The following is a 1,153,433-nucleotide window of genomic DNA, read 5'->3' as shown; positions in this document are numbered from 1 at the left end:
TGCTCTCTGTGCAGGAAGCCAGGCAGCCTGTTGGGCTCATTGTTCTTTGTTGTTCCTGCTCCCGCCTGCCCATCCACTCCCTCTTGCTTACGGTAGAAGATTCTAAGGCAGGCAGGGGTCTGGGGCTGCTGGTTTATATCAGCACCTGATGTCTGAGTTGAGTAATCCATGGCTGTCAGACTCCCACAAGAACTATGATAATAGATTTAGGAATATGTGGGAATATGTTCAACTTTACATCTTTGTAAAGATGGTTGCCTCACTTTAAAGGGCAGATAATTTGAGCCAAAAGATATCCAGACGTGGAATGTGTAGACTTGCTATTTACTCGCTGTGTGACTTGGGCATGTTGCTTAACCTCTCTGAGTCTTGGTTTTCACTAAGGTAAAAAAGGAACTCAGGTCTCTAGGAACCAGTTCTGTAAAGTTCTGTCCAGGCCCTTGGGAGCAGTAGCTGTGAGCCTGTTACTGATTTACTCAAATTTACAGACTCAGAATAGGTGTGTCCATCACCCTTAGGTAAATTGATTCATTTTCTAAAGAAAGAGAGGAATTCACCACTTAAATGAATCTTCTGGTAATTCCTCTGGTTAATCCAATGGATATAATAATATATATATTGATGTTTAGCCAGTGGTCTTATTTCAACTGAGAAGTTATGTTGGTCGGCTAGGCAATTCTCCTCCTACCCTGAGTATTCTCGAAGGATGCACCACTAGACATGAGCGTCCCCCAGTGGGTCTCCCACATTTATCACCTTTGGGATAACTTCCTTGGCCATCTCCTGGGAAAACAGGAAAGGTGCCTCCAAAAGTCAGGTTTGAGATTTGCATCCGTGCTTTACCTTTAGCCCCCTTCAAAGTTATTGCCATGACAACCAGCCTCACCCCGGGTATCTGGTCAAGAGTATACTGACATCTAATCCAGTGTGAGAGAGCTTAGGACCACGGCGTCCATATTTAGTGCTGAGTGAGACTCAGTGACAGGATGAACCTCTGGACAACCTGGGCAGGAGAGTGAGGGGCCAGAAAGGAATACCACCATGGCCTAGGTGTGTTGACTGTAGCTGGCAGATTTGTGAGCCTGCGTGAAGACGCCTTTGAAGACTCCCCCAGTGAGCTGAGGAGACTTTGAAGTGGGTGAGGACTGTTGTCCTGAAAACGAGCAAGTGGGGACTCTAATTTGGCTTTAATCTTAGTGTGACGACTCGGGAGTTCACAAGTTGTGGAAGCCCCTAATAATACGATGGACTCTTCCCAATTTCCTCCCAACCAGCAGGCTCCAGCTCCGACCCTGGGGCCGGGGAGCTCTTAGGTCCCTCACATGTCATCACTCTACTTCCACCCTCTGGGCCAGAGTCAGCTTTTTCTCTCAGCATTTTAGGTCCCTTGAGAAAAATATTTCCTCAACCCGGGCTCCACGCCAGCAACTGATCAAACCTGCCCTCCTCACAGCATTTAATCCAACAATCTAGTTTGTGTCCCCTGGTGTCTATCCCTGGAGACATTTTAATTTTTAATGTAGTTTTAAAAATCAAGGTTATACCGCACAGCATTTAAATAATCAAATGCATCTACAAAGCTTTCAGAAAACACAGCAGCCTCTCCCCATCCATTTACCACTCCTCCAAAGCCCCTGCTTTCAACCCCTTTGGCCTTTCTTGTGGTCTTTATCCTTAACATGGTTCAACTGCAATTCTTGATTTTTCAGTGTTAAACATCATCTATTGACTTCCAGCTATGGAAGACGAGGATTTATCCTTCTTTCCCATCCGCCACCCAAGTCTTCTACACATAGACTTTTTTTGTCCCCTGTCTTTTACAATTTTGGTTAGATTGATATGTAGCACTTGAGGACTTTGTAAACTTCATACCTGAGTCATGTATGATTACCTTCCCAGCACAAACATTTGTTGTCCTAAAGTTAATAATGGCTTTGTTTTTACATGTGCTTAGTTTTCTGTGCAACTGTCATTACCATATTCCTTAACTGTCCCCCAACTGTGTATCTCTTTCCGTATCTTCACATACATTAGAGAGTCTATTAATTTTATATGCTCTGAAGAGGTCCCTCCTGGAGCCTGCCCTATAGGCCTGTTCACAGCTGTCATCTTGGGATCTTCCTTCATCATTTTCCTGGACTTTCTCTTTACCTCCCCTTTTCATTGGGTCTTCTATTTCCTGCATTCTATGTCTGCCTCTTCCTGGGTTTACTTCCTTGTTTTGGTGAAGTATCTCTGAGAAAGAATGAAAATGAGATAGACTATTGGAGATCTTGGAGTCTGAAAATCCAAAATCCTTTGATTTCCTCTTCCCCTTAATTATCTTGGGTACTCAACATCCAATCCTATATTGGAAATCATTTCCCTTCAGAATTTTTAAGGAATTGCTCCCTTGTCTTTCAGCTTCCACTGCTGAGAAAGCCGATGCCATTCTGATTTTTGAGACTTTGTATAATGCGTGCTTTTTACTCTGGAAGCTTTTAGAATCCTCTTTGTCTTCTATCACCTTAGGTTGGGTTTCCTAGAAACTGAGATTGAGACAGGGTTTTGAGTGCATGTGACTAGTTGAGGGATTAATCTCAGGAGAAGGTAAATGAGGGAAGGAGGATGGTTCTGGGGAAAGAGCTAAGGACGTGGTTTGGCTGGAAGCTAGTTTGGCCTGATACCCCTGCTCTGCTCTGGAGCACAGATTGTACCAGAGTTGGTTCCCCTTTTGGGACAAGACTCTAGACATTTCCCATCAGTCATTGGTGTGAGCTCTCCTGTGCAGGAGCTGGAGTGGTGGGTGGAACCTCCCAGGAGACACAGCTGCCCTTTGGCTGAGGGCAGTTCCCCAGAGAAGGGGGCTGTGAGCCCAGAGTGGCCAACAGTTGGATGTGTTGGCCCCATACAGGGGATCTGGACAAGGTACCAGCCATGTCTTCTAGACACGTGTTCTGAAGGTCACAATGATTGTTTTTCACTCTGGAAACATATACTTGAGTTCTGGAAAATTTTCTTTGATAGTTTTGTTGATAACATCATCTTCTCTGGAACTCTTTTTATTCAGATGTTGGAGATGCTGGAATGGTTTTCTGTCATCTCCTTATCTGTCCTTTCCTATTTTCCTTCTCTTTTTCTTTTTGTTTTTTTGAATTTAATTTTATTTATTTTTTTATACAGCAGGTTCTTATTAGTCATCCATTTTATACATATTAGTGTATACATGTCAATCCCAATCTCCCAATTCATCACACCACCACCACCACCCCTCCCCGGCTTTCCCCCCTTGGTGTCCATACGTTTGTTCTCTACATCTGTATCTCTATTTCTGCCCTGCAAACTGGTTCTCTTTTTCATTTTGTTCTTTATCTTTCTTCTGAGTTTTTACATTTCTGCTATCTTGTTTTTAATTTCTGAGACCTCTTCTTTGTTCTGAGTATTCTTCATTTATTTATTTTTTTATTATTTTTAATTAATTAATTAATTTATTTTTGGCTGTGTTGGGTCGTCACTGCTACTTGCAGGCTTTCTCTCTAGTTGTGGCGAGCGGGGTCTGTTCTTCCTTGCGATGCATGGGCTTCTCATTGTGGTGGCTTCTCTTGTTGCGGAGCGCGGGCTCTAGGCACACGGGCTTCAGTAGTTGTGGCACGCAGGCTCTAGAGTGCAGGCTCAGTAGTTGTGGCGCACGGGCTTAGTTGCTCTGCGGCATGTGGGATCTTCCTGGACCAGGGTTCGAACCCATGTCCCATACATTGGCAGGCAGATTCTTAACCACTGTGCCACCAGGGGAGTCCCTGAGTATTCTTCATTTAAATAGTCTCCTGCTTCTCTTTTATGGCTGCAATATCTTTTTTCCCAAAGATATTATAGGGTTTTTTTCCAGTTTTTCTCTGCCTCCAAGTTATTTTCCTCTGTGTATTGGTTTTGTTCCTAATCTTTTATAATTGAGATTTTCCCCTAATATGTCTGGCTTGGCTAGATGCTCATATTTAAAAGCAGGACGCTCAAAAGCTGATTGGAAACTCTGAGTCAGTGGGGTTATCGACTGTGAGCTTCATGGTAGGGTGAGCTGGACAAGCCACTTTCTGCGGAACCCTAAGATCTTTAGGTCTTTTCCTGTAAGCTGATCAGATTCCAGTAAGAAGGCTCTGTTAATTTTCTGCGTGGAGGATATAAACCTGATTTCCAGTGTTTTGAGAGCAAAGTAGAGGGAGAAGAATGTCTGAGTTTCAACATTCAGTAAGTATTCATTTAATCCTCCTATTTTTATTACACCATCTCCACCCTCAGCTGTGACTGGTGTCCTCCAGTCCAGAGACTATGATTTATCTTTTCCAAAGACCAACCCTCTTTCTTCTTCTAGGGTGGCGGGGGAGTCTGTCACCTGGCTCCATGGGAGAGAAGGGATATGAAGGGTCTGAGTGCTTCTTAAACAGACTTTTACTCAATACCACCTCTTGTAAGCTTACCTCTCCCCCAGCTTCTACAAGTACCCCCAATTCCTAAGACTTTTGTGGGTTCTTCACTATAAATTGTGTCTCCACTTCCCTCACTTAAGATTTATCTTTGTTGAGATAATCAGTAACTATGCAGGCATCTGCCTTCCAACTTCCAAAATTTCGTTGCTATTGTATCCTCTCTGGAATTCTTTGTTTTTATATGTTTATGCCTTTTTGTTTTTTAATCCTTTTACTGTTATTTTAGTGGAATTTCAGGAGGGACTAGACATTAAGACATGTGTTCAATCCAACATCTTTAGTTGAAATCCCCAACAGGATCTTGTAATCTTTCTGCCAGGAGAAAGAAATTTTCACTGAAATTTCTCTCTGCTCCTTACTATTCATTTTAACTGTGTTGAGCCTGCCTTCTTCACTGGTAAGGTCTGTCCTCATAACTGAAACCTCTTTCCTAGAATGTACTCCATAACAGGTACATAATAATAATACATTTTTTGTTAAATATTTATACAACATTGTATACTCAACATTGTACTAAATCCTCAAAGAGCTTATCTAGTTGGGGAAACACACACACACACAGTACAACAAAGGGTTGTTCTAATATGTTAAAGAAACAATAATCCATTCAGAGATTCTGCAGCAACAGATTTTTAAAACAGCATATTCAAAAATCCACATTAACATTTCACTAATTCACACGCATAATCCAATTTATCTCGATCCACAAACACTTACAACAGATGGAGTTTTCATCATGTGCTTCTAAGTTATGCTCCAATGTCAAGGAGCTGACTAGAGCTGTAGCATCAGGAACAGATGTGGTTGTGGAATACAAAGCTATTTCCACCTTTCCCCTTCCCCTCTTCATTCTTGAAGGTCATGAAAAAGACCAGTGCCTAGAATCAGGAGAAAGAAATTTCAAAAGTTGAGAACCACAAAGACAACAATCTAGCACACACCACTTGCCAGTTGCCTTGGCATTCGCCTCTACACACCCAAGGCTGCTTGCTGTGAACATTGACAACTCTGTTCCTGAAGACTTTCTACCTGATTGCAGGATCAAGCTCCACTTGTACACAGGGGAGCTTGTGTACAACCTGGTATTAATACCAGAGTTTAATTAATACCGGATTCCCTTAGGAATCACCCTTGAATCAGTGGCAGATTGGGGATGTTATTGGTGGGTAAATTCCCCAGCTTCCTAATCCTTCAGTTGGGATAACTCTGAGGCATGTTCTACACTATCTCCCAGAGTACCCCAGCAGGACTGAATTCCAGTTGCCCACCCTGCTAACTGGCTCTGAAATGTACCCTTCATTGGTTTCCTTCCGTTTCCTGTCCCACTTCTTCACTTCCTTACCAGTGCTTCCCATGGTCACCCCCTAAATAAACAACTGGCACTCAAATTTTTGCCTGTAGTGAAACCCAGACCTAGACCAAGATCTTCCCTAAAGAATAATGTATCTCAGAGAGGTCATACTCTTACTCTGAACTTTACAAAAGTAGAATGAACCCAAAAGATATACCAGGAGACTGTTACTCCAGATGCACAGAACAGTAGAATAACTCAACAGCCAACCAATGCTTACACAGTTAAATTTTGGAGCCGGAAAGGGTTCAAATGGTAATTCAGTACAACTCCCACTCAAAGCTAGACCCTCTCTTCTAAAGATCCCTGACCAGTGATCATCTCAAGTCTCTATTCGAATATTGCAAAACACAACAGAAAACCCAAAGAAACTCAGCCCTTCATATTTAAGTTCCCACTTTGGGTTGACCTTGGTAGACTCTAGAAAAGGAGGAAGATAACAAAAGATGTCCAAAATACATGGGTGGTTTTTGAGTGAGAACAATTTAGACTGTCATCTACAAGAATACCAGTTAAAAGTGGACTTTATACACATTCCCAAGCCATTAAACCAAGCATTAAATTAAGTTGTTTCTTTGGCAATGAATTTCCAAAAGATTTCCAAAAGATTTCCTTCTCTAGTTTCTAACCCATCCCTATTTTCCCTGGATAGAAAATTTCCTTCCTCTCTCTCTCTCTTTTTCTGTCCTTCTCTGTTTGAACAAGCATCTCTTGACAGCCACACAGTGGACCTTGTTGACACTCAGTAGATGGTAAACAGTTTTAGCAGCGGTGTCCACTCCTAGTCACATAAACCTCACTAGAGACTGCTTATCACAAAGTCTCACCCCCCTGGGGGAACAAAGAAAGGCTAAGAAGTAGAGTGAATACACAAATTATTGCCCAAAACAGGAGCTGCTTATACAAAGCGCAGTGGCAAACCCAGCCTTCCATAGAGGATGCTAGAACACTGGGCTGTTTGCCATAATTCTCCTCCTCTCCCCCAACACAGAAACACTCTCAGAACCACTGAACATTTTCAAGAAATATTAACATGAAAGTTTCTAAACAGAAAGCAACCAACCAATCTAGGATGTATTAGAAGCCAGTCACAAAAGTTTAGGAGCTGAGAGCAATTGACTATAGCAGCTAGATGGATGCGAATGTGTAGGGCAGTGTGGTGGAAAGAGAATATATTTTGGAGTTTGTTAAGATTTATATTTCAATCACCAATTATGTTAGCCGAGGCATGAACTTAGGCTCTCTTAACTTCATTTGCTTCAGCAAAGTGGGAATGATACTGATATTTAAAAGATTCTTTTGGGGAGTAAACAAACATTAAAATATGTTTGGTAAAATATCAGATTATAAGGCAAGGTACCCAGATTAGTTATTATTACCTTTCCTTGCTGCTATACTTCATTTGGTAGCAACAATGCCCTATTGCCATTTGAACGATCCAATCTGAATCAGGTAGCCTTAGTTAATCCAAAGCAATTATCAATTTTAATTAAAATAATCATTAACATTGTTAAGACTATGACTTACAGACCACTTACTGCATGTAAGGTACTGTTAAGTGCTTTTCATTATCATCTCATAGAATTCTTAAAATAGACCTATGAGATGAGGTACTTTTCCTGTTTTACAGCTGAGGAAACTACACTTCAGGGAAGTTGAATTACTTTTATGAGGACTACGACGAACAAGTGGTGGAGCCAGGGTTAAAACTCAAGTCTGTTTGACTATAAAACCTGTGTTCTGAACCATCAGTAGATACAAGGTAACCCATGGTGATTGGAGTTGGTGAGGGTGAGAGCCAGGGCACCCCCAAAGGAGAGGAAGCAGAGAAGGGGGGATGCAGAGGAAGACATTGGCCAGCGGCAGCCTGGAGGACCAAATTTTACATTCTGATGGAGCTAAGTGAAGAGTTTGGCCAAGGAATTAGGTGGGTGGCCTAATGGTCAAGTTGTTAGATGTGTTCCGTGAAGGGGAAAAGCTCTTAACGTGAAACATCTAGCTGCAAGGAACCGAAGACTCAACTACCAGTGACCTAAGCAGAATGGACTTTGTATCTCACTTAGTGCCACGTCCAGAGGAAGAGTGGTTCCAGGGTCAATCTGGCCATTTGACTGTGTCATCAAGGATCCAGGTCATTTACATCCCGCTGTTCCGCCATTCCCAGAATGTCTACAACCCTCTCCCCATCTCCTACCAACCTGCATGATGCTTGTGGTAGTTCCTGATATGTCACACAGAAAATCCACACCCAGCAAAGAAGGGGATGTTTCTTTCCATGTGTCTGCCTCTTCTTACTATGGAGAAAAATCTTTCCAGAAGCCCTGAAAGGGCCACCCTTCAGGCTCCATTTGTCAGACTTGTGTTACGTGTCGTGCCCAACCAGTTCATGGCAACAGGGAAGAAATTACTATAATTAGCTTAAACTAACCAATGTTCATCTTCTGGGGTGAGGTGTTCCTTTCCCTGACAACTTGGGGGTGGGGCACCTAGACAGAACCAAGAAGTGTGTGTGTGTGTGTGTGTGTGATTGTGTGTATGCACACTTGCATGCATGTGCCAGTGTGAGCTCTAGGAGAGGCAAACAACAGGGTCGGCCACAAACAGGCTGCTTGCAATGTCTCCTGAAAGCGATGAGAAGGGAGAAAACGTCCCTGGAGTTACTCCAGGGAAAATTAGTCTGCACCGAACTCTCCAAGCCAGAGGTCTCTCTTTTCTCCCTGAGCATTTTCCTTTTATTGTTCATTGACCCCTTTTGCGTGGAACACACCTCCTTTCTGCCTGGTCTGCATCAGGCCTGCCTTGGACATCGCTTTTCCATGACCGCTGTAACCTTTACCACTTCCTATGGTTGGTCCTAGAGCCCTTATTCTCCAGATCTTTATTTCCCCAACTTTTTTCTACATTTTAAAAAAGAAATATCTATTGACACCATGGATCCCAGTTTAGGAAATGCTAAGCCAACAATGAATTCAGCAGTAAATTATTATTTAAAGGAAAAATAGAACCATAGAGACTGTTTTGGGGAAAGAGCATTCCCTCCTAAATATTCCCGTATTTTTTAGTTCCTACCCAAAGAGCTGCTCTCTGTCTTCCATTAGATACCAGAGAAACAAATCCCTCCTCGCCACTCCCAAGGGTGCACCCCTGTGGCAATCTCCAGTCACTTTGCTTCCTTGGCAGGCGCTGAACACGATGGGCCCATCCTTCCTCATTCAGATGGCGGCCGGGGTGGGAGGATTGGCCTAATATTAAACAGACCTCCATCTAGTCCTGCAGTGAGCAGTGGCCAGGAGCCCAGCGTTAAAGACATAAATAAGCTGCAGGTTTGCAGAAACCTGCCAGCAACTCTCTGAAACAGGAAGAGGATACTTAGAGCTGTCCTGCTAACTCTCAACCGTGGGCCTGCCGCTCAGGTCTGAGGCTCCCTGGCTGCCGAAACCACCAGCCTTGGAGTTGACTCCAAGGGCACCAGTCTGAGAGGCCGCCTGAGATGGCAGGGACCGCTGATCGGGGAAAGAGCTAGATAACCCCTCCATTTGCAGCAGCAGAAGGGGGTTATAAATGTCATTCCTCTTCTGGGAGACATGGTATCTGACTCCATTAGACTTCCAGGAGAGCCCAAAACAAACAAACAGAAAAGGAAAGGGCTTAGGATAATGGAATAGGATCAGGGCTGTCGTTGGGGAGCTGCTCCCAGGCACCCTGCATTCCGGGCCCCCGGCTTGACTGCCATTGAGAACTATGCTGCTGACATGGAGATGGGGCTGGAACAAGGCTTTGAAACTCTGATGCAATCAAACTAGGCTTTTCTGGGGGTCAGTTTTCTCAAGTCTGAGAGCCATTAGTTTTGTATGAATAGCCATTATGGACGAATACAGTCAATACAATTAAAACAGATTCCTTGTATGACAACAAATGATAAACAATTAGAATGTAGCTGATGGCCTACTTAGTCAAGTAATAATTGATACCGTAAAATTTCTATCCAGTGGAAGACTGGAGATCATTCCTTAGAGTTCATGGCAATTAGAGTCAAGCCTAGGAGGTAGAACTCTAAATGTCATCATTCAATAAGGAAATATTTATCAAGTACTATGTGTTCATAGACACAAAAGATGTGTCTCCTTCAAAAGCTTACCATCATCACAGACACATATGAAGTTAAACGATGATTTAAATAATAGAACGAGAGCGCATGAGGTGTCACAGGCACTATTTGAGAAATTAGAGTGTGTATAGGTTAAGACGCTCATAGGTGGGTTCAACTATGATGAGGTGGAGTGGGCTGAGAAGGCCTCTGAGAGAAGGTAGGACTTAAGCTGGGGCTTAAAGATGAAGAATATGGATAGATGAAAGGGAAGAGAAAGGAGGGGTTTTAAGAAAATTGCAAGGAATAACCATGTGTGAACAGTGTTGTTTATACTGGAGCTTTCATGTACCAGTATGCCCATCCACTTATAATCACCTGCCTGAAAATCATTATTATGGTCTTCTTTTTGTTGCTGTTCTCCAAGTGAATTATTTTCCTTTTTAACTGCTTTATTGAGATGTAACTGAAATGCAATAAACTGTACACATTGAAAGTATATAATTTGATACATTTTGACATATGTATACAACTCCACAATCAACACAGTGAACCTATTCATCACCCCTACTGAAAAGTTGTAATCTCCTTTTCAATTTGGAAAGCCGGATATATGGCTTCAAGACACGCATTCTACGCAGATTCTAAAAGCCAACTCGTCTCCCTTCTTTGACATGAGGGCCCCTTTCTCTCCAACCCAGAACATAGGTTTCGTCTTTTAGTAATAATCAAAGGAACCACACTTCGTTGAGGGCATTTGGCAGCCTGGAATCGGCTTATTTCTTTATTATTCCTAAGGACAATTCCAGTGAGGAAGGTATTAACTTTCTTCCCATTTCAGAGGCAGAGAAAGCAAAGCTTAGGGGGTCAGTCACTTGCCCAGGTCTGATAGATTGATAATCTGCTATCAGTAGATGGCAAAGCCACTGTTGGATCTCAAGGCTGCCTGTCTTTCAGGCATACACTCACATGTATGTACTCTGAGACCCTTATAAACCTTTTCCAAGACAAAGGATCCTGCTAGTCTGGCACACAGGCAAGGAGGATATTGAGGATAAAGTTCTAATCACTGAATCCTGACCATGGATAGGACAGTGAACTCAGGTTGGCTCATTCAGCTTTCAAAAGTATCAATTTACATTCCCTCCAAGAGTGCATGAGGGTTCCCTTTTTTCCATATCATTTCCAACACTTGTTATCTTTTGTCTTTCCAATTACAGCCATCCTAGCAGATGTGAGATGATATCTCACTGTGGATTTACTGGCATTTCCCTGATAATTAATCTACACTCCCATGTTCAAATCAACATTATTCACAATAGCCAAGATGTGGAAACATGGAAACAACCTAAATGTCAATGGATGAGTGGATAAATATATCCCATATATGTATATATAAACATTTTCTTGATATAGATATATATAAAGGAATGTTACTCAGCTTAAAGAAAAGGGAATCCTGCCATTTGCAACGAGTTGGATGAACCTGGAGGACATTATGCTACATGAAATAAGCCAGACACAGAAAGGCAAATACTGCATGATTCTACTTATATGTGAAATCTAAAATAGTCAAACTCATAGAAGCAGAGAGTGGAATGGTGGTTACTAGGGGCTGGGGATTGTCAGTTATACCTAAATAAAGCTGGAAAAGAAGTTAGACTGTGACTTCCCTTCTGTTTCCTATAAAAGAGCTTTGGTGATCCTGAGTGGGAGTGGGTAAAGTTTCCTCCATCTGCCGCTGTCCCTGCAATCCCACCCAGTCACTCATCCTTCCCAGAACTCAACCAGGCGCTCTTGTAACGGACAGAAGAAGCCCATCTCAGAAAGAAGAGAAAAGATGGGTGTCTTGCTCTCAGAATCTCCCCTGCTGGCCTCTGGCACAGCGGGGGAGGAGTGTTCTGCCCCGATTGCTGCTGTGTAAATGTCCTGTCAGGCTGTCTATACTCACAGTGCATTTTCTTGGCTTCCCCAGATCTGTTAATTGCCACCAGTTCAGGAACCTTTGAAGGGAGGAAAGGCAGATTGCAGAGACATACCAGTGTTTATCATGAGCGACTTTCCAGGGATTCCGGTAACAGCAAGGGGCAGGTCCTTTTCTTCAGAAGACAAGGCTTTGCTGCCTCAAGTCTGAGCCTGACTTTCACTATTGAGGGTGCTTCTGATGCACAGGAGATGGTCGATTCCTCTTCACGGGCTCTCACTCAGAAACTTGTATAGAGTTGCGGCTCGTGACGTGGAACGGCTGCGCTGGGTAAATGGTTTTTTGATCATGTGTTTCTGCATCACAATATCCCATCCTCCAAGCCCTTCCAGATAAGGGGCTACCATATGACCCAACAATTCCACTCCTGGGTATTTATCCGAAAAACACAAAAACACTAATTGGGAAAGATACATGCACCCCAATGTTCACTACAGCACGATTTACAATAGCCAAGATATGGAAGCAACCTAAGTGTCCATCGACATAGGAACGGATAAAGCAGATGTGGCACATATATACAATGGAATACTACTCAGCCTCTGAGTACTGATCTCATCCTCTCTCTTTCTTCCCAGCAATGTTCGCTCCTGGGCTTAGGTACTTCTTTGCTGCATTTATAAATACTCAAGGAGGGTGTTTAAGAGTATATAGTTGCAAAGTACTGTGTCAGAAGGACCCTTCTTTTTTTTCCCTTTCTTTCATTTATTTTTATTTTTTAAATGATGTATAGTTGATATACCATATTATATAAGTTACAGGTGTACTATATAGTGTTTCACAATTTTTAAAGGCTATACTCCATTCACAGTAATTATAAGATATTGGCTATATTCCCCATGCTATACCATATATCCTTGTAGCTTATTTTATACCTAATAGCTTATACCTCTTACTCCCCATACCCCTATATTGCCCTTCCCCCCTTCCCTCTCCCCACTGGTAACCACTAGTTTGTTCTCTATATCTGTGAGCTGCTTCTCTTTTGTTATATTCACCAGTTTGTTGTATTTTTTAGATTCAACATATAAGTGATAATATACAGTATCTTTCTTTGTCTGACTTACTTAACTTAGCATAATGCCCTCCAAGTCCATCCATGTTGCTGCAAATGGCAAAATTTCATTCGTTTTTACGGTTGTGTAGTATTCCATTGTGTATATATACCACATATTCTTTATCCATTCATCTGTTGATGGACACTCAGGTTGCTTCCATATCTTGGCTATTGTAAATAATGCTGCAGTGAACATTGGGGTACATGTATCTTTTCGAATTAGTGATTTTGTTTTTTTGGATATATACCCAGGAGTGGAATTGTAGAGTCATACGGTAGTTCTGTTTATAGTTTTTTGAGAAACCTCTGTACGGTTTTCCACACTGGCTGCACCAATTTACATTCTTACCAACAGTGTACGAGGGTTCCCTTTTCTCCACATCCTGGCCAACATTTGTTATTTGTGTTCTTTTTGATGATAGCCATTCTGACAGGTGTGAGGTGGTATCTCATTGTGGTTTTGATTCGCATTTCCCAGATGATTAGCTATGTTGAGAAGATCCCTTCTGTTAAGGAAAGTACTATATATACAAAGACAACTAGAATATAAGAGAAAATGTGACAAGTTCTTAAGAGAGACTTAATGCAATATGGGTCTTCAAAGGAGGAAGAGAAGGTACCCAACTGGGGCGCAGTAGCAGAGGTGTGTTAATTAAGCATATTTCAGAAATCGTATTACTTCATCTTCACAGTAATCCCATTAGATAAGAAAACCAAGGCTTAGAGATATGAAGTAACTTAATCAAGGTTCCACGGTGAGCAAGCAGTAGAATAGAGATTTGAACTCTGGAAGCCTGGCTCTTCTGCCACACTGCAGAAGCGGTACTGGAGCTGGCCCGTGGAAGATGAATCAGATTATGATTGGTAGGGTTGGAAGAGGGCATTCCCAGTTTGGAGAACAGGAGGAGAAGAGTAAAAGACATGTAGTAAGAATATTGTTAAAAGCATCCCTAGGGAAATTTATTCACTCATTCATCCATCCATCTATTCATTCATTCAATAAATATTTGTTGAGAACCTGTTTTGTACCAGGCACTGTGCAGGCTCATAGGAACTATCAGGGTACAAACAAAGACCCCTGCCCTCATGGAGCTGATTCTAGAATGGAAAGACAGATGATAGAAATAAAGTATGTTAGAGGTTGTAGAAATAGAGAAATACAGCTCAGTGAGGGAAAGTTGGGAGTACGGGAGGGGGTGTGTGTGGAGTCAGTAACAGTTTACAATAAGGTGGCAGGGGTAAGCCTGTCCCTCTCTGCTCCCTCTAACTCCACCTTCTCCTCCTCTCATCCATCGTTTATCCACCTATCACACCAGACTCAGAAACCGTGAAATTGTTGAGGTGGCATCTTAGGACAAATTCTTCCCGCGGCATTGACAACCCCAAGCTGCTGGAATGATCTTGGAACCGGCCTGGGAGGCGTAGCAAACTCAGAAGCTTGTGATCCGGGCCCAGGACTGAGCGTGGTCCCTGATGTTTCCTGCTCTCCAGGCCAAGTAGGGCTTGCTGCCTTCCTGTTTACTATATCCCACTTTGCCTCCTTCCACACAAGAGGGTCAGCTGCTAGGATAAGGTTGGATACAAGCCCTCCAGGGGCTGTGCAACCAATAGCTTTGCTACCCAGTGACCCTTCAGCTCAGAGGAGGCACCGAAGGAATGCAGAGTGTGACTCAGGAAGGGGCGTGCAGAATTCCACTAAAGAAATACAACCCATCCGCAGCACCCTGGCCTGAATTCTGCAGTAAAAATTTCAGACGGAGAGTAACATGTTGAGAGGATGTGTGGAGAGAGACGCTGTCTCAGAGCAGAGACTGCTTCTTAGAGAGCCATTAGGGAACTCAAAAGGAACCCGAGCGGCTTTGAAGAATGTGTGGGTGAGCTCAGAGTGGGGGGTCTTTCTAACGACTCAGTAACAAGGATGCGGAGTAACTCGGTTTTGGTCTAGACCAGCAGCATGTGAGCGCACAGAAGGTTAAGGCAAGAGAAGATGACTTCTTTAGTCCTTTGTCTCCCCGCCCCCCCCCCCCCCAACTAAAACATCTCCTTTTCTGACCTCCAACTAAGTAATGAATCAGATCACAGACATGTAGATACAGTGCCCTCCCTGGCACTATTCTTTCCGAGTGGGCTCTGTTGACTCCACCTCAGTGTTTTCCAGCAAGACTTCATTATTTTTTCAGGGAGGAAGTAGAGGAGAGGGTTGAGGCTGTCATGGGCTGGTTGAGACAATGTTAAGGTTGGGTGTTGAAAACTCACAAAAAATGAAGGGCCTTTTGTAGTCAGATATTGTTTAATTTCAAAGACCTGAAGGTCCCTCAAACTAGTTTAAGTAAAAGAAAAGGGTGGGGGGAGGTGAGGACATATTTTTGGAATGGTACGGAGGCATCTCCCACGCTTGGGTTGGGGGCAGAGTCGGGCTTCGGCAGCACCTGGTCAGGAAGGCTTGAGCTGAGCCACTCTGAAGGCTTCTCTCCACACATCTGCCTCTTCCTTCCTTCTCTCTCTGCAACTGGCTTTCTCGATTTCCCATGTACATGCAGACCCTGTCCTAGCTTCACATGATGCCCGGTTCTGCAGGGCACCGACCAGGGTCTCTGGATCTCGATTCTAAATGCCTGCGGGACAGAGTTGGCCCATTAGTTCAGCTATTTAAACTTTCTTCAATTAGATGAAGCCAGGGAGGACTGAAGTTATTTATTACAAAAGTGGTCACAGAAGTTCCCAGAAAGGAGAGGTGGGGCGGAGGTGGAGAAAGGGGGAAATTTTCCAAGAAAAGGATTTAGTTGGGCAGTTATTCCAGAAAATGGCTACTGCAGGGTCTTCATTAATTGGAATAATGTTTCCTAGAATGAAACAAATACTATCAATTAGAATACAGGTGTGGCTACTCTAATGTACACCCTGCCTTAAGGAAGATGAGCGTTTATTTAACCTCCCCTAATGGTTGTAGCATAAACAGACCAGCAAGGAGAGGGCAACTCCACGGTGTCAGGACCCATGGCAGGCAGCCTCTAAAATGGCTCCTGGTGACCCTCTCCTCCTGGTCTTCATGCCCTGGTGTAATCACTTCCTCTTTAATGGAGGCTGGATCCTGTGATTCCCTTCTAACAAACAGTGCGTGGCAGCGGTGATGGGGTGTCGCTTCTGACACTGGGGTACAAAAGGACTGCCTTCCATTTTGCTGGCTCTCTCTCAGTCTCTTGCTTACTCTGGGGGAAGCCATCTGCCTTGTTGTGAGCTGCCCCATGGAGAGGCCCACAGAGCGAGAAACTGACGTCAGAGGTCAACAGTCAGCTGGGACCTGACGGCTGCCAACAACCACGTAAGTGAGCTTGGACGTGGATCCCACCTCAGTTGAGCTCTGAGATACAGCAGCCCTGGCCAACACCTTGGCTGCAGCCTTGGGAGAGACCCTGAGCCAGAGGATCTAGCAAAGCCGTACCCAGATTCCTGACCCAGAGGAACTGTGAGATCATAAATGTTTGTTACTTAAGCCACTATGTTTTAGGGTGGATTATTATAGAGAAATAATACAACCAATACAGGGTACCAGGCTTCTTCCATCTTGTTTCTCTGCTATCCTTCCCATCCACATGGTACAAGATGACTCACCACCTTGCTTGCATCCCAGCCAGCAGGAAGAAGGAAAAAGGAACGGGAGGGCATGGCTTCTTATTTTTCAGGGCATAATTCAGAAGTTGCACACATCACTTCCGCTCACATCCCACTGGCCAGAACTTTGTTGCTACCAAGGAGGATGGAAGGGGCGGCCTTGTGCCCAAGTGAAAATCAAGGATTCTATACAATGAAAGAACAGGAGAATAGATACCGAAGAACAGCTAGCAGTCTCTGCCACAAACACCCATGCCCATGTTTGTTTGCTTTGTGTGTGTGATGAGATTACAGCCATATCTCTCTGGTCCAGAGAGGCCTGGATACCTAGAGCATCAGAAAGACTACAAGAAGATGAGAGATGGAAGCCAGCTCCACAGAGCTAGCACGGGGCCTGCACGGCAGGTGACAAATGCACATTTGCTGGAGGAATTCATGCACCAGAAACCTTGGTGCAGGAGGCTCTCTTGTGCAATATTCCTTCAGAGATGACCCACCACCAGCTCCCTTCCTCAGGGTCCACACTTGGCTCAGGAAACGTGAATGCGTCCTCACCCTCCCCATCCCAAACCCAGCAAGCACTGACCTTTCTTAGACAAGCTGCTACTCCACTCCACACTGGCTTTTAGACATTTTAGGTGAGAATACCAGTCTCCCCAAATTTCTTTCTTTTTTTAAAAATAGTTTTATTTTATTTATTTATTTATTTATTTATTTTTGGCTGCGTTGGGTCTTCATTGCTGCGGGTGGGCTTTCTCTAGTTGCGGTGAGCGGGGGCTACTCTTCCTTGTGGTGCGTGGGCTTCTCATTGTGGTGGCTTCTCTCGTTGCGGAGCACAGGCTCTAGGCGCGTGGGCTTCAGTAGTTGTGGCGCGTAGGCTCAGTAGTTGTGGCGCGCAGGCTTAGTTGCTCCGCGGCATGTGGGATCTTCCCTGACCAGGGCTCGAACCCACGTCCCCTGCATTGGCGGGCAGATTCTTAACCACTGCGCCACCAGGGAAGTCCCAGTCTCCCCAGATTTCAGGGAACATAGGTTGTGGGTTGCTTGAAGTACCCTACCATGGAGTCCCCGCAAGTCTTTTTACTTTGTGCTGAACAAGAGAAGGACTAGGTGCACGTGCTCTCTGCAGAAATCCTGCTGAGGGCTGGTCCTCTGGTTCATTTCTGACCTGGCTTCTCTCTGCAGAGGTCCCCATAACCCAGCAAGGTCCCCAAGGGCCATTTCCCTAAAGCCCTTCTTGCTTGTGGAGGGTGTCAGGCAGGATGTTGGCAGCAGCCTTGTGCCCAGCTGCGTGGGGTCAGGGACAGGGGCTGGATGTGAGTAGGAGAGGCCTCCCAGCCGCCCGCTGAACTGGGCCAGCCGTTAGCAAAACCACCAGCAAACAAGCAGCGTGCCAGGCCCCGGGAGTTCCGTGTGGTCCGACCAGCCTCATACAGAGCTGCGGCTCCAGCCCTGGGATGGTACAAACACAGTCCAGTGAGGAGGCCCCAGTAAGCCACCCGGGCCTTTTCTGATTTATGGCCCACTAGACTCCCACCAAATTGAACACACGTGTCATAAATGCTTGGTGATTCAACCACCATTTATTTTTTGTTTTTTTTGTTTTTTGTACGCTTTTTTGTTTTTTGTTTTTTAACCTAAGCACCTTGGTTATTTCATCTATTGATAATAACATCTTCTCTGGGTTGTGGCTAAGGGTCAAGCTGGGTGAACTTCTGTGGCTCCTTTTAGATCTGGTTTCTGTTGGTGGCTGATATAGGGGTCAGGGGGACTCGGGGCACACTTCTCTCTGCAGCCAAACTCCATTTCAGATCCCATTAAAGAGGAGGTAGTGTTGTGGTTAAGGGCCCCAGACTCTGGAGCCAGACTGCCTGAGTTTGATTTCTGGTACCATCAGTTACCAGCCGTGTAACCTGGAGCAAACAAAACACGCATTAACCGATATACATTCCCATTTCCTCTTCTGTTCAGTTAGGATAACAATCCGTGATGTGTTCAGAACAGGGCCTGGCACACAGCAAGTTCTCAATCAATGTCAGCTGTCAGCATAAGCAGAGGATGCTTGCATACTTCAGTTATGGTGTATTTTCCATTGTGTCACACTGTACTGTGGTTCTGTATCAGCTTGCTTGGTCAAAGATGCCCAGAGCCCAGCATAGTTGCTGTGTGTGGTGCGTGTCAATCTGATACAGATGCTGATCTTCAACACACTATCCCCAACTGCATCCCATAAAGACCTGGCAGCATTATTTTAGGGATCTCCAATTGTTTCAGCGCAGCCTGCTATAACAAAACACCAAAACTGTGTGGCTTATAACGGTAATCGTGCATGTAAAAGCACCTAGCACAGGACCTGGCAAACAGCAATGTTGAATAAATGTTGGTTATTAGCATTGTGATCATCCTTAAAATGCTTATTGTTGAAAATGAGTGGTGCGATGGTTTTAGGCGATGAGGGTCACCCTGAGAATAACCTGGAGGGCTTATTAAACTATTACTGGTTCCTGCCTTCCAGGTTTCTGAGTTAGTAGATCTGGGGTGGGGCCTGGAATTTGCATTTCTAACCGGTTACCAGGTTACTGATGCTGCTGTTCTGGGGACCACACTTTGATAACCACTGATTTAGACTCTCTCCATGTGTAACTACATCATCCCCTTTCTTATTTCTTTCAAGGGAAATCAGGAGCACACAGAGTGGGCACTTTCACCTTGGCCTTAAGCTTTGTGCTGAGTTTTTTAATGACGATGAGGAGTAGATTAGCCTTTGAGCTCTGTGTGGACAACAGAAGCTCTCACTCTGTAGGAAAAGAAGCGCCAGCTCCTAAACTTTGGGGGAGGAGAGATGGGGCCTCCACGCTACCCTTCCTCCCACTGACAGCCACATGTTCCAGGCAGGAAAGTTTGCCCAGTTTTGCCTGGACTTCAAAGGAGGGTATGTTGGCCAAATGTCTGCATGTGCTGAGCAGTTGCTCTGTGTTGGGAACCCCTGGAGTTGCTGCAGCATCAGGGCCTCGTCTTACCTTGACGGAGTCTGGCTTGAGCATTTCTAGGCTGTCCTGAAATGCTGTCCACGTGCAGCAGTGGAGACGCTGTGCTCCTCTTGTGCAACTTTTGCGATACACCTGCGATCGCTCAAACTCACAAGCAAGTCGGAATTTTATCTGAAGTACTTTGGGGGCTCATGGACAAATATTTTCGGAATGATTGCTGGGAAGGGCCCAGCTGGCAGGGGGATATTGGGATTGCAGAAAGGTTCCTGGTCACTGCTGTGTCCGCCCTTGTCCTTCAGCCCCCGGGATGGGCTGGGCAGGAGAAGGCAGCTGATTTCTCCTTGGTGTTGGCCCTCACTTGATTTAACCACTTTGCCTGATGGGCGGTTTGGAGGTGGTTGGTACCATGAATGTTGAATGAATGTCTGGGGATCATCTTCTGATTCCACCCAGGATTGGACCCTTGGCTGGTGCTTCCTTTAACACCGGTAGACATTGGCGATGGGAACTACCCTCCAGGAGGCAGTGGGGCCGGCTTCCTGTGTGTGACACCCGAACAGTCACAATGGGTCCCACACTCAGAAGAGTCCACACCAGGTTTAATGTTCTATGGTTACTGTCTTGAAATTCTGAGTAAATTTTGAATGGGCCCTGAATTTTCATTTTGCACTGATCCCTGCAAATTATATAGAGGTCCTGGGTGGCAGTCTGAACCATAATGTAAGAATAGAGACATCAGGAAGGAAATGGATTTCAATTAGAGCTACTGCATCAAGTGAGCTTTCAGCTTTGCCCTCCTGAAACCCTGCGAGCCACTAGTGAAGAAGGACTGCTCAAGGTCACTAACTCCAAGTCAATCCACTCAGCTCTGGGGGCTTGGAAACTTCTGTGATGAAGGGTTGTTGGGTGTAAATACTAGGGTGGTGGGTAGAATCAGGAAGAATCTTTTCACTTTAAAGTTCTTATTTCTCAGTCAGTGTGCCCTGAAAGAAATCTAGCCAGTCTGAGTCAATTCAGATGGAATTGCATTCAGACAGCTTCTCCCCTGATGGAGAAAAGAGGAGACCACAGTCCAGGCTCACAACCTGTCTGCTAAGCATCCTTAGTGAAAGGAACTTATCTCTTTCCTAATAATATCAATGAAAGTCTAGGAATTGAGTTTTATTGGTCTAGCTTGGGTCACGTGCCCATCCTTGAACTAATCACTGTAGCCAAGGGGAGTGAAATGCTCTGATTGGCTAGGCCTTACTCCTATATCTATATAGTGTCAGGGGGTGGTCTCAGCCCCTCCATCACAGGTTTGGTCCTGCAGTGGGATCATAGCTTTTCTAGAGCACTGGTCCTACTATACACCTCTCAGAGTTTCCCCCAGCACTGGGCGTACAGTAGGTGCCCTCAATATTTGCTGTTTACGATAATGGTACTTACAATGAACACAAGTTTCACCTTCATCTCTCCGGATTCCCATGAAGCTAGGGCCACCTGTCACCCAGAAAGATCCCTCTTACTGAAATTGCCACTGCTTATTCTCCAAATTGCTTTCCTCAATTCAGGTAGGAGTCAACCCCAAACAAACCAAACCAATCCCCCAAAGATATTCATAGCCCCTGACTGTATTGGTTAGCTCTGTTACTTCACAATGCTGCTTAAGAAATCACCCCAAACTCAGTGACTTAAAACAGCAATTGCTTCTTCTCTTGAGTCTATCAGTGAGCTTGGCTGATCTAAGTTTGGTGTGTCTGGGAGGCTCTGCTTCAAGCTGTGGGTCCAGCCAGACTTCTCTGGGGAGCTCTGCTCCAAATGTGTTCACTTTGGGCCTGGAATGAAAGGTGGCAACTACTCAGGGGAAACTCCTCTCAGTGCTTTGGCAAAAATGTGCGAGGGCAATTGGAGATACAGAAGGTCTCTTAAGGCCCAGATTGAGAACTGGGTACTGTTGCGTCTGTCCACATTCCATTGGCCAAAGTAAGATATATGGGCAAACTCGAAGTCAAGACGTGGGGAAGTATTCTCTGCCAATATGAGGTTAAGGCAAGGATGTGTCTCTGGAGATGAAGAATTGGAGCTAATTCAATTTACTCCACTAATTCTATTATTTAAAACACTCCATCTGTACTCTAGTCATGACCTGGGGCCATTGTTTCTTGTGCATGTGACGTCAACAAAATGTCAACTAACCAGGTGCTGAGCAGATAGCAAATGGAATTAAATGGAAACCTTCACCCCATGGTGTAAAATCCCCAGATTTTACCATGTAAGCCAGTTGATTAAAAATTTCTTAGAGAGTATGTGAAAATGCTGATATCCTGTTCCCAGATGGCATGATAAGGAGGTCTGTGCCCCAGGATTCTGCACTTTTATAAGCACCTCAGGTGAAACAGGGCCCGTGTTTGGGATAAACTGTCTTAATCGTTAACTATGCCGTTAGGTTAATCAATACTGGGATGCTAGCAAATTTGAGCAGATCTGGTGAAATTCTTAGTGATGGGCATTTAGTAAACTTCTACACAAATGAACTATTTTTTTTTTTTTATCTCCCCCATCCTCTTAATTTCTCGGCATGTCACCAACTACCAGTTTTGCAGGTAGCTTCTGGTCTCTAGATACTTGTTCAGCACGTATGTCTTTGTGTCATCTTTAGAATCTGAAAATGAGCTTCTTGTGATTGTGCATAACTATGAATGGTATCCATCATTTTTACTCATTCAGCAAAGTCCAGCTTTTGCTACTTCACTCAGATTTTCTTCCAGGAGCCACACCTTTTCCTCTTTCAATCTATGGGGTCACATCACAGCTGACCCCACTCCCATAAGCTACCCCTGTTTCCAAAGGAAGGAACATGAAGTCACAATGATGGTTGTGAATAGCCATGTATCCCAGTCTGAACTAAATCTCTGTCCATAGTTTTGCTGGTAGAAAAAAAATTTCTGGAGCTTCTGGGGCTCATCTTGGCCACCACAAAACTAAAACCTGCCTGAGAGTGAAGTCAATACAAAGGAAAGCAGAGCAAAGGATTTTAGGAACGACTCTGAGCACCCGAATCCAACTGTGCCTGAAGGTGTTCTCCTGGACCTTTCCATTATGTAAGCAAATGCATGGCCTGTGTAGTTTAAGCTAGTTGAGTTTGGTTTCTTTCATGAGCAACTGAAAGAGTCCTAAATGATATATCATAGTCTGATATTGAGCCCAATAGGACCACAAGCAAATGAGACTGGTCAGAGCTTAGCAAAGCCCAGAATTCACTCAGCTAGTCACACACACACACAGAGCTTATTCTGATAATCAGACCAGACTTGGGACCAAATCTTATCAGTAGTTATTGAGGTATTTTAAAGCAAAATAGATTGAAAAATGAATACAACTAGTAAATGTAACTGTGTATTCTTAGCAAGGTCTAATTGCATTTTAAAAAACTATTCCCTTGGGCTCCCCTGGTGGTGCAGTGGTTGAGAATCTGCCTGCCAATGCAGGGGACACAGGTTCAAGTCCTGGTTTGGGACGATCCCACATGCCGCGGAGCAACTAGGCCCATGAGCCATAATTACTGAGCCTGCGCGTCTGGAGCCTGTGCTCCGCAACAAGAGAGGCCGCGATAGTGAGAGGCCCGCGCACCGCGATGAAGAGTGGCCCCCGCTTGCCGCAACTAGAGAAAGCCCTCGCACAGAAACGAAGACCCAACACAGCCAAAAATAAATAAACAAATAAATAAAATTAAAAACAAACAAACAAAAACTATTCCCTTTTAGGACTTCCCTGATGCAGTGGTTAAGAATCCGCCTGCCAATGCAGGGGACACGGGTTCGAGCCCTGATGGGGGAAGATCCCACATGCCGCGGAACAACTAAGCCTGTGCGCCACAATTACTGAGTCTGTGCTCTAGAGCCTGGGAGCGACACCTACTGAAGCCCGCGTGCCTAGAGCCCGTGCTCCGTAACAAGAGAAGCCACCGCAATGAGAAGCCCGCGCACCAAAACAAAGAGTAGCCCCTGCTCGCCGCAACTAGAGAAAGCCTGCGCGCAGCAACGAATACCCAACGCAACCAAAAATAAATAAATAAAACTATTCCCTTTTAAAGGCATAACTCATTTTATTAGCACTTTGCTTTATCGCGCTTCTCACATACTGTGTTTTTTTGTTTGTTTTTGTTTTTACAAATTGAAGGTTTGTGACAACCCTGTGTTGTTAGATGATGGTTAGCATTTTTTAGCAATAAAGTACCTTTTAATTAAGGTATATATATCATTTTTTTAGACATAATGCTATTGCACCCTTAGTATAGTGTAAGCACAACTTTTATATGCACTGGGAAATGAAATAAAATCGTGTGCATGCTTTATTGGGATAGTCTTTTTATTGTGGTGATCTGGAACCGAACCCTCAATATCTCTGAGGTATGCCTGTGTTTGCATCTGCTACAACAATTACATTTTCTCTCTCCCAACTCCCACTAGTAACATTTTCAGTGGCTTCCTCCCAGGTATTGCATAGAAGGATCTCTCTGAAATCATTTCTTTTTTTCTGCTTGGCTGTGGTAGAAAGACAGAAGCCTCACTCTGGACAGCAGGAAATAATGCATCACTTTGAACAAGTTGTCTTTTTATTATAAATATGATGATATGGCTAGGTGGGATGGTTTCAAAGAGACAGGATGTTACCTTAAACATTTACAATGCTGTGGTTAAAACAGTCTCCTTAAATTACCTTTTCAACCCATGGAGCTTACATAAATATTTGGCTGTTGGTGACAAGCCTAATAAATCTGTTTAGGATGTTGCAGCAATATTTACTTACAAAGTAAAAGCATAAGCCCACTTTGGCCAATAATTTTAAGAGGGAGAGATGCTACTTTTTAGCACCTTGCATAAATATTTGCAAGACCCATAAATCCAAGATAACCTTGCCTCTTCCCTAAAGCTATTTACTACTTCCTATCATGTTCCACCAAAATGCCACTTTTAAATGTCTTTCGATTCACTTGGCAAAGCTTGACATTTACTTGAGATGTATTGGAAGACATCAACTGATTCTGGGCTGTAATGGAGGAATTCTTAGATTTCCTAATAGCCTAAAGTTCTTTCTTTTTAATTAATTTTTATTGGAGTATAGTTGATTTACAATGTTGTATTAGCTTCTGCTGTACAGCAGAGTGAATCAGTTATACATATACATATATCCACTCTTTTTTAGATTCTATTCCCATATAGGTCATTACAGAGTATTGAGTAGAGTTCCCTGTGCCATACAGTAGGTTCTTATTAGTTATCTATTTTATATATAGTAGCATGTATATGTCAATCCCAATCTCCCAGTTTATCCACCCCCCCACCCCTTGGTAACCATAAGTTTGTTTTCTACATCTGTGACTCTATTTGTGTCATATTTTAGATTCCACATATAAGTGATATCACATGATATTTGTCTTTCTCTGTCTGACTTACTTCACTCAGTATGACAATCTTTAGGTCCATCCATGTCACTGCAAATGGCATTATTTCATTCTTTTTCATGGCTGAGTAATATTCCATTGTATATATGTGCCACATCTTCTTTATCCATTCCTCCATTGATGGACATTTCGGTTGCTTACATGTCCTGGCTATCATAAATAGTGCTGCAATGAAATAGTGCTGCTGAAAAGATACATGGGATACATGTATCTTTTCAAATTATGGTTTTCTCTGGATATAAGCCCGGGAGTGGGATTGCTGGATCATATTGTAGCTCTATTTTTAGTTATCTAAGGAATCTCCATACTGTTCTCCATAGTGGTTGTACCAATTTACATTCCCACCAACAGTGTAGGAGTGTTACCTTTTCTCCACACCCACTCCAGCATTTATACTTTGTAGATTTTTTGATGATGGCCATTCTGACTGGTGTGAGGTGATACCTCATTGTAGTTTTGATTTGCATTTCTCTAATAATTAGTGATGTTAGCATGTTTTCATGTGCCTCTTGTTCATCTGTATGTCTTCTTTGGAGAAATGTCTATTTAGGTCTTATGTCCTCTAATGGCCTAAAGTTCTGCACGATACTTTCAGGCTAGGGGAAGAGTTGAACTTCCTTTGCCTCTAAAGCTTACGAATCAGAACAGGAACATTTGGGGAATACATCTCATCATGTCTGACCAGGAACTGAAGGTCGCTCTCTTTATTTGACCTCCCACATCATAGGGAGTATAGAAAGTACTTGAAATGAAAGTAGACAGGATGGTGGCTTTTTGGGCAACTGTTTCTCCTGGAGAAACTAAGATGTGACCTCAGTGTTTTGGGCAAGGCTGTTGCACAAACTGGAAAGGATTCTGGTTTTTCTGAAATAGAAATGAGATGCCATCTGACTTCTCTCCAACCTGTTCAAGAGATGAGTTTCTTCTTGATTTCAAGAGATGATTCCCCAGGGGAAAGATACCAACAGTGACAAACATCTCTATATGGAGGTCAAACAACAAAATAACCTCTTGATTGTCGAACACATCCCTATACTGTTGTTTTTTCATGGTTGAGTTTTTCAAAAACTTTAAGAGCTATTTCCGTTTACTACATGGTTGAGAAACAGGCTGTGGAAAACTCATCCCAAGCACAAATACCAGAGAATTCCAAAGTGCCCGTCATTTGCATATTACAGTTATGTTATCAGATTTAATTTCCAGTGAGTGTTAACTAAGCAACTGGTAATCATTCTGTTTTCTTGTAAACTGCTCACAGTTTACAAGAAAACAGAATGATTGACTTAGAAAAATAATATTTCCAGGTATCATGAGAAATTGCTTTTTTTCCAAACTTATGATGAGGCCTCCTGGTCTGAACATTTCTGAGGAAGGAGAACAAAAGAGGTTTGCTTTGGCATTTACACTATCTAGGGGTGGAAGAAAAGACTACGACCAAGACTTTGATGTTTCTGAGGAGGATGAGATGATTTTGTATTTATCCCTTTTTAGTATGTGAATTTATACCAGATGGTCCATTTAAAATAGACCCCATTCTAAACCACTTTTGAATTAAGTGGGGCCATCCAGAAAGCTCTCATTTCCTCTCTGACAGTAGCTGGTGTGAGGTCAGCCTCCTAGTAGTGGCAGGGCTGCTACACTTGCTTCTGCTGCCAGCCTGCAGGAACTTACCTGCACTGCCATCCACTAGTAACAGACGGCCAAAAGTAACCGCAGTAAGAGAAGTCCTAGCCAGTGCCTGCCAAACGGGTCACAGCATTTTCTCCTGTCTCTGGGAATGGTGGAGGCTAACAGTACTTTCTTGATGTGTTTCATTTATTCCTGGGAGAATTGGGAAAGGTGTCACAGAAGGTTCAAGGAGTAGATTAGTCGGGTTGCTCTAGGTGCTGTAACAAGCATCCCCACGACATGGCACTAGGCTCTGGGGACACAAAGTAAGCAGAACAAAGTCCTTGCTCTCACAGAGCTTCCATCTGAGTGTAGCTTTCAGGGTTACACTGAGTGTCTAAAGTGAATAATCCTTTCCATCAAATATTGGCTCTGGACTTTTCCACGTCATGGTCACTCTCTGTAAGGGGTGGACCTGGATGAATGGATGCTATTTACATACAGAAAAAAGGGAAGGAGCAGCAAAGAACTCAAGCAGCTCTGTTTCCTGCCCCCTAGAAGAAATACCTTCCAGTTCCTCTCACTTGATCCTCCTTCAAACATCTTAGCCTCTTCTGTGGTTTCTGGTCCTGGCTGCACATTAAAATCACTGGGGAGCTTTAAAAAATATGGGAGATTTTGACTTAGTTAGTCTAGGAGTGGGTACTGGAAATGAGGTGGTTTGTTTTTGTTTTTGTTTTTTAAACTTTCCAGGTAATTCTGATGGGCAGCTATGGTTGATAATCATGGAGTCAACATCCTTCTTAAGCTGGTGGCAGTAGAGAGACCAGTTTTTATTATAGTGGATGCAAAGCATTAAGCTAAAATGAGCTCAAATGTTAGGGAGCTGGAAACATAATTTGAACATTTTGCCCTGTAGGCCTCTGTCTCTATGCACAAACCAGCATTGAGCATTTTCCGTGTGCCATGCATGTGATGAAAGGCAATGGAGAAATCAAAATAAATAAGCTATAATCTCATCCCTAACCTCTAGCTACTCACAGTATATTTGGAAGGGATAATACAATTAAGCCTACAATTACTGTCCAATGAGAGAGATGAAACATGAGGACAGGAATAATTTTATCTGATTTGTTCACTGATGTGTCCACAGTACCTAGATATTGCCTGACACAAAGTGGTGCTCAATAAATGTTTGTCGAATGAATAAATTTGAACAGTTATGGATGACATGACAAAGGATTGACACCTTTATTAAGTATGTTGTAAACACAAGCAAGAAACGAATCAATAGTTAAAAATAGACAACTCTATAAAGACCCAAACAGAAATTAACCAAATTGAAAATAGGAGTAAATAATAATACAGAGAAAAGTTTAACTCAATTAGTAATAAGTAAATTAAAATACAAATAAGTTCAATCTTTCTTTAATTAAATTAAAGATAGTATAAATAATCTATGGGAGGATGCAGGAAGATGAGCATTGTACACTTTGCTCTTGGCACCATACATTAGTACAACAATTTCTAGAAAGCAATTTAGAAAAAAATAGTCATCCCTTAGTATCAATGGGGGAATTGGTTGCAACACCCCCACAGATACCCAAATTCAGGGATGCTCAAGTCCCTTATAAAAAATGGTGTAGTATTTACATACAACCAATGCACAGTCTCCTGTATACTTTGAGTCATCCCTAGATTACTTAATACAAATGTAAAGGCTGTGTAAATAGATGCCAGAGTGCAACAAATTCAAGTTTTGCTTTTTGGAAGTTTCTGGATTTTTTTTTCCAAATATTTTAGATCTGCAGTTGGTTGAATCCTTGGATGTGGAATCCATGGATGGGAAGGCCAACCATGTTAAGCCAATAAAAATATTCGCACCAGTAAACTCACTCCTGAGAGTCTATCCTAGGAAAATGGACCAAAATATGAAAAGCTATATTTTGAGGATATTCACCATATTTTTATCTATAATAAAACTAAAAACAGTCAAATGCCCCAAAACAGAGCAATAATGAAGTAAATTACAGCCAACCCATTTAATGCAATATTATACACTCATTAAAGGTGATGGTTCTGAGGAATCTCTCAATGTAGAAAAATGCTTATGCCGTTATATGAAGAGAAAATGTGAGATACAAAATTATATATATCTCTACCTTATAATAATTTTTGGAGTGAGACAGAAATAAAGATTGCATTTTAGAAATACGCTGTGTGTGAGATTGTTTCAAGATGGTGGAGTAGAAGGATGTGCCTCACTCCTTCTTGCGAGAGCACTGGAATCACAACTAACTGCTGAACGATCATCAACAAAAAGACACTGGAACTCAACAAAAAAGATACCCCACATCCAAAGATAAAGGAGAAGCTGCAATGAGACGGTATGAGAGGTGCAATTACAATAAAATCAAATCCCATAACTGCTGGTTGGGTGAGTTACAAACTGGAGAACACTTATACCACAGAAGCCCACCCACTGGAGTGAAGGTTCTGAGCCACATGTCAGGCTTCCCAACCTGGGAGTCTGGTAATGGGAGCAGGAATTTCTAGAGAATCAGACTTTGAAGGCTAGTGGGATTTGATTGTAGGACTTTGACAGGACTGGGGGAAACAGAGACTCCACTCTTGGAGGACACACACAAAGTACTGTGTGCACTGGGACCCAGGGGAAGGAGCAGTGACCCCATAGGAGACTGAACCAGACCTACCTGCTAGTGTTGGAGGGTCTCCTGCAGAGGTGGGGGGTGGCTGTGGCTCACCGTGGGGACAAGGACACTGGCAGCAGAAGTTCTGGGAAGTAATCCTTGGCATGAGCCCTCCCAGAGTCTGTCATTAGTCCCACCAAAGGGCCGGGTAGGCTCCATTGCTGGGTTGCCTCAGGCCAAACAACCAATAGGGAGGGAACCCAGCCCCACCCAGCAACAGACAAGCGGATTAAAGTTTTACTGAGCTCTGCCCACCAGAGCAACACCCAGCTCTACCCACCACCAGTCCCTCCCATCAGGAAGCTAGCACAAGCCTCTTAGATAGCCTCATCCACCAGAGGGCAGACAGCAGAAGAAAGAAGAACTACAATCCTGCAGCCTGTGGAACGAAAACCACATTCACAGAAGGACAGACAAAATGAAAAGGCAGAGGACTATGTACCAGATGAAGGAACAAGATAAAAACCCCAAAAAAACAACTAAATGAAGTGGAGGTAGGCAAACTTCCAGAAAAAGAATTCAGAATAATGATAGTGAAGATGATCCAGGACCTCGGAAAAAGAATGGAGGTAAAAATCGAGAAGATGCAAGAAATGTTTAAAAAAGACCTAGAAGAATCAAAGAAAAAACACTTATAAGAATTAAAGAACAAAAAAACAGAGATGAACAATACAATAACTGAAGTAAGAAATACACTAGAAGGAATCAATAGCAGAATAACTGAGGCAGAAGAATGGATAAGTGACCTGGAAGACAGAATGGTGGAATTCACTGCTGCAGAACAGAAAAAATAAAAAAGAATGAAAAGAAATGAATACAGCCTAAGAGACCTCTGGGACAACATTAAATGCACCAAAATTTGCATTTTAGGGGTCCCAGAAGGAGAAGAGAGAGAGAAAGGACCCGAGAAAATATCTGAAGAGATTATAGTCGAAAACTTCCCTAACATGGGAAAGGAAATAACCACCCAAGTCCAGGATATGCAGAGAGTCCCATACAGGATAAACCCAAGGAGAAACACGCCAAGACACATAGTAATCAAATTGACAAAAATTAAAACAAAGAAAAATTATTAAAAGCGACAAGGGAAAAATGACAGATAACATACAAGGGAACTCCCATAAGGTTAGCTGATTTCTCAGCAGAAACTCTACAAGCCAGAAGGGAGTGGCATGATATATTTAAAGTGATGAAAGTGAAGAGCCTACAACCAAGGTTACTCTACCCGGCAAGGATCTCATTCAGATTCGAGGGAGAAATCAAAAGCTTTACAGACAAGCAAAAGCTAAGAGAATTCAGCACCACCAAACCAGCTCTACAACAAATGCTAAAGGAACTTCTCTAAGTGGGAAACACAAGAGAAGGGAAAGACCTACAATAACAAACCCAAAACAATTAAGAAAATGGTAATGGGAACATACATATCGATCATTACCTTAAATGTGAATGGATTAAATGCTCCAACCAAAAGACACAGTCTTGCTGAATGGATACAAAAACAAGACCCATATGTATGCTGTCTACAAGAGACCCACTTCAGACCTAGGGACATATACAGACTGAAAGTGAGGGGATGGAAAAAGATATTCCATGCAAATGGAAATCAAAAGAAAGCTGGAGTAGCGATACTCATATCAGATAAAATAGACTTTAAAATAAAGAATGTTAAAAGAGACAAGGAAGGACAAAACATAATGATCAAGAGATCAATCCAAGAAGAAGATATAACAATTATAAATATATATGCATCCAACATAGGAGCACCTCAATACATAAGGCAAATGTTAACAGCTATAAAAGAGGAAATTGACAGTAACACAATAATAGTGGGGGAATTTAACACCTCACTTACACCAATGGACAGATCATCTGGACAGAAAATTAATAAGGAAACACAAGCTTTAAATGACACAATAGGTCAGATAGATTTCATTGATATTTACAGGACATTCCATCCTAAAACGGCAGATTACACTTTCTTCTCAAGTGCGCACAGAACATTCTCCAGGATAGATAACATCTTGGGTCATGAATCAAGCCTTGGTAAATTTAAGAAAATTGAAATCATATCAAGCATCTTTTCCGACCACAATGCAATGAGATTAGAAATAAATTACAGGGAAAAAAACCGTAAAAAACAGAAACACATGGAGGCTAAACAATACATTACTAAATAACCAAGAGATCACTGAAGAAATCTAAGAGGAAATCAAAAAATACCTAGAGACAAATGACAACAAAAACACGATGATCCAAAACCTATGTGATGCAGCAAAAGCAGTTCTAAGAGGGAAGTTTATAGCAATACAAGCCTACCTCAGGAAACAAGAAAAATCTCAAATAAACAATCTAACCTGACACCTAAAGGAACTAGAGAAAGAAGAACAAACAAAACCCAAAGTTAGTAGAAGGAAAGAAATCATAAATATTAGAGCAGAAATAAATGAAATAGAAACAAAGAAAACAAAGCAAAGATCAGTAAAACTAAAAGCTGTCTCTTTGAGAAGATAAACGAAACTGATAAACCTTTAGCCAGACTCATCAAGAAAAAGCGGGAGAGGACTCAAATCAATAAAATTCGAAATGACAAAGGAGAAGTTACAACGGACAACACAGTAATACAAAGCATCATAAGAGACTACTACAAGCAACTCTATGCCAATAAAATGGACAACCTGGAAGAAATGGACAAATTCTTAGAAAGGTATAGCTTCCAAGACTGAATCAGGAAGAAATAGAAAATATGAACAGACTAATCACAAGTAATGAAATTGAAACTGTGATTAAAAATCTTCCAACAAAGAAAAGTCCAGGACCAGATGGCTTCACAGGTGAATTCTATCAAACATTTAGAGAAGAGCTAACACCCATCCTTCTCAAGTTCTTCCCCAAAATTGCAGAGGAACGAACACTCCCAAACTCATTCTATGAGGCCACCATCACCCTGATACCAAAACCAGACAGAGATACTACAAAAAAGAAAATTACAGACCAATATCACTGATGAATATAGATGCAAAAATCCTCAACAAAATACTAGCAAACAGAATACAATAACACATTAAAAGGATCATACACGGTGATCAAATGAGATTTATCCCAGGGATGCAAGGATTCTTCAATATATGCAAATCAATCAATGTGATACACCATATTAACAAAGTGAAGAAGAAAAACCATATGATCATCTCAATAGATGCAGAAAAAGATTTGACAAAGCTCTACACTCATTTATGATAAAAACTCTCCAGAAAGTGGGCATAGAGGGAACCTACCTCTACGTAATAAAGGCCATATATGACAAACACACAGCAAACATCATTCTCAATGGTGAAAAACTGAAAGCATTTCCTCTAAGATCAGGAACAAGGCAAGGATGTCCACTCTCACCACTATTACTCAACATAGTTTTGGAAGTTCTAGCCATGGCAATCAGAGAAGAAAAAGAAATAAAAGGAATACAAATTGGAAAAGAAGAAGTAAAACTGTCACTGTTTGCAGGTGACATGATACTATGCATAGAGAATTCTAAAGATGCCACCAGAAAACTACTAGAGCTAATCAATGAATTTGGTAAAGTTGCAGGATACAAAATTAATGCACAGAAATCTCTTGCATTCCTATACACTAACAGTGAAAGATCAGAAAGAGAAAATAAGGAAACAATTCCATTCTCTATTGCAACAAAAAGAATAAAATACTTAGGAATAAACTTACCTAAGGAGGTAAAAGACCTGTACTCAGAAAACTATAAGACACTAATGAAAGAAATCAAAGATGACACAAACAGTTGGAGAGATGCGCCATGTTCTTGGATTGGAAGAATCAATATTGTGAAACTGACTATACTACCCAAAGCAGTCTACAGATTTAGTGCAATACCTAGCAAATTACCAGTGGCATTTTTTTACAGAACTAGAACAAAAAACCTTAAAATTTGTGTGGAGACACAAAAGACCCCAAATAGCTAAAGCAATCCTGAGGGAAAAAAATGGAGCTGGGGGAATCAGACTCCCTGACCTCAGACTATACTACAAAGCTACAGTAATCAAGACAATATGGTACTGGCACAAAAACAGAAATACAGATCAATGGAACAGGATAGAAAACCCAGTGATAAACCCACGCACCTATGGTCAACTAATCTATGACAAAGGAGGCAAGGATATACAATGGAGAAAAGACAGTCTCTTCAATAAGTGGTGCTGGGAAAACTGGGAAAAATTTCATAAAAGAATGACATTAGATCACTCCCAAACACCATACAAAAAAATAAACTCCAAATGGATTAAATACCTAAATGTAAGAGCAGACACTATAAAACTCTTAGAGGAAAACATAAGAAGAATAGTTTGACATAAATCACAGCAAGATCTTTTTTGACCCACCTCCTAGAGTAATGGAAATAAAAACAAAAATAAACAATGAGACCTAATGAAACTTAAAAGCTTTTGCACAACAAAGGAAACTATAAACAAGACAAAAAGACAACCCTCAGAATGGGAGAAAATATTTCAAATGAATCAACAGACAAAGGATTAATCTCCAAAATATATAAGCAGCTCATGCAGCTCAATATTTAAAAAAACAAACAATGCAATCAAAAAATGGGCAGAAGATCTAAATAGACATTTCTCCAAAGAAGACAGACAGATGGCCAAAAAGCACATGAACAGCTGCTCAACATCACTAATTATTAGAGAAATGCAAATCAAAACTGCAGTGAGGTATCACCTCACACCAGTTAGAATGGACATCATAAGAAAACCTACAAACAACAAATGCTGGAGAGGGTGTGGAAACAAGGGAACCCTCTTGCACTGTTGGTGGGAATGTAAATTGATACAGCCACTATGGAGAACAGTATGGAGGTTCCTTAAAAAACTAAAAATAGAATTACCCTATGACCCAGCAATCCCACTACTGGGCATATACCCAGAGAAAACCATAATTCAAAAAGACACATGCGCCCCAGTGTTCATTGCAGCGCTATTTACAGTAGCCAGGTCAAGGAAGCAACATAAATGCCCATTGACAGACGAATGGATAAAGAAGAGGTGGTACATATATACAATGGAATATTACTCAGCCATAAAAAGGAACGAAATTGGGTCATTTGTAGAGACGTGGATGGACCTAGAGACTGTCAAACAGAGTAAAGTCAGAAAGAGGAAAACAAATATCGTATATTAACACATATATGTGGAATCTAGAAAAATGGTACAGATGAACCAGTTTGCAAGGCAGAAATAGAGACAAAGATGTAGAGAACGACGTACGGACACCAAGGGGGGAATGTGGCGGGGGTGGGGTGGTGGTGGGATGAACTGGGAGATTGGGATTGACATGTATACACTAATATGTATAAAATAGATACGTAATGAGAATGTGTTGTATAAAACATATAATAAAATAAAATTCAAAAGAAAAGAAATATGTGTGAAAAATATGTGTGTACTAAAGACAGAAAGGAATTATGCAAAAATTGTAAAAGTTATTGCTAAAGTGATGGGTTTATGAGTAATTTTTAAAAACTGTTTTCCAAGCAGTCTATGATATTATTCTATTAATCCTATCATTAAAAATAACATTAAAGTTTTTGTTAAGAAAACAACACCAACAAAGGCTTATGAAAATACCTAGAAAGGAGTGTTAAGGGCAACTCATAGAAACTGATGGAAATTGATACTTAGCTTCTGTTCAAGAATGAATGTATTAGTCAGGATAAGATAATGCTGTAACAAACAATCCCATCTCAGTGATTAACACAACACAACACAACATTTTTTTCTCACTTCTAATTGAGTATTGGGTATGTGGGCTTCCATATGGTGATTCTGGGACTCTGAATCTTTCATCCCACAGTCCTATGGGATCTTGAAGTCTTCCACATCCAGCCATCAGATGATGGGAGAGACAGAGCATGCAGAATCCCACAGGACATTTTAGAAGCCAGATCAGGAAGTGACCCACATCACGTCCACAAGGATACCGTTGGCCAGAACTAGACATATGACGCCATCTAGATACAGTGGAACTGGAAAAATGTAATCTTCCAACGTGTCCAGGAAGAAATTGAAATAGTTTGGTATTCATAAATTATTGTCTCTGCTACAATTAATGATACAATAGAGGGAGGAGAAATGGTGTGCTGCAGGTGAAGAGGCTAGCATGTTGGGGATTATTGAGTATCCCAGTTTGGCTCAAGTTGAAGACTGAAAGAACATGATGCCCTTGAGGCATGCAGAATTTGAGGGTGGAAAGATGACAGATTAACCTAAAAGGAAGTTTGAAGCCAGATTGTGAAGTCCTTTCCATGTTTTGTCCCTTCCAAGTGGCTTTCAACTCTGGCCTTTATACAATGGAGAGCCAATGAAAATATTTAAGAATCATTACATTTACGTATTAGAAAAGTAAGTCTGGCTATAGTACAGAGTATATATGGGAAAGGGAAAGGCTGGAAAAGGGAGATTTATTAGAAATTTATATTTCTAAGAGCATTGTTGGCCTCTTTAATTCATGGAGGTCATGTGGACTTTCTGTTTTATGGTCAAATTGTACTAAGTACACACCCAGTATTTGTTGTGTGATGCAAAAATTTGTGGCAAAATGATTCTTGAACTCAAGGAGTGTTCAGTTAATGGAACAAGACAGGGCAGATGGAAAAGTATAGAGTGAGTATAACTTCCCGAGCTCACCCAGGTCTTCAACAAAATGTGAAAGGCTAGAACTTTACAAATAATCTGAAATGAAACTATATCATACATGATGCATCTGATACACTCCTAAACATGGAAGGGATTCAGAAGCTGGATGGCCAAAAAGACTGATAATGTCTAAAACAATATTATCAATCAATAGATTGTGTTTGTTAAAGTAAAAATGACCTTAGGAGGCTGTATTAGTTCCTTGCGGTTGCTGTAACAAATTACTTCAAACTGGGTGGTTTAAAACAGCAGAAATTTATTATTTTTTAATTTTTTTTCCTTCTGATGAGAACCCTTAGGATTTACTCTCTTTTTAATGTGTTTGTATATTTATTTATTTATTTATTTATTTATTTATTTATTTGGTTACACTGGGTCTTAGTTGTGGCAGGCAGGCTCCTTAGCTGCGGCACGTGGGCTCCTGAGTTGTGGCATACAAACTCTTAGTTGCGGCATGCATGTGAGATCTAGTTCCCTCACCAGGGAATCAAACCCAGGCCACCTGCGTTGGGAGTGTGGAGTCTTAACCCCTGAGCTACCAGGGAAGTCCCAGAAATTTATTCTTTTATAGTTCTGGAGGCCAGAAACATGAAATCAAGGTGTCCGGAGGACCACACTTCCCCTGGAGGCTCTAGGGACTGTCTTTTCTTTGCCTCTTCCAGCTTCTGGTGGCTGTAGGTTTTCCTTGATTGTGGTCACATCATCCCAATCACTGCCTCTCTGGTCACATCACCTCCTCCTCTTCTGTCCGTCTTCTCTTCTGTGTGTCTCTTAATTGGACACTTATCACTGGATTTAGCACCCATCCAGATAATCCAGGATGATCTCCTCATTTTAAGAGCCTTAACTTAATTGCATCTGCAAGATCCTTTTCCCAAGTAAGGTAACATTCACATGTTCTAAGGATTAGGATATGGACATATCTTTTGGGGGCCATCATTCAACCAAGCGCAGAGGCAATACATTCATTTAGACATAAGTTCATCAACTCCTCCATGTGAAGGGGTACATGCAGCCATTTTTACTCTTTGCTGCTTGGGGACCCACACTGTGTCCCCACTGGACTGAGGAGGCTGAGGGGAGGGAGAGACACTGAAAGCGGTGGAAGATGTAAAGACAACTGCAGTTGCTTTACAGTGTAAGTCCAAATATTAGGGAAATAGGTACTGACTTTCACCTTTTCTTATTCTCTCTTTTTCTGTTGTTATAGGTGCGCTTCATTATTTCGCTTTTTTTTAACTTCCACTTTGCCATTGTAGAGTTTCTCTCTTAGCACAAATTACATGCTGTCATGTTTCTCAGTGAGTTTACATGTTGCCCTTCCCTTTCATACCATGAAATAAGGACAGAAACACCTATTCTTCTCCACATCCTCCGCTATAGCACGCAGAACAATCCTCTATGGAGTACAGAATCCTGCAAATGGTGGTGAAGCTTTGTGCGTATAATGGGAGTCAGAAAGGGTGGCTGTCAGGTTTGTTTCAAAAAATAATCATTTTCTGGTTCTGCTGCACCTAGGGGCAGGGCAGGAATAAAGACACAGATGCAGAGAATGGACGTAAGGATGCAGGCAGGGGGAAGGGTAAGATGGGACGAAGTGAGAGAATGGTATGGACTTATATACACTACCTAATGTAAAACAGATAGCTAGTGGGAAGCAGCCGCATAACACAGGGAGATCAGCTCGGTGATTTGTGACCACCTAGAGGGGTGGGATAGGGAGGGTGGGGAGGAGACGCAAGACGGAGGGGATATGGGGATATATGTGTATGTATGGCTGATTCACTTTGTTATACAGCAGAAACTAACACACCATTGTAAAGCAATTATACTCCAATAAAGATGTTAAAAATAAATAAATGCAAAAAACAATACTCATTTTCATTTACCCAACCGAGTTGAAAACTTGTCTACACAAAGGCCTGAATGCAGATTTTTATAGCAGCTTCAGTCATAATTGCCAATACTTTGAAGCAAACAACACATCCTTTAGTAGGTGAATGGATAAATAAACAGTGCTACAACCAGACAATGAAATATTACTCAATGCTAAAAAGAAATAAGCTATCAAAGAACATAAAGACATGGAGGAACTCTAAATGTGTATTAGTAAGTGAAAGAAGCCACTAAAAGGCTACATACTATATGATTTGAAATATATGACATTCTGGAAAATGCAAAACTATGGAGACAACAAAAAGATCAGTGGTTGCCAGGGGTTGGGGGAGAGAGGGGTGAGTAGGTGGAGTGCAGAGAATTTGGGGGGGCAGTAAAACCACTCTGATACTATAATGGCGGATGCATATCATTATACATTTGTCAAAACCCACAGAATGTGCAACACCAAGAGCGAACCCTAATTTAAACTATGAACTTGGGGTGATTATGATGTGTCACGTAGGTTCATCAGTTGTAACAAATGTACCACTCTGGTCGGGGAAGTTGATAATGGGGGCATATGCGGGGGGATGGGAGTACACAGTAACTCTGTATTTTCCACTAAACTTTGCTATGAGCCTAAAACTGCTCTAAAAAATAAGGTCTGTGTATTTTCAAAAAGCCAATCATTTTTTTTCCTCCCAGAAAATGTCAGTGTTTCATAATTACAAGACCCAACTTGGAGACAGCCTCTTGAGCAAGTTTTGCCGTCTTCTCTTTTTCCCTTGAGGATAAAAACCAAGGTTGATATTCAGACCACTAGATAAATAATATTTCTGGATTAAAATGTAACACTAAGAAGTCATTGAACTAGCATTTCTTCTGAAATGTTAGTGCCGGGCAACTGAGAACACTGCCCTTTTGATAGTGGTCATTGGAAAGGAGAGGATAATTTCCCAGCCCATCTCTTAAGGACAGCCCACCGAGGGAACAAAACTGCCTGGGCCTGAGTGTTACAAAGAAGGCCGTGTTCCCCTACAGGGCATCATTCCCCTGGCTGCTGGGCAGAGTCAGACAGACGTATTCTATGGTGAAAAACTTAAGTGTTTGGCATCCAAAAGTGATGTCATACCCACCTAACTTTTGGTAAATGTGGGTTTAGTTATATTGGTTGCATTTCAAGACTAAGAGGAAAACTGGAGGATAAAGTTGGTTCCTTTTGATCACACCCTGGTGCACACAGACAGAAATCAAATAGAAAAACCAGCTGTCATCAAGTAGTGAAAATATTGGGATAAAAAATAGACTGTGAGGCATCACAAAGAAATTCTGCAAGGCTGAGTTAGCTGCAGTCAGCCATGGGGGTCTGTTAAATGCCTGCCAGCATTTCCCTCTTCTGCCCTCTTCTGAGTATTCCAGTACTCAGTGAGGTTGACTCAGGGCTAAAGGATTTTTGAAACCACCTGATTCGAGAGCAGCCTGCCCTCTCATGGCCTGAGTGGCCCCCCAAGGCCCCCAAACAGTCAGGCACTGATGTGCTTGCCAACTCAAGGCCACCCTAGCCTGAGAGTCCTGACAACCATACACACGTACACGATAGATTTCCTCACCTTGTTCTTTAAGGTTTAAAAGCTTTAAACTTTTCATGTGTGTTTCAGAGATAGAATCTTCATAATATAGGGACAGGTAGCAAGTAATTTAATAATAAACCACTTAATAATTTATTAATAATAAATAATAAATGAATAATATCGTTCATTTAATAATAAGCCTCATCAGTGCCAGCCACAGTGTTTGGTGTTGGGAGAAATCAGAGATGACACAGACACAGGTAATACATCCAGAGACTCCAGGCCCAGGCAGGTAATGTGACGTACTCCCAAGTAACAATAAGGCGAGGCAGACGAGATGGTAAACACCATGAAAGAGGCTTACATGACAAACAGCACGGGCATGGAGGATTACTCCCAGCTGGGGGAACGGAGGAGGTAATATTAGTGATATTAGAAGTCAGTCTGGGAGGGCAGGATTGGGTCTGCAGGCAGAGAGATGAGAGGACAGAAAGCATCCTAGGTGCCATTTTATCACAAGCTCCAGGGGAGGAGATGGCCTGCGTTTGTAAGCGTGACAGGAGGCGGGGCCGGGAGACGGAGGAAAGTCAGGATTAGCCCCACGAGGCGCTGCACCCTAAGTGGACACCTCAGACATGGAGCCAACAGGGGTCGGCCTCGCCTCCGGGGGGACGTGTGGGGACATAGGAAGGAAGTGGGAGGAGTGGTGAATAGGTAGACTCTGGTTGGGAGAAGGATTTAAAAAAAAAAAAACTCTTTTCTTTCTTCCTTGTAAGTTAGAAGAGTTCAGAGTTCTGGCCACGTGTGTAGGCTGAGGTGAAGAAACAGGGGAAAGGAAGGGATTGGAAACTCGAGGAGAGAATTGACGGGGAAGGGCATAAGGAACGAGCAAAGACTTGGACCAGAATGTTCACAGCAGCTGTATTTGGAATAGCCCCAAACTGGAAACTCAAATGTCCATCAATAGGGGAGTGGCTAAAGAAACTGCAGCGTATTCATTCATATGGAAAGGAAAGCTAGAATACTGGTATTTTATGAACAACCTGGATGAATCTCACAGACTCAGTGCTGAGTGAGAGAAGCACAAAGTTGAAATAGAACAGACACAAAAGAATTCCTATTGTTTGACTGCACTTATATGAAGCTCAAAAATAGGCATAACTAGTCTATGGTGATAGAGGTCAGAATAGTGGTTGCCCTTGAGGGGGGTGCTAGCTGGGAAGGGCCACAAAGGAGTCAGCTTGGGGGGCTGGAAATGTTCCCTATCTTGACTGGGCAGGGATAGAACAGGTGTGCACCTATGTACAAATCTATGGCACTCTACAGGTGAGATTTGTGCACTTGATGTAGGTTTTTCCGAGAGAGAGAGAGAGGAGAAATTGGGCAAAGCAAAGAGGTGGATGAGATAAAGATAGGAGGAGAGGGGAGGGTGTAAGGACAGGGATTTTAAGGTAGGGTGAAGACAAATTGCACTGTTGCCTCCAACTTCTTCATCCATCCAGGTGCGAGCAGATAAATGCCTCACCTGGAGTGGTGGGGATGACGGGCCTGGGAAGACAGGGATGGGTTCTGCAAAGGAATAGTCTGCAAGACGTGGTAACTTAGTATGGGACTTGGCGGGCATCTGAAGAAGAGGAGGGGATCTCAGGTGCTCCCGAGGCCCGGAATCTAGATGTGTGCCCTACGTCGTTGTGTCCAGTAAATGGTCGTTGACTTACCTACTAGGCGCTTATCCCATTTATGGAACGTGACTACACATCTAATTCATGAGCTGAGTTGCCAGGAGCATTCAGAGGATAAAGAAATATCTCAGGAAAGGAATAAAGACGCAGACGTAGAGAATGGACTTGAGGACACGGGGAGGGGGAAAGGTAAGCTGGGACGAAGTGAGAGAGTGGCATGGACTTATATATACTAACAAATGTAAAATAGATAGCTAGTGGGAAGCAGCCGCATAGCACAGGGAGATCAGCTCGGTGCTTTGTGACCACCTAGAGGGGTGGGATAGGGAGGGTGGGAGGGAGACGCAAGAGAGAGGAGATATGGGGATATATGTATATGTATAGCTGATTCACTTTGTTATAAAGCAGAAACTAACACACTATTGTAAAGCAATTATACTCTAATAAAGATGTTAAAAAAAGAAAGAAATATCTCAGGGAATACTTCAGTAGAACATCAGCTCTCTGTCTTATCCTTGATAAGACTGAATGGGGTGGAATTTGGAGTTTTCCCCAAAATCTGTTAAATGCAGTCACTCACAATGGAGCTGATGTCACTGTGAATTAAGGGGGTGCAGTCACTCGTAATGGAGCTGATGTCACTGTGAACTGAGGGGGTGCAGTCACTCGCAATGGAGCTGATGTCACTGTGAATTAAGGGAGTGCAGTCACTCGCAATGGAGCTGATGTCACTGTGAATTGAGGGGATGCAGTCACTCGCAATGGAGTTGATGTCACTGTGAATTAAGGGGGTGCAGTCACTCGCAATGGAGCTGATGTCACTGTGAATTAAGGGGGCACAGTCACTCGCAATGGAGCTGATGTCACTGTGAATTGAGGGGGCCTATGTATGGGTTCACAATGTACACACAGGAGATACCTGCTCTTCCTGATACCGATTGGTGAAGCCAGTTCAGAAGCCCTGGGCAGAAAGCAAAGGTAAGGAGAGGCAGCGAACCCACTGTGGGCATAAAGCTTCACCTCCCTGGGCATCATCAGAAAAGCCAGGGAGGTACAGTGGGGTTGGCCCTGCCCTGCCATCAGCCTCATGTCCTTCCTAAGGCACCTGGAGTTCCACTTGGATGGAGTTGTTATTCTAGGTGACAGTGAGACTCAGAAAGTCAAGAAATTGGGCCATCAGGGATGCTGAGAGCTGGGGCAGAGATGTTGTCCAGCTGGCGTCTCCTGGGCACTGACCCTGCCTTCTCCTCCCAGCTGAGGATGTGGTCTCATTGGTGCTGAGTCCAGGTCAGATCCAGGAGAGCTTGCTGCTTATAAACAGTCCCACAGACGCAAGTACATGGGTTGTTAGTGTAAGTTCTTCCTGGGGTGGGGTGAACCACCCCAGGGTGGGCTAAAAAGACAGTGGCCGAGCAAGCCTGGGTTGTTTTCTCAACTCTGGCAGAGCCCCATCTGCAGAGTGCTGCCGGCAGCTGTGTGTTGCAAGGGGACCCAGGAGCAAAGGAAAAACCCCATCAAGAAACACGTTGCATCTGCTCCTGCCTTGTGTGACCACTTCCCTTCCCTTTCTCTCTGTATCTTGGCTACATAAACAGGATTGTCACACAAACATGTGCATGCAACACGCGAGAGTGCGTAAGAGCTCTTCAGTGAGCGTGTAACTCGCTGAACCAGTGCTCTAAGGCATTGTGACCGCATCACAGGCTTCGGAGAGAGGTGGGCATGAAGGGCTGGGGTGTGGAGGACTCAGGGGACATGAAAAGCATGAGATGCACCACCGGCCTTCGGAAAACATACGGCTTAAAATATGTGCCACCCCATGTGGGCCCAAAAGACAACTCCAGGCCAAGCAAGTGGTACGAAAAAGAGGTGTTGAGAATGGACAGGGGTCGAGAGAGAGAAAGGGACAGGGGAGGGGAGGGGACAGGAGAGGAGAGAGCTGTCAGCAAGGGCAGTCAGAGAAGGAAGACATCGTGATAAAAGGACACTTGATCTGGGGTCTTAGAGGAAGCAGCTTACGTTTACAATGAGAGAGAGAGAGAGAAAGGAGAGCATTCCAAAAGAGGAGCTGGTAGGTATGAAGTCCTGGAGGTAGGAAAGTGGACAAAACGTTCGGGCAGAGAAGGAGGAGAGGCTTCGCGCCCTGGGAGTTAGCTCTGTCGGGCAGAATCCACCCGCCACCCCACGCGTTCCATCAGTCAGGAATCAGCAAAGTGTAACTCAAATAATTTATATACACGTACATCTCTCTCTATATAATATAATTCATATATAATCCTATATATGAATACAGGAGGCTATGGGGTAAGTAGAAAGTGGGAAGATTAAGAAATTTTTTTTTATTGGGGTAGAGTTGTTTTACAATGTTGTGTTAGTTTCTACTGTACGGCGAAGTGGAGTTCCCTGTGCTATACAGCAGGTTCTCATTAATTATCTATTTTATACATATTAGTGTATATATGTCAATCCCAATCTCCCAATTCACCCCACCCCCCCTTCCCCCCTTGGTGTCCATACGTTTGTTCTCTACGTCTGTGTCTCTATTTCTGCCTTGCAAACAGGTTCATCTGTACCATTAAGAAAAATATTTTTAAAGGAGTAGTGACATATAACACCGATCGTCGCCAAGTCAGTATTGCACACCTAGTTAATGTAGCAAAAAGAAAGGCAAGGGACTTCCCTCGTGGTCCAGTGGTTAAGACTCCACGCTTCCAATGCAGGGGTGCGGGTTTGATCCCTGGTGGGGGGAACTAAGATCCCACATGCTGTGCAGTGCAGCCGAAAAAAGATAAGAAAGATGAGGCAGCTCTGCGGCCGTGCTCCCTCAGTTACTATCCCATGGGGGTGACCTAAGCCCTCCCCTCCAGCCTCCTCAAGGTCTCAGAGCAACCCAGCCAGGTGGGGCAGCCATCGTGGAACCGGGGCTATGCGACAGGCATATCTGGTTCAATCCTGGCTCTGCCACTTTCCAGTCATGTGACCCTTGGCAAATTACTTGCTCTAACTGAGCCTCAGTTTTCTCATCTGTAAATGGGAACAGTGCAATAGGACCAATCTCAGAGGGTTGTTGTAAAGTTTAATGAACCTGGGAGGAACAAAGCCCAGTGCTGGGGACCCCTCAGCAAATGTTAGCTACTTTTATTATTATTACAAGTTAGAGGCGGTGACAGTGTTCTCTGCTTCTGCGTCTGTTCTCTCTCTGCTCTCTGCCTCTGCCACATGAGTGCTAAGACTTGTGTGCTTACAAGGCCCCCATGGTATGGAGCCCTGGTTGCCCACCCAATAGCCAGTCTCTCCTTCTTCCTTAGTAATTGACCCTTCATTTTATTCAACATAGCAGTGTGCCTAGATTAAACACACACACACACATACACACACACAGACACCTATTTTCCTTGCTTCCTTCGCAGCTATGGCCCATCCTGTTCTGACCAATGAGATGTAAGCACTAGGTGTACCCTCTACGAAGCTCTTTAAGTGAGCCGAGTCACAAAGCATATACCACTTTGCCCTTCCTAATCTTCCTCCTTCTTCCTGCCTAAAATGTAGATGTGATGGTTGAAGCTTCAGCAGCCTGGCTGAGCCATGTGGTCATCTAAGGATGGAAGCCTTGAACTAAGGCTGGATGGGGAGACAAGGAGCAGACGGGTCCCAGACGATGATAGAGCAGCATAATAGTCTTAAGATGTCTATCTCTTAACTCTCATTACATGATAAACATGAACACCTACACTGTTTGAGTACTGTGTCTATGATACTCACCACTAATTGCAAACTGGAAATGATACATTTCCCCATGACTAAAAAAGGGATTAGGGGCTGGAGCTGGCTGAATCGATGCTGGGATCCTAGGGTAGGCAACTGGTTTCTTCCATGCCCTCGCCTCTCTCTTTTCCTCTCTTTCACGCTAGTACACACCTGCAGTGGACTGAATGGTGGACCCAAAAAACTTATGTCCATGTCCTAATCTCCAGAACCTGTGAATGTTACCTTCTTTGGAAGAAGGGGTCTTTGCAGATGTAATTAATTTAGAGATCTTAAGATGAGGAGATCATCCTGGATTATCTGTATAGGTCCTCAGTCCAGTGACAAGTGTCCTCATAAGAGACACACAGAAGAGAAGACAGAAGAGGAAGTGATTGTGACTATAGAGGCAGAGATTGGAGTGACGCAGCCATGAATCAAGGAAAACCATCAGCCACAGAAGCTGGAAGAGGCAAAGAACAGACTGTTCCCTAGAGCCTCCAGAGGGAGTGTGGCCCTGCTGACACCTTGATTTTGGGTTTCTGTGTTTCTCTCCAGAATCGTAAGAGAATATACTTCTGTTATTTTAACCAATCCAGTTCATGGTAATTTGTTATGGCAGCCACGGGAAACTAATACATACCCACTGGCACACTGCACCCAAGCTTGCATCATGCAGGGTGGGAGCCTTGAACCCTTTGCAACTCTTCAATAAATTCTTCTTGAAACAAGCGGGCATGTTCTCACATCAGAAACTTGCAAGCCAGCCTGCTCTCCCTTCCTCAGGGATAAAGAAGCCAGCCCACAACTCTGACATTCCCCGCATACTCCCTTGCACAGACTCTGTAAACAGCTGTGTTCCAGTGGCAGCTGCATCCCTAACGTACACAGAAGAGTAAAACCATTTGTAACCATCTGGAGGACACAGCCTGATCCTCTTTGCTCTGAAATGTCTCCGAGTTTAGAAATCTAAACACATATCTAGTTTGTCAAACTTCCTGAAGGACTGGGATCTATTACACGGTTGCATAATACAGTTAAATGACCGCCCTGCCTGCGCCTCTCTCCACCCCCGCGCCAGGACCAAGTTTAGGAGAGGAAGTAGGCTGGAGAAGATGGTCCGGAGGATGGGAAACAGAAGGGCAGAGAAGCATGGGCAAGCATGTTCAAGAATCAAGAGCCTTCCAACGGACTGTGGAAGGAAAACCTGCCGTACTACGTTGGTCAGAACTGGAAAGCAACATAGGGTGGTGGCATGTAAGGTGACAGTCATGAATCTGAGCCTGGGTTCTTCCTCTAACCTGCTATGTATCCTGGACCAATTTGATATGTATGATTTGTCTTACTTATCCACAAACCAGGGTTAGTAACTACATCTTCCTCATGGAGTTGCTGTGGAGATTAAGTGGGATAAATGTGTGAAAAGTGCTCTGGGCAGTACCTGGTAAGTATACACACTTACCTGGTAAGTATGTATAATTAACAGAAACACCTAGTGTTTCCTTTTCAATAGAATCCATGGTAATCAAGACACTAGGCTTCTCCCAGTCACAGAAGTCTATCAACAGTGCATCCGTTTCCTGTGGACAAGTTGCTCAACCACAATCTTTCAAGGACTTCTCTTTGCATCTTTATTTTTGTTTTTAAAACAAAGCTGGCCCAAGCCTCATACCACAAAATTCCTCCACCCCTCACTCATGCCTGTAATTCCCATTGCTAAAGGCTTTACTCCTCTAGAATCCAGAGGGGTCAGCAAACTTTTAAGGGCCAGAGAGTAAACAAGCTAGGTTTTGTAGGCTACCTGTAGTCTCTGGATTTGGCCCAAGGGCCATGGTTTGCCGACTCCTGCTAGAGGAAGGTTTAAAGAGACTCACAGTTTTCTGATTAGATTAGCCATCTGCATAAAGGAGGCTCTGGGAGGTATCTAAGAGAGAAAGGAGTTTTCTGTCTTCTCTCCGTCTATCAGGAGAGGAAGAGATGGCAATGGTGGCCCCCAAGGGAAAGGATTCATTGAAGGGATTAACTGGCTATAGGACGTAAAGCAGACCTGGAAGACAGAGTCAGATCCTGACACTGCCTGATTCTGCCTGAACCCAGCCTGTTTCAGAGTTTGCCGCCATTAGTGAAGAACAGGTGAGAACCAGACTAACATCTGTGCTTCAATATGGCTCTCTTCTCACTACTCAAAAGTGCTGTCATTTTCCAGCAATCCAACCCAGCATGATACTCAGAAATTAAAATGCCAAAACCTGATTTCATAAATAATTCGCTCATGTTGATAGGTTCTCCTCATCCCATAACCTTTCATTCCAAGCAGCAGAAGACAGGGCTACAATTTTAACTCTGACAACAGCAAAGGATCCCCATGGATGATAGAATGAGATCAAAGATACAATCCCCAGGGCCAGGAGACTCCCATCTACAGTTGGTAGAAAAGTGGCTCGTGAAGATACTGGCCACTGGGCCAGGTTCTAACAGATCCGACTTCACAGAGAGGAAAAGAAGAAGGCTGGAGATTAATTAAATTGATCCTGGAAGGAATGTAGACTACTCTCTGATCAAAAGAGAAAGTGGAATAAATCAAGTTTTTCTTTATCCAAAAATCACACACACAAAAAAATTATAAACATGCTTAACAAAATCTGGAATGAAAATCCTTAATGGTTTCCACTGAGGTATATATATCAAGGGTCTTTGTTTCCCACTAAGAGTTTATTCTTGGGACTTCCCTGGTGGTCCAGTGGTTAAGAATCCGTCTTGCAATGCAGGAGATGCTGGTTTGATCACTGGTCGGGGAAAAAAGATCCCACATGCTGCGGCACAACTAAGCCTGTGTGCCGCAACTACTGAGCCCACGCGCCACAACTAGAGAGAAGCCCGCATACCGCAATGAAGATTCCCGCATGCTGCAACTAAGACCTGACACATGCAAAAAATAAATATATTTTTAAGTTTATTCCTTCCCTGAGCTTCTATATACACAATATATTAGTCATGGTTCTCTGGAGAAACAGAACCAATAGAATACATGGTTCTGTTTCATATATATATGTGAGAAATTGATTGATTTTAAGGAATTAGCTCCTATAATTATGGGGGCTGGCAAGTCTGAAATCTATAAGGCAGGCCACAGGCTAGAAACCCAGGGAAGAGTTCATGTTGCATCTCAAGTCCAAAGGCAGTCTACAGGCAGAATTCTCTCTTCCTTGGGGAACTTCAGCCTTTCTCTCTTAAGGTCTTCAACTGATTGGATAAGACCCATCCACATTATGGAGGATAATCTGCTTTACACAAAGTCTACTGGTTTAAATGTTAATTTCATCTGAAAAATACATTCACAGCAACATCTAGATTGGTGTTTGACCAAATAGCTGGATACCATGGCCTAGTCAAGTTGAACACATAAAAATTAACCACCATACCCATTAATCTGCTGTTTTTTCTTTGGACTCCCCATATTAGTCACTGGTATTGGATCATCTAATTGTGACTGTGCCATCCTTATCTGGGATGATAAAAGGCAACAATAGTAGACTATACCTGAATGGCAGATTCCATCCATTAGAAATGGATTTGACTGCAAGTGATATAAAATTGAAAGAACAATAGCTTAAAAGGAAGAATTAACTTTCCTCCTGTATCAAGAAATCCAGTGACGCCATGAGACCCATATTCTTTCTATCCTTTGCTTTGCTATCTTACATGTGTTGGGTTTTTTCCCCCCTCATGCTTATTGCTTCCCTCACGCTCATAGTTTCACGTTAGCTGCAGTAGCTCTGGATATCACATCAACATTCAAGGCACAGAAGAAATAGGGTGGGAAGAAAGAGTAGTATCGGCTATGCCTTTTCCCTTTTATTAGGAAAGCAAAGTTTTTCCAGAAACCTCCCTGGCAGTCTTCACTTGTTTCACTGGATAGACCTGTCACATGGCCACCTTGAGCTGCAAGGGAGGCTGGAAACATTGCTGCTCCAAACAGAACTAGGGTTCTGTTAGCAAGAAAAAAGGAGATGTGACTATTGAGTGGGTAACTTATAGTGTCTGCCACAAGGACAGTATACAACTATTTTTATCTGGATTTGAAAAGTGTTTCTTTAGTTCTGCATTCTGTCATTCATTTAATAAACACTTACTTCTTCTATATGGTAGGTCTGTGATACCACATTTAATACAACAATGTACTTGCTCTTAAGAAAATTAAGTCTATACCGGTTTCCAAGAATAAACCTCTTATTATGAGAGAGAGGTGATAGAAGAGGGATACACAATTCATTCTTCAGGAAGAAGTGGGTGGAAAACTGGGACAGTTTCAAATAGGAGGTGATGGTAGAACAAAGTCTTTTTTTTTTTTTTTTCAGGCAAGGCTTTACTGGGGCCCCTGCTACAGCAGAGGGGAGTGAAAATAAGTAACAGGCTCCCTTGCTCGCTCCCCAAGGAGGGACGAGCTCATTCTTATATGGGGTGAGAGTAGGGGTGTGTCCAGCGGTCTGGCCGGAGGGATGGCTTAGGTGCTTTGCCCACCCCTTTGGTGGTGTAGAGTACAGGGGGCATGCACAGTACCCTGCTTTTGCTCCCAACATCTTGTTTTTGCTCCTGGCTCTTCAGAAGTAGCAGTGGGATTTGGTCCTTTTGTATCTGAACAAAGTCTTAAAGGATGACTAAGAGTAGGCATTGGGGATGAAGAGGCACAGGTAGAGAATAAGCAAAGGCCTGTGGTGGGAAGGCAGGTTATGTGAATCAGTCAGGTTTCTGCAGGAAAACAGACACCTCCTCAAGTATTTACAACAGAGGGAATTTAAAGCAGGGGATTGGCTGTATGGTAGAGAGAGATGCTGAGAGTTAAACATGGGATAATGAGTCCATGCAGGAAAAGGCATCAGCAAGAAGCCGCTACAGTAAGTCCCCTACGTGTGAACGAGTTCCGTTCCGAGAGCACGTTCGTTAAGTCCAATTTGTTCATAAGTCCAACAAAGTTGGCCTAGGTACCCAACTAACACAGTCACCTATATAGTACTGTACTGTAATAGGTTTATAATACTTTTCACACAAATAATACATAAAGAACAAACAAACACAAAAAACAAAACATTTTAAATCTTACAGTACAGTACCTTGGAAAGTACAGTAGTACAGTACAACAGCTGGCATATGGGGGCTGGCATCGAGTGAAGAGGCAAGAAGAGTTACTGACTGGAGGAGGGAGAGGAGGTGGGAGATGGTAGAGCTGAAGGATCGTCAGCAATAGGAGACGGAGGGCAAGCTGCAATTTCACTCACGCCTGACGTTGATGGCACAGGTTCTGGTCCCTTGCTGGATTCAATTCTATCTACCCTCTTGAAAAAACGATCTAGGGATGTCTGGGTAGTAGCTCTTTTTTTCTCCTCATAGATGACACAGTAGCACTGGATTGCATTCTGAACGGCTGCTGCAACCTTCGCGTACCATTCGCGTCCTGTGTCTGAAAAACTAACAGTGCCTCGTCAAATAAAGAAAATCCCCTTGCCATTTCCTGTGTTGTGAATCTCTTTGGTTCTTCAGTTACTTCTTCTTCCTCTTATCTCTCTTCGTCCTTTCTCTGGGCCTCCAATTCCATCAGGTCTTCATTAATAAGCTCCTCGTGTTGCACAGCAACAGTACTGTACAGTAAAGTACACAAAAGCACAACCACTCGTAGAGGACGCATGCACGTGACAATGTACGCCAGACACGTGAATTAACTTATGTGACTGGACATATGAACGCACGTTCGCATCTTTGAAAGTTCACAACTTGAATGTTCGCGTGTAGGGGACTTACTATATCACCTCTCCTAGAGGGAAAAAGAAGGGACAAGAAGCTGAAACCACAGTGTGCCTCTTTGGTAAGAGCTGGAACTACAGAAGAGACATAATTACTGCTGCAGAAGCCACCAAGACAGCAAGGGAGCAATACCCTATTCTTCCCATCCTCTGTTATTTCACCAGTGCCTCCCACTGGCCTAACCTAACCAGCTGGCCATCTGAAACAATGCAGCCTGCAAGCGTCAGCCGTGGTGGATAATAACAAAGCAAGGGGAGGGTGAGGTTGGACTCAGGGCAAACAGGCCCAGGACCAGTGATGCATCTTCGGGGAACTACGAGTTTCACTAATGTGCAATAGTGATAGCCAACATTTATAAGCACTTATTAAATGCCAGGAAGTATGGTAAGTGTTTTATATGCATTCACCTATTTACTTAGTGTAGGGTAGGTACGTACAGAGGAATGGCAAGAGATGATGCTGCAATATGGAATTAAAAGCAAGGCTCACACAACTAAGGGCTTATAAACCGTATCAGTGTTTTTGAACTTAGTCCTGAAGGCACTCGGGAATCAATGAAAGCTTTGAAGCAGAGGAATGATATGATTCGATTTGTATTTCTGAAAGATCATTCCATGATTGTGTCTGAAGTCCTGAGCATTGATAATTCGTCAAAGTAAGTAATGGATATATGACTAAGGAGACTTGGGAGTGTGACCAGCTTCTCTTCCTGTGTTCTCTGTTCATCTACTTGGAGCAGACAGCATCACTTCTGAACACTTGTGTCATCTGTTGACATACTAGGATCTTTGTTTACTTTAGCTCAGCAAAACTGGAGCAGTAGACCTTTTAAAAGCAAAATATTTATCACCAATCTATACAATAGTTACAATAGTTAATGTATTATTATATTACCCACTTCATTAACATAGTTCTGGAGAAATCTACATCCTAGTAATGTTTTAGAGATGGTCTTGCTCTATCTGCTAGTCCCTTAAAGCATATGTAGCCCTTATGATTTGGTTTTTAACTTTTAAAATAAATCAGTGTCATTTGTCATTGGGTATGGAGGTGGCAGTTGGAGACAGAATCTCAGATTAACTTGAAGTGTTGACACAATGTTATCACAGAGCCGAGACTTATGGCCCTCGAAGAGATATTTAGAGTTTCTTTCTTCCAACAACCTCTTTTAGATGAGAAAAGTGAGCCCATGCAGATAAAGCCACTAGCCCAAGGATTTGAAAGTAATTAGTGGTGGTAGGGCTACAATCCAGACTCTCAGATCAACTCCTTTTCAACTTGCCTTTATTGCCAAGGTGTCTAGAGCTAATAACGAAGTTGCTATTTTCAGAAATATTGCTCAGGTGATGGAACTCGCATCTCAATGGACTTGAGCAAAAAAGAGGGTTTACTGGCTCAGGAAACAGTTTAGGGGGATTCCAATTTTAGGCATGGGTCAGTCTAGGAGCTTACTGCAGTAGTCAGGACTCAGACACCTTCTATTTCTGTTTTCCTCTGAGCAGGTTTCATTTAGACAGGCCCCTCCCATGATTGGGCAAGGAGGAGACCAAAGTCCAGGCTCACAACCTATCTTCTCAGCATCCCTAGTGAAAAGAACTTGTCTCTTTCCTAATAATATCAATGAAAGTCTAAGAATTGAATTTTATTGGTCTAGCTTGGGTCATGTGCCCATTCTTGAACCAATCACTGTAGCCAAGGGGAATGAAATGCTCTGATTGTCTAGGTCTGACTGGTATGTCTATATAGTGTCAGGGGCTGGTCTCAGCACCTCCGTTCTCAAATTACATATTTGGAGAATGAGGGCAGTAAGATTCTTCAAAGAAGATCCAAGTTCCATCAACCCAAGAAGAGAGAATAGGTGCTAGGCAGGCACAAAACTGAGATGTACTCTAGACGCTGAGACTTGTGTCAGATAACAGAGTGGATTTCTAGATAATATATTGGTGAGGTTTTCCTGTTGGCTATTACCCTGCTGTAGGAAATAATCCCCTTTAGGTAAAATGAATTTCTCATGTGCAAAGCACATGTACACCCACGGAATTCCGCGAAGTCAGTTGTTTCTGAGGCTCTGAGTCTTTGGAAAGATGGTGATGCTGAGTAGGGGACGCCACCTCCCTACCCCTCTCCTACCCCCATGGATTGATCGCTTTTGAGTCCTAAGCAAGTCTCTGGGAAACTCTCCCTTAACAAAGAGCTCTTGCCTTGGCCCTGCTTTAGAGGCAGTACTCCAGCAAGTTTAACAAACTGAGCATTTAACACATAAGGTGCTCAGGGGTGAGAAAGGAGTTCGAGGTAAGGTGAGTGTGCCTGCTCAGAACTACCCCCAAAGAAACAGGGTTCCAAATGAATCTGAGCATTCAAATGAAGAAGCAGCATGCCTTTGGGCATTATTCTCTCTTGCGGGGCTCTGCTGGACTTTTCATGCTCTGTGATAAATAAGCAAAAGCAAGCCAACTCTGGTAAGCAAAAATATATGGAATTTTATTCCACTGTAATTTGTCTCACTGCGTCTATTCACTGCCTCTGTTCTTTTTGTTTAAAAATGCATTAAGGATAGCCATGGAGGTTTGATGAAGCATTGTCTAAAAGCCTCCATCTTCCCTCAGAGAGCAGAGATAAATGGAGAACTTTGTAAGCATGATTCCAAGGCAGAAACCTTTTTATTAAAATCTGAAAAAAATTTTAAGTATATGGCAAAACACTATTAAAAAGCTAAAGCGCAAAGGACAAACTTTAAAGAAATATTAACTTGTATTAAAAGCTGATAACGAATATCTTTTACATATAAAGGGTTCTTATGAAGAAAAAGAGGAATACTGTACCACAATAGAAAAATGCACTAAGGGCATGAATAGCAAGTTAATGAAAGAAAAACAAATGGATAATACACATATGAAAAAAATTCATTTTACTAGTAATTAAAGAAATGCAAATTGAAACAACGAGACACCACTTTTACACAATCAGATAAGCAGAAGAGAAAAGTGACGCTACCCAGAGTTAGCCACGGGTAGAATAGATGGGAGTGAGGATTGATAAAACTTGGAGTGGAAGGTGGGTGAGTGGAAGGTTGCAATTTGGAAACAACCATTCTAGGAAGCCTCACAATATGCACAGTTTTGACCTGACACCTAGGAATTTATCCTAAGGAAATAAGGAATTTGCACAAAGATTTAAGGCTACGGGTTGTTTATAAGAATAAAATACTGGAAACAACCAGACTGTCTAATACAGGGGAATTAATTAAACATACTATGACATGTTCATTGTAGTGGGAGAAACAAGTAAATTATAAAAAAAAGAAGTTTAGTGTTATCTGTCATTTGGTTTTCTGTGGAAAGCTTTGGAAGAATATTTAAGAAAGTGTTAACAGTGGTTTTCTTCTTTTTGGCCCATTTGTACTTTCTCATTTATCTTAAACGAACACAAATGAAGATTATAACATTAAAAAAGAAAGAAAAGACTGAGGAATGGTAAACTGCCTAGTTGAACAGGGACCTTTCAGGGACCTTAGGCATCCCCTCCCAGCTGGGAGAGAGACAGATACTTCTGCCTCCTTTCTGGGGTGTCCCTACAAATCTCTTGGGAAGACAGAACTGAAACACCCATCTGCCCTGCTCAGGGCAGCTTCTAATTTCATGGCGGGTGTCTGTGCCCGGCTCCACTGCATTGGGGGAGCCCCTGAAGCAGGGATAAGCGAGCCTGGCCAACACCAGGGGATTTTGATCTTTATGCCTTGATAAGCGATTCCAAGGCTTAACGAAGCCTTGCTCACTATGCCAACGTGAAGGAGAAGGGGCTTTTCACATACTCCAGGGACGGTTTTCCTTTTACTTTAGAAATATAATGTTTCTTGAATTCTCTACTGTCATTGCACGCAGACGTTTATTAGCTTTTACAAGAGAAAAAGAAAAGTGGAAGGAAAGACAAAGGGAATTCGAGTCAACTCAATTTGTCCCCAGATCCTACCTTGTGTATGTTTTAAGTCTGCTTGTTCGTATCTCCTTCTGGATTCTAAAACCCCTTGATAAGATTCCCTTTTGGTATCTCTATGCTTGGCAGGGAAAGAGGCTCAGAGCTGGTCAGACCCTTTCATCTCTAACTGATAAAGCTGTGTGTTTATTTAGATTCGGTCATACTGAATGAATCTCAACAATTACACATTACACCCCCCATCCCCTGAACAATAGATGTTCCCTTTGCCCCTCCCCTTAGGCCTTGACTTCCAAGGAATTTGAGAGATGTGAATTAGGGCTCTGAGAGGGAATAACAGAAATATTTCTGAGGTCCAGGAGTGTTCAGAACTGACATGTTTTCCAAGGCGTCTATCCTTCCCAATCCCTCACTCTAACCTCAACTCATCTCCTTTGATTTCGTTTGGTTTTGTTTCACTTTTCAACGTAGACCCTTCATGGCTCTGATCACGCCTCATCTGGATGGAATTGCAGGGTTGTCCTCTCCCACCTGATGGATAATTTCCTGCACTGAACGTTGCAAGACAATCTGGTGAACACTCCTTCCCACCCAGCCAAAACGTTTCATAATTCCTCAACCCTTCACTAGGGGATCCAGCTCAGAAGCTGCAGTGAATCAGAAGAGGATGAATGTTTCCTTCGGTCTTATCTTTTTTTTTTCTTTTAGGTTAGTTTCTAAGTGTATGTCTTGAGCTTTATCTGGGCCTGTTGGATCCTGTGGGTTGAATTCGGCTTCAGAAATCAAGGGACTACATCTCCATGACCATCCCCTTCACTGGTGTCTTTCTAAGTGACTCCAAAAAGGTCACAGAGAGTTGATACACTTTCTTTCCCATCTGTTTATAATAAGGCTTCAGACAGCCCCATCGGGTTGGATGAGCCTACTTTATGGAGTGTTTAGAAATCCCTGAAGGACACTCGTGCCCCAAAAGCCTTTTTCATAGTTAGCAGACCTGCAGCTAGGAAAGCAGAGAGTCTCCATAATGGGGTAATTAGTTCCTCTTACAGTTCTTTAAGTCAGCTTTGTAATGGAGTTTTCATCCCATTCCCAGCTCCTCTGCCCAGGTTCCCTGTATGTATTAAAAATCTTTGCTTCTAATGATAAATAAATAGTGTTTTTCTTTACCCTAGAAAAATTGCACATATTCTAGAGGAAGGGGAAAGAGACATACAAACTCCAGGAATTTCTGGGGGTGACATATCTTCTTTTTCGTGATTGTGATGATGGTTTCACAGGTGTATACATATGTCAAATCTTATCCAAGTTGACACTTTAAATGCGTACAGTTTATTATATGTCAATTATACCTCAATAAAGCTGTTGAAACAAGAAAAAACAAAACCCTATATCCAACATTCCCCATTTCCAATGCCAAGAGTCCGCTGTACTGCCCTGCATTGTTACTAATAAATAGGTGTTTAAGTTAAAAAACCAAAAAACTCCACAAGGAAATAATATTGGCCCAGGCAAAACTTTCTAAAGTGTTACATTTTGTCCAACTATTATTTTGCCTACTTTCAGAATCTAAGAGAATTTAAAACAAGATTCTGTTTCCGGGAAAAGAGATTTAAGAGTAACTTGCCATCAGAAAGAAAGCAAAGTGATAAAGTTCCACCAGAAATTATGGAAGACCAAGCTGGCATAGGACCAGCTCCTGGTATACACAGGAGACAACTGGGAATCCACTCTCAAACAACCTTTAACATTTTCAGTCTTTGCTCAGGCACCACCTTAATTGTTATCAAAGTGTTAACTTCTCCCCAGTTCTCGTGGCCTATGATTTAGGCAGTATTTATTGGTCATTTTTAAGGCTAAAATTTCCAACAAGCCTCTATGGATCGGAACAGGAAGCATGAAGCAGGAATAGAGAAGAGTCAACGATCATTTAAATGGTGAGAAATTGCCTTTTCTCTTTCACTATCAAATGTATACTAGTGTTGCTAATTTACTTAGATCAAATGTTAAAACTGTTTGTAGTCGGGGAACGACCAAAGGGGTTCTTATAGTGACTGAATATTCAAAAGTAACACGGGATTACACTCACTGGAGAGGGGTAAACAGCAGGGCTCTGTCTCCCATTGGGTCTCGGTTCTCGCTCCATGGTGAGGGCGCAGAAACGGGGCCAGGAGTTGTAAAGCAAGGACATTTCGCACCTGATGATGGCCAGCCTTGTTTGTTTGCAATATACTGTGCTCTGTATGTGTTGTTTTTACCTATACCTCACACTTTAAAATAGTTGTAGCACTCCCATTTTATGGAGAGGCAATCTGAAGCACAGAGATGTGAGGCAACTTGCCGAAGGTCACATAATACTAATACTAATATTAATAGTAGTACTAAAAAAACCAAACAACTAGATAGCATTTACTGTGAGCCAGGCAGGGAGTACACCAATTGCTTTACATATATGAACACATTTATGTTCCTATGAGGTATGTTCTTAATACCGTTATTCCCACTAAAGACTAGGACATAAGAAGGGGGCAGTAGCTCATCCAGTCACACATTTGATAATCGATAGTCTGTTCTTCACTAAACACAACATTGTGTGTCTTTCTAGTATATTGTAGGCACTCAGTCAGTAGGTGTTTGTGTATGTGACTTTTTTGTCATTGGGAGAGTAGGTTCTGGACCATAATAAAGTAATTTTCCTATTTCTAGCCCAAATCCCCTATTTAGCTCAAACAATTAAGGCTAGATTGGAGTTGACCCTCACTGCAGTTTATGCTCTGCCAGGGCCACAGAATGGCCCATATGACACTGACCAATTTCTATTTACATGTTCTAACACCCCCTGGGGCACTGCACCCACTCCCTCTCCCAGAGGATCTAGAAAGGCAGTTAATCACAGCACTCACATCTTGACCATGGAAGTGAGCATGTGTTGGATACCTGGCCAATCTCAAGCCTCTCCATGGCCACAGGAACTGGCCCAGCATTTAGCATTTGACCAAACAAGAACCAGTTAGGGTCCTTTCTTGGATTGCATATTTAAATGCTCAGAGAGAAAACCTCTCTGTTTCCTCTGGAAATTTTCATTAGGAGTGATTATGCTCGAAGCTGTAAGAGGCCATGTTCCTCTTCGTGGCAGAGGTTCAATCATCATGGGAGGAACTGAGGCCCAAATACCAAGAAAAGCAAAGACCGGCAGTGGGGACAGAGAGGGAGAGAGAGCAAATGACATCATTTGAGTCTTAAAGGATCCTCAGGCCCTCTTGATTTCTAAATTTCCTAGTTATATGAACCCATTTACTTCATTATTTAAGGTGGTTTTATTTGAGTTTCTTTCATTTGTTACCTTAAAAGTACTGACAAATACAGGAAATATTCTTTTTCCTTTTTCTTAAATATTAAAATTATATCCACTCCAAAGTTACTTTTGATAATAATAAGCATTATACCTACCATATTATGAGGGAAAGTAATTGCAATTCTTTAAATACTCATTGTGAGAATATTATTCTATTTATTTTTAGCTAAGTCCTTCTATGGACTGTAGTATCATTAGGGAGGAAAATAGGATCAAGAGATCAATATCATCCTCTCTGTCATAATTAGAACAGAATCAAAAGAGTGGAGATGTGATTTGGATACAAGTAGTGAAATCCCCTGGCCCTGAGAATTAAAATAGACTCTGTATTGAAAATGATTCCCTTGGGCAACATGAAAGATTAACTGGGATCAGTAAAAATTAGGGCAACAGTCTAGAATTTCCCTTTAAACCAGAATGTATTTGAGAGTTTTCCTGCAAAATCTATTCCGCTTGAATAGATTTCAAAGACTAGGGACTACCAGCGATAGAGTCCTTTTTAGCCCCATATGCTTCCTTTGGTCCGCAACTACCTGAGGGTCCTCCTTTAGGAAGTCATCCTTTTGATTACCATTCCCTCTTTCTCTAGTTTTCCTTGAGAAAATTTCTTTGCAGCGTAATATTACATCACTTTCGTCTTAAGACAGTAACTTTATAGTATTTAAGTGCATGGATTTAAGCCAGACAGCTTGGGGTCCCATCCTAGCTGCACCATTTACTAACTATGTGACTTTCCCTTTACTTTACCACCCCACACCATACCTTATTTTACACCTCTGTAAAACGGGGATAATAATAATAATAGCTACCCGGATGGTTCCGGTGGGATTAAAGAAGATAACACAAGTAAGGCTCTCAGCATGGTGCCTGGCACATAATACCTGTTTGATCAATGTCAGCTATTCTCCTGAGAGTGAAACATCCTGGCTCTGTGCAAAGGGCACTGAGAAACCAGCCAGGAGCACTGATGCTAAGCCTGCATCTCCAAATACTGTCCACGTGACCTTGACCAAGCGCACCTTGGTTTTTCTCACCTGATGAAAGGCAATACTAATGGCCCTCATGCCAAATTACCAGGGGTGGCAAACCCGAGACCGGTGTTTGGAGGACACAATGAAGTAACAGAAATGAAAGAGGTTTGGAAAGAGTAAATGGATTTTGCAAATAATCAGTACTATCAGGGGGAAATAGTTTATTCATTCAACTAATATTTAAAAAGTGTCTACCAGGTGCAAGGGCCAAAAACAGTTTTATTTTCAAGGAGGTGGCAAATCTTGCTCTATGATGAAAGAAAGTCAGACAAGAGACTAAAATCCAGGTAAAATTAGGGAAAATATAAGAAATGGGAGATGAGGGAAAGACCAACCTCACCTTCTCCACACTTTTGCAACAGGCTAACTCCACAAGGTTTTCCTGAACCTTCCTCAGTGTGGCCAGTCCAGAGCCACTTTAATGTCATCTGTTCTTCAAGCCAGTCCAAGGCAAAGTTAAGTTGGACACGTATTTCTAAACAGCTTGGAAGGGAAACTACTTCTACACGTCATGCCCTTGGCTCTGAATTAATGCAAGTTGCTCTCCAAGGAGCAGAATATATATATATATATATATATATATATATATATATATATATATACACACACACACACACACACACACACACATACACACACACACACATACTATATATAAATGTATATAAGTATATATTTATAACTTATATAATATAATTATATATAAATATATATGTATATAGATATATTTAATTGTAGTAAAATGCACATAAAATTTATAATCTTAACCATTTTTAGTGTACAGTTCAGTGGTATTAAATACTTTCATAATGTTGTCCAACCATCACCACCTTCCATTTCCAGAATTCTTTTTATTTCATAAAACTGAAACTCTGGGAATTCCCTGGCGGTCCAATGGTTAGGACTCGGCGCTTTCAGTGCTGCGGGCGCAGGTTCGATCTCTGGTCGGGGAACTAAGATCCCGCAAGCCACATGGTGCGGCCAAAGTTTTAAAAATAAAAAAAATGTTTAAAAACTCTACCCATTAAACAACATTCCCCATCTCCTCTATACTCCCAGCCCCTGAAAACCCCCATTCAACTTTCTGTGTCTATTCTCTGTTCTCTGTTGACTGTTCTCTGTACCTCATATAAGTAGAGTCATGCAGTATTTGTCTTTTAGTGATTGGCTTATTTCACACAGAGCTTTTTTGGAAAAGGTCTGAGATCATTGTCCCTGGAAGTTTGGGATGTGGCCACATTCCTTTCCTTTATTTGCGGGCCCACCAGTTCATGAGAAGTTCTCTCTCTAGGTTTCAACGACAACCAGGCTTCAGTAAAAGCGGGAAAGGGGATGTATGGCTTTTAATCCAAGCGGCAGTGTCTGGTTCCTTGAATTTCACCTTTTTTGGCTGCTCTCCATTTTCCTTCACTTTCCACGTAAACAAGAACTTGGAGGCTGGGGTGGCTGGTGTGTGAGCCGAGGCCCCTCGGACACTTTTGTCCAAGGAGTTTAATGGAGGCTTCTGAAGTCTGTAAAGCACAGTGAGAAACAACAGCTGCTTGTTCGCCCCGAACCCCCATTAATAATGAGATGTGCCTTTGTCATAAAGGTAAACACACTGAAACGGGAATGTTACCAAGAGGCCCTGCGAGAGGCTTATCAGCAGGGGGAGAGGCCAAAGGTAAAGGTCACCAGGGATCCAGGGCCATCAGACAGAAGTCTGATGCCACTGTTGCCTTGGGAACAGGGCTCCGCACCCAAAACCTGGAAAGAACACGGGGTCTGTGTGTCCTCATCTGCTACATCTGGGCTCCCGAGACATGATCTCAGCTAAGCAGAGCCCACCTCCTTTGTACAGCTGACTTTTTAAAAACGCATGCATTCCAGAATTTATGCTTCCACGTGGAGATTGCCCTCTAAAATCACCACGCCATGGGAACATCATATTGTTCACCAGGGCCACCTGGAATGCTGTTCTGCACAGGCCTACAAGCAAAGACAAAGTCCTGTGAGCTTTCTCAGTGGTGGCAAGTCAAACTTTGGCTTGGATTTTGAGACAGATGGTGAAATCTGATAGAGGAAGCGTGTGATCAACACAGTCATTTTATATGGGGCGGAAAACAAGGCATGAGGGCTTCCCTGGTGGCGCAGTGGCTGGGAATCTGCCTGCTAGTGCAGGGGACACGGGTTCGAGCCCGGGTTCGGGAAGATCCCACATGCCATGAGGCAACTGGGCCTGTGCGCCACAACTACTGAAGCCCGCGCACCTAGAGCCCATGCTCTGAAACGAGAGAGGCCACCACAGTGAGAAGCCCGCGCACCGCAACGAAGAGTAGCCCCCTCTCACCGCAGCTAGAGAAGGCCCGCGTGCAGCAACAAAGACCCAATGCAGCCAAAAATAAATAAATTAAATAAATAAATTTTTTTAAAAAAAGAGCTTATGGTTTCTTTGTGAAAAAAAGAAAAAAGGAAAAACAAGGCATGAGTTCATATAAAACAATAGCTGATGTTAATTGAGGCAGGCCAGGTACTAGTCTAAGTGTTCTGGATAGAATGTCCTATTTAATTCTCACCATAACCCCATGGGCTGAATAGCATCATCTCAATTTTACAGAGCAGGAAGCTGAGATACAGAGAAGTTAAGTAATGTGCCCAAGGTTACGCAGCCACCGAGTGGTAGAGCCAGAGTCCAGGTCCAGGCTCTTAACCATTCACTATGCCAACTCCATGATTTACTTGAGTCACTTCTTTACTAGAACTGATGAATTAGAGGTTACCAAAGGGACTTGTGACTCAATCTCTTACTCTTCCCCACGTCCACAAGGCCTGGAGTCTCTCTATTAGAGTTATTCCTCAGGCATTTTGTTTTGACCACGGCTCCTGTTAAAATGCATGTGCTTTGCTCTGGAGAGCATTTATTCAGATGTGTCTAAAAAATTAAGAAGACTCAGAGAGCAAGGAGATATAAACATGGAAAACAAGGCAATGCATTTTGATGGGACAGGAAGTAGTGAGAGATCCTAATCTTAGAGTTCCAGGGGATGATAGTAGTCTGGGTACCCCATCCATCCATCCATATATCCATCTCTCCATGCCTCCCTCCCTCCATCCATTCATTTAACAGATATTTATTGAAGGCCTGTGATGTTCTAGGAATCATGCCAAAAGCTGGGATACAATGTTGAGCAAAAACAGACTGAGCCACTCTGAGAGTTTAGAGTCTGGAAGGGGAGAAGTAAAATTTGAATTGTGATAACATCTGGGAAAGAGAAATACAAGGTGCTATGAAAACAGATAACAGGGGGCTGGAATAGCATGATCTGAGGGCACTGGGTGTTTGGGAGGAGACAGAAAGAGATGCCAGATGAGAGGCAGGGAGGGGCTCAGCATGGTAGGTGGTGATGAATGCTCGACACAATTCAGCTAGATCCCCAAGTTAACTCTACTTCAATGTTTGGTGATGGACAGGTACATATATGTGCATACTGCCTTAGCCCCGTGAAGGAAGTTATGGTCGTACAGTGTGCTATTTAGAGAGGAAGAATTAATGACTTTGAACATGCACTCAGCCTTGACTCTTTTCCTCCCTAACTTTACAGCTATGTCACTTTGACATCCTCCACTGTAGTTACCTCGTGGATAAAATGAAAAGGTCAGACAGACATTGTCTCTAAGCTCTCTTGACCGTCTGCGTGTGGCTGTGATAGGAGGCCAGAGGGCAGCCACCACTGTCTGTCTTTGGTTGTCCTGGTGTCTCTGTGGAAACTGAAAGACATGAGGGGCATCCAAGGCAGCATGGCGGCCAAGGCATTTGGTGCCAGGGAGTCCAAGATGGGGAGTGGGGGGAGAGCAGAGATGACTTTCTTCCCTTTGTTCTTGGAGGGGGGAGAATCAGGTAAAAAAGTCTCAACACTTAATATGCTATAATCTGAAAGCGGGGCTCATTTAACAGGGGCCAAACCTATTCATTTTGGAAACATCCCAGAAGACACGGTTTGTGTGGCAAATTCATAATATATGGAAGAGTGCAATCCAAACTCTTGCTAAGAGTCCATGTTTCAAGCACTCATTTATTTATTAATAATGTTAATAATAATAACAGTGTTCATTGATCGTTTACTATGGGCTAATTCCTTCACATTCATTTTCTCATTTCTTTCTCACATTAACTATAAGAAATAGATACTGTGCTGTTATTATCCCCATTTTACAGATGAGGACACAGAGGTCTAGAGATGTCATGTGACTTGCCCAAGATCTTACTGATGTTAGTGGTACAACCAAGGTTGGAATTGAAGTCTGACTGATTGTGAAGTCCAGGCTCTCAAACACTACTCTCTACTGACTCTGTGGCAAAAGAGATGATTGATATCCAGATATTTACCAACCTGTTACTTGTTCATTAAGAAAAGTAGGTCTCTAAAGACACTGAGGCCAACATTGCTAGATTTTACAGATGAGTAAAATTCTAAAAATATTTGGGAGTCAGACAAAGGGGTGTCAAATTTTTGCTTTGCTAAATGAACAAGTTCTTTATTTTTTTTAAAGCCTATTCCATCATCATTTCTTGAAAGAAAAAATAATTTAAAAATCAAAACATAATCCTGCAGCCTGTGGAACAAAAACCACATTCACAGAAAGATAGACAAGATGAAAAGACAGAGGGCTATGTACCAGATGAAGGAACAAGATAAAACCCCAGAAAAACAAGTAAATGAAGTGGAGATAGGCAACCTTGCAGAAAAAGAATTCAGAATAATGATAGTGAAGATGATCCAGGACCTGAAAAAAGAATGGAGACAAAGATCGAGAAGATGCAAGAAATCTTTAACAAAGATCTAGAAGAATTAAAGAACAAACAAACAGAGATGAACAATACAATAACTGAAATGAAAAATACACTAGAAAGAATCAATAGCAGAATAACTGAGGCAGAAGAACGGATAAGTGACCTGGAAGACAGAATGGTGGAATTCACTGCTGCGGAACAGAATAAAGAAAAAAGAATGAAAAGATATGAAGACAGTCTAAGAAACCTCCGAGACAACATTAAATGCAACAACATTCACATCATAGGGGTCCCATTCTCAATGGTGAAAAACTGAAAGCATTTCCTCTAAGATCAGGAACAAGACAAGGATGTCCACTCTCACCACTATTACTCAACATAGTTTTGGAAGTCCTAGCCATGGCAATCAGAGAAGAAAAAGAAATAAAAGGAATACAAATTGGAAAAGAAGTAAAACTGTCACTGTTTGCAGGTGACATGATACTATGCATAGAGAATCCTAAAGATGTCACCAGAAAACTACTAGAACTAATCAATGAATTTGGTAAAGTTGCAGGATACAAAATTAATGCACAGAAATCTCTTGCATTCCTATACACTAATGATGAAAAATCTGAAAGAGAAATTAAGGAAACACTCCCATTTACCACTGCAACAAAAAGAATAAAATATCTAGGAACAAACCTACCTAGGGAGACAAAAGACCTGTATGCAGAAAACTATAAGACACTGATGAAAGAAATTAAAGATGATACCAACAGATGGGGAGATATACCATGTTCTTGGATTGGAAGAATCAACATTGTGAAAATGACTATACTACCCAAAGCAATCTACAGATTCAACGCAATCCCTATCAAATTACCAATGGCATTTTTTACAGAACTAGAACAAAAAATCTTAGAATTTGTATGGAGACACAAAAGACCCCGAATAGCCAAAGCTGTCTTGAGAGAAAAAACGGAGCTGGAGGAATAAGACTTCCTGACTTCAGACTATACCAGAAAGCTACAGTAATCAAGACAATATGGTACTGGCACAAAAACAGAAATATAGATCAATGGAACAGGATAGAAAGCCCAGAGATAAACCCACGCACCTATGGTCAACTAATCTATGACAAAGGAGGCAAGGATATACAATGGAGAAAAGACAGTCTCTTCAATTAATGGTGCTGGGAAGACTGGACAGCTACATGTAAAAGAATGAAATTAGAACACTTCCTAATACCATATACAAAAATAAACTTAAAATAGATTAGAGACCTAAATGTAAGAGCAGACACTATAAAACTCTTAGAGGAAAACATAGGAAGAACACTGTTTGACATAAATCACAGCAAGATCTCTTTTGACCCACCTCCTAGAGTAATGGAAGTGAAAACAAAAATAAGCAAATGGGACCTAATGGAACTTAAAAACTTTTACAAAGCAAAGGAAACTACAAACAAGTCGGAAAGACAACCCTTAGAATGGGAGAAAATATTTGCAAACGAATCAATGGACAAGGGATTAATCTCCAAAATATATAAACAGCTCATGCAGCTCAATATTAAAAAAACAAACAACCCAATCCAAAAATGGGCAGAAGACCTAAATAGACATTTCTCCAACGAAGACATACAGATGGCCAGGAAGCACATGAAAAGATGCTCAACATCACTAATTATTAGAGAAATGCAAATCAAAACTTCAATGAGGTATCACCTCACACCAGTTAGAATGCGCATCATCAGACAATGTACAAACAACAAATGCTGGAGAGGGTGTGGAGAAAAGGGAACCCTCTTGCACTGTTGGTGGGAATGTAAATTGATACAGCCACTATGGAGAACAGTATGGAGGTTCCTTAAAAAACTAAAAGTAGAATTACCATATGACCCAGCAATCCCACTACTGGGCATATACCCAGAGAAAACCATAATTCAAAAATAGTCATGTACCACAGTGTTCATTGCAGCACTATTTACAATAGCCAGGTCATGGAAGCAACCTAAATGCCCATTGACAGACGAACGGATGAAGAAGATGTGGTACAGATATACAATGGAATATTACTCAGCCATAAAAAGGAACGAAATTGGGTCATTTATAGAGACGTGGATGAATCTAGAGACTGTCATACAGAGTAAAGTAAGTCAGAAAGAGAAAAACAAAAATATATTAACGCGTACGTGTGGAACCTAGAAAAATGGTACAGATGAACTGGTTTGCAGGGCAGAAATTGCGACGCAGATGTAGAGAACAAACGTATGGACACCAAGGGGAGAAAGTGGCGGGGGGGGGTGGTGGTGGTGGTGGGATTAATTGGGAGATTGGGATTGACATGTATACACTGATGTGCATAAAGTGGATAACTAATAAAAAAATAAATTAAATTAAAATTAAAACACTAAGAATTAAATAATCTCAGAATTTGAAAGCTGAATAAATTTAAACCCATGAACAAATCACTGCACAAATCTTGCTTTTCTTTTTGCTTCAAACCAGTGAAAACAGGGCCCTAAACCACTGACTGGCACCAGTGAAGGAACTAATATTGGGAGTATCTATCCATTGGCCTCTTATTAACAACACTTTGATTTTGAATCTAGCTTAGAAAAAAATAAGATGGTACTTCTTAAAATCTTTTACAACTCAGACTTTCTACTCACTTCATCTGGTTTCTATCCTCCCCCACCATATAATTAGTCTGAATATTTGAGGTTTTCCTATTGTCTCCAGTAAGGTTCTTGGAGACGAGGTCAAATTAAGGGCAAGTCTCACAGGTCAGAGTATTGTTTTGAGCCATATAAATGTGTCTCTTAATAATTTTTTAAAAATAAAATCACTGAGTTACTGAAGTTATTGAGTGTTCAAACCAAATGGGCGAGTGGGTTTGGGGCCAAAACCAAAGACCATATTTTAAAGATGACCAATGATTTAAAAATGATATTCCATCACAACTCAAATAGGCAAAGAGAATTCACTTCAGCCATGAAGAAGACATGGGTCTGATCGACGTTCGGGTGAGTCTGATTTGTTTGGGGCCAGTGACCTTTCCCTGCTCTGGTATTTTTTCAGGCCTTTTTTGACCATTCAGCATTACACAGTTCTTAGTTTATGAGTCACAGGTTATCTTGAGGGCAGCATCTCCTTTTCTGGGGGTGTACATGAAATTTCAACCCTGTAAGCTGTGTGCCATCATCTTACTTCATTATTCGTTTCTTTGACACTTTGGGAACAATCTGTCGAAAGTGTGTGAAACATCTGAACATCTTCCTTTTAAAATAAAGCAAAGCAGATGAGGAAATACTATCTCAGTGAAATTTTTTAACATGAAAAATAAAATGCTGCACTTGATATAAGAGTATCACCAATCTTAAACCCAAGTCTTCATATCTTCAAGTCACCCAGATAATTTGAATGGTGCAGACATCATACTTCAGGATTTTAACCTTTCATTTCCCCCCTCAGTTTTCAGAGTGATTCAGAAGACAAATAAAAGTAAAGATAAGGGCTTTGAGATTTTTAGTAAAAAAATTTCCCATCAGTATAGCCTAGGGCTATGGACTTCTGGAAATAGACATATCTGAATTCCCATGTGAGTTCTACCACTTACTTTTATTTGACCTTGGGCAACTTAAGCTCTTAAGTCTCAGTTTCCACATTTATTAAAAAAGAATGAAGCAAGACACTATATGTAAAGTTCTTAGCGCTATAGCTAGTACATAATGAAAGTTCAAAAAATGTGACAGAGACCCTCATAGCTCAGCAAACATTCTAAGTGCTCCCCTACATTTCCCAACTACCCTTGATGTTAGTTGGAACAAATGGGTCATGAGCATATTGTCACATTGGGTTTAGGCAGTTAAAGGCTGGGTTGTATGCTCTCTTTCTCTCCCCCTGCCATGGTGATCTTGAAAGGCTCGTTTTTAAAAATTTATTTATTTTTTTACTGAAGTATAGTTGCTGTACGATATTATATAAGTTACAGGTGTATAATATAGTGATTCACAATTTTTAAAGGTTATACTCCATTTATAGTCATAAAATATCAGCTCTTTCCCCCGTGTTGTACAATATATCCTTGTAGCTTATTTTATACCTAATAGTTTGTACCTCTTAATCCTCTCCCCCTACACCGCCCCTCCCCGCTTCCCTCTCCCCACTGGTCACCAGTATGTTGTTCTCTATATCTGAGTCTGCTTTTTTATGTTATATTCACTAATTTGTTGTATTTTCTGGATTCCACATATAAGTGATATCATACAGTATTTGTCTTGAAAGCCCCGTGTTGACATGGCGTCATCACAGGATGGGGGGATCCTGGATCCCTGAATCGAGGCGAACTCCTGCTGAGCCACATCTTTTTTTTTTTTTTTTTTTGACTGCTTTGGGTCTTCGTTGCTGCATGTGGGCTTTCTCTAGTTGCGGCGAGCAGGGGCTACTCTTTGTTGGGTGCACAGGCTTCTCGTTGCAGTGGTTTCTCTTGTTGCGGAGCATGGGCTCTAGGCGCGTGGACTTCAGTAATTGTGGCATGCAGGCTCTAGAGTGCAGGCTCAGTAGTTGTGGCGCATGGGCTTAGTTGCTCCACGACATGTGAGATCTTCCTGGTCCAGGGATTGAACCCGTGTCCCCTGCATTGGCAGGCAGATTCTTAACCACTGAGCCACCAGGGAAGTCTCCACATCAGTTTTTATTGTAAAGACACATCAAAGTTTTTCATATAAAGACCATAAAGTTTTGAAGTAGCTTATGTTAATTATCTTAATTCACCTAGTGATTGAGATACATATATACTTTCATTCAAATCTTCAGACCACATTTCTTGTACCAGGAGGCATGTGCATGGGGCTATGTCAGCTCCCCTGGGTAAGAAACTCAGAGAAGCCTCTCCAGCTCATGCATAATCTCTCCCTTCCTCACCTGTAACAGAAGAAGCTCATTTTAAGAGTATGACTTCCAACTGGTCAGTTACCAAGTCCCTGGCAAGAATCTGCCTACCTGATGGCTATGAGTTTGCCAAGATTTCCAAATTCTCTTCACAGGTGTACAGGTACTACTCACTACAAACACTACAAACATATGTCACTTTTACAGTCCAGTGTATTATTTTTTTTTAGCTTAAATAGTAAACTTAAGACCTGAATGAAAGTTGAGTGTATTAGTTTCCTACAGCTGCCATAACGAAGTACCCCAGACTGAGTGGCTTAAACAACAGAAATTTATGTTCTCACAGTTCTGGAGGCTGGAAGTCCAAGATCAAGGTGTCAGAAGGATTATTTTCTTCTGAGGCCTCTCTCCTTCCCTTATAGATGGCCATCTTCTCCCTGTGTCTTCACACGGTCTTTCTCTGTACATGTCTGTGTCCAATTTTCCTCTTTTAATAAGGATGCCAGTCATGTTGGATTGGGGTCCACCCTAACAACCTCAGTTTAACTTAATTACCTCTTTTAAGACCCTATCTTCAAATACAGTCACATTCTAAAGTACTGGGGGTTGCTTCGGCGTATGAATTTCAGGGGAACACAATTCAGCCCATCACATGCGGCAACCAGGATTTCAATGAGAGGTGAAGCCCAAACATTGGTGCTCTTGGGCTTTCAGCCTCCTGTGTGTGAATCTGAGACAAAGGACTCATAAAAAGAGTAAATGCACATGTTGTGGCCCAACAGTGAGATTCTTGGACCCAGTTACCAGGCAGTAGCAGCTGGTCAATCTGCACAATTTTTACTTGAGCTAATTTGGATAACCTCAAGATTGATCATTGATCTATCCAGAGCCAGTAAGAAGAATATACAATTTAAAAACTCATTTAAGGTAGAAATACGAGTGGACTTTTCACTGGTTTCTCTGCCTCAAGTTAGTAAACAATAGCAGAAAACGTAAAAGCAAAAGAACAGTCGGTTCCCACTTTGCCCTTTAGCTTTCATGCTTTTGTTTAGTTTGTGTTTATCAGCCAGCTGGAACAGGAAAACTGGATCAGCCTATTTACTGACTTAGTCTGAGTGGCTGGTAGTGTGCCTTCCTCAGGGGCATACTTCCAATTCTGCAGAGGAAAGACTGTATCTGAATAAATAAAACTTGGTCATAATCTTTCCCAGTGAGAGGAAAATATTTTCTTTTAAATTGATTTTGCTCCACTTTTTGAGCAAGCAAAAACCCAGTTTGAGATTTCATATATGCTTTAGGGTCGTTTCACCCTTTCAAACTCGTGCATAGGAGTAAAAACATAAAAGGAAGTTAAACTGAGACTCTTGGAGCAGGGAGATGTGATTAATTGCGGGCCTTTTTAAGACAAGTCACTACACAAAGGAGAGTAATAAACTAATAATGCTTCAGATCATGAGTTAATAAAGACGGCTTTGCCTAAGGGGCAGATGATAATTTGTAAAGGCCTGTGCAGGCAAAATGTCTCAGACAGCCCTTGGGAGGTAAAACAATTGGGAGGAACATCCACCGTGACAGCCTTCTCTTTTGCTGTAAGAAATGCAACAAATGAATCTCAGATCCCAGAGCTAACTCAGTTTAGATTAGAAAGAAAACTGCTTCTTTTGACCTGCACGGACTTAGGGCAGGGATGGGGGGCTGATTGGCGGCGGTATTGGAGGGTCTCCAACAAAAGCCTCAGTGATCTGAGCCAACACGCCAAGCATTTGCTGATGGCCCAGACGTCTGCAAGTGGGCACTGTGGAAAATAAAGGTGGTCAGTCTGTCAGGCCAGCGGGGTGGGTGATGCTGCAGGGGTCTGCCACCCAGCTTCTAGCGGGGAGTGGGCTCGGCTGCGGTCTGCCGGTGCTCAGTGACAGCCACGGTCACCCAGTCCAGCTTCTTACTGGACTTATTTGAGGAAAACAAGCCGAGAGCACTGTGGGAAGAGCCCTGTGCTCAGGGTCGGGGTACTGGATTTGAGTCCTGACTCTCATCCATGGATCCAGTGTGTGCTGGCAAGTCCCATCACTTCCAGGGGCCTCTGTTTCTTCATTGGTAAAATGAGAGCTGAGGGGTGGCTTTCTAATGTTTTTAGCTGTCTAGCTTGTTCCTCAACCCAAAGCTTAAGTGGAAGCCCAAGGAGCTGAGCCTCTGGTTGTAGCAGGAACGAAGGTGACCCCCTCCCCAGGCCCACGCCACCCCAGGGACGTGCTCAGAGACCACGGCTTAAAATCCTCAGTCCAAAGCAGTGCTTCTGAAATCTTAACGTGCAGTAACATCAAACACAGATTCTGATTCGTCAGTTTGGGGGTGGGGCGGGGTAATGGGGTAGGAGCTGAGATTGTGCATTTCAATCAGGCTCCCCTCTCCCCCCACCCAGGGTAAGCTGGTACTGCTGGTCCACGAACTCTTCTTTGACAAATGAGATAATTTCTGTTTAGCTCTAAAAGGCTCCGAATTCTTCTGACCCCTGACCCAGTGCCCATCATTACCCGGCGTCCCCTCCAGTGATGGAGAGGTACCAGGAGCAGGTTCGCTGTCTCTTTCTCTCTCTCTTTTTTTTAAAGACAATCAGATGTTTTTATTTATTTATTTATTTTTGGCTGTGTTGGGTCTTCGTTTCTGTGCGAGGGCTTTCTCTAGTTGTGGCAAGCGGTGGCCACTCTTCATCGCGGTGCGCGGGCCTCTCACTATCGCGGCCTCTCTTATTGCGGAGCACAGGCTCCAGACGCGCAGGCTCAGTAATTGTGGCTCACGGGCCCAGTTGCTCTGCGTCATGTGGGATCTTCCCAGACCAGGGCTCGAACCCGTGTCCCCTGCATTAGCAGGCAGATTCTCAACCACTGCGCCACCAGGGAAGCCCCTCTTTCTCTCTTAATAGAAATGTGGTGGGGGCACTTGTGGACTCCACAGCCTTTAGGGGTGTTATCGGCATTTAGTAGATTGAAGCTCAGGAAGGGCTAGATGCTCTGCAAAGCATACAGCTGCCTCACATGGCAAAGAATTATCCCCCATACTGCATAACTTTGCTTTCTTTAAGCTCTACAGCTAACAAAAAGCTTTCCCCCTTCTTCAGCTTTTTATTTTGGAAAATACATTTGTCTCTCAGTATCCATGGAGCATTGGTTCCAGGACCCCTGTGGATACCAAAACCCATGGATGCTCAAGTCCCTTATATAAAATGATGCAGTATTTGCGTATAACCTAGGCACATCCTCCTGTATCCTTTATCTCTAGATCGCTTATAATACCTAATACAATGTAAATGCTACAGTTACCGCTATAAGGCAAATTCAAGTTTTGCTTTTTGGAAATTTCTGGAATTTTTTCCCAAATATTTTTGATCCATGGTTGGTTGAATCTGCAGATGTGGAACCCACAGATACTGAGGGCTGACTGTATTCACACCTACAGAAAAGATGCAAGAATATTTCAAAGAACACCTGGGTACCTTTCATTTATATTCTCCAACTGGTAATATTTTGGCACTTTTGCTTTATTATTTTCTCCGTGTATATATAAGAAAATCTCTTTCTCTCTCCTTGGCTGAAGCATGTGAGATTTAATTACAGACATCCTAATACTTTACCCCTAAATATTTCACCTTAACTTTTCTAATAACAAGGACATTCTCTTACATAACTGCAGATTATATACTCAGGAAATCTAACACTGATACAGTTCTATTTTACATTAATAATTTACAGTCCATATTTATAAATTTCCCAAATTGTACCAAGAATGTCCTTTTTAGATTTTTTTTTTAATGCAGAATATAATCAAAGATCTTGCCCACATGGCTTTCTAACACCCACTGGACATTCAGGTACATAAAAATTTAAATAAATCTCTTTGCATCTGAGCCTAGGATCTAACTTTATAAGTAAGTACAAAGCAATTTTTCCATAGTTTTAATAAATATTAAATTTTACACAAATGCATTTCCTAGGTAACAAAATAAAGAATACGCTTTGATTTGTCTGGAAATTTAGGTAAAGTTGTTCACCATTTTGGTAAATCACATCACTGAAGGCAGTGTCGCTTATGGGGTTTGGGTTGCCAAATGACACACCTCCATTGATCTGCGTTTGTCATTGGAGCCCTCACAGTGACTCCACATGCATGTGTGAGCATTTGACTACTTAATTATGGCTTCTAGTTTATGCCCACCTATTTACATACTGAAACACACATTATTTTATTAGAAAAAAATTTTTAAATTTCTCTTTCACTTTACAGTTAGGGCATTGTGTTGACATTTTTGTAATTACTCATTATGGGTAGGTATAATAACAAATTTTATTTCTGGATAATACAGGGGGTGTTGCAAAGTATTTATTATAGAAAGAGTTGTTGACCTCTATGAGAATGTGTAACATTAGAAAGATTATCAAGTGTCGGTGAAGATGTGGAGCAACTGGCATGTTCAAACACCATTGGCAGGAATATAAAGCGGTACAACTGCTGTGGAAAACAGTATGACAGTTTCTTAAAAAGTTAAACATATACCTACCACATGATCTGGTTGTTATCTTCCTAGAAATTTATTCAAGAGAAATAAAAGCCTCTACACAAAGGTTCATGGCAGTTTTACTTGTAATAGCCCAAACTGGAAACAACCCAAATGTCCATTAACAGATGAATGGGTAAACAAATTGCAGTTTATCCATACAATGGAATACCACTAAGCAATAATAAGGAATGAACACGTGATACACACAAATCATAGGTAAATTTCAAAATAATTTTGCTGATTGAAAGCAGCCAGAAAAAAAAAAGTACACTTTGCATGATTATTGACAATTATAGAAAATTCTAAAATTCTAGAAAATATGAACTAATCTATAGGGATGGAAAGTCAATTAGTGGTTGCCTAGGGGCAAAGAGTGGGTAGGAAGGGGCCTGAGGCGGGGATTGCAAAAGGACAGGAGAAAACTTTTAGGGGTACTGGTTATGTTCATTATATTGATTGTGCTGATCTTTCACAAGTGCATACATGTGTCAAATCATATCAAATTGCTTACTTTAAGTATGTGAAAATTTAAATATGTCAATTATACCAAAATAAAACTGTTAGAGAAAAAACAGGGTTGCTGTAAACACCTGCCCTATAAATGCAGTTTGTACAGCATCCTCTGCAATCTGGGCCCTTATTGCCTTTGTTTACGTAACTACTCTTCTCTTGGGTGGTGGATCGCTAATACACTAAGTTAATTATAGGGTTTTTTAAAATCCCTTTTCCCCCTAATTATGGTGTATTTTTTCCTTTTTTGGATTAGGTGTGGGGATGAATAGCCATTCTGGACAATGAAATATGAGGGAAAGTGTGTAGGTCAGGCTTCTGTGAAGGATTTACTTCCTTCAAAGAAAGACAGAAAGAGAAGGACCCTTACCTTCTTCTTGACATGTGTATGTCCAGATGTGATGTCTGGAATTTCTGCAGCCATTTTATGACCATGAGGGATGGTGGTTTGGAAACACAACTAACATGTTGAGGTGGGAAAAAGAGAGACATGGAAAGAATCTGGGTCCTTGACAGTCTCTAGACTCTATATTATGTAGTATAATAAGTTCCCCCATCTTGTGAGACAGTTGAGTTTAGATCTTTTGTTACATGCAGCCAAAGGCATACTACTTGATATATTCCTTATCTTTTAAGACTCAGCTCAAGCCCTACCTCCTCCAGGAAGTCTTCCCTGATAGCTGCTCCCTTCTGGGCCTGGACTGTGTTATATACCCCTACTTTGTGTTCTCGGGATATCCTTTTAATGGCCCTTTTTAACACTGCGTGTATTATCTAATTACAATTTTCCTTCTGCATTGATTGAACTAGGAACTTCTCAGGGCAGTGCTGGGTTTCATTTGTTTCTACTTCACCAGAACCTAGACAGTAATTAGCAAATAGTAGGCATGTAATAAATACCAGATCAACTGAATTGAAACTCTCCTTTTCATGTACTAGCAAATGAATCTCACTGCCCTCCAGTCATTACCAACCTAATTAGATTTCTCATATCTGAGAATTCCTTTCTTCTGTTCCTCAGTCTTTTGTGGTTGCTCTTCCCTGAGTATCTTTAGAAACTGGAGTTATCTTTGAAGTCTCCCTGCAACTACAAAAGGCCACCTTCCAGGTGTGCCCTTGCAGGCTGCAAAAGGAAGGAGGAAAGGGGTTCCCTTTCTCCACTTTTGGGGCACTACCTCTACAATTTCTCCCTACTGTGGCCTTGGCTCTTTGGGGAGTGTTGGCTTTCCTGTCACAGCAGGACAGTTGACCTAAAAACCTGTGCCTTCCCTGCCTCTCCCCTGTCTCCTCTCTCGAGTGTGATTTGGATTATTTTTCTATAGCTGTCTTGGCCCAAGTGGGCCAGGATTTCTGAATTCTCTCTATTAGAACATTTCGTGTGTCCTGTGGGGCCCTTCCCTATAGCATCAGCTCCAATGACACCGACAGGTAATGTTTTTCTGTTTCCCAGATCATTACCAGTGAAAAAGATGTAAACCCAGAGCTGGCCAACCCCCTGCCCCTGGGGGTTCCTGCTGAACATTTTTCTTCCCTTCCTTGGAACCTCAGGCTGGAGGCAACATTATTCATCATTTCTTTGGCTGCAAATTGTGCAAGAAGATGGATTCCATTTTTAGAAAATGGAATAAATATAAAATGGTATCTTTTCTCTCCTCTCTCCTCCCCTCCTCTGTCTTCCCCTCTCCCCTCCCCTCTCCCCTCTCCCTCTCCCAGCATTTCTTCCGTATCTTCCCAGATTAGTGCTTAAGCACACAGACTCTGGACTAGACAACCTGGTTGTGGATCCTTGTTCCATCACTTAATAGCTATATAGTCTTGATGGAGAAACTTAACCCTTCTGTACCGTGATGTCCTCATCTCAAAAGCGGTGATAATTATGCTTAATTGGTTCGTTTTAAGTATTAAAATGCAGTATGTACAAGGTTCACAAACATACCTAGTAAAGATAAATTCAATACAGGTGTTAAGTATAATTGCTACTACCACCTCCACTGATACTACTACTGGCCAGCATTATTGAGCACAGACTATTTATTATGTGCCTGGTGTTTACTATACTAAACTTTAATAACATAGTTCCTTTTAAGCCTCATGACAGCCCTAAGAGATGGTTCCAAAAAACCCACAGTTTTTGAATGCTCTGTGACAGACTCTTTTCTAAGCTCTGTACACTTATTTTATTATTTAACTTTCATAACAATCCTATCAGGTAGCTACGGTCAAGGTCCAGCTGACACACGGGAAAACTGCGGCTGGGCTTAAAAATCTTGCCAAAGTCACACCGATTTTAAGTGGAGAAGCAGGGACTTGATTTCAGGTCTGTGTAAACTTGTGACTCTCAAACATTAATATGCATCAAATCACCTGGGGTTTGTTAAAACACACATTGCTGGGGTCTCTGATTTAGTAAGTCTGGGGTGGGGTCTGAGAATTTGCATTTCTAATAAGTTCCCAAGTGATGTTGACACTGATGGTCTGGGGACATATTTTAAGATCCATTGTATTAGTGGTAGGCACTGATTTATCCTTAGGAGAGGCATAATCCTTTAGTTGGTATCTTGAATTTTGCTATAGAATCTTAACCGAGAGATATAGTTCTCATCATAGGAACAGAGGGGAACATTTCAGGTTCATCATCCCACTCATGACGTTCCAGGGACATTATGACTTCGGCTCAAAATCTTATTTACAAGCTGGTGGTTTCGTGTTAGTAGCGCTCAAGGAAACAGGCTCTCACCTGCATCCCGTGCTCTGGTTAGGCTGGTCTCCTTGTTTAGATTTATATTCTTTTATTCTGTCTTTTTCCACAAAGAGGTCATCAATTCTGGAAGTTTTCCTTGCAAACGAATCGTAAACCTGAGCACCAAGAGATGCTGATGTTGTAGATTTCAAATGCCAATATGTGGAGAAAATCAAGCACCAGATTGAAGGGGTGTGATGGTTAATTTTATATGTCATCTTGACTGGGCAGTGGGTGCCCAGATTAAACAGTATTTCTGGATGTGTCTGTGAAGGTGTTTCTGGATGAGATTAGCATTTGAATGGTTGGATTTAGTGAGGTGGATTGCCCTCCCCAATGCGGGTGGGCATCATCCAACCCATTGAGGACCTGAATATAACAAAAGGTGGAGGAAGAAGGAATCTGTTCCTTTTTCCCCTGCCTCACTGCTGTCCTGGGTCTCCAGCCTGCAGGCAGTCAGGGAACTTCTTAGCCTCCATAATCCCATGAGCCAATTCCCCATAATTAATCTTTCTCTCTCTTTCTCTCTCTATATGAGCTTGAGTGCAATGATCAGCTCCTTGCCAAGGGGAAATGGATCCTAATAATTCATGGCATTTGGTGGCTTCATAATTAATCAAACTAGGTGGCTGTGATGACATACAAATGGAAGCAAGGACTGTGGTGCTGGATGGATTCTCCTGAGGGCACTGGAGCATCTACAAACAGCTAAGGTTCTTTCAATCTCAGCTCAAGTCATGATCTGAGAGCCAGAAAGTTTCCATGGCAGCCCTAAAAGAATCTTTTATTTATTATAGCCACAGGCTCATATTGCTAAAAATCAAATAAAATGTAACTGGGAGGGTTGCAGAATTGCAATGTCAGTTGAATTCACAGCCTTACCAAGTTTCTCATGTAAAAGTCAGGGAATTGATTGGAAAAGAATAAGACACTGAAACCTGGAAGGGGGACATTATGTTGGAGCTGACACTCTAGCACTCCCATGTCACTCTGAGTCCCCCTTGCTAGTACAAGTAGCTCATCCTCCTGTGTCGGAGTGGACGAGCCTTCCTGTGATTGAAAGCCCCGTGGAGACCTCACCCAGGACAGAAGGCTTGCAAGGGGAAGCTCATTCTCCTCAAGACCCACCACAGATACCCCTTGTTGTCACTAAAACAGTAACTAGGGTCAAATCTCAGTGTGCCCAGTGGTCCGGAACATGTAATGACCTAGGAGGAAAAAGCATATATACATTGTAAGATTTTGCTGACATAAAACCTGAAGGATATGTATGACAATGGGGTTTGTAAAATATAATACTATGTCTTTTCTTTGGAGCATAACCAAGTGTCCTTTAAAAACAAAAAAACACAAAAAACCTTCATTTTATGAAAGAGTTATGGAGAGATTAGCCTTCATAGAAACTAAAGATGTATTATGAATCTACAGTATTTGAAACAGAATGCTGCTGGTACATAGGTGAACAGAATAATCAGTGGAATGAAATAGAGCCCAGAGAAATACCCAAGTATGAAAAGTAATTTGATTTATGGAAACAGTGGCATTTTATATAAGTGGTCAAAGAACAAATCAGTCAATCAATCAACAGTGTTGATACAATAGGCTAGTGATCTGGGGAAAAAAAGAAAGAGAGAAAAAAGAGAGAAAGAAAGAGAGAGAGAGAGAGGGAGAAAGAGGAGGCTGAGGCCCTGCATCGCACCTAAAATAAATTCCATTTTGGTCTGTTATTTGCAATATGTAGAAAATCCATAAAAACTTTAGAATAAAGGTAGAATTTTATCCTCTGAAACGGTGAAGCTCTTTCAAATAAGACATAAGACCCGAAAGGTCTAAAGAATAGATTTGACCACACAAACATTTTAAACAGAAAAACAAACACAGAAAGCCAAGAGATGAAAAATAAACGGGAACATATAACTGCCACCCATATCTCAAAGATTAATTTATTTAATTTACAAAAAAAACTGCTATCATCCAACAAGAAAAGGTTGAAAACCAAACAGAAAAGTGGGGAAAAAAAGATTAAAACAAGCATCTTACACAAAAATAATTACAAAGAGCTTTTCACAATATAAGTGGATGCTCAACTCTACTCAGAGTCAAGAATATGCATGAAAACAGCACAAGGAAAATAGCAGGAAGATGGATGCTATCCAGTGCTGATGAGGGTGTAGAAAAAGGGGAATTGGCCTACACTCTTTTTTTTTTTTAATTAATTAATTAATTTATTTATTTATTTTTGGCTGTGTTGGGTCTTCGTTTCTGTGCGAGGGCTTTCTCTAGTTGTGGCAAGCGGGGGCCGCTCCTCATCGTGGTGCGCGGGCCTCTCACTGTCGCGGCCTCTCCTGTTGCGGAGCACAGGCTCCAGACGCGCAGGCTCAGTAGTTGTGGCTCACGGGCCTAGTTGCTCCACGGCATGTGGGATCTTCCCAGACCAGGGCTCGAACCCGTGTCCCCTGCATTGGCAGGCAGATTCTCAACCACTGTGCCACCAGGGAAGCCCCCGGCCTACACTCTTGATGGAAATACAAATTGATTCAGTCTTTGAAAGTTAGGCAAATCTATCAAAATTTAAAATGTGTATGCTCTTTGACCTAATTTAAAATATTTATGAGAGATATGCTCATACAGGTGGATAGGGGTATTTGAACAAGATGCTCGTTGCTGGCTTGTTTGTATTAGTGAGAAAAATGCTGGAAACAATCTGAATGCCCATCATTAGAGAACTCATTAAGTAAATCACTTTTCACCGATGTGATGACACTGTAGGGCCACTTAAAACATTGAGGTAGATCTAGAAGCATCCACACGGAAGGATGAATAGAATATATTATTAAGTCAAAAAAGTAAATTGCTGAATGATATTTATTGTATAATCTCATCTGTGGTCAACCAAAAATATATACATATAAATGTATAGAAAAACTCTGAGTTTTTACCTCTGGGGAGCAGGATGAGGGAGGCTGTACTTGACAAGGGGCGTGAGATTTTTACTTTTTATTTTATACAATGCTCATTTTTGTAAGCATATATCAATTTTATATTTAAAAATGCATTCCTTTCTCTTCTTCTCACTCTCCTGCCTTTTTTAAGAAAGAAGCTTCCTTCTCTTTCTTCTTTGGCAGTTCCCTGCTTCACAGGGCCTTCCCTCTCCTCCATTCTGGATACTGCCCAGAATAATCACTCTCAAGCTCCAACAAGGTCGGATGACCCCAGGAAACAAGGAGAAGGCACTGACAGGTTGAGAGGCAGGAGACCCGAGTTCTCCTTCTTAGTTTTGCCTCCATCTAAGGAAATGATCTTGGGTAATTCATTCAACCTCTGTGAGCCTCGGTTTCTTTGGGTGATGCGACAGTCGGAAGGTTTCTTCCAGGGTCTATGTCGTATTGATGACCTGAGCAAAGACCTGCTCCAGTTCAGCAGTTTTCCAGACCCCGCCCTTGTCTCCTGGAGAGCCATCTTCTGCCTTATATGGGAAGCTCCCAGCACCTTTCACACGGAGGTGCCACTGACACTGATGGGCAACAGAGGTCTTTTATTCCACCTCAGACCTGCTCTATTTCTGGGCTGCTATCAGCTATTTCCCATCTCAGACTTGCCTCTGTTATCTAAATGGCCTATTGGGGGCTGGGAAACAGATGCTTCAGCCATCACGGAGAGCCGTCTTTGTCTAGGTTTGAAGTGGGTTTCTCTGAACAATCCTGTCACTCAAACGCCCGGGTGGCTCCTGAGTTGAGTCTAGAGACATTGTAGGTTGGGTCACCTGTATATGGAAAGACTGTAGCCCCAGGCTTTATGACCAACTCTCTAAATGTGACATAAACAATGCCATACATATGACATTGGGGGTTTGTGTGTGTGTGTTGAGTGACTACCTTGTCCTAAGCACTCCCTCTGTGCCTGCCAGCATGCTTGGTGCTTTACATAGGACCACACCCTAGAAGCTATGTGTTATTAATCCCATTTCACAGATAAAGAAAACTGATTCTCAGAGGGAGAAAATAACTTGTAAGCACATCTATAAGAGACACTTTGGTTTTAAGAAGCTGAATCAAAGGGTATGCACAAAAACTTTCTTCACCTCTATCAAGCCTGCCCCTTTGTTTTGCTTTTGGCAAGGATGTAAAAGGTCCCCAAACACCCTAGTGACTAAAGGAGGAGAATGAAATGCATTGCTGATCTTTTCTCAACTCTTCCCCCACTGCCACCTCCACCCCCCAAACACCACCAAAATTTGATTATTTCCATTTTCTTTCTTCACCAGATATTTGTTTACGTAAATAAAAACCTTATGGTTAGCAGTATCGACCAAGTTGTGACGTGGCAGCTGGGTGGGGGAGAAGAGGACCAGAGCTGAGGAGACAGGGTACAAAACAAATGTTTATGTGTCTTTTAAAATATGGCCTGTGCCTGTGTCAGACGTTTGCACAAAGCTCTGAATCAATTTTGTTGATTCAGGCACTTTTGGAAGGATAACCAACATATCTTGAAATATGAAGCCAGGAAATATGAGCTCCAACTTCACTGGAGCTCATTTTCCAGTGACACGTTCCACCTTATCTCAAGTGCCTCCATTCCTAAAATTATAAGCGTATGTCCTACCGCCATTGAAAATAAATTTGTTGAGACAACAAGCTGGCGTGGAGGGAGACAGTGGGCAAAACAGGAAACCACGGCAAGTGCTTCCATACTTCTCCAGCAGACAAATTACTTTGCAATTTTCACTCGAAACAACTATAGAAGTTAGTATTTTATTTCCTGGACCTATAAAAGCCTAATTGGTGCCCATATGTCAGACTAATATTTCTTCCAGCCCTTTAAACTCTGCAGTAAGATTAGGATAGGAGAAAAAAAGAATAATTGAGTTCTCCTTGGAATGAGACGACATCACCTGAAAATGCCCAGACTCCACCTATAAACTGTTGGGGGTATTTCCTTTACTTTCTCATGGCTCCTCTCTTTGTTCCTCTCATCTTTACAAGGAAAATTCCACCTAGACTTTGCACGCTCCCTCTCTGTGACTTAAAAGCCCCAGTTGCGTCTTTGTGGACCTAAAGATTATTCTAGAGCCCCTGGTGAGTTTGGTAGTATTCCCAGAAGAAGACACATGTAAGCGTTTTAAGAGGACACAAGAAACTGCTTCCTCATTCTTGAATGCGAGGACCTTCTGGGAGAGCAGGGATTTTTGTCTGCCTTCTTCAGTCTGCATGTCCATTGCCTAAGATAAGATCAGGCACATTCTTGGTGCTTCAATAAATATTTGTTAAATAAGGAATAAATTATAGTAGACATCCGCAGCTGTTGCCTGCCTGTATTCATTCCCCTCTTTCTGGGAAGAGCACCTGGACCTTTTTGGGAAACCTCACCTTTCCCACTCTCAGTGCACCTGGCTCAGGTAGAGGTGAACTATCCCCAGCTCCAGGGGTGGGCACATGTCCCAGGCCTGAATCACTGGCCACAGTGATTGGTTCAGAGATGGGCACATGATCTAATGAGCATCCAATGAGAGTGAACCTTGAGGATTTTATGGGAACTCTGGGGATAAGAGTATGTTTGTTTGTTTTTTCCCCACTGAAACTGCTCTCTTTAAGGATACTGTGAGCCAGGAGCTTCAGCCTTCACATCATAGAGAAGTCCTGCTTGGGAATCAACTCAATATAGAGAAAAGATGGGCCAAGAGATAGAGAGAGGGATAGAGTTCTACAGACATTGTTTAATCCTTGGATTTAACTATACCTAGGGCCCCAAATCCCCTGGAGTTTTTAATCATATGATCCAATAAATTCCCTCAAACCAGTTTCTAGAAATCTAATATTTAAAAAAATGAAATAAAGAACTGAATTAAGGAAATGTCAATGATTTTACCACCCCAGTAACTTTGGTTTCTATTAGAATGTGTTCATACTTGACTCAACTAGCCAAGAATCAGGCTGCTATTTCTACCCAAAATGCAGCAACTGAAACAATATAGACTTTTTTTATTCCCCCATGCAGAAGTCTGGGAGGCAGTCCAGGCTATAATAGTGGCTTAACTAGGATTCTATCTTGTTACTTTGTCATCCCCAAAATGTAGCCTCTCTGTCATGCTCTCATGGCCCAAGATGGCTGTTTGAGCTCCTGCCATCATGTGTCTTCCCACCAGTAGGAAGAGAAAAAGGAGAAAGCGGAAGACCATGTTCGTCCCAAGGCACCGTCAACTTGGAGAAAGGTACAGGTGGGTGGATCAGAAGTGAAGCTGAAAATAATTCCTCCCTCCCTCCTTCCTCCTTTGCTTCTTTCTTCCTTCCTCTCTCCGACCCTCCCTCCATCCTGCTTCTTTCTTTCCCTCCCTTCCTCCCTCCCTCCCTCCCTTCCTACCTTCCTTCCTTCCTTCTTTCCTTCTTTCCCTTCCTTTCCTTTCTTTCCTCCTTCAAGCATTCATTGAGCACCCGTTATGTACCAGGTACTGTGATGAGTGCCAGAGAGACAACATTGAATAAGGTAGATTATTAAAAATACCACAGGTCCAATTTTAGGAGATAGCAGCTCTCAGAGAGAGATCTGGGACTTCATTTTTACATGTTTGAGAAAACCCAGCAACCCCCAACTTCCAAAAGCCTGGGGACTTCCAATCTAGCCCATACCTACCAAACCAGGAAAACATCTCTTACCTGCATTTACATTTTGAGTACCATTACTCATGTGTACATATTAATTTTCTCCATCACATGCATATTATAAACTTTTGATGTTTAATCATGTTATTAAAGACTTTGTCTCTTTTCAAAGGAAATTCAGGCAATCACAGAAAGATGAAAAAGATATTTCTTTCTCTATAAAATGGAGACAATAATGTTACCTGCTTTGTAGATTTGTTGTGAAAATTAAATGAGAAATACATATAAAATGCTTAGCATAATAAAGATGTTAACAGTTTTTAAAATCATTTTTATTATATTTTCTGATCAGAGAACATTCTTTCTCCCTAATTCTATCTGGGGCACTTGGTAGAGAAAGTGTCTGGATTTTTTTTTTTAATGGATATATATGGCTTTTATGTTTAATAATTTAATATCCAAGAAGAATGACTATTCTGTGTTTGTAAAAATGAAACATGCTCATTATGAAGTATTTAAGCAATGGAGAAATGTACATGTTTATAATAACCCCAAATAATTATCATTCGATGAATGATATTTCACATCTTTCTAAGCAGATGTATCAATTACAATGTTTTCTGTTCCAAAAAATATATAAAATCTGATTCAAATTGGTTTAATTCATATGGAAATGTGTCGACTGCCCTAATTGATGTTCAGAGACAGGGTAGTCTGATCCAGCTTCATTTTTCTGTGACTCTACCCTCTGTCTGTGGAGGCGTAAGCCTCAGGCTGGCTTCACTTGTGGTAAAAATGGCTGTAGCTGTTCTAGGCTTTGCACCTTCCCACACCAAGTCCACAGAGAGAGAAGGAACTTCCCATGGTGAGCGTGGTGGGTGTACTGTAAAAACTAGGGTAACTTTTTCCCCAGAAGTTCCCAGAAAACCTTCCCTCAAGCTACGTTGGCCTTACTTAGCTGGGTCACAGCCCATTCCAGATTCTGCGGCAGGACTATGCCGCGTTCTGGCTGCCTTCGTCCTGAGCTCCCTGGGATAAGGAGAAATGGGATTATCCTGGTAATTATCCACCCCAGAGCTGGAGCTGGGTTCAGAGTCCCCTGAAGGACATACATTTTCTGGTGGAGAGATGGATATCTAAATGAAAATCAAGGTACTATTTGGAAGGGAGAAGAGAGGAGAGGGGAAGGTATGCTAAAAGGAGACTGGAAGACACAGACCTAGAGAGGAAGAAATATTTTTACAGAAATATGAGCATTTTACACATGCTATTTTTAATAAAATAATAGATTTAATATTACTTGAATTAAACATTAGAAAAGTAAAACTAAAGTAAAACTGAAGGAATTGCTGCCCTTTCGTTAAATGTATCTTTACCACAAAGGTTATTATTTCCTTAAAATAGCCTCTTGGGGAAATAAGGTTAAGAAAAGAAATTATGAAAAATGTTAAGATGTTGTAATCATTATTATTATTATTATTATTTTTAATGATGATGAAAGCTTGATGGTATTCACATTGCTTAATTTGTGTCATGCTTTACTTATTTATTTATTTATTTATGGTTGTGTTGGGTCTTCATTTCTGCGCGAGGGCTTTCTGTAGTTGTGGCAAGCGGGGGCCCCTCTTCATCGCGGTGCGCGGGCCTCTCACTATCGCGGCCTCTCTTGTTGCGGAGCACAGGCTCCAGACGCGCAGGCTCAGTAATTGTGGCTCACGGGCCCAGTTGCTCCGCGGCATGTGGGATCATCCCAGACCAGGGCTCGAACCCGTGTGCCCTGCATTAGCAGGCAGATTCTCAACCACTGCGCCACCAGGGAAACCCCGTAATCATTATTTTTTTTAAGAACAGTTTTCAATTTTAAACAGTATGGAACGACTCGTGTATATGAAAGATGCACTTCCTCCCATCTCACCACCCCTCACCTCCCAGGGCTGACTCTGCTACTGGTTTTACAGTATCATAGTTTGCAACATTCACATTCTGTTGTGGAAATATTACTCCCATAATTGTGTCATATCATCAGTTCGGTATTTAAGTGAATTATATGTTCATGATACGTCCGTTTTATCCCAGCTTGTCCCTTCCCAAATACTTTATTTTACCTCATCTTTAAATTGACTGAGTCTCATCACTGAGTAGTTGTTTCAAGAAAGACCCATGGGTGTGTCTTCTCTTCTCCTTTTCTATGTCAGAATATTTGTCTCTGGCTTTTATACTAGAACTCCTCTTGGATGGGTGAAATATTCTTGAGTCACAATTTCCCTCAGAAGTTCTAGATGGTGCTTCATTATATTCTGGCATTGAATATTGATTATCAAAGTTAGAGGCCAACCCAATTGACTTCCCTTACTTTTTATGTCAGTATGCCAAAGGACATTTTTTTTTCCCTTTAAGTCCTTGATGTTCAATAAGTTAAAGAGGCTGTGTCTCTGTTATTCAGTATCTCCTTTCCTGGGTCCTGCTGTGCCCTTTCAGTCTGCAGATTCATTTCTTCATGTGTCAGAGAAATTTTCTTATTTTATATCTTTGCATATTTAGTCGGTCCTATTTGTGGATTCTCTACTTTAGGAATAACAAACAGGCTCAAATTGCTTTGTGCTTTTCACATACATTCACTATGTTTATCGCAAGCATTTTTTTCTGTCTGTAATTTTATTTTGAGTTGTGTCTATTCAGCTTTTTGCTATTTTTATTTATTTATTAGTTCCATAAGAATGCTGTTTTGGTCTTTGATTTGTTTCTATAGAATCGAAATGTCCATTTTTTCCAGATCTTTGTCTTGTTTTATCATTTTCCCTTTGGTCCCCAGTACGTTGAATTCATATTCTTATTAACCTGTTCTATAACCCAATATAGCCAGCTAGTTTGCTTCTTACCAGATTTGGAGGTTTTAATGAAAATGCTCAAGACTTTTGATAATTCAAGGTTTCCAGAGTGAGCACAGGGTTAGAGCCTCTACTCCTCTAAAAGCTCCCCTTTCTTTCCTTGTCCTCTCCTTTTTGAAGTGCATGACATCACTTCCTTATTTGTACCCATTTCCTTATTTGCTTTCTACTGTTAATTTCCTTTTCTTGTTGGTTTTCATTATTTTTGTTCATATACTAGATATCAAGGGAGGAGGATCTCTACTTTGCCTTCATTCAGCCATCTTTCTTCAGAAGTCTATATTATTTATGTTCACTTACACTTATAAAGTCAGAAAGAAGTGATCTCCATTACTTAAAAAAAAAATCAGTGAGATCGTGTGAGGTTTATCAAACACTTTGAAGTCCTATGCAAATATTATTTTTAAAAGATGAGATCGTAGAATCTTAAGGTTGGAATAGACCTAGGATCTTATGTTTTAATCCTACACCCAACTAAGAAATCCTCCTACAGCATTCCTGATAATGGCTTCTCCTGCTCTCTGTGATGGGAACTCACTGCTGGGCAAAGCCAAGTGGATTCAAGCAGTGGACAGCTCTCAGAGTTAGTAGTTATCTCTGTATATTAAGGCAAAATGTGCTTTCCTGAACTTCAGCCTAGAGATTCTAGTTCTGCCCTGCTCAGCAGGTGGCAAAACGGGCATCATTTGAAGTTGTCGCAATGTGGAGACATCAGCATACTGAAAAGAAACAAATAATAATGAAAAGATTTAATGGGGGACTTCCCTGGTGATGCAGTGGTTAAGAATCCGCCTGCCAATGCAGGGGGCACGGGTTCGAGCCCTGGTCCGAGAAGATCCCACACTCCACGGAGCAACTAAGCCCGCGTGCCACAATTACTGAAGCCCACGTGCCACAGTTACTGAAGCCCACGCGCCTAGAGCCCGTGCTCCTCAACAAGAGAAGCCACCGCAATGAGAAGCCCATGTACCGCAACCAAGAGTAGCCCCCACTCGCCGCAACTAGAGAAAAGCCCGTGTGCAGCAACAAAGACCCAATGCAGCCAAAAATAAATAAATAAAATAAATAAACTTAAAAAAAAAAAGATTTAATGGGCTGTATAGGAACAACACAGATCACAATAATTTGTGTGAACTGTTTTCTACTTGTGCCCCCGAAACATACAGCAGGAAAAAAAAAAGGATTTTAACTGTAAAAATCACAGATTAACTTTGTAGCAAGTTTTTAATCTGAATTTAACTGAATCCTACAAAATTTTGTTAAAGGCTCATAGGTAGGTGCTCCTACAAATGTTGGCAACCTTAAAAAAAAATTAGAAAGATTGCTCCTGATATGTGGCCATTATCACCTCTCTCCACCTCTCAGGCTGCTGAATAAGCACTTGTTGAGTGAGAAACACATTTCCCAGTGGGTCAAACCACTTCTCAGGAGGAAACAGCCTGAGGACCACTTCCTAATCTGCACTCTCCTGCCAGGCAGTGCCAAATGACCCATTTGGAAATATTTTTTGGACAAATCACTGCTCTTGTAGCCAAATGTTTTGAAAATACTTCAAAAAAATCTTTTCAACAATGCTGATTCTAATCTGTAACAGAAATGTATTTATATTTTACAGATTTTTTTTTTTTTTTTTTTTTTTTGCATTTTGCATCAGCTCAAATCTCCCTTGAAAATGCTTAGGAGCTTCTGATGGTCTTTTGTTCTCCTTTTGAGAGTAAATGTTTCTAAGGAATTTGTGTGGCACTTCAATACTGACACTTGGGCGTTAGATAAGAGGCAGATGGAGGGTGGTGTAGAGATCCAAAGTGGTAGAGGTTAAGAGACCCCTGACTCCCCGCAGTCCCACCCCCGCCTGCTGGAAGGCCCACGTGCTTTGCTGATTCTCCCCACAGCCTCCCTAAATGAGGCTGACATCTCTGTGCTTGAGAACTGTGGAGTTTCATTTTTCTTTTACTTTTTAAATTTTTTATTGAAGTATAGTTGATTTACAATGCTGTGTTAGTTTCTGGTGTATAGCAAAGTGATCCAGTTATACATATATGTGTATATATATATATATATATATATATATATATATATTTCTTTTCACATTCTTTTCCATTATGGTTTATTACTGTGGAGTTTCATTTTTAGATGATTGCACACAAACTTTAAGTAATCCTTGCCCAATTCTACATTTTCAAAGGGACTTTTTTTTTTAACATCTTTATTGGGGTATAATTGCTTTACAACGGTGTGTTAGTTTCTGCTTTGTAACAAAGTGAATCAGCCATACATATACATATGTTCCCATATCTCCTCCCTCTCAAAGGGACTTTTTTAGAATGTTATTTATTTATTTATTTTTCCTGAGGACTGGGTCAAAATCTCTTCAGTTACAAAGGTGATGACCTCAGGGTTTTTTTTTTTCATCCTCCTCCTCGTTTTTTACTTCTGGGAAGGGGCAGGACAATCCTGATGAGTTATCCCTCCATCACTGGTCTGGTGTGTGAGAGCTTAGAGAAGAGCCTCCCCAGCGCAGGGCCTTTCCCTTAAACTAACAAAGGCTCAGAGAGAGGTACTTGTGGAGAGATACTGTGTGCCGGGCCCTTTGTGTACAGTGCTTCATCTAATGCTCTCAGCACCTCCCTGGAGTGAGTTCTATCTTATTCCTGCTTCACATGTTGGGAAATGAAGGTGCAGAGAGGTTAAGTGGCTTGCCCAAGGTCACCCATCTTGGTAGCAGAAGAACTTGAACTTGAATCTAGTCAATCTGATTCTACAGCTTGTGCTCAGAAAACTCCCCCCACCCCACCACGGTGCTGCTCCCCTACATATGAGGGTATCGAGTACCTACACGGAAAACACTTTATCAGCAGCCTCTGCCGTGCTCTCCTGGTAACTCACTCAGATGATCATCTCCAGCGAACCTCTTGTGAGGACCTCACGAGGTGCTATTCTAGGGGATAAAACAGTAGCAGAGGAAGATGTTTGCAGGTGGCACATGATGCTGCCAGAGTCTTACAAAGGGTATCGGGGGGCCTAACGGGCTTGCTATTTCCGGCAACATGGTGGATTGCATTACATAAAGCCCTCCTGCTATGAGACACCTGGAAAGGCGATATAAAATAGAGCTAGCATCCCTTTAAATGTCAAAATGGGCTCAAAAGAGAGAAAAGGAAATTCCAGGGACCAAAAATGAAATGGAAACTGAAAACCAGCGTGCAATCTGCAAACTGAAGCTGGGGCTACCTGGGGGGATTTGATGACCTCAGAAACTGAGGAGTTGGGGATTTAGAGGTTACTCTGAGACAGCAGGAAACCTCAATCTCCCATGTAAAGTTCTGACTCCTAGTGAAAGGGTAAGGAGAAAAAAAGGCCCCCAAAAGACCAAGGGAAATGACAGGCAAGCTCACGTTTCCTGGAGCGAGCGCTCAGCGGGGGAAAAATTTGAAACCCCAGTCCTGCCCTCACTAGCTTTGGGCTTCAACGGTGAACTCCCTATATGGCTCCTGGATATTAAATTAGCTTAGAGACAGCTCTTAGGTGCTCCCAAAGTTCCTGGCAAAAGCAGAGGAGAAGCCTTACTAGAGAGACATCCTCAAACCTAGAGCCCCAGGGTTCCTGTGGATAAAACACTAGATGAAATGAATTCACAATCCAAGATGTTTAAAAACACCAAATGCATGAGCCAATGCCAGCAGGCAGAGCCAAAGAAGTATCAGTCTTTCCAAAACCAGATCTCAGATAGAGACTATAAAATAAGAGCATATAAAGTGATTAAAGGTGAGAAAGAAGTAAAGAGAAAAAAGAAACCATCAGTTTTACATTTGGTAGTGTATATATGTCCATGCCACTTTGTTATAAAGCAGAAACTAACACACCATTGTAAAGCAATTATACTCCAATAAAGATGTTAAAAATAAATAAATAAATAGAAAGAAACCGTCAAAAAGACTAAGCAGATTGTGCTAAACAGAACTTTGAGAAAGGAGCAAGGTTACAAACTTAAGGGCAGCTGAAGGGAGAACCAGGGAAGCACTTGATTCAATTCTGGCTGACATCTGAGACAGATGGAAAAATTTCCAGAACACTGTACAGGGAAACAAGTGGTCCCAGGAAGGCAGTCTTGGGCCTTTTACTGGAAACAATGGACAAGAATAGCTCTTTTTTGTACTGGAGCTGCCCTGTCGTTGGCAAACTCTTTTTGTAAAGGTCCAGATAATAATTATTTTCAGCTTTGCCAGCCATGTTTTCTGACTGTCACATAGTCTTCTTTGCATTTTTTACAACTCTTGAAAATGCAAACATTCTCCTTAGCTCACAGGCCTCAGGTGGGTTTTGACTCAAGGGCTATCGTTTGTGGACCCCTGTGCTGAGCTAATAGTCTGTGGCTCTCCTGGACATTTGCCACTGCGTGGGGAGAGCCTGTCTGAGAATGAAACCACTCAAAGGAAGGCCTTGCCAGGAAGGGGACAAAGAGAACACAGATTCCTGATGGCAGGGTTTGAGTGTCTGGACCCACCATATACAAAGATCCAACCAGGAATTTTTAGTTATGTGAACCAATAAATATTCTTTTTTAGAAAGCCACTTTTCCTTGGTTTTATGCCACTTATAAACAAAAGAGCAACCTGCAAATTTAGCAATGCCCTTGAAGCTCATTTTAAGAGAATCTCTAAATCCTTTGAGTGTGATAGTCTGCTTGCCTTAATATTATCTAAACAGCAATCGATTTTGTTCAGGAATTACTGAAAACCAGATGACTGCATCATTATTTTACAATCAATTGCTATGTGGACAGAAAAAGAGAAGAGAGGAAAATAGTATTTTTGTGTGTGTCCAGCACCGTACTGAGTGTTTCACCTGTGGGCTCATTGAAGCGTGACAACAGCTTGGTGAAATATATACTAACCCTATTTTATAAATGAGAAACTAGCCTTAGAGGTGAAGTAACTAGTCCAAGGCCACACTTAGAAAGTGACAGGCCCACTGCTTGGATCAGGACTGTTTGACTTCAAAATCTGTTCTTTTCTTAAACCCCACATTGCAAATGTCTTAGATGGGGGTCAGCAAACTTTTTCTGTAAAGGGCCAGACAGTAAATATTTTTGGCTTTGTGGAAACGACTCAACTCTGCCATGCAGAGCAAAAGCAGGGTTGCAGAAAGATCTAATACATGATTTTAAGTTGTTTGCTCTATTGTATGCAATGTCACCCCTCCCTGTGATCACTTGGTCTTTAGGAAAATGCCTTGTTTTCATGGTTGCTTTCGGGGTGGGGAGAGTCAGAGAAGAAGCTGTATGTTATATAGGGGCTGATGCCAGAGCAGAATTGAAGAACTAGCTACAAGACATAGAGCAGAGCGAATTTTGATTAGGTCAGGACATGAGAACTGAATTAATCAGAAGTCTATAAGAACTTCTCCCCAAATTTGGAGAACCCTTGGGAAGTGCTTTAGGTTTCCTTAATCTGTGCAATTGGAATTGGATCCACCTTACCTAGAGTTTAAAGGCCCAGGTGACCGTAGGTGATAGCTGAGTTAGACACTTATTCAACAAGTATTGAATAAGGCACTCTCCTTGCTTCTGGGAGCTCACACTCTGTGGGAAACAGATTTAGGAACAAATGTGTAATAAGGGCTCTGACAGAAAGATGCTGTGAATGCCTGAAGGCAAAATGATCCATTTTCCCTGGGGTGTCAGGGAGGGCTTCCTGTAGGAAGTGACCTTGGAAAGGTAGGCCTTGAAGGATGAGAAAGAGTTAATTGCTCAGAGAGGCGAAGGGAGAATCTTCCAGCCAGAGGGAACAGGGGGTGCCCAAATGGGAGTCAGGAAGTTTCCTGTGAGAGAAAATGAGGAGGGCAGACCATGCAAAGGTGGGTCAGGGCCAGGTAATTTTGTGTACTTTTTTTTTCCTCTGTAATGCTTATTATATGAGGAAGGTGCTCTCAGGTGGGTTAACATCTATTATTTAATAAGAATTTGGATTTGATGAGGTGTCCCTTTCCTTTCTTGTTGCTCTCTGGAGTGTTAAATATTTGGTGGCCTTAGCGACATCATATGGTATTTGTCTTTCTCTGTCTGGCTTACTTCACTTAGTATGACAATCTCTAGGTCCATCCATGTTGCTGCAAATGGCATTATTTCATTCTTTTTTATGGCTGAGTAATATTCCATTATATATATATATATATTATATGTATATATCTCAATCTCACATCTTCTTTATCCATTCATCTGTTGATGGACACTTAAGCTGCTTCCATGTCTTGGCTATTGTAAATAGTGCTGCAGTGAACACTGGGGTGCATGTATCTTTTCGAATTACGGTTTTCTCCAGGTATATGTCCAGAAGTGGGATTACTGGGTCATATGGTAGCTCTATTTTTAGATTTTTAAGGAATCTCCATACTGTTCTCCATAGTGTCTGTACCAATTTACACTCCCACCAACAGTGTAGGAGGGTTTCTTTTTCTCCATACTCTCTCTAGCATTTATTGTTTGTAGATTTTTTGATGATGGCTATTCTGACCAGTGTGAGGTGATACCTCATTGTAGTTTTGATTTGCATGTCTCTAATAATTAGCAATGTTGAGCGTCTTTTAATATTTTATTTATTTATTTATTTTTGGCTGGGTTGAGTCTTTGTTGCTGCACACAGACTTTCACTAGTTGCGGTGAGCATGGGCTACTCTTTGCTGCGGAGCGTGGGCTTCTCATTGCGTTGGCTTCTCTTGTTGCGGAGCGTGGGCTTCTCATTGCGTTGGCTTCTCTTGTTGCGGAGCACGGGCTCTAGGCGCACGGGCTGCAGTAGTTGTGGCTCGTGGGCTTAGTTGCTCCACGGCATGTGGGATCTTCCCGGACCAGGGCTTGAACCTGTGTCCCCTGCATTGGCAGGCGGATTCTTAACCACTGCACCACCAGGGAAGTCCTGTTGAGCATCTTTTCATGTGTCTTTTGACCATCTGTATGTCTTCTTTGGATACGTGTCTATTTATAATTGATTATTTATGTTGTCAAAGGTTGTGTGTTAAAAAAAAGCACAGGCTTGAGTTTAAAACGTGACCTTGATGCTTCTTAGTGAAGCACAATTTATTTAATCACTCAGTTTCGCCCTCCATAGAGACAGGATAATGTTATCTATGTGGCAGAATTATGGTGATGAGCAAATGATGTGACGTAAGTAAAATTGTCAACCCAGTGGCCATCACATAGTTGGTACTCCATAAATATTCCCTATTTTCCAACTAGATGGGTTTTCTTTGTACATGATTCTTTTTTTTTTAAGTATTTGTTTATTTATTTATTTATGGCTGTGTTGGGTCTTCGTTTCTGTGCGAGGGCTTTCTCTAGTTGTGGCAAGTGGGGGCCACTCTTCATCGTGGTGCGCAGGCCTCTCACTATCGCGGCCTCTCTTGTTGCGGAGCACAGGGTCCAGACGCGCAGGCTCAGTAATTGTGGCTCACGGGCCCAGCTGCTCTGCGGCACGTGGGATCTTCCTGGACCAGGGCTCGAACCCGTGTCCCCTGCATTGGCAGGCAGATTCTCAACCACTGCGCCACCAGGGAAGCCCTGTACATGATTCTTTAATGATTGTTAGAGGCTTGGCATTTTCCAGTAGGGTAGCCCTAGCCACATGTGGCTACTGAGCATTTGAAATGTGGCTTGTGAGAACTGGATGTGCTGTAAGACTTAGTGTGAACTTAAGAACTGAAAATATTCCATTAGTATATTTGCATATTGATTATACATTTAAATGATACTGTTTTGGATATATTAGGATAAAAAAAATTCTTAAAATAATCTCACCTGTTTCTTTTAAATTTTTTAACATAGGCTAATAGAAAATTAAAAATTACGTTCACGGCTCACCTTATATTGCTGTGGGACAGTTACAAGTCCAGAGGAGTGATGGAATTAAATTGCAAGGCTTCTCTAAAGCTCAGATGATCAATTAAATTTTTCAATTTTTTTCATCTTTTGCTGTAAATATCTAGTTGCCTAAAATTCAATGGAGTTTTGAAAATTGGGTTAGGTACTTAGCCATTAGAGTACAGGTTAAATGACTGGTGAAAAAAAATTCAGTTGTTAAACCTTTTCTGTTTTTGCATTTTCACCACCATCTGTGTCATCTGAATACCCTGTCCTCTAATGCAAGTGTGAAGTTTCAAGCACTGTCTGTCTGTCTCGGATGGAATCCCAGAGCCCAGCTGCGTGCTCTACCCTCTGTCCCTCCTGCACTGCACACTGAATTCATTTTCTCTTTATGCGTGACACTGCCTTCACTTTTTGAACTCCTCATCTTTCTTAGAAACCACACAGGGATGTCCCTGGACTACGGGGGAGAGTCTTTTGAACTCTAAATCAGCAGTAGGTCTCAGGTTTGACATTAAAATCATTTAAACACACACACAAATGAGGAAACCCAATATAGGGGGTATGGTTTATATCAAAAAAAAAAAAAAATCCAATGCACTAACTGTCTCTGGGATACAGAGAAAGGCTGAAGGATTTCTTCATACACTGTATGTCCTCTTCCTTGCCACCATCTGTCCATTCTTTTGCTGGGGGAGGCAGACGAGTTAATGAGGCTCCCATTAAGCACTTATGCAGGTGGAGGTGGAGAGACAAAGCAGAGGGAAGTCGGTTTTCACTATGAGGCCACATCGACTTCACAGTCTCCATTTCCTTCTCTTCCTATCCTCAACTCCCCTAACCTCTCTTCCAACCCTAATACCCTTCCACGGTGGCTGCCTCTTCCTAAGGACACCCATGATCTCCATATCACTGAATCCCATAGATACTTTCAGCCATATCCAGGGATAACCTTAATGCCCACATCACTTATCCAGCATTGTTCTAGGGTACCACAGCTGTGCTCACTGTCTGCCTTTCCTCATCTCCCAACCAACACTCTCCAGTAGGCTTTCTCCTACCAGGCCCAGCAGTCTTCTAAATGGCTCCTTCAGAGGTCACCCATGACACACACAATGCTACATCAATGGTCTCTTTCAGTTCCCGTCTTTCTTAACCTCTCACCAACATATCACTCCTTCCACCTTGAGACACTCTCTTCCTTGGCTTTCCAATACAATCCTTACCTGGTTTGCTCCTGGGTCTTTGGACACTCCCTCTCTATCTGTTTTGCAGGCTCAATTTCTTCTTGGCTATTAAATGTCAGCTTCCCAAGACTTGGCCACGAGCCCTGTTGTCTTCTTCTATTCCATACTATCTCCCTCAGCATCCAGCAACCATAACCATTTCCAGAGTTTAAACAACTAAAAATTCTGATAATTTTCAAGTTTATATCCTCAGCCCAGAAAGGTTTATCCAAACCCATATACCTAACCTCTTACTTGACATCTCAAGTTGAATGTCTCAAGGATATTCAAAATCAACAAGGCCAAAACAAACCCCCAAGCCTGGTTCCCCCTACCTATTTCCTCTTTCAGGGAATGATAGTGCTATTCATATCTTGCATGAGCCAGCAGTCAAGTTGTCACTTTTGAAATCCTCCCTTTCCTTTGCCTTTACTGTTTTTTTCATTATATCATCCAGTCCCAACACTCTTATGTGCTAATAATCTCTCAGATCCATTCACTTCTTTCCACCCTCCCTGCCAACCCCCGGGCCACAGTTACCATCATTTCTTGCTTTGGACTGCTTCAGTAGCCTCCAATCTTCTTCTCACTCCTCCGCAAACACAGTCACCAGAGTCATCTGGCATATTGAGTCTCAGTCCTGTTGAGTCTTCCCCAATTTGGTGTCTTTCCAGAGTATAGAAGCCCTGGGGACTTTGGGATATGGCCTGGGAGCTCCATGACTCCTAAAAGCACGAGGGTTTACCAGGAGTTCAGAGAAGGAGAAAGTTACTTCTGGCAAGTGGGTCAGTGGAGGCTTCACAGAGGATGGGTTTGACTCTGAAGGATGGTTAAGTCCCAATCATGTGATACAAGAGAAGGTCACTTTAGAGAGTGGAAACATGAACATAAACAGGGAAGTGGCAAAATACCAGTATTGATTCATTGTTTCATTGAACAATGAATTATTGAGCATTCTTTATGAGCTAGGCACTGCTAGAGGGGCTGGCAATAATTTGATGAACAAAATAGACATGGCCTCTGGCCTCGTGAAACTTACAGTCAAGAGGTGCTGTGTGGGGTGTGTTTGGGGCACAGGGCACACAGTGGGGATCATGGGAAGTTATGCCAGAAGAAAGGGCGAAGGCCAGATCGCAGGAGGGCCTTGAGGAGCAGACAAGGAGTTTTAGACTTTAGACTTTCAGTCAAGACCCATAACCTCACATGCTGCCAGGGGATGCTCAGGCAATGTAAATCAGGGAAGTGGTCTGGGTGTGAGGCAAGAGGAAGAGTAGGTAGGGATTGGGGCAAACTGGAAATCCCAAACTCTATCCAAAGCCGTGAGTGATTACTCAAACACAGCTAATTATTGCTCTTCAGGGGTGTGGGCCCAGAGCCTCTGCTATTGAAAGAAGTAAACATGGGATTTTAGAGAGATTTTTGGCTTGTTAAATTTTGATAAGTAGTTCAATTCACTTATTTTTCAAAATACCGTGAAGGTCAATCAAACTGTGTCGGCTGGATGCAGTTTGTGAGATACTGGTCTGTGGCTCTGCTTGATGCAGATGGGAACCACTTAACATCCAGAAGACTGCTCGTGGGTAAAGTGGGTTGAAGACAGGAACCTTTAGGCAGAGAGCCCACGGGAAGTGGTGTAGGAGACAAAGAATGAGAGTCTGGGTTAGAATCTGGACAACGAGAAAGAAGATGGACCTATCCCGGCAGGATTTGGTCTTAGCAATCGAACCCCGTGCAGTGCGCCAGCCTCCCTTCTAGCTGGGGCTGGGTGGCCATGTGAATCATTCTGGCCAATGTAATGACAGCCGGTTATTGGATAGGGCTTCAGGAACAGTTTTCAAAGGAGTACACCTTTTTGTCCTTTCTCCCTTCCACCTTTCATCTTTCTGGGATGTGGACGTGATGATGGCTGAAACTCCAGCAACTATCTGAAACCAGAGTCAAAGACGATAGAGAAGACAGATGGGAAGACCAGGGTCTCTAATATCCACAGAGCAATCACCTCAGCCCTGGCCTGCCCACCTCAGGATTTCTACTTGAAAGGAAAATGTTTCCTCTGTCTAACACCTGCTATATATTTTCTGTTATATACAGTCTGACCTAATCCTAACTGAGAAAGCAACTAATTGAATGTAGAGAGCAGGGTTGGTGGGGGGCAGTGGTGGGGTGACAGGAGCCTGGATATGGGTATAAGATATTGGAAAGACAGGAGTGGCAGGAAGCTGGACACACATTAAGAAAGGCAGGTATGAAGGCATAAAGGACCAGTGAGTACTCACAATGTTTCAGATATTGCTTGACACACGTTAACTCATTAAAATCTAACAACCACTCTATAAAGATACATTCTATAACCATTTTACAGATGGGAAAACTAAGGCACAGAGAGACTAAGTAACTTACGCAAGATCTCCCGGCTAGTAAGTAGTAGAACCATGGGTGTCCAAGTGGCCCATTCCAGAGCCCACACTTATAACCTCCATGCTGCGCCGCCTACACTGGGCATGTGGTCTGTTCCTACCATCGCTCCCAAAGCAGCACCTCCTCCCTCCCTCTTAAGTGCTGCTCTCCAGCCACACTGCTTCCTCTTGTCCTTAGAAATGCCAAGTCCTTCCTGCCTCAACTCAAAGCCTTTGTCCTAGCTGAACTCTCTGCCTACAAGGTTCTTCCCTCTGATATCATTGTGTGACTGGCTCCTTCTCCTAATTCTGGTCTCAGTTCAAAGAGCATCTCCTCAAAGAGGCCTCTGTATCAGTTGTTGGAGTACCCTTGCAATGCATGTTTCTTGTGCAGAATTATAAGCTGTATCCACATTCTCAGACATCTACAGTTATGTTTCTGCTTTTAAGCTAAAAGAGTGATCTATTTAAAGAAAAAGCCAAAACAAAAAAAGAAACTTGGGACTTGAGTGCCAGACAGTCATCCATGCCCTCAAGGAATTCTCGGCCAAATGACAAGGCACACAAGAAAATCCACATGTCTGGTGCATTATCAGTGCTCCTAGGGACGTGCGGGTGAGATGCACACCAACGGCAGAAAGAACAGCTTCTGCAGAGGCTGCTGCAAATAATTGAGAGTGAAAGTATCAGAGTTTGCTACTTGTCCCCAGTTTTTTGTTGGATATATGACCACCAAAAACAGTGACTGCATTTCCCAATCTGTTTTGCAGCAAATGTAGCCATGTGACAAAGTTACGTGGAAACTAAATGGAGGTTCCTAAGTGGAACTTCTTAGACGGGACCATCAGGGGAAGAGTAAGACTTTCTTTGGTTCCTCCTCCTTCCTGTGAGCTAAAATGTGCATCTGAGAGCTGGATCTCAAGCAGAGATCATCATCATCTTGGCTGATGATGTGGAAGCCATGTGATGAAGAAAATGGAACAGTGATAGAGGAAGAGCTTGAGTTTTAGAGACTTGGAAAAACATATCTGTCATATGGGAAGAAGGAAAATCAACTTTTAATAGTTTACACCACTGTTATTTTTAGTTTTCTATCACCTGTGACCAAATCTAATCTTGAGTCAGGGAGCATTAGATAGTAAATGAATCTGGAAAGATAAAGCCAAAACAGTAAAGTCATTTGAAGGAATATCAGGAAACTTGAAATTTATCCTGAAGCAATGAAAAGAGAGTGAATGTTTTCTAGCAGTAGATGAACAAGATAGGATTCAGATTTTTTGAAAAATGACTCTTGGAAGTGAAAACATCTTTGGGAAGCATGGATGGGAGGGGGCAAGCCTGGAGTCAGAGAGGACAGGTAGGAGGCTGTTATAAGTAATGCAACGAAATGGTGAACTTCTGAACTATATTAACAGACATTGAGTAGGAGAAGATGGGTTGCAAGGAAATGAAAGGGGTAGAACCTCTAGAACTCGATCTATTGGTGTTCTGGCTGAGGAGAAGGGAGCACCTTTACTAACTTCCAGGTTTCTGACGTGAGCAATTCCATCACTCACGAGTGGAAGACATTAGAAGGAGCAGTTCACCAGGCTGTAAAAGGGAGACCATCGCTAAGGATATGGAAACAAGTGGTGGCAGATTCTGGTAACAGAGTGTTATTAACCCAGTTTCAAGATTGCAAGTCTGCAGAGTCAAAAGCATGAACCAAATGGATTGGGTTCAAATTTTGGACAAACTATGCCCATGTTGCTTGACCTTAGGCCCATTTATTTAAGCTCCCAGATCTTCTCAGCTATAAACTGGACAGGATCACAAAGACCTCACTGGGTTTTGTGAAGAATAAATGAAATTCCTAACAGAGTGTCCAGACATACTAAATGGTATGTCCATACTAAATGGTCAATACATGGTAGGTGTTGTTATTTGCTGCTTGTTAAATAGTCAGGTCATCCACGTGGGAGTATTTTTCCTTGCCCGTGCTGTGGATTGAATGTTCGTGTCCCCCCAAAAGTCATATGTTGAAGCCTTAATCCCCAATGCGATGGTATTTGGAGGTGGGGCCTTTGAGAGGTGATTAGGTTTGATGTGGTCATGAGGGTAGAGCCCCCATGTTGGGATTAGTGCCCTTGTAAGAAGAGGAAGAGACTTGAAACCTCTGTCTGTCTCTCTCTCTCTCTCTCTCTGTGTCATGTGAGGATACAACAAGAAGACAATAACCTGCAAACTAGGAAGAAGGCTCTCATCAGGAACATAATTTGCTGGCACCTTGAACTTACCCTTTCCAGCCTCCAAAATTGTGGAAAATACATTTCTGTTGTTTAAGCCACCCAGTCTCTGGTTATTTTGCTATAGCATCTTGAGCTAAGATACCTTACGTAGTCTCTTAAAGGTTGTTAGTACATGGCACAGCAAGTAGGACCTTCAGTCTCAACTCTGAATATACAGTACATTCTCAATAAAAACAAAGGGAATAAAAGAGCGAGTGTGTCCTTGCTAGTCCAAGGAGGTAGTAATAGGTAAACCTATTCAGGTTTACCTTCACTTTGTTTCTCTTCCTGCCCTGAGATCTCTCTCAGCTTCTCCCACTGGCTGTATACTCCGCCTAGAAGTTCCAGCAAAGAGTTTTTAAAATTAAATGTTCCTGATAAAGATTTTGGTAAATTTCTTGATATCTTAATGTGGTATACAAATGATTCCTTCTCTTTTATAAACCTTTTTTTTTTCCTTTGAACGAATCTCAGTTGACATTATAGGACCGAAAAAAAAAAAAATCAGCATGGTGTATATAATATTAACCAGCTATGAGTCTGGAAGAAATTCAAAAACCAGACAGAAGTCTTTGATTTTTAAAGCATATTTAATCATGTTTTAAAGCAAAATGAAAGACCACAAATCTATTCAGACATTCCAAACAGTGAAGGAATAATTTTTATCAAAATCTGTAACCTTACTCCCGCTGAAAGAAATTGTCCCTAAGCAGTGCTGACAACCCTGTCTGAGATGTGAATCTGAAAACACTGTGTATTTTTTCAATTATATTTTGGAAGCATTGAATGTGCTCAATGAAATTCCAGAATTAATCCACTCTAGTTTCACAATAGGCACTGACTCATCCAAAACTCCTCCCCGCTTTCCTTTTGGCAAAGTCACCCTTCTTCCTCACCCCCCTTCAACACACACACACACACAAATTCAGTTAGAACCAACGGCTATGATACATCAAAATATTCACAGTTAATCCAATAGACTTTCATTTCTGTTTCCTGCCTCTGTTTTCCCCTCCCAGATGGAGGGAAAACATCTCATTTATCACCTGGACCATCTCCCAGATGAGCCGAGATGCAGGACACCTCCCCATCTAAGGGGGTAGGTTGGCTCTTCCTGCCCATGAATTGAGGCTGCTCAGCAGCCTTTCATGGAATGACAAGAGAGCTATGTGCTACTGATTCCCACAAAAGCTGAAATTGCAATGGGTTGACATTTATTGTGCCATCATCAGAGAACAAATGATTCACCTAGAAAGAGACACAGTCTTCCAAAGAGATAGATCATTTTAATTCCAGTGCTGAAGAGGTAGAGAGTCCATGAAACAAATTAGCTTCAAAATCCACGGTTTTAGCTCATAAAAGATAGTTCTTTTTAAAAAAAAAAATAACCATTTTTTGAGATATAATTACATATATAAAATTTATCCTTTTAAAGTGTACAATTCAGTGGGTTTTAGTATATTCACCAATTTCTACAACCACCACTGTTATCTATTTCCAGAACAGTTTTGTTATCCCCCCAAAAGAAATGCCATATCCACTAGCACTCAATCCCAATCCCTCCAACCCTCCAGCCCTAGGCCATCACTCATTTACTTTCTGTCTCTACAGATTTTCCTATTCTTGACATACATTTTGTGTAAGTGGCTACATGTGGCCTTTTTTTCTGGCTTCTTTCACTTAGTGTTTTTAGGATTCTGGATGAGAGGTTTTGATGATATGTTGAACTTCTCTTCTAACGGTCTTGCAATATCAAGTGCCTCTCCATCTTTAAGTGCTGTATATGCATAATCTCACTTCATCCTCACAACGGTGGGATGAGGCATATACAACTATATCCATTTTACAGATAAGGAATTGGGGCTTAGAGAGAAGTCAAGTAACTTGTCCAGGGTCAGACAGCTAATAAGCAATAGAGCAAGATTTCAATCCAGATCCATTTGACTCTAAAGCTGGTAATCTTAACCTCCAGCCTCCAGGATTTTTAGAGATGAGTTCTGATTTTGCTGCCCTTTCCAGTCTTCTTTTAAACACAAAAATGTAGATTGCAAAGATGCTTGAGAGTTAAGGCAGTTCCCTAGGGCCTGGGCTGGGTGGGATGAGTCTGTGAAACGCAGCACAGCCAGTCAGCGAGCTGAGTATCAGCGAATGGTGGCTGGAAATCTAAGGGCCCAGGAATCCCAGAAACTATAAGGAGAATGACCCCAGGGCTTCCAGCATACCAGCCGGGCAAACAGCTTGGGGTGTCTGGTTGAAGCTTGGAATGCCGCTAACATCCCTGTTTGGGTCTCCAATTGGTGGGCTAATAAATCAGATTATTCACCAACAGAAACTGATCTTCTTGATGAATCTTGGAGAAACATAAAAGAAGAGTCATCTTGCCCATCCCATGGCTATGATCCACAGCAAGCCTCAACCTAAGAATCTGGGGATGAGATTCAACTTATTTTTTTTTAATATTTATTTTATATTATTTTTTAATTGAGGTATAGTTGGTTTACAATCAACTTATTTCTGAAGACTCTCCAAAGAGTGACAAAACATCCAAGCAGAAATCTGTCAAAGGCTGTCAATTTTCTTGTTTCTCAGGGAAGAAATTACATAAATTATAACTGAAACCCACAGCTCAGTCTTTAACCTCCTTTCAAGTCTTTGTTCCAACTCCTCCTTTGAAATTTCAAGAACCAAATGGTCAGGAATTACCAGCCTCACTTCTCCTTATTTCCACCTCCCGACTTTGAGAGACCCTGACATCCACAAACTGTGACACGGCTCAGAATGGGCTGCATTTGAGCAAATTAGAGGGTCTGAGTAGTTCTTCCTTAAAACACTGGACCCTGGATATGTTTTGAATGCAGGTGCAGAGGAAATGGTCTTCAAATGATGATAGATTATTAGGCACGTCGTTAAACGAAGCCAACCAAACTCAAATGTTCAGCTCTTCATCCTGGTGCAACTTTAGGCTTGAGTTGAATCCTTTCTTTTTTTTTCTTTCTTTTTTTTTTTTTTAATTGAAGTATAGTTGATTCACAATTTTGTGTTAGTTTCAGGTGTAGAGCATAGTGATTCACTATTTTTGAAGATTATACTCCATTACAGCTTATTACAAAATAATGGCTATAATTTCCTGTGCTATACAGGAGATCTTTGTTGCTTATCTATTTGATGTATAGTAGTTTGTATCTGTTAAGCCCACACTCCTAATTTCTCACTCCCTGTTTCCCTCCTTTAAAGGGGAGAGAGAACATCGCTCTCCCCTCACTCCAAAGGGAGGGACAGTCCTGCTGCCTGGTCCCCGCTGTCCTTCTGTTATTTCTGGCCACAGGAGCTTTTGCCTCAGGCTGAACCCGAGTCCCCTGACATCACACCTAGTTCTGTGGTCAGAGAAGAGCGCCTCTGACATCCTAGTCTGCGCGTTCCTAGGTGCAAGGCAAATTCCTTAACCTCTCTAACCCTAAGGGAGCCTGTTTCCTTCCTTATTAAATAAGAATATTAATACCCACCTCTTAAGGGTGTTAGGAGGATTAAATGGAATAAAATATGTGAAGCCCTCAGCAGAGCGTTTGACATGTAGTAAGTCCCTATAAATTCCTCTTGGATATTTGGAGGCACATCCCAGTGAGATACTTATACTGTCTTTATTTTAGCCTGCAGGACACACATATGATTTAGAGAGGCTGGGAGGGAATAAAAATGTGAGCTAGCTCTCACAGGTGCTTGCTGGTATGAGCACTGAATCTCAAAGGGAAAAGCTTTCGGAAGGCTTGGAAATGGAATTGTTTTTATCATCTGCCCTCCTCCTCTTGGTGGAAGAAGGAATTAAGGAGTAATTAAGGAGGAGCCTAAACAATGGAAGATTCAGAGGCGACAGGTGAAGGCCTCACTTCAGAGTGCGGGAGAGAGGAGAGGAGGGATGCAGGCCATGAGGGTAGGGCCCGGGAGACAGCCTTGGCCACTGCCAGCCGTGGGCTCCAGAGAGCCAGTTAGGGACAGGCACCCCTCCTCCCAGGACCCATGATTTGGTGAGGGGAACACAAGGTGGATTTCAGTCCCCCACCATTTCCCTCACATCTCCGCAAATAAGTCCTTGACCAGGACCCAGACTTCACAGCCTCAAGCAGTGGCCTTGGGCTGGGGGTAGGTGTCTGAGTTTGGATTTGGACCAAGAGTCCAGAACCAGGAAGATAAGAGCAAGTAGGCTGATATCTGTGGAGGGCAGGAGAGGAAGAAGGGAGGGTCTTAGCAAAGTGTTTCTCTATATGGAACCGAGAAGGGCCCTATCAGGCCTTCCCAGGACAGACACCCCCCCCGCCCCATGTCTTCTGCCTGCCTCTTGTTCATAGAAAAACTTTAGCCTCCTAGGCATTCCCTGAGTTCCAAATAATAAATTTAATCAGAGAAGTGAGAAAATGCAGAAATAAAGGAAAACGGTCAAGCAAGACAAAAATAATAATAGTTGAGCCATTAAACAAAGCCAAGGACCTTTAGTTCCTCCTCAAGGACTATAGACAGTATTCTGAGCCATGTCCTGTGAGCTGTTTTGCAGATACTAAGACCCCACCAGGTGGGAGGAGTTAACTATATACTGACCATGAGCACGTAGACCCCAGACCAGTTGGAACCAGGAGGTTAATGATGTTGATTCCTAATTACCTCACCACCAACCAATCAGAAGATTGCTGATCATGCACCCCACAACCCCTGTCCCTCACCCCGTCTTTAAAAACCTTTCCCTGAAAGCCATTAGGGAGTTCAGGTCTTTTAAGTACTAGCTGCCTGGACCCCTAGCTTGGTACCCTGAAATAAATGCTGCACTTTCCTTCACCATAACGCAGTGTCAGTAGGTTGGCTTTACTGTGCTTGGGCAAGTGGACCCAAGTTTGGTTAAGGAATGCATACTTTGCCGAATTTGTGAACCACCTTAGCAGGTTGGGTTCTTCAGAAATTGAAGCTGAGATGAAGATTGGGATATAAGACATTCCCTAGGTATCAACACCTGTGAAGAACAGGGGAGGAAGTAGGATTGGACCTAGAGGAGCTGCCAGCTGAAGGCTCTTGACCATACTCCCTGCAGCTGGGCAACAAGGCCTTCCTTAAACGGTGATCTGGGTGATGCCTCTCCGAGTGGGCCACAACTACCACAGTCAACTAGCACTGAATTAGCAAGTAGTGAAACTTTGCTCCTGGGGAAACGCAGGGGTTAGGTTCCTATGAGCCTCTGATCACAACATTGTCACCAACAGATCAATACGTGACCTGGTTTGATGTGTGTTGCTTTTTAAAGACACCTTTTAAACTATATGTTATTGATTCATAGACGTTGAATTCAAAGTCAACAGGACTACAATTCAGGCCTGAGCAAAACTTATCTAACACACATGTTTTCTGCATAAAGCTCATCACAGCTTTCTAGCACTCAGGAACACTAGACCTGCTTCAGAACTGCACCTGGGGGCCATTTTATTTTATTTTTTTGTGTGTTAATGTTCTCTTTTAATCTTTTTTTTAACATCTTTTTTGGAGTATGATTGCTTTACAATGTTGTGTTAGTTTCTGCTGTATAACAAAGTGTATATACGTATACATATATCCCCATATCTCCTCCCTCTTGCATCTCCCTCCCACCCTCCCTATCCCACCCCTCTAGGTGGTCACAAAGCACGGAGCTGATCTCCCTGTGCTATGCGGCTGCTTCCCCCTTGCTATCTATTTTACGTTTGGTAGTGTATATATGTCAGTGCTACTCTCTCTCTTCATCCCATTTTAAACAGCAAAATCATCAACAAGAAGCACAAAAAAAGTGGCACTAAATAGACCTCGAAAAGGACACGTTTACAGTGTGGGAGCTGAAAAAAGAAGGCAGCGAGTCACCTGTCCAATCTCAGCTGAGAACTTGAGGGTTGGGCAACCCAATTTTTTGTCCCTCTGCACATCTGCAAATGACCGTGGAAGCATTGTAAGTATTGGCTTTGGGGTCACAGATAAATTTTAGCAAGTAGGTGAATTCACAAATTCAGAATCCATGAATAATGAGGATCAATTGTGCTTACTGTTTATTAATTGCCTCCCTAATAATTTAAAATGTTAGTCTACTTTCATTCTGGGTAACATTATTGATGAAATCATGGTTTAATTTTGCAGGATATATTTTTTCTAACATACATTAAATGGAATACATTAATGTTACAATTGTTCATCTTTACACCTCTTAAAATCATCTCACACACCCCCCCCACAGTGGTGCACAGACCTCAGGGGTCCGTGATTTTTGAGGCTGCATTTTTGTGGGCAGGGATTTGATATGTACATGGTTTGGTCTGACACAGTCTCAGGAAATCCTTCTGTCTTCGGGTTTCTGATAGAATCATTCTTTTGTTCCAGGATCTCTGGGCTAAGAGGGAATTCTCTTCCATATTCCACTCAGCATAAGTTATGTTTATTCTTTACTTGCTCATAAAACAACAGCTTGTGTTTAATGTGGATTGATTCAAATAAGAGAATTCAGCAAATTTCCAAATCCACCAACTTCTTCCTGTGTGGTTAAACGTTCCTATATTTGGTGAAAATGGAGAAAGGAAATGACAAAGGATTTGGATATTATCCTGAAAGCTATTTGTTTGCTTTAAAAATCTCAGTAAAAAGATTTCTCCAATTTATTTTTCATAACTTCGTGGGAAGCAAAAATAATTTCTGTGACAGTGTTGGTTTTTAGGCAAAAATGCCATTTAATCTCCAAGTACACTGTAAATTACTTTTAAGTGTTACCTGGCATTTGTAATCTAAGATGTCCAGAGTCAATAACATTGCAAAGATTCTCTGATAATCACGGGAATGCAAGTTTATTTCCTTCAGTGGAGAGTCCATTAAAAACATATGAGCTTTTTAATCAGCCTCTAGCCTCTCTGCCGTGATGTGATCTACCTACATTTTTCCATAATTTGTAAGCATCAGCTGAGGCTTTATTAATAGATGAAGCTAAATATTTGTTAATTGAAAGTGGAGGTGATTTAAACCAAACCAAAGATAGCATGTATAAATTTTTTTTTAACATTGAACCTATGTTCAATGTTCAGGAACCTATGTTCTGTTTTCTTCTCCTTCATTGTGCTTTTCTTTTCTTTCTTTTTTTTTAAATTTCAGCTTTACTAAGGTATAATTGACAAATAAAATTGTAAGGTGTTTAAGTGTACATTGTGATGACTTGATATATGTTGTGAAGGGATTCTCCCCATCTAGTTAACTAACATATCCATCACCTTACATATTTTTATCCTTTCTTTTTTTGTGTTTTGAGAACATTTAAGTACTACTCTCAGCAAAATTCAGTCATACAGTACTGTGTTCTCAACTATAGTCACCATGTTTTACATTAGATCCTCAAACCTTATTCATCTTACAGCTGAAATTTTGTACCCTTTTACCAACCTCTCCCTATTTCCCCAAGCCCCTAGCCTCTGGCAACCACTGTTCTACTCTCTGTGTCTATGAGCTTGACTGTTGTTTTTTTTTAGATTCCACATATAAGTGATACCATGGAGTATTTGTCTTTGTCTGTCTGGCTTATTTCACTTAGCATAATGCTCTTAAGATCCATTCACAAATAACATGATTTCTTTCTTTCTCACAGCTGAATAATATTCCATTTTGTGTGTGTGTGTATATATATATGTGTGTATATATATATATATGTGTGTATATATATGTATGTGTATATATATGCCGCATCTTCTTTATCCATTCATCTGTCAGTGGACATTTAGGTTGCTCCCATGTCCTGGCTACTGTAAATAGTGCTGCTATGAACATGGGATGTAGATATTTCTTTGATATCCTGTTTTCATTCCCTTTAAATATATACTCACGATTGGAATTGCTGGATCATATGGTAATTATATTTTTAATTTTTTTGAGGAACCTCCATATTGTTTTCCATAGTGACTGCAGCATTTTACATTCCCATCAGCAGTCACAAGGGTTCCCTTTTCTCCACACCCTTTCCAACTCTACTATCTCTTGTCTTTCTGATGATAGCCATTCTAACATGTGTGAGGTAATAACTCATTGTGGTTTTGATTTGCATTTCCCTGATTAGTGATGTTGAGCACATTTTCATGTATCCAGTGGCCATCTGTTTGTCTTCTTTAGAAAAATGTCTATTCAGGGAATTCCCTGACAGTCCAGTGGTTAGGGCTCCGTGCTTCCACAGCAGGGGGCATGGGTTCGATCCCTGGTCAGGGAACTAAGATCCCACATGCCGCACGGTGTGCCCAAAAAATTTAAAAATTCAAAAAAAAGAAAAAGAAAAATGTCTATTCAGTTCCTCTGGCCATTTTCAAATTGGATTGTTCTTATGCTATCGAGTTGTATGAGTTCTGTACATATTTTGGATATTAACCTCTTATCAGATAGATGATTTACATTTTCTCCCATTCAATAGTTGCCTTTTCATTTTGTGGATGGTTTCCTTTGCTGTGCAGAAGCTTTTTGTTTGATGTAGTCCCATTTGTTTATTTTTGCTTTTGTTGCTTTTGCTTTTGGTGTCACATCCAAAAAATCACTGCCAAGACCAACGTCAAGGAGTTACCTCCTATGGTCTTTTCTACGAGTTTTACAGTTTCAAGTCTTACATTCAAGTCTTTAATCCTTTTTTTTTTTTTTGTAGTTATAAACTGTTATTTATTTATTTATTTAACATCTTTATTGGCGTATAATTGCTTTACAATGGTGTGTTATTTTCTGCTTTATAACAAAGTGAATCAGTTATACATATACATATGTTCCCATATCTCTTCCCTCTTGCGTCTCCCTCCCTCCCACCCTCCCTATCCCACCCCTCTAGGTGGTCACAAAGCACCGAGCTGATCTCCCTGTACTATGCGGCTGCTTCCCACTAGCTATCTATTTTATGTTTGGTAGTGTATATATGTCCATGCCACTCTCTCACTTTCTCACAGCTTACCCTTCCCCCTCCCCATATCCTCAAGTCCATTCTCTAGTAGGTCTGTGTCTTTATTCCCATCTTGCCCCTAGGTTCTTCATGACCTTTTTTTTTTTCTTAGATTCCATATATATGTGTTAGCATATGGTATTTGTTTTTCTCTTTCTGACTTACTTCACTCTGTATGACAGACTCTAGGTCCATCCACCTCACTACAAATAACTCACTTTCATTTCTTTTTATGGCTGAGTAATATTCCATTATATATATGTGCCACATCTTCTTTATCCATTCATCTGTTGATGGACACTTAGGTTGCTTCCATGTCCTGGCTATTGTAAATAGAGCTGCAATGAACATTTTGGTACATGACTCTTTTTGAATTATGGTTTTCTCAGGGTATATGCCCAGTAGTGGGATGGCTGGGTCCTATGGTAGTTCTATTTTTAGTTTTTTAAGGAACCTCCATACTGTTCTCCATAGTGGCTGTATCAATTTACATTCCCACCAACAGTGCAAGAGGGTTCCCTTTTCTCCACACCCTCTCCAGCATTTATTGTTTGTAGATTTTTTGATGATGGCCATTCTGACCAGTGTGAGATGATATCTCATTGTAGTTTTGATTTGCATTTCTCTAATGATTAATGATGTTGAACATCCTTTCATGTGTTTGTTGGCGGTCTGTATATCTTCTTTGGAGAAATGTCTATTTAGGTCTTCTGCCCACTTTTGGATTGGGTTGTTTGTTTTTTTGTTATTGAGCTGCATGAGCTGCTTGTAAATTTTGGAGATTAATCCTTTGTCAGTTGCTTCATTTGCAAATACTTTCTCCCATTCTGAGGGTTGTCTTTTGGTCTTGTTTATGGTTTCCTTTGCTGTGCAAAAGCTTTTAAGTTTCATTAGGTCCCATTTGTTTATTTTTGTTTTTATTTCCATTTCTGTAGGAGGTGGGTCAGAAAGGATCTTGCTGTGATTTATGTCAAAGAGTGTTCTGCCTATGTTTTCCTCTAAAAGTTTGATAGTGTCTGGCCTTACATTTAGGTCTTTAATCCATTTTGAGTTGATTTTTGTGTATGGTGTCAGATAGGAGTCCAGTTTCATTCTTTTGCACGTGGCTGTCCTGTTTTCCCAACACCATTTATTGAGGAGACTGTCCTTTCCCCATTGTATATTCTTGGCTCCTTTGTCATAAATTAATTCACCGTATATGTGTGGGTTTATTTCTAGGCTATTCTGTTCTGTTGTCCTTCATTGTATTTCCTGTTGGGTATGAATGTCCATGTCTGGGTTTGTTTTGTAATTCTCCCCCAGTTTATTACTTCACAATGGTCAGGTGGCCCCCTGGAGTGGTTAGAGCCTCTTGAACTCTCACCTCTGGCCTTGAATAGCCTCATCTGTAGTCTCATACACAGTACACGAATGATCATTTTCTACGTGTGCCAGGACATGAATAAGGTTGGGAAGCTCCTCTCAAGATCAAGGTTCATCTTGGCTTTGGGAATCTTGAAGGGTCCCTTACTGCCTCTATCCTCAGTATGTTTGCTGGACTCTCTCTCTAGTACCTGGTCACCAGTCCCCAGAACAACTGGCCCATCTTTAGACTTGAGACTGGCTTGCTTCACTCCTATGGCAGAGACTGACTTGGTGGTCACCCAACCTGCTTCCTCTCCTGGGCTTAGATACAAACTACGTCTCCCAGGCCCTTTCATCCAGGTGGGAGTGTGAGACTAGCTCTTGCTGATGGAGTGGAAGTGAAAGCGATGTGTCACTTCTGGGTCAAGGCCGCTAAGAGTTGTGTGCCTTCTCCAAGCTTTGCACCTAACTTCTTCATCCAAAGTGTCCCTTGCATGTTGAAGATGGTTGCTAGGTCCCTAAATGACTGCCCTTTGTCCAGCTACCCTACAGCCTCTAACTGAATGAAACAGACTTTGATGTGGATGAAAATAATTTTTTTACGGTGGTAAGCCCTAAGACTTCAGGATTTATCTGTTATAACAACTAGCATTACTTACAGTAATCAGTACAATTTCTTTGTCATAGACATTCATGATGTTAGGAGCTGAACTGTGTCTCCTGTAATATTCATACATTGATACCCCTGGTATCTCAGAATGTCATTGTAAGTTCTTCAAAGAGACAATTAGTTTAAATGAGGGCATTAGAGTGGGTCCTAATCCGACATGACCGGTGTCCTTATAGGGAGAGAAATAGACCAGGGGTACTAGTGCACAGAGGGACAACCATGGGAAGAGGCAGCAAGAGGGTGGCCTCCTGCAAGCCAAGGAGAGAGGCCTCGGAGGAAACCAAGCCTGCCAGCTCTTTGATCTTAGGCTTCCAGCCTCCAGAACTGTAGGCAAATAATTTCTGTTTTTTAAACCGCCCAGTCTGTGAGATTTTGTTACGTCAGCCCTAGCAAACTAATAGACATGGTCAAGCCTCCCCATGTACCATCTTGTTTCCTTCTTATTTCCCAACAGGTTTGCTCATTAAAAATACTGTGAGCAACTGTGAGTCCTCAAAGATGCTAGTCTTTCCAGCTTTCCTGTCTCTGCCATTATTATCTCTTATGACCTGCAATCAATTTTGGTAATTCCTGTTCTTACATAAATCCAAACACACACACCACACATATTGCTTTTGCTTGATATTTTCTAATTTCATAATGGTCTTGGTATCCGAGGTTTATTCAATAAAAGTCTTTACCGAGTGCCACCCAGGATTTGAATTTAGCCCAGTCTGACACCCCACAAGGAGCTAATGGGTTAGATGAACACCAGTTCCAAACATTTCTGTAAGATTCTCCTATTACTGTCTCTCCTTCCCAGCCACTGCCTCCAAAGCCTGTCGCTAACAAACCTCCTAAGTGATAGGTTTCTCTGGCGCAGGATCTGTCTCCGGAGACCGTGAACATGAGCATCCCTGCCCAGTGTATGAGTGCAAAGTCAGCGGAATCACCCATCTCCCTCACTACACTGGAGCCAGGCCCTGCCTCTGGAATCTACAAACTTGTCGAATTGTGGCAACTGTCATGTTAAGCCAAAACCGAGTTTTGCTGATGGAAGCAAGATGCACAATCCAGGGCAGCCCACAAACCCCAAGACACCGCCTTGCAAAAGCTTTGCTCTGGCTCAGAGCTTTTGACTAGGTAACCACCTATTGATAAATGAAGCTTCCAAAATGTCCACAGGGGCCACCTGCTTGGCTAACTGCAAGTATTTTACATTCAACTTAGGGAAATTGTTTAACACAACTCCCTCTACTGGGCTATTAGTCACTCCGAAGTTTTTGGTGTCATAAAACCCGGGAGAAAGGAACCAGCCCAGTTACCAATTGAGGAACCAGCTGATAGAAACAATGAGGAAAGGGCATTGTCTGATGTGAGAATACTAGAGTGTGTATAAGTGGGATCCTCTGGGTTTTTGCCAATGCTTTTTGGGTGGTCTGCCACATTGGGTCCCTCTGCATCTCAGCAACTTGTCATCTGAGAAAAAAGGGGGCAGTAATCCTGACAGGCCTTCCAACAGGTACAGGTTAATACGATTACAGCATTTTCTTCTAGGAACAAATATGTTTCCAAGTTTAGCTCCACAGGAAGTCAACAAGCATGAGAAACAACAGGGCAAAGGTGTTCCAGAAAAACAAGCCAAAACACATTCACAAAAGGGCCCCTTTCAAAATAAAGGCAGACTGAAAGGAAGGCAGGCAGTTCTTCCAAGAGTCTGATTTGGGACATCAGTGGGAGTTCCAGGCTTGGACCAAACGCCATTCATGACCTTTGTCCAAGTGCTACAGACTCTTAAACAAGGACAGTCCTGATCTGCCTCTTTCATCCTGTAACAGAAGCTCTAAAGCAGGGGATGAGGCAAAGAAAGTCACTGAAAATGTGTCTCCTCTCTCTACAGAGCTCAGGGTCATCCTGGTCTCATTTGGCACATGGAGTGAAGATTACTCTCAGCCCAGCCCGAGTGGAGTGTCCACCCCCCTACACACATCTACATGTCTGCCCAGACTCCAAGTAAGCATTGTCTATGTTGGGGTTTGAGAGAGTCCAATAAGGCAAATGGAGATCAAAATGACAGTGCTGATAAAAGCTGGGTTGGTGAGCGTGGCTTTAAATATATGAGCCAAGTGGCTTTCCGATCGTTCCCTCTGTGCTGAACTTACTTCCTAGGCTTTTGCTGGGAAGGTTACAATGAGTAAGTTCCTGGCAAAAGCCTGACTCTGTAAAGTTTACGGCACAGGAGTGCAGAAGGAACAGTCCCCGCCAAAGAATGACTGAGTCACTCTGTCCCGGTTCCCTCTCCTGAACTCAGTGATCAGATAAGTCATCCCTCTCCCCTCCAGGGAGATGAATAAAGGGGTGGTAAGAAGCCAGGAGCAGTGCTCTAGCGAAGGTGTCCACATGGAAGGAAGCATCAAGAGAAGGAAGTAAGTGTCCCCAACAATCTCCTCTGGAAGCCCCCGTATATACTCACCCTCCCTCCCTGTGTGAGGGCACAGGCGGGCACACACACACACACACACACACACACACACACCACCAGCACCTCCCAAGAAGACTGAGTCTGGACTCCTCCCCATGCTTTCATAGCCTGTGATGATATCTATCACTGCCCTTAATATTCTGCGTCACCACTATTTTTCTTTTCTACTTCCTCCATTAGAGCTTGAACTCCTGGAAGTCAAGATTGTATTGCATTGCTTTTTTTTGTTTGTTCCATTTTTATTGAGAAATAATTGGCGTACATAATTACGTAAGTTTAAGGTGTAAAGCATGATGGTTTGATTTCCATATACTGTGAAATGATTGCCGTGACAGGTTTCGATAACTTTAACCATCTCATAAAGATACAATAAAAAGAAAAAGAATTTCTTCTTGGGAGAAGATTCATCTGGATTTTTTCACTAATCATGATTTTAAGATTCTTCCATATTGTTGTATATATTACTATTTCATTCCTTTTGCTTGTTGAGTAATATTCCATTGTATGGACATACCAGACTTTGTTCTTGGGTTCAGCTGTTGATGAATATTTTGTTTCTTTTTTCTTTTTTTTCTTCTAGTTTTACTGAGATATAATTGAGATACAGGACTGTGTAAGGTTAAGGTGTACAGCATAATGATTTGACTTACATATGTCATGAAATGATGACTACAATAGTGTAGTGAACACCCATCATCTCATATAGATACAAAAAAAAAAAAGAAAAAAAATTTTCCTTGTGATGAGAACTCTTAGGATCTACTCTCTTAACCACTTTCAGGTATAATGTACAGCAGTGTTCATTCTATTGATCATGTTGTACGCATTACTGATCTCTGTCTCCCTGGTACTAGCACATAGTAGATGCTCAAGAAATGTTTCTGGGAGGGAGGGAGGAAGGAAGGGAGGGAGGGATGGATGGATGAATAACATGAATAAAGAATAAAACTGTGGGAACCCAGAGAGGAAGGGCTTTTTTCTAGATACAAACTAAGGCTTTGACTCAGTCTAAGGGCACAGCTGCCTCAGTCCTGTGGTTATCCTAGAGCAACGCTGGAACCAGCCAGCCTCACAGAGGCTGCCAGAGTAGCGAGAATCTGAATCTGAACTAAATTCCTCCGAATGCCCGGGTTTCCCGGGTTACATCAGTCCCCTGATGGATCTCCATGTCCTGGCACTGGTCCCTCGGCCTGAGTGTGGACCTTTCCTGTGGATCTGGTGAGGTCCCTCCCAGCTCCCCATATGCTTCCCACCCTCCCTCCTCCAGGCTGACGGACCTGCTAGTTCCTGGCTGGAGACCTGGTTTGAGTATCTCCAACTTGGGAAATGTAAGACCCTCTCACAACTGAAGTACAACTGTTAATAAAATATGAGCCAAATATTCACATACTATACATCATACTTTTTTCTTTTTTTGGCCTGTGTAGATTCAAATACCATCTTGCCTAGAGAACATAACATACTGAATAAGTATTGGCTGGATAATTAATTGATCAATGTAATTACACTGATAACAATTACACTGATAGCAATTACAGTGTAATTAAACATTGATCAATTACACCGATAACAGGTACAGTAGCTTAGACTTTGAACAAGGAAGACTGCGGAAAAGAGGTGCTATAAACCCCTACTGACTTTTCTGGGAAATGTGAGGCAGTGGTTAAGACACGAAAACTACCCCAACAGGCTTGTGTATGCCTTCCACCTCTGCCGCATCTTTGACACGTCCTATAATATTTCTAAATTACAGTTTGCTCTTCTGTAGTCTGGAGATGATCATTGTACTGACCTCATAGGACTATTCAATGAGAAATAAAATATAACAGCATAAAATTCTTAGTATAGTATCTGGCACATAGTATAATATTTAACAAAATTTTTTTAAAAATTGTAGGTGTTTTGTTATTTTTATGACTTAGGATTCTGGGGCAATGCAGGGGGCCAGGATGAAAGATCATCATTAGTTCAGGGGCCTGTGTTGAGGTGGTAAAGCCCAGGGTGACCCCATGCTGTGTCACAGCTCTGTGAATCTCCAGATGTGCACAGATGGAACAGTTTTCTGCAAAATGAAGTGTAAATGGAGTCAGGGGCGCTTACAGGAGCTCAGAGAAAAAGTTAGGAGCAGAGGGTTCAATCACTATAGCAAGCTCGAAAAGAAACCCTGATGAGGAAACCTCGTGCTCTTACCTGGAGACTTTGCTCTTGGGCTCTCAGTCAAACTCCATCCTGTGAAGGGGAGTGGGGAAAGAGACAGAGACAGAGAGAGACCAAGAGAGACCAAGCCAGCCCCTCTCATGCCTGCTGCTGGCCAACCCAGCTGTCTCTCAGAACCTGCTTTCTGCCTTGCTGGTGAGGGGAGATGTGTCCCTTGGCCCAGTAGCCATCAAAGGTCTTAGAGTGTGGAGGGATGCCTGCCAGGGAAAACAAAAGGACCCCGCCTTTTGCTGCCCGGGGAAAACTCTTGGGGATGCTGTAGAGTGATGTCCGCACATGTGGTCATGGAGGGAAGACGCTCACCCACGCTGGGGACCTTGAGGGATGGTGAACTGCAGAGTTGGGGGAAAGCCCGTGGGCTATTTTAGGCCAGGTCCAGACTGGAGTCAATGGAGGTTTTGTTTATGTAACATCTGCAGAAGGGCCTTTGGAGAAAATGACCCCGGTCTCTGGGCCAGGGCTGCAGTGAGCAGGGGTGTGGTGGAAGCTTCCTGTTGTTCTTGGCCAGGCTGCCCAGCTGGTTTTGCAGCTCCTCTCCTGGAGCTGTGGCTCCTCACTGCCTACTCCTTTCAGTCAGCCTCGCTTCAGCTACCTTCCTATGGGGTAGCACAGGCAGGGTGTCCCACAGAGGGGGAAACTCAGGCTCTGTGCCCCACAGAGCTGCCCTCCTAACCTCAGGCCTCCCTGCCTACTCTGCGGCCTTGGATGCTTCAGGGTGTCCTTCCTGCACATACCCTTGGCTGAATGGGTTTACTATCAGATGCAGTGGTTAGGGAAAGGGGCAGAACCTGAATCCAGCTCGACCATTTGGTACTTGCTCAATCTAGGACAAGTTGTATAATCCCCTGTGTTATTTATTACAGGCAAATATGTATATAAATACATCAGACATAAATAATATATGTCAATTTCCCTCCTACCAGCATTGCTCAAAGGCATTAGGACGATGTTGGTATCTTTTTGAAACGCAGATTCCCTTGGTACTAACGTCTGAATGTTGTGTCCCTCCAAAATTTGTATGTTGAATTCCTAACTCCCAAAGTGATGGTAGTAGGAGGTGGGGTCTTTGGGAGGTGATTAGGTCATGAAGGTGGAGCCCTCATGAATGAGATTACTGCCCTTATGAAAGAGCCTCCAGAGAGATCCCTGGTCCCTTTGCCATGTGAGGATACCACAAGAGGTCTGCAACCCAGAAGAGAGCCCACAACATTTATATTGGCACTCTGATCTCAGACTTCCAGCCTCCAGAACTGTGAGAAATCCACTTTTATTGTTTATAAGCCACCTAGTCTATGGTGTTTTGTTATAGCAGCCTTAACTGACTAAGAATTAGGAAGGACTTTTTGAAGTTTAAGTAAACTTTACATACATAAAAATGTACAAACCTGAAACAGTTTGGTAAATCTGTTTACCTATGTATCTACCCATGTAACTACTAGTCAGATCAAGATACAGACTGTTCCCTTCACCCTTGTGTGAAAAGTTCCTTTGTGTCCCTGTCTAGTCAGTGACTTGCTCACAACCAATCTACCCTTAGTCTGCTCTGGCTGCCATAACAAAATAGCCCAGACTGTACGGTGTAAACAACAGAGACCCATTTCTCACAGTTCTGGAGCCTGGAAGTCTGAGATCAGGGTTCCAGCATGGTTGAGTTCTGGTGAGGGCTGTTTTCCTGGCTTGCAGATGGCCATCTTCTCATTGTGTGTTCACACGACCTCTTCTTTGTGCACCAAGAGAGAGATCTTGAGAGAGAGAGAGCTCTCTGTTGTCTCTTCTTACAAGCACACTAATCCTATCAGATCAGGGTCCCACCCTTATGAGCTCATTTAACCTTAATTACTTCTATAAAGGCTCTGTCTCCAAATACAGTCACTTTGGAGGCTAGAGCTTTAACATATGAATTTTAGGGGAACAGAGTTCAGTCCTTAGCACAAACACCACCTCCCTCCTCCCCCAGTCCCTGGCTGTAGCCAATACTTCACTTATAATACTTCAAATCTGAAAGCAACACAATGTCCATCACCACAAAAATGGATAAGTAAACATTGTACAAGTAAAGTCACACAATGGAGTATTCTGCTGCAATAAAAAAAGCATGGCTACTGGTACATAGGATCCATTCTGGGTATTTCCCTGATCAAGGCCTTTGGTACTTACATTCTGATCTCTGCCTCCACTGCTCCAAAGGCTGGTTTGTTCAAACCAAGTTTAATTATTCCCTCACATTTGAAAGCAAAATTTCAAGTCTTTCAGGACCTTGGCTAACCACTCACAATCCTCCCACCATGGGGTAATGATGGAGACCCCTGCTCATAGCATGAGTGGTTTTCAGTAGAGCCTTGTTAATATGAAACATAGCTCTCTTAGGGGAGAAATTGACTTTTAATTTGGAATTTCTGTTGTTTTTATTAAAGAACAATAGGGTACCCACTTGACCAAGGAAAAAGCAGTTGTTTCAAATTAGGTATACTTTTGAATTAAGCCAATATTGGCTTAATGGGTTTTCCCAAGATGTTTTTCTATACATTGGAGGTCTTATTAAGTCTGAGAAAGATTGTGGTAGATTTCCACATGCATTGTTATTTGGCCTTATGCATTGTAAAGTATCAAAGTCAGTTTATTTTTAACAGTTGTGTTTTAAGGGATTGAGCTAAAACTTTCAAAGAGGAGAAAAGATTTTTATAATAATCATCCCTTTTGAGGTGGGGAGTTTTAATGCACCAATATAATTTATTTTAAAGTGAAGGCAGCTAGAAGTTGAGATCTGAGATAACAAGCCAACCTGCTTGCAACTCTGCAATTCACACCCATTTCCGAGCCTGGTTTTTCTATTCCTGGAGGTTTCATTCTGGTTTCTGTGAGTCTGGTTTTTAATCCAGGGGTCTTGCTTGCCTGCTGTCCCAATTTGCCTTTGGTTTTTTGCACTAAAAGGATATTAAAATCGCCAGCAGCAGAGAAGCCAGTGAAGTATAGAGGAAGGGTCTGTGTGTTAACATCAGGGATACCCATGTTTTGGGTCCTATATCTTCCCCCTGTCTGGCTATGTGATCTTGAGCAATTATTCCAAGTCTCAGTTTCATTATCCATAAAATGGGGATGTTGATGCCTACATCTGATTTGATAAGAATTTGGAAATAATATCTGTGGTGTGCCTGGCACATGGCACCTAACACGTGTCAGACTCATTAACAGTGGGGACAGAACAATGAACAAAATGATCTCTGCTCCCATGGAGCTCATGGTTATTCAATAAATAGCCACTGTTCCAATTGGTACATGAAAAGGTGCTCAACATCACTAATCATCAGAGAAATGCACATCAAAATCATGAGATATTGCCTCACACCTATTAGCATGGCTATTATATTGTTGAAAACTTAAGTGTTGGCAAGAATGTGGAGAAATTGGAACTCTTGTTGGTAGGAATGTAAAATGGTGCAGCCACTATGGAAGACAGTATGGAGATTCCTCAAAGAATTAAAAATAAAACCACCATATGATTCAGCAATCTCACTTCTGGGTATTTATCCAAAAGAATTGAAATCAGGACCTCAAAGAGATACTAGCATTCCCATGTTCTTTGCAGCATTATTGACAATAGCCAAAATGTGGAAACAACCTAAATGTCCATTGATGGATGAATGGATAAGGAAAATGTGGCATATACATACAGTGGAATACTATTCAGACTCAAAAAAGAAAGCAATCCTACAACATGCAACAACATGGCTGAACCTGGAAGATATGCTAGGTGAAGTAAGCCAGTCACAGAAGGACAAAGCCTGCATGATTCCACTCATAGAAACGGAGAGTGGTTGTCAGGGGCTGAGGAGAGATGGAAATGGGGAATTGCTATTCAATGAGTATAAAGTTTTAGTTCTACAAGATGAATATGTTCTAGAGATCTGCCGTGTAACAGTACCTGGAGCTCACAGGACTCTGCAGCACATATGAAAACTGTTGAGGGTAGATCTCACGTGAAGTGTTCCTACACAATAAAAAAAGAAAAAGAAAAAGAAGAAGAAATGTTCTAAATCTGGATTATGGTAATGTTTGCATAACTGTAGATTTACTTAAATTCATTGAATTTTATGGTATGTAAACGATACCTCAACAAAGCTGTTTAAAAAAAAGTTGATGGAATATTATTCAGTGCTAAAAAGAAGTGAGCTATCAAGCCGTGAAAAGACATGAAGCAACCTGAAATGCATATTACTAAGTGAAAGAAGCCAATCTGAAGAGGCTGCATCCTCTATGATTCCAACTATAAGATACTCCAGAAAAGGCAACGTTATGGAGACAGTAAAGAAGATCAGTGGCTGCCAGGGGTGGGATGGAGAGGAAGGGTGAATATATGGACCACAGAGGATTTTTAGGATGGTGAAACTACCCTTTATGATATTATAATGATAAATACATGTCATTATATATTTGTCCAAGCCTATAGAATGACAACACCAAGAGTGAACCCTAAGGTAAACAGTGGACTTTGAGTGATTATGGTGTATCAGTGCTGGTTCATCCTGGGACAAAGGTACCACTCTGGTGAATGATGTTGATAATGGGGGAGGCTACATGTGTAAGGGGGCAGGGGGCATATGGGAAATCTCTGTACCTTTCTCTCAATTTTATCATAAACCTAAAAGAGCTATAAAAATATAGTCTTATAAAAATTTAACAGCCCTATCTCCTTCAGGTCTGTTCAATGTCACCACTCCTCCCAAAACTTCTTTGCCTGCTCCGCTTTTGTTTCTCATAATCACCTAATATACTATATAATTTATCTACTATAGATAATCAATTCTAAGTTGCACAATTTTTTATACATTCTAACATACATGAAATCATGATTTTTAAAAATAATTGACAGCAAGTATTAGCGTTCTGTCTTTTTTTCACGGCACACAGAATAATGGTACATCTTATATCATTGCCATCTTAGAGATGATAAACTACGGTGTTATGTTATTGTTTCTTGGTCTTTTCTGCCCTCTAGAATATCAGCTCCACAAAGGTAGGGGTCTTTATTTCCCTGCTGTATTCCAAATCCCTAGAACAGTGCCTGGTACATAGTAGATCCTCAGTGAACACTTGTTGCATGAATGAATGAATGATTGGATGTCGTGCCTGTTGTTAATAAACTGATAATAAAACAAAGGAACTGAAATGAAAAGACAAGATGAGTTATTAATAGAACAATCTATTTCCATTATTTCCTCACTATTCTATCCCCAGATACCAGGAAAAGAGCCTAGTTAGGAAGAATGTTAGCGAGTCACCAAGACTTATCCTCCAGGGCAATAAGAGACTTCCAGAGCCCTTTGGGAGGGTTGAAAAGAAGATTACTGTGGTTAGTTAGCCCCGTCCCGGAAGCTTCTGTCCATACTGTCTCCCTCTGAAGCACTTATTCATGACATTCCCTAGAGATGCTGGGAGGAGCCCAGTCCTGCAGGAAAGTGGCTAGAGGGTCCCCCTCGGTGGGCAGTTCATCTCTTCCGACACTCCCCAGGGGTCCAGGAATCACCTATCCCCCAGAGAAGGCTCAGCCTTTTGGTTTTTTTTTTTTTTTTTTTTCCTTTTGGTTTTGTTTGCCAGTCACGGCAGTTGGCTCTCAGGAGCTGTGACACGAGGCCCCTGAGGTTGGGCTGCGGGTGGGTGGCTTCCTGGGCGTCTGGAGGGGCTGCGGGCATTCATTCCTGATGCCCAGGGGCAGAACTTACACCAAGGCCTGGGTATGCGAGCCTGGGAAGAGTTCATTCCTTGTTAGATGAGCCTTTGCTCTGGCTCACATTAGCTAACACTTACCGACCCCATTACAGGCTGCCTCTTTATTTTTCCTTTAGTTTCAAGGGAGAGAGCCGATATTGTCCCTCCCCATGGCAGCCCTCTAGAGCGGATGAGGGGGCTGGGAGTGGGGAAAACCCATTTAGGGGACGGGACGAGTACAACTTCCCATGGAATCAAGACCCCTTCCTCATGCAGCTTCAAGCTTTCCCTTTTCTCTCTTTCTCTCAGCCACTCACCCATTAGGCACAGCAGCTGAGGCCCACGATGCTCTTAGGGCCCACAAAGTGTTTTCATTTCTTTTAAAAGCAAAAGAAAAAAAAATGAACTTTCAGAGGTAAAAAATGTTTTTATTTTATCTCACAGCAGCAAAAAAAGGAAGTTTAGGATTTCTAAAAATCGATGACATTTTTCCTGAAAGAAAAAATAAATAAAATGTTGCAGTATTTAAAGCTCTATCAAAATTTTTAATTTTGATATTATCATGAGGAAGGAGCCCACGAAGGTCATATGGTGGCCCTGCTTGTTATGAAATCAGAAAAGTGATGTTGTCATTTCTGGGAGCCCAGGTGGCTTGAGAACATTTGGGGCTGCAGCAAATAGTGGGGACATTTAAGGGAAAAGGCAGGGTGGGACAAACATTTCTTGAGTGCCACTCTGTGGTAAGCCTGATGCATGGTATTTTAGATACATTATCTCACTGAAGCCTTACAACTCTGGGAGGCCATCAAACCACCCACTTTTTTTTTTTTTTTTTAACATCTTCATTGGAGTATAACTGCTTTACAATGGTGTGTTAGTTTGTGTTTTATAACAAAGTGAATCAGCTATACATATACATATATCCCCATATCTCCTCCCTCTTGCATCTCCCTCCCACCGTCCCTATCCCATCCCTCTAGGCCATCACAAAGCACCGAGCTGATCTCCCTGTGCTATGTGGCTGCTTCCCGCATATGTCCATGCCACTCTCTCACTTTGTCCCAGCTTACCCTTCCCCCTCCCTGTGTCCTCACGTCCATTCTCTACGTCTGCGTCTTTATTCCTGTCCTGCCCCTAGGTTCTTCAGAACCATTTTTATCTTTTTTTTTTTAGATTCCACATATATGTGTTAGCATACGGTATTTGATTTTCTCTTTCTGACTTACTTCATTCTGTATGACAGACTCTAGGTCCATCCACCTCACTACAAATAACTCAATTTTGTTTCTTTTTATGGCTGAGTAATATTCCATTGTATATATGTGCCACATCTTCTTTACCCATTCATCTGTCGATGGACACTTAGTAACCACCCACTTTTATAGTGAATTTAACGAACTACCCAGTTCCCCTGACACCTCCCTGTGTATTTCCCCTTTCTTAAAAAAAATTAGTTCACAGGTTCATGAATCCTTCTCAATGATCTTATCCAAATACTGTTTTGGAATCTTTTGAAAAATGCCTTTTCCTTTTTGATCCTTAAATTAGAACCAGCAAGATGGGTTTTGACAGTCCGAGGTCTGCCTTAAGTTCCAAACAAGTTTTGACTGTATTCTAAGATGCAGCTGGAGTCTTGGGGGGGCGGGGCTTGATTACTTAAGGCAGCCTGCCTTGGAGAAATGTGTGATTTTTACTGATCTTTTTAAAAAGCATATTTCCAATGTCCAAAGGTAATTTTAAAAACAATTTCACAATCAGATTTTGGTGGTGTTGGCCCCCATGCAAACACCCATACTGTCCACAGAATGTGGCCTACAGGCCATTCAATTAGGATAAGCAGAAAACAAAGCCTACCCACTGGAAACAAAATCCTGTAAAATTTGGCCCTAGAAAAACAAACAGCGCTGACTCCAGGAGCTCTGGTCTCTTGATCAGACAACTCATTTCATCTGTATACAGAAACCAGGAAGGCTGACTCAAAGAGGTGACTTTGCACTTAATCTCAAAGGATAAGTAGTAAATAGCTAGGTGAAGAAAGGGGAAAGGTACTCAAGTACAGGGAACAGTGTAAGCAAAAGAACATGCCTGTTTGGGACCTACAGGTAGTTAGGGTACAATAGGAGAAATGGATGCATGAAGTGAGGTTGGAAATGTGGACCAGCTCCAGCTCATGTCCAGCTAAGGAGTTTTGACTTCCTTCTTTGGGTGATGGGGAGCTATTGAAGTCTATTAAGCAGAAGAGAGACATGATGGGATTTATATTTTAAGAAGACCTCTCTGGAAGTCCTATGGGGAAAGAACTGGGTTGGCAGAGAGCTAGGAATACCAGCTTCAGAGGTTGCTCAGTAGAACTGTTGAAAGATGACAAAGATCTACAGAGTGACTCTGGGTGTGACAAAGAGGAGAGATTTAAGAGACATTGGAGTAGGAGATTCTAAAGACTTGATGACCAGTGGCGGAGGGTGGAGAGGGGACTGGCTCGAGCAGAAAAAGATGAACATGACTCTCCCAATGTCTTTTGGGTAATTAAGGTAAATACATAAATTCATCCAAAGACTATTTATTGAGAACCTCCTATGTACCAGGCACTAATCTAGGCACTGGGAATATGGCTTTGAACAAAATAGGAAAAGCCCAAGTGGAAGAGGCTGTAAATAAGTAAACAAAGAGATAGTAGAATTTCAGATTGTGTTAAGCCTTATGACAAAAAATAAAGCATGGTAAAAAGATGGAGCATGATGTTTATTTTATGCAGGAGACAAGGACTGATTCTCCAAGAATCATTAGGGCACAGGAAAGCCACGTGAAGATCTGGAGGGAAAGATATTCATGCAGAGGGAAGAGTGGGCATAAAGATCCTGTGACTGAAACAAGGGGGGCTTGTCTGACAGACAGTGAGAAGGTCAGTGTGGCTGGAGCTCAGTAAGTTAAGTCACAGGATAAAGGAGGGTAGCAGGGGTTAGATTCTCACAGCTTTGCCCACCATGACAGTGAGTGTGGATTTCATACGAAATGTGATGGGAAGCTATTAGATGGGTTTGGGTAAGGGAGAGACATAATTTGACTTATGTTCTTCTTGTTGATGTTGTTGTTAAATTATTTTGGTTGTGAAGTATAGAATGAATTTTAGAGATGCATGAATGGAAACAGTAGTCAAGGCAAAAGAAAGCAGCAGCTGAGACTGGGGTTGTAGCAGTGAGAGTGTTGAGAATTAGCTAGTCTTTTTGTTTTTTTGAGGGTGGAAAATCAGGACTTGCTGATGGATTGAAAACAGAATCAAGAATCACTCCTAGGTTCTTCACCTGGAAAAATAGGTTCTTCACCTGGAAAAATAGGTGAATGTTGGTACTCTTTACTGAGGTTGAGAAGAGTTGGGAAGGAATAGGTTTTAAGGCAATGGAGGAGGGAATCAAAGGTTTTGTTTCAGACATACTTCACTTGGAAAGCCTATTAAACTTCCAGGAGGAAATATAGGAAGACAGCTAGACACACAGGTCTGGAGTTCTTGGGGAAGGTTTGGGTGGAGATAAAAATTTGAAGGTGTTTGATGTCATGAGATTGAATGACGTCACAAGGGCACTGAATACAGATTGGAAAGAGAAGGTGGTCCAGGATTGATTCTTGTTCACTCAGGATGATAATAGTTGAGTGGAGAAGAAGCAGCCAGTAAAGGAGATTGAGAAGGAGATGACAATGCCGGTAAAAGAAACTTCAAGGGTGGTGTCCCAAAGGCCAAGTGAAGAAATTTGTTTCCAGAAGGAAGGAGTGAGTTTCTATGCCAGATGCTGCTGAGAGGTCCAATAAAATGAGACCTGAGAATTGACCACTGGACGTGGCAAGATGGAGATGATTGGCAACCTTGACAGAAGCTGTTTTGGCAAAGTGGTGGTGACGAAACACAAGGAGACTGGGAGGTGAGAAAGTGAAGAGAAGGCCCATCGACGACGCTTTAAAATGATTTGCTTTAAAAGAGTACAGAGAGATGAAGTGAGAGCCGGATGGGGACAAGAGGTCAAGGGGATTTGATCTTGTTTTGTTTTCACAGCATATTTATGTACAGATGGGAATTATCCAATAGAGAAGAGAAAGCTAATGATACCGGAGAAAGCGGAGGAAATTGCAGGAGTCAAACCCTTGACTAAGCAGGAGGATGGGATGCAGTGCACGGTGGAGGGGTTGGACTTAGGAACAAGTACGATCGCACCTGTTGTAAGAGGAGGAACGGCAGAATGTGGAGGAACAGGTGCCTGGTCCTACCAGGAAGAGTCCTCTCCGGTTGGTTTTACTTTCTCAGGAAAATAAAGCAGAGTAAAGTAGAGTAAAATAAAGGAAAATAAAGCTGAGAGTGAGGAAGTAGAAGGGATGTTGGAATTTTGAGAGGCCGGAGGTGGATAGGGGGAGTATAAAGAGTAGCCACGATATTTTTTTAATTCATTTATTTTTATTTATTTATTTATTTTTGGCTGCGTTGGGTCTTCGTTGCTGTGCGCAGGCTTTCTCTAGTTGCGGCGAGCGGGGGCTACTCTTCATTGCGGTGCATCGGCTTCTCATTGCGGTGGCTTCTCTTGTTGTGGAGCACTGGCTCTAGGCGCGCGGGCTTCAGTAGTTGTGGCACTCAGGCTCGGTAGTTGTGGCTCGCAGGCTCTCGAGCACAAGCTCAGTAGTTGTGGCGCACGGGCTTAGTTGCTCCGCGACATGTGGGATCTTCCCCGGCCAGGGCTCGAACCTGTGTCCCCTGCATTGGCAGGCGGATTCTTAACCACTGCGCCACCAGGGAAGTCCCTAGCTGTTATATTGAGAGAGCAAGTTGGGTGGCAGTTGTATTAGGATTGCCAGGCAGTTGTGAGTGCTCACCTAAGAGATATACGGTCTTTAATTGTTTTCTAACTTTTTTGAAATTTAACTGACATATGACATTTTATAGTTTAAGGTGTAGGACATGTTGATTTGATACACTTATATATCGTGAAATGATTACCACAGTAACCTTAGTTAACACCTTCATCATGGCACATGTTTCCCATCTCTTTTTTTGTGGTGAGAGTGTTTAAGAGCTACTGTCTTAGCAGCTTTCAGGTATATACTACAGAGTTGTTAGCTGTAATCACCACGCTGATCCCCAGAACTTGTTCATCTTAGAACTGGAAGTTTGTACCCTTTGACCAACATCTCCCCGTGTTCCCCATCCCCACCCCATCCCCCAGCCACTGGCAGCCACCATTCTACTCTCTCTCTCTTATTTTTTTAAATGAAAGATTTTCTGATGTGACTTGCAAACTGGACAGTTCCAAATTACTTCGAAAAACTTTTATTGCCAGCATTGACAATAAATTAAGTGGGTAATGCAACAAGACAACTAGGGGAAGGACAGCTTAAAATGGATACATTCTAGTTTCCTTTAAAAAAAAAAAAAAGGTTGTTATTCTATATTCACATAGCTCTGTGTATCTTCCTATTTTTTTCCATTCCTGATCACCTTCTGCACATTGCCGAGAATGCAAAGTTAGGAGCCAGGAGGTACTCACAGGTTTCAATATTCTTGCTGCCCGCAGCTCTCCCGAGCTCTACACTGTTTCTAGGAGTCTGGCTTTTTTAGATTCCACATAGGAGATCATACAGTATTTGTCCTTCTCTAACTTATTTCACTTAGCATAATGCCTGCAGGACCCACCCATGTTCTTGCAAATGGCAGTATTTCCTTCTTCCTCGTGGCTGAATAATATGGTCTCAGGTGAGTTTAGTCAGGCTGGTTGTGTTTAACTCCAGCCAGTTTAGCCACATGGGTGCAGGTGTAATGTAGGAAGACAAAAAAAAAGAGATGACACTTCGGTGGAGGGAGACATTATGTGGTAGGAAGACAGAACTCAGCTTGGCCTGTGTTGGCTTTAAAGTATCTAGGGAGATGCAGGTAACGCTGTCTGGTAGACAGTTGGAAGTGAGGAGTTTATGTTATAAATAAAGGTTTGGGAATTACTCACTGATTCAGCAAACATGTACTGAGTGTGTCTGGTGTGCCAAACACTGTTCTAAACCATGGGATATAGCAGCAAACAGACAGAATCTTTGCCTGCATACAGAGCTCGCACACTGGTGAGGAAAATCATCCTGTGTAGTTCAGAGGTTTCCCAAGAGTGAGACGTGGAGTCCAGGGATGGGTGAGATGGTCCTTTGGTATGTGGCTAGAAAATATTTGAACTTCCACTTCTATATTTCTTATCTCCTTTAACATCTAGCTTTATATGTGTCTTATTTTATAATATGTTAACACAGTAGTACATCTATTATTACATAATAAATATGTGTATGTTGGGAGATGCATGCTCAAAAATTCTTTACTGACAGAGGCGCTTGATCAAAAAGACTTGGAAAACACTAGCCATATGTGAGACAGTAGAGGAAGAAGGATCGTAGTTAAGTTCCTCCCAAACTGACACTATTGAGGATGTATATAAGGAATTATATTCACTTTCTACTGGGCCCAGTCCCCGAATATCCCACCATGTGTGGGGAATTAACATTCCTAAGTGATGAGACTTCCAGAAATGACACAGGATAAAAATATCAAAAAGAATTTGATTATGATTGTGCTGTTGAGAAACAGGACAAGCTGCCGTGTGACATGGTAGACACCATTCGGTGGAGGCAAGATGATCATTGGTGAGGCTGGCTGTGGATGAATGTGGGCCTTGTGGGACCCCGTTGATTTGACAGAGAAGAGTTGACCATGCAACCCTCAAGTGCCTTGTAACTCCACGTATCAATGGGTATATGAACAAGGAGCTGTGACCTTGGAATTATAATAATCTGTTTATGCAAAGAGTTGGATAGAAGAAGGGTGAATCGTAGCCTTACATCTACAAACAGAGGGGAGAGGCTCTGCCCAGATGGCAGCCAAGGGAGAACTGAAGAACATGTTAGCATTTCCAGCTGACTTCACGAGAGAGGGTACCTGAGGAGCAGATGTGAACATTTTGGTTTCTGTGGTTGTTATTTTCCTATAGTGGAGAAGAGTGACTCACGGTGTCCCCACGGCCTGATGAAAATCACCCTGGAGAGGCAGCTCAGAGTAGTGGAAAGTTACTCCACGTTTACAAATAAGGAGACTGAAGCTCAGAGAGGCTAAGTCACTAGCCCAGAGTCACCCAGCTGATAAGTGGTGGAGCTAGAATTAAAGCTGGGGCTATCCAACTTAAAATCCCATGTTTTCTCTGCTATGTGGTAAATTGAGGACATGTCCTAGGAAAAACACCAAGGGCTGCAGGAGGAAGAAGCAAGAATGCATTCATCTAGAAAAGGTGGGCTGCTATAACGAAGAGAACCAAGAATTACGAAAACCAAACAGTGGTTTAAACGAGATGGCAACACTTCTCTCTCACACATAAACGTCCAAATGTAGGCAACCCTGGACTGATATGCCAGCTCCGTTGTGTTGGGGACCAGGCTCCTTTTAATTCTTGGCTCTGCCATCACTTGTGGTGTTGCCTTCAGCTGCATGGTTGAAGATGGCATTGTGCCCACCGTATCCACTGGGTCTGCATTTCATGCCATAGGAGGAGAGAGAAGGGAGTCCCTGTGTCCTCTCAGTTGTGACCATCACTGCACACTTTGCTTCCGCTCCCAGACCCTTGGCCAGAACGAATCACATCGCCACACCAAGTCATGCGAGAAGCGAGGAGACATCTTCCTTCCAGGGACCTATGTGCCTAGTTAAAGCTCAGAGCCTCTCTTTCTAAAAGAAGAAGGGGAATGGATATTGATAGACAACCAGCAGCCTCAGACCCAGAAAGTTACATCTGTTAGAAGAACAAGAAAAAGTACACAGAGGAAGGATTTAGACTATTCTGACACAAAGTGAGGGAGGGAAGTCCAGACCTGGGAAAGAGCCTGGGCAAGGGCAGAAGAGACAGGCCTCTTATAGAGAAGGGCTTGTAGCCAAGTTGGCTGAAGAGTTTAGTAGTGCACACAGGGAACGTTCAGAAACAAGGCTGAAAATTTTTGTCACGGGCCTTCAATAGATCAGGTGAGGAATTTGTACCACCTCTTTGTAGGCAAGAGATTGCAGGAGTATAATCAGAAAAAGTTATGATTAAGGTTGCACCTGTCAGAGATTTGTTCTAGCAGTTGTGTGCAGAGTGTAGATAGAGCAAAGGCAAGATAGGAAGCAGGGTGGGACAGTGGAAAAACGCTGGACCGCGTTCAGGAGGCCTGGCCGCAAAGCCCAGCTCTGCCACTAAGCAACTACTGTGCAGTGGTTATGCATCCAGCTGTGGAGTCAGGTCCCTGTGTTCCATCTCAGCTCCACCGCGTACTAGCCACGCGGAGAGACCAGATGTCTACTGAGTGTGCTTAGCACACGCTGGGCACGTGGTGAGTGTTAGCTTGGCTGTGACCTTGAATAAACCTCTCTCCTTAGTGAAACATAGATTCCTTAATTAAATGTTTAGTTGATTTCTAAAGCTACTTTTTGGTGTAAAATTCCCTGATTCTAAAAAATAAAATGAAATAAAATAGCAATCAAATAAAATTCCCTGATTATATGAGTGTTAATACAACTATTTAACACTGGCTGAAGATATCTGAAAATAATATTTTAGAGCAGTTTTCTTTCCCTTGGGTAACATGTTAGTATTGATAAATTGACCTTCCCCCCAACCCCAAACTGAATTATAATGATCTGTTGATTAGAGGAAGAGAATTCTATTCAAATCATATTTTACTCAATGCAAAATAATGCTGCTAGTCCGGGACATTGAGGCAATAGTGCCACCCAGCTTTGTGCCTCTGTCTCCTATCTTAGAAGAGGAACGAGAATTCCATATAACCCATTAGTTTCCTGAATCAAATTGGGAGGTATGTTCTTTATCACAGTCTTTTGAGGAAGCTACTAAAGAGATCGCTATGTCCAAATGCACCTTCTAGATAGATTTTCTACTTCCCAGGATTGGGAGAGCAGGGTATGCAAAGGAGCTACACCTCTGTAGCTAAAAGGGGTGGATGGATAAAAGGGAAACACAGGCAGCCAGTCTGTTATCGTTTAGTCCATGTTAAGGGTTAAACTGTGTCCCCCAGATTCATATGTTGCAGTCCTAACCCCCAGTACCTCAGAATGTGCCCTGAGTTGGAGATAGGGTCTTTACAGAGGTAATCAAGGTCAAATGAAGCCATCAGAGTGGACTCTAATCTAATACAAATGGTGTCCTTATAAAAAGGGGAAATTTGGAGACAGACGTGCACATAGGGATAACGTCTGTGAAGACGAGGGCAGAGGTCAGGATAATGTTTATAAGCCAGAAAACACCAAAGATCACCAGAAAACCACCAGAAACCAGGTGAGAGGGACGGAACAGATTCTCTCACAGCCCTCGGAAGGAGCCGATCCTGCCAACACCCTGATTTCGGACTTCTAGCCTCCTGAACTGGGAGACAATACATTTCTGTCATTTAAGCCACCCAGTCTGTGGTACTCTGTTACAGCAGCCCTAGGAAAAGAATACAGTCCTCATCACAGAGAAGGGGGAATGACCAGCACTTGGAAAAGTGCCTGGCACATATGAAGTGTTCAATAAATACTTGTTGGATGGATAAATATATTCATGAGGCAAGTTTTGAACGAACCAATGACCTGCTCTCTCTTCAGGAATCCTCCCTCTGTTGTAAATTGCACACCCGGCACCCTTTCTGGAGAACGAGAGAGGGGAACGGGGGTCATGAGAGCAGGAAGAAGAAGAGGCGATAACCTCCATTTTTTAGCAATTCTTCCCAGGCTGTGGGGCTCTGGGCTTGGCCAGTCATGCTCAGTCCAGGGAAATTGCCTAGGAGGGTTGACAAGCCACCATTTATTATTTACTATCAGAGCTCAGAAAGTAGTCATCTCTATAAATCCCCTTAGTTATGAAAATCAGCAAAATAGCTTAAAAAACATTTGGAAGGTTTGCAGACTGAGGGTAACCTCCGGTGTGTATTTTCAGAGCAGTTTTCCACTTCACTGTGAAAGATATCTGAGTTTCTGAGAAAATATAATCCATATGTTTCTGGCCCATTTATCCTGAAAACCTCAGGAAGTCTTGCTTTCTAAGCACCATGCAAGAGAAATGCTGGAGACCTTTCAACCCGTTCTCTGCGAATGAGTTCTATTTCCTGTCGCCATCTTCACTGGCAAAGTCTTCTGATTCAGTCTTAACCTGTTTCCAAATCTACTCTCAGAGCTCACCTGTGACTTTTCTGGTTGTTTCTTTTTCAGAGCACAGACCCATCTCCCAATGGGTCTGCCTTGAATGAACTTCACACACAGGTGATACAGTCCCAGCCCTAGGGCATGCTGTCATTTCCTAAATAGCAGAGATTTGCTTCATTTCTCTGACCACCTCTCCTCCGTGTATCACTTTACGGAAGGTGGTAGATGATTTCCTTTAGGCTTTTGGATATTAAAAAAATAATGCAAAATAGTTACACACCAAAAAGTTGGACAGGGTAAGAACTTGCTCAGTGTTATTAGAAACAAAACGTTTGTCCCATGCAGGTCAGAAGAGGAGAATTTCATAATAAATTCTTATGTCTCCTGTTCAGAGAAACATGAAGCTCTATTCCAGGAAAACTCCAGATTATATGAACCACATGGGACTGAGAGCTTTCTGTTTAATGCCTCTTACAACTGGCCTCTTTGGGATTTGTTATATTCAGTTGTTCATTGTTTTGCATAGGTAGGTAACTTCAAAACTCTCAAAAACCCCATCGTTGTTTGTAAGCAGCAAAAAAGAAATTTAAATGAGAATTTTGTCTTTGAATTGAAAACATTTTATTTGTAAGAGATATAAGAGGGAGAGAAGCAGTGAATGCTAAGGGCAGAAAACATATGGGTCTTGGGACAAGCTAAAAAATGTGAGTAAACCAATTACAGAGTCGGCTGACTCAGCTGCATGCTCACTGTGTTGTCATTCCCTTATAGACAAGGGGCATCACACCCCTGAACAAGGCACAGAGCATCGCAGTCTAAGGTCTTCTCAGGCTTAACTCCTGTATCGCTTGCCCACCCTGAACTGCACGTTCCCCACTTGAGGAGTGAAATCACAGTAAACACTCTCTGTTCTGATTTGTGAAGGTGAAGAGCAATTTGAGTTAGCAAAATAGCTGAAGTGCATTATTTTTTTAACCTCCCATGCCTAGTGTGGAATTAATTCACATACCTCATTTCATGATGTGTTATTATAAGTTGTCCTTGGGCAGTCCCTTCCATTCTTTTTCCTTCCTTCCATTTTCCTTTCTTCCTTACTTCTTACCTTTTATCTCCCTTCCATATCACCATCCATTCTAACATGTTATATGTGTTTTTGTATGTACATGTGTTTGCAAAATGAATAATGTGCTTTTGTACATACGCATTTTAGTTTTGCACATTGTATTGCGTTATAGATCTTATGATACGCGACATCTGCATTTAGTCATCTGCTGTGCCAGGGATGGATATGCAGACTGTCTTCAACAATTCAACCCACAATTAAGCCTGCTATGAATTCATTTATTCAACAAATATTTATATGAGCCTCTACTATGTTTCAAGTGTGGTTCTAGGTACTTAGGATATATCCAAAAAAAAGGCAGATAAAAATTCCTCTACTTTTAGAGTTTATAATCTAGCAGAGAGAGAAAATAAATTAAAAGATAATAAATAAGTAAATTACATAATATGTTAGAAAGTGATAAATGTGACATGGAAAGAGAAAAGGTAGATCAGGGTAGGCAGGATTAGTGCTGTGGGGAAGGGGCGGGCAGCAATTTAAATGGTCTGTCAGGGTAGTCATTTGAGCACAGAGATGAAGGAGATGCGGGGGGGGAAATCATGCAGAGACCTGGGGGAAGGGAGATTCAGGGAGCCGGCACAGCCATTGCAAAGCCTTCAAAATTAGAACATGTTCAGGATACGGCAGGAAGGCAAAGTGACTGGAGCAGAGTGAGCAAGGTAGAGAGCAGTAGGAAATGAGGACAGACCACGTAAGGCCTTGGAGGGCACTTTTGATTTTGATCTTAGGTGAGGAAACTTTGGAGTGTATTGAGCAAGAAAGTGTCATGATCGATTTGTATTTTAAAAGGATCGCTCTGGCTGACATGTTCAGAAAAGACTGCGTGAAAAACACGGGTGAGAGCAGAGATTCTGATTAGAAGGCTTTTGTAATAATATGAGCACAGGATGATGATAGATGAGATCAGAATGGAAGCGGTAAAGATGGCGAGAGGTGGCCAGATTTTTTTTTTTAACATCTTTATTGGAGTAAAGTTGCTTTACAGTGTTGCTATATAACAAAGTGAATCAGCTATACATATACATATATCCCCATATCCCCTCCCTCTTGCGTCTCCCTCCCACTCTCCCTATCCCACCCCTCTAGGTGGTCACAAAGCACCGAGCTGATCTCCCTGTGCTATGTGGCTGTGTTCAACCAGCTATCTATTTTACATTTGGTAGTGTATATATGTCCATGCCATTCTCTCACTTCATCCCACCTTACCCTCCCCACCCCCATGTCCTTAAGTCCTTTCTCTACGTTTGCATCTTTATTCCTGTCCTGCCCCTAGGTTCTTCAGAACCTTTTTTTTTTTTTTTAGATTCCATATATATGTGCTGGCATATGGTATTTGCTTTTGTCTTTTTGACATACTTCACTCTGTATGACATGCTCTAGGTCCATCCACCTCACTACACATAACTCAATTTCATTTCTTTTTATGGCTGAGTAATATTCCATTGTATAAATGTGCCACAGCTTCTTTATCCATTCATCTGCCAGTGGACACTTAGGTTGCTTCCATGTCCTGTCTATTGTAAATAGTGCTGCAATGAACATTGTGGTACATGACTATTTTTGAATTATGGTTTTCTCTGGGTATATGCCCATAATGGGTTTGCTGGGTCGTATGGTAGTTCTATTTTTAGTTTTTTAAGGAACCTCCATACTGTTCTCCCTAGTGGCTGTATCAATTTACATGCCCACCAACAGTGCAAGGGGGTTCCCTTTTCTCCACACCCTCTCCAGCATTTATTGTTTGTAGATTTTTTTAAAAAACATCTTTATTGGAGTATAATTGCTTTACAGTAGTGTGTTAGTTTCTGCTTTATAAAAAAGTGAATCAGTTATACATATGTCCCCATATCTCTACCCTCTTGCATCTCCCTCCCTCCCACCCTCCCTATCCCACCCCTGTAGCTGGTCACAAACCACTGAGCTGATCTCCCTGTGCTATGCGGCTGCTTCCCACTAGCTAGCTATTTTACGTTTGGTAGTGTATATATGTCCATGCCACTCTCTCACTTTGTCCCAGCTTACCCTTCCCCCTCCCCGTATCCTCAAGTCCATTCTCTAGTAGGTCTGTGTCTTTACTCCCATCTTACCCCTAGGTTCTTCATGACCATTTTTTTGCTTTTTTTTTTAGATTCCATATATATGTGTTAGCATACGGTATTTGTTTTTCTCTTTCTGACTTACTTCACCCTGTATGACAGACTGTAGGTCCATCTACCTCACTACAAATATCTCAATTTCGTTTTTTTTTTTATGGCTGAGTAATATTCCATTGTAATATATGTGCCACATCTTCTTTATCCATTCATCTGTCGATGGACACTTAGGTTGCTTCCATGTCCTGGCTGTTGTAAATAGAGCTGCAATGAACATTTTGGTACATGACACTTTTTGAATTATAGTTTTCTCAGGGTATATGCCCAGTAGTGGGATTGCTGGGTCGTATGGTAGTTCTATTTTTAGTTTTTTAAGGAACCTCCATACTGTTCTCCATAGTGGCTGTATCAGTTTACATTCCCACCAACAGTGCAACAGGGTTCCCTTTTCTCTACACCCACTCCAGCATTTATTGTTTGTAGATTTTTTGATGATGGCCATTCTGACCAGTGTGAGATGATATCTCATTGTAGTTTTGATTTGCATTTCTCTAATGATTAATGATGTTGAGCATTCTATCATGTGTTTGCTGGCAATCTGTATATCTTCTTTGGAGAAATGTCTATTTAGGTCTTCTGCCCATTTTTGGATTGGGTTGTTTGTTTTTTGATATTGAGCTGCATGAGCTGCTTGTAAATTTTGGAGATTAATCCTTTGTCAGTTCCTTCATTTGCAAATATTTTCTCCCATTCTGAGGGCTGTCTTTTTGTCTTGTTTATGGTTTCCTTTGCTGTGCAAAAGCTTTTAAGTTTCATTAGGTCCCATTTGTTTATTTTTGTTTTTATTTCTATTTCTGTAGGAGGTGGGTCAAAAAGGATCTTGCTGTGATTTATGTCAAAGAGTGTTCTTCCTATGTTTTCCTCTAAGAGTTTGATAGTGTCTGGCCTTACATTTAGGTCTTTAATCCATTTTGAGTTTATTTTTGTGTATGGTGTTAGGGAGTGTTCTAATTTCATTCTTTTACATGTAGTTGTCCAGTTTTCCCAGCACCATTTATTGAAGAGGCTGTCTTTTCTCCATTGTATATTCTTGCCTCCTTTATCAAAGATAAGTTGACCATATGTGCATGGGTTTATCTCTGGGCTTCCTATCCTGCTCCATTGACCTATATTTCTGTTTTTGTGCCAGTAGAAGGCATACTGTCTTGATTACTGTAGCTTTGTAGTATAGTCTGCAGTCAGGGAGCCTGATTCATCCAGCTCCATTTTTCTTTCTCAAGATTGCTCTGGCTATTTGGGGTCTTTTGTGTTTCCATACAAATTGTGAAATTTTTTATGCTAGTTCTGTAAAAAATGCCATTGGTAGTTTGATAGAGATTGCATTGAATCTGTAGATTGCTTTGGGTGGTATAGTCATTTTCACAATGTTGATTCTTCCAATCCAAAAACATGGTATATCTCTCCATCTGTTTGTATCATCTTTAATTTCTTTCATCAGTGTCTATAGTTTTCTGCATACAGGTCTTTTGTCTCCTTAGGCAGGTTTATTCCTAGGTATTTTATTCTTTTTGTTGCAATGGTAAATGGGAGTGTTTCCTTAATTTCTCTTTCAGATTTTTCATCATTAGTGTATAGGAATTCAAGAGATTTCTGTGCATTAATTTTGTATCCTGCTACTTTACCAAATTCATTGATTAGCTCTAGTAGTTTTCTGGTAGCAGCTTTAGGATTCTCTAAGTATAGTATCATGTTATGTGCAAACAGTGACAGTTTTACTTCTTCTTTTCTGATTTGGATTCCTTTTATTTCTTTTTCTTCTCTGATTGCTGTGGCTAAAACTTCCAAAACTGTGTTGAGTAATAGTGGTGAGAGTGGCCATCCTTGTATTGTTCCTGATTTTAGGTGAAATGGTTTCAGTTTTTCACCACTGAGAGCGATGTTGCCTGTGGGTTTGTCATATATGGCCTTTATTATGTTGAGGTAAGTTCCCTGTATGCCTACTTTCTGGCAAGTTTTTATCATAAATGGGTGTTGAATTATGTCAAAAGCTTTTTCTGCATCTATTGAGATGATCATATGGTTTTTATCCTTCAGTTTGTTAATATAGTGTATCACATTGATTGATTTGTGTATATTGAAGAGTCCTTGCATTCCTGGGATAAACCCCACTTGATCATGGTGTATGATCCTTTTAATGTGCTGCTGGATTCTGTATGCTAGTATTTTGTTGAGGATTTGTGCATCTATGTTCATCCGTGTTATTGGTCTATAGTTTTCTTTTTTTGTGTCATCTTTGTCTGGTTTTGGTATCAGGCTGATGGCGGCCTCATAGAATGAGTTTGGGTGTGTTCCTCACTCTGCTGTATTTTGGAAGAGTTGGAGAAGCATAGGTGTTAGCTCTTCTTTAAATGTTTGGTAGAATTCACCTGTAAAGCCATCTGGTCCTGGACTTTTGTTTGTTGGAAGATTTTTAGTCACAGTTTCAATTTCAGTGCTTGTGATTGGTCTGTTTATATTTTCTATTTCTTCCTGGTTCAGTCTCAGAAGGTTGAGCTTTTCTAAGAGTTTGTCCATTTCTTCCAGGTTGTCCATTTTATAGGCATATAGTTGCTTGTAGTAATCTCTCATGATCCTTTGTATTTCTGCGGGGTCAGTTGTTACTTCTTTTTCATTTCTAATTCTATTGATTTGAGTCTTCTCCCTTTTTTTCTTGATGACTCTTCCTAGTGGTTTATCAATTTTGTTTATCTTCTCAAAGATCCAGCTTTTAGTTTTACTGATCTTTGCTATTGTTTCTTTCATTTCTTTTTCATTTATTTCTGTCTGATCTTTATTATTTCTTTCTTTCTGCTAACTTTGGGGGTTTTTTGCTCTTCTTTCTCTAATTGCTTTAGGTGTAATGTTAGGTTGTTTATTTGAGGTGTTTCTTGTTTCTTGAGGTACGATTGTATTGCTGTAAACTTCCCTCTTAGAACTGCTTTTGCTGCATCCCATAGGTTTTGGGTATTCATGTTTTCATTGTCATTTGTTTCTCGGTATTTTTTGATTTCCTCTTTGATTTCTTCAGTGATCTCTTCGTTATTTAGTAGCATATCATTTAGCCTCCATGTGTTTGTATCTTTTACAGTTTTTTTTTCCTGTAATTGATATCTAGTCTCATAGCATTATGGTCGGAAAAGATACTTGATACAATTTCAATTTTCTTAAATTTACCAAGGCTTGATTTGTGACCCAAGATATGATCTATCCTAGAAAATGTTCCATGAGCACTCGAGAAGACAGTGTATTCTGTTGTTTTTGGATGGAATGTCCTATAAATATCAATTAAGTCCATCTTGTTTAATGTGTCATTTAAAGCTTGTGTTTCCGTATTTATTTTCATTTTGGATGATCTGTCCATTAGTGAAAGTGGGGTGTTAAAGTCCCCTACTATTATTGTGTTACTGTCGATTTCCCCTTTTATGGCTGTTAACATTTGCCTTATGTATTGAGGTGCTCCTATGTTGGGTGCATAAATATTTACAATTGTTATATCTTCTTCTTGGATTGATCCCTTGATCATTATGTAGTGTCCTTCTTTGTCTCTTACAGTAGTCTTTTTTTTTAAAGTCTATTTTGTCTGATATGAGAATTGCTACTCCAGCTCTCTTTTGATTTCCATTTGCATGGAATATTTTTTTTCCTTCCCCTCACTTTCAGTCTGTATGTGTCCCTAGATCAGAAGTGGGTCTCTTGTAGACAGCATATACATGGGTCTTGTTTTTGTATCCATTCAGCCAGTCTATTTCTTTTGGTTGGAGCATTTAATCCATTTACATTTAAGGTAATTATTTTTTTTTTCCCAGTAGTGTCATTTATTCATATGTGTACTTTTTGTTTATGTCTAATTCCTGAATTTCTGGAGGGACTGTACATTACTGTTGTTAATAAAAATAAAATAAAAAATATCTCTCATGAATCATGAAAACTCTCTGATGACTTCTAGAATAGGAGGTTGTATAGCAGAAAATTAACTATAAAAATAAATTTACTGGCAAAGTCAAAGTTACACAAAGTTCTGCCAAAATCACAGCTCACAGTGGATGTTCCTTTCACATAATTACTTATTTCAACTCTTGCTAGAAATGTTCTTGATGTATAAAGAGCTTGGGTCCTAAAGTCAGAGACTCGTATTCAAGTCCCAACTCTGCCACATGCTGCAAGACCCTGAGCAAGTTATCTAGCCTCTCCGAGCCTCAGTCTCCTTAACCATGAAGTATGTGTAACAGACCCCACCTCTTAAGAGTTGTGGGGATTAAAATGAAATAAAGGTGTACAGAACACATAGAAGTAAGCTTGGCACATGGAAAGCAGTAACAAATGACTGCAGTTGTTACTATTATTATTGTTGCTATCACATATTAATCAAGAAACAAAATCATGAGCACTTTAAGGGCAGTGACCATGTCTTATTTTTGTTTAGCCCTGGATCCCTGGCACCTAGTAGTGGCCTTAAATGTTTGCTGATTAAGTATACAATTAATTAATTACCTCCTTGCACCTCAATCTCCTTCTAAGGTAATTATTGATATGTATGTTCTTATTACCATTTTCTTAATTGTTTTGGGTTTGTTTTTGTAGGTCTTTTCCTTCTCTTGTGTTTCTTGCCTAGAGAAGTTCCTTTAGCATTTGTTATAAAGCTGGTTTGGTGGTGCTGAATTCTCTTAGCTTTTGCTTGTCTGTAAATGTTTTAATTTCTCCATCAAATCTGAATGAGATCCTTGCTGGGTAGAGTAATCTTGGTTGTAGTTTTTTCCCTTTCATCACTTTAAATATGTCCTGCCACTCCCTTCTGGCTTACAGAATTTCTGCTGAAAGATCAGCTGTTAACCTTATGCGGAGTCCCTTGTATGTTATTTGTTGTTTTTCCCTTGCTGCTTTTAATATTTTTTCTTTGTATTTAATTTTTGATAGTTTGATTAATATGTGTCTTGACGTGTTTCTCCTTGGATTTATCCTGTATGGGACTCTCTGCACTTCCTGGACTTGACTGACTATTTCTTTTCCCATATTAGGGAAGTTTTCAACTATAATCTCTTCAAATATTTTCTCAGTCCCTTTCTTTTTCTCCTCTTTTTCTGGGACCCCTATAATTCAAATGTTGGTGTGTTTAATGTTGTCCCAGAGGTCTCTGAGACTGTCCTCAATTCTTTTCATTCTTTTTTCTTTATTCTGCTCTGCGGTACTTACTTCCACTATTTGTCTTCCAGGTCACTTATCCGTTGTTCTGCCTCAGTTATTCTGCTATTGATTCCTTCTAGAGAATTTTGAATTTCATTTATTGTGTTGTTCATCATTTTTTGTTTGCTCTTTAGCTCTTCTAGGTCCTTGTTAAACGTTTCTTGTATTTTCTCCATTCTATTTCCAAGATTTTGGATCATCTTTACTGTCATTAATCTGAGTTCTCTTTCAGGTAGCCTGCCTATTTCCTCTTCATTTGTTTGGTCTGGTGGGTTTTTACCTTGCTCCTTCATCTGCTGTGTATTTCTCTGTCTTCCCATTTTGCTTAACTTACTGTGTTTAGGGTCTCTTTTTCGCAGGCTGCAGGTTCATAGTTCCTGTTGTTTTTGGTGTCTGCTCCCAGTGGGTAAGGTTGGTTCAGTGGGTTTTGTAGGCTTCCTGGTAAAGAGGACTGGTGCCTGTATTTTGGTGGGTGGGGCTGGACCTTGTCTTTCTGGTGGGTGGGGCTGGACCTTGTCTTTCTGGTGGGTGGGACTGCATCTGGTGGTGTGTTTTGGGGTGTCTGTGAACTTATGATTTTAGGCAGCCTCTCTGCTAATGGGTGGGGCTGTATTCTTGTCTTGCTAATTGTTTGGCATGGGGCATCCAGCACTGGAACTTGCTGGCAGTTGGGTGGAGCTGGGTCTTAGCATTGAGAGGGAGGTCTCTGGGAGAGCTCTCACTGATTGATATTACATGGGGCTGGGAGGTCTCTGGTGGTCCAATGTTCTGAACTTATCTCTCCCACCTCAGAGGCTCAGACCTGATACCAGGACAGAGCACCAAGACCCTGTCAGCCACTTGGCTCAGAAGAAAAGTGAGAAAAAAAGAAAGAAAAAATAATAATAATAAAATAATTTTTTAAAAATGTTTTTAGTTATTAAAATTTTTTAAAAGTAATAGAGAAAGAAAAGAAGAGAGCAACTAAACCAGTAAACATATCCACCAATGATAACAAGCGCTAAAATCTATACTAAGATAAACATAAAAATTAGAAACAAGTCAGTCACAGAGAGCAAACCCCAAGTCTACAGTTGTTCCCAAAGTCCACTGCCTCAATTTTGGGTCGATTCGTTGTCTATTCAGGTATTCCACAGATGCAGGGTACCTCAGGTTGATTGTGGAGATTTAATCCGCTGCTTCTGAGGCTGCTGGGAGAGATTACCCTTTCTCTTTGTTCGTACAGCTCCCGGGGTTCAGCTCTGGATTTGGACCCGCCTCTGCGTGTAGGTCACCTGAGGGCGTCTGTTCTTCACTCACACGGGACGGGGTTAAAGGAGCAGCTGCTTCGTGCACTCTGGCTCAGTCAGGCCGGGGGGAGGGAGCGGTACGGAGGAGGCGGGGCGAGCCTGCGGCGGCAGAGGCCGGCGTGACGTTGCACCAGCCCGAGGCGCGCCGTGCGTTCTCCGTTCTCCCAGGGAAGTTGTCCCTGGATCATGGGACCCTGGCCGTGGCGGGCTGCACCAGCTCCCGGGAGGGGAGGTGTGGATAGTGACCTGTGCTTGCACACAGGTTTCTTGGTGGCGGCAGCAGCAGCCTTAGCGTCTCATGCCCGTCTCTGGGGTCCACGCTGATAGCCGCGGCTCGCGCCCGTCTCTGGAGCTCGTTTAGGCAGCGCTCTGAATCCCCTGTCCTCGTGCACCAGGAAACAAAGAGGTAAGAAAAAGTCTCTTGCCTCTTCGGCAGCTGCAGACTTTTTCCCGGACTCCCTCCCGGCTAGCTGTGGCGCACTAACCCCTTCAGGCTGTGTTCACGCCGACAACCCCAGTCCTCTCCCTGCGATCCGACCTCCGAAGCCCGAGCCTTAGCTCCCAGCCCCCGCCCGCCCCGGCGAGTGAGCAGACAAGCCTCTCGGGCTGGTGAGTGCTGGTCGGCACCGATCCTCTGTGCGGGAATCTCTCCGCTTTGCCCTCCGCACCCCTGTGGCTGTGCTCTCCTCCGCGGCTCCGAAGCTTCCCCCCTCTGCCACCCGCAGTCTCCGCCCGCGAAGGGGCTTCCTAGTGTGTGGAAACCTTTCCTCCTTCACAGCTCCCTCCCACTGGTGCAGGTCCCGTCCCTATTCTTTTGTCTCTGTTTTTTCTTTTTTCTTTTGCCCTACCCAGGTACGTGGGGGAGTTTCTTGCCTTTGGGGAAGTCTGAGGTCTCCTGCCAGCGTTCAGTAGGTGTTCTGTAGGAGTAGTTCCACATGTAGATGTATTTTTGATGTATTTGTGGGGAGAAAGGTGATCTCCACTTCTTACTCCTCGGCCATCTTGAAGGTCTCCCTCAGGTGGTCAGATTTGAGACAAATTTTATATTTAAAACTGATAAATTTCTCAAAGTTCCATTTCTACTTAGGTTGTAGAAAACCACAAGAGTACATTGCTCCCGTACTAACAATGAGAAAAATCTGGAACATCTATAAAATCATAACTTTTCTTAAGTCCGTCAGAGAACTGACATCTCAAGGCAACCAAGGAAATGTAATTCAAAAAAGTGACAAGATTATCCTAGGAGAAACAAGATACACAGACTGTTCCCCTTTTGGCAAGACTCAGGGAGAAGAGGTGGCTGCCATAGAAGAGAGTTGGAAGAAACAAGCTAAAATTTTAGCAAATTCCTAAAGGCCTAATGTGGCTGGTGTACCAGTATAGTATAACTGGGAGCTATAGACACAAGGTGAGTTTTCACTGAAGCTCTTCTCCATGAGCCTCTAACAGGTATTCACAGGAGTTGAGGGCAGGGCAGGGGACCAGAGAGAGCACCCCTCAGTAGCCCAGGTGTGTAGGAAATAATTAGATGCCATTGCAAACAGGTAAAAACCACTGCATGCTTCCCCAACCTTTCTGTCATTCAAAGCAAAAGCCTTATGCCGCTGGGGGAAATACAGCAAAAAATCTCACCTCCAGAGCTCCTTGGGGAGGGGTAGAGGGAAAACCCATCTGCCTTTGGGGGAGGTGTATAAAAGCCTCCTTCCTGCCCCCCAGGAACCAGGCAGAGATCCACTGCTTCTAGGGGAAGGATAGAAGCAAAAATCATCTTCCCTGGAGAAGGGGCAAGAAAATCTCTTGGTGCCTGGATCTTGTATCAATGCAAAGCAGAGGTCTACTACTGCTGGGGAAGGGACAGAAAAATATCTCCTGTCCAACAGTACACACCAATATGAGACAGAGTGTTGCTGCCATGGGGGGCGGGGAGGGGAATAGCAGGAATGGTGAGAGGCCCTCGCTGCAAGGCCAAGTGCACAGTCCCTGCCTAAGATTGAGGCTGGACCAGGAGAGTTGAGAATCCCCTCCTGCCCCAGATCAGAAGCTTAGCACCAAGCAGCAGGCACCACTGCAACAAGTCCACTGCAGGAGGAGGAGCAGGAAGAGGGAAGGAGAACCCTTTTATCGTGACTGCATACAGGGACTGCTGAAATCTGAGGGTGCAGCAGACATTCAGAAAAAGTTACTCTGGTGCCCGAGCCCTCTCACTAAGCAGAAGGTAAGACAGGGTACCACTGGAAGAATGTGAAGTGTGTGATGCACTGAAGGTAACGACAGCAACAGTAAACCCCAATCCAGCTCAACCACCAAATAGATTGACTCACTTCCCCCACAATAATGGCCTGACAGAAGAAGAGGCATGCCCACTTCTGGGATTGAATGCTACTTATCTCTCCTGTTCTTCAAACACAATGCCTGGCAGTCAATGAGAAATAATGAGATACAAAAAAGCAAGGGAAAAAAAAGCCATTGTTTTTTGGTTTTGGTTTTGTTTTCCCTAGTTTTATTGAGATACAAATGACACATAACATTGTATAAGTGGTGGGTGGAGGTGGATCTTGTCCCTCTGGTGGGCAGGGCTGTACTCAGTAAAACTTTAATCTGCTTGTCCACTGATGGGTGGGGCTGTGTTCCCACCCTGTTGGTTGTTTGGCCTGAGGTGACCCAGCACTGGAGCCTACAGGCTGTTTGGTGGGATGAACGGTGGCCTCGGAGAGGGCTCACACCAATGGGTACTTCCCGGAACTGCTGCTGTCGGTGTCCTTATCCCCACAGTGAGCCCCAGCTGCCCCCTGCCTCCGCAGGAGACACTTCAATACTACCAGCTAGGTCTGGCCCATCACTTATGGGGTCACCGCTTTTTTCGCCTGGGTCCTGGCGTGCACAAGACGTCGTGTGAGCCCTCCAAGAGTGGAGTCTCTGTTACCCCCAGTCCTGTGGAACTCCTGCGACCAAACTAGCCTTCAAAGTTAGATTCTCTGGGGACTCCTCCTCTCGTTGCTGGACCTCCAGGCTGGGAAGCCTGACATGGGGCTCAGAACTTTCACTCCTGTGGGATAACTTCTGTTGGTATAATTGTTTTCCAGTCTGTGGGTCGCCCACCTGGTGGGTATGGGATTGAGTTTATCATGATTGCGCCCCTCCTACCGTCTCGCTGTGGCCTCCTCTTTGTCTTTGGATGTAGGATATCCTTTTTTGGTAGGTGCCAGCGTTTTTTTGTCGATGGTTGTTCAGCAGTTAGTTGTGATTTTGGTGTTTTTGTAAGAAGGGGGTGAGCTTGTGTCCGTCTACTCCGCCATCTTGAGCTAATCTCCCACCATCACTATACTTTTATTTACATTCATTAGCCAGCTGGTCACAAGGTCACCTCTAGCAGCAAGGGAAAGTGGGAAAGCAAGTCCATTTCCTCAGCAAACAAAATCTAGGTTCTGTAAACAGGAAGAAGGGAGTATGTGATATTGGATAGACAATATCAACAGAATCTGCTCTGTGAGTATTCACTGTGACAGTGTATGCAAAAGAAGCTAATATGACATCTGGCACATAATGGATGCTCAATAACTATATTTTTAAGAAGCTGAAGAGATGGAACTTACTTGAGATGGAATGATAGGAGATGGCCTCTATATCAGAGGTCAGGTTCTCACACTTCAAGAATGACAAATTAAAAGTTTGTACTTGATTTTGTGAATCCTTAAAAATACTCAGCAAAAATAGTGCCATACACTCGAAGAGCAGAGTTAAGAGTTGGAGAGAGGTTGCTGTCTATATATCCTTAACGGGTGGGATGGTTATTGTAAACCTAGAGGAAAGATACTGGGCCAGATGCAGAGAAATAGCAAATGTCATAGGAAATAAGCAAATGCAGAGGTAGCTTTGGTTCTGAAGAGGACTTTTGAGAGGTGGAAGACAAATAGCGTACGGAGTCTGTAAGTGTATTGTATATACACACATGTGCACTCTATAAAGATTTCACAGGCCGCCAAGCCATTCTTCAGAATCATGATATAGGAGAGGCTTCCATACATGAAAACAAATTATCTCAACATGTCCCTTCTATCAACTCTGCAAAGTTATTACAAGACGATTAACTTTGTTGCTTTTAAGAAAGTTTAAGGCATAACTTTTAGAGTCTGTGTCTACATAGTCTAAGCAAAGAGAGGAACTGACTTAAACTCTGAGTTTTTTTAACATGATAACCAACCAGTATAATGAATTTAAGCTTACCACAAAATCCTTTCCATAATAATAAATTCTTTTTGTGACATTTCTGATGATAACAATTATAGATCATAATTTTCATCTCTGCTTAATTTCTTGAGGGTGCATGAGTCTACAAGTCAGAAGTATCACAGACACCATGGGTACCTAGCCTTTTTCTAGGGACCATTCTGAATCCCCAATGCCATTTCCTTTTCTATCTAATGGAAAATGGCAGAGCAGGATAACTACAAAGATGTACCAGAACATCCCTGTAGGGACAGCAGTTAGGAGAACATATATTTAATTGATATCATCTTGTTTCAAATAATTGTTTGCAGTCAATATCCAGTTAGGGATTTTTTTTTTTTTTCCAGTTAGGGATCTTAATCAGGTTGCAAGACAAAAAAAGATATGTTTGAAGTGATTTCTTCACTATGGATGAATTATTAACTGACATTACCATACAGTTAAACATTATAATGAATTACAAACATACAACATAGGAATGTTTCACTTTGACCACCAATCCTACTTTACCTAAGAGGGTTACTGTATTAGTTTGGGTACAAGCTTTGATGCCTTAATAAAGACCCCCAAACAACAGTGATTTCACAGAAGTTTGTGCTTTCTCATATAGAAAATCAGGAAGGTGATCCAGGGCTGGTGTAACAGCTTCACAACCACCATGAACCCAGGCTCCTCCTAATCTTATTGTCCTGTCGTCCTCAACATATGACTTTTATCTCATGGACTGTATTAGTCTGATAGGGCTGCCATAACAAAATACCACATACTGGGGGGCACAAACAACAGAAATTTATTTTCTCACAGTTCTGGAGGCTGGAAGTTCAAGGTCAAAGTTCCAACATGGTTGGTTTCTAGTAAGGCCTCTCTTCCTTACTTGCTGGTAACTGCCTTTTTTCTGTGTCCTCACATGAACTTTTTTCTGTGTGTGTGCATATCCCTGGAGTCTCTTCCTCTTCTTATAAGGGAACCAGCCCTATTGGATTAGGGCCTCACCCTTATGACCTCATTTAACCTCAGTTACCTCCTTAAAGGCTGTCTCCAAATACAGTCACGTTGGGAGTTAGGGCTTCAACATATGAATTTTGGGAGGAAACAATTCATCCATAACATGGCCCAACATAGCTGTTCTAGCTCCCACCACAATATCCACATCTCATCCAGAAAGCAGAGAAGGAAAAAAGGGAAGGACACAAGTCCTCTCTTTAAGGGCATAGTGAGAAATTTAAACACCACTTCCACTCAAATCCCATTGGCCAGATCCTAATCACATGGTCAAACCTAACTTCAAAGCATGCTGGGAAATAGATGCTTTAGTGAAACTTCCATGTGCCTGGCTTAAATTTCTATTCAGAAGGGAAGAATAGATGTTAGGAGACGACCAGCAGTCTCAGCCACATTTGGAAAGGTTCTGTTGTCCAGTATAATCATATCAGCATCTCCATTTGTCCCTTCTGTCTCCATTTCCCTTTTGTACCCCTCTGGTTCCCCCCAGAGTGTTGGTTCCACTCAGTGCAACATGGGAGAAGCCTGGTACATCCTTAGAACTGAAGGCTTCTTTATGGCATCCATAGAAGACATGGAAGCAACATTAAACCAAAAGTTGTCTTTCCCTTTGGGTATGAGGAGATAAAATATGGAAGGGGATGATGCAACTAGCAATGTAAGGGTAATTAGGGGAGAAGGCAGGGTCAAGGAAGAGAACTGAGATTGGAAACATTAGAGCACTGTGTGTGCTGGTGGGAGTGATAACCCTTTGTCCTATTTTTAAATCTCTCCAACAAGAACAGACCATTTGTGGGGGAGAAGACATTTAGAGCCAGTTGACTTTCTATACTGTTTCACTCTGAGCAAGAACTGCCTCTTGTCTCCTGCTTCCTGCTTCTTGAAAGTGGAATGTCTCCTTTCGTTAACATTTTTAATCTGGTTACTCCAAAATTGTGCAATTTCCTGCTATTTCTTCTGTGGTAATCTAGCCAAGTTCTGCTTTGGAGGACTCTCCCCTCTTGCTTTAAGGTTTCCCAAAAGCCCTCCATTTAGCCTTTTACTCTTCCATGCCTTTGGGGGAACACTTTGTTCTGGCACTCATGGAACAGCTAAAAGTGCATCTTGTTACCTTGGCCCCATTTCAATCAACAAGTATTTATTGAGAACTATCTTTGCTCCAATGCTGTTCTAGATCCTGTCGAATATAGACATAAAAGAGTCTGAGGTCTGGAAAGCACCTTAGAGATAGCTGCTCATTTTCCAAATGAGGAAACTGAGGTCCAAAGAATAAACAACTTGCCCCAGGGTCATGAGGCTGTTTAGAAAAATAACCTGCTGAGTTTTCCCATTTCCTATTCTCATTAGGATTTATCCTTTGACTGGGAAGATGAAAGAAAGTGTGTGGAACATTATGGCACCTTTTCTAAGCCAAGCTTCATGTTTTCAGTATGTTATGTAAATTGCATCATCTCCCAAAGAACTTAGTAAGATTACTCTGTGAGAATTCAACTAAAAAAAAAAAAAACCCCATAAAGTAATTAAATTATGCACAATAGCTTGTCCTACCCCATGGCCCTATCTAGATGAACTAATAATACAAATTCTGGACATGCAAAGCTAAGGACCAGATCCTAGATCCACCAGGTGCTGATACTTTGTAGGGACTCTTGGAGAACAGTGAGCCAGGAATCTAGGGGTCTGCCTTACTCTTGGCCTTATGTAAATTGCTACATGTATCACATTCTACCTTCCAAACAGCCCTGTGAAGTGAATATCACTATCCCCATTTTATAGATGAAAACATCCAGGCTTAAAAGGGGAATTCCTGGACGGGAGTCTGGCCTGACTGCCAAAAGATTGCAATGGAATTCAGGTTTTATTGATGTGTCTTCTTATCCTTAAGTGCTAGAATAAGTCACATCCCCCTCTTCTTTGTACAGCTTTCCAGCGCAGAATGGTGCAAGAGCGTGAGACAGAAGCACTTAGGTGGACAGAGGTTTGGCCGTCAAGATGAACTTGATGGTGAGTGCTGGCCCTCAAAGCTGATCTCTCCTTGCAGCTCTAAGGCTCATGCCCTTCCCTACACAGGAAGAAGAGCTCTTTCAGGTTGAGGCAGGATAAGACCCTAACCCTCCAGAGTGGATCTGAGCCCTCTGGAAACAAGCAGGGGCTAGAAAAGACTGTGGGAATTGTGTGGGGATGGGGAGAAGAGGGAAGTAGACCAGAGAAGATGCTCGGGCCAGGTTCCCACCTGAGATGGCTCTATTTGCCTGAAATGCGATTCCAGGGGAAAGGCAACATTTTGAACCATCTTCTCGACCCATATGATTGCTCTCTTTATGGAACTGAGTTCTGCCTTCATAACCTTCCAGACGTTGCAAGCCTAAGAAAGGAGTTATATATTTGTGTGTACATACAGAAAAAAATGTCTAAAATAATATTCATAAAAAATACTACTAGCTGTGATTAGAGTGGAAGGGTTTGGTGCTTTTTAATTTCTTCTTTCTACTTGCTGTACTTTTAAAAATAATAAGCCAGAATTATTTTTTAATCAGAAAAAATGAGGTATTTTTTTCATTTTTCATTGTTATTTGGGAAACAGAAACCGCCACATGTATCCACTAGCTTCAAATGTGATTGCTGCCTCAGGGATGCTTGGAAGTTTCAAAATGACTTTGTGTGTAAAGTAATATCCTCTGGCCACAAAAACAATTTGAGAAGAAATAGAAGAAAATAAGATAGAAACCCGGTTTTGAATTTGAGAGTGTGTCTAGGTTACACCAGTCACACATCATACCCTTTCTGGTTCCAAGAACAGGCTGTCTGATATTTTATGTCCCCACGCAGCATCACCTTCAAACTTTCCCACTATTTGCTCACTGAGCAGTTTACAGCTAATTGTGATTAGCCGGGATCTAGTATAAGAAGCTCACAAAACAAATAGGGAAAATGAGTGAGGTTTTCCCAAATCGGAATCCAAGAAGAAAGATGATGACTACTCCACAGGGAGGACCAGGAAGTAGACAAGAATCAAAACAGGTAAGAATCAAAATGCCCCTGAGTATTTTAGAGTGAGGCCAATTCAATTTGGCCTGGAGAACGAAGGCAGGCTGGGGATTTCCTTCTTTGCAGACCTCTTAGCAGTAAACATGTGAACATCTAACAGGATTTATTTATGTGGTTGTCCTAATAAAGGCACAGAAATAGACTTCATCAATTTCCCAATGTGTGGTTACAGACAGTTCATATTTTACTTTATCTCAAGAGGAAAACAGCACTGGGGACCAACCCCATCCTCCCTCTCTACTTTGACTTCCAATGAGTGTGGCTTTTTTAAAAATTCATCACCTATATCTAAAGGTTGTAGTTTTCAGAGTCCAAATTATGTAATGGATCAGGGCTGGATCACTTGAAAAAGAGACCAGGTAGAGGGAGCTGGGGGACCTGGATCAGATTCCTTCCATTTTTGATGAATTGGGTCTTCGTTGGAGAAAGATCACTTTCTTAGGTCTGTGTTGTCCCACAAGTAGCCGCCAGCCACATGTGACTATGTAAATTTATGTTAATTAAATTAGGTATAGGAGTCTCTGGAGGCACACAGACACAGACAGGAAGTTCCTGAGCTTGGACCTTCTCCTGTTTTCATCTTTCTGAGATGTTCGAGAGTGGTAACAAAAAGTATTGGTTACCTCAAAAAAATGGGCAATGAATTTTCCTCTTAAAAGAATCTACTTTCTTTTCGTGTGCACAGGAAAAAGTTTAGAAGGAGGCACACTCAATGACTAACGGTGGGACTCAGAGTGGGACTATCCCTCTACAAGAGGGATGGGACGGCCACGGGGCAGAAGGAGAATGGGGGCTGGGGAAGGAGACACTGAGGGACTTTCATTTGTTCCCTTATCTACCTCTGGGTTGTTGAGTTTTTTTTTTTTTTTTTTTGGCTGAGTTGGGTCTTTGTTGCTGCGCAGGGGCTTTCTCTAGTTGTGGTGAGCAGGGCCACTCATTGCGGTGCGCGGGCTTCTCATTGCGGTGGCTTCTCTTGTTGCAGGGCACGGGCTCTAGGCACGCAGGCTTCAGTAGTTGTGGTCCACGGGCTCAGTAGTTATGGCTAGCAGGCTCTAGAACACAGGCTCAGTAGTTGTGGCACATGGGCTTAGTTGCTCTGCGGCATGTGGGGTCTTCCCAGACCAGGGCTCGAACCCGTGTCCCCTGCATTGGCAGGTGGATTCTTAACCACTGCGCCACCAGGGAAACCCTGGTTGTTGAGATTTTTTTCTTTCATGGGGATGCTTTTAATTTTTAATGGGAGAAAACTAATAAAGAGACTTAAAAATAAATAAGCAAGCAAACAAACACATGGATCCAAAATTCTAACCAATCTCATTTTTCTTCTCTAAGAACAAAGATTGTAAAGAATAATAAACAAATGTTTGGGAGGAAATCTTGTTTGTTTTCACCCTCCATATGTTTGGCCTGGTCCAAAGCAGCTGGCGTGGCGTTGTTTACCCACGATGTGTGTGTGACTTTGGTTGGCTTCATGTCCTGGGCTCTGCAATTCTAAAATTAATATGAGGCTAACTGGAAACTTCCCCTCCTTCAATGCTGTAGAGGCAGAGATTCGAGTTCTTTGATTTGCTTGATAAGTCCTTCCTTGCATTTAAGAGATAACTCTTTGTCTTATTTAGGGGTCAAATTCACTGAGATGCTGTGTTTGCTCTTTATCAATATGGTAAATAGAAACAGAAATGTCCCACCCTGTAAGGTTTAGCTGGCCCATTCTCCTGCCTCCAAGTACTTAACACTAACTTCTACCAATAATATGCCAATGTGTGTTACCATTCCCTTGGTCAAGCTGTTGATTTTCTTATTTAAAGGAAATTCGTGAAGTCATTAAGCTCAGAAAATGATACTCTGAGATGTTTTCTCAACTCTTTGTCAACTTCCGTTTGTATTTGGCTTTTGATGAATTATGATGTTCCATATACACTAGCTGGGAAGCTTTTAAACTTATTTAACAGTAAAAAGACTTGGATGGTTGAAAATTAGATAGATAGATAGATAGATAGGAAGAATATATCTCTATGATATATACCTATGTATGTCTATATGATATATATATATAGTCTATGAAGAATAAAGTAGGAAGTTGCTGAAGAAGGTGGAGAGACCCTTAGACAGCACAATTAAAGTGTAAAACCTGTGAAAGAAGAGCTACATGGAAGGAGGTTTGAGTAGGAAGAGCTTCAGCCTACAGTGAGCTTCAGAGCAAGTCTCTGCCAGGCTGATGAGGAGGCTTGAGCAATGGCAGCCCATTAGAGGATCCCATGTTGGGCAGGAAAGCCCAGTTCCAGTGCCCCCCACTGTTCAGTCATTGGCAGGGAGTGGCCCGGGCAGCGTGGCCTTGGTGTGAATGCTGCCGTGGATCTGATGGTGGGAGCAGGGGGTTGTCGGTACACAGCGCTCCCCATGGCAGGTTCTTTTGAGGGAGATCTGAACAGTGCAATGTATGGGTCTGCTAGGGCTGCTATAACAAATACCACAGGCTGGGGGGCTGGTACAACTGAAATTTATTTCCTCCTAGTTCTGGAGGCTAGAAGTCAGAGATCAAGGTGTCAGCAGAGTTGGTTTCTTCTGAGGGCCACGAGGGAAGGATGTGTGGCAGCCCTCTTTCCTCGGCTTGTAATGGCATCTTCTCCCTGTGTCCCCACATTGTCTTTCTCTGTGTGTTTCTGTGACCACAGTTCCCCTTTTAATGAGGACTCTAGTCACTGGATTAGGGCCCATATTGGATGATGACTTCATTTTAACTCAGTTACCTCTGCAAAGAAGCTGTCTCTAAGTATGGTCACATTCTGAGATACTGAGGATTAGGACTTCAACACTTGAATGGTGGAGAGGGGAACACAATGCAACCACAACGTGCACCTCCATGCCACCACAATCCACCCCTTACACCACAAAGCTCCGCTTCTCCACACCGGTTCAGGAAGCAGCTCCTCCACGTTTCCCACTGGCCTCTCTTCCTGAGGGAAAACTGAGAAGAGGGAGGTTAGCAGGACAAACCACTGCTCCTTTGGCTGCAGTGGTCTCAGGGCAGCAACAGTTACTCAGCCTCTCCCTCCACCACTATCCATCCTAAACTACCCCCCTCCCAGCAGTCACCTCAGCCATTATTGGCGGTTCACCGGATGGTGTGAAGTTTGCCATGCTAATCCCCTACTAATTTACCTGCAGTGAGATTACCATTGAGGGCAGTACAATCTGAAGCAAACATTTTTTTGTTTGCCATCAAAACTGCTTTCAAGATTTCATTCCCTTAAATAATATCCTTTCTCAGAACATCAGAGAATAAGGATCCTGTTTTCTAGTGGAGACTAGCAGAAATTGGAGCTATTTTGAATTTTTAAACTTTCCAAATATAGATGACCATTTCTTGATGAATAATTATATAAAAATTTGAAAACTGGTCATGGTAAAAGGGCAGGGCAGAATATAAGTTTCCTGGTCCATAGTGGGGACACTTCCAATTAATATTTCTGATTCCCTCTTATTTCAACAATAAGTACTTGGCCTCTGCACAGCCAGTTACATCAGAGAGCACTTTTTAAAACCAGGATTTTCCATCACTTAAAAAATGAATTAGCTTTTTCCCTTTGTACTTGTCGCTAATGAGTCATTTTAAAATGTTGAAACTTGTCATTAATAACCTTTCCTGTGTTTGTAGCAAAAAGAGTAGAATCAAGCAGGAGTTCCATGATTATTTATGGAAGCTGTGCTCTGGATTCTTCTTTCAAGATTTCTTAGTTCTGTTTAAAATACAATTTTAAAATACCTGGGTTACAATTATTAAATTTTCTGGGAGGCAGCATAACAGAGTAATGTTTTAGTTCAGTTGCTTTCAGCTGCAAGTAACAGAATACCTCCATTGAGAGTGGTTTTAAACAGAAAGGAATTTAGTAATCTCACAAAACAAAAATTTGAGAGGTAGACGGGCAAGGACAGGGTTGGATCAGCAGATCAGCAGCATCATTAAGGATGGAAGCTGTTTTCCTCTCTCCACCCTGACATCTTCAAGGTCGGCAGCATAGGTGCAAAAAGGCTGCCACATTCTAGGCAACACATTTATACCCCACAATATCTGGAAGAGAGAGACAATGAAAAAGAGAGAGAGACAGAGATTTCTTTCCAGGCATCTTCTTTTATTAGGAGGGAAAGTCTTCCCCAGAAGTTCCCTCAGCTGACATCTCCTAAGGTCCCATTGGTCAATACTGGATCACACATTCTAGCTTCAAGGGAGGCAGGAAGGGAACACATCTCCAGCCTCTTCCAGGAAGGAAGGATGGCAGCCAACAGGTTGACCATGCCGAAGTTGATGTGATCAGAACCTCTGGGAGAATGCCGGTTCTTCCACTTAATACCACTATAAACTTGAGCAAGTTATTGATACTTAGTTACTCAGTGCCTTAGTTTCTTCCTCTGCTGTGTGAAGTAAATTCAATGATACATGTAAAGCCCTTTGAGAAAAACAAATATCGTATCTTAACGCATATATGTAGAATCTAGAAAAATGGTACAGATGAACCAATTTGTAGGTCAGGAATAGAGACATAGACATAGAGAACGGACATGTGGACACGGGGGTGGGGGTGGCAAGGGGAGGGTGGGGGTGGGAAGGGGAGGGTGGGACGAATTGGGAGATTAGGTTTGACATAAATACACTACCATGTGTAAAATAGCTAGCTAGTGGGAACCTGCTGTATGGCACAGGGAGCTCAGCTCCGTGCTCCGTGACAACCTAGATGGGTGGGATGGGGGGTGAGGGGTGGGAGGGAGGTCCAAGAGGGAGGGGATATAGGTATACATATAGCTGACTCACTTCATTGTATAGCAGAAACTAACACAATATTGTAAAGCAATTTTACTCCAATAATAATAATTTAAAAAGCCCTTTATAGTATCTGCCATATGCTGCCTGTTAGGCATCATGGCTATTTGCTAGAATCACAGAGGGTCTCCTGGGGCCTGGGGTTCATCCAAATACTCTGGCTGAAAATTTGACAGACATGTCGGATTTAAGCTGCTGTAATGTTAAATTTTTATAGGACCCTAACCACGATGGCTGTCTTTAATTCTTCAGACTTAATGCTTAATATTGTCATATACTTTTAAAAGCTTTTAGTTGGCAGCCTTGTCTATTAAACTTATTTCCAAAAAAGCTCTCAGAGATAGAAAAAGTGTCTTTGGGTCCTATGGGAGGTGCCAACCTCCTCCAAGATTCCGTCTACTCCCCTCTCACGTTGCTCCTGCGTCTGACTCCTTGGTCTGTTCTCACTACAGCTTAAAGCAAGTACTAGTTTCACACAGTCCTATACCTCATCTCAGCTCTGTTTCCCAACCTCCTGGCTTCAAACTAGGGCAAATTCAGGAAGAGGCGGAAAGTAGCTATTAGGATTTTCCTTTAAAATTTGATACACTGTTAAGTGGGATGGAAATTGGCATTCTGAAGTGCAATTTGACACGTGAAATATTTAAATACATAATTCTCTTGACCCAGCAATTCCACTTCTGTGAATGTAAGCAAGAAATAAAGTTCATAAAGCATTGCTTGCCTTAGCAAAAAATTTTTAACAGCCTAAATGTCCATTAATAGTAAATATGTTAAATAACTGTGGCATTTCCATATTATGAAATTTCTATATTGGAACATTTTTTAAAACATGAGGGAGATCTTTATGTACTGACATGAAAGGATGCCTACCGTATATTGTTGAGTTTAAAAACAACAAAATACGGACTGTTGCTTATCATATTGTATCAGTTTTCTACTGCTGTTTAACAAACCATCCCAAAAGCTTTAGTGCCTTATAGCAACAATATTTATTCATGATTCTGTGATTTGGCAATTTGAGTTGGGCTCAGCTAGGACAGCTTGTCTCTGCCGTATGTGGTGTTGGCTGTGCTCACTCATATATCTGAGGCCTAAGCAGAGGTGACGGGGACAGGTCCCTCCACCTGGCCCCTCTCTCTTCCTGTTCTCTCATCCCCAAGGAGGCTAGTCCGGGCTGTTCACATAGCAGCAGCACTCCAAGAGGGTGAGAGCAGAAAAAGGAAATCTGGTAGCTTGCCTCAGGACCCTGACAATGTTATTTCCCCCAGTTTCTATTGGTCAAAGCAAGTTGCAAAGCTAGACCAGAATAAAGGAGTGGAGAAATAGACTTCACCTCTTAATGGGAGTTGCTGTCTCAAAGCTGTCATCCAGGATGCCCCCCGGTCATCCTCACTTCCTGAGATCCATGCCTCTGTATAGTCCCTCCCTTATTGAACCTGGACCAGCTGTGTGATGATAGAACTTCTGAGGCTAGATCATACCACACCTTGCACCTTCCACCTTGCTCTCTTGGACCTCTCCCTATGGGGGAAGTCAGATGCTATTTCATGAGGAAATTCAAGCAGCCTGTGAAGAGGCCCACATGAAGAGGAAATGAGGCCTCCTGCCAACAGCCGGCACCAATATGTCAGCTGTGGGAGTGAGCCACGGTGGAAGCGAATCTTCCAGCCCCAGTCAGATCTTCAAACAACTGCAGGCCCAGCCAACACGTGACTACAACCTCATGAGAACCCCCAACCCCCCCGGAACCTGGAATCACTTGGTCAAGCCTCTCCCTAATTCCTGGTCCATAGAAGCTGAGAGATAGTAAATGGTTAGTGTTCTTTTAAGCCACAAAATATTAGAGTGATTTGTTACACAGCGTTAGATAATAAGAGATGCAAATAATTTATGACCTCTGTGTGTGTGTGTGTGTGTGTGTACACACACATAAATATACACATATACAACACAGAGATAAATATTGTCTCTCTATCTATCTATCTATCTAATGATTATCCCTAGAGACTGGGAATAAGGGTGTGTGTGTGTGTACACACATAAATATACACATATACATACACAAAGATAAATATTGTCTATCTATCTATCTATCTATCTAATGATTATCCCTAGAGGCTGGGAATAAGTGAGTGTGTGTTTGTGTGTGTTGTTGATGTCGGGCACTAAGAGGCAGAAAGACATATTTTTTAGTTGAGGCCCTTTTTTCTTCAGACTTGTTTGAGTTTTTTCCCTAAGAATGTTTTACTTCTATAATTTTTTAAACAAAAATAATTTCTCTTGATATTCAAAGCATTTGTATGTACACATGAATATGAGTAACTGGGCTGGGGAAAGAGGTACAAATCCATTTAAGAGTCTTCAGCGGCCCTCTGGCACGATTGCTCTAGACATTTCAGTTCTAATAACTGTGCCACATGCCCCCAGAACATCAGCACAGGCTTGGTATACCGAGATGAAGCCTCTCTGACCAAGGATAGCATCGAGACTACAGTAATAAGGCAACAACAATGAGATTTAAGCATCCGTTTTCTTTTTAAATGAGGTTTTCCCGAAAAGACAACATCCAACCTAGTCACTGAAATGCAATTAGTACATACAGCTGGATCGAGTTTAGAACACTAAGGATCTGTTTGAAAAAACAAACACAAAATGGGGTCCAGCTGTCTGAACCAGTTTAGAGAACGTCACATTTGAAGACAAAATGCGTTTATATGTTTTCCAATCGCTTTTTCATTGCAATGTGGTTTTAAAAATCAACCGACCCAATCACTTCATCAGTGCAGTTGATCAGGCCTTTTCAAAATAAGGAATCTAAAGCCTTTTGTCCCCTGAAAATAGAGATAAGTGTCATAGAATCTTGGGATTTTTTTTCCTAAAGTCTGAGATAACTCCACAAATTTCTTTCTGGGTTGTAAGAAATCTGAGTTCCCCTTACATTATTATCTTCATTCATAATAGTTATTATTGTGATATTTATTTATTATTTATTAAGTATTTACAGTATCCTCAGGGCTGGAAACAAAATTCTAGAGGAGACTATAGTCTTTGCCTAATAGATTACAGTTTGGTCCTCTTCTCTATGACTGTCCCAGAATGTACAATATTTAGTCTCATGGCATTTCACACAGTCCTGAAAGAGGCAGTTTCACCTCAAAGGGAAATATCCTTAACTTTAAAAAAAAAAAAAAAGCATCTAATAAGAAACTAACAGAACACTGTAAATCAACTATACTTCAATAAAAAAATTAAAAATTAAAAAAATTTAAAGCTTAAAGAAATATATATGTAAAGACATCTTTCATGGAGCTCATAAGCGGACTGCTCAGAATTTCTAATATTTGTGACTTAGTGGAAGAGTTCAAATCTATGTGTTCTTCCTACTCTGATTAAAAACTTACAGACATTGCAAAGAAAACTGGATTTTTCTTGGTGTAACAACTCGTTTTATTTTTCTTTATTGCCCAACCTCTGCCCCCAAATCCCCTTCAAGACAGTAATCTGGGGCACCTAATTTGTATAAATATGAAAAAGACAGCCTTTCCCCAGAGATTGCAAACAGTTTTCCCAGGAACCTGTTAGGAGAAACTGCAGCCCTTGAGAATTAATTTGGGGTTCCTGGCATGCAGGTTTGAGAGCTGGATATCTGATTTGTGTGCCCAGCACCACTCACTGTGGTTTTGAGCAATCCCCTACATCCTTCTAGGCCTTTTCCCTTCAATGACATGATACTGATTTGTGAGCAAAGCATTGTAAACCTATTATTACATGGATGACGAAAGTGTAGAACAGAAATCCTAGGTATGGAGATGGGACGCATGGCTGTGTGCATTTGTTTGGGTTGACTCAAGGGCAAAGCCGCTTTTTTTTTTTTCCCCTCTTTTTTGGCTGTGTTGGGTCTTCGTTGCTGCGCACGGGCTTTCTCTAGTTGCTGGGAGCGGGACTACTCTTTTTTGCGGTGCACGGGCTTCTCACTGCGATGGCTTCTCTTGTTGCAGAGCAAGGGCTCTAGGCGCTCGGGCTTCAGTAGTTGTGGCACGCAGGCTTCAGTAGTTGTGGCTTGTGGGCTCTAGAGCACAGGCTCAGTAGTTGTGGCGCACGGGCTTAGTTGCTCCGCGGCATGTGGGATCTTCCCGGACCAGGGCTCGAATCCATGTCCCCTGCATTGGCAGGCGGATTCTCAACCACTGCGCCACCGGGGAAGTCCCCAAAGCCGCTTAATATAAAATTCCTCAGGGAGTTTTCCTGGGTTTTGTTGAAAAATCTAGGCTACAGAAAGACTTCATTTTACCTCTGGTATTGGAGACAAGGCAAACACCTGATTTACACACTTTCTAACTCCAGTGTGAGATTTATTTTCGTGTGCATTTTATACATAGGTATAGAAAAGATGTTTATGAAAGAAACAAGTTAAAATACAAACACAAATTACCGACGTTGGGGGGAAGCGGATGTCTCCTTCTGGTTGAGGACAGAAATCTAGAGCAAGGGGGACTCTTAATACAGCATCTGCGTTCTGAGGAGCTGGACGGAGACCAATGCAGAGCTTCCTGCCACCTTTCCTGAACTATAAGACCCACGAGAGTCTGACTCCTCTAACCAGTGAGAGGGAAGAAAATTGAAGCAAGAAAGCAGAGGCTGGTGTCCTCAGGCCTGGCGTCCCCACATGGCCTGCCTATAACGGGGAGACAAGGGCCACACAGGCACGCCCTCCCTTCATCCGAGACTCACCAGACAAAAGCCAAGAGGCAAAGGGAAAGAGGCCCTTGCTTTTCAGTGCAGCAGCCCGGTACCTTGCGTAGGGGGCCCAGGGAAGGACCTGCTCACCCTGTTTCACCAATCAGATTGGTCATTAGTTCTCCTCTTGGGAGCAGCAAGATGGGGGCCAGGGAGGTGGCTGGAAGTGAGGTCCCAGATTGCTCCTTCCTGGGGAATGAGCAGGAAGTTCCTTCAGAAATATGGACAGGAAAATAAATGTTTCCGGGCTGTGCCTCAACCCAAATAAACACAACGCCTGTGTGAGTAAATTATCTCATGGGCCTCCCCAATGCCATCCAACACATGCTCACTAGGAACCAAATTAAGAAGAGCAGTCAGGGAGGACGTAGCTGGTGATGAGTCACCATATTTTTGACGATTCATATGAAACACAAAACGGGCCGCTCCCGCTTAGAAAGAATTTTTGTTCTGAGAGGTCTGGCTTTTCATTTTGGGGGGTTTTTTGGTATGTTGGCTGTTAGAATTTGGAACACATTTTCCCCTATAAACTGATGTTCTAAATCTAAATGGTGTTTGGTTTCCCAAAGCTGGTCCCCCAAAGTTTTTATAGCAGTACAGTCTCTGCTCTGCCTTACTGTTTTCATGGGGAACGAATTACAAAATCCAACACGGAAAGTCAGAAATACATCAGTCCTGGGTCCATACCAGTCCGTCCCCCTTTCCTCCCCCCACGTTTCCCTGGGCTGCGGGGTGGCACTCCCAGAAGCAATAGCAAGTGGTTCCTTGGAAGGGAGACCTTGGCTAGATTCTCTAAGACCACAGTTATTTGCTAATTCTCTACATCTACACAGGGAAAACTATATCTGCCTATGAATAAGGACAAGTAAGTACCTCTCGACAACTATTTAAGAAACTCTTCCTTAAGTGATCTGAATTGAGAGAAAAACAATTTTTTTTCAATTACTCATTCCTTCATTCAACTTAAAAAAAAACCAGGAACCTGGTAGGTACCAGGCCCTGGACACGTAGCTGCGAACAAAACAGACACAGTTCCTGCTTTCATGGAAGGAAACCTAGCTGTAGGTGGAAGGGTGGGTGTGGGAGGGTAAATTATATAAGTTCTATATTAAGCAAATAGGCAAATAAATAATATACTTACAGATCACGTCAAGTACTACAAAGGAAATGGGTGTGGGGGGAATATGTCTCTAGGAAATGACATTTGAGCTGAGACCTGAAAGATGAGAAAGAGGCAGGAAGAGAGTGAGTTTGTATGCTTTTGGCAGGGGAGCTAAGGATGGGGGGTGGAGATCAGTACAAGCCAGCCCAGGAATAGCAAAGCTGTGAGATGGAGAAAAGCTGGGAGTGTTCAAGAAACTGAAGCCAAGCTAGTGTCACCGAGGTAACACTGGAGAGGTGAGCGGGGATCAAATTATGCCAAGGCTAGCAGGCCAAGTCGGGGATTTTATATTTCCTCCTTATTGCACTAGAAAGCCTTGAGGCTTTTAGATAGGCTAATGGCATCATCTGAATTACTTTTGAAAAAGTCTGCTCTGGCTGGAACGTGGAGTACAGATTTGGTAGACAGCTTAGTAATCCAGGTGAGAGCTGAAGGTGGGTCGGCAGGTGTGGTAGTAGAAATAGAAGCAGTGGTTGCAGTTGATATCAGTTTTGGAGGTGGAATTGTCAGAACGGACTCATGGATTGGCTGTGCGACTGGAGGGAGAGGCTGCAGCATTGCTTCTATTTCCACTACAATTGCCGACCCACCTTCAGCTCTCACCTGGATTACTGAGTTGTCTCCTGGCTGGTGTTTGAAAGGACCATTGGCTGGCATGGAAACAAGAAGAGATGAAGAGTTGGTTTCGGATGGGTGGAGTTGGAGATGGTAGTGAGACTCTGAGAACACGGTCGGAAACTCAGAAAAGAGGTCTGAGCCAGAGATACAAATATGGGAGTTGTTGGCATGGGAGATGGGATTTAAAGCCTCTGGGTGGAGCTTCGGACTCCTCACTGCCTCTCCCATTTGTGGGCACGGGTGGGCAAACTATCAGTTATGTGCTTAGACGAGGAAAAGAAAAGCAATCCATAATGGTTTAAGGAAACCATTTTCTACCTCCTATTTTGATAAATCCATGTTCACCCTAAGCATCTTATAAGAGTAAAAATAAGCCTGAGAGAAAGCTTGCTCAGTTTCTGATTTCTTGATCACAGAATACTGAAATATGGGGGGGAGCGATAAATTAGGAATTTGGGAGTAACATATACACACTACTATATATAAAATAAACAACAAGGGCCTATTGTATAGCACAGGAACTATACTTAATATTTTGTAATAACCTATATGGGAAAAGAATTTGAAAAAGTATATATATATATATGAATATGTATATATATATATATGTATAACTGAATCACTTTGCTGTAAAACTATCACCTGAAACTAAAACAACTATACTTCAATAAAAAATAAAATTAAAATAATACTGAAATAGCTCCTCTAGCATTTTACATAGCTCAGATTTAATATCCCTCCTTCAAAATGCACCCAAAATGAGGACATTTTCTCTGCATATAACTGGGCATGTTACTTTTGTGGGACACTCTAAAAATGGGCAATTTTTCCTTGCATGGCAAAGTTGCGTTTGCTTTCCCATGATGATTAAAATACATGAGGATTTAAATTTCATCTAGAGGTTTCTGCTGAGTTGGAGCCTGTCATTCATCTGGAACATCCCACACCACATGGAAAGGACATTCTAAAGCCATGGAGTTTGAGTAGACCCAGGTCCCCATGCTGTGAGCTGCCAGGGAGTGAGTAATTCTGGCTTTGGAAAGGGCATATTTGTAAAGCTAAATTAATACGTCCTGTTTTTCATCTGTGACTTCTCTCTGTTTCCAATAGTCAGCTGTCTTGGTTACATGACCATGCAAAAAAAGTTTTTTGGAGGTTTGTGTGTTTATTATTTATCCCAGAATGGACTCAAATCTTGGAACCAGTTCAATCAGTACTGATCTAGTTGCTCAAAGGAGAGGAAGGAGAAATAAAATCCATCTACCTTACTTACCTTTCTTAATGGAAACCCCCAAAGTGTCTGACAGTTCCCAAATCTACTGTCTTTATCCCCTGGTGGTGAAAAGCTGTGAAGCAGATGAGGAACATGAAAGCCTTCATTACATCAGCTCCTTTCCAATATTTTGGTTTTCATTTCATGCGATAAGGTTGAAAGGCCCATTTGACTGTTATAAATTGCCTCTTCTCATCAAAGAACTCCAAGACCAGATTCTATAAACATATCTGGACACTGTGTTTAGTTGTAAACCACTGGGGAAGAAAAATGAAATGACATCTAAACTAAATGCCCGGCCCCTTTCCAGTCTTCTTTTTTTTATTGCCATAAATCCAGTAAATAAGTCTTTAGTTTCTGTTGAGAATGAAAAGCTGACCAGCCTCAAGTTTAAAGGCGTATGTGGACCCAGAGCAAAGTACCCCCAAGCTCCACCAAACCAAATGCAAACGTCCCAAGGGCAAGCAGCTGCCCTGATGTTGCAAGTCATATATTTACAAAAATGGACAACTTGGACTTTGCTGGGAGGCATCTCTCTGTCTCCTAATAAAAGGTTTTACTTTCATTTGACCAGCGGCCAGCTGCCCTGGGTAACTGCACAGGAGAGCTACATGCTAACAGTTGGAAGTAAAGATGAGGCCAAAAAAAAAAAAAAAAAAGTTGCAGTAGGACCTGAGGACTGAAAATACACATGCTGATTTCTTCTCATCAAGCAGAAGTTTCCAGGCTGGAACTTAGAATCGTTCATCCCCTGGATTATTGATTAAAAGAAGCCTGTAACTGTTAGGCTTCTAAAGTCAAAAAGACAAATTTGTGATAAGGCCATAACTGAAGCGCACACAGAGGCCAAGAGATTTACAGGGCACTTCCTTGTGGATAAGTCAGAATCATAGTGGAGAGCTGGGTGACAGCAGTCAGCAGCACCCCCTTGGATTAAAGAGAAGAGAAGACTCTGGGCTAGGTGTGTCCTATGTACAAGTTACATAAAGGTAGCACCAATTCATAACTCCAGGGAAAGACCACTTAACTAAACAATGAGCCATGTTTCTGTTTAGAATTCTATTCCCAGACCTAAGAGTTTGTTTAAGCAACTCTTTGGCCATCACTGGAGCTGTCAGTCCACAGAAGTGCTTAAGCTGACTGTTGGGAAAAGCAAGGCTCAGAAGAGCATCCTTCCAGAAAGGCAATTTCTACATTTTTAACTAGCTGGGTCGCTTTGCAGGAGTGACTTAATCGCTCTAATCTTCATTTTCTTCATCTACAAAATGGGAATGAGAATGACAGTATTATGCCAAGAATTATATGAACTAACACAGGTGAGGTCATTAGCCCAGGACCTGGTGGACAGTAAGTTCTCAATAAATGCTAGCGACGATGATGCTGCCGATGATGACCGTGACATTGAAGAGTAAGTAGAAGAAATCTTTATGTAAACAATAATCCTGTATCTTTAGAGGATATCTTTATTTTTTTTTAACATCTTTATTGGAGTATAATTGCTTTACAATGGTGTGTTAGTTTCTGCTTTATAACAAAGTGAATCAGTTATACATATACATATGTCCCCTTATCTCTTCCCTCTTGCATCTCCCTCCCTCCCACCCTCCCTATCCCACCCCTCTAGGTGGTCACAAAGCACCGAGCTGATCTCCCTGTGCTATGCGGCTGCTTCCCACTAGCTCTCTATTTTATGTTTGGTAGTGTATATATGTCCATGCCACTCTCTCACTTTGTCACAGCTTACCCTTTCCCCACCCTATGACCTCAAGTCCATTCTCTAGTAGGTCTGTGTCTTTATTCCCATCTTACCCCTAGGTTCTTCATGAGCTTTTTTTTTTTCTTAGATTCCATATATATGTGTTAGCATACGGTATTTGTTTTTCTCTTTCTGACGTACTTCACTCTGTATGACAGACTCTAGGTCCATCCACCTCACTACAAATATCTCAATTTCGTTTCTTTTTATGGCTGAGTAATATTCCATTGTATATATGTGCCACATCTTCTTTATCCATTCATCCGATGATGGACACTTAGGTTGCTTCCATGTCCTGGCTATTGTAAATAGAGCTGCAATGAACATTTTGGTACATGACTCTTTTTGAATTATGGTTTTCTCAGGGTATGTACCCAGTAGTGGGATGGCTGGGTCGTATGGTAGTTCTATTTTTAGTTTTTTAAGGAATAGAGGATATCTTTAAAAGTCTTATCTGTATCTTTAAAAGTCTTAGCTAGTGTCAGCCGTAAACTTGCTCCTTCTTTTCCTTTGTCTACAAATGTTTGCCAGTGTTCGGTTACGAGAGAAGCTGCCTATGGAAAATCTTTGAAAGATTTGGCAAGACATTGGAGCGGTCAGGATTGCTTGATTTGTCCGATACAGATCTCACGCTTCTGATATAAATGCACACTTCTTTACATATATAAAAATTAAAAGATGCCTGGGACTCTGAGGTCCATCCCGGCAGCGGCCAGCTCCTGCCTCTTTAGGAAGTGGTCCCAGCATGATGATGTCCCAGTCTGGTGAGGACATGGAGGGGCAGTGACCCTGTGTTTATTTCCTTGTTGATTTCCCTTCCCTGGCTCCAAGCTCATTTTCCCATTGCCTGCAGGAAAACAACATCCAGGGGTGCGGTAGGCCTGACTTGGCAGCCCTAAAGGTGAACAAAAGGATCCTGGCTTTGGCAAGAGCAAAAGGAAGTTGGAGGGAGCCCCGGCCCCATCCAAACCAGAACAGACTTGTCGTTGATGCTCCTGAGTGGCTGCTCTGCGGGGGCTGCTCTCCCTGGAAGCTCCCCAGAGGCTGCTCTCAGGTTTATGCATCAGCTCTGTGCAAAGCCTGCAGCAGGGGCACAGGACCAGCTGATTAACTCCAGGGCAGAGTGGTTCTTGTGCATGTCTGGAAGACGGGGCACAGGAAAGAGAAGGGAAATTTTCCTGGGCTACTGCTGAGTCAGAAAAACTCAGCTCCCAAATGGACTTTACCTGGAGGCCTCACACGGCTGGAAACTGATCCACAATGCAGCAAAGGTAAGAGGCCTGCTTCCTCCCGAGGGTGGTATCTCAGGCAACTGGGGAAAAGTTTGCCCCTGACTACCGCAGCCCAGCCTCCACCCAGCCCACTACACACACACACACACACACACACACACACACACACATACCCCCCCCAGCTTGTTGAGAAGAACCTAGAAATATCTAGTTCTGTCTTTTTCAAAACACTCTAGAAAGGCCTCAGGACATTTGTTCTCTTTATGTTCGATTTTTTTCTGCATTCTTCATGGACACCTCTTCCTTTACTTTCAAAAATAAAAACTACTTTTTTATTTCATTTTTTACTGGCCAAAACAGGTCAGTAAAAGCGTAAGTAATCCCACTAATGGTGACTGGGTTTATATAACATTATTCTTCATCAGTATTCAAAACACATTCACAGGTTTTGTCCCATTTCTACCGGAGAAATGGGCATTGCCACTGCAATTTTACCCTCGGAGACACTTAGGTCCAGAGAAATCGTGCTTTGCCCAGCAGCACGTAGGAAGGTGAGTGACAGACCGCTCACCTCGTCTCCACTCCTGCCTCTTTTCAGTAGAATGGTGACTCTGCTTTCTAAACCAGACTACACTCTCTGCCACATATTCTGGCAAACGATCTGATGAGAGGATAGAATTTTAGCAATTGGAACTCTCCTGGATAATCCAGATGTGGAGAGTCACAGTATCCAGGACTGTGCCACCATGTTACGTATCCCTGTTTACTTCCATCCCTGGGCATGGATGCCAGTTCAACAAATGTCGCTAAGTGATGGCCCCAGTGCCCAGCTCTGGGTCACATGTCAGGGCGTGGTGCAGACCGTATGCCCAGGAGGTGCTGAAGGAGTACAGAGCGGGGCCTGAGAGAAGAGGTTGTGTGTGAGAAGGCTCTCCACAGGAGGGGAGCTTCACACTTGGGCTTAGCATGAAGTAGGGACTTGTACTGAGGGAGAGCGTTTCAGATCAGCACGGCCGCCCAGGTAGGGAGGGAGTGGGCATTTACAGCAAGACTGCGACAGCAGGGCAGGGGGTGCAGAGCACGGACCGGGGAATTAGACCACCTGGACATGAATCCTGGTTCCACCACCTTCTAGCTCTATGTCCTGGGGTAACTCAGTTAACCCCTCTGACCTCAGTTTTTTGATATGTAAAATGGGAATAATGGCGATACCTACCTCAAGGAGTTGTCTTCAGGTTTAAATGAGATAATGCATGTAAAATCTTTGCTGGCACCTAAGTGCTCAATACATACTAACTACTTAAATACCATGTGCCTGGCTCCATGGGAGATGCCGGGGATACAGATGAAGGGAACCCTACTCTCAATCTGATCACAGTATTGTGAGTTAGTTGTGTGCCACTAACTCTATGCAGTGTGGTAAGGGCTGTGGGACGGCAGAGGAGGGATCTACTCCGTCTGTGAGATTTTGGATGGTTGTTCTGGGCGGCCTGTTGGAGGAGGTGGGAAGAATTTTCACAGCAGAGGCCCTGTGTGTAGGAAGGTGACATAGAACAGAGCTACACGGATTTGATTTTGAATACCAGCTTCATCTCCACCAGATGCCTAGCTTAACCATGCCAGTCTGCTCAGGCTGCCATAACAAAATACCACAGCCTGCATGGCTTAAACAGCAGAAATGTATTTTGTCATAGTTCTGGAGCCTACAAGTCCAACATCAGGGTTAGGCCACTCTCCTTGGCTTGCAGACAGCCACCTTTTTGCTGTGTCCTTTCATGGTCGTTCCTCTGTGCACCTGTACCCTCGGTGTCCCTCTGCATATCCAAATTTTTTTTCTTATAAGGACACCAATCAGTTGGATTAGGGTCCACCCTAAGGACCTCTTTTTAACTTAATCACCTCTTTCAGGGCCCTATCTCCAAATCCAGCCACATTCTGAGGTACGGGGCTTCAGCATATGTATCTGGGAGGATACAGTTCAACCCATAACAATGAGCCTGTTACTAAGCCTTTCCAAGCTTTATTTCCTCATCTATAAGATGGGGACAATACTTTAAAAGGAGAACCATTGTGATGATTATAAAAAGAACACATGAGCCACCTATCCCAGTTTCTGACCCTTAGAAGGCGCCCAATAGGCAATGGTGGTTATTATCAGCATTTTAGGCCAAGCCTCAAATGAACATGGGATCCCCTGCACAATCTACATTCCAGATAGACACTAAAGAACTGGGCCTTAGTTATCCCACAGACTTCCCCAGAGGACAAACGGGCCCTCAATGTTTCTACTTCCTTGGTTCTGGCAGGGAGCCCATCATCAGATAAGTCAAGTGGCCAGCATGATCAGCCCTACAGATACTGTGTCCTCTCTCTCTAGTTATTCAGTAATCTGTCCTTTCTTTACTAAATGAGTGGGGTGAGAATGCCCATCTCCTACACCTCAGCAGAGAACCAACATGAAGCAGACATACCCTGATTCTACTCTTGGGGCAGCCACTCCAAGCTTTGTCCTCCCAAAGCAGCCTCTGGGTACCTGTGTCCTGGCAAGTCTGAAAAACATTATAATTCCAACCTAAGATATCCGTTACATGTAGATGTAGATATAGGTATAGATATAGATATAGATTATTTTGAAAAATCTCGAACTTACAGAAAAGTTGCACGTATACTACAAAGAATTTTATACTATATTTTTCCTGAACCCTTTGAGAATAAGCTGCCAAAATGATGCCTCATCTTCCCCAAATACTTTAGTGTGCATTTCCCATAAACAAGGACATTCTCCTACACAACCACAGAATCAGGAACTTAACGTTGATACATTACTATTATCTAATCCTCAGACCCCAGTAAGTTTTCATTAATTGTCATTGGATCCTCAGATCAGTTCAAGTTTTTGTCAGTTGTCCCAATAATAGCCTTGATAGCAAAAAGAGTACTTTCGAATCAAGCACTGCATTTAGTTGTCACATCTCCTTAGTCTGCTCCAATATGCAACCTTTCCTCGGTATTTCTTTCACTTTCATGACCTTGACACTTTTAAAAAATACAGGCTAGTTATTCTGTAGAATGTTCCTCCCTTGGCGTTTGTCTGAATTTCCTCACGTTTAGATTCAAGTTCTAAAACTTTGGCAAGAATATCACAGAAGTGATGTTGTGTTCTTCCCATTGCATCCTATCAGGCGGCAGATGATTTTAAATTTCACTGAGATCACTTGATTAAAGTGGTGTCTGCTAGGGTACTCCACTGGAAAGTTACTCTTCTTCCTTTTTTTAAATTAATAAGTGTTCTTAGAAAAGGACCTTGAAATTATGTAAATATCTCATTCCCAAGCTGTCAATGTGCCCTTTTGACATGTTCCCATCATCATTTGAACACTTCTTTACTTCCTGTTACAATGACATGTTCCAGCTTTAAAATTAGCTATTTCTCCAAGGAGCTCTGGTTCCATTATGTGTGGGATTATTTAGAATGCCAATTCTGACTGCCCAGTGTGCTCACTGCTAATTTAGGTATTGCTGTTCCCTGACTCTTTCAGTGGACAGAGCTAGTGTGTGTATATATACATCTATATTATTTCTGTAGATGATCCATGTATACTGAAAACCATAAATTCACTCTGGTACTTCCAATTCCAATCCAGCACCACAGGGCTCATCCTAGCTTTCTCCCTTTCCATATTGTAAGTCCCTCCTCTAACACTTATGGAGCCTGATTTCCATTATCCTTAATATACTTGCTTATTTGATCAGTCCCCTGAATGTAACCAGCTGCTATCATGACCACTGCCCCCTTCCCCACACACGTGCCCTCCTCATCCCGCTTGGATTCTGACACTGCCCATCCAGGCTCTGGCCCTTGTGTGGGTCAGCCCTTCTCTGTGGCTGATCTCCTTACCCTGTCTGGGCCACCATATCTCCTCTACCCCCCCACAAGGGTGACTGCCTTACTCAGACCACATAATAGCTTTAAGGACTGAACTATTTAGGAAGAGAAGGGAAGGTAAAGAAGATATTCATTCACTTTTAACATTTTTGAAAAACTCAAAAAAGTCATTCTGTGACCCATGGTCAGCATTTGTGCGAGTATGTGTTGTCACTGTCTTTGCTTTGTGGGGAGCAGTCTCTTCCATACGAATTGGGCATATGTCCCCAGTACCAGGACCGAAGGCATGAGGTTCACACTACTGATTCTATTCCATTCAACACTGTTCCAGTCTATATGGACATGGGCTGCTCACTGTCTGTGCAGGGTACCAACAATATTTCCAGGCTGAAAACTACTATTTGGGCAATCACTGCTCCTTTTTCTATTCTGAGTCCTAGTCTGGGCTCTGCCTAATTTATTTATTTATTTAAAACTAGATAGTAAGCACTTACTCGAAACCAGGTACTTGGCTAGGTTGGGACATAGAGATTTAAAGCCTTGGTCTCAGCCCTCAGGGAACTCTCAGTCCACCGTGAGATGCAGACAAGAGTCAGACAGTTATAAATCTGTGCAGCGAAGTGCAATGTGAGCTGTCTGAACAGCCTGCACCTAACCTAGAGGGCACCTAACCTAGATGGGGTGGGCAGAGAGAAGATGCCTGAGGGGAACCCTGAATGGGCAGGGATAACAAGGTAAGGCAGGGCAGGAGAGGAGGCATAGGGAAAGGTGTGTGGAAGGGCCAGAGGCAAGGGGAGGGGCTGAAAAGGCAGGTGCAGGTTGGTGGAGGTGTGTCACACATGCCAGGTTAACATGGTTGGATTTTTTTTTACCATCTTTATTGGAGTAAAATTGCTTACATTGTTGTGTTAGTTTCTGATGTATAACAAAGTAAATCAGCTATATGTATACATATATCCCCATATCCCCTCCCTCTTGTGTCTCCCTCCCAACCTCCCTATCCTACCCCTCTAGGTGGACACAAAGCACTGAGCTGATCTCCCTGTGCTATGCGGCTGTTTCCCACTAGCTATCTATTTTACATCTGGTAGTGTATATATGTCAGTGCCACTCTCTAACTTCTTCCCAGCTTACCCTTCCCCCTCCCCGTGTCCTCAAGTCCATTCTCTACAGCTGCGTCTTTATTAACATGGTTGGATTTTAGACTTTAGGACATGAGGCTCTGGAGCCCAACTTTCTTGGTTCAAATCCTGACTCTGCCACTTACTAGCTGTGTGATCTTAGGCAAGTGACTGTTTTGTGCCTCAGTTTCTTTCACTGTAAAACTGGAGATTATAATCGTACTTACATCATGAGATTGACATAATGATTAAATTAGTGATTTTACATAGTGCACAGAAAAATGCATAGCATATAAAAAACATATAACAGAGAGGGCAGACAGCAGAAGCAAGAAGAACTACAATCCTGCAGCCTGTGGAAAGAAAACCCCATTCACAGAAAGACAGACAAAATGAAAAGGCAGAGGACTATGTACCAGATGAAAGAACAAGATAAAACCCCAGAAAAGCAGTTAAATGAAGTGGAAATAGGCAACCATCCAGAAAAAGAATTCAGAATAATGATAGTGAAGATGATCCAGGACCTTGGGAAAAGAATGGAACACAAATCAAGAAGATGCAAGAAATGTTTAACAAAGACCTAGAAGAATTAAAGAACAAACAAACAGAGATGAACAATACAATAACTGAAATGAAAAATACACTAGAAGGAATCAATGGCAGAATAACTGAGGCAGAAGAACAGATAAGTGACCTGGAAGACACAATGGTGGAATTCACTGCCACAGAACAGAATAAAGAAAAAAGAATGAAAAGAAATGAAGACAGCCTGAGACCTCTGGGACAATATTAAATGCAACAACATTCACATTATGGGGGTCCCAGAAGGAGAAGAGAGAGAGAAAGGACCCGAGAACATATCTGAAGAGATTATAGTCGAAAACTTCCCTAACATGGGAAAGGAAATAACCACCCAAGTCCAGGAAGCACGGAGAGTCCCAGGCAGGATAAACCCAAGGAGAAACATGCCAAGACACATAGTAATCAAATTGACAAAATTAAAGACAAAGAAAAATCATTGAAAGCAACAAGGGAAAAACAACAAATAACATATAAAGGAACTCCTATAAGTTTAGCTGATTTCTCAGCAGAAACTCTACAGGCCAGAAGGGAGTGGCACGATGTATTTAAAGTGATGAAAGGGAACAACCTAAAACCAAGATTCTACCCAGCAAGGATCTCATTCAGATTTGACAGAGAAATTAAAACCTTTACAGACAAGCCAAAGCTAAGAGAATTCAGCACCACCAAACCAGCTCTAAACAAATGCTAAAGGAACTTCTCTAAGTGGGAAACACAAGAGAAGAAAAGGACCTACAAAAACAAACCCAAAACAATTAAGAAAAGGGTAATAGGAACATACATATTGATACTTACCTTAAATGTGAATGGATTAAATACTCCAACCAAAAGACACAGGCTCGCTGAATGGATACAAAAACAAGACCCATATATATGCTGTCTACAAGAGACCCACTTCAGACCTAGGGACACATACAGACTGAAAGTGAGGGGATGGAAAAAGATATTCCATGCAAATGGAAATCAAAAGGAAGCTGGAGTAGCAATACTCATATCAGATAAAATAGACTTTAAAATAAAGAATGTTACGAGAGACAAGGAAGGACAATACATAATGATCAAGGGATCAATCCAAGAAGAAGATATAACAATTATAAATATATATGCACCCAACATAGGAGCACCTCAATACATAAGGCAAATGCTAAGAGCTATAAAAGAGGAAATTGACAGTAACACAATAATAGTGGGGCACTGTAACACCTCACTTACACCAATGGATAGATCATGCAGACAGAAAATTAATAAGGAAAGAGAAGCTTTCAATGACACAATAGACCAGAGAGATTTCACTGATATTTATAGGACATTCCATCCAAAAACAGCAGATTACACTTTCTTCACAAGTGCACACAGAACATTCTCCAGGATAGATCACATCTTGGGTCACAAATCAAGCCTTGGTAAATTTAAGAAAATTGAAATCATATCAAGCATGTTTTCTGACCACAATGCTATGAGATTAGAAACAAATTACAGGGGAAAAAAACCCATTAGAAACACAAACACATGGAGGCTAAACAATACATTACTAAATAACCAAGAGATCACTGAAGAAATCAAGTAGGAAATCAAAAAATACCTACAGGCAAATGACAATGAAAACACAACAATCCAAAACCTATGGCATGCAGCAAAAGCAGTTCTAAGAGGGAAGTTTATAGCTATACAAGCCTACCTCAAGAAACAAGAAAAATCTCAAATAAACAATCTAACCTTTCACCTAAAGGAACTAAGAAAGAAGAACAAACAAAACCCGAAGTTACTAGAAGGAAAGAAATCATAAAGATCAGAGCAGAAATAAATGAAATAGAAACAAAGAAAACAATAGCAAAGTCAATAAAACTAATAGCGGTTCTTTGAGAAGATAAAAAAAATCGACAAACTTTTAGCCAGACTCATCAAGAAAAAGAGGGAGAGGACTCAAATCAATAATATTAGAAATGAAAAAGGAGAAGTTACAATGGACACCGCAGAAATACAAAGCATCCTAAGAGACTACTACAAGCAACTCTATGCCTATAAAATGGACAACCTGGAAGAAATGGACAAATTCTTCAAAGGGTATAACCTTCCAAGACTGAACCAGGAAGAAATAGAAAATATGAACAGACAAATCATAAGTAATGAAATTGAAACTGTGATTAAAAATCTTCCAACAAACAAAAGTCCAGGACCAGATGGCTTCACAGGTGAATTCTATCAAACATTTAGAGAAGAGCTAACACCCATCTTTCTCAAACTCTTCCAAAAAATTGCAGAGGAAGGAACACTCCTAAACTCATTCTGTGAGGCCACCATCACCCTGACACCAAAACCAGACAAAGGTACTACAAAAAAAGAAAATTACAGACCAATATCACTGATGAATATAGATGCAAAAATCCTCAACAAAATACTAGCAAACAGAATCCAGCAACACATTAAAATGATCATACACCATGATCAAGTGGGATTTATCCCAGGGGTGCAAGGATTCTTCAGTATATGCAAATCAATCAATGTGATACACCATATTAACAAATTGAAGAATACAAACCATTTGATCATCTCAGTAGATGCAGAAAAAGCTTTTGACAAAATTCAATACCCATTTATGATAAAAACTCTCCAGAAAGTGGGCATAGAGAGACTCTACCTCAACATAATAAAGTCCATATACAACAAACCCACAAGAAACATCATTCTCAATGGTGAAAAACTGAAAGCATTTCCTCTAAGATCAGGAATAAGGCAAAGATGTCCACTCTTGCCACTATTATTCAACATAGTTTTGGAAGTCCAAGGCACAGCAATCAGAGAAGAAAAAGAAATAAAAGGAATCCAAATTGGAAAAGAAGAAGTAAAACTGTCACTGTTTGCAGATGACATGATACTATACATAGAGAATCCTAAAGATGCCACCAGAAAACTACTAGAGCTAATCAATGAATTTGGTAAAGTTGCAGGATACAAAATTAATGCACAGAAATCTCTCGCATTCCTATACACTAACAACAAAAGATCAGAAAGAGAAATTAAAGAAATAATCCCATTCACCATTGCAACAAAAAGAATAAAATACCTAGGAATAAACCTACCTAAGGAGGTAAAAGACCTGTATTCAGAAAACTATAAGACCGTGATGAAAGAAATCAAAGATGGCACAGACAGATGGAGAGATACACCATGTTCTTGGATTGGAAGAATCAATATTGTGAAAATGACTATACTACCCAAAGCAATCTACAGATTCAATGCAATCCCTGTCAAATTACCAATGGCATTTTTTTGCAGAACTAGAACAAAAGAATCTTTAAATTTGTATGGAAACACAAAAGACCCCGAATAGCCAAAGCAATCTTGAAGGAAAAAAACGGAACTGGCGGAATCAGACTCCCTGACTTCAGACTATATTACAAAGCTACAGTAATCAAGACAATATGGTACTGGCACAAACAGAAATATAGATCAATCGAACAGGTTAGAAAGCTCAGAGGTAAACCCATGCACCTATGGTCAACTAATCTATGACAAAGGAGGCAAGGATATACAATGGAGAAAAGACAGCCTCTTCAATAAATGGTGCTGGGAAAACTGGACAGCTACATGTAAAAGAATGAAATTAGAACACTCCCTAACACCATACACAAAAATAAACTCAAAATGGATTAGAGACCTAAATGTAAGACCGGACAGTATAAAACTCTTAGAGGAAAACATAGGAAGAACACTCTTTGACATAAATCACAGCAGGAACTTTTTTCACCCACCTCCTAGAGTAATGGAAATAAAAACAAAAATAAACAAATGAGACCTAATGAAACTTAAAAGCTTTTTCCCAGCAAAGGAAACTATAAATAAGATGAAAAGACAACCCTCAGAATGGAAGAAAATATTTGCAAATGAATCAATGGACGAAGGGTTAATCTCCAAATATATAAACAGCTCATGCAGTTCAATATTAAAAAAACAAACAACCCAGTCAAAAAATAGGCAGAAGACCTAAATAGACATTCCTCCAAAGAAGACATACATATGGCCAAGAGACACATGAAAAGCTGCCCAACATCATTAATTATTAGATAAATGCAAATCAAAACTACAATGAGGTATCACCTCACACCAGTTAGAATGGGCATCATCAGAAAATCTACAAACAACAAATGATGGAGAGGGTGTGGAGAAAAGGGAACCCTCTTGCACTGTTGGTGGGAATGTAAATTGATACAGCCACTATGGAGAGCAGTATGGAGGTTCCTTAAAAAACTAAAAATAGAATTACCATATGACCCAGCAATCCCACTACTGGGCATATACCCAGAGAAAACCATAATTCAAAAAAACACATGCACCCCAATGTTCATTGCAGCACTATTTACAATAGCCAGGTCATGGAAGCAACCTAAATGCCCATTGACAGAGGAATGGATGAAGAAGATGTGGTACATTTATACAATGGAATATTGCTCAGCCATAAAAAGGAACAAAATCGTGTCATTTGTAGAGATGTGGATGGACCTAGAGACTGTCATACAGAGTGAAGTAAGTCAGAGAAAAACAAATACCATATATTAACGCATATATGTGGAATCTAGAAAAATGGTACAGATGAACCGGTTTGCAAGGCAGAAATAGAGACACAGACGTAGGGAACAAAAGTATGGACACCAAGGGGGGAAAGCAGAGGCGGGGGCGGGTGGTGGTGGTGGTAGGATGAATTGGGAGATTGGGATTGACATATATACACTAATATGCATAAAATAGATAACTAATAAGAACCTGCTGTATAAAAAAAAAGCATATAATAAATATTAGCTGCTATTATTATTTCCCAATAGGTGGATCAAAAACAGATTAGGTCACTGGCAAAGCAGAGGCAGCAAACATACCACTAATTAAAAGAAAGAGAAATTTAAAAGAATAGATTTGGGCATTTCAAAAGAAACTCTGAAATTGTTATTTTGAGGAAAATCAGAACTTTATTGCCCTTCTGTAAGCTCATTTTATGGCTTACTGTTGTTTTACTTTTCATATGTTTGGAGGAATGGGAGGCCATCACAATCTTTTCATTGTTTTGGCCTCTAAAGGTCCTAGCGTTACAGAGGAGACAGACTATGGAGACCTCGTCTCTTCTATTGGTTTATTCACCAAGACCTGTTAGGACTGGCTGTTATACACACCCATTGAGGTCCAGGCCAATAGCCATGTCACATTGTTCTGACAAACCCAGCACCAACCAAGGCCACCCCGAAGCTGAAGGGGTACCATCTTGAAATTCAATTATTGTTAAAATAGTTCTACACCCTGAATGTGTGTTGGGGGTGGAAGGGTGGAGAGTGAAGAGATTCTTGAAACTGTCCTGAAAGTCTGTTTGAAAAGGAGTTGGCAGCATTTCAGCAGTGGCCTTCTAGCCTTCTGATGATGGAGCTGTGAGGCCGTCTTCATTTCCCTACAATTCACATCCGCTGAGAGCCGGTGGAACCAAAAGTGGAAGCTCAGAAATGTCAGTAGTGCATCATACTTTAAAACTTCTAAGCATCAAAAGACACAATCAACAGAGTGACAAGGCAACCCATGACATGGGAAAAATATTTGCAAACCATATAACTTGATAAGGAGTTAATATGAAGACTATATAAAGAACTTCTACAACTCAACAATAAAAACAACCCAATTTTTAAATGGGCAAAACAGACGTTTCTCCGAAGAAGATATACAAATTGCAAATAAGCACATGAAAAGATGGTCAGTGTCACTAATTATTAGGAGATGCAAATCAAAACCACAAGGAGAAGGAAATATCACCTCACAACTATTAGAATGTCTGCTATCAAAAAAAAAAAATTCTGCAAAATAACAAGTGTCAGCGAGGATGAGGAAAAATTGGAACCCTTGTGCACTGTTGGTAGGAATGCACAATGGTGCAACCACTGTGGAAAATGGGAAATTGGTATGGTGATTCCTCAAAAACTTAAAATAGTACTACAGTATGAACCAGCACTTCCATTTCTGGGTATATACCCAGAATAATTGAAAACAGGAACCCAAACAGATATGTGTATACCCTTGTTCATAGAAGCATTATTCACAATTGCCAAGGGATGGAAGAAACCCAGATGTCCATGGATAGATGAATGAATAAACAAAGTGGGGTATAAACATACAATGGAATACTATTCAAACTTAAAAAGGAAGGGAATTCTGACACATACCACAGATGGATGAACGCTGAGGACATTATATATTAAGTGAAATAAACCAATCACAATGGGACAAATACTGTATGATTCCACTCATATGAGGTACATAGAGTAGTCAAATTCATAGAGACAGAAAGTAGAATAGTGGTTGCCAGGGGGGAGGAGGGAATGGGAAGTTTTTGTTTAATGGGTACAGAGTTTCAGGTTGGGGAGAGAAAAAGAGATCTAGAGATGGATGGTGCTGATCGTTGCCCAATAATGTGAGTGTACTAAATGCCCCTGAGCCATATGTACCCTTAGAAATGGTGAAAATGGTCAATTTTATATTATGTATATTTTACCACAATTTAAAATAATAATTAAGAAATGCCAATAAAGCCTGGCTTTTTTTCCTTAACAAAGGGATTCTGGAAAAAATGGTTAGGCGAACTTGTAGAAGGAAAAAAATCCTATAATTTATAGAGAATTTTCCACATCTCAGAGTTTCCTTAAAATGTTAGAGACCTAAATTTCAATACTGGAATTTTATTTTAAAGCTTTTCTCTGGGAAGGTAAATACATAAGAAAATAAGTCTTGGTCAGAACTTGGGCATGCTCTCAAAAACGAGGTATTGTCTGCTAGATCACAAAGAACCTACAACTCTACCAATGATATAAGGAGATTGTCTCCTAAAACAAATAAGATCAACATCATATTGAAGATACAGAAATGAAAGAGGCACTGCAAGGTGTATTTGGTTATTCAATTGTGTGTGTGTGTGTGTGTGTGCGCACACTCGCACACGCTCCTAAAACATTTTAAGCTTATAGTGGCAGGGACTGGTGCCTGGTGCCTTGACTGGTGGCAGGGGAGCCAGGTATGTGAAAGGAGTTTAAGAAACATCTACATTGATGGTCCCTTCTGCACTGAAAGGCAGAGAAACAGACCCAGCATGAGGCTGACTCTGAATTCGAGGTCAGAGCCTGTGTCGGGAGAAGCATCTACCTAACCCCTGGTTCTGGGACAGGAAGAAAAGAGGAACTGACTCAAGAAGGGGCTCTTCCTCCCTCGTTCCTGAATATCTGGCCAGGAGGCCAGCTCTGACCCCGGAGGAGCCCTGCCTTTCAAAGTCTCCTCCACCTCTAAGCTCACTAGTTCACTTTATCCCCTCAGGGGCTTTAATTTCCTCAAATGTAAAATTAGAACAATAATGAAATACTAGAGGGCAATGGTGCTTCATTAACCATAAAATAGATGCGGGTTTTTATTTGTGTTCTATTTCATTCCACAGAGAAACTGGTGGCTGCAGCTGGCACATACAAAGTAGAACAGTGGCTCACGCTAACATGGCCCGTTTCTGGCCAGCAGAGGGTTTTTAATTTTTTATACTTGCCACCAACATCTAAAAATCAGGAGATTTCATATAAAATCCAAATTTCAAATTCTGTTAAAATGTAGTAAAAACCTAGCCACACTGGTCCCACTTTCATGCCTTGATTCACTCACCTAGCAGATGTGGATTGGGTGACAGTTCTGTGCCAGGCACTGTTCTGGGTGCTAGGGATATAGCAGTGGTAAGAGAGAGTAAACAGATAAATCAGATAATTGCAGAAAATGATAAATGCTATGAATAAGCACGGTTAGGGGCTAGAGATTGACAATGGGGGAAGGGGACAATGCTATTTGAGTAGAATGGCCAGGAAGGACCTCTCTCTGTTTGCCACAGTCCACTTCATGCCCTATTACCCCACTTACTTCAGTCATTTACTGCTAGCTGCCTGGCAATTAGAGGCATCTGAGGCTAAGAACTCTGCAATACAATGATGGGAAATATAATCAAGAATTTAAATTAGGAACAGGGGAAATGTAAATAAGATTAGGATAACAAGAGCAGAGGAAATAAGAATCAAGTGTGCGTGCCACAAGAGCCTTCATCATTGGTAGAGCTGGGCATCAGATTTAAACCTGAACTTGCTGGCAACTAGAGCAAAACGGAGATATGTTCAACGACATCATCCTCATTTTCAGAAAGGAAGAAAGAAAGCCATTCCTTTATAGGTACAAAGCTTTCCTCACCTAAACTTGGAGTAGAAATTGACCACATCAGAATTTATAAAGGGAACTGTGAGTGATATAGTGATCAATATCCTCACCAACACATGCACAGAAGCATGGTATTTCCCACTGATCAGTCATTCATTCAAAACTCTTTTGTCGAGACACTAACATAAGCACTGGCCATGCAAAAATGCCTGTTGTTTTCCCTTTTTTCCCTGGTGTCCATAGATAAGAGATGAGGGCGTCTCTTATGAGAACATTGTTATATGAAAGGTCAAGATAATGCCATGCAGACCTCTTGCTCCTGCTGATTTCAATTCACAGAGTATCAGAAGAATGGACAGAATGCCTGTCACTCAAACTCCCTTCCTTCCATAAATCTATCTTCTCTCAGCTGGTTGGACAGAAGGAAAGTAAAGAGTAGAATTAACAGTTCTTTGTGACATTCCTCAGTGACAGCCACTCCTATTACTAAAAGACAATTTCTGTGGTCCTTGAACCTTTTGACTTAAGTAAGTAAATCTCTTTCTTTTTATGGACTAGCCCAGCGGGGAAATGTTAATGGTTACACATTCTGACCGCTTACTACTGAGACCAGCCCACGTGAGGGAAGGAAGTTCCTACATCTATTCATTCACCCCCTGCACAAGAAGCCTCTGCCACACTCCTAGGCTGGTGACCAAACACTGGGAAATCTAGCCTGTCTTCTAGAATGTTCCTAGGCAGTTCTTTCATGGCTTCAGTGTCCAAAGCTTCCTAAGGGTTCCCTTTGCCAAAGGAGCCCAAAGGATTCTTGCTTTGTGTTAGCTCCATTGTGTACGCCCCAAGTGCAGAGCATACCTATGTTTTTAAATGTGTCAACCCCCCCGTGAGAAAACACACAGGCAGAAATATAGTTAAACCAAATTTTCTGCCCTTATTTTTTGGCCCTGGGGCTGCCTGGCTGTCCTTGTCACCGGGATTATCTCCTGGCTCACTGGCGATTTTGTGGGCTCACTCTCCTGCAGTTGGCAAGAATCGAGGCATTGTCTGAGGGCCAGGGCCAGGCATTACTTCTCCCTCACTCTTTTGAAAGCTGAGAAGAGCCTTTTGACTGTGCTCGTTATGATCCTTACCCAGACTTCCTCCACTCCATTACCATACCTCTCTGTTACTCTGACTAAATATCCCCTTTGAGCCAACCTCACAGAACTGGTTCTCTGGGTTTGCAACAATGACCTTCCAGAAACACCCTGAGCTCAGTCTGGCTCGAGCCTCACAGTCTGTGCTTGGCCATCTGGCAAAGAGGCCCTTCTGGTGCCAAAGTAACTGACCCCACGTGAGATGTTATCCAAGTCACTTGACATGGAATCCTTCTCCGACCTGGAACGGGACAGCCCAAGAGTTCCCAAGGATTTGCTCCAAGAGTCCCAGCTAGTGCTGTGCTTCTGACAAACTTCATTGTGTAAATTTCTTTCCATGGACCATAAACAAATATTTAGGCTTACATCTACACACATGCATAAATACCTCAATATAGACTACATTGGTTTTTTTTTTATTTAATTTTTATCTTATATTGGGGTATAGTTGATTTACAATGTTGTGTTAATTTCAGGTGTACAGCAAAGTGGTTCAGTTATACATATACGTGTATCCATTCTTTTTCAAATTCTTTTCTCTTATAGGTTATTACAGAATATTGAGTAGAGTTCCCTGTGCTATACAGTCGGTCCTTGTTGATTATCTATTTTATATATAGTAGTGTGTATATGTTATCCCAACCTCCTAATTTATCCCTCCCCCTACCACATCTCCCCTTTGGTAACCATAAGTTTGTTTTGTATGTCTGTGAGTCTGATTCTGTTTTATAAATAAGTTCATTTGTGTCATATTTTAGATTCCTCATATAAGTGATATCACATGATATTTGTCTTTCTCTGTCTGACTGACTTCACTTAGTATGATAATCTCTAGGTCCATCTATGTTGCTGCAAATGGAATTATTTTGTTCTTTTTTTATGGCTGAGTAATGTTCCATTGTATATATGTACCACATCTTCTTTATCCATTCCTCTGTCAATGGACATTTTGGTTGCTTCCATGTCTTGGCTACTGTAAATAGTGCTAAGACTACACTGTTTTAACTTAAATCATTTTTCATTCATTTCTTTTACCACTAAAGTGAAGTTCAAAATACAGTCCATCCAACACACCCATCGGGCTTTGTTTCTGAAGGGTAAGTGTTATTGTTACTAAGACTTTTAGAGTAAATGCTTTGTAGACTAATGAAAACTTGTCACCAACATGCACTGAGTGGCTGGGAAACACCTGGAAAAGGTGCGTTGAGTTCAGCAGGTGCTCAACTTGTGAAATAATAATAATCGGTCACTTACTGAGTTCTTCTCATGTGCCAGACACCATCAAACTCTTTACGTGGCTTGGCTTATCTTGTATAATTCACATGATTCTGAAAGGTACTATGATAATTTCCATTTTTCAGGTAGAAAAACTGAGGTTTAAAGAGGTTAAGTAACATGCCCAAAGTCACCAAGCAGCAGGACTGGGTTTGAAACCAGGTCTGTTATACTTCAAAGCTCTTAACAGGAGGTAGAAGGGAAGGCAGAGGAAGGTGGTGAGAGGGTGAGAGGTCTTGGGTAGCCCACCCTTCATGACCCCTCAAGCTTCCTGATCAACTCTCTACGTCCATACTGTGGTGCTTGTCTGCTTAATGGACAAAGAACCGCTTTTTCAGAATCTACATCAGTCATTTTCTCTGTTCGTTGTGATTGACACCTGATTAAATCATCAAGATTGAGGTTTCCCAACCTCGCCAACACTGGCATTTAGGGCTGGATATTTCCTGGAGGTGGAGAGCTGTCTTGTAGCATATTTAGCAGCATCCCTGGCTTTTGCTTACTAGATGCCAGTAACATCTCCCCAGTTTTGACAATCAACAATGTCTCCAGAAGTTGCCAAATGTCCCCTGGAGGGCAAAACCACCCCATACGAGAACCACCACACTTGATACAACGAGAGGTGAAAGGAGATTAAAGTTCCAGAGGTGATGGTGAAATTCCCCAGAGGGCAGGAGTTTCTGTGGGTCTGGCTGGGAGGCCTCTGGGAATTCTTTAGGCGAAGCAACCCCACTCCTAGTCACCCTGCCATTCTGACCTTAAGCTAAGTGGAAAAGGCCAAGACTAATGACCCAAAGGAAGCCTTGGGCCCCATAGGCTGGCATACGGGTGGAGCAAGGGGGGTCCCTCCAAAAGGCCCTGATGGCCATGATTAACCTTCCCAGTGTCACCATTCTGGCAGGAAATTTGTGTCTAGCTGGGAAATGGTCCTTTCTTCCATAGCCACCTCTGTGGCATTCATTTAATCCCAAGCATAAATGACTAAAGAGTGATCATGCCAGATATGACTTTAGGGTATACGGGGTATGCGGGAAGTGCCCAAGCTGGTGCTGGTGTCTCATGGCTTATCACAAGGTGGCCAATGGGACACCAGAGTCCTTTGTCTCAGGCCCCACATTGGGCCTCAAATTTAAAATTTTGACATCCTCTCCCATGTTATATACATGCTGAATTTTTGCACGTGGTCAAAAGCACTAATTTGTTCAATATATACATTTAAAATATATCACGCTTTTCACATGTCTATTTTGGAATTTCTTTTATTTTAAATATCCCAAGAGCCTCAAAAAGTGGGCATGGCCCAGGCCTGTCTTAACTTCTGACATAGCCTGCTTTCATCATTATAAGGGAGAGCAAGGCACATAGGGAGAGTGATCTCCAGGGGCTAGAAGGCCTTGGGCCCCCAAATTGTTCCACATGTGCTCTTAGTGCTGAAAATTCCATGAAAACTGTCTACACGATGTCTTACATTCCAGGATAATTCTTTAAATAAAAAATATCCCTGGGAGAATGTATAATGACCTCTCAAAACTAAATCATGAGAAAACAGACAAGCCAATTTAAGAAATGGTCAAAAGAGTTGGACAGTCACTTTGCCAAAAGAAGATTTACAGATAACAAGTAAACACATGGAAAAGATGCACAACATTATTAGTCATTAGGGGAAAGCAAATTAAAACCAGATTGAGACACCATTACATACATTTTAGAATAGCTAAACCTAGAAAGGATGACCATACCGAATGTTGGAAAGCGTATAGGAACTGCAGCTACTTGTGGGAAAAAAAATGGTACAACCACTTTGGACAACAGTTTGGCAGTTTCTTTAAAAGTTGAACATATACCTGCCGTACGATCCAGCCGTTGCACTCCTCAGAATTTACCAAAAAATGAAGGCTTATATCCACACAAAGTCTTGTACACATACATTCACAGCAGCTTTATTTGTAATCACCCCATGCTAGGAACAACCCAAATGCCCATCAACAGGTGAATGAATGGACAGACCACCATGGAAAACTACTCAGCAGTAAAAAGGAACAAACTATTCATACATACAATATGAATGAATCTCAAAAGTATTTTGCTGAGTGGAAAAAGCCAGACAAAAGAACATTCTGTCTGATTCCATTTATATAGGATTCTAGAAAATGCAAATAATCTATAGTTATAGGAAGCAAATTTATGGTTGCCTGGGGATGTGGAGTGGAGAGACGAGCGAGAGGAGGGATTATAAAGGAGCATAAGGGAACTTTGGGAGGTGATGGACATGTTTATTATCTCAACTGTGGTGTGGACGAAGAGTGTCACCTGCCATATCAGCAAACAAAGGATGTTGCGACCATCCAGTGAGCAGCCACTGCAGCCCCCCCAAACTGTGCACCCTGAGGGCATTCAGGATGGAGAAAAGCAAGATCCAGGCCCTAGATAGTTAAGGTGCATATCAAAGGAATGATTTCAATGAGCCCAGAATCTTGCATCTTCTCATACATAGAAAAGTGCTAAATTTATTAACTTGAGATGTCAGGTTTTCTTTAATTAATAGCAATCTTTTGATGTTCCGACTACCCAGTTTTTGTTGCAAAGCTTCTATATGTTCTGGCCCCTCCCTTACCTCTACGGAGCAGTCCCTCAGAGGTACCTGAGAGGCTATCTTCTGGGCTTAAGTCCTCAGTTTTGTCCACCAAGTAAAACATAATTCTCAACTTCTAGGTTGTGCACTTTTTTCAGTCAACGGTGGTGATGATTTCGTGGGCATATCTGGATGCCAAAATTGATCAGATTGTACACATTAAATATGTGCATTAGGATGGAGCTCAGGCACTAGGGTGCTGTGAGGGTGACAGAGGCACAGTCATTAATTAAATCCTCCTGGGCAGTTTCTCCGTCTCCCTCTCCTCGGGCTGAGCACAGAGGCTGTAGCCATCCTTCTTGAGCGCTGCCTGAATTGTGTTACTAGAGTCAAGTGTGAGAAACTCATAAAAAATGCAGCAGCTTCTGGGTGGGTGAAAGCCCGGCTGTGACACCCTCTCATACTACCTGAAGGGCACCTTTTATCGGGGTAAGTTCTCTTGGGGCCAGAAGAGATTAGATCAGAATACACTGGATACACTTGCAGGGCTGAAAATCCCTCCTTCTTAGACAGGAGAGAGAAGAGGGTCCCTCCCAACCAGAGTGGAGAAAGTGGCTTGGATCCTCTCCAGCCTATTTAGGCCAAAAAACCGTGCAGTGTCCCAGTGTTCATTGAGAAAATCAAACGCGCGCGCACACACACACACACACGCACGCGCGCACACACCCACACACACAGCGGCACCAGAGCCCAGCCGCCTCCGAGGCTGCGGTCTGCAGGTGCAAACTCCAATTAGAGCAGCCGGCCTTCCAATACCTTTTCATCCCGAACAAGGACTGGGTCTCAGCCCCCGCCAGGGATTGAGGAAGGTCCCGGAAGGACTGCCGACCAGACGGGAGGAAACAAAGACTGTCCAAAGAAAAGCAGCTCATGTGAGTCGAACCTGAAACCCTCCCTTCATTCTAAATACTCTTATGAGAATTAGCCAATACACATTTGGTGGAAAATCTGTCACTGGCCGCAAGGAAACAAACCGCCTTCCAAGGCCCTCCACTTCCTCCGCTAAGTTGGGGAGTTTTCTTTTGCAAACCAGCGAGGCGCAGTATTTCTATAATGGCACAGTCTCCTTGCTTGTTTCCACCATTGACAACAGTTCCCCCTAAGCTGATGTGTTTTTCAGAGTTATGGATGCAGGGTGGTCCCTCTGTAACTGGTGGCTCTTTATCATCAATTTCACCTCAAGGCTTAAAAGGCTTGTGCCCCTCATTGTTAGCAAATAAGCATGTGCTTGATATGCTTGCCAGTGCTCTATTCTCAGCAGAAAAGCACTAAGACCACAGACTCATTTTCTCTACTCCTCCTCTTCTCCCTCCTCATGTTTCTTTTACTGACTTTTTAAAGAGAAGGCTGAAAGGTCAAGAAGCTGATATGGAGCCCTGTGCTTCCTCTATAATCAAGTCAGCTTGTTCCACAACCAAGGAAGCACTCCAGAGGGAGAAGGACATCTCTGCAGGGGAGTTAATTCCTGCTGAGCTCTCCCGGCTGCTCTGCCACTGCCCCAGCCACCACCCTCTGTCAGGGGCTGTTTCCTCCCCTTCCCGACCATCTGGCTTGTTTTCTAATGTCTAAATCTCCAAAGGAGTACCAACAATTAGAAATGTTAACAAAAGAATGTTACAAACATTCTCGACCTTTCTAGACTTCTCTTTAAAACTTCAAACATTGGTTTCAGGTCAGAAGGTCTGAGTTTGAGTGCTGCTTCAGGCTTCAGTCTCCATCAGCAGCCTGACCTTGAACAAGGCATACATTTCCTCCTCTGTAAAAGGGGAAGTCCAGTGTTCATCAGTTCTGAGACACTCATTCTTTAGCATCTTAACATATCTGAAACTGCATGGTCTTTTTGTTTTGTTTTGTTTTACAGTTGATTGTGTGTCATCATTTAACAGGCAACATACTGTTTTCTTTCTGGGTGGTACATAAAATAAAGGTGCATATTCCACCCTTTGGCATCTTAGAAGTGATGAAATACAAGAATAATGATACCTGCCTCATGTTATCTTGAGGACTGGGCAATGCTACAGCTTCACAGGGTTGATGTGAAAAAGTAAATAGAGTGTGAAAGGATATGAACAGTGCAAAGCACTTGCAAATTAGGGGATTCTTATCAGGACTGGGAGTATTTTCTTGCTCCTGGAATAGATCAATCTTTTACTTTTTTTTATTTTATTTATTTTTTTATTTTTGGCTGTGCTGGGTCTTCGTTTCTGTGCGAGGGCTTTCTCTAGTTGCGGCGAGCAGGGGCCACTCTTCATTGTGGTGCGCGGGCCTCTCACTATCGCGGCCTCTCTTGTTGCGGAGCACAGGCTCCAGACGCGCAGGCTCAGTAGTTGTGGCTCACGGGCCCAGTTGCTCCGCGGCATGTGGGATCTTCCCAGACCAGGGCTCGAACCCGTGTCCCCTGCATTGGCAGGCAGATTCTCAACCACTGTGCCACCAGGGAAGCCCCCAATCTTTTACTTTTGAAATTACTCAGGAAATTTCATGAAAGTTGCACCCACGATCTTCTACGACTATATTTTTCATGCAATGGTTGGTACAAACAGATTAGTTTAGTGGATCATGAAATGTTTTTATCATTGGAAATGGATTCCAAAAAGAGTATGAGAACTACTGCTTTGGGAAAAGCAAAACACAAGTTCTTTGGAGGCCAGAGCATTCCTTTCTCCATGTCTATGATGTTGCAAATGTGAGGTTACACGTGACTTGATTATTGGGATTCTCGCATTTGCATTATGAGATTCTTTGCCAGTGGAAATTGGATTTCCGCTCATAAAACTTCTTTTGCATATGTTCTGTTGTCTCAGTGGTAAAAGGGGTGTGAAAAAATTGAGGCAATAATTCAGTCCTAAGTTATTAATACAACCCAAGATCCTTCCATGTAGGTCATCCAGATTATTACCTAAATTGCTTTTTTTTTTTGGAGGGGGTGGATGGGAGAAAGGTTACCTAGATCCTGTGTATAAGAGAAAGCTTACAACACCTTCACTCCAAACAGAAGTTTTAAACAACAGATCTTGGCCTTGTTTCTTTATACATGTTGGTTCGTTCCTAGATATAATGAACAATAGAAATCCAAGACATTTCTCTGGAGTCTAAATATAGACTATGATGGGATCCGCTGGTTGTGTGTGTAGGACTGAATGTCTGCTGAGCATTTGCTCCCTGAGAACAAAATATAGAGATCTGCTGTCCTATTACCAAATGCTATCAAAGTAAATGAATAAATGGAAGGGGGTAGAAAACCAGGGCTGCTTCTAATTGCCATTTTGTTAGGTGCTTGTGTATAACTGTTTCAACACACCTAAATATGAGGATTATTATTTCCATGTGTCTAGTATCAAAACCTGGCACTTGAAGGTGAGACGATTTCTGTTAAAGTCACAAGAGTGAGGAACAGGATCACCTTAACACCCAAATCCTGTCTCAAAGCCCTGCTATTCTATTCTAAGGGGCAAGAAGGGCCAGCCAGTGTCCCTGAGATGTGGTGACAATCGCCCTGCCATCCACTTTTCCTACCACCTTCTCTGAGGGGAATTGCAAAACTGGCTACGTTATTCACATGGTTGTCTTCTTACCACACAGTGACATGCAGAAGCAGATGCTCGCTAATTTATTTGAGACAATGAAGTTTTGTCTTTCGCAAGCCTGTCAAGGATACACCCCTTTCGCCCCACTACTCCTCCTCCCTTAAAGAGAGAAAAAATAATAGAAGTGCGGTCCCAATGAGATACCTCTTCGATTTCTGTTCTGAATAGCAGGTATTGTCCTCAGAGGTTATTGCTTCTGGAGAGCTGGCCAATAAAGATTAGCATCTCCCTTGCTTAAATGCAGTGCAAGAACACAGTTTTTAATTGGCCTGCCCAAGGTCACACAGGAATGAGCAGTGGAGCCGGAAGTGGGGCCCCCGGGCTGTAATTCTCCTTCATTGGCCGTAGCAGCCCACACTGCTGTTTTATATACACTTAGTAAATATTTACAGCCTTAAATATCTTCCCCATCACAGTTAGGACAAGAAGTACTTTCACATACATGCATGTGCATGCGAAACAGATGTGAGAAATATAAACTTGAATTAAACGGCCACAGCACCCCTGATAGTAAAAGTACTAGACTAAAACCCGGGAGACCCAAGATTCAAGACGACTGCTTTGCCCTTTCCCATCTCTTGGTTGTTCTTTAATATTCTGAGCAGAGAGTACACCTTTGACTAAGAGACCTAAAATCTGTGCCCACCTAGAAGTGCACTGATGAAAAAGGATGAGCAAAGTTTTCTTTGTGTTGCAGCCTTCCCAGGCTCATAATGCCCTAAAACACCCTATGTTGGAAAAAGTAGTAAAAGCCCATTATAAGATGGCTGGGTTTTGTGTTGGAAAGAATATTGATCAAATTATGCCCCTACTTCCCAAGAGACTTTTTTTTACATTAAATCATGTATAACTTACACCAAGATATTGATTCTACTTCTCTTTATAATAATATTGAAAGACAGTTGACCCTTGAATAATCTGGGGGTTAGGGGCACCAACCTCAACCAAAGTTGAAAATCCATATATAACTTATATATGGATATAAGCCCTCGGTATCCACGTTTCCCTGTATACACGATCCACATCCTCAGATTCAACCAATGTTCAATCGTGTAGCACTGTATTTACTATTGAAAAAAATTGCATATAAGTGGAACCGCACTGTTCAAACCCATGTTATTCAAGGGTCAATTGTAATTGCAATAGATTAACACTGAATGGACTCATTCTATTCTAATCACATATGTTCTTTAATATAAGATACTTGAGGAAGGAGAACATTTATCTGAATGGAAGTTTATATTTTTAAAATTAGATTTTTTAACTTTGTAGTGAGTTATGTAACATCACCTCAGTTCAAACCAACTAAAGAAAAAGGGAGATTTCATTGGCTCACCTAATTGGGAAGTCCAGAGGGGGGATCTGGTTCAAAGAATGTCCGTGTTCTCTTCTCTCTCCACATCTGGCCTCTGCACATCTCTCGTGCTTCTGAGTGTGTTGGTAGCATTCTGTCTACCCCCACCCCATGTGACAGGAAAGATGGATGGCAGGCCTCATCCTAACAGCTTGTTTTCAAAAAGGTGGAGGATGCTGTCCTTCTCCTTCTTATTCCAAAATGCTGGAGAAGGATTCCGATTGACTTGATGAACCATCTACCCCTTGGACCAAGGCCTGTGACCAGAGAAAGTGGATTGTGCTCAGCAGAGGCTGGGTCCTGTGCCCACCCGTCCTGCAAGTGGGGCGGGGTGAGCCGGTCGGGCAATGAGACGCCATGATCACAGCCCCACTAGGACCAAGGGGTGGAGACGGAGATCCCCAGGGGAAAGGGAGTGCTGATGGCAGAAGGAGAGGAAAATGTAGTTGGGCAGGCACAGAATATTGCTCAGATCAGACTGTTCCATGAGACTTATGATAATAATTATTATTATAAAAATCCACTTCAGCAGCTGGTATTGGGCGCTCAAGGCTAATGTGTGACTTTCAGATTTCCCACCCTCTTCATTGGAGAGTGTTTTCATGACAGACATGACTTACCATATACTCCATGCCCTGGAGAGATGAATTGCAATGGTTTCATAATGTTATTAACAAGAATATTTGTAACAAAATATATTGTTCTCAATCAGTTTCTGCACTGGGTTCCAGTGCTTCCCCCAAAAAACATTTTATGAATTCCAGGAGGTCCCTTGTGAAGTAGCTGGCACGTATTTTGCTATAGAGCTTTCCTGGTGATGGAGAAACTAGGCCCTAAGGAGGTTATGCAATCTCCCCAAAGTCCCACAACTAGTTTGTGGCTGAGCCAGTAAACTCTTGTCTCAAGTTCTGACTGTGGGGATCAGCCCCCTCTGCTCCACTGTTTGGTCCAGAAATTGAAGACTGAAGTTGATGAGGGTTCTTTATGTCAAGCACTAGTGTAATTGGCTTTTAATGGCCTTATTTTCATCTTACAAGGAAAATAGCATATCCTTTCCTGGCTAAACACTGTCTCAGAAAAAGCTACAAACCAGCCTCCTGAGTCCTGTTGATAAAACTGAACGCAGCCTAATTCTGCTGAGCTGGCAAAAACGGATAACTTCACTGCAGCTTCCCTGGCCATGGCCCACAGAACAAGGATCTGTATTTCTGGATATTACTGTATATCTTTCTTAGTCTATCATGGCTGGAGGAAGTGGAAAACACTACAAAAAATGAGGTGAGAAACCTGGGAAAGGGAGATAGTAAAAGGAAGGTATAGAAGGAAAGAAAGAGAAAGAGAATGGAGAGACTAAGAAAATCATCGTGCATGGGGACTAAAGAGAACAGTGGAGAACCAAGTTTAGAGGGAGATGGCAGGAAGGTTCCAGGAGGCAAGAAAACTTGACATTACTGGATCCCTACTATGTGCCATGGACATTCACATCCATTCTCTTGTTGCATGTAATGTCATCCTCACAACATCCTTGCAAGGGATGTGTGGCCATCCCACATTGCAAAGAGAAGAAACAGAGGATCATAGCTTCCAGGTAACTTGATGGATTCTTGCAGCTAAGAAGTAATAATATTGGGGCTGAACCCAGACATATCTGACTCCCAAGTTCATATTCTTTCTGCCCCAACCTCCCCATCACCCACATACTATCTAATCACTATTGTCATAAGACAGGTTATCTAGAGGCAGAGCCTGAGACAAGGATTCTTGTACAAAGGATTTCTTGAGGAAGGGCTCTCAGGAGAAGGGGAGTTAGGGAAGCAGGAGAGGGCAGCAAAATTGTAAGCAAAGATAGAGCCACAGTTACTCTAGCTTTAGCCTGATCTGACAGAGAACATGGATTACCCTTCAGAATTCATCCCACCTTGAGGCAAGGGAGTCAGACTCCGACACCCCTGCTAGTCAGTCATTGTCTGTGGGCTGTCCCTCCTGGCCAGGGTAGAGAGGGGTATGGGGGGTGTAACATCTCAGGGGAGCAGCTGTGTAAGAGAAGGGGGCCCTGAAGAGAAGAAACCACTGCCCCAGTGGTCACTGGAGACCCATGCTGAGTGCCAATGTCAGTTCCAAAGGCCTGGCCAACTGCAGCAGCCAAACTGAAGGTAGTAGACCTCACACTGGGGCAGTTCCTGGATAATATGGCCCTAGATCTGCCCCTCCCAACCCCCCTTGGTCCCCTCAATGGCCCACTTGCCTCCCCTCACAGGTGAAGATTCAATGGATTAGAAGAATCAGAGGACCAGGATCTTTGAAGGTACCCAATGCCTGGTTTCACTTTCACTATATTCATATATTTGTCACATTCAAATATTTCACCACATTCATATTTATCACCAGCACTTTCTGCACTCTCTCTTCCTTGCTTTTCTCTAGCAGATTTTATTTCAAACATGTGGTAACTATGGCATCTCACTAAGCCAGGGATTCTCAAGGACTTTAAAAAATATATACCAGTGCCCAGGCTTTCTCTACCTGCAAGGGGGTTCTGAATCAATTTACCTGAGATTTATTTTTGAGATTTATTTTAAGTCCCAGAGTGATTCTAATTGCAGGCAGGATTGAGAATCACTGTACCAGGCATACCTCAGTCACTTGGGGCCAATATATTAGAATCACACGGGCACTGAAAAAAATACCCATGCTCAGGTTCCATCCCCCAGAAATTCTGATCTGGTCTTAAGTGGGGGTCTGACATCAGGGTTTTTTAAAGCTCCCCAGATGCTTCAAATGTGCAGCCAATGTGGAAAGTTGGGGGATTTTTTTGAATCGTGCCATGGGGAAGCATAGGGTGGTTTGGAACTGTGTTGGGATCAGAGTCCTGATGAAAAGAAAAGAGGCCTCCGTGGACAGTAGCAACAGAAGTGAAAGAAGAAACTCTCCCTTTTAATTTGACAGCCAACAGCCAGTTTGATTAGATTTCCTATCAAATATAAAGTAAAACTAGATTTTTCAGGAATCTTTTTGTGTCTTCAGGTCTTCCTGTTGGAAAGCTTTCTGTTAGAAGTTTTCTGTTGGAGGTCCACAGGAGGATCATCCCAAAAATGGTGCGAGGAGAAGGGGATTATTGTACCTGAGATCAGGCCCAGAATTAATTTATCTAATCAAGATTGTTCAGGTGCCTATATTATCGCACCCGGCTCCTGATCGTTCACCCCCACTGGATATACAGACCCCATGAAAACCAGCCACTGGGTACTGAAATTGTTTCCAAGTGGCTGCATCCCTCACATTCATGGGCCTCTGCCCCCCAGTCCATAGTACTGCACTTCTAGCCCAGTGGGCCTCACTGCAAAGTTCTCACCTAGTTCCCCTCACTGGCTTACCTGGACTGGCCTGCTCGAACTGGCCTCTGCATCCAGGTGGGCCCTGACGCACCCAGGTAGGCTCATGTCCTATCCTGATTTGCACCTCCAACTTCTAAAAGTGATACAGTTGATTCTCCATATTCCCAGTAGCTATATTCCATAAAGTCACTGCAAACACTGTATCAGCAAATACTGAACATTGTTCCCAGGAGGAATATAGGGTTAGCTTCCTGCAGGGTTCTGGACACGTTCTCAGCAATCAATCAATATATAACCTTGTTTTATACGTGTTTCTGTTTATAGACTCCTTACTTAATGTATAGTATTGATTCATTAACATTGAACTCATGACCAATAGCACCATAACTCGAGCCTGAATGAAGCTTATCTAACACACCTATGTTCTCTGCAAGGCACATCACTGCCTGTTATACTTAGGAACACTAGACAGCACTTCAGCACTATACTTGGGGGCCATTTTAAACAGTGAAATCAACAATGGAAAGCACAAAAATGCAAAAAAAAAAAAAATGTGGCATTAAACAGACCATGAAAAGGACACGTTTACAGTATGAGAGCTGATAAAAGAAGGCAAATGTGTCTGAGCGTGTCCACGGATGACTGTGAAAGTGCCACAAGCATTGAATTTGGGGCTACAAATACATTTTAGTAACTAGAGGAATCCACAAGTATGGGATCCACAAATAATGAGGATCGATTGTGTAAGCATCCTGTTCTGAGTGACAGGATGTTTTAATGCCTCGCTATTAATTTAAAAGCCTATGTTCTAAGCAAGAGCTCCTGAAATATTATAGAGCTCAGGTCCAGAGAAAACTCACACAGTGCTCTTACCCTTCTTCTTTTTCTTTTTTTTTTTTTTAAGTGAGAAATTATTTCTGTGGCAAAATACTCATATTTCCAAAGATGATTGAAGGTTTTTTCCCCCAACCAATGAAACATAATAGAAAAAATCAGTATCAGTACATTGTGTAGATTTTGGCTTTTCGCTAGAAGAGTGTTTTGTTGTAATGGGGAAAATAGATATATTTGTGGTCTTTATTGTGGATACATAGAGAGGATCTTTTTTTTTTCCTTTGTTCAAAATGGTATCATTCATTTAAAAAAATCAAATCATGGTGTCTCTGTCATGTAAAACAAAACAAAAGACTCCATCCAAGCCAGGGGTGTTGGCCTCAGTGTTGTCCAGCTGAGATCTGTTGGGAAGAGGCACAGACTAACCACCACCACACTGATCACCCCAAAGATTGAGCAGAAAAGGGAAGTGGGTGTCTTTTTCTTCCCCTCCCAGGTCCGAGCCTGTCTCTGACCTCTGGTTCCATTCTGTTGCAAAAGGCTTTGCTCCTGGTTCAGAGCACCCTTGGGCTGGGCTGCAGCCTGTGTGCAGATGGGCCATTTGGAAGGCACACTGCATCTTTTACAACACTCTTTCTTTCCAGGTCTGGGAGAGAAGCCACGCTTTGGCACTGCCTTGGACATATTTGAAAGGATGGGCCAACACAGACCAGAAGGAGCCAGAGCAAGCTCTTCGCACTGAAACTCTGTCCCTTTGCTAGAGGTGGTGTGAGCTTGGTCTGTTTCTTGGTGGCCATTATTCTGGCTTCCAAGGGCAGCATCCAGTCCTGTTCCATTTGTGCATGCACCGAGAGATGGCTGGAGGCAGGGAGGAGGGGGCTCCCCCACCCCTCCCATCTCAGGTAGCCCCCTAGTCAGCCCAAACAAACATTCTAAACCTGCGCCCTTGCCCCATGCACTCAGCTTCAAGAAGTCTGTACTTGCACCATCCTTCCAACCAAATGGCTGCCTCCAGGCTTTGCCTAATGGAAATCCTGGAGATGATTCTGTTCCCAGTGAATTTAATTTTCACTCCCACTTGAAAACGTGAAGGGGCGCTAAAGAAAAATGCCCTCAGGTTGGAGCACTGTGAACTTGACACCCACGATCTTCTCTTTTCGTGGCTTCCTAAATGCAGTTTCCCTCAAAGACTTGTGAAGTTGGAATTATGTAAATCCTGGGTCCACTTGACCCAGGGGAGCTGAGCGCTCCCATTGAACACCCACCTGGAATCTTCCCATGGGAAGTGCAGAAGGAGGACTGACTAATTAGGAAGGCGCAGGCTCCTTAAAAACCACTTCCGGATCCTTCAGCAGGGCAGCAATGGCAGTGGAGGCTTTGACAGGTTCTGGGTCAACTCAGAGCATTACATTTTTTGAAAATTTTAGTTTTTTTATTTTTTAAATTTTGTACATTGTTTCATTTTCACACAATTCTAAACGTTATTTTCCATTTACAGTTATTACAAAATATTGGCTATATTCCCTGTGCTGTACACTGCATCCTTAAGCCTACCTTACACCCAATCATTTGTACCTCCCACTCCCCACCCCTATATTGCCCACCCCCGGCCCCACTGATAACCACTAGTTTGTTCTCTGTATCTGTGAGTCTGCCTCTTTTTTGTTATACTCACTAGTTTGTTGTACTTTTTAGATTCCACATATAAGTAAGATCATACAGTATTTGTCTCTCTCTGTCTGACTTATTTCACTTAACATAATGCCCTCCAAGCCCATCCATGTTGCTCAGAGCATTACATTTGAGCAGATTATGGCATCCATCTTCAGAGGGGTGCTAACTCAAGACCGACTAACCCATTGGCACATTTTAGAAAGAGAAATAAATTACTTTGCTTCCATACAGCCAACAATTATTTGATTCCTTTAATGTTTGAATTTGCTTTAGGTTGGGAGCATTTATTTGGGAATTATATCATTTTATTGGAGTCAAAGGAAAAAATCAATTCAAAGCAAAAAAAAAATCTCATTTTTTTGATGGAGTTGTTTGTAACTGAGTTCTTTTCAACATAAGAGCTCACCATCCGTAGGAATTCTTATGGAAGTAATGTGAGAGTCAACCAAGTTATTTGGAAGCAAATTAAACTTTCAACAAGATTGCTCAACTCTGTTAGAATCAGTTTAACAAAACTTGATTGGGCTTTTCTTATAAATGTTAATGAGCAGTTCACGGTGGGAAAGATGGTGAATACAGCCTGAGGACCACTCTATACCTTCAAGGACAGTGATAAGAGAGTTAATAGGTAATCAATAACTCCAAACTCGGTCCTCTTCACACCATCTAGGGGAGTCTTTTTTTTTTTTTTTTTTTTTAATTTTATTTATTTTTGGCTGCATTGGGTCTTTGTTGCTGCGCGTGGGCTTTCTCTAGGTGCAGCGAGCGGGAGCTACTCTTCATGTGATTCTCTGTATTGGCTAACCCCCAATATTGTCACCATATGGCTCTTGGTGCCCTTCCAATCTGGTCACCGTGAATCTTTTTCCAAATGCTGTTACGCCCAGTACCTAACACAATCCCTTGCTCAAGGGATGTTCCACAAATATTTGGTAAATGAATGAATGAGGAAATGAACACTAGCTTGCAGGTAGCTAATCCTTACTTATTTTTTCTTCTAAAAAAGCTTTGCTGAGTTATAATTTACATACTACAGAATTCATCCCTTTAAAGTGTACAATTCATTTACAAGGTTGTGCAACCACCAACACTATCAAATTTCAGAACATCTTCGTCACCCCAAAATGAAACCCAGACCCAGTCACATCCCTCTCCATTCCCCGCTCTGCTCAGCCCCTGAAAACTTCTAATCTATTTTCTATCTCTATGGACTTGACTATTCTGGACATCTCTTTAAAATGGAATCATATGATATGGGGCCTTTTGTGTCGAGCTTCTTTCACTTAGCATAATGTTTTCAAGATTCATCCGTGTTGTAGCATGTACTTCATTCCTTTTTATTGGTGAGTAATATTCTATTATATGGATATACCACATTTTGTTTATCTATTCATCAGTTCATGGAAATTTGAGCTGTTTCCATTTTTTGGCTATTATGAAGAATGTTGCTATGAACATTTGTGTACGTATTTTATATGGACATATATTTTTAATTTTTTAGGGATATATATTATCTAGGAGTGGAATTGCTGGGTAATATGGCATCTCTGTTTAACATTTTGAGGAACTACCAAACTCAGAAGTGATTGACTAATTTTAATTTTAATTTTAATTAACTAATTAACTAATTTACTTTTAATTAACTAATTTACTTATTTTATTTTTGGCTGCATTGGGTCTTCGTTGCTGCGCGCAGGCTTTCTCTAGTTGCGGCGAGCGGGGGCTACTCTTCCTCACAGTGCGCGGGCTTCTCATTGCAGTAGCTTCTCTTGTTGCAGAGCACGGGCTCTAGGCGCTCGGGCTCAGTAGTTGTGGCGTGAGGGCTCAGTAGTTGTGGCTCACGGGCTCTAGAGCGCAGGCTCAGTAGTTGTGGTGCACGGGCTTAGTTGCTCCGCAGTGTGTGGGATCTTCCTGGACCAGGGCTCAAACCTGTGTCCTCTGCGTTGGCAAGTGGATTCTTAACCACTGCGCCACAAGGGAAGTCCTGATTGTACCATTTTAAAAACTCAGCAATGTATGAGGTTTCCAGTTTCTCCATATCCTTGCCAATATTTGTTTTTTGTTTGCATCCTTGCCAACATTTGTTTTTTTGTTTTCTTGGTTGGTTTTGTTTTGTTTTTGCCATATTTAAGTAGTTCAGTGGCATTAAGTACATTCACTTGCTGTATAACCATCACCACCATCAAACTCCAGAACTTTTTCATCTACCCAACATGACAATCTGTACCCATTAAACAATAACTTTCCATTCCTCTCTCCCTAAGCCCCTCGCAGCCACCATTCTACTTTCTGTCTCTATGAATTTGACTACTTTAGGTACTTCATATAAGTGGAATCACACGGTATTTGTCCTTTTGTGACTGGTCTATTTCACTTAGCCTTATGTCTTCGAGGTTTATCTATGTCATAGCATGTGTCAGAATTTCCTTCATTTTTAAGGCTGAGTAATATTCTGTTGTATGTATACACCACATCTTGTTTATCCATTCATCCATTGATGGACACTTGAGTTGCTTTAACCTTTTGGCTATGCTGTATAATGCTGCTCTAAACATGGTGTACATATATCTGTTTGAGTCCCTGCTTTCAATTCTTTTTGATACATACCCAGAAATGGGATTGCTGGATCATGTGGTAATTCAATGTTTAATTTTTTTTGAGGAACTACCATACTGTTTTCCACAGTAGCTGCACAATTTTACATTCTCATCAGCAATGCACAAGGGTTCTAATTTCTCCACATCCTGGCTTGACTGTTTTTCTGTTTTGCTTTTTTAAAATAATAACCATCCTAATGGGTGTGAAGTGATATCTCACTGTAGGCCAACATTTGTCTGTCTTTTTTATTTCAGCTATCCTACTGGGTGTGAAGTGGTATCTCATGATTTTGATTTTTATTTCCCTAATAATTTGTGATGCTGAACATCTTTTCGTGTACTTATTGACCATTTGTATATCTTCCGTGGAGAAATGTCTGTTCAAATCATTTGCCCTGTTTTCAACTGGCTTGCTTGTCTTTTTGCTGTTGTGTTGTAATAGTTCTTTATATATTCTTTTTAAAATTATTTCCACTTTATTGCTCAAGCACAGAAATTGAGGTGAACCTGGAGAGTTCTTTATATATTCTGAAGATAAGTTCCTTATCTGATATATGCTTTGCAAATATTTTCTCTTGTTCCATGGGTTCTCTTTTCATCTTCTTGATGGTGTCCTTTGGAGCACAAACGTTTTTAATTTTGATGAAGACCAATTTATTCTTTTGTTGTTTTTTCTTATGTGTTATATCTAAGAAATCATTGCCTAATTCAATATTCAATTCATGAAGATTGACTCATGTTTTATTCTAAGAGTTTTAGCTTTTGCTCTTGCATTTAAGTCAATGATCCTTCTTTTAAAATTGAAGTATAATTGACATATAACATTGTATTCGTTTTAGGTATACAACATAATGATTTGATATATGTGTATATTGCAAAATCACTACCATTAAGTTTAGATAATATCCATCACTACATATAGTTAGAAAATTTTCTTTTTTATAAATTTATTTATTTATTTTTGGCTGCATTGGGTCTTCGTTGCTGCACATGGGTTTTCTCTAGTTGCGGCGAGCAGGGGCTACTCTTCGTTGCAGTGTGCGGGTTTCTCATTGCGGTGGCTTCTCTTGTTGCAGAGCATGGGCTCTAGGTGTGTGGGCTTCAGGAGTTGTGGCATGCAGGCTCCGTAGTTGTGGCACACGGGCTTAGTTGCTCTGTGGCATGTGGGATCCTCCCAGACCAGGGCTCGAACCCGTGTGCCCTGCATTGGCAGGCAGATTCTTAACCACTGTGCCACCAGGGAAGTCCATTACAAAATTTTCTTAATGTGGTAAGAACTTTTTTTTTTAAAGAAATAATCACAAACTTTATTATGTTAAAGAGGCAGATTAGAAAACAGTATTACGGTATTATCTAATTTTAAAAATTTTTATGAATATATTGCTTTTATAAATAGCTCGAATAGACATACACTAAAACATTACCATTAAATCCAAGGAAGAAGGGATATATGTGTACGTGTGGCTGATTCACCGTGCCATACAGCAGAAACCAACACAACATCGCAAAGCAACCACACTCCGATAAACAAATTTTTTTTAATTAAAAAAGTTGTGGTAAGAACTTTTAATATCCACTCTCTTAGCAACTTTCAAATATATAATACAGTATTGTTAACTGCAGTCACCATGCCAATGATCCATTTTGAGTTAATTTTTATATGTTATATACCTATAATTTTAAAAATATTAATCAAATATATATAAATCTTTTAAAATACTATTGAATTTATTCCTTACTCTGCAAAAGAGGGCTGTTGTTGAAATGTTGGGCAGTTTCCTTAACTAGAATCATTTTCTTATGAATTCTTTAAAAATGTAGAAGGACGTTTACATGTAAAATTTTTTTTCTTGTTTTTAATCATATATACATTGTATTTAAGAATTTAGAAAATCTTTGAGTATATTTTTAACCAATCATTTGTTAAATTTTTGTGTGTCTAATGTGCACAAGCAGCTCTCCAAGCGTTGGATGATCTGCAGGACTAAATGCTGCAGAAAGGTCAAGGTGAAGGACAACAAGGAAAGGCCTTTGGGTTTGGTGGTTAGAGATCACAAGTGCCTGTGAGGATGCAACTGCAGCAGGGTCAGGGGTGGGCAGTGAGGGCCGGGAAGTCTCAGCAAAAGAGACCACTTGTTGAGGAAAGGAGAGAAATAGAGTAATTATTAGAAGGTATAAAAGAGTCAAGTAAAGAATTATTCAAAACAAGGGAAACTGGAGCATGAGTGTATTGAGAGGAGACAGTCAGTAAGAAGGTGAGCCTGAAGATCCTCAAGAAAAGGAGAAACTGAGAGTCTGCTTCTCAGAGGCAAGCAGAAAGGATAGCGTTAAGAGCATAGGTTACAAGAGTAACTTGGAAATCAGAAAAACCTATATTCCTTTAAGGAGTAACTACCTATAAATGTAATCGATTTTTCAGTGCAAGGTTGTCATTTAAACTAAAAGAAGTTCAAAGCGTAGAACTTGAGCTCCAGGTGCAAACAGACCTGGGTTTACATTCTGGCTTTGCTACTCATTAGCCGAGCAGCTGTGGGCAAAGAGTGCAAAGAGCTATTGAACTCTTCTATAAAATGGGATCAATAATAGACCTACCTCATCGGGCTGTTTGTGTGAGGATTCTAGGAGGACTACATATAAATCTCTAGATAGTTACACATTCTCTGTAGCTCTAGCAGAAATGAAACACATCCATGTTACTTCAGTTGAGAATTCAATTGGTTGAAATGATATTTTATTCTATCCTAACCCTCTTCCTACCATTTAGTCACAGTACTCTTGACAAATATCTGAGAGGCACATACGGTGTGTGTAAGAATGGCTCTTGACTCATTTTCATTCATGTTCTATGGAGTCAGACCTCTTTCCCCTTCCATCCCCTGGAGTAAAGGAGATGAAGTTAGCTCTCATTTTAGTCAAGCAATTCACAGTGGTGGACTTGGATGCATTCTAGCCGTACTGCGTGCTCAATCTAGGATGATGGGTCCTGAGTGACAACATCAGCACTAGATTTCACTGTTTTGAAATCTCTTCCAGCCCGAGCTAGGATAAGTTATTAAAGCTCTTTATGACTACATACTGCCACATACCATTTTCCTTAATCTCTGGTTAATGAAAAGACAAGCTCTTTCCACATTTCTTGTACAACCATATTCATTTCTGGGCAAAACTCTTGAAAACTTCCCCCCCCCCAAAGAGTAATAGTTTACGTCTAAGAGAAATGGAATTGTGAAAGAAAATGCCATTGACTTCCAGTTACTGAAGTTAGATTTTAAAGTCCTGGGACATAGACAAAGGTGAGCGATCTTTCTGGCAACATATGTATCAGCCCCACTCATTCTCTCATCTCTCCAGAGATGCTGTTTTTCCGCAGCAAATACGAGTAACTGCGCTGCGTTAGGGGTATTTGGTTTTCTCAGAAATTTTTCGTTTTCTCAAAAATGTTTTGTTTATACTTTTGAACCTTTTCCCTCTCATGAGCATCGTTCTTTGTTTTCTTTACTGTATCCTGTTGTAATAAGAGGATTTTGTTTTTATACCGATTTGGAAAACTTCCTTCCTGGCATTCAGATTCTCTCTTCCGATGTCAGAATGAGAGATAATGGTCCTTTGCCAGCCCTTGGGTGGGGGAGTGATAGAGAAACAAGGGGAGCCCTAGTCTCCCGAGGCCGGCCAGGTTGACGGTCTCCGTGTGTGAGAGCCGCCCAGTGTGTGCCAACAGGGCTTCACTGTTCCCTCCCGCGACACCGGGGCCTTAACATGCAAGGCTAGTGTTGTGAAAATTGTCAGTATTTTCTAATCGCTGCACTCTTTGAGGCATCAATGGGGTTTCTAAAGTACTTAAACACTCAGAACAAAGTTGGGTTTATTGCAAATGCCAACTTTCTTGATCAAAATCCACTCTTCCTGGCTTATGACACGCCTGCATCTTTCTGAAGCAGGTTCCATTCAATAGTTTCCTTCTCATGAAAAACTTAAAATACAATATACCATGTTTTTTAAAATGTCTACGGAAATAAGGGAAGCATATAGCTTAGTGTTACTTGCCTATGAAAGAGATTTTGAAAGCTGATTTTCCTCCAGAGGCCTGTTCAAATAAAACCTTAATTTCCCAAAGTTGCCTACATTAGATTACATTAATATCGAACAAATATTAGAACTTTAGTGTTTAAAGCGATCTATGATGGGGTGGGGGGAAACCTAAGGGACTGCTTAGTCCAACTCCCTCACCTATTAATGAGGAGACAGAGCCCAAGGAGGTGAAATGAAAGGACCAAAGTGATTCACCCCGGATCAGCGCCGTGTTCAGAACCCAGCTCTTGACCCCGTGCTCACTTCCTGTCATGTCCCGGTCTCTGTCTTCTGAGGTGGGATCTGGTAAATCAAAATATAATGAGAAATCATAAAGCAATCTTTTCAAAAGGAGAAACTAGATTTTCTCTTTTAACTCCTGGCCACTTCCCAGTCCCCTATTGCCCTAAGTTTCTGTCTGGTTCTCTCTGATGCTTATGAACCAGAAAACTGACCAGAATTATGTGACTGAGACAGAGGGGAGTATAAGTCCCGAGGTAAAATTCACCCAAGATGTGGTGTCTGCATTGAGTGTCACACCTCATTCATCCACACGTTGTTTCATCAAAGGAACATTGACTGAGCACCCATTATGTGCAACGCGGCAAGTAAGTCCCGAATCCCTGCAAATTACAGAGGAAAACAAAATGATCTCCCTGACCTTGAGATGCTCTCAGTCTAGTACTGAAGACAGGTAAATAAACAACCTGCAGTCCGGGTGCTGTCATGAAAGGATGTCCAACTTCTCTGGGGGTCAGAGGAGCCAAAGGAGGGAAGGGCATTCTGGACAGAGGGTGCTGCACAGAGGTTATAATTGGGCAGTTTTGGAGAATGGCTCGGTCCTTCCCAGTAGCTAGAGCTGTACTTCTGAAACTTCAATATGCATGCAGATCACCTGGGGTTCTTGTTCAAATGCAGATTCTGATTCTGTAGGTCAGGAGTGAGCTCTGAAATTTTGCATTGCTAATGAGTTCCCAAGTGATGTCAGCGCGCTGTGGCCTCCGCTTTGAGTAGCAAGGAGCTACGGAAAAGATGAAGTAGGGAAAGAAGTAGGAGCCGGTTAGTAAAGTATTTTGAAGGTCATGCTCTAGAATTTGGATTCTCTCCGGAAAGTCACAGGAGTAACAAATAGACTTGAATAACCTGAAACTGATGTCGGCTTTCTAAGTTTATTGGAAGCTCAATAAGGCATTTCCTCCGGGAAGTTTTCTCACCCTTCCCTGGGCGGAGCGTCACGTGCATACCTTAATTTAGAGCCAATCACACTATAAGGTAATGCTGAGCCACCCATCTATCAAATTCACTTGACTCTAAGCACTAGAAGGACAGTAATGTCCTTTTCAGTGTTGAAGCCTCAAGACCTAATGCATCTAACACCTGCCACTGTATCTGACTCATAGGGGTTTGTCCATAAACTGTGATCCTATGATGTTCTTACTCTAGATCAGTGGTTTTCAAATGTTCGCATACATAAAAATGACGGAAGGCTTGTTAAGACAGAAATTGCTGGATCCCACTCTCAGAGTTTGTGATGCAGTAATTCTGGGCTGGAGCCCTAGAGTTTGTGCTTTAACATGTTCACAGGTGATGCAGATGCAGCTGTGATTACTTCCTACCAAGCAGTGTTAACAAATGAGATAAAGTAAGTTAATGGCTTAAAAGCATGGACCCTAAGCTGTGGAATCTTGGGGAATTAGTTAACCTCGCCAGGCCTCAGAATGCTCACCATAAAATGAAGGTGGTAATTATAACACCTACCCCCTAGGGCCAATGTGAGGATTCAACGAGCTAATATATATAAAACACTGGGGAACTGCTGTTAAGTATTAATTGTTGTTGCTAAAAAACTCACTTCAATGGCTGATGGCACAGAGAGAATAAAACAGCTTCGTAACAAAGCTGCAATGTGTTTCTTTACAGGTAAACTTGGCAAATGTGAGCCTAATCATTAATTTCTGAAATCTGTAGGAATATCATAGCCCCTGTTGCATTTTTGTAAGCACAGTTTTAATATTTTTTAATCTGTGAAACACTAGCTGACTCCACATTTGTTAAAAAGTGGCTATAATAAAAAAGACAGACAATAACAAACAGTGGTGAAATTGGAACCTTCATACACTGCTGGTGGGAACGTAAAATGGTGCAAACACTTTGGAAAACAGTTTAACGGTTTAATAAGTTTTTCCTTAAAAAGTTTAACACAGTGTGACCATTTTACCCAGCAATTCCATTCCTAGGTATATACTCAGTAGGATTGAAAACATATGTTCTCACAAAAACTTTTACATGAATGTTCATAACAGCATTGTTCATAGTAGCCAAAATGTGGAAAGAACCCAAAGTCCCATCAACTGATGAATAGTTAAAATGTGGTATATATCCATACAAGGGAATAGCATTCAACCTTAAAAAGAAGTGACATACTGATACATGCTACAACATGGATAAAACTTGAAAACATTATGCTAAGTAAAAGAAGTCTGATACAGAAGGCCACATATAAATGAGTCCATTTATATAAAATGTCCAAAAGGGGCAAATCCATAGAGACAGAATGTAGGTTCGTAGCTGCTGGGGCTAGGGAAAGAAGAGAACTGGGAGTGACTGATAATGGTATGGAATTTCTTTTGGAGATGATGAAAATGCTCTGGAATTAGACTGCGGTGATAGAGAGTGGTGATAAACAGTCTTGTGATGATACTAAAGACCACTGAATTGTACCCTTAAAAAGATGAATTTCATTGTGTGAATTATATCTCAATGTAAAAAAATTACTTAAAACCCTGTAATCCTACTTGGTGAGAATAACATTTTCATCTTAGAGTTGCACTGTCCAGTAAGGCAGCCACTAGCCACGTGTGGCTCTTGAATTCTTGAAATGTGTCTAGTCCAAAGTGAGCTGTGCTGTAAGTGTAAAATATACACTGCAATTCAAAGACTGTTTTTAAAAAAAGAATGTACATTACCTAAATACCTTTCTAATACTGAAGTGATACTATTTTGGATATATTTAGTTAAATAAAATATAGTGGTAAAATTTACTTATCTGTTTATTTTTACTTAAAATGTGGCCACTAGAAAATCTAAAATTCTGTATGTGGCTCACATTTCTGGCTCACATGATCCTTCTATTGGCCTGATCTGCCCCCAGGGTCCTCCTTAGTAGGTTTGAGTCTTTGTAGAGACACATGAAAGTGTTTGCATCCGGGGTTAGTGAATCTGAAGCTGGTCCTTTTCCTTTACATAAAGGGCTTTGTACCCAGCGCTTGATTAGCTCTCTTCCATTAGCATGACTCAACACATGTAAACAGGGCAATTCAATGGATGCTTCCAGTTTTTGTTCTTTGAGTAGAAGGCCACCTGCAAAAACAGAGCCTTGTTATCTCAAAGAGCAAGGTTCTGGACCATTATTTTAGAAAGTACTTCTTGTGTCTCTTGCTAATGAACTACACAGCAAGTCATCTGAAAAAAAATTTTAAGGCGTAATTTCTTTCCTCCTCACAGTAATTTTTTTCCAAGGCTCAAGTCTGTGTCAAAGTTTTCTTAGCCTTAGCATAAATTTCTAGGTATCAGTGAAAATTGATCATAAAAATTCTTCTGGAAGGGAAAATTTGTTTTTTCCACATCTTTATTGGAATATAAATTCTTTACAATGTTGTGTTCGTTTCTACTGTACAACAAAGTGAATCAGCTCTACGTGTACATATATCCCCATATCCCCTCCCTCTTGCATCTCCCTCCCACCCTCCTTATCCCACCCCTCTAGGTGGTCACAAGGCACCGAGCTGATCTCCCTGTGCTATGCAGAAGCTTCCCACTAGCTATCTATTTTACGTTTGGTAGTGTATGTATGTCCATGCCACTCTCTCACTTCGTCCCAGCTTACCCCTCCCCCTTCCCGTGTCCTCAAGTCCCTTCTCGACGTCTGCGTCTTTATTTCTACCCTGCCACTGGGTTCATCAGTACCGTTTTTTTTAATTCCACCTATATGCGTTAGCGTACAGTATTTGTTTTTCTCTTTCTGACTTACTTCACTCTGTATGACAGATTCTAGGTCCATCCACCTGGGAAAATTGTTTTTAAATAAACTGAAGACAAGGATTTATTTGGTAGGCAAAGTAGTTAAAGGCAAATTATTTGAATACTGTAGAAATGTCTATCAGTAAGGAAATTAAGTAGGTTGATTGCTTTTAAAAAATCAATATCTTTTTGTTATAAAAACAATATATGCTATTTTGAGAAATTTCAAAAACAATGAAAAGCAAAGAGAAGTAAATAACCAACAATTCCTAATCATACTACCAGAGATAATCATTGTTAATATATAGAGGCCTATCCTTCCAGGGACAGAAAGGTCAAAATAATCCTATATAGAGAAAATTGGCCCCAATTCTATTAACTGTTGGTCAAAAAATAGAACAGTTATTTTTCACCTAACAAAAATAATTCTACCGGCACTAAATTTTGAGAAGATAAATCAGATTTTTACAAGTTTGTTTATAATATCCCTATGTTACAATTTACTAGGTGAACTTAACGTAATCCTTTAGCCTTTACTTCAATAAAACAAGAAAGATATTTACATTACACACATCAAAGATGTGGGTGGGCACATCTCTCTACATTTTTCTCTTCTCTTCTCCAACAAGGTTGTATAAAAATATTAACTGCTTCCCCATAGGCTCATGTATGTTGTGTAGTATCCACGTCATGAGGCAGAAGGATGGATTTTTCACTGGAGTTTTTATGGACCCACATTCAAGTGTTTCCCCAGCTGTGTTTTCAGCTTTGGGTTGCTAAGCTTCTTGAAAAGTAATCAGTTTTGATCATCTTAAATCCCAAAGTAAATTTTCTTTTCTGGAGATTACTCTAGTTGCTAACACAGGTTAGTCTGGGCTATTGAACCATCTTTTAGTGCCGTGACATCCAAACATGAAAGCTGTGGTTTTGCTTCGAGGTGAAAGGGAGATTTGAAATATGACTCTGATTCTTCCCTGCAAGAGGTGAGGTCTCAGAACTACTTTGCTCTTTTTTTAGTTGTATCTTGTCTTATTCTTTGGCCATTTCATCGTATAAGTCTGCTCTCTTCAAAATAGTGTAAATGCCTTTAAAGCCAAGATTCTTATATGATGTTATTTTTTGTATTTGTTTATATGTTTTATAACTTTCTGTGTACACACACAGACACATACTCTCAGTAATACTTGTTTCTTGACTAATGAGAAGTACAGTGATATTTAAAAGTTTCGGAGATTGTCATTTATAGGTGATTTCTTGTTAGATAACTTTTATAAATGACTATGTTTAATATTCCATAGTTTAAACCTTCCAGCTGTAACCATACAATTAGCCACGAAGAGTCAGAGTGTTTGCTAAGCACTAAGGCTCTGCCATGTAACCGTGCTAGCTTGGGCAGATAAATTAGCCCATCTGTGCCTCAGTTGCCTTATGGAAATGATAGATTACTAATTAACTGAATTAGTTAATTCATGTAAAGTGAATAGCGTGATGACTGGCATATTGATAAGGTGTCAATAAACATTAGCTGCCACTCCTGCCACTAGTAGTACTATAATTAGTACACTCTTGACCAGTGAGATCAGTTCCTCCACAAGTGGAGAGAGGCTCTCTTCTTCCGTGCTGGGATCTTTGAGAGCTTTCTATGTGGAAAAGTGAGACAACAAGGGAACATCTGCAGAGCTGGCCAGCTAAACCAAATCAACAACAAGTCACTATTCGTTTTGTGACACATGCAGGTATTAAGAAAATGAGATGAAAGCAGCAACAGGTGTCCCAGGAGACACTTAATTTGGTCAACATGTGCTAACCTCCCACCAGCCATACAGTGCTATCCTGGGTATGGGTTACTGAAGAGTAGATATAAGATGTAGTGCCTGCCTTTGCAATCTTCTATCTCCCAGGAACTATTAAATACATGGTATTTAGGAGTTAGTTGTGTCCATGCAGAGAATGTGTTTTCCCAGATTTTAGGAAAAAAATGAAAAAGGAGCCCTGTTATACATGAAACACTAGAATAGAGAAAGAAAAGATAGATACTCAATTAAAACATCCAAGCCACTCTATTAACCAGCTATTGCTGTATGATAAACCACTTCAAAACTCAGTGACTAAACCAACAACCGTTTATTATTTCTCATAATTCTGGGGGTTGGTTGAGCTACTTCTCTGTAGATTTTGCCTGGGATCACTCGTGAGGCTGCCTTCAGCTGGAAGGTCCAAGATGGCCTCACTCCCATGTCTGGAAGTCGGTGCTGGCCATTCGTGAGAGCCTCCATTCTCTTCCAAAGGTCTCTCATTCATCAGTAGACTTGCCTGAGCTTCTTTACAGCATGGCCATCTCAGGGTTCCAGGAGGGCAAGAGTGGAAGCTGCAAAGTCCCTCAATGCCTAGGCTCTGAAACTCCCACGGCATGCCAAGGCCAGTGCAGGCAGAATCACAGGGGTGGAGAAATGGTCCCTAATTCTTATTGGGAGAAGCATATCATATGGCAAAGGGGTTGGACACAGCATCAGTTAACTAATTCTGCATTAACAAACCATCCCAAAAGTTATGGCTTAAAACTAATCTCCCACAGCCTATTCGCCTTCCTTTAACTTGTGTCATTTTCTCTTTAGTGACATGTGTCATTATCCCTCCTGTTTCTGCGGTTAATCAGTTTGAAATGGCATGACAAAGCTAGGGTCAGTGACTTGAGGAAAAAAGAAAGCTACATTTCTTTCTCACTCTCAGAGTTCAAAAGCAGATGAATGAATTGAGGAATAGCTCCAAAAGTCAACTTGGGATAAGATGAAGAGAGGACATGTTTCATTAAGAAGAGGAGCCAGATTCTGAGGGGGGACCACACCCCTTGGGTCCTCCCTGCACCTGGAGCTTCCTTTGAAGTGAAGGAAATTGCTCCACCACAAGGAGGCGGAGGGAAGCAGGTGGATGTGAGCGCAGACTGTGAAACTAGTAAACATTCTGTAAACACCGAGGGGGCGGTCAGCAGCGTGGGCTGACCAATGGTATCTCGAGTTTGTTTTCTTGTCTTCTTATATTTTACCTCATATTTGATCCTGAAGAAGTTCACAACTTAGACAACTTTAAAGTTCTTGGACTTATGACCTAAAGAGCAACAGGTCATTATCCAGGTACCTTCACCTTCTGGCTTCTCTGTTGTGGGGAGAGAAGACCCATGACCCGACCCCCCTAGAGAAGCTGCTCCAAATGGTGTGATTTGCTTTACTTACAAAGGTTAACCTGGGAGTCATTTCACAGAAGGAAGTATGGACAAGAAGGGACAGAGGTAGAAAGGCCAAAAGATATTCATTTCTAGAAGGAAGTTGGAGCCTTTCTGAGCGCTGTTTCTGAGATGAAACACTATGCCATGGGAAAGTAGTTCTTACAATTAAGAATGGGAATCCCAGAATCAGAAATTCTTACCTGGGGAATGTTTTGGTACAGGGGTACAAAAGGAATAGCAAATGTTCCTAGAAAGGAAGAAGTTATCTGGGAGGCAGAGTCCTTTGAACTGGCCGGGTGAGCTCTTTATGTCTGAACAATACTCATTCATACATTTTCACAAATGCATGTATGTGATGGATTTAAACATAGGTACATGTGTGTGGTCATGTGTGGGTGGTCTTTTTGTTTGTTTTCCTTTTTTAGGCTTGGTGCCTCCTCTTCTCTTACAAGCATATCAATTCCCAACCCACCACCTACCCAGATAACCCTTATTAATAATCTAGTATGTATCTTTCCTATTTTTACCCATGGCTATATAATCATATAAAGATGCGCACATACACAGGTGCTTTCTGATCATTGTTTTACAAAAATAGAAAAATATTACCCTTTTTTTTCTGCACTGTGCTTTACTCAGTCAACAATACCTTCTGAAATTCCTCCTGTCAATTAGCAGAACTCTATGTCATTCTTCTTGGTGGCTGTGTTGTTCTATCATAGGCTACGCCATAGTTTATTCAGCCATTCCCTATTGCTTGAAACATTGTAGCTTTCACAGACAATTTGAAAAAAATAAAATAAAACAACTCCCTCCTTCCAAAAAAACACTTTATATGAACCCTTATGTTCTAGTGACTTTATTTCTATTGGAGAGTTTCCCAGGAAAAAGATTTCTGGCCTAAAAAGTATATGTATTTTAAATTTGAAGTAGATATTGCCGTACTGCTTCCCCAAGAGGCTGTAGCATTTTTCATTCTGACCATGAAAGTGATCCCTTTCCTACAACCCAGCCAGCAAGAGGTGTTTCAGATCTTTTAAATTTTAGACAATTTGGTAGGTATAAAATGATATCTCATTGTTAATTTGCATTCCCCTCACTTTGGGTGAATTTGAGGATCTTTCCTTGTTTCTCAGACATTTGGATTTGCTTTTCTGTGAATTGCCCATTCACAGACTTTGTCCATTTTCCTACTGGCTTGTTCTTTTTTTTTTTTTTTTTTTAATATTTATTTATTTATTTGGCTGACCGAGTCTTAATTGCTGCATGAGGGATCTTCGGGATGTTCGTTGCAGCATTCAGGATCTTTTAGTTGCGGCATGCAGGATCTAGTTCCCTGACCAGGGATCCAACCTGGGCCCCCTGCATTGGGAGCATGGAGTCTTAACCACTGGACCACCAGGGAAGTCCCCTGGTTTGTTCTTGTTTCTCTTGTCAAATTATAATAAATATTTGTATATTATAAAAATTAAATATACTATCTGCACGATATGTATTTCTGCAAACCTACTATGGTCAATGATATTTTTATGATATCTTTGCTTTAAAAGTTATAATTTTTGAGTCAAATATGCCTATCTTTTCTCTCATAGCTTTTGACTTCTCAGTTTTGATCAGGAAAGTTTTCCTGCACAATATAGTACATATAATCTACTAGATTTTCTCGCAAGAGCTTTGCTTTATATTTTTACTCATATATTTGTACTATATCCTTGGATGTGCAATCAAACTGGGATCAAATAAGGTACTTATTTGAATACAGTGGCTTTCTACAGAGCTCTAATAACTGGTGAGGAAGTCTCTGACCCATTTTTACTTTTCTAAAATTACTTAGCTTTTCTTTAGTATTTAATTTTTTTCTAGAAACTTTAAGATCACTTTATCCAATTGCCAAAAACAAACAACCAAAATACCCACCTTATTGTGAGTTTTCATGAAATCCATACACAATTTGAGGGAACATTTTTATGGCATTGAGTTTTCTCATCCAAGAATATGGCATGTCTTTCCATTTCTCCTTTTACATATTTTAGTATGATTTTGTTATTTCCTTTTTTTGTTATATCCAAATATTCTATAGGGGTTGATTTTAAATGATTTTTTTCCATTCCTATTTTATTGCTAGAGTAGAGAAAAGCTAATGATTTTTTTTTTTTTTTTTGGCATATTTTTGGATCCATCTACTTTACAAAATTCTCTGCTTAATTCTAGGGGATTTTTACCGATGCCTTTGGGTTTTCTAGGTTTACAATCATATCATCTGCAAAAATAGATCATTTTTCCTCTTCCTTTCCAATGTTTTTTCCAGTTTTCAAATTTGTTGCCATGAAGTTTCAAGTTATATTTTCTTTTAATATGTTTAGTCATTTTAATATCTGTTCTTTCTACTTCCTGATCTTTTATAGTTTTGCTTTATCTCCTTTTAAAAAATTAGGTTGTTTATCAAATGTATAGATTTTTAATACAACAAGATTTTAAATTTATTTATGTATTCAACTACTTTTTTCCTTTCTATTATATTAATTTGAGATTTTACCTTTATAATCACTCTTTATTGTTCTTTTTCTCATTTCTTAGAATGTGGATTTAGTTTCTTTACTTCTCATATTTATTCTTTCACAAGGAAGCCCTTTTGGCTGTAAAATTTTTCTAGTATAATTTCATAGAGTCTTAGAGGATTTTACAAAGGTTGCCTTTTCATAGCTTTCAAGATGGTTGGTAATTTCCCTTTTGATTCTTCTTTAAGCCAAATATTTTCTAAGTATTTCTTAATTTTCAAGTAGACAGTTTTTGGTCATCTTTTCATAATTTTTTTTCTTATTCATTGAATTAGGATCAGATAATATAACCTATAAAATCTTTATTTTTTGAATTTTAGAAGTTTTCTTTGTAGCCAGCTACATGATCAGTCTTTATAAGTGTTCTGCAGGCATATAAAAAGTAATGAAAATTATCTTTATTTGAAATGTAGGGTTTTGTTCAATTATTGTATTGGGAAGCAGTATGGCACAGAGATTAAAAGCAAAGACTTTAGGGAAAATATGTTTATTTTCAATCTTGAACTTACCATGTGACCTTGACCACATTTGTAAGATGTAAATAATAGTATCTGCCTCATAGGGTCTTTGTGAGGATTAAATTATTTAATATTCATAAAGTACTTAGAATAGAAATTAGCACATACCAAATGCTATATAATTAATTGTTTGTAAACAAAAAGAATTAGTCAATTCATCTATGTCCTTATTTCCTTCTTTCTCCAGAATTGTCCAATACAGTCAAAGAGATATATTGGGTTAGTATAAGTTTTTTGGTGTTTTTGAGGATGGCTCGTGTGTCAGAACATTATTTTGGTACTATTTTCTTTTAATTTAAGTTTTAAATTATTAAAGTGATAGATTTTTAAATGTAATCCTTCTTTTCTTTAGATTTTCAATGCTCATTTTACTTCCTTGAATTTTTCTTATCTCCATTACATTTTTTTTTTAACATTTGACCACACAAATTAAAATTTCTTTGCCCTTTAATAAACTTAGTCCCAATCTCATTCTTCCTTAACTAAGTTGCCTTTTCCCCCAAATAGTACATAAATAACCATTCTCATTATACTTTAGAATGCTGAATTTCCTTCAGAGCAGTTCAGGCAAATTAAGTAGCCTGTATAATCACATTGGATTACAGATGTGCTCCCAAAATGATGTTAAGTGTACTGAGTTCCACAGTCCATTCATTCATACAATTTCCAGTGCCATTCATTTTTTGTGTTAATCCAAGTTTCTGTCTCAAATCATGTTCCTTCTCGCTAAAGAAATCCCTTTAAGATTTCTTGTAGTTCATGTCTATTAGTAATAAATGATCTAGGTCTTTGTTTATCTGAAAAAGTCTGAATTTCACTTCATATTTGCAAGGCTCTTTCACTGGGTGTAGAATGTGGGGTTGACAGTTTTTCCCTTCCAGCATTTTAAAGATGTTCCCCCATTGCCTTAGGCTTTATTCCTTTCTGACGAGAAGTCTGATCTTTCTTATCTTCCTTCCACAGGCCTGATCCATGAGGAAGCGTTTCTCCCACCTTCTACCCTGCACCAGTCTTTCTCAGGAGGTCTGTGGAGAAGAGCCTCTGATTAGGTATGACTCCTCTTTTTACCTGTGACTCCCAGGGTGCCTATACTCTCATGATAGCCCAAACTTGACTTTAGAAATTTACTACAGATTTTAGCTGAATTTTTCTTACTTGCTTTCAAGGCAGATTTGCCTTCTTCCCATGCTCTGCTTCAGATTAGCTAGTACTCATATTTTTTCCTTGGAAGTGCCTATCTTCTCTTAGATTTCAGGCTAGCTGGTTGCCCTACAACTTCAGATCACTAACGAACCCCAGAAGAGTTATGATTTTGTAGATTATTCTACTTTTTCTTAGGGTGTGAGTGATGTTCTTTCTAGTTTTTTATATTCTAAGAAGAATCCACCTACTTAGATTTTAAGTGTAATTTAAAAACATTATTATTTAATTTATAAATCTAGCAAAAAAAAAAAAATATATATATATATACACACACACACACACATATATATAATTCCTTCTTAGGGTACTTTTATAACTTAACTTATTAAATTTTTTAACATGTTCAACTGCATGGTAAATTGTAAAGATAATATATTAAAATTTCTTTTTAAGTATTCCAATTATCTATTGTAGTAGATTGTATTTTCCAAAATGGCTACCACACCACAATTCCCATCCCATATGCTCTTCAATGTGACCTTGACACTTCCCGTCATGATATAGAAAGTATTTTTTCATCCCTTTGAATCTGGGTGGCCTTGTGACTCTTTCTACCATTAGAATATGGGAGAAGTTATGCTATACAAGTTCTGGTCATAGACCATAACTGACCTGGCAGCTTCCACTTCACTAGGCTAATGGAGACTCCAAGTCTTGCAGTGATCTTGTGATCCAGGTTCCTTGGATTCTCCCTTAATTCTCTGATGAGTATGTGAGGAGAGAGAAGTTGTTTTAGCACTTGTTTACAGCCTGTTCATCTTTTTGTTACTTGATTCTATTCTCAAGTATTTTTAGATCCTTTCAACAACTCTTATAGATCATTACATTACCTCACGTTATTTTTGCGCATCTCTTCTGTCTTGTCTGATTTTGTGTTCACAATTCCAAGGTCATTCTAATGGCATCCTAAAGTTATCCACCAGAACTGTGTTTCTTAAAAATCAAGTTGTTGTTATATTTCTAAAAGTGTTTGGTTTATAGTTAGATGTTTAACGTTTGATGCATACTTTGGTGTTTGATGCAAATGGGATTATGACTGTTATACCTTCTTTATAAAAAGTATCTTTTATCATAATGGAATATCTTTTTTTGGTCCTGTTTAGTGATTTTAAACTTAAATTTTACCTTTTCTGATGTTAATACGCTACTTCAGGTCTTTTTATCTTTTCATTTGCCTCTTTTCCTGCCCTTGTTTCATCACGTTAACAGCATTTAGTTAAACTTTGTGTTTGAAAGTCTCTGAAATTTACTTATTCCGCAAATATTTATTGAGCGCCTACTATGTCTTAGACTATATCTGGACATTGGTGTAAAAAACAAAGATCCCTGATCTCAAGAAATTTTATGGGAGGAGACAGACAATAAACAATACACATAATAAATAAGCAATTAACATAACGTGTTAGAAGTGATAATGATGTGGAAAAAAGTAAAAGTAGAGCAGGGTATGTAAGATTGGGAGTACAAGGGGGAGGAGTTTGTAATTATAAATAGAGTGGTCATGATAGACCCCACTGAGATGGTGACATTTAAGTCCGAATTAAAGGAGGGAGGAAGCAGTCCATGTGGACACCTGGAACCTGGAAGTGTTCCAAGCAGGAAGAACAGCCAATACCAAGTTGTAAGGAGGAGGTATGCTTGCTGTGTACGAGGAAAAGCCAGGAAGCCAGTGTGGCTGGAGTAGAGTGAAAGGGAAAAGTCGTAGATGAGGACTGAGAATCGGCATGGATCTGGCAACAGGACGTCATTGGTACCTTGGCTGAGGGTGTGCGGTTTTGATGGAGTGACGAGGAAATGCCATGTTCTTCATGATGGTGGATATGCTTAATTCTACTTCTTCTCTCCAATTCGTTTATGATTGGTTTGATTTTATTTTATAAGCTTTTTCTTTTTCCTAATTTTCACAAGTTTGATCAATATCTGAGGTGGGATATCTCCAGTCTAAATTCCTTGAGTTTTCCGCTGCCCAGTCCTAAACTCATTTCTGTCTTCACCTGCCACAAAAAGAGGCAGCGATTTTTAACTATTCTTTCCTGCAGACCTTTGGTACAGAGGAAAGAAGAGGGCTGTGTGTGACTTTGGGTCACTGTATCAATCTGGGTGGCAAACAGGTGCTGTAGTCAAATCCAGTCATTGAAAACAGCTTATGAAAAGGGGCCATTTCCAAAGGTGAGGAGAGGGACAGTGCAGACTCAGGGCTACTGACAGTGTGTGTTTCGGTGGGTGGGTGAAGGCATTACCACGCAGGAGAGAAGCAATGACTAGAACTCTGAGAGAAAGAGAGCTTGTGCCCTGTGTCAGAAAATGAAACCACTCTATTACCCTGGAAGGGGAGTTTAAATGCACGTAAGAAAGCGTGTCACTTCCCTCAGAATTCTATATCTCCAAAGCATCATCTTTTCCAGTTTCCTGCTCCTGCATTGCTCTTTTCTTGGTGACCTGTGACCTGCTATTCCCACCCAAGCGGTTCAGCCCCATCCCAGACATGGGCACAGATTTTCAGTCTTGGAGAATTATATGAAAGCCAAATTAGTCTGTCTCTGACTTTGGACTGATAGTCATAATTCATTTCTGGTTACAAGAAACAACAAATCCAGCCAGCCTAAGTACACCCCAGATACCAGGTGTACCCCCTTATATACTCTTTGGAGCTCTAGTTCAACTTGGCCTAAACCCCAATACCACCGCCCGTGAGAGTTCAGAGTCCTTGGTACAATCTCCGGGGCTCCTGGGTTCCCTTCTCTTGCTCCTCCCTGTCTCCAACTCCCACATCCTCATGGGATCTGTCACTTCTGCTTCTTGTCAACCTGGCTTTTAAGTCTAGACATTTCATCAGTTTGCCCCCCAGGTATTCCCATTACTTCAGCATGTTGTCAGTATAAAAACTTTAATAACAGGTCACATTTCATTTGGTCTCAGTTTATTTTTTCTTCAAATACTCTCCAGTTTAAGGAGGCTGTCCTGTGCTTATGGTAAGAGAACAAAGAAGTCCACAAGCGTTGGTTGCTGGTATATTTTTACTGGGGCGGGGTGGTGGGGGGGAAGTAATATAAATTCTTTCCTAGGGAGAGTAGAGCAAAAATCAGCAGCTCCTCAGAAACTTGGAATGGACATAGCCTCAATTTGATAAATTGCCCTCCATCAGAGTCACAGAACAACAAATGGATCTGGGTGGCTCCCCTGATTATGGCACCACCACCATCTGCGAGAATTGTTAATATGTGTGGTGGCTCCATGTTGCAGTGGAATGGCCATCAGAAATAAGTAACTTTCCGTTTGTGAAAACATCACCAAATATTCTAGGCGATATGATAGTCCATGTAACTAGGGATGATTTTCAAAATATTTAACAATCAGTACCGCACGGGCATCAACCAGTCTGAATAGACCTGAACAATCAGAAGAGATGTCAGGAGTAAACACCCAGTACAGCCCCAGCTGAATATCTACCCTGCCTATAACTTAATAGCAACTCTGCTAATTCACATCATTTTGTACCCAGATGCTTCCTTTCTCCTTCCCTTTCCAAACTATACTTTGCCCATTCATTCATACATTCATCCATCCATCCACCCATTCATTCAACAAACACATGATTAAGCTTTTCCATGTGCTTTCCCAACCTTTCTCAGCTCCTGTCCTGTTGTCGCTCACACAGGTATCTTCCCTAATTAAGTCCTTGTGTGCTTAACCTCATCCTGGCATCTGTTTCTCACAGGACCCAGACTAACTCCTAATGGCGGTGTCAAGATCATAGACAGCAGAGCTCGCTTGTTACATTTGGGTCAATCCATCCTTGGATCATTACAGAGGGTAACTTCATTTCCATTACTTTGGGCAGGCGCATTGACAGACCCTGATTACTCTTTCTCACTATGTTCCTCTTTCCATTTAAGCAGGGATGAAGAGGGTAGGTAGTATACCGTTTCTATAGAACAAGGAGATTTGTAGGAGAGGGGATGGGGGCAGGAAGAAATAATGGCAATCAGTTTAGCACGTTTGGCTTTGAGATGACTAGCACTTGGGACTGACCTGCTGGTGACCTCTGGCATGTGGTTCCTGGTTCCTTTATTCTGGAGACGATGCTACCTTCAGATGGGTACAGGGTAGATCAGAAGACTCACAGGTCTTCTTCCACCTTCAAGTTCAAAGGAGTTGGTGTGTGCAGCATCCCCTTGGGGCAGAGATGAGGAGGGGACATGCCCAGCATGACTGCTCTCCCCTCTGCCAAAACTGCACAGCTATATGACATCGAAGAACAAGCATCCTGAGGTACACCTGGCTTGCTGCCTCACACACTCCATAGTCACAGCTGCGAGTTTATAGGTGGGCGGATGGAACATGAACAGTGCTGATCCAAGTGCAGCCAAATCATGTAAAAGGACTGGCCACCCTGGGGAGACACTTTAGTGAGAGTGACCCAACACAGAGGTGGGAATACACCCGTGGCAGGACTTGTCAAAGCCGTACTTCCACTCCACCTCCTGGGGCGACTCAGAGAAAGTGGGAGAAAGGACTGAAGGCCAGCCTCTCCCTTGCCACGTGGATCATGCCACTTCAGGGGGACAGGCTGAGCTGAGAAGACCAGCCTCGCCGCCCTAGGCTGATGGCCGGTACTGACATTGACAAAGCCTCAATTATGGCAGTACAAACAGAGAACCTGGAGATCTGGGGCCTCTATTACCCAGGCCGGTTTATAACACTGCTCCTAGCTCTTAACTCTCTGCAAATGTTCATCGAACTGAGCTGAATGGATTTGAAAATAAAATGCAGGCATCTTTCAGACAGTCTCATACCCCAGGGAGAATGAGCTCCTGCTGTCTGCACTTTGGCGCCTTGGTTGCAGTTGAGGTCAACATTTCCAATGCAGGATTAGCTGAGCCACCCAGTAATGGGGGACTCCAGGAAAGGTTTATGATGACAACAACCCCACATTCTCATAACTGGCGAGGGAGAGTAGGAGGGGAAAGTATTCATTACTCTGTGATAATCTAAACTTCGACTGGAAGTGCAGCTTCCACGCTGAACTTGGGAGGTGCTGGCAGCTCCTGGAGCCAGAGTTACCAGAACTGGCCATGGAGATGCCTTCGTCCACATCACCGGAATCCATGTTCACTGCTCCACCTTGCTATGGCTTCACGACCACCGGGAAGTGCCCTTGTTTACTCCAGGCACCTCATCATGGAGTAGTGGCAGGTGCCCAGGGAAATTCAGCTCTAAGAAGGGCTGAAAAGAGAGGCAACCATCCAGGTTCATTGTCCGAGCTGAGAGGAGCATCTTCACCTGCTCATGATCTGAGAACAGACAAACGAACTTCCCTTTGCTGAGACTCTGTTAGTCAGAGTCAGACCAAGAGCTGTCTCCACATTAATGGTGAGTGGTTTTCCTGATATCCCTTCTTATATTCTTTGACTTAGGAGAACTGAAGGACAGGATTCTTGGCAATGATCCCCGTTTTTGAGAACCTGCCCTCTCTTGGATGGAAGCAGAAGTTCAGTGGGAAGGAAAACACTTCCCTATCTAGAAAGTTAGCTTCTTCTGTGCTTATCACACCCGAAGGAACCAGCAACGTTGATTCCCCTCTTGCTTTTGCCTTTTCCACTCCATCCTTTATTGGGCCGTGTTTTTTTTTTGTTTTTTTTTTTTTATAAATTTATTTATTTTATTTATTTCTTTTTGGCTGTGTTGGGTCTTCGTTGCTGTGCACGGTTTTCTCTAGTTGCGGCGAGCGGGGGCTACTCTTCGTTGCGGTGCGCGGGCTTCTCATTGCGGTGGCTGCTTTTGTTGCGGAGCACGGGCTCTAGGCGCACGGGCTTCAGTAGTTGTGGCTCGCGGGCTCTAGAGCGCAGGCTCAGTAGTTGTGGTGCACAGGCTTAGTTACTCCGTGGCATGTGGGATCTTCCTGGACCAGGGCTCAAACCCGTGTCCCCTGCATTGGCAGGCAGATTCTTAACCACTGCGCCACCAGGGAAGCCCTGTGAGCCGTTCTTGATGGAACCCTATTGGGCCATTTTGTGTGTGTGTATCTGTGAGTCACTGTACGTTACTAGTTATTATGAACTTTCAACTTTCTCAGGAAAAAGTTTGAAGAAGTTGGGCTCTTAGGCCTAGACAGAACACTCCATTAGACAACATAAAAGGCAGCAAGTATATGGAGGGTTTGTGAAGAGAATGGTCATATGGTCTTCTTCACTGAGGACTGAGTATACAAAAAATAGAATTAAGTGGGATTTAAATTATACAACACTGAAAAAGCTTATGAAGTTTGAGGTGAGGATTTTAACTAAGGTTTACCGAAGTCGTCAACTCCTCTTTAAAGGAATTTCAACTCGTCTAAATATCTACAGATGTTACTGTCACCTGAGAGCACAGGTCTTTTTCAAGTTCTTCTCAAGGTGCCAGCCAGTGCTGACTGTGGGCATGAAACTCTGAGACCACATTTGAGAAGTTGCTAGTTTTTCTACCCACTCAGAGAACCCGCCTCTACATTCGTGAAAATTGTTAAGGCGTAAGAAGCCTCAGGTTCTCTGGAGTGACACACACAGAATCTAGAAGCAGGACAAGACCCTGTTCCCATGAGCCCCCTTCTTGGCTAAGGGCCAAGGCGAGGCTATGTGGAGCCTGGGAAAGCTACAGGCTCTAAAGTAAGCAGATCTGCACCCCAGTGTCAGCCCCGTCATTTACTAGCTGGGTGAACTTGGGCAGAACTCTTTAACAACTTAAAGCCTTTACATGAGAAGAAACAAGCTGACCTTCCTCTTTCCTGCAACTGCACAAGCACCCAGTAATTTCCACTTGTGCTTTAATCCTTTGTCTTTAACTCTGCTTCTCCATTGATTATGGGTTCCTGGAAACAGAGACTCTTCTCATCCTTAACAGTGTTTAACAATTTTTTTTGAATAAGTGAATGAATGAAGAATGAATGTCTAGAATGTAGTATTACTGTGAAAATTAAATGTAATAAAGTTAGTTCCCTTCCCAAAGTCTACAAGCCCAGACTCCTGGGAAAAGGAAGGAGGGATAGATCCAAATTTAACCTAACAATGGGAATTCCCTCCCTTCCCTCATTCCCTCCCTTCCCTCATTCCTTCCCTTGTTTTATAGTCATCTTTAGTTCTTTTAACTAATATTTATTGAAGGCACTGGGCTGTGTTCCTTCCAGGCACCGGGCTACGTCCTGAAGGTCTATGAAAAGTTGTGTTCACTAGCTGAGTGTCTAGAGTGCGGATTGTCTGTAAAAAATTACAATCAGGACAATAACTGCTGGAGTAGGGCGTGAGGAGAGCACAGCGCAGGCGCGGATGTCGGCTTGGAAAGCCAGAGGAGATTCTATACAGGAGGTGGCATCTGTGCTGAGACACGAAGAGGGAGAAGGAGTTACCCAAGCTGAAGGAGGAGAAATACCTGAGTGTCAGGTTTGCCTGTAACCTGCTGGGCATGTTGGACAAGTTACTTTACCACTCAGAGACTCAGCTTCTTCATCTGCTAAGCAGAGCTAGCTCGTGGGGTTTCTGCTAGGATTCTGTAAGAGAATATATACAAGCGCATAACATCAATCCAGGCGATGGTAAATGAGAAAGAACTGTTAGGATGGTGCTGCATGGGTAAGAGCCTAGCAGTGAGAGACCCTGTGTTGTTATGGGAACCACACTCAGGTTTTTTGGGATATCCAAGGGGACCCCAACAAACAGTGACTCTCCTAAGTTTGGAATAATTGGAGAAAAATTCAAAAGAGTAATTATGGGGGCCAAAATATCGCCCTTCAAATGGTAATAGCTAAATTGGAGAACGAGGCCTGGAACAAGGAAAAACAGAGCTTGAAGACACCCGGCCTGCGCAGATCTGGGCACGGCAGCTTCTCAAACAGAAGCCTGCCTGGGGAAGCCTCAGCACGGGCAGCAGCAGAGGAAAACTCGGGCTCACTCCCAAGACAGAAAGGGGAGGAGAGAAGCCAAGCTCGCCTGTGGTTTTTTCCATTTTTCCAGTGATGGACTTGCAGGGGTAGAATGAGTGAAGGGCGAAGCATGGTCTGAGTTTGCTTTGGAAACCACTCTCCTGTGGAAATGGGGGTGTGGGGGGGCAGTCCCTCTAACACAGTGTTACCAGGGCATGGGGGCTGGGGCGTGGGTGGTATTCTGTGGGTGGAAAGGATGTGGAGGTGTTGATGAGGTATGATTGGCAGGCAGGGGCCAGGTCATGAAAAGCCTAGTGTGCCAGGCAAGGCAAATGAACTGAAGGTGGGATGGCTGCAGAGAAGAGTCACAGACCAGGATTGCCGAGGAGACTTGACTAGCGTGGCTGGCATTGCAGAGTGTACAGATATAGTGGCACCAACCATCGTGCTTATAGGAAGAGAGAAGGCTGGCACCCTGGTTCTGCCAGGCCATTAGGAAGTTGAGGATGTAGGCAAGGAAGTGGGATCTGGACCAGACAGGCTTGAAGTGAAAACAGTAGGGAACAATATTCTTGGGCAGCCTCTAGGAGTCAAGAACCAGGGATCACAATCAATTCAAAGAGGAAGGTAAAATTTGGGTAGGGGAGTGGAAAATCTGAATGGCTAAAAGAATATAGGAGAGAGCAGCATTCTCAGATTTTTTTCTTGAAATTGAAGATTTTTGCATGATAAGAAGATCCAAGGGGTGGCCCCGAAAATGGGCAGCTTAAGAGGAGTAGTGATAAATGTCCTTAGAGTTGACAAGGTCAAGGATGTAGAGGGGTTGTCTACAAGGACATGGAAGCCCCCAGGATGAGGCCAAAGTTCAAAAGGAGAGGAGACATTTTACACCTTTGGCACATGGTATTGGGTCAGTTATAGTAGCTATATATGATGGAACCAAGAAAGAAAGATACGAAAACCTTCAAAATAGCAACAACCATCAGCAAAAAAATTGAATAACCCACCTGGTTTATGCAAGGATGGAGTCATAAGAACATAGATATTCACATTTGTGGAATATAGGCCTTGTGACATTTACAGAGAGAGCAATAATGATGTCTTCTTTTTTTTTTTTCTACTAAAGAAGAGTGTGCCGTGCTGGCCGCAGGTCTGTGTAGGAAACGGTCACAAAATGTGTGCCACCTCCAGTGACCAATGTACTCCCTCTCCCGCCAAAAGCACACAACCCAGAGAGTGCTCCCAAACTGTACATCCATCAAGTATCCTAGAAGCTCATCTGCAAGCCAGATAACACATGGGCTGTGAGTTTGTGAGAGAAATGCAATCTCTTCCACATACACAGAACCAGACGGCATCTATCCCATCAGCTGATATCTGTGATTATCACTATTATTTTCCATAATTGGCCTTCTGGGTTCTGCTTACTTGTAACTTGCTAAGTACTTGTAATTATCCAATAAAAGATTTGGAGCTAAGCTAGTTCAAAAAAGAAACTGAGGCCAACATGATGCAATATGTACAGCAATTCCATCTCATAATGCTAAATACTTTCAGCTAAAGAGATGCCTTTTATTACAGTCAGATGGAATATGTTCACTTTTGCTGTGGCATTCAGTCATCTTAGACAACTCTACAAATATGCTGTGGGGGAAGAAAAAGGAAGCAAAGAGGGGCTAAAGTAGTTCTGACGAATCTTGAGGTACGGTCTTAGCAATAGTTCATTGCCGGGAAGAATCCTTGAGAATGCCAACCTTCATTGTAGTGATCTAGAAGGAAAGAGCTTTGAAAACAGACCTCCTTTCCCCCCATAGATTTCCCTGTCAAGATACATAAAAGAATTCAGACTAATCAAAAAGCCCAAGTGAGCTGGCTGGCTAACTAGGACAGGCCCAACCTTGAGTTCAGAGAGCTTTCTAATGTGTTCCACCTGTCTCTCCAAAGAACAAAGTTTACAGGATATGTTGATGGCAAAGGAGGCTTGCTTCTAAAGAGTGAGATGATCATATGGTAGCCGAAATGGCATATCGTAGAAGTTTAGCTCAACACCAAAAATACTGTTGCTCTTAATAAATGACCCATGCCCTAGATGCTGAATTTCTTTCTCTTTCTTCTTCCCTTCCTTCCTTCCCTCCCTCCTTTCTTTTCCTTTCTTCCTTCCTGTCTTTCTTTCTCCCTCTTTCTGTCTTTCTTTCTTCCTTTCGCTGTTTAATCGTCATGAGAGAAGTAGCCAGCAGTAATGTGAAGACGTGAAGGGTCAGCTCTTGAGGCTGTTTATCACCTGGCCCACCTTACCCATCCAAACCAAGCATAGGATGGCTCCTCTTTACCCCAGCAAGGTGCACTTTTCATTGTCTTGTCCTTTCCCTCATTCCCCTCTCATACCTTCCTCCCCGACACACACAAGTTGGGATCATCCCTGCCTCCACTTGCTGTCCTGCCTGGATTTCTGTGCCCTTCTTAGCTATCTCTCCAAATCCTAAAAGGTTTGATTCATGTTCCATTCTCCATGAAATCTTGCCTAATGACACCAGCCAACACCAATCTTTTCCTTTCCTGATTATCCCTCCCATTTACTCTCAAACCAAGGATAGAAATTGCTGCTGTGCTTGGACTTGGGTCTTGAAGATTCCAAGGTTACCTCTGAGCTCAAGGGCACCATGGCCTTCTAGCAATGACAGTGAGAATGATATGGGAGGAGGGAACGGAGCGGTGTGTGTCTAGTATTTGCCAAGCCTGGTCTAAACCATCTAACTTGGTAGTGGTTGTATTGGAACTTAATTTTATGTTGTCCATATAATCCAGTTGTATGCAGTTCTATGCTCTTATGACCCTTCTGATAACATTTGCAGATTTTAAAGGGATAGACTGTTAAGTTTTAGAGAGAAATAACCATAAATGATGTCATAGAGAGTTACAACCGATCATTCTTGAGGGGCCCCTCAAGTTGACCTTCCCTTCTTGGGGTTGGTTTGACAGACCCCAAAAAGATGATTTTGAGGATGCACCCAGGGATGATGGATTTCCTGGCATGTTTTCTCATAAATATATGTATAAATGTATCCGTATGTATATATGTTCTATATTTACATACTCAATGTATAAACCAGATTAGTAATTCATTTGCAATCGGAGACAGTCCTTCCCAGAAACTACGCTTCCCAGGGCTACTTCTACAAGACACTTCCTTCTGAATACAGGATGGGTAAGAAATTTGATTAGTGTCCAGGAAGTTGTCCAGGGAGCATGAAATCAGAACCTTTCCCCATTTTTTCCCAGTGGGTTAAACTGCTCTGGCCCTGCCATTTGCTGGCTGTGCTGGCTTTCAGCGAGTGTTCAGCGTCTCTATGCCTCGGTTTTCCAGTGTCTATGCAAATAGTAATAGTGCCTAACTTATAGGATTGTGGTACAAAGTGCTTACAACACTTAAGTAGCACCAGCTAAGCACTTACTCAGTGTTTGTTTCTTATGATTATTGTGTATATCTTTTCACCAGTACTTTAGAAATAGCATTTCCATAAATAATGCAACGGCCCTAATGGAATAATGAAGCCCATATTGATTTTTTTAGTCTTTAAAGATTATTCTAAATCCAGGAGTACCAAGTCGAGGGGCTTACTGTGTGAGATACATCTACTTTTTCCTTTCCTTTTACACACCGTTTCTGGGAGTAAGCTCCACTCATGGTTCAGCTTCTGTTCTCAATTTTTATTCATCAAACCACAGGAACAGAAGGCTGTGTATCTGAATACAGCAAGTGAAGCCCCATAGCCTCGACGGCTTTAGAAAACGCTTTCTGCGCTGTCACTTCCTGCAAATTCTTTTACCCAGAATCCGTGTTCCCCGTCTACCCTCCCTAAGTCTGTGATTTTCTCCCCCTCCCCGGTGGGGCCTGGCGCCCTTCAAAGATGATTGACACACACGGAAGGCAACTGTAGGCAGGCCTTCTGGATGATTCACCAGGCTGGCGGCTGGGCTGGCCCTCCTGCTGGCGGGCCGGTACTTATTCCGGAAACACCAGCGAGTAGAAGGTTTTGCTGCCTTAGTCTTATTTTGTTGTCGTTGTTAATAATAAAGTAGTAGCCAAACCTACCATAGTTTCTATTGGATAAAAACGTGAATGGTTTTTTGTTTGTTTGGGTTTTTTTTTTAAGCTTCAGCTCTCTACTAAGTGCACCCTTTCCCAGGTGGGGCAGGTAGTCTAGAGCACTCTGGGACGGCTGGGGAGAGAAGCCAGCTCTTTTGCAAGTGAAGTATCCAGAGCCCGCCCTGCACCCCAGCCCTTGACTAGAATTTCTCCTCCTTCCTTCCCTGGTTGTTTTACAAGGTATCGAATGACTGGCAGCACCCAGTCAATGTGGAGGCCAAGAGAATGGAATCAACACCTTCCTCCCCTCCCCTTCTCCATTCCTCCCTCCCCCTCCCCCTCCCCTCCCCCTCCCCCTCCCCCTCCCCTCCCCTCCCCCTCCCCCTCCCCTCCCCTCCCCCTCCCCTCCCCCTCCCCTCCCCTCCCCCTCCCCTCCCCTCCCCCTCCCCTCCCCCTCCCTCTCCCCTCCCCTCCCCCTCCCCCTCCCCTCCCCTCCCCTCCCCTCCCCCTCCCCTCCCCTCCCCTCGCCCTCCCCCTCCCCTCCCCTCCCCCTCCCCTCCCCTCCCCTCGCCCTCCCCCTCCCCTCCCCCTCCCCTCCCCCTCCCCCTCCCCTCCCCCTCCCCTCCCCCTCCCCCTCCCCTCCCCGCCCCCTCCCCCTCCCCTCCCCCTCCCCCTCCCCTCCCCCTCCCCCTCCCCTCCCCCTCCCCTCCCCGTCCCCCTCACCTCCCCTCCCCCTCCCCCTCACCTCCCCCTCCCCCTCACCTCCCCCTCCCCCTCACCTCCCCCTCCCCCTCACCTCCCCCTCCCCCTCACCTCCCCCTCCCCCCTCCCCTCCCCTCCCCTCCCCTCTCCCCTCCCCCTCCCCTCCCCTCCCCTCTCCCTCCCCTTCCCCTCCCCTCCCCTCCCCCTCCCCTCCCCTCCCCCTCCCCCTCCCCTCCCCTCCCCCTCCCCTCCCCTCCCCTCCCCTCTCCCCTCCCTCCCCTCCCCCTCCCCTCTCCCCTCCCCTTCCCCTCCCCTCCCCTCCCCCTCCCCTCCCCTCCCCCTCCCCCTCCCCTCCCCTCCCCCTCCCTCCCCTCCCCTCCCCTCTCCCCTCCCCTCCCCTCCCCTCCCCTCTCCCCTCCCCTTCCCCTCCCCTCCCCTCCCCCTCCCCTCCCCTCCCCCTCCCCCCTCCCCTCCCCTTCCCTCCCCTCCCCCTTCCCTCCCCTCCCCCCTCCCCTCCCCTTCCCTCCCCTCCCCCCTCCCCTCCCCTTCCCTCCCCTCCCCCCTCCCCTCCCCTCCCCCTCCCCTCCCCCCTCCCCCCCTCCCCCCCTCCTGAATATGGAATGAAATGCTGTGGAGGGAGGGGGTGGGGGAAAAGTGTTTGAAAACTTGACTCTGAAACTGCTAACAAGCATCATATTTAGATTTTTTTTTTTTTAATGAATTTGAAATGTCACCTCCCGCACTTGGGATCCAAATGGATGCCATTAAGAAAGGCGATTTGGGGGTAAATCTCAGATATATTCCAAGCAGTCAATCTTCACACACTTCCTTCTTATGCTCATTAAATGACTGTCTGTTTTATGTTTAAAGATCCTATGTTATCACTTATATGTGGAATCCAAAAGATAAAACAGTCAGTTTCTGTATATACATAACAAAACAGAACAGACTCATAGAGAACAAACTAGTGGCTACTGGTGGGGAGAGGGAAGTGGGGAGAGGCAAGATAGGGGTAGGGGATTAAGAGGTACAAACTAATACTATGTATAAAATAAATAAGCAAAAAAGATATATTGTACAGCACAGGGAAGTATAGCCATTATTTTATAATAACTTTAAATGGAATATAATCTATAAAAATATTGAATCACTACACCTGATTCAATATTCAGGTCATACACCTGAAACTAATATAATATTGTAAATCAACTATACTTCAATTTTTTTTTTTTTATACTTCAATTTTAAAAGATAAAGTTTTTAAAATGAAGAAAAGTAAATAAACTTTCTTTTTAACTCTTTTGTAGGCAACTATTAGGAGGGGGTGGGAGGAGGGGACTGAGGAAGCAACCAGGCGTATAAATTCAGATCTGCCCACGGGGCTGGGCACGCGCTGTGCTCAGGAAAGAAAGTAAATTCCATAGGGCAAATTGCTCTGATTCATTTGCCCACGCAGAGACACCACCTACCTGCTCCCAGGTATTCAGGTAAATGACAGGTGGGCGGGACCTGACTGTTTCAATAGCTAAGGTCCCAGCAATGTTTTATCTGTCAAGGCTCCCATGATGTCACACATTTCCTGGTCTCCACCGACCAGTGCCCTCCTCCTTCCTCAAGGCACCTGTATGACCGACCGGTGGAGGCCAGTCCTGCTCAGGTGGCCAGAGGAGCTGCTGGATTAACCCACAAGGCGAGAGAGCTGCAGAGTTGCTGCTGCTTTGAGAGCCCCAGGCAGCACTCGAAAAGGTGAGCTGAAACCTTCCATTTTTCTCTCCGGGCATTTAGACCACTGGCCCCGGAAGGATCTGAAGGAGGAATTTGAATGAAAAACATAAGCTGAATGGTTTAGCCCTAGGTGTTTAACCCAGAGGGAGAAGCCCTTTTTGAAAGGAAAAGAGATGCCGTTGACATTCTGGTGGCACAGGAACTTTCTCCCAGTCCAGATATTTAATCCTTTTTGTTTCTCTTAATCATTAATCCTGCCTCTGCTTGTCTGGGAAGTTTAACTAATTATTATTTTTTTAAACCCTGAAGTGGAGTGGGGACTTTTTTTGAAACTTAACTCAAAGATGCAGACCTGTTCAGCCCATGTTGGGAGGGGGCTGAATTCAGAGTTGCCGTATTTGCCTTATTTTGTCTTACCTTCTGCGTTCACCAGAGGCAATTTCCATCTAAACCTGTGAGATGACCTCAATTTTTTTTTCTCCTGAAAGTCTGTTCCTCCAACAGGTAAGCTCTGTTGCCCTTACTCAGCAGCCCTGCGCTCCAGTGTTCCTCCCTCTTTCTACTCTAAAAAAGTCTACTATTTTCTTTGTTCTTTGTTCTTTTTAAAACCACTTTGCAGTCTGGATTAAAATTGTTTACATTCAGACCCTGAGTGCCTGCCTGCTGACCTTTGGTTAAAGTAAAGATTATTTCCTCAGTGTTTACAAGAATATAAATTCAGGTCTGATTTGTAATTTTTTGGAACTCTTCCATTTTTTTCCTCTCTTTCTTTTCTTAGCAAATATACCAAGGAGATTGTTCTGCCAGGACCTTTCTTTTTTAAGTAATTTTACCTCTAGGATCCATTTTTGCTTTCCTAATCCTGACCACACAGCCTGTTGCTACTTCTGTTCTTGACAACCCAATAGCCACACTGCCCTCAGTTCTGTTGTTAGGGGAAAAGAAGCCATCTCCAAACCCAGGTCCCTGCTGGGAAGAGCTGGAAAAATGGGGGAGAAAACTCAACCTGGGAGGGAGGCATTTCATTCCGGATTCCTTCATGGGCTATTTTTCTGAGATTTCAGTTAGCAAGGGAATAATATGTTAGGAATATTCATATTCCTATGAATACTCATATTCCTCCACCCAGAAATTCAAAGTTGCATGGCAGTTCTCCAAAAGTATAAATTGAAACAAGCTGAGAACACTTTGGTCTCAGACAGTTGCTTCTCCCCCGAGACTCTGCTCCGCACTTGTTGCCAGTTTCTCTTACTCCTCAGAGGCTTATATTGCTCTTCAAGTGACCTTCGAGTCTGTCCTTTTCCCCTGAGCCTTGTGCTTGGGTGGTGACGGCTGCTTGTCCCTCACCAGTGTGCTCACTTGATTCCGAGTTTTGTCAGCAGAAGAGAGAAAAAGATCTCTTAGATCCTGAAGCTTCCGGATAAAATTGTGTCTTTAAAGTCACAAACCTCTTGACAAGATTGCCTTTCCTCTGTTGGCCATGGTTTGTTAGTTCTTTGCATAGTAGTTCATGTATGGTTAAAGCAATCATTTCATCACTATATGTCAGAGCCCCTGGCTATTAAAGGAAAAAAGCTAAGGACACTACACCCACAGATATAAATTTATTTATTTACTTATTTATTTTTGGCTGCGTTGGGTCTTCGTTGCTGCGGGCGGGCTTTCTCTAGTTGCGGCGAGTGGGAGCTACTCTTCCTTGCGGTGCGTGGGCTTTTTATTGTGGTGGCTTCTCTTGTTGCAGAGCACGGGCTCTAGGCACGCTGGCTTCAGTAGTTGTGGCACACGGGCTCAGTAGTTGTGGCACACAGGCTTAGTTGCTCCGCGACATGTGGGATCCTCCCAGGCCAGGGCTTGAACCCGTGTCCCCTGCATTGGCAGGTGGATTCCTAACCACTGCACCACCAGGGAAGTCCCTACACCCCCAGATATAAGAAAGGGAAAAAATTACAGAGATTGGAATTCACAGTGATCCAGAATGCAGTTGGTGTCTTGGATAATGTATACATGAGTTTTGTCCAAAGGGATGAAAAGACCCACAGTGGTTCCCTTCCTGTAGTAACTCCATCCCTTGGTTAAGTGGCAAAAAGGCTTGACTGAAAAATGTACAGTCTCTTTCATTTACATCTTCCTTATATTACTTCTCTGAGCCTCAGTTTCTTCATCAGTAAAACAAGAGCTAATAATCCCTACAATATAAAGTGGTCCTGAGAAGTACATGAGGTAACATATATAGAGCATCTATATACATCCTTCTTTACGGCATTTATCTGGGTTGCTTGGAAGAGATAGTCTGACCTTACCGAGATAAAGGGTCTAATGTGATTGCAATTGTTAGGGACCCTGATAGTTCTTGTTACCGTTATTAATTGTAAGTAATTAACACCAATGTTCACAGTGCAGAGAAAGGAAACAGGCAGGAGGCAGGAAAATGCTTAAACTGTGTCATTAAACAGGCCAGGCAGATTGGTCTCCACCGACCTCCCAGGCAGGGTTTAGGAGCTGTCGGCCGCTTGTTACTCCTGCCTTTTCCCTCCTCAAGGCTCTCATCCCACAACAGTCCCACAAAATGTGGTCCTTCGCAGGCCTTTGGGGGAAATGTCCTGCTGTCATTTGCTGTAATCTGACTTGGCAGGCAGCCCTCTCTGCCTTCAGTTGTGCTATCTGCAGGGCAGATTGGTGCTTGGTCTCCTCCAGGCTTGCAGATAAACACCCTTGGCCACAGCCTGGTGAGCTGCAGGGCCAAGTCGCTGGGAGGAGGAGCCTGCCCTGGACTGAAGAAGGGGGACTTGTAGGTCTTTTGGATATGATAATTCCCTCAATGGACTATCGTGTGTCCTTTGATGACCTTGAGCCATTGCATGAGGGCAGGCATGTTCCCAGGGCCCTGGGACCTTCTCCAGGTCTCACCCCATCCTGAAGAGATAAGGCACCTGTTCACCATTCAAGAGCAAGGTAACAGCTTAGTGGGTTGAGACCAAGGGTTCAAAACCTTGATCCAACTGCTAGCTTGCTTAGGGGAACCTGGGGAAGCACCTCAACCTCCCTTTCCATCAGTTTCCTTGTTTACCTTTTTCCGCAAAAGGGATGCTAACGTGGTGTGCTTCACACGCCCCTGGGCCCCATAACAGAAGCTGGATGGGCTGCACACCTAGGTGGGTAGGTCAGGTTGACTGCAGTGGAGTGGGCAATGCCTCCCTAGGAAATATTAGTCTTACTTATTGAATTCTAGGTGGAATGGTGCTACTGCTTTAGAAGAGTGGCCCGGTCTCAGCCACCAGACTCCCTTGGTTCAAAACCCAGCTCCACCTCCTACTAGCCTTGTGACCTGGGATGGGTTATTTAACCTCACTTTACCTCAGCTGTAAAATAGGCTTATTGTGAAGTTGAAATGAGTTGAAAGGTACAAAGTGCTTAGAATAGTCCCTGGCACAATGTCAGCTATTACTAGTATTATTTTCTGGAAAGAAAGACACCATGGGTAAAATCAGTCAGATCTGGGTTAGAGAGCCAGTCCCGCCATGTGATTACTAAACTAAAGAAACAATTTAATATCTCTTCGTCTCAGTTTCATCATCTGGAAAACAGAATACCTACCAAACCCAGTACTGTCACGAGGAATAACTGAAATGGTTTTATATAAAGTGCCTGGTATATAGTAAGCACTCAATAAATGTTAAATTGTATATTATTATAGGAAACAATTGTTATATTGGATACAGCTAGACTTCTAAGGTCATGCTACAGTTTGGATATGATAATGATGGAAACAGTAGTAACTTGAGAACCAAAGATTCTCTGAGCAAAACAGACTTCCCAAAAGGCCCCCAAAGGCTTAAAAGGAGAACCTGATTAACAAAGATTTTCTTGTTTATCTTGGACTTCCAGGGGAGGGGAACTGCCAGTTGAAATGCCTGAACCTTTGCAGAACTGTGGGCAGCAGGATTCTGCGATGTAAATAAACAGTGGGTTTTCCTGGAGCAGTGATTCCTGGCTTCCTGGCTTGCAGTGTCTCCTTTTTAGATTTGAATTCCTCACTTAAAGTGGAGAAATAGGGTCTGCTAGGATTCTGACTACTTAAAAGGCCATTTTGTAAGATGCTACCAAGAGGGGACATACGAGGGATGCTCTAAAATGTGTCCTCCTCATTGTCTCAGTATCCGTGGACTCCCCGGTGGTACATAACTATTCTTGATATTTCTGTGCTGGCATCACATAGACTCACTTTTATGTGGGTGGCAAATTTATTGTCCTCTGACAGGGCCTCCAAAGTATCAAGGGCTTTTCAAAACCATTTGGAAGGAAGACTACATCACTCCTTCTGGGTTAATAGGATTTAACCATCTGTTATCTCCAAAGAATAAAGGTTTACATGAAAGCCACACAAATTGCAAAGCACAGAAACTGCACTGAGCTGAAATCAAAAACAGAAAATGTTGGTTGTCCCCTATAAACTTTTTACATTCATCTTTTCCTCTTATTTTGTTCTAAGGGACATGAGGACACCACAGTGACCTGTTGCTTAGTTACCCACAGATATATTTCAGATCAGTTAAGGAAGAACTTTCTAAAAATTCGAGTTGTCCAAAAATCCAGTAGTTTGCCTTTAGGTCACTAAGCAACAGTGACCTGTTGCTTAGTTACCCACAGATATATTTCAGATCAATAGAAGGAAGAACTTTCTAAAAATTCGAGTTGTCCAAAAATCCAGTAGTTTGCCTTTTAGGGCACTGAGTTCCCTGTCACTGAAGGTGATTGTTTTTTGGTATATTTAGTACCTGGTACATGTTTGCTGAATGAATGAGTGACAAAGAAGATTTGTGTTTCTCTAGCAGCATATGCCGCTCATCTGTAAAATAAAGGCTATAATCACTGATCTCATAGGATCGTTCTAAAGATTAAATGAGAAAATACATGAAAAGTACCCAGCATAGTATCTTGCACTTAGTGAACTGCTCATTAAATAGTAATAATCATTATGTTTTATTTTATATTATATTCTAAAAGGAGAAGAGAGAAGGGATTCCTGGGATTCAGGTAGAGGGTAGACAAGATGACCTCCAAATTTGAGATTTGCGGTTTCTGTGCTTATCTCTCTATTCCTGTTCTCTTCACCCCTGCCCTTCTGTGTCTGCCTTTCTAGAAGAACTTCTCCCCCCTGTTCCAGGGAGCCATGCTCCTTGACATGGTAGATTGACAATACACTCCTAACAGTGGTTAGGTTCTGTCCCAATTAACCAGAGACTTTCTTTTTTTAGTATCACTAATATGTGACTTGAAATGTGTGGACTTAAATTCCACCATTATTTTCCAATGACTCTTAGTCGCTTCTTGTGTTTGATGCATTTGTCACAAGGACATAAAAGACTTCAGCAACAGCAGAGTGGAAACTCTCCAAGAATTTTCTTTAATGGCCTCTTGGTGCAGAGCATGACAACAGCACACATATGATGGTGAGGACTAAATATGTCATTGCTATTTGTTGAGATGATTTACATAACTTGCTTATGACTACTTCTGTCCGTCGCATGGCCTGTTTGAATAGTACGCTGTGTGTTTAGGCTTCTGCATACTCATGTTAATACATGAGTCATCTGGTGTTTTCAAACTCCTCATTAATTATTATCATTATGCTTGTATTATGTCTTCCACAGCACACATACAAACTCAGCTATTCTACCTGTAGTCTTTTTTCCCCTTTGGGACCCTAGCAAATTTGGTTTAACAGTCATCTCTGAAGACATCTGTGTTCTAACTTAGCAATGGATTAAAAGAAAATTATTAGGTTTTTATACCAGGGCAGAACTGCTATCCCTAAGTATGTAGCTATCTAAGTGGCTGCCACTCAGCATATTGTCCCTAAACCCTAAACTGTGCAGACAAGCGTTGGAGAGGATCCTGGGGAATGTGTACCCCATTCCTGGGGAATACCCCTGGAAATACAAAGACCCTGTATTCACTTCATATTGCTGCTGTAACAAATTAAACTTGGCATCTTAAAACAACACAGATTTATTTTCTCACAGTTCTGGAGGCCAGGAGTTTGAAATCAAGGTGTTGGCAGAGACTTGCTTCCTCTGGAAGCTCCAGGAAAGAATCCTTCTTTGCCTCTTCCAGCTTCTGGTGCCTCCAGGTGTTCCAGGCTTGTGGCTGCATCCCTCCGGTCTCTATCTCTGTCTTCACATCACCCTCTCTTCTGTATTTGTGTCTTTTCTTCTGTCTCCTAAAAAGACACTTGTCATTGGATTTAGGATAAATCAGATAATCCAGGATGATCTCATTTCAAGATCTTTAACTTAATTACATCATCAAAGACTTTTTCTAATAAAGTCACATTCACAAATTCTGGGGGTTAGGATATGGGTATATCTTTTGGGGGGACATTCCTACACACAGGCCCCTCCCACTACTTATAGAGAAATTCCTTGTCCACTTAGAGGCTGAAATATTGTGCAGAATCCAGCAAGGAGAGTTAGAATTGGCAGCCTTCACCACTACCATTATTTATTCCTATGTTCAAAGTACAATAGTTAAGTGTTTTATATTCTAAAGAGCTACTGAATTTTTTTAGTCAATAGTGTAATTTAAATTTATTTTTATTTATTTATTTATTTATTTTTGGCTGTGTTGGGTCTTCGTTTCTGTGCGAGGACTTTCTCTAGTTGCGGCAAGCGGGGGCCACTCTTCATCGCGGTGCGCGGGCCTCTCACTATCGTGGCCTCTCTTGTTGCAGAGCACAGGCTCCAGACGCGCAGGCTCAGTAATTGTGGCTCACGGGCCTAGTTGCTCTGCGGCATGTGGGATCTTCCCAGACCAGGGCTCAAACCCGTGTCCCCTGCATTGGCAGACAGATTCTCAACCACTGCGCCACCAGGGAAGCCCAATAGTGTAATTTATCTACAAAAGCAAATCAGTAAAGGTCATTTTAGGTTGCTTTGATAGACAAGTAGTATCCTGGTTAAGGAAGTGATTATTCCACTGAACCCTGAGCCCAAACCACAAGTTTTCACTTCCAGGAGCCACGTTTTCAAAGGGACCTTAACAAACTAGAGGGCATCCTGGGTGGACCCTTTGCCACTACCTGGACTCCCCAGGAAGACAACTGGAAGAACCAGAGACAAAAAGACAAGAGGGAAACCACAATGCTGTCTTTAATTTGGGGGGCTGTCATGTTTTGAGGGAATGAATGTGATCTATGTTACACTGAAAGGCGGAACAAGAGCCAAAGGTCATACTAACAAGAGGGAAGCATTCAGCTGTTGGCAAACTGATGAGCTCCCCATCACTGGAGGTGTTTCAAACAGAAGCTGATAGGTCATCTGTCTGGGATGTTGTAAAGAGGATTCTTGCACTTGGTGAGAATCTAAGATCATTACCCAACTCAAGATCCTGTGACTTCTAAATAATTTTAAAATCTCACATACATCTGATCATCATGTGGGAACATCAGACACCAGTGGGTGGATTCCTCTTCCTCTTCCTTGATTGAGGAATTTGCTCAGGTTCTTCCTCCCACCTGGATTTCTTCCCATTTGCCCAAATCCCATTTATCTTTCATGATCCTCCCTGAGGACCATCTGTTCCATGAACTTTCCTTGACTGTTCTGGGCCAGACTACACTGCTCTCTTACTCCTTTCCCTCCACGCTTGTGTCCCTGGCTCCTGTTTTGGAGGACCATACTCATTGTGGATTCTCTTGCAGTGTTTTAACTTTTTTTTTTTTCTATATGTAAGCTCCGTTTTCATAATAGACTTAAACTCATTGAGGATGAAATTGAATTGCTATGGGAACTCCCACAGAAATGCAGACAAATGTCAGGCAGGTAATAGATGATACGTGAACACCTGTAGAATTGAAACAGTAGAAAAATGTTGAGAATTCTAATACCTTCCTCCACCTTGTCCTTCCTTCCTTAAAACTTGGTTGTCTGTTAAAAGAAACCATAAGCGTTTCCTGAGTATGTTTTTCAGCCTTGAGTGGAAGAAGGCCAGCCTGCTTCTTTACCATGCTTCTCCTCTGACATCAGCACTGCCCAGGACCCTATGGCAACTAGTTGCATGAACAGAGCCCTTGGTCAATGCAAAATACTCTACTTTCATTTTTGTTATTGGCAGGGGGTCTGCTCCATTTCACCGTATTGGTAGACCAGGAACTGGAAGGATGTCTCTTCTGGGCCAGAGTTCTTACAAACAAACCCAAGTTTTAAAGGTGTGTCATGACACCCCAGGGGAAAGACAGTAAAATCTGTCAAGAGAGGCAAAGCTCCTCGGGCTTGTGAAAGTCCATCACTAACTTCTAAAACTTGCATCTAATTGGCTTGCCACCAGAGACTCTTCTCACTTAACACTTCCCTTGTTTTTCCCACTTTCTGAACATCTATGTTCTCAGTTATTGACTCCAGATATATTACATTGTCTCCTTTTAGTTCAGTTCTTTCATTTCTTGACCATATTTCAACTTCTTTAAAGACCATTTATATATTTTTTTTCTGTCTTTTCTAGTGTTGGCAACACTATGCAGACTAGTGTCATTCACAGACTGCGTTAATGAATTGCTTACTCTCTCGGAGACCATTGATTTAGATATTAAGTAGGAGCAGAGCTAACCTAGACCTTTGCAGCAGCCCGTATGCACCTGCCCTCCCTCTGTTCCCTCTGTCTGTCCTCTGCAATGCAAATGGCGCCCCTGCCTTCCCAGCCTCCACTTCCAACCTAGGCTCTTGGTTCAAAGACAGTTTTTATCCCATGTGTGACTATTTTTATTCAGGTCACTAAAGCACTAATTTCTCCCTATTATATATGTGTCTATAAGCTAAGGAATAGCCCACAGAGCATTTCTTCATCCTCTTATACACCTTAGTTCACAGTTGGTATTTATAAAAAAATTGATGGCACTTTGATACCTCCAAGTCTCACATAATTTATCTATAATTTAAAATGTAACTGTAAATTTACTTTGTTTAATAGAGGAAGATAGAGTTTGCCCTAACTTTGGCAATTACTTTCCCCCAATAATCTAATTTAGGAGGTGAAGCCAGAGCTATGGCAGTGGTTAGACGAACATGCCTGCTATAATCATTTTAGAAAGAGAAACGAGGCCGCTGGTGTGAAGAATTTATTGGCACTAGTCCACCCTATTCCTCTGTGGGTGTATTTCTTTTTTTTTAATTTAAATTTTATTTATTTATTTATTTATTTTTGGCTGTGTTGGGTCTTCGTTTCTGTGCGAGGGCTTTCTCTAGTTGCGGCAAGCGGGGGCCACTCTTCATCGCGGTGCGCGGGCCTCTCACTATCGTGGCCTCTCTTGTTGCGGAGCACAGGCTCCAAACGCGCAGGCTCAGTAGTTGTGGCTCACGGGCCCAGTTGCTCCGCAGCACGTGGGATCTTCCCAGACCAGGGCTCGAACCCGTGTCCCCTGCATTAGCAGGCAGATTCTCAACCACTGCGCCACCAGGGAAGCCCTGTGGGTGTATTTCTGGTCTTCATGGTTCCCGATGGTGTTCCTGACTGTAACTGTGATCTCTGCACTGAGGTGTGGCCTTAGTGACCAGTTTGAAACCAACTCTGCAGCCTTTCTGCCCTGCGGAGCTTCATCCAAATTTTAAAGTATCATCAACAACAGGAAACCCTTAAGCTCAGTTTTGTTTTAACGGCTAATTCATCTTGGATTTTTTAAAAAATTTTTAACTGAAGTATAGTTGATTTACAATATCGTGTTAGTTTCAGGTGTACAGCACAGCGATTCAGTAATATACATATTCTTCTTCAGATTGTCTTCCCTTATAGGTTATTAGAAAATATTAAATATAGTTCCCTGTGCTATACAGTAGAACCTTGTTGGTGATCTATTTTATATATAGTAGTGTGTATATGTTAATCCCAACCTCCTAGTTTATCCCTCCCCCCAACCCCACAAGCTTAGTTTCTTGAAGGGAAAGACTAAGGGATTCTTGGTCTTTATGTGTTTGAGACACACTGTAAAACATTAAGGTTGGTTGAAGGGATTCAAAGATTTTGAACATTAAATAAGTCAGCAAAAATTACGAAGCACACTGAGTACAGTAGGGCAGAGTCTCATGCTGTTTGTATGGCCACAATCCACAGCGTGTCCTTGCTCTAGAGAGCGGTTTCTATCACTTGACTGGGCTCTCTTATACACTCACAGAACAAAGCTCTTTTCAGGATCCAATAGTTTTGTGATCATTTTGGGGACCTGGCTGTAGGTTACACTTTCTTCCTTTCATTTGAAGCCGGTTCTTCCTCTTGCCTCATGAGCCCTTCAGCAAACGGCTCACCTGGTGCCTCTATCAAGTGTAACAATCAGTTAGAAAAGTCAATTTAGACCTTGGTTAAAATTTAGTGGCACACCTGTGACAAGGTTGTAATTCTCCACTTTTGCCGTTGCACCTGGCTGGGAACCAGGGCGGCTGCAAGGAAAAGATTGAGGCCCACAGGAGGTGTTGGAAGCAGATCTGGGTCCTAACCACAGCCTCAACACCCTACTCTCTCTACCTGAGTCTCTAAAAATAACACTGACAGAGCCATGAGTAGGTGAGGCAAATGGGGCACTCACCTTAGGGTGCAAATTTTAAGGGGGCACCAAAAGAAACTTAGTAATCACTATAAGTAATATTTTAATGTATTATTATTATTTTTTTAATTAATTATTTTTTATTTTTGGCTGTGTTGGGTCTTCGTTTCTGTGCGAGGGCTTTCTCTAGTTGCGGCAAGTGGGGGCCACTCTTCATCGCGGTGCGCGGGCCTCTCACTGTCGCGGCCTCTCTTGTTGCGGAGCACAGGCTCCAGACGCGCAGGCTCCAGACGCGCAGGCTCAGTAGTTGTGGCTCACGGGCCTAGTTGCTCCGCGGCATGTGGGATCTTCCCAGACCAGGGCTCGAACCCGTGTCCCCTACATTGGCAGGCAGACTCTCAACCACTGCGCCACCAGGGAAGCCCCTAATGTATTATTTTTAAAAACCAAAATTAATGCAAAAAAAAAATCCATGGTGATCAAAATTTAAATAAAGACCAGGATTGGTAGCTCAAGTTATCTAAAGGTTATTTAAGATTATCACTTAGTCAAAAGAAATTGTCAAACATGGCAATTTCCTCAACTGAAAATCAGACAGGCAAAGAGGTAGATTTTGAAAATAGTATTGATGGGTTTGCTTCCTTTAAAGCCAGGAAAATGAAACTATGGGGAAAAAATTTTGGTTTTAGTATAAGTAAAATATTTAAACTTAAAATAATGTTGTACATTTAATGTACATATTTTTCATGTTTCCCACATTTTTTCAACTGTCTTAATGATCTGGGGAAAAATTAACCATTAAAAAAATACACAAAAACATGTATATCAGTACTCACATTTCCTTTTGCCTTAGGCTGCAACACGGACCACATAGTGCGGATAGGATAAAGGTATCTGTTATTTAGGAATGTCTTCAGTGGATTTTTTCTGACACTGTTTGTCATAGGCTAAGTAGGAATTTTCCAGAAGCCTTTTCCAGAAGGCTTTCTGACAGATAAGGGGAGAACGCTAATGGTCCAAGGTGCCTGACTAATAAGCCTCCTCACACACTTTCCTTCTCAAAGAGCATCTGGAGCTTCAGGATTTCTAGTTTATCCCATCGCCCATCCCTCCGTCAGCGGCCCTTGGCCTGCCACTATTTTAATTTTTTCATTTATTAGTGAATTTCAGTGAAAGCTCATCAATGTTTATCCTCTGGATAGGAAAAATTATCTCTGATTTACCATTTGTTTAAATGATTTCCATTTCTTTTGTGTTACATACGTCAGGATATTTTAGAACAACAAGAGTTGTCAAAATAAAGGAATGCTTACAAACAAATGGGAGAACCCCAAATTCCCCAAATACCATCCATTCTTCAGATCAGATTTTACGCTGAGAATTCTAATACTGGAACTGTTTAGCCATTAAGGACTTTATTCTGTTTATATAAATCTAACTAATGCCACTAAATATCTTTGCATTTTCTAAACTGTTCCTAGCCCTTGCTTTTGCTTTTAAAAGTATCTACTTCTCTACTTTATTACCCTTAATTTTTTTTTTCCCTCTGTGGCCAAGAATTGCTAATAGATTCCTTCAGGCCTCAGGGCAGTGTCCTGTACTCAGCCCCGGCAGGACTGCAGTAACAGCCAAGGCGTGTATTGCCACCAAGAAAGCAGTTGCAGTCTTTGGCTGTGGGAGCAGTTGGTTATTCCCACTTCATTCTGTCCTGGATGCTATCCATACACTGTAGGAAGGACACTGTTAAGTTGGGAGCTTGCAGAAGAGTGTGGTCAGCCTCTTGGAGTCTGAAGGAAACCTGAAGGAATGTCAGATGCACCTAAGGCTACTGAACCTAGGGGAGGACTTGGGGGCTGTCTTCATATAATTGAGGGATTTAAGGAATTAGACATATTCTAAATGGCACCCATGAGGGGGTGGGTGAGTTCCAGGGAGGCAAATTTTTGGTCAATATATGGACTTTCCCTCCCTAGGAGATTAGAGCTATCCAAAGGCAGAATGATCTATTTTATAAAGTAATTAAGGCCTATTTCATCTAAGGACCATCTCTCAAGGCTCCCTTTCAACCGAAAAAGTTTCTGGCTACCATGATTCATGTTTGTCAAGGGTAAAGTACCAATGCAGGACACACTGCCATTTGACTACAAGGATACATTCCTTTTAATATTATGAGGTCCCATTACTATTGTTTGAATAGCGCATGAGACTCATGCAACTATTCAAGAGATGCTTTAGAGTCATGTCTTGACCTTTCAGTAGAAGGAAAATGTGAAATTGTCAGTGCAGCATGCCAGATGACATGTTTATCCAGCACCTTTCCAAAGTGGAGTATATGGATTATTCTGACTACATCATATAACCATTTTCTATAAAGCCAGTGTGCATTTAAAGGAAACTTAGTGGGACAATAGCCACCAGGGACCCCATTGTTCTGGTAGGTTATCTCATACAAAATTTTTTCTACTTCCAAATAGGCTATATCCCAAAGGCTGTTCTTTTGTGTGTGTGCTTTTTTATCATCCAGTTTTATTGAGATATAATTGACATACAGTACTGTATAAAGTATACAGCATTATAATTTGACATACATACATCATGAAATGATCACCACAGTAAGTTTAGTGAGCATCCAACATCTCATATAGACATAAAATAAAGGAAAAAATTGTTTTCCTTGTGATGAGAATTCTTAGGATTTACTCTCTTTAATATATAACGTATGGCAGTGTTGACTTTATTAATCATGTTGTACATTACATCCCTAGTGCTTATTTATCCTATAACTGGAAATTTGTATCTTTTGACCACCTTGACCCATCCCCCCTTCCCCCCACTCTGGTAACCACAAATCTGATCTCTTTTTCTCTGAGTTTGTTTGTTGAATTATGATGGACCTACAGCACCATGTTAGTTCCTGGTACACTACATAGTGACTTGATATTTCTAGACATTACAAGATGATCACCACGATAATCTAGTTATGATACGTCACCATATGAAGATACTACACATTATTACTGACTATATTATTTCACCCCCTGACTCCTTCATTTTGTAGCTGCAAGTTTATACCTCTTAATCTCCCTCCTGAAGCCTGTTCTTAAGGATATTAAGTCTTCAGTCTATTGAATTTTCCAGTGCTGGCGACAGTGTACCTATGACCTCTAATGACCCTCTTGGCTGCGGATGGTGCTGATTCACGTTTGCTATGAAATGTATCTTTGTTGACAAGCCACAGACGTTTAGAATTTGAAAGTTAGGTAGAAAAAGTTCTGGACAGATTTCAGGCAAGATAAACCAGCGGGAAAGGAAGCAGGGATTAAGGACAAACAGAAATGGAGATTTTGTTATTTTTCCTGGCACTTCCTGGCGTGACATTGGTGGACTACACATCTCTATAAAAGTCCCCTCGGGTGTCTCTTCCACCCCACATAGGAGGAGAAGGAGGAAAAATGGTTCCTAAGTCACAAGAGCATTGTATCAAGGCAGAATAAGAGTTCCATCCCAAACCACACACCCAAGGAGGCAATCTACTTCCTGCTCTTTCTCACTCCAAACTGCAAAAAAGCCACCCTGCAGCTCTCTTGCCTTACCCCAGCCAGGATCAGATTGCTGACAGCTGACACATTGACTGATGTGGATGGATAGGCCCTCTCACTCACTTTTAGGGGAGAAAAGAGTTTACCTTTTAAGCCTTAATGATTTTTGATCATTTCTTCTCAGTTCATCAGCAAGGCACATATATGTCTAAAAACATGATACATCGTACATGCTTATAAGATGTAAACTGGAAATAAGAAACGTCAGGTAAATGATATGAATCATATTTTTTTTAAAGTCTACCTAGTTTTTTCTTTAGAGCCCAAACTGTTTTGTCAGCCAGTTCTCTTTTAATCTGTGTCTATTCGTATAGGCTTTATTTAGTCTAAAGCGAAGTTGAAAAATATATACAGCAGTGTTAACATTAATATTATGTGAAGAATCTGATTTTCTCATAGGGACAATTGCCAGGGAATTCAAATTGGTCTCAGAGAAAAAAGAAAGAAAACAAAAACAAATTAGCGTTGGAGCTAAAACCTGCCGTTTTTGCTTGCCCCAATTCATTCATCCTGTGTCAGGCATTTTAACACTCAGTAAAGTCAAAGAATCTTTTTATTCAGAGATCTTGGGAAAACCCATCTGCAATGTGGCCTAAAGAGATTTTTAACCTTCTAATTTCCTGGGGCTCTTTTATTTAGTTAGTTACATTTTGGGATTCTGACTGGTCATAATCAAAAAAGATGCTGGGAGAAAACCGGCAAAATGGTGAAGAGCAGTAAGAAGTAAGTGCAACTCACAACTTACTTACCTACTGCACCTCAGTTTCCTCATCTGTTAAATTAAAAACAAAACAAAATCCCTGGGGATTTGTAAGGATTAAATAACATAATATACATAAGGCCCCAGCATAGTGCCTGGCACATGGTGCCTGGCATACTCAAAAAGCTGTTATAAAGAAAAAAAAAAAAAGATTTTCCCAAAAGCCAACCACCCCAAAATAAAACACCTCCACTTTATTAGCACAGATACATAGAACTCTATTTCTGAAAGGGATTTCACAGTATCTAGTCTGATGGTTTGCTTTTTTTTTTTTTTTTTTTTTTTACTTAAGCCACGGTCCTTTGAACCAAATATTATGGGGAATCTAACATGTGAAATAAAAGTGGAGCTGGGTCTGGGTGGAGTGGAAAAGTGGACACAGCCCACCATCCCCCCTTCCCTTCCCTGGAAGACCCTGAGGCAACTGACACACCTTCCAGAGCAGAGTGAAAACCAAAAATCTGGTCCAACTCCACCTTTTCACCAACAAGGGAATGGCCTAAAAATGTGACGTTGTTTTTCCACTGGTCCAACCAGAGCTATCACCTGCATTCCTATCAGTCTCCAGTACTGCACAACAAGAAAGAACACGTGGGAGTATTTGACCCAACTCTTACAGGTCTAAAGATCTAGACCTTTAGTTCAAAATATGTGAACTTCTTTTCCTATAGCAGATGATAACCTTTGGGTGGCCCATTTCCATTTTCATGTTTATTTTTCAACTGTTTTTCATGCCACTTAAAGCATTTCCTGTGTGGTTCCAGTACCTTCTATCAGCCTTGAGGACAAAGAGAAGCTGTGTAGGTTTCCATGAAATTTGACTAGAAACAACTTCACCCCCTCCTGCACCCTCTACCTTAGCTGCCTGTGGTCTCTTTTGATGCTAAATAAAATGCTATGATTTCTAAATGTTTCACATTCAGGGTACTTTACTTCCATCTCTTGACCAGAGCGTTCTTCAAGCCATATTACTGCAGTACAGAAATGTAAACACGAAGCTGACTCAGTGAAAGTTTGAAGTCAATGTATTTTCTTTTTGAGATAAGGCTACATTTGTACAAACAACCTCGGACTTTATTTGGAAAAGAAAAAACTGCAAGGCAGTTTATGACTGCTGTGCTGTTTCCAAACGTGGCTAGTTTCCTGTTAGGTTATTCATGTGTCCTTATGTTCCTGTGGAAAGCTTAAAGTTATTTTATTTACTTTCAGAAAAGAAGAAAGTTGAGTTGGGGGCTGGGGTATTGCAGGATTCTTTGTTGTCATGAACGTTGACCCAGAGTCCCCTAGCGCTGACCTCTGTGTGCACTGCTTACCCGGGCTTCTCATTACTGTGTTCATGTCCACCTCCTCCGGACTGGGGACTCCATGAGGGCAGGCATGTCCTTTGAAGCTCTCTTGAAAGTCTCCCCCATAGCCAACTCATCACCTAGCTCAAGGTTGGCGCTCAAAAAATGTTTTTTGAAAACAGAGATGTTTATGATTATCATTGTTACTCATCTCACATTACTGCAGCTCATTAATAAAAATGACTGAAGGCCAAAAAATATGTTTATTGACTGATCAGGAGACTTCCTAGATGTTAATCAGGCATGTTGAAAACTCCATTTTAAACTCTGATACTAAAGGAAAACACATAGTGTGATAGTATTCTGCTAGTTTGAAAAAATATATATATAATTGAATGAAAGAGAACTATGAGAACAAAGCAAAAAGACCCCTTACAGGAACTATAGCTTTCAGTTTCCAGGCCAATTGAGCTAGACTGGAGACAGAAGGACTTCAGTAACAAATACATGTAAGAATAGTTAATATTTATTGGGCACTTACTATATTCCAGGCATAATTCTAAGAGCTTTATGCCTCATATCTCATTTAATCCTCACAACAGCCCTCTGAGGTAGGCTGTTATTATCCCCACTTTACAGACATGGAAACAGAGGCTTAAATCATTGGCGCACAGTGGTGGTTGGATTGGCCCAGGCAGTGTGGCTCCAAAACCCACTTTACCACTACATGACTGAGTAAATGAAACGCATACAGAAGAAAACAATGCTTTCGTCATCGTAAAAATACAACTGCCCAAAGAACTCTCATTTCTTCTCAGATGATTTAGCTGAAGACTCTGAGGTCCTATATTTTCTGAGTTTTGGAGAACGGTAGGGAAGACAGATACGACAAAGCCATCAGAGCGTTAACTGTTTTTCTTCTCGTCCTGCTCTGACAGAGAATTTTATAAATCACTGGGCTATTTTATTAACAAATTACATTTCATAGGGTGTATTTCTGGGCATTTCCCAGATCTTACCCCAATAATTTTCACTACACCAACATGAGGATGTTAAAGGGAAATATTATTCCTGCTGGGATAGGTGGTTAAACTGAGGCATAAGGAGGCAAGGCTGCTGGCCCCAGGTCATGTCAGTCACCTGAGTGGGCACTCAGCCCTGGCCTTCTGAGTCACGGCCCGGTTCTGTCCACTGGCAGCACCGCCTCACATCCATAACCAAGATGAGCAGTCTTGTTTTCTTTTAGGTTTGTGGATGGCTCCTAGAAGATCTTGATTCTCTCCAGAGGATACATCGTTTATCTGGGTCGGTTTCCTGTCACACTGCCCTGTCCCCACCCAGTCAACCATGAACCAGCTGGACCCTGCCGAGGACCCAGATGCCAGCCCTGCCCTGCCGTGTGTGGTGTGCGGCCAAGCCCACGCCCCTGAGGAAAACCACTTCTACACCTACACGGAAGAAGTGGACGATGACCTCATTTGCCACATCTGCCTGCAAGCTCTGCTGGACCCTCTGGACACTCCCTGCGGACACACCTACTGCACACTCTGCCTCACCAACTTCCTGGTGGAGAAGGACTTCTGCCCTGTGGATCGCAAGCCTGTGATCCTGCAGCACTGCAAGAAATCAAGCATCCTGGTCAACAAGCTCCTCAACAAGCTCCTGGTGACCTGCCCGTTCACCGAGCACTGCGCGCAGGTGCTGCAGCGCTGCGACCTTGACCATCACTTTCAAATGAGGTAAGGAGGGGCTTCTCCTCGGCCAATCCAGCGAAGCCCCGCCCTCAGGGCGGCCGCTGGAAGGGTGGGGTGTTCCAGGGTCCCGCTGCTTCCCGAGGTGCCTATTTCTCTGCCTTCTGCTTTGCAACCAATGGAAGGAGTCATTCAAAATAAGAAAGGTCTTAGGTATTAATGGCTGTGGGTCAGGGTGAGGAAACAGTATGTGGTAGAGTTGTGGGGTGTGAGTTGCGTGTGTGTGTTTATAGGACTGGGGTTTTTTGTTAAAATATACATCACATAAAATTTACCATTTTCAGTCTACAGTTCAGTGGCATTAAGTACATTCATATAGTTGTGCATCCACCACTACCATCCATCCATCTCCAGAACTCTTTTCATCTTCTAGAGCTAAAACTTCATACCCATTAAAAAAAACACACACACACACAAAAAACCTCCCATTCCCTCCTCTCCAGCTGCTAGCAATCGCCATTCTACAATAGTTTCTGTCTCCATGAATTTCACTGCTCTAGGAACCTCATATAAGAAGCATCAATCAATGCTTGTACTTTTGTGACTGGCTTAGTTCATTTGTGTCCATTTGAAATGTGAAAGATACTGGAAAATCTGATGAGCAGCTTTCTCTGAGGCTCCTGGTCCCCCAAAAGATTTCCTGGAGGGCATTGCTTATCTTTTTTGTTGTTATTAAATTTATTTATATTATTTATTTATTTATTTTTGGCTGTGCTGTGTCTTCATTGCTGTATGCGGGCTTCCTCTAGTTGTGGTGAGCAGGGGCTACTCTTTTTTTTGTTTTTTTTTTGAATTTTCTTTTATTTATTTTTTTATACAGCAGGTTCTTATTAGTCATCCATTTTATACACATCAGGGTATACATGTCAATCCCAATCTCCCAATTCATCCCACCACTCCCGCTGCTTTCCCCCCCTTCGTGTCCATACATTTGTTCTCTACATCTGTGTCTCAATTTCTGCCCTGCAAACGGGTTCATCGGTACCATTTTTCTAGGTTCCACAGATATGCATTAATATGCGATATTTGTTTTTCTCTTTCTGACTTACTTCACTCTGTACGACAGTCTCTAGATTCATCCACGTCTCTACAAATGACCCAATTTCGTTCCTTTTTATGGCTGAGTAATATTCCATTGTATATATGTACCACCTCTTCTTTATTCATTCATCTGTCGATGGGCATTTAGGTTGCTTCCATGACCTGGCTATTGTAAATAGTGCTGCAATGAACATTGGGGTGCATGTGTCTTTTTGAATTACAGTTTTCTCTGGGTATATGCCCAGTAGTGGGATTGCTGGGTCATATGGTAATTCTATTTTTAGTTTTTTAAGGAACCTCCATATTGTTCTCCATAGTGGCTGTATCAATTTACATTCCCACCAACAGTGCAAGAGGGTTCCCTTTTCTCCACACCCTCTCCAGCATTTGTTGTTTGTAGATTTTCTGATGATGCCCATTCTAACTGGTATGAGGTGATACCTCATTGTAGCTTTGATTTGCATTTCTCTAATAACTAGTGATGTTGAGCAGCTTTTCATGTGCTTCTTGACTATCTGTATGTCTTCTTTGGAAAAGTGTCTATTTAGGTCTTCTGCCCATTTTTGGATTGGGTTGTTTGTTTTTTTGTTATTGAGCTGCATGAGCTGTTTATATATTTTGGAGATTAATCATTTGTCCATTGATTCATTTGCAAATATTTTCTCCCATTCTGAGGGTTGTCTTTTTGTCTCATTTATGGTTTCCTTTGCTGTGCAAAAGCTTTTAAGTTTCATTAGGTCCCATTTGTTTATTTTTGTTCTTATTTCCGTTACTCTAGGAGGTGGGTCAAAAGAGATCTCGCTGTGATTTATGTCAAAAAGTGTTCTTCCTATGTTTTCCTCTAAGAGTTTTATAGTATCTGGTCTTACATTATGTCTTTAATCCATTTTGAGTTTATTTTTGTGCATGGTGTTAGGGAGTGTTCTAATTTCAGTCTTTTACATGTATCTGTCCAGTTTTCCCAGCACCACTTATTGAAGAGACTGTCTTTTCTCCATTGTATATCCTTGCCTCCTTTGTCATAGATTAGTTGACCATATGTGTGTGGGTTTATCTCTAGGCTTTCTATCCTGTTCCATTGATCTATATTTCTGTTTTTGTGCCAGTACCATATTGTCTTGATTACTCTGGCTTTGTAGTATAGTCTGAAGTCAGGGAGTCTGATTCCTCCAGCTCCTTTTTTTTTCCTCAAGACTGCTTTGGCTATTCGGGGTCTTTTGTGTCTCCATACAAATTTAAAGATTTTTTGTTCTAGTTCTGTAAAAAATGGCATTGGTAATTTGATAGAGATTGCATTGAATCTGTAGATTGCTTTGGGTAGTATAGTCATTTTCACAATATTGATTCTTCCAATCCAAGAACATGCTATATCTTTCCATCTGTTTGTATCATCTTTAATTTCTTTCAACAGTGTCTTATAGTTTTCTGCATACAGGTCTTTTGTCTCCCTAGGTAGGTTTATTCCTAGGTATTTTATTCTTTTTGCTGCAATGGTAAATGGGAGTGTTTCCTTAATTTCTCTTTCAGATTTGTCATCATTAGTGTATAGGAATGCAAGAGATTTCTGTGCATTAATTTTGTATCCTGCAACTTTACCAAATTCATTGATTAGCTCTAGTAGTTTTCTGGTGGCATCTTTAGGATTCTCTATGTATAGTATCATGTCATCTGCAAACAGTGACAGTTTTACTTCTTCTTTTCCAATTTGTATTCCTTTTATTTCTTTTTCTTCTCTGATTGCCATGGCTAGGACTTCCAAAACTATGTTGAATAATAGTGGTGAGAGTGGACATCCTTGTCTTGTTCCTGGTCTTAGAGGAAATGCTTTCAGGTTTTCACCATTGAGAATGATGTTTGCTGTGGGTTTGTCATATATGGCCCTTATTATGTTGAGGTAGGTTCCCTCTATGCCCACTTTCTGGAGAGTTTTTATCATAAATGGGTGTTGAATTTTGCCAAAAGCTTTTTCTGCATCTATTGAGTTGAACATACGCTTTTATTCTTCAATTTGTTACTATGGTGTATCACATTGATTGATTTGTATATAGTGAAGAATCCTTGCATCCCTGGGATAAATCCCACTTGATCATGGTGTATGATCCTTTTAATGTGTTGTTGGATTCTGTTTGCTAGTATTTTGTTGAGGATTTTTGCATCTATATTCATCAGTGATATTGGTCTGTAATTTTCTTTTTTTGTAGTATCTTTGTCTGGTTGTTGGTATCAGGCTGATGGTGGCCTCATAGAATGAGTTTGGGAGTGTTCCTTCCTCTGCAATTTTTTGGAAGAGTTTGAGAAGGATATGTGTTAGCTCTTCTCTAAATGTTTGATAGAATTCACCTGTGAAGCCATCTGGTCCTGGACTTTTGTTTGTTGGAAGATTTTTAATCACAGTTTCAATTTTATTACTTGTGATTGGTCTGTTCATATTTTCTATTTCTTCCTGGTTCAGTCTTGGAAGGTTATACCCTTTGAAGAATTTGTCCATTTCTTCCAGGTTGTCCATTTTATAGGCATAGAGTTGCTTCTAGTAGTCTCTTAGGATGCTTTGTATTTCTGCTGTGTCTGTTGCAACTTCTCCTTTTTCATTTCTAATTTTATTGATTTGAGTCCTCTCCCTCTTTTTCTTGATGAGTCTGGCTAATGGTTTATCAATTTTGTTTATCTTCTCAAAGAACCAGCTTTTAGTTTTATTGATCTTTGCTATTATTTTCTTTGTTTCTATTTCATTTACTTCTGCTCTGATCTTTATGATTTCTTTCCTTCTGCTAACTTTAGGTTTTGTTTGTTCTTCTTTCTCTAGTTCCTTTAGGTGTAAGGTTAGATTGTTTATTTGAGATTTTTCTTGTTTCTTGAGGTAGGCTTGTATAGCTATAAAGTTCCCTCTTAGAAATGCTTTTGCTGCATCCCATAGGTTTTGGATTGTCATCTTTTCATTATCATTTGTCTTTAGGTATTTTTTGATTTCCTCTTTGATTTCTTCAGTGATCTCTTGGTTATTTAGTAACGTATCGTTTAGCCTCCATGTGTTTGTGTTTTTTACGTTTTTTCCCTGTAATTGATTTCTAATCTTATAGCGTTGTGGTCAGAAAAGATGCTTGACATGATTTCAATTTTCTTAAGTTTACTGAGGCTTGATTTGTGACCCAAGATGTGATCTATCCTGGAGAATGTTCCATGCACACTTGAGAAGAAAGTGTAATCCGCTGTTTTTGGATGGAATGTCCTATAAATATCAGTTAAATCTATCTGGTCTATTGTGTCATTTTAAGCTTGTCTTTCCTTATTAATTTTCTGTATGGATGATCTGTCCATTGGTGTAAGTGAGGCGTTGAAGTCCCCCAGTATTATTGTGTTACTGTCGATTTCCTCTTTTATAGCTGTTAGCATTTGCCTTATGTATTGAGGTGCTCCTATGTTGGGTGCATATATATTTATAATTGTTATATCTTCTTCTTGGATTGATCCCTTGATCATTATGTAGTGTCTTTCTTTGTCTCTTGTAACATTCTTTATTTTAAAGTCCATTTTATCTGATATGAGTATTGCTACTCCAGCTTTCTTTTGATTTCCATTTGCATGGAATATCTTTTTCCATCCCCTCACTTTCAGTCTGAATGTGTCCCTAGGTCTGAAGTGGGTCTCTTGTAGGCAGCATATATATGTATCTTGTTTTTGTACCCATTCAGCGAGCCTGTGTCGTTTGTTTGGAGCATTTAATCCATTCACATTTAAGGTAAGTATCAATATGTATGTTCCTATTACCCTTTTCTTAATTGTTTTGGGTTTGTTTTTGTAGGTCCTTTTCTTCTCTTGTGTTTCCCACTTAGAGAAGTTCCTTTAGCATTTGTTGTAGAGCTGGTTTGCTTGTGCTGAATTCTCTTAGCTTTTGCTTGCCTGTAAAGCTTTTGATTTCTCCATCGAATTTGAATGAGATCCTTGCCAGGTGGAGTAATCTTGGTTGTAGGTTCTTTCCTTTCATCACTTTAAGTATATCATGCCACTCCCTTCTGGCTTGTAGAGTTTCTGCTGAGAAATCAGCTGTTAACCTTATGGGAGTTCCCCTGTATGTTATTTGTCTTTTTTCCCTTGCTGCTTTCAATAATTTTTGTTTGTCTTTAATTTTTGCCAATTTGATTACTATGTGTCTTGGCGTGTTTCTCCTTGGGTTTATCCTGTATGGGACTCTCTGCACTTCCTGGACTTGAGTGGCTATTTCCTTTCCCATGTTAGGGAAGTTTTCGACTATAATCTCTTCAAATATTTTCTCTGGTCCTTTCTCTCTCTCTTCTCCTTCTGGGACCCCTATAATGCAAATATTGTTGGGTTTCATGTTGTCCCAGAGGTCTCTTAGGTTGTCTTCATTTCTTTTCATTCCTTTTTCTTTATTCTTTCTGCAGCAGTGAATTCCACCATTCTGTCTTTCTGGTCAGTTATCCGTTCTTCTGCCTCAGTTATTCTCCTATTGATTCCTTCTAGTGTCTTTTTCATTTCAGTTATTGTGTTGTTCATCTCTGTTTGTTTGTTCTTTAATTCTTCTAGATCTTTGTTAAGCATTTCTTGCATCTTCTCGATCTTTGCCTCCATAATGTTTCCAAAGTCCTGGATCATCTTCACTATCATTATTCTGAATTCTTTTTCTGGAAGGTTTCCTATCTCCACTTCATTTAGTTGTTTTTCTGGGGTTTTATCTTGTTCCTTCATCTGGTATATAGCCCTCTGCCTTTTCATCTTGTCTATCTTTCTGTGAATGTGGTTTTTGTTCCACCGGCTGCAGGATTGTAGTTCTTCTTGCTTCTGCTGTCTCTCCCCGAGTGGGGGCTACTCTTCATTGCAGTGTGTGGGCTTCTTATCGCAGTGGCTTCTCTTGCTGCGGAACACGGGCTGTAGGCATGCGGGCTTCAGTAGTTGTGGTACGTGGGTCAGTAGTTGTGGCTCGTGTGCTCTAGACCGCAGGCTCAGTAGTTGTGGTGCACGGGCATAGTTGCTCCGCGGCATGTGGGATCTTCCTGGACCAGGGCTCGACCCCGTGTCACCTGCATTGGCAGGCGGATTCTTAACCACTGCACCACCAGGGAAGTCTGCTTATTTTTTATGTAAGGAAAAAATGTCTCCCACTTTGGCCCATGATTATTAGAATTTTCTCTGTATGAGAATTGGCAACGTCCAACTCTCCTTTGAGGAGATGTGAGGTATTTTCAACTAAGTTTTTAAAAGGAGAAATTTAGAAACCTTTTGTCCTTCAAGTGATTTGTTCTGCAAATTTTTCAGCCAAGGTACACACACTGGTGGTAGAACACTGGTCTGACCACTCCTGCTGGTGGCCAACATCACCCACTCCACCTGTCTGCCTCTTACTTCGTCCACTCAGATTGTCATGGTCCTGAATGTTCCTCATGTGGATGGCCCAGGGGCACCCCTGGGTCTTGGGCATAGGAGTCACTCCCTTAGAGCATTTAAGGTGCTTAATAAAGCGTGAACAATAATACCACAGTTATTTTGTAAGAGGAAATTTGGAAGCTGGTATTTATCTTGGTTCCTGTTGTAACAAGGGCAAGAGGCAGGTGCAGGTGTTTTTTCTAAAGGTCACATTCCTTAAGTCATGAATCTGAGTCTTTGTCTTTGGGGACACGCAGAATCCCTAACATGGAAGTTTGCATCCAAAGCAATGGCCTGGGTGTAATGCTTCACACATGTTTTCCGTATAATTACATCAGTGAACTCACTTTTCTCCCCTAGATGTTGCACCAAATGCATCTATCTCAGGTTTCTGGGCTGCCTCTGACCCTCTGTGATTGTTGGTGTGTAAACTAGGATGTGGCTCTTCTCTGATTGCCCGGAAGGAAGTGTGGCCAGAGGAGAAGGGGTAAGGGAGTCTATGTGTGACCTTTGCTGCAAGTTTTACCCAGGTAAGAGAGGCATTGTCTGGAGGGGGAGTTGGTCTGGGTTCAGAGGTTAGATGCAGACAGATGCTGATGGGGGGCCAGGACCAAGACTGAGGTCACACTGGGTAGGGGAAGTGGGGAGCATGAGGAGGAGAAAAGGCTCTGGTAGACCTCCCTCCCACATTCCTGTGTTCCCGACGTTTGCCGTCTATATATTTGTTTTGGGAGGTGTATTCGTTTCCTATTGCTGTTCTAACAAATGATCACAAACTTAGTGGCTTAAAACAATGCAAGTGTGTTATCTTACAGTTCTGAGGATTCGAAGTCCAACACGGGTCTCGCTAACATCAAGGTGTTGGGAGGTTAGTTCCTTTTGGCTCTGGAGGAGAATCCCTTTCCTTACGGCCTCCAGCTTCCAGAGGCCACCTGCGTTCCTTGGCCTGTGGCCTCTTTCTCCATCTTCAAAGCCAACAGCGTCAAATCTCTCTCTCTCTTCTCCCATCTTTCCCTTCTTTCTCTCTGTCTCTCTCCTCTCCTTCCATCACCACATCTCTTTCTATGACTCTAATCCTCCTGCCTTTCTTGTATAAGGACACTGGGATCCACTCAGTGAATCCACCTGGATAATTCAGGCTCCTTTACTCATCTCAAGATTTAACTTAGTCACATCTGCAAATCCCTTTTGCCATGTGAGGTAACATATTCACATGTTCTGAGGATGAGTAGGTGGACGTCTTTGGGGGGGATGGTGGTCAGTATTCTACCCACCGCTGGAGTTCTGCAGGGGGAAGGGTAGAGAGGAGAGAGACAAGGAAAGAAATAGGAGCACTCTCTGGAGAAAGAGTGGAAACACAGCAGTCCTTCCTCAGCCCCTGATCAAGAACTGATTTGGGGCCAAGAATATCCCTAAAAATTGGGATAAGATAGCACCTGGATCTGAGAGCAAGGCCGGAGCAGAAGTGGTGCAGGGGAAGGGCTGGGAAGAGGCAGTGGAGGGGGTGGGCCTCTGGGGTGCAGAAGAGAGATGACACAAGTGCACCTCAGCTGCCCAGAGTGGGAATTTCGTTCCCCTGCCCACACAGGCCGTGTGACCCACACACCTCAAGGAAGCCTGGGAAAAAGACCTCCTGAACCCTCAGCTGATAACAAGATGCACATGTGAAAGACAACAGTGAGGAAAGAACCCAAAGCTAGTTGAAATCATCTCTCTGAGCTGCGGCCTCAGAGTCCTTCACAGGCCCCATCAGCACCTTCGGTGAGGAGGAAACTGTCATGGAAGGGAGATGTTGGGCCCCATGCTTGCTGTGAGTCTCTCCACACTTCGGCTTCCTAAGTAGGTTGAAACCAACATTTCCAAAAATATGTTATATTTGTTAGTCATCAAATGCTTAATATACACTTCCTTCCCTCAAGCTTCCTGAGCATTAGCCAGGATTCAGAATTTGAAGCTAATCCAGAGCCTGACTCTAGAGCCCTCTTGGGCCTTGGGCCTGTGACTGGGCTGGTAGACTACCTCTTCCTCCCCTAAGAAGAGAGGTTAGATTAAGTAGTTGCTACCTCTGGAGTCCCTTAAACTAGGAAAACTCAGAGGTTACCAGGAGGCAAGTGTTTTCCTTACATTCCTATATGACGCCTCCAGGTTGGTGGCTGCTTGTGTGTGAGTGTGGTCATATGTTTGTACTAGAAGACAGATTTGTTTATCATGTTTGCATTCTTGGTTTCAGTATTTAAAATGTAATGAGTTAAAAACAATATTATTTCGGACCTCCCTGGTGGTCCGGTGGTTAAGACTCTGGGCTTCCACTGAAGGGGGCATGGGTTTGATCCCCGGTCAGAGAATTAAGATCCCGCATGCAATGTGGTGCAGCTAAAAAAAAAAAAAATTCTTTGGCTGATGGCGCTTTGATGAATATAAACTAGGCAGGCTGAGAATCGACCTAGAATGGAGAACTTCACTGTAATTCTGGTTGAGAACCACCGGGAGACTGATGTGGACCCACACACGCCCTTCCAGGGGGTCCTAGAGAGCTAACAGTTCAGGGCTTCACGAGAAACTCTGCATGTAGGTTTCTCCATCTGTACAATGGGAATTTATTTCAGTTGGCTCCTTGAATACTAAGCTCTTGCAGAAATGAATCACATTTAGAATGTTTCCATTGTCCCTTTAGAAAAGAACATGTGTTCGAGAACTGTTTTCCCAAGGTCTCTGTTCATGGCCTGTCCATAGGATCACGCTAATAATAACAGTAGACTTGAGCCAGGGATGCTGGCTGTTTTTCTGCAGAATTCATGTCATTTGTAAACATTGTTATCTTGCTACTTCAGACACTGGGTTGAATGTAAATCCTGAAGTAAAACGTGTAGGACCAACTGTGAGTGTGCATGCCTGGCTGGACCACCAATGACTTGGACAACTATTTCTGACTTCAGACTAGAGAGTTCTTCTGTGGAAGTAGATCTGAGGATGTGAGCTAATGTTTGGAATTTTCTGGATAATTCTGTTGACTTCTGCCCTCTTAGATGCTAGCAGACTCCTGTCACATGGGTCTACTCTAAAGAATGCCCACGAGGGCAATGGGCTTGTTGAGTCAAGTGGCAGCCTCCCCAACCAAGGGACGTTGGCAGTGGACATGGTGAGGGCACAGTAGAGGGTCAATTCAATGCATCTCTCTTGACCCAGACCAGCAGTGAGAGGGCATGTGGAGGCGAAGCTTTTCCTTCCTTGATCCTGAGTGGGAGTTATCTTAGTCTCAAGGCTACAGCTTTATGCAATGTCATCATCTGCATATATAATATTTATCAAGGATCCACAACAGGCCAGGCCCAGAATGAAAGAAAAATCTATATAAGCCATGATTTCTGCCTCTGAGAAAATGACCTTTGAAAGGTAAAAGAGAGAATTTGAAAACACATACACGTTGAATTGTTTCATGGGACAAGTCACATTGCTCTTGAGTTTCTCTCTCATGGAAGATAATAAAAATGGGAGATAGTGAAGTTGACCCTCCTTCAGCATTTACTGGCACGAATAAAGAGCTCATTGTTCAGTGTTTTGAAAACAGCCCTGAATGAAAACGTGATGGCATTAGCACACCTGACTGAAGGTTCTCTAGGGTTATTTTCTTGATTAACTTTAGGCCCAATGTCCTGGAAGTTTCTTCCCCAAAGACCTACCCTGGAACCTCTCCTGACCTTTTCTTCTATCAGGGGCCCTTTTCTGTAGTGTGTTCCATAAACACAGGCTCAGCTAGCTGCCTACAGGGCAGGGAAGATTTTACTGCCAGAGTGAAGGTCTGGGGAGTATTACCCTACGGAAAGGTGGGCAGGTGACAAGTCTTGTTGGCCATTTCAGCCTGGGTCAACTTCTCCACCCTAACTGTGTTTGACATACATCCTTCATGTGACTTTCCAACCCTGAACTCAACTTTCTCCTGGCCCTACCTGGCTGAGGACTGCTCTTTTAGCTCTCCTGGGCACGAAAGAGATGAGGCAATGCCTTTGCGTTACTTTCTGAGAGAACCATTGAGTGTCCGTCAGATTATGCTCCAAGCAATTCTTTAAAGAAACCACAGTCTCCTGGGCACTTATTTCCAGAAATCTTCCTTACCTTTTTCCTTTCTTCCTGGACATTTTATTACCCATCCATATACATGCTCAATCTCTGCCATCACTCTCATAAAGTTTGAAGTCCTTTTTTGCTAATTTGCCTCTGATCAAGAAAGATTGGTCCAAAAAATGGTCTCTTTAACTGAGTTGAATTCTCTTTCATTCAACAAATATTTATTGAGCATCTACTGCGTTCTAGGCACTGTGGTGAGGATACAATAGAGAACAGGACCAGTAGAACTCCTGCCCTCAACGAGTTCCCTGTCTAGTGTAGAGAAAAGAGACAAGAAAACAGGAGGTGATTGGTGATGGGTGATGTCTGAGCTGACATTTAAGGATAAATAGGACTCAGACAGACAGAGCCTGGGGGCAAGGATTAGAGTTAGGACTGTTTACTAGCAAGGAAACTACACAGCAATCCATGAGCATTTGAAGGTAGGATTTTATTTCCAAAAGATTGTATTAGGTAGGATTACATCTGATGGCAGGTAATAAAAAATTCAGGTTATATTGTTCTAACTATGTAAAAGTTTTCTTGTTCTCATTTAACACAAAGTCAAGGGCTAGGAAGCCCACAACTAGTATGATGTTGCCATGATGCCGTCAGGAATCCAGGCTCCTGATTTTCGATCAGCATTCATCCTCAAGTTTGTCACCTCATGGCCTCAAGATGGCTGTTCAAAATCCATCATCACATCCAAGTTCCAGGCAGAAAGAACCAGGCAGGAAGGACAAAATGCAAGGTACAAAGTGAGACTCCCTCCTTTAAAGAGCTTTCTGGGATGCCTCGCCCAGTCATTTCTTCTTATACCTCATTGGCTAGTATCTACATGGCTGCCTATCTATAGGAGAGGCGAAGTGCATCACCACCACGAACAAAACCTGGGTGCTGTTAAAAGGAAGAAGAGGAGATTAAATATCGGATAAGAAACCAGCAGTTTCTGCAAGAGTGACAGAAGCAACAACAGAAAAAACAATACCTTCATTTTTATATTGCATCATATCCATTAATGCATCTTATCCTATGGAAATACAAGGTGAAAGGCAGACATCCTTGTTTTTTCACAGAGACTTGGAGAAGCAATCTGACCTGCCCAAGGTTATCAGAAATACAATCCAGTACACTCTGAAGCCCGCAGCATATGTCATATATGATGTTGCTTATGAGTTATGCTCTATACAGTAGATCTTGGACATTCAAGAAGAGTATGTCCCAGGACTCTGAAACTCTATATTCAGGAAAAGACTGTAACATGTCACATCCCTAATAGAGCAGGAGGAAAGAAAGGTCAGGACCAGTATAGCAAAGCCTCTTGGAAATAGTTGCTGAGCGAGCTGCCAGCTAGGCTCATCCACTATTACTAGTGGCTGTTAATAACAGCATTTATAACAATAGCTAACACTCATTGATTCCTTTGTTCTTACAGGCATTATTTCATTCCACCTTCATAACAACACTGTGAGTTAAGCATACTATCATTGTCTTTCCTCTACAGAGGAGGATATGGAAGTTCAGAGAGGTTAAGCAACTTGCCCAGTGTCACACAGCTCATTCGTGGCAGAGCTAGGGTTCAGACTCAAGCCTGTTTGACTACAGCATCTAAACTCCAAACCTAATTTCCGTTTTACGGCTCTTCACTGGATCTGACTCACTCTTGCATACCAGACAAAGAGAATGGAATTCAAATTAAGACCTCAAAAAAATTATAAATTAATAGATTGCCATGCTTTCTCAAGGTTGCTTATCTCAGATCTAAAGCGTAGGAGTTAAATCTGTGCATTCTCAGGGTCTACCGTAGTTAACTCTTTCAGCCCTGCCTTGGGTGAATGCAGATCTCTGATGCCAGATTCCCTCTGACTACACTGTTTATTGCACTTGGTCTCATCCCGGAGATTTTTGTCTGGTCTTCTTCCTGTGAAGTGGAGTTTGCTGTAATTGCTTGGTTGTCATTAATGTAACTATCCCTTTGAGCCATTTCTATTAAGGTTTAGGCCTTCAGTTAGCAAAACGGATTTTAATGTTCGTAAATATAATATGAGCTAGAAGGAGAGGAGTCTGGGGCTTCTGTGGCATTCCAGAGCTTAGGCATGCAAAGTAGCCCTAGTGTTAAGATAGACAGTACAGTCTAGAATCACAGCTCTCAGCGCCAGAAGAGATGATATGGCCCAGCCTCTACAGAACCAAGTCGGTAAGGCATTATTAGCTCCATTTCAAAGGTGAGATGACTGAAGCTTAGAGCTTCAATGAAATGCCCAGAATCCGACAGTCAGTATCAGAGCCTAATTCAATTATTCAGGGGAGCGGGAGGAATGGAGTGACTTTTGTTCTTACAGATCAGGAGCCTATGTACACTGTTTGGACAGAACTTTATGTCTGTCTGTCAAGGCTCTTTACTAGTCTCAGAGAGAATGACACAGCCTATTCTGACATAGGGACAGTTTGCAACTTAACAAGGAAACCATCACTTCTCTTGCCTCTGTCGGTGTAGTCAGGACAGCGACAGGTAAAATACCTGAAATGCATATTCTAAATATACATGTATAGGTGGAGATGGTTCACTTTAACATTCCTGTGTCACAATATCCAAAGATTCACTTTGAGCTCAGAGCTCCAAGCTGTGTTCCCAAAATGCTGATTTCATCCAGTGTCTTCCTCCAGCAAGCTGGAGGACAGCTTCTGAGTATTTGCTTATTCACACGGTGGGCTCTGAATATGCCACGTTCATGCCCTCTTCCAACACAGATTAGCTTGCAGCCCATCTGCTCCCAGCCAGTGATGTAAATGTACCAGCTGCTTCCCAAGAACCAGTCGGCATCCTGCAGGAGGGGCAGGTCCCTTTCCCAGGTCCCTTTCCCTGCTGCCTGCTCTCAGCCTAAGCCCTCTCGCCAACCATGGTGGGTCCCTCCGTTCTCACATCTCCCCGTCTGAGAATCAGAGCACACAAGCCTCTTATGAGCCCATGATTTATCAGCACAGCTCCAGCTAAGGGCTCTAAGTCTGATTCTCTATGATCTACTGATTGTGGGAACATGGCAAGGGTTGTTTAAAGGGACTGGGCTGGGCTGGGCCCCTGCAGCTGACAGACAGAAGGTGGCTGGGGGAAAAGCTGCCCTCTAATCGGAAAATGAAGGCGCTTCTGTTGCTGGTCCTGCCTTGGCTCAGCCCTGCCAACTACACTGACAATGTGGGCAACCTACACTTCCTGTACTCAGAACTGTGAGTCCCCCCTCTCACCGTGCCTGCCTGTGTTTGTGTATTGGGTATGGTCGGGGGTGGGACCTGAGTCCGTTCCTTGGCTGGTATGTCGGTTTAGAGGAATAAATTCCACATGCACTAGATGCACTTGGACAAAACACACTGCCGGCAGTTTAAAGCAGCGTGCTTAGCTGTCTGTGACTTAACAGAAAAACACCATCTTACTGATGCAATGCTTTCCCAACAAGGCATTTTCTTCCCTGCTTCTGTGCCAACACTGCTTTCTCTTTTTTGGTACTCTGCTTTTTCTCAATAGATGTGTCTTCTCTTCCTTCCATAAATAGAACCAAAGAACAGTTAAGAACAGAGGCTGCATGCACAGATGTGCAGTCTCTATCAGGCATTTCTAGTTATGAGCAGATATCATCCTTTTTTGAGACAGTCGGTCTCCATACCTGCAAACACAAAGAGTATCAGTACAGAGGCAAGATAGCCCTGTAGGTAAAAAAAAACTACATCCATTTTGTTTTTATTTTTGATAATTTTTATACATGGGAAAGCAGAAAGAACGCTGCAGTGAACACCCATATTGATGTCACCTAGATTTAATGAGTAACATTTTGTCACTTTTGCCTCATTTGTTTTATTTTTTTACGGAAGTGGTTTGGAGTAGATTGCAGTCATCATAACGTTTTACCTCTAAATATTTCATTATGCATCTCAAAAAGAAAGACATTTTCCTCCATGACCTATGCCCATTTTGTAAGAGGAAATGACTCATGTCTCCAACCTTTACAGTGATATTTTTCTGGCTCTTTTTTATTAATAAGCTTTGAAAGAGGATTACAGACTGATGTGAACAGCTTCTAGCAATCAGGTGAAAGGTGCTGCTGTGTGTGCCTCAGTGTTTGCAGAATTTACAAAAATGTAGTTCTCCTTACTCACCAGACAGGTAAAAATAGCAATAGTTGGCTTATGTATAAATTAGAATCAGTGGGCAAATGAAGAGGGACTCTATAAACAGAGTCCGAAGAGCCCAGACTAGAAAAGCTTGACTGGTCAGATTTAGATAGAGATCCCCACATGTTTAGATATAACCAGTGCCTCTGTTATAGTTAGCCAGACTAACCAATTTGCCCAGCACAGTAGATGCTCAATAAATGCTCCATAAGTAGAGAAAAGAATGAATGACCTGGGTCTTTGGAGGCACGTCATTCATTTTGAGGACTCTTCATTTCAGGATTTCCTGGTCCTACCTTATTGGAATGTTACCCCAGTCCACCTTGGATAAGAAGGTTCAAAGAGAAAGTATCTAGCTTAAGCCTGAATAGTGAGCATCTCTGGGGTGACAATGACATTGTGGCAGCTTTTCTAGACAAATATACAATGGCAGAATTAATTGGGATGGTGAAAAGGCCCTTTCCTCTCTCTTGATGGATGCCGAAGGTATCTGTGAAATCTAGTGCCAAAAAGCATTCCTCCCCACCCTTGTCACCGGCACCCCTCCACCTCCACCCCCAGCCCCCATCTGCTATCCTTGTTAGTTGCTGTATTAGTTTCCTAGGGCTGCTGTAACAAATTACATACACAAAACAACACAAATTTATTCTCTCACAGTTCTGGAGGCTAGAAGTTTGAAATCAAGGTGTCAGCAGGGCCACACCCTGTGAAGGCTGTAGGGGAGAATCCTTCCTTGCCTCTTCCAGCTTCTGGTGGCTCCAGGCATTCCTTGGCTTGTGGCTGCATCCCTCGAGTCTCTGCCTCCGTCTTCTCATGGCCTTCCACTGTGTGTGCTCTCTAATTCTACATCTTCTTCTTTCTTATAAGGACACTTGTCACTGGATTTAGGGCCCACCTGGATAATCCAGGATGATCTCATCTTGAGAGCCTTAGCTTAATTGCATCTGTAAGACTCTTTATCCAAATAGGGTCACATTCACAGGTTCTGGGTGGCATATCTTTTGGGGGCCACCATTCAACCCATGACAGGTGCTAATGAGGAGCCTTTCCATTGAGTTACTTTCTGTTTTATAGCCTAATTAAAGGAAGGCTCTTCATACTGGCTTACAGTTTTCTTTTCTGCAAATACATGAATCAAAGGCAACTTTTCTGTTGAATAACTGAGTGAACGCAAGCTGGCCATTCTTTCTGAAATGTGAAGCAATCCAGGAAGCGTGATGCCAGAAAATTGCAAAGACCATGTTCCCATACTGATTTGACAGAACTTTCTTGGAAGCTTCCAGTTGCTAGGGATGCTTTATAAGAGAATTCTATGCAGCTGTTACCTGATGCTGCTGGTGATAATGAACTAATCGGTGCATTAATGACACATTGCAGGTACTGTGGCAGGTGCTGGAAGGAATACGGGCAGTAAAAAATTAGTCACACTACCCCCCCTCTAGGAGTTGAGGATCTAATTGAGAAGATAACATTTATGCAGATAAGAAATATAAACAATGATCCAAGGCATAAGAGGGTAAGTCTTTAAACAGTAGGGCAGGTAAGCCGTTGAGAGGAGGTGGAGATTGTGCATTTCAGTGAAATTGATCAGGGAAAGCTTGGGGAGAAGTTGGGGGTTTGAGTGGAATCTTGAAGTAATTAGGGAGGAATTAGGCAGAGTCAGAGATGGAGGGAGAAAGCGTTTCAGGCAGGGTCAGTTGCACTGGTAAAAAGGGTTAGGAGGTTGCTAACCCTTTGGTTGTCAGCAAAGGTTTGGAAAACAACTGAGAGCCGTGAGTGGTACTGCTGGGTCTGCTCAGCATTCTCAGAGCAGGGGCCGTGGGGTGATGAGGCGCTACCGTAGGCCGCTGGGATCTCGAAGGTGGAGGGGACTCACTGGGAAGCGTGGGAAGCCAGGCTTCCCCCTGCCACCCTCGTCTGAGCTTTGGCATCCAGGCCTTCGGTGAGGCTTGCCCTGTGTCCTGAGCTTGCAGCCGCAGAGCTCCTCCTGGATTTTCCTTTCTCTCTGACACCAAGGCTCTCTCAGGCTGAGTCCTGTTCCCTCGGGGCCCTGCTGGAAAACTGGAGCTAATCCAGTAAATGGATTCAAACTTAAGAGGTGGCACCTAGAGGTCTCAAACTCAAATGCCTACAGGAACCAGGGCAGGAGTTATCTGAACGTGTGACTCGTTCGGGTATAAGACCACAGGAAGAGGTGAGGCCTCTGAACAACTGCTGAGAAAATACGTATATATACATATATACATATATACATATATACATATATATATATATATACATATATACATATATATATATATATACACATATATACATATATATATATATAATGTCTAAAGGCATTTAAACCCAAAATAAAACAAAAACACCATGTCCAATCCAGCAGATGGCTTCTGCCTGGTTTGGCCTTGAGGGCCAAGAGTTTATGACCCTGGGCAGCTGCTTCTTTAAACATTTCCATTGACACCTGTTGCCATGACCCAGAGGAGAGTGAATTCCACGGAAGAAGCCTAAAACCAGAGTATTTGGTGTAAAGGAGTCCCAGTCAGAGGTTAGGGGACAGGGAGTCAAGGACTGCTCTTGGGGTCTACAAAAAGCATGCCCTAAGGATCAAGGGCAATGCTTTCTTCTACAAGCCCTCACCCCTCCGGACTCCCACAAACTCTTTTTGAACTTCCTAGACCCCCAAGCAAATTTATGAAATAGACTTTGAGTCTCGTGGACCTGAGCTTGGATCCAGCCTTCTCATCGTTCTGGGTCTATTTACAGCCTCACGCGTGACAAGACTTACAGGTGAATGAAGTCCTTGGAACAGCGTGGGTTCTGAGGACCCCCCCCACAGAAGTACCAAGGGCCCGGTTTGTCTTTTAAAATGCAGATGTTTGGGCTCTAAATCAATTCACTAAAACAAAAATCTTGGCAGGGGAGGGTGCATCCATTTTCCTGCTTAAGTTCCCCAGGTGGTCCTTATGGAGCCCATCCTATTTTCATTCTTAACAAGCTCCCCAGGTGATCCTTATGGGCACTATAATTTAAGAACCTTTAGATCCAGCTCAGATGTGGACTCACTCTGACTTCCCCGCCATGGAAAATCATGTCTCCCCTCCTCTGCGTCTCCTCTGCTGTGTATCACCTGTAGCGTTCCTGTCGGTCTCTGCCTGGTGAGTCCTTAGAAGGAGAGCCTTTTGAGAGATGTTAATCTCTGTACACCCAGCTTCTGCGCAGTATAAGCTTAAGTTGAACTAAATGAAATGGATTTGCCTCATGTCTTGGCTAATTCCTTGGCAAGCTGGCCTTATCTCAGGTTTTGCAGAAAGCAGCACCGGGCATGAATAACTGAGATGGCTGCTTCTCCGGTCAGTGATCTCCCATGGCTTTTGTAACATTTGTTTAAATATTTTGTTTAGCAAAAATCCCAGGGAAAAACCTTAGAGTTTGGTGGGGTGGTGAGATGCATTTTATGGTCCAGCCCCTACTCTCAAGAGCCATTTACAGAAAATTGAAAGTTTTGTCATCTTTCCTTAGCCTTTCAAATTTCTAGCTCCTACAGCCCCTGAAAAGACTTCTTACTTTGTGTCCTATTTTGGTAGATGCTGTGTTCATGCCCATGGTGTAAAGTCTGAGTGAGTTTTGAGTAGGCGTACAGTAAGTTGGAGCCCTGTTTTTCAAAGTAGGTAACTGTCCATTGTTTTAGAGATGAAGGTATCGATTAAGACAGCTAGGCGTGGTCACTGGGGGATGAGAGGTCCCTGAAACTGGTGCTACTGCTGTAGCTGTGTGGCTTCTCAGAAAGCCAGGGCATGCTGGCTCTCTTTCTAGCTTACAGTCAAATATTCCTGGTTGGGAACCGGCGTCACTATGAACAGTACCCATGCCCGTATCTGGAGACAAAAATTACACTCTCCCCTGACTCCTGTAGAGATAGTAGCTCTAAGGAGGGAAGGTTTATTCCCCCTAGAGTTTTGTGCTCGGGAAATTAAAATGAACAACTCCAGTTTTGCAACTTGAATCATTTAAGGTTGTGGAAAAATGTCTCCTGGAGAAACTGCCAAAAGCAGCAGGAGTTATGAGGCAACCCTGTGTGTGTCCTTCCTGGGACACATGTCTCGGGTCCAAGGAGCCCAACCACCCATAGTCTCCCTGGCAGAACTTCCTTGAACCAACCTGTGCAATACACGTCTGACAAATTCCACTGTCTTTGTTGGGGCTCACGGGCCAAAAAGAGCCTTAAATCACACCTAGCTGGGCATTCTGGGCTTTCAAGTGAGGAGATGGTTTGCCCTGGTCCGACTTCTCCGTTTCCCCTTCTCTGGGCAAAGGTCATGCAGCAGCACTAGTCTCCTCCCTGCTGGCTTCAGCCAGACTTGGCCATGAACTACACAGCCTGGGGAGCATCTTTTTTTAAGGGCACAGGGCATATCTAGATTGTTGCTGTTGGATTCCTTCTTGTGTGAATGAGGAGGAAGAGGGTTGAGGGAGAGGAGTGCAGTGGGATGACCTCAGCGTCCTTTTCCTCCTCACTTCATTTGCACTGTGTTAACGACTCCCAACACTTTCCAAGTTTAAACCAATAGGGCGAACTCTATGGGTTTGCCAGGAAAAGCTTTCCAAGTTGAGTCTCAAAGAAATTGTTTCTTTTTCATCAAAATTGAAAAGGGAAAAAAAAAAAAAAAACCTGCTGATCTCTGGATTTTTCTCATCCTATGTTTTGAGAATCTGAAGTTGAGTTTAGATTAGGACTTAGAAGGCAGGAGAGAGAGTTTACAGAGGAAATGGAGTGAGGTGGAGAAATCCTACTCCAATGGAGAGGAGCAAAGCCAGGGCCCATCTGGGTTCAGTGACTCTCAATGTCTTTCAAAGTGTGGCAGCTCCACACACGTCTAAGAGGGCATTTTTCCTTAAATCTACAACTTGTGTATTTGGAAGGAAATTGAAGCCGCATGTTCCTGATTTATTTACACTTCACTCATCAAAATGGTGCTTTGTAATGATTCTTTGTCCAAAGAGCATAGTGATTCTGTTCAATGGTCTTATTTTTTTTCTCCTTGAGAATTAGCAAGTTCTCTTTTGCCAGCAGAAAAGCAACACCAGTCCCAAACCATTTGCTTTCTGGTCTAAAAGGCAAAACCCGAGGGCTTCCAGGTACCACTTCAGTGCTTGGCAAATTGTGTCTTTATTGGTGTCACCTGACTATGTCAGGTGGATGAAAGACAAAGTGAAGTTGTTTTGTTTTTTTTTTTAATATCAGGCCTAACTGATTGCTTCATGTTTGGTGATTTTTTTATTTTATTTTTATGATAAATCTCAACGCAAAAGTAGAGTATAAGGAATCCCCATGTACCCTAATACCCACCTCCAATAATTAACAATTCATGGATATCTGTTTTCCTCTGTATCCTCCTTTGAAGCAAATCTCAAGCATCATACTTCATCTGCAAACGTTTTAGTATTTACCTCTAAAGGATAAAGATTCTTAAGAAATGTAACCATAACACTAATATCACACCAAAAACAACCATAATTCCTTAACATCAAATATGCAGCCAGTTCAAATTTTCCCTTTTGCCTCATAACTTTTTATAGTTTGTTTGAATCGTGAGCTAGATAAAGTTTACACATTACAACTGGTTGCCATATCCCAAGTCCTCCTCCCTTCCCCCTCCAGACTCCATGGAAGCAAAGGTGTTCTTGAGGTAAATTCTGAGGAATATAACTTTGGAAAACTCCCAATACTGGGTTAGTAGCTGAAAAAGAAAAATACAGCAATTATTTTAGTTTCCTATCAAATTGAGGGAAATGTAAGGAAGACAAGATCCAAAGCACTGAACAATCTTGTGAATTTAACCAAGATAGGTGTTTCTGATGACCTTGTCACCCAGAAGCTTTAAGAGAGGGAACTTAAAGAGGATGGGGAAATATCTTCTCCCTAAGGTGATAATCTCCCAATTTTTTTTTTTTAAACTAAGTCTCAATTGTCTTATGTCATTGCTGTATTCTTAGTTTTTTGTTTTTTGTTTTTTTTTTTTAATTTTTATTTATTTATTTATTTTTGGCTGTGTTGGGTCTTCGTTTCTGTGCGAGGGCTTTCTCTAGTTGTGGCAAGTGGGGGCCACTCTTCATCGCGGTGCGCGGGCCTTTCACTATCGCGGCCTCTCTTGTTGCGGAGCACAGGCTCCAGACGCGCAGGCTCAGTAGTTGTGGCTCACGGGCCCAGTTGCTCCGCGGCATGTGGGATCTTCCCAGACCAGGGCTCGAACCCGTGTCCCCTGCATTAGCAGGCAGATTCTCAACCACTGCGCCACCAGGGAAGCCCCCAATTTTTTTCATCACAGACCTGTATCAATAAATTTGTTCATATGCCTGTCATACATATGATTTATAAATTATGCACATGTATTACTGTATTATATGCATTGTAAGACATACAAAAATATTGTTAAAGGATCAGGAAATTCTACATAAGAGTTCTATTACAGTCTCCGCACATTCCTCACGGGTGTCATCACTTTGGAGACCACCGGCAGAGGAACAGTCTCTCAGGACTGGCTGGCATCAGAACACAACCCCTTCATTAAAGTAAACAGGAAATTTCCACTGCCAGGCTGTGGGATTGGCCTTGGAAGGGCCGGAAATGGCCCTTTTCTGCAAGCCAATGAAAACTTGCAGGCCAGAGAATGACATCTTTTCTCCTAGTTATTTTCCCCCTTTTTGACCATCATTCCTTCTTTTGCCTGGCCCATGTGGACCCCACTCTCTTCCAGCTTCCTCTACCCCGAACTGCACCTGCTTTCATAAACCCCAAGAGTGGGGCCAGGGGAGGGTCCAGGGTTATGAAAACAAGCATTTATTTATTTTTTTAAATTTAATTTTATTTATTTTTTTATACAGCACGTTCTTATTAGTTATCTATTTTATACATATTAGTGTATATATGTCAGTCCCAATCTCCCAATTCATCCCACCACCACCACCCACCCCGCTTTCCCCCCCTTGGTGTTCATACAGAAAACTGAAGCATTTAGAGGAGTCCTCTTCAAACAAACAAACAAACAGAATCATGAATTCCTACTGGCTAGGTCCCCAGTCAGGTTCTTGGAAGGGCTCATGCATGCCTTGAGGTATAATCATAGGTCTCACAGTAACCCCCCTTCCTGTGAGAACACTGAAATACCAACTGTGTGTCTGTGTCCCTCCCCCTCCTCATTTCTCTTTCTCTTTTAGTTCCCTATAGAACCAGCTCTGGGAACTCTGGTGCCCCTCTAAGCCCACTGCTCCTGTGTTTAACTCCTGCCTATCCAGAGCTTTCTTGATGATCAGTGGGCCAAGGGAGTACCTGTGGCCCCTTCCTCACCCTCTTCCTTCATTGGCAGTTCTACCCAGAAGAACAGGAGAGAGAGAGAGAGAGACCAGGGCCCCAAGACCATGAGGGAAGTCCCTTTGTCACCCTGAAATCCGTAATCAAGTGGCCCACCATTGGAAGATTGGAGGTGAGATAACTTGGTGATTAAAGGCACATGCTCAGGAGTCAGGCTGACTCAGCTTCCTATTCAGTCTCTGCCAGCTGAGCAACCTTGGGCAAGTTACTTAGCCTCTCTGAGCTTTCTCTCATCTATAAATGAGGGTAGTAACACCTATCTCACAGATTGTATTGAATGCAGTTAAATAAAGCATTTAATACAGTTCCTGGTACATAGCAAGCCCTTAAATTATGGGTTTTATTATTAGTAATAGCAGTAGTTATTAGAACAACTAATCAGTTCTAAGATACTTCTTAGTATGAGAGTAGGCTGCATCTTGTTAGTGGCACTGTACAAAGATAATGGGCAGTGCTGCTTTTTTCTATTTCTGTAAAATAATGGTGCACCTACAATAGATGGAGTCTTCGATTTAATGACATTTGATAATAACTAAACTTCATCCACTGTGAGCAGGGATGGGCTAAGGTCAAGGAAATGGAGTTGCTGAAACCGTACATTCCCTCCCTCCTTCCCTCCCTCACTGAAGAGGTAGGTAAGTGCCTTACCTGAGCTGAGAAAGGGGTGACTAGCATTCCTGGGTGAAGCCTGGAGAGGCACCTGAGCCATCTGTCAGTGGATGAGGGCCCCGCCTCCTACACAGCTCTGCTTCCGTGGTGGGTCCTTCTCTCTGGACCATCTTCCACGCTTCCTCCCTGCAGTCATTCCTCACCACTTAGCTCCTTGTCTTGTTACCTTGACATTGCAGATCCTACTTCTCTTTTCCTCTTTCCTACCCATCTTCCCCCTTCCCCAGTTTGCACAGGAACGCTGGATCCAGCATGTCTCTTGGCTGGTGGAGTCCGTGGCCCAGAGCCATGGTTTTTTTCGAGCCAAAGGGGGCTGTGGAGATGATCCAGCCCAGTCTGCCCATTTTGTAGAAGAAACTGAGGTATAGTAATTCACCCAAATAACTCAGTCCTACCAGTAACAAGCTGTGTGACCTCAAACAAGTCATGACATTTTTGGGGAAACAGTGCTAACGCATTCATTATTCTAATGTTTCCTCAGGAAACAATAAAACGAGTTAGTTGTTAAAAATTTAACAGCTTTGGGCAAAGCAATGGCATAGATGTGATATAATGATGCATGTGACCACACACTTTGCCTTTAAGGAAGTGAGTGTTCTCTGAGGGTATGTGACCACCTGGGCATGCTCAGAGAGGCCTATCGTGGGACTTCCTTGATCAATTTTGTACAGATGCAACCTGAGGCCATTTGACAATAATAAAGCTTCATATTGGAATGTGGCAATCCAAGGATTTTCATATAATTCCAAGGGTTTCATATACAAATGGTGGCAGCAGAGAGGCACCATCATGAAACAGTTACAAGCTTCAGCTTGTAGTGATTAAAACCGTGGCTTCAGAAGTCACTCAGATCTGAGTTCAAGTTCTGGCGTATCACCAGTTGTGTAACTTTGGATAGGTTAATTACTTAAGCTGGGCCCCAAGTTTCTCATCCTTAAATCAGTTTTTAATGATGGTACCTACCCCATGGGGTAAAAATTAAATATACACATGAAACACTTAGTAGGTGCTTGGAGCATTGCAAGGACACTATAAACATTAGCCATGGTGATGATAAACTACCTCATTTGAGCCTCATAGCAAATGTAGTGAATCCCCATCTTATTGATGAGACAACTAAACATCATTGAGGTTAAGGAAGCTCCCCAAGATGATCCAGCCAGCCTGGAATGCAGGCATCCTGATTCTAGGACCAGGACTGCTTTTCCTCCGCATCTCCCTTTGCTGCCATGGAGATGGCATTGCTGGGGGGTGTCTCAGGTTGTTCCAGGCCTTTACAATTCACTAGAGCCAGGTCGGGGGACTGAGATGGATTCTGAACCCGAAAAGTAAACTGCTTTATAGATGAACCTTTTCTGGGTGAAATATTTGGGTAGTTTCTCTGGCCAGTTGAAATTATGCTGAAGACTTTCTAGCATGTACAACTATTTTTTCTACTGGAGTAGGCATAAGGGGGCAGACTACAAGTGGTCCCCAAGATGTTCTTTAAAGTGGTCAGCCAAAAATGTTTTTTGGCCTCATGAGCTAATTGACGATAGATTAAAGAGGATCAAAGGGATTCTGTTGCAAATGCATTTGGAATAACCATTCCCTCCAAGATGCTGCTGCAGTTTTTATAGAAAAACATCTGGGCACCATCAAAAGTAGAAGCTGCCTCCACTCTCACTCCCCCCCCCCCCATGTGACAAACCCTGTGAAGGTCAGAAGTGTCATCGGGGATGTGCAAGTCATGTAGCATTATGGTCATGAGTGTGGACTCCAGAGAGCCAGACAGACCCTGGACCTGTCATTTGCTAAGTGTGTGTCTTAGCTGCCCTAACCTCCGAGATCAGCCTTATGGAGGACTAAGTGAGATCACATGCAGCTCCAGTACCATGCCTGCCACGTGAGCAATAATGACCAATGTGAGCTCTTCTTACGCTTCCATCTTTGCTACTCTACAAGCCAACTTCCTTTCTTTGCTCCCTGCATATTTTTCTATTTTAAAAAGATACCCATGTGGTGGTATTGGGTGGTGGTGTCAGTGTCTGAGTTCTAAAGTCTTCTCCCTGAGGAGGTTCCCCTCTTTTGATCTCCTTGGGTTCTACTCAGGATGGCAGCCCAACTCCATCAGGGAATTATAATTCCTTTTAACATCACAAAAAAACAATTCAACCCCTGAGAGGTACTGATTCTCCATGAAAAGGCCCCAAACACTGATAGTCAGCTTCAGAGAATTTAAAAGTCCAAATAGCAACTAGACAGGAATGGTGTCTAGGACTCAAATACAGGACGGGGGGAGGGTAAAGGAGACTATGAAAAAGCGTTCTTTGTAACTCAGGCATTGTTTCTTTAGTTACAAAAGAACCAGACAATTTAGGTTATTCTGTGGGAAGTGTGGTCAATTTGTTTGTTTGTTTGTTTTTTAATCCCCCATTCAGTTGCTTGGCATCAGTAAAGAAAGCATCAGGTCAATGAATTGATTTTCTCACCGTTCACTCAGTTTCTCCGCACATAGGTCCATCTCCTCTTAGTTCCTTGGTTTGGTTGACAGAGTTAGATCAAGGCATGTGGACCTCCAAGGAATCCAATGATTTGGTTCACCTTCAGATTCTTTATTTAACAAAAGCAGGGAATTTCTATTCATGAAAACAATACCTTACAGAAACAGACTGACTGCTTGGTACAGTAGACATAAATTAATATTCTGGAAAAATCCAGCAAGACATTTCCCACTTCTTAGAAGTTCTTATTCTCTGTTCAGCATTTTGTTTTATAAGTGTGTGGGGTTTTTTTCTTTTTTTAAAAATTTTCCAAACTAGGCAACCAGTGGTAGATGAATTAGTGTGCATTTAGGTAAGGAAAAGAAAGCATTCATTTCTGGGAAGCGTATAATTTAATAACAAATATTTATTGAGTACCTATGAAATAGCAGGCATGTTCGAGACTGAGGATTGTGCAATAAACATATTCCAGTGAGAGGCAGTAAGCAAGAAAATAAATAGCATATCAAATAGAAATAAGTGTTGTGAAATAAAACAGCATCTCTTTGCCGTGGTTTATTGATATAAGGAAGACTCTCTTACATAAAGGAAGAGACACTTGAGCAGAAACCAGAAGGCAGTGAGGGAGGGAGCTGTGAGGGCATCTGATGTTGGGACGAGCGTGGGCTTTGGAGTCAGGCTGTGCTGTTTGCAAACCCTAGATCTGACACTTTCTAGTTCTACGTCACCTTATGTGGCCTTAACCTCTTTGGCCTCGGTTGTCTCATCTGTGAAATGGGAATGGTGAGTCCTACAGCACAGGATTCCTGTGAGTAGCCAGTGATACCCACGGAAAAAGAGCTGGCATCTGGGCAGGCTGGGCGATGTAACTTCCTGCTGCTTCTGCTTTCATCTTTCTTTGCTGGATTATTCCTGAACAAGGGTGGGGGAGGAATTTGTACCTAGTTAAACCTTACTCTGGGTCTCATGCTCTGAATATAGTTTTCATTGGAATGTCAAATACCAATGACCTCCCTCTCCACACACCCCCATTCTTGCTCGGTGTGAATTCATGGTTAATTTTCTCATCCCTAAATTGTGTTGTTTTCTCTATTTCTCCAGCTTGTTCATATCATTGTTTTCAGTGGATTCTCTCCAGTTGCAGATGAGTCTGTGTCTAACCTAGTTTATTTCTTTTTCTTCCAACTGTCTCCCATCTTCTGTGGCTCTCTCCACCTGGGTGTCATCCATAAATTTTGTGACACCCCATCTCGGGTTGTCCATCAGGGTAATGATTGAGACTGATGTGATGGCGGATTGTTAAGACACCTTCTGAAACACGTCCCTATGACTGGGCTTAATACCTTCTTTGTTTGAAATTTCTGTCCATTTTCAGCCCCCCTTCTGAATCTTTAGACTAATAGTGGAAATAAAATCTTTCCCAAGACACCGCATGTTCACCTTAATGCCCCCCTCCCCATCCCTTTACATTCTTAACTACAACAAGAACTGTATTAAAGTCTTCAGCATAATCTCAGACCGCTCATCTGCGGTCCTCTAAATGCAGATAGTTTTGTTTATTCATCCCTGGTTCTGAACCTTTTAAATTTTACCTCCTTAATGTTTATTCCACAGCTTTTAAACCAGCAATTGCATATATCATACACTAATTTTTCACTGCCCTTTCCTTCTGTTTTCTTTCTACATCACTATCACATGTTGTTGGTCTTTTTCCAATCTTCTGACATCCCCCTGTGTGCAAGGTAATTTTTCAGAAATAATTATTCATCTTTACTGCACCATTGTTCAGTCAGCATATTAGTCAAATTCTTTTATTCCCCGGGCGTATATGTCATCTGGAGCAGCTGATTTATGTGTGTGTGTGTATTTGCCAAATATTCCTGTACCTAATTTTTTCTTGTCAAAACTTCTCTGTTAGTTTAATTCTTCAAATTTTTATTTATACTTATTTATACTTATAAAGATATTTTTTAAGGAGTTTAGCATTTCATGTGTTCACATTTTCATTTCAGTGTTTGCGTGTTTTAAAAACATAGATCTGTGTTCTTTCAAGCTTCTTGGCCTAACTTTTTTATGACTCAGGGTGAGCTTACAGATTTTAAAGCTATTGCTAAGTGTTAAATCCTCCTGTTTCAACTTACGTGTATTCTTCTCTGTTGAGCTTAATAATGTCCATTGTCTGAGCATCTTACTGTTCTTGTCTTAAGTATTCAGAACTGTTTGGTGATCCTAAGAGTTTCTGACACACGTCTGAATAGATGTCCTCTTTTTCCACTTGATATAAATAGAGACTGGAATTAAAGAATTATGAACTATAAATTTCTTTCAGAAAAAAAAGCAATGGAATATGCTGATCAGCCTTTTAGAAACCAAGTCTCATCTTCCCAAAGTGTAGAACTTTCCACCATGCGAATAGTTTGGCACTGATTTTTCACTCTTTTCCTCCGAGAAATCATTGTATTCAACCCAGCCTCTTTTTTTTTTTTAACATGACCTTGCCAAGTCAAATGATTTTAGAGAGCATTTTGCTGAAGTTTATTCTGTGTCCTGACTTGGTCAATACCTCCACCCAGCCACTGGAGAAGCCTCAAGTCATAGAACACATTCCTGCCAGTTATTTTTAGAATCTATTCCAACGCCTTTATTTTACTAAAGACAAATGTTTGACCCCAATAAGCAAGGACACTTAAATCTGTAACAACTCTTTGCCAATGATGACTCCAACAGAAAGCTCTGTTCCTGATGCAATAATCCTTCTTTTTCTTTAAATTAATTAATTAATTTATTTATTTATTTTTGGCTGTGTTGGGCCTTCATTGCTGCCCTCAGGCTTTCTCTAGTTGCGGCGAGCGGGCGCTACTCTTCATTGCGGTGCGTGGGTTTCTCATTGCGGTGGCTTCTCTTGTTGCGGAGCACAGGCTCTAGGTGCGCGGGCTTCAGTAGTTGTGGCTCACGGGCTCTAGAGTGCAGGTTCAGTAGTTGTGGTGCACGGGCTTAGTTGCTGCGCGGCATGTGGGATCTTCCCGGGCCAGGGCTCGAACCCGTATCCCCTGAATTGGCAGGCGGATTCTTAACCACTGCGCCACCAGGGAAGTCCCAATCCTCCTGCTTAATGAGCTTTGCAAGCTGCTGTAGCACTTGACTTGGAGGTTTGTGTCGGAGTACATTTAAGTGAAGCTGCATTGTCATTTGAAGCTGTTGGCAAGAACAGTGTAGTTGCTGTGCCATTTTATTTTATTTAAATGCATTGGATTTGGTATTGATTAGTAGCCTGAGCAAACAGAACTGGAACAACTCAAAATAGTAAACTTCCAGTTTTAACTGTGGCCAAGTCAACCTTTGTCATGGATGATCCATGCAAGGACGGCAGAAATTAACACTAACTACCGCTAATGGCAAAAGAGGGAGCAACCTCGCAGTGGTGGATTCCCCTGCAGCTTACAAGAAGCTGTTGTCACTGTCCTCTGAAAGCAAACTTTTACTCTTAAAACATGCAGTAAACAATGTCTTTGATAGCATCAGTTATAGATAACAGAAGTCCTGGTATTTGGAGGCTTCTGTATACATACACTCTAAAGGGATCAGAGCAGTGGTTAAAGCAAACAAGTGAGAACTGAATCAGTTTCTGCAAATGAAAGAATGTTTGTATAATCTTGTTCCTGCTACTAGAAGAAAAATGTCAAAGTTCTAAAATATTACTTACTGAGCCCCAAACTAACCATGCCTCCACCTCAGGGCCACTTTCACCTGAGACAGTCTGCATTCTGCCTGCAGAATTTGTATCTCTCTAAATAAACTTGCTTTCACCTTTAAAAAAAATAAAAATAAAAAATAAAATATTACTTATAGAAGTTCTAAAATCTTATACTGAAACGAGTCAGTTTTAAAAGCAGAACTAAGGAACATGTGAGCATTTATCAGCCCAGACGTAACTCGTGGGTAAATATCTATGTACATCTTAATGGACAGGAGGTAAAATAATGTTCCCACTTCTTGAGACTCTGCATGATTAGAGGGCCAGAAGGGTAGGAAATATTGCTGGGGACCTTCTGGGAAGGGAACAGCGGACATCTCTCTAGCTCAGGTCTAGCCTTGGGCAGCTTCACCTGACAGAGGGTCCTTGTGGCCCCATTCGTGCCAGAGGGAGCCCTTAACCCGTGTGGGCTCCTTAGATGAAGCAAGATGGTTACACGGCTGATCCGATTTTAGTCAGGAAATCTACCTTATTTAAAGCAGAAAAAAGAATTGAAACCGATTAAGCCCTTGGAACTGACCCCACTTTCAGTGGGACCAAGTTGATTTCATCCTCTTTCTGGAGCCCCTTCAGCCAGTCGGCTCTCCGGGAGTCGGGCAGGTGAAAGTGCATGAATGTCAGTCGGCTGTTTGGCTTACTCCCTCTGAGTGCTTCCAGAAGGTGTAGAACATGTTGTCCCTACTGAGGGTCTTCAGTTACCTTTTCTTCCTCCCCCCACCCCCCCCCCTCCCTGCCCCCCCAAAACAGCCCTTGTTCCGGTGTGTTCATGTTTGGCCTTTCCTGGCCATGTGAAAATCATGAGACTAGACGCTAATGACACCTGCATTTTGAATCTTGTGTCATGTCCCCAGTGAGCTGTACACCTGCGAATTTGAAGTCTCTTTCAATCACAGCTTTTGAATTGCAGATGAATCCAGCAAGACTTGGGCTACATGGGGAAGAGCTTTTATCCAAACACATGCCATGATAGTGGGCTTAAGCCATCTGGCAGAGCAAGCGGATTGATGGCTTTTCTAAAATGTAAGACTTAGATTAATTGGACCAAATTTGTAATTTAGTGGTTTTCCAGAGATGAACCCTAATCCATTCAGCAAAGAAGCATAGGGGTTCTGATCTCCTACCCCACCTCCAGTTATGTGTGTGTCTCTTTCCTGCATTTCGTCTGGAGTTAGGAGCCCCAAATGCAGCCGAACTGTAAGGAAAAGCTGTTCTAAATAGCAAAAGACGGTGCTGCCAAAGGTGTTTTTCTGTCATTGCTGATCCTGGCTCTTAGGCTTGAAGGTGAGGTCTCACTCAACATAGTGGGTTTGTGGCCAGACTAGTAGAAAGGGGTGCAGATAAACCCCAGACACCGTAGTGTTCCAGCCCCAGGAGCCATCCAGGCACCCGCCCTGAGGGCCCTGTGTATTACTCACTTTCGATTCCTCTCTGTTCTGGGTAATGGGCTTGGGAGTGGGTTTTTTGTGATTGTTTGTGGGTTGTTTTTTGTTTTTTATGAGACATTTATATTTAGCCAGTGGCTGATTGAAACCAATTGCTATGCAAATTTCATTACATACTTTGGGTCCCCTAACATTTCACATTCTGAATGAGAATAGAGAAGCAGTTACTGACAGTGGCCGAGCTCCACGCAGCCTTAGGATACTGTCTCAGATCAGCCCCTGAAAAGAAGGAACTGGATGGACCAGAGTGTGTATTTTTATGAGGAAGGAGTGCTACTCATGGAAAGCTCTTTCCATTTTCAATGACAAAGACCTTCTCTGCCTTGGCTGTGTGATAGGATGTGGTTTGGTGGGACTCCTGTCAGATGGGGAGGCAATGCAAAGGAAGGTGCCAGGGCTGCCCACTGCTGAGGGGCTTGGGCATCACTGAGTCTCATGAGGCTGACGGCAGAGCCTGGTGGCTGGGTGCAAAGTTGGGTTAGAGAAAGTGGAGAGAGTGAGAAGATACTAATGGAGCCTGAAAAGTGGCCACATCCCAATCCTTTGTAACTTCTCACGGTGTGTGTGCATGTGCGCGTGAGCACGTGCCCTCCTATAAAAGGAATAAAACTAATCAATGCTTTCCAAAGAACCAGCATCTGGCTACCAACTGATAGAAGCGCCACAGCCTCCCTCCCTCCCTTCTCCACCCAGGAGCAGGACTGGACATAGGATGAGAAATTGGCCCTCAGACAAAAGATTCATTCAATTAAGAAAGGATGAACCTAAGGCTATTGTACACATAGAACTTCAAGGGTGTTGTTTACCATTTCGAAGCATTTATAGGCATTCTCACAATTCTTTGATGATTTGCTGGGTGTTTGCATAAAAAGTGCCAGGTGTTCATGCAGGTGGCTGCCTTTAAATATATATCTTTTTCACACAGTTTAAGGCAAATCACTTTTCACAGGAAAATCAATGTACCTTCCCCACTGCCACCCTAAAATGCAAAGGGAACAGACCTAGAGGTGAGTCTTTTCACTAGTGGTGTGCTAATGACCAGCTTAGGCTAGAAATAAAGTAATAAACGAAAGGGTAAATTTTCCTAAGTAACCAGGAAGTGATCGCTGCTGAAACCATGTTAGCGATACTTAGAATCTGCTACCAGCAGAGAAAGTAATGCTCCTGGGGTTGGAGCAGAAATTCCACCCTGATGCTAATATTTGCATCATAGTGTAATAAATGCAGTCTCGCACATCTTTTGTGTTGTTGTTCACCCAAGTCAATGCATCATTAGGTGGGGAATCAAGAAGAGGAAGAGAGCTGGCTAATTATAGAAAAACAAAGGAGAAATTTCTCGTGAACACTTTGTGCTTCCTCAGTGCAATCAAAGTCTCTTGAGAGGCATTTAGAGCATTCATCCAAGGAAGCTGTGTCACTTCAGTATCTAAAACTCTTTGTAAATAAGTGACGTGAGAACAGAAGCACTAGACTAGGAATGTCGTGGCCTGAGATCTAATCCGGAGTTGGTACATTAACACTGCTAAGCAAGGTTTGATAGAGCACAATTATAGAACACGCTGAGTTCTAGGACAAAGGTGGAGGAGAAGGGGGAAATCTTTTTAGGTCAGGAGTTGCCTGTGGTCTAGGCACCCTTCCATTCAGGGACATTTCTAGATACTTTGCTATGACCATTTTGTGCTTGTCTGCCAAAGTAACAGTTCCTCGGGGGCAACCTCAGGGGCCCTACCATTTGTGTTAGGATCGTCTTCCAAAGGAGGGGTGCAGTGAGAATCTCTTCATCTTCGCTGGGTGATGAGTGACTTCAGTTAACGGAGGAAATCCTGTTAGGCATTTCCCATGAGATTCTCACGAGAGTCTGTTTGATTTGAACTTGAGACTAGAGGAGGTATATTCACAGAGGGCATCGCATTTATGTAGAAATGACCTTAGTTATTCTCTACCTATTTCCTCGTGGTCAAATAAGGAAAACCTTGTTAGGTGGGATAACTAACTAAACGATGGTAAGACAGTTACTTATTAAAAGCAGGTGGAAAGACTTCAGGTCAGGGTCAAGTGATTAACCCACAAGGCTTACACTGGTGCAGTCCCTGAAAACCTCTCAGAAGTACTGGCCTTGACTAAGTCTAATACTCCAGTATTTGAGGTTACCCTTCTGCAAAATGGGGGTGCTGGTGCCTTTATCAAGTTATTAGATGCTCTACCAAACGTAGGAGTAAAGATAGTCCCAAACCCCATGTGCTCATGATCTGAGCCAATAGATGAATGAGAAATAACAGGGGAAATGAGATTGATGTAGCAGGAAGGGGAGACTGGGAAGTATTTATTTACTTGGCGTCCATGCAGTGCTGGGGCTGGGGAGCTGATTCAGGGACATGCGGCTGACCATTGAAACAACTCACATTTCCCTGGCTTTTGTCATCCCTCATTTCATTCCAATCTATATCAAGGGAGTAACATGTTTTTTATAATAATGTTTACCTTTGAGAACGTTAACGTGGTGTTTTAAAATATTCACTAATAGAATAGAATGGTAAAACTAATAATAAAAATAATGTTCAGTTTCATTACAATGTAGTGAGCCAATGTGTTTTATTGAATTGATTTCTCATGTGCCCTTGTAGGTAAACAGAGTAAAATAGTTTGCTGTTCTGGATGGAGGGGGAGATATTTCATTTCTGGCCATATCAGGATGCAGGTTTTATGTCATGGAAATAATATTTCAGGAGGAAGACAACGATTGTAGTAGAATTTGCAAAAAGGAGAAAGACTCATGCCTTAAGCAACCAAAACAACAAAGCCCGGTCTCGGTTGTTTTCGGGATCTACAGAGCCTAATTAAACAGGCTTAGCTTGTAATGGAAATATTGGTGGGTCTCATATGACTTTGATTTTATTCTTTGTGTTCCTTAAAAAAAAAAAAGTCTAAACCTTCAAATTATGATGCAGAAAGAAAAGTCTGCTTCTATTTCTCTTCGGATTCTTTACAGCCATGAGGAATCATAATTATTCCAAGAAAATGATAAACACCTTCCATCCACTCAACTCCATGACTTAATAGAAAAACATTTCCGTTTACAACAGGTTACCGCTACTGGTTTCTTTCCTTCCACCTACAAGCACAATCACTTCTTTCCATTTTAATTTTTTTTTTTTTCGGTCCCTCCACGCGGCTTGTGGGATTTTAGTTCCGCAACCAGGGACTGAACCTGGGGCCATGGCAGTGAAAGCACTGAGTCCTAAACACTGGACCACCAAGGAAGTCCTCATTTTAATTTTTTAAGAGGTCCTTTCTCAGACCTTCTCTCAGTGATCCTTAGAGCAGTTCAGTGAGTTAGACAGGCCAAGCATTATCTTGGGCAAGGACACCAGGGCCCCCAGAGATAGCAGCTTGGCCCAAGTGTATGGCTGCTGAGGAGAGAGAAAAAGTAGAGCAGAAACCATTTGACTCTCAATATGGTACTCTTGAGCTCTGGAAGATAGTTGAGATGTTTCTCCTGAACTTTTTCACATCTTTCCCTTCGCCTTCTGTGGCGCGACAAATAACCAAAATACAAGCCCTAGATGTAACTCCTGTTCTCCCCATGATCCACTTATGACACTTAAGGTTGAAGATACGGCCCTACCCAGAAGCATAGCACACTGCCAAAGAGGACTTGCAAACTCTTGAAGAATCAATTAAGCCAGCAAAGCTATAATGATGGGAAAATTGGCAGAGGCTGATGTTTCAGAGGCACAGCTGCTCAGCATTCCCTCGCTTTTCTGCTTGGGGTAACTGGACCCTATGTTTACTCATGCCCACGGTCCCATTGTAAGTCCTATTAAAGTCTCCCATGGGTCTTATGTGGAATAAATTTGTAAAGTATGTTGTGACTGTCTTTAGTGCTACTGATTTGAGTGTATTCCATGTCTACCTCAACCCACCCTCACTGCCCTGGCAACCTGATGTTGTCAGCTAGTTGACGACACGTGGGTAGAAGTTCTCAAACCTCAGAGTACATTGGAATCACCTGCAGAGTTTATTTAATAACACAGGTACTTGGCACCCCTCTAACCCACAGAGCGAGGTTTCTCAGCCTTGGAGTATTGATGTTTAGGCTGGATGATTTGCTGTTGGGTGCTGTCCTGTGCATTGTAGGATAGTTAGCAGCAATCCTGGCCCCAACCCACTAGATGCCACTAGCACCTTCCCCAGCTGTGACAACCAAAAATGTCTTTAGACATTTTCAAATGTCTCTTGGGGGGCAAGAGAGTCCCTGGCTGAGAACTACTGTCTTTGGGATTCTAATTCCTAATGGAAGAGTGGAGCCCAGGATTCTCTTTTTAACATGCTTCTCAGGCAAATCAAGTTGCTGCGTGTGACTTATTGGGCCTCTTCTTCTCTTCAACACCCCGTGTCCTTCAGCCCCTGCTTCCACGGTCGCCTAGAGGATTACTGCAGTCTTAATAAAAGGTAAAGCTCGGTTCTCCCCTTCCCAGGCGAGGCCAGCTGTGCCGCCCAGAGGCAATTAACTAAATAAACAAAATCCTGCTCTGTGCTGCTGAGTGGCCCTCTCTGCATCCAAGGAGCATATGTGCTTAATACCAGAGCCCTTTCCGGGGGAATGTCCCTGCTGCTGTTGTATAAGCCAGGAAAACAATAAATAGGCTCTCCTGATGGGATCTTTGGACCCAAAGGGAGAAAAGAGCATCGGTGTAGCTGACTTCTGGAGGGGGAAATATCTAGAGCAGATGATGCTTGGTAGCAACTCCTGGGGCAGCCTGGAGCCTTCCCTGACAGAAGGCTGGACCTGAATTCATGGGCAGGTGAGGTAGCCTCAGCAGAGACCCATCAGCCTGCAGCCCAGCACGAGCTGGTGCACAATTCGGCACCAGCAAAGCCGAATCTGACGCCTTTGTTCTAGCGTGAATGACTTGGATGCTTTCAGGAATTCAGCTGTTTAGTCTGTCTCTTGTGGTTGGAACTTCCTCTCCAAACAGTCATATTGGGGATGTTATTTTACAACTGGCACGAGGAGAATTTCCTACGGTGACTATAAGTGTGCTCTGGCCGAGCTGGTCCATTCAAGGCGGGAAGGCCTTCTGTGGGGCTCTTTACCAAAAGCGAACATTTTGTTTAAGCCTGGTTGCAGTTGGCAACACAAGGGTTTCTGGTCTGTGGGTTTCCTTGAGGCTTTAGCTGTTGTAGCCGGTGGCCTTGTGTCAACAGGTGCTTTCTCGAAGAGGACACTGACTATATTGATGGCATTGGTGTTCTTGGTCCACCTTTTTTTTTTTTTTTTAATATAAATTTATTTATTTATTTTTGGCTGCGTTGGGTCTTTGTTGCTGCACGCAGGCTTTCTCTAGTTGCGGCGAGCAGGGGCTACTCTTCGTTGCGGTGCACGGGCTTCTCATTGCAGTGGCTTCTCTTTGTTGAGGAGCACGGGCTTTAGATGCGCGGGCTTCAGTAGTTGTGGCACGTGGGCTCAGTAGTTGTGGTGCACAGGCTCAGTTGCTCCGTGGCATGTGAGATCTTCCTGGACCAGGGCTCGAACTGGTGTCCCCTGCATTAGCAGGCAGATTCTTAACCACTGTACCACCAAGGAAGTCCCAATCCACCTTTTCTGAAGAACTTAAGCCATTGCAGTTATATTTAGAAATAATGTTGCCTTTATTTGTTTCTCATTGGAAGGCTGGAGTAGATGCTTGGGTGTCCGCCCGTGACTCGGATATTTCTTATAACACCAGAGGCCTTTAACTCCTCTCCAGAAAAAAGAACAACTGAGGCAGAAGGTGGTTTCTAATCCTCAAAGAGGCCACACTGTGTCTCCTAAGCAACCCTGAAGAGACAGAAGTAAATACATCACCAGGATGGTGATGTGATAGGACAAGTCCTAAGTTCCCTCTTAGAACTCCAAGCGTTCGTTGTGGTCCCATGTCAAGAAAAATGAAGTGCAGAAATCGTGGTTTACCAGCAGCGTGGTTCAAACGTATCACAAACGTGAGGCATTTCAGTCTCACGTTTAATGCTCATTCACAGTTTACACAATGATTGTAAGTTCATTCACCTCCCTTTACATTCTCCCCAAGCTTATATGTTTACATAGCAGGGAAGCATCTGAGCAGGCAAAAGCAAACAACCAGCTTCAAGCTAAAATAATTTATACTAAAAACATTTTGAAAGCTAAATATTGTCCTAACCACTGTCTGTTTCTCTGTGCCTCATCCAGGAAGCTGTGGGTGTAGAATAGGAGACAGACTCGTGTCTGAGCCAGGCTGAGCTGTGGAATGTTAAGATTATTTGGGGCAAGAGAAATGATCGAATTCAAGCTTCACTTTACAGATGAGAAGACTGAGTCCCTGGAAAATTAAGTGGTTTGCTTTAGAGAACACAGCAAGCTGGTGCAGAAAAAGGACAGGTGGCATATCTTAATTTCTGACCCAGTTTTCTGCAAATCACAGAATTCTGTTGCCCATAAAGTGTTCTTTCCCTGCCTCATGTCCACAGCACTTCCTTGCTAGATAAAAGTAGAGAAAAATTCTCAACCAATGCCAATTGAACTTAGCTTACTAGAGGAAGGAGAAGGCTGAAGTTGCATGTAGTGTGTATTAGTTTGCTTGGGCTGCCATAACAAAGTATCACAGGCTGGGGAGCTGAAACAACAGAAATGTAGTTTCTCACAGTTCTTGGGGTAGGAGTCTATGATTAGGGTGTCAGCAGGGTTGTTTTCTTCTGAGGGCCATGAGGGAATGATCTGTTCTAGGCCTCTCTCCTTGGCTTGTAGATGGCCATCTCCTCCCTGTGGCTTCATGTGGTCCTCCCTTTCTACCTTCTGTGTCCTAATTTTCCTTAAGGACACCAGTCAGATTAGAGCCTACTCTAATGACCTCAATTACCTATTTAAAGACCCCCATCTCCAAAGAGTGTCATATTGAGGTACTGGGGATTAGGACTTTAACATAAAACTGGAGGGACAAAACTCAGTCCATACAGCATAGGTACATGCATGTTTTTGTGCAAAAGAGAAAATGGAAGAGAGTAACAGAGAGAGAAAGAGAGAGAGAAGAACATGAACAAGGTCCCTTGGAGGCCTGTCAGAGAGGCATAATCATTTCATGCCAGGACCTTGGTGGGAGAAAGAAGAAGAAATAAGAAAGGAAGGGAAGGTGGGCTTCTACCTGGTCAAGTACATGGGCCCTGAGGACTCCTTATCATTGTCTGACAGGGCCGGGTGTACTTGAGCTTGGTGTGTCAGTCTTGTAAGAGAACAGGCTAGGGGTTAGAGCATCATTGTTCTAGCTGATTTATTTAGTGTGCAATTAGACTACCCAGGAGTCCAGTACGAAGGGAGAGAGGCTTAAAAGGGCTAGTTCTGTACTGCCGTTATGATAGCCACGAGCCTCGTGTGGCTATTGGGCACTGGAAATGTAGCACTTCCAAATCCAGGTAAGCTGTAGATGTAAAAGAGTCAATTTCAGGGATTTAGTATGAAAAAAAATGTAAATTATCTCATAATTTTTCTATTGATGTTGAAATGGTAATATTATATACTAGGTTAAAATATGTTAAAATTTCACTTGTTTTTAAAAGTCTTACATTATAAAATATGGTGACTAGAAAATTTTAAATTACCTATGTGGTTTTCATTGATTTTTCTTTTGGACAGCTCTATGCTCTAAACTATGCATGGAAAAAAAGAATGAAATTAAGCTTATACTATATATTTTAAAATATATATTCATATAGTTTCTAACCTTTTAAAATATATATATTAGTATATATTTTATATATTTATATATATTTATATTTAAATATAAAATATGTATTAAAATATATTTTGAAAGGTTAGAAACTATATGAATATATAAGCAATTTTCTATCTTGTACTTCTTATTTAATATTGTACTTCCTAATGTTTAATATTCATAACTGAGTCATGTTTCCATTTTATTTGCTACTCTTTAAAACTATGATTTTAAGTTTGTAAGGTAGAGTTTTTCAAACATATGCAAAAGTAGAGAGAATAGTTTAATGAACTCTTATGTGTACATCTCCCAGTTTTAACAATTATCAACATTTTGCAATTTTATTTCATCCTTGCCCCCCCCCTTTTTTTGCTGGAATATTTTTAAACAAATTCCAGACATTATGTAATTTTACCCAGAAATAAATAATTTTACCCAGAAATACAACAAATTGTTCTTCACTGGCTGCCTAGTATTCTGTCTTTTGGCATGTCATAATTGACTGAACTATTCTCTAGACATAGGGACATTTACTTAGCCATATATTTAAATTTTCAAATTTTAACTCTCCTAAGTAATCTGTGATGAGCATCCTTTAATATAAATCCCTGTTTTTTTAGACTGAAATCTAGGAAGTAGAATTACTTATTCAAAGTAGGAGATTTTAAAAGTATGATACATACGCTAAGTTGCTTTCTAAAAATTTAAGTTCCTGCTGTAAGCTTTTATCAAAGTGCTTCACTTTAAACACTTTGACCAGTACTTTGGATATTATCAATGCCAATTTGATACATGAAAATACTATCTCATGTTGTTTCTTTAATTATAATGTTATACTTTAATTACAAGTGAGATTGAACAATTTTTTTCTTCTGTTTCACTGGCTAGGTACACGTCGCCCCTTCTCCCTTTGACCTTTGTTCTCTTGTTTCCTGGGAATCTCAGTCTCCACATGAATGTAGAAATATGTGAATGTGATTCTAGTAGATTGGTTGCCTCAAAAACCAGCACCTGTACTATCCTCTTTTTCAGTTGGAATAATGTCTCTCGGTCTCTGTCTCTGGACCAGGGAGAAGACAGAGGCATGGAAAAATTCTCTCTTCCTCCCCAACCCTGGGCCGATTCTGTTCTGTTTCATGAATCAGTGCGTATGGGGTAAAGTTAACTGTTGGGTTTCTCAATCCAACTCCAGCACCCCTATCTCCTAGACTGTGTCAGTTCATTGCCTAAGTTTTGGTGTTTTAAGTTTTTTCATTCTCTCTCCCCACCCACCTCTCGTGCCTTAATTGTGTTGTGTTGACCTCTGTTTTCATATATGTGTGTGTGTGTGTGTGTGTGTGTGTGTGTTGGTCAGGACTCTTTAGCTGTAGATGTCAAACAAGCAAAAATAGGACGGCTCGTACTGAAGACATCAGGCATCACTGGATCTTGGGTCTCCATGCCTTCATCAGTAAGGTTCTCTCTCACTGTCTCACGCTCTGCTTTCCCCTGGTATGGCTTCTTTCACAGGCAGCCTCTTCCTACCAATTGAAATGCAGAGTCCCAACTTGGATTGATCTGATGGGAGTCACATCTCCATCTTGGACCCAATCCGTTTAGCTATGGGTACCCTGACTGGTAAGTTAGATCACATGCCTTGCCCTTCCCTCCTCCAAGAAAGGTGGTGCCAGGGTAGATATGGTCCACCAGTCCGTATAGGCTGGCTTCAGTTCATATTGGTCAATGATCTATTCCCACTGGTTGCTATGTAGGCTGTTCTTGCTTTTTATTTATTTTTTAAAATTAAGATATAATTGACATATAACTAGACTTATTGTGGCAATCATTTTGCAGTGTTTACAAACATCGAATCATATGCTGTATACCTGAAGCTAATATAATGTTAACATCTAACTCCATGCATAGTTATCAAACTTTGTTCTTGTGATGAGAACTTTTAAGGTTTATTCTGTTAGCAACTTTCAAATATACAGTATTAACTATAGTCACTGTGCTGTACATTACATCCCCATGACTTATTTATTTTATAACTGGAATTCTGTACCTTTTGACAGACCCCTTCACTCATTTTGCCCACATGTGCTATCCCACCCACGCCTGCCTCTGGCAACTGTCAATCTGTTCTCTGAGCTTGGTTTTCTTTTTTAATTACACATATGAGATCATATGATATTTGTCTTTCACTGTAACTTATTTCACTTAGCATAATGCCTGCAAGGTCTATCCATTTGTTGCAAATGGCAAGATTTCATTCTTTTTCATGGCTGAATAATATTCCATTGTGTATATATCACATTTTCTTAATTCATTCATCTATTGATGGACACATAGGTTGTGTTCACACCTTGGCTATTGTAAATAATGCTGCAGTGAACACGGGGGTGCATATATCTTTTCAAGTTAGTTTTTGTTCGGATATACACCCAGAATTAGAGTCTGATTATATGGTAGTTCTAATTTTAATTCTTTGAGTATCCTCCATATTGTTTTTCATAGTGGCTGCACCAATTTATATTCCCACCAACAATGTGCAAGTGTTTCCCTTTCTCCACATCCTTGCCAACACTTATCTCTTGTCTTTTTTGATAATCGCTAGTCTTTTTTTTTTTTTTTTTTTTTTTTATTTATTTTGGCTGCATTGGGTCTTCGTTGCTGCTCCCGGGCTTTCTCTAGCTGTGGCGAGCGGGGGCTACTCTTTGTTGCGGTGCACTGGCTTCTCATTGCAGTGGCTTCTCTTGTTGCTGTGGTGAGCGGGGGCTACTCTTTGTTGCAGTGCACTGGCTTCTCATTGCAGTGGCTTCTCTTGTTGCAGAGCACGGGCTCTAGAGTGCAGGCTCAGTAGTTGCGGCACACGGGCTTAGTTGCTCCACGGCATGTGGGATCTTCCTGGACTAGGGCTCGAACCCATGTCCCCTGCATTGGCAGGCAGATTCTTAACCACTGTACCACTAGGGAAGCCTGATAATAGCTATTCTAACAGGTGTGAGGTGATATCTTGTTGTGGTTTTGATTTGCATTTACCTGACAATTTATAGCATGATGTTGAGCATCTTTTCATGTATATATTGGCCACCTGTGTATCTTCTTTGGAAAAATGTGTTTTCAGATCTTCTGCCTATTTTCACGTTGTTTGTTTTTTGCTATTGAGTTATATGTTATTTATATATTTTGGATATTAACCCTTTATCAGATATACTATTTGCAAATATTTTCTCCCATTCAGTAGGATATTTTGTTAATGGTTTCCTTTGTTGTGCAGAAGTTTTTTAGCTTGATGTAGTCCCACTTGTTTAATTTTGCTTTTGCTGCTTTTGCTTTTGGTGTCAGATTCAAAAAATCATCACCAAAACCAGTGTCAAGGAACTTGTTCCCTATGTTTTCTTCTACGAGTTTTATGGTTTCAAGTCTTTAATCCATTTCGAGTTATTTTTTGTGTATGGTGTAATATGGTGTCTCAGTTTCATTCTTTTGCATGTGGCTGTCCAGTTTTCCCAACACCATTTATTGAAGAGATTGTCCTTTCCCCATGGTATAGTCTTGGCTCCTTTGTCATAAATTAATTGATCACATACGTGTGGGTTTATTTCTGGACTTTATTCTGTTCCATTGACCTATGTGTCTGATTTTATGCCAGTAGCATACTGTTTTGATTACTATGGCTTTATAATATAGTTTGAAATAGGGGTGCATGATGCTTTCAGCTTTTTTCTTCCTCAAGATTATTTTGGCTATTCAGGGTCTTTGAAATTTTAGGATTCTTTCTGTGAAAAATGCCATTGGAATTTTGATAGGGATTGCATTGAATATGTAGATTGCTTTGGGTAGTATGGACATTTCAACAATATTCTTCCAATCCATGAGCATGAAATATTTTTCCATTTATTTGTGTTGTCTTCAATTTCTTTCATCAATCTCTTATAGTTTTCAGTGTACAGTTCTTTCACTTCATTGGTTAAATTTATTCCTAGGTATTCTTTTTCATGTAAATGTAAATGGGATTTTTTTTTTAACAAACTGTCTGAAAGAGAAATTATTAGTGTATAGAAATGCAACAGATTTTTGTATATTGATTTTGTATTCTGCATCGTTACTTCATTTGTTTATTCTAACAAAGTTTATTTGGTGGAGCCTTTAGGATTTTATATAGATATATGTATATATATAACATCGATGTTATATATATCCTCTGCAAATAGTCACAGTTTTACTTCTTCCCTTCCAGTTTGGATGTCTTTTACTTCTTTTTCTTGTCTACTTGATCTGGTTAGGGCTTCCAATACTGTTCTGAATGAAAGTGGTGAGAGTGGGCATCCTTTTCTTGTTTCTGATCTTAGAGGAAAAGTTTTCAGCTTTTCACCATTGAGTATGAAGTTAGCTGTGGGCTTGTCATATATGCCCTTTTATTATGTTGAGGTACATTCCTTCTATATCACTTTGAGGTTTTTTTAAATCATAAATGGATGTTGAACTTTGTCAAATGCCTTTTCTGCATCTATTAAGATGATCATATGATTTTTGTCCTTCATTTTGTCAATACGACGTGTCACATTGATTTTGCAGATATTGAACCATCCTTGCATCCCTGGAATAAATCCCACTTGATCATGGTGAATGATCCTTTTAATGTATTGTCAAATTTGGTTTGCTAATATTTTGAGGATATTTGCATCTATGTTCATTAGGGATATTGGCCTGTAACTTTCTTTCCTTGTGTCTTCCTTGCCTTGTCTGGTTTTAGTTTCAGAGTAATGCTGGCCTTGTAAAATGAGTTTTGAAGTACTCCCTCCTCTTCTATTTTTGGGAAGAATTTGAGAAGGATTGCTATTAATTCTTTGAATGTTTGGTAGAATTCACTAGTGAAGCTATCTGGTCCTGGACTTCAGTTTTTGGGGAGACTTTTGATTACTGATTTAATCTCCTTACTATTGGTCTATTTTTTTCATCTTTTCAAAGAACTGGCTCTTAGTTTCGTCTTTTCTATTGTCTTTTTAGTTACTATTTTATTTATTTCCACTATGGTCTTTGTTATTTCCTTCCTTCTACTAACTTTGGGCTTCATTTGTTCTTAATTTTTCTAGTTTCTTGAGGTGTAAAGTTAAGTTATTTATTTGAGATTTTATGTTTGTTTGTTATTTGAGGCTAGGCATTTATTGCTGTGAACTTCCCTCATAGAACTACTTTTGCTGCATTATGTAAGTTTTGGTATGTTGTACTTCCATTTTCATTTGTCTCAAGATATTTTTAAAATTTCTCTTTTGATTTTTTCTTTGACCCAGTGGTTGTTCAGTAGCATTTGTTTAATCTCCACATATTTGTGAATTTTCCAGTTTTCTTCTCATAATTGATTTCTAGTTTCACACCATTGTGGTCAGAAAAGGTACTTAATATGATTCCAATCTTAAATTTACTAAGACTTGTTTTGTTGCCTAACATATGATTTATCCTGGAGAATGTTCCATGCGCACTTGAGAAGAATGTGTATTCTGTTGCTTTTGGATGGAACATTCTGTATATGTCTAAGCCCATCTGGTCTAATGTGTCATTTAAGGCCAGTGTTTCCTTATTAATTTTCTGTCTGGATGAGCTATCCATTGAGGTAAGTGCAGTACTAAAGCCCCCTACTATATATTGCATTGCTGTCTATTTCTCCCTTTAGGTTTGTTAATATTTGCTTTATATATTTAGGTGCTCCTATTTTGGATGCCTAGATATTTACAAATGTTATATTCTGTTGTTGGATTGACCCCTTTATCATTGTTTAGTACCCTTTTTTGTCACTTTTTACAGTCTTTGTTTTAAAGTGTGTTTTTTCTGATATAAATATAGCTACCCCAGCTTTCCATTGGTTTCCATTTGCATGGAATATTTTTTTCCATACCTTATTTTTTTCCATACCTTCACTTTCAGTCTCTGTGTGTCCTTATTTGAAGTGGATCTCTTGCAAGAAGCATGTAGATGGGTCTTGTTTTTTTTATCCATTCAACCACTGTCTTTTGTTTGGAACATTTAATCCCTTTACATTTAGAGTAATTATTGATAGGTATGTACTAATTGCCATTTTGTTAGTTGTTTTGCAATTACTTTTCTTCTATTACTCTCTTCCTTTGTGGTTTGATCACTTTCTTTAATGTTATGCTTAGATTCCTTTCTCATTATCTTTTGAGTATCTGCCATAGGATCTTGCTTTGTGGTTACTGTGAGACTTACATATAAAAACTTATATTTATAACAGTCTATTCTAAGTTGATAAAACTTAAGTTTGAACACATTCTAGAGCTCTACATCTTACTCTTCCCCTCCCTTCACATTTTATGTTTTTGATGTCACATTTCACATCTTTTTTATCTTGCGTATTCCTTAACTAATAATTATAGTTATTATTTTTCCTACTTTTTTGTGTTAACCTTCATATTAGCTTTACAAGTGATTAACCCACTACCTATACTATATATTTACCTTTACTAGTAAGATTTATACTTTCATATATTTCTTGTGACTAATTAGCACATTTTCTTTTCAACTTAAAGAAGTCCATTTAACATTTTCTGCAAGGCCAGTGTAGTAGTGATGAACTCCTTTAGCTTTTGCTTGTTTAGAAAACACATCACTTTCAATTCTGAATGATAACTTTGCTGGGTAGAGTATTCTTGGCATTTTTTTCTTTTAGCATTTTGACTATATTGTGCCACTACCTTCTGGCCAGCAAAGTTTCTGCTGAAAAGTCTCCTGATAAGTCTTATGAGGGTTTCCTTGTACGTAACAGTTGTTTTTCTCTTGCTGATTTTAAGATTCTCTCCTTGTCTTTTTTTTTTTTTTTTTGGCTGCATTGGGTCTTCATTGCTGCACAGGGGCTTTCTCTAGTGGCGAATAGGGGCTCCTCTTCACTGCAGTGCATGGGCTTCTCACTGCGGTGGCCTCTCTCGTTGCAGAGCACGGGCTCTATGTGCACGGGCTTCTATGGTTGCAGCACACAGGCTCAGTAGTTGCAGCACACAGGCCGTAGAGTGCATGGGCTTCAGTAGTTGAGGTGCATGGGCTCAGTAGTTGCAGCGCATGGGCTCTAGGCCACGCAGGCTTCAGTAGTTGTGGCACGTGGGCTCAGTAGTTGTGGCTCATGGGCTTCGTTGCTCCATGGCATGTGGGATCTTACCAGACCAGGGATCAAACCCACATCCCCTGCATTGGCAGGTGGATTCTTAACCACTGCACCACCAGGGAAGTCCCTCTCTCCTCGTCTTTAAATTTTGACATTTTAATTATAAGAAGCCTTGGTGTGGGTCTCTGTGGTTCTTCTTATTTGGAACTCTCTGGGCTTCCTGGATCTGGATGTCTGCTTCATTCCCCAGGTTAGGGAAGTTTTCAGCCATTATGCCTTCAAATAAGTTTCTACCCCTTTCTCTCTGTCTTCTCCTTCTGAGACCCCTATAATGAAAATGTTAGTCTGTTTGATGTTATCCCCTAAGTCCCTAAGCTATCTTCACTTTTTTTCATTCTTTTTTCTTGTTGTTGGTTTCACTGCCTTGTCTTTGGGTTCACTGATCTTTTCTTTTGTTTCATCTAGTCTAATGTTGAACCCCTCTAGCGGGTTTTTTGTTGTTATTGTTTAGTTATTATATTCTTCACCTCCATGACTTCTATTTGGTCCTTTCTTATATTTTCTATCTCTTTGTTGAAATTCTCACTGTGTTCATCTATTCTTCTCCCAAGTTCAGTGAACATCTTTATGACCATTACTTTCAACTCCATTTCATTAAGGTTTTTTTCTGAGGTTTTATCTTGCTCTTTCATTTGGAACATATTCCTCTGTTTCTTCCTTTTGCTTGACTCTCTCTGTTGGTTTCTAAGACTTGATGAAACAGCCACCTGTCCCAGTCTTGAAGGAGTGGGCTCGTGTAGGAGATGAACCTCATCATTCAACACTGCCTGAGCTCTTGGTTGTCTCTCAAACCTTTCTGATTGTCCAACAGCCTATTTTATTTTTAATAGCTCCCCGTAGTTGAGGGTATGCCAAGACCTGTCAGTGTTTCAACGAGAAGGATCTTAGTCAGCATCTAGATTCAGGTTGATTGGAAGCCAGAGCCTCAGGCAGAAGCTGTTAAAGTATACAAATATATACAGTCCTGCAGGCCACCAGAGCCACGTGATCTGGAGGTGTCTCCTGAGGGCAGCTGCAAAAAGTGAGGCTCCAGATGTGTGTATAAGCTGCTTTCTGTAAGATACCAGTGAGCTATGGTGAGGCAGAGGGAGAGCACAAAGATGGTGTCCCCCAGCCTCTATTCCCACTGAGAGCACCTCTGTAGGCTCCTAGGTGTGTGCCGAATCTGAAGCTGGCCCCTCAGGCCAAAGCTCCAGGACTAGCAAACATTCCTCTTTCATAGAAAGTCTGGGGGTGTGTTTCAGTCTGCTGTCTGTGCAGTGCCCTGGGGGTGGCAGCCTGCCAAGAGCTATCTCTGGTTGTTACTGTCCTGTGGGACCCAGCACTGTAAGGCCTTCTGGCTACTAGAGCCAGACGATCAATGGATATTCCCTGGGTGGCAGTCGCAAAAAATCAGGGCACCAGATGTAGAAATTGAGGTACCAGGCCTGTAAGAACTCCCCTCCGAGTGATACTGGTGCTCTGGAGAGCATGAAGACGGCGCCCATCCTCCCAGGTCTCTGGAAAGGATTACAGTCAGCCCTCAGATGTGTTTTTAATTCGATGACCGCCCCTCAGGCTGCAGCTAAGATGATAAGCTAATGGGCCTCTTTCAGGAGAATGAGCCCCTTTCAGGAGAATGAGCCCCTGGGTCTGTTGCCGTGCCCCGAGGGTGGTAGCGGTTTAAGAACTTTTTCTCCATTGGTTACCGTCCTGTGGGACCCACAAGAATCAGCCTCACAGGCCACCAGACCCAGGCGATGTAGAGGTGTCCCCCTGGCCCCAGCCAAAAAAAATCGGGGTGCCAGACCAGAGTATAAGCCCATCTCTAGAAGATGTTGGTGAGCTGGAGGCAGGCAGGTGGAGGGTGCAAAGATTGCATCCCCGGCCTCCATTCCCTGAGTGCACCTCCATAGCTCCTAGAAGTTTGCCAACCAGAGGCTGCACTGAGCCGAGCTCCTGGGCAAGCAATAGGCGCCTTTCTCAGAAAGACTGGAGGTGTGTTTCAGTCTGGTCTGGGCAGTGCCTTGGGGTGACCTGCCAAGATCTCTCTCTCCAGTCGCTGCAATCCCATAGGACACAGGGAGGCAAGCTCCCCTGGCCTCAGAGCCAGCCAGTCAAGGGGCGTCCCCTGGGCAGCAGCTGCGAAAACGCAGCACCCGATGCGTATATAGAAGCTCCCCTCCCGCTGATACTGGCAGTCTGGAGTGTGGCACCCACCAGGAAACAATGGCACCCGCAGGCTTTAGCAAGGCAGAGGGAGAGCGTGTGGCTGGCATCCACCAGCCTCTATTCCTGGAGAGTATCCCAGCAAGCCCCTGCCCCTCCGGCAGACACTGCTTGAACATTAGCAAATGAATGTCTTTCCCATAAAGTCTGGGTGCTTTTCAAAGAGCAGCTTCTGTGTTGTGCCCTGGGGCGGGTGATTCCAGTCTTGAGAGCCCTTTTAGAGTCATTTCTCAGTTTGCTACATCCTCATGGGTCTCATGCACATACACCCTGCTGGTTTTCAAAGCCAGGTGTTTGGAGGGACTCATCTTTCCGGTGCAGGTCTTAAAAGACTGGGTGCCTGATGTGGGGTTTTCAGGGAGAAGCTCCGGATTTGAGTTCCCTCCTGGTTGTGGGACGCTGTGCCAGGGATGGGGCTTATGGCGAGCTTGTGTCTCAGCCTCTGTCTCCTGCTTCCGTGCAGTTTCCCTCTCATCTGCTCCCAGGGCAGGAGTCACTCAGCTAGTTCTTCGTCTTTTTTCCATAGAGATCGTTCCAAACTGTAGCTATAGATTCAGTGTGTCTCTGGGAGGAAGTGAACTCAGGATCTCCCAGAACCTCACGCTAGATTTTTTAATCTTTTCCATATCATCCCCGGGTTAGCCTACATGACTGATTGCTTGAAGTCCCTTCAAATGGAGGAGCCATTCTCAGAGGGAAAACAGACACAAAGGGTTAGGCAACAACGTTAGGCAAGATTCTAAGGTAACTCAGAAGACAAATTAGAAAGACAATTAATTGAACGTGGGCACTTAAATTTAGGTAAACTTAGAAAACTTAAAACTTTATTCCCAGAAACAGGAACATAGTAGGCTCAAAATTAATATTTTGGGGGTTGAATGAATGAATGAAAGAAATAGACTATATCAGACCACAATCATCATCATCATCATCTAATTGCTGGAGGCATTTTGCCCGTGTAATGGGATTAGAATCCCTCTGCTTGCTCTTTGATTTTGGGGGAAGATCTGAATCTCTCAGTGAGGGGGGTAGCTTTCACAAGGTCTTTGTCTTCAGAGTCCACTAGCTGTCAGCCCCAGCACTGCCTTTCCCTGCTGCGACCCCCTGCTGCACTCTCCACCTTCTGCTGTTGGATCTGTGGGCATGGGTTTCACCGATCCAGTGCGGAGCCAGAATTCAGGCTTGGCTGAGTGATGGGGACAGTGCCGAAGAAGGTAAAGGCACAGGAAGTGTCCAGAAGCATCAAAGCATTTCCTAGGCATAATGAAGAGTTTGAAAAGGGACTGGGCTGTGCCTGCAAGATGGAGCCAGGGATGCCCTGGGGCTGAAGACCTTTATAACAACAGAGCCGAACCAGGCATATGTGTGTGTGTGTGTGTGTGTGTGTGTGTGAGCTGATTCTGGGTGCGGGGAATCAGGCAGACCCCTTCTCAAGGATTTTGAAGCCATCAGATAGTGAGTACCACACCAAATTAGGAAAACATTTAAATGGATAAATTCCTAAAATAGAAGAAAGTTAGTTACAATGGATAATTAAACAACCCTTGACTTAAGCATTTTTTTTTTTTTTTTTTTTTTTGTACCGTGAACCTGGAACTCAGCTAGTCATTGAATATGTAGAAGTAGTTTCAGTGAATGGATATAGTTGTATCTCAGTTTATAAAGATGCAATGAAGAAGTTGACCTGGTGCTGAGAATATAGAACTGAATTTCTATAAATTCCTAGCGATATATTTTAGTTGCAACTAAGGTCTATAAACACAAGCTTGGGTTGTTTTTTTGTTTTCTTTTTCCCCCCTTGGGTTTTTTGGGGGGTTTTTTTTCGGTGGGGGGAGGGGAGAGATGGTCAGGGAGTCTGAAACTTTATTTGACCCAGCATGTATTTGGTCTCTAATTCATGCATTCCCTACCGCTCATTTAGGCTTCATTTGCTATTACTTCATATTCTATTACTTTACTTTCTACTACTCTCTGATGAGTGTATACCTTACAAAGAGGACTTTGCTCTAGGTTTTAATTCATTTTACAAACATTGTGAGCCTTCCATGGAGCTAGCTGCTGAGGATATAAAGATTTTAAGACCCTCTATCATTAAGATACTCACAGTTTAACTGGACAGACTGAGGAATTCACAACCAATAAATGCCAAAGGTTACAAAGTTTCAAAAGAAAAGGGAATAATTTTACCCTCAGAAGCCTGGTAGAGGCTAAGCAAGCAGAGACTAGAGCAGATAGAAAGGCACTGAGGTGGTGACCATTTGGCTACTGGAGGGAGAGCCTCTCCTGGCTGTGACTGCGAAGGGGTGTAGTTTGTTCTGTACCTTTACTAGGTGCTTGGCCAACAGTTTTCGTTGGACTTCAAGATTTCTTCCAGAAATTGCCATTCTAATATGAAGTTACACTTGTTGATTTCCCCAGTGGGTGCCAGGCATGGGTGGATTGACTGCCTGGTAATTCAGACATGAGAATTCAGGGTAATGGAAAAAGTTCCGAAGTTGTGTGTCACTTACACAGTAACCAGTCCTCATCATCTTATATCGACATGTATAAATTTCCCAAATTGAATTTCTAACGTAAACATAGGAATGGACACTTAGGAATGTGTCCAGTGATTAAGTTTTTTTGTTTGTTTGTATCATCATTGATTAGAAGAGGTTTCTTGTTGAATGTGACTTAAATTATCCTGGAATCTTTATTATATTTTTTCTTTCTAAAAAGTTCCAAAACATGCTATAATTTTCTTTTAGGCAGCTTCTAAACAAATAGCCTGTATTTTTAAAAAATTGAATACCCATAACCAAGCAATTATTTTGGTTAAACAGTAATTAGATAGACGCTGGCAATTTGCAGAGTCCAATTTGCAAATTACCCCTTTGCCTATTTTTTATTAAATGACAGTGTACATGCTAGCACTGATCAGGTGGTATTTCCTAAAAATGTGATCGAGCTAACAAAGAACCTCATTATTTTAACAATCAGCCCAGCTTGCCAGTGTCTTCCCCCAGGGACACCCCCTTCCCGGCCTTCCGAGTTCTCTCCCTGAAAGGAAGGCGCTATTTCAGCCACAGGATAATAGCATTCACTACCACGTTTTTGTTTGTTTGTTTGTTTGTTTGTTTAATTTTACTGAAGTATAGTTGATTTACAATGTTGTGTTAATTTCTGCTGTAGAGCAAAGTGACTCAGTTATACATATATTTTTTTCCATATTCTTTTCCATTGAATATAGTTCCCTGTGCTACACAGTAAGACCTTGTTGTTTATGTAATCTATATGTAATAGTTTGTGTTGCTAATCTCAAACTCCCAATCCTTCCGTCCTCCACCCTCCCACCCCCCTTGGCAACCACAAGTCTGTTATCTATGTCTGTGAGTCTGTTTCTGTTTCGTAGATATGTTCATTCACGTCATATTTTAGGTTCTACATACAAGTGATATCATATGGTATTTGTCTTTCTCTTTATGACTTACTTCACTTAGTATGATAATCTCTAGGTCCATCCATGTTGCTGAAAGTTGTTTCATTCTTTTTTATGTCTGAGTGGTATTCCATCGTATATATGTACCACATCTTTATCCATTCATCTGTTGATGGACATTTAGGTGGTTTCCATGTCTTTTGTAGATAGTGCTGCTATGAACATAGGGGTGCATGTATCATTTCAAATTATAGTTTTGTCTGGGTATATGCCCAGGAGTGGAATTGCTGGATCATATGGCAATTCTATTTTTAGTTTGTTGAGGAACCTCCATACTGTTTTCCATAATGGCTACACCAACAATACCACATTTTTGATTCAAGAACCTTCTGTGACTAAGTCTCTACCTTTAAGAAATCTTAAACTTGAGCTATTTCTAGTCACCAGCCTGACTGACAGTTCTTTCCTTATGGTGGTGATGGCCAGTCAACTTTGTAGACTAAGGGACAGACATATTTCTGAGATTTGCTGAGATCAAAATAGAGCTGAAATTGCAGACAAGAAACCAAACATCTTCATGTGTGGTTAGCTAGATAAGCTAGGCTGAAAGCATAGAACTGAAAAACTAGAAGGAAGGAGGTGGGAAAAGACATGTTTAAATCCTCTTGGTTTACCAGCTCTATGACTTTGGGCAAATGGCAGAGCCTTTCATTCGTTTTTTAAAATCCGTAACAAGGAGGGCCCATAGCCCACATCGAGTGGCTCTGGGAGCTCTAAATGAGAGTGAAAGAGAAGCATGAGAGCATGTGAAGTATGTGAAGGCCCTGCGGCTGCAGAGGCTACAAAATGTAGATGACTACTGTCTGTGCTACAACCGAGAGCTTTCTGGAAGCTTCCAAGTCAAGCAGAAATTCCCACCTGTGCACTCTAAGATTCCCTCCACACTAAATCTCCTTTAGATCATGGACAGATTAGAATAAAGCACTCCCTTTGCAAGTGGACAGAGACTTTTTTTTTTTTTTTCTTTTACAAAAAGGGCCCCTACCTCTTGGCAGATGAATCCTCTGCTGGCACTTGGCTTGGGAGGCAAAGTACTAGCTGGATGTTGACCCCTCAAGCCCTCGCTGGGGCACTTTTGTGCAGGATCCAAACTGCCCAACTGTGTGTGTTTCCCCAAAACCTTAGGAAATGCAGTGAACTTCCCAGGTATTGGATTAGTTCTGGAGGTAATGTTGACCGATAGTAAGATATGGGCTTGAAGTCATATGGACCCGTTTTTCATTTCTTGATCTGCCATTTACCAGTTGTTAGAATTGAATGACTTCCAGGAAAATCATCTTGGTCTTCCTGTGTGATCTAGGGTGAGTGACTTAGTGTCTCTGAATCTGTTTCCCCATCTATAAAATGGAGACCCAACAATACGTAGGCTGCCCAGTAAATGTGAAAGATACCACGTATGAAAGAGTAGTACAGGGCTCAACAAATCTCTGCCCAGCTGAGTCCTGCTTCCAACCTGGCTCATTGGTTATTCCTGGGACAGGAAACCTCACTTTTCATCACTAGCTCTTCAAATCACCACAAAATTTCAACAAGATAATGACCATAGTGCTACCAAGGTCCAATGAAAGCCTTGTTGACTATAATTTTAAAACGGGGGCTTTAAAAGCCCACTTTAGTTTAAACATTGGAGTGTTTCTTATCAAACCATATCTTCCAAAACACATCGATGCTATTAACATTAAGAGAGCAGATGTTAGTGAGCCAAATCTCCTGGTTTTCTGGGAGAACAAAGACTCTTATCCAAAATGTCAGTTTTATGTAATCCAATTGATGGTCAATTTAAGAATAGGCCGACCAGCCAGATGACAAGTTAATACAAAAAGTTTTCTTTGGAAAATCAGTTCTAAGTATTATAATTAATGAAATCCTTTAATTACCCAAATCCTCTGTCACTGACGGGCAAGCAGGAAGATGGGGGAACAGTGTAAATGGAGCCCTCAGAGGGTATTTTAGGACAATTAGAAAAGAGTGTGTGAAACTATCTGAATCCAGAGTGATTTCTGCAATGTATCTGGCCTGTCTTCATTTGAAGAGGCCAAAACTATACTTCCAAGTTCACCTATGAATCAGAAAATCCATGGTTTCCTTCTAGTAGACCACTGTCTAATTTTACATGAGATGTGCATATTCATACTTGAAAGCTCATTATACATCCTGAGATACTCATTTTCTTTTTTTTTAACATCTTTATTGGAGTATAATTGCTTTACAATGGTGTGTTAGTTTCTGCTTTATAACAAAGTGAATCAGTTATACATATACCTATGTTCCCATATCTCTTCCCTCTTGTGTCTCCCTCCCTCCCACTCTCCCTATCCCACCCCTCTAGGTGGTCACAAACCACCGAGCTGATCTCCCTGTGCTATGTGGCTGCTTCCCACTAGCTATCTATTTTACGTTTGGTAGTGTATATATGTCCATGCCACTCTCTCACTTTGTCACAGCTTACCTTTCCCGCTCCCCATATCCTCAAGTCCATTCTCTAGTAGGTCTGTGTCTTTATTCCCGTCTTACCCCTAGGTTCTTCATGACCTTTTTTTTTTTCTTAGATTCCATATATATGTGTTAGCATACAGTATTTGTTTTTCTCTTTCTGACGTACTTCACTCTGTATGACAGACTCTAGGTCCATCCACCTCACTACAAATACCTCCATTTCGTTTCTTTTTACGGCTGAGTAATAGTCCATTGTATATATGTGCCACATCTTCTTTATCCATTCATCTGTTGATGGACACTTAGGTTGCTTCCATGTCCTGGCTATTGTAAATAGAGCTGCAATGAACATTTTGGTACATGACTCTTTTTGAATTATGGTTTTCTCAGGGTATAGGCCCAGTAGTGGGATTGCTGGGTCCTATGGTAGTTCTATTTTTAGTTTTTTAAGGAACCTCCATACTGTTCTCCATAGTGGCTGTATCAATTTACATTCCCACCAACAGTGCAAGAGTGTTCCCTTTTCTCCACACCCTCTCCAGCATTTATTGTTTGTAGATTTTTTGATGATGGCCATTCTGACTGGTGTGAGATGATATCTCATTGTAGTTTTGATTTGCATTTCTCTAATGATTAATGATGTTGAGCATTCTTTCATGTGTTTGTTGGCAATCTGTATATCTTCTTTAGAGAAATGTCTATTTAGGTCTTCTGCCCATTTTTGGATTGGGTTGTTTGTTTTTTTGTTATTGAGCTGCATGAGCTGCTTGTAAATCTTGGAGATTAATCCTTTGTCAGTTGCTTCATTTGCAAATATTTTCTCCCATTCTGAGGGTTGTCTTTTGGTCTTGCTTATGGTTTCCTTTGCTGTGCAAAAGCTTTTAAGTTTCATTAGGTTCCATTTGTTTATTTTTCTTTTTATTTCCATTTCTCTAGGAGCTGGGTCAAAAAGGATCTTGCTGTGATTTATGTCATAGAGTGTTCTGCCTATGTTTTCCTCTAAGAGTTTGATAGTGTCTGGCCTTACACTTAGGTCTTTAATCCATTTTGAGTTTGTTTTTGTGTATGGTGTTAGGGAGTGTTCTAATTTCCTACTTTTACATGTATCTGTCCAGTTTTCCCAGCACCACTTATTGAAGAGACTGTCTTTTCTCCATGGTATATTCTTGCCTCCTTTATCAAAGATAAGGTGACCATATGTGCATGGGTTTATCTCTGGGCTTTCTATCCTGTTCCATTGATCTATATTTCTGTTTTTGTGCTAGTACCATACTGTCTTGATTACTGTAGCTTTGTAGTATAGTCTGAAGTCAGGGAGCCTGATTCCTCCAGCTCCATTTTTCGTTCTCAAGATTGCTTTGGCTATTCAGGGTCTTCTGTGTTTCCATACAAATTGTGAAATTTTTTGTTCTAGTTCTGTGAAAAATGCCAGTGGTAGTTTGATAGGGATTGCATTGAATCTGTAGATTGCTTTGGGTAGTAGAGTCATTTTCACAATGTTGATTCTTCCAATCCAAGAACATGGTATATGTCTCCATCTATTTGTATCATCTTTAATTTCTTTCTTCAGTGTCTTATAATTTTCTGCATACAGGTCTTTTGTCTCCTTAGATAGGTTTATTCCTAGATATTTTATTCTTTTTGTTGCACTGGTAAATGGGAGTGTTTTCTTAATTTCACTTTCAGATTTTTCATCATTAGTGTATAGGAATGCCAGAGATTTCTGTGCATTAATTTTGTATCCTGCTACTTTACCAAATTCATTGATTAGCTCTAGTAGTTTTCTGGTAGCATCTTTAGGATTCTCTGTGTATAGTATCATGTCATCTGCAAACAGTGACAGCTTTACTTCTTTTCCTATTTCGATTCCTTTTATTTCTTTTCTTCTCTGACTTCTGTGGCTAAAACTTCCAAAACTATGTTGAATAATAGTGGTGAGAGTGGGCAACCTTGTCTTGTTCCTGATCTTAGTGGAAATGGTTTCAGTTTTTCACCATTGAGGACAATGTTGGCTGTGGGTTTGTCATATATGGCCTTTATTATGTTGAGGAAAGTTCCCTCTATGCCTACTTTCTGCAGGGCTTTTATCATAAATGGGTGTTGAATTTTGTCAGAAGCTTTCTCTGCATCTATTGAGATGATCATATGGTTTTTCTCCTTCAATTTGTTAATATGGTGTATCACGTTGATTGATTTGCATATATTGAAGAATCCTTACATTCCTGGAATAAACGCCACTTGATCATGGTGTATGATCCTCTTAATGTGCTATTAGATTCTGTTTGCTAGTATTTTGTTGAGGATTTTTGCATCTATGTTCATCAGTGATATTGGCCTGTAGTTTTCTTTCTTTGTGACATCTTTGCCTGGTTTTGGTATCAGGGTGATGGTGGCCTCGTAGAATGAGTTGGGGAGTGTTCCTCCCTCTGCAATATTTTGGAAGAGTTTGAGGATAGGTGTTAGCTCTTCTCTAAATGTTTGATAGAATTCGCCTGTGAAGCCATCTGGTCCTGGGCTTTTGTGTGTTGGAAGATTTTTAATCACAGTTTCAATTTCAGTGCTTGTGATTGGTCTGTTCATATTTTCTATTTCTTCCTGGTTCAGTCTCGGCAGGTTGTGCATTTCTAAGAATTTGTCCATTTCTTCCAGGTTGTCCATTTTATTGGCATAGAGTTGCTTGTAGTAATCTCTCATGATCCTTTGTATTTCTGCAGTGTCAGTGGTTACTTCTCCTTTTTCATTTCTAATTCTATTGATTTGAGTCCTCTCCCTTTTTTTCTTGATGAGTCTGGCTAATGGTTTATCAATTTTGTTTATCTTCTCAAAGAACCAGGTTTTAGTTTTATTGATCTTTGCTATCGTTTCCTTCATTTCTTTTTCATTTATTTCTGATCTGATCTTTACGATTTCTTTCCTTCTGCTAACTTTGGGGTTTTTTTGTTCTTCTTTCTCTAATTGCTTCAGGTGCAAGGTTAGGTTGTTTATTTGAGATGTTTCCTGTTTCTTAAGGTAGGATTGTATTGCTATAAACTTCCCTCTTAGCACTGCTTTTGCTGCATCCCATAGGTTTTGGGTCGTCGTGTTTTCATTGTCATTTGTTTCTAGATATTTTTTGATTTCCTCTTTGATTTCTTCAGTGATCTCTTGGTTATTAAGTAGTGTATTGTTTAGCCTCCATGTGTTTGTATTTTTTACAGATCTTTTCCTGTAATTGTTATCTAGTCTCATAACATTGTGGTCGGAAAAGATACTTGATACGATTTCAATTTTCTTAAATTTACCAAGGCTTGATTTGTGACCCAAGATATGATCTATCCTGGAGAATGTTCCATGAGCACTTGAGAAAAATGTGTATTCTGTTGTTTTTGGGTGGAATGTCCTATAAATATCAATTAAGTCCATCTTGTTTAATGTATCATTTAAAGCTTGTGTTTTCTTATTTATTTTCATTTTGGATGATCTGTTCATTGGTGAAAGTGAGGTGTTAAAGTCCCCTACTATGATTGTGTTACTGTTGATTTCCCCTTTTATGGCTGTTAGTATTTGCCTTATGTATTGAGATGCTCCTATGTTGGGTGCATAAATATTTACAATTGTTATATCTTCTTCTTGGATTGATCCCTTGATCTTTATGTAGTGTCCTTCTTTGTCTCTTGTAATAGTCTTAATTTTAAAGTCTATTTTGTCTGATATGAGAATTGCTACTCCAGCCTTCTTTTGATTTCCATTTGCATGGAATATCTTTTTCCATCCCCTCACTTTCAGTCTGTATGTGTCCCTAGGTCTGAAGTGGGTCTCTGTAAACAGCATATATATGGGTCTTGTTTTTGTAACCATTCAGCCAGTCTGTGTCTTTTGGTGGGAGCATTTAATCCATTTACATTTAAGGTAATTATTGATATGTATGTTCCTATTCCCATTTTCTTAATTGTTTTGGGTTTGTTATTGTAGGTGTTTTCCTTCTCTTGTGTTTCTTGCTTAGAGAAGTTACTTTAGCATTTGTTGTAAAGCTGGTTTGGTGGTGCTGAACTCTCTCAGATTTTGCTTGTCTGTAAAGGTTTTAATTTCACCATCAAATCTGAATGAGATCCTTGCTGGGTAGATTAATCTTGGTTGTAGGTTTTTCTCCTTCATCACTTTAAATATGTCCTGCCTCTCCCTTCTGGCTTGCAGAGTTTCTGCTGAAAGATCAGCTGTTAACCTTATGGGGATTCCCGTGTGTGTTATTTGTTGTTTCTCCCTTGCTGCTTTTAATATTTTTTCTTTGTATTTAATTTTTGATAGTTTGATTAATATGTGTCTTGGCATGTTTCTCCTTGGATTTATCCTGTATGGGACTCTCTGTGCTTCCTGGACTGGATTAACTATTTCCTTTCCCATATTAGGGAAGTTTTCAACTATAATCTCTTCAAATATTTTCTCAGTCCCTTTCTTTTTCTCTTCTTCTGGGACTCCTATAATTCGAATGTTGGTGCGTTTAATGTTGTCCCAGAGGTCTCTGAGACTGTCCTCAGTTCTTTTCGTTCTTTTTTCTTTATCCTGCTCTGCAGTAGTTATTTCCACCATTTTATCTTCCAGGTCACTTATCCGTTCTTCTGCCTCAGTTATTCTGCTATTGATCCCTTCTAGAGTATTTTTAATTTCATTTATTGTGTTGTTCATCATTGCTTGTTTCCTCTTTAGTTCTTCTAGGTCTTTGTTAAATGTTTCTTGCATTTTCTCTATTCTATTTCCAAGATTTTGGATCATCTTTATTATCATTATTCTGAATTCTTTTTCAGGTAGACTGCCTATTTCCTCTTCATTTGTTAGGTCTGGTGTGTTTTGACCCTGCTCCTTCATCTGCTGTGTGTTTCTCTGTCTTCTCATTTTGCTTAACTTACTGTGTTTGGGGTCTCCTTTTCTCAGGCTGCAGGTTCGTAGTTCCCATTGTTTTTGGTGTCTGTCCCCAGTGGCTAAGGTTGGTTCAGTGGGTTGTGTAGGCTTCCTGGTGGAGGGGACTAGTGCCTGTGTTCTGGTGGATGAGGCTGGATCTTGTCTTTCTGGTGGGCAGGTCCACGTCTGGTGGTGTGTTTTGGGGTGTCTGTGGCCTTATTATGATTTTCGGCAGCCTCTCTGTTAGTGGATGGGGCTGTGTTCCTGTCTTGCTAGTTGTTTGGCATAGGGTGTCCAGCACTGTAGCTTGCTGGTCGTTGAGTGAAGCTGGGTCTTGATGTTGAGATGGAGATCTCTGAGAGATTTTTGCCATTTGGTGTTACGTGGAGCTGGGAGGCCTCTTGTGGACCAGTGTCCTGAAGTTGGCTCTCCCACCTCAGAGGCACAGCCCTGATGCCTGGCTGGAGCACCAAGAGCCTTTCATCCACACGGCTCAGAATAAAAGGGAGAAAAAATAGAAAGAAAGAAAGAGGATAAAATAAAATGAAATAAAGTAAGATAAAATAAAATAAAGTTATTAAAATAAAAAATAATTATTAAGAAAAAATTTTTTAAGTAAAAAGAAAAAAAAAATGGATGCACAGAACCCTAGGACAAATGGTGAAAGCAAAGCTATACAGAGAAAAATCTCACACAGAAGCATACACATACACACTCACAAAAAGAGGAAAAGGGGAAAAAATAATATATCTTGCTCCCAAAGTCCACCTCCTCAATTTGGGATGATTCGTTGTCTATTCAGGTGTTCCACAGATGCAGGTACATCAAGTTGATTGTGGAGATTTAATCCGCTGCTTCTGAGGCTGCTGGGAGAGATTTCCCTTTCTCTTCTTTGTTCGTACAGCTCCCGGGGTTCAGCTGTGGATTTGGACCCGCCTCTGCATGTAGGTCGCCTGAGGGCGTCTGTTCTTCGCTCAGACAGGACGGGGTTAAAGGAGCAGCTGCTTCGGGGGCTCTGGCTCACTCAGGCCGGGGGGAGGGAGGGGTACAGATGCGGGCTGAGCCTGCGGCGGCAGAAGCCGGCATGACGTTGCAGCAGCCTGAGGCGCGCCGTGCATTCTCCCGGGGAAGTTGTCCCCGGATCACGGGACCCTGGCAGTGGTGGGCTGCACAGCCTCCCGGGAGGGGTGGTGGATAGTGACCTGTGCTCGCACACAGGCTTCTTGGTGGCGGCAGCAGCAGCCTTAGCGTCTCATGCCCGTCTCTGGGGTCCGCGCTGATAGCCGCGGCTCGTGCCCGTCTCTGGAGCTCCTTTAAGCGGCGCTCTGAATCCCCTCTCCTCGCGCACCAGGAAACAAAGAGAGAAGAAAAAGTCTCTTGCCTCTTCGGCAGCTGCAGACTTTTTCCCGGACTCCCTCCCGGCTAGCTGTGGCGCACTAACCCCTTCAGGCTGTGTTCACGCCGCCAACCCCAGTCCTCTCCCTGCGATCAGACCGAAGCCCGAGCCTCAGCTCCCAGCCCCCGCCCGCCCCGGCGGCTGAGCAGACAAGCCTCTCGGGCTGGTGAGTGCTGGTCGGCACCGATCCTCTGTGCGGGAGTCTCTCCGCTTTGCCCTCCGCACCCCTGTGGCTGCGCTCTCCTCCATGGCTCCGAAGCTTCCCCCCTCTGCCACCCGCAGTCTCCACCCGCGAAGGGGCTCCTAGTGTGTGGAAACCTTTCCTCCTTCACAGCTCCCTCCCTCTGGTGCAGGTCCCGTCCCTATTCTTTTGTCTCTGTTTTTTCTTTTTTCTTTTGCCCTACCCAGGTACGTGGGGAGTTTCTTGCCTTTTGGGAGGTCTGAGGTCTTCTGCCAGCGTTCAGTAGGTGTTCTGTAGGAGTTGTTCCACATGTAGATGTATTTCTGATGTATCTGTGGGGAGGAAGGTGATCTCCGCGTCTTACTCTTCCGCCATCTTCCTGGCTCTTTATTCGAGATACTCATTTTCAGTGATCAAAGTATAATATTCTTTGTCTATAACAATTCTTTACTTATTCTTAGTCAGGAACATAAACCCATGCCTAGGTTGGTCTTTCCTTGGAAGATTTCTGGTGGGTCCTGTTACTTAATCTACTTGGAGGTCTGTGCAATTTTTATATGATAATAAACAACTCATAACAGATGAAATGCCTAACATCTTAATAAAAGTTTAAAATATCTAGGAGTTCAGATCCAAAGGATGTTGGCACCATATTCCATCCTATAAAGACATGAGTCCCTGTGGTTTTATGTAATACTCTGTGACTTTACTTCCCTATTTCCAGCTCCCAGTGTTGGCAGATGGGTAAAAGCTGGATTGAACAACTTGGAAGTCCACGTTGTCCTAATAAATCTGGGAACTCTTGTTTACTCCCTGTGGAATAATTGGACAGATTAAACTGTTTGACCCCCATTGATTTCAGTGCAGTTCTCCGATGATAGATTTTAGTCGTGAACAGGTTGAGTGATAAATTAGATGGTTGGCAAGCGGCCAAAATTTAGGTTTCCCTTATGTTCTTTTCCTTTTCCCTTTCTTTGCTATCCCTTCCTTAGGGATTGTTGAATTCCTAGAGAAATAAAAGGAAAACGAATCAAATGGATTGAAACCAAAAAGGCAACTTCTGAGCTCACAAGTGATAGAAAGTCAGGGCTATAGCCACGTTTAGGATTCAGTCAGGGTAATAATGGTCAAAACCAAACACTGAAGTGTTGAAGGGTCATGGTACAGACAGAATGTTTAACAGAATGCAAACCCTAAACTCTGCTTATTGGAAATCATTAAGAACACATGGTTGGTAAATTGTACCTTAAGACATTTACCCACTTCAAGGATCTTATAAGCTGTGTGTATGTGTGTGTGTGTGTGTGTGTGTGTGTGAGAGAGAGAGAGAGAGAGAGAAAGTGAGGAGAGTGGGAGAGGGGGTGTGGAAAGAATCCCACTATCAGTGTATCAACATGCCTGTTCCCCTATCCAGTGGCTGTTAACCTTGGGTGAACCGTAGAATCACCTGGGAAGATTTTTAAAGGAGTGTGTGGAAATAAATGGGATGATGGAAAAGTTAGGAGTATTGTTAAAGTTATTTCAATTTTAAATGAGACTATCAAACCAGGAACAGAGTGACATTTTTACATAGGTTGTTGGAATCAGGAATCTAATTATTAAAATATTCCTGCATCATCACTTAACAAGTGTTCATTGAGAGCCTACCATATATCAAACACTCAGCATAGCTCCCAATAAGGATTTATTATTTTAGGCTTATAGAAGTTAGAGCTGAAAGAGAACCCAATATGTTCTATTAAAAGGTTTTAACCATCTAGGATAATAGGGAAAACTTTAACGTGGCTTATTTTAAGCCATAAAAATCCATTACTGTGTTTATTGAGGTGGACTTTCGATTTACCCTTCGAGCTATATGTAAGTTTTGGGAATATGCTGTGATCATGCTGGCCATCTCTTGATGGGTTGTTTGCCTGATTATATCTTAACTATATCATGTAAAGAAAACTGTAAGAATTCAACTAGTTGCATTTTAGATGAAACACTGGTTTGTGCAGCACGTTGTAGCCACCACCCTCTACCCACTCCCATGCCCCTGGCCCAGCCCGTGCACTGTGGAAGGTCAGGGTTAAGTGGATGCTCTCCAGTGGAGTAAATGGCAGTGAGACATAATCCTTCCCTTTTGCAAGTCCAGATGATGCCATAGCAGGGAAAGAAGCCCTATTCCCCCCCACCTCTTTCCCTGAGGGAGCTGCACACCCAGTTCCCACTACCCCAGACATTATCTCCTCAGATGGTTCCCAGCACAGCCTTCTGGGAGGAGTGAGGGAAATAACTCAGTAGTACCCTAGAAGCCGGGACACCTGGTCACTCAGACATCAACAGTGAAAAATGTATGATTTCAAGAATTCACACAGCAGTGATTGGCCAATGGGCAGCCCTAAGCAGATTCTGTAACTCAATCAGTTAAAATAATCAGTGAGATGGAAAGGATTGGACTAGTGGTTCTCAACCAGGCTACACATTGACATCAGCTGGGGAGCTTTACAAAACACTGATGTATGGTAGACCCACGCAGAGATTCTCATTTAATTCATCTAAAGTACCTGATAGGCTGGATTTTTAAAAAATCTTCCCAGGTGATTCTGTTCATAAGGTTAAGAACCACTGGATAGGGGAACAAGCATGTCCATACACTGATAATAGATTTATTTACTAATCTCAAATGCCTTAAGAATGTGCATTTCACTTGGTCCAGTTATGGAAGAAACACAAGCATAAACATGTATATGTGTGTCTATGTATTAAAAAGAGATTGGAAGAATAAATACTAACAGACTAGCAAGAATTTTCTTTGGGGGTAGAATTATGGGTTTTTTATTTTCTTCTGTATTTTCAAAACTTTCTTCTCTGAACCTCTATTGCTTTTGAAATTTAAAAAGGACTATTTCTATTTGATTCTAATAAAACTAAGAAGTATTTCATGAATATCTATCATGCCCTCAACTGTGTATGCACGGTGGAGGATACAGGAGACATGGTCTCAGGGGGTTTGCAATCTAGTCAAAGAGATGTAACCAGTGTCCGTCAACATGTAATGAAACACTGAGTCCTGGGGTTAAACGGGTGTGGTTCAGACCATGTGTGTTCACCTGCCTGTCTTGTTTCTGTGCTAGATCACTAACTACTAGAGGGCAGAGTCTTAGGAGCACCTAGCCTTGGGGCTTACGTTTGGAAGCCACTCAGATATTTGTGGAAGGAAGGAATGAGTTCAGAGAACAGAGAGATTACTATGAAGCGTCAACGGAGAAATTAGACGTGAGATTAGATTTATCATTGGATAAAATGAGTTGGAGTGGCCACCGTTCAAACAGATGCAGGTGAGAGGCCCGTGGTGGAGGTCATTGCGTATGAGGAGGGACAGTTTGCAGATGTGCTCCACTGCAGAAGCCTTGAGTGCAGTGACTGTGTGCCACACCAAAGAAATCAGGCAGAGCCGTAGCCGAAAAGTAGGCCTGGCAAGAGAGAGGGAGAAAGAGGTGTTCTATTATCCAATAAGTAAATAAGAGAGTCAAGATTTCCTGCATCTGCTCCCTCCGCCATTTGCATAACACAATTTTGGGGAAATGAAATATGATTCACAGAAGTCAGGTTGTTTCCTTTCAGTATACTGCAAGGGAGAAGCAGCTCATTTAGCAAATAGAAACTAGCTGGAAAAATAGGAGTTTTGTTTCATGCAAAAAGATTTGGCACAAAAGAGCCAAATATCTTCGCATGACATATTCTCAAACACAGAGTGAGGAGGAACCCACTTTCTCAGTACCTGAGAGTCGTGTAAAGTGCATCCAGGAGGGTTCCGGACACCCAGCGCAAAAAGTGCTTGGGAAAACTGGAGCATTTCATAGTTATCCTGAGGGCTGGAATGGAGGGCACTTTGAGGAAAGAAGGAAACGCTTTAAAATGTCATCTGGAAATGATTTCCACTCGAATGCCCTGCTACCTTCTCCCACCCCTCCCCCATCCCCAGGCCAAGCTGTCACCTTTGAACAGCCCCCAGGGTTGTGCAGACTTCACAGAAATTTGAGGCCCTCAAAGACTCATCCCAGGCGGCTGGAAACCTAGGCTGCTTTCAGGGTTGGTCGGAAAACCACACTGGGCGGTCAGTTCCGATATTTAGAAACCCTCACCACCGTGAAATCCACCCTTTCCCATTCCCCTAAAAACATTTCCTACTCAGCCCTGAAATAGAAAGCACAACTGATCCATAGCCCAGTTTCCCAAAAACGAGAAGCTGGACTTTGGTCATTTCTAAGTGTTTTAAAAGTAAAGATGATAATTCTGAATGGAACCAAGAATTGCATGAACCTAAATGTTAGCCGAAAAGAAGACAACCTCCCCTCCCCCCGCCCCGCCCTGCCCCTCACACACACTCTCCCTCTCTCTCTCTGATCCATGGACAGTTGACGGAAAACTCCAATCATCTATGGTATGGGAATTGTCTGCTCTCCCTCCCCCAAAACGTCCAGGAAAACAACTCCGTGACCCCAAAGATGCTGGAGACTCACAGAATGGATAACTATTGTGACGTCTCTGGGAGGAATTGACCTGGCAAGTGGACTGTGCCTGATCCCTCGACCATCCCTCATTAACCACTGTCAACTTCACATCTGGTTTGGGCTTTGGAATTCTTAGGCATCACCCCAGGGAGGAGCACTGGTATTTATCAGGCACTCCTGCCTATCAGTGTGCGTCTTCCTAATTAAACAGTGGAGTCGATTCTTCTAGTTGCTGGAAAGCCCTGGAATTGTGTGTGTTTGGGACCTGCCAGGGCTGCTGTGAGGCTGAGCTGAAGCAGCGGTTTGGGGGGTGGCCTTTTGGAGGCCCTGCTAAGAGGGTATCATCTGAGCACACACTGGGAGGCACCTGAAACCACAAAAGCTCCCACCTCACTCATTTGTTTCTATTAAAACTTTGGGCCAAATAAAAGGGAAAAAATGTCATAGAGTACATGGTGAAGAGCATGTGCCTTGGAGTCATGACTCTGACTTTGAACTCTGTTTCTGCCCCTTATAAGGTGGCCAGCTCATCCTGGTTTGCCTGGGACTGGCCTGGGTTTAAAACTGTGAAAGTCCTACATCTCAGGAACCCAGTCAAAGGCAAGCTGGGGCGGCCGATCACCCTAGGTGCTGTGTGACCCTGGGCAAGTGAACCCTTGTATTACGTTTCCACATCTGCAAAGTGGGCATGATGATTACGTCTACCTCATTAGGTGGTTGTAAGGATTGAATGAACAGAGGGGAAAGTGCTTAAAACCGCCTGACCCATGTTAAGGACCAAGATAACTTGATAGTTACACACGGTTTAAATCAGCAACAAAATCCCAGACAGAGCTATGTTTAATTTTCAGCTCCTTTGCCTTAGTGCTGTGTCATCTTGGATAAATTACTTAACCTCTCTGAGCCTCATTTTCCCCCCTCTGTAAAATGGGGATAATATAAGCCAGCTGGGGCAGTGTTTGATAGCATAAGCCCCGCTACTATGCCTGGTGATAAAGACCAAACATGGAATAAGTAACAGCTCAGGTGATTACTATTATGACTTGTTATTAATAGGACAGGAGGTGATGCACTCCTAGCTGGCATGGGACGGATACGTCTGCCTCTTTTCCCCTGATAAATTGTTTTCCACCACAAGTGCTGTGTATTTGAGTATCTGAATGCCTGGACTAAAGAGCTCCCTCTAGACGAGGAATAAGTAAATCACAAGAAGTTAGGCACCCACCGGGTGGAGATCGTTTTAAGCAGCTGCCTCTTAGGATGCTTGGAGCCGCACCTCTTCTCAGGTAATTAGGTTGTGCTTGGAGAGGAAGAACGGCAGGGAGACAGCAGACCCCAGGGCACATGGGGACCGTGCAGCTGCTTCCCTCCACCACCGGCCCACCAAGTGTGCTCTGCTGACAAATGGCCCTGTTGACAGGGCAGAAGCAAAGGCACAAGCAGCTCAAAGCTCACGGCTCATGCCTGTCAGCTGCAGGCCTGAAGATGCCGACTTGATTAGAACAGGCCACACTTGCCAGCTCATGCTGTTTGTATTTCTCATAGCAGCCACTCAGTAGCTGGCAGTGCACGATAGCTGTAGTGAAGAGTATGTGGTTATAAAGAACCTTCTCATGTTCCTTGCCTTTTCCCTGCCTGCTACATCGCAGTCACTTCCAGATCGTCAGCCACCAGAGTACAGTCCCGAGGTGCACGCCTCAACCAAAAGCCTGTCTGCTTTGGCTTCAAATCCCAGCCCCTCCACTTACCAGCTGTGTGACCTTGGGAAAGTTACTTAACCTCTCTGTGCCTTAATTGCTTATTAGCAAAGTGGCGATAGGGATCTTCCTCATTGGGATGATGTGAGGACTGAATGAATTAATATGCATAAAGCACATAGAATAGTGCCTGGTCCATAGTAAGTGTACAGAAAGTGCTGGCTGTAATTATAAGTTGTTATTAATATGTGAGTTGAGATTTGAAGGATAAAAAGATGAAGCCACGGGTTGTCTGACAGACCTACCTCTGCACACTAACAGAAGAAAATAAAGGAGAGCTGTTAACATTAGGTAAAAGAGTATCTGCTTTTCCCTGCCTCCCCCAAAATAAAAATAGACACTGTGCAGAGACAGGCCAGCTGTTTCTCATGCCTGTACAGCACCGGGTCATCAATCCCACAGGAACACATCGGCATGTTTGGTAAACTGAGTCACATGTGCTGGCTTAGTTGTCATCGGACCATTTGTTTGTGGAGCTGATTCCACCGTAAGAGCACCCCGCCCCTCACCCCACCTCACCAGGCCCAAGGGACTGGAGTTCCAGCTGCCCAAATCTTGGCCTGCGTTTCCACGTCGCTTTCCAGTGTGTTTTAAATTTCCCTTTCTGGGATTCATTAACAAGTGAGGCAGGGGCGGTTGGAATTTCTGGGGATGTTTTCCCCGTGGTTTGGAGGCAGAAGAAAGGGGCTAGTGAGAGGAAGGAGAGCACAGTTGGTGGTGATGTAAGAAGTCCCTCAGTTCTGCAGGGTGAGGGCCTTTCACTCAAGTTCATACTCAGGGTCTAAGCTGACTCCCGGATGGTGGGCTTGCCCAGCTGATGACCCTTTTACTTCCTAACCGATGTTTGCTTCACCCATGAGTACACAAAAGTGCTAATGACTTTTTTTTAATGTATGGCTTCTGGTAACTTCATGAGTGGCCATGTATAATTCGATCCCAGGGTACACGAATTTTAACCTAGAGGAGAAAAAGTAATACAAACAAGGAAGAATTACTTTACTTAATATCCTTAAAACTAAAGAGAGATTAGTTAAGAAGCTGCAGGTATAGTGAGTGAAATATAGAATAGAATTATCCAATCTGAACTCAGAAAATTCCCCAAAGAGTTCTGGTACTTAGGACCTGGCTGCCTGAAAACCAGGGCGGTCGTATTATTAGAAGTTGTGTTAGTGTTGAGTCTTTTCCAAGTAAAGTGATCAGGACTTAATTAGCAAGGGTGGGTCCTGCTGGAGTGTGGGCTTGGAGAGCTCAAATGCATCTGTTTTGGAAGAAGATGACTGATGCGTTTATTTTTATCTTAAACATAATAAAGATTTCTAGTGTTTTGCATTTAAAAAGTCATGAAATATTATCACGTATTTAAAAAACATAGCCTCTCTTCCTCCAAAAAAAAGAATCAAGACAGCCTGCAACAATGAAAACATATCTGTGTCGGCATGATTAAAAGTATAAACAAAGCATCTAATAAAAGGAGCTAGAAAAAACATAGCGTAGGGCATTATGCTAAGTAAAATAAGTCAGAGAAAGACAAGTACTGTATGATCTTTCTTATATGTGGAATCTTAAAAAAAAAAAAAAAAATCACAGATACAGAGAATAGATTGGTTACCAGAGACAGGGGTGAAGGGGGCCCAAAGGTACGAACTTCCAGTTATACAGTAAGTCATGGGGATGTATTATACAGCATGGAGACTACAGTTAATAATCTGCACAGCATATTTGAAAGTTGCTAAGAGAGTAGATCTTAAAAGTTTTCTTCACAAGGGAAAAAAATTTAACCGTGAATGTTAACTAGACTTAACTGTGGCGATTATTTTACAATATATAAAAATATCGAATCATTATGTTGTACACCTCAAACTAATATAATGTTACAGGTCAATTATACCTCAATAAAATCAAAGGGAATAAAACGTATCTAGGCGAGCACAATTAAAAGCATAAACAGAAAGCATCTAATAAAGGGAGCAAGAAAGAAACACAGCTGTTCCCAGAATCTCTCAGGCTGCTCTGACACATGGCTGACCCCGTGCCTGTGAGCGCTGTGTGCAGTGTCGAGGATATAGTGGTGAGCAAGACACGTTGGACTTTTACTTTTGGGGGGAGACAGTGATTTAAAAGAGAAGTAAGTAAACACACAGAATCATTTCCAAAGACGTTAAGTGCTGGGAAGTGAAAGTGGGCGCTGGAGGGAGAGACGATCCACTTTAAACGACAGTCACGGAGCCTCCGTGAGGAGGTGACTTTGAGCTTTCTGTTGTCCCCTTCGTCCCTCCTGCTCTCCCCTACTCTCTCCCGTGTTGGCATCCGACTTCTCAATGCCCACTTGTCTCCTGTGCCCACGGGCATGGCTTTAGCCCTGCTGAACCCCAGAAGCGGCAACAGACGGGTAGTCAGGCGGCCTCCAGCACCACCCCCAGCATCTGTCCTCCTCTTTGGTCTCACTTCAGCTCTGTACTTTCTCCATCAATGTCCCTTGGGATAAAGTCTGCATCGAACTCAATAATCCTGGCATCTACCGTGCACTTGCATCCTTCGGGTCTTTAAATGTGGCATTCACACCTAGTCTGTCAGACCAATGTCACTCATTTTCCTAGACTCAGCTCAGATGTCACCTCTTCTGGGAAGCCTTCCTTGGTTACCCCAAGCAGAGTGAGTGGCCCCTTTCTCTGAGCTCTCCCAACACTTGGCTCATACCTCCATCTCTCTCTGATAATGTGGCATGGCAGTTTTCTGTTTTCATGTCAGTCTCCTCGCATGCATACACTGTATAGTATGTTTCTTTGCATCCATAGTGTCTAACATTATGCTTGATATACAATAATTATGTTGATTACTGCTTATTGAGTTGTTACTATATTCCAGGTACTGTTAGGGACTTGGCATGAATCTTTAAATCTCACTGTAAATAACCATTGTGCCCATTTTACATCTGGGAAATGAGGCTCAGAGGAATCATGGAATTTGTCCAAAGTCGCCAACTGGTAGTGGCAGACCTAGGATTCACACCCAGATGTTTTAAACTTGAAAGCCTGAGCTTGTTCCACATCACTGTGCCCTCTTTCTCAGGAGGTCCTCCTTATGTGCTCATTGAATGAAAAAAAAAGTATTTCAAAATCACCCATCCTGTTGTAGCAGCATAATCCATCAAAAGAAGGTATATGGCAACTATTTATTCCTCCTATATACATAATAGTTTTACAACCCAGACCCAATAAAATCCTATTAAAGTCATCAGGGAAGTATGTGAAAAAGAAGAATTAAAAAAAAGTCTCACTTTTCCCTCTTTCCTCTCACTTTTCTCTCTTTCCTCTCACTTTTCTCATCTTGAGTCGGAGTGCAGGGAAATCATGAGCTTGCTGAGGGAAAAAGGGAGCCTGGCATGGGTATCACAACCAACCACAATTATGTGTTAGCAGGACTGTGTGGGTGAATCATCAATTCCCAGTTCGGTAATTTCAATAGACAGAACACCCAAAAGGGGACTTCAGCTCAATTCAATAAATGTTTGCTGAGTGCCTGCCCTAGGAAATCTATATGGTATGTGGACCCTCTGAAAGGCACCAGGTGAGCAAGACTTTGTCCCTTCCCTCCAGCCCCCTCCAGCCCCGCGGAGCAAGACGTGCCCAGAGCTGACTGGGCAGCTGAGGCAGGGCTGGTGTGTCTTGACCGTCAGCCAGGAGGGACATGGGAATCCATGAGCTTGCTCTTTCCCAAGCACCAATGTGATGAAGCCCTCTTGATCCTAAAGGGATAAAGTTTTCAAAGTTTGGTTCTATTGGCTTAATTATGGAACTAGACTCCCCCCACCCGCGTCCCATTTGGAGTTTGTACTCTATAGAGAAAAAATGAGCAGGGAGGAGGAGCAAGGAAAAATAAGTAGGGTTAAGACGTGCCAGGGAAAAAGCTGCTGTTTTAAAAAGGGTACTCAGGGAAGGTAGACTTTAATCACGGACCTGATGGAGATGAGGGAGCAGACCAGACAGGAATCTGGAGCAAGTGTTGCGGAGAGGGGTGGCGGGGGCCGTGGAGAGACAGCAGAATGCAAGGCCCTGAAGCAGGAGCGTGCTGGGCAAGTGTGAGGACCAGCAGGAGGCCAGGTGAGCGGGGGGTGGAGATGAGGGGACAAGTATCAGGGACAGAGAATACAGGGCCTTGTGGGCCATTGTGAGGACCTTGTGTTTTAGTAACATGGAGAGCCATTTTAAAAGGATCACACCGCTGCTGTGTTGAGAATAGATGGGGCAGGGCAGAGAGTGTAGAAGCAGGAAGACCTCTCAGGAGGCCATTGCAATAACCCAGGCTTTGATGATGGTGGCTTGGACTAGGGCCGTGGCGGTGGAAGTGATGAGAAGGAGTTAGATTCTGGATAGATCTTGCTTGATTATAGTTGGAGTGTCGAGAAAAAGAAAGGAATCGGGGCTGACTCCAGGGTTTTTGGTTTGAACAACAAGAAGGATGTAAGGTAAAACGGGGAGGAGGTGGGAAGAGGTGGGAAGAGCTGGTTTGGCAGGGAAGGTTGGGGTGTTTGGATGTGTGCGGTTTGAGATGCCTATTGGACATGGGAGTGAAGATGTGGCATGAGCAGTTTGATGCAGGAGTCTGGAGTGCAGGGGATGCTCTGGGCTGGAGGCCAGGCCATGGAAGGGGAGAAAGCATGGCCTCACAGCCTGGATTCAAATCCCAGCTCCACTCTGATAGGTAGAAGGGAAGAAAGCCTTATCCAAGTTTCCGCGCCCTCATCTGCAAAGTGGAGGTGGTTTAATTGACTTGACAGCTGGGACACTGGGAGGGTTTAAGAAGACCACGTATGTGAAGCATAACGCACAGTACACAGTAGACCAATAGATGTTAGCTCTTCCCAACCCCCTTCTGTGTTGCCAGACCCTGTGGTGAGGCCATGATCAATACGGCTCAGGGATGGCCTGGGCTGTCAGCCTGGGGAGTTGGGACTTGACCCGGTAAGCACTGGGAAATATTTCCATGGGAAGTTTTTGAGCAAAAAGAAATTGTGTTGGTATGTTTGTGGTTAGGATGAATGGGATGGTGGGGAGGAGGGGAAACACTGGGAGCAGGGAGATGGGCTAGGGTGTGTTGCAAAGCCCTGGAGGCATGGTGTCAGGAGGGCCAGGGTGGAGGCCCTGGAGATGGAGTTGGGAGCCAGGCACACATGACCGAGGCCCACCCTCAGCCCCCAGGGTCACCAGCACCCTGACACAGACTTTCTCTGAGCCAGAGCACTGTGGTTCCTTGAGGCTCCCGATGGCCCATCTCCCAGGTGCCTTGTCTGAGGACACGAAGGAGGGCCTGCCGCTCTCTGACAGTGATCACCTCTTCCTGCAGCAGGTGATGCAGGACCTTTAAGGTCCATCCATGTTGTTGCAAGTGGCAAGATTTCATTCTTTTTCATGGCTGAGTAATATTCCGTGGTATATATATATACACCACGTTTTCATTATTTAGCCATCAGAGGACACTTAGGTTGTTTCCATGCCTTGACTATTGTAAGTAATACTGTAGTGAACACAGGGGTGCATATATCTTTTCCAGTTAGCATTTTCGATTTCTTCAGATAAATACCAAGTGGAAATGATGGATCATATGGCAGTTCTATTTTTAATTTTTTGAGGAAATTCCATATCATTTTCCATAGTGGCTGCACCAGTTTATGTTCCTACCAGCAGTAGGAATATCCTCACCTTTTCTCCACATCCTCACCAACACTTGTAACCTCTTGTCTCTTTGATAATAGCCATTCTAACAGGTGTGAGGTGATATCTCATTGTGGTTTTGATTTGCATTTCCCTGATTAGAGAGTGATGTTGAGCATCTTTTCATGTACCTATTGGCCATCTGTGTGTCTTCTGTGGAAAAATGTCTATTCAGATATTCCCTTTTTTTAATCGTATTATTTTTTTGCTATTGAGCTGTGTGGGTTCTTTATATATTTTGGATATTAACTTCTTATTAGATATGATTTGCAAATATTTTTTCCCATTCAGTAGTTGCCCTTTTGTTTTGTTAATGGTGTCCTTTGCGGTGCAGAAGCTTTTTAGTTTATTTGTTTATTTTTGCTTTTTTTGCTTTTGGTGTCAGGTTCAAAAAATCATCTCTAAGACCAATATCAAGGAGCTTACCATCTGTTTTTCTTTTAGGAATTTTATGGTTTCAGATCATACATTTAAGTCTTTAATCTATTTGAGTTAACTTTTGTGTATGGTATAAGATAGGGGTCCAGTTTCATTCTTTTGCATGTGGCTGTCCAGTTTTCCCAACACCATTTACTGAAGAGACTGTCCTTTCCCCATTGTATATTCTTGACTCCTTTGTCATAAATTAATTAACCATATATGTGTGGGTGTATTTCTGGACTCTGTTCCATCTATCTACATCTGGCTTTTTGCCAATACCATACTATTTTGATTACTATAGTTTTGTAATATAGATTTAAATCAAGGAGTGTGATGCATCCAGCTTTGTTCTTCTTTCTTAAGATTGCTTTGTCTATTTGGGGGTCTTTTGTGGTTCCCTACAAATGTTAGGATTGTTTGTTGTATTTCTATGAAAAACGCCGTTGGAATTTTGATAGGGTTTGCATTGAATCTGCAGATTGCTTTGGGTAGTATGGACATTTTAACAATATTTTCCAGTCCATGAGCACACAATATTTTCCCATTTATTTGTGTCATCTTCAGTTTCTTTCATCAATGTCTTATAGTTTTCAGTGTACAGATCTTTCACTTCCTTGGTCAAATTTATCCCTAGGTATTTTTCATGCAGTTGTACACGGGATTATTTTCTCAATTTCTCTTTCTGACAGTTCTTTGTTAATGTATCGAAATGCAACAAATATTTGTGTATTGATTTTGTATCCTGCAACTTTACTGAATTCATTTATTCTAACAGTTTTTTTGGTGGGGTCTTTGAAGGTTTCTATATATAATATCATGTCATTGCAAAGAGTGACAGTTTCACTTTTCCTTTCCAATCTGGATAACTTTCATTTCTTGATTAATGCTCTTGGGCTGGTCTTCTTGAGGCAACACTCAGTGAAGGTCTGTAGAGGTTGCTGCACCCTTGAAATGGAACAGCACTGCTCGCCACAGTACCCCACCTGGCCTGATTAGCATATGAATTTGCAAGCCCTGGTTTCAAGTAGGAGCAGACTGGGCAATTAATGAACTCAGTATGAGAGCAGACTCAATGTTTACCTAATTCAGAAGTGAACTGAGAAAGAAAGAATGCAAAGGAAGTTAGAAGGCTCAAAGGGAGGTTGTGTAGTTACCCAGACTGTTATAATGAGTATATTGAGGCTCAGTTTGTCGTGGACCACTTTTATTCTTCTGTCATCAGAAAGGAGCCCTCCCCGGGACTTCCATGGTGGTCCAGTGGTTAAGACTTTGCCTTCCAATGCAGGGGGTGTGGGTTCAATCCCTGGTCCGGGAGCTAAGATCCCACATGCCTTGGCGCCAAAGAACCAAAACATAAAACAGAAGCAATATTGTAACAAATTCAATAGACTTAAAAAAAAAAAAAAAAAAAAGGTCCACATCAAAATATCTTTTAAAAAAAAAAAAAGAAAAGAAAAAACGAAAGGAGCCCTCCCCTGCAAACTAGCTTGTGCCACCCAGTTGGCTGAGCTCTGAGCCCCTCAGAGCCTCTGTGAAGTATGCTGGGGGTCCATCCTGCTTCAGGTCAACCCCCATTAGTAGTGAACTCATAGACTCAGGAATTTTTGCAAGGAGGGTCATTTTCTCTTCTTATATCCCCCCTCCCCCCCCCACCCCCCGCCTACCCTTGCAAAAAAGGCAAAAATTCCATGGCACACCCACCCAGTGTCAGCATTCTTATATTAAGACAGATTTGCCTCTGCTCACTTTGATATAGGAGCTCAGGATCTCAACTCTGTTATTAACAAAACTGGTCGTCAGAGTTGCTTTGAACAGTTGGCATATCCAAAGTGGTTGAAAAATGGTTTTCCATGTTCCTTGTGTGCATCCTTCAAGTTCATGGCCGTCGCCCATCACCACCTGAGAGTACTTAGTGCTCAGGGATAACTAAAGGGAGAATAAATCCTGCTTGCTTTGAACACAACCCAAGGTTCAGCATATGTTCCTGTACTGGCCAAGGCTAATCAGCTCTTTCCCCCTCCTCCCCTCACCTGTGTCTGTAAATCAAGAGGCCCCAGGATTAGTCAACACAAAAGAGATAATTAGTAAGTACAAGCTGCTACCTTCATAGATCACCCTGTGCCTCAGATTCAAGCTAAGCCAAGAAGCTGAAACAAGCAACATTGCACAAGTATGAGCCTCTTTAGCAGAACCATTTTTATACAAGGTTTATGAGTCTGAATGTTTAAATCTACCATCCCCAGATACTGTAAGGATGTCTGGGATACAAGGCCAGAGGGGAGGCTTCTAAGTCATTTTATGAGGTTTTCCTTTCCTGGACTAAACTGTGTCTTTGGAACCCCGAGGATTTGAAACAGAAATGGCTTCTTAATGGCATAGTCTTGGGATTCAGAGATGTTTAAATACCTTAACCCTTCTCACAGATGTGGCAGCAGAATAAAATGCTACTTTTTTCCCACTGGGATATGCTATGTCCCCTCAGAAAGCCATGGCTTGTGCCTTTGCCTGCCATTTGTCCAATTGTAAAATTCATTTCCTGCTCTGGCAGGGCACATGTTCAAGGGCATTGCTGCCCCAAGAAAAGAAATACTGTTTCCAGTCCAACGAAATAGCCTAGGAACTTCCTAACCATGCGTTGTTAACCCGATACTGCTGGCTTACAGAGAAGTGTTCCACTCGTATGTTTATGACTTTGGAGCTGCACGCTGGCTTTTATTTTTTCCATCACACAATGTTTCTTCCAATTTTTGAGTTTCTCATATCAACCACTTTGCTATTTTTAAGCAGAACAATTCAAAGCCAAAGTAGCTAATCAGAACAGTAAAACCTCACCAATTCAAGCAGGGAGCTTGTACTCTTTCAGTGAGGGAAAAACTAGCATTAGAAACCGGGGGCATGTTTCATCTTCTATAAGATAAGGATGTAGAGTTGTATAATCAGAGTCCTTTTCTACTAATATTAAAACCACATTTCATCAAATCATCATCATTGATTATAAGAAACATCATATTTTATGTACCAACAAGAAAAAAAATTTTTATTTCTTTTTTTTTTTTTAACTTATTTGTTTGGTTGCGCCGGGTCTTAGTTGTGGCTCGTGGGCTCCTTAGTTGTGGCTCCAGGGCTCCTTAGTTGCGGCATGCAAACTCTTAGTTGCGGCATGATGTGGGATTTAGTTCCCTGACCAGGGATCGAACCTGGGCCACCTGCATTGGGAGCATGGAGTCTCATCCACTGTACCACCAGGGAAGTCCCCTAACAAGAAAATTTTAAAACTGCCACTGGTTAAATCATTCCAAAACACCTTTAAAGATATCCCTGCAATGCATGGGTTGGTCAGATCAGACTTTGAAATCCATTCAGACAAATATGGTGACCTCTCCTGCCCTCTAGTTGTACTGTTTGGCATGAACTAGACCTGTCCTTTTGGATGATCTCAGTAACAAAGTGTGACATCACTTTTCATCTCCTTGGGGGTATCTTTCTTGCTAAGCAAATAAAGCATTTGCTTGTCTCTTTGCAAGAAAATCAGAAATTGCTGCCCTCCTTCTAATGACAAATATTTACCACCAATATCAAATTTACATGCCACTCCTCCTTTTTTGAGACTTTCCATATATACAGTAACTTTTCATTGCAATGCTTAATCATAATGTAATCTTTACTAAGACATTGAAGAGCAATTAAACTCAATGGCGTAGTACCAAGAGTGGAGGCAACTCAATGGAAGGGACGAGATGGACACCTGTGACCATGTTTCCTTGGACAGTGGCATTTGTGTCATGACTGCAGCTTGGCAACTGAAGCTGTGGGACCCCATCAATCACCCACGCCTCCTAATCTCAGAGAAGTTAAAATGTGACAAAACAGGCATCTTAGAATGGTTGAATTATGGAGGTAGCTACAATCTGTTGAGAATTTTCTGTATATCTGGCAAGATATATAGAACTAAACTCTTGACAAGACTTAATGTCAACCAGACCTTACAGCAACCCAAGATGTATGTGCAGATTAGAAAGTTTAACCAGGTTAACAAAATTGTCCCGGATCACACAGCTAGGTAAATTTCAGAGCAAGGATTCCCATCCAGACAAAAACCATAGATCTGGTTCTGTAGGCCATATAAATCACGTGCATATCAACTGCAGACTGCTGTTTGATTCCATTCATAAGCATCACTCCAAATAGGCTCTCAAAGCATTATTTAAAATAGCTCAACCATATAAGGTTTTCTGTAAGGAGTTGGTAAAAATAATTTATAAATTAACATCCATTATATGCAAATGGCCACTTCTTAAAGGGACTCGCCCATTTGATTTTTGCCTTCAAAACCATTGGGAAGCTGGTTTGGCTGTCTGCGGCACTTCCTCACCACAGTGAATGAGAGAGTTAAATCCTCACCATTTGCTGATCAAAACCTGACCTAAGAGCTGAGACGACTTGCCCAGTGACAATGGAAGTGCATCCATAGCAAAATATGGACTTAGGTCGGCTCAAACCTCGGTGTCCTGGCCCTTACGCTTGCTGTTTATCATGCATGGTGAACGGATATAGACCTGTTTTTTAAAGACCATGAATGTTGTTTTACCTTCCCAATGTTAAAAGACATGAAAACTTTTAGCACATGGGAGCCCCCAGCCCCTGGTCCTGGCCATTCTGAGACCAGCCCAGAGGTGGAGACTGGAAACCAGCAAGCCTGCCTCTAGAGAATGTGAAGCTGAACCAACTCCTGTGGCTTTGTAGTGAGGGCATTTCTGTTTCCATGGACAGTTAAATTTGGAATCTGGGAGGAGCTTTGTATTTATGGTCAGTGATTTGGGAACTAAACCCAAAAGAAGGGACTGAGAGGGTGACTAAGGACTTTCATGGTCAAAATAAACACCAGCAAGAAGGAATTACCACATCCAAATAGTTGAAGACTGCCAGCCTCAAGCCCTAGTCTTGTAGACCCCATGACAGCTCTCGTAATTTGCATTCCGGGGGCCAGTGTAGAGAGTGCTTTAACAGAATGCTGTAGACATCTTTTAAAAATTGTTCTTTCAAGTCATTCATTCATTTGGTTGGCAAGTGTATATTGACTTACGTCCATGTGAAAAGGGAGAGGAACCAGGGGTGAGCAAGTCAATTTCCAAGGGTAGCAAGCACGTGTACTTGAAGAGCCCTGGTTGAACAATGCGCAAAGCCTTCTCTGACCTCCTGCTGGTTTTGTTGCAGCTGCAAAGGTGCCTCCCACTATGGCCTCACCAAAGACAGGAAGAGGCACTCTCAGGATGGCTGTCCAGACGGCTGTGCCAGCCTCACTGCAACAGCACTCTCCCCAGAGGTTTCTGCAGCTGCCGCCATCTCCTTAATGACAGATGAGCCTGGCCTAGACAACCCTGCCTACGTGTCCACAGCAGAGGACGGTCAGCCAAACAGCCCCCTGGACTCTGGCCGGAGCAACCGAACAAGGGGTGAGTCAAAGGGGTCGTTGTCCGGGAATGGGCTCCTTGGCCTTGGGATTGCCCTCTGTGGAAAGTTATAGAAACATTTTTTCAAGAGAAAAACGTTCTGGTAGTTTTGGCAGCAACCCAACATCCAGTTCTCCAGAGTGAAATGAAACCGCGAGGACCTGAGATCATTAGAAATGTGTGTAATCTGACCTGGTGAAAGGGGTTGAAGTTAGACCTAGTGATTCATCACTCCCTCGGTGTCCCTACCTTCCCATCCAGGTGGCTCGAGAAAAGTGCTGTTATATTCCATCCAGCCCAGGAAAAAAACCAAGCAGATTTTAAATAAACCATCCATATTGCATTGTAGAAAACTGAGAATATACAGATAAGCAAATTCTATCATCCCACCACCTAGAAGTAATCACCGTTCACATTGTGTTGTGCGTGTCTTACCAGCCGTGTCCATAAAAGAGGACGTCTGTGAATGCGTAGCTACTCTCCCTCCCTTCTCTCTTGTCCTCAGCACGGCCCTTTGAGCGATCCACCATCAGAAGCAGATCTTTTAAAAAAATAAACCGAGCCTTGAGTGTTCTTCGAAGGACAAAGAGTGGAAGTACAGTTGTCAACCAAGCTGAGCAGGGCAGAGAGAATTCTGAAAACACCACTGCCCCTGACGGTAAGTGGCCTCCCAGTAAGGCTGGGCTTCCAGAATGACGACTCCAGGCGTGATGACAACCAGACCACCCCCCCCCCCGCTTTCTATGACACCTCTCTTCCCAAGGGCATAAATATTTCTTACCTTGATTAGCCTACTTCTTGCATAAGCAACCAAAGGCAGAAATTATTGTTCTCTTTTTACATAGATTGAGGGAAAAGGTTTTGGAACCCTTACCTTCAGGTGCTAGCTTAGTGCATATAAAGAATAATATAGTTTGTTTTTTTTTTAAACTGAATTATGCCTCAATTTATTTATTTATTTGTTTGTTTGTTTGTGTCCGCATTGCGTCTTTGTTGCTACGCGTGGGCTTTCTCTAGTTTTGGCGAGCAAGGGCTACTCATCGTTGCGGTACACAGGCTCTAGGTGCACGGGCTTCAGTAGTTATGGCGTGCAGGCTCAGTAGTTGTGGCTCACAGGCTTAGTTGCTCCACAGCATGTGGGATCTTCCCAGACCAGGGATTGAACCTGTGTCCCCCTGCACTGGCAGGCAGATTCTTAACCACTGCGCCACCACGGAAGTCCCAAGAATAATACAGCTAAGTGAAGAACATTTAGAACGATGCCTGGCACATAGTAAATGCTATGTAGGTATTTATTCTTATTACCACTTTGTGTGATGTGTGGTTCTGAGTGTTTTCCATGCATTAACTCATTTGATCCTCAACAACTCTTTGAAGTAGCTACTATTATTATCCGTGTTTTGCAGATGAGGAAACTGAGACACCAGGAGGTTACTTAGCTTGCCCCAAATTGCCCTTCTAAACTTGGAATCCAGGTTAATGTGGTTCTAGAATCTATGCAAAGGAAGTTTCTGGATCTTAGATCCTATGTGTTTTCCCCAATATAAATGGAGTTGAGAAAATACTGTCCTGTCCTTTCTTTTCATCTAATATTAGACCTTTACAGCAGTAATAATAGTAGCTTAAAATTTTTTTTGAGCTTTCCTGGGTGCCAGGTAGTGCTCTAAGTCATTTAAAGGTCACAGTGCTAAGGATAGTGATCGTGATTCTCATTTTACAGAAGAAACTTAGACTCCGAGAGATTGGGTAACTAGTCCAAAGTCACCCAGCTGGAAAATGGCAGACCTAGGATTTTAACTTGGGTCCTCTGGCTACAGAGCCCACTCGTTTACCCACTGGATTAAGCACCCTCCACTCCTTCGAGGTTGGGAGGTAAATCCGAAACCACCGTCTTTATCATGTTCTCAGAGAACTTGCGAGCAGTCGTATAAGGCCCCTGCTTATCCCCTCTCACCCTGTACACACGCTACATGCTCTGACTACTCTGAACTTATTGCCGTCCTGTAAATACTCTGTCTCTCTCACTTCCATGTTGTTGTCCATCCTGTACTCTCACGCCCCTTCAGCTGGCATCCTAATTCCTCTTTCTAGGCTCAGCATAGACTTTGCCTCCTCCTGGGAGCCCTCCTTGACTCCCTCAGTCCTCTCTCCTTTGTGTTCTCAAAGCACCTGTATCTCTGTTATAGCAATGTCACCTTTCATCGTAACTGTACCAATGTGGGCAGGGGCTCTTTATCTAAGTCTTTGTGTTCTCAAGGCCAAGCACAATATCTGGCACATAATAGTTTTTGCTGAATGTTTCTGCAATGAATAAAAGGATTATAACTTCCTTTCTGCCAGTCTTCCCCCCTTATTAAAGGCTCCTTAATTCCATTCCATGTAAAGTTTTCTCCTACCTGAATAAGATTGATTTGCATGTTTATTGCAGAAACTTTTAAAGAGATTACTATGTGTAAGACATTGGCCTAGGCTCTGTACTTTTTTTTTTTTACTGAAGTATAGTTGATATACAATATTATGTTAGTTTCAGATGTACCACATAGTGATTTAATATTTTTATAGATTATACTTCATTTATAGTTATTATAAAATATTGACTGTATCCCCTGTGCTGTGCAATATATATTTGTAGCTTATTTATTTTATACATAGTTGTTTGTACCTCTTAATCTCCTACCCCATTTTGCTCCTCTCCTCTTCCCTCTCCCTACTGGTAACCACTAGTTTGATCTCTATATCTGTGAATCTGTTTCTGTTTTGTTTATTTGTTTTTATTTTCTAGATTCCACATGTAAGTGATAACATACAATATTTGTCTTTTTCTGTCTGACTTATTTCACTTAACATAATACCCTCCAGGTCCATCTACATTGTTGCAAACAGCAGAATTTCATTCTTTTTTATGGCTGAGTAGTATTCCATTGTATACATACCACATCTTCTTTATCTATTCATCTGTTGATGGACACTTAGCCAAGCTATGGAAGCAACCTATCTTGGTAAATAATGTGGCTATGAACACTGAGGTGCATGTATCTTTTCAGATTAATGCTTTCATTTTCTTTGGATATATACCCAGGAATGGAATTACTGGATGATATGGTAGTTCTATTTTTAGTTATTTGAAAAACCTCCATACTGTTTTCTATAGTGGCTGTATCAATTTACATTCCTACCAACGGTGTACTAGGGTTCCCTTTTCTCCACATCCTCGCCATCATTTGTTATTTGAAGACTTTTTGATGATGGCCATTCTGACAGGTGTGAGGTGATTAGCGATGTTGAGCATCTTTTCATGTGCCTGTTGGCCATATCTGTACATCTTCTTTGGAAAAATGCCTTTTCACGACTTCTGCCCATTTTTTAATCAGGTTGTTTGTTTTTTTGATATTGAGTTGTATGAGCTGTTTATATAGTTAAGCTCTGTATTTTATATAAAGATTATAAAATCCAGCTCCTGGCTCCAAGAAGTTCATTCCAGACTGAAAAAATAAAATACCATAAAGAGTGAGATATAGGGCTTCCCTGTTGGCACAGTGGTTGAGAATCTGCCTGCCTGTGCAGGGGACACGAGTTCGAGCCCTGGTCTGGGAGGATCCCACATGCCACGGAGCAACTGGGCCTATGAGCCACAACTACTGAGCCTGCACGTCTGGAGCCTGTGCTCCGCAACAAGAGAGGCCGTGATAGTGAGAGGCCCGCGCACCGCGATGAGGAGTGGCCCCCACTTGCCGCAACTAGAGAAAGCCCTCGCACAGAAACGAAGACCCAACACAGCCAAAAATAAATAATAAATAAATAATAAATTAAAAAAAAAAAAAAAGAGTGAGATATAAATAAGCGAAAATGGCAGCTGTCGGAAGAGGAGCACCACTTCCCAGTGGGACAGTGTAATCCGTGTTTAAGGAGTGGTTATGACCTCGATGGGCATGGGGATCTTGACTGTGTGTTGGAAAGTAGTGGGAGATGAGGTTAAGGCTGGATTCGAAGGGTCCTGGATGCCATTTAGGCGTCTTGACTTGGGGCAGTGAACACACCTGAAAGCTTTTGCGTAGAGTTATAGCAGGATGGAAGCTGTGTTTCGGGAAGATGAAGATGGCAGCTGTGTTATGTGTGCAGGGGCTTCAAGTAGGAGAGAATGGATTTCCTCAGGTGCTCCAGGAAGCTATTACTCCACAATGGGGTGAGGTACTAAGACTCAGTGAGGCTGGTACAGGATTTGTGAGGCAACAAAGCTTTTAAAAATGGTCTTAGGATCTCATTGCTTCAGTAAGTAACCCGCGGTTAGTATGGTGAACACCCATGGTTTATCCATCCTTTTCATATCAGTAAAGAGACTGGCTTCACTACTTATCAGCTGCGTGACCTGGCCAGGTTACTTGACTTCTCTAAGCTTTAGTATTTCATCATCCAAAAAAACAGGGATGATAATAATCTAGTTCAAAGGGTTGCTGTGAGGACTAAACAAACAAACAACAAAATATCATGCAAATTGCTTAGCTCAATGGCCAGCATATAATAAACACTTGGTAAATGATACTATATCCCTTAGTCCTTAAGTAAGGACACAATATTGAACAACTGTTTCTTTTCAGACCAGCACTAGTTTGGCAGTTTAAAAATTACTTTAACTCTCGAAGGTCACTAGGGTCTCATTATTGTAGCTCTAATTAACATTTCCAAGTGTGACTGGGTATGTCCTTTCAGACTATCAAACATCCTTGATTGGTTAGATTTGGGAGCATGGTTTTTTTTTGTTTTTTTTTTGGAGCATGGTTTTTGTAAATCTGCTGGGGAAAAGAGTAGAAAGGGAGGGGGAGGAGAGAGAGAAAACCAGCAGCTTTGATGATAATTTCCAAATCTTTCTTCGCTCAAAATGATTTTTTTTTTAAGAACTTCCATTTCCTTGTCACCAGACCTGTTCCAACAAATACTTGTGGATAGAGCCTACTTAAGGTAATCAAGATAGTTTAAACATTAATTGAACTCGATCACCCAAGCCCTGTTAGCACCAGGAGCTGACAGATGAAGGCTGCTGCCCACAGCCTTACAGCAAAGCCCAATTGCTTACATTAAATTAACTCCCAGTGGGGGGTAAAGACCCACATTTACAACGTCTCCAGCTTCCTCTGGCCGCTAAATTGCTTTGTTTATCATGTTCTGCAATACTTAGAAATAATTTTAATTCCTTCTGTATTGTTCCTAGAGAGTTGAGTACTCATTCATGAACTCATAGTTCATTAGGGAAAATGCATTAAGGTCATGGGTTTTGAAAATAGTCAGAAAGAGTGTTTTATGTAGAACCAGGCCTGCAGTTTTGATCTTTCCCGATGACATAATTAAGGGCGAATCATAGGGCAGAGGCAGCTGTCAGCAGCTACAGGAGACAAAAGCATCAGCGCTCTCAGCATCCTAACTCGAGCCTCAAGCAACTGGGGAGGAGCTGCAGCTCCCGTCAAACTAGGTGCTGCGTGGCCGGCATTTCCTGGTGTCCCCCCCCCATAGGCTTCTATTCCAACCGAGGCGGAGAACAGCGCCAGTCGTTGCTGCTGGCTATGGGTCTGTAGACCAAGTCCCCTGTGGACCCGTTGCTGGCTGTGGACCCCTGGCTTCAGGGGACTCTGAGGAAGGTGACAGGAGAGAGGGTCATCAGGAGCCCCGGGTTCTGACCTGGCTCTGAGGACCACCACCTAACTGCCACCTCCAGCCAGTCGTGTCACTTCTCCTCTCCGAGCTCACGCATCCTCCCTTGTGAAACAAAGGTCCGACCGTCACTGTCAAACCACACAGCCTGAGAAGCTCTTCTGTGTGTGGGCCCAGCAGGGCGGGGGCAGGGGGACCGGTGAAAGATTTCAAGGGGAAAGAGTCCTCAGTGAAAAGGTAAAGTTTGGAAACCCCAGCCTGGGTCTCTGAATCTCCTTTTGGCTCTGAATCCAGCCATACAAGCAGATCGGGGACGAACCTCTTGACGCCACCAGCTAGGCCTGGGCCTCTTTCCTTGATCATGAATTAGGCCATTTGACTTCCCTTTACTGACAACAGGGTCGGGTAGAGAGGACTGATTCACTAAGCCTGAAAAGCAGGGCCTCCCAGGAGGAAATCTTCAAAATGATCAAAAAGAGCAGAACAGGCTTGTTCTGTTTTGCCCCTTGATTAGTAAGTGATCAAACTGCAGTCCATTCTATAATGACTGTTCGTTCATTCCTCGTCATTCAACAAACATAGGCTGAAGTCTCCTGTGTACAGAGATCTGTGCACAGAACTACAAAACAGCCAGAAATTATGTCCTCAAGGATCTTAGAGTCCAATGGTGGGTATAAGAAATGGGCATGAATAATAATAATAATAATAATAATAGAAGGCTCGGTGCCATGAGAAATAAAGCTTTATGGGAAATGGGAAGTTTAGAGAGAGCAGGGGAAAAGGGATCAGGGTAGAGTTTAATTAGAGGGGATCATTTCATGCAGCCCTTGAAGGAAAAATTGGGTTTAGGCCTAGAATGGAAAACATTCCAGGCAGAGAAACTTATGCTGGCACAGAGGCAGGAAGATGGAAAACATGTACAAGGAACGATGAATAGTTTAGTTTGGCTGGAACCAAAGTTTGGCAAGAAAAGGAGTGGTTGGAAATGTCCATTGGGGGGGTGTCTTAAATACTGTCTCTGTCCATTTTAGTCTTTCCAAGGTTGTATCACCTGATTCCATATGGTGAAATTACCAGAGTCAAGATCAATCGAGCGGATCCCAATGAAAGCCTCTCCATTAGGCTTGTGGGAGGCAATGAAACCCCGCTGGTCCATATCATTATCCAGCACATTTATCGTGATGGGGTGATTGCCAGAGACGGCCGGCTACTGCCAGGAGACATCATCCTAAAGGTAGAGACCACGGCTGTGGAGCCATGAAGAGGGGCTTAGCAAAAGTCACTTCAGAGCTAATCATTGGGTGGATGGGTGGGTGGGTGGATGGATGGATGGACGGACGGATGGATGGATGGACGGATGGACGCATGGGTAAAGCACTAACATAAATGTGGAGCCGTCATTTTCCATAGTTCTTATGTTGATATGACTCTTCATACAAGATTTGTAATCTGAGGTGGGTCCCTAACCCTTCTGTCTTTCTTGTTCTTTTTTTTTTTTTTTTTTGGCCGTGCCACACAGCATGCGGGATCTTAGTTCCCCGACCAGGTGCCCCCTGCAGTGGAAGTGTGGAGTCCTAACCACCGGACCACCAGGGAATTCCCTTTCTTGTTCTTTTGATCGCTCTCTCTCTCTCTCTCTCTCTCTCTCTGTATAAATACTGTCTCTGTATCATTTTGTCTCTGTGTTCCCCTCCTTCCTCTTCTGCTATCTTCCCCCTCCCTTTTCTCTACCTCTGCGTTCTTCTCTCTTCCTTCTCCTCCTCCCTCCTCTCTCTTCCTCTCTCACCCTTTCCTCCCACTTTAAGTAGCAATAACATAAAACAATATAAAACTGCAGCCTATATCTTCTTAAATTGTTTTTAGAGCAGATTAATGGAACATTTTATATTTTATCTAATCACTTACATTCACACACCCCTCTAAAGTAAATTTCCTATAGCTTAATGGCCCTTCACACACACACACACACACACACACACACACACACACACATCCCTAAGCTATTCTGCCAACCCACAGACATTCCAGGGGAGACAGGTGGTGGAAGAGAACACGTGGGGCATTACTGTCCTCTGAGGCTTGACTGAGGGGAAGGATGCTAGGGAGGAATTTTCAGAAGAAGAGAAAGGATAAAGGAAGAGTTGTTTATCAGACAGAAGTCCAACATGTGCCAAAAGTGATAAGAAAAAATCCCTGCCTTGGTCATATATTTCCTGTCTGATACTCAGATGACAGTTTCATCCCATCCCTTCTGGGTTGCTGAGGGGCCAGCTCCTAATACATCATGAGCTGTTTCTCTGGCACAGAAATTCTTATTGTTTGGAATAAGAGGAGAAAGAACTTAAAGGAGTTATTGTAGAAACACTGACATTCTCACTGGCCTCCGAGGTGGAGTATGAGGCAGGGCCCGTCAACCTCAAGGGACAGTCAGCCGTGCAATCAGCGACACTCTGCATGGCTTCCTCCCAGTTCTGTGGAAACTATGCTGCCTGGGAGGGTTGCATAAGGAAAACCTTTTTGATTCTTGTGGCCTTCAACTGGCACTTGCAAGCAAAAGAGCTGCCAGGAGTATTTAGCAGGCGACCCTGACTTTCTTTTGGCCTGGGTGTAATGGGGAAAACCAGACACGGGATAAGGTGTCAGAGCAGAGCCAGGTCTTTGAGCTCACCTGTGCTTGGACAAAGGTGATGAGCCTTGTCCGAGCACGAGGGAGCCTCCATCCATCCCTGGAGATGCAACAGAGGACTAGCGATTGCACGGTGCAGGCAGGCCCGTGAAATCTCATTCCAAGATTCTTCTAACAGTTGGCTGCAAGTACAGGAAATCTTACCAAACCATAGAAATTGAAGAAGGTTGTTTCTCTTCTGTGAGGCCTCCTTCCTTAAGCACAGAGTGTAGTGCTGCTGTGAAATTATTTTCTTCCCAGGCAGTGACCACCACTGGGAGCTGAAGCCTTCAGGCTGGGCCTGCCTAGAGTAATTAAAACCAGAAAGCCCCACGCAGCATCAGCCCTGAAGATCATTAGTGAGGCACAAATGAGTGGGCCAAGCTGGAGGACATTTAAGCAGCCTAATAACGTGATCCCGCCTTTCAATAAAAGAGCCTAGAAGCTTCCATTCACATCAGTTTGTTTGAAACTGTAGAGATTTTTTTTCTCTCCTTTGCTGAGAACATGGGCAAAAGACCTTGTAGGTGACCACCTGGAGACTTGACACACACACACACTCACACACATTCACACACTTGCCAACACACAAATATTTTCATGTACACACACATTCTCTCCCTCCCTCCTTCCCTCTCTTTCTCTCTCTCTCTCTCTCTCTCTCTCTCTCTCACACACACACACACACACACACACACACACACACACACACACGGTAGTGGGTCCTGGAAGTTCCAGTACAGGTGATCCAGGGAGAAAAATTCATCTGGAGATGTTTGGAAAGAAAATGCCAACTCAGTTTGATTTAAACAGCAGTTTAATGTAATCATTAATCAGAAATTTTCTTTTCTTCTTTTGCCTTTTCCCACTTTTTCTTCCTTTTCCTCCCCCCCTCAGCTGAAAAATAAGTTTAGCAAGCAACAGAAAGGAGGGTTAGGACTATATAAATAAATTCGAGGGCCTGTGTAAGGACAAGACTGAAGAAAGATGGTGTCTGCTGAGAGGGAGTTGAAAAGGTGTGCAGGTAATACTCAAGGAAACCGGGTTACAAGTCCTGTTGGAAGATGGGGGTATTTGGACAGAGAAGAAGGTGACAGAGCAGAGTGGTCCTTCAGGAAGGGCCCCAGTGAGTCTGTGGGCTGGGCCTTTTGGGCAGGCTCGTGGCCGGTGGGGCGGACGGCTCGGTCGCTGCAGATTCTGAGGTCCCCTTGCCCTAGGTCAACGGGATGGATATCGGCAACGTACGGCACAACTATGCCCTGCACCTCCTGCGGCAGCCCTGCCAGGTGCTGTGGCTGACGGTGCTGCGGGAGCAGAAAGTCCGGAGCAGGACTGATGGGCAGCCCCTGGACACCTACGAACCCCGGGATGACCATTTCCACGTGATCCTCAACAAAAGCAGCCCGGAGGAGCAGCTTGGAATAAAACTGGTGCGCAAGGTGGATGAGCCTGGGGTGTTTATTTCCAACGTTCTGGATGGTGGCGTGGCAGACCGACACGGTCAGCTGGAGGAGAACGACCGTGTGTTGGCCATCAATGGACATGACCTTCGGTACGGCAGCCCGGAAAGTGCAGCTCATCTGATTCAGGTGGGTCACGGGCCATTACAAGATCCCAGTCAGAAATTGCCAGCATGATCAGGAACACTCATCACCCTGACCCACCTACCCTGTTACTACCCCGTGTGACATACAGTGCCTCCCTTTCGAGGAGTTGAGGGTGGAGGGCCAGGGAGGAATATTACTCCAGCAAATGGTGTGTCTTGGGGTCATGGCCATTCCGTTGGTGTTGCCAGCTATCCAGTCTGACTGCAGGTCAACACGTTGGGCGAGGTGTTGCAACCTCACCAGGTTAAGATCACTCAAGGTCAGCGGGGTTGTGTCATCCCTGTACCTAGTATGATAGTCATAGACCCAGGGCTCACTCAGATGTGTTCTGGACACTTCCAAGACATCCGGTTGTACCACTCCTGTAAGAAGCTGTGCCATGTGCCCTCCAGGGATCCTGTGGACGAGAAACCACTGTAGGATTGGCTAAGGCTGAGCCCTGTCTCCATGGCTAAGTCCGGCCCCCTTCGAAAGCCAAAGGGAACTCAAATATGAACCTAAGGAAGTCCCCTATAAGAGAGGCATACAAATTATCATTACTCAGGCAAATAGAGCTCACGATAGCCTGACATTAGTTCAAACTAATTCACTCTCCTGACAGGCGCGATGTTACCAAGCCCCAGCATGCATCCTGTTGACTTTGGCTGGGTCACCATGAGTTTTTCTTTTTGTTGTCGTTGGTTTTGGGGTTTTTTTTCATTGAACTATAGTTGATTTACAATGTTGTGTTAGTTTCAGGTACACAGCAAAGTGATTCAGTTTTACATATATATGTATAATTGATTCTTTTTCAGATTTTTTCCTTATAGGTTATTACAAAATATTGAGTGTAGTTCCCTGTGCTATACAGTAGGTCCTTGTTGGTTATGTATTTTATATATAGTAGTGTGTATATGTTAATCCCAAACTCCTAGTTTATCCCTCCCCCACCTTCCCCTTTGGTAACCATAAGTTTCTTTTCTATGTCTGTGGATCTATTTCTGTTTTGTAAATAAGTTTATTTGTATCTTTTTTTTTAGATTTCACATATAAGTGACATCATGATATTTGTCTTTCTCTGTCTGACTTACTGCACTTAGTATGATAATCTCTAGATCCATCCACGTTGTTGCAAATGGCATTTTTTTCATTTTTTTATGGCTGAGTAATATTCCATTGTATATATGTACCACCTCTTCTTTATCCATTCCTGTGTTGATGGATATTTAGGTTGCTTCTGTGTCTTGGCTACTGTAAACAGTGCTGCAATGAATATTGGGGTGCATGTATCTTTTTGAATTATAGTTCTCTCCAGATATATGCCCAGGAGTGGGATTGTAGGATCATATGGTAACTCTGTGTTTAGTTTAAGAAACCTCCATACTCTTCTCCATAGTGGCTTTACCAACTTTCATTTCCACCAGCAGTATACATAGGAGGGTTCCCTTTTCTCCACACCCTCTCCAGCATTTATTATTTGTAGACTTTTTGATGATGGCCATTCTGACTGATGTGAGGTGATACCTCATTGTAGTTTTGATTTGCATTTCTCTAATAATTAGTGAGGTTGAACATGTTTTCATGTTCCTGTTGGCCATCTGTATGTCTTCTTTGGAGAAATGTCTATTTAGATCTTATGCCCATTTTTTGATTGGGTTGTTTGTTTTTCATCATGAGTTTTTCTAATGTTCTCTGAGCTTCCAGCTTTATTCCTAGAGAGACAGGCTTTGTTCTGGGCTCTTGTATTCTAACGCTTTAATCCACTTCATTTAGCCCAAATATATTAAGTTTTTGCTGCTTGCCTAGCCCTAGATTAGGTGCAGAGAACAGGGAGATGATGACCTCTTAGGCTGGTCTCCCAAAGGAGTCCACAGTCTAGTAGAGGAGGTGGACTTTTTCTAAATGACTGCCATGTGGTGTGACAGTGTGTAATGGGGAAATTAAGTATAGTGCTGGTGTAGACAAAGGAGAGGTTTTTGTTTTTTTTTTTTACTGAGATGGGGTCTAGAAATTCTTCACAGAGGAGAAAAATCTTGAACTGGGGTTTTGATGGATCAGCAGAGGTTCTCTAGGTGCATGAGGCAGGGAGGGTCATTCTAAGGAGACGCAACACAAAAGAATGTTTCCCCAAAAGCCAGTTAGGGAAATGGTTAACACCTGGAGAGTGGTATACATTTTAAAAGCAACAATAGATAAGGCAGGAGTGGTAGGCAAGGGTCAGATCATGTAGAGTTTTACAGGCCATGATAAGGAGCTCAGATCTTACCCCCAAGGCCATGAGGTGTCATTGGAAGGGTTTAAGAAAGGAAGTGACATGATTTTCTAGCAAGATCCTCTCTAGAGGCAGTGGAGAGCTGATAGGAGAGGGGCAAGAACAGAGGCCTTGTCTTAAGATGCATTTGCAGTTATCCGGCACATCATGTCAGCTTCCACTTAGTGACTGAAGTATTAATTCTTCAAGTATAGACAGAGAGTCAGCAGCAGTAGCTGACTGGTCCTTGTACCAAGTTCCATGGAGGATGACATTCAGAAGACAGAGCCTACTCTCAAGGGCTTGATCATCTCAGTACAAACAAATCTCCCTACCCTTGTGTTCCAGTCATGGAGTTCTTCCAGGTGTGGGCAACTCTTTTCTCTGTCGTATGTGTGGTATCTTATCCCTCTTTTTTGAGGAGAACCAAGTAGTGGATGAAACTATTGTCATTTTAAAGGTGGAAAGCCTGAGGCAGAGGGTGCAAGGGAACTTACCCTGCTTCCTCCGTCCACCAGGACAGGAAGTACATGTGGTGCTTTGGTCCCCAAGCTGGGACTTTTGATGGTGCCCCAGTTCCAAGGTGATTCTTAACCTGATGGACGTCCATCTGCCCTATGGGGCCTGAGGTCATGCCCTGTGGAGCAGGTGGAGAACAAAACCAGAGTTACAAGAGACAGTTCCCTTCTGGAGTTTATGCCATCTATTCCCAAGTTCACATGCCCAGCTCCAACTTCTCTGAACACCACACTTACATAGACAGCTGCCTACTTGGTATCTCCATGTGGCTGTCTAAAAGGCATCTCAAATTTAATGTCCAAAAGTGAACCCTTGACTTCTCCCCCCTCCACCCCTTTCCAAACCTGCTCTTCCCCTCAGTCTTTCCTCATCTCTAGAAATGGCACCACCATTTACTCAGTTACTTGGACCAAAAAGAATCTTTACTCTTCCACATCCCCTGCCTACAATTCATCTCTCACCAACTCCATGGCTTGGATCAGCCAGGCCACCATCATCTCTGGTCTAGGCCACTGCAAGAACCTCTTAACTGGTCTTCTTGCTTCCATAGTCCATGATCCTCACCTCTCTCTCTACTCAGCAGCTAGAACGACCACTTTACAGAGTCAATTCCACCATGTCGCTTTCTTGCCCTCGGCTCTCTGATGCTTCCCAAGGCCCTCAGATTAAAATTCCAAATCCTTACAGTGGCCTGCAGAGCCATGCTCATCTGGTCTTCAGTTGTCTCTGCAACCTCATCTTAAGCAAAGGGGAGAATTTCTGGTATTCTCCCCCTTGTTTAACCATGCTCAGTCACACTGCCTTCTTGCTATTCCTCAAACATTTTTAACAACTTTCTAAACTCAAGGCTGATGTTCTTGCTGTCCCTCTGATCAAAAGACTCTTACAAATGTCTATATAACTCCTACACTTCACTCAGGTCTCTCTTCAAATGTCACCTCCTCAGAGACACCTTCGCTGACAATCCCACTTAAAGTAGCATCTCCCACCCTCAATTATCAATTCTGGATCCTCTAATCTTCTTGATCTTCTTTTTTTTGGCCATGCCACACAGCTTGTGAGATCTTAGTTCCCCACCCAGGGATCGAACCCATGCCCGCTGCACTGGAAGCGCTGTCTTAACCACTGGACCACCACGGAAGTCCCTAATCTTCTTTATCTTCTACCAACCAATTATTGTATTATTACCTGCCAATCTAGCATAGTATAGTACAGTAGAGTGTTATATCTCAAGCACTTAGAGATATGCCTGGCAGTAATAGGCACTCAATAAATATTTGAATGAATAAGTTTAGTCAAATTATAAAAATGTGTAATTATATATAATTCACACATTAATTCCATCTCATAGGGATATTTTTTGTCAATCCATTTAGTGAAGAACAAGCACCAAATCCACTTTTACATTATTTGTCCCCAAGGTAGAACTCTACTTTTTGTCGCCTTGAATCTGCTCAGTTATTATTGGTTGAGCCCCTTCTAAGTACCAAGAGGTGTGTAGTACAACGGTGAACAAGACTGACACAGTCGTGGCCTCTTGGAGCTTGGAATACATTCCCACCTCTCCTCAAATACAATTAAGTCAGCACTGAGCAGGTGGTCCAGCCTGTATGTGCCAGTGGGTGAGAACAGGATATAGACAATGTTTATGAAAATATTAATCCATGGAAACGGAAGAGCCCTTGGTTTTTTCTTTGTGAAGAAACTGCACTCTGAGCATGAATTTTTTCTCCTTAAAAAGCAGACTCTTGGGTGATCATCAATTTTTTTTTCCCTGTTACACTTGTCATCTCCCTCTGCAGGTCAGTCAGTGCAGCTCACATTCTGAAGATCGTCTGCCAACTATCCTTCCCAATAGGTGAAAGAAAAACTCCCTGACTCATGTCACTTGGAAAACTCTTGATTACCTATGACATTCTACTTTTGTAGATTAGTAACAGAAGAGGAAAATATTTTTTCCCTGAGAAAGTTAATTTATGAAATAAAATCTTGCCTAACAGTGGAATTTCCTAAAAGATTCTTCTGCTTACCAAACAAAGCCAGTGTGCTTTATAGGCAGTGGAAGAGGAGGGAGAAAAAAAAAAAGCTTGGCCAAAACTAGTTGGAAAAGAAATGGAAAAAGTAGAATGCTGGGCAAACTCAGTTAAGCGATCTCAAGCATGAATTTTATTTATGAGATACTCGTAACACGCACCAGGCTGGGGCGATTAAACTAAATGCCCTTCAAAAGCTGAGACTCAAATTTCCAACCAATCCTTGGCTGCATTGGCCTTGTGTGTCCACTGCATGAATCATATTTGCCTTACAAAGAAATTCCCAAGCAACATGTCCTTTTGGTCATGTTTTCTCCCACAGTCCCACACATTCTGCCTTTTTCTACATTATTTCAGGGAAAAGTTATGACAGAGAAGCCACAACTGTTTTAAATTTGACCAGCTTTACATATGTGGAGCCCTAACCTTGGCTTACTCAGCAGCAGCCCTAAGGGCCGGACTCCAGAGTTAGACAGATGGAGAGTCATACTCAGAGACAAACCCGATGGAGACAGAAGCTTCAATTATGGGGCAATTGCCTTATTTAGCAACTTAGTACAACTTTATATTTCTCCCTTGTCAATTTAAGCTTTTTGAACACCATGACTAGAATCTCTCTACGAGAGTTGTTGAACTGTCTGATGTCATACCTAAAATAATAGAACAAAGATATATGGGCCAAAGGTTTGAGACCCTAGAGGGGAAAAAGACATCTCAACATCCCAAACCTGGGAGGTTCCACGTATATCTACCCAATATTCAATATGAGAATGATTTCTGCCGAGAGTTATGCCTGTTTTGAGATGCTCTCACCTACCCGCAGTCATGGATCAGTGAATTCATATTTAGGAGTTCAAATATATACAGTTAATAAATGAAGAAAGCAATGATGGATTTCAAATTTGAGTATCTCTTTTTTGTGCCTTTTTGTCTTAGCCAGCTTCCCAGACTTGATGCAGAAGTTGAAATAATTCAAAGCCATTTGCAGAGGTTGTGCTACAATGGGTTTTCGTTAATACTGGCCCGTGTGATTTTTTTTCCCCTCACATGAATTAATATTTAAATGAGAAGTTACTTCACCAAAGAACAATTGACAAGCAGCTTCTTCAGACTTTTTAAAAGAATGTGATAGGCCTTTAGATAGAGCCAGAAATTAAATAATGGACTACTCCGTTGCCTACATTTGTTCTAAATACGTGATTCCAGCTCATGAGTTCTGGGGCAGAACTTTTGTCCCCTGGAGCCAGTAAGAATTGCCAAGAAATAAGACCTGACAGTTCTGTGTGTGTGTGTGTGTGTGTGTGTGTGTGTGTGTGTGTTTTATAGACTAGCACAGCTAATATAAAATCAAATCCCTATCTAAACAAATTTTCTTAATGCAGTATGGTAGTAAATTTAATGCACATAAGACTAAACAGTTTTTTTTAATTTTAAAAACATTCTCTTGAGCTGAATTCTTAGAGTCCAAATGATTTTTATATAGGGCTCCAAATTCCATGCATTCATGATTAAAGTATGACTTGCAAAACTGTTCAGCCTTTCAACTCAGAATTTTATGAGTGAATCTCCTGCCCAGCTACACTCCAAACATTAGGGGATCTTGAAACTTCACTACCCTTCTCCAACTCTCATATTCCCCGACATGATTTTGTTTTGTTTTTTTACCATGGAACAGAATCAGAGTAACTTCCAGATACCATAAAAGAAATGGTGTTTGAGGACTTAGGTCATTCTGCTTACTCAGGAATTAATTTCTTATTTTGAGCTTGTCACTGACATCTGTATGACCCTGTATAAGTCCGACTGTCATCGTTAATTTCTTAGCACTTAAAAGATATGCTTCTGGGAACATAAAGATGTATGTGGAGCTAAAGTCTAGTGGGAAAAATAGATCAAATTGCTGTCTCAAATCTTCTTTTCTACCCTTGTCAAATCCTAAGGTCCTATTCAGCACTTTTCCTCAAAGCCTCCTTAATTTCCCTTTTCCTTGGCCAGACTCTGGTCACCCTTAACTCACTAAAGTAGCTGCTGCCTCTCCAGAGAAGATACTCACAATTCTTTTCAGAATGTACCAGGCTCTATGTATGCCAGGTGCTAAAGTCTCAGTGGTGAACAAATCAACACACACCAGATCTGCTTTCACCAAGCTCATTTTATAGGGACTAGCAACAAATAGTGCACCATTAGCTCATCCTAGAGTTGTAATTCTGGAGCCCTAACTTATTGCTTAGTGAGACGTATTTTTTTTTAACTTTTTTAATTCAAGTATAGTTGATTTACAATGTTGTATTAATTTCTGCTGTACAGCAAAGTGATTTAGTTATACATATATATATACTTTTTCATATTCTCTTCCATTATGGTTTATCACAAGATAATGAATATAGTTCCCTGTGCTATACAGTAGAACCTTGTTGTTTATCCATTCTATATAATAGTTTCCATCTGCTAATCCCAAACTCCCCCGTACCCCCTCCCCCTTGGCAGCCACAAATCTGTTCTCTGTGTCTGTGAGTCTGTTTCTGTTTTGTAGATAAGTTTATTTGTGTCATATTTTTGATTCCACATATAAGTGATATCATGTGATATTTGTCTTTCTCTGTCTGACCTCACTTAGTGTGATAGTCTCTAGGTCCACCCATGTTGCTGCAAATGGCATTATTTCATTCTTTTTTATGGCTGAATAATATTCCATTGTATATATGTACCATATCTTATTTATCCACTTATCTGTCGATGGACCCTTAGGTTGCTTCCATGTCTTGGCTATTGTGAATAGTGCTGCTATGAACATAGGGGTGCATGTATCTTTCTGAATTACAGATTTGTCTGGATATATGCCCAGGAGTGGGATTACTGGATCATATGGTAATTCTATTTTTAGTTTTTTGTGGAACCTCCATACTGTTTTCCACAGTGGCTGCACCAACTTACATTCCCACCAACAGTGTAGGAGGATTTCCTTTTAGTGAGAGAGATTTCTGTTTCTCAAATGTTCTCTTGCTCACTGGCAGGACCGTTAGGCAAGGATTTTGTTTCTGTACCTCATTGTGCAGTATGTTGCCATGTCAACAGGAATGGCTGACAACTTGGTTGTTTTTCTAGCATATCAGTGGGTAACCCTGTTCAGATGCCTCCTGTTGTCTGTATTGCCGGGTAGGGTCCGTGTGCCACATGTGATCTCAGAGCCAGGTTGCACCGCTCTGATGTGTTTCACAGCAGCGTCTTGGGAGCTTCCCTGTCATCTTTCAGTTACGCAGTAATAACGAAGACAGACATCTATGGAGTTCTTGGCTCCATAGAACACAAAGACAATCCCTATGCACACGTGAAATGGCAAAATGGGAACTCCATCAGTGAGGTCCCGGGTGCAGCTCGTCCATCCAAAAAAAATCCCTGCTCTGCTGGTCAGACCAGGATTTGTCTTCTAGGTACAAATCTCATACGCACACCCAACTCAGCTTTATTACAGTGAGTCATCAAGAGTTCATCAAGTTTTTGAGGTGACTTGAAAACATGTTAAAGCGTGAAGAAACTAGGAATACTTGACCTGGAAAGGAAAAGAGATCAGGGAGGGCAATGAGAGCTATTTTCAAATAGGCTTGTCACATGGAAATTGATTTGGGGTTGCCCAAGAGGGCATGACTAGAACCAATGGGCAAGCAAGGGAAAGACAAATTTAAACTCAACCTAAGGACAAACTTGCTAATTAGTGCTGTCTAAAAAACTTGCTAATTAGTGCTGCACTGCCTTGGGACACAGTGAGTTCCTTGTCATTGGAGGCACTGAAGCATGAGCTGAGTGACAACACGGCAAGGATTTTGGAGTGGAATTAAAGCACAAACTACAGAGGAAATGTTGGATTAGATGATGTCTGCCATCTCTTCTGTAGCTGTGGCTTCCTGGCTGTGTGCAACCAGTGCTCTACAGTTCCCCGGGGCTTTGTGAGCACAAGATAGATGAACTGAAAATGATACTTGAGCCCTAGCTGGAAGGGGAGCTAAAGTGGGGCAGCCCCCAAAGGTGCAGGAAGAACCATCCCCACAGTTAAAGCTAGGCTGCCTCACTCTGGGATCCTTGGAAAAGAAACCAATGGAGAATGCAGATGCAGGATGAATTTTTTTAAAGAAATGGTCATTAAGACCTCTGATGCTAAGGTCTGAACCAAGATGGAGGAGTAGAAGGACGTGCTCTCACTCCCTCTTGTGAGAACACCAGAATCACAACTAGCTGCTGGACAATTATCAACAGGAAGCCACTGGAACTCACCAAAAAAGATACCCCACATCCAAAGACAAAGGAGAAGCCACAATGAGACGGTAGGAGGGGTGATTTTGCAATCACAGCAAAATCAAATCCCATAACTGCTGGGTGGGTGATTCACAAACTGGAGAACACTTATACCACAGAAGTCCACCCACTGGAGTGAAGGTTCTGAGCCCCACGTCAGGCTTCCCAACCTGGGGGTCCGGCAACAGGAGGAGGAATTCCTAGAGAACCAGACTTTGAAGGCTAGTGGGATTTGATTGCAGGACTTCAACAGGACTGGGGGAAACAGAGACCCCACTCTTGTAGGGCACACACAAAGTAGTGTGCTCATCGGGACCCAGGGGAAGGAGCAGTGACCCCAGGGGAGACTGAACCAGACCTACCTACTAGTGTTGGAGGGTCTCCTGCAGAGGCGGGGGGTGGCTGTGGCTCACCGTGGGGACAAGGACACTGGCAGCAGAAGTTCTGGGAAGTACTCCTTGGCGTGAGCCCTCCCAGAGTCTACCATTAGCCTCACCAAAGAGCCCAGCTAGGCTCCAGTGTTGGGTTGCCTTAGGACAAACAACCAACAGGGAGGGAACCCAGCCCCACCCACCAGCAGTCAAGCAGATTAAAGTTTACAGAACTCTGCCCACCAGAGCAACACCCAGCTCTACCCACCACCAGTCCCTCCCATCAGGAAACCTGCACAAGCCTCTTAGATAGCCTCATCCACCAGAGGGCAGACAGCAGAAGCAAGAAGAACTACAGTCCTGCAGCCTGTAGAACAAAAACCACATTCACAGAAAGATAGACAAGATGAAAAGGCAGAGGGCTATGTACCAGATGAAGGAACAAGATAAAACCCAAGATAAACAACTAAATGAAGTGGAAATAGGCAACCTTCCAGAAAAAGAATTCAGAATAATGATACTGAAGATGATCCAGGACCTCAGAAAAAGAATGGAGGCAAAGATCGAGAAGATGCAAGAAATCTTTAACAAAGACTTAGAAGAATTAAAGAACAAACAAACAGAGTTGAACAATACAATAACTGAAATGAAAACTACACTAGAAGGAATCAATAGCAGAATAACTGAGGCAGAAGAACGGATAAGTGACCTGGAAGACAGAATGGTGGAATTCACTGCTGCAGAACAGAATAAAGAAAAAAGAATGAAAAGAAATGAAGACAGCCTAAGAGACCTCTGGGACAACATTAAACGCAACAACATTCGCATTATAGGCGTCCCAGAAGGAGAAGAGAGAGAGAAAGGACCTGAGAAAATATTTGAAGAGATTATAGTCGAAAACTTCCCTAACATGGGAAAGGAAATAGCCACCCAAGTCCAGGAAGCTCAGCGAGTCCCATACAGGATAAACCCAAGGAGAAACATGCTGAGACACATAGTAATCAAATTGGCAAAAATTAAAGACAAAGAAAAATTATTGAAAGCAGCAAGGGAAAAACGACAAATAACATACAAGGGAACTCCCATAAGGTTAACAGCTGATTTCTCAGCAGAAACTCCACAAGCCAGCAAGGGAGTGGCATGATATACTTAAAGTGATGAAAGGGAAGAACCTACAACCAAGATTACTCTACCCAACAAGGATCTCATTCAGATTCAATGGAGAAATCAAAAGCTTTACAGACAAGCAAAAGCTAAGAGAATTCAGCACCACCAAACCAGCTCTACAACAAATGCTAAAGGAACTTCTCTAAGTGGGAAACACAAGAGAAGAAAAGGACCTGCAAAAACAAACCCAAAACAATTAAGAAAATGGTCATAGGAACATACATATCGATAATTACCTTAAACGTGAATGGATTAAATGCTCCAACCAAAAGACACAGGCTTGCTGAATGGATACAAAAACAAGACCCATATATATGTTGTCTACAAGAGACCCACTTCAGACCTAGGGACACATACAGACTGACAGTGAGGGCATGGAAAAAGATATTCCATGCAAATGGAAATCAAAAGAAAGCTGGAGTAGCAATACTCATATCAGATAAAATAGACTTTAAAATAAAGAATGTTACAAGAGACAAGGAAGGACACTATGTAATGATCAAGGGATCAATCCAAGTAGAAGATATAACAATTATAAGTATATATGCACCCAACATAGGAGCACCTCAATACATAAGGCAACTGCTAACAGCTGTAAAAGAGGAAATCGACAGTAACACAATAATAGTGGGGGACTTTAACACCTCACTTACACCAATGGACAGATCATCCAAAATGAAAATAAATAAGGAAACAGAAGCTTTAAATGACACAATAGACCAGATAGATTTCATTGATATTTATAGGACATTCCATCCAAAAACAGCAGATTACACTTTCTTCTCAAGTGTGCATGGAACATTCTCCAGGATAGATCACATCTTGGGTCACAAATCAAGCCTCAGTAAATTTAAGAAAATTGAAATCATATCAAGCAACTTTTCTGACCACAATGCTATGAGATTAGAAATGAATTACAGGGGAAAAAACGTAAAAAACACAAACACGTGGAGGCTAAACACTACGTTACTAAATAACCAAGAGATCACTGAAGAAATCAAAGAGGAAATCAAAACATACCTAGAGACAAATGACAATGAAAACACAACAATCCAAAACCTATGGGATGCAGCAAAAGCAGTTCTAAGAGGGAAGTTTATAGCTATACAAGCCTACCTCAAGAAACAAGAAAAATCTCAAATAAATAATCTAACCTTACACCTAAAGGAACTAGAGAAAGAAGAACAAACAAAACCCAAAGTTAGCAGAAGGAAAGAAATCATAAAGATCAGAGCAGAAATAAATGAAATAGAAACAAGGAAAACAATAGCAAAGATCAATAAAACTAAAAGCTGGTTCTTTGAGAAGATAAACAAAATTGATAAACCATTAGCCAGACTCATCAAGAAAAACAGGGAGAGGACTCAAATCAATAAAATTAGAAATGAAAAAGGAGAAGTTACAACAGGCACAGCAGAAATACAAAGCATCCTAAGAGACTACTACAAGCAACTCAATGGTGAAAACCTGAAAGCATTTCCTCTAAGATCAGGAACAAGAGAAGGATGTCCACTCTCACTGCTATTATTCAACATAGTTTTGGAAGTCCTAGCCATGGCAATCAGAGAAGAAAAAGAAAAGGAATACAGATGGGAAAAGAAGAAGTAAAACTGTCACTATTTGCAGATGACATGATACTATACATAGAGAATCCTAAAGATGCCACCAGAAAACTACTAGAGCTAATCAATGAATTTGGTAAAGTTGCAGGATACAAAATTAATGCACAGAAATCTCTTGCATTCCTATACACTAATGATGAAAAATCTGAAAGAGAAATTAAGGAAACACTCCCATTTACCACTGCAACAAAAAGAATAAAATACCTAGGAATAAACCTACCTAAGGAGACAAAAGACCTTTATGCAGAAAACTATAAGACACTGATGAAAGAAATTAAAGATGATACCAACAGACGGAGAGATATACCATGTTCTCGGATTGGAAGAATCAATATTGTGAAAATGACTGTACTACCCAAAGCAATCTACAGATTCAATGCAATCCCTATCAAATTACCAATGGCATTTTTTATGGAACTAGAACAAAAAGTCTTAAAATTTGTATGGAGACACAAAAGACCCCGAATAGCCAAAGCAGTCTTGAGGGAAAAAAATAGAGCTGGAGGAATCAGACTCCCTGACTTCAGACTATACTACAAAGCTACAGTAATCAAGACAATATGGTACTGGCACAAAAACAGAAACATAGATCAATGGAACAAGATAGAAAGCCCAGAGGTAAACCCACACACCTATGGTCAACTAATCTATGACAAAGGAGGCAAGGATATACAATGGAGAAAAGACAGTCTCCTCTGTAAGTGGTGCTGGGAAAACTGGACAACTACATGTAAAAGAAAGAAATTAGAACACTCCCTAACACCATACACAAAAATAAACTCAAAATGGATTAGAGACCTAAATGTAAGACCAGACACTAAAAAAACTCTTAGAGGAAAATATAGGAAGAACACTCTTTGACATAAATCACAGCAAGATCTTTTTTGATCCACCTCCTAGAGTAATGGAAATAAAAACAAAAATAAACAAATGGGACCTAATGAAGCTTCAAAGCTTTTGCACAGCAAAGGAAACCATAAACAAGATGAAAAGACAACCCTCAGAATGGGAGAAAATATTTGCAAATGAATCAACGGACAAAGGATTAATCTCCAAAATATATAAACAGCTCATGCAGCTCAATATTAAAAAAAAAACCACCCAATCCAAAAATGGGCAGAAGACCTAAATAGACATTTCTCCAAAGAAGACATACAGATGGCCAAGAAGCACATGAAAAGCTGCTCAACATCACTAATTATTAGAGAAGTGCAAATCAAAACTACAATGAGGTATCACCTCACACCAGTTAGAATGGGCATCATCAGAAAATCTACAAACAACAAATGCTGGAGAGGGTGTGGAGAAAAGGGAACCCTCTTGCACTGTTGGTGGGAATGTAAACTGATACAGCCATTATGGAGAACAGTATGGAGGTTCCTTAAAAAACTAAAAATAGAATTACCATATGACCCAGCAATCCCACTCCTGGGCATATACCCAGAGAAAACCGTAATTCAAAAAGACACATGCACCCCAATGTTCATTGCAGCACTATTTACAACAGCCAGGTCATGGAAGCAACCTAAATGCCCATTGACAGATGAATGAATAAAGAAGAGGTGGTACATATATGCAATGGAATATTACTCAGCCATAAAAAGGAACGAAATTGGGTCATTTGTTGAGACGTGGATGGATCTAGAGACTGTTATGTAGAGTGAAGTAAGTGAGAAAGAGAAAAACAAATATCATATTTTAACGCATATATGTGGAACCTAGAAAAATGGTACAGATGAACTGGTTTGCAGGGCAGAAATCGAGACACAGATGTAGAGAACAAACGTATGGACACCAAGGGGGAAAGCGGCGGGGTGTGGGGATGGTGGTGGTGGGATGAATTGGGAGTTTGGGATTGACATGTATACACTGATGTGTATAAAATGGATGACTAATAAGAACCTGCTGTATTAAAAAAAAAAATAGAGAAAACCTATTTATTAGGTTTATAGATGTGTGCAATTAAAAAAAAAAATAACACTACTGTTACCCTGAAGAAAAAGAAAAGATATATAAGAAAATCGCTGATTGTTAGTGTGTTGGTGTTTTATTCAGTAAAATTACCAAACTCTTATTGCTTTTCATAGTTTAACAGTTAATTCTCTTGGCTTATAGCTGCTATTGAAAAATCACAATCCCTCTCTCAAATTCCAGACCTGAGCCGGTCTTAGACCCAGAGTCTATCAAATACAGTGGAGTCTATGACCTCTTGAGGATAGAAACTATAATGCCATGGGAAGAGTTATATAGCAGCAATTTCTTTCAATCTTCCTACAGAGTGACCTATGGCTGGGATATTCCTTCAAAGGGATAGGAAGAGTTATTGCATCTTGCACCTGACATGTAACATTCTATTATATACTACAATGTCTTTGGAAATAAAAAATAAAACTATAATTATTTGTAAAAAAAAAAAAAAAAAAAAAAAAGACCTCTGATGCTAATGGATGGAGCACTAAGTAGAGACGAACTCTGTAAATAGCTTATTATTATAAATCCAACTACAGCTCTTATCTCTGTAAGAAGAGGGACCTCCAGTCAAGCGGGTCTGTACTATGTCATAAAGGGGGCTGTGTACATGGTCTTTCTGCTGTGGGCAGCACAATTTCAATGCCCAACAGTCAGTTTGGGGTCCTCTGTTTTATGTGTTTGTGTAGAACTATACCCTGTGGCATTGAGGGGGCACGAGTGAGGTAGCTCTTAACTGGATATTTTACGAAGCTAATATATCAATGCAGTGACCAAACCCACATGAATTACAGTTTACCAAATTTTTTTTTAAGCATATGCATATATATCTATGGTTAAAAAGCAGCAAATGCTAGAGTACATTTGGTTTAACTCCAATCTTCCTTCACAAATGAATAGGTAGAGCCTTTGGCTAGGTCACACCTTGAAGTACAGGTACTCTATCAACTCTTGCTCTGCCCTAGTTATTACTGGCTAAGCAGCCACCGCATGGACCCATGCAACACTGGGTCAGTACAAAGTCTCACTCAGCTCCAAAGCACAACTCTGCAAAATGCCTCTCCTGGCCCCTTGTGCAGTGGCATCTTTGATTTACATCTCTCTGTGAAGCTTCTGGTCCGTGTTGCATCCTGACAATATGAGCAGTTCTTATCAACCATAGTGGATTTTGTAGAGCAAAGAGCCATTTCCAAGCTGAACACGATGGAAGATGCTTGCCCTGTGAGGCATTAGTGTAGCGCTCTCAGACTCTTCCTTCCAGCTGTAAGAGATGGGATCGTATTATTTTGAAATGGGCTAAATATAAATGAGGCTGCCAGCCTATGGCTGCCTTCTGTGACCTCTGCTTACTCCCATCGTATAAACATTATAGGCAGTTTTGAGTCAAATCTCAAAAGAGCAGAGAGAAAGTCATTAAACGAAACAAAGACAAGCCTTTCCATGAGAAAGGCTACTCGGTTTTAGCCCTCTGGTTTTCTCTGAATATGAGATTTGTCCTGTTTTTTTCAGCTAGAAACAATTGGTCCCACCTCAGGAGACTCCTTTGTGTGCTACCCATATCTCTTTCCTGGCACCTGCTTCTGACTCTCCCTGAAGTAGGACAAGCTCCCTGAGGGCAGGAGCCATGTTCCCAATGCTCTTAGTGCAGTGGCTGGTCCAGAGCAGGCACCTGTCAGCCACAGGGACAGAATGTTTGTAGAAGAGACATGCCAACAAGCAGAGGTCCACAGGGGAGAACATGGAGGCCATCAGAATCCCTTCCCCCTAGCCAAGGAAAGGAGAAGAGGGAGTTAATGCTTGGGCTCTTAGAGTAGAAAGAAAACGATACTGCAGCCAGGCTGTGCAACTGGTAACCACTGTGTCCAGAATTTGTCTAGGTCAAAATCTAGAATGTTTAAGGGAGAGAAGAGAAGAGAGGAGAGGAAAAAGTAAAAAGGATTTACCTCTAGCCTGGTCTGCCACTTGAAGGAGTCACAATTGTTAAACAGTCCTTTTGCCCAAATTACAGCATCCCAAGAAATGCAAGAAAGATGCTGTGCTCCCTCTTCCTTTGAGTGTTTGTTTTTTTTTTAAATTTATTTTTGTTTGTTTATTTATTTTTTGGCTGCGTCAGTCTTAGTTGCGCCATGCAGGATCTTCACTGAGGCATGCAGAGTCTTTCGTTGCAGCGCCCGGGCTTCTCTCTAGTTGTGGCGTGTGGATTTTCTCTTCTCTAGTTGTGGTGTGTGGGCTCTAGGGCACGTGGACTCTGTAGTTGTGGCGCACGGGCTCCAGAGCGCGTGGGCTCTGCAGTTCGCAGCATGCAGGCTCTCTAGTTGAGGCGCACGAGCTCAGTAGTAGTGGCCTGTGGGCTTAGGTGCCCCACGGTGTGTGGGATCTTAGTTCCCCGACCAGGGATAGAACCCACGTCCTCTGCATTGGAAGGCGGATTCTTTACCACTGGACCATCAGGGAAGTCCTGAGGTTTGTTATTTAAATGACAGGCCTGCTGCCCCCATCTTCCTGGCACAGATTATGTGAGTATGAAATAAACAAGCTCCTGCCATTCTCTCCTTCATTCAGTCTTTCTGTGACTCCCCTCTTCTCACACTCACCCCACACTCACACCAGTGGAAAGAAAGGCTATCTGGTGCTAAGGGCCATTTCTCGACACTGAATCCAGCTGGTCCTGAGAGTTAGAGCCAGGATAAACACATTAGCCCATTTTCCACCTTCAACTTCAAATGCCGGAAAGAAAGAGCATCAAATAGAATCTCTCTGAGAGCAATTTTATAAGGTGGCTGGTAAGAGCTGGGGATCCAGCCTTGCAGGGAATTTATTTCCAAGTAAGTTGATACCAGGACTATTTATTGGGGTGTATTCCTGCCAAAGTCGGCATTTGAAAATCCAGTGAGAAATTCGTGCTGGAAAATGTGAATTAAATAGTTCTTAGGCTACATCTTGGCATTTGGGATTTTGCCTAGCAACTTGATTCAGTATGTAAAAGTCTCAGATTTTCTCAATTATCACGAGGTGGTTAGGCCTGCCGCTGCTGCTGGTTCAAAATGCACATGGTACAACATGTGGGCCTGGACACAAACACACCACCACCACCGAGATCCTTCAAAACGTCTGAGTTTCCCTGAAGATAAGGAACACATCTGGGCTCAGCAGTTGAAGTTTTGACTTGAATGTTTGCCACTTCTTATCTTTTAGTAATTTTTCCTTCAGAAAGTTCCAAATGAGATAACCTCATTTGGATAAGTGAGGCCTACGGTATAAAGAAAGAGACAGTTATTACAAAATACTCTTCCAAGAACTGAGTTTAGTTGGCTAATACCATAGTTCTTCATGTCAGCTTACTTCATTATTGTTTCCTGGGCTTGTTATTTTTATCCTGTTCTGACACAGGCTTTATATATGATGAGAGACACCAGGGAATTCAAGATAGGCAAATGAGCGGAGGAAGGGTATGTAAGCGATGACTGGGCAGGGCAGCAGAGGTGATGATCAGGCTTGATGTGAAGGAGAGTGAGTGAAGGACTTAAACTTTCTTTGTAGGGTTTCCTACATTTATGTGAAATGAGTCAACTCTCCTGGCCCACCATCCACCATGATGTTGACAATAGACACTGCACTTTAGCAGGTGTTTTTAAGCATTCATCTAACGTACAGCCACCCAACTGATGACCCCTAAACTTCTTCAAAAGATCACTGAGAAGAGACATTAATATAAGAATGTAGGGAGGGGAGGGGCAAGATGGCGGAAGAGTAAGACGCGGAGATCACCTTCCTCCCCACAGATACGTGAGAAATACATCTACACGTGGAACTGCTCCTACAGAACACCCACTGAACGCTGGCAGAAGACGTCAGACCTCCCAAAAGGCAAGAAAATCCCCACGTACTTGGCCGTGTGGATGAAAGGCTCTTGGTGCTCCAGCCAGGCATCAGGGCTGTGCCTCTGAGGTGGGAGAACCAACTTCAGGACACTGGTCCACAAGAGACCTCCCAGCTCCACGTAATACCAAATGGCGAAAATCTCTCAGAGATCTCCATCTCAACATCAAGACCCAGCTTCACTCAACAACCAGCAAGCTACAGTGCTGGACACCCTATGCCAAACAACTAGCAAGACAGGAACACAGCCCCATCCATTAACAGAGAGGCTGCCTAAAATCATAATAAGGCCACAGACACCCCAAAACACACCACCAGACGTGGACGAGCCCACCAGAAAGACAACATCCAGCCTCATCCACCAGAACACAGGCACTAGTTCCCTCCACCAGGAAACGACCCACTGAACCAACCTTAGCCACTGGAGACAGATACCAAAAACAACGGGAACTATGAACCTGCAGCCTGTGAAAAGGAGACCCCAAACACAGTAAGATAAGCAAAATGAGAAGACAGAAAAACACACAGCAGATGAAGGAGCAGGGTCAAAACACACCAGACCTAACAAATGAAGAGGAAATAGGTAGTCTACCTGAAAATGAATTCAGAATAATGATAGTAAGGATGATCCAAAATCTTGGAAATAGAATAGACAAAATGCAAGAAACATTTAACAAGGACGTAGAAGAACTAAAGAGGAACCAAGCAACGATGAAAAGCACAATAAATGAAATTAAAAATACTCTAGATGGGATCAATAGCAGAATAACTGAGGCAGAAGAACGGATAAGTGACCTGGAAGATAAAATGGTGGAAATAACTACTGCAGAGCAGAATAAAGAAAAAAGAATGAAAAGAACTGAGGACAGTCTCAGAGACCTCTGGGACAACATTAAACGCACCAACATTCAAATTATAGGGGTCCCAGAAGAAGAAGAGAAAAAGAAAGGGACTGAGAAAATATTTGAAGAGATTATAGTTGAAAACTTCCCTAATATGGGAAAGGAAATAGTTAATCAAGTCCTGGAAGCACACAGAGTCCCATACAGGATAAATCCAAGGAGAAACATGCCAAGACACATATTAATCAAACTGTCAAAAATTAAATATAAAGAAAACATATTAAAAGCAGCAAGGGAAAAACAACAAATAACACACAAGGGCATCCCCATAAGGTTAACAGCTGATCTTTCAGCAGAAACGCTGCAAGCCAGAAGGGAGTGGCAGGATATACTTAAAGTGATGAAGGAGAAAAACCTACAACCAAGATTACTCTACCCAGCAAGGATCTCATTCAGATTTGATGGAGAAATTAAAACCTTTACAGACAAGCAAAAGCTAAGAGAATTCAGCACCACCAAACCAGCTTTACAACAAATGCTAAAGGAACTTCTCTAGGCAAGAAACACAAGAGAAGGAAAACACCTACAATAACAAACCCAAAACATTTAAGAAAATGGGAATAGGAACATACATATCGATAATTACCTTAAATGTAAATGGATTAAATGCTCCCACCAAAAGACACAGACTGGTTGAATGGATACAAAAACAAGACCCATATATATGCTGTCTACAAGAGGCCCACTTCAGACCTAGAGACACATACAGACTGAAAGTGAGGGGATGGAAAAAGATATTCCATGCAAATGGAAATCAAAAGAAAGCTGGAGTAGCAATTCTCATATCAGACAAAATAGACTTTAAAATAAAGACTATTACAAGAGACAAAGAAGGACACTATATAATGATCAAGGGATCGATCCAAGAGGAAGGTATAACAATTGTAAATATTTATGCCCCCAACGTAGGAGCACCTCAATACATAAGGCAAATACTAACAACCATAAAAGGGGAAATCGACAGTAACACAATCATAGTAGGGGACTTTAACACCCCACTTTCACCAATGGACAGATCATCCAAAATGAAAATAAATAAGGAAACACAAGCTTTAAATGATACATTAAACAAGATGGACTTAATTGATATTTATAGGACATTCCACCCAAAAACAACAGAATACACATTTTTCTCAAGTGCTCATGGAACATTCTCCAGGATAGATCATATCTTGGGTCACAAATCAAGCCTTGGTAAATTTAAAAAAATTGAAATCGTATCAAGTATCTTTTCCGACCACAACGCTATGAGACTAGATATCAATTACAGGAAAAGATCTGTAAAAAATACAAACACATGGAGGCTACACAATACACTACTTAATAACGAAGTGATCACTGAAGAAATCAAAGGGGAAATCAAAAAATACCTAGAAACAAATGACAATGGAGACACGACGATCCAAAACCTATGGGATGCAGCAAAAGCAGTTCTAAGAGGGAAGTTTATAGCAATACAAGCCTACCTCAAGAAACAGGAAACATCTCGAATAAACAACCTAACCTTGCACCTAAAGCAATTAGAGAAAGAAGAACAAAAAAACCCCAAAGCTAGCAGAAGGAAAGAAATCATAAAGATCAGATCAGAAATAAATGAAAAAGAAATGAAGGAAACAATAGCAAAAATCAATGAAACTAAAAGCTGGTTCTTTGAGAAGATAAACAAAATTGATAAACCATTAGCCAGACTCATCAAGAGAAAAAAGGAGAAGACTCAAATTAATAGAATTAGAAATGAAAAAGGAGAAGTAACCACTGACACTGCAGAAATACAAAGGATCATGAGAGATTACTACAAGCAACTCTATGCCAATAAAATGGACAACCTGGAAGAAATGGACAGATTCTTAGAAATGCACAACCTGCCGAGACTGAACCAGGAAGAAATAGAAAATATGAACAGACCAATCACAAGCACTGAAATTGAAACTGTGATTAAAAATCTTCCAACACACAAAAGCCCAGGACCAGATGGCTTCACAGGCGAATTCTATCAAACATTTAGAGAAGAGCTAACACCTATCCTTCTCAAACTCTTCCAAATTATTGCAGAGGGAGGAACACTCCCCAACTCATTCTACGAGGCCACCATCACCCTGATACCAAAACCAGACAAAGATGTCACAAAGAAAGAAAACTACAGGCCAATATCACTGATGAACATAGATGCAAAAATCCTCAACAAAATACTAGCGAACAGAATCCAACAGCACATTAAAAGGATTTTACACCATGATCAAGTGGGGTTTATTCCAGGAATGCAAGGATTCTTCAATATACGCAAATCAATCAACGTGATACATCATATTAACAAATTGAAGGAGAAAAACCATATGATCATCTCAATAGATGCAGAGAAAGCTTTCGACAAAATTCAACACCCATTTATGATAAAAGTCCTGCAGAAAGTAGGCATAGAGGGAACTTTCCTCAACATAATAAAGGCCGTATATGACAAACCCACAGCCAACATTGTCCTCAATGGTAAAAAACTGAAACCATTTCCACTAAGATCAGGAACAAGACAAGGTTGCCCACTCTCACCACTATTATTCAACATAGTTTTGGAAGTGTTAGCCACAGCAATCAGAGAAGAAAAAGAAATAAAAGGAATCCAAATCGGAAAAGAAGAAGTAAAGCTGTCACTGTTTGCAGATGACATGATACTATACATAGAGAATCCAAAAGATGCTACCAGAAAACTACTAGAACTAATCAATGAATTTGGTAAAGTAGCAGGATACAAAATTAATGCACAGAAATCTCTTGCATTCCTGTATACTAATGATGAAAAATCTGAAAGTGAAATTAAGAAAACACTCCCGTTTACCATTGCAACAAAAAGAATAAAATATCTAGGAATAAACCTACCTAAGGAGACAAAAGACCTGTATGCAGAAAATTATAGGACACTGATGAAAGAAATTAAAGATGATACAAATAGATGGAGAGATATACCATGTTCTTGGATTGGAAGAATAAACATTGTGAAAATGACTCTGCTACCCAAAGCAATCTACAGATTCAATGCAATCCCTATCAAACTACCACTGGCATTTTTCACAGAACTAGAACAAAAAATTTCACAATTTGTATGGAAACACAAAAGACCCCGAATAGCCAAAGCAATCTTGAGAACGAAAAATGGAGCTGGAGGAATCAGGCTCCCTGACTTCAGACTATACTACAAAGCTACAGTAATCAAGACAGTTTGGTACTGGCACAAAAACAGAAACATAGATCAATGGAACAGGATAGAAAGCCCAGAGATAAGCCCACGCACATATGGTCACCTTATCTTTGATAAAGGAGGCAAGCATATACAGTGGAGAAAAGACAGCCTCTTCAATAAGTGGTGCTGGGAAAATTGGACAGCTACATGTAAAAGTATGAAATTAGAACACTCCCTGACACCATACACAAAAATAAACTCAAAATGGATTAAAGACCTAAGTGTAAGGCCAGACACTATCAAACTCTTAGAGGAAAACATAGGCAGAACACTCTATGACATAAATCACAGCAAGATCCTTTTTGACCCACCTCCTAGAGAAATGGAAATAAAAACACAAATAAACAAATGGAACCTAATGAAACTTAAAAGCTTTTGCACAGCAAAGGAAACCATAAACAAGACCAAAAGACAACCCTCAGAATGGGAGAAAATATTTGCAAATGAAGCAACTGACAAAGGATTAATCTCCAAGATTTACAAGCAGCTCATGCAGCTCAATAACAAAAAAACAAACAACCCAATCCAAAAATGGGCAGAAGACCTAAATAGACATTTCTCCAAAGAAGATATACAGATTGCCAACAGACACATGAAAGAATGCTCAACATCACTAATCATTAGAGAAATGCAAATCAAAACTACAATGAGGTATCATCTCACACCAGTCAGAATGGCCATCATCAAAAAATCTAGAAACAATAAATGCTGGAGAGGGTGTGGAGAAAAGGGAACACTCTTGCACTGTTGGTGGGAATGTAAATTGATACAGCCACTATGGAGAACAGTATGGAGGTTCCTTAAAAAACTAAAAATAGAACTACCATACGACCCAGCAATCCCACTACTGGGCATATACCCTGAGAAAACCATAATTCAGAAAGAGTCATGTACCAAAATATTCATTGCAGCTCTGTTTACAATAGCCAGGACATGGAAGCAACCTAGATGTCCATCATCGAATGAATGGATAAAGAAGATGTGGCACATATATACAATGGAATATTACTCAGCCATAAAAAGAAATGAAATGGAGGTGTTTGTAATGAGGTGGATGGAGTTAGAGTCTGTCATACAGAGTGAAGTAAGTCAGAAAGAGAAAAAGAAATACAGTATGCTAACACATGTATATGGAATCTAAGGAAAAAAAAAAAAGGTCATGAAGAACCTAGTGGCAAGATGGGAATAAAGACACAGACCTACTAGAGAATGGACTTGAGGATATGGGGAGGGGGAGGGGTGAGATGTGACAGGGTGAGAGAGTGTCATGGACATATATACACTACCAAATGTAAAATAGATAGCTAGTGGGAAGCAGCCGCATAGCACAGGGAGATCAGCTCGGTGCTTTGTGACCACCTAGAGGGGTGGGATAGGGAGGGTGGGAGGGAGGGAGATGCAAGAGGGAAGAGATATGGGAACATATGTATATGTATAACTGATTCACTTTGTTATAAAGCCGAAGCTAACACACCATTGTAAAGCAATTATACTTCAATAAAGATGTTTAAAAAAAAAAAAAAAAAAAGAATGTAAAGTCATGAAGGTTTGGGCTGGACCACTGTGGGGATTTGATTTATTGGTGGGTTCTTATTGCTTAAGGTTTTAAGACAAGGTCCCTGTTCCGGAGAGTGGGAATGAGTTATGGGTCATGGAAAGGAAGCTGCAGAGAGGCAGGAAGCGAATATCTCCACTCCCATTGTCTGAGCCCATGGAGAAGAGCGTGGACTTTCCGTGGCTTCCTTTCACGACCTGATTTGTCCATGGTATGACAACCGTGCCTGTGAAGGAAGAGGGCAGGCGGGCCGCTGTCCATCTGTGCTGTGATGCTGAGCCGTCTGGGGATGAGATGTAGAGGGGAACGCCTAGAACTTATTCCTCTCTTCTCCGCCTTCCTTGTCCTCAATCCTAGCCTTTCCTGGTTTCTAATCAAATCTAATCATGCCTTAGCCACGGTCAGCTTTTACTCAAGTGACAGGGAGGTCAGCAGACTACTTCTTGGACCATCAGGGAGCCTTGTTATGGATGTTTCACAGGTCCAAGGTCTAGTCTATCTGGCCTGCAGATCTGGAACCTCAATAGTCAGCAGTTCTGGAATAATGACCCACACTCTCAGACACAAGTGAAACTCATCTGTGGCAGAGAGCCAATAGGTAAATTTACGGTGTGCAATGTACCTTCCTAATAATCAGTGCATTTGCTATTTGCAGTGCTCTGTCCAAGTGTCAGGGTACATAGCAGAGAGGACTAGTCATCACAATTAGTGGCTGTCACATAAAAAAGGATCAAGGCAAAGACCTTTAATCAGGCTGCATTATAACCTGCCGTCATCCTCAGATTTCTGAAACGCTCATCCTTTCCAATGCCCAAATGTTTGAAACTGTCAGACACAGGATTCCTCTTCCTGCAGTGGTAGTGTTGCTGCCACCAACTCCATTTCTTTCTCTTTATTGTTTACCTGTGGTCTTAGACCTTTGATCTGAGATTTGGGCTGGGCTACCACTTTACGCTGTACATTCTGTTCTAGCTGGAAAGTCCTACAGACATGGCTTGTGTGCAGTGGAGCCCATTCATTAAAAATAAATTAGCAATGTCCAACAGTGTCTTTTCAAAGACTGTTGAATGAGTCAAACCTTCCCTGGTTTTTCCCTTGAAGCGATGGTCATTACCCGATTTAGGGATAAAGGAAATAACTCAAGTTCTTGCCAAATTACAAAGCGGGCATGGCCATGGAAAATACTAGAAATAATTTTTTTTCATAAAAAAAGGTAAAACCAAACTCATATCTTGGTAAGCCACTGGTGCTGGGTGCTTTGAATGGAAGCTCAGAGTGGCTAACACCTGTGTCTTATCACACAGGCCAGTGAAAGGCGCGTTCACCTCGTCGTGTCCCGCCAGCTTTGGCAGCAGAGTCCTGACATCTTTCAGGAAGCTGGCTGGAACAGCAGCGGCAGCCGGTCCCCAGGGCCAGGGGACAGGAGCAACCCTCCCAAGGTGAGGCCCGGCCAGGGTATGTCCACAGCTCCTGCAGGGAGCTCTTTCTTGGGAAGGCTGCATACTTGAACATTTTTAAGTGTCACCTCTGGACTTCATCACTTAAACACTATTTGACTTGTCTTGTGAAATGGAAAGCCCCAAATCCCATCTTCGAGAACTGGTGAGATAACAGGTGTCTTTCATCCAAGCAGGAGAGAGGAAGGTGCGTGAGAGTTTTGAAACCTGATCTTGAAAACCAGACCTCATATGGGGACCTAATTTCTAGCCTAAGCCAGATGGATGTCGTGTTTTTCCAACAGGCATTTTGTTTAAGGACTGCTCCCATTCACTTTGAAATGAAACAAGAGGTTTGCTTGGTTTCTAGTTTTTGAAGTTCCCGTCTGCCTGAAAATTAATGATTCCCCTTTAGTAAGTTTGTTTTTGCAAGAAGGACCCAGGAAGATAATAAAAACACTTGAAGTTCATGTAACATTAAGGAGTGGTGGGATTGGGACAAACCAGAGAGCATATGTCCTTATGGTGTTAAATTCCAGAAAAATTTTAAAACACTGTGGATGAAGCGGAATGCATCTCTAGGCAGAATGCCTCCTTCAAGGCAGCAAAATGTAGCCTATCTTTAAGTGAGGTGACTGACTCAGCACGATATGTACTTCTGTCATGGCCTTTATTAGAGGCAGTACTGTAACCTCTCCGTTTGGATGGGTATCTAAGCAACACAAACCTTGTTTAGTGCAAATTCAGAGTCCTATAGCCTTGGCTTGGCATCCTGTTGTGATGGCAATGAGTTTCTAGCCATCATTCCTCCTGGGACCTGGTTTCATTAAATCACTTGTCACTAAAATCTTATAGGTAGCCCATTCTTCTTGCAGCAGAGATTAAGGAATACCTACATTCTACATAAGGCTGTGTTTCAGTTTGGAATAACTCATGAGTTTGAGTTTTTGAGCAGTGGATACAGAAACAGTACTCAAATTTTTGATTTTGGAATACCTCTGCTTTATATACTGTTAACTGCACAGCCTACAAAGCTACACCACCTCTCCTTTCTCTAGCCAGCCAGACAGCCATGCCCCATAAATCCATAAATTTCAGGTTTATTTACAATAAACAATATAGAAAAACCAAGTACCTCCTGCTAAAACCTTTTATGGATAAGGACTCCCTGGTGTCTTTTTGCTAATAAATACCATTAGTGTTTAAATTAAACCAATGGGATTTTTTTTTTTTAATTTCTTATGTGTTTCTTACACAGGCATTTTTTTTTTTAATTTTATTTATTTATTTATTTATTTATGGCTGTGTTGGATCTTCGTTTCTGTGCGAGGGCTTTCTCTAGTTGTGGCAAGCGGGGGCCACTCTTCATCGCGGTGCGCGGGCCTCTCACTATCGCGGCCTCTCTTGTTGCAGAGCACAGGCTCCAGACGCGCAGGCTCAGTAACTGTGGCTCACGGGACCATTTGCTCCGCGGCATGTGGGATCTTCCCAGACCAGGGCTCGAACCCGCATCCCCTGCATTGACAGGCAGATTCTCAACCACTGCGCCACCAGGGAAGCCCCAATGGTATTTATTAATGGAAAACTAGCTTATTAGCTCAATTAATTAATGTTTTAATCTAATTATGGTTGAGTTAACTAGACCATATTATATTCTGGTTCATTACACCACTAAGAATGCAGCTTCCACCAGCACTGTGGGCTTTATAATCCCTTCTGCCGAACCATCATGAATCATGGAAACAGCTGGGGTAATCTGATAAAATTTTTGCTGCAACCTCCTGTCATGTGTCCAGTTCCTGGAAAACATATATAACAGACTGGCCTAGTGGGAAATTGTAATTATTTTCATTTTAATTTATAGTTCTATCTGCCTTCTGAAATGTACACACACACACACACACACACACACACACACACTGGCATATTTAAAATTAAACTAAGACATATAGACATTTGATGATTTAGTTTTTTATGATCCTACTAAAGTTTTGTTTTATTTAGGAAGCAACATGGCTTTTTGAAAGTAGGAGCTTAAATGATTCAAAGAAATACCAAAGAAGGCAAACCAAGATTTGTGAGACAGAGAAGTTTTTCGCCAATTGAAAAGTTAAAGAATGATAGGCACCAAATTTAGGAGTGGGTTACCTCTGTGGGAGAGGAAAGGGAACGTGACCAGAGGAAAATCACAGAGGGACTTGAGCTGCACACAGAACCTATATTTCTGATGCTGCGTTGCAGAGTACACGGGTAGGTCATTATGTTCATCTTTATACTTTTATTATACGTCTGAAATGTTTTCTTTTAAAAATCCAAAGTGAACATTCCATAACATATTTTAAGAGCTGAATGATGAGTATACAGGTGCCCATGATACTTTTTAATCAGTTTGAACTGTGTCATAAAAAATTATATTTTTAAACATTAGGGAATATTCTGAGGTCTCCACAGTAGGGAACGGGGTGGGGACAGAACACGGGTGGAAAAGAAGATCTCTGTCATATGTAGCTCTTCTTCTCCCAACCAAAGTTAGGCAACTCTGGGTGTGAAGGGTTCGGGGTGTCGGGGGATGATGACTTGGGTTTTTCTGTCCCTAACATGGATCTCTCTCTGGCGGGGAACCCAGTGGCTGTCGGAGGCACAGGACACCTTGATTTGGGGGTAGCCCAGACATTCGTGCTGAGCACAGCTGTACCAGCTCAACAAAGCATCCCTGTGTTCAGTGCAGCGAGACTGCTTGGTGAGCACTGAGGAGGTGTGATGGAAAGACTGTGTCTCCAGGGACTTGTATCTGAAAGCACAGACAGCACACCTCTGCAGCCAGGAGGACATAGCTTTCAGCATTCAAATCTTACATGTCATGTATTTTATTTGACAGCATTAAATTTGGTTTGAGTTCTCTATTCAGTGAGACAAATTCTTTCTGGAATAATTGGGTAATTAATTCTTTCATGTGTGTTTTTCCACCGTCACCTGAAACTTGATAGATTAATTTATATCACGTGTTTAAATGGTACCTCTAAAAGCAGAGCGGTGTACAGGGGAGAGCAAGGATTTAGTGTCAGACATCCTAGATTTCAGCACTCAATCTTTCTCCTGCCAGTTGCGATTCACTGACCAAATTTTTTTTTAATGGTGAGCCTCGGTTTGCCTGGCCTGACACATGGAAGTAAACAACAAATAATTTTTTCTTTTCCTAAAGGAGTATCTGGCCAGTCTGTACGTTATTCAGGCAATATTTATTCATGACAAAATAATTAAAGCCTCAGTAATACTCCCTATTAACTGGAGTGGCAGGAGAGAAGCCAATGGAACTTCTGGAATATTTCATAGAATACGTAATTTTGCTGCTTTCACATGAATTTAGTAACACATTTTTTAACCAAAGTATTCTCAGATAAAAGCCATATCTTCCATTTAACTGCATTTCTTTTAGCCACAGGTTTGCAGCATGTGGGCATTCTGACCCATTTTATAGATGAAGTCAGAGGAACCTGGAGTGATTACAGTGTTATAAAATCTCTCGCTTATTACTATTAGAACCCAAATAGCAACAAACGATGTTCAAACTTCCTACTAGAAAGGCAATTAAATTATCGGAATTTTTTTCACCTGGGTAAACATTATAAATACTGTATTGCTAAAACCCAGTACTGGATGAATTGTGGGAAATTAGCATTTTCACAGCGTATTGTTGAGATTATAAATGATAGAGCTGTTTCAAAGGTAATTTATCAATATCTATCAAAATGTTAAAGGCTCAGGCTCTTTGATTTAGCAGTTATACTTCTAGGACATTAGCCTGAAGAAATATTTACACAAATGCACAAGATATGTGTGTCTAAGGATATTCACAGTGACACTGTTTAATTTTGTGAAAGACTGTAAAAAACCCAAGAGGTCATTAATGGTGGATATGGCATATTCACACGATGAAATACTAGGCAGCTGTTCAAGAAGAGATAACGTGTGTGTGTGTGTGTGTGTGTGTATTTACATCAAAAAGATGTCCTTATTTTCCAGAGCATTCCATATGTGTATAAGGCATCACCTTGAGAGATTGACTAACTACCCCTACAATACCCCAGGCCCCCTGGAAATAATGGAGTTAAGCCCTTCTTTGAGAGCACAGGGAATAAATGCCTTATGAATATCCCCAGAAACAAGCTGAAGCAGCAGGGCAGCCTGTTGGAGTCTCTGGGTTTAGAGCTTTGCCCTGAGTTGGGGGCATTTCAGAACTGCCTGCATCTCCAAGCTGGGATCATTTGAGAGCTATTTGTGGTTAAAGGAAGAGACATCCTGAATCTAATTTCTTTTTAAAAAGGAAAAGTCATGTGCTAAGGACAGATCTTGAGATCCCCTCCAAGTCTACTCCTTTGCCTCAGCTGGAATGCTAGGACCACTATGTTCATACTGTTACTTGCTTGTCTTGTCTTGAAACTTTTCTCTGAAGAAAGCCCCATTTCAGTTTTACAACCCTCATCTGACAACCAATCTCTACAGGGCACTTCAAAGTTCTAAGCTTTATATAAACACAACCCAGACCTTACAAGTACTAATTGTAACATATACCTTGCTATAATCTTAATTTCCAATTTATTATTCTATTACTATCAAAAACAATGTGGCAATTTGCAATTCATCCATCCATTTATTCTACAAACATGTACTTACCATCATCAATGTGTTAAACACAATGCTCAGGGCTAGGGATACAGTCACAGGGCATTACTGTATACAGTAAGGCCATTAAAACAGACGTGGGTTATTTAAAACCATAGGAAATCATCAGATAATAAATGCACAAAAATCCTAGGCTTGCTTCATAATGAAGCATTAAAAATTGATTCTGTACATGCAAGCATTAGTTCTGTATGATGTCAACCATCAAATTTACAGAAGTTTAATTATAATTCATTTGATTTGTTGCATAGATAATATATTCACAGGGTTCAAAAAATGGAAAGTATATATTAAGTTTCTCACCCTTCCCTGATCTGCCCAGTTTCCCCCTCCACCCCCATGAAACCACTTTTTCTTCCAGAATTTCTTTATGAAAATGCAAATATCAGTACAAATTCTTATTTCCCTCCTTTTTTTTTTTTTTAAATGAAAGGTAGTATACTTATATTTTGTTCTGTAGCTTGGTTATTTTTGTCAGATGTGTTTTTAAATTTTCTTTCTTTAGATAGAACTATAAGCTATGTTTTGAACCATGGACTTCTTTGAGGTTTGATCAAGGGTTATAAGTATTTATTTGCAGTGCAAATGCCCACCTAGTCTCCTAGGTCACTGCCCAAGCAGGAAGGAGAATAACTTTTTAGAAAAATATATATTGATACATATTCATTGATAAAGCAGTACCCTTGACCTACTCTTATTGCTTCAAGATAACGTTGAATGTGGCTTCAATGTTTTTAATCTAGTGTTGTTGAATCAAATCACAATTAATTTGCTTTTGAAAAGTTGGTCTACAATGTGTATTATATAATGTATATATTATGTTTTATGTAATAAAATTAAAGGCTATAACTGCACATTATTTAGGACTGCTAAAGTAAGAGTAAAGTTGTCAGCTGGGGCAAACCTAGATATTGGTGAGTTTTTAGAGTATAATATCTAGGAAATTCATTATTTTTCTTTGAGGATTTCTGTAATTGATTACCTGCATAAATTAAACTGGGACTATTTAATTTAAATATGGTTACATTTTAACTTAGAAAAACTTCCTGATATTCATGCATGACAAGAGTTTTACGAAATGTTGACTCACTGTATCAGGAATAAATGGGTCACCTGAAAAATTTTGGGTGCAGTTCACTTTGTATACTTAATATTTCTCCAGTGGTCTCCAACCTATTCCTCTTCCCATTTTTTACTTCTCCCATTTGGAATATAAATTTTCTCTGAGTCAGCCTATGGAATTTGGGATAATATAACTCTGTTGAGTGAGGACCAAGTGAGGAGTTCTCTGCATCTCTCTCCCTCTCTCTCCCTCCTTCTATGTACGACCAAGAACCACCATCATATATTTATGCAATCTTGGTAGTTTTTTGTATGTAAGAAATGCAGGGGCTTCCCTGGTGGCGCAGTGGTTGAGAATCTGCCTGCCAATGCAGGGGACACAGGTTCGAGCCCTAGTCTGGGAAGATCCCACATGCCGCGGAGCGGCTGGGCCCGTGAGCCACAATTACTGAGCCTGCGCGTCTGGAGCCTGTGCTCCGCAACAAGAGAGGCCGCGATAGTGAGAGGCCCACGCACCGCCATGAAGAGTGGCCCCCACTTGCCGCAACTAGAGAAAGCCCTCGGACAGAAACGAAGACCCAACACAGCCATAAATAAATAAAGAAAGAATCCTGGTCAAAAAAGGTGATGATTTACTTTCTAAAAAAAAAGAAGAAAGAAAGAAATGCAAACCCACTTGTGAACAAATGTGCTATATTTGTTTTTCTGTCTGTGCCTTCAGCCCCTCCACCCTGCGGTCACTTGTCATGAGAAGGTGGTAAGTGTCCAAAAAGACCCCAGTGAATCACTCGGCATGACCGTTGCAGGGGGAGCATCACATAGGGAGTGGAATTTGCCAATCTACGTCATCAGTGTTGAGCCCGGAGGAGTCATAAGCAGAGATGGAAGAATAAAAACAGGTAAAAAGTAAAGAGACTTAAGGTACTGGGGCAGCAGAGTGTTAAAAGGAATTAGCAGCTTACTGGGTTAGGTAACTGTTTCCAGAATTAACAAGAGAATGTGAGGGTGATCTGGCCAGGGCATCTGTTACCCATTGACCATGATTGGTTTGAGTATAGTTCCTGGACTGGGTTTCACCCCTCTTGGTTCATGTGGGTTGATGTGGGCCACCTTGCTTGCTGGTAAAGTGAGTATCTGCAAACAATGCCAAGAATTAATAGGGAAGAGCTACAGTTATGAGCAAGTTGCCTTGATTAACTGGCATAATTTGGTTCCATTCATTCTAAGTAATTCTTTGGTGGATTGATCCAGTGATGAAACTGTTCATGAATCGTTCCATTTATGGGTTGGATAGGAGAAATAATTTGATGGATTTTGATTCAGTGAATATTTATTAAGTGAAAATACCAAGCCAGGTACTTTCCCATTGATGAAAAGTGTTTCACTACTTTAATCTTATGTGACTTGGGCTCCTTAGAGTGAAGGAAGGAGATGTCCAATTTGTATCTTTGATAGTAATGTCAGTTCCCATGGATGGGTAGCTGATGGTTGAGCCGATATGCCCTTTCAGGGTGTTCAGATTCAAGAAAGAAAATGTGAAGTTTTTGAAGTACAGTTGCTCAGCCTGAGGGGCCACAGGGGGATGGCATGTGTGAAGGGGTTCAGTCAGCCAACATAACAGTGCTTCTCTGGGGTTCAGGATGAACTCAAGGCCTTTCCCATCTTTCTCCTCCTGTCCTTTTACTCTTGCTATGGTTATTCTGTGTGAGAAAGTTGATATTCAAAGGAGGCAGAAAAACAGGAGGGAGATAAAAAGATAGGAAATGGAGGTAGGGGAGGTATGTACTTTAGTTTCTCTTTTCTTTTTCACCCAAGCACCCAGGTGGGGAACGATGAGGTCAACCACGAAGTGACTTATTAGTGAGAGAACGTGAGCAGAGGGTTATATGATAGGATGGCCTGCACACAGTAGGGGCTTAACCAGTGATAGCTGTCAGCACCTTTGCACTGGATAGAAACGGAACCTCTTCTTCCCACCTCTTTAGGAACACAGTTTCAGGCCCATTGTTCTTAACTGCCACAGACTCATCTGTCAGACTCTCTCATGGGAAGCTTATTATTTATTCATTCAACCCTTATTTATTGGGTGCCTACTACATGCCTGGCTCCGTGTGGGTGCTGCGCGCTTTTGCCACTTGCTCCGCCTTTGTGCTAAAAATGGGAAGAAAAGGAAAAAAAAAGGAGGTTTTCTTTGATTAAATAGTGAACGTGGCTATTTTATCTCCCTTCCTTCCTCCCTTCCTCCCTTCCTCCCTCCCTTCCTTCCTTCCTTCTTTCCTCCCTCCCTTCCTTCCTTCCTCCCTCCCTCTCTTCTTTCCTCCCTTCCTTCCTTCCTTCCTTCCTCCCTCCCTTCCTTCCTCCCTCCCTCCCTCTCTTCTTTCCTTCCTTCCTCCCTCCCTCCCTCTCTTCCTTCTTTCCTTCCTTCCTTCTTCCCTCCCTCTCTTCCTTCCTTCCTTCTTTCCTTCCTTCCTCCCTCCCTCCCTCCCTCTCTTCCTTCCTTCCTTCCTTTCTTCTTTCCTCCCTCCCTCCCTCTCCCCCTTTTTAAGGCAAGAGCCAAATACCAATAGGTGTGCTTTAGAATCCCCCCCCATGTGATTTACCAGCGCCTTGGCACATGCGCACTGCTCGCGATTTGATGTGTGAAAACCCAGCCGCATGTCGACGTGAGGCTAAGGAAGTGCCCCTTGCTCTCCCCACGTACCCGCATCCCAGTCAGTCCCTGCCCCTTTGCCTTTCCAGTTTGCACTCTCACTAAGAATGGCTTCTGCTTCTCCGGTCACTAGGTGACGTTTTGTTGAATGTGAACGGGATCGAACTAACAGAGGTCAGCCGGAGCGAGGCGGTTGCTTTGTTGAAAAGCACATCCTCCTCGGTGGTACTTAAAGCTTTGGAAGTCAGAGAACGTGAGCCCCAGGAAGAAGGCAGCAGCCCAGCAGCGCTGGACTCCAACCACAGAGTCACGGCCCCACCTGGCAACCGGTCCCCCTCCTGGGTCATGTGGCTGGAATTACCACGGTGAGTCCCAGCGTGACCTCCTTGCGGAGGTGTGGGAGGAAACGATGATAGTTCTTAGACCACTGTTTCACTCTCTTGGGCTGATTCAGGGCACTGACATGTTAATGAGGCCCAGGCTTGGTTGCGGGTCTATTTGAAAGAATTTGTGTTCCCTTTTGTAACTGAAACTGCCGTAATTCTTGGGCAGGGACGAAAGCCTGGGTGTGGAAACACTGTTCGGCCTTCGAGGAGCTCGTAGGGCTGCCACGTTCGACTGTGTGGGTTGTTTGTGCGTCAGGAAGCTCAGTCGACAGAGAGAGGGCGCTGTTTTCACACACTCTGGAGCAGGGCAAGGTCACCTTTTCCCAATTGGCTAGTGGCAGGCCTAGGAACTTGCAATGAGGTAAAACCCGTCTGTGGCTTCACCTCTCCAGCTCTCCGGTGGCCCCAGCTAAACCCAGAGCAACGCAGCAGCACATTTTGCCTTTGCCCAGATGTTGGGTCCTGTGTTGATTGAGGGCCTGTCTCAGATCACCTCTCCCTTGTTCCTACTCTTGAAAAGTCCTCGTGTAAACCTTCAGAAAGCAGCTAGTTTGTCATCTCAGTGAGATGTAACTAGAGCCTTAGAGGGGAGCCAGATAAATGTTTTGGAAAGTTCAGGAAAGGATTTGAGGGCAGCCTTGCTAAATGGCTAGATACAGAAATCAAATATTCGAAGGACAGATAAATTGGGGTTTGCTCACCTGCATCAGAGTGTAAGCTCTTGACCTTCAAAGGATTGCCTTAATAATTCCAAATGCACGACTTAAATGTTAAACATTAGAGTCACTGATGATGATATGCTGGCAGAGGATTAAATGAATGAAAGTAGGATGTTTGGTTTTAGTACATTTTTCTCGAGGGTGGAGATAGGTTGGTCTCTCTCTCTCTCTCTCTCTCTTTTAATTTTAAATGAGGTTTTAAAAAACATCCCTACCTCAAATACACACTGAGATTCCCTTTTTAGCCTTCATTAGTTGATAAAATATTTTTTAAATGAGTACATTTTAAGTTAAAAACTGAGCATTGAGTTTAAATTTTTTTTTAAGTTTTTAAAAACATTTTCTTCCTGGGTGGAAGAAGAGAATGTTACTTTAACTAAAATCGTGTGAAAAAAAAAATTTCTAAAACTTCAATCTATTAAAATGGATCATTTAAAAAAAAGTTTTGTGCTTGAAAGCTACTTGTCTTATAAAACAGAGTTCCTTGCCGTTCATTCATGTAAAGACAGAACAAATGTGAGATGTGTTTTACTTCACATACAACCAAGTGAATGGCTTTCTCTCCCTCTACCTTTGCCCTTGACTTTGGGCACAGCACTTCCCTGCTCTTATCAGAAGTCCAATCTGGATTTTGCTCATTTCCTTTAAAAGAATAGAAAGTATGAAGCCAGCAAAGACAACACTGGTTTGCAGTCACCCTGGCAATTCTTAGTTTCCTTCATCCCCTCTTCTCCTCATAGTAATAAGCACAGTGAACATTCAGAGGGCACCAAAGGGTAGAGAGAGAGTGAAAGTGAGTCTTCCACCCTTGGCGTCTCAGATCCGCTCAACAGAGGTCGCAGTTACCAATGACTTGTGTAATTTTCCAGGGAGTGTCTATGTCAGAGGTTGGTAAACTTTTTCTGAAAAGGGCCAGAGAGTGCAGATTTGGAGGGTCATGCTGTCTCTGTTGCCACTATTCATTTCTGCTGTTGTGGTGTGAAAGCAGCCATAGACAGTCAATACATAGATGAATGGGCATGCCTGTTTATTTATAAAATTGGGTGTTGGGCTGGGCTGTAGTTTGCTGACCCCTAGTCTAGGTATATATGTACCCACACACGTACAGTGGTAACATACACACTATGATGTACCGTAATTTTTTTTTGATCTAAGAATATACTTTGGGTATCATTTCACATCAGTACACATCAAGCTGCCTCGTTCTTTTCTATGGCTGATAGTATTCTCTTGTATAGAAGTACCATATTGATTCATCCAGTCCTGTTGGTAGTGGACACTTAGGTTGTTTTCATCTTTCATAAGCAATGTTGCAAAAAGAATTCATAAGGAAGGTACAGTGATGCTCATTGCACTGTTGTCGTGTCCACTACCAATAGGAACTGGATAAAGAAATCCTGCTATATCTGTACAACCCTGTGATAGGTTACCTGGTTATAAAACTATCTGATCACCTCTTTTTGGATTTCGTAGGCATTGCATCACTGACTCGCACTGAGTGGTGATGTGGAGAAGTGAGGCCTGCCTCATTTCTTTCCTTCTCTGTGTGGCTTGGTCTTTCTACCTAACGTTCAAGATAAATGTTCTGTTATTTGGCGTCTTCTTTTCAGGGAGTCCAGATATGTATTTGTTACCTCTTTTTGTTTTATATCTTTCATTTTCTCTTGAATCCTTTTCAATTCTGTTTACTTTCATTCTGCTTTCTTTGCTTGTTTTGATCTGTCCTTCATAACCCTTACTGTGTTTTCAGTAGTACATCTTTGCCTTTGTAGTCACTTTCATTTCTGTGTTCTTATTTTTCCCTTCCACGTCTTTCTTCTCAGCCCATTTCTTCTCCTCTTGTCTTATATCTCCCCTTGAAATCTTATATCTCTGCCTTGATCTCTTTTACAGAGCCATTGTTTCAGAAGTAGTTTAAATTCACAGTAACAGGGTTGGTTATAAATTTCCTTTTCTCTAGCAGCATTTCATTTCTGTGGCAGCATTCTTCTGGTGAGTGGTTTTTGTCTGTTACTGTTTTTACTGTTACTCTCTGCCTTTTCTTTTATAATGTGTCTCTGGTTCATTTTTTAACCTTTGAGCTAAATTTTTCCTGGAGTGGCTGTTTGCTGGAGGTTTATAATAAAAGGAAGGAACCAGGGCCATCTTGCAGGTTGGCATTTCTGATCTTGACTGCATAGAGCCCCAAAGGTGCCAGGTTCTCCCTCACTGATGCAATACCATGGGCATAAATGTCTCTAGTCATTTGGCATTAGTGATATCCTAAGAGTTTCAGGCCTTAGCAAAAGTTACTTGCCTGCCGGAACCACTAGAGATTTAGGCTGCAAATAGTTTTTATTTTTTAATTCACAAAGAAGACATTTCCCTCCAAGTTATACATTTACCCAGTCAAACCTTATCCCCTTTTGCTTAACAGATTTTGAGGGAAAGCTATTTGCCCTAAAGTATGATCCAGCCACTTACCTAAGATTCCCCACCAGTGAAGAAAAGTGATATGTCAGGAGGTCTAGAAACAAACAATCTCTTTTCTAGGACATTGTGATCGTGTCCTCAAGTGCAGTCCAACACGTAGAATGAATGTATATGAAGAGGGTACCATTAGTATGCTGAACCGGTGGGTGTCAGATATAATAAACACTAGCAGAGAGTAAAAGTAGGTTATTAAGGACAATGCAAATATGTCTCACCCTTACCAGGGGTGCCTTTTGTGCACCCCTGGGCAGTAGCTCCAGACATGGGCTCTAAGCTATACAAATTATCAGATGCCATTCAATTGGAGGGGATTCAGAAAACACTGAAGACCTTCTGCTTTATTCACAGTTGGCTCTCAGGGCCCACACTCCACATCTGGAAGTCTTTGAAAACATGCTCTCATCCGGACTAGTATGATAGTAATACACATTAACTCATTTCTTCTCTTGCCTAAGAATTTAACCTTCCACTTTCCTGAACTTCATAAAGCATTTTGATGAGGATTGGTCTGTATTGAAGAGCAGGGAGGCAAATATCATGGGTTGTTTTTTTTTTTAAGTCAAAAACTTTTACATTTTAACTATAGGACAGGGACACTGTCAAGTACATCCAAACCCGGGATAGAAATAACAACTGCAACAGTAGCTCATACTGATATAACCTTTTCTGTGTGCCAGGCACTCTGCTAAGAGCTTTACATGTTCTTTGCATTTTTCACTCATTTAAAACTCACCTCAGTCCTATGCTCTAGGTACTAATATTATCCCCACTTTAAAGATAGGAGACTGAGGCATAGAGTGGTTAAGTAACTTGCCCAAGGTAACATGCTAGTTAATATTGCAGAACTGGGATTTGAACCAGGCTGTCTGGTTGGGATCTTAACCACTATGCAATGTTTGGTGAGCATCCTTTAGGAGGATGTGAAGCCTATATTTAGCTTTTATAATTTGAGTCTTACCGTTTCTCTCTCTACCATAAACAAGTTCTGCAGGAGTGTAAATGCCTCAGATTTCTGTCATTCAGTGGATGTTTCATGCACCCAGCAGCACAGTATGTATTTTTCTTCATTGCTTAGCCTCTTAGGCCTCAAATTTCTTGCCATTCTCCTCCCCACCTCCCACCATTACCTTCCCTGTGTGATGTTTGCTAATAAGTCACAGTCAATCAGGAATCAAATGAGTAACTCCTGGCTAAGTCATTTAAGGAGCAAAATTAGTCTTTTATAATTGCCCCAAACTCACCTATATTTATGGTGGGATATGAATGCACTTTAATGTGTTTGTTGTAATAGTGGGTGGAGCCTCCACAGGAATACCTAGTGTCTCTGTAGGTCTTTAAATGGCTCTGCTTAGCAGGCATTTGTTGAATGAAATAATCAATAGAGTAAGTTCTAGGAATAGCCCTCATGGACTTCATAATATAGTAAGCAACAACATGTCATAGTAAATTATTAAAAATTATGAATTAAAGACGTTATAATTAAAATATTGTGTAGGCACAGGGTGCTTTGGGAACCTAGAAAATACATTGGAGTGAATGGTGGTATGTTTCATCTAGCTGGAGGATATAACCAAACTAGGAGAGTTAAGAATATCAGTTACTTTTCACAGTCATGCTACGTAACAAACTAGCCACAAAACCTCAGTAGCAGAAAGTGAAAGTCAAAGAGGGAAGATGGAAGTGAGGCTGCCCACATCTGGAGCGTGCAGGCCAAGCCTGCAGAGCCCTGGGCCCACGGTGAGCGGCCCCTGTGATGTGCAGAATGCCCGTTCCACAGGGAACGTCAGACACAGATCAGCTTCAGCTGATCCAGGCCAGGTGTGATTGATCTTGGCTGGCTCCCTCATGCATTTGCAGCCCTTTCTGGGTCGTTTAGGTGGCTCTGCTAACCTTGGCTGGCCATGCTCCTGTGTCTAGATTTGGCTGGCTCTGGCCAACATCCCACTGATGATCTTATGGCTGAATCCAGAATTGGAGGAGGGCACCACAAAATTATACAATAAGTGGCACGGATGATACCAGGGAAGGGTGATGACTTGGGGCCATTAATGTACTTATTTTACACAGTAAGGAAGAATGAGGAGATATTAGTTGTTTTGGACATGTTGAGGTTGAGATACCAGTGGAACATCAAGTTTGATAAACATGTCTACAGCAGCAATTCCCAAAGTTTTTGTTTCAAGACCCCTACACTTATTTAGAGTATTGATGATCCCCAAGAGCTTTTGCTTATATAGGTTATACCTACTAATATTTTACCTTATGATAAATTAATCTGAAGAATTTTATTAAATCATTTAAAATAATCCATTATATATTAACATAAATAACATCTTTTATAAGAAGCAGTATTTTTAAAAATTACAAGAGTGGCAGTGTATGTTTTTTGCAAACCTCTTTAATGTTTGGCTTAATAGAAGATAACTCTGGACTCTCATATCTACTTCTGCATTCAGTGTCCTGCCAGATCACCTATCACATGTCCTCTGGAAAATGTCACCATATGCTTGTAAGAAAATGAGAATGACTCATTAATGTTATGTTGAAATTTTTGTATTGGTAACATAAAAATTTTAGATGATTATTTTTATAGCTTGTCCACATGGAATAAAATATTAAGAGTCAAGGTCCAAAGTGATAATTAACGAAAAACCCAATGGTCAAAAGGGTGAGAAATACTTAAGTTTCGAGTATTGCTCCATGTACCCATTTATATGTTTTAAAGAACGTTAAGACATATTTAATCATGACCTTGGGTAAGAAGCACCCACCAGCTCTCCTCCAAACATTGGGTATAGGTGGGAACATAATGCTCTAGTGTCTGGGGAACAATTACCTGCTTTGAACATGAGCAGTCAGTGAGCCACTGTGTAAATGTGGCGTCAAACACACCACAACTCCTACAGGATGAATTTACTAACATCAACTATTACTGTGAAATACAGCAAATGAATGTTTTATAATAAAAATATGGTTATGTTTCATTTAATGAAATTCATATTTTTCAGCAATTTCAGCGAAAGAAATTATTGTAAATGATATATATGTATGACAACAGATACAAAACAAAATTGAGTTGAATTTTAGCACTACATTTTAAAGTTACCCACCAGACAAACCCAAAGCTTGTTTTACTTCAAATGGGAGTCGAAATGCCATGAAAAATTCATGTTACATTGATTAGCAAGGTCAGTAACAAATGTAATGACCAACTTCATCACCAGAACATTTCTCAAGAGACTTTTTATTGGTTTTTCAAAAAAATTAGTATTTCAAGGTACAGTTTATAAACAAAATCACCAAATCTTGACTTTTACCAACATGAAAATGCTAATTCTCTTTCAAACCAGTTCCTGGACTGGGGGATTTTGGAGTCAAATCCAGCTGCTGACATACCTCTGTCATAACTGTAACACAGTTTTGTACTTAGCCTGCACCTATGTTAACACTGATCCAACTGCCACCGAATAATAAAAGGAACAGCTTCCTCAATCTAATTTTCTATTTTAGCTGAGGGTTCTACCCATTTACAAAAGACCTGTGGTCTTTCTCCCATTCCTGTTATAACTTGCTATTCAGTTTACCGCCAGTTTTTTCTCCTTCAGTATGAATCATTCTTACAATCTTTAAATGCACCTCAATCTCCATTCACTATATTACGCTGCCTGCATGCAACCTATCAAACATGTAGAACTATGTATAAACTGGTATCTTTCAAGTCAGAACTTCAGCCAATGAATTAATTAGGGTTACATTTAAATTTTTTTCACTGAGATATTAACCATTTATTCAAAGAATTTTTCCTTCATTAAAAATTATTTACATCCATAAGGAAATAAAAATACGGTATCTGTAAGTATGCTTGAATGTGGTTCATCAGTAAAGATTTAGGCATAACTAACTTTTTAATATAAGTTGAGAAATTAAATCTTCTTTAAGCCAGAAATGATTCTTTCCCAGTAGACATATAAACAGAACATAATAGATGGTGTCACTTTTAAAAGGGTGGTTAGCTCTGGAAAAGAGAAGTTCAATTAGAAAAAGTCAGCTAAAAGCACAAAGGTCACTGGGCTATGACACAATTTTGAGTGAGACCCATCCAGTGCTATTAAGCCTAAAAAAAATAATGCCAATAAAGGGAATGGGAGATGAATCACAGTAATTACTATGAGTTGGAATTAACTGTGCATTTACATTGATTTCGTTCTATTTCAGGTACCTGTACAACTGTAAAGATGTTATACTGCGAAGAAACACAGCTGGAAGTCTGGGCTTCTGCATTGTAGGAGGTTATGAAGAATCCAATGGGAACAAACCTTTTTTTATCAAATCCATTGTTGAAGGAACACCAGCATACAACGATGGAAGAATCAGGTAATAATAATGACTACTTAACAAAAAAACTTATATTCAAAGATTGTGTTTTATACGTGCAAAAAGCCTGGCCCCATTTGAAATAAGGCACCTATTTATTGTATCTTTTTTTATTGGTAAGAAATTTAAAACATTTATGCAGCATTCCATTTCTAAGAAATCCAAAATGATTTGTTAACTCTTGGTCCCATACAGCAACTTCCTATACTTTTAGCATTCTTTCTAAAACAAGCAGAATGATAGAATTTGAAGAATTTAAGTGAGGGGTGTAGGGAGAACCTTAATTAGAAGTATTGATAATATAATTAAAACTGACAGATGAAGCTAAAACTAGGACCACCAAAAAAACTTGCATTAACTTCAGCTGTGGCTCAGAATGTTACTCATGTGCCTTATTTATTTTTTTTTTAGATGTGGTGATATTCTTCTTGCTGTCAATGGCAGAAGTACATCAGGAATGATACATGCTTGCTTGGCAAGGATGCTAAAAGAACTTAAAGGAAAAATTACTCTCACCATTGCTTCTTGGCCTGGCACTTTTTTATAGAATCAGTGATGGGTCATAGAAAAACAGGAAATCACAAATAAGCTAAGTTGAAACAATGTATTTATCGTGACAATTTTTGCATTTGAAGGCTACAATGTAAAAATATAAACTTTAATGTCAGAAAAAGGATCTAATGAAAAGCCAATTTACACCTCAGAAAATATAATTCTCAAAATATAAACATTACTAATAGTTTTTATTCAGTGTGGAGCATTTCTCATTACTCTGAACTTTAAGTTTATATTTTTCTATTCAATAAAAAGCTCTTAAACAGCTGACATGGTTTGTATGCCCCCACTGAATTCAAATCATACAGTTAAATTAAAATCTGGTATATGCTGAGGTCTGCAAAGGGTACATTATGGGCATTTTAAAAACAATTTCCAGACAGAGGATTTTTAAAAGTGCATTGCTGAAAAATGTTCATCAAATGAGAAATAAATATTTTTCAAAAATTATATAGCTGTCTTTTAGTATGTGATACTAAGTTCATTTCTATTATCACTATTTAAAAGTTCCTAGAAATTCATTCTTTCAAAACCATGTTGCTACCATCACTGACAAATACCTTCTAAGGGCTATCCCTAAAAATGTTCACAGAATTATATAAACTTGTACTTTCTTAAATGTAATGGGAAATGACTAATCTAAAGCTCTTATTTATTTTTAGTCACAGTATAGCTAGTAACTGTATACAAACTCTACGTGCTGCTCAACCAATGAGCCTTGGAAGAAGCATCAATAAAGGCCAAACCAGCTTGACCTAGCTCATAAAAGATGGCGTTGAGGCAATTCAAATAATTTGTGTCACAGTGACGAGTATTTGTCCATGTGCCTGCCAGAAACTACATTTAGGGCAAGTTATTTCACAGGCCACCCAAATGCCGTTAGATTTTATTACTTTGGATAGAACAGTTCCCCTTTAGTTTCACCATGAACCCAAATTTTAGAACACTGAAAACCTGCTATCAAAAAGTTGCAGTATCAAAACTGTATGAGTGAGTTCTTTAAGATGCAAAGCAACAGTGCCACAGCAGTGATGATAAAAGAAAGACTAGTTTTAATCTCAAGACTCACTCAGAGGTGCATTTTTGATGCATTTTGCAGTGCAACTTCTTTCAAGAGACTGGTATTTGATTAACTAACTAACTAACTCAAGGAAACTGGCCAAGAGGGAACCTTGACCTTTATCAATCAGATATTATGTACACGGCTAAACATAGCTCTTTAAATTCCCTGCTGAGTGACTCATTCACATTACTTTCTTCGATACAAAGTCATTACTGTCTTTTTATTTTTTAAATATTACAAGACAAAGATTTTTAACTTAACATGAAAAATTCACTCTTTTATTTTAGAAGAAAAAAGTTAAATTTTCATACTAACAGAACAAGATTAAAGGCAAATTTCTTAAACATTATCCAGAAAAATAAGATTTATAGTATCTATTTCTGGCACTACTGTACACAAAAGGCCATAACCATGCCTATTCTGCAGGTGTAGCTTCAGTGCTCTCCTGTTCAGGGGCAGGCTCGCTGCCAGCTTCTTTTCCTTCTTTGCTTCTTTTAGATTTTTTGTGCTTGTGTCTCCTATGACTGTCTCCTTCTTCACTTTCATGGCGACGTCTACTATTACTAAAGAAAAAAGAAAGGTGTATTCTTAAAAATGTTTAAGTAGTGACAGATCAACCTACTTTAGGTAAATTCTCGGTATAACAGTGGGTTTTAAATAATCTAATACTTTCTTTTTTTCAAACACATTTTGGGGAGTAATCATTTTTTATGTGACTTTTATGCTGAGATTATATTTACATTTAATGCTCACCTTCACTGATATTCTCCTAGAACCCTAAGAACCATATACGTTAGATTATGAGACCAACACACTGCCCACTATGCCAAGAGGGCCGCTAGGGCCCATATACTTTATTCTAAAAGACTAATTACAAATTAGAAACTGAAGCACTAGGTCAGAACAGGAAATACTTCCTAGAGTTGATTTTAGGCAAACAATAGGCATTAAAATTTAATGCTGATTTTTTTTGGGGTGGGGGGGGACTACAAGGCCCTGAATTTTCTTTGATTAAACTGAACATCAGTTTGTTTAATAACATTTACTACTAAAAACTGATTCAAATGACAAATTCCTCCCCCCCCACCCAAGATAATGTAGTAAGTCTAATTCTCATATTTTTTATTCCATGCTAATTTTGACTTATGGGAATTATAATCTGGTTAGATTTCAATATCTTTGTTGAAACCTATAAGGAACCAACTATAGTCTTCCAATTAGGAACACATATATGCGCTAGTGGTTACTTAGAAATGTTTGCTTTTACTTCCTGAAGTCAAATCAATTTCTCTTGGCTTCAAAATGATTCACTATTAAAGAGCAAACCTTCGAGAGGACTTGTGTCTGGTTTCCTCTTTCTCTCTGTGTCGTCTTTCTCTGTGTCGTTCTTCTTTCTCCCGACTTGCTCTGTGGCGCTCATAGCCTCTTTCTGCATACTCCCTGTATCTGTATCGTTCTTCATCACTGAAATCAGAATAGAAACAAGTTTTCTTGACAACTGGATTGTTGATTCTGAATGACTTCAAGCTACAAAAGATGTGACCTGAGTCCAAACCAGATGCTAACCAATGTTAGCATCTTACACAGAATAGGTGCAAAGTATATATTTGTTGAACTGAGAGGAAAACAATGCTGTTCCCAAATTAGTACTAGATCTAATACAAGAATACAAAATATATAATAATTACACATTATGTTAAAGGGCCAAGTTTGTTCTGTGCTTTCACAGTTATAGGGTAGAAATTTTATATAAATGCTGTTTTTCTTCAAAAATTGGGAGCTGTAACTGATTTAAATTTTAATCAGCAGCTTCGTTTTACTTTTTAGATAAAAGCATGTTCGTATATCTCAGATTCCCAACCAAAATTCTTATGATATTTATAAAATCTTAGGCACACAGTTAAGATTCTAAAAATATATTAAAAATATTTGGTTTATGACGACATAGTGGAAAGTAGATAAAGGTTCTTAAGTTTTTGAATCACATAAAGTATATATTCATCTAATGAAGTGGTATAAACATTAAGAACAGAGTGACATCAAAGCAACTTCCATTTTCCAGTGAAAATTAGAAAGCAGGCAATTGTAAACTGTCACATTGGCATTCTTAGTAGATGTGCAAATTTATGAATACCGGCATACCTCAATGATATGAACCGTACGTTCAATTTCAGACCAATACAATAAAGTAAATATCACAATAAAGCAAGTCCACGAATTTTTGATTTCGCAATGCATATAAAAGTTCTTTACACTATACTGTAGTCTGTTAAGTGTGCAATAACATTATGTCTAAAAAATCAATGTACATGCCTTAATTAAGAATACTTTATTGCTAAAACATGCTAACTATCACCTGAGTCTTCAGCAAGTCATAACATTTTGCTGGTGGAGGGTTTGAAATATTGTGAGAATGACCAAAATGTGACAAAGAAACACGAAGTGAGCAAATACTGTTAGAAAAGTGGCGCTGATAATAAAGTATTATGAAAAAGACTGAAAAAAAAAAAGCAACTTCCACAATATCCACACAAAATGAAGGCAGAAAATTGCCTGTGGACATACTTGAATTCTGACATCCCAATAACTTAACACTGTCTGTGTGGTGAGGAAGGCGGGGCAGGGGGTGGAGGGGGGAGGAGGAAGCTGGAGGGAGGGGACCATGGGAACAACTTCAAATCCATATTAAGCTCTGCCTCCATTTTCTGATTCTGGAGAGAATGGACCTAGTGAAACTGGGACTGATGGTAGTCATCTTTACCTCCTTAGACCTGTCTCTCTTGTCGTGTCCTTTTGTGAAAATGCAGACATACTTCTATTTTTCTCTTAATCCTTCAAGTCTAGTTTTTCTTTTTGTTCAGCATAGAAGTCAACGTTTTCTACATCCTAATGTCAGTAAACTCTCTTAGAATGAATAAAAATACCTTTTAGAACACTGTGTGCTAAAGAGCTTTGGTTTCTAGAAATGTATGTTTAATACAAATTATTAAATTAGAATTTGTACATAGCGTCAAGATGTTAAGGAATCTGAGAGAGAATAACAGGAGACAGAATCAGGTGAAAGTATAAGCCATATAAAAACAGCCTAACTGTGGTCTCTTAGCAAAAGTGGTAATTCAGGAGTGTGACACCTAAAGCCAAGTCATATTGCTGACCAAGTTATTATTGCCTGTGATAATTTTTAATGTTATTTTAAAAATATTCATATATGCATATATATATAGATTATATATATATATACACACACACACACATATGGACACATATATACATACACAAACAATTTTTTTTTCTAATCATAAATGTGTACTTGGTACTGGGAAGGTGGAAGCGTGTCATCAGAAAGGCAATGCACCATGACAGGTAGTGTGGAGTAGCAGGAAGAGTCCGTGCAGAGCAGGCCCAGGAACACGTCCTGACTCTGTTATTTACTAAGTGTATGACCCAGGGTAAGTTACTTAACCTCTGTGAACACTCAGTTTTCTCATCTGTAAAACTGGCAACAGTCTTTTTCAGGGTTGTTGCAGAACTGGCAATAAATAACATAAAGTGTTTGAAACAAGAGCAGGCCCTCAAATGGCCGCTAACAGGCAGGCTCACCATCTTCATTAAATTTAATGTTAAGATTTTCAGAAGCAGAACGCTTTTTGTAAAGGTGACTGTTTCTAATAAGGTTTCTAAAGGAGAATAAACTCACACCTACCATGACAAATATTAGCATTAATATTATCCTCTTTAAAAATGAGGTTCTTTGTAATGATTCCAACTGGATTTACCTAAAAATAACTAAGGTCAATTATCTCATAATTTGTCCTTTGTAACCCTCTTTTTTCCCTCTCACCCTAACACCAATTTTTGTTAGCTTTGAGGCCTTTAAGATTCTGAAGGCAGCCATCTGATGGGACCCTTCCTACGGATGGTGGAAGATTTGGTCTCGTACACAAAATATAAAGACCCCTTCTCTGATAAGCAGCTGCAGCACAAACGTTTCTCTGAGCCTGGAAATCATTAGAGCTCATTTCAAACACCCTAGAATGACCAGCCTTCTCTCTGGCCCACAATTAAGCGACCTAAAAAACAGATGTTGAAACTGGTCTGTAATTTTCAAAACAATGACTGTAATTTGTAACACAACACATACTACATGCCATATTGCTGAAATCTCAGTCTTGAGAAAAAAATGGCCTTTACTTATACTTCATTCGGATTTTCCAGAGAACACTTTATTCCTGGGATAATTCAGAACACAAAATTCTTCCACCTTTTTTTCCCTCTCTGGCCTTGAACTTTTAGTCAGATTTAAGTAAACATTACTCCTGATGCCCTACAGCTAGCAACATGAAAATCAAATATGGTTTAACCATTAACATTTTTAGCTTCAATAAAAATTAAGTAGCATTTGTGCATGAGTGTGTTTGAAATGGACAAAGAATTTTATAAACACTATTATTTATGCAAAGAAAAGTTACGAGCTCTAGCAGAGCAATTCATTTCAGACTTCTTTCCTATGAAGTTTTGCATTAAGCTCCTTACCGTGTGAACATGTACATTCTAGAGATAACAGCACTATCTCAAATATATTAATTTTAACTACATTAGAAACAATTCAACTTCCCAGAAAGTAATGCCCTTGAACTTAACAGAATTCATGCACTTATGTGACTGAAGTTATTAACAGCACATGTCCCACCACACAAACTCGAAACATATACTTCAACACACACACACATACACACAAACATGTATGTATGTACCATACCTTTACTTATTTAGTCAATAAAATGTTACCAGGTGCCTACAATGTATAAGTCATATTATTAGGAGCTACAGGAAGGAAAAAGATTAATAAATCCTATGGAGTTTCTTCTTGCACTTTTTTTTACATAAAGTTTTAAACTTCTAACCAGTCCTAGATATCGTGACAATATTATATGGTTAAATCTATAACGATAGTGTATGAGTAATTCTGTATCCTCAGCACACAACTCTGTGCCTGGTACATAACAGGGACTCAAAAAATGTCAGTTACATGAGAGAGTGGCATGGACATATATACACTACCAAATGTAAAAAAGCTACCTAGTGGGAAGCAGCCACATGACACAGGGAGATCAGCTTGGTGCTTTGTGTCCACCTAGAGTGGTGGGATAGGGAGGGTGGGAGGGAGACGCAAGAGCAAGGGGATATGCGGATATATGTATATGTATAGCTGATTCACTTTGTTATACAGCAGAAACTAACACACCATTGTAAAGCAATTATACTGCAATAAAGATGTTAAAAAAAATGTCAGTTACATGAATGAAAGAATGAATCTGGTTCCCCACCACTCCGGAAAAAAGAAAAAAAAAAAAATCAAGTACAGAAAGAGTAATAAAAACAAATGAAAAGTAATAGAATTTTTAAACTACCTAATTTCAAGACTAGAAAGGATTTTAAGTAATATCTCAACCACATTTCCAGTAGATAGTATGGCTCTACTGTTGCTTTAATTTCTCTATGCTTCCATTTCCTCATCTGACAAATCAAAATTTAGACTGGATAACCCCTAAGGACCTTTCTGGATTAAGAAGTATATGATTACATGATCACATCTAACAAAACAAATGCTGTCTGAATCAAGCATATGCTCACATCTTGAACTGATATATTACTTCATCTCATCCAGCAAAATCAGAAAACTGTGTACCTTACATTTATCTTATCCATAAAAATAGCTGATAACAAAAAAAAGTTATCTTTAACTTATTTCATTCTACATTGTGAAGGTACCTAAATGGATATGTTAATTAGAAAGATGCCCAAATTAATGCTTTGATATAAAGGTTGATTTTTATCCATTTCAAAACCTATCTAGCTAACACAGTTTCACCGACAGTTTTCAAGATTGTTTTTTCTCTATTGTATTCACCCTCCTCCCTGACACGTGTAAGTCATTTTATTCACTGACACATTCATTATGTTCCAGGCATTACTGTACAAAGTGCTGAGGATACAGAGATGAAAAATGAGTCAACACCCTGAAAGAGAAAGACATGCTTTAAAGAAAATACATAAAATGCTTAGGGAGCATGTGAAGGAATAATTAATTCTTTCAGGTTCAGAGTTGCTCACAGAAGACAAATATGAGTTGAACCTTGAAGAATCAGTAAAAGTTTGTGAGGCAGAGAGGATAGGAATAACATGAAGAAGGGAAGTGTTAAACTATGAGGCTTTCCAGAAGAGCAACTAGTTCAGTGTAGCTAGAGCATGCAGTATATTGCCTTGGGAGAGAACCGGGGTTAAAATATAGAAAGGTGCACTGAATTTGTGACTTATGGATCATAAAAAGAATTCTGACTTTATTCTTTATGCTAGCAATAAATGAATTCTTTCCAATGGCACAGAAAATTTTAGGGAATCAATTTCTAGATCACCAACTTCCATATTTATTCTTTCCTAAACATGAACTGCCTAATGATACACCTCCAGGTAACACATATGCCACTTCTCTGGCTAACCTCTCCTCCATCAAGATCCTGGCCTTTTACAAAAGAAAGGCATTCTTTTCACCAATTTTACTATAGTACATTATTGGCTCAGGGTATAAAAACCATCATGCCATCAAGAAGATCTAATTTAAAATATTAGTGTCAGTTAGACCTATTTTATTCAAAGAACCATAAACCTTCTACACGGCTTTAGGCCTTTCTCTCTTATACATCTGTCTGCTACAAAGTATGAAGTAAGAAATGGAATATTTTGGTCTGTGTCCTGGGATGTTCTAACGTCAGATATCGTGTAGAGTAGTGTGGTGGAGTCATAAGAATTTTCCCTGAACTAGTAAAAAAAAAGAAAACCAAAAATTCCTTCTGAAGGAAAGCAAAACAAAGTGCTGGGGAGGCAGCACCTTATTTTGAGTTCTGTGACTATTTTATCTTAGACTTAGATAGGAAATATGGATTAACTCATTTAACTGAACAGAAAAATGAAGTCAGACTTTTTTCCCATAGAAATTGGGTGTGATGTGGCTGGCTGGCTTGACAATAGGAGCTGTCTTTTACCAATTAAGTTATTTGGTAAATATTTTCCATAAATAGAATGGGGGAAATTTGCAGCTCCAGGTTTGCATGAAAATAAATATCAAATACACATAAAGGTGTTTCATTTCTTAAAGACATTTTGGAAAAGATACATTTCCAGTTTCCTAACCCTTTCTAAGCACATTAAGTTGAACAGGGTACCTCTAAAATAAAGAGTATTAAGTATAATTGGTAGTCTTCTGATAAGTCTTGGTAAAGCCCTTTTGGTGTTCTTCCAAGAAACTGAGAAAACTAAAGACTTTGGAAACAGGGTCTTTGCAGATGTAATCATCAAGGCAAGATGAGGTCAGACTGGATTTGGTTGCACCCTAATCCAAAGACTGTTACCCTTTAAAAATAGGGAAATTTGTACACAGACACAGAGAGGAGAATGCTGTGTGAAGACAGAGACACAGATTGGAGTGAAGCATCATCTACAAACCAAGGGATACCAAGGATTGCTAACAACCACCAGAAGTTACAAGAGAGGCGGGGCACAAATTCTCTCAAAGCCTACAAAAAGGAACTAAACTTGCTGCCACCTTGATATCAGACCTCTAGCCTCCAGACCTGTGAGAGTAAATTTCTGTTGTTCTAGGCTAACCAGTTTATGGTACTTTTATTGCAGCAGCCGTAGAAAGCAATTACACCGAGTAACAATCAGTTGGTTTCCAATTATCTGCTTTTAAGAAAACTGAGCCATGAGCTAACAGATTCTTAAAAATAACTTTTGATGACAGGTTAGCTGTGTAATTTTGACATATCACTAAATCTTAAAGTGCTCAAATAATTGAGTGACAGAGCCGCAACAAAATTCCATCAATTCTTATTTACATATTTTATGTGAACAAGGTTTCTCAATGCTTACATCTATATATTAAAAAAAAAAAAAAAAAAAGAAAGAAAGAAATATAATTAATGGCAAAGCCTTTTTTCCCCTAACAGTAGTAACATTCATTCATGGATACAAATATTATTTAGGGATGGGAAGAAGCTCTTTCACCACATTAAAGAATGTAGTTCTGTTAAATTATTTTCATAATTTGTATTATATTTATATATAAAAATAAATAACTAAAATCAAAAAATTTTTAAATACTTAATCTTATGGTCATTAATTTTTTAATACATTTTAACTTACATAGGTATGTTGCAGGGAAGATTGATAGGATGGATCAATTAAAAAAACTTTATCAAGAAAAAAATATTTTGCATTAGAATAAAATTCTTTGGGGGTCGTGGCTCAGAAGTAAGAATTCAAGCACAAAAAGAAGCGGAGAATTTCCAACTGTTACAGAGCTTGTTTATACATTTTTTAAAAATGGATAATGATGTTTAGCAAATCACTATAGTATTCTTAATCCATTGGATATATTTAATAGAGTAATGATAACTTTATTTTAAAATTGTGAGATTTATAACAGACCGGAAATTATATCTATATAGCCAACTATTTATACTTAAGGTGAAAAATTTTTGATGGCAAGATAAAAATATGTGAGGGGGTACGACGTTTTCAAAATTGTTTTAAGGAAGAAATGAACAAACAAATTTGAAGACTGCTGCTTTAGACAGTGGGAAGTCCTTATGAATAAACAGCCTTGATGCTTTTAAAATGGCTATCCTAACTACTCTTCAAGCAATCCTTTCCCAATTGTAGTGGATTTTCCATCCTGGCACTGAATATAAATTCTAAAGTGCATATAAAATACAGGTGTACAAATTCCTGCACGCTGAACATACCTGTTGAAAACACTCGGCGTGGGACTATGATCACGCTCCCTCTCTCTCTCTCTGGTGCGTTCTCTTTCTCTGTCTCGATCACGATCTCGTTCTCGGTCTCTGTCTCTCTCTCTATCTCGGTCTTTCTCTCTTCTTGAGTAATAGTCCCATTGCTTGCTGGTGTCCACAAGACTAGGCCATGAAGGAGCAGAACCAGGAAGGTGGGGAAAGGCAACTACAGAGAAAAAATAATAATAATTAAAAACAAAAGTTATGGTACTTAAAAAACAAAAAAGACCAAAAAAAGTAAATATCCCACAGAAACGCTTCACTAGATTAAAAAGAAAATTATTTTATATATAGAATATAGAAATAACATATGGTGAATACCCACAGTCTGGGTAAATACCCAGAAACAAACCTTAAAGATCTAACATATAAAGACTCTTCATTTTGCAAGGTGAACAGCAAACGAGAATTAGATACACCACAAACTTCCCAATACATCAAAAATGTAAACCAGAGGGGGGCTTCCCTGGTGGCGCAGTGGTTGAGAATCTGCCTGCTAATGCAGGGGACACGGGTTCGAGCCCTGGTCTGGGAAGATCCCACATGCCGCAGAGCAACTAGGCCCGTGAGCCACAACTACTGAGCCTGCGCGTCTGGAGCCCGTGCTCCGCAACAAGAGAGGCCGCGATAGTGAGAAGCCCGTGCACCGCGATGAAGAGTGGCCCCCGCTTGCCACAACTAGAGAAAGCCCTCGCACAGAAATGAAGACCCAACACAGCCAAAAAATAAATAAGTAAACAAATGTGGGGTTTAAAAAAAAAAAAAAAATGTAAACCAGAGTACATAAGGACATCTTCAAAGTGCTGAAAGAAAGTAACAATCAACCTAGAAATATGTACTCAAAATTATATTTCAAGAATAAGACTAAAACAAAGGCATTCATAAACAAAAATAAGCAAAAGTTATAAACAACAGAGTTCACCAAAAAAAACTTCTACCAGATATATGCATATTACATTTCAAGAGTAACCACTAAAAAACAGAAATAAGTATATTATTTCAAAACAATGTAGGGAAAAATAGAATTTTTTAAAAATCACCTGAAAAATTCAGTCAATTCAAAACAGAATTAGAAAGAATGCGGGTATGGGAGACAAGTGTAAATAGCTCAAAAATCACAATAATACAAAAGGCATTGAATTAATTAATCAGTTAAGTGACAGAGATTATTGATTTGTACTTTTAAAAATTCTACCTAAATGCTGAAGAGACATAAAAAACACACAAAATGGTTGAAACTAAAAGAATGGGAGGAAAAAAAGGAAAATACTAATAAAATAAAATAAAATACTAATAAAATAGTAATAAAATAAAATACTAATACTAATATCCCCCAATTTCCATATGAGTAGTTGTATTAAAGCAGACTCATACAAAAAGGATTACTCGGGGAAGAAAGGATGACTACTTGAAGGTGGAGGATGCAACTGACCAAGAAGACAGAACAAATTAAACTTCCAAATATCTAACACCATTGCCTTACTTTTTACACAGTAAAAACTAATAGAAATAATACAGGTAGAAATAGAAAAATCCACCATGATCATGGGAGATTAACATACTTTTTCAATTACTGACACTTTAAGCAAAAAAAAAAATCACTATAGATATATGAGGACCGAGCAAAATACCGCTAACAAAGTTGATTGAATGGACATAACATAGACTACTGCCCAGGGCAGGTAAAGAATACTCATTCTTCTCACCCATATGAAACATTTATAAAAATATACTACGTACTTTCAAAGGATAAGTATAATAGACACCATGTTCTCCGACCACCATACAATTTAAATTAGAAGTAAAAATTAAAAATTATGGGAAAATAATCTCCATATATATCAAATTTAAAACACACTTCTGATAACTCAGGGGTCAAAAAAGTCATAAATTTAAAATAGTTTAAAAACCGAACATAAATAAAAACACAATATATCAAAAGTCTAGAGATGAAAACTGTTCTGGAGGGAAATTAATCTTAAAAAACACTACATTAGAAAAAATGGAAAGCGAATGAATTAAGCTTTCAACTTATGAACCTAGGAAAAAACAGAATAATCTAACAGAAGGGAGATAATAAAGATAAAAGTAGAAATCAAGTAAATAGAAAACTACCATACAATAAACAAAGCTAAAAGTTGGTTTTTAAAGACTAGACGAATAAAACATGATAATCTTCTGACAAGATTAAGAAAAAAAGAGACCTCATAAAAATTATCAGAACCAATAAGGGACTACAACTACAGACGTTGCAGAGATTAAACAACACAGAGAATATTATATACTTTAGACCAACACATTAAGTAACTCAAGAATGAAAAGAAATCTTGACTAGTCCCATAATTATTAAAGACATTAAATCCGTAATTTAAAACCTTCCCACAAGACCAGATGGCTTTTACAGGTGACTTTTACTACAGATCACTCTAATAATATACAAACTTCCAGAGAATAGGAAAAAAAGATTATTGCCTAACTTATCCCATGTGGCTTGTATAACCTTAATACTAAAACCAGTTAAGGACAGTACAAATAAAGGAGAATCACAGAACAATCTTACATATGAACTTGGTTGTCAAAATCCTAAATAAGTCAGTGTTTATTTTTAAAAAATAAAAAGGTAATCAATCATGACCAAGTTAGGTTTACCTCAGCAAACAAAAGGTGGCTCAATATTAGAAAAATTTAGAAATCTGCCACATTAACAGAGAAGGAAAACAATATGATCAACTCAGAAAGCATCTGATAAAGCTCAATATCCGTTCACAGTTTAAAAGCCCTTGGAAAACAAGAAGAGATTTTCCTTATACTGACATAGGGTTTTATCAAAAACCTGAGTAAAAATCTAGTAGTATAAATATAAATGCATTTCCTTTAAAAAAAAAAAAAAGGGGGGGTGTCCCCAGACAAGAACTCCACTTTCAGTACTTCAATATTATACGGAGATCCTAGCCAGAACAATAAGACCAAAAAAAGGGGGTTGGGGGCAGGGGGAGGTGAGGAATAAGAGTCTGAAACGGAAGGAATTGCAGATGATACTGCCTGAAGAAAATTCACAGACAAATTATAGTGAGAGTTCAACAGGTAACAGGTTACAAGATCAACATATATATTGATCAATATATATACATATAAATAAAACAAAAACCAATTATATTTCTAAATACAAGCAAATACAAACAGTACATGGAGCTTAAATGAATACACCATTTATAAGAACAAAAAAAAACATTAGGTACCTATGACTAAATCTAACCAAAGATGTGCAAGAAGTGTATGGAGACAATTATAGCACTCAGCTGAAACACATTAAAGAACACCTCCCTAAATGGAGAGTACTTGTTCATACATTAACTCAATGTTGTAAGGTATGAATTCCTACAAACTGTTCTAGAGCATCAATGTAACAATAACACGGTATAGTAAGAGAAAGGACTCTGGAGCGAGGCTACAAGGTTTCAAATCCTGCCTCTGCCACTTATTGTGTGACATTAGGAAAATGGCCTTAATGTGGCTGTTCTTAAATTCCCTAGTCCATAAAATGAGGGTCGTAACAGTATGCCTGCTTTATAAGACTGTCAGGGTTACATGAATTAACAGTGTTTGTCATACTGTATGCATAATATAAGCGTTAATTATTAATAAAAATCAACAGAGTGTTTCATGGAACTTGCAAAGTTGATTCTAAAATAGATATGTAAGAGCAATGGCCCCAAAATACTTCTGAAGCAGAATAAGGTAGATAGATTTTGCTGAACCAGATATCAGATTTACTATACAACTCAAAAGTAAGGTAGTGTGGCATTATTAGCACAGGGACAGTTAAATTAACCGAATGAATAGTCTAGAAAGGTAAGAAACAGATCCATGCACGCAGGGAAACTTGATACACGAATGGAGAGATGACACTGTAGATCCCTCAGGAAGGATAAACAAGTAACACTGGGACAATTACACCTTTACTTTATAACGTAGGCAAAAATTAATTCCAGATGGCTTAAGAACTTACACAGGAAAAAGAAATTTGAAAACTTTTTTTGGGGAAAAATGTATTAAAGAATATCTTTGTATACTTGAGGTAGAGAAACTCATGGTTCAAATATGAACCCAATTAAAATGTGGTATGACTTTGCACAGTTGATGAAGTGTTAAAAAAAATGATACTTTTAATGTATTTGCCATAGAAAATTTCTTCTTTGAGGGGCTTGAGTATAATTATCACTATAGTACAGAATATTTACACAGTCCTAATAATGTGACTATGGTTTATTGTTCAGCTTTTAGAATAAAATATTTGTCAGGGCACAGATAATTTTGGTTACAAGACAGAATATTAGAAGTATAGCTGGGGCTTCCCTGGTGGCGCAGTGGTTGAGAATCTGCCTGCCAACGCAGGGGACACGGGTTCGAGCCCTGGTCTGGGAAGATCCCACATGCCGCAGAGCGGCTGGGCCCGTGAGCCACAGTTACTGAGCCTGCGCGTCTGGAGCCTGTGCTCCGCAACAAGAGAGGCCGCGATAGTGAGAGGCCCGCGCACCGCGATGAAGAGTGGCCCCCGCTTGCCACAACTGGAGAAAGCCCTCGCACAGAAACGAAGACCCAACATAGCAATCAATCAATCAATAAAAAATCTAAAAAAAAAAAAAGAAGTATAGCTGATCAAAGCGGGGAGGCAGAGATGGAAAAAGAGGTGAAGGCTTGGAAAGACACACAGTAGTAGAGACTGATGGTACATGAAACAGAGGGTAGGTATATAAATAAAAAGAGGAAGAAAGAGAGTAATATAATTTCACTTCAGGGGAATAGGAGAGGAGTAATGATGGTAAGTGAGTAAAATACACATCTATCACACTAGGAAGATAACAGATGGTATCTAAAGTTATATAATCAAGAAATAGGGTGATAAGCCTATGTAGAAATGCCATGCAGACCATCAAAAGAACTAAAAACCAATAAAAATGTTTGTCTCTGCAGTTCTTCAATATTCCTGCAAAGATTACTTTTTAACTAGATATTACTTTATAAGCACAATCTTAATATGCACATCAAGAAAAATCACTGTTTCCATCTACAGTTACTTAGTAGTGTTTGAGGATGAACTACAAAATTCTAAAATAAACAAAGGTAAAACAGAATTACCAATAAAGAGGAAGTAGTATTTATCATCTTCATTCCAAGGCTTTGTTTGACTGGGATAAAGAAACCTAACTTTCCTCTATTTAATTCTTGTGCTATGCTTTATCATTGTTAGCACTAAAGACATCCTCATTAAAGGGGAGAAAAAAGCTCATCTCTGAGGGGGTGGTAAAGAGCGAGCAGAAAACTCTTGCTTTTTTATTAAAAATGTGCATATATTACTTTGAGAAAAAGTTAAATGCTTAGCCAGTTTTTTTAAAATGAAATCTTCCACAAGGAAACTGCACAGGTAATCTCAAGAATAAAGTCTTATTCTTTCTGATATGGGCTATTCCTCAAGTTCACCTGTACTGAAACAAATACACAGGAATTTAATGACAAAGCAGAAAATGTTAAGTGCCATAAAAAAGGTAAAAATAAATTTTAATTAATTTTATAAGTAATGCTTATTGAGTATGTACATATTATAGGCACTGTGCTGAGTCCTTTATATTCAATTAACATGTGAAAAATAACCACCTCCAAGTGCAGAAAAGGGAAGGAACTTGGAGCTTGTTGGAGATGGGGATAATCAGAAAATTAACAGCTAATATTTGAGTGTTTATTAAATGGCAGGACTAATGTGCTTCAGTGTATTCTCTCTGATCTTATGAGGAAGAATTTTGCTCTCCATTTAATGGTTAAAGATCTATAAAAGTCACATAAATAATGAGAGGGGGAAGCAAGATTCCAACCCAAAGAGTATGACTTCCTGGGAGCCCAGGGGAAAAAATGTGATATAACCACTGAAACAAATAACAGAAAGACCACCTTTTGATGTGAATGAATGGAATATGTGGCTTTGAACAAGGTGGGTCTGAAGGACAGTACAAAACCCTGACACAGATACCTAGAAGGTTAACTGAAAGTATATGACTGATACTATGATCTGATCTCTCACCAAGACTTACAAATTCTACTCCATAAATGCCTTTGGAACCACTAATTTTCTCCATCCCCCATGGTATCAGCTGAATTCAGGACTATAAATTTCTTCCCCTGGATTACTCTAACAGCTTCTTGTTCTCCCAATCAAGCAGGCATCTCTGCCCTTCCCACCTTTCTCCCACCCTACAAATCCCCAATTTCCTCACAGTAAGTAGCCAGAATGGACGCTTTTCAAATGTAAACCTAACAATTATGCAAATCAGCATAAAACTAAATGGCTCCTCACAGCCCTCTGACTAAGGTCTAAACTCTACAGCATGGCTGTAACGCCCCACACCATTTCTTATCTCATCTCTAGATGTTCATCGTATTCTCCACACTCCGACCACACCACACTTCATTCAGTCCATAAAGCCTACCACACTCTCTCACACCCCCATGTTTCTGAACATGATTTGAACCCCAAATCAAATCATCTACACCCCACTCCAGTGGAGTGGGAGACCCCTCCATCATGCTCCTATGATACCCTCTTCTGTCACCTGGTTGTTTCCTCACTAGCTTATACTTTGTTGAAGGCAAGCAAACCTATGTCTAGTTTACTGCATCCTTAAAACCTAGTACAATGCACAGCTCTTTTAAAATAAATGAATGGATCAAGAAATCTAAGCAGAAAGTGGTATCAGAAGGCCTTAGAAGGGATAAAGTTGTCAAGAGTGAACATGAAAGAGAACCTGCCAAATGATCTAGAAGAAAAGATAAACCAGTGAGGGGGAAAGATGAGAAAGAGGTTAGTCAGATGCCGTGAGTTAAACAAAAAAGATTATGGACAATGAAGATCGACAATTTGGTGACAAATCCTAAATCCTTTTAGGAAAAGGCAAGGGACAAATATCCCCGTTGTGTCACCATTTGTTAATTTTTAAAAGTATAGTTGATAAAGAAATGAAAAGTATTCTGTTAAGTAACCTGGAATATATGTAGGACCTAGTTCTTCCTGTAGTAAATATTTTTTAATTGCTCTGTAAGATAGTACTTTAAACCATGGAAGTATGTTTCTATTGTTTTAAAAGTACTTAAGTACTTTACTGATTCAAACTGAATCTGGGCAATTAAAAAATAACACTTACCATTGCCATATGGAAAAGCACGTGCAGAACGACTATCATAACCAGAGGAATGTCCACTGTCGAAGAAAAATATATTTTTATGTGTTGCAAGGAAGTTCTGAATTTTAATAATTTGGTGCAAATGCAAAACGTAAGGCAGAATTATGGCTTTTATTTAATCACCATATAATGGTAGCTATAATTCTGTAACTTTATTTTTTAATACTTTAAAACACAGGCTATTTAGCCTCAAAACCTAACACCTACTTGTAAAGAAAATATAGCTTGTTAGTACTAACATGAGTAATCCAATCAATTCAGCCTGACTCACAATAAGTAACAGAAACTTTGAGGTTAACAAAGTATTTCAGACTTTAGTTAAAATTTTGCCTTAAAAAACTGACTTTAATGATTAAAAATTAGAAATTCAGCCCTACTGATAGAATCAACAAATACTACTTTTTAACATTTTGATCATGAAAACAAATATATGTTTAACAAAAACTTAAAATTAAATCCTATGGTCTCACAAGTCACACTTCACTGAGTTTTATCATTTCGTTTGAAAAACATATGCACGGTTTGATGTTATTGATGTAAAGTTCTCACAATTTTTCTTTTTATATAGTTTAAATCACTTTTTCAGAAATACAGTATTTTTTACAGAGTTTATTTGCCACTTTAGAGGAAATAATAATAGCTACCATTTATTAGTTATTTCTATCTGCAAAGAATGGTGCTGATGCTTTATATTCACTAGCTGTTTTAATCTTCACAACTCTACCAACCCCCCCATTTGGTAAAAGAGGAATCTGAGTCTCAATGAATAGTTTTGAACCTTGCTTAAGAACACAAAGCTGGGAATTCTGAAGCCAAATTTGAACCAGGTTAGTGTGATTCCAAAACCTATGGGGTTAAACATGGTATTGCCATCCATGAGGTAAATGTTCTTTACCACAGCATTCCAAATAACATAAACCATAAACGCAGGGTATGAAAAATAAGGCTATTGCCACGCAGAAGGGATCCAATCTTCCTTTGTGGAAGCTGAGTTGCACTGGGTAGCAAGGAATAAGGCAGCTTTGCTCTGGGGTCCCTGAAAATAGTTATCCTTACTTAATCCTAAAACAGACATGCATTATTCATGATTACTAGTCATCTGTTTGTACATCCCACAAAACTTGACTACAGCCAAGTTTTTACAATCTAGGGGTTTCTTTAATAAGAGTATCGTAAATCAAAGCAAGATATTTCAAAATACTATCATTTAGTTTTCTTTGTCCTGTTTTGTTATTAGGCTATAGGTCCAACATCTTATATAAAAGTAACTAATATAGATCTAGACTTATGAATTAAAAGGCAGGTACTATTGCTTATAAAATTAAACCTCTGAAAATATTACCAAGATACATATGATTCTTCTGTCAGAAGCCTATCAATGATAAAAAAAGTTTATAGTATCCATACTGATTACCTTTCTATTGTTGGTATAAGAGATGGAGGTGGAGCTCCTGGTGGAGGAGGAAAACCTGAAACATTCAATCATAAGATAAAAAAAGTTAATAGAACATACACTTAATGCCAAGAGTTAAAGTTGCTGTGTGTCACTAAATTTCTCTGGGGATATAACGTGCTTCTCTATGTTATAACGGACAGAAAAAAAATGGAGCTTAAATTTATGAACAGATTTTTGGAGGAATATAACTTTAAATGAACAGTCTGGTCTAATACACAGAGCACAAACTGGGAGTCAGGACACCCGGTCTTATTTTCAGCACCACACACAGCCCATTTTGTGAGTGTGAGAAAGTTAATCTCAATGCCTTACCTTTTCCATATATAAAACAGTAGTAGTGTTGCCACCAGATATATTTTAAGTATTTTAGAAGAAAAGCAAATAAAATAGCATTTACCTCTTTCAAAAAATATTTTGAGAGTTTAGATGTATAGAAATTTCCTTAAAATGTGTAATTTATAAATAAAATCTTATCAGTAAATATATAAATGCTTAAGGCTGAGAACATCCATCATAAAATACGTTTTAAATAGCACAACCCTAAAGAACTAATTTATAAAGAAAAGCACATAATACAGTTTTTTAATTAGTTTAGAAAGGAAATAATTTGCACCTTTATATCATGAGGTCTGCATTCTGAATAATTCACAAAACCTAAATGAAATACCACAGAGTATGGCTACAAGGGACCTTAACAGTTAATCTACTCTGCACTTTCAAATTCAGATAGGCAATAAAATATCCCAACAAGACTTGAAGATTCTACAACTTATGATACCAATTCCTTATGACACCAATTCCTGCCAAGCTTTAATAACCCTGACTATTAGGAAGCACATTAAATTATATAATTTCAATCTCTCTCACTACAAATCATATGCTGATCTGCATGAGGACAAAAAGCAATCCATTGAAATACATGTTTGAAAACACTTCCACTAAGCTTCCTTTTCAGTATTCTAGGTAAAAATGAATCCCAGTTCTCCTAATCCTTCTCAAAAGTCCATTTAAATCCATTTTTAGCCCTGCTTCAAGCTGTTTCAAATTCACCATGCTCATCTTCACTGTGTCCAGTATTAGGTTCTCCTCTATTAAACATCTTAGCAGTGTAAAATTTAGCAATTACTACATTAGTCCTAGAGTCACAATCCTACTTTATATAGCCTTAAAATCACACTTCTTTTTAACCTATAAAGACACACCAATGATTCCTTTATGACTTTTCTTAATAAGTCTTCTTCAGACATATTCATACATAATCAGTGACTCTCTATCCCACATCTAAATATGTACACTATCCCATCCCATGCTATCTAAACTCCACTATTTTCTGTTTATCAAGGTCATTTTGAATTTAGACCCACCCTTCCAAGCATTGTCACCTCTCATTCTCTTTATACTTGACTTTTAAAACTGAACTCAGTAAACACACTTGCTATCATATTTGTATCACACTACCAAAAAATAAAAAAATTAAAAAAGAACTGAAAAAAAATGTAAAAAACACTGGGCCACATATAAACTCCTATTGATCATATCTTTACAACAATGAACAATTTAATCACCACTCTATGAACAACCATCTGTCCAGCTGTCAACCTATCTGTATGGTTCAGAACATACTTTCTCACAACATTGAGTTATGCCAGCAGGGTAAAAAAAAAAAAAATCAGAAACAATGATAAAGTCAAGATAAATGATCTTTCTCTTCTCTTGCAGTCACTTCATCATATATAAAAAATTCATTGGTCTGAAAAAACAATTTTTAATAAAAATTTATTTTTAATCCTATACTGCTTTCTTTAATAAATTGATATGGTAAGAATTTTCTCAGAATCTCTATTTCTACAGAAATGGGTAAGACAAGTATAAGAAAACTAAATATCTTAATCAAAACTCGAATGAAGCAAAGGCAGAGCTGAAAATAGGACCTTGAAATCCCAATAGCCTATTCCACATTCTAACCACATCAACACTGTCCCTCCTGTAACTGTAAGCTTGAAATTTCATGTTTATTAACAATGATGGAGAAAACATGAAAAAAGTTTTACCTGGAGGTGGTACAGTTATTGGAATACCTAAAAAACAAGTGATGAAATTTAATATAGTAATTGGATTTCATAACCTGTTATGTATTTATGCCATCACCAAAGAAAACCTTGAAATAAAACCCCTCGCCTCATTGTCCTGGCTTATTCAGTCAAAAGCAGCATTCTGTTTTCTTGCAGAGGACCAACAATTCAAATGTAACGTCAGACTTCCTGATGAAATCCCAGTCTAACAACTTCATGACAAGGTTTCCCCCACTAGTTGTAATCACAAACGAAGTGAGACATCAGTTAAAAAAGCACACCTGTGCATACACAAATATCAAACTCCATGAAATTAACACTAAGTTTGATAATCAACATCTGATCTTGTTATTTTAACAGTTTAATAGGGAAAGTGATCAATGGGTTCTTAAATACTGCAGGTAGTGCAAGGTAACTTGGAAGATGATGGATATTCACTTTAGTAAAGCTACGAGGGAGGTTCAAGTGTTAGTGTGAATTGTTTTACTGTTGTTGACAGGAGTGTGGAAAGGTTATTACTTCCCTTGACTTGTGGGAGTAGAGATAGGGGGTATAGCCAATTCATATATATAAACCCCTAGGGCACACTAAGTCTACTTCTATAGAAGTCAGTAAATACTAATTTGAGTGACTCTCACTCATCAGCACACATTATAAACTTTAAGAAATAAGCTATGTATAAACATTCTCAATTTACATTGGTCAAATGTGCCCATAAATCCTAATTTAAAATTTATGTGTCATGCAAATTGTAACAGTTTCTTGTCTGAAGAAAAATGACATTTCTAAGTAGAAAAATTAAAAAAATAAAAAACTTTTTCAAGGAAAATTTTATACCATAATAACTTCAACAAAGTCAGAATGGTTTACTAAACCCAATCTTAAACACTGCATCAAAACTATTCCCAAAGAGGAAAAAGTAATCTAATTCATTAACTAAATGCATAGGAAAAAATAATGAAAAAAACTGCTTTCAAGTGTTTGCTTGTCAATGAAACATCTGTCAATAATTTATTTAAACTTTTTCTGTGCATGTTTTACCAGAATAAGAGGTTTATACAAAAAGATCTTAAAGCAGCAAGTGGCCTTAAAATGGAGAATGAAGCACCTTATTTAACCACCCATGCAATAAAAGGATATGCTAAACTTACAAAACCAAGAAGATTGAAAAAGATATATAAGGCAGCCATCATGTTTCAAAAATCATTAGGCATCCACAAGTCTACTAAAATGAGCTACACTTCATGGTAATTCTCATCCATCCTGAGGTACCTTGCTGCTTCCTATATTACTAAGCTAAAAGAATCCAGCAAACAATACAAACTAGCAGAGTCCCAGACACCAAACTAAATGGGAAATTAAGGAAGGTAGAGCATATTAAATGTTCTTAATGTCTACTGTTACTTTTCTTTAGAACAGTACAGATTTTTTTAGAGCACTACTGGACTTCACTATGTGACCTAGTTTTCACATTTAAATACATGACTATTTAAATGAATGACTATTGTCCTAGGTGTGTAAGATAAAAAACCGTACCAAATTCAGCAACCCACTCTGTAATCCTAATAACTTTACCTAAGTAAATACACGAGCAACATGCATCACTTCAGCTAACTACAATGTGAATTCATGGTGAAGTAAGAAAATACTAGTCAGCCCTCTCAAAATTTAGTCCTCAAAAACATTTATCAAACTTTCACAAAACATAAAAATAAAAGAATATAACCAAACTATTAAGTATGCTACGAAGGTAGTTAAAATTACAAACATTTTGCTTTAAATTTTAATCTTACTACAGTAGTATCATAGGACAGATTTTTAAAAAATCAACTGAAAAGAATTAAGAACACAAAAATTATGCAACATAGACAGATATAGATGTCTTTCCAAACAGTATCTACACATCAGAAAGCTGGCATGAGAACTTTATAAAGGGTCCTTCTTGTGAGACCTATATTTCATCTAAGATAACTCAATGCAAATCTTTATTTGTTAAGTGTTCACTGAAACAGAACTTAAAAGTTGATGAAACACTATACAATCCATTCTTTGACAATTAGCAAATGTATTTTCAAAATGCTACTAAGAAAATTTAATATGTGATATAATGTTAAACCAACACAATTTTCATCTAAAATAATCACCGTTTGGTATTTGACTTTTGTTAACAAAAGAAACAATGTAATGAAAAAGAAAATGCATCTCAAAATTACAGGTCCTGTCTCCCTCAACAATCCCACCTTTCCTGGCCAACATACATGCTGCCCAGCCAACAGGCTTGAAATACACAAAGCACGCACTGTGTTTCTTTTTTGTGTCCTTTATCTGTAAAATGAGTAGGGAAAAAATGTTTGTTTTCCTGGAAAGTTTTGTATACAATAGTAAAAGCAAGATTTCTATTACAGGCCAAAAGTTTTTGGAAAAGTAATATTCAAGTTCTAAAGGGAATGAATAGATTAGTGGTTTTGAAACTTCAGGGGCCATCAGAATCACCTCAAGAATTTGTTAAAACACAGACTGCTGGGCCCCTCCCCTAGAATTTCTGATTCAGTAGGTCTGGAGTGAGGCAGAGAATCTGCATTCCAAACAAGGAGATGATGATGTTGCTGACCAGAGACCATACTTTGCGAATCACTGGATTACATTCAAACTTCTCTACTAATTGCACTGCTGAGCACCTCAATATTCAAAACATATAAAATAAATTCCATTTCAAATTTTTATGAAACAAACAAAGCATGTGACATTCTGAAGTAAAACAGTACAGCTGTATGACAGCCTATACTATCTGGCATCTTCAAAAGAAAGAGAATAGGATTTAACTAATTCCAGTATGTAATAAGTACTTGTAAATGTAAAGAAGCATACGGGTGGGGGGGACCTAAAATCCTATTTAGGGACTGAAGGAATTGATGCAAAGAAACAGAAAGGCAGCAGACCAGCAAAACATATCAAGAGGAACTCATCTAAATTTCAAAAATTCTCACAAAGTTAATAGAGGCTCTGTACTCAAAAGATAAATGAATAAAAATTATCTATGAACTCATTCTCAATGTATCCCATCATTATTTTATATAGCTATGGCAAGAAAGAGTTACGTGATAGGCAATCTCTGACATGGCTTCCAGAGATCCCTGCCTCCTGGTATTCATGTCTTTTTATACCTCTGGTATTTATATCCTCCCCTTGAGTGTGGGCTAGATATAATGACTTATTTCTAACAAGCGAAATACAGCAAAAATGATGGGATGTCACTTCCGTGACTAGGTTACAAAAGAGAGTGACTTCTATTTTGCTGGTTTCCTCTACTGTGTTCTCAGCATTCACGCTTTGATGAAGCAAGCTACCGTGTTGGAAAGGAAGTGAATCTTTTCAACAAAGAGGTCAGTGAACTCAAACAGAAATCTTTTCTTAGTCAAGCCTTTGAGATGACCATCTCAAAGCCTGTGAGAGAACTTGAAGCAGAGGACCAGCTAAGCTGTCCCCACATTCCTAACCCACAAACACTGTTCAATAATAAATGTATGTTGTTTTAAGCCACTATGTTCTACAGTAATTTGTTATGGAGCAAGAGCTAACTAATACATATAGTTACTACCTATCATTTCTCTATTCAGTTCAAATGAAAGAAAAAAGCACAGCAGAAGAACTGTGTGAACTATGCTTCCTATTTCTCACTTGGAAATTACAAATTTCATCAACACTAAGTATGTTACAAATAGATAGGCTGATCACTTTCCTTATGTCTCACCAATTTCTACTTTCAAGTCATCAAGCTCGTAAGTAAATTCTGCACAAAAAAACTGAGTACAAAAAGTTTTATAAAAATCTTTAAATATTACCTTCCACCACATGCTTTTCTATGTATCAATATTTTAAATACTGTATATACACATACATCATCTACCATGTACCCTTTAAAAAAAAACAGGATGTAGACTACTATAAAACTATTTCTTAATAAAGTAAAATAATCACAAAGGTGCGAAAAGGAATGGAAGCAATTTTAAAGAAAAAATATGTTAAAAGGTGCTATGGTCACTCAACTTAAAGCAACAAAAATAGTTATCAGCATACTCCACACCTAAAAAGTAAAAAAGATAATTTTACATTAACTATAAAATGGGTGAACTATTTTATCTTTATTAAGATCTCTTAATCCTCCCATTATAAAGTAATCTAAAAGCCTACGGAAAACAAAAATTCTATGTTAGACAAATAAAAACGTCTCTGATAGAAATATCAATATTTTTACAAATAACTTGTAAAGGAATTAATCTCTACAAGCTCACATCTAATGGCAAAGTGACTGGAAGGGTAGCACAAACAAAAGGCAAATATTAAACCATAATTAAATTCTACAAAACACAGCATCTATGGTGTATTAAAAATATAACTATTATAAAGGGAGCGTCCATGGGGAAAAAAGACATTTAAAAAAAATCAACATCCTGAAGGAGCTTTTAATTTCTATTAAAACTTAAATTTAAATTAACTTTAATTGTGCCAAAAAATACTGTTTGTTACAGATAATTAGCATTATACCCTACTGAGCTTACTGAAAACACTGACAGACTTGGTTTTTTAAAAAAAAATACAGAAAAACACAACAAAATAGAAAACTAGTACAGTTCTCAAAAACTTCAAGAAATTATTTTTCAAAAGGTATTTCTAGAAACTACATTTTTAAAATGCTTACATTTTTGGCAAACAGCATCAGTTAATATGCAGATTTGCTGTGTAAGACCAAAAATCTTCATGGAACTATAAAATCAGCTTAATAAATGTTATATTCACAAAATAGCTTCTCAAATAAAGGGACAAAATTGTACTTCCTCAAGGATGCAGAAAATATTCATCGAATACAGGCCAAGCTTCTGCCAAAGCAGCAGTTCTCAAAGTGTTATCTGGAGCTTCCTGGGCGTCCCAAAGGCCCTTCTAGGAATCTGCAAGGTCAAAACTCCTTTCATAAACACTAGGATGTTATTTGCCATTTTCATGCTCATTCTCTTACAAGTGTACAATGAAGTTTTCCAGAGGCTACATGACATGTGAAATCACAACAGATTTAATGTGGAAGCAAATAGGAGACTCCAGTTTTTTTCTATTAAGCCACATAGTAAAGAGATTTGCAAAAGTGTAAAACAAGGCCACTGTTTGCACTAAATGTTTTTTGTCATTCTGGAAAAATAATTTTTCATAAAAATGTTATCTTAATATGTAATGGGATTATTACGTATACTCTCAAAATATTATTTTAAATATAATATTTTAATTTCTCAGGTTTAATTTCTAATAAAAAATAGATGTAACACACATAAATAAAAGCTCTCTGCGGGCTATAGTAATTTTTAAGAGTATAAAGGGGTCTGTAACCAAAAAGTTTGATAGCCGCGGTGCTAGAAACCATACTGCTAACAGGAAAATAATCTAATTTTAGATTATCTAATAATCTAATTTTCTGGTTCACTAGAAAATGAAAATAATAGATTTTCTGAAAATTAAGGAAGATCTTGAATAACCAGTGTTTGTTTTCAAGCTACTGTTAGTATGGTGGCAAGGAACCATATTAAATACTTTTTCATTTAAAAAAGCTAATCCAGAACTCACAACATTCATTTAGGACCTTACATGATTGTTGTACTCTCCAAAATAAAACCTCCTCTAGTCTCCATACAAATCCATTGTGGCCAGAAATACGACTGTGGCCTCTCTGTCACTTTCATGTATGTTCTAGATGTATGTGTATTTGAGGGGGAGAGGAAGCAACACACCTCTTCTTTTCTGTTAACTAACTGACAGTAAAAGTTCCTTGAATGAAGCTGTATCTATCAATTCATCGTTGCTAAGGAGTAACTGTCCACTCATGCAAGAAGCCACATCTGTAAACTTCCAAGAGCTGACCATAAATTTAATCCTCCACACCAGGGCGTTTCTGAGAGTGAACAGTAATAATTAAGCTGGGACAAAAGGTATAATAGGACTATTCCAAGCAAATCTGGATAACACCCCAAATTAAGGGCATAATACATCATTACTATATTTGTTCCATCATATACAGAACTACAGTCTTAAAAACTTAAGCATTTGAAAGCTAATGTTAACAAATGCAACATTAAAATGTTCAAATTAATTCTCCAAAGATTTTTTTTCATTTTTCCTTTTATTATTTCTCAAGGAAGCAAAAAGAAAACCCAAGGTTTCTCAAAGACAAATGGAGTACTTTTTAAGCTTAAATGTACTTTAAATGGAGTACTTACAAAAAGACTCCTGAACCACAGCTTTCTTTCATTAGTTGCTTATGCTTCTTAAGGTGATCTAAATTACAGCAAACTCTACAGAATATACTGTAAGCATGTGACTCTGTGGTAAATGGTAACTGAAAATGTGGCTTTAATCAAGGCCTACATTCATCTGGTATATGTATATATATCTATGCAGCCATACTGTAGTTTAAAGCCAGTGCTCGTTCTGATTAATAAGTGCCTGTACCAACTGTCAATGTGAAAATCCCTTTGGTGTTACGGATACATAAATATCCTGTGAACTCAATTAGCTAACATATTAAGGGAATGTCAAGTATACACAAGACCTCTGTGATTAGCACTGTGGGGAAACATAAATGGAAATACACAGCCTATGCTCTCTCCAACAGCTCACAATCTAGTAAAATAAGGAGTAATCCAGATAGTCTCAATTTACAAATATTTGGTTTTAATATGAATTGGTATCTTTCCCTCACTACCACCCCCAGCAAATATACCACAGATAGGTACTGCTTAACCAGCATTAGAATTCATCTGAATTTGTATTCCTTAAGTGCTGACAGGATGACATGGAAATGTTCTCTAAGGATAAGCATCAAAGGAAATCTGGACAGGTGTTTAAAATATGGAAAGCATGTAGCTGAAAATTAATATTAAATAGACAGCTTAAGCAATAATCACTGGTACTCTACAGTATAATGCCATAGATAATCTAAACATAATTAAAAGATTTGTCATCCTTATAAACAGAGGTTATACAGCAAAGAAATGGAATGATTTTGCCATTTTGAAAAAGAACGCACATCCAGATAATGCCATTGCCTATCAATATCCTACAGGGCTTCTAAATATTCTTACACCAGGGAAGTATTTATTTTTTTATCATTAGTTCATACCACCTCTCTCTCACTTACTTTAATAAATAGCAAGTGTTGAAATATATGTTAGCCATCTGGGAAAATACTATATTAGCTAGTAAACAAGAAAATTCTTTTAAATCACCTTTAGTAGCTAGTAAAGCTTAAATAAGATTACAAAGCAATGTAAAGACTATTAACACATACATTGATCACCTTTTAGTCTCATTAAATCAAATACATTCAAAATTAACTATTTCTACATTTTATCTTTTTCATAGGACAAAGTACTCATTTATGGATCACTAAATCCTCATTATTTTCTCTTTTCATTTAGTTAATTCTCACCACATTAAAGATTCAAGAGTCACAGATCCAGGCACAACTTCTGAATGGGTTCGGATTCAGAACAAGCAATTTATTGTTGGAATAAGAAATTCACTGAACTTTAGAAATAATGTTGTCTGGAGTAACCTCTCCAGTCTTCTCTTTCCTCTATTTTTGAGACAACAGGTTCCCTAAAGCCGTAGTCAGGTTTCATAATTATCCTTTTTGAAAGCAGAAGTAATCTCAGAAGAAAAGCAAAGGCATTGTGCTTGTGGGGCTAATGTAGGTGAACTTCCAAGGCCAAGGATGAGTATTACAGGGAAGATTAGTCACACTCTTTAAGTGCTTCTGTACTCTAATTACAATCACCACCGCTTAAAACAAAGACAACTCTCTTGCAAATGCAAAGTGAGTGGACAAGCCTCTCTAGTATAAACTGATTTTATTAATAGAAAGCAAATTTTAACATATGTAGCGCATGTAGTTCTGGTAAGGACCAGGGGCTAATTTTTAACATTTACTACTGGCGTTCTCCCTAGGAAGAAAGTAATTATTATCTCAATCAATCCTGTTAGTTTCATTAAAAATTGATTAAGGGATATAAATATTGAAAGCCTGTCGTGAATAAAATAACAAAGGTCTTCAGACAAAAGGATGCAAGTATAAAATTTGGTAATTATTTGTGAATTTTTTTCTACTGTCACTGATCTAGTTTTTAATAAATAACCAAAAGTGACTAAGAATATGATAAAAGTTGACATTAATTTTCTCTCTTGTTTAATAGAAGTAAGTATCAGATACCTGGCACCCAGAAAGAGTCTCCTAAAAGGAAACCAGTATACAAAGAAAGATGACCAGAGACTGAGATTTTCATTTCAATCCCTTCACAGGATATAATTTTTTTGACCTACGCCATTCTGAAAGTATCTTTAAATTTTTTTTCAAAACAAGTTAATATGATTCAATGTGAATTTATACATACACAACTAGCAACTTTAATTTGGGGATCACTATCATATTTTTGGATCACAATTTTAGTGTCTGTCCATTCTTCCCTATTTTAGTACACTGCTTCTTTGCTTTACTGAAATAGTAAGACACGTATACATGTTTCAGTGTGAATCTACTGAAGATTTTACATAATCAATTTCATATTCTATTACTTTTAATGTAGTGCAATCAATGAAGATGCTATTTTCAAATACATACTTCGTTAAATTCAAAATTTTAAATACACTCATAGATTATTTTTCTTTCAAAATCAAATGTCTTATTTACTATTTACCTGGTGGTGGAATCAGAGGTGGAGCAGTGCTGACAGTTGGAGGAGGTGGAAGAAATGGAGGAGGTGGAAGGTGAGTGGGAGGAGCTCCTGGAGGGAAAAATGGCGGTGGTTTGCTAAAATTGTTGTCTACTTCAGTAGCAGATCTTTCAGAAAGGACCTAAAATCAGAGCATAGTTAATTAAAAAGATGAATAAATGTTCTTATCTAAGATTAAACTCAGTAAGTGAATCTCATTTAATCTAAGAAATAAGTTTTATTCACTTCCACATATTCTGGGGAAGCAGGAGTAATTTTTCTGTGTGTGTGACATGTGTGTATATTATACAGATATTATACAGATGTGAGTATTCACTCTCAAACACACTTTTTTAAATGTTCATATTCAAAGCCTAGACAAAACTGAATCATTACAAATAAAATTCTTAAGGAATAATTGTTTTAAAAATATTCTAAACGAGACAATTAAGTACTTCATAAATAAAATGTAATGAGTATTATCTTTGTTACCCAACCAAAGTTAAAGTATTCAAATTAAGGCGATATAATCATTAGTCATAGATACTAGCATTAAGAAATTAACACAGCAATAGAACCAGATATTCACTGTACCAAGGCCTGTCATTATCAGGTTGCAAAGTAAGAGACTGTAAGGTATGCATCAATAGGGTGCAACTAACAGGCAGCCAGATACATAAAAAACTTCTTCATGTGAGCCTTGTACCTTTAAGAACAAGGGTTTATACTTAAAAAGTAAAAGTATTTACAAAATACTGATCTATGTGAACAGGTAAGGGACAGAAACCAAACCTACAGGAGAGTGGCACCTAGAAATCTGAATTTTTGACAAGCTCCCCAAGGGATTCTGATGTGCAAACATGTTTGAGAAAACTAGAAAAAACAGGCAACATGATGTTATACATTTAATTTATACTTTCCAAATCCTTGCTGGCTAAAGCATATCATTTAAACATATAATCTCCTTTCATTAACTTTTCCTACATTTAAGTACAGTAATTTTTGTAAGGCTTATGCTGATAAGCTAGTTTTTAAAGTAGAAAGCAGTATTATTTTAAGAAAGCATGGCATTTTAATGGTGGGGATAAAAAAGAGGATTATCTTCCATTTTAGAAATAATTTACCTTTAAAGGTGTTAAAAAGAACATTTACATAATTTATTAAAGGTAATAAAGAATCAAAACACTGGACATCTTTTAAAGTACTCAGAGAAAGAAAATAATGAAAAAAAGTGTGGTCAAGCTAATAGCTGAAAGTCTCAATTACTCAAAGTTCAAACATGAATTATACAAGCTACTAATAACTCATCTTCTTTCATTCTTTCACTTGAAAAACAAGAGATCTACTTCACCCAGAAATGTCACATTAAATAAATTATGGTACAGCCATACAATAAATCTATCATGAGGAGGTGTTAAATATTTTTAAGAATATGGGAAAATGCAAATGATAATTTTATATGGAAAAAAAAAGGATACACAAAAATATAACCATAGTAGTATCTATCCCAATCTTGCTTAGTGACGAGGAAGAGATGTACCAAAATGTTAACAGTGGTTATCTTTAAGAATTTTTTTGTGTGTGTGATTTTTTTTTTTTTTAATTTATTTATTTATGGCTGTGTTGGGTCTTTGTTTCTGTGTGAGGGCTTTCTCTAGTTGTGGCAAGCGGGGGCCACTCTTCATCGCGGTGCGCGGGCCTCTCACTATCGCAGCCTCTCTTGTTGCGGAGCACAGGCTCCAGACGCGCAGGCTCAGTAATTATGGCTCACGGGTCCAGTTGCTCCGTGGCATGTGGGATCTTCCCAGACCAGGGCTCGAACCCGTGTCCCCTGCATTGGCAGGCAGACTCTCAACCACTGTGCCACCAGGGAAGCCCAAGAGTGGTTATCTTTAGATGGCAGAACTATCGACGGTTTTATTTTCTTCTTTAAACTTTTCCCATATTTTCCTTTTTTAGTCCAATGAGCCTATATATCACATTTATAGCAAGGAAAAAAATATCTTATTGAAAAAGATCCAAAGGTTATAAATTTTAAATGGAACAGCTTTTGTAATAACATGGTGATTGATGCCACATTTTAAGTCCCCTTTGTAGCACCTAAATCACCTTACACATAGCATAGTGCTATGAATGAATAAATTAAATTAGAACACAGATATAATCCTTCATTTAAAAAAAAAAAACTTTTAAAATACTAAACCTGTATGTTGCTGTTTTCATTTGCCCGTCGCCTTCCTTCTACTCGGCTGATAGTTATAGTCTGACCAATAACATCAATTGCCCCAGGTAATCTCCTGTAACATAAAAATTAAATCATTTCAGTTTCACCTAATTAGATGTTTGGACAATAACACAAATATTAGGTGAGAAATAAAGCCTAAAACCCTTTGCAATGTAATTTAAAATAAAATCAGATCACAACACACATTGAAAAAACATCACTTAGATCTCACTACTTTGCATAGTCATAAAAACTAAGTTTTATTAATAAGCTAAGACCAACACACCCAACAATGATCATAATGCTAAATTTTAAGTATTTTTGTAGGTTTTCTTCAAAATTTACTATTTTTTAATAGTCTCCAAGTGAATTTATCTTTGTGGAACTGAATCAGTAGCAAATGCTAAACAAATGGAAATAAAAATGTTTGGCCACTATAATTGTAACACATATAGTTCTATTACAGAAATCTTAAAAATTCCTCAAAAGGGCTTGAAAAGAAATGATGCTCATTTTGATACATAAAGGTTATCTTCCTTAGTGATTTATTCTGAGCATTAGAAAAAATAAATAGGGAACCACTTTTTCATTCTTGATAACTTGCCTTTAGATAGAAAAATTCAAATATTTAAATGCCAGCCCCACCTCCAACTGTATTTACAACCATTAAAGTTTGTGAGTAGATGGAAAAACAGTCTATCACAAAATAATGCTGCAAATTTAATAGGAAAATCTAATAATAAAAGAAAACAAAATAACATTAAAAGCCATTTTTACGTGTAGCTAAGAACCTTATAAAAATATATATGCTTAACAAGATACAGAAGTCACTTGTAGGAATTGGCAATGAAAAGTGGATGCAAATTAGATGAATTTCTCTTCATCTATATTTCAGTTCTGAACAATTCTGTTTTTAAAATTTTATAGAAGTAAAACAATCAAAGTACAATAGATCCTTCAGGTCACCACAGTTATTAGGTTCCTAAGATGACTAATAACAGCAGCTACCAATTATTGAATGACTACATTCTACACCTAAACCTCACAATAACCCTTAACTTAAAAAATTAATATATACTTGTTAGAGATGATAAAGCTAGAGCCAGAGTGATGTCACTGACCTCAGTAATAATTACATGGCAAAACTAACTTTCACACCTGAGTCTTCCTGATTCCAAAGCCTCAGACCCCTTCCCTTGAGCCATGCTGCCTTCTAGCAAGATAAGCAGCCTTTGAAAAACTTAAGACTTTTGGAAATCAAGAACTAGTGAAAGTATGTTTCAAGTAAACCTTGAAAAGCCCCATAAATAATTTTATGCTCACAAAAAGAAGAGAGCCCTATAAAAAGTCTATAATGGCATTTGAAATGTCTTCAACTACATAGTTAATTCCTGCTTACCATCCTGCCACTTAAGATTTCTGTTAATACATTTAAAAAATGTTCAAGCCTTTCTGATTTTATGCCTAGGTCATTGACCCCCTAGGTTTCGTCATGATCTCAAAGATCAAAAGTGATTTTACTTAACTTGTACACTTCAGTGCAGCTGGGAAACTATCCTAACAGTCACACATTATAAAAATTGAAATACTTCTGACAAAACAAATATTGCTCTAATTTTTTCCTAAAACTTAAAATACTTACAAAGCTACGACCACTATAGTTTCATATCAAAGCACATGCCATCAGCTCTCCCATATATAAACACATCTCAGATCCAACAGCCCAAAAGATAAAGGTGTATATTCTGAAACCAGGATTGCCCTCACCATTTATTACTACCTAAACGTCATTGTAAAAAAATCCTTATTTCTACCCTACTATTTTCTTTTCCATTCTCTTCTATTCTCAATCGCTGGATTCTCCCCTCTCCATCTTCTTAAATTTATTCCCATCAAGAACAAATTCTCACAAATTTGTTTGGATTTGCAACTTGGATTATAAGTTCTCTGAATTGTTAAAAGTAGCAAAAGGGGAAAGATTCTATAACTTTTGACCATGGATTTCTAAGGACTTCTGCTTCCAAAAATTCTGGGACACATGGGAGTATTCATTTATTAAAGTTTATCTTCAATATGTTCAGAGATGTCTGATTACCTTTTTCAGCTTTAAATGGATTGCTCTATCACTAAAGATTCAAAATGGTAAATACTATGTTTCTAAAACATACAGGACTTCCCTGGTGGTGCAGTGGTTAAGAATCTGCCTGCCAATGCGGGGGACACGGGTTGGAGCCCTGGCCCAGGAGGATCCCACATGCCACGGAGCAACTGGGCCCGTGTGCCACAACTGCTGAGCCTGAGGTCTGGAGCCCACAAGCCACAACTGCTGAGCCCACGTGCCACAACTGCTGAGGCCTGCACGCCTGGAGCCCGTGCTTCGCAACGAGAGGCCACGACAATGAGAGGCCCACGCACCGCAGCGAGGAGTGGCACCCCGCTCACCGCCAACTGGAGAAAGCCTGCACATAGCAACGAAGACCCAACACAGCCATAAATAAATAAATATTTTTTAAATAAATAAATAAAATAAAATAAAAACATACAAATGAGAAATTAGCCTTAATAAATGTATATCACTAGAGGGAGTCTAGAAAATTGCAATTCCTTATATGTCCATAATAGTAACAGCTCCTTGCCCAAGCATTTTTACCACACAAATTGATTTACCTTAATCAGAAATTTTGTTAGAAATATTTTACAACAGACACATATGTACCAAAGTAACAAAAATCACTTAATATTTAACACAGGTGAATAATTAAACATCAATTCTGATGTCACATTATGGAAAACAATATTGAACCACATTATTATTAAAGTTTCTGATGTACCACTTTCTATTTCAATGAATAAAAAAATTTAGTAGAGCTTCACCATGAGGATCTACTGTAACTTGGATTTCTACATAGCACAGGTTTAACTGGGTTTACAAATTTGTTCAATAAGGCAGACAGCTAATGCAGTTAGCATGATTCTCTTCTCTATATTGGACTCAATCATATAGTAAAAAGCTGAAAGAGAGAGCAACTAACCACAGTGGACAGCTACAGTTTCATTAATCTACAGTTTAATACAGGCAGTGAATAGTCACAAGAACCTCTACCTGTCCTCCTAGCACAGATGAATATGAAAACATCTCTGAAATTTTAGTGGAATTAAATTAAAATGACATATTTTGATGATTCTGATGTTCCAGAAAGGGTATGAGAGCTACTTACATAGAAACAATAGAAATCCTAAGAGTAACAAAATCAGAACCAAGGGAAAACAGACAAAAGGTTAGTTATTAATCTTTGGCCACAAATTTATCTCTGAGCTTATTTTTTACCAGCCAAAATAAAGGACAGTCTTCATAACAAAAGTCTTTAATGTGCATTAAGAGAAAAACAAAGCGCTAGCTCTGAAGATTACTTTTCTTGGTAATAACAATTGCTAGTATTTATTGAACACCTACTATGGTGCTAGGAAAGCACTGTTTTAAGCACTTTATATAGATTTACTCCTCATAATAATCCTATGAGGTAGCAACTATTATTCCCATTTTAAAGATGAAAGTAAAAAGAAAAAAGTTTCTCCTCTGAGTCCATCTTAAGTGAAAGTATGATAGAGTACAGTAGTTTTTAAACTTTTTAAACCACAAAACAGTTATTTAGGAAATACATTTTGCACAGCAATCCAGTATATACATTATATAAAAAAACACAAATGTTTCATAAAACAGTACTTACTTACACTTACTATAAAGGAAAAAGAATAACATTAATATCAAATATGATTTTATTAATATTTACAAATAACACAGGAAAAAAAACAAAATAAAACCAAGAAATATTTGGTGGCTGAGACCAGCAAATTGATTTCACACCCCACTAATGGATTAGGGGTTCTCAACTTTGCCTGCACATCAGAATCATCTAGAGAGCGTTTAAGACCCCCAATGCCCAGAGTGCACACCAAATAGTTAAATCTGAGTCTCTCAGGCCTAAGCATCAATATTTTTTGTAGCTCGCCATGTAACTCCAATACAGAGCTAAAGTCGAGGACTACAACTAATGGCATGCCCAAAGAAGAGACTTATATTTTGTCCTGTTCTAGAAAGAACTTAAAGTAGTTAATAAAAATTAATGTTTTTATTACTCAATAAATTTAAAGTCATATCTAAAAAGGTTTAACAATTATGGTAAGGATTTCATTACATACATACTTTTATATTGATCTTTTGAGTTCTGTGGACTGACAGTACTGCTTCTATACTTACATTCCATTTTTCAAGTGGAGACTTCTTAATAAAAAAGAATTCTGTCTAGAAAAGTGATACACGTCCCCCCCCAAAAAAATCACAGAATTTAAAAACTGTCTTCAGGACATGTAATTTCCTATCACACCATATTTAAAGAGACTGGTAAAGCCTATGATGGGAGCAGAGATCCAAAGGGAACTAACACTTTAGTGGGTGCCCTGCAAGAGCGTTTTCACAGGCTTAAAAATTATTTCATCCGTAAGTACATTGAAAGTAAGGTGTAAGTCCAATCAGTTTCATTTTCACAGATGTGGAAAGAGGCTCTTTTGTGAAGTACCGCGCCAACGTCAATATTCAGGCTTGGGTATGACCAACTCCAAACCCCCTCCCACCCACAGAATGTTTTCCATGCTAATTTTCTGGGTCCTGAATTTTTAAAATGTCATGTTACTTGTTAAGCTATATTAAAAACAAACAAAAAACCTTGAATACTTAAAGGTGAAATATGCTAAAATTTGACTCACTGGAGGACATAAATTGTGCTTATTAGGGCAGCCAAGTTTACTTACTTTTGTGCAGAGCTTGGAATAAACCTTTACCAGCCATATTTATGCTTAGTTGCATTTTTTAAATGTATCACTGATAGGAAAAGATATGTTTCTACAGGTAATTAAAAAAAAAAAAAGGCCTTCATATGTCCAATCACATAAAATCTTACAAGCTACACAGTATAACAACATGCATTCAGAGTGCTCAAATGCTATGAAGTACAGGTACGTTTTTGCAGTAAACGACTTCATCAAGACATAATAGTAAGCAGCAAGAACAAATGAGGGAGTCAATCTTAGATTTAATGTTCATTTAACATCCACTTTTAAGTTTTGTTTGTCTATCACAAAACATGCAGGCAGGTTTAAATATTTTAGTGATTCTACATTGTAAAGCAATTTTTACTATTCCTCCTTCAAGAGTCTGGGTTAGTTTAAAAGTATGCTGATATTGGAAAACAAGCTTAATAAAACAACTTAGAATTTGCAACTAATTACCTAAAAGGAGCATAGTTTAAGACTGTAAAATGGAAACAAAATACAGAAATAAATTGGACATTGGCATAAGGTTATAGCAATCATCCATATTGCCTATTCCAATTTTCTGTGTTCACTAAAACTACTTCATTCTTCTCACTAATTCACTTTACAAAAGTTACAAATCTGTACAAAACAAACTTGCACCAATAAAATGTTATTGTTAAATACTATAGTTAGCTTAAAGATTTAAAAAACACTATAATATATAAATTAAGAGTAACAGGGTGAGAAAAGTCTGGGTCTCCAAATACAGTAATTTATGAAAAGGATCTCAACCATCATTTAATCGTTCTTTACAAAGAGACTTAAGGAATGCTTTAAAAAAACTCTCCATTTCTCAGTTACATTAATTACAAGAGCTGGAATCTCATTTTTTATCTTATGCTATAAGAAAGTGTATGTAGCTTTCATCTACAGTTTTTTCTTTTTAATTTTTCTTTTTAATTTTTCTTTTTAATTTTCAAAAGCACAAAATACACACTGAAAATACAGTGTCAAATTTCCTACTACCTATACTCCCTGAGACTAATCACAAAATCAGAATAGGGAGTTTTCTGAGTTACCAAACCATCTTTTGGGGCATGGGGGGGCGGGGGGCGGGTAGCGAGGGGGAAGTTATATAGTCTAAGCACTGAAATGTATCACTTTCAGATTTAAAAACTAATATTTTCCTTATAAAATGGCCAATTTATTTCAAGAAATAAACTGTTATATCAAAAGCATAACTATTTTAAGATAAAAATTATAAGTCAAATGGTTTATATAAAAGAAATTTCAGGTGTTAAAGTAATAGTAGCATGGGATTTCCCTGGTGGCGCAGTGGTTAAGCATCTGCCTGCCAATGCAGGGGACACGGGTTCAAGCCCTGGTCCGGGAAGATCCCACATGCCGGGGAGCAACTACGCCTCTGCACCACAACTACCGAGCCGAGCCTGCGCTCTAGAGCCCGCGAGCCACAACTACTGAAGCCAGCGCACCTAGAGCCCGAGCTCCACAACAAGAGAAGCCACCACAATGAGAAGCCTGCGCACCGCAACGAAGAGTAGCCCACGCTCACCACAACTAGAGAAAGCCCACGTAGCAACGAAGACCCAGCGCAGCCAAAAATAAAATAAAATAAATACATAAAAAAACAAAACAAAACACACATTAATACAGCATCAAGCTGCCCAGGAAGAAAGCTTTAAATTCTTCACCAAAAAAAACAAACAAAATACACTCCCATATACTATTACCTTATTTAAAACTTCAAACGATAAATTAAGAAGGTATCTTAGTCTGTATTTCTAGTCAAGCGAAGTATAACTGCTTAGATTGTATAGTCAAGCAAAGTATAACTGCTTATTGTTGGCAATGCATTTTCATACCCTAACACACTTGCTTCTCATTACATCGCTTAGGATAGAAAGTATTATTCCCATTTTCACAGGCTCAGAGAGTTTACAATATCCATCCAAGGTTTGTATGCTTTGTAAATTTAAGATTTAGAACACAAACCAAAATTCTATGGAGGGTGGATTATGAAGAAAAAGCATAGCAACAACAAGGGAGACAGTACTTCCTAGACCCACTTAGTAGAATGGCAGGTTTATGCACTGTAGTTGGGAAATAAAGATTGGAAAGATTCAATGGCATCCAATTTTATAGGTCCTAAAGACCGGCTCAGAGGGCTCAATTTTATTCCAGATAGTGAAAAGCACCCAGGGGTTTTTGAATAGGGTATGATACGAGAAAGGAAAATTGAACCTGCAGCAAGGGGAAGGAAAACATTTATTGAGCACCCATTAGCATGGTTCCAGGCAATTTACGTTATAAAAAGCTAGGGAGACGAGGGGCGAGACATGATGTGATAAGGGCTGATTCATAAGGTAAGTGTAAAAACCCTCAATTCTATACTGAAACAGTGTAATTCAGGGGGGAAAATGGTACAGCCTAGTCAAAATTTATTATCTTTCTAATAAGATAAAACAACACTGATGACCTAAACATCAGGAGTATCCAATGTTTAAAAATTGCCTTACCTTAGATCAGGTGATTCGGCCCTCCCATATTGATCCTGCCACTTCCCAACGCTTGAATTGGCTTTTTTGGAGGCAGTACTTGTCTGAGACTGAGAAGAGGTGCTGTTTCTGGTGAGATAAATTTTCTATGTTTTTTCTTACATACTGTTGTCTCTGACCCCCCTTGTTCTGTTTCTTTTTTCCTTGACATGCTTTTTCTAAAGTCCTTTAGCATGTTCCGATAGTATCATTCTCTTCAAGTTATATGAAATACTTGTTGTGGAACTAAGACTGCTAGTGGTATTCAAATATAGATGTCTTTGTTATCAACATTTTATTAATTCTAGAATATTTTTAGAAATACTTCTCAACATAGACAGTATGATGTCAAAATGCAGAAATGAGGAAAGAACCAAAGGCTTACTTCAGGTTATATATATTATCCAGAAATAAATTTCAGTGCTTTTACAAATTAATAACATTAATTTCTGCAGTTTCATAAAACCTTATTTGAAATGTTGGTATTTCTTTCCCTAATTCTTCAATAATAGAAATAAATATTGTTAGTGTAACCAGTTAACAGCAACACTCTGTGTTTCATAAAAGCCTATATTAAATATATATTTCATTAAAATTCCATTTCAGAATTAAAGTCTTGCAAAGTAAAATTCTAATAAAAGTTAATTTTATCCCTGGTGTTCACCTATTTACACTCTTGCCAATCCTTTAAAGGAGTAATAAGACACTCTTTCAAAGTAATAGGAAAAACATGTTTATGTAGCTGCTTATTTATATAAAAAAAAAACAACACAGGAAGAACAAGCCAGTAACTAGATGAAACGGTTTATTGACAGGAGTGAAAAAAATTGCGAAAAGAGTGACTAATCTGAGTATACTTTTGGATAGTCTTGCCTTTGGAACTATGTTAAATGTTCTAGATATGTAGAAAGTAAGTCAATAAGCATGAAGGAAAAGAAATGCTAATACTGAACAGAAACAGAAACAATGGATCAAATTATCTTTTAAGTGATTAATATATATAACCACTCTGAAGGAAATTTCTGAACACAATATTTTGACTATATACTCTCAATCTAAGAAAAAGAAAAATTGAAAGAAATCTTGAATTCTATTTAATAGGTTTGTTTTTTGTAATGGTAGGTGCACAGTTCTAATCTATTTTGTGTGTATTTCAGTATTAAGCAAATGAGTGTATATATTGAACTTGTTGGAACTAGGTTCTCACTGTGGGAAAAAGGAAGATGCAATACAAAATAGGGAAAGAGGAGTAGAACCTGTGGTGTCAAACTAGAAGTAAAAGAAACATGACTGTATGATTAAAATTTTATAAAAATAACATACATATGGCAATTTCACATTGAAATTGCTTGCTTTTTCCTAGCTCTGAGTGCTGAAAAGACCTAGAAATAGTGACACCCCAATAGCAATGAGCATAACTATTGCCAAGACTGTGGTTTCTAATTACCATTTCCCACTAAAAAGCATCAGGATTCCTTCAAGAAATGGCTGCTTCTAGGGAAGGGGCAGGGAAAGTACAACGTAAGACTGAAACATCAGAAAATAAAGAAATCCTCAAAAAAAGATGATGGGGACATGTCAAAAGGTCAGAGGAACCAGTTTGAAGAGGCTCCCACGGACCAAATCTGGAACAATTTGAGCATCAATATGAATTACAGTATATATATATATATATGTGTGTATACATATATATGTGTGTGTGTGTATGTGTATATATATATAGTTTATGTACCCCATTTATAAGCCTCACACACACTCTCTCACACATAAAATAAAAATTAATGAGTCTAATAATAAATAAGTAGATGAGGGAGGTGGAAAAGCTCATTTTTAAAGTAGAATGCCAACTAATAAATGTAACAGGAATAACAGAGTTAGACAATGACTATTTTCAGTCATTACAGTAATAATAGATTAAATCAAAAATCATAAACGGACATTAAATTCATGGAAAGTTCAAAGACAAACGGAATATTTATGCAGTCCCCTCACAGATTACTTATTTATACAGTAACTTTGCAGAAACGCAAAGGACACCACCACGACTAAGTAATTAAAGTTATCACCACTAATAATGGGACAAACTGACATCATGTACCTACAGGCTGATTCACTGAGAACACCACATTACTTATGTAGTATTCCTGCCCCAAAAGCAAAGCCTGAATCTAATAACGTGGGAACATCAAGCAAACCCAGACTGAAGGATGATTTACAAAATAACCAGATTGTACTCTTCAAGTCAATGTCAACAAATACAAAGAATGTTCAAGAAGCTGTCCCAGATCAAAAAAGAATAAAGAGATAAAAGAGTTAATTGTAATGAATAATCCTGGACTGAATCCTAAATCAAGGAGGAAAGAAAAGAACTGCCATGAAAGATATTATTGAAATAATCAGCAAAATTTATGGCTTGTATATTAAAGTACTGGTTCATTATGAGATGTTCTGACATTGATTAACTGTTTCCTATAATTACGGAACACAATGTCTTTGTTCTTAGGAAATATATGCTGAAGTATTCAGGGGTAAAAGCGCACAATGTCTACAATTAGCATTAAAATGGTTCAGGAAAAAAATATTTTTGAGAAATTATAAAGCAAATATGGCAAAATGTTAATAACTGGTGAATCTGAGTGAACAGTGTATAGACTTTAATACTTTTCTTGCAACTCTTTGTAAGTTTCAATTTTTTCCAAAATAAAACATTAAAAAATGAAAACAATAAATGAAGGGGGCACAACAGGGGCTGCTGGTAGTAATGGTAATATTCTGCTTATTGATCTATATGAAAACTTTTAAAGATTAAACAAAACATTCTGATATATCAAATATTAACAATTTGCTGAGCAGTACAGAAAGTTAGAAATCCAACATTCCTACTGATAAAGTGCAAAGAACCATTAAAAAAAAAATTTTCTGTGTAAACATACCATTAGCCATTTATATATTAATATGGCAATCTAAGATTTTAAACAACAGAAATACAGTGATTAGGTCAGTAATACACTTCATTACTGCTAAATATTTGCTGTACAGTCTCTATTACGACTTACATGACATTATTGTCTTCTCCCTAAAGTCAATAAAATTTTACTTTCAAAAACATCTAATTTCCATAAATACAGAGAATAAAATGGAAATACTTTATAAATATAAAGAATAAAACACAGATATTTAGGGAAATACTTCACAGTGGCTGAGAAGTGTCCTTTCCATCAAGCAAAGATGAATCCAGAAAACAAACTTTTCTAATGAGCAATGAGTACTGTTCTCTGCATCCAAAAGTGACAGTATTGACATGTTGTGTCTGTTTCTACAAACTGTGGTGGTAATTATCCATTCTTTTCAGCATAAGTGATGAATCTGCTAATTTTTGTCATTTTTTTTTACTTCCTTCTTACTGTGCCTTATCCACCAGTGTCCTCCTATCACTCCTTATCCATCTCTCCTTCATCTCTCCTTAGATCCATGATCCATCATTATAATCACTCTCTCAAGTACACTCTCACCTTCCTTGCCCCTCTCTCCCTTGGGCATATTTGCCTGGTATAACTTCAACCCCTGCTAAATCCAACTCTAGCTACTCTTCATGAACACATGAATACCTGACAAGGGAAAGACAAACACACCCAAACAAGCTGACTTGTTTCATTTTCAACCTATGGCCATTAACCTCAAGAAAAGTTGGAAATGTCCAGTCTCTCCCCGTGTCATAAATTTTTCACTCTGCTCATTCCCATCAGCATATAAAAATGCTGTGATTTCTCCCACCTGGAAAAAAAAGCCATCTCTTCACCCCACATTTCCCTCCAGGTAACTGCCTAGCAATCCTGCTCCTTTCCCCCAGGTTTATTCACACACCTCTAAATAACTATTTCAGACCTTCTCCTCTCCTCTCAAACATTCAACACCCTCTTCCACTATTCTCATTTTCACCAGATAAGTCTGCATTCTATGCTGCTGGGAAAAACTGAAGCAATCAGAAAGAGAACTTTCAGTTGTTTCCATCACCATTAACCACCCACCTACCTTCACCTGCCCCTCCTCCTATTACAATGAGTGAATTGTCCATGCTTCTCTTTAAGGCTAAATCCTCCACTTGCATATTACATCCCACCCCCTCTGACCTTCTTAAGGACACTGCTCTAACAACTGTCCCTTCTCAATTCTTGCATCATCAATTTTCCCCTCTAGTAACTCATTCTCATAAATATAAAAACATGCTGTAATTTCTTTCATTTTGGCAAAAAAACCCTCCTCCTGACCCCACATTTCCCTCCAGATACTGTCCCATTTCTCCGTCCCCTCAAAAGAGAAAAAAGAAAAAAACTCAAAAAATTGTTCATTCTAATTCATTTCCTCCTATTCTCTCTTGAATCCATTCCACAAAGTCTTTTTTTAAATCTTCACCTTATACCACTGAAAATGTCCTGGTCAGAATCACCACAACCTTTGCATTTTAAAATCCAGAAGTCATTCCCAGTCCTCTTCTTCTTGGCCAAACAATATTTGTTTGATAGTTAAAACATTCCTCCTATTTTGAAACACACCCTTTTCAAGATATACACTGGGTTTTCCTCCTATTTGATTAGTCATTCTTCTCTACTTGTCTCCTCTTACTGTTCCATCCTTACTTTTCTGGCCTGCATTGAAGTGCCTCAAGGCTCTGTCTTCTTACTACTTCACTATTAATACTTACCTCATTTACAATCTAATTCAATTTCACAGATTCATTTAAGTACTATTTAAACACTGATCACTCCCAGATTTGTACCTCCAGTCCATACCTTTCCCCTTACTCCAGATCTACTTACCCACTTCCCATGCAAATATTCCACTTGTATAACTAGTAGGCACCTCAATTTTGTCAGGTTCTAAACTGAACTTTTGGTCTCCTCCCTCCAAAAATCATTCCTCCTATAGTCTTTTCCGCCTCAGATATAAAAGATCTTTTATGTCTTTTGAAATGTATCCAGTATCTGACTGTGTCTCACCATCTGCACCACTACCACCGTGGTCTAAGTTACCATTATTTCTTGTCTAGATAACTGTTACAGCCTCCTAACTGGCCTCCCCATTACTGCCCTTAATTCCTCTGTAGTCTGAGCTTAATAAAGCAGTTAAATTTAATTTAACTTTAAAGACTTTAAAAACCTAAATCAGATTATTTCATTCCTCTGCTCAAAATCTGATGGTGACTCCCCATATATTTCACTTACAGGGAAAGCCAAAACCCTTATAATGGCACAATGTCCTACATAATCTGGCCCAAATTTTTAAAAAAGAGGGGAGGAGGTGGAAGTGGGCAAAACACAGAAAAACTGCTATTGATTTTTAAAAGTTCAATTGGTTTAATTATGATAATAACAAACATCATTGGAATATTTATTATGTATGTACCACTGTGCTAAACACCTTACATAAATTAATCCATTTAATATACATAACTATTCAGTGAGGGTATTATGTAGTATTATTACTGTATTTTATAGATTAAGAAATGAAAGAACAAGAAGATTGGGCGATGTGCCCAATACACACTAGCTAGTAATACACAGCTAGTGTAATTCACAGCTAGTAAGTAATAGAGCCAGAATTTGAGCCAGAAGTCTGGCTCTAGAGTCCAAGCTCTTAATATCATTCTAGAATGCAGAACACCATTAACTCAATGAATGAAGGTTGGCCTCTTTTAAAATATGGAAAAAAAAAAAGACTACATATTAAAAGAATCAATATTCCTCAGCTATCATAACTTCTTAGACAAACACTTTTATGAGACTGCATTTGGTTTAAAAAACCTTGTTTGGAAAAGTCCATGACTAGTAATTGTTTTTTTGTTTTTTGTTTTTGTGATTTAGTCATTTTTCCCCTTATTTTTTTTTTTAGCATCTTTATTGGAGTATAATTGCTTTACAATGTTGTATTATAGTTTCTGCTGTATAACAAAGTGAATCAGCTATATGTATACATATATCCCCATATCCCCTCCCTCTTACGTCTCCCTTCCACCCTCCCTATCCCATCCCTCTAGGTGGTCACAAAGCACCAAGCTGATCTCCCTGTGCTACGCAGCTGCTTTCCGCTCGCTATCTATTTTACATTTGGTAGTGTATATATGCATGACTAGAAATTGTTAAGAAGAGACAGTCAAAATCTGAGATGGCTTTATGATACTGAATTTTGGCTGAAAGTTTCAAAACTCTATTTTAGGGCTAAATTAGAAGTTTTCTTTCTGTATTCATATAGTATGAAATATCAGAATGACAAAACCAGGAAACTACATAAAATAAATTTAAGTAAGTAACACAAAAGGTAAATGATCTGGCTGAGAACTAGTAATAGTTGAGTTACTGACTTGTTTCAGGCTCACAGAAATAACTGGTTTAAGTCATCTTTAACCCAAGATTAAACTGCTGACATAAAACTTCCCTAGTCTTGGCTTATCCTTTACCATTTTCCTGGTAATGGGCTAATCACTTGTTATGTTTAAGTTAAAAGGACATTTGCCAACATCTTTGCCTCTTACAGTTGGTACCGTGTAGAACTCAAAGTTAGGTATTATCACAACAAACCAAAGAAAGAAAAGAAAATGATTTTAATTTGAAAAATTTCTCAGGCTGAAATTTCTACAACCTCTTTTACTAAAATCAGTGAAACATCTTTAGGCCAGTATATCTAGACTTAGGAAGTTCAATAATTCTTTATGTAAGAATAATAAGCACAGAAAACAGCGCGACCATTGTTGTCACCACCTGCCTTGAATGTGAGATTGTTGTGTCTTTATATATACATGTAACTATATTCCATTGTTCATTTCTTGCTTACCTAGATTTTTTTAGATGAAATAGCACCCAGAAGAGTTTTTCACAAAGAATTCATTCTGTACCAAAACCAAGTAGAATGTTCCAGTTTTTTGGTATATCATTCAGAGTTTTTATACTTCATATAGCACTAAAGGTGAAGATACCGATGCCTTCAATAAACTGAATCATCAATATCTCACTAACCTGCTTGGTGGGAGTCCAGTCTTGAACAAAGAAGGAGGAGAAGTAAACTCAGCTTTTGTAGATGGAAGCGCTGTTTCCTTCTCTGAATTTCCAGTTCTTCCCTGCTGTACCTTAAAAAAAAGGGTTATTAGCTTGTTTAATTCAACGGAACACTCAAACCTAATACAGTAAAGATGTTAAAATAAATTCATAACATTTGATTTGAAATTAAATATGAAGAATGCTTCGTTGCCCAGTATATAATAAAATTAAACTTATTTTAGAACAGCATTAGGTGAAAGGCACCAAAGGTGGATTATGGGACCAAAATGTTCCCAACTAGTAAAAAGTTCAAATTAATGTCACTTATAAGTCCAATAAACTATAACTCTTAAGGACTTTCATAAATTCTCTCAGACCACTATAAATAAGTCCAAGATACTCAGTTAAGACTCCATGTTTCAGAGTTCAAGAAAGGCCTTGAAGAATTCAGTACACCCAGAAGCCTGAAGTCAGTCATCTGTCTCCTTAATCCCTCTTCTCACTCTTTATGTTCACTTTCAAGCCAGTTATCTACTTACTTCATAATTTCTCCCATATTTGCCCATCCTTTGTGCTCCTGCCAGATCCTTTGAAGTATGGTCCAGTCATATTCCTTTAGACTGGTGAAAATCTTCTTTATGCTCTTTTGCTTTTATACTCACCTTCCTATCTTAAAAATCGTCATTAATTTATTAAATTTAAATAAAGTTCAAGTTGCCCTATACTTAAATAACATCACTATATCTTAGGCCCTATTTAAATTCTACTGCCCCTGTTCAGTCTAAATTCAGCATCACTCTCCTTCCCTATGAGGCAAAGGCCAAGAGAATTCAGACACCTTGACTCTGATACATTCAAACCACTGATTCAATTCCAGAAACCATCTACCTCTCAAATAAACATTATGTGGAACTCATTTTCAAATAAAATATTAATGTTAATACTAATTATATGAGGGATGATGAGGATCAGCACTAAGACAATGAGGATAGAAAGAAAGAAATAGATTTGTTAGACATTTTGACGGTAAAACTGACCGAATGTGGTGACAGGGGAAATAAACAAGATTTATTCATCAAACATTTACTGAATATCTATTATGTACTGGAAACTGAGACCACAGAGAGAAATACAACAAAATTCCAGACTGTGGGAAAAGACAGACACAAACCACCAAAGCAATACAACAACTGTTACGAAAAATATATCCCTGGGATAAAAGATACTATGAGAACACAGAAGAAGAAATGCACTATTCTTCCTGGGGATGTCAGGAATACTCAGAGTTGACACTATGGTCTCAACTGTTCCCCTGAGCTCCAATAATTTATACCCAGCTTCTCACATGTCTTCTAAGCATCTCAAACTTACATGGCCAAAATAAAGCTACTGATTTCCCGCTATCCCCCAATCTGATCCTCTCCAAGTCTTCTTCCTATGAGTAAATGGCACTGAGTTGCTCAAGAAAATAAAAACAAAAACAAAAAAAACCTAGCAATGATCCAAGACATATGAACAACCAATGTCAACTTTACCTTGACAATATATACCAAATTCAACCACTTATCATTCGGTCCACTCCTAAAACTCAGGTCAAACCCACCACCACATCTCATCTGTTCTATTACACCGTCTCTCTGCTTTGATCTTACCTCTCTAAAATCCATCCTCTGTACACAGCCAAAGCAATCTTATTAAAAATGTAAATCAGCTCATGTCTCTCCCCTGCTCAAAATTCTCCAATAGCTTTCCGATGCAAACAGAATAAAACCTAAACTTATCATGGCCTACAAGGATTTATGGTATGGGCCCTGCCTACCTCTCCAACTTTGTTTTCCTCTATTCGTCCCCAACTTACCTTAACTATGCCCAGTCACAATGGCCTTTCTTCTTGTTCTTTTTAACAGATAAGTTCCTCCTTTATGAGGGCTTTTGCACTAGATGTTCATTCTGCTTTAAAAGATCATCATGGCTCAAGTATTGTTCAAATGTCTCCTTGAAGTGGCCAATTCCAATCTCTATCATATTATCTCTATCATATCATTTTGCATTTTCTTCATAGAATTTCTCACATTATCTTAAGTCCTCTTACTTATTTTATGTTTATTGTCTGCCTGCTGCCACTATAAAATAGGATCTCTGAAGACATGGATGGTGTCCAGTTCAAATCTGTATCCTAAGTGCCTAAATACATTGCCTGGCATGTAATGAGTGCTCAAATATATTTGCTATTTGATTGGCTTTGGGATTCAGCTTTAAATGTCACTTCTTTAAAGTCTTTCATAGAACATGGAGTTTATATAATTTTTGGCACGATTATCTAATTACTACCTATCTTTCCCATTAAGTCAGATAAACTCTTAAGACCACAAAGTCTATGTCTATAATGCTTACCTCCCCTCTCCACCCAAACCTAAGACACTTCCTGGCATAGACAATGCTCAATTAAAAGTTAGGATCTGGAGAGCAACTGGAACCCTAATACTGGAGCAGAGCAGCAAATCTGGTCTCACAGAAAGGGAGCTCTACTGGGCACCAGAAGGCCTGGATTCTAGTCTCCGCTCTTGAGGCTTTGAGAAAGTCTTTAATCCTTCTATCCCTATTATCAAATACCAGTAATAACTACTCAGTCTATTTCACCAAGCTCTTGTGATGATCAGGTGAGATAACGGGAAACCACTTTATAAACATGGGGTATTAATGTTATTCTGCCAAAAACTACATAAACATGAATATCTCTGGAAAGGCAATTTAAAGAAAGTAATAAAGATAAAATAATATGTTAAATCTTAAAAATAAACAAACATGTAAGTAAACAAATAAATAATAAAAATTGGGAAGGAGGAAGGGAGAAGGGTTGGAAAGAAGTAGAATGAGGGGCAAGAGATTATAAATTAAAGAGTATTTACAATAGGGGAAAAAGTGAGAAAAGGAATCAGGAAGACATGGTACATTTTCAAACATGTAAAAATTGCTTGTGTTTCCTAACTTAGTTTTCTTTTCTTGTTAATTTCTTCATAATATACTCATTATAGTAAACAATTCTGAAAATCTTCACCATTTTAGCAACCCTCCTAATCAACCTCCATTATCATTATCACTTTGTCTTCAGATGTTGCACTCAGCATTACATAGACTCAAAATTTGTTTAATCACAACATAATGAGATTATTTTTTCCACATGATCTAATAGTTTAAGAAATGACTGTAAGACATTATGACTGATTTTATAAAAACAAATGATCAGATTTTTACTCAAATTATGCTGAAACTTAATTATTTTGTAAAATTTCCTTCAACTGCCCTTCATAGCATTATTTATAGAAGTTTAATACTACAAAATAATATCTAAAAAGAAGTTATTGTGAAACACCCAAATAATGGATTATGCAACTATTTATAAAGTGTTATTTATCAAAAACCTTTAATAACCTAGGAAAACATTTACATGTTAAGATGAAAAAAGAAAAAATAGAAAATCACATAAATTATTTATTACAATTTTGTTTCAACCCACAAGAACAAAAAGACTGGGAAGGCAACAAAAGTTAGGACTTTGAAAGCAGATGAAAAAATAGTAATTGAGCAGACCAAAGAATCTGAATCCTAAGTCAGCAATGAGAAAGAAAAGACATATTGATTTTCACAGCAAGACCCGCAAAGATTCAGGAATTGACAACTCTAGCTCCCAGAACATTTCAAGCAGCCAAGTATAAATATAAACCCTCTAGGCAGGATACTAGAATGTCTTCTCTGAAAACTCAGATTATCACAAAAAGAAAAAACAAAAAGATGAAAAACAAAGATAAAGATACTGACATCAGAGACTGTGAGAGATCTCTCATCTACTCCAACTCTCCTTTAATGCTATCTGGTTTTGTTCACATTGCTCTCTCTGCCTACAATGTTCTATACTCCCGTCTCCTACTAATGAAAACTCACTCATTTTTCACTTATCACATCCCATTTGAATCCTTCTAGACTCTGCAATGCAGGATAACCCACTCTCTCCTCTGAACTCCCTACTGCATTTTGTCAATACACCAACATAACACTTGTCACAATACATCATGGTTATCAGTTCACATGTACACATCACTCAGATCATGAGCTCCTTGAATACAAAGACCCTCTTTTACTGTAGCATCTAGCACAGTGCTGGGCACACTGAAGGTACTCAGATACATCAAGAAAGCTGGGCAAGCTTTTTTCCTTCTATCTCTTTCTCACCAATCCTAATGATTATAGTTCAAATGGTAGATAAGTGGACAAGAGCTTGGACTTTCTCCAACCACACCATACACTGCTGCCAGAATACTGTTACTCTAAGTCACTCTCCTGATCACTAACAGGCAGCAATTCCTCCAATTCATCTTTCTGGTTGCTAGGCTTTCTAAAATTAAACCACACTCTACAAAGCCATGTCTTCTGTTCTTCTCCAGAAAGAACTCTCTGATCCAATAAAGCTGATTTCTTAAATAATTTGACTATACCTGTCGAATTCAAGTCCTTATTCATTCAGAATTAAATAAATCAGAATGGAACAATGACCTCCTCTCACATGATCAAAAGAAGCGTCAAAATAATTTTTCAGTAGACTGTATGTATATAACTTATTCTCAGTCGCTACCTTCAATAAGAGACCAGACTCTAGGAGTTTCTTTTTATCCTTTAGTTTTAGAAGTTTACTGCAAAAAGACAAAGTATAGAGGAGCTGGCAGTTTAAAAAGGCAGTTCTCATTTCTGTTGGAAGCAAATTAAAAGCACCATTGCAAACAAACTATTTCCTCATCAAGATAACTTTTCTAATTATTCATTGCAATCATGAAAAACAATATATTCCATGTCTCAATAAGTAGATATCACCAAAAAGAACTTGATGACCATTTAAAATAAGATAGACATCATCACACACTTTCAAAATATTTACAGCAGAACAAGAACCAAATACTTACCCAAAGTAGGATGTAAATTAAAATTAAATTCTCTATACAGAACTGTGTCCAGCAGAGCGGCTACATCTGCGGATATAGCACATGCATTGCATGAGGCAGTATTTTGGTGGACAGGGCTGTAGCCCCAAACGGGACACAGAGAAGTTCCTGCCCACAAAAGTTCCCTGGGTATATAACCCGATCTAAAAGTCACTCCCAGTCTTCATCCCAGTGTCACTCAACACAAGAATCAAGAATTAAGAATTAAGGTAAAGGAAGAAGAGTTTACAATCAGATTTTGAAAAAAGTTTGTAGGTTGCTGTGTATCACACAAGTATGAAAATATATTATTATTCTTAGGACTGATCCTAAGGAATGGAGAAGCCAGAAGTCAGACTTGATACCCAAGTGGTATCAACCTGCAAGTCCCTCATTAAACCTACTCCTTTTAATATTAATTTAAAAACTCAATGACTTTATCCTAATTTTGTTGAGTCTTTCTTGGCGACTGTCAAAGAACACCTAAGATTCTTGAGACATCTTAAACTGCAGAAGACATTACACCAAAGATTTCAGTCTCATACAGATAATAAGCAGTATGTCATCTACCTTACCATTTTTTAACAGAAAATTAGGACAAATAAGTCTCCAATTCTGATAAAGATTATAGCAGAATCTACAATGAGTGCTTAGCCTGTTGGCATGAACTTTTATATCCTACAAGCAAACACACACTTGACTCAAAATAAAATCACAACATATAGCAAGAATAGTTTTACTTTGCATTTGTTAGTATAATAGGCTATAATTCACATGCTTGCAAAAGTGGAGATAAAACAACAATCAGCAAATTTGTAAGTCACCAGGAAGCTGAAGGTTTGGAAAAAAGGTAGCTATTTCCACTTTAATCTTGTCCCTCGAGTAGTGGTATGGGAGCAGACTCAAGAACAAAAAATGAGAGCAACCAAGGATAATTTACTAAAATTCACCTTAAAAAGATTGAATCTGCCATCTTGGATCTCTGCACCTGGTGTAACTTCCATAGTACAGTCTTCGGCCTAAGTTAAATAACATATTCCCCATTAAGATACCACATAATTTTTAATTGATAGGCCACATAAAGACAAACCAGCTGTGGCTAGACTGTGAATTGAAACTAAAAACATCAGATAATCATTAATATGAAACTCTGAAAGGGAAGGAAGGGAAAAAAAACAAACACGGTAAAATGGAATTTTTAAACTATCATATAGCATTTAACCACCTTTATAGGGAAAAACTGATGTATTTAGGGAGCAAAACTGGGATGGTAGAAAAGCCTGGGGTATTTTGGAATATTTACTAATTACCGTAATTTTATTTGTAGTAGAGGTAACTGGTATAACTTCCAGTCCCATTCGTATCCTCTTTTGTTTTTCACAGTAAGCTTTCCAGGTATCTTCATTAAACCCATAATTAAAATAATCAGAAAGATCAGCACCTAAAGATAAAACACACTTTCAGTGTACAAATATTTCAATTCTATTTTTATGCAGCACATAAAATATAATAAACTGTAAAAATAAATTTAGAGTTCTATTAGTCTCATCTTCTAATTTTACCAATTCTCCCAATTACTACCATAAAGCAACAGGACTATACAAATTTTTGATCAAAATTACTCCCTTTAGAAATGGCATTATAGGGTAAGCTGGGACAAGGTGAGAGAGTGGCACAGACATATATACACTACCAAATGTAACATAGCTAGCTAGTGGGAAGCAGCCGCATAGCACAGGGAGATCAGCTCATGCTCTGTGACCACCTAGAGGGGTGAGATAGGGAGGGTGAGAGGGAGGGAGATGCAAGAGGGAAGAGATAAGGGGACATATGTATATGTATAACTGATTCACTTTGTTATAAAGCAGAAACACACCATTGCAAAGCAATTATACTCCAATAAAGATGTTAAAAAAAAAATTGGCATTATAATAAAACAATATGCAAGTCTACTTTTATACAATGCTAGGCCACCTGTAAGATTTAATAATACAGGTTCATTATTACTCATGTGCTTAAGATAATGAAAATTACATTTAAAAAATAATATTCTAAATTGATGCTGAAAAAAAACTTTTCTAATAATTGTTTAGACTAAAAATCTTCTGAAACTGATATAATCCACAATAATCTTACCAGGTTTACGCCATGGTTTATCTTCAAAAGAATCCAAATCTACCTCTAAAAGTGGCACTCCATTAATGCTTCCAGGTGCATCAAGATCTACTCCTTTGACTTTCGTTCCTACTTTAGAAAATTACAAAATGGTGAAGGAACTATATTAATAAGAAGCTGAGAGATACCACAGACAAACAGAAAACAATGACACCTTTTTACTACTATTAGCACTAAATATGGCCAAGATTCCAAACAGAGTAGTAATGGTTACCACAAATAAAAAGTGAGGTCAAAGTTTATGGTGTAGCTATAAGATAAAATAGAGAGATTAGAGACTTTTTGTTTATAATAAGGGATTCCTGTACCAAGAAGTTAACTTCCATGTTTTACATCATTGTCTTTGTACAGTCTGTGAGCTGTAAGAAAGGGTTGTAGAACCAAAAAACAACGGCAACAACAAAAAAAAACCACACACACATGACAGGAACCATGTGACCCACACAGCCTAAACTATTCATTATCTAGCCATTTATAGAAAAGTGTCCATTCTATGATATATGGTCAAACACTGCTCTTTTTAATTGAGCTGTAATAGCTATTAAAATCTATTCATGACCTATTCAGATATATGCCCTATTTTCTATTGATGCAACTGCAAATACAAATTTTACCTGTAGTTCCATAAACTCTTCCTCCTGTCTTGATGTTAAGATTTACAGGTGCTGTACCATAACTCCTAAAAGCAAAATTAAAAAAATTATCCTGAGATGCTTAAACAAAAGCAGCAATATGTTCAATATGTACACATAAATTATATACCCACATATTAACTAGATAGACTGACACTAACTCAAACATTTTAGAAAATGTTTTAAACTAATTTAAAAAGTCTGTCACTTGCTTAATAAAAGATAAAAACAAATATTTTTTAAAAGTCTGACTAATTTTCCATCTCAAAAACGTACCTGCGATTAACTCAATATCCCACTCTAACAAACTTTCAAGAAATTTGGCTGGGAAGGGAAGAATAGTTTATATGCCTTGTTTTCACTTCCTTGCCTCCCAGTCATCCAACTGGACTTGTGAAAACTCACAGCTTCTGGTCTGCCTAACAATTTCCATCTTTTGTCTCCAATGTATTAAATTTATGAGACCTAGGTTATTCTGCTTAAAAAAATAAGGATATATTCAATAAAATATTCAAATAATTGTATAAAGATCCACTACTATAAATGCAAGAAGTATGAAGGAGCCTAAAATAAATTGGTATTGTCAAGTTGTACTATCATTACCAACTTGAAAGGTTTAATCATCTCATTGACTAATTCTCTAATAAATGCTTAAGCTCCAACAATACATCACATATAGTTCTAAGCCAAGGAGAGAAAATGAGGAGCTGGACAAATATGGTTCCTGCCCCATGATGCTTACATTTCAACAAGCTAAATTCAGCAGAGCCGAAGCACTTTGAGATATCTATATATGATGTACGAAAGTCCTAGCTGTTTGAAAGTCAAAATACAAAAACCAAGGACTGTCTCCAAATGGTCCTCTTACAGAACTGCTAAAGGATAAACCAAAACAGTATTTATAAAAGGTTTACCATAGTTCATTAAATGAACTTCTTTGCTTCCCACCCAGTTACTTTCCTTCCTTCCCCATTCTGCCCTTTAAAACATTACTTTTCTTTTTTAATGCCTCCAAGCCTTCACATTCATTTTGTGTAAAGAACCTTAGCTGTCTGGAAAATTGCACTTAAGTAAATCTGATACTGTTCAATAGCACCCACCATGAGGTCTCAGGATTCTCTAGGGGCTAGATCCTATATACTTGGATGTCTACAAAAACTTAAAAATAAATGTATCAAAAAATTTTATCTTAACCTGCTCCTCCCACCTGACCCATATTTGGTAATACACTGCTATATATACACTGAACTACTCTAGAAAGCTCCAAGTCACTGAATCCTTTGTCTCCCTTTCCATCTACAACCAACCCATTACCCATGTTATTTCCATTTATTATTCACTCAAATATATCGAATTCTTCCATCTATCCCTATATTACTGCTGCTGGTTTAGTTTGGACTACCATCCCATCTGGATGATTACTTCAAATCTATTAACTAAGTTCTATCTAGTCCATCTCAACTACTACTGCTAGAGTTATATTTTCAAACAGTGTGCCCTGCCTAAAAACCTTTAAGGGCTCTATGATGACACAGCAAAAACATCCTAACTCCCCTCTTCTGTGGTTTCAAGCGTCCTCTCTCATCTACCTTATCCTCCAGTCTTGTTGTTCGTCTAAGTCATGCCTCCACTACATCTACGTAGTTTCCTCTGCCAAAATCATCAGTTCCTCTTCCTTCTGTCTCGAGAATTATTCAAACAAATTCATATATTACCTCCTCTAGGATCTTCTCTTCAACAGACTTTTAGCAACTGTCCTCTCAAAGCTTTCAAATCACCCTGTACATGTTTCTATTCAAGCACTTACACTGCAAGGAAAGTATCTGCTCACATGTCTATCTTCCTCACTACTTTTGATAAATAAGGACAGTTGATATTCCCATCATCAATTATTAGAGTGCCAAACAAACTGCCTTTAAAAAGTGTTAATGAATGAGCGGCTGAATTTCAAAGATACAGCTAAGAAACCACTCCTCTATACAAGGTAAATTATTCCTACCCTAAGATTTGATTTTCCTCATACCTTACTTACAGATACAATAAACTCTGTAACAAAAGTATGTCACCTAAAAAAAATTCTAGTCTTTACCTTCTAACGCCTTATAATAAACCAAATTAGTATTGTTCCTTGAAAACAATTTGCTCTTTAAATTTGCCTCTGAAATGCTGTGCACAAAGTAAATATTCATCAAATTTTATTTTCTCCCTGGCTTTCTTTCAGTTTTCAATGGATATATCTTGAGATATTAAGGTTAAACAAGCTTTATACGCTTCAGACAGATCTGTAACTTACTTTGAAATGCATAAAAAATACAAAATAAGGGGACTTCTCTGGTGGCACAGTGGTTAAGACTCCGCGCTCCCAACGCAGGGGGCCCTGGTTCGATCCCTGGTCAGGGAACTAGATCCCACATGCAAGCCGCAACTAAGTCTTCGCGTCCCACAACTAAGGAGCCCATGTGCCACAACTAAGAAGCCGGCAAGCCGCAACTAAGACCCAGCACAACTAACTAACTAACTAAATAAATAAAAATTTTTAAAAATACGAAATAAAAAGGATGGATTGATGAGTGGGTGGAGGCATGGAGATAGGTAGGTAGGTAGATAGACAGATAGGTGATAAAGCAAACACAGCAAAATGTAAATTGTATAATCCAGGTGATGAGTAAATAAATGGGTGTTCACATCAATTCCTTAAACTTCGAGTGTTTGAAAATTTTCATAATCAAATGTTGAGAAAAAAAGTTCAAAGATAATTGTGTTAACACGCAGTCAATTTAGTGAATAAACACTTACTAAATACTTACTATATTTAAGGCAATGTAAGGAATAGGAAAATTCATAAACCACTCAAAGAATTTAGAATCTAAAGGTAATAAACACGTGCAAACATAATTCAATCCATGAAACTGGAAATTGTTATAAGAAATAAAGTTCAGATAAAGTACTATGGGAGCCTATATGTATTTAATATTTGCATGCAAGCCCCACCCCAAAATTGGTCATATTAATAAAAAGTAATCACCATTTGCTTTAATTGTTCTGTACTTGAAAATACAAATAATTTTATATTAAATATAAGTATTTACTAAACATGCAATTGATTATTATAGTATTATGTTAAAGTGTTCCTTCTGCATAATGCAGACGGATAAAGGCCTATTAGCATAAAGGCTTACTAATATCATAGCTCAACACTAATTATTTACTGTAAGTGGGGATGAGGAGAACATCAAGAGTTATCCTAACTTGAATAATTTAGTCTCTTCTCAAACCTGCTCCCTAAAAAAGTTGCTAGGGTCTTAAAATTACATCAGCAGTCATTATTATAATGCAAAACTGATTATGACAACTGAATTACCTTTAAGCTTCTTGAAATAACTTTTGAAAAAATTTCTCTACTTTAGAAATAAAATATTCAAAAGGATTTATGTATATATTGGTTCATTTCAGATAAGGCTGCTTAATGAACTATAGTGCAATTAATGAAAAGTTGACTTTATATTCCCAACGCACTAGTACCACATCATACATCCAATCTGAAAAGAATAGAGAAAACATCAACTCATATTCTACCACCATAACAAAATCACAATCTGTACTTTATTCCCTCCCAATCTTTCTGTAAGATTCTTTATGTGCTCAAGGAGTCAATGACAGTCCATTCACTTGATCCAGCTTTACACACTATAAAACTTTGAGACAACCTATTGGCATAAATAGCATACAGGATAATTAACCACTTGAAAAATACACTATGAAAAGCAAAAAGAAATACTTTTGATATTGTTTTTATCGGACAAAAAAATTAAAAACCTAAACTGAACTCTGCATAAGTAATAAAATGTAAGAACAATATAGATGTAAACAGCAATTTAAGGTTTTCTAATTCTAATTAAAGAATCTGGGGACTTCCCTGGTGGTCCAGTGGTTAAGAATCCGCCTTCCAATGCAAGGGATGCAGGTTGGATCCCTGGTAGGGGAACTAAGATCCCACATGCCACAGGGCAACTAAGCCCCGTGCACCGCTACTGAGCCCGCACGCTGCAACTAGAGAAGCCCTCGCTCCAAAACTAGAGAAGCCCACGCGCTGCAACGAAGAGCCCATGTGCCACAACGAAAGATCCCGCGTGCCGCAACTAAGACCTAACGCAGCCAAATAAACAAATAAATTTTTTTTTAAAAATAATCTGTATCACTCAATTCATTTGTAAAAACACTTCAATATCAGGAATCAAAAACTGCTGCTTCCACGTAACTTTACCTAATTAACTTTATGTTTAAGAAAAAAATATTTTCATGGTGAAATTCCTTTTAGTCATGAGATATATTAATACTTGACATATAACACTGTATTAATTTTAGGTAAACAACATAATGATTTGATATATATATAAACTGCCAAAATGATTACAATAAGTTTAGTTAACATCCATCACCAAAGATAGTTACAAATATATTTTTCTTGTGTCAACAGATTTTACCTACGTCTTAGCAACTCATCACGTGAAATTTTAACGAGTTCTTTCATATCATGGTAAGATGAAAAAATGTAAAAACACTGGAATCAACCACTAACTGTTTGATATAGACACACTACCTTTGATTTAAGCACACAGTTGTTACTTGAAAATAACTTACCCATACTGTGGTGCGCCCGTTTTAATGTCTCCTATAGTGACATGAACGTCATCCTCATCATCATCACTGTCGCTATCACTATCGTCTTCAGTCTCTGTCACTTTCTATATCAACATAAACAACCACAAAATACACTCAATAATCCATTTCAATGTCTGATATGAATAACTGAAAAGGTAACCATTTTGTATTTTTTGAGCTAATTCTAGAGGAAAAAGTTATAGTGCTACTACCTACTTCAACTCATTTACAACTTTGATGTTTTGCATGATAAAAAGGGATAAGAATGTGAAGTAAAACCTTTTTTCAACATTGTCTTTTTGTAAATAACACATGTATTTTTTCCTACTATTTATAACTGCTCCTCTTGCAAAAAGGATCTAAGGCAATGTACTAAAATACCTAGAAGATAAATTTTTTAAAAATATTTGAGGAATTCTTAGCAAAAAGAACATGAAGAGGAAAACAACTAATTTTAAGAGTCACAGTGTCACCGTTAAAAGCACCAAATAGTTAAAAAGCAGCTCACTTATTCTTGACATTCATGTACACATAGAAAAGGCCCTGCATGCAAATGATTGAGGGAATACTTTGTTTCTATGAGTAAAAGTAGGGACATTTATGAAGGCTTTATTTTGGCTCTAAAAGGCTGTTCTGTGCTTAGTCACATAATAGAAAATTTAAAAAGTAGATCACCAAGGCTAAATACTTTTTTGTATACAAGTTCAAGCTTGCAGAATAACAATTTCCTTCTTTTTACAGGATTAAAACGTTAAAATACTCATGGGACCAATGATTTGTTCACCCTCCAAAACATCACTTTTAACAGGCATGAGGTCAGACTGTCACTTATATAAAAAATAATTTTTGCTAAAAAACTTGACAAACTTGGGTTGAAAGACTCAATGTTTGCTTTGAAAACCAGGCTCACTATGATCTATCTAATTGACCTATGACCACTGGGTTCCTTGGTAGCAATAAACATCAAGCCTTTGCACATGCCCCATTTCATCTGAACTCTCCTCCCACTATTTCTTCTCATGGTTACACTTTTTTGACGGCACCAGATGACACAGGAGATATAAAAGGGGCCCGATCATGCAAAATACTGGCAGTCATGTTAAATTTTGGTTTTCTTCCTAAGTGAACGGGAAGCTATTGATAAAGATTTTAAACAGATAAGTAACCAGATCTCAAAGCCTTATGTTACCGGTTTAGGTACGCCATTTTCAGGAGTTTCATCTTCAATTCCCGATGGAGGATTAGCACTACAAACAACAAAAATAAGTACACAACTGGTATTACTTTACTGAAGTACAGACGGAGCATACTAGTATTTTTAATCTATGTCTGATAGTTTCCTGAAATTACTGTCTCCACCAGAGATGAAAAAAGATGGTAAAAACTGCCTGTCCTATTCTGCTATTCCTAATGCTCTACATAAAACGTGTACACTCAACACTGGAAGTAGAACGGAATTGCCTCCACAATTTGTTAATGATGCCAAATTTGCATTTTGACAGTGGGGTAAAATTTGAGTTTTTACATTTTTAAACTATGCATCATACTTAATCAATTTTATTTATCCTAAAACTACACTGAACTTCAAGGTACTCTAGGAATTGCCAAGGGCTATGTAACACACACAGTTTCCTCTTTTCCCTGGTGCCCAAGGAACTCAGATGTGTGGTATGATGACGTTAACTCAGTACTGAGTTAACACACATGCTTCTTCCTAGTTTTCTGTTTTATCAGTCTTATTGGATATATGTCCTTTGTTGTATTAAAAACAAATTTTAAAATTTTAAAAAAAGTTTATTTTCACGTAAGAATGCCTTCCAATTTGACACTAAGGAGCTCCAGACCTAATTTTGATGCATTAAAAAATAATTACTTTTTTAAAGCCAGTTAATACTTGAATTTGCCCTGATACAACAAAATTGACATATAACAATAAACACTTATTTTCAAGAGACTCAAGCATATGGCCATTAGCCATGAAATAAAACTTCTAGTACCACGGTGCAATTGGTTCCTTAAATTTTTAATAATTATGAGTTTGAAAGTGGGAATTAACCATTAACCTCATTTTGTAGATAAAGAAATTGAAATACAAGGCAACTGACAATTATTTAGTAGCATTTCTAGGAAAACTGTCCAGATGTTGATGTAGTTCAAAGCTCTTTTCACTGGGTTTCTGCTAATCTCTTCTAAACTTCACTTTTTGTCAAGCAGTTTCTATATAAACCAATTTAATCTCTATAGTGGTATTCTGTAACACAATCTCCAAACAAAGCAAAATGAAGGACAAAACCTGAGAACTTATCTGTTAAATTTTCATAGTTCTACTGCCTGACCCCCCCCCAAAAAATTGCAATTATAATTATTCAGTACATTTCTCAGATATAAGTTGAGCTTGTTCTTTATGTCACAAAACAGTATGTTTAGCCACAACCTGGATATAAAACAAGACAGAGACAGCACAGTGCAATGGTTAAGAACAGTTTTAACGATGGGCCAATCACAAAGAAGCTGGGGAAAACTCTAATAGCAAAGACTCGGCTCAGTTAGGGCAACAAAGTAGGTACTGCACTGGATAGTAGAACACAGGTTTGGCAGAGCTCTCTTCCCCAATAGACTTTTAAAAGTTTTAATTCTCTATCACCATTAAAACACTAGAAACGTGATAAAATTATAAGCTTTATCTAGAAAAATAACATTTTAAGGGTAGATCTTTTCCTTTGGATGAAATAAACTTAATAGCTTTCCAAATAAAGTGTTAATAAGGAATATGAAGACATTTTGACAGTGATAGGGAAGGGAGAAGGGTTCCTCTCCAATCAATTTAATCAAGCTGTGTATTGAGGAATTAAGGAATATTTAATCAGAAAATAAGCTTCAAGAATTGTAGCCAAGAACTAATATTAACAAAGTAAAATAAAAATTAGTTCACAAAAATGTGTATCTGATTGTTATCATTAATTTCTTGATCAACTGAAAAACAGGGTATGAAGAAATATTACTTTCATAACTATTAAACTACACAAATCCCAATTTTGTGGTTAACTGAGAGTAGGGTTAGGAACTGGGTTGGATATATCCATTTCAAAACTAAATGACAAGGGCTTCCCTAGTGGTCCAGTGGTTAAGACTCCAAGCTTCCACTGCAGAAGGTGGGGGTTCGATCCCAGGGGGATGTTCCACATGCCACCAGAGGCGGACAAAAACAAAAAACAAAAAAACAAACAAAAAACCCTAAATGACAAGATTTCAGATGATATAGCAATGAATGAAAGAAAAAACAAAACAAAAAAATAAATAAAAACAAAAAAAATCTTCCAACATAGGGGTATTTTTAAGCAAGGAACAATAATCTCAGCACTCCCTGAGCTGTTTCCACTTCTCACTTCTCCCCTCCATTAACTTTAAAAAATAACAGCTTTGAGATACAATTCATATACCACACAATCCACTCATTTGAAGTGTACAACTGAAAGGTTTTTAAGTATGTTTACAGAATAGAGTATGTATGTATGTATCTATCTATCTAATTCCAGAACATTTTCATCACCCCAAAAAGAAACGTTATATATTTGTAGTCGCTCTCCATTTTCCCCTGTCCTGGTAACTACTACTTTCTGTCACATTGGATGTTACCTATTGTGTACATCTAATATAATAAGAAATACAATATGTAGTTCTTTGTGACCAGCTTCTTTCATTTAGCATGTTTTCAAGGTTCATCCATGTTCTAACACATATCAGTACTTCATTTCTCTTTACTGCCAAATAGTATTTCACTGTATGGATATATCACTTTTCTAAATCTATCCATTTGATGGACACTTGGGTTATTTCCATTTTTTGGCTATTATGAATAATGCTGCTATATATGGTAGCTCTACGTTTAACCTTTAGAGGAACTAACAGACTGTCTTCCATAATAGTTGCACCATTTTACAATCCTACCATCAGTGTATAAGGGTTCCAATTTCTCCATATCTTCACAAGCACCTGTTAACTATCTGTCTTTTTGATTACAGCCATCCCAGTGGGTGTGAAGTCATATTTCCTCCTCTTTTTAAACCCAAATATTCTTTAAAAGTCCTTTTTGTAATCACGCCTCCCCCATTATAAGACACTAAGGCATGTAGTCAGTGATGTCAGCATATCCATGTACTTGTATCCATGAGCTATTCTGAAATTTAGAATAAGTTTCTGGCTCCCTGATATGTTCTGTAAATGATACTCAGACCTTTCTAGTAATCTAACAAATGCAATCAATCTTGTAACAAATTCATTAATTCCACTTCGAATTTTAAATAAATACAAAACATTGAAATTATAACCACAATGCATTACACCATCAAAAATATTAAGTTGTAGAAGTAGTTACCCAAGGAATTCTTTATTTTTAAAAAATTTTTAAGTTAAAACTTTTTTTCTTAGTAGTCTGATGGTTATACTGTATACTCCACTACTGAGCTCATTTAAGAGTACAAAGTTACTTAATAGTGAAAAATATCCAACCTTTACTTCAAAAACATTTTGTTCCCTGGGCTACTAGCAAATAAATAGAATTGGTATAAGATTACGTCCTGAAATAGTAATAAAACGATAAAGGACTCAGTGCCTTGCTATCTTTGTCAAAATGTAATCAAGCCAATGATTATAACGAAATAATTCTGACAATCTGTTGATAGAACCACTGTACCGCACAATCTGCATAAGCATCAACAAGAAATTTCACTAACCTGGCATTTTCTTCTTCTGGCCTTTCAACTTCATTTTCATCTACCAAAAAAAATACATAAATAAATAAATAAAATTAACCAACAAACCACTCTTAAAGAAACCAGTATTATGAAAATCTGAAGTGATCATCACAAGCACTAACCTAGGTCCTTTGCCAAATCACTGTGCACATGCACGTCCCATGGGCCTATAAGCACATCCAAAGTTAGATCACCTTATAATGACTTAACAAGATATGTCTTTTATGAAAAATAAAGAAATAAAAAAAAATCAGACTTTACTTCTATAAAAATAAACTTAAGAAGTATTAAAGATTTCTAGACCTTTGTAAAAGAAACCCTACACATTTACATTTCAAACAGTACTACGAATGCTAAATCTTGCCGCCAAAGATAACGTATTTTACAAGTTTATCAAAATCAAAGTTTGTCGAAGTCACATCATCAAGGAGCTGCGTGGTGCCCAAACGTGCACTTTTACTAAACTATCCTAAAGACAATCAAGAATACGCATTTTAGGCAAGGAACAAACATTAACTTTCAAATCTAGTACCGGCAACAGACAAGAAGGGGCTGTGACTTCATGGAAGTTAAAAGCCAGATGTCAAACAACTCCCTTTCAAGGGGGAAGTAAAAGATGCAGTAAATTTATTTTATGAAAAAGATATACACGAGGTGATACTGAAAACCGTAAGCCTAAGGGACATGAGGTACTTCTATGTGGGTTAAAACGCAGTCTCTTAAAAAAGAAAAACTTCACCTTAATACAGGAGACATTCGGGGTTTTCTTTATGGGCCATAATGTATTCCATCTCTTTCTTTCTCTCTCTCTCTTTAATTAATTATTTTTAAAGCACGACTTTCACACAAGGAGGTACCCTTGCAGGTGCATTCCATACAAACTGACCATCAAGAAACAAGACGTTAGTTTTACAGCATCAACTTTATTTAGCTATTATAACAGAATGACTGTTCCTGGGACAGGAAGGGCATCCCACAGTCAAGGGGCAAGAAGAGACACACCAACACAGCTTAGAATCGATATAAGAAAACAAGAGGAAAGAGCACAGAGGCGAGGCGGCCGAGAAGCCCGGGAGGAGTGGACGGCGAGGCTGGGGGCCCGGCCCCTAGTCCCCTGCACAGCGGGGTCCCAGCCGCCACCGGGTGGGTGCGTGTTGGGGGCGTGGACTGGGCAGGAGGAGGCAAGGGGGGCGGGGGACGCACACGCCGCGCTCGGCCTAAGTCAGGCCGCATGAGGCTCCATGCAAGAGGCCCCAGGCGGCGGCGTGAGGGCCCCAGGACGCCGGCCGTTTGCTGGCCGGGAAGGGAGGCCTGAGAGAACCCGGGAGAGAGAGAAGGGACAGGAAGTTCCGTACCGCCATAGAGCCACTCTTCCTCCTCATCCCCTCCGGTCCCGCCGCTCAGCTCCGACACTAGGCGCTCGACCTCGCCGGCCGACATGGCCGCCCCGAGCACAACTTAAAGGCGGCGATCAACAGCCCCCTCCAACCCCTTCCCCAGCCTCGCTGCCCGGGGTCTCGAGAGGGGCGCGAACCCCCGGCGAGCGAACGAAGAAGGCGCGAGACTCAAATCCCGGGTAGATGGCCCCGGCGGCGGAGGCGGCAAAGAACACGACTCCGGCGCCGCTCCGCCCGCGCCCGCGCCCGCGCACGCGCAGCAGCACCCAAGCAGCACGGAGTCTCTAGGTGGCTTCGCTTCCGCGGCGGCGGCCACCTGAGCCTGGTTGCGCCTGCGCACCGTAGTTGGCCCCGCCCCCCACGGGATCTCGCTTGCCTTTTAGCGTGGCTTTCTCCCGTGACGTCCTACGTAGGCTACGATTCCCCTCCCCCAACGTTCCTTCTGATAACCTGTATTGCTTTTGTTGGAGAGTGCGCCGTTGTTATTTCTGCATGCGATGCTTGCTTTCTCGTTTTGTTTTGCTTTTTTTAAATCTTCCGGAAGGCCTTGTTTCATTCTTTACTTGTTGTATCAGACTCGATACAGAATCGTTGTCTTATCAGTCCCTGTTTCTCATTAGAGAAGAAATTATAATTCATGCCCACTTTCCTGAAAAATTAATCTTAACAGCAAACAAAAGCCAAACTAAAAAATGAATAATGCATTCTCTTTGTCAAAAAGTCAAAGACCTTCTCATCCACTACCCTCCTTTCCAGAAGTAGCCCTTGTTTTTCTGTTTCATGTGCAGCATTATGAAATTTTATACATATTTGCTACACGTGTATTGTTTTCGTGAAAGAACCTGAGATTAATGAGTCTTAAAGGGTACAATATTGTATGTATCATTGTGTAGATTTTTTTATTTCATTGGTTGGTTTGGTTTTTCTTTTTCCTCAGCAGTGTGTTGGAGGTCCTTTCCATATTTGTGTATGTCAAACTATGTTCATTTTTTAAGGGCTTCATCGTATTTTTTCGTTTATTTATTTAACAAGTATTGAATATCTGCTGTTTAAGAACTTGGGAAATAAAACTATGAGTAAAGCACAGCCCCTGCCCTTGGAGAGCTCTCAATTTATTGAGAAAGGCAGGTGGTGGTAAACAATTAACTCTCCTACAAGGGAAAAGCAGGTCTTAATAGAAGCACAAAGTGTTTTTATACCACCAATGCCACACCATCTCATGCTATTTAAACAAATCATGTGGTTTTAATCTCCCTAACCTTTGAACATTCCTCTATTGCTATTCTCAGTCTCCCTTATCTGAAGAGGATAATCCCTTACGTATTTCTAAAGTCTGTTGAGATATAGTCAACTTTTGAAATCTTTCCTGAACCCCATTTCTTTCTTTATTCTATAAATACTTATGGAGGGCCTACCAAGTGCCAAGGACTCTTCTAAACTATGTAGATTCAGCAATGAGTAAAACAAAGTCCTTCCTCTCGTGAAGCTTTCATTCTAATGAAAGGGAGACAGACATAAACATATAAATGTACAGTATGTCAGATAGTGATAAGGATTATAAAGTAGGGTAAGCAGGAAAGGGGGACCCTGAGCAAAGTGATGAAGAGGGATAGGATGCAATTTTATATCAAGTGGTCGGGGAAAGCCACTCTAATGAGGTGGTACAAAAGTAGAGACCTGAATGGAGAGAAGTAAACCGCTGTGAATTTCTGGGAGAAGCCCTATCAGATGGAGAGAATAGGAAGTGCAAAGACCCTGAGGCAGAAGCATACTTGGAGCATTCAAAGAACCCCAAATGTAGCTGGAGTGGAGTGAGGGAGAGAGAGGATATATAGATGAGATTAGAGTTATTCTGGAGTGGGTAGTGCAGAGCTAATCATTCCTTTCTGCACACTATGCTGATTCCGTGGCATGTGTCTATCACATCATATAGTAATTATTTGACTACATATCTGTTTTCCTAAGACTCTTCACCAAATCCTCCCTCAAACAGGGCATCTTCTTATATGTCGTTCTAATTCCTGGTGTGGTGCCTAGCACTTAGGAGATCTTCTTGGCCTCTACTGACAGTAACGAAGTGAAGATTTTACATTCTGCTCGAGAGTATCATAAGGCAATCACTCACAGTCCTGTTTATGTTTCTATTTATCATTCTATGAGTCTGTAATGACCTTTGGTGGTTTCATGGGAGAACCAACTGCCTTTTGTTGAGGAGCCTCTTTCTCCTTTCAGCTGCCTGAAATGAGCTTGTCTTTCAAGGCATTACTTAAACTGAACTGAAGAATTGATGAATAATAATTGATGCATCAGAATCGCCTTCATGGTGGAGGTAGCATTTGAGCTAAGCTTTGAAAATGAAGATTTTCACAAGCAGAGAAGCCCATAAATCACTAATAACCACTCTTAAAAAACCTCTTCCTTCCTTGCTTCCAAACTGAGTTCTTTGCCTGGATGGACTTCCTTAGTTAAAGGTATCTTTATCTCCCACTAGGGGAGACTTCAAAGATAGGTAGCTTGAAGATAGTATATAAAATTATGACCTTATCAAACTACGATACTCCATATATTCTGATGATACTTGTTTTCCATTGTGTGTGTGTGTGTATGTGTGTCTGTGTTGGTGTGTGTGTGAGAGAGATCTGCTGGTTCTTCACAAAAAAAAAAGCCAAAAATAGGGCTTCCCTGGTGGCGCAGTGGTTGAGAATCTGCCTGCCAGTGCAGGGGACACGGGTTCGAGCCCTGGTCTGGGAAGATCTCACATGCCCCGGAGCAGCTGGGCCCGTGAGCCACAATTACTGAGACTGCGCGTCTGGAGCCTGTGCTCCGCCACAAGAGAGGCCGCGATAGTGAGAGGCCCGCGCACCCCGACGAAGAGTGGCCCCCACTTGCTGCAACTAGAGAAAGCCCTCGCACAGAAACGAAGACCCAACACAGCCATAAATAAAAATAATAAATAAATAAATTTTTTTAAAAAAGCCAAAAACAACAAAGCATCAGTTTTAATGTATCTATCTCTGAGAAGTACTGAAAGGGAATGCTCAGTAGATGATGATTAAAATGATGACAGGAGGTAAAGATCAAATAAAAGTGCCTTGCTCAGTATCTAGTAGATAGTAAGTACTAATAGATGTGTTTTGAATAGATACGGCATTTAGGCTCGACTATACTATTCATTGCCAACTTTAGTTATGTCATTTCAATGTTCCTCACTTTCCTTATCAGTAAATTGATATATTAAAATAGCATTTTATACCCACTTCTTGGAAGGATAACAAAGGTAAAATGAAGTTTCAAATGTGAAAGCATTTGACAAGTTAGAGGTGACTGGTAAAAGAAGTTTTCATATATTGAGGTATGGGGAAGTCATTCTGGCTTATCCGTGAGTTAACTTGAATTTTATGCTAACTAGCCTGTTTGTGGCCTATGAAACATACTTTGTACCTCTTCTTTAATTATTAAAGAAAAGGGCACGTTGACCAGAAGTAAAGAATGTCCATGTTAAAAATAAAGATTAGGGACTTCCCTGGTGGTCCAGGGGTTAAGACTTTGTGCTTCCACTGCCAGGGGCGTGGGTTTGATCCCTGGTCAGGGAACTAAGATCCCTCATGCCGCGCAGCCAAAAAGTAATAAATAAATAAATATTAAATGCCTCCCTTCCTGGGTCACCAGTGCTGGTACTCCTTCAATGATAAGACTAACTTTCCAGGTGCCAAGGCCATACTATTCACGGTGTACCTGATGATCTTTCTTCTTTTTTTTGAAACCACGTAAGAATGTACCCCTGACTTGTTTGATGTTCTTTCTTCTGATAAGATATAAAACTGTGCTGAAGACTATGCTTCTCCGGAGCAATTCCTCAGAGTTATCTGAGAGGCTGTCTTCCAGGCTATAGTCCCCAGTTTGGCAAATAAAACTCTTTTCTATCCTATTATAAATTGTTTATTGATTATTTTCTTCAACATATGTTATGGTTTAGGCCTTTTGTCCTTTGAACATCCTGAGAAACTGCACATGTGTAGAGTTTTCCTTCGTCTCTAGATACCACAACAAGGAATTAAGCCTCAATTTTCCATCTTCCTCTGCATTCTGATATATTTTAACACTAAATTCTATGTTGCTAGTTGTTTCTGGCAATTGTGTCATCTATTCACATCTACACTGCTATGTAAACTTCACATTCTTTAAGGGTGAAAACAAAATTTTTTGTTCACCAGATTCTCTCTTACAATATCAAGCAAATGGAAAGTGCTTAGTAAATCCTTAAGTGTTGATCATGAATAGAGAGGACTTAGAAATGAGATGGAGATATGCTTGATTTTATGAGAATAGAAAATAATTGCTAGCTATTTTGAGCAGAAAAGTACAAATCACATTTAAATAAGGTAAATCTGATGATCTTAAGCATGCAATTTTAGCAAGAATTCATCTAACTCTGCCATGATGTCTGAGATCAAGAAATCAATTTTTTCCTGGGTTTTCTTCTCTTTTCTGTCTACCCTGTCCCCCAAGGTTATTTCATCCAACCCCATGACTTTTAATACTATGTGATATATATCTATGACTCCCAATTTTCTGTCTGCATTCTTAATTTATCGTTAAGCTCAGGACAAGCTGCTCACTCAGATGCTTCACCTGATGCCTCTCTTGGGTATTTAATAGGCATCTCAAACTTATGCCCAAAACAGAACTTGTGATTTCCCTTCCCAAACCTGTCCTGTCCCACTTCCATTCTCTCCCAAGCTTCTCCATCGTATTATCAATAACCACCGTCCAACCAGTCGTTCAGCCAAAACCTAAGGAATCATCCTTGATTCCCCTCTTTCCCTCTTGAGTCCCTCTCACGCCTATAAAAATCCATTAGCAAAACCTGTTACTTCTTCCTACAAAATATATCCCAAATCTGTCTACTTCTCTCCATCTTCACTGCCCCACTGCAATTCAAGTAACACAAACCCTTCAATAGTTTCCTGTTACACATAAAATAAAATCCAAACTTCCTACCATGTGACCTATAAGCCCCTTCATGATCTGGCAGCCCTTTGGGTGGCATGTGGCTGTACAGGTTGTGTATTGCCCAACTTTATGCAGTCCTCCACATTTCCTCATTCTGAGTCACTTTCTGTCAACTCTTTAAATGTCATTCCCTTACGTACTCTGTGCTTATTCCCTCCCAGTTTCTTCAGGCCTGAATTCCAACTCTGTATCTAACTCTCAGTCCCTAACTTTGTTCCATTATATATACATGTCCCACATTCTCAGTATTTTAGCAGAGATGTCTCTACTCATTCACTGAAACTGAAATCTAACTTCCCTCCAAGGACAGCACATCTCCTCAACTTTCTCTACTGGAGACCCACCATTTTTCTTCACCCAGTTGTACTATGGAGCCTGGAGATAGTATTGCCATTTCCCTTGCTCTGGTGGGCCACTACCAGACTGTTATGGTGCCACTTTCTTTTGAAAATCCTCCTCCTTGCCAGTGCATACCTCCTTATTAACCACCTCTGCCTCTCTCTCTTCATTTCCCCTTATTCACAGATGATGTTGGGGTCTGGTACACAGTCTTCCGTTTCTTTACCACTTGGCATCATAACAAGTAACTTGCACATTCTGCTCGTCTGGTTTTTGATCTCCTAGAATCTAACTATTCAACAATCTTCATTCATCCACGTCAGCAGTCTGCATTTAGGGCCACACTATGGATCTCATTATATCCTAGAACTGTTCCGTCCTTGAACTTTAGGGGCCAAGCTACTTTCTTTGAACCTAATTTCATATTCTGCCAACTTTTTTTTTTTCAGATTCCATCTCACTTTTCCCTTTTCTGTCACTCACTACTGTTGACCACTCTATTCTTTTTGAAACTTGTTCCCTTTTTTCTAGTTCCTAGCTCCTATTTCTTCATGGGCCTATCTTCAAACAGTACATTCAAGCTATACTAAATCATTTGTAGCTCCAGAGAACATGTTGTAAGGTTTCATACTTCTATACCTTTGTTCATGCTGCACTCTTTGCTTGGCTGCCAGGAATGCTCCTCCCCATCCTGTACACCTGGTGAACACCTGGTTTTCTTTGAAGGCAACTCAAAACTTATGTCCTATATGAAACTTCTTCTGACCACTTCCCTTTTTGCTTCACTTAGTCAGAGTTTATTTTTCCCACTTTATAACTCTTGAACATTTTTTTTTTTTAAAACATTGCTCTGGGACTTCACTGGAGGTCCAGGGGTTAAGACTCTGTGCTCCCAATGTAGGGGGCTCTGGTCCAGGGGTTCGACCCCTGGTTGGGGAACTAAGATCCTGCATGCCGCATGGTGCGGCAAAACAAACAAACAAACAAACAATTAAAAACATTGCTTCTGTAATGTTTTATTGCATTTGCTTGCTTTACATGTGTGGGTTCTTTTATTTCAGATTCTTTTGAAGGCAAGACTGTGGCTTACTTCTATCTATATCCTCAGTGTCCAACACGGTGTCTGGAATATTGTACACGTCCATTAAAAGTTGGTTGAATATATTATTTATTATACTGATATGAACTGAGCATTTATTCAACAAACATTTATTGAATACCTGTTATTTTCTAATGTTGGGGATACCAAGCTTCTAGTGCACCATCTAACAGAACAGATATGTTAAGGAAAACAGGTATGTTAAAACTTACCCCAGATATGGCAAGTACTTAGCAGAGGTGTAAATTTTTCATGGATCAGGTAATATATCTTATTAACCACTGTATTTTGGAGCCTAGCTCAGTGATTACACTTAATAAGTGCTTTATAAATACTGATTGAATGAACTGAACCTGTAAGACATTCTGGGCTCAATCTGTTGACTTCATTGTGCAGCTGTTTAATGTTCTAAGCTGGGATAGCTGGAGAGAAATTGAGAAATCATGAAGGTTTTTGGTGCCATTATAACGCATCTGGCTATATTCTGTAGGCAACTGGGCCAGGAGAGGATTTTAAGCAGAAAAAAGGTTGGACAAGCTTAGCTTACTAGGAAGCAAACTGAATGGAAGGGAGAAGAGACGGAAAACTGGGAAATGATGGGGGGGGAAGGGTCACTGCTATTGTTCAGTTGACCGAAGACGGTGGATTAAGGCAGTGAGAGGAAGGATGGATGAGGAGAAAGGGCTGGATTCTAGATTTTTGAAGTGGATCAAGATTTAGTGCCAATGAGATGAGGGAAGGAAGATGGAGAAAGCGAAAGCGAAACCGTTATGTCTGTTAGAGGTTTGTGTCCAATAATGTATGTGATAGTAATGTATAAACTATGAAACATCACACAGCAGTTGGTTGTTTTTATCTTCTCTGGCTGCTCTTAGTTTTGCTGGGCAACACATCACTTTTAAAGAGATGCGTTCAGATCCAAGGAAAATATCATATTTAGAATTAGGTTTTAGCATTCCTGAGACTTCTCAAGGAGTAGCGAAGATAATCCGAGCAGAGAGAGAGAGACGAAAAGAAAATCCCTCAGCTCTTTCTTAGGCAGCTCCTTCCCACTTCCCCGAACTTTCGAGGCACCCGGGAGCCTCGGAGCCCCGCCCGTTTATTCCCAGCCCTCACCATTCTTCCGCGACGTCTCCTCGCTAGCCAATCACGCTCCGTGACGTCATTACCATGCGCCCACACTGGATGAATCGGAGGCCATCCCACGTGTACTGTGTTGACTGTCAAGGTCTCCCGGAGCCCAATTCCCGGAATCTGTGAGTTCTGAGAGAAGTTCCTGCGCTCGGTGCCCTGAGTCTGCGAATCCCCACCATGAGCACCCCAGGCGTGCTGTCCTTCACCCAGCAAGCCTGGGAGCAGGTTCTGGCCAAAGTGAAACGGGCCGTGGTCTACCTGGACGCCGCCTGCGCCGAGAGCCTGCACTGGGGCTGCGGGTCCTCACGGCTGCTGGAGGCGGTGGGGAACTCTGCGTGTTACCTGCGGGAGTTCGAGCCCGCCGCAGTTGGTGGCGGAGCCGAGCAGCCCAAAGCGGTGTTTGTGTTGAGTTGCCTGCTGAAAGGCCGGACCGTGGAGACCCTACGGGACATCATCTGCCGCAGTCACTTCCAGTATTGTGTGGTGGTCACGGCTGTGAATCACGCAGTCCACCTCACGGCTAATCACGTGCCGCCGGCGGCGGCGGCTGAGCTGGAAGGGCAGCAGCCAGTGTTCGAGCAACTGGAGGAGAAGCTGTGTGAGTGGATGGGCAACATGAACTACACGGCTGAGGTGCTGCACGTCCCGTTGTTACTCGCATCTGCTGCTCCCCACCTTGCCTTGACTCCAGCTTTTGCTTCCCTTTTCCCACTATTACCCCAGGATGTGCATATCCTCAACCGTGCCCGACCGGACAAGAGGAGGCTGGGAAACCTGGCTGAGGTGGATGCCACTACCCTAACCCCTGAGCTGCTGCTGACGATTAGGTGCCTGGTGTCCGGCCTCAGTTCCCTGTGTGAGCATTTAGGGGTACGGGAGGAGTGTTTTGCTGTAGGTTCCCTCAGTCGGATCATCGCTGCAGATCTGGCCAATTTTGCTCCCGCCAAGAACAGGAGGAAGACCGCCACAGGCAGGGCATCAGTGGTCTTTGTGGACAGAACTCTGGATCTCACAGGTAAGTGGCGTTTGCTGTGGAAGGCTTCATAACCGATTTCCAAAGTGCTGGGACTTTCATTGATTCAACATATATTTTATTGACCTCTTACTATGTGTCAGGTTGAGGAGTCAAAGAAGAGCTAGATGGACACAGTCCCTGATCCCACAGTTTATCGTCTAGAGGGGGGATACAGACAAGCAAATCAGCAATTAAAATCAATTTGTTAAATGCTGTCTTGGGTAAATACATCCTCAATATGCACTGCCCTTTTAAACAAGAACAACTGCATCTAGCCCAGAGATTGGAAAACCAGACTTATGCTGACATGGAGGAGAGCTGTCCTCCACCTGGGAACCTTTTAGAAATGTGCAGATATCGGTATTCACAACAATCCTTCATAAGAAAGCTTTAAGTTGTTGGAGAAGTATTAACAGGTGAACAAGTGGAGGTAACCTGTACCACAAAACACGAAAATATTACAGACAGTTAGTTGACTTTCAAGTTTCTTTACATGAGTGTTAACAAATGAGGCTGAACTTAAATTTCACCAGAAAATGAGGCTAAACAGAATTGTAGAAAATATCTACAATTGTATTTAGCCTCATTTTCTGGTGAAAATATTTTCAAACGTTTATTTATTCTTAGCTCTCATTCTATTGAAGATTGGGTAATCCCAAATTGTAATAATATTTATACACATAAGTAACAAATGTTACCCTTAAAATAGGTGAAAACATTTTCTGATATTTGACATGTGCATTTATTTTCAAAGGTCAACTTTATTGTTCTCTAATTAGGTAGATGTAATGCTGCTGGTAGTGTAGGCTGGCCACACCCAAGTTCAGGGAGAATAATCAGGAAACTGACATTGGTAAGCATTCCCTTCAGTAGGTTAAAAAAAATGTCGAATGAAGTTAAAAAACCACAACAGGTGCATTTGAATTTTTGACCTTATAAGATTCATTTTCAGATCATAAAATAGAAAGTAAGCTAAGTGGTAATACTGAGATGTAAGCTTAATTATGTGATTGAAGTAACCAGGTGCTCAGCCTGTCAGTGTGATTTAAATAAAAGTAATCATTGTAACGCCCCTGAACTCTTAGAGGATTAAAAACAGCTGATGAGTGAGTATATGCTTGTTGAGTTTTTGAGTGCGTGGTATATACTGCTTATGCTTCTATTTCTTTTTGCCCAAAATGTGACATATTGTTTCATAATTAATCAAGGTCACATATTTTTGTGTTCCCCCCCCCCCCAAAGACTCCAGTTAGGCAAACTTTAATGTCCTGGCCATCCAGCATCATAGCAACTACTCCTTTACATATTATGCATCTCTTCCTTGTATATGACTCTTCTAAATACAGAAAAAACAAGGTAAGTGTAGCTTCTTGTCCTCTAAAAGCTTACAATACGAAGTAGTCAAGAATGATTTAGAAAATAAGGGCGCTAGGAAGACAAAGTTGCCATTCAGCACAATTATTTTATACTTTCTCTCTCTTCAAGCTTCCAGATTTCCCTCCCCATGTTCACCCCCTCAGCTTTCTTGCTTTTATATAAGCCATCAGAAAACTTCTGTATCTTCTTATCACTAAGTCTACCAACCTTTTTACCTCTGTACCCCACATATTTTTCTTTCCTTCCTTTATATTAAAAGGAGATGTACTGTCCCTGCTACTATCTAGTGCCAACTTTTCCTCCTTTGCAGACTAGAGCTTTTCCTTTTTCACTTCTCTCATAGGTTTACTTCTTTCAAATACCCTCCCCTTTCCTAGATCATCATTTTTTTAAAAAGTCTTTTCTACTAGATTTTCCCCATCAACATACACACAGAATGGAACATCTCCTTTCTTGACCCCTCAGGCTCCTCCAACTTCAGTTTCAGTTTTGCTCCATTTTTAGCAAAGTTAGAAATTTGTCTGTACTTGCTATCTCTACAATCATCTGCTTCAGTTTTCCCTTGACCTCAATTAGGCTGTTTGCCCCTCAGTACTCCTCAGAAACTTCCTTTGTCAAGATCACTGGTGGCCTCCATGTCACCAAATCCAATATTCAGTTATCAGAATCCATTCTACTCAGTCTCAAAGCAGCATTTGTCACAACAGAGTAGAGGATGCAAATAGTTTAAAAAAATACAAATATTAAAGAAGTACAGAAGACATACAGATCATGCAGTTTCTTGTGTAATCCCATCAAAACATAAAATTGACGACATGTTATTTGCTTGCTCACAACCCTCCCATCACACCCACTATCAAATCTAAGTTCCTTAGCACGGTTTTCAAGGCCATACATCATCTGCCTGTGTGTACCTATCCCACCTCATCCCTTATTGATCTCCACCCACACACCGCTCTCCTGGCATGCTGGTCACCTTGCCATTTCTCAACATGCCAAGTATGTCCCAGCCCCAGGCCCTTTGATGTTCTTGTGCAGCTCAGCTTGGAATGCTCTTCCTTCAGGTGTCTACATGGTTTTGTCGCTCACTTCCTTCGAATCTCCACTCACATGTCTCCTCCTCAGACAAGCCTTCCCTGACCACTTTCTTTAGACACTCTCTAACCCCTTACCCTACTTTATTTGTCATAGTCTTTACCACTACCTAACATGCGAATTGATTGTCAGTTGCCTGTCTCCTCCCATTTGAATGGAAGCTCCTGAAGGGAGGGGCTCTATTTTGTTTACTGTTTATTAACTAGCACTCAGAAGAGTGCCTTGAAAATAGTAGGTATTCAGTAAATATTTATTGAATGAATGGATGAATGAACAGGTGAATTAAAGGTTGCTGCCAACTAGACTTTCATTGAGGTTAATATACTTACTTTTTCTGATTGAAAATACTTCTGAGATTCCTAAGTTGCATCACTAGTCATTCACAAATGCAGCGGGGCACACATTTTCTGAATATTCTAAAATTTGATAATTTGGGCCCACAGTAGTATTTGAGAAAGGAAATAATAATATTAACTAATCATATTTATGTGATTATTTAATGGATAAAAATCACTTCCACATTACCTTATTTGTTCTTCTCAACAAATTAGGTGAGTTAAGTATTATTTATCATTTCAAGAATAAAAAATTGAGGCTCTGAAGTTGTTCTTTACTGGAAAAAAGAAAAGCAGAAACATTAAGTCGTAGGCCAGATGTGACAGGATTGCTCCAATATTTCTATTAGTGTCCGAGGTCAGCATCTTTTGTTTTCTGAATTGTCAGAGTTAAGTGCTCACTTTCTTTGTATTTGTTTAGGATCCTTCTGCCAGTAGGTGGGCTTCCAGGGTGTGCTTTAAATTGGTGAAGGTACTCATTAAGCAAACTGGTGTGGGAGAAGACATTTTAGGTAGATGAGACCATGTAAAAGAATATTTAATGTTAAAAGGGGCATTGTTCAAAGGGAGCAAATGGGAGGTTTCTCTGGGTAGATTCAAGGCAACAGGTAAAGAGAAGGAAAAATTCATTTACTTTGTCCAGGGCTTAGGAGGAACCATGAAAGTATTGTTTTCAATAGAATGCCAAGAGAACTATGCAAGCTGATGATAAAGCAATGAGAGTGAACCTCCCAGAAGTTCCTTGAGGTATTTCCCAAGTACATTTAAAATTATAAGGACTCTGCTTCCTTCCTACTTTCCTGAATAATTCAGTGGAAAAGCATCTAGGTGGGGCTAAGCAAGATAGGTGTCCATGCAGGGAGGAGAGCACTACCAGGCCTGGATGAGGGAGCTCAAGTTGGGTGAGATCTCCTAAGTGGGGAGAGGTGCCTGCACGGGGTGGTGGGTGGCAGCAGCAGTGGCCTGGTGGGATAGGAGATAAAGGGAAGCCAGAGTGGGTGGCATAAAGGGGTGTCCCTGGGGCCCAACATATTTACCTCTCTACTGGTGCATGGAACAAGTTTGATTTGTGGTCCCCTCTGAAACCAGTCAGCTTTGGCATAGTGTAGCCAAGAAAAAGTCCATGGTCTACTTCCCATTTTTAAATTATGACATTCTCTCCTTCAGAAGGGATCAAAATTCTATCTGGCTGGTGGAGGGTAGATTTTGGAGGATAGATACTAATTGGAACAAGTTTGTTACTATGTCCTAATAACTTATAAATTGAAGTTTTTTTAATGGATACCTTTTAGATAACCCTCCAAACTATCTTCCAGATGGTCAGTTTAATGGTTCATTTATTTCAAAAATGTTTCAACATAGTGTTATTATTCCATATTGGTAATCCTCAGGGCTGGTTTTCAGTTGGTACATAGCTGTATTGTCAAACCTGTTTTTTAAATACTAAAGTACTTCTGTACTAGCCAGTAAAGGGAAATTCTCTACTTGTTGAGAGTTACCTGTTACTGTTGCCTGGTGGAGGCGAGTGATAGGGCTCAGGAGCATTCTGGTGTGGATGCACCTGACCCACAGGGGTGCTGAGGGTGTGAGGCAGCAGAGGGAACTCATGCTGGTAGTGATGGTTGTAGAGATGCAGCACTTCTCCTCTGCTCCAGAGTGGCCCAAAATTGGATGGGGTGGTAGGGTAGGTGGTGTTGGTGGCATTATTTTTGGCACGGGTGCTTTCCAACCTTGATCCAGGCTCTGGCGTCCAGGAACATACCCGATCTCCATGCTCAATTTTTTTACTGATCTTTTCTGGATGCAACAAGCATAAGGAGCTGGGGAGCTCATGACTTGTTGTTACAAGAATTTGGCGTGATTTCTTTTCTTTTCTTTTTTTTTTTTAAAATTTTTAGTGGAGTACAGTTGATTTAAAATGCTATGCTAGTTTCTGCTGTACAGCAAAGTGAATCAGCTATACATATACCAGTGTGGTTTCTTGCATCAGATTGTGGTTTAGACAGAATGTGGGGCATTGTTTAGCCAGGGATAGCTGTAGCATATAGATGATTACACCAACAGTTTCTAAAAATCAAAAGGTAATTGGAAATTATTGGAATGACTTGAATGGTTTGAATTTCAATTTAAATTATGTGACAGCAGTTTTAATATAGCAACCAAAGGGAAATACATTTTTAGTTTTTTATTTAGATGTTAATTTATATACGTAGTATATTAATTTGTTATTTGTTGTTAAATGTTTTAGATACCATTTTTGATAATTTACCATTAGAAGATTTATATGCTTATGTATATAATTCTTCTTGGATGTAAAACTGACACTACCAAAAATAACCTCCAATAGTTCATAAATATTCGGCAGTGTTAATATCATGCTTACAATTTTGAGAAATTTCTCTTTTTGTCATCATCTTTGCTGAAAGTAATATCACTTTGTCTAATAGTTGGGTTTTTTTTTTTCTAGTAAACATTTATTGAGTGCCTACTATGTGCCAAGCGTTGTTCCAGGTCTAGGGAAACAGTGGTGAACAAGACAGACAAGCTCCTTGCTCCCTTGAAGCAGTTGATAAGCTCTCAGGGCTGAAAAATGGAGAAAGTTTGTTGCAATTGTTTGAGAAGTAAATGGCCACCAGTGTCTGTTGCTATGATATTGGCATACTTCTACCATGTCTAGACCACACAGAAACTTGTGTCTCTGCAGAGTGCTTCAGGCATGTTTGCATAGGGGATTTAAATACAGCATTCTCAGGACTGTTCTGGCTTCTAATTTGTTTCAAGGGACAATTAAAAAGGTAGACATGATTTATCAATCTCGAAAAGTTCGAGTCTGGTTTTCTTTCCATTCTTTTCTGGCTCTTGAGATCGACTAGAGAGCTTTGTTGATAGTCTACAAGTTCAAGATCAAAAGATAGGAGGTGGCGGTAACTCTGGGAATTAAATTTCCTTTCTTGGTTCAATTCTTCTGAATTTTAGTTTCATGTAAACTTTTAAATTAAATTTAGTCAGTTAAAGGTTAACTCCCAATCCAATGGGTGGTTCTTAATCCTGGGATTATGGTATACTTGTGCATTTATATTTGCTTTAAGGTGTGATTGTATATTATTTTGTTAAAGTCTCGAAATTTGAGACTATTAATAGTGGCTAACATTTGAGAGCATACTACTTTTCTCAGCACTCTACTCCTTTAATTTTCATAATAATTCTTTTATAATTATCCCCATTTCACAGATGAGGAAACGGAGACATATAGGAGTTAACTAACTTACCCAAGATCACACAGCTAGTAAATGAGAGTCAGGGTTTGAACCTTGGCAGCTTGCTCTAGAGCTTGTGCTCATAATCTCTCTCATATGTGAGGCTATCATCGTCCTGGTTAGTAGAGATGATGCTGATATGGCCTCTAGAAGCTAGCAGCTTCCGAGACTAAACACAGTTGTTGGACTCTCGTGCTGCCTTAGTATTCAAAAGCATTTATATTTGCTTTAAGGTGTGATTGTATATTATTTTGTTAAAGTCTCGAAATTTGAGACTATTAATAGTGGCTAACATTTGAGAGCATACTACTTTTCTCAGCACTCTACTCCTTTAATTTTCATAATAATTCTTTTATAATTATCCCCATTTCACAGATGAGGAAACGGAGACATATAGGAGTTAACTAACTTACCCAAGATCACACAGCTAGTAAATGAGAGTCAGGGTTTGAACCTTGGCAGCTTGCTCTAGAGCTTGTGCTCATAATCTCTCTCATATGTGAGGCTATCATCGTCCTGGTTAGTAGAGATGATGCTGATATGGCCTCTAGAAGCTAGCAGCTTCCGAGACTAAACACAGTTGTTGGACTCTGGTGCTGCCTTAGTATTCAAAAAAGTGACTTATTCTTTCTTCCCCCATCTCCTCCAATCTGATTTTCCACAAAATGCAAAATAACCAACTAATATCTTTATTTTAGGGTTCAGAGGATACTGTTTAAAATAAGCATAGGTATGAGGAACAATTGAGAAGCCATTTAAGGCTCTGACTAGATTGCAGGTGTTAGACCAGACCAGTATAATAACTTCAAGTCTTAGCTTAGTGACTTACTTGCTGTTTGATTCTCATTGAGCCTTTTGAGGGTTTTCTCATTTGTAAACAGGGGAAAAAGAGTGACCTTAAAGTGCTGTTGGAAACATATGAAATCATCCATCCATCCATTATATAACTAAAACAGTAGATAAGAGATTAAAAAGTGATAGGGTTTCCATTTTATTTTATTTTATTATTTTTTAAGCTTTTAAAAAATTTATTTTATTTTATTTATTTTTGGCTGTGTTGGGTCTTTGTTGCTGTGCGTGGGCTTTCTCTAGTTGCGTCGAGCTGGGGCTACTCTTCGTTGCGGTGTGCAGGCTTCTCATTGCAGTGGCTTCTCTTGTTGCAGAGCACGGGCTCTAGGCATGCAGGCTTCAGTAGTTGTGGCTCACAGGCTCTAGAGCTCAGGCTCAGTAGTTGTGACGCACAGGCTTAGTTGCTCCACGGCATGTGGGATCTTCCTGGACCAGGGCTCGAACCTGTGTCCCCTGCGTTGGCAGGCAGATTCTTAACCAGTGCGCCACCAGGGAAGCCCGGGTTTCCATTTTAGATGGCATAGCTAGGGAAGACCTCTCTGAGGATGTGACATTTGGGCAGAGATTGACAAGAGAGAGGAAGCAGGCCATGTGACAGCCTTGGTATTGAACATATAAGACCCAGGGAATGGCAAGTGCAAAGGACCTGAGGTGGGAATATACTTGACATGTTTGAGGAGGCTCGTGTGGCTTCCTTCAGCTTGCCCTGCAAGCAAGGAGGGCGGTGATAAGAGATAATGTTGGAGAGATAGGCAGAAGGAATTCATTGTAGGGCAAAGTAAAGACTTAGAGTAAAAACCAAAGTATGATGGGAAAGTTGGAGGGTTTTGAGCTGTGATGTGACATGCTCAGATTTACATTATACAGGATGATATATGCAAGGAGTAAGGGGATTGCAGTAGATCCTCAATATATGGTAACTGCTACCACTATCTAGGTTGCGTAATAGGCATGAGTGGCTAGTTACAGTAGCCTTAGCTCTGCCCCTCCCTAGTTGTAAGTCAGTTTCCTGATCTGTGAAATGAGGATAATAATAGTACCCACCAGAAGACTGAGAGGGTAAAATAAGTTAACATGTCTAGCTCCTAGAACACTGCCTGGTACATAATGGGGAATATGTTTATTAATACTTTTATCAATTAATGATATGCCTTTAAAATGATTTAATGTTTTATTCTTTTAAATGTATGTTTTCCCCCTAAGTATAAGACTAAGAACATAAGTACAAGAGTAATTTGCCATACATGTAACCGAGAAGAATTTTACTACCTGACCTATTATCTGCCACTAAAGTAAGTGAGAGTTGGTTAGAATTAACCTTTTGTCAAGAACTGTATTCTGTCATACCTAGAGAAAAAAAAAAATGAAGTGCAGTAAGTGAAAGAGTCTTTCTGTATGATCCTGCAAGATCACTACAATTTTGGTTACTTAGGGGAGTGTAAAGAATGACATGGATGATTTCGATTCATTTCATAAATGTTTATTGAGCAACTTTTATATGCAGGCTCTGTGCTAGGTGATAGTGACATAAAGCCTCCCTATTCAGTGTGTCCTGGGGACTGGCAGCCTCAAGCCCAACTGGAAGCTAATTAAAAATGCAGAATCCCAGGCTTCACCCCAGGCTTAAGAATCAGAATTTTAACAAGATCCTCAGGTGATCTGAATGTGCCATAAAGTTTGAGAAGTGCAGACATAAAGATTAAACAGTCAAGACTCTTGTCTACGAGGAGCTCATAGTCTATGAGGAAGCACAAAGCTTAGCAAATTCACGTATGAATGATACATGCCTTCATAGGGTTTAGGTACAGATATTCTCTTAAGGGGTGGCCATTTCTAGACCAGTGGTTCTCACATTCGAACCACCCAGAAAGTCTGATTTTTCAAAGTGGTCTGGACAGAGGCTGGAACCAGTATTCTTTTAAAAGCTCTCTACGTGTGCAAACATGTAAGAAGGAGCATAGGTTGTTCTGGGAATTCTTTTCAGGTAATTTTTTAGTAGGGCTTAAGGTTGGGATGAATGACTGAGGGAGAGGTAAGAGATCAGGAGGGAAGGGTGATAAAGATGATGAGGAAGGAGACTGGGGCCATGTTCCAAAGGCTTTAAATTTCATGCTTGGTGAGGAGCCATAATAAGTTTTTAGGCAGGCAAAGTGCATGTACAGATTTTCTGTTGAATGAGTTCTCTGGTGGATGATGTGATGGATGGATTTATTGATTCCAAAGTGGGAACTGAGGGAGGATGGATAGGTTTCTTGTTGTTGTTTTGCTTGCTTTTTTTATAGTCAAGTTTATTAAAGTATAATTTACATATAGTAACATTCATCCTATATAGTGTGTAGTTTTGTCAAACAACATATAGTCATGTAACCACCCACCACAATCAAGATATAAGAGGAGTGCCATCACTCCAAAAAATTCCCTTTGTGCCCCTTGTAGGCAGTCTCTCCTCTTACTCTCATATTTGGCAACCATGGAACCATTTCCTGTCCCTAGAGTTTTATCTTTTCAAGAATGTCATATAAATGCAATCATATAGTATATAGCCTTTTGAGTGGCCTCTTTCACTTAGCATAATACGGTTTAGATTCATCCATGTTGTAGCTTCTATCAGTAGTTCACTCCTTTTTATTAATGAGTAATATTCAGGTGTATGGATGTAGCACAGTTTGTTAATTTGTTCATCAGTTGGGCTGTATCCTTAAAGTGTGTAGAGAGGAATAACATTGATAGCTGTCGGCTCAACTAACTCATACTGTGTGGTGTGCAGTGATTCTTTTTTTTTTTTTCCAGTGATTCTTAACTGTTTTGAAATTAAGGAACTTTTTTTTTGAGCAACTGGTCAAAGTTATGGATTATCTAGATAAAAGCATAGACTTAAAATATTTCTCATAAAATTCAACCCTCCCATGCATCTATAGAGGAGCCCAGCCTAGGAGCAATGGGCTTCTTGAGATAAAAGCAAGAAATACTGGAGGCTAGGAGACTGTTGATCAGGAGACTATTAAAATATCTAGGTAAGAAATGATGTGAATTTATACCGAGTCAGTAATAGGAAGGATGAAGAAAGGAGTAGTTGAGTATTTAAGTGAGAGAATTAATAGAGTGGTGACTGATATAATGGTAGAAGATTAAGAATAATTTGAAGACATGCCAAGTATTCTAGCCTGGGCAATTTCAGAATCCATTCACAGAAAGAGGGAGTGTAGGAGAAGATTTGTTAGGGGCAATATAATGAATGCTATGTGACTCTCTTATCTAAAATTACTGTGTGGTGAAAACTACTTACTGAATAAACTTGTATAAGTACTGCCTTATTATTCTCCTGCCTCCATCCCCCCAAAGTCCTACCTGGTATATGGCAAACTGAAACAGCCTTTTGACTAGTATGTATTATCTACTTTAATACATCCCCTTTGTACTAGATTTGACTGATATGAGCCAACCATAGGTAGTGTTAGAAATGGTAGTATTAGAGAGTAACTAATAACTAACACTCCTTTAACCATCCAGATTCTAAATTGAATATGAAATAAAGAGTTGGCAGGCAGAGGCCAAAATACCAGTTTTATGGTGGATACAGTGAACATTAAAGAATGTGGCTTACATCTATGGGCAAGTGAGATTCCTAACACCAAATTCTTGGGTTGGAAGGTTTACCCACTCAGCATCAGGAGTGGACCAGAGCAAGTCTTTTTCCCTCTTTCCAAGGGCAGAACCTATCCTAGGCAGAATGAGTAGAACCTGACAACCCAGGGGAAAAGTGACTGATTGAAGGAGGTGAGGCAAGTTCAGAAATGTTATGCTAATTGTTGTCCTTCTACATAGAAGGAAACATCAGGAGCAATAATGAAATATTCTGTTCTTAGAAGACAGAAATGTCATCAAATACTGAAACATCTCAAAATAATGAAAGACGGTCAAATATCCTTAAGAAGGAGTCATGGGGAATCAGAAAGGAGGTGAGGTTTCTTTTTTTTTTAATTAAGATTTGTGTATTGTGTAGTTTTTTTAAAATTTATTTTTGGCTGTGTTGGGTCTTTGTTGCTGCGCGTGGGCTTTCTCTAGTTGTAGCAAGCAGGGGTTACTCTTCGTTGCAGTGTGCGGGCTGCTCATTGCAGTGGCTTCTCTTGTTGTGGAGCACAGGCTCTAGGCACGCGGGGCTTCAGTAGTTGTGGCTCGCGGGCTCTAGAGCGCAGGCTCAGTAGTTGTGGCGCATGGGCTTAGTTGCTCCGCGGCATGTGGGATCTTCCTGGACCAGTGCTCGAACCTGCGTCCCCTGCATTGGCAGGCGGATTCTTAACCACTTCGCCACCAGGGAAGTCCCAGGAGGTGAGTTTTTGAATATACTAATTCCAAGAATCCAGTAACCCTATCTCAACACCAAGGGACACTGTGCACAACCCCAAAATATCCTGTTTGTGAAATGTAGAGAAGGCTCTGTGTTTTTATCTTTAAGCCCTACTACAGTATGACTGAGCTCTTGTGAAGATGCCTCAATTCTTGCTTCTCACTTTATTCCTTATAAGTAGAGGCAAGTGAAGATGTTATATGCCTTATGATGATGATACTGGCACATAATTCCCATATGATCCACAGGGTCATACAGGACTGCTAGTTTTCCGGTGCTGTTAACTATAAAAGTTTAGCCTTTGAAACAATTGGCTGAATTTAGGATCTCAAATACTGAGCTTCAAAGATATTTAGGTGTTGGTTGGACCAACTCTGAGTTTTTAGCTTGGTAAAATAGCACCACATTTTTGGAAGTTGCCTCAGATCACACAAGGAACTAATGGAGGATGGGACCACTAGAGCCCATGTCTCCAATTTCTTGTTCCTATACCCTCTTTAGAAAAGAAGGCATTGGGAAATAAACCATTCTCTGGCCAGACTAGACCCCATTGCTCTTGGCTAGATTAGCAGTTGGACAGGGAAAAATAACTGGGTTCAGGTTGACTTCCACTCTTGAGCATCCTAAATAATATTTTAAAATTTCTATAATAACGGAAAAATTAAGCTCTCTGAAAATTTAAGTGTGATACAAATCTTGGCATTTTATTCATTTCATAGAGGAAGAATCTGAAATTACTGTGACATTGAGAGGCCCCAAATGCTTAGTCTATGTTTGAGTCATGTAACTGGCACTAATTAAATTTTAAAAATGTATACTGAACCCTCTAAAGCTGGACATGCAACAAACTGTATTCAGAGAAGAGCAGGACATGAGTTGAAAGCCTATGCCTGCTTTATCCTTCATTATCACACATGTTAAATACACATTCCTTTTGACTAAACCTAAAAAGTTGAGTAATCCTGCTCATGTAAATTTGGCATTTTGTTAATTCTCATATATAATATTGTACACAGTTTCTGAAAGAGTGTAAATTATTTTTCTAATTAATTTAGGTCAGTCTCATGTGCTCCTTGCAGAAAGCACGGGGGAAAAAATTAACTTTAGGTAGAGTTTACATCCACCAAAGTCCTACCATTCAAAGATAACCCTTGGTAAAATTTTGGGATATTTATATGTGTGTATAGCATGTTTTTTCATTTCATTACAACAGGAATATATGTTCACCATAGAAAGTTTAGAATCTATAAATAAATAGAAGAAAATAAAAATCACAGTTTGAGAACTGCTTCAGTGAATATGCCATAATTTAAAAAAACTACTCCTCTACTTCTGAACATTTAGGTTGTTAGTATATAATATTTTAAGGAGGTAAATGATACATTGGTTCTGTAAAAATAACTATTAGCTATTAAACCTTAAGGAAAAATAAGTATGTCATGTCTTGACTTCTCATATTTGAAGAGTTTCAGGAGGACTGGATTAGTCAACAGTTTTAATTTGCCAAAGGTTTAATGAACTGGGACTTGCCAGAGACCCCTGCATTTAGCATAGGGAGGGGGAGTGAGTAGCAGCTAGATTGTAGGGGCTAAAGAAGTTAGGAAAGAAAGGCAGAACATATAGACTACTTGTTTGTACAATGTGTCTGTGAATGGCAGATAAAAATAAGAATAGCTTGGGGGCAGGGCTCAGAATTTGGGCACCAGATTCAAAGAAGAGTTATTGTAGTGATGAGTGGAAGTTTTTAAATAAGTGAGGAGGTTACTAGTGGAGAGAGAAATGATGCTATGGGGTAATCGTCGTATCTCCATTCATTCCAGGCTTAAAGATATTATTCACTTAGAGACTTCTGCCTGCCGTGTGGATCTCAGGGCCACTTATAGTCACTAGGCATTCATTCAGCAAGTATTTAACGAGTAGCTTTTAGTATGAGTGCTGGGGAGACAACCATAAACTATAGACAACATAAATAAGACATGGTTCCTTCCAGGCCTGATAAGTGAATATTTTACTGGTAGAATTAGAACTCTTTTCTTTAACATTGGAAGCCACATTAGAAGCACTCATGCTGGTTCTGTCTTAAGTCATTTTTATGGGCCTGATTTTTTTTTTTTTTAAATGGCGTGGTTTTTGGATTTCTGCCTCCTGAGTTTGAATTCTTGCTCTGTAATTTACAACATATATAATTGTGAGCAAGTTACTTAAACTGAATCTTCTACTCTGTCAATGAGCATAATAATACCTACCTATTAGAGTTGTTCTAAGAATTAAGTGGATAATAAATGTACAGTATGGAAGTTAATACCTGGTACGTCATAAGCTCTCAATAAATATTAGCTATTGTGACGAAGAAGACGATGGTGCTGACAAGGATTCCTTGGATTTCTGGTTTAGTCTTTTCTACCTAGTTCTTCTGTGCAATTAATATGACGTGGCAAAAACAATAGAGGGCTTCCTTGGTGGCGCAGTGGTTGAGAATCTGCCTGCCAATGCAGGGGACACGGGTTCGAGCCCTGGTCTGGGAGGATCCCACATGCCGCGGAGCGACTGGGCCCGTGAGCCACAATTGCTGAGCCTGTGCGTCTGGAGCCTGTATTCCGCAACAGGAGAGGCCACGATAGTGAGAGGCCCGCACACCGCGATGAAGAGTGGCCCCCGCTTGCCGCGGCTAGAGGAAGCCCTCGCGCAGAAACGAAGACCCAACACAGCCAAAAATAAATAAATAAATAATTTAAAAAAAAACAAAAAAAACCAATAGAGATAGACATGAGGAAGTAAAATATTAATTGATTTGAAGTGGGTGGGATCAAAACAAGTTGATTTGGCCAGTCCCACCCATTGTTGGAATCATGTCTTCCAAGCATTGATGGCTTTTGGAAAGATAACCTGGTCTCATGGAAAAAGCATTAAACTGTGTCATTGGTCTTGAATTTTAATTTGAGCTTATTAATTCATTTGTTATTAAAAGAATTAATATATGTAAAGCACCTAGAGCAGTGCCTGGTACACAGAAAGCACTGTATAAATGCTTTTATCACTGCAAACTGTTACTATTCATTCATTTGTTCTTTCCTTCATCTAACAAATAATTAGTGAGCCTACTAGCTGCCAAGTTGCCTGCTAGACATGGTGGGTAGAGGGTGAACTAGATAAATGGTGGCCATGATGAAGCTAAACTTCTAGCAAAGGGGAGATCTGCTATTCTTGGTCAGGTCTCTAAGCCTTTCTGGGTCTTAAGGTCTTATCAGTAAAATAAAGAAAATCCTTTTGGCTCTAAAATTTCAGGATAGTGTCGTCCTATCACGCCATTTACCTGACCTTCCAAATGTTTATTATTTATTTATCCACTAAATACCTATTGATGCCTACCATGTGTGCACTATGCTAGGTGCTGGGAATCACAGCAGTAACCAAAGCAGACACAGTGCCTGCTCTCAGGGACCATTAAGTCCAACACACAAGACATACATTTTGTAGGTAATTGTGAGATTGATTAGTGTTACTAAGGGCAGAATGTTAGGTTTATGTTATTGATTTGTGTAACAGAAGCTAAAAATGGATACTGTTTTTGATAGAAGGGGTATTATAGAACATTAATTTAGCTGCTTTTTCCTCCCATTTTGTGAGTTCATATTTTCTTGTCTGCTTAAACAGGGGCGGTTGGACATCATGGAGACAACTTGGTGGAGAAGATCCTTTCAGTGCTTCCCCAGCTTCCGGGCCACACCAATGATGTGATGGTTAACATGGTGGAACTCACTGCACTCCAGGCCGAGGAGGAGAATCAGAATACGGTTGCACCCGGCTGTCTCGCACAATCCAAGTAAGATGTGTAGTTTTTTCTCTCATCCTTTTCTTTCTCTTCCCTTTTCTTTCTCTTGTAGATTGTTCCTGTAGAAAGGAAACAATGAAGAATCAGTCTGGTTGAAAAATTCATAGTGGATAGCATTTAGAAAAAAGAATTTTTTCTTAACTTTGAAATAACCATATTCATTAAACAACATAAGCCAAAAAGTATGGAATTTTATAGAGGTGTCATTTGGATATAATATAAACTTGTTCCCAGGGTCAGCTAAGTGAGTCAATTTATGCACCCACAGACAGCTTCACATGGAGTTGAGGCTAGGCTTACTCAATTTCTCTTTCCCAGTTGACTTTCCCACATGACTAAAATACTGCCCACATAACTCTGAAACAGTGCCATCTCTCTATATGTAAATGATATACTCTTGGGCATCAGTGGGAAATGTTTTTATTTCTACGTATACTTTTTCACATGGTTAGAGAAACCAGAGAAAGAAGATGGGGTACTGTATGTTATGCAGAGTTCCAAAAATAAAAGAATATTTCTCCAGAAACATGACAATAAAAAGATACAATAGTTACCTTTTCTACTTTGTCCTTCATCAACAGTTCTTGAGGAAAAAAAAATATATTAGAAGAGAAAAAATGTGTGAGTATCCGTTTCCCTTATCTCCAAGTTTTAAAGTTTTAAACAAAACAGGAGCTTTCAGCCTTATAGTTTCCAATCTTAACAGTAACAGATACATTTGGAATTTCCTATCATATTTGGAATGAATTTTCAGCTCCTGAAGTTTTCAGCTTTTTTGTAGTTAGTTAATGACATTTACTGGATACCCAGTGTGTATGGGCCAGTGTGGGAAGAAAATAGAAAGTTCTATACCCTGTCTTTTTTGTATGCTTATGCACACAATAAAAGCAAAGGCCCTGTGTTCACTTTGGCAACATGTATACTAAAACATAGGCCTGAGGGCTTGAAGCTATGCAAACCCAGAAGTAATTATGGTTGGAAATATTTTTAGCTGCTCAGAGGGCCATTCAAAAGTTAATTATTAAGGACTTACTATGAGCCTTACTCTGGAGTAAGTAATATGAAGGACATAGAATAATATGAAATGTCATTCTTGCCTTCAAGGAACACTTTTCTTATTCTAGTCATGATTTAGACACAGGTACAATTAAAAAACAGTAGAATGATATGAAATCAAGACTCATGTGTCTACTACAGATTATAATTCCTGTAAGTGAAGTAACAGGTTAATGTGGTCTTTGTAGATCAGTGTGGGCTTTGTGGAAATGGCGGTGCTTGATTCAATTATGTCTTGAAGGATTTAGAAAAGGAAAGAGGGCTAGCATGAGCATAGGTGTGGAAACAAGAACGGTCAGGGCCTAATGTGATGGGTTGTGAGGAAGAAGGACATCTCACTGGACACCACTGCCATCAGCTCTATAACATTTTTCAGGACTTACTGTGTGCCAAGCACACTTCCAGGCATTTTACATTTAGGAAGTCATTTAAGTTTTAAAATAACCCAGTGAGATAGGTGTCTTTATTCCATTTTACAGATAAGGAAGCTGAGGCAGAAAGACATTAAGTAACATAGCTAGCAGGGCGTGGAGTTAGAATTTGAGCCCAGAATGTTTGATTTCCGAGCCACTGTCTTAACTTATATGCTGTGTATGCAGGGGCCAGAGAAGCTAGGCTCATGAATAGCTATAAAGAGACATGAGAGAGAAAAATAAGGTTACTTCATGATTTAATTTGGGGAGGCCTATTTGTTCAACATAATGGTTACACAAACAACAGAAATCAGTTTTGGCTAATTTCAGCAAAAAGGGAATTTATTAAAGGGGATTGGAAAGCTAATAGAATCAAAGGAAGAACTGTTAATCAAATTTTGTAAAGGACTATACAGTTCCAGGGGCCTAGGGGGCAAGAACTCAGGAAAAGCTCTTCAAGGCACTGACACCAGAGAGACTGAATTTTAACTGCTTTCTGTCTGGAGTCATTCTGCTTATGAGTCAGATTCCAGGGGAAAAGGCAAGATTGGCCTACCTTGGGCCTTGTGGCCACCCTTTGCCCAGTGGGGGTCGGGAGCAGTTCATACTGACTGAGAGTTGTGTCAGGATCGGATGGCATGGCAGAGGGGTGGTTCTTCAAAGGGAAACTGCAACATTTGTCAGAAGAAAGGGAAAGGGATACTGGGGCAGGCAGAAACAGTAGATGCCCCTTAATAATAACAGCACACACTTAAAGAGAACTTACTGTGTAACAGGCATGGTTCTGAGCACTTTATGTAGAGTAACTTATTTAATGCTGACAACATCTCTGTGAGGTGAGTTCTACTATCATCCCCTTTTATAGATGAGGAACGAGGTTCAGTAACATGACACACACAAGTGATGGGGGCCTATATTTGAACCCCGGCAGTTTGGCTCTAAAGCCAGTGCTTACTGTTACCCTATGCCACCTCCACAGAAGCCTAAGATAGTTACAAAAGGAACATGTGAGCTCCCCAGAGAAGGTGGCAAAAGAGAGAAGAGTTGAATCCATCATTTTCATGAGCAGGAAAAGCAAGTGAGTTCTGAGAAGTATAATAGGACAAATGTAAGAATCAAGACATCTCTTAGATCTACAAGTAATATATATATATGTATTTTTTAATTAATTAATTTTATTTTTGTCTGTGTTGGGTCTTAGTTGCTGCGCGCGGGCTTTCTCTAGTTGTGGTGAGCGGGCACTACTCTTCCTTGCGGTGCGCGGGCTTCTCTTTGTGGTGGCTTCTCTTGTTGCGGAGCACAGGCTCTAGGTGCACGGGCTTCAGTAGTTGTGGCACGTGGGCTCAGTAGTTGTAGCGTGTGGGCTCTAGAGCACAGGCTCAGTAGTTGTGGCACACGGGCTTAGTTGCTCCGCGGCATGTGGGATCTTCCCAGACGAGGGCTCAAACCCGTGTTCCCTGCATTGGCAGGCGGATTCTTAACCACTGCGCCACCAGGGAAGTCCTACAAGTAATATTTTGATTATGGCCAATTTATTTAACCTTGACTCCTCAGCATTCTTTTTACCCCAAGCTTAGTCCAAGGCTTAAACCAAACCAGTCCTGGAATCCCATTTTCCTTGCCAGTGGTTGCTTTAGAAATGGGGAGGCAAAAGAAAAGTCTTCTTAGGGTTTCTTGGTCAAGTTTCTTTGCTTTTGAGAAGAGATTCAAGGAAGAGACACACTTTCCCTTTCCTCTTACACTTCTCCCCCAGCTCCCAGAACTCTGATGTATATCCTGAAACTGCGACAGACCTTGTTGCTCACAACTGGAAGTTGAAGGTAACACACTGAAGGTGGTGTGGCCAAGGGTGCTACGGGCAAGAGCAGCAGTGGGTTACAGTGAGGTGTCTGGACCTCGTATTATGTAGGAGAGTATGTTTCCTTATTAAGTCAAATTGACTTGCTCTTGTCTACTACTTGCAACCGAAGTCATCCTAACTGACATACTTTCTGTACTTCAGCTATAAGATGAGGGCATTGGCTTAAATGACTTCTAAGGCTTTTCAGTTTAAAATAAAAATTCTTCTCAACCGAGTACCTGCTGTGACTCAGCTCTGCTTCTGAGCACTTGAAACTAAGCTCAGTCATATGTATTTTCCACTCCTGGTCTTTGTTTTTAGTGGGTGCCTTTTTCTCTCATTAGACTATGAGTGAATGTTGCCTCGGAATATGAGTTTTCGGTGCCATTCAAGTATGAGAGTGTGGTCATAAATGTCAGGAAGTGATGAGTTCTAGAAGGATCTGAAGAAAGCTTTAAGGAGAGCAAGTTTGGTGAAATAGTGAGACCAGAAGTCAGGTTGCCGACGATAAAGAGATAGGTAGTGAGAAAACTGTAACCAAATAAAAATATACAGCAATAGTTGGGAGAAAAAAAAAGGTACTTTCTTTACAGTTGCTTTGAAGACTGAGGGAATTGTGCTGATTAATTTCTTTGCAAAGAGATATTGAAATAAATTACAGCTGTCCTAGTGTATATTGTTCTTTTGTCAAAATAATAATCACTACTATCACCACCCCCCAGAAAGTTCTTAGTGAAATGAGCGTGAGGCTAAAAAAGCTAGTACTAAAATGCAAAACAGATGGGTGCTTGTCTGCAATGGAATAATCTTTAGAAAGCAAGTCTCTAACTAGGATTTAAATCTTGACAATCAAAATATATTGCTAAAATAATTTTTATAAAAGGTTGTTTATAATTATAGCAATTAAAGTTACTGCCGATGCAGATGAAAAATTGATAACTTAAGTGCATTATAACATGGCTTTCCAGTTCCTGTCCATTGGTCCCTGGATTATGTGGAATATTTTGTCCAAGAGGAGGCAGAATCTTTTCTGTTCTTATGTTTTCCTTCTGTTGAACTGGGTTTCTATTCTCTGCCCCAGCTCCAGTCTCCTAACCTATTACTTTTTCAATTCCTGAAGCACCCTTACCCTGATGCCTCAGGGAAGTCCCTAAAAAAGCAATATTTTAAGTCCAGTTTTCTTGTTAACTTATATGTTGGAGGTGGGAATGTTTTTTTCTTAGACTATAGAGCAGTGGAATAAATAGAGTAGATCTTAGAGTAAGAGACAAATGCAGCAGTGGTTTTACCCTAAACCCTGATGAGCCAATTTTTTGTTAACTTTCACATTGTTAAGTAACCTGATAATGGTGTATATTAAATCACTAACTCAAAGTCAAAAATCATTAAGTTACCAGGGGCTTCCCTGGTGGCGCAGTGGTTAAGAATCTGCCTGCCAATGCAGGCGACACGGGTTCGAGCCCTGGTCCGGGAAGATCCCACATGCTGCGGAGCAACTAAGCCCATGCGCCACAACTACTGAGCCTGCTCTCTAGAGCCCACGAGCCACAACTACTGGAGACTGTGCTCCACAACAAGAGAAGCCACCGCAATGAGAAGCCCGCGCACCGCAACGAAGAGTAACCCCTGTTCGCTGCAACTAGAGAAAGCCCGCGCGCAGCAACGAAGACCCAATGCAGCCAAAAATAAAGAAATAAAAATAAATAAATTTATTTAAAAAATCATTAAATTACCCCTAAATAGTGGTAATTTTTTTTTCTTCTTTCCGTGGTTTCCAAATACCAATTAAATATTACTGTTAAAGACACTAACATTTTTCAGAGGGAAGAAAGGTAATTTTTATTAGAGCAGAATCAGAGATACTACTTTGATTTTAAATTTACCTGCAGATAGAATTACTGAACTCAGATGGAAACATTAAGTAACTGTATATTTAGTGTTGACTTTGAGGTGAAAAGCCAGCACACAAGAGGGTGTATCATCACATAGCAGTGTTATGAACAACCTTACTGTTGGTATAGACTGTGGGCATCTTCTCTTCCCCACTTGGACCTCCCTGCAAAAATGACATTTTATTTTATGTTTTTACTTTTTAAGTAAACATTGCAAATTGAGTAGGAGAAAGGCTTACCTCTTCTCAGCATACAGCTTGCTATATTTAACTTTTTTCAAGGAATTCTAAAAATCATCTAGTCTCAGTTACAGGTTTAGAAAACAGAATTGATGAGTAATTTGTGGATGGTGGGGTGAAATAAAGCAGGGTTCTTTTCTGCAAATGAAGGGATAAGAGTGTCCACTAAGAAATAGTTAAATAATTTAGTATGCCAGAGACACTTAAGTTATAGTTCTTGATAAAGAATTGTTTAATAGTATTTTTCAGAATTTTTAAAAAATGCATGTTAAGCAAAGAAGGTTTGAAGGTAGAAATTCTTGTTCTACAATTGCTCACATACATGGTATTTGTTAGTTAAGGAATGTGCAGGCAATCCCCAGAATCTTGTTCATATTGAAAAATTTTAAATGATTTGTGGTCTCCATGTTGTGAGAAGACTGAACTCTGGGTCACTGTGGCTTTGGGATCCATAATCTAAATGGAAACTATGACTCCTTTAAATAAGGCCAAGAACGCTCTGAAGTTAGCTAAAATGGAAAAGGAGGAATGGAAAGACTCATTACATTTGAATGACAAATTCTTAATTAGGTTGATGTTCACTGCCAAGCAAAAATCCACAAGTTTAAAAATCTAACTCCTGGTAAGTTAGCCAACCACAGCCTTTATTGGGGTGCTTCTAAGTCTTATGTTATAGTATAGACCAGGGTGTATTCAACGGTGTGCCAGGATTGTCCCATAGCTCTGGCTATAGCTTCTCTCCTCTAACACCTGCTGGTATTCTTGTCCGAGGGCCCTTTTCCTTTCTTTTTTCACTCTGCGTTGCATTAACAGTGTCACACTGGTGATAGGGATGGGGGGCTGGGATCAACAAGGTGGGGGTAGGCATCCTTCTAACAAAGCTGGAAGGAGGATAAAGTAAGAACTAAGAACAAGGCAATCGTTTTAGCATTGAAAGAAGGCATTTTGGGGGCTGCAGGCAGATGAGGTCTGAAATCCAGGAAGTTTATTTGAATAAAACATCATGGGTGGAACTATGAGAGCAAATCCTCTGAGCATGTAAATGTGTGTTGTAGTTTTTTTTTTTTTTTTTTTGGCTGCATTGGGTCTTTGTTGCCGCGCGTGGGCTTTCTCTAGTTGTGAGCGGGGGCTACTCTTCGTTGTGGTGCGCGGGCTTCTCATTGTCGCGGCTTCTCTTGTTGCGGAGCACAGGCTCTAGGCGCGCAGCATTCAGTAGTTGCGGCACATGGGCTCAGTAGTTGTGGCTCACAGGCTCTAGAGCGCAGGCTCAGTAGTTGTGGTGCACGGGCTTAGTTGCTCCGCACCATGTGGGATCTTCCCAGACCAGGGCTTGAACCCGTGTGCCCTGCATTGGCAGGTGGATTCTTAACCACTGCGCCACCAGGGAAGTCCTGTGTTGTAGTCTTTTGGTTTTTATTTTTTTATAAAATTTGTTTTCTTGCAAAGCAAGTTGAGAGATGAGATTTTTTAAAAGTCTTTATTGAATTTTGTTACAGTATTGCTTCTATTTTATGTTTGGTTTTTTGGCCGTGAGGCATGTGGGATCTTAGCTCCCCAACCAGGGATCGAGCCAGCACCCCCTGCATTGGAAGGTGAAGTCTTAAGCACTGGACCGGCAGGGAAGTCCCTGTTGTAGTTTATTTGTCCAGAATATTTGTTAATTGACCACTCTGTGCCAGACACTTGATGAAGACAAGATCTCTGCCCTCATGGAACTTACTCTAATGGGGGTGACAGACAACAAACAGGTAAACAAGTAACTATATAATGTCAGGTGAGGATAAGTGCTATGAAGCAAATAAAGCAAGGGAATCAAGAGTAACTGGGTACTGGAGGTGGTGAGGAGGGGCATGGAGGAGGTAGAAAAGGCCTTTCTGAGGAGATGTCTTTCAAGCAAAGACCTCAGTGAAGTAAATTGTAAGCCTCGTGGATATCTGGGGCTAGAACACTCCAGCCTAGGGAAAGGACTAAGTGTTCAAAAATAACTCATTGTGGTATTAATTTGCTTTCTGCTAATGGCTCATGTTGTTGAACATCTTTTCCTGTACTTACTTTCTATCTGCATATCCTCTTAGATAAAATGTCTCCACATCTTTTGCCCACTTTCTAATTGGAATTTTTTAAAATATTGAGGTTACATAAGCCTTTGTCAGATAAGTGATTTGCAAATATTTTCTTTTAGTCTGTAGCTTGTCATTTCATCCTTTTAACAGGGTCTTTTCACAGAGCAGAAGTTCTTAATTTTGATAAAGTTCAGTGTATCAGTGTTTCCTTTTATGGATTGTGCTTTTGGTGTCAAGTTTAAGAACCCTGCCTAACCCTTATTTTCACTTCATTGAATCACTTTAGCACCTTTGACAAAAATCAGTTGAGCATATTTGCTTGGACCTATTTCTGGGTTTTCTATCCTATTCCATTTATCTGTATGTCTGTCTCTCTAGCAGTACCACACAGTCTTGATTGCTATAGCTATACAATAAGTCTCAAAGTCAGGTAGACTGATTTCTCCATTTTAACTTCTTTTCAAAAATGTTTTTGCTATCTTAGTTCCTTTGCCATTCTATATAAAATTTAGAATAATCTGTATATATAAAAATATTGTTGGAATTTTGATAGAAATTATATTAATAATTTATATAGCAATTTGGGGCGAGTTGACATCTTGACTCTGTTGACTCTTACACTTATGAGAGAAATTTGGTATTTCTCTGTATTTAGTTTATCTTTGACATTTTTCATCAGTGTGTTGTACTTTTCAGTATACAAGTCTTATACAGTATACATGTTTTTAAAAAAAATAAATTTATTTATTTATTTATTTATTTTTGGCTGCGTTGGGTCTCTGTTGCTGCGCACAGGCTTTGTCTAGTTGCGGCGAGCGGGGGCTACTCTTTGTTGTGGTGCGTGGGCTTCTCATTGCGGTGGCTTCTCTTGTTGCGGAGCATGGGCTCTAGGTGTGCGGGCTTCAGTAGTCGTGGCATGTGGCTCAGTAGTTGTGGCTCACAGGCTCTAGAGCGCAGGCTCAGTAGTTGTGGTGCACAGGCTTAGTTGCTCCGCGGCATGTGGGATCTTCCTGGACCAGGGCTCGAACCCGTGTTGCCTGCATTGGCAGGTGGATTCTTAACCACTGCGCCACCAGGGAAGTCCCTGTATATGTATTTTGTTAGATGTATACATTAAGTATTTCATTTTTTGAGTGATTATAAATGATATTGTAATTTTATTAGTGTCCACGTGTTCATTGATAGTGTCTAAAAATATAGTTGATTTTTTAATGTTTATCTTATATCCTACAACCTTGCTGAATTCACTTATTAGTTCTAGGAGTTTATCTGTTAGCTTCCCTGGAATTTTCTGTGTAGATAATCATGTTATATGCAAATAAGGTCAGTTTTATCTATTCCTTTATGGCCTGCATGCTTTTTCCTTTTAGCCTTATTGCCCTGGCTAGAACTTCCAGCATTATGTTGAATAAGAATGGTGAGAACAGATATCCTAACCTTATTCCCAGTCTTAGGAGAAAGGCCTCAGTCCTTCATCTTTAGATATAATGCTGGCTGTAGGTGTTTTAAAAGATGTTCTTTATCCATTAAGGAGGTGTGCATCTAGTTCTATTTCACTGAGAGGTTTTTTTTTAATCATGAATGGGTGTTGAATTTTGTCACAGTCTTAAAGATTTTTGCATTCATATTTATGAGAGATATTTGTAATTTTATTTTTTGTACTGTCTTTTTTTAAAATAGGGTAATACTAGCTTCATGAAATGAATTGAGAAGTATTCCTTCCTCTTTTATTTTCTGGAAGAGATTGTGTAGAAATAGTATTAATTCTTAAATCTTTGGTAGAATTCCCTAGTGAAACCATCTGGGACTGGAATCTTCTATTTTGGAGTTTTTAAATTACAAATTTAACTTGCTCAATAGTTATAAGACTATTCAAATTATCTATTTCGTATTGGATGAATTGTGATGGTATATTTTGAGGAACTGGTGTATTTCATCTAAGTTGTCAAATTTATATACACTCAGTCCTCTGTATCTGTGAGTTCCGCATCTGTAGATTCAACCAACCATGGATTGAAAATATTGGAAAAAAAATTCCAGAGAGTCCCAAAAAAGCAAAACTTGAATTTGTCGTATGCTTTCTGTCTTTAATTGGTGTATTTAGATCATTTAAATTTAATGGAATTATTGAAGTGTTAGGACTTGAGTATGCCATTTTAATTTTTGCGTTCTGTTTGTTATCTCTGTCTTTCATTTCTGTTTCTTTAGTCTAACCCTCCTGTCAGTTACTTGAACATTCTTTAAGAATTCCATTTGATTTATCTGTAGTGTATCTCTTTGTATAGTTTTTTCAGTGGTTGCAGCAGTTGTTACATTTTTTATATACATAACTTATCACAATCTATTGGTGTTGTTATTTTACCTGTTTAAGTGAAATGTAGAAAGCTTACCATGCATTATTTCCCTTTACCGTCCCACACTTATAATCATCTTAATATTTCCTCTACATACATTTAGAACTGCATCGGTATTAAAATTTTTGCTTCTCTTAGTTTAGAAAACTCAGAAGAAGGAATGCTTATTGTATTTATCTATATTTTTGCTTATTGTTTTCTTTCTTTATTGTGTTTCAAGATTTCCTCTTTTTTCTTTCCTTTTTAGAGAATTTCCTTTAGCCATTCTTTTAGAATAAGTTTGCTGATGACAGAAGCTCTTAGTTTTCATTAATCTGAGAATATTTTTATTTCCCCTCATCTTTTTTGTTTTAAGAAATTATTATTATTATTAATTTATTTTGTTTATTTTTGGTTGCATCGGGTCTTAGTTGTGGTACGTGGGATCTTCGTTCTGGCATGCGGGATGCGGCATGCAGGCTCTTCATTGCAGCGTGTGGGCTTCTGTCTAGTTGCGGTATGCGGATTTTCTCTCTCTAGTTGTGGCGGGCAGCCTCCAGGGTGCGTGGGCTCTGTATTTTTCGGTACGCGGGCTCTCTAGTTGAGGCGCACAGGCTTAGTTGCCCCGTGGCATGTGCGATCTTAGTTCCCTGGCCAGGGATCGAACCCACATCCTCTGCATTGTAAGGCAGATTCTCTACCACTGGACCACCAGGGAAGTCCCTCCCCTCATCTTTGAATGATATTTTCACTGCATATATTATTCTGGGTTAACAGTTTTTTTCTTTCAACACTTGAAAAATGTTGTGCCCCTTCCTTCTGGCCTCCATGGTTTCTAATGAGAATCTGCTGTCATTTGAATTGTTTTTCCTCTATAGATAAGGTATCATTTCTCTTAATACTTTCATGATTTTTCCTTTGTCTTTAGTTTTGCGAAGTTTAATTATGTGTCTTGGTGTCAATTTCTTCGAGTTTATCCTGTTTGTTGTTTGTTCACTTAGCTTATTGTATCTGTAGGTTTATGTCTTTTGCAAATTTGGGAAGTTTTCAACCATTATCTCTTCTAGTACCTTTTCAGCTCCACCTACTTTCTTCTTCTGGGATGCCAGTGATAGGTATATTAATTTCCTATTGCTGCTGTAGCAAATTACCACAAATTTAGTGGCTTAAAATAACACAAATTTATTCTCTTGGAGTTCTGGAGTTCAGAAGTCGAGAATCAGTCTTGTAACCCTAAAATCAAGGTGTTGGCAAGGCTGGTTTATTCTGAAGACTACAGGGTAGGTTCTGTTCCTTGCCTTTTCCAGCTTCTAGAGACTGCCTTGGCATTCCCTGACTGGTAGCCACATCATTCTAATCTGAACTTCCATTTTCACATTGCCTTTTCCTCTGCCTCTGCCTCCTCTTGTATCCTTCTTATAGGGACAATTATGATTACATTGAGCCCACCTGGGTGGACTTTTTAATTGAAGCATTATTTATAAAATTGTGAAATTTACAAATGAAATCATATGGTATGTACTCTTTTGTGTCAGGCTTTTTTCGCTAAGCATAATATTTTGAGATTCACCACATTGTTTTTATCTCTTTTTAATGCTTTGTAGTACTATTCCATAGCATGAATATACCACAGTTTGTTTAGCTGTCTTAAACCTCGTCTGTTTCTGGTTTTCTACTATTATGAATACAGTTACTGTGAACATTCTTGAAGAAGTGTTTTGGGGGAGATACACTGTCATTTCTCTTACATTTTAGTGGAATTGTTGGGTTATACTTTCATTTCAGTGGAATTGCTGCATTATAGGGTTAGTATTTGTTTAGTTTTAAAAGAAACCACCAGATGTTTTTCTAAAGTGTTTGTACTATTTTACACACTTAGCAGCAACACGTATGGGTGCTGGTTGATCCACGTTCTTGACAAGATTTGGTATTGTTCATTGTTTTGGAATGAATTATGTCTCCCTAAAATTTACATGTTGAGTCTCTAAACCGTAGTACCTCAGAGTGTGACTGTATTTGGATATAAGGCCTTTAAAGAGGTAATAAGTTAAAGTGAACCCCTTAAGGTTGCCCTTAATCAAATATGATTGGTGTTCTTATAAAAATAAGACCTACATAGAGACACCAGACACAGAGAAAGGCATTATGAAGATGTAATGAAAAAGGTGGCCTTCTGCAAGGCAAGGAGAAAGGGCTCAGGAGAAATCAGACCTGGTGTCACATTGATCTTAGATTTCTAGCCTCCAGAACTGTGAGAAAATAAATTTCCGTTGTTTAAGCCATCAATCTGTGGTATTTTGTTGTAACAGCCTGGGCAGACTAATACATCTATCATTTTAATTTTAGTCATTCTTGGGGGCATGACATGGTATCCCATTGTGGTTTGAATTTGCATTTCCCTTAGGACTAATGATACTGAGCACTTTCTCATGTACTTATTATGTGGCGAAATTGGAACCCTCATACCTTGCTGTTAGGAATATAAAATGGTGCAGCAGCTATGAAAAAAAGTTTGGGAGTCCCTCAAAAATTAAACCTAGAGTTAATGTATGACTCAGCAATTCCATTCCTAGGTATATACACAAAAGAATTGAAAACAGGTATTCAAAGAAAAACTTATACATGAATATTCATAGCAGCACTATTTCCAATAGCCAAAAGTTATAAAAAACCAAATGTTCATCAAAGGATAAATGGATAAACGAAAGTGGTATATCTATAAAATAGAATATTATTCAGCCATGAAAAAGAATGAAGTACTGATACATGCTACAGTGTGAATGAACCTCAAAAATATTATTCTAAGTGAAAGAAGCCAGTCACAAAAGGTCACATATTATGTGATTCCATTTATATGAAATACCCAGAGTAGATTAATCCATAGAGATAGGAAGTAGATTAGTGGTTGTCAGAAGGGTGTGGAAAGTGACAGAGGAGAAGACTGCTAAATGAGTATGAGGTTTCCTTTAATACTGAAAATGTTTTGGAACTAGATGGAGGTAATGGCCGTACAGCATTGTGAGTGCAATAAATGCCACTGACTTGTGTACTTCATAATGGTTAATTTAATGTTATGTATATTTCACATCATTAATAAAAGTAATTGAATAATGTAAGCCATGGTGAGAGATCCTTAAATAATCTCACATTCGGTTCTTTAATACACATTTAGGTTTGGTAGATTATATACTTGTTTTCTAAATATTTCAATTTCCCTCCTTTCCCTCTGGTTACTCTCCTGCCGCCCCCAAGCAAGGCCCCCCAAGCAAGGCCTGGCATTATTGTTTGTTTGGGCCTTTGGTGTATAGGCTGAAGCCATGCTTTAAGAGGTAACACGTGGTTGACATCTCTTTTTCTTTGTCTCAACAACTCATAATGTTCAGCCTGAATCCTGGAGTGAAGATGAGACAGAGCAGAGCTCAGCCAACTCTTAGTAAACCTAAAACAAGAGTGGAAATATACCTTTGTTGTTGTAAGCCTCTGAGATTTTTGGAGTCATTTATTATCACAATATTACCTAGCCTCTCTTGATTGAAACATCAGGTAATAAAATACCAGGGTGGTAGAATTTCAGGTGACTTTTATCTCCTTTTATATTTATGTATTGTTTGAATTCTTTTAAACATATCATTTATATATTCAGAAAAAAACAATAAAATTGTATTTATTGTGGAAAAATATTTAAAAGTTGAAAAATAATTAGGAGCAATATTTTTGCTAGTTATCTTCCATATGTTGTTAATAATTATTCTTACCGATAAACTATAAACTCACAGAAGTTACGAATTTCATTTAACGGAGTGAATGCAGTACCCTCAGCACTTCGGAATTTTTAATAAATTATGATTATCTGCATTTATAATTCGAAATATTTTCCCAAAGTGATATCAGTTTAGAATATTCAGTGTCTGCTTAATGACTCAGTTTAATCAAGTATTTTCTAAGGATATACCCTGGGCAAGACCTTCCTCTTATCTAACATTTTGCCCATTTTCATAACTGACAATTAAATTATTCTCTTTGGCAAAAGCACTGACCCCAGAGTTTAGATTTCTCTATATTTTTTCACAACCTAGAGATTTTGGTCTTCTGGAGAGAAAACAGTATCTCATAAGGGTTTAGTGTGCATCAGAGATTAGCTATTTTACTTAAGTACTTAATTCAGTCATCCAAACAGTCCTTAAAGTGAGTATCATTTTTATTTTTGAAAGAAAAAAAATCCTCACAGACGTTACTAACTTGTTAAAGCTTACAGAGCTGGCAAAGCTGTGCCCTGGATTTTGAGCCCAAGTTCTAATTACAGAACTCTTCTTTTTTCTTGTACTAAAAGCAGCCTCTATATTTGTACTTTGTTTACAGAAGGCTGTTACTTTATATGTGGAATAATATCACTTTATTTTCCTGTCAGGATTATCCTTACTTTTTTTTTTTTTTCCTCTTTTTCTGGGATTTTATCACTGAGTATACATTGCATAACTATTCCAATTATGGCTTTTCCAATATTGTAATTCAATTTTGATAATTGCTTTATGGACAGTATTAACAGTGGAGTGAGAAAAGGGATTTTCAGGATATAGCCCCAAACTGTTATTGCCCAACACTAGTCTGTGACTAAATTTCTCCTTTTCTGTGAGGAGCACAATATAAGAGTTTCTGAGGGCTTTACACAATTTAGAGTTTGGCTTTATTGTAATTTAGGATTTTCTTTGCTTCAAGGATGCCCATGCTTTAAAAAAATGTCAAGTTCCACAAGGAAGAAGCCACAGGTCTTCAGAGCCTATGTTTTGTACAGAGAGATTATTCTGAGCATTTTGAATTTAAATTGTTTCAGAAGCATGAAGCATAATTTTTTCTTTTTTTAAAAATTGAGGTATAGTTGAGGGGCTTCCCTGGTGGCGCAGTGGTTAAGAATCCGCCTGCCAATGCAGGGGACTCGGGTTCGAGCCCTGGTCCGGGAAGATCCCACATGCCGCAGAGCAACGAAGCCCGTGCACCACAACTACTGAGCCTGCTGTCTAGGGCCCGCAAGCCACAACTACTGAGCCCATGTGCCACAACTACTGAAGCCTGCATGCCTAGAGCCTGTGCTCCACAATAAGAGAAGCCACCATAATGAGAAGCCAGCGCACTGCAGCGAAGAGTAGCCCTCACTCACCACAACTAGAGAAAGCCTGCACACAGCAATGAAGACCCAAAGCAGCCAAAAATAAATTAAAAAAAAAAAGTATAGTTGATTTACAATATTATATTAGTTTTATGTGTACAATGTAGTGATACAAAATTTTATAAATTATAACTCCCCTTAAAGTTATTATGAAATATTGGCTATATTCCCTGTGCTGTACAATATATCCTTGTATCTTATTTATTTTATACATTGTAGTTTGTACCTCTTAATCCACTAACTCTATCTTCGCCCTGACCCCCAAACTGGTAACCACTAATTTGTTCTCTATATCTGTGAGTCTGTTTCTGTTTTGTTATATTCATTCGTTTGCTTTACTTTTTAGATTCCACATATAAGTGGTAATGACATACAGTATTTCTCTTTCTCTGTCTTATTTCACTAAACATAATACCTTCCAGGTGTATCCATGTTGTTGTAAATGGCAGTATTTCATTCTTTTTATTATGGCTGAGTAGTGTTCAATTGTATATACTACATCCTCTTTATCCATTCATCTGTTGGCTATTTTAAATAATGCTGTTATAAACATTGGGGTGCATGTATCTTTTCGAATTAATGTTTTCATTTTCTTTGCTGTATACCCAGGAGTGGAATTGCTGGATCATATGGTAGTTCTGGTAGTTCTATTTTTAGTTTTTTAAGGAACCTCCATGGTGTTTCCTATAGTGGCTGTACCAATTTACATTCCCACCAACAGCATACTAGGGTTCCCTTTTCTGTACATCCTCATCAGCATTAGTTATGTTGAATAAAAGTGGCAAGAGTGGACATCCTTGTTTTGTTCCTGATCTTAGAGGAGATGCTTTCAGCTTTTCACCATTGAGAATGATGTTTGCTGTGGGTTTGTCATATATGGCCTTTATTATGTTGAGGTATGTTCCCTCTATGCCCATTTTCTGGAGAGTTTTTATCATAAATGGGTGTTGAATTTTGTCAGAAGCTTTTCCTGCATCTGTTGAGATGATCATCTGGTTTTTATTCTTCAGTTTGTTGATGTGTATCACATTGATTGATTTGCATATATTGAAGAATCCTTGCATCCCTGGGATAAATCCCACTTGATCATGGTGTATGATCTTTTAAATGTATTGTTGGATTTGGATTGCAGGTATTTTTTTTTTCTTTTTTCTGTTCAGCATCAGTGATTTCCACTACTCTGTCTTCCAGCCCACTGATCTGTCCTCTGTATCATTTAGTCTACAGTTGACTCCTTCCAGTGTATTTTTCATTTCAGTTATTGTATTCTTCATTTCTGTTTGTTTGTTTTTATATGTTTTCTAACTCTTTATTAAAAACTTCTAACTTTTTACTCTGTGCATCCATTTTTCTCCTGAGTTCTTTGGTCATTTCTACCATCATTACCTTGAACTCTTTCTCAGGTAGATTGCCTATCTCCACCTCATTTTGTTCTTTCTTCTTCTGGGGTTTATCTTGTTCCTTCATTTGGAATGTGGTCCTCTGTCTCCTCATTTTGCCTAACTTGCTGTTTTTATTTCTGTGTATCTGGTATGTTGGTTACGTTTCCTGACCGTGGAGAAATGGCCTTTTGTAGGAGATGCCCTGTGTGTCCCAGCAGCACACTTCCCTCTCATTGCTAGAGCTATAAGCTCTAGTGGTGCCCCCTATGTTGGCTCCGTGGGTCGTTCTGTTCTAGTGGGCTGACTACTGTTGGTGGTCTGGTAGGCATAGCTGGCCCTGGTCCTGTTGGTTGCCAGACTCTGCCTTGTGCAGAGGCTACTGGCCACTGGTTATTGGGGCCGGGTCATGGACGGCTGGCTGTGGAAATCTGGGGAGTCCCTGGGATGGTGCTGGCCTGCAGATGGATGGGCCACGTTCTGCCGTGGCAGAAGTCCTGGGGCTGGTGTCTGCCCATTGGTGTGTGACGTTGGTCTCAGGGCTAGTTCTTGTCCTATGGTGGGTGGGGCGGAAGCTCAGGGGTCCTGGGGCTACTGCCATCTCACTGGTGGGTGGAGCCATGTCTTGGCCCACTGGTGGGCGGGGCTGGGGCCCAGGGGATCCTGGGGTTGGTGTGCCTGCCCACTGGTGGATGAGGCTGGTCCTGAGGCTAGAGCGGGCTCTCTGGTGGGTGGGACCAGGCCCTGGTGCTAATAAGCTAGAGGGAGAATTTGAAAATGTTGCTTGTCAGCACCAGATCGTTCCACCTGGGAGAACGAGCTCCCCAAAATGGCTGCCTCTAGCATCCATATTCCCAGAGTGAGCTCCAGTTGTCTCCTGTCTCTCTGGGAGACTCCCCAGGATCAGCAGAATGTTCTGACCCTGGCTCCTTTCAAATTACTGCTGCTTCTCTGGGTCCCAGAGAGTGCGAGATTTTGTGTGCATCCTTTAAGTGTGGAGTCTCTATTTCCCACATCCTTCTGGGTCTCTCTAAAGCAAGCCTCACTAACCTTCAAAACCAAGAGTTCTGAGGGCTTGTCTTGGTGATGCTGGACCCCTAGGCAGTGGAGTCCGATGTGGGGAGCCCGTTGTGTGGAGCAAGGAGCCCGTTGCTTCTTGGGGAGAACCTCTGCAATTGTAATTATCCTCCCCCTTGTGGGTTGCCCACCCAGGGGCGTGGGTCTTGGCTGTACCATGCCTCCACCCCTCCTACCTTTCTCATTGTGGTTCCTTCTTTATATCTTTCGTTGTAGAAGATCTTTTCTACTAGATTCTGGTCTTTCTCATCAATAATTGCTCTGTAAACAGTTTTAATTTTGGTGTGCCCATGAGAGGAGGTTAGCTCAGGGTCTTCCCACTTCACCACCTTGGCCAAGCTCCCAGCGTAATTTTTAACTTAGGAAGTGTTGTTAGCATTTAGGTGCTTGGTATTACTGAGTTTTTTTCCTTGCATTTGTTTAGAACAGTGTTTCCAAACTTTGTTAATTGAAGAGTACCTTATTCATATACTGACCTTTCAAAGCTACTTGATATTTTTCTTTGAATTGATTGATGCCTTAACATTTTTTTTGCAAATTTTTTTTTAATGTACAAAAGAGTGGCAAGAATAGTACAAGAAACTATTTTTTTTCCCCCTTGAACCATTTGAGAATAATTTGCCTGTGCCCATCACTCTCAAATACTTTAGTGTGTATTTCTCTCAAAGGGATATTCTCCACTGTAATCTCAATCACGAAATTAACACTGTTGTACTACTACCATCTAACCCACAAATTTTGCCACTTATCTCAGTAATATCCTTTATCAAAGCAAAAGGATATTGGTCAGAATCACACAATACATTTAGTTGTCACGTCTCCTTAGTGTCCTTTATAACAGTTCATAAGTCTTTCCTTGATGTTCATGACCTTGACACTTTTGAAGAGTACAGGCCAGTTATTTTGTAGAATGTCCCTCAGTTTAGGTTTGTCTCATGTTTCCTCATAATTAGATTCAGATTATGCATTTTTGGCCATAGCATGCAAGCGATGCTGTGTTCTTTTCATTGCATTCTGTCAGGTGGCACACAATTTAACTTTGACCATTCATAGTGATAACTTTGATCACTTGATTAAAGGAGACATTTTGAGATTATGTAAATATGCTTTTCCTCATCAAACTTTAACCCACCGCTTTAGCATTTATTAGTATTTCTTGGCTGAATTATTTCCGTGATGGGTGTTTTTAGTCGGGGATGTTTCAGACTTGTGTCCTTATAATCCCTTCATTTTGAGTTTTTACTCTGAATTCCTATCTCTTTTACTAACAGTGTAATTTTGGCTACAAAAATCTAGAAGAAAACCTGAAGATTCCTTTTTACTCTGTTCCTTAGGAATGAATCTTTGTGAAGTGGTTCTCAGATTTTTGGATTTCAAGGAGCAGAGAAATTCAACAACATAAAGCTCCATACTTTTATTAGTCATGTGAAGTCCTCTAGTTTTTCCACACAACACACACACAGAAGATTATTTATCTTACAGTACTGAAAACACTTTAATTCAAATAATTTAGCTTTATGAGAAACTCTACCTCATCCTCATTACAAGCAAACATAGTATGCTTGCTGTGCAAATGCAACTTCAAAATAGGTTCTCTTTTCTAGCCCCTAAACAGATGGTGACCCCTAAACCACCCTTATAGAAAGAACTATTATATATTCTTCTCTCCTTAGATTTACATCCTTATTAACACTTTAGCAAGGTTTTGTATTTCTAAGGTACCAAGGGACATGGTACAAAATGCCTTAACAAAATATGTGGGAGTTAAGATGGTAAATAATAGGAGCAACATAAATTCATATTCCACCTGAACCAACAAGACTATAATAATTTCAACAAATCAAGTTTTCTCGATTTAGTGTCTTTGAAACCTCACACTTATATGTGTAAGGTACAGTGGTGTCACCCAGGGTGAATAGAGTAATAGATTCTGGAATCACTGTATGATAATAGAATAATAGTGTGTGCTGATTTTGAAATTATCCTTTCTCATGGAGTGGAGTGATAGAAAGGGTAAAGTGAACAGATTGAGTTTGTTTCTAAGAGCCTCTATAAAACTGTCACGAACTCTTTATCTTAGAGTTTCTTTATACGTGAACTAATCCGCAACTTTCCAAGTCTTGAGTTCAAGCCAAAACACACAGATGTAATCCAGCCTAGAGTAGAGTTCCCCAGTGGAGCAAGCGCTGGCCTTCGGAATGGGTCATGGAACTCAAAATATAGCCTTCAGAGTCAGAAAAATGTTCATGGGCATGTGTATTTGGTTTTTTAAGTAATCTAATTGTGTTAGTAATTTAAAGTCTTCATATTGAGTTAATCTGTTTATGCATTAGGAATCCATGTGTAAAACAGTCTTTATTTTATTGTTTGGTATGAGGAAATTATGAATAAGTTTGTATCGATTATGGTTATTATCACTAATGAGCTGGTAGAGAGTAGGAATAAAATATGTTTATCTGTACTGAGACGAAGTTCAGTTTCCCATATTATCTTATACGATTGTCAAATAGTTTATGTGTTATGTTCCGGTCCATTTTTTAAGAGGTTTTGTAGGCCTATTGCTGTGCTGAGTGAAGGCATCATATTGAAGGAAGAAATGATGAGTATTCTTTGGAAAGAGAGGAAACTTTGATTATATATCATGTGGAGATTGTTCCTTTATTACTATGAACATTATAAAGCTTGTGTGCAATTGTTTATCCTGGATTTAAACAGTGTTTTATCCTGCACTGTGTTTAGTTTCTTAACACATGGTTGTGATCTCTGCAGTGTAAAGTCATTCTAGTGCATTTATGATGTGAAACCAGTCACACTAGTAGATTTCTATTAGCTATAGCTTGATAGAGAAGGCACATGCATTTTTTAGGACATTTAAAATTTTTGAATACCAAACTAAAAGTATGTAGTTCACAAGATTATTATGCTAATTGAAAGTTGATAACAGATAATACATTTATTCATGCTTTTAAAAGGACAGGGACTTCCCTGATGGCGCAGTGGTTAAGAATCCGCCTGCGAATGCAGGGGACACGGGTTCGAGCCCTGGTCCGGGAAGATCCCACATGCTGCGGAGCAACTAAGCCTGTGCTCCACAACTACTGAGCCTGCGCTCTAGAGCCCGCAAGCCACAGCTACTGAGCCCACGCGCCTAGAGCCTGCACTCTGCAACAAGAGAAGCCACCACAATGAGAAGCCCGTGCACTGCAACAAAGAGTAGCCCCCGCTCGCCACAACTAGAGAAAGCCCGTGTGCAGCAACGGAGACCCAGCGCAGCCATAAACAAACAAATAAACAAATAAATAAAATGACACCTCTTTCCTCAGGTAGAACAGTACAAAGTAAATTTGTATGGTACTTTATTCTTAACTGAATATCCTGAGCAAATAATGACAATCACTTTCCTAAGAGATATATAGGATCGATGAGACTTGGGGAGTAGATATAAGTGACTTGATCATATATTGGAGCTGCATCAGGGTTCCTGCTTTTTCCATTCTACTCTGCTCCTTCCGTGAAATGTACTTCAAAGCAGTATTGAATTTAACATTTTGAAGGGATCTTATCTTTTTCAGCAATGTATTTGATAGTTATGGGAACATTCTTTAACAAATGGGACAGTGGATACAATACCTCCTTAAAACAATCTCTTCCTTTCAGTTGCACCAGAAAGGCTGATTGTGTTGATGTGGTTTTTTGGGGGTCCTAGAACAGCTTCTGTGCAATTTTTGTTTTCTACTCATTATTGTAGTATAGTGGCTTTTCCACCAAAACTTTGTGACCTTGAACAAGGTACTTAATTTCTCACAGTCACAGTTTTCTTTTCTGTAAAAGAGAAAGTACAGTGGATGATTTCTAAGGAGGCTTTGATTTGAATTCCTTTTATTTTATGATTTTCATGTGCTGTGTTTAGAAAATAAACTTCAGAACATGAATTACGTGAGGGGAGTGGTTTTATGTCTGTTTTGTTCACTAATGTATCCCCAGTCCCAAGGATAGGGCCTGGTGCAAAGTAAGCACTCATATTTGTTGAAAAAAATGAACAAAACCCAACAGAAGAAACTTCAATAGGAAGAAATAAATGGATTATATTTAAAAATTAAATTTTATCTGCATACTTTGAAAGCATTATAGTTTTAATGTCCATCTTGGGGAGTTATTTTTGTAAGAGTGGCTATTTATACATACATTTAACTGCAAGTAATAATAAATCTGATTCTAACCCTGTCCTGGTAAAATCCTTTGGTGGCTTTCCGTTGCCCTTTGAGTAAAGAGTAAAACTTTAACTCGTTTTAGAAAGCTTTCTTAGATCTGCACCTTGCTTATTTTTTCAGCCTTCACCCTCCCCATCTTTTCCTGCCACCTCCTCCCCTTCCCTCCTGTGTGCTCACACTCTTGGCTGCAGCTACACTAAACTTCTTTAGGTCCTCAGTGTCCTGCTTTTCCACCTTTTGGCCATCCCACGTGTTACTCTTTTCCTCTCCTCATCTTTTATTTCCTATAACAGCTCTTAGTGCATTAGCTTATAACTAGTAGTTTAGTGTCTATTCTCCCCAGCTGGACTTTGGAGGCTTTCTGAGAGAAGGTTTGTGCCTGACTTGTTCACCCTTGTGCACTGTTACACCTTCAGTGACTGGCACAGTCCATGGCCCATGGGGTGTTGATGGTCTGAGTGCACTGCCACCCATGGGCACAGGATGCTGACATTCTGATAAAGCCAGAATATCTCTGTCCTTAATGCCCTGCGACCAATTTCCTCCCAATTCATTAAAATAAATTCTATTTAACAATACCTAATTTGAGCTAGTGACGAATGTTTAAAATAGGGCAAGTGGGATTTGGAATAGGAAGTGCCACGTTAGCCAGAGTGGTCAAGGAGGAAAGCCTTGAGCTGTTCTGACAATAGAACTGACATTGGTAGGTGCTCAATAAATATTTGTTAAATGAATGAGACCTAATCAATGAACATCTAGAGGAAGAGGGTTCTAGGCAAAGGGAATAGCCAATAAAAAGGCCCTGAGTTGGGAACCTACTATGACCCATTCAAGGGGCTGAAATCTGGCCAGTGAGGCTGAGGCCTAATGGATGAAGCTGGGAAGGTGAGAAGCTGAGAGATGAAGATGTAGATATAGAAATGCACCAAAGTATAAAGGCTTGTTGGCCAAAATAAGGAACTTAGATTTCAGTGTAATAGTAGTAGGAAACATGGAAGGGTTTTGAGCAGGGGAATGATATGATGTGATAGCTTTAGGAATTCACCCTAGTCCAAGCCATCAATTCTTGCCTTCACCGTGCAATAGCCTCTTGCCCAGTCCTTAGATCCATTCTCTAAAATGGGGCCAGAGTGATTTTTTAATAATGCAAATCTGATTAGGTCAGTCTGTTGCTGAAGACCCTTCAGTTGCCCTTGAAAAAATGTTTACCATCCCTAATGTGGGTTACCAGGCCTTGGATAATTTGACATATGCTGAGGGCAGTGTCAGTCTAGATGTTCATGTTCCATTCATACTTTTTTTCATTTCCTTGAAAAGGTCTCAAGTTCTCTTCTCAGAACCCCTGCCCATGATGCTACTCTTACCTAGACTGATCTTACTCCATTCTTTTTTTTTTTAATGATATTCTTGTCTGCTTACATTCTTTTTATTTATGTATGTATGTATGTATGTATGGCTGTGTTGGGTCTTCGTTTCTGTGCGAGGGCTTTCTCTAGTTGTGGCAAGCGGGGGCCACTCTTCATCGCGGTGCGCGGGCCTCTCACTATCGCGGCCTCTCGTTGCCGAGCGCAGGCTCCAGACGCGCAGGCTCAGTAATTGTGGCTCACGGGCCGAGTTGCTCCGCGGCATGTGGGATCTTCCCAGACCAGGGCTCGAACCCGTGTCCCCTGCATTGGCAGGCAGATTCTCAACCACTGTGCCACCAGGGAAGCCCATACTCCATTCTTTAACTGGCTAATTCCTGCTCATTTTTCAGGCCTCACTGTCACATCCTCAGCTACCCTCTGACCTCCACTCTCACACCCAGACCAGGTTCGGTGTTCTACTCTCTCCCTGAGCTTCCTTTCTCTGCTTTTGTCACCCAGTCTCCAGGCACATGCTCAGTTCCAGCCTCCCTGCTGGATTGCTAGCTCCGAGAGGACAGGGCACTGGAGGCTGCTCACAGCTGTGGCTGCAGCACCTCTGTGAGTGCCCAGCCTACAGGAAGTGCTCATATTCTGAGAGAAAGAATCAACAAAGAACTGCTTTCCAGTGCCAAGGGTCTACTTCAGTATCCTCTGTGTTTAGCTGTTTTCTCTTCTGTTGAGATGAAGGCTAACGGATAATTTTGTTTACGATGAGGTAATTGTTTTAAAAAGTAGTCAAGAGGAAAGATGACTGTTGAAACCTCTGTGAATAATTTAATTAACAAACCTGCCTTCACAGCTCATTAAGCTCACCACTGATGGAAGCCATTATAACCTGCTGTGAAAAACTATGACTCAGATGGCTCTCTGTTTAAAATTCGTTGAAAATGGTTATTTGGTTGTTTTTGGTGGTGGTGTATCACTGTATTTCTGTTGGAATACTGTGACTGTTATTGCAAATTGTGTGAGTAAGCTTAGCTTCCTGTGCATGCCATGGAGAAACCATTTCTCTGAGTTTAGTCATAAGATAATGGTGTGTCCTCACATTTTACCCTCAGTCTCTTAATTGCATGCCTTCCATTTGATTGAAGTAGCACCATGATTCAACATTCAGCCACCTTTAAAAAATTAATACTGTCTTTTTTATATTTTATTTGATGATGAATATTTCCTGTTAGTTTCTAGCAGACTGCATTTGACATTTCATACGTGCCAAACCAAGACAGCTTCTAAGATTTCATTCATAGTTGAGTAATTCTGGTGAATGAAGAGTCAGGAATTAACTGAAAGGACCATATCTTCCTGTACAGAAGTCTCCTGAGATTTAACAAAGCTAATTCTAGTAGGTTATTATTATGTGTATATTGCTGGCCTGTAGTCTTCTTCAAACGTGACAATTTGTCATCACAGTTTGACTTTTAAGGATACAAGATAATCAGTTTACTAAAAAAGGACATAAATTCAGTATGTATGTGACATCTTATGTAGTTACTGACAATATAGAAACTAATCACATTTCATAGTAATAAAATGGATTTTTTTCATAGGATGAATATTCTACTTTTCTATCTTTCAAGGGATCTATTGAAACAAAGTTGTATTCCAGTAGCTACAGTGAAATAAAGTTTATCTCGTTGGAAAACTTAACTTTAAAAACAGAGAAAAGGGTAGAAAATTGTTTAAAATATTCCGTAAGCTGTTGGGATTATTCTTTTAACTCTCTTTCTTACTACCACTGGACTTGTGAAAAAGAAAAAGGGTTGTAATAAAAGAAGTAACAGCATAGGATATTCCCCTATCTTTCACTGAGTGTTACAAAATTAATCAAATTCATACACGTGAACTTGGAGTACCAGTGCATAAGGGAAAGAGTTAGCATTCTAGTTTGAGCCTTTGTTTACAGAATAGTGTAGAACCATGGTTAATAGTTGGATTTTGGAGTTCACAGGGACCTGGGTTCAAATCCTTATCTACTGGCTATGTGATTTGGGTAAATTATTTTATCTCTTTAAGACTCAGCTTTCTCACCTTTGAATGGGGCAATGATTCTTATCCTGGAGGGTTATTGATCAATGAGATAATATAGTCATATTGCCTATGACATAGTGAGTTCTCAATAAATAAAAATAATATCATTAATAATATTTATAAGGAGATGTAAAGCCCCAGAAAGTAAACTGAATTACCCAAGGTCACAGAAACAGCCCCTGGCACTTTGAGTGTTAGTTCCTGTCTCTAAATCTTCCTTCCTTTATTGTTAACAATAGGCTGTGTTAGGCAAGTGGCTTCATTTTGTCTCAGTTTTATCAGTGGTAGAGTAGCTGGCAGCTATTTCTCCTTCTTTCTTTCCCAAGGAGATAATGAACATCAAATAAGAGCTAATAATACCTCAGGACAATTTAGACTTTAGTTTTTTGTCAGTTCAGTTATATAAATGATATATATGGAGAATGATTTAAAATTCAGCGAAGTCTTCTTAGAAACATTTAAAGAAGAAAGTTGACTAAAAGTGGGACATGATTGGCCTTGTGTCACAAGTGACTGTCAATGGCTAATGGTGACCCACAAGGAGAGTAGTATGATATTGTTTAAAACAAAAAATGTGCAAAATCTCGAGAGCAAGCTTGACCTGCTTATGAGTTAATGTGAATCTACTTTACTCTTCACTCTGTCCCATTCTATCAGTCGTGGGCCCACATGTGACTTTAAAGGGAGAATAGAGGATGTATTAAAAATTGGGAAAGAAAGCCAACATGAAAAGCTTAAAATAACTGATATTATAAGTAATGGATTCTCCCTGATGACTTGCATAATACAAACATGGCATGGTATAGTAGTAAGATTACTGGCTCAGAGCCAGTTACTTGGGAATGAGTCCTGGTTTTGCCATTTATAGGTTGAGTGTAGTTACATAAGTCAGTTGGCTTCTCTGAGGCTCCTTATTTTATTTATGTATTTATTTATGTATTTATGTATTTATTTATTTATTTATATATTTATTTGGCTGCATTGGGTCTTCGTTGCTTTGTGCAGTCTTTCTCTATTTGTGGCGAGCGGGAGCTACTCTTCGTTGCGGTATGCAGGCTTCTCATTGCAATGGCTTCTTTTGTTGCAGAGCGGGCTTCAGTAATTGTGGCACGTGGGCTTAGTAGTTGTGGCTCGTGGGCTCTAGAGCGCAGGCTCAGTAGTTGTGGCTCACGGGCTCAGTTGCTCTGCTGCATGTGAGATCTTCCCAGACCAGGGATCGAACCCATGTCCCCTGCATTGGCAGGCGGATTCTTAACCACTTCGCCACCAGGGAAGTCCCTCTGAGGCTCTTTAAATTGGGGCAGTGATATTGGCTTAGCTCATGAGGTGAGGATCACGTGAGACCTAAGAACTTGTTTTGTTAATTCTGAAATGCATCTAAAATGGAATGTAGTGATGGTATTTAACAGTATTTTTTAATATTATGTTTTATTTACCTTTGAAAACTCTTCCTTAAGTCAGCCATGAAAAAAAGAAATTGTTTTTGGGTGGGCCGAATTATTAAAAAGATGTTGTCCAGCTGTTCCTGAATTTAAGAGAAAAGACTAAAAAACTAAGCAAGATGAAGTAGGTTTACAGTAGAGCACAGAGTTTAGATTAGGTATAAATAGTATCTAATAGCAATTTGATTTGTTTGAAGCTGTAGTGTTTTTCTCAGGCATATTATAAAATTTTTTTTAGTTGCCTTCAAAAACTAGAAATAGATTTACATCTGTTTGTGTTGGGTTAGGTAGCATCCTGCTGAAGATGTAAAGATGATTAACGTTACTTCTGATGTTCACTTCTACCCCAAAAGTTGTACATCCACTTTATAAGTCAGCCTGGAAATATTTATAGAACCTGAACTCCTCATAAAAGTAACAATTGTAGTTTTAAAATGTCTTGTAGTGTGCAGTCTACAGAATTTCAGTATTAAATTGATGAGGTAAGAAGCTGGCACCAAAGTCATTGCTTAAATATCTTTGTACAAAAAACTCTAACTCCCTGTAGCTTTGATTCTCTAAGTAATCTGTAGTAAAGTTTCTTATTTTATTCCTGAAAATCAGAATTCTTCACATCAAACTGTCTTATGTAGGGCAATTGCTTGAGTTGGACTTAATATGTTTCATTATGAATTCTGCATTATATATTGTTGACCTTTTCATATTAGAAAATGAACCTACTGACAGTGGTTATCCATATGTGTATGTAAGTATGTGGAAGAGACTAATGTACTTCTAAAACAGGCTTCCTTCTATATATCTTATGAAAAGATCCTGACCACTGATTTTTTAAAAAATTTAATTGAAGTATAGTTGATTTACAATGTTGTTAATTTCTGCTGTATAGCAAAGGGACTCAGTTATATATCTGTATATACATTCTTTTTCATGTTCTTTTTCATTATGGTTTATTATAGGATATTGAGTATAGTTCCCTGTGCTATACAGTAGAACTGTGCTATACAGTGTTGTTTATCCATTATATATAACAGTTTGCATCTGCTAATCCCAAACTCCCAGTCCATCCCTTCCCTACCCCCCTCCCCCTTGGGAACCACAAGTCTGTTCTCTATGTCTGTTTGTTAGTTATTTTTTTTCCTAGAAATCTTAGTGATTTATTTTATTTAAAATTTTTTTTATTGGAGTATAGTTGCTTTACAATGTTGTGTTACTTTCTGCTCTCTGTTGACCATGGATCTTTTTATTACTACTACTGCTGCTGCTGCTGCTGCTGTGTTTATTGGGCACTTATTATGTGCCAGGCATTGTCCTAGGTCTTTAGTTATACTAGCATATTCATTTCTCATAACAACCCACTGAATAAGTACTATTACCATCCCCAGACAACAGAGGAAGAGACATGTATAGACAGGTTAATTAACTCTGCCAGGGTCATAGAGCCAGCAAGTGGGAGAGCCAGAACCCTTCGTGGTTGGGTTCCAGAACCCATGCTTCTACCAGTCTACAGTGCTGCTACCACTAGTGCACTACACTGACCCTTTTGTGATAGCCCTCTGTGTATTGCTTATTCCCTCATTAGGAAACTAGTTTGGAGAGGATAGAGAATTATATAAAATATACTGTCGTAATTATAGTGTGAATTTCAGTGAACTTTCCTTGACTTATAAAATTGGACCTCATGTGTCCAAGTTTCACATGATTTCATGTGAAACTTCAATAGTGTGAAATGTTTATTGGATCAACTTTTATGAGGATATTAGAGAAAGGCAGTGATTAACTCCTGCACTCAACTCAGATGCAGATATAGGAGTACATGTGTAAGCCACCAAGCAGCAGTAAGAATGACTTAGTGAAGAAGTGGGCGCAGGACACAGCAGAGCTGCCAGTAAGTATGACTTTGATCTTCTTCAGTGCTGATTTTTCAGAGAACCAGAATTAGTCCATGAATGTTAGCTTGGTAAACTTTAAATGACCATGTGTAATGCAGGGGTATATGTTCAGAAAACTGTTTTGGAGAGAAAGTAGACATTAGCAACTGTCGTATCTAGACAATCAGAATTGTTTATATCGACAAAGCAATTTTCATGACCCGGCTCCACATCGGTGTCAGAGACCATGTAAACTATATATTTCTTCTTAATGTTTTAATAGAAAAGAACCTGAGAGTACAAGCCCCAGGTGACTTCAGTATACATGAACAAATCGAGATTGTATGAAAAACATACTCAATATAATTAAGTGGATTCATTTAATATATTACAAACCCTTGAGCATATTGAATTTTAAGACAGTATCTTTCACAGCAATAGTAATAATAGTAACAACCACCACCACCACACAACTCCTCACATTTACTGTGAATCAGGAGAGTGCTTTATGTGCATTATCTTATTTAACCCTCAACCACCCTGTGAGGTAGTCACTGTGTTACTTCCATCTCACAGGTGAGAAAACAGAGGAAAAGAGAGGATTAGTTACATGCATGAGGTTATGCAACCAGCAAGCATTGTTTGTTCATTCAGTATTTGTTGAGTGTACCTATGACGGGCCTGGCACTATTCTAGGTAGTGGGGAATTAGCAATGAGTATAAAAAAATCTCTGCTTTCATAGAAGGACTTTACCTTCCATAAGGGAGCTAGACAAGAGACAGAGAAACATGGAAACGTAGAATGAATCAGATGGTAATACGAATTATGCAGGACAGTAAAACCGTGTGAGGGGGAAGGGTGTGCTGGAATAAGTTGCTGGGGTGGGCTGTCATCACTCTTTTACACGGGTGGTGAGGGTGACATCTCAGCAGGCACCTGAAGAGAGAGAGGGATGTTGGTAGGAAGAGCATTCCTGGCAAAGGAGGGAAAGAGGTCCCTGTGCTTGGAGTGCCTGCGGAGGCTCAAAGGGGCCATGGAGCTGCTGTGGGTGAAGGCAGAACGGTGGGATTTGAACTCAGATTTATCTGACCCCAGAGCCCATATTTTAACCATTACAGTAGTCTGATGGGGCAACCACAGCATTAGCTGACCTACTGTGATCTTGGAGACACTGTATTATTCTCATGGAAAAGAGGGCGGCAGTAAAGTTCTACTCTAGAGGTTCTGTATGTAGAGTTGAGAGTATAGAAGAAATCCCTGTGGCTTGGGATGCTTTGGAGAATAAAAGTAGGGAATGATTGTAGACCATAAATTTGGGAAACTGGGAGGAGTGTACCTCCCCTGCTCAAAATTCCTCAGTGGTTCTCCATTGCCTTCAGAGCTTTAGAGAAATTAAGTAACTCTCCCAAAGCCCCATGGCAAATAGACCTAACTTTAAAAAGAATTTTTTTTTCTTATCGTAGTATAGCTGATTTACAATATTGTGTTAGTTTCAGATGTACAGCAAAGTAATTCAGTTATACATATATATATATATTTTCAGATTATTTTCCATTGTAAATTATTACAAGTTGTTGAATGTTGTTCCCTGTGCTATACGTAAATCCTTGTTGCTTATCTATTTTATATATAGTGGTGTGTATCTGTTAATCCCATAGTCCTATTTTATCTCTCCCCCTCTTCCCTTTCCCCTTTGGTAACCGTAAGTTTGTTTTCTATGTTGGTGAGTCTGTTTCTGTTTTGTAAATAGACTCATTTGTATTATTTTTTAGATTCCACTTATAAGTATAGACCTAGTTTTGAGTGATGATGAAGACTTTGCTCATGACTGCTGAACTATGCTACCCTTCTCAGAAAGTGAAATCAATCTCATGTTCCTTGGCTACTCATCATTTACAGACTGAAGTCAACAAGCCTTGGCAAGGAAGGCAGGGCCCTCCTAGAGCAGCTCCCACCGTCTCCTTTACACTTACTTCTACTGCCCCTCCCCTTCCACCTGAGCGTGGAGCAACTTTGCTTACATGTCTGCCTCTTCTTCCAGACAATAAATCATTGGAAGCTTTTGTCCTGTTTTGTTCTATATTCCAACCACGGAGAATAGGGCTTGGCATGCAGTTACCTGCTCATTTAAATTAAACTCAGAGGGGCTTCCCTGGTGGTGCAGTGGTTGAGAATCTGCCTGCCAATGCAGGGGACAGGGGTTCAAGCCCTGGTCGGGGAAGATCCCACATGCCGCGGAGCAACCAGGCCCGTGAGCCACAACTACTGAGCCTGCGCGTCTGGAGCCTGTGCTCCGCAACAAGAGAGGCCGCGATAGTGAGAGGCCCGCGCACCGCGATGAAGAGTGGCCCCCGCTTGCTGCAACTAGAGAAAGCCCTCGCACAGAAACAAAGACCCAACACAGCCATAAAAATAAATAAATAATAAATAAATAAAAAAAATTAAACTTAGAATATTAATTTTAATATTAATGATGACAGTTTTGGTCAGATCAAAACAAGTGGAATATGTTGAGCAGTGATGTTAGTTCACGCAGAAAAAATAGATAATAACCTTTCATTAAATAGTAGTTGTTTTTATTATGTGTCAGACATTAAACTCAGTGTGAAATACATCATTCCATCATTCCAAATCAAATTCAAACGTGAAAGATAAACCTTATTAGGTATAATTTTAGAACTAAATATCTTATTAGATACAACTTTTAAGATAAAACTTTAAAAAATGTATTAATTTTCAAACTTGCTAACTGGATAGTAGGAGGTGTGTCTGGAGCTTTAAGTGGAGGAAAATGTCCTTAGAAAGGGAAAAGAAGTCATCTTTGTTTTTTTTTTTTTTTTTAAACTTTGGGTTTATTTATTTATTTATTTATGGCTGTGTTGGGTCTTCGTTTCTGTGCGAGGGCTTTCTCTGGTTGCGGCAGGTGGGGGCCACTCTTCATCGCGGTGTGCGGGCCTCTGATTATCGCGGCCTCTCTTGTTGCGGAGCACAGGCTCCAGACGCGCAGGCTCAGAAATTGTGGCTCGCGGGCCTAGTTGCTCCGCGGCATGTGGGATCTTCCCAGACCAGGGCTCAAACCCGTGTCCCCTGCATTGGCAGGCAGATTCTCAACCACTGCACCACCAAGGAAGCCCTCATCTTTGTTTCTTTGTACTCAGTTTTTTTTTTTTTTTTAATTTTATTTATTTATTTTTGCTGCGTTGGGTCTTCATTGCTTCGCGAGGGCTTTCTCTAGTTGCGGTGAGCGGGGGCTACTCTTCCTTGTGGTGCGAGGGCTTCTCACTGCGGCGGCTTCTCTTGCTGCGGAGCACGGGCTCTAGGCGCACGGGCCTCAGTAGCCGTGGCCCGCGGGCTCTAGAGCGCAGGCTCAGTAGTTGTGGCGCACGGGCTTAGTTGCTCCGCGGCATGTGGGATCCTCCCCGGCCAAGGCTCAAACCCGTGTCCCCTGCGTTGGCAGGTGGATTCGGAACCACTGCGCCACCAGAAGCCCCCTGTACTCAGTTTTTAAAACGTTACTACAAATGTGTATACTTGGCTACATGCAGAGGTCTTCCGGAAAGAACACTGTACTCATTTGTAATGGGGATGTGCCACGTTGGGTGAGACAGAGGGCTGTTGGAGAAGTGAGCCCAGATGAGACCCTGCATAATGCCCTGCTTCGGGCTCTTATCAACGGTTAATTGTAAGGGCTTTGTCAGTGCTGTCCTTCCAACCCAAGGCCCAAAGTGGGCTACTTAAGGCCATCGTTTCATAGCCTAATTCCTGATTGTCATTCACTAGGAAATCGGCTTGTTAGGAATTCTATTGAGTAATTTTTGAGTAGGAATTCTCATTGCTGATTGCCTTCTGTTTCTCAGACAAGTATATTACCTGAAATTTATATGCTTGTAATCACTGATACATCATTTTTGGACATGTATTTAATTTTGGCTTACATAACATTTATATGTTACTCTAGCAATGTTCAGTTATACTCTGAAATACTTTTAAGTGCAAATTCTCAAAAAAAAAAGTCATGCAGTTTTCCCATACTTCTCATAGCACAGTATGCCCCCCCCCTCTTTTGGGTGGCTTGATTTTATTGTTTCCTTAATTTCTCAATATTTTGTGCTGATTAGAATGGGTTAGATGTTCTTTATTTCATCCTAATACTTAGAACTGTCAGTGGGAAGGACTACATTAGTACTCAAAAAAGATGCTTAAGAAATTATTTTGCTGGCCACCCTTTCCGTTATCCAGTAGAAATTCACCCTAAAGCTCTTTCTGTGGTTTTATTGCAGTGACCCGGCAGCCAGAGCCCTGTGGGAAGCCTTATTGAACACCAAGCACAAAGAGGCAGTGATGGAAGTCCGGAGACATCTAGTGGAAGCAGCAAGCAGAGAAAACCTGCCAATCAAGATGAGTATGGGTAAGTTATCCACTTACCCACAGACAGTGACCGCCGGCTCTGAGGAAGTTCATTTAAGTCTGCTCTGATCTGTGGGCCAACCAGCCAGCATGGCATCTAGGTAAAAGTATTGAAGACATTTGTAAACTGATGAAAGAGTAGGGAAGGAATTTGTACACATGCCCTCGGGGCTCAACCGTGAGCTCTTTTCTTAGAGTCAGCTTTGGGAAGTCCAGCAGAGTCCTTGCTTACAAGGCATCATGCTGTTAGTTATTTGATCTAGAACTCTCAAAATTGGTCTGAACTTCCTCCCCTTCATTCTGTCCCACTCCTACTCCGCTACCCCCACCTCCACACTTACTGTGGAGAAGTGATCTCTTATTAGTTTAGACCTGACGAATGAATGACTGTGCTGACAAATCAGTTGAGGAGATGGACATGTTCTGTCCTGGCCTCTCACCCTTAGAGTAGTCTGCCGATTGTCTGGTCACATCAGTGTTACCCCTTCTTCACCATAGTATGAAATGCCCAATTTTTCTCATTTCTCATTTTTTTTTCACATGGAGCTTTGTCCTTAGTATTAGAAAAATGGGGCTGCAATGGAATTTACATTTTAAATGGCTTTTTTCTTTGGATTAAAAAGTCAGAGAACTAATGTTTTTATTTGAGAAAAGGCATCTGGGGTTTTACCCTTTTTAAATTAACTAATTTTATTAGTATGGAAATATTTAAATATGGATATTGAATCTGGTTTTAATAGGTAGAATTTATTTCTGGAAACTTGTAAAAGTTTATTTCTCTATTTAAAAAATAAGGTTTCTCTTATAATCTGCTCTTAGGTAGCCAATAAATATTAGTACATTTTACTAGATGGGTAAATTTTTCTTGCTGAGATTTCTCACTCAAGTTCTTGATTACTAATGAGTACAAAAAAACAAACTGTCAAGTTGAAATAGAAGAACAAAATTTTGGAAGTAAAAAAATGTGGATGAACATAGAAGTAAAAAAATTAGAGGGTCATAATATGAACAAAAATCATAACTTTCAGTGTCTTAGGTGATTATATATGAGGGCTTTAAGGAACATGAAGGATGATAAGAAAAGTGAAAATAACTAACATTTATTGAGCACGTATGATGTGCCAGGTTTTTTCTAACTCTTTACATGTGTTATTTAATCTTCACTGTAATTCTGAGACGGGTACTATGAGTACCCCATTTTTCAGATAAAGAAGCTGGAATAGAGAAAAATTAAGTTGCCCAAGCCCATACATCTGATAAGGAGTAGGACTGGAATTCAAATCTAGACATTCTAATGTGAGAGAATATGCTTTTTATTTATAAAATGATCCTAACTTCATACAACCAATGCCAGAGTCCTACATGTTGTTTTGAAGTAGAAATAAAGTTGTTTCTTTGAGATCATCCTGGCACTTGACTATAATTCTTGTATCTTTCTCTCCTTCCTCCCTCGCTCCCCTCTCTTTCTTTCTTCCTTTCCTTTCCTTTTTTTCTTTCCTTTTCTCTTCTTTTCACAGTTATAGGTACACATTAATAACATATGTTTACCTAAAATATTTCCTTATCTGTGAGTATGTTGAAATAAGAACTAATTCACATCATGAATAGAGAAAAGTAGGAATGCGCAAAGGGTCTGGGTGATAAGGTTAATTTATATTGCATTTCAGTGATAAAACCTTATGATGCTATCACAGAGCATAAATCAGTTTTTATTGCTCAATCAATGCAGGACTCTTGAAAGATCAAAACACTTTACATTTCTAAAGCTCTGTATCTTTTAAAAATAATCAGAGCCGGGGGGGGGGGGGGGGGGGGGGGGGAAAGCGGGTAGCCCCATAAGGAATTCAATTTAAATATTTGAGCTTTCTGTCAACCAAAAAAATTTGAGATAAGATGGTTTGATTTATCCCCAAGCTCCAGACATGGGGGAGGGTGAGGAGAGGAAAAAAAAAAAAGAAGGAAAGAATCAGACAATTGTTAGCCAACTTTGTTGTAAGAAGGACCAAAAAGATTGGCCCAAATCTTATTCTATCTGTGTGCCAACTATAATTTAGTAAAAGATAACACACTGTGGCTATGCATTTCTGCTTCATATCACTGGTCAGAATTTCTGGTGTGTCTCATTTCCATATATCAACAGATACATAACTATGAACAGTAAGGAAAAGGGCTGGAATTTAAACATAATAAAACATTGATATTTGAAATCTGCTTATCATTTAAAAAAGAAAAATCATGCTCTGATATCCTAGATGGCTGGAATGCTTTTTCTAGCAGCATTTAAAGCTATGAAATGTACTTTAAACTATGCACTGTTCTCTCAACCCCTGCTGTAAATTCTACTGAAGTACACATTTTTCTGACTGTGATAGAGGCTTCTGGTATTTTTGAGACATTAAACAGATATTTTAATTCTAGACTGAAGACTTTTCTTATATTTAAATTCACTGGGAGGGATCCCATTATTGAAGCCTCAGCTCTTAAATATAAAATTTCTCAGCAAAAGGTAAGTTAATATTAAAACATCATGAGCACCAAGAGAAATAAACATCATTCTCTTAGGGGAAAAAAGTTGAATTGCCGAAAGAAAGAAAACAATTCATTTTATCATTTCACATATAAACATATGCCTTCTTTCCAAGAGATTGTTATTAAATTGTCAGTTAACTAAACATATATGTTCCAGAAAAGTGATTTTTTAAAACATTGTAAACTGAATTGTATTTTTCCCACTGGCTTTTCATCATGGAAAATGTATTCTGAAAGTAAAAAACGAATGGACTCTAAGAAACCCATTTGTTTGGACCCAAAATGTTCACTCACAGAGGAAGATGCCCATCTCATTCTCTCCATTTACAGAGAATCTGTTCCTCTGGCCTGACACTGTGGTTGGGGGATCTTCACCGGTTTTCCCATAGCTCTCTGCAGAGTGGCTATATTTAATGGCTGGCAGAAGGAGCCTATTAGGGCTAAAGTGAAACAGATCTCTTTATGACACTGTTCTTTGTTCTGCAGCCAGATTTCTTGAAAAAGTATTCTATGCTCAGCACCTGTTTCTTTATTATTTTCTTGCTTATTAATCTAGTGTAGTCTGGCTTCTGGTACTTTTTTGCTGTGAAGTCCTCTGGGCTACTAAATATAAGGGCATTTTTCTCAGCCCTCATTCTTCTTCATTTCTTTGTGATATTCACTACCAGATTGTTGCCACTTTCTTGTACATCTCTCTCTGTTTTCTGGGACTTCCAGCTCTCCTGATTGTGATGGAGTGCAAAGTCAGTTACACATGGAGGTGAATCACAGTTCTGCTGCTTATTAGCCAAATTTCAATTTATTTATCCATAAAGATGGGGAAACTATTTCCTGGAATTTTGAAGGAGAAAGAAAGCTCTGAGCAGAGTGAAGATTATGATTATCAAGCAAACTGGAATTGATGTGCTGCAGTTATATTCTATCTGTGGGGAAATCTACGTGGGAAACTATATTATAAGAGGGTTGTTTGATGAGAGTAAAATCAAAACAAACAAATCAAATTAGATGATTTCCCCCTTTCTTTCTTGGAAATGTACCAATTCATTCTTTCCGCTTAAGTTGTCTTTTTCTAGTCTTTATGCTGAATATTTCCCTTTTGATAACACATTCTTTCTTTAAGCAGAATTCTAAATAGTTTTTCCATTTTCAGCTTAGTTATTACCTCTTCCCTGACTCTGTTCACCCCCCAAATCACCTTGGTTGTATTTGGGATTCCCAAGCCTCTGTGGTCACACTTTTACAGGAAAATCTCTTGAGCTACATTTCCAGATGATAATCTGATCCATTGTGTTGTGAAGCTTCTGAATTTACTCTCCTTGTTTTGTGGCACTGGAGTGTTAGCTCCATATAATCACCATCAGTTTCTCCCTTCCAAATTAAATGTGATGAGTTTTTTCAACCATTTGTGAAAAGACTAGCCTTTAACCAACACATTTTCTAGTTCTGAGCCACTGACAAATTTCTAGTTTGTTAATGTCCGTCCTAAAATGTGATGTCCAGAGCTGAGTAAAGATGTGTTGTTCTTTGTCTCTTTTTGGACACCATACTTAATGAAGTCCCAGATGAAATTAGTGCTTTTGCTTCCCACCAATGCCACACCCACTATCATTTCCTACTTTTAGAATTTAGCAGTACTGGCTTTGAAAAATAGCAATAAATCAAAACACTAAAATTTTATTCGACGTATACTTTTTTCAACATTATTGAGAGTACTCTGCTTCCTACTATTGGTATTGAGTTCATCCAGTTCTGTGTTTTGGTCACATTTATATCTTTTGCCTTCATTATGGAGAATTTTGTTTGGGATTAAGGGGAACATGTATGCATACACATCCATGTGTGCGTGCGTGTGTGAACTGGGTGTGGAGATTGTGAAACGTTGCAAAATGGATAGGTTAAAACCTAATAAGACTAACATATGATTTGATATATGGTAATTGATAAGAGATAAGAAAATCTGTATGCCTCATAGGGAATGTTCACTGTTGAACTCTCACATATCCTTGTCTTCATGTATTAGCTCTTGCCACAGTTTGGGGAATGAGGAAGGGAATTGACTTTTATTGGATAGCAACTTTGTTTCAGGCATTATAACAAGTTTACATAGTTTGTTTCATTTAATCCTCCCAGTAGTCTTGTCAATTTGGTACTCTTCCCCCCTCCCACCCGCCCCAGATCTCAACCCACCCTTCTGCTCTGTGGTGCTGGGGCTGGCACTGTGCAGACCACATTCTGCTCTTCAGCTGGCTTCCTGGTGGGCTACGCTGATAAGGGGTGCCAGAGGGAAACTGCAAGGCTGGAAAGGGAAGAAGCAACTTGCCTCTTTCCGCCTGCTGCCTGTGCATTTTGCTTCTGCTTGTCAATGTCATGCCAGCAGCACTTCTTCACCCCAGCAGTGGCAGGTCCCTCCTGTGGGAGCAACTGAATCCAGTTTGCAGTTCTTCCAATACTTGCAGAACCAGCTTCATGGCACCCGCTCCTCAGAGTTACCAGCCTAGCCAATTAGCACTCCGTTCTCAAGAGGTGTAATTCCAGCCTCTGTGTTTCTTCCATCCTACTGGTGGTAGCTGCTTCCAACAGTTGCTGCCTGCATGATACCTTGGAGTTCTCTTTTTACCTTTCTGTTACCCAGTTAACAATTCTGTATGTTAAATTTTCTCTGCTTAAATAACTGGTGTGTTTTCTACCTTCTACCTGGGCCCTGACTGATAGTCTTATAGCAAGTAAGCCAGGATACAACCCGGGTCTGTCTGACTTCTGTATCAGGAATCAAACTATTGGGGGTGGGAGGAGTGGCTACAGAGCCACAGACACAGATATGGTTGTGCCATTCCTCTGTCTAAAACCCTTTGATGGTTCCCCATTGCCTGAAGATAGTGTCCCAACTCCTTAGCATGCTATTTTACAAATCTTTCTGACTTCTAGCCTCATGCTTCACCCATCCACTCAAATTGCTTTTCTTCCCTACTCCCCATTCCTCAGCAGGAACTTCTGTAGATCCAGGTCTTTGTTGTTTTCGCCTGAAATATTCTCGTTTGATTGTCCCTCCAGATCCCCTCCACCCTTCTCTGCCTGTGCTTCTGGAGGCTAACCGTTATGGACTGCCTCAGCACGCTTTTCTGCCCTTGGCCTCTCAGTTCGGTTTGGCCAGTGGGAGGCATGGGCAGGAGATTTAGAGGGTGGGGGGAAGGTATGGTTAGGGTACTGTTTGCCTGGCTTCATCCCTGCCAGGATGCAATTGGTTGCTTCCCTCTACCCCTCCCTTGTTGGTTTTCCTTAACACTCCTGATTTCCCTTAGCCTAACTTCTTAGAAATTCCTGTTGTTATGTTTGCCTTATTTTTCCTGTTCGAGTGCCATCTTTTTCCTGCTGGGACCTTGACTAATATAACCACTCACTTTACACTACGTGCTTGTGCACACACGCATGCACACACACACACAAACACTTTCCTGTCAAACGCACCTTATTTTTCATGATCTAATACAAATGTCACTTTCTCTGTGGAACCATATCTAATTCCCCTTTAACCTTCTTCCTACACCCTCCTCAGCAAGCTGCGTTGATTGCTGTGGCTTCTGAGGACCCACAGCTCTTTCTCTTATTCCTCTTAGTGCTCTGTCTTAGTAGTTACCACAGTGCAAAATAGTTAAATGTGTGTGGATCCAAAACTTTGCTAGACAGTGTCCATTTCATATTCTCCATTGGCTGTTTGGCTTGGTATATAGTGTGTGGCTTAGTACTTGCTGCTTGAATGAATGGATTGCCTGATGCATGTGAATGAGTAGTAGAGGGACAATGTGTATTTCTACTTTCAGTTATATGCATTAATATTTCTATTTACAACTTTCCTTTATGATATTTCTTGTTCCTCCTGATATGTCGTAGCATCTGATCATGTCTTCTTTCTTGATGCTTTTCCCTTGGTCTTCATGTCACTCTGCTCTTCTGGTTATCTTCCTCTTTCTGATAATTGTTTTGTGCTTTTTTACCTTAATTCTAGTTTCCTGGAAGACTGTAGATATTTTTGTATCCCCTGTTGTGCCTTGCACATAGATAATTGGTTAATAATTGCTACTGATCTTAAAGCCTTACCCTACTTCTCTCCTCCCTCCAAAAAAAGAATGCTCATTTCATTCTCCAGGCTTTTAAAATTCTCCCCCAACATTTTCTCCATCATATCTCACATCCCCTGTCATTCTTTCTAAAAGATGACATCTTCTATCCCTATCGGTACTGTTTTTGTTCATGCTTCTATTATAGCAGTTACCACCAGACCCTGAGTAGTTGGGGCTGAGAATTCTTATCTGTGCTTCCTAGTATTGTCCACACCTAACACAAGACCTTGAAGTTACTATATACTCAGTAAGTGTTTATGGAATGAATAAATAAATTCTTGAATTAATACTGTCAGTTGGTATTTGTTATGTATTTATTTAATGGATGGCTTTTTCTATCTCCCTCCTATGGAATCCAAGAGTGACACTGATTTAGAACATTAGTTCTTAAACTTTTTGGTCTCAGAACCCCTTTACATTGTTAAAAGCTATTGAGGGGAATTCCCTGGTGGTCCAGTGGTTAGGACTCAGCACTTTCACTGCTGGGGGCCCAGGTTCAATCCCTGGTCAGGGAACTAAGATCCTGCAAGGCATGTGGTGCGACCAAAAAAAAAAAAAAAAAGCTATTGGGGTTCACAACAACCTATGAACAACAAAAAAAGAAACTATGTGGACACCAAGAGCTTTTGTTTATGTGAAGTATATCTATTGATAAACGTGAGATAGATAGAAAGAAAATATCACGTCAGGAATTCAGGGAAAATTTTTAAAATATTTATTAATTAATATAAAAATATAATAAACCTATTATATGTTAATGTAACATATTTTTGTGAAAAATGACTATATTTTCTCAAATAAAATAATGTAGGGAAAGAGTGGTACCACTTTACATTTTTGCACATCTCTAACGTCTGGTTTAATAGAAGACAGCTGTACTCTCATATCTGCTTCTTCATTCAATCTGTTGTGATATATTATTTTGGATAAAGTATATAAAGAAAAGCTGGCCTTACAAAGATACGTAGTTGAAAAAGGGAGGAGTATTTTAATAACTTTCCAGAAAATTGCAGATATTCTTTGATACTACACCAGGTTTACAAGAGGTGATTTCTTACAGGTTAATTGCAGTGTGGAATATGAAACCATATTGCTGAATTTTCCATACTCTGGTACATTAAAACCCATTGGTGTCTCTTGCACTTTGAGTGGCTCTTTTATGCACATATTATTTTATAGCATTGTACATTAGTCACTTGGACAATATTGGTTCTTTAAATTATGCAGATTTTCGAAATGTTGACATATACAATATAACAAAGCCACATTTGTCAATATCACCACTGATATCATTAGAAAATCTTTAAGTATTAGGAATGTAAAGATATAGGGGCAGATACAAGTTTTCCAAAATTATAATTTCACCTGAAAACTTGAGTTTCGATATTGACAATACAAACTGTTAATTGTTTTCCTTGAAGTGACAGACTCACTTCATTTACTTGTTGGAAAAAATGTGTGAAGAACCATACTTTTTCAGTTGTCTTTTCAGTACAAATTTTATGCCATTAAAACAGTGTGAACAGCAGTTCACAACTCAAGTAATCACATCAGTGCTTTTCCTTGATTGAGGTAATGGTTTCACTGATACTTTGGTTTGCCCCAGAAGTGCTTTTTGTATATTTCCCATTTCTTTACACAGAATATTGATGTTTTCTTAAGGGTTGAGATTTGATAAAATTAGTAACATTTGCTTTTTTATCATGGCCATTCTGAAAGTGAAACTGACTACTCATATAATTTGGTACCACTTCCTTGATTGGTGCTAAGGCACTGGCACTTTTACCCACCACTGTTTTTGTACCATCAATGCAAACACAGGATAGTAACAAAATCAGGTAGCATCTTTGTATTATTATGAAAATAGTTCTGACTTTTCTGACTACCTGAAAGTGCCTCAAGGACCCAGGGGTCCATGGAACACCTCCGAGAACCATTATTTAAAAGAGTATCATATTCTCCGGGGTCCAAGATTAGCACAGTTTTCTAGAGATCATTGGAATCAGTAGAAGGGGGAAAACTCATTGAATTTTTTTCCATACATTATCCAGATTTAGCCATAATAGACAATTATTTTCATTCATTTAAAAGGTATATATTATGCGTTCATAGTATATAATTAGGTCCTTGTAGGAGATAGGAAACATGAAAAAATACTGTCTTATTTTCAAATGAACAAGTTAATCAACTTTTCTGAATCTGTTTTCCTGTCTTCAAAATGGGGATTCTATTGTCTGCTAACCCGACAATTAGATGAGATGATTTATTATGTAACATATAAATGTTTGTGAAATTCAGCGTGTTCTGTAAAAGGAGGATATAGCATGATAAAATTATTTACTATCTCCTGGGCAGATAAAAGACATTATAAAAATAATGACCAATGGTCATACAATTGCATATGAAGAGTGTTCTACCGGATTTAGGGGTGGAATTACATTGCCTGTATGATTGCTTCCTGATCATCTTAGTTGGAAAACATGTGACTAGAGTAATGATTTCCAGAAGTGAAAGTGGAGATTGGGGATTTAGTTACCTAGTGATTATGTTGGAGCCTAAGTAGTGAATTTCTAAAGGAAATATAACATAAGGGTGATCATCCAGGAAAAGAAAGTAGAATGAGTGAGAGGAGGGTTGAAGGCAGAGTCGTAAGGAACACATCCATTTAGGGGCGTGAAGAAGAAGAGAATCTAGAGAAAGAGACAAAGAGTTTTTATTGAATTAATAATTAATAGTGCCCGAAAGCCTTAAGGTCACTAAGCAAATATTTCCTTCTTACACTTCATCACCTAAAACAGAACCTGAATTGCCTCTGTTTCTCTGTTTCCTCATCCACAAAATGGGAATCTGAATTTCTAATATCCCATCTTCAAGCATCTGCCCTCTGGCTCTATATTTTTAACTTTAATTGGTGCATCTTTTTCTTCTTTTTTTCTCCTCCTCCTCTTCTTATTAATCTTTATATTTTCTCAACAGAAGGGATCCTCAACATATGAGAATATGGGCTAGGAGTTTAAAAACCCCAAGAGAAGATCCATGGCTGTGGGGTGGGAGTTGCTTTACTTGGAGGCTATTCTTTCCAAGTCAGGGTAGACCCACCAAGGAAAGGCTCCTTACCTGGCAGGCTGGTAATCTGCCCCTTAGATAACAGGGGTAATCTATCTGTTCCTTTCTGTGCTCTCTGCTGAGTTTATAAACACTGATGCAGTGTTTAACTTAGCCTCAGGAAGGCTGCATTTCCAAAGAAAGCCAAACTGTAAATGTTTCTGGTGGTTTTATATTTCACTGTTTTTGTATCAATTTCAGGGAGAGCTGTTTATTTTCTATTTGTGACCTATGGTCTTGCAGCAGTTATACTTTATTCTGTACTATCCTGAAAATGTATCTTGCAATAGATTTCTCAATTTTGGATCCATTTGATTGAATTGATTCATATAATTAAAATGATCTTTTCACATTACTTTCTTATTCTGTCTTTGTAATACTACAGAGCTCAAAAATTTGTGTAACAAGAAACATATACTGTTTAAAGGATATCCCAGGAAATCCTTCTTCAGTATTTATAGTGTTACAAAAGTGGACATCGATTCCCAGCTGGGTTTTATCTAAGTTTCACTATACAGTTGGCTGTATATACTGCCCTTCAAATCCCTACGGGAGAAGATTTATAATGTCTTCTCTCTTCCCCCCTTTAATAACTTGTTTCAATGCCTAATAGTCATCACGATCGTGGAATTTTTTTCTCATGTCTGACTTAAATCTCTCCACCTGCATGTTAACCATATTTCCTTGTCCTTTGACCTCAGTAGAGGTGGGAAACTGACAGTTATTATTACTCTTATATTTCTTTTTCTGTTGAAAGCCAATGCTTCATCCATTGTACAAATCAGTGAGAGTAATAGACTCAGATTTCCTAGAGAAAAATACTGGTCTGTTCATTCCACATGAAACAGACATTATTTTATATCAGAACCAAGAGACTATTTAAAAAGTAAAATAGTCTTTAAAATTCATATCATAACATTAGTAAAATAAAAAGTAATTGTCTATCCCCCCTCCCTATCATCTTACTCTTCAATGTAACCTTTGCTCCGAAATCAGTATCTTGCCTTCCAGGCCTTTTCTATGTAATTAGGTAAGAAAGTAAGTAAATAAGCAAGTAAACAAACAATGAGAAAAATAAAATAAAGGTGCATACTAAGAGTATGGCAATGTGGTTTCCATTGTGACTTTTTTTTTTTTTTTCTCTCTCTCTTATTAGAGTTTTGGCTACCCAGTGTAAAATACCATGAAGGAAACTTAATTATACAGTTGTGCCAGGTTTTAAACATGTATGTATACTTTTAAAATTATGTTAAGTTTGATCATATTTAAAATGTGTGGTTATATTGATACAACCATGGAAAACTGTTTGGCAGTATCAACTTTAGATAAGTGTACACTGATCCAGTGGTTTCACACCTGGGCATGTATCCAATGGAAATGAGTCTACCAAAAGGTATGTAGTAGAATGTTCATAGCATCATTATTTATAATGGCCCTGAACTATAAAACCTAATTATCCTTCAAAGTAGAATGGATAGAGAAACTATTATAGTCATACAGAACAATAAAACACAGTGAGAAAAAAAAGATTGAGATTTTGGATGATGTTGAATTAAAAAAGCTAGACACAAAATAGTATATCTGTATACTTCTGTTTATATGACGTTCAAAAGCAGACAAAAAAGTGAGTTGTGTTGAGAGAGTTAAAAGTAATGGTTTGCTGTTGTGAGCTTATTGACTAGGTAGGTATTGATGGAATCTTCTAGAGTTCTGGACATATTCCATACCTTGATCTGGGTGGTGGTTACGTGGATAGATGTGTGTGTAACAGTGAACAGAACTACATACTTAAGATGTGTAAGCTTTACTTTATGTTATACCCCTCACTTTTCACCTCCATTATACCTGAGGCTTCTGAGTCTGAAATTGGTTGTATCTTCTGGGCAGATGGCCCCTCTTTGCTGCAGTGACTTGTCACGTATTCTAGGCAAAGCCTTTGGTTGGGGGGGAGGGGAGGAAGTTTATTTTTACTGTTTGTTTTGCTGCATGATTTAGTACTCTTCTATTCCTCTGTTACTTCAATTAAAAAAATTTTTTTAGTGCATGACCATAGTATTATTACATATAAAAGAGCCAGAATTCTAATATAGCTATAATTACCTGAATGTTCTCATTTCTGCTATTTCTCAGTTTCCTGGTATAACTAAGTACAGTTACATCTCCCAACTGAAAATTTTATTCAGGCTGTATTCTAATATGTATGGATTTATAGCTGTATATCTTTTTCATAACTGGGGAAATTTGAGTATAGGCTCTCTTCTTGAGATGATGAAAATGTTCTCAAATTATATAGTGGTGATGATTGCATAACTCTGTGAATATAGTAAAAATCAGTGAATTGTACATTTTAAGGGTGAATTTTATGGTATGTGAGTTAAAGCTCATAAAGCTCTTGTTAAAAAAGAAGCTCTTAGAAATAAGGATATTATTGTAAAAATAAAATTCAGCCAAAGTTTAAAGATAAATCAAGAAAATTTCCTAAATTGTAGAAAGAACAGGACATTGAAAATATGATACCAAAGATAAAAGATATAGAGAACCAAGTCAGGAGGCCCAAGAACTATTAGAAGTTTCAGAAAGAGAGAGAAAGCAGAGGACAGGAAACTAGCAAAGAAAGAATGTAAGAGTTTCCCAGATGTGAAGAAAGACATATCAAGTATATAGAATAGGCTTAACTGAAAAGCAAGTGGAAAGAATAAAAACCCTCTAAACTAGACACAATCACTGTGACTCCTCAGAGTTACAAGAGAATGAGAGGATCCTATGAACCTCAAGATGGAAAAAAGAAGCTTATCTACAAAGGAACAAGAATGAGACTAGCACACATTTCTTATGAGCAACCCTGAGCCAGAAGATAATGAAGCAGTGCATTATTTTCAACCTAGAATTGCAGATCCAGATAAACTGTTATTAAACTTTGAGGGCAAGAAAAAGCCTTTTCAGAGGTAAGAGAACTTTGCTTTCCACACATCTTTTCCGAAGAAGTTACTTGAGGGTGTCCAGCAAAACAAGGCAGTATAGCAGGAAAGAAAAATCAGGGATTTAGCGAAGCGGTGTTCCTATAGAGGAGAGCAATAAAAGGCGTTCCAGGCTGCTGACTGTGCAAAAAGGCCTAAAGAACAATCTGCCCATGATGGAACTGGGGAATGAAGGAGTTTGGTAGTAAAGTATTCAGGGAGGGGGAAAAAAAAGAACAAAAACCCCCACAAATCAACTATACCTCAATTTAAAAAAAACAAACAACACAACACGGACTTCAAAGATAAGACAGTGTATTTGAAATTAGGAGACTTTACAACTTTGATTAAAGCAGGGAATGCTCTTCCCCCACCCCCTCAGAAAAAGCCCATACGCATTCTAGGATCCAAGTGTATTATATGCATAAGGAAATGTAATCATAGCTTGTACATTGGGTCTGTCATTAATAGTTATATAGTTTATAATGATACAAACACTATTGACTAATTTTGAAGTTTTCGAATCATGCTATAGAAAAAGCACATTAGACTAAATTATGTTTACAAAACAAAATATAAATGCTATCAATCTTGACCGGATGAAAATAAAAGTACAAATGATTTGGAAGATGAAAGGGGGAAATACGAAGTAGAGGGAAGGGTAAGGGGAACTAATATCCTCTGCTTAGAAGACGAAAAGCCATAGCATGCCATCTGTAATTGACAGAACAAAGAAGAAAGTTTAAGTATGTAATGTAAGTTACAAAGATAACCAACAGATGGGGAGGAAAAGTGCTTGAAGTCTTGTCTGCTTATGGACTATCTCACGATCTCTTTGTTGTGTGTTCCTTTCCCTTTTTAATTCCTTTTTGTCTTTCTGATGAAATGAGAAGAGGATGTAAACCGATGTGTTCATGCTACCCTCTGAACCTTTCGTACATTATTTATAAAACTCCGAAACCATCTTTTCTACACAAGATTCTGGCTCTCTTATGCCAACTGTTGAATTAACATTTGAAATTTTCCCTGACAGTGCTGCCCACCAACCAACAGTTTAATTTTAGTAGAGTTGCCACCTTTGTCTACATATTAGTATAAGTGCTTTTGCTATAATTTACACGCATTCCTGGAAAACTTGTTTTGCAAAATCACATACTAGTTATCAGGGCTCGTGATAAAAAAAATATCACTAGCAGAAGCCCATTCAAAAATCGATACAAATTTATAATTAGAGCACTAACATAAACGATAAAAATACTAGCACAGTTAAAAAGATTGGCCAAATTTCTATAGATAAAGACTATAGATAAAGAAACGTTACCGCATATATGGGATTTTATGTGAACAGAAGAGTTGAAGGTAGCTCACTGGAAGGTAACGTAAAGAGGAGCTGAGGCTGTTTGGTTATGGAGGCAAAGGCAAAATGCACTGAAGGTCAGGGAGAACCAAACAGGAAGCACTTCCAAGACAGTGCACGTGGCCAAGCAGAGCCAAGAAGAACTAGGAATGTAATCAGCGCTCAGCTCCTCTTGTGGCTTGCAGAGTTCAGCTATGTTTGTTTACTTTGTGTTCAGCTGCTCTTATTTGGCGGCACAAAATGTTACAATGAGGAAAAAATGACAAATGAAGAGATATTTTTGTGTAATATTAAAATTATTCATGTTTGCCAGTTATGTGTGAGTTAATAAACCAGAGTTTTAACAGAACGTGTTATATTTAAATATTTTAATATACTTTGCCTTTATTATATTAGAAAAATAATTAAAAAGGAGAAAAATGAAATGCTGATATTTGATTTCTGGAAATACATGTCTTAAAACATAACTTTGGGGACTTCCCTGGTGGCGCAGTGGTTAAGAATCCACCTGCCAATGCAGGGGACATGGGTTCGATCCCTGGTCCGGGAAGATCCCACATGCCGCGGAGCAACTAAGCCGGTGCACCAGAACTACTGAGCCTGTGCTCTAGAGCCCATGTGCCACAACTACTGAAGCCCATGTGCCTAGAGCCTGTGCTCCACAACAAGAGAAGCCACCGCAATGAGAAGCCCATGCACCGCAACGAAGAGTAGCCCCCGCTCGCCGCAACTAGAGAAAGCCCGCTCGCCGCAACTAGAGAAAGCCAGCCCGCGTGCAGCAGCGAAGACCCAATGGAGCCAAAAATAAATAAATAAATTTATTAAAAAACAAAAAACAAAAAAAGCCCCCCCAAACATAACTTTGTTTATTCACATTTCACACACTGGGTTTTCATTCATGTTTTCAGGACAATGATGAATAAAAAACATGCAATGACAGTATTATCATTTGTTATAGAGTTTTTTTTTTTTTTTAAACATCTTTATTGAAGTATAATTGCTTTACAATGGTGTGTTAGTTTCTGCTTTATAACAAAGTGAATCAGTTATACATATACATATGTTCCCATATCTCTTCCCTCTTGCATCTCCCTCCCTCGCACCCTCCCCATCCCACCCCTCTAGGTGGTCACAAAGCACTGAGCTGATCTCCCTGTGCTATGCGGCTGCTTCCCACTAGCTATCTATTGTACATTTGGTAGTGTATATATGTCCATGACACTCTCTCACCCTGTCACATCTCACCCTTCCCCCTCCCCATATCCTCAAGTCCATTCTCTAGTAGGTCTGTGTCTTTATTCCCGTCTTGCCACTAGGTTCTTCATGGCCTTTTTTTTTTTTTTTCCTTAGATTCCATATATATGTGTTAGCATACTGTATTTGTTTTTCTCTTTCTGACTTACTTCACTCTGTATGACAGACTCTAACTCCATCCACCTCATTACAAATACCTCCATTTCTTTTTATGGCTGAGTAATATTCCATTGTATATATGTGCCACATCTTCTTTATCCATTCATCCGATGATGGACACTTAGGTTGCTTCCATGTCCGGGCTATTGTAAATAGAGCTGCAATGAACATTTTGGTACATGACTCTTTTTGAACTATAGTTTTCTCAGGATATATGCCCAGTAGTGGGATTGTTGGGTCGTATGGTAGTTCTATTTGTAGTTTTTTAAGGAACCTCCATACTGTTCTCCATAGTGGCTGTATCAATTTACATTCCCACCAACAGTGCAAGAGTGTTCCCTTTCCTCCACACCCTCTCCAGCATTTATTGTTTCTAGATTTTTTGATGATGGCCAATCTGATCGGTGTGAGATGATATCTCATTGTAGTTTTGATTTGCATTTCTCTAATGATTAATGATGTTGAGCATTCTTTCATGTGTCTGTTGGCAATCTGTATATCTTCTTTGGAGAAATGTCTATTTAGGTCTTCTGCCCATTTTTGGATTGGGTTCTTCGTTTTTTTGTTATTGAGCTGCATGAGCTGCTTGTAAATCTTGGAGATTAATCCTTTGTCCGTTGCTTCATTTGCAAATATTTTCTCCCATTCTGAGGGTTTTCTTTTGGTCTTGTTTATGGTTTCCTTTGCTGTGCAAAAGCTTTTAAGTTTCATTAGGTCCCATTTGTTTATTTGTGTTTTTATTTCCATTTCTCTAGGAGCTGGGTCAAAAAGAATCTTGCTGTGATTTATGTCATAGAGTGTTCTGCCTATGTTTTCCTCTAAGAGTTTGATAGTGTCTGGCCTTACATTTAGGTCTCTAATCCATTTTGAGTTTATTTTTGTGTATGGTGTCAGGGAGTGTTCTAATTTCATACTTTTACATGTACCTGTCCAATTTTCCCAGCACCACTTATTGAAGAGGCTGTCTTTTCTCCACTGTATATGCTTTCCTCCTTTATCAAAGATAAGGTGACCATATGTGCGTGGGTTTATCTCTGGGCTTTCTATCCTGTTCCATTGATCTATATTTCTGTTTTTGTGCCAGTACCAAACTGTCTTGATTACTGTAGCTTTGTAGTATAGTCTGAAGTCAGGGAGCCTGATTCCTCCAGCTCCGTTTTTCGTTCTCAAGATTGCTTTGGCTATTCGGGGTCTTTTGTGTTTCCATACAAATTGTGAAATTTTTTGTTCTAGTTCTGTGAAAAATGCCATTGGTAGTTTGATAGGGATTGCATTGAATCTGTAGATTGCTTTGGGTGGTAGAGTCATTTTCACAATGTTGATTGTTCCAATCCAAGAACATGGTATATCTCTCCATCTATTTGTATCATCTTTTTTTTTTTTTTAAAAATTATTTATTTATTTATTTATTTTATTTATGGCTGTGTTAGGTCTTCGTTTCTGTGCGAGGGCTTTCTCTAGTTACGGCAAGTGGGGACCACTCTTCATCGCGGTGCGCGGGCCTTTCACTGTCGTGGCCTCTCTTGTTGGGGAGCACAGGCTCCAGACGCGCAGGCTCAGTAATTGTGGCTCACGGGCCTAGTTGCTCCGCGGCATGTGGGATCCTCCCAGACCAGGGCTCGAACCAGTGTCCTCTGCATTGACAGGCAGATTCTCAACCACTGCGCCACCAGGGAAGCCCTATTTGTATCATCTTTAATTTCTTTCATCAGTGTCTTATAATTTTCTGCATACAGGTCTTTTGTCTCCTTAGGTAGGTTTATTCCTAGATATTTTATTCTTTTTGTTGCAGTGGTGAACGGGAGTGTTTTCTTAATTTCACTTTCAGATTTTTCGTCATTAGTGTATAGAAATGCAAGAGATTTCTGTGCATTAATTTTGTATCCTGCTACTTTACCAAATTCATTGATTAGCTCTAGTAGTTTTCTGGGAGCATCTTTAGGATTCTCTATGTATAGTATCATGTCATCTGCAAACAGTGACAGCTTTACTTCTTCTTTTCCGATTTGGATTCCTTTTATTTCTTTTTCTTCTCTGATTGCTGTGGCTAACACTTCCAAAACTATGTTGAATAATAGTGGTGAGAGTGGGCAACCTTGTCTTGTTCCTGATCTTAGTGGAAATGGTTTCAGTTTTTCACCATTGAGGACAATATTGGCTGTGGGTTTGTCATATATGGCCTTTATTATGTTGAGGAAAGTTCCCTCTATGCCTACTTTCTGCAGGGCTTTTATTAAAAATGGGTGTTGAATTTTGTCGAAAGCTTTCTCTGCATCTATTGAGATGATCATATGGTTTTTCTCCTTCAATTTGTTAATATGGTGTATCACGTTGATTGATTTGCGTATATTGAAGAATCCTTGCATTCCTGGGATAAACCCCACTTGATCATGGTGTATGATCCTTTTAATGTGCTGTTGGATTCTGTTTGCTAGTATTTTGTTGAGGATTTTTGCATCTATGTTCATCAGTGATATTGGCCTGTAGTTTTCTTTCTTTGTGACATCTTTGTCTGGTTTTGGTATCAGGGTGATGGTGGCCTCGTAGAATGAGTTTGGGAGTGTTCCTCCCTCTGCTATATTTTGGAAGAGTTTGAGAAGGATAGGTGTTAGCTCTTCTCTAAATGTTTGATAGAATTCGCCTGTGAAGCCATCTGGTCCTGGGCTTTTGTTTGTTGGAAGATTTTTAATCACAGTTTCAATTTCAGTGCTTGTGATTGGTCTGTTCATATTTTCTATTTCTTCCTGGTTCAGTCTCGGCAGGTTGTGCATTTCTAAAAATCTGTCCATTTCTTCCAGGTTGTCCATTTTATTGGCATAGAGTTGCTTGTAGTAATCTCTCATGATCGTTTGTATTTCTGCAGTGTCAGTGGTTACTTCTCCTTTTTCATTTCTAATTCTATTGATTTGAGTCTTCTCCCTTTTTCTCTTTTTTTTTTTTTTTTAAACATCTTTATTGAAGTATAATTGCTTTACAATGGTGTGCTAGCTTCTGCTTTACAACAAAGTGAATCAGTTACACATATACATATGTTGCCATATCTCTTCCCTCTTGCATCTCCCTCCCTCCCACCCTCCCTATCCCACCCCTCTAGGTGGTCACAAAGCACCGAGCTGATCTCCCTGTGCTATGCAGCTGCTTCCCACTAGTTATCTATTTTACATTTGGTAGTGTATATATGTCCATGACACTCTCTCACCCTGTCACATCTCACCCCTCCCCCTACCCATATCCTCAAGTCCATTCTCTAGTAGGTCTGTGTCTTTATTCCCATCTTGCCACTAGGTTCTTCATGACCTCTTTTTTTTTTTTTTTTTCCCTTAGATTCCATATATATGTGTTAGCATACTGTATTTGTTTTTCTCTTTCTGACTTACTTCACTCTGTATGACAGACTCTAACTCCATCCACCTCATTACAAACACCTCCATTTCATTTCTTTTTATGGCTGAGTAATATTCCATTGTATATATGTGCCACATCTTCTTTATCCATTCATCCGATGATGGACACCTAGGTTGCTTCCATGTCCTGGCTATTGTAAACAGAGCTGCAATGAATATTTTGGTACATGACTCTTTCTGAATTATGGTTTTCTCAGGGTATATGCCCAGTAGTGGGATTGCTGGGTCATATGGTAGTTCTATTTTTAGTTTTTTAAGGAACCTCCATACTGTTCTCCATAGTGGCTGTATCAATTTACATTCCCACCAACAGTGCAAGAGTGTTCCCTTTTCTCCACACCCTCTCCAGCATTTATTGTTTCTAGATTTTTTGATGATGGCCATTCTGACCGGTGTGAGATGATACCTCATTGTAGTTTTGATTTGCATTTCTCTAATGATTAATGATGTTGAGCATTCTTTCATGTGTCTGTTGGCAATCTGTATCTCTTCTTTGGAGAAATGTCTATTTAGGTCTTCTGCCCATTTTTGGATTGGGTTGTTTGTTTTTTTGTTATTGAGCTGCATGAGCTGCTTGTAAATCTTGGAGATTAATCCTTTGTCAGTTGCTTCATTTGCAAATATTTTCTCCCATTCTGAGGGTTGTCTTTTGGTCTTGTTTATGGTTTCCTTTGCTGTGCAAAAGCTTTTAAGTTTCATTAGGTCCCATTTGTTTATTTGTGTTTTTATTTCCATTTCTCTAGGACCTGGGTCAAAAAGGATCTTGCTGTGATTTATGTCATAGAGTGTTCTGCCTATGTTTTCCTCTAAGAGTTTGATAGTGTCTGGCCTTACACTTAGGTCTTTAATCCATTTTGAGTTTATTTTTGTGTATGGTGTCAGGGAGTGTTCTAATTTCATACTTTTACATGTACCTGTCCAATTTTCCCAGCACCACTTATTGAAGAGGCTGTCTTTTCTCCACTGTATATGCTTGCCTCCTTTATCAAAGATAAGGTGACCATATGTGTGTGGGCTTATCTCTGGGCTTTCTATCCTGTTCCATTGATCTATATTTCTGTTTTTGTGCCAGTACCAAACTGTCTTGATTACTGTAGCTTTGTAGTATAGTCTGAAGTCAGGGAGCCTGATTCCTCCAGCTCCGTTTTTCGTTCTCAAGATTGCTTTGGCTATTCGGGGTCTTTTGTGTTTCCATACAAATTGTGAAATTTTTTGTTCTAGTTCTGTGAAAAATGCCAGTGGTAGTTTGATAGGGATTGCATTGAATCTGTAGATTGCTTTGGGTAGCAGAGTCATTTTCACAATGTTTATTCTTCCAATCCAAGAACATGGTATATCTCTCCATCTATTTGTATCATCTTTAATTTCTTTCATCAGTGTCCTATAATTTTCTGCATACAGGTCTTTTGTCTCCTTAGGTAGGTTTATTCCTAGGTATTTTATTCTTTTTGTTGCAATGGTAAACGGGAGTGTTTTCTTAATTTCACTTTCAGATTTTTCATCATTAGTATACAGGAATGCAAGAGATTTCTGTGCATTAATTTTGTATCCTGCTACTTTACCAAATTCATTGATTAGCTCTAGTAGTTTTCTGGTAGCATCTTTTGGATTCTCTATGTATAGTATCATGTCATCTGCAAACAGTGACAGCTTTACTTCTTCTTTTCCGATTTGGATTCCTTTTATTTCTTTTTCGTCTCTGATTGCTGTGGCTAACACTTCCAAAACTATGTTGAATAATAGTGGTGAGAGTGGGCAACCTTGTCTTGTTCCTGATCTTAGTGGAAATGGTTTCAGTTTTTCACCATTGAGGACAATGTTGGCTGTGGGTTTGTCATATACGGCCTTTATTATGTTGAGGAAAGTTCCCTCTATGCCTACTTTCTGCAGGACTTTTATCATAAATGGGTGTTGAATTTTGTCGAAAGCTTTCTCTGCATCTATTGAGATGATCATATGGTTTTTCTCCTTCAATTTGTTAATATGATGTATCACGTTGATTGATTTGCGTATATTGAAGAATCCTTGCATTCCTGGAATAAACCCCACTTGATCATGGTGTATGATCCTTTTAATGTGCTGTTGGATTCTGTTTGCTAGTATTTTGTTGAGGATTTTTGCATCTATGTTCATCAGTGATATTGGCCTGTAGTTTTCTTTCTTTGTGACATCTTTGCCTGGTTTTGGTATCAGGGTGATGGTGGCCTCGTAGAATGAGTTGGGGAGTGTTCCTCCCTCTGCAATATTTTGGAAGAGTTTGAGAAGGATAGGTGTTAGCTCTTCTCTAAATGTTTGATAGAATTCGCCTGTGAAGCCATCTGGTCCTGGGCTTTTGTGTGTTGGAAGATTTTTAATCACAGTTTCAATTTCAGTGCTTGTGATTGGTCTGTTCATATTTTCTATTTCTTCCTGGTTCAGTCTCGGCAGGTTGTGCATTTCTAAGAATCTGTCCATTTCTTCCAGGTTGTCCATTTTATTGGCATAGAGTTGCTTGTAGTAATCTCTCATGATCGTTTGTATTTCTGCAGTGTCAGTGGTTACTTCTCCTTTTTCATTTCTAATTCTATTGATTTGAGTCTTCTCCCTTTTTCTCTTGATGAGTCTGGCTAATGGTTTATCAATTTTGTTTATCTTCTCAAAGAACCAGCTTTTAGTTTCATTGATTTTTGCTATTGTTTCCTTCATTTCTTTTTCATTTATTTCTGATCTGATCTTTATGATTTCTTTCCTTCTGCTAGCTTTGGGGTTTTTTTGTTCTTCTTTCTCTAATTGCTTCAGGTGCAAGGTTAGGTTGTTTATTCGAGATGTTTCCTGTTTCTTGAGGTAGGCTTGTATTGCTATAAACTTCCCTCTTAGCACTGCTTTTGCTGCGTCCCATAGGTTTTGGGTCATCGTGTCTCCATTGTCATTTGTTTCTAGGTATTTTTTGATTTCCCCTTTGATTTCTTCAGTGATCACTTCGTTATTAAGTAGTGTATTGTGTAGCCTCCATGTGTTTGTATTTTTTACAGATCTTTTCCTGTAATTGATATCTAGTCTCATAGCGTTGTGGTCGGAAAAGATACTTGATACGATTTCAATTTTCTTAAATTTACCAAGGCTTGATTTGTGACCCAAGATATGATCTATCCTGGAGAATATTCCATGAGCACTTGAGAAAAATGTGTATTCTGTTGTTTTTGGGTGGAATGTCCTATAAATATCAATTAAGTCCATCTTGTTTAATGTATCATTTAAAGCTTGTGTTTCCTTATTTATTTTCATTTTGGATGATCTGTCCATTGGTGAAAGTGGGGTGTTAAAGTCCCCTACTATGATTGTGTTGCTGTCGATTTCCCCTTTTATGGCTGTTAGTATTTGCCTTATGTATTGAGGTGCTCCTATGTTGGGTGCATAAATAGTTACAATTGTTATACCTTCCTCTTGGATCGATCCCTTGATCATTATATAGTGTCCTTCTTTGTCTCTTGTAATAGTCTTTATTTTAAAGTCTATTTTGTCTGATATGAGAATTGCTACTCCAGCTTTCTTTTGATTTCCATTTGCATGGAATATCTTTTTCCATCCCCTCACTTTCAGTCTGTATGTGTCTCTAGGTCTGAAGTGGGTCTCTTGTAGACAGCATATATATGGGTCTTGTTTTTGTATCCATTCAGCCAGTCTGTGTCTTTTGGTGGGAGCATTTAATCCATTTACATTTAAGGTAATTATCGATATGTATGTTCCTATTCCCATTTTCTTAAATGTTTTGGGTTTGTTATTGTAGGTCTTTTCCTTCTCTTGTGTTTCTTGCCTAGAGAAGTTCCTTTAGCATTTGTTGTAAAGCTGGTTTGGTGGTGCTGAACTCTCTCAGCTTTTGCTTGTCTGTAAAGGTTTTAATTTCTCCATCAAATCTGAATGAGATCCTTGCTGGGTAGAGTAATCTTGGTTGTAGGTTTTTCTCCTTCATCACTTTAAGTATATCCTGCCACTCCCTTCTGGCTTGCAGAGTTTCTGCTGAAAGATCAGCTGTTAACCTTATGGGGATGCCCTTGTGTGTTATTTGTTGTTTTTCCCTTGCTGCTTTTAATATGTTTTCTTTATATTTAATTTTTGATAGTTTGATTAATATGTGTCTTGGTGTGTTTCTCCTTGGATTTATCCTGTATGGGACTCTCTGTGCTTCCAGGACTTGATTAACTATTTCCTTTCCCATATTAGGGAAGTTTTCAACTATAATCTCTTCAAATATTTTCTCAGTCCCTTTCTTTTTCTCTTCTTCTTCTGGGACCCCTATAATTCGAATGTTGGTGCGTTTAATGTTGTCCCAGAGGTCTCTGAGACTGTCCTCAGTTCTTTTCATTCTTTTTTCTTTATCCTGCTCTGCAGTAGTTATTTCCACCATTTTATCTTCCAGGTCACTTATCCGTTCTTCTGCCTCAGTTATTCTGCTATTGATCCCATCTAGAGTATTTTTAATTACATTTATTGTGTTTTTCATTGTTGCTTGGTTCCTCTTTAGTTCTTCTACGCCCTTGTTAAATGTTTCTTGCATTTTGTCTATTCTATTTCCAAGATTTTGGATCATCCTTACTATCATTATTCTGAATTCTTTTTCAGGTAGACTACCTATTTCCTCTTCATTTGTTAGTCTGGTGTGTTTTGACCCTGCTCCTTCATCTGCTGTGTGTTTTTCTGTCGTCTCATTTTGCTTATCTTACTGTGTTTGGGGTCTCCTTTTTCACAGGCTGCAGGTTCGTAGTTCCCGTTGTTTTTGGTATCTGTCTCCAGTGGCTAAGCTTGGTTCAGTGGGTTGTGTAGGTTTCCTGGTGGAGGGAACTAGTGCCTGTATTCTGGTGGATGAGGCTGGATCTTGCCTTTCTGGTGGGCACGTCCACGTCTGGTGGTGTGTTTTGGGGTGTCTGTGGCCTTATTATGATTTTCGGCAGCCTCTCTGCTAATGGATGGGGCTGTGTTCCTGTTTTGCTAGTTGTTTGGCATAGGGTGTGCAGCACTGTAGCTTGCTGGTCATTGAGTGAAGCTGGGTCTTGATGTTGAGATGGAGATCTGTGAGAGATTTTTGCCGTTTGGTATTACGTGGAGCTGGGAGGTCTCTTGTGGACCAGTGTCCTGAAGTTGGCTCTCCCACCTCAGAGGCACAGCCCTGATGCCTGGCTGGAGCACCAAGAGCCTTTCATCCACACGGCTCAGAGTAAAAGGGATAAAAAATAGAAAGAAAGAAAGAAAGAGGATAAAATATAGTGAAGTAAAATAAAGCTTTTATAAAGCAAAGCTATACAGACAAAATCTCACCCAGAAGCATATACATATACACTCACAAAAAAAGGAAAAGGGGAAAAATTAATATATCCTGCTCCCAAAGTCCACCTCCTGAATTTGGGATGATTCGTTGTCTATTCAGGTATTCAACAGATGCAGGCACATCAAGTTGTTTGTGGAGCTTTAATCCGCTGCTTCTGAGGCTGCTGGGAGAGACTTCCCTTTCTCTTCTTTGTTTGCACAGCTCCCGGGGTTCAGCTTTGGATTTGGACCCGCCTCTGCGTGTAGGTCGCCTGAGGGCGTCTGTTCCCCGCCCAGACAGAACGGGGTTAAAGGAGCAGCTGCTTCGGGGGCTCTGGCTCACTCAGGCCGGGGGGAGGGAGGGATACGGATGCGGGGCGAGCCTGCGGCGGCAGAGGCCGGCGTGACGTTGCACCAGCCAGAGGCGCGCCGTGCGTTCTCCTGGGGAAGTTGTCCCCGGATCACGGGAGCCTGGCCGTGGCGGGCTGCACCGGCTCCCGGGAGGGGCGGTGTGGAGAGTGACCTGTGCTCGCACACAGGCTTTTTGGTGGCGGCAGCAGCAGCCTTAGCGTCTCATGCCCGTCTCTGGGGTCCGCGCTGATAGCCGTGGCTCGCGCCCGCCTCTGGAGTTCATTTAGGCGGCGCTCTGAATCCCCTCTCCTTGCGCGCCGTGAAACAAAGAGGCAAGAAAAAGTCTCTTGCCTCTTCGGCAGCTGCAGACTTTTTCCCGGACTCCCTCCCAGCCAGCTGTGGTGCGCTAACCCCTTCAGGCTGTGTTCACGCCGCCAACCACAGTCCTCTCCCTGCGATCCGACCTAAGCCCGAGCCTCAGCTCCCAGCCCCCGCCCGCCCCGGCGGGTGAGCAGACAAGCCTCTCGGGCTGGTGAGTGCTGCTTGGCGCCGAGCCTCTGTGCGGGAGTCTCTCCGCTTTGCCCTCCGCACCCCTGTGGCTGCGCTCTCCTCCGTGGCTCCGAAGCTTCCCCCCTCCGCCACCCGCAGTCTCCGCCCGCGAAGGGGCTTCCTAGTGCGTGGAAACCTTTTCTCCTTCACGGCTCCCTCCCACTGGTGCAGGTCCTGTCCCTATTCTTTTGTCTCTGTTATTTCTTTTTTTTTTTGCCCTACCCAGGTACGTGGGGAGTTTCTTGCCTTTTGGGAGGTCTGACGTTTTCTGCCAGCGTTCAGTGGGTGTTCTGTAGGAGCAGTTCCACGTGTAGATGTATTTCTAATGTATCTGTGGGAAGGAAGGTGATCTCCGCGTCTTACTCTTCCGCCATCTTCTTCTCCTCGAGTTTTTTTTTTTTAAGAAAACATTTAGTAGCTAAATATGCTATTTTAGACAAAATTTCTGATGGTTACTTTCTACCATTAAGACACAATTTGGGGATTAAATCAAACCTAGCACTGACAGAATACTTTTTTTTTTTTTTTAAAGAAAATCAACAAAGAATCATATATGTGTAGATATTTTAAGTATATCTTACCAAGCCACAAAACAGGTTCAGAAAGTTATAGTTTATCAAATGTATATAGTAAGTGGAAGAATAAGTTCCATAATTCATTTGAATACAATGGAATTCAATATTGTAAGGATCACAGACAATATAAAATATTAAATCCTTTTATTTTCCAAATATGTCCCCTTTCTCCCAAGAGAGAATTCTATTTCAATAAGAGTTTCAAAATATACATAGAGCTGATGGTTGTTAACGTTTTGTGTTTGTTTCTTAACTAAATTGAAATCAGAAGCCGGTTTCACTTCCTTAAAAACTATAAAAAAGAAAAAGAAAGCCTGATAGATTTTCTTACTTGAAAACAATTTTTCAAATTTCAAAATTGTCCCTTTTCAAAGAGTTGTTATGTATTATGCAGTTTTGATATAAAATACCCCTTGTTTTTAGGACTTTAAAAAAATGTGTTGCAAAGCCTTCTTGGGTTGACATTTTAAAATCACCATGTAAATCTGCCTGACGAGTTTTTTTTTTTTTTTTGGTAATATGAGATGTGAATAAATGTTCTATTACTTTTTCAACACCTGGTTCTAGTTGCTTGCAGTTTTAGTTGATATGAACTGAGAAGTTTTCTCAAGTTGTTAGCCTCACAGTATAGCATTTTTGGTAGTCAGGCAGTTGATTTTGACTTGTTTTATGTAAGATTGTGATTAAATTTATATTTAAAACATGTCACTAGCCTATATTTTAAAGCATTTGTGTGAAGTACTCTTTTACTAAATTCCAATTAACATGTTATGAATTTTTACCAAAAAACCCCCCTGCTTTCATGACATATATAAGGAAGTGTTAATGGCTTGTGTGTGTAAGAAAAAGGTATACAGAGGAGAACAGAATGGAGCAGCAAAGGTGAATAATTGCTGATTCACAAGGTAGTGTTCTGTTGGCATTTCCTGTTATGAAATATATCCATTTGTTCCTTTGGATCTCATGCCTTATGTGGGAAGGCAGTGTTATGTAAATATGGTCACTGAGTCCAAGTCTGAGCGAGGAAAATACTAACTGGATAAAAAGTTTAGCTATGTTTTTGAATTGAAGACATTCTTTTTTTTAAAAAATTTTTATTTATTTATTGGCTGCGTTGGGTCTTCGTTGCTGCGCTGGCTTCCTCTAGTTGCGGCGAGCGGGGGCTACTCCTCTTTGCGGTGCACGGGCTTCTCATTGGCTGGCTTCTCTTGTTGTGGAGCACGGGCTGTAGGGCACGCAGTCTTCAGTAGTTGTGGCACGTGGGCTCAGTAGTTGTGGTGAGGGGGCTCTAGAGCGCAGGCTCAGTAGTTGTGGTGCACGGGCTTAGTTGCTCCACGACATGTGGGATCTTCCCGGACCGGGGATCGAACCCAAGTCCTCTGCATTGGCAGGCGGATTCTTAACCACTGCGCCACCAGAGGAGTCCCTGAATTGAAAACATTCTTATCTTTAAATTGAGCATATGGTTATGGCAGTCGAAATCTAAACAGACCTGGTGACTTTCTCTGATGATTTCCATTTCTTGAGGTCTCTCTAAAAGACGGTTATGTTACGAATGGATTGTATGTATTCTGAGCCTTTTAAATTCCTCCTCCTTCAGTCCAGGAGATAGGGTTGGAGAGGTAGGCAGTTACATATCACATAGAGCCTTTCATGGTTTCAGGACATTTTAGTTTTTGCTTTAGCAATACTTACCACAATAATGATTAAGCAATTGTTTGTATAATTGTTTTATGACTTTCTCTCTTAATACGCAAAGCTCTGTGTATCCAGGGACCACACTGCGTCACCTGCAGCACAGTGTATAAACAAATAAATGGAGCTCATGGCAATGTTAGATTTGAACCCATTTCATGTGAAAATTTGTTTTCATATATTTATGTTAATATTTAATATGTCAGGATGTTTTTGTGTAAAAATATTAATCATCTGCACAAAAGATCCCCATCCCCTAAGAAGAGAATGACATGTAATGAGCTGAATTAATTAGGAGAGCATCCAGAAATCATTTGCCTTCTTTATTTGTTGGCCATGAGGACAGATTTTTGTCTGATTTGTTCATGGGTTTATTCTTAGCAGTAAGAACAGTCCCTGGCACAGAAATATATGTTGAGCCAATGGATTAATAAAAGTTAATGACACAACTCAACAGGAAGAAAATAAACAACCTAATAAAAATGAGCAAAAGATTTGTATAGACAAACTTCACCAAAAAAGATATAGGGTGGCAAATAAGCACATGAAAAGACCAACATTATTAGTCATTAGAAAAATACAAATTAAAACCACAGTGAGTTGTTGCTAGATACCTAATAGAATGGCTAAAACCAAAATAACTGGCAATACCAAGTGCTAGTGAGGATGTGAGGCAACAGAAATCTCATTTGTTGCTGGTGGGACAGCTCACTTTGGAACTTAGTTTGTCGGTTTCTTATAAAGTTAACCATACACTTAACATATGACCCAACAACCCTAGAAATTTACTTAAGAAAAATGAAACCATATGTCCACAGACACATACACACATAAAAACCTGTACAAAGATGTTTATGAAGGCTTTATTCACAATTTCTTTCTTTCTTTTTTTGGAAAATGTTGGTGGACTTTGATTTGTGAATCTTTTTCAATTTATTTTTATTTATTTATTTTTTAAATTAATTTTTATTGAAGTATAGCTGCTTTACAATGTTGTGTTAGCTTCTACTGCACAGCAAAATGAATCTGCCATACGTATACATATATCCCCTCCCTTTTATTTCCCTCCCATTTAGGACACCACAGTGCATTAAGTAGAGTTCCCTGTGCTATACAGTATGTTCCCCTTGGTTGTCTATTTTGTACATAGTATCAATAGTGTATATGTGTCAATCCCAATCTCCCAATTTCTTCCACCCCACCCCTTTCCCTCTTGGTATCCATACATTTGTACTCTACGTCTGTGTCTCTATTTCTGCTTTGCAAATAAGGTCATCTATACCATTTTTCTAGATGCCACATGTATGCTTTAATATGCGATATTTGTTTTTCTCTTTCTGATTTACTTCACTCTGTATGACACTTCCTAGGTCCATCCACGTCTCTACAGATGACCCAATTTCATTCCTTTTTATGGCTGAGTAGTATTCCATTGTATATATGCACCACATCTTCTTTATCCATTCCTCTGTTTATGGACATTTCGGTTGCTTCCATGTCCTGGCTATTGTAAATAGTGCTGCTATGAACATTGGGGTGCATGTGTCTTTTTGAATTATGGTTTTCTCTGGGTATATGCCAAGTAGTGGGATTGCTGGGTCATATGGTAGTTCTATTTTTAGTTTTTTAAGGAACCTCCATACTGTTTTGCATAGTGGCTCTATAAATTTACATTCCCACCAACAGTGTAAGAAGGTTCCCTTTTCTCCACACCCTCTCCAGCATTTATTGTTTGTAGATTTTTTGATGATGGCCATTCTGACCAGTATGAGGTGATACCTCATTGTAATTTTGATTTGTACAGGATAGAAAGCCCAGAGATAAACCCATGTGCCTATGGCCACCTAATCTATGACAAGGGAGGCAAAAATATACAATGGAGAAAAGACAGCCTCTTCAATAAGTGGTGCTGGGAAAACTGGACAGCTACATGTAAAAGAATGAAATTAGAACACTCCTTAACACCATACACAAGAATAAACTCATAATGGATTAAAGACCTAAATGTAAGGCCAGACACTATAAAACTCTTAGAGGAAAACATAGGAAGAACACTCTTTGACATAAATTGCAGCAAGATCTTTTTTGACCCACCTCCTAGAGTGATGAAAATAAAAACAAAAATAAACAAATGGGACCTAATGAAACTTAAAGCTTTTGGACAGCAAAGGAAACCATTAACAAGATGAAAAGACAACCCTCAGAATGGAAGAAAATATTTGCAAACGAAGCAACTGACAAAGGATTAATCTCCAAAATATACAAGCAGCTTATGCAGTTCAATATTAAAAAAACAAACAGCCCAATCAAAAAATGGGTGGAAGACCTAAATAGACATTTCTCCAAAGAAGACATACAGATGGCCAACAAACACATGAAAAGATGCTCAGCATCACTAATTATCGTAATTTCTAAAAATTGGAAAAAACTCAAATGATCATTAACCGGTGAATGGATAAATGGCTAAACAAACCATGGCACATTCATACAATGGATTACTACTCAGCAAGAAAATGGAGCAAACTACCTATATAAGCAACAACATGAATGAACATCAAATACCTTATGCTAAAGTGAAGGAAGCCAGACTCAAAAGGCTACATACTATATGATTCCACTTATAGAACATTCTGTAAAGGCAAAACTATGGGACAGAAGCCAGATAAATGCAGATAAGTGTTCACCAAGGGCTGGGGGTGGGAAAAGAGAATTGACTACAAAGGGGGAACTTTTTGGAGTAATGGAAATATTCTATATTTTGATTGTGACAGTGCTTACCCAACTACATGCATTTGTCAAAATTCATAGAACTGATATGGGAACAGCCTGAACCAGAAAAGGATGAATTTTACTGTATGTAAATTATACCTTAATCAACCTGACTCAAAACCAAGCAGAGAAAGGGTTAATGAGGCTCTTCTCTATTAGTACTTAAGCAAGCAAATCATTAGCTTGCTGCTTGAGAATCAGGAATGAACTATGCTTCGCCAAGGGACCAAAGAAACTAGTGAGACTCAGCTCCGTGCTCATCATTCCCACTGTTTTTATTCTTTACATGCTCACCCTGATAAACAGGTAATAAGGCACTTCAAAATCCTTAATCTCTTCAAAATATGTAATGAAAAGATAGAATATGTTGCAGGCTTATAAGTTTCTTGAAACAAGGTCTTTATTTTTTGTGTATTATAGTCTGTAGCAAAACCATTAATTGACAAATGCCATTTAGCACCGTGTAAAACACTGAACTCTCACTTATTTGCTACTCCATAGAGTTGCTGTGAAAATCAGAAGAGGACATACTTGCACTGTATAAACGATAAAGTGCTAAATAAATACAGGTGGTCTCATTGCCAAATATTAACAAACCTAGACATTACAAACAAACTGGGATTTCAGGCATCAGAGAGTAAACCACAAACAGGGTGTAGGTAAGATGTAAAGGAAAGAATTACTTGACTTGCATTTATGTTTGGCCCCATTGCCATCTTCTTGCCCAATGAGGAGAATCTGTGGTTCAGGAGTTCAGTCCATAGCATTGATGAATGGCAGGAGTGAAATTTGACATATTAGAGTGGGAAGCGACTAAATGGAAGGACTGCTATAGGCAAAAGTTGGACTTAGAAGCTCTGAAAGAGTGAATCTTCAACAGGTGGTTTTTTGTTTGTTTGTTTTTGGTACTCCAGTCTTTTATGAAGTGGGGGTCTCGTTCTAGATAGAGGTGACCATTGTAGTAAATGTGCTGTGTCACCCATACCAAACCATTTCTTCTGATACCTCATCTTCCAGGGTTTTTGCCACTCTAGTTCTCCGTACATTTTTGTTCCATAAATAGCCAGCTTTTATGCTCATGAATATTGTCATGAACCCACGGATATCAGTGATAAAGTTTTAGCTATAGTCATAACAGATTTCTCCTTTATATACATACGCACACAATTAGAAACCTTACTTTTTTGCCTCTTAGATTGCTATATCATTTGTCTTGGAGAGGTACTCCATGTTGAGCTCAAGAAATATTTATTCATATGACTTTATTTGATAACTTATTTATGGGGTACTTCCGAATTATGAAATGAATTCTACTAGCAATATGGCCTTGGCAAGATCACTTAACGTGTGTTTTCTTGCTTGCAAAACGCAGTTAATAGTTTCATCTTTGCTGTTGTCACCATGTTGTTTTAAGAGTCACAATAGCTTAGGCAAGCTTGCAGTTTACTCTGAAGTTTTGTGCTGATGTAAGGCAGTAGTATTTTTTTATTTTATTTTATTTTATTTATTTATTTATTTTGGCTGCATTGGGTCTTCGTTGCTGTGCGCAAGCTTTCTCTAGTTGTGAGCGGGGGCTACTCTTTGTTGTGGTGCGTGGGCTTCTCATTGCGGTGGCTTCTCTTGTTGCGGAGCATGGGCTCTAGGCACGCGGGCTTCGGTAGTTGTGGCATGCGGGCTTCAGTAGTTGTGGCTCGCGGGCTCTAGAGCACAGGCTCGGTAGTTGTGGTGCACGGGCTCAGTTGCTCTGCGGCATGTGGGATCTTCCCAGACCAGGGATCGAACCCGTGTCCCCTGCATTGGCAGGTGGATTCTTAACCACTGTGCCACCAGGGAAGCCCTGCAGTAGTATTATTAATGGCATTCTCTTCATTATTTTTACCACTCCCAGAAGAGGGTACACTGATAAATTGTATGTTTTTCCAGGGAGAGTCACTCCGGGACAGCTCACGTCCTATATTCATCTCTTCAAGAACAACCTCAAAGCTCTAGGGAATCACTGTGGGCTCCTACAGCTTGGGCTGGCCACTGTTCAAACTCTGAAACACCCGCAGACTGCCAAGTGGGACAACTTTCTGGCTTTTGAAAGGCTCCTTCTCCAGGTATGTTGCTCTGGGAGCTTCTTGGGATATTAATAATTAAAGATTTTAATTCCAGGGAAAAACTTTGATATTTATTATAATCTTAGTAATAAATCATATTGTTGACATATGCCCTATATCATATTCTCTAAGTGCCCCCAATTTAAAATTCAAGTAGCAGTTTGTTTCTATATCTACTTTCTTTTTTTTTTTTTGACAGTAACGTCTTTGGCTTCTCACTCAATACTTAGAATGTTTTTTGAGTATTTGACTAAACTTTGAAGATCTCTTTTCAGTTTTATGCAATTTGGACCTTTCTTGATCTTCATGGCATCTTTATTTAATCCTTGCTACTTTTCCTGTAGAATATTGCTACTGTTTACATTTCTTCTGACACTACTTTCTTTTTTTTTTGTTTTTTTGTTTTTAAATGTTTACAATAAGTGGTCTTTTTTTTTTTTAAGTTTCATTTTATTTATTTTATTTATGGCTGTGTTGGATCTTCGTTTCTGTGCGAGGGCTTTCTCTAGTTGTGGCAAGCGGGGGCTACTCTTCATCGCAGTGCGCAGGCCTCTCACTATCGCGGCCTCTCTTGTTGCGGAGCACAGGCTCCAGACGCGCAGGCTCAGTAATTGTGGCTCACGGGCCCAGCTGCTCCACAGCATGTGGGATCTTCCCAGACCAGGGCTCGAACCTGTGTCCCCTGCATTGGCAGGCAGATTCTCAACTATTGCGCCACCAGGTAAGCCCCTGACACTACTTTCTAATCCTTAAACAACATATAGCATGTGGCTTAAAAATGATGCTTATGATAGACGAAAGGGAGGCAAACTCCATTTGTAATTTTCTTTTTTGTTTTAAAGTATTAGGTTATTTATTTGGATGCTCCGGGACTTAGTTGTGGCACATGGGATCTTCCTTGCCACATGCGGGATCTTTAGTTGTGGCATGCGGGATCTCTTTTTAGTTGCAGTATGTGGGATCTTAGTTGCGGCATGTGGGATCTAGTTTCCTGACCAGGGATCGAACCGGGGCCCCCTGCGTTGGGAGAGTGGAGTCTTAACCCCTACACCATCAGGGAAGTCGTCATTTGTAATTTTCATGAAGAGAGATGTATGTGGAGTAGGACCTTTTCACTATTGATAAAATACTTTCATAGGAAACTTTTAAGAAGATGTATTTTTAAAAATTATAAAGTGTTTCAAACACATAAAATAATATGACAAATATTTATGTACCTTACACATAGATTCAATATAATTTACTAGTTTTTATGTTTACTTTATATCCTTTTTCATTAAAGAAATAAAACGACATAAAGTTGAAGCGTCTCTGATACTATAGCCTTTTCCTGCTCTGATTCTCCTTTTTCCTTTCCCAGGGGTAATCACAAGCTTGATTCCTTGTTTCTATATGTTTATTAAATATTTATTTTTCCATGAATAATACAGAGTATTATGCTATGGGTTTTACTTTTTATGTAAGTGATATCACATTATAAGTATCCCTAAACAACCTGCTTTTCCCTCTCAGCATTCTGTTTTAAGATAATCCAAATTGACATGTATAGATTTAATTATAAATATTCAATTTATGGAATCCATATTGATGTATAATTAGACTGTTCCATATTTGTGTGTGTGTGTGTGTGTGTGGTTAGAAAGAATGAGATGAGTATCCTGGAACTTGTCTTCTGGCCCACATGTGAGAGAGTGTCTCTAGGGCATATACCTTGGAGAGGATTGTTACTTTGTTGACCATGCATATTGTTGAGTTTACTAAATATCACCAAACCGATTATCAAAGACGTTGAACTAGTTGACCCTTCTGCTAGGACTGGATGACAGTTTGTTTCCCAGCATAGTGTCCAGCACTCAGTATTATCAAATTTAAACATTTTTTTATAATGGGTCAATACTATCTTTGTATAAATTTGCATTTCTCTGGCTACTGATGAGGCTGAGCACCTTCTGTAGTATTTATTAGCTATTCAGTTTTCCTCTTCTATCAATTGCTCATTTTTATACTTATTTATCTATTAGGTAACAGAAAAAACTGTTTTATGTCATGCAAATACTTCTCCCAGACTGTGGTTTGGCTTTTAAATTTAATTCCTATATGTTTTATTGTACAGAATTTTTGCATGTGATGTACTCTAGTTAATGAATATTATCTTTTATGGTTTATTCTTATTTATGTTTTATATTAGAAATCTTTTTGTACCCCTAATTTCTAAATATATTGTTCAGTATTTTCCACTAAAAATTAATTTTTGTTTTTGACATTTGAATTTTTGTTTATTTATTTATTTATTTTTTAAACATCTTTATTGGAGTATAATTGCTTTACAATAGTGTGTTAGTTTCTGCTTTATAATAAAGTGAATCAGCCATACATATACATATATCCCCATATCTCGTCCCTCTTGCATCTCCCTCCCACCCTCCCTGACATTTGAATTTTTAATCCACCTGGAATTTATCTTTGTTTATGATATTATTGGGATCTCATTTTCTTTTCTTCCATATGGATAGCCTATTCTCCCCACACCATTTATGAAATATTCCATTGTGCTGTAGATTACTTACCTAACAGTCATTTCCCTCTTTCTCATGTTGGCAGAACACCAGTTTTGTTCCAGTGTCCACTCTTTTCCCACATGATTCAGGCAAATCCTGATTGGTCTCAGACTATATTAATATTCTCATCTCCCCACCTAATGATTGGTTTCGCAGTTCTAGCCTAAGAGAGGCAAAGCGAAGTTTGCTGGAGGTGCTTCTAAGAAAGATTTTCTTTTGCCCTTGTAGAAAAATATATAATGAAGAAACAAGCTCCTTTTTCTTGATATATGTTTGTGACACTTTGAGTATTTTGTAATAATGAAGGGAGCTCACTGAGATCCTGAAAAAGATAAACAGAACCTAAATCCTTAAAGATGACTTTGAGTCTTACCTCAAAATAGCTTGTTTTGTGAGATGATGATTCTTCTCATTGTTTAAGCCATTTTAGTTGGTTTTCTGTTATTTGGAACCAAAAGATATTCATCCTTTTCTCAATGATACATGATATACTAAGATCTCATATAAAAATACGTTTGTATCTCACTTTCTAGTCTGTTTCAATGGTCAGTTTATCCATCACAGAATTAATACCACAGTGTTAAAATTAACATGTCCAGTTTTATGCCTTTCTCTATAAAAGAAACTTACTAGATTTTTTATGGGTATTTTAGTGATTTTAATACCAGTTGTAAATTGAATTTTCTAATTGCTCATTGCTGGTGTATTGGAATACTCTTGGCTTGACTTTTGACTGGTGATCACGTGTCCAACAACCTTGCATTTTGTATTAATATTTGCTTTCCTATTTCTTGCTGTGATTCATTGGTTGTCCTGTATTTCTTCTGCAGGCAATAATATTATCTGCGAATAATGGCAGTTTTGTTACTTCCTTTCCACACTTCATACCACTTTCTTTTTTAGTGCACTGACCAGGCATACTAGAACCCTACTCAACAGAGGCAATGAAAATAGGCATTTTCATCTTATTCCTGACTTTAAAGACAGTTCTAAAATTTTACCACTAAATATTATGTTTTGTTTTGTTTTTAATCAGGCTAGGGAAGTTCCTTCTTAATCTTATTTTGCTGAATTGTTGTTGTTGTTATTGCTGTTTTTATCCTGCCTGAGTGTTGAATTTCACTTAATACAGATTCTGAAATTTTTTAGGTGAATATATATATATGGTTTTTCTCCCATAATCTGTTAATGTGGTGAATTGTATTTATAGTTTTTTAAATAATCATTACTGCATTCCTGGGATAAGTTTAACTTGATCCTACACACACACACACACACACACACACACACTGCTAGATTTAGTTTACTAATATTTTGTTTACACATTTGCATTTATGCTTGTAGGTGAGATTACCTTATAATTTTTCTTCATTGTGCTGATGTCCAGTTTCGAAACAAAGCTTACAGTAGTTAGGTAAAATCAGAGTGAGTTTCATTTTTTGTATTTGGAGCTATTTGTATAGGAAAGGAATTTTCAGTTGCTTAAAAGTGAAATATGCCTAAATTTAGAATCATGTGGACCTGTTGTGTTGTTGTTAGACTTAGATTTTTACTTCCAATTTGACTACTTAAGTGTTTATAGATCTATTTAATTCTCTGTTTTTTCTTGAGATTATTTTGGTAGTTTATATTCGTTTAAATCCATTCATCTATATTTTCAAATTGGCATAAATTTATTTATAGAATTCTCTTAAAATTTTAAAATCTCCTTTGAATATATAGTTGTAATTCCTTTTCTCAATACCTGGTATTTTTATTGCAAAATTAACTCTCCTTTTGATTTTGGTTCGTATTAGCAGAATTTTATTAGTCATTCCAAAGAATCAGCTTTAGTTTTTTTATTTTGATATACTCATTTGTGCTCTTTTATTTTTCATTAATTTCTGTTTTTATCTTATTTCCTTTCTTCTGTATTCTTTGGTTTTACTCTGTTGTTCTTTTTTTAACTTCCTATTTTCAAATAATGTATTTAAGATTATGAATTTCCCTCTAAATACTGCTGTAGCTTAGTCCAAAAGTTTGACTGTCTTTGTTGTTATTCAGTTCTAAATATTTCACAATTTCTATTATGATTTTCCCTTTGATTTATTTATTATTTAGATTGCATGATATTGTTTAAGTTTATAAATATATGAGGTCTTTTAAAAAAACTTATTTTTACTTGATTATTAGATTGTGGTCAGAGAATGTGTTTTGAATGATATAATCTTATTTATGTGACTTCCTTTGTATGTGATTCATTTCTCTAAATGGTCCACATATACTCAAAAAGAATGTTTATTCTCTAATTGTTTTATGTAGGGTTCCATAAATGTCCCTTAGCTTATAGTAATCATATATAATATATATTAAAATATATATTATTATAATATAAATAATTCAAATAAATATAAATGATTCAAAGATACATTTTAAAAAAATTCTTTATCTCCTTACTTACTAGCTTCTGACAGAAGTGTTTTCAAATTTCCCACTATGATTGTGGATTTATCAATTATTCCTTATATTTTTTCTGTAACTATATCTATCTATATCACCTATATCTATATCTACTTATTAAAAACCAGGTCACAATTCTAATGTAATACCACAGGGTTCATTCTAGTTTTCTCCCTTTCCTTATCTGTAAATCCCTTCTGTAGGTAACCAGTCTTCCATTAGCACTGCTGCCCCTCTCACAGGTGCCTTCCTCACCTCACCTGGGCTTGTCTTCCTGCTCCAGGCTATGGCCAGGCCCACAAGGATGTTCTCTTTTACTTCACACAAAGGTGCCCCTATTTAAACCTCTCCACATGAATGCCCTTCCCACCTCACTCAGACTCTGACCTCTAGTGCTGTGCTACCTGGCCTCCACCTCTTGTATGGGTGCCCTCCTCACCCCTCTCAGGCTCCAGGACCCCACACCAAGCCCCGCTGCTGCTCCCATGGCACAGATGCCCTCTTCCCTCTGTAGGCTCGGACATCCCGTGCCAGAATATTGCCATTGCCACTCCCCTGTTTGCATGTTCTCACCTCCCTGCTCAGGCTCTGACACTCTATCTTGGGAGATTGCTGTCCCCTAACCTCCCCATGGATGCCTGTCTCACCTCCTTTGGTTCTGACAACCTGTGTAGGGCTGCTGCTTCATTCCCCTCCCTTCTCTGCCCACCCAACTACCTCACAGAGATTCCCTCCTCACCTCACAGAGGCCTTGGTCGCTATTTAGACACACCCCTCATCTTGCTCAGGTTCTGAAACCCTGCACTGGGTCTTCACTGCCGCCAGCCTCTGTGAGGTTCTTTTCTGCCACTTTGGGTTCCAACAACCCCTGCTTAGCTCTGCCACCCACTATGCGAAGATGCCCTCCTCACCCTCTTTTGATGCTGACACCCTGCACTGGGATGCCCTTGCTTCCCGCCATGCACTCCCCTGGGCTCTGGCAACCTGCTCTAGGCCACTGCTACAGCCTCCTTCCCTCCTCCTGCCCTGCCACCAGGACAACTCCTCACCCCTGCCCACCACTGATACCCTGTGAGGTGAATCTCTAGCACCAAAATCTAACAGGAGTGTTTCAAAACAAGGCACAGCAGTTTTCTCCCAAGAATGATAATCCTTCAACTCACCAGAGATTTCTGAAGAAACATGATACAGTATTAATTCTATGGCATCTTATATTTATAATTAATTTTTGGAATCCTTTTCCATGTTAGACTGCCTCAGATGTGACCACGGTACTTGGTGTACTTCTCTCAGCAAGTGGAGAAGGAATAAAAAGACAGGGAAAAAGAAGTAACATTTAAAATGCTAAAACCCCACTTTTATCATAATTGCCATTACCCTGACCAGCACTGAGAACACTCAGTCATTTCTGGGTCCTTATAAGTTAGTGTTTTCGCACAGGTGAACTTATACACCAGCCATAGCAATTGCCCTTTGTTTATGAACAGGCTTATTTTATCTAGTATACACTCATCCATTATTGTAATGAGTCATAATATATGCTGAGCTGCCCTATTTACAGACTTCGGTATGAAAGTAGAGCATCTGAGTTTATTTCGAGCGTGAGGACAATGTCTAGCTTTTTCCTAAGGGCTTGAGAGCCACCTAATGCAAATCTCAGCCAGCACTGAGAGCTGTTTATTTCTTTGGAGACTCATTTCCACCACTCTCTCCCCAGCCTCCGTCACTGAACCTCAGTGTTGACTTCATGGCCTAAGTAACCCTGTAGACAACCTTGCTTGGTAAAGAAAAAGAAATTGGTCTTGGAAATGTATAATTAAACACAGGTTACTGCATTCCTTACTCGCTGCCATCTCTTGGCTCAGTGGTTCTGGCGATTTAATGACTAGTCAGCAAGAGATCTGGGTACTATTCATAAGACTTATGTTTGACTCAGGCCCTGAAATATGACAGAAAGATAATACTGTGTGCTCAAAAGAGAAACTTTTTTGATTATTATTGGGAAAAATCTAATAATTATTTGCAGTGAATGTTTTTAAAAACCAAAGGGGATAAAGCATCTTCTCAATTCCTTTTTCTCTCCATTTTCATGAAGGTCCAATATCACAGTCTGTGTTTTAGGCATTCAGTACATATGTGCTAATTAACAAGTAATTCTGTTTCTATTTCAAGTTAAAAAATGTAGAAACGAAGTTGAACCTGAATGTGGCTGCATCTATGATTCTATTAATGAATGTATTCACTTTTAAAAGTAGCTTTGCTTTTCTTTTAATCAAAGTACGGATTTACTTAATTTTTTGGTAGTCTTTGAAGAATTCTTTTTTTATTACTATAAAAAAAAATAAAGTTTGATTTAGCTTCCTCATCTAAATGGGAATAAAGTGCCTACATCATAGTGTTATTGTCAGGATTGGATGAGATTACATATGTATATCACTAAGTACAGTGCTTGACATATAGTAAATGCTCAATAAATAGTAGTCATTATTTATTCTTTTAGCTGAGCCAAAAATATTGCAAATGCCAATTTACTTTATGCAAGTAATAGTTTTAATATACTCTCACCTAGATTTTGTTTTTCTAAACTAAAATTTACTGAGGAAGAATGAGACTGTTACGTAGAAAACTGTTACTGTCTGTTTTTACTTACTATTTGATGATGTTTAACAGTATTTTTCTTAAATCCAGATTTAAATCTCATTGTTTCTACATTGTATATCTGATGTTTTTGTGCTAATTGTTTCAAAGAAAAACTTTTATTGACCATAATTTATTGGTGGTTATAAAATGATAGCAAACTATGTAGTAGAGGAAGCAGCTGTGTTTATACTTTCTAAAAAACATACTTTATAAATATATATGTAGTATCTATCTCCAGTTATTTTTTTAGGTAGAATTTACATTTCTAAATAAAAAAATCCAACTTGGAAAATGACTTTTTAAATTTTTAAAAAAAATTTTTTGGCTGCATTGGGTCTTTGTTGCTGCGAGCAGGCTTTCTCTAGTTGTGGCGAGCAGGGGCTCCTTGTCATTGCGGTGCACGGGCGTCTCATTGCGGTGGCTTTGCTTGTTGCAGAGCACAGGCTCTAGCCGTGTGGATTTCAGTAGTTGCACCATGCGGGCTCAGTAGTTGTGGCACACGGGCCCTAGAGCGCGCAGGCTTCACTAGTTGTGGCTCGCGGGCTCTAGAGTGCAGGCTCAGTAGTTGTGGTGCACAGGCTTAGTTGCTCCGCGGCATGTGGGATCTTCCCGGACCAGGGATTGAACCCGTGTCCTCTGCATTGGCAGGCGGATTCTTAACCACTGAGCCACCAGGGAAGTCCGGAAAATGACGTTTAAATAAAATATAAATGATTTATAGAGCCACTCATGATTTTCCAGGTAAACGTTGCTTTAGTTTTAAATGTTATCTGTCTTTGCAATGAAAAGTCGGCACAGCATTTTATCAGTTGCCAAAGCAGTTTTTAATAGGTAGAATTAGTTTTCTTTATGAGATACTGAATTTCAGAGTATCTCTTCTGTACAGATCAAGTTTAACTAAACTAAATGACCATATGTCTGCTTGTCCTATAGCAAATTGGTGGGTTTTACCTTCTCAGTCCTCTAGAGCTTCTATTAGGTCCCAAGCCAGATGGCTAGGCTTGGAAATGTAATGGCTCATTTTAGGTCTGTTCCTGACTTCACCAACACTCTGGGAGGTCCTGATTTGTCACTTGCAAAAGTGCTGGTGATATTATTTGGATGAAGAGTGAGGGAAGAGGCAAAAAAAGGTGATCCCTAAAGTCAGACCTGAGTGTTGTTTACAGTTACGGAGATTTTTCATAGGATTTTTGCTGAGAAGGAAAATTGTGGAGCATGTTAAAAGAAAATCTCTTGTTTCTTTACGCTCTACTCTTAACACTTCCGACACCAAATAGGTGTCCTCCAACCCACTACTGGGTGTCACACCCACTGGGTATCCTGTAATTCAATTATGACTAATTAAATGGAGTTAGCACAGACCCTGCAGGTTATGGGCTAAGCCCCACAAGACTGCCCCCCACTTTAGACATCAGTTGCAAGTCTGGGCCTCTCATACTTCTGACCAACCTGCTATCAATCAGGGTTCCCACGACCCCCTCTTTGGGTTCCATAATTTGCCATAATGGCTCACAAAACTCAGGGAAACATTTATATTTTTATTTATTTATTTTTCAACACTTTATTTTTTAATTTGTTATTTTTTTAACATCTTTATTGGAGTATAATTACTTTACAATGTTGTGTTAGTTTCTGGTGTATAGGAAAGTGAATCAGCTGTACATATACATATATCCCCATATCCCCTCCCTCTTGCGTCTCCCTCCCACCCTCCCTATCCCACCCCTCTAGGTGGTCACAGAGCACCGAGCTGATCTCCCTGTGCTATGCGGCTGCTTCCCACTAGCTATCTATTTTACATTTGGTAGTGTATATATGTCCATGCCACTCTCTCACTTTGTCCCAGCTTACCCTTCCCAAAACATTTATTTAAGTTTCAGCTTATTAGAACTCGGGTGAGGTCTGAAAGTATCCTAAGAGCAGGAGCTTCTGTTCCCGTGGAGTTGGGGTGTCCCACCCTCCCAGCACATGGATGTGTTTACCAGCCCCAAAGCTCTCTAAGCTCTATACTTTAGGGATTTTTATGGAGGCTTCATCTCGTAGACATGATTAATTATTAACTCAGTCTCTAGCCCTTCTCCCATTCCTGGAGGATGGGGTGGCGGGGGGCGGGGGTGAAACTGAAAGTCCAAGCTTCTATTCTTGGCTTGGTCTTTCTGGTGACCAGCCCCTATCCAGGAGCTACCCAGGAACCCACCAAGAATCACCTCATTAGAACAAAAGATGCTCCTATCATCCAGGAAATTCCAAGGGATTTAGGAGTTCTGTGTACCAGGAATCAGGGTCCAAGACCAAATATTAGAACAAAAGATGCTCCTAGCACCCCTGTTGCTCAGGAAAATACAAGGGTTTTAGGAGCTATGTGCCAGGAACTGGGGGCAGAGACCAAATATGTGTTTCTTACTATGTCACAGTGGTTTTCACAGTATTACATCAAATTTACTGCAAAGGCCATTTATCAGAGGAGAACATCCCCCAGCCCACCACCGATTTCCACGAAGAGAGGTTTTCCTAGGCACGCTCTTGGTCTGTCACTGACCCTTTATTCCCTCCTCTCTTACAGAGAGGGGTGTTTTATCCGGTTGGCAAGTTCGGGACAAATGAATGGGCTCAACTCTGTCTTTTCTCCTCTTGGGAGGGGCCCTGCGTTTGGAGAGCACTGTGGGGCTCAGCGCTTTCAGAATCAGAATCTGCCCTCATCGGCTAGCAGCCTGTTCTTTCTCCACCCTTCTTATTCTTTATAGCAAGCTGGCAGCAGCTTGTTTTGAATGAAATGTCTTAAATATTTTTGGGAAAAGGTTAAATGGGGATTTATCAGTTGCCTCTTTGGACATTTGTATTAAACAGTTGTATACAAAGAGAGGTAGGAATGAACCTAATACAGAAGAAAACTTCTTTTTGATTGAGCTGAAAATAGTTAAAGTCATTTTCCATTCTGAAAAGGAAAGGGGCAGCTTTGGCTTGAAGAATACTACCATTTCTTATTGATTCTAAAATATCCATTTTTTCACATTTTCACATTTCTGAAATTGGGGTGCATCTTGGAATCAATGGCATTTCTCACTCTAAGTGCAGTATTTTTTTCTCTTGCTGGGGTGCATAAAATAATGATGTGTGTTATAATCAGTTGTGTCTTCCAGTCAATGAAATGGGGTTTTGAAAGTAGGAAGTGGATGAAAATTTCCCCAGATCTTGGGTCTGACTTAGTATTTTCCTGACAGTTCTGTTGCCATTGTGTTAAAATAGTGGCATTTGAGTGGCAGATTGCCTTCACCAGCCATGAGTATGATAAAAGATTTGTCACTTGGGATATTCATCTCACTGGAGCACCTTTCATAAGTGAAGAAGATGGTCTTTCTTTTAGGCAATTTTGTGACTATTAGACTATGCTGTGACTACATCATGATAATTTAAGTAATACTGAATTTTCCCCTAAACTGCCCTAGGACCAAGGAATACATGCTTTGGGGATGATCTCTTAGGCTGGCACTATTAAGTCTTAGGTTAAGATTTTTATGAGTGGATTCTCGGTAGCTTAAGAATGTGTTGACTTAACTTGGGTCCCTATAGTGAACTATAAGTTGAGTAATATTTAAAATATAATACTAATTTACGATATTAATGTACAAATATTTAATTATTAAATTGACTTATTGTTTTTTACCTGTTTTGTATATAACTCATTTTGATTAAAAATGTATAAGGCATTTTATTTACAACTGCTGATTTCTCATTTGGAACTAAAATTTAGTTAGAACAATATACCTGAAATTAGTTAAGTTTATTTAAGAAATATATACACCCAGAAGCACTATTTAGAACAAGTGAAAAAAAAATTTTTTTTGAATACAAAGGCTATACTTGTCTCTCAACTTCTCTAACCATTTGCTTTGTTTATCTTCTTTTCTCTATCGATGGCCCTAGGCCCTCCTTCTTCCTGGTTTTGGAGTGTTCCACGTTATTCCTAGCTGTTAAGTATTAATAATTCCAGTAGTAGTGTTATAGATCTCCCCTTCCTGAGGTTGAACACACACACACACACACACACACACACACATTCTTTCTTCCTCTCCCATGTGTAGCAGGCCTAAATAAAGAAAACTAGAGCTAAAGCAACTTGATTCTGACAAATAGGGAAACTTGGGGCTTTAACAATTGTTAATCCCTCTTATTAGAATGTTCTTTTCCAGTTCTTCTCATGGCTGGTCAGATCAAAACTGAAATTCCATCTCCTCAGGGAAGCCTTCCCTGAATAGCTTTCCTCATCACTTTGTTTTATATTTGCTTTTCATTTGCTGACGTTATTTTGTTTACATAGTCATTGTCTCCCTCTGCTAGATTATAAGACAGTTGAAACTGGGGACCTTGTTGACCTGATTCACGAGTATGTCCCAGAATACAGAATCTTCATTTTCACACTTACAGTAGCAGGCTTTACTGCCTGCCTGTGGGAATTTGAGAGGTTTGTTATAAACATGGAGTTTACTTCCCATTGATTGGCTTGCAATAAATGGATAAAGATTTGAGTGGTTTACCTGATTCTAAAGGGATGTCTTGTTTATGGCCTTTAGGGCAGAGGCTTAATGTTCTCACCACCTGGTGTCACCTTTTTACATAGTACATGGTCACCCAAAAGGACAGTGATTTCGCAGTTAGCCTTGCAGCTCCATGTGACCAGGTTCTGGTGAGTGAGACATGAGTAGGGCTGATGTGGGCCACCTTCAGGCTGTGCACTGAAAGGAGAGGTATGTGCGTTTCATCTTCCCCTTTCTGTGTGTTGAAATGCAGCCAGAATGGCAAGAATGGGAGTGGCTGACTTGAATTATGAGAGGAAGCTATGTGTTGAAGATGTTTGAATGGAAGGATGGAAGAACCGTAGTTGGTTTGCTGGACCACTGACCTGGTCTTTATGTGAGTGAGAAATATATTCCTATTTTGTTTAAGCCACTATAATTTTGAGCCTCTGTGATAGCAGCCAAACATTCCAATTAACATGGCCATCTTTTACTGCAGTTTTCATCACAGAAATTTGTACTGTAAGTCTTGTAATTCTGATAATTTATGATCTCGTGGGGAAGTTATCAAAATAATGGATTGTCTTGATGTTTGCGCTCTTAAACATCACTAGATTCTGGGATATTTGGTAATAGTGTAGGAGATATAACTTATTTTAATGCAACACTAAATTATCAGAGTTTAAAAAATTTTTCCACAGATATTTATGGGAAAAAGTTCCAGATGAAGGACATTTGGAATTAAAGAGATCTGAGTAGCCTAATATGTTGGTTCTTCAGGGGCTCATGTGATTATACCCTTTTGAGGTATTAACTCTACCCCTTTTTCCCCCACAGTTCAGAACACCTGGGGAGACACTGTGTCATCTGTAGATAGAATAAACTTTACTAGTCCTCAGAAATATAAATCATCTCTTCATCACTTTCTCTCTCCTCTAGGGAAGCCTCTGTCCTCTAGTTTCTTGCCAAGAGAGGTGTCACTTCCAAATGGTGGAGGGAAAAAGTTAAAATGCCTTTTCCAAAAGAAAATATTCTGTTCCATTCCATATAATAACGATCTATTGAGCGCATGCTGCCTGTCAGATAGTGAAGTTATAAAACCAAAACATAGATGGTTTCTTGGATGTGCATATAGTTTATTTTGTAATGTGGATTAGATATCAGTATGTTAGTACCATTTGTGCTAATTTTGGGGACACAGGACCAAGTAGGATTTCCTGGGCTGGTCGGAGTACCTGAGTACTGCATTTATAGTATTTTATAAATAAATTTCTTGAGCTGCTGATTTAGCCTTGAGGGCTGTATAGCAGAGGTTGGACAAGTTATGAACTTGACCATGGTCCTACCACTAGTAAGTGTCAGGTGAAAACCCACATGCGTCTGGTTAAAACCCGCATGTCTGATACTGAAGCCATGCCCTTTACTGCTGTGTATTGCTAGACTATTTGTCCTGGGACAAGGCGTCAGATGACTGTTGGCCACTTTCTTCTCAGACTCCACTTATGCTTGTTCTCAGGCATGAGGATAGAAAAGTTTTCAAAACACAATAGGGTCTACATATCCCATTAATGTAGATTTCAATTTATATGCACTTAAGCTGACAACTTTCTCTGTGAATATTGAGGTCATTTTAATGTTTTCCACTAATTTGTTTGTTACTGATATATCTATAAATTTGGCCTCCAGGTTAGAATTTCATCTTGAGTTCTGCTCCTCAGCAAGCCTTTTATTGAAACCTTATGAGACTTACACATTTCTCCATAAGGATATAGCATCTCGATTTCACTTTTCTCCAGCAGAATATTTTATTTTAATGTTGTTTTTCTCTCCTATCACATTAAGGTATTGTGTTTTTTAATAATAAAAGAGAAAGACAAATGGAAAATAGAAAAAAAGCACCCATGAACTTCTTGTTCCTTTGCCCAGGGAGGGCACATTGCCAGGTTTTGGAGTTACATGAATTTCTGCCAAGCATCTGATTAGAAAGTGAGAGTTGAATATATAGGCTAAGTAAACTATTGCTTTTAAACTGGGTTTGCCTTAGAAGCAATGATATCATGTGTTATTCCAGCTGGAAGCTAGAGCTAGTAATCAAGCAAAGTAAGTTCAAGGCTAACAATTTTGGTTCTAGCGTTTTGTGGGTCTACCAAAAAAGTTTCAAATCCAGACTTTATGCCAGTGGCCAGAGGCACATCTGGGTGGGTCTTTGTTTTGTGAAAAACAAGAAGGGTACAACCATTCTGGTTTGCTTGACCAAAAGGGAAATAATAATGGTTTGTGCTTCCCTGCACTGACTGAATCTTCTATACTAGCCACTCCCTCTAGCTGTTTGTTCTATGCTGGCCACCCCAATGGTTTTTGGGATTCTTTTTTCCTTTTTTAAACATCTGGGTTTTTAAGAATGGAAGGCAATAACACGATCTAATTGATGTTTTTATAATGTTAGTTAGTCTTGGAGAAACCAAGTCTTGCTTATGCCAATTCACAGGATGTCTTGGGTGCAACGGAATGGCAGGTCTCTCTGAAGGAAGGCTATGCCTAAGGCCGGCTGAATATCTCGAGGACCCCGCAGCTTCACTTGTGACTTAGGATTCCGAAGGTGCTAGAGGCTCGCTTAACGTTAGTTGAGCACGTGAGACTAGACAGTAGGCTTGGGCCTGAGTGTGGAGAAATCTAAAAAATTTTTTATTTTTTACCACTCTCGAAGAGCTACATAGAATGAATTATTATTTTTTTAAAGATTTTTTTTTTTGATGTGGACTGTTTTTAAAGACTTTATTGAATTTGTTACAATATTTTTTCTGTTTTGTGTTTTGGGTTTTTTGGCTGCAAGGCATGTGGGATCTTAGCTCCCCGACCAGGGATCAAACCCGCACCCCCTGCGTTGGAAGGTGAAGTCTTAACCATTGGACTGCCAGGGAAGTCCTTAGAATGAGTTATTTATTGAGGGTTGTTTTTTTTTTTTTGGTGTGGGGAGAAGGCAGCACTGCCAGTCCTCAAAAGTAGGAGAAATATTTGTTCAGGATCTCAAGTTTCTTTCTGGCAAGGGACGCTGAGGATTTGGCCACACCTGGTTTACCTGAGCACCTTGACTGAATGTCTTCGCCTTGGTACTCCCTCTGTTGCTCCCATCTTTGCTTCTAAGGGGAGGGACTGAAAGCAGAAGTGAAAGAGTACTGAATGGAAGCTGACCAGTCTGTCCCTTTTTCTCCAGAATGTGTTGGCCCTTGCGGTGGTGAATGTCGCATGATCTGAGTATCCTAAAGCAGACATCCTTCATGAGGGGTACTGTACAGGGCAGTCCTCTATACCCTCTTTCCTCGGTGTTAGTCAGTAGGGGCAATGCTAGCTTATAACTTGCAGGATACTGTTGCAGGGTCACTTTACAAACATTATGGAAATACTTCTTCTAGAGTAACTGATGTAATTTCATATCTATGCAGAAAAAAAATCCACAGCTGGGTGATTACATATTGGTTGTACTGTATGTTTTTAACAGGAATTTTCCCTAACACAGTATGCAGGAACACTATTCTTACTTTTTTTTAAATCTCCTGATCTTGAGCTCTTAAAAAAAGTAACAGATATGCAAAACAATTGCCAAAAACCCTATTCCTAGGGACAAAATGTGTTAAAAATTGATAGATTACCACCCTGCCACATGGAGATATTTCTGTTATTATCCAGTCATGTGATTTAAAAAAAAAAATCTATTGTGGTTTGACAAAAGACAAAAGATTCCTTTTTGTACTTAGTCCATGTAGAGTTGATATAGTCTGTTTTTCTTTTAAGTGAGTTGTTTTGTGTTGCTGTTTTGTTTGATATATTAGTGTTTGAAGTTTGTTTTCCTTGAAACATTTTGGATTCATACTTTTTGAAAAAATGAGGAAATGAAATTGGAAAAATTTGGGTTTGGTATTCCTGGTTATTAACTCTCACTGAAAAATATAGAATTTTTCTTGTATCTTGTCGAATACTTGATACCCATACTTTTTAACTTTAAATTTAAAGTATTGGTAGAAAAACATAAAATATTAAAACATTATAACATTTATACAAGTAGAGTACATCATGGTATTTGGGGAGTAGAAGGAAGATAATTACATGAAACTTTAATATATGTAACATTTTTAGTTAACTTTTTTTTAAGGTAACTTTTGTTTGGTCGATTTTTTTCTTTTGCTCCTATAGAATTTTTTTTTTTCCATAATTGTAGTCTAAATGAGAAAAAAAGAGAAAAAGATACATTACCAGTAATCCCATAAATATAACTCTTAAGAAGAAAGCTGCCTATTTAAATATGATAAAATACAATAACCAAGGCGTAAGTCATCAGCACTCAACTGACCAGAGTAGTTTCTAATGGCACCCACCTGATTTAAATTCTCTTTATGAATAATGCATATACTGATTGTGAAAAGGACTAATTCAGTGTACTCCTGCTTAACATGACAAAAGAATAGAGAAAGAAAAGGAAAATATAGATCAAATTTTAAAAGCAAAGGTATTTTGCTTTTGTAGGGGTGAAATTACCTCCAAATGGAGATTTTTCTTTTTTTTTTTTTTTTCTGAATTTTTGAATTTTATTTAATTTATTTTTTATACAGCAGGTTCTTATTAGTTAGCCATTTTATACATATTATATATGTGTATATATGTCAATCCCAATCTCCCAGTTCATCACACCACCACCCCCACGCCCCCCACCAGTTTCCCCCCTTGGTGTCCATACATTCTCTGCATCTGTGTCTCTATTTCTGCCCTGCAAACCAGTTCATCTGTATCATTTTTCTAGGTTCCACGTATATGTGTTAATATATGATATTTGTTTTTCTCTTTCTGACTTACTTCACTCTGTATGACAGTCTCTAGATCCATCCACGTCTCTACAAATGACCCAATTTCGTTCCTTTTTATGGCTGAGTAATATTGCATTGTATATACGTACCACATCTTCTTTATCCATTCATCTGTCGATGGGCATTTATCAGGGTATCAGGGTGATGGTGGCCTCATAGAATAGTTTGGGAGTTTTCCTTTCTCTGCAATTTTTTGGAAGAGTTTGAGAAGGATGGGTGTTAGCTCCTCTCTAAATGTTTGATAGAATTCACCTGTGAAGCCATCTGGTCCTGGGCTTTTGTTCGTTGGAAGATTTTTAATCACAGTTTCAATTTCATTATTTGTGATTGGTCTGTTCATATTTTCTATTTCTTCCTGGTTCAGTCTTGGAAGGTTATACCTTTCTAAGAATTTGTCCATTTCTTCCAGGTTGTCCATTTTATTGGCATAGAGTTGCTTGTAGTAGTCTCTTATGATGCTTTGTATTTCTGTGGTGTCTGTTGTAACTTCTCCTTTTTCATTTCTAATTTTATTGATTTGAGTCCTCTCCCTCTTTTTCTTGATGAGTCTGGCTAAAGGTTTATCAATTTTGTTTATCTTCTCGAAGAACCAGCTTTTAGTTTTACTGACCTTTACTATTGTTTTCTTTGTTTCTATTTCATTTATTTCTGCTCTGATCTTTATGATTTCTTTCCTTCTACTAACTTTGGGTCTTGTTTGTTCTTCTTTCTCTAGTTCCTTTAGATGTAAGGTTAGATTGTTTATTTGACATGTTTCCTGTTTCTTGAGGTAAGCTTGTATTGCTATAAACTTCCCGCTTAGAACAGCTTTTGCTGCATCCCATAGGTTTTGGGTCGTCGTGTTTTCGTTGTAATTTGTCTCTAGGTATTTTTTGATTTCCTCTGATTTCTTCAGTGATCTCTTGGTTATTTAGTAACATACTGTTTAGCCTCCATGTGTTTGTGTTTTTTACATTTTTTTCCCTGTAATTGATTTCTAATCTCATAGTGTTGTGGTCAGAAAAGATGCTTGATATGATTCCAGTTTTTTTAAATTTACCGAGGCTTGATTTGTGACCCAAGATGTGATCTATCCTGGAGAATGTTCCGTGTGCACTTGAGAAGAAAGTGTAATCTGCTGTTTTTAGATGGAATGTCCTATAAATATCAATGAAATCTATCTGGTCTATTGTGTCATTTAAAGCTTGTGTTTCCGTATTAATTTTCTGTCTGGATGATCTGTCCATTGGTGTAAGTGATGTGTTAATGTCCCCCAGTATTATTGTGTTGCTGTCGATTTCCTCTTTTATAGCTGTTAACATTTGCCTTATGCATTGAGGTGCTCCTATGTTGGGTGCATATATATTTATAATTGTTATATCTTCTTGGATTGATCCCTTGATCATTATGTAGTGTCCTTCCTTGTCTCTTGTAACATTCTTTATTTTAAAGTCTATTTTATCTGATATGAGTATTGCTACTCTAGCTTTCTTTTGATTTCCATTTGCATGGAATATCTTTTTCCATGCCCTCACTGTCAGTCTGTATGTGTCCCTAGGTCTGAAGTGGGTCTGTTGTAGACAGCATATATATGGGTCTTATTTTTGTATTCATTCAGCGAGCCTGTGTCTTTTGGTTGGAGGTTTTAATCCATTCACGTTTAAGGTAATTATTGATATGTATGTTCCTATTACCATTTTCTTAATTGTTATGGGTTTGTTTTTGTAGGTCCTTTTCTTCTCTTGTGTTTCCCACTTAGAGAAGTTCCTTTAGCATTTGTTGTAGAGCTGGTTTGGTGGTGCTGAATTCTCTTAGCTTTTGCTTGTCTGTAAAACTTTTGATTTCTCTGTCAAATCTGAATGAGGTCATTGCCGGGTAGAGTAATCTTGGTTGTAGGTTCTTCCATTTCATCACTTTAAATATATTGCGCGACTGCCTTCTGGCTCGTAGAATTTCTGCTGAGAAATCAGCTGTGAACCTTATGGGAGTTCCCTTGTATGTTATTTATAGTTTTTCCCTTGTTGCTTTCAATAATTTTTCTTTGTATTTAATTTTTGTCAGTTTGATTACTGTGTGTCTTGGCATGTTTCTCCTTGGGTTTATCCTGCCTGGGACTCTCTGCACTTCCTGGACTTGGGTAGCTATTTCCTTTCCCATGTTAGGGAAGTTTTCGACTGTAATCTCTTCAAATATTTTCTTGGGTCCTTTCTCTCTCTCTTCTCCTTCTGGGACCCCTATAATGTGAATGTTGTGTTTAGTGTTGTGCCAGAGGTCTCTTATGTTGTTGTCATTTCTTTTCATTCTTTTTTCTTTATTCTGTTCCGTGGCAGTGAATTCCACCATTGTGTCTTCCAGGTCACTTATCCATTCTTCTGCCTCAGTTATTCTGCTGTTGATTCCTTCTAGTGTGTTTTTCATTTCAGTTATTGTATTGTTCATCTCTGTTTGTTTGTTCTTTAATTCTTCTAGGTGTTTGTTCTTTAATTCTTCTAGGTCTTTGCTAAACATTTCTTGCATCTTCTCGATCTTTGCTTCCATTCTTTTTCTGAGGCCCTGGATCATCTTCACTATCATTATTCTGAATTCTTTTTCTGGAAGGCTGCATATCTCCACTTCATTTAGTTGTTTTTCTTGGGTTTTATCTTGTTCCTTCATCTGGTACATAGTTCTCTGCCTTTTCATTTTGTCTTTGTTTCTGTGAATGTGATTTTCCTTCCACAGGCGGCAGAATTGTAGTTCCTGCTTCTGCTGTCTGCCCTCTGGTGGATGAGGCTATCTAAGAGGCTTGTGCAAGCTTCCTAATGGGAGGGACTGGTGGTGGGTAGAGCTGGGTGTTGCTCTGGTGGGCAGAGTTCAGTAAACTTTAATCTGCTTGACTGCTGGTGGGTGGGGCTGGGTTTCCTCCCTGTTGGTTGTTTGGCCTGAGGCAACCCAACACTGGAGCCTACCTGGGCTCTTTGGTGGGGCTAATGGCAGACTCTGGGAGGGCTCACGCCAAAGAGTACTTCCCAGAACTTCTGCTGCCAGTATCCTTGTCCCCACGGTGAGCCACAGCCACCCCGTGCCACTGCAGGAGACCCTCCAACACTATCAGGTAGGTCTGGTTCAGGCTGCTATGGGGTCACTGCTCCTTCCCCTGGGTCCCAATGCACACACTACTTTGTGTGTGCCCTCCAAGCGTGGGGTCTCTGTTTCCCCCAGGGCTGTTGAAGTCCTGCAATCCAATCCCACTAGCCTTCAAAGTCTGATTCTCTAGGAATTCCTCCTCCCATTGCCAGACCCCCAGGTTGGGAAGCCTGACGTGGGGCTCAGAACTTTCACTCCAGTGGGTGGACTTCTGTGGTATAAGTGTTCTCCAGTTTGTGAATCACCCAACCAGCGGTTATGGGATTTGATTTTATTGTGATTGTGCCCCTCCTACCACCTCATTGCGGCTTCTCCTTTGTCTTTGGATGTGGGGTATCTTTTTGGTGAGTTCCAGTGTCTTCCTGTCACCGATTGTTCAGCAGTTAGTTATGATTCCGGTGCTCTTGCAAGAGGGACTGAGCGCATGTCCTTCTACTCCGCCATCTTGAACCAATCTCCTGGAGATTATTTCTTTTTTTTTTTTTTTTTTTAAACATCTTTATTGAAGTATAATTGCTTTACAATGGTGTGCTAGCTTCTGCTTTACAACAAAGTGAATCAGTTACACATATACATATGTTGCCATATCTCTTCCCTCTTGCATCTCCCTCCCTCCCACCCTCCCTATCCCACCCCTCTAGGTGGTCACAAAGCACCGAGCTGATCTCCCTGTGCTATGCGGCTGCTTCCCACTAGTTATCTATTTTACATTTGGTAGTGTATATATGTCCATGACACTCTCTCACCCTGTCACATCTCACCCCTCCCCCTCCCCATATCCTCAAGTCCATTCTCTAGTAGGTCTGTGTCTTTATTCCCATCTTGCCACTAGGTTCTTCATGACCTCTTTTTTTTTTTCTCCCTTAGATTCCATATATATGTGTTAGCATACTGTATTTGTTTTTCTCTTTCTGACTTACTTCACTCTGTATGACAGACTCTAACTCCATCCACCTCATTACAAACACCTCCATTTCATTTCTTTTTATGGCTGAGTAATATTCCATTGTATATATGTGCCACATCTTCTTTATCCATTCATCCGATGATGGACACCTAGGTTGCTTCCATGTCCTGGCTATTGTAAACAGAGCTGCAATGAATATTTTGGTACATGACTCTTTCTGAATTATGGTTTTCTCAGGGTATATGCCCAGTAGTGGGATTGCTGGGTCATATGGTAGTTCTATTTTTAGTTTTTTAAGGAACCTCCATACTGTTCTCCATAGTGGCTGTATCAATTTACATTCCCACCAACAGTGCAAGAGTGTTCCCTTTTCTCCACACCCTCTCCAGCATTTATTGTTTCTAGATTTTTTGATGATGGCCATTCTGACCGGTGTGAGATGATACCTCATTGTAGTTTTGATTTGCATTTCTCTAATGATTAAAGATGTTGAGCATTCTTTCATGTGTCTGTTGGCAATCTGTATCTCTTCTTTGGAGAAATGTCTATTTAGGTCTTCTGCCCATTTTTGGATTGGGTTGTTTGTTTTTTTGTTATTGAGCTGCATGAGCTGCTTGTAAATCTTGGAGATTAATCCTTTGTCCGTTGCTTCATTTGCAAATATTTTCTCCCATTCTGAGGGTTGTCTTTTGGTCTTGTTTATGGTTTCCTTTGCTGTGCAAAAGCTTTTAAGTTTCATTAGGTCCCATTTGTTTATTTGTGTTTTTATTTCCATTTCTCTAGGACCTGGGTCAAAAAGGATCTTGCTGTGACTTATGTCATACAGTGTTCTGCCTATGTTTTCCTCTAAGAGTTTGATAGTGTCTGGCCTTACACTTAGGTCTTTAATCCATTTTGAGTTTATTTTTGTGTATGGTGTTAGGGAGTGTTCTAATTTCATACTTTTACATGTACCTGTCCAATTTTCCCAGCACCACTTATTGAAGAGGCTGTCTTTTCTCCACTGTATATGCTTGCCTCCTTTATCAAAGATAAGGTGACCATATGTGCGTGGGCTTATCTCTGGGCTTTCTATCCTGTTCCATTGATCTATATTTCTGTTTTTGTGCCAGTACCAAACTGTCTTGATTACTGTAGCTTTGTAATATAGTCTGAAGTCAGGGAGCCTGATTCCTTCAGCTCCATTTTTCGTTCTCAAGATTGCTTTGGCTATTCGGGGTCTTTTGTGTTTCCATACAAATTGTGAAATTTTTTGTTCTAGTTCTGTGAAAAATGCCAGTGGTAGTTTGATAGGGATTGCATTGAATCTGTAGATTGCTTTGGGTAGCAGAGTCATTTTCACAATGTTTATTCTTCCAATCCAAGAACATGGTATATCTCTCCATCTATTTGTATCATCTTTAATTTCTTTCATCAGTGTCCTATAATTTTCTGCATACAGGTCTTTTGTCTCCTTAGGTAGGTTTATTCCTAGGTATTTTATTCTTTTTGTTGCAATGGTAAACGAGAGTGTTTTCTTAATTTCACTTTCAGATTTTTCATCATTAGTATACAGGAATGCAAGAGATTTCTGTGCATTAATTTTGTATCCTGCTACTTTACCAAATTCATTGATTAGCTCTAGTAGTTTTCTGGTAGCATCTTTTGGATTCTCTATGTATAGTATCATGTCATCTGCAAACAGTGACAGCTTTACTTCTTCTTTTCCGATTTGGATTCCTTTTATTTCTTTTTCGTCTCTGATTGCTGTGGCTAACACTTCCAAAACTATGTTGAATAATAGTGGTGAGAGTGGGCAACCTTGTCTTGTTCCTGATCTTAGTGGAAATGGTTTCAGTTTTTCACCATTGAGGACAATGTTGGCTGTGGGTTTGTCATATACGGCCTTTATTATGTTGAGGAAAGTTCCCTCTATGCCTACTTTCTGCAGGACTTTTATCATAAATGGGTGTTGAATTTTGTCGCAAGCTTTCTCTGCATCTATTGAGATGATCATATGGTTTTTCTCCTTCAATTTGTTAATATGATGTATCACGTTGATTGATTTGCGTATATTGAAGAATCCTTGCATTCCTGGAATAAACCCCACTTGATCATGGTGTATGATCCTTTTAATGTGCTGTTGGATTCTGTTTGCTAGTATTTTGTTGAGGATTTTTGCATCTATGTTCATCAGTGATATTGGCCTGTAGTTTTCTTTCTTTGTGACATCTTTGCCTGGTTTTGGTATCAGGGTGATGGTGGCCTCGTAGAATGAGTTGGGGAGTGTTCCTCCCTCTGCAATATTTTGGAAGAGTTTGAGAAGGATAGGTGTTAGCTCTTCTCTAAATGTTTGATAGAATTCGCCTGTGAAGCCATCTGGTCCTGGGCTTTTGTTTGTTGGAAGATTTTTAATCACAGTTTCAATTTCAGTGCTTGTGATTGGTCTGTTCATATTTTCTATTTCTTCCTGGTTCAGTCTCGGCAGGTTGTGCATTTCTAAGAATCTGTCCATTTCTTCCAGGTTGTCCATTTTATTAGCATAGAGTTGCTTGTAGTAATCTCTTATGATCGTTTGTATTTCTGCAGTGTCAGTGGTTACTTCTCCTTTTTCATTTCTAATTCTATTGATTTGAGTCTTCTCCTTTTTTCTCTTGATGAGTCTGGCTAATGGTTTATCAATTTTGTTTATCTTCTCAAAGAACCAGCTTTTAGTTTCATTGATTTTTGCTATTGTTTCCTTCATTTCTTTTTCATTTATTTCTGATCTGATCTTTATGATTTCTTTCCTTCTGCTAGCTTTGGGGTTTTTTTGTTCTTCTTTCTCTAATTGCTTTAGGTGCAAGGTTAGGTTGTTTATTCGAGATGTTTCCTGTTTCTTGATGTAGGCTTGTATTGCTATAAACTTCCCTCTTAGAACTGCTTTTGCTGCATCCCATAGGTTTTGGATCGTCGTGTCTCCATTGTCATTTGTTTCTAGGTATTTTTTGATTTCCCCTTTGATTTCTTCAGTGATCACTTCGTTATTAAGTAGTGTATTGTGTAGCCTCCATGTGTTTGTATTTTTTACAGATCTTTTCCTGTAATTGATATCTAGTCTCATAGCGTTGTGGTCGGAAAAGATACTTGATACGATTTCAATTTTTTTAAATTTACCAAGGCTTGATTTGTGACCCAAGATATGATCTATCCTGGAGAATGTTCCATGAGCACTTGAGAAAAATGTGTATTCTGTTGTTTTTGGGTGGAATGTCCTATAAATATCAATTAAGTCCATCTTGTTTAATGTATCATTTAAAGCTTGTGTTTCCTTATTTATTTTCATTTTGGATGATCTGTCCATTGGTGAAAGTGGGGTGTTAAAGTCCCCTACTATGATTGTGTTGCTGTCGATTTCCCCTTTTATGGCTGTTAGTATTTGCCTTATGTATTGAGGTGCTCCTATGTTGGGTGCATAAATAGTTACAATTGTTATACCTTCCTCTTGGATCGATCCCTTGATCATTATATAGTGTCCGTCTTTGTCTCTTGTAATTGTCTTTATTTTAAAGTCTATTTTGTCTGATATGAGAATTGCTACTCCAGCTTTCTTTTGATTTCCATTTGCATGGAATATCTTTTTCCATCCCCTCACTTTCAGTCTGTATGTGTCTCTAGGTCTGAAGTGGGTCTCTTGTAGACAGCATATATATGGGTCTTGTTTTTGTATCCATTCAGCCAGTCTGTGTCTTTTGGTGGGAGCATTTAATCCATTTACATTTAAGGTAATTATCGATATGTATGTTCCTATTCCCATTTTCTTAAATGTTTTGGGTTTGTTATTGTAGGTGTTTTCCTTCTCTTGTGTTTCTTGCCTAGAGAAGTTCCTTTAGCATTTGTTGTAAAGCTGGTTTGGTGGTGCTGAACTCTCTCAGCTTTTGCTTGTCTGTAAAGGTTTTAATTTCTCCATCAAATCTGAATGAGATCCTTGCTGGGTAGAGTAATCTTGGTTGTAGGTTTTTCTCCTTCATCACTTTAAGTATATCCTGCCACTCCCTTCTGGCTTGCAGCGTTTCTGCTGAAAGATCAGCTGTTAACCTTATGGGGATGCCCTTGTGTGTTATCTGTTGTTTTTCCCTTGCTGCTTTTAATATGTTTTCTTTATATTTAATTTTTGATAGTTTGATTAATATGTGTCTTGGTGTGTTTCTCCTTGGATTTATCCTGTATGGGACTCTCTGTGCTTCCAGGACTTGATTAACTATTTCCTTTCCCATATTAGGGAAGTTTTCAACTATAATCTCTTCAAATATTTTCTCAGTCCCTTTCTTTTTCTCTTCTTCTTCTGGGACCCCTATGATTCGAATGTTGGTGCGTTTAATGTTGTCCCAGAGGTCTCTGAGACTGTCCTCAGTTCTTTTCATTCTTTTTTCTTTATTCTGGTCTGCAGTAGTTATTTCCACCATTTTATCTTCCAGGTCACTTATCCGTTCTTCTGCCTCAGTTATTCTGCTATTGATCCCATCTAGAGTATTTTTAATTTCATTTATTGTGCTTGTCATCGTTTCTTGGTTCCTCTTTAGTTCTTCTACGTCCTTGTTAAATGTTTCTTGCATTTTGTCTATTCTATTTCCAAGATTTTGGATCATCCTTACTATCATTATTCTGAATTCTTTTTCAGGTAGACTACCTATTTCCTCTTCATTTGTTAGGTCTGGTGTGTTTTGACCCTGCTCCTTCATCTGCTGTGTGTTTTTCTGTCTTCTCATTTTGCTTATCTTACTGTGTTTGGGGTCTCCTTTTCACAGGCTGCAGGTTCGTAGTTCCCGTTGTTTTTGGTATCTGTCCCCAGTGGCTAAGGTTGGTTCAGTGGGTTGTGTAGGTTTCCTGGTGGAGGGAACTAGTGCCTGTGTTCTGGTGGATGAGGCTGGATGTTGTCTTTCTGGTGGGTTCGTCCACGTCTGGTGGTGTGTTTTGGGGTGTCTGTGGCCTTATTATGATTTTAGGCAGCCTCTCTGTTAATGGATGGGGCTGTGTTCCTCTCTTGCTAGTTGTTTGGCATAGGGTGTCCAGCACTGTAGCTTGCTGGTCGTTGAGTGAAGCTGGGTCTTGATGTTGAGATGGAGATCTGTGAGAGATTTTCGCCGTTTAGTATTACGTGGAGCTGGGAGGTCTCTTGTGGACCAGTGTCCTGAAGTTGGCTCTCCCACCTCAGAGGCACAGCCCTGATGCCTGGCTGGAGCACCAAGAGCCTTTCATCCACACGGCTCAGAATAAAAGGGAGAAAAAATGGAAAGAAAGAAAAAAAGAGGATAAAATAAAATAAAATAAAGCAATTATAATAAAAAATAAGAAAAAAAATTATTAAGAGTAAATTTATTAAGAAAAAAAATTGTTTTTAATTTTTAAAAATAGATTTATTAATTTTTTATACTAACAATAAGAAAAAAATTATTTAGAAAAAATTTATTAAGAAAAAAAAATTTTTTAATTTTTTAAAATAAAAAATATGAAAAACTTATTAAAAATTTTTTTAAAAATAGAAAATAAGGAAAAAATTATTAAGAAAACATTTATTAGGGAAAAAAGAAATTTTTAAGCCAAAAAAAAAAAAAAAAAAAAAAAAAAAACGGACGGACCTAACCCTAGGACTAATGGTGAGAGCAAAGCTATACAGACAAAATCTCACCCAGAAGCATACACATCTACACTCACAAAAAAAAGGAAAAGGGGAAAAGTTAATATATCCTGCTCCCAAAGTCCATCTCCTAAATTTGGGATGATTCGTTGTCTATTCAGGTATTCAACAGATGCAGGCACATCAAGTTGTTTGTGGAGCTTTAATCCGCTGCTTCTGAGGCTGCTGGGAGAGATTTCCCTTTCTCTTCTTTGTTCGTACAGCTCCCGGGGTTCAGCTTTGCATTTGGACCCGCCTCTGCATGTAGGTCCCCTGAGGGCGTCTGTTCCCCGCCCAGACAGAACGGGGTTAAAGGAGCAGCTGATTCGGGGGCTCTGGCTCAGTCAGGCCGGGGGGAGGGAGCGGTATGGAGGAGGCGGGGCGAGCCTGCGGCGGCAGAAGCCGGCGTGACGTTGCAGCAGCCTGAGGCGCGCCGTGCGCTCTCCCGGGGAAGTTGTCCCCGGATTACGGGAGCCTGGCCGTGGCGGGCTGCACAGGGTCCCGGGAGGGGCGGTGTGGAGAATGACCTGTGCTCGCCCACAGGCTGTTTGGTGGCGGCAGCAGCAGCCTTAGCGTCTCATGCCCGTCTCTGGGGTCCGCGCTGATAGCCGCGGCTCGCGCCCGTCTCTGGAGTTCGTTTAAGTGGCGCTCTGAATCCCCTCTCCTTGCACGCCACGAAACAAAGAGGCAAGAAAAAGTCTCCTGCCTCTTCGGCAGCTGCAGACTTTTTCTCGTGCACCCTCCCGGCTAGTTGTGGTGCGCTAGACCCTTCAGGCTGTGTTCACGCAGCCAACCCCAGTCCTCTCCCTGGGATCCGACCGAAGCCCGCGCCTCAGCTCCCAGCCCCCGCCCGCCCCGTCGGGTGAGCAGACAAGCCTCTCGGGCTGGTGAGTGCTGCTCGGCGCCGAGCCTCTGTGCGGGAATCTCTCCGTTTTTCCCTCTGCGTCCCTGTTGCTGTGGGATCCGCGCTGATAGCCGCGGCTCGCGCCCGTCTCTGGAGCTCGTTTAGGCGGCGCTCTGAATCCCCTCTCCTTGCGCGCCGCGAAACAAAGAGGCAAGAAAAATTCTCTTGCCTCTTTGGCAGCTGCAGTCTTTTTCCCGGACTCCCTCCCGGCTAGCACCGAAGCCCGAGCCCCAGCTCCCAGGCCCCGCCCGCCCCGGCGGCTGAGCAGACAAGCCTCTCGGGCTGGTGAGTGCTGGTCGGCACCGCTCCTCTGTGCGGGAATCTCCGCTTTGCCCTCCGCACCAATGTGGCTGCACTCTCCTCCGTGGCTCCGAAGCTTCCCCCCTCTGCTACCCGCAGTCTCTGCCCACGAAGGGGCTTACTAGTGTGTGGAAACCTTTCCTCCTTCACAGCTCCCTCCCACTGGTGCAGGTCCCATCCCTATTCTTTTGTCTCTGTTATTTCTTTTTTCTTTTGCCCTACCCAAGTACGTGGGGATTTTCTTGCCTTTTGGGAGGTCTGACGTCTTCTGCCAGCGTTCAGTGGGTGTTCTGTAGGAGCAGTTCCACGTGTAGATGTATTTCTCATGTATCTGTGGGGAGGAAGGTGATCTCCGCGTCTTACTCTTCCGCCATCTTGCCCCTCCCTCCGAGATTATTTCTTATTTAACCAGAATATAAAATCCATCTGCTCAACCAACAAATATTTATTGAGCACCTACTAGACACCAGACACCATTCTTTGGCACTGAGGCTGCATCAGTAAACAAGTAAAACAAGGTCTCTGCTGTTGTGGAGATTACATTATATAATGAATAAAGTCAAGCAGTAAACAGTTAAATAATAAGGACTGCAGTCACCACAAAATTTGAGCATCTGTTGGGTATGAAACATTGTATTAGATGTTAAGAAGGGTTTTTAAAAGGTTAGTTTTCAATTGATAAAAGATATATATCTTAACACATGAATGGTTTCTTTTTTAGTATGCCATAAGCCCCTTTCACATGCATCCATAATATGCATATTTGTTATAACATGAGTGATAGTTACCTACATCCATCTCCCTCTGCCATAGCCACACCAATACTGACAGACCAGCATCCTAGGACTTATTTACCCATGCTTCCCCTTTACTCTGAGTTTACCTACATGATATATTAGAGGCTCACAGTGCATATTGGTTCAGTGAATGTAGTTCTTCACAGTTAGTGAGACATTTTCATCTGATTTTTATCTCAAATTGATTTTCACCAAACCCGTGTAAGTGAGGTAATTTTATGGTTGAAGCAACAGAACATGAAAGAATTTGTGACTACTTATGGTCACATGGAAAATATATATGTTTTTATGCACATATGAAAGAATCATGGATCATAGGCAAGCCAACTTTAAGAATACTACTTTGGACCTAAATTTCCCTTTTTTTGTTGTGAAACGTCATAGAGGAGGGTATAGCTGATCATGTCTAATATAAGTTGGTCTAATTTTGTCCAATATACGAATCTCACCAAAAGCTCACAATCTTTCTTTTTCCAAACCACTCCCATTTTCACCTTTCACTCTGTGAAATCATTCTGAAGTTTGTACAAGATGTTTGTACTGAAGTTATAAGATAATCGATCCTCACTACCACAACCATTGAGCTCTTGCTAAGTGCCAAGAACCACGCTTAAGTGCTTTACATGCACTGTTTTATTGAAGTCTTACAATTCTAGCAACTATTTGACAGATGAAGAACCAGAAGCTTAGAGCAGTATCAGCCTAAAGTTACATGTAGGTGGTAGAGACTAGATTCTATCCTGACTCTGCCCAACCCCGAAGACTGTGCTCTCAGCAATCATAGTACACTACTTCAAAAGGCTTATTTGAAAATATAAGCTAAATAAATGTTGTTGTCAAGCTACATATCTAGTGTAGGACATTAAGGTCTGCCTATTTATGAGACAATCATCTGTACATCAATTTACCAGAAAATATAAAGTCAGGCTCACTGATTTTTGATTTTTTGCAGAAATCAGCCTTTGTCTTTCCTTAATGAATAAACAGTATACCCTGTATTTTTTTCAAGAAGCAAGCCCCTTCAGTATATCAAATTCATTTTATTTGCCAGTTTTCGTCCATACGTCATGAATGACGAGAAATGCATATAGGAGTAGAGGGTTTAAGCTCCATAGTGCGAACTCTGAAACCTGGATGTTCAAGTATAGTGAGGTTTAATCCAAACAACAAACACAGTTTTTGAGTGCTTGCAAAAACTTTGTATTATCTTCATTTACTTCAGAAATCCCAGCCATATTTGATTGTATCATCCATAGATTCTCATTCCTGGGAAGTACTTTAGCAGTCATCTATATAAGAACCCCTGTAGGGCAAATCCTCACTATAGACAGCTTGTGTGAGTCTATTTAAGACCTAGATTTTCTTTCTGAATATTGCACACACAGACAAATTTTATTGTTAGTTTTGAGGGGTAATGTAATTGAGGCAATGGACTATTTGCCTTTTTTTTTAAAAAAACTATTTAAAATTTTATGTTGGTGTCTCTCACATACAATGCTCTTTTCTCAAACTGTACTTAATTTTGTCCTCTTTCTGTGCCTGAAATTATGTTTGGTGCTCTTTTATACAAAATTATTGAATGGTGATAGGAAGGATCTTTATTATTGAAGGACAGAGGGTGCTCAAACTCAACAGAGAGGCCAGAAGAGAGGCTCGCAGTGGCCACCCATACTAGCCACCCTTCCATTCTGGCAGCTGCGTGCTCCATCTTCTCCCTCAGCAAGACAGAATGGTAAAAAGACATGAGAAGATCCAGGACATCCTTAACAGCTAGGAGATCTCCCAAATGTCCCTCTGCGGGGGCTTCCGTTTTTCACCTGGGGGCAAATAACACACAGCAAATGTAGTTACCTAACGACTGTGTAAGGGGTGTTAAAAATAATTTTGTTGGTAATAGAGGGGTTTTTGTAGGTTGGTTGGTTTCTGGTGTTAGAGGTGTTTTAATGAGATACTTAGCCACAGTGATCTTAATATGCACATCTAATTATTTCATTGTCCTCTGTGTCTTCGCACATGCTGTTTCTTTTACTAGATCATTTTCTCTACTTATCCAGAATACCTTCCCTCATCCTTCAAGTCCAAATTAGCTGCCTTTCCACAGGTGCTTGCCATCATCTTATACGGATCACCCTGTCTTCTTATTGCCTAGTTTATTTGTATCGCCTCAGCTCTTTGAAGATAGGGATCCTGTATGTTTTGTTTACTGCTGTTTTTCCACCTGGCATGTAGTAGGTGTTCAATAAAAATTTCCTCTCAACTTATGAATTTAATGCAGTGTCATTTAGAATTCCAGTGAATGATTTTTTAAAGAATTTGATTGTTATTCTTAAAAATAGCCAATAAAAACATGAAAAACAGTAGTGTTGGTTGAAAGACTTGTCCATTTAGCCCACATTATGATACTTATCAATATATAATATCAATTATATATCAATAATGCTTATTAATATTTTTTAGTATTGTTTTTGTTTTTCTATTTACCCTTTTAATTCAATAATAATCACTACCTTTCCCATAACAATAATTACTAATAATTTGTACTGCTACAAAATAGTTTAGAAATAGATGCTGTAGTATTTTAGTGTATTAATAAATTTAGTGTATCTAATCAAGGCAGTACCACAAGCCAGTGGGAAAAGAAAGAATATTTAAATGGACAAAAGCAATTGGTGGGGGGTGGTTATTGCTGTATAAAAAGGGTAAATTAAAAACCAAAACCAAAAGAAATCTACTGTAAAATATTGGAAAGCATATGTTTTATCTGGGAATAAGGAAGAACATTCCAAACATAAAAGTCATGAAACTAATCACAAAGGGGGAAAATCACCAGATATAGAAACTATAGCTTAGTGGTTAAGAGAAAGGACTTTATTATTTTTTAAAATTTATTTATTTATTTATTTATTTATTTATTTATTTATGGCTGCTTTTGGTCTTCGTTGCTGCGCGCAGGCTTTCTCTAGTTGCGGCGAGCGGGGGCTACTCTTTGTTGTGGTGCGTGGGCTTCTCATTGTGGTGGCTTCTCTTGTTGCGGTGTGCGGGCTCTAGGCACACGGGCTTCATTAGTTGTGGCACGCGGGCTCAGTAGTTGTGGCTCACAGGCTCTAGAGTGCCGGTTCAGTAGTTGTGGCGCATGGGCTTAGTTGCTCTGTGGCATGTGGGATCCTCCCAGACTAGGGCTCAAACCCGTGTCCCCTGCATTGGCAGGTGGATTCTCAACCACTGTGCCACCAGGGAAGCCCCAAGAGAAAGGACTTTAAAATCAGATGGTCCAATCGGAATTTTGCCTTTGACCCCTACCAAGTGATCTTACGGGGAATTATTTACCTCATTAAGCCTCAGTTTCCTCATCTATAAATTGGGGGGGTTAATAATAATAGCAACCTCATTAAGCCTTTAGAATACAAAAATTTATGTAAAGTACCTGCCCTTTGCCAATAACATGAAAAATGCAAGAAATTTTAGTCATTATTATTACCTTTAAAATTTTATATAGGATGTTAGTAAATGAAAACCCCCTATAAAGGGCAAACAAAATAGGAAAAGTATTGCCATAAAGACGAAGATTGATATACATGACATGTAAAGAATTCATTCATGGATGAGAAAAACATAATCATTCAACAGGAAAAAAAATGGTAACAAAAAATGTGGCCAACCATTATACAGATGAAGAAAGAACTATGGCTAATGAGCATGTGACAAAATATTTACTTTTCCTAGTAATAAAAATAGTAAACTCAAGCTACACGGAAAAGCAATTTGCCACTTCAAACGAGCAAAGATTAACAATTGATAATCTAGTGTTGGGCAGAGCTCAATGGCATGGTCATCAAAGAACATTACTCTTGGGAGAGTGAATTTTGTCAAAGCAGTCTGGCAATGTATGCCGAGGCTCTTAAGATTTATAACTTTCCTGGTAATTTCACTTCTGGTAATTAGTCTTAAGGACACAATCAGAGATGCTGTTATGATTTACTTTGAAAGGTTTTCGTTGCAGTTTTATTTATAATAATGAAGAATTAGGAGCAACCTAAATATTCCACAGTAGAATGTTAGAATGCAGTATGTAGTCATTAAAATTCTAGTTATTGAAGAATATTTTTTAATGAGGTGAGGAAATGTTAATCATGTAATGCTAATGGAAAAAGCGTTTATTCATATGGATATGAAAATCAAAAACTGCGTATACAGTATGAATCCAGCTCTGTTAAATAACAACAACAACAACAACAAAAGGATGAAGAAAGTAAGGGAAGTTAGGTACATAGACAAAATTATAAGAAATAATGGAAAAAACACATGAAAATGATTATCGTAGTTTTCAGTGAGTAGCGGGCTTTCTGTTTATCTATCACTGCAACAGCAAATTACCCCAAAATTTAGTGGCTTTAAAGCAAGCATTTTATTATAGCTCATAATTTTGTGTGGCAGGAATTCAAGCAGAGCTCAACTGGGCAGTTCTTCAGTTCCACATGGCAGCTAGTGAGGTGACTTGGTGGTATTCAGCTGGGAAGCGGGCTGAAATAGAGGGTCCTAGATGGCAACAGTTACATGTCTGGGCCTGACGGGAGCAGCTGGGAAGATGGGCTCAGTTGCAGTGCCTACACATGACCCTTTCACATGGCAGTCTCAGGGTGCTCAGACTTCTTACCGGGAGGCTCGGGTCTCCCTGGGAAAGTGTTCCAGGGGAACTGGTAAAAGGTGCAACTGGATTGAGGGGATAAAACTGGATTTCAAAAGGGGAGGAGAAGGAAAGAATTTGTGACCATCTTTAATTTACCTCAGTTGGATTGAATGATTTTTATTTTCTTGTTTCTGTGAAGCCTATAATACAAATGTATTTCTTTTTTTGTACATTTGTAAGAGTTCTTTATATATTATGTTTATAACCTTGAATGAGATAGTTCCTATAAAGAACTTAACAGTGTGTCTGGCATAAATAATAGTCCTCTGTAAGTGCCAGCTGCCATCAGTGTTATCTTTATCCCTTTCTCATTAGAATAGAAATGTATTGGTGGGTTTATTCACAGTGGCTCATTGAAAAAGGCATTTAAAAAGACATAATTTTGCCTGGGCAAGCCAAACAAGATTTCATGAGCAGTTGATTCTTAAATTATGCTTTGAAGGATAAAAGGGAATTTACCAGTTAGGGAAGGGTGGGAAAGGCACTCAGAGTAGTAGGAGCTGTATATTCCAAGTCACAGAGTTCTGATCGTGTGTGGGTGCTGCAGGATCTTTTAGTGTGGCAGTGTTCAGATATAAGATGCACATTTGTGGAGAAAGGGCTGAGGCTTGGGGAGGAAGGATTAAATTCAAGAGAGAATCCAGAAACAGAACATACAGGTCTTAGTGACTGATTAGCTGTAACAGTTCCTTGAGAGTTATAGAAAACAAAATTTATCTGTTCACTAGTTAAAGCAGCCATTACTATCTGTTCCTGATTCAGTTTTCTTTCTTTTAATTTCAACATGAATTGCATGTGAAAAGGACAGAATTCAGAGCAAGTAATAAACTACACATGGATAAATTTCATTTCAAACCAAAAAAATAAAGAGTTGGAGAAAATGACTGGCTAAGCTGTATTTCTTGGTTTAAAAATAAAGTGATTTATATATATGTGTAATATATACACATATATATGTGTGTGTGTATATATATATATATATATATATATATATTTTTTTTTTTTTCCCCCAGAAAGTCAACAGAACTGAACATTTGTCCATCATCTCAGAGTGGTTGCTTCTGCCTGTTGGGCTTATTAGCTCCATTCTTTTGTCCCAGGGCTCTCATGCTCATGTGCCATATGGCCTCCACATCTGGTGATCAGTCCATGCTCTTTTGGGGGCAAAAAACAAAATTTCCTTTGAGGTACTACATAAATACATTTCTGTAGAATCTGCTACTGCCCATGTCTACAAATATCTGGGTCCCAAATTAAATGCATAAAGCTGAAATTATGTTACTTTTCAAAGATAACAGTAATTAAATAAGACACGATACAAATCAGGGCTTTAAACTTTTTGGCACCAGTTCTTTTCTTCCAGCTTATTACTTGCGATGATAGCCCTTTGATGTTTTGACATATCTCTGAAATCATGATCAAATATGTAACCAAAGCTAGTTCTGACTTACTGTACTGGGCAAGTCATTCGGAATCAATATTATAGATAAAAAAATGCTATTTGGAAAAGTTCTTCTAAATTTAATGAATTTAATTTGTGTCTTTTTTTTCCCTCCTTAACTGTCACTAAAGTAGTTCTCTCAATAAGTTATGAAGCCAAATAAAAACTTCAAATAAAAAAGTAAGTTCAAGATATTATTAGCAAATGTTTATCACTTAATATTTTTTAAATTTATCATAGATATCCACTGTCCCATAGATAAAACTGACAATTAAGCTTTTTGGCAACCACTTATATTGGTATGCTTTGCAGCCATTTAAAAATAATTTCTTTGATCAAAGCTGTGAGAAGAATGTTGGAGCAAACACACGTGCAATACTGTGCTGGTAACACAATCGGGGTTCTGTGTTTCAACACCAGGGTTTTTATTCTCTTCTTAACTCATTGAGTCACTGTTGCTTCTCTCACTGTTTCAGAACATGATTAAAATTTGTACCAGTTTTCCTGTGTTAAAGAAACAAAGTGGGGAAAAGGGGGAAAGACATAATCCAGATAAAATGGAGATGGTTGTATAGAAACAGATATTTCCAAAGTGTTAACTGATGTTGTGAAAAGCTGTTTTAGTAATAAGCCTAATGGGAAAACAATGTGGTCAGGAAACTCGGTGATACTGAAATTTGACTCTTTCACAGTGATGTCAGGTACCAGGAACAAGGGGACACGATGAACACAATCAGTCCCATGTGTTGCTAAACATAGGTTTTTGTTGTTTTGTTCCTCTGCTGCCTCTTCTTGTAGCCTCCCATGGTGTTGATGGGGGTCAAGGACTGGAAATGTAGCTCCGGTAGAACTGCTGGGTTCTCCCTATTCCTTAGCTCCTCATCACCATCTTCCAGCATTGTTACTCTTGTTCTGCCTTCCTCTAACTTGTCTCCTGGTGATGCTGTTTTAATCTTAACTTATTTTTCTTTCTAGTACAATAGCCTTGATTTGAAGTTCATATAAGTAATAAGTAAAAAGTAAGCAAACAATCAAGACAATCATGTTCTAAAAATTGTATGCAAAATCTGGAAAATATCTATTAGTTGGGAATTCATATCATAAAACACCACTGAAGAAGGAGTTACAGATGGGGAGGCATAAACATTCCAAACTATTGTAATATTCTTGAGAATAGATGACTACTAGCAAGGCCTTTTAATTTATAAGATTTGGATTGAGTAGGGTTTTAATTTAATTCTACAATTTTTGTTACAAGGCATGGTCTTGACAAATTTAAGATTGTGTGGGGTATTTTTTTAGTCTCAATAGACAAAGACTGCTGTGAATGGGAGTCAGGAGACCTGATTTTCAGTCTCTAAATCCTTTGCTTCTTAGTTTCTTCATCAATCAAACAGGGACATTATTTTTTAACCTCCTTTCCTTGAGGAAATGCTCTAATGATCAATATTACCTTACTTTCAAGTCTCCAAGGAGAGTTACTTGGTCTTTCTGAACCCGCTTTTCCTCAGTTGTGTAACTGAGGTGGCTTTTGGGTGGTTCTGGGCATTAGGAATAATGTATACACTGCATTAGGCACAGTGCCTGCTAGGTCACGGGTCCTCAAAAGAGAGATTTGACCACTGCAGTCGCCGCTGCTTCCCCTGCTACTACTCTGGTGCTGTTACTAGTACTACCATCACCTCCTTATTTGCCAGGACTTTATCAATACTGGTTCTTTTCCGTGATTAAAATAAGCCTCATGATATGGCTGAGATTCATTTGTACTACTTCCTGTATGGGAAGTTTTGTTTGCTTTATGGAGAGGAAAGAGAAGATAGCATTTCAAATACCCCCTAAATCTAATAATTTAGATTAGCTTTTCAAATTTTTAATTTCAGTATGCCATATTATTTTCTTAGAGACATCCCCCCTCCCCTAGACGCTCAGCAGTAGAATCAGTCAGAACTGGCTAAGTCTTTGGGACTCTTGTTCTGTATGTGAAGCCTTGCAATTGACCTCTGAATCATCAAAGATATTGACTTATGGTTAGTAAGGTGTTATTATTAACTGCTTTATTGTATCTAATGCTATAAAATTTTGCGTGTGTGTGCATATATATGATCTTTGAATAACTCAATATCCAACTATATTTCTTTTTTTTCAACTTTATTTCATATAAGAATATTCTTCACCTTTCTGATAATTTGTTAGAATATATTAGTACATAGACACACAGAAAGTACTCAGTTACTCATTTCAACAAATACTTATTGAGCGCCTACTATGTGACTAATAGTCGTGTTCCATATGGTAGGACTAGAGCAGTGAATATTACAGGGTCCCTTCTCTGATAGAACACACATTCTAGTTAAGGAAACAGACAGTAAACGAACAAACACATATATAAAGCATTTATGATAATGAGCTTATAAACTTATCAGGTTGTCTATAGCTCTCTTCCATTGATTGGTTCTCTTGTTCTACTGGCTTTAAGTAATTTGAGTGTCACTATTAGTGATAAGTGCTCTGATGAAAAATGAGTCTGGGTCATGGGAATAATAAGTAGTGTGGGTTTGGGAAGATATCATATACCATCTGGTGAAGGTTGGATGTCTCTGAAGGAGTGACCTTTGAGTGGAGAGCTGAATGAAGAGAGGGAGTGAGCCATGAGGCCATCTAGGGAAAGAGTGTTCTAGGCAGAGGCAGCAGGAAGGGCCAAAACTCTGAGGCCGATTGGGGGTCACTGCTGAGGAGTGAGTGTCAGGTAGTGGGGGATGAGCTCACAGAGGTGTGGTGAGGAAGGTGGCGGGCAGATTTTGAGGCCTTGTAGGCTCTGGTGGTAGTGATGGTGGTAGTAACCATTATTATTATCATTTGGTATTTTGATCTTAGTATGTCTTAAATTATGTTAAACACGGGGGAAAAAAACACATGGCATTATTAATTGGATGAATGAAAAAATTTTAAGAACTCTTTGAAGCAGAATTCCACTGGTACTCCTATATGCTGCATTATTTGCTTGTACATCTTCATTCTTAAATTGTCTTTTAGCTTGAACTAGCATGAAGTTTTTGTGTATGGACTCTTAAGAGTTGTGACAAAAAGACCTTTTTACAGGGCCTAAGTGAAGGCAGCTAGACTTTGCAGGTCCCACTCACTCTGGTTTGAATTTCACCCCGCTCTTTGTAACAAAAGTCAGGTCCCTTAAGAGAAGTGAATTAAGTCAGAGGTGTTTTTTCTTCTTATTCTCTTCCAAAGAAGGTTTTAGAGTTTTTGTTTTGGCACTGTGCATCTTCAAGAGAAATTTTTTTCCTATACACCTGCAACAATGAAACATAAAAGGATTGTGAACTTGAGTTCTATCGTTACTCATCATCTCTTTATGTTTATGCTAGAGACAATTATATCTAAAATCTTATATGTAGTTAGGTTGTTTTTAGACAGTAAACTTTGTAGAAAGGTAGTGCTTTTTATTCTAAACCTAGTAAATAATTCTATTATAATCGCCACTGTTAGAAACTATTGATGTGTACCATATGTGTTTACACATACTTCATTTATCATTACTACAGAAGTGTTTCAATATTTGAACAATTGGAACAGCCATACTGAATGCATTCAGGCTGAATATTTTTCTTGGCCCACTGTCTACCCGCACCTAGTTATGTGTAGATTTTTTTTTTTTTAATCAACTATATTTGCTAACAAGATAGAAAAAGTCAAAAGTGCTGGTTAAAAAATTCATTGATGTAATCACTGCAAATGAGTTAAGGTTCACTTGTAAAGCAGAATTTGAATGGTTCAATTGGTTTCCTTTTAAAAACTGCCATCATTTCAAAAGAACAAATGATCCCACATAGCAATTGTATAAAAATATCTCCTCTAAAACTCCATGTCTAATATGAACTGTTTTCTTTGTATCTTAATGAATATTAGTCATTTGTCCATAATTCCTTATCTCTTTCCCCTCCATCCCAACACACACACACACACACACACACACACACTCACTATCTTCTTAATACTTTATTGTGCTGTTCTCTGTTCATATGCAAACAGCTTTTGCTTTCTTTTCATTTGGATGCTCTCTCCAGCCTGTGCTGGGCTGTGTTGTTGGTTTGGGAAGTGAAATGGGCAAATTCTTACTGACAAGCTAATTACTTTCATCATGGTTGTGTCAACTTGGGTGCACTGAAAATACCAAGCTAAACATACTTCTCACATTTTGTATTCTTTTGACTCTTTCAAGTCCTGGTCCTTTTAAAGCTATGATACGTGGTTAACTTTACCAATTTCAGGGAGGGAAAGGAGCATTTGGTTTTGAGGGCAGGAGAATGTTTTCCCACCAGTGAATTCTACTAAGTGCTGGAATTTTTTTTTCCCAGCAGAAGGAACAGAGGTGCCATGCCTGAGTAATTTAAAATTCAGCTGGAGGAAGTTTAGCTTGGGCATATACCACCCATCCGATATTTTAAGACAACTGAAGAAGGGAAGGAAAAGTGAAGGTGAAGTAGTAACATAGAAAGTAGAAATTAGCCTCGTTAAGCCTAAAATTCAAACTCCTTAGTTGACATTATTGACCTTTCAGTTTATAGTTTAAACCAGTGGATCTCAAACGTTTTGGTCATAGGACTCCTTTACATTTTTGAACATTATTATGGACCCCAAAGAGCTTTTGTTTATATGGGTTATATCTATCGATTATCAAACATCTTAGAAATTTTTAAAAAATGATTCATTAAAAACAGTAATAAATACATTGCACGTTAATATAAATAATACATTTTTCATGAAAAATAACTGTTTTTCAAAACAAACGTTTAGTGAGAAGAGTGGTGGTGTTTTACATTTTGCAAATCTCTTTAAAATGTCTGGCTTAATAGAAGACAGCTGGGTTCTCCTATCTGCTTCTGCATTCAATCTGTTGTCATATCACATGTTACATAGCTTCTGGAAAACTTCACCATATGCTCCTGAGAGAATGAGAGTGGAAAAAAGGCAAATAATGTCTTAGTATTATTATGAAAATAATTTTGACCTTGTGGACCCCCTGAAAAGGTTCCCCAGGGTCCCCTAACCGCAGTTTGAGAACTATTGGCCTAAACAAATCTTTCCAGTCACACTCTTGTGTCAATTCCCCATGCAACCTCTTAGTATCAACACTTCAGCCTGTTCCTCTCCCCACTCCCACCCACCTGCTCCCCTAGCTGCCCACAGTTTGGAGACCAGAATCTTAAGCATTAGAGTCAAATAGTGTCTACCCAGTACAGATGTCTGTCATGGAGGGGTTCACCTCAAGATATTATGAAAATAACAAAAGAGTGAACTGAGAATGAGTGAACCCACTTTCTGAAGTTAAAACTATAGGTGAAGTCTTATCCGTGGTGATCAGGGCTAGAAGATGACTCTTTAATTTAAAAAGCAGTTCAAAAGAGAGAAACATAAAAAAGTTGCATCCACACATCAGCATTTAAAAACTTATATAAAGTATATCCATTCATTTACCAATCTTTTCATATAGTGCCAGGTCTTTTCTTTGAGTAAGGATTTCCTGATTGGAGTTCCCCATCCTCCTGTTTGCATAAACTACACTCAAAATGCATCATCTACTGTTTCCAGTTTTGTAATTTTAGAATGCGGAGTAAGATCTTAAAGTCACTTGCCAAACAGTCTAAGGGCTCTACATACACTGATCTGTCACTTCTCTGTAGTGTAGTTTCTTGAGGACAGAGACTGTATCTTGTCATCTTGTTCCTAGTCTTAACACAGTGCCCAACAAGCATAGATAATCCCTGAAAGCTTATTAGTTGAGTCCATAGTGAGGACATACATCTGTGAATGAATGAAGCAGAGGGTATGTAATGAAATTACGTTCATTATAAATTATTTCCCCCTCCAGTATTAGCAGTGGTTTAACACTGAGTGTACTAAGTCTGGAGATTTCCCTCAGATCCCGGCAAACTGAGAGGTTTGGTCACGCTAACCACCCTAAATCTGTGCACAGGAGCAGTGAATTCAAATTAGGGTTTGTTAGGAATTCAAATACTGGATCCATTACCATGGCCAATTTGAATTGCCTCCATAGAACACATTCTAGGAACCTCTTTTTAAGAGCCCTTTAGTTGCCTAAGGCAGGCAGTCTCTCAAAGGGCCAAGCTTCTGGGCTTAGTCTGTTCTGTTGGAATCTTCTTTTTTTTTTGCCAAAAATCACAGAAACATTACCCACTCAATTCATCATTTAACTCAAGATACACTTTTATATGTATATAAAAGTGTATGTATGTATACATACATATATGTATGTATATATGTATATAAAGTATACTCATACTTTACTAAAATTTAAAACTTTTGATTTTGAGAATAGATTTATATGTCTCTGATATTTAATTTATAAGACTTTTCCAGTTCTTCCTGTGCTTCATTCTGAAAATGTGTACCCTCCTTTTGGAACTCTGTCAAGTAGATATGACTTTGATTGGGAGAAGAGGCCACTGCCCTTGCCCTGCTAGCCATGGTGCAGCATGGAACATGTGGCTGGGAGTCAGAAGCCTGGGTTTGCACACTGGCTCTGCCACAAATCCAGGTTTGGGGACCTTGCACAGGTGACCTAACTTCTCTGGGCCATGCTTTCCTTTTCTATAAAATGGGGGCAATTATAATAGCAATGTCACAGATTGTTCTGATTATTAAGAGAAATAACTTGCAGGAAAGTATATGACATATAATGAATTATTCAATAAACATTTGTAGAGCCATTGCTGATAATATCCACAGTACCCAGCTGTTACTTCACGGATAAACTAGCTTATTGTTTCCAATGTCAAGTTTTAATTTTAGAACATAATAGATGTAAAAAGTGATTATTTCCTGAAATAACTACTTACCGCTTTCTATTATTGACTTTTCAAACTACTCAGCCACATTTTTGTTGGTCCATGACCCAGGTACTTACATTATTTAAGTTTAGCCTTTTTGGAAATTAAGGATTATTAGTTTTGTCAACACAGCAATTTGAAAAATGTGAAATATGAACATTTTTTTTTAAATCCTTCCCACCTCCCTTCATACTTTTTTATTTTCTTTTTTAGCAAAAAATGTATTATTAAGTTCCAAGTTTTGCCAGGTTCAGGGCTAGGCACTAGACACACATGGGTTAACACTGGTTCCTGCCTTTTTGGAACTTCCAAACATTTATGTCCTTTATTTTATCTATCAGAAGTTTTCTGGATATTTTCAGCTAGTTTCAAAAACTGAAAGGATTGCGAAGAGAACAGATTAAGAACCAATGAATTAAAGGTATTTAAAGGCAAAAGATGTGGAAAGAGCAAGTCTTAGAATCCTAGAACCTGGATTCATGTACTTTTCACCACTTTCTAGCTATGTGATTCTGGACAAGTTGCTTTAACTTCCCTGAAACTGTTAATAAATAACTGTTTTTAACTTGTTGTTTGATTTGTACCAATTACTAACTTTCTGTACATGTTTCAATAGCCTTTTTTTTTGGTCCTATAATTATCCATAAGATTAATCACATCAGAGTCAGGGTTTCAAGTTTTTGTTTGTTTTTTGTTTTAAACCTCCATTCTCAAGAGTTCTTTGTGAGTGTGTTTGTATGTGTGCATGTGTGTACTCTATATATTATAATTATTTTTTAAATATCATTTTATTCTTGTTTTATGGATACAGTATCTTCTCTCTGCATGCCTTTTCCACATTGCCTTTTTTTCCCCTAAGTTGTTTTTTCCTCCATCTTCTATGTTAAAAGCTTTCCTCGGATGTTGGATAATCCCTAGTAGTAAAGATTAAGAATAGATGTCTAAAAAGCTTATTGGACATGCTGAACCTATGGTAGGCTTGCAAATTTGAGGTTTACTATAGGTGATCAAGTGAGTTGTTTGTTGATAAACCATCAGAATCAGTATTAGGTCTTTTCTCTTGTGTTAGAAGTATTCCCCCAAAGGGTACCCTTCCAATTTCCTGCATGGAGTGGAAATGGTCTAGGTATATCTTCTGAGAGCCACATAGAAGAAAGGGTGGTGTCTTAGTCCATTCAGGCTGCTATAACAAAATGCCACAGACTGGGTAGCTCATAAACAACAGAAATTTATTTTTCACAGTTTTGGAGGCTGAGAAAGTCTAAGATCAGGGTGTCAGCATGGTTACCTTTTGGTGAAGGCTGTGTTCTTGGTTTATAACCAGCATCTTCTTGCTATGTCTTCATGTGGTGGAAGGGACTAGGGATCTCTCTGGAGCACTAATCCCATTCATGAGGGCTGCACCCTCATGACTTAAACACCTCCCAAAGGTCCCACCTCCTAATACCATCATCTTTGGAGGTTAGGATTTCAACATATGAATTATGGGGAACACAGACATTCAGATCGTAGCAGGTGGATAGTGTCAGCGTCCACCTTTTGGTGTACAATCAATTAATTCCCAAGTCTTTGCCAGCCAATCCCTAGACCAAAACCCTCTGTTTTACTCTCTCCAGAGAATAACCCTCCTGTCTGCTACCAGGGTAAGGGAGATGTGGAGTGTTGGAGTGGACTCAAACAGTTTCATCCCACCTATTATTAATGTATCCCAGTTCCCTCCCAACTTCTGAAGAACCTCTTGCTGCCATTTGCTGAGCCTTTTGTGGATTCTGCAGTGTAAGTAGGTTTGCTTCTTAGCTTTTCCACCAGTTAGGGCCTGGCTTTTTTGGTTCTCCTAAATCCTTTAACACTTATGCATTGACTTTCAAGCTTCCAAAATTTTGTTGCTGTTATTTCATCTCTAGTTTTCTTTGTATATGTGGGTTTTTGTATTAAAAAAAAAAAGAACAACTTTTTTTTTCTGTTATCTTTCTTGGGTAATTTTAGGGCTTTGGGAGGTAGCATATTTAGATATATGTTTAATCTGCCATCTTAACCCTGAATTCCTTTGATCTTTCTAAAGTTGAAAATCTTGCTTACAGATCTTCAGTTATGCTCCCTGATCTCACTAGAGTCAAACTAAAGGGAATGTTTGACCATACTTTTCTCTTTTTAAGATCTGTGTTCCTGTTATTTATAAATGATGATATCAGCTATATTTTCTAGCAAATGCTCATACTTTACTAAAATTTAAAACTTTGGATTTTAAGAATAGATTTATATGTCTCTGATGAATTATCAGAGGAAATTTAAATATGTTCAGAGATGAATAACTGAGGCGAATTCATTGAGAGAGAGTGTGTGTGAGAGAGAGAAAGAGTGTGTGTGTGTTTTGAGATTTAGTCTATTAGAAGCTACACATGCCCTAATACAGATTAAATGTATGCCCTTAAGACAGAATATATTTTTATCTACATTTATCCTTCAACAGTAAATATGTAGTCAGGATTTGATGTGAACACATTTTGCTGCATCCAGAGACTCTGTACTTCATGGAGCGAAACTTCTTCCAGTTGTTAGAAGAGTGCTTATCCCAGCTCCTGGTTTTCCAAACTGGAGACCCCAATCTTTTTTCCAGAAACAGATTTTTTGCTTTCACCTTAAGCAGAGAAAAAACTCTGTTATTAGTCACAGAGACAGTGCTTGTATTTGCTTTCAAATCTGATTATACCAGGACACTAGTAATTTTTTCATTTGCAATCCACTTTAAATCTCAGTTTAAAGTTTTCAGAGATTCACATTCGTAATACTACTTACATCCTCAGTGAGGTTTTGTTGAGGGTGAGTTTGCAGGTAGAGGGGTGGAAAGAGGATCAGGAGTAGTTGCTAGGTAGGAATTGAGGTGAGCCTCTATTATAATGACTCTAGGGTTGACTCTAGTTTTGTATATCCTAGTTTAAAGAGTTCAAGTGCAGAATAGTCACCTACCCATAGAAAGAAATATTATATGACTACAAGCTTTATTTCTGATTTTGGCCAACAGTCTCAGTGCAATGGACTGAATTGTGTCCCCCTCAAAATTCATATGTTGAAGCCCCTTAACGCCCAATGTGATGGTATTTGGAGATGCAGCCTTTGGAAGGGAATTATGTTTAGATGAGGTCATGAGGGTGGGACCCTCAGGATGGAATTAGTGCCCTTACAAGAAGAGACACCAGAGAGCTTGCTGTCCTTCTATCTGCCATGTGAGGACAGAAAAGACCGTGTCTACAATTCAGAAAGTGAGCCCTCACCAAAACCCAACCATGCTGACACTCTGATCTTTTTGACTTCTAGCCTTGCTTAAGCAATCCAGTCTATGGTATTTTGTATGGCAGCCTAAGCTGATAATACACTTGGAAACTCATTGGTCAAATGGGAGACAGCCTGATTTCAACCCATCCGTACTCTGGAAATATAACTGAGGGTATTTTCTCATACCAACTGATTCTCCAGTCTCCACACACCAACTGGGTGTACAATAACTCAATTCAATTTTGGTACTATCTACCTGGAGTTAGCATCAGATCCCCCAAGTTAAAGGGGCTCAGTCCCACAAGACTGCCCCTACCTCAGATTCCAGTTGTAAGTTCCAGGCCACTCATATTTCTGACTGACTAGCTATAAATGGTATAAAAGGTATAAACCATCTCAATTTCAATAATTTGCTAGAATGGCTTATAGAACTCAGGAAAACACTAACTTTTTTGCATTTACCAGTTTATTACAAAGGATACAACTCAGGAATAGCCAAGTGGAAGAGATGAATAGGGCAGAGTATGAGGGGTGGAGGGGATATGGAGCTTCCATACCTTCTTCATTGCACCACCCTCCCAGCAAGTTAATTAACGTGTTCACCAATCCAGAAGCCCATCAGATGTCTTTGTTTTTAGGGAGCTCAATCTCTAGCCCCCTCCCTATGGGAATGTGGGTGGGGCAGAAAGTTCTAACCAGTAATCACTTGGTCTTTCTAGTAACCAGCTCCATCCTGAAGCTCTCTAGGGGCCCTACACCAAGTCACTGCATTAGTATAAGCTCAGGTGTGATCATCAAAGGGGCTTGTTGTGAATAACAAAAGACACTCTTGTCACTCAGGGTTTTAGGACCTCTGTGCCAGGAACCTGAGACAAAGATGATATATATATACACACATACATACACACACATATATAATACAAAGACTATACATATATATACTTTTATTTATTTTTTGAGGCTATTAAGTGTTGCTTTATTTATTTTTATTGAGGTGTAGTTGATGTATAATGTTATACAAGTTTCACTATGTACAACATAGTGATTCACAGTTTTTAAACCAAATATGTTTTTTGTTATACTACAACCCAAAGCCCATACCCTGTTTGTTTGTGGGTCAGCTCCTCAATCATTCATCAGGTTTGTAAAGAAGGAAGAAAGCAAGAAAGTAAGTAAACACTTCTGTGGTTTGTCTGGGTGCTTTTTGACTAGGTAAGAGAGAAATGTCTTAAATAATATGGAAAATATATTATTGTTAGAAAATGCCACCACCTTCTCTGTCACAAATGCCAACATTTGGAGATGAAATGGTTCTTGCCTTTGGAGAACTGAGTGTTTATATCAGCTTTGCTACAGAACAGAAGAACCTTGCTCCTGTATCCTACTTAAAACAACTTTGGCAATGATATTTTGGCTGGTGAGAAACTAATTAGAAGATGAGACAATTTTACATACTCTTTAAATGACCCAGAGTTTCAAACAGATGTTTCAGGGAAATGCAAACCTGGTGCTCTTCCATTAGCCAATTACCTTGTTGCAACTGTCACAGGCTCTTTTGTACAATAATTATGAAGAATTATGTCCCAGCTGGCAACAGAAGTATACATTGCTTAGCTCAATTTGAAGGAAGTTTGGTGGTAATTAGAGACCCAGTTTTTCTGTTAAGCCTTGAAAAAGGAAACTATCACAATTGAGAAGACCTTGATGAAAGGCAAAGGGGCAGACCACATTCTCCAAGAAGCATACACAGTAGAGTCTTGTAGGATCATGTACAAACACACAACACACACACACACACACAATCAGAAAATCTCTAACTCCAAAACAACTTAAACAGAAGTGGAGAAGTAGAGAAAAGAGTAAGGAATAAACTATAACATAACTTGAAGCACTGAAATTTAAATTTCATAGCATTTAAACATAATTGCATGAATTCTTGCTGGCTTCTCTTGATGTCTCAACAATTTTTTTAGGATCTCTTTTTGTACCTTTAAAAATATTAGCTTATATATCTATAAAGGAATAGTTTTAATATTGAATTTTTCAGTAGAATTATTAGATTGGGGGGGAAAAATCCTTGTTTGAATCTATAATACCTCACTCTCTTAAAACAAGCAAGCAAACAAACCTTTGAGTTGAAATTAAAGACAAAGATAAGCATAAACACTTGTTAAGACTGTATAAGGCTTGATTCTTTTAAGGTCAAATAATTAGTTATTGTTTTGCTTAGTGACCTTAAGACTTTTGCATATTAAATAAAAGTTCCAGTCACTCAAATATGCAGAAAGCCATATGGATTATCATTATGTGTGATAAAAAAAAAATTCCATTATGTATCTATAGGTTTTATTCTTGGGACCTGGCAAAGAATTTGCTTTTTTCCTCTACAAACTCCCAAAGCATAGTAAGTCATTGGAAGCCAAGCATTCAGTACAAACAGTTTCAGTTTCCATATTTCCTAGCAGGCCAGCCAAAAGCTATCCTAGGAAAATGCAAAGAAAAAGTTTATTTCTGGAAAATACAAATATGTTCTTGTACTTGTAAATATTTTCCTACCCCATATTTTTGAAATTAACATCAATTAGCATGGGTCACATTGACTTGTGTTTATAAACCAGCTCTGCATTTCATTTTAGACAAAGATGAAATATTCATTCTATTTTTTTTTTTTACCATCTCCCAATGTGATAATATATTTACAATAAAGAACATCTGGATATTTGCAATTGGAGAAGTCTTCATGCTTTTGAAATATAACATTTAATAAATAGTTCTCCTTCCACTGCTAAGTAACAATCAGCATGTCTCAGATACTTGGGTGGGTTTTTTTGTAAAAAGCATTTGCTTTTTTGTATTATTTAAGACATCTTAATATTGTAGGTAGGTGGTGAAAAAGAAAGTTGGACATCAGGAGAAAAAAAAATCTAAAATTTTGTAATAAATTAGGATAATTATGGCAACATGGTTACATCTTAATGAAGAATAATGGTTCTTTTTCCTCCCTTGGTCAGGCCAAGCGTTGCAAGTATATGCGTGATGTTACAATACTGCCCCCTACTGTAAGACTTTACTGGGCCCTTTCAAAGGAACATCAAGAAAAAAATAGGAGAAACTAACTGATGACTGGGGCAAGTAGATCTTATTACATTTGGCATTTTAAAAGCATATTCTGATGAATGGTTCAGGCCCCTTAAATGCAGAAATCTAGAATAATAGTACAATATATACTTTTGTTTCTCAGTTTGTTTTCTTTTGAATTAATGTCTTTGCTGCTCTGTTCCTTTGAGGTAAACAGAGGAAACTTTCCTCCCCTGACATACTTCGAGATGATGGATCTTACTAGGGGTTTTGTGAATGTGTTTTTGTTTTAATTAGTGTTGGTTTCAAGGAATTTTGCATCTTTGAAAAAAGCACACAGGGTATCTTTGAGGCTGGATAAAGAATGATGCTTTTGTCTATCTTCAGTGTGGCTTTGGTATTTTTAATAACAGGAATGAGTCTTGGGGTAAAGTATATCAACTCAACCAATCATATCTTGGAGTTTATCCAGTCTTAAATCTAACTGTCTGTAAACAACTTTGTATTCTTTTACATTGAGTAAAGCTACAAATTCATGTGAACAAGCCTTTGGCATGAATATGATTTAGGCTGCCTTTTTTGTTTTGTTTTTCGAAAAGTTGAAAAATTTTTCATTTTTTATGGGTACTGCTTTAAAAAAATGATTCTGATGACATTTCTTTTGCCAATGCACATTTTCTGACATTAAAAAACAAATCAAAAGCCACTTATCATATGAATCATTGTTAAAGTCAGCAGTAATCCACTGTGTAAAATCTCTCTGTAAAGGCGCAGAGGCTGGGGGCTTAAACCTGGAGCACATTAAATTAGTTCCAGTCTCTCGCGAACGGGCTTCGCCTGGCTTGCTTAGGCAGGCAAAACGGAAACAGGCAGTTTATAACGTGAAGTCTGCTTTAAAAACCATGGGGTTCATTGGAGGAAGATTTATATCCCCCACTTATATAAACATTACAAATATGGACTGCAAGTAGGAGGGAAACCTTTATCGAAATCTCTTGAAGAGCTTTTTCATTGTGAGTAAAATGGACAGCTTGCACTGTTGTTTGAAGATATGCCAGCAGTTCGACAATCATCTTTTTCACTGCTTCGCCCGATTAAAATGTAGCATTGTGAAGACTAACCAGGCCACCTACTTTTAATTTATTTTCTTGATGAGACTGTGTTGGCATCAAAAGTGGAGCCAAAAAACTCTGTGCCAAAGGAGAAAATTGTCATTTCAAGATTTAAAAAAAAAAAAAAAAAAAAAAAAGACAACATAATTATATAAAGACTTGGGGAAAGGGGAATCTGGATGTCAGTTTATATCACCTCCTAATTTAAAATGATTTTTATATATAAACACTATCCTAGATTTCATGTTGTCTTTAGGGTTGTAATAGAACACAGATGAGGCTTGAAATATTTGATCCAATAAAATGAGAAAGGCTGCAAGGAAAGATTACCAGTTGAGATTAGAGTGGCTATTTATTTCACTTTTCACATACGGTGATTTTAAGTCCATGAGCTAAATTTCTGTTTTCTTCTCATTTGTTTTTATCTTATTTTTAATATCTTGAAAATTTCCATAGAAATGTACTTTCCTCTGCCCCAAACATGTCTAATAGGGCCCTAAGACAAAATTATCTTTTTTTCTTTAGGCTTGTTAGCAGTAGCTACTATTTGGTGGACTTCAGCCACAATCCAGGTAGTACTGTATCAGTTTTTCTTAGGATTTCTTCATTCTGTCTGAAAGATAGCACATCTGGTTTTAGCATTGTTAGCTGATTCCAAATGTAAGGTTATTCTTACACCTTAAAAATCTTAAAAGCTTAAACCTAAAATCTAAACCTAAAATGTGAAACCATAAACCTAAAAATCTAAAAACCTTAAAAATCAGGGCTGACTGTAAGAAGCGACATGGTGAAAGCATTTGAAGGACATAACATGAAACCAGAACCTGCAGGAGTGTGGGGTTAACATCTCAGGAGCTCAACCCAGAAGGGCCAGCTTGGCTATTTGCCCACCAGGCCTGTAGGCTGTGACTGCCATTGGAAGTAAAGGCAGATTTCTGAAAGGGAAGGACAGTCATTTGACTTCCAGGTGTGCAGAAGTGGGAGATATAATTAGATTCAATGTGAAAAAAAAAAAGAAAAAGGTACCATCAAGGCTCTTTGGCCAATAACATAATAATAGTGATAATAGTAATCATTTTAGTGAGTCTCATTTGTTAAGCTCTGATTATATGCCATGTACCATGCTAAATGCTTTACGTATATCATTATTTTTCATCTTTGCAACAACTCAGTTTCTTAAGTGAGGAACCCAGGGTACAGAGGCTTAGGTCACACCATTGGTAGTGGCAGAGCTGGTCACTGCAACCAGAAATTCTGACTCCAGAGCCATGCTTCTAGCTTGCTTAACCACTACATGATACACGTTGATTTTTCCTGTTTCGGCAGACACGTGGGGTTTCCATATCACATCACTAACTTGTAATCCTGTTAATGCCAAACACTGCCCAGACTTTTTATCAGCAGCTCTATCTGTCCCTACAGCCATGATACTCAGATGAGTGGCCCTGAGTGTGATAATGAACTGTTTTGTGTTGTGAGCTGGAATGGAGGCAGGAGGGCTACAGGATGACTGTGCCAGAGGTTGTCAGGTAGTGATGAAAAGAATTCTCTGTTACTCTGTACAGAAGGACTAAGATAAAGGATGACGCTTGTTAATCTGCAGCTAGTCTGTGATCTGTCCTTCCAAACAATTAAGTTATCCTAAATCCGTAATATCTACCAGTGAGAGTTAGAATTTTACTAGAGGAAGACCTCTAGTTTCAAAGATAAGTTGACCTAATCTTGAAGGCAGCAGAGTTATTAATCATTGTTCTTTGAGGAATTTGATTTATATTCACCTGTAACATGAAGAACAGAATGTGTATACTATTAAAATGGATTTTCATAATGAATAGCAGTCAGTCTTCAAAAGTAAGGCACAAATACATCACCAGCAATAACATATGATTTTAGGCTCTAAAGAGGTTGTGATAGATAATAGTGAATTTCTTCTTTACGTAATTGGACAAGCCCCCTGCCCCCCCCCCAAAAAAGGAAATCCCAAAGGTTAGAAGGTAACAGAGTGGTAGTAGTGGTGAGAGGAGGATGAGGAGGAAAAGAAGAAAACTCTACTCTCCTTAGCATGTAGACCTGTGAGATGAGGTGTATGGTCTAGAGTGGGTGGAAGAAGAAACAAAGATGTAACTATTCTATTTATAGTATTTAAAATGAAGGAGGTAGTCAGTAGAGAATCCAGAGTTGTGATAGAAATGGATGATATCTATATGTGTGTGGTTATATGTTGGGGAATGGGGTAGGGATGCAAGTGAGCTAAATTCTAGTCTCTCACAGTAGGAAGTCAATAGTAACATAAGAAAAAAGTGATTTGTAAAAAAATTGGTGCGGCCATTATGTAAAACAGTGTGGAGGTTTCTAAAAAAAATAAAAATAGAGTCGCCATATGACCCAGCAATCCCACTCCTGGGCATATATCCGGAGAAAACTATAATTCGAAAAGATACATGCACCCTAATGTTCATTGCAGCACTGTTTACAATAGTCAAGACATGGAAGCAACCTAAATGTCCATCGACAGATGAATGGATAAAAAAGATGTGGTACATATATACAGTGGAATATTACTCAGCTATAAAAAAGAACAAAACAATGCCATTTGCAGCAACATGGATGGACCTAGAGATTATCATACTAAGTGAAGTAAGTCAGAAGGAGAAAGACAAACACCGTATGATGTCACTTATATGCAGAATCTAAACTATGACACATGAACTTTTCTACGAAACAGAAACAGACTAACAGACATAGAGAACAGACTTGTGGTTGTCAAGGGGGAGGGGGAGGGGGGAGGGATGGATTGGGAGTTTGGGATTAGCAGATGCAAACTATTATATATGTATAACTGAATCACTTTGCTGTACACCAGAAAGAACACAACATTGTAAATCAACTATACTTCAATAAAATCAATTTACAAAAAATAAAATAAAATGAAGGAGGTAATCAGTAGAGAAGCCAGAGTTGTGATAGAAATGGATGATATCTATATGTGTGTGGTTATATTTTGGGGAATGGGGTAGGGATGCAGATGAGCTAAATTCTAGTCTCTCACAGTAGGAAATCAATAGTAATGTAAGAAAAAGGTGATTTATAAAAGAAGTAGTATAACTATAACACATTATTTAATGACTTGATGGTGATCTCTAGAGAAACCAAAACCAAAAATCAACCAAAAGTGGTTTTCTCTGAGGCGTAGGAGTGGGCTTGGGAAGAGGTGAACAGGAGGCTGTTGCTGTCCAATACGACCCCTTTAACTATTAGAATCAAATCTTATGAACCATATTCATGTTTTACTTTGATAAGAATAATGTTTTAAAAATAACTTTGATTAAAAACAAAAGAACACTCAAGGTTCTATTTTAAAAAAAGAGAGAGAACAAAATATCCCCTCATGCACTCCATTATACTTTCCTTTTCCCCCTTAAGCAGGGATCTGAAAAATTAAGTAACTACTCTTAGTTTTGTTTAGTCTCAGAAGTTCCCTTTGTTGGTAAGGTGAAGTTTCCAGAAAAGACAATTTTTCATAATCTGGTTAATTAGGCCAACATTTTTGATGACTAAATAAACCTGACCAATGACCTGTGGACCATTTTGATTAATTTTCAATTCCAAATTACTGAGACCCATAGATTTAAGTGATGGATGTAGTGACAAGATGCCTCAAGGACTTTCTTAGATTATCTTTGCCTTTTCGTTACTGTTACCGGAATATACTTGTACTCTGGAGGTCTGCTTCTCTGTAACAGATAATCACAGCAACCTTGACTGTCTGAAATCTTAAAGCTGGTTAACCACTTACGAAATCCTGTTATGCTCTCTTTGGAGGTGGTTGATAATCCTGGCTCATTACTTACCTTTTAATACCAGTATTTGTCTTAGTTTTCTGCACAGACCATTTTTGCTCATTTCTTACATCGTCATTCTTAGATAGACTTTTTTGGTCATTATATATTGTTCCTAAAAACCTTTTTTGGCTGAACCGATTTGACCTTAGACTTATCTTTTAGTTCTCAGGAAATTTAGTCGTTTCCCAGTTTAACAATCTGACAAGTTAGATGTTATTTATGCTTATAGGGTTTTTTAAAAGGAGATGGTTTTCAGTATATGTAAATATATATATTTGCATTTCCTGAGTATGTAGTCTTAGGCTTACTAATTTCTTTTGTGCCATTAACTGTGAATAGAAAATCAAGCTTTCTCCATTTATCAACCTCAAAAATTCATGTAAGATGCTGTTGTTTTATAATATTTTTTAAATGTGCTATCCTAATGAAAGATTCACGTTTGCTATGTGGCAACACCACTTCTCTGTAGAGCACTTTTACATCCCTTATCCCATTTAGTCATCACAACAACCCTGTGAGGAAGGCAGGGGAGGAGTCATCATCCCCATTTCATAGACAAGGGTGAGTGATTTGCAAGCAGTCACACGGTTAGTGGTCTAGTGGTCAGAAGAACAACTCAGTGCTCTGACCTTGACTTCACGGTTCTCTGCAGCAGGATTTAAATCTAAGGTTTTTGCTTAAAAGCAGTAAGGGAGTGTGATCCGCCCTCGCTCTGGACCTCATTTTCTCCTTCTCCTGCTTCTTGCTTTTCTTTCCATTTGACTTGTTATAAGCCTGAGGGAGAGCCAACAAGACTTATTGTATCTTGGGGGATGGAGAAATCACTCACTTTATTTTGGAAATTTTGATTAAAAATAATTTTTTATAATCTCTGAAAAAAAAATAATAAGGGAGTGTGTTGGATTCAGCGCCCAGGTAGGTGATGTAAACAAGGTGGAAGACAATAGGGAGCTGTGGGAACAGTAGTGACCCTAAGAGGAGATGCCCAGCCTCAAGGGGACGGTGACTCTTTAGAGTCTCCTTTTATTCAGCAGTTGAGCCTCAGTGTTGCTTGAACTTGCAGATTTTTAAGAGAAGTTGGAAGTTTGAATATTTTATGGGAAATTTCCTAATTTTCAAATACCCTTTTTGCTAAAAAAAAATTTGATTCCGAGGGCCTGCAGCTTGGGACCCCTGACATAAATATTACTGTTCCTTTGTATAGGCACTTAGGAGCAGCCAGGGCTGAGGCAACCCCTGGGGCTGAGCTCATCTTTCCCTGTTCCAGGGGTGGTCTCTACTGGAAAGAGACCATGAAAGGGGTGCTCTTAGGACGGGAAAGGTTGCAGACAGTGGATGGGGAACCTTGTGGCATCTAGGAAACCCTTTTCTAATTTATGTTTTTTGATTTTCCTATAGAAAACCCTTTTTGGGTTTACAAAGTGTTGTCTCTGTTGCTTTCTATGATACTGCCTTACCTATTTCTGTTGAGAAGCCAAATAAATAATCATGGTCATGTTTGACGTATGTAGGAAAAAATAATTTATGAATATTTTCAAACTTGATTTTTCTGCAAGCAAATATTGCTCAACTTTTACATTTACTATTGTTCTAGATCTAAAGCAAAGTAAATGCAAACCTTATATTTTTTGGTTATCAGTATAGTTTTTTGTGATAACATATTTTGGTTCTTAAATAATTTTGTATATCTTAATTTCTGTAATGTCAGGAACCTTTCTGTAGCAATTCTGGTTTTAAAAATACTTACAGCAACTCTCTGGTTTCAACTTCTGGAAGAGTTCACAGATATAACCTACTATAGTTTATTGGATTGGAAACTATTCATATTTAATTTAATTTGAATCAGAGCATTTAATAATCCAGATGTGGTTTTACTCTTTCATATTCTTTTTCTTAATTTTTATTTAATATTGGAGTATAGTTGATTAACATTGTTATGTTAGTTTCAGGTGTACAGCAAAGTGATTCAGTTATGCATATACATGTATCTATTCTTCTTCAAATTATTTTCCCATTTAGGTTATTATAGAATAATTCTTTTATTCATTTATCCAGCATTGATTATTTCCCTGGCATTGGGGGTTCAACAGAGAACAAAAACCATATGGAAATCTTTGCTTTCATGGAGTTTATCTTTTGGTGTGGAGAGATATAGACGATAAAGAAAATAAGTAAATTATGTAGTATATTAAAAGGTGATGAATGCTATGGAATAGGAAGTATTAGTGGTGGAGAAGTTTGTAATTTTGTAAATAGAATGGTCAAGAAGGCCTCACTGAGAAGGTGACATTTGGGCAAAGACCTAAAGAGAGGTAAGGCAGTAAGTCATATAGATCATTTGCAGGCAGAGGTTATAGCAAAAGCAAAGGTCCTCAGGTGAAAGGTGCCAGGTGTTTTCAAAGAAGACCTAGGAGGCCTGTGTGGCTGGAGCAAAGCAGGCATGGGAAGGAGATGAGGTCAGAAAGACCCTGTGGGACTTCATAGGCTATGATAAGGACACATACACAACACACTCACACACACGCACACATACAAGCATCTGTCTCCACTAAAATTTCAGAACTGTTCCCCAGTTAGTAAAATAGAAGAGGCCACTGAATGGGGATTACTTTCCATTATTAAAGTATTTTGTGCCAGTTGAATGTTGGGCTAAAGAGAAGATGAAGAATAGGTTGACTATATCAGAAGGGAATTCAGATGAATTAAGTGTTGGAATGTAACGTCAGAATCTCTAGTTTTGAAAACGCTTACAAGATGGCGGAGGAGTAAGATGTGGAGATCACCCTTCCCCCCACAAATACATCAAAAATACATTTACATGTCGAACAACTCCTACAGAACACCTACTGAATGCTGGGAGAAGACCTCAGACTTCCAAAAAGGCAAGAAACTCCCCACGTACCTGGGTAGGGCAAAAGAAAAAAGAAAAAACAGAGACAAAAGAGTAGGGATGGGACCTGCACCTCTGGGAGGGAGCTGTGAAGGAGGAAAAGTTTCCACACACTAGGAAGCCCCTTCACTGGCGGAGACAGGGGGGTGGTGATGGGGGGGAAGCATCGGAGCCATGGAGGAGGGCGCAGTAACGGGTGCAGAGGGCAAGGCGGAGAGATTCCCGCACGGAGGATCGGTGCCGACCAGCACTCACCAACCCGAGAAGCTTGTCTGCTCACCCGCCGGGGCGGGCGGGGGCTGGGAGCTGAGGCTCGGGCTTCGGAGGTCAGATCGCAGGGAGAGGACTGGGGTTGGCGGCGTGAACACAGCCTGAAGGGGCTAGTGCGCCACAGCTAGCCGGGAGGGAGTCCGGGAAAAAGTCTGGACCTGCCGAAGAGGCAAGAGACCAATGTTTCCGGGTGTGCAAGGAGAGGGGACTCAGAGCGCCGCCTAAACGAGCTCCAGAGATGGGCGCGAGCCGCGGCTATCAGCGCGGACCTCAGAGACGGGCATGAAATGCTAAGGCTGCTGCTGCCGCCACCAAGAAAACTGTGTTGCAAGCACAGGTCACTATCCACACCTCCCCTCCCTGGAGCCTGTGCAGCCCGCCACTGCCAGGGTCCTGTGATCCAGGGACAACTTCCCTGGGAGAACACACGGCGCCCCTCAGGCTGTTGCAGCGTCACACTGGCCTCTGCCGCCGCAGGCTCGCCCCGCATCCGTACCCCTCCCTCCCCCTGGCCTGAGTGAGCCAGAGCCCCCAAAGCAGCTGCTTCTTTAACCCTGTCCTGTCTGAGCGAAGAACAGATGCCCTCAGGCGACCTACATGCAGAGGCGGGTCCAGATCCAAAGCTGAACCCCGGGAGCTGTGCAAACAAAGAAGAGAAAGGGAAGTCTCTCCCAGCAGCCTCAGGAGCAGCGGATTAAATCTCCACAGTCAACTTGATGTACCCTGCATCTGTGGAATACCTGAGTAGACAATGAGTCATCCCATAATTGAGGCAGTGGACTTGGGGAGCAACTGTAGACTTGGGGTTTGCTGTATGCGACTGACTAGTTTCTGATCTTTATGTTTATCATAGTTTAGTTTTTAATGCTTGTTATCATTGGTGGATTTGTTTATTGGTTGGGTTGCTCTCTTCTCTTTTTCTATTACTTTTTTAATTTTAATAATAACTTTTTTCAATTTTTTATTTTAATAACATTATTTTATTTATTTATTTATTTTTGTTCTTTCTTTTTTTTCTCCCTTTTCTTCTGAGCCGTGTGGCTGACAGGGTTGTGGTGCTCTGGCTGGGTGTCAGGCCTGAGCCTCTGAGGTGGGAGAGCTGAGTTCAGGACATTGGACCACAAGAGACCTCCCAGCCCCATGTAATATCAATCGGCGAGAGCTCTCCCAGAGAGCTCATATGAACGCGAAGACCCAGCTCCACTCAACGACCAGCAAGCTCCAGTGCTGGACACCCCATGCCAAACAACTAGCAAGACAGGAACACAACCCCACCCATTAGCAGAGAGGCTGCCTAAAATCATAATAAGTTCACAGACACCCCAAAACACACCACCGGATGCGGTCCTGCCCACTAGAAAGAAAAGATCTAGTCTCATCCACCAGAACACAGGCACCAGTCCTCCACCAGGAAGCCTCCACAACTCACTGAACCAACCCTACCAACCTTTGGGGGCATACACCAAAAACAGCAGGAACTACGAACCTGCAGCCTGCAAAAAGGAGACCCCAAACACAGTAAGTTAAACAAAATGAGAAGACAGAGAAATATGCAACACATGAAGGAGCAAGGTAAAAACCCTCCAGACCAAACGAAGAGGAAATAGGCAGTCTACCTGAAAAAGAATTCAGAGTAATGATAGTAAGGATGATCCAAAATCTCGGAAATAGTATGGAGAAAATGCAAGAAACGTTTAACAAGGACCTAGAAGAACTAAAGAGGAAACAATGATGAACAACACAATAAATGAAATTAAAAATTCTCTAGAAGGAATCAATAGCAAAATAACTGAGGCAGAAGAACGGATAAGTGACCTGGAAGATAAAATAATGGAAATAACTACCACAGAGCAGAATAAAGAAAAAAGAAGGAAAAGAATGAAGACAGTCTCAGAGACCTCTGGGACAACATTAAACGCACCAACATTCGAATTATAGGGGTCCCAGAAGAAGAGAAAAAAAACGGGACTAAGAAAATATTTGAAGAGATTATAGTTGAAAACTTCCCTAATATGGGAAGGAAATAATCAAGTCCAGAAGCGCAGAGAGTCCCATACAGGATAAATCCAAGGAGAAACATGCCAAGACACATATTAATCAAACCATCAAAAATTAAGTACAAAGGAAAAAACAACAGCAAGGGAAAAGCAACAAATAACACACAAGGTAATCCCCATAAGGTTAAAAGGTGATCTTTCATCAGAAACTCTGCAAGCCAGAGGGAGTGGCAGGACATATTTAAAGTGATGAAATGGAAAACCCTACGACCAAGATTACCCAACAAGGATCTCATTTAGATTTGATGGAGAAATTAAAAACAAAAGCAAAAGCTAAGAGAATTCAGCACCACCAAACCAACTTTACAACAAATGCTAAAAGAACTTCTCTAGGCAGGAAACACAAGAGAAGGAAAAGACCTACAATAACAAACCCAAAACAATTAAGAAAATGGTAATAGGAACATACATATCAATAATTACCTTAAATGTAAATGGATTAAATGCTCCAACCAAAAGACATAGACTGGCTGAATGGATACAAAAACAAGACCGTATATATGCTGTCAACAAGAGACCCACTTCAGACCTAGGGACACATACAGACTGAAAGTGAGGGGATGGAAAAAGATATTCCATGCAAATAGAAATCAAAAGAAAGCTGGAGTAGCAATACTCATATCAGATAAAATAAACTTTAAAATAAAGAATGTTACAAGAGACAAAGGAGGACGAGTGCTCATGGAACATTTTCTAGGATAGATCGTATCTTGGGTCACAAATCAAGCCTTGGTAAATTTAAGAAAATTGAAATCATATCAAGTATCTTTTCTGACCACATGCTATGAGACTTGATATCAATTACAGGAAAACAACTGTAAAAAATACAAACACATGGAGGCTAAACAATACGCTACTAAATAACCAAGAGATCACTGAAGAAATCAAAGAGGAAATCAAAAAATACCTAGAAACAAATGACAATGAAAACACGACGACCCAAAACCTATGGGATGCAGCAAAAGCAGTTCTAAGAAGGAAGTTTATAGCATTTCAAGCCTACCTCAAGAAACAAGAAACATCTCAAATAAACAACCTAACCTTACACCTAAAGCAATTAGAAAAAGAAGAACAAAAAAACCCCAAAGTTAGCAGAAGGAAAGAAATCATAAAGATCAGATCAGAAATAAATGAAAAAGAAATGAGGGAAACGATAGCAACGATCAATAAAACTGAAAGCTGGTTCTTTGAGAAGATAAACAAAATTGATAAACCATTAGCCAGGCTCATCAAGAAAAGAAGGGAGAAGACTCAAATCAACAGAATTAGAAATGAAAAAGGAGAAGTAACAGCTGACACTGCAGAAATACAAAGGATCATGAGAAATTACTATAAGCAACTATATGCCAATAAAATGGATAACCTGGAAGAAATGGACAAATTCTTAGAAAAGCACAACCTTCTGAGACTGAACCAGGAAGAAATAGAAAATATAAACAGACCAATCACAAGCACTGAAATTGAAACTGTGATCGAAAATCTTCCAACACACAAAAGCCCAGGACCAGATGACTTCACAGGTGAATTCTATCAAACATTTAGAGAAGAACTAACACCTTTCTTTCTCAAACTCTTCCAAAATATAGCAGAGCGAGGAACACTCCCAACCTTATTCTACGAGGCCACCATCACCCTGATACCAAAACCAGACAAAGATGTCACAAAAACAGAAAACTACAGGCCAATATCACTGATGAACATAAATGCAAAAATCCTCAACAAAATACTAGCAAACAGAATCCAACAGCACATTAAATGGATCATACACCATGATCAAGTTGGGTTTATCCCAGGAATGCAAGGAATCTGCAATATATGCAAATCAATCAACGTGATACACCATATTAACAAATTGAAGGAGAAAGACCATATGATCATCTCAATAGATGCAGAGAAAGCTTTCGACAAAATTCAACACCCATTTATGATAAAAACTCTCTAGAAAGTAGACATAGAGGGAACTTACCTCAACATAATAAAGGCCATATATGACAAACCCACAGCCAACATCTTTCTCAATGGTGAAAAACAAACCATTTCCACTAAGATCAGGAACAAGACTAGGTTGCCCACTCTCACCACTATTGTTCAACATAGTTTTGGAAGTTTTAGCCACAGCAATCAGAGAAGAAAAAGAAATAAAAGGAATCCAAATCAGGAAAGAAGAAATAAAACTGTCACTGTTTGCAGATGACATGGTACTATACACAGAGAATCCTAAAGATGCTACCAGAAAACTACTAGAGCTAATCAATGAATTTGGTAAAGTAGCAGGATATAAAATTAATGCACAGAAATCTCTTGCATTCCTATACACTAATGAAAAATCTGAAAGAGAAATTAAGGAAACACTCCCATTTACCACTGCAACAAAGAGAATAAAATACCTAGGAATAAACCTACCTGAGGAGACAGAAGACTTGTATGCAGAAAACTATAAGACACTGATGAAAGAAATTAAAGACAATACAAACAGATGGAGAGATACACCATGTTCTTGGATTGGAAGAATCAACATCGTGAAAATGACTGTACTACCCAAAGTAATCTACAGATTCAGTGCAATCCCTATCAAGCTACCAATGGCATTTTTCACTGAACTAGAAGAAAAAAATTTCACAATTTGTATGGAAACACAAAAGACCTGGAATAAACAAAGCAATCTTGAGAAAGAAAAACAAAGCTGGAGGAATCAGGCTCCCTGACTTCAGACTATACTACAAAGCTACAGTAATCAAGACAGTATGGTACTGGCACAAAAACAGAAATATAGATCAATGGAACAGGATAGAAAGCCCAGAGATAAACCCATGCACATATGGTCACCTTATCTTTGATGAAGGAGGCAGAAGTATCCAGTGGAGAAAAGACAGCCTCTTCAGTAAGTGGTGCTGGGAAAACTGGCCCAGCTACATGTAAAAGAATGAAATTAGAACACTCCGTAACACCATACACAAAAATAAACTCAAAATGGATTAAAGATCTAAAGGTAAGGCCAGACACTTTAAAACTCTTAGAGCAAAACATAGGAAGAACACTATGACATAAAGCACAGCAAGATCCTTTTTGACCCACCTCCTAGAGTAATGGAAATAAAAACAAAAGTAAACAAATGGGACCTAATGAAACTTAAAAGCTTTTGCACAGCAAAGGAAACCATAGACAAGACGAAGAGACAACCCTCAGAGTGGGAGAAAATATTTGCAATCAAAGCAACTGACAAAGGATTAATCTCCAAAATATACAAGCAACTCATGCAATTCAATATCAAAAAAACAACCCAATTAAAAAATGGGCAGAAGACCTAAATAGACATTTCTCCAATGAAGATATACAGATTGCCAAGAAACACATGAAAGAATGCTCAACATCACTAATTATTAGAGAAATGCAAATCGAAACTACAATGAGGTATCACCTCACACCGGTCAGAATGGCCATCATCAAAAAATCTAGAAACAATAAATGCTGGAGAGGGTGTGGAGAAAAGGGAACCCTCTTGCACTGTTGGTGGGAACGTAAATTGATGCAGCCACTATGGAGAACAGTATGGAGGTTCCTTAAAAAACTAAAAATAGAACTACCATACGACCCAGCAATCCCACTAGTGGGCATATCCCTTGAGAAAACCATAATTCAAAAAGAGTCATGTACCACAATGTTCACTGCAGCTCTATTTCCAATAGCCAGGACATGGAAGCAACCTAAGTGTCCATCAACAGATGAATGGATAAAGAAGATGTGGCACATATATGCAATGGAATATTACTCAGCCATAAAAAGAAAGGAAATTGAGTTATTTGTAGTGAGGTGGATGGACCTAGAGTCTGTCATACAGAGTGAAGTAAGTCAGAAAGAGAAAAACAAATATCGTGTGCTAACACATATATACGGAATCTAAAAAAAAAAAAGGTTCTGAAAACGTAGGGGCAGGACAGGAATAAAGACACAGACGTAGAGAATGGACTTGAGGACATGGGGAGGGGGGAGGGTAAGCTGGGACGAAGTGAGAGAGTGGCATGGACATATATACACTACCAAATGTAAAATAGATAGCTAGTGGGAAGCAGCCGCATAGCACAGGGGGACCAGCGCAGTGCTTTGTGACCACCTAGAGGGGTGGGATAGGGAGGGTGGGAGGGAAACGCAAGAGGGAGAGGATATGGGGATATATGTATACGTATAGCTGATTCACTTTGTTATACAGCAGAAACTAACACAACAATGTAAAGTGATTATAATCCAATAAAGATGTTTAAAAATAAATAAATAAATAATACAGATCAAACATCTGTAATGAAAATTTAGCATCTGAATTGAAATGTAGTATAAGCATAAAATATGGACTTGATTTTAAAGATTTAGTATGAAATAAAGAAAATTAAATGTCAAAAAAAAAAAAGAATCTCTAGTTTCCTGTATGTTGTTATACCCCTCCTGTTTATATTTATATCACGTTATTCATTTTTCAGCAGATATTTTTGAGTGATGTTATGTGCCAGACACTGGACTAGGCTTTGGAGTAAGCAGTGTTATGCATAAAGGATATAGCCAACATTCTAATGATGGATTCTAGTACAATGAAGGGTTACACAGATGTGCTTGGAATTGGCATAGTATAAACTCCTCCAGTCTATTTTTGTGTGTGTCTAAGGGCAGTTTAGGTAGTATTATGAACTAAATATTTGTGTCCTCTCACAATTCATTTGTTGAAGCCCTAACCCTCAGTATGATAGTATTTGGAGATGGGGCCTTTTGGAGGTGATTAGGTTTAGATGAGGCCATGAGGGTGAGATCCTCGCCATGGGATTAGTGCTCTTACTAGGAGAGACCGAGAGCTTGCTCTCTCTTTACCATCTGAGGACACAGCAAGAAGACAGCAAATTCTGTAAGCCAGGAAGAGGATCCTGACCAGAACCTGACCATGCTGGCACCCTTATCTCAGACATCCAGGCTTCAGAACTATGGGAAATAAATGTCTGTTCTTTAATCCATCCAGTCTGTGGTATTTTGTTAAAGCAGCCCCAGCTGACTAAGATAGGTAGATCAGTTGGGGAGGGAGGAGAAAACCGTCTAGCCTCCCTTTCCCCATATTTATTGTCTCCTTTTGGTTTCGTGTGACAGAAATCCAAATCAAATGATGATGAATGGCTTCAGGCATGGTTTGACCCAACTTTAAAAAAAAATAGTTTATTAGGAGTCTGTTTCTCTTTGTTTCTTGGTTCTACTCCCTTCTCTATTAGTTTCATTTTTAGGTAGACTCTTTCCAAATGATGGCAAATATGCCCCCAGCAGCAATAGGTTTATATTCTCTAAGCATGGAGCTAGGGAAGAAAAAATATGCTTCTTTCCCAAGAGCTTAAAGAAGTTTCAAGTCTCATAATTCTTGCCCCAGATGGTCCTGGCCTGGGCCATGTGGCTGCTGAATACTCATTCTGTCTAGGGGAATGAATATATTGCATGACCATTCCTGGGTTACTCATTAGTTCCTGAAGTTAGGAATGAGGTCATCTCCATCATATGAGCCAAAATGTGAGCAGTAGTCCCCCAAAGGAAACCTGGGTGCTCTTAACCAGAGAAGGGGCAGTCAATGCTGGGCAGAAAAAAACAAGTGACCACCCTACGTGGGTAGACAATGGATAGCAATTTAAGCAGTTATTTACTTGGTCTCTCTCTCTCTCTCTCTCTTTTTTTTTTTTTTTAGCCTTTTGTGTTCAACATTTACTTTACTAGATGAAATTAAGAATCTTCAATTGGATCTATTCTTTCATTAGTTTTAAAAGGCACAAGTCAATACCATAGGTCTACTCTGAACTCTTGAGACCTTTGTTCAGTAATAGTCGTAAGAATGAATCAGTGTACAATCTAGTGATACAGTGATGTGCATGCTACCTCCCTTCCAAGCGGGGAGGAGGGGGTTAAATGTATTTGTATTCAGACTGGCTTCATTCTGAAGTTGGGCCTTTCTTAGATTTATTATGAAGTTGGAAAGGCACACTAAACACACACACACACACACACACACACACGCACACCATTTTTGAAGCATGAGGACCTTCTCCTTTTGCCTGTTTCCAAAAGTGATTGAACTGATTTTTTTCCCTTAACTGTGACCAAGCATTTGAACTGTCAGCCAAGAGGTCCCTTTAAATTTGCAGAAAGCAATGAGTTATAGCATAGATAAACACACACTGAAGTGTTTCTAGAATTATAACCATACAGATCACTAAATCTTTCATAATTAATGTTTGTTTTTGTTTTTTTCTTTTTGCTGCTGAGTAAGCATGAGATTAAGCTTTTAACTTTATCCAGTATTGCTTAGTTGTAGGTTTCGGGTTTTTTTTCCCTAATGCCACTTAACCATTAAGCATGTGATGTTCCCTTGAGTTGGTTTGGTATTTAATTGAATTTTTCCATTGAACTACTTGAACTGCTTATATACCCATAGAACCTGTAGGCTGATTCTCATTCTTGTATGCCCCTTCCAAGGAGCACAGTGCAGCCACCATTGATTCGTGGTGATGAACACCATCTAACATCAGGGGTCTCTGAATGATAGGGCAGGACTATCTCCTAATGGTTAATTTTTTTTCTTTTGAAAAAGACGATTTTTATTATTTTCTTCGTTACAAAAATATATTTATCAAAAAAATTTTGAATATGTTATAGCTTTCCAAAGGCACCTATAATTTCATTATCTAGAGACAATCGATGTTAGCCTTTTGGTATGTTTCCTTTCAGATCTTTTTTATGTGTCTGTATACACACACACACATATTCTGTTATTGTTGTTTTTTAATGAAAATAAAATTATGTAGTAGTGCTGTTTTAGCATTTGTTTTTTTCATTAATGACATTAAATATCTTCCATGAGATTACAGTATTCAGTGTTGTAAAGGCATTGTAATTTACTAACTATTCTCATCCAGTTTTTCACTCTTATAAACAAGGGTTCATTTTATATATTTGATTATTGCTTTGTTATAAATAACTAGGTTTCCTTGGTCAAAAAGTATGTACATTTTAAGGCTTTTGATGCTCATTGGCAAAATGTCCTATAGAAATGTGCAAATTTAAACTCTTCACAAAGCTCTGTAAACCTGCCATTGTTTCATGCCATCATCAGTATTGCTGATTTAATAAGCAAAATTTATATCTCATTTTAACTAACACCCTTCAATTGCTTAATTAAGGTGGATATTTTTTCATGTTTGGTCATTTGATTGTATATATTCGTTTTTTGTGAAATGCTCAATTCTGCTTTCCTATTTTTTTTCTATTAGGGTTTTAATCTTCTTGTTAATTTGTAAAAGCTCTTCATATATTTAGGGTATCCATCTTTTTTCATCCTGTTTGTTATTTGATATATATTTATTTATAGATACTTTTTTTTAGACTACAAAGGCATTTTTATGCAGTCACATCTGTCTTTCCTCAGTTGGTTTGCTTTTAAACATTTATGGAAGACATTGTGTCAGGCATTGTGGTAAGAACTTTTATCTCATTCATTCCACCCTGTGAAATGTATGAGGCAGGTATTATTATTATCACCCCCATTTTACAGTGAAGAAATTGACTCACAAATGGCATCTTGGTAACTGAATTCATGCAGCCTGACTCAGAGCTGGCAATCTTGACCATTTATTTCATTCCTCTTTTGCTTGCTTTTGCTTTTGGTGTCATGTTTAGAAATGCCTTCCACCTCTCAAGATTATGTAAACATTCCCCTGTTTTCTTTCAGTATAATTATGGTTATATGTTTACCTGTTATTTAATTAAATGTTTTATCCCATAATCTCTGGATCTCTTTGGTTCTCTCATCTGCAGACACAGAGAGTAATTGCTAGTTGCTTTTTATTCATGATTCTTTGTTTTAAAGCTGCTGCCAAATTCTTTTCTTCTTTCTTTTCCTATTAATGCTAGTGTTAGTTCCACTAACATTTGCTGGGTATCTACTTTGTGCAAGAATCTCTGTTAGTCAGTGTAGGCATACAGCAATGAATGAGATGGAGTCTACCTCTCCAACAATTTGTGATGTAATGGCAAGAAAGAGAAACATACATAAAGAACTTTAAGGTGAACTGTGGTAAGTCCTATAAAAGATAGGCAAATAAAATAGTGGAAAGGGGGAGGTAGGCGTAATTAAAGAAGGACTTGTGAGGAAGTAAAATTTAAACCAGACCTTGAAGGATGGGAAAGACTCAGACTATAAAATGAGGATGATAATAGAACCACATCTCATAGGTCTGTTGTAAAAATCAAATGAGTTAACCTGCAGAATGTGTGGGACAGTGCCTGGCATGCAGTTAAGAGTTGGGTCAATGTTAAGCATTGCCTTCTTGATCACAACTTGAGCAAAATCTTGAAAAATGCTGATTCTAGAATAAGTCCTACCTGTAGATTTTTGTTTATACATTAGAGTATCCCTCTTGATTTTTTTGTTAGTAGCTACTGGTTTGTATATTTTGTGATTTTCTACCTTGCTTTCACAAGGCTATTCATGTTGCATTCGGAGGGGGGCAAATAAATTTGAAGGAAAATAAATTTAATTAATGTGGAGCCAGTTTTATTAACTTTTATGTATCATGCTTTTATTTTGAAAAAGGTTCATTTGTTACAAATTAACCTTAGACTTCTGTTTAATTAAGAGTGTCTGATGGTCTCACTCATAGATTGTAATCACAGTTAAATTTAAGTATTTTCAGTTATGTGCATGTGTGGATGCACGCACGCTTTAAATTACCCTTAGTAACTAGTAGCTTAAATTAATGTATTGGAATAATTCAATTAGACAATGAATAGAGTTAAAAAACCATGTTTGATACCTTTGCTTTTGGGCGACTTGGGTGCTTGGAGGACTTTCTCAGTTGGAGGTAGGCCCCTGCCAGGGAACAGTAATCAGAAACCAGGAAGCAGGAAACTTGAAACCCAGAATGGGAACTTGGGAACAGCACTGTATAGCAGTCTGAAACCCGGGGCTAGGACTAGGTCAAATAGATGATGACTGGTAGACCTTGCTCTATCATACCTTGAGACTAGAAGCCAGTTCCAAGCTTTGAGGGCAGGCTACAGGCACAAGATCAGTATAGGTGGACCGAAGGCTGGGCTCAGCTGTTGATAATCTTTAACATTCATGGAACACTTGGGTGGGACACAGTGAGGAACCAGACCATCTGCCTTACTCTTGTCTTCTCTCCATCTATACTTATCAGAACTATCACTTCCTTCCCCACTAGGACCAGTTGTCATTGTACATGTGTGGGGATGGAGGGAAAAATAGAACTACCACTAGTCTAGATGATATCTTAATAGGAATAAGAAAAGGTCCTCTTTCCTCAGTTCACTCCACTGCTTCGGCTGGAAAATTTTCATAATCAATACACAAATCTATGATGTCTATAATTTTAATTGTGTCCCCTAAATGTACAGTATACAGACATATCGTACAGCCCTGGGGAGTAAAACTGCATATTGGGAGAGAAGAGAGAAAAATTATAAAGACCATTTTGAAGACACTTTCACCCTTGTCTTTTATCCCACCACATAACTTCACCTACCCTCTCCTCCAGGAGAGATGCCATTGGCACTTTGGACTTTTTTGTGCAAGTCTGTCATGGGCACTGAAGGATATGTAGTGCCCCTGGCCCCCCTTTCCACCTTCACACTAAAGCCTGTAGTGCTCCTAAGTTATTCCGTCAATCCCCCTCACCCCCCTGCTCACATTTCTAGATGCCCCCGAGAAAGACAGTATCATTCAGGTTGAGAACCTCTACTCTGGTTTCACAGTACTAATTCTTCATTCTGAAAGATTTCGAGGGTGCCATGCATAAAGGCTCATCCTTCATGTCACTTCCTCTGTGAATATTTCTGGTCTTCTCTCTGGATAGAATCAATCCCTCCTCTGTGCCCCGCATGGCACCTTTTGTTGACAGCTGTTAGGGCAAATACCACACTGCACGTGCTTGGGTTTGAGGGCCTGTCTTTGTCCAACCCGCCCCTACCCTGCCTCCCTCATTAGACTTTGAACTGTTTGAGGTCGCAGATAATGTTGTCTTCCTGGGATCCACAGAGTCCAGCACAGTCCCTGCATCTTCCTGGGAGGTTTTTCTCTCCCTTCTCTAGTAGGTCAGCTAAAATTTTAAAATTTTAATTTGTGAGAGCACTTTGCATAATGAAGAGCTACTTGAAATCAAACAAATAAGGATATCGTGTATTATAATTCAAAGTATATTGAAAATTGGAAATTGCTTCTGTAATCTATCTAAAATACTAGTTTCCTGTTCAGACCAATATTTTTAAGGATATCAGTCTGTTGGTTTGCTAGTGCAAAATATTATTCTAGGTCAAAATTGCCGTGGTTCTACTACTTAAGGGAGTAAGATAAGATGTTTTGTGATATGGTTGTTATATACATTCTTGTCTTGAACTTAGTATTGCAAAGGATTCTTTCCAGAGAATTCATTACTATCCATACTTCCCTTTGTATTGTGAGTCCCACTGAGTCAGCCCCTGTGGCCTGAAGTAATAGACTCTGTAATGTGTAAGAGTTGATTAGCAATTGATAATGTTCACTGGCTTCTGTTTGGGGAGGCCATTTTTGTATTTCATTTAATTTGTTTTAAAAGTTTTTTTTCCCCTGAGCAAGAGATGAGTCAAAATCATCACAATAAAACAACCTACAAAGAGAATGCTTGCTCATCAGGACAGCTAATCTCTTGTAACTGCTAGAAAGACTGTTTCATGGGAGGCCTGGGTATATTAGAGCAAGTAAAAAGTTTCCAAGCTTCTGCAAGGACTCATGATAACAAATGAAGTTTGTTCTTTCTGCTTAACACTATTGCCATTTGACATGAAGCAAATAATAAGTACAAAAATGAGCTGTTGATGAGTTGAGTTCCTTGTTGCCAAATATTTGCTTCGGGGCAGTGCACCAACCATCTGGAAAGGCCTTTGGACTCACAAGGCAGATAATGGTTCAGTTCATTAGGATACGTATTAGGCTGCTATAATAAATAGACTCTAAAATACAGTAGACAGAAGCAAGATAGAAATATCACTCTCTCTTATGTAAGAATCTCCATCAGTGGTCTATGACTAAAATAAGGCAGCTTCTTGGTGCTGAGGGCCCAGGCATCCTCAGTTTGGTTGTTTTTGCTGTATATACTTCCATTTTATGATCCCAAATAGCTGCTCTAACTTTCACAAGCATTTCCTTATCCCACAGATTAAAAAAATAGGGACAGAAAGGTAGTGGTGGGTACAGCATGTTCCCTTTAAGATCATGACCCAGAAGTTACACCTATCACCACAGCTCATCATCGCACTGGTCACCCCTTAGTTACATGGCCATACCTAGTTGCAAGGGAGGCTGGAAAATGTAGTCTTTTTCTGGGTGGCCATGTGCCAAGCTAAAGGGGTGGTTTTATTACTACGTGAAGTAAGGACATAGAATACTGGGGCATAGGAAACAAGCTCTACTAAAATGGCTATTACTATTAGTTACAGCACTGAAGTCAGTGAAATGAATTACTTATTTCTATGGGACATTTCTTTGGAGTAGATTACATTTCCTAGTTAATTTAATAATCTTTGAAAGGCATTTGTTATATCAGAAAATGCTGATGGAATTGGCTTCGTCATTGTCCTTGCTTGGATTAACTGTTGTACTTGCTCGGATTAACTGTTCTGTGTGTCAGTGTCATGCAGTTATGAAGCCAAGAGCAGACAGCCTATTGTTCTCTCAGACCACCTGTGGATGTAGAATTGGAATGTAGCTCCATCATCCAAATAGCCAAAATGTAAGGGAGATGGAAGTTTTCATAAGAGCCCCAGAGTTTGGGTATGTTCTTATTATAATCCTGTTAAATGGTAATTTTCATTTCTTAGGATTTTTTCCCTTGATTTATGTTGACTTCCAAAAAAATTCCTTAATCCTCTTTCCCCTCTCCTAGTCTACTCTCTGACCATCTTTCCTCCAGATTTTTCATGGTCTTTACTTCCTCCAGGAAACTTTACCTGATTTCCCAGTTCTGGATTGGGTGCCTCAAATGTACTGTACCATAACATCAGGAATTCTATTCACTAGCTTCAGACCAACCCTCTGTATTGTAATTGGCTGTTCATATGTCACTACCCCCACTAGACAATGAGCTGTGTAAGGGGGCATGTCCCTTCTGTCTAGCACCTAGTGCCTGGATACACATTTGTTAAATAAATGTAAGAATGAATGGATGAAGAGAAGGGAGAAGAGGGGGATAAAGCTAATAGAAAGGGAAGATGAAGTAGAGGAGGGGGAAGCACATTTGATTTCATTTATGTCGACATGTTTGATAAGTGCTTCTATCTGACCCACCTGGCTGGCAGCCTGCTCATGGAAGAGTCAGGACAGTGGTCTAGAAGGCTTGTCCTCAGATGCCCACTTGCTGAGCCTGGCAGTTGCTCCTTTTTCCCTATTCGGGTCCTTCCTCTAGGCTTATGGGAGTAGAGGCGATTTCGGTGTGGTGGAAGTGAGAGCATTTGTGTGTTGGCTCAGTGATCTGCTGGCCAAGATAAGAGTCCCATTTCCTCCCCAAGGTATCGCATTGGTTCACTCCCAAAAAGCCCCAAGGAGAGCTTGAAGGAGTGTTTGAACAATGTATTTCAACTATGTACTATATTCCATCAATTCACAAAAATGAATCTCCTTTCGGTGTTATCTGTATTTTCAGATACAGATTATCTGTATCTGTATTTAAAAGTCTATCTAATATTTTTCAGCTTAGCAAAGTGTATTCTACTTATGCGTTAAGTTGCAGACTTTCGGAAGAAGTTTTTGGAGATAGGCATGTTTTTAGTTTGTGTTATTTAATTTAAATCTAAATATTCAATGATACATTTTTATTATGGTGCCTTCCATTATTATCTTCAACATTGAGAGGTCTTTCCCAATTTAATGTACCTGCTCTGTAAAATAAAGTGAAGAAATATCATTTGAATAGATAGAAATAATTGAAAATGGGCTATTATGTGGAAGGTAGAGAGATATAAAGAATGGAATTGGCAACAAACCATCACTCTGGTTATGATTTCACAGCCTTGGTGATGGATTCTTTTTTTTTTTTTTTTTTAATAAATTTATTTATTTTTATTTGTGGCTACGTTGGGTCTTTGTTGCTATTCAGGGGCTTTCTCTAGTTGTGGCGAGCGGGGTCTACTCTTCGTTGCGGTGCGTGGGCTTCTCATTGCAGTGTCTTCACTTGTTGCAGAGCACGGGCTCTAGGCGCGTGGGCTTCAGTAGTCGTGGCACGCGGGCTCAGCAGTTGTGGCTTGCGGGCTCCAGAGTGCAGGCTCAGTAGTGGAGGCGCACGGGCTTTGTTGCTCCATGGCATGTGGGATCTTACCAGACCAGGGCTTGAACCCGTGTCTCCGACCTTTGCAGGCAGATTCTTAACCACTGCGCCACCAGGGAAGCCCTGGTGATGGATTCTTAATGAATAATTAAGGAAGCCAGGAACTTGGAGGTGTAAAGATTCCTTAAGTATCATGAGATTGTAAAGCTGGAACCAGGAACCTTTGAAATTCACTTGTGCAGTGCTCTAGTTTTAATAGATGAGGACAGTGCCTAAGTGACATATCCAAAGTCACTGGAAGGGGCAGTTGTTTTACGTGATAGATACGTGCTTTTCAATTTCTAAAACTGTCATGGCCTGTAGTCTGATAAAATATTCCATGGAGGCAAATTTAAAGATACCACAGTGTTTCTAAATTAGTCACTGCTCTTTTTTCACTGTCTTTTTTTTTTCCTTTTGAAAAAAAAAAAAAAGAGACAAGGCATAAATAAACTAACTGCAAATATAAATGTGATTCATGGTAATATTTCACTTAACTCAGGAGTTAATTTTGGTCTACAATAAATGCTAAAGAAAATGGAAAGATTTCAGAAAAACATGATTATCATATGAACTCAATGAATTACTTGCAGATTAAACCAGTTATTTAGTCTCACGCCATGTGCAAATGAAATTTTAAATTTAGTTGGATTTTGGAGCATTTATATTTGGATAATTTGGAAAATACTACAGTTTTTGTCTCAAGTGAATTGTACATCCAATTTCCTAGTCTCCAAAAACAGGAAATTCAAACGAAGCTACAATATATCAGCTTACATGGCTTTGTTTTAAGAAATAAATTTTATTTCTGTACTAATAGTATTTGCTTTTTACTTAGTAGAAAAATTATTAACTCTAAAAGTGATTTGAAGTTTTTGCTATTTGTTAGGTACCTTATGCATTCCTGAATTTCAATTCAAATTCCTGTGGAATTGTATGGGGATGGCTAAATATATGCAGCTATTGTTGGGGGAAAAAGTTTGGTGTGCAGTCAGCAGAATCTGAAACCCCAAAGTAAACTGAAATTGGAGCTGAGTCAGACTTTCTCTAGACAGTGTGGTACAATGGTCTGTCACAAACATGTAAAACGGCCATCTGTGCTGCACAGTACAGGCAGCAACATTTGTGTGGATGATATGAATCTTTATTATAAGCAAAAACATCCCATGCCAACTGTACTGAATAAAAGGCATTTCTCTTGACTGAGAACAAGAGTGAGATGTAGGGTACAGGGACTGTTTCATATTAGCAGATGTTTTTCACTTTGTGGTGAATTTATTGTTGCCTTCTCCCGCCCCAAGACTCTAAAAAAATGAGGAAATAAGCCAATTTCAGATTTCATTACTGAGTCTCGGTTTATTCTTCCTAGCGGCTAATTTAATCACTTAATTGGTGTAGAGATGAAGAATAAGTTGATTTCTTCAAGCAGTGTTTTCTGAGAAGTTTAGGGTGTGATTGGCAATAGAATAGGAGCTAACTGCACAAAGATGACTAGTACTCAGGACTTCGACAATATTATTTATCCTTCTATATCCAGTCTCTATTACTGCTATTGAGACATCTGTAGTCACTGTAATGTCAATTCCTTTAAGTGTAATCCATTTTTCTTTGATTTCTTTTCAGATTTGTGTTTGTGTGTGTCTGTTTATATTATTATTATTATTATTTTACAATTTCATTATACTGTTACAGTGTCTAATTGTGGATTTCTTTCCATTTGCCCTGCTTGGTATACATTGTATTTCTTGTGTCTGTGGATTTATGCTTTTCTTCAATTCTAAAAAATTCTCATGTATTATATCTGCTAGTATTATGTCTCTTCTCTATTTTTTTCACTCTGGGACTCCAATTAGACCTGTTTTAGACCTTCTTATTTAATCATCTTTTCATATTTTTGTCTTTTGTTTCTTTGCCATATTTACGGTAATATCTTCAGATTTATCTTCTATTTCATTATTTTTCTCTTCAGTATTTGGAGTCAACATTTGAATTTGAATTTCAAATACTATGTTTTTCTCTTTTAAAAACTCTGCTTTATTCTTTTTTTAAAAAAAAACTTCAGGTTATTTTTGATAGTCTATTATTCCCACCTTTAAAAAAAATTTCGCCTTTTACTTGTTTGAACATTTTATATATAATCAGTTTATATTCTTTAGTTGATAATTTAGTCCTGAAGTCACTGGGTCTGAATCTGCTTAATGGTGTGTCTGCTGACTCATCCATGGCTTGCTTCCTTGTGTGTTTTATACTTTTTGGTTGTGAGCTCATTTCTGGTAGAATAACATTTGGTAATTCTGCAGGCCTGAATGAGGAGTGTGTTCCTTCAGAGATGATTTGGTTAGGCTCCTCCCTTGGAGCTAAGGGTCTCTAGGGACACTACCAATATGCCACGACTGCTGTAGTCCACTTCAGTGTCCTGAATTAACATAGCAAATGCAGATTCAGCTCTCTCACCTTGAAGGGTGCTGAAGGCCAAATTTCTGGATTCCTATGCAAAAGCCACTAGTTTCCCCAAGGCAACACCAGCTTTCTGTTGGCTCATTATCCAAAGTCTGGTTTCAGCTCACTGGTTGCCAGCTCACTGTGTTTTAGTTTCTTTGCCTGAACAGATTTTCTTTACTTTCTTACAAGCCAGCAATGAATTAAAAAGTAAGTTTATTATCATTTATAAATGATTGTATTGTGTGTGTGCATTATTTTAGCAAGAGAGCTTATCATAGTATCTAGCACAGTAATACTCTAGAATGCTGTGGTCCCCCTTTAATAATAAATAGCCCACCAATAATCTGTGCTGTTAAGAAAATAAAACATATGACATTATTAATCTTGAGAATTTTAAATAATGAAGTGCTTTCTTGGGGTAAACATTTCAAGTTACAGAGATTAGTCCCATATGAAGAAAAAACTCTTCCTTTCTCCTCCTGGTTTTGATGGACAGTTTAATTAATGCAAAATCTTAGCATCTGGCACTGTCTTTATCCTAGGTTACCAGGTAATTTTTACATGATTTTTCAACAAAATTAAAACCCAAATCAAGTGTCTTGGGTCACTTGCCAGATTACAAGTAGCATCTGGAAATGCCTAGGAGCAACTGGCCAGTTGGATATCTTGAAATGTGACACTGTTTTAGGGTTGGAATTTTTTGACCTGTTATTTATACTTTGGCCATATCAGTGTTGCTGCAAAATATTCAGTTGATTCTTCATAAGTTAGTTTTGCTTCCCCTGTCATTGTTCAAGTCCAGCTGGATCAGTTACTAGGAGATGGTAACCTACAAATAAATGAAACATGTGCCTTGGACATGGTAGCCAAATGGGAAAGTCATTGTCACAAATAATTATAGTACAGTGGGCTAAGTTCTAGAAGAGGATACAAAATATTATGGGGATGCCTAGGAGGGAACATCAATATCTGTGATGCTGAAGATCCCACCAGCCTGAGAAGACTTCTCAGAGGAGGGGGACATATAAATTGGATATTATAGAATAAGTAGGAATTACCAGGTAGAAAAGGAGGATGAGGAATTCTAAGCAAAGGGGTTATTATTAGATGGAGCAGGTTAGAAAGGTTTTCCAGAGGAAGAGCTGATTAATAGTATAACACATTCATTTTTTTATAAGGGGTAAAAGCCATGAAGTTAGTGTTTTACAGAATCACAACTCTTCTATTATATTTCTTCCATTCACCCCCACATACCCCTTTTCCCAAACACCACTAAATGTTTAATCTTATTATGTGGACCTAGATTACAAAGAATCCAGTATGTGGAGAGTCTTTCTTTGTCAGCATCTTCGATATTACAGCAACTTCTGATCCTCAGGATATGATCTTTGGTCCTTCTAGTACCTTCAAGCAAAGTCTTGATTGCTGGCTGCCTTGGTGGTGAATGGCCTCCACCTTGCTTCCTGTGTTCACATATCACCATTTGTGTGAGGAGTAGGGAAAGCACTTTATTTTACTTCAGGTTGCCATAATCCTTTTTCCTCATTTTCAGAAACGTTGCCTTTTTTAAACTAGGGAATTACCTTATATTTGTCTCAATTTTTTTTCTTGTAAGTTCAAATCTTCTTTCTGTTATGTCTTCCAACCTTCGTATCTCTCTGTGGACCTTTTCATACAATAGACATATTTCACAAGCATGAAGGAAAAATATATTAGGCATTACCAATGCAGAATTAATGATTTCTATTCTTCAAGCAGCTAATTTGCTTCACAGATTTTTTTTCTTTTTGCCACTAAGGCAAAGAAAGGACATTGGCATATTGGCCAATGATATCCATGACCTCTAAGGCCTCATTCTGTTTTTACTTTCTATGAAAAGTACATTTGATACACCCCTGTTCATAACAGCATTATTCACAATATCCAAAATGTGGAAACAACCCAAATGTCTATCGATAGATAGATTAAAAAATGTATATACACACAATGGAATGTTATTCAGCTTCAAAAAGGAAGGAAATTCCAACACATGCTACAACATGGATGAACACTGAAGACATTATGTTAACTGAAATAAGCCAGACACAAAAAGATACATATTTTATGATTTTACTTAAATGAGATATATAGAGTAGTCAAATTCATAGACAGAAAGTAGGGTTGTGGTTTCTGGGGCCTGGGGGAGGGGGCTTTGGGGAGTTAGTTTTTAACAGGCATAGAGTTTCACTTTGGGAAGATGAAAAAGTTCTGGAGATGGATGGTGGTGATGGTTGCACAATAAGGTGAGTGTACTTAACGCCACTGAACTGTACACTTAAAAATGGCAAATTTTGTGCTATGTGTTTTGTTTGTTTGTTTGTTTTTACCACCACAACAAAAAAAGTGCACCTGAGGAAAGATGACTTAGAAAAAACTGTATTGTGCCTAGGGTCATTATTTCAGAGACTTTATTTATTCAGTCATCCATTCATTCAACAAATATTGAGTTCCTACTACGTATCATACACATTTTAGACACTAGGGATATAGCAATGAGCAAAACAGACAACAACCCTAGCCTCACTGAACATTTTAGTAAGGTGAGACAGACAGTAAACAGACAGTAAACAAATAAACAAAATATGTAGGAAATAGATGGTGAAAATTCTATGGAGAAATATAAAGCAGAGAAGGGAGATGGAGTAAATTGGGATTAGGTGAGGACTGTTGTAATTTGTCAGGTTACTCCCTGAGAAGTGACACTTAAGTAAGACCTGAGAAGGTGAGGGGGCAGCCACACAGATGTCTGAGGGGAAGGGCTCCAGGAAGAGAGAGTAGCAAGGGTAAAGGCCTTGAGACTGACTGATAGTAATAATAATAGATTTCACTTGCTAAGCACTGGCTTTATATACTGTATTATTTTTATCTTTCCCCCCCCCAGTTTTATTGAGATATAATTGACATACAGCACTGTGTAAGTTTAAGGTGTACAGCCTAATGATGAATTAACATATATTGTGAAATGATTACCATACTCAGTTTAATTAACATCTGTCATCTCATATATATCTATATATGCTTTATTATTAATCTCCAGAATAATTCTGCGAGCAGCTCTTCTTTTCTGGATGTGGCTATTGAAGCTCTTCGAAGTCGCCATAGCTTGTCCAAGGCCACTTAGCCTGTTGCAAAGCAGGGATTTGTAGCCATGTCTGTCTGACGAAACGTCTCTGTTCTGCTTTTCCATGTGGCCTTCTATGGCACAAGGGTAACAATATTAATTGGGTATCCCAAAGAATGAGTTGCTCAGCATTTAAAAGCATTCCCTTAGAATGTCATGGGGGCCCTTTTAAATGATATGGTTTGTGATCAGGATAATAAAAATCACATAAACAGACTGCTGGTTTCTAGTTTCACAACTTGGAAATTTCCACTCCAGCCTAACAAACAAGAAGCTAAACAGAATAAAAAATCAACAACCCTCCTTAGATTGCAAGAGAGGGGAGGGCAAACTGCTGCCCTTGAGATTGGAGAGACAGACAGACAAACACAGGGAGTTGCAGCTCCTCAGAGCAGAGACTCACAAGTGGAAAGTGCCACAAGGACCAGTGCTGGGTAGGGAAACGGGAACTAATTGATGAATTGCTGGAGGCTCAATGTGAAGAACTAACTCAGAGAGTTGAAAACTCCAGGGAAATCCACTTATAGGACAGCCCCTACAGTGTTAGGATATTTACCTCCAGGAACTTGACCATACTTATACAATAAATATAAGAGAAAAATTCCCCTTGGGCTTTCGAAAGGGAAAAGGAACCATTTTAAAGTATGCCAGAGCACTCTGTGCTTCTCAACAAGGCCTACCCTCAGGGGAAAGTAGTTAAACAGAGCCTAACCTGCTGGGGTATTATCAGAGCCTAACTGACCTAGGAAAGGGAAATACCCAAGTCCAGCTCACTCCAGCCATCCTGTTCCACCTAAGGGAGGAGAAAAAGACTGAGAAACACTTCTGAAGTTCACAGTACAGAGGCATTTGCTTATTAAAACTCTGAGATCTCATTATAGGACAACAGAATTCTTCTCCAACCCCTACACCTCATTACCACATTGCTAAAGGTCTATATATAGCACTTCCTTTTACCTGGTGCATCATATCCAGCTATCACAAAAAATTACAAGGGTTACCAAAAGGTAAAAAACACAATTTGAAGAGACAGAGTAACATCAGAACTAGATATGGCAGGGATGTTGGAATTATCAGATTGGGACCTTCAAACAACTATGGTTAATATGCTAAGGGCTGCAATGGATAAAGTAGACAGAATGCAAGAACAGGTGGGCAATGTTAGTAGAGGGATGGAAATCCAAGGAGAGAATCAAAAAGAAACGCTAGAGATAAAAAACACTGCAACAGAAATGAAGAATGCCTTTGATGTTCTTATTAGTAAACTGGATATGGCTGAGGAAAGAATCTCTGAGCTAGTGAATATATCAATAGAATCCTCAGAAACGGAAAAGCAAAGAGGAAAAAGAATAAAACAAAAACAGAACAGAATATCCAAGGACTGTGGGACAGCTATAAAATGTGTAACATAAAGTGTAATGGGAATATCAGAAGGAGAAGAAAGGAACAGAAGAAATATTTGAATCAATGATGACTGAGAATTTCCCCAAATTAATGTCAGACACACAGTCACAGATCTAGGAAGCTCAGAGAACACCAAGCATATCTAATAAATGCCAAAAATTAACACCTAGGTGTATTATTTTCAAATTACAGAAAAATCAAAGATAAAGAGAAAAATTCTGGAAGAAGCCAGAGAGATATCTTATCTTATGTATAGAAAATATCTAAATATCTTATCTATAGAAAAACAAATATAAGAATTATATCCAGCTTCTTCTCAGAAACTATGCAAGCAAGAAGAGAATGGAGTGAAATATTTAAAGTGTTGAAAGAAAAAACTCACCAACCTGGAATTCTGTATCCTGAAAAATAATCCTTCAAAAGTGAAGGGGAAATAAAGACTTTTTCAGACAAACAAAAGGGAATTTGTTACCAGTAGACCTGCCTTGCAAGAAATGATAAAAGAAGTTCTTTAGAGAGGGGGAAAATAGTATAGGTCAGAAACTAAGATCTTCATAAAGAAAAGAAGAACATCAAAGAAGAAATGTCAAGGTAAAATAAAAACTTTTTATTTTTCTTATTCTTAATTGATCTAATAGAGAACAGTTTGTTCAAGATAATAATAGCAACATTATAATACATTTGTATGCTTATCTATATATCATATTTATGCTTATGATATATATATGTATACTTATATATATGTGCAATGAATGACAGCAATGATACAAGGAATGGGAGAAAAAGGAATTAGGATTATTTTATTATTATAAGGGACTCACACTACCTGTGAAGTTTCATAATGTTATTTGAAAGTAGACCTGGAACAGTTCCAAGTGTATATCGCAAACTCTAGGGCCACCACTTAAAAAAAAAAAGGCCATGAAACTGGTATGTTAGGAAAGAAGAGAAAATTGAATCATATAAAATGTTCAGTTAAAAGCACAAAAGCAAAAAGAGATTGGAAGACAAAAATAAGAACAAAGATAAAAGGCAACAAAGAGAAAACAGTTATGAATATGGTAGATACTAATCCAACTATATCAATAATCACTTTCAATGTCAATGGTCTAAATGTACCAATTAAAAGAGATTAACAGAGTGGATCAAAAAAAATATGACCCAACTATATGTTGTTTATAAGAAACCCACTTTAAATGTAAAGACCCAGATAGATTAAAAGTAAATGGATAGGACTTCCCTCGTGGCGCAGTGGGACATGGGTTCGATCCCTGGTCCGGGAAGATCCCACATGCCGCAGAGCAACTAAGCCCATGCACCACAGCTACTGAGCCTGCACTGTGGAGCCCACGATCCACAACTACTGAGCCCATGTGCCGCAACTACTGAAGTCTGCACGCTCTAGGGCCCGTGTGCTGCAACTGCTGAGACCGCAGGCTGCAACTACTGAAGCCCACGTGCCTAGACCCCATGCTTCGCAACCAGAGAAGCCACCTCAATGAGGAGCCTGCGCACCGCAACGAAGAGTAGCCCCCGCTCACCGCAACTAGAGAAAGCCTGCATGCATCCACGAAGACCCAAGACAGCCAAAAAAAAAAAAAAAAAAAAAAAGTAAATGGATATAGAAAAATATATTATGCTAACACTAATCAAAAGAAAGTAGGGGTAGCTGTATTAATTTCAGACAGATCAGAGTTCAGAGCTAGGAAAGTTATCAGGGATAAAAGTCATTATATAATAATAAAGGAGTCAATTCTCCAAGAAAACATAATAATTCTTAATGTGTATACCTAGAAACAGAGCATTAAACTACATGAGGCAAAAACTGCAAGGAGAAATGGATGAATTTCTATCATGGTTGGAGATTTCAACACCATTCTCTCAGAAATGGACAGATCCATCAGGCAGGAAGTCAGGAAGGACATAGCTGAACTCTACAATACCATCAGTCAACTGCATATAGTGGACATGTGTAGACTACTTCATCCAGCAATAGCAGAATACAGATTTTTCTCAGGCTTACATGGAAAATTCACAAAGAAAAAAATTACAAAGAAAATTCTAAAAGAATAGAAATAATATAATATCTGCTCTCAAACCGCAATGGAATGAAAGTAGAAATTAATAACAGAAAGATAACTGGAAAATTCCAAAATACATGGAGAGTAAACAAACTTCTAAATAACACATGGTTTAAGAAGAAATCTCAGGAGAAATTTTAAACTATTTTGAAGTAACTAAAAATGAAAACAACTTATCAAAATTTGTAGGATGCAGCAAAAACAGTGCTTAGAGGGAATTTACAGCGTTGATGGCTTATATTAGAAAAGAAGGAAGATCTAAAATGAATAATCTAAGTTTCTATCTTAGGAAACTAGAAAAAGAAGAGCAAATTAAACCCAAGTAAGCAGAAGAAAAGAAATAGGAATTAAAGCAGATATCAGTGAAACTGAAAATAGGAAATCAGTAGAGAAAATCAATAAAATCAAAAGCTGATTCTTTGAAAAGATCAATAAAATTGACAAGGTGCTAGCCAGGGTAACTAAGAAAAAAAAAAAAGAGGACACAAATTACTAATATCAGAAATGAAAGACTGGGGACATCACTACAAATCCCATGGAAATTAAAAAGATAACAAAAGAATGCTATGAACAATTCTTTGCCTACAAATTTGATAACTTAGGTGAAATGGCCCAATTCCTTGAAAGACACAATCTGCCAAAATTCACACAAGAAGAAATAGATGATCTGAATAGTCCTACTGTTAAAAGAAATTGAATCAGTAATAACCTTTCAAAACAGAAAACACCATGCCCAGATTAGTTCACTGGTGAATTCTACCAAATATTTAAGGAAGAAATTATACCAATTCTTTACAATTTCATTTAGAGGATAGAAGTGGAGGGAATACTTCTAGCTCATTCTATGGGGCTAGCATTACCGTAATAACAAAACCACACAAAAACATTATAAGAAAACTGAAACCAATGTCTCTCATGAACAGAGATGCAAAACTCCTCAACAAAATATTAACAAATCAAATCCAAAAGAGTATTAAATGAATTACATACCATGACCAAGTGGGATTTATCCCAGGTGTGCAAGACTGGTTCAACATTCAAAAATCAATTAATGTAATCCCTCATGTCAACAGACTAAAAAAAGCATAAACATTATATGATCACATCAGTAGATGCAGAAAAAGCATTTGACAAAATCCAACACCCATTCATGATTTAAGAAAAAAAAAAAATCTCCCAGTAAAACTCCCAGTAGGAATAGAAGGGAACTATCTATGAAAAAAACTTCGGAAGCTTTTCCACTAATGTTGAGAAACTCGAAGCTTTCCCACTAAGATCAGGTACAAGTCAAGGATGTCCCCTCACTACTCCTTTCAACATTGTACTGAAAGTCCTTGCTAAAACAATAAGGGAAGAAAAGGAAATAAAAAGTATTCAGATTGAGAAAGAAGACATAAAACTGTCTTTACAGATGACATGATCACCTATATAGAAAATCAGAAAGAATAGACAAAAAAACTACTGCAACTAATAAGTGACTATAGCAAGGTTGCAGGATAGAAGGTTAATATCAATAGTCAGTTGCCTTCCTACATTGCAAAGATGAAAAGTGGAGTTTGAAATTAAAAACACAATACCATTTATGTTAACACACCCCCAAAATCAAATATTTAGGTATAAATCTAACAAAATATATACAAAATCTATATAAGGAAAACTACAAAACTCTGATGAAGGAACTCAAAGAACCAAATAAATGGAGAGATAGTCCTTGTTCATAGATAAGAAGACTCAGTATTGTCAAGATGTCAGTTTTCCCAAATTGATCTATAGATTCAATGCAATTGAATGAAAATCCCAGGAAGTTATTTTATGGATATCAACAAACTAATTCTAAAGTCTATATGGAGAAGCAGAAGACCCAGAATAGCCAACACAATATTGAAGGAGAGAAATGAAGTTGGAGGACTGATGCTACCTGACTTCAAGTATTACTATAAAGCTCCGTTAATCAAGACAGTGTGGTATTGGTAAAAGAATAGACAAATAGATCAATGGAACAGAATAGAGAGCCCAGAAATAGACCCCCATAAATATAGTTAAGTGATCTTTGATAAAGGAGCAATAGCAATGCAATGGAGCAATGGAGTCTCTTCAAAAAATGGTGCTGGAAAAAAAAAATTGCTGGAACAATTGGACATCCACAAACAAAAAATGAATCTAGACAGAGACTTTATACCTCCACAAGAATTAACACAAAATAGATCATAGGTCTAAATGTAAACTGCAAAATGATAAAACTCCTAGAAGATAAAATGGGAGAAAACCTAGATGACCTTGGGTTTGGTGATGCTTTTTTAGCTACAATATCAAAGACACAATCCATGGAAGAAATAATTGATAAGCTGGATTTCATTAAAATATAAAAACATCTGTTCTGTAAAGACGGTATCAAGAGAATTAGAAGACAAGCCACTGGGAGAAAATATTTGCAAAAGAGGCATCTGATAAAAGACTGTTATCCAAAATACACAAAGAACTCTTAAAATTCAACAATATAAAAACAAACAACACAATTAAAAAATGGGCCAAAGACCTTAACAGACACCTCACCAAAGAAGATATACAGATGGTTAATAAGCATATGAAAAGATATTCTACATCATATGTCATCAGGGACAACAATGAGATAGCAGTACACACCTATTAGAATGGCCAGAATCTGGGACACTGACAACACCAAATGCTGACAATCATGTGGAGGAACAAGAATTCTCATTAATTGCTGCTGGGAATGCAAAATAGTACAGCTACTTTGAAAGACTGTTTAGCAGCTTCTTATAAAACTAAAACTACTCTTAGCATACCATCCAGCAATCATACTCCTAGGTATTTACCCAAAGGAGTTGAAAACTTATGTCCATAGAAAAACCTGTACATGGATGTTTATTAAAAACTGCCAAAATTTGGAAGCAACCAAGATGTCCTTCAGTAGGTGAATGGATAAATAAGCTGTGGTACATCCAGGCAATGGAGTATTATTCCATGCTAAAAATAATGAAAAGACATGGAGAAATTTAAATGCCTATCACTATGTGAAAGGAGCCAGTCCAAAAAGTTTGCATACCGTATGATTCCAATTATACGACATTGCGGGAAAGGCAAAACTATGGAGACAATAAAAAGATCAGTGGTTGTCAGGGGTTAGGAGCAGAGGGAGCGATGAATAGGCAGAGCACAGAGGATTTTTAGGGCAGTGAAAATACTCTGGATGATTCTACAGTGATGGATATATGACATTACATGTGTTTATCCAAGCCCATAGAATGTACAACACCTAGAGTGAACCCTAAGGTAAACTATGAACTTTGGGCTCTTATGATGTGTCAATGTAGGTTCATTCTTGGTTTAAAAAAAAAGTACCACTTTGGTAAGTGGTGTTGAAAATGAGGGAGGCTATACATGTGTCAGGGCTGGGGGTGTATGGGAAATCTCTGTACCTTCCTCTCAATTTTGTTGTAAACCTAAAACAGCTCTTAAAAAATTAAGTCTTTTTAAAAAAAATCACATGAACATGCTTTACATTTTATTGTTAAAATAGGCTCATTTCATTTGAGGATGAATTTATATCCTAAAATCATAATTGTCACTATTGCTACTATTTCCTGACTACTAGCCCTGGACCATGACTGCAATCCAGAATGCTCACCAGCTTCCAAATCCCTAACTCTGCATTAGTAATGGTCTTTTGTATTAGTTTTCCTACTGCTGCTATAGCAAATGAGCACACAGTTAGTGGCTTAAAACAGCACAAATTGGGAACATATGTATATGTATAACTGATTCACTTTGTTATAAAGCAGAAACTAACACACCATTGTAAAGCAATTATACTCCAATAAAGATGTTTAAAAAAAAAAACAGCACAAATTTATTATCTTACAGTTCTGGAGGTCAGAAGTTGAAATGGGCATTGCAGAGCTAAAATCAAGCTGTTGACAGAACTGCGTTCTTTCTGAAGATGCCAGGAAAGAAGACATTTCCCTGCCTTTTCCAGCTTCTAGAGGCTGCCTGCGTTCCTTGGCTCATGGCCCCTTTCTGCATCTTCAAAGTACATTACTCCTATCTACGCTTCTGTTGTCACATATTGTCTTCGCTAACTTTGACCCTTTTGCCTTCTTCTTATAAGAACCCTTGTGATTACATTGGGCCTATATGAATAATCCAGGATAATCTCCCCATCTCAAGATCCTTTTGCCAAGTAAGGTAACATAGTCATAGGTTCTGGGAATCAGGACCTGGGCATCTTTGGGAGTCCATCATTCTGTGGTCTAATAGTCTTGTGTGCTTGATTTTCTACTCTGGGCAATTTACTCCGTCTCTAAACCTCAGCTTCCTTGCCAGTAAAATAAAGATAATAAGATCTCACTTTTAGGGATTAAAATTAAATGTGAAGATATATGTTATATCTAACTCAATAAATGTTGAATACCTGGTGCTAGTTTTGAACTTCGAGGTTTGGTGACAGTAGTGGACTCTAGAGCAGCACTGTCCAATAGAAATATAATGTGAGCTACGATGTCAGCCACATATGTAATTTCAAATTTGTAATAGCTACATTAAAAGATAAAAGGAAAGAGGTGAAATGATGTTAACAATATACTTTATTTAACCAAATATATCCAAAATATTATCATCTCAATAAGATAAAATAAATTATTAATGAGATATGTTACTTTTTGTACTAAGTCTGCAAAATATGGTATATATTTTACATTTACAATTCAGGTCAATTTGGACTAGCCACATTTTAAACATTCACCAGCTACATACGGTTAACAGCTACTGTATTGGATAGCGCAGGTCCAAAATAATCACCGTTATTTCCTTGGGTAACATATACTTCATAGCACTTGTCTAACATTGAGTTTTCTACTCAGATTGTTCACAGATCTGACTCTTGAAAAGAACTGAATGGTGGTGACCAGTGTGGCCAGAACAGACTGAAGGAAGGGGGCGGGGGAAGGAGTGGTATTAGGTAAAGGTGGGGAGGGAGGCAAGCCTGATCCTGGAGGGCCTTACACGTCAGTGCAAGGAGTGTAGACTTCGTTGCACTCCAAAGCTCCCCGGGACTAAAATGCCATCAGTCTTAAAGTAACAATTAGATCCTTTTTTTCATCACACAGGTTAATGTTTATTTTTCATTGATTACAGAAGCACAGGCAGAGATTTCCCCTTTCCTCAAGGACTTTCTCCTCCAAAAATTTTATAAATATACACTTGTGGCCACATCTCTCTCTCTCTCTCTCTCTCTCCCTCTCTCTCTCTCTAACACTTATCAAGTGTTAGATATGTACTTAGGCAATATCAAGTACTTATAAGTACTTAGGCAATATCAAGACCCTCTATTGCCTAATTCATCTTTGCGGCCTCTCTAATTATCTTTGTCTTGTTTTCCTAGGAAACAGAGTCTGAGGCAAAAGTTATAGGAAAATGCTTTAAAAGGGGAAGAAGGTGGAATTGTAGAGCAGCAATACTGAGGAGAAAAGGAAAATGAGTCAAGGAAGGAAGTAAAGCAGATACAAGAGGGTGCATTACTGAGCTGGCCGTTGCCTCCCAAGAAACACAGCTGGTTATTGCTGTATGTAGCGCTCTTGCTGCTTGTACTTGTTTGCAGGGGAAGAGCTAGGTTAAGACTTTATGCCACTTCTGTCCAGTCCCCCTGCCTTTCATTGGTCTTAAAGTTTATTATAAGGAGTGTTAACTGCCCTTTCTTTCAGGTGGTGTTCTCAGGGTGACCAAGAGGGAGGCCAGAGCCTCCATGGGACTAGTTGGGTTGGATGTGGGCATGTTGCTGGTGTGGCCTCCACTAGGTAGCGATGAGGGAGCCATCAAGTTGGGAGCCTGAGAGTGTTGACAGTGTGGAGATGAGGCAGTGTAGCAGTGGCGTAAGCACACCGCTCAACAAGTGGCCAAGTCCAGGTGGTGGAGGGCAGCGCACAGCTGAATCTTTGGAGGTGCATAAGTACACCTGGGACCCCAGGCCTCTGTATGAATAGAAATATGGCTTTGGTGAAGAACGTGGTAAAGTAGTAATAAATGTAGTAGTAAAGCAAGTACAAACTGCTTTATAGTTTATAAAGTGCTCATCTCATTGATATTCCATGAAAGTCTGAGTCTGAGCTAAAAGTCTGTGGTGAGAGATGTGGTATTATTCTCCTTTTTACCGAGACCTTGAAGCCTAGAGATGTTAAATGCCTTTTAAATGGTAGAGTGGGACTTAAATCACACCCTTTCATACTGTCTCTTTAAGGAAATGAGATACTTACCTTCTGAATCTATACTAGGGCATTTAGTTAATTTCTGTAAAATGTGATTTGAGGAGCTCTAGAAAGACTTTCTATGACAGGTGGTTGCTGCCCAGCTACCACTGAACCAGAAATTTAATCATTAAAGAGTCATCTCACTTCCTCTTAGATTCTGTCTTTCTTCTTCTCTTTTAAAATGCAGAATTCTCCTGGAAGAGTTCGGCCATCCAGTCATTCATTTCTTAGAGGAGGAATGGCTCATTCACTGGTGCTAGGAAGAAGCCAGTGAGTTCTGAGTACTTGGTGGAGAAAGGGAGGGGCAAAGTCAGAGAAAGGAAAGGAGAGATCACTCAAGTCAAGTTGGCTGCCTTCACGATTGTGCCTCTGTGTCTCCAATCTGGCACTTAGGCGTCTTCTGGAGTTTGTCCAAACTTCCCTTCTGGAGCAGAGAGTGTTCCAGAATTGCTTCTGAATAAGATGGCCCAGCCTGCTGAAATTATGGTCGGGGTGCTTCTGGGAGAAGAAGCTCTGAGTTCTCGTCCCAGCGCCACCCAGCTCACGGGTTTCTGCAGGCAGGTCGTGGATGTGAGGAATGGTGCTTTGTTACTGAGTAGAATTTTTGTGTTGCTGGTCACTTTCCTAAGGGGGCTTGAGGCCTTGGACAGTGCAGTGCCCTTTCCTTCTTACTTCCTGTCAAGTGATACAAAATGTTTTGAAATAATACTTAAGATAATTGTTGTGGTTTTCACAGGCAACCTCTAAGCTGGCCTCTTTTACCCTTGCCTGCACTGCACTTTTTTTTTTTTTTTAACATCTTTATTGGAGTATAATTGCTTTACAATGGCGTGTTAGTTGCTGCTGTATAACAAAGGGAATCAGCTATACATATACATATATCCCCATATCCCCTCCCTCTTGCGTCTCCCTCCCACCCTGCCCTACATTTTTCTCTCTCCTCCCCATTCAGTAGTCTTTGCTTTGCTCTGTGGATCCTGGAATTCAAATTCTCTCACAGGCTTTGAAGTGCAGTATCACATTCTCCATTAAGATAGCTAAAATTTATATTTTCATCTTCTCATATATCCCCTAATTTGCCAAAATGGCACTCCTTTGCTGGAGTCAACAAAATGACATCATTTTCAGTTGCCTGTTAAGAGCTGTGAAATTGTTGCTTAGCCAGGTTAAAAAGCAAGCAAACAAGGAAGAAAAAAAATGGATTTTTAGATAACGTATACATTCTATGGGATATTTTGTTAGTAAGAACAGAATTTATCGAGAGCTCAAGCAAAGAGTGGACATGTTGACTTGGCACTGATTGGAGGAGTGTGAATATTCTTATACAGGCTTCAGAAAGCCCAGCATTGACCTGTTTTTATTATTTTTATTGGCTCCCTTGATGATAGACAAACTGGCCTAACCTGGGGCCAACAGAATCAGCAGGAAATTTAGGTCACGGATAGTTGCATTTTAAAAACTGGTTTTTTTAGATACTGCTCAATCATTGTAATTGATTGATGATAACATGGCAGAGAGGGCTCTTAAATCATTAAAGGTGGCCAGATAAAGACAAATGGCTGGAGATTTTGTTGGATGCACGGTCCCCAACTCCCTGTGGTGTTCTGTTCTGCTCTCTGAAGAAGTAGCTTGTCCCTCGTTTCATGCAACTTATGGCCCAGCTGGCCTGTGTACAGAAAAGGGCCTCTTAAACTTGGCAGTTCTGTTTGAAGCACAGCGTAACATCATTTCCCAAGAGATGGGGAAAAAACATTACAAAAAAAGTTTCTATCCCCCCTAAAACATATGTGTGTTTTAAAATGAACAGCCTTTAAAAGTTGTTCTTTCCATCTTTCTCTGAAATCAAGGCCCTAGCCTTTACCCGTAGCTGAAGGTAAGTGCAGTCAAATTAGATAATTTGATAACTCCTGTAAGCTTCTTATATTTTCCTGCTCTTGCTTTGGGTAAATGCTAATTTGTAATAAGAACTCTAAGTAGATAGCTCTGTTCTTCCCAGGATGCAGGAAATGTGGCCCGGTATAATGGCATTTTAAAAAGTTTTTATTGAAGTAAAATATAATACTGTAGAAAAGTACAACTCAATGAATTTTTCCTAACTGAAACATCTGTGTCATCAGCACCCAGGTCAAGAAATAAAGTATGGCCAGCAACCCTGGAAGCCCTGCTTTTTCTTCCTCTCTGTTACTCCCTCCTTTCAAGGGGTAGGAACTTCTAAAAACATCGATAGTTTTCCCTGGCTTTTGTATTTTACATAAATGGAATTGTATAATACGTTCTTTGTTATGGATTCTTTCATTCAACATTTTATTTGTGAGATTCATCCGTATTGTTGTTATGAAATTGGAGGTCATTCTCATTGCTGTGTACTATTTCACTGTGTGATTCTACTACAGGTTTTCTCTCATGGGCATTTTCTGTGGGAGAGAAAGTTTGTAGAATCTGTCTTTACTTCTGCTGAGGATTTCACCATTTCCCAGTGCCAGGGAATCGTTTGCTCCACAGACACAGAGTGCCAGCAAGTTCCAAGTGCCCCTTAGAGGGATAAATTTTAGGAAACACTTTCATACTTCGAGATCAGCCTCATTGTGCTACCTTACGTCTGCTTATTCTATTGTCTTCTGATACATTCTTCCAACTTTCTTGTCTATGACATTATTCTGCTCTCTCCAGAATCCTGCCATTCATTTTGGTCTCTTTCTGCCTGTCCTGAGCTCAGACATCCATCCCCCTTTGTGAAATATTTGTATCTGTCCTATTCATACATTTCACTCCAATTCTGCCTTCTCTGTTATCTCCTTTGAACCACCTCTTCCTACTCAGAACCTCTTCAAAAACCTTGAAATAATTCTAGACTCTTCTGTTTCTCTCATACTTCATATTCAATCCATCAGTAAACTGTGCAGGCTTTAGCTTCAAAATATTTCCACATTCAACCAATTCATACCACCTCCAATGTGCCTATCTCAGTCCAAGCCCCATTTTTTTTTGCTTGGATTATTGAGATTGTTTTCACCTGTCTCTGCTTCCCTTGCCTCTCTAAAGTCTGTTGTTCTCTTCACCACAACCTGAGTGATAGCCTTTTAAAACATAGATCATACCATTCCTCTGTTCAAAACCCCTTTCATCTCAGAAGAAAAGCAAAGGTTCTAACAATGGGCTATGTGGCCCTGAATGATCTTTGCCCTTCTCTGTCTTGTGTCTTACCCTCTTCCCACTTCTCTTGCTAAGGGAACTGAGCCTGTTCAACTTCCACACCGTTGATCTATGACCCTATTCCTGCTGCTTCTCATCTGAAGCCCATGCCGTGGTCCCAGTCTACGATCTTTAAATTAGCTGCTCCTGGAGATCATTTCCACCCTCTTTGATGACTTCAGGATTTGATTCCTTTTTGTGCATATCTCTGCAGCATGTCCCATCCTTTTTTTACACAGTTGTAGGTATACATAGAAAATTATGCTGTTTGTAAAGGACACACTGGGTTGACAGCTACACAGGACTGGAGGCCACTGGCCCAGTGGCACTGGCTGCCCTGAGCCCCAGCCGGCTGTCCCTTAGGCTTAGGGGGGTGCGGGGTAAACATGGCATGGAGACACCCTGAATGAGAAATTCTGCCTTAACATTTGTGACTGGAAATACATAACTCTCCACCAGAGATTTTTAACCTTGAATGAGGTTCTGGGGCCAGTCATCTACCTTACTTGGGGACTCTAAAGAGCTGTAAGTCAGTAGATCGCCTCTGACGTGCTAAGTTGGTCTACTGCTGCTCTTGCTCTGTCTGACTTGTCTTATTTGCTGAGTTTCCTTGGTGATTTGTCCCAGTCAGAACCCTAGCATCATAGCCTGTCTCAAGGCTCTGGATTCCTCTTCCCCACAAACTCTGATTTCCCTCTGACTGGGAAGCACTGGAGAGGAAATGTATAGTGGATCAGATGTAGGTTTTGGAGGAAGACAGTCTTAAGTTGGATCCCAGCTCAGCTATTCATCAGCTGACGCCCTTGACAAGTCACCTTTCTCAACCTCAGTTTCTTCCTGTGAAATAATAATGCCCAATGTTACAGGGTAATCAGGAGGATTAAATGAAATAATCATTAATTATATCCTTGTAAATGTTCATTTCTCTTTTTCTGATGTCAACTACTTCATTGTAGAGATGAGTATACTTTTGAACTATGTTCAAAGGACTGAGCTGGAGATACCATTAGGAGTAAGATGGGGTTCTTGCCATCAAGAATTTTTCAGTCTTAGAAGGGGGCTAGACATGAATAAACAATTAAATTCAGGGTGATAAGAGCCATGGTAGAGGGAAGTAGAGTCTTTTCAGGGATCACAAAGTAGGCACACTTAACACACAGGGAAAGTCGGGGGAGATAATGTTTTAGTTGAATTGTGAGACCAGGTGAAAAGGAGGGAAGAACATTCTAGGCAGGGATATAAGCATGTACAAAAGCACAGAGGCAAATGCAAGTAGTTCAGCAAAACTGAAATGTAGCCTGTAAGGAAAGGATTCATGATGGATGAGGCTGAACGGTTAATTAGGGTCACAAAGCTAAAAGAAATGCATGTGTCCTGTAAAAGCTTTATCTTGAAGACAGTGGAAACCATGAAATAAATTTAAGGAGATCAAATTTTTGGTTCAGAATGAGATAAATCATGGCTAGAGATAATAGTAGTTGCAACCTAGGCGGTAGAGGAAGGCATATATAAAATCATCAGGACTTGGTGGCTGATTTGATGTGGCAGGGACGAGAGAAAGCTGTGATAGACTCCAAGTTTCTGTCTTGTTCAACTGGAAGAATGATGGTACCACACAACAGTATGGTATACAGACTGCAGAACAGAGAGTGAGGTAGAAATCTTCATATCAGTTTTAGACATGTTGAATTATATTTGCAGATGAGATATATTCAATACAAGTGGAGATGTCCAATAGTCAGTTGACTGTATGGGCAGCAAGCAAAGGAGAGAAATTTGGCTGGAGATGTAGATTTATGAGTTATATTAGTTAGTATTCAGATTAAGGTGAGAATCCACAAATACAGTGACTCAAACAGGATGGTTTATTTCCCATACACACTGCAGTCTAGAAATTGTTGAGTGATCCAGTCCAGATGCCACTCAGAATGTGGTCCACTGGCCAGCAGCATTGGTATCACCTGACAACTTATTAGGCATACAGAATATTCAAGCCCAGGGCTTCCCTGGTGGCGCAGTGGTTGAGAATCTGCCTGCTAATGCAGGGGACACGGGTTCGAGCCCTGGGCTGGGAGGATCCCACATGCCGCGGAGCAACTAAGCCGATGAGCCACAACTACTGAGCCTGCGCGTCTGGAGCCTGTGCCCCGCAACAAGAGAGGCCGCGACAGTGAAAGGCCCGCGCACCGCGATGAAGAGTGGCCCCCGCTTGCCGCAACTATAGAAAGCCCTCGCACAGAAACGAAGACCAAACATAGCAATCAATCAATCAATCAATAAATCTTTAAAAAAAAAAAAAAAGACCTACGGTAATTATCATTACACCACTTAATTATAGAAAGAAGAAAGCCAACAATAACCTGATTTAATCTAACCAAGGCAAAAGCAGGATGTATATAAAGCAAGGGAAAGAGAGAGGAGAAGGGAAAAAATTCAGAAAAAAAAAAAAGAATATTCAAGCCCTATCCCCAAACCTAGTCAGTTAGCATCTGCATTTAACAAGAGCCCCAGGTAATCCACATGCACATTAAATTTTGAGAAGCTCTGATTTAAAGGACCTATGTTGCATGAGAAGGGGAAAAGACCATAGAAAATAATGAGCTTTCTCTTTAGGATGTGACATCCCTTAAATCAGTAAATATTAGTATTTACTATAGTAGAAATTAAAACTGAGAATAGTTTAAAATATTTATTTATCAATTCCTTTAAAAATAATAACAAGCCTGTTATAAGCTAGCATAAATAATATATTTTATGAAAAAAGAACTGTATTTCCAAAACAAACAAACAGAAAAGTGAGAATGGCATTGGTTTATATTTTTGCAAATCTCTTTAATGTCTCCCTGAGGAGAAAACAGCTGGGTTCTTGTGTTTGCCTCCTCATTCAATATGCTGCCATATGTTGTTTTGATTGAAGTAATATTTGAAGAAAATCCAGCCTCATGTAGATACGTAGTTGGAAAAGGGAGGAATATTTTGATCGCCTTTTCATGTTTGCAGATATTGTGTTTTATACCATACCTTGACTCTACAAGTAGTAATTTCTTAAAGGTAATTTGTAATGTGGAATTGGAAAGCATATCAGTGAGCTTTCTGTACTCTTTTACATTAAAATCCACTTGTCTATCCTGCATTTTGCATGGATCTTTTGCCTATGCCTGATTTCCTTACATCATGCATGGGTCATTTGGACAACATTGGCTCACTGAGGTATGCAGATCTTCCAAACGTTGACACATTTCATTGTGCAATTCAAAGAAAAAAAATCACATTTTTAATGTCGCCATAGATGTCGTCAGAAATGTCTTTAAGTATAGAGAATCTGGTAGTGACAGATACAAGTTTTCCAAAAATTGAATTTTAATTTAAAAGCCAGAATTTTATCATTGGCAATAAATATGTCAGTTGTTTTCCTGGAAGAAACAGGCTCACTTTGTTCATTTTTGAGAAAATGTTTGCCAAATACCCAAGTTTTAATTATAATTTTTCTATCTGAAATTTTTTCAAGTAACAATGATATTGCATGAGAGGAACAATTCAGTTTATGACTCAAATACTTGCACGAGTTCTTTTCCTCAAAATAACCATTGTACTTTAGTATATAGCACAAGCGCTTTATGCATAGTTCCTATTTTGTTACACAGAATATTAAAGAGACATTTATTTAAGCTTTGAGATTTTGTAAGATTAATAATTTTCACTGCTTCATTGAGAGCACTCTTAAGTGAAACTGGCTTTTTAAAAAATTCCAACTGTGAGTACATAGCACAGTGCTCAAGAATGCAATGTTATCACAGTTTGGAGCCTCTCTCCTTGATATGTGTTAAGGTACCAGCACTTTTACCACCATTATTTTTGTACTATTAGTGCAAATGTCAACAAGGCAAAGAATACCTTAGTATTTTTTGTTCTTTTTCTTTTCTTTCTTTCTTTTTTTTTTTTTGAGCAGAGGAATGTTTATTGCAGGGCCAAGCAAGGAGAACGGGTGGCTTGTGCTCAAAAACCCTGAACTCCCTGATGGTTTTGGGGGAAAAGGTTTTATAGGCCAAGTTGGGGATGAGGGCTGCAGGGTGTGTGACTTTCTTCTGATTGGTTGGTGGGGAGGTAGCAGGGTGGTGCTCCAGGAATCTTGTGCTCAGCCTGAAGTTACCATCTTCCACCTGGGCAGAGGCCTTAGTTCTGCAGAAGAGTTCAAAGATATTGTTATGTATATTCCTTGAGGAGGAACCAGGACCCTTACACAAGACTGCACTATTGTTTCTTGACTGCTTCTCCCTTGTTTCTGTATTCCCTCCCTTCCCTGATTAGTAATTCTTTGAACCTGCCTCTTGGAACTCAGGGAAGGTCAAGGAGGCTGAATGAAGCCTATTTCCTACAAATAAGAAACGAGGGATGTGGAAAGTATTTGTACCCGAGGGACCTCCTGCTCAGTTGCGATCCCCCCTTTTCTTTGATAGTCCTCAATCTTGAGGAGAACAGGTGTTGGAAGCCTTAATATTTTTATAAAAATAGTTTTGACCTTGTGGACCTCTTGAAAAGGTCTCTGGGATCTCAGGTCTGTGGCTCACACTTTGAAACTCACTGTCCTATATGATTATCCTGGGCCTGATAAATATTGGCTTATGCAATTGTATGATTTTGGACTAATTCTAGGCAAATTTAAATAGCCAATTAGGGAGCAAATTATTAAGTAGCAAATTTTAAATTTGGTGTGTCTCTGTGCCTTCCTTTTCTATGACAACCCTGAAGGCACTCACTGGTTCCCTAGTGGAATGGATGGAATACGTACCACCCAGGAACCAATTCATGCTTGCTCTTGCTTGTTTGTTTAGTCATTGGGCAGGTATTTATGGAGCCCTACTTTTTACCAGGTTCTCTGCCTGGGCTATGGGCCTGATGCAGAGCTTCACATGCCCTATCTCACATAAACCACTTGCATCAATTTTCTATTGCTGCTGTAACAAATCACCACAAACTTAGTGGCTTAGAACAACAGAAATTTACTACATTATAATTGTGTAGCTCAGAAGTCCAACACTGGTCTCACTGGACTAAAATCAAGGTGACGGCAGCACTGCATTCCTTTCTGGAGGCTCTAAGGGGACATCTGTTTCCTTGCCTTTTCCAGCTTCTAGAAGCCCCCTGCATTCCTTGGGTCATGGCTCCCTTCCTCCATCTTTAAAACACGCACTGTGCTTCTCTCTGACCTTTCATCATTGCGTCTCTCTCTGACCACAGCCAGGAAAGGTTCTCTACTTTAAGGACCCATGTGACTAGATTGGGCCCACCCAGATAATGCAGGATAATCTCCCCATCTCAAGTTCTGTAACTTTAATCACATCTGCAAAGTCCCTTTGGTCATATAACATATTTATGGTTCTGGGGACAAGAGTGTAGGTCTCTTTGAGGGGGTATTATTCTGCCTACCACGCACTTAGTAAGTGTGCATTAAATAGTTGTTGAAGGAAGGAACGAAGGATCCTATCCCACCACTCATTTCTCAGAGCTTTACTCCTCCCTGATATTAGATGTTGATTGTTTAAGACTCGGTTGAGGTACCACCTCTTTGAGGATTTAGGTGTTGCTCTGCTCTATTTCCAAAGTAAATGAATACCTCTACTAAAGCACTTATTTACTGCATCATCATGACTGTTTGCTCCTATCCCCACTCTCCTGTAAGTTCCTTGAATCTTGTGTCTGGCACATAGTATGTGCCCAATAAATATTTGTTGATGAATGCATGAGAGCAGCAATTAATTATCCTTATACACACCAAGTTACATTTTTGCATTTTCCCTGGGGCATGTAAAGCCCATTCCCCAAAGAAGCAGAGTGGCTTTAGTTATGGGAATTTAAGGCCTTGTGGCAAGTATTAATGCAAGAATAGCAAAGGCCATTAACACAAGTGATATTTGGGGCAGAAGGGCTTTAGGCACTCCCTGGCAGCATCCCTTGAGCCCGCACCCGCTAACTGAGCGGAAGCTTGGAGGAATTGTAGAGATGGGTTCTCTGCAGAGCAGCACTTTCGAGTGGCTTAGAGTTCCCCTAAGTGTCTGCAGGCTCTGCATTCCAGAGGAACAGGTGTGGAGCCACCGGCCTGCTCTGCAGCCACACTACATATGGCCCATTTGCACCTCATGCCTGCAGAGGTCGCCAGCACAGAGACTGACTCTGACTTTGCAGAGGTGTCTTAATTCAGCCCCAAAGTTGGCTTTTCTAAAGACAACATGCATTTTACAGAGGGCCTTTTGTATGGAGTTACTGGGGATTCATTCAAAAATAACAGAAGCCCCAGTCTGCAGAATTTAAAAAAAAAAAAAAAAAGTTTTTGTCATTCCAGACACAGCTCCAGTCTTCCACCTCCTACTAGTAAGCCCATTTATATCAAAATGAATGAGAAATTTAATCCCTGGTACTTTATAAAGAAGCCATTTTTTTCCCTTTGGTTGTGGTTTACTCTGTGTGTGCTTTTTTAATGGCAGTGTTTAATAATGTTTATATTGCCTTTAACCTTTGACTAACTTTGCAGTTAAGTTCCAAGATGTGATTACACATCCAGTATTTGTAGGCTGCTGCTGCCTCCTTTGAGACTGCTAGCTTCTTATTCCTGGAAGGTATTTCATTCTCTTACCAAGCATCTTAATCACTTCTGCTGGGTAAGAAGGGAGTCAGTGGGGTAGTAGGCAATAGTAGTAGTAGCAGTTGTGTAGTATTGGGTTGGTCAGAAAGTGCCTTCGGTTTTTAAGTAAAAATAAAAGACACATTTTTCATTTTCACCAAGAACTTTATTGAACAACGTATTCACCCTTTTGTTCCACGACCTTCTGCCATTTTTCAGGCAACTTCATAATTCCATCTTCCCAAAACTTTTTGTCTTTTTGAGCAAAGAACTGTTCCAGGTGCCTTTTACAGCCTCCCAGGTAATTGAAATTTTTTCCATTAAGAGAATTTTGTAAAGACCTAAATAAATGGAAATCCAAAGGGTCAATGTCTGATGGATACGGTGGATGAATCAGAACTTCCCAGACAAGCTGTAACAGTTTTTGCCTGGTCATCAAAGAAACATGAGGTCTTGTGTTATCCTGACGGAAGATTATGAGTTTTCTCTTGACTAATTCTGGACGCTTTTCACCGAGTGCTGCTTTCAGTTGGTCTAATTGGGAGAAGTACTTGTTGGAATTAATCGTTTGGTTTTCCGGAAGGAGCTCATAATAGAGGACTCCCTTCCAATCCCACCGTATACACAACATCACCTTCTTTGGATGAAGACCGGCCTTTGGTGTGGTTGGTGGTGGTTCATTTTGCTTGCCCCATGATCTCTTCCGTTCCACATTATTGTACAATATCCACTTTTCATTGCCCGTCACAATTTGTTTTAAAAATGGAACGTTTTTGTTATGTTTAAGTAGAGAATTGCATGTGGAAATACGGTCAAGAAGGTTTCCTGCGCTGAACTTACGTGGAACCCAAACATCAAGGCTATTAACATAACCAAGCTGGTGCAAATGATTTTCAACGCTTGATTTGGATATTTAGAGTATGTCAGCTATCTCCCGCGTGGTATAATGTTGATTGTTCTCAATGAATGTCTCGATTTGATCGCTATCAACTTCAACTGGTCTACCCGACCATGGAGCATTGTCCACCGAGAAATCTCCAGCACAAAACTTCGCAAACCACTTTTGACACGTTGCATCAGTCACAGCACCTTCTCCATATGCTGCACAAATCTTTTTTTGTATTTCAGTTGCGTTTTTACCTTTCCTGAAATAATAAAGTGTAATGTGCCGAAAATGTTGCTTTTTTCTTCCATCTTCAATATCAAAATGGCTACACAAAAATTCACCAAATTTGATAAGTCTTTTTTAAATGTGTGCTGATATGACAGCTGTCACATACAGTCTAACAAAATTGTTTCAAATGAAGTTAAAGACAATAAGTGCTACTAGAGCCATCTTGTGGAAAAACCCGAACGAACCTTTTGGCCAACCCAATAGTAATAGTTAGTGGTTATCAGGGACTATGTGCCAGGCACTGTGCTTTGTGACTCCTATTATTAAATCTTTAGAATAACCTTATGAAACAAAAACTATTATTGTGTATCCTCAAATGTAAGGGAAAGTGCTTTCCTTAGAATTAGCCCTCAGAAAAGAGGGCCTCCCCTTATGTTTGAGTCCTTACAAAGACTGTCCCATTGTGGGGTTACTCTATTTTAAACCACAAAGTAGTTTAAGCAATCGTCCCAGTATTATGAAAATGCCTGTGGCTTGGGACGCTTGATATTCAGGCCTTTGTGATACTCTTTCCATTTCATATAGATAAGAAAACTGAGACTTACCCAAGGTCATACAGCTAGTAAGTGGTACAGCCAGAATTCAAACCCAGGCATAAAATCTTACTCCTGTCTCTTCATTTTTAATCCACCTCAGATTCTTTCTTTTACCTTTAAAAAAGTTTCAGTCTAGGAAGTTTCATCTAGGATGTTTTCTTTCCTTCTTGTTGAGGTTTCATTCTAAGAACAGAGAAGATCAGAAGATGGGTATGCATCCAGTCTGGAGTCATGCTTTTATGGATAGCACTAGGAAGGTCTAGTTCACCTTCTAAGCCAAGGTGGCATGGGATTCTCTCTGCTTCATCCTTGCCAGATCACCCTGCTTCCCTTTGCTTTGGTGGGAAGTTCATTGCTTCCTGAGTCAGTCTCTTACCTTGGCTCTGGTTGTAGGAGTTCTTCCTCATACTGAGCTGAAATCATTTGTCTTGGAATTTTCAGTCTGACAGAAAGGAGATCAAAATGTACGTGGCTTTGTCTCTTACTGTCTTCCCTTCCTCCCCTCCCCTTCTTCTTCCCTTTCCAATAAATGTTTTATTTTAGAATAGCTTTAGATTTATAGAAAACTTGCCAAGATAATACAGATAATTTCTGTATACCTCTCACCCTACTGTTAAAATCTTACACTATTGTGTATCCTCAATCATTTGTCAAAACTAAGAAACCAACATGGTACATTACTATTAATTATAAACTCCAGACTTCAGTCTGATTTCACTAGTTTTTCTCTAATGTCCTTTGTCTGTTCCAGGATCCCATCCAGGATATCACATTACATTTAGTCATTATGTTTCCTTAGTCTCATCTGGTGTGTGATAGTTTTTCATTTTTTCCTTATTTTTCATGACCTTGACGGTTTTGAGGGAGTACTGGTCAGGCATTTTGTAGAATGTCCCTCAATTAGGATTTATCTGATGTTTTTGTCATGGGGTTATGGGCTTGGGAGAAGAATACTGCAAAAGTAAAGTGCGATTCTCATCACATCATATTTGGGACACGTGATATCAATGTGACTTATCACTGGTGATGTTAACCTTGATCCTCTGACTAAGGTAAAGTCACTCCTCCCTCCCCTTTCCATACACAGTTTTTTAGAAGCAAGTCACTATGTTCAGCTAACACTTAAGAGGTGGGGCGATTAAGTTCTGTCTCCAGGAGGAGAAGTATCTTATGTAGATAAGTTATTTGGAATTCTTCTGTTAAGGAAGATTTGTCTCTTCTCCTACATTAATTAATGCAACCACTTATTCATACCAATGTGGAGTGATGCATATTTATTTTATAGCTTGGGTTATAATCCATTACTACTACTACTTTAATTATTCTCTTGTGCAAATCGTTCCAGCTTTGACCACTGGGAGATCTCCCAGTTGTCTCTTGTGTCGTTTTGACATGCCCCCATTTGTTTGTTTTCTAAGGACTTCCTTACTTTCTAGCACTACAAGATATTCCAGGTTCTTCTTGTATTTTCCCTGCCCCATCCCTAGAATCAGCCATTTCTCCAAGGATCTCTGGTTCCTATTATTGGAGAATGATATTAGAAACTAAGATCTGACCACTGGAGTGCTCATTGCTACTGGGATGTAACTACTTCTAGATCTTCTCAGTGGACAGAGTTTGGAAATACGTGAACGTATATCAGCCCATGTTACACACATATCTACAATATTTCTGCATCTACATTTCTTTCTATAGTTAGGCTTTTCTTTTTCAAGTATTTATTGATATATTTTGCTGTGTAGCGAACAGCGAGATTCACTGCCTTCTACCACCAATGGTAATTTTTTAAGGTAGGGGGAGAAGAAAGTAAAAATGGAGATCTTAGCGTAACTATGACTTAAGAACTCAGTCACCCTCTAGTCTGATCATGTAATTTTAGAGATGAAGACATCCTAAGAAGTTTACTGAGATCCAAAGAGGTTAAAATACTAGCTAGTGGAACAGTCAAGATTGGAATCTGGCTTTTTGAAACGGAATCTCTTTATTTCCACAATATCTAATGCCTCTTTAAGACTAATCAGTATTCTTGGCTTTGTATTCAGCTCAGTTATTAACTTCTTCGGATGCATTAAGCAGATTAAAGTGTAATTTTAGAAATTGGTGTGCAGAGGTACGAGCTAGCCAATGGAAGTCCGCTGCAGTGTCACTGAGGAGGGATTTTGCTCTCCAGTGACAGATCAATAACTTGAAAATGATGCTCTGATGGCCAGATGTTAGTGAGTGAATCTTCTTAAATGACTATGATGATTACCCTGCCCTGTTTTACTTTTTATAACTATCGCAAAAAAAAAATCTTTTTGCTCTGGGGAGAGAATCAGAGGATTCCTATAGGACAGATACTTGATGTATACACCTGCTTTTTAGAAATGGGATATAAAGCAATGAAAGAATCTGTTTAATGTCATCCAAGGAGTTGGTGATAGGGTAAAAAATAAAAAGCGAAAGCTGCCGCCCCCATGGCCCTTCTTTTAACAGGCCAGCCACACAGCTCCTTTCTTTTAAATTGCTTTCCGGCAGCTTTTAAAGTAAAGAACAAACACTTGAAAGTTCCTCCCAAGAGACTCCTGAGGCTATAGGACAGTCCTAGGATGCCTTCAAACCTTTCAGCCATTTCCTCTGAGAAGTGGGTGTGTTTATACTTGATAAACCATGTCTTGTCACCACATAACAGTAAAATCTCCATTCTGTTCTTTTCCATTTGTACTTTAGTCATTCCATTTTATTTTTGTTTGGTACATTGTGAACATCCAAGATTTTTAGTGGAAATAAATGGTAACAGCTGTTTCTCGTGTACCAAAAAATATAATTATGAAACTTAACCTTGAGATGATATGTCCAGATTTTCCCAGGTGTGGGAATGACTTGAAAAGCTCATTTTGGGTAGTCATCCCAATACAGAACCACATTCAGCTGCTTGTCATCAACTTCATTCAGAGAGAGAGAGAGTTTCTATAGGTCTTTCTTTATTCCAGTACTCCCTTCTTAACACGGCTTTTCCTCTTTAAAATAGTGCAGGGACTTCCCTGGTGACGCAATGGTTAAGAATCCGCCTGCCAATGCAGGGGACACGGGTTCGATCCCTGGTCCGGGAAGATCCCACATGCCGCAGAGCAACGAAGCCTGTGCGCCATGACTACTTAGCCTGTGTTCTAGAGCCCGCGAGCCACAACTACTGAGCCCTTGTGCTGCAACTACTGAGCCCATGTGCTGCAACTACTGAAGCCCATGCACCTAGAGCCTGTGCTCCGCAGCAAGAGACGCCACCGCAACGAGAAGCCCGCGCACTGCAAGGAAGAGTAGCGCCCGCTCACCACAACTAGAGAAAGCCCGCGCGCAGCAACAAAGACCCAACGCAGCCAAAAATAAATAAATAAATAAAAGACTATGGTCTAAAAAAATTAAAAAATAAAATAGTGCATATTTACCGACATAAACACACCCTTAAGTCCCATCTTTCATTTCTGCTTTATTTTTCTCCATAGCTCTTACCACCATTTAAAATACTGTATATTTTACTTCCTTAGCTTTAAATTGTCTGTTTTCCCCCATTAGAATTTAAGCTCTATGATAGCAGGGGATTTGTTTCGTTCACTGCTGTCTTCCCCAGACCCAGAGTAGTACCTGGAACATAGTAGATGCTCAGTGAATGCTTCTGAATGAATAACGTGAAAGTTGTAACTCGTGATCATTTGGCCCCTGATTTTAATATAAATACAAATAGTTGAGTTTTACTTTACAGGGTTATTTTAGATTATAAGTAGAATTAAATCACATTGTTTAAAATGGGGATTTATCTATTCACCAAAAACCTCAGAATTTGTACTAGAAATGTACATAGTGCATTGGAAGTTATGCAGCTAACTCAGTAATGCAATGCTGTTATCACATGAAAGGAATTTTGAAATTCTCTGCTAAATATCACTCAGGAAATTGGTGGAATATCTAAAAGCACATTTTTTTTTAAAGTTTAAAGGTGAATTATCTTCAGACTAACCCAAAGATATCCTGAAGTGTCATTACCCAGTTTGACCAGATTTAGCAGAAAATAACTTTTCATTGTTATAAAAAAAAAATCTATTCTGACTAATATTTGCCACCTTAAAGAATATTAAAAGAATATGCTATAAAATCCAAAGTAATTCCTCTGAAGGAATGTCAGCATATAGGTGCTGGCATGTTTTTATTTTTAATCATATTATGTTACAAATATATTATTTTTATTTAAAATTTCTAGCATCTGAAGTACTTACACTTTTATTTTTAAAACACATGGGCTCTTATTTCTTTAAGCAATATGTAAGATAATAGAAAAGGGTATGCAACTTGACTAGCCATTTTGTGAACTAGATCTTTCAAAACAACAGCTCTAATGCCAAATTTCCTGCAGTATTCTCTCCAGGACAAGAAACAAACAAATAAAAAGCAATCTAGTCAGTGAACATCACAGACTTGTTTGCAAGCTATCTTTGGGCTGATGTAGTGCATAAATTACATCTTTGTACAAGACTGACATATGTGCCTGTTCCCCCCTTTTATTTCAGAGCATTGGGGAGTCGACAATGTCTGTTGTGTTAAATCAGCTGCTTCCCATGATTAAGCCTTCAAACCAGAGGACTAATGATGACTACAGCCCCGAAGAGCTGCTGGTCCTCCTGATATATATTTATTCTGTCAGTGGAGAGTTCTCAGTGGACAAAGACCTGGGTGAAGGTGAAGAAAAAGTGAAGAAAGCGTTGGCTCAAGTCTTTTGTGAGGAGTCTGAATTGTCACCTTTGCTGCAAAAAATCACAGGTAAGTGTTTAACAAAAATAGAGGACGTAAACATCACCGATACAGAAAACAGATTTAAAAATAAAGGCATTTGGAAATAGAATGTAACCATCTTCACTGGAGTTGTTCAGAATTTCATAAGGCCTGATGAATGCTAGCCAGCCTTTAGGATTAGAGGTTTTTGTTGTAGGTTTTGTTTTTTTTTTTCCAGTTGTGGTAGTGAAGTGGCCTTCTAGTTGCTTGTCAGTATTCATATTCTTAGAGCCTAAGCCTTGTTAAAATAGCAAAATACTCACAGGGTGTAATATCTTTAAGGAAAAATAAAATGATGTGCATCCATCCTATTCAAAGGATTTCTGTTGACATATTCTCTTTGAGATTGTCATTTCAAACTTAAAAAACAAAAACAAAAACAAAAAACCTGTTTCCCTAAGATGTTGTACAATGTTATAGGATGAAAATTGCCATTTTCAAGAATAGTTTCATATTTTGACTTCTCATATTTCATCTTGAATCTGAATTAATTGGTAGTATCCAAAATAATCCCCAAACATCCCAGTAAAGTAGGCTGTAGATTTGGGGGAAATACATAATTAGATATCCTAAAATCTAACCATTTTCACTTCTAGTAAGAACTGTGATATAACTTACGGAGATATTCATTTGTGTTGTTTCATATCAAATTCAATATTCTTTATATTTTGTGTAAAGCTTATTGCTAGTAGTGTGGATTGAGCCTGGGCCTGTTTGAGAGTGAGAAGTTATTAAAACTTACATGTAAAATGTAAATACTTTAAAAACATACCAGGTTGCCATTCATTCATGGATATGTGTGGGGGGGGCATGTAGACCTCTCCCCTGGGGAAGGCTCAACTGAGGGAGGTTACATATCATCTGACTTTTCCTCCTGTCCCCCGTCCTGCCTCCCTGGGGGGAGCACCCAGCTTTCTCAGAAGCAGGCTGTGTCTCTGTCCACCTGAGCATCCCGTGCATGTGTGCTTTCCTTTGTGCCCACTGCTGACCTCTCCTGTGTCTGGTCATGGAAAATGAAACCCTGACAAGGTGGAAACCGAATGAACTTCCCACAGAAATGAAACGTTTCCTTGCCCAGTACAGAACCTGCTTGCCAACTTAAAATCTACATAAGGAAAACTTGTGGGAGTTGTTCCCATTTCATTAAGGTACAGCACTGAGTGTGATTCCATGTGTGTGTTTGGCTATAAATGAATATTGACTTAGAAAGGCTTAATATGGTTTATATAGAGCTTAGAACAGTGATTTGATTCAAAGTCAATTTGAACGCTAGGAGAGTATAATTGGAAGTTATTCTTAACACACATAATTCCAGAAACAGACAACAAAGATGGTGTGTTTTAACGAGGGTGTTTGGATAGCTTTCTGCAGCGTTAGTGTGTTACTGTATTATTTTGAGAATTGAGGTCAAGCAGTCAGTGTTCATTCGATATTTGCTCAAGGTGTTTATTGACCCAGAATTTCGTTCTTTATTGGTTTCTCTATTTTATGATTGCTCAGGATATTGCATTTTCTTGCTTTTAAATGTGATTTCATGTTTAAAAACACTTCTGTACATTCGTGTTTATATTAGGAAAATTTGTAAAGTTAGCAGTTGAAGGTAAAAAAAAATAAGAATTTGTGGAAATTTTAGTGTATCTTTAAATTTTGGAGACATCTTATTTTATAATACAAAGTATACATTCCTACCTAGATTAGCTTTGTTTTTTTTAAATTTATTTTTTATACATCTTTACTGGAGTATAATTGCTTCACAATGCTGTGTTAGTTTCTGTTGTACAGCAAAGTGAATCAGCCATATGCATACATATATCCCTGTATCCCCTCCCTCTTGAGCCTCACTTCCACCTCCCTTTCCCACCCCTCTAGGTTGTCGCAAAGCACTGAGCTGATCTCCCTGTTGTATGCTGCTGCTTCCCACTAGCTATCTATTTTACATTTGGTAGTATATATACGTCGATGCTACTTTCACTTCGCCCCAGCTTCCCACCCCACCTCTCGTGTCCTCAAGTCCATTCTCTGTGTCTGTATCTTTATTCCTGCCCTGACAGTAGGTTCATCAGTACCATTTTTTTTTAACTCCATATATATGCATTAGTATACAGTATTTGTTTTTCTCTTTCTGACTTCACTCTGTATGACAGACTCTAGGTCCATCCACCTCACTACAAATAACTCAATTTCGTTTCTTTTTATGGCTGAGTAATATTCCATTGTATATATATGCCACATCTTCTTTATCCATTCATCTGTCGATGGACATTTAGGTTGCTTCCATGTCCTGGCTATTGTAAATAGTGCTACTGTGAACATTGTGGTACATGTCTCTTTTTGAATTATGGTTTTCTCAGGGTATATACCCAATGGTGGGATTGCTGGGTCATATGGTAGTTCTATTTTTAGTTTTTTAAGGAACCTCCATACTGTTCTCCATAGTGGCTGTATCAATTTACATTCCCATCAACAGTGCAAGAGGGTTCCCTTTTCACCACACTCTCTCCAGCATTTATTGTTTCTAGATTTTTTGATAATGGCCATTCTGACCAGTTTGAGGTGATACCTCATTGTAGTTTTGATTTGCATTTCTCTAATAATTAGTGATGTTGAACATCTTTTCACATGCCTCTTGGCCATCTGCATGTCTTCTTTGGTGAAATGTCTATTTAGGTCTTCTGCCCATTTTTTAATTGGGTTGTTTGTTTTTTTGATATTGAGCTCCATGAGCTGTTTGTATATTTTGGAGATTAATCCTTTGTCAGTTGCTTCGTTTGCAAATATTTTCTCCCACTCTGAGGGTTGTCTTTTCATCTTGTTTATGGTTTCCTTTGCTGTGCAAAAGCTCTTAAGTTTCATTAGGTCCCATTTGTTTATTTTTTGTTTTTATTTTCATTACTCTAGGAGGTGGGTCAAAAAAGATCTTGCTGTGGTTTATGTCAAAGAGTGTTTTTCCTATGTTTTCCTCTAAGAGTTTAATAGTGTCTGGCCTTACATTTAGGTCTTTAATCCGTTTGGAGCTTATTTTTGTGTATGGTGTTAGGGAGTGTTCTGATTTCATTTTTTACATGTAGCTGTCTAGTTTTCCCAGCACCACTTATTGAAGAGGCTGCCTTTTCTCCATTGTATGTTCTTGCCTCCTTTGCCATAAATTAGATGACCACATGTGTGTGGGTTTGTCTCTGGGCTTTCTATCCTGTACCATTGATGTATATTTCTGTTTTTGTGCCAGTATCACACTGTCTTGATTACTGTAGCTTTGTAGTATAGTCTGAAATCCAGGAGCTTGATTCCTCCAGCTCCGTTTTTCTTTCTCAAGATTGCTTTGGCTATTTGGAGTCTTTTGTGTTTCCATACAAATTGTAAAATTTTTTGTTCTAATTCTGTGAAGAATTCCCTGGATTAGCTTTGGATGTACAGTTCAAACAGGGTGGATAAGATGTGCTACTTAGACTTGACATAAGTCAACTTGCCAGTGGAACACACATGCATTGATCAAACCTTGTGGACACCAAAAGGACTTGATTTCTGAAGGTAGATTTTTACTTGGCCAGTATAGACATGCCCCTTATTAAGTATGTTGAAAAGTCATGTGTCCTGAGAAGTAGGGTTTATGTTTACAGTTAGCTGCTGAAGAGAATGTTTAATCTACATCTCAGGATAAGGAGTAATAGGATAGTGTTGAGGCAGTGGTGACTCAGTCTTGTAGAATAGGATGGAATACGCAGTATGTACTGGAAGAATTGAATTGTCTTCCAAATGTGCTTAGCCTTTCATGGAACTAGGTGTGTTTGGCTTTTACCATGAACTTGCCCACAGTGCTGCACTTATGTTTTTCCAGTTTATAATCTCAGCTTACTTGCTACTGGGTGGCAGAAATTACTCTATGTCTTGTGGACATTTTGTGGTTGATGAGATTTAGTTTAAAAGTACTATTGAAAACAAGCAATCAAGATAAGAATTCTACTTTTTATATAATGCTGTAATTTTACTAATCTTAACTGTTGATAGAATCAAGAAATCAATACTTCTTCTGTACTAAAAATTAAGCATGTTATCATCACTCAACTGCTAAGTGATAGAACCAGGATTTGAACCTAGGTGTTCTGGATCTGGAGCCCATGTCTTTAAACATGAAATTCTAAACCTGCCACAGGCTCACTTCCATAACCACTGCATATTGTATTCTGTAACTTTTGCTTGCTTAAACTTATTGTTTTATGCCATGCATGCTCACTTTCTGAATAGTGAATTAATATTTGGTTAATATTATAGCTATTACTTGTGCTTTTGAATCTGTCTATAATAGCTCCTTATAGGAGTTTCCTCGTACCTTCCTGTTTTGGTGCATGTATCCTCTTTGTTTCTCCATTGCTATAAAGAAATTAAAATATTATATCTAGTCACTGAAATCTATTGGTTGTCTAGCTTTCTAAAACAGTAGTAGCAAACTTAAATTCCTTTTATTTCAATAATACCTCTCGACAATAATTACCCTATATTTAAAATTCATATTTCCTTTTATATGTTAAAAGTGTAATTTACTTTTGATAGTTTCTTTCACTTCTCTCTATTCTTCCCTTTTATGGAAAGGGCAATGAGAAATTGTGTTCGGCAAAACAAAGCAAAACGTAAGCATGGTCAACGGCAGCGTATTATTTTCTTTTTAATAGGTACTCTTTTCTACTCACACCAAATAACAAGGGTTGGCTCTCAGGGTGTCAGGGATGGGAGTTGTAAAAAGAAAATTGGTACGGCCTAAGTGTGTCATTTAGTGTTGTGCTTTCTCAGTCTTGCTAAGTTCAAAGAGAGTATCAGTTTCCATATATGTTAGTATTTGCATGGCAGTCACAAGAGAAAACAAAGGAAAACCATTTGAACTTTCTTCAGAGTATGAAATCAAAACACTCATTTCAAAGATCTGTGCAAATGTGGACTGTCATCATACAGGGAGCTATGTCAGAAAGAGCAGAGGCTTAGAGCAGAAATCCTTGATTCAAAAGTCCTGGCTCTGTCATTTCCTAGCAGTGTGTGTTAGTGGGCGCATTACCATCTCTGAACCTTGATAATAAATATAAGCGCCCTATTGACCACTCATGACTTTGCTGAGAATAAAATGATGTGATGTGCGTGAGCTAATTTTTGATCCATGCAGCATTGTAATAGGTAATTTTTTTTTCCATTGCTGTTATTATTTTGATGGCATCTAGCTGTCATGTAGGGCAGTGCTTCCCAGCCTTTTTCACGCGGTTTTGCACACAGGCAGTAAGAATGTTTGCAGAGTCTACCGAGGTAAGTGGACAGGCTGGTGTGGTCAGGGGCCAGCAGCAGCAGGGGCTTGATCACTCCAGGCCCTACCCGCCAGACCTGTGAACCGAAGCAGCAGCTTGGCACACCGGTAAACTATTAAGGGCAAATCAGTGCTCTAAGGTATGTTGGTCAGAAGGCTCTGGAATCAGGAAGCAAAGAAAAACAAAACTTGCATATGGTTTTTGACACCCAAAACTCTTGGAAAACAATTTTTTTGGTAAACAGTTTTTATATTACTCATTAATTTATGTCCCTGAATTTTTATAGTGTCTTTAAAGATCAGGTCAATAAGAGCTAGAGCTATTTAGTTAGGTTCAGTGTAATGCTAGGGAATGAAAGATTCAAAATATCTAAAAGCTCTATGGTTCAAGAGAGAGGCATGATAATACCACAGAAACTGTAATTTATATTTATTAGATTCTTATTTTACTTCCTGTTGATAATTTGGGATTATCAATTTCTGTATTATTATATTAGGATTGTACCTGGATATATGTAATGGAAAATTTACAAGATTAGCTTAAATAATAAATAAAAATAAATAAGGATTTATTTTTTTCTCAGTAGGAAGTTCAGAGACAGGCAGCAGAACTCACACTCCTTTTGGCTTCCTTCCTTCCTCCCTTTCTTCCTTTTTTTCCTGTCGGTATATTTCATCATCATGGTCATGAGGTGGACACTCCTCTTCCATGTATTGTGTCCCTGCTTTAGGCAAGGAGGGAGGAAGGATGAAAGTAAAAGGAATATACTAGTGGTGTCTGCCCTTTTTTATATTAGGGGAACCATAGCTTTCTGGAAGTCCTACCCAGAAGACTTGTAATCGTTGCCTAGAACTGGGTTTCATGACCACCTCTGGCTACCAGAGAATCTGATGAATATTTTTAACTGGGCACATATTTGTCATGAACAAAGTCAGGGTTCTGTTAAAAGAAAGAAGGTGAGAATGGGCATTACGTAAGAAACTTGAACTTGCTGCAGTTATTATTATAGGCTTCCCTGACAGAGGAAATTCTAAGGCAATATAATATACTGTGAGATGGAGTGATGCCCCGGGTGCATTTATAGTATTAGTTTTCTTTTACAATATATACTGAAAAAACACACTATTGTGTGCTAGTATCATGGACTTATAGCACAAATATTTTAAACTTATCAGTATTCATTGAACATGTCTACGTACCTGGCATTATTCTCTCTAAGCATAGAAACTCTGGGGGCGGCAGTGGTGGAGTAAAGGCTCTGAGCACAGGATTTGGAGTCAGGTGGGACTATCAGGTAATAACAGCATTATAATATCTGATAATCCTAGATAATACTATAGTGTTCAAAGTGCTTTTGTAAACAGTGTCGCCTTTGATCTGAAAAGAATATGTACGTTTGAGCCCATAAACTTATATGCCTAAAAAATTATACCCCAAATATCTGAGCTCAAATGAAATATATCTATAATGCTGAGTTGTCTTTAAGACAGTTTACTCATAAATATACTGCTAGTTTTTCAAACATGGTTTGGAACGGAGAATATAAAATTGTATATAAACTTGGAAATAGTAGAGTTGCAGTTTTCCCTGTGTTTCCATTTTTTCCGTAGCAGTTCCCTCCCTAATAAACCTTTTGTCTTTAGGTAAAACCCAGGTACACTTTGGGGAGGTCCCAGTTGCCTGGGTTTTTGTAATAGGTGTAAAGACTCATAAGGCATATATTATTATGTTTTATGAATGGAAAGGTTCTCAACAATTATCCAGTTTATTCATTTTGCACAAGAGAAAATCAGTGCCCCAAAAGGTTGACTAATTTGCCTCAGATCACCAACCAGTAGCCTATCCAGTGCAAGGATGGAACTAGAGACTGTGTTTCCTGATTCCCAGTCCAGAATTCTTTTTACTAGACCAGTGATTCCCAACCTTTGTCTCATGGATCCCTGGGAAAATCTAGGAGTTAGAACAAAAGGTTCACTCCTCTGTGTGTGCTTTGTGCTTCATGCATATACTCAGTATTACTCTTCACATATAAATATACAAATATTTGTAGATATAATTGTAATTTATAAAATACAAATTCATTTAAAGATATTGCTGAAGCTATAGAATTTTTCCTTTGTATCTTTTAGGTAACAGATACCAAAAACATAATTATAAGATATCCCCATACTTTAAAAATGTTTGAAATCATGAGTTGCAATAGGAGTCTCAAACTCAAATGCTTACAGGGACCAGCAACTAATATAAATAAGTAAAGTAGGTTAGGTTTTGAAAAAACAACAGTGAAAGTACAGTGATAATTAGCAAAAGATAGTCGTCTTAATAAAGGGGGCAATAGGGAGTGGTGATGACTGTGTCAAACTGGAGATCCTCTAATTGTTTCTAGGAGAGCGTGAGTCTAATATTGCCAATCTCTCAAGAAATCAGGAATCTGAGGGTTTTTTTAAATATTCTTAATTAACCAAATTTTAAAAGTTGGCTCATTTTCTAAAACACTGCGTGAGTCAAAGAGATCTTATTGAAGGGCAGAATTCAGCTTGTAGGCTTCCAGGTTGCCATCTTTATACTAGAGTTTAGTATCTAGTATACAACCCAGCATACAGGTTGCAATCTTTATACTAGGTACTGCCTCAGGTATTGATTACAGAGAAAAGCGTTTAAATCTCTAACTAATACTTACTAGAAATCTGAAAGATCTCTAGGCAGATGAAATTAGACACTACAGGTCGGTCAGAAAGCAAAGGAAAGGACCTAGTGACCTCCTTTTTTGACTTCTTTTAACTAAAAGAAAAAAAAATCACATTTGTTTACATTTTAATCTGGCATGAGTTTACCAGTGAAGTAGCATAGGTTTTCCTTCCAAATAGATTCTGTAAAGATACCATCTAAGTGGAAGTAGACTTCCCACAGAACTCTGTCTATTGGATGGAAAATGCTGGGAAGCAATTTTGGGTTTAATATTAGGAAGACAACTCAGGAAAATAAAGCCAGCCAGCAAGTCTGACTCACCCCCATGAGAAGAGCTTCCCAGCACAGGGAACTGACACTGAGACTTGTGTCAGTAGGAATTTTACTAAGACATTTTAGGACTTTAAAATATTACGGTGTGAAAAGTCAGTTCTGTGGAAGGGATGGTGCATAAGTTCTCCTCAAATTCTGGGAAGATGGTATTTTTCTAGCTAGATCCATAGTTTTGCTTCCTTTGCTATGTAATTCCCAAAACTTTGGCATAAAATAATGGCAGGATTCCTGTTATTCTAACTGGAATAATCTGAACTTCACATTGATTGGGATAAAATGTATAAATTACCTTCATGATGCACCATGATTTTTAAAATCATCTTCAACTTTTTTAAAGTTTTGATTTTAAGGGATCTTGTTTCCTAAGTTTTTTCTTCTCTATTCCTTCCCACTTTTCTTTTGCCCTGTTTAAGATCAACCATGGATAATAAATGAGGAAAGGCAGGTCCAGTTTGGAAAGCACTGTTCTTAGGGACACTGAAGGTAAGAATAGTCTAGTGAGCTCTCAACCAATATCCACTTGCCTTCCTGTGAAAATCTAACAGAGGACTTCGATGAGAAGGAGCTGAGAATTCGTTTTCAATGGCTTGTGGAAGGCAGCTTATGGTACTTTCAGGTCTACTTTCCAGTGGAAAGCATATATATCTACTCTTATCTCTTTAGTAAGACAAAGCCACATTCTACAACCAAGAGTACAAATCTATTTGCAATGATTTATTTTTGACAGCTTTCCTCTTTTGAAAAAGTTCAGGTAAACATAGACCATATAAAATTATTATTGCTATTTATGGCTGCCACTTTATTATGAAAACTTTCATCTCCATCAACACAAGGCATAGACGTTTTGTTTATTACGTTAGTAGAGGTATGTCTTTCAAACAAAGCATTTTTCATCATTGGTCAAGTACTTTCCCAGCCTTGTAGAAAGTCAGTCTTCTTTGTAAAATATAAAGTACTTCCCAACAGAGAATTGTAAAAGATGAGGAGCTAATAAGAATTTCTCCTCCTGTGCTTCCTTTACTCTGTCACCTCTGCATTCTTTCCTCCTCTCACAGCTTTCCCTCAGTAATTCATCAAATATGCATTTCTGCAGATTTCTGCTCCTACGGGCACTATTTCAATTGAAAAATAGTTTTCAAGATTTCAGAAATCTTTCCCTTGAAAAGTTGTTCCTTGGACCTTGAGGACTGCCAATGACAAAGGATGTTGCTGTGGTAACTAGAAGGGTGATCCTAAAAGTTCATTGCCACCCTTCATGTTACCCACACTTGAATGAAAACTTCAGTTCATTACAGTAGGTGACAGTGTACAAAACCATGACTGCAGAATCCACTCACTCAGCTGAAAGAGGACTTCAGGATGCAGGGGAAAATTCATTTCAGAAAAGATTCTGCCTCACCTCTTGGTTCTAGTTTATGGATTCTCAGTTATTGTGGCATTCCAGTATTAGACTTTTCATTAAGGTATATACCTTCATTTCTAGTGTTTCAGATTTCTTGTTTCAGGGCTGCCAAAACAAAACAAAACAAAAGCTTTAAAGACTGTTGTTTTCTATTATGGTTTGTAACACTGTTTGGTATAATAGGGTCTATTTTTCCTCTTGATTTCTAAGATTTCTGCTGGAAAGTCTTAATGAAAAACATATGTCTGCCCTAAATCACTCCCATGAGAAATGTTGGAACTGTTACATTTAGTTTTACTGTCCAACATATTAAAATAGTTAACCACAGCACATATTACAAAATGGCTATATCAAGTGAAGATTACAATGTTTAGTTCATATTTAAAATATATCACAAGCTGTGTATAAAAATATTTAGAGCTGCCTATCAAGGTAGCTAGCCAGTTATGTAATTTTGCAAAAATATTAAGAGATCACTACGAATTACTTTCTCAAGTACTTAATTTTTCCATACCAGCTCATAAAAACAGTCATTCTTAACTAAGACACTGGAACGTATCTTCTTGCAGTGGTATTTATAGATGCACAAATGCACGAGACAGACTGTCCATATCGTTAATTTTTATGTCTGCACATGATGCCAATAGTAATAATTGTGTGTGTGACAGAGAGATTAATACTTGCTGATTCTTATTAACTGCACATTAGACTATATATTTCTCAGTCATGAAAGAGAACAAATGGAATGCATGGAATACAGAGTAATTTTCTTAAACACATAGCTCTGGCTCAGATAGGAGTGATTGGGTGGTATGGTTGAAAAGAGCACAGAGGGGAAGGGGCCTGATGTTTATTCCTAAATATGCCCATAGGTGTGTAACCTGAAAGTAAGTCACTTAGCTTCCTTTGGACTCAGGATCCTCATCATAAAATGAGAGTTTTATTAGGTGAATCTAAGGTCTCTTCTTTCACTACCATTCTATGGTTCTAGCTTCTTTTACTTTTTATTTTTATTGGAATCAATGTACTCCCTTCCCTACCTCTAAATCAGCTCCTCCTCAATACCGTTCTATCTTTTTCATGCTATCACTGTCATCTCAGGAGGGAAGCAATGGAGTCATTGACTCAACCTCAGCTCCTAGAGAGCAGCCCAGCTCTGTTTCCTTTGAGATGCTGTTTACAGCTCTCCAAAAATGCTCCCTGTTCTCCCATGGCCTTCCCTCTAAAATCCCTGACTCCACGCCTGCCCACCCATTTATCCTGCCTGCTGATACCAGGATAACATTCTTAAATTTAATTTTATATTTTAATATCTTTAAGGTTTTTCCTCTACTATTACAGTCATACGTTCTCCTTGTAGAAAATTTGGAAATGTCACGAACAGTGTAGAAGAAGCCACATACAATTTCATTGAATATTGATGAAAAGCAGATACTTGCCATTTGTTTTCATCTTTTGTGAATTGCCTGCTCGTGGTCTTTTCCTTTTTTCCTACTGATTATTAATTTTATTCTTAATGATTTTAAATCAGAGCATTTGTATTATTAAGTTTATTAATACTTAGTCATATATTTTGCTAGCATGTCTTCCTAGTTGGTATTTGCCGTTCATATTTGCTTATATGGCAAGTCTGGAGACAGAGCTATATTTAGGAATTTTCGGGCAGGGGCTCCAACAGTGTGATTGGGACTCTGCATCTTTTAAGCTTTTCATCCTTCTAAGTATTGACCTCATTCTTTTCTATCACAGCTGCCTCTGTGTGACCTCTCTCCCTCCCAGACATTCCTGGCTTATGTCATTCCAGAATAGCAACTCAGGAAAAGAGAGAGCTTTTTTTCTTCCAGGGGTTGTAGATCAATCCTAGGAAACGAAGCTGACTGTCACTGTTACTGTTCCACTCACTGTTGCCAGGGGAATGGGGCTCTCTTTGGCCAGGCTGAGTCCTGTGTTCATAGCTGTGTTGGGAGTGAGCAGGAGGGAGGTCGGGGCAGGGATTTGGAGAAATGGGCGGTGGGCTGTGATCGACAGTCCAGCACTGCCACTTAACATAGGGTCTGGAGTAATTCCACAGAGGAAGGGATACTGACGTACAAAAGCTAGGTACGTCCACCATGAGAACATTCACTAATAAACCAGTTTTATTTCTTTATATTTAAAAAATACATCTTATCTTCTCCCTCTTGGGTTTTGTATTTTGCCTGTAAATGGATAAAGATGTCATTGGCACCAGAATAATTGCTTCAAGAGTAGGTATTTGTATGCCTAAAAATAATTGTCTGGAATTTTCACTAAAGTTTTAAAAAACAGCATCAGAACAACTGTGGACTAAGGGAATTCTTAGAGCTCAAGCTGCTTTCACCATGCAATTGCCCCTCAACACTCGAGTAGCAGTAATTGTGCCTGTCATGCATGGCTGTGTAATTATATATAATTCTTTGCATATAAGAATTAGAAGGGCAGAGATTGTCATCTGGATGAATTTTAGAGCTCCATTCATATTTCTGTGTTTCCTTAAAATATTTATAATCGGATTTTCTTCCCTGATGACAGCCATATACTTGTTCACTATAGGATAGTTGGAAGATCTTTTGCTCTTTAATAGACACAGAATAAAATTTAAAATTACCCATGAACCCACTACCCAGAGAAATCTACTGTTAGTATTTTGATATGTATTTGGTGATCTATTTATTGGTAAGTGGAAATTCAGATCCCATATATGCGTCCCAAGTGAATATAGCAGGTGAGATTTTGTTTTAAATGTGTTTTGTAGTTTATCTGTTAAGGTCAGAGTGCCTAGAATAAAGAGGGCCCCAGGTATAATGTCACATACGGTTTCTGAAACTAACGTTGGAAAGATGGTTGTTGAGAATGTTGGTTCTGAATCCATGTCCCAAGTTCTAAGAGACATTATCCCTCAAAAGTCAGATTACCCTTAATCAGAACATAAAGAAGAATACTCTCAGCCAAAAAGGAGGACCATTAGGACCTTGGGTAGGAGGAAAAACACTTAGGTACAAGTAGTTCAGCCTAGAATTGTGGCAGAAGAAAATTAAAGAGAGACACAACAGGCTCTAGGCTCTGACTTATAATTTTATTACGTGAGAAGAGAAGATTAATATTTTAAAAACCAGGAGGAGAACGTATGTGTACAACCATGGTGATACTCATTTGTATTTTGAAATTTAGTTGTAAATGTAACCAAGAATGTAATTCCCATAGAAGCCTGACTTTTTTCTGCCTTCGTGTGTTGCCTGTTTCTTCTGTCCTTAGCACCTGGACTGAATTGGTCCCAAAAGGAATGGTAATTTTCCCTGAAGTGTTTATGAAATGAAGCCCCCTTCTGCTTTTTTTTCTTTCATTTTAAACACAAGACATATGCCTGCACCTCTTCGTCAGGCTCTTGAGTTGTTGCCAACTTGACAGAGAGCCATCTGGAACAGGAAACTGTTGGGGTGCAATGTTCATTAACAATTGACATTTTCCAACATGTAAAATGCTTTAGGGTTTTAATTCTAGATGCTGTGGTTTTGTCCAAACTATACTCTAAAATAATTGGACTCTTTATTTCCTTATTTTTGTTGTGGTGGTTAAGAACAACAGTTAAATCTGATCTGTCTTTTTCATACTATGAGGTAGGATTGGGGGTTTCTTTTCTGTAGAAATCACCACCTTGCAAAGAATTTAATCTTTGGCTAAAAAAGGTTTCTTCATAGTTAAAATGTGGTTGGATACTTCCTCACTGGCAATGCACACCCTTTCTGTCAAAGTGTAGAAACAATGCACCATGTAAACAATAACACTTCAGTGATAATTTACGGTATTCGGGGCATCTCTTTGATGTACAAGAAGTGAAGCACATGTTTTCATCTATCAGAAAAGCAGAATGCTTTACATTTCGTTCCCAGAAACAGATATCAAGACACCGATTTTTTTCTGTGATTGTATCTTTGTTATTATTTTTATACTTTAATCTCTTGTTTCCCATCCCCCTTCTCCCTTCCTTCCTCCTAATCTCACACTTCTGTGAGAGAAATCATAAAACCGTTCACCTTGGGAGTTTGCACACTGTATTCTTGATTATTTCAAATTGTTCTTGAGAGTGCAGAAGCCCAGACAAAATGACATCATCCAAGATGAGTACAGCCTTTTATTTTGGAAATGGGTATTTAATGGCTTTTGATTATAGAGTGATTGTAGCATTTCAGAGCAACAGCCCTTCCAGATATTCGGCTGAAAGTGTTGACGCTGTTATATGTCAGGGCCGCTATACCCAGAGTTTAGAATAGAACAAAACCACCAGGGTATATTTGTTGGAACTTCTTGGTAGGGTATGTGCAAATTACAATCAAAATATCAGATCTCTAATTACTTCCTTATTTTTATCTTTGCAGTTCTCTCTTGAGCCAATTTATGCCTTATCATTTTTTAAAATACAGATTCAACATGTGAAAGATCCGGGGACAAGTTCTGGGAACATAGATATGTTGGCTTTTTGTTGGGCCTTTTTAAGGACATAGCTCTTGTTTTCCAATTTGGCAGTGAAAAATAATCAGTGTTTTGCTTAAAATAATGGAAGAGCAAAAATGAACATGATCAGGCTGAAAAAAAATCTGGGTCATTACTCTCCAGGGTAGGGAGGAGCTAGAAATGGTTACCAAATACTGTGCTACACCCGCAGCGTCCTCTGTGTCTGGACCAAAGGCACACACCCTCTGCACTGGACTTTTCAGAGCAGTAGAATGTCATTTTTCCATGATCACCTTCTCACTCTGGAGGCTTTTTATTCTTTTGTACCCTTTGTTCCAGCCACAGGCTTTTCAGTTCCTTAAATACATTACATTCCCTCCAACTAACTCCCCACCCTAGTCCAATTAACCCATTCAGAGCTCAGCTCAGGCCACATGTCCTAGGCTCAGCCTCCTCTGCCCCTCCTCGCTAGCTCAGCGCCCTCCACCCTCATCATGTGTCTAGTGAACAGTTCATTATATATTTGTGTGATAATTTGATTAGTGTCTGCCTCCCGCCCGCCCCCCCACACCCCCCACCCCCCCACCCCCCCCCACCCCCCGCCCCCGGCCCCAGACCATAAACTCCATCAGTTTTGTTCGCCATTGTATCTCAAGTACGGACTATGCTTGGGGGCACATGGAAGGCCCTTCATAAGTACAGTATTTATTGAATGAAGGAGGGAATAAGAAAGCAGCTCTGGCTCAGCTCCAGTGTTTCATCTGACACTGCAATGCTGCAAATATGTTGCAGCTTTACCAGAGGAACTCTGCTTTGGGGAACAGAAAGGTTGGTTGAAGAAGAGAATGGAATATCAAAAGGAAGCCATGCCCTATCAATGAGAGTTTGGAAATCCCATTGTTTGCAATATAGTGAAGAAAGTATTTCATGCAGTGAAAACAAATGGTATCAGCCATTAATGGAACTGTTATTTTGTGCTTTAATATTTTTATCCTACCAGATTTTAAATTCTGGAGGTTTTTGGTTAAATTCACTGTTTCCCCATTTCTCCTTATTTTTTTTTCATCTTTATTACTTTGTCCTTCTTCTCTTTCATCCCCTCGTCTTGTTTCCTTGCCAGCTAGTGAGCCTGCCGTTCAGCCATACCTGGAGTGCAAAACATTTTTTAACTTAACTTTTAGATCCTCTGACAATTCTTTTCCAACCTGAATATAGCAAGGAAGAAACCAGCCCCAGAATGTCTGGGGCAGTTCTTTGGCCTGTGGACAGAACCACAGGGGCAGGAGAGCTTCCTCTCAAGATGGTGATTCTTGGGAATCCGGCTGTCTTGGGAATCACGCAGCTCACAACTGTAGTTAGGTGGGCTGATCGTTTGTCTCGCACTGTAAGGGGCTTCAACGGACCAATTCCGTGAAGGAAAGTAAATGTCACGTATAAACCATCATTTGAAAACCAGTGTCATATAATCGAATACAATCAGACTTTTAATTTTTTAAATCCGCGGTTCTTTCTCCTTCCTTCCCTCCTTCCTTCTTTCTTTTCAGCCAGTTTTTATGAAGGGACAGCATGCCTCTAAGGTGGTGCTAAGTACAAGAGGTGCAATCATAAACAGGGTGGGCAAGGTGTGTGTTGTCAGGGGGTGACTTTTAAGGGGAGAGGGTCTTCAATGCCACAGATGTCCCTGAGTTCTAGCTTAGTCTCTCCAGTTTTCCCTCAACCCCCTCAGCACGATTCCCTTCCCTTTATCCTTAACGCCTGTCAGTAGTATCCAGCTATAGCCTCCTAACTAATGTTTCTTAGCAAATCTCTCCTCAGCCAGCTTCTGTAGTCCTTTCCGGCTGCTCTCCCAAACCTTCCCCCCTCCCAGACTGGACAGAACCATTTCTCCAGAAATGTTTTCTAAAGTAACTTTTTTTTTTTTTTTGCACCACATCTGCCGCTCCCACCCTTCTACCGCCCACCTCCACACCTAATAATCAGGCCCTAAACCATGGGAGTTCAGTCATGAAATTAGCATTCCTAAATTACAGCATTCTATTCGGTATTCATTGATTAAAAAAAAGACTTAGAGTATATAATGTTTAATATAAAGTGGAGGAGGGTTTTTGCTCCCAGCCCCATGTATCTGTTGCCTGCTTATGTGTAACCTGAGGCCCCATCGTCAGGCATGTGTGCCCATTCATAGAAACAGGAGCATGTGTCCTGGCTTCAGAGTTTTGCTTCTCAAGGCAGGAGCTGACTAGCCTGAGCATGTTTTGCTTTTCATACATATAGAAGAATATGTGATAATTTTTTGTTGCTACGGTGAATAGGAAAATTGCAAAATGCTAGTGAAGGAGAATGAGAAAAACTTTAGATCCAGGTATATAGTATGTTTAAGAACCCCTAAGTTTTCTCTCCTCAGGATTTAAATAATTTTATTTTCATCTCTACAATAAAGTATTTTCTAAATTGTGCTATATTTTAATACCATTTCCTATGCATAAAATACATTCCCTGCCTCCCATTCTTATCTGTAAAACTCCTACCTATTCTTTAGATGCAACTCAAATATCATTGCCTTTCTTATTCCTTCTCTAATCATCCCAGCCCGAAGTGACCCCATGCCTCAGTATTAATTTGTGACAGTCCTAGGGCACTTACATTTATGTTGCCTCATGTGCTTGATATTTGTACATGTGTGTTCTTCCTACCTGGTGATCTTGGACAAGTTACTTATTCTCTCTTTACCTCCACTAGTCCATCTTTAAAATGGACGTATAATAGTACCTATCACATTGGATTGCTGTATATAACACTTAGCAGTATACCGCTACTATTGTTGTTTGTTTTCTCTTGTATTACCTTAAGTTCCTTGAGGGCAGCGACTGTTTATTATTCACCTTTGTATTCTCAGCTCCCATTTTTAAATTGTGGTGCTGCATGAAGGAAGAGGTAAAGACCAGGTTATAACGTTTTCATAATGCTCTTCACTTTTCTCTATTCCTAGACTTGGTTCAAATGGAATGGAGGCTAGACTGGCCTTTGGGGTCTAGAACTGGTTCTGAGATGTTATGCTGTGAGAGGAATATTTGATAATGAGTGCTATTTTCTGTAAAATATTGCTTCATAAAACTCTGTTTGCTGTATTGCAGAAACCTTTTTCTTCTATTCCTGTTAAACCAAACACTGTAAACAGCATATCATCTTCTTGGGAGTAAATCTAGATATTCTTCTCCTCCAAAGTTACTTTGCTCATCTAGGAATTGGCTCTCACATTTTTCTTTCACACATACATATTTGGAACTTAAAAATCGTCTTTTAACTTTATAAGAAAAGGAAATTTAACCCATGCGTAGTTGAGATGCACTTTCTTCTTATACTTCCTTTCTCTGAAGAAAATCTTATACGTTGGGGTATAATCACCTGAACCTCAGCTTTCATTGGTCCAACTATGTGGATTTGGGTTACCAGACACCAATGCATTTACCTGTATGAGAAGAAGGGCACTGATAGAGTTGGTCTTTCTCTTTCTCAAATGCTTGGTTCCATGTTCCTAGCATGCCAGTCAGCACTAATAGGAATTAATATTTATTGTACACCAAAAATGTCTAGACATGGCACCAGAACCATCTTGTGGGGTGATCTAGCTCACTGAACTCATAGTCTGAATGATACAGTAAGATGTCGGCCCTCTAGTAGGACAGAGCCCTACCCCAGCAGTACTCTACTCCAACAGGCTTATCACCGGAGCACACAGAGCCTTTGTTCTCTGGCTCCCTGGGATGGGAATTCTTAGACTGTTGTTACCACAGATGTGCCTGTGAAGATCCATTTGGATTCTTCTCTAGAGTGGATTCCAAGTACTGTTCTGCAAACCAGCTATATCAGCGTCACTGGAGAGAGTTGTTCACCATACAGCTTTATAGGTCCTATCCGAGCCCTACTCTATCAGAAAGTTGAGGGGCCAAGTCTGGGGATCTGTCTGGAGCTGGAGCAGTGTGTCCTATCTGGAGCCCCCTGGATCAGGCATGGGAAAGGGCTTTCCCTTGAGACATCGCCCCCTGGAGGTATCTGGGACCTCACCCTCTCTTCCAGGGCAATTAAACAAGGTCCCAGGTTACTGAACGGGGTGGGCGTTGTCAACTTGGAGTAGGTCAGCTGGCAGAGTCTCAGGTATCAGCGAGCATCTTACAGGCACTCAACTGGTGACTTGCTGGCCATGTCTGTCCGTGCCCATCACACAGCTAATAAGTGAAGGAGCTAGAATTCAAACCTAGTCCTTTCTGGGGCCAGTACCAGAGTTCTTTGTCTCTGTGCCATGTTGCCTACTAATTCCAGACTGAGTGGCTCCAGTCACTCCTTCCTACCTATTTACTCTGTTTATTTCTCCTTGTTTATTGTGACACAGCTGTTCCATTTGGTGGCTGAAGTTCTTGCCAGGACAGTGTTTATACTTGGACTCTTCCTTTCCTTTTGTGGTGAGTGAGCTGGAGCTTGTCAGCAGGTCAGGGTTCAGAAGTCAGGGTCCAGGAGTTTTTTTCCCTTTAGGTTTTTTTCACTTGGCACCAAAGTAAGTGAGTCTTGGGAAGTTATTCCTTAGGTGATCCCATTACTTCAGAAGCTGGTTTAAATGGATAATAGGAGGTGATGATGGCAGCTGAATTATTTAAAGCAACAACACATTTTGGAAAAGAAGACAAGAAAGATGAGAGCAATCCTGGTAGCTGCTTATATTAGTATTCTTGATTAATGTCTGCTTTTTAAAAAATCAAACTGCTAATGCATCTCCAGTCACTGCACCAGTCATAACCAGTTAGTTGTGTTTATGTAATATTAAACAATACACTGGCAGGGCTGGCTGAAATGTCACTTTCGTCCACGGAGGGAGTCAAGATTACGTACCTTGCTGCTTCTCCAGACCTTGTCTCTGCAGAGTACGCTTCTGAGTGTGACCGGGTCACAGCACAGCACTGAGGCAGCTCTGCTGGTGATTCAGAGTCGGTTCTTTTGTGGACTTGGAAGGGCCCCCGAGGAACTGCCCATGACAGCCTTCTCCCAAGCCAGCCTGCCTCTTTCCTTCTGCACCTCAGAAGCAAATTGGATTGCAGGCTCGTACCCAGCAAGCCTCAGCTGTTCTGTGGCCCTGTTGTGTTTGGCCTCCTCAGTGTTTGTGAAACCTTCAGTTGGAAGCCAAACTAGAATAGAGCAGCTTCAGATAAATAGCTGGGGGTTTTGGGTTTTGTTTTGTTTTTCTTTTCTGGTTTCTCTTTGAAAAATGTAAAGAATGGCAGGAATTGGTTGGGGCTGAGTCGTGGCTGCTTCTTAGAAGGGCCTGTGCTCTCCAGCCAGCCCAAGCATCTGTCCCTTGCTTCCTTCTCTTGTAGTAGCTGCGGGTCCCCAGCTGCAGGGCAGTTTGTGGCTTTGCTTTCCCATCACTGCTGTGTTCTCCCTCCACCTGCCTGTTAGCGGAATGGAAGAGAAGGACAAGCGGCCAGCCTGACTAGTTTGGAAATAGTTCACTTATCATTGTGTCATGTTTTTATAAACAGGAACTTGAGATCCACACATTTATAAGTGTTTTTAGAGGAATGTATCAAGCACAAGCTGTGGCACGTAGTAGCCACTTGGCAAACATCTGCTAAATGATTGAATCTGCAACTAGAGGTCCAGGTGTTTGGGGACCCAGGGTCATGTGTTTGGCTGGAAGAAGAGACATCATGGGGCAGTTTGGGAATATTAATGGCACTCTGTAAATACATGCAGAGCTTGGAAGACAGCCAGCAATTTTTTACTTTCCATGAAATACGGGGCTTTACTTTTATTTTGTGATGGGATACCTTGACCACTTTATTTTGAAGCCCTTTTGGAGACCTTAAACTTTAGTGACCTTATAAAATGTCAACAAATTTTCTTTCTTCTCATCCAGGCAAAAAGTCCTCTTGGGTTCAGTTGGGTCTGACCATCTCTCTAACCTGATACTGTCTATTTCTCTCCGTGTGGGCTGTGAAACAGGGACTACATCCCACGTCTCTGCCACATCTGGACTTCTGTGCCCCAGAGACCTTTGGTGTTAACAGTGAACCCTCATTTTGTTACTAGCACCTTGGCTCTGCCCTACCAGACCCAAAACAAGTTATTAATGGCCCTATCACAGTGGTTTAGGACTAGAGTTCCACAGATTGCCTGGGTCGAAATCCTTATTCATCATGTGGCCCTACAAGTTATGTATCATTTCTGTGTCTTCATTTTCTCATCCGCAAAATGGGTATCCTAGTAGCACCTACATCATAGCATTGTTAGAACTGTGCCGGGCACATTGTGAGTGCTCAGTAAATGCCAACTGCTGTCTTGGTGGTGGTAGTGACAGCAGCAGTCATATCTGTCTTGTTATGAGGATGTAGCCACTAAGAACTTTTTTGTGATTTAGTTTTGTCTTACATGCATTGAATACTTGGAGAATAGCAAAGTCCTTTTGTCACCAGATTGTAAAAGTATTGGATACTTTTTTCCCCCCTTAATGTATGGTCAAGATTTTTTTTTTAAAATTTCCCATTGATAACTTTAATTCAGATCTCCCAAAATAACCAAATAACCATGTTTAATTTGAAAGTTTTAATCAAAGAAGTGATGAGATTTGATTTATCTTTTGGGATGATTTCACTGAACAACTGTTATGGTCAACTTTGATTTGATAGAAAAGACACTGTCAGCGACACACACAAGGGTCCAATTGCTTTCCTGGTTATGAAAGGCAGATGAGGCCTTTGTGAGGGAAGGTCATTATCTTCCCATAGTAATTACTATTCTATAAAAGCCAACACGCTCTCACACCTGATTACTGAGGGAAAACAAGACACTGGTTTCTGTGTAAGCGCCTTGTGGTAAAGGCCAACTTTGGAATTTGGTCTGATGTCACTGCTGATTGGCCCCAGGGGTCTGGGTTTCATCTGTGTTATTGGAATACCTCAATTTATCTGTTTTCCACAGGAGATCACAGCACTCTTTAGGAGCTTGGAAAGTTCTGAAATGAAAGCACACTTCAGGACTAAGACATGCCTCTCCCAAACACTGGCAGTCCTCACAAGGCTAACAGTGTCTGTTGACCTTAAGAAATGATTTTTTTTTCTTAGCCATCAAACCGCAGGATTTTTAAACTGGCTTTATGACCATCTCTCCCTGTAGTCCACCCTCTTACTTACTTTGGACAGAAACTCAATTTCAGGGGCAACGTTGTAAAGTAAATGTTCGTGTTGGGCCTTTTCTTTCCAGTTTCTTAAAGATTCCTTTCAGGTCTACAAGAGAAAGCAAATTCTATCAGTTATATTTGGTTCCCAAAGTGGCTTTTGAACCCCAAGTGATATGGATACTACTGAAACAAAAGCCTTCCATTAAAAAAAAAAAAAGTGGATGCCTTGCCAATTATAAGAGGAAGTAAATGTGTGTGGTGGATGAAAGAGAGGGGAGGGAGGTGTGGAAGGAAGTCTTTGAGAGTCAGAATTGAAAGTGTCCCTGCCAATTAGGCCCGTGACCTTGGCTGTTTCTTAGCTTTCAGTTTCTTCCTCTGTGAAGCTGGGAATCACTGGTACCACCCTCACACAGTGGGGGAGGACCAATGCTTGGGCTGCCCTTAGTGAGTACTCAGTAAATCGTATGTTACCATGATTACCGTTATTATTATTGTGCCTTGCTCTAGACTGAACTCCACGTATTCAATTATGAGATCTTATGTCATCAAAACATTTTCTGAACACTTTTTTTTCTGATAGAAATATTTGAATGAGCTCTCTTTGTGATCATATCTCATTTCAGATTTTAGGTTTCACCAAACCTCTTGATCTAATCACCATCTACTTATAGATGGAGATATGCAGTCACTGATATGACTGATATCATGTACTTTTAACTCCTGGTAGACTGTGATGGACTCAAGCCCATCATTTCACCAGTCACCATGTGTTTACTGAGTGCCTACTATGTGCCAGGCAGGAGTGGGTTCTGGGGATACAGTGGAGAACAAGAGAAAGCCCCTGCCCTGAAACAGCTTGTACAATATTTTAATGGCACCATTACTTCTTACTCGTATTTATATCCCATTCATTCTACCTAGTACCTGGCATATAGGAAATACTCAATAAATGTGGGGAGTTTTTTTGGTGAATTGAGTGCAGCTTACTGAAATGGAAGTCCAGTGTGCTCTTTCTGGAAATTTTTCTTTAAGGAAAAAAAAAAAATCTAAGATTTTCCATGAAAGGCCCCCTTGTCTTTACGTTTTATTTGTTAACAGTCTCTATCCATCTGGTTGGATAGAAAAATAGGTCTTGCTGATTACTATCTTCTCGCTGTTTGAAGAAACCCTTCGTTGATTTTCCATATATATAGATAATTACCTGTGCTGCTTGTATGTGTAAAGAAATGTGTAAAAGGAGAAATGAACAGAAATACAAACCAAGGTTGGTGGACTTGTTCTTGGACATGACCAGTTTTTGCGAAGCTCGTCAAGAGCTCTTTCCCTAATGGACACAGAACTCCTAGTCTGCCTGCACACCAGCAGCCTCCCCTTCTACACCTGCAAATCAAGAAGAAAGAGAGCAGGTGGTAGGGTGGGAAGGAAGTAGCAGGGGAAGGCCTGTTAGTGCTTGGCCTTGTATAGAACGCTTCACCTTTTTAAAATCACCTATTACCTCTGAGGTAGATGCTATTCACCACTGCACCCCACCCCCATCCTCAATACAGATGATGAATCTGAGAATCAGAGGTTAAGAAGCTCCCAAGGGCACCCAGTTGGGAGGTAGCAGAGGCAGGATTTGAGCTCAGGCTTGCCTACCCAAAGGCTCTGTCTCTGAAGACAAGGCTGCACCCCTTCTCTACCTGATTAATAGTCTCAAGTAGGTCTTGCAGGAGTCAAGACTCTCCTCCTCAGAGCTGCTCTGGGGCTGGTGAGACAGATCCTGGAAGTGGTAAGTTGAAGTGTGCTCTTGTGTTCAGCTCTCCTTGGGCTGGGACACAGAGACTCAAGAGGAGCCAGCATGGCCTGGGATTCTGGGCAGGTTTTGAGTTACACCGAGTGTAGAAAAAAAAAAAAATCCCTCTCCTTGGTCTTTTTTTGTTTTTTTTTTAGAGTCTGTTAAGATGCAGAAATTTTGTGTAGGTGCAGTTAGAATTAATGCACCTTTGGCCTTCTGTCTCCAATAGTGCTTTCAACTTTTATCCCATACAGAATCCAAGATATGTGACAAGATGGTAGCACCTAGAGGCTCTGTGGTTGCTTAAAAACCTGTTGGTGTTTCAAGGATATGTTAACGTCTGTCCTCCTTCTACCATCTTCCTCACAATCCAGAAGTACTGTTCTGGCTCTGTTGTTTGTTGAGAAGCATGTGGTTCAGGATTCTTTCAGTTGTCAGACATGGAAGAAAACCCAACTGAATTAAGGAAAAAACAGAGTTTATTGTTTCACATAAACTAAGAGTCCAAGGCCATGCAGCTTCAGGTACAGCTGGATCCAGAAACTCAAACTGTGTTATCAGGACTCCTTCACCTCTGCCTGTGTTCTTCTCTACACGCCTAGTGATTCCAGGTTTATAGCCTGTATAACTGTTAGTTGTTCATCAAATATTTCCAGCTTTCTTCCTTCTGGGTACACGGTAAGATTATGCTCCTTTGTCTCCTGAAGTTAGGTATGGTGATGTGATTTACTTTGACCAATAAAATATGTACATAGAGGCATGTGTCACTTCTGGTCAGAAGCTTTTATGATCCAGTGCATTATTCACTATGTCCCCTTCTCCCCACCATGGAGATCGTTGAAACTTGTCAAGATGGAGTCTCCATCAGCTTAGGTCCCTGAACGACTTCAGTGAGTAGAGTTCCTTTGCTGATCCATGATAGACATGTAGTATGAGGGAGAACTTTTGTTACATTAAGTCACTGAGCTTTTGGCATTTTACTATAACATAATCTAGTCTATCCTGACTACTGTACATCCTCCAGGTTCATATACAAAGAAAAACAAGAGGTATTTCTATCCTGGTTTCTCAAATAAGAGTCCTATTATTTACTCTGAATAGCTATAGTTAGATGATGTGCCCATTTCTGAATCAATCCTGTGGCCTAGGAATTCAGTGCTCTGATTGGTTAGGTGAAGGTCTCATCTTTATCCTTGAACTGGAGGAGAAATTAGCCCATCCAATGCTCATGGACAGACTGAAAGAGATAAGGATATCAGAAGAAAGGATGAATGCTGGGCAGATTAAAACTAAACATGTCCTCTGAAGCATTTTATTTTTATTCAGGAGCAAGCAGCCCATTGTCAGAACTTTTTAGAAGGCCAGTGTCTGTAGAAACCTGCTGAAGAGAGTTTTATGGTCTTCTTTATTCCCACACTATAAATAGACATGTTAGGGAAAGAAATGTAAATTAGCAAGTCCAAAGTGGAAAGAATCTGTCAGCTACATATCCAGGTTCGGTAATAGAAGATTAAATTATTGATATAACTGCCTTTCTTTAAGTTCCTCCCACAGTATCCCCCAATTTCAATATTTGTCCAGCTCTAGTGAAGATATTACCAATGAGAGAACATGTCTGCTGTCTCTTTGGCTTCTTACAGTGATTGATAACCTTTCTACCTCTGATTGATACTTATTAATTCGGCCTTCTGGGAATCAGGATGAAAGCAAATCTTATACTACTTTTATGTGTGTGGAAGTTTCTAGCATGAATCTGGCATAGGGTAACAAACAGGTTCTCATTGTACATTTTTAAAAATAATTTAAAGATACATGTCTCAATCTTTTCTTCTTTGGGTTGATCTTATTTTTTTCATTTTTTTTCTTGAATGACTTGCTTCTGAGTCTCCTAACTATATTGACTATTTTCTTCATCTTGTGCTCCAATTTGTCTATAAACCTGTTTTCCTTTTATTTTTTAATCCTTTCTATAATCTATATCTTTTAATTTGGTGTGTTTATTAGACCATTTACATTTATTGTAATTATTGAAATGTTTGGATTTAGGTCTACCATTTTATTATTTGTTTTCTGTTTGTTTCTTTTATTTCTCATTCTTCTGTTTTCCCTTTCCTTCCTTCTTTTGGGTGGTTTGAGCACTTTTTAGTATTGCATTTTTAATTTATATATTTTGTGTTTGACTCTATTTTTTTGTATAGTGTTTTTAGAGGTTGCTCTAGGGATTACAATATACATACTTAATATATCAACTTAATATTTTAGTACTTCAAATGGAACATAGAAACATTATTCACGTATATTAAAAACAGGTCTAGTGAAAATGAATTCTCTTAATTTTCTTTCATCTGAAAATATTGATTTCACCTGCAGTCCTAAGGAATATTTTCACTGAATATAGTTCTTTTCTCTTAGCACTTAAAAAATGTTGTTTCACTTTCTTCTGGACTCCAGTGGTTTCTGATGAGAAATCTACAATCATTTTAATTTCTGGGTTTGGGGATGTTTTGAGCTCAGTCTGGGGGAAACAAGAGATGGAAATGGTATACTTCCCACCAGTTTGATGGGATTTCAAAGTCTGGTCTCTTGCATTCTGGTTTCATGCACTCTGTACAGGTTTTGTAATGGGAGATAAAATGATGGAGTGTGCTTACTTCATCTAACCCAGAGCCTCTCTATGCATCTGTTTTGGGGAGGAGTGGATATGTAGTTCAACAGAAGCTGCTAAACCCTGTTATATATTAATAAAGTATGTGTGGTATGTATGTGTATATATATATATTTAATAAACACATATTACTTACATATATGTGCCAAGCATAATTTTAGGTCTGTTGCAAATTAATTAATTTAACACTTATGACAGTTCTATGAGGCATGTACAATTACTGTCCCATATTTTACAGATGAGGAAACTCAGGGACAGAAACTTTAAGTTGCCCAAGTCAGATAGCTAGCAAGTGGGGAGCCAGGATTCAGATCCCTGGGGAGTCTGGTTTAGAGTCCAACTCTTAATCATTACACTAAACTGTTGCTAATTAAATTGTTATAATTATATAGTTATATAAAAAACAAGAAGAAAAAAAGAAAAAATAATAGCTCATCATTATTGAGCACTTTCTAGATCTTTGTTCTATACTAATAACTTTATACACATCATCTCATTGAATTAATTTGTTCATTCATGCAGTTTTTATTGAGAATTATGTTAGGTACCGTGTGAAGTGCTTGGGCCTAGAAGCGAGCAAGAGAACAGTTCCCTGCCCTGATGGAGGTTGTATTCTAGCAGAAGGGTTATTAAACAAATGACTCCCATGTAATTATGTGATTGCAGTGTGAAAAGTGTTACAGAGGAGACTATTAATGGGGAGAGCATTCTAGTGGGGTTTCTAATTTAAAATCTACCAGTCATGATAGGATAGATTATTTTGAAATAAAAAACAACCTCAAATTTTCAGTGGCTTAAAACAATGAAATTTATTTCTTGTTTATACTGCATGTCCATCAAAGAGTGGGCTGAAGGCTTTGCTCTGTGTTAGTATTTTTGTCTTCCTCAGTCAGGGACACAGGTTGACAGAGCAGCCACCAACAAGCACATGGCCATTCTCAGGAGAAGAGGAAAAAGCATGGTAGACAGGACTGACTATTGAACCTTTTTCTAAGAAGTAACCGTAGCTTCTGCTCACATTTCATTGACCAGAGTAAGGATATGATCAGTCCTAACTTACAGGGGATAGGAGAAGTAGTTCTACTGTGTGCCTAGAAGAAGGAAACCCAGAAATATTTGGGGAGCAGCACTAAGATCACCAGGTTTTTCTTGAGGTCAAGGAAGGCTTCTTTAAGAGACATTGTTTGGGTTGAATTCTTAAGCAAAAGGCAAAGGGATTGAGGTTGGGAAGTAGATGGATAGGCAAATGTGACTAAAGTAATGGGAGTAAACAGAATTATACAAGGTCTTGTAAGTTAAAGGGGTTTGGGTTTTATTCTAAGAGCTATGGGAAGCCAGCAAGAGGTTTTGAGTGGAGGTAATCAGATTTGCACTTTAAATGGGATCCTATGGTTGGTGTGGAGAGTGGATGGGATGGGAGTGAGAATGAGTAAGGATAGGCCGGAGAGAACACTGTTGTCCTAGTAGTATAGGCTAGAGAATATGGTAACTTGATTTAAGCAGTAGCAATTGACAGAAATGGGTGGATTAGAGAAACAGCGTTTGGAGATGGATGGAATAATCCTCTGTGATCCCAAGGCATCTACTAGTCTCCATTTTCTCCATGAGGAAACTAAAGCTTGGGGAAATAACAAAGCTTTGCTAGTGAGTGGCAAACCAGGAATTCAAACCTGACCTGATTCCCAAACTTGTACCCTTAACTGCCATATCACACTACTTTGGTAGAACATACTGAGAATAGTTTATGTCCCTGGAATGGAGAAAAGGTTGGAGAGCTTACATTGCAAATGGTCAGGGCTCCCACTTGGCTCAGATGGTGCTTGCAGACCCTTTTATGGCAGATGCCAGGACTCTTACTGTTCTCTACTCACCTATGTGGGCCTGGGGTCCTGAGCCCTACTGGCTGCACAGTAAATCCCAGTCAGGCTTATAGTGAGGTGATGTTAAAGTCAAAGTTGAGAATCTTATCTAAATGCTTCCATTTAAATTAATTTATACATTAAGGCTAGAAGCTTGATGTTGTAGGGTTAAAGTACTTTGGAAATTTTAGTGCATCCTGATTCCTTCCTTCCTCTCTCCCTCCTTTCTTCCGTTCTATGTTCCCTTCTTCTTTCTTTCATCCATTCACTTGGTCATTAATCATTTTTTGAGTGACGTTTATTGCAGGGCAGTATAGCAAAATGATTCATAAAGTAGAACTCCAAAGTCCTTCCATAAACCCTTTTCCATACCTTCTACTGACATCAGAATTCCAGGCCTAGCTCAGTATCCACCAGTCCATGAAGCCTTCTCCACTTCTGCCGAGGAGTTCTGAATGACTTTCACTGTGGTTATTTTTAAGTGCAATTTATCTTAGACTAACCTCCTACTTCTCTCTGTAGCTTGTTCTTGAGAATAAGGAGCTCATACTTTTTACTTCTTTCACTTTCCATAATGTACTCATCATGATACTAAGTATGCAGTTACTTCCTAATACACTCAAGAATAGAACAATAAATGTTTTATCTTAATCTTTATATGACATTGATTTTTGAACATGATAAACTGTGAAATACAAGTGGTCTTGAAATATAATCGTTCATAAAATCCATGTAACAAATCAGAAACCCAAATTAATTATTCAAATATGGAAATTTTTTAAAACAATATTATTTTTTAAATTAATTTATTTTTGGCTGCACTGGGTCTTCGTTGTTACACACGGGCTTTTCTCTAGTTGCAGCGAGCGGGAGCTACTCTTCGTTGCGGTGTGCGGGCTTCTCATTGCAGTGGCTTCTCTTGTTGCAGAGCACAGGCTCTAGGCGTGCGGGCTCCAGCAGTTGTGGCTCGCGGGCCCTAGAGCACAGGCTTAGTAGTTGTGGCACACTGGCTTAGTTGCTCTGCGGCATGTGGAATCTTCCCGGACCAGGGCTCGAACCTGTGTCCCCTGCATTGGCAGGCGGATTCTTAACCACTGTGCCACCAGGCAAGTCCTGGAAATTTTTAAATAGTAAAATTAGCAATGTTGCCTAATATTCTTTTTCTGTTCCAGGATCCCTCCAGGATTCCATATTACATTTAGTCATCATATCTCCTTAGGTTTCTCCTGGCTATGACAATTTCTCAGACTTTCGGTATTTTTGATGACCTAGATATTCTTAAGGAGTACTGTGCAGGTATTTTGTAGGATGTTCCTCAACTGAGATTTTTCTGAAGTTTTTCTCATGATTAGCCTGTAGTTACATTTACATTTCCTGCCTCAGTCCTAGAATCAGCTATTTCTTCAAGGAGCCCTGGTTCCTTTCACTGGAGAATGGTATTAGAAATCAAGATCTGGTGCTTAGTATGCTCGTTGCTGTTGGGATGTTATTCTCCTAGACCCTCTCAGCTAACAAAGCAAGGAAATATATGTATGTATATAAACCCACGTAAATATACACATTTATAAATATTTCCATTATAAAACCATCTGTATTCAGATTAAGCTAAACATTAGTTTATACTGATGTCTCCAAGTCTAATTCATTACCGTGTGGCTCATTCTAACCTCATTCCCCTTGTTTTTCTGTATACTTCCACACCAACAGTTAGAAACCTGGCTTCCACCATCCTCCATCCATTTATTCAATGGGTTAGATTCAGTTTACGCACCGTTCCCCTCCATTAGGATACTACATAAGTGAAGTTGTAGATTTCTCAGGGTACCATATACAGAACCATCCCTCTTCAGTTGTGATGTTAATCACCTGGTCAAGGTTTTGTCGGGTTTCTTCCTGTAATATAGTTACTGTGTTCTCCCTTGCAACTAATAAAGCAATTTATGGTCATTTGCTTTGAAACAATGCACATATCTTGCTCCACATAAAACTATCACCCATTGATTCTTGCTCATACCGTTCTTACAGTGATGGTTACCAAAAAAATGGTGTTTAACTCCACCATATCTCTACTCATTAGTTGACATTCTACGAGAAGGAAAAGAGCTCTCTTCTCCGCTAGCTGTCTATGTATATATTTATCTATTTATTATCAGTGTGGATTCCTATTTAATTAATGTATTATAATTCACTAATTTTGGTGCCAGTTGTCTCAGATCTAGCAGGTGTTAGCCTCTTCAAGCTGGCTCCCATATGCATTTGACATGCCTCATTATTTTGGGACATTTCCTTACTTTCTGGCACAGCAAGATATTCCAGGCTCATCTTATGCCTTTCTTGCTTCATCCCTGGAATCAGCCATTTTTTTTTTTTAATTTCCCTGGTTCCTTTCAGTGGGGAGTGGTATACAGAAACCAAGAGCTAAGCACTAGGTATACTCATTGTTAACGATGTGTCATAGCCTCTAGTCCCTTCAGCAGACAAAATTAGGAAAAAAAAATTTTTTTTAACATACATACAAATAAATAAAAACGCACATACATACAAATTCATATTAGAAGCATATATACATTAGAAAATGAGTGTTATATCTATATATAGTTATATCATTAGTTATATAGTTATATAACTATATATATATGTCTAGTAGATGAATATATGTACCTGCCATTCTACTCCAACCCCCAGGGTTCCTCCTTGCCTTTGCCCCATTCCATATTTGCATTTCAGTTTTTCACAGCGAGAGCCCTGGCTCTCAGCAACGTCAACACATTTACTCCATTTGCTTAATCCTACAGGGCACAAACAAAAAGAAAAAAGCAGTTTCAGAATTGCTATACTCATAGCACTATGAAAAAGAAGCCTACGAAACATAGTTCAAGGTTTGCTTGCAGTTCTTTTTCTTCCCGGACTGAAGGTATTTATCAAAGCATTGTGTTCTCAAGTTACTTGCATCACTTCTTCCCTTACCTGCCCACCCACGCCACAACATGGTTCTATTTTTCAGTTGGGATCATATGTTTATTTGTTTGCATTCAGTTTCAGGGTTCTCTCCGAAGCTTATTGATTTAATTGTACTTTTGAATATGTGCAACATTAACATTCTTCCACATTTAAAATTATACAGAAGATGTGTTCAGAAATGTTACTCACTCCTCCATCGCTTTCAACTTGTATTCCACCCACCTCATTCATTCCTTTGTCGGTAACCAATTTTACTGGTTTCTGATTTATTCTTCCTGTGTTTCCTTTTGCAAAAATAAGCAGGGAAATGTATGGTTTCTTACTTCCCCCTTTTTCTTACACAAAGGCAGCATACTGTATGTACTGTTTTGTACTGTGCTGTTTTAACTTAATATATCCTGGAAATTATTCCATATCAGTTCATAGAGAGTTTTCTTGTTCTTTACTACATTCGCCTAGTATTTCACGGTGCGAATGCACCATACTTTATTTAACCACATCCTGTGGTTTGATATTTAGGTAATTTCTAATATTTTGTGATTACAAATGATGGTGCAATGGGTAACCCTATGTATACGTGTTGGAAATATATGATCAGGATAAACTTAGTCATGGTATTGCTGGGTCAAGGGTAAGTGATTTAGTTTTGTTAGATATTGCCAAATTCCCCATCCATATGGGTTGTACCCTTTTACCTTCCCACCAGCCATGTAGGAGAAGGCCTGTTTCCCTTTAGCCTCACAACAGACTGTATTGTCAAGCTTTTGATTTTTTGCCAATCTGATGGGTGAGGTATTTCAATATTGTTTTAATATGATTTCTCTTTTAAGTGAAGTTGAACATCTTATCATATTTTAATGTCATTTATATCTTTCGTGGGAATTTTTATTCATGTCTTTTGTACATCTTTCTGTAATATTTTTGGTCTGTTTTTGATCAGTTTTTTAAAGTTCTTTATAAATTAGGGATATTAGTCCTTTATCTAGGATGTACTTGCAAATATTTTCTTCTAATGTGTTGTCTTCTGGCTTCGCATACAGTGTTTTTTGCCATGCATTTTTTTTAAGATAATCAAATATATCAGTCTTTTTAAATTGCATCTGGATTTTGAGTCACAGTTAGAAAGCCTTTTTAACTTTCAGGTTATAGAAGAATTATTTAAGAATTCACTCATTTAAAAAAATTAATTGCATAATATTATTTTTAAAATATCTTATTAATTTAGAGTTTGTGCTTATGGGCAACATGAAGAATGGATCAAAATTTATCATTTTTCAAATGACTATCCAGTTGTCCAAATACCATATATTAAAAAGCCATCTTTATTCCCACATTTTGGGATGCACCTTATCATATACTAATTTCCATCTGTCAGTTCTCCTTCTGGACTTGCTCTTCTGTTTCATAGGTCTATTTGTGCTCCAAGACCACACCATTTTAGTTATAGAGACTTTGTAGTAGGTTTTAATATTTCTTTTAGCTCTTCCCTCACAACTCTTTCTTTACATTGTTTTCCTTAGATAATCTTGTGCAATTATTTTTTCATATGAACTTTAGTGTTTAGTAAAGTCAATTTGTTTATTTCCAGAAAAAAATGGCTCCTTGGTGTTTTTATTGGGATTTCACAAAATTTATAAATTGACTTAGAGATCACAGGTATATTTTGATAATGTTGAGATGGAGATGTCCTAACCAAGAACCAGGGATATCTTTCCATTCGTTCAAATCTGCAATTGTGTTTTAGAGGAGTGTTTTAAAGCAGTGTTATTCACATAAGTTTTAAGCTTTTCAAGTTTAAGTTCTTTTTAAGTTTACCTTTTTCTTTTTTTTTTTTAATGGCTTAAAACACAAACATTTATTTTCTTATTATGTCCATGGTTAAAAAAGCAGGAGCAGCTTAGCTGGATGGTTCTGTTTTAGGATCTCTCATGACACTGCAGTGAAGGTGTTGGCTGGGGTTGCAGTCATCTCAAGGCCTTACCACCACTGGAAAATCTGCTTCCAAGATCACTCACAAGGATGTTGTCAGGTGGCCTCTGTTCCTAACAGGCTGTTACCTGGAGATCTCAGTTTCCCACTACACGGTCCTCTCCATAGGGCTGTTTGAGTGTCCTCATGATATGGCAGCTGGCTCTCTGTGCTCCAGAAACTTTCTAACAAGGAGAAAACTTTCCAACAAGGAGAAAACTTTCCAACAATGAAGAAAGAAATCTTCCAGCAAGAAGCCTGGATAGGAAATTGACATCCCTTTTGCCTTGGGTACCAAAATCTGGGGGCAGGTGCACTCTGAGTTTCCCTTAAGAAGAAACTTCTTATGTTTTTTTTGTTTGTTTGTTTTTTGTTTTTTTTAATGTGGCCTTGGCACGAACCCTCGGTGCCTGCTGCATCTCCTCTGTCCTCCCTTAAGTTTACCTTTTTCATTGTTACTGTAAATGGAGTTTTCTCTACCATTATATCTTTTAACTTCAGCCAGTGTTTTTAACATTTCTATTTACAAGCAATGCTTAACACATTTGTTTTTTCATTTCAAACAACTATCTCAGCACAGCCAGACTGTGTGCAATGCATCAAAGATAGTTCTTCCATGAGTAACTTCCTCTGTGTCAGCAGATACGGTTAAAACTTTACATGTGTACTGTGGACTAGAATCCACTAGAACCTTCGCCATCTGGAATTCAGAAGATCAGCTGTTATTAAAAGGAGAATATCATTCTGGAAGCTCTGTGAGTTGCTCTTTGGATTAGTGCAACAGGAGTGGTATAAGCACGGTCAGAGAAAGGAACAGGACCAGAGATCACACCAGATCACACAGCCGCATTTGAATGTGCAGCTCGTCAAGCTGGGTTTCTGTACAACATGGGAGTGACTCATGTAGCCCCATAAAGTCACTCAAACTGAGTTTCTGCAAGCCAGTCCTTTTTACAATGCATGAGGGGTGAAATGTGTTAAGTAGTTTACCATACAGAACGCACTGGTAGTTTCTTCCCTGTCCGTGGGAGCTGCAGTGCTTCAGTGTAAACTTTGTGTTTGACATTTCTCTGTCTCTGATGAGGCATTTGAAGTTGTGCCAGAAGTGGAGATCTGTCCTTTCTGTACTTAATCTCACAGCTGTGGGTTTGCGTGGTTCATTCGGCAACACAGTTTGGGGTAGTGATGATTATTTATGCTAAAACTCTGAGCATTTGCATAGTCATGAGATTTCAGTGGCAACTTACAAACTGTTTTTTACACATTACTTCCAACATTAGTAAACTTTACACTCACTAGAAAAGAGAGATACTAGAAAATACTAAAAAAGAAAGGGAATTTTCAGGACCCAGAATAAGGCTGAAATAAAACCAGAAGTTCAATTTGTACAATCTCTTGATACTTGCTGGGTTTGGCTGAGGTCATATGAGATTCCGTAGGGAACTTTGTGTGTTTGTTCATCTCCAGCTATTCGTCCCTCATCCAAGTCTTATTCTCATGCGTATTTTGTCAGAATACCTTTTAAAGCATCTTTTTGATAATAGGAATTTGTAATGTAGTCCTAATAACCTTTCAACACCTCATTTAATGAAGGCAATTAAATTTTGCTAACTAGCCTGGATAGAAAAATTTTCTTATGACTAACTGAATAATCAGATTAAGAAACCGTTTCTCTATATACATGCATGCATGTGCACAGATTTCTTTATTTATATAATTTATTTAGTCTCTTACAGCTGTGATGGTATTTCTGATTCTTTTTTTTTTTAAACATCTTTACTGGAGTATAATTGCTTTACAATGGTGTGCTACTTTCTGCTTTATAACAAAGTGAATCAGCTATACATATACATATATCCCCATATCTCCTCCCTCTTGCGTCTCCCTCCCACCGTGCCTACCCCACCTCTCTAGGTGGTCACAAAGCACCAAGCTGATCTCCCTGTGCTATGCGGCTGCTTCCTACTAGCTATCTATTTTACATTTGGTAGTATATATTAGTCCATGCTACTCTCTCACTTCGTCCCAGCTTACCCTTCCCCCTCCCCGTGTCCTCAAGTCCATTCTCTACATCTGTGTCTTTACTCCTGTCCTGCCCCTAGGTTCTTCAGAACCATTTCTTTTTTTTTAGATTCTATATATATGTGTTAGCATACAGTATTTGTTTTTCTCTTTCTGACTTACTTCACTCTGTATGACAGACTCTAGGTCCATCCACCTCACTACAAGTAACTCAATTTCGTTTCTTTTTATGGCTGAGTAATATTCCATTATATATATGTGCCACATCTTCTTTATCCATTCATCTGTCAATGGACACTTAAGTTGCTTCCATGTCCTGGCTATTGTAAATAGAGCTGCAATGAACATTGTCTTACATGACTCCTTTTGAATTATGGTCTTCTCAGGGTATATGCCCAGTAGTGGGATTGCTGGGTCAAATGCTAGTTCTATTTTTAGTTTTTTAAGGAACCTCCATACTGTTCTCCATAGTGGCTGTATCAATTTACATTCCCACCAACAGTGCAAGAGGGTTCCCTTTTCTCCACACCCTCTCCAGCATTTATTATTTGTAGATTTTTTGATGATGGCCATTCTGACTGGTGTGAGGTGACGCCTCATTGTAGTTTTGATTTGCATTTCTCTAATGATTAGTGATGTTGAGCATCCTTTCATGTGTTTGTTGGCTATCTGTATATCTTCTTTGGAGAAATGTCTATTTAGGTCTTCTGCCCATTTTTGGATTGGGTTGTTTGTTTTTTTGATATTGAGCTGCATGAGCTGCTTGTACATTTTGGAGATTAATCCTTTGTCAGTTGCTTCATTTGCAAATATTTTCTCCCACTCTGAGGGTTGTCTTTTCATCTTGTTTATGGTTTCCTTTGCTGTGCAAAAGCTTTTAAGTTTTATTAGGTCCCATTTGTTTATTTTTGTTTTTATTTCCATTTCTGTAGGAGGTGGGTCAAAAAGGATCTTGCTGTGATTTATGTCATAGAGTGTTCTGCCTCTGTTTTCCTCTAAGAGTTTAATAGTGTCTGGCCTTACATTTAGGTCTTTAATCCATTTTGAGTTTATTTTTGTGTATGGTGTTAGGGAGTGTTCTAATTTCATTCTTTTACGTGGAGCTGTCCCGTTTTCCCAGCACCACTTATTGAAGAGGCTGTCTTTTCTCCATTATATATTCTTGCCTCCTTTATCAAAAATAAGGTGACCATATGTGTGTGGGTTTATCTCTGGGCTTTCTATCCTGTTCCATTGATCTGTATTTCTGTTTTTGTGTCAGTACCATACTGTCTTGATTACCATAGCTTTGTAGTATAGTCTGACGTCTGGGAGCCTGATTCCTCCAGCTCTGTTTTTCTTTCTCAAGATTGCTTTGGCTATTTGGGGTCTTTTGTGTTTCCATACAAATTGCGAAATTTTTTGTTCTAGTTCTGTGAAAAATGCCATCGGTAGTTTGACAGGGATTGCATTGAATCTGTAGATTGCTTTGGGTAGTATAGTCATTTTCGCAATGTTGATTCTTCCAATCCAAGAACATGGTATATCTCTTCATCTGTTTGTATCATCTTTATTTCTGATTCTTAATAACCCCAGGGCCATCATTGGGAATGCTGATACTTTTAGAATGTAGTAAATAATAATAATAGATAATATTTATTGTACACATCTGTGCCAGGCACTATTCCAAATGATGTATTTATTCTTCATAGGAGCCCTATTAACTGGTTTCTATTATTATCCTGCATTGAACAAATGAGGAAACTGAGGCAAGTTAAATAACTTACCCAAGCTCACTCAGGTAATAAGTATTGGTAATTTAATCCCTGGATTCTTAACTACCACAGAAGTAACCACTTAGCAAAAGTGAGGCTAAGAATTCTGGTTACTAACTAACATGACAGATAAGAGTCCTCTTACTTTCATTTTCTCCACCAGTTCCCTGATAACCCCTTTGGCTTCCTTTTAATTTACTTGTACCATCATTTATTGGTATTTCTGGTGTTTCTACACTAGTTTTTCCTTTATGCTTCCATTTTCACAGAACTGGGATGAGGTTCAATTCAGTGTCATGCCCAGGGTTTTATAAGCGTTCACATACTGCTTATCCATAAATACTTTTTTTTATTAAGGAACCAAACCCTCCAATACATTAACACCCACTAGGGGGCATTTAATGAGGGAAATGGCTAATAATTATGTGTGCAGTAGGCACAAAGTAGGAGGAATGTTATGATAGTTTATGCTTTTCTATTTCAACTCTCAGCTTTGTGAAATTTTGTGATCCCATGTGGAAAAAATAGATTGCTGAAACAGTCCTATGAGTGACATTAGTGATTTGGAAAACTGGGGAAGACTTGTAATTGTTTACTGCTTTTGTATTTCTAACATTAATGGTCATGGTAGAAATGGTGGAAGCAATATCCTGGTACACCTTTTATCCTTCTGGAGACAATTGAAATAAGCACAACAGATATATTGGGTTTTCTTGCAGATATATATATATATATATATATATATATACACATACACACACACACACACACACGTATGTGTGTATGTATATATACACATATATACATAAACTCATATATATTTTCTTCTCCATTCCCCCCTTTTTTATACAGATGTTAGCATTGGACTCTGCCTTGCTTTTTTCACTTAATAAATTAATTAATATTACATAGTGTATTATCATGTTATATTAATACTAATTAATATTACATGGTATATTATTATGTATTTTATCAGACAAATTGTAATGTAAATTCATCACAGGCTGAGAATGTGCCATTATGTCTCTGTCTACATACTTGCAGCACAAAGCCTGTTATACTATACTATGTAAATATTTGTTCAGTGAAAGGAAGCACACATCTGGGCTGCAATTTGCACATCATGTGGCAATTTCTAATTTAGCTCTGATTCACTGGGATTATTTTACATGTATAGCATTCTGTTGTCATTTTGATGTCTCCTTTTTTGCCACACTTACCTAAAAACCTTCAGTGATGTTGATTTTGACCTTGGAAGATTTGTATTTCTTTAATTACTAAATCTCTGCATCTTTTGAGAGTTTTGATATCCCAGAAGAATGAAAACTAGAAGAATTACTTTTAAGAGAAAAGCTATAAATTATTATAATTAGAAAAAAAGGCATGACCAACTGTGTCTTAATAGTGAAGATGTGATATTGCTAAAACAGATTAAAAAGTACCAGACTCCATAGCCATATACTTCAGAGTGTATCTTTTCTCCCAGAAATACTCAGTCTGCCTGTGTTCTGTCACAGGCCACCTAAGCAGTTTTTATGAAAGTTGTAGCCACAAGACTCAAGAGCGATTTTGGGTGTTCTAAATTTTTGAACTGAAGGTTGAAATAAACTGACATTTGATAGAACAATAACCCATAATTAACTTTTATGTAACAATCAGATTTATGTAGATATTCTTGGAGGATTATGAAAATATAAGGTATTTTCCAGGGTCTGAATTACTGAAAGACCATCAGAGATAATGTATACTCTAGTGTTTTTTAGGTTTTTTTTTGCATTCTCAATCTCCCATTAATAGTCACTTTGGGATTTACACACCTCCCTAGCACAGAGTTTGCCAGATTTCTTCTTTTACCTATTTTCTTCTTTTCTTTAGGTGACAAGAGTCAATTCTTTATTTCCGTTGGGAGATAGCGCTTTTCCATCTTAGAAAAACTCATAGCATTGTTTCTTCCCATATGCATATCTCTTTTAACTTTGTATCTCCTAACTCTCTCCTCTCTCCTTTCAACAACAGACAGACACACAGTTTCCTTTCTGGAGTCCATGGCTTTAAACTTTACAAATCTTGAGGCTTTCTCTCTCATCTGTTAATGACTATACTGGCATAATATAGGACAAGATGGTATAACACTCATTTGTATAATTTCCATCAAAAATTAAACAGCATGACAGCAGCTATAAGATTGTGGTCTTAGAGTCACATAATGAATCTCTGATGGAGTGTGCAGCTGTGAAGATTATAGGTTCAGTGGCTAGGCAGACCTTTGTTTGGGTCACTGGTTCCTGGACCTAGGCAAGTCCCTAAACCTAAACCTCAGTTGTCTCACCTGTGAGGTGAGAATAATAATAGCAGCTTATCCCGTAGGGGTGGCATGAAGATCAAAGGAGAGATCACATATGAAGCTCTGAATACAATGCCTGGCACAGATCAGTGCTCCATAAATATTAGCATTTAATTGTAAGCTCCATGAGGGCAGGGATTTGATTCATTTTGTTTATAGTTGTATCCCTGGCATGTAAGACCGTACCCATGGTAAGTTCTCCACAAGTATTTGCTGAATGAGTGAATGAACGGCTATTAAAGACCTCATGCTAGAATAGCACTTCCACAGTCCCTGTTCTTTCCCCATCCCAAATCACATACTGTAGGTATTTTCATTCAAGCTCATTTATTTCCTATCTGGATCATATGATCCTTTCCTATACCGTCTGCTAACATATTTAGCCATACCTGAGGTTCTAGGAGGACAGAGTGAAGAGGACTTGGTCTCTGCCCTCAAGGAACTTCTGTCTTATGAGGAAACACAACTAAACAGACAAGTTGCTTCCTGAAGAGGGGTCCCTTCCTGGTTTCATTCTTCATTCTATCTCTCTTGGCATTTTCAGTGAGTTTAGCTTGTACATTTTCTGAAAATTGCTGCCATGTATGATTTGAATCCAACAGAAAATCTGTTTGTGGGGAGATGTTTGTTTCGGGTTTCTTATTTTTTATTTTGTTGCCAAAATAGTTTTCACTTGTTATCCTCTTTTTGACTGGCTTCCAGTAGAACTGCAGATACAAAGCAACAGATGGCTGGGAAGAGGGTTTTGCAATGTCCCTTGGGCCCAGTGAAATCCCACTTGCCACCCAGACGTTGCAGTTTCTGACAAACCTTCAAAGCTTCTCCAGTTTGTTTTCCATTTAAAAACTAAACAGTGCTTGGAAGTCACCATAGCATATTTTATTGTTACCAAAGTGAGGTTCTGGCTGTTGTAGCTCTCTGTAGAAGCAGCAAATACACATATTGGCACAGATGTCTTTTAAATTAATTTTCTTTTAATGGTTGAGCATGTTTTGAGATGTCACAGGGGAAATATGTTTGTATAACTCTACATTCCTTAGAAATGATGCCAAGCAAAGATGTTCTGTGAATTAATAATATTAGCATTTAGTCAAGATACAGATTCTAAAATATTTAAAAATATGAAAATTCTATAAGCAGATAGGCCATCTAGAGATGGTCCTAACTTTTATCCACTGTCAAAGAAATTGCTCAGATTTACTTTGATGTCTTGTCAAGCAGTTTTGCCCTAACTTGTATAGAAGAACAATTCTTTTATTATAAATGTCTCATGACAAAATTAATTGGATGTCTTCTGACTATGCATTCTGTAATTTTTCTATTTCGTAGATGTTGTCTCTTTTGTAACTATAGAATTAAACAGAGGAATCATTTAAACCAGAAACCTGGTTGTTGACATATCTCTAATTGCATAAAGTAGCGTAATTGGACTTGATCAAAATTTAAAAATTTTTGCTTCAAAGGATACTATCAAGAAAGTGAAAAGACAATTCATAGAATTGGAGAAAATATTTGCAAATCTATATTTGATAGTAGTCTAGTATTCAGAATATATGAGGAAGTCTTACAACTCAACAATTAAAAGACAACCCAACTGAAAAATGGGCAAAGGATTTTAATAGATGTTTATGCAAAGAAGATGACCAATAAGCGTGTGAAAAGATGCTCAACTTCATTAGCCATGAGGGAAATGCAAATCAAAACCACAGTGAGATAACACTTCACACCCATGAGAATGACTATATTTTTCAAAAAGTGTAATAATAAATGTTGGTGAGGATGTGGAAAAATTGGAAGCTTCATACATTGCTGATGAGAATGTAAAATGGTGCAGCCACTTTCAAAAATACGTAGCAGTTCCTCAGAAAGTTAAACATAAAGCTACCATATGACCCAGAAATTCCACTCCTATACCCAAGAGAATAGAGGATGTATGTTTACACAAAAACTTGTATGTGAATGGTCACGGTAATATTATTCACAAAAGCCCCAAAGGAGAAACAACCCAAATCTTCATCAGCTGATGAATGGTTTGACAAAATGTGGTATATCTATACAATGGAATATTATTCAGTCATAAAAATAAATGAGGTACCGGCATATGCTACAACCTGGATAAACCTCAAAAACATGGTAAGTGAAAGAAGGCAGACACAAAAGGGTTAGGGTCAGTGTTAGGGTTATATGATTCCATTTATGTGAAATATTTGGAATAGGCAAGGCTATAGAGACCAAAAGTAAATTAATGGTTGCCAGCAGCTTGCATGGTGGGGAAGAGGGAGGCGGGAAAAGGATAGGGAATGACTGCTAATGGGTCTGGGCTTCTCTATGGGGTGATGAAAATGTTCTGGAATTAGATAGTGATGATGGTTGCACACTAAAATCCACTAAATTGCATGCTTTAAAATGGTGAATTTTATGGTATGTGAACTGTGTCTTAACTTTAAAAAATCAACATAGAAAATCTATTTAAAAAATTAATTAACGAATTAAGAATCATCTTGATATGAAAATATAACCGTCATTCAGTTGTGTTTTCTCCTTGAGGTCTTAATAAAAAGTTGTTTATGACAACCAATATCCCTCCCAGAATGTAAAGGATTGATTACACAGAAACCACCTAGACTTAGTTACCCCACACACTAAGATAATTGCCTGAAATTCTGTGTGGTCAAGTATAGATTTAACCATATGTTTCATTTACCGGGCTTCAGGAGGTAGATTATAGTTTGCAATTCTGATTGAAATAATGTAGTGGATAACCCCCAAAGCTGGAATTATCACATACTTACTGTATTTCATCTACTCTAAGATGCACATTTTTTCCCAAATTTTAACATCTTTGGTACATATCTTACAATTGTTGGTATCTTGGCTTGGATGAAATATGGCAGTTTTGGACTGTGTGTGTTTGCTTTTAATGCCTTTCTAGAGTGGTTAGCCATACAAAATTAACTTTGCTATTCCCTAAAAGGCCATTTATATTAAAATATCATTGCTAGTGCACCCCCAGTGGTATGTTTATTTTGAGGCTTTGAAACCCGGTTGTTGACCTATCTCCTAATTGCATAAAAAGTAGTTCTCAGAGGTTAAAGGAAGGCTTCCCACATTTCCCGTCCAGTTCTTTATGGACTGAAGGGAGAAAGGCCTCTCAAGTTGTCCTACCTTCTTATTCCCTTCTGTCACATTGGGCCATTTGAAGGACTAACTGGAAACTTGAATTAAAAGTTCAAGTTAAAAAAAATCCTGTCTCTGTATGTGATATTTTGATTTGAAACTTTGAGAATGAAGTCTTGAAAGTTTTTATGGTAGACCATAATTTAATAGTTTTTTTAAAAATTGCTATAACCTATTTTAAACATACCATGAAATCCTGTAATACAATAGAATTAAAGTTTTTTCCAGGTATCTTCTCTAAGACCTTTGGAAGCAGAAGGTTTTGGATTCCTGAGTGGAGATTGGGGAGGATATTGTTAATCCATGGTTTACAAAATGTTTGTTTTACCCCTAAACACAGAGAGAACCTGGTCATTACAAATGGCAATACTTCTTAAAAATATAAACATAAAATTAAAACTCAGAGCATACATAGGCTAAGAAGCAGTTGTCAAGGAAAGTAGAGAGGGAGGGAGTATTTTCACTATTAGAACACTTGGTTCTGTATGATAGTATCCTTTTACAAAGGCAAAGCATTGCTGGCATTGCCTTTAAACAAATATATAACCCAGGCCATCTGTTCATATGTGTTATACAACAGGAATACCTAACTATTACAATAGCGAAGAAAGGAATTTCTTCACGTATATTATTAAAATGAGTATTTATACATAATATATCTTCTTATATATGTTTTCTGTATAGCACAGATATGTATCTGTATATGCCATATGGCCATCAAACTATTCCCTAAGGTCTTGGCTCAATGGTGATTTGTAATGGAGAAAGTGACTTTCTCATGCTCTTAGTTGAAGACTTAATATTGGATAGTAAGTCCAAGTTATGAAGCACATTGTGAGGGAAGTGGAAGCATTTAGTAAGAGCCTAATAATTGCTGTGCCAGGAAACATATAATGGTAATTATTGGGTGCTGTGAATACTCTTTCCAGTTTGGATTCTTGTTAAAAAATACTTCGGGTGCTTGGATGAGCAAATGCAATGGACAGTCTCTCCTCTCCCACTTTCTTTCCAACACTGTTCAGACTCCTCTTGGTGAAAGGGGAGTAGCTCTTAGAGGGCAGGGACAACCACAAGAGGTCAATAAATTCTCAGTGCTATGTCTGCCTAGCTAGGCATTATAGCCAGTGATGGCACACATGGCCTAGATGCAGGATATCTGATGAAAAACTCATTTCAGACCCAAGATGATACAGTGAGGTGTAAGTCTTACTTGACCTACACCTCATTCTATATTCCATCTTAACTCAGTGAGTGTGAGTAAAAGAACTGATTATAGCCATTGACAGGTTGATTATTTTATTATATTAGCCAATACAGTATTGTGGATAAGACCATGGATAGTGGAATCAGATTATGTGGGTTCATATTCTGATTCCACTGTTTATTAGCTGTGTGACTTTGGGCAGGTTGTTTAACCTCTCTGTGCCTTAGGATTCTTATTTGTAATGTAGGGCTAGCAATAGCATGTGCCATATAGCAGTATCATCATAATGAAGTGAACCTCTTAGAACATTACCAGCACATAGAGTAATTGCCCAAGGATGCTTCTTGATTTGCTGTAGAAACCAAGTTATCAGGAAAAACCATCTTTGGAACTGGGGAAGGGCCTGAGCTGGGAAAGTAGTCTTGGACAGTGAAAGCCATCATGTGAACTTTGACCTGGAATCCTAGTCCCTTAAAAGGAAAGAAAGAGAGAGAGAGAGAGAGAAAGGAAGGAAGGAAGGAAGGAAGAGAGGGAGGGAGGGAGGAAGAAGGGAGAGAGAGGAAGGAAGGGAGGGAGGGAGGGAGAAAGAGAGAAAGAGGACTTCTGGTTTGGACCGTACTGTTTAGAGAAGCACGCAATGCACAGAATGAAAATTGAAACCTTGGGAGTATTTTCTCACCCAAATAAAAAAAATTTAAATAGCCTTTAAAATTATGGACTGTCTTTTTGTCAAAATGGCACCTTTAATATCAGGCTTTGCTACAAATTATTCATTAATTCCTTAATATGACTACTCTCTTTTCCATTTCTGGGACTAAAATAGATTTCTGACCTATGAGTACTTTGATAATTTGAATTATTTGCTATTAAAATAAAGGGTAAATTGAGATTAAAGGCAATTTAGTGTAGTAGAAAGAATATAAGCTTGGTGATATAATGACCTGGCTGTAAAATTCTGTTCTGCCACTTACGGCTTTGTGATCCCAGGCAAGGACTTAACTTCTGTGAGCCTCAGTTCCTTGTTTGTAAAATGAAGCTAATTAAGGCATCATAGTTCAACGCAAATGGCAGTGCTCAGAAAATGGTTCCTATAATTTAGCCAATAAATAGTTCCTGTTAACCATGCAGAGGGTTCAGACAAATCAACCATTTTATCTGGTAGTTTCAGTGGTGGTGATGCTCCTCAACATGCGGGAGCTTAACAGCGATCGCAGTGCCCCTGGCTGAACTTGACGCACGCAAGCTCTCAGGTAGAATTTTGGCCTGAAAAGGAAACTTAAAAATTTAAAGTATATCATGGGACTTCTCTGGCGATCCAGTGGTTAAGACTCTGCGCTTCCACTACAGGGGACATGGGTTCGATCCCTGGTCAGAGAACTGAGATCCCACGTGCCGCGCGACACGGAAAAAAAAAAAAAAAAAACTTAAAGTATATCACACAGAAAACTAGTATATATTTTAGATGTAAAATCCAAGAAGCTAATAGCGACAGCTAATTATGTGATCTTGTGCAAGTTATCTGTTCTATGCCTCGTTTTTGATATAGGATGATTGGACTAGATGACCTTTGACAAATAAATATTCATGAGTTCAGGAAAGATAGAATAAGCTTTTAATACCATGGAGACGATTCACCATTTGTCAAACAAGGATATAAGTATTACTGGAGTTTGCCGTGATTTGTTCAGAAAACTTGTGGATTTGAGAAAGGGAGGAGTGAAAATTAGATCTTAAAGCTGCAATATAATCTGTTAAACAGTCAAGCACTGAAAGAAATCATCTTAATGAAGTTTTGAGACCACTCATCTAATATTGAATTAACTACATGTGGAAAACTTCTGTTTTTATGTTATTTTTACTGTGGGATCTTAAAGTAAAAAGTGACCACACTTAGGCTGATTACCTGCATATGTATCCCCCGATGCTAGATTTTCTCAGAACAAAGGAAGGTTCTTCCTAATGGGAAGATAATACAGTGTAAGCTCCATGATGATGCTATTGGATGCTAGAACAATATACTTTTGATAGCTGAATTGCATTCTTTTTTTTTTAACATCTTTATTGGAGTATAATTGCTTTACAATGGTGTGTTAGTTTCTGCTTTATAACATAGTGAATCAGCTATACATATACATATATCCCCATATCCCCTCCCTCTTGCGTCTCCCTCCCACCCTCCCTATCCCACCCCTCTAAGTGAACACACAGCACCGAGGTGATCTCCCTGTGCTATGCGGCTGCTTCCCACTAGCTATCTATTTTACATTTGGTAGTGTATATAAGTGCATGCCACTCTCTCACTTTGTCCCAGCTTACCCTTCCCCCTCCCTGTGTCCTCAAGTCCATTCTCTACGTCTGCGTTTTTACTGAATTGCATTCTTAAGACCTTTTCTTGGCAAAGGTTGAGCAATATACAAAACCTCTTCCAGTGCATTTAAATTAGGGTAATTACCAGGCCTGTTTGTCTCCAGATTCTCCTCTGCTGCTGAATGAAGAAATAATTTGTCCTTAAAAAAGTAATGCCAGTAGGGAAAAGAAGCCCCATTGGATAAACCCAAGTGTGCCAGCAGCCGACTCTGGGCCAGTGTAAAGAAATGCTGCCGAGGAGCCCCTGTTTGTTACCATTTAAAGGCTCATCAAATTTGATGGAGAATTATATTGAAATGCTTAGAGTTGGCAGGTCCTTTTTTCCTCACAGCTTTTTAAATGACTTACTTTGCCACTGACTGGTCCACCCACCTCATTTTGCTCTTAATATTTCACTAGCACCTCTGCTCCTGACAGCTATGAGGACTCAACGCCAGCCAGGTATCAGCAGGCCCCCTCCGCCCAGCGGCAGCTTAGGAAGGAGGCTGACCAGAGCTGGGGAGCAGAGGCTTTTCATAAATAATGGTGTGTTCTTGTCAGTGGTTTTGGCCCTTGAAGGATGGTAACATGTTTCCATAGCAGATGGGTCAGCTCTTGCCTGCCATTCTGTCTTTTGAACTTCCTGTGCAAGAGTATGGTTTTCATCAACCTTGATGCTGTAGAGAACACCTACTTTATAAGATTGAATTTTTTTTTTTTTTTTAGCCAAAAGAAAATAACTGAATGTTTTTGTGTATAAAAGGTTTCTTTGGAAAAGATTAAAAGGGGGTGGAGTAGCCAGACCAGATGTCCAAGTGAAAAATTGTAACTATGATAGAAGCTTTTTCGTGTAACGCATGAAAATTAAGACTGAGGAGAACAACCCTTTCTAGGTTCAGATTTCATTAAATGCCATTAAGAAATTATACCTTTTGCTATAAAACTGCTTTCCCTTATTTTTTTGGTAAATAATCCCTGCACATAGATGTCAGTTTGCCCTCTTATGTCTACAGATCTTTTGGCAGGAAAACTACTGTCTCCTACCTTTTCTTTTTGGCACCTTGATCACATTTGCAGAAGGACAATCCAAATTCAGTGCTCACAGGGTGAGCAGGGTTTGGAATGCTGAGTGTGCTGGCCTCATTCCAATAGTATTTACTGCTGGGAGCTAAACATGGCTCAGGTAAATTATAGGGACCCCATCAACCCTATTGGACCCATAAAATTAGCTTTATCCAAGCAGTAGAAAGTGAATGTTTCAAAGCTTTGTACATTTCCAGAGGGAAAAACAACCCATATATTACTGTCATGTCTATGTAGTGGAAACACAAGTGTGTCCTACTTCAAGGAGCTCTAATATATAAAAATAGAAACATTAAAAGCACATAAACTAGGTGGTGATTAGATACCTTCCTACCTTTACATTCAGATTATGATTACTTGACGATGAGAGTAAGTGGCAAACTGTTAGCATCTATAGAGATAATTCCATTTACAGAGTTTAAGAAATGACTGCACGATACAGTGAGAATGCATAACGCAACCAGAAAGAAATGTCTGATGTTATTGTGGTTTTTGTCAGCAAAAGTCTCTGAGATTTGAAGACCAAATAAATCTGAGGGAAAATATAGCCCCATTAATTAAAATATGATTCATGTGTAATTTCTGAAACAAAGTATCCCTCTTTACAGTGGTCACCAGTGGTGCTCTGATGACGCCCTAGAAAATTCAGCCTGATCTGCTCTGCCTGACTGATTTGCCTGAAGGGGACCCCATGGTACATGAAACCATTAAGGAAGCCAGTGGTAGTCACCTCAGAGGTGAATTTTGGTTGCTCTTGTGTCTGAATGTTTAGCAGAAGGGATGAGAAGCCTAAGTCCTGAGTAGGCATTCATCGGGCATGTCCTGTGTTAGAAACACTGGGCTAGGTGTACTAGGGTACAAAACAGTGATAGAGAGTAGCTGTGGTAGAAATACTACTAATACGAGGAGGAGAACGAGTTGGTAGAAAGAAGCAGAAACCGATCTGAACTAGACCAAGTGGAAAGGGGACTGATTATAAGGAAAAACGGGAAATGTTATGGAATCCAGTCATAGGAAGTACAGCCAAGTTTAAGAGGAGCTAAAACATCTTTGAGTGTTCAGTCTCATTCAGAAGGTCTCAATCTCAAGACTGTCTCTTGTCTAGATTATCTGTGTACATCTGCCTGCCCTCTTCCTAGAAAACCAGCATCTTCTGTTTCTCCCTTGGTTTCTGCTTCTCCAATAAGCTTAGTCAACAAAGAGCTTTGATGTGCCATGTAGAACTCCCTGGCTATGTTCTATATAGCCTTATACTTCACTTCCTCACAGCTAACTAGCTCAATCTTTGCATCCCAATTTCAAATTCCCAAGAAAGTGAACCTTACTAACTGAGCCAAGCCCATTGATTAGTTGTCCTTGGATCCCCCTAATACAAAAAATCACTGTGTACTAAATAGTTTCTCTGTGCCAGGTCCTGGGTTAAACACTCTATGTGTACTATCTCATGTAATTCTCATTCGATCTGCAACATCTTATTTAGTTCTTCAAAAATATTATGTACTTCATGTGGTTCTTGAGGGGATAAAATGAGATAATGTATGACCAAACAGTACATTTCACAGAATCTAGCCTTCATTAATAAGGGCTTCATTAACATTAACTCATAATCAGAGTGTTTTGAATGAATGAAGACTTGCTGGATTAAAGCTCTGAGGACCTGGGTTCCTACTGTGGTTTTTGCCAGCAACAAGTCTCTAACCTTCATTGGTTTCTACTTCATCAGATTATAAGAAATTATTGTTAATTTTTTAAAAATAAATTTATTTATTTATTTATTTTTGGCTGCCTTGGGTCTTCCCTGTGCGCAGGCTTTCTCTAGTTGCAGCGAGCAGGGGCTACTCTTCGTTGCGGTGCGCGGGCTTCTCATTGAGGTGGCTTCTCTTGTTGCAGAGCACGGGCTCTAGGCGTGCAGGCTTCAGTAGTTGTGGCACGCGGGCTCAGTAGTTGTGGCACGCGGGCTCAGTAGTTGTGGCTCATGGGCTCTAGAGCGCAGGCTCAGTAGTTGTGGTGCACGGGCTTAGTTGCTCTGTGGCCTGTGGGATCTTCCTGGACCCGGGCTCGAACCCATGTCCCCTGCATTGGCAGGCAGATTCTCAACCACTGCATCACCAGGGAAGCCCTGTTAATTTTTTTTAGGTATGGTAACGCTATTATGGTTGTGTTTTTAAAAGTCCTTGTCTTTAAGGATGTGTACTGAAATATTTGTGGCTAAAATTATATGATATCTGGGATTGACTTCAAAATAATTTGAGGGGGGGTAGATGGAGATAAAGAAAAGATTGGCCATGAGTTATAATTGTTGAAGTTGTGTCAGGGATTTTATTATAGTACTATTCTTTCTACTTTTGTATAGGTTTCAAATTTCCCATAATAAAAAAAAAAAAGTAAAAAACAATTGGAATAAGATCACAGAAGTCTTTACAACTCTAATTTTTTTAAATTCTGCTATTTGGAACAAAATAAGTCTTAGCCAGTGTTTACTCTGAATATTTAGCTTATATAACTAGTCTTTGAGTTTTATACAATTGGTATTTTTTTAATTACAAAAGTAATGTGAGAATGTTAGAATATTGGCCTCCACCATCCCCTTTCCCATATTCCTGTTGCTCCTGCAGTAATCAGGGTATCTTTCCACACTTTTTTTCTGCAGTCATATGAACATTTTTATATATACATGTACAGGCTTTGATGTTTTTTGTTTTGTTTTCTTTTATTTTCTTTACAAAATTCGGGCTAATTATTTATCACTTAATTACCTTATACATCAAGGACATCCCCCAGTAGATAGACATGGGTCTAACTCATTCTTAAAAATAGCAGCAAAGTATTCCATTATCTATATATTCATAGGGATATAAGTTTGATTTCTCTAAGAGTGGCTTATCATAGAAACTTCTCTTTCAAGGAACAGGCAAGAGCAGTCAGGGTTAGATGGCTGCTCCAGTGTCTTGGGGCCTCAGGCCCCTTCTGATTCATTGCTCCACCATTCCTGGGGTGTTCCTTTCATCCTCATAGTCCAGGGTGGCTCACCACCACTTCACATTGTGGCCCGTTAGAAGGGGGACAGGGGTAGGGAAAGGTATGACCCTTCCCTTCAATGGCCACAGCCAGAAGTTACAAACATTGCCTTTATTCCCCCATGTGCCAGAATTTAGTCACATGGCCACAGTCTTCCCTTATTGACAGATACTCAAGTTATTCCCACTAGTTTTTTGCCATTACAAACCATGCTGTATTAACATTCTTGTATATAGAGCCTATGTACTTTCACTGTTATTTCTATAGGATAGTTCCCCAAAAGTGGAACTGCTGTAAAACTGCATTTTTATACATTACGAACTAAAACGCTTAAAGGAAATTCTGTAGTTGGGCTTACAATTTAATGGATAAAGACCTCTAACTCTTGATGGCATGGTCTCATACTGAGCAACCCAGTTTTGACAATGTCACCATATTTGTTCAGCCATGTTTTGACAATGATTTGACTATTTTATTGTATCTCATTCTTATCCATAAAAATTAATGAGCAATGGAACAGTGAAAGTTTTGCTGTTAGTGAGATTTCTACTAGAATTTAATAGAATATAAAATCCTTAAGAACTGGGGATTTTGGCTCTTTTCTTCCCTGCTTTATTCCAGGCACCTAAAAGAATATGACACTTAATAGGCTCTCAATACATACTTGTTGAATGGTTGCAAGAAATCAACAAATGAATTTTCATTGATGCAAATTGGAAATGATTAGGAGCATTAAAAATAGTGAATCTTTAGGCTCAATTGGACACTATCCTTAAACTGATCACCTGAATGTTTATTGTTAAAAAAGAAAAAAAACTAAGTAAGATATACAAGATGCCATTGAAGATGTAGTGATACAGTGATTGAGAGGGCTCTAAAAGTATGAATTGAAAGTATCCCTCTAGTTTTTCAAATGCTAAAGAAGTTCACAGAATGTTGATAGGGATATGGTCCACTCTGGAAGTCTCTGCCAAGAAAAGAAGGTGGTCAACATTTTCGTGGCAGAATTTTTGAGGTTAAGATCATCAGAGCTAGGACTGCAGAATTCCTGTCAGCAAATCGCAGTTCTCCAGATTAAAATCACTCTTTTGCTAGTTACTTAGTTTGTGCCTATTTCGTCCTTGAAACCTTTCCTCTCCCAAAGTTCAGGCACCATGTCTGTTTGTCTTACCATAGTATCCCCAGAGTTTAACCCTGTACCCCACAATTAGTGGGTGCCTAAAAAATAAATGTTGAAAGAATGCAGGGATGAACACTCAGGAATTTAATTTACAGTATTACGCTTAATGTTTATATTTGTCAGTATTCTTTAGGTGGCAAGTAACAGAAACCCAGCTCAGACCACCTTCACAAAGCAGATGGTTTTATTAGGAGGAGACTCAGTCCAATCACAGAGAGGAAGCCAGGGCAGCCTGGACATCTCAGGGGCTAAAACTAGCAGGACTCTCTCTCTCTCCATCTTTGTCTCTTGTCTCACCCTCTTCTTATATGTGTATGATGATCTTTTATTGCACATGAGGTTTTCTTTAAGTATCTGAGTCCCGGGGCTCATATTCTAATAATCATTCACCAGAGAAGAAATTTTGTCCCACCAGCTCCATTTATAAAATTGTTATGGGAGCACTTGAATTGTCCTGTCTTGGGTTACACACTGCTGTGGAAAAGATCTGTCACCAGAGGAAAGGTAAGGGTGATGTTGTTAGTGAAGCATTGCATATTAAATTTTCTGGTTTTGTTTTTTTTGTTTTTTTTGTTTTTTTGCTTTTTTTTTTTTTAAGCATCTTTATTGGAGTATAACTGCTTTACAGTGGTGTGTTAGTTTCGTTTCAGCTGTATAACAAAGTGAATCAGCTATACATATACATATATCCCCATATCTCCTCCCTCTTGTGTCTCCCTCCCACCCTCCCTATCCTACCCCTCTAGGTGGTCACAAAGCACCGAGCTGATCTCCCTGTGCTATGTGGCTGCTTCCCACTAGCTATCTATTTTACATTTGGTAGTATATATTAGTTCATGCCACTATCTCACTTCGTCCCAGCTTACCCTTCCCCCTCCCCATGTCCTCAAGTCCATTATCTACATCTGTGTCTTTATTCCTGTCCTGCCCCTAGGTTCTTCAGAACCATTTTTTTTTAGATTCCATATAGATATGTTAGCATACGGTATTTGTTTTTCTCTTTGTGACTTACTTCACTCTGTACGACAGACTCTAGGTCCATCCACCTCACTACAAGTAACTCAATTTTGTTTCTTCTTATGGCTGAGTAATATTCCATTGTATATATGTGCCACATCTTCTTTATCCATTCATCTGTTGATGGACACTTAGGTTGCTTCCATGTCCTGGCTATTGTAAATAGTGCTGCAATGAACATTGTGGTACATGACTCTTTTTGAATTATGGTTTTCTCAGGGTATATGCCCAGTAGTGGGATTGCTGGGTCTATGGTAGTTCTATTTTTAGTTTTTTCAGGAACCTCCATACTGTTCTCCATAGTGGCTGTGTCAATTTACATTCCCACCAACAGTGCAAGAGGGTTCCCTTTTCTCCACACCCTCTCCAGCATTTATTATTTCTAGATTTTTTGATGATGGCCATTCTGACTGGTGTGAGGTGATACCTCGTTGTAGTTTTGATTTGCATTTCTCTAATGATTAGTGATGTTGAGCATCCTTTCATGTGTTTGTTGGCTATCTGTATATCTTCTTTGGAGAAATGTCTGTTTAGGTCTTCTACCCACTTTTGGATTGGGTTGTTTGTTTTTTTGATATTGAGCTGCATGAGCTGCTTGTACATTTTGGAGATTAATCCTTTGTCAGTTGCTTCATTTGCAAATATTTTCTCCCACTCTGAGGGTTGTCTTTTCATCTTGTTTACGGTTTCCTTTTCTGTGCAAAAGCTTTTAAGTTTTATTAGGTCCCATTTGTTTATTTTTGTTTTTATTTCCATTTCTGTAGGAGGTGGGTCAAAAAGGATCTTGCTGTGATTTATGTCATAGAGTGTTCTGCCTCTGTTTTCCTCTAAGAGTTTAATAGTGTCTGGCCTTACATTTAGGTCTTTAATCCATTTTGAGTTTATTTTTGCATATGGTGTTAGGGAGTGTTCTAATTTCATGCTTTTACATGGAGCTATCCAGTTTTCCCAGCACCACTTATTGAAGAGGCTGTCTTTTCTCCATTGTATATTCTTGCCTCCTTTATCAAAAATAAGGTGACCATATGTGTGTGGGTTTATCTCTGGGCTTTCTATCCTGTTCCATTGATCTATATTTCTGTTTTTGTGCCAGTACCATACTGTCTTGATTACTGTAGCTTTGTAGTATAGTCTGAATTCAGGGAGCCTGATTCCTCTGGCTCCGTTTTTCTTTCTCAAGATTGCTTTGGCTATTCAGGGTCTTTTGTGTTTCTATACAAATTGTGAAATTTTTTGTTCTAGTTCTGTGAAAAGTGCCACTGGTAGTTTGATAGGGATTTTTTTTTTTGCTTTTTATATTTTAAATAATCATATGCAAATTGTTATTACTATCTGGTGCTAAAAAAACTAGAAACAATTTTAATATAATGAAGAACTTTATAATGTCTAAAATTTTATTTAGTTATATGGGAATAGAATCCCCCTGTTAGAACATAACTCTTACTCTCACGTTATATATATCTAACTTGCTTAGATGTTTTTAAGAATGATTTTTTATGAAAGTTAAGAATACTTATACATGTACTACAGTCATTGGAACAGTGATAAGAGCGTGGGGTTTGGAGTCATTCCCCTTGGTTACAGTTTTCATTCTATTATTAACTGAGCAAGAATATACCCTGAACCTCAGTTTTGTGTTTGTTTTTGCTTTTAAATCAATTTTGGGGGGTTTTTTGTTTGTTTGTTTCTTAATCTGTAAACTGATGGGATTAAAAACAATATTTATTTCACAGACTGATTGTGAAGATCAAGAGAGACAATGGATGTGAAAAAATTTGTTAATTACACAGTACAAACATTAAGTAGTTATCATTGTATCCTATTTCTAAAGTGATATTCTTAATTTGGGTTCCATGAACATCCCTCCCCCTGCCCCAAAATTATATTGCAAACTTGAATGTGTTTATACCTGTATCACTTAATATTAGGTTCAGCTGTGAGTGACGGAACACCAAGTAGCCGTGGACTAACAAAATGTAAGTCCACTTCCCTCTCAAATTATACAAACTCCAGAGATAAGCCATCCAGGACAAGTATGGCAGTTCCACAATCATCAGCGGCCCAAGCTCCTTCCCTCTTGTTGTTTTCCTTTACTAAGCCTGTGGGTTTCTCCTCATAGTCCAAAATGACAGCTTAAGCACTCAAGCCAGCAATAAAGATGAAAGTGGGGAGGAAGTGGAAGAAGGCCATGATCCCTGCCTTTAAGAACACTTCCTGGAAGTTGAACATGACACTTAAGCTTGTATCTCATTGAATTTAGTCACATGGCCACACCTCGCTTAAAGAGCAGCTAAGAAATGTAGTCTTTTTTCTAGGGCATCCATTACTAAGCAAGAAGGGAGAGTACTTAAAGGAAGAATCTTCTGTGTCTGCCATAAAATGAATATTTCAAATACAGCTTTCATCAGAATCTTAAAGAGATCTGTTATAATTTACAAACATTAAAAAAACACACTGTTTCAAAGCAGAATCAGCCGTTTGCTATGTAAACATATAGATTAGGGGTATCTTTCTAGATCATCATCAGTCTGCTGTGAGCAGGAGCGTAGGAAATAATTAATCAGTAAGCATAGGTTTGGTGCTGTCATATATATAGCATCAAAACCATTTGATAATGTTGGTTTCTTATTTTAATTTACCCTCTTAAATCAATCACTTTACATATCATAAGTCAATGACTTCTTTTTCATGCACTCTACTGATGATGTATTACTTAAAAGATTCTTAAGCAATTTGAAATATTATCTGTACACTCTTCTTCTTTCATCATTTTGGATACTAATCACGATTCTTTTTGAGAATTAATTGACTTTTACTTTTCATAATTAATTTAATTTCAAATTAATAAAGTCTAGTGAGTATCTTTCTTAGTTTAATTGAATTTTTCTTTTAATGCTTTTGCTTTGTACAGATCATCTGATCTTATTTTTTATACCTCATTTTAAGTAACGCATGTTAAGCAACACATAAAATGTCTAAAATTCTAATTTAATTCATTTCAGAAGTAAACAACTGATAAAACCAACTCAAAAAAAGTAAACAGTTATTAGACATTTTAATGGTGTTATTTTCATTTTTATTGTGCATAGTCTTTGCTTATGTAGAAATTTGTAACTATAAATGGTAGGGTTATTTATTTTAATTAATTTCTACTAAGAATTTCCTCTCTTTAGAAACAAGTCAGATGTCAACATTAAACACATGACCAAAAAAAAGAAGAAAAAAGTCTTACTAATTTAATTGTCAAAGTAAAAATGTCAGGATTTTTTTAAGTATTAAAAATAGTTAATTATGCAGCCATTTAACTTGATTGATAAAGAAAGATGTATATGCATATTGTTAAAGTGGAGAGGAACGTTACAAAGCTAGTATGTCTATTTTTAAAAATATTTAAGTGTCGGGGTAAAACAATCTCTAACAATATACACCAGCTATCCAACCATTTAATAGCATCTATCTGTGGATGATGGGATTAAAGGTGATTTTTTACTTTCTAGAGTATTCCTTTCCATATTGTATGGAATTATATAGTATCATGTTGCATTGCTTTTATTACCAGGCCAAAAAAAAAAAAAAACAAACTAGCAAGCTTTCCCCTTTTTGAAGAAAAGTTAGTTATAATAAAATGAATAAACAAAGGTTGCATTTAGGGGTTTTTTTCCCACTGCAGAACTCTATCTTTAAAAATAAAAAAGTCATAGTGCTCGCTTCGGCAGCACATGTACTAAAATAATAATAATAAATTTTTTTTAAAAAAGTCACTTAGAAGGTAAAATTATATACCCATAACTGACTACTGCAGTTTTAAAGCATAGCCATTTGGGAAATTTCACAGCAAACTTGATATATTGCTGCTTTTCTTGAAGAAACATCTTTGCCTTGTCTGTGCTGGGCTGATAGCTACACTGAATTGCAATGAGATATGAAGTAGAGTAAATCATTGTGAATTAGAAATTCAGTCTCCTGGATCTCCTTCCCTTCAGAGTCACTGACTCAATGTTAATGAGGATGTGTGTGTGTTACTTATCTCAAGGTGTGAGATTAGCAAATGACTGCAGGGCAAGTCAGTAAAGCTTTTGTGCTCTGTGAAAGCAAGAATAAACCAGCTATTTTAACCCAAGCCCAGGCATTCCCTTCTATGGATTCCCTAGCGGATCCTTCAGCTGAATCCGAGCCTTATAATAAAGCCACTTTCTGTGCTTCTCTGTGCATATTGAGAATCCTGCCAAAGCCTTCTATGAGGTATCTGTGAATTTCTCCTGGGAGAACACCACACAGTGTCCTTGGCTTCCTGCTCTAAATGATCCACTCCAATGACACACTGTAATCCTACTCAAGGTAGGGAGAATGAACTGCCAAAACCTATTTATCACTTCGCTGGCCTTGAACCGTGCACATCTGTCTAAAGTTAAACAAGGGTCATAGGAAGAGCTTTTCTCCCCCCCCCCAACCCCCCGCCTTGCCAACACTAGTATCTTGTATAAAGATTAAAATAAATTGTCTAGTGTTTCACTGCATTGGTCTTCCCACCCTACAAAGTGCCATTCTTTAAAGATGTATAAAAGAGTGAATTTGGGAAAATAGATGTTTGCAGTTTCACAAATAAATATTCAATATCCAGAGCTAGGAGGCATTGGTTAAATAGATGATGGTTATCCATTAATATGGAATATTATGCTACCATTAAAAATAATGTTGAAGAATGTTTAATGAAGTGCACAAATGGCTATTGAATGGACAACTATCACCTGTTTAACCAAAATAATACGTAGAATATTATCCCAGTTTTGTTTTTTAAAATTAAAAATATATACACAGGGAAAAGTATGGAAAGATATGTACCAATAAACTTTTTGTAGTTACTTTTGAGTGGAAGAATTATGTTTGAATTTTCCCTTCTCTTTTCTTTCTCTTTTTCTTTCTTTTTTCTTTCTTTCATCAATATTTATTAACTTTTCTACTTTTGAAACAAACTACAAAGTCATTTAAAATAGGTTTATTAGTGTTGATCCGTATCTAAAATAGAAAATTTGCCAATTAATATGAAACAAAGGGGACAGATTTTAGAGCATTTTATTTCTGGCAGTTAAATTTATATTTTTTAAAAGACACTTTAGAAACTGTGGAGAGGGAGCAGAGCGTAATACAAGAACTCCCTGTACTTCCCGCTCAATTTTGTGGAGAGGGAGCAGAGCGTAATACAAGAACTCCCTGTACTTCCCGCTCAATTTTCCTCTAAACCTAAAACTTCTCTAAAAATAAAATCTATTAATAAAAATTTTAAAAGCCCCTTTACACTTGTTCTACTTGGCCATCTTTTATTTTCTCACCATCACAGGTTATGTTGGTAAGCGCAAGTTACATTAATACTTGAGTTTTAACAAGCCATAGGGCAGTGTTTATGAGCAAGATGGTTCTGACTGTAGTCTGGAGAACAGTAAGGGCTCGCTGAATACTCTGTAGACTGTTAGGATCTGATATTCTGGATTTCTTGGCCTCTTAAACCTCAAACACTATCAGCCCCCTTCCCCTCCTAGCCATAGAACAAAGCAGATTCTGTACCCCCTGGATTCCCATAGGCATTAGTGATGACCCTTATCCTCAGAGATCTGTCATCAGTGGCCCTGCTGTGAAATCAATTCAGTGCACATACCTGCTCTGAAAGTTTGCCACCGTGCTGTTACAGCCACTCTTTTGGTTAAGACCCATTTCCAGAAAGCCCTTATTGAAGTGTAAGTGTGAATGAATACTGACCATATTGACCAAAAGGAAGGTGTGAGGTCCAGGGTGAGTAAAGCATGTAAAGATGACTGAGGGAGCTAGAAGGCCATGATATATAGTATTGACTTGCTCCATGTTCTCAGTAGCATGAGCTACAGAGAGAAGGAAGAGGGAAGAAGGTAGAAGGGAACCAAGTAAGACAGAGTGAGGGGGATACCCCTATCCTTTGCTTGCCTTGGGGTAGAATTCTAGTCATCATTTTTACCTAACCAACCAACCAACTGCCTTACCAACCAACTATAATTACTTCTTCCCTTCCCTTTCATCATTCCATAAACATGCATTAGACATCTACTCTGTGCCCAACTCTGTGCTAGGTTCTGGGGTTGTAAGGTGAGAACAAGCATCCATGTCCCCTTTCCCTCATGAGGCGTATAGTCTAATGGAAGGGAACTGATCAAATAACCACACATAAAAATGTAAAGTAGCAGCTGCGATAAGTGCTATGGAGGAGAGGTACTGTTGTAGGAGGGTTGAATCTGGGAAGTCAGGCTAGACATCCTCAAGGAAGTGACACTTCAGCTGAGCTCTGAAGGATAAGTCAAGTGAATGCAGGCAGCATGAAGGGTTTTCCAGACAGAAGGATGACAGAAGAAGCATGTGCTAAAATAAAGCTTTATCTAATCTTGTTTGGAAGGGGGCTACTAGAGCACTGAGGAAAGCCTTCAGTTTTTAATGTTCTGACTCTCAAATACCCCAAAGGACTCATCCAGGTGCAAGCAAATGTTCCCGTGAACCTGGGATATTCATTTTTTGTGTTTTGCTTCAGCTATAAAATTTGTTTTTACAGCTGCACCTTCTGGTACAGAATTTGAACACGTATCATAAAACGAAAGACTACAAATATTGATTGTTCTGATTTTGATTGCTGAACGGCCGATGTCACCCAGCAGTTACTTCATCACCTTGATAATGTAAAATAAGCACCAAAGGTCAGGCTCTCAAATTTAGGTTGTCTTCATAACATGATTCTCATACACTCTTTAATTTGCTTAACGTTGCAGCTTTGATTTTAGATACAAGCCAAATTAGATTGAGCTTTGCCCGCAAGTTGTTTTCTCTGTAATATTTTGATAAGGTAAAGAGTTTTGTCAAGCGCTGTTTTTAATGCTCGAATTTAAAGAACTTCAAAGACAATTAGTCCTGGTCAGACCATTCATCTGTGATTATTTTCATGGTGAAATGGTAGTATTAAATCTCCTGATGTTAAGGGAATAATTTTACTTCAAAGCATAGTTCCAGAATATTCTGTCTGGTCTTGCCACAAGTTCATGTTCCTTAAGGTTTTATTCTTGTAAGAGCTGTTCAATGAATACAGTAGCAAGAAAATGGATGAAAAACATATGGTGTTCTTATTCAAGGGTTCAGTTGATCATTTTCATTTTTAAACCTTCAGTCATCCACCTTATTTATTTCTCCAGTGTATAGGGTTGTGTTGTGCATGTATTCAAACTGTTGAAAAATGACAAAACATATAGTATGGTAGTGGAATGCAACAGGAATCATTATGTATGTTTAATTTTTTTAAGTTAGAAAGAAACCAAACTGTATTTTGATAAGATACAGTAACAGAAACCAAATGGAAAGAGAAAATTATTATTAAATTATTTTTCTAAGACAAAAAATTTTGAAATAGAGTGTCAGTGTTTTTGAATAATGTTGACCTAAAAGATACTGTGACGTACTTTGAAGTGTGATATTATTAGTATAAAAGCAGAGTAACAGTTAATGTCTTTAAATATGACTAAGTATAGTTTAAGAAAAATAATAAAATCTATTAGATGAACCAGAGTATTATTGATGGTTTGCTAGGATAGTTTCTCAGAAGGATTGCAGAGATTTTCCATGCTTTCTCCTAATCTGACAGCTGACTTATTATTTGTATCATAAGTGTTCTTCAGTAGAAGTATTCATTTTCTTTCCAGATCTCCCTTTTATAGTTAGACCAAAGTTTATCTCTGTTATCTTTTTCCCTGGGTTACTTCACTGGTCTATATCCTTGAATTAATTTATGTATGGTATATATAGTCCTAACTTGTAAGAGCCGTATTGAATTTACTGTGCTAACTGGTATAAGCAATCTATGACCACTGCTAATTACATGATTGTCATTTGTGTAATAATTATTCTACTGAAATCATCTTCTGCTGAAAGTTTCCCTGCCACTCTCAAGGTATCTGCTGCCATGACTAGAGTTCTTTCCCCTCCCTTTCTCTATATTTTTCTGATTGCTCTCCCCCTGCTTTTTTTGGCCGTCTGTAACTATTGGAAAACCTAATTGACTATTTTCTAAAAAGAAACATGCTTATATAAGTAAGCTTCTAGAAGCACTCATCCTAGTGGAAAATTAGAGATGGCCCCAAATAAAATATTAATAATATTTTAATTATAAATAATTTATTGAGCATATTTTTAATGTTTTTATTTTTTATTTTTTTTTATTTTGAGCATCTTTTCATGTGCCTGTTGGCTATCTGCATATCTTTTTTTTTTTTTAACATCTTTATTGGAGTATAATTGCTTTACAATGGTGTGTTAGTTTCTGCTTTATAACAAAGTGAATCAGTTACACATATACATATGTCCCCATATCTCTTCCCTCTTGCATCTCCCTGCCTCCCACCCACCCTATCCCACCCCTCTAGGTGGTCACAAAGCACTGAGCTGATCTCCCTGTGCTATGCTGTTGCTTCCCACTAGCTATCTATTTTACGTTTGGTAGTGTATATATGTCCATGCCACTCTCTCACTTTGTCCCAGCTTACCCTTCCCCCTTCCCATATCCTCAAGTCCATTCTCTAGTAGGTCTGCGTCTTTATTCCTGTCTTGCCCCTAGGTTCCTCATGACCTTTTTTTTTTTTTTTTTTTTTAGATTCCATATATATGTGTTAGCGTACGGTATTTGTTTTTCTCTTTCTGACTTACTTCACTCTGTATGACAGACTCTAGGTCCATCTACCTCACTACAAATAACTCAATTTCGTTTCTTTTTATGGCTGAGAAATATTCCATTGTATATATTGAGCATTTTGTATGTGCCAGGCACTAAACTAACTCCTCTACGTGGATTATCTCATTGAACCCTATGAAATCTGTGCCTTTTTAATGCCTCATTTTCAAATGAGGAAATTGAAGCTCAAGGAAGTCAAGAAACTTATCCAAGGTCTTTTAAATAGTAAGTGGTGGGGCTAGAATTGAAACTTCATAGGGACATATTTTAAGACTGTGGTGGTTTTTGTTTTTTTTTGTCCCCACGTAGATAATGTCACACTTCATCGTGTTAGGGCATCTTCTGAAAGTGAGCTTGTTCAATAATGGAATCTTCTACACCTTACTGTCTCATGTCTGTTTTCAAAGACCTTCAGTGATATAGTTTGATATAGAAAGTTAATAATGTTGCTTCTAATTTTGAAAATGAGGCATAAGTGAGCTCAATTATGTCTTCAGGACATCTGCCCAAGTAATAAATCCCTCCCTCCATTTACAATTGCCGTAAGGTCATTTGCATTACCAGGACATTGATAGACGTTTCTTTAACAGCACCTTTCCCACTGCTTCAAGTGTTTGATCAAAAATGGATGTGTTGGGAGCTATTGCCGAAATGGTGAAGGTAAACTTGAGATAACACTGATATTTATTTATTGATTGATTGATTGATTGATTGCTGTGTTGGGTCTTCGCTTCTGTGTGAGGGCTTTCTCTAGTTGCAGCAAGCAGGGGCCACTCTTCATCGCAGTGCGTGGGCCTCTTACTATCGCGGCCTCTCTTGTTGCGGAGCACAGGCTCCAGACGCGCAGGCTCAGCAATTGTGGCTCACGGGCCCAGTCGCTCCGTGGCATGTGGGATCCTCCCAGACCAGGACTCGAACCCGTGTCCCCTGCACTGGCAGGCAGACCCTCAACCACTGCGCCACCAGGGAAGCCCACTGATATTTTATATAAAGAACAAACTTGTTAAGAAAGGAAAAGGGAGTGTGAAACTGCAGTTTGCCTTGAAATTAGCCACAAATGATAGGAAATCCAGAATAGACAGCTAACGCCTAGAGTTGAGCTGGAAAAACATTCTGATAAGCAGAGAATTTGCCACAGGAGCCCTTTTCCAAGAGCTGGTTATATTCATCTGGGCCTAGAAGGTTAATTTAATCAAGTAAATCTAATTTTAGTCATTAAGAAAGTCAGTTGGGATGAAGAGACCTTGAACAGATTCTGGGCACCTTCATCAAATAACAGTGAATCTTATTCAAGTTATGTAGTTGTCTTTCACTTTTCTCAGTTAATGATAAGCAGTATTGCCCTAGAGCCAGACAGATTTCAGTTTGAATCCTAACTTCCCTGTTTATCAGGTTGGAGACTTTGGGTGAATTTCACCTCTCTGAGCTTCACTTTTCCTTGTCTGTTAAAGGGGAAAACAGTATTTGCTCCCAAGGATCATTCGATAAATTTGTGAAAGTGAAATCAGACCCCTCTCTTTCCTTCCCTTTTTATCTCTTTTTAAAATGGGAATTATTATTTTTAATGTATGGTACCATTTCTTTAAGGAACTCTACCCCTCTTATTAGCTTTGGAGAATTGTTACATTGGGGGATAAATTGCATACAGAATAATTGCTCTGGGTTTTTTTTATTAGGACTTCTAATATAAAGATTGATTATTGAGTTTTGTGCATTTAAGTTGAAAGTCATAATGCCAGTATTCACAAATAAATTATGAATAAAGTCAAACAAAAACATTATTCCAAATATTATTTCCAATGGTGAAGAAAATGAAATTGCTAAATTAATCCTCACCATGTTAAGCTCCTATTATTATTATATGCAGGACTTGGTCTTAACATATTTTAAGTATGAGCATATATTTTTATAAATAAAGATTCCATTTTGTCATCTCAATGTGAAAGGAATTCAGGAAATTGCTAGATGAATGATTTTTTTTTGGTAGGCCAAGGTTATTCCACATTTTTAATAGTGGTTTCATATCACTGTATACCTATTAAATTATATGGGTTCCGTGTAATGATAGCAGTCTTGTTACTCAAGAGACTAAATCCCTGGAGGATACTCAAAAAGCAAATTTTCTTGTGTCTAATCACACATGTGGTATTGCATCTCCTCTCACTTGAAGTGAAAATACTTTCTTTTTCTGTGTGTCACGGTTGAATCATAATTTTTCCCTGCTATTACATTTATATCATGGCAGGATAAAAGTTGTAAAATTTGAGTAAATTTTAGAAAGCACAGGTAGGAAGAGCTCCTGATTTTGGTTATTAGTCGGAATACCACTCTCCCCACTCCTGAGTTGCCCGACTGACTAGAAATAATATTGTGTGTTAAGATGCTTAAGCAGAGAATACCTATAATTCTTTGCTTGGTTCTCTGATAACTAGGATTAGAGTGAGCAGAAATGCAGGGGAAAACTTCCAAATCGACGGTTGTCTCTACAGAAGCAAGGTGCCTGACACTCTTCCATGAGAGACTACTGCTACTAGTGGTGATGGTGATGGTACATATTGTATTTTATAACTGCAATAATGATAATGTATATTTTAAAATCACCTAGTAGCATACCTCCCCAGACTAAAGGCTGTGCCACATCTGGATGTAATAACATCAGGCCAGCTGGCTCTCTCACCCCTCTGTCCAAATGTGGGTTTGGGAAAAGTGATTGTTTCTCTTGTATCATTGTCTACTAGTATCACGTTTCCTTTTAAAGTGCTGAAGAAGGACTGAGTAAGGCAATCAGATTTGCATCATGGAAATAGGTGGACATATTGCCTTTATGAGAATTTCTTGTGTCACACCTCCCCAGGGAAAAAGTCCTTAAAAACTACCATCTGATCTCCCAGCCCTGAAGCATTTCACACATAGGGTGTTATTTTCCAAATGAATAAATAACACAACTGGAGTAAGCACAACTCTGCCCTAAAGGAACCCACAATGTAAAGGCAACAGAAGGCAGATCCATGGACTTTCATCCACATTCTGTCACATACTTAAGAGCCTTTCTGATTTGTATTTCCCATTTCCTCATTTGCACTCAAAATGCCTTCTACTCTGGCAAAAAGGAGAGGAACGTTCCTCAAACAGGAGTGGACTGGATAAGTCGCAGTGGTCCACGCAGTAGTTTAGAGCAGAGGCTCTGGAGACAGTTCCGAATCCTGGCTCTCCCACTTACCAGAAGACGACCTTGAACAAGCCATCCTCTAGTACTGTTGTGAGAACTCAATGAGAGGACAAGTGGAAAACACTTAGAAACAGGCCTGGCACAGAGTAAGTACTCAATAAATACTTGCCGTGAGTGATGGCAGTGCCAAAACCTGAGTTCAATTTCATGTTTTCTTCACTAATGGATGTTCAAAACTCAAGAAAGGCTGAATATTTTTAAGCTCTTAGCACATTTAAAATAGAGAAATGTCAAAACAAGCTTACAAAAATGATATGTTTTAAATATTGATATATTCATTATTGACATTTCTAGTGTATGCTATTTATATAAAAGCACTTGGTTAATGCGTTTAACTGAAAATACAATGCAGTTTATTTTTGCTACTCACAAAATAATTACAGGATAACTTCTGAATTCATAGCTCACTCTAGGTGTTATGACCCAGTAAAGCAGCAGTTCTTGAACTTTATGCTCTTCAGGACCTTTTTACATTCTTATAAATAATTCAGAAACCCCAGAGAGCTTTTGTTTATATGCATTATTTGTTACTGTTTATGTATTAGAAATTAAGCCTGATGATAATAAACTCATTACATGTTAACATAGTAACATATGAAACTGTGTAAACATAGAAAGTAAATGTATCTTCATAAAAAATAACTATATTTTCAAAAACAAAAGAGTACATATGTAGTGACTGTCATTGTTTTAAATTTTTGCAAGTTTCCTTAATGTCTTTGTCAGTGAAAGACAGGTGGATTCTCCTATCTCCTTTTGCATTTAGTCTGTTGTGATATCACATGACAGGTAGCCACTGTGTACTCATGAGAGAATGAGAATGAAAAAAGACAACATTTCATGCCACATGAAACGTTGAGGCTCTTCATAAATCAGAGCCTGAAAATGGCCCTCCCTGGTAGCCCTATGATGGCTTTGGAATAGTACAGAGCACAATATCTTTTTCATAGAGGAAGTGCATGGAAAGGAAGTGGAATTAACTAGGCCTCTAGTTCCTTAGCCCTCTGACCTAATTCTACATTTAATTTCTTTTTTTAAACCCATGTGTGTTCTTCATTAGTTCCATATCCAATGAGCAGGGCATATTGTCTTGGTCTAAGTATTATGGAAAAAAAATTTTGGCTCATTTGAAGGAATCATTTTTCTGGGCCTCAGTGTCCCCATTTGTAAACAAATGAGAAAATTGGACCAAATGAGTCCAAGAATCCTTTCGTTATGAGATTCTATTCTTCCCACTTAAAGTGGATAGATTGTCATTAAAAAAGAAGAAGAATTTGCTTTATGTATCTAGTCACTATAGATCTGGGGACTTCTTAATGCATAAAATATCAGGTTGCACAATTGCAAGGAGCAATAAATTTGTTCTGAGAATAACTGTAGTCATCTCAGCCAACCTCCTGCCATGTCACAGAGTCTCGAGTTGAGTTACACTGCTCTGAATTAGTTTTTGAAACTTGGCTATATGGAAGAGGAGGCCTGCAGATTACCCTTCCCAGCCACAGTCAGGAAAAAGAAAAGATTTTACCAGAAGGTATTTGCAAAATGGATATTAGTAAATCAGGCTCTGCTTATTTTATAAGTTAGTGTTTAAGTGATCAGGCAGGCTCTGAAGTCAGGCAGTACCAGGATCCACACCCCAACTCTGCAACTTGGTACTTACAGAACCTCAGGATAGTTCATATCTCTGAACCTCAGTTTCCTTCTGTCTGAAATGTCTACTTCATAGGGTTGCTTTGAAGATTGGATGAAACAAGATGTTGTCATGCCAGGTCAATGGTAGTAGTTCCATTTGGTAGTTCCAAATGGTGGCTCTGTCCTTTACTAGGTTTCTTCACCTGTAAGATGGGGCTAATGACACCTCCCTTTCACAGTTGTGGGAAGATTTAACCAGCATAAGTCCTAGCATATAGTATGAGTTCAACTGATGATAATAAAAATTACTAATATTAGTACTCTTATTTACACAGGTATTCTGAAACATCTATTATACCATTGTGTACCATACAAAAGACATTTTATCCACAGCTTTGTTTGTTTGCATATTTGTTTGTTTGTTTGGGGAGGCAAATCCCAAAACTGGTGGTAGGTAAGATTCCAGATGAGGGGTAAAAGAAGATGGAGTGATAGGCCACAACCATAAGATTCAGTTGAGGGCAGTGTGTTAGGGGCAATCTGGCTTTCCTTTTTGGCAATAGTTTTGAACTTTGACTGCAAATTGGAATCACCTGAGGTTTTAAAGCTCTTGGCACCTGATTTCACCTGCAGAGATTCTGAAGTCATTGGCCTGGAGCGTGGCCTGGGAATAACAATTTTTAAAGTTCTCCAGGTGACTCCAGTGTGTAGCCAGTCCACTGAAATTCTGCATATATTTAAAACAGCCATTTTCCCTGGAACATTATGTGCATTTGAACTGAAGACACAGTCAACTATCTATGTGGTTGTCTGACTGACTTGTATATTAAAAACATATATTATTTTTGTTTTACTAAATATAACATTAATTTAGATCTTTTCTTAAAATAATGAATCTCCTGCTCTATGCCACACAATTACATGGAAACATTCCAGTGAAGTATTACTTACAAATGAAATAGGACTCTCATTTAAATAATCTATTTAATAGCATGGAATACTAAAATTGCCCTCTCTGCCTTAGCATTGTTACTTAAAGTAGACTGTTAAAATTCATCACATTTGTAATTAGATTTGTAATGAGCTGAGTCCGTAATAAATTCAGCTGCCTGTTGAATGGTCAGATTTTATCTGATAGCCTCAGATACACTGGGAAATGAGGTGCTGAGGATAAGGGGGAGACACCTTTTCCTTGAATTCTGGAGATGGCCTGTGCTGAGAATGCTGAGTGCTTTTCTACCCTTGAAGCTGTCTCCCTTCTGTAGGGGTCAAGTTCCTGCTAGTTTTTGATTGCCCTTTAGCTGCTCAACAGTAGTGTTGATAACTTTACTTTTTGGCTGCTAACACAGCACAAGGTATGTATGACTTTATTTTTAGGCTCAACCACATTGGAAAACTAATGAGAGGCCCTTCGTTACCCTCCCTCCCAGCCTTGATGGCACATACTTTCTCCCCGTGTTGATGAGCAAGTGCCCCATCCCTGATATTTTTGTCTTTATCAGCTGCACTCAACTTTCCTCCTTTTCCCAACATCTCCTTCTACGTCCTCATTATTTCTCTTTCTTCTCCATCCTTTAGTCTCGCCACTCAACACCCTTATTCTTCTTCCCTCCCATCACTGTGTTCCAAAATATACAAGAATCTAAAACCGAAGGACATGGAAGAAAGTATAGCAACAAATTATTAGTGGATAAAAGCGGTTCATTACTAGAGAAGCTAACAATTAGAAAGAAACAATATATTAATTATGGAAAATCCTGTCTCTAGGAGAGAGTCGGGATAGTTCTCCTTGCTATTATTCAAATTGTAGTTCATGTACAGTTCTGCAATTTAATTGCATAATATTTAGAAAAAAATTAGACGTAAGTCTCTTTGCTGTGAATAAAACAGAATCAGCACTTTCCTATAAAATCAACTATTTTTCCTTTCCTTAAGTCCAGGAGCTGCTGTCATTTCTTTGGGGCCAGAACATACATTACACAGTAACATTTTAGAGACGTTGATGGGGCTCAATGACTGTGGCCGAGGCTGCATGGTTGAGATTTGCTGTAACAATGGACATCCCCTGGGTCCTCACCTGAGGTCATTAAATTGATTTAGTTTGGGTCCACTGGCGATATTTTAATGCAGCTTAGCTGTACAAATACAAGGCCCCATTGTGTAATACAGGCAGTGCATTGTTATTTTTCTAGGCCTGTCAATGTAAAAAATGTGTCTGTTTGCCTTCCCCTATGACCTGAAAAAAAATTTTTTTTTTAGTTATATTACAGAGTAGCAGGACACCCTAGAAATGTTGGTTTTGGAAGGTACTTTGAGGAATAACATAGAAAGATCTGGCAACATAATTTGGTAAAGATGCCAGGGATACACATGTTCATCTGGGGGCACTTTACTACCCTTCCTTTTCAGTTAAGTACCGGGCCTTCATGAACCACATGAAGAGTCTCTAAGAGGCTGGTGGTTCTTCTGATGGTGGTCTGCTGTGGCCAGAGAGGTCATTTTCACTGCAGCCAGTCGGGAGAGAGGCCAAGTAAATGGGCACACATGCTCCAATACCCAGCACCCTAGGAAGCCGCACTAAATACACTGTGTCCAAGATTTGCCCAAAATAAACCAGATGGCATTCAGCTTGCCAGGACATTTAGTACAATGTGTGTTGTGGGTTGTTGCAGGACCCATGTGTCTGTCATAAGATTCTGTTGAATCCAGGTGTTTTCTTTTCTCTCTCTCTTTTTTTTTTTTTTTTTCTTTTTGGCATGTGGCTGTTGGTAACCATTTCTTCAGATATGTCTTCTTGTGGGTTCCTCTAGGGTCGTTCTTTTTTGTCCTAGCAGGTACTGGATTGAGTACCTTACAGGAAATTGCCACACAGCTTCATATGTGGTTTTGTAATGGGCCTATATTTAGGCTATTTTGCATACCTCTGGGACTCCTGGGAGTTCCTTCCCAAGGGTAAGTCTCCAGCTATGGACATTTAAATATTACAAGTAAACACAGGAGAGCGGCTGTGTAACTTTTCTGCCTATTACTGCACCATAATATGAGCTTCTGAGATGCTCATTTGAGAGTGTCATCGATAAAAGTCTCACTGCCACAGACTCTGGAGCCTCATAGGCCTGGGTTAGAATCCGAACTCTGACACATCCTGTCAATGTGGCCTCCAGCAAGCTCCTTACTCTCCTGGAGCATCAGTACCTAATATGTAAAGTGGAGATCAATAGCAGACCTTCAGGGGGTAGCTTTGAAGATTAAATCAGATAATGAATGCAAATTGCCTAGTAGATAGTAAGCATTCAATAAGTGTTAGATACTGCAATTAGGTATTATTACAGCTATTACTGTGAATATCCTGACCTAATTCATGCCCTACCCCGACAAACACAAACCCCTAAATTATTGTCATGACTGCTTCTCTCCTCTTAATCTGTTAAGTGTAATATTTTCAACTTGGACTAAAAAAAAAAACCTCATTTTTGTTTTTTTGTTTTTTTTAAGACCTCATATTTGAAGACTAAGCTATTCATTTTGATTCTTTTTAAAAAATATTTATTTATTTATTTATTTTCGGCTGCATCAGTTCTTAGTTGTGGCATGCGGGATCTTTGTTGTGGTGTGCGAGCTTCTCTTTAGTTGTGGCCACAGGCTCCAGAGCACACGGGCTCAGTAGTTGCAGCACGCGGGCTCTGTAGTTGCAACACGTGGGCTTAGTTGCCCTGCGGCATGTGGGATCTTAGTTCCCTGACCAGGGATTGAACTTGCATCCCCTGCATTGGAAGGTGGATTCTTAACCACTGAACCACCAGGGAAGTCCCTCATTTCGATTCTTTACCTCACTTATCTCTGCCTTCTTATGCTCTGAAAGATTTTAGTTTCTTTAAACTAACATTGGTCAAAATGTCCTTATTCTTTGCTACCAGTTATGCGCCTTACTGTGCATTATCCAGTTCAAGTTCAGCAAATGTTTGTCAGGCACCTTCTGTCTGATAGGCACCATGCCAGCAGGTAAGGATACAGAGCTGATCAATACATGATTCTTGCCCTCGAGGAGCCTTATATTTAGTGGGGAAACAGACATGTAAAATGTCAACTAAAATATAGAATCATAACTGTCATAAATTATAGGCGGGATGAAAAATACACAGGGGGGCGGCTAAGGAGAAGATGCTCCTGCCTCAGCCCCAGGGAGGCCAGGGAATCTTCACCGAGGGGGCAGAGCAAAGCTATTCCCTGAGGAACAGGAGTGCGTCAGGTGCACAGCAGGTGTTCCTCAGCAGGCAGAGGGAACGGCAGATGCAGAAGCATGGAGGTGAGCAATGAATGGCCCATCTAGAGAATTCAGGGGGAACCATGTGCCTGGAGTGTATTGTGCGCCTGTGGGGCGCTGGATGTTGAGATGAGAGCATCTGGAGGGGCTAGATTACAAAGAGCTTTGTATGCCTTCCTGAGGAATTTAGACTTTATCCTATAGACTGTGATAGGGCCATTGCAAGGGTTTCAGCAGTGGAGTCCCTGTTTTCTTTTTCATTGAAGTACCACTTACATACAGGAAAGTGCACAAATCATAAGTCTACAGCCTAATGAATTTTTCATGTGTACACACCTATGTGTATGGACAATATTTCCAGCAGCTCACTTGTACCTCCTCCCGTCAGTCTCCCCAGAGGTAACCACTGTTCTGACTTCTTTCACCCTACATTAGTTTTGCCAGTTTTCGGCTTTGTATAACTGGATTCATACAGGATGTGCTCTTTTGTGTCTGGCTTCTTTTATTCAACATTTTGTCTGTGAGAGCCATCCGTGTTGTTGTATGTGCCTTAGCCTGTTCCTTTTTGAATGCTGTGTAGCCTTGCATTGTATGAAAATACTTCTGCAGTCACTTGTGACTGCTGTTTCTTTTCAATTGCTGACCTAAAATTGCCTAAAAGTGGACCAAGAATGGACTCCTTCTCCACTTCCATTTTCACCTTCTTTACAAAATACACACTGTATAAGTCGTGATTTGCATTTGGGCTTTAAGTTGGACTGGCCCCACTTGTCCCATCTGAAGGACCAAGGATCTGTCACTAACTAGAACATTTAAGATCCTGCCACCTCAAGGGAAGACTGGCTCGAGGGTGTTCCAGCTCATAAAGTAAGGTCTTTATTTTCTTGTTATTCTTTACTGTCTCCCATGACCTTCCACCTCATCAATTAACAAATGATTATTGAGAACTGACAAGGTGCCAGACATTGGGACTTGTGACAAGAAGTTTGTAATAAGCAGTCAATCAAGAGTCCACCCTAATCTGGAGGGTTGGGGAACGCTTTCTTAAAGGAGTAACAGTTGATCTGTGAACTGAAGGATGAGCAGGAGTGAGCTAGAAGGGAGGGGGACAGCAGCCGCAAAGCGGAGAGATTGGCAGAGTTGGAGCTGGAGACAGAGACAGTGACCCAAGCATGTGAGGGCTCGTGGCCCCTTAAGGATCTTGAGTTTTATTATAAAGGCAATGTAAAACCTTTGAACAGAAGGAGAGTGATGTGATCTGTTTTGCATCTTTTAAATAATTAGATTCCCTGCTGCACGTTTATTAAAAGGAAGGGTCCTACTGCTGAATATCTGACCTATAGGTTCGGGCCGTGTAGGAAATTTAGCTCTAATTGAGGGACCAGTCATTATTCTTTTGATGGCCTCATCTCATTTTTAATATGTTCAGGTCTTTTCTGTATGTTTGCTCTTCCTTGCATCCTACACTTTCAGAACTTCCTTCCCTTTGACTAGAATGTCAGGGGAAGTCTCACATTAGTGTATGCAGAACTAATTTAAAATCCTGGCTTTATTCTTTAATTGAAGTCTTCTTTTAATGATGGTAAACCTCAGGATTTTAACTTCAGGTGGGTTAACACCTTGATACACCACTAGTCTACTTCAGTGTCACTAGCTTTACCCTGTATCCAGACTGAGAAACAATTTAATGACATGACGATTGTATTAATTAGCTGTAGCCACTGTACTTAAAAAAAAAAAGTCAAAATGGCTTAATCTGAAGTTTCATTTTCTTACTCCAGCCCACTATGATTGAGGTGGCCCTCCTCCAAGAGGTAACTCAGGGCCCTGGGCTCCCTCCCGCAGGTGCTTGCATCATCTCCGAGTCTTTAGCTTCTAACCACACTGCCGGGGAAAGAGTGGCCCAGAAGATTGTGTAGGGTGTTCTACTGCTAGTCCTGGAAGGGGTGACCATCACTTCTGCACACATTCTGTTGGCCAGAGCATAGTCTCATGCTCCCAGAACCCAGCTGGAAGCAAGGCAGGCTGACAAGGGACCTCCTGAGTGCTGGGAAGAAGATTTAAGGAGTCAGCATCTAGCCAGTCTGCCATAGTGATATAAAATGTGCTCAAACTTTTGTTGCTTTTTACAAATTACACTTACTCATTCTTTTATTCACTAAGGGTCCTGAGTACCTGCACTCAGTACCAGGTGCTAGGAACACAGTGGGAAGCAAGACAGACATGGTCTCTGCAGTTTAGCAGAGAGAGGAACAGAAATAAAACAATCACACCAACGGCCGCTTAATTATAGCATTGTAATAAGGGCTGTGAAGGAAACTAGCACGATGTTAGAAGAGAGCACCTGACTGGTCAAGAAGTGTTCAGGGAGAGCGTCTCTGAGGAAGAAGCAGTTAAGCTGCCTCTTGACAGATGACAGGGAGTGGAGAGATAAAAGAAGTGGGCAGCTTTCCGAGGGAGCAAGAAGGGGCACTGGGAGTTTAAGGAACTGAAGGAAGCGTGGCTGAAGCCCACAGAGAATGGGAGACAGGAGCCAGATGATCCAGGGCATGGGGGGCCATGAGAAGCAAACAGTGGGGGACATAAAGCAGTGGGAAGCCACTGAAGGAGGTTCAGCCTGGGAGTACATGATCATAAATGTGTTTTATAAACATTGGCCTCAACGTGGAGGATGGATTGGTATGGGGCCAGAGATGGTGTCAGCGTCCAGGTACATTATCTCTATGGCTTCCTTCTGGTTTCTCTTCTTCCTTCATAGCCTCCCACCACTGTACATAAAACCGTTAGGCTCCAATGGAAGTGCTGTGATTTTCATTTCCAGACATGGAGATGTTATCTGTATTAGTGAAGTAGAATAATCGAATCCAATTCTGAGCTCTTTGTCATCTTGAAATATTCCTTATGGCCTCTACTGTCTGTCTTGACTCAGTCAATCACGTCAGCTGTTTAGCCAGACCCTTGCCGGCGAGGTGTGCCGCCGCTTAATCTGGAGCTGGTAGAAAGCAGTGCCCATGACTGCCCCGTCTGCCATTTTGAAAAAGTCTAATCAACACCTCATTCGTCCAGCATTACTGGGGGATAAGCTGTTGCCTATAAGATCTTGTTTCTCTTAAGTACTCAGAGGTGTTTTTAAGACTTTTAAAATTTTCTGATTTCAAAAGTGGACATAGAAACAATATTAAAGATAGAGTTTTAAAGGAAAAAAAGTCCTTAACTCTATTGGACAACAATTTTTACTTTTGCATATCACATTAGAATATTTGTAGACTTGTGTGTGTATATCAAAATATCTTCCATGTTTTTTCTTTTTTTTTAACTTCAGTATAGTATCTTGTCTATAGCAGAAATAAATATCTGTTGGATGAGTCAATGAACGTATGAATGAATATACGTTAATCAGAGAAATTTTTTAAATGTTGAAAAGCCAAAAGAAGAAAATTTACATGACCTAAAATAATTTTAACAAAAAAAGGACCTATAATTGCTCCACTGAAAAACAAATTTTACCTGTGCATTTTTACATAGTTTTAATAGAGCATTCCGTGTCCTGCTTTTCTAAAAAGAAAACATCTTTATGACCTTTTATCTAAAATATTGCATGTAATTTTCTGATGTGAGGTAGTCAGAGCAGATACCATTATCAGAAATTTTTCTACAAAAATAGACTCAGATTAGATGGCTGGGTGCAGGGAGCAGGGCCAGGAAAGGTCCCATGCTTCCAACTGACAGATTTCTTTCATTCATGCAAGAATGCACTGCTGCCCCTCTGCTCACTCTTATTTGTCATCCTGTCATTTGGGAACAAAATGAGGAGGAGGGATAGCTAATGGCAGTGACACATGTGGTTCAGAGTATGAGGAAGCCAGGCTGCCTGGGTTTGAATCTCAGTTCCTCTGTGTGAGTTTGCTAAAGTTACTTAACCTCTTTAGGTACGTACCACATGTGTGTATCATTGATGTGTGTGTGTGACTGTGTACAGGTGAGGTGATATGATGGGGAGCAGTAGTTAAGGGGTCAAGAGGAAACATAACCTATAAAGAAAATGCTTGGAGGAGAATTGTGTTTTTACTCTTTTGAGAAGAGCAGAGGAGAGGTGTAATGATACATTCATATTGGGTAGATCTTATGTTGCAAAAAGCACTTCCATGGGAGGAGGAAATTTGTCTTTTTTTTCATCCGCTCTCCTTAAGTCCTAGGACAGTTTTTGAAATAGACTAAGCATTCAATAAACATTTGTTGAATATAAAAAATGAAAACAAAACTTGGGGAAATAATTACCATACACATCATTGCAAGAACACATAGCACTGTTAAAATGGGAATATCAGGTACCATTAAAACTAGAACTTTCTGGTTCCTTTTGAAACATTATTTTCCAAGACTTGTTCCTATTTTATGATCTCCTAGTTATCACAGAAAATGTGTATGCTCTTTCAAAAAATGTATGCTCTTTTAAAAATGATGTTATGAGTCATTTATGCCACTGCTGACTCTACAATTATAGGCACTGAAGATTTGTTCTGAAAAGATTTTTCAATATGGATTTTTAAACCTCATAGTAGAGTAGAAACAAAAATTTCATTGAAAAACTAGAGAGCTGGATTCTGGTCCCACTTCTGCCCTTTAGTAGCTGTGTGACCTTGAATAATAGTTGAGTGACCTCTCTGATCTTTAGTTTCCTCATCTTTAAAGTGGGGTGGTCAGGACTTGCCTGGTGGTGCAGTGGTTGGGGGTCTGCCTGCCAATGCAGGGGACACGGGTTCAAGCCCTGGTCCGGGAAGATCCCACATGCCGCGGAGCAACTAAGCCCTGGCGCCACAACTACTGAGACTGCGCTCTAGAGCCCATGAGCCACAACTACTGAGCCCACGTACCACGACTACTTGCGCCCGTGCACCTGGAACCCATGCTCTGCAGCAGGAGAAGCCGCCGCAATGAGAGGCCCGCGCACGGCAACGAAGAGTAGACCCCGCTCCCCGCAACTAGAGAAAGCTTGTGTGCAGCAACGAAAACCAAACACAGCCAAAAAATAAATAAATAAATAAATAATTTTTTTTAAAAAAAATGGGGTGGTCAGCTAAGTGATCTCTGGGAGACTTTCCAGCTCTTCAATGCTATGATTTTTTTATTCCATGGACATTTAGTAAACCTTTATATTTTAAGAAGGTAGATTATAACTATGAGAGAATTTGTTTATAAAGAGCATTTCAAGGCATTTTAAAGGTTTTCCTAGTTAATAGGAATGTACATTGAGATAGTCATAGGCTTTTTTTATTCTCCAAAATATGTAAATAATTAGTAGATAAATTCATTCACTCATTAAATAAGTGTTTTTCATTCAATAACTGTACCTGCTATACATGCACCAGGTATTGTGTGTTAATCCCACAAAGAAAAATACCTTATTTGGAGAATATAAGATATATAGATATATAAGAGTCAATCTAATTTTATAAGGAAATTTGGGGGAAAATAAAATTTTAAATATGTTTTATTATACAGAGAGTGAAAAACGATATTATATATGTGTGTATGTATGTGTGTGTATATATATATATATATATTTGTAGAATGTATGAAATCACAAGCTCTGGATATATGGTAATATGTTACTAACCCTCAATATTACATTTTTAGAGCTAAATTACATATCTAATAAGAAATGCATGGGCCATGGAATACTAGTGCATAGCAGACCAACAAAACACAAATTGCATTGATAAACAAAGTGACTACACTGTACTTATGGGGTCAGAAAAGCAAATACCAGTACTAAATGTCATTGAACACTAATAAATAAAAAGCCACATTATAAAACAAATATGAATTCCAGTAGAAGGCATGCAGTCAAAGCAACAATATTAATAAAATCTAGTACAAGGCAAAAAGTACAGTGCTATAAATGTGCTTGAATTCTTCTCCAGGTAACCCAAATGTTTGTGAGTCTCACCCCTTTGCTGTGTTGTGGTGGGACACACACTTTGCCACCAGGAAACAGCATGCTATTGTCTTGTTACTGTCCGTGGAATACAAAAGGCAGACTCTTTAGTTGAATTTTCCATTGCAGTAGCTTTGTTTTTTTTTAGTAGCATAGTTCTGAATTAAGTGGACTGTACGTCCATACAGCTCAGTCCAGACCCAAGGCAGGCTTTCTTTTGGGGGAAGTAGAGGTAGGAGTTGGGGTGGGGAGATAGGTGGATACACTTAGGTGCTGGCAAAAAGAAAAAAAAAATGACAGTGAAGAGAAATACTCTTGCCTCCTATTGGACTCACTGTCTAAGATGGGGACAAAACTGTAAGCATATAATGTGATAACTAGTCATTCTAAACTTGGCTGCACTCAATCACTGAGGGAGCTTTGTAAAGTTAAAAAGAAGAAGGAGGAGGAGGGAGAAGAGGAATGAACTCTAAGACCTACTAAATCACAGTCTCTGTGGTTAGAATGTTGTGAACAACCTTTTTTTTTTTTCTTCTGGGCCACGCTGAGCGGCCTGCAGGATCTTAGCTCCCCAACCAGGGATCGAACCCGTGCCCCCTGCAGTGGAAGTGCGGAGTCCTAACCACTGGACCGCCAGGGAAGTCCCTGAACAACTTTTCTAGTAAGGCTGGATGATAGGCTACAAGAGAGCAAATAGTGAGTGCCCCATCTGAATGACCAGGCAAGGCTGCTTCGTGAAGGGCCTTGTGTGACCTGCTACCCAGAATAGTTTTATTCCTTAAGGAGTGAGGAGTCATGGAAGCTGAGGACCACTGTGTTCATATTTGGGTCTTGAAACAATTACTGTTCTGAGGAGGAGAACTGGAGTCAAGGACCCCCATTATGAGGTTACTCTCCTAGTCCAGGCCAGTGATAGTTGAGCCATCACAGTGGTGGAGAGGGGGTGATAGCTTCCAAAGGTCCTGAAGGAGGAGACTCAACAGGGTCTGGTGGGAGATGTAAAAGAAGGTTTCTAAACTGGGCAACTAGGGGTCAAGTAGTGCTCTTTTTGAAGATGGGAAGAAGAGGTGAAAGAAACACATCTGGGGAAGACACAGTGGATTCCAGTAGTTTTGGAATGACTGTGGAACATTTGTCTAACAGGCATAATTATATTATCTCCAAACTGGTCTCCCTGCTCCTGCCTTTTCTCCTCTGTAATCTTATCACAGCAGCCAAAATTGGCCTTTAAAAATATAATTCAGACCATGTCATTCCTCTGCTCAGAAAATCCTTCAGTAGCTTCTCACCTCACTCAGTAAAAGCTGAAGTCTCCTCAGTGGCCTACAAGCCCCACCTGCCATGTTCCCTCTGACCTCGCCTCCTACTGTTCTTACCTAGGTCACTTCACTTCAGCTACATAGGCCTCCACTTGTCCCTCAAACAGGCCAGGACTGCTCCTGCCTCGGGGCCTTTGGACTTGCTATTGTCTCTGCCTCGGGTAGGGGTTGTTGTTGCTTCTGTTGTTGCTGTTGCTGTTTTGGACTGTGTTCAAGCCAAGCCCAGGGCTCAGGACCTTAGTAAGTGAAAGAGTGACTCCTTCCCCCACTTGCTTCAGGTGCTTGCTGGAATGTCTCCTGCCCTATTAAAATGACAAATGCCCCCTTCCCTTTCCTATGCCCTTTTCAAAGTCCTCACATTTAAATCTTCAGCCCAAATAGCTTTCTGAAAGACAGTTCCATATTTAGAATTACTATTCATTCATTCATTCAATCAACAAATACTTATTAAGTACCTACCAAGTGCAGGATACTGTCCTAAGCACTATAGACACAACAGTGGACAGAACAGACGAATATCCATCCCTTCATGGAGCTGCATTCTAGCTGGGGGAGACGATAAACAAGTAAGTACAATATATACTATTATTGCATGATACTTTTTATGCTACTTGCTCAGAAAACCTGATGTAGGACAGGAGGATAGAAGGGGCTTAACTTGAGTTCAGGTTTAGCAGGAGAAAGGAGTGACAGAGTTGAGGGTAATTGGATGACGAGGTGTGGGCTGGAGAAGGGAAGAAAGCAAAATTCCAGAAACTACAGACAAGTTTAAATCATATTTCTTTTGCCCGCAAGATTAAATATTTTCTTTTACTTCTAAAGTCTCAAAAATATCCTTAAAATTCATAATTACTTATTAATTTATTCAATTCAGAAAATATTTCTTGGGCCCATATTATGTGCCAGACACTGTCATAGTCTCTGGAAAAACAGTGTTAGGCACGTTATTGAATTATTGAGTTGGGAGAGACCTTAGAAATAAATTAGGCTAAAATCCCCACATTTTATAAATCACAAAACCAAGCCCCAGGAAAGTGATGTGGCTTGCCCGGTGATGCATAACCCGTTAACGGCAAAGCTGGAATTTGTAACTGGGTCTCCAGACTCAAAATCAGGGCTTAATCCAAACTACATTTCTTGGGATCAAACCTTTAAAGGTCTAAACTTGTCATTTTATGATGGAAATCACTGGGAAAATGGTATTTTCTTTATGGATACTTTCTTTTCAGCTTGCCTTTCAGGAATCTCCATAAAATAAAGGCCAGTGCATGCGTGTATACTAGAAGTGAGAGACACAGTCATTGAATATATTAGCTGAGAATTGTGGTTACAAGTGAGAGAAGTTGAATTGAGGTAGCATGCACATCACAAAGGGGAAACTGGGATAAGCAACGAGGTCCTCCTGTACAGCACAGGGAACTATATTCAATATCCTGTGATAAACCATAATGGAAAAGAATATGAAAAAAGAACATATATACATGTATAACTGAGTCACTTTGCTGTACAGCAGTAATTAACACTGTAAATCAAATATACATCAATAAAAAAATTTTTTTTAAAGTGGGGGAAACGGAAGAATTTATCGGTTACAGTAGTAATTGGTGTAGGTGTGGTGGTGGTGGGATGAACTGGGAGATTGGGATTGACATATACACACTAATATGTATAAAATAGATAACTAATATTGAACATGGGGAAAAACATAAAGAAAGAGATGATTAAAAAAATAGTAATTGGTGTAGCTTGGATTATGTGTCTGCTCCCTCCACAGCCAATACTGTCAGGACAAAGCCAAATGAGAAAAACAAGGCTGGGCAAGGGATTATGGGGTGAGGGTGGAGAGAGGAGTTCTCAGAAAAAAGAAGAGCTCTTGTAAAGTGTATAAAGTCCCCAAAAGATGTCTTTGTTGGTTGGGTCCTCCAAGAAGCAGGTGCTGAGACAGGGTTATGGGGTAGCTGGTAATAGGTTTGAAAGATAAAAGGGGGAGGGAGCAGGACTGAGCAGGAAAACCTTTGGCTAAAGTATGTATCAGACAACTGTGAAAGGAAGGAAGGGGGAAGCAGGACCAGGGAGGGAGAGCCTCAGATCTGGATGCAGATCTGACAAAGACGTGACCAACCCAAGGGGGATTTGGGAGCAGAGATTATCTGTTCCCAAACAGATTGGGAAGGGGAGATTTCTTGGAGGGTGGCGGGGCTCTCGAGGATCATGCCTTCACCATCCTTAGTCATTGGCTGGTCCAGCCGGGAGGAGTGTGGCCTTGGCCTTGGCCTTGGCTCAGAAGCAGAGGAGGATGCCAGTGGGTGACAGCTGAAGGCTGTCCACTAATTACACTCCATCCAGCTCAAAGGCAAGTGCTTTCTTGAAGGGAGATCACATCCAGGCCTGCCATAATGTCTAGCATGAACTGTGAATGTTTTACTGACAAAATGCAGGAAACATCATCAGCATATCAATGCCAAAAAATAAGAGGTTCTATATTTTTAAAATATATTTTGGGAAATTTGCTATTTTTAAAAGTCTTTATTTAAAAAGGATGTTTGTTTTGAAGAGTTTTTCTTTTTTTTTAATTTAAGTAATACAGAAGAGCACAAATATTCTCTCAGTTACCACTTCAAAAATCTGGTGTGTGTCCTAACAAAGCATTTTCTCTGCCATATATATTTATATATTTTGAATATAGAAAAGTAGAACAATATTAAAAGTAATACTACTTTACAAATTGCTTTTTTTATTCAGCAAGATAGATAACCTCTAGCATACATTAGCATCTTTCCCCCATTCTAACCCCCCATGTTTTGTTATAATTATCTAGAAATTTTCTTCCAGATAATTATTACTTTTGCACTTTATATTTATTCAATTTAATCTTTATTTACAAATGCATGGAACTTCACAGCAACGTGGTCAATGATTATTGAGAGTTAAGCATGACTGAGTTCTTTTCTTAACACTTTCTTATACGTCAAGTCTCCCCAATTTGTTTATATTTGTTAGCTGACAGCCACCTAAGATCTCCAGCCTAATCAGATGCTTTAATTTTGCTGCCATCTGTTTCCAGCCTCTTTTTGGCTTGAAGCCTTCACTTTTACTTCACTCTTCACTGACGTGGGCTTCGTCTGCCTCCCCACAGTACCTTTCCTGGTTCCATCCAATCTGCTGTTGCCGTCCGTGTTTTGAAGCAGAGCTTGACAGAGATGTTTTCCTAGCCTCCTCTCTCACTCCTGTTTTCTTCCATTGAAAGTCAATTAATTTATAATAAAATTGGGTTTTGGTCGATAGCTAAACCCATTGCCATGGTCAGGAATGGTGAGGTGGTATTTATTTTTAGAAATAGTGCCTATGGCTCCACTATTGCTCTAACATATAAAGTCTAGGTGCTTTCTGGTTTCCAGGTTCCAAAAGACAGAATAAGCCCTAATACCTCAAGCTGTGAAGATTCAGCCCAGCTTTGCTCCAAGACATAGCATTTGGATGGCAATCTTGTCATCCCAAGAAGAGACTGTAAGAGGCACCTCCAAGAAAGGCGGTCAGCTCAGAGTGATGCTGGGGCTCCATTATGACATTTTCATAAATGGAGGAAATTAGGATAAAATGTTGAGCTGGAAAAAAAAAATTGGTTGGGAAAAAATAAAGAGGAAACTAATTTAATAAGTGGGTTTTTTTTCCCAAAGAATATTTTATCTTATACTAGAATTTTCCATATATGTTTTCCTGGATACATCGTTTATTTACTTGTTGTGATATTTTAATTAATTAATTTATTTTTGGCCACGTTGGTTGCCACACACGGGCTTTCTCTAGTTGTGGCAAGCGGGGGCCGTTCCTTGTTGCGGTGCGTGGGCCTCTCATTGCAGTGGCCTCTCCCGTTGTAGAGCACGGGCTCTAGGCGCACGGGCTTCAGTATTTGCAGCACGTGGGCGCAGTAGTTGTGGCGCGCGGGCTCAGTTGCTCCACGGCATGTGGGATCTTCCCGGACCAGGGCTCGAGCCCGTATCCCCTGCATTGGCAGGCGGATTCTTAACCACTGTGCCACCGGGGAAGCCCTGTTGTGATATTTAGATCCTGCTTTAAAGTTCAAATTTCTAAGAAGTCCAGTACGTACTTCCTTTTTTTTTCTTTTGGATTGAGAAAGGCAAACTACATGATATGTTGAACTAAGCTGAGAAGTTTCTTTGTTTAATTGGTTATCAGTACATGAGAAGATTAATAACAGACTTGCTATGTCAACAAGACGTTTCTGGTTCCTTTTAACTGCATACTTTCCAGGGGAGAGTCCATTGTTTGGAGGCCAGCATGTCCCTTCGTGAATATACAGGTCTTCATGAAAATTCTCCAGTGTTTTCCCCCAAATATGACATTTTTGAAAAGCGTGATTAAGGTAAATATATTTGGAGAGACATTTCACTCCCAACTGGTAAACACAGTTTGAACAGGTGTCTGCTTTACATGTTTAATTATGGATGAGACATTCCTCTTTGAAGAGTACTGTGTGGTAGCCAGCCTTCAAGATGCCACCTGATGATTCTGACTTCTTGGTATTCACATGCTTGTGTAGTCCCCTCCCACATTAGAAAGGGTAAGCCTTTGTGCCAGTAGGATATTGCAGACATGACAGAGTGACAGAGTATGTCTTCCGAGGCTAGGTCATAAAAGATATCGTGGCTTCCACCTTGCTCTCTCTCTTGGATCACCCCCTGTTGAGGAAGCCAGCCATCACATCATGAGGACACTCAGTCGTGAGAGATGTCTTCATGGAGAAGGTCCATGTGGTGAGGAACTGAAGCCCCTGCCACACTTAGCGCCTACTTGCTCTCAGTGTGAATGGGCTATTTTGGAAGCACAGCCTGCAAAGCCAGAACCCTGCACTAAGCCACTCTTGAATTCATGATCCACAGAAACTGAGATAATAAATATTTATTATTATTTAGGCTTTTTATTTTTTGAGGTAATATATTACTCAGAAATAGGTAACTAATACAGATAAGTATCACAATCCTGACGTGGAATTGAGACATGGAAGTGTGGTCACATGTTTTAGTTCCACATGTTTATTGGGAGTTATATTATTAACAGCTTCACATCCCTTTTCTGAAAACTAAATTAAAAAATAACAGGGTTAATTCATTCTTTTAGGATTTCCTACAGCTCTTGGTAATTCTTCCTGTCTGTTACACCTAGCAGAATGTGAAATCAATGGATAGCATGAATTTCGTAGATATGGTTTCTACCTCTTGTGTTGCTTCAAGGCAGTGGTTGTGCTTTTGTTGTATAGAGGGAAGTACTGAACTTATTGTTGTTGAATCATTATTTTATGAAACCTTTGATATCATCTAGTCTAGTGATTTTCCAACACTTTAGAAGTGGAATCCTTTTTTTTTTTTTTTTAATTTATTTATTTATTTATGGCTGTGTTGGGTCTTCGTTTCTGTGTGAGAGCTTTCTCTAGTTGCGGCAAGGGGGGGCCACTCTTCATTGCGGTGCGCGGGCCTCTCACCATCGTGGCCTCTTTTGTTGCGGAGCACAGGCTCCAGATGCGCAGGCTCAGTAATTGTGGCTCACGGGCCCAGCTGCTCCGCGGCATGTGGGATCTTCCCAGACCAGGGCTCGAACCCGTGTCCCCTGCATTAGCAGGCAGACTCTCAACCACTGCGCCACCAGGGAAGCCCTGGAATCCTTTTTATTCCACATAAATTTTGCATGGAGCCCTGATATCTGAAACAGAGTATATAAGTGTTTTATTAGTATAAATACATTTTATAAGTTAAAATATATTACAAAAACAATAAGTAACAGCAGCGAGGTCTTTAAAAATTCGTAAGTTTAATATAAGCTTAATGATGCTTGTAATAAAGCAAGACATTTTGATAAATATAAAAATTTGAAATTATGGATTATAGGTGACAGTTGCAATCTAATATCAGCTTTGGCAGCCAATTTATCTATTTTGACTGATTGTTATATTACAAGCCAAGTTACACTGTGATAGCAAATCAATCCTGAAATTGCAGTGTCTTAATATAACAGAAGTCTATTTCTCACTCACATCAAAATCTGACATGCGTCAGGCAACTCCCCTCTAATTAGTGGCTTAGGGACCCAAGTGCTTCCATCCTGAGGCTCTGCTGACTTACACTTGAAGCAGGCAAATGAGGTAGAGGGGGTGGGGAGGAGGGGAGAGAGGGAGGAAGGGAGAGAAGGAGCACATGCACCAGCCTGGAGATTACACAAGCAGTGTTCACTTACACTGAACAGAATTAGTCATGTGGCCAACCTAAGGCAAGAGACACTGGGAAATAGATATTGTTGAGCAGCAACAATTGCAAAATATTGCCAAAATACTAATACATGCAGATAAGCAAATGGTGGTGGTGGTGGTGGTGGTTGTTATTATTATTTTAAATGTCTTGCCTTGAATATCGGAATACTCTGTAACTAAATATTAGGACTAACTCCCTTATCTATGTGGCACATACCAGTGCTTTGGTAAACTCCAACTGATAAGTAACACATATAAATATGCATCTGGGTTTTTCTGGGCTTTAGTATTGTTTTAATGATGCAAATCAGACACGTATAGACTCCTTGGAAACTAAGGCCTAGAAATGAGATGAAAGGAACCAAGACAAGATCTCGGTTCTTTTACCAAACTTAGTGCTTTTTCATCTGTTCTGTCCCCATCAACTCTCAAACACACTTATGCCTTCAGTGGTGTCCTAAAATTCGTCATATACCTTGGTAAAATCCAGGTTTGGTTTGATTTATACAAATATGGAAAACATAAGAGTATTAAAGGCCTTGTGCAATTTATCTTACTCTAAATTCTACAGAGATAGCAAACTCACATGCTTGCAAGGACCAGATAGGTAATGGAAATATGATCAGGGGACCTGAGTTATACCACAGGGACTGGACTCAGCTCGGCTCTAGCTGATTATGGCCATGGGGGACTCAGAGCCCAGGGTTCTCAGATCTTTGGTTTTTGTTGTTGTTGTTTATTTGTTTTAGGAGAAGCCATCTACTACCTGCATAGAAATAAATGTCTGTAATGTCAGGTCATTGAAACCAGAGCAGTGATTTTATACTCTTCCAGATTTGGGTTGGGGAATTGATGGCAATTCCACCGCCATGGCATGTAGAGAATGAGAGAAAATTGTGTAACAGTCCAACCAAGACCAGCTTTGTAAACCACATCAGGATTATCAATTACCAAAGGGCCCAGAAGTCACTGGAAGCACTATCCAGCTCTGCCCTTAATAAGACCCATGAGACCAGGTCTTGGCTCTAAGTATATTTGAGACGTGTTTTATCTTTTTCACACAGCCTGTTTGTCCCTCAGCTTATCTTAACAAAGAAGAGTGGTTTTTGCTCCATGCTGTTATATTGAAAAGAGGGCAGATACAGAAATAAGGAAACTTCTGGGGGCAGGAGATGATGGCTGTAAAGAGCTGGGTAAGGCCTAGGAAACAGAGCCATGCTGAGGAGTACTTGACAAGAACAAAACTTATTCTGACACTACCAGTTCCAAGTAATTTTATTACCATTGAAATAATGAAGCACAGTTTTTAAAGGAATAATTTATGCATTTCTTAAGAGCTGCGTCAAACCAACCATAAACCACACGTACAAAGGGACTGCGTCCATGTTCAAGGCCAGAGACAGTGAGGCTCCTTCCCTTTGTTCCTCTCATCTTCACCCAACACTTACTCTTGCAAAACTAAATTCTTACACTTCCCAAAGTGCCAGACCGGGTGCACAAGTTATTCACTTAGTTACTCACACAGGACATCTCATCTCCTGATTTGAATGCTGTTTTACTATGCACAAGTGTTGTAAATAGGTCAATGTAATGTGATGTTGATATACTCTGCATAGAACTGTCATTAGGGCAACTTGGCTCCCTAGAAACTCTCTACGTCTACCAAGTTAATAGGCCATGATTGTAAATCCCTATTAAGTGTAAAACATACCTTAGGAATCCACCAGGTTCACTAACACCTTTGTTCCCATCATCATCAGAGAGAATGTTTCAGGCATCCGTAAAACTAGTAGAGACCACGTAAGATGCAGCAGCACTGAGGGTTCTAGAAACAAGCCTCTGCTATTGGGGATCCCACAGATGGTTGCATAAACACTTTTACGTAGCATATTACTGACCCAGTAATAGCTTCTTCTCAGAGATGTGTTCTCTATTCCAGTCCACCCAGCTGGCATGAATATGCTGCTTAAAGACCACATAATAAAAGCCTATAAAAATACTCACAGATCATCCGGTAGCAGATACATAGACTAAATAGTCCCTGTGGTTTTCTCTCTCTCTCTCTCCACCAAATAAGGGAAATAAATAAACATCCAAAACCTGAATAATTATTTAGGTTCAGCAAAGCTTTTATCTTGTTCACAAAAGACTTTATATCAACAAACATAAAATCTTTTAACCTCCATTTTCAAAATTAGTTATCATTTTCACTCTTAGTAAAATCCTTTACAAATTCATCAGTAAGGCATGAGTCACTGGAAAAGCACAATGCTTGTTGACGATGCTGGACGTTCCACATTGAACCTGCTCTAAGAGGCAATGAGTAAGAAGTGTCCGCTGGAAGAACTTAATGTGGCTGTGGTCTGCAAAAAAGATAGAGGTATTTATCATTGCACAATTTAGAACATTGAAAAGAAATTTTCAGCCAAAGTAGTCAGAGCAAAGTAGCTGTGTTAAACATAGCTGTACGCTTTCCAACTTTCATGCTAGCCAGCTTCCATAAGAAAACATTATAGAATCTCAAATTGTTTCATTTTTATTACATTGTAGGAAATTAAATTTTGGTTTGAATGAATCCTGCCTTATGAAATTGAGGTATGCTTAGAGAAAAAATATGAAATTCCAATGTGGATTATTTATAAAGATCCTTCTTCAGATGATTTCCTTAACCCCGTTCATTCAATATTTCATTCATGCTAGACAACTGATATTACAGTCAAGCTAACCTCCCTCTTCACATCATTTATGAATCACACCCTCTGCTAGTTACATGGGCTAAAGGTATAAAGATATACTCTTCATTTGATAACGTTAACTCCACAAAAAGTGACAGTGCTATTAACAGAAATAGGAAGCCAGGGGGAGAACCCAGTTCAAAAAGGAACATATATATAGGATTTCAGGCCACACTCACCCGCTGCATCCTTGCTACGTCCATAGCACCGTGCTAGAGGCTGCTGGAGGTGGTTTCTTGGTAGTGTAAAGTCACTGCCATCTAACAGCCACATTGGGAAGGTATAAGCACAAGTGAACCGTGTAATTAGCCGTTCAAAACAGAATGAGATTAAGTGTCAAATAAGTGATTTCAAAGATAAATCTGGACAAGGTTCAGAGCAGAAGAGATAGATGAAGGCATCACAGACCCAGGAAAAGAGCAGTGGCTCTAGGGTCAGATCGTCTTAGGAGAAAATCTGGTTTTCACCCTTCTATAACAGCAACATGGTCTTAAGTCAATGTCACTGAGCTCCAATTTCCTTATCTGTAAAACAGGGATCAAAATGCCTTCCTTACAAATTGTTACCATGATGAAATGAGATACCATAAGGGAAGTGCATGATGTGCAGGAGGCACTAATTATTTGGCAGCTGTTACTATGGCTATTGTGATCTAGCAGAGCAGGGGTAGGGCAGCCAGTCCTCATGCAAAAGATATGCTTGAAATTGAGGACAATGAAATTTTTGCTTGGGGCTTGCCATCTAAAGACAGGAATCCGTGAGAAAACTGGCTCACTAGAAATTTGTCTTAAAAATGTGCTAGAGAATCTTAAAGTAACTGGAGTCAGATTACAGAGGGCCCTGAATGCCAGGAAGATAAGTTCAGCCTACATTCTGTGGGCAGTTGGGAGCCACTGGAAAATTTTGAGCAAGGAAGTTATCTGATGAAATTGGTATTTCAAGGGTCTTGTTTTGATGCATCTGATAATCAGGTGTGCAACCTGGATTGGAAATGAGACTGTCAAGAGCAAAGAGTGAGAAAGAAAGGGAGAACGAACATTGATTGGACACCTGTGGTATATGTTTTAGATCATGGCCTGAGAGCCAACCTCTGATTCCAAAAGGGGTTCCCTCTAAGGAAGCATCAGTCTTCCTCTTTAATGGAATGGAAAGTGAAAGTACAGAAGAGCTTTTCAGAATTCTGAAGGGTGTAGACTAGAGCATGCAGACTACCACTGATGGTAGAATGAGGAAATCTATGGTGCTGGTAGAAGGAAATCTCAGAATGCAAATTCTTTTTGAAGGAATATTTTTGTCAGTATTAAAATACTATAAACATATATTCTTTTTCTGTTAGGTGTTTTCTTTCCTATGTTCTTTTCTTCACCCTTTTGTACTTAGAGTAAAACTCATAATGGAGAAGACTTAGAGGCTTCAGACATAAGCCATGACTGCTACATAAAACTCTTCATTCAAGCCCATTTTCATTAAAACCAGACTGTTTTAAAATAAAAGCTATTTAAAACAAGCTCTTCTGGAAACATTTGAACATCTGTAAGGAAATATACAGGAACCCGATTATCGATCTGAAAAGTTGTATCCGAAAAAATGCAGTTTCCTTTACAGTTGAGGATGGGCCAAGGAAAGGGGACTTCATTTCGGCAGACTCGCTGGTCTGTGGAACCCTCTTCAGACTCATGAAAAGATTTGCCAACCCCAGGGGTTCACAACTTCATCTACAGAGTGCTCTTACTGGACTCCAGTGAATGCCAGTAAATAGCCCAGTAAATCAGAAAACAGAAATGTTTCTAGACTTGTATTCGTTTTTCTTTTCAGAAGTATCTCTTCAACATGCTGTTCTCCTTAAGGAAAATCTTGGGAACCATGTGACTCTTGAGGAGTCAATTTGTGTTTCCAATTAATTTTTCTTTTTAATGTTACACTCAAAGCCTAACATTGACCAACACTTCTGTAGAATCTATAGCATCGCCATTTTATTTTCACTGAATGCAATCTTAATAAAATCTTCCATATTCTGGCTTACATGGAAGAAGGTTCCAAGAAAATATTCAAGATCTACATTTCCCAGGGTTTCGTTGAACTGTGATATTATGTTCCTTGTTGGATTGTTGTCATGTTTATCATAGATTTTCTTGCCTTGCTTGGCCAAGAGGAGTTCTCTGGCCTATAATGGATATACGTGGTTTTAAAGAGATTAGACATTTTACTGTGAAAAACAACTTCAGATTCGAGAGAACATAAGTGTTTAAAAAGCACTTATAGGGTTTGGAAGCTGTAAAAAAACTTCACTTTTCATGCATCTTTGCTTGTAGGTCATTGTCTCATGTTGGTTTGCCTTTTTCATTGGTTACTAAAATGTTCTTTTAAACCTGGTAGCACTAGCTAATGGGTGGCACAAATGCTGGCTCAAGGGGAAACTGCCAGTCTTACCTTCAGATCTGACTCTAGACTCTGATTCAAGCTTCCATTTCAAATTATTGCTAAAACTTATTCTTAACTGCCTGTCAGGAAATCACTTAAATTCTATGCTCTTATGGGGAAATAGATGGATATCTTCAGCTCAAGACATAAGATTTTATATCTTTATGATTTTGTATTATGAAAAAAATCTGTTTAAAAACTTCATACGTTATTATAATATGTATATCATAGAAAATGAAAGTCCTTTATCATCCAACTTCTCAGAAAATATCTGTCTTACTATTTGGGTGACTATTTCTCCTTAGTTTTTTTTCCCCATAGAGTTACTAACACACACATGCATAGGTTCATTAAAACGGAATCACCATATGCCTACACTTCTGCAACTTGCTTTTTCTCTCTTAGACATATGTTCTGGCTATTGCATTTAAACCTAGCTTATTCTTTTTTGAAAGGAATATTTTATCCCTTTGTGAAGTGGCCCATAATTTATTTGGACAGTCCTCTGTTAGACATTTATATGAGATATTGATTGTTTATTCACTTTTTTGTTTACATATAGAAAAATTTACTATTTTTGTTGTAAAGTTTTATGAGTTTTGATGAACAAATACAGTCATGTAACTACCACCACAATTAAGATACAGAACTGTTCCATCACTCTGAAAGTTTCCCTATACTGTACTGTCCCTTTGTAGTCAACCCTTTCTCCACCACCAGCCCCAGCAATCTATTTTCTCTTCCTATGATCTTGCTGTTTCCAGAATATCATAAAATGGAATTAGGCAGAATGTGGCTTCTTTCACTGAGCGTAATATGTCTGAGATCCACCAGTGTTATTGTGTACATCAGTAGTTTCATTTATTTTTACTGTTGGGTAATCCACTGTGTGGAGGTGCCGGTTTGTTTATGCATTTGCCGATCAAAGGACATTTAGGTTGCTTCCAGTTTTTGAAATTATGAATTAAGCCCCTATAAATGTTCATGTATAGGGTTTTATGTTAATGTAAGCTTGAATTTCCTTTGGGTAAATGCCCAGGGGTGAGATTACTGGGCCACATGATAAGTGTATGTTTAACTTTATAAGAAAATGCCAGGAGGCAGAGTCAAGATGGTGGTGTGCGAAGCTGCGGAGTTAGCGTCTACCCACAGCTAGCGTGCCTGCCGGCCGCTGGTGGGGGACTCTGACACTTAAGGAGATGGGAGGAACCCCAAAGTGAACCAGTAGGATGTAGGGGGACTGAGGGGGGAGGAGAAGTGGAGGCCAGACAGGATCGGCACCCCTGAGGCGGGGGAGATCAGGAGAGGCAGGCGGGAGGGACTCTCTGGGAAGAGCGGGAGAGGAACACAGGGTGATCACCTGGCCCACTGGGGCCACAGAGCCTGCTGAGCTCCCAAGCTGGTTCCCCCCCTCCAAAGCCCCCTCCAGGCTGCGTGGGCCCTGGGGGCATAGGAGGGAGGCCAGACAGATCAGGAGAGGCAGGCGGGAGGGGCCATCCAGGAGGAGTGGGAGAGGAGCAGCCGGCGTTTGCCCTGCCCGCTCAGGCACGGGGAGACTGCTGAGCTCCCAGGCGGATACCCTCCCCTCCAAAGCCCACTCCAGGCCACGTGGATCCTTGAGGGCATAGGAGGGAGTCCGGGGGTATCAGGAGAGGCAGGCGGGAGGGGTCCTCCCAGACCCCAGACCGGAGGAGCAGAAGAGGAGAGGAGGGCATTTGCCCCGCCCACTCGAACCCAGGAAGGCTGCTGGGCTCCCAGGTGAGGTCCCCTGCCCTCTGAGACCAGGGGTGGGGGGCACGCCTGGGCCCCTTCTGTTCCTTGAGCCTAAGCCCCACCCCCACAGCCCCCAGGGCCTTTTCCAGCCCTGTGGTTCCTGAGTATAGGCCCTGCCCACCACCCAAACCTCGCCCTTGCTTAGGCCCCGCCCTCCACAGCCAAGGGCTTCCCCCCCCCTTTTTTTTCTTTTCCCTCCTCCTCTTTTTTACTATTGTGGTACTGATGTACCTTCCAGTTGTTGATTGATCTATATTTTAATTTTTATATTCTTTCTAACATATCTGTTAGTTTCCTAGTCTAATTTTATTTTTACTTTGTTATTGTTCTTTTTTTTTTTTTTTGCCACCCCACACATCTTGTGGAATCTTGGTTCACAAGCCCAGGGTCAGGCCAAAGCTCCTTCAGTGGGAGCTCCAAGTCCAAACCCCTGGACTAACAGAGAACCTCAGATCCCAGGGAATATTCGTCGGAGTGAGTTCTCACCGAATTCCTCATCTCAGCACCAAGACCCAGCTCTACCAAATAGCCTACAAACTCCAGTGTTGGAAGCCTCAGGCCAAACAACCAGTAAGACAAGAATACAATACCACTCATTAAAAAAAAAAAAAAAGTGAGACGGCAAAAAAATATGTCGCAGATGAAGGAGCAAGGTAAATACCTACAAGACCAAATAAATGAAGAGGAAATAGGCAATCTACCTGAAAAAGAATTCAGAGTAATGATAATAAAGATGATCCAGAATCTCAAAAATAGAATGGAGACCCAGATTGAGAAAATACAAGAAATGTTTAACAAAGATCTAGAAGAACTAAAGAACAAACAAACAAAGATGAACAACACAATAACTGAAATGAAAAATACACTAGAAGGAATCAATAACAGAATACTGAGGCAGAAGAACGAATAAGTGAGCTGGAAGATAAAATGGTGGAAATAACTGCCAAGGAGCAGAATAAAGAAAAAAGAATGAAAAGAATTGAAGACAATCTCAGAGACCTCTAGGACAACACTGAAAGCACCAACATTTGAATTATGGGGATCCCAGAAGAAGAAGAGAAAAAGAAAGGGTCTGAGGAAATATTTGAAGAGATTATAGTCGAAAACTTCCCTAACATGGGAAAGGAAATAGTCACCCAAGTCCAGGAAGCACAGAGAGTCCCATACAGGATAAACCCTAGGAAAAACACACCAAGACACATATTAATCAAACTAACAAAAATTAAATTCAAAGAAAAAATATTAAAAGCAGCAAGGGAAAAACAAAAAATAACATACAAAGGAATCCCCATAGGGTTATCAGCTGATTTTTCAGTGGATACACTGCAGGCCAGAAAGGAGTGGCAGGATATACTTAAAGTGATGAAAGAGAAAAACCTATAACCAAAATTACTATACCCAGCAAGGATCTCATTCAGATTCGATGGAGAAGTCAAAAGCTTTTCAGACAAGCAAAAGCTAAGAGAATTCAGCACCACCAAACCAGCTTTACAACAAATGCTAAAGAAACTTCTCTAGGTGGGAAACACAAGAGAAGAAAAAGACCCACAAAAACAAACCCAAAGCAATTAAGAAAATGGTAATAGAAACATACATATTGATAACAACCTTGAATGTAAATGGATTAAATGCCCAAGCCAAAAGACACAGACTGGCTGAATGGATACAAAAACAAGACCCATATATATGCTGTCTGCAAGAGACCCACTTCAGACCTAGGGACACATACAGACTGAAAGTGAAGGGATGGAAAAAGATATTCCATGCAAGTGGAAATCAAAAGAAAGCTGGAGTAGCAATACTCGTATCAGATAAAATAGACTTTAAAATAAAGACTGTTACAAGAGATAAGGAGGGACACTACATAATGATCAAAGGGTCAATCCAAGAAGAAGATATATAATTTATAACAATTATAAATGTTTATGCACCCAACATAGGAACACCTCAGTACATAAGGCAAATGCTAACAACCATGAAAGGAGAAGTTGACAGTAAAACAATAATAGTAGGGGACTTTAACACCCCACTTACACCAATGGACAGATCATCCAAACAGAAAATAAATAAGGAAACACAAGCTTTAAATGACACAATAGACCAGATAGATCTAATTGATATTTATAGAACATTCCACCCAAAAGTGGCAGAATACACTTTCTTCTCAAGTGCACACGGAACATTCTCCAGGATAGATCACATCTTGGGTCACAAGTCAAGCCTCGGAAAATTTAAGAAAATTGAAATTGTATCAAGTATCTTTTCTGACCACAACGCTATGAGATTGGAAATCAGTTACAGGAAAAAAACTGTAAAAAACACAAATACATGGAGGCTAAGCAGTGTGCTATTAAATAACCAAGAGATCACTGAAGAAATCAAAGAAGAAATAAAAAAACACATAGAAACAAATGACAATGAAAACACAACGACCCAAAACTTATGGGCCACAGCAAAAGCAGTTCTAAGAGAGAGGGAAGTTTATAGCAATTCAATCTCACCTCAAGAAACAAGAAAAATCTTAAATAAACAATCTAACCCTACACTTAAAACAACTAGAGAAAGAAGGACAAAGAAAACCCAAAGTTAGCAGAAGGAAAGAAATCATAAAGATCAGAGCAGACTTTAATGAAATAGAAACAAAGAAAATAATAGCAAAGATCAATAAAACTAAAAGCTGGTTCTTTGAGAAGATAAACAAAATTGATAAACCCTTAGCCAGACTCAAAGAGAGAGGACACAAATCAATAAAATTAGAAATGAAAAAGGAGAAATGACAACTGACACAGCAGAAATACAAAGGATTATAAGAGACTACTACAAACAACTATATGCCAAAAAAAATGGACAATCACAAAGAAATGGACAAATTCTTGGAAAGGTACAATTTTCCAAGACAGAACCAGGAAGAATTAGAAAATATAAACAGACCAATCACAAGCGCTGAAATTAAAACTGTGATTAAAAATCTTACAACAAACAAAAGCCCAGGACCAGATGGCTTCACAGGCGAATTCTATCAAACATTTAGAGAAGAGCTAACACCTGTCCTTCTCAAACTCTTGCAAAATATTGCAGAGGGAGGAACACTCCCCAACTCATTCTACAAGGCCACCATCACCCTGATACCAAAACCAGACAAAGATGTCACAAAGAAAGAAAACTACAGGCCAATATCACTGATGAACATAGATGCAAAAATCCTCAACAAAATACTAGCAAACAGAATCCAACAGCACATTAAAAGGATCATACACCATGATCAAGTGGGGTTTATTCCAGGAATGCAAGAATTCTTCAATACACGCAAATCAATCAATGTGATACACCATATTAACAAATTGAAGGAGAAAAACCATATGATCATCTCAATAGATGCAGAGAAAGCTTTTGACAAAATTCAACACCCATTTATGATAAAAGTCCTGCAGAAAGTAGGCATAGAGGGAACTTTCCTCAACATAATAAAGGCCATATATGACAAACCCACAGCCAACATCGTCCTCAATGGTGAAAAACTGAAACCATTTCCACTAAGATCAGGAACAAGACAATGTTGCCCACTCTCACCACTTTTATTCAACATAGTTTTGGAAGTTTTAGCCACAGCAATCAGAGAAGAAAAAGAAATAAAAGGAATACAAATTGGAAAAGAAGAAGTAAAACTGTCACTGTTTGCAGATGACATGATACTATACATAGACAATCCTAAAGATGTCACCAGGAAACTACTAGAGCTAATCAATGAATTTGGTAAAGTAGCAGGATGCAAAATTAATGCACAGAAATCCTGGCATTCCTATACACCAACAATGAAAAATCAGAAAGAGAAATTAAGGAAACACTCCCATTTACCACTGCAACAAAAAGAATAAAATACCTAGGAATAAACCTGCCTAAGGAGGCGAAAGACTTGTACTCAGAAAACTATAAAACTCTGATGAAATTAAAGATGACATAAACAGATGGAGAAATATACCATGTTCTTGGATTAGAAGAATCAATATTGTGAAAATGACTGTACTACCCAAAGCAATCTACAGATTCAATGCAATCCCTATCAAACTACCAATGGCATTCTTCACAGAATTAGAACAAAAAATTTTACAATTCGTATGGAAACAGAAAAGACCCCAAATAGCCAAAGCAATCTTGAGAAAGAAAAACGGAGTTGGAGGAATCAGGTACCCCGACTTCAAACTATACCACAAAGCTACAGTAATCAAGACAGTATGGTACTTGCACAAAACCAGAAATATAGATCAATGGAGCAGGATAGAATGCCCAGAGATAAACCCTCACATATATGGGCACCAAATTTATGACAAAGGAGGCAAGAACACACAATGGAGAAAAGACAGCCTCTTCAATAAGTGGTGCTGGGAAAACTGGACAGATACATGTAAAAGAATGAAATTAAAACGCTCCCTAACACCATACACAAAAATAAACTCCAAATTGATTAAAAACTTAAATGTAAGAGCAGACACTGTAAAACTCTTAGAGGAAAACATAGGAAAAAACACTCTGACATAAACCACATCAAGATCTTTTTTGACCCACCTCCTAGAGTAATGGAAATAAAAACAGAAATAAACAAATGGGACTTAATGAAACTTAAAGCTTTTGCACAGCAAAGGAAACCATAAACAAGACAAAAAGACAACCCTCAGAGTGGGAGAAAATATTTGCAAATGAAACTACAGGCAAAGGATTAATCTCCAAAATATACAAACAGCTCATGGAGCTCAATATCAAAAAAACAAACAATCCAGTTAAAAAATGGGTGGAAGACCTAAATAGACATTTCACCAAGGAAGACATACAGATGACCAAGAGGCACATGAAAAGATGCTCAACATCACTAAATATCAGAGAAATGCAAATCAAAACTACAATGAGGTATCACCTCACATTGGTCAGAATGGCCATTATCAAAAAATCTAGAAACAATAAATGCTGGAAAGGGTGTGGTGAAAAGGGAACCCTCCTGCACTGTTGGTGGGAATGTACATTGATACAACCACTATGGAAAACAGTATGGAGGTTCCTTAAAAAACTAAAAATAGAACTACCATATGACCCAGCAATCCCACTACTGGGCATATCCCCTGAGAAAACCATAATTCAAAGACAGACATGCACCCCAATGTTCATTGCAACACTATTTACAATAGCCAGGTCATGGAAGCAACGTAAATGTCCATCAACAGATGAATGGATAAAGAAGATGTGGCACATATATGCAATAGAATATTACTCAGCCATAAAAAGGAATGAAATTGGGTCATTTGTAGAGACATGGATAGACCTAGAGACTGTCATACAGAGTGAAGTAAGTCAGAAAGAGAAAAACAGATACCCTATGCTAATGCATATATATGAATCTAAAAAATAAAAAAATGGTACTGATGAACCTAGTTTCAGGGCAGGAATAAAGAGGCAGACATAGAGAATGGACTTGAGGACATGGGGTGGGAGGGGGAAGCTGGGGCAAAGTGAGAGTAACACCGACATATATACACTACCAAATGTAAAATAGTTGGCTGGTAGGAAGCAGCAGCATAGCACAGGGAGATGGGCTCAGTGCTTTGCAATGACCTAGAGGGGTGGGATAGGGAGGATGGGAGGGAGGAGATATGAGGACATGTGTATGCATATGGCTGATTTGCTTTGTTGTGCAACAGAAACTAACACAGTATTGTGAAGCAATTATACTCCAATAAAGATCTATTAAAAAAAAAAGAAAATGCCAGATTGTTTCCCAAGTGCCTATGCAATTTTGCATTCCCACTAGCAATATGTGAGGATTCCAGTTTTGTGTATTTTCACCAACGCTTAGTATTGTCAGTTTCTTGTTTTTTGAACCATTTTGATACCTGTGTAGTGGTATCTCATTGTGGTTTTAATTTGCATTTCCCTAGTGACTAATGATGTTGGGTATCTTTTCACATGCTTACTTGCTATTCATATACCTTCTTAGGTAAAGTGTCTGTTCAGATCTCTTCCCATTTTTTTTTACTGGGTTGTTTTCTTTCTTTCTTTCTTTCTTTCCTTCCTTCCTTCCTTCCTTCCTTCCTCCCTCCCTCCCTCCCTCCCTCCCTCCCTTCCTTCCTTCCTGTGTTGGGTCTTTGTTGCTTGCTGCATGCGGGCTTTCTCTAGTTGCGGAGAGCAGGGGCTACTCTTCATTGCGGTGCACGGACTTCTCATTGTGGTGGCTTCTCTTGTTGTGGAGCACGGGCTCTAGGCGCACGGGCTTCAGTAGTTGTGGCACATGGGCTCAGTAGCTGTGGCTCGCGGGCTCTAGAATGCAGGCTCAGTAGTTCTGGCGCACGGGCTTAGCTGCTCTGCGGCATGTGGGATTTTCCCGGACCAGGACTCTAACCCGTGTCCCTTGCATTGGCAGGCGGATTCTTAACCATTGCACCACTAGGGAAGTCCCTGGGTTGTTTTCTTATTAGTGAGTTTTGAGAGTTCTTTGTGTTTCCTGGATACACATTCTTTACCAGTTGATGCTCTGCAGATATTTCTCCCAGATTGTGTTTGTCTTTTCAGACTGTCTTTTACAGATCAGAAGCTTTACATTTTGATGATGTCCAATTTATCATTTTTAAATGTATTATGATTTTGGTGTCATATTTAAATCTTTGCCTAACCTGAGACTTTAACGATTTTCTCCTGTGTTTTCTTCTAGAAGTTTTATAGTTTTAGTTCTTACATTCGGACCTATGATCCGTTTAGAGTTAGTTTTCATGTGAGATGGAAGGTATTGGTTAAGGTTCATGTTTTTGTTTATGAATGTCCAGTAGTTTCAGCGCCATTCACTAAAAAGATTATCCTTTGTCCATTGAATTGCCTTTGCACATTTATCAAAATCAGTTGATCATGTGTGTGTGGATATATTTCTAGACAATTTGTTCTCTTCCAGAGTTATGCATTTTAAATGTCTACCATACTGCTGCTGAATTTATCCCAAGAAATGAGGCTACCAAATCCCATTTAGATCATGCACTTGTTTAAAGCTTAATGAGGTCAAAGTGAATGCATTTTTTAGTTAAGCCCAGGTCATAAAAACTTGCATTGTTTAAGGCAGAATTGGTCAGGGAGAAGAACAAAGTTAATGGAAAACAATGTGTGCGCCCTTTGGTTTAAATATTTTTGGTAGAATTTTTTCAAAGTTGAATATTGGTGTTAACTTTTTCCAGATTCTTCCTAATAGTGAAAGTGTGAAATTACAGAATGATTCCCCTTACACTCAAACACACATGCACGCGTGCACACACACACCACACATCAGAAGGAAATTTTATAGCTCAGAAACATTTGATATTTGTTTAAGCCCCAAATAATATAATCTTTTTATTACTAAAAGCGTGTCTTTCCTCTTGTATTAGAACAGGGTATTAGAAACTGCCATTTTTAAAGGGAGGTTTCAACCAATAGCATCCCAGAGCAAGATATAAAATATCTGGAGCATGCATTTATCAAGGAAATGGTTCAGAAAATAACCCCCCCTCCTACCTGTCTCACATTTTCGGGTTGCTAACTTACTATACACTGGCCTGCCTATCCCTCAAAAGCCCTGAGGATGTTTCATCAAGTAAGTAATCAAATTTGTGGTAGAGGAATCCAGAAAAAGAATTACTTCAGCAAACATGAAAATGGCCTGGCAGGTGCTCCCCCTTTATACTTAACCCATAAAATGCTTGACCAGGAGAAACCTAGAAACCTAGGGAAGATCTTTCTTCCTTCTACTTCTTTTTTCCTTCCTCTTTTCCTCCCTTCCTTCTTCTCTTCCATCCATATTGAATAGGTAGCATTGAGTCATGTTATAAAGCAATGTGACACAGCCCCTCACTGATAATTTAATTGGACAGAGAATACTTATCTGCAGAACATATAAGCAATACTGTGGTATGATTCACAAGGAATTCTACAAAAACCAAGTTTTACCAAGTTGCACTGATATCTTTTTTCCAAGAAAATAAAATACTGGCAGTCTTTTGTCTAATTTGAGTACTCCCCCCCCAAAAAAAGAAGTTACTATATAAAATTTTAAGCATTTTGCCTCATATAATTTTCTTAAAACTTTAGTATTTGCTACCAGTAGTCTATCCTAGAAAAAAATAATAGAATCTGAATTAGCACAAAATTTTACATATTTTTCATTAAATATATGCATATTAATTGTTCCTACTATTCTACAAACCATCCACAGACTTCCAGGTGAAGAATTTAAAGAACTGCCAAAGTGACACATGCAAAGAGTACATGAAATTATAGACACTGGGGGCTGAGAGGGGCCTCTCTAATGGGCTTATCTAAGCCCATCAGGAAACCAGTGCTGGGCAGATGCGCCCATTTTACTAGGTCACTGCCCCACAGCCTGGAAGACTGGGGAGAATTGGGTCGGCTGAGGGGAGGTGTTTGCAGAGCTCTTGTGTTTAGAGCACTCCGGTCCACAGTTCTGGATGAGGCTGGCTCATCTTTCACTGTTACTATAGTCAGTAGGACCTTAAGAGGATCTATTATGTTGTTGTATATTAACTCTCTCAGGTCATCAGGGTGACAGTTACTACATTGCTGTTTCATAAGAGTAAAGCATGCACATCTCATTTAGTCAGAGAAGTTTTAACTTCACACTTTTACTAGTAGGGAAAATATAGAAGAGTTTAGTAACCATTTTCAACTTTGGAATTTGTCATTCTCCATTCCTTGCTTTTTCCTTTTTAAAAAAATTTTTTATTTTGTTTTAAATAGTTCAAGTTTGAAGGTTTGCATTTCATTAAGTTCCTTCTAGTGCCCTGGACTCATTACCTGGGACTGGCTGATTAAAAAGCCTTTGGTTTTAGCCTGTTTGAGTTGAATAGAAGAGTTGAGCCAGCCATCACCTCTTTAGAGGACTTTTCTGGAGCCAAAATTTAGCCCAGAACCCTTCATATTGGTGAGGTAAGCGAATCTTCAAGTCTTCAGGTTTCCTTGTGATGACCAGGACTTGCCATTAGGCTTTTAGAAACACAGCCACAAATACTTAATGAAAGCAAACATCTTGAAAACAGCAGGTTTCCATTGGCTAGTTGTTTCCAGATGCCCGAGAACAGAGCTGCTGCTGACTGTGGAGTTTAGGTGCCAAGTCAGAGCAGATTAATTTGAATGACAGTGTCTCTAGAACACTCTGACTTGTCACCAGCAGGGCTTCCCCCCACCACCTGTGATCTCCCACCCAAACAGAGACGTGTTCTCAGTGTTGGGGATGAACTTTTCTCTTGGACAATTAACTTCACACGGTGAGACCCTGCCCCAGCCAGTGGGGTCAGAGCTCACACATGACAGGTTTCACACTCATCTTCAGGTTTCACTAGGGAAACCTCCCAGACTGGCACTTGGAGTCGCATTTACTAATATTATGCCAAAAGATATCCAAAGTGGTTTCCAGAGAAACATACTATACAAACTGTGATAATGCCAGAGCAAAAAGAGAATGAAAGTAGAAAATAAAATGAAGCTAAAGGTAAGATAAAGAAAATCGCTGATGTAATTATAAAACATAAAATAAAAGCCGTAGGGTCCTATATAGTTGAGATTGGTCTAGATTCAGCGCTGAGATACTTAGCAGCCAAGGAAAAGAGAGAACGAAGATTATTTAGGATTTGAGACAGGGGACTATGTCACAGCATTCTGCCCATGCAGACTCCACCTTCTAAGTATGGGCTAAGTCTCCTGGATTCCTGGAACCTTCTGCAGCCACACCAGTATTTTTAGGGCCAGGTTCACGTGGGTCTGCAATTCCTTTTTCCCAAAGTATGCCTTGGGAAGCTGGTGTCCCAGTTTTCCCAAGTGCGCTATTGGAGTCGAGAATTCATTGAATTAGAGACACAGATGCAAATTTCAACTCATCTCAGCAATACTCATCTTTGGGGGAGCAAATTCAAGTCAGAAGGAAGGCATGAGAAGTGAACTAAGAGTCTAAAATTAGATGTAGTATCATAGGAAAGGATTTTCCTCCCTGCAGTCTAGTTCTGCATTGAGACCCATGTACCCATGAGTCTAAATATTTATTGGGCCCTCTATGCACTAAGTTCTCAAGAAGACACAACTACCCGTGTGCACCATAAATTAAGTCAGTTGCCTATGATGCACTAAAAGGTTTAATATGCCTTTCTTTAGCCTTTTGGATAGTTTTCAAAAAGTCTATAGAAGCACTGCTTAATCTGTAGATTTACCTGGCCCCATTCATTCATTTATATAATAGATAATTCTCACCCTCCAACTTTGTACCAGGTTCTGTGGGGATAAAGCAATGAATAAAAATGTCAACATCTCTGTACACATACAGCTTATAATTATTATTTTGCTGTCATTACTTAACGTTAAGAAGAAAAATTCAACCCTTCCTGCATTTTTTGCTATCTGACCAATCAGTCTCAGAAGTATTATCTCATGTCTATTCTGATCTCTAAATTACCCTGTGAGGTAGTTTGGCAGGAATTAATCCCTTCTTTAGAGATCAGGAAAAAGTGTAATCTTGCCAAGGTCACACAGAGCTGGGATTCAAAACCTGATCTCTTAACTCTAAGACCTAACCTTTCTCTATGATACCATTTTCCCAATTAGGTACTTTTACTTTATTTTCTGACCTCCAGTTTGCTAGATGGACGAAGATAAGCAGTTCTTTATGATACTGTAGATTCAGACATACAAATTTCTCAGAAAACCAAACAGCAAGGAAGCAGAACGCAAGTTTTTTTTAGACCTGCTGCCTGATTTAATGTCAGCCTCCAATGGCCTCAGAGTCCCTGGGCATGTTGGTTCCAGCATATTTCCAGGGCTACCTATGGGTAGAGAGGACAGAAAGGTACTGTGTTCTTATTCCTTGTCACTGTCAATTTAAAAACTCCAGGCCCCCAGTAAGGAAAATAACATCCTTCAATGTTTGTTCCTCTTTGTATGCACCTCTTAATAGTTAACCTGCATTCGACATCCTTTTGTAGTTCAACCTCATTTCCTAACCCACCAGAGACAATATTTTTCCTACCCCCAAAACTTAAAGAGTAAGAAACTATGGCAGGAGAAGGGTTTCCGACAACACCACAAATCACTTGACAGCATCCCCAGTGGCATTAACCATCATGCTCTATGATACATGGACCTGTGGCCCCTCCTCATTTTTCAACAGGGATGCTGGCATCCAGTCATTGGAGTAGAATTGGCCCCGTAATGTTTTCCATCTGCTGGCTTGGCACCAGTCATCAGAGTGTCACCTGGGTTCTGTCTTCTGGTCTTCAGGGCCAAGGCTAGAGACACTATAGAAGAACAATTACCTTATTCATCTGTCAGCACTGTTTACTTTATGTGAACAAAGCAAGATTTTGCTGAAGTATATAAAAGAAATTTACTGGGGGAAAAAAAAGTCTAGGCACCATCTCTCTTCTTTTCCTCTCCTCCACATCTTCAAATTCTGACAGATCTCAAATGTCACCTTCTCTAAGGAGCTTTTCCCAACCCCCTCACCCTCCATGTGCCCCTGGAGAACTTACTTCGTATTGCATTGTGTCGCGATTATTTATTTGTATCTCTCTCTCTCCCACTAGACTGTAAACTCTTCAAAGGAAAACATGCACTGTGTCTTTTAAAGTTCATACCATTCAGTATGTTTTTCTGTTTAGGGAATGATTTGCAAGTTTAGAAAAAAATGGTAATTCCTGTTAGTTTTAAACTAAATCTACAGGAATAAACTATGTTGAAATTTGCCATTCTAAAAAATGAATTTGTTTTTTTTTTCCCTTTTATAAAAAGTTAACAATAGGAAGTTCAATGTTGGGGTTTTAGGATATCCTTTTAAAAACAATTTTTAAAACGACTGAACTTTTTATTGTCGAAAACTAACAGGATATTTGAAACTAGTCAGTATCATTTAAAATTGACCTCAGACATTTGACAGCACTGTCATTAATTAAACGGCCCAGTAAGTTCATGCTTGTGGTTCTAAAATGGGTTTCTGCTTTAATGGAAATGTTCACATTATTAGTATTTCATCGTAAGTGAAGTATATTCTTAGAAGTTATTTCTAAAAGATTATAAGATTTTTTTAAATATAAGATTTTTTTCACATTGATGCTGGCTTAGACAATTCAGGGAGAGATGATGAGGTGGCTACAGGAGCAATTCTGGAAAGAGGAATGTCTGGGACAAAAATTTAACTCAAAAAAAAGAGCCAAACCATCTACCCAGGCATTAAGACCCGCCACACAACTTTTCATCAGAGGGCAGAGACTGGTAGTCATGATAGGCTCTCATCAGAGCAGTAACCTTGACCCCCAGGCTCCATCTTCTTCAATGCCTGGTTACTGTGACCACCTTGGGGAGGTCCCAGTGGGCCAGGCATGGTGGTGGCACACAGCATCACTTGTACCCACAGTCAGTCACATGGCCCTTCCTACCTGCAGGTAAGGCTGGGAAACGCCGGCTAGCTGTGTGCCCAGGAGGAAGAGGAAAACACTATGGGAAGGGAACAGCATTTAGTCCCTGAGATCTGAACTCATCTCTTAGGAAACCTAGTTCCAGGCACAGAATAGTGTCTGTGGACTGGAGGATATGAACACCAGAGCTATTCAGATGGGAATCATCAGGATTTAGTGACTGACTGGATGGGGAAGTAGAAACACAAGAAGAGTATTTATTGACAGTTTTCTAACTTCTCCCTGTGTCTGTCCTTTTTAGGCTCTCTGAAAATTATTTCTAAAAAGCAACTGGACAAGCCTCTGAAAAGTCTATCACAAAGTTGTTCTGAAACAGTGACCCGTTAACTCATAAGCCGTGTATAAACTGGCTTTTCACATCCACTCTAGACCAGATGAATTTTTAGAGGGACCACAGTCTGATTTGAAAGAGAATATCATCTAGTTAATGTGAATTAACATTAGCAAGTACAGTTCTGTTACAAGTACATTAACGGCCGTGAAGAAAAGTCATGAAATGACATGCTAATTCAGTGTGTGGGCACCGGAAGAACTATTCTCTACTCAAAAATAGTTGTCAAAGAAAAGAATCAACCAAGAAGAGCTGGTTGCTAATAGTTTTGGTGTGGGAGGAAAAACCGATTTGCAGCTCTTGGCTCTGAGGTGGGGTCAGGAAGGTCAGCAACCCAGTGTTGACCTTTGTGTTTGGAATCTTTCATATTGACTCACCAGACTCTTGTAATTTGGTGAGCAGACGAGCAGAAGTGTAGACGGCGGTCTCTGTGCCTGAACTTTAAACTCCTGAGACGCTTGTCTTTTACGATAATAATTAGCACTGCTTGGGATCCAAAGCAGGGTAGCCACCTAAGACCTACCATATTAATCTAAATTAAATCAATGAGTGACCACCAGAGAACCCGCTGGGAAGCTGGGGGTGGGCAGCTGAGTAACACCGCTGCGTAACTTTGTACACCATTTGTTTGGAAGTCTGGAGGTGATTTTTACAAGAGTGATTAGTCTGATAGGATGAGAGAATTTCAGCAATACTGCTATGATCACATGCTCATCTAGTGTTGAGATTCTCCGATCCCTTTAAATCCAAATGGGACTTTTACTCCTTATTTCCTCTCCTAATGATGAAAGAATAAATGTCATTTTATAATCAGGTCAATGATATTTTTCAAAATTAAGTAATATGTGTTTATGGCAGAAAACTATGAAACTAAAGATTTTAAATCAACTTTAATCCCATCACCTAGAGATAACTACTATAAATATTTTCGTAAGTTTCTTTCAATTCATAGGCATGTGTATGTATAAATATACATATACCTGTATAAATAAGGCTTAAGTATAGATTAATCTTGATATCAGGAGTACTACCCAAGTTAGTTTTCTTTTAATTTACCTTTAATAGTTGCATGATGTTCTAAGATCTACTGTTATTTACTTAAGCATTTCCTATTTTTGGACTTTTCAGTTGTTTCTAGATTTTGAACATCCTTGTGCATAAATCTTTGTACTTATCTTTGACTACTTCCTTAGGATAAAGTCATAGAAATGGAATTACTAGGTCAAGGGCTGCAACCTTTTTTAAGACTCCTAGTGCATACGAGTCACATTGTATATACCCTAGGAAATGTGCTGCCATTCGCTCCTGTTATCCAGGTATGAGAGAGCCTGACTGACCAAAAATCTTTCCAGCATTGAGTATTATTCTTTACTCATCAAGTGGGAATTGGAACATTTAACTGAGCTATCACTTCTGTAGCTTTACAGGCTGCTCTGCTTCATAACTAGCCATCTTGAGTGCATTCTGTGAAAAGCTACTACAACAAACCTCATTACAGCTGCCCTTAGTCTAAAGACTAGTAAGACAGACACAGGCAATCTAAGATATGTCCAGCATGAGTACATGCATTACGTAGTTCTTAATGAGCGAAGTCAGGCTGGTATGAGTTTTGTTACTGTTATATGTCCTAAGCATCCTTTGGGAGGGTTGTATTTGGTCTCTAGAGTTGACCTGCTGGGTCCAGTCCCCTGAAATGTCTGTCTAGCAATAAGGGAAACTCCAAGCGTGAAAACTGCATATCATGAGCCCAGTGGAGTTTTCCTGCTGACAGGGAATTGATTGACTGAATGTAAATCACTCTGACTTGAGTGATTCTGTCCACTCAGGATGAATTGGAGAGAAATCACCAGAAGGGAATTGGCCTCTGAAGTGTGAGAACATTGGATTATTGCCGTCAGGAGCAATGCTTGTCAGGAGCATGGCATTTTTGCCTTATTTCAGATCTCATGTTATTTGGAGCAGTGTTGGAGTGCTGTAAGATTTAGATCTACCTTCCTCTGGGTGTAATGTTCAAAGTATTTTCTTTGCCATTTTAGTAATCTAGGAACAATGGATTATAGTACTTTATTATAGTTTATAATGCTTGGTTCATTCTGTAACAATATCAAAATTCCACCAACTTTTTCTTAAATGCTTAACTGTCACAGGAATCAATTAAATCGTTCAATGAGTGTGAGTATCTGGCCCTATCACATGCCCCGGGAGTAGAACTGTGAGTAAATCCAGTGAATCTCTGCCATCACAGAGCTTACATTCTGGCGTGGGAAGACAGTAAACAAACATGTAGCATGTCACATGCTGATAATAGCTTTGGAGAAAAACAGAGCAGGAGAAGGGGGCAGGGAGGGTACAGGGGCAGAGGGGATATGGGTGTGTTATTTTATATGGGATGGTCAGGAGAGGCCTCCCTGGAAAGGAGACATTTGAACAGGCCTGAAGAGAGCAAGGCAGTGAGCCTTTTCGATATTTGGGGGAATGACATGCCAGGTAGAGGAAAGAGCATGTGCAAAGGCCCCGAAGCAATGGCTAGCTTGGTCTATTCCAGAACAGCAGCCAGGTGGGTGGACTGAATGGGTCGGGGCAGGAGGAGAGGTGGCAGAGTGCAGAGCAGGTAGGACCTAGTTGGCCTTTGTAGAGACTTTGGCTCTGTGTGAGAAGGGGGTCACAGAGTTTTTTGAGCAGAGAAGTGACATGATTTGACTTCAGTTTTCATTGGCAGCAGAGGTGGTTTATCCACTGAAACAGGAGGAAAGTCAGAGTCCCACGGACACAGGTGTAGAGCTTAGAAGATGGGCCGTGGGAATGCGTGGAAGGCCTGATTGATGCCTTCTGCTTCTTGGTGAAGGAGGAAGCCAGGCTGCCAGCCGGCAGTGAGGTTGGGGGAGGAGGCATTGGAAGGTCAAGGAGGAGAGATGGTTTGTAGTAATGGTCTGGGAGGGTGGGAAACTGATTGGAGAAGTGCAGGAGGAATAAGAATTGATACAGCCACCAGTGCCAGGATCATCAGTAACTTGAGTAAAGGACCAATTGGATACAACGTTTTTTGAAATCCTTTTCAGATTTTCCTTTGGCCAGCTGCTTCTTCAGCCTCCAACCAGTAGCCCCTTGGCTGATTTTCTTTGACAATCTTGGTACATTATGCCCGTTAACCAAACTCTTAAGAGTTTGGTTTAAGGACCAAAATCCTTATATATAAGGACTGATAGAGCTAGAAAGGGCTCAGAAATCATGTGGTCCAACCCCTTCCATTTTACAGATAAAACCCACCAGTGAGCTAGTGAGACCTGCCTGGGGCACGGAACTCATGGGTTGTAGAGCTGACCCTAACTCCTGTCTCCTGATCCCCGACCCAGGACTCTTTATACTACAACAAATTATTCTTTATTTTTCCCAAAAATTAATTTTAAAAAACTTAATCTTGGATAATTTTAAATCCCTATCCTGATGTAATCTAGCTGGTTTAACTTTAGAAGCTAAAAGAAAATTGGGGAAAATACTTTGTAACAACATTATTGACGTTTGTAAAACCCATACAACACTTATTTTTCATCTTTCATGTTAAATATAGACACAAAACAGCATTAGCAGGAGCAGCAGAAATTTGGGCGAGTTACTTCACTCTTTCATATGTTTTTATTTCAGCATGTTTTTTATGGAACTAGTTTTTATTCATCTTTTCTCTCCTTGTTTTTTTATATGTGACTGAAATGTTTTCCACGTTTATTTCCAGTGGGTGAAGTGTGGTCCATGTGGTACATTGCATAACAACCCCTACCCCTGGATAATTGCCCTCCTTATTTTTATGAAGCAGAAAATAGACTATTGTGTTATAATTAGTCGATGGTGCCCACCCAAACATGAGTATTATGCAACAACTTTTGCTTCTTCTCTCTTTTAGGGAAGGGAATGGGGATGGAAACAGGAGGGAGGATAAGATTTTGATCATTTCTGAATGTCCTGAAATACCATCTCGGGAAAGATTCATGTTTTTTCAGGTTCCCTAGGAGACTTAAAAAAAAAAAATCCATACAAACCTAATTTAAAGTTAATGTTCCTCAAAGTGACAAGTATACATTTTCTTTCACCTATCTTCTAATTAGAGCCTCTTACTCATCTCTAGCTTGATTCATTCATTTTGTCTCATACAAAGAATATTTAGAATACTCACTGATGGCTAAAGAACTCAGGTGTTTTAGCTAGATAAAAATTTTGTACATTAATAAATAAAAAGAACAATAAAATAAAAAATAAAATGAGAAACTCAGCAGTAGCTTATTTTATAAGCCCTATAAACAACAGATACTTAAATAAAAAAACTTTTTTGCCCTTTATTTAAAAATCTACATAAATATTTTGAAGGCTTTTTAAAGACTCATAACAATATACATTCTAAATAGATTCTTAATTTGTTTGACCCCTAACAAGTGAAAACGTTAGCACAGGGCAGATATGATTTTCTTGCTTTCTGCTCCTATATGATCCAGGACGATAACCAAAAATAATTTTGTGACGTCAGATTTATTTCCATGGCAACTGACTGTAATGTTACAAACATTGGATTATTGACTGGTTCAGGATGAAGGTTAAGGAAGATTCATTCCTATTCGAGCAAGATCATCCAAAACCAGCACCGAGGGGAATACTGTCAGAGCTGCTTCCAGCAGTGAGTCCTTTTCAAAAATGTTCTCATTATGCTGAGAGTTTTGTTTTATTTTGTGAGGGTTTTTGTTGTTTGTTGTTGTTATTATTTAATGTTTTAATTTTGTTTGTTTGCTTCACTTATTTATCCCGTCCTCCCCCAGAGGTGATCGGGTGGAAAAATAGTTATTTTTAGTAATAGAAGCCCCCTCTCTTAAGATGCGGTCTCCACCTTCATGTAATTCTTCCTGCATAAATAAGATTTATTTTGGAACTTCAGTCATAAACATCTGTACTTTGTGCTGAACAGAACAGCTGCTTTCCTACAAGAGCTGCTGGCCTTCCTGATGTTAGATAAACCCATTTTGGTATCTGAAAGCCCCTGGTAGAGCAGAGAAAGAATGTAGAGTGGGAAAGAGAAGCCCGCTCATTCTTTAATCTAGAGCGCCTCTGTGTGGCCTGAGCAAGTTAATACAGGAGGAGGGTGAGAGTATCCAAACTGTTTGCCAGTTTGCTCTCCATTCCCCACCCCCAAACTTCATATGTTTTTAAAGGCAAAATATATTTTCATAAACATATTATTTGAGGACGTAGTATGAATACAAAGCTCCTGAGAGCCCATAAAGCTATTTGACCATCTTGGAAGATAAGCTAGTGTTAACGGGCATTCTACTTGACATATTTTTCTAATAGTGATGGGAGACATGCGGAGATCGGTTTTTAAAGTCTTATCTGAACCACCCAATGATTGACAACATGGCTTTGAGAGATTCTGTTTCTCTTGGGAAGCCTGCCCTCACTTGTCATGCTGCTTCCTCCAAAGGTTAGATTAGTTGTATTTTTTTAAAACTTACTTTTCTGTATCCCTTACTAGGTTATAAATTCCTTCAAGACAGAGCTGTTGTGTTCCTCACCTCTATATTCCCAGGAACAGCACAGTGCCTGGCACATAGTAGGTCCTCAAAAAATGCTGATGAGTGATAGGTGTTTAAGGACCAACAGTGGTGGATCAGAGACATAAAATCCATAATCTTGACCTGTGTCCTGACCATCCAGGTGTATGGTTAGTCTTTATTACTGTGTTTTTCTGTACTTAACTCTTTGGAAATTGCCTTAAATACAGTGAGCTTTACTTAATGAGAAACTGAGGTAGTAAATAGTAAACGCTGTAATAAAGCTGAGCATTTTGACTAAGTTCCTCTTCTCCCTCCTGACTTGCTGGCTTTTGGTTTGTTTTGCTAAATCATTAGTTTGTAATGTCTACTTTTTATTAAAAACATCTGCCACCCAGTACTACACCAGTAAAATCTTCTAGCGAGTACTATAACCTCAGAGAAAAAGTAGTCACGTTGCCCTAATAGCAGGGAGTGCTGAGTTATGCTGCTTTTCAGAGAACAGGGACGCCCCCGCAAACCATTTTTTTTTTACTGTCCATTTCCCATCTGCACTGAAACATGCTATGCAGGAAACACTTTTTTTTAAGGTATGTTTAACTATGTTCTGAGAATTGAGCTATGTCCCACCAAACACATGGATCATTCAACAAACATTTATTGATCCCCTCTATGTGGTCGGCATTGTGCTAGGATTACAGAAGTGGGTGAGACAGTCCTCCCTGGACCTCATGGGAAGGCTGAGGGAGCCCTAATGCAGGTGATCTGTACACACAGGGCTGAGATAGTGGAGAGAGTAGTGCCTCTGAGGTGCTTGATAAATGCTGTAGGAATTGAATTCAAGGACTTTTTAAGGTAAGTGGAAGCACCTTTGTGTATTGCAAAGCCAAACTGAGATCAGTGTCTTGGCTTACAGGGGAGAATAGTCGGGCAAATAATGTTCCATACCCCACTTAAAACGTTTAATTTAGGCAAGGCAAGTAAGGAACATGTGGATTTTAGGTGTGGCCAGTTAAAATCAGAGACTCTGACTATAATTCCTTTCTTATGTTCGGCCCCCCGCCTCCCGGTGGGGACCAGTGATGCTGACTTATCAAAAGCTCTGAAATTTTCTCTTTCAGACTTTAATAAAAGTTGTTACTTCTGCCTGGAACAGTCACGGCCACTCCGTCTCTCTCTGTCTCTCTCTGTCTCTCTCTGTCTCTCTCTGTCTCTGTCTCTCTCTCTCTCTCTCTCTCTCTCTCTGCCACATCGTCATGTAAACACGTTCATCTGCTTACCTGTCCGGCTCCCCTACACAGCTGGGAGCTGCATGGCAAAGGGTGTGTGACTCTTTCCTCCAGGGCCCAGCACTTGCTTGGCACCTTGAGGCTTAATAAAGATGTGTTGATCAAATTAGCTAATTAATTAATTAACAATAGCTCTCTGGTGTTGTGTCTCTGTATGTGACTTCAGAAAACCAGATTCTTTTAGTTGCCCCTTTTTATTTTATGCTGAAAGAAGAGACAGGCCCTTCTCATATAAATGAGGGGAATATAAACCTCTCACTGCATAGAATCCGAGCAATGTCCTTTCCTTCCGTGGTAAACATGGGAAGTCTCTGGGAGTATAGGAAAGTTTTTTTTTTTTTTTTAATAAAAAGGAAGATATACAGTCTAGGATATGCCCTTGAGCCTGTTTACTCCTCTATAAATGAGGGGATGGGCCTGATTATCTCAAAGGACCTTCCAGCAAAAGTTGTTCTAGGAAGCCACACCGTAAATACTATAAAACCATCTTATTACTGCCAAAATTCCACATAATGTTTGCTACGATTTTGTAAAGTACTCATGAGTAGTTTAGAAGAAAAAGTGAAGAGACTGTCTCCCCAAGAGCCTCCAGCACACAAAACCTAAATGATTTTGTTGACTAAATGAATGTGAAAAAAACAAGTGGGGGAAAAACCTAGTCGTTATGTAAGAAATATATGTACCATTGATGGGATTTTCAAGAAAGAAAGGGAGAATTGTCTGCAAGGGCAGAAGCAGACATTTATTGTGAAAACGTGTTACTTAAACAGTTGCATTATTTATTTACATGGGAAATGGCCCATGAATCTATAGTAAAAAGCCTTTATAATAAGAGAATTAGGTCAAGAAACTAGTATAGCTGCACTTACAAGCCAGTACTTGATAAATGCCATGAACTAATGATTTGACCAAGTGTCCTTCGGAAATTTAGTAACAAGGAGTCCCAGGAAAGTACAGGGAAGTGTTAGGAAGAACAGCCCATTCTAAAAAGGTTTCTTTCCTTGTCTCTGTTAGATGGCTGTCTTGAGGGAGGGAGGCTTCTAAGTTTTCAAGCACAGACTGCAAATGCGTTTGTTGTCATTGAGGCCGCCATTTGGAATTGGTGCAGGAGCTCTGTCGCTTCTTTTCTGTGTAACAGCCTAAGTGTGGTGGCGTTCAGTCTAGCTGAGGCCCCTTCCTGTCATAAATAAGATTACTTTCATTTCACTTGTGGAGTGTGCTATTCCTCAGAGTAATGGATTTCCTCTGTGCCTTTGAGCACATAAACATGGTTTTCATTAGCTTTCTCGCTTTAAAAAAAAAAAAAAAGAAAGACAGGGACAGGGAGGTGGAAGGAGGAGAGAGAATCTGAGCAAAATTAATAGACGTCAATTAACTCCATAAATACAGATGGATTTTTTTGCCAACTGGCTGGAACAGGCTTGTGAGAAGCTCCAGAAAGGCGTTAGTTAGTTCATCTCTTCTGAAAAGCTACAGAAATTCAGTGAGGCAGAAAGGGGTACCAATTTTATCCTACATGAACACAGAAACAAAGAGAAAGAGAAGGGGAGGGAGAGAGAGTATTCTTTTTTTTAACCTTGTTTTAAGAACCATATCAAAAAGTCCATCAGAGTGGTCCCCAGGCCAGAGAGCTAGCCCTGGGTTCCTCTGGAATTATGGAGCCCATCACAGAGGACAACCTACATGACCAGGATCATAGTGCTGTCTCTGCATCCACCTCCCCTGCCTTTGCTGCCATGTGTGTGTGTGTGTGTGTGTGTGTGTGTGTGTGTGTGTGTGTGTGATTTTATGCTAATAAGATATCCCAGCCTTTCTCAATTTCAAACTTACCCTGTTGAGATTTTTAAGTCATACAGTTCATAGTACTAACTATGTAGTTGTTCAATTTTATATTCTAGAGTCTCTTGTCAAGGAGTGACTCATTATAACACGGCTGGACTTTTCTCGTTGATGTTGCATACTTGAGCCTGAAAGCTATTTAGGAGCCATGGACACTTTGACTTCTGCCAGGATCTTTTTTGCTGTTGTTTTTGGAAATTTGGGGGCAGAGAGTTGAGGCATGGGGTGTTCTCAAATCATCCCAGTGAAGGAGTTAAGCCATTTTTTAAAAGTCTAAAACTGGTTTTCAAAATTATTTATCCTCCCTGGAAAATCCCCAGATTTGTCTTTCCAGAATCATTCTCTCTCCCCCCAAATCAAGGTCTGTTGTAGCCCCCAATTAATAGTATATTGTGTGCTTATTTCTACCTCCTGAGAGGAAGAAATGATACTGCTCTGAAAGCATCAAGGAATTGAATTCCGGGTCGCAGGTTGTCATTGACAATTCACCGAAAGCTTGAACCCAGATAAGGAAGCTTGATGCGTTTCCCAGTGAGGTGCCTTTTGCCCGGTTTTGACCTCCTGGATAGGTACTCTCGTTACAGTTTAAAAGTACAGCTGGTTTCCATTTGAAATGAGAAGGATGGAGCTGTTAGGGAGCCAGCGCTTCTCCCAGGTGAAGGCTGCTTTGCTGAAATGTGCACAACACAGGGCAAGGAACCTTAGAAACGAGTTTCCATTTCACTTAGCTGTAGCACAGGAAATTATTTCTGCCTTGTTGTTGTTGTGAACAAAGAGAGCACTGCATATTAAAAATTGCCTGTAGTTGTTTAATATTTACTGGGTAGTGTGCGAGTCCCTAATCAAGGCTTTCCCCTCAGTAAATCATGTCAACTCTGTCACTGTTTTGATTGGAAGCATGAATTGTAACATTGAAAATCTCCCAGGAGGGTAAACCTCTGCAGCTGTGGAAGGCTGCAGCGATTTACTGGGGTTATTAAAGGAACCTGTGCGACTTCTCGGGGTGGCGGAAGGCTAAGACGGAGTGAAGTTCATAAGGTGTACAGGGATTTAAAATGAAGGTTCTATTATGAGCACAGCCCCATAACAATATCCTCATAGAAATAGATACAGTATAATAACTATTGTTCCATGAATTGGCAAACATAATATTCTGCTGTCTTTTTGCTTTTTTAGAGGGAAAAATAGAGTCCAAATGTGAATACTAAAGTAGACATTTTTAGTGCTTTAGAACAGTGTTTGAACTGAATGGTTTTTCAGGGTACTCTGTAGAAACAAATGTCACCTTTATTTCCTAAAGGCATTTTGAAGAGTTTGCCATTAATGTTTTTACAACCTTAATTCTCCTAAGAACAAAAGAAGTGGAGAAATTCTGTACTTTCATTATCTGAAGACATGGCTAACTGGCCTGCCTCCTGATGTTTGGTGCCCTGAGGAATGTCCTCACAGTACAAAGGATGTGTTGGAGGGGCTAGATCCCAAGGAGTGGAAAATGGAACAAAGGGAACTGAAAACCCATGCTTGGGAGCTGAGACCAACCCCACGCCTAAGATATATCTTTTCCAGAGTGTTTCTTTGTTCACGTGTTCGTTCCTTTATTCAATCACTTATCCTTTAAGAAGTGTTTATTGAGCATCTACTCTGAGCCCAGAACCTTGCCGGGTACTGGGAGGTCTAATTTAAAGGCAACTTGCCCCCAAGGACAGGGCTTCCTGCCAAGAATGTTCTGTCCTCATTACTGCAGTGTAAGGGGCAGCTGGATCCCCCAGTTCAGCCTTGACATTCAGCAGAACTCAGTGTGTCTGCATCTCAAAGCACAGACCTGTTTGCTTGGCTGTTGTTCTTTTAATTGCCAGCATCTTTGCTATTGTAATAATGGCTAAAAGCCATTATTCATTTGAAAGGCAATCTTCTAATTGGATAGAAATCTCTATTGTATCTAGAAGAAGCAGTACAAGGCCCTAAGAAACAGTTTATAGAAAATATTTTTGAATCATTTAAAGAAAGGGGGCTTCCCTGGTGGCGCAGTGGTTGAGAATCTGCCTGCCAATGCAGGGGACACGGGTTCGAGCCCTGGTCTGGGAGGATCCCACATGCCGCGGAGCAACTGGGCCCGTGAGCCACAATTACTGAGCCTGCGCGTCTGGAGCCTGTGCTCCGCAACAAGAGAGGCCGCGATGGTGAGAGGCCCGCGCACCGCGATGAAGAGGGGCCCCCGCTCGCCTCAACTAGAGAAAGCCCTTGCACAGAAACGAAGACCCAACACAGCCATAAATAAATAAATAAATTTAAAGAAAGGAACTGCAAATTTGACATAATTCCAAAGTTAACTGTCAAAGGTAAACAAACATCAAGAAGATCCTGCAAAGCTATAGAAATGCAGTCCATGTAGTTTTTGGGGGGCAAGAGCAGGATAATTTGGAATGAAACTTCTAAAATATTAACTCAGCTGAGCAAATGTAGAACTTTTGGGGACTCAGTACTCATGTGGGAGACTGGACACTGTGGGAGAATATGACAAAGGATAGATGGTCTCCAGCCTAATCTAGGGCAGGAAATGAAACTTAAGCCTTTGACTTAGAAGGCGATGTGCTCCAAGCTATCAGTGCAGCCCCAGAAAGTACAGTGAGCGCTGGCTCTTCTAGGCCGGAGGGCCAATAAAATGTTGGGGCCTTGGGAAAGTTACAAGAAGCCAAACTGAAAACATGTCCAGAGCTATCCTGTGTTCCTACCTGGAATGTATATGCTGTTTCTGGCCTTGTTCCTTAAGAAAAATAGTTTAGAATTGGGCAAGATTCAGAGAAATGCAATTAAAATGATAAAGGGGAGCAAAGGTTGATGGTGAGAGAGGACACATGCCATATTAGGAAAAAACAAAAAGGTTGAGATTCTTCGGTCTGTAGAAATGGAGGTTGAGACTAGTTGTGTCTATGCAAGAAGGTTACATACAAGGTCAATGCTAAATCTCAGTATTACGAGAAGCAGGAGAGAGCCATATGAGTTGGGAAGCCCTGAGCAAGGCATTTCCTTTCTTGGGGCCCAAGTTTCTTATTTTGTAACCCACATTCCAAAGTGTCCTCAGCAGCACACCGGTCCTGCAAGATGCTTGCTGGGGAAAAGGTATTCCTTAGCCAAGTCAATTTGAGAATCTCTCCACACCGTAACTTCTTCCAGGAGCTTCACCATTTGCATTTGATATTAAAAGCTCTCAGAAGTTCATCCTTAAGGAAAATCTGTTTAACTTTTGTGAATCTCAGTCAGTATTTCCCAAACTCATTTGACCATGTGGAATCTTTAGTTCACGTAGCGCCTATGAGGGCTTTTGAAAATGCTTTTGCGAAGAATGGACTCCAAGATATTTCAGGTCCCTGGAAGGCAGTTAGTCCCAGACAGAGGAAGTGCTTCCTGACAATGTGAAACTTGTTACTTCTAGAGCTGATACAGGAAAATAAAACGTAGTTTACAAGGAGTAGGAGTTCATAGCCAGTTATGGACGATGGCAGGTTTATCAAAGGTAATTGGGAGGTGAGGTTCACAATGTGAAGGAAAATCATTAGCGTCCACACACTGCTTTGGGGAGCTACTCTTGAGACCCAGGCCTCCGCATCAGGATTTAGATTGTTGTTATCAGGACATAATAGACACCATCAAAAGAGAAAGTACATAGAGGCAGGTCATTTAAATTTTGGCTGAATCAAGTAAGATAGGTCTGCATCATAATGAAATTATAGACAATTGGAAAACACTTCTCGGATCTTTTGCCCTGTCACATTTCATTATTCAAGGTTTGAGTTCAGGTCCATTAAGACCACATCAGTTGTTTTCTATAGCTTGTCTCCAAGAACCTGGCTAAGGATTCAGGTTCAACAGTTTTGTAGACGTGTGTGCTTGTGTTGTTTTTCCCTAGAAACCTTTTGCTATTTTGAAAAAGTGTTTTATGCATGCAGCTCTCCACCCGCTGAGCCACTGGCCGACTTTTCCTCCTTTCTCTCACTTCCCCACCTCACTGAGCACGTGTGTATAGCCACGGTGTCCTTCCAACATCGTAAAATGTTTTCCTGTTATTTATTGGACTTTAGGGAGAGCAAATGAATATGGTAGATTGAAAGACTAAGGCTGAGAAGAGCTTTCTTGCTTTCTAACACGTTTTAACCTCTGTTCCTTTTGCTTCCTTCATCCCATCGTGCTGGACATTCTCCACCACCCACTCTTCTTCACTCTGCTTCGTGTGGGCATGGGGAGGGAAAGGCTGTCCTGTATGGACTGCACCAATGGGCTCCCTTGCCCTGTGGCTTCCTGTTAGGTTCGGCTAATGGAGAGGCAGCAGCTGGAGATTGTAGGAGGAGAATGAGGTTCGGGTATCCACCCCAACCTCCTGTCAGGCCACCCTCTCCACAGAGATCCTTTCTCGTGTTCTGGACACAGCTTCCTTCCCTTGCCTCTTCAGACCTGCACGTGGCCTCTGTCATTTCTAGCCCTGGAGCACTGTACCTCCACTTGTTAGTTTCCTTAAGCCCTGCCCACATCTTTGTAAATAGCCCTTTTATTAAACTCTCCCCAAATTACCCAGTTGGCCTGTGTCATCTCTTTCCTGCAGAGACTCTAACATACCTCCTTGTAACCTTCTCTGTCTTTTTTGCTGTCTAGCCAATAGCAGCATTCAGTAGAGCCCAGCACAGGTTTCGCCTTCTTCAAGAAGTGTCTCCATTCCACATGAATCTCTTCTTGAGATCCCCCAGCCCTTACACTCTGCCCCACTCATCAGCACCTAAAAATGCTGTCTTGTATACCGACTTAACTGCACTAAGACTGATCCTCTGCATGCGTAGGTCTGACGTCCCATGGGTATACAAGATGCATGGCTAATGAGTAGAGGTTGTCAATTGGCAACCTGACTGACTGCTGTTGGCCAGTTATCAAACTTTTATAGAGTGCTTCCAGGCACTGTTAAGCAGATTATAGAGTTAACAGGAGATACAATTAATTATCTTCATTTTACAAATACAGATGCTGACACAAAGAAGTTAGGTAGCTTGTCCTGGGACACACCAATAGTAAATTCTGGAGCTAGGATTTGAATCTAGGCAGTCTAGCTCCAGATTCCATGCTCTTAACACTACACTAAGCTACCTCTCACAGTGTTTTTGTTTTTTTTTTTAAGTTTTTGAATTACCAGTTATCACTTAAAATTCAGATTTCACTTTACAATCTGCATTTCTAGTGTCTCTTGAAAAAATGGACCATCTGGCTGTTGTGACCCACGGGCCATGGCAGCGGTTGGCTAGAGGTCAGTAGGAGCTGCCGCGTTCAGGTGGCGGTATGCTCTCCAGCTTGTGAGGGTCTCTGCTCAGCTTGGTCCTACATTCACGCTCTTTCCCGTCCTCTGGAGCATTGAGTCTGGGACCCCTGAATGAGAGTGATTTTTATGTGTGGCCTTTTAGAAACCATTCACATGCCTTTGGTCATTTCCCACATGAACTCCTGTTTCCCCAGCTAGATAAGGCTTGAGGGGGGTAGAGTCCGTACTTTAAACTTCTCTCAACACCTAGCACAGAGTAGGTTGTACTTGATAAAAACCTGTGGGTTGGAAGAAAACAACTTGCTCAAGTTCACAAAGTTAACTAAGTAGGGTAACTTAGGTAACTCAGCCAGGACATGGGAGGCATCCTTGCACTTGGGTTGGGTTTCATCCCTTAGAACAGTTTGCCTGGAAAGCCTAACAAGTGAAGTCTGTTCATATCCCTAAAACATAGCTGTTGTGGGCAGTATTGCAACTGCTCCCAACTGAAGGAGAATCTACATCCCCTCCAGGCCCAGTGCTGTGAAATTTGTAGGAGAGAAAACAGTCACTGCTTGAGAGGGTGGTGAGTGAGGGGAGAGCCTACTCCTGGGTGGAGTAAGAAGGTGAAGGGATGTTTCAAAGCAGAAGTTGAGACTATGGAGGATCTTCCTGCTGAGGGACGTGGGTTCCAGAAGGCACAGGAATTTGGAAGTTGGGCAGGGGGAAATGGAAGCAGAGTAAGTATGTGCGGAGCCATATTGGGAACAGGAGTGATGAGGGATAACTGGGAACCTTGGTGACAGATACAAAAAGCGGGTGCGGGATATGTTGGGATTAGTCCTAATGGTCTCCAAGGCAGTTGTGATAGTGGGACCGTGAGTGCTGAAGGAGAGGCAGCATTGGGAAGGGAAAGGTTTTGCCAGGGGCACGCAGAGCTCTGGGCCCCCTCTTCTTCTTCTTTTCTCCCGAAGTGTGCGGGGGAGGGCATGGCGTACAGGAACGCTTACTCAAAGGCAGGTACACAGCGAATGCCCTGTTGGGGATAATGCCTTTCACGTTTTTGAATGCACATAAAATGTGGGCAATTTCAGTAGAATCTGGATGTCATCATAAAGCACAGCTAAGAAGCTTGCTTCAGTCATGTTAAGAGCACATAAGTCTTATTTTTTTCAATGTGATACTCTTTGAATCTCTTTGATTGCAGGTTTTATTATTCCATCGTATTATAGGTTGACTCTTCTTTATGGGACGAAAGGACTTCAAGAAATAGATGACAATTTAAGAAAATTAATCGTCTTTCCTTAGACGGGGGCTGGTGTATTTGTAATGCTGTAATGGGCATACCTATCAATACAGGACTATGAAGAACCTTTGGTGCCTGAAGCTGTCTTCAGTTTAATGTGCAAGGACAGGGGGCCCTCACGAACTCCTCCTCGTGAACTGGAAAAACTGTCAGTGGTTGGGGGTGCAGCATTGGCCAAGACTTGGGGCTCTTGGTCCTGGCTGAGCAGGGTCAGATGCCTGACCTCCATCAGGCAAGTCAGGGGCTTTCCCACCAGCAGAGATCAGCTGTGATGGGTCACTCTTATTCACGCCCCTTGGGACTTCATGGAAAAGTACAGAATTTGCAGATCTCATCAGTATCTATTGCCTTGGCCTCCATGGATTCAGGGAGTGCAGTCATGACCAAAGTTGAGTAGAAATCCCCATCTCTCCTGAGAACACTGAGCCTTTAGGGGGCAAAAAAGGGATGCATTAGATTTAAAAATGCCCCCTGGCGGTAAGCAGTTTCCCTTACTCTCTACCCTCCCGGTGATGCATCACCTGTCTTGGGGATTCAGGCAAGGGAATCACCCTGGAAAGTTTCTAGGATGCCCCCAACAGTATAAACAAGGGTTGAGCCCTCCCACCATTCTGCCTTCTTTGACCTGTCTGTCCCCAACCACACTTGGCATATGATCACTACTTTCAAATACCGGCTCTACCACTTGCCAATTAGTTGTGTGACCTTGGGCAAGTCACTTCACCTCTCTGTGCCTTAGTTCCTTCATCTGTCAAAAAGAATCATAATGGTACCCATCTTGCAGTGTTGCTGTAGGAACTAAATGAATTAAACGCTGTCTGGCACATAGTGAGAGCTAAATAATTGTTAGTTATAGGACGTATTTTGATGACAGTGACAGTGGGTGTCTGGCTAGCCACCAGGTCACCTTTATACAAGACACAGCCAGGTTGTCTTCATGCTTCTCTGGTAAGCAGACGTTGGTAACTGAAGTCAGCCAGGCCTGACCTCTGCATGACGCTTGTTTATGTCTTCTTTCCATGCTCTCCAACCTTCTGGTTCTTATGTAGCTAAGACACCCACTGGATCAGACGGCTCTAGACGAGAGCGATTCTGAATCAGACCCCAGAGGTCTCCATCACTGACCACATGTCGTGTGTATGTTGTTATTCAGTTTCCTTTGTGGCTAAGGAATGGACACCTAAGTACCGCTTCTTTTTATGGAAGGCTCTGACTAGCATATTTTCTGATTAAAAGGGAGGCCTCATAGAGCATTCATTTTGAAGAGCATAGTGATACTTAAAAACCAGCACTATTCCAGGCATTTACTGCAAACTGTTTATTTCCTAAAATAAGGAGGACATGCTTTTTGTTTACTTCCTCCTAATGAGAATTCCTCAGGAGTCTGAAAGCTGTTATTGTGGCCTTTTCCTCTTCTCCCACATCACAGCCTACCCTGCCTGAGAGGCAGCTAACCAGTGCTACCATTAAAGTGGCAATTTAACTTGGAAAGGAATCCTCTTCCACTCTCCCCTTAGAATTGTAGCAAGCTGCCTTTGTCGACCAAATGTATATAAAAACTTTTAGTATATTTCAAACCCTATCACCAATTCCTCTCTCCTCTGGGAAGTATTCCCTGACCTCCATCTATTATGTAAAATATTTCATCCTCTGCTATTTCTGTGCTGGAACATACCTTTATTGTTGTACTTAACATTTAGCAACTGTTTAATGGTGCCTACTATGTGCCTGGCACAGTGCTGGACTCTAAAATTCTAATCACAAACAAGACCCCAGCACAGAGCTGTCTAGTGGAACTGTGGGTGACCAAACACTAGCCCCCTGTGGCTATGGAGCACTTGAAGTGTGCCTAGTGCAATTGAGGGGCTAACTGTGTAATTTTACTAATTTCAATGTATATTTAAGTAGTTACATGTGGCTGATGACTACTGTATTGAACAGCTCTAGAATGTATGCCTCAGAAGGACAGAGATCTTTCTCTTTTGTTTACCGCTGTACTCCCAGCACCAAGAGCAATGCCTGACAGGTGACGTGAAGGAGTGAATGAAGTAGTGGGTGAGGGAAGGAGGGAGGGAGGGACAAGGTCTCTGTGCCTGTAGAGCTTAAGATATAGGTGGGACCTATTATTTATGTATTTGTTTATGGATGTTTAAGTCCAGAGGCAGGGATTGTCTTTCCTTCGTCTGTACCCTTCGACTCGTTGCCTAGAACCATACCAAGGCCTTAGGAGATGCTCAAGAAATGTAAGTTGGATTGAATGAGTTGCTGATGAAGGGGTAGGCACTAGGAAAGCTGAAATAGCTCTTTTGAAATTAATATTCCCTTTCATTTTCATGAATATGGGAATAAGCATTTGAGAATGAATAAGGGGGATTCAGTCTCTTATCATGAGCCACCTTCAAAAGCTATGAATGGCACCAACAGGAGCAACTCCGAGTGGGCTCAGAGGGATACAGTCCTAAATGTAACATATCCAGCGCTGTAGCATGGAGGGGTCCTCGGTTTTGGGGGAAGAGGGTCATGGTCCCCTGAGCCAAACCTAGTCTGTAATGGACCTGAAGTCGCGCCTGCCCCTGAAGCAAGATAAAGGTTAAACATCTAAAATGCTCCTGGTGATGCTGCTATTCTGAGTTTCTTAGATGTGCAGACGCAACCAGGTACTTGATCTGGGTTTTGAAAAATGATCTGATTGTGCCTCCAGTGAGTGGCTTTTCAGTAGAAGCCCCGGAATGCAGCCTTATCTTCTTCTTCTCTCGGGCTGATCCTTTGTCCTGGCTGCTGACCTTTCTCCTTCCTCAGACAAGGAGGTCTGCTTGATTGGGAAGAGTAACAGATGCAGACAGCCTAATCTGTTCTTGGCAGGCACCACAATCTGCATTGCTGTGGGGGTCAGGAGGATCATAAATAATTCACAGGGTTCTGGTTCTCTGGGATGAGATGGACCAAATTAGTCATAATTTCATTGTGTTCTCCCTCTTCTCACCCCAAACCCCATACACCCCTATAGCCGCTTATCCCCTAAGCCAGCATCTTCCCTTTGATGCCTTAGAAGGAGAGGGGAGGGCGGGCTCTCCCCAAATGAACATGAAACACATTGAGTTGGTATGTGAAGATGCTGTGATGCAGAAATTAGGACATCTTGAAAGCTGAAACATAAAACAGCGTTTTTAAAAGGGAAAATAAGTCCAGTGTGTTTCCAATATGCTCCGCACAGGAAACGGGACGGAGGCTCCAGTGATGCCAAGGGGCGTCACCTCCAGCTGGAGGGCTTTTATCATTGCTCTGTTATCATCTGCGCATCAGATCCCTAAGATCTTTTTACTCCAGCTCCAGGAGACAGTGGGTACTAAAGGCTAGAGAGCTTGGAATGTCAGCGTGACCTTGCGGGCCCCTCTGTCTCCTTCAGCATTTAAAAATTCAAATAATAAGCCTGGTCCCTGTCTGACTCGGAGTTGTGAATGTGTGAGGGCGAGCGCCTCAGCAATCCAAAGTGACCTTTTGTTTGAGACTTACTCTCTTTTAACCAAAGATGGGGGAAGAAAGCAACTCAAAAGGCAGGACCAAGACTTCAGGCATCTGTTTAACGTTGTTTAGACACATAGCAGAGGCTAAATGCGACCAGAGTGCCACTCTGGCTAGATCTGGGGTGGAGAGAGACCCCAGCTCAATGTCTTTACTGCCATCAGCAGAACCAGTCCTCCTCTCTGCCACCACCAGGGCCTCACAGCCAGCTTCTGAGTCCCCTGCCTTGCTGGGTTCTAGAGCAGGGGCACGGGGCAGCCTCCAATGGAGACAGCCCCACAGTGGAATGTGCAGGGAAGACCACGGTGATCCACTTACATCCACCCTCCCTACTGAAGACTTAGAGTTCGTCAGACCCCTCCCCTACTCTCCTCCCTCTGGCACACTCGCTCTCTTTGCCCCTCTCCTTGCATGTGGAATCCAGAGAGCTGTTAGCTCCTCAAAGCAGGCGGTACTTAGCAGTTTTCAACAAAGGTTTGTTGGAAAAAGTGTGAAGGAGATTAAAGGGTTTTGGGTTATCTACAAACTGTATTTCTCTTTCTGTTTTACAGAGACCAGGCATGATGCTAATTAAATAAGTGCTGCTCAAACAGCAGTCAGTCAGTCCTTGCCTTTAAGAAGCTGAATCTAGAAAAGGAAACATAAGTAAACACAATAGTTACTTATGGTATCAGTTTGCTTCCTTTCTTACAATGGATATTATTAGAGGTCAAGTAATTTCACCAGCAACAGATGGTGATGGTATCACTAACACAGTAGATATTAGGAAAGTTTTCTATTTATGTTGATGATGATGGTAAATATGCTTTATGATATTATGCAGGAACTCTCACTCCTCCCTTAGTGTTAGTGAGTGAGTTCCTCTGCGTCGTCAACAGTTGGGGGCAGAAACGATGTCAGTCTACGTAGTTCTGTGGAATCTCACAGGCAGACAGCACTTCATCTGCGACAGCGTGGTGTGGGTGTAGAGTGGGGAGGACGGGGGAGAGCTCTGGAGACAGTGCAGGACCCACCACCTGACATTCCAGGGGAGCATGAGGTGGTGTGATGCTTCAGCTTCCTCACCCCTCAGGTCCCTGCGTTGAATGGGCCAGGCGATCTCCAAGCTCCTCAGTGAACACTGGGTCTTGCATCCATCCTCTACCTTTGACAGATAAGGACACTGATGCCAGAGAGTTTAATTAACCCGCCCGAGGTCAGTAGTAGCAGAGCCAGAAGTAGAATCCAGTTCTCTGGCTCCAAGTCCCCTGTCCTTTCCACGTCCCCTGTCCTTTCCACTTCCCCTGTCATAATTTCAGGGTGGTCAGAGGCAGTGTAAGATATTAGTGAAATGTTAGGACTTTGCAGAAAAGTAAAGTAACAAAGCAACGTGAAGAAAAAAATCGGGACCCTCAAAGTTTGGTCATGGTTCATCCAAAAATGTGTCCAGAATACCTGGGCTTCCTCAGGTACACTCGACTGGGATCCACAGCCCTGAGGGTATTTGTCCTCCCTCCACCAGCCATTCAGGGCGGCCACTGGCCTGAGGGTGCCCCTCTGACCAGGAGTGGCTTCCAGTGCCGCCTGCTGCAAACCCAGAGCAGGGCCAGCCTCAGGACAAGGAGGCCAGATGGGGGCAGAAGGCTTATCTGCACCCTCGGGCCCTCACCACGGTGCTGGCAGCAGACCCACAGTTCGGGCCGCCGGTCATCTTTTCACGGTCCCGAGGATCTCCCGCTTTTCCTCCTGTCTCCAGCTCTACTCTTGAGGGTGTCTGCTGTCAAGCACAAAGCTCTCTAAATAATTTCAGTGTCAAAAGAAAAGTACCTGTCCCAGAGAGTTTAAATGAGTTCAGTTAATTTTATGGCCATTTTTATCGTTGCAGTTTGGAAACTTGGGGTGGCAATCCAGCAATATTGCCCACTTTTCCCCAGGCTGTGCAGCATGGCATTTTGTTTTGACCCAAAAACCCATGTGTGCCAGCCCCTTGCCACTGTCATTGTGTCTTCAGTTTTCTTGAAGCAGTCATTTTGAGGAGAGAAACAGCATATGTAAAAAATTACATGGAGCCTATAAACACAGTTGAGGCCAAAACACAGAGCTGCTTTTAGACATGCATCGTAATGAGTATTTTGATGATTTAGTTGCAGCACGTCAATAAAAGATCCAATTAAAGGAAAAACACATACTTACGGAAAATACAAGTGCACTTTTTAAGGCTGCTTGGGGAAATGTATCCACTGTACAGACATGCACATTTTTAAAGTTCATACCCTGCCTCATTCCAAAAGGATTTGAGATAGTTTCGGGACAAATATTGGCAGATAGAACCATCTGAACTCAACATTTTCATGCCAGAATGACTTCCTGCCAGCACAGGGCTACACAGCTACAACTGTACCCCAGTTTCCAGAAAGAGAGAGAACTAAAGGCACTTCCCCGACTTGGTAGTTGGGTGGAGCAAAGCCAAATGACCTTGAAGCTGGTTCTGCTCAGGTGTGCAGACGTAATAACCAGGATCTTAATCTGTTTCTGGTGATCCACTCCTCTCCTCTGACCTTAACCAAAGTTTTATCTCTGGGTGCCAGTCTTGTTCCCCAAGGCTGAGGTCATCCTCAAAATCCTGTGTGATTTTCCTGGTTCTCCAGGCTCAGGAAGCTTCCATCCTGTCCCTAGCCTTCTTTGTGGTAGGAGCTCTCCCCTTGAACCCTGATCCCAGGGGGTCCCCCCTCGAACCCCAGTCTCTCCTCCTAAGGTGAAGGGAAAGAATATAGACTTTGCAGTCACAGCTCTGGGAATGAATCCAGAGTCTGTCTGCCTTTCACTGTCCTTAAAACCTTAACAACTTGCTTAGCTTCAATTTCTTCATCTTGAAATGGGAGGAAGAGTAGTACCAATCCCAGAGGTTCTGGTGAGGATGAAATGAGATAACACCTACAACACGTGGGGCCTGACACATGAGTATTTAATGCATGGTCACCATTGTTATTAAACTTGCCTCTCCCTAAGCATACCGGACAGCAGCCATGTACCTCCTGAGTCTTCCCGTATTGCCTATAAACAAGCTTTCCTGCGGGCCAGATCTACTCAGCCCCCAGGATGCCCTCCAATACCCCTTGCTGGACCTCCCCCGCCTCCTCCAGCCCACTCTCCACCCCCCATCAGCATGATGTCCTGATTCTGCACACCAGGGGCCTGCCTTGCATTGTTCCCCTGCAGCCACGTCTATTCCACGTTCAAGTGTGTGTGTCTAGACTCTCCCACACTCTCCTCCCACCACCTCAGCCCTGTTCTGATGTAAAGATAGAACTAATGCTTAATAGTTAAAAGAGTGGGCATTTTCTTCACGATCACTGTATGTCTCTTTTGTTGGAAAAATAACAACCCTTTTGGTGTTTCATGACTTTAACCCTTCATTTTTTCATCCAATCCAAAAATAGTAGCTACAAGGATGACCAAGATGGACCCAGTGCCTGACCTAAATTTGATTACTGTTTAGTAAGGGACTAGTATACAGGGTGATAGATTATATATTTGTCAAAACATATTAAAGGCCCTGTTTTAACTTTGTAATTTACGTGGTTCTTCCACTGGGGCAAGTTACTTAACCCATCTGTGCCTCATCTTCTTCATCTGAAAAACGGAATAATGATCGCTTCTACCTGCAGTTCAACAGGCAGCCTCAGCTCTCTCCTCTTCTGGACTCCTCAGTGCAGTACACAAACTGCACAACCGTATGAAGAGCTCTGAATGTGATAATTCACTTTCAGTAATTAAAACAAGGCTGGTGCACTGTAAGTGCACAATGATAAGTTACTATTAATTGTAGTGATAAAACGCATTGGGCATGCAGAGATTCTCTCATTCAGGGCCTTATATATTTTTGCAGCAGCTCGTCTCTTTAGAAACATTTGCAGTCCTCCTTGGATGTAAGAAGACAGCTTTCTTATTAACGATCGTGCGTTCCCCCTTCAGGAGCTGCTGAATGAGGTAGGATGTCTCTTTCAGTTCTGACCCCTGCTTCAGCACTCCTTCTGAGAGGGTAATAAATGAGCATGGTGAGTTTTCCTGTTGCAGTTAACTGCTTTCTGTGAGATGCGTCAGGAGATTATCTGAGAGTGTTTGGATAAATGATAGATTACTTGGAGGCTATTTATAAGTGTAGCAATAATGAGGAAAAGTTGAAGGAGGCATGAAGGATGAGAGGGAGGGAAGTGATGCCAGAATGTTAACTGTGAAGACAGAGGAGGAGAGTCAGGAAAGGGAAACATAAAGGGAGGCAAGCGGCTGAGCTGGAAGCATTTGAGCAGAGAGGGCAGGAAGGGGGCATCAGAGGGTGAGGGGAAAGAGGGTGCAGAGAGAGAGAAGTCCTTGTCCACCAACGAAAAGGCTGAATATTGAATAAACAAAATGCATCAGGCAGATTGGGAAGAAAGTGGAACAAAAGAAATGGAAAAAGAAAGTTGGAATGAATATAATTTGATGCAGCAATGGAGAACACATATTAGATTATGGCTATTTTATATAAAACAAAGGAGCAAATGTTTTGCCTGATAGAGATTACTGAGCTCCTCTGAAGTCACTACCATAAGCATTCCATGACAGTTTCATCCTTTTTTTTTTTTTTTTTGCATTATATTTGAAATAGACACACTAGGGAAACTTAAAGAGTATCTTTATCATAAGTTGAACTCCTAAGTTATAGCATTTCAAATGCTGAAATAATAATATAATATAATGTAATACAATATAATACTATAAAGGAAATTATAATATGGGTAAAGAAAAACTGAAGTTATACTGCTAATAAGACTGTTTATATCACCTCTCCTTCGTGTGCTTTATCAGCAGTGGTAATTCTGTCTCATAACATCCCTTTAAGATAAACAGATGGGTGTAGCATGGTTTTTACTTCACCTAAAGAGATTAAGAGAAGAGTCAAATAATCCATAAGTCATTGGAGAGCTAGGAACATCGTCAGGTTTCCTGTTCCATTCTTACAATGACGCCCACTCTATTCATCCTCCAGAAACAGATGAACCTGGGGATTGGACATACTCGGGTGAGAGTCCAGGCACCCTGATGTATTAACTTTATAAACTGGAACAGCTAACTTGGCCTCTCTGAAATTTCATTTCCTCCTTCTGTAAAATGGGGATACTGCTACTTTTTCCCCAGGATCATTATAACTATTAGAGATAAAAATATATAAGGGATTTGGAACAAGTATATGGTCAATAAATTTTACCTATTATTATTTTCATGCAACAGAACCTAGTAATATACATCTTTTAGTCAAGAAAAAGCATCATTGCATCAGCAAGGAAAGGGGGGAATAGGGTGGCAAGATTAAATCAAGGGAGAGAAGGAAAATAATCACGTGAAAAAGCATGCTGGAGTCAATGTATTATAAAGGGAAATGTATTTCTTTATTGCTCTGAGTCAGTGTACCTAAATGGAAATGAGTACAGAAATGGAGTAAATTCAGCCACAGACGTCAGAAGTGCTATTCAAATGGAGGTTTGCCATCCCTCAGAAGATGTCTTAATCTGTACCTTAAGGTTAAGGTAAAGAGATAAGTGGAAACGAAACTATAAAAACAAGTGTTACATAGGTTGAAGCTTGATTTTTTGATGTTGAAAAACCTGAATATTAGCAGCAGCCATTTCTTCTTGGACTTGATCATCCACACTTAAATCCTCGCTAGAGCCCCAGGTCGTATAGGCCTTCTAAATCATGTAACTAGTACGTTGAATAAGCATGGCTCAGGAGGTCAGATCATAAAGCAATCTTATTTTGTTTCTCAGTGTTACTTTCAGTTATTCAATGGGGTCTAGTTCTTTCCCTATTTTTGGATGAACATTGGGCAAGTCCATAACTTTTCTGGTCACACTTAGAAAATACAAACGTCTTAATTTAGTAATTTATATGTCTAATCCCATGTAATAGTCAAAACTTCAAGCTTGGGGCTTCCCTGGCAGTCCAGTGGTTAAGACTCCGTGCTTCCACTGCAGGGGGCGAGGGTTTGATCCCTGGTGGGGGAACTAAGATCCCGCATGCCATGAGGCACAGCCGGAAAAAAAAAAGAAAAAAAAAACTTCAAGCCTGATTTAAAGTTGAGGCATTCTCTCTCTCCCAGCTTCTGCCTGTTTCTGCTCCCTTGAAGAAGGGAGGTGTGGCCAGCTGCCTCTCTCTTCCCTCCAGTAAGGTTCCTCCTCCTCCTCCCATAGCTGATAAATTGCAGTTCCCAACCCCTGCAAGGTTCCAGAGATAGGAAAGCTGTTACCTTCCTGACACGTGTGATGAGCTGGCCTGACACTGTCTGGTCTCAACCTGCTCTTTCTCTTACATGCACTTTGGTGGGGGCTTTTGAGACAGCCATATCCCTGGAGATCACCTGCAGTTCCTTTGATGTGAGGGTTAGGAAAAGGAGAGCAGGATCTTCCAGTGCTGTCTTGAGGAGGAAGGCTTGTGAAGAAAGGGATGGCCATTTGAAAATGAGTTTGCTCATCTCTGTTTTAGAAAAACAAATCATGAAGCAATGAAGGGAGAAAGGGAGTGATACATAATCATTCATTTTAAAATCCTTTCAAACTATTGAGTTTGCAACCAAGTTACAAAGCACTATGTATCAAGCTCTAAATTCTCACAAAGTATTGGGTTGAGCCATGGGAAATTCTGACTTTGTTAGACTAGAAAAATGTTCAAATGTTGGCAATTTCATTTGGTTCAGACATTTTTTTACCCCTCTCATCACTAATACTGAATTCTGCCTTGTAGTTTAGAAATTTTAAAACTTAAATTTTACTTTTATCATCCCACGACTAGATCCTAAGCTTCCTGAGATGAGGAATGGCAACCGCTTACCTTTGCATTCCCTGAAGTACCCATCGCACAGTGGTTGCTGAGAGAAACTTATTAGCTCATACCACGAACTCAGAGAGTCATGCTGGAACTCATTATTAGCCACAGAATTGCAGAGCTCGATTCTAATCATCAAACTTTCCCTTGATACAGAAAGTAGTAAGTACAAGAAGTTGAAAAACCTTACATGTGGTCGGCAACTTTAAGAAAACTTTGTACTATTCCCTCGTAAATTGCCCAGAGGAGGGAAAGGGAGAGGGAAAGATAGAACCTCCTCCAGGATACAAAGAGGGGCAGCTGTGGAGGGAGGAGACAGCTCCAGGCTGGAGGTCCAGCCTCCAGCCTCAGACACCCTCCAAATCCGAGGGAGGCGGTTAGACCGAGCCCGCTTTCCTATGCTCCTCCCTGATGTCAGGCAGGGACAAGAGCAAAAGCAGGGTACTGAGAGGAATTGTACACCCCTTCTGCCCGCTCATTGTCTAATGAGAAATTATTTCTTGGCGATCGTTTGATAAAAAGCCAGTCCCAACCCGCTCTCTCTGGTGTTTGTCTGATCTGATTGGAAATTCCCGAGTGTGTTTAGGGCTTTGTTCTAGAATACGTGAACATAGCTGAAATTGCAGAGTGTCATCTGTTACATATTTGGAGAAACTTTTTAAAACCTAACTTGACACTAACCTGCCAACTCTGACCCAGAATTCCAGACAGATACGTGGGTCTTCTAAAATCATAAACATTTGATGTTTGTGATCCTGAACTGGTTTTTTTTAATGCAAAAATATTTGCATCTGGCATTTTGAAATCTTCTAAAGGAAGTTTTCCAGACACCTTTGGGGGTGTGATTTTTTTAATCGAATAAAACTGCCACAGTTTTGTAAAATTCTGCTAGGATTTTCACTAGACACCGCTTCAAAACACCCTCAGATTTATCAGCGCCAAAATCCCCAGTCACGGAGATGATATTAGCATTTTATTATAAATGCATTTGGGATCCTCAGTAACTTGAAAGGCTTCTATTAGGATGAAACATAAGGCTAATTAATAAAATATGGAGCTAAGCACTGTGCCAAATGAAATAAATATTTATTGGAAATAACCGAAATGACTTTGCTGCAGTAGAAAGATCCTAAAACTGTACTCTGTGGAATAATGCTGAACATGTTCATATGTTTTCACAAACACATGCCGAATATCATGCCCAGTTCGCTAGAGCTGGGTAGGAGTAGGGTGAGAATTACCTCTACTGCCTGGGAGCAGTCACACAGTCGAACAATATTAAGAAGTATTTATCATCAATACTCTTAAAACCTCAAGAGAAATTTTAAAACTTAACTTGTCTGAGGCTTAGCTGTATGGCTCCCAATTAAATGAGTGAGTTGTGCCTTTAAATACCCATGCCCTACTGAAAATTCCCCATAGCTTTTTTTAAAAGCTATAAATGTGTTACTGGTGACAGATTTCAGCTTAATAAATTTCAGAAGGTTTTGATAGTTCCTTCACACTTTAGCTCATAAAAGGTGTAGGCAAGTAAGCAGCATCATTTTTCCCACCTTCCACATGATTGGGAAGGATACGAAATCCAGTTGCATTTCATTAGAGCGATTTTGGGGAGTCTAAGATGGCTCATGAGGAAAAGAGGACTCCAGATAAGTCCTTGGTACCTAAGCTTACACGTTGCGCACGGCTCTGAGTGCCCCTCTCCTGCTGTATCAGGATCACAGACAGTCTCAGGCCTCTGCTGACCTAAGGTTTGTCGCTGATGACTCAACCAGAAGACCTACTTAGACCTGTTGAGGATTCACAGCTTACAAGCAATTCTTTCTATCATATAATGATCACTCTTGGGTCACAGATGCCCCCAAAGGACCCTGGTTTCAGAGCAACTTAATCCTTCGTAAGTTGCAGACTCTCCTATGAGTCTAGTCCCGTTGGAAAGCATTCGATTCCAGTGTCAATCAGCTTTTGGCTCTTTTGTTTCCCTGATAAGAATTAAAAGTGGGTTGGATCCTCACAGCGCTGTTTGCAGGACACCCTGGACAGTGGTGGCTTTGTGACTCAGCGTTGAAGTCATTATTTTATAGAGCAGCACAGAAAGGTGCTCTTAGAAGCCAACACTAAAAACTCTCCAACTTATGTCCGTGATTTTCACATTATACATGTTCCTCCCTTTCCTTTCAATATGAATACATCCAACACAGCCCCTGCCTCTCCCAAAGTTAGAGTTTTACAAAAAGTACCTTTGGCATAACTCACCAACTGGTGTCATAATTACAACTTGTTTCACTGGCTTCCTGTTTGGGAACCCAGCAAAGGCAACGGTGAGTGGGCCTGAGACATGCTTTTTGAAAGGTCCATGATTCCACCGATGCCGTCCTTCATGACACAAGTCACCCCTGCTGCTCTGCAGAGGAGTGGCAAACTGATAACCCTATGTACTCAGTCAAAAAGCTATGTGGGGTCATTATTTGGAGTGAGCTTTCTCTTAGGAAAATAGATGTCCAACAAAACAGCCTAAATTTAAATTCTTCAGGGTAGATGAGATCAGATAGAGCATCAGTCTTAACGAGCACCTGTTTACTGCCAGTCTAGGATGTGAGGTTTATCCCCAAGCAAATGTGAATGTTTCTTTTTCCATGTTCCAGGTAATGGAACCAAACCGGAGAAAAGGAGAGGTTCCTCTTGATTTTCCCAGCAGAGGTCACCATTTTCATGATCTGGATGGGTTTTGTGCATTAGAATCCACACATTGAAAGGACTGTAGTAACTGAGCCCTCAGGTCCTGGAACTGAGAACAGATCCTCTACAGGACACTTTATTCTGTGGATAAAGAAAAATAGCAATTGTCTGGAAAACGTAGGTTGTTCAAGCAACCTATGTTTAAATTGGATCTTGAAATTTGAGATGTCTCCACTAAGCTAAAGTAAATACATCTCCTTTGAATATTTTCATGCACATATACCCATGCAACTATTGTTTTTAAATTATTTTGGCTGCTTTAAAATATGGCTTTTTTCCCCCTTTAGAACAATTTAATCCAAAAGAAGAGTCATAAATATTACTTATTGCAAATCCCTGAGGCACTGCGGCATTAGTCATATCTACCTTTAAAACCAATTCTATAGGCATGGAAAATGACAAATGTATATATTGAACATTTGAATTTGGTTTTATAGGATTTAGTGTCCTTAAGTGGCTAGGCAGAGTTATCATGCCCTTTTGTTCCTTTACTTGTGAACTTTTGTAGACTCTTGTCTAGCAGTCATCCAGGTCTTATGCTAAAGGCATTGAACAATACCTTGCGTAGGAGGAACCATTACATTGTCAACAGCCTTTCTAATAAAGCAAGGGATCAAGTAGTTCACACTAGAACTCAATAAAAATACCTTCTCTAAGAGAGAGTAGGGAATAACGATCATAAATAGTACCCAATGGAACTCTTTGAAAATGGATTTTCTGAAAAATATTTGTTGTCCCTCATGAATCATTATTTTGAATATTTCTGTCATGTAAATCTCCCTAAAATAAATTAGGATGAAATGCAGAGAGTAAAGTTACTTCTTCCCCAGTAGATTGCTATGTGTGCAAGCTTAGCTGGTTGCTGAATAATTTTGAACAGTAGAGAGCAGTAGAAGAGTATCAGAGACTATAGCTGGCCAAAAATCAAGATGCTGGAAAACAGAATAAGGGCATGTTCTCCTAAAATGATGTTCGGTTTCTACTGACAGGGAAAGACACTTTTGAACTATATCGTAAATGTATCCATTTTTAGAGAATGGCTAAATAACATCCAAACAGTAAGCTATCAAACAGGAATGTGAGTATTTTTTAAATTTTTTTTTTATTGTGGTAAAAGTCACGTAATATAAAACATACTATTTTAACCATATTGAAGTGTACAGTTCAGTGGCTTAAGTACATTCACATTGTTGTGCAGCACGCACCATCATCCGTCTCCCGAATTTTTCACCTTCCTAAGCTGAAACTCTGTCCCCTTTAAATGCTAACTCCCCATTTCCCCTCCCAAGCTCCCCAGCCCCCGGCCCCTGGCATCTACCAGTGTACTTTCTGACTCTCTGAACTTGACTATTCTAGGTACCTTGTATACGTGGAATCAAACAGTATTTGTCTGCACCTAATGTATATTGGAATAGGAATACCAGTATATATACTGATCAGCTGTTTATTAGAATTAAAGCTGTTTACTTTGGAGGAGTGGAAATATTCAGTAACAAATTCTGTACAAGCTCCATTATCATTAATACCTATAATCTAAAGCAGACCTCAGACTAAGCATATAGGAGTGTCATCAGAATCAGTGTCATTTCGGTGAATGCCAATTTATATGGAACATTCAGGACATTTCCATCAATTTACCAATAAATGTGTTTGCCACTCACTATGTAGTCAAACTAGCCTTTGTAGAAACTACACGATAATTCTGATATTTCCCTTTGGCCTTGGTAACCCCACTGGGGTGGCAGTGAATGCAGCAGTGGTAAAAACAAACAAACAAACAAACAAACAAAAACCAACATCACTGCCACCACGCTTACTCTTGCCAGACACGGAGCAGTCCACATCTATTGTGCTGTTTCCATTTCAAGCCTCACTTGACCACACGTCCACCACTGAATTCTTGGTTCCTTGCCGGTGTTTCTTCCCATCTCGTAAATGGTCCCTGCGTCCACCCAAGCCAGAAACATAAGAATCATCCTTGACCCTCCCTCTTCCTTACCTCCTGCAACAGCAAGTCCTCTGGATTCTAATTCTAAAATATACCTCAAATCCATTCCCTTCTTTCCACTCCACTGTCACATCCCCACCTGGGCCGCCATCACCTCACACCTGCACCACTGCCAGAGCCTCCAGCTGCCCTTTCTCCTCCCAGCAGCAATGTGGTCTTTATATTTGAAAACATGGATTGGATCCTGGCATTCTCCTGAGTGAAACCGTTCGGCTTCTGCCCACTGAGCTGGGAATGCAAAGCAAACCCCTAACAGCTGCCCACCAAGCCCTGACCAGCTCTCCAGGCTTACGCTGCCCCCACTCCAAGTTCTTTCTGACTCAGGACCTTCGCACGTGATGCTGCCTCTCCTCAAAGGCTATGTGATTTGGGGAAGCCACTCAATCTTCTGGGCCCTGGTTTTCTCCTCTGAAAAGAGGGAGCTTGGTTGTTTTCCAGCAGTGATCTTCCGATTTCCTTTGATAAGACAAGTTCTCTTGAATTTATCTTTTAATACCCTTCTACCAAGCACTGATCCTGAGGTATAGGAGAGATTAGCCACGTGTCCATCGGAACATATTTTCCAAGGATAGTACAGGAATACAAAATGCTTTGAAATTGAGATGTAAATGTTAACCAGCACTGTTTTCAATTAATAGAGGGATGTTTATACCATATGAGAAGCCTGAAAGTCTAAAATTACAGCAGGGCAGGAGACTTAATCCTTAGAAAGTAAATTTACTGCTCTCTCCCTAGGCTCTATCTGAACGCACCAGTCACATGCGGGTGCCTAGCTAAATTGGCATTCCAACCATCCTGTATTAAAAGTGTATTTTCAAGGTTTATCCTGTTCTCATCAGTAGGACGGTGTTGTCAGGCTTCCAATTTCAGATTGTCAGACACCCAAACCAGAATTCTGAGCCAAATTTCCTTTCTTCCGTCGCCTATAGCAGATGTTCCTAAACCAGTCTACCACAGAAAATGAAGGTGAATTCTTGAAATATGTTTGTTTATTAACCGAGCCAACCCCACGCCAATTCAATCCAGTTCTGCAAACTTTGTTGAGTACCTCCTAGATGCCAGGCACCTACCAAGTACCAGGCTGCAATAAGTAGGTCCTGGGCCCAGCACTCAAAGGGTTCGCAGTCCAGCAGGCAGACCCAGACGCAAATAAATGATGTCAGAGATCCGGTGAAAAAATAAAGGAAGGTGCTGTGGTCTCTGGGGCAACAGTGCTTATCTCAGCGTGGAGGGATGAGGCAAAGTGTGATGGATGAATAGTATTTACCTGTCAAAGAAGAAAACAACATTGCAGGAAAGGGAGTCGGGTATGCAAACCAACAGGAGTGCAATAGCTGTGTCCTTTGGGGGAATGGCTGGGGTTCCAGAGGGTCTGTGGCCAGAGATAAAGCTGGAAAGAGAGGCAGGCATCATGTTGTGAAGGGCCTGGTATGACCCGTATGCTCTCCCTAAAGTTTGACTGTATCCTGAAATACTAATCGCTAACTGCCACTTTCCATGAAATAACTCATGTAATCCTACAGAGCTAAGATTCCAGCCCACGTCCGCCATCTCTTCAGCCCTGCTATGAACCACTGTTACTCTGCCTCCAAGATAAAAGGATAAAACTCTCTGACCCTGGCAAGTTACCCAACACCTCTGAACCTCCCTCCATCCTCTGTAAAGTGGGAATAATCTGTACAATGGGAATAATTGGGTTGCTGTGAGAACTAAGGTTAGAACATGTGAAATATTTAGCATGGTGCCGTGTACGTGGTATGTACCTGCCATTATTATCATCTTCAACATCATCATTATAATTAATTTTTAAGATTTTAAGAAATGAAACAGCATAACCATATTTGCATGTTAAAAGGTGTCTAAGAGGGCAGGGTGAAGGGAGGCTGGGGTGTTGCCAACCCCGGGGGGCACCATTCACTTTGTAGTCGGTGTGTAAGTGCCCCTTGGACCCAGGCCGCACAACAGCTCTCAGAGGAACGAGACAGGAAGTGATCCAGAAATGATGAAAACGTAAATGGGGGGAGCAGAGAAGAAGGGTCTGCGATAGGTACTTAGGAACTAGGGACTGAGTGGGTCAGGACGGTAAAGCAGTGGCAGCAGACTTGATCAACTGCCAGGTTTCTGGCCTGAGTAGGTGAGCTGAGTGGAGACGTGGGGAAAGCGAATCAACTCGGATGACTGTATGTTTCTGAATATGTGTCTCTAACTTCTTTCCAAACAGAAAATAAACACGGTTTTAGATTAGTGATCTTTTTTTTACTTTAGTGTGTCTTTTCCTCTTAGGAGTGTCATCATAACTGCGATTGACTGTGTTCTTAATAACATACCCCAGTGAGGGTCAGTGCCAGGACGAACGGCAGAATCCTGTTTTGATTTTCATTATAGCCATTTTCGGTCTGGCAAGACTGACCCTGTTATTTCTGAATTAATGATCTCAATCACCCAAGGCGTCTTGTAAGTGAAATGTGGTGCATACAAATGAAGTCTCCTAGTAGTCGTGGGAAGGGTTTTCATCTTGTTAGTGTATGTTTAAAGTACCTCATCACAGGGCAAGAGAATATAAAGTTTTAACGACTGCGGAGAAAAAAATTCTGTATGTGTATCCTTTTGTAAAGACAACCTCAGAATATCCTGAAAATAGAAAAGACAGAAAAATGTTGTGTCACTCCCTCAGCCCCTGGCAAGTCTGCAACCCTGGTATTTCATTCATACCCATTGGTTTGGGATTTTGGGAGACATCTGCATCCCCAGGAGTGGGCAGGTGGAGGGCTGCAGGGTGACTTCCTCAGCCCCTATTGAGTCCCAAAATATCTTTCATATTTTACCTTATATTTTACCTTACTTGTGAGTTAATTTAATAGCTCACATTAGCTGAAACACTTTCAGGGGGAAGGGGGGTTTTATTTTTGCCCCTGCTTTATCCTAAGTGTGTTGCTTAACAAATAGGCCATATTTGAAGTGTAGCTTCACTCCTAAGGGACCAGAACCAGAGCTGTCGATGCCTTGATCACATTCCAGGGTCCATTCTGTAAAGCACACACTTTACCTGAGATTGATGTCACCCTGCTTATCCTTTATCCACTGCTCCTTCCTTTCTTTGTTTGTTTTAAAGCAAAATAAACCCTTTTAATTTTCAAAACAACTAATCGTAAAACAACAATGTCCTACTGTATAGCACAGGGAAATATAATCAATATCCTGTGACAAATCATAATGGAAAAGAATATGAAAAAGAATATATATGTATAACTGAACCACTTTGCTGTACAGCAGAAATTAACACAACATTGTAAATCAGCTATACTTCCATAAAATTTTTAAAAAACAAAACAAAAAAACCCCAACTAATCATAGTAAACATCCAATAATTAGGAAATAAATCTAAAAACAAACCTTAAAGAAATAAACCATCTGTACAATTTGATACAGTAATAATAATAACGACGACGACTAGCATTTGTTGAGCCCTAATCACATATAAGTGCTGTGCTACATCATTTACACATATTACTGTATTTAATCCTCCCAACTACAATGAAAGATCCATTACTTCCATTTTATACGTGAGAAGGTTGGGCTCAGATTTACAGACGCTGATTAGAGTGTTTGTTAGAAATGCCTACAGGCCATCTGCGAGCAGGAACGGGTGCCAGGCAGGGGGGTGGCCGGGCGCCCAGTGGGCTTCTGTGCGGGCCGTGAGTCCACTCCCCTGCTCTGGGGGGTGACTTTCAGTGGTGCTCAGCCCCGACTCTTCGCAACTTCTAGAATAAACTTCCGTGTTGGTGCTGTTGGCATCGGGGCTCGTGATCCAGTTCTTCCTCAGGTGTGATGACCACTTGCTCTCCCCTGCTGCCCTCTCCACAACACTCCTGTCGCTCTTCCGTTCTCTCTACGAGTCATTTTTGAGCACTTTCCACATGCCAAGCCTGCTCTAAGGACTGGAGATCTAGCAGTGAACAAAACCGGCTATTCTGTGTCCATCTCTGTTCAGTGGCGCTTAATTCTGTTGGGCATGGCAGAAAATAAAGAAGTAAAGAAACCACCCTGAATCTTTTAAATCAAACCCCCTTTCCATCTCATACCTGAATCCAGGTTTCACATCAAAAAACCTTGCAAGGGCCTTTTCTCACTTGCCATAGACGGTCTGTTTCTCCTTCTTAGGCGATGAGAATTCATTGAAGGGATCGTGCGGGCCTCGGTGTTTCTCACTCACAAGCCTAAATACTGAGCACGGTTGTACAGGTCTACCAGCTCTTCTATATCAATTTCCCTCTTTATTATATGTTCATTCTCCCAGTAGCTAAAACACAAGAGAAACTAGCCAGTCATATAGTCTTTATTCCTGAACAAAGTGTCTGCCTCAGATCCTTCCATCTTTAACAGCATGGAATAATCTAGAAGAGAACAAATGCCTACTTTGCTAGTCCTTCCTTGCCAGATGCCTGTATCTTTCTTCTGGCCTGTGGTCTGGCTCCTTGAGCTCAGTAGATCCAAAGGCAGCAGCCCCACCCCCAGACACCGTTCCAGTCATTATCTGACAATACTCTATTGACAGTCTCCCTCAGCCTCGTGAAGGGGGAAAGGGTGTGACTGCCGACCTTCTACCTTAGGGAAGAATATGGTAGACCCCTCCTTAATGTTCTTAGGAACTAGTCCTAAGCCCTTAGCCAATGTTCAGGTTCATAAATGATGCTGTAGTAGCACACAGTTTCTCCCGTAAAGTGCAGTCAAGTGTAAGTGGTCCCTTAGAAACTTAATGATGCTGTAAATATTGAACCCATATATTTGAATTTCTTCTAAGAATTGTCAGTTATGCACAATCCTTATGCTTCTCTCTGCTCCCAGCATCAGTGCAAGGAAGTAACTCTCCTGTGGGGCTATGGTTGGAAGTAAGAGCTGCCGCCACAAGGGAGTTACAGTGACTTGAGTAAGAGTAATTACAGCAGTGACTGACACGGTGCTCACTGTGTGTGAGGCTCTAAGCTGAGAGCTGTACGTATATGACTCAGTCCTCCAGCAACCTTCAAGGTAAGCACTATTATTATTCCCCCCCCCTTTTTTTTTAACATCTTTATTGGAGTATAATTGCTTTACAATGGTGTGTTAAGTTCTGCTGTATAACAAAGTAAATCAGCTATACGCATACATATATCCTCATGTCTCCTCCCTCTTGCATCTCCCTCCCACCCTCCCTATCCCACCCCTCTAGGTGGTCACAAAGCACTGAGCTGATCTCCCTGTGCTAGGCGGTTGTTTCCCACTAGCTATCTATTTTATATTTGGTAGTGTATGTATGTCCATGCCACTCTCTCACTTTGTCACAGCTTACCCTTCCCCCTCCCCATATCCTCAAGTCCATTCTCTAGTAGGTCTGTGTCTTTTGTCTTTATTCCCGTCTTGCCCCTAGGTTCTTCAGAACCATTTTTTTCTTTTTTTCTTTTTTTTTTGATTCCATATATATGTGTTAGCATACGGTATTTGTTTTTCTCTTTCTGACTTACTTCACTCTGTATGACAGACTCTAGGTCCATCCACCTCACTACAAATAACTCAATTTCGTTTCTTTTATTCCCCTTTTTAAGAAGAGAAAACTGAAGTACAGAGAGGTTAAGTAACTCACCCAAGATGACCCAGCTAGTAAGAAGTGGGATGAGGATTCAGATCCAGGCTGCCTGTCCCCAGAGTGAATGCCAAAACCTCTGCTCCAATCTTTCTCAATGCTGCAGCAAACGATGGGTGCAAATGATACAGCTGTGACGAGCGGTAGGTGCTGGGGGTTAGCTGGGCTCCCTCACTGTGAGTGGAGCTCCCACACCTGCCATTGGCCCAAGTCACGCCAATCCACGCCTCGGGGGAGGGGCAGGTTGTCACACGTCACAGGTGTTTGGCTCCCTAGGAATGTGAGCTCCTTTGATGCCAGGGTCTGTGAGCGGTCCAACTTTACTGAACCCACTTTCTCTATCGTTCCTCAAGCTTTGCACTTCGTCCTGCAGCCACCCTTCCCCTCCACCAGACTCTTCAGTATTTCAGGAGCAGGTGAAGCCCTGGGAGAGAGATCTGTATTTGGAGATTATACTTCTGATTAAAGTGCAAGCTGCGGGGAGGGGAGCAACAATTTCCTGTGACTTTGAAGGAGGAAATAATTTTCTACTTGACTCTAGAAGAAAAGCGAAATGCAATGGGCAATTGTTTGTTAAAGCTGCTGGGTATGCATTGCTTCATTTAAATACAGTAGCACCCTTTGGCAGAAGAGCTGAAATTTATTCCCAGCGCTTTCTTTTATAAAGCCTTCTACTCTAAATCCAAATTTATACAAGAATAGAATCTTAGAATCAACCAGTTGTTTTTTTATATCCTTCTAAAACATTTTCATAAGTGAAAAAAAAATGTAACCATATTAAAGAAACCTGCCCTTTTTAGAAAAACTAACAATGATTTTCATTTTTGCATGTTGTCTTCCAGCCCAGGCTCAAACTATTAATGTTTTCCATAATGTACTTGCAGCTCATATAAGTCAATATGGTAACTCCAATAACACATCCCCCAGATCTCAGGAGTTTAACACAACTCAAATTCACATCCCACTCACTGTGCATCTCTGACTCAGGCCAGCAAGCAGGCTGTACTGGTCACAGTCACAGAGGCGCAGACCCGAGGGATTGGGCCCCATCGTGGTGCGCACTTCCAAGATCACTGAGGCAGGGGAAGGAGAAACAGGACATCACAAACAGGCTCTTAAAACTCTGCCTGGAAGTAACACCCATTACCTCAGCTCCTTTCTGCCAGCCAAAGTGACACACAGCCAAGCCAACTTCAGGGGAGGTGGGCTTGTACATTTACTGTGTACCTACCTGGAAGGATGAAAGATGGGATATTTGAAAACAGCCCTTAACTGTTCCACAACTGCGTTATAGTCTACCACGAACTGTAATTTACTAAACTGTTTTCCTACTGGTGAATACTCATGCCGAAAGCAATGAGTTTATATAGGATTTTAGAGCATATATTTGAATGTGTTTTTTGGAACCATCACCAAGCAACGTTTGGCTGCCCCTGTATGAGATCTCTCACACTCTCTCTCTCTCTCTCTCTCTGTCTCACTCACTCACGCCCATACACGCACTTCTGATCACCTGTCTGCCCTGTGGCCGCAGGCTGGAAGGTCAGACGCTAACAGAGCCCGGCTCAGCAGTGTGAGCCAGTGCGCCAGCGCGTTCTGATTTGCTCCGTTTCAACGCTACTTCTGTCCTAAGCACCTCACTCCTCCCTGCTGCAGCCTCGCACAGCCGCATGGCAGCAGCCTGGACGCTCGGCCCGAGCGCAGCACCTAGCACAGTGGTCGTGTCCAAATGAGACAGAAGTGACTTTAGAAATGAAGTGAGGATACACTAAACGTTGTGCTGTCTCTGTGAAGGCAGTGGCATTGCCCAGTGATAAAACTGCCTCTATTAATCCAGGTCAGAGAACCACTGTGGCTTTTGAATTGAATTATGTTGTATGGCCAGTCTTCCAGATTACAAAGTGAAATGTTAATGGGGCACCTGAGCCACCTGGCCTGTAGTGGAATAATTACATTTAACTGAAAGACTAATGAGTGAGAGGATCTGCCTGAAGTTATATTGGAACTGGGAAGCAACTCAGCACCCATGGGGGTGAGATAGGGAAGGTGAAGGGGCAGAATCTAGTTGTAAAATTAGAATTGTACAGAGCAGGGCATGAGGCGTAGGCTCCAGAGCCCAGGTGGTCCACAGAGTTGGAGCAAAGGGGCCTCATAAGCTCAGACCAGGCTCAGGAAAACACGTACCACCAGGCCCAAACTGGCAAATAGGGCAATGGAGAGGGAGTCCAAGAGGAATCAGCAACATCTGTAGTTTAATGAGGAAATGTGTCCATTTGTGGACATATAAGAAGCACAGAGAACTGAACTGCCTCCCCCATGAAAGGAAAGCCAGGACTTACAGGAACTAGGAGATATTTCAGGATATATAGGGCTGCCTAGCTTCTAGTTCTGGGGCTACCACTTGTTAACAGTATTCCTTTGGCATGTTACTTAATCTCCCTATGCTTGACTTTCCTAATCTGTAAAATGGGATTAATAATAGTACTTACGTCACAGGGGTGTTGTGAAGTTTAAACAAGATAGTATGTGTTTCTTGTTATTATATATATCATATATGTGTGTTATATGTATATAATATTATACATATTTTATAATATGTGTATATTGTTTAGAACAAGGAGCCACATAGCAAGTGCTTTTAAAATGTTAGTTGCTGTGAGGGGTTCTTGGATCCCAGATGCTAAATGGGATTTAGGATAGGTCCCAGAAATAGAGGCAAGCTAGGGCTCACTAGGGCCAACTCGAGAGTGGAGAATCAGTTAGAAAGTAGAGTGAAGCCATGGTAGAAAGACTCAGAATATGCAAGAACACACCTTTTTGAAGTTGGTTGAAGATGCTGAGGATGCACAACATAGATAAACCTTGAAGACATTATGCCAAGTGAAGTAAAGCAGTCACAAGAGGAGAAATACTGGATGATTCCACTTATTTGGCATACCTAGTCCAGTCAAATTCATAGAGACAGAAAGTAGAATGGTAGTTGCCAGGGGCTGGGAGTAGGAGAGAATGGTGATTTATTGTCTCATGGGCACAGAGTTTCAGTTTTGCAAGACGAAAGAGTTCTGGAGATGGATGGTGGTGATGGTTGTACAATAATGTGAATGCACTGAATGCCACTTAATGGTACACTTAAAAATGGTTAAAATGGTCAATGTTATGTATATTTTACCACAATTTGTTTAAAAACTAAGGAAATTTGTATACAGTATGACTTTAGTTATAATAATGTATCAATTTTGGTTCATTGATAGTAACAAATGTATCATACTAGTATAAGATGTCAATAATAGGGGAAACTAGGTTCAGGGGTATTTGAGAAATATCTGTACTATCTTCACAATTTTTTTGTAAATCTAAAACTGTTCTACAAAATAAAGTTTATTTTTTTTTAAATAGCTCTAGAAAATGGGAAAAACCAGATGAAAAGCTGCTTTGGCTAGAGTGAGGGATAGTTGAGAGAGCTGGAGAAATCATTAGGAGTCTGAAAACAGAGATTGTACATATGGCTTAGGAAGTAACATGTAAGGAGGAAAGGGACTTCAGGAACCAGGAGGTTGGTCTCAGCAGCAGGGGAACAGATGACCATTGACACTGACTGGGAAAGGATTCAGGTCCTCAAAGTGGCTTCATGCTCACCCCAGGCCCACCTTACATGTGTATAGGAGAAAATCATAAAAACACACATACTGTCAGTCAAGGGCATTTCAAATTCCAAAGAGGGAAGATTACTAACCCTGAATCCTTGGACATTTCCTTAAAGCAAAACAGAAAGCCGACAATTAGGAATGGACAGAATGGTATAGAGCGGGGCAGGAGGCCCTGGCCCCAGAGTCCCCGTAGTCTGGTGGGTCCAAGTAGATCTGAGCACCTAAGCAAGTCAGGGCTGAACTGTAAAGTGTTGATACTGTAAATCAGATGTCATTTTACAGTAAGATTTATCATTTTAAATTCTTGTCCCTAAAAGTCCCTAGGAAGTCTTTATGAATCAGATCTAAGTTCAACACATATTTAGCACCTATGAAGTTCTATATTTGTCATGTCTGCCCATGTCATTTTAATTCTCATAATAGCTAGTAGTAGTATTACCATAGAGTATTATATGAAGAAACTAGACTCAAATCATTTGAGTAACAAGTGATAGAGGAAGGAATCAGACTATGATCTTCTAACCACATGAACGAATTGTGAGTTTCTAAGCTCCTTCCATAACAACTGTTAAACCAAATGAAATCAAATCATATACGGCAGTGAGGAGTTTGCCTAAAGCGCTGATCAAGCCAGACATCCTGGCTACAGAGGAGGTCCTGGAGGAGGCATTGGAGAGCAGATGTGGGCACAGCACAGCCCTTTTTACAGAATGTATGCCCTGCTCCTCCCCCGCTAGGTGCCAAAATGTCAGTAGGGTGGGCATTGTTTTGAATATCTGCACAGTGCTGTAAAAGTTGGGCACGCACAGATTCTGACCAATCCGCACGGGAAGAGGGTGAGGAAGCTGTGAGGGATGCAGGATCACATGTCACAGTGTGGGCAGAATGAGGGGGAAAGGATGTGGGCCTACTGTGACAGGAGTGGAATAAGGGGAACATGCCCTCAGCAGCTGCAGGAAAGTGGACATTAGGGTGGGGCTGCAAGAGGGACCAAGGGCCCTGGGCTGAGGTAGGAGATCAGCAAATACAGTCTATGCCATAAGTGAAGAAATGTTTCAAAATCAGTTAATATGCTATGAGAAACGTCAATACTAGACTCCTCATATTTTTGAGCTTTCATAGTCCACTCCACTTCATTTATTGGGATACTTTCAATGCAGCTCCCAGAAAAGGAAAGACATGCACCAGAATGCAAAAATGGTCTGGAAAGATTAGCATGAAACTTAATATTCACCAGCTCAGCCTCCACTGGCCATGATGGTGTTGCACATAGTAGGTGGTCAAGAAATGCTTTTTGAATGAATGGTTACAGCATGGAATAAGTAGCATCAGCATGTGTATGTGTGTTTGTGTGTGTGTGAGTGTGTGTATCTGTGTGCAGTTTGGGTTACTATGGGAAGTTTTTCGTTTTGTTTTATTTTTTTAATGTATCTATTAATATTTTCCACCATATATTCTGCCTTTGAGGTCAAGAATCATGTAGTTAATGTCATCTTTGTAACTATTCGCAGCTTCTGTGAGGCTTTTTCCATTGTGGGATGGGATCTAAACTGATACAGTTTTCTAAATTCCAGACTTAGTTAAAATGGTGATATTTTATTTAAAATGCTTATCTTAGCCCATCCTATTTCATGCTGGCCCATAATTAGAAGCACTCAGGTAAAGGCTGGACAAACGACTACATTGGATGGGAATGGGAGTAAAAAATTCAAGGATCCCTTCTGACTCTGAGTCCATTTTTCTGTGACCCACCCCCCAAATCCCCCGAGGTCAATATTCTGTTTATAATCATATTGCAAATCCACTCACAGGTGGATTATAGTACTTGAGTATATTGTCTCCACACTGCAAACCAATATTGTTTAGCCATCCATTTAATGAAATGAAAACTCCAGCCACTCACTTGCAACTCTTACAGAATGTGCCTGGGAACGTGGATGGAGATAACCAGGAAGCTTCAGGGGACACTGGCAAAGACACTGGTTTTAGGAAAGGGTGAGGCTCCTCTTAGTATAGTAAAATGTCTCTCTTTAATATTTTGAAAAATTTGGGCCTGTTGGCTAAAGCAATTAGTAGTCAGTACTAATGACTTAATGCTGGATCAGATCTGATCTGGTGATACGTACAACTTTACCCTTCTGCTAACTGCTTGTGCCTTCAACCAGTCCAGAACTTAAACAACTAACAATAGGAAGAAAAAAATCCCTGACCTATTTTTTGAATCTTCACATGATGCAGAGATAAAAATAATTTCTCTGCACTAATTAACTGAAAAGTCTTGGAACATTACAGCCTGGAAGGTTTCCATTTCTAAAATTGGTGCCCAGAACATTGCTAAGTGGTTTGCTTTAGGGAAAGATGTGCTGGTTTTCATTAATCCATCGTTGAGCTTTTCAATGGGAATAATTCAATAAAACCTTTGTATTACTTTTTCTCCCAGTTAATAACAAGAACATAATGTATTTTGGGAAGGACAAATGTATGACTAATCCTTCACTCCCATGTGTGATTCTTCTTATGCATCTTTTGAGTTCCATGTATTTGATTAACCATTCAGATAACTACACAAAACGCAACTTTATTTTTTTTTGTTTTGTTTTGTTTTGTTTGTTTCCCAGGGAACGTATGTATTTTATTTAAAGAGCTGGCAAAACGAGAAATTCACAGGGATTGCTTCTTATGCAGTAAGCAATTACAGAAATCATATACTCATGCATTTTTAAACAACTGGGGTGAGAGAAGCACCTCTGATTTTTCAAATTTGATTTCAAACATTTACACAGCTAACCTACCTTGTAACTTCCACACATAACTTAAATGAGATCTAACATAAAATCAAAGTAGTCGAGGTGAGTCAGTCAAGGTCTTAAACATGGAACTTTACAGTTCCATAGTTATGGCTTCTTGTCTTGTCCAATTTATGAAATCAGAGAGCAACATTTTCTCCTCCCACCACCTCTGTTCTTATCAATCGCATGTCTTGTGGAGAGCGGAACTAAGGCTGACGGAGAAACACACACTGCTGCCCGTCAGGTTTACGGAAGCGAGTCCTGTCTCGGAGGACTTCTTTTCCCCTCTTCCTGAAGAAACCAAATAGATAATTGTGGCTAGAAGAGAGAGAATTTGAATTCTTTCGATGGAGACACTTTTGAACACAGTTGAGTTGATAACTCTACCTTTGAAACTTATGTCGGAAGTAGTTCCATTTACGGTCAAGAATGTTGGGGGAGGGAATCACAAAAACAAAATGTCAAGTCAAGGTCATGGGTGCTCTCAGGAAGATAGGGTGCCTTTTAGAACCTGGCTCCAAGAAATGGGGAAGGGACGGCAGTTCAAGGACCTTCCAGCAAATTCTTAGTGCAGAAGAATCAAGTACATGTAAACGTTTTTAAAGCGGGAGGGCAAGTGACCCCAACTGTTCATTCTGCTCCTCTGACCTCGTGTTGCATCAGAAGAAAACGACAACAGCAAAAATAATGATGATAAAGTAAAATAGTTTCTTTTTTCCATCAGAAAGCTGATGAACCCATATGATCCCAATAGTAATCGCACTTGTAATTTTTGTTCTTGATTAGTGACTAGGGCATTTCTGATAATAATTTGCAAACTTAGGAAAATACATTTGTTCTTTTTAATAGAGGGTAATTAAAATGCTTTAGTAGCCAATGGAGCACTTGTGAAGATTTAAACTTGGTCAAACCCATGTTTGTTTAAGCAAAGCCAATATGTGTGTGTGTCGTTCTGGAGGAGGAGAAAGAAGGAAATCAATGAGCTTGTATATAAACAACTCACTTTTACGTGAACTTGAGGCCTTGGCCCTTCTCCTAGTCTCTCTCCTTTTAGGATCTCATCCAAGCTCAGAATTTTAAGCTGTGTCATCTGTGGAGATAATTAATTTGGGAAAGAAAGATTCACACTGACCGTGAGAGTAAAATATTGGATAGGCTTTTCTGGGTAAAAAGGATTAGACTTTGTTTCAGAGACAGCCAAATTCCATCATCATCTGGGAAGCCAGCCTGGGGATGAGGCAGGTTTCCTACCGCTGATTAAAGAGTGGGGAGGGTGAGGCAAGAATATACAACTGTCGTCTGCTTTCGTACTCCAGCTCATGGTCTTTCTGTTTCCCCTAAACTGTTTACATCACAGTCTTAACACAACTGTCATTATAACATATTACTTTAAAAATAGATGAGAGGACAGCCACTTTTGAAGAGTGTGGCCAAGGAAAATTACCTCTGCCATACCACTGTCCCGCCCAGCTATGCTCTTCTTAACTGTGTCATCTTCAGGAGGAAATAGTACAACCTGTGGACTGAATTTAGAGGGAAGTCCATTTAGCTCAATGAAAGGAATCGTTTGTGTTAAAGCTACCTGGTGGCAAACTCTTGATGGCCTTAAGAGTTTATAAGGTGCCAGGAGTAAAAATTGTTCGGGTTGAATGGCCATCTGTTATCATTTCTGGAAAGGAGATTCCTGCTTTGGGTTGGAGCTTATGCTACGGCCCCTCTGAGGCCACTAAGAACTGGGAATTTCCCTCACTACCAAATCTGCATTTGCAGCCCTGTCCTCCCTCCTGGGATCAGGGAGCTGTAGACTTGGCCGTGACCTCAGAGGCCATCTTGTCCAGCCCTATACAGAGAGGTTAAGGGACCGCCATGGTCCCTTGAGCTCCCGTCCCACTCCTTCCAACGCTGCCCCTTAAGTCTCAGGGGGGAGAAGTACTCCCCCCTTTCAAACCAGCTCCACCTCTGCTTTCCATCAGTGGAAGCATCATCCTCCCGACTCAGAGGAGCAGACACTCACTACCACCTGCCTTCTCCTTCCTTTGCCTCCCACAGCTAGTCATCAACGTGACTAGTACTGTTCCAGTGTCATTCTACGCCTCCCCTCCTCATCCCCACCACTGCCACTGTGGTATCACCTCCAGCCTGTCAATAACTGCCTGTGAATGTCACTGATTCCAGTCCTACCCCTTGGAGCCATGATGCAGACTATCACCAGCTACTACCATCTACCGCACAGTCTCAAGGTTGGAAGAAACCAGAGAATTCATCTTGTTCCACCTCCTACCCCATGCCTGACCCCCTACTAAAACATTTCCTCTTTTATCGGTATTCCCTTTCTCAGAGGTCATCGTGGCTCCTCCTGTCTATAGGACATAAAGTTCTTACTCCCTAGCTGTGCAATGATGCCTTCCCTCTCATCTCCTGCCAAGTCTGGCCCCAGTTTATCCTTCCAGCTGTCCTTTCACCAACATCAACCAGTGAGGCTCGTCTTCCCACTCTTCCATGAACACTCTTAGACATTTACGCCTACAGTGACAAAAGCTGATCAGCCAAACTAGCTTTAAAAAGCAAAAACAGGGCTTCCCTGGTGGCGCAGTGGTTGAGAATCTGCCTGCCAATGTAGGGGACACGGGTTCGAGCCCTGGTCTGGGAGGATCCCACATGCCGCGGAGCGACTAGGCCCGTGAGCCACAATTGCTGAGCCTGCGCGTCTGGAGCCTGTGCTCCGCAACAAGAGAGCCCGCGATAGTGAGAGACCCGCACACCGCGATGAAGAGTGGCCCCCACTTGCCGCAACTAGAGAAAGCCCTCGCACAGAAACGAAGACCCAACACAGCCATAAATAAAATAAATAAATAAAAATAAAATAAAAATAAAAATAAAATAAAAAACAGGAGCTGTTGTTTAAAAAAATAAATAAATAAAGCAAAAACAGAGCCAACTCACATGAAGTAAATGGTCCAAGGCTAGAGCTGGTTTCCTCAACCTTTGTCCTCAGGACAAAGATCTCCGTCTTGGTTCTTCCTCCCTCTGTGTTGGTCAGCCCCCTCCATGTAGTAGTAAAATGGCCACCAGTAGCTCCAGGATTATGTCCTCTGAGCAGGGCAGCTTCTCTCTACCCATGGTTCCTGCAAAGGTCTCAGGATCCAGTCTCATTGGACTGGTCTGGATCAGGCACACATTCTGAACCCTCGCAGTGGCCAGGTGGTTAGGGTGCTTTGGGGAACAAGGTCAGGTACAGGCCCACCTGAATCACAGAGCTAAGGGTGAGTTTAAGGAAAATCAGGGCACTGTTATCAAAAGGTGTGGGACGGGAAACTGCAGACATCCCCTCTACCCCACATGCTCTGCCAGCTCTCCTCGGCTTCTCCAAAACCCAACCCAGGTCTCACTTCCCCCAGGAGGCTGTTTTGTAAGCAGCCTACTCTCTATGACCCCTGAATTCCTACTGTACTTGCTTTCTGGAGCATTCAGTGTCTCTACAACTAGGTGCTAAGGTCCTTGAACGGGGAGACCACTGAAGATCTAATGCATCTTTACTTCTTGATTTTTCTCATTGCACCTAGGACTGTGCTTTGCACAATTGACGCATAATAAATTTTTGTTGTGGTGGAGATGTTGGCTAATATTAGCATGCATGTGTGTGTGTCAGAAAGAGGGATGAGGTGCATGGAGAAAGCAGATGTGCATCTCCATAGAAACGTAGCAGCGGGCAGCTGCTGAGCCTGGTGGCCGCATGATTGATGCAGACATTTGGCCATCTTGGTAGCCAGGGTTGAGGCCTCGGCTAAGAGGATTTTGCATCCTTCCATGACGGGCAGTAAGATGATGACATTACAAGGTGCACTGAGTGCAGACTATTTTGTCACTCTGACCTCGGTTTCAACAGGAAAGGACAAAAATAAAGACCAAAAGGCAAATTAGAGCAAAGAATGAAGACAAAAAGTAAGAGGGACATTTTTAGGGGAAATAAGGAAATAAATTAGGAGGAAAACTCAAGACCATGGCCAATGGTGACAAGAGCCACTTGTTCTCAATGAAAAGAAGGCCTATTTGCTCTCATACTCTTCCCTTACAGCCTAATTTTACCTGTTTTCTTCTATGTGTATGATCTGAGTGTGTGTGTGTTTTGATTTAGAAATACCTCCTCCCTCTCTCTCCTTCCCTCCTTCCTTCTCTCTCTCTCTCTCTCTTTCTCTCTCATTGTCAGTGTTCTCTGATCCAGTGACCCTTTTCTCAGTAACTAGTTCCATATGTTTGTTGACTTCTACTTGTAAATTAACGTTAAGAAAATTCTTTTGGCTAAGGTCATGTCATCTTGTTTTTGCATTCCTTCTAAATGCGAGGGATTTGTTTCGTATGGTTTAAACATTTTAAAGGATAAAGAACTTGCCTGTGTCCTACAAATGAAACAAGGTCTTGTGTTGTATACAGCTGATCTAAAGAAGATGTGCAGGATATTTGGGGGTTAACTTTGGGTCTGATGAAAGAGGAAAGCTTGCATTCTTGAAGAGTCTCTAAGAAAAGGAAACCACAGGCCATCATAATAGATCTGGGTGAGATTTGGGCATCATATACCTTGGTTTCTCAGACTTTAATATGCTTAAGAATCACCTGGGGTTCTTGTTAAACAGACAGATTCCTGGGCTTCACCCCAGGGATTCCAATCTGGTAGATCTGGGGTGATCCGGGAGTCTGCATTTCAACAAGCATCCCTGGTGACTGGGGAGAATGGGTCACAGACCACACTTTGGGAAATACTGACCCAGGCCAACCTCCTGCTTTTAGGCAGGAAGACACTTCATCCAGTAGTTCTGAAGTGACCTGTTGGGCATCACACTGCCAAAATAGGCTTTACCTCTATAAGCCTCAATTCCTTATTCCTTAAAGCAGGAGTAATAGTGTTCTCTATTTCCAAGGGTTATTGGGAGGATTACATATGATAGTATACGTAAAGCCCTTTGCACTTTGCATGCCTAATACATAATAGGTTCCAGTTAATGCTTAAGTATTATTATCATCTTATTGTTATTATTTTTGGCAAATTACTTCCCTGATTGAACTCTGTTTGCCTGTAGAGCTTGCCAAAAGGTACCAGGGCCATTCGGGATGGACTGGCAAAGTGTCCCTGGGGAGGAAGAAAAGTTCTCCAGAGCTGGGCACAGACCCCCTTCCTCAGTTTCGGCAGTGGGTGACTGACATGGGACTCCACTGTCCCCAAGTTAAGGCCACCCATATGGGAGCTTTTCCTTTGTCCTGTGGTGGCTGTGAGCAAGGCAGTCTGTCGTAGACATGGAGATGTTGGATCAGATGGTAAGCAGACAAAAGTCGGTTGTTGAGGGTGGGAGTGAAACGCTAAGAAATGTCAGTAATGAGAACCTCTCTAGCACATGAAAAAAAGTCACCACCTTATAGAAGGTTAGTGCTAAAAGACACCGCAGCAAACCCCTTGTCCAGCGCCTTCCCTCCCTCAATCAATAAGTGAGAAATGTACCTGGTCCCAGACAAAGCTGGGATAAGAGCCCAGTTAATTCCCTTCCTGAACAGAAATAAACAAACTCATAGTACCTTCCTCATAGTATCAACAAGGGCCTCACAGCCCGGGCAGATTTTAATATGTGAGCACAAGTTCATAACCTTGTAATGCAGACCGGGATCAAATGCTTATGCAGGGGCGTATTTTCTCACTGCACTCAGAGTGTCATTGTTTTTCCTTCCCACCTTGGGGAGCAAAATAGCCCTTTCAGTCTAAAGGAACACTCTTGATGCAGTAGGAGAAAATGAACCTTTTTTCCTTTGTGTCTGACTCTATTTCTCATGTACAAAGAACTTGTGTTCCAAGGAGAGCCTGGAGATGGCAACTGGGATCCTAACAATCACGTTTACTGTTCAACTACACAAGGGGGCCGTCTGTCGGGTTTAATGGTCCTCTCTTTTAAAAACAGGAATGACCAGCCAGTTAATAAAAAACAGCCCTGGCTGAGTCCTGCTCGGGCTGCTTAACTTAGATTTATATTAACACATGAAAATATAAGCATCACCTTGGTCTGATGTGAGCACATCCCTCTCCCGGGTTTGGGGTTTCATCTAAACCAGCACTCAGGGACTTCCCTGGTGGTCCAGTGGTTAGGACTCCACGCTTCCACTGCAGGGGGCCCAGGTTTGATCCCTGGTGGGGGAACTAAGATCCCACAAGCCGCGTGCTCGGCCAAACAAAAAAACAAAAAAAAAAAAAATAGAAAGAAAGAAAAGAAGAAAAAAAAAAAACCCCAGCACTAAGTGTAAGTCTCATCTCTGTGGATAAAATCAGATGATGAGCGGGCCAAAGGAGTCAGGCACAAGGAGAATGCGTCTGCTGAGATCTCCACAAGCCACCTCTCTCTTTCTTGTTGTGGGACCTGGTGTGCGCCTGCCATTGTGAGGCTACGGAAGAGATGGGAACAAAAGCTCGTAAATGTGCTTGGTGAGCGATGCCCATTGGAGCCGCTTGGTATGTGGACCCCAGCCTTTGTGAGGGGTCAGCTGGGATTTGTGAGAGCCCGTAACCTGCCACGTCAGGAAGATCGCTGCTGTTTTCAGCAACGGAGAGCTGGCGGCAGCTGCCAACATTTTTTTTTTTAAACTCAGACCCCATACTGCTCCTATCCTGCTGATTCTTTCAGTGTTCCTCTCCGAGTGGCAGATGGTGACAGTTCTCCAGATGTTGCAGCTTTCGTGTTCATCTGATGTGTACATGGTGCGCCAGGGTTATTTATGTCAGCAGACTCACACACCCAGCGTACATGGACCCAGGTGTGTGCTTCCCAGGCTGGCTGTCGTAGTGGCTTCTGTACCGCCCAGGTGGAGGTGTTCAGCCCAGACTGGGTCCCTCCCATTTTCCAACCCTCCTGGCATATGATGGTTGCATCCCACTCCTCTGGAAGGGCAATATTTGCATTTGAAGCTCAGAATGGTTTCTGGAATTATGGAGTACCTCTAATCTACTTGCTCTCCTCCCTTATGTGACTTTAGTCTCCCAGGCTGTGTGAGTTCCCCAGAACATCGAAGACCTGGGTTATGAAAAGAAGTATTTCATGTTGACCTCCGATCCAATTTTGCTAGGATTTCAGCAACTCTGTCCCCTTTGTCGTTTCCCCCTTGGACAACCTGGGGCAGCTGCCCTCAGTACTGCAGAGGCCTGACAGCCCAAGACTACAAGATCCTTTGGTGGCCATCTGTAGTTTTGCCTGCCCCTCACCGGTCTTCCATCTGGGAGTCTTATGTGAAGAACTGCTCTTCCTCGTCCTCTCTTTGATTTTATTGGGGGTTGTCTATCACAGTACCTCTCCTTATTGGCCACAGAACTGGGCCAGTTGGATTTCTTGCCTAGGACTTTACTAATTGAAATGAAGAGTTTCCCTTCCTAGCCGTGAAGCTGGGGAGATGGGCTCATGACAGCTGCCGGCAGCCACATCTCACGCTTCATGGAAGATGCCAGTCTGCAGGAGAGTTCAGCCGATCATCAAAGAGGAGAAGAGACAAAAGACAGAAAGGGCAGTGTGGGCCCTGGTTTCACTGTCCCAGGACCCAGCTGGCCACCTGCCCTTCCTTCGGCTTAGTTACTTGAGCCAATAAACTCCCCTCTTTGCCTTTAGATAATTTAAGTTGGATTTCTGTTACTTGTGATCAAGAGTCCTAGCTAATGCAGTCGGCTTGACCTCCGTTATGAAGTCTCTCCACCCTCCTCTGGCCCCTCAACAGCATCTCCCCTGCCAGTCTCCAAGGGCAAGGAGGTTTTCCTTCCAAATGTGACGGGTGATTCTGCATGCTGTTGGGGAGACAGCCACTGTTTCCAGGGATGACAGTTCTTTGAGCTCCTAAAGATGGTCTTGGGCTTCTCCCAAACTTAGAGCTCTAGCTGTGGAGAAGTTCATACCAAGGCCCCTCTTATGACACTTCAGAGACTCCGAAGCCAGGAGGAAAATTGGGAGCCCTTATAGCCTTCCTTGACCAACAAATCTAAGGTTCCCAGAGAGTGGCTGACCACAGCAGTACGTATCTCAGCCTATTGTGGGATACCCGCTTAATACAGTCGGCCATCTTCTCTCCTTGGGAAGTGGTCCCTCAGCCAAATAGCTGCCTTTTCTTGAATACAGCATTTGATTTCAGGCAATACAAGGGCTATTTTTCTCAGTCCCAAATCATCGTGGTTGCCCACTGCCTTTGTCCTGGAGTACCATCACAGAAAAGCATATGTTTTTCTACTTCCGTGTATGTAAGTATATTATGTTTTCCGTTCCCAATCCTGAGGCAGAATCTGCCGCCAGAATCTTTTGATGAATGTCCTATAAGGTTACAGCAAAAGGAGATGGTTTCTTGGTGGTATTTAGAGTTAGGCTAAGAACAGGGGCTGTGGAGTCCAGCTGCCTGCTTGGACTCTCAGCTTTATCACTTACCAGTGGTGGCCCCTGAAGCCAATCCCTTAACCCTTCTGTGTCTCAGTTCCCACATATGAAAAATGGAGATAACCACAGCACCTGTTTTGCAGGACCATAGTGAGGAGGGAATGTTCTAAAAGACATAAAGGCCTTAGCGTAGGTTCTATCACGTTAGCAATCATTTAGTAAATGTTACCAACAATAGGAACAGTTGTTTCACATGGAGCCTGTGGGATATGGTTGCTTACATTATGGTCAGATATTTTGTTTCTGGGAAATGGGACTTGGCAAATTTGGCAGAAAGAAGGCCAGTGGGGTGCAGGAAGAGACAGATGCTGGCATGACCTCTTGCTTGGGCTAAAACCCACCGCCCTAAGCCCTCCTCTCCAGTACAAGGGCAAAGGGAGAACCCTTGAACACCAGCTGCCACCTGGTGTTGGGAAGCCTGGCCACATACCTGCTCTCTGCTTACCCCCAAACAGGCTGTCTTGGTGGGAGAGAGGGGATGGGAGGTGAAACTTGAAGGGTGGGAGAAAAGTCGCCGACAGATGGAGTGAGGAAGTCTCGAGAAGAGGATACAGCGTGGGAGAAGGCTTGACGTCAGGAGCAGGAGGGGTGGGTGAAGAGGGCAGGTTGAGATTCTCCTTTGTGGATCAAAAGGAGCAGAGAAGAAAAGCAGCCGATGGAATACTTGAGTGTGCGGCCATGCAGATAGGCACGGGCTCCTTGGCTCCCTTCTGTGTCTCTTTCATGGCCCTAAAAAAAAAAAAAAAGCCTCCTCTTCCCACTTCTTACTCAGACATGTACATCTGCAAACCCACCAGCCCCTTGAGCTAATGTTTGTGCTTAAAAGGCATGATTAAATCCTGGACTTAATTTATGCATTTCTTTGATACTGATGCAGCTGTGTAAGCCGTGGTTATTTTATTTACATTTCATCTGACTCTCCCTTTCTGATTTTTGCTAGACTGCTTGTTTCCTTTTTTTTTTCTTCCCCCCCCCCCCCCCCCGCTTTTCTGAGCTTTGGATCTGTTTGCCCATGTATATTAGGTTGAAGAATATGAAATTGCTGATTTTACCCCACTTTTGACCTACCAAAACATCCATTTCATAGGGTTCAAGTGAATTTTTTCAAGTTTAGGTTATAACCGTGAGTTTCCAGAGGAGTGGGGCAAAGCCACGTGCTCTGAGGACCCACCACTGAGGTGTAGCCTGATGGCGACAGAAAGCTGGTTAACCGTCCAGAGCAGAGAAGGGACATGAGAACAGCCCTGCTCACGCTTGGCCAGCAGCGTTCTGTGCCAGCCACCGCTCCTGTGTTCTTGCTCGTAATCCTCACACCAACCCCCAAACATGGGTACTTGGGGTGTCCCCCTCTGTGATGAGGGGACAGAGGCACAGAGAGGTCAGGGAGCTCGCCCACAGTTACACAGCCAGCAGGTGGCAGAACTAGGATTCGAACCCAGACAGCCTGGCTCAGGAGTCAGTGGCTTAACCACTACACTATAAAACGTTTGTCCAAACATATATACAGTGGATATATTGTATGTATGTATGCAATATATTGTATTACTCAGCCATAAAAAGAGTGAAATAATGCCATTTGCAGCAACATGGATGGACCTAGAGATTATCATACTATGTGAAGTAAGTCAGACAGAGAAAGACAAGTATCATATGATATCAGTTATATGTGGGATCTAAAAAAATGATACAAATGAATTTATTTACAAAACAGAAATAGACTCACAGACATAGAAAACAAACTTATGGTTACCAAAGGGGAAAGGGGGGGAGAGGGAAGGATAAATTAGGAGTTTAGCATTAGCAGATACACACTATTGTATATAAAATAGATAAGCAACAGGACCTACTGTATGGCACAGGGGACTATATTCAATATCTTGTAATAACCTATATTGGAAAAGAATATGATAAAGAATATATATATCTGAATTACTGTGCTGTACACCTGAAACTAACACAACATTGTAAACCAACTATACTTCAATTTTTTTAAAAAAGAATATAAATTTAAATAAAAACAAATGCAAATGAGACAGAGAAAAAAAAAAACGGTTGAGCAAACCATAGAGTAGTCAGCAGTGTTCATGGGTCCATTGCTGCAGACTGCACTGTTATCATTCATCAAATACTCCTGCCCAGCCTTGTCAGCTATTGTTGGCTTGGATGAAGTTGCTTTTCTGGATAAGCTTTAATATAAGTCCATTAATAATTACCTACTTGAGGATTTTATTTGTATTTGGCATTTTACCACCACCTCCCTCTCCTCCTTTCATCTCACGCGTGTGCAGCATCTGAGACTTCCAAAGCCTTTCACCTTCATCTTCTCACTCATCCCTCACAATCTCCTGGACGAGGAAACTGGCGTACTGAGAATGGAAAGCACTTTCCCAAGTCACACATGTGATGCCTGTCAGGCAGACACTGGCCGTCACTCCACAGGAGGCTCTCCCCAGGACTCGGTACGTCAAAGACATGAGTGACCCCGCTTCACGCTTAGGGCTGCGTGACCTTGGTGAGGCGATCTGCCCTCCCCCAGCTTCTGTTTCTTTATTTTTAGTTGGAGGTATTCATACCTACAGGATTGGGGTTCATCACTGTCTGTGAACTTCTTTACATTGTAGACACACCAGAGGGCTAGTCCTTCCTTTGCGCTCTACTCGAGGCTGGCTGTGCTGGGATACTGAGTCACAGCCATTGGCTCATACTGACACCAGGTCTATAGGGTATGAAACAAACTAAGCTGAATGCACATTCTTCACCACTCTCTCATTGTAACCTAATGTAGTGAAATGACTGCTTTCAGAGTCTTCGTTTGCCAGGTAGGGACAGTAATAATTATACTGACTCCCTAGAGGGCTCTGTATGAGGATAGAAGGAGGTGATGGGTGGAGCTCAGGGCCCGGTGCTTTACAAGATCTCAGGTGACGTAGCTGTTGCTGTAGTTGTTGCTGTTGTTTGTGGTGGTGTTACTTGTCCAACAGGCCTTCATATTCAACCTGACCAGCAGAGGAAGTTTCCAGTCCTATGGGACATTATAAACCTGTAAACATTTTTCTGCTATTCTATGGCTACTAAAAAAAATACTTTTACTAGATTTCAGGACGCCAGCTGTCATTTTATCATCCATTCCCTGCTATTTAGTGACTTTCCCAAGGAATAGTTAGGTCACGTGAAGATTTCTATTTTTATCTGGGAAAAAGCGGGGGAGAATTTGAATAACATTTGGGGGAACGAAAGGATTGTCATTTTTCCAATGGACCTGTTTCCACCATGTGTCCCCTTGTCACTAGCAGATTGTAAAACTATAAACCCTCCTGTTCCACACTAAATCATGAGTCACATATCAGGAAAGAAAAATACCTTCTGCAATCTGGCCAGCAGCTCCCTGACACTTGCTTCACCTAGATGTGGCCCATATGTGGTTACTGTTTATTTCAAATGATATTTTAAAGTTAACTGCTGCAGTAGTAATGAAAATATTTTAAAGTCTATGTTTAGTATGGCAGGGGTTGGGGGGAGAAACCGTATTCCAGAGTGAAATTAAACTGGCCTTGTTTAGCTTATTTGCTTTGTTTCTCTCACCGGAGTTATCACCCTTTCAAAGGTGTCAGCTCTTAAGCTATTCATTCCCTTGCAGTAGACTTCAGGGGGCTGCAGAGAGAGGAGGAACTACCCTTAGACTGCCCCCTAGAGAGATCCCTGATGGTGGTGCCTTACTGTCTGGACCCCCCATGGGACCATCTGGGGTCGAGGGGTGCGAGAGGGTAGGGATAGCGAGTGGCTTTTGACCATTATGTAGACAAATAGACAGAGAACGCAGAAGTGTGGCTTTCCTGCTTTCCTCCTATCTTCTGCCCCTTCTTGTCTTCTGTTCAGGCTTCTCTTTACCAGCTTGTCATCAGAACCCACGTCCAGGTACCAGCTCTAAGTACAGGTATCACACTACTGCCTGCCACGTTCATCTCTCTCAGGAGATTGTTCTTAAAATACTGGTCACCTGGGGGCAGAGCCCCTTTTCCTCTGAACAGTACTGGAGTGCATTTTAATAACCCACCTCCCCCTTTTAATCTGTCATCTCTCCATTGGTCAGGACATTCTAAGTTTTGCCGTAGTAACAAAATAACCCTAGAAGTTAAGGGACTTAATTCAGTTAAGAACTTATTTCTTGCTCATATTACATGTTGATTGTGGCTCAGTGGAGTCTCTTTTCCACACATTTTCCCAAAGATTCAGGACGATGGAGACTCAGACATCTTGAAGCTACACCACCTGGAATAAGAGGCCTCCACAGGTACCATGGAAGGGAAAGAGGAGAGCTGAGCTGGAGGGTCACAGAAGCTCCCGGAGTCCCCCTTCTTATAGCCTACTGGCAAGAACTAGTCACGTGGCCTCTCCTAACTGCAAGCAGGGCTGGAAAATGAGGTAGATCCCACGGATATTCGGTGTACAGATGATGTCTCTGCCGCAGCCCGTTCCCACATTTTCCATGTGATTGAGTGGATGACAGCTTTCTGATCCTAAGGTCGTTTTCCTAAGGGTACTGTTTGGATAGATGGGAGTTGTCAGTTTTCACAGACTCCCAAGTCTTAGACTAGCAAGCTCTCCTCTGTGCTCCTAGGCCACTTCGTATGCACTTTCATCACAATCCTTACCAGAGCGCGTTACATTTAGTTGTCAGTGTCTCCATTTCTGCACCCCCCTGCCTCCCCCGCTATTACTACATCTTGAGGGCAGAAAACAGGTGTTTGAGGTCAGTTTTTAAAAAGTTTTGCTAGTCCTCAGCAGAGTATCTGGCTGTTTGGTAGGTCAGGGAGGAAGAGAGGGAGGGAATGAATGAATGAATGAATCAATCAATCAATCAGTCAAATAAACAAGCAAAACCACCTCTTGGAGTGGGTTAGTCATAAATTAGACTCATCTATTATGGATTGATTTCTCCCGGTGTACTAGGCACCAGTAATGTTTAGGTATCTAACAAATGCAATCTTAAAATTTTGTTTCTCTAACTCTCTTAATTTATACGTGTGCTCCCATTCCCCTGGGAAATGGGAAATTTACTGTCTGGCAATTCCAGGTCCTCCCACCTTTTTCCCAGGGCCATATCGAAGGCTCTGAGGAGCTGGTACCTGTGCTACACACGCCGTCTGTCCCTGAAGGCACCCCAGTAGCATCCTCGTTCCACAGGATCTCTGCTGTCGGTCCACAAGGCCCTGATGGGGAGCTGTTTGCAAGGCCTCTTTGGGCCCAGCTCTCTATCGCTCTGAGTCTCTTAGAACTCTATTAGGCCAAGAGAAGCTTTCTGCTGCTCTTAAGCAAGGGCCCAGGGAGCTCTGTGAGTCTCTTCAGAGCTTCATCTATGGCCAGGCCACTCCAGGCCGCATGCAGTATGGGGCCGTGGAAGACTCTGTGACCTCGTCTGACGTATGACACAGCCATTACTGCGCTGGGGCTTCTGCTTCCCTGGGCTCCATTTGAGAGGTGAAGCGTAGACACCCTTTGTTCTATAAACCTACAGACATATCCAAGGGTTCTCTCCTTCTCGCTTGGACACCCCCAACCCAGGGACCTTTCTCTAGTCTTGGGGACTAAGCCTACTTCTGCCTCTGTCAGTCCCCTGAGTATCCTCAGGGGACGGGTTGTAGGGTCAAAAGAAATGTGCTTCTGTTCGTGTATATGAAATTCGTTAACGCTTTAAATTATTATCCCGCCTCAGTAGTGCCACTCTCAGGGTTACCTACTTCTTCTTTTGTCCCCAGATGTAGTCTAGGGACATCTTCATCATGTCTCACACCCTGTGCCCTAGCGTCTGCTGTCCTGCTGGGTGCACAGGTGTGTGTGTTGAGGCCATCAGTTCACCAGCTCTGCCCAGGGTGGAGGCGTGGTCAGCTTCGCCCGGCACACTCGAGATACTTGCTGCCATGCCAGGCGCCCCCTGCCCAGCAGGAGCCTCCCCCAGAAGGTGGACTTCCCTCTGCTCTCCTGGATTCTGCACCAAGGTTCAAAGACATCTTGCCCATTCTGGCATTTTGGTGGTACAGGCCCGGTGCATTTAGGCCCTAAATCAAAGGATGAAAGATTTGTACTTTCATTGTTTCCATGGAGCATTTAGGTCTAGGCCTTGTGGTTCAGCCGTGTAGCCTCTGCATCTTCCAAGAAATGGGAAAGATCGAGACTTCAGGGTGGTCACAACAGACTTCAGTGGCAATAGTGGAGCCAGTGGACCAGGGGAAATTTATTTCTCCATGCTTCTCAGTCATCTTGTCGGAAAACTCTGTCTACCCCGAACCCCAAGGGAAGACAGCCTATAAAGAAAAGAGTCTGAGAACACCTGTTGGCTCGGTCAAAGATGAAAGTAATGGGCCTCACAGACATCAAAAGGGAAGGCACAGCTTTCAGAAACAGCTGAAGCCACACGTGGTTGTTGGAGGCGAGTGCTAACCTCCTATGAAGAGCAGCCCTGTGCAGTCCCTGGGTTCCCTGGCTCTGAATCCTGAACAAGATTTTTATAATGTACTTATTGGAAAAGATCCTACTCTTAAAATATAAACACATAAATATAAGTGTTAAAAGTAAAAAATAAACCTGTCTGTATATATAGTAAAGTAGCGTTCTGAGGGTATGTTAATGTCCTCTAAGAACTTACGACGAGAACATGGAGCCCCAAAGAGGTCACATGGCTTTGCCTGGGTCCCTCAGAGATTTTATGGCTCAGCAACATCTATCAAAGTCAGTCTCTGGCTGTTCATCCTGTTTCTTCTCCAGAAGCCTTTATGCTCAGAATTCTAGCTCAGCCTGATGATGCAAAAGAGTCTTTTAAAGCCATATCTTAAGATGCCTGCTTTTAATTAATTGGTATTAAAAGTGCTTGTGTAGAGAGAAGAAAATAGAAGGCAGGATGTGGGAGAAAGAGAATATACATTACAACCCTGGAAATAGACACATAGAAGGAACCAACCCGCCCATTGTTTTAAATCTAGCCTGTCCACCCCCATGAAGGTTACACACTGACAGGAGAAGGAATGAATCCAGCATTTACTCCTATTGGTTGCTTATGCTGGTGGCTGCATCATCCAGGGTCATCACTTCATACATATAAGTAGGAGTTGGAAAGAATGGTATTTCCACATGTGAACCATTGGTGACAGTGAGGACACTTGGCATGTGACCACTAGCAGTGGCATATCAGCCCCAATGTACATCTGTGCGGTCGGTACAGTTTAAGTTGTACTTTCACTAGCTGGTTGGCATCTTCAAGGTCACATTGAGGTCATTGTAGTTCTCTCTCTTTGTAGAAGAGGAAAGTGAAATGCTGAGTTAAAGCATCTGTCCAAAGGTCCACAGTAAGTCCAGATCCACTGACTCAGAATCCCTTGTTTCTTCTTTGACAATGCAGCTGCCTCTGCTGTGACTTTCCAGTCTTTTAGGGGCACCGGGCCTTGTGAGAGTGCTAGGAAAGCTGCAGCTCTGCCAATTCAGAACCATGCTCCAGTGAGTTATAAGAGAGAAGAGAGCGCATCTGTGGAGCACATGCTGCGTTCCGAACACTCAGCCTTCACTTCTGTCTTACTTACAGCCCTGCCCTCTCTCACCTGAGGCTCCCTGCCTCTGCTGTATCCCTGACTACCCAGGGACCTGGGTAGTATCAGACTTCATATCTGGGTCATTCTCATTTCCCTGACTGTTGTGTAAAGCTGCATATATGGGCATGTTTTTCACCATTCACATGATTTCTTCTCTGATTTGCCTCTTCATATTCTTTGCCCGTTTTTCTACTTGGTTGTCTTTTTTCTATTGACTTTCTTACTGATGTCTTCTTTTGTCTATCTAATCCTTTGTTGATTTTATATGTTACAAATATCTTACAGTAGTTTAAGGCTTGTCTTTTCACTTTGTGTATGGCATCTTTCATTTTTTTTCTAAAAATTTTAAATTTTTGTTTTTTCACATTTGGGTCTTTAATATCTCTGGATTTTTTTCCACATAATAAATGATATAGGGATCAAATTTTATATTGATTATGTCCACACACCACTTGTTGAATAGTTCATCGTCTCCACACTGAATTTTGGCATCATCTTGGTTGTATATAAAGTTTCCTTGTATGTGTGACTGTTCATGGGCTCTCTGTTTTCATTTCATTCTTTGGTCTTTCCCTTTGGCAGTACCACATGGTCTTCGTTACTATATCTGTATAATGAGCCTTGTTCAGCTTCAACTTTTTCTTGCTTACTCCTTTCTTTCTTTCCTTCTTTCTTTCTTTCTCATTCTTTCTTTCTTTCTTTCTTCCTTCCTTCCTTCCTTCCTTCCTTCTTTCTTTTCTTTTCTTTTCTTTCTTTTTCTTTCTGCGTTGGGTCTTCGTTGCTGTGCGCAGGCTTTCTCTAGTTGCGGCGAGCAGAGGCTACTCTTCGTTGCGGTACGCAGGCTTCTCGTTGCAGTGGCTTCTCTTGTTGCGGAGCATGGGCTCTAGGCACGCGGGCTTCAGTAGTTGTGGCTCGTGGGCTCTAGAGCGCAGGCTCAGTAGTTGTGGTGCACGGGCTTAGGTGCTCCGCAGCATGTGGGATCTTCCTGGACCAGGGCTTGAACCCGTGTCCCCAGCATTGGCAGGCAGATTCTTAACCACTGCGCCACCAGGAAAGTCCCTTCTTGCTTATTCTTAACCCTCTGCTCTCCCATAGAAGTTTTAGAATCAAATTGTTAAATTTCACACACACACACACACACACACACACACCCCCTTCACTTTCTTGATTTGCATTGAAGGTGTACTGAGTTAATAGATTAATTTGGAGAGAAGTGATATATTTACAGTCCTAATCCCTAATGGAACTTGAGTTTGATCAGCCACAGGTTCATGAAGGCCAGAGCTTGCTCTGAATAATGAAGGGACACCTGACTTCTGTCTGGCAGTTTCCCTGTAAATGGAGAGCTCTTTCCAAATGGCCATCCTTGACTAAACTTTGGATGCAATACAACAGATATTTTTCTCCACGGTGAGCCAAGGTGGAAAATGATTATTGTAGTGCAATTTGCCAAGATTTTTTACTATCTGAGTGATCAAATATATGTAAATAGGGAGAAAAGAGCATGTAAGAACAGTGCAAAAGCCAACTCAGCTCTGACAGCTGGATTCCCGTGATGGCCTGCACGAGAACGCTCATACACATCAGGGCACAGTGAGCAGTCTTCGCAGGCTGGAAACTCTGCCAGCAGGATAAGAGATTCAAAATAGAATAATAGGAAAACAAGAAGAGTGTCTTTAAGCCTGCTGAGCTTGACATGTCCCAGCCAATTTCATTCCAAAGATTATTACCCTTCTCCTCTGATGAGTACTTTCCTGTTCCTCCCAGCTTTCCTACCATAAATACCTAAGAGTCAAAGAAAAAACGATCCCTGCATTCTGAAAAGTGATAATACTAATCCTTTACCCTGGAAGGCTCCGATACTGTTAAATGAGGACTTTTAAAGAATGAGAGCCTATTTCTTTTAACTCTTAAGATTTTCAAGAAAATAAAATAAGCATCTGTATTATGTTAAACTATAGAAACACATGTAATATTTTTGAGTGGGGGGATAAAAACTGTAGTGATTGCTCATGACTTTAATCATAGTCACTCTCATGGTAAGTCATTTGTAGCTCCAATTATCATGAGAATTGTAATACTCCTTTCTCTTTGTTCAAGAAGGAATAATGAATTTGAGGTTTATACATCAAACGTTTTTTAGGGGACAGATATTCTCAACCTTTTTAGAGTTGAAATACTCTAGTCTTCGGTAATTTTGAAACACAGCATTCCCTAACCTTGTAAAAGTACTCAGTGGAATATATTTATTTTTTAAATGAAAAATTTTTTAATATTTTGCTATGAGATTTTGAGGATATTTTTGCACTTCTTCCGAGGTAAACCTATGATATCCATGGGTGATAATCACTTATTTGAAGATGAATTTTACACCAAGAAGGAAAACATACCTGGCTCTGACCATCAGAGCCAACTATGGCACGAAAACCACAGATCCCTAGGTCCCACTCCAAGAGATTCTGTGTTACCTGCCTATGAGAATTTTCTATGCTTTTGAAGCAAGCAAGCATCTTATTCTCAGCTTCTTACGAGTAACCTATTCCATTTTTCCACTATAATTAATCATTCTAAATGCATAGGCTTTTGTTTTCTCCTTAAACTATAAGATCTAGAAGATGATTTTAAAAGGATGCAGCATTTGGGGCACGGGGGCCATCTTGGGCGTTCCCCTGCCAAATTAAAAAAAAAAAAAGGATGCAGCATTTGCTTTTAAAATCCAGTTAATATAAGAATAAGACCAAAAAAAATTTGATGTATAAATCCCAAACTCATTATTCCTTCTTCAAAAAAGAGAAAAGACCAATTCTCATGGGTCTTTCTGTAAGTGGAAGGTTGGAGAAAGAAAAAGAGAGTTAAATTTAAAGTCAGCAAAAGAATCATTCCATTTGAAACTTGTGTCCTTTTACATTTCTTGGAAACTATGCCCAGAAATATCTGATAACTGAAGCCTGTGAGAAAGCCATGTCCTAGTGGGAGCTGTAACGTTGTGTCAATAAGGAATTCCGTCCCCTTGGTTTTGTTTATTAGTGGTGGTGGTTTTGGATTTGAGTTTTTTTGCCCTTAACTTTAGCAGAAACACAACTCATTTTCCCATGGATTAACACTAAGAACTAATGAAAAAAGAAACATTTATGAAAAGATCAGTGTTACATCCTCATACTTATTTTCATGACAAGGATATGGTCTGATTTTGCCTAAGTTCCAAATGTATGTGTTGGGGGAAGAGGATTTGAGAGAAGACAATCTTAAGCAGAGGCTCAAGCTATAGAAATAAGGAGGCAACCAGATTTGGGGCTAGGTCTTGAGTTCCCTAAAGAAAGGTAAGTTAAATGTAAAATTAAATTCAACTTATAACACTTGTAATATATGAATATAGTCTCATTGAACAAAATTTAACCAATACAGGTAAAAACACGAGTTCCTCTTGATGTCTCCCTTTTTTTAATTCCACTCCTCTTTCCATAAGTAACCCCAGTCATCAGTTTGGATATAATCTTCCACTTTCTTTTCTAAGTATTCACATTCAAATGTATATGCAAAGGTACACCTAGAAGTATAAGGGCTTTTTAAAGTAGATATGATATCATAGTCTACATATTTTTCTGCAACTTGGTTTTTCCCACTTAATATGTCTTAGAGTTTTTTCCAGGTGACCACATATGGATCTACCCATTCTATTTTTAACAGCTGCATAATATTCTGTGTTATTAATTTAATCATATGCATTGATGCACATATTAAATAATTGTTTCTAATTATTCTCAATTGTAAGCCAGGCATAGCGACCACCTTTTTTTTTTTTAAGATTTTAATATTTGTTTGTTTGTTTATTTATTTACTTCAGCTGCGCTGGGTCTTAGGTGTGGCACGTGGGATCTTCATTGCGGCATGTGGGATCTTAGTTGCGGCATGCGGGATCTTTAGTTGTGACATGTGAACTCTTAGTCACGGAGTGCATGGGGATCTAGTTCTCTGACCAGGGATCGAACCTGGGCCCCTTGCATTGGGAGTGTGGAGCCTTAACCACTGGACCACCAGGGAAGTCCCGGAACCACCTTTCTATATGCTTCTTTGTACCCAAGTAAGACTATTTCTAGGGTAGATTCCTAAAAGCTGAGTTGCTGGGTCAAAAGGCCTGTATATTTGTAATTTTAGTAGGTGCCATTCTTTTGCCCTCCAAAATGACTTTACACATCTACATTTCCACCAGCCCTGTACATTACCATCATGCTTGATATGAGCAAGCTTTAAAATGCTTGCAGTTAATGGTGAAGGAAAAAATATATACTTTGATTTAATTAGACTTAATATTTAATGCCTTTTGAGAATTATCATATTAATAAATTCACACACACATTCACAGAGGAACCCTTTGTCTGCCCATATGCTCGTGTTTAGCTTCACTGTAAATATGCCTTGTTCTAGCCTCAAGTCAGTACTTCCTCCAGAGCCCAATCTGAAGACAGACTAGGTGGGTACTGTGGCACCCGGATTACGCTAGATTCTGGGGGAAAAGGGGTGACTGTTACATGATGAGAGGTGAGGTAGACAGTGGCTTCTGGAAAATATCCTTCCTACTGGTGTAAATTGATGCCTGGAAATTTCTTTCAGAAAACAAGTCCCTTTAGATTAAGCACTCACCCTTTGCAAAGAGACCTTCACTAACAGAAAGGAGTTGGTCTGTAACGTGAGAGCACTGCATGGCCTCCATAGGCCCTTTCAGCTCGAATGTTCCATGATTCCTCTATGAAATTAGCTAGTTGACAGGAAAAACAAGGCCTTGGGGGAATGGAATTCAGGAGGGAGGAGGCAGTCAAGAAATCTCTGCAGCTAGGGCAGACGCAAGGTTTGATTACCTTTGGGTAGTTCAAAGACATTGACTGCGGGAGCGACATGGTTAGGAGGACGCCTTCCACGTCCACCAGTTGACCTGGCCGTCACCTCGTCTGCCTATAGCTCTGCTCAGAGGGATGTTTCTGTTCAAGCATTAGGCGACAGCACCCAGCTAATCAACTGAAATGTATTTAAAACCAGATTAAAAATTGAAATAGCTCATCTGTGAGGTCATGTAAGACACATGAGAAGAGAGGCCAGCCAATTATGTCACTGAGAGCAAAGTTTGGATGATAAATGTATCATTAGAACAACAGATACAGGCAATTTGATTTTCTTTTATAGAAGAGTCATAACATCTATTTCTTTATAGGGTTGCATGGTTCTCTGGCATGGATTCTGAAGGATTAGAATAATATAGTTGATATTCTTTTTTGCCTGATAGTCGCTTCCTTTATTGCTTAACCCTATTTGTCAAGGTTCTACTCTTAAATCCCAGACATTTGGGGCATGAGAGGGAGCTTAACATTTCCAAGACACGGTTGTTATGAAGCAATATCATTTCCAGTGTCTTTCCCAGACACTGACCTTTTGGGTGATGAGTTCTATAACATTGTTGCAGCATGGAAATCTTTTTTAAAATGAGATAATATGTCATTCGGATGAATAAAGAAATAAAAGAATTCTCGGTCTTAGTCTCAATTGACGTTAAGTATTGAGAGGTCTTATGCTTAATTATATTAATCCAGACACAACTAAAAAAGACAGAATGTGTTTAAAATTACAAGTGTTATCTGTCCCTCAATAAAGTTCATTGAGAATATTTTTAGTGCATATCATCCTTGTCAATTTCTAAAGACTTATCTGCTGAATAATTGTCTACACCACTGACATTTCAACATCCTGGAGCTTTTATGTTTAGGCTCTCATTCCATTACATTGTTTGGTAAAGAAAATGTTCTCAGTGGGCTAAAAATAAAGGCATACCATGTGTCTGAATTCACCCCTTCTTTGTGGTTCTTTTTTAGACATCCTGAAGGGTTGGGAAAGAACAGGGGAGTTGAGATGGATCATACAGAGCCATTGCAATGTGAGTCAGGGTCTCTCTTCATGTTAGCCCTGTTATGCTAGGTTTTCGTTTACATAATGGATAAACCCAATGCCTATCTTCTGCAGGGATTTTTTAAGTGACTAGCACTTTAAAATGAGATTTGAGAGTGCCATAGGCCTACTCTGGTCACGAAGGCCAGCAAGGCTGGAGTCTGACACTTGCCTTCTTGGGTTAGTCACACCATCTTCAATCATTGGCTTATTCTCACACCTTTGTTTTGTTTTGTTTTGTTTTAATTATTTTTTATCATTTCAGAAGATTTTCTTTAGCAGCAACAGGGTAATGTCCTATTTAAATAATGCCAAATTCCCTTCTGCTTAGGGCTTTTTAAATTTTTTTTTTCTTTTCTCTTCCTTGGTAGATTTATATAGGTCATATCCCTAGGTATGTTAACCTATGTTATATGGGCAAATCCTATTTTTTTTTAAATTTTATTTTATTTATTTTTTTATACAGCAGGTTCTTATTAGTCATCAATTTTATACACATCAGTGTATACATGTCAATCCCAATCTCCCAATTCATCCCACCACCACCGCCACCCCCCGCCACTTTCCCCTCTTGGTGTCCATACATTTGTTCTCTACATCTGTGTTTCTATTTCTGCCCTGCAAACCGGTTCATCTGTACCATTTTTCTAGGTTCCACGTATATGCATTAATATACGATATTTGTTTTTCTCTTTCTGACTTACTTCACTCTGTATGACAGTCTCTAGATCCATCCACGTCTCTACAAATGACCCAATTTCGTTCCTTTTTATGGCTGAGTAATATTCCATTGTATGTATGTACCACATCTTCTTTATCCATTCGTCTGTCAATGGGTATTTAGGTTGCTTCCATGACCTGGCTATTGTAAATAGTCCTGCATTGAACATTGGGGTGCATGTGTCTTTTTGAATTATGGTTTTCTCTGGGTATATGCCCAGGAGTGGGATTGCTGGGTCATATGGTAATTCTATTTTTAGTTTTTTAAGGAACCGCCATACTGTTGTCCATAGTGGCTGTATCAATTTACATTCCCACCAACAGTGCAAGAGGGTTCCCTTTTCTTCACACCCTCTCCAGCATTTGTTGTTTGTAGATTTTCTGATGATGCCCATTCTAACTGGTGTGAGGTGATACCTCACTGTAGTTTTGATTTGCATTTGTCTAATAATTAGTGATGTTGACCAGCTTTTCATGTGCTTCTTGGCCATTTGTATGTCTTCTTTGGAGAAATGTCTATTTAGGTCTTCTGCCCATTTTTGGATTGGGTTGTTTGTTTCTTTAATATTGAGCTGCATGAGCTATTTATATATTTTGGAGATTAATCCTTTGTCTGCTGATTCGTTTGCAAATATTTTCTCCCATTTTGAGGGTTGTCTTTTCGTCTTGTTTATGGTTTCCTTTGCTGTGCAAAAGCTTTGAAGTTTCATTAGGTCCCATTTGTTTATTTTTGTTTTTATTTCCATTACTCTAGGAGGTGGATCAAAAAAGATCTTGCTGTGATTTATGTCAAATAGTGTTCTTCCTATGTTTTCCTCTAAGAGTTTTATAGTGTCTGGTCTTATATTTAGGTCTCTAATCCATTTTGAGTTTATTTTTGTGTATGGTGTTAGGAAGTGTTCTAATTTCATTCTTTTACATGTAGCTGTCCAGTTTTCCCAGCACCACTTATTGAAGAGACTGTCTTTTCTCCATTGCATATCCTGGGCAAATCCTATTTTGATGAGGAATATTCTCATATCAAAATGCTCAGAATAGCTAAAATATTTCCAAGGCCAAGCCAGTGGCCCACTTGTTTTGAGAGGTATTCATTAGAGTAAAATGCTTTCTCCTTGGACCTCAACCCCTCTCCCTCTAGTGTTAAATTGCCCAAAGACACAGACTATACCATTAACTTCCAAAGTAGAATTTTTTTCTCACCCCAACCCCATGAGCCTAGATGTGGCCTAGCGGCCCCTAACCTGAGACATTCCACCCAGGAGAGCCATGTATTTCTTCATTTCTAAATGGGAGGGATCTCCTTCTGAAGCTCAGAATTCAGACCTGCATTGCTGAGTATGATCAGAAGAAGCCTGAACCGTTCTGGGCTCTATTCCTGGTCGTCACAGCCCTCAGACCAGTTGATGCTCAACAGCCCCCAGCTTCCTTAGGCGCCTTTCTACCCCCGCAGCTTCTGTTCATTCCCTACAGATCATCAGTCAACAGTGGCTGAGTGACTGTTTCATGTCAGGCCCTGTATAAGGTCTGGTGAGTGTGGCAAAGAGTCATAGATGAGCAGGGGAGACCAGCAAGCAAACTGCCCTCAGTCCTCTTGACTTGGGGTGCCAGCCGCCAGGGAATGCGTGCTCTCTGCTTGGGTTTGAATTCCCGAGCCAGCTGTGGAGGGAGTGAGGGCTGCAGTTCCCAGCAGAGTGGAGCTGCCTCTCTTGGCTTCTGCTGGTGCCTTGATGTCATCAGCCAGTGGCAGCATGCCACCACAGTTGTGTGTGTCGGGGTGAAGCATATGGCACACTCTTACCAAATGTGTACAGATCTGAGCAGGAAGAGCGTTACGTTAGTGGCACGTCTTTATTTGGCCCTCATCTCTCATTTGCTTTCCTAGATTTCCCTTGTCTGCTGTGTGTGGGGTTTTTTGTTTTTTTGTTTTTTCCTTCCATGACTTGGAGTATACTCTCAAGCCCCACCCCATCCTTGCCCTAGCCAAATAACTCATACACCACACTGAAATTGCTGCTTTCCTCGTCTGTAGCTGGCACTGGACTGTCCACTCCTCAGGGCAGGGACCATAGCCACCTTCTTCACTCCAAGAATCCTGCTACAGTGCCTGACACATAGTAAGCGTGCTGTACGTGTTTGGTGAATGACTGGATGACTGAATGCCTTTCCCACCTAGTGGTCCTATGTTTGGCCTTTAGAGGAATCTAGTTGCATATGCTTTTGTTGACAGCATTGTATAATCACAAAATTCAGACAAACTTGAATTTGAAACTCACCTCTGTCACTTACTAGCTATATATCCTTGGCTAAGTCCCATTCCCTCTCTGAACTTCAGTTTCTATGTCTGTAAAATGGAGGTCATACCTACTTCTCAGTGCTGCCAAGAAGATTAGGTATGATAACATGTAAATACCTAAAACATAGTAATGGTCAATGTTCGTTTTCCTTTCCCTTCTGATTGGCTTTATAGATTCTTTATTCATTCCTCTTTGCACCCAGAATTTGGAGGGTAGGTGTTTGTAATAGTTACAATGGGCTAAACACAAACGACCCCAGAATCTCAGTGGTTTAAAGCAACAGTGGTAGTTTCTTCTCTGTGCTCTGTGTCCACCTCTGGTGTGCAGGGGCTCTGCCAGACGGCCAGAGACCTGCTCTCGATGTGGCCTCATGATCACTGAGGCAGGGGGAAGGGGAGGTGGTAACCTGCACACAGGCTTTTAAAGGCTTCCCCTCAGAAGTGGCACATGTCACTGCCACTCATATTTGACAGCCCAAAGTAAACCCCACGGTCCCACCTCACTCAGGGACACGTGTAATCCTACCACACACCAGAAAGAGGAGACCAGGGTGTCGTTGATTGAACACCAGTGACCACCCAGTAATATTTAAGATGAGTTAACTTTAAAACTACCATGGAATATTAAGTTACTTTGACCTCGATTGAGAGTGAGGACTGTTGAGCAAATCTTAATCAGTACGATTGTCATGACGACTGGATAGCCTTCTCAAGGGAACAGATCATTTTAGGGATATTAAGTGTTAGTTATTAGCTATGGGCGCTCGAGTTGCAGTCCTGGCTTTAATATTCATCACAACAGGCAGCAGAGCCCTCTGCTTGTTAGATTACTGACCACTAGATTAGCCCTAGTCTCACTATGCGCTGGCAGGTAGTAAAAATACGTTTCTTTCCAAATAACCTAGGATTTAAACTTGTCATAATGTAAACTGACCCTTGTAGCTCTTTGCTTAAATTTGGGCTATTTTACTGTGTTTATGCTGTACTTTTTATCATAATCATTTAGTTGTGTATTGATTGTCTGCTGTGGTAAAAGAGTCTGGACTCTGGGTCCTGACTGCCTGGGTTCAAATTATGGTTCTGCCATTAATTGGCTGTGTGGCCTTGGGCAAGTTACTCAACCTCTCTGTGCCTCATTGTTCTCAGCTGTGAAATGGGGGTGATGATAGCATCTACCTATAGGATAGTACTGAGGATTAAATGAATTAATACTTAGAATAGTACTTGACACATAAGTAAGTGCTTGATAAATGTTAACTATCATCATCATTTTTAGGCAAAGTGGGGAAATACAAAGGAAATCTGATGCAGGAAGAAGTTTTTACGTTTTATTTGCTGTTGCTTAGAACAGAGCCGCACGTCAGTCACTCAGTAGATATTTGTTGAGTGAATCAATGAATGGGCTCTGCCCTGGTGAAATTTAAATCCAGCCTAACCCTCGATTCCTTCCTTGGAATAATACGAGGACTTTCTTCTCTCAAAGGTACTGTAGCCAATCTTGAATTTTCAGGTCAGCACCAGCTCTTGACCTCCCTGACCAGGGGTTTTCATTTTACCTTCACTTGCCAACTCACTCTCCAACAAATTCTGCCGGCCATTCCAATCCCGAGCTTCACGGGCTGCCCTTCTCTTCGCACCCTCCGTGGGTGACCCTGGCGTGACAACATTGAGTTCTCACAACAGAGGCTGGTGGCCGTGAAGCAGCTCTAACATGCCAGCTTCCTCCTATGGCAATTTGGATGGTTGTCGTGTTATTTGATGTGGCTTTTTGCCCCACTGAGTTTCGTTGTGTTCTTACCGTCAGGAAGGGGTGGGGAGACACTGAAAATGTTCAGACATGTGAAGTCAAAGCTGGTGTGCTCTCTACCGCCAGCCGGCAGCCCCTGCCAGATGGCCTGCTTCTCTCCCAGGCCCACACGTTCCACTAAAACCCACTCATCAGCACAAGAAGGTATCCAGCCTTACGGGTGTCCCTTCCTTTCCCATCTTCTTCATCCGTGTGTGTGCTCTCTCTTCCCGCATCTGCTGTGGACTCCATACAAGGCCCCCCACGATCTGCCTCTGCCTGTCTCTCTGACCTTTCCTTTCTCTGACTTGCTTTGCCTCCTTTCTCCCCTTGCAGCTCACTTCAACCACTCTGTCTCCTTGCTCTCCTGAAAACCCTCTCAGCCCCTTTTGCCTCGGCGGGCCTTTGCACATGCTGCCCTTATGCCTAGAAAACTCTTTCCTCAGCGTCTGCATTGCTTGCCTACTCCCTTCTGAAAGGTCTCTGCTAAAATGCCACCTCCTCCAAGAAGCCCTACTTTACCATGTCTAAAATAGCTCCTGCCTCTATTTTTCTTCTGAGCACTCATGTCTAAGGCCATATAATGACTGGTTTACTTGCGTATTTATTTACATCTTGTCTGCTTCTCCCCACTGAGGTGTAGGCGGCGTGAGAGCACACACTACCTACAGTGCCTAGCAAGCAGCTGGCACTCAATAAACGTGTAATGACAAGACAGAAGGAAGGAAGGAAAGAAGGGAGGGAGGGAGAAAAAACAAAAGAGGAAACACATTTGTATGTATTTATAAATGTTGATAAAGTGCTTTAAGAGAGACAACCTAATTGTGATGGGGTGATCAGAAAAGGCCTCTTTGAGGCAATGACCTAAGCTGAGACCTAATATATGGTAACGACCAGGACAGGTAGAGGGAAGAAAAGTGCAAAGATCCTGGTCTTGAGATCTGCTGGGGAACAAGAGAAGGCCAGAGTGGCTGGAACCCCACAGGCAAGTAGGAAGGGGCAGCGAGGCCTGATCACAGCTGCGTAGCAAGGCGACAGCCCTAATGAAGCTAGTCCAGAGCAAAGTAGGTCTGAATGAAGGCAGATTCCAGGTTTGCGTGGTCATGAAGAAGGCCTGGGCGAGCAGAACTGTCCTGCAAGAGAGGCACCTGCTTCCCTGGACTCCTGATGCTGCAAGGCTGTTTCCCTTTTAAAGGAGCTGGTTATTCATTAAACGAGCCTTCCACGAGCCATCGCAGCTTCCGTGCCGTCATCTAAAGAATGAACAGAACAGCACCTACTCCACAGGGCTGTCATCACGCAGTTCCCAGCACCTAGGAGCTGTCCCCTTAAAGTTGTCTGACTCTCAGTTTCGCACATGTAGCTCAGTACCGGCGCCGTGGTGGGAATGGGGGGAGAGAGGACCCTGCCTCTGAGTAGCGGACGAGCTTCTTATAAAAAGACACGTGGTCCTGGCATTGCATAAGAAGAGCATCAATTGCACACCCATGAGTGCACACCAGTCTAAAGGGTGGTCTGCGAGGGGAATTCGGGGGGGAGGGGTGCCGGTGAACATTTTCTATTTTTCAATTACGTTCTCTTCTGATGCATGTTAAAATAAGTAAATATTAGCACATCAGATCAGTTTACATAGGACTAATAAATGAGTTGATTTCAAGTTAACTTACAGGAACAGACTGAGTAAATCATGCAACAGGCAGTATATAGGAGTGAAGGTGGTAAGTGAACAGCTGAGGTTCGGGAAGCAGGAACCTGGCAGACACAGCATCTGCGAGCTGAAGGAGGCAGAGTGGGCTGGTCTTAAGTCAGTTTCTAGAGTCAGACTGTGAAGAGGAACAGGTAGGACGTGAGCTGGAGGGGTGGCCAGCCGGCGGAAGCCAGGCAGTGGCATTCACCAAGGCTGTGGAGGGAGCTGAGTGGGTGCTGGCAGGACTCAGAGGAGCAGACAGATGGGGCGGCGCCAGGGGAAGTGAAGAGGTATCTTCGGGCCTTGTTCTAAGACACGCATTGCCTTTGAGAGGTTGTGTAAATCAGGACCCTGGCTGACCCTGTAAATAACAGAGAAGAGTGTGCCTGACCCCACATTTAATAGCAGGGATAGTCTTTTCTGTCAGGTTTTCTTCCTCACTAGAAATATAGACTCTGCTGCTGACCTCCTTTAGAGAAGTGGAAACCCTGAAGGCCTTGTTAAGGGGAGAAAATGAAATTGAGTGTATGATTTCCGCCATGAATCAGGAACAAGGGGGCAAGGTGAGGCAGGTGGAACTGTGGCACCCAGCAATGTTCATTTGGGGAAGATTGGTCCAGGTATCCAGGAATAAATACACCGCGCTACCCAGGGGCCAGCCTTCCCCACCAGCCAGAGCGAGCGGTACTTTGGGCAGCTAAGAAAAAGAAAAGGATGAGATTGGTGTGCATGGTACTTCCGAATTGGAATATCTTTATCGTTTGGCTAATTTAAAACGTATATGCTTATTAAAAGAATCAAAATGACACAGAAGTACATAAGGTAGAAAGTAGAAGTCTCCCATAATTCCATAGACAACAACCTTTAACAGGTGGTTGTTTATTTCATTTGACAACTATTTATTGAGTGCCTACCATGTGCCAGGCACAAACACTGTTTTAGGAGGTTCAAATACATCTGTACTTAAAACAAAAGTCTTTGCCTTCCCTGGGCTTATGTGCTAGAGCTGTGCTGTCCAATACAGTAGCCACTAGCCACACGTGGCAATTAAAATTAAATGCAATTTAAAACTGAGATCCCCCAGTCACACTAGCCACATTTCAAGTGCTCAATATCCATCTGTAGCCAGTGGCTGCCATATTGGACGACACAGATGTAGGACATTTCCATCATTGCAGACAGTTCTGTTGGGCAATGATGTTCTAGAGGAATAATGACTGTTAACAGTTTGTAATGTGTTATTCTGGACTTGTATACACAAATACATAGATGTCTATGTGTGTGTGGTTGTATGTGTGTGTATATGCTATATATACTTGTGTGTGGATAGGTATGCGTGTGTGTGTGTATATATATATGGGTATATATCCACACACACACACACACACATATATATATGGCACATGTACTATACCTACTGTTCAGCAACCTGCTCTCATCACTTAACAATCTAGCACAGACATCTTTGATAAATAAATGGTAGATCAAACACATCAATTTTTTATTATCAGTTTTTATTGATGGATGTTTAATTCCAGTTTTTCACTGCTATAAACAATATAACTATGAGCACCTTGGGAACTTCTATCCTTATACGTTTCTCCAGCCCTTTCTTAACATGAATCCTGCGAGGTAGACTAAGTCAACACATGCAAGTTGCCGAGCACACAGCAAGAGCTCAGTACCCACAGCAAGAGCCACTAGAGTGGCTGTGTGGGCTTTGCAGAAACCCCTGGGGTGGCCATGGCAAGATGAGGCTGCTTCTAGAGGTTTCCTGCCTCGAATGGGCCCTGAGGCTTTTCACAGCCAGTAACCAGACTGCCATGGCCAGAGCCAACAGTTCTCCGTAGAGGTTCGGTTTGGTCTGGTTTCCTTTTGGTTTCTTTTTTGGTTTTTGGTTTTTGGTTTTATCTTTCTTCCGGAAGAGTTACACGTTTGTGATCTAGCTGCACGTTCCATTTACTGACCAAATCCTGGGTGCCTGGCTCTGCATGAGGCACCAAACCCACTGCAGTTCTGAGAACTGTCTCATTTTACCAGCTGACAATGAAACCTTTGTGGGACATGACTGTTCCGTAAACCTGGTCCTGAGCTATCATTGCACAGTTGCTTCACCTGCAGGGAGGCAAGCACTGGGGGCAGAAATGAAGGCAGCTGTGGGCTGGTATGTGAAGAGAGAGTTCAGATGTTACCAACCTGGACGATTTCCCCAGTGGAGGCCCCAAAGAAATCCTAGCCATTTGGAGTTTTTATTTCTAAACTCCCTGTCGACTCCCTTGCCCTTCAGGGAAACAAGAAGCTGAGACCTTGTTTGCTATTCAGTGTATATTCCACTTTCAGGTCCCAGAGCTGGCTGGAGCTCAGTGGTTCTTCCACCCTCCCCTTACCCATCCTTCAGGGGAAAGAGCTCTGAGCCAGGCCCCTCACTCACCCTCCATGACACATGGTGGACATAGAGTAACTGTGAAAACAGCTGTGGGCTTAAAAATGTGCCTGCCCAGAAGCAAGTGAAAACCTAGAACCCCTGAGCCTCTGTGATAATTCATTTTTGTCGGCAGAGTTTAAATCGCCCCGTAGACGTGCGATTCATCTGAGCTATCTCCATCAGAGGTTGGAGGAGATGGGTGAGAGCCCACCTGAGACTGGACTGGGGCTGGCACAAGTAGAAGCGCCTAGAAGCCTGCAGACAGCAGCCCGCTCCACCCGTCAGGAAGCCTGGCTCTGTCCTCAGGGTCGCCCCTTCCAGACCCCAGCTCCCCCTTTCACTGGGACCTGAGCTCAGAGTTGCAGAAGGCAGGCCTCTGCCTATAAGCTTTCCTGGGTTCCCTGCTTTTGCTTCTGGGGTCCGCCCTCAAGGCTCCTTCTGCCCCAAAAAGAGACAAGGGCAATGGTGGTATTTCTCCCCTTCCCCTCCATGCCAGGGGCCACTGGCAAGCCTCTCTGGACTGTGTCCCATCTCCAAATCAGGCACGGCTGACCTCCATGCTAAACCGTGCTGCCTCCAAAAGAAAATACAGAAAAGTGATAGATAAGAGGCCTCATTTAGTGGGAGCTTAAATTTCAGGCGTAGCAGTGCTGGCTCAGCTCAATGGCGATTTACAACGACAGGTGCACAGGAGCCTTAGATTGAGGCTGAGAGTGATTTTTGTGTGTCTTGGGGGAGGGGCGAGGCGGGGGTCTCATTTGATCTGGCTGTTACCAGAAGAAAAATAAACTCCATTTGCCCTTCCATTCTTTTAAGAAACAAAAGGGATGAAAGAAACTTTAGGCCTATAAGCTTCCCTTTTCATTCTTCTCTTTTTCTCAGATAGATCAGAAAATGGTTCCATATTATTAACCACCTAGCCTTCCCCAAAAATATAAATAAAGAGACACTACTGTCCCTCCATACTTACAACCTCGTGATAACAAGCTCAGTGAGGCTGGAGCTCAAGAAATATAATGGAAAAGAAAAAACTTAGATTTTTTCCTTTTTTTTTAAAGCTCCTCTAAATGACGGTGAGAATAAGAGGCAGGGGAGGGCCAGACAGTCATTTGAAAGGCTTTTAAATGTGCCATGATTTGGACTTCTGATTTCATCCTTTTCTACAAATGATTAGCTGTAGCACAGGTTTGTGTAATTAGTAGACAGGCCAAACCCTGAGTGATTTATTCACTGTAACTTGGACAAGAAAGCATTGACCAGGGACTTCCCTCGCAGCCCAGTTGTTTGGACTCCGCGCCTCCACTGCAGGGGACATGGGTTCAATCCCTGGTAGTGGAACTAAGATCCCGCGTGCCACGCAGCACAGCCAAAAAAAAAAAAAAAAAGCATTGCCCAGTGGCACATCACAGCTAAAAACAACACCGTAATTATTCCCACACTCGCAATTTTATTGGCATTTCTAGAATAAGGTACAACCTTACCTGTTAAGAATCCTTCGCAGGCAATGGACCTTTGGTACTATTTGTAAAACTGGCGGCAAGACTGGGCCTGGGCTAAGTAAGATTCAGAAAGAAGCAGAAAGAGTGTACCTTGATGTGGTCCTTCACAGCTTCCTTCTTGCCCTGCTCCTCCAGGAAGCCTTCCAGGCCATCTTCTTGGGGGAGCCCTAGGCCTCTGCTGCAGCTGCGTCAGGTAGAATCACCCCTACCCCCAACACACACACATCTCTGCACTGGAGAATAAGGAGGGACAGAGTGTGCAGGGTAACGAAGTGCAGGGCTGGTAGCAGGTGGTGGTACATGAGGCACACTTCCTGGAGAACAGGTGGGATTGGCCTCAGCAGGTCTTGGAGGGAGCATCTGGGCTTCCATTTCCCTCTCTCTGAAATGCCGAACTAGCTCATTGGTTCTGAAACTGTGCCCTGGGGGAATACTATTCCCTGCTAAAATCAAATGATGGCAGTCTTTACTCAATTTAAAGAAAAATAAAGCAGATCAGATTTACCCCACCGTAAGTTTATATCTATTCTATGTTTTCTTACCTTTGTTGCTGCTTCAGCTTTTGTAGCACCCCAAAAAGAACAGACAAGAAGCAAGCAAATATTAACAGACAAGAAGCAAGTAAATATTAACAGAAGAGCTGCCAGCTGTGCTCAACTCATGGCCGTGCTCTGGTGCCGCCTTTACATGCATGTAGCATAGCCTTGTTTTCTCCTAGTCTGGAAAACGAGATCAACAGTAGTCATTGTCACAGTGGTCTCTGAGGCTCCCAGGTGCTATGTCACCTGACAGCTTGTGAAAACAACCAGATGCAGGTAATCTCTCAAGTCAGCTTTGAGAGGCCAGCACTCCATGTCGAGCTATTCAGAACCACCAGAAATGTCAGCACGCTTTGAAAGGGGACTTATGGTATCAATGGCAAGTTAGTAAATCAATAGAATTAATTCAACAGCATAAAAACGATCAACCTATTAGGAAGCACTCGGAGTGAGATACGGGTTTGAGATGGTGTCTGTGATTACTGTTATGGAGCCGCCCTCCTTGGGACTGGGAAGGTTCATGACCATGAGCTTAAGTGGTTATGTGGGCATTTCCCCCACTTGTGGCAGGTTTCATTCCTGGAAAAGGGTCCCAAAGTCGAAATGATATGAGGGAAATCTGATTTTTCCTATGGTGATAGCTCCGATAATAGGAGATTGTGTAACTGATCAAAAATCAACGCCTACCTTTTTTAAAGAAATAGCCTCAGGACTTCCCTGACGGTCCAGTGGTTAAGACTCCACGCTTCCACTGCAGGGGGCACAGGTTCGAGCTGGTCGTGGAGCTAGGATTCCACATGCTGCGTGGCGCAGCCAAAAGAAAAGAAAAGAAATAGCCTCAAACCTGGTATTTCGCTTACTCTGAATGCTGAACTTCACAATCCCTTTGTCTAAGGTGACTTGGTTTGATTTAATAGGATAACATAATAACCGACATGAAATTGTACTACTTAACATGATGCGGCATCACAGCAGTTTTTATACTTAATTAACCCTTCCTTAATTAACCACATAAAATCTTAAGATAAAGAAACTGTGTTGGTATAGTTAGGGTAGTCAAAAAAGCTGCTTTGGAGAGATTTTTCAGAAGCATCTTGGAGGAAATGCTTTGCAATGGTTGGGGCCGTTTCCTTATTTCTGCAATGACCCAGGGTTATTGGTCTTGCTGCCTCCTTGGCTCTTGCTGAAGCAGCACAGACGTTCAGGATCAAGAGGCTGCTTGTCCCGCCGCCTCCATCCTACCTTCTGGGCCTCACTGGCAACTTGACTTTGTTCCCTGCCTTAATGAAAGATGCAAGTTCCAAAGCGTATTCCTGACGATGTTCCTTCCTTCAGGTTTCCCCCACCGCTTGTTTTGTCACAAAAAGCCTCAGACCTTGGGCTAGAATTCTGGGCAGTCACATTCTCTTGTGGCTGTACAAGACTTTCCATGTCCACCAACACCTCCCAAAACTGCCTAATAATAATAGATTTCAGCTGTCATTTCTTCCCTTTTTCCAACTGTTATAAAAAGCTGAATTTGCTGGAGGCTTAAAAAAGTAGTGTGACTGGTTTTTTGTTCTGTTGTATTTTTTAAGATGATAGCTGATACATTTAAAAGATTATACTATATATATATATATTACACAGCATAATTACATAATAAACACCCATGAACTCGTCGCCCCATCCCAAAGGCCGCCCACCTCCTCCCCCAGTGGTAACCACTTTCTGAAGCTTGTATTTATCATTGTCTTTCTTTTTAAAACAGTTTTATCTCATATGCACGTATACCCAAACCACATAGAGTTTAGTTTTGCTTATTAAACAGACGAGCCAAATGTATGCAGCCACTTGAGGTTGCTCTTCACAGTAGCCTTTATGAGAGATGATACACTTACACGTGGAGGCTACACTTGCTCAGACCCATCTGGGAGCCCTTTGTTTGAAATTTCCTGCAGAGATCGTTTATCAGCTCCTCAAGAATCACACTTTATGGCGTGTTTGGTCTGATTCAGCGCTTTTTCCCATTATCTCTCTGTTTTCCCAATTCATTTATTTAAGAAATATTTCATGGGTGCTTCTAGGAACCAGGCGCTATGCTAGAGACCAGCGGAGAAGCAGGGAGAGCCCCCGCTTCCCTGGAGCATGTCGCCACCCCTCCCCTCCTTTCCTCCTCTGTCATTGGAGCGATAACTAGAGGCCACAGGCTAGGAGATTCCAGGACACTGAGCAGGATCCAGTGAACCAAGGGGGCACGGGATTGATGTGGCCTGAGAGCCCGAGGGGAGACCTGTGGAGGGACTTCCGGGGGTGGTCCAGTCTCCACAAGCCGTGCCTTGGGCCCTCTGTGGCCTCACCTGGACACTGCTGACCCTGATTTTCTTTGTTAGGCCAGGCTCACTAGCACTGTCATCCAAGCATATTTACATCATTATCTCCGCACCTGCTGAGGAGCCCCTGCCGTGTAGTGTAGATCAAGCATCCTACAAGGAAAGAGGAAGTCAGCCCTGTAAGACCTGAAGGCTGATTAAAAAAAAAAAACAGATTATGGTTTTTTTTATGTTAGAAGAACTTAGAAGTCACACTAGGTCATTAAATATTAGATTGATGACACAGATACATTGCCTTGTAGTATAAATATGAGACCTCAGAAATATGTGTGTATAATATTTTTAATTTATATACAATATAATGTATAATATAAATACAATGAATATAAATAATACATATATATAATTCATGTGTTCCCAACCAGCCTCCACACAACCCATTCACCAAAATAACTTACACTCTGCGATCCCTCAGTAAAATAGAACAACTCACGCCGAAACTCCGACCCCCTCAGAGCTCTAAGGCGACCTCCGCTTGCCTGGGCACATCTGCGCGTCCTGGTTGAGCCGTGTGATTCCCAGGAGCCAGTTAGGTTTGTTTCCAAACCTGCTTATGCCAGTTGTATTTGTCATTAAATAAATTAAATTAAATGTTTAATTAAATGTTCTCTGAGGAAATATGAATTCGAAAAAAAAATTGTTTCAGAGAAAACCAAATTGAATGCTTTGAAAGACTCAGTAAAGATGAGTCATTTTAAACATGCTTTTGGGGACTTCCCTGGTGGTGCAGTGGATAGGACTCCGCACTCCTAATGCAGGGGGCCCAGGTTCGATCCCTGGTCGGGGAACTAGATCCCACACGTATGCCACAACTAAGAGTTCGCATACCACAACTAAGAAGCCCGTGTGCTGCAACTAAGGAGCTGGCAAGCCACAACTAAGGAGCCCTGGAGCCACAACTAAGGAGCCTGCCTGCTGCAACTAAGGAGCCCATGAGCCACAACTAAGGCACCAGACGGCCACAACTAAGACCCCATACAACCAAATAAATAAAAAAATAAATATTAAAAAAAAAATAAAATAAAATAAACATGCTTTTGAATTAGGTATGAACAAGATGATTGTGAAAGATTGAAGGGAAAAAAAACCATTAAAATCTAGAAGAATTCTGCTCTCAGATTGTGCTACAGGTGTCTAACTTCTTATTCCACTTTAAATGGACTAAAATTGGAAATTATACACAGTACATAATTTTTTTTAAAAAAGAACTCTAATCATCAGATAATACTCAAACAAAAGACTTTTCTCAAAAGAGTAGTGAATAAACAGATGTTTGTGTTTTAATTTTAAACAAAGTTGTACATACACACAAATACACATATATGTGTATGTATATGTGTGGGGGAGAGATCAATTTTTCATGATCCCCCTCTTTAAATGACTTCTAATCACCTATTGGTCCCAATCACATTTGAAAAAGAGGACTTCTATTATAAATATTTCCAGGACTTCCCTACTCAAGAGTGGTTTTACACAGTCAACCTCCCTAAAAGATTTCCCTAAAAGATGTGACACCACTTGCTAAGGTTTATTTGGTTTTTTATTTTGTTTGGTTTTGTTTTCATTTGCCAACCTTTCATAGAGAGCCATGAAAAAGGACTCCATCTTTAAAACAATGGTTTGAAAAGAGAGAAAAGGCAATGTCGGACAGCCGGATGGATGAGGGAGGTCATGACTTCCCAGCGCTCTGCCCTTTCTGCTTTCTGGCCGCGTTGCCCTCCCAAGCCAACCTTTTCTCTAACTGCCCCAGGAGCCCACAGAGATGGGTCCCCTGCTGCCATGGGTTTGCTGAGAGACAGGAGGGTGGGATGCAAATTGGAAAATGGACCTGATGTTCTCCACCTCTGGGCCAGAAGGATGAGGAGGCCATCCTTGGATAATTTGGGTCCAGATAAGAAAAGAACCCCTTGAACAGGCTCAACTGATATTCTCTGACCCTAGCTCTTCTCAATCAGATGTAAGGGACTTTTACAACTATGAGGAGAATAATATCACTCAATAGGGAGACATTTAAATCCAATTCCAGCCATGCCCCCCAGCTTATCCAGCCATACAGGTTCGACGTGTGTGTGTGTGTGTGTGTGTGTGTGTGTGTGTGTGTGTGAAGGCCTTAGGTGAAGGTGCTTCATCTCTAATCCAGACTGAAGCTTTGGATAAGGCAGCCACCTGATACAAGATGCCTTATTTTCCTGAATACCTAAGAAATAAAGCCAAACTTCTGGAAGCCAGGCTCTTTTGAAAAAGTTCCCCACGCACCAGAAAGGTTCAAGCCTGCTCATGAGAGAACCAAACAGAAGGACTAGGCAGCCGGGAGTGAGGAGTCCAGCTTTATCTCCGCCCTCCCAGGAGGATCTGAAACAGGAGGGAAGGGGGCAGGGCACAACCTCTGAAAGAATGACATAGCCTGAGGACATGACATAAACTGATTAGAACCAAATAGGTCCAAGATGGCAGACAAGTTGATTTCCACTAGACCTTGAGCCTCAGTATGCGCTCATTGTACTACATCAGCAAGCTAAATGACACACCCACGGGCGCCATGACAGTTCCAAGACCGACCATAAAGATCGAAAAGTGGGCGGTGGGCCAATTCCTGGAAATCCCCACCCCTTCCCGAAATAGCTGGAATGCTCCTTCCGCTCGTTAGCCTATGAGATTACCCACCCCTCTAAAAACTGACACCCCCATACCCTGGTGCCTTTCTCACCTTCCGAGATGGCCCCCACTCTGTGCAGTGTGTTTCTCTCTAAGTAAATCCACTTCTTACCCGTCACTTTGTCTCTCACTGAATTCTTTCTAGGATGAGACATCAAGAAGCTGAGCTTCATTAAGTCCTGAAACCAGGTGTGTGATCTCAGTTGGAAGACTGTGGGTTTGGGCTGGGTTTGAGTCCCAATCTGAGTTTTGGTCGGGTTTGAGTCCCAGCTGCATGGGTTCAAGTCCCAGTCTGAGGTGCCCGGTTTCAGATCCCTGAGCTCTTCAGCCTTCTCTCCGTTTTACCTTTGTTATTGCTGGAAATGTGGGTCCCTGCAGTGCACAGAGCCTTGGAAACCACTGTCCTCCCTCTGCCGAAGTACAGCAACTCCAGTAAGTGGAGACGGGGGCGAGGGGGACGAGGGAGGGCAGATGTGGACACAGGAGCCCTATTTTGTTGCTCCGAGGAGTAACTGGACCCCTGCCCAAGAGATCCCCACGCCCTCCAAAGAAAGAAATTGCAGGGGCATGAGTCATCCCCTATTTTAGGTGAACACAGGGGTGCCCTGCGGGACTGGGGGCCTCCCTTATCAAGGAGTAGGCAACTGAAGTACACAGATTGTGCTTGGCCAAAGGCTAGGATCAGCTTCTGGTTTATTATCTATTTAACTAAGTGGATTAAATGAGAATTGACTGGAATTGTACACTTAAGGGTCCCTTACAAAACACCGTTATCTCATAAGCTGGCTTAATGGAGCAGGCTGTCCGGGGCTTATTAGAAGTAACTGAATACAGCGCCTTACAGGGCAGAGATCCAATGGAGGGTGTGCAGCAGGCCTGGGAGATCCCACACCTTGTGTGGCCACAAAAGATGGGCCTGGGGTGTAACTGCAAACCATACTGTTAGCATCTACCCCCAGGGACAGGCCCAGATCTTCCCAAGAAGAAAGGCATCTGCCATTCACTCCATTGTAAAAGCACTTCTTCGATATTAAGGGTGAACTAAGTGCTTTACTGATCTTTTATGTATGTGGACTCCAACACATATGAAAGACAGCAGAGTAGAGTGGTTAACACGACCATCTTGGGCGTTAGACTGCAAGAGTTTGCATCTTAGCTTTACCACTTACTACTTGAGTGACTGTGTGTTACTTAACTTCTCTATGGCTCAGTTTCCCCATCTGCAAAATGGGGGTGATAATAGTACCTACCTCATTGGGTTTCTGAGGAGATTAAGTGAGCTAATATGTATAAACTTCTTAGAATAGTGTCTGGCATAAGTGATTCTATCAGTGAGCTTTCAGTGATTATAGCTTTTACACCAAAAAAGAATTCATCCCATTTCATAGCTTTTGCACCCACATCTCCTTTAGCTATTAATTGCAGCATGATATGGAATGAGCTGCACTCACAGAGGAGATATTCTGAATGGTGGGAGGTAGTGTACGTGGAGGAGGTCAGGGCTGTGATGAGAGGGACATTTTGCTGGAGATGGTGATGCGATCTTACACGTCATTTATCTTCTCTTATCCCCATTTCTCTGTGTATGTGTGTGTGTGTGTGTGTGTGTGAGACTTTCATTATAGGGTTTAGGTAAGTGAATGTAAATCCTGCTTTTGGTAAAGATTGATATAATTATGAAGACACTCAGAGATGAGACCCCTTTGGCCTGGTGTCCCAGAAACATGTACATTTTAGAGGACTTGCTTTGAGGATAACAGACACATCGGAAAGGATCGCTGGACAGACCCACTGGACAGAAGTTGCCCTTGTGCAGTTGGTTTGAACAATGGAGATAATTGACTGTTTTTCAGGAAGGTTTAAGTTTATTTGTAAATTTTGCACTTTTTTTTCTTCCAGCAATTTCTTTGACAGTGTTATTTTTCTGTTGGGTTCCTTTGAGTTCAATTTACCTGTAATCTGTAAACATTTCTTCTATCAACAACCTGCTCCACAATTGACCTAACTCTTCAGAATTACACAGCCTTTGCTTAAACTACTTTCAATGTATAATCTACAATTTCCATGTATAATTTATAATTTTCAGTACTCTATAATCCAGGAGATGATTCTATTCCACTCAGCCTAATGGATGAACATTACAGTCCTCACTTTTCAAAAAGTTGAAGGAGACCATATGAAAATTTGTATGAAGCTTTCTGTTCTATAGAATTACTTTAAATTTAAGAAGTTTAGCCTATTAGCTGAATTGTGTTTTAGAAGAATTGAAACACTATGCATGGTGTTAGAACTAGTAATGCTTTCTTCTTGTTTTCATGCCATTTTTAATTTAAAGGAGTAGTAGTACATAGTATACAAGACTTAGATATAATTGATGTAATTTCCCATATTTTAAATGGCTCAGGCTGGGAGTTTAAGGAAAGAAGCCACATGAATCAGTGAGAAACCATAACCTTCCAGGGTTTCTTCTGGCTGATTATTGACTAATGCACAAATTGATGTATCTCAGCTGAGCTGCAATGCCAAGGGCAAGCATGGTATGATATCGATAGATGCTCTGGACCTGTGGATCTCACCTTTTCTTGGTTATGAACCTCTTTAAGAATCAGGAGGAAGTTGTGGACATGCTTCTCAGAAAATGACACAAAGCTTGGCATAGAATTCTGGAGAGTGTACACGAACTCCCTGAATTTTCTGTCGAATCCCTGCTTCCCCACTGGAGTTCACTGAACACGGGGAGGCTTCCTCTCACTAGGCTTGACCACCCTTTTGATTTTTTTAATGACAGTGAGTTGGACATTTCTGGAGACCAGGAAATAAAGACTGGTCAGAGGATTTTTATGATACAATAAGAAACATGCATATTGGTCTTCGTCCACAGTTCCTAGCACACAGCTCTTAAAACCCTTGGAATTTCCAGAATGATGAGAGTGTCTTGTATGCTAATGGGATGATTGGTGGTTGGGGGAATAATAGCTTCAGGATGGGAGCTGGTTGCCAGAAAAACCAAGGCATGTTTAGAGTAGTGGAACTTTCAGCCCTACCCCGCAACTTCCAGAGGGAAGAGAGGGGCTGAGAGATGCATTAATCACCAGTGGCCAATAATTTAATCAATTGTGCCTATGTAATGAAACCTCCATAAAGTCTCCTAAACAGTAGTGTTTGAAGAGCCTCTTGGTTGGTGAACACATCAAGGTACTGGGCAGGTGGAGCACCTGGAGAAGGCATCGAAGTCCTGCGCTCCTTCCCCCATACCTGGCCCTCTGCATCTCTTCCATTTGACTGTTCCTGAGTTGCATCCCTTGTAATAAACTGGTCCCAGTAAGTAAAGCACTTTCCTGAGTTCTGTGAGCTGTTCTAGCAAATCATTGAACCTGAGGAAGGGGTCATGGGAACCCTTGATTGATAGGTCAGGAGCTCAACTGGCAACCTGGGATTTTAACTTGGCATCTGAAGTGGGGGCAGTCTGGGTGGGGTCTGCACTAACTCTACATAGCTAGTGGCAGAATTGATTTGAATTGTAGGACACTCAGTCGATGTGTGGAGAGTTAGAGAATTGGTTGGTATGGGGGAAAAGCCCACACATTTGGTGTCAGAAGTGTGAGTAAAAACAGTTCAGAATTTTGCCCTCCCTTTAAGAGTTATATACAGTGTTCCACAGTTATTGAAAGTACAGGCTCAACTATCTACACACTGTGTCTGCTGCCATTGGGTTCCTTTGGATGTTCCTATGTACTTTAGATACACTCCATTTTAGTTGAAGCTTGTTTGGATCTACCTCTACTCCCTAAAAACTTCTCTCTTTAACAAAATTAACAAGTATCTCCTCACTTCACATCCACTAGGAGAGCTACAATCAAGAAGATAGTTGATAACAAGCATTTTTGAGGATGCAGAGAAAACCCTCTTACACTGAGGGTGGGAATGTAAAATGGTGCTGTCACTTTGAAAAACAGCCTAGCAATTCCTCAAAAGGTTAAATACAGAGTTGCCACATGACCCAGAAATTCTATTCCTAAATATGTACCCAAGAGAAATGAAAATGTATGTCCATACAAAAACTTGTACATGTAAAACTAGAAGCATTCTTCATAATAGCCAAAATGTGGAAACACCCAAATGTTCATCAACCAATGAATGGATATTTAAAATGTGGTATATCTATACAATGACTATTAGTCAGCAATAAAAAGAAACTAAGTGCTGATGCATACTACAACTTGGATGAGCCCTGAAAACATTGTGCTAAGTGAAAGAAGCCAGTCACAAAAGACCATATATTCTATGATTCTATTTATATGAAATGTCCAGAGTAGGGAAATCCATAGAGACAGAAAGCAGATCAGTGGTGCCAGGGTCTGGGGGTAGGGGGAAAGGGGGAGTAACAGTTAACAGGTATGGAGTTTCTTGTTGAGGTGATAAAAATGTTCTAAAGTTGATTGTAGGAATGATGATTGTACAACTATGTGAATATACTAAAAGCTATTGAATTGTACACTTGAAATGGGTTAACTGTGTGGTATATGAACTGAATCTCAATAAATCTGTTCTGAAAAAAAGAATATAGACTCTGGACCGAAACTGCCTGTGTTAAAATCACCCTGGCAGCTCTGGTGTCCTGAGACAATGATTTGGGTGCAAGTACTATATTTGAGAAGATGTCCTAGGCAGTGTGGTCAGGACGTAGGGAAGTGAGACAGGAGAGGAAGGAAAGCCAGTAGAGGAGGCATTCAGGAGTGAGTTACTGTTGAGGGCAACTGGGACTCAGTCCTACTGCCCCCTGCATAAGGCTATGGAGACCACAGTTCAGAATGGTACCCCCCAAGCGATGAGATAGCTATGTTGTTTCTGAGTGCTGACTTCCATGCTTCTAACCAGAGAAAGCCCCCAGACAGGAGGAGAGATACACAGAGACAGAGACAGACAGACACAGAGACAGACATGCAGGTACTTGAGGCAGGAAGCAGAGGGCACAAGAACTGTTCCCCAAACCTACAGGTGAACCAGTCCAGAATGACTGAGCGAACATGGGCTGAACATCAACAGTGTGCTGATGGGAGTGTTCCTTAATCTCTCTGGCCCTCAGCTCCCTCATCCTTTAAATGGCGGAAAGAGTAGCTCCTGTCTCATAAGGGTGATATGGGGATTGATGAGTTCATGTATCTGCAATATTTCATCAGTCAAAAATACTCATCTTGAATCTTTCTCTATTTTTTGAACTTCTGACTTACCAGGATCATTCCTCTTCTGCATGAGCTTCTAACAAGACAGAGAAGAAATCCATCTATTATAAGTTTCAAAGAGAAATAGAACCACTTCCGAGAACAGTCTTCTTATTAGGCCCCCTTTGTGTTTGATCAGCTTTGAATGGCTGCCTTTTGAAATATGCCATATGCTTTGTTAGCGCATTAGATGCCCATCCCAGCAAGTTCTGTTATTGGAGCAACTCTATGATCTTTTCATTCTTGCTGTTCTATTTTATGGAAACTGTTGGTGGGATTCAAGTGAGAGCGGTTCATCACCGCTCTCTGTTGTGTTTTCCTTTGGGTCTCCTTTGTGTTGTCCTTTCCTTTGTGTCACCTATTTTCCCAAAGCTGTGTTCTGAGGACACTAGACCCTGGGGAGCTTTCTTTTTGTGAAACTTCTGCAGTCTAGGGGTTGAAGCCTGTGGCTGCAATCCCAGGCAATTCTGAGTTCTACTTCTGTCAAAGGCATTTACACTCAATGTGTTTCATTGCTCAGGGATGATTGAAACAGCCCAGTTGGTGAACAGCCAGGGGGAAATAGGGTTAAAAAACAATAACAACAACTATGTTACATGAGCTCAACCTGTCATGATTAAAACTCAATGTAAAGATTTGTTCACCGAAGCAAATATCTCTGGATTGTTTCAGGCTGTGACTCTTCAATTAACCTGACATTTCACAAGTCCAGAAGTGCCGTGGATGAACTCTTTACTTCGCTTCGGGATATTGCTGGAGCTCGGAAGCTCATGAAACAGTTTAAGTCTGTATATGTTCCTGGAAATCATACCCACCAGGCAAGTACATATGTTTTAAAGTAACCGTCTAATCTGTGTTGTGTTTTTAGGATTCAGAGACTGAAAGAAAAGTTTCCATTTTAACCTCTCTAAAATGAAGGATTTGTTCAAGATGAAAGCCAAGGCCCTTGTAGTCCAGAGTTTTGGGTTCCCCTGAATCTGAAAGCTTCCCAGTTTATTTGTATTTCAGGCTTGATGCAGTGAGATGAGCACTGGATTACGGGTCAGCGCTGCTTTATAACTGCCCCAGAGCTGTTCTGTCACCTTAAGCAAGTCCCTAAGCACCAGATGTGGGGTGGCCTTAGCACCCAAGTTTCTGGATCTAAGAGTAGCAAAATTACCTAATAATGTTATGGCAAGGAAAAAAGAAGTTGATGCCAGCAAAAACGTTTGTTATTTAAAATGCCCCACCACTTTATTAGGAGAGTAGGAGAACCTTGAAAGGATGTTTTGACCAGGGAGTAGGAAGATGGTATGAGAATCCAAGATTGAAGGGGTAATTGCTCTATCAAAACTCAGTGGGGCGAGGTGCGGGGGAGGCACAGGGAGGCACGGAAAGACCCAAAGGGAAGATGAAGGGGTGAAGAAAAGCTGGAGCCATCGAGGCTGGGCAGTCTCTGTTGGACAAGGAAGAGACAACCCTCAGGTTCCTGGTGGCCAGAGGTGAGCTTTCAAGGAAGAACAGATGTTTCTGACAGAAAAGATCATTAAGTTTTGCTGTGGAGTGTGTGAAGGAATCTTCTCTTCCATCTCCCCATGAGATAGTCAGTAAAATTCGCTCCATTTTCTAAGGCTTTTTGGAGAGTTGAATGAGCTGTTAGTGGGGACTATGACATAGTGAGGGGTTCAACTTGAGGGTGCTGACTCTCTAAGGTGGGCGTGTAGACAACAGCTAAGGTTACCTGCTACAGCCTAGCAAAATCCAGATTCTTCCTCCCATATGTTTGTATAGTAGCTGATACTTGAAGAGTCCCCTACATTTGGTTTTCCCTTTGATCCTCACGACAAGTAGGCCAGAGAGGTATTCTCATCCCGAGACCCAGGAAGCAGGCACACAGGTGGGCCAGGGCCTGACGCCAGGTCTTTGCTGCCAACCCAAAACCTCCCGGCTTGCTACACCGCGGTTCTCCTGGAGGGTCTAGAAATAATGACCGATAGCGCTGATCTCAGCTACTGAAATCAACCACCAAGACACAAAAGACCTTAGAAATTGGCACTCAACTTAGTAATATAAATTCCCATCTTTTGTTCAGTGACCTGAGAACATCACTACCACGAAATACAGATAAAATCACTCAGATAATTAATCCGTTGTAGTTTTGTCATTAAAAAATTACCAATCTTAAATATGGCAGTAAGGACTGGTCCTAGAAGACGTGATAGAACTGTTGATATATGGTGAAATTTAGACCAAAGGGTATCAAGAAGCAAGTGGCTGCTATCATTGGCAAAGGGAAGATAAACCACTAAATTAATGAAGGTCTTTTCAGTTTTATGATCATCATGGTGACTAATTTGGCCAACTTCACATAAACATGTATTAGCTGTAAATCTTGGGCATAATAAGGACAGTGATAAGTTTCCTAGACTTTATCTCCCTGCTACCAACACAGTTTCTCCAGACCTCAGAACCCTGTCTGAGCAGCCATCGCCTTTGGAAAATGAACTTTCCCTTGTTGCATACACTTCCATAACAGTGAGTCAGTAACATCAACTCATTCACCAAAAATCCTAAATGTCAGTGAGTGGAAGTGGGGACAAGGCAGGGAGTATACATGTATCTTGAGGGGATTAAATAATAATTATACAGACACTTAGTGAAATGCTGTGCAACCAATAAAATGAGTGGGATCTAAATATACTTGGCAAGGACTGTATTTGGATCCTTGTCCTGGGCTCTGCTTGGAGAATTCAGAATAAAACAGGGGTTCATGTTCTATTGGGTGTAGATGTACATCTATTGGGTGTAGATGTAGATCATTCTGTAAAGCATTATTCTATTTTTGTTTAAAAATAAAAAGTACATGGGTGTATATATTTAATAAGTCTTTAACATTTTAGGAAAATTTTATAATGGTTATGTGCGGGGAACAGAAACGGTTAGATGAACAAGGAGGAACTCTGGCTTCTTGCTTTATATTTACATATGTAGAGGAAGAATTTTTGATGGGATTATGGATAATTTTTACCTATTTGCGTTTTTCAACACTTTTTGAACTTAAAGAAGTTTTCAGAACTTCCCTGGTGGCGCAGTGGTTAAGAATCTGCCTGCCAATGCAGGGGACACGGGTTTGAACCCTGGTCTGGGAAGATCCCACATGCCGCGGAGCAACTGAGCCCACACACCACAACTACTGAGCCTGCGCTCTAGAGCCCATGTGCCGCAACTACTGAGCCCATGTGCCACAACTACTGAAGTCCGCATGCCTAGAGCCCGTGCTCCGCAACGAGAAGCCACCGCAATGAGACGCCCGTGCACCGCAACGAAGAGTAGCCCCGCTCGCCGCAGCTAGAGAAAGCCCACGCACAGCAACGAAGACCCAATGCAGCCAAATAAATACATACATACATACATACATACATACATAAATCGATTTATTAAAAAAAAAAAAAGAAGAAGTTTTCAATCACAGATGGAAGCCCCTTGAGGACAGGGATTTTGATCTGGTTTGTCCACTGCCATATTTTCAGTGCCTAGAGTGGTATCTTGCACATAGTGGATACTTGATAAATATTTCTTGGGTGCATCTTAAATGTGCTACATGTATTTTTATCATATGTTGGAGGATTATTTGGGACAAAAATGTGTATAGATAGAAAACAACAAATGTCCAGAGTAGAAACAGAGTCCAGCTGTGTTTAGCTTTGAAGATGGGCCTTGGCTGGGCAACTTTCTGTCCATCCCTTCTCCCAGTTTGGTCCTCAGCTCCAGGAAAAAATTGTGCTTTCTATCTAGCTCCATGCTGTTCCTACACAGAATCTAGCTGGGATGTCCCGGGCTCCCTGGGACACCCAGAAAAGCACTAGACCAGGTCTGCCTGGGGACTTCTGCCCCTGCTCTGACCAGTGCTGTGTATCGGGCTCTCTCCCCTGGATCTCAGGGCCCCTACCAGCCCCAGCCTCCCTCCCAGGGTACCTCTCTCCTGCTCCGATGCAAATGAGTTGACTCTTAGAGCCACTCCTGTTTCCCCTCCTAGCTTGAGGCACTTCTTATTTAACCTTCATCCTTTAGCCCTTTAGGAAAATGTGTCCGTCACAGCTCAGATGCAGAAAGCAGACACCACTCTCGTCATTTTAAGGAGATCATGATTCCATACAAGAAATTAAGTACATATAAAATCTTGAAAGAACTAGAGGAGTGGGATCTAGACTAGGTCTCCAGAAGTGAGCCCAGAACATCACCACACACGTGGCCCTCCAGGGGAACCAGTACCTCTGCCACAGCCAGGGGAGTGAGCATGATGGGGGTCATGAGGCTGCCACTGAAGCTCTTTATTTGAAGAACACACCGCCAAAGCTGGAAACAGCTTCTGGGTTTGCTCACCACGGTAAATGCAGAGCCCAGCGCAATGCTTGCCACCTGGCGGGCGGTGGATAGGTGGATGGATGGGTGGATCCTGGACTGTGGGTCTTATCCAGAAAGGCATTTCTTATGTTCTTAATTCTTAGTGAGAGGGAGGTTAGCATGTACGTTAACAGCAACATTTGGGTTCATAGCCCAGCTCTGCTCCCTACTAACTGTGCAACCTTAGGCAAATTTCTTCACCTCTCTGTGCCTAGTTCCTCTTATGTAAGCAGGAGCTAACAGTAGTAGCTCCTTCATAAAAGTGCTCTGAATAGTATATATAAAGCTCTCAGGATAGGAGCTGACACATAGACAGCGCTATGTAAGCATTGTCTCTAACAGTTGTAGTAAAGGACAAAATAGACCTTCTCTTCGTCCTCTTTCGTAGCATTTCGTCATTTCCTTTATTAGGAGATGGGCTACACAGAAAGGGAGTCATTCTCAAGCTGACTGTCCTGTTAGCTGTGGCATATGGTCAGAGTCTACTGCTGACACCCGTTTGTTTGGAAAAGTCATGTTTGTCCGTAGACTCTGTTGACCGGAAACATAAGCCCCAGTTTTGCCTGTGCAGCAAGTCTTCTTATGCTTTCATTTCTTACTACAAATGTTCCAGTTTAATGGGAGGCTTAACCTCCTTCCTAAATGTCAGTGTTTGATGTGCTGCTGTTTCTCAGATGACTCAGGGCAAGGAGCTTATGAGCCCTTTCAGACAAAATATTGCACGGCTCTTGCATGACGGGTTTTGGCAGAAGTCTCAAAGTGCTGTGCTTCCCTGGAGGAAACTTCCCACAGATGCGCACTGTCCTCTGTGCCTCCGGCATGTTGAACCAGAGCCTTTAGAACCAGCAGGGCCCGAGGAGGCCTGATTCATCTTGTGCCCGGTGAAATATGCACTCCGAACAGTCTGTAGGCCCAGTCTCTTCATCAACATCAACAATCCCCAGCTCTGGCCACCAGCTGGTCTTTTCCAAGCACTAAGCTCTGTTCTTCCTTCTGATTCTATCTACCTAACGCTAGACCTGCTAGCATCCTTTTTGAAAGGCTCTGCGTGAGATAGGACTATGCTGGGGGCCAGGAAACTTGGCTCTGTCCTGTAGTCTAACTTCTAACTGCCTGTGTGAATTCAAGCAAGTTAATTAATAGCTTTGGGCTTTGATTTCCTCATATTGAAGTTGAAGGGACTTTAATCAAAAAAATTTGAAAGTAATCTGCTTCTGGTTTGAAGGATGGATGGATGGATGAACAGATAGACAAATGAACCACTTTTTAATCTGTAGCTCAAACCATTTTCCTTAAGAAGATGAAAGGGGAAAAAAAATCAGTCATGCTGCAGCAAAAACTAAAAATAAATAAGCCATGGAGTAGTCAAAGCCAAGACCAGTTTTGAACAAATGTTTTTCTGTACAATCTCGGATTGAAACAAAATAAATACTCTCAGTACAAATCTAGTTCTCCTGAGAACTTGGTTGTTCAGAGTTGGTTTTGCAAAAAAGAGAGAAGCATCTGCAGTAACAGGACCAAGATCGGTCCTGGCTGCACCAACACCAACCAGCAAAGCAAGGTCAGCAGCACGACTGTTGGGGATGTGATTGTGGCAACAACTCCAGTTTTCTCGGAAACAGATATCCTAGGCCAGGGGTCCCCAAACTATTTGGCACCAGGGACCAGTTACATGGAAGACAATTTTTCCACTGCGAGGGGGGCTGTGGATGGCTCAGGCGGTACCGCGAGCGATGGGGAGCGGCAGATGACGTGTCGCTCGCCCGCCGCTCACCTCCTGCTGTGCGCCCGGCTCCTAACAGACCTAGGACTGGTACCAGTCCGCGTCCCGGGTGTTGCGGACCCCTGTCCTAGGCCATCTTTAAGGTGCGCCAAATTCAAGAAGCTGTTGGAGTTAGACTAGTTTCTCAAAATTGTCTCTGACTTATATGTAATGTCATCAACTGTTGCTATGCTCAACACCTTTCTTCAAGAGCTGGAATCAGGTCAATAAGAACCTTCTAGATCTAATCATATACCGCAAAAGAGTAACCAGAGACATAGAAACAAGTATTTTATTTTTCATATTTTGATTAACTCTGGTATATTAAAAGCCCAGTTTGTTCTGGAACAGATATAGGTCATTTAAAGAAAAAAAGAGAGTTTCTGATTTTTTTTGAAACTTCATCTATTTCATGTGTAACACCCATGGGGGTCTCATTAGGCTCTACCAAACCTTCAAGCTAGCCTCGTGAGACTGTCATACAGGGCCACATTGTGATTTTCATTGCCCTAAGCACTTTTGCCTTCATGGCCCTCTTCCTGTATTAAAATCTATACATATATATTTATGTGAAGAAATATTTATTAAATATTATACATAATAAAAATTATATATAAATATATTTATTTGAATACATTTATTGAATATATGCATATTCTTATATTTACACATATGCAATTATATATATAATTATATTATAGTTTCATTGGTATAGAGAAAAATATATTAATATTATGTATCAAAACATTATCTTCGACCGAAAAGTTCATTTTTTTCTTCTCATTTTAAAAGAAATTCATGCATTTTCATGGGTCGCTAACAGTCCTGTAGGCCCTAGGCATCGTGCATTCTGTGCCTAGTAGATAAGTCATCTCTGCGGTCATAGCCCCCATTTGCACCCGTCTGCCCAGGACAGGAACATAGCTCGCGGTAGGGAGCAGCGGGCATTTTTCTCCTCTCGAGTAGTCCTCGTGACCATCATGAAGCAGTCCATGCAGCTACCCCGGAGCTGTTCGGTTTGGTCCTGAAGTGACAGCTGAGCAGTGAGGGAACTAGACTCACATGGGCAGGAGTCCTCTGGCTTAAAACCCTCATATCCTATAGGAGCCAATTTCTCTGAAACAACTCCACTGACATGACTTCCAGCATTCCTCCAAGGGCCATGGCCAATTACACAAGAGTCATCATACTCAGAGAAGCCCAAAGCCCTGGCTTTCTGTCCAGTATTTATAGTTCTCCCAGTCTAATGCAATTTACTAAGCAGGGGTCATTTTTATCATAAGCAATCTTGCCTGGCTAGAGTTTGACATTCTTCCCTTATCAGGTTTCCAGGGAAACAGAGCTAGAAAGTTAACCAAAGGTCAGATTCTTATGTAGAAGGGAAGAGAGGTTTAATAATCCTTTGCCTACAACAAGCAACCTGCCAGTTATTAAGGAAATAGTTATATTAATGTTTCAATCCAGACTTTACGGTGTGTCTGTGGCAGAGACGATGTTATACATGTTCCCCAAACTCCATTTCCTTTTCCTTCTGGCATAGTTAGACCACATTTTCCAAATTCTCTTGGAGGTAAATGTAGGTTTGTGACTAATTCTGGCCAATGAACAATGGGCAGAAGTAATACAGATCACTTTCAGGCTGAGCCCATAAAATCTCTCTGGAAATCCTCCATACTCTCTCTCTTTCATCCTCTGCTGATGAGATGCAAGGGCTTCAGTGTGGGATTCCAGTGCCCTAGAGACTGGTGGGGCCACTCAATAGCAGGAACCTGGGTGTCTGAATGATTGTGTAGGCCCTACGCTGTAGGGCACAGACCCCTTACTGCCAGCACACACTGGATGTGGTATAAGCGAGAAATAAGGATGAATTTGTCTGTGTTTTTAATTCCTCTCCTTCCCCCCTGAAAGATGAACTGACAGTGAATGTTTGATTAGGAAAATTAAATTACTCTGGTTAACACTCTTTTGTAGACAAACTACACGACTAATCTCCCCTCTGGTCCTTTTTAACATGTGAGGAAAACTTTGAGCAGGGCACTAGGGCAAGACATCTGTCTCCCCATCACCACCTTCTATGGTCCTTTGCTGAGAAGTGGGTAGCTTCTGGCTGAATAGAAAATTCCATGACAGTTAGAGGATCCTCATCTAAGAAGCTACTGCCAAAAGCTATTCATTTCAATCAGATTTCAGTGACATGATTTGGGGCAGAAAAAAATCCAAACTAAGTGAGGAAGGAGCCAAAAGTTCTCATGATTAAAACCCTAATTGGGAAAACTAAGAAATGTGTTTGCTAAGAAGTCACGAGACTAGTACTGCTTTGTACCTAAAGAAGTCTTTTCCCAAATCGTGCTCTTTAAATGGACAATGTTATTTAGTTGTTCTGTGCTTAGCCCTTTTAAAGAAGAATTTAGAGGTCTTTTTCCATATCATATTTAAGTGGCAAAACCTATCAACCTCTCCCTTTTTTTTGGCTGTACCACGCGGCTTGCAGGATCTCAGTTCCCCAACCAGGCATCGAACCCAGGCCCCAGCAGTGAAAGTGCCAAGTCCTAACCACTGGACTGCCAGGGAATTCCCTTCTTTTTTATTTTTTTATTTTTATTTTTTAATTGAAGTAGAGTTGATTTACAATATTGTGTTAGTTTCAAGTATACAGCACAGTGATTCAGTTATATGTATATATATTCTTTTTCCGATTATTTTCCCTTATAGGTTATTACAAAATATTGAGTATAGTGCCCTGTGTTATACAGTTAAGTCCTTGTTGGTTATCTATTTTATATATAGTAGTGTGTATATGTTAATCCCAAACTCCCGATTTATCCCTCCCTGTCCCTTTCCCCTTTGGTAGCCGTAAGTTTGTTTTCTATGTCTGTGGGTCTACTTCTGTTTTGTAAATAAGTTCATTTGTATCATTTTTTTAGATTCCACATAGAAGTGATATCATATGATATTTGTCTTTCTCTGTCTGGCTTACTTCACTTAGTATGATAATCTCTAGGTCCATCCATGTTGCTGCAAATGGCATTGTTTCATTCTTTTTTGTGGCTGAGTAATATTCTATTGTATATATGTAGCACATCGTTTTTATCCATTCCTCTGTCATTGGACATTTAGGTTGCTTCCGTGTCCTGGGTATTGTAAATAGTGCTGCAGTGAACATTGGGGTTCATGTATCTTTAAATTGACAATACTTATATCATTTAATGGGCCTTTGGTTACAAGTGAAAATAGAAAAAAGAAAAAAGCTGAAACCGCTTAAACAAGAAAGGTAATGTAATGGATCCTATGACTTAAAAGTCCAGAGAAGGGACAGCTCCAAGTGGTGAGGGGCCATTGCTGGGGTAATGCTGCCAGAACAGCAAATAAACAAAGAGGAGCAGTTTCCTCTTGCTCTTCCTGCCGTCCCGTCTCCTTCCCGGGCCCGCTGTTGGCAGAGTCTAACAGATCTAGATGGCAAAGCATGAGTATGGTTTACAGGCCAGCATCCCGGAACTGAGTACAGAAGGGAGGGGTTTGGGGTTGAGAGACAACAGCTGAATAACCATCACATATCTCAGTATAGAAAATAGTATTTCAAAATTGTTGTCATATGAGAAGACAATCATATGAGAATGTCATGTGAATGTCATAGGAGAGAGTGTAGCCAAGAAATCGAAGAAATGAGTATTATAGAGGTATGTCAGGCAGTTCATTAATAAAAGCACTTTTGTTATTTTTCTGGATTATGTGATGTGTTTGTTATTTGTTACTTTTCCATACTTAAATTTTGGCTTCTTTTCTCATTGTAAATAAACATTACCTACATACCTTAAAAAAGAATAAAAAGGATTTACAGCCTTGCCCAGTAACATACAATGATCACAAAGTCCCAAGAATGAAGGTGTTAAAGGAATAGCACTTCCAAATTTCTGCTCGCCCCCAAGGGGAACCCTGACTCAGGGGGCATTTTCTCCCCAGAGCTGCATTCCCCAGGGCTTAGCTGAAATTGGAGCAAGGGAGAGAGCGGGATCCCTAACCCTCTACGCTTCCTTCTTTCCCTGTCTCATAGTCTACATGGGGGCTTCTGGAGCCCTGAGAGCAATCCTGTCACCCTGGTACACTGTACTTTGCACAGAGGCAGCCCTAGGCATAGTGTTTTAGCTGGACAACAGGACCAACTTTTTCCTATACCTGAGCTCTTCTCAGGATCACTGCTCTTCCTTCTTACAGAAGGTACATCCTACGGGGAGCAACAGCCTCTTTTGTTTTCTGTAGGTTGGGGGTATACTCTCTCATCTCTTAAATGTGACAGCGTATGTGTACTTCTCTGTGGTTCTGCTTAATGTTATTCTATATAACTATATGTAGACAATAAAACAAATAACTGTAAACTCCTGGAAAGAAGAAATGGCCTTTTTATGTCTTTATCTTCCCTTTGTGCTTTGTATCAATTAGAATTTCATTCAGTTGCAAGTAACAAGATCTGAAACGTAAGGCTTAAACATGCAAGGTTTTGTCTTGTCACATAAGTAGGTCCTGATTCAGTACATCCGTGTTATGTTTATAGTGGCTCCACCAGTCTCCACTGACCTGGGTTTCTTCCAGCCCTCTGCTCCAGTATCTCTAAGGAATGGCCCTGTCTTACACAGTGGCTGCTGGAGCTCCAGTCATCACTTCCATGTTCCAGGCAGCAAACAGAGAAAGGGGAGGAAAGCATACCCTTCCCCTTTAAAAATAGAAGACTTCTGAAAGTCCCACTCCCCTTCTACTTACATCTCATTGCCCAGAACTTGCAGACCCAACAGCAAAGAAGGCTGGAGAATGGAGTCTTTCAGCCAGTTGATCATGTGCCTGTCCAAAAATTGGATTCTATTTCTAAAGAAGCAGTCGATGAATATTTGATGATAATGATGATAAGGTAGCAGAGTATTGGCCAAAGGACTTCTCCATGGAGAGCAGTTTAAAGAGATTAAAGTTTAAGACATTAAATATCCAGAAAGGCTGAGATGGTAGAAAAGTTTTCAAGACAATTTACTCAGGGAAGAGGATTTGTAGAATTCAGAGGCCATTCCATGAACTTTATTTTTTTAACATTGAAAATATTTACTGGATTGTTTTATGATTCCAGAAGTATACCTGTCAATTTCTAAAATTTAGAAAAAAAAGAAAAGAATGTCCCCTACTCCCAGAACCTAGAGTTAGCCCTCGTTTACATTTTGGTGTGCTTTACTCGAATCTCTTCCATGCATAAATAATTTATTAATTTTGAACAGGTGAGGAAAAAAAGGCCATTCTTGCCGTGTGTGTGTGTGTGTGTGTGTGTGTGTGTGTAGGTGTAGTGATGTTTTAACTGTGCTTTTTAAAAAAGGAATATAGTGAAAAGGCTTCCTCCCTTCCTTCCTCCCTTTGTCCCTTGTCCGGTCCCCCACTCCATGATCACTGCTCATGGTGATTCTGTATATCACACCAGAGTTTATTTTTTGCATGTTTCAGCAAATGCAAACTTTCATATTCCCTTTGGCACATTTTACACAAACGTCCATCATACACACTGTTCCTCACCTTGCTTCTTCCACTCACGATTTATTCTTCACCTTGCTTTTTACCATCAGCACAGAGCTTCCCTCTTCGCTTCCATAGCATTCCTTCGTGTGGATGTATCCCATTTATGAAACAGCTCCCTACTGATGGGCACATGAGTTTCTAATCTTTTGCTATTATAAACAATAAACAGCCCTTTGTGGATCTCATTTGCATATATTAGCATATTTGTAGGATAAATTCCTAGATGTGGAATTGCTAGGTCAGATGCATTTGTAACTTTGATAGATATTGCCAGATTACTCTCTACACCGATTGTAACAATTTACACTCCCACCAGCAGTATATGAGCGTGTCTGTTTCCCCATGGCCTCATCAAAGAAGTGTATTTTCAAACCTCTGTATTTTTGCCTGTATGATAAATTTTTAAAATCTCTGTAGGTATTAGGAAGGTTGACTCACAGTTTTTGGTTTTTTTCAATTTCTGTGTTATCGGTGTCTCTGCCCAGTGCTTTCCCTTTGTGAGCATTTGCCTGTGAGATCTCTGGGCACGCAATGGTCTGTTTGACTACTAAGCAGAGGAGAGCTGCACCCTCAACTCAACAGTGGCTATTTCTCCCTGCATCTTATCCTTGATAAATGCACCAGTTACCTTCTAGCTAAATGACTGTTTATGATTTTGATGGTTTATACCCTGCTTTATTTCTAAGGTATTTCAAGTAAGAAAGTTGGAATAAGGGGGAAATAAGAGTAAAAAATGACTACGAAAAGCAAGATGAAGCCAGAAGTGAAGTTAACATACCAAATATCCTCAACGCTGGCTAGAGGCCGGTTACAGATTTGGCCAGTGCAAAGAGAGAAGCAGTTCATGACATCTCTACAGTGCTGTCATAGCCTGGCTTTCCTGAGCCTGTAATAGATATAGCAGAGTGCTTTGAGGGAAGACATTCCTCTTCCTTCACTCTTCATGCTCAAACCGGGCTGCCGAACATAACTGGAGCAGCAGAGGTAGCAACAGGTCTGGGAGGAAGGTGGTGCGGCCGATGGGGAGGGAAGGAGAGAGGAAAAGCTGGTAGTAAGGAGACCCAAGGAAAGAGGTGGGGGAACATGCTTAGAATATACACTGGTCAGAGGCAGCTGCCTCCAAATACTACCTAAAGGTGGGTAGATTTAGCACCATTTACCACACTGTAGTTGCTGTAAATTCACATCAGCTTAATTCTACTGAAATTCTCATAGTCCACGTGGCTTGCTTTCTCTAAGCCCTGACCTTGGTCAGATTTCTTTTGGCATCCTGTTGCTTTTTCTGGCCAGTTTGTACTTGGAGTTGACCTCTCTAAAAGACGGAGGGATTGCTTTGGACTTGGATAGTGACAATACATTGTAAGAAAACATTCGGGATCCTAGCAGAAGGGAGCATAATTCTAAGAATGTCTAGGAGATTGTCTTCCTATCTATATCAGCTGACAGTACTTTGCTTTTCAGTATACTTCATGCAAAAAATTGTCACTTTAAATCTAGGTTGAAAAATTAGCCATACTAGGATTATAGCTCTGGTAAGAGGCATTTGCTTGTGCATGGGAGTGTGAGGAACAAAAAATAGTGCTAGTGTAGTGGGATAAAAATTTCCCCCCAAAATCAATGTTGTTATATTGTCTTTTCACACACAGAGAATCATAGCCATTGCTCAGTATCAAAATAAACTGGTTTTGCTTCGTTTGGTGCAGAGAAAGCTACCCTCTCTCCAGGCAAATCAAACAAACCCTTTTACTTACAGCACAATGTTTTGTCTTTCCAGGCATCCTATAAGCCGTTGTTGAAGCAGGTTGTGGAGGAAATATTTAATCCCGAGAGGCCAGATCCAGTTGACATTGAACACATGTCTTCAGGCCTCACTGATCTTCTTAAAACTGGATTTAGCATGTTCATGAAGGTAAAGTAACCATGACGAGGTAATCCTGAGTGTAATGCTATCTTTGCTGGGCTTGAAAATGCTGGCACCCCCTTAACCCTGGCGAGTACCACAAAGGAGAACATCCAGTATTTGGCCCTTCTGAAATCGGGTGCAATCTTCATTTAACTTTCGGTTATAAGCAGCCTGAACTTCCAGCCTCATACAGCTTCTCTTGACCTAAGCATTATGATCTTTTCTGATCAATAGGTAAGGACACAAGCCCTCCAGGGTAGCACTATTGAAAACTTCCCTCGTGGTCCACATTTTCACTTAACAGGAATCCACATACCATTCACAGATCTTAGTGGTAGTCCGGTGCGCTTAATTCTAGAACTTATTGTCTGGGATAATGAGTAACTCTGCTCAGTTGTATAACTAGCATCACCCCAAAATCCATTTGAAAATGACTTTTATTTTGGCTTAGCAGACTCCTGGGTGACAAGCATGAGAATTTCCCTGGCTAGTATTGCGGGTAGGTCAAAATTACTGAACAGCCTTTGCAGTGGAGATGAAAGGAGGAAAAGTACACAAATGTGATCTATTTTTAACCCACTATAAAGTTTCTAAATTTAAAAAGATCTAAACAAGATTACAGGCTGACCTCCTCGTCTATGCCAGGATTTCAGTTGTAATAACTCTTGGAAATAACAGAATGTTTTGCCAGCTTCAAAGCATCTTTGAAATCATGAATTAATCTGCATAGAAGATCTGGCCTTTCAGAGTTCAATAAATGCATATGCCAGGAAAACTGGTCCACTCCAAGAGCCAGAGGACGGAAGCCAATCAGACTCTAAACCAAGCAGTAAACAGCTGGAATGGACTCCCAGTCTCCTTCCCAATGCTCCCAATTATCATCAGCTTCCGATGCAACGCGCGGCTGGTACATTTTCCCTCTGTGTTTTTTTTTTTTTTAAATAATGCAGCACAGTTCAGCTTCTCAAAAGTGTTCGTGGACTCCCATGTTAAATGTAAGCCCAGGGTTGTCCAGCAGCCCTTCATGGTGGCTAGTTTGTACAGAAGCTTCCAGGCTAGAGGTGGTCTCTGACCTTCACCACCCTAGCACCCTATTCCTTCATTCGTAAGCTTGGACTTAACCTTGGAGAGAGACTAAAGTTAACAGGAGTGGACTTTCCTGCCCTGATCCGTCAAGTCTGAGGACGGCCCATTTTGTCCTTTCCCAGTCAGGCTGCTGCGTCCATGGTCAGGCCTAGGGCACACGTGGAGGCTCGAACCTGTCTGCAGTCTGCTTACTGCAGGAGTTTCTAATTTGCAAGGAGGCACAGTGTCAGTGAGAGGAGGCCTCAACTCGCTCTTAGGCCAGTGATGTTCTGCGGAAAGAACTGTGTCCTGGCAAAAGGGTTCTGTGACCAAATATGTTTGGGAACCCCTGGGATAAACAGAAAATTAACCTGAAATTCTTTGCTGTCAGATTTCACAGTGCCTTTAATGTGCTAACGGACTTTGCAACTCTCTGGAGGCCAACATAGACCGTCTGTTGTAGGAGGACTGTCCACTTGCATTTTCCATCACGGTTTCATGAACCATGAGACATCACATTTTTAAATTACCCTTTTAAACTATATGGAGTGTTTTCTGCAGCTCTTCTTGCGGTCAGAAGCTTCGCTGTCCTAAGGGGAGCTTTGCCTGAGAGGATGTCTAGAACCGTCCTGGGCCAGCACTGGCCTGCTGTGTTTCTCTCCATTCACATCCCTGGAGTTAGAGCTCATGAAGAGATGCCCCCGCCCCTGGAGACTGATCTCAAAGAGAGGTTTCCATGTAATGGATTTAAGAAAAAGGAATGTGTGTTCTTCCAGCAGCTGTCAGGATCCACTCCTCGGCCCGCAGCTGCCGGGCCTCTGCTCTCGGTAGCCAGGGGCTCTCATCTGTCTGAAGGGGGTGGGAGAGTCTTGATGGGCTGGCCCAGTAGCCCTCCTCACCCCAGCAGCCCAAGGGAGAATCATTTTGTTCCATTTCTACATGGGCCTCCGTGGCCGGCTCTTCCCATCATTCCACAGAACTTGGCAAGGAAAGTTACCTCTGGCCCATGTGTTCAAAATTTAAACAAAATTGGGATAGATGTGAAAAGGAACGGTAGGGCTTTGAGGACCTAACGGTGACTTCTCAAAGAGCTCCGTCTTTGAGGTGGGGGCGACGCCGTCAGGAGAGGGTATCTTCTACGTTGGTTTAAGGCCAGTGGAAAGAAGAGGATGCGGATAGAAGAGATGGAGCCTCTCATGGCCATGGCCATTCACCAGTCTCCCTGGTCCTGTTCTCTGATGCTTCTCACTACCAGAGTCAAACAGCTAACCTGTGGTCGGCTGTACCAGGGAATCAGCCATTCTCATATTCAAACCTCACAACAACCCTTTCATTATCCCTGCTTTACCCGTGGGGAAACTGAGGCTCAGAAGGCTTAAGCAGTAGATGTGAACGTCCAGAAGGCCAAAATTGGGTCATGCTCCCCTCCGTTCTCGGGTGTTTTCCAAACAGCACACAGGAAATGGGACAACAGGATTTGTTCCCAGGTCAGTCTTATTCCAAAGCCCGTGCTCTTAACCACAACATTTCTTGGCGCCGGGATGCTGCCAGGTATTTTCTTGGAAGTTAAATATTCATGTGTCATTAATTCTTTTCTTCCTGATGACTCATTAGCACAGATGCTTTTCCTCTCCAGTATCTATGCAGCTCCTCAGTCAACTCCATGCCTGGACTGGTCATCAAGACCCAGCCCATGTGAGGGAGCTCTCCCGGGGTCATCTGCTGTTACCCTGTCTGCTTCTCTGGGACTTGGTCCCGGGACTCTCTGGCAGCGCAGCCCCAGGAGAAGAAACTTGCGCAGTGGTGTGAGCTGCTTCCACACACTGCATCTTCATTCTGTATCAGCAGCCAACAACCATCGCTTTCCTGCCGCTTGCTGCCCTGCTCTTTGCCTCTGGGACCTGCTTCCCCCCCTTCTCACTCAAGACCCACTGATGCTGTGCCTGAAAGGAACAAACAGACAGAGCCTGATGAAATAAAGCTGTCCACGTGGTCTCCTTCTGTGCTTGGGGTACTGTCGTCCAAATGGGAGAGCTGTAGGGCTGGAAAGGGAGCTGAGCTGCTCGTCTGTCCCCATCCTGTCTGTGGACTCACAGACGGTTTCACAGATGACTTTGGCTCAGAGTCACCAGAGGCAGTATCTGTAGCCTGCGTGGGGGGTGAGAAGCCAGCAGGAAATGTTCTGGGAAAGAGACCAGCAGACATTCCTGCAGAGTATACTGGGGGTCCCCATGATGGTGATAGGAAAAACATAGGAGAGGGTTTTCCAGGCCCCAGTGTCTCGTCAGGGCTCTGTACCTTTTGTGTGCACTTCTGTGACTGCACTTATTCCTTGCTTTATCATTATACGTGTTAGGTATCTTTCTCCAGACTAGCGTGTTCTAACTGAACGGCTTGATCCACTGCACATCAGTGGATCAAGATCTCAGTTCAATGGGTTGTAATCAGCACTTCTTAACAGAGAAAAATAGAACAGGCTAGCAACGTGAAACCAAATAACCGAGTCACACATACATACACACTTGTGATTTAAATGAATTTCTTGCTGTCGGCCACAATCAAAAGGAGGTGAAAGCTATGGCTATGAGAAAGGAGGGCTGATCTGGGTCTCATTCTTTCCTGCATCCTCAGCACGGGGCACCTGCATGGGCCTTACACACAGCAGGCGCCCGCTAAAGGTTGGGAGTGGCCCTGTGAGGGCACCCATTCAGAGAGCAGCAGCCTTCAGTCAGTGGTTCCTCTTTCCAGCTTACTGCCCTTAAGCCGAAGCTACGTTTCAACAACTTCACGAGGGAGAGAAGGCAGCAGCCAGACCAGTCAACTCCAGTGACCCTCAGAGTATTCCGTGACCCTCCTTTGCAGCAACTACTAAGCAAGGCGAAGCCAGTCACTGTTCTGTCATTATGTCACCCCAGAGAGGCAGTGACCCATGGGCTCCCACTCACCGCCTAGCACTGCCCTGCTGGGGGAGACGGAAGCCCACCTCGCCTCTGTCAAAGAAACCTGGTGGGCTCGTCTTCTGTCCACAGACAGCATGGAAATCTGTTTCTTCCACCTCCTTTGTCTCTCTGGAGAACAGAACAGAAGCAAAGAGGCTGGTTTTGTAGTGTGAGGACTCAAAGGAGCCAGCAGGAGAAATGTCCTAGCAGTGTCAGGTAGGAGGGTGAGTGTTGTCAGGGGAGGTTTTGGGGATCACTTTTCTATTTCACATCTCTCACTTTTCTGTTTGCTTTTGTAAATAATAGGAGGCCATCTAGTATATGCTCTATTAACACCACTCACCTCCTTCTACTGCCCATGTTTGTTTACAAGAGGCAATAGGGAGTGGTGGTAACATCTGGAGTCAGATGGTCTGGGTTAGAACTCGAGCTCCCGCACTTACCAGCTGTGTGACCATGGGTATGTCACTTAAGCCCTCTGTGCCTAAGTTGCCTCATCGGTAAAATGCGGATGATAATAGTACCTACTTTACAGGACTGTGGTGAGGATTAAGTGAGTTCACACATACAGAGGAGTCACAACAGTACCTGGCCTACAGGCAGTGCTAAGTATGTACTTGCTATTTTTATTTTCACAAGTTCGTGATCCTGGCCAGACTGTGGCTCTTGAGAAAAGAGCCACCTTGAGTGTCTTTGTATTGCTGTACAGAGCCCATGCATGGGCATTTGGTGCATACAGATTAACTGCTGAGTGAACAAATGAATCACACAGAAGAGAACTGACACCTTCCCCCAAAGTCACAAGCATTTCCTGTCTCACTGCCGACTTGCTCTTGCTAAGAGACATGGACTTTCTCTGCTTGTGGGCAGCCATGTTTATATGGCTGTGCAGTGTTTTTCCAGACCCCCTTTCTCTTCTATCCTGTGAGTCCAGCCTTGATGTCCTCGGTCTCAGGGGACACAGACCCTCCCTCCTGGAGCAAGGTGTGGGAGCCGGTGAAATTCTGTGCCCGTGCCGTGACAAAATGGCTCAAGGGAAGAGAGGCCAGCTGGGCTAGACCCTGGCCACCTGGCGCGGAGGCAGAAGCCCAAAACAACTCGGACCCCAGACTCCACCAGGAGAACTTCAGAAGCTCCGCCTCTGCCCCGCAAGCACTCCTCAATCAGCCCCAGTGCTGTAGGGAGGCCTCGGAAGTGGCTCACAGAAATCAATCTTATTGATGTAAATGTCCGCAGACAGTGAAAGTTAGGAAAAATGCCTGTGTGTCCAAGATTCTCTGCCTCAAATAAAGCCTCTGTGAGAGGGAAGTCAAGGCAGCTGTATTTTGCCCTTACTAAAGTCGGAACCTCATTTGTGTCAGGCTGCAACTTGTTAAAGTCACTTTCTTTTCATTGCTTTAGCTTGCTTTCCTGTATAAATCAGACTCTCCGCAGAAGTCTCTCATCCCCCGCCCAACCCGTTCTAGTTATCAATCGGTACGTAAGAAGCCATGTCAAAACACTGGCGTAAAATATTATCAATCATTTATTTTGTTCATGTATCTGCTCTCTGGGCAGAGCTCAGCAGAGAAGAATTCGCCTCCAAGATGGTCCACTCCCATGGTCAGCAGGTTGATGCTGATCATCAGCTGGTAGCTCAACCCGGCCTGTGAGCTACAGGACCCAGTTCCTCTCCACACAGGCCTCTCCACATGGCCTGAGCTTCCTCACGGCATCCCAAGGACAAGCATCCTAAGAGAGATTGCCAGGTGGAAGCCTCAGAAGCCACAGGGCATCACTCCTCAGTATTCTGTTGGTTGAGGCAGTCACAAATGCCCACCTGGATTCAAGGGGAGGGATATACAGTCTTCCTATTAAAAAGGGAACCAGAGCATGAGGGGCAGAAAATATCGCCGAGGCCACTTTAGGAAAACGCAGTCCGCACTTGACCTAAATGTAGGATTGGCTGTTCGGCCTATCAAGCGCAGTGTTTGGCTGATTCTAGGAGTTTTCCCTTCAATCTAGAGGACAGAAAATGTACTCGTGCTTCTGATCTGGTTTCAAAATAAGTGAGCCCAGAAAGGCTTTGATAATGAAAGGCATGCCTGCTATTTGCCCACAATCATTTTAAATAATATAATCTAAGGAAAAAAAAAAAAAAACCTTTCTGAGTGACGAGCTGTAGGACTTTGCTCTCCCAAGTTCGCCCCGTCAGGCCCGGTCAAGGGAAGCAGGCAGGCTGCGGAGCAGAGCTGGGTGCCCACGAGATCATTCTTCCTGCAGTCCTGAGCAAGTGTTTGGAGTCAGCTCAGCGCACGCCTCCACCAGAGGCTAGACTTGTGGTCGGCCACATGGAGCTGTCGGCTTCAAAGGGCGGTGCCCTGGGGGGAGGGGGACTCTCAAACTCGAGAGAAACAGCTTTGACAGAACCTCACATTTTCTAAACAGTCAAGTCTTCTCTCCAAATGCCTGTGCATGGAGCACCTTGATCCCTGTAGAGAAAAGCTTGATAGTGATCTAATAAATAAATCGAACCATACCTTACCACTCTTCACAATTTAATTTAAAACGAGCATGTCTAATAGGCAGCACTTTGAAAATGCGTTTCTGGAATTTGTGGTTTGGATTTCAGTCTCCTGAAAATAATATATTTTATATCTACTCCATGTGTTTGGACTCCAACTTGTTTTGACTAAGGGACTTGATTTGTCAAGATGTTTTCTCTGCTGGAACTGCTGTGTGGGGGGTGGGTTGTATCTAATGAACTTACGCGAGGCCCATTTACCTCCTTTTAAGAGCATTGTTAAACTTTGTGTTGTTGTTGTTCCATTTCTTATATGGCCGTGCTTAATAGGAAAAAAGAAAAGATTTATGAAAAACACTCAAAGAAGACCCAGTGCTTGCCTCTGGGCCCTTAGTATGAGTTCCTGTGAGAGCTCCATGGCCTTAGGCAGCAATAGAAAAAGGCCCACAAGGAGAGAGGGAACAACTGCTCAGGGTAGCCCTAAAAAGCTGGAGGTGGTGAGGGGGTAAGAGTTGAAACACTTCAGTGGCAATTAAGCTGCCACCAGGTTGCGTGAACTTCATCAAAGAAAGTCCTCATTATGAGGACCGAGGCGGCCTCTCCAGGAACCTAAGGGCGGCAATGCGGTGAGCCTCAGGAAGGATTGGGCCCGAGAGCTAGAAAGCCGTCAGGAAACCAGACAGTTCTTGAAGGCTTGCTGTGGCCTGCAGAAGACGCCGAGAACAGCCCTAGCATTGTGTACATACTCAATAAATATGAGTTGAGTGAATGGCTGGAGAGCTATGCCACAGCTTTTGGTGCTTCTTAAGAGCTCAGCTTTGACTGGGCCTCGTCTGTCTTAGGTCAAGTCTTGATTCCCAGGGAAGGGTCTCGAGTTGGCCCAGCCTGGGTCGGGGCCCATTCCTGAACCGTTCAGTTGAAGTTGGGGGGCACGATCACACCGTAATTACATGGCTGCCAGGAGCCCACCCCATGGCCATGGGGATGGAGGAGACTATTCATGTGTGGGCGGGACAGATACCTACAGATGCATCTACAGCAGGGGTGAAGGATGCTGTAAGGATAAAGGCAAAAACGATGAGCCTCAGGTGCAATTTGATGTCAGATCCTTGGACTGTGAAAGCTGGACGTGCCTGGAGGTCATCTAGTCCCGCTCCTCATTGTTTGCACAAGAAAAATGAGACTCAGAGATGAACTGTTGGCTTAGGTCCATTATACTTTATGGCATTTCTGACAAGAGGAAAACATCTCAGCATTTGGTGTTTGTTGATTAAATCAGCACAAGTCTTGGAATCTGTTTGCAATACTATTTATAACCATTGTTTATATTTTCTTCTTCTTAATTATGCTACATACTGTGGTTTGACTTTTGTCTAACATTCGCTAAATATGATCCATAAGTTCTAGTGAGATGGATTTTGGTAGGAATCATTAAACAAAAACTTGGTTTTGGCAGGCTACGAACTTTGTTTGCCTGTGAGCAATTATCAAGAGCCTCTTGTGTGCTAGTCACTGTTGTGGGTAAGGAAGATACAGAGACAAACTAGCCATCGTACCTTCCATGGCATAGCTTACATTGGAGAGCTTACAGTTTGTTAAGGAGATGGACAAGAACATTGAGGGTTGAGGGACGAGAGATAAGTGGCATCTGGGTGGGGTGTGAGGACACAGAGAAGGGGGAGCTCAATGGGAGTCAGAGGAGCTCAATGTGTCCAGCCAGTAGGAGTGAGGAACAAAGTGATGAAATGCCGGGCTACGTGAAAGGAATTCCAGGTAGCTCCAAATGGCTGGGTCTAAGAGCAGCCTGTAAAGAGTGGAAGAAGGTAAGATAGAGAAATAAGCAGAAGGCAGATCACGAAGGGCTTGAGGCTTGACATTTGACCAAAAACAATGAGGTTCCATGGAATATTTTTTAGGAATATATAACCAGTGTATATGTTACAAAGATCACCTGGAAGCACTGGGTGGGGGTGGGGGGAACATGGCCAGACTAGCATCAGGTTGGGGAGAGAAGGTGAGAAGATGAGAGTTGGGGTGAGGTAGGGGCCGAGGGAAGGAGGGCAGTGATGCAGCGCCGGTGGGTCCCACAGGACCAGGCATTGATGGGATGTGGAAGTAAATGAGAGAACATTGTCCGGGGTCAGTCACCCAGTCAGGGATGGCTGGATGGCAGGTGTTAACGTTCTCTCTGACTTGGAAGCAGGAATGGAGAAGAAAATAACTTGCATTTTAGAGTTTAGGTGCCTGTGAGACAGCTTTGCAGCTCAGCAGAGCCTGGGGCCACGGGCCCATGTGAGGCCCAGACCGTGGACAGGATAGGGCCACCCAGGGACGGTGTTTGGGAGAAGAGGCCCAAGCAGTAGGGAACACAGTACATGATGGGGCAGGTCAAGCAAGAGGAGAATCCATGAGGAAGGAGAGAAACTGAGAGGGCTTAGAAAGCAGAGAGGGTTGGGGAGGAAGTTTCTGGAAAGGGGAAGCCATCCACTGCAGCAAATGCAACAGGAAGGCTGAGCTAATGGCAGAGTGACTCTGGCAGATGGCAGCCTTTGCGATGAGATTAAATAAAGACCCACGAGGAACCTGGTAATTGGCTGATGTTGCTGAAGAACTAAAAGTACAGGGTTTTAAGAGATGAAAGCTAGTAAAAATGCTTTCAGTTTGAAGAATCTGTTTATAAATGAGAGCATGTGGAATGTATCCCACTCTGGTATGAGACAGACCTGGATTTCTGTCTCGACCCTACAGCTTATGAATTGGAAAACTTGGGACAAGTCACTTCGCCTCTGTAAGCCTCACTGTCTCTATCTGTAAAATGGAGCTTCTACCTACTTCATAGAGTCTAAGATTGTGCAGAGTAATGCTTGCCCCACCTCCTGCTTTATTTTCCTCCACAACACTTATCACCTTCTTCACTTACCAATTTACTTTTGTATTTTGTCACTCTCCCCAATGAAAATATAAACTCTGCGCAGCAGGGAGTCTTCTCGGGTTCGTTCGCTGTGGAGTCCCCAGTGCCTAGAGCAGTGTCTGGCCCATAGTAGTTGCTCAATAAATATTTGTGGACTGGATGAATAAATGAGTAAAAAGTTGTGCTAGACGTGAAGTGTTCGGTGGCGGTGGCAGTGCGGCAGTGCTGTTACTACCTCCTGCTGGGAGAAAAGCCATTACCAAGCCACCTTCAAAGTCAGCATGGCAGCTCTCAGGGCCCAGTGCCCTTTGGGCCAACGCTCCCATTATGCTGTCTCCCTCCTACGAGGCCCGGCCCATCCTTAGAGGGTGGGAGACCTGACCCTTGCCTGTGCTGGGGACAAGTAAGTCACACATGTAGAGAAACAGATTGGAGGAGAATCAGCAGCCGGGTTCCTGGAACGCCTGGAGAACTCCAGAGAAATGGGGAGCAGAGGAAACCCTTCTCATAGAAACCAATCAGGACATCAAAGAGCGCTCTCGGGGCCACAGCTGCAGAGAAGGTGTCGGCAGCCCCTGCTTCAAAGGCTGGATGGATGGTGGGGAGAAACTATCTTCTCTGACCAGAACCCAATGTCTTAAAATCCCAGCCGGCGAAGGTTTAGAAAATCAAAGAAAGAGCAGTGAGTTTGACTTGCTTTATTAATCTGTGTGTTTGTGACGGCAGTAATGACGCTTAAATCTTTCATCATCAAAGTGCCTTACACCATGAACCCACAAACAAATGGGACTCAGCCGAATGTGGCTGATTATAAGGAATGTGTTATTCTGATGGAAAAGACTGGAAAGACTCCACTTCCCAATAGCCTGCCGATTTGACATGTTCTAAAAGGAAATCTGGTATCAAAACATAAATCTAAACAGAAACCAAAATAGCAAACAGCAACATGCATTAATGGGGCCCGTTAATTTGTACCACAATCAACGTTCCCTCAATTCGTTGGCCAAAGGGTATTGTTCTTTGTTGTTGCTGTTCATTTCTTTTTTCCTTTTCATCTTTCAATACATCCTTCCAAGATTCTCACAGTGTACTTCAGAGTCCAGACTCTCTTATGGAAAGCATATGTCTTTGGGAACACACTGTACCACTTGAAGTTCTGGAGCCAGTTGTATTTCTGTCCCAGCATTAAGTGAGAAACAATTGTTTGTAGGGTTGGAAGGAACCTCGGTTAGTTACTCAGCCAGGAAGAACCACACGTAAAGCAAAGAGAGAGTGTCTAAAAGATCTCAAAGAAAAGAAGAATATCTCCAGTTAACCTGTGGACCTCATTCATTCATTCATTCATTCATTCATTTTATTCATGCAACATTTGTTGAAAGTTTACCATGAGCTAGCTCTATGCTCAGACCCCAAAATACCAAGATAAATATGATCAATCCCTACCCTCCAGTAGCTTACAGTCTAGGAGAGGAGATAGGCAGGTCTATCAAGGTCTCAGTCCAGTGTGACGAGGCCAAGGCAGAGGTATCTGTCAGATTCGGGTCATGGGGCAGGAGTTGAGAGGTGGTTAGGGAGAACTTTTTAGAGGCGGGGGTGCCTTTTAAAGAGAGTAAAAAGGAAGGAGGTAAAGAAGGGGAGGCAGGGGTACTTTACACAGAGGAAACTGTCCATGCCACATAAAACAAGATGATGCAGTTGGTGCTCTAACTGTTTAATAGCTGGAATGTCATGGGCACAGACAGGCCAGAACCCACTGGTGTGGTCCCAACCAATGCCTGTGGGCTGAAGATCTTTCCTACTAATATGGACAAATCCCCAGGGTATATCATTGAGCAAAACTAAATCTGATATCGATTGGCTAGAAGTCAAGATGGCAGTTACCCCTTGGTGAGGTAGTGACACGAAGGGGGCCTAAGTGGGGATCCAGAGTGCTGGCTTTCTGTTTCCTGATCTGGGTACCGGTCACAAGGATTTGTTTAGTTTGTGAAAATAAATTGAACTGAACACTTGTGATAAATGCTCTTTTCAGTGCAAATGTTCAGTAAAGTGTTGTATGTTTAACAAAAAGTTTTTTTAAAAAGACCTTGCATTCATGGATGGCTCAAGTCCTCGTGAGTGACTCCAGCAAATAGTGTATATGGAGGAGATGAAAATAGAGGCATACAGCAAAGCCATGTGAGAAGAGCCTTATATACTGAATTGAGGAGTCTGAACTTTATCCTCAGAGTTAGGAGACTCCCCGGAAAGAATGTGAACGTGTGATGGAGCTGAGGGGTGTTTAAGAGTGTGGCCTCTGCAGTTTGGCCCCTGGCTCCAAGGTTTAGTCACGACGTGTAAACTTCAGTCTCTCCATCTGTAAAATACGCCGATGATTGTATTTGCCTCCTAAAGATTTTTGACAATCGGATAAGATAATGCACAAAAATTCAATAATAAGTATTTGTACTTTCGAAAGCTTACTTAGGCAGGAATGAGGAGACTGGATTGGGGGGTGGGTAGTGGGGGGCCAGACCAGGGACAGGGAGACAAATTAGAAGACTCTAACAATAATCTAGTAAAGAAGGAATGAGAGCCGACCAGAGCAGGGATAGTGGAAATCAAGGAGAGATCAGTGAATTGGAGGGGGAAGAATTAACAGAACTTGATCTGGGAGATGAAAAAGACAGCACAGTCCAAGGTGACTCTCAAGGGTCTGGCTCAGGTGACTGTGAAGGAGGTGATGCTCTAAAAAGTCAACAGAAGGAATAGACTTGGGGAAAGATCATGCATCAAATTTGAAATCTGTTGAGTTTAGGGATCCCAGGAGGCATCCTGGTGGAGATGGCCACAGGAACTCAATAGTGATGCTAAAGATATAGATTTGGGAAGCATATAAAAGATTATTGAAGGCATATGAGTAGATGAGGTCCTCAAGTGAGAGGAGCAAGGGGCCAAAGATGGAGCCCTAAGGAGCATCGACACTTAAAGGGCAGACCGAGAAAAGGAACCTATGAAGAAATTTGAGAAGAAATCAGTGGAAAGGTAAAAGAAATAACCAAGAGAGAGTGCTATTGTGGAAGCCAAGAAGGGTGTTATCAACTGTGACAAATGCCACAGAAATGTCCAGTTAAATGAAGACAAAGAACTGTCTATCGACTCCTACATATGATGGCCATTGGTGACTGCAGTGAGAGCAGTTCCAGGGGAACAATGGGACAAAAGCAGGATGGCCGTGGGTGTGTGGTACGCAGACTGGAAGACAGCAGTCAAGGGGATGGAGCTACAGCGCAGAAGGTTGGGGGGTGGGGTGAGGAGTCAAGAGTCCTTTTCTAAAGATCAAAGAGTTTTGTAACTTTTTCAGTGTTCACCAGCACCCATTTTGAAAAAGTTTAGACCTACTTTTCCTTCTTCCTTTCTTTCTGCCTTTCATTTCTCTCCCTCTATGCCCCTATTTCTCTACCTCCCTCCCTCCCTCTCCACTCTGAGTTTCCTCTCCAGAAGCCAAGGAGCAACTTATATAACTGGAAATACTTAATGTATTACCTTTTTAAGTGTTTTTAAAACAAGACATTGAAAAGTGGGTATATTTAGGCAGGGGAGTCAAAAGAACCAAATTGAGAAAGGAGTTGGAGCTGGGGTAAGAGCAGGGGCTTCCTCTCTTCCTGTCGGCCTGATGTCCCCCCCTGCTGCTCCGGGGGACCGTCCCTTGGCCCAAAGATGGCTTGTGTGTTAGTGGGTGTGAATGAGTACCGACATTTACCGCCTTTGTCTACCCTCTCCTGGCTGGAGTCAAGCCTGTCTCTCCCACCTCTGGCTTCAGTGGCCACGCAGGCAGCTGACGGCATCCTTCCCATAATGACTCCATGCTGCTGTCCCGGCTGGGCCTCTGGCCTGCTCCCCCGACCTGGTGACCGCTTGCCTGCGGCGCTCAGCTCTCACCACTCCTGCCCACTCCTCACCGAACCATCCCGGGCTTCCAGGTAGGGCTCAAACACACTGTCTTCAGGAACCCCCTTTCGTACCCTTCAGTTAGTCACTAGGTCTACGTGTTGGCCTTGCACATTTCCTGAGAGGTTACTGGGAGACATTCTCATTTTAGCTGTTTTATAATACTTTGCCTCACTGGTGAAATCATGAGGCACCAGGAGGAATTCTCCACGACCTCCAGTGCAGTGTTGCACGCAGAGCAGGTCCTCAGCTCTGGCTGAGGCCAACCTCAGCCAACCTCAGCTGAGGCTGGTTTGCAGAAGGTAAGGGCGTGAAGTGTGCACTCGGGGGTGGGTGCAGGGCCCTTGCATCTTTGTGCACCCTCCACTGCCCCCTCCTAGGGCTCTAACCATCCGTCAATTCCACAGACATTTACTGAGCACCTGCTCTGAGCCAGAAACTGCACTCGGCACGCTGGGCATTTAGCAGTGAGCCAGGCAGACAAGATCACCGCCTCGTGGAGTTTGTGTTCCATGAGAGGAGACAGCCGTCAGGGGAGAGACGATGACCCCAGGCTGTGGCACGTGCTTGGAAGGAGATGCACGGAGCTCCGTAAGGCAGGAGCACGTTTATGCTGAGACCTGCAGACCGAATAGGAGGGGAAGTGGCCCTCAGACTTCTCTGCTTATTTAATAGTGCCCACTCCTTTAACTTTGCTTGCAGTAAAATATTTATTGAAAGGGCTGTAGGAAGGTGACATGCTGTGCGTGTTCCTGGTCAGTGAGCTCACAGACCGCTAGCACATCTGACCCCTAACAGATCATACCCTCTCTAAGGGTTGTTCATCTCACCTGAAGACGCCTCTGACGTGGTTTGTTTTGCAGGTGAGCCGGCCTCATCCCAGCGACCACCCTCTCCTGATCCTCTTCGTGGTGGGCGGGGTCACAGTCTCAGAAGCCAAAATGATCAAAGACCTTGTGCCATCCCTGAAGCCAGGAACCCAGGTACGAGTGAGTCCTCAGTGATATGATCTGAACAGGAGGCCTGAGGCAGGAGTGGGGAGGGCGGGCCAGGGCCTGCATTAGGCTCCCCAGCACTCCCTATCTCCATCCCCCTGCCTTCTTTCCCCCTGCGCCTTCTGCCTGTTCCAGAGCCAGGACCTGGTGTGGGTGGAGGGAAGGGGGAGACCTCTCCTACCTTGGTGGCAAGTGCTGAAGTGCTATTCCCGATTCCTAAAGGGCTTGTATTCTCTGGTGTCCAATCAGTGCTTAATTACTCAAGAGTTTTGGCGGCTTTCCAGGTTCCAGATAATTGAGGGTGACTCCCGGGGACCATCTCCGCCCTGTGGCAGGGAGAGGACGGGGCTGGAGGAGTTTGGGAAGGCCCATTGTCATGACGATGACAAGTGTAGTATCTTTCTCCTCTGTAGCCTCCTGCCAGGTCCCGTCTCCCTCCCCACGCAAATGCCCGGTGGTTAAGACACAGCCCTCTAGGTTTTCCAGGCCTGAGTCTGCATCCTCCCTCTGCCTTTTACTAGCCAGGTGATTGGAGTGAGAAAAGCCCTCAGTTTTCTCCTTTAGGCAACGGGACGGGGTGGTTGGGAAAAGAGTGCCTTGCCTGGCTGCTTACTGCTATGGGCAACCGAGGCTCTGTCCTCTGGGGGCTGAGGAGCCTCAGAACTGTCCTGCTGGGAGACTGGGAGCCTGGGACACCTTCCCATTGACCCTCGCCGGCCCCCCCCCCCCCGCCCAGTTGAGACTTGCTTTTGGGGCCTGTCTTCAGCTTTGCCATGTCTGCATGCAGCCAGCGGCTTTCAGTGGTTTAGAGAAAGCAGAACAGAGATGCCAGTGCAGTGCTTCAGGTAGGACCCTGGCTTACGTGGGGAACTGTCCACCACAGGCTCACGGAACCCAGGGGGTATTCCAGCCACGCCTGGCTGCTGGTCTGGGTGGGGGGTAGTGTACAGGTGCCCTTGTCTCCCACCTCCACCCACTCTGTGTATACGCACTCAGCCAGCCAAGGAGCCCCCATCTCTGCTGGCATCCGTAGTCTGTACTCCGTAGCGCAGCACTGACTGCTTCCCGTTGCTGACAGAGCCTCCTCAAGCAAACACGAGTTCCTGGAGGACAAAGGCTGGGCCTTCCCAGGCCTGAGCACAGGGCAGGAGGTCCGGAAGCCTTGTGGCCTGACGGCTTGATGTGAGGCAGGAGAACTGGCTTGGTGTTGTCAGGGTGGCCAGGACACCTGATGACGTAGAGAAGGCCTGGTTTCTGAGGGTCTCCAGACACCCTACTTAGGAAGGTGACCTGTATCTAGGGAGCCATGGTATGTTCTTGAGCAAGGGAGTGACCAGTCATTGGCTGTGACCATTTCTACCGTTACTCACAGCCGTCATGGTCATAGCTGGTGGAATTTCTGATAAAGTGGTAAATTCTGCCTCGTCTCACACCCTCTCGATCCGCAGTGTTCAGGATCTGTTGGTGAGCAATTGTCTTTTCGAGCAAGACATTCTTTGTTATCAGAAAGCACACTTCTCACTGCCCCTAACATGGTGAACCAGATTCTTAGCTCTTCCGAACAGCCTGACAGACGTGTTAATCCCCACTCTAAAAGGATAAAATGCAGACGTCTTCAAAGCCGTGTGACCTGAGTTTGACAGCAGAGACCTGAAATCTGTAGTGGCTCAGTGGCTCGGCTGCAATCTGACCGACCTTGTGCTCAATCAGCTGCAGAGCGAGTGGCTCAGAGAACCTGGGGCTTAAGGAGCAGCCTTGCCTGCTGCTTGTCTTTTGTGCACAGAGTTGCCCCTGAAGAGTTACCAGGACCTAGGAAGATTCCAGAGCGGAGGTACTTACCGTAGTACCTTCCTCTCCAAGTCTGTGAATGGAAGTGGACTGCCTGCCTGTTTGCTGGCGTGACACCTGTGGAGGAAGAGCTCCCGTTATTAGCCCGCCACAGACTGGCAGCTGAGTCAGCCCAGAGCTGAGACAGGGCCAGCTCCACAGCCTTTAGAGGAGCAGCGGGAATGAGGCCTGGCCGCTCTAGCTGTACATGAAAAGGCAGGCGTCCCAGATCCCCCCAGCCTCAGGACTTTGCACTTACTTTAATCCCTCAAACAGGGTCTGGCACCAGCTGTCATGATTATTCATTGCATATTGAATATTAGAAACTGTACTTGCATTATTGAAGCATAAGATAAAAGCAGCTTTTCTGGAGACACACCAACCTGTTATTGATTCTGGGATTATGGACAACTAAAACCACTCTGTCTTTTGTATCAATTGCTATGATCCATACCTACTGTATATCAACATGGGTGCTTTTTGGACCCAGGTACAGGAACTTACAGTCTCTTAAATTGGATTAGTCGATTATCCAGTAAACATTTATTGAGCATCTACTCTGTGCCAAGCACTGTTCTTTGTGCTGAGGATAGAGCGGTGACCAAGCCAGACTCATTCCTGCTTTCATGGAACTTACATTCTAATAGTAAGTGATTGACTGACATTAAACACGGAAGCTCCAGCTAGACATGAGTGTTCCAGAAACATAGGCAGGTGCTGTGATGGGAATACCTGGGGGCTTGGAGGCAAGAGGTTCCTTCAGATGGCACCGGCTTCCCCTGGAGGAGAAGGCAGGTGAGCTGAGATTTGCAAGGCATTCGAGGATCTGCTCTTCAAAGGAAACTGCTGATGGAAGTCACTTAAGGCACATCCAGAAATGAATTCTCTTTTACAAAAAATGGTAAGGATAGCATGAAACAGTGGAATCCAGAAACCACATTGGCACCTGCTAGTCCTAGAGGATGGTTGTTATACTCTAAAATGGGGTGTTTTCTCCACTTTCCATCTGTGGTTCTTGGTAAACATGCTGAGAGAAAGTGGGCAGCTGGAGAAGGCCCTCTTTCCTGACTACAAAAAAAAAGGATCAAAGAGACAACCTCTCAACCCCACTGCAAACAGCCACAGCCATGAGCAGGAGACTTTGCAGGCTTGCCCTGGTCTGGGGTGCGTGTGCTCAGCACCGACCTCTCTCATTCCAGACAGCTCTGCAGGCTGAACCCTGTAGCTGGGTCGTGGCCAAGAGGCCAGCAGAAGCCTGCGATTGTGGGAGGAAAGTAACAGGGAGGGACCCTTCCACAAAATACAGGGAAAGGCCAGCTCAGGAGACAGAGGAAGACCGAGTGACCAAGACGACCCTGCCATCACAGCTCTTCATGGGCTAGTGCACGTTGCCCAGCCACACTTTCATGTGCGTCTACATTTCTGGAGCTGAACATTTAGTGAGAATGTAAAAGAAAAAAAAATTAGACCCAGAAATATACTCATACGCATACAATTTTGCACAACTGGGGAGGTTCAAGGATACCTAAATCCTGGCTGTAAACCGTGGCTCCAGGTTATTCTAAAATTTGAAGCCCCAAAGAGAAGAGTCAAGCGACTTCCTTTTTTTTTTTAGTCTACATTTAATTTGTTCTGAAGTTTCTTGCTCTAAGGAAAATGTCAGTGAGATTCAAAATTTTTCTTTTTACCTGAGTAAGCTTAGGGCCTTATAATTTGAAATATTAGACGGCATTACACATGTTCATATTGTTCCTCTTAACATTACCCTTCATTCCTACGCACTTCATGTGTCTTTGATATTTGTAGCAATCCTCGTAACAACGCTGAAGTCGTTTGCAATGGAAGGTTTTTGTTCTTGTTGTTGTTTTCCCTCAAGCGACTTCTTTTTTTTTTTTTTAACATCTTTAATGGAGTATAATTGCTTTACAATGGTGCGTTAGTTTCTGCTGTATAACAAAGCGACTTCTTTTTAAACAACCATCAGGAGGGACAAAAGTGGGGAGGCATCTGAAATCTCATCGGGTTCCTTCGGAGAGCCTAAGCACACCACACTCACGCCTCAGGCAATGAGAAGGCAGTGAGTTTTCCAGAAAGCTCGTCATGTCTGTTTAATTAATCCACTGTCCCACTGGTTTAACGATACAAACATTTTATGTTTAACACACGTGTATACGTGCGTGTATATGTGCAGCACCTGTGCTAATGGGGGTGCGTGGTGCCTTGAATCTGACATGTGCTCCAAAACCAGTTCATCAGCTGGATGAATATGCGTGTTGGTATCTGTGCGTATTAGTCGCTTTTACTGGGAAGCATCTCCCAAGGTCAAAAGAAAAATAGAGAAAAACTATTTTTACCCCCCTCTCCTTTCACTTCACAATGTTAGAAACCAGAGGGATATGGAGTCTAAATCCTGGGTTGCCGGCTTCCCCCTGTTCAGCAGAAATGGAACAGGAAGATGCTGGCACCTACAAGTTATGGCCTGGAGAAGCGGAAGGTGGAGAGGAAGCTAGCAGGCTGGGTCACTCTTGCAGGAGCCAGGGTGGGCTGAGCACAGAGACAAGATGCCCCTCCTTCAGCTGGAGTAGAGAGCCTGTGTGGAGCCCCAAAGGCAGCTTTTTAGGGGCTTGGTTCAGAGGCACCCTGGTGTCCTTCGCCCTTGCCTCCCCGATGGAAATTTTCATCAGTGCCCTTGGTTGCCTGGGAAAAAGCCAGTCCTCCAAAAGGAACTCTAGTGCTTAGTTTGCCTCATATCACACATTTGATGACTATGTTTATAAAATTTAAATTTCATATCCGACAGGCCAGTTTCAGATTGCTTTAAGCATTTTCTTTTTCATTTTTGAGTGCCGTTTCCCCCCATTTAGCTAACTTTTTATAATTTTAAGGACTATTTCAGTCAAATAAGGCAGAAATGCTTTTAGTTGAATAGGCTCAAAAACAGGAAATGCTCAAAAGCGTTCTGAAGAGCAAAAGACGCCTAAGATGTGAAAATGCTTAAGGACCATCAGCTATTATACTATAAGGGAAATGTTAGTGGTGTGATCCTGCTTGTTCTTCAAAATCAGAATTTTAGACAAGTGGGTTTTCAGCTGAATTGATTTGAAACAAATTTACGCAGAGCTATTTGAGATACCAGAGCCCCCTGGTGTGAAAAACTTCCTGCTGGCTAAGCTCACTGCCTCCTTCCTAGTCTTGTTTTTGTTCATTCATTTAATCAGTCATTGGCTAACTCACTATATCGAGGACCTGCTAGGTATCAGGCACTGTGCCAGCACACAACAAAGAAACAAGGAATACAATGTGATACCAACAGCCATGGGAACATCCTCAGTCTTCAGAGAGGGGTGGTCTGGGAAGGCTTCTGGGAGGTGGTGATGCCTGAGTGGATTATGGATGGATGATTAAGAGGACTTCAGGCAAAGAGTTGGGAACTCTCGTTCCAGATGAAGAAGCATCCCCCAAGTGCCATTTGTGAAACTGCAAATCATTTAGGGTGGCTGGAATGTGGAACCAGTGGTGAGGGGTGTGTGGTGGCCAGGGGGTGGGGTGTGGAGTGCTGAGCAGCCATCAGTCTCTAAAGTCCTGGAATGCTCTCTAAGACGGTTGGACTTACAGATTTTTGGTTTGTGGTTACCATGAGGTTTTGATATAGCAGTCTATATACATACAAGATTGTTTGAAGTTGCTGGTCTCTTAATTTCAAATGCATTTCCAATATCCTGCATTTTGATATCATATTTGTGTCTGGATGATTTCCTACCTGTACTGTATATTTGCCTTTACTCGTGAGCTTTCCCATTCGTAATTTTCCTTTTTCTAGTTGTGGCCTTTTCTTTTCCTTCTAGAGAAGTTCCTCTAGCATTTGTTACAAAGCTGGTCTGATAGTGCTGATTTCTCTTAGCTTTTGCTTGTCTGTAAAGCTTTTGATTTCCCCATCCAGTCTGAATGAGAGCCTTGCTGCGTAGAGTATTCTTGGTTGTACGTTTTTCCCTTTTATCACTTTAAATATATACTGCCACTCCCTTCTAGCCTGCAGAGTTTCTGCTGAAAAATCAGCTGATAATCTTATGGGGATTCCCTTGTATGTTATTTGTTGCTTTTCCCTTGTTGCTTTTAATATTTTCTCTTTGTCTTTAATTTTTGTCAATTTGATTAATATGTGTCTTGGTGTGTGCCTCCTTGGATTTATCCTGTATGGGACTCTCTGTGCTTCCTGGACTTGAGAATGTTTCCTTTCCCAAGTTAGGGAAGTTTTCGGCTATTATCTCTTCAAATATTTTCTCAGGCCCTTTCTCTCTCTCTTTTCCTTCTGAGACCCCTATAATATGAATGTTGGTACATTTTATGTTGTCCCAGAGGTCTCTTAGGCTGTCCTTATTTCTTTCATTCTTCTTTCTTTATTCTATTCCACAGCAGTGGGTCAGGCTTATAAATGGTGGAGAGAAGGCAGTCAGGATTTTAAAACTATGAGTAAATACAATCAGATTTACACTTGGGGAAGATGGCTCTGGCACGTTTATCTCCTCTGAATCCACCCCAATGACTGCTGTGAGCTGAATAGAGGGAATGCAGCAGAGGATGAGAATAGTGAAGATGGTGATGATAATGAAGACGATGATAGCAGGTACCATTTTAAGCCCCTCCAGAGCCTGTCATTGTGCTAAGTATTTTATATATATGTTCACACTTGATCCTCATGATAATCGTGTGAGGTGGATATCATTATTCCCACTTTATAGATGAGGACTTGAGGCTCAGAGTGATTAAGCAAATTCTCCAGGGTCCATCGTCTGGCAGGTGGCCAGCTGGGGCCTAGCTCAAATTGGACACTCCTAAGGCTGTGCTCTTAATGACTGTACTATCCGGCGAGAGTCCTTGGTCTCAGCTTCCTTCTTTCCTCCCCTCCTCAAAGACCCCCTCACTTACTTCACAGGCTGCCTTTGTTTTCCATCTGCTTCTTTTTAGCCCTCCACAAGGCATGCCCCAGACACCCTCTGGTTTAGCCCTGATGCTGTCTAAATACCGATTTGTCTAGATGTGAGGGTCCTGGTCCTTGGTTCCAGCTCGGTGGAGGTGACCGAACCCATAGTCACTGTCAGCCATGACTGAAAGCCCAGCACACGGCCTGAGAGTGACAGATTCTTTTAGCTTAGTTATCACTGCTCTAGAAGTGTCCACATCAACCGAGTCTACAGCCTTTCCCCTCCAACTTCCTCAACCCTGTTAATAAGACTTAACCATCCTGTGGGACTCACTCTAGACATTACACTTGCCCTCACCTCAGCCAGAGAGGAATTCACCGTCTTGGCATTGGAACTAAGGACCCCAGGGGCTGGCAGCGGTGGTGGAGCCTGGCGAGCAGGAGGGCAGGGGAGGGGCTGTGGCCATTAGCTTCCCTGGCCTCTCCTACCTCTCAAGAGTCTATTCTTGTGCAAAGGATTTTTGTCTTTATGTGTGCATTTTTTAAAATATCTGAAAAAGGGTTTCTTAACTTGTGGTCTATGAATCCTAGTTATCCACCTAAACCTCCCCTAAAACTATATTCAGAATCTTGTGTGTACACATATGCATATTTTTCTAGAGAGTTCTTAGCTTTCATACGATTCAAAAGGAGGCCTATGACCCAATCACAAAACACAATAAAATAGCAGCTCAGAATTGCTGAGCACCTCACGTGCTCTACGCACGTGGCCTTATGTAATCCTTGCCACAATGCTACAAGCTCGGGGCTGTTGTTTTTCTTCTGGGAAGGATAGAGTGAGGCCGCAGGTGAAGTGACCTTCCCCAGGGCATGTAGCCCATCAGTGGTGGAGCCGGGCTCTACTAGCATCTGGTGAGTGTGCTGGTCTGGGCACTGCCATTCTCAACCATCTGTTGGACTTGGCCCAGAAGACCCCGAGGAGTGAGTAGAGACCCTCTCCTCTCTCTCCAGAGCCACATATTCGCATGGTATCTACACCGTGTGATAAGGGGATGCTAATATTCACTATCTGCCCTCAAACTCTCATCACATGGCTTTCTAGGAAAAATGTGAGCACAGATTGCAGTGTATTTTTTTCTGCCAAAAATATGACTTGGCTGACATTAGCCATATATTTTCAAGGATAATTCTCTTTCAAAAAATAGTAACATCACTGCTTTCAAAGATTAATTTTTGTTTTAAACAGAAAACTTTTTAATAACCTCATTTCTTTAACAACAACAAGCACAAGGAAATTATAAAATGCTTCCTTCTCTCCTCCCCTCCCTCTGCTTTTCCTCCACATTGGAGCGTAGACTCTGGTTTTGGCCAGTGAGTTGGTTAATTCTTTGGTTTGGTTCCACCTGGGATAGCTTTGGGGGGTGGGAGGGGTAGAGAGTGAGGTGTGAGTGCCAACTTGCTTCCCCGCAAGAGGCCTGGCCAGGCGGTGTGGCCCCTTGAAGCCAGGCCTGCTGCCGGCCTGCGACACCCCCCCGGCTCAGGGGCTGGGCTCTGGCATCTGACTCATACCTCCTTCCCACTTCCCATAGTCACCTCCTTATCTACTGGGTGTACAACCCCTGCCTGGGCAAAACCTCACCAGCCTGACAGAGCACATCACTGCCCCGGCCCAGCCCTGGGGAACGAGCTCTCCCAGTGCTGCAGAGGGAAATCTGCCCCAGAAGAACGGCCCAGTCTCAGGGAAGCGGGAAGGGACATCACGACGACAGGCCAGAGAGGCCCAAAGGTCCGTGTGGACTAGGGGAGTCAGCGGCCTTCCCAGAGCCCCTGATGCCAGAGGAGTGACCACACAGACACCTGGACGCTGAAGCCAGCCTGCCTGGGTTGGAACCCTGACTCAACTGCTTCTGCTTCCTGTGTGTCCTTGGACAAGTTGCTTAACCTTTCTGAACTTTATTTTCCTTATCTGCAAAATAGGAATAATATATGTACCTACTTCATAGGGTGGTTATGAAGATTAAATGGATATTAAATGAGATCATCCTCAGTGCCTGGCCCACCGTAAGAACTAATAAATATTAGCAGATATCATCATTATTATCATCATTGTTATGGGTCGAATTGTGTCCCTCCCAAAAGATGTTAAAGTCTGAACCCCTAGTACCTGTGAATGTGGCCTTTTTTGGAAATAGGTTTTGCAGATGATCGAATTAAGATGAGGTCATTAGGGTGAGCTCTAATCCTATATGACTGTGTCCTTATCAAAGGGGAAATGTGGACGCAGAGACAGACACACGTAGAGGGAAGACAACGTGAAGACATAAGGGAGCTTAAGAGAGAAGATTCTCCCTCACAACCCTTAGAAGCAACCAACCCTGCCAACACCTTGCTCTTGGACTTCTGGCCTCCAGAAGTGTGAGACAATAGCTTTCTGTTATTGAAGTTTTGGGTACTAAGAAATTAATACAGCCATCATCCTTATCACCCAACAGCCAGCTCTTGAGTGTGCCTCCTCTCTTTCCCTGAAGGAGCAAAGGCTCCCTAGAAGAGGGAGAGACCTCTCTTTGAGGTCACATTACTGGATCACAAAGCAACGGTCTGATCAAGTTCAATTCAGCAGCAAGGTGGTGGCTGGGCTCAGCCCTGCTCAGTGCCCACTGGTTAAAGGCTCAGCAGACGCAGCCCACCGTCCCGCCGGCCGTCCTTCCCAGCCTGAGCGCCCTTCCTTACACCCAGGACGCTAGCATCCGGTGGCATTCAAGCTGCCACCTTCTGCCTTTTTCTCCACAGTACCCACTCCATGCCTTCCCCCAAAGAAATGTGTTGCATTTTATTTCTCATCATCTAATAAGCTGGGATTGGCTCTCCTAATTGTCTGCGGTGTGTTTGCCCCTCCCGTTGTTAGGTAATCGTGCTGTCCACGCGACTCCTGAAGCCAACTAACATCCCTGAACTGTTATTTACAACTGACCGGCTACATCCAGACCTTGGCTTCTGAGCATCTGCTGACAAGAGGAGACCTACCCGAGCTGGAAATCCCAATACTATAATCTGTCCCCATCCAAGATATGCCTCCCAAACCAGCGTCCCTGTTACTAATCGTGGGTATGACTGAATTATGCCCAAAGGATCTTTTTTTTTTTTTTAACATCTTTATTGGAGTATAATTGCTTTACAATGGTGTGTTAGTTTCTGCTGTATCACAAAGTGAATCAGCTGTACGTATACATATATCCCCATATCCCCTCCCTCTTGCGTCTCCCTCCCACCCTCCCTATCCCACCCCTCTAGGTGGTCACAAAGCACCGAGCTGGTCCCCCTGTGCTATGCGGCTGCTTCCCACTAGCTATCTATTTTACATTTGGTAGTGTATATATGTCCATGCCACTCTCTCACTTCGTCCCAGCTTCCCCTTCCCCCTCCCTGTGTCCTCAAGTCCATTCTCTACGTCTGCATCTTTATTTCTGTCCTGCCCCTAGGTTCTTCAGAACCTTTTTTTTTTTTTTTTAGATTCCATATATATGTGTTAGCATACGGTATTTGTTTTTCTCTTTCTGACTTCCTTCACTCTGTATGACAGACTCTAGGTCTATCCACCTCACTACAAATAACTCAATTTCGTTTCTTTTCATGGCTGAGTAATATTCCATTGTGTATATGTGGCACATCTTCTTTATCCATTCATCTGTCGATGGACACTTAGGTTGCTTTGCCCGAAGGATCTTGATATCCACACGATGAAGTACTTTGCTGGCATTGCTGAGATTCTTAAAAAAAAAAAATTTTTCATTTTTCTAAAGGCATCAAACTGCCTTTCAGCTGGCCTAATTCATGATAATTCCCCTTTATCCTTAACCCTCTCTCTGTGAACTTTCTGATTCCACCTGCAAGTTCATTCATTCTAAATGAGTGCCTGTTGGTGAGTACTGGTAGATTACAAGACATCTGATCTGCAGTTGCTCAAGGAGAAGTTACCCATGCTTTAGAATCGTGAGTGTGAGGAAAGTTTGGTTTTTAAGATTATATAGCTGAGGAGGGAATGCTGCAAACAAGATCTGAGGCTTTGTTTCTCTCTTGATCTGAGACATTTCTGAAAAGGCCAGAAGGGAGGGGTAGCGGCTAGGGCAGTGCTGATTGTCTGCCTGTGTTGTAAATCGCCTGCCTGTACAAAGGGCTGCATTGTTGCAGTTTGCTTACTGGGCAGGGCTGCCAGCCTGCTTGGAACAGGAGTGGGAGAGAGGTTGATTGGAGGGCTGTGCCTGCCTGTAAAAGGTTTCCTGTCCTCCCCAAGGAAGGCCCCAATAAAGATATCTAGGCCAGGGAGTCTAGGTTGGAACCTCACCCCCTGTGACTTTTGTGATTTCACATTTCTATAGAAGTATAAAGCTTTCTTTTCTGTGAGTCTAACTCTTCCTTCTAGCCATAACAGAAAAACCTAGACTGACAGAGTGAAATTATATAAGAACTCCAGCAAAAATGAACTGCTTGGAACCCACACATTTGTAGGTGTATAGTTCATGGAAATTTCTAACATCTCTAAAAGAAGTTTGTAATAAAGAGATAAAGCTGCAAAATAGTGGCTAGTGTGGATTAAACAGAGGAAATAAAATGTAAACCAAAACACTCACGTACCTCTGCTTTTAGTTCTCTACAAAACACTGTTATGAGAAAACTGTGAAGTTGGAAATCACTTTGAGATGTCATTGAAGCAGGTTTTCTAGACACCAACGTTCTTTATTTTGTCCAAGTATGTTTTCCACCTAACACCAGTTCCTTCACGGTGCTGAAATACTGGAGACCTCGGATGCTTCTTCCATTCCTCTCAGTTAAAAGTTTGAGGGACTTCCCTGGTGGCTCAGGGGTTAAGACTCCGCGCTCCCAATGCAGGGGGCCTGGGTTCGATCCCTGGTCAGAGAACTAGATCCCACATGCTGCAACTAAGAGTTTGCATGCCGCAACTAAAAATATCCCACATGTCACTACAAAGATCCCACATTCCACAACTAAGGAGCCCGCCTGCTGCAACTAAGACCCGGCACCAATAAATAAATAAAATAAATATTAAAAAAAAAAAAAAAGTTTGAATTTGGGGCTTCTCTGGTGGCGCAGTGGTTGAGATCTGCCTGCCAATGCAGGGGACATGGGTTCGAGCCCTGGTCTGGGAAGATCCCACATGCCACGGAGCAACTAGGCCGTGAGCCACAACTACTGAGCCTGCGCGTCTGGAGCCTGTGCTCCGCAACAAGAGAGGCCACGATAGTGAGAGGCCCATGCACCGCGATGAAGAGTGGCCCCCGCTTGCCACAACTAGAGAAAGCCCTCGCACAGAAACGAAGATCAAACACAGCCAAAACAAAACAAAACAAAACAAAAAAAAAATCATTTAAAAGTTTGAATTTGAATAAGGAAGAAAATGGCAAATAGCCCCAAAGAGATGATCATTAAAGCAAAGATCACTCTTTTCTAAAAATAAAGAAGTAACCTGGGGGCTTCCCTGGTGGAACAGTGGTTGAGAATCCGCCTGCCAATGCAGGGGACACGGGTTTGAGCCCTGGTCCAGGAAGATCCCACATGCCGCGGAGCAACTAAGCCTGTGCGCCACAACTACTGAGCCTGCGCTCTAGAACCCGTGAGCCACAACTACTGAGCCCATGTGCTACAATTACTGAAGACCGCGCGCCTAGAGCCCGTGCTCCGCAACAAGAGAAGCCACCGCAATGAGAAGCCCATGCACCAAAATGAAGAGTAGCCCCGCTCGTCGCAACTAGAGAAAGCCCGTGCACAGCAACGAAGACCCAACGCAGCCAAAAATAAAATAAATTAAAAAAAAAAAGATAACCTGTTGTGTGTCTCCAATCTGCATTCATTCATTCATTCAACCATTCATTCATTCCCAACTATCCAGCGGTATGTGCCAGGCACTCCGAGAGGTTCTGGCCATGATATGGGGAAGGAGAGAGACGCCTCCCGGACTCCGTGGCTCTCACAGAACGAGCAGCTGGTGCTTCCCCTGACGCTCGGGCCCTGTGTGAGGATCTGCTCAAGGATCAGTGTTTTGTTTTTTTGGTGTTTTTTTTTTGGCCTTGTCCCATGGCTTGCAGGATCTTAGGTCCCCGACCAGAGACCAAACCTGGGCCCTCAGCAGTGGAAGCCCAGAGTCCTAACCACCGGACCACCAGGGAAATCCCGAGGTTAAGTTTTAAACCATATGTCTATATGCAAAGGAAACTTTCGGGAAATACAAAAACCAAACTGCTAACAAGTGGTTCCCTCTGGGAAGCAGCATATTATAGGAGGACTAAGAAAAGGGAACGTCTCGCTCTCAATATATTTGTGTCATTTGAATATGTTTCACAGTAGACGTGTATTTGTGTTTTACTTCTGTGCCTTGAATGTATTTTTACAAGTTAATTTTCTCTTTTATAAAAGAATATTCAAAAGCTTCTCATCTGAAATGATAAACAGAGGAAGTTTCTGATTGTAAATATTATCATTCAGCAGTTACTATGTCCCGAAAACGCTCTCAGTACTAGATTAAATATGGTCCAAAGCAGTCTCTCAGTGATGGGGGGAACATCAAAAGTTTAGTTTATAATCGTCTTTTTCCATCTCTGTGGTCTCTGGTTGGAGGAATTGAGCTAGGCAGACAATCAGGTAGCGGAAGGCTTTGGAGGAAATGTGAGCTGAAAGAAGATGGTGGGGATCAGAGTTTGGTTTGAATAAGAAGGTAGGAGGCACGACTTGGTGTAAATCCTGCAGAGAGCCTTCACCAGATAAGAAAAGAAAGGGGACTCCGGAAGTAGCGCATCAGGCCCCTGGGCGGAGCTTCCCGAAACCTCTCTGGCATTGCCTTCTTCTTGGGCTCACTGCCCGGGAGAGGAGGGGGTGAGGGAGAAACGATCGTGCTCTTGGTGTCCCATGAAGGAGCAGTGGTTAGAACAGAGCTCCATAGTTTTGTCTGGGTTTAAGTCTCAGCTCTGCCACTCCCAGCAGTGTGTACCTCTCCAAGCCCTAGTGCCTCCATCTGTAAATCCTGATAATAATGAGTGGTACCTACCTCATAAGAGGGCTGCTGTAGGGGACGCCATCCCTAACACAGCCTGCACGGGACACCAAGGAATGTGGGTTTTCACTGCTGAGGACACCAAGGAACTCACCCCACAAAATGATAAAGTCTCAAAAGGCGGATAATGTCAAATGAAGAGAAAATCTGGAAGCATTCTCAGGGTCCACAAGGAGAAGAGAAAACGGAGGAGGAATAATGTCCTGGTCCCACCTAATTCCAGGATGATACAGCCCAGAGGCCAGGAGCAGCGCCTGGAGCCCCATCCCATGGCTTGGGTTCCAATCCCGCCTCCTCCGCACAATGGTTCACTTCTCCTGGTCTCAGGTGACTATGAATTGGACAATGATAGGACATACCACGTTGAGTTGTTGTGAGAATTCAGAGTTAATACGTGGAAAGCATTTAGAACATGGCACGTGGCAAGCTGGCTAAGAGCACAGAAGAGTCACCATTATTGGCAGTTAATGTCTAATGATTGCCCACGCGGAGCCCTGTCCCTGATGGAACTTTCTCCATCCCTAATGTTGGCCACAGAGTAGTTATGTGGACTCTGAGACTGACACCCTGACTGAACCATTTCAACCTCATCCAGATGCACCAGTTCTAAAGGGATTGCCCCACCGCCAGATGTCAGCCACCTGAAGGTGGCTTAAAAGGCCGAGCTGGGTGTTTATTGTGGTTTCTCCTCTCTCCGCCTGGGTCTGAGTGTTCACCACCTAAACCCTGGCTGGCCAGAGCCAAAACAAGCACAGACAGATGCAAGCCTTCTGCCAAGGATCTCATCAGCCGCTCTTCATAGACACAATTATAGAGGTGTAAATACTCCTTAGCGATTGACTTCCACTTTTGTAAAGCCTCCTCCTGGAGTCTGCTTCCCGGCAAACATAGCGGGCACGGCAGGTGTTTGGAGGTGCGGCAGCCAGGGGTTGTCCCCAGAGGGCTGGGGCCTATGGATATGGCTCCGTCGACCCCAGACCCCTCCATTACAGCGTTACCCAATGACAAAGACTTCCATCAGGCTCACCCCAAGACTACTATTATTTATTAACCCCCGGTTACCAGAAACAGAATCCCAGCAACAAATAATCCAGGATTGCAAATATCGTCTGCCATTGCTGCCCAGGAAACATTAAGAGAAACTCCATCTCTATTTTAAAAGACAAAACCAGACGACGGCGGGTATTTGAGAGCGGAGGCATGGGGGATGCTTGTCGGGATCTTTGCCACAATCGGCGATAACCCTGATCCTGTTCTCTTCTCACCGAATTAGGAGAGTAATGAGGACAATAAGAACTTTCTGGGAGTTTCTCCGTTTAGACTCTGAAGGGAGTGCAGAAAACACCAGTTCTCCTGGGTTATTTATTGTAACAAATAAAGCCCTGTCATTCCCCGTGGCCACTTTCGAGCGCCCTGTCTTGATTTACCGGCAGAGGCTTGGCCGGGCAGCCCGTCCCCCGCTGGTGCACACCTGGACTTACCCAACTGCTCGCTCCTGAGGGATTTGCCCACAGGCTTGTGCGTTTGTCCAGAAAGCACATCTGCTTTCTCCCTTGCAGGGTGTAACGTGAATGTCGGAATCCCGCTTTTCACCAGAGCGAGGGGCTCACTGTAGGCAAGCCCGCAGCTCTTGAACCTGGGGCTCAGGGCAGCACGGTGGCCGGGCGCTGACAGGGAGCCATCGTGGTCCCCGGCGCAGCGCCAGGCCCGCTGCCGAGTGTTCGGATGGTTTTGATTTGCGGCAGGGAGGAAGCTCGAAAGCCAGACATCTCGACAGACAAGGATCCGGTGCTGAGGCAGACGGGCTGTGGGCTGTGCTGGCCCCCGCCCCAGCCTGGACGTCTTTATTACTGAGCTGGGACTGGAGGCCAGTGAGCGGCAGGCTGATAGCAAGAGCAGATGTGGCCACGGCAGCCAGGCGGGGCCACGAGCCCAGGGTAGCAACAGGGAGGTGGAGGGAAGCCCGACAGGGACCACGGGCCGGGGCAGGGAGGGCCCGCGTCTGCAAGCAGAGGAGAGGAGAGCTCCGTGTGCTGGGGGCTTTGCTGAGAGGAGCCGGGGCTGGGAAGCGGAGGGCCGGCTGCCCGGCGTCTAGGCCATGGCATCAGGCAGACGTGGTGGAGTCCTGGGTCTGAATCTGCCACTTAGGAGCTCATTCTTCTGAGCCTCCCTTCTCCGCATCTGAAGCAGGGACTGAAAATGGATTGTGGGGTTGGTGTGGAGAATGGAAGTTATTTCAAGTACCCGCTACAGTGCCTGGCACAGAGGTTTTCAGTCAGTAGAAACAGTGAGTGTTACTGCCTTTGTGACCCCAGCTTTCATCTCTCTGAGCCTCCGTTTCCTCATCTTTAAACTGGAGGTGGAATTATTACCTTCCTTGCAGGATTCTTCAGAAGATTAAAGGAGATGGATTATAATCTGGGCACACTGTAAATGCTCGGTAAATTCTGATTCCTTTCTCCATTCCCCTGCACACACACACCCCGCCCTTCCCCTACCCAGGTGGCACAGGAAGCCATCCCCTACCCAGGTGGGAGAAGGCCATTTCTCAGTGCCATATGATTATAGATCAGAAGTTAAAACCAAAGAGGGATTCAGAATATAATGAAAGGGTTGAACAAAGGTAATGAAATATGAAGCTAAATTCATGAGAAGAAAACATGGTGTATTCTAGAACTATAAATAGTCAAGTCAGCCTGAGACAGTGGACAGAACTGGGACTTGGGTGGTTTCCAGCCGGGAGTCATCTCTCTCTCCCAGAGTGGCCTCCAGCAAACCACTTTATCCCCAGGGTAGACTGGAGCCCTGAGACCCTTTCAACCCGAATTTCTAAAATGAAATGTAAGAGACCGAGTCCAGTGCTGTGGGGATGTAAGGGGCAACGGGGAAGTGCCAGGAGGTCAGGAAGGGCAGCTCACGAAGGAGGAAGAGAGGCCTGCTGTGAGGTCTGCAGACTCTTGGAGCAGGTGGAAAGGAGAGGGAGGAAGCAGGGCGCCTCTCATAAACAGAGGACGTCCGGCGCCGCTCAGCACCTTTGCAAGATAAAGCCCCCTGGAAAATTCATCTTCTTTAATTCCAGAACATGGGTAGAAGACCATTGGTAAGTATATAAAGATGAACCTCTCACTCACTGGACGTTACTAATATAGCCACATAGAATGAATAAAAACAAACATGAGCAGAATCTAGTCAGAGATCCTTGTCTCACTACCTTTGAAATGAGACGTTTTTAGCATCTCATGTGAGCGCTGTTCCCTCCCTGCCCCCAACACCTTCTCAGACGTTCGGTTAGGCTTGAAGTGTAGAAAATTGCTCTCCATGTAAGGAAGGTTTGGGACATCACCAGAAGCCCCGTCAAGAGCAGGCAGGACATTTACCCTGTGGGAAAACCGATTTGAAAATCTGGTACCGTTCCATAGTAGGCCCTCAACTATTCATTATGGCTGCTTCTCTTGGTCCCAAGGCCCCCTATATGTGGCAGTGGCCCATATATGAAATATTATAAAGGACTAAGAACATTGAATATAGTCAAAAGACATTGATTCATGCCCTTTGTGTGAACTTGAGGACATCACTCGAAACTCAGAGCCTGTTTTTCTCATCTGTAAAATGGTCGTATTACCTCCCCCGCCCTCCCCACTGGTTTATCCTGAGAGTTAAATGAGATCAGGTATGTGAAAGCACTACACAGACAAATATAAGGTGTGACTATTTGCCCATAAAGGTGGTGACTCACTTAGCTCGTATGAAAGGTCTCCCAGGCTCGGATGGAAGCAGATGAGAGGCTTGGCAGTTTTAGCACATCACCTGGGGCAGGTGCTACATGGGAGGGGTTCCTGAACAGCCCCAGATCAACTGCTATGAGCTTCTACAAAAGGAGAACAAAGTGCACTTTCTGAAAGCAGCATACCCAAGGAAGGTTTGCCGAATAGAGCACGTATGGAGAAACAGTGGTCTTGTGTAGAAGCGTGATGTTCACGGCTTAGCCAAGCGATCTCTTATCAACATAAAATATAGGGCCAGACATTTGTCTTAGGTTTACCTGGAGGATCAGGAAGGAAATGAATAGGAGATGTGCTATACTCTTGACTAGAAAGCAGCAAATTACAATTTACAACTCTCGCAGGCCGGGGCCTTTGACAAGTTATTTAACTTGTTTTCAAGCCTGTTTCCTCATCTGTAAAATGGGGATAAGAGTAGAATGCACTTCAGTGGTTTGTTGTGAGACTTAAGTGCTCACCCCAGGAAGGTATCATGCCCGACTCGACGTGCCCAAGAAATACAAGGTGCTGAGTAATACTTTGTCTGAAGGACAGAAGGTGAACGTTTCACAATTAAGACCAAGTCAGACGTCTGCTCTTTTAAAATGAGCTTTATTGTACATAAAATAAATTAATTACAGTTTAAGCCAAAGCATGAGTGGCTTTTTAAAGTGCATCTGTGTAGGAGATTTGGCGGTCACCCCTGCATCTGTTCACTCGCTGTAAGATAGTGTTTCCGTAGTTAAGCCACAACTCGGCCAGGTCTAGAAACAACCCAGCATCATTGCTGTGTTTACACAAATCAGACCAAAATAAATGGACACATTTTGTTTTTCTGTACCTGATGCAACGATTTAAAAAAAAAAAAATTATACAGTCTCACAATTACTCAAAGTCGGGGCTGAAGAGTTTGTGTTCTCAACCACTCAACACGTACCCAACTCAGCATACTCACCCCATGTCAGGAGAATGCAGGCCCATAACCTTACACATGTCTGTATATATAACATTCGGCCCATGAACTCCACCCTTTTTAGTGGGGTGGGGGTAGTATTTTCTCCTTGTTCTTTAAAAAAAAAGAAATCTGGGTATCCTTCAGGTTAGAAGGGCATTCTATAAGGAAGCGTATTCCAGAGACACATATACTCGTGTAAGAAAAGCAATTCTTCCTCTTGGGAGGAGGAAAAGAAAGAAAGAAGAAAAAAAAAAGAGGAAAGCCTGTGAATGCTTAATCCAGTCTTTCATTCCCAATGTAAATCACATCAATATATTGGCTGAAATTACAACTGACTGTCATTTACAAGGTAGTTAACAAAATCCCCAGCGATCGTGCCCTGTCCCCACTCCAGAGGAAAAGACATGGAGGACATTTCACATATTCGGAGGGTGGCAGTGGGCTCGTTCAAGCTGCATCAGTTCTGTGCCCCTGCTCAGGACAACGCTTCCTCGTCTGCAGCAGTCCCACGGGCCCTCCTGGCCCCTCTGCTCCAGCCCTTCCTGGAACCGTGAATAACTGCCAGCATCCAACGTTCCTGCAGAACCTCGGGCCTCTTCCCGGGAAGACCAAACCCCCTTGAGCAGCTCGGCTTCAGACAGAGGTGACAGTCCTGACTTTGGCAGAGAGGGCTTGCTTGAACCTCCTCTTCAGGTCCTGCATGTTGGGGGACTTGGGCCTGGGGATGAGGGAGGTCCGTCGCTTCTCCGGCGTGCCACTGGGCTGCTGTTTGTGACTCACTTCCTTGCACAGCACGTGGAAAGCGTTGTAGACGTCGTTGTCGTTCTCGCTGACGGACACCTCGTAGAAGGAGCAGCCCAGCATGCTGGCCAGCTGCAGTCCGAGCTGAGGGTCCACCTGCTTGATGTGCAGCAGGTCGGCCTTGTTGGCCACGACGACCACGGGCAGCCGAGTGCCCGGGTGCAGCTGCTGCACGTGCTGGTGGAGCGGGCCGGTGAGTTCGTAGCTCTTGTAGTCGGTGATAGAGAAGACGATCACCACGGCGTCTGCCCAGCGGATGCATCTATTCAGCTGCTCAGTGCAGCTCAGGCCGTTCTCGTGGACCTGAAAGAGAGGGATGACGGCAAGGTGAAGGGTGAGGGCCGGAGAGAGAATTCAGAAAGCCCTTAGCGGGAACACCAGGTTGCAGGCCGTAAACAAGTTCTATCCCCCCCACGCTTCAGCTTTCTCGACAATATGTTGATCCAGCTGCACGAGCTGGAATAAATAACAGAGCGGCTCACCACACTCGAGTGGAAAATTGACCTGCAGAGAACTCCATGCAGAGAGACTTTGTAGTTGCATAAAATGGGAAATTAACTGGCTAGACAGTAAGTCTGGGGAAGTAAAGATAGGAGCTGGAAGCATTTAAACCTGGATAACTGCCCAGTTCAAGAGGGAAAAAAAAAAACTACACACACACACACACACACACACACGCATGGCTCTTTGTCTATAGCGTAACTTTCCACCATATAAAAATGATTCCAAGTGTTTGGAGACTATACCTAGATGTTTGATTTCTAATGCCAAAAACACAAATGTAAAAACTGACCTTTTTAACCATAGCAAGGGCATTTTGCCAAATCCAAGTGTGTTTGGTTTGGTCTTTCCTGCTGGGTAGAATCCTCCTAAGAGAAGATTTCTGCCCCTTAGCCAAGTCTCCCAAATTAAGCCAGGCTAAGACTGACCAACAGCCAGATACAACTGAAGTGTCAAACAACATATAAAAGCCTAGACTTGACTCCCCAAGTCTCTCTCCTCCTTCAGCATGAGGTACTTTGAAAACAATCGAACAATTCCACGGCCAAGCAGACTCCCCTTTGATCTAGTCACATATCTCAGATACTCACCTGAATACCTGGAGTGTCTTGAACCTGAATAGCCAGGGTTTCACCTTCTATTTGGACTTGTCTGGTATAGAGATTACCTATAAAGGCAAAATTAAAAAAAAAAAAGATTATGTCCTTCCTTCTTGTACAACTTTTAAAACATTGTGGGATATTTTTTTAACTTAGAAATTATAACCTGAACCAATGCACAAAAATATGCTATAGTTTATTCTGTTTAATGGGCTTATTTCAGATTTTTTTTTTAAACAACTGTAATTTTAACCCCGTATTAGCAGGTTTATTAAAACTAGGACAAAGCTTGTACATCTTTGGAAACTTAGTTGTCGAATTTTAAACAAAAATTCCATGTTTAGAGAATTTCCTTGAAAAAAATTTTTCTTGTTCAGCATGTGTGGAATTTGTTTTATTTTAGTACTTATCGCTCTTTGGCATAAATTTATATCCTAGCTATTAGATATAATGGTTTGGTGGGCAAATATTGTTAGTAAATTCACAGCCAACATTATCAGTTGGAATATAAGTGTAACATAACATAGCCGACTCTACATCAAAGCACAAGGCTGCCATGCCTTATCTTGGGATGGTTTATATAGTGCGTTTCAAATAATCCCCTGTAGGTACTTCATATGGTCTAAGGAATTAAGCAATTTGCTAACAGAGCATAGGTAGAAAGCCCTTAAGCCTCCCCAGTGGATATTCTTAATCATAGGGATTGAAAAAGTGTTCTATCATTTATTCAGGAACTCTCCTCCTAAAATTTTACCATTTAGTTATTTTTCTTTGTTAAGAAAAGAGAACTTTAGGTTTACAACTGCTCTCCTTTGGCCTTTGCTTTAAAAGGTCACCTCTGAAAGGCAGCCAGCAGAGAGGGCGAGGGGTAGGGGGAGGAGCTGGCCATCTTTTTTTTTTTTTTTTTTTATGACTTTTGCAGGAGTGTTTTGAAGGGAGAGGCTCTTGAGTACAAAGGGTGCTTCCAACTGGGGTCCCTATAGTTAAAACATACCAAGGGGAATACTTTCAGGCACTTGATAAAATGATGAATGGGTTTGGAATGGAATGAGGCCAGATGGCAGTTATGGGAAGGGGGGGAGCACGGGATGGGGGCAAGGAAAGTTGGAAGTGGCAGGATCCCAGCGCTCAGACTGTCACTCTGAAGGAACCTGCCTGGTAGACACTGAAAAAAAAAAAAAAAATGGGAACAGCAGTACTGGTGCAAGCTGACAGCATTTTCCTCAAATACATTCCTCACCTGCATTTCTTTCATAGTCACCGATGAATCGTTTGGTGAGGAACCGGACCACCAGAGCTGCAGGTCAGAAAAGAGAAGGGAAAGAGAGTTAACCTTGGCACAAGAAGTTAGGTTGGTCTGCACCCCTCCCCCAACCTAAAAAGCAACTCTCAGAGAAAGCCAGCCGACCACCACGTGAAATTCCTACCCTGCAGCGACGGGGAGGGGGCTGGAAGGCGTCGTGAATTATGGCTCTGTCCAGCTGGATGGGTCATTTGGTCCACCACCATCCTCGGAGCCCGGCTGAGCCACACCTAAGCCTTCCCGCAGACAAATGTCTTTCCTAACCTTAAAGATCTCCAGGAGAGGTTACGTTCACTAACTCCCCTTTCTGTGCCAGGGACTGCCAGAGGCTCAAGAACCCCAAAATTCGAATCCCAGTTGTGTCGGTGGTGTAGAGGGTCGTCTGGCAATCAGCAGTTTGTTTCCCTCATCTGATGAAGGAGGCGGGTGGAAACGAAGATGGCTGAGGTCCCTCCCGAGGGGCAGCGGATCAGTAGGAGAGGGTGGGCGATCCGGCTGCAGCTCCCACCTCTCCCCCACGCCTCGTTTAACCGCAACTCTCAGTGGGGGCCGCCCAGCTCCAGCCCCGGAGGTAAGCGGGTTCTCGCCGGAGCGCTAAGACTCACCTGTCTTGCCCACGCCACTGGCGCCCACCACTGCGATCTTGACCAAGCGGCGGCCTGCCGCCCCCAGGCAGCAATCGGCGGCGGCTACGCTGCCCGGGGCGGGGTACTCGGCGATAGTGCACATGTTCTGAATGAGGCGCATCACCGCTTCGGCAGGCGCTTCACCGCGCGGGACGGGACCTGCGAGACAGAAAGAGGCTCGCGCTGCGCAGGAGCGGGCTCGGGGACCGGGCAGGGGGCTCCGCGGTATTAAAAAAAAGAAAGAAAGAAGGAAATAAAAAGAAAAAAAGCCCCGGGGCGGGCGCGGCGGCAGACTCCGGCTGGCTCGGGTTCCAGGCTGGGACTGCAGCAGGGCTGCGCGCGCGCTGTTTTCTCCGGGGCCGACCCCACCCCTTGTTTCCCGCGGCCAATCCCTGGGCGCCCTGCGCGAGGCCCCGCCCCCGGCGCCGCTCCGCGCGCGCCACGCCCCTGGGGTCGCCCGGAGCCAGTGCGGGGCTCCGTGAGGCTCGGAGAAAATGGGGCAGCCGGCAACAGGAGGCAACGGGTGGGCCGGAGCCGACGGCGCAGCCAATGGGGGCCGCCCGGGAGGGCGGCGCCGGGGAGGGCGGCGCTGGGCACGGGCCGGGGTCCCGCTGCGCCGGGAAGGGGCACATGCTGTGCTGCGGGGTTGGGGGCGCTTCGGTTCCGGGAAGCGGGGCTCGGTCTGGGGGCGGCTGTGGGGGATGCCTCTTGGCCTGTCTGCCTGCCGTCCCCGAAGAGCGCGGCCTCGGCCCTCCATTAGCATTCCCAGGCATCTGCACCCTTCCGCCTACTCCCCGCAGCCAACTGACCGGTCGGCCCAGCTCCACCCACCCTCAGGGAACCTGCGCCCGGGAGGCCGGGGCCTCTAGGGTGTGAGCTCTCGGGTCGCCCGTCCGGCTGCCCGGTTTCGTGCCTGTCTGCTTAATTTGGGGCGTGATTGCACTGACTCGGGTGCAGCCGGAGTGGCATCCCGGATCATAGATTTGGCTACAGTGGCAATCAGTAACAAAGACCCCCGTACCCACTCCCTGAAATGTGACTTTAACTTTGGGGAAAAATAAAGTCACCCATTTTGCTCTAGCTCTTGTTGGCAGGGTGGCGGATCACTCAACCTCTGACAAGCTCACGTGAACACACATACGGTCGGGTGCATGCACAGCATACCCAGAGGCAAATCTAGAAGTAATTATAGAACAAGCTTTCTAGCGCCTCACACGCACTCACACCTCCTCCAAGAGCTGTGAAAAGGAAAGAAACAGTTACCCCAGCTGTCTCTGGATACTGACTAGTATCAGAGGCGGATATCAGAAAGGGTCTGCACTTAGTCTCTGGTTATGAGGAATGACAAGTTTAGTTAAGTGACTTGATGCCAATTTGCGCTCATAAAATCCCAAGCTCCAGCCCCTTACTTTCTCACCACGGAAAGGCATCTTCAATGGTAGGCTGAATTCCCCATCCAAGCAACATTCTGTGGCTGGAACTGCTGTAAAATGTCACCAGACACTCAGGCTGACCACCTCCCTATCCCCTCCATCTCGCCCCCTCTCCTTCCCACCATCTTAACCTGGTGAGCCCCCAAATGTTCCAGAGGCTTTTATCCTAAAGGCAAATGACAGCAAACACTGTGGCACTGGGTCCACACCCACATTAAAGGTTGAAATGTAAAAGTAAACCAATTCCCTTATCTACACATGTCAGGCATCTAGTTTGACTCCCCCTTGCAACCTTGACTTAATTGACCAGGTATTTGACAGAATTTATGATGCAGACCCAGTTCAGACGTTGAGATGAACCCTCGGGCCTATCACGGTTTAGATGTTTGCAGGAATTCAAGGACGAAATAGGAGAGTAATCTCAAATGGCTCGGCAGCAAGTCTTCTAGGATGGGCAACATAATTAGCAAGATGCACAACCTTAACAAAAAACCCAAGAAAAGACTGACTTCTGGGGAGGTCACAGGAATGAAAGAAATTCAGCCATTTGAGTCAGAAGGGAAAAGCGTATATCCAAAATGCACTATGTTTTTCTGCATGGTTTAAATCAAACTTGAATTTTGCTCTTCATAAAAATTGCAAAAATGCACTATGTTTTTTTGCCATAAAATCAAACTTAGCAAGACTATAATTACAGGTAACCATGTACTTTTCAACGCCCCCCCCCCAGGAAAAAAAGCCTGTAATTCTGTCATGCTTATGTGGTAAAATAATTATGTAGTCTAAAGTTTTTGTTTAACTGCTTTTTACACACACACACCACACACAGAGACATGACGGAAGTTGTCAAGGGGAATTTTGCTTTGAATCATTTTAGCTTCTGGGACTTGATTTTCAGTACCATGAGCCTGTACCAAGCCTGTGATTCTTCTGTCTGAAACACAAAGGCTGAATTTGGTATTCTTATTTTAGGTCTAAGAGATCTGGCTGTGCTTTAAAGAACACAGAAAAGAAAGAAAGAAGAGAAAGATGGAGAAAAGCTCTTCAAATTCCAAACATCTAGCAAATAGCCCACCTCCATGCCACTCTGCCTCAGTGGATGACACTGAGAGTTACCCCTTCTCAGAAATTCATAGAATTAATAAAAGGGAAGGGGAAGGGGCAGGAGAACTGATATACATTGAAGGCTTGTTTTATTTCAGGCTTAGGGATTTAGCAAACAAAAATCTCCTTTTACCTTTTACCTCTTCCTAAGAGGTAGATGTCATCATTACTTCCTGTTGCAGTTTTCTGTTGCTGCTTTGGATGTCCAAGATGCCTTCTTCAGTGACATGTCTGCATTTCAGCTGGAATGGCTGGAACAGCTGGGACTGGCCAGCATCTCTCTCTGCCTGCCTCCCACTTTGGTTAGCTCAGGCCCCCTCACAGCATGGCAGGTGGCTTCCCTTAGAAGGAGTATTCTAAGAAAGGAAGCGGACGCTGTCAATCTCTTAAGGCCAGTGCATGGAAACTGGCACAGCATCACTTAAGCTATATTCTGATGGTCAGTCCCAGAGCCCACCCAGATTAAAGGGCAAGGGGCACAGATCAACCTTTAGAGGGGAGTAATGTCAAAGAATCTGTGGCCATGTGTAATTCACCACCCTTCCATTTTATAAATGAGGAAACAAAGTCTTGCTTAAAAAATCCTTCAAGGTCATATATCCTATAAAAGACAGAGCCAAAATCTGAAAAGGATAAGTAACACAGAAAATATCCAGGATGTTCACAATGGGATGGTCTCCTGTGGTGCCATGCTATAGTGGTTACACTGTTCTCTCTCTCTCGGCACCCACCTCTGGTTAACCTAACACACTAGAAATGGAAAGGAAGGTGAGTGTGAACCCACCATTTCCTCCACACTTTTCCAGCATCCCAAAGAACATAGGAGCCCAAAAAAGGAGCGTTTGGGCCCTACCTTACATTTAATTTTCAATTATAAAAGAGTATAATGAGATTCTTTTTCAACTGATTGCTTTGAGACCACTGTTCAAGACCACTATTTTCGTTGCTTTTATGTACTTTGTCTTGACACCCCTCTCTGCTTTTTTGAACTGTTTTCCTACAGTCTGGCACAGGGAGTATTTACTGATGTCGCTTGCTCAGATCCTTTTCCATTCTTTAGTGAGAGCACCTCAATTTTCCTTTGGAAACCTCCCCTGCCCCATTCTCATGTTGCTCTGATGATGGCAATGGGGAGATACCAATCCCTAATTGCAGGAGTAGATACCAATAAGCCTCAGGGATTCATTCAGGGCTGGGCCAGTGAAATATCTCCCTGAGAGTTTTGCTGGGGGAAGGGGTGCTTCATTTGCGCTGATGTTAATCAGCTGGTAGAAAGTGAGCCTGGAGCTCCAGGTAACCATCCTGCCACCATGTGGGGAAGTCTGCCTCAGAATGAAGCCAACCCACAAGAAAGCAAAGTTGACAGGCAGAGAGGCAGAACCCTGATGGCATCTTTTCTGGCTCTGCATTCAGCCATACCTGAAAATCCAGACTCACTCCTTGAAATTCCCAGTTACAGGGGTCAACACAGTTGCTTTCGAGATTAGGCTAGTTTGAGTTGGATCTCTGTCACCTGCACTGAACACGGCTTCACACACCCAGTTTGTGTGGAGTTGTGGTCTCTGCACAAGCATCAGCAACATCCCTCATTCAGAAATCTGAGCTCAGCGATATCCTGCAATCTATAGAAATAAGCACACAACTGAAAGGATATTAGTACATCCAGACAAGGGAATATTCAGCACTAGATAGAAATGAGCTATCAAGCCACGAAAAGCCATGGAGGAAACTTAAATGCATATGACTAAGTAAAAGAAGCCAATCTAAAAAGGCTACATACTGTATGATCCCAACTTTATGGCATCCTCAAAAAGGCAAAACTAAGAAGACAGCAAAAAAATCAGTGGTTGCCCATGGGGAGCAGGGATGGAGGGATGAACAGGTGAAGCACAGAGGATTTTTAGGGCAGTGAAACTACTCTGTATGACACTACAGTGGTGGTTACATGTCTTTATACAGTTGTCCAAACCCATAGAATGTACAACACCAAGAACAAACCCTAATGTTAACTATGGGCTTTGGGTGATGGTGATGTGTCACTGTAAGTTCATCAGTTGAAACAAATGTACCACTCTGGTGAGGGATGTTGATAACTGGGGGAGGCTGTGTGTCTGGGGGGCGGGGCACGGGCTACAGATGGGAAGTCCGTACCTTCTGCTCAATGTTGCTGTGAATCTAAAACTGCTCGAAAAATAAGCTATTAAAATATATATATATATATATATGAAAGGGCATCTAGTCCAACTTTCTCCTGCAATATCCCTGCTAAGAGATTGTCCAACCTAATCTAGAATTCTTCCAGTGATGGGAACTCCTCACCATCCACAGCAGCACATTTATACTGAGATGTTACCTTTCCTCCTAGAGGCCCTTCCTGAAAGGCAGACGTTGGCATCCTTACCAGCTTTCCAAACACCTGATCCATTGCTCCTTTGCCTTCCATCGTAGTTTGGAAAGGACTAAAGGACTGATAAGGGAAAAGGAAAGGTGCTTGCATGGACGTGTAAAGGAACAGGAAACACCGGAGATGTGTCGCCTGCATCTTCACTGAGGATGACTTGTAATAGAGTTTTTATCATTCAATTTTAAAAATTAAAAAGAACCATGGCTCAGAAGCAGCATCTGGATGAAAGAGGGGAGAGAATTCATTTTGAGCTGCTCATTTTCTAAGAGCTCTGTAAGTGTGGAAATAGAAACAGATAGAAGTAAGCATACTAGAAGCTTTTCACCCAATGGCTCTGTGCACCATGTGTTGGATGTCTTGCAGTTCTGTGCATTCCGCCACAGAGAGCTATGCCTGGTACACAGTGGGGATGCGATGATTTTTTTAAATTGTCAACCTTCTTTTTAGTAGAGGCTGGGATGAAAGATAGAATCACTAAGTTCAAAAGGCAAAGGAGGGAAGGCAGATTGGAACTCAAATAAAAAGAACACAACACACACACACACACACACACACACACACACACACACCTCTTGCCATTAGAAAGATCACCTACTGACCAGAACACTTTAACTTTGAAAAAAGTAAGATCTTTAAGTTCCTCGAATGGGCCTTCCCTCCCCTCCACATACCTTGGTCGGTTTCTATGGTAGCAAATGGCCCACACTCCCCCCTCCCTTTCCACACTCAGGGAGAAAGAAGGACTAGTGTTCTACAGTTATATTCCCTTGCTACTCTATCAGGTTTTATCTTGCTTATTCTGGAAGATTTCCTCCGCCCTCTTTCTCTATTTCAATGTAATATATAAACTGAAGGTAAAAGAAAAAGTGGAAATAATTCTCCTTTTCATTCAGGGCAAAATCTGAGATTTTCTTCTCTTCTCAATGATTTGTCTTAATAGCCTAAGTCGTTTTTCTGGCAACACAGAAGACCTATTTGATAAGTAATCTGGTGGCAATAACTCAGAATATATTCAAGTTTTAAACATTACTTGGAACAGCTAGTGAATTTTCGCCGTGTTTTCATGGAGAGTAGGAAAACTGACAGGGCCCGTTTTCCCAAAGCCTTTTAAAACGTTGAGCGTTAGGAACTGACAGGACTGCATTATTGATAAAGCCATGGTTAGGCGTTCTCGTCATTAAATGAAAGGTCTTAAAATATTGGAGCTAGACAGTGCTGATTTTCTCTGAGATCATTTTCTTCTTCTTTTCTCCAGTGGAAAGAACCCTGCAAGCATACAAGGATCCTGCCCCTTCTCTCTCCAACCCATCATTTGCACAGAAGACTAAGGAGTCAAGAGGAATAAGTGTCGGTCCCCCAGAAATGATGGCTCTTGGGACACTTGACGGGATACTGGGATCAGGTGATACGCACAAGCAGAAATGGTTCGGAAAGATTCAGACAACTGAGCCAATTGTTTAGCAGAATCTTTGGTTCCAAATTCCTACGTAGATTGGACACATCTAATATTTGCCCTCCGACTTTCCCTTGGGGTGCTTGAAAGTTCACCTAAGAACACTTCAGGCCTCCTTATTTGTCTTTGCAGAGAAGACAAAGCCTCTCCTCACAGCCTCAACTCCTTAGCATAACGTTCGAAGCTAAAAGGAAATCAAAACTTCATAAATATCCACCTATGTTATGAGAGAACAAGCTTCACTTCCCTCCATTCCCCGAATCACCTGGATGGTGGAATGATGAGGAATGAAACCTTGTTTGGGGCCAAAGCCACTGATTCTCGTTGCTTTATCTGGCTCTCAAAATCACAGGAACCATCAATTCTTTCTAAGCCCTAATCAGCATCCCTGGCTCAGGCTATTCAGGAGTATCTAAAATATCATGGGTCATAGTGTGAATTATAGAAATGGGGCCCCAAGGTAGCAGAGATATGTAAGTTACTTGGTTTGTGAACATGGAAATGGTGATGTGATCATTTCTTTAACAAGCAAGAAATTCAGTCACTGCCAAAAAACATTTTCATTCTAACAGTATTCTATGAGAGTTTAGGATTTTCACCAAGACATCTGCATTGTTAATGCATCTCCCTTCTGATTGAAAAAGAAAATGGATAGCAGATGAGAAAAATTTGATGCGATCGTTTTTAGGAAATGCACAAATGACTCATGTGCTCACTTGATTTGACAGGAGTACTGGTTTCTATATAAAGAAGCAACCTAGTCCCAAAATAGAGCTGCACATAGCAGAAAGTAGCTTGTAGAAGAATTACACATTCCAAGCCTGAGGAACATGAAGATTGGTATGCTGGGGCATCTCTGCTGGGAATGTTCTGTGAGGTCCATTATTAATTCATTTGGAATGTAAAGTTAGCTGCTCCAGGACCTTAAATGTTTTTCAAGATAGGAAAACTCCAGTGTAGTTTGAGACAATTCTTAACTAGCTCTAAAAGCAAACAACAACAACTTAACTTTTTTGCAAAGAATGTGTACCCCCATTCTAACTAAAAAATATATTTAGCTCAATGGCAAATAAATTATAACAGATTTTGTGCCATACATATGTTGAATGTCCATTGAGATTAGGCACATGAAAGTACCTGGTAAATTGTAAAAGTTTAATCCTTTTATATCTTCGTTATGAAAATGAAGCAGAGTTCTTTTTCCAGCCTGGATTGTCCCGTGATCAATTGTTGGGAAGTAGTCTATTAACAGCTCAGTCAAATCCTCTCCCAAATCCCTCCTTACCTGGACCTGGATGAGGAGATAGGCTGAAAAGAGCCAGGCTGAAGCCTTTCTTGTGTTTATTTGCCAAAACAGCCAGTAGAGCCAGGAGCCAAGGCATTCCTCTCTCCCTATCTGCAGGCAAGAGATGGAACCATGTCTTTTGGATGAGCTAGTGCCCTGCTTATCAACCAGACCCGCTGTGATTCTAGGGCAGAATGTGGCAGGCTCCCTGAGGCAACAGCACACACCCAGCCCAAGAACACTGTGGAGAACAGTTTCCAGACAGCTGTGCTGTACCGCAGCCGGCTCAAGAAATTCCTCAAATTGGCCAAGCAGCATCTTAAGGGAGCCCTTCGCACCTTCTCCCTCATCATTATGAAACAGCCTGACCCACAGGAGGCCCTTCTGTGGCACGACCTGTCCCCCTGTCCCTCCATCCCTCCTCCCCAGTTCAGCCCCAGGCCCAGGGCCACCGGGATGTGCTTCAACTCGCTGTATCCTTCACTCTTCACGCTACACTATTTGCTTGTTTATTGTCCAGCTCTCTACACTGGAGTGTAAGCTCCACAGGAGCAGAGATGCTGTGTTCTTCGTTGCTCCGTCTCCAGAACCTAGAAGCATAAATGTAGCACAACTAGCACTTCTAGGTGTTGTGAAAAAGTGAACACATGAAAGAATCTGTGCATTTTCTAAGCACTGAGAAAGGAGGCAGTGGAGAGAGCCTGAGGAAGCTAGAACTGTGGACGGGGATGGCGGGGGAGTCAGGACCGGAGCGGGCACAGGGAGTGTGGGCATGAGAACACAGGTGGAGAAGGGCTCTGGACGTGAGGCAGGCTCCCGGGCTGCTCCACGCACTGGCTCAGTCTTGGCTCCCTCTTTTCACTGATGCCAGGAGACCAACGAAGAGGATGGCTTTGCAGTCGGAGGCCACTGCCAGGGGCAGAAGATGGAGAGGGTGCTGTGGCTGGCTGGCTGGTGTCTTGGGAAGCAGAATTGAGGCCAACGGCCCAGACTGGGGGATAAGACGAGGAAACGACAGGGCGATGGTGAGGACGGCGCAAGGAGAACAGAACAGGCAGGTCACATCCACTGAAAATGCTTCGGGAACCAAAAGACCAGCTAAAATGAGATGGGAATAGGGAGGGTGTGGCTCAGGGAAGCAGAAGCAGAGGAAGGGGTGTGGCGTCTCAGGGAGCCAAGGGGGTGAGTTTATCTGGGATTTGGATGGGTGGCTGATTCCGGAATCTACGTGAGAAGGATGTCGACGAGGAGGGAGAGTAATGGTGAGGGACTCCTGGACCTTCCTGGGGGCTGGCCACCATGCTGCACAGCCAGCGTCCAGTCTGTGCAGGTACAGACAGGCTGGCCCGTAAGCTCGCAAGGGCAGGGACTGTATTCTCTGTGCCTGGCACGTACTAGGTCTCAGTAAATAGTTGCCAAATAAAATTAATGAATAGAGCAGATTTTGTGCAGGAACAGGTCAGACTGTTTCCTGTTGTTCACTGTCTCGTGTGGGTCTTATCCTGGTCCTGTGGGGACTCACGTGCCTTCCCTGACAATGATAATACCGATTAGGCACATACCACGTCCCAGGCACTATTCCAAGTGCTCCATATGTATTGACTCAGTTAACTGTCACCACAAACACACAAGACAAGGCTAATACTGTTGTCCCGCTATTTACAGACAGACCCAGAAAAGCTCAGTGGTTTGTCCAAGATGATACAGGTAGGAAGTGGGAAAGGCAATGTTTGAACCCAGACAGTCTGGCTCCAGAGCCCTACCACCCACAGCCTGCCACCGGCCTCTCAGGATGCTCTACCGTCCCGCCTCCCCAGGGCGAAGTCCCCTCTGTCCTCAGCCTTCATCTTGCTTTTTCATCTTCTATGCAACTTGCAGGTGGAGAGGCTTTGTGTTTGGAAAGGAATGTGTGAAATGCAAGGATGAAGAAGGCAGCAGGTTGGGGAAAGACTGGAGTCCCAAGCTGTGAGTGCGTGTGTGTGTGTGTGTGTGTGTGTGTGTGTGGTGTGTGGTAGGAGCTGCAGTTGTTAAAAATGACTTCTCATATATATTTTTAAAAATTGCTTCTCATATAACCCACCAGGGTAAGGGCATTTCCCCGACCACAGCTACAGGGCTGGGATTTGATCAGGATGTTATTATGTCAATTTAGGTTCAGAGCATAGAAAGTTGAGGACTGGCTAATCGGAAAAGCAAGAACAAAATGAAGACTTTCAGCTTATTCCCAGGGTGGGAAGAGGAAAGACTATCACTTCTTGAACTTAACGTAAGCATTCAGTTCAACCACCTCTTCATTTTGCCCAGAAGTCTCAAGGCCTGAAAAAGAAACTACAGTCAGCCCTCCATACCTATGGATGCAAAACCCACAGAAAAGGAAGCCAGACTGTATACAATATTTTATATAAGGGACTTGAGCATCTGCAGATTTTGGCAACCGAGGGGCCTCCCAGGTACTGAGGGACTGTGTACTTAGAACTGGGTCGGTGGAGTGAAATTCAATTTAACTCTAACGATAAGCCAGGTACTCTGCAAGGTGCTTTAAAAAAGGAAAAGTGGCATTCATCTATTTCTTGGTGTTTTGCTTTTTCCACCTTCTGTCCTTCTATTACATAACATCAGCCCCATTCAGAGCAGAGATAATGCTTTACAATAGTCCCGGTGCTTAGTGACCAGAAGCACATTTGCTGAACACTGGTGGCTGTTGACAAATGCCACAGCCCCACTTGAGCATTAAATCATCCGCAGAACCTTGATTGCTTCATATGTTCTTCCCATGTGACCATTATGTGTAGGTAACAGGCTCCAGCAGGGGTTTAGAGGAGAGTATTCTAGTTTGTTCTGCAGCCCTGGCAAACATATGTTCAATTGTCCTCATCAACGTGATGCTGAAATGTTGAAAAAGCCAGTGCTTTTTCAACGGTTAAAAAAGAAGGGGACTTCCATGTTGGCGCAGTGGTTAAGAATCCGCCTGCCAATGCAGGGGACACGGGTTCGAGCCCTGGTCCAGGAAGATCCCACATGCCGTGGAGCAACTAAGCCCGTGTGCCACAACTACTGAGCCTGTGCTCTAGAGCCCACAAGCCACAACTACTGAGCCCACACGCCACAACTACTGAAGCCTGCACACCTAGAGCCCATGCTCTGCAACAAGAGAAGCCACTGCAATGAGAAGCCCACGCACCACAACGAAGAGTAGCCCCTGCTCGCCGCAACTAGAGAAAGCCTGTGTGCAGCAATGAAGACCCAACACAGCCAAAAATAAAAGATAAATAAATTTATAAAAACTAAAAGATACACCAGAAATATTAGGTACTTAACCATGAAGTAGGATTAGTCAAGTTTATTTGCTTAAATTATCATGTGTGTGAGGCCATGTGAAGGTCAATGAAATCATCTGGCATGATCCCTGCTCCCAGGGAATGTATAGGCTAGTTAGAAAGGCAAGATTTACAGAGGAAAGAATGGATGATATATTGTGATGCACACAAAGCATGTCAAGTTGTACTTAAGGAGAAAGAGGAAGATCAATAGGGCTGGAATGGCCATAGGAGACTTCTTAAAAGAGCTGGAAGTTAAGCTGGATTTTGAGGGATGAGTGAGATTTGGATGAGAGGGTACATTTGAAGGAGGAATGAATGTGGCATCTTGGAGAGGGGTGGAAAAGGCTGCACTGACAGAAGGAATTGTGCCAGGATTGAGTGGGAACTCGGGTTGGATGAGTAAGATGTTGCCAGATGATCGAAGGATTTGGAAGCTGGAAGCCAGGGCGTTTAGACTTGTTTTGGTACTTGCTAGTGCCCAAACCCAGTGGGGAACCTCAAGGTTCCAATAGGCACGAGGTGCTCTCACAGTAGGGTTTGAGGAACCAAAGGAAAGAAGAAAATAAACATTGCGACCATAGCTAATGTCAGAAATGGACCACAATTTAACGACTGACTTGAATGATTGTCCATTTCTGACATTTGTTTTTCTACAAGAAACAAAAGCTAAAACCACTGACCCTGGTGCCTTGACATTCTAGGAGCAAAAGTCCACATGCAGGATCAAGCAGTAGTAAAAGAGAGATAGGGGAGAGGGGGTAAAGGGAACCACAAATCTGGAGGAGGATGGTGAGGGCCCGGAACCCTAAATAATTGGCTGCTGGAGCAGAGCGTGTCCAGAAGCTAAAGTAAGCAATCAAATTGCTTAAATGGAAAGCAGATTGGCATGGGAACAGGATTCATCTAGAGGCTGATGCCATCCAGTCAAGATTTGTGAATAGAATTTAAAGGCAAGGTAGTGGAAAAGAGAACCTTGGATGTTCAAGGAGAGAAGCCAAAACGTGACCAACAAGGATTGCATTCATTCATTCATTCGTCTATTCAGCAGCAAAATATTGGGTTGGCCAAAAAGTACATTCGGACGACGAACAAACTTTTTGGCCAACCCAATATATCGCGTGCAGTTGTTGAGTTGCTCAATTCCGGGGAGCCCCATTCACATTGTTTCCTATATAAATGGCACCGCTGGAGCACCATGTAGAATAAATCTGAATGGGGCCTTTGGAGCTGTGCATCAACTTAGCCTGGATTGCGTGGCTATTATGTGTCAGGCACTGCTGTAGGTGCAGAAGTATTAGGTTCAGGGTCAAGTCCAAGAATAGGAACCAGCCGACCAGCCAAGGTTGGAGGTTGGAAGAGCATAGAAAAAAGAACAAGATATGCATGTACACAGCCCCAAAGCAAATCCTGCCAGACCCCAGGGACTGGGCCAGTTTTATTTGTGCCCACTCATTCCTGTCCTCCCAGTAGAATAGATATGAAGAAAGCTGCAGGTGGAGAGGTGCCAAAGAGGGAGAGGTGAAAATTAAAGCACATTTATAGACAGAGGCTAGATTTACAAACTAGCCTCTACAAAGCCCCCAGGGGGTTGCCTTCCTTCCATGATGAAAGGTCAGCATGAGTACAAACAGATTCAGCCCCTCTGGAGACAGACCAGACACCTGAAATGGTTTAATTCTCCAGCCTGTGCTGTGGAATAAATGGCTTTACTCCCTCTGGAAGGCCAGTGGCGGAGAATAATTCCAAACCTGTGATGATACCTTTCTCTCTACCTCATTAAACACTTACTTGAGTGAGAAAAGTGAAGTCAGTAAAAATTTATGGACTGCTCTGCCCTAGTTTCTGCAAAACTTCAACTTTTCCTTCTCATCGGCTGTGTGATTTACTGAACATGAGCTAACGGTCACAAGCCTGGTACCCGGTGAGTGTAGGGAATAAATGAATGAAACCCTGGCTTTGGGGAAGTGGATACTACTGTCATGTTGATGGCTTATATAGTAGGAAGCTGGCTTAATGTCACAGCTGATGTCTAATTGCTTAAAACGATGAAGAGAGATTTCCATAGAAAGCCTGAGTCAGCAAAGCAATAGAAAGGCTGAGTCTTTTCCATAGAAAGCCTCTGCTCACAGCTGTCTCCCATTCCAACTGAAATCCCTCAGTCCTGAGGTCATTGTTGGAGATGGGGTCATCACAGTGTCAGCCTGTGATGCTGAAGAATAATCCACGATGCCTTTAGCTGAGAGAGCAGGACTGGCCTCAGCTAAGGAGGAGAGGAAGAACAAGGCTGGTGGAGTGGTTTTCATCTTATCTAGGGAAGATAGGAAAAGAATCTCTCTTTTCAAAGCATTCAGGATACTTCCTGCAGAAAAAAATGACAGAAACTCAATTCAAACTGGCTTAAGGATCACAATGGAATTTCTGGGCTTGTGTAACTGGAAAATCCACAGGTAGACTTGGTGGGTTCAGGTATGGCTGGGTTCGTAGGCTCCAATAGCATCCATAGGTCCACAGGTCCCAGGCCAGCCTCTCCTCTCTTGCCTGTCTTCGTTCTCAGGCAGGTTCCTGCCAGGTGGTTGCCCTTGGAAGCTCCAGGCTTACCTCAGCCACATAGCTTGCAACTCTCAGCTCAAAGGGAGAACCTCTTTCCCAGTATCTACAGTAAAAGTTCCAGGATTGAGTCTCATTGGCCTGGCTTGGGTTACATTCCCAACCCAAAGGCAATCATCTTGGCCAAGAGGATAGAAAATGCTGATTGGCCAGGTGTAGATTATGTGCCCAGCCCTGGAGCAGAGTGGGTGAGATCAGCCCCACTGGATCGCTGGGACCAGGAGTGAAAACAGGTTGCTTACAGTTAGGAAATGAATGCCAGGCAGGTCAAAGAGCAGATCTCCAACTCATGCTCCCCCCCATGTGTAAATGAACAATCTCTTCTGGTGTCTTATTTGGCTCATATGGGTCCTGCTCATGACATTAAAATAGAACAGGGCCTGCCTGGGCCAGGGTACACTGCCCTAGAGTCCTTGGGAGCTTTCTACTTCTCTTGCTTGCATTTTGTGTGTCTCTCTGGAAGACAGAAAAATGGAATTTAGATGACATTTCTCAAAGGGCTTTCATGTCCAATGACTGGCCCACATGCACTGGAAAATCAAAGCATCATGGGGTGGCATGGGGTGGGCAGAGGGTAGAGATGTTTGTGTCTCCAGGTCTAAGTTCCACCTCTACCACCTGCTTCCCATGTGATCTTAGGTTAATCGAAGGAATTACTGTATACTCCCTACCTCAGAGACCGGTGAGGATGTGAATACTTGAAATTATGAGAAAGTACTTGATGGATTATTATTAGTAATGATAAGAGGTATGTATCAGACAGTACATACATTATTTTTATTTCTTGCATTTTAAAGTTAAGAGAAATGAGTCCTAGAGAAGCTAAGGACTTAGCCACAGTTGCACAGTTGGTAAACAGTAGAGCTGGGATTTGAACCCTGGTCTTTTTCACCCCAAAGCCTACATTCCCTTCACCATGTGGACTGACCTCTGTGGCAGACACTCTAGGCTGCCTCCAGAAACCATCCCCTTCCCTCATCATCCTTTCTTCCTAACCAACAAGATCCTATTTTGCTCTGAGTAGAATGTGCCCAGCCCCAAAGAATGTATCAATGATTGGTCTAAGCCAACCTTAACTCTCCCATTTCCCTCTGCTAGATATTTACTTCCCCAGGCTCCCTTGCCACAAGGAGTGAGATATAAGGGGAAGTCTTCTGAGGGGGGTTTTGGGAATCACCTTCTACCTAGATAAAAAGAAATATAGTTTTTTCCTTCCCCATTCTTTTCTGTTTGGAGCACTAGTGGGAAGACAAATGCCTGGAGCCATGGCAACCATATTGTGATCATAAGGCAGCAAGCACAGGATAAAAAGCCAACTTGATGGCGATGTAGAAGCCTGGCTCTTTGTGGATACCTTTGAGTCAGTGAAAAAAATGAATGAAATCACCTCCCTCCAGACTTTCTGTAAGTAGATAGTAATAAGTGTTCTTTCATTTTAAGTGATTGCGGCCAAGCACAGTCTAAACTGGTATGGGGGGGATGGAGTCAAGATGGCGGACTAGGAGGACGCGGGATTCGCATCTCCGCACAACTGGGGCACCTACCAGGCACCGGTGGGGGACCACAGACACCTAAGGGGACAGGAGGAACCCCCAGCAAGCAGGTAGGACGTGGGGTGTCAGGGGAGTGAAGGGGGAGGAGAAGTGGAGGCAGGACGGGACTGGTGCCCCTGGGGGAGGGGAGGGGATCCCACACCTGAAGGGGGAAATTGGGGGACCACTGGGTGGGCGGAGGATCAAAAGGGAGCATGGCCAGTCATCCCCTGCCTACTTGGGCCCCCCAGAGCCTGCTGAGATCCTGGGCCTGATCCTCTGCCCACCGAGGGCCCCTCCAGCTGGACGGGTCCTGTGGGAGTCGGAGGGAGGGAAGGGGGAGCAAAAGTAAAGGCCCGACCTCTGGGACCAGCACCCCTGAGGGGCGGCTGGGGGAGGGGAGGAGTTCCTACACCCAGCGGGACCCACCCACAGTTAGGGGTCCAGTGGCAACGGGGTGGGGGGGACCCTGGGGGAGATGGGGGGAGGGGCACAAAGGAACGGAAGGGAACGGGGCCAGCACTTTCCCTGTCCACTTAGGCACTGGGGAGCCTGTTGGGCCTCAGATCCTCCCTCCTGCCGCGCAGAGCCCAAGCCCCGCCCCTATACCCCCACCCAGGGCCCCACCTCTACACTCAGAGACCCCCTCCAAGGTGCTGGGGCTAAACCCCACCCACACACCCTCACCCAGGGCCCTACCTCCAAACTCCGGAACTCCACACTCCGGAGGCCCTCCTTTCCAAGTGCTGCCTCTCCCCTTCTGTTCAGGTCCTAAGCAGAGGCCCTGCCCCACACTTGAACGGCGCCCCCCCCCCAGGCCCCGCCCCCCAAGGCCTTTTCTGGCTGCAAGGGTCCTGAGCCTAGACCCCGCCCCATGCTCAAACGTCACCCCCCAACCCGCCTAGGTCCCACCCCTGCCTAAGTTCCACCCCTCGCCTAAACTCCACCCCCATAGCCAAGGATGTTTTTTCTCTTTCCTCTTTTAGATTGGGGTTCTGTTTTACCTTGTTGATTCATTGTTGTTGATTCATTTATATTTTTATTTTTTCTAATCTCTTATTTTTCTAATTTTATTCTTTATACCTTGTTATTGTTCTCTCCTTTTGGCTTGTCCCACTCCCCCCCTTTTTTTTCTTTTTTCTGTTGTGGTTTTATTTTACCTTGTTGCAGTTGTTTCAATTATATTTTTATTTTTCCTGATACATTTTTTGTCTTTCTAATTTTATTTTGCTTTTATTCTTTGTTATTGTACTGCTCCTTACCACGAGGCTTGTGGGATCTTGGTTCCCAGGCCGGAGGTCAGGCCTGAGCTCCTGTGGTGGGAGCTCTGAGTCCAAACTGCTGGACTAACAGAGAACCTCAGACCCCAGGGAATACCAATCAGAGTGAGGCCTCCTGGAGGTCCTCAGCTCAGCACCAAGACCCAGCTCTATCCAACTGCCTGCAAACTCCAGTGCTGGACGCCTCAGGCCAAACAACAAATAAGACAAGAATACAGCCCCACCCATTAAAAAAAAAAAAAGAAACGACAAAAAAATATGTTACAGACGAAGGAGCAAGGTAAAAGCCTACAAGACGAAATAAATGAAGATGAAATAAGCAACCTACCTGAAAAAGAATTCAGAGTGATGATAGTAAAGATGATGCAAAACTCTTGGAAACAGAATGGAGAAAATACAAGAAACATTTAACAAGGATCTAGAAGAACTAAAGAGCAAACAAACAGTGGTGAGCAACACAATAACTGAAATTAAAAATACTGTAGAAGGAATCAATAGCAGAATAACTCAGGCAGAAGAATGGATAAGTGAGCTGGAAGATAAAATGGTGGAAATAACTGCCAGGGAGCAGAATAAAGGGAAAAAAAAATGAAAAGAATTGAGGACAGTCTCAGAGACCTCTGGGACAACATTAAACACACTAGCGTTCAAATTATAGGGGTCCCAGAAGAAGAAGAGAAAAAGAAAGGGCCTGAGAAAATATTCGAAGAGATTATAGTGGAAAACTTCACTAACATGGGAAAGGAAATAGTCACCTAAGTCCAGGAAGCACAGAGAGTCCCATACAGGATAAACCCTAGGAAAAACACATAAGACACATATTAATCAAACTATCAAAAATTAAATGCAAAGAAAAAATATTAAAAGCAACAAGGGAAGAGCAAAAAATAACATACAAGGGAATCCCCATAAGGTTAAAAGCTGATCTTTCAGCAGAAACTCTGCAAGCCAGAAGGGAGTGGAAGGACATATTTAAAGTGATGAAAGGGAAGAACCTACAACCAAGAGTACTCTACCCAGCAAGGATCTCATTCAGATTTGATGGAGAAATCAAAAGCTTAACAGACAAGCAAAAGTTACGAGAATTCAGCAACACCAAACCAGCTTTACAACAAATGCTAAAGGAACTTCTCTAAGCGGAAAACACAAGAGAAGAAAAAGACCTACAAAAACAAACCCACATCAATTAAGAAAATGGTAATACGAACATACATATCGATAATCACCTTGAATGTAAATGGATTAAATTCTCCAACCAAAAGACACAGACTGGCTGAATGGATACAAAAACAAGACCCTTATATATGCTGTCTACAAGAAACCCACTTCAGACCTAGGGACACATACAGACTGAAAGTGAGGGGATGGAAAAAGGTATTCCATGCAAATGGAAATCACAAGAAAGCTGGAGTAGCAATTCTCATATCAGATAAAATAGACTTTAAAATAAAGACTGCTACAACAGATAAGGAAGGACACTACATAATGATCAAGGGATCAATCCAAGAGAAAACATAACAATTATAAATATTTATGCACCCAACGTAGGAGCAGCTCAATACATAAGGCAAATGCTAACAGTCATAAAAGGAGAAATTGACAATAACACAATAATAGTGGGGGACTTTAACACCCCACTTACTCCAATAGACAGATCACCCAGACAGAAAATAAATAAGGAAACTCAAGCTTTAAATTACACAATAGACCAGATAGACTTAATTGATATTTTTAGGACATTCCACCCGAAAGCAGAAGAATACACTTTCTTCTCAAGTGCACACAGAACGTTCTCCAGAATAGATCACATTTTGGGTCACAAATCAAACCTTAGAAAATTTAAGAAAATTGAAATCGTATCAAGCATCTTTTCTGACCACACCGCTATGAGATTAGAAATGAGTTACAGGAAAAAAACAGTAGAAACCACAAATATATGGAGGCTAAACAGTGTGCTGCTAAATAACCAAGAGATCATTGAAGAAATCAAAGAGGAAATCAAAAAATACCTAGAAACAAATGACAACAAAACCATGATGATCCAAAACCTATGGGACGCAGCAAAAGCAGTTCTAAGAGGGAAGTTCCTAGCAATTCAAGCTCACCTCAAGAAACAAGAAAAATCTCAAATAAACAATATAACCTTACACCTAAAGCAACTAGAAAAAGAAGAACAAAGAAAACCCAAAATTAGTAGAAGGAAAGAAATCATAAAGATCAGAGCAGAAATAAATGAAATAGAAACAAAGAAAACAGTAGCAGAGTTCAATAAAACTAAAAGCTGGTTCTTTGAGAAGATAAACAAAATTGATAAACCTTTAGCCAGACTCATCAAGAAAAAAAGGGAGAGGACTCAAATCAATAAAATTAGAAATGAAAAAGGAGAGATTACAACTGACAATGCATAAATACAAAAGATCATAAGATACTACTACAAGCAACTCTATGCCAATAAAATGGACAACCTGGAAGAAATGGACAAATTCTTGGAAAAGTACAACCTTCCAAGATTGAACCAGGAAGAATTAGAAAATATAAACAGACCAATCACAGGTAATGAAATTGAAACTGTAATTAAAAATCTTCCAACAAACAAAAGTCCAGGACCAGACGGCTTCACAGGCAAATTCTATCAAACATTTAGAGAAGAGTTAACATCTATCCTTCTCAAATTCTTCCAAAAAATTGTGGAGGGAGGCACACTCAACCTCGTTCTATGAGGCCACCATCACCCTGATACCAAAACCAGACAAAGATATCACAAAAAAAGAAAATTATAGACCAATATCACTGATAAACATAGATGCAAAACTCCTCAACAAAATACTAGCAAACAGAATCCAACAGCACATTAAAAGGATCATACACCATGATCAAGTGGGATTTAGCCCAGGGATGCAAAGATTCTTCAGTATATGCAAAACAATCAATGTGATACACCATATTAACAAATTAAAGAGTAAAAACCATATGATCATCTCAATAGATGCAGAAAAAGCTTTTGACAAAATTCAACACCCGTTTATGATAAAAACTCTCCAGAAAGTAGGCATAGAGGGAACCTACCTCAACATAATTAAAGCCATATATGACAAACCCACAGCATACATCATTCTCAATGGTGAAAAACTGAAAGCATTTCCTCTAAGATCAGCAGCAAGACAAGGATGTCCACTCTCGCCACTATTATTCAATGTAGTATTGGAAGTCCTAGCCACAGCAATCAGAGAAGAAAAAGAAATAAAAGGAATACAAATTGGAAAAGAAGAAGTAAAACTGCCACTGTTTGCCGATGACATGATACTCTACATAGAAAATCCTAAAGATGCCACCAGAAAACACTAGAACTAATCAATGAATTTGGTAAGGTTGCAGGATACAAAATTAATGCACAGAAATCTCTTTCATTCTTATACACTAACAACAAAAGATCAGAAAGAGAAATTAAGGAAACAATCTCATTTACTATTGCAACAAAAAGAATAAAATACCTAGGAATAAACCTACCTAAGGAGGCAAAAGACCTGTACTCAGAAAACTATAAAACACTGATGCAAGAAATCAAAGATAGATGGAGAGATATACCATGCTCCTGGATTGGAAGTATCAATATCGTGAAAATGACTATACTACCCAAAGCAATTTACAGGTTCAATGCAATCCCTATCAAATTACCAATGGCATTTTTCACAGAACTAGGACAAGAAATTTTACAATTTGTATGGAAACGCAAAGGACCCCGAATAGCCAAAGCAATCTTGAGAAAGAAAAATGGAGCTGGAGGAATCAGGCTCCCTGACTTCAGGCTATACTACAAAGCTACAGTAATCAAGACAGTATGGTACTGGCACAAAAACAGAAATATAGATCAATGGAACGAGATAGAAAGCCCAGAGATAAGCCCACGCACATATGGTCACCTTATCTTTGATAAAGGAGGCAAAAAACAGCCTCTTCAAGAAGTGGTGCTGGGAAAACTGGACAGCTACATGTAAAAGAATGAAATTAGAACACACCCTAACACCATACACAAAAATAAACTCAAAATGGATATAAAGACCTAAATGTAAGGCCAGACACTATTAAACTCTTAGAGGAAAACAGAGGCAGAACACTCTATGACATAAATCACAGCAAGATCCTTTTTGACCCACCTCCTACAGAAATGGAAATAAAAACAAAAATAAACAAATGGGACCTAATGAAACTTAAAAGCTTTTGCACAGCAAAGGAAACCATACACAAGAAGAAAAGAGAACCCTCAGAATGGGAGAAAATATTTGCAAACGAAGCAACTGACAAAGGATTAATCTCCAAAATATACAAGCAGCTCATGCAGCTCAACATCACAAAAACAAACAACCCAATCCAAAACTGGGCAGAAGATCTGAATAGACATTTCTCCAAAGAAGACATACAGATGGCCAACAAATGCATGAAAAGATGCTCAACATCATTAATCATCAGAGAAATGCAAATCAAGACCACAGTGAGGTCATTGTTGTCATCATCAAAAAATCTACAAACAATAAATGCTGGAGAGGGTGTGGAGAAAAGGGAACCCCCTTGCACTGTTGGTGAGAATATAAATTGATACAGCCACTATGGAGAACAGTATGGAGGTTCCTTAAAAAACTAAAAATAGAACTACCATATGACCCAGCAATCCCACTGCTGGGCATATACCCTGAGAAAACCATAATTCAAAAAGATACATGTACCACAATGTTCATTGCAGCACTATTTACAGTAGCCAGGACATAGAAGCAACCTAAATATCCATCAACAGATGACTGGATAAAGAAGATGTGACACATATATACAACGGAATATTACTCAGCCATAAGAAGGAACGAAATTGAATTATTTGTAGTGAGGTGGATGGACCTAGAGTCTGTCATACAGAGTGAAGTAAGTCAGAAACAGAAAAACAAATACCGTATGCTAACGCATATATATGGAATTTTAAAAAGCGGTACTGATGAACCTAGTGGCAGGGCAGGAATAAAGACGCAGATGTAGAGAACGGACTTGAGGGCACGGGGGACAGGGAAAGGGAAGCTAGGATGAAGTGAAAGGGTAGCATTGACATATATACACTACCAAATGTAAAATAGATAGCAAGTGGGAAGCAGCCGCATAGCACAGGGAGATCAGCTCAGTGCTTTGTGACCACCTAGAGGGGTGGGATAGGGAGGGTGAGAGGGAGATGCAAGTGGGAGGGGATATGGGGATATATGTACGCGTATAGCTGATTCACTTTGTTATACAGCAGAAACTAAGAAAACATTGTAAAGCATTTATACTCCAATAAAGATGTGGGAAAAAAAAAAGAACAAAATTCAACTGAGTAAAATCTAAAGATCTAAAATCAGTCAATCAACCAATAAATAATAAACTGGTCCAGCCAGTTTTTATTTGAACCCAAAGAGTAATCCTCTCTGTACTTCAGTTTTCCCTTCTGTAAAATAAGGTTGTTGGGTTAGAACATTTCTAAGGTCTCCTCAGGACTCTGAGGTTCCCTGATTCTGTGGCTACCTCTGAACCAGGGTATCTGGGGACCCTATAAGACATTGAGTCCAAGCAAAGAAAAGGCCCCAAAGGAGGAGCACTTGGGGTTATTTCAGAGGCCTTGGCCTAAAGGTACATACTGTAAAATTTGGCTTAGAGGGCTAAGTACTGCTTGGCTGAATTCACAAATCTGCTTTATTGAGGCATGACACTGGAAATATTCATCAGTCTTATGGCACAAAACCTGAGCAATAAGAACGGCCCGTCAGCAGGGACCCGGGATGCCACACGGTGCACGTAGGATGGCCGTCAGCCCTGACTGAAGTGCAGCCGCCCCGTCACTTTTCCCGCTTGCCACCCCTGCCAAGGCTTATCTCCCAGCCGTGATATCTGTCCCCACCCCAGCTCCTGCCACAGCCTGGAGCCACCAGAGCCACCTGGGGCTTGTGGTTTGCCAGAAGAGTGACCTCTACCACCATAAGAGCCAGGGTTTCTGCCTCCAACATTTTGGTTCTTTCCTGAAACAAAATTTGAAGTTTAATTGTAATTGCCTAAGGGCATTGTAGCTTCTGCCACCTCCCTCATTCCCACATCATTCACCTTCTCTGCCACAGCTGCCACCATAACCACTGAAGTTTTTGCCCATCAAGAAAGTGGATTCTGTCAAAATCCACTCTTAGGCACCAGCAAAGAGGCCACCTTGGGCTGAATGAAAAGTTGGCCAACCCTCAGTCATAATTGCTTGCCTCGCTTCACAGCCGTGGGACTTCCGTGGTCATCCACAGTGTGGTCTTTCTGGATAATAACTGGATGCACAGAACCATGGTCACTGAAGGTTACCAAAACCGTGCCTCTCTCTCGTGACCTTATTTACTGTTTACTGTTCAAATAACCTCTTTTTTGTTGTTGTTAATTTTATTTATTTTTGGCTGTGTTGGGTCTTCGCTGCTGCGCGCAGGCTTTCTCTAGTTGCGGCGAGCAGGGGCTACTCTTTGCTGCTGTGCATGGGCTTCTCACTGCGGCGGCCTCTCCTGTTGCAGAGCACAGGCTCCAGGCACACGGGCCCCAGTAGTTGTGGCATACAGGCTCAGTAGTTGTGGCTCGCGGGCTCTAGAGTGCAGGCTCAGTAGTTGTGGCGCACGGGCTTAGTTGCTCCACGGCATGTGGGATCTTCCCGGACCAGGGCTCGAACCCGTGTCCCCTGCATTGGCAGGAGGATTCCCAACCACTGCACCACCAGGGAAGTCCCCAAATAACCTCCTGAGAGGAGTTCTGCAGTGTCTTCCTTAACCAGGTCAGCGGGCCTTCTAGAGTCTTCTCTTGAAAAAGGCCTGTTTGGCTCACCCCGAGGGTTTCTTGTCCATCCACCTTATGTGGCCTTGCATGCATGGCTGCTTCTACTTCTTCCACGGTGGCCTTGTGACAAATGCAATGTCCCTGGAGTGACTGGTGTTTGCCTCTTCCAACACCTCCCAGTTGGTGAACAGTCCCCATTATCCTCAGGCTCCTATTGGTCACCTCCAAGTTCAAGTCCCCAGTGAGGAGCCTCTGCAGCCGTGACACTTCAACATGGTGGCTGATAGAGCAGACACTGCCACCACCCTTCCTCAGGGGCATCCACGACAAAAAGGAGCTGACCCAGACCCAGATCTCAAAACTTGCTTGTTTTATGAACCAAGTCAATGGGCTGGTGCGACACCTTTTCACTCTTTTTTTTCCCCAGTTTTATTGAGCTATAATTAACATACATAACTGTATGAGTTTAAGGTGCACAGCATAATGATTTGACTTACATACCTTATGAAATGATGACCACAGTAAGTGTAGTAAGCACCCATCATCTCACATAGATACGATATTAAGGAAAATTTTAAATGTTTTTCCTTGTGATGGGAACTCTTAAGGTTTACTCTCTTAACAACTTTCGTATAGAACATACAGCAGTTAAATCATATTTAACACGTGGTACATGACATCCCTAGTATTTATTTATCTTATAACTGGAAGTTTGTACCTTTTGACCATCTTCATCCAATCCCCTCTCTCCCCACCCCTGACACCCTTTCACTCTTTCGTGGCTACCACACACTATTTTGTCTCCTAAGAAGCTCAGACCTGAGATTCGCACTTAACTGGATGCATTTTCCTCATCCTGAACACCCTGGTGTAACTATTCCATAACTTCATTGCTAAGCCTTCATTGTTTTAATCGGTTTAGAGTTTCATTGTATCTTGGTCTTTTTTTAATAAAGCAAGCTCAATTACCAGCATAAATAAGTGGTTGAGGGAATATGAAGAAATGGCTACCAATTCCTAAGAAAGAAGCATAAACAAAACAGAACCCCCCGTGCTCAAGTTTAGGTTGTAGGGATTGCGTCCCATAGATTGAATAAGGTAGTAGTTAGGGTGTTGATTAAGGCTGAGGGAGAAATAGGAAGTCAGAAGGCCTGGAAAAGCTATCCCCTTCCTCTTAGCCTGGCTGAGGACCCTCCTCCGCCTAGGACGACAGTGTCCATGAGCTGCCCCCCACTTTGAGAAGGGAGGGACCCTCTGGGAGAACATCATATAATACAGGAAACCGCTTCGCTGCCGTGAATGAGTCTCAGGGAATGAGACTGTATTTGTGGCAGACACTGCAACAGCCAATCGCAACCCCCTGGCCCTCGCTCCTTTTGCTACAGAAGCAGAAAAGGGCAACCTCTACTTTCTCAGTCTCCTTTGCAGCAAGGAGGATGCAACACCATTCTGGCCAGTGAAATTAAAGGAAGTGGAGGTTTGTTGAGTTTCAGGAAAATCTTTGGCTCTGATGCAGCTGTCACTGGCCTCTCTCCTAACTGGCGGAAGTCAGGATATGGGAGCAAAGCAGGTGGGGTGAGGGCAGGGGGAGGGGGGCACGTGGGAGTCTCTTCCCATCACTCTGTTCCCATTCTAGCAGTGAAACAGAAAGCAAGGCCATCAACTGTGAGTGAGGACATGGAAGGAGAAGTCGGGACACATACGAGGATCAGTGAGCAGACTCAGGACTGACCTGATGTTCGTGGTCCAAGAGGTGAAGTGAGACCGGCCAGCATGGGAGGTGATTTCCTCTAGCCTTGTTCATCAGCCTGCATGCCCACGTGCACTAGGATTTAAGTAGGGTTCATGTTTTGCCAGGAAACTCAACAAAAAGAGAGAGGGAAAGGGGTTGAGGGTTCTTGCAAGGAAGTGACTATAGACGTGGACCATGGGCACTAAACGGGGGATAGAGGCAACTGAGGAAGGGACGTGGGGTAGGGGGTACACTGCCTGTAGACTTAAGGGAGTCTCTGCCCACCAAGGCCAGAGAATGTTGTGAGACAAGCCGCGGGGAAAGGGAGCTGGAAAAGTGGGAGGTGGTGGTCAGAGGGGGATGCTTGAAACTGAGCTGAAGGAGGAGGTGCAGTTGTTGGTCACGACCAGCTGATGATAAAGATGCAGCGTCCAGAGTGGAAAATGCAGGCAGAAGAGTTTATGCTCCCTCCTCCCTTGAAGTTAGGTACCCAGACCTAAGGCCTGAAACCTCAAAATACTAGCCTTCCAGGGACTTCCCTCGTGGTCCAGTGGTTAAGAATCTGCCTTTCAATGCAGGGGACGCGGGTTCGATCCCTGGTCGGGGATCTAAGATCTCACATGCCGCGGAGCAACTAAGCCTGTGCGCTAGAGAGAAGCCCGCACACTGCAACAAAAGATCCCGCGTGCCGCAACTAAGACCCAAGGCAGCCAAAATAAATAATAAATTAAAAAAAAAAAGAACTGAAAAAGTAAGAGAAATCTTTAAAAAAAAAAAAGTACTAGCCTTCCATTTCCCACCAAACTGACCCCTTAGAGCCAGTAATTGGAAGCTTTTCTCCAGAGCTTCACAGACTCTCTCCTTCCCTCTCTATCCCTATTAGCAAACTCCCAGCAGGAGCCCAGTTCAGGGGGCCCCCAGCACCAGACAGGCAGCAGGATAGGTAAGGAGGACCCTGGCGGGCAGGGGCGGGTCATGGTAGAAATGGCAGCTTCGTCTCAGAACAAGGCGGGGACTCAGGAATTAGAAGAGGTTGCAAGATGAGGTGGAGCCATGCTCCCCTGGGCCGAGGCGGAGGGAAGCCAGGGCTGGCTCCAGGGCTGGGGAGCCCTCTCCTCCCTTAGCCCGGGGAAGGCCCCCGGTCTGAGGTGGAGGGGAAAGCAGAGGAATGGGTAAAGCTCTGCATGGCTCTAAAGGTTAGAAGGTGAAGGGCTGAGAGCCAAGCTGGACATTGTGTTCATAGTCAGGATTCCAGAATGGGAAGGAATCTTGGAGGCATTAAGGTTAGATGCACTGCACATAACGGAAGTCTTAGGGTGGACATTTTGGGTGGTCCACGGTACATGGTAATGGTCACTCCTCAATTGTCAGGGTCCTGGGTTCACTTTTTGCCCACCACCCTACCTGTGGCCTCCATTCTAGTGATGGTATTTTGGCCAAGTTGCTTTATTTTTCTGAGCCTCAGTTTGTTCAGCTGAAGAATGGGACTAATTACAGTCTCCACTTCATGAGGCTAAGGAGCAGACTAGTTAAGATAACATATGAAAAGTGCTTTGCACCCATGCCAACACAATAAAGTTTCACCATTACTTGTTTTGTTCAGCTCTAGTCCAGTGCCGGATATATAGTTGGAGCTCAATAAATATGGAGCTCAACACATATTGCTTGAATTATTATTATTATCGTTATTATTGATGAGGCTTCACACAGTACTCACAAGCTATATCCAGAACCCACTCCATTACCCAGCACCTAGGAAGGGCCTAATTTCCTTGACCCATCTTTATTTCTGGATGACCAGTTGCCGGAATTGGAACTGACCCAAGGAGCAATTGTCACAGAGCAGCTGATGGAGGGTCCAGCCCATGTCAGCCCAGCAGAGCCCAAGGACCTCCTCGGCCAGACCAGATGCTGCTCATGGCTTTTGTTCGCCTGTCAAATTCCCCCACCCGTCCTGCTCTGGGAAGAAAGAGCAGACACAGCTGAGTCCTTGGGAGGCCAACGCAGGCTAGAGGCTGGGAGCCTGGGAAGGAGAGCCAGGGGAGAGTCGCTGCAAGGGACCATTCTGGGGTGTTCGGCACAGGCCTGGGAGGTGTTTCCCTTCCTTGTGCCATCGGCTGTGCATGTGTGTGCAAGCCCTCACTGGAGATGGCCTCACTCCCTCTCTCCCAGAGTCACAGAGGGATTGTGGTGAGAAAGCTCAGGAAAGTCAAAACAAGCCTGGTGATGTGAAAACCATATGAGAACTTTTTGGGGCCCCAGGTCAGCCTAATGGGCCTCCCAGCTGTCACCGAGCCCACAGACACTGGCCCTGTGTGAGGTGGGGGGCCCTGGCCCCCTCGCTCAAATTCAACAGAGACAAAATTTAAAAGGAAAGAGAGACGAGGAAGGCTGCCAGTCGGTCTCTCTGCTATCATCTCTGTGCTTCCAAGGGCTTAGCAATACAGTGATGCCAGGCCCTTTAAGTGATGCATCGTTATTGAGCGCTTGCTACCTGCCAGGCTCATCCACGGTGGGCCTCATTTCCCCTCTCATTCCTTTCACTCATCTCACAGTTTACCTGATTCCCGCGTCAAAGCTCAGGTCTCTGAGGTTTATGGAGGTCAAGTCACCAAGGTGACACGGCTAATAAGTGGTGGAACAGCCCGCGGGGGTTCAAATGCAGGCCCATCTGGCTGAAAACCTTGACCTTTGATTATCAGAGCTGCCTCCCTGGTGACCTTTTGGTTATTTCAAACAAATTTACCAACGTTCAAAATTTTGCGTCAAGGCTTAGCTTTTGGAATGTTCCCCATCCTAGAGAGAAATGGAGACATATTTTTTCCTTCCGGTCATATTATCTAATCTTTGGACAATACTCTAACATACCAATTGTTATTTATACCTGAAGTTACTGCACAGGAAAGCCTGTCAGGGTGGGAGGGAGACTATTTTCCAGAGCTCTCATTATTGTAATGTTAAAATTAAATGTTCTCTTAGAGCAACTAAAAAAAAAAAAAAAAACCTAATTCAGAAAATGAGGTAAATGGCTGTGCAAGTATAATGGCTTGTTTTTCGGGTTCCCAAAGACCAGAAAAACGAGCTTGATGTACAAATACATGTGCAGACTTTCACCTGTCTGTGATCTGCTATTATTTATACATCCAACATCTATCTTCTTGGGATGGTTTCTTGAAAATCATTCAAATCCATTTTAAAACTCAGCAAACTTTTGGAAGGCTGACCAGACCCAAGTGTTCTGAATTTTTTTGAATTGAAGTATAGTTGATTTACAATGTCATGTTAGTCTCAGGTCTACAGCATAGTGATTCAGTTGTATATATATATATATTCTTTTTCAGATTCTTTTCCATAGGTTATTGCAAGATATTGAATATAGTTCCCTGTACTATACAGTAGGTCCTTGTTTATCTATTTTATACATAGTAGTGTGCATATGTGAACCCCAGACTCCTAATTTATCCCTCCCACCTCCTTTCCCCTTTGGTAACCAGAAGTTTGTTTTCAATGTCTGTGAATTTCTTCCTCGTGGACTTTAGGGCTGACAACCTGGAGATGGAGTTGCTTCCAGAAGCTTCCTGGCTCACCTCTGGAGTCAGCTTGAGGCCTGATTATTTCAGGAGAAGCGAGGGTCTGCTTCAACTTCCTCACGAAAAGACTCAGGAAGAGTCCTCCCACTTAACTAACATGAGGGAAGGGAAGGAGCATCAGGGTAGGAGCCAAAGCAACCCAGGCAGAGGAGGTGAGACAACCTAAATGCCATAAGGCTGGTTAAAGGTGTCCCTACACATCCAGACAGAGGGGCCTAGGCAGCTGTTGAGAATGAGCTGGGTCTGTAGGGATTGATAAGGAACAATCTTTTGATTGTTTTCTGATTTGCAACAAACCTTTTTCTTGTCCTTTTTTTTTTAAGTGCAAACCAGTATATAATATCTGCTTTTTTCTTTTAATTGGGAGTTATCTGTATCTATAGCTTTCTCTCTCTCCATTTTGTGTATACCTATATAAATAACTATGTCTGTGCGTGAATATGCTTTGAATAGCTCTTGACAGATAACTAGTAAACTGGTAACAGTGGTTGTTTCTGGAGAGGAAAACTAGGAGGCTTCAGATCAAGTTCAAAAGAACATTTACTTTTCACTCTATACCCATTTATAATGTTTGAATTTTAAAACTTTTTAAGAAGTATTGTTACCATTGCTAACATGGATTTGACACATATTACATACCAGGTACTGTTGTAGCATTTCACATGTTTAAACACATTTAATCCTCACCATACCCTAAGATGTAGGAACTCTTATTATGACCATTTTACAGACAAGAAAACTGAGGTACAGAGTGTATACCTCTAGTACGTGAGAGAGCAGGCATTTGATTGCAAATAGAGAGGCCCCAAATATCCTATGCACGTACTGTTTTCAAAAATAATAAAGATGCTGGTTTTTTTTATGTCAAGTGGAGTTGCTGCAGCCGTCTCAGACCTTGAGGGTGACACCACCCCTGGGTCCAGTTCTCAAAGAATAAGGGGTGGGTTGGGTGGGGTTTGGAGGGAGGTGGTGGTGGGGAGGACTGTGAGCCCAGTGCCCAGGTCCCCTAGCTTCTTTTTTTTTTAATGTCTCTCTTTGGCATGAGGAGATATATATATATATATATATATATATATATATTTTTTTTTTTTTTTTTTTTTTTTTTTGGCTGTTGGGTCTTCGTTGCTGCTCACGGGCTTTCTCTAGTTGCAGCAGGTGGGGGCTACTCTTCGTTGTGGTGCACAGCCTTCTCACCGTGGTGGCTTCTCTTGTTGCAGAGTACAGGCTCTAGGTGCATGGGCTTCAGTAGTTGTGGCACGTGGGCTCAGTAGTTGTGGCTCGTGGGCTCTAGAGCGCAGGCTCAGTAGTTGTGGCACACAGGCTTAGTTGCTCCGCGGCATGTGGGATCTTCCCGGACCAGGGCTCGAACCCGTGTCCCCTGCATTGGCAGGCGGATTCTTAACCACTGCGCCACCAGGGAAGTCCCCTGCTCCAGCTTCTTATTTGAGAAGCTGGCGTTGATTCTCTAGCAGGCCTTGATCCCTACTATCCTATTGCTAATTTTAAAATACATAAATAGATCTTGCTTTCGGCCTTCATTATGTGAGAATACTGAGGGGGAGAAATTAACTGAGAGCCTCTCCTGGTCTCCAGTGGATGGACGGAAATTGAAACCCCTCTCCCCCGTTTTCCTCACCGCATTAAAGAAGCACATTGTGTTCTCTGAACCCGTCAGGGCTGCAGTGAGAATGGCACCCTCTTCAGAGTCACCGTAACCCTGAATCAAGTTGATTCACAGGCCGTCTGGCCGTGAACCCCACAGTACTCTACTTATACTCAAAGAGTACTAATTGCCTTGTTAACAGACCTCCTCTCAAGAGAATGAAACTTAAGCAGAGGAATATCAGAGCGTGATTTCCAGAGAAGTGAGCTGATCCAGAAACTAATAGCATTTCCAGCAACCAAGTCGCCGAAGGCCCGCAGAGCAAATAAAAGAGCATTTTAATGGCATTGTCAAGAGGATACGACTTGTCAAGGCAGATTTGCAAACCGGAAAGGGGGCAGAGACCACTCTTGTCTAGACATCTGATTAGTGAGAAACTGTAGGATTATGAGGAGTGTGGATTTTTCTGGCTGCCGTGTCTGAGGCGGTCAGGCTTTCTGCACACAGGGCTGGATGAGAGAAACATTTGTCCCCAGTGGAAAACGCTGGCTGGTCCGCATCCTCCCTTGGGCTCTAGCAGCCAGTTCGGGACCAAGAGACTGTACAGTAAGTCCCCTACATACGAACCTTCAAGTTGTGAACTTTCAAATATGCGAACGTGTGTTCACATGTCCAATCACATAAATTAGTTCACGTGTCTGGTGTACATTGTCATGTGCATGCATCCTCTACAAGTGGCTGTGCTTTTGTGTACTTTACTGTACAGTACTGTATAGAGTACTATTATTTGTGTGAAAAGTATTATAAACCTATTACAGTACAGTACCGTAGAGCTGATTGTGTTAGCTGGGTACCTAGGCTAACTTTGTTGGACTTAGGAACAAATTGGATTTATGAACACACTCTCGGATCGGAACTCGTTCATATGTAGGGGACTTAGTTTGTTAGTTGATTTTAACCTGCTGCTGCTCGAGGCACTGGGCACTTGCCTGGGAGGGTCTGGGGTTCGGAGACAAGAGAGTCACTGCTGGGCACGTCACCTCTTCCTGCCCTTCCATCGGCAGTCCCAGCTTGCTGTCTGATCACGCTGCAGGCTGATCCCCTGGACTTGGGACCTCTGTTCTGCTTAAATAACTGTCCAGCCCCCTCACCCCAGGACACCATGGAAACCACAGCACTTCCGGGTGGGAATAATGGGTTGTGGGCTCAGACAAATAATCCTCGCTTGGATAGTAATGAAGTCAGGTGAATCGGGGGGGTGCGTGTGCAAGGACTGCAGGGCCTTAGATAATGGGTGGGACCCTGGAGGTGACAGGTGGGTTCCTAAAGGAAAGGGGCTGGGAGTCAGGAAGCGTGAGGTTCTAAACAGGTTCCTCACCTCTAAAGTGAGGAAATTAACATCAATATCACGTTCCCTGGCCCTGTCCCACCCGAGTGCATTCTGCACAGTGCTGTGGGCCCTCCCTGCCCGCAGCCCAGGGCTGCATGCTTGTTCATGGAAAAGTCACAGCCCAGCCCCGCATCTGCAGCAGGCACTACAGCACGGGCGATAGACGGGGTTGAAAGTACAGAGAGTCGTTGCATCAGTCTGAGTCCAACTAGGCAAAGAAAAACCACTGTGGATTTCAAACAGGGAGTGCACGCCAATGAATTTGCTACAGGGGTGAGACAGTCCTGAAATTGGCAACAGCAGGAAGCAGCTACCACCTGAAGGCTGGGGAGGTGTGGGGTGGAGGGAGATGGGAGAACCAGAGCCGAGGCAGGAGCCCCCAGACAGGAGCCAAAACCAAAGCAGGCCTGTCTGCTGGGAGTTAAGATCATGGAGCAGCTACCGCCCAGGCGGGGAGGGAAAGGGGACAAGAGTATCTTAGATTTTCTCCCTGTGCCCTACCCTCCAACCTTCTCCTGGCAGACGGTCTTCAGGGGTCAGCCCCTGGCAGGGAGAGCGGAACAAGGCCGCGCAAGTTGGGGCAGATGAATCGGGTCAGATATTCTGTGAAACAGTCTCCTTACCTCCTGTGCTCTGCCCTCTGCAACCACCAGAGTTAAACCACAGAATTAAAGATTTGCGTAATTATTAGTTTAATATCTTTTTCACCTCCTCCACACCACCAGCACTGCAAACCCTGAGCTCCATGAAGGCAGGGACAGAGTCGGCCTTATTCACTGCTGTAACACAGCACCCAGAATGATGAGTGATTCCTAGCTGATTCTTCAGTGCATTTGTTAAGAATAATTGAATGAATGAATTGTTGTGTACTGCCCATCGTGCAAGCAATGGATTCTCAGAGTAGAACATGCAGGATTTAAAATCTAAAAACAGTAGCACATAAACTCACCACACACTCCATCAAGTCTAGGAGATCACCCAGCCCCTAGGGTCGACCTTCTAAGAGCTCAACTTCACGCAACTTCAGTGGGATTTTAGAATTTAAACAGATCTTACTGTGTTACCAGGACAGAATTTTGCCCCTTGGTGAATATGAAATTATTTTGTAAACCACAAAATAATGCATTTATCTTAGAGACTATAGTAACGTTCATTACATTTTACACGAGTAAGCCCCGCTTCTGCATCTACTGAGAGCGCCACGGAAGGATTTTAGGGTTCCTCTTTTCTAAGACCTATTAACATCTAGCACAGATAGAAATTCCAGGGGATAACTTACACCAGTTACTCACAGGGAGAAATGATTAAGGGGAAGATGAGAAATTGGGTAGAGAGAAGGATTCAAAGAGAGAAAAGGAAAGATAGCCTGAGTCGCTCACATATTCTCAGGAAAGAGGAGGTGATGTGGACCAGGTGACAGGAGGGCAGCAGGACAGTTGCCATGGTTGCAGTGGGTGCTGAGGGCCGAGGGGCCAGAAGTCAATGAGAAGTGAAGGTAGCAGATGCCAATTAGGGCAAAAGCACAGCTGAAACTTGACAGGGTGGATTCAATCAGGGCAGAGAGGGACTAGCAAATTGATAACTATAACAACTACAACAACTAACATCTGTTTATTGCTTTCAGTGTGCCAAGCAACCAGCTCAGCAGTAATTCTCAGGACAACCCTGCAAGGTAGATACTAGTATTTCCCCATTTTACTGGTAGGAAACCAGTAGATATCTGGGGGGGGGGGGGTGTGTGTGTGTGTGTGGTGTTCTGTTTGGGGTTTGCAGCATCTAATCCCCCTTCCTAACCACACACTGGTTTCCTTGTGAGAAACATGGCAACTGGTCTCCCAGATGGTCCCAATGAGCCTCCCCTTCTGGTATTCACACCCTTTAGTGTCCCCCCACCCCCATATTAAATAAGGCTGACCAATTCTGAGTGCTGCTGTATATTAACTTATTAAATCCTCCCAGTAATCCTATAAGGTAGGTACTAGTATGTCCGGTTACACACATTCTCACAGAGGAGGAAATAGAGGTACAGAGAGCTTAAGCAACTTGCCCAAGATTGTGGAACTAGCTAGTGGTGGAACTGGGATTTGAATCCAGTTTTCTCACTCCAGAGTTTGTGCTTAACTGAAGCAAAAGTAAATGTGTTGAAGGATACTAGGTTTACACAGAACTGATGGAAAGCCAGGCTGCAGTGGTTTCTCAACTCCCAGAAGGAAGGCATAGTCTTGCTGGATGCCCAGGTGCCCTGTGATTTGCCCCCTCCCTCCCTATTCCATAGCAGACCTCCTCTCCTGCTCCCACCCCAGCGCTGCTCTGCTCCAGCCTCCTTCCTCTGCCTGTAGCGCTGGGACCACATCAGAGCCCTGGCACTGACGCTGCCTCCTGGAACTGCCCCCCACGCCCTCACCACCTTGTCCACCACCAGCTCCCTCACCTCCTTCAGGTACTTTCTCAGTGAGCTCTCCCTGACCAGCCTATCTAGGATTTTACCTTCTGCTGGCACTTTATTCCCCCTTCCCCCGCCAAGGCAGACACTGTTGTCACTGCACCCAGATTGTTTCCTGGGCCAGTGCACTCACCCCAAGCTGCTGTGAGTGTGGCCGCCAATGGCTCCGAGATGCCCTGCTTCTCTGGGGAATTGCCCTCGACCAACACGCTCTGCCTTGGCTGAGAAGTTACAGCCCCTTCCTCACCCACCTCAGGGCAGCCCACAGCCAATGACTGAAAGATAAGGGGACCCAAGGTGCTGGCTTTCATGCTGCAAGGTGGAGAAAACTGTGTAAGAGTTATATGAATACTCCAGAGTCTCTCGTGGATCAGACCTAAGCCCACATTCTTCTTGACTTTTTTCCATTCACTATCTGCTTCCTTCACTCCCTTTCATCTAAGAACTCTCCCTCAAAACAAACAAACAAAACAAAAAAACCCACCTGCACCAAATCCCTGTCTCAGGCTCTGCTTCCAGGGAACCTAACCTAAGACCTTCCTGTTGTTTTTTTTTCTTCTTAGTGCTCACTTAACATAACATATATTTAACTTTGTCCATCTCTCTCTCACTAAAATGTCCATCCAGGAGGGAAGTCACTCTGTCTGCTTTGTCCCCTGCTGCATCCTCAGTAGATAAAACAGCACCTGGTATATAGTAGGTGCTCAACAAATGTATGTTGAAGGAATAAATGAGTCCTCATGCCTCTATGCGTCCCAGGACTTGCACAAATCCTGACCTTGGTGGTTAAGCCAGGAGTCTTGAACTGCTCATGCTGTTGCCCACAAACTCATTCCACCTCTCATCTAATTCCTCCAGCCATGAAAGCTGGCTTCTGGTCCCAGTGCTCTATTCCTCCCTATCTTGGATGATTTGCCAGTAACTCAGCTTACTTGCTTGTTTGTCCAAAGGCATCTGTCAGCTCCTCTTGGGACTACTGGCCTCCCACAGTCTGCCCACTCAGGTCTCAGTCAAATGATAAGGTAAACAAGGGAAGTCTATTCATCTGCTTCCAGATATGATCTGAAAACTAGGTGGATGAAGAAAGGTCCTCGGTAGAAGGCACCCAGGTGAAGCTGTGCTTCCTCATTGGGGTGAGCGATCAGAATGCGTGACAGAGATAGGAACGGCCACGGGCAAGGGGGAAAGCTCCTTTTTTCCTGAGCTGGAGCCCTGCCAAAGCCAGCTGAGGGCCATTGCCTAACTCATTCTAGAGGTTAATTCTGGCACATTTCACAGGGGTGTCTTAGGGCTGTGTTCCAGCAAGGCTGCACTGCTACCAGCCAGGAGTGACTAAGGGACTGGAGATGTGGAATCAGTCAGGTGGGGCTCAGATCTTGAAGGTTCTGCACTATTGACTTGTCAGCGACCTAGTTACCTCCCTGGGCTTGGTTTCTGGGCAGTATATGTTCTTTGGTTTCAGTAATAGCAAACAATACTGTTTTCCATGAGGGCATTTCCTGGCTGTGGGCTGCCCTGTGTTGGGTGAGGAAGGGGCTGTAACTTCTCAGCCAAGGCAGAGCGTGTTGGTCGAGGGCAATTCCCCAGAGAAGCAGGGCATCTCGGAGCCATTGGCAGCCACACTCACAGCAGCTTGGGGTGAGTGCACTGGCCCAGGAAACAATCTGGGTGCGGTGACAACAGTGTCTGCCTTGGCGGGGGAAGGGGGAATAAAGTGCCAGCAGAAGGTAAAATCCTAGGTAGGCTGGTCAGGGAGAGCTCACTGAGAAAGTACCTGAAGGAGGTGAGGGAGCTGGTGGTGGACAAGGTGGTGAGGGCGTGGGGGGCAGTTCCAGGAGGCAGCGTCAGTGCCAGGGCTCTGATGTGGTCCCGGCACTACAGGCAGAGGAAGGAGGCTGGAGCAGAGCAGCGCTGGGGTGGGAGCAGGAGAGGAGGTCTGCGATGGAATGGGGAGGGAGGGGGCAAACCACAGGGCACCTGGGCATCCAGCAAGACTATGCCTTCCTTCTGGGAGTTAAGAAACCACTGGAAGGTTCTGAGCAGAGGACTGACATGACCTCACTTTCGTTTTAACAGGTTTGTTCTGGCCGCCATGTTGAGAGTAGACGAAGAGGCCAAGAGTGGAAGCTGGGAGGCCAATCAGGAGGCCACTGCAATAATCCAGGTGAGAGAAGAGAGTGGCTTGGACCAGGGCAGTAGCAGGGAGGGTGGTGAGAGTGGTCAGATTCTGGAAATATTTTGAAAATCGAACCAGTGGGATTTTCTGAGAATCTGAATATGAGGTTTGAGAGAGAGAGAAAGTCAAGGTTGGCTCCAAGGCTTTTGGCCGGAAATCTTGAAAGATGGCTGCCATTAACTGACATGGGGAAGCTGTGGGTGAGGCATGTTCATTTTCATGTCCAATGGGAGCTCCGTTTGGACATGTTGGTGTGTAATGTCCACTGGACATCCAAGTGGAAGTGTTGAGTGACTTGGATATAATTTTGGGAGTCATGGGTGAAAAGATGTCACTCAAGCTATGAGATCATACAGGGAGTGAGTCGAGATGCAAAAGAGAAGGGGTTCAGTAATATTTGTCAAACAAAGCATGCTGAGCATGGACCTCCCCACTGGACGTAGGGGTGTCTCCCTAATGGCCTGGGCCAGATCCACTTTTATGTCCCCCAAGCACTCACCTGTTGCAGGGAATGTCACTAATCTCCAGAAGCCCCCCACCCTTGGAGATTATGTTTCAGAATCATAAATACAGAGATACTCAAATTTAAACAATCACATCAAAAACCTACATTTTCAAGAGAGATAAAGTAGGGGGTGATAGCTGATAATAGGTTGTGTGAATGAGTCCCCACAGACCTGCTATCAGTCAAGCTTCACACACAGCCCTCTCGGGCATTTCAAACAGGATCCTGTCTGTAAAAATAAGGCACCAGCTTTTATCAGTGCACCTGTGGTTCAAAGGGTCACCGGTCCCCAAGTGGAGATATGCAAAGGTCACCTGCTCACACCACCCCGTGGGAATGTTACCTGCCAAGCTGCCCATCCAGGCGCTCTGTGCCCCGGAAGAGGATGAGGGCAGAGCAGGGAGGGAGGAAGCAAAGTTTTCTCTGCTTCTGGGCCCTGTCCCCCAACACCACGTGTGAGTCCAGCCTGTCACTGGAGTCTCTCTTTCCCAGCCCCATGCAGACGGAGGCATGCCATCACAGGAAGACACTAAAAGAGTTTGCCTTTTCAGAAATTACTCTAGTTTGGAGGCCTTTTTTAAAGCACCTGTGCTGTGGTAGAAGGAACACTGGAGTGAGAGGCCCTCTGTCCTGGTTCTGCCATGAACCAGTGGGTTGGCTTTGGGAGAATGTTTTACCTACTTGTGCCTCAGTCTCCTCATCTGTGAAATGGGTATCTGAGTGCCCCATGAGGTCATTCTGAGGATTAAAGGAGTTGAAATGGGTAAAGTACACAGAATAATGTCTGTCACAAATTAAGGTATATTTTATTTCATGTTGTGTTTGCAATAATATAGCTCTTGGTTGCTGTTATTATTGTTGTTGTTGAATTGACCCTGCCAATTAGCTTTGTGATCTTGGGCAAGTCGCCCCACTTCTCAAAGCCCTCAGGCTCCTGTCCTCGGAGGTGCTCTCACAGTAGTCCGTGAACAGCCCTCCCTTCCAGGCTCTGAGAGTGGGGAAAACTCCACAGCCGCACATTTGAGAGGCCCGGTGACTGCTGAGGCCCTTACAGGAAGTGTGATGGCACCGTCAGAAGGGGGGTGTGTCCGCACAGGAGATGAAGGGGCTGGGAAGTGGCAAGGCTGCCTTTGCTCCCCTTACTCTGTTTCCCTTTCCCACTGGAACACGGGTATCTTCTCCAGTCCCCCCACTTCTCCTTTACACCCTGAGTCCCTGCAGGAGCTGTACAGAGTGCTCTGAACAGCCTATCCTGGTAGTGTTCTTTGTCTACAATTTCAAGAAAACAATCACATGTCATCTGTTTATTCCAGGAAACAGGTTCCGTAGTAACGAGAAGCCCCAAACTTCTGAGAAAGAGTCTCTTTGTTTACGACATTTGTAGAGTCTTGCTTATGTTTGCATTTCCCCTACTAGTAACAGTTTTGGCACTCCATCTCCTGCTGCACGCAAGTGCACTACCTGAGCCCGGGTGCACCTTGCCAAGTTGGGAGGGAATTGCTTATAGGCAGCCCGCAGGAATCGTTGGGTTCCTGGGGCTGTGCCAGCACGGGAAGAGGGAAGTAAAGGAAGAAAAAGTAAGAGAGCCCTGGGCTGAGGATCAGGAGCACACCCAACTGAGGCATATAGCACCCCAGGCAAGCTAACCGTTTGGCTCCTGACTCAATTAGAAATAGCGCTTAATTTTCATCTTAGCGACCTGATTGTGGTACCTTCAAGAAGAGGTTTATTCCTCGCTTACATAAAAGAAGTCTAGAGGGCTTCTGTAGTAGCTCCACAAACTCTTTAGCTCTCTGCTCCACCATCCTAGTTCATTGCTTTCATCCTTCAAGTTTGCTCCACGATCCAACATGGCTGCTAGGAGCTCCAGCCATTACATCCACATACCAGGCAACAGGAAGGAGGAACCAAGGAAGGGCAAAAAGAGTATTCACACACTCTACCTTTTACAGAGCCTTCCCAGAAGTCCCATACAACAACTCTGCTTACATTTCTATAGCCAGAGCTCAGCCACACAGCTGTTCCTGACTGCGGAGGATGCTGTGTTACATACGGAGACACTGAGAGTGGTTTGAGGGAAAGGGGAGAATGAGGGCTGTTAGTAGCAGCACAGCCTCCAGTTTTCTGTCCTGAGCAATTCTGCTCTGGCCCCAAACTTGCACACCCACCTAGCAAAAAAAACACTTCATAAAGCCCCGTATTTACTTGTTGCTCAAATATTCCCCCAGAGAATGTTAAGATTTCTCCCATCTATGTTATACTATACTCTCCTACAGAGGAATTCTAGTAAATAGAGTTTGTTCCATGTCAGAACACGTCTAAGGATGCTTTAGCTTAACAGCCATGTTTAAACTCCCCTCAATTCTTGGTCTGAGAAGTTACCTGGCTCTGACAAGAGACCTAGGTCCTAGTCTTCGCAAAGACACCATCAGTCTGGATCCTTTATTCATTCAACAAATATTTGTTTAACATCTAACCTGCCCAAGACATTGTGCTAGGTATTGTGGACCCGGGAACCAACACATGCAATGTCAGTGCCCTCACGGTGCTCACAGTATAGGAAATTCACAGGCACTGGTAATGCATGATGGAGAGGTGCTGGGGGCCAAGTGTGTGAGGCTCCCTGGGAGTTCCTCGGCAGGTCTTTGACCCTATCCAGGAGTGTCAGGAAGGCTTCCACAGGGGTGACCTCCAAGTTGAGAGCTGAAGTTCAAGCAGGGGTTATTCAGACTGTGAATAACAAAGAAGTCACAAGATCAAAGGGTGAAAGATCCTTGTGGCCACAGTGCAGAAGAGGAATTGGAGAGGGGCAAGTGTGGGGGCAGGGAAACCGGCGTCGAGCCTGTGGCTCCATCCAGGAGAGCAGGAGAGGCAGAGGCAGCTTGGATGGTGAGAAGGGAGGCATACGAGAGCCATCCTGGAGGTGGCATCCAGAGAACGTGGTGACTGGTTGGTAAGGAGGATCTGTTTGGAACGGGAGGAGGGATCCAGACCTGATGCGGGTTTCTGGCTCAGGGTTCCTGGCTTCAGAAACTGGCTGGTGGTGTGTCCTAGGGCTGGATAACACAGCGGAACAGGCCAGGGCCTGTGGCTGAAGCCTGCCCCTTCCCCTGCATCATGAGGAGTCAGGCATGTGGACACTCTGGCCCGTGCAGCCCCTGCACACCCCCTGTCACACGAACAGCTTCTCCTGAAGCAGAAAGCATCCTCTGGGGGACTGACCCAGCCCAGAGGCCTTCGCAGACTCTGGGAGAAGCTTGAAGCTGTTTGGGCGGGGAATTCTGGGGCCTGGGAACATAAGGTGGTTCGGGGGTCGGCGCGGGCTCAGGGTGGGCATGTCCCGGTGGGAAGGGGCACAGCCAAAAGTCAGCAGGAGAGGGGGGCCTCCAAGTGCCCTGGGGCAGAGGTCCCAGGACCCCGGGTGTAAGGGCAGTACCGGCCGGAGAAAGTAGGGTGCGAGGAGATACTGACTTTGGTGCTGGGCAGCTTGTGTTTGAAGGGCCTGTGGAGCTAGCCAGGAGGCAGTCAGAGCTGTCATTCGGGGGCACAGAAAGGAGATTTTGAAGTCATACATCTGTCTTCTCACATTGGCTACCCTCAGCATCATGTATAAAACAGGGCTGTGCTGGGCTATGGGACCTGGTCCCGGAGCCTCCTTCCTCCTCCGAGCATCTCTGGGCCATAAACCAGCCTCCCCACTCCACTGCCCTGCCCCAGGGCTGGCGGGCCTCGTTGGGGCAAAGCCTGAGGAAGCCTGTCCGAGGGGCCCAGCCTCGCCCGATTCACCAGATTCCTGTAATCAGTTTAGTTACACAACAAAATTCAGATCAGAGTGAGGATTAGCAGAGGAAATTAGTGTACGGCGCTTTGAACTTCACAGATGAAAGCCCCCTCCCCCATTCGCACAAAGAAAGCCTGAGGTACGAAACGGGACGGGACGTGAACACATCGCCCCTACCCTCACCGGTCTCGCTGCCGCCCGCTGCAGCCGGCCGGGCGAGCCATTGGCATCCTAAACGGCCTTCCCCCCATGGCATTCCACCCAGGTCTCCCGGACGGGGGGGAGAATGGATTCTTTCCTCAGCCCGCTGCTCCTGGAATTGCAGGCATTCGGTGAGCCGGCCCCCAGCCCTGCCTTCCCCAGGACTCCCGCGTGCAGCCGGTCCCGCAGAGTAACGGGGACGTTCGCGTCCTCACCACCTCCCCGTCCCACTCGGGGTCCACAGCCCACGGCTGCGCAGCGGGGGGAAGGAAGAGGGCCTGGTGGGGGGAGGGGGCGAGCAGCCAGGGCAGCCCTCCCCGCGGATCGGCCTGCCGCTGGCGGGTTATTGTTCCCAGATGGAGACTGTTAAACCCTGTCAGCCTCAGATACACACTGAGCGCTACGTCCGCATTCCTGGGATGTGTGACTGCCCGGCCTCACCTTCTGCGGCCCTCGATTCAATAACATGTCAAGTTCCTTCAATCTCACCCAGAGCTAAAACCCTTTCACCCACTCCCAGCCTCTGCCTTTAGAACACATATTCGCCGTGGCTGTCTAAATATTTAAGCCGGGCTAAGGGGAGACATACGTAATTGGATTGATTACACTGAGTTGTCCGAGCTGGGTGGGTCTCACCTGTTAGTGCTGGCTTCATGATGAGCTTTGGAAGCCCAGAGTCATAGACTGTGCTCCCTGGGCTCTAGGACTGATGATCATGGACGCTGTCCCGGCGGTTAGCGGCCCCGGGTACCTGAGGGAGGAGCATGGCAATTCTGCTGATGATTCTTTAGTTGAGGGCCTGGCTGCTGGAGGGATCCTGTGCCCTTGATTCCCCACTCGGGGTACCCGATCTGCCATGCTAGGAAGTGCCTTCCACAGCCCTCTCCACCCTGTCTTGGCATTGCCTCTCAGAGCCGTGGTGCTGCTCCCACCCTGGCAGACCCTTTCCACAGTGAGTCCTTTCTCTTTCACCAATCTGCAGTAAATTAGGCTTTTATTCATACTGCGTTGAATCTGCAGGCAGCAAGGCTACCTGTGGCATCTGGGGGCCAGAGATGGTAAGTGACTTGCTCGGGATCACACAGCAATTGGCGATGAAGCTGGATCTATAATCCCAGACCTTTGACTTTCTATCTGTTATGGGTTGAATTGTATCCCCCAAAAGAAATGTTGAGGTCCTAACCTCCGGTGCCTGTGAATGTGACCTTATTGGGAAATAGAATCTCGGCAGACGGAATCAAGTGGAGATGTGGTCATTACAGGGGACCCTGATCCAATATGATGGTTTCCTATAAGAGGAGGGAAATGTAGATAGAGGCCCACACATAGAGGAAAGTCAACCACTTGAAGATGAGGCAGGCATTAGAATTACACAGCCACAACCCAAGGAACAGCCGGAAGAAGCCACTAAAACTGGAAGAGGCAAGGAAGTGTCCTCCTGTAGGGGCTTGGAGGGAACATGGCCCTGCCAACACCTGGATTTCAAACTTCTAACCTCCAGAACTGTGAGAGAATACACTTCTGTTGTTTTAAGTCATCTAGCTTATGGTATTTTGTTACAGCAGCCTTGGGAAACTAATACATCATCTAATCGCGTTTCTGATGCGAGAGGTGAGTGAAATTCTGGGTGAAAACGCAGCTCCTTGGAAGTGACGAGAGATGGCTCATTATGGGTCTGGACTCCTGATCACCTACCAGATCATGTTTAGTGTGCAAGTCACCTTTGAGTAGCGCCTGGCACTCTGTACCTCCTCCTATCCGGAGAAGTGCCCTCCAGAGACGCCCTGGGTTCCTTATCAATTTCTGAACTTTAATTTACGAATTGATGTAATATTGGAGGACTTTTCCTCTTAATCCTTCTTTAGGCTGCCCAACATAATTCTGATCATTTGCATTTAAGTGGCCTTCCCCTCTGAGGGATTTCAAGGCATTTACCAAATTCTGTGACCCATGGGAGTGGCCTCTGGGGTTAGGAATTCCTGGTTTACATCTACCCTCTGACCTCACCCTGTCCCAATGACTTCGTTAAACTGAGGCCTTTCATTTAGTGGACTTAGTAAAGAAGATAAGAGCTGGCATAAAAATACTGTGGCTCAGGCTTGGCCTGACTGTGGGCTGGGGGTTTGGGCAAATGGATGCTTTGCAATTAACCTTAATGTTTATCTTAATGCTCAAGCGCTGGCAATTTCCCAAGAATCCATGGGCCAGCTCCCGAGTCTGTGGTGTTTCTTACAGTCAGTTGGTGGTTTGCATCCAGGGGTGGCTGTGTTCATGCCCTAACACCCACAATACTGGTCCATGAGAACCCCTGAGCCCACTGCCTTCTGTCAGCCTCACACATTGGCTGAGGTTATTTGCCCAAACCCCAAATCTCCTGGTTGCGTAACTTTGGGAGTAACTGTTCTGATAGACGTGTTCTATTTTCTTGCCTCACTGCTCTTTACCGAAGCTTCTTGTTTACTGTGGAATTGCTAGGAATCTAAACACATCAAGGGACAATCCTCCCTTCCCCACAGGCATGAGTTGAACTAAATGGAACCATACCTTTGCTTTCCTCCCCAACCAATGGGTGGAACCAATTTAAAACGTCATGATCATTCAGTGTGTGTGCAGAGACTCCCCTGTGTGTTTTAATGTTCCTCCTGAGAAGGACATAATGTTCTTGCCTGTGTTTTATCTACCAAAGGCAGGCACTGCACTGCAAAGGCAATAGGTCTAAACAACTGGCCGCTGCTTAAACCAATCATGGTACAGCCACACAGTGTACCCCTATGCAGCCACAGAACGTCATGCTTTGGAAGCAAATTTAATGACATAAGAAAATGTTTGTGGTCTTCTATTAAGTGAAAAAAGCTGCTTACAAAACAGAATGTACAGTATGAAAACAATTATGCAAAAATTAGGTATATATCCATTGAAAATCTGGAAGGCTATACTCCAAAATGTAGACATTGATGAAATACTCAGGGCCACGAACACACAATGGCCAGTTTGTGCACCGTGCAAGAGCATCTACTTGGGAGAACAGCAGTGGCTGACACCCTGGCACAGGGCTGGCCCTGCTGGGAAGGGCCATCTTTTTCTGATCATACACGGCACCATAGAGACTGGCATTAGCTCTGGGATTGTGAGTCTAAATTGTTTTCTATGTGCTTTTTCATGCTTTCCCGAAGTTCTTCAATGAGTATGTGCTACTTCTGTGTCAGCTAAAAACCATGATATATAATATAATCAATCTTAAAAAGATAATCGGTGGAAATTTGAACACTGACAGACTATTTGATGGTATTAAGGAACTATCTTTAAGTGTACTAATGATATTGTGGTTATATTTTTTAAAGACTCATTAGCTTTTAGAGATGCGTACTGACATGTATATAGATGAAATGATATGTGTGGGATTTGCTTCAAAAGAATACGGGAAGGGAATTCCCTGGCGGTCCAGCGGTTAGGACTCGGCGCTCACTGCCAGGAGCCCCAGTTCAGTCCCTGGTCGGGGAACTAAGATCCCATAAGCCTCGAGGCATAGCCAAAATTTTAATTAAGAAAAAAGAAGAATATGGGAAATAGTTAAGTGGGGAGGTGTATAGTATAAAAAAGAAAGGTCATGAATTAATAATTGTTGAAGCTGAATGCTAGGTACGTGAGGGTGTGTAATACTTTTCTATTTTTGTATATATTTCAAATTGCCATAACTTAAAGTTAAAATAAAAATAGAAAACTATTTTAGGTTTTCTAAATGGTTTAGGCCATTGTGGCTGAGATTAACCTGAGTTTTCCCTTACCTTTGCTTCTGGAGAATTGTGCAGACCTTCTGCGTGCCTTCCTGAGTGTGCCTACTTGTATAGGGGTGTAGTGGCCAGTGAGGGCATGATGCCATCCTGCTTGGTGAAGCCAAGATGAAAGGCAGCAGGACACATGCCACCTACCCACTTCTACCAAAACCACCAGGAGTTTTGCATAGTAGTGACATTATCACCACCACAGCTGAAGATAGACAAATAGGTCCCATAAACTGGATTGTAACTAAAGTTTAACCCTTGACAAGGGCCATTACATATCTAACAGGTTTAACAATGCAAAGATGGATTACCAGCAAGTCCTTGTCTCCGCTGAGACAAAATAAGAGGAAAAGGATTAATTTACAAGTGTGAGAAATTGGTTTTAGCTACATGGAAAAAAATTAGTACTGGTAATGGAATGTTAAATACCCACAGGATTATTGTATCAGCTAGGAATGCTTTCAGCTGCAAGTACTAAAAAAAATCTTACAGTGGTTTAAGCCGTAAGTATCAATACATTTGTCAGTTAACAAGGAGTGAACGGGTAGAAAATCTCAGGGTTGTTTAGCAACTATTGGTGATACCAAGATATGGAGAAGCCAGGTGCTTTCCATCCTTCTGTTCTTTTTTTTTTTTCCTTAAGCAGACCTTTTTTAATCTATAGACTTATTGCCTCATGGTTACAAGATGGGTACAGGAGCTCCAAACATCCCAATCTTAAGTAACCACATCTGAAGCCAGGAAGCAGAGGGAAGAGAGCAAGAGAAAGTTCTCCTGTGTAGCTCTTTTTTTCTTTTCTGTTTTTCCAGAAAGGAAAACTCTTGCTCAAAAGCCCTTCAGCAGTCTTGCCTTTGTATCTTATTGGATAATACTTGGTTGCCTGGTCACCTGAAGCTGCAAGGGAGACTAGGAAAGTGAGTACCTGTCTCTTTAAGGCCCTACAGGAAGGAAGAAAAGGATTGGGAGTGGCTGCCATAATTATGGAAGAGAGCTATGGCATATCTGTCCTCATTATTGAAGCAATTTTTGCTAATTCTAGAAAAATTGAAAAATGCAGGCAATTACCTATAACCACATCATCCAGAGAAATCCACTGATAATATTTTGGTGTCAGAGCAGTAGCTTTTAACGAAGTTAGATCTCCTTTATTGGGTACATGAAGATAAGTGGAGACAGAGCAGGTCAACCCAGGCCTTCCAGGTCTTTCGCAGATTTGTGAGTCAAAGTAAAAGGCTCTATCTTGACTTCTTCCATTCCTCAGGAATAGAAAGAGGGGATTCGGATAGAGTTTATCAGTTATGTGTTGCTGTATAACAAACCACCCAAAACATAATGGTTTAAAACAACAACCATTTATTATTGTTCATGTTTCTGTGGGTAAGGAATTTGGGCAGGGCTTTGTGTGAAGACTCTACTTCATGTGGCATTGGCTCCTTCACTCCACCATCTGCATTCAGCTGACAGGTCAGCTGGGCTGGAAGATCCGAGATGGCTTCACCCATTTGTCTGGGATGCTCCGTGCTTCCCCCTGTGGCCTCTCTGGATTCATTCTGTCTGGTCCTCCAGGGCCTCTCTCTCCAGGCATCCTCTCTCTTTAGCAGAATAGCCTCGAGTTCTCTCCATGGTGGCTGCTTTTCCTAGGTGAAAGCAGAAGCTAAAAGCAACTTAAGGCATGCCTTGGAAGTTCCAGAATGTCATTTCCACCATTTTCTAATTAGCTGGAGCAAGTCACAAAGGGCAGCCCAGATCCAAGGGAAGGGAAATAGACTCTATCTCTTTTTTTTTCTTTGTAGAAAGGTTTTTAATTACGAATTCAAATCATTTAATAGATATAGAGCTATTCCAGTTCTATATTTCTTCTTAAATGAAATTTGGTCATTTGTATCTTTCAAGGAATTTGTCCCTTTCATCGAAGATTTTGAATTTATGGACATAAGATTTTTTATAACATTTCCTTATTATTCTTTTGACGTCTGTATAATTTTTAGTGATGGTTCCTCTTTTATTTTTTTTTTAATGAAGTATAGTTGATTTACAGTGTTGTGTTAGTTTCTGATGTACAGCAAAGTGATTCAGTTATACATACATATGTATATATATGTATTTTATATATATATATTCTTTTCATATTCTTTTCCTTGAAGGAGAGGCAAAGGGCTTGCCAGATGGGAGATATTGTCATAACCATCTTGGAAACAATCTGCTCTATATGGCAACAGATCTGCTCAGGGGTAGAGAAGTTAAAACACACACACATGCAAATGCAGTAAAATTCAAAACTGAAAACTGTTTCACCTTTGGCAGCTCTATGCCTTGTGTGTATGTATATATGCACCAACTGTGACACTCTGTAATTCTTTGCAAATAGGAGCTTTCAGGTTTGTTGAGGAATCTCTGTCAACCACTGATGAGAATGTAGGACTTTATAGCCTTAACCTCAGAGCCAGAATGTCTGGATTCAAATCCAGAAACACCTCTTTTTTGGACGAGATTAGCATTTGAATCAGTAGAGAGAGTAAAGCAGATGACCCTCCCCAACAGGAGCGTGCATCACCCACCAAGCTGTCAAGAACCCAAATAGAACAAAAAGGTGGAGGAAGGGCAAATTTGCTTTCTCTCTCCTTGAGCTAAGACATCCATCATCTCCTGCCCTCGGACATTAGCGCTCCTGGTTCTTGGGCCTTCAGACTCAGATCGGTCTTATAACATCAGCCCCTTGATTCTCAGGCCTTCAGACTCAGACTGAATTATACCATTGGCTTTCCTGGCTCCCCAGCTTGCAGAGAGCCAATCATGGAACTTCTTAGCCTCCATAACTGTGTAAGCTAATTCCTATAATAAATCTCTTCTTATCTACAACTCCTATCTCCATCTCCATCTATATACCTATATCTATTTCTATTTCTATTTCTATTTCTATCCTGTTGGTTCTGTTTCTCTAGAGAACTCTAATGCAAGACCCTTAGTTGAATTACATCTGCAAAGACCCTTTTCCCAGATATGGTTGGTCACTTTCACAGGTTCCAGGGGTTAGGATTCAGACATTTCTTTCAGACATTATTCAACCCACTACACCACCCTATTTAATAACTGCAAAACTATAAACTCTCATGCACACACACACACACACACACACACACACCAGGTCCTCCTGATACCCCTTATCCGGTTACTATTTCCTTATTTTCCACAGTACTTGCCACCTTCTAATGTACTATTTCATTGGCTTATGTGTAAGGTTTATAGTTATTCTCCCCTCCCACTGGAATGTAAGCTCACCAGGGCAGGGATTTATGTCTGTTTTGTTCATTGATGTAACACGAGAATCTAGACGTAGAGCAATGCTTGACACAGAATAGGTGCTGACTAACTTCTTACAGAATGAGTGAATGAATGAATAAATGAATGCCATGTGTTACAGGGAGCCAGTCGCCCAAATAGCTCCAGGCATACAAGCAAGAGTCAATAAATGTTTATTGAATAAAATGAGATTAAACAGTCTTGAACTTGCCCTTAGGAGAATCCTGGGAGATCTTATTGAAAAGACAGTTATTCCCTTCCCAAGCTAATTTTTCAAGTTTCTTGTTGTTGTTGCTTTTGTGTTTTCTTGCTCATCAGATTTAGCTGTCCACTTCAGGAGCAGTGATTCTCCATTGGTGATTCAGTGTTAACGTGGTTCCTGAGCTGGCTAAGCTGAAAATTACTTCCCCCAAATTAGAAAAGGTTACATTTCTAGAGAGTATATGTTAGTCTCTTAATAAGGTATAATTAATCACACCAAGGGGCATCATGACGAAAATCGTTTCCAAAGAGCAACTTAAAGCTGGATAATTATAAATCAGGGAGCTTGATGACTCCAGGATGATGCTAGATGGGGCACTGATGGCTGAGCAAACCGAATATTCCACGGCAGAATAAAGACGGGGGCACGCTCTGTAGCTGGTTTCCAGACTGCCGCCTCCCCCTTTGCACCCCGCTCTGGTGCTCACTCTTGTTTGTCCTTTATAAGCTATGTTGGGATATGTTTATTTCTTTATTTCCTGAAATAACGGCCTTTAAGACTAAAAAAAAATTGGCTGCTGAGAATGAAGTTTTGGAGCCTGAGTTTTGTTTGGCTGTTTTGTCTTATCTCAATTTGGTTTGGTTGTTTTCACCTTCTGCAAAGTTCAGAGCACAAATGAAGTCTTTAAATACAAATATATTTCTTATTTTTAGTAAAACAGTGAGACATGTTTTGAAGGGTATTTAGGAAATGCAGATGAGCAAAAGGAAGAAGTATCTGAAACAGCCTATAACCCCACTGCCCAGAGACAGCCGTGGCCATCATTCACGCTGAGTCTCACCACCACCTTTTGGCATCTCAGCAACTTCCTCACTTCTCGCCCATCTCACTCCTTGTTCAGATACTTTAGGTGTGTTTAGGGCAGTTTAAAGATGGCATGTGCCGCAGGAGGCAAGGAAGCCAGTGACGACCAGCTGACACCCCCAGTGTTTTCTCCCATGTGTGTCCTCAACTCTTGGACCCACTCCTGCGGAGAAATCATCTTCTTGCATTAGTCCCGCAAGGATCAAATCACAGGCCTCCAGGAAGGGTGTGGCCCAGAGCCACAGCTCCACCCTAGAAGACACACCGGTTCTAGGTCTGTCTCAGCATTACTGTGGACCTTTAGCTTCCAGCAATCAAAGAATGAAAAGAACAAATCTATCCATCATTCATTTGACAAATATTTACCAGTTGCCTACTCTGTGCCCGGGTTCACATTATCTATCACTGCTTAACAAACCATCCTGAAACAAAACGGCTTTACATAACTATTCATTATTACTTCTTATAAATTTGTCCTTTGGCTGGGCTCAGCTCAGGGGTCCTTGCTTTGGGTCTCACGTGGTTGCCATCAGGTCGTGGCTGGGGCTAGAGTTATCCAAAGGCTCATCTGGGCTGGACGACCAGGGCGGCTCCCTCGCACAGCAGGTGCCCCATGGACTTTCCCTCTCCCCTCACGTGGTATTTCACCCTCCAGGCCTTCTCCACTTGGCGTGAGCTTCGCACAGCACGGTGGTTTCAGGGTCCTTGCACTTCTTACATGGCAACTGGATTCCAAAGCTGGAAGCTGCCAGCCCAGTTAAGGCCACACCTAGAACAGGTACAGTGTCACTTCTGCCATAGCCTATGAGTGAAAGCTGTCACAGGGCCTACCCAGATTGAAGGAGGGGAGAAATAGTTTCTACTCCTTGATGGGAGAGTGGAAAATCACACTGCATAAGCGTATGTGGGATGGGAAATATTGTTACCAGCATCGTTGGAAACTACGATCTGCCACAGGTGGGCATTGTGTACAGCCAGGGTATACAGCGTTGGGTCCCTTAGTCCTTAGAACTAATATCTAGTAGTCAAGACAGACATTAAACAATTAACCATGCAATAAAATATATATTTCCACATTGGAAAGCTAGGTGCCAGAAAGGAAAAGAACAATGGGAAAGGAAAAGCATAAAAGAAGCTTGGTCAAAGAACGCCTCTCTGAATATGGGGCACATAGACTGAGACCCCAATGATGAGCAGGAGTTATCCAGGTGAATAGCATTCCACACAGAAGAAACAGCATGTGAGAAAAAAGGAGAGTGGGGTTAAAATGTAGGGATGAGAGAGGGATGCAAGACGAAACTGAAAAAGTAAGCTAGGGCTGGGTCATGCAGGGCATGGCAGCCCTCACTGAGTATCTAAGATTTTTTCTTAGTGCAGTAGAAACCACTTGTTTTGTTTAGGTTAGGTTCAGCTGCAAGTGAAAGGAACCCCAAATAACAATCAATTAAACAAGGCAGAAATATATCACTTCCCCACATGAACTAAAGTTTGCATAATCCCTCAGAGGCTAGGATGCCTGTCCACAGTATCAGGGACTAGCACCTTCAATCTTTCATCTGCCATCCTCAGGACAGAGTTTACCCCTACCTCATGGTTCAAAATGGCTGCTTGAGTGCCAGCTATCATATCTATATGGCAGTCAGCAGAAAGGAGGAGGGAGGATATGTTTTCTCCCTTTTGGGATACACATCATTTCCACTTACTCTCATTGCCAGAACTTAATCATGTAGCCACGTCTATCTGTGAGGGAAGCTGGGGAATAGAGTCTTTCTCCCGTTGCCCATGTGCCTGGTTAAAAATTGGATGTGTTATTACTAAGGAAGCAGGGGAGAATGGACATAGCAGTCTCTGCTATAGTACTGAAAGGTTTTAAGGAAGGGAATGTTTCTAACATTGCCAAAACATGTTATAAGACATTGGTTTCTTTGTCCAGAGTCCTGAGTTCTACAGTGCCCCTCCCCCCCACTACTGTTCTCAAGGTGACCTTGAGAATTCCCTTAACTTCTCTGGGTCTTTGATTTCTCATCCACGAAAGGGAGGCTAGCCTGCCCATCGCATGAAATTGTTATGTGAGCTGGTGAGGTAATAATTAAAGGGCTTAGCAGGGGGTAGGGGTGAGTAATGGAGGATGTTAATTTTGAGAAATTCCCAATCTGTGACGTATTTAGAGATTTGGAAGCACCAAGGAAGCAAACAACACTCCATCTGTCTGATGTTCATCCTATAACCCAGCAACCAGCAAGAAGTCCTTAAGTGCACAGAAGTGGGATAATGTCTACTGTCCTTAAGTGGACAGAATTAGGCTGATATTATCAGCTTCCATGGAAATGCCAAAGTTAAACTGACTTGCTCCCTGAGCAGTGAGCAGTCACGAGCCTTGGTCACAGAGCTCAGATTGCTGATAAGTGACTAGAATGTCGTTTCCAGGAAAGCTGGACCTGTTCACACGCCACACAGAGAGAAACAGGATTTAGGTTGAGGCGGTCTCTAAAACCTGGTTTAGAGGCAAAGTAGGGACAGAACTAGAGTTCATTGGTTCTTGTTCGGAAAGTTTCCCTCCACCTAACAATACAGGAAGATTAGCTGTTATTTATGGACTGCCTACTAAGCTAGGCGGCAGACTCTGGGTTAAGCTCTTGAAATAATTACCTCATTCAACACTCAATAGTCCAAAGAAGCAGGTGCCAATCATTCCCCCATGTTAAAGATGAAGGCAGTTAAGGTCTAAGAGTCCACAGTTCCTACAGGCTAAGAGCGTTATTTGTTCCAAGAAGTCTGGCTCCAGAGCAATTGAATATAAACCACTAATTACCCTGCATCCAGCTACCGAAAGTCTTAAGATGCCTCACTTCCAAGCACACAGGTCTTGAAGGCCTAGTGTGTGCCAGGTCCTGGACTAGGTGTTGTACCGTGAAGACAAAAAAACAAAAACCCAAACCAGCGCTGGTCCTCAGGAAGTTTACAGCTGGAGAAGTATACCAGGTAAAGGCGCTGCTGGGTATGCTGAGTGGTTGCTGCGTACAGGGTAGGGAGGCCTAATCCACCCTGGAGACTGTGCTGGGGGCAGTCAGGGAAGGCTTCCCGGAGGAGGCAATGCATGACACACGTCTGAGGTCCCTGATCCAAACACACTTGAACGTATCTGAAATAGTAGGCTTCACACTCACACACGTGTACACAGATATTACGGCTTTACACTACATCCTTCTGATCCATTAGTCCTATTTTCTTAATTTATTTATAAACAGAGCTCCAGGCACCATTGGTAAGGACAGCTGCATGGGCTTTCCTGAAACTCAGCCCCCAGGAAAGACTCAGCCCCCAGGAAAGGCTCAGCCTTTCCTGGGTCAGCCCATTTATGGGTCAGCCCATTTATTTTATCATGTTTCTTCTTAGGTTCCAGATGATTTTGGAGCCAAAGTCAGCCTCACATAAGCATCCAGAGGAGAACAGAGGCAGGCCCACACCTGGGCCCGGCCCGCCCCCTCTGGGCCTCCCTGCCCGGCCAGGCCCCACACCCCGCTCCCCGCCCGTCTGAAGAGCCTGGGCCCCAGGTGTGAACCAGGTCGTTCTTTCTGCTATTCACATTTCTTCACCACAAGCTTGTTATGACCTTCACTCCCATATTTTATCCCAATAGTTGTTTCCATGGAGAACATTTTCTTCTGTTGGAAAACACAAGGCTTGAAATGGAAAAAAATTAAAGCATGCGTTCAATTTTCAATTGCTTTCTGGGGGAGTCCTGCATGGAAGGGTCCATGTCCTGCATCCACCCATCTGAACATTCTTTCTCTTTTTCTTTCTCAACAGGGGTAAGAAAAATGAGAAACCTGGGATTTTAGCCCGTTGCAAGCAAGAAAGATCCAGAAAGGGCACAGCAGGAATAGTGCAGGCAGCCTGGGTGATGTGCCTTGCTTCCTGAGAGGCACAGTATTCCGGATACTCTGAAAGCATGTAGTAGGTGCACAGAAATGTGGGCCTGGCACAGAACTTCTACAAACATGGGGTTGGCCAGCCAGGCTGATAGAGGGTGTATGGGGAGGGGACGGGCTCTGAGGCCATACCTTATATACGATGCAGACAACTTCAGTTGTCCATATCAGAGATGGAAGGCTGGATATTAAGAGGTGTGGGCTAAAGCTGCCCCTTCAGATTAGAAAAAAGAAAAGATAAAGGGAGAGAGAAGACTAGAAGGAGGGAGAGGATGAATGGACAGAAGGGGGGAAAGAAAAAGCACAACCAGAATTTCTAAAACCAGCTTCTGTCAGAAATTCTTGCCACCATTTGTGAAGGATTTACTATTAGAACTAGACTCTGATGTGGCATCATGGGGTGATTAAAAGCACCTGAGTTTTAGAGGAAAGCAAAACTGATTTTTTTTTAAAATAAATTTATTTATTTATTTATTTTGGCTGTGTTGGGTCTCCGTTGCTGCGCGCGGGCTTTCTCTAGTTGCGGCGAGCGGGGTCTGCTCTTTGTTGGGGTGTGTGGGCTTCTCATTGCGGTGGCTTCTCCTGTTGTGGAGCACGGGCTCTAGGCACAAGGACCCCAGTAGTTGTGGCTCGCAGGCCTCAGTAGTTGTGGCTCGCGGGCTCTAGAGCGCAGGCTCAGTAGTTGTGGCACACAGGCTTAGTTGCTCCGCGGCATGTGGGATCTTCCCGGACCAGGGCTCGAACCCGTGTCCCCTGCATTGGCAGGCGGATTCTTAACCACTGCACCACCAGGGAAGCCCCAGAACTCATTTTAAGTCATGACGTTGCTGCTTGTCAGCTGAGTGAACTAGGATAGGCCTCGTTTCCTCGAGAGTAAGAACAGGTGTGATAGTACCTGGTGGACAGGCTGTGTGCCCGAGAGCGTGGGCTGTTCCGAGAGGACGCAGGTGGGCCTTTCCTCCCCTTGCGGGATTAGGAAGCCTGCTGGCCTGGCCGGGTGCTCCCTACTCCTCCCCGGGGAGAGGGGTCTCCTAGGAAGGCGTTTCCACCGCTGCTGGAGGGTCGGAAGGGGGCCTGAGGTGAGAAGGGCAATGGCCCTGACGGCACCCAAAAAGGTAAGACTGTGCTGAGGGCGTGTGAGTGAAAACAGAGCTGGGGGAGGTGAAAGGCCATTAGGCTCCAGCCCTGACCAGGCATTCGCTGAAAACCACTGGACCACTAGGTTCTCCCAAGCGAATTAGTTTTCTTCTCTTATCCCTGTTTATAGCCGTGTGATATGCTGGCAGTCACCTCTCCATTCATTTATAGCCTCTATTCCAGCCGTGGCATTCAGGCCGAAGCCCCTGTCTTCCGTTTCAAGGTTGATGGCGCATCTGTTCTCTCTTCAGTAGCTGTCCCCTCCTCTTGGGCTACGTTGACGTGTGCTGAACACACTTTCGAGCAGGCGTTTGGCTCATATTCAGGCCTCAGAAGTGAGGCCAGTTTGCTGGGGGCCCGTGTGCACAGCTGGGTGTGTGCGTGTGTACACGTGTGTGTGTGCCTCTGTGTGTCCTTCTCCAGTGTGGCCCCTCCTGTCAGCCCCTCCACTCTCTTCGCAGCCTCTCTTTTAAGAAATTCATCCCAATCCTTTGAAACATTTTATCTTTAAACCCACAAGAATGTCAAGATTCTATCTGGGCTTCAGGAATTATCTATTTTAAAAGTCACTTCCAATTGCATGACCATTCATGTAGGAACATTAACCTTTTTGAATCTTTCCAGTTGTTCAGCCAGCCAACCTAAATGTGTCCTTTTCCTTCTCTGTTTAGTAAGTTAACTAATCATTCTGGTATTGTCCTCATTTTCGATGTTAAGAAACCCCACAGTCTCCTTCACACTATGTCGGTTTCTGAAAGCTTTTAAAATGGCTTGTGATCAGAAAAAATAAAAAAACAAAAAACCCACAAGTGACATTCTCCAAGATGGGCTTTAAAGATTATTCTCCAGGAATGGAGTTAAAAGAGAAAAGTTATATGTAAGCAATTGCTTAGGAACGCGCCTTAATACAGTGATTTCTTAACGTGATGACACGGTCTAAATGTTCTCTTTGCAATTTCTTGAAACAACTTGAGGTACTTTTGTGCTGTGGAATGAGCTACTTCTCTCCAATTAAGAGATCCTAGTGTTCCAAAGAGAAAAAGAATATAATGCCTGTTTGGGGGATATCTCCAAAAGAAAGGAAAAGAAAAGCTAAACCTTATTAAAACTTTGAAAATCTAGTGGGCTTAAATGAAATGGTTGAGTACAGTTTACCTAGATAAGAATATCGCAGTACAATGAAACTATTTTAGTCTTGGCTATATGAAATACAGTTGTAACAATCTAACTTCTTAGAACCCTTGGGTATTTCACAGGGATCTAGTATTTCATTTCACCTATCCAGGTATGCTGAATTTTCTTCATAACATTTATTAATGTAGCATATAAATAGAAAGGCGTATTTTAATGTTGAGGCAGAGATTCCTTTTAAAAATAATGTTTTCTTATTATAAAAGGATACACAGAAATTTACAGAGAAAATAAAAATCACCCATAATCAGACCATTAGGAAGAACTATTATTAACATTTTGGTATATTCCTTCTAGTCATTTTTCTGTGTGTGTGCATAAATAATGTAATTTTTCAAAATTGGGGAATGATGATGTGTATACAATTTTGTATCCTGCTTTGTCGTCTTTGTTGTTTATATTTAACATATGCTGGGAAGGTTTTTCCGTTTCATTATTCATTCTTCTACACCATCATTAGTGCTGACTACGTAGTTTTCCGTTGTGTGAATGTACCATGATTTTTTAAAAAATCAGTTCCCTGCTATGCATCACTTGCGTTCTTTCCTGGATTTTTGTTTGCTTCTTTGCCATTACAAACAATGGTGTCGATAGGCCTTTGTGCACCTCCGTGATTAATTCTCTAAAATAAAGGGTATGAACATTTGTAAAGCTGTTTATCCATAGGCAGAATTACCCTCCAGAAGAGCTGCACCAATTAATACTCCAGGAATGGATAAGGATAGTGGGGAAGTCGAACGTGCAGACTGGGCTTGAACCTTGGCTCTGCCACCCTCCAGTCATGCGATCTTGGGCAAATGATAGAAATTTTCTGTGCCTCAGACTTCTTATCTGAAAAATGGGGGAAATACATACGTTTTTGTCATGTGGCTATTTTGAGGATTAAATGAGAGAAAGTGCTTGGGCCTGTGATGCTGGTTCTTCCACTCAATCGATTCAATTCACTTAACAAATCCTTAGTGAGTGCCCACCACGTGCCAGGCTCTGTTCTCGGCACTCGGGGTACATCAGCGAGCAAAACAGACCAAGATCCTGGCCTGAATGGGAGCTCACATCCTAGTGGCAGGGAGGAGGAGACAGACAATAAATAATAGAGCTGAAAGACAAATAAATGTACAGTACTTTAGAAGATAATGAGCGTGCTATGGGAAAAGACAAAGCAGGGCAGCGGAAGGATTTTCAGGAATTTGGGGGCTCAGGTTGGAATTTTAAGAAGGGTAATCAGAAGAGGCGCCAGTGGGAAAGTGACAGTTGAGCAAAGACTTGAAGGGGGTGAGAGAGCAGACAAGCAGATAACGGGGGAAAGGCCCAGAGCAGGAGTGTGCTGGAGCCTGGGAGGCTGGCAAGGGGCAGTGTTGGTGGGGACAAAGACGCGGGGGGGGAGAGCAGGAGGAGGTGACAGAAGAGAGGTGGGGGGCAGGTCACGTGGAGCCGTATAGGGCCTCTTCCTCTGCATGGAGTGAGGTGCTCCTGCAGGCTTCTGAGCAGGGGAGCAACGTGGTGGCTTCCATGTTGTAAGAATCACTGGCTGCCGTGTTGGGATAGACTATAACGGTCAAGGGTAGAAACAGGAAGTCTGTTAAGGGGCCTCTACAGTGAGAGTATAGTGACTCCGATTATGTGGAAGTGGTGAAGGTGGCCCAACGTGGGCAGATTCTGGACCTGTTGTGAAGGTAACACCAGCAGGATTTCCCACGGGTGTGAATTGGTTGTGGGGTGTGAGAGGAATAAGAGTCAAGGATTTATTCCATGGCTTTTGACCTGAGCACCTAGAAGAATGGAGTTGCCTTTCATTGAGATAGAAGATCAGGCGTGGAGTTTGGAAAGAGCTAAGTTTGAGGAGGCAGTCAGACATCCAAGTGGAGATATGGAGAAGGCAGTTAGAAAGGTGAACATCCGGAGTTTGGGAGACAGGGCTAGGGTGAAGATGTAACTTCAGGAGTCACAGGTATAATTTTAAAACTACAAGATTAAGTAAAATCGCCAAGAAAACGCATTTGCCTAGAAAAGAGGAAAGGGTCAATGACTGAACTCTGATGATAACCCACCTTTAAAAGATCGGAGAAAGAGGAAAAAATGGCAAAGGAGAGTGAGAAGAGCCAGCATCAAGGTAGAGAGAAAACTAGAGGGTCTGAAGTCCTGGAATCCAAGTGAAGAGAAAGGCTCAAGGAAGAAGGAGTGATCCAATGGGTCAAAGGCTACAAAGAGGTCAAGTTAAGATGAGGACGGAGAACTGATGGGTTCATATGGATTCTGCAGCGTCGCCGGATGACAGCAGATTTGATGGAGCGGGCAGAACAAAGAGCCTGATGAGAGTAGGTTAAGAATCTTGAGCAGGCAAGAGTGAATGGGCTCTAGTGCAACGTGGAAGAATTGGCTTTAGACGGGAGCGTAGGAATTTCCCCTATATTAAGAAGTGGCTTCAGATGCCGTCAGTGGGCAGATGTGGTAAAAGGAGGCTGTGAACCTTCTTTTCTGAGTGCCACATTCTCTCATGGACTTATTGAGCGTCTACTGCATGTCCAGCACTTGGCTGCCCATCAGGTCATTTTGTCAGGTTCCCCACAGCTTTGACATGCCTTCACCTCTCTGGAATAACTCAAGAATGTTTAGAGGACTTATTAGGTTTCAAGTGACAGGGGTAGTGGTACCCAAAGAAGCCTGGAGGGATGGGCACGTTTCCAAATGCCTCCCTGAATACCTGGGCTTTTCCTGGGGTCAAGAATTTGAAGCAGTTACCCTATCATCCATTACTAAACATTGATAGGAGCTTGTGCTAAAAATAGCTGTGCTAAAAATAAAAAGTCCCAGCACTTATCTGAATTTTGTCAACTAAACTGTCAACATCAGCATCTACATATTTCGAAACATCTGTACAAATGCTTGGATCTTTGGAAACATCAGAAACCTTGGCATCATTTGGCATTTTTAAAGCTTTATACTCCTTATCTAGATATTCTGGTTTCATGTAGACATAGCCAGGCAGTGTGAAGGATCCATTTAAAATCAAGTCTCCGTCCACAAAGGTCTGTTTCCATCCCCATACAGATACTAAGGGAGAGAACACAGTAATCACGGAACTATGAGAAACCAAATGTCATTGCCATTTTACCTTGATACTGTCCATGAAAATAAATATTCTCTTGTATTTAGAGCTAAACCCTCTCACAAAATTTTCATTTCGTGCGTTAATTCTCATTCTAAACAGTTAAACTAGTTTGATGTCTTCTGTTACCTCAAGCAATTCCAAACCTTTCCTTCATCTTCTTTTTAATGTTTCATGAAACCTTAAACCTATTAAAATGCTTCCAATGTGTAATCTTCATGGTTCTTATCAAACCTCATGGTTAAGTCAGCTTTGTTTGTAATTGCCTTTGGATTATGTTACTGCAATTCATATGAGTTGTTGGATAAGACGCTGCAGCATAACTGACTGGAAATTAAATCCAAGGCACTGCCCAACTTTTCAAAAGCCTGTGATTCTTTGCAGTCAATTAGGTATTAAACTCAGCTTCCTTTATTTATACAAGGTATAATGATAAAGGATAGGCAAATCTTTTATCCATTCTTCTTTATGACTTAAGAGCACTTTGCAAACTGTTGTCCCATGTTTATACATACTTATTGTGTATAAAATGCCACTCAATGCAACAAAAAACAAATTTTTGGTAGTTGATTCAGAATCTTTGCCACCTCTTTGTCCCTTTGGTGTAGTAATAACTCAAGGATGTTTAAATGACTTTCTATATATGGTCTGATTCTATGTAAAAGGAAAGAGGCAGCTAGTCATCCTGCCAGCTTTTTAATCCTTCTTCTATGGATCTCTCCAATATATTTTAGATGATGTGAGTTTTGAGAGTTAAAAACCAGTGAGGATGCTCATTGCTATAACTAGAGCATTGAAGCCTGTAAATGTTGTTATTTTTTTAAATCACACATTTATAAAAAGAAAATAAAGATTATAATTATTGATCAGTCTGTATAACTTGTATTAGATAAGGTAGCACAATTACTTGTATTAGGTAAGGTGCCATAACAAACCCCAAATTTCCACAAGACAGCACAACAGAAGCTTGTTTCTTGCTCATGTAACAGTAGGTGTTCTTGCCCAGCCAGTGACTGTTCCTACACACGGTCATTCAGGGACCTGGGCACCTTCCAAGTTGTGGGTCAAATAGCCCCAGTTTTCTTGGAGTCCTCTGCACCTGGCTGACAGATGGCAGAGGGGAGCAGAAACAAGGCACAGCCCATTACTTAAAACCCAACCCAGAAGTGACACAGCACTTCTGTTCACATCCCATTGGTGAGAATTAGCCATATGTCCTGATCTGGATGCAAAGGAGGCTGGGATATGTAATCCTTCATTGGGCAGCTGTGTCTAAGTAATAACTCTGAGCTAAGGAAGGGTTAGCCAGCCATCTATGCCACACTGTGTAATATAATTACATTTTAAAAATATATTCTGCAATGCCTCCTACTGTTAACATTTGGAATATAGCTAACAAATTGGATCATACTATATACATTTACTATTTTATGACCTGGACCTTTCTTTGTTAACAATAAATCAAATCACACATCTGTCACATGTATTGTAGATGTACATCACTGGTGTGAACAGAGCGTGGTTGCAAGTAGCAGCCAGGCGTTTTTCTGGTGTGTCTATTTGGTAGCCAGTATCACAAAGACAGAGAACACCATGAGACTATATAGCATAATGGAGCGAGTTCAGGCTTTGGGGTCAAGCATATCTGGGCTCAAGTCCCAGCCCTTGCATTTGCTAACTTGTAATGATAAGGAAGCCCTTTCCTTAACCTGTAAAATGGGAATAGGAGACTTCTTTTACTAGGTTTCTGTGAGGGTTAGTGAAATAACTTATGCAAAGAACTCAAATACCAAGATGGGTGATAACCTTATTTTTTTAAACCTTATAAGTGACTTTAAATATTTACAAGTTTTTTAAGAAAACTTCTATATTGTTGGCGTTTTGTGGCCTGGTGACATGGAGAAACATGTAAAGCAAGTTGTAGACTGCATATGAGTCACCTGGGGATCTTGATGCTGATTCAGTAGGGCATAGGTTGGGCCCATGAAACTGAATTTTTAGCACTTCCACAAGGTGATTCTGATGCATGTTGTCCTTGGGACCAAAACTGAGAAACACGGATATAAAGTCTCTGTCTAGGCAGTCAAAGGGAGACCAGCGGATGGCAAAGAATAGGAAAGCAGAAATCAAGAGAAGGGAATAAATGACCCAGAGTCCGAAGAGAAGTAAGAGATAAGAGGAATATCTAGCACAGTATCTCAAGAGGCATTTTGGGTGAGACAAATTTTCATTGTTTTGGATCATCCCAAGCATTGTAGATATTTGGCATCCCTGTCCCCTGCCTGATCAATGTCAGCAGTGTCTCCACATTTATTGTGATAATGAAAAATGCCCCACATTTCCCCAAATATCTCATGGGAGCAGAGCTACCCATGGTTGAGGACCACTGATCTAGTCCAAAAGCCACACCTTTTCAGATGAGGAAGTTGAGTTTCAGAGAGGTGAAGTGACTTGCTTATGGTCACACAGCAAATTGGTGGCAAGGCTGGGAATAGAACCAAGTATTCTCCACCAGCTGAGGGTTTATTTCCACCATGTGGCCGTATTACTTTAAAATGCTTTTTGCACAGCAAAGGAAACCATATACTAGATGAAAAGACAATCCTCAGAATGGGAGAAACTATTTGCAAATGAAACAACTGACAAAGGATTAATCTCCAAGATATACAAACAGCTCATGCAGCTCAATATCAAAAAAACAAACAACCCCAAATGGGCAGAAGACCTAAATAGACATTTCTCCAAAGAAGACATACAGATGGCCTACAAGCACATGAAAAGATGCTCAACATCACTAATTATTAGAGAAATGCAAGTCAAAACTACAATGAGGTATCACCTCACACCGGTAAGAATGGCCATCATCAAAAAATCTACAAACAATAAATACTGGAGAGGGTGTGGAGAAAAGGGAACACTCTTGCACTGTTGGTGGGAATGTAAACTGACACAGCCACTATGGAGAACAGTATGGAGGTTCCTTAAAAAACTAAAAATAGAACTACCATATGACCCAGGAATCCCTCTACTGGGCATATAAGCAGAGAAAGCCATAATTCAAAAAGACACATGCACCCCAATGTTCATTCCAGCACTATTTACAATAGCCAGGACATGGAAGCAACCTAAATGTCCATCAACAGAGGAATGGATAAAGAAGATGTAGTACATATATACAATGGAATATTACTCAGCCATAAAAAGGAACGAAATTGGGTCATTTGTAGAGACAAATGAATGGATTAGAGACTATCATATAGCGTGAAGTAAGTCAGAAAGAGAAAAATATCGTATATTAACGCAGATATGTGGAATCTGAAAAATGGTACAGATGAACCGGTTTGCAGGGCAGAAATAGAGACACAGATGTAGAGAACAAACATATGGATACCAAGTGGGGAAAGTGGTGGGTGGGATGAAGTGGGAGATTGGGATTGACATATGTACACTATTGATACTATGTATAAAATAGATAACTAATGAGAACCTACTGTATAGCTCAGAGAACTCTACTCCATGCTTTGTGGTGACCTAAATGGAAGGAAATCTCCAAAAAAGGGGATATATGTATATGTATAGCTGATTCACTTTGCTGTACAATAGAAACTAACGCAACATTGTAAAGCAACTATACTCCAATAAAAATTAATTTTAAAAAAAAAGGTTAAAAAAACATTTACAATTAAAAAACAACAGCAACAAAAATGCTTTTAACTGCAAGTCATAGAAAACCCAATTTTATCTTCCCTCAATAACAGGGAAGTTGATTGGCTCCCTTCACTGGAAGGCCAGAGCTAGAACCCACTTTGGGATGATCCAAATCCAATGGCTGTGATTCCATAGGCCTGTGACTTAACTGGCTTTGTGTTCCTCTATGTCTGCTTCATCTTCAAGCTGATAGTTAGATGAGTACAGCAGTGCCAGGCCTTGCATCTTGTCAGCAACAGTCAGGGAAAGTGAGAGAGGGTAGCTTTCAGAAACTCCCTGAGAAAATGAGTAACAACTTACCCAGAAGCTCCTGGAACTGCTTCTCATATCCCAGTGGCCCAACTTAGGTCATAGAGGCCCTCCTAAACCAAATTCTGAGCAGAGATGTGGGATAACACTTAGTTCACTAGACCTTCCCTAGAGCGGGGGTGAGGTTTGCTTATCCCAGGTTGTGTTGAACAGGAGTGAGTAGGTATCTGAACAAAATTAAGTTTCTATTAGAAGAATGGACTCTCTGGGGCTTCCCTGGTGGTGCAGTGTTAAGAATCTGCCTGCCAATGCAGGGGACATGGGTTCGAGCCCTGGTCCAGGAAGATCCCACATGCCGCGGAGCAACTAAGCCCATGTGCCACAACTACTGAGCCTGCGCTCTAGAGCCTGTGAGCAACAACTACTAGAGCCCGCACACCACAACTACTGAAGCACCTAGAGCCCGTGCTCCGCAACAAGAAAAGCCACCGCAATGAGAAGCCCGCACACTGCAAACGAAGAGTGGCCCCTGCTCGCCGCAACTGGAGAAAGCCCGTGTGCAACAACAAGGACCCAACACAACCAAATATAAAAAATAAAAATAAATTAAAAAAAAAAAGAAGAAGAATGGACTCTCCTGCTGGTTAGACCACCATCAGTGTTAATGATAATAACCTTGGCTCCTTTGCAGCTTATACTCTTAAGTAGTTATCTAGTCTATAACTATGATGCCATGTTTTTGGGGGTTCCCAGTGATTAAAGAATGTGCATTAAAAACAAAATTAGAGAGTAATTTTTTGACACATCAAACAATATATGGTTACATATCTGGTACATGTATCATTTCAGATTAGCTTTGGCTGTGTGTGACAAAAGACCCAAATAACAGTAGCTTAAAAGACAGAAATGTATTTCTCTTTTGACACATGTATGCAGCCCATAGTGTGGCAGGCCAGCCTGATAGGGTGGCTCCACAATCATCAAGGATCCAGATGTCTATCTCATTTATCCACCATCCTAAATGGGAGGCTCTGTGCTTCACGGTCCAAGTTGGCTGTTTGGCTCCAATCACTGTGCCACACTTCAACCTGCAGAAAGACAGGAAGGCCTGAAGAAGGGTGTGCTCTCCTTTTAAAGACATTTCCTAGAAGGACAATATAAACTTCCACTCAAATTCCTTTGCCACACCTAGCTGCAAGGGAGGCTGGGCAATGTGGTCCTTATTCTGGAGAGCTAAAACATTGGGAATTTTATTATTAAGGCAAAAGGGGAAAAGGATACTGGGGATAATTAAGAATTAATGCTACATATACATAAATAAAAAAACAATGAAATATAAATTCTGAAAATTCCCATGACACTGATAAAATATATTTCAAGAATTACTAAACAATAGTCAACTACAGTAGTTAGAATTCTTGAGCCTCACTGGAAAGTTCAGCCAAATAAAAATTAAAAAGTGCCAGCCAAATAAGGAGGAGCCAGTCTACCCTCAGCTGCTTAAAGGTGCTTCCCTACCCCCTAATACTGGGCAGCTCCCCCCTGGGTGAGAAGAATAAACTTAATTAGTCAGAGATAAGAGTCAATGACCCGAACAAATAAAGGGGGTGGTTATCCAATTGTAACCTGGATGTAAGCTGGGGCTCATATTGCTAAATTAAACATTAAGCACATTCAAAGGAAAAAGTCTGAAAACCAGAAATAGTTAAAAAGTAACTCTAGTCATTGACTGTATTTTCAAAGATGAATAACGGAGTCTGAGTCATATCCCACAACAACACTTCCTTGTCATTAAGGGATTTTGTTTGCTCACATTCTGACACTGCTTCAGAATCTTGATGCTCTCCTCTTTCTTGGAAGCTTCATTCTCTTTTGTCTTTCCTCCCTCCTCTCCTGCCCTGTCACCCATACCCACTCTCTCCATGTAGAATCCCAAAGACCCAGAAATCAACAAATCAAGACACGACTCTCCTCAATGTGGGGCAGGGGAGAAGTTGAGGCAACAAAGCTAGACCAGGGCAGGAGAAGGGAACACAGAGGGTGGGGACACTCCCGCTGTATTAATCCTCTGTGTGACCACCACTCTTGAATCATACAGTCATAAGGACAGTCCTCCACCTGGTGTCCAGGTCCTTCCACCCTTGTCTCCTCCCAGAGTGGAATAATTTTCTAGAAAAATATGAATACTAAAATTTATTCAATGTGAAAAAGATCTGAAGAGAATACTTTGTTAGTCATGGTTCCTATGTTCAAGCAACAAAAAATAATTTTGTTTTGTTAAAAAAAAAATGAAAAAAGGATAGTGCAAGAAAAGTTACCAGCCAATATCTCTTATGAACATACCTACAAATAGCCAAAATAAAATATTAGGTCACTGAATGCAGCAATGAATTTTTTTTAAAAAGGATCCAAAGGTAAATCATGCCATAATTGGAAAGGACACCATGATACCACTAGGCACTGTTGTTCCTAAACATTCGATGCTATTTCTCATACCATTGCCACGTGCAAAACAAACAAACAAACAAAAAAAAAACCTCTCTATGTCCTTGATTCTCTGCTCATTGGCTCCAGACTTAAAATCCTGGGCACGATGGTCCCACGAGCTGAGCCAAAAACATATTCCCAGGTCCTAGATGCTAGAGGGCAGAGGAAAGTGTATATCTGATTGTTTCAACTCTTACAATGGAATACAGGTCCTGCCTTTAGCCAAGATTCAAACAATAGGGAATTCCCCAAAAGGAAGGTATTTCAGATGCTGGATGGCAAAAAAAAAAAAAAAAAAAAAAAAAATTAAATCCACCAGAACCAATAAATATTAAAGAAATTTAAAAAATTTATTCCTCTCCCCAAAAGACAGCATGTTCAAATGGTTTTTTTGGCAACTTTTGCCAAATCATCAATTATAAAATTGTTCCAAATATTTCAATTCTCCCACATTAAGCTATACATTCACTGCAATCCCAATCCAATTTCCTGTTAGATTTTCTGGGGAATTTGAAAAACTGATTCTAATATTTATATGGAACAATAAATGTTTGAGAAGAGCCAAGATAACTCTGAGATAGATGGGAGAATCTCTCTTCAGGACATGAAGATGTATTTTAAACCTATAATAGTATTAGACAAAATATCCATGGAAAAAGAAGGAAGCTCCTAAAGAGACCAATGCTTTTATAGGAACTTGGAATATGATAGGGAGGCTCTGTCTTCCCCTAATTACTCTGCGAAGCCTCCCTGAAGATGAGAGAGGGAAAATTTCAGAAGGCATTTGGTAGTTATGGGGAATTAAAAGTAATGAGGAAACTGGACACATTTTCTACAATTTCCAGTTCAAAAATCACCATGAGGATTTCCCTAAACCTTTATTGCAAATTCTTTCCTTAGTAGATAGATAGATACATAGATAGATAGATAGATAGATAGATAATTTAAAAGAATAACTCTTTTGACCCACTTCCCATTAAATAGCTAGAGTTTTATGCTGTGCTAGAGACTAAAAAATAATGAATGTATTTAAATAGGCTCTACCACATTGAAAAATGAAAAGTACCCAAGCAAAATGAATAGTGACCAAATGAAATCCTTGGTATAAGTCATAGATACTTCATTGATTTATTATCTCACCAGAAAAACACACTAAGTACTTGGGGGCATTTTTTTTTTTTTTATCTTTTTAGAGTAAAGAGAATTAACTGCTACAGATACAACAAGGAAACCAAAGGGAATATGAGTGCCAACTTCTTAAAACACAGAAAAGAAACACAATATGTAGATCAGAGCTCTGATATTATCAGGAACACATCTAGCGACTGCATGGGAAAACCCTATTAAAGGAAGGATTGTCTTTGACTTTGGAAGCTAGTGGGTAAATGATAGTTATTGTTTCTCGGAGAGAGTGGAACCAAGCTTACCACACCACAACAAAAGGCATTTCTTAGCTTTGATGTTCACATATTTTACCTTGATAGATACAACAGCAAAAATCTTTCCATTTTCATGTTAGCCCAATCTGATTACAGAGGTCAGTCATCCCTTCTTACACCTTATTATTTTGTTTGTGTCTAAAGTAATATTTTACTAAATCATGCATTGCAAAGAAAAATTAACAAAGTCAATAAAGATGAGTGTATCCAAAATGATCAAACAAACATTGATATTCTGAAGATAGCTGGGGATATTAAACCTATGTAATCTTATTCCCAAAAGTCCTTAGTTCTTAGCTTCCCTCAGCTCCGCCCACCACCCCCCATTAAGCCAACAGTATTCATTGGCTCCTGGAAAAGGCAAAACCCAATCTAGAACAGAAGAGACATTCTCAGCTTTTTCCTTCAAATTGGATTTTAAAAATTTAACACTTGGATAATAATTTTCCAAGGGCTTGACATAACATACCTAAGGGTGGTACTTCTGATAACATATTAATAATAAAAATGTATTCATTGATACTTATGTCCCAAACCCTGTTCCAAGTGCTTTACACATTTAATCTTTACCATAACTTTCTTATTTTTGTCTCCCATTTTAAAGGTGAGGAAACGGAGACCCAGAGGCATGCAGTAACTTGCCCTGTGTCATGCAGCTACGATCCAGTGGAGCTAGGATTAGAGCCCAGGCAATCTGACTCCTAAGCTAATGCAGACCCCACTCCAAAATACAAAGACATGGATATGGTGGATAAACATAAAAAGAGCACTTAAAAATGGCCATCCTCAAAAGAAAGAAAGTTCCAAAAACAGAGGGAGCTTGGAGCTAGAACAGTGACCACAGCTTTGCCTGTCACGTCAGCCATGCATTTAATTGACTTCGCACAACCCATCAGGAGCCTTTTTTTCCCCTCTGCCACCAGAACTAACAATGTTCTAGATAGTCTACTGACCAGCCCTGTCTGCATATTCTTTGTTACCAGTAGAGAAATTGAGTAAGCGCTTAGAAACTTTATAGCAATTTGACGTTGCTGCTACATCTAGGTGTGTGACTTGTGGACAGATCTCAGTGAGCATGGTCTAGACCTGTCAGGAGGTGTCAGATTTCCGCCACATGTGAGGGAGCCGAGTATTAGGCATGCGCAGTAGAACCATATGACAATATGTGACATTTTGAGGCTAGTTTGTCAAGGGTAACACAAATGTGTATAAAAATCTGATAAAATGTAAGCATTTACTTACTTTTATAATTCATTATTTTTATAATCATTTTAATTTTTAATCAAGGTTGTTTTTTAACTTATTTGTTATTAACTAAATTAGGGAATTAAAATCTGTATTTTAAAAAATGTTAACCATTATTGATAAATGATGAAACAAGCTTTTCTGGACTTTTTTGTCAAGAAATGATACTGCTGTTCCAAATCCACTGGTAGTGGGCAGCCAAATGATGATGATGGAAATGATTCTGAAGAAATGAACACCATAAGATGTAACCAATGAGGGAAATCTAGTAAAAGGTACAAGAGACCTCTCTGTACTATCTGTGCAACTTCCTGTGAATCTATAATCATTTCAAATTAAAAATTTGTCTTTTTTTTTTTTTTTTGGCTGCATTGGGTCTTCGTTGCTGTGCATGGGCTTTCTCTAATTGCAGCAAGCAGGGGCTACTGTTCATTGCGGTGCGCGGGCTGCTCATTGCGGTGGCTTCTTTTGTTGCGGAGCACAGGCCCTAGAGTGCACGGGCTTCAGTAGTTGTGGCTTCTGGACTCAGTAGTTGTGGCACATGGGCTTAGTTGCTCTGCGGCATGTGGGATCTTCCCGGACCAAGGATTGAACCTTGGTCCCTGATTGTTCCCTGCATTGGCAGATGGATTCTTAACCATTGCGCCACCAGGGAAGTCCCCTAAAATTTTTTTTAAAAAACGAGCTTGAGTCCAGCCAAGAGACTAGACTTTCTGTCTCTCCCTCTCTCCACATATATATAAAGTACACTAATCATCATCGAACAACTTGCTAAAATTTTAACATATGTATATATCCTTGTGAACATCATCCAGACCACAATATAAAACACTTCGATCACTAGAAAAAATCTTCATGTCCCTTCCCAGTCCATAGCCCTTTTCAAAGGGTATTCCAAGAACATTCTGTCCCAACTTCCATCACCATAAATCACTTTTCTCTATTTTGAACCTCGTATAGGTAGAATCATACAGTATGTTCTCTTTGTTGTTTGGCTTCTTTCACTTAGCATTTGTCTGCTAGATTTATCCATGTTGCTGAGGATATTAGTAATTCTTTTTGTTGCTAAGTAGCATCTTGTTCTATGAATAAAATATACATTATTTGCCCTTCCTACTATTGATGGATGCTTGAGCTATTTTCAGTTTGAGGCTATCACAAATAAAGCTGCTAAAAGCATTCTCATTTTTAAAAAAAGAAGAAGGAGAAGGAAAAGGAAAAGGAAAAGGAAATGAACACCAAAGAAATAAGGTTTATTTCAGCTTTGGGGGCATATATTGGTCAGGGAAGCAAAGCCACTGTAGGTGTTATGGAATAGGGGATTTATTATAGGATTTAGATCTTAATGATTGGGGAGAGAGTCTAAAAGGTGGAGTTAGTGGATTAGAGAAAAAGTCACAAGCAGTTGCTCTGTGCACTGGTGTAAGTAGACAAGTCTGTAATTCTTGAGAAGCTAAAATAAACATGGCCAGCTATTGCAATGGGATCATAAAGAAGGAGCTTGTGGACAGGTCTGTGGGAAGCTGCTGTCTTTATGTCGCTATGCCTGCTGTGAGTCCACCACCAAGCATTTGCGGTGGGTCTGGAGGCTACTGCCAGCTAGCAGGACTAGCTCTTAAGAGCTAGAGGCATACAAATGAACTTACTTACAAAACAGTAATAGATTCACAGACACAGAAAACAAACTTATGGTTACCAAAGAGGATATTCGGGAATAAATTAGGAGTTTGGGATTAAACAGATACACACTGCTATATGTAAAATAGGTAAAAAACAAGGACCTACTATATAGCACAGGGAACCATACTCAATATCTTATAATAACCTATAATGGAAAAGTATCTGAAAAAGAAAGAATGGATAGATAGATAGATAGATTTAGGTATATATGTGAATCACTTTGCTGTACACTCTAAACTAACATGACATTGTAAATTAACTATACTTCAATTAAAAAAAAAAAAACAGCTATAAGCAGAGCAAAGGAGAGCAAGGGCCTGCTGGAATCTGTGGGCGACCTCTGAGTCTGTTTGTCACTGTATCTGACTGTGAAGACCCACATGAATGTCCATAGCAGCTTTATTTACAATGGGTGAAAAACTGGAAAAAACCCAAAGATCCACTGGCAGGTGAGTGGATAAACAAATGATGCTATATACATACAATGAAATGCAACTCAGCAACTGAAAGAAATGAACACTGAGAGGTGAGGATACTGGAAGTATTGCCTGCATGGATACTGACATGCCATGAATTAAGATAGGAGTAGTGTTGGAGAGAGTATCAAGGAAGCAGGAGCTAAAATAATCCTTAAAGGAAGGGGGAAAACCTATGAATCAGTAGAAGATACCAACCGCAAACGGTAGCAGGGTGGTAAAATCTGGGGAAAAGGGAGAAAGAGTGGCAGTGAGGAGCAAAACTGATACTCAGACCCATCAGAGAGGTATGGGAGAAACAGCTGCCAACTCTGGAGAAGGCTGTAGGGCAGTGTCTTAGGGAAGATACCAATTTCATTAGATAAAGAAGGAGAAGGAAAACTTCAGAGAGGATGGGCGTAATTTCAATGGTTATATGTATACATATATATATATTTTTTAATTTCTGGAAGTTCTATTTGATTCTTCCTCAAACAAAGTTTCATTTTTAAAATTTTCTCTTCCTTTCTCAATTTTCACTTCATCTTTTATCTTTAAATGTTTATGCATCATGTGTGTTCTGTAGCTAATAATGCCAATATCTTAAATTCTGGGAAGTCTATTTTTTTGTGAGCATTTTTACTGCCTCTCATTCTGATGAGTCATCTTTTTGTGCTGGGTAATGTTTTATCGTGAGCCTCTATTTGATTGCACTTGATCTGGGGGAAACCCTGAGCCCAGTGGGAGATGCTTTCCTCTACAGAGGCTTGGCCACGTGCCTGGCGGCATTTGCAAATTGTGAGCAACATAACATCAGTTCTGAGCTTGGGGTTCCCCCGACTGCACTAGTGATACAAATTTACATCCCACAGCCGCGTGTTGGAGGGGCTGTCAGTTGTCACGTGACATAATTTTTTTATTTTTTCTACCCAGAATAATGATAGAAGCAAATGGTTCTCCTCATAACCTCAAGTGGCGGCAGCAGCAAGCAGATCAGTCCTCGTTCTCACTGAATGACAGCCTATCAAGCTCCCAGCTTTACCACAGCTTTTACTCTTGGAAAGTTTGGGAGAAACAGGTTAGAGACTTGAGAAACTTAGCCATCAGGAAAAAAGAGCTTTAAAAAATGTGTAATAAGGGAAATTTTATCATGGTAAGTTACTTGCCTCACCAAGTAGGATATAGTCATAATAATCACATTATAACTCAGCATGTAATTAGGCATATAAATAGGTAATTATAATAAAATAAACACGGACTATTCATTTAAACAAAAATTGTGATAGAACTTTACTGGGAGAGGACGTGAGAGCATGGGGATAGAAAAGTATTTGATGGTATCCCATCATCCGTCATAGGATATCAATAGATAACGCCTAAAATGTATACCCTGGAAATAGTAATGGAAGCACACTGTTTAAAGGTATGGATGTAAGCCAGAAAGAGTTTCAGAAGAGGAATTCAGGAGTGGGCAGTGGTGTGCTAGAGCTGACTTAATTCTGGCTTGAGAAGCCAGCTGGGCACATCTCTTCCCAATTTCCTATTCAGTGGTATCACAGTGGGACCTTGAAATCAGTCATGGTGGGGGTATTTATATCACTGGAACAGAAAACACCATACATCAAAGCTTTTTTTTCTTTTTCCAGACAGTCAGTTGCTAAACATTCACAAGCATACCACTAAGGGCCAAAGAGAGACTCCTTTTTTAGTTACAAGCTTTATGGTACTATTTGGTTTTTCCAACTGTATACATGTATCATGATATTTTTCAAGGAGTAACCCATGGGGGTGGGGGAAGAAAGAAGAACAGAGTGGGGATTTGCCTTATCAAACATCAAAACATACCATAAAACCAGTATAATCTAATCAGTGTTGTATAGACATAGTAATAAACAGAAGAGCAGACTAGAGAATCCATAAATTGACCCCTTTATATATATATAAAGTTATACATGATACAATGGTATTTCAGTTCAATGAGGGAAAGCTGATTAAGTAATAAGTAATGTTGATACAATTGTCTATCCACCTATACTAGTTTGCTAAGGCTTCCATAACAAAATACCAAGCGGCTTAAACAACAGAAGTTTATCTTTTCACAGTTCTGGGGGCTGGAAGTCCAAGATCCAGGTGGCAGCAGCTTTGATTTCTCTTAAGGCCTCTCCTTGGCTTGCAGATGGCCATCTTCCTGTGTCCTCATGTGGCCTTTTCTCTGTATACACAAATCTCTGGTATTTTTTCCTCTTCTTATAAGGATACCAGTTATATTGGATTAGGACCCACATTGTGACCTGACTTAATCTTAACTACCTCCTTAAAGGCCCTATTTCTAAATGCAGTCACATGTGGGGCTTAGGGCTTCAACATATGCCTTTGAGGTGGACACAGTTCAGTCCATAACACCACCTTAAAAAGTAAAACTCAACCCTTACCTTATAGAATAAGATCGAAAAACTTAATTATAAAAATTAAATCATAAAAATCTTAAATGATAATCCAGGAGACTCCACATAATCTAGGGTCATGGATGTTTCTTAACCAAGTCAGGAATCTCATAAACTTTCATAAAATAAAAGTAGTAGACATATTGACTATATAAAAAATTTAAACTTCTCAAGGTAAAAGATATCTTAAAGTGTATCAGTCGGGAAACAGTGCAGGAAACACAACAACCTTAGGGTATTTCAAGAAGAGAGGCATTTAATATAGGGAATTAGTTGTTTACAAAAGTATTGAGAGGGCCAGAAGAACCAGTGAGCGTAAGGTGGCTGCCACCGTATGACTGATTTCAAGGGCACATTAACAGAGTTACAATCCAGATGTCAGAAATTTGTTGCTGCTACCACTACTGCCTCCTCAACTCTCATGATCAGGAAGCTGGTGATCAGACAACAGAATGCAAAGGCCACAAATATTCATGTCTCTCCAACTTGCTTTCCAGCAAAAATAGCACTTCTATCTTCCAGACCTTGCATGAGTACGTCTCATTGGTGCAACCTAATTCACATCACATTCCTAGCTGCAAGGGAGTCTGTGAAATGTGTTTTTCTCTTTCCAGCCCCTGTGATCAGGAAGTATTTAGAAAGGGTTAGGAATTATTACTGTACATCAAATGACCTGACTATATCTAGGAAACAAAGTCAATTTAAAAAGCAATACAGGGGCTTCCCTGGTGGTGCAGTGGTTAGGAATCTGCCTGCCAATGCAAGGGACACAGGTTCAAGTCTTGGCCGGGGAAGATCCCACATGCCGCGGAGCAACTAAGCCCGTGCACCACAACTACTGATCCTGAGCTCTAGAGCCCACAAGCCACAACTACTGAGCCCACGTGCCACAACTACTGAAGCCTGCACGCCTGGAGCCCGTGCTCTGCAACGAGAAGCCACGACAATGAGAAGCCCACGCACCGCAACGAAGAGTGGCCCCTGCTCGCCGCAGCTAGAGAGAGCCCGCGCACAGCAACGAAGACCAAACACGGCCAAAAATAAATAAATAAATAAATTTATTTTTAAAAAAATATAATAATAATAAAAAATAATAAAAAAATAAAAAGCAATACATTGAGGGTGGAAATTACTGTTGATAAAGACAAAGACTTAGAATTTAATATATTATTAAGAGCTCTTCAAGATGGAAAGAAAAAGTTAAACAACCCAAAAGAAAAATGGCAAAAGATATGAATAGGCAATTCACACAAATGGCAAAGATAAAGAAAGAAAAAAATGCTTAAACTCATATCCAAAATTAAGCAATACCAAGATATCACTAATACCCATCATACTGGCAAGAATTTTAAAGAGCAGTGACATATATTAATCATGGGATTTGGCGGGAGAGTATTTGAATAAGGCCAGGATTCATGTGAAGAAAAGAGGCACCACTCTAGCTGCTTTAATTAGAAAGGAACTTAATACCAGAAGTTATTATTGAAAGAGCTAGGACAGTTGGCTCTAAGCTGGACCTCCAGTAATGATTCCCAGAAAACCCTGCTGAACTCACCATCAGAGGCACTGCTTTCTTTTTTCTTTCTTTTATGTGGAAGTGAATATGAGATAGCATTTCTGTAAAATAACAAGATTGTGTGTGCACATGTGCGCGTGCATGTGTCTGCATAAATGTGTATCTGATTACGTGAGCTTGATGAAAAACATGGAAGGATGGGTTACCAGCATAGGTGGAGGCATGGAAATGGGGTGGAGGGTTTGAAATGATATGAGTAAGAAGAGTAAGAAAGGGAATGAGGAAGATGAGCTGTAAGGAATGGAAAAAAAAAAAAAGAAAGAAAAAAGAGAGAGAGAGAAAAACACCAAAAACGTCCATTGTTTTCAGCATGGTTCATTCAAAGTCACCCTCTCAAAACCTATAATTTAAAAAGCTTGTGTCCAAACATTGACCTGTAAGAAGACACCATCATTCAGCCAAATATGGCATTGTGATTGATATGCATGACAGCAAACACTGAGCTAAATGATTTTTAAATTTTCCAGATGTTCTAGAATGGAATCTTTTCTATTCTGGAAAGCTATTTGGCAAAAGCCATAAAACTTTCATATCCATTGACCCAGAAATTACACTTCTAGCGATCTAAGGGGAAATCCTAAGGAGACTTGGGTACAATTTTTGGTTTAAAGATGTTATTTTAGTATTAATTAAAAGAAAAAAAAAAAAAGGAAAAAAGAACAATCTAAATGTTTAGCAAAAATTAATTTAATAGGTCTATAGAATGGAACATCAAGCAACTACTAAAAGTCATATTTTTAAGTTTTAATAGCACAGGAAATTGCTCATGATATAATGTTAAATGAATAATAAAACAAGACATAAAATTATCTACTGCATTATTTCACTATTGTTACACACACACAAACACAGAAGACCTTAAGGAGATACACCAAAATGTTAATGGAAATACACCAAAATGTTAATGGTTAACTAATTCCCTATATTAAATGCCTCTCTTCTCGAAATAGCCTAAGGTTGTTGTGTTTCCTGCACTGTTTCTCAATGGCTGCTGCTGTAGCCTTCCAAGATTCTTGAACCATGATTAGCTCTAGGAAATAAAGATGATCATCACTTCGTATTTGTATATTTTCTACATTTTCTAGAATAAACAGTTATTTGGGATGAAATGTTCTTCTTTTGCTCTGATATGAGGGCAAACTGGCTGGCAGATCAGCCACCCCAGTGATTCATAGATTGAAAACTCTATGAGGGTAGTTGTCTGCTTAACATTGTGTCCCCACTGCTTAAAACATGGTAGTGGATGGATGGATGCACGCACACATGGATGAAAGCATGGATGGATGCACGGATGAAGTTGGTTGTTCTGACGGGCCAGGCGGTGGTTTCCTTCTTCAATACCCTATTCTTTTCTCCTGAAGCTTTAAGGCACAGTAGGACAATCAGAGATTGGAGGACCATTCTGCTGATTAAATTGTCACCGGGTGGACGTTCACTGTAAAATAGCTTGAACCGAGGAGGTCAACGGAAGGTCCGGACCAGCAATCTCCGTTCACAATAGTAAGCAAAGAATTGCAAACTACCATGTTAAGCTTAAGCACAAAGCAAAGTTTATTTAAGCATTGGTACACTCTCAGAGAGGGAGAGGGAGAGGGAGAGGGAGGGAGAGGGAGAGGAAGAGGGAGAGGGAGAGGGAGAGGGGGAGGGAGAGGGAGAGGGGGAGAGAGAGAGAGAGAGAGACAGAGAGAGGGCTGTTTCTGAGAGCGGACTGCGCACGCTCTCACCCTTGAATTGCCAAGAAACGCCCAGGTTGGGGGGGGAAACCACATGTAGATTTTATTATAATTATGGTATAATGAGTTTGGGTTTACTATAGGTTATACACCTGTCTGGTCTGGGCATGCGCAGCCCAGGGAACTCCCCTTGTGTTACTGTGCCCCTCTTTATCAGGATAAGCTGCCCACCATACGACCATAGTTTCATCCATTCTGGGTGGGATCAAGGGAGAGTCCCCAGATGGCTGGGTGTGTGACTTGATTTCTTCTTGTCTTTCTCGCCACTGTCACCTCCTTGCTGCTAATGTCTGGGAGGGTCCCCAGATGGTTGGGTGTGTGACTCGATTTCTTCTCCTTGTTTTCCTCACCACTGTCATCCCCTTGCTGCTAATGTCTGACTAACTACCTAACATTCCCATCTCAAGAGTATGGGACCCAATTCTTTGGGACATGGGCAACAACCACTCTGGCTGTTTCCTGCTGGTAAGGGACAGAGTTTTGATTGGGTCCCTCCTCTTGCTCTCTTTCAGCAAGGAGGTGGTCTGGAGTGATGACCATCAAAGGGTCGCATGTAGATCTGGGTCTCAGGGCCAGGCTGAACCGGCTGGTAGCCACATCACAGAACCATTTGGAATCGAATAGCTTGTAGGCATTCTGAAATGAGTCAAACAAGTAGGTTAATGATACAAGGGCCTAACAACAAAACAAAGGCTCTCAGGACTAATGGTCCCAACAATGGCAAGAGCCATGTCCATATCTGGGTCTCCATAAAGGAGAGGAGGGAAGAAAGCCAGCTAGGGCCTTGTCCTGCTCTCTCTTTCAGAACCTCTATTAGTTTGATGTTTCTTTTTAAAACCCGAAGGTTTTCTTCAACTTGGCCAGAGGTATTAATATAGAAGCAGCATGTTTCATTTAGCAGGGCAGAGACACCTCTGGCCTTGGCTGTCATAATATCAAGGGCCCTCATATTTTGTAAAACCACCTCAGCCAGAGAATCTAGGGCTGATTGTTGTTTCTCAATGGCTGCTGCTGTAGCATTCCAAGATTCTTGAACCATGATGGTAAGATTGAGAATGCTCTTCTCTCAATACCTCTCAAGAGGGGTATAGTTGCAAACCAAAAAACTCCTCTAAAGACACTGTGGATCACTCAGGCCGATCAAGAATTGGGTTATCTGGAAGCAACCTAAGTGTCCATCAACAGATGAATGGATAAAGAAGATGTGGCACATATATACAATGGAATATTACTCAGCCATAAAAAGGAACGAAATTGAGTTATTTGTAGTGAGGTGGATGGACCTAGAGACTGTCATACAGAGTGAAGTCAGAAAGAGAAAAACAAATACCGTATGCTAACACATATGTATGGAATCTTAAAAAAAAAAAGAAAAGAAAATGGTCAGAAGAACCTAGGGGCAAGACAGGAATAAAGATGCAGACCTACTAGAGAATGGACTTGAGGATATGGGGAGGGGGAAGGGTAAGCTGGGACAAAGTGAGAGAGTGGCATGGACATATATACGCTACCAAACGTAAAATAGATAGCTAGTGGGAAGCAGCCGCATAGCACAGGGAGATCAGCTCGGTGCTTTTTGACCACCTAGAGGGGTGGGATAGGGAGGGTGGGAGGGAGGGAGATACAAGAGGGAAGAGATATGGGGACATATGTACATGTATAACTGATTCACTTTGTTATAAAGCAGAAACTGACACACACTTGTAAAGCAATTATACTCTAATAAAGATGTTTAAAAAAAAGGTTATCATGAGTATGTCGTCCCCAATCAGTAGTTCATTTTTGTCTCTTTTGGACAGGTTTTAAGGCTTCTTTGAGGAATGACCCAAGGTTGGGAACGTCTCTTGAGGAAGCTAAATCCTTTGTAGCCACAATGGTTGCCTCTGGGACAGCAGCAATGATTGTGCAGGTGCCCCTCCAAAGTGTGGGAAGATCTAGATATACCCCAGTACCACATAGGAATTAAAATCCGGTGCCCCTCAAGGATATCCCTGTCATGGTCCCCAGAGCCAGGCCTTGACCTGTTGGGAGTTTTCCTCTGGAAAAAGGCTGGGGTCCCATGGCCTAGGATTATATTCGGAAGATCAAACCCCAAGGAAGTAATCATCTATACACAGAGGGGAGAATCTGGGTTCTACTGATTATGAGTGTGATGGGGGGATTGACATAACAAATTTCTGAATATTAATTGGATTACATTATATTTTGGAGGAGGATTTTGTAGGACGGTTAAGTTAAGTAGGTGTCCGGTGGTCATGCCAATCCCTACATAATTCGTTCCCAGGGCTGAGCTGTTTATGGGGATACGGTCCTCACTAATATATTTCTTCGTTGCATTTTTCCTTGAGTTTCCCCAATACAAAGTGAAATTACCTTCGTATACTTTGTATTCATCTTTTTCTGACCAGGAATCCCACCCCAGGCTAGTCTGATTAAAGTTGAGGGTATAGTTACAAAAGGAGTCATTTAACCAGCCCAAGATGTGTCCCCATTCCTCCAGGTTCTGGAAACAAAGTTGTGTCTTTCCTAGAAGCTTGGAGGCTGTACCTACGCGGACAACTAGGCCTAAGGCAAAAGAGTCAGGGTCTACTTGCCTTTGGCCCCCATATAAAAGGTAATCCATCCCATAATATTGACCAAGTAAGTTACACAGCTGTTCGATGGAGGTAGGGAGGGCCAATAGGTAGAGTTCCTCTAGGTTTTGGGTTCCCTTGGGGCATATCCAACAGTCAGTTTTATTGGTTAATTGTGCAACTTGATTTACAGTGGGTGTCAGTGGATGGTGAGAATATGAAGAAATAAAGGGAAAGGAGCAAAGTCCAGTAACTTCAAGGAGAGATGTCATATTAGGGAAATAAGAGGCAGCATGTGAATTCATTTTGTGACGATACGCAGAATGGAATGAGAGCGTGCACAATGAGAAAAGTCAGGAGATACAGTAGGCCTATTACTTCTGCCAGCTGTGGGAATGGTGGGTTTATGAATTTAGAATGTACTTATCTTGCAGTTTTCATTTGAACAGGAGTTGGAGGTCCTCCAAAGGCTCACAGGTATACTTAGCTGGGGAGATGTCCTTGGACTCGGTGGCTGTCCAGGGCTTTACCTGGGAATGGTGAATCCAACTGGCGATCCCTGGTACCTTAACATCTGTAGGAGGAGAGCAAGACTGGATAGGTTCCCTTCCAGGTCGGCTGAAGTTGAGAATCAGGGGAGCCATCCTTCCAAGTTTTCATGAGTACTTGTGTTCCTGGAGAGTAAAGGCAAGGAGCAGACTCTGGGGAAGGAAGCCTTTTTATCCCGTAGTCCTGGAGGGCTTGTTGGAATTGTCCAAGGGAGGTGACATAAGATGTAATGGCAGAGGTGTCAGGGTCCATAAGTAGGTCCCCTCGTAAGAAAGGCCTACCATACAGCATTTCATAAGGGCTAAGGTTAAGTAAGGCCTTTGGGGCTGTTCTGATCCTTAAAAGAGCAATAGGGAGGGCTTCCTTCCAACTGAGGGAGGTCTCTTGGGTTATTTTTCTTAAGGTTTTTTTTTTTTTTTTTTTTTTCTGGCCACGCCACGCAGCATGTGGGATCTTAGTTCCTCGACCAGGGATCAAACTCTTGCCCCCTGCAGTGGAAGCGCAGAGTCTTAACCGCTGGACTGCCAGGGAAGTCCCTTACGTTATTTTTTAAATGTTGGTTGGTTCTTTCTACCTTTCCTGAGGATTGGGGTGTCCAGGAAGAATGAAGGTGGTACTCAATATCTAGAGCCTTGGATATCTGCTGAGTAATTTGGGAAACAAAGGCAGGTCCGTTATCACTCTGAAGAGATGACGGAAGGCCAAACCTAGGGATGATTTCAGTTAAAAGCTACTGGACTACCTCCGAAGTTTTTTCTGTCCTGGTAGGGAAAGCTTCCACCCAACCGGTAAAGGTGTCCACGAACACCAAAATGTACTTATATCCTCGGTAGGGAGGAACCATTGTAAAGTCCATTTGCCAGTCTTCCCCTGGATATGTTCCGTGTCTCTGAGCGGGAAGGGACAACGATGGTGGCTTACTTCCCTGAGGATTGTTAGTCAGACAAGTAGGGCATGATGAGGTTACCTTATTAAATACATAGTAAAGTCCCTTCCCAGAGAAGATAGAAAAAACAATCTGGTATAAGGCATCTCTCCCTAGGTGACAAGCCTCATGCAAAGATTTAATAATTTTCCATTGGATCGATTGGGGCAGGTGAGTTAAGTTTTCTCTCCAGTACCATCCGTCTGGGTCAAGGTGGTACCCATGATTTATGGCCCATTTGATCTCCTCAGGCAGGTAAGACGGGGAAGGGAGAGAACTAAGGGAAGGAACTAAGGCGCCCTCTATCACAAAGGGCTGAAGGGCTGCCTGTCGATTTTCTTTTGTTATTTCATCGTCACCCTTCTGGTGACTTCTGCAATGAATCATTGCTACCTGGGAAGGCTTGAGGACTGCCTTCAAGAGGGAGAGAATTTGAGGTCCATACTTAATCGGGCTGCTTCAGGCCGTCAGGTAGCCACGTTCCTTCCAGATAGCAGCATGAGCATGCAGAACCAAAAAAGCATATTTAGAGTCAGTATATACATTAAGGGCCTTATTTTCAGCTAGGGTTAAGGCTCGAGTTAAAGCAATTATTTCTGCTAATTGGGCTGAGGTCCCTTGGGGAAGAGTCTGGGCCTCAATAACCTGTGTCAAGGAGACCACCGCATACCCTGCCCTTCTACATCCTTCGGAAACAAAATTACTTCCATCAGTGAACCAAACTTCCTCAGGGTTTTGTAGTGGAGTATCGGTTAGATCGGGTCAGGGCAACAAGGAATGAAATATTATATCTTCACATTGATGAACTGGTACACCTTCCCCAGGGAAGAGGAGCAGTGTAGCTGGAGTTAAAGAGGAGCAGACCATGACATGTAGGTCTGGATTCTCCAGCAGTAATGCCTGACATTTGAGGATCCTGCTATCTGTGAGCCAGAAATGGCCTTTCCCTTCCAAGAGAGTGGTAACCTGATGGGAGGTATATACTCTCAGGGGTTGCCCCAACATAAGCTTGGAGGCTTCTTCCTCCAATAAGGCCAAAGCAGCAACTACCCTAAGACAGCTGGGCCATCCAGTGACCACTGGGTCCAGTCTCTTTGACAGATATCCTACAGGTCTCCAGACAGGGAGAAGTTCCTGAGTCAAGACTCCTAAAGCCAGCCCTTGTTTTCCTGCCACAAATAGTTGAAAAGGTCTATCAGTTCTTGGGATTTCCAAGGCTGGGGCCTGAGATAGTAACGTCTTTAGCTGCTGGAAAGCTCGGGTTTGGTTAGGGCCCCAGAGCAGAGGTTAAGAGTCGGATTTTCCTTTCAGGGCCTCATAAAGAGGTTGTGCTTTTAGTCCGTAATTAGGAATCCATAACCTGCAATACCCATGAGGCCTAAAAAGGCTCGGAGCTATTTTTGGGTAGTTGGCTCTGGCAGATCTAAAATCCCTTGTATTCTCTCAGGGGAGATCCTGCGTTCCCCTGGGGAGGGGATTACTCCCAGATATTTGACTTCCTGCTGTACCAATTGGACCTTGGACTTAAGAGACTTTATAGCCTCATTTGGCCAAAAAATTAAGGGTCTGGGTAGCATGAGTTTAGGCTCTCTCGTGGTCTGGGGAGCAAATAAGAAGGTCATCCACATACTGGATGATAGTCCCTTCTTCCAGGCGTAGATCTTGGAGGTCCTAGGCCAGGGCCTGGCCAAAAAGGTGAGGACTGTCCAGGTGAGTTGTTGTCCTCTATTCCCTTCCCCATGTCACTCAAAAGCAAAGAGGTAGTAGGACCGCGGGTCCAGAGGTATGGAAAAGAAGGCATCCTTTAGGTCTAACACAGTGAACCAGGAGGCTGTGCCTGGGATGGTCCCCAACAAGTTGTACAGGTTGGGGACTATGGGATGGAGAGGGACAGCTGCCTCATTGATAGCTCTTAAGTCTTGGACCGGTCTGTATTCTCTGTTTGGCTTCTTAACAGGTAAGATAGGGGTGTTACAGGGAGAACTGTAAGGAATAAGTAGCCCATGTTGTAAAAATTTGGATATGAGATGCTGCAGTCCCCTTGGGGCTTCTGGGCGAATTGGATATTGTTTCTGATTGGGGAAAGAGTTTGGGTCCTTTAAGGTGATAAGCACTGGGGAGGCGGTTATAGCTCTCCCTGGCATTCCATCGGCCCAGACCTGGAGGTCTACTGGCAACTCAGCTAAGGCTGGTGTGCCAGTCCTCAGAGGGGGCTGTGTCTCTAAGACTAAGAACTGGAGGGGTGTTACTGGGGTGGTTCCCCCAAGTACCAGTCTGGTTCTCAGCTTGTTCATGATGCCCCTACCTAACAGTGGGAGGGGGCATTCAGGACCAGGAAGGAGAGAATGTATATCCTTCCCATTAACAATACAAAGGGAGAGTGAAAGGCCTAGTAGTAAGTTTACCTGAGACTCCTGTAACCTGACAGGAGTCGGAGGAGAAGGGTCCAGAGAAGGAAACTAGGACAGAGTAGGCAGCCCCCGTATCCAATAAGAAAGATATGGTCCTACCTGCCACATCCAGGTTTGCCCTTGGCTCCAGTCCTGTAATACTGACATTAAACAGGGGGGCCATCTGGAGTGGAGGGCCCCCGTCAATCTAGGGCCATCCAAGGGGCTGCCCCTGGCCCCTCGGCCTTTCAGCCCAGGGGCAGTTGGCTCCCCAATGGCCACTTCTTTGGCATTTTGGACAGGGTATCTTAGGAGGCTTGTCCTTGTTGGGGCACTCCCTTGCCCAGTGGCCAGGCTTTTTGCAGACCCGGCACCGGTCTTGGCTTCCGTTGGGACGGGTCCGGGCTTCTCCGGATGAGGTTTGACCCTGTAGGGCTGCCAATAATTGGGCCTGCCTATTTTTTTTTCTCTTTTCCCTCTCCCGAGCCTTGACCTCCTCCTCCTGGTCCCAGTTATAAAAGGTCGTGGTGGCTGTAGCTAGAAGTTCATCTAGATTTACATTGGGCTCCTGCGTAAGCTTTCGGAGCTTCCTCCTGATGTCTGGTGCAGACTGGGTAAGGAACCTATCCTTTAAAATGGTTTTTCCTTCAAGGGAGTCCAGGTCTAGGTTGGTATATTTAATTATTGCCTCCTTGAGCCTTTCCAGGAAGGCTGTAGGGTTTTCATTGGGTTCCTGGCTGACGGCAGAAAACTTTGAGGAATTAATGGGTTTCCTTCTGCTTGTTTTGAGTCCAGCTTTTATACAGATTATAAAATGTTCCTTTTCCCATTGTCCATTGGGGTTATTGTAATCCCAGTGAGGGTCCTTATGGGGAATGGTGGTTTCCCCCACAGGATATTTTGAGCTGGATAAATGGAGGCTGTCCACAAAGTTGCAGGCCTCCTTTAGGACCTTTTCTTTCTCAGTATCTGATAGAGTTTGCTCTGAGATTATCATGACATCCTTCCAGGCTAAGTTAAAGCCGAAGTTGTCAATGTAGTGGTCAGGATCATCAGAAAATTCACCTAGTTTCTGTCTGATGTGCTTTAACTCTAGAAGAGTAAAAGTCTTCTGAATGAGTTGGGGTCCAAATTCACCCGTTGTGGTCACCAAAGGGCAAATTCTAGGGGGAGGCCTTGTGGGAGTCAGATCTCCCAGGTAAGGCGTTAAGGGGGCTGTCGGTGGCAAAGGGGGACATAGATGGAGAATGGGGTGGGTTTAGTGCTATCCTCAGGTTTAAAGATTTTCTCCCTTCGGCTCTTATCTGGCTCAGGTTCCCTTTTAGCATGGCCCCGCTCAGATGGATCCTCTAGAGGAGAGGATGGGGGCTGTCTCATCAGGACCAGCACAGCAGAGTCAATTTTACAAGTCTTGCAGAGTTCTTCCTTATCTCTAAGAGCGAAAAAGGCTTGAACATAGGGAATCTCGCTCCATTTTCCTTGCCGTTTGCAGAATAGATCTAGTTGAAGGATGGTATTAAAGTTAATGCTATCATTTAAGGGCCACTCTTCTTGGCTCCCCAGCTTATACTGGGGCCAAGCAGTGTTGCAGAAAAAGACCATTCTCTTTTTCTTTAGGGTGTCAGGGTCAAAGGCCGACCAGTTCTTGAGGATGCAGCCTAAGGGAGGCTCAGGTGGCAGGAGGCCAGAGGTTTGGTTACCCATCTGGAAAGACAGAGAATACACAACACTGAGGTCAGGGGAGTCTCAGCATCCTGGTATCCCCGACCGCCTGCAGGAGAGGCTGTCCCCTCCTCCTGGTATCAGTGGAGGGCCCTGGCCATAGCCCTCCAGGACTACTGTCTGTCCCCTCTGGCCCAAAGGCAGTGTCACCAACAGAGATCCCCCTGGCTTACTGGCAGTAAGGACACGCAACATTCAGGTAGAGGAACAGACCGTGTGCCAATGGTTGTGTCACCTACAGAGATTCTCTCACCTGGATGAGCAATTGGTTTTTAGGTAGAGGGAATGTACAACATTAAGGCTGTGTCACCATTAGAGATTCCCTCTCCTTAACGAGCCGCTTGTTTGTACTCTCCGGCTTCTCAATCTCATAATAGCGTGGCTATTCCTTCTTTCCCATTGCCAGTGGGCCAAGGCTCCTATGCAGGTGATCAGGACCATAAAGGCAAGTCCCTGGAGATTCCTGACAGGCTGGCAATCGGCAAGGTCTGGTAAGTGATGGAAACTGTTCTGGGTGGCTAAGCGGAGGAAGAGTTGGTTTTCCTTAGGGACCATGTAAAACAGATGTTTGAGACGACAAGGAAAAGAATGAGGGGATCCCAAATTAGAATGGTCTGGCCAAAAAGTGGTGTATGGAACTGCTGGAAGTCCTCACAAATATAACAGATTGGGTGTTTGGGGCGGCCATCAGCCTGACCAATCCACAGAAGAAAGCTCCTTCGAGTCTCAAAAGAGGAAAGAAGGGCCCCGAAATGAAAGTGGGAAAAAGACCTCCCAGAGTCCCACTGTTGATCTTGGTTCCAGTCAGTGACAGAAAAAATGATTAGGAGGTCTAGTAAGCTGAGCCGGAGAGAGGTGTGAAGCCTTCGCTATAGCCGTAATTCAAGGAAGCTGATCAGGGAGGACGGTTTGACAGGAGAGGTGTAAACACAACAGAGTCAGAAGGTGGCAATTCGTCCACCGTTGCTGCCGGCAGTGGTGAAGGACGCAAGCGAGAGGCCGGGAAGGAGAGCTGTGAGTAGAAAAATAAAACAGCAATAGGGCCATTTCACGTTAGCAGCGACAGAGTAGCCCCTTCTCAGGTGAATGAGGCAAGGAGCAGAGGCATGTAAGACAGGCGGGGCAACTGTCCTGCATATGCACGAAAGCCTGGGAAGGTGCAAGGCAGCCGGCGGGCACAATGCTATCTTTAGCGAATGCGGAAGCGGGGAAGCCGTAAAGCAGGCTGCGGGAAGCTGCAAAGCAGGCGCGGGGAAGCCGCAAAGTAGGCGTCGCAAACGTACCTCTGATCAGAAAGCCGGGGGAGCGACTAGGCAGTGGCCCGAACGTACCGTTGCGGATTCGACTCACGGTAAGAGCAGTGTCACCGGGGGGACATAGGTTATAACAAAATAGCTTGAACCGAGGAGGTCAACGGAAGGCCCCGGGCCAGCAATCTCGGTTCACAATAGTACGCAAAGAATTGCAAACTACCCCGTTAAGCTTAATCACAAAGTTTATTTAAGCATAGGTACACTCTGGGGGGGGGGTTGGGTGGAGGGGGAGAAGGAGGGAGGAGGAGGGGGGGGAGGGGGAGGAGGGGGAGGGACAGAGAGAGAGAGTGAGTAGGCTGTTTCTTTTTTTTTAAACTGAAGAGTGGGATTTTAGTTCGTCCCAGATCTTGGCCATTTTCTACTTCGGAGTGAAGGAACTTTTTTTTTTTTTAATTTAATTTTATTTTTATTTTTGGCTGCGTTGGCTCTTCGTTTCTGTGCGAGGGCTTTCTCTAGTTGTGGCAAGCGGGGGCCACTCTTCATCGCGGTGCGCGGGCCTCACTATCGCGGCCTCTCTTGTTGCGGAGCACAGGCTCCAGACGCGCAGGCTCAGTAATTGTGGCTCACGGGCCTAGTTGCTCCGCGGCATGTGGGATCCTCCCGGACCAGGGCTCGCACCCATGTCCCCTGCATCGGCAGGCAGACTCTCAACCACTGGGCCACCAGGGAAGACCCGAGTAGGCTGTTTCTGAGAGCGGGCTGTTTCAGCGAAGTGAAGCAAGGCCACAGCAAATTTTATCGACCCAAAGGTACACTCTCAGAGGGAGAGAGAGCGGGCTGTTTCTGCGAATGGAAAGCAGCTATACACGCTTAAGGGTGCTTTTAAGGAGCATTTTGCAGGGAGGCGGGGGTGAGTGACAGGGGATCATTATTTGATTGACAGTCCCGAGCGATGTAACAAGATTGCTGCTGCGCACGCTCTCACCCTTGAATCGCTAAGAAACGCCCACGGGGTGGGGGGGCGGCAAAACCGCATGTAGATGTTTTTATAATTATGGTATAATGAGTTTGGGTTTACTATAGGTTATACGCCTGTCTGGTCTGGGCATGCGCAGCCGGGGGACCTCCCCTTGTGTTACTGTGCCCCTCTATTATCAGGATAAGCTGCCCACCACACGCCCATAGTTTTACCCGTCTGGGTGGTGTCAAGGGAGAGTCCCCAGGTGGCTGGGTGTGTGACTTGATTTCGTCTTGGTTTTCTCACCACTGTCACCTCCTTGCTGCTAATGTCTAACTACCTAACAAAAGTACTACTTCCACCTAGGTATATCAGGTTATAAATTAAGCAGAGGATAATATTTGTAAGAGAGAGCCAGATATAACCAGAACTCATCGATGCTTGTGTTAATACAACATATGGAATAATTGTAGTTATGTGTGTGAATAAATTGGTACTCAGGTTCTCTACCAGGTTTCATCCATATCTTTTGATGAATCCTCTCTGGCATCTTCAGCATCCATGGCAACAATGAAACACATAAGCCAGTATCATACCATGAAGAGCTGGCAAGGTAGGGCATTTGGGGCATTTAGTACACTTAAAATTCATACCATATCCTTTAAGACATCACTTAAAATTTTGTGAAATGACTGTTCTGCTCAAGATCAACATATCTACCATTTTGAGCATGTACTTATATATTAGGCACCTTAACTATGTAATTGCAGTTAATCCTAACAGCAATATTATTATCTCCATTTTATTTATGAGGAAGCTGAGAAGATGTAATTTGCTTGAAGGCACACAGCTAGTAAATAACAGAGCCAGGATTCAAAGCTGAGCCTGTCCGGCTCCAAAACTCAGTCAGACTCACATCCTTATACACTCCCACTCCAACTGTACTAAAGCAAGTGTCCCCCCGATCCCCCCCACCAACCTTTTTTTTTTTTTCTTTGCCATTTTGATACATTCATTTGCAGTCTGTTAAACTGGCTTTTCACGTAGACCTTGTTTGTTAATGGATGTTAATACTTCTGTTCTAGAACTAGCTTTCCCTCCAGGGGGCCCAGGAACATTTCAAAGCCACATTGAGCAGTAACAAATATTTTCCTTAACAAATTTCTCACCTAGTCATAAAGTGATTGTGGATGTTGCCAGTGTATATTTGTGTTTACATCCTGACTGTGAGCATTAGCGCAGGAAAACATCAAAGTTTTGTGGGTGACAAAGAATCACCTCTGATCTTTACTTCAAAGACAACCAAACAAACAAAAAAAGCCCTTCCCATCAACACCTTTGGGATTAATGTCAATTAAGCTTTCTCCTCAACTTGTCTATACAAGTATGCACGTTATAATGAATTAAGCCTGTTAAGAAACCATAAACCTCCTCTAAAATGGCAGTAAAATGCCTACAGCACACACAATTTTTCCTGATGTATGATAAGAATTTTAGTAAATGGACCCTTTTTATGCCTTAGCCCTGATTCTCTAACCCCAATTTTTAAAAAGTGTCAGTAAGGCCCCATCAGAAAGAGGGATGAGTGCTGTTTCTAAGCCCCCAAATCTAAACTGACATTTTCTGTAATGTCTGGAGAACTTTCCTTTCCTTCCTCTGCTGAGCCCACATCTAATATTCCTCTTTGTCTGAGCACAAACTCAGCTTCACAAAGCCTTTTGTTCTGGATCTGGGACTTGTTCAAAATTCTGAAGTCTCAATTCAGAATGGCCATCATCAAAAAATCTACAAACAATAAATGCTGGAGAGGGTGTGGCGAAAAGGGAACCCTCCTACACTATTGGTAGGAATGTAAATTGGTATAGCCACTATGGAGAACAGTATGGAGGCTCCTTAAAAAACTAAAAGTAGAGCTACCATATGATCCAGCAATACCACTCCTGGGCATATATCCAGAGAAAACCATGGTTCAAAAGGATACATACACCCCAGTGTTCATTGCAGCACTGTTTACAATAGCCAAGACATGGAAGCAACCTAAATGTCCATTGACAGAGGAATGGATAAAGAAGATGTGGTACATATAAACAATGGAATACTACTCAGCCATTAAAAAGAATGAAATAATGCCATTTGCAGCAACATAGATGGACCTGGAGATTATCATACTAAATGAAGCAAGTCAGAGAAAGACAAAGATCATATGATATTGCTTATATGTGGAATCTAAAAAAAAAAATTATACAAATGAACTTATTTACAAAATAGAAGCAGACTTAGAGAACCAACTTATGGTTACTTATGGTTACCAGGGTGTTGGGGGAATAGTGGGGGGGAGGGATAGTTAGGGAGCTTGGAACTGACAAGTACACACTGCTATGTTTAAAATAGATAACCAACAAGGACCTACTGTAAAAAAAAAAATAGAAATTTAAAAATTAAAAAAAAAATTCTCAAGTCTACCTCCACCTCCATCTCTTCTGGGACATGGCAACCTGAGGAAGGAGGCCCTGCTCCTGGAACTCTTCTGGGGCTGGTTTTGTGTCTCATTTCTGTCTCCACGATGCCTGGTGCTACCTCGACCACATCACGTACTGTCCGACCGTCATCCATGAACTCTTGGAGGACCAGGACTATGTTTGGATCATCTTTGTATCCCAGGCACATAGCCCGGTGTTCAACACAGCTGGTGCTCAGTTAGTGCCTGTTGCCCAATTAAGTGCATGAATGGAAGTGAGACCACCCTTCACCCATGAGGCTGAAAATGAGAGTCCCCAGGAGTCTGGGGAAGGAGAGGGAGAACCCCTAGGGGTATATGTCATCTGGAGCAAGGACAGGCAGTTGGAGGATGTGATGTAGAAAGGTCAGAGGGAGGCAGAGGAAGTACACTTAGTAAGTAGAAAGGGGCTCATCAGGCACAGGCTAAGATGAGGTAGATGATGAATGACAGCCGTTACTGGGCACAGGCTAGAGCTTCAGGCCCCAGAGGGCTGATATCATTTTCCTTGTAATCAGTGTCCATGATAGATGCTATCCTTTTTAACTCTTCCCATCCAGAAGTGTTTGGCTGGGATTCTGTATTTCTGTATTATATATTTATGTGAGGTCTATACTAATGTGGTAGTTCCCTCCTTTGTGTGATAAATGCTTAAAAGCTTCCTCAGTTGTGTACACCCATGACCTTCGTGATGCGTCTGCCCAAAAAGGAGCTTGGTAAGACCCCCAGGCTGGATCAGATTACCTGTAAGTAATCTATTATTGAATTTGATTAAGGGCATTATGAAATACCTTAAAATGGTTTTTAAACATTTTCAATTAAAATGCCCTGAATTTAATAATTCATTCAGTCAACAAGTATGTGTTGAGCTTCAAATGTGTGTTAGCTACTATGTTAGATCTAAGGAGATGGCCTGGTACAGCCCACAGTCTTAGTTAAAATTAAAGTAGGAAAAGTATATGTTAAAATGTTGCACTTTTCCCATTCCCTCTATACTTCTACAGCCACTGCCATGAAGAATATGGAAGAATGTGAACACAAGCAAAAGACAGAATATCCATTATTTTACATTTCATCTGGATTCTGGCATCTATAAAACGGGTGATTTCTCCTCTGAGTTTCTGAAATAAGATAAGACTTGATATGGGAGAATTTTATGAATATGGATTATTTTCTTCATTATGTAAAATTCATCCCAGAGTCCAGATAACAAACATTAATAATAGCATGGCCAGAAGCACAAAGCAAATACGTTACATGGACTCAGTTGCAGTAAACAGAATTCACATCAGCAACTGCAGCTCAGCTGGTCTCAGAGCCCCGGAGGTAGGGAGAGGCTGCCCCTTCCTGCTCTGCTCCTTCTTCAAACTCATCCAGGAGAGAAGCCCTTCCTTCCCTGGGGAAGAGGAAGGAAGGGAGCAGAGACAGACAAGCATGTTATTCTACTAGAAATACCTCCACCTGGAACCTATAGGCATAGGGAATTAAGCACTTCCCACTAACCAGCTACATATTTTGAAATAGTTGATTTCGTTCCTTATGATTCTGACCTAGATTCTGTCTTTCAAAAACAAGTAAATCATAATGTGTATCTGACCTAATTGCTGAAATAAGGACTGCGTTCTCCTACAGTGATGTAGACCAGTAACCATTGCCTAGGATGGAAAAGATATTCTCTGACTGGTCAGAGCTCTGCAAAAGCACCACGTTTAAGAATTTTTCTTCCTTCATGTACCATCAATCCCAGGCCTGCGGCATCAGTATTGGGATTGATGGAAAGATGTCAGAGTGATCAACAATCATTCTAAAACACATTATCACAAACTTCTCAACTGGCTTGACATGTAAACACGTGGATACCATATCCTGACACGCCAACTTACTTTTGGCATGTTTTTTCCAGCAAGCTAGCCTCATTCAACATGGCTTTAATAATGTATTTCAGTCTTACTAATCTTACTGAAAATAACAGTTTTGAAAAAACAAATAGATCTCAATTTATAAGGCAACCCTTTCACTTCCTTCTTGTTTTGATTATCACTTGAAAGATTTATCTTATTCTCCTTTTGTTTAAATTTGGATACTGGAATTTTAAAGAGCAGCTGATAAAGTACATATTCCAGACTTTAAAGTTTTAGCCTAATATTAACTCGTCAGAAAAAAAAAATCCAGCAGATTTTCACTTTTCATGAAAATATAGCAATAAAAAGGCATTTGCAGTTACAAAACAGGTCAAGGTCATTTGTGGTTCTCATTAATCCTGCCCCTCCTGTGAAAAAGGCTAAAAGCATTGCCTACATTTTGCAGATGGAAAAAAAGTAGCAGGTTCCATCTTGCTCTGGGTATAATAGCAAAGCCTGTGATAGAGCCAGAAATAGAAGCTGGAGGGATTTGTGTTCCTTTTCTGATGTAGAACAGGACTCATCTGAAGCAGTCTTATTAAATTATGCTACTGAAGAAGCAGGTCTAGCTCTTCACTCCATTTTGTTTAATAGAATTAAATAGTCCATTTTTTGCTGTATTTTCAATTGGATACCTTATGCTAATTAGTTTAACTGGCCAAATATAATTTATATACTACTTTCATAGAGTACATTGGATGCTAAGCATAATGGATGTTGACTAAAAATATATATTCACAACCTAAAAGTTGAGAGTTATGTATTATTTGGTGGAAATTTTTAGGACTTCAAGCCTGGGAGGCAGCATCTCAAGTAACCCTGAGAGAACTGCTCCGAGGAGGCGAGGTAAGGGCCAGGACATATAGGAGTCTTGCAACGAAGGGCAGGTAGTCTGAATGTCAAAAGATTATTGTAAATTGAAGAAAACCAGATATCTCAAGTTAAGGAATTTAGCGCTTTTCTATGCATGGGAAGATGCAAGAATCTGGGCTCACTGAAATCATTCCTTTGATATGCACCTCAGCTCTCCGGGCCAGTATCCAGTGTTTTCACAGCGGTGTTTCCTCAGGACTCACCATAGGGAGTGGCTGCAGTCTGATGGCTGCTAGATGGCAGGTATTCTTTTCCTTCCTGAGTTCCCTCGGGGCTCACCAGGTTACCTTCGGCTGCGGCTGCAATCGCTGATGACTGTGACATCCTTTGTTTACTGACAAGGCAGGCAATATTCCATTTCTCATGGATAACATGTAATTATTTTAAAGAGTGCTTTTTTTTTTTTTAAGAAAAAGCAATATTTAAAATCCAGTATAATCAAATACTGTAGGACAGCAAGTACCATTGTTCGGTTCAGCTAGTCAAAATGCAACTTCTAATATGGCTATCAACATAATTCTAGATTTTCTCAGAGTTCTAATTGAAATTCCACAATCACTTTTAGGGAAAAGCACCTTCAGAGTTACAGAAATTGAGAATTCCATGCTGCCATCCTGTGTCCACCATCTGGCCATTGCAGCTATGATTTCAGTTTCCTTCCCTAAGGTTATGTTTGTGTACACGTGTTGGGGAGGAACCCGACCCACTGTTTGGATGTGCTCACAATTCCTAATATGTTTACCAGCCACCTAAATTATTAGAGTGGCAGGAGAACAGCTCTCACAAAATATTAGCAATAATGTGGGTCCTCTGGTACAAAATGAGAAATTGTGTACCCAGTAGGTGGCTGAAAGGAGTAAATAAGCTAATCTGTGTAGAGCAGTTAAAGGAGTTCAGAGCATGTAGTTAAGTGGGCAATAAAGGTTAGCTCTTATTGTCTTCAACATGCTGGCCGGAACACATGCCAGCCTTGCAAACATCAACTTTTACTGACATGCATGTATACAACACATTATTAATGAGCATTATATATGGGCAATTTTATGGTCTACAAGTTCTGGCAGCCACCAGCATCTCCAGATAACCCCGCCCTCCACACCCCAGTCCCCTACCCCCAAGCCCAGTTTATATCATGCCTATCCTGCATCTCTCTCCATCCCCATCCCTTGGCTTTTTGTGCAGAACTCACAGCAGCCTTTGTACATTTCCACGAACGCACTGAGCTCCTTCCTGGAGCCCACACTCTGCACATGCTCTTCCCTCTACGTGGAACTAAACCCCAGGCTCCTCCGCTTTGCCTCATAAACTCATCTTCAATTTTCTGCTTAATCACCCCTTCCTCAACCTCACAGCTGAGTCTCTGACCTCCATCTTAGCTCTTAAGTGGTAATTTCACGTTTTAAAAATGTGATTCTTGTATTAATATGTTTTACCCACTAGACTAAAAGTTCCATATGGGCAAGGTCCATGATTTGTTCTGTTTTTTTTTCTTTTTCTTGCTGTCTATGTACCTCTAGGTCTACCACAGGGCTTGGCATATGGTAGTTCTCAATACATATGAGTTCTATAAATAAATAAACACATCCCAACAGGAGGCAATTCCTTCCAAGGACTGAGCACTTCTCTCTTTCCACTTTATTTCACAATCACTGTTCCCCTCACCCCTGGCTTTACTCAACTATACTATGAAAACACACATGTTTTAGAAGGTAAAAATAGCTTGGAGAAAATAAAATGTAATTTAATTTAAAAGGGAGAGGGAGGAAAAGAGACATCAATGAAATAAACAGAGTTATAAATGGGGCAGTGAATCAGCATAAGCAAAGGGCAGTGTGAATAGTGGTTACACCCATTTCTTGAGCCAGACTGAAGAGCAAAAGAGAGAGAAATTTGAAGAGGCAGGAGATAAATAAATAGCCTGGGAGGGCTGAGGAAGCCAATAGGACTGGAGCCCAGACCAGAGCCGTGGGATTGGTGCTGCTCTGGGGGAAGGGTTCCCCCCAGCTGCAGAACACTGGGAAGGATAAAGCAGGCTGCAGGCCTATTCAGGGCTGGGAGAGGAGACCTGGGAATCTGAAGCGTTTGAAGACCACTATCCCACCCCCATGACAGTTAGCCTCCTTCCCGAGCATCCTCTCACTAGTGACTGCCACCAGGACTGTGGACCATGTGTCCTGCAGCCCAGGGCCATTGTCCATCTTGGTCCCCTCTGCAATATGGATCCAAATAGGACCCTACGCGGGATCTCTGGTAAAGAGCCTTTCATCATATTTAGTCATTTCTACAGTGAAGTATATTCCAAAGCAGCACAGTAACACCAGTCATGGTAAGTTTTGCTTCTTTGTTTCTTAGTGTCATAAAGGGCATTTGTTCACAGCAAAGACTACTGTCTATCTTTAGTTTTCCAAGTTGTAATAAATACTTAGGTTTTTCTCCTTATCACTTATTACCCTACGACATTTTATTTTTACATCTTGATTTTGTTTTTGTTCTCCACTAGAATGTCAAAGTCCTTTGTTTCGCCTTTTTAAAGACTAGAAGGGTGCATGGCACATAGTAGGCACTCAAAATAAACTAAACTGTGGCATAGGAACGAGCAGCTCAGCATTCTAGGGGGTTGTGTGACCGGGAGCCCTGGACCAGGCGCTAACCTGAGGAGAGGATACAGGAGAAGGCCTCGCTAGGAGAGTTCTTGTGGAAGGAACGTGGGCCTGGGAGAACCAGATGCACGAGGGCTAAGGCCTGGGGAGGCGCCAGATAAATCCGGTTTCCGCGCGCGGACTCCCTGAGGCTCCAAAAAGCACGCTCCGCGCACAGTCAGCTAGTTCTCTCGCCACAGCCAAAGTCGAAATGCGGGGACCACCCCCCCCCCCCGCCCCGCTCCCTCTCCTCCCCTCTCGGCCCGGAACTTCCCTGGGATTGGTTGCCTACCCCACGGCCCTCCTCCCGTCCCGCCCCCTCCCCAACCGTCCCGGGGATTGGCTGCCCGCCCCGCAGCCCTCCTCCAGGTCCCGCCCCACCTGCTGGGTCTCCGCGGGTCGTGGGTCTCTTTGTGAGTGAGTGAGTCTGGGGTTCTGCGGGCCGGGGTGGGGCTGGGCTCGCCTCGCGTCCCCTCGAGCTTTGCCCGCCCGGAGCTCCGCTGCTCCCGGCGGCCAGAACGCAGTAGAGCAGCCCTCGGCGGCCCGGGGAGGGGTAGGAGGGAGGGGACGGCAGTGCCCGTCCCGGGGCCGAGCGAGGCACACACACTGCGCCCAGCCTCCCGGAGGCTTCCCGGCCTGCTGGGCCGCGCGTGGTAAGAAGTTTGCGCTTTGCTTCCCCAGGGCGCAGCCGCGGCTACTTTGCAGCGGGTTCGGGCCAGGCCCAGCCTGCGGCGGCAACAGCGGGTCTCTGACCGACCGTGAGCTTGGGGACTTTGTCTCTAACGACTGCGGGTGCAGCGGCCTGAGTTCTAAGCGCAGGTATGTTCCTGTCTTTGAGTGAAATGAAATGACCCGGACTCGAGCACGTGGTCAGTGACGACCGGAGGGTTCCCAAGCACGTGTTTGGTGCAAAGGCCCGAATCCGGCTCTCCTTTAACGAAGGAAACGGACGTTCACAAGCAGAACAGCTGCTTCTAGTGGGTTTTCAGACTCGGGTAAAGAAACTGCTGAGGTCCACGGACATTGACGAGAGAGGAATGCTGGAAATTGTAGAGAACCCTGTGAAAAACCCAAATCGCCCTTTCCTGTGCCCTTTCAAGGTTGACGCAGTGCCTTAAGAGGCTAACACAGAAGGGTAAAAAAAGTCTCCATAAAACCCAGAGAAAAGATTGTAGAACTCCTCTTTGGATCCTGTCTGGAGTTACAGCTGAACCAGAAGAAAATTTCCTTTCATTGTGAGCACCTTTGTGATATTTTTACACAGCTCAGAGCAGAAGTGATGGATTCAAACTTAAACTTAGCATTGATAGTACAAGTGTTGGTATTTGTCATTGAAGGCAGGGACAACCCACTAGAATGATAGAAAGACTATAAATTGAGAAGAACGTCTAAATGCACCAGCTGACAAAGGTCATAAAACCTCCAGAGTCACACTTCACTGGGTAGAAACAATAGTTACCTCCTCTTGTCATGAAATATCTCAGGGTATGCAAAAACTCAGCCCAAATGCTTTGACTCAATTTTGTCCATCCCTCTCCCAAAGATGAACAATTACGCAAATCTTTATGGGCAGCTGGCTCTTGCCACCAATGGATTACCAACTTTGCTGTCCCTGCCAAACCTTTATATGCCTTCCTGCCAGATACACCACAGAATCCTTTACTGAAGCATTGAAATTCACATTGTCCATCTCCTAGCCCTCATATTACTCAGTTTTGACAAACCTTTCCACCTATACTGCCATGAAAAGAGTGGGATAGATGCAGGTATTCCAGGACAACCTTTTCCCTTTAAGATACACGCCATAGAATATTTCTCAAGTCAGTTGGACCCTATGGCATCAGACATGTCCCTGTGCCTAAGTACATTAACTTCGCTGCCACCCTGATTCACAAGCCAGTAGCCTTACACAAGCTTCCCCTTTTCACCTTTTTGTTCCCATGCTGTATCAGTTCTTACAAGTCCATAAAACACAACACCTCTCTACTCAATGAAAGACCACCTATGAACAGGCCCGTTAACTACCCCTCCATCATCTTGCACCTCTAATACTCTTAAACCCCTTATGATAGAGAGCCATTCCACATGGTTACCTTACAACCATCGAGATGATTTCGAAACCACAAGAAGACCTCTTGGACATGTCCTTTAGCAAGCCAGACATGCTCTTCTGTGTGATGGCTCTTGTAAACAGAATTTTCAGGGAAGCTGACTATCCCACAGCAAACACTTGCTGCATGCTGCCCACTAGAAAATCAGCCCAAGCTACAAAACTCATAGCTCTTCCTAGGGCTGATACATTGGCAAAAGGGAAAGCTACAAACATTTACACCGACTAGATAAGCCTTTAGAGTCTGTCAGGCTGTTAGCACACTTTGGCAGTTCCACAGATTCTTGACCTCTGCAGGTACTGGTACTTCCTACAAATTATTTCCCAGTGTATAAATCTTACCAAGTTTCTGGAGGTAACCAATGTAGCTCAGGGAGTCCTCCAAGACCCACACTGTCCTTTATGGCACTCCAGGTGGACTTTATAGACTCACCTCCAGCCCTAGGCTCTTTTCACTGTTCAGTTATTGTCTGCATGTTTAGTGGATGGTCTGTGCTAGCCAACTAGACATACTGATGCCACAACAGTTGTAACAAACTAATAACTTAGATTTTCCTTGTTTTGGCATTTCTTTATGAACTGAATCTGACGAAGGAACTTTTTTTTTTTTTAATTTTTAAATTTTTCATACAATTTTTAAAGGTTACACTCCCTTTACAGTTGTTGCAAAATACTGTCTGTGTTCTCCGTGTTGTGCAGTACATCCTTGTAGCCTACAAACCCAGTAGTTTGTACCCTCCAGTCCTCCACCCCTATATTGCCTCCCCCCGCCTCCACTGGTAACCATTAGTTTGTCCAAGGAACTCACTTTACAGCAGAAACAAGTCACTTGCTCACAAAGACTCTCAGAGGATATTTGTTAACATTTCATACTCCCTACCATCCCTTATCCTCAGGGAAGGAAGACCTTAAAATGTAGACATAAAAAAGAATGCCAGGGAAAAAAAAAAAATCTATCTAGAAACTAGACTTATATGGCTAGAAGCATTATCCCTGGCCCTTATACAGATCCAGGATACTCCAAATGGACCCCTTTTGAAATAGTTTTTCGTCACCCCAGTGCCAGCTGGCACCTCTAAACCTTCCATTCCTGGATTGGGCGAGCAACATGGGGACTTGAGTGAACAATTCAGTACTCTGACTAGTTATATACAAGAACTTCTATACTTGGTGCATCTCATCAACAGGTGAAAAAAAGCATGGTCCTCACTGACAGGGCTTGCCATCCCTTTCTTCTAGGAGATGAGTATACATCAACATTTTTAGAAGAAAACGTACATTGTCACCTTGCTGGGAGAGGCCTTAGGAAGTACTGCTAACCATCTACCCTGTCATCAGAATAGAAGTCCTCCTGGATTCACGTGAGATACCAAGCTAGATCCATATCATCACCCCCCACCCCCGTCCAGGACAATTAGAAGGCCATCCCTATGCGTGACCTCAAATTGAGGATTTCAAGAGCTTACTCAGGCTCCAGAAGCAGACGACACCACGAAGTAGACAGCTTTACCCAAGATCTCCGATCAAGAATTTTGTCTCCGTTTATCTTCCCTTGCAATCTCTGCCTGACCTGCAAAATTCTCTGACCTAGAAATTTAAACAAAACGCTTCCTCTTTCAGTTACAGAAGGACTGACTGGAGGTTGCTTGTCTAAACCTGTCCTCCCTCTGTTCCCCCATTACGGGCTCCCTTTCAGACTATGTCTTGCTTCAGCGAATTCTTACTGCTTTTTCAACAGTTTTAGCATGGCCACAACACCCACTCACACCAATCTTTCAGACCCTGGCTACCTTAACTAATCAGTCTAATTGCTGGTTATGTCAGCATCTAAATAACGCACCAGAACCTGAACTAGGTTTTGTCCCTGCCAGTGCAAGCACCTGGTGGACCCATTCTGGACAATGGATGTATGGAAGGCACTCTGCTTCCTCCTACGACAGAGTGACTTGGCATTGGGGAACCCCCATGGAGGCTCGAGGTCTGTCTTTCACTCAGGTGAGGGTATTGGAGGGAAAATTTTCTCTTTGCATTGAAAATAAAAACGGCACTGGACCCTTCCTAGGTAACATACCAAAACAATACTGTAATCAAACATTGTGGTTTGATTCCACAGATGACACCTTCAAATCCTCCAAAGATGTTATAAATGAGTTCCAGACTGATTATTATAATGATACAAATGTTTGCCTAGTCACTGGACAGTATTCCTGGTCTGCAGGCCACAAAAATAGGACGTGGAACCGCCCAGCTGTTCCCCTGGTTGGTCTGCCCGATACCCCAGGCCACAAATGGGTCGACCAGAATTCTGGAATGACCTGGTCAGGTAATGACACCTTTCTTGATAGCTGCCAAAACCAGACTGAAGGTCTCCTCTTACCAGATATTTCGCAGCCTGTTTTGCTCTTACAGCCTGACAGAGGCACATGGGAAATGGAGATATACAGTTGCCGACATAACTAACGACAAAGACCACCATGGACACCGAACTCCAACCTGATGGGTCACAGGTTCCACTCTGACCTTGTTTGTGAACACCTCTGGTCTGTTTATTTTATGTGGCAATAAGGTATATAAAGGATTCCCACCTAAATGGTCAGGGCGATGTGGACTTGGCTACCTGGCATTTTCCTTCACTAGTTATCCCACTTTAAATGCTAGCCGGATTACAGACCTGGGCTCCTTCAGGCATAAAGTAGCACCACGTAGACGCATCCAACCAGACATTGTAGGCAAGCCACTCATGTATCGCAATACTGATTCAGTAAGGACCCTTTTTCCAAGCTTGAAAACTTCCGATCTAGAAGAAGCAATTCTGAACATTTCCAAAGTCATGGAACAAGGATTCACTGGCACCCCGCAGGCCTTGAAAGCACGTCCGTCAGGGGTTAGTAGTTTTGCCTCTGTGCTCTGAAATTGCCGTCTCCTGGCTACACAGGCTGCCCAGCAGGGAACACAGTGTGCCATCATTGGCAGACGGTGCTGCTTGTATGTAAATAAATCAAAAGAAGTACAGGATAGTTTGAACCGTATAAAAGAATGGGTTGACATCCTACATAAAATGAGTGAAGCACCGTTGATTAATTGGACTGACCTCGAGAATAAAAGACTGGTTCAGTGAAAGATGGGGCTGTGTGTTGGGATTTGCTCTTTTATGCGTATTCATCCTTGTTATCTGTGGTTTTGTTCGCAGATCTCTTACCTCCCGACTTCTAATCCGTGTCTCCTCACAGCAATCTCCCCAGCTCCTTGCCTATGAAATTTCATGATAGGTTATAACAGGGAAATGAAGGGACTAACCTCACCAAAATGGCATAATGACTATTGAAACTGAGACCATCTGAACAAACAGCAGCTGCTGGAAAAAAAAAAAAAGAAAAACACCAAAAAACCAAAACATTTTCTCTGAACTTCCCTTTGATAAGTAAAGCAGGTCTTTCTAAGTATTCAGCTGCCATAAGCCCTCTCTGGCATCAGGACCTGCCAAGGAACTGTGTAAATACATCCTGGGAGAACCTTCCATGCTTTCCCACTGAGGCCTTAATACCTTTCCCCACCCCACCCCCATCCTATTAAGCTGGTATATAAGTCCTTACTCCTTACAGCATGCTCTTGCCTACATGTATAATAATCTTTGCTCCTGTTAATCTTGTCTGTTAATTCACAGGCCCCCAAGTACTTCAACCTAAGTTGGTAAAGAAAAAGTTTTCATCCCAGTAACACTTTTTAGACTTTTCTGGATACACCAGAGAATATGTTCAAATACATAAGGGAATTTGGAAACCTTGATTTTGTTGGAAGGTGAAAGAATCCAGTGTCATGTACACAGGCTCTGTGGAAATTCTTTTAAATTTCTCTCAAACAGTGTGTTTAATAACTGACTGAAAACTTTCTCTTTATTTCCCTTAGGGAGAAAGCCGTAGACCATTTAATCTGGGATGATCTGCTGTACTCTCCTGATTTCCCGTGAGCATTTAATCTACGGTCTAAAGGGTCGTTTGTCTGGTATGAGTTGTAGCTGTCTTACGATTATGGGCAGCAGCAGCGAGGGGGGCTGTAGAGACCAAGTGGAGGTAGCATTTATCATATTGCACGTGTCACTCCGTTGCTCCTGTCCTTACATTATTCTGTTTAATTCTCACACAGTGTTCTTCCCGTTTTACAGATGAATAAATTGGAAGGGTAGATAACTTGCTAAAGATTATACCATTACTGGGACTTCCTGGTGGTCCAGTGGTTAAGACTCCGCACTCCCAATGCAGGGAGCATGGGTTCAATCCCTGGTTGGGGAACTAAGATCCCATGTGCCGTCCAGCGCAGCCAAAAAAAAAGACTATACCATTACTGAAAATAAGAGCAAGATGCAGAACTGGTATCTAGTGTGCAACCTTTCATAGAGCAGAGGAAAGAAGAAAAAATACATAGTCATTCCTTGGAGATACTGCGGGTTTGGTTCCAGACCGCTGCAATAAAGGGAGTCGCACAAATTGTTTGGTTTCTCTGTGCAAATAAAAGTTATGTTTACACTATACTGTAGTTTATTAAGTATGCAGTAGCAACATGTCTAAAAAACAATGCACATCCCTTTATTAAAAACAGTTTCTTGCTAGAAAATGCTAGCCATCACCTGAGCCTTCATCAAGTCAATCTTTTTTGCAATAGTGACTTCACAGATCACCATAAGAAATATATTAATAATAATGAAAAAGTTTGAAATATTGCGAGAGTTGCCAAAATGTGACACAGATGCAAAGTGAGCAAATGCTGTTGGAAAAATGGAACCAACAGACTTGCTCCACACAGGGTTGCCACAAACTGTCAATCTGTAAAATATGCAGTATCTGCAAAGTGCAATAAAGTGAAGCAATAAAACGAGGTATGCCTGTATGTATACATACGTATACTTACTCAGCTTTGCAAAAAGACAACTGAAAGTTGAATATAAACGAACTAATGAACATTATAGCAAATTGACAACTTCACATAGAGAAAATTATTTCAAAAGTTATTTCAAGTTATGCCAAAAAATGAACAGTATTCTGGGTACATCCTTAGAGGTGGGTTTATTGTCCATAGTGATATTGGTATCAAAAGAAGATAAAATATGAAAACTGTTCCAGTGGTACAGGGCATAGTAAGAGGGGGGCTCCTGAGCAGAAGTCCTCTATCTATTCCTTTCCTGTGTGTGTTAAGCAAACAGTAGTTAAACTCTTGCACTGAAACTAGAGAAACCATTAAAAGATGAGCATTCAGCTTTCAGTATTGGGTATTTTGTGGTACCTGGATAGACGAGGGTCATGGGAAGCTGAATTAGAGTGGCAGGAGTGTTCTAAGCAATTGGGGGAAGTGATAGGAAAAGAAATCTAGATTCTTGACACAATCGCAATTTTCTTCTGTAAAATGGAGAAAAACAGTAAAGGTAGGTAGGCCACCACTGCTTTCTCGGTGGCCTTTTTGACAAAAACAATGATATAAAGTTTATTGTTAACGAATTTCCTTTCAGGAGAAGATTGATAGCTACTGACCCTTGGAATTCAGTGCTCAAGGGTCACTTTTAAAGAGGTTTGAGACAGACTAGATTATAAACTTATTTGTATACCTATTGTCTGTTCCCTGGTAGAATGTAAGCTTCACAAGGACAGGCATATTTGTTGAATCACAATGAAGAGGGTTGTGGTGAGGATTGAGTAATGCATGTAAAGCTGACCTTGGGCATTGCTTAACTAAATGTAAGATTGAGTTCACTTACAGCCAATATGAGTAGCAGGTTTGAACTTTGGCATTGGTTGTTGTCAGATGTAAATTTCCAAAAACTTACGAATAAAGTTGATTATATGCCATTTTGGAGTTTGGCTTACTTTGTTTCCCTTTTGAAGTATTCAGGTACATTAGAAACCTTATGCATATATGCAAATCTACTTATTCAGACCTTATTTCACACCATTGAGTTCTAACAAAGTTAGGAGGAAAAGTTGTGAAATGAGAGTGTAGTAATTGGAATGTTAGAAAATGTCTATTGGAAGGATAAGGTCTTATTCTATCAACTGGCATGAGTGATTTCGAGGTGTGTTTAGCCACACAATATTGGGTTAAAGGATATGCACCTTTTCTGCTTCCTTATGTAAAGTTTGTAGGGCATGAAAAGTTATAGAAAATAGTTTCAAAATTATTAATGGACACATTTTTGATACTTGGATCTTAAGTTATTTTGTAGGACAGATACTCTCTTTCCATCATTTTGTAACAGATGGAGCACAAGGTACATTGGTTGGCAAAAGAGTTTATTAGCCAACTGAAAAGCCTCAGATGTTTTTAACAATTCATTGAATTATTTATCAACATTTACCAAGACTCAATGAAAGATGCCAGAAAGCAGGGGCCATTGTAATCAATTCTGTTAGAATTAAGAGTAATCCTTTGAATGATATTTGTTACGATGATAAATGATTTGAACACCTTAATCTACAAATAGAATTAGTATGGGAGAAAACTTCAAGAAGCACTTGAATTGTGTTCCACCAGACTACCAAATAGGGGAGACTTATCAAGGCAAAAACTGCAAGGTTACAGTTGTTACATAACTTGTGTATCAAGAATTATAATGGGAGCTGGCAGGAAGTAAGGGTGCTTGTTAAATAAGGATTGATTGGGGTTTGAAATGGTTGCATGGTTACAGGAGGGAACAACCTTGAGATAAGGTTGCAGCTAGCAGATGGTTTAAAATGGCTGGTGGGAAAGAAGATATACCGATTGCCAACAAACACATGGAAGGATGCTCAACATCACTAATCATTACAGAAATGTAAACAAAAACTACAATGAGGTATCACCTCACACCAATCAGAATGGCCATCATCAAAAAATCTACAAACAATAAATGCTGGAGAGGGTGTGGAGAAAAGGGAACCCTCTTGCACTGTTGGTGGGAATGTAAATTGATACAGCCACTATGGAGAACAGTATGGAGGTTCCTTAAAAAACTAAAAATAGAACTACCATATGACCCAGCAATCCCACTATTGGGCATATGCCCTGAGAAAACCATAATTCAAAAAGAGTCATGTACCACAATGTTCATTGCAGCTCTATTTACAATAGCCAGGACATGGAAGCAACCTAAGTGTCCATCGACAGATGAATGGATAAAGAAGATGTGGCACATATATACGATGGAATATTACTCAGCCATAAAAAGAAACGAAATTGAGTTATTTGTAGTGAGGTAGATGCACCTAGAGACTGTCATACAGAGTGAAGTAAGTCAGAAAGAGAAAAACAAATGCCGTATGCTAACACATATATATGGAATCTAAGAAAAAAAAAGGTCATGAAGAACCTAGGGGCAAGATGGGAATAAAGGCGCAGACCTACTAGAGAATGGACTTGAGGATATGGGGAGGGGGAAGGGTAAGCTGGGACAAAGTGAGAGAGTGGCATGGACATATATACACTACCAAATGTAAAATAGATAGCTAGTGGGAAGCAGCCGCATAGCACAGGGAGATCAGCTAGGGGTTTGTGACCACCTAGAGGGGTGGGATAGGGAGGGTGGGAGGGAGGGAGACGCAAGAGGGAAGAGATATGGGGATATATGTATACGTATAACTGATTCACTTTGTTATAAAGCAGAAACTAACACATTGTAAAGCAATTATACTCCAATAAAGATGTTAAAAAAAAAAAGAATAAAAGTGACCCTTTGGTTCTCCTGGTCTTTTTTTTTTTTCTTACCAAGTTGATTTCTTAATTATTCCCTTATGTACTCATCCATTTGTTCAACACGCAGGAAACATTAGTTGAGTATTTCCCATGTGCCTGCCATTGTTCTAGGAGCTGAACATACCCCAGTGAACAAGGCAGACATAGGTTTACATTCTGTCAAGAGGAGACAGAATGTAATGTAATGTGTTTGTTTGTTTGTTTGTTTTTATAGTTTGCATGAAAACATCTTCTGTAGGCAGGGTTTATTACCTTCTCACTGGCTAAAAGCATGAAGTTTTATAGTTTTCATGGACTTTTTACTTCCCCTTTTAGATATTTCTGAGAAAAGAGAATTTACAGAAAGGTACAGAAGTTTCTCTTCAGAGGTTTGATGAAAAACAGCACATTTAGTGTTAGTGGCAGAGAGCAAGTCTGGAGCCCACACAAAATCACACTTTGGAAAGTGCTGTAGTGATGTGATTGTGAGAAGCTGGCACTACTACTCTGGTAAGCTACTTTCTTGCAGTATATTGGGATTTACATACCTTTGCTGGGGTTCAGTTTCCTTCCTGTAAAATGGGAATGATAATAATAGAGTTTGTCTCATTGGGTTCTTGTGAGAGTGCTTGAATTTTGCATGTAAAGTGTCAGAAAGTGCCTGACATACAGAAAAACACTTCCCAAATGTTAGTTCTTTATTATTACCTTAAACTGGGGACTCAGATAAAGTTTCTTGGAGGAAGACATATTTAAGCTGAGACCTAAAGGACAAGAAGGACCCAGCCTCGTGAAGATGGGCTGGGGAGAGCGATCTAGGCAGAGGAAACAGCTGGTACAAGACTCACGTGGGGCCGTTCAAGGGCAGAGACTGGGGGGAGGTGAGTGATCACGTGCGGCCATGTGAGCCTGACAAGGGATTTAAATTTTAAGAGCCACAGAAAAGCAAGAGAGAGTATTAAGTGTGAGAGTTGACCAGGTCTTATTAAGATCTTTAAAAAGGATCACTCAGCTTGTCATGCAGAGAATGGATTTTTAGGAAGGCAAGGGTGGAACCAGAGAGACCAGTTAGAGGAGAGGCTATTTCAGAGGTCAAGGTAAGAGAGACTCTGAGCCAGGATCGCAGAAGTGAAGACTGGGAGAAGTGATGGATTAACTTTGTGTCATACTTGATTTTTAAACTTCCTATTCTGTTATTGTGCTTTTGTTTTCCATTTTACAGATATTTAAAATTCAGATGTCTTTTTTCTATTGAGTTCTTCAAAAAAGAGAGAAATTGACTTTTCTTCCACTGATGTGTTTCAAAAAATCGTTCTCTAATAATTCTCCATTAATTTAAGCTTTTACGTTTAAATTCTTATTAACTTCTTCAAATTTCTATCCAGTTATCAAAATGTATTCATGAGTTTCCTTTATCCCTTTGATTTTGAAAACTCTTACACAGCCAGGTTTTCTGTTTTTTTCTTCTTTAAATTTCTTGGGGTTGTGCCTGTTTCTGAATTCTTCTAAATTGAAGTAGAATTCTACTATACCACTACTAGTCTGTAATTGCTGCATAATAGGCTATAAAAGCTGGTAATAGCCCTTTTCTTTCACATATATTATGTATAATGTATATTATATATTATATTTGAATCCATTTATTTTTCCATTTAAATAATTTTATATTTAGTATTCTCTAGAATTGCATTAAAATCTAAATGCTATAATTTACACATTTATGCAATTATAAATTAAATAGGGTAAACAGACATATACTTAGTCTCAAGTTTCAGATTTCATTTCTTATGCACCCAATGATTCATTATTTTCTGTCTTCCTCCATCCTTTATGCTTGTAAACTCACGCTGTTCAAGAATATGCTATAGTTCTCCATCTGTCCAATTCCTTTTTCAGAAGACTGCCAGTAATAAAGTTAAAAGCTAGCACAGAAATGGTACTTACTATGTAGCAGGGACTGTTTAAGCACTTTACATTTTCAACTCGTGTAACCTGTTCAACTCTATGAGGTAGATACTGTTATCATCTCCATTTTACAGATGGTTAGACTAAGACTCAGGTTAAATAACGTCCCAATTTCCACAACTACTAAGGGTGGAAGCCAGGGTGGGCACCAAGCAGCCTGCTCTACACAGGCTGTTCTCTGTAGCACTACCCGGTATAGTTGATGACTAAACAAATAAATATATACTATATCTTTTGTTGTTTTAAGTATTATATATTTTTGTGACTGTTTTAAATTGGATCTCTTATTTTTCAGCTGGCTATGACTGGTTATACAAGGATCTTATTGACTTTTTTTTTTCTCACCATTAACCTATTTTTATACCTGCAGGATTTTTTTTTTTTAACCTAATTCCTTTGGATTTTCTAGGATTATCAGTTGCATCACCAGCAAATAATGGTGCTTTTCTCTTTTCATGTATAATTATATTAGCCTGGGATTTCCAAAGCAATATTAAATAATTGTGTAAGTGGGAGCTAATTTTTAGGCCTGAAATGAAAGATAATGTCTAGTTTTATTATTAGATCTAATTGCATAAAAGTTTATTTTTGTATTCTTGAATGTATTCATTTTGTCTCTGGTAGTAGCACACATTTCTGTTCTAATGGTAGGTACATCTGAGATTTCCCCCTGCCCACCCCCCTGCCAAACTTAAATTATAAGTGTAAGTGCTCTGGCTGGAAGACCTTAAAAGACCCTAAAAATATAAAGATGAACTTAATTCAGCTAAATTGGATTTGAAAGTATGGGAAATCTAAGTGTGATTTAGATATTGCAGAGAAAGGAAAAATACTTTAGATGAAACAGTGTTTACTAGCTCACTATTTAGGGCACTAGTTCTCAAACTGGGCTGCACATTGGGATCAACTAGTAAGATTTACAAAAAATACTGATGCTTGTGTCCCACTCCCAGGTAATCTGATGTAATTGGTCTGGGCTGCAGCATGGGCGCTGGAAAGTTTTTAAAACACCCCAGGTGATTCTAATGTATGGCCAAATTTTATAACCACTAACTAGGGAAGACTTTAAACCTGTTTCTCACCCTGCACAAATTCTGGTTAAATAGGTTTGCATAGCCTAGTAGTAAAATATGCCGCTGTTGTATACCAACGTTCATAGCAGTGTTAGTCACAAGAGCCAAAAGATGGAAACAATCCAGTACCCACAGATGGATGTGAATAGATAAACAAAATGTGGTATATACATACAATGGAGTAGTATTCCGCCTTAAAAATGAATGAAATTCTGATAGATGCTGCAACATGCATGGACCCTGAAAACATCATGCTGAGTTAAATAAGCCAGATCTTGCATGATTCCACTTATATGAAGTTCCTAGAAGAGTCAAATTCATAGAGACAGAGAGTGGAATAGAGGTTACCAGGGGCTGGGAGAAGGGTGCATGGGGAGTTATTGTTTAAGGGGTATAGAGTTTCAGTTTGGGGATGATGAAAAATTTCTGGAAATGGATAGTGGTGACGATTGCGCAACGTTGTGAATGTTCTTAATGCCACTGAATTGTACACTTAAAAATGGTTAAAATGGTAAAATTTTTTTTATTGTGTGTTTTTTGTTTTGTTTTATACAAATTTATTTATTTATTTTTGGCTGCCTTGGGTCTTCGTTGCTGCACGTGGGCTTTAGATGCAGTGAGCGGGTGTTACTCTTCGTTGTGGTGCGCGGGCTTCTCATTGCGGTGGCTTCTCTTGTTGCGGAGCAGGGGCTCTAGGCACGTGGGCTTCAGTAGTTGTGGCACGTGGGCTCAGTAGTTGAGGCTCACGGGCTCTAGAGCGCAGGCTCAGTAGTTGTGGCGCACGGGCTTAGTTGCTCCGCAGCATGTGGGATGTTTCCGGACCAGGGCTCGAACCCGTGTCCCCTGCATTGACAGGCAGATTCCTAACCACTGTGCCACCAGGGAAGCCCTAAAATGGTAAATTTTATGTTATGTATATTTTAGAACAATAAAAAAATTTTAAACAAAAAAGTTGCCAGTGGTGGGCTATGAGCCACCTTTTCCAGCTGGTTTTAGAGTGTTGATGGTAAGGAATGTGATACAGAGTGATTTAGTCATGGCCTTAATAGAGTTTGTTTGGTGGTGGTTTTCTCTCCACACCATTTTTGAAGGTAGCTCTTTTACTTTCCTAACAATTGTTAACTGTTATAAACCCTCCGCACGTGTGCAGACAGGTAGAGGCAGTAAAACTGTAATCTGCAATGCAATGCTGTGAAGACTCTTGTGTGAGGATCCTTCTGAAGCAAAGATCAGAAGAGTCTCTTTCACCCTCACGCCTTTGATGTACTCCTGCCTGGACTGCACGTGCACACAGCAAACAAAAAGACATCGCGATCACTATTTTTATTATGTGAGGCATTTAGCAAGAGAAGTATAATTTGTATTGGACTTGACGATGTTTCTGGTGTTCCAAAGAGAAAGATGAATTGAAGTGAAATAAGTCTCTTTGGTATCAACTTTCATGACAAAAATGAGGCCATTTATAAACTGTCTTGACTGTTTGAAAGAGATGGATCACAATGTCAAAGAAAGGCCTTGACTTACTAGTCCTGATAATCTGCTTGAGCAGAAGACAGGTGAGCTTTCTTAGCTTGGTTTTCCTATGCAAAGTAATTGTATCATAAATTCATCTTGGGTGCCAGGAGCATATTAATATTCAGAGTTTCTAAATTCTGAAAGATGTATTGTCCAGGAGATATGCTTCCTCACCAGGCAGAGGATTCTAGAACTGCACTGTCTCGAAGTGTGCTCTTGAAATTAGGCTAGTGCTACTGAGTATATTAATTTCCTATGGCTGCTGTAACAAATTTCACAAACTTGTTGGCTTAAAGCACACATTTATTATCTTACATTTCTGGAGGTCAGAGTTGGAAATCAGTTTCACTGGGCCAACATCAAGGTGTCTGCAGGGCCACGCTCCTCTGGAAGGCTCTAGGGGACAGTCTGTTTCTGTGCCTCTCCCAGCTTCTAGAGCTCCATTCCGTGCATATGTTGGCTCAAGGCCCCTCCCTCCATCTTCAAAGCCAGCAGCATAGCATCTTGCCTCAGCTGACACATTGTCTTTTTCTTCTGTTCTGCAGTCAAGTCTCTCTCTGTCCCCTTCTTATAAGGACACCTGTAATTACATTTAGGGTCCACGTGAATAATCCAGGATAATTTCTCCATCTCAAGATCTTTAGTTTAATCGCATCTGCAAAGTCCATTTTGTTATATAAGGTACAACTAATAGGTGCTGGAAACTAGGATTTGGATCTATTTGGAGGCCATTATTCAACCTACCATACTGAGGACTGAATTTTTAATTTAGTTAAATTTAAATTTAAATATCCATGTGGCTAGTGGCCACCATATTGTATATATGAAACATGACATATGAAACATAGAACATTTCATCCTCACAGGAAGTTCTGTATACAGCACTGCTTTAGAAGACATCTAGCAGCCAATTCTAGATGCTTCATTTCATAGCTACAGGCCATCTTTTTCTTTTCAATAAATTTATTTATTTATTTTGGCTGCGTTGGGTCTTCATTGCTGTGCGCGGGCTTTCTCTAGTTATGGTAAGCGGGGGGCTACTCTTCGTTGTGGTGTGCGGGCTTCTCATTGCAGTGGCTTCTCGTTGCTTAGCACGGGCTCTAGACATGTGGGCTTCAGTAGTTGTGGCACATGGGCTCAGTAGTTGTGGCTCGTGGGCTCTAGAGTGCAGGTCAGGGTTGAGTTGCTCTGCAGCATGTGGGATCTTCCTGGACCAGGGCTCGAACCCGTGTCCCCTGCATTGGCAGGTGGATTCTCAACCACTGCTCTACCAGGGAAGTCCTACAGGCCATCTTAAGTTAATTGTTGGGCTGCTCTTCAAAAAACATACAAAATGTAAATCTTTTTTAAAATTTTTTAGAAATTCAGAACACATCTTCCCATAGATGGGCCAAGGAAAATCCCTGGTGATGCTTCATCATTGAGCAAAGATGTGATGAGTATTTATGATGGGTCAGGCACTGAACTCTGAAAGTAGTTCATAATCTACAACATAATTTTTTTTTTTTATTCACGTTCATTTATTTATTTATTTATTTATTTATTTATGGCTGTGTTGTGTCTTCGTTTCTGTGGGAGGGCTTTCTCTAGTTGTGGCAAGCGGGGACCACTCTTCATCGCGGTGCGCGGGCCTCTCACTATCGCGGCCTCTCTTGTTGCGGAGCACAGGCTCCAGACGTGCAGGCTCAGTAGTTGTGGCTCACGGGCCTAGTTGCTCCGTGGCATGTGGGATCTTCCCAGACCAGGGCTCGAACCCGTGTCCCCTGCATTGGCAGGCAGATTCTCAACCACAGCGCCACCAGGGAAGCCCTACAACATAATTAATAAACATTGCGATAGCAGGAAGCCCTGGGAGCATGGGATCAGAAACCAATCCCGGTGAGGTCAGGGAAGGATTCTGGAGAATGCAAAAACCTAAGTTAAGAAGTTGCCAGGCCAAGAAGGGCAAGAAAGAACACAGGCAGAGTATAAGAAAGATGTTATCGGCAGAGGGAGAAGCATGCACAGAGGAAAGAGCTTAAGAGAGGGCTTTGGGAGCTAAGTAGTGCCATGTGACTGAGTATGTGGGCTCTAAGGGGGAAGGCAGAAAAGAAGGCAGGGGACACGTCTTACTGGGCCTAGTATGTCATCGTAAGGAGTTTGACCTTTATCCTTAGTATCAGGATTGGTTTTAATGCAAATAACAGAGGCCCAGTAATAGTGCCTGAGGTTCTGATCACCAATTAAGATGTGTGGGGATTTCCCACACACATCCAAGTAATGCTTGGATACCAGCTGGCTGTCCTGCAGTTCAGCTCTATTCTGACACTGTCTGCCTGGAGGTAGCATCTGATCCCACAGCTGGAGGACTCAGTCCCTCAAGACTGCCCCCACCGCCCCCATCCAATGCCAACTGTGAGTCTAGGCTGTTACCTGTGCTTTTGACCAGCTGGCTTAAATCAGATGTTCTCACGATCCTAGCCTGGGGTTCGACTGATTAAAGTGGCTCACAGACCTCAGAGAAACATTTTACTTACTAGATTACCAGTTTATTATAAAAGGATATAACTCAGGAACAGCCAGATGGAAGAGATGCAGAGGGCAAGATATTAAGAAGGGGGTGGAGTCTCCACGGCCTCTTTGAGGCATTCTTCCAGAATCTCAATGCACTCACCAACCCAGAGCTCTCTGAACCCCGTCCTTTTGGGTTTTTATGGAGGCTTCATTACTTAGGCACGATGGATTAAATCAGTGGCCATTAGTGATTGAGTCGATGGCCGGCCCCCTTTCCTTCCCTAGTGTGTGTGTCGGGGCAGGGGAGGGACTAAAAGTTCCAACCCTCTAACCACAGGGTTGGGTCCTCTGGCAACCAGCCCCCATCCTTAGGTGCTTTCCAAAAGTCACCTCATTAACATAACAAAAGACACTTTTTATTGATCTCACACTTAAGAAATCACAAGGGTTTTAGGAGCTCTGTGCCAGAAACAGGGATAAAGACCCGATGTATATTTCTTATTATAAATCACAGTATCACCAGGCCTTGAACAAGGCAGATGCTCATCAGGACCCAGGCTGATGCGGAAGTTGTGCTCCATACGGTTCTCAGGGGCTCAGATTCCTTCTACCTCATTTCTCTATCGTCTTTAGTGTATTAGTTTCCTAGAGCTGCTGTAACAAAGTAGCACAAACTGGGTGGCTTAAAGAACAGAAAAGTATTGTCTCCCAGTTCTGGGAGCTGGAAGTCTGGGATGAAGGAGCTGACAGGGTCGGTTCTTTCTGGGGGCTGGAAGAATGAATCTGGTCCAGGCTTCTCCCCTAGTTTCTGGTGGTTTTCTGGCAACCTTGGGCATTCCTTGGCTTGTAGAATATCTCTTCCTTCATCTTCATATTCATATAGTGTTCTCTGGGTGTGTGTCTCTTTGCCCACATTTCCCCTTTTCATAAGGACACTGGTCATATTGGATTAGGGGCTCCCTCTACTTCAGTATGACCTTCTTACCTAATTACATCTGCAATGACCTTATAACATCACATTCCAAATAAGGCCACGTTCTGAGGGGGTTAGGACTTGGACATGTGAATTTAGGGGAGACACAATCCAACCCGTAACATCGAGGGTATGGTCAAAGATAGCAGCTAGAGATCCAGCCATCACATTTACATTCAGGGTCTTCTTAAAGGGCCCATCCTTGCAGGTCCTTTTGCACATTAATTTGAATATTTGCTCTGGAGGGTGTCTCAAAGCAGCCTAGCACAAACAGATTCTGGTTCTGAGGTGGTCATTGGAGAGTTGTTCTCCTAAAGAGGACACTGGCCACTTGTTAGCAATGCCTCCACTTCAGAAGTGGGGTCAGAGAAAAGCCTCGCTGAGGATTGAGGAGAGGGAGAGGGAAGCTTGTTGCTTCTCCTCAGATCATTCCAGAAGGACTTCATGGAGGAGAAAGGATTTCAGGAGGCATTTACAAGACCAAGTTGCTAGGGCCGTCTGGCTCATTTCCCACAGGTTAGTTTCAACTATGACATCCTACAGACCTGCCAGCAGGATTCATTGCCACCTTTCATTTCTTCTGTGCTTTCACCCCCTCTCCCTTTTGTAGTATCTGTTCTGCTGGGGGTTGTGGTTATTGTGGGCTTGCCTCATCTATTAGACAATATGTTCCTCAAGAGGAAACAAAGCGCCTTTGAAGTCTGATAGCTCTCATAGAGGTGGTGGTGGTGGGATTCAGAGCTTCAATCTCAGCTCCAGCACTTAGTAGCCATAGGAATCTGACCCCCCAGAACCTTAGTTTTATCATCTGAAAAGTGTGGTAACAGTATTTACCTTACAGTGTCGTTATGATCATTAAAAATAACAAATGCAAGTGCTTGGGCTAGAGCAGATGCTCAATGGTAACTATTGGGTTGGCCCAAAAGTTCATTCGGGTTTTCCTGTTACAGCTTACGGAAAAACCCGAACGAACTTTTTGGCCAACCCAATATTATTTGTTGTCAGAGTTTATCTCCAGGGCCCAGCACAGGGCACCTTGCAGAGTAAGCACTCAATAAATATTTGTTGCCCCAGTGGAAATTTAGATCATGACTATAGCCCTGTGCTATCCTCAGATCTGGAAACTGTAATTAAAATAGCCATCACAGTAACTATAAAACACAAGACATTGGAAAAGAAAGGTATCAAATGTGGGGAGAAATAAATACATTTAATGTAAAAAGAAACACCTGAAGGACATAATAAGTACATACGTATCATTTACAAGTCAAAAGACTCCAATGTCACTGATGGAATAAACAGGACAATATGGTTTGAGGAATCCCTTACACACAGGAGCCAGATCTGACTCAGACCTCTGATTGCAGGTTTGACGGCAAACCCTCAAACACAGCTAGTGACAGCCCAGGAAAGCCCTCTGAAAGAGAATTGTTAAGTGTGACCTTGGATGACAGCAGATAATAAACTATAGGTAATGGTACTAGAGTAAGAATCTTTCCCTGTGATTTGGGGCTACAAATTTTATGGTGTCTGATCACAGGAAATGTCTCCCAAAGCATTAAACTCTCCCACACTTGAAATAATATTTTCATTGCTAAAAGTGCAAGGTCAAAAGAGCTGGACGTCTTACCTATCTTTGGGAAGATGCATTTTGAATTTCTTTTAAAAAGATATTACACAGATATTTTTGAGGAGCAGCCCAGCCTAGCTCAAGATGACCTGTGGCTATGAAATGAACTATCTGGTATTGGCCTCTAGCTGTCTTCTAAAGCAGTGCTGTCAACAGAACTTCCTATGTTCTATATCTGCTCTGTCCAATATGGTAGCCACTAGCCACATAGCTATTTAAATTTAAATTAAAAATTCAGTTCACTGGTACACTATCAAGAATAATTATAAAGCTGTAGTAATGAAGACCATGTGGTATTGGTGCAAAGATAGACAAAACCAACCTATCAAACAGAATAGAGTGGGAAATAGGTCTACACGTATGTGGTCACCTGATTTATGATAACTGCAAATGGAGGGAAGTGATCTTTTAAATAACCACGCTGGATTCATTGGATAGCCACATAGAAAAAAAGATGTGTGGACCCAGCTTTATATCCCATCACTCACAACAATCAGTTCAAAATGGATTATAATTCTAAATGGGCAAACTAAAGCTTTTGGAGGAAAACAGAGAAGGAATATTCATAACCTGGAGTAGGCAGAGATTTCTTAAACAAAACCAGTCACCATCAAAAGTTGATACATTGGAGTATTAAAACTAAGAACTTTTGGGGGGCTTCCCTGGTGGCACAGTGGTTAAGAAACCACCTGCCAATGCAGGGGACACGGGTTTGAGCCCTGGTCCGGGAAGATCCCACATGCCATGGAGCAACTAAGCCCGTGCGCCACAACTACTGAGCCTGTGCTCTAGAGCCGCGAGCCACAACTACTGAGCCCACGTGCCACAACTACTGAAGCCCACGCGCCTAGACCCCATGCTCCGCAACAAGAGAAGCCACCGCAATGAGAAGCCTGCGCACTGCAACGAAGAGTAGCCCCCGCTCGCAGCAACTAGAGAAAAGCCTGCGTGCAGCAACAAAGATCCAACGCAGCCAAAAATAAATAAAATAAAATAAAACTAAGAAATTTCCCCTCAAAGGACATCCTTAAAAGAATGAAGAGGAACTCAGAATTGGAGGAGATATTTGCAACACATACACTTGATAAAGGATGCATATAAAAAACGTCCTCTTATAATGGATAAACTGTGGTATACTTATCCAACGGAGTACTAGTCAGCAATAAAAAGAAATGAATTACTGACACATGCAACAACATGGAGGAGTACAGTATGCTGAGTGAAAGAAGTCACAAAAGAGCACATACTGTATGATTCTAGTTATATGAAATTCTGAAACAGGGTAAAGCTAATCTACAGCAGGGAAGAAATAAATCAGAACTGTCATTGCCCCCAGGAAAGTGGAAATGTAGAATGACTGGGAGGTGGCATTGAAAAACTCCTTTGCTCAAAACTCAGCAAATCTACACTGAAGATTTGTGCATTTAATGTAAGTTTTACATTACACTAATTTGATGTAAGTTTTACATCAAAACAAACCTTAAATACTGAATTCTAATTAATTACATATATGCTGAAGTATTTAGAGGACATGTATTGCTATCTGCAATTAACTTTGAAATGCAACAACATGAAGATGGATAAAGGGAAGGATAGAAATGTAATAAAGCAGGTTCTGTAGAATATTAATGGTAGAATCTGCGTGGCAGGTTTACTTGTGTTTACTGTAAAATTCCTTAAACTTTACTAAATATTTGAAATTCTTTATAATCAAATGTTAGGAAAAATCAAATAAAAAACTCAGAAAAATGGGCAAAGAATTGAACAGAAATTTCATAAAGGTATTTCTAAATAACCAGTAAACATATGACTAGGTGCTCAAATTCATTAATCAGGGACATGCAAATTAAAATCACAGGAGACATAATTATCAGCCACCAAAATGGCCAAAATGAAAAAAGATGGGAAATACCCAGAGTTAATGAGACTGTGGAACAACTGGAACTCTCAGATGTTGCTGATCAGAGTGTAAATCGGTGCGAACACTTTGGAAAACTGCTTTAAAATATCTACTAAATTTGGACATGGCACAACTATGATCCAACAATTCCACTTCTGGGTATATACCCAACATGGCTTGTGTACTTATCTGTAGGTGTGAATATTTCAATAAATAGCACTGTCTGCCAGAGAGTGGCAATAAGGAGCCACAGAAGGATTTGACATTTCAGAGACTTCAGAAGGATTTGAGAGACATGATCAGATTTGCATTAGGAAGATTAATCCTTGGCTTTGTAGAGGATGGCAAGGAGAGGAGTTAAGGGGCTGTTTGTAGAAGTAATCCAGCAATTACGAAGTCCCGAAATAAAGTAAGGGAGATAGGGATGAAGAGGACAGAGTATAGTTCCTATTTGGAGAGCAAACACAGAACTTGGGCAGGTCACTAAATTCCCCTGTGCTTCTGGTTTCTTCACTTGAAAAATATTAACAGTACCTACTTCATTGATGATTATTTTGATGATTTAATGAGTTAAGGCACAGGAGGATTAGCGATTGTTTAAAAAAAAGCAATTTTAATTTAATTCTCACTGCACACTATGCAGAGCAAGACGTAGGTATGGAGATGAGAAAGCATTTAGAGAAATATTTTAATTTGGCAAAGTTCATGGAAGCCTGCTTTCTCCAAAGCACAGGTAAAATCAGCTCTCTGCCCAGGACTGGGTCAGTTTGGGGACACAGGGTAGAATGCTGAGCTTAGGAATGAGACAGGTCATGTCAGAATCTGGGCGTGAAATGGTCCTAAAATGCCACGGGTGAAGAGCTGGGATTCTACTCAGGTAGCCCGAGCTCCTGCACTAGGACCGGGGTGGGGGAAGCGTAAGCATTTCCCCTCCTGCTCCCCACCTTCTCCTGTGAGATATGGGGCAGCTAAATGGGGCAGGGATTCAGGCTGAGGAGGTGAAGTTGGGGCCGGAAAAGATGCCAACGGGACGCGAGCTTTCCCGTGTTTAGCCAATTGGGTGCGCCCAGGACCGCCTCCATCTGGTGATTGGCAGACCGCGTCCCCCAGGGCTCTCGCGGCCTGTGGGGGCTTGTCAGAACTCTCGCGAGGGTGCAGGTCTTACTCCGGTCCTTGGGCACTTGGTTTCGCTGCCGAGGGGGTGTTTGCCCACTTCCGGTACCTCGGACCCCTGGTAGCCTCCGTCCGCTCCCAACCTGGGCCGAGGGGCGTCGAGGGACAGTGGGCGCGGCCTGGGCGTTTGACTAGCCGCAGGCAGGTAGCTGCCTGTCTCGAACCCCGGACCCGCGGTGCCCGAGGCGGAGGTGAGGCGGGTCCCGGGCCGTGGGGTCTCTTAGACCCCGAGCTCGGGCTTTTCCTCGCGTTCCCCTGCCTTCTCCTCCGCCGGGCGGAGATTCGCGGTCCGCGCGGCTCTGCTGCCGCTTGGCAGGAGGAACCCAAGGTAGTAAAGCGCGATCTGATTGGGCCTTGCCGGGTACTGACGCTCGCCCCATCTGTGTTGAACGGTTTGCAACCTTGGAAGGGACATTTGAATTAAAAATAGTGGGCGAGTTTGTGGTTCTATGGTTAACGCACTTTTGAGTGCACGCAGTACGGTGAGATACAATGCTCAGAGAAATGAACCGCCTTGCTTAAGTGGTCGGTTCTTGTCCCAGCCTGTTTCTAGCTCGTGCTTACTCGGCTGCTATACAGATAGTTAAGGCAGCGTAAGGTCACATCTATATTTTTAAGTTCATTTCTAATGCAGACACTTAAAAGCAGCCCTATTCACCTCCTAAAAAGGTAATGCAGATTCCTCCAGTAAAGGAGCGTGTATGTATTGAATTCTTGCGCATGGCAAACAACAAAAAGTTATCTTAAAGTAGTTTATACTTAATACTAAAAGTCTTGAGCCTGAGTCTGTATTTTCACTGAAGAAAAAGCACTGCCAAGAAGGGGGGGAAAGGCAGACGGGGATTGCGAAGAAAATACTTAGACCTGTAGATACCTGAATTTTCATGTACCACTGTGAAACTTGGTAGAAAATAACAAGTGTTGGCGAGGAGCAGGAGAAACAAACCCTTGTGCGTTGCTGGTGGATGTAAAATGGTGTAGCTGCCGTGGAACAGTTTGCTCCTCAAAAAAGGAGTTACCATATGATCCGGCAACTCTGCTTCTTGGTATATAACCAAAATTGAAAGCAGACTGGAGACAACAGCATCCATTCTCTTGTTATATATTTGGAAGTAAACTATTTTGGTATCTTGCATTTGGCCTATCAATCAATCAACAGAAAAAAGATCATTTTGAACTAGCTCATTCTAAATATACAGCCAAGACAAGTGGCAGCTTCCATAATGTCATTAGGATGTATTTTTATCTTAGGTTCTTTGGCGGGGGGGAGGGTAGGGGTAAATGCTCCCTGCACGTAGTTACTGTAATGTATTTCAAAGATTATTTGCACTCTTCTGTTATAATTTTGACTAAGTTTTCATGTGTGGCTTTTGAAATCAGAGTGATTGTTGCACGGATATTATAACACGTTTCAGCTGGCCACAACAGTGCTTTCAAGGCTGCCAGCTATCTTTGTGAGTAGATATGACAGTTTTTTTAACCATAAAAATGAGTGACCGTAATTTAGAGCAAAGAATGCACATTAAACTTTGTGTAAAGTTAAGTAAATCTGCAAGCGAGACACTTGAAATGTTATATGTAGTTTATGGTGAAGTAATGTCAAGAGCAAGAGTCTTTAGCATAAAAGGTTCAAAGAAGGCAGAGATGATACCCACGATGATGCAGGAAGTGGCTGGCCAGTCACCACAGGACACATGAAAATTTGAGAGGGCTGGAATTTGGTTTGCTTAAATAACCAACTGACTAAGAAAAAAACGGGTAAAAATTTAGACAAACTCATTCTGAAAGAAAACTTGCACCTGAAGAAATTTTCTGGCAAGATGATCTCTCCTGCTGTTGTGGTCAATGATCCTGTAGAGGCCAAACCAAAACAGAGCTGCACAGGAACCTGCCACTTGGATGCATATTCAGGGCAGTCCTACAATTTTGTTTCATTGGTCCTGGAGAAACTAAAATGAGCTGAGCTTCTTCAGACATTTTTCATTGGCTCTGTAGATTTAAGCCACTTACAGTGATTTAAGCAGAGTGAAACCTGTAGAGTTGAGTGTGCAAGTAGATAGCATGGAGCTAGAAGTCTATTAGGAGGAACCTAGCAAACCATTAGCTCGGAATGAGGAACTCAACATGGGAGCATCTCTATCTTATTTCAAGTTGAGTTCATCTGAATAATCAGGTTACCTGCAGGCTGGGAGTTAAACCTTAAACAGGGAGCTAGAGATCAATGTAACTATGTGGAAACATCTTAAAAAATAGTGGCCACTTTTAGGCAGAAATATTCAGACTTGTAATAATGAAACTTTTTTGTTGGGGGAGACGTTGGAAACAGGTATTCAAGTCTGTTAGCAAGAAGGAAATAGAAGAGGCTGCAAGGAATGGTGGGCAGTTTATGACACTTTCCTCTTCTACCCCCCCCTCCCCCAAGCCCCCAATCAGGACCTGATTTTGGTCAAAAGTTAATGAAACCTTCTATTCGTTATGTAAATTCCGATTTTAAATAAATTTTCAGATATAAACTGTTCAGGTCTGCAACTTGGTATGAAAGGTAGACAAATAGGGCTCAGTTTTGATCCTAACTTCTTTCATCAGAATGAGATTCCATAGGTTGAGAAGAGTTTCAAAAGGCAATACTATAAATAGCAACATGTAAACAACACACAATCTTTTCAACAAGGACTGAGATTTGACCTTCAGGTTTTCCATGTTTTATTTGACTGAGTGTGATGGTCCCATAAGAATACTGAGTTCAACAGTGTGAATTTCTTATTCAGAAACTTGGGTCGTTGCCCTAGTTTCCTTAACAGTCTCTAGCATGAAGCTGCCATTATTCAGTATCAGTATTGTCATAACCTAGATATTCAGTACATCAAAATTCCAATGTATGGATGACAAGTCAGAGCCCTGTGGTAGTGACCCTGAGAAAACTAGTTCTATTATACTGTTTTTTTTAAACCTCCCAGAAATTCAGTTTTACATTTTGTGGAAACATGAGCCAAGTCTTTGTTACCTCTGGGACACTGCTAGCCAAAGCTGTATGGCCTACAAGGCAAAAGTTATATAACCAACATAATTTTTTCCTATTGTTTTAGTTTCCGTTACCAAATTTTTACAACTTGGATGGTGTTTTGTACTGTGTAATGAAATTTATTAAAAGTATACATAAATGACATTCCAATAAATCATACATTGATTTCTTTTATTTGTTTTGATAATCTGTATTTTATTATGAAGTATTTGCTAATCCTCCATATTTTAGCCACATGCTGATATCTCTTGTGATTCAAATCTAAATAAATTTTAACTTAATTGCCATACCTCTGAAAATTTTTAAATTGACTAATAGTTAAGATCTACCCTCACCTACCCACCAGTAAGGTATTAGTGAAAACACAGTGTAGGAGGTGGTGTGGTGAGGTTCCAGCTCTGGCTGTATTTGTGATCTTAAGCTTTCCATCAGTATTGGATACCTGAGGCTCCTGTAACAGATTACTGCAAACTTGGTAGCTTACTGAAACAACAGAAATTTATTCTCTCACAATTCTGTGGGCCAGAAGTCAGAAATCAGCTCCATTGGATCAAATCAAGTGTATGCTCCCCCAGGAGGCTCTGGGGGGCTGGGAATCAGCATGTTCCTCACACCTTCCAGCTTCTGGTGGCTGCCAACATCCCTCAGCTAGAAGCTGCATCACTCCAATCTCAAGGCCAACATTAAATCTGCTTCTTCACATGGCCTCCTCCTCTGTTCACGGAATCTCCTGCCTGCCTCTTATAAAGGCACTTGTGATTGGATTTAGGCCCCACAGAGATGATCCAGGATAGTTTCCCCATCTCAAGACCCTTAACCTAATCACACCTGCAGTGACCCTCTTTCAAATACGGTAACATTTACAGAACCTGATCTCTTTGGGGCCATTAGCCTACTACACCATCTCTCTAGGTTTTCCTTCTGTCTTCACCATATAACCTCTAGAACAGTACTGCCAATAAACTTTCTGCAGCAATGGAAATGTCCTGTATCTGCTGTCCAGTACAGTAGCCCCTAGCCACAGGTGGGGCTACTGAGCACTTGAAACGGGGCTAATGCAACTGGGGGCCTGATTTTTTAATTTTAGTTTTGACTTAAATAGCCACGTGTGACTAAGAGCTGTCCTACTGGGCAGTGCAGTTCTAGTGTTTCTATAGTTCTAAACTCTGGACTCCGAAGCAACTAAAAAGTTGTTCTGTCTTTCCTCCAAAGTTTTACCCCCTGGCTATAAAACTGCTCACATCTTTCACCTGCTATTGTTTAGTCTAGTGGACCTCAAGCTTTTTAGCCAAAAGCCTTGTTACTTAAAAAAAAAAAAATATATATATATATATATATACACACATATTTGGAAAACCAAAGTATGAACAAGACTGTAACTGGTTGAAGTTGGTTAGTGGGAGAGGGAGGATCTGTGGCAGACCCAGGGTCTCCACCTGTCTACCCAGCCCAAGTAACTCCTCAAGGGGCAAAGAACCAACACCAGGACTCAGTGGAGTGGAGCCATTTGTGAAACCAGTGGTTATCCTTGGGATCTTTGCTAGAGCCTTCAGACTTTTGTAGTTAGCATTTGAAGTCACCTCATCTAGGCTTTTAGCCTAGCGAATACCCTCTCCGCCAGCACACTGCTAACCAGTCACAGCACTCAATTAAGAAAGCATCACAAGCCTTTACACTGGAGGCCTCCGTCAGTGGACCAGTCGCAATCACATCCACTGATCTGCTTTGTTCATGGATGTGTTCACCTAGAATAGTACCTGGCCCTAGTAGGTACTCTCATCATTTTTTATGAACATTAAAGCCAGCATTTTAGTACCATATAAATATCAAATATCAGTATTTTCATTTTGATTCAATATTACAATGATCATACGGTATTGTCAAAATGGCCCTATAGCACTACTAAGTGCTTACTACTCACCAGGGTTTTTTTTAGTAACTCATTATTATCAACTTACAGATAAAGAAACTTTAGAGGTAACTGGTCTAAGATCATATAGGGTGGGGATCTGAATCTAGGCTCTTATTATGCCACTCCTAAGTAAGCCACCCACTTGAATGCAATTTATAATTCATTCCAACACAATTAACGATAGTACTAAACTTAATTATAAATGATACTGCTCCTTGTACTATAATCATGGGTTTAGGGCTCAAGTTAAATATCTGAGAACCTATAGTATGCCAGGCACTTGGTTAGACCCCAGGAATATAGTGGGAACCAAGAGGGACTTTATGGGCAGGGGCAATTAGGCAAGCTCACAAGCAACTACAAAATGTGCTTCCAAGTATGATAAGGCCATTACAGGGTGCTACAGAAATCCATAACAAGAGCACTTGGGAGGAAAGATAGTGCTTATAGAAACGTGGGAAAGTGTATGGGTGCATTCTAGGTTAAGTTACAGCATTGAGAGGCCTGAGAGGCCAGAAAGCAAGCTGCCATCTTAGAATGGTCTAATATATCCACCTTAGCCCTGCACACAAACTGTTGTCAAATCCTCCCGTAAGGTCACTTCTCTGCATCTTCACCTCGCTTTCCCCCCAAACCTTTAAACACATCCCTCCCCAGGGCCTTTGCACTTACTTTTCCTCTGCCTGAAATGCTCTTCACCCAAATATATACAGTTGACCTTGCACAATGCAAGGGTTAATCTGAATAATTTACAGATGGCCCTCCATGGACCATGTAGTACTGTAGTACTTACTATTGAAAAATATCTGTGTATGAGTGGACCCATGAAGTTCAAACCCATGTTGCTCAAGGATCAACTGTATATAACCACGTTATCTCCCGCAGCTCTTTCAGGTCTTCTGTAGTTAGTCATTCTCCGACCAGCTCTATCTGAAATTATCATGTCCTCCACTCACAGTGCATATACACGCCCTTCCTATTCCCCTTACCTTGTTTTCCCTCTAGCAATTACGCTAACATTTGTTCCATAAATTTCCTATATTAGGAAGCTAGATTTTACAAAATAATATGGAATATAAAAAGAAATGAAGTTTAAACAGAGGCTAAAACAATATTTTGAAATAAGCATTAAAAATGAACCCAAGGTGAATACCTTTAAGACTTCTGGAAAATGAGGTATTTGTAAACATTCAGAGCTGATCAACAGGAGAACTCCTAGCACACACTGGGCTGTTAATCTTGCTACACTGACACATTTCTTCCCATATGAATACTTTCCCATCACCTCCAATACTTTCAAATTCTAACTATCTAGCATCATTGCGTCCTTTAAATTCCTTTTTACAGCTCATTATGCTACATTCATCAGAAGCATTTAACATGCTGATGGATGCTCCTTTTGTGCCAAATTTTGACTTCTTTTAGGTTCAATGTAATTATATACTATAAAGAGCTTATATTCTCAACAATAAGTCTCTGGTCCTTAACACTCCCCCCCCCCTCCGCCCCCAAACTGACCTAATCCCCATCTGAATACTTCTACCGTTTAACCAGGACACTAAATCTCAAGAGAAGTGACTTTTCATAGTTTACATAGCCAAAAAGGTACATATGAGGCTCCTTGTTCAGGGCTATGCATATGTGATGGTATCTCAATTTACTACCTGAACTACTGCTTCATCTGTAATTTTACAGTATCCACTTCACAGAGTTGTGAGAATTAAACCACCAGCACTATCCCACTGCCCTAAACTCCTAAGCCAGTGCAGATACGTGGTTGCTACAAGTTATGTGAGAATAGTTGACCTCACTGGAGGCACTTGTGTGTTGTAAACTGCAGAGTGATAGTTGGTGTAAGTCAGTTAAAATACCAGTGTCAGGGCATTCCAGCTTCATTGGCTTGTACCTGTAGTCTTCAACCTATAAAGAAAAGTTTTAAAATTACCTTTCTGAACAAATAGAGAAAAACAAACCAAAAAAACCTTTGAGGTCCATTCTTTTCAGTTTGTCTCAAAGGATATCCAGAAAAAGCCTTTTGTACACCTGTTCCATCATCTAGATTTTTTTCCACCTTCAGAGATGGAATATCCACAATATCCAAATTCCCTTCTCTATTTGAAAACACTGGATGGTATCCCCAGAGGAGTCTAAAAAGCAGGCCTGAAGGTACCGTCAAACCTAAGGTTAAGTTTATCACTTTGCTATTAACTATACAAATATCACTAAGGTGCTAAAACTGAAAGAAAATCTTGTGGTTCAGCTGTGACTCCAGACAGGATCCAAAGAGGAGTTCTACAATCTCTTCTCTGGGTTTTATGGAGACTTTCTTTACCCTTCTGTGTTAGCCTCTTAAGGCACTGCGTCAACCTTAAAAGGGCACAGGAAAGGGCGATTTGGTTTTTCACAGGGTTCTCTACGATTTCCTGCGTTCCTCTCTCGTCAGTGTCCGTGGACCTCAGCAGTTTCTTTAACCGAGTCTGAAAACCCACTAGAAGCAGCTGTTCTGCTTGTGAACGTCCGTTTCCTTTGTTAAAGGAGAGCCGGATTCGGGCCTTTGCACCAAACACGTGCTTGGGAACCCTCCGGTCGCCATTGGCCACGTGCTCGGGCCCGGGTTATTTCACCTCACTCAAGGACGGGGACATACTTGCGTTTAGAAGTCAGGCCGCTGCACCCGCAGTCGTTGGAGACAAAGTCCCCAAGCTCACGGTCGGTCCGAGACCCGCTGTTGACGCCGCAGGGTGGGCCCTGGGGAAGCAAAGCGCAAACTTGTTACCGCGCCCGGGCCTGGCCCCCGGAAAGCCTCGGGGCGGCTCGGCGCGGCGTGTGTGCCTAGCGCGGCCCCGGGACGGGCACGGTCGCCCGCCCCACCCCGGGCCGCCGAGGGCTGCTCTACCCCTGCGTTCTGGCCGCCGGGAACAGTGGAGCTCCGGGCGGGCAAAGCTCGAGGGGACAAGGGGCAAGCCCAGCACCACCCGGGCCCGCGGACCGGCCGAGTGGCGCCCCCAACACCGCGCTGACCCACACTCACCGCTCAATTCATCAAGACTGAGGGCGGTGCGGACGTGCGGCGCCGAGACACTGCAGTCAGGGCCGGGCGGGGCGGGAGGAGGAGAAGGAGGGGGTAGGGGCGGGGCGGGAGGAAGAGAAGGAGGGGGTAGGGGCGGGGCGGGCAGCCAATCCCCGGGAAGTCTCCGGAGGTGGGTGGTGCGGGTCCGGCCATTGGTGCCCGCGGTCCCTGGTCGGTCGGGGTCTTTCTGCTCTTTCCGTGGCGGGAGCATGAGCTAAGCCTACGCGGAACAAGCTTCTCGGAAGCCCCAGGAGTCTTGACGCCTCCCCAGGCTTTGGCGCTCGTGGATCTGGTTCTCTGAGGCCAACGTGCCTTCCTCTGGCCTCTCCTTAGGAGGCTCTAGCCGTTACCCCAGGGCTGAGCCAGGACCCAAGAGATTCCCCTTCTTACGACTACTCAAGTTCAGTATGTGTTTAGAACCTGTCCTGCTAAACTGTAAGCTTAAAGAGAGGCTCGGACCACGTCTTCTTGAACGTTCACCCCATGGTCCCTCCTAAACCTGGGAGGACCAGCCTCCTTTCTTCATGCTCTCTGTTCATTCATTCGCAGGGTTCAATAAGTAGATTGGGGGGGGGCGGTGGGAGTGGCGCGGGGGGGCTATGTTGGGGGTGAGGTGGGTGGTAGGGAGGGAGGCACTATAATCCTTCCCGAGGTGACGGACTCAAACTTGGCAAACGATTAAGTGGGTTTAAATTGGAGTATGTGCTAAAGTGAGAACTTCTATTCCTATTCTAAGAGTTTACCTTCTGTTAACAAATTTAATCCTCAAAATATTTTTAATCATCCCCAGATTATAAGTGGGGAAGCCAAGACATGTCGAGTAACTTTCCAAAGTCACAGAGAAGCTAACAAGTGGTGGATTTGGGATTTGAACCCAAACAGTTTGAAGGCAGAGCCCCTCAAAACGCTGTACTACATTACTCTCCTCAGGTGGGTGGAGTCGGGAGCGAAGGGAAACAAGTGGCCTGCGTTTGATTGGCTGATCAAGGTAGGCATCTCCAGTGGAGTTGGGGGTCTACAGGCACAAAGAACAGCTTATGGTAGAGCCCGGAGGTAGAATGGAAAGCGCTTGACCTGTTAAGGAACCCAGAGTGTAAATGGAACTTAAGGATGTAGGAGCAGAGTGGCCTGAGAAGAGATTGGGGCTAGACCATGCAGGAGGCCCTGGTGGTGGAGTTTGTGTTTTATGCTGAGAACGATGGAAAGCTGTTCAAGCATTTTATTTTATTTATTTTTTATTAATTTTTTATTGGAGTATAGTTAGTTTACAATGTTGTGTTAGTTTCTGTTGTACAGCAAAGTGAATTAGTTATACATATACATATATCCACTCCTTTTTAGATTCTTTTCCTGTATAGGTCATTACAGAGTATTGCATAGAGTTCCCTGTGCTATACAGTAGGTCCTTATTAGTTATCTATTTTATATATAGTAGTGTGTAGATGTTCAAGCATTTTAAAATGGAGGATGATAGGACCTGATGCAAGCTGTGGTTTAAAGATGTGATTAAGATGATTTGAGGAAAAGAAATGTAATAAAATTTATCAATAAATCCTAGCAGCCAGTCACTACCTTGCAGATATTCATAAGATCATAGTAAAATGGGTTAAGGTGGCAGAGGGAACACCCGTTCACTGTCCCTTCATCTTTCTTCTCTCAGAGTCTTCCAAACAGAGACTCTGTAGCAGGGAGCAGGGTCTGGATTGCCAAGCTGAGATTTAACAACATGACCCTGGCTGTAGGAAGAACTTGGTTAAGAGCAGGCAAGGCTATAAGTGACCTGATAGATCACTAGGAGATGGATCCAGTTACCAGAAGTGGGCAGCAGGTCTCAGCCAAATTTGGAAGATGAGGTGGAGAAGATTGGTTCTGATGCCCAGCAACTCCCCTACATAAAATGAAGATAGTTTTAGTTACTTAGAAATGATGGGTCAACCCACAGAAAGGCTCCCTGAGATCCATGGACTCAAACATAAAAATGGACAATTGCCTGCACTCTCTATGCAGCCACCAAGCCCTCTGGACAAAAAGCTGCTGGGAAGTGATCTGGGAGCAGTTTAACACTGCTTTTCTCTTCCCTCTTTGGGATGGAATATATATCACACGTTCCTCTTCTTTTTTACTGCCTTGCACAGAAACACGGATTTATCCTAGTATCTTCCTCAGACCTTTTTTTAAAAAAAAATTTTCTGGGTGCGCCACGTGGCATGTGAGATCCTAGTTCCCTGACCAGGGATTGAACCCGCGCCCCCTGCAATGGAAGCATGGAGTCTTAACCACTGGACTGCCTGGGAAGTCCCCTTCCTCAGACCTTTTTTAATCCACTTTTTTTTTTCCCAATGTAGAAAAGTCCTAATAATAAACCTGAAGCTCTCTTAGTCCCATTTTTGTGGTAAAGCCCAGCTCGTTCATAGTTGATAAATGTCAGAAGAGAGGCTGACATCCATGTATAAAGAAAGAAGTGGTACATGTTAAAAGTGAGATGGATTTAACCAGCAACATGAAAATGACTTGCAATGTATGTTTGTAATATTTTTGTATTTGTTTTGATATTTGTAATTTTTTAATAATTTATTGTTGTTCATTCATTTATTCATTGTTTATATCCCATTTTAGTCCAAAAACAATATGAATGTAGTTTATAAGACTATATTACAATGATATTTTAAAAACAGTGAGGATATTGGATTGCAGGAAAAATAAGATAAAGTCTGGGGCTAGTACACAAAATATAACCCATGAAGCGCTGTACACTTGCTGAAAGAAGGCCAAAAATTTTGCTCTGAGCTGCTTAGCAGTCAATGCGAAAATCAGAAAATGGAAACAAATCAGACACTCAAGAGAAGCACAAAGATTCCTGAAGGAAATTTCCTCCACGGATCTTCATAAAGAGGGCACTGCAACCAACTTCCTCCATATCAATAACCTAAAAAAATGTTTGTAATTCACATGTCCGAGATTTCTGACACCCAGGCAGAGGATTTCCTAGTCAAGGTGATGTCACATACTTAAACTCACTTAAAACAATTTTTCCCCAAGTCCTAATTATCATGTGGCAAGATGGTTATCAGTCAGGCCAGGTGACATTTGAGAAGGAAACTGCATCTGATTATGAAGCCGATAGGCCACACTCTATAAAAATACTGAAATCAGTGATCAAAAACAAGTAGTATGCTCCCATAAGAAAGGTGTGGCAATTTGGGTTAATTCCCTGGTCAAAGATTCAGCATTAAGTTGTGTGTGTGTGTGTGTGTGTGTGTGTGTGTGTGTGTGTGCAGTATTAGATTTTTAAGACAACTAAATCTCTAACAAGATTATAAAATTAGGAAGTTCTCAACAATAAAATTCTAAGTCCAGCACAGCACATCAAAGTACAAACTTGTTTTGATGTGAAGTTAATTCATTGCTTAGAGTAAATATCAACTGAATATTCAGTTAACAAGAATTTTATCCTCTTAGAACTTAAAGTGGCCTTTAAAAATTTTTTTTATTCATTTATTTATTGGCTGCATTGGGTCTTCGTTGCTGCGCGCGGGCTTTCTCTAGCTGCGGCGAGCGGGGGCTACTCTTCATTGTGGTGCAGGGGCTTCTCATTGCTGTGGCTTCTCTTGTTGTGGAGCACGGGCTCTAGGTGCATGGGCTCCAGTAGTTGTGTCACACGGGCTCAGTAGTTGTGGCGCGTGGGCTTAGCTGCTCTGTGGCATGTGGGATCTTCCCGGACCAGGGCTCGAACCCGTGTCCCTTGAATTGGCAGGTGGATTCTTAACCACTGTGCCACCAGGGAAGTCCTGCTTTTCTCTTTTTTAAAAATGACCAAGGAACTTTGAGCTCAGTGCCTTTCTAGTCTGTCCATTAATTTCTCTGAGTTTATGGAATTATTCTCAATTCTCCCTCTGACCTTTTCCTGTTGAAAAGCTAAAAAGTAAGAACCTGCTTCTAATATTTGCCCTTCAATCTCACCCTAACACTGCAGGTACAACTGAAATTTTTGGAATCAAAACACATTAAAATAATCAAGAAGCCCTGAGTTCCTTCATTCTTAAATTTTTATCATGAAAATTCCCAAATATGCTCAATGATAAAATTCAACAAGTCCCTGTGTATTTATCTTCCAGTTAACAGCTATCAACCAAAACCAGCATTTATTTTGCATACTTGTTCCATCTATCTACCTTTTTTCTTGAAGTATTTTAAAGAAAACCCCCAGATACCATGTTATTTCACCCCTCAATATTTCAGTATTAATCTCAAAAGACATAATCGTACCTGACAACAATGCCAGCATGATTGTTAAGAAAGTAAACAATAATTCCAAATTCATATTCGACTTCCCCCATTGTCTAAAAATGTCTGTTTTACAGTTTGTTTGAATCAAGATTCAAACAAGGTTTACTTATTGTATTTAGTTATGTCTTCAAAGCTTAAGCCTCTTCCGGTGTAGAAAAAAATGTCCTCCTTTTTTCTTTTCTTTTTTTTTTTTATTCCAACACCTTTAACTTTTTAAATAACAGTTTTGGAGATATAATTCAGATACCATAAAATTCACCCTTTTAAAGTGTGCAATTCAGTATTTTTTAGTATATTCATAGAGTTGTACAATCATCACCATTATCTAATTTCAGAACATTTTCATCGCTCCAAAAAGAAACTCTCACCCACTAGCAGCCACTCCCTACCTCTCTCCTCCCCACATCCTCTGGCAACCACTAATTTACTTCCTGTCTCTTTGGATTTGCCTATTCTGGACATTTCACATAAATGGGATTGTATAATACAAGATGTGGTCTTTTGTTTCTGGCTTCTTTTACTTAGCATAATGTTTTCAAGGCTAAACAAACAAGAGTAGTGCTATGCAGTGCTGGACTTTACTCCTTTTTATGGCAGAATAATATTCCGTTGATTGGACATACTAAATTTTGTTTACCTGTTTATCAGCTGGTGGACAGGTCAGTTGTGCTGTGGTGTGTTCCACATGCTGGCTGATTGCTTCCTCCTGCTGCTGTTTAACTTGTGTCTTTATCCTCTGTTGTTCTCAAAGACTTGAGAGAAACCTCACATTCTTGAAAGCTTGGTTGTCAGACTTTAGTGTGTGAAAGAACTACCTGCCACACTTGCTAAAGGTGCAGAATTCCAGGCTCATCAGCAGAGAGTCTGATGTAGTCTGACTGGAGAGGGGACCCAGGAATCTGCAATTTTAACCCACCAGTTGATTCTGATGCAGGTATTCCCAGAATACACTTTGAGAAATTCTGCTAGGTGTCCCTAAACCTTGATTTTAATAGCACTTGACATTTCACAGAAAAGCCATAATAGCAACTGGTAGATTATTGACTAAGACTTTTAAAAAACAAAGTTGGAAATATTACTATAGAATTACTATAATAAAAAGGGCCTAAGTTAATACCCTGGCTGATGTCTTCTGGGTTGAAGATAGACGTTTGCAGGAATGATGGCCAGGAGAATTGTGTTGTGGTTGTTAATTAGCCACCCTGGAGTGAGTGAAGTAGCCAAATTGAGTTTTAAAGGCAGTGAAAGCCAAATAGCCTCTAAGAATTAAATTACTGCACCAATCTTTACAGTATTGATCTCAACATTTACAAATGTGCTCAGATTGATTAATTAGAATACTTCTTGGTTCAGGAAGTTTTAATTCTTAATCTGAAGCCATTTTCTGTTAGGTAACCAAGAACAAAGTAGGTTGTAAATATTCTAAGAGGGCTCCTCTTTTCCTCTAGAAACAGGCTACAGCAAAGTACAGCCATGTTTGCTTCAACACTTTTTCACTATCTAAATAGTGCATTTTAAACACCCCAAACTCCTGAGTATGAAGAGTGGTTTTCCCTTAATTTAATGACAAGGGTTTTCTTCCTTCCTTCCTTCCTCCCTCCCTTTCTTTTGATGTTGACCATTTTTAAAGTCTTCATTGAATTTGTTACAATATTGCTTCTGTTTTTATGCTTTGGATTTTTGGCTGCATGGCATGTGGGATCTTAGCTCCCAGACCAGGGATCGAACCCTCATCCCTTGCATTGGAAGGCGAAGTCTTAACCACTGGACTGCCAGGGAAGTCTCAAGGATTTTCTTTCACTTAATAGATGAGTGATGATTTAAAGGTCTTTTGATGGTTCTTGAGCAGCCAAAGTAGCAATAGCAAATGGAGTTCCATTTACTCTGTGCATCTCATTAAGCTATTAGAGAGTAATGTGGGAAAAAAACCACCAGTGCTTTTTTGGGCTGTGAGAGAAAAAAATGGACTTCAGGATATGAAAACTTAGTTCTGGGCATTTATAGGGGAGTTGCCAGTAGAAGGGAATGCTTAATTCCTGAGTAATAAAAACCTCAACTTCTTGACTCATTAGCCTGGCTTGTAATGGGTGAGTGCCTGCAGCAAAAGTATATTTCAAAAAACTTTTTATTATGAAAAATTTCAAGCATACCCCCAAATAAGGAGAAGCTTCACATACTCAGCACCAGTCTTCAGCAATCAGCAATATTTTGCCAATCTCATTTCATCTGCCCACCCACCTTTATTTTTACTCAGTCATTTTCAAGGAAATTCCAGACATTATGTCATTTCACCAGTAAAAATTTTAGTGTGCATTTCTAGATTGATAAAAACATTTTAAACCATACCTATTTGCCATTATTACACCTAATAAGTTTTTTTATTATCCTCTAATACCAGGTCCATGTTCAGATTTTCCCAATTGTCTCAAAACTCTCTCTTTACAGTTGGTTTTTTCCAATCAGAATCCAAACAAGATCCACACATAGCATTTGGCTATGTCTTTTTTTTTTTTAATTTATTTTTTTTTTAAGAGTATTAGTCATTTTATTTTTATTTATTTATGGCTGTGTTGGGTCTTCGTTTCTGTGTGAGGGCTTTCTCTAGTTGCGGCAAGTGGGGGCCACTCTTCATCGCGGTGCGCGGGCCTCTCACTATCGTGGCCTCTCTTGTTGCGGAGCACAGGCTCCAGACGCGCAGGCTCAGTAATTGTGGCTCACGGGCCCAGTTGCTCCGCAGCATGTGGGATCTTCCCAGACCAGGGCTCGAACCCGTGTCCCCCGCATTGGCAGGCAGATTCTCAACCACTGCGCCACCAGGGAAGCCCTGGCTATGTCTTTAAGTCTCTTTTATTTGATAATGGTCCTCCTCCTTTACCTGATCACTGATTTGTTGTAGAATTTGGGTAATTTCTCCTGTAAAATGACCCACATTCTGGATTTGTCTGTTTCCCCTTACTGGCATTTAGTGTGTTTCTTTATCTTCATTTAACTTGTTTCTTTTTCTAACTTGTTTATTTTCTATAAACTGGAGATTCAAGTTGAATTTTGGGTCGAGAAAACCTTCCATACTTCTGGTGCATCACGTTGCAAGGCCCGTAATGGCACACTTGTCCCATTTTTCTAGGCTTTATTAGTGGGTTGAGGTGGTGTCCTCCACTACCAAGTTAGCCATTACCCTTTCGCTGAATGGCTTTAGCTTCCACTTATGCTCATTCCTTAAACTCTTGTTTCATAGCTGTAAAATAAATTACAAATTTTTAAAAATCACTCCTTCTGCATTTATTAGCTGGACTTCTATAACAAACAACTTTCTCTCAAACACTATTTGATTACCCCCAAAAAACAGGTCATATGGGAAAGGCAGGATAAACGCTTTTTCTTTGCCTACGCCCCCACCCCGATTTGAGTTATACAACCTCGATAATTACAGGAGGGTTTCATATTATCATGAATTCAGGATTTTTATATTCAGGTTTTATATTCATCAAAAGTATGTTTTTAAAATTGATGTTGGAGATGGAACCATGAAGCGTTGGCATCAGCCTTCTGAGACAGCGTTTCTCAAAGTATGGCCACAGACCATATATATCAGAATCCCCTGGGGCATTGGTTAATATGTAAATTCCTGGTCCCCATCAAGACCTACTGGGTCAGAGTCTTTGGGAGTAGAGCCCGGGAATCTGCATGGAATCTGCATTTCTAACAAACTTCTCTAGGGATTTCTAAAATAGCTATGGAATGGATAGCCTTTTGGGATTACCTCATCAGAGCTTGGGGACAAAACACCAAGTGGGTACACACCTGAGCAGTTACTTCAAAATAAGGTCACAAGATCAATGACCACTGATAATTCAAGAAAAGAGAGGGTGGATACATTAACTCCTTCAAGAAGGGCCCAACAGACAAGAGTAGTCCTATGCAGTCCTGGACCCCGTACAGTGCTCCACCCTGGTTGAGACAATCTAGGTTCTGACTACCCATTGTTACTAGAACTCCGGGAAACTTTCACAACAGTAACTCCTGTACAGCGTGGCTCTACATGACATTGAACTAATCTCTCCTGTGGATTCCCATGGACCACTGTTGTTCACATCTGTAGCCTCAGATCCTGCACAGCTGCTGTCCACTGGGCCCCAGAGACTCCCACTGCACGATATGCGTCATCGCATCAGGTAACATCGTTCTGTATCCATTAGGGCATGGGGTGCCATTTGTATTTGAAAGATCACTTAGTACTGTTCTCATATGTCCTATTTTTGAATTGCTTATCTCCTCTAGGGAACATACTTTCAATATTTTATTAAAGTCCCCGAATGCTTGACATTTTGAGCAAAAGATTTGTTTAGTTGGTTTTTTATATGTGATGATCCATTTTTTAAATTTTATTTGCCTTTATTTATTGAATTTTAAATAGCATTGTTGAATGCACTGACTCACCGGGGTTGGGGGGGTGGGGAATACAGATGCTTAGAAGAAGAGCCAAGCTTGAAGACCTTGCCAATTGAATTTTCTACAGATTAGAGAAAGCTAAACTACATCTCTCAGCATGTTTCTACCCATGTACTTGGGAAGAGAAAATGGGAATCAGGCTCCTGGGACATAACAGAAGTCCCAGATCTCCCTGAATGAACGCAGCCCCATTGTCTGTCAGTGAAGCTCTGTATTATGCCGATATCCAGGCCATGGAAAGAGCATGGCAAAGGACAGCATTGGGCAATCCAGCAGGGCCCTGCAGGGGACCGGAATTACACACACAGCCTGTTTTGAGATTCTTCAAGTTGCTGCCAAAGCCCTGGCATGGAGCTCCAGGCAGAAACCTGGCCTTGATACTATTTGATAAGGGCAGGAGTCATAAATTCAAATGCCTATGGGGGCCAGGAAGGCAGCATAAAGGAGTGAAGAGGCCTGGACAGGAGACTGGTGGATTAGGGAAATATGTCCCCACTGAAGGAAGCCACCCGTCAGCTTCTCCTGGCTGTTACCAGGAACAAGGTCCCTGAATGGCTAGAGCTTTTGATATTTCAAGAAAGGCTGATAATCTGAATTTTTATGTGAATTCTCTAGATTTCAAATGTTGGCATTAATTCAAATAGATTTTAAACACTGCAATGGTTAAACTAAATATGTCTGTGCGTCATTGTTTTGGGGCTTTTGATTTAAGGGAATACAGTACCTTAAATTAATACCTCAGTGAAATAGAGGAGAGCTTGTATTTCCCAGACCAAGATGGTAAAAGTTAGAGTCTATAGATGGTTTGCTGATGCTGTTAGCAGAGACTCAAACCATGAACTTTTTTTTCTTTAAAGAAGACAAGAATGTCTTCTTTTCTTTCTTTTTTTAAATAAATTTATTTATTTTATTTATTTTAATTTTGGCTGTGTTGGGTCTTCGTTGCTGCGCGTGGGCTTTCTCTAGTTGTGGTGAGCGGGGGCTACTCTTCGTTGTGGTGCGTGAGCTTCTCGTTGCGGTGGCTTCTCTTGTTGTGGAGCACGGGCTCTGGGTGCGCTGGCTTCAGTAGTTGCAGCACACGGGCTCAGTAGTTGTGGCTTGTGTGCTGTAGAGCACGGGCTCAGTAGTTGTGGCGCACGGGCTCTAGAGGGCAGGCTCAGTAGTTGTGGCGCACAGGCTTAGTTGCTCCGCTGCATGTGGGATCTTCCCGGACCAGGGTTCCAACCCATGTCCCCTGCACTGGCAGGCAGATTCTTAACCACTGTGCCACCAGGGAAGCCCTCAAACCATGAACTTTATAGGGATAAATTAGGTATATTTTGGTCAGTAGCCAGAGGCTAGACATTTGTAATTGTGTGCCATTTGTCATCTAGAAGCTCTGGATGAATGTATATAGATCATTGCAGAACCATAATTCAAAGTCCATGGTCTATTGATTGTGGGTCAATGGTGACATCTTCCTACAACAAAGCCATCACATTATAGAGCTAGCCCCCTGACCCCCTTGAGTCCTCAGAGGAAGACAGAGCAGAGTATTTACATGGATTGCTTTATAAAACTCTAAGCCTTGACTTGCTGGCAAAGAAAGTAGTGAGAATTTAGGCAGACTGCTTTGCCTTTCTGAAGAGTGATAGCCAGATAGCATGTTCTGTTGAGATTGGATTTCAGTGTTGAGTTGTCTTCTAATTAGTCAGAGAGAGAAAGCATGGCTATATAATTACAACATGTGGACAGAGTGTTCTTTCATGGTTAACTAAGTGCACTTACAAAATTAATCTGGACTCTGGGAAATTAAATTGAGTTTAAAGAGAAATTTTAGACTTAAGAAAGCACACTGAATAAAATTTTGGGTATCCTATAAAAGACCAGGGGTGTATGGACTAGAATTCTAGTTCTACCTCTGTCTGCAACCGATATGCGTCTTAATCATTTAACCTCTCCTGGTTCCAAGTTGGTTGAATTAGATGAATCTAACTGTAATATTCAATTATTCTACAACTTCATATTTTTTTAAAGCTGGTTGTTTTCTGTTACTGCTTATAGTCGTTGACTATTCATTTTTCTATCTTGTTTCATTTCGAGGAGATATTAGATGAATCCTTCTGTTTGCTAGATGGTTCAGATGGACCTGTCACATATCTATGTTATTATTTTTATACTAGTTGGGACATGCACTGCTTATTGAGATGGGCTTAAAAGGAAATAGGATGATGTGGACTCAGTACCAAAAATATTTTGAAGAGCATTATTAAGTTATATATGGTTCCGTCTGTTCTGCTATAAAAGGAAACACAATCGTTTATTAAAATACAGTATTTTAATACCACAATGAAATACACACACACACACACACACACACTCTCTCTCTCACCAAAATGGCTGAAGTTAAAAAGTCTGATAGGTCTCCGGCCTCGCTCCCGGGATACCCATCTCGGCTCGCGGGTCGCACTGCCGGGCGCGCGCGCGGGTCGGCGCGGCGGCCTTGGGGCCTGGGCCCGGCCACCGCCTCCTCCTCCGCCGCGGGCTCCGAGGGGCCGCGAGATGCAGCCGCGGGGCCCTCCCCCGGCGTAGTCCCCCACTAACGGGGACTTCACCTCTGTCTCCTCAGCGGACGCGGAAGACCAGCAGCATTGGCATTACTGGGCTCTAGTAATGCCGAATCTGCCTTAATCATAATTTACATTTTGACGAGATCATCCTTCAGTGATTCATATGCACATTAAAGCTTGAGAGGCACTGATTGAGAATATTATGAAAGATCAACAAAAAGAGAAAATTTTTTTATAGCCAAAAGATCAGGGGCAGTTTAATACTGGTAATATTTTGCCACATTTTGAAAGATAGGTAATGTTTTGTATATGTAGGACGGAGGAGTATGTCCATATGCAAGGGGCTGCAGATGAGGAAGTCCCTAACACCAAGAAATGGCTTAATAAGAATGGGATTTTAAAAAATTCATCATACATAATAAATGCTATGAAAAGGAGGTTCAGGGACTTCCCTGGTGGCGCAGTGGTTAAGAATCCGCCTGCCAATGCAGGAGACACCGGTTCGAGTCCTGGTCCGGGAAGATCCCACGTGCCGCGGAGCAACTAAGCCCGTGCACCACAACTACTGAGCCTGCGCTCTAGAGCCCGCGAGCCACAACTGCTGAGCCCATGTGCCACAACTACTGAAGCTCGCGCACCTAGAGCCTGTACTCCGCAACAAAGAGAAGCCACCACAATGAGAAGCCCGCGCACCGCAACGAAGACCCAATGCAGCCAAAAGTAAATAAATAAAATAATTAATTAAAAAAAAAAGAGGTTCAAAGGTGGAAGTGGTTAACTGCAGGAAGGGATCAAGGAAGGCTTCTGAGACAGATGAGGTACATTTTGAAGGAAAAGGAGGAGTTCTTCAGGTTGAAAAGAGGGAAAAGCATTCACTTAAAAATTATGCAAATGCAATAATTGGTCGAGGCAGTCCCTGTATTTTATACTTCTCAATCTTCACAGACCTAAAACAATGCTGATTTAGACCATGGGAAAAAAAAGTCTGATAATACGAAGTATAGGTAGGATGTGAAGCAACAGGAACTCTGACACTCTGCTAGTGCAAGTATTAGTATGACCACTTTAAAAACCGGTTTGGCATTATCACCCCATTTGAACACATGCCTACCCTATCGCCCAGCAACTTACACCTAAATGTATATCCAACAGAAATGTGTGCCCATGTTCACCAAAGGACACATATAAGAATGTTCATAGAAGCATTTTTGGTAATAGCCTCAAGCTGGAAACAAACCAAATATCTGATGGTGTTGAATTTATATATAAATTGTGACATCTTCGTACAACACAATACTATACAGCAACAAAAACTAACAAACTACAGCTTTTCTGAGCAACATGGCTGAATCTCATAATACTGAGCAAAAGAAGCCAGGCAAAAAAGAGTTAAATACTGCGTGATTTTATTTATAGAAACACAAACAGAAAACTCAGGCAAAACTAAGCTATGGATTTGGAAGTCAGTGTAGGGTTACCTTTGGGGGAGAGAGAATAGTGATTGAGAGGAGTATGGGCGAGGACTTCAGGATGCTGGTTATGTTCTATTTCTTTACCTGGGTGGTGGTGCACAGGTGTGCCTCTTTTGTGACAATTCACTTAAGATTTATGCATGTATTTATGTTTTAATTAAAAATTAAATTTTCTGAATGTATGTTTTAATTTAAAATATTAAAAACATAGGAAAGTTTCATGCTTTGTGCTTAGACATGATATCAACAGCTCTTTTAAAAAGTTGTAATAACTTATAGGAATCAATAATAGCTGTTGCTGAAACATTATTTTATAACAGTGACTTCAACTAAATGGCTCATAATTACCCTCCCCCAAAAGAAGATAAGTAAGCTATCTTGAATTGTCCTTTTTATTCAAAAATAAAGTCTAAACAGCAATGAGTATAGTGTGCTTCAAATGGAAACATCGACAGTATCATTGTTTCAAAGGTTCCAGTTGAACCAGAATTCCATCAACAGCATAAATCACTTGTAATCATTTGAATCAATTAGTACTCTTGAAACTTTTGAATCTATTTACCTAGTTCATGCAGAGCTTGAAAGGCTTATCAAATGAGTATGTATAGCATTCAGAGCTGTCAGCTCCTCAGAGCCTATCTCTTTTTGGTCACTGGTGACAGCGAGTGATGACTGGCATGTATATAGTGCTTTTCAAGGTACATAGCACCACAGCCACCAGTAGGAGGATCTGCTCATGTGGCCTTATCAGTGTCACCCTTAATTTGGCTGTCTGACCCTATTTTCTGAGAAGAAATGCAAGAGTAGAACCCTAAACCTTCACTGGGGACAAAGTTGCACAGTGAGAGAGTTCAGGATAGTCTTATCTTGTTTTCAATGAACCACATGGTTGCCAGCTTTCTAGAAGGGCATGATCACAAAAGGAGAATTACAGGTGTTGCTGCCTGAGGGAAGTCTCATTCCAGGTGCCACTTGTGAATCCCTGCCCTTCCACCAGGTGGCAGTGGTGGTCGGGAGGCTGTTAAAACTATGGAAGTGATCACATATGGGCTGGGAGCACACTAGGGTATAATCTGGTGAGAAGGCATACATCTTTCCTTTATTGTAAATAGTGTTTATGGACATGGAAGGAATGTAAATGCCCCCAAAGAAAGCCTGTTCTAAATCTGATTAGGCTGTTAGAACAACTATTCTCTTACCCTAGAGAGTCTTCTTCTAATCTTATCCTTTCAATCGCCCATTCAACAAATATTTTATTGAGTGCCTTCTATGTGCCTTACTATTCTAAGGGGTATAGCAGTAAACAAAGCAGTCAAAACCTCTAGGGAGCGATGGAGCGTCCATTCCTGTCTACTAAGAAGATGGAGGCCATCTCATGTTAATTTCCTCAATCTAATGGATGTACTTCCTCCTTTCCAAAGCTCTTGGGCCCTTGACATGACCCCTACCCTTCTCATAAGGGCACTCCATCAAGCCTTACTTGTAGATTCACTAGCTCCTCACATTTTGATGACAAATGTACTAATAATTATGGTAAAAGGGATAAATAAGATGACCAAACCCTTCCATTGATTCCCTTGCCTCCCTTAAGGTGCTGAGATCTCTCCTTATTTTATGACCAAATCTCTCTAGAAGTCTTATTTCTAAATGAGGGAAGCTCATTTGCTTCAACTTCCTCACCACACACTTACCTTCTAAACCCTGCCCTCCTCATACCCATGAGGGCTGTAAATTCTATATAATTCAGATCAGAACTTGAAGGAAAGAGAAAACCACCAGGAAAGCAGGGTGGTGAGTAAAATGGCTCTGATTAAGTGAGCCAAGTGTTGTAGGTAAAGAATTAATTACCTGTCAATTATCTGAGAGCCTCCTGTGTGCACCTAGCATTGTGCCAGGCATTTCAGGTTTCTAAAGAAACGTCAAGGGACTTCCCTGGCAGTCCAGTGAGCGAGACTTTGCCTTCCAATGCGGGGGCGCTGGGAGGGTGTGTGGGTTTGATCCCTGGCCAAGGAGCCGGGATCCCACATGCCTTGCAGCCAGGAAGCCAAGGCATGGAACAGGAGCAATGTTGTAATGAATTCAATAAGGACTTTAAAAATGGTCCACATCAAAAAAAAAAAACCAAAATCTTAAAGGAACGTCAAAAATGACCTCTGATAAAAACCTATCAAGAAAGGTGAAACTGGGAAGTCTTCCTCTGGAAGTGAGCTTTGAACGGAGTTTTGAGGAGTTAGTGGACTTGAAATAGAAGGAAGAATAATCATCGGAGGGTGAGGCTGTAGGCCTGGAAGCATGAAGGGAGAGTGATGTAAATATTTGATTTAAAGGAGGTGCTTGCAAACCAGGCAGAGACCCAGTCCATGAAAGTAATTTTGAGCTCTTCAATTGTCTAGTTCCCTATCTCTTCTTCCCTTGAAAGCCGAACACCTTTAGTCTGTTTTCTCACCTCCCTCTTATTTATTAATCCATTCCAATATGGATTATCTAATATCCAATATCCTAACTGTTCCATGCAAACTGCCTTTGATAGAATTCAAAGAACTTTTGAGTAATAGGTTCTGGTGAAATAATGCTTAAATGAATCTGGGCAAGTTACTTAAACTCTCTGAGCTTCAGTTTTCTCTCCTCTAAAATGAGGATCATATATATGCCTTCCTCATAGGGCTGTCAGAAGGATTAAATGCATGTTAAAGTTCTGTTCAAGAATTGAACATTGTTACTATTATTAATCATCTTCTTTGATCTCTTAGCTGTATTTGATACTTTTGACTACCCCCTCCCATCTTAAAATACTCTGGAGTTTGAGATGTTGCATGTTTGTTTGCTTTTCTTCTACCATGTTAGCAGCACTGTGTTAGTTTTCTTTGGCTCCTCTTCCTCCGTCTGATCTTGCGTAGTGGAGCTCTTTCTGACTATCCCTTCATCTATTCTCAGTCAAAACTCCTTGGCAGGGCTTCCCTGGTGGCGCAGTGGTTGAGACTCCACCTGCCAATGCAAGGGACATAGGTTTGAGCCCTGATCTGGGAAGATCCCACCTGCCGTGGAGCAACTAAGCCTGCATGCCACAACTACTGAGCCTGTGCTCTAGAGCCCGCGCGCAGCGATGAAGACCCAATGCAGCCAAAAATAAATAAATAAAATGAATAAATTCATAAAAAAAGAAAACCTCCTTGGCAAAACTCTTCCTAGGCAATTTCATCCATAACCACATGTCCTCTGTTATCTTCTATATATTAATTACCTTTAGGTTTATCTCCAGTCCAGACATCTCTTCTGAGCCCCAGTGGTACCTGATATAACTTTTCAGGTGTTTCATGGTTATCTCCAACTCAACACCTCTGAAACCAAGTTCACTTCTTCTCAACCACCTACACCTGCACCTTCTCCTCCAGCATTCTCTATTATAAAAAATGACATTCCTTTTCATTCTAGTCAGAAACTTGGGTCTCATCTTTGACTTATCCTTGTCCCTCATCCCAGTAAATCACCAAATTCAGCTAACTACCTCCAAAAAAATGTCTTCGATCTATCTGCTTCTCCCCTTTCCATTGCTATTCCTTACCTAAACCCAGGCTCCCAGCAGCTCTGGGACTCCCTCTCCACAGATTTCTAACTGGCCTCCCCTAGAGCCCTTTTGCTCTCCTTCAACCCTCTTTCCCCACACAGTAGCCAGCTACAGTCATCTCTTTTTTCAGTTAATCAAAATGTATTAACAAATAGAAATCTAATCATGTTCCAACCTAGCTTAAGAGTCTTTCAATGGCATTTCAATCGGCACTTCAAAATAAGCCAATTGTTTCAAAGACTTACGGAATCTTAACCACGCATAAATACACGCATGATTTTAGATGCAGTTTCCCCGTTGTAGGAACTCATTCCAAAGTTAGCTTATCCTTATTTTATACTAAGTGCATGCAAAAAGTAGTGAAGACGTTCATAAACAACAATTTCACATTAGAAATTGAGCAGTACGAGTGCTGTGACTGCCTTCTCTTATCCTCGGACCACCGGCGCCTCACACAGCATCTGGCCCAAAGCATGTCTTCAGGATTTGTTTGATACATGATGAAAAAGGGAAAAGGCTGTCATAAAGTTCCTCACAGAATTGAAATATAATCCTCAGAAACCAGTTTGGTTTTAAAGTACAGTCAGGAAAATGTTTTCCCCTGAGACAGCCAAATGTTTACTAGCACTTGCATCTCACATGAGCTGCAATAACCTATTTGGCAATGAGGAAAAAAAGGAAAGGAACGAATGTGCCAGGCACAGTGCCTGAGACTGGATGAGATTTTTTTAAATGCATAAGACAAGGTTCCTTCCCTCCAGTAGCTTCCAGGCCACTTGGAGAGAGGCAACTGTCCAAATATTTAATATCTGATTTCTTGGCTGCTCTTATGGACAAGGCACTGTGTCCTTCTTAGGTGTAAAATGGTGAGCAAAAACAGACCTCTCTCTCACTTCACATCTGAGGGTTGGGAAACACACATTAATCAATCAATCACATGCACAATAATAATAGCACTGTCACTTATGTAGTGGTTAGTGCATGCCAGGCATATTTTTTGTACTCTACATAAACTAACACAGTAACACTCTACGAAGGGGCCTCTTCTTTTTATGGATACAGAAATTTCCGCATAGAGAAGTTAAGACACTTGCCCAAGATCATACACCTAGTCCAGAGAGTCTGGATCCAGGATTCATTTTTTAACCACCCATTCTACTGCCTCCATGCTGTGTGCTAGATGGCATAAGCATATTCACAAATATAAGGTCCATGAAGGGAAGACTGATGGCGCTGTAAGAACATATGACAAAGGCATCCCATCTTGTCTCAAGTCATCTGAAGGCTGAGTGGTGTTAACTACGCAAAGAGGGGAAACAGGAGGGGGCACTGACACAAAACTGGTAACGACAGAAGGGTGAGCATGGAAACACCTGGATATAGTTCATTGGTGGTGGTGAGAAGCAATCTTGGATGGCATCACAGAGGAGGCAGATCTAGAGGAGGAAGACCTGGAAAAATCCATGGAGTGGACAGAGAAGAGAGGAAAAGGAAACACCATGAATTCAGAATGAACCTAATGAATTTTGGACATAGGGAGACAATGGTGTATTAGAATTGTTTCAGTTGTGAGCAGCAGACACTCAATTTGAACTACCAAAGAAAACAAGGACTTTACCACCTTGAGGTGCTGAAGAGTCCAGGATACAGATCTGGCAGCCACAGGATAAATGATGTTAGGATCTCTTTTACATTTCTCAGCTTTATTTTTCTTCATTCTCAGGAAGTGGGAAGATGGCAGCTCTAGATTTTATCATATCAGCTCAGCAAACTCAGGAAGGGGAGCACTTCTTTCCCCAAAGACCCAGGGCCAACTCTCATTGGCTCAGTTTATATTACATCCTCCTAGCTGAACCAATCATTGTGGCTGGGCCATGAGGTGCTCTCATTGGCCAGGCCTGGATCATGTGCCTTCATCTGTTTAGTGCTAGCCTATGTTCCGTCTCTCCATTTGTCCACTTTTCCCAGTTTTAACTCTATACCTTTATACCAGCTAGCCCCTATATGTAGAACACTTTTCTCAAAGTTCTCTCATTAGCTTGTCAACATTTTCATCATTTTACCTCTTACCACCTCCAAGTAATGTTTCCTCCCTGAACAAGGCTGAGGTTACAATTATTCTTCTTCAACTGATGCCTTTTCCAATTTAGATCTGTGAATACCAACCTTGTAGTAGTGTAAAAATGTATTTAATTATTCATGAGTCTGACAAGATCTGCTGTGTTCAATTGATTTGCTGTGTTTGTAATTCACTGCCTGAGTTTCAATCTGGATGTTTGTCTATATTGAACACTTCAATTTTAGGCTTTAGGCTGTTAAAAGGCATGCAAAGGATGCCTTGCTAACGTAGCACTCAGTAATCGAGTGATGTTCAATTTTCATTATGTCAATGGCATTTTCAAGCCTGTGGACTTTGCCATCCATTATGCCAGTGTTGGCAGAAATACTGAACTCTATTATGGTATAAAATTTCCATATCATTTAAGGTTTTGGATTAATGCCTTCGTAGTGGAATGTCTGTGAAATTGAGTCCCAAGGCCTGAGTTTTAGCCTTGAGGTTGCTCCTGAACTTGTTTTATGACTTTCCTCAAGTATTTAAACATTTCCAGGTGTCAGTTACCCAACTGGCCATAGGTTGGGTGTTTTGCTGCCTTTTCCTCTCTTTAAGGTGCTCAGCCAGATTAGCACACCAACTTCAGTTGTAACATTTGGGGAACATGATTGAGGTAGGATACTTGATACACTAAGCCTTATTTTACTGATCTACAAAAGGCGATTATAATAGCATCTATTACCTGATGATTATGTTGGTGCCTATAGATTATGAATGTAAAGGGCATCATGACTGACAATGGTAAAAAATCAAAGCGAGCTATCATCATCCTCAGGATCTGTTTGGAAATAAGATGTAGGCAGAATGACTTAACATAAGCAGGAATTTATTCCTTAAATCCATTAAATATACAGAGCCAAGATGACCCCAAGGAAACTTTAGTCGCTGTTGTTTGTCTTATTTCCATCCCAGGTCCTAGGGATGTTAGCAATCGATGGTTCTCAAATCTTACAATGCCTAACACTAAATAGATAATGGAGGACAGGAAGCGTGCTATTCTCCCAGTATGTTCCTCTTGGTTAGATATAAGCTTTCTTCAATTATATTAACTTCTCTAATTCGATTTGTCATTAAATATACTGGTTTAAGAATTATCATGCGTTGCGCTTGTACAACTTCTCTGTTGAAAGCACTGAATTGCAACCTTGTATGAGAATTGTTTCACACCTTCGGAAATGGGCTCCTCCACTTCACAGGAACATATCTGCTAAATGCTGTGGATTCGCGCTGAGTCAAAACCCACAACCTTTTATGCAGGAAATGTGTATAAGCCGATACAATGATCCTTCTCAAAACCTAAAAAGGTTGGGTGCCCCCAAGAGAGGTAGGTATTTCTAGAAGACGCGGAAAAGTTTGGTTTTCGTTCTTTCTAGATTCAAATCGCTCCTTGGACCGTCCCTAGTCCTTGCCCAGAACCGAGACTTTCCCTTTGTACCTGCTAATGTCACAAACTGCCCGAGCGCGCCGTGGCTGGCCTCCCCTCAGAGCCAGATTCCTGTCCCCTCCCGGCGCCCTCGATCAGGCAGCCGGCCCGCGGCTGGCCAGGGCTCTGGACGCTCCCGTGTCCTGACCCCATTTACTTCTTGGGTCCCCGCGGGTGCCATTGGGCTGGAGCCCCGGGGAGAAACGAAAAGTTGGATGTAGTCACCCCTACCCCTTGCCTCCTCCACTCGCCCAAACATAAAAACCCGGGGCTGCTGGGGGCGGCGCGGCAGGAAAGAAGAACAAATGAAGACCGAAAGCGGCCCCCTGTCCCCGGCGACGTGCCTCGCTTCCCCGGCCCGAGGGCAGCCCCTTCCGCCGGCCGACACCCCACGCGGGCGCGGTCCCTGCTTCCCGGGCGGTGCCGCGGGCCGGAGGAGGCCGCCGACGCGTCGGGGTCCGCGCGGGGGACCTGCGGCAGCCACGCGAGCGAGGGCCTGGCCGCGCATTCCAACCCGTTCAGAGTGAAGCAGGACATCAGAAGAGAAAAAGAAAAAGGCCGAGCCGGGGTGGCCGGGGGCGCGGGCGGGCGGAGGAGGGAGGAGGAGCCGCGTGGACCCGGGCCGGGGCCGGGGCCGGGTCGGGGCCGGGCGCGCGGCGGGAGCGCTCGGGGCGCGGGCTGCACGCGGCGCTCGGGCCGCCCCTCCTCCCGGCGCCGCCGGCCGCGGCCCAGGCTCCCTCGCTCCGCCACTCCCCGCCCCTCCGCTCTCCCTCCCGCCTCCCGCCTTCCCCGCCCTCCCCTCCTCCTCTCCTCCCTCCCGGCCTCCCTCTCCCAGCCAAACTGAAAGCCGGACCCCAGGCCGCCTCCCCGCCGCCGCCGCCGCCGCCGCCGCCGCGCCCGGCCTCCCCGCGAGCGCTCCACCATGGCCGGTCCTGTTTTCACCTTATAAAGATGGCGGTGCGGGATCGCTGTAACCTTTAGACTAATGACTGTCCGAAACATCGCCTCCATCTGTAATATGGTGAGTGGCCGCCGCCGCCGCCGCCGCCTCGGGGGTCGCGCCCCAGGCGCGGCGAGGCGAAGAAAGGGAAACCCGAGCCGCCCGCCCGCCCGGCGGCCGGTGGGGGTGGGGGCGGCGGGGGCGGCGCGGCGCCGCCAGAAGTTCCCGGCCACCGGGCTGGGCGGGCCGGTCGCGGCCCCGAGCCCCCCGCCCCCTTCTCGGCCCCGGGACCGGGGACCCCGCTTGCCGGTCCCCGGGCCGAGCCGCTGCGCCTCCGCCCTCGGGTTGCGGTGGAAGCGTCTTGCGGGGGAGGCAGAACCCGGACGTCCCGGGGGACCGGGTTGGAGGAGAAGCTGGTGGGAGGGGGGGCACCCATCCTGTCCTTGCCACAGATAAAGCCCTGCCGGACTCCCTGACCGCCCTCATCTCATTTTTGAGTTCACTCCTTAAACTGTATTTAAGATTCACTTTGTAGAGGCAATAGGTGTATCTGGTGAGATCTGAAATGTGATAGAGCTGTAAAAAAGTGCAAAATTGTGGTTAGGGAAGTGAACTTCTACCTGGTTTAGGAAAGCACGGCATTTGCTTTGGATGCCTCAGTTTTCCCATCTGTGAAAGGGGGACAAGGTTATAAGGCAGTAACAATTAGAGGCCCTAAGGGTGGGGCCGACTGGGGGCGTGGAGGAGGTCTCCAGGATTATCCTGCCTGATCCACTGTAGACCCAAGCGCAGACTGGTGGGCGTGGACACAGCAAGGGGACCTTGCTGGGCTCCGATTTGGACTGGGTCCATGACGTGGTGATCACTTTAACTTGGGTTTCTCCCATTGCTTTCCCTTCGTTTTCATTTTCTGCAGAAACAGCCTCCAGCCCTTGAGTCCCCAGGGTGCATCCTGCTGGTACCTCTACTTGTCAGAGCCTTGGAGAGCACAGCTCGCCCCCTGGAGTAAGGCATTGCCTTCCTGTGCAGGATGAGAGAGTGTGTGCTTTGCCTTGGCTCTCCAGGGTTCCCCCGCCCCCCATCAAGTCTCCCCTCCCCCCAGCTGAATGGAACACATGCTCTTTTAATGACAGTTTGGGGGAACCTCCCTTGAAGCTAATAGTACAGGCCACTAAAGGGAATCTGAGGAGGCTTGATTGAGAAGCCTGGGAGTAAGGTGATCTGGCTGCCCTTCCCCCATCACCAAGCTTTATAAATCTTCTGTCCCACATTCTGTTGCAAGATTAACACATGGGAAAGGAGCATTAAGGAGCCATGTGTTAGCTCAGGGGTGGAATCAAAACCCACTGGTGCTGGCTTCAGTTTTCAGCACCGTTGGACACGGCTACCGCTGTGGTCGGCAGAGCAGATGCTGGGCCTTCCCAGAGTGATAGCTGCAAAGGTATTGGTGCAGGACCAGATGTGGCTCCTGGCTCCTGGCACGTTTCCATTTCCTCCCTTCCTTCTCCACACAGAGACAGGTCTCCTGCTCCTTCCTGTCGAGTGGCATTAACGTTGCTTGGTGTAGTGAAAAGATGATGCCTTTCTTCTCCGTCTCTCTGTCTGCTAAGACCAGCTCCTGAGGGGAACTCTGAAACCAGAGCATCTCCAATACTCTCTTTTGTGCCTGCTGGGGTGGCCTCGGGCTTACAGGGCAGTGAAGCTCTTGGTGGTGTTCCTGTCCTGCTTGTGTGTGGCGACACCTCTCTGTATTGAAGCAGGCTGGAAACTTGAGAGCTAGCATGTCCCAAGATGAAGTCAGTCCCCTGCTTTTTTTTTTTTTTTTTGGCCCTCAGTGCAGTTGGGGCTTCTTGGCACACCTGAGTAGAATGTCACAACCTGTTTCCAGTAAAACTTGGCCAGGGAGGCAAGCTGCAGGGAGGACGTGAGAGGAGCGGGCTAGCACTGTGTCTGGAAAGTTGGCGCGTCCTATGGAGTCCCTAAAAAGGCACCAAATTTAGGGTCATCACCCAGGTGAGGTGAGGAACCAATAATTCATAACTAGGGAGTCTTACGTTTCTGTATGGACACTGTGCCTGGAGTAAGTGATATGAAGAGCTTGGGCTCTAAAGTCAGACTTCCTGGGTTCAGTGACCTGCTTCTAACATATACTAGCTTTTTGTCCTTGAACAAGTTGCTCTCTCTGCTACTTTCCTTATCTATAAGAAGGGGATGATAATGGTTCCTACCTCATGGGACTCTTGTATTAAATGAGTTACTGAGCCTAGTATGTAGCAAGTACTCATTGAGTGTCAGTTGTTACCAACATCATCTTTCTCATTATTATGTCATCTTCAATGGTTTAAAGGACAATGGGTTTGATGTCTTCTTGTACCTGATGGAAGCAGCCACTAAGATAACCCACATGTTCATTTATGCAAACCAAGCTGACTGCAGTATAGGGGAGGCTGGGATGGGAATCCTTAACTCCGCCCCTTATAAAAGGCTGCTCAGGTCATCCCGGCCCCTCCCAGTCTTGCTTCCCACAGAGGAGGCTCCGTGATGAGGAGACTGCTGTCTTTTCACTTGATCAAACATACATTTTCATTGGACCTCTCTTTAGATTCTTCACTTGATGATGAATTGTTTCCAAGTAGGTTTTCTATGGGTCTCTCCTCACTGTTTCTTTAATTTCTCTCTGGGGCTCTTACTGATCCTTCCCACTCCCAACTCCATTTGGTCCCAGCTGGTCTGAGTCATAGTAAGAATGAGTGGCAGGTTTTTTTTGTTTTTAAACAGGTCATTTGGCGTATTTTAAACAGGCTGATGTGTGTCCAGAAAGAGTGTTAAAAGATATCATCCTTCTAGGTAAGACTTGTACAAACCAAGACCTAGCATTGAGAAGTGGATTTGTTTCATCCAGCCAACAAGAAAGGACCCAGCAGAGCAGGAAAAACCTTGTAGCAAATCCTTTGTGTGATTGAAAAATAAACACCTTCTCTTTTCCCCACACTTCTTGTGCCAGTTTTAGATACAGGGGTTGTGGAAAATATTCACGTCCCTCCACTTGTCCCCTACCCCACTGAAGTTTTATAGTCCATTGGCAGTTTAATGCAAGTTCCCATTTGTTTTAATTTCCCTTCGTGTGAATTCTTGCCATAGTGATTCTTGATCAACTTGCTTAGGGCTTGTCAGCTTAGCCACACAGCATGTCTGGTTCAGAGATAGTAAAGCTTGTTTGGCTGGTGTGTTGTAATTTTTAAATTGTATTAGCTGCTACCAAGCATAAGGAAATGTTCCTTGTTGATAATCCTCTGATTTTTGTCCAGACCAATGGATTTAACTTCCTACATATTTTTATGGCCCTACAAATGGAAGGTTTTTTGGGGGTAGATTTTCTGTTTGAAGAGCCTGAGGAATTTTCTAAAGAGGAAGCATTTGTTAGGAGAAACCAAATGTGCCCTTTAGAAATGTGACTTGTACTGATGCAAATTGGCCTAAATCATCAAATCTTAATTTCACATGTTAATAACGCTGTAAGATGTGCCATGGAAGAAATGCTGTGTGTCAAATAGATTACATTTTGTTCCTGAAAATGGCCATTGAGGACCATTTATATTAGTTGTTGGCACATATTATGTGCAGGTACTTAATTGAATGAGGTGAGTCCCTGTCCCCAAGGAGCTCAGTGGTTTCTTATCTTGTGGGTAAAACATTGGTAAAGATGAAACAATTTCAATACAGTGCGGTATCCGCAGGGATAAAGGTTGAACAAAATCTCAGAAGCGATTCAGTGGACTGATGAACACAGCAGGATGTTTCTGTAATATAATTTGCATTTGACTCAAGTTTGACTATTTTTTTAATTTTATATGAGGACATGATTACAGTCAGCGTAACTTAGAACTGGAATCTGTGCCATTGGGTGTCTCTCCAGCTAAACTTGAGTCTAATGGTGCCTCTGGACAAATTGTTGTATTTCTTGGGACCTTAGTTTTTTTCCTCAGCTTGTAAAACTGATATATATGTTTTTGGTTGTCAGAAACTTCTTAGTGAGTAGTAGTTTCTGGAGTCTTTACTTGAGTGGCTAACTACTTTGTTTAAAACTGTGTTGAATTTACCAGATATTACCATTTCAGCATTCATTGAACAACCTCAGGATATTATTGGACACCACTATGAGTGCCAGATTTGAATTCTTGTAAATAGATGAAGTCACCTTGATATGAAGGGGAAGTAAAATTAGTAAACATTTGTAACAAAGCTAGAGGATTTTTATAGAGATCACTTTATGTTGGTAAGTCAATTACTTATTTGAGGCAAGTGTTTTGAGAATAGTTGAAAATTTTTTTTCGAGTTATTTAAAAATATGTAAATCTCAAAATTTGGAATAGATAACTTGCTTCTTCCTCTATTACTGTTACTCCTTCCCGTTGTCAAAGATAATTGGACATCGTAAGTTGAGTTTAATATATCAGCTCGGAGAGGTTAAGGTCATGTGTGAGCGTCTCCACTGATACTTGTCAGATTTAGAAATTGCAGCCTGAGGTGGCATGGGTTAATGTTTAAAGAAAAATTCTGTTCTTCTGGCCTCTCAGATCTAATATGGAGGTTTGTGTTGGGTTAGGACCTGACAATTAGGTCTACAGATTCTTCTTTGTTTTTCTTGGAATTGTAAGGGAAAACAAAGCTGAATGACAATATTTAGTTAGAATTAATGTGATACCATTTTCTGGATATCAACTATGTGTGTTCCAGTTCACCCAAACAATAAAACCTGTTTATTTATTTTTCATTAATGTGGAATTTTGGTGTGTTTGGGTTGTAACTGAAAGTAATTTTCAGTTTTGATTCTCTTGAGCAATTAGGAGAAAATTGTCTAGTTCACGTCTTCCCCCTCCCCCTTCCCCCTGCCCCAGTCTGTCTAGTTAGTTTGAATGAGTTGAGGTTTTATGATGGTATTTAATTCTGTGGTATCATCAGAAAGGTATCTCTTGGTGGTTTTATCTCTGGCCTACCCACGGAGCCAGCCCAAAGCAAATCGATTGGGAGAGATGTAAAAAAATAGTGTCTTTTAGTCTAGTTAACTTTTCTGGCCTAAATATTTTAATGTAACTTCTTACAATAAACCTTCAGTTGTGGTGGAACCAAATGCTAGTCTAAGGGTTTGAAAGGCCTTGCTGATATTTTAAGAGAATAGGCCACCCCAAAATGAACCAGCAAAAACGTTTCTTGAGGCAAATAAATTCTGTGTCAGCAACCAGCCCCGGCACTAAAGGCTTTTTGGAATATTTCTATTCTGGGATTGTGGCTTCGAATTTTGGGGACGTCATAAGTCCTCTACATGGAATTTTACCACAATTCTGAGCATGATTATTTGCCATGGATAGTTTGAAGAGTGAGAGGGGAACCCTGTTGGTTCTCTAAGCTTTCCATTTGTAGGTTCAACCTTCCTCCTGCTCATCAAGTTCTTTTTTTTTTTTTTTAAATATTTATTTATTTGGCTGCTCCTGGTCTTGGTTGTGGCATGCGGGATCTAGTTCCCTGATCAGGGATCGAAGCCGGGCCCCCTGCGTTAAGAGTGCAGAGTCTCAGCCACCAGACCACCAGGGAAGTCCCCATCAAGTTCTGATTCCACTGTCAGAACCCCCAGATGCTTTCAAGTAGCTCAGACTTGGGACCCTTTTTCTAGGTGGTGATAAATTTCAGGCGTACAGAAAAATATGGAGACTGATAAGAGTGAACACCCAGTATCTTCCATCCTGTGAAGAAATAAAATATTACAAATACAAGTGAACCTTTCCCCGTCTCATTCCCTTCCCACCAGACAATGACCACTATTCTGAATTTGGTGTTTATCACATGTTTTTATACCTTTACTAGATATGTAGGTATTCATAAACCAGATTTGAGTATTGCTTCCTCATGTTTGTAATGCTGAACAATTCCTTCTCAGTTTGCTTTTGTTTAAATAATGATTTTGAGGTTTATCCATGCAAACACATGTAATTCTAGGTTATTTTAACTGCTGTATAATATTCCATCACATGAATGTGCTACAATATATTTATTCATTTTATTGTTGGATTTAGAATTTTGTGTGTGTGCCATGACAGTTTTAAACATGTCTCCCTGTGCATCTGTTTAGAGTTTCTCTGTGGTGCATACCTAGAAGGGAAATGGCTGGGTCAAAGGAAATGGGCATCTTTGACTCTAATATATTGCCTTATTTCCCTCCAATTTGCATTCCAGCCAGCAAGTTTGGGAGTTTCAGTTGCTCCACATGCTTGCAGATGCTCAATATTGATAGATTTAATGTTTTGCCAGTCTGATGGGTGTGAAATGATATCTTTGTGGTTTAAAATTTGCAATTTCTTGTTTTCTAGTGAGGCTGAACATCTTTTCATGTGTTTATTGTGCTGGGTTGTTTTTTTCTTTCTTTCTTTTATTATTAATTTTTTTTAACATCTTTATTGGAGTATAATTGCTTTACAATGGTGTGTTAGTTTCTGCTTTCTAACAAAGTGAATCAGCTATACCTATACCTATATCCCCATATCCCCTCCCTCTTGCGTCTCCCTCCCACCCTCCCTATCCCACCCCTCTAGGTGGTCACAAAGCACCGAGCTGATCTCCCTGTGCTATGCGGCTGCTTCCCACTAGCTATCTGTTTTACATTTGGTAGTGTATATATGTCCATGCCACTCTCTCCCTTCGTCCCTGCTGGGTGGTTTTTATTTTTTAATTTTATTTAAAAAAACCTTTTTATTGAGATATAGTTGATTTACAATGTTGTGTCAGTTTCAGGTGTACAGCAAAATGATTCAGTTATACACACATATATATATTGTTTTTTAGATTCTTTTCCATTATAGGTTGTTACAAGATATTGAGTAGAGTTCCCTGTGCTACACAGTAGGTCCTTCTCGGTGATCTATTTTATATACAGTAGTGTGTATATGTTAATCCCAAACTCCTAATTTATCCCCCCCTCCACCACCCTTTGTGCTGTTTTTTTTTTTTTTCTCTCTTTTTTCTTTTTCAGCTGCACCGCACGGCTTGGGGGATCTTAGTTCCCTGACCAGGGATTGAACCCGGGCTCCTGGCGGTGGGAACGCCGAGTCCTAACCAGTGGACCTCGAGAGAAGTCCCTGTGCTGGGTTGTTTTATTTTTTTTTTTTTTAATTTTTATTTATTTATTTATTTATTATTGGCTGTGTTGGGTCTTTGTTGCTGCACGCGGGCTTTCTCTAGTTGCCGAGAGCGGGGGCTACTCTTCATTGCGGTGCACGGGCTTCTCATTGCGGTGGTTTCTCTTGTTGCGGAGCATGGGCTCTAGGTGTGCAGGCTTCAGTAGTTGTGGTGCTCGGGCTCAGTAGTTGTGGCACACGGGCTTAGTTGCTCCACAGCATGTGGGATCTTCCTGGACCAGGGCTCAAACCCCTGCACTGGCAGGCGGATTCTTAACCACTGCGCCACCAGGGAAGCCCTGGGTTGTTTTAAATCCAGGGGCTCCAGAGCAGTTTTCAGGGCTTGAAAGTCAGGATTGCGGTGTTGGTTTTGTCTGCACGTAGGGAAAAGGAAAATGAAGGGGAGCATCAGGGAGACCAAAGAAAAAGTCAAGCAAGATAAGGATGGAATGGAAGATAGAGGCTCAGGACATGATAACAAGGTGGGGAAAACGTAGCAAAAGGATTACAGACTAGAATGGAGAAGATAGTCTTGAGTGTTGAGAGGAAATTTGGGATCTTTTACTGTGCTAGCCAGGCCTCAGTTCAAGTTACATCGTTCATGCCTTGTTTAATCATATTTGGCTTTGGTGAAAATCGTGTCTGGGGCCTCTGCCGGTGAGAATAGCAGCAAGGCTGGACCTGTGGACCTTTGTTTACCCAGTTGCTTTTTGAAGTTCTTTTAGAAAGGCAACGTGAAGTTATGTTCTTCTTCCTGAAATACATTTCTTTGTCCTTCAGGTTAGATACACTGTGCAGGAAACCAGTTTTTATCAGGATCTGCTTGAATGTACTTGTGGAATTATGATCTCAAGTATTTAGAAAACATTCCCTGTGCTTTATTTTAATTTTCAGAGTATGATGAATGTCACCTTATTGAACACAGACACGTATGGTTTTAAAAATATGAGTAACATTAACTTAAAAAATATACTTGAGTGGTTCTTCGGTGTACAAAAGAATTGTGCCCACAGGTGCATTCTTTTATTAAAAATTCAGCCTCTGGGTTTCTGCCCTCAGAAATTTTGATTAAGTAGGTCTAAGGCAGGAAACCTGGAATCTGCATTTTAATAAATATTCCCTCCTCTTCTCACTCCCTCTTCCTTCTGTTGCAGGTGAGCTAAGGATCACAGTTTGAGAAATGTTGCTTTCCTTGGGTAATAACCTTGGCCTCCTAAAAAAAATATATAGCTTATAGAAATTATCTGCCATGTGAAAGGTTTTTTTAAATCTATATAAAATTATTTAAGGTAGTAATTTAACTTCAAGAGCTATAGATCATTGCCATTCTGTAGATGTATTTCCTGATATTAAATAGTAGAGTTTTATTGCTTTATGTTCCTATAACAGGGATTCCCAACCTGGCTATATATCACATCCCCTGTGAAGCTTTTGAAAGAAATTTTAAAGAAGTTAAATCACAAAACATTAGCACCCAAAAAAGTATGGAAAAAAAGAATGTAATTTAATATATGTTATATACCCAAATGCCAACCCTTCAGATTTAACAGACTTATACTTTAATCGTATTTGGTTAAGATCATTTTTTAGATATGCTACTTTAAAAAAACCGCTAACCACCCCTATCTCTTTCCTATCCCCTCCTCCTAGAACTGACGATTTTCCTGAAGATGGTATGTGTTTACCATGCATGTCTTTATACTTCTATTTATGAATCCATAAGCAGTATATCAGTGTGTGTAAAAATATATAGCCTTTGTGACTATCTTTTTTCACTCAACAATTATATTCGAGAATATGTTGACACATATACATCTATTTATTTTCTATTTATTCATTCTAAGGGCTCTTTAACAGTATTTTTTGACTTCACCATGGTTTACTTATTCATTCCCTTATTTAGGGACAGTTGGATAGTTTCCAGAATATTCTGTCTGGAAACAGTGCTGCAGTGAATGTTCTTGTTCCTGTCTTCTTTGCACACGTGCCTCCATTTTTCCAGGATATAGTCCTGGAAGTGGAAATGCTGCTTTTAGGATACGCTCACCCGCAGCTTCCCTAGGTATTGTCAAATTGTTCTCCAAGGTAGTTGCATGAATTGGAGCTTGTCTGATAGGCAGCATCTAGGGCTTCAGTCTCAGTTTCTGACTGTATGGAGGTGTAGGTAGGTCTGGAGTGGGTTTTAGGCACTTGCGTTTTTTCCTTAAGTGCCACCCTTGATTCTGATCAGCACCCAAGGTTGAGAAAACCACTGTGTTAGACTGGCAACCCCACGAGGGCAGGAGCTATGTTTATCTTATTCAGTGGGAATTTCCCAGCCTTCAGCACAGTGTGGTAGATTCACAGTAAATAATTATTGGATAAATGAATGAAGAGATGCAGCATGGGAGAATGGAAGGATTGCCTTGCAGTAAAGCAGTGCTCCTCAAATTGTCTTTTTTTTTTTTTTCCCCCCTGTCATGCCGTGCAGCATGCGGGATCTTAGTTCCCTGGCCAGGGATCAAACCCGTGCCCCCTGCAATGGAAGCACAGAGTCATAACTATTGGACCGCCAGGGAAATTCCTCCTCAAATTGTCTTGTCTGCAGGAATTACCTGGGGGTCTTGTTAAAATGCAGATTCTGATTCAGTAGGTCAGGAGTGGGGCTAAGATTTTGCCTTTCTGGCATCCTCTCTCGTGACCAGATGCTCCTGGTTTGGGGAGCACACTTAAGTTCCTCTCCCTAGGGAGAGGGACTTCCCTGGTGGCGCAGTGGTTAAGAATCCGCCTGCCAATGCAGGGGACACGGGTTCGAGCCCTGGTCCGGGAAGATCTCACATGCCATGGAGCAACTAAGCCCGTGCACCACAACTACTGAGCCTGCGCTCTAGAGCCCGCGAGCCACAACTACTGAAGCCCGCGCGCCTAGAGCCCATGCTCTGCAACAAAGACAAGCCACCCCAATGAGAAGCCCGCGCACCACAACGAAGAGTAGCCCCTCCTCGCCCCAACTAGAGAAAGCCTGTGTTCAGCAACGAGGACCCAATGCAGCCAAAAATAAATAAATAAATAAATTAATTAAAAAAAAAAAAGACCCTAGGGAGAAAAGGAAAACAATTTCTTTTTTCCATACAGCTCTAAAGTGGAGCAGTTGGGGGTTTAAAATCCTGCTTGGTAAATCTCAAGGCCTGTTTCCCCATCTCTTTACAACACAAAATGGCATGATGAAATACCCTCCTCACAGCTTTTTTTTTGGAGAATCAAAGGATATTTTGCCTGCGGAAGCGTTTTGTGAGCTGTGATGCCCTCACGCGTATTACTTTTTCATAATTCTCTTTTAGCGAATGAACATTTTCCTTCAGTTTGTTCAAAGCACAGAGCTGTTGGTATTGCAGGAGCCCATGGGATCCTTTCATTTTGACCTGCCATCTACATTTAGTGGGCATTTTGGGAAAAATAGGATCGGGGAAGGAGGTTGGGCAAGAGCAGAGGCAAAATGCATCAGATGGTGCGGTTCTGACTGCGGGTGCTGGGGAAGTGGGGGTCCCTTCTCACTGTTTCTTGAGTGTGAAGGGCTAGAAAGAGGTCACATCTCTCCCAGTCGGCTCTCCAATTTCTTCCCCAGGTCAGACACTTAAAGTGAGAGGGGGCACGCTCAAACTAATGATTCGATACTAATTGATCTATAGGTGTAATCAGAGCTCTTCAGGGCAAACTAGGCCTGTGGTCAACCCAAGGTTAAGCCACCACAGGACACTGTCATTTAGATACAAGTTTTCAGGATGCTTTGCTAACTGGGGTCCTGCCTCATCCATCTGAGAGAGGCCGGGTGGTGTGGAGAGTGGAGAGCGGATGAAAATAAAATAAATACAAATAAAGTGACATTTAGAACTCTGGTGTATTGTGTGCTGGGGTATTCCCAAGCTTCTCTTCCTCTAGAGAAAAGCCACGGACTGGATCCACTTCCTTAGACCAGTGATTCTCAAGTGTCAGTTTGTTGTCCTTCACGTTTTCATTATATCTCAGAACCACCTGAACTTATTTATTTAGTAGCTGTCCTTAAATCCGTTCAGCTTCTTTTAATTTGGCCTCATTCTGTGCTATGACATCTGGGAAGGAACGGGTTTGATGCGCTGGTTATGTGCTTTTTAAATACATATCAAAAGCGTAGCTGCTAAAGTTAAAAATGTTCATATTCGTGCCACCTAAGATTGTCTCCCCTCCCTTGGGCATTCATGCTCTGTAGTTCGGGAGACATCGGCTCAGATAAGAGGTTCTTTATGGTGGTTCACCTAACTGGCTCTTGGAGGAGCCCTGTTAAACTGGTTTGCGGATGGCAGGCTGGCGAGCTTCCTCCCGAGGCAGGTCAGCGTGTGGATGGGATCTGGCTGGTCGGGCGTGAGAGCTCGCCATCATCCACCCTGTCAGAGACTCTGCTTCTCATCCATGGCATGTGGGTGATGAGAGAACTTCCCTCCCTGGGGCATTGTGGGGCGTAAGTGGAATCATTTGTGTCTAGCGCTTAGCCCAGTGCTTGGCCATTTTATTGCAGTTTTCTTGTAGAGCCCCCTCCTTCCCATGAGCAAAGGAGTCCAAAGGCTGTAGTGGTAAGAGCCCTGATCTCGGGATCCGAGGTCCTGGGTTCCAATCCTGATCCTGCCACTTTGTCGCTTTTGTGGCATCGGGCAGGTGAGTTAGGTCTCTGGGTCTGTATGAGAGCCATTCCTCCTGGTGAGCAGTGCCGAGAAGATGAGCTAGCATGTTGTAAGCTCACTGTGGCTTCCGATCTGAGACAGGCCCGGGGAGGGGAAGTGCGTGGAGCGGACAAAAGGAGGAAGAAGCTGTGATTTCCGACTGACGTGTTGTTGGAAGACGCAGGACTGAGGGTGTGTGGCAAAGCTTCTGTAATCATCAGTCAGGATACTGTGTTTTTCCTTTCCTGGTAATGAGGGCACATCATGTAGTAAACGATATTCAGTCATCTGATAAGCATAAATGTACCCTCTTGTGTTATCTGGTGTACAGTTAGGTATTCCTAACAAAAACACGTGAGGCGGCTAAGCTCAGTTTCTTCCTTTTTTGAAAGAATTTTTAAAGAAAGTTTTTGAAAAGGTGAATATGAGTTACATGGTAGAAATTTTAGATTGTACAAAAGGATGTATGTTGCAGTTATACCCACCAGCCAATTCTTGTCTCTGGCATCCAGCAGTATTTGCTGTTTCTTCCGCTTCTATTCAGAGGTATCTTATGCATACCCAAGCAAGAATGTTTATATTTCTCTCCTAGTTTTTAAAAACACAAATAGTGCTTGTAGCATATACTGAACAGTCTTGATCTGCCCTTTGCTTTTTGTATCTTGGAGTTGGGTCTGTGCTAGTATATAAAGAGCATTCAGTTGCCTGAACATATTGAATTCACTTAACTAGCCCCCAACTGATGGGCTTGAAGGTAGAGTTCCAGTCTTTGTTTTTTTACAAACAAGGCTGCAGGGAACAACTTTGTCCCTACGTCATTTTGCATACTTTGGGGTGTATCTTGTCAGCTGACTTCCTAGAAATGGATCTGCATTTGTAACTTTGATGCATTTGTAACTGCCAAATTGCCCTCCACTATCAATATGTGTGACTCTCGTAGCCCACAGCCTTGCCAAAGTCGGGTGCTATCCAAAGGCTTTTTTATCTTTGCCAGTGGGGGGAAAAATGGTGTCTTGGTATATTTTTAGTTTGCATTTCTCATATTAGGAGTGAGCTTGAGCAGCTATTCACACATTTCAGAAAACAAGCTCAATTTCATTTAACTGTTTTGGTGTTGGCAATTATTTTCAAAGTCTGTAGGGAAGGACCAGTTTTATTTTTATTTTCAATCTGTCACAGGCTGATACTTTTGTAAAATACAATAAAACATTAATTGCAAAATGGAATAGAAACCTCAAAGATGCTTAAAACACCAAGTCCAGTTGTTTTATCACTAAACTCGACAGGTGCAAACTTACCCGGTCCATTCATTGTACATGTTTTCAGTTTCTGAACTTTGCTCCCGGGCAGAGCAATAACGCTTTGAGCAGTACCGCTGTGAAGACCTCCTGCTCCCTCGCTTTTCTCCCCGTGCCATCCTGTCTGGGGAGGGGAGAAGAGAGCACAGAATTTTATATTTTATGTTTCATAATCAATGCATTACAGGGTGGTTTCAGTACATTAGACTAAAATATCTCTGATAGTGCAGTACCGATGCAAGGGCAGGGATTACACACTGTGAGGTGGGGATACTGCTGTCCTGGTTTTTCACTGATGAAGACCTTGAGCTCGAACTAGAGAGGGGGATGAGGGAAGTACTTGAAATCACCCTATTAGTTAAATTTGAGGACTTGGCCTCTTTGACCTGGGGCTTTGCCAGGATCCTGTGACACCAATGCTGCCTTTCAGGAAAACGATGAGAAGGGTCCCTTTGGGTAAAGTAGGAGCTTAAGAGACCTCATCGTCGAGGAGGCAGCTTGGTGCCTTTGCAGAACACTGGGTTGGGAGTGAGGTTCTTGGTTCCAGGTCACTGAATCCAGGGACTGGGTAAATACTTCCTCCTCCGCCTTCCGCTAGAAGACAGACCAGCTCTTCGTTCTCCTTTTGAGTTGAAATGTCGTCTCTGCCTGAGGACTTTGTTATGCTGTGTCTAGCCACAAAGAGAGTTGTTTTACAAGCCAGAGGCTGTAGCTGCTGTTTACTGTCCTTCCTATGATGACTTGGGATCATTATGTGTCCCAGGGTCATCTTTCTTCAGTTGCAGGCATTTTTGCTTCTGCGTTACATCATTAAGTGAAGTCACGTTGAGGGTTTTTCCAGAGTTGTTTCTCTCTCCCCAGTATCGTATAAGGCATGGAAATGACGTGCTATCCTGGTGCAGAACGAAAATGCCCTTTAACTGCCTTCCTGTGGAAGCCTGCAGGGAGGCAGAGGAGCACCGTTGAGCCAGGAGTTGGAGTCGTGATGGTATTAAGATTGCGGGTTCACAGCTGACCTCTGCCTCATGCTAACACTTGACCTTGGCCAGTTACTTCACCTCCATTAACTTCATTTCCCTCACTTATGAAATGGGGATAGTGAGTGTGAGTGTGTGACTTACCTGGAGGGAGGGTGTCAGTGTTGCTCGATGGGACCAGGTGATGTGCGCTCTCTGAGCAGGACGGGCGGCATCCGTAGCCCCTCTGGGTATTGCCCGCCCGTGGTTAGGTGATGTGTGATGGCCAGCAGCCAAAGAGGACACTCTCAGAAGCAGCGGCCCTCTGCCCAGTCTCTGCGTCTGCAGCTAAGGAATTACTAAAAGTACGAATGAGAAGACCATCTTCTCTGACTTGTGGTCAGGAGCTCAGGCTCTGGACCAGAGTGGCCTGGGGTTGAGTCCTGGCACTGCCTTTACGGGCTGAGTGAGCCCGAGCAGGTTCCCTCTGTTCTTGCATGAGTGGCATGGGGACAGTAAGTGGGACTGCCTTGGTTGGCGGACAGTGGAGTCGATGCATACAGAGACGTGAGGTTCTCTGAACAACGAGCGGCACATACTGCTTACCCTGTTTACCAAGTTTATTTAGTCAGCAAATTTAGTAAGTGCTTTTGTAAGCCAGATGTTCTGCATGGTCCTAGGAGACCAGTCAGTCATAACCCTGTCCTCATCGAGTTTATGGTCTAGTGTAGGGGTTGACAAGCTTGTTGGTAAAGTGCTCAATGGTAAATATTTTAGTATGGTAAATGGTAAATATTTCGTGGGCCATGATATCTCTGTCGCAGCTATTCAACTCTGCTGTCGTACTGTGAAAGTAGCTACCATAAGTAAATGAGTGATCGCAGCTGTGTTCCAATAAAACTTTATTTACAAAAACAGTTGGTGGGCCACATTTGGCCCATGGACTGTCATTTGCCAACCTGTGGTCCAGTGGGAAGACAGGTGTTAAATAGTCACAAATAAGTAAGTTATTACAAATTGTGATTAGTTGTATGAAGAGACACACAGGATTCTGAGAGAGGGAAGGGTCAGGGAAGGTAGCTTTGAAGAAGTGACATTGAAGGCAAATGCTGAGTAGGAGATGGGGGGAAAGAGGGGACGGCTCTGAGGGGCCAGAGAACTGGCCACACTAGTTCTGAGCCAAGAGGCTGAGAATTGCAATCTGCATTTCTGTCTCTGTAGAGGCACAACAGATGCTTTGCCAGTTTCTTTGGATAAGAAAATAATGGCACTTTTTTCCCTGATATATAATTCATACTACTTCTCCCCACTCACCCCTCCCAAACAATGCCAGCACTGAGAGATGAACTGTATTAATATATTAACACATTTTGTTCTGCATACTTCTGGTGGGTCCTTTTTTTTTTTTTTTTTTCTTCTATTGTCAGTATCTATCCAAAAATTTAGAAGTTAGGGAAGTGAGAGTGCACATTTTTCTAGTATTAGGTGTAAAATGGTTTAATTCTTAGAACTCATTTCTGCTTTTTGATCTTGTTTTTGCTTCCTCCTATTTTAAACAATATTATTTTCTTTTCCTATTTGGCTGGATAAAAATCCACAGCCTGAAACCATTTTGAAAAAAAAAATCTATTTCCTCTTGACTACATCTCAAGTTTCTCCTGGTTTTCAACCTCAATTTTATATTCTCTTTAAACAGGTTGCAGTGTTCTGTGGTGATTTTACAGAGAAGGACACCTGTGCTCCTCATTCTAGAATATTTTGAATGGTGCCTCAGAGGTAGGGGTTTACCTGTATAACTCTGTGACCCCTTCTATTTCCTCGGTTTTTCATTCCTGCAATTCTGGGGCTCTGAGGGGACCCTGCCACCTTGAGAGTCAATATTGTGTAGTGCTTGGGAGCATACACTCTGGAGTCAGATGGTGTGAGTTCAAACCTAGTTCCAGTACTTATTAGCTGTGTGAACTTGGATAAAGTTACTTACCCTCTCTGTGCCTCAGTTTTCCTATCTTTAAAATGGAGACAATAATGACATCCACCTCACAGCATTATTGTGAGGATTAAAATGAGGAAAATATACATCAAGCCCTCAGAGCAGTGACTGGACACAGTAAGTGTTATTTTTGTGATGTCTATTATTATTACTAATTATGGCTGGAAGCCAGTGACTATAATTCCTCCTTAACCATCCTTGAGTTCTGTCAAGTGGCTCCTGACTCATCCTGAAATCTTGAGCTGCATCACTTCATTTTTGCTTCACTTTCTCCTTAAGGCTCTAGGAATGACCTTTTGTCATCAGAAGTCTGGGAATACTAGTGCTTTTGAGAATTAGTCCTCTATGTACTTTTGTACTTTGAAAACGTACTTGATAAGTAAAATAGCCTTTTTTGAATATAGACTTAAAAATGTAGTTTTAGCAACAGTATTCACCTCTCCTGTCGTATATTTTAATTCATGGTTTATAATCAGTGACTTTTTCTCTGTGTACTTAGAAATCCTTACATGTTGTTTCAGGCCTTTCTCCACTTTGTACAGACTTGAAAGAGATCCTGCCTGCCTTAGGATGCAGAATTGGGGGAGGAGGTTTATCTTTCTGGGCCTTGGTTTTTTCATCTGTGGAATGGAGCTGATCTCCAAGACCCCTTCCTGGTCTCTGTTTTTGGTTTAGTCTCCTGCATATTATTCAGTGTTCTCATTGGTTTTCTTTTTTTTAACATCTTTATTGGCCTATAATTGCTTTACAATGTTGTGTTAGTTTCTGCTATATCACAAAGTGAATCAGCTATATGTAGGCATATATCCCCATATCTCCTCCCTCTTGCGTCTCCCTCCCACCCTCCCTATCCCACCCCTCTAGGTGGTCACAAAGCAGGGAGCTGATCTCCCTGTGCGATGCAGCTGCTTCCCACTAGCTATCTATTTTACATTTGGTAGTGTACATATGTCAGTGCTAATCTCTCACTTCGTCCCAGCTTACCCTTCCCCCTCCCCGTGTCCTCAGGTCCATTCTCTACATCTGTGTCTTTATTCCTGTCCTGCCCGTAGGTTCAGCAGAACCTTTTTTTTCTTTTTAGATTCCATATATATGTGTTAGCATACGGTATTTGTTTTTCTCTTTCTGACTTCCTTCACTCTATATGACAGACTCTAGGTCCATCCACCTCACTACAAATAACTCAATTTCATTTCTTTTTATGGCTGAGTAATATTCCATTGTATATATGTGCCACATCTTCTTTACCCATTCATCTGTCGATGGACACTTAGGTTGCTTCCATTTTTGGAAATAAATAGTGCTATTGTAAATAGTGCTGCAATAAACATTGTGGTACATGACTCTTTTTTTGAATTATGGTTTTCTCAGGGTGTATGCCCAGTAGTGGGATTGCTGGGTCCTATGGTAGTTCTATTTTTAGTTTTTTTAAGGAACCTCCATACTGTTCTCCATAGTGGCTGTATCAATTTACATTCCCAGCAACAGTACAAGAGGGTTCCCTTTTCTCCACACCCTCTCCAGCATTTATTGTTTGTAGATTTTTTTTTTTAATGATTTAAAGTTGTTGTTTTTTTTAATTATTTATTTATTTATTTATGTCTGTGTTGGGTCCTCGCCTCTGCGCGAGGGCCCTCCCCAGCCGCGGCAAGCGGCGGCCACTCCCCACCGCGGTGCGCGGGCCTCCCACCACCGCGGCCCCCCCGCCCCCCCGCCCCCCCGCCCCCCGCCCCCGCCGCGGAGCACAGGCTCCAGACGCGCAGGCCCAACAACCGTGGCCCACGGGCTCAGCCGCTCCGCGGCACGCGGGATCCTCCCAGACCAGGGCCCGAACCCGCGTCCCCCGCATTGGCAGGCAGACTTCCAACCACTGCGCCACCAGGGAAGCTCTGTTTGTAGATTTTTTTGATGATGGCCATTCTGACCGGTGTGAGGTGATACTCTCATTGGTTTTTATGGACCTAGCAGTGCCATCATTCTGATTATATCCTCCTGGGCGAGAATCTGTCTTCTTCCCCCCTCCCCCGAAGGAAGACATTCTAACATGTTTTCCTATAAACTGCTTTTAAAATTGCTTTAAAAGAAATGCCTTTCTATACCCATCTTATACATTTATGATTCATCCTTCCCAAGTTGTTGTTATTGTTGGTTTTGTGTTTTCGTAGCACCCCTTGGCAGTCACACAGTTGCTTTCAAAAGTGCTGTGAAGGGACTTCCCTGGTGGTCCAGTGGTTAAGACTTTGCCTTCCAATGCAGGAGGTGTGGGTTCGATCCCTGGTCGGGGAACTAAGATCCCACATGCCGTGGGGTGCGGCCAAAAACTTAAAAAAAAAAAAAAAAAAAAAAAAAAAAGTGCTGTGAAGAGCTAGCATTACAGTCTTCTTGTTGGAACTTGTCCCAGCCCAGATTCTATTTTTAATAAAGTACGGTGCATTGTTTTCAAAGGTTACCAAATTTTTTACTGACGAAAATAAGAACTTTGTTTCTTACACCTCCAGACCCTGTGATTTACTACTATAGATTCGTTTTTTGTTCAGCATCTGGTCAGTTATTCTCAGTGCCTCCCGTTTGCCTTATGTGTCACTGTGCTTGGTGCCCGCAGTAGAACTGCAGGCTCTGGGGTTTGCAGCACACCTTGCAGTTTACATAGTGCTGATAATGTTCCCCGTTTTGTTTGATTCTCTCTGCCACCTGAGCCATAGGCAGGCTGAATATCCCACCTCTCAGCCGGGAAACTAAGGCCAAGAGAGGGGAAAGCAAATTCATACTGGGGGGGAAAAATGGCCAAATAAAGCTCTGAGTTGTGTGCTGTGGGCCTTAGATAACTGGTCTGCAGGATATTAGTTTGCTAACTTTCTTCTACATTTTTTATGACAAAAATAATACATGCTCATGGTAAAAAATTTGAACAGTTGAGAAAACAAAATCCCTCGGTGGCCTTGTCATCTGCCAGCCCCACTCCTAGACACTGGTGACAAGTGTTAATAATTTCTCAAGTATTCGTTGTGGAATTTCCATTAGAATGTAGGTGTTGAAGGCAGGCCTGAGCTGCTCTGTCCCTTTGTGTCCCTCAGAAGTAGAGTCGTGCTGGACACGAAGAGGGCTCAGCGTCTGCTGCTTGAAAGGAGGACATTTCCAGTAATTGTCCTGTGCATACACTTACTCTCTCACACGTTTTTATTGATACTTATCGCTGTATCTTGGACAAATTTTCATAGCCATACCTATAGAGTAGCTTTACTTTTTTAAGTAGCTACATGGTATTCCATCCTATTCATTACTGTAATTATTTAACCAGTTATTTTTAACTTTTTCCTCTTGCAAACCTTGCCAGGAGGACCATCTGAGATGTTGTCTGCTGATCGTTCCTTCAGTATCCTTTTTCCATCTCTAATTTTGGCTGGTTATAGAGCCCATTTGCCAGGCTCCCCTGGCAGCTAGGTGTGGCCGTGTGGCTGGGTGAGATTCTGGCCATCGGGATCATGAGCAAAAGTGATGTATGCGACTTCCAGGAACATTCTTGGAAGGGAAGGCGCAGTCTCTCCCCGTCTTGTCTGCTTCCCCCTGGCGGAGGTTGTTTGATGATAGGGGCTGGAGTGACCATGTTGGTCCCCAAGATACATTCTTGAGGATGACAGAGCAACAAGATAAAAGGAGCCTGAGTCCCCGGCCCTGCAGAGCTGCCGTATCAGGCCTGCGCTGCTTCCTCTTGAACTAAAGTTCCATCTTGTTTAAGCCAGGCCTGGATTATTTTGGTCCTTGCCTTAGTCTCTGTATCTTTTCTCCCTGTGTGAGTATAGACGTGGAACAAATTGCTTAAAGAAGAATTGCAGGATTGAAGGATGTGCTCATTTAAAATTTCGATTTATACTGTCTAGTTGATCTTTAAGCTCCCACCATCATCCTCTCATGAAACATTCCCCATCATGTGTGTGTCCTTTTATCATACAGAGATTTACATTTAACGTAGAGAACTCCAAAATCTGTTAAAGATGCACAAAATTTCATGTTACCAATGGAAAATGCTAGTAGCATGTGAAGCAAGAGTTTGGTTCCAAATGTCAGTATCAGTGACATTCTGTATCCATGGGAAGGAATTCCTAGGGTGTATATTTATAAAGGGGAAGGGAGAATGGGGAAATGGAAGAGGGCACCATGTAGGCCTCACTGAACAGTAGATCGGGAGAGCTCACACACCTGTGTCCAAATGATCATGGACATGGAAGCAACTCGCACAGCCCTAACCATCCCCATCTATGCATGCATGCATCCGTCCATCCATCCAACCTACCATCCACTCATTCGTCCATCCATGCATCCACCCACCCACCCACCCAGCAGGCCTGGGCCTAATCTGTGCTAGCCACTGAGAGTGCAGTATTAAGCAGGTCAGACATAAGTCTTTGCTTCTGTGAGACATGTAGTTGAGGGGATAGGACAGATATTAATAATTACATAAATAAGAATTGGAGTAAACAGTGTAAGGGAGACAGTATGCTATGAGTGGAGAGTGGAGGTTGTTGGGGGAGGGGTGTGTTAGTTTCCTGTTGCTGCTGTAAAATAGGACCACAGACTTAGCAGCTTAAAATGACAGGAATTTATTCTTTTCGAGCTCTGGAGGTCAGAAGTCCTAAAATCAAGGTGTCGGCAGGGCTGCACAGCTTCTGGAGGCTCTGGGAGAACCTTTTCCATTTTCTAGGGCCTGCCTGCACTCCTTGGCTCTGGGCCCCTTCCATCATCAAGGCCGGCAGTGTAGCATCTTCCGGTATCTCTCTGAACTGTGCTTCTTTCGTCACATCTCCTCTCTGACTCTGATACTCCTGCCTCCTTGATGACACTGGGCCCATTGAGGTCATCCAGGATAACTGCCCCCCCCCATCTCAAGATTGTTAAATCAATCATACCTGCAGAGTCCCTTTTGCCACATAAGTTAACATATTCACAGGTTCCAGGGATTAGGGTGTGGACGTCTTTGAGGGGCCATTATTCTGTCCATTACAGAGACTACCTGAATCTAGGGGTGGCCGGTAAAGAATTCCCTGAGAAGGATGATAGGGTACAGCCAGGTGAAGAAGCAGGGGAAGAGCATTCAGGTGATGGATGGGAGGGAACTTGAGGCATTTGAGGACCAGAACAAAGGCCATCCTAGTAGGCCAAGTGTATGAGAGAATGGGTGGCAGGAGGTGACATTGGAGACAGCAGTGGACGTCACTGGAGCATTTTAAAGCAGATTTGTGTTTAGAAAGAGCAGTTTTGCTGCCATGTTGATGGTGGGGTTAGAGGTGAGCAAGGTGGGTGTCAGAGGCCATTTAGGAGGGTGTTGTAATTCAGATGAGAGATGCTGGTGGCCTGGTCTCACTGGTGGCAGGAGGTTCAAGAGAAGCGAAGGGATTTGAGAGATTTAAGGAGAGTGAATTGGTCAGTAGTATGCTGTGGTGGATGGGTGTCGAGTGTGGAGGAGGACGTAAGGCGTGGCCCTCAGGTTTCTAGCAGGAGCCAGGAGGAAGGTGGCATCGTCATGGACAAGTGGGGAAACACCAGGAAGAGACTGGATTTGAGGGGCAGGAGAAGTGAAAGCTCTAGTTTTGGGGTAGAGTGATTTTGAGAGCCTGTGACACAAGCAAGTGGAAATGTGTCTTCACCCCGCCTGAATGAGCTCAGAAGTGAGCTTTCTGGGATGAAGGTGAAGCATTGGAAATGGTTGGCACGTAGCTGCTGATTGAAGCCTGGTTATTGCCTGGACCCTACAGAAAGAGGCATGGAGAGAGGGAAGAAGGCCTTAGATAGCACCTGGAGAAAGCCAACAGCTAAATGTGTCTTCCTGAGTTGACCATGTGTGGAGTTCATCAGGGGTAGAATCCAGAAGGGGTTATTTTGAGGAGAGACGGGGAGGTGAGGAAATAGAGACAGGTCTTAGCGAGTATTATGGAAAACTTCAGACGTATTGTATTAGTTTCTATTGCTGCTGTAACGAGTTACCGTGAACTTAGCGGCTTAGACAGCACAAGTATATTACCTTATAGCCTGGAGGTCACAAGTCTGAACTAGGCCCGCCCGGGCTAAAATGAAGGCAGTGTGCGGCTGTGTTCTTGCTGGAGGCTCTAGCGGAAACTGTTTGTTTTTTTTTTTGCCTTTTAAGCTTCTAGAGGCTGCCTGGTTGTTTGGCTCTTGGCCCCTTCCTCTGCCTGCAGAGGCAGCGAAGGCAAGTTGAGTCCTTCACACATCATAGCGGTCTGGTCTGTTGTTCTGCTCTGTCTCCCACTTTTAAGGATGCTTGTGATTACGTTGGGCCCAACTGGATAATCCAGGGCAGTCCCCCTATTTTAAGGTCAAATTAAGTCCTGATTAGCAAGTTAAGTCCTTCTACAATCTAAATTTACCTATGCCATGTAAGGTGACATCATCACAAGTTCTGGGGATGAAGACCTGGGCATCTTTGGGAGACCATTACTCTGCCTGTAAACATATATGTAAAAGTATAAATGGAATAGTATAATAAGCCCCACACACCCACCTCCCACTTCTCCCCACTGGATCATTTGAAATAAATCTTAGAAATCATCTGATTCATTTGTAAATGTGTCAGAATAGACAATTGTTTAAAGAGTTTAGCTATGAAGGGGAGGTGAGAAAGAGGGCGGGGACTGGAGAGGTGGGAAGAAGATGTGTATGTGTATTTTTAACATGAGAGACACGGAGGCATGTTAAATTGCGCTGGGCAGGATCTAATAGTGCGGGAGCAATTGACCTGCACGAGAGCGAGGTCTCCGTCATTGAGAGAGGTAGGCGCATAGGTTTGAAGGTTTGAGAGTGTGAAATTAAGAGAGTTCCTCTCTGCTGGTTTAATGTGTTTCTTTTCTTCTTTTTCCTGTTGAGTGGGAAGCCAGTGAGAGGGGCAGAGAGGTATAGAGTTTTGAGGCGCTTGGGGAAGTTTGGAAAAGGTCGCTGTGGAGTGGAGAATGAGTGCATCAGAGAAAGGCTCTTGGAATGTGGGGACGTGGGCCGCTTGAATTTGGTGAGTTCGAGCGAATGCAGTCAGCCTGAGGTGCGACTTCTCCCCCCTAGCGCGACACATCTGTCTGGGCGTATGTTCAGAGAAGGTGAATAATTTGGCTCCCATTGAGTGGGTTTTTTTGCCAGGTGGTGTGAGCAAAGGATAAGGTAAGGGGTGTTTATAAGAGCCACTGACATCATGATCCATTGACTCTAAGCTGAATGAGAAGGGAGAGGAGCGACGGGTCCTGGCGGGTGTACGTGTGGCTGTGATGGGATGAGCCGGCAGACAGAGAGTCCAGCCTGGCTGGGTTTTGGGGGGCGACCAGATCCGGGGTGCGTCTTTGGGAGTGGGTAGCTGGAGTGGAGTGGAATAAAAGATAGCTAGAAAAGAGGACATGAGTTGCTGAGAGAGCAGGGTATGGGAAGGCGCCGCCACGTGGATCCTGAAGCCACCCAGCACGATGGCAGGAGGCAGGGTGTAAAGGTAGGTCGTCGGGGCCTGGAGGGGTCAGGCAAGACGAGGAGAAAGGAAGGGGTTTGTACGGTGCCTCCCGCGGTGCTGGGAGGCACGGGCTGCAGAGGGTGGATGTTTTGACGAGACGGGTGACAGTGCAGAGGTCTGGAAGCGACGCTGGGGATCAGAGCGTGGTTGACCTTCCCTCCTGACCCTTCCAGACCTTGTGTGTGCGGGGGCTGTGAGAGGGGATGAGCAGACCTGACCGGAGGGAGGGCCAGGTTTCACTGAAGACACGGCCAGCTCACTTCTCCCCCGAGCTGTGCTGTGGGTGCTCCTGCCCTGCTACCTCCATGGTATTATCATATTATTATAATAATAATAATTATTATTATCTTATTCCTCCCACCCAGGGTATTATTCCTCTTAAGCACGGCCCCTGGGTCACTGTACTTAGCCTAAGTCACAGCAAGCCAGCCCCCACCAGCTCCCTCCCCAGTGGGAAAATATTAAGATAGAAAAAAGCACTCCATCCAAGAATTCCCAGATAACAGAAGTCATGGATTGAATCTTTAGATTTAATGAGATCTGTCTCCATGTGCTATACTTTTATATCTGACATTCCTCCTGGGCTCTAAGCCATATATTCTAATGTTGTTTCAAAAATGGCTGTGGGTATATTTAATACACATTATTTACATCGATTTATGATTGAGATGTAGCTTTTTTTTTTTTTTGGAGTTTATTTTTATTTATTTATTTATTTTTGGCTGTGTTGGGTCTTCGTTTCTGTGCGAGGGCTTTCTCTAGTTGCGGCAAGCGGGGGCCACTCTTCATCGCGGTGCGCGGGCCTCTCACTGTCGCGGCCTCTCCTGTTGCGGAGCACAGGCTCCAGACGCGCAGGCTCAGTAGTTGTGGCTCATGGGCCTAGTTGCTCCGCGGCCATGTGGGATCTTCCCAGACCAGGCCTTGAACCCGTGTCCCCTGCATTGGCAGGCAGATTCTCAACCACTGCACCACCAGGGAAGCCCCGAGATGTAGCTTTATTGAAAACTTTTAGTGATTTTTGTCTATACCATAAAATCCTGGCTTTAATGTAAGTACTATTTTAAAAATTCAGCCTGTATATGGAGTCACATTATTGTGAAGGCAATGAAACCCTGTCTCCCCCGCCCGCCCCCATGAAAAGATAGTGAAACTGTTGTGCACAAAGATGACCGCTAAACTCAAGGTCTCTGATGACGGGTAAAGGAATTTAGATTGGTGGAACAGTATAGTGGACCTAGAAAACAAGTGGAAACAAAGGATATTATGATAAGGGGATGGAATGTACTATTTCTGCTGAGGTTGTGTTTGCTTAGAATTGAGTTATTCTGCATTTCATGTTTGCTTGTTGACACGTGACCATTTTAACTGGTTCTCAGCCCACCTTTTGGCCATTTCTTTCTGTGATGGGAGATTCTAGTTATATGAACCCAGAATAAGTAGCAGCAGCAGATTTAGTTTTTACAAAACATAACAGTCTCTTTTTAAAATACCTGTCTCCCAAATCTCTGAGATTCTGTGAGCTGTGAGTCTTCCGTGATAGCCTGAGGACGTGAGAAGCTGTAGAATGATGTTAGAGCCACGGGTATACGTGGGGCCTGTGGTCCTACCCACCCCCAAACTACTCACCTGATTGGACTGAACTTTGGTCACTTTTCCTAATCCCAGCAGACTCCTCCAGGCCTTGGCGGGGGGGCAGTGATAATCAGTGTGCTTTTGCCAATGACCCCTTGGCCCTTAGCGGGGCTCAGTAAATGGTTTTGTCATAGGATTGCTCTGCATAGCATTTGGTTAAGACCGTGGGCTCCCAAGTCTGACTCCTGGGTTCAAGTCCTAGCTCTGCCACTTACTGATTGTGGTCTTTGGGCAGGTTCTTAACCATTCGAAGTCTTAAGTTCCTGTCTGTTAAATGGGAATTACGATAGTAAGTACTTACCTGATGGGATGTTGTGAGAATAAATAGTGCAGTTCCTGGCATATAGTGGGAGTACCCAGGAACTTACTATCATCATGTTGGAGTGTTGAACTTGAGTACACATGGCTTACCAATTTGATGCATTTGGGAACTGTTAGGTTTTAAATTGTATTTCTCCATTATTTACAATATTCCCTGGACATTTCACTTTCTCAGTAAGGCCCCCCCAACCACCCTATTTAAAGCTGCAATGATCTACCCTCCACTCCTTCCCCCTCCATGCCTCCCCTTCACCCCCTACTCCCTGGAGTCCCCACCCTCATTTCCTGCCTTGTTTTTCTTCACTGCACTTGTCACCTTCTGATGTACTGTCCAGTGTACTTGCTTTTTCTTTCAGCCTGTCTTTGTCCACTGTTCTGTTGTCAGAGCCTAGAATAGTACCTGGCACATAGTGGGTGCACAGTAGATAAGTCTTTATCAGGATGATGCTGTTGACTTTGAAAGTGGTGGTACGATTCTATACACCAGTAGTATAAAAGCTACTGCAGCTGGCTGAGCTTAGAATGTTTTATTCGGAAGTTCTGAGTGATGATTTGCTGATTTGCCTGTCCCAAACCTCCTTTCCTAATAGAAGATAATGAAGCCGGGTAGAACAGGTTTGAGGGGATGATGAGGTTGGATGAGGAGAGGAGCAGGCTGATGTCATTACCCCATCTATGGTTTACTTCTGACACCTGTTCTTTCAGCGTGACCGTCACCAAACTCCAGGCCACCTGGGGAGATGCTGGTCTCAATAGTGGCCTCTCTCAAGTATCATTTTGCTTTCTTGTCTATTTTACACACAACAGAACTTTTGTTATTTTTCTCTTTTAGGGCACCAATGCCTCTGCTCTGGAAAAAGACATTGGTCCAGAGCAGTTTCCAATCAATGAACACTACTTCGGATTGGTCAATGTAAGTATTTTAAAATGTACTGTCTTAATCAGATGTTTTAGAGTTCTTGAAGCAACTCCATTCCCATTTTCATCATTATCGAGCTTTAAATAATTGTTCATACTCCTTGGTTACCGTAAGTGGCAAATATTGGGGTGGGGGAAATTTAGTCCAGTTTTTGAAAGTATGAGTTGCCCCAGAAGAAAGTGTTTAATGAGTGCATTATCGGGTCAGATTCTCATTTTTTCCCCTGTGCTTTAAAAGATTTCTTATGCACACATAACTTTCACAGTGATATTATTAGCCTTTGTAGCAATATCTGCTTTTGTATATTCTCCCTTCACCATCTGGGTGGGCTCCTTGGTAGCTTTGTTTCTGTATGCATCAGTTCAACCAGAGCACCGAAAGAGTTTCCAGCTCATCACCAGTAGCTACTTAACAGCACAACTTGGTATTTGAAGCATGGGTGGAGAGTCAGGGGAAAACTGGGGCCAGTTTGTCTCAGAATCCCTTGGCCTCATTTTGCTTGTGTTCAGCAATGGTCTCCTTGTAGATGGCCATACTTGCCAGGGCCTGTGTCCTAGACAAGTTGATTATGACCAAGTAGTAAGGCAGTATTGCCCACCACCCTCATGAGCTTTCTTCCCCACCTGATCCTTTCTCTCTGGGGTGGAGGATTTAAGTGACATCCGGTGTTAACTCATAAGCACCTGGTTTTCTGGAACAACTGCTCTGAGTGTGGTCTGTCAGTTCAGGTGTGATAGGTGGTAATTTCCACTGGGACTATTCTCTGAGTGAATGCCGCCTGTGGGATAATGGAGTGGACGTTGGCTTTGCGGTAGTACAGACCTAAGTCTGAATTCTGCCTATGCCGTTCACTAGCTGTGCGATCTTGGGCAAGTCACTTGACCTCTCTGTGTCTCCATTTCCCCCTCTGTAAAATGGAGATCATAATGGTTTCTCCCTCTTGGCCTATAATGAAGGATCCATGAGAGCTCCTATTGAAGGTACTGACATGAGGCTGAGGCACATTGTGGACACTCGGTAAATGTTAGTTCCTTTTCTTTCCCAGACGTTGTCCACTGGCCCAGGGCCAAGTGTTAATAAAGGGTGTCCGGGTGAAGGTGAGGTACTGAGTAACAGAGAACAGAATGGTAAGAGGAGGCCACAGTACTGGAATATAGGACATTGTGTTGATGAAATACTGACTCCTAATTTTAATGCAGTTTTTTTAGGCATAGTGCAAAGGCCTCTTGCTTAAGCTCTGTGAGGATAGTTATGCAAGTTGCTGGAATTCTACCTTGTGCAGGGAAAAGACAAGTGCAGACTATGGAGGAAAAAAGACCTAAGGCCATCTCCTAGTCTGTGGAAGCATTGTGAGACCTAAACTTATTAATAGTTTCATTTATGTTTATTTCGAATGGTAATTCATGAAAGTTACAGCTTCTCTTTAAAAAGAGGTTTGTCTAATTACGTAATTGTGTCAAAGTAGATTAAAATATATAAAAATAGGAAGTGTTCTATCTTAACATACGTAGAAATGTCACGTTAAGGATGGTGGTGCATCTGCCTTGCTCTTGGGCAGACGACACACAAGCCAACAACCAATCTTGAGATGTTCATATTCTATTTTAATCTTACACAGCAGTTAGTAATCTGTTATTAATCTTCTGATTTCCTTAGATCGTTTTCCTTTGCATTTTAATGTGCATGAAAAATTCTAAAGTGAATGTCTCAGCTACATATTCACCCACAGAGTTGGTTATATAGTCAGTTGAAAACCAGGGAGATGATGACTTTTTCCCTCGTTAATCATAATCTTGAGTATCGTGGCTTTTGAGAGGTCAGAATATTACTCTGTGGGCCCTAATCAGATTGCAGGAGACCAGGAACTAGGTGGTACTATTGTATTGAGACCATTGCTACTTTGGCAGAAATAAGATTGCTTTGGAGAAGGTGAGGAAATGTGGTCTGAAGCCAATGGCAGGCGTGCTGGAATCTTGAAAGAGAGAAACTAAAACAAGTTCCCATTCGGTGAAGACTGTTTTAGCTGAGCAAGTGGTTCCTAGTTCCTGGATTTCTTTCTGATTGGGATTTTTATTTTCCCTGTCATAGGAGTTTTGATGTGTTGCCTTGTGACATCTCTTGTGTAGCCAGCTGCTTTTCTGCATCTCCACGTCATGTCGATTTTCTTCTTCTTCAGTGTCTCTCTCTTTTTTAAGCACCAGAAAGTTTCATTAGATTTTTAAAAATCAAGGCCGAGTGCTTCTTATCATTTTAGAGACTTTTATGGGCTAGAGAGCTACCAGGCTTGCATATACTAGCATTCATTTCCCTGGTGGTGTTCAGAGTGGCATACTGGTCTTCTACCACGGTGAGCAGGGCTGTGATACGCGGAATCTGGCTGGTTCACATGGAGGGTGGCCCTCTCCCTCGCCCCACCTGGTTCGGAGGTGGTGCAGCCCCGGACCCTGATTTGAACCATCCCTGTTGTCCTTTGGCAGTTCGGAAACACATGCTACTGTAACTCCGTGCTTCAGGCCTTGTACTTCTGCCGGCCCTTCCGGGAGAATGTGCTGGCATACAAGGCCCAGCAAAAAAAGAAGGAAAACTTGTTGACGTGCCTGGCAGACCTTTTCCACAGCATCGCCACGCAGAAGAAGAAGGTTGGCGTGATCCCACCAAAGAAGTTCATTTCGAGGCTGAGAAAAGAAAATGGTGAGTAGCATGGAGACGAATGGGTTTCAGGCTCTGAAATAAGGAGAATTGACAGTTCTGTATATCCTCAAAACGAAACCTTTTTTTTTTTTTTAAATGGGAAAATAGTATGGCCAACTACTCAAATATCATTTGAAAAGATATTTCTCCTTTTCCACCCAGTATATAAAACAAAACTGGATTAAAAATATACTTAAAAATTCAAATTTATCATTCCATTTTGGAATGACCTTTTCTTTTTGCTCCACATCGGAAGGAGTTTTTTCTGGGTAGGATCATTGTAAGAGGAGAAATTGCCCAAGGCAGGACACTGATTGGAATACATAGGTTGATGGAATAATTGAATAAAATAGTACTATCTTATAAACTTGTCATAAGTGATTAAACTAAATGCAGATTGTCTAATCAGAGCCTCTGCTGTTTTAAAAATAATACCTTTGATTTTTACTTGCCTAACTACGTTGAAGGATATCAAACTGATATTTTTCTGTGATAAAAAATGTCCTGCTGTCACCTGATTTTTTTCTTTTTTTTCTATATTCTTCTTTTTGTGTGTGAGAAGTGGTGGTAGAGATGAGGTTATTCCAGAAGTTTTGCATGGGTAATTTTTATGACTATAGAAATATTTGATATGGCAACTTGTGTTTAGCCTAGATTTCAGCCTTACTGCAACAGACTTGCACAGTTAATCAGATGTTTGTTTTATAAAGTCTCATTTAATTTGATTGCCGTCTTTTGAAGTTGTTGTAGTTTATACACACCAGAATAGAAATAATCTGAGAAGGAAGCAGAGCCCTCCCAAGTCTCCTTGTGAACATGATTAATAATGAAGTTTCACAGCTGCATTCATCTCTTGATTGTTTGTCCTTATGGCAGGGAACAGTACAGGCTGCTGGAATCTTTTGTATTTGGTTTCAGAACACTATCAGATAGATACATTCCCATATATACCCCTCATCTCCCTTATGTGTTTCATTTAAGCTGCTTCCAGGTTGGTCCAGGGTTTAATATGATCTTTGGGAAGAGACCCTGTTGCTCTGGCTAAATTACGAAGTGAATAATTGATCATTGGCGGTCACATCATATTAAATACTGATATTTTATCAGGGAGTTTATCAAGTAATTCCTGTTCTTTTTCTTTTTCTTTTTTTTTTGTAGAACAAATAAAAATGTTGGTAGCTTTTTATATGTATGATGACTTTAGGAAGATATGGGAAATTTAGTTCTTGCTGGGTGGTAAAAAGTGGAAGTGAACAAAAATTTTTTAAAAACTTATCCATTGAAGTTGCAAAACAGAGGTGAATATATTCCATACCTGTCCGCTCTTTCAATATAAAAGTTGAAGTGTGGTTTGTAAAATTAGCATTTTCTTTGCTTTTCAAGAGCCAGAGATTGAAATACCGACCCTCTCCTTTCCAGATCTCTTTGATAACTACATGCAGCAAGATGCTCACGAATTTTTAAATTATTTGCTAAACACTATTGCGGACATCCTGCAGGAAGAGAAGAAACAGGAGAAACAAAATGGAAAATTAAAAAATGGCAACATGAACGAACCTGCGGAGAATAATAAACCAGAACTCACCTGGGTCCATGAGATTTTTCAGGGAACGCTCACCAATGAAACTCGATGCTTGAACTGTGAAACTGTAAGCATCAGGAGGGCTTTCATGTAATTTGCTTGTGTATAGTTGTACTAACTATCCTGTGCGTGAGTGTGGTGTGGTATCATAGCACCTAGCAGTTGTCTTCAGTATATGCAGACTGTTCTGTTTATGTGTATGAACCTCAGATGCAAACTTTTGGAAGCATGTCTCCATCTAAGAGGTCTCAGCTGGCTGAAGCAGAGTGATGAGGGAAAATCTCAAAAACTAGATTGCTATGCATCATGGGCTAATTTTAGGGTCTACCAATTGGAAGTATTGAACTGGACCTCCACTGGTTATCTTGAAATGAGTTTGGCCACGGGGAGGTCATGAGTGACTTAGAACAGACCACCTCCCCAACATAAAGGGAATCAGCTGTGTATGGTGAACTTGAAATCAGAAGACAGGCTTGACTTTTTTTTTTTTTTTGGCTGCTTTGGGTCTTCGTTGCTGTGCACGGGCTTTCTCTAGTTGCGGCGAGCGGGGACTACTCTTCCTTGTGGTGCGTGGGCTTCTCATTGCGGTGGCTTCTCTTGTTGTGGAGCAGCACTAGGCGTGGGCTCAGTAGTTGCAGCACACAGGCCCTAGAGCGCACGGGCTTCAGTAGTTGTGGCATGTGGGCTCAGTAGTTGCGGCATGTGGGCTCAGCAGTTGTGGCGCACAGGCTTAGTAGTTGCGGCGCACGGGCTTAGTTGCTCCATGGCATGTGGCATCTTCCCGGACCAGGGCTCGAACCCGTGTCCCCTGCATTGGCAGGCGGATTCTTAACCACTGCGCCACCAGGGAAGCCCCCAGGCTTGACTTCTGATTTTCTAGCAGTTAGCTGGGTGTACGGGACAAGTCCCTGACAGCACTGTTGCCAGGGCTGGGTTAGCTTATGTGTCTGGGTGAGTCTGGCCCATGGTAGGTGGACACTTGATGTTAGTTGAATTTGAAGACATTTTCCAGGGCGTGATTCAGGATGTTGCCTTGGCTTTGTATATTTGATTTAACTCTATGAGTGGCCTCTTAATGTGGTAGTTAAAAGCCCAGCTTTAACTAAAAAAAAAAATAGCTTTTTAAAGGCTTTAGGGCCAGGCTGCCGAGTTTGTATGCTGGCTCTGCCAGTCAGCAGCTGTGGGATCTTGTGCAAATTATTCACCCTCTCTGACCTCACTCTTCTCATCTGTAAATTGGGGATGATGAGAGTGCCTATCTCGTAGGGTTGCTAGGAGGATTAAATGAGTTAGCTTTTGGAAAGCACTTAGAACCATGCTTGGCACATACCAACTGTGCAATAAAAGCCAACTATTACTATTTATTATGACTACTAATAACATAGAAAGTATGGGTTCATCTGGGGTCTCAGAGTTTCTTAATAACGTCATATGAAAAATTCTGTAGGATTGTGCGTCTTTCTGGGGAGGGAGACAGTAGTTTCATCAGATTCTGCAAAGGGACTGGCACCCAGAAATGGTTAAGAAATGTGGATTTAAGTGGGAGGCTCTTTGTTTTTTGGCAGTCTTCTATCCTTCTAAACAATTTTTGAAGCATTCTGGTTTGTTCATTGTAGAAACAATTAGAAAACATAGCTAAGCAAAAAGAGACTAAAAGTTACCAGTAATCTCCCCACCCAGAGATGATAAATTTGTAACATTTTCTAAAAATTGTGATCACATTAGCCCAGAGATAACCATTTAAACATTTTGAAATATATCCTGCCAAAACATTTTCTACACATACTTATCTATCTAGAGATCTCTCCTCCTTCCCTTTCTCCTTCTGTTCTTTTATATTTTATATTCCAGTAAAATTCAAATGCATACAGAAATAGAATAGTATAATACATCCCGTATGTGTATTGCTGAGGATCAATGATTGTTAACACACTGGCCCATCTCAATCATCTTTCCTTTCACGCCCCCTCCCACTTCACTGAACTGGTCTATTTTTAAGCAAGTCCCAGGTAACATCATTTCATTTGTAATTTCTTCATTACTTTGTTATATATCTCCAAAAGGTAAGAAATCTTTTTTTAAAAAACATTGGTACAATGCCATTTTCACACCTAAAAAGAATTCCTTTAAATCATTGTTCACTCAGTGTTCGTTTCTCTGATTATGTCACTTTTTTTTTTAAAGCAGCTGGTTAATTCAAATCAGTATCCAAACATGGTCCACACATTGCGTTTGGTCAGTATGTATCTTAATCTATGAGTTACCACCCCTCCTTTTTTTCCCTTGTAGTTTAGTTGTTGAAGAAATCAGGTTGTTTGTCTGAAAGAATTTCACACATTCTGGAAACATCCTGTGGTGTTTCACGTGTATTGTGAAATGGCAGTATGTTTCTACCATCCTATTCTTTGTTTCTATTTAACCCACCTATTTTATATTCTTTTTTTTTTCTCTTGCCTTTCTTTGTATCAATGAAGCATCTGTCTTCCTTCTTTTCTATTTTTTTTTTTGTTGTTAGTTTTAAATTCTTTTAGAGGTTACTCTAGAGACTACAATACACATCCTTAATTTGGTTTGTTTTTCTTTCCACTTTCCCAGCAATGCTAGAACCTTTGGAACCCTTCATCTCCTTTTCCTTCTTTTGCATTATAGTTTTGTGATGAACTCATGAGTTTAAACATTTTATGTGTTTTAACATTTTGTGTGTTTTAATCCATTGCAGTTTTTTTATTCTTTTTGATATTAAATTTATTTTTAGAGTAAGTTCATGTCCTTTTTTAAACATCAAAATTAGGGCTATATTGTACATAGTATAATCTGCAGACTTGCAGTCTTTTTGCTTTCTTCCCTTCTTTTAAGAAGGGAGTACTCCTTGGTACCATCCTCACCTTACCTCTTGTATCTATTCTGTCACCAAGTCCTGTCTTGTTGTGTCTCTCTTTAATCCTCTGCTTCTCTTTATCCCTCCTGCTCCCACCCTGGCTCAGGCCACCCATTGCCACTTTCTCCTGTTAATGTCTCATGCCAATTTACTTTTTTAGAGCAGCCAGAAGAACCTAGAAGGGTAGAGGAACCCATCAGCTCTTGACTGGCAGTCTCAACTAAACTACAGCAGTGACTTCCTACTGGGTTTTCTTGCTTTTCTCTTGCCCTTTTCCATGTTACTCTCCTGCCCAAAGTAGAGTAGTGGCCTCCAGTTTCTTTATCTTCTTTGAGAGAGTATGTATACGTTTTGATTTATCTGTTCTTTGAATGTTTGGTAGAACTCGAAACTTACCTGTGCATCCCTAAAATAAATAGTTCAGTTTGGCTTTTTTTTGGCTCTTTATATGAATGGAATCATACAGTGTGTATTCTTTAGTGTCCTGTTTTTGTTTTTTTCCTCACTATCCCATGTGAGATTTATTGGTGCTGTTGCATGATGCTTTAGTTCATTCATTTTCATTGTTATAAAGTATTCCATTGCCTGAATATACCACAATTCATGAATCCATTTTACTGTTGGTGGATATTTGGTTGTATCCAACTTGGGGCAACTATGAACAATGCTGCTGTGAACATTCTAATACATATATAATCTAGTGCACATAAATCTAGTTTCTCTAGGATATATACACAGAGGTAGATTTGTTAGGTCATAAGATGGGCTTATCATTAAACTCATTAGAAAATATCAAATTCCCCAAGTGGTTGTACCATTTTATACACCCAGTGCATGAGCATTCTTATTCTCCACATTCTTGTCTATACCCACTATTCTCAGATGTCTCTTCACTTTGGTAGTATAGTGGCTGTTGTATAGACGAGTATTCTTTTATTCAATAAATACTTTTTTTTTCTTCCCACATCTGCTAAGTAAAGGTATAGACACTGAGGATGCAGTGAGAGCCTGGCCTTTCTGAAACTTTGAGCATGGAAGACAGACATTAATAACGAAGTGAATAATTCATTTTGTGGTTACAGTTGCAAAATTCCGTGAAGGAGTACAGAGTGTTCTGTGAGCTTAGATACAGGAACCAGAACAATGGGGCGTCACATCTCTACATTTAGCCAGGAAACCTGCCCCAGACTGTACAGCTGGTCTAATCCTTTTGGTTGTCTTTGAAATTAACAGTTACTACATCCGTCTTGTGATTCTCTGTGTGGATTTTCAGAAAGGCTCAGTCACATTTGTAGTTTCTTTTTTTGTCTAAGAACAGGTCAGCTGATCCCAACAAATGCAAATATTGCCCCCGCAGATAATTGTATTGCAGAAGCTGTTACAGAGCCTGTTTTCTCGTGGAGGGTTACCATGGATCGGAAGCCTGTGCCCAAAGATTCCTCCAAAACTTTTGGATCATACCATGGAGTTTGTTTTAGTGGGATTCCAACCATTTATACTTCGTTTGTGGAAGAGAATGAGAGTGTGTGGGTGTGTCTTTCTGGAGGATGGTGCACTCTGAGAAACCTACATTTATTATCCCCTGAAATGATTAGATTTGAGGCAGGAGTGCTTCCCACCTTCCCCGCTCTGGAGTTACTTGGATAATCACCTCCATTTTCTTAGATCCTTTAACTGGACGGGATCCTACGAGTCACCTAATCCTTCCCCTCCCAGTGCCCGAGTCCCTTCTGTGACGTCCTGGCCAGTTGGTCACCAGCATCTGCTGGATCCTGTCCAGAGATAGGGAACTCAATCTTCCCAGGCGATGCCTTCCATTTTTAGAAAGCTCTAATTGTTAGAAAGCCCTCTACTTTCTAAGAAAATGCATAGTCTGCAGGCTTTTTAGTTGTTGTTACTGTAGAATGTTGAGAACTTAGTGTAAAAGAAGACCTAAAGTTAAAGTTTTCCTTCACAGGATGAGAAATATGGGGCCCCGTTTAAGTAACATCCTCTGCCCAGGGCAAGCAGCCTTTACAGAGCGCTTCCGGCAGAATTGCCAAGACCATTAGTGAACACTCACAGTGGGATTGAACTGCACTAGATCCGGAGCAGCAAATTAGCCCCTGGGGGAGCCTCGCTGTAGGGGCGGCCTCAGCTGGTAGTTCCTCCAATTGTGCAAAACCCTTTGTGCCAGTCTTCATGCTTTCAGACAATAATTTTTTTCTTTTTCTGGGTCTCACCCTTTGTAAGTGTTGCCTGTGATTGCAGTGCAGATGTCAACTGAGGGGTTTGTGGAGACAAACGGTTTCACTCTGCAGTAGACTTGGAGAGACAGTTTTAAGGGGGTCATTCAGTGCTGACTGTCGCAGATAACCTTAACCAAGGCACTCCAGAACCGAGGCGTGGGGATTTTCCAGTCTAGCCTCAGTGTTCCCTTGGTTGTCCTCTGCTTGGATCACACGATTTGCTGGGCCAGTTGGAGCTTAATTTTGCTGTTGTTGTTAATTCCCCCCCCCTTTCTCTTTCAGCTGAGTTTTTGCTTTGCAGATCTGTGGTTTTCAGTGCTTCTCAGTGGCTTTAAGACTGAGAAGCCAGAAGGTTGTCTAAAGAGCTGCTTTATTAAGTACCAACTGTATGCCCCTTCTTGCTTTGTTTGCAGAGGTTAAAATGGACTCAGTAGAGCTTCTGAGCCCTTCACAGAAGAGGAGTGGGGATGGGTGCTGTGGTCAGGTGGAGTCACTCGCTGAGGAGTGGTTCTGAGCTCCCGGGACTCAGGTGGGCTGTGGTTGCACTCTTCCTGAGACCAACAATTTGGCACCGACTCTGAGCCAGCAAGTTTTCAGTCCCTGGCTGAACAGCGTGGAGCTGCCACCTGGTCACCTTTTCTGCTAAGCCCAGCAAAGGCGGGGCGGCTGGGGATTTAGAAGCACATTTGAATAGGATTTTAATTACTCAGGAGCTTAGCAAAGCTCATGATTTTTTTTTTTTTTTTAATTACTCAGGAACTTAGCAAAGCCTTGTATATTAATTTGTTCTATTAATTGATTTGTAATGAATTAAAAACAAGAGCAAGTAGGGTCTCTTCCACCCTTTTAAAACTAGTTTTGGGGGAACTCCATGCCCAAAATTGGGGGAGAAGAAAGGAAAATAAGATGTAGCCTGTACCTGCTGAGAGTATCAGAGTCTTAGAGATACATATGTTTCCTTGGAGACAAGCTGTGTTTTCACTTAGACCAGAATGAGATCCTTGTGTGTGGGAAGAAAATGGTTTTACTTTCTGGCAGCTTTCTGGGAAGAGAGACAAGGAAAAAAAAAAAAAATTTCTTGATCACTCATTGCTTTTGACTATGTCAGTCTGAGACAGGGGGAGAGAGAAAAGTCCAAATGGAAGGGTATAGTGCCATGTTTTGATGTCCCCGGTGGGGCGATCCACCTGAGCAGTGCTTTCTCACTCTTAATTCTGGAAGCAGTTTGCACTGGGAGTTGAGAAAGTTACAGTAACTTTCTCCAGTTCTTTAATTAGATTTGTACCTTTCTTCCCTCTCCCTGAAACAAGCAGAGGAAAAGATTTGTGTCTAAAGGGAGACAGTGTTTCTTTGTTTTCATCCCCCTTCAAGTACAAGACCTTTAGTAGAACTATCTAAATTATGTATGACTTCAGTTGGCTATAATCGTTTTATTATCTCTCAGAGAAGGGCCATTTAGGTTTAAAAAAAGTTTTACTAAGTAAAAAATATAATACCTGTGAATTATTTTTTAAAAACCAGGCACAGGAATGTATAAAAAGAAAATCATTCATAATTCTGCCACCCAGATGCCATTATTGGCGTTTAGATATCTTTTCATTTGTTCAGTCTTTTGTTCAGTTATATGTTCATTTATTTAGTAAATATTTATTGGGTACCTATTAAATACTGGAAATTATTTTATGTACTAGAGAGATAGCAGTTAAAACAAACAGAAAAGATAGTCCCTGCTCTTTTATTTACTAATATACACATTTAAAGCTATACATTTTCCTTTTAGCACTGTTTTAGCTGCATCTCTCAAATTTTGATATGTTTTCTTTGTCATTAGTTCAAATTATTTTCTAATTTCTCTTGTGACTTTTTTTCATTGACCCATGTATTACTTAGAAGTATGTTGTTTAATTTTCAAATATTTGGTCTTTTCCTAGGTGTCTTAATGTTTTACAATTTCATTCTGTTTTGGTTAGGGAATATATTCTGTATGATTTCAGTCTTTTACAATTTATCGTGACATGTTCTGTATCCTAACACACGGTCTGTTTTGGTAAATGTACTTGAAAACAGGGTCTCTCAACCTTAGAACTATTAACCTTTCAGATCAGATCCTTCTTTTTTGCGGGGTGCTGCCCTGTGCATGTTTGGCAACATCTCTGGCTTCTACCTACTAGATTCCAGTAACATCCCCCAAGATGTGACAACAAAAATGTCTCTAGACATTGCCAAATATCCCCTGAAAGGCAGTTTCCCTTGTTAAGAACCACCGAGTTGAAAATAATTTATATTTTGTAGTTGTTGGGTATAGTATTCTATAGTTATCAGTAGGTCATGATGGTTGGTAGAGTTATTCAGATTGTCTGTGTTTTTCTTGATTTTTTTTCCCCCATAGTTTTATATTATTTGCTGAGAAAGTAGTGTTAAAATTTCTAACTATAATTGTGGGATTTGTCTTATTTCTCCCTCTAATTCTGTCAGTTTTTGCTTCATGAATTTTTTTACTTGTTAAAAACAACTTTGTTGAGGTGCAATTTAAATACCATGAAATTCATCCATTCAGTGATTTTTTTTTTTTTTGGGGGGGGTGATTTGCTGAGTTGTGTAACTATGACCAAAATCCAGGTTTTTTGGGGGGGCGGGATTCTTACAGCCATTTATTGCTTTTTTTTTTTTTAACATCTTTATTGGAGTATAATTGCTTTACAATGTTTTGTTAGTTTCTGCTGTATAACAAAGTGAATCAGCTATATGTATACATATATCCCCGTATCTCCTCCCTCTTGCACTTCCCTCCCACCTTCCCTGTCCCACCCCTCTAGATGGTAACAAAGAACCAAGCTCATCTCCCTGTGCTATGCGGCTGCTTCCCACTAGCTATCTATTTTACATTTGGTAGTGTATATACGTTAATGCTACTCTCTCACTTCGTCCCAGCTTACCCTTCCCCCTCCCTGTGTCCTCAAGTACATTCTCTGTGTCTGTGTCTTTATTCCTGTCCTGCCCCTAGGTTCATCAGAACCACTTTTTTTTTTTAGATTCCATATATATGTGTTAGCATACAGGATTTGTTTCTCTTTCTGACTTCCTTCACTCTTCCTTCAGTCTGTATGACAGACTCTAGGTCCATCCACTTCACTATAAATAACTCAACTTCGTTTCGTTTTGTGGCTGAGTAATATTCCATTGTATAAATGTGCCACATCTTCTTTATCCATTCATCTGTCAATGGACACTTAGGTTGCATCCATGTCCTGGCTATTTTAAATAGAGCTGCAATGAACATTGTGGTACATGACTCTTCTTGAATTATGGTTTTCTCAGGGTATATGCCCAGTAGTGGGATTGCTGGGTCATATGCTAGTTCTATTTTTAGTTTTTTAAGGAACCTCCATACTGTTCTCCATAGTGGTTGTATCAGTTTACATTCCCACTAACAGTGCAAGAGGGTTCCTTTTTCTCCACACCCTCTCCAGCACTTATTGTTTGTAGATTTTTTGATGATGGACATTCTGACTGGTGTGAGGTGATACCTAATTGTAGTTTTGATTTGCATTTCTCTAATGATTAGTGATGTTGAGCATCCTTTCATGTGTTTGTTGGCAGTCTGTATATCTTCTTTGGAGAAATGTCTATTTAGGTCTTCTGCCCATTTTTTGATTGGGTTGTTTGTTTTTTTTGATATTCAGCTGCATGAGCTGCTTGTATATTTTGGAGATTAATCCTTTGTCAGTTGCTTTGTTTGCAAATATTTTCTCCCATTCTGAGGGTTGTCTTTTCGTCTTGTTTATGGTTTCCTTTGCTGTGCGAAAGCTTTTAAGTTTCATTAGGTCCCATTTGTTTATTTTTGTTTTTATTTCCATTTCTCTAGCAGGTGGGTCAGAAAGGATCTTGCTGTGATTTATGTCATAGAGTGTTCTTCCTATGTTTTCCTCTAAGAGTTTTATAGTGTCTGGCCTTACATTTAGGTCTTTAATCCAGTTTGAGTTTATTTTTGTGTATGGTGTTAGGAAGTGTTCTAATTTCATTCTTTTACATGTAGCTGTTGAGTTTTCCCAGCACCACTTATTGAAGAGGCTGTCTTTTCTCCATTGTATATTCTTGCCTCCTTTATCAAAGATAAGGTGACCATATATGCGTGGGTTTATCTCTGGCCTTTCTAGCCTGTTCCATTGATTTGTATTTCTGTTTTTGTGCCCATAATCCAGTTTTAAAACATTTCCATCACACCAGTAAGATCCTTTGTATTGGGCAGTTAATCTCTGTTGCAAGCCTTAGGCCACCGCTAAGCTACTTTCTGTCTTTAGATATTTGCCTTTTTTGGACATTTCATATAAATGGAATCATACAAGATGTGGTCTTTTGTGTCTGATTTCTTTCACTTACATAACATTTTTGAGATTCATTTGTGTTGTAGTATGTGGTTCATTCCATTTTGTTGGTGAATACTGCTCCAGCTTCATATATTTTTGAGGCTCTGTTATGAGGGACTTCCATATTTTTGATTATGTTTTTCTAGTAAATTGACCCAAGTATTAGGAAATACCTTTTTTATTTCTCATAATTTTGTCTAAAATCTATTTTCTTATATTAAATAGCCCACTATATATGTATATTAACTCTTTACATAGTATATTTTTTTCCATCCATTTTTTTTCAGCTTATCTGTTTCTTTATATTTAAAGTATAACTCTTGTGGACAGTATATAGCTGATCTGGCTTTTTAACAAAAATTCAACTCAATTTCTGACTTTTACTTGAAAAGTTTATTACATTAGTGTTTAATATAATTATTGATATGGTTGGGTTTGAGGCTCCCATTTTATTATTTGTTTTCTATTTATTCCCCCGGAGCTTTTTGTTTCTCTGTTCCTCCTTCTCTGCTTTTTAAATGTTTTTCCCTTTTTTTGGACTTTTCGTGTGTGTGTATATTACATTTAACAATTCCATTTTAATTTTCCTCTCAGTATATCTTTGTACGTTGTTTTTTAGTGGTTGCTCTGGAGAGTGCAGTATATTCTTCACTCTTCACAGTCCCCTTACAATTAATAATGTTCCATTTCGCATAAAACATAGTTAACTGATAACTGTGTAGGTGCATATTCCTTCCACCCCTGACCTACCTTGTCTTCTATGCTATAGTTGCTACATGTATTACATTTATGTATATTATAACCCCCACAGGACAATGTCATAATTCCCATTTTTGACGCTCTTCACTTTTTCTTGAGGATCTGGATTTCCATCTGGTAGCTTTTCCCTTTGGTTTAAAGAATTTCCTGTAACCTTTCTTGTAGTGCAAGTCTGTTAATAATGAATTCTGTTCACTTTTTTTTTTTTTTTTTAAACATCTTTATTGAAGTATAATTGCTTTACAATGGTGTGCTAGCTTCTGCTTTACAACAAAGTGAATCAGTTACACATATACATATGTTGCCATATCTCTTCCCTCTTGCATCTCCCTCCCTCCCACCCTCCCTATCCCACCCCTCTAGGTGGTCACAAAGCACCGAGCTGATCTCCCTGTGCTATGCGGCTGCTTCCCACTAGTTATCTATTTTACATTTGGTAGTCTGTTCACTTTTATCTTCATTCTTGAAGGATATATTTATGGGATACAGGAATTCTGTTTTGATAGCTTTTTCTTTTAGCATACTAAAGACGTTCAGTGTCTTCTGGCCTCTGTAATTTTTGATGAGAGGCCAGCTTCCAACAGAATCATTCTCTTGTAATGGGTCATTTTTTTTAAATTTTGTTTATTTATTTATTTTTTAACCATGCCACGCAGCTTGTGGGATCTCAGTTCCCCAACCAGGGATTGAACCCAGGCCACAGCAGTGAAAGCCTGGAATTCCAAACACTAGGACACCAGGGAGCTCGCTGTAATGTGTCATTTTTCTCTAGATGTTTTTAAGATTTGGTTTTTTACCTTTGGCTTTCAACAGTTTGACCTTGGCTGGCCTTCTTTGTATTTATGCTGCTTGGTGTTTGTTGAGTATCTTCAATTTATAGATGTATGTCTTTCACCAAATTTAGGGAATATTCAGCCATTATTTTTCAAATCGTTTTTCTGCCCTATTCTCTCTCCTCCCTGTCTGGGACTCCAATTATGTGTATGGTGTCTAACAGGTTTATTGAGTATCTGTTAATTTTTATTTCAATCTTTCTTTTTTTTCCTTTATTCTTCTCCTTGGATAATTTCCATTGTTCTGTCTTCAAGTCCACTGGTGTCTCCTCTGTCATCTCCAGTTCTCTGTTAAGTCCATCCAGTGTATTAATTTTTTAGTTCTGGAATTTCCATTTGATTCTTTTTTTGTTTGTTTCTATTTCTCTGCTGAGATGTTTTATTTTTTGGTTCACTGTGAATATATTTCACTTTATTGAAGATATTTATAAAAACTTCTTTAAAATCATTGTTTGTTACTTCCAACATCTGGGTCATCCCAGGATTGGTCTCAGTTGCCTCCTTTTATTTTAAGAATATCTTCCATTTTCCTGGTTCTTCACATATTGTAAGTTTGGATCATATCTAGGACATTGAGAATGTTTAGTTTGAGAGACTCTGGGTTCTGCTGTTTTTCTTCAATTAGTTTTGAGTTTCTTTAGTTTTAGCAGGTAGTTATCTTGGTTGGACTCATACTACAAACTGTTTCCTAGGCAGCAGTTTGACTCTTGGGTCATCCCTTTTGTCACCAGCCAAGTTGCTGTGAGTGTACTCTGTGCATGTGTGTGGCTCAGGGGTCAGCCAGAGATGTGGGTAGACAGAGTTGGGGATACCTTCTCAGATTCCTTCCCTTCTTCGCAGTGGGCATGGTTTCCCAGATTGGTTTTTCTGGCTCCTAGACCAGAAAGACTGTATTTTCCCCCATGGATCCCGCTAAAGGCTTTGAGACCATGAACTCATTATTTGCAGCTCTTTTCCTCCACGTGTGGACTCCCCATCTGCCTCCATTGCCTTCAGGTAGTTGCTGTTAGTTTATAGTTATTTGAGTTTATACTTTTCTGGAGGAGTGTTGGAAGGGCAGGATCTTAGTCATTACAGAAGCCAGTCTTTTGAACTTTCACTTTAGTAAGGGGGGAATAGACAATAAATGAATAAAAATAAAGTATACATACAGACATACCTTGGAGATATTGTGGGTTTGGTTCCAGATCACTGCAATAAAGTGAATATCACAATGAAGTGAGTCACACAAATTTTTTGGTTTCCCAATACATATAAAAGTTATTTTTACACTATATTGTAGTCTATTAAGTGTGCAATAGTATTATGTCTAAAAAATGTGCATACCTTAATTGAAAAATACTTAAGGCTAAAAAATGATAACCATCATTCAAACCTTCAGTGAGTCATAGTAGTAACATCAAAGATCACTGATTACAGATCACCATAAAGCACAATAATAATGAAGAAGGTTTTAAATATTGTGAAAATTACTAAAATGTGACACAGAAACACGAAGTGAGCAAATGCTGTTGCCAGTAGACTTGCTCGACACAGGGTTGCCGCAAAACTTCAAATCGTAAGAAACACACTATCTGCCAAGTTCAGTAAAAGGAGGAATGCCTGTCATGTTAAGTAGTTGTATTGGTTATTTGTTGCTTTGTTACAAACTTCCCTAAAACTCTGAGACTTAAATCCACTCTGATTTTTTTACTATAGTTCATGCAACCATGGGTTGGCGGGGGGTCGCCTGATCCAACTGGCCTTGGCTGAGCCCGTACGTCTGCATTTCAGCTGTCTCACGTATGTGTCTGAGGCCGGTGGGGATGGTGCTCCTGTCTGGGCTTGGCTGGGGCACCTTAGTGAGAACAGCTCTCCTCTGTGGGTGTCTCATCTTTCTCTGGGCAGCAGCGGGCTAGCCTGGGTTGCCCTTCTCATGGTGACGGTGGAAGTGCAGGAGAGCAGTCTCACGTTCCATTTAATATGATGCTCACAATGTAGTAACCCAATCCCAACTTTTTGACCATTTTAGGCCATTTTAAATGTTTCTTCCATCCTTGATTTGTTGAGTGCTTGCTTCTTAAAGCACTTTACATGTGTTATCTTATTTCATCCTTACAACAACCTTATGAAATAGATACTCTTACTGCTCCCACTTTACAGATGAGGAAACTGAGGTACAGAGAGGCTAAGTACCTTGCCTAGTGTCATCCACTTTATAAGTGGCAGAGATAGGATATGGAGTTGGGCAGTCTGCCAATACCCATTCTCGGGTGTACTAATAAAAGTATAAAGGATTGTGTCCACATCTCTGACTATTGGAGTATTGGGTCATAGGATAGTTGTCTCACAAGAGTATTATTTTTGTTTTGCTGCCAGTTGACTGGGCACCTCAAAGTTCCTGCTGGGCTAGTTTGTCCCTCCCATTCCAAGACAGTGAAATGCCAGGCTAGCTGGTGAGCTGCTGGAAGGCAAGCACCACTCGGTGAGCTTTGATAAGTACAGACCCAGAATTGGTGTGGTGTCAGCTGTGCAGGCCAAGAAACAGCCAGGGCTGGTGATGGGTTTGGCTGAGAGCAGTCCAGTCTGTTGGGCTCATGTGAGCCCAGGCTCCCGGCCAGCTCCAGGTCTGGGTGGTACCACAGACAGCATGGGCGTGTTCTACAAAGGACAACACTTCCTGGGCCAGAGGACAGCTCTGTGTGTGTGTGTGTGTGTGTGTGTGTGTGAGAGAGAGAGGGAGAGAGAGACCCTCCAGCCCATAGCACATTCGGCCCCCGGGCCCCCCACACAGTTTGAATGACTAGGCACAGGAGGAAGGGAGTGATTTCAGGGGACTGGCAAGAAGTACAGACAGCTGAATGGAGGGCGATAATCTGAGCAGTAGGTTTTTTAAGGCTCTTGTCCTTTTTCCATTTCCATTGTTATCATTCTGCCAGGCTGAGCTATATGGATACCTGTTTGATATTTCCTGCTTTGAAACAGTGGGGGAAATGAATGGACAGGAAGAGAAATCTGGTTGAGTTTTAATTATGAAAAGCCTGAATCAAAGCTGGACACAGATAAGGTTAAATGGAGAATTTAGGATTTTCTCTTGTTTTGGATTGTTTTCAAGGTAACTGGTAGCTAGAGAGTATACAAAGCCATACCTGACTTGTACTGCAGTTATGGTTTTCGGTTACCTGTAGGTGTTCAAAGTTTTATCTACTTGTCTATTATGTATTCTGTGCCTAATACTTTTTTTTCTTTTTTTTTGCTCCAGGTTAGTAGCAAAGATGAAGATTTTCTTGACCTTTCTGTTGATGTGGAGCAGAATACATCTATTACCCACTGTCTAAGGTAACCTCATGAATTCTGACAGTGGTCTGAGCTTTTGATCAGGCTAGTAAAGTACATGGGGGGAAGAATCTTGTGTTTCTTCAGGACATAATCTTCCTTTCTGTTAAACCAATATAATCCTATTATTTTCTATTTCTTCTTTCCTAAGAGAGATTAAAAATAAGTGTATGTGGTCTGGAGAAGAGTCCTGCTGAGGAGAGAGAGGATCAAGTGGAAGTCATTAGTCATTAAGTTTAAAAATAAGGTTTTAATCTTTAATACAGATGTGTGCTTTGGGCTCTCATCAGCCTCTCTCCCTCTCACACACAGAGACACACACAATCACAGAGTCACACAATTAAGTTAAAAAGTGCTACAGATGCCTACCATTACTTTCTTTTTCTAAGCTAATCTATTCTATTATTTAAAACATTATGGGAATTCCCTGGCGGTCCAGTGGTTAGGATTCGGAGCTTTCACTGCTGCGGCCGGGGTTCAATGCCTCGTCGGGGAACTAAGAATCCCGCAAGCTGTGCAGCGTGGCCAAAAAAAAAATTATGCACTTTTGAGCTGAGAACCAATGAGGGCATTACCTTTTCCTCCATCTTTCAGCATTGTATGGAGCTCATTTATGGAAAAAACCTTCCTCTTAATTAGGGTTGAGGAAAGGCAAGGAGCCCAGAGTATAAGAGCAACACATGCCCAGGATTACTGTAGCTATTGTGCGTTGACTTGTGTGTTGAAAATGTGCTCAAAGTTGACATAGAGACACAGTTCCCTTCTCCTGTCCTCACTGTCTTCTCCTCCTTTCGACAAGTGGTCATGAGCGCTTATAATTAGCCCAGCTCTGTTCTGGACACTGGAGGTCGGGGGTGAGCGGCAGGTATGCATCTCATGGCGCTTACAGTCTAGTGGGAATCCACGGACAGGGATCAGTGCTTTGAAGGACATTAAACACGCCTAGAGAGTGCCTGGTATTGGGGGTGCCAGCGTAGACCAGGTGGTCAGGTGGACCTTCCCATTGCTTGTGATACCTCAGCTCAGAGACGTTTCGTAGTGTCACTGCAAGGCACTATTGATTTTTATTTTTTAAAATTTATTCAAGTATAGTTGATTTACAGTGTTGTGTTAATTTCTGCTGTACAGCAAGGTGATTCAGTTATACATATATATACATTCTTTTCCATTATGGTTTATCACAGGATATTGAATATAGTTCCCTGTGCTGTACAGTAAGACCTTGTCGTTTATCCAGTCTCTATACAGTAGTTTGCATCTGCTAATCCCAAACCCCCAGTCCATCCCTCCCCACCTCCCCTCCCTCTTGGCAACCACAAGTCTGTTCTCTATGTCTGTGAGTCTGTTTCATAGATAAGTTCATTTGTGTCACATTTTAGATTCCATGTGTAAGTGATACCACATGGTATTTGTCTTTCTCTTTCAAGCCACTGTTGATCTTTATCAGTGGGAATTGTGTAACAGAATTGTTCTATCAGGAGTTCAGGTTACTTAGAACTCTTTAGACTAGATTAAAGAGACTTGCTGTGGCCGTTTGGCTGTTAGAAAGTCGTTTTTCAGGGCAAAGGCACCAACTCCAACCTGGAAGAGCATCTTGGTCCATCTGAGCGTCATGTACTGTGTGAGCTGGGGGCTGATTACTCTCCAGTTCCCAGGATTCTGAGCCTACCCTCACCCCCTAGAGTTACTGCAGCACGTCCTGTTGGTCTGACATTTCATCCCTTGCCTCCAAATGCCTTGGGTCCAGGTGTCTAGGATACATTTGTTACCTCTTTGTTTGCAAAGCATTTTGTGGGCCTGGATGGCCTTTTTTTCTTCTGAATGGTTCAGTTTATGGCATGGGCTCCTAATATTCCTGTGAAAAGCAGCCAGTTCTGATTTCCTCAGGGTTTTGTGTTCACAGGGAGTCGAAAAAGTTAAGGTTGTGCCAGCGCTGGTCGTAGGTGAGGGGGTGGGAGGAAAGGTATTACTTGCCCATTTCTGCTTCTTTGAGAAGGGGAGTTAGTTTGGGAGGCCGACTATTCCCCTCCCCTCTAAGAAATTTCTGGGCTGTTCAAAAGGGCGGATGGCAGTGACTATAGCTTTGAGACCAACCAGGTAAAGGGCTAACTTTAGTTAGTTATAATTCCAAACTTTGGGAAACCTTGTTATAAACAAATGTAACCCAGAATTATGTTTCCCCCCCCCTTTTTTTTTCCTTGGAGAAATGTATATATTGGCGATGCATACCTGATGAAGGCAGGCTAGAGGCATGTGGAGGCGTTAAAGCAGGATGGGTGGGTACAGAATAGCCTCAGAATACCTTTTAAACAACATCAGATTCTCATCTGACTGTCCAGCCTGATATTCCTGAAGTGCCTGCCCCACCCCATCTTACATCATCCTTAAAATAGACCTTGACTGACTTACCTAGACCTGCCCTCATATATGCCTAAGGTCTCCCCAACATAAAGAGAGGCCTGCCAGGTGTTGCCATTCACCGCTGAGAGTTCTGTGATGGGGGTGGCAGCTTTCCAGCCTTTCCTAAAAGAACAAAGTGCAGGAGAAAGTTCCAGGGAATAAATGATGCCAGCTGATCCATTAGCTTTTTCTATTTGAGACCAAAGAGAAGGAATGATTATCATCTTTTTTGGCCCCTTCCATGGTTTAATTTGCTTTGCATTCTTGAGGGTTTGTTTTTCAAACTAGAATTATGAGCTTTCTTCTTTAACATCATGCCTGCATATCTCTTCCGATGTGATATTTTGTCATTTGTTTTGATTTTGAAAAAAGTTAAAAATCAGGCTAACATTGTAGGATTTAAATGTAAGATCTCTGCTACCTCCTTCCTGAAGGGCTTTAGATGATCAATTACAGTGTGTTTTCAGTGAACTTTTGTCCCAGAGAAATGATGGTATAAATGGTGGTTAATTCAGGCTACAGGTCTAGAGAAGGCACTAAAGCCATATTGTAGCTGAGCTATGATTCTAATATTTCACATCTGAGCACTGTGTCTTAGGCAGAGTGGGCCATCTGTATCATAGGAGGATACTGAGAAAGTTTTTTTTTCTTTTAAAAAGTTCAGGGATGGCCTCAGGCGAAACCTTAAAATACGTGAAGTTTATCTTAATTATCCCCCCCCATGTCCTTTTTGGTATTTTTTGTCTTTCGCTTCAGGGCCTTAGTCCCTCCCTGTGGTTCCTGCACAGAAACGTACCTTTCTCCTCAAAGTGCCCCATGTTCTGAAACCACTCTCCTCTTCCTGTGTCCTCCTGTCATTAAAAATTCCCATTCTCCCACGGCCAGGGAGGTCAGCCTTTTAGTTCTCCCAAAGCTCTATTTTTACAATTACTCTCTTTTAAAGAAATGTCTTTTCTATTCATTTTGGAAACTTCCTCTGTGTGCTAAGTCCACACGCATCCCCATCACACATCCGTTGCCATGTGCTCATCTATGAGTTTCTCTGTTTCCCTCACTTACGTCTTGGTTTCGGTTATTATTTATATATATGGTGTTTGCTAATATCTGACATGTCTTTCTTTTGGATTTCTTTTTTTGACCTTCTTTAATACTCTAGTCAGTAGTTCTCAAACTTTGGTGCATATCAGAATCACCTGGGGAAGTTGGTAAAAATTGAGGCCCAGGCCATATTCGACTTTTGTGAGCCTGGGCATCTGTTTTTAATTAATTTTTCTGGGTGGTTTTGATACCACCAAAGTTTGAGAACCCCCGCTCTAGATCTGTGCTACTCAAACAGGGGTCTGTGGCCTAGTGCCGTTGACATCACCTGGGATCTCATTAGTACGGCAGCATCTCAGGTCTCCTCCAAGAATGAGTGCGTGACTCAGAGCCTGCGTCTTGACAGGATTTCCCAGTGACTCCAGTGCATGTTAATATTTGCAAAGCATTGGGGATAATGGCTCTCAGCCCAGGCAGCATACTGGAACCACCTAGGGAGCTTTAAGAACAATAGTGCCTGGGTTCTACCTGGAGAGATTCTGTTGTAATTAGGCTTGGGGGAGGGGGAGGGGGGGATTGAGATTGTTTTTAAAACTTGCCAGGTGATTCTGATGAGCAGCTGGATGAGCCACTGCTGCAGATTCTAGAACAAAGCTTCCCAGCTGGTGTGCCCCAGAAGATGGGTTATAGGTGCGTGTAGATCCCCTCAGCTTCTGGGAGGCTGGGCAGAGCCTGGAGCTGCCAGAGAAGCAGCCGTGTCGGTGTACCCCAGCTCATTTCTGTGTAGCACCATTATTTTATGTGAGTCATGACATGAAAATTATTGGGAAGCCTAGCTTGAGAATTCTTTTAAATTCAATTTTTTAACTATTGTGTTGAGTGAAAAGTTAAGATTTTAATTAGAAATGTATCAAACATAGACATTAAACATGGACATGGTAGCTATCTCTACAACCTATAGCCATCTTACCCAGGAACATAGTCTTTCTCCATTTTTTTCAAGTTTTCTTGTATACATTTCCGTTAGGTTTCATAGTTTCCGTATAAAGGTATGTGTTTCATAGTAGATTTGTTCCCAAAGTGTATTTTTAAAAAGTGTTTCATTACCACTTTGACTCTTTTTTTTTTTAATCTAAATACTCTTGATCCCATTTACTTTTTTTTTTTTTTAATTTATTTATTTATTTTTGGCTGTGTTGGGTCTTTGTTTCTGTGCGAGGGCTTTCTCTAATTGCGGCAAGCGGGGGCCACTCACTATCGCGGCCTTTCTTGTTGCGGAGCACAGGCTCCAGAGGCGCAGGCTCAGTAATTGTGGCTCACGGGCCTAGTTGCTCCGCGGCATGTGGGATCTTCCCAGACCAGGGCTTGAACCCGTGTCCCCTGCATTGGCAGGCAGATTCTCAACCACTGCGCCACCAGGGAAGCCCCACACTTTGACTCTTCTTAAAGAAATACAAAGAGTTTTGTGCTTTCCCAGTAACCTCTCCTCTGTGCTTTGTTGTAACTCATCCCAAGTGTCAAAAAGACCTCTCTACTCTCTCCTCTTCTCTTTGATTTTCTCATTGAAAAGTTTCCTCAACCTTTGTTGCCTGCTTTTGTTCCCACAACTGTATAGCATCACCTGACAGATCTGCTCTGCCTCAGTTTCTTGCCGGGGCCACTCTGTTTTCCTAACTTAGGCGCATTTTCCAATTCTCAACTCACAGATGCTCCAAAAGCATCACGCTGTCTCTCCTGTGTCATTGAGCTTCCAGCCAGCTAGGGCTGGGCAGGATGGTGGTTATTTGTGAATCAGGTCTTTACATTAGGTACCAACTTCTGCTATATTTCTACGTAGTGGGTCTACAAAAACTTCTGGTTTTTTTTTTGGCAGGGGGGAATAAGAGAGAGTAGAAAGTGTTTAATTCCTTATTTGTTGTTGTGTTTGCCTTAGTTATTCTGATTCTTTAGTTGGATAAAGAGATTTGTCTGTGGTAGACATTCCAAAAATGTGAACCTCCACCGTCACCCAGGCTCATCCCCCCCTTCTCCTTGGTTGTTCCGTTCCACCCCAATCAACCGTGTGTGGGCCAAGAAGAGATTTCACATCAGTTACTCCATGAAGAGCTGGCTAGTATGCATTCAGCTAAGTTTGAGTCTGTATTACGCACCAAGCACTTGAAATCTGAGGGTTGAGTGTTAATTGCATTCTAAATTGTTTCCTTGTTTTTCGACCCCCTCCAGTCCTTCCCCCAGAGCGCTGCCAGAAGTGATCCAAAAAGCACTGTCTGATGCTGTCGCCCCTGCAGAGACCAGTTAGAGAGCCACACGGTCCACACAGCTTCTAAGAAGCGTGCTCTATACCTTGCATTCATGCCTTTGGGCCTCAGCCTTCACTCTGTCTGGGACCCTGGACTCTTATTCCCCTGGCTCACTTTCCCTTTTTGCGAACCTGACTCAGATATCACCCCTTGGGGAAACGTCCTGAATAATCCCAGTTCATTTCTCTGTCCTCTGTGCTTTCCCCTGGACTTTATACACACGATTCTCTCTTTGTTCCTTTGTTCAGCCAACACACATTATTGAGGGCCGTTATGGGTTGGGCCTGTTCTCAGTGCTGGGGTTCTAGCAGTGAGTGAGACAGACAGGGTCACTGCCCACACAGAGGGGAGGCGGGTGACCCAACGAATAGGAGGATGCTTCAGATAGTGATGAATGCTCAGAAGAAAACAAGACAGCAATAGAGTAGGGGCTGGATGGGTTTGGAGAGAGTGGCTGGGGAAGTCCTCTCCAAAGAGGTGACATTTAGGCTGAGCTCTGAGCAGTGAGCAGGGGCAGCCATGGAAGCATCTGGAAAGAAGCTGTCAGTGCAGGGGAAATAGCAGCAGCAAATGCCCCGAGGCAGGGAGAGCATGGCACTCTGGAGCTACTCAGAAGGCCAGCCGGCGGGGCTGGAGCAGAGTGAAGGAGATGGGGTGGGGCGGGAGGTGGGTCAGAAGAGCAGTCGGGGCTCTGAGGACAGACGGTCTGTTGGCCACGGTAAGAAATTTGGATTTTATTCCTGATTGCACCGAGAAACTGTTGGAGGATTTTAGGCAGGGGAGTCAATCGTGTGAAATGATTTATGTCTAGCCTGCAGTGAACACTAAGTGTTGTTAAGTGGCTTCCTGCACGTGTCTCTGGTAGATTGTGAGCTGTGTGAGGGCAGGCATTCTCTGCGGATCCCCGGCACCTAGCCCAGGGTACTGTCAGTAGCCACTGGGGAATTGAATGAATGAACAACCTATGTTTTCTCTTGATAAGCTCTGTTTAAGTGGTTGAGTCATTAACACCATGTAAATAACATTTTCTATTTAATAAATCTGATCATTCTGGCGCTAGGGCACTCCCTATGAATAAGGAAATGTCATGGACTTTTTCAAGACTCTGGGGTATTATGATATTCTGAATGTTCTATTCAGCCTTTGAAGCAGTACCACAGGAATGTTAAGTAGAATCTCAGTGACCAGAGAAGAATGAAAAGCCATGACATTTAAAAAATGAAAACTATAGGTAGTACAGTAAAACCTCATGATAAGGTGAATACAGGTATAACATCCCGGTGGCATTTGTTCTCAGGAGGCAGGCTGAAGTTATCTTCCAGCGTGTGGGGAGGTGGGGAGCAGGGGGTTGGTAGACATCTCCTGATTATTTGGGACTTTCTTAGTTCAATATAAGGGCCATTGAATATGGTTTAAATTTTATTATCTTTACTTTTGTGCTCTTTGAAAATATAGACCACCTGAGACAGACTGTTTTTCATTAACCACATAATAATGACACCTTGCATTTTGTGTGATTGACATTTTTGGACTCGACTTTCACTGAACTGGTTGGCTTTTACTAGAGTTAGTATTTTTCCATTGTAATTTTATTTCCAATTTACAGGTACTCTCTGTTAAACCCTGAGTTTTTTTCCTGAATCAGTTGGAAATCCTAATTTAGATCTATCTGTGTCCCATTAAATAAAGCTGTACTTGAAAATCTCTCGTGGTGAAATCATAACCCAGCCCAGTGGACATGCTCTAATGCATCATAGCACCTGCTTCTAAGAAGGATCTTTTCTCATTACTTCTTTCCCCACATGCACTTAAAAATTAACCTACAGGTAATAGGGGGGTTAAAACATGGTAAACTGAGTGCATTTTGGACTTCTTTTAAGTTGAAAATATTTTTCTCTGCAGAGACTTCAGCAACACAGAAACACTGTGTAGTGAACAGAAGTATTATTGTGAAACGTGTTGCAGCAAACAGGAAGCCCAGAAAAGGTACGTGAAGGGTTTAGCTCAGGGGGTGGCTTTGTGTCGTCAGAAGGAACCAGACTGTGGAGCCCGACAGATCTGATTTTTGAATCCCAGTTCCATGGGCTCGTAGCCAAGTAGTTTTGGAGAATTCAATTACCTTCCTCACTGGTAAAATAGGATAAGAACGCCTACCTGGGGAAGTCGCCCTTTCGTCTGATTGTTTGTTCATTCATTCAATGTGCCAGATACTTGTGCTGGGTATACAAGTGGTGAGCAAGTATAAGCACTCTCCTCTTAGGATTAAAGGCAAATTATAAAACGGATTTAGCATAGTACATAACACATAGTGGTCACCTGATAATATTGTTAGTATTGCCTAAACATTGGAACTTCTTATTTAGAAGACAGGCAAAAACAAAGAAAAAAATCATTTAGTAAGGAATCATGAGGAAATCAATGACATCAGTTTGTGGATAGGTGATAAGAAAGTTATCATATTCTGAGTTGATACAGGACCCAGGGTTGCCCATCTTTTTACCAGCACCGGCCAGTTCCAGCTCTTGGACAATGTGAAATAGCCAGTTCATCCCTGTGTTCTGTCCCCAGAAGCCAAGAAACTTGACATTTTAATTATCCTGTGAAGCCTTACTGTGAGTTAAGTTTACCCTGCCTATGGTTGTGGTATATTCAGGGTAACTCACAGACGCCCATTCCTGCCACCTAAAACCCTCAGGGGTCTAGAGCTGAGGTCGAAATAGTTTCTCTGCCCAGTCTCCCAGCCCTCCATCCTCAGACATGCACATCTTTTCTTGGTGCATCAAAACTTAAGAAAGGTTAGTCACCGTGGTGGCAGGCAGGAGTTAACACTTGCTAGTGGTCCAGGAACTCACCTCTGCTCCCACCCATGTAATCTAGGTCTTCCTATGGGGCATGAAGGTGTTTTCTGTTTAGCCCTGGAGGTTTATACATTAAAATGTCGTGTTCCTGAAAAATATAGGGTTCACTATAAATCTTATGTTTCTGCTGATGTTGTTATTTTGCTTATTTTTATGAACAGGGTTTTTACTCCATAGATTTCTGAGTAATATTCTCTTAAAATTTGTCCTTTACAAATAATATGCATTGAAAATGTGCACAAGTTGAACAGCATTTACACTGATTCAGGACCTTCATAGAGGAGGTCCTGGAAGGTAACCAGAAAATCCTCTATTCTAGCAGAGTTATCCACGTAAACTGTGGTCTTTGTGACCTCCTACCGAGGAATATTAATGGTCATCCAGTGAAAAAAGCTTTCCGTGTTTATGTAAGTTGGCGAAATGCTGCATCAAACACAAAAGAAAATCCTTTTCTGCAGGATTTCTCAAATCCCTCAGTATGCTGATGTGCGAGGAGGAACTTCAGAATAGAAGGGAGCATTGTGCAGACTTGGCCCCAGAAACCCCACATCCGTTAGCATCTCCAGGGCTCTCGTGAGCCTGTTTGGGTAAATGTAGCCCGAAGCCAACCCTTGCGTTTACAAGCGAGGAACCTGAGAGCCAGAGAAGGGAAATCACTTGCCCAGAAGCACAGGAGTAGGGAGGGAGAGTGGGCCCAGCATGCCGGGTTATCTGACGGCCCGCAGTGGGCAGTATCTGAGGCATCCCTGCTGGTCAGTCCTCAGAACCTGTGCGTCCAGACTGCACCTTTCCGCTTGTCCTCTCCCCAACCTCCTTCTCTCAGAGACTGTCCCCCTCGTCTCTGTTATCTCAGGGTGAGGGGGTTTGTCCAAATACTGTTCTCCCTGGGAGGCAGAGGGCAGTGATGCAGAGCAATTGCACATATTTTCATTGGTACGAAAGTTCTGGGATGTCTCCTTTGACCAAACAGAGACCCCCCCCACCGTTGCGCTTTTCTCTGCTGGCTAGGCTCCAGCTAGCCGAGCCTGTAGAAGTCAGCTCTACGTAAGCGAGCATCCTTTTATTCTTGCGAGTGGTTTGGCCGTTTGCTGGTTTGAAGTTTGTTGGACCCCTCCTGCGCTCCGTTTGTGCAGGCGGTGGTGTATTCTCTTCCTCCCATGGGGGTTGGCTACCACTGACTTTCTACGTCATGGTTTCTTAGGATGAGAGTCAAAAAGCTGCCCATGATTTTGGCCCTGCACCTCAAGCGATTCAAGTACATGGAGCAGCTCCACAGGTACACCAAGCTGTCTTACCGGGTGGTCTTCCCCCTAGAACTGCGGCTCTTCAACACCTCCAGCGACGCGGTGAACCTGGACCGCATGTACGACCTGGTTGCGGTGGTGGTTCACTGCGGCAGGTGAGGGCAGGTGGGGAGCGCGGCGTGGGAGAAGCGGGAGGGCTGTCCCCGGGCCAGGTAGACCCCGCCGCACCCTTCCCGGCTGGTGAGACTCAGCGGTAATGGTGCTTTGGGGGGTCTCCTCCAAGCTCTGGTTTATCTATCACCTCAAAGTGAACCTAAACGTACATACATAAAATAAGATAATAAAAAATAAAACAATTGCATTATAATAAAAATAATCTAAATGTTCTCTCATAAGGGAAATACTAAGTCTCCATTGGATATAAATGACGCTTATGGAGTCTGAAATCACATGGAGAAAGAAATGTTTATGCTATGATTTTAATTAAGAAACCAGGTTGCACGTATAGTATGATCTCAAAAGTGGTTTAAGATGTGTGAATAAAGACTGGAAGCAGTAGATGGAATTTTAAAAATTTTTGGCATTTTGAATGATTAAAATGTACTCTTAGCAAATATTCTTTATGCAGTTTTTAGTCTTTCCCCAATATTCTATAATAAGTACCTAATCAGAAAAAAAGAGGGAGTAAGAGAGACGGCCCCTCGATGTAGAGAAGCAAAGTGTATTTGCTGGAAGTCTTTTGAGGAAGTATTTTTTATTCCATAATTTGGTGTAAGCCTGGAAAAGTCTGCCGATAATTCACCTGTTTGCTATCCTTTGCTCGGCTGGGACGGGTTTGTGTCCCCTCCCTGGGATCGGCATGCCGTCACCCATATAGGTTTCAGATTAGAGCCTGGCACAGAGCAGGCGTCTTTTCCTCTCCATTCTCCTGGATTGGTTTGTGGTGCACAGACCATTACCAAGAGGATGCGTGGTTCCACGTGGAGGGATGGATGGATTGATTTCTTGCCCTGTACTGAGTGGATGGTATCAGAAACTGTGACTTCACATCTGAAGCACCTCATGTTTTGTCCCATGCAGAGTAACTTTAAGTCACAGGTTATTGCCTTACGTTCTCAGAAAGTTGTCTTTGTTGGTCAGTTATAAGCCATCTTTCTGTTTCCCCTGAAGAATACTTCTAACAGTTAGTTCTTTTAAAGAACATAGGGGTTCAGCGATCTGGAAACTAGCCATGAACACTGGGTTGGGAGGAGGTCTTGGGGGCAGGCAGAGCCTGGTGCCTGGAGGGTCTCTGGTGGCCGAAGTGGGCAGTGTGGACGGGAGGTGGAGAAGCAAAAGCAATCAGGTGTGTGGGGTGCGCAGGGGTTTTCAGTGTGGATCTCTGTGGGTGCTGACTCCAGTCCCTGGGAACGCTGGTGAGGGCAAGGCAGAGACCCACTTATGAGAACTGGGGGACAAGTAGGAGGTTGGGTTCTAGAATAGTCAGTCTCTGTAACTGGGGCACAAGGTCAGAGCAGCCCTGGCAGCAAGGCTGAGCTGGTGCCGAGTCGCGCATGCTACTAATGAGGATCCTTTAAATTCCTCCCCACTAGAGGTGGAATTGTTCTCATACGCGGAGCAGGTGGCTTCTGGCCGTGGGCTCTGGAAAGCTCTGAGGTTAGGGAGCTCAGCCCTTCCTTCTTGTGCCAGGACCCCCTGGCCCACAGTTGCCCCAGGTGCACAGCCTCATTCATTGATTTCTCCTGCAAGCATTTTTAAACCCTTGTTTCCTGGGTTCCGTAGCAAGATCTGAAGTTATAGCAGTGAACAAGACACACAGGGGCCCTACCCTCATGAAGCTGAGCATCCAGTGGGAAAGATAGATAGTTAATAAGTAAACGCACCAGGCTGCTACCACCAAAACCAAACCGCTGCAAAATCACTTTATGATTTTGATTAGTGCTATGAGGAACGATCGGGGAAATGACAGAGAGCAGCGGAGGCACCTCTTTAGGGAAGGTGGTCGGCAAAGATTTATCTACCGAGGTGACATTTGAGCTGAGGCCTAAGGAATAAAAAGAGCCAAGAAGGCGGACATGGGTGAAGACCATTTCAGGCAAGCTCCAGTGGGCAGAGAACCAAGATGGGAACGGTGATGTGTATGAAAACAGAGGAGGCCTGTGGGCTGGAGCTCGGAGGGAGGGGAGAGAGTGGCCTGACAAAGGTGGGAACAGACCCTTTGGGGCATGTTGTATTTAAAGAAAGCAAACTAAGGCAAATTCAGCTTTCCAATCTTGATGGTGCATTGAAAAAACAAAACAAAACTCTAGACTTAGAGTTAAAAATTCCCTCAGTTGTGTAGATCCAACTACATAGTAGCAGCTGTTTGGTTGTTCTTCCTGCTTTGTGTAATGTATCTTTTTGTTTTCGTGCTTGTTATTATACATTTTAGTGTCACATCTTTCTAAAACTTGAGCCAGATCACGTCATTCCTCAAAATTCCCCAGTGTCTTCCTGGCTCACTCACAGTAGAGTCCAGAATCTTAGCCACGATAGCCCATTCCCGTCCCTCCTTCACCCCGGGCTCCCTGGGCTCTGGCTGCCTTGCTGTTGGGTGAACACGCCAAGAACTATTCCCACCCCTATGCCTCCCCCAGACCTTTGCACTTGCTCTTTCCCATTCCCGACACTTCCATCACGTGGTCACATGGCTTCTCTCTTTCTCTGTCTCTCTCACACACACACACACACACACACACACACACACACGCACGCACGCCCCTTCTCTTTCCTTCAGGGAATTTCCTTCTGCTGAAATCTCCTGTCATCAGAGAGGCCTTCTTTCACCACGTTATATCAAATAGCGCCTTCCCTCTATCTCTTACCATCCCGTTGCTCTGCTATATTCTTCACGGCACTTACCACCAATTGAAATATATTTGTATTTTAGTTTATTACCTCTCCAACCCTCATCTCAAGAAAGGGGGGACTTTGTTTCGTTCACTCTTTTTTGCCCGACAGCCAGAATGGGTCTGACACAGAGTGGGTGTACCATAATTATGTGTTAATATTTGTTGAATTTGAATGTCTGTTTTCCCCAGTAGATTGCGAGTCCTGAGAAGACTCAGATGAGGTTTTTCTCGTCTTTCTCTTATGCCCAGCGCAGCTCCGGCCCCTGGGTGTCCCTCCATGAGTTGTGGCCAAAGGAATGTGGAAATAGACATATATACCAGGTTCTCTGTCCTGAAGATAGAGGGTTTTATTTCCTAGGAAATCACTGCATGTAGAGAGCTACATAGAGTTTTATGGAGAAATAAATGTTAACTTGGTGACTTTCTTTGTCTGTTCTTTTCCAGTGGTCCTAATCGTGGGCATTATATTACTATTGTGAAAAGTCATGGCTTCTGGCTTTTGTTTGATGATGACATTGTAGAGGTTGGTATGCAGATGATTGTATCAGAGAGGAGTGGGGCAGAGACGGTGTTTTGGGATGTGTGTGTGTGGACATTTTCTAAAGTAGGCCTGTTTTCCCATAATCTGACTTGAAAACAACTTACCTTTCTCTCAAAACTAAATTCTGCTGCTCCCCCTTCTCTCTGGAAGGGGAGAAGGGGTGTGATCGTGGATTCATCAATACTGTGTTCTTGTTAACTGATGAGCCGTACACATGGGATCTCTTTGCCGCCCATGTGTAAGTCCTGTTTCCTAGAGTGACTAAAGCCCTCTCTGGGACCAAATAATAAACTTCAAAGTTCTATTAAAATTCTTTTATTATACCAAATTTTTCTTGTATTGATTGTTATTTTAAAATATATATTTTTTCAATCTGTTAAATCTGGAAATCTTTCTACGATACCAAAGTATTCCACATATTCATTTTGTTGTAAAGGAATACTAGCTGGAGAGAATTCCACAATCAAAGACGTGGTCTATTTTGGCCTACTTAAGGTAGCACTAAAGGGAATAAACTCTGATGTCCTGAAAGAATTAAGGTTATTCCCAAGAGCTCCCCCAGTTTACCATTTGAAAGACAGAAGTCCTGGCTTCTTCAAAGAGCGCCCATCTATGGTTGCTGATAGATTAAAGGGTGGCTTTCTTCCCCAACGATATGCAATGTGTGTAATCATGTCCCTCTGTCAGGTCTGTGGAGCTATCCATTTGCTATTGAAAGTTCCCAATTTTATGACAGTGTTTCTTACATTTTCTTGTGCATTCCATTAATGTTTCTTTCCTTCTCCCAGGAATCATGTTAAACCATTGTATTGTTTTCTCTTTTGCTTGCAGAAAATAGATGCCCAAGCTATTGAAGAATTCTATGGCCTGACATCAGATATATCAAAAAATTCAGAATCTGGATATATTTTATTCTATCAGTCAAGAGAATAACTTAAAGGACTGTGGGACTAATTCGAGTGGGGAAATGTTCAAAGCACTCTTACCTGGTTTCTCTGCAGACGTCCCTCTTCCCCAGCGGCCCACCAGCGGCGTGGCTCCGAGTTCAGGGGTCTGGCTGTGTGACTCTCCCCCTTTGTTTTTCTACATGCAGCACTACTCGTGGTTTTATGTTAGTCTGAGGTAGAGTTAACTGCAATCAGATTGTAGTTTTAGATGAATAACATTTGCTAATTTTAGGATCAGGTACATGCCATGCCACTGGCTGTGTCTGGCTGAATTAGAATGACATTTCCTATGAACGTCGACAGTCTTTTTGGGGTCTTTGCTCATCTTCCTAAATGGCTTCCGGGGTCTCCTTTCAATGCATTCCTTTAACTTGTTCCTGGAAACACCGCTTCCCGTTTTTAGCTTCTCTGCCTCTTTTCTGACAGAAGGACAGAAGAATGGGGTAGATACTCACCTTTTAGAGCTGCAACTATAGCTTTAAGTTTTGCCAGTGAAAATGTTTAAAAGTGAGTAACCTCGAAACTGAACTCATCCTCCGTGTGGAACAGGGTGAACAGAAGCCGTTCGCGGTTGCTAGCGGCTGCCCCAGGCTGAGCTCACCCAGCCATGAGAATTCCAGAGGCTGAGGAAGTGTGGAGCTCAGGGCAGGCAAAGCCAAGAGGAGGAAGCTTTCGTGCACAGTGGAAAGTTGCTTTTCTTATCTTTCTACCAAAACCAAGTTTCAGGAAAATAGCTCTATGCTCTTTGTTTTTAGTGATGCTTTTCTTCTGTCCTGTGAGTTGTATCTCCTTTATCCGGCGCTGCTAAGCTTCCCAAGGTATCTTTCCGATCCTACTGGTGTTTCGCAGTCAGTGGTGGCAGGGCTGAGACACCACGGGGACTGCCTTCCGCCCAGCTCTCCTTAGCTAGGCAGCACCAACACCGTCCTTTCCCAGGAAGAACGAAGGCTCTGCACCTTTCCTCCCATCAGCCACATTGTACAACTGTTCACGTTTTAGCATTTCAGTCTGTGTACTGAGGCCCTGGCAAGTCCCAGGGCTAACATGGAACCTTCCCTACAGGAGATACTGGAGTTAGCTGGGGATGCAAGTGGGTCAAAGGAAGTGTCAGTGGGCGGGTGGAGGGATGAACAAAATGGTGGCGTTTCTTTGGCTCAGACTCCCAGGACGGTCGGAGTTTTTTGGAAGAACCTCATCTCACCGTAGTTACTTTTTGTTACATATGTATTTATTAAATCTTTTGAGTATTGGCACCTTTTATTAAAAGGGTCGATACAGTGTGTTGCTGTTGAGCTGGTTTTTGGTTTCCTACAAATGTTATGAGTTGTAGATCCTGGCTTCCTTTGGGAAGACAGTTGACTTCCATACACTATAATATACTGTGAACCTGTTATTTTGTTACCTAATAAATCAGCGAAGGAACATGCACACTTGTGGCATAATGTGAACTCAAATTGAAATTGAAAATGTTACTGGCCATTTTGCAACAATTAAGAGCATAGCACTTTATCTAGATGAAAACTGGATTTCTTATCTTTGAAGTATCTTGAACTGTTTGTCGCTCACAACTTACATAAGCATGCCAACACTTCATCTGTTCATGCTTGAAGTGAAATGTTTTACTTTTCACTGGAGAAGACAAAAACAGGGTGATCTTCACGTTATTGTTTTATAAAAGTGATGAAAATATACCTTGCCTTGTTTAGAGGTGAATTCATATTTATAAATATTTTGTCTTTTTTTCTTCCACAAAACTTATGCAGTAATGGCGTACCTGGAAGGTGTGTTTTTATTCTTTTTTAAGGAGAGACACTTTCCAGTTGAAGGTGACTGATACAGGGAGCTCTTTGTACTATACATAAACCATATATTTGACTGCAGGTTGCAAAGTTTAAAAAAATGCTGATTGAGCCCTCATATATTTGGAACTGATACATGAGAAAAACTATTAAAATTATCTTTGAAATGACTCTTGAAGCTAATTTATTAGAAAAAAAAGTTTCAATTGGAAGCCTATGGAAGTAATATCTGAATGCTGAGTCATAGATTCAGTACTTTTTTTTTTTTTGATGTGTAAAAAGTTCTTCCCAGCGACTTAACTGAAATAATGCCTTTTACTAGAAAAGGTTAGTTAAAATTCAGTATTCACGGATAAATTTTTGGAATAAAAAAAATAAGTATCGAAGATAATACAAAGACACTAAAATGGTTGTGTGTTGCAGGAAAAGAAGATTGAAAAAAAGACCAAAACACACTTCTCCGCCAACACTCCATCAGTTTTTTAAACTTTAGAGCTATCTGGGAACTTCTTCCCCCTTCCTCTTTAATAAACGAAAAACACGAGGCAGCTACATTTCCCCCTCAGTCATTTCACTTTATGTGAAGACTAGAGCACATAAACACTTCTTTATTTTTCATCCCTCATTCGTTGTGTGAAGCAGAGATGATGTGGGATGTGTGAGACCATTCTGAGGTCAACAATAGCACAAAGGCTCAGCAATATTCCCTCAAATGGCCAGGGTTTTTGTGTGTCATTTTCTGGCAGGAGTGAGCAGGCCTGCTGTATTTCTTTTAACTGCTGGGTGTTTTAAAATAAGTGGCAGTGTTTTCCACTTTAAAAAGAGAAGGAATATTTGCTTTATTGGTTACTTCTTGTTTAACATCTAGATTATGTTACAGTGTGACAAAACTTTGATTTGTCTGAAAGTCAATGTTGGTAGAATGCTGATGCCCAGTCCTGTTATTCTGAGGCATTTTCCATTCCGAGGCAACACGAAGTGGGCTGGTTTGAAGAGAGCCAAGGAGCGGCACAAGACGGAGGTGCTTTGACTAGGAAACCAGTCTTATTGGTTTTATAGCCTGGTATATTTTGGATTTCAGATGAAATGGGGAAAAAAATGACGGAAATGGTCCCTATGCATTTATTTTCATGGATACCCTAAATTTTCATGGGCATGCCTAACAATGAAACTATGTTCTAACTGGAGCTTAGGGCTTATTTTAGATATTGGAGTGTAGCTTTATTACAGATGGATTTTATCTTTAAACATTGCATTTTGATCAACTTTGTATATTCATGTGTATTAAAATATTGTGCACTAAATGTTTTGCCCTCGTTTGCTATTATATGGTCAAGGCATTTATCAGCACTAGTGTGATTAACTCATGTAAGTGGCATGGGTCAGGGAAAATGATTTCCTACGTTTCTGCCTAATTAAATTTGTTTTTCGGTATTGCATTAATTTATTTTTGGCTTCCATTTCTGTATAACCAAAATAGTTACTGTATTTGTGTGGCATTCATTTATTTGACTTTGTTGCTAAAAAAATTTTTTTTAGTTTTTATTTAAAATAATCTGTACCTTTTTTTTTTTAATGTAACCAATTCAAGCACTTTAAGCAATAATGTCAATCTTGTGAAACTTCAATCAGTTTAACACCCTGCCTCTAAAATTGTTGGCAAAAAATAAATAAATAAAAGAGGAATTCTCTTCCTAGAGAATTCTATCTCGGTAGTATTATACACATGGACTTAAAATCCTTTTTATAAAATGTGAGTCATTGGCAAGCCTCCTCTCCAGGTAATCATTCCAAACCCAATTTTGAAGCATTGTAAAGAATATTCTGGTCATTGTAATAATGGACGTGTAATAATAACGTACTGTCCACGTTCATAAAGTTAGTGTTCTGGAGATATCTCACCACTCTTTTGATTGAGAAAGATCAACACAATTAATCCAGAAACCTGTGTCTGGGGAAGAGCAAATTGAGACTATCAGTGAGAAAAAGAATTAGGGTAGGTATATTAGGCATCACAGTGAATTGCTTAGCAACGATTTTGCATAGAAAATGCCCTTTACCAGTTATGAAATAAAAGATCCATTCCCAAAATAAGGAAGTGGCTTCCAGCTCTTTGATCCCATCAGCATTTGGTTTTCAGGAAAGAGTAGGAGTGTGGCCCGGGCCCTGGTGTACTGCCAGCAGCCCCAGGCTTCTGGGCGGTGTCTGAGCTGCAGTGACCCCAGCGGGGTGCACACCGCTCCCTCCATTGGCCTGCCAGAAGCGGGGCAGTGCAGGCCCATGTGCTATGGTCTCAGAGTGTGGCCCTCCCAGGGCTGAGACTCAAGCTTGCTGTTAAAATGCGTAAGGCTCTTTTTTCCCCCGCAACCAGTCACTTCAAGGGGTCCGTGTGTGGACAGGAGATTGTCATTTGAATACATTTTCCTGGGCCCAGTGATGGGAATAAAACCCCACAGACCAAGAGCAAGGCAATGTGCCTTGAAGTCTCCCGGTTTCCATCCATCTTCTCTCAGGGCAGCTCAGTTGAACCTGGCTGAGCTGGGACAGGCTTGCTGGGGAAGCGCCTGCATCCCCCATGACGGCCGTGGGAATGGAAGACGTCAGGAAAAAGGGTTTTTCTTTTCTCGGCCTCCTGTTGTCCATCTGTCCTATAGGGTTTATAGGATAGGCCCGTCACCACCAGCACGACACAGTTTCTGGGGAATGAGAAGAGTTGCCCATTTCTCCAAATTTCCCTCCCTCTGTTCATTGAGACTTAAAACCCCTTGAACAGAGAACGAAGCCTTCCATTTCCATGCCTTGTATCCCCATGAAGATAAAAAAGCTTGCTAAGTCATTCCCCACCCCCCATCCCCGAGGGAAGATTTTGATCGTGGGGATGGTACTCAAACCTCTTAGACTTGTCCTAGAGATGTCCCAGGTGGAGAGATTTTTAATTAAGCCATTATTTAGCCCCTGTTATATGCTAGGCATCGGGACAGGAGTTGGGGGATAAAAAGGGGAAGCAGATAGGATCCCTCTTCTAGTTTCCTCCCTCAGAGAAAAAAAGGTTTGCGGGAAAGAAATTTAAATTGTGGAAATAACATGTGGGCGGCGAAATTCATCACAATCTGGCTCATTTTGGTATTCAGCCTGGGTCTTCCTGAGCAGGTGGGCACTGCTGCAGCTGGTGCTGTGGGTAAAGCAGCCCGCTTCCTTCTTAACCTTGGGTCCCCTTCTTGGTGTCCCACTTTCCTCCTTGCCTGCTCTCCATGTTGCCTTAGCCTGCCTTTTAGCTTCTTCTAGTAGGGACGACACAATTTTTTAAAACAATGCTTAAATCCATTATGTTACAGTGATGAACTTGAGCATTTTGCCTCTTAATTCTCATGTTAAAAGAGCCAGAATATTGACAGTCTTAACAGAGGATTTTATGAATAAATTATCTAAACGACCTCTTTCCATGATTTCCAAATAATTAGAGCCTATCCAAACTTAACCAAAATCAATCCAGCATGAGTTTTTAAGCTATGTGACTAATGATTTTATTGGCTTATCAACCTATGTTCCCTTTTTGGGTTCCCTTATGTTTTAATAGTGCTTTGAATAAAGCACATTAGGAGCTTACAAACAAAGGAAAAATAGCTTCGTTTTGGTTCTAAGACACCAGAGTCAGAAACACATTAGATTTTGTAAAAAGGATTCCTAATTTTCTACTCATTTCCCACGTGATGATTCATAATAAAGTATTTATTAACAACTTTGGGGGTATTATATTCACGTTGTAAGTTACATGGATGCGTCTTTCACTTTTTTCCCTCCCTCGGGTGAGCATACAGGTTGTATCAAGGTGGTGTGGAATTCCACAGAAACTCTGCACGGGGAGGTTGGGCATTTGTGTTGTCGGTGGAAATCCTGTTTTGTTCTTACCTCATCCTGGTAGTTAGGGATCTTGGAGAAGAAAACTGAGATGTAGATTTGACTTGGCAGGAAGCAAAATAATTTAATAGTTGAAACCACTATTTCTATATATTTAACCAAGTCCTCTTTCTATGATCCAACTCAACTGTATTTCTATTTCAGAGTATCTCTCTTTTTTTTTTTTTTTTTTTTTTTTAGAGTATCTCTTAATTGACCTTGCCTAAGAGAACATTCTGTGCTGAGATAACTGAAAATAAACACAAGAAAAATTTGAGAGTGAGTCTTCTGCAGAAAGCTAGGTCTCTTCACTGTAGAGCCCGTCTTGGGTTGAGAATTGCCTGTTACCCAAGCTGAGGGGTAGAAAAATATTTTTCAGTGGGTTATAAAACCTGTGTAAAGGAGAAACTCATTCTCTTGCCGCCCCCCACCCCATAGAATAGTTTGAAAACCCTGAAAAGAAGTTGTTTCTGCATATTTTCCCATCTTTGTTACCCCAAAGCCCAGAGAACCAGAAATAAGTATAAATTAGCCTAAATATGTTGTCTTTTCCAACTTTGACTTATGAGCCTCCAGCAGAAGTAGGGGTGAAGGCTGCAGAATGGAGAGGGACCCTCCTCCTGGACGTTCATTGATTGACCTGATCTTTGTGTCATTTGAGGAGTCTGCAAAGATCATGAAGAACAAACGCACTGCAGAATCTGCCCTCAGATGGGAATTGGTAGAGAATGTGGAAGAATGAGGAGGTGGGGTGTGAATCTCAGAGGGTAAGAGGAGGGGAATAAGGTTGAGACCCTTCTAATGTGACTGCATAGCTTCTGGCCTCAGGTCTCACTGCAATGTCTGTCCCAATCTGTGCCTTTGCCCTGCAGAGTCAGGTGGGATTGCAGCAAGCCCCACAAGTGCCCCTATCTGATAGACAACCTACGGACTCTATGCCCTTTCTGTCGTTGCCCTGACCTTGATCTCTAATAGGAGAATTTCAGACTCAAGTCAATAGTCTTGTGAGAAAGCCCTACTGGACTTGGAATTGCAAGTCCAGGTTCTAGCGTGGGCTGTCACTAGCTGGTGCCATCGTCATAGCATGTGCGGAAAGCAAAGGGTCAGGAAGCAGAAGGTCTGAGTTCAAGTCCTGACTGTGGCTTCCTGGTTGGATGATGTTAGAGGTTTGTCACCGAAGTCAGATGTTGGCCATAATGTTGGGTTTGGGATGATAATGAGAGGTATTTGTCAGAAGGACCCTTCTCAGGTCCTCAGGGAGGTAGAGGCACAATTGCCAAAACAACAGAGAGCATGTAAGAGCTAGTTACTTAAATAGGAAGTTGTGGGGTATTGTGCTGTACTATTTCATTTAATCTAATCCCCACGGCATCTTCCAGGCATAAAAGACAAGAGAGCTGAGGGGGGGAAAAAAGCAGCCCCTGATAGCCAGGAAATAGCCAGCAATAGCTACACCTGGGATGTTGTCTGGAGCTGGCCCAGCAACTCCAGCTGGACCATGGTGTTTCCTGGTAGGACATAAACAATCTCACAGGACACCAACCTCAGACAAGGTCATGGTATGACCATGATGAAGTGAAACAATAAACAAGACCACTTTGTAATTTCACCTAAGCATGGACAAAAACAAGATCACTGCAAATTGCAAAATAGCAGACACCCCTCTCCCGCCAAGTCCCAGTCACTGCTGCTGCTGTACCAGTGACGGCTTTAGCACTGCTCCCATCTGTCCTAGATGAGATTTATTAAGGTACACGATCAAAGGATTAGCCCCACTTCCTGACAGCACCCAGTCCAGAGTGAAACTCTGTTCCTTGAACCCTCCCCCAAATCACCAAACCAAAGCCCCAATCCTGTAAGTTCTAACAGCCTCTTACTGAAATGCCCCATGCTTCCCCACGGTGTGTGGTCTCTCTGAGCTTTAAACACAATTTTGTTAAACACAGTTTTATTCCTGGAGGTCTGGCTGGAGAGCATGGACAGAGGACTGTGCTGGACTGAGAGATCAGACCTTCCTGGGGTCGGCCTGGGTCTGCTGATCTCATGGTTGCAAAGGAGAAAGGGCCACACATTCAAGGTTGTCATCAGTGTCCTGAGACCTAATTGATCTTCAGTGACTCCTGCCCAGAGGGGATGCTGGTGGTGGGCTGGATGCCAAGTAACTTTGGATGGATCTGGACCTCAGTTTTTCCTAACCTGTAAAATAAAGTTAGAGAGAACAGGGTTGTGATGTGTAGAAACCGCTAGAAAGCAAAAGAGGTATATAATGTGATTATGAGCAGGATATGGTAAGACTGACAAGCTTTGTTCTTTGTTTATCTATTCCTGGCACCTCCACACCTACCCTTAGAATCCCTCAGGCTCAGCTGTGTCTGCCTCTAGAGCCCTTGAATTCACTGCAGTGTCAGAACCCCTATTTGAGGCAGGGTCTGAAACCAGTAAGATGGGGCCTGAGCTCCATCGGTAGGAAGGGTATAAAATCTATTTCAGGAATTCCAACTTTCTACAACAGACAAGGTCCCAGTTCTATACGGATCTTGTTGTGTATGTGGAAGAGGTTTTTAGAATCATACAGCTGGGGTGGGATAAGGGGCAACATGGGGTGAAGGCAGGTGGCAGAAGAGGTGACTGAGGACTTGTGCTGGGTCTAGTGCTCTCTAGTGGGAATGGCCTAAAATACCTCCTGATTTTTCTCAAAAGAACTGCTAGACACGTCTCACTTTTATTTTATATACATTATTTGTCCATGGGTTTTTGTTAGAAACAAACAAACCCAAAACCTGACAACAATTACCTTGACTCCATGCCAAGGCTTAAGTTAAACAGGCCCTCACCTTTCAGCAAGATGGGGCACTGGAACATAGGAACCCAGGGTCAAAGGAGAGAAGAAAGTGACCTCTTTGAAGACAGTGTCCTGTTCACCTCTGAAGCTTCATGGCCAGAGAAGGGCATTGAGTGAAAACAAGAGCATGAGATCAGGCAGGGGCTGGCGCGGAGGAACTAAGTCAGGAGGGTAGAGGACAATTGATTTCTGGTCCTACTTAGCTTGTTAATGTCACAAAGCTGGAAGGGAAGAAAGGATAAGGAAGGAAAGAAAAATGGCAGCTTTGAGAAATTGATGTAAGGGTTTAAATCAAAGATCTAAGAGCTTCTGTCTTATTTGGGGAAGTGTCAGGAGAGCTACCCACAGCAAGCCAGCTAAGCTGACAAGGCATCGTTTTACTCCCTACAGCCCAACCCAAGGGCAAATATACTGTTTTATTTTCTATGCACATTTTGGCTAAAATTCTTTATAAGCTATTGATTTTTGTGATAAAGATTGTGAGGCCTCACAGGGACTCAGTGGTTTTAGAATTTCTGGAAAATTCGTTTGCATTTTGGAGCAGTCTTTTACATTGTTTTTGTATTGACCCTTATTTGTAATCATATCTGCTGACCCCGAACTTTAGGATATGTAATAGAACTTGAATTACATCAGGCTCAGGATTTTTCTCTTCTCTGTTTGGATGTATAGGGAAGCGAAGTATTGGACAGAAAGTCTCTAGTGACGTCTGAAGAGTGTGAATAAGTGAATGTTAGAAGTGTGAGAACATTCAATAAAGAAAAATTGCAAAGCAGGGCCAAAGGGAACAGAGAGAAAGAACGTGTTATTCTTCGTAGGCGAGGCTGGTTAGTGTGTGACTTCTGTCACAGGAAGAGTTAGATGAATCTGGCTGATAGAATCTATTTTAAAATAGATCTCAAGGAAGGCAGATACATTTTATTTTTAAAAACTTCATTATGGGAAATTTTAAACATGTACAAAAGTAGGATACAGAATAGAATACATTTCTGAACCTCCATGAACCCACAATTCAGCTTCACCAGTTAACTATGGCTATTCCTGTTTCAGACAGATAGAATTCTCATATCGTACTGGAAAGTCACCAAACTAACAAGCTTCCAACTTTTCAGAATTTCTAAACCTGTAGAGGATAACTATTCAGATTAACCACCTATAAGGGATTATCTACTTAGTCATTCCTCTGACTTGAAATAATGTGTCATTCCTCTAACTTGAAATGTTTTGGCATAAATGCAGAATGCAGAAACTTTTTTTTTTTTTTTTGTGATATAGAGATGTTATGGTTGAAATAGGCTTACTTTGTATAGTGGCTAAATAATATGAAATATAGTGGAACTGAAGAAGCTGCAGTGTTTGAACGAGACCAAATTTACTTGGAAAATTATAACAAAGATAATGGCACTTTACTATAGAATATGGTCTTACGTATATTTTCTTACGTATATTTATACAAAAGTGAAAAGGCCCACAGCTCTCCCACATGCTTTCTCTTGTAGGTTTTCACCTTTCCGTCTACCCCTTACTTCTGGAATTTTCCCAAAGAGATGACCAGGCTCAACTTTTCTGTTTGTCTCTACCTTCTCCTGTTGGTATTTTTCCTTATGGCGTGTCATTAGCAGTTTTCACTAATCAATGGATTAAACTGAAGAATGCCGGAGAGGGAAGGAAGTTCCTGGATAAGAGTGCAAACTTTCCATAGTTGTGTTAAGACCTGGAAGCCCTGAGATCTTAGCAAGACTGGCTTGCATTGTTTTCTAAGTCAGTATTACCTAGAGTAAGGAAGGAGGGGCTGGTGGAAGTTGCTGAGCGTTGAAGCAGGGTCACTATTCTGTGCAGTGGACCCGTGCAGCAGAAAAGGGTTGCAGGCTCCATTTCAGCTTTCTGAATCTCCGTCTCTTCCTGGTGCCTGCAGAGCCACAGGGGGTTGGACAGGAAAGAGAAAGAGGTGGTCTTAACATTCAGGGGTAGAGCAGGAAGCAGAGGGTCTTATGCATAGAACCTTACCCTCCCCGTCCCATTGTCCAAATGATCAAGGGCTGAAGTTTCCAAACTTTCCATTTAGTACCACAATCTTTTTGAAAAATAAAATCTTATGTAGAACCTTACTACGTATGTATGTAGTATTTTATATGGTATTTTATTAGTGTACAGTTCTTTTATAAGTTAATTTTATAAAGTTAATGAGAACAAAGCAGCTACTTGAAGAACATGAAATTTTGGACGTGGCAGTCTGCTATTGGTCTCGGCACCCAGTTTGTATCTGAATTTTGTTTTTGCTCACAGAGGATTAAGAAAATCCAAGTTCACACAAATACATGATTGAAAATACTGCTTTTGTTTTGTTTCTGTTGTTTTTTAAACAGTTGTCTTGCATTATCCAAGATTCTTTTCAATAAAGAAAGTTAATAGGAGAACATTTACTTTTGAGGTCTTCATAAAAATAAGTTAACCTCCCAAATTATCTCAGTTGGGGGTCTCTAATGAGTTTAAATTTGATTTATAACCCTCTTAAGCATGTCTGTTGATTATTTAACCTAGTTATTTTTAAAAAGTGAAATCCTAATGAAAACATTTGTGGAACCCGCAAAGCAGGGTTCCATGGAACACAGTTTGAAAACCACCAATCTGATGTTAAAAAGGTAAGGCTTCCTTTTATTCCCTTACCCAAACATCTTTCAGCCTTTAATGCTGCTCTTTCATGGCTTTCCCGCCTTTTAGAGAGGGCATTGAACTAATTTATTTTTTCAGCTTTACTGAGATATAATTAACATATAACATTATGTATGTTTAAGGTATACAACATAAAGATTGGACATATGTATGTACTGCAAATAAATACCACTGGTAAGGTTAGTTAACACATCCATCACCTCACATAGTTACAATGTTTTGTTTTGTTTTGTGGTGAGAACTGTCTTAGGAACTTTCAAATAGCATTGAGCTCATTGTACCTCAGTTTCACTAAGATAGCCCTGTTGGTGGGAGGATGGAGAGTAAGGTGCAGTAGCCAGCTTGTTCTGCCTGGGTCCCTGTGTTCCCATCTCCCTTCCCTCCTCTCTACTCCCCTGCCCGGCACCAAGGGGGTGGGTTCCAGTTCCAAGGAGCATTGTCTAGTACATGGACTTAATTCTCGTGACTTCTTCAGTCCTTCCGTTAAGACTTCCCCTTTCAGTATCCCATGGCTTGGACCCTGCTTTATTTGAGGTGTTTGCTGGCTGTATTGGTAAACTAATCCAGCTGATATATTTACTGGCACGCTTTTGAAGTGTTAGTTATTTTGATCACTTATTTATTGAACAATTGCTATGTGCCAGATACTAAACTAAGCCTTTTGTGTGAGTTTCCTCCTTGGGTTCTCAAAACCCTGTGAGATAGGGTCTAGTATTACCATTCCCATCTAGAGATGAGAAAACTGAGGCTGGGACTTACGGAGCACATTGGGAGTCTTTTTTGGAGCATTTTGTTTTGGGACCTCTCAAGCTACCTGGTTTGAATTTCAGGTACAAATGATGAGGTAGTTTAGGATTTTTGTTCATCTGAAGAATAGATCTTTCCCCCAAATAACACAGCAGTTAAGAGCACAGGCTTTGAAATCAAATGAACACAAATTAGGATATAGGCTCTGCCACTTACCAGCTGTGTATTCTTGGTCAGTCTCAGTTTCCTCATCAGTCAAATGGGGATGATAATAATAACACCCAGGTCTGATGCTGTTGTAAGGATTAAATGAAATGAAGTATGTCAGGCACATAACACAACACCTGCCCACGTGTTCAGTGCGTGCAATACATTCAATGCTGGACTGTAAGTGTTAGCTATTATTTTGTCATTGTTAATTCACTAATAGGCCTAGCTGGACAAAACAGTACCCATTAAATCTTCCACTTAAGCACATATTTAAAATAGGAATAAGTGACGTTGCCTGGATTAATTTAAGGAAAGAAGATGATGCTAAAACCATCTAGCTTAATTCTTTGATTCTTTGGAGGTATGGTCGCCTCTCTGAGAGACATCAGCTCATATTGGGTCTCTGCCATGGCCTGGTTCTAAAGTTAATGTTTGGTATCTTCCTTTTGGGCAGACCAGAGTCTCAGGCATAGGGGGATACTGTTTGGGCCAGCCAATAAAAAAGAGCAGAGAGACCTGAGATCATCAAGTTGTCACTCTTGTGTTTTGTGCAAACTTCTATAAGTCACTCTGGGAGCAGTTTGGCCCCCAGGAGCAGTTCCTGCTGCTGGCATCTAATGAAGTCAGCGTTGTCCCCTCAGGTGCTCTTTCTGTCCTTGCAGAAGGACAGAGGGGCTTGCCGGCTACAGGCCTTTGTGGGGCGCACACCATGGGGCTCAGTGAGGGGCAGTCTGCTTGCAGTGGCCCAGACTCCCAGGTACTGTTCCCTCCTGGGCCCAAAGGCACAGGGAACAGGGCCCGGGGTGAAGGCTTCTCTATCCCTGTAGGTCCACAGAAGGTCGGCCCAGCAAACCAACTGTTCCACACTTGTAGCAACTTTGTGGCAAATTTGAAGCAAATTTGGCCACCCTTTCCTGAACCATTTAGGGATCCCTTACTGGGCTCTTTTCTTCAGAAACAGCCTGGTTTTCCCCAGCTCCAGTTAGAGAACATGATTATCTTTTCTTTTTAAAAACACTTTGTATTATTTTAAAAATAAAAGTAGTAAATGCTCATTGTCTGCAATTAGGAGAACACAATAGAAATAGAATAATCTTCACAAAGCTTTTTTGCTATTTATTTTCTGTACATTTGACTTACATACAAATTTTTGGAAAATTACAGAAGCGACGTACAAATCATGATTATAATTAAAAATCCCACAAGACCCGGTTAAATAGAGTAAAAATGAAAGTTTCCCCTTGCTTTCTGCCAACTCCATTTCCTTCTCCAAAGATAAATGCTAATGAAAGTTTGTAGAAGGCCCTTCAAGACCTTTTCTTGCATTAACACACATATATATGCACAGAGATAATATTAACATGTGCATATGTATTTAGTTTTGATTTTTTAAACGTAAATGTTTTAAAATGTTATTCTGTATATCTTCTTTGGAGAAATGTCTATTTAGGTCTTTTGCCCATTTTTGGATTGGGTTGTTTGTTTTTTTAATATTGAGCTGCATGAGCTGCTTGTATATTTTGTAGATCAATCCTTTGTCAGTTGCTTCGTTTGCAAATATTTTCTCCCATTCTGAGGGTTGTCTTTTTGTCTTGTTTATAGTTTCCTTTGCTGTGCAAAAGCTTTTAAGTTTCATTAGGTCTCATTTGTTTATTTTTGTTTTTATTTCCATTTCTCTAGGAGGTGGGTCAAAAAGGATCTTGCTGTGATTTATGTCATAGAGTGTTCTGCCTCTGTTTTCCTCTAAGAGTTTTATAGTGCCTGGCCTTACATTTAGGTCTTTAATCCATTTTGACTGTCATACAGAGTGAAGTAAGTCAGAAAGAGAAAAACAAATACCATATGCTAACACATATATATGGAATCTAAAAAAAAAGGTTCTGAAGAGCCTAGGGACAGGACAGGAATAAAGACACAGATGTAGAGAATGGACTTGAGGACATGGGGAGGGGGAAGGTTAAGCTGGGACGAAGTGAGAGAGTGGCATGGACATATATACACTACCAAATGTAAAATAGAAAGCTAGTGGGAAGCAGCCGCATGGCACAGGGAGATCAGCTGCGTGCTTTGGGTCCCTCTAGAGAGGTGGGATAGGGAGGGTGGGAGGGAGACGCCAGAGGGAGGAGAAATGGGGATAAATGTATATGTATAGCTGATTCACTTTGTTATACAGCAGAAACTAACACAGCATTGTAAAACAATTATACTCCAATAAAGATGTTAAAAAAATAAAAAATGTTATTCTGCAACTTGCTTTCCCCCCCAGCCTAATAGTCTTAAAGATCTTTCTGTACCAGAGCTACTTCATTAAAAAGAAAAAAAAATTACTGCATATAATTCCATAATATGGATATACCGTAATTTATTTAAAGAACATTTAGGTTCTTTTTTGCTGTTATAAGCAACCTTGCAGTGAGTGTCTTTGTACATATATCTTTGTGCAAACAGCATTTTTCATTTAAACTTAAAACTTTTCCTCTTAGGGCAGGAAGGATTTACACCGGTAGGCTCGGAAGAGTTAGCTGTATCTATGTGCACGTGTTGAATTAGTCCAGGGAAGCACTTGGGGAAATTAGAGGGTCTCTAAATCTCGGACAAGAATGAACACTGAACTTCAGAACTAGTTGGTTTTATGAATGCCAAAAGAGATTTCTTAGATTCACATTGGTAGAATGTATGCAGAACCTGGAGCCATCATCTAAGGAGACATCATTACATTGTAATGGACCTGATGTCTATCCTCATCTGGTGTCTGGAATTCTTGCAAGTGTCCGAGAGCCGAGAGAGGCTTGAAAGTTGATAGTGTGTGTTTTTCCGTTGTTTCACTTTCACCAGGGTTTGGAATTTCCAGCGGGTCCAGTTGTGAAATTTGTCTTCTTGCTGCAATGTTTTTCCTTGATTTGGGGTTGTTTTGTAACTGTTGCCAAAGTCACATGATTTAAATTGTAAATGCCACAACATGTATTCTTATTCCGCTATCCTTGAGATAAAATTTAGAAATTAGAAAGTTGAGGAGTAGGACTTGGAGAGAGAATTTAAGAAGCTACTCTTTCAAAGTCCTTAATGAGAGTGATGATATCTTCCCCTGCTTTGACTTCAAGTTCTCTTGAATAATCTTGTTTGTCTGTTGGACAATCCCTGCAACAGTGATTAATAAACCCACTTAGCCTGAGGGTGGGCTTCCTCTGAAACACTGAGAGGCAACAGGATGAGAGGCTGGAATCCAAACCCAGACTAGAATGGATTTGGGTTTCTAGAGCAGTGGCTCTGTGACCTGACTACATCAGAACCAGCAGGAAGCTTTCAACATAATTTCCCGGGTCTCCCTCCAACACCAACTGGATCATAGACTTCAGCCTGTGGTTACAGTTAATCCATGAGCATTTATTATCTCAATGGAAACAAATTATTAGTATGCAGTTTGTAATAATAACATTCACAATAACACTTATTACATTTATGCTTATGGTGATTTTAATGATTATTGGAACATGTTGAAAGGTAATATTTTGCTGATACACCAGTCCGAAAGCAACTGAGGTGTAGACTTGTCACATGTCTAGTGTAAACATAATACCTCCTCCCTTTCATTCCTTCACATCCCAGATGTACGTCAACCATACATGCATCTCTTCATGTCCATTGCCAAATGCTTAGTCCAGGCCACCTTTCTGTCTTACCTGGACCAACCTTCTTTATTGCTCCCTCCAATCCATTCACGGTACAATAGCCTGAGGGATTTCCTTTACCTTTTTATTTTGAAAAATTGCAAACCTACAGAAAAGTTGCAAGAACAGAGTAATAAGCACCTGTCTACCATTTCCCTGGATTTACCGATTGCAATATTTTGCCATATCTGCTTTATCGCTTTCAATATATATGTCTTATTATTACTATTACTATTATTATTTGTATATGATTTTTGCTGATCCACTTGAGGGTACACTGGAGACATCATGGCCCTTCACTTCTAAATATTTCAGCCTGTATCCTCTAAGAACAAGGGCATCCTCTTAACATAGGACCTACAGTACGATGATCGAATTTGGAAATTTGACATTGATTCAATACTATTATTTAATATACAGTCCATATTTAAATTTCACAAATTGTTCCCAAAATGCCCTTTATAAAATTCTTTTTTCTTCAGGGATCCAGTCCCCAGCAGACATTTAGTTGTTATGTCTTGAGCCTTTTTTAATCTCAGACTTTGTCTTTTGTAACATTAGGCTCTTTTGAAGAGTGCAGACCTGTCATTTATACAACACTCCTCCGCTTGGGTTCGTCTGAGGTTTCCTCATGAGTAAATAAATGTGGGTGATTCATTTTGGATAGGTTCCTTCTCTGAGCATCACATCAGGGGTCAGAGGGACCATGGAAAGTCATCAGCCTTGGTTCTGCTGGGTTAATCTCCCTCCAGAGGCATATCATTGAATTAGCCTCGCCACACCACCTCTACTGGCCTTCCTCCAGTTCCTTGAGCCCATCAATCCCTCTCTGTGGAAAGCTCTTCCCACCTCCATTCTCACAGTCGGTCGGTCCGCACATTCCAGGAGTTTACCCAAGGAAGAGAGTGAGGAATTGCCATTCCCTTGAAATGCAAGTCACTGCAAGATGATTTGTGTTCAAAATATTTTTCCCTCCCTAAGTCTACCTGTCTTTTGTTTTCTTTGCTTCGTTGCTTTCATGCTGCATTACTCAAAAGGCAGGATGCTCCATAACGCTCTCAGCGCACTCCGAAGTATAACCCTTCTCCTATGCGGTACGTTTAGGGTTTGTTTTTGTTTCTGAAAGCTTTTTGCAATAAGAGAATCTAAAAGGCAGCACTTAAAAAAATTAACTTTTAGGGCTTCCCTGGTGGCGCAGTGGTTAAGAATCCGCCTGCCAATGCACGGGATGAGCCCTGGTCCGGGAAGATCCCACATGCCGCGGACCAACTAAGCCCCTGTGCCACAACTACTGAGCCTGCGCTTTAGAGCCCGAGAGCCACAACTACTGAGCCCGCGCACCTAGAGACTGCGCTCCGAAACAAGAGAAGTCACCATAATGAGAAGCCCGAGCACTACAACGAAGACCCAAGGCAGCCAAAGATAAAATAAATAAATTTAAAAGTAATAATGTCAGTGAATGGATCTTAGGCTGTATAAACTTGTGCACCTTCACATGCACTAAGACTTAGTAAAAACAGGATTTCAAGGTTAAAAAAAAATTTTTTAAATTTTAGAATAATTTAGATTTACAGAAAAGTTGCAAGATATTACAAGTGAGCTCCTGTATCAGCCCTCACCCCTTTCCCCTAATGTTCACATCTTACATCACCTTGGTGCATTTGTCAGAAGTAAGAAACCAAGATTGTATGTTATTATTAACTAAACTCTGGACTTTCTTCAGATTTTACCAGTCTTTACACTACTGTTCTCTTTCTGTCCCAGTATCCAATCCAGTATATGACAGACATCACATTTAGTTGTCATGTGCCACAGTCTAGTGTGGGACAGTTTTGCATTCTTTCCTTGTTTTTCATGATTTTGTTTTCATTCAGCAAACTTTTATTTTTTCTAAAGGTGTACAGTGTGATGATTATATATATATATATATATATATATATATATATATACATATATATATATATACACACACATATATATATATATACACACACTGTGAAATGATTACCACGATCAAATTAATTACCATGTTTTTTCATGATCTTGACAGTTTTGTCAGATATTTTATAGAATGTCCTTCAATTTTGACTTTCTCATGATTAGATTGAGGTTGTGAATTTGGGGAAAGAATTCCACAGAGAGGAGGCGTCCGCCTTCTCATTGCTAGCCATCAACAGGACTTATCACTGTAGATGTTAATCTTGGTCCCTGGGTTAAGGTGGTATCTCAGACTTGGCCACTGTAATATTATTTTTCCTCTTCCTATTCCATTCTTTGGAAACAAGTCACTAAGTCCAGCCCACATTTAGGGGTGTGGTGGGGAGGGGCAAAAGGCAGCTTAAAAATTTTTAATATATGGGGAATTCCCTTGCAGTCCAGTGGTTAGGACTCTGCACTTTTACTGCGGAGGGTGTGAGTTCAGTCCCAGGTTGGGGAACTAAGATCCCGCCAGCCAATAAGGTAAAATAAAACAGACACAGAACACCACATAAAGCCAATGAATGGTTTAATGGGACATGGAGAGCATATTGAACTCCCTGTAACCATCACCCAAGACAAGAGATAGAACTTGGGGAGACACCGGAAGCCCCTCCACATGCCCCATCCTAATCACCACCCCATCTTTCCCCAGAGGTAACCACTCTGCTGACTTAACTGCTATCACTTTCTTGTGTTTTTAAAAATAGTTTTATTACCCAGTGTGCATCTTCAGACACTATGGTTTGTTTAGACTTGATCATTTAAAAAATTGTTATATCTTTTAAGTCTCTTTTAATCAGCAGGTTTCTTCTCATCCTTTTTTTTTTTTTTTTTTTTTAAACAAAATCCACAATCTGAGTTTTCTTGGTTTTAATCTTGGAGGGTGTCCTTTATGTGACCTTGCCCCAATGTCTGAAGTCCTTTATATACTGGCTAGATATGCAAACAGAGACCTCCTGCCCTAAAAAACAGTTTTACACTTAACACTTTCTATAGAAAGACATTAAATACAGTCAAATGATCATTTTGAAAGGTAGGAAGATGAAGGTTGATTAGAAGTTTGGGAGCTTGGTAGAGACTGGCAGGAATTTATCCAACATTTTTGCCTTAAGCAGAAAAAAAAAATAGTGGTTATTATATAGTTTTGAAATAAAGAAGACTTTAAACATTGCATACTGATTTAAAGTAGGTGCTCTGATGTCTGCCTGAGTCCAAATCCTGGCCTCTCTACTTCTTAGTGGCTTTGTGACCTTGAGCAAGTTTCTTATTGCCTCAGTATTCTCTTCTGCAAAATGGGGGTGATAATTGTCATAGTGTTGCTGTGAGGATCACATAAGATAATATATGTAGAGTGCTTTGAACAGTAGTTGGCAAGCACAAAGTAAATGTTCAATATTGTAAGCTGTTATTATTATTATTCTTTGCGATGGGGAATAGATTGGCAATGATCAGCTTAAGTCTGATGTACATGACTAGGATTTTCAATTCATTTATTTGCTTTTCCTCCTGGTACATTTCCAGCTCTCAGCCATGTGATTGGGGATAAAATTAATTCATCCACAGCTGTTCTTTAATCTCTGGTTATTTTCTTACTCTTAGGCACATAAATTACCAACCTTAAAACTAAACAATTAGTCTTAGCTTGAAATAATTTGTATAAATCTCTAGGGCCATGTACAATGAAACAAATCCTTTGTTTCCTCTGTTTATATATAAACTGTGAGACAGAACTATGGAAATCTCATCTCTCCTCTAAGGCACTTCGGGAAGAAGAAGAAAAAAAAAGACTATGGTAATTAATGTTTAGCAACAAAGAGAAAACTGGTGCATTTCTATGCACATCCTTGAAACCCAGAAATGTCTCTCTCCGAGTCTGTTTCCTGCAATCATATTTCCTAATATTTGTGGTTATTTCCTTGTAATGGGTTGAAGGGTATCTCCCCAAAAGGCATGTCCAAGTCCTAACCCTATGAATGTGAACTTATTCGGAAATAGGGTTTTAGCAGATGTACTTAAGTTAGGGAGCTTGAGATGAAATCATCCTGGATGTAGGGTGGGTCCGAAATCCAATGACTGGTCCTTATAAGAGACCTTATGGGGGGGAGAGCCAGTGAAGACTGAGGTCGAGATTAGAGTTTTGCATCTGCAAGTCAGGGAAGGCCAAGGATTGCCGCTAGTGACCAGAAACTAGGAGGGGGGCACATGGGGTGGATTCCCTCTCAGAGCCTCCAAAAGAACCAACCCTGCCAACACCTTGCTTTCAGACTTCTGGCTTCTGTAACTGTGAGCAAATACGCTTCTGTTGTTTCAGGCTGCCATGTTTGTGGTCATTTGTTATGGCAGCCCTAGGAAACTAATATAACCCTCATGATGATTAAGGACATTCTGAACATTTTTTTTTTTATCAGCAACGATACTTCTGCCAGTACAAATAACACCCACTCCTCACACGCACCTTTCATTTATCCTAAGCTAAACATAGATGAGAAAAGGGCGAGTTCTGGTTAACTACGGTGTCGCATACCAGTGTCCACGGTTTTAGGAATCCAAATATTTACACTACCTTGCCACAAACTATTCATTCTTAGGTGATTCAGAAGGCACTGCATATCTTCAGACACCTGGAAGTTACCTGTGGTGTCTCTATCACCGTCACCCTGACATCCAATGAATCACCAAGTGCTATAATCGTTTCCTTCTAAATGTCTCTGGAATGTGTCCACTTCTTTCTATGTCCTCTGTCACTCTCTGGGCCAAGCTGCTGTTGGCTCTCACCCTGACCACCGGGCTGCCTTCCAGATGGTCTCTGTACCCTTCACCGCGCTGCCAGCAGCCCAGTCTCTCATACAGGTCTGATTTTGTTACCTCCTGCCTAAAATCCTTCCTTGGGGCTTCCAGGGCTCTGGACAAAGATCAAACTCCTTGAGAGAAGAGACTTTATTTTCTTCTCTATTTCAATACCTAAAACAGTGCATGGCACACAGTAGGTGCTCAATGTGTCCATGGAATGAATGACTTAAACCTATAATGCTCTGCATCATCCAGCTCAGGATCCAGTCCAGTCCCCCAATGTCCTGGTTGTGTGACCTCGGGACAGGTCATTGAAATTCTCAGGCTTCACCGGCGTCCCATGCTCCTCACTTACGGTGCCTTAGTCATATGGGCCTCTCAGGTCTCGGCACATAGTGGGTTTCTTCCCGCTCTAGGGTTTTACCAGGCAGTCCCCGTCTCCTCCTCATACCTCTTGCCTTAGTTAGCCTCTGCATACCAAATGCCACTTCCGCAGCAAACCTGCCCAGGTGAGGCGTCATCTCCCTACTACAGGCTCTTGTACGTGTCCTTCACCTTGCGTATGACTCTGTAAATATGCATTTGTTTGGTGATTACTTGTTTACTATCTGCCTCTCCTACTAGGCTTCAAGTTCCATGAGAGGAGAGACAGGTTCTACCTTATTTGCCACTGTCTCCCCACAGGCGGGCACACTGCCGGCTACGTGACAGTGGCTCAGTAAAGGCTTGTGGGAGGAGTGAATCAGCCTGGGGTGTCTCAGCATTGTCATTACGACTGTCAATGCAGAGCGTGTTTCTGGCTTTGGGGGATATATGAGTGTTCACAGCAACATTCACTGGGACCCAAGATGAGTAGGAGATTCCACGTGAGGCGAGTTTTCTCATGTGAGGCGAGTTTTCGCAGTACAGCTGGGGTACTCTGCTGAGGAACAGTGCTGGCATCCACTGCTGGGGTACATTGCCAGGGTCCACTGCTGACGTCCACTGCTGGCATCCACTGCTGGGGTCCACTGCTGGCATCCACTGCTGGGGTATAATGCCAGGGTTCACTGCTGGCGTCCACTGCTGGCGTCCACTGCTGGGGTCCACTGCTGGCATCCACTGCTGGGGTATATTGCCAGGGTCCACTGCTGGAGTCCACTGCTAGGGTAAGGTGGGAGATGGGAGAGGAGGGAGGTGAGCAGAGGTGGTGCACGGCAGGCAGGACATAAAAGGAAGGGTGCAGAAAGCAGGAAGAAAATTGGAGCTTTTGCCCAGCCCTTGTCCTTTGCACCTGGGAGTCCTGGGCCGAAAAAGCACCAGTCCAGGTGGGAGAAGGAACCACAGGATGGAAGCAGGGGGAGGAGAGAGGGCAAGTCCACCCAATGCTTGACAGACCACAGCTAGAGAGACATTGAGCCTCTTTTTTAGGGAAACACTTTTTAAACTTTATACTCTGTGGCTCGCCTGAGAAATGAAACAATATTTATCAGAGTTTAAAGGTTTCATTTTCTCCTGGTCCAGCTATTATAACGTAGTATACCACCAGGCCAAGAACCAGAAGGCAGGATGAGAACCAGCACTTTTTGAGAGCCTTCAGTGGACCAGGTACTTGACATCATCCCTTCCTTCCTTCCTTCCTTCTTTTTCTTTCTTTCTGTCTCTCTTTTCTCTCTCTCCACCCCCACTTTCCTTACTTCTATCTTTCCTTCCACTCATTCATTCATTCCCAAGCACTTTGTTAAATGCTGGGAATACATTGATGATTACAACACGCATGGTCCCTGCTGTCATGGGGGCTTATGCTTTAGTTTTTCTATTTTTTTTTTTTTTTTAAACATCTTTATTGAAGTATAATTGCTTTACAATGGTGTGCTAGCTTCTGCTTTACAACAAAGTGAATCAGTTACACATATACATATGTTGCCATATCTCTTCCCTCTTGCATCTCCCTCCCTCCCACCCTCCCTATCCCACCCCTCTAGGTGGTCACAAAGCACCGAGCTGATCTCCTTGTGCTATGCGGCTGCTTCCCACTAGTTATCTATTTTACATTTGGTAGTGTATATATGTCCATGACACTCTCTCACCCTGTCACATCTCACCCCTCCCCCTCCCCATATCCTCAAGTCCATTCTCTAGTAGGTCTGTGTCTTTATTCCCATCTTGCCACTAGGTTCTTCATGACCTCTTTTTTTTTTTTTTTTTTTCCCTTAGATTCCATATATATGTGTTAGCATACTGTATTTGTTTTTCTCTTTCTGACTTACTTCACTCTGTATGACAGACTCTAACTCCATCCACCTCATTACAAACACCTCCATTTCATTTCTTTTTATGGCTGAGTAATATTCCATTGTATATATGTGCCACATCTTCTTTATCCATTCATCCGATGATGGACACCTAGGTTGCTTCCATGTCCTGGCTATTGTAAACAGAGCTGCAATGAATATTTTGGTACATGACTCTTTCTGAATTATGGTTTTCTCAGGGTATATGCCCAGTAGTGGGATTGCTGGGTCATATGGTAGTTCTATTTTTAGTTTTTTAAGGAACCTCCATACTGTTCTCCATAGTGGCTGTATCAATTTACATTCCCACCAACAGTGCAAGAGTGTTCCCTTTTCTCCACACCCTCTCCAGCATTTATTGTTTCTAGATTTTTTGATGATGGCCATTCTGACCGGTGTGAGATGATACCTCATTGTAGTTTTGATTTGCATTTCTCTAATGATTAATGATGTTGAGCATTCTTGCATGTGTCTGTTGGCAATCTGTATCTCTTCTTTGGAGAAATGTCTATTTAGGTCTTCTGCCCATTTTTGGATTGGGTTGTTTGTTTTTTTGTTATTGAGCTGCATGAGCTGCTTGTAAATCTTGGAGATTAATCCTTTGTCCGTTGCTTCATTTGCAAATATTTTCTCCCATTCTGAGGGTTGTCTTTTGGTCTTGTTTATGGTTTCCTTTGCTGTGCAAAAGCTTTTAAGTTTCATTAGGTCCCATTTGTTTATTTGTGTTTTTATTTCCATTTCTCTAGGACCTGGGTCAAAAAGGATCTTGCTGTGACTTATGTCATACAGTGTTCTGCCTATGTTTTCCTCTAAGAGTTTGATAGTGTCTGGCCTTACACTTAGGTCTTTAATCCATTTTGAGTTTATTTTTGTGTATGGTGTTAGGGAGTGTTCCAATTTCATACTTTTACATGTACCTGTCCAATTTTCCCAGCACCACTTATTGAAGAGGCTGTCTTTTCTCCACTGTATATGCTTGCCTCCTTTATCAAAGATAAGGTGACCATATGTGCGTGGGCTTATCTCTGGGCTTTCTATCCTGTTCCATTGATCTATATTTCTGTTTTTGTGCCAGTACCAAACTGTCTTGATTACTGTAGCTTTGTAATATAGTCTGAAGTCAGGGAGCCTGATTCCTCCAGCTCCATTTTTCGTTCTCAAGATTGCTTTGGCTATTCGGGGTCTTTTGTGTTTCCATACAAATTGTGAAATTTTTTGTTCTAGTTCTGTGAAAAATGCCAGTGGTAGTTTGATAGGGATTGCATTGAATCTGTAGATTGCTTTGGGTAGCAGAGTCATTTTCACAATGTTTATTCTTCCAATCCAAGAACATGGTATATCTCTCCATCTATTTGTATCATCTTTAATTTCTTTCATCAGTGTCCTATAATTTTCTGCATACAGGTCTTTTGTCTCCTTAGGTAGGTTTATTCCTAGGTATTTTATTCTTTTTGTTGCAATGGTAAACGGGAGTGTTTTCTTAATTTCACTTTCAGATTTTTCATCATTAGTATACAGGAATGCAAGAGATTTCTGTGCATTAATTTTGTATCCTGCTACTTTACCAAATTCATTGATTAGCTCTAGTAGTTTTCTGGTAGCATCTTTTGGATTCTCTATGTATAGTATCATGTCATCTGCAAACAGTGACAGCTTTACTTCTTCTTTTCCGATTTGGATTCCTTTTATTTCTTTTTCGTCTCTGATTGCTATGGCTAACACTTCCAAAACTATGTTGAATAATAGTGGTGAGAGTGGGCAACCTTGTCTTGTTCCTGATCTTAGTGGAAATGGTTTCAGTTTTTCACCATTGAGGACAATGTTGGCCGTGGGTTTGTCATATACGGCCTTTATTATGTTGAGGAAAGTTCCCTCTATGCCTACTTTCTGCAGGACTTTTATCATAAATGGGTGTTGAATTTTGTCGAAAGCTTTCTCTGCATCTATTGAGATGATCATATGGTTTTTCTCCTTCAATTTGTTAATATGATGTATCACGTTGATTGATTTGCGTATATTGAAGAATCCTTGCATTCCTGGAATAAACCCCACTTGATCATGGTGTATGATCCTTTTAATGTGCTGTTGGATTCTGTTTGCTAGTATTTTGTTGAGGATTTTTGCATCTATGTTCATCAGTGATATTGGCCTGTAGTTTTCTTTCTTTGTGACGTCTTTGCCTGGTTTTGGTATCAGGGTGATGGTGGCCTCGTAGAATGAGTTGGGGAGTGTTCCTCCCTCTGCAATATTTTGGAAGAGTTTGAGAAGGATAGGTGTTAGCTCTTCTCTAAATGTTTGATAGAATTCGCCTGTGAAGCCATCTGGTCCTGGGCTTTTGTGTGTTGGAAGATTTTTAATCACAGTTTCAATTTCAGTGCTTGTGATTGGTCTGTTCATATTTTCTATTTCTTCCTGGTTCAGTCTTGGCAGGTTGTGCATTTCTAAGAATCTGTCCATTTCTTCCAGGTTGTCCATTTTATTAGCATAGAGTTGCTTGTAGTAATCTCTTATGATCGTTTGTATTTCTGCAGTGTCAGTGGTTACTTCTCCTTTTTCATTTCTAATTCTATTAATTTGAGTCTTCTCCTTTTTTCTCTTGATGAGTCTGGCTAATGGTTTATCAATTTTGTTTATCTTCTCAAAGAACCAGCTTTTAGTTTCATTGATTTTTGCTATTGTTTCCTTCATTTCTTTTTCATTTATTTCTGATCTGATCTTTATGATTTCTTTCCTTCTGCTAGCTTTGGGGTTTTTTTGTTCTTCTTTCTCTAATTGCTTTAGGTGCAAGGTTAGGTTGTTTATTCGAGATGTTTCCTGTTTCTTGATGTAGGCTTGTATTGCTATAAACTTCCCTCTTAGAACTGCTTTTGCTGCATCCCATAGGTTTTGGATCGTCGTGTCTCCATTGTCATTTGTTTCTAGGTATTTTTTGATTTCCCCTTTGATTTCTTCAGTGATCACTTCGTTATTAAGTAGTGTATTGTGTAGCCTCCATGTGTTTGTATTTTTTACAGATCTTTTCCTGTAATTGATATCTAGTCTCATAGCGTTGTGGTCGGAAAAGATACTTGATACGATTTCAATTTTTTAAAATTTACCAAGGCTTGATTTGTGACCCAAGATATGATCTATCCTGGAGAATGTTCCATGAGCACTTGAGAAAAATGTGTATTCTGTTGTTTTTGGGTGGAATGTCCTATAAATATCAATTAAGTCCATCTTGTTTAATGTATCATTTAAAGCTTGTGTTTCCTTATTTATTTTCATTTTGGATGATCTGTCCATTGGTGAAAGTGGGGTGTTAAAGTCCCCTACTATGATTGTGTTACTGTCGATTTCCCCTTTTATGGCTGTTAGTATTTGCCTTATGTATTGAGGTGCTCCTATGTTGGGTGCATAAATATTTACAATTGTTATACCTTCCTCTTGGATCGATCCCTTGATCATTATATAGTGTCCGTCTTTGTCTCTTGTAATTGTCTTTATTTTAAAGTCTATTTTGTCTGATATGAGAATTGCTACTCCAGCTTTCTTTTGATTTCCATTTGCATGGAATATCTTTTTCCATCCCCTCACTTTCAGTCTGTATGTGTCTCTAGGTCTGAAGTGGGTCTCTTGTAGACAGCATATATATGGGTCTTGTTTTTGTATCCATTCAGCCAGTCTGTGTCTTTTGGTGGGAGCATTTAATCCATTTACATTTAAGGTAATTATCGATATGTATGTTCCTATTCCCATTTTCTTAAATGTTTTGGGTTTGTTATTGTAGGTGTTTTCCTTCTCTTGTGTTTCTTGCCTAGAGAAGTTCCTTTAGCATTTGTTGTAAAGCTGGTTTGGTGGTGCTGAACTCTCTCAGCTTTTGCTTGTCTGTAAAGGTTTTAATTTCTCCATCAAATCTGAATGAGATCCTTGCTGGGTAGAGTAATCTTGGTTGTAGGTTTTTCTCCTTCATCACTTTAAGTATATCCTGCCACTCCCTTCTGGCTTGCAGCGTTTCTGCTGAAAGATCAGTTGTTAACCTTATGGGGATGCCCTTGTGTGTTATCTGTTGTTTTTCCCTTGCTGCTTTTAATATGTTTTCTTTATATTTAATTTTTGATAGTTTGATTAATATGTGTCTTGGTGTGTTTCTCCTTGGATTTATCCTGTATGGGACTCTCTGTGCTTCCAGGACTTGATTAACTATTTCCTTTCCCATATTAGGGAAGTTTTCAACTATAATCTCTTCAAATATTTTCTCAGTCCCTTTCTTTTTCTCTTCTTCTTCTGGGACCCCTATAATTCGAATGTTGGTGCGTTTAATGTTGTCCCAGAGGTCTCTGAGACTGTCCTCAGTTCTTTTCATTCTTTTTTCTTTATTCTGGTCTGCAGTAGTTATTTCCACCATTTTATCTTCCAGGTCACTTATCCGTTCTTCTGCCTCAGTTATTCTGCTATTGATCCCATCTACAGTATTTTTAATTTCATTTATTGTGCTTGTCATCGTTTCTTGGTTCCTCTTTAGTTCTTCTACGTCCTTGTTAAATGTTTCTTGCATTTTGTCTATTCTATTTCCAAGACTTTGGATCATCCTTACTATCATTATTCTGAATTCTTTTTCAGGTAGACTACCTATTTCCTCTTCATTTGTTAGGTCTGGTGTGTTTTGACCCTGCTCCTTCATCTGCTGTGTGTTTTTCTGTCTTCTCATTTTGCTTATCTTACTGTGTTTGGGGTCTCCTTTTCACAGGCTGCAGGTTCGTAGTTCGCGTTGTTTTTGGTATCTGTCCCCAGTGGCTAAGGTTGGTTCAGTGGGTTGTGTAGGTTTCCTGGTGGAGGGAACTAGTGCCTGTGTTCTGGTGGATGAGGCTGGATGTTGTCTTTCTGGTGGGTTCGTCCACGTCTGGTGGTGTGTTTTGGGGTGTCTGTGGCCTTATTATGATTTTAGGCAGCCTTTCTGTTAATGGATGGGGCTGTGTTCCTGTCTTGCTAGTTGTTTGGCATAGGGTGTCCAGCACTGTAGCTTGCTGGTCGTTGAGTGAAGCTGGGTCTTGATGTTGAGATGGAGATCTGTGAGAGATTTTCGCCGTTTGGTATTACGTGGAGCTGGGAGGTCTCTTGTGGACCAGTGTCCTGAAGTTGGCTCTCCCACCTCAGAGGCACAGCCCTGATGCCTGGCTGGAGCACCAAGAGCCTTTCATCCACACGCCTCAGAATAAAAGGGAGAAAAAATGGAAAGAAAGAAAAAAAGAGGATAAAATAAAATAAAATAAAGCAATTATAATAAAAATAAGAAAAAAAAATTATTAAGAGTAAATTTATTAAGAAAAAAAATTTTTTTTATTTTTAAAAATAGATTTATTAATTTTTTATACTAAAAATAAGAAAAAAATTATTTAGAAAAAATTTATTAAGAAAAAAAATTTTTTTAATTTTTTAAAATAAAAAATATGAAAAAACTTATTAAAAATTCTTTTTTAAAAATAGAAAATAAGGAAAAAATTATTAAGAAAACATTTATTAGGGAAAAAAAAAATTTTTAAGCCAAAAAAAAATAAAAAAACGGACGGACCTAACCCTAGGACTAACGGTGAGAGCAAAGCTATACAGACAAAATCTCGCCCAGAAGCATATACATCTACACTCACAAAAAAAAGGAAAAGGGGAAAAGTTAATATATCCTGCTCCCAAAGTCCATCTCCTAAATTTGGGATGATTCGTTGTCTATTCAGGTATTCAACAGATGCAGGCACATCAAGTTGTTTGTGGAGCTTTAATCCGCTGCTTCTGAGGCTGCTGGGAGAGATTTCCCTTTCTCTTCTTTGTTCCTACAGCTCCCGGGGTTCAGCTTTGGATTTGGACCCGCCTCTGCATGTAGGTCCCCTGAGGGCATCTGTTCCCCGCCCAGACAGAACGGGGTTAAAGGAGCAGCTGATTCGGGGGCTCTGGCTCAGTCAGGCCGGGGGGAGGGAGCGGTACGGAGGAGGCGGGGCGAGCCTGCGGCGGCAGAAGCCGGCGTGACGTTGCAGCAGCCTGAGGCGCGCCGTGCGCTCTCCCGGGGAAGTTGTCCCCGGATTACGGGAGCCTGGCCGTGGCGGGCTGCACAGGGTCCCGGGAGGGGCGGTGTGGAGAATGACCTGTGCTCGCCCACAGGCTGTTTGGTGGCGGCAGCAGCAGCCTTAGCGTCTCATGCCCGTCTCTGGGGTCCGCGCTGATAGCCGCGGCTCGCGCCCGTCTCTGGAGTTCGTTTAAGTGGCGCTCTGAATCCCCTCTCCTTGCACGCCGCGAAACAAAGAGGCAAGAAAAAGTCTCCTGCCTCTTTGGCAGCTGCAGACTTTTTCTCGTGCACCCTCCCGGCTAGTTGTGGTGCGCTAGACCCTTCAGGCTGTGTTCATGCAGCCAACCCCAGTCCTCTCCCTGGGATCCGACCGAAGCCCGCGCCTCAGCTCCCAGCCCCCGCCCGCCCCGGCGGGTGAGCAGACAAGCCTCTCGGGCTGGTGAGTGCTGCTCGGCGCCGAGCCTCTGTGCGGGAATCTCTCCGTTTTTCCCTCTGCGTCCCTGTTGCTGTGGGATCCGCGCTGATAGCCGCGGCTCGCGCCCGTCTCTGGAGCTCGTTTAGGCGGCGCTCTGAATCCCCTCTCCTTGCGCGCCGCGAAACAAAGAGGCAAGAAAAATTCTCTTGCCTCTTTGGCAGCTGCAGTCTTTTTCCCGGACTCCCTCCCGGCTAGCACCGAAGCCCGAGCCCCAGCTCCCAGGCCCCGCCCGCCCCGGCGGCTGAGCAGACAAGCCTCTCGGGCTGGTGAGTGCTGGTCGGCACCGCTCCTCTGTGCGGGAATCTCCGCTTTGCCCTCCGCACCAATGTGGCTGCGCTCTCCTCCGTGGCTCCGAAGCTTCCCCCCTCTGCTACCCGCAGTCTCTGCCCACGAAGGGGCTTCCTAGTGTGTGGAAACCTTTCCTCCTTCACAGCTCCCTCCCACTGGTGCAGGTCCCGTCCCTATTCTTTTGTCTCTGTTATTTCTTTTTTCTTTTGCCCTACCCAAGTACGTGGGGATTTTCTTGCCTTTTGGGAGGTCTGACGTCTTCTGCCAGCGTTCAGTGGGTGTTCTGTAGGAGCAGTTCCACGTGTAGATGTATTTCTCATGTATCTGTGGGGAGGAAGGTGATCTCCGCGTCTTACTCTTCCGCCATCTTGCCCCTCCCCTAGTTTTTCTATTTTTGATCCTCCCCCGAATCCACTGCAATATATATTATCCCTATTTCACAGGTGGAGAAATAGGCTCTAAGAGGTTAAGGTGATTTACCCAAGGAAATGGCAGAGCTGGATTCAATCTACATCCCTATCATCAGCTATTTCCAATCCCGTCTCTCTCAGGAAACACGTGCAGCCCTTGAGAAAATCCCGTCTCCATTATGGACGCCCTGTAGAGATTGTCAGTGGGAATAGGTTGGGGGCTAAGGAGGGGGCACTGGCAGGAGGCCTCTGGTCCCACACTGAGCCCGGCAGATGCTGTGGGTGCCCCACCCATTTCCCCTTCACACCACCCGTCCGGGCTCATGTCGGAAGCATCCTACTGCAGGCCCCAGTGTTCTCCACACAGAGGCTTGCTCTCAGCCTGGGTATGAGGTAGGCTGAACGGGCCCGGGAGTTAATGTCCCTGGGACCCCTGGCCAATGACAGATGGGGGTTACAGGACAAGCATCCCTGGGGTGGCATGTTCTACACCATCTTCCAGAGCTCCCCAGCAGGATGAACTGCACAGTTGCCTACAGGGGACACACTGGCTCCTTCCCTTTCTTCTTTCCTTTCTCCGCTTCCTGGGATCATCTCTAAAATGAACTACTTGCCTTCAAATCCTTATCCAGAGTCTGCATCTGAGGACTCCATACTAAGAAAGGCAGTCACGCTTTATATTCTAGCAAGGTTCTAGTACTGACCCTGCTATTTAATAACCATACAACCTTGGAAAGGTCATCTAAGTGAGGTTCAGTTTCCTTAGTCTTAGAAATGGCCAGTAATAACATCTTCCATGTCTCCCTCGTGGGGGAAGTGTGGGACAGTCAAGTGGGGAATGTCTTTGTAAATTACTGAGTCTACGGAAACTTGGTGGGGTCTTGGTATCATTCGTAATTACCCATGGTGTTGAAATGAAATAGTTCAAGCCTTTGTGAGTCCCCAGTTTGAAGGCCACCTTGGGCTGGGTCCCTGGGCATGGGTCCTCGTCATGGGACCCTCAGAAGTTGTTACCAGTCTTGGAGTCTCCCTCTCTGGGTTGAGCGCATCCTGGCAATTAATGAAGGGCTGTCATGACGGAAGCCAGGAGAGAGAGTACTAACTCTGTGGGTCCCTCACCAAAAGACCAGAGGGCATCCCTCTGTGGTGATGAAAAGTGAAAATGCAGTCAGAAGGGCTTTTTCTCTGCATGGAAATGAAATTTATGAAAATGTTATTCGATAGCAAACCCTGGAGCTCTAAGCAGGGGCCCTACAAGAGTCTGGATGTTTTCTTAGTCTTCTTCCCCTGGATGCTGTTAGCAATCATTGAGGATGTTTGTTAGAAGCCAGGTGCTTTGCAGGCCCCTTGGACATCACCAGCTGGAATTTCATCAGTGGCCCTACGAGGGCTGTTTTCCAATTGCCCCATGTTGTAAACTGGTGCTGGAGAGTCAACAAGTGCCATGGATCACGTGGTCAACCAGGGGCAGTGCTCAGATTGCAGCCCGGTAGTCTGGTGCCAGAGTCAGGTCCCTTGGCCACCTCGCTACCCTGTCCCCCTGGGGAAGTAGAGCAGTTGGAACCACAAGCCCTGGGTTCCAGACCCGGCTCTGTTGCTCATTCACTCTTGCCTCACTTTGCTCATCATTAAAGTGGGGATTAATCATTGACATTAATCACCGTCTCTTAAAATGGTTGGGAGGATTAGTAAAATAGTGCACAGGCAAGGGCTTTACAAACTGCAAAATATGATGCAAATATTGTGATTTTGGTAAGAACTACATAGAAGACAGAAGAGAAGCCTGTATGCTGACTTACAGTGATGGGCAGAGCGGAGGTGACAGAGTCCAGCTAGAAGGCCCATGCCCTCCTCTCCCTGGGGACAGAGTGGGACTGCATTTCTCAACCTCCCTTGCAGTTAGCAGGGACTCCTGCCCCTGAATCCTCCTGCGTGTTCCTCCTCTTCTCCCTCCTGCCCTCATCTGCTGGCCAGGAACAGAGGGTGTAGCGACAACCCCAGGGCTCAGCTGGAAGACAGTAGCCCCACTAGACTGTCCGCCTTACAGTCAACTGAGCTTTGCATAAGCAAGAAAGAAAATTGACTAATGTTAAGTCACTAAGATTGGGGTTGTTTGTTGCAATAGTGAGTGTACTCTAATAGAGAAGATGAGAATCTCTGCCTAGTTTTCTTCTCTTTTATTTTACTTTTTGTCTTGGACCAGATGGAAATCACACTCTGGAATTTAAGGATACATCACTAGGTAGAGAATGCTTTGTTCAAGCTGACCAAAGATGGAATTTTTGCTCCATATTGTTTTAATTAACAAACAAGCCAATGAGTAATTTGCTGTCCCTTTAACTTCATTTTCTAACAAAATGAAAAACAGGATTTAAAGAATAGTAATTCTTTGAAACTTTGGGGATACATACTCTGGTGTTCATCCTATTCCCAAATCTCATTATCCCATGGAGAATCCCTGACAGAATTTACAGGAGTTTGAGCTCTACTTAATAGACAAAAAGTGCAGTCATCTTCTTAGAACGGAGGGTTCTCCGGGGGTGGTGTGATTTGTGGAATGTGGTTTAAGTTAAGCTTTTCCAGCAGGGGTCTTTCATATGAACGAAGCTTATTCTCTTGGCTAAGCCCCTTTAGCAGGTCACCATGATCAGCAGCCAAGGGCAGCATACCAATTTAGAAAACAGGGCCAAACTTGGAACTGAAGGAAGGAAGGAAAACGCGGAGGAAACCTGCTGACTCCATGAGAAAGGGGCACGTTGGTTTGGGGTGCTAGGTCGAAACTGAGGGTCTGGAATCTCAGCTATCAAAATCACCACAGCAGCCTCTGAAAAACCAGAAGGGGTTTGTAATAGTATGAAATTTAAATAGCTGCACCAGCCAGGAATCTTCTGAATATCTGCAGCATCTTGGTGATTGTTATGGACTGAACATTTGTGTTCCCTGCCTCCCCTCTCCCCCCAGTTCATATGTTGAAGCCCTAACCTCCAATGTGATGGTATTAAGAGGTGGAGCCTTTGGAAGGTAATTAGGTTTGGATGAGGTCGTGAGGGTGCAGCCCTCATGTTGGGATTAGTGCCCTTATAAGAAAAGAAAGAGATACTGGAGCTTCCTCTCTCCCTGCCATGAGGGGACACAGCAAGAAGGCAGCGGTCTGCAAGCCAGGAAGAGGGTTCTCACCAGAATCTCACCTTGCTGGCACCCTGATCTCAGACTTCCCAGCCTCCAGACTGAGAGAAATAAATGTCTGTTGTTTAAGCCACCTGTTTAATATTTGTTATAGCAGCCTGAGCTAAGACAGTGGTTTACTTTGTACCTCACATTAAAAAGAGTTTCTGGGGTTTAGAATGTGGGAACTGGGTTCTTTCCTTTGACCCAGTGATCTTTTGATGAATCCATGTGTTAGAACCCTGTGAGAATCATCTCCTTTCTGGAATCTGAGAGACTTAGGAAATCTACCTATGAAGCACTTTGTTATTATCCTAATTGCAATCTCTCAAATCACATGTCCTCTCCAAATTTATAGCCATATAGGCTCACTGTTACTTGACACAAACAGTGTATCCTCTTTCCAAGCTCTCAGCAGTCCCAGGTCCTGTAGGATGACCAGGAGGGTCTGATGTGTGCACTTCTCTCCCATCAGGTCAGCTGGTCCTGGACCTGGTGTCCTTCAAGTCACATCCGTGAGGCATCCTTTCCTCCTCATTCTGCTGGTAGCCGCACCAGCTTATCAAGTAAGCTTCTTTCTTGGCAAATGACAATCAGTGTAATGCAAATTGGTTTAAGTGGAAATGGGAGATGATTGCTTCACATAATTGAAAAGTCCAGGGCTCTCTCTCCAGCCTCCAGCACAGGTCGATCCAGGGCTCATATAACGTCAACAGGATCCAATCTCTCTTTCCTCTTTCCTTTTATATCCTTTGTCTCTCCTATTTTCTCTCACCCTTTCAGCTCTATTTCCTCAATTTTAGCTCTATTCTCAGTGTCCTCCTGGTTCAAGATGTCTGTGGCCCTAGGTCTTCCAATGTCTGAGGTTCAGGTTCATCAGGAAAGAGCACTGGTTTCTATCCTAGCATTTCCACAGAAGGTCTCATTGCATTTCCGTAGTTCTGATTAGAACGTGTGTTGGTACCTTAGGTCAATCACTGTGTGTGGGGAGTTTGAATGAGCGGCTTAGCTGAGTTCACATGCTTCACCCCTTGTGCTTTAGCGGGGGTGATGGTGTCACGGGGAGATGAGGGGTGGTGTACATCTGATCTACATGGTATGAGAATAAGGGAGTGTGGATTCCCCAAAGAAAATGAGAGCAGGGCCTATTAGTGGAAGTAGGGTGAATGGATACTGGATGACCCCAAATCAACAAATGTCCTTTACCAGACCTGCCTAAACCTGATCTCTGCATTAAGATACCAAAAGAAGTCAACACCCTAAACAGTCAAAGGAGACCGCAATTTTCCAAATGTTTTTGTATGGGGTTAAATGAGAAATTTTATCTAGAGCATAAACCCAAGTGCTTTAAGGCAACAAAGTTTCAGATAAGAGGAGTGTGTCTGGAAACGTATGTGTACACAGTAAGACTTGAATAAGGGGTAGAAGCAGGACAGTTCATTACAGTGGCTGTAATATCAGCATTTATCCTTTGAGCATTGTGTACAGCACTTTACCTGTGTTTCTGTATCCAACAGAGAAAGTGCAGATGTGAAAAATTAAAATGTTAGATCACCAGCTCAGCAATGGATGGAGACGAACATCCAGTCCAGACCTCACAGGGGCTCAGGGAACATTGCTGACTCACTGCTGACCTGCTAACCTGCCATTCTGCTCCCCTGTGGCCACCACCTTCACTCTTTGAGTTTATAAAGACCTGTGTTTCCTAAGATTTAGAAGCCTACATGCACCACTTGTATTTATTTTTCTTACCAAATTAGAATGAGTGGGTAGGTTTTTCCTAAAATTGGTCTTGCTCCCTTTAAATTTAAGCTCTCTTTCATCCCCCTGAGAATGTGAGCTCCAGCAGGGCAGGATTTTTTCCTATGTTCTTCCCTGTTGTATCCCTGGTATGTAGAACGGTGCTTCGTACTATGTGGGCAGCCTCCCCACATTCTCCCAGCTTCCCAGAGCTTCCTGGGTTTGAGTTTGCTTGGGGGTCACCTGAGGACACTAGGACTCTCTAGAGTTGATAATCACAGAGAAGGAGACTAGGCACCCCTAGCAGGACCTTAGCCTGGAATCTAATCTGGAGCACCCCTTTTGAGGAAGTGGACCAGGACAGTCCTGGTGTGTACCCAAACCTCTCTCAGTAATGGTTCCAAAGACCATGAGGTCCCTAGTGATTGTGAGGCAGGAGATAGACGGGCTCCAGGCTGAGTAGCTGGAGTTTGTCCCCTGTGGACAGATACTCCAAGATGAAGATAATGACAGGAGGAAAATAGGAGAGGCTGGGCCCTGCCCAGATAAAAGAGAAACCACATATTTCTCATTCTCAAGGTCAATGAGTCCTTCCCGACTATGCATGCACAGAAAGGCTCCTTGGAGGTCAAAAAGTGAGTGATGTCAACTTACCCATAGGCCTCTTTGCTGGAACCCATCTTGGCTAAGAGATGTGCACATACACAGGGGAGGACCCTGAGACAAAACAAATACGGACTCAGAACCAGGCAAAGCAAGATGATTGGCCAAAGGAAACCTGGAAGAAATGCCCCACATAAGTGATTCAAACTACCACAAGGGCACAACTCTCTCTCTGAGCCCATCCGTGTGAGTCTATTCACACGGACCCTTTTTCTTCCTAATAAACACTTGTTTCACTACTTTCTGTCTCTTTGTGGGAATTCATTTCTACAAAGACAACAGGCCAGGGGCCTTGTCACTGGCCACTGGACTAGTGGCTAAGGTTAGCGCTCTCACTGCTGCGGCCTGATTTCAATCTCCAGCCAAGGAACCAAAATCTTGCTTCAAGTCATTGCAGGCTGAGGCCACCCCAGATCACTTGGGGGTGGCTTAGAACCTACATAGCAGACAGTGTCTGGCCCTTTTCTAGAACTTTCACTGATGGATCTTTTAAGTCCCCCAGGAATATACTAGGTTAGTATGGTCCAAGGAATGGTAGGTAACCTGAAGAATAGCAGCTCTGTTTCCAAAGAGAAAGTTCAGCTGAGTGTTCTCCAGATCATACTTGATACTTGATACAGGTCATACTTGATGTTCCTGCTCATGCAATCACTTACAGGGCCCCACCGTGCCCTGTCATCCCTGGAAGACTTGCAATTAATCATGGTAGGTTGAAAACACATGCTTACCTCAGTCCACCACCCTTCCCCCATCACTAATATCTAGTAAAGGGACAACCAAAGGGGAAATCACAAGAGGACATGAACTGAACAGTGACCACCCTCTTCCCTAGTTCCCCTTTCCCAGTGGGTTCTGAAAGCACATGCAGACAGGGAAAGAGGCTTTAAGTCCCTCTCTACTCCTAGGCAGGAAATCAGAAGATGCCTCTCTGGTAAAACCAATCGGCCCAAGAGAAAAGAATTAGTGGTATCCAGCCCAAGCATGCAAAGAATTAGTGATCTCTAGCCTACTGTCCCACCAGAGAAGCCCACCAGGCAACAAGCCCTGTGTACAGAGAGTTTCCACTATTTCTGACTTTGTTCCCAAACTAATTTATGAGGACTGATAAAGATAAGGTAGACAAGTAAGATAGTTCAGCAAAGAGGTTGTACACAGAATGTAAACTCACACTTCCTAAGGGTGGACCACAGATTTGGCTCACTCAACAGCCAACTGCAAAAGGGAAATGGACAGTTACATGCTTTGCAATAGCCATAAGATAAAAGCTCATCTGTTGTTCCCAACTCTCTTCTCTCTTACTAACCCCACATCTCCTAAAGATGGTTGCCATGGAATTTGTCTGGACTTCACTTTTGTAAATTTGAGTGTCTCTCCTTGGGGGCATCTCAATGAAATTCTAGTACCCTCTGGTTCTTTTTGAACTGAAGTCTCCCTGACCCGTCACTTCCATGCTACACACACATTTCCGATTTCATAGCAGCTGTGAGGATACCTCTTGGGAAAAGCTTTTCATGGCTATTGACTTCTAACCCACCAATCCATTAGGTCCCTAAAGAAGATTAAAGTGACTATAGAGATTCATTTTTAAAAAAGAAAGAAAGAAATTTCATTGTAAGGGTTGACTCCCAGGGGGGGAGTCTTGTCTTGGATTGCTGTCTCCCACAGAGGTTTCCTTAAAGGGGCAAGGACATTTTCTGCACTCTCCAGGCATCATGTTTTGGAACATCAGAGTGCCCTCAATGAAGTGTCATGCCATTAAACTCAACTCAGGGTGTAGCCTGTGCTCTGCAAATTTACTACACGGAAGCATAAAAAATATATACCTTTTCTTCTGAAAACCTGCAAAGACTCCCTTTTGAGAGCCCCCAAATATCTGAACATTATACCTACAATATAGGTACAGTCATCTTTTCTTGCCCCCAAATGGCCCAGCAAAGCAGAACTTTATCCCTTTATTCAAAATGGATAAGACAAGGCATCCTGTGTACAAATAAGGTATTTTTAACTTAGATACTCTATGGCACTTACTTGCAACATATATTGACTATCTATGATGTACCAGGCACTGTGCTAGGTTATGTGATACAATAACAAATAAGACCCTGCCCTCCTCAAGGGGTTCATGGTCTAGTGTGGAAATAGACACATACAGGAAACTTCATGATCATACATTGTGATCAGGACTCTTACATAGGTTTGTACAAAGGGCTGTGAAAGTACCTGAAGGATCAATGAATTCTTTCCAACAGGGCTGGGGGTGGGCATGAGGAGGGAAAATGTAGGGGAAGACTTTGTGGAGCCATGCTTGTCTTTTCACATTTATACAATAAAAGAAAAAGAATAGCCAAAATAGTTGAATTTGAACATCTATCGAGCCCTGGGAAGTGGATATAAAGAAAAGTAACATGCAATTGCTGGCCTTAAGAAGTGTCTTACCTCTTTTGGGTCTGAAGTCTATTTGGTTTCCTATAAACAGTATTCACTAGGAAAACACATACTTCACACGTGTTGATAAGTATCCAGATGCTTGATCTAAAGACTCAAGAGAAGGAGCTTCGCCCAGTCTGGGAAGGGAGGCTGTGGCTCCAAACGCTCAAGGATTGGTTGACGGAATAGGTACTGGGCTTCTTCTGTGTAGCTTAGGAAGGCAGAACTGGAGCCAGTGGGTGGAAACAATTACAGGAAGGCAGCTGTAAGCCCATTTTAAGGAAGACTTATTTTTCTGATATCTAGAACGTTCTAAATCTGGAGCAAGCTGTCTTGTGGGGCGGGGAGTGCCTTGTTCCCACCTCGTAAAGCAAACCTGATAAAATGATGTTGGGGCATGGTAAAGGATTGGGCCAGATTCATTAAACTCAACAGTTATCTAGCATGTGCTCGGCATTCTGCCAAGATCTAGGCATTTAATCATGAGTAAGTCATGGATATTGCTCTCAGGGAAACAGACAGGTATACAGGCAAGTACATGCAGTATGATGTGTGGCAGTAAAATTAACATGCTGGAGGGGATTACTTCTAAGCTAAGATCCAAAGGACAAGAATATAGTTAGGCCAAGGTAGTGGAGGGGAAAATGGGGAGTGCTAGGAGAGTTCTTCTAAGAGCCCATGAAAATTTATTGGCCAAAATACTAAAAAAATAAATAAAACTATGCTTCCCCTTTTACCTGGAATAGGAGATAAATAAGATCATGTTGATTGGACATCCTTTAAAAATTCTGAGTAGCCTAATCATATAGCTTTAGTAACTCTAGTGCAAATTGAAAAAGAAATTCACAGAAGGTTCGATGTGCCCTTTCACTCTCCCTGACACCCAGTTTTACTACTATCTAACAGCCGGCACCACCTACTCCCACAAAACTTTCCTTGTCCCTGAACCTTGGGAAGGGGTGGTGGTGGGGCTGGCAGCATGGGTAGCTGGAGAGGAGCTGTGAGAGGTCCAGAGCTGACTTGCACCTTCTCTGCAGTGTCCAGTGGCATCAGGTGAATTTTTTAGGTGGTGAAATTTTGCCTTATCCAGTAGAGGGTTGATAGGGACTGCTTGATCTTCATCCAGCTTTAATTAAGAATCTAGTTATGGGCAATTCCCTGGTGGTCCAGTGGTTAGGACTCTGTGCTTTCACTGCCGAGGGCCCGGGTTCAATCCCTGGTGGGGGAACTAAGATCCCACAAGCCTTGCGGCATAGCCAAAATAAAAAAGATTCTAGTTATGTTCAGTGGGCTGGCCCCACTGTAGGGGCCAAAGGACAGAGAGCATCCAGGCCTGGACATTATAGACACAAGAATCCACAAATCTAGCAACCAATAAAGCATTGATGGAACACCAGTTGCATGTAGGATACTCAGTGTTCACATCACAGGCACTTAACGTATAGTTCAGTGCCAACTTGAAAGGCATGAGGGTAGACCTGCCCTAATGAGATTAATGTCCTTATAAGAGGTGGAAGACACCATTCCCTCGCCCCACTTTCCCTCCCATGTGAGGATACAACAAGGAGACCCTCTGTAAACCAGGAAGAAGCCTCTCACCAGACACTGAATCTTCTGGCACCTTGATCTTGAACTTCCCAGCCTCCAGAACCGTGAGAAATCAATGTTTGTTATTTAAGCTCCCCAGTCTACGACATTTTGTTATAGCAACTCAAATCAGCTAAGAAACTCAGAGAAGCCTCTGATGACCAGCCAGTGAGGAACTAAGGCCTTCAACCCAAGAGTTCCTTGAACTCCTTTGGGGTCTTAGTAGCAAAAAATAGACTCTGCCCTAGTTGGCTTAGGCACGTGTAAAAAGGATATATTAGAGGATTCTAACTCAAACAGAATCTCCAGAAAGGGCAGAGAAGCAGATTTGGAAGCTCATAGTGAGGGAAAATATCCACCAACACTGTCAGATTGCCCCAGGGGAGAGGCGTTGCTGAGGCTTCTAGCAGGGGCACTGCCGTTCTCACCATGATGCCAGGCATGGCTCTTATCACTGGGAACTCCATGTCTACTTCCTCTGAAAGGCCAGCGTCATGTGGTTTCCCCTTGCCAGAATCATTTCCACCCTATTCTCTTCTAAATCATAGGTTCACATGAGTGTATCTAAATGGTGAAGCCTGGGTCATATTCCTATGCTTTAGCAGTAAGGGGGGCTGAGAAAGGGGCAGCACGAGGCTCTGCCCTGTGGAGATGGAGCTAAAGGTGGGAAATCCCTCAAATGGAGGACAGTTTTCAAAGGGTATTTGGTGGCTAAAAAGCATAATAAATGTTTACCACAATACCCAGGATTAGAATTTCTGGTTCAAAGGCTTGTCTGCCCTACTAGATGTTGCCAAATTGCCCTCCAAGTGGTTGTACTTTCTTCAGCAGTGTATTAGTTATCTATTGCTGTGTAACAAATTACCCCAAAACTTAGCAACTTAAAACAACAAATATCCAGTATTTCAGTTTCTATGGGTCAGGAATTTGGGTGTCACTCAGCTGAGAGTCTCTTGCTCAGGATCTCTGATGAGGTTGCATTCAAGCTGGGGCTGCTGATCAGGTCACCATTGGCAGGCTACAGAATATTCATTTCCAAGCTAAGTCCTATGGCTGTTGACAGGTCTCAGAACTTCACTGGATATTGGCTGGGGATAGCAGTTCCTAGTCTCATGGTGTTCTCTGTCGGGCTGGTCACACATGGCAGCTTGCTTCCCTCCAGCATGACAGAGAGAGAAAAAAAGAGGAAAAATTGTAAGGAATTGGTTCACACAATAGTCAACAGTGAAGACTGGCAAGTTCAAAATCTGTAGGGTGGGCTGGCAGGCTGGAGACCCAGGAAGGAATTGCAGCTTGAGTCCAAAGGAGGTCTGTTGGCGGAATTCCCTCTTCTTCAGGGGAGGTCAATCTTTGTTCTATTAAGGCCTTCAACTGATTGGATTAGGCCCACCCACATTATGGAGGGTAATCTGCTTTACTCAAAGTCTGCTGTCTTAAATGGTAATCTGAAAATATCTTCACAGAAACATCTGGAACAATGTTTGACCAAATATCTGAGTAGGGTGGCTTAGCCAAGCTGACACATGAACCATCACTATGCATACATGTGAGAGAGGGCGGGAGGGTTAGACCTTGGGGTGGAGGAGGTGCAGTTTCCCGGCCACTCCTCTCTCCCATCTCCCTTATTCCCTGACCAAACAGGTCACTCTCTAACATGTGCCACCACCCTGCCCAGGCTGAGTGGCTCTTTCCTTCGAGGGGCATGGCTTGAATGCAGGGGATGACTGGGGAGCCTGCAGGAGGGGCAGAGTGTGGCCCCAGTGGCTTCTGCAGACACCAAGAACCCTGGGCAGCTGGGTCGATGCTTACTTGCCTGTCTTAGGTGGGCCCCACATTGCTGTGCTGGAGTCACCCAGAGCTACACCTGGCTGGGGCAACTCAGGGACAAGAGCAGCTGGCAGGGAGATTTCACTTCTTACGTACAATCCACCTCCTGCTCCACCCTCAGCAAAAAGCTGTGCCCATTCCCTTCCATCCGTATACACCCAGCACTTACACACGTTCCTTTTTCATCCCTGTAGATACTTCCAATCTCCTGGTTGAACACCGATTTGGGAGAAAAGCAAGACCTAGCAGTCAGATTCATTTTTCAGCAAAAAGGTAACTTTTCCTAGAAGAATGAGCCCGTTTACTTTTATGTTTAGTCTAGCCTTCCAGTGTAATTACACTCTTAATATGCCCTTTGAACACCAACGCTCAGAGCCTTTGGGTAATTGTGTCTATTTCTTATCCGCAGAAAAATGATTAGAGACCCTTTTGGCTAGAGCAATTGTGTATGCAGATTAATTACTATTTTAGAACATCTCAGAGCCATTTCTTATTAGAACACTTTCTGTCTATCAAGCTCAGGACTGAGCTTGGTGGAGAGAAAATGTGCTTTGGCAGTTCAGTGAAAAATGAGTTGCATTTTGCCCTCCTGTGCTGGGGGAAGGTGAGCAGTTGGTACAGGAGGGGGCGGGCAGCCTCTCTGGAGCTGACACTCTTTGTGTTACAAAGTTCCTTTGTTCCTTTTTAATGCACTGGAAAGTTCTTTGAATCTAAAGAAATTTATTTCTGCCTCTTTCTCTTTTGCTTTGGTTATAGAAAACATTTAAATCGAAAGGAATTCTGGAGAAGGCAATTTTTATGCTTCTGTAGATCATATAATAATGAACTAGGTTCTTCAAACTTGGCTTCAAATTTGCTTTAAAACTAAGGTGGATTTTTTGTGTTTTTAAAAAAATTTTTATTGAAATATAGTTGATTTACAATGTTGTGTTAGTTTCAGGTGTACAGGAAAGTGATTCAGCTATACATACATATGTATATACATATATATATGTATATTCTTTTTCAGATTCTTTTCCCTATAGGTTATTACAAGATATTGAGTATAGTTCCCTCTGCTATACAGTAGGTCCTTGTTGGTTATCTACTCCATATATAGTAGTGTGTATATTTCAATCCTAAACTCCTAACTTGTCTCTCCCCCTTCCCCCTTTGGTAACCATAAATTTGTTTTCTATGTCTGTGAGTCTATTTCTGTCTTGTAAATAAGTTCATTTGTATCATTTTTTTTGTATCTTTTTTTTTAAGATTTCATATAATATTTGTCTTTCTCTGTCTGACTTACTTCTCTTAGTATGATAATCTCTGGGTCCATCCATGTTGCTGCAAATGGCATTATTTCATTCTTTTCTATGGCTGAGTAATATTCCATTGTGTATCTATACCACATCTTCTTTATCCATTCATCTGTTGATGGACATTTAGGTTGCTTCCATGTCTTGGTTATTGTAAATAGAGCTGCTATGAATATTGAGGTGCATGTATCTTTTCGAATTATGGTTTTCTCCAGATATATGCTCAGGATTGGGATCGCTGGATCATACAGTAACTCTATTTTTAGTTTTTTAAGGAACCTCCATACTCTTTTCCATAATGGCTGTACCAATTTACATTCTTACCAGCAGTGTAGGAGGGTTCCCTTTTCTCAACACCCTCTCCAGCAGTTACTTATAGACTTTTTAATGATGGCCATTCTGACCAGTGTGAGGTGATACCTCATTGTAGTTTTGATTTGCATTTCTCTAATAATTAGTGATGTTGAGCATCTTTTCATGTGCCTCTTGGCCATCTGTATGTCTTCTTTGGAGAAATATCTATTTAAGGTGGATTTTTTTTGACAAGTCTAGTCTTCCTGCTTCTGACTTAGTCCCAGCCAATCCATCTCCCATACTGCACCAGAGTTTTCTAATGTGTCCTATTATTCTTATTGAATTAAATAATAATCATATGATTGTGTGTGTGTATGTGTGTGTGTGTGCATGTATGTGTGTGTAAGAGTGACTGTTGTGAAGGTGTGATGTGGAAATGACTATACTCTGCTTCCCCTTCTTTCCCTCTCCTTTGTTTCCCATTGTGTTTCTGAAAAAAATCAGTGTGCTGCCTGCAACCTTTCCATGTCTTTCCGTGGCTCTGCATTGCATTACCTGATGCTGCCTGCCTTGGCAACCTCTGATTTTCTCATTAAGTAAACAATAGTTCCTTAGTGTTGAAACCACTTTTTTGGAGGGGAGATTTGCAGTCAAAAGCAATCCTCAATGATACATGAGTTGGGTACCAGACACCATGGGCTCAATATGTATTTATTGGATGAATGAATAAGGGAATGAATGAATGAAACTCCTACCTCGAGGACAGCTTCCCACACTCCAGCTGTACCTGACTGTTAACAGTTTGCAGACCTGCTCTCTGGCTTCTGCATTTTGCACAATTTATTCTGTGTCTGGAAGAATATCCCTTTATTGTTCATCCAGGGAATTCCTTGTGCATCCTCCTTCAGGATTGAGCTCAAATATCAGCAGCTCTGGACAATCTTATTTGACTTCCCTAAATAGAGTGAAGAATTTCATTCTCCCAGAGTGGCTGTTTCACTTAGTCTATCTGTGTAACAATCTACTCCAAAACTTAGTGGTGAAAATAACTGTTTATTATATTCCTGGATTCCGTGGAATTTGTACACGGCACAGCAGGGTGGCTTGTCCCTGTCTCAGTTGGAAGGCTTGATGGTGGGGCTGGGATCATCCGATGACTTGTTCACTCACCTGGCTGGTGGTTGATGGAAAGGGCCAAACATCTGTGGGGTGGAACAGTGGGGCTTCCTTGGCATCTTTTTCTATATCTCTGCTGTTTCCCCATATTGCAACTTCAAGGCGGCTGGACTTTTTACAAGGTGGTTCAGGGCTCCAGAGGTGTACAGAGAGAGAGAGAGAGAGCCAGGAAGAAGCTGTATTGTTTATATGATCTAGCAGCCTTGGAAGTCACATAGCATCACTTCTGCCATACTGTATCCTGCAGAGCAGGCATGAGCCCACCTAGGTTGCAGGGGGCGGGGAAATTGATTCTGCCTCTTGATGGGGGAGAGAGGGTTCTGGAAAGGCATGTGGAACTGAAAATACTGCCATGGCTGTTTTTAGAAAATCCATCTGTTACAGTGCCTTATACACACCTTTATTATAATATTTACCAACTTGATACAATTAGTTTCTTTCATGTCCATTCTTCTGACTTAGATGTGAGCATCTAGAGATTTTGGACTGTGTTTTATTCACTTCAGTGCCTCTGGCATCTTTATAAATATATGTTCAATAAATGGCTTAAACTAACCTCCCAGGGCCTCATTTGTTAAAAAAAAAAAAAAGCTTTAGGAGCAGTAAGAAGAATTTCGACCTAGGTTGCCAAGGTCCTTGCCAACTACAACATTATGAGTCTGCCTCTCTTTAGGGGGATAAGAGAATAATAGGTCAAGCTGGTGTAGGTATTGACATGTATTTGCTTTTTCACTATCAAGCTCTATAGCAGTGCTGCCCTAGAGAACTTTCTGGAGTGATGGAAACGATCAGTATCTGCACTATGCTATGTCACATGTGGCAACTGAGCCCTTGAAATGTGGCTAATGTGACTGAGAAACTAAATTTTAAATTTTATTTCATTTCCATTAATTTTAGTTAATTCTAAATAGCACATGTGGCTGGTGGCTACCTTACTGGACTGAGCTCTAGAGGATCGGGTTTGTTATAATTCTGTCCTAGGTTTGCAGGACCACATACTACTGGCCTTTCTTTCTTCAGCAAAAGAAACAAAAGCTGCAAAGGTTTTTTTGTGTGTGTGTGTTCCTCTCTGCTCCCACCCTCCCACCAAAACACTCCTTTAAATTCCTGAGACAGCCCTTCGTTGCTGGTTTCAGCATTTTTCCTCTTCTATTCATATCTTCTCTTTTTTTCCTCTGGTTTTCTGCCCAGTTGGTTTCCACATATAATGCTTTTTGTTCCCATTTTGTTTTCTACCTGGAAAAATACTTCCTCATGTCTAATCTGTATCACATACACTAATGTAATTATCTCTGTTGAAAGGTCATGGATGTTACTTAAGCGAGTTACCATTTTCATGCACTTTAATGAAAACCCGCCTTAAAACATTCCTGTTGTCGACATGCTCACTAAGAATCTTTAATCTGGCCTCTCTGACCCCCTTGTTTAATTCCAGTTGTCATTCTCTGTATGCTTCCTTTTGGCATGTCCTGTTTTTTATTAAACTGTCACTGGAATGTTCTTGCCTTTAATGTGGCTTTTTGGAGAGGAACGGGCATTGTCTTTTTCATAGTTTGGAAAGGGATGGGTGATAATCTTAACTTTACTGACAAAAGAGTGTAGCTTTGTAACACTGTTTTGAATGATTTGAGAGTAAAAACAAGCAGGTTTTCTTCCTTAAGCCCAGAAGTACTGCCACGCAGAGAGTTCAGGAAGCAGGGCTGGAGCTCTGGAACATTTTACATTTGAAGGGCAAACTCTATTTTCCTAACAACAAGTGTGAAATTAGAATCTGGAGTGACCTGGAGGATGTAGGTTTTGCAGCCAAGGCACTTAGGCTTCTCTGGAAAGGAGAAGCCACAGATTGCCTGGGGCATCTGCAGAAAACAGCGGAAAGTTCAGGACCATGTGTTAAATCCATCATTGCTAGATTAAACCCAGTGAATCGCAACTCTGTGCATGGATGGAGAGAGTGGGGCAGCTGGGTAAGTTTGCAGAAGGCAGAGAATTGAGTCTGTTTTATTCACTCTTGTACCCCCAGGCCTCGTTCTGTTCACTCACCAACTATTCAGTACCTATTATGAGCCAGGCCCTGTATCAGTGAACAAAACAGATTAAGATTCCTGCTTTCCGGAGCTGAACTTCCAGCATGGAGTCAGGGTGGGGGAGAAAGATACAAATAAAAAGCAATAAAGACGTAAATTATAAGGGGAGAAGGGGGAGGAGGAGGGATAGATTGGGAGTTTGGGATTGACATGTACACACTGCTATATTTAAAATAGATAACCAACAAGGACCTACTGTATAGCACAGGGAACTCTGCTCAATATTCTGTAATAACCTCAATGGGAAAAGAACTTGAAAAAGAATAGATACATGGATATGTATAACTGAATCACTTGCCTGTACACCTGAAACTAACACAACATTGTTAATCAACCATAGTCCAATATAAAATTAAAAAAAAGTAAATTATAGTATGTTAGCAGGTAACATGTTATGAAACAAGAAAGCATAGAGCAGAGTAAAGGATACAAGAAGTCTGCAATTTAAGTTGCAATTTAAAATATAACGGTCAGGCTAATCTTCACTGAAAGGAGATTTGAGCAAAGACTGGAAGTGAGAGAGAGTAACCTGGCACCCAGAACAATGTGTGGCTCAGAGAAGATTTGTTAAATGAACAGATAAGTGAACTCTATCTTTCCACTCAATGCATGTGTTCTTCAGGTGAGCTTGAGATGGGGTGTGGGAATCTGCTGCACCTTAGGGAGATCTAGACATTGATTATCTCCCCACAATGAACTTTCCTAGTGTTAAGGATTTCCATACGCCTCAACTCCTAGTTGTAAGCCAATAATTTTATCAGATACTCAACTTTGATTGAGTGATGTGTTTCAAAGCCAGGGGAAGAATTGGTCTTATTGAATTTACTAAAATATGCAGTGATATAGTATTATGATTCCTAACCGGTTCTTCCTCAAGCAAACCCTGCAAAATACATGTCTGTCCATGGAGCTGAATATTGCATGTGTTAGTTAGGTAACGGTGGTGGGTGGAGGGTCTGTGGAGATTTGTAGAATTGGGGTAGAAAAGCCAAGTTCCTCTTGCTTCACAATTTTGCCTGGGGCTGGCCCTGTGGGAGAATTTTAATAGTGAACATTCTTCATGGCTCTAAAATTATTTAATTTCATGGTGATTTTACAACCCCCGTTTTAAGACTTGAGACACAATGAAAGCAGATCATTTGTCTGAGCTCCTCCAGAGTGAAAACACAAAAGCCAATAAAAAGTTTCATGCTGCCAGAAGCCTGAGCTCTCATGCTAAACACTAGATCCAAATGGACTGAGTTTAGAGGACTTGGAGTTGATTAAGTCATTCATTCATTTATTTGAAAAATATATTTGAACACTGGGTTTCAGTCTCCGAGATGGCTGTCCTGCTATTTATGTTCTTATGTGGTAGTTTCCTTCTATAATCCTTGGGGCCAACCTGGGTGACCAAGAGGACTTTGTGGAAATGACAGGGTATGACTTAGGAGGCTAAGACAGAAAACACATGATCGCTTTCATCTTGCTTTCTTGGGGTACATTTGCTGTGGGAGAAGCCATCATGTCCTGAGCAGCCCCCAGGAGAGGCTCCAGAGGTGAGGAATCAAGTCCTCCTGCCCACAGCCAGCACCAACTTGGCAGTCATGTGAGTGGGCTACTTTGGAAGTAAATCTTCCTGGCCCATTCACTCAAGCCTTCTGATGACTGTAGCCTTCCGAGACTTCTTGATTGCCACCTCCCAGAAAGACTCCAACCTAGAACCATCCAGTGAAGCTGCTCCCAAATTCCTTATTCACAGAAACTGTGAGATAATAAAATTTGCTAGAATAGTTCACAGAACTGAGGAAACACTTTACTTCTCTTTACCAGTGTATTGCAAAGAATACAACTCAGGAGCAGCCAGATGGAAGAGTTGCACAGGGCAAGATATGGAAGAAGCGGGTGGAGCTTCCATGCCCTCACTGGGGGCACCACCCTCCCAGCACCTTGATGTGTTCACCAAGCCAGAACCTTTCTGAACCTCGTTGTTTAGGGTTTTGACAAAGGGAACATTACATAAGAGTGCTGGATCAAATCATTTGTTGTTAGTGATTGAACTCAACCTCCAGCCCCTCTCCCCTGTGAAGGCCAGGGAGGGGCTGGGAAATGATTGAGGGGGCGGGACTGATATTTCCAACCCTCTAACCATGCCTTGGTCTTTCTGGCCACCAGCCCCACCCTGAAGCTACCTAGGGGTCCCAGGCCACCAGTCATCTCATTAGCATATAAAAGACACTCTTGGGAAATTCCCTGTCGGTCCAGACTTGGTGCCCTCACTGCGGTCGCCCAGGTTCAATCCCTGGTCGGAGAACTAAGATCCTGAAAGCAGCAAAAAAAAAAAAAAAGACACATCCTTGCAGAAATTCCAAGGGTCTTAGAAGCTGTGTGCCAAGAACTGTGGATAAAGATGACTCTATATATTTTCCATTATTCCACAATTGTTTTAAGCCAAACTAAACTCTGAGGTATTATTTTACTCAGTAGTTGATAACTAATCCAGATGTGGGGTGCTGCCATAACAAAATCCTGAACCTATGAGTGTGAATTTGAAATGGGGTAATGGACAGAAGGACTTTGAGAATCGTGAGAGTGAAAGCCTAAACAATGCAGAGACACCTGAAGTCAAGCTCTACCGAACTGGGTTGTAACTTTACATTTTATTTATTTATTTATTCATTTATTTATTTATATTTTTAACATCTTTATTGGAGTATAATTGCTTTACAATGGTGTGTTAGTTTCTGCTTTATAACAAAGTGAATCAGCTATACATATACATATATCCCCATATCTCCTCCCTCTTACATCTCCCTCCCACCCTCCCTATCCCACCCCTCTAGGTGGTCACAAAGAACCAAGCTGATCTCCCTGTGCTATGCAGCTGCTTCCCACTAGCTATCTATTTTATATTTGGTAGTGTATATATGTCCATGCTACTCTCTCACTTCGTCCCAGCTTACCCTTCCCCCTCCCCATGTCCTCAAGTCCATTCACTACGTCTGCGTCTTTATTCCTGCCCTGACCCTACATTCATCAGAACCTTTTTTTTTTTTTTAGATTCCATATGTATGTGTTAGCATACGGTATTTGTTTTTCTCTTTCTGACTTACTTCACTCTGTATGACAGACTCTAAGTCCATCCACCTCACACAAATAACTCAATTTCATTTCTTTTTATAGCTGAGTAATATTCCACTGTATATATGTGCCACATTTTCTTTATCCATTCATTTGTCAGTGGACACTTACATTGCTTCCATGTCCTGGCTATTGTAAATAGTGCTGCAATGAACATTGTGGTACATGACTCTTTTTGAATTATGGTTTTCTCAGGGTATATGCCCAGTAGTGGGATTGCTGGGTCCTATGGTAGTTCTATTTTTAGTTTTTTAAGGAACCTTCATCCTGTTCTCCATAGTGGCTGTATCAATTTACATTCCCACCAACAGTGCAAGAGGGTTCCCTTTTCTCCACACCCTCTCAGCATTTATTGTTTGTAGATTTTTTGATGATGTCCATTCTGACTGGTGTGAGGTGATACCTCATTGTAGTTTTGATTTGCATTTCTCTAATGATTAGTGATGTTGAGCATCCTTTCATGTGTTTGTTGGCAATCTGTATATCTTCTTTGGAGAAATGTCTATTTAGGTCTTCTGCCCATTTTTGGATTGGGTTGTTTGTTTTTTTGATATTGAGCTGCATGAGCTGCTTGTATATTTTGGAGATTAATCTTTGTCAGTTGCTGCGTTTGCAAATATTTTCTCCCATTCTGGGGTTGTCTTTTCGTCTTGTTTATGGTTTCTTTTGTTGTGCAAAAGCTTTTAAGTTTCATTAGGTCCCATTTGTTTATTTTTGTTTTTATTTCCATTTCTCTAGGAGGTGGGTCAAAAAGGATCTTGCTGTGATTTATGTCAAAGAGTGTTCTGCCTATGTTTTCCTCTAAGAGTTTTATAGTGTCTGGCCTTACATTTAGGTCTTTAATCCATTTTGAGTTTATTTTTGTATACGGTGTTAGGGAGTATTCTAATTTCATTCTTTTACATGTAGCTGTCGAGTTTTCCCAGCACCACTTATTGAAGAGGCTGTCTTTTCTCCATTGTGTATTCTTGCCTCCTTTATCAAAGATAAGGTGACCATATATGCGTGGGTTTATCTCTGGGCTTTCTATCCTGTTTCATTGATCTATATTTCTATTTTTGTGCCAGTACCATACTGTCTTGATTACTGTAGCTTTGTAGTATAGTCTGAAGTCAGGGAGCCTGATTCCTCCAGCTCTGTTTTTCTTTCTCAATATTGCTTTGTCTTTTCGGGGTCCTTTGTGTTTCCATACAAACTGTGAAATTTTTTGTTCTAGTTCTGTGAAAAATGCTATTGGTAGTTTGATAGGGATTGCATTGAATCTGTAGATTGCCTTGGGTATTATAGTCATTTTCACAATGTTGATTCTTCCACTCTAAGAACATGGTATATCTCTCCATCTGTTGTATCATCTTTAATTTCTTTCATCAGTCTCTTATAGTTTTCTGCATACAGGTCTTTTGTCTCCTTAGGTAAGTTTATTCCTACGTATTTTTTTCTTTTTGTTGCAGTGGTAAATGGGAGTGTTTCCTTAATTTCTCTTTCAGTTTTTTTGACGTTAGTTTATAGGAATGCAAGAGATTTCTGTGCATTGATTTTGTATCCTGCTACTTTACCAAATTCATTGATTAGTCCTAGTGGTTTTCTGCTAGCATCTTTAGGATTCTCTATGAATAGTATTCATGTCATCTGCAAACAGTGACAGTTTTACTTCTTCTTTTCCGATTTGGTTTCCTTTTATTTCTATAGTGGTGAGAGTGGGCAACCTTGTCTTGTTCCTGATCTTAGTGGAAATTGTTTCAATTTTTCACCATTGAGAACAATGTTGGCTGTCGGTTTGTGATATATGGCCTTTATTATGTTGAAATAAGTTCCCTCTATGCCTACTTTCTGGAAGGTTTTTATCATAAATGGGTGTTGAATTTTGTCAAAAGCTTTTTCTGCATCTATTTAGATGATCATATGATTTTTCTCCTTCAATTTGTTAATATGGTGTATCACACTGTTTGATTTCCTTATGTTGAAGAATCCTTCCATTCCTGGGATAAACCCCACTTGATCATGGTGTATGATCCTTTTAATGTGATGTTGGATTCGTTTGCTAGTATTTTGTTGAGGATTTTTGCATCTATGTTCATCAGTGATATTGGCCTGTAATTTTCTTTTTTTGTGACATCTTTGGTTTTGGTATCAGGGTGACGGTGGCCTCGTAGAATGAGTTTGGGAGTGTTCCTCCCTCTGCTATATTTTGGAAGAGTTGGAGAAGGATAGGTGTTAACTCTTCTCTAAATGTTTGACACAATACGCCTGTGAAGCCATCTGGTCCTGGGCTTTTGTTTGTTGGAAGATTTTTAATCACAGTCTCAGTTTCAGTGCTTGTGATTGGTCTGTTTATATTTCCTATATCTTCCTGGTTCAGTCTCAGAAGGTTGTGCATTTCTAAGAATTTGTGCATTTCTTCCAGGTTGTCCATTTTATTGGCATATAGTTGCTTGTAGTACTCTCTCATGATCCTTTGTATTTCTGCAGTGTCAGTTGTTACTTCCCCTTTTTCATGTCTAATTCTATTGATTTGAGTCTTCTCCCTTTTTTTCTTGATGAGGCTGACTAATGGTTTACCAATTTTGTGTATCTTCTCAAAGAACCAGCTTTTAGTTTTATTAATCTTTGCTATTGGTTTCCTTCATTTCTTTTTCATTTATTTCTGATCTGATATTTATGATTTCTTTCCTTCTGCTAACTTTGGGTTTTTTTGGTTCTTCTTTCTCTAATTGCTTTAGGTGTAAGGTTAGGTTTTTATTTTTTCTATTTTATTTAATTAATTAATTAATTTAATTTTTAATTAATTTAATTTTTTTTATATAGCAGGTTCTTATTAGTTATCTATTTTATACATATTAGTGTATATATGTCAATCCCAATCTCCCAATTCATCCCACCACCACCACTCCCCCCCTCCAGTTTCCCCCCTTGGTGTTCATACGTTTGTTCTCTACATCTGTGTCTCTATCTCTGCCCTGCAAACCGGTTCATCTGTACCATATTTCTAGGTTCCACATATATGCGTTAATATACAATATTTGTTTTTCTCTTTCTGATTTACTTCACTCTGTATGACAGTCTCTAGATCCACCCACGTCTCTACAAATGACCCAATTTTGTTCCTTTTTATGGCTGAGTAATATTCCATTGTATATATGTACTGCATCTTCTTTATCCATTCGTCTGTCGATGGGCTAGGTTGTTTATTTGAGATTTTTCTTGTTTCTTGAGGTGAGATTGAATTGCTATAAACTTCCCTCTTAGAACTGCTTTTGCTGCATCCCATAGGTTTTGAGTCATCGTGTTTTCATTGTCATTTGTTTCTAGATATTTTTTGATTTCCTCTTTGATTTCTTCAGTGATTTCTTGGTTATTTAGTAGGTATTGTTTAGCCTCCATGTATTTGTATTTTTTACAGTTTTTTTCCTGGAATTGATGTCTAGTCTCATAGCATTGTGGTCGGAAAAGATACTTGATACAATTTCAATTTTGTCAAGTTTACTGAGGCTTGATTTGTAACCCAAGATATGATCTATTCTGGAGAATATTCCATAAGCACTTGAGAAGAAAGTGTATTCTGTTGTTTTTGGATGGAATGTCGTATAAATATCAATTAAGTCCATCTTATTTAATGTATCATTTAAAGCTTGTGTTTCCTTATTTATTTTCATTTTGGATGATCTGTCCATTGGTGAAAGTGGGGTGTTAAAGTCCCCTACTATGATTGTGTTACTGTCGATTTCCCCTTTTATGGCTGTTAGCACTTGTCTTATGTTTTGAGGTGTTCCTATGTTGGGTGCATAAATATTTACAATTGTTATGTCTTCTTCTTGGATTGATCCCTTGATCATTATGTAGTGTCCTTCTTTGTCTTTTGTAATAGTCTATTTTAAAGTCTATTTTGTCTGATGTGAGAATTGCTACTCCAGATTTCTTTTGATTTCCATTTGCATGGAATATCTTTTTCCATCCCCTCATTTTCAGTCTGTATGTGTCCCTAGGTCTGAAGTGGGTCTCTTGTAGACAGCATATATATGGGTCTTGTTTTTGTATCCATTCAGCCAGTCTGTGTCTTTTGGTGGGAGCATTTAATCCATTTACATTTAAGGTAGTTATTGATATGTATGTTCCTATTCCCATTTTCTTAATTGTTTTGTGTTTGTTATTGTAGGTCTTCTCCTTCTCTTGTGTTTCCTGCCTAGAGAAGTTCCTTTAGCATTTGTTGTAAAGCTGGTTTGGTGGTGCTGAATTCTCTTAACTTTTTCTTGTCTGTAACGGTTTTAATTTCTCCGTTGAATCTGAATGAGATCCTTGCTGGGTAGAGTAATCTTGGTTGTGGGTTTTTCCCTTTCATCACTTTAAATATGTCCTGCCACTCCCTTCTGGCTTGCAGAGTTTCTTTTGAAAGATCAGCTGTTAACCTTATGTGGATTCCCTTGTATGTTATTCGTTGTTTTTCCCTTGCTGCTCTTAATATTTTTTCTTTGTATTTAATTTTTGATAGTTTGATTAATATGTGTCTTGGCGTGTTTCTCCTTGGATTTATCCTGTATGGGACCCTCTGTGCGTCCTGGACTGGATTAACTATTTCCTTTCCCATATTAGGGAAGTTTTCAACTATAGTATCTTCAAATATTCTCTCAGTCCCTTTCTTTTTCTCTTCTTCTGGTACCCCTATAATTCGAATGTTGGTGCGTTTAATATTGTCCCAGAGGTCTCTGAGACTGTCCTCAATTCTTTTCATTCTTTTTTCTTTTTCTGCTCTGTGGTAGTTATTTCCACTATTTTATCTTCCAGGTCACTTATCTGTTCTTCTGCCTCAGTTATTCTGCTATTGATTCCTTCTAGAGAATTTTAAATTTCATTTATTGTGTTGTTCATCATTGTTTCCTCTTTAGTTCTTCTAGGTCCTTGTTAAATGTTTCTTGTATTTTCTCCATTCTATTTCCAAGATTTTGGTTCATCTTTACTATCACTACTCTGAATTCTTTTTCAGGTAGACTGCCTATTTCCTCTTCATTTGTTTGGTCTGGTGGGTTTTTACCTTGCTCCTTCATCTGCTGTGTATTTCTCTGTCTTCTCATTTTGCTTAACTTACTGCATTTGGGGTCTCCTTTTTGCAGGTTCATAGTTCCCGTTGTTTTTGGTGTCTGCCCCCAGTGGGTAAGGTTGGTTCAGTGGGTTGCATAGGCTTCCTGGTGGAGGGGACTGGTGCCTGTGTTCTGGTGGGTGAGGCTGGATCTTGTCTTTGTGGTCGGCAGGACCACGTCCGGTGTGTGTTTTGGGGTGTCTGTGAACTTATTATGATATTAGACAGCCTCTCTTCTAATGGGTGGGGTTGTGTTCCTGTCTTGTTAGTTGTTTGGCATAGGGTGTCCAACACTGTAGCTTGCTGGTCATTGAGTGGAGCTGGGTCTTAGCATTGAGATGGAGATCTCTGGGAGAGATTTCACCAATTGATATTACATGGAGCCAGGAGGTCTCTGGTGGACCAATGTCCTGAACTCGGCTCTCCCATCTCAGAGGTTCAGGCCTGACACCTGACCGGAGCACCAAGACCCTGTCAGCCACATGGCTGATAGCACAGGGAACTCTCCTCAACAGTCTGTAATAACCTACCTGGGTGTATGACTGTTGTCTCCTTTTCTTCACATCCCAGGGTTCTTTGCTCAAAAAAGGTGACTAGGTTCAGCTTAGAGACAGCAACACCATTTCTTCCCCTTCCTCCTCCGCTTCCAGGTTTCTTTCTCAGGCAATATTATGTAGCTATATCGCACCTGTACATCTTTGAAGACATCAGCACAGCACCTTCACCTGCTACCCCCACACTCAGAGGCAGGAGGCCCTTGAAATCAAACTTTACATTTTAAGAGAGAGTTTTCCACTGAACCCTAGATGGCTGTTCCTTTCTCAATGACCCTCTTGTCTGTATGGAAAAAGCTTTCCTAGGTAATTTCCAGAAGCATTTCCAAAATGAATGACTCCTAAACACCAGGAATGGTATGAAGCTGAAAGTCACCTCATTTTGTTTTATTTATTCATGTATTCAACAAATAACCATTGAGCATCTACCACAGTCCAGGAACTATTTTAGGCACTGGAGGTACAGCTGTGAACAAGAAAGGTGAAGGTCCTGCTCTCATGGGGTGTACATTCCAGTGGGAGGAGATGGAGAATAAATAAACTAATGGGCATGCACATTTCAGGAGGTGATGTAAGTGCTCCGAAGAAACTCAAGTCTATGATAAGAGTAACCCCAATAAGGGGTCCCCTTTTATCTCTGATGACCCATTCATCTCACACTGTTGCCACTTCTAGATTCCAAGACTTCTGCCTATATCCTATTTTCTATCCTACAATACTGTAATTGTCAAAACTTGGAAGCAACCAAGATGTCCTTGGACATAAAAGAAAACTTTGACCCTGCCATCTGGGAATGGAGCTCTTGCATTAGCTGATTCTTACAGAAGTGGTACACTTCTGCAGAGAGAAAAATGTGGCCCTAGGTCATGAAGCTGATGGATAGGTGGGCACCGGGGACAAATCACCTAAATGATTTTACAAGTAGCCTATTGTGCTGAACCCCAATGTTATTGCAAAGGCTACCTCATTAAAAACAAATTTAAATGTGTTGATTTTTAAAAACAGGTTTTATTTTTTGCAGCAGCTTTGAGTTCACAGCAGAAGTGAGCAGAAGGTACAGAGATTTCCCACATACCTCCTGCCCCACACATGCAGAGCCTCCCCCATTATCTGCATCCCCCACCAGAGCGGTATGTGTGTTATAATTGATAAACCCACACAGACACATCATTACCACGCAAAGTCCATAGCTGTGCATTCTGTGGTTTTGACAAATATATAATTCCACGTATTCACCATTATAGTATCAGACGGAGTGGTTATATTACTGCCCTAAAAACCCTCTGTGCTCTGCCTATTCATCCCCCCACTCACCCCTTCGCCACAACCCCTGGCAACCACTGACCTTTTTATTGTCTCCATAGCATTGCCTTTTCCAGAAGGTCAAATAGTCGGAATCATATAGTATGTAGCCTTTTCAGATTGGCTTCTTTCACTTAGAAATATGCATTTAAGTTTCCTCTATGCCTTTCCATGGCTTGATAGCTCATTTCATTTTAGTGCTGAATAATATTCCCTTATCTGGATGTAACACAGTTTATTTATCCATTCACCTACTGAAGGACATCTTGGGGGCTTTCAATTTCTGGCAATTATGAATAAAGCTGCTATAGACATCTGTGTGCAGGTTTTTGTATGGGCATAAGTTTTCATCTCCTTTGGGTAAATACCAAAAGTACAATTGACGGATTGTATGGTAAGAATATGTTTAGTTTTATAATGCCAAGCTGTCTTCCAAAGTGGCTGTACTGTTCTGCATTCCCACCAGCAATGAATGAGAGTTCCTATTGTCCCTCATCCTCATCAGCACTTGGTGTTGTCAGTGTTCAGGATTTTGGCCACTCTAGTAAGTGCGTAGTGGTATCTAATTGTTGTTTTAATCACCTTAACTTAAAAAAATTAATATAAGCTATTTTTTAGTAGACCTTAACTTTTAATTCACCCCCTACACATTTGAGTGCCTATAATGTGTAAGTCACTCGTGTTTAGCTTAGTAGGAAGATAAAAGGATTCCACAGGGCAAAATAGACTTTTAAAAATTTAACTGGTTCTGTATGCTGTATGTAGGCTATTGTGTGGGCCATCTCACTTAAAAACAGAACAAAGAGGGACTCTGTCACATACCAGGCATGCCCTGCCCAGCGGGCTTAATTCATGCTGGATGATGGCTGCTTCCTGGGATTAGTACACTAATGCATGGATGGAGAGTTGCTTTTTTCTGCTTAGAACTCTTTCATTAAATGAATCCTGCCTCCTGCCCCTCTGTTGACAATCTCTAATGTATATGAATAAGTTTCAAGAAAAAAAAGCAACATGCAGAACAGTATATATAGCAAGTTACCACATGTTTAAAATGGGAGAAAATATTTATACATAGCTCTTTGTTCATTATTATTATTATTATTGAATACTACTAAGTAATAGGCATTTTGCTAGGTGCTCAGGATACAGAAGTAAACAAAACAGATGAAATCAATGCCCTCGGGGAGCTTTTACACTAAGGGTGTAAATAAATTTGATTTATTTTAGACACTACTATTTAGAGTATGGTGTCTCATTTGTAAGAACTAAATAAAGGACACTTCTTTAAATTGGGAGATGATCTTTTAGAATCAATGAAATAAAAGGTAGTGATATGACTTTTATGAGTATACAGGACTCAAGCCAAGCGTACTGAAAAGACAACTCAAGCGCTCTTCACTAACAATTACAAGTAGCTGTGTTGGGCGAGGGGAATTCAATGGATTCCTCTCAGAATTCAAGGAGGAGTTGAACAGCCAGTCCTGAGGGCCATGTGGACCCCAACTGTGTAATTAATGAGACTCAGCTCTCAACTCCTAGTTTCTGTGTCTCTTCACTTATTTTTTTTAGAGAAAAATCATTACAGTATGACTCAAAGCAAGACTGGCTTGCTTGCTCAGGAGCCAGGCTCCCCTATTTCTTCATAAGTGAGTAAGGTGAGACCCGCTTTCTTCCAGGAATGAAGAAGGAATAAGGGGAGATCTGTGGGATTCTTTCAACAGCCCGAATCCTTTTACTCCCCATCCCACTTTTATTTTAAGCAAAGCAGCCCAGAATGGCCCTGTCCATCCTCTTCCTGTTCCATGGCAGAGCCTGGGGTGGTTCAGGGCAGTGCTGGGATAGGGGCTCAAGCACTTGCAAACCTCCAAGGTCCCTTTACCCTTTCTTGATACTCACCTGGTTCCACTGGTACAAAATATCATCACTGTTCCTTTCCAAGCACTAATATGATATATAACCACCCACACTAAAACATTGTGCAGACTTTGGAAAGTGTGAAATGGTAAGCTAGCCTTTCCTGAGTTCTGGGAAGTCTTATTTTATTTTAGAGAAGTTGTACAGCTGAGTGGTCAACAACTTGGATACTGGAGCCAAGTAGCAGTGGGTTCAAGTTCCAGCTCTACCAATGACTAGCTGTAACCCAGGGTGGGATTTGTGACCCTTGCATGCTTTTGTTTCCTCAAGTGTTAAGTTCAAGATGGTAATAACAATACTTATCTCAGGGTTGTACAGCAGACTTGCACTTATCATGTGACCTTGGCAAGTCATTTCCTCTCTCTGTGCTTCGGGTGCCCTCCTCTGCAAATGGGGGAGAAACTATCAAAGAACATGTCTCAGAGGGCAGTTGAGAAGACTAAATGAGTTAATGTATGAGTTATAGGTTGGATTGTGCCCCTAAATAAGATATGTTGAAGTCCTAACCCCTAGTACCTCAGAAATTGACCTTATTAGGAAATAGGGTCATTGTAGATGTAATTAGTTAAGATGAGGTCCTTAGGGTGGGCCCTAATCTAGGATGACTGGTGTCCTTATAAAAAGAGGAAGTTTGGACACAGATATACACAGGGACAATGGCATGTGAAGATGAAGGCAGAGATCGGGGCGATGCTTCTACAAGCTAAGGAACACCAAAGATTGCCAGCAAACATCCAGAAACTGGGGGACAGGCATGGAACTGACTCTCTCTCAAAACGCTTAGGAGGAATCAGGCCTGCCAACACCTTGATCTTGGACTTCTAGCCTTCAGAACAATGAGAAAACAAATCCCTGTTGTTTAGTCTGCCCAGTCTGTGGTACAATGTTACAGCAGCCCTAGCGGTACGTAAAGCACTTAGATTGAGTTGGAATTAGTATTATTAGAAAGGGCATTAAATGAGTTACTACAAGAAACCAGTGCGGAATGTAGTTAGTGGTCAGTAGCTGTCAGTCATTATTTTTAGAACAAAAGACTGAGAGGCTCTGAATGGCAAATACCCTCATCACAGTCTTCTGGGGGAGGGCGGGCGCACTCACTATAAAGGGAAGACTCTGCCTCCTTTTAGGACAGATGCTTATTTTACTTCAATGCAGTGAGGATGAGCCCGGGTCAAGGTTGCCTGAAGTTCTGCTCACTGGTTGGTGAGAAACCCTCAATCTCAGAGACCACTGCAAGGATGACAGAAGTGCAGCCGCCTCTAGGGGAGGTGGTTAGGGGGTGCGCAGACGTGGGCGCTGTAACCGTGCCAGGCAACAATAACAACAAATCTCCAAGTCTGCTGAGGAGAGCAGAGTGCAAACCACCCACACCCCCCAAAAGACACTGACGTGCGCCCCCATCCCCACTGGGGAAGGCGGGGCTCGGGGGCCTCTTAACCCACTCCTTGCTGGCATCCAGGTTGACCTTGACTCTTCTCCATTCTGACGCTGCGTTTGGAACCGCTATCCATTCCTGAGCATGTGAAAGTGTCTGGAAATCCTGAAAGCTATTTTGCTTATTTGGCTTTTGTCAAAAGGAGCAATCTGCCTGAGGTGTTCTGTTTGTCCTCATAACACACTCTGATGACAGCTCCCTCTCCCACCAGCCCCTGTAAAGAAAGGGCGGCTCTGTGAAAGATGCCCCTGGTGTTTTCAGCACATTTGTTCTCAGCAGGCTTGCTGATAGCGTATGAATCCCTCCTGCGGCATGGAGTGTGGCGTCCCTCTGGGAGAGAGCAGGACAGCCTCTTCCATCCAACTCCCGTGGACGTTGACCTGACCGTGTCCACTCTAGCTCATTGTTGAAGAATAACAAGGATGAGATTATCATGTGTCCTTCTGGACTTCATCTGAGGAGGAGAGGTGGAGTTAAAAGTAGGTTATTTTGAAACAGGAAGCTCCTTTTGATCAAAGGTTATCAGTCCATTATACTCCATATGGATAACACATTTCTCAGAAGGGCTCTGGGTGAGCACAGGTGTCTGTGCAGTGTGTCCTGAAGGCTTTGCAAGGTCCGGAATGAACCTGGTGTTCAATCCCACACAGTCCAATACAGAAACCACCAGCATGTGGCTACTGAGTATTTGAAATGTGACTGGTCCAAACTGAGAGGTGCTCTGAGGGTGAAATACACAGCAGCTTTCAAAGACTTAGTACAGAAAAAAAATGTGAAAGATCCCATTCATAATGTTTTATTGATTACATGGTAAAATAATATATTTGATATGTGGGTTAAATATTAAAGTATTATTAAAATTAATTTCACCTGTTTCTTTTTACCTTTCAAAAATTTTCTGGCAGCCACTTTAAAATTATGTCTATGACTTAACCTTTGTGGCTCAAATGATATTTCTGGTTCACAGTGCTTGTCCAAATTATTGTACAAGTGTTTCTTCTTCAAGGTTACTTGGGTGTTTTTTATAAGTTGTCTTTCTATTAAAAGTTTAGTTCCTACCTTCTAGAAACTGAGAACCGATACTTCATTTAGCTATTTTTCTCTCTCCTTGACTGCTTTATGTTTGGTTCAGATGACTTAGCGATTTGCTGCCAAATACTAGAATATATGTTTGAATCTGTTTGCCTCTCTTCATGCATTTCTATTTCTTTATTTTTTCTATTTCTTCATCTTTAAACCAGAGTGTTGGAAGTGATATAATTCCAAAGACTCCTTCTGTTTTATGATTCCATTTTAAAATTTGAGACCTTAAATGGAGGAGGGAAATCTAGATTACTCTTGGAGAGTCTTGACATTTGAGGGGTGAGAGAGTTTTCTGAAGATAAAAAATCTTCTTTTCCAATTCTATTCCTGCTGAGACGGAACCCTGGAATCACAGCCTGTGGAGAGGCCCGGGCTGAGCAGACAAGGAGAGGCAATGCTGCCTCCTACTGGGATAGAGGGGAGCTGCAAGTCTACAGTGGGGTGTCCCGGGCAGTGGAGGCTATGCTGGTCACATCCAGAGCCAGGCCCACAGCTCATGTGGCAGACACTCTGTGTGTGTGTGGATCCCAGCAACTCCCCTATCGTGCTTGCCTGGTCTGCCCCAAAACTTTTTCAAGGCTCTCACATGTGATGCAAATAGGACAGCTCCATTCTGGTTACAGCGCTCACTCTAAGGGTCTCTGTGGTCTGGGCCGGTGAAGCTGCAAGGATGTGGATGCAGGAGCTGCCCCCTCATGGTCCCAGCCCCAAGGAGACAGCAGGTCCACGGGAAGGTGACTGACAGGTCAAGAGAAGCCAGAGGTTGGTCCAAACTGGGCTTCTTCCCCCTTTGAGCAGGAGTCCTGACCAATATGGTCTACAAAGCAGCTCTTTAGAAGAAGATGAACTGACTTTCTGAGTAAATACAATGATGGATCAGTAATGTAAATAGAAGGGATATGTACCCTCTTCTCTGCCTATGTGATATATTTAAGAGAAAGGGAATCTGAGGGACACAGGAAGCCACGGCTCTGGTGCCAGACAAATGTGTCAAGAAGCTGGAATGATGAGTTTGTCCATTTCCGTTAGTCCGCCGGCCAGACTCTCCTACCCTATCACCTCCCAGTCCTCCCAATCTCATCACCGCTGTGCTGCCCTCTATGCCTTTTCACTTCTCACCTCATCTTCCCAACACAGGACACACTCTACAAACACACACACACTCCACTCCTGGGTAGTAAAGAACGCAAAGGAGTACACTTACCTATGTTACTTCAGGTAAGGCGGGTTTTGCTAGCATGTATATGGAAATAAGGAAAACATAGTCTCAAGCTCTTGGCCAGGCCCCTTTGGAATCAAGGGAAAGCCACACAACCTCCAGAGAAGAATAAGAACCGCAGGACAGCAGAGCAGGTCAGAGTCCAGAATGAATTCTGGCCCGAGGAAGGTCATTTTGTACCCGCGCTGGCCTAGAGACGGGTTATCTTGTTGCCTTGCCTGGTCTCCTGCCTTCCCTTCCTCCCAGATGCTGGAATGTGTTGATCTTCAAGGGGTCGACCCTTAAGAGACACCTTTCCTTTTTGTGTGTGTCTCTAACACACTCCAAACAACAGCTTCTGGGAATTCCCTGGTGGTCCAGTGGTTAGGACTGGGTGCTTTCACTGCCAGGGCCCGGGTTCAATCCCTGGTGGGGAACTAAGATCCCACAAGCCAAAAAACAAACAGAACCCCCCCCAAAAAAAACCCCAACAACTTCATTCTCTACTTGCCACGACTTTCACTGCTACCTGCCCGCACAATACATACATTGATGTCGCTCTCTGCCCAGCCTTGATTCCTTATCTGAGTTCTGGATTTATATTTCCAACTATCTATTTACCATGTCACCTTAGATGTCCTGCCGGTCCCCAACCAGAGCCTGCCATCCTCCTCCTCTAATCCATCTCACCTCCTTTCTTCCCAAGCACACTTGGGGTAACTCTCCCAAGGTAGAAACTATAAAGATACCCACAGTCCCTCATACCCCCTCTCTAAGCCCTGGGATCCACAGATGTGTCCTGGCTCCAGCCCTGGCCCAGTGCCTGCCACGGCCTTGGTCCTGGTCCTCCTGAGTGCACCCGGGAAGAAGGAAACAGCCTCCCGTCTGCTGCCTGTTCGCCTCACATGCTGTCTCCTATGACCAGTCATCTCTGGTCCCCATTCAATGGTTCTGCTTCAAAAGCAAACCTAGGGTTACAGAGATACTCTCTGAATGTGGGAGAAAGGGGACATCTCCACAGATACTTAACAGTAAAACGTTGGGAGCATAAACATCAAGTTCAAGAAGCAAAAATGATACCTAATAATATCATGATTATTCAACACGGTTCTGGTTTTTCTTATTTAACATGGTTAAACCACTCCCCCAATAGAATTAGTTGCTCTGTCCTCTAGGCCCCTACAGGCCGTCCTCCACGCTCCACAGAGACCTGGAAAGCCTCGTGCTAAACCTGTCAGAGCCACGAGATGAAGAAGACTGGGTCCTCAAATTTCTGCTTGGATGAGGCATCCAATTGTGAGCAATGCCCACTGTGAACTGTATGTGAAGGAGAAATCAACATCCGTCATGTCTGAGCCATTGCACCAGCTTGAGTTTGTTACACGTTCTAGAAATCCCTTAACAAATACATCTGTCTTGAATATCAGGAACCTATGGTTCCTATAGCAGTGATTGGAGCATGGTAGGAACTTATGCCCTCGGAACCCTGGATTTTACTAGAAAGCAGAGCCTGGTGTTTAAACAGTAGAGTGAGGGTCACCCCTGACCTGCAGGAGTCAGACTCTGGAACTTTGCAGAGAAGTGTAGTTGTCCACATCACTGGAATAATGAGAATGCTACCAAGAGGAAGAAAATGTAAGGTATTCTTTCCCCCCTATTTCAGTTCTCCTCAGATTCCTCAAATCCGATCATCCAGAATTACCTGAAGTTACTTCATTCACAGACAATAGGAACTGCGGCATTTCAGTGTAAGGATCAGCAGTTACACTCTGAGAAGGGTCTTTTTTTTTTTAAATTTTATTTATTTATTTATTTATTTATTTATTTATTTTTGGCTGTGTTGGGTCTTCGCCTCTGTGCGAGGACTTTCTCTAGTTGCAGCGAGCGGGGGCCACTCTTCATCGCGGTGCGCGGGCCTCTCACTATCGCGGCCTCTCTTGTTGCGGAGCACAGGCTCCAGATGCGCAGGCTCAGTAGTTGTGGCTCACGGGCCTAGTTGCTCCGCGGCATGTGGGATCTTCCCAGACCAGGTCTCGAACCCGTGTCCCCTGCATCGGCAGGCGGATTCTCAACCACTGTGCCACCCGGGAAGCCCTGAGAAGAGTCTTCTTTGCACAATCCCTGACAGCTATTTAAAGCAAATGGAAGATTGAGACTGTAAGTCGGGGGGTGGTGGTGGGCAGGGAGGGATCTTAGGTCTGTGCTCAAGGACTAAATAAAAAGGCTGCCTGAGTCGTGTGGTCCCACGGCTGGCACTGTCCCAGGATGTGAAGTCTGGACAGTTGGAGGACCAGCAGTCTTGAAGGAAAGAAGACAGTGATGCCTGAGGTTACTCTCCAAGCAGCTCCCACCTCACCCTGCCTCTCCTCCTTCCTCGGAAGCTCTTCCCAAGGGAATAGTCCCCACCGACTGCATTTGCACGAGGCGTGTGTGCTGTTACACATCACCATGAAACACTGCCTTCTCCTCGAGGTCTTTTTTGATTGAAGAAGCAAAATCATACTGGCTCTCCCCTCTCTCAGTTTTACTCTCAGTTAGAGAGAAAAGACTAGTCCTCTGTCCAAGTAGGGCAGGGGGCAACCTACAACATGTGATCTTTGATCAAGACAGTGAGCAGTTGACAAGAAAAGCCATTGTAGGTGGGAGTTGGAGGAGGTCAGCAGATGTACACGGGATAGGAGAGGCCTCGGAACCCACCACCCCCATCCACTCCCATAAAGGGCTATAGTCAGGGTGATGCACTGCACTACGCTTCTGGTCCCTGCACACAAGTAGCCAGGTTCTGTGCCATGTGACGCCGCCTCCAGGGCCACAGCTTGTTGAACCAGAGACGGAGTCCAACCCAAGGGTAGCGAATTTAGGCTTGTGCTGCCAGCTTGAGGATCAGCGTGCTGGACACTCCATCTGTCCTGCTCCTATGGTTGGGCCTCCATCTCCGGGAGAAACCCGGGACAAAGCCCCATGAGGAGCGTGGCCAGGTTGTATCATCAGGTGGTCGCATAAGGGAGGCTGTCAAAGATGCAAAAATACCGAAATGTTTCCATAGCCACTACCTGGGCCCTTCAATGTCCTTCTGCTGCCCCCAGCTACCCAGACCCCCTTCCTCAGGAACCCTATGAACCAGCAACCAAATGAGTAGCACCTGTATGTCTGGGGCCCCCGAGACCTTGCTCCAGTACCTGGCACAGTTTGGTGCCCATGAGCAGGGCAGAAAAGGCTGGGGTGCTGAGACTTGTCCCAGGTCAGGGAGGTGCCTGGACAGGGAACAGGGGGCTGACACTGCCCAGCTCTGCTGTAGACAGTTGTGAGCAGGCAGGGGTGGCATCAACACTCCCCCAGGTGGCCTCCCTCCTCTGCCCCTCACTGAGTCTCTCAGCCCTGGACCGCACTCACTGTCACTCACTGGAGAGGCGGTCGGCTCCCTGGGATCTGGTCACACCCCGCAAACCAGAGTGGTAGCTTGTTATGTTACTTTTCTGCTGCTGCCAGTAACAAATTACCACAGACTTAGTGGCTTAAAACAATACAAATGTATTATCTCACAGGGCTGGGGTTCAGAAGTCTAAAATCAAGGTGTTGGCACAGTTGTGTTCTTTCCAGAGGCTTCAGGGAAGAATCTGTTTGCTTGGCTTTTCTCAACTTGCTTAAATTGCCTGCATCCCTTGGCTTGTGGCCCCTTTTTCACATGACTCCTAATTTTTGCCTCCATCATCACATCTCCTACTCCTCACTCTGACCCTCCTGCTTCCCTCTTTTAAGGACGCCTAGGATGACATTGTGCCCACCTGGATAATCTCCCTATTTCAAGATCCTTAATTAATCACACCTGCAAGATCCCTTTTACCGTATTTATAAGGATTAGGACGTGGACGTCTTTGAGGGACCGTTATACCCCAGGCCTGCCAGGTAATAGAGGGACCCCCATGTGTGGCTTCTCTGTGGGAGCCTCACACCTGCTACAGGAAGGGAGACCAGAGTATGAATCAAAACTCATACAGAGGACTGGCAAAGATTTCTCCCTCCATATTCATAGAGTTGTTTGTACTCATGTGGAAGTATGAAGATGACACATGTTAGCTGTGCATTAAATATTTTTACTGAACATAGCAAAAATTATGTGGAACGGGAGCACTGCTGAAAAATAGCAGCATATTTGTGAGGTGTGGTTTGTGCATGACAAAAGCTTCTTTTGCCCAAGTGTTTCCTTCCTGTATTAGTTGACTAGGGCTGCTATAACAAAATCCCACAGACTGGGTGGCTTAAAGAGCACAATTTATTTTCTCACAGTTCTCGAGGCTGGAAGTCCAAGATCAAGGTGTCAACAATATTGGTATCTGCTGAGACTTCTCTCCTTAGCTTGCAGAGGGCAGTCTTCTCTATGTACCCTCACATGGCCGTCCTTCTGTGCACGCACCACTGGTATCTCTTCTTCTTCTTATAAGGACACCAATCATATTGGATTAGGGTCCCACCCATAAGGCCTCATTTTAATTTAATACCGCCTCTGCCCAAATTCCCATCATTGATCCCTCTTAATGGTCTTTTTCAGGAGATTCATGTTTTAATTGAATTTAGACATTAGGTAAACCCAGGGAAGGTTATCACATGAGGAGCAAGGATTCATTAATCTGATTAATGAATGTATTACATATTTTCTTTAAAAAAAATAGAGTGCACTAAAATACCTGTAGTAGTGAAATAAACAATAATACACATTATCTTAACTGACATTTAACAAATATATTACGTGCCTTGCATTGCACAGTATCTGATTTAATTCTCCTAACAACTCCTTGAGGCAGGTTTATTGTACAGATGAAGAAACCAAAGCCCCGAGAGATTATGGGATTCATTCAAAGTCCCACAACTGGAAAGTTGAACTTTGGAGCCTGATGGAGCTCTCCATCATCCATACTGATGCTGCACTTTGTAGCTCAGAGTGTTTTTACTTTTCTTCTCATCTGATTCTCCCAACAGCTCAGAGGATTAGGCATCAGGAGTGTACCCATTTTACAGATGAAGAAACTGAGGCACAGGTTATTAAGTTTTCTGCCCAACGTCATACACAAAGAATAGGTGGTGAAAGTGGGACATGAAGCCAAAACTGATAACTCCCAAATGCTAATCACTATTTTTAGAATACTGGAAGGGCTGTTCCCAAGTCAACTATCATAACGTTCCAGATGCAGACATGTTGACAAGAGGCTTTACTGGTTAACAGAATGCCAGAGACCAGATCCCTTAGTTATGAGACGGATGCACAGCTCCAGAGCGGATCTCAAAGTTCTACACCCTTCCTGCTCAAAGTGTGGTCCATGAATCAGCAGCACCAGCATCACCCAGGAGCTTGTGGGAACTGTAGAACACGACGACCCACCTTAGATCCACTGAATCATAATCTGTATTTTAACCAGATCCTCGGGTGAGCCTTGAGCATGTAAAAAACACTTTAAAAAATGGTACCCCATATTATAGAACCAAAGCTATGGTGATTTAAACTTCTAACCTCCCACCTCCCATCTTTTTTTTTTAGTTGCTGTTAAAATTTAACAGTGAAGCCTCAGTTTTGTTCAGGCTGGGAAGCTGTATACATGGTTCTCAAATTCACTGTGTTTTAGAATCAGTATGTTTGTCAAAAGCACACAGTGCCAGGCCCCATATCCACAGATTCTGACTCAGAAACTCTGGGGTTAGGCCCAGGAATCTGCATGTTCACGAGGACCGCATCCCCCACCTCCCCACCCAGTGGTTTTGTGATGCTGGCTGTCCGTGGATCATGTTTGGGGGAATCATATTTTTTTAAATGCTGTTTTGTGACTGTGGTTGAGGATTTTAAATACAAATTCCGGAAGCAGAAGAAGGTTAAAAGATAAGAGCAGAGTGTCAGATATAGAAGTGTTAGAAGAGAGTGTGAGGTTGAATCTGCCCTTCTCCTTCATATTGATGAGCTCTGTTGAAGGTTGTGATCATTGGCCATTGAGACCAGCCACCACCTTCAAGGTCAACTGTGGTCAAAACATTTAACCTTATGTCTCCCTGCTGGTCCCCAGCTAAAACAAAGAAGGTGTTATGATGAAAAGATTTTTTTAAAACTTGCTCAGCCTAGCACATTGTGTCAAATGTCTTCCTGGCCTACTTGAATCATGAAGTACAGCTAGTGGTACTATCTTCAGCTGAGTTGTCTAGGAGAAAAGGCAATTTCATCCGGAAAAAAAAAAAAAAAAAAAAAAATATATATATATATCTTGAGTCAGAAACTTGGTGGATTTATCCAAAGTTAAATACCTTTTGTACTGAATTCACAAACTGTGAATTGTTTCTGTTTCAGAGATGTTTTACAGATTTGATCTAAACTTTAGGGCAGCAAAGGCTCTTGAGGTCCAGAAAAGTTGGGGGACTCACACAAGGCCATATAACCCATTCATGGTAGAACCAGGCCTTCAGGAAATATTTGGAAAGTTCTTTCTATTTCATCCTGTCACTCTATTCTTTTCCTCTTCATAGTCTTATTATTTTCTCATCTAATACTATTAAAAAAATAAATTATGGCTAAGAAAACTTATGCGGACTTTTCCCTCAGATGCAAATCTAATTTTCTGGGAGGTCAGTACGAGGGCACTAAGGATGAAGGCAAGCTGTCATTCAGACCCAAGTGTTTCCATCTGCTCCAGTTTATTTCTGCTTTTCTGTACATTGCTTTCAGATATAGCCTCACGCTTCCTAGACTTTATCTCAATGTATACAACACGCCTCGTCTCCCCTTCAGTTTGGTGGCTGCTTCTATTGCCCTTTTGTCTGGAGCAGCGTTCCGTGCAAGATTTATCTTCCTAATGTCAACGTTGTTTCCTGTTTTCCTAACAAGCAGGAGGCCAAGTGTGGGAAGTGTTTGTATTATGGTTGCTTTGCCCTCCAGAGGCGCATTGCACACAGGGCTAACTATATATCAATAACATTAACAATTCCTTTCTATTCTTAATAGACATCCAATTGGTCTGTCTTTTTCAGATTAGATAAGATAAAAACGGTTTCCCTGCTCCACTTTTCCTGATCTAACAGATTTCCAGAATGTTTTAAGGGTAGAGAGTGTGCTGTGTGTTTAATTGTTAAAGCTAGTAGATTGTGAAGAAAATTAAGACCCCAGAACACTGAAAAAGGAACAGTATTTTCCATTTCCTTATGAGAGAATATATGGATTTTTGTACATGTGATTGTCAATGCCACCATTATTTTAAAGACTATTCATGATTCATTACTGTATCAATACTATTAATTTCTACCCCCTTATTTCATTAGGGCTTCAAACACAGTCTAGAAAAGACAAACAATGAGAAGAATCATTGTTTCCACCATTTAGTCTTTTACTTAGAATTTATGTGTTTTCTTATTGAGGTACAAAATTTAAGTTAACATCGAAGTGCACAAAATGTACAATCCTAAGTGTAAAGCTCAGTACTTTTTACTTACATGTATACACTCGTGTAACTACCATTCAGATCAAGATATAAAAATCTACAGCACCTCAGAAAGTTCCTTCACCCCTTGCCTGTCCATACCTGGCCCTCTACTGGAGTTTACCACTAATATGATTTTTTACCACAATTCACAGCTTTGCATCCTTATGGACCGCATATCAATGGAATCAAACACTATTTCTCTTTTGTGTGTAGCTTCTTCTGCTCCGCATGGCTGTGAGATTCATTCATGTTGTTGCCTGCATCAGTAGATTTTTCTTTTTTAAACTGGGTATAGCGTTCCTTAGGTGACTATATCAGAATGGATCCATTCTCTAGTTGATGGACATGTGGGTTGTGTTCAATACTGGGTCATTATAAATAAAGCTGCTAGGAACACACTGGCATTTATCTTTTAGTTGCCACAAGCACTCTCTTGTCTTCGTTATATACCCAGGAGTGGAATTGCTGTCTTCTAGGGTAGGTGTAAGTTTAACTTCAGTGGTTATTGCCAAACAGTTGTCTAAAATGGCTGAGATTCCATCAGCCATGTGTAAGAGTTCCAGTTGTTCAATATCCTTACCAGTGCTTGGTGTCTCAGTCTTTAACTGTAGCCATTCTGGTGGGTATGTAGTGGTAACTCATTGTGGTTTTTATTTTTTCTTTTCCATTATAGTTTATTACAAGATACTGAATATAGTTCCCTGTGCTATACGCTAGGACCTTGTTGCTTATTTATTTTATTTATAGTAGTTTGTATCTGCTAATCCCAAAGTCCTAATTTATCCTCCCTTTCCCCTTTGGTAACCATAAATATGTTTTCTAAGTCTGTGAGTCTGTTTCTGCTTTGTAAATAAGTTCATTTGTATAATTTTTTTTAGATTCTACATATAAATGATATCATATGATATTTGTTTTTCTCTTTCTGATCGTTGTGGTTTTAATTTGCATTTCCTTGGTGAATAATAATGTTGACCAAGCTTTTCATAAGCTTATAGGCCAACTGGATACTTTTTTTGCTGAGAAGAACCTTTCTTTTACCCATTTTTATTTTGGGTTGATTGTCTTTTTCTTACTGATTTGTAGGAGTTCTTTATATATTCTTGATATGAGTCCTTCATTATATTATGTATTACAAATATTTTCTCCCATTCTATGGCTTGTCTATTTTCTATCTTGATGGTGAAGAACAGAAGTTCTTAATTTATTGAGACCCAAATGATCAAACAAATTTTTTTTTAACTGTCACATTTGGTGCTTTTTTGTGTACTGTTGAAGAAATCTTTGCCTAGCCTAAGTCAAGAAAATATTCTCCTATGTGTCTTCTAGAAGCTTTATCATTGTACCTTTCACATTTATATCTATGACATGTCTCAAATTAGCTTTTAAGTGTGATATGAGGAAGTGGTCAAGGTTTATCCTCCCCCTCCCTGCCCCCAATATGGATATCCAATTGCTCCAGTACTATTTATTGGAAAGGCCATCCTTTCCCACTGCAGTATGGCGGCACTTCTGTTGTAAATGAAATGACAGCATATATGTGGATCTATTTCTGGATGGAGAAACTCTACTTTTAGTATGCTCACTATAAATATTCCAGTGGATGTGGCATTGGATTGGGCATCAGAAGCCCTGGCTTTCAGGGCTGTTTTTTTTCAGGGACGCTGGGAGACTTAGGAGCAGAGGACATATTGATCTGCTTGCTGCCATGTCCAACACTCCCTCCTGGCTTCTTGTGCCTCATCCTCTACAGCTAGCAAGTGGTCACCTTCTTTCTTCAGTCACTGCTGATCACATCATGGGTGGATGCCTGACCCAGACCTACTCAGCTGCTGGGTGGCCTGCAACCAATCAGATTCTCCCTCTTGGGAGAATCTTCACCTGAGATTTACAGAGACTGCTAATGTGCACTGAAAGATCATACGGAATAAGTATTGAGGCTAAATAAATGGATGCTACAGCCGTGTGCCAAGTTAAACTTAAGGAAGAAGGTGTAGTTGAGAACGCAAGCCGATGGAGACAGTGTGTGAGGGAAAAGCATGGCCGAGAGGCACAGAGAGGATGGAGATGAAAGACCAGAGGAGAGCAACGTAGACCTAGAGAGAGAGACTCCTTGAATGAGCTCTCAAGAGACTCTCACGAATCCATCTGCCGACAGCTGTTTGAAAAATAGCAGGAGACATGAACAGAGGGGGGTCTGTGCAGTCAAACATACTACTTCACCAGGAGGCAAAGCAGAGTGCTTTTTATAATTTAAAAAATAACCACATGAAATGTATATTTTAACAATTTTCTTTTCTCCTTAGGCCGCCAAGTAACTTTGAAGTTTGTTTTACACAAGCTCTCACGGAAGCTGTGGTCTATCAGCTGCAGTCCTGGGAGGACCCCTGCTTGTCTCACGATCCTCCATTCCTCCCTCTGGGACACTGGAGCCAAACTGGGGCTGCTTTGCCCGGGTGAGCTTTGGGTCTAATACCTTCAAGTTCCCGAAGGCTGTGTACCTATATAAGAAGTCCTATTTTTATTCAAGCTAGTTTGGGTATTTCTGGCAACCAAACAAATCTTGACCAGAACACCTGGAGTTTCTGTGACTTCTATTGCCCTGTGCGCTAAGAGGGATGCGGGGTGCCCTGAGTGGAACTTGCCCCAGAAGCAGAGCACAGACACGACTGGGCATGAAAGTTAAAGAGCAGCAAGGGGCAGCCTCAGCTTGGGAATTATTGAAGGGGGATACAATAGACAATCGTGCCTAGGACATTTTTTTTTCCTACTGAAATCCTGGTATTATTGTCCATTCATGAGATCCTAGTAATGTGCTCCCTAAACCCTGGAAAAATGGCTGTCCTCAGTGTTCATCTGATAAAATCCACATCCGATCGGTATGATTGATGTCCTCACGAGTAAAGCAAGAAACTGTGTAAACGAGGGTTCCAAGAATTTGGGAACAGCTAAAACTCCAACCTGAACGTGATTTATCATTAGAAAAAGAAAGTCTAATCAACTGAATTGTCTCCTTTTTGGATAAAGAGTAGGCGAACAGAAAGAGCAGGGTCGACTTGGAGCATGCAAAGTGGGAAGTGTATACCTGGGGCACAGGGACCACGCCCCAGAAAAACACCTCTACCACTGTCTATCCACCACTTTCCTCTGATCTGATGCCACACTCCCAAGTCTGATCGCCAGTTGTCAGTACGTCTTCCCCAGTATTTGTGAGTGGGAAGACAATGCTTCATAAAGGAGTAGCAGTATTTTAGCCACTAGAAAGAAGCAACTCTCACTGTAAAGTAATGTATTTGTGCTTTGCTTTATATATTTCAATGAGCTTAAATGACAAGAATCAGCGTTCTTGGTTTTCAACCAACTTCGTACACTAACAAATTAAGAGCAAGTTTCTGATCAGATTTCTCCTGCAAATCAACTTCATGGTTTTCCCTACTCACCATGGAAGTTTATTTTTAAGACCATCTCATCATTGCCATAGGAATTGGTTGTGGGCTGTAATTTATCAAGGCATTTACAAGAACTTTGCAGCAGGTACTTAAGAAGTGCTTTTGCATGGGAAGGCACACACATCTTCAGAATTTTCAACACTTCATGATGTGTGGTAAAGCAGATAGGAACAGAAGTAGAACAGGAGAAATAATTCATGTATTCATTTGCTAGGGCTGCCATAATAAAATCACATTGACTGGGTGGCTTTAACAACAGAAATTAATTTTCTCACTGTTCTAGAGGATGGAAGTCCAAGATCAAGGTGCCTGCAGGGTTGGTTCCCTCTGAGGCCTCTCTCCTTGGCTTGCAGACGGCCTCTTTCTCCCTGCGTCCTCACATGGTTATCTCTCTGTGCATTCACCCCTTCTTCTTCTTACAAAGACACCAGTCATATTGGATTAGGTGCTCCATCTTAAGCACCTATTTAAGGACCTTATCTCCAAATACAGTTACATTTTGGGATATTGGCATTGGAACTTCAACAGATGACATTTGAGGGGTTACAATTCAGTTTGTAACAGGTAGTGAGATCTGTCTGTCAAGGCAGCAAGGCTTCTTGCTTAATCTTCCTATTGTTTTGGTGAGTCAGAGTAAAGAAGAGTTGCTGGGGATTGGGTTGGTCCACCCAGTATTAGCACCCAGATTGGGCAGGCAAGGTTAGCTTACCCATTGCAGAATGCCCCCCACGGAGACCATTTCTACAGAAAGCATTACAAAAAGCCAAGTTATAATTATTGTGTTTCATGGACAGAGGCAAGGCCAATCTAAAATATCATGGTTTTAATCTCAAAACCAAAGGCTAAGCAATGAACATAAGTATCCCAAGCAATGCCGGGACGTTGGTCTGGTTTTGGCATAAAGCTTGTTGCTGTTTATGGAGAAGGACTTTTCTGTGGGGAATGGCCAGTTAGCAGGCCCAGAAGAAGAGGATTTGTGCTTCCTGTGTTGAGGCAGAGCTTCCCAGAATTCTGGGGGTTTTGCCAGAGTCCAGTTGGTTTTCAGATAGGGTCATTGGACTCCTCAGTGGGGCCAATCAAAGGCCCCTTCTAACTGCTGTGCAGCCTGGGTCAACTTGTTCTCTGCCAATCTCTGCTCTAGATTTATGAATGATGAGAGGAAACTAGCTAAAAACATAATCTCTGTTGCCCTAGCAATGCCTCTAGGGCTTCTGAGAGGGACTGTGTTTTTCCAGGCACAATTTACTTCACATGTCACTATCCGCCTCCAGGATAGGGCTGGTGTTAAGAGGGTTATAAATAAATTGAGATATGCAAGGAACAATGGCCTCAAATCAGAGTTAGAATGACCAATGCATTAATTCATTTATTTATTGAGCACCTACTACAGGGTCAGGTACTGTTAGTGGAGCTAGGGATACACTTCTGATAAACTAGACAAAAATCCTTGCCCCCATGAGGCTTTCACTCTATTGGGCAGAGACAGACAATAAATAAAACCATTAAGTGAAATACACCTTGTGTCAGACAGTGATGTCTATTTAGAGAAAAATGAGGCAGGGAAGAGGAATAGGAAGTGTCCCAGGATGTGGGCAGTTTTGCAGTTGTAAAGGGTGGCCAGAGAAGGCTTCATGGAGAAAGTGACATTTGAGCAGAGTATTGAGGAAAACGAGGGAGCAGGCCACGCATCTCTTTGGAGGAAGAATGTTCCAGGCAGCAGGAATGTCTAGTATAATGTCCTGAGATGCAGCAGGAAAAGCCAGGAAGCCAGTGTGGCTGAAGGGAAGAGAACAGTAGGACAATAGTAGGAGATAAGGTGAATGGACAGGGGGAGGGTAGGCACATTACTTAGGGCTTTGTAAGCCATAAAGGACTTTATTGAGGCATAATTGACAAAATTATAAGATATTTAAAGTGTACAGAGTGATGATTTGCTATACATATACTCTGTGAAAAGATTTCCCCCACTGAGTTAATTAACACATCCATCAATGTCAACTGGTACAGCCACTATGGAAAACAGTATGGGGGCCCCTCAAGAAATTAAAAATAGAAATATCATACGATTCAGCAATCCCACTTCTAGATATATATCCAAAGGAAAGAAATCATTATCTCAAAGAGATATCTACACTCCTGTATTCATAGCAGCATTATTTACAATAGCTAAGGTATAGAAACAACCGGTAAAGTTTTTGAGCGGGAGTGACATGACCTAACAACTTTTAAAAGAGTTGAGAAGATTCCAAGAAAGGCAAGTATGGAAGCAGGGAGACCAGTGAAGAGGCTCCAGCAATAACCCAGCAAGAGATAGTGGTGGCTTGGACTAGGGGGTTAGCAGTGGGCTGGTGAGAAGTGGTTAGATTCCAGATATTTTTGTTTGTTTGTGTTTTGTTTTTTTGGCCTCACTGCATGGATCTTAGTTCTCCCAACCAGGGATCGAACCCGGGCCCACGGCAGTGAAAGCGCCGAGTCCTAACCACTGGACCGCCAGGGAATTCCCTCTAGATATGTTCTGAAGGCAGACTCATTAGGATCTACTGACAGCTTGGAGGCGGGTTATGAGAGGAAGAGAGGAGACAAGGTTGACCTCAATGTTTCAGGCTCATAATAACTAGAAATCTAGGGCTAAAGTACAAGAAGTCCTATCAAGATATTTCTGGTCAAATGGGGAGACTTTGGAGTATCTGATACTCAGACATCACTCTTCTAGACTACTCTATAAGAACTGAAGTATATAAAATTCTAAATTCTCCAGTCTAGCTTCATAGTACCTGATGCCATCATTCATTCATTCATTCATTCCCTCTTTCCCTCATTCATTCCATTCATTCAATGTTATCTCAGATGTCAGCCAGGAACTCCCTATTCTTTGAGATCTAAATGAGATTTATTTGAACACCACCATTCCACGGTATGTGAATGTCCAAAGATCTTCCAGGGATTTCCATCAAATGTCAGGGGAACTCGGGTTCTTCTGGCCTCCTCTGTATCCTGGACATCAGCTACCAGCAATGCTGCCGTGGTTGTGCCCTCATCACCAGGCATCCATGGGTACTGGGCACTCTACTGATGATTTGGGATGGGGCACCTATTTCTTCACTCTTCTCCTCCGTCTTATCTAGGAGTCAATTAATTCCCCTCATTGTCCTCTGCATAGCAGTTTAATGTACATGTTTGTTTGTGACTTAAGCTTGGTCTCCATCCCAAGATCTTACCATAGATAAACTGTGTCCTTATAGCAATCTGAAGGGTTCTAGGCAGAGGTTGGTTGTTTGATTGTTTTGTAAAGATTCCTCTGGCTGCTGGTTGGAGAACAGACTGAAGGTAAGGGAAAGTGGATGGAGACCCATGCCCTTCCACCACCTCTCACTATGTGGTTGTCTGCACTTCCATTGTGCCGCACTCTATTAATGGTGCCCTGTACTAGTGCTGCTTAGGCTCCAATCACATAGTTTAGCCAAATAGCTATTACAGTTTTGTTTTTTTTTTTGTTTTTGCTATTACAGTTTTTACTGTCCTCTTCTTAACCCTAGGACCCAGCTATGGGGTTGGACCAGAGAGGGAGCCGAGTTACAATCACCATGCTTGAAACAGAGCCACACCTCCTCTCCAGCCACTACAGATGCTTTATTGAACTTAGCTGTTTCTATCCAGCATCTTCTTTTCCCAGAATGAGTTCTCCTGGGAGGCCTCCCATTCTCCTGCCAGTCGATACTTGGCAGACACACCCAGCCAATTTGCCAAATGTGCCCAGACGTATCTGGCTCTCATTTAGACTACAGCTGGAACCTATAGATCTGGTGAATAAGTTTCTTCATTACACTTTGACCTCAGTCAATGACATTTATATGGGTCGTGAGTCTAACTACTTCTGCATGGAAAAAATATCCATACTCTGAGATGGGTGTGGTCATAGTTAAATAAAACATGTGTGATAAGTGGTTTGTTTATTTAGTCTCCATACTCAAATCAATATCCTTTGAAAAATAGTTTCTGAGTGTCCTGGCATTGCCTGTAAAAGAAGCCAAGATATCCCTGTGACTGTGCAGTACTCAGTATTAATTTAGGCAGGCACCCGAAGATAAGGCCCTGATCCAGTCAGTCCTCTGTTGGTTTGTGGACCATGCGGAGAGTCTGAAGTATGCTGAAGAGTACCCTGAGATCCAGCAACAACTTTGTCAGGTTTTTTTGTCAGACAAGTGCTCTTTGTTAACAAACTAGGGGAAAAGTCCTGTTAATGTTACTAAAACAGAAAATTTTTTCCGTGAAAAACATTTTATTACTTATAAAATTTAATAGGGGTAAGAGTGATACATGAGTAACAAAAACTTGCAAACTGAAAAAAAAATTTAGTGCTGTATTTTTACGTAAAGTAACGCATAATACTTGGTTAATGTGATATCTTGATTGATCGTAAGATTTTTCTGGCTCACATCTCTGAAAATTCATTTATTAGTTCATTTGACATAATTGAAAGGGATATCAGTTGCTCTTGGCAAATGCAAGATTGCAAACATATATATATATATATATATTTTGGCTGCACCATGCAGCTTGCAGGATCTTAGTTCCCCGACCAGGGATTGAACCCGGGCCCCAGCAGTGAAAGTGCCGAGTCCTAACCACTGGACCTCCAGGGAATTCCTGCAAATAATTTTCGATCATCTTTAATTTTGAAAATGATCTTACTGCTGACACAACTGTTACTGGATTTAGTAAGATTATTTTATAGTTTGTAACAAAACTGGGATACATTTTGACAAGTTATTTCAAAATATAAATCTTCATACATCTAGAGTTGATGATTCTCACAGAACAATTTTTCTAAAAAGATTTAACTCTTCAAAGAAGTCTGCTTCGTGTAATTCTGAATTTAATTTTAGGTATAAATTTATACAATAACATTTTAATGTTTCCTCTGACAGTTCTTGTAACGTAGAAATAGTACAAGAAACTGAACATGGCTTCATGATATGTTTATAATTCAAAATGCCTGTTTATGTACTTTATTGCTGTATTTTTAACACAAGGAAATTAATTTAAAAATCTTCCTTATTAATGAGTGGTTCATCTGAAGTTTCATGTGAAAATAGTGCTCTTTTCCACCAGAGGTGATGGTGGTAAAAATTTAATTCCTAAGCTTGTAGATATTTGCTGTGCAATGCTGCATCAGTTTTCAAAACTGGACGTTCTTCTTCAAAGAATTATACAGTATTAACTCCCCGATTCTTTACTGCCATGCCCATGTGTATGCTTCTATTTTGTAATAATTTACGGCACAGTTAGCTCTTTCACTTCTTTTAGGATTTAACTCAGATATCCTATCAGTGAGGCTTTCCCTGACACCCTATTCAAAAAAGCTGCCCTCCATCCCCTAAATGTGTTTACTTTTTCTACATAACACTTGTCACCATCAGGCATCCTAAATATTTACTTTTTGCTTATTCTTGCTACTTTTTTGTTTGTTGTCTATCGCTTTTAGAATGTAAGAGCTAAGGGAGTGAGTCTTAGGTTGCATTCACTATTCTCAGCACCTAGGATTGGACCTGGCCCAGAGAAAGCACTCAGTAAATTCTTAAGCGATGAGTGAGGCAGGCTTCTTCAAGCTTGGCTAGTCTTGTTAAGGGCGCAATGATTTCTAGGAAGGATGATGTGGGTCAAGCACAAACAGTTGTGTTTTCAGGCTAAGGCAGCATTTTTTAAAGTGTGGTCTCTGGACCCAAAGGGGTCCTAGAGACTTTTTTTTCACTTTGTTACTATTTGGACTGAGAAGTTCAAAACAATGCTGAGTAAAACTGCTGATGATGTAGCAAAAATTAATGCAGTGGCACCAAACTGTACCATTAACATTGCACCTAATGCCTAATTTACCATCATACGCTTGTAGGAAAAAGAATTACCAGTTTCACTTAAGAATGTTCTTGATGTAAAAACTATATTCAATCTCAACCCTTAAGTAAATAACTTTTTGACATTTGGTGTTAGGAAATGAGAAGTATGTTTGCTGCCTACCAAGGTATAATGATTGTCTCAAGGAAAAGCCCCTGTGAGATTGTCCAAGCTGCAGGCTGAACTAGCCACTTTCTTTAGGGGAAACCATTTTTTAAAGGAATGACTGACATAGAAATTGTGGTTATTTAGATTTGAATGTTCGGTGGACATTTTCTAGAAAATAAATGAAATGAGACTGTTATCTCAAGAAAAACAACTAACAGCATCTGTTGCCATTTACAAAATTTGAGTTTTCAAGTGAAAATTAGAATTTGACAGCTTTCCAATACTTGAAGACTTTATGATAAGGTCAGTGGTATGTTATTGAAATATATACACACATACATACACACAGAGATCTTTCAGATGTTGATACATTTCATTTTATATATAATATCAATTAAAATGATATTATATATAAAATGAAAAGTGTCAACATCTGAAAGAGCTGCATAACTCAGTGAACCAATATTTTCTAAGTGACCAATGCA

General features: G+C 41.3%; 5 protein-coding genes, 4 long non-coding RNA genes and 4 other non-coding genes across 52 annotated transcripts; 8 read left to right on the top strand and 5 right to left on the bottom strand.

The window, feature by feature from the left end:
* Positions 1–148,107: 148,107 nt before the first annotated feature.
* LNX1 (ligand of numb-protein X 1) lies at positions 148,108–375,082 on the top strand. 7 transcript variants are annotated; one of them, XM_061192269.1, is made up of 12 exons: positions 148,108–148,155; positions 212,368–212,453; positions 244,435–244,927; positions 322,406–322,644; positions 323,147–323,299; positions 329,316–329,518; positions 332,167–332,538; positions 357,629–357,763; positions 364,227–364,404; positions 366,289–366,520; positions 373,948–374,106; positions 374,518–375,082. In XM_061192269.1, exons 3-12 carry the CDS (start codon positions 244,536–244,538, stop codon positions 374,651–374,653), a joined length of 2,199 nt encoding a protein of 732 aa, XP_061048252.1. In that variant the 5' UTR covers positions 148,108–148,155; positions 212,368–212,453; positions 244,435–244,535; the 3' UTR covers positions 374,654–375,082. The 7 variants fall into 7 exon arrangements, with proteins under 7 accessions (XP_061048252.1, XP_061048253.1, XP_061048251.1 ...); XM_061192270.1 differs by lacking the exon at positions 148,108–148,155 and adding an exon at positions 160,093–160,156; XM_061192268.1 differs by lacking the exon at positions 148,108–148,155 and adding an exon at positions 164,476–164,838.
* Positions 375,083–375,683: 601 nt separating this feature from the next.
* FIP1L1 (factor interacting with PAPOLA and CPSF1) lies at positions 375,684–439,596 on the bottom strand. Of its 30 annotated transcripts, none has more exons than XM_061192276.1 (19): positions 439,260–439,595; positions 438,027–438,071; positions 437,884–437,923; positions 434,340–434,397; positions 433,130–433,233; positions 428,471–428,535; positions 427,818–427,928; positions 426,992–427,122; positions 426,632–426,700; positions 420,688–420,797; positions 413,660–413,767; positions 406,290–406,383; positions 404,072–404,228; positions 395,316–395,342; positions 393,223–393,277; positions 391,770–391,825; positions 384,529–384,742; positions 377,051–377,188; positions 375,689–376,287 (listed from the first exon to the last, which is right to left on the bottom strand). In XM_061192276.1, the coding sequence occupies exons 1-19, from the start codon at positions 439,342–439,344 to the stop codon at positions 376,140–376,142; spliced, it is 1,815 nt and encodes a 604-aa protein (XP_061048259.1). In that variant the 5' UTR covers positions 439,345–439,595; the 3' UTR covers positions 375,689–376,139. The 30 variants fall into 30 exon arrangements, with proteins under 30 accessions (XP_061048284.1, XP_061048286.1, XP_061048288.1 ...); XM_061192277.1 differs by having other exon boundaries at positions 427,818–427,925; XM_061192301.1 differs by lacking the exon at positions 384,529–384,742 and having other exon boundaries at positions 375,684–376,287; positions 427,818–427,925; positions 439,260–439,596.
* A 7,346-nt stretch (positions 439,597–446,942) lies between these two features.
* Positions 446,943–857,796, top strand: SCFD2 (sec1 family domain containing 2). Its single transcript, XM_061192275.1, has 9 exons — positions 446,943–447,901; positions 462,817–462,985; positions 495,687–495,814; positions 527,839–528,014; positions 630,962–631,211; positions 820,292–820,437; positions 833,086–833,220; positions 847,423–847,542; positions 857,208–857,796. Exons 1-9 carry the CDS (start codon positions 447,064–447,066, stop codon positions 857,298–857,300), a joined length of 2,055 nt encoding a protein of 684 aa, XP_061048258.1. The 5' UTR covers positions 446,943–447,063; the 3' UTR covers positions 857,301–857,796.
* TRNAE-UUC (transfer RNA glutamic acid (anticodon UUC)) lies at positions 502,903–502,975 on the top strand. The gene has a single exon. It is a non-coding gene; the product is annotated as a tRNA-Glu (tRNA).
* LOC133092153 (uncharacterized) lies at positions 767,959–770,083 on the bottom strand. The gene is made up of 3 exons (XR_009701029.1): positions 770,031–770,083; positions 768,493–768,710; positions 767,959–768,413 (listed from the first exon to the last, which is right to left on the bottom strand). It is a non-coding gene; the product is annotated as an uncharacterized LOC133092153 (long non-coding RNA).
* On the top strand, positions 812,458–812,530 carry TRNAR-CCU (transfer RNA arginine (anticodon CCU)). The gene has a single exon. It is a non-coding gene; the product is annotated as a tRNA-Arg (tRNA).
* A 7,925-nt stretch (positions 857,797–865,721) lies between the features above and the next one.
* On the bottom strand, positions 865,722–870,221 carry RASL11B (RAS like family 11 member B). Its single transcript, XM_061191387.1, has 4 exons — positions 869,891–870,221; positions 869,223–869,279; positions 867,974–868,050; positions 865,722–867,185 (listed from the first exon to the last, which is right to left on the bottom strand). The coding sequence occupies exons 1-4, from the start codon at positions 870,030–870,032 to the stop codon at positions 866,715–866,717; spliced, it is 747 nt and encodes a 248-aa protein (XP_061047370.1). The 5' UTR covers positions 870,033–870,221; the 3' UTR covers positions 865,722–866,714.
* Positions 870,222–954,536: 84,315 nt separating this feature from the next.
* On the top strand, positions 954,537–970,001 carry LOC133092668 (uncharacterized). 5 transcript variants are annotated; one of them, XR_009701100.1, is made up of 5 exons: positions 954,537–954,597; positions 964,049–964,186; positions 966,717–967,472; positions 967,591–968,361; positions 969,384–970,001. It is a non-coding gene; the product is annotated as an uncharacterized LOC133092668 (long non-coding RNA). The 5 variants fall into 5 exon arrangements; XR_009701098.1 differs by adding an exon at positions 960,640–960,701 and having other exon boundaries at positions 954,556–954,597; positions 966,717–968,361; XR_009701099.1 differs by adding an exon at positions 955,092–955,308 and having other exon boundaries at positions 954,574–954,597; positions 966,717–968,361.
* On the top strand, positions 964,455–964,576 carry LOC133092827 (small nucleolar RNA SNORA26). The gene has a single exon (XR_009701181.1). It is a non-coding gene; the product is annotated as a small nucleolar RNA SNORA26 (small nucleolar RNA).
* A 22,365-nt stretch (positions 970,002–992,366) lies between the features above and the next one.
* Positions 992,367–993,907, bottom strand: LOC133092151 (uncharacterized). Its single transcript, XR_009701028.1, has 3 exons — positions 993,860–993,907; positions 993,476–993,576; positions 992,367–992,748 (listed from the first exon to the last, which is right to left on the bottom strand). It is a non-coding gene; the product is annotated as an uncharacterized LOC133092151 (long non-coding RNA).
* LOC133092825 (small nucleolar RNA SNORA26) lies at positions 993,087–993,208 on the bottom strand. The gene has a single exon (XR_009701180.1). It is a non-coding gene; the product is annotated as a small nucleolar RNA SNORA26 (small nucleolar RNA).
* Positions 993,908–1,014,438: 20,531 nt separating the features above from the next.
* USP46 (ubiquitin specific peptidase 46) lies at positions 1,014,439–1,077,262 on the top strand. The gene is made up of 9 exons (XM_061192260.1): positions 1,014,439–1,014,777; positions 1,041,066–1,041,146; positions 1,043,630–1,043,843; positions 1,045,263–1,045,492; positions 1,059,732–1,059,808; positions 1,067,446–1,067,529; positions 1,069,603–1,069,800; positions 1,072,981–1,073,059; positions 1,073,909–1,077,262. Exons 1-9 carry the CDS (start codon positions 1,014,742–1,014,744, stop codon positions 1,074,008–1,074,010), a joined length of 1,101 nt encoding a protein of 366 aa, XP_061048243.1. The 5' UTR covers positions 1,014,439–1,014,741; the 3' UTR covers positions 1,074,011–1,077,262.
* A 30,535-nt stretch (positions 1,077,263–1,107,797) lies between these two features.
* Positions 1,107,798–1,145,878, top strand: LOC133092325 (uncharacterized). The gene is made up of 3 exons (XR_009701039.1): positions 1,107,798–1,107,844; positions 1,115,717–1,115,795; positions 1,145,806–1,145,878. It is a non-coding gene; the product is annotated as an uncharacterized LOC133092325 (long non-coding RNA).
* Positions 1,145,879–1,153,433: the final 7,555 nt, after the last annotated feature.

This window comes from Eubalaena glacialis, chromosome 5, assembly GCF_028564815.1.
Source record: "Eubalaena glacialis isolate mEubGla1 chromosome 5, mEubGla1.1.hap2.+ XY, whole genome shotgun sequence".
Lineage (NCBI taxonomy): Eukaryota > Metazoa > Chordata > Mammalia > Artiodactyla > Balaenidae > Eubalaena > Eubalaena glacialis.
The sequence above is the reverse complement of the archived record's forward strand: the minus strand, read 5'-3'. Positions and strand labels throughout refer to the sequence as shown.

Excerpts from the sequence above, each read along its gene's own strand:
- USP46 (XM_061192260.1), top strand. The coding sequence starts at position 1,014,742 with ATGACTGTCCGAAACATCGCCTCCATCTGTAATATG. Across the intron at positions 1,043,844-1,045,262 it reads GAGGCTGAGAAAAGAAAATG|ATCTCTTTGATAACTACATG; the intron begins GTGAGTAGCATG and ends TCTCCTTTCCAG. Across the intron at positions 1,069,801-1,072,980 it reads GTGGTGGTTCACTGCGGCAG|TGGTCCTAATCGTGGGCATT; the intron begins GTGAGGGCAGGT and ends GTTCTTTTCCAG.
- LNX1 (XM_061192269.1), top strand. The coding sequence starts at position 244,536 with ATGAACCAGCTGGACCCTGCCGAGGACCCAGATGCCAGCCCTGCCCTG. Across the intron at positions 322,645-323,146 it reads CCGGAGCAACCGAACAAGGG|CACGGCCCTTTGAGCGATCC; the intron begins GTGAGTCAAAGG and ends TCTTGTCCTCAG. Across the intron at positions 332,539-357,628 it reads GTGCAGCTCATCTGATTCAG|GCCAGTGAAAGGCGCGTTCA; the intron begins GTGGGTCACGGG and ends CTTATCACACAG.
- SCFD2 (XM_061192275.1), top strand. The coding sequence starts at position 447,064 with ATGAGCACCCCAGGCGTGCTGTCCTTCACCCAGCAAGCCTGGGAGCAG. Across the intron at positions 495,815-527,838 it reads GCCAATCAAGATGAGTATGG|GGAGAGTCACTCCGGGACAG; the intron begins GTAAGTTATCCA and ends ATGTTTTTCCAG. Across the intron at positions 847,543-857,207 it reads CCCTGAAGCCAGGAACCCAG|GTAATCGTGCTGTCCACGCG; the intron begins GTACGAGTGAGT and ends TCCCGTTGTTAG.
- FIP1L1 (XM_061192276.1), bottom strand. The coding sequence starts at position 439,344 with ATGTCGGCCGGCGAGGTCGAGCGCCTAGTGTCGGAGCTGAGCGGCGGG. Across the intron at positions 433,234-434,339 it reads AAAATGGCGTACCTAAACCG|AAAGTGACAGAGACTGAAGA; the intron begins GTAACATAAGGC and ends ATGTTGATATAG. Across the intron at positions 428,536-433,129 it reads ACGGGCGCACCACAGTATGG|GAGTTATGGTACAGCACCTG; the intron begins GTAAGTTATTTT and ends TTTTGCTTTTAG.
- RASL11B (XM_061191387.1), bottom strand. The coding sequence starts at position 870,032 with ATGCGCCTCATTCAGAACATGTGCACTATCGCCGAGTACCCCGCCCCG. Across the intron at positions 869,280-869,890 it reads CAGTGGCGTGGGCAAGACAG|CTCTGGTGGTCCGGTTCCTC; the intron begins GTGAGTCTTAGC and ends TCTGACCTGCAG. Across the intron at positions 867,186-867,973 it reads AAGACACTCCAGGTATTCAG|GTCCACGAGAACGGCCTGAG; the intron begins GTGAGTATCTGA and ends CCTCTCTTTCAG.